Source organism: Passer domesticus, chromosome 8 (genome assembly GCF_036417665.1).
Source record: "Passer domesticus isolate bPasDom1 chromosome 8, bPasDom1.hap1, whole genome shotgun sequence".
Classification (NCBI taxonomy): domain Eukaryota; kingdom Metazoa; phylum Chordata; class Aves; order Passeriformes; family Passeridae; genus Passer; species Passer domesticus.
The window spans coordinates 46,168,105-47,305,732 of record NC_087481.1 but is presented as its reverse complement, the minus strand read 5'-3'; the positions used below and the strand labels follow the sequence as shown (position 1 = coordinate 47,305,732).

At 43.5% G+C, this 1,137,628-nt stretch overlaps 21 protein-coding genes and 6 long non-coding RNA genes across 76 annotated transcripts; 14 read left to right on the top strand and 13 right to left on the bottom strand.

The window, feature by feature from the left end:
- Positions 1-71,166: 71,166 nt before the first annotated feature.
- On the bottom strand, positions 71,167-73,698 carry LOC135306778 (uncharacterized). Its single transcript, XR_010367537.1, has 3 exons — positions 73,664-73,698; positions 72,149-72,212; positions 71,167-71,884 (listed from the first exon to the last, which is right to left on the bottom strand). It is a non-coding gene; the product is annotated as an uncharacterized LOC135306778 (long non-coding RNA).
- Positions 73,699-92,292: 18,594 nt separating this feature from the next.
- CFAP58 (cilia and flagella associated protein 58) lies at positions 92,293-149,628 on the bottom strand. Of its 6 annotated transcripts, none has more exons than XM_064431242.1 (19): positions 149,488-149,628; positions 147,821-148,102; positions 142,831-142,967; positions 140,982-141,138; positions 138,766-138,960; positions 136,489-136,626; positions 134,242-134,401; positions 133,926-134,008; positions 132,587-132,778; positions 127,818-127,979; positions 124,852-124,998; positions 121,376-121,516; positions 120,800-121,023; positions 118,685-118,796; positions 116,382-116,486; positions 99,158-99,277; positions 97,533-97,666; positions 96,724-96,795; positions 92,293-93,381 (listed from the first exon to the last, which is right to left on the bottom strand). In XM_064431242.1, exons 1-19 carry the CDS (start codon positions 149,494-149,496, stop codon positions 93,261-93,263), a joined length of 2,691 nt encoding a protein of 896 aa, XP_064287312.1. In that variant the 5' UTR covers positions 149,497-149,628; the 3' UTR covers positions 92,293-93,260. The 6 variants fall into 6 exon arrangements, 4 of the variants coding, with proteins under 4 accessions (XP_064287312.1, XP_064287313.1, XP_064287314.1 ...); XM_064431243.1 differs by having other exon boundaries at positions 99,173-99,277; XM_064431245.1 differs by having other exon boundaries at positions 93,271-93,381; positions 96,724-96,823.
- Positions 149,629-149,751: 123 nt separating this feature from the next.
- LOC135306777 (uncharacterized) lies at positions 149,752-153,479 on the top strand. Its single transcript, XR_010367536.1, has 2 exons — positions 149,752-150,853; positions 153,118-153,479. It is a non-coding gene; the product is annotated as an uncharacterized LOC135306777 (long non-coding RNA).
- A 37,146-nt stretch (positions 153,480-190,625) lies between these two features.
- On the bottom strand, positions 190,626-197,701 carry LOC135306776 (cilia- and flagella-associated protein 58-like). Its single transcript, XM_064431246.1, has 3 exons — positions 197,556-197,701; positions 195,887-196,168; positions 190,626-190,997 (listed from the first exon to the last, which is right to left on the bottom strand). The coding sequence occupies exons 1-3, from the start codon at positions 197,562-197,564 to the stop codon at positions 190,857-190,859; spliced, it is 432 nt and encodes a 143-aa protein (XP_064287316.1). The 5' UTR covers positions 197,565-197,701; the 3' UTR covers positions 190,626-190,856.
- A 7,248-nt stretch (positions 197,702-204,949) lies between these two features.
- Positions 204,950-229,185, top strand: ITPRIP (inositol 1,4,5-trisphosphate receptor interacting protein). Of its 5 annotated transcripts, XR_010367533.1 has the most exons (5): positions 205,524-210,422; positions 210,532-210,638; positions 222,750-226,285; positions 228,550-228,642; positions 228,939-229,185. XR_010367533.1 is itself a non-coding variant. In XM_064431237.1 (3 exons), the coding sequence occupies exon 3, from the start codon at positions 222,763-222,765 to the stop codon at positions 224,410-224,412; it is 1,650 nt and encodes a 549-aa protein (XP_064287307.1). In that variant the 5' UTR covers positions 204,950-205,413; positions 210,532-210,638; positions 222,750-222,762; the 3' UTR covers positions 224,413-228,911. The 5 variants fall into 5 exon arrangements, 3 of the variants coding, with proteins under 3 accessions (XP_064287307.1, XP_064287306.1, XP_064287308.1); XR_010367532.1 differs by lacking the exon at positions 228,939-229,185 and having other exon boundaries at positions 228,550-228,911; XM_064431237.1 differs by lacking the exons at positions 205,524-210,422; positions 228,939-229,185 and adding an exon at positions 204,950-205,413 and having other exon boundaries at positions 222,750-228,911.
- Positions 229,186-236,175: 6,990 nt separating this feature from the next.
- Positions 236,176-242,304, bottom strand: LOC135306771 (glutathione S-transferase omega-1-like). Its single transcript, XM_064431235.1, has 6 exons — positions 242,153-242,304; positions 241,968-242,076; positions 240,312-240,534; positions 239,218-239,319; positions 236,963-237,069; positions 236,176-236,698 (listed from the first exon to the last, which is right to left on the bottom strand). The coding sequence occupies exons 1-6, from the start codon at positions 242,184-242,186 to the stop codon at positions 236,545-236,547; spliced, it is 729 nt and encodes a 242-aa protein (XP_064287305.1). The 5' UTR covers positions 242,187-242,304; the 3' UTR covers positions 236,176-236,544.
- A 362-nt stretch (positions 242,305-242,666) lies between these two features.
- Positions 242,667-244,582, bottom strand: LOC135305881 (uncharacterized). 2 transcript variants are annotated; one of them, XR_010366868.1, is made up of 3 exons: positions 244,253-244,582; positions 243,185-243,265; positions 242,667-243,003 (listed from the first exon to the last, which is right to left on the bottom strand). It is a non-coding gene; the product is annotated as an uncharacterized LOC135305881 (long non-coding RNA). The 2 variants fall into 2 exon arrangements; XR_010366869.1 differs by having other exon boundaries at positions 244,425-244,582.
- Positions 244,583-244,699: 117 nt separating this feature from the next.
- CFAP43 (cilia and flagella associated protein 43) lies at positions 244,700-287,375 on the top strand. 4 transcript variants are annotated; one of them, XM_064431225.1, is made up of 39 exons: positions 244,700-244,749; positions 246,664-246,917; positions 247,766-247,862; positions 250,610-250,777; positions 251,698-251,848; positions 256,339-256,489; positions 258,385-258,447; positions 259,366-259,445; positions 260,148-260,279; positions 261,005-261,121; positions 262,093-262,173; positions 262,989-263,137; positions 264,185-264,288; positions 265,298-265,438; positions 266,294-266,463; positions 267,208-267,348; positions 267,821-267,951; positions 269,404-269,532; positions 270,163-270,259; positions 270,992-271,069; positions 271,525-271,650; positions 272,046-272,150; positions 272,806-272,922; positions 273,532-273,732; positions 274,663-274,869; positions 276,015-276,104; positions 276,843-276,920; positions 277,683-277,808; positions 278,357-278,476; positions 278,555-278,662; positions 279,892-279,978; positions 280,274-280,362; positions 280,732-280,933; positions 281,711-281,823; positions 282,289-282,445; positions 283,292-283,456; positions 285,411-285,491; positions 286,384-286,537; positions 287,172-287,375. In XM_064431225.1, the coding sequence occupies exons 1-39, from the start codon at positions 244,706-244,708 to the stop codon at positions 287,327-287,329; spliced, it is 4,962 nt and encodes a 1,653-aa protein (XP_064287295.1). In that variant the 5' UTR covers positions 244,700-244,705; the 3' UTR covers positions 287,330-287,375. The 4 variants fall into 4 exon arrangements, with proteins under 4 accessions (XP_064287295.1, XP_064287296.1, XP_064287297.1 ...); XM_064431226.1 differs by having other exon boundaries at positions 269,404-269,554; positions 270,191-270,259; XM_064431227.1 differs by lacking the exon at positions 278,357-278,476.
- A 1,300-nt stretch (positions 287,376-288,675) lies between these two features.
- On the bottom strand, positions 288,676-293,112 carry SFR1 (SWI5 dependent homologous recombination repair protein 1). 5 transcript variants are annotated; one of them, XM_064431230.1, is made up of 5 exons: positions 292,730-293,112; positions 291,953-292,004; positions 291,158-291,276; positions 289,751-290,137; positions 288,676-289,608 (listed from the first exon to the last, which is right to left on the bottom strand). In XM_064431230.1, the coding sequence occupies exons 3-5, from the start codon at positions 291,251-291,253 to the stop codon at positions 289,417-289,419; spliced, it is 675 nt and encodes a 224-aa protein (XP_064287300.1). In that variant the 5' UTR covers positions 291,254-291,276; positions 291,953-292,004; positions 292,730-293,112; the 3' UTR covers positions 288,676-289,416. The 5 variants fall into 5 exon arrangements, with proteins under 5 accessions (XP_064287300.1, XP_064287301.1, XP_064287303.1 ...); XM_064431231.1 differs by having other exon boundaries at positions 291,158-291,273; XM_064431233.1 differs by lacking the exon at positions 291,953-292,004 and having other exon boundaries at positions 291,158-291,273.
- Positions 293,113-293,313: 201 nt separating this feature from the next.
- Positions 293,314-353,375, top strand: COL17A1 (collagen type XVII alpha 1 chain). Its single transcript, XM_064431224.1, has 57 exons — positions 293,314-294,447; positions 317,154-317,219; positions 317,904-317,948; positions 318,783-318,881; positions 320,464-320,601; positions 320,972-321,019; positions 321,925-321,960; positions 323,518-323,565; positions 323,885-324,028; positions 325,190-325,333; positions 326,048-326,119; positions 326,523-326,594; positions 326,945-327,010; positions 327,945-328,106; positions 328,455-328,544; positions 328,684-328,728; positions 329,316-329,465; positions 329,912-330,127; positions 330,423-330,461; positions 331,391-331,417; positions 331,900-331,926; positions 332,433-332,495; positions 332,672-332,776; positions 333,272-333,334; positions 333,724-333,759; positions 333,901-333,954; positions 334,342-334,377; positions 334,577-334,612; positions 334,988-335,050; positions 335,381-335,416; positions 335,751-335,822; positions 336,169-336,195; positions 336,849-336,884; positions 337,407-337,442; positions 337,670-337,750; positions 338,415-338,450; positions 339,157-339,237; positions 340,268-340,321; positions 340,442-340,483; positions 341,160-341,222; positions 341,377-341,436; positions 341,935-341,961; positions 342,038-342,079; positions 342,236-342,292; positions 342,567-342,614; positions 343,253-343,366; positions 343,641-343,778; positions 344,382-344,465; positions 345,132-345,260; positions 346,324-346,413; positions 346,926-347,039; positions 347,291-347,443; positions 348,223-348,642; positions 348,831-348,971; positions 349,555-349,617; positions 349,844-349,915; positions 350,083-353,375. The coding sequence occupies exons 2-57, from the start codon at positions 317,165-317,167 to the stop codon at positions 350,130-350,132; spliced, it is 4,545 nt and encodes a 1,514-aa protein (XP_064287294.1). The 5' UTR covers positions 293,314-294,447; positions 317,154-317,164; the 3' UTR covers positions 350,133-353,375.
- Positions 351,000-400,374, bottom strand: SLK (STE20 like kinase). 4 transcript variants are annotated; one of them, XM_064431221.1, is made up of 19 exons: positions 399,621-400,374; positions 379,167-379,331; positions 376,791-376,839; positions 376,225-376,374; positions 373,642-373,714; positions 373,236-373,430; positions 372,497-372,578; positions 371,366-371,494; positions 368,165-369,544; positions 367,039-367,169; positions 366,639-366,762; positions 366,190-366,369; positions 364,148-364,240; positions 361,007-361,136; positions 360,647-360,771; positions 359,511-359,699; positions 358,262-358,387; positions 356,623-356,736; positions 351,000-356,120 (listed from the first exon to the last, which is right to left on the bottom strand). In XM_064431221.1, exons 1-19 carry the CDS (start codon positions 399,768-399,770, stop codon positions 355,974-355,976), a joined length of 3,732 nt encoding a protein of 1,243 aa, XP_064287291.1. In that variant the 5' UTR covers positions 399,771-400,374; the 3' UTR covers positions 351,000-355,973. The 4 variants fall into 4 exon arrangements, with proteins under 4 accessions (XP_064287291.1, XP_064287290.1, XP_064287292.1 ...); XM_064431220.1 differs by having other exon boundaries at positions 368,165-369,547; positions 399,621-400,373; XM_064431222.1 differs by lacking the exon at positions 364,148-364,240 and adding an exon at positions 362,983-363,054 and having other exon boundaries at positions 368,165-369,547; positions 399,621-400,373.
- A 110-nt stretch (positions 400,375-400,484) lies between these two features.
- Positions 400,485-446,491, top strand: STN1 (STN1 subunit of CST complex). Of its 3 annotated transcripts, none has more exons than XM_064431219.1 (10): positions 400,485-400,626; positions 413,605-413,744; positions 418,332-418,427; positions 422,469-422,540; positions 424,329-424,490; positions 425,722-425,833; positions 426,575-426,737; positions 433,381-433,503; positions 434,072-434,144; positions 446,343-446,491. In XM_064431219.1, exons 2-10 carry the CDS (start codon positions 413,612-413,614, stop codon positions 446,429-446,431), a joined length of 1,023 nt encoding a protein of 340 aa, XP_064287289.1. In that variant the 5' UTR covers positions 400,485-400,626; positions 413,605-413,611; the 3' UTR covers positions 446,432-446,491. The 3 variants fall into 3 exon arrangements, with proteins under 3 accessions (XP_064287289.1, XP_064287287.1, XP_064287288.1); XM_064431217.1 differs by lacking the exon at positions 446,343-446,491 and adding an exon at positions 438,029-442,310; XM_064431218.1 differs by lacking the exons at positions 400,485-400,626; positions 446,343-446,491 and adding exons at positions 413,197-413,390; positions 438,029-442,310.
- A 4,322-nt stretch (positions 446,492-450,813) lies between these two features.
- SH3PXD2A (SH3 and PX domains 2A) lies at positions 450,814-697,496 on the top strand. 8 transcript variants are annotated; one of them, XM_064431203.1, is made up of 15 exons: positions 450,814-451,032; positions 492,983-493,063; positions 519,782-519,857; positions 550,498-550,574; positions 558,589-558,680; positions 603,430-603,458; positions 618,130-618,177; positions 626,845-626,976; positions 660,678-660,791; positions 664,956-665,039; positions 676,011-676,128; positions 680,721-681,055; positions 681,678-681,727; positions 683,822-683,932; positions 684,065-697,496. In XM_064431203.1, exons 1-15 carry the CDS (start codon positions 450,961-450,963, stop codon positions 685,955-685,957), a joined length of 3,312 nt encoding a protein of 1,103 aa, XP_064287273.1. In that variant the 5' UTR covers positions 450,814-450,960; the 3' UTR covers positions 685,958-697,496. The 8 variants fall into 8 exon arrangements, with proteins under 8 accessions (XP_064287273.1, XP_064287272.1, XP_064287274.1 ...); XM_064431202.1 differs by having other exon boundaries at positions 450,815-451,032; positions 683,813-683,932; XM_064431204.1 differs by lacking the exon at positions 618,130-618,177 and having other exon boundaries at positions 450,815-451,032; positions 683,813-683,932.
- A 2,771-nt stretch (positions 697,497-700,267) lies between these two features.
- Positions 700,268-843,291, bottom strand: NEURL1 (neuralized E3 ubiquitin protein ligase 1). Of its 6 annotated transcripts, none has more exons than XM_064431213.1 (6): positions 843,047-843,291; positions 760,195-760,436; positions 755,472-755,793; positions 716,397-717,077; positions 703,989-704,135; positions 700,268-703,193 (listed from the first exon to the last, which is right to left on the bottom strand). In XM_064431213.1, exons 1-6 carry the CDS (start codon positions 843,129-843,131, stop codon positions 702,952-702,954), a joined length of 1,719 nt encoding a protein of 572 aa, XP_064287283.1. In that variant the 5' UTR covers positions 843,132-843,291; the 3' UTR covers positions 700,268-702,951. The 6 variants fall into 6 exon arrangements, with proteins under 6 accessions (XP_064287283.1, XP_064287285.1, XP_064287281.1 ...); XM_064431215.1 differs by lacking the exon at positions 843,047-843,291 and adding an exon at positions 823,290-823,431; XM_064431211.1 differs by lacking the exon at positions 843,047-843,291 and adding an exon at positions 783,866-783,905.
- Positions 843,292-843,587: 296 nt separating this feature from the next.
- LOC135306760 (uncharacterized) lies at positions 843,588-851,605 on the top strand. The gene is made up of 2 exons (XR_010367529.1): positions 843,588-843,968; positions 851,463-851,605. It is a non-coding gene; the product is annotated as an uncharacterized LOC135306760 (long non-coding RNA).
- A 3,752-nt stretch (positions 851,606-855,357) lies between these two features.
- Positions 855,358-861,336, bottom strand: LOC135306759 (uncharacterized). 4 transcript variants are annotated; one of them, XR_010367525.1, is made up of 6 exons: positions 861,252-861,336; positions 860,452-860,610; positions 858,994-859,191; positions 857,203-857,336; positions 856,295-857,085; positions 855,358-855,586 (listed from the first exon to the last, which is right to left on the bottom strand). It is a non-coding gene; the product is annotated as an uncharacterized LOC135306759 (long non-coding RNA). The 4 variants fall into 4 exon arrangements; XR_010367526.1 differs by lacking the exon at positions 861,252-861,336 and adding an exon at positions 860,722-861,165; XR_010367528.1 differs by lacking the exon at positions 856,295-857,085.
- On the top strand, positions 860,387-864,361 carry CALHM3 (calcium homeostasis modulator 3). 2 transcript variants are annotated; one of them, XM_064431201.1, is made up of 3 exons: positions 860,387-861,214; positions 862,119-862,374; positions 863,290-864,361. In XM_064431201.1, the coding sequence occupies exons 1-3, from the start codon at positions 860,928-860,930 to the stop codon at positions 863,749-863,751; spliced, it is 1,005 nt and encodes a 334-aa protein (XP_064287271.1). In that variant the 5' UTR covers positions 860,387-860,927; the 3' UTR covers positions 863,752-864,361. The 2 variants fall into 2 exon arrangements, 1 of the variants encoding a protein (XP_064287271.1); XR_010367524.1 differs by lacking the exons at positions 860,387-861,214; positions 863,290-864,361 and adding an exon at positions 861,435-861,560 and having other exon boundaries at positions 862,119-862,252.
- A 3,341-nt stretch (positions 864,362-867,702) lies between these two features.
- Positions 867,703-870,075, top strand: CALHM1 (calcium homeostasis modulator 1). The gene is made up of 2 exons (XM_064429341.1): positions 867,703-868,251; positions 869,608-870,075. The coding sequence occupies exons 1-2, from the start codon at positions 867,703-867,705 to the stop codon at positions 870,073-870,075; spliced, it is 1,017 nt and encodes a 338-aa protein (XP_064285411.1).
- A 2,407-nt stretch (positions 870,076-872,482) lies between these two features.
- Positions 872,483-877,560, top strand: CALHM2 (calcium homeostasis modulator family member 2). 2 transcript variants are annotated; one of them, XM_064431200.1, is made up of 3 exons: positions 872,483-872,787; positions 874,557-875,530; positions 875,613-877,560. In XM_064431200.1, exons 2-3 carry the CDS (start codon positions 874,988-874,990, stop codon positions 876,027-876,029), a joined length of 960 nt encoding a protein of 319 aa, XP_064287270.1. In that variant the 5' UTR covers positions 872,483-872,787; positions 874,557-874,987; the 3' UTR covers positions 876,030-877,560. The 2 variants fall into 2 exon arrangements, with proteins under 2 accessions (XP_064287270.1, XP_064287269.1); XM_064431199.1 differs by having other exon boundaries at positions 874,557-877,560.
- Positions 877,561-880,092: 2,532 nt separating this feature from the next.
- PDCD11 (programmed cell death 11) lies at positions 880,093-904,352 on the bottom strand. 3 transcript variants are annotated; one of them, XM_064431195.1, is made up of 36 exons: positions 904,235-904,352; positions 903,227-903,340; positions 902,508-902,645; positions 902,157-902,324; positions 901,410-901,571; positions 900,739-900,862; positions 900,232-900,413; positions 899,603-899,710; positions 898,957-899,163; positions 898,509-898,633; positions 897,879-897,939; positions 897,030-897,176; positions 896,662-896,913; positions 895,686-895,829; positions 894,785-894,985; positions 894,061-894,231; positions 893,479-893,695; positions 892,528-892,668; positions 891,474-891,589; positions 890,782-891,302; positions 890,237-890,299; positions 889,666-889,774; positions 889,083-889,172; positions 888,652-888,754; positions 887,958-888,135; positions 887,248-887,304; positions 886,339-886,461; positions 885,929-886,051; positions 885,570-885,765; positions 885,066-885,188; positions 884,599-884,739; positions 883,273-883,523; positions 882,481-882,649; positions 882,057-882,210; positions 881,337-881,502; positions 880,093-880,516 (listed from the first exon to the last, which is right to left on the bottom strand). In XM_064431195.1, the coding sequence occupies exons 2-36, from the start codon at positions 903,326-903,328 to the stop codon at positions 880,345-880,347; spliced, it is 5,505 nt and encodes a 1,834-aa protein (XP_064287265.1). In that variant the 5' UTR covers positions 903,329-903,340; positions 904,235-904,352; the 3' UTR covers positions 880,093-880,344. The 3 variants fall into 3 exon arrangements, with proteins under 3 accessions (XP_064287265.1, XP_064287266.1, XP_064287267.1); XM_064431196.1 differs by having other exon boundaries at positions 903,227-903,335; positions 904,235-904,334; XM_064431197.1 differs by lacking the exon at positions 904,235-904,352 and adding an exon at positions 904,000-904,083 and having other exon boundaries at positions 903,227-903,335.
- A 61-nt stretch (positions 904,353-904,413) lies between these two features.
- On the top strand, positions 904,414-906,653 carry ATP5MK (ATP synthase membrane subunit k). Of its 2 annotated transcripts, none has more exons than XM_064431194.1 (4): positions 904,414-904,540; positions 905,408-905,505; positions 905,595-905,690; positions 906,570-906,653. In XM_064431194.1, exons 2-3 carry the CDS (start codon positions 905,419-905,421, stop codon positions 905,685-905,687), a joined length of 180 nt encoding a protein of 59 aa, XP_064287264.1. In that variant the 5' UTR covers positions 904,414-904,540; positions 905,408-905,418; the 3' UTR covers positions 905,688-905,690; positions 906,570-906,653. The 2 variants fall into 2 exon arrangements, with proteins under 2 accessions (XP_064287264.1, XP_064287263.1); XM_064431193.1 differs by lacking the exon at positions 904,414-904,540 and adding an exon at positions 904,989-905,013.
- Positions 906,654-908,903: 2,250 nt separating this feature from the next.
- TAF5 (TATA-box binding protein associated factor 5) lies at positions 908,904-918,087 on the bottom strand. Its single transcript, XM_064431192.1, has 11 exons — positions 917,568-918,087; positions 916,253-916,493; positions 915,288-915,603; positions 914,468-914,631; positions 913,876-914,011; positions 913,252-913,372; positions 912,494-912,623; positions 911,308-911,472; positions 910,213-910,390; positions 909,892-910,069; positions 908,904-909,609 (listed from the first exon to the last, which is right to left on the bottom strand). The coding sequence occupies exons 1-11, from the start codon at positions 918,070-918,072 to the stop codon at positions 909,392-909,394; spliced, it is 2,352 nt and encodes a 783-aa protein (XP_064287262.1). The 5' UTR covers positions 918,073-918,087; the 3' UTR covers positions 908,904-909,391.
- Positions 918,088-919,142: 1,055 nt separating this feature from the next.
- On the top strand, positions 919,143-938,411 carry PCGF6 (polycomb group ring finger 6). The gene is made up of 10 exons (XM_064431191.1): positions 919,143-919,500; positions 920,441-920,540; positions 921,836-921,932; positions 922,423-922,478; positions 923,416-923,475; positions 924,085-924,193; positions 926,132-926,159; positions 926,734-926,832; positions 930,902-930,988; positions 936,181-938,411. The coding sequence occupies exons 1-10, from the start codon at positions 919,198-919,200 to the stop codon at positions 936,229-936,231; spliced, it is 990 nt and encodes a 329-aa protein (XP_064287261.1). The 5' UTR covers positions 919,143-919,197; the 3' UTR covers positions 936,232-938,411.
- Positions 938,412-944,926: 6,515 nt separating this feature from the next.
- INA (internexin neuronal intermediate filament protein alpha) lies at positions 944,927-952,264 on the bottom strand. The gene is made up of 3 exons (XM_064431188.1): positions 950,412-952,264; positions 946,829-946,953; positions 944,927-946,271 (listed from the first exon to the last, which is right to left on the bottom strand). The coding sequence occupies exons 1-3, from the start codon at positions 951,726-951,728 to the stop codon at positions 945,998-946,000; spliced, it is 1,716 nt and encodes a 571-aa protein (XP_064287258.1). The 5' UTR covers positions 951,729-952,264; the 3' UTR covers positions 944,927-945,997.
- LOC135306752 (uncharacterized) lies at positions 951,253-953,955 on the top strand. The gene is made up of 2 exons (XR_010367523.1): positions 951,253-951,382; positions 952,640-953,955. It is a non-coding gene; the product is annotated as an uncharacterized LOC135306752 (long non-coding RNA).
- A 3,136-nt stretch (positions 953,956-957,091) lies between these two features.
- On the top strand, positions 957,092-1,016,808 carry NT5C2 (5'-nucleotidase, cytosolic II). 4 transcript variants are annotated; one of them, XM_064431184.1, is made up of 18 exons: positions 957,092-957,191; positions 975,123-975,243; positions 986,026-986,099; positions 1,002,937-1,003,054; positions 1,004,434-1,004,529; positions 1,005,833-1,005,924; positions 1,006,109-1,006,166; positions 1,007,396-1,007,489; positions 1,008,499-1,008,552; positions 1,009,676-1,009,759; positions 1,010,506-1,010,547; positions 1,011,706-1,011,813; positions 1,012,143-1,012,209; positions 1,012,779-1,012,949; positions 1,013,836-1,013,887; positions 1,014,125-1,014,185; positions 1,014,708-1,014,884; positions 1,015,107-1,016,808. In XM_064431184.1, exons 2-18 carry the CDS (start codon positions 975,143-975,145, stop codon positions 1,015,356-1,015,358), a joined length of 1,701 nt encoding a protein of 566 aa, XP_064287254.1. In that variant the 5' UTR covers positions 957,092-957,191; positions 975,123-975,142; the 3' UTR covers positions 1,015,359-1,016,808. The 4 variants fall into 4 exon arrangements, with proteins under 4 accessions (XP_064287254.1, XP_064287255.1, XP_064287256.1 ...); XM_064431185.1 differs by lacking the exon at positions 957,092-957,191 and adding an exon at positions 998,328-998,387 and having other exon boundaries at positions 975,178-975,243; XM_064431186.1 differs by lacking the exons at positions 957,092-957,191; positions 975,123-975,243; positions 986,026-986,099; ... (3 more) ...; positions 1,006,109-1,006,166; positions 1,007,396-1,007,489 and adding an exon at positions 1,008,324-1,008,392.
- Positions 1,016,809-1,019,820: 3,012 nt separating this feature from the next.
- Positions 1,019,821-1,137,419, bottom strand: CNNM2 (cyclin and CBS domain divalent metal cation transport mediator 2). Of its 5 annotated transcripts, none has more exons than XM_064431182.1 (8): positions 1,135,704-1,137,415; positions 1,047,152-1,047,295; positions 1,041,255-1,041,392; positions 1,039,022-1,039,191; positions 1,036,086-1,036,179; positions 1,033,705-1,033,770; positions 1,029,948-1,030,132; positions 1,019,821-1,027,738 (listed from the first exon to the last, which is right to left on the bottom strand). In XM_064431182.1, exons 1-8 carry the CDS (start codon positions 1,137,271-1,137,273, stop codon positions 1,027,529-1,027,531), a joined length of 2,577 nt encoding a protein of 858 aa, XP_064287252.1. In that variant the 5' UTR covers positions 1,137,274-1,137,415; the 3' UTR covers positions 1,019,821-1,027,528. The 5 variants fall into 5 exon arrangements, 2 of the variants coding, with proteins under 2 accessions (XP_064287252.1, XP_064287253.1); XR_010367521.1 differs by lacking the exon at positions 1,019,821-1,027,738 and adding an exon at positions 1,041,016-1,041,080 and having other exon boundaries at positions 1,030,061-1,030,132; positions 1,041,184-1,041,392; positions 1,135,704-1,137,419; XM_064431183.1 differs by lacking the exon at positions 1,033,705-1,033,770 and having other exon boundaries at positions 1,135,704-1,137,414.
- Between the last annotated feature and the right edge of the window lie 209 nt (positions 1,137,420-1,137,628).

Genomic DNA, 1,137,628 nt, shown 5'->3' with positions numbered 1-1,137,628 from the left:
GATCAAGTGAGAGGGTACCACCACACGGGGGGAGGAGCCCCGAGCCTTGCCAAGCCGCCGCCGCCGCTGAAATACACCGCCGAGTCACCCGCCGCGCCGCGCCGCGCCGCCGGGGGCCGGGAGCGGGGCCGGGGGCGGGAGCGGGACACCGCGCTGCACCGAATCAGCTGGAGCATCACCCAGCCTTTTCTCCTGATTTGGTATGTGTGCTCCTGGCCGGGAGAAAGCAGCCGTCATTCCCCGCTTCTCCTGATGTATGTGTACACAGACTCGTGTTACAGCGGTGTGGGTGCTCCTCGCCCTGTGTGTGTGCGTGCGCGCACAAAGGCTGGATGTCAGCCACGAGTACGGGGGCACGAGGGAGCGCAGCTGGGATGAGCGGCTCTTGGGTGCCTCCCGTGTGTAAGAGCGCACCCACGGAGCCGGCCATCCAGCAGCATCCCTCCAGAGCCGGCTCCGTGCGTGTGGATGTGCCCGTCCCAAGCGCAGCCTCCCGGCCGAGGGAACTCACGCGTGTGCGTGGGAATCCCAGCAACCTTGCCACGGTCCAGCAAGGGAGACTAGCAGGATTTGTGTGGGGCCAATAACGAAGAAAGGGCAGTATCTGCAGGCAGCTCCCTGCAGCAGCATCTCGGGACCGTGACGGGAGAAGGAGCGAGGGGGATGTATTTCTTTAGGTCACGGCAGCGCAGCGCTCCCGCTCCCATCTCACGGATGCCTTTCCTCTGGCCAGGACACCTGTCTTCTGCTGGCAAAGCTCAAGAAGCCTTTGCAGCTTCAGCCCCCGGACAAGGTGTGAGTAATGGCAGGCTGTGAATGGGAGAGGGAGGCTGCTGCCGCCTCCCGCGGCTGCGGGGCGTCCCCGTGGGTCACCCCTGTCATCGCCATCTGTGCCAGTGCCACGTCCCTCCGGACGTGGGGATTGCAGCAACACGTTTGGATCAAACCCACGGTCGACCTTCTCCCGTTATCCCCCTGCCTTTGAAAAGTGTCGATAATTAGCGATTTTTTAATCGTCCCACCCTCCTACTTCCCGCATCAGCCATTCTTTGCCGTCCAAAGACGGATCCACCAACTGCACGGCTCTCCCCGCGGTCAGCCCCCTCCCCATCGCCCAGGCCCGGTGCGGGGGCGGCTCAACACTTTCTCCCGCCTATCGCGGGTCTCCCAGCCCGGCAGGGAGCGGGGGACAGAGGCAGGACAGGAGCTGGCACTGCCCGCTCTGGGCTTCAGGGAGGTTTCTGGCCAGCTGCTGCCCGGCGCTTGGTCAGCGCCTGCTGCAGAGCGCCCGGCTCGGGCTGGGGGGTCCGTGCAGCCCGGCTGGGCTGGGGAGCGAGGAGAGAGCCGGAGGAGGGAAAGGGGGCTGCACACAGCGCTGCCTGTTGCAAACGGGGGGAGCGGTCGCTAGAGAGCTGTCCTGCAGGAGTGGGATGAGGGCGGCAGCCGGTGCGCACAGAGCAGCGCTGACAGCCTCAGGAAGGCGGCGGGGGCTCTACCCACAAACGCGGCCCCTTATTAGCCTCAATTCCCAACGCAGAGAGGGAACGTGGGAGGTGGGGGTAGGGGAAGCGAATCACCCACTCCCAACGCAACGGATGGTATTCCTGGCTTGGAATCGGCTCCTTTTGTGCTGTGCTGCCAAAATGTTTAGATGACATTTTATTTGTGTGGGAGCAGTGACGTGGGCCTGAGCCAGAGCTGCTCCACAAAACCTCAGGAAAGGGGATTTCACAAACGGCACACACTCGTGGCAGGTGCTACCCTGCATGCATAGGGACACACCAGCCCCGAGGCTGCACACTGCTGCTGCTTGTAAGCAAACATCAGGGTGTGACCCCACTGCCCCCCAAACTTGACTGCTGCAGGAATAGAGTCCCCGAGTATGTGGCATTAGCAGCACACATGCCACCCCAGTGTCTTGCCATTGCTGTGCACTGTGAGGAGAGGCACTGCCCACCTAATGCCATCCTCTAGCAGTGAGGCTGCAGCTGTGACAGGCAGAACTTGTTCTTAAATTATAATCAAAGTTTCTGCAGTCCCTCTGGACCCAGCAGGAGATCACTGCTGCTCCTGAAGATCTCTGCACATCCAGAATCCCAGGCACCACATAGTAAAAGCTGTTGTGGTGCTAGCAATTGCTACCACTTAGCCAGTCCTCTACAGTGCAGTCCACCCAGTCCCATTTATCTTCTCAGCCTTGCTGAACACTGCTGAGGATCTAGTCCTTGTCCAGATCCTCATCAGTCACTCCTTTGTGCAGCAGCATCTTTGACTTCATGGCCAAAGCCCACCCAGACCAAGACAGGACTAGTGGGCACATCTCATTTCACAAATCCTGCAACAAAGCATTTCTTTGTGTCCACCACATCACTCTTTGTCACCACAAGAGCCCAGCTGTGGTGGACATGACATAGAATGTGGTGGTGAACACTTGCATGAAGCCTAACCCTTTATTTAGGACAGTACTTTCACCATTTCAATAGCAGGTGTTTTCTACCCTGCAGTCTGAAGAGCCGTTCCTTGTAATCTCCTCTGTGAGTGTCATCCTCATCTGCCACACTCAGGGACAGTCCCAGACATTCTGTGCCGACTATGCCAGTGAGATTATCCTGAGCCCTAATTTCTCAGACAGAGACCCACAGGAAGCTCTGGTCTTTCTGAAGCAAATTCTAAAATGCCTTCATCAGTGCCTGCTTATCGCTGTTAGATAACAGGATGCACAGCTGGGGGACTCCACTGATGCTGTGGGACTGCGTACTAGAATCTCCCCGCTCTGCCTCAGCAGTGCCAGAGAGCAGCAGCCGTGCTCCCTAGTATCTTTCCTTCTCTAGAAAACAAAGGTAATGTGAGCAACACCCCCATCTCCTGCACGATTCGCGAACTGCGTGCCCATCGCCAGCACACAGAAAAAGGGGCTTTTCCAGTTTGTGCCATCCCTGTTGCAGGAATAACAGATTTGCTTCAAAACCTGGCCTCTTGCATGACAGGGTGACAGTGAGGATGTCATCTGACAACCCTAGATTTGCACAGTCTATATCCAAGAATAGAAATGGAATAGTTCAACACAGTATCCATTACAGGCTGTTTTAATCCCTGATCTAATCCATTATGATCTGCTTTAATCCCCACCCAGCTGCAAACATCCATTCAAAGAAGCAGGGGTTGGTGTTATATTCTGTTGGACCATGTTGAGTTTTAATTGATGTAGAGAAAACCATATGCCCTAACACCAGGCAATGCAGAGGATGTCTAAGTAAGTAAGTAAATGTTCCGGAAGGCAAATTGTGGCACAAATACAAAGTAGCAGAACATGTCTATAACCGAGGGGGAGCTGAGTTCAGTTAAGGAGAGAAAAGCAATTGGGGGAGTTATGTTTGTTTGGAGGGGGTGATTGGGATGGAAGAAGACTAATGACACTATCTAAAGAAAGAAACAAATAGAGCCTGGCAATTGCCAAAGCCTTCAAAAGCAGCATTGATTACTTGGGGTTTTCTTTTTTTTTTTTTTTTCTCCTTTCCTATTCTGTAACTTTCATGTGGGGAAAAAAATAATTATGAAATGTTAAATTCTATCACATATATCAATAAGTTCATCATCATGGCCTCACTGTTGATTGTAGACCTGCTCCCCAGTACCCCGGCCCTTCTGTTTTGCCCAGCTCTGCCTATCATTGCTCCATGTCCCTCTTCTCCTGCAGGATTGCACATACCCAGAGCGTGTCTCCCAGTCACTATTCCCCCAGGAAATTTCTGAGTGGGAGCTGGAACATGAAAGAAAGGAAGAAGAATTAGGTAAAAAATCATAAGAGGAAAATTTAGGGAGGGGAGAAAAAAATTAATGTCCCAGCTACACTGCACTCTTTTCACATACTCATATCCTCCCCTGAAGGTCTCCTGCACTACTCAAGCCCTCCCAAGGGAGGAAATCCCACACATACTAAAAGAAAAATCAATGCTTGCTCCAGTTAACTTTAACCTATTTATTATGTGTGAGACCAGTCACTGGAAAACAAAGCAGCTCTGTGATAATGCTGTCTTGTTTACCAAGGAAAAGCCTGAATCTACCTAAACAAAAATCATTAAAAGCTGAAGTATCCCTGTACCCTCAGACAAAATGTCACCTGCAGGCAGGGCCTCCACCATTTTTGCTGGTGCAATCTCTTTATTATGGGACAGATTTTCTCTGAGCACAGCCAGCCAGGGTGTGCAGCAGACAGTCTGACTGAAGCACAGCAGGCCCATGGCGCTGACAGACTTGCTGCAAAGCTCCTGAACAGGAGCTGCAGAAAACTCTGCAGATGCTGCAAGGGGGAGTCTGGTTTCTGCACTGAAAGATGAAGTAGTGGTCCAGCAGCCCAGCACAGCAGCCAGAAACACAAGTACCGGCACAACAAGGGAGGTGTTTTACACAGCCTGGATCAAGGGACAGTGGCAGGACTATTTGATCTCAGCAGATCTTGGAGCAGGGTCCTCACAAAGTGGATCCCCTGGCTGCATCACAGCACCAGTCTCTTTGATCAACACCACTGACACAGTCCCCCAGAGCAGGAGAAGTGCCCCAGGCCATGCTGGGACTGCAGCAGGTAGAGGCTGAGCAGAGTGAAGAACCCCTTCTGAGAATGTCACCTCAGGCTCACCAGCATGAGCAGATGTTAGGTGACCAACTTGACTGCATCCCTCTTTTTGATTTTATCTATCTGCACACCATATATGTGGGAGACAGAAGAGCCCCTTTCCTTCAGGGACGCTCAGACAGCTGCACTCCCTTCACCTGCTGATAAGGCTGCCCAAAAGGTGCACAGCCTGCACAGTGCAGGTAAGAGACTTGGAGAAACACAGAGCAGGCACAGGGGTGTTTTCAATTTTCTGGGGAAATTCAGCAGGTTTTAAATCATCTTTCTAGTTAATGTTGGGTTTTGTTGTTCATCTTAAAGCCAAGATAAGAAAAGCCCCTTCTGCTGATAATCAGCATCATCAGGAATGCCAAAGAGCTTATCAGAATGGAATGAGTGCACAGATTTGCAGCATATACAAAGATAAATTGTGCAGCACACAAGTTCACAGTATTGAATTCACTGTATATTGAAGGTTCCATATATTTTTATCTTACAGATTCCAGTCAGAAATACAGGATCCCCCATCTCCCAGATTTCAAATAATTTAGAACCACAGTGAGATACTGGACTTCAGAAGCATTTGCCAAGTTTTTGAAAATATGCTCCTTAGCATTACTTAGAGAGCTCTGGATCAGGACATTTAAACCTTCAGCCTCTCTTTGTCTTCTGAATTCAATGAGCTCATCTAAAAGCTGGGTCCAACTATGCCACATATTATGAAGAGAGGACAAATAATGGCTTAAGATGTTACAATATCTAAGAATACTCTATGAGTACTGAGATACCCCATTTGGAGAAAAGCTGATTAAAACCAGAAATATGGCTACTGTTCATTAGATCATTGATTCAGAAAGACTAAATGACCCTCATCTCCCTTCCTGTCCCAAGGTATGTCTCAGTCTTGCAGGTTCCCTGAAGAAAAGGAATCTTCCATACTGCTGGAAATTTTGTGCGCCTGTCATCAGCTTTTCATTTCTGGTTGTTAATGAAGCCTCATGCCTAAGAGGGTTTAGGATTGGCTTTACAGCCACCAAAAGGCAGAGTGCAAATACTGCCTTGCTGTGCAAAGACAGTCTTTGTGAACATGAAACCTCCCCTATGCTTGTTCCATTCCTGCAGAAACAAGACCAAAAAATGACAAAGTGCCTTTCTTATCCCACAGAGCACACACTGGAAGAATGAGGCTGATGTGGTCAGTGACACAGCAACAGTTCTCTCTCTCGCTAAGACTCTGTTCCCTCCTCAGTTACCTTTTTCTATTTTTTATCTTCTTCCAGACAAATCTTTCCTTCTTCCACTCTTCCCTTCTCCTAAGTTTGAGATAGACTTAGAAGGGGAAGGAGCTGGTATTGTTTCTCCTCTATTCAAGCCAAAAAGTGATTTCTCTGTGTGTGAGCGCACAAAGGCAGAATTTTCTTAGCAAGCTAGAGAGAAACAAGTCTGGCAGCAACCCCAGCTTTGATGGTGGGACTTCACAGGAGGATGTTGAACCTGCAACAGCTTGGTGCTCTTTTCTCTTCCACAACAAACACCACCTTTTAAGATTCTCACCTATGGCTATTTCCTTCCCTTCTTTTAAGAAGAACCCCAAACAAGAGAGAAATTGAACTACAGCACTGAAGAAAGACTTTATACTAGTCAACATGAAGGGAAGGCTGTATACTTAGCACAGAAGAAACAAATCAAGAAGGAAATAAAGAAAAATCACACAAAACTACAGCAGTAGGTAGCTGGCTGTATGCAGGTGTTTCTTACCAAGCCAGTCCTGGCAGTCCCCAGGTATCCTGTGCACTGAATCAGCAATAATTAACTCCTAAAGGAGTCAGGTGAAATCAAGTATCATGTAAACAGAGATTGAAACATTTGAAGGGGAGAGTCTCAGGCAAATGTGTGCTCCCAACACCTCTTAAGACAGAAAGTAGGAGAGAATTAAGTGGCAGCTTTTACAGCCTTTGCTAGACTGTCTTGGCCAATGGCTTCAACTCACAGGAGACCAAGTGAAGTTTTACACCACCAAAGGAAATTAGGAAAGATAACCCCATCCCCACAAAGAGAATAATGCACACAGTGTAATGATTCTGGCTGGCAAAGGCCAGGCATCACAGCTGTATGTATTTCCATGATAAAATTGCCAATTACTAAATTAATAATAATTTAAACTTTAGCAATGCCTAGAGTTCCTGTCAGGCTCCAGGTAAAGGCCTGCAAATGCAGCAAAGAGACAATCCTCTCTCTGAAATTTAGGTTATGACTTGAAAGCAGGGAACTTGTGTGTTGTTTTCAAGACAGACTGAAAATGAGAACAGTTAAGGAGATTGATCTTCACAAAATAAAAATATACTGGGGAAAATCAGGGAGTTAATCTGGGGAAGGAAGAGGAAAGCCTGCACAGGGATTTATTGCAATGCAAAATCTGTCACAGGCAAAGTGTGGAGAGGCCAAAAGCCTGAAAGGTTTTGGAAGGTTCAATGGAACCTCTTCCCTTGAAAGACCACCCGACCACAACATTTGTTACTCCAACACAGACTGTATTTATTCTGTGTTCTACCAAGTGATTTAACAGCTTCCTGCTTTTGTTGGTGGTTTGAATCTATTCCTTAGTTTTGTTGCAGATGTCCAGGTTCCAGTGCAGTACTGCAGAGACCACCCTTGTCTTTTCTCCCTTTTCTGAATCTGCCCAACACTTGGCAATTTCAGAGGCACTCACAAGCAGAGGAGCAATCTCAGAAGGGTTAAAAATCAGGGACACAAATGAAAATGCAATTAATAAGTCTGCTACATTGAAGATCCTAATGCTCATGATGCAGTCTGCAAGGGGTGAACATTTTTCTTTGGGCTTGCTCTACTCCAAGGCTGCGATAACACACGGCAGTATCGTTAGCGTTGATTTGCCGCAAGGTGCGTGTACTACATCTGCAAGCTACCAGGGGAAATGGAGGGAGCCTCTCTCCTTGAAAGGCTGCAATTACTTAATTATCCAAGGAAAATGACATGCAGATTTAACAGCACAGGGAAGGGTTAGGACTCACTTCCCCCTTTCCCAAAGAATACAGAACAACGCTTCTCTGCTACGTGATCTCCATGCAAAGCTAACACTCCTGGTTTGGTATTATTAATTACCCAGCTCCTATTCACTGGAATTCAGAGGTGTTGATACTTCACATCACCCCCAGCTATGCTTGCAATTCATAAATCATACTGAGAGGAGTTGCCAGGAGAGGAGAGGAAATACTAAAGGAAACTTGCAAGCATCTCTGAATAGGCAGCTGCTGCTCAAAGAGGCTGCATCCTCTGCACAGAGTCAGATGTAAACCAGGATTAGTGTTACAAGACAGCAAGTGGCATGCCAAAAGTGGGCACGCAAGACAAAAAACAATGCATTCAGACAGAAAAGGTAAAGGAAAGCAGATGGCCCTGGGGATTAACCTTTCATCTTCACATCCACAGGTTAGATCAGATCAGATGGACTGATAAAAGCTCAAAGGCTCTATTATGATTATTAATCTGGAAGAGGTTGACTGTAGTGCAAACAAAGAGAAAGGTGGCGGTTCTAGTGGTCAAACCAGTACTGATTTCCCTTTCCCTGGAATTTAAAACCTCTTTCCCAGTTTTCCTTTTGTAAAATAGCCTCACTATATCAAAATTGCCTCGCTATATCAAAACCAAAGTTCTGAGCATGGTTTTGGCCATCCCACACCTCCTACCTCTTTATATAGATACACATTCCACAGGAAGTGTCCGCTCCCCTGCTCATCACGCAGTGGCTGTGCTGAAACTATTGTGTCCTTTTTAAGGAATTTAGAAACAAGTTTGATACCCAAGGGATTTCTCACTTAGACCAGTTAAGAGACTGATGACCACACCTTGTTATTGACCCCACTCAGTTGCCCTCTGGCTGGCAACAGGACAACATGGAATCAGATGTGGATGAAAAAAAAAACACCTTGGGAACCTCTAGACCCAGATTTATCCCTCTCTGTGAATGCTCTTCAGTCACAGGGTTGCCTTTTTGGGTTGTTTTTTTTTTCCTCCCCTTTTCAAAAATAATTTCAAAGTTACAAGCAGTTGATCCTTGAAAGCAAGGTTTGTTTGAAAGGAATGGCAGCTTCTCATAGGTATCACAAGGTACCTCAAGGAAAAAGAGAAACTTAAAGGCAGACAAGGCCTTCATTTGACCACACAGCATCTCAAGTTCAGTTTTCTTATTTTGAGGGAAGGAAAGGATGTCCTTCTCATTCCTCCTTTCTACATTTTGCAGTTTGACCCAGAGAAACTAAAGATTTTAGGTTGCTTTGTTCTTTTTCCATTGTGGAGTGCGTGTGCTTTCCCTTTCCTCACACTGCACCTCTTCAATACTTTTTCAGCTCTGGAAGCTTGACAATGTGGCAAAAGAAACAGTGAAGGTAACACAGAAACAGAAATCAGCTGGAAGTTACTCATTCCAGTATTCTATAATATACTGAAGGGAAAAAGGGACAAAACAGGGTTAAAATATCATCTTCAAAGACCACTGATATGAAACTCTGAAATACTGAGATTTCTGGTCTCAGTGAAAACCACAGAAAGTAGAGACAAAAAAATCACAAATACCTTAACAGAGGTAATATTATCTTTAAATGTTTAAATTTTTCTTAAAAGATTTTTAACAAGGTTTTTTATTAAGTGAAACCCTGAAATATTGAGTAAATTTTAGAAATAGCAGGTTTAGCCTGACACTTTGCTTTCCACAAGTGGATTTCACATTACTACCATAATAGCATTTTTATTTTGCAATTAACTTTTCTCCTCACAGACCGAACAGAATATTTCTTATTCTGCCTGCTAGACTTTGCTCCATATTCTCTTCATCACCGCATCACCAGCACAGGTGATTCAGAAGTACTTTAAGCTGGCAACTAAAGAGTTTTTCCTGCTTAGGTCTCTCATTGAGGCCCACCTTTATCACACAAGTAGACACAGGAGGGAGCTCAAGCAACCCCATTCACACTGAGGTTACGTGTCTTCCTGCAGCAGCTGAAGTGATTCTATACCTCTAATTCTCAAATCAGGGTTCCTTTAAGTCTTGGACTTAGATTTCCGCATCTGTCAGAATAGAAGTCTCCTTTTTTAGATAGCAAAACAACTGATATGTGCACCCTGCATACCAGAAAAAGAAAAATCTGTAGCAGTGCTGGCTGAGCTGAGACCAGAGGGATTAAACCTTTGCTCACCAAATTTGGCAGTTGTAGATGTGGCTGCACACACACCTGCAATGTAACACTGCTCTTAGTACTGCTGGCTGAACTCTCAGCTACCTTTTATGTTTGTTCTTGCTTGTCTACTTCTTTCTCCTTGCTAGACCTCACAAAGAAAACCCAAGGAGTTTCTCTTCTTTAGCCTCCTCCTCCCATTCTGCCTAAGCTGGAAGTCCATGGGTACAGCAAAAGGCATCTCCTGGGGAACAGGGAGCAGGAATTCCTTCTCTTCAGAGGATTTTTTTATTTGTGCAGCCACTGAGGCAAAGCTCTTGAAAGTAATGCTCATTTACCCTTTATATTCCTTTCTACAACAAATTTCATCCCCCTTATTTTGTCTCCCTTTCCCATTGCCCTTAATAGGAATATTTTATGGAATCATGAAATGGTTTGGATGGGAAGAGACCTTTGAAGGTTATCTGATTCCATCCTGCCTGCCATGGGCAGGGACACTTTTCATTGTACCAGGTTGCTCAGAGTTCCATCCAACCTGGCCTGGAACAATTATGAGGCATCCACAGCTTTCCAGTGGCTCACTCCTTTCATAATTAATAAAAAAATCTTTATGCTCAATATAAAATATCCTTTTTCAGTTTAAAACCAATGCCCCTTGTCCTGTCGTTACAGATCTTGGTAATGAGTCTCTCCTGTCCTATAAATCCCTTTATGTACTGAAAGGCTGCAGTAAGGACTTCCTGAAGCCTTCCCTTCTCGAGGATGAACAAACCCAACTGTTTCAGCCTTTCCTCACAGGAAAAGTGCTCCAGCCCTCTGATCACCTCTGTGGCCATTCTCTGGACTTGCTCCACCAGGTCCATGCCATTCCTGGGCTGGGTGCTCCAGAGCTGGACACCATACTCCAGGAGGGGTCTCAGGGAGTAGAAACAAGTGGGCAGGTTAACCTCTCTTGACCTGCTGGCCACATTCCTTTTTATGCAGGTTGGCTTTCTGGGCTGCAGGCACACATTACCATCTTATGTCCAGTTTTTCAGCACCAAAATAAAAATATTTGAAAGTGCCTCTTTAACCCAAGTTCACAATCCTCATTAAAAATGAAGCAGTTCATGAGAATCCAAAATAAATTCTTACAGGCACCTAAAATGAATTCACTAAAGGGAGAATCTACAGCCATAGCCCTCAGCAGCTACTGTCACCTGTTTCCACATCACACACAAGAGGTCAGGGAGCCCTGGAGGCAGCGAACATAATTAAATGAAGATTTGGATCAAATCATCTCAAAGTCAAACTGTGAGCAGACACCAAGATTAAATGTTTGCACATTTGCCAGAATATGGCCAAAACTAATTTTATTTTGGCACATATTTCTATAAATAATAGAATAGGCACTGACAGTGTGGCCTATTATTTTCAGTTTTCCTTCTTTCTGTAACATCAGCAGTGTCAGGTAATTCTGGAAAGAAAGATAGTTTTGTTCTACTTTTTTCAAAAGAGGTTTTGGAGGATGTGATTATTTACTGTTCTTCTTTGCAGTCCTCACACTATGAAACCCAACTTAGGCATTATCTTTGCACACCATAGCAATGGTGATCTGTAACAGCTGCAGCACCAAGAATGAACCTGGATGCATTAGAAGATCCCAGCAGAAATCACATGTCCAAGAGGACTTCATTAGATATAAGGAAGATTATTGACTTTTATCTTCTTCCTTATTTCCCTAATTTCTGCTGCTCATGATTGATGCAGGGATGTGATTATTAGCAACCTTTTTGCTGGGATGCACTGGCTGCTGCTAGTTGTCCTCTTTCCAGTTAAGCCCATACAGAACTCCCCAGCTGCTGCATTATCTTTCAGGCTTCTCATAATTTGCAAGGAGAGATCATTCTTCATTTGAGGGGGAATAAAACTAGCTTGATTTAATTTTCCATTTCTCCATTTCCCCTGTATCTAGAGGCCCAGTTTCCTAAAATGCCTGTTTTTCTGCATTGAGATGCTGTACTTTACATCTCTGAAGAGACCAGACATTCCATATTACCATCTGAGCACACTCAGTGGGGTATTGGAGTGCAGAATTCTCAGTCTGTTCCTCTGCCTCATTCATTACTGAGCAAATGCCTCCACAATGAACCAGTAAGTTGGCAACCCCATCTGCTCTGAATATACCCTGCCACCAGAGGAACCAACAGAATGTGTATGACATTCTTGTCCCCTTCTTCCAGCAGATCCCAGAGAGCTTTGCAAACTGCATAAGCCTTGAATGGGAATGCAGGTTATACATTGATTTTTTTTTTTTCAAATGATTCAAAGGATTTAAAGTTAGAACAGGCTCAGCTGGGCAACTGTGATAGTGTCAATGGCAAAATTAGCTAAAGAGCCCAGAAATCTTGATGCTGTTCTGCCTTCTGGTCAGGTCTTCTGCACCTTAAATTCATTTCACTCACTGCTCTGAGCAGAAGTCTGAAACTTATTTTTGACAGGGACTGCACTTCACCTCTAAGGGGAGTTTCTCCTTATTTGTATGCTTTCTTTCCCAATTCTACTGCCTCAGAAGTCTCATTCTGTCCCAGACCTGCATATTGGCTTTCCACAACCCTCCTCTTCTTGCATGGTGCATTGATCTATTCTTGCTGAGACTGAAGGATACAGGTACCTGCAGGAGTAGCATTTATGCTGGTTTGCATAGCAATGATTATAAAGAAAGTACAATCAGCAATTCCTTGCCAATATCTCTCAAGAGAAGCAATATTAAATCCTAGATTGTTACAATACTCTCGCTAACAAAAGTGTTTCATCCTGGAAACATATTTTTAAAATATCTGGGCACTGCTATTTAAATACAAGCTCCAGTCCTAACCTGGAGACACTGAAGACTCCAACACCCAGGACACAGTGTGAAAATAAAGCCATGTCATGACCACACAGTTCCCTGCCACACAAAACCACCTCCAGCCTCTGCTCACCCTTGTTCACAGAGAGAAGTTCACTTATCTCTTCCAGGGACAACTCATCCAGACACGCAAACCCCTGGAAAACCCAGCAGAGACTGATGCACTCTGCTGCCTTGCAGAATGCTCAGGGCACCTGCCCTGGCCTGCCTGACTGTCACCACAAGAGTCACAAGGGAAGAGCAGTTCTGTCACAGCCACAACAGCAGGGATATATCTGCTGCCTGACTTCAGCTCTTTTCTTTCTTACAGGGAAGAGATAATGCCAGGGAACCTGAGGAAGGTGAAGAAGGCGGTGCAAAGAGGAGATATGAATTTACTGGTGATCAGAAGTGTGAAACTGCTCATTTGGTGCTTCTTTCCTCTTCTTTTCCTTCCCCAAGATTTTCTTTCAAACAGAATTCCCAGATGATGTCTACTTTTTCCTAGCTATTTTTTGTCTGTTTTGTTTCTCTAGAAGAGGAAATAAAGCTGTATATTTTCAGCTAAACTATATTAGTTATTGAGTGTTTTGCACTGTTTTTAGGGGAAAGGCTAAATGTTTATTAGAAAATATTTTGACAAAGGAGAAAACTAATTTCTAGCTAGGTCTAGCTGTAGGAAAGGTGAGCATGGCTCACTGAGTCTGTAACTGTATCAAAGGTTTAAAAAGTGCCAATTTAAAATCTAATCCCAGAGCCCTTGCATGAGCAGTCCTAGTAAAGGGAGAACAAATTTACTTTTTTGCCTTCAGATTTATATTGGTTGTCAATATAAGCAAATGAGAATGAACAAAATTTAGAACCAAAGCCTGTTCTAAGCTGCACCACTTCAAAGAAACTCTCCAGGAGTCAAAGGATGTGCTTTTAATTAGCACTGGAAACACAGAGTTGAATCAAGAAGATACAGTTTTTAAGTTAATGAAGGTGGTATCATTTATACACTACAGTATCTCTGAATCACACAATACATTTCAAATACAAAAATTAGGATACCTCCCTTATTACCATGCACTCATGGTAACTGCTAGGTATGCACTCACCTTCCTTTGGTTACTGAGGTTTAATCAAAAAACTTCTCTAGGTCACTGTACCTGAACATTTTGTAAGTATCCCTGCATCTTGTTGATGTCTGTGTGTAAGCACCAAAAAATGATTGCTCAATTCTCAATATTCCACCACTTGTGATATTTCCAAAGTAAACAACTCTTCCTCCATTGGGAAATAATATCTAGGCTAAAATAAAATTGTGAAATACTAAAAGAAATCTAGCCTCCTCCATATTAATCTTAAAACATTTATGATAGATCAAGGCATTGAATTTCCAGATATAATGAGAGCTTTCAGCTCTGAGGTAACTCCTCAATTTATAAGGGAGGAGAGTAGGTTTCACCACTCCTTGGCCACCTGCCTCATAAAATCCTTCTCGTATTGTGCAATTGCAAAAATGGAAGTTAAATTATTGTTTTGTCTGGTCCTGCCTATGCTAAATCTGCTTAAACCCCCTGTAAAGCCTCCTTAGTATGGACATAAATTACAATCACCCTATGACACCCTAAGCAATGAACAGGAAACTGGTCTGTGTGAAAATAAAACCTGCTGAGTGACTATCTCTTGTGAAAATCTGGCTTTTGATGACAAGAAGAGATAGAACAGGACAGAAATTGTCTCTGAATCTTAGAAAATGTGTGGCAGAACAAGATGCTGACAACATGTTATTGAAGTATGTAGTAAGCCTAGCTTTTACATTATACATTCCTGAGCTAAAGGTGGTCAGTGTTAGAGTGCATCTCATATCCATATTTCTGGTCAAGTTGGTTTCTTACTGATAAATAACAATATTGAGGTAAGTAAAAGTGAAAGCCAGAGTCATGTTTTAAATAGACCAACAGTTCCACTTGAGGATAAGATCCCACTACCCATGTGCTCAGTGCTTGAGAACACAAGTTAAATAAGATCAGTGTCAATCTGCCTGTAGTCCTTATACTTATTCCAGCCAACATTCCCATTGCTCCTGCAAACCAGCCCACACCTCAGTTTAGCACCCTCAGACCAATGCACTGAAAAGAGAGGTTCATCCCTCCACAGTCACTTTCCCAACTGCACTGGCTCCAGTTACTACTCTAAGCATTCCCAGATTTCCTCTTATTTCCTGTTTCCCCATTGGTTTCAATCCTGCATCACAAATTCATAAAGCTCCTGTTGAGTTAACCTCAGAAAAAGGACCTTAGCTCAAAATGGGGTTTTCAACAGCTCTTGGCAAGGGCCTAAATTCAATTTCTTTGAGCAACTGTGACAAAATTTTACCAAAAGCTCTTTTAGGCATATCAGATAACCCCACTCCAACTCCGCATCAGCATTTTTCGCTGCACTGCACTTTGCCATCTTCTTTGCTCTACAAATGCCATGTATCTTACAAATGATAGGCAGGCTGAAATCCTACACCATTTCTTTGAGTCCTTCCCCCCCCCAACCAAAATACAGAGACAGCTGAAGAGCTCAGAAAGAGCAGCAGTGCTTTTATTGAGTAATGCTGGCTTGGCACAGGAACTCTGATTAACTCCTATCACGTTAAGTCACGTTGTTTGCAAATTGCCTCCGCTTCCCTCCCTCAGCCTCTCCACCAAAAATCCCCAAGAACATCCCACATATTCAATAAAAGATGATAGTATCAGTAAAGAACAAAATTAGAGAAGTTTCACTCTCTTTTTGAAGGGCACATGTTTCTTCAGAGGCAGAGACAGTAAGGTTTCCATAATGTTTGCTGACCTGGAAAAAAATACTGTATTTCCAGAAGTGTGAAGGAATTCTGTTCCATTAATTCATTTGCATTTCATCCCCCATAAGATTAGGAACATAACCCTTTCTGTCTCCCCTGTCAGCTGACATTCCACATCCCAGCATGGCTGAGGCCACTGTCATGCCCCATTAAGCATTAGAGGACTTTGCTCAGCCAATACAAGTATTTAAAAACTCCCTAGAAAACACATTTATCAAATGGACTTGCAGTTGTGTAAAATCAAAGTTTTTAAATGTACCATATTTAGTACGCAATGGACTGTCAAGCACCTCCAGCATGCCAAATTGCCACAGCTCATTGCATCTCCTGGCTTATGAAAAACACGTAGAAGCACAGTCCTTTTGATATGCCTATTTTTATCATATTTTTGTTTCCTCAAAAAAAAAAATCAAAGCTCAATTCTAAATATAGAAGCAACAGACAAAATTTAGCACAGAACATAACCTGAGCAGGATCATAAAGCCCATGTCAGATCACAGTATGACTTATTCACCTGTGTGGGAAAACTAATACATATATTCACACACCCCATAAAATTTATGGCTCTCATTTTAAAACAAAGGTGACAAATACTTGTGCAATTTAGAAAATGGACCACTTTTCATGATTTAGCAGAGACACACACAGCATACTGTGCTCCAATTACAAACTAAATGACACACATTCACTGGCAAATGGGAAACAGAAAATTATTTGCTTTGAATGTGTTGAATCATGGGAGAGATTTTGAAGTGGCACAGCACAGAAAACATCTCCAGCATGCATTTAATCCGCACAGATTGAGGCTTGAGGCTTCACACATGAATTAGTGACCAGCACAATATCAAATACTCCTGTCCCATGCCACAATAATAGCATTACACAGCCCAACAATAAAACATTCACCCATTCATTCACCACTAGTTGCTCTGTGTTTGCTGTTGCTGGAAGCTCCCCAGAAAGGTCTGTCACTTCTGAACTCAGGTGTGTAATGTGCAGGGCATGGCCTCACCTTCTATGTGACCAATTTAAAAGTCACATGAAAAAGATGGATAAAAACTCAGTTTAATGCTGGGAAGACTTGTAGTGGTTTTCCAGGGCATGCCTTTCTTTCCCTCCTTTTACCCTTCTATGGCATTGGAACAACCCTGGGAAAGAAGGAACAGAGTCAGGCTGTGCTGGGGGGTAAAACAGAGCAACTCTAATCCAATGACTCAGGAAAGGCATTGGGACCAGCACCTGTCCCTAGGAGGTCAAGAGCTATGAGAACACTGTTCCTGATTCATTTCTGGCTTATATTGCCCTAACTCCATGACCTGTGAGAGAGTTGTAGCTAAATAAAAGCTGCACTAAACTCAAGGCAGTTACTCAAAATTTGCACCAGGAGCTGAATCTCTCAAGGCACATCCAAAGTGTGTGTAGGTAAGAACATTTGTGATTATAGGAAAGGCAGACACAGCAAAATAGGGACTTAACAAGGTGAATAATGAAGAGAAAGCAGCACTCAAGTTGTTGTTCATACCCTTCTACTTCCATGCAAATGAAACAAACCTGAATGCTTGTCTGAACATGAGGGTAAGAAATGCCATTCATCACATTCACTCCTCATCCAGCACCAGCTCCACAGCTCATCTTCCTGAAATGAGGTTTACAAAGGTGATGAAACAAATAGAATATATAGCCTGTCGTTGTGTTTCAAACAGGAAAAGGTGTGCCCATCAGCAAGGGAACTGGATTAGCAAAACCAAACCCCTGCAAACAGGAAAAACGTGCACAGAGTCTTCTAGAAGAAAAAAGTAAAACAGTACATTTTTAAAAATCCCTGCAGAGTCAGGAAGAGGCTGGAATACTTCCACTGTCCTTTCATGTCTCATTTGAACTGAGTACAAGAAGGGCCTGAGGCAGAGCTCCCAGCCAGGAGCACAGCTCAGGAACACAAACCTGAGGAGAGATGCTGCAGAGGTGGACAGCCTGTGGAGATGTGGGACCTCCCCACAGCAGCAATGCAGTGTAACCCTCAGGTGCTCACTGGACTGATGAAAACAGGCACATACACAAGATAATTTGGGGATGTTATTTAGTTCCATGCCTCCTTTCATTGACATGACTCTGGAGTTTGGAATCTGACAAATGAGATTGTGCTACCCAGGACTTCTACTCGTGATTTTACCCCCAAGTAAAGGCAACATCATAGGAAAACACATTCCCTCCTCCACCAAAGCTCTAAAGCTGTGCATCATTCTGAAGCAGAAGAATAATGTCACAGTGGTAAGAATCAAGGCATACATGATACCAAAAGGTGAAAAATCCAGCTTTGTATTATACATAACATATATATACACTAAGGGTGATCCATGTATTCCTTCAAATCCTAGTCTGTCCTGAGTTCTGAAAACAAAGTCTCAGACCTCCCTACATATTTTGACAGAAATGGAAAATGTCAGGGAAAAAAAACCAAAAAAACCAAACAAAACAAAAAAAATATCAAGGGGGCAAGCTCAGTGCAAACTCAAGAAAGCCTTAGTCTTTTCCCTAGACTGCACTTTTCATTCATTTTGTCTTACAGCACAGTACAAATTGCTGAGCTAAAGAATCTCCTGATTTCAAACATAAAAGCACAGAGTAACAAGGCCGTGGTCTGAAGGATCACTGCTTTGCCTTTCTCATACCCAGACAATCCTTGCTCTGTTCTGCACAGAGAAGGAAACTGTCCACCCTGTTCACACCACATCCTCCGGGACAGATGAGCACCCAACATACCGAAGTGGCTTCCCCCAATACACTCCCTGAATTTTTAGTTATTTAAAAAGAACAACAGCAAACAAAAGCTCAATTGTGAGTACATCCTGAACTTAAAATCATCTAGAAAAGACCTTCCTTCATTCCCTGCTGTAGCTTTTTTTATCGCTGCCAGCTACACCGCAGTGCCCTAGGGTAAGTCACAAAATTCTCCATTCTTTTGAGACAGGAATAGTTCAGCTTAGAGAAGGAGCCATTGTCCATGTGACGAGATACATGTACCTGATGTCAACCCTGGGTTTGGGAAATAGGAAACCAAATTGAGAGAGAAGAAGAGGGAGAACTCTTCATTGTAATACAAATGCACCCACATCCACAGGATTTGATTTGGTACTCTGGCAAAAACTCCTTACAGAGGTACTGAAAATGCACTTTAAGATCGCACCACACCTGGGACTCTGTGATACTGGATGTGATGCAGAGACTGTCACTGCCAAGAACTGTTTTCATACTAAGCAGACCGTACAAAGAGTACGAAGAGAAATGAATAATTTGTAGCCATCAAACCAGCACTGTCTTAAAAGAGCTGGAGAGCAAATGCAGATTTTATATTGTGCACAGAAGGAGCAGCAGGTATCAGACATAGCACAAACTACCTGAGAGCCTGTCTCATGCATCCATGCTTAAAGAGCTTCATGCCAGCATAGCACATGAACCAGCATGTCAAGTTAAGAATAAGCATTACACATCACAGTCTTCACAGACTTGTGAATGTTGGGCTGTTGTGATTGAAGTGCAGGACCTGGCAGTTCACCTTACTGAACCTCATACAACTGGCATTTCAACCCAGCATGTCCAGCTCCCTTGGCCTTCCTACTCCCCAGCAGACCAGCACTCCTGCCCAACTGTGTTGTCTGTGAACTAGGTAAGTCTGCCCTCAATCCCCTCCTCCAGACCACTGAAAAGGATATGAAACAGGCCTGCCCCCAGCACTGAGCCCTGGAGAGCACCAGTCGCGCCTGGCTGCCCACTGGGTGCAGCACCATCCAACACCCCCCTGGGCCCAGCCACACAGCCAGGTTCTCACCCAGTGAGGTGTATTTCCACCCCATCCATCTGCAGTTTCTCCAGGAGAATGCTGTGGGAGACAGGGTCAAATGCTTTACTAAAGCACAGGCAGACACATCCTCAGCCTTTCCATCATCCATGTGATCACATTCCTCAGTTTGACCCCTTTGACAGTGGTCCCTGGAGCACAGAGCAATCAGGCAAAATGAGGAGCACACATTGTAAAGGCAAGGCATGTTATTAGCTTTGAATTTCCATGTCAGGTCTAAGTCAACAGCTCCCAGTGCTTGTGGTAGCAGGGAAGGCAGATTCTAGCAGCAGCAGGATGAGGATGCTGGGCTAGCTTTCCACCATGAGAACTATTTCTGTAATAGCATTTTCAGAAACTGCATCTTAGGAGGATGTTATAGCCACCCTAGTAAGGAGGGAAAGGGAATATGGCAAGAACCAAGTAAGCCTACTCACATGTTCAAAGGCAGAGAATTACAGTCTATAGCTCTGATACTAAGTGGTAACTCCAAGCCTCCAGCTCCTTTTCTTGCCAGAAGTTAGCAGGTATCTGCTATAAGCATGCACCTCTGTGGCTTGTTGTCAGGCATCACCAAAGGCTGGAGAGATGGTAGATCTACAAAGAAAGCAGAGGCACTGGGACCAGGATTTATGTCACTTCCCTCCCTTCTCTGGCTTTAAGGACCAGCATTATAGTCTGCTGAAAAGTCCAAAAGAGGAAAATTAATTATTTATGTAATTATTAATGATTTAAATTAATGTTCCTATTAGATTTTGCTGATAATTGTCATACAGTTTAAAACTGGTTGTGGATCAAGTCAAGGGTAAATGCACGCAATTTCCTCTGTGCCAGCCAGCCTTCTCCAGCTCCAAAGATTCCCATGCTGCAAGCATCTCTCTCCATCACAGCTGCCACAAAACCACAGCCAGACAGAGCTGGGACAGCAACAGAAGGCAGGAGCCTGTACAAGCACCATTTTCCTTTCCCCATCTGGGAGAATACTCAGATTTCAGGCTCTATCGTGGCTTCTCATCTTCCCAAGCAGGCTCTGGTAGCTGCTGCTCAGGGCTCCCTGCACTTCATGCTTCCTGCTAACTCACACTGTATTGTTACTTGCAGAAGCTAGATTGCCACATTTTCACCTTTTTGTATGAAATTTTGGTTAAAAATAGAGCTATCTTGGGGGAAAAGTATTTTCAAAATTTTAAATCAAATCATATTTTCACTTCAAATTCGTAAAAATCAGCAGGCACTTGGTTTTTCCCATAAAGAAGATTCAAAACCAAACCATGCATGTTTAATAATGGCAATTATTTTACAAGCACTTCCATTTTTCCCCCTACTTCTTGCTGTCTGCTCCTATTTATGCAGAGACTTGAAAAAGTATGCAAGTTGCTCATTCCTCCCAGCCCTGTCAGAAGGTTTGAAAGAACGTATTTTTCATAAGATAATAAGGACTTACTTAAAAAGCTTTTATGAAAAGCAGCATTGTGTTTATGCTTTTTAGAAGCAACTAAAAATTTTCACAAGCAAATTTGAAGTCAATAACCATTCAGCAAAAAGTTTTCCTACAGAGAACTTTGACTAGCAGCCACTGAAGTCTGACAGTCAGGATGCTGCATGGACTTGGATCTAAATTAACTCAAAAGCACCCGAGTTCCTCCCCTAGTCACATCTTTATTACTATGTCATATATAACAAGAAACTCAAGTTTGGTGTTGAGGCAATTTGACAACACATGCTCACCTTAAGAACTTTTTTGATTCTACAAGGTGTACCAGAGGCTACACATTATTGCATCTCAATGTCAGTCTTCCTCAACAATTACCAGAATAACTTTTTCAGCTTTTTTCCCCACCCACAACTGAGACTGAAAAATAAAACCCTCATTGCCATGGGAATTTACTAGCAAATTCCCATAAGGCACAGTCTTACTCTGCCTTTCCACTTACAAAATTAAACTTAAAAAGTGACAGAAATTGGCCAAGGGCAAGAATGAGAGAATCATAGTGAGTGCACTGAAGGATCACAGTAAAAGCATGCAGTTAAAGACTAATAAGAATTGTGTCTTTAAGGCAGGATCTAATCAAAAGAAAAGACAGAGCATGTTGTATTAGTTGTTCAGTGGATGACACCAACAAAATGCAGGAATGGGGGGAAAACCAGCTTTGTAATACATGAGGTGCCTTCTTTCCAGTAAGAGAGAGCTGTTAGACCATTACAAGAACTCTGCTGGGATAAAGCAGACAGTTCTGTTACCTACAGTCACAAAGAGTTACAAAGATCAGAAGTGGTGTGAAACAGGGCTAACAGTATGATCAGGAAGAGAAAAAAGCCATCCCACAAGTGGAACTTCCATTATAAAAGCAAAATCAAATGTGATCATTCTCCATATAAATCTTCAGTAATTATCACTAAGAAAAGAATTAACATGCAGTGACATTTTAGCTGGGGAATATACAATGATTTCTAATCACAAGTGTTGGACTACCAAATGGCTTTTTGTTAGCAGTGATTCCTAGCTCGTTTTAAAGTGAGTTTAACCAGTTAATAAAACAGTTAATGTTTTTGACAGCACAGACTGGGACCTCTTGACACAGAAGATTCATTCCACAAATTTTCTTTCATGTTTCTGAATTCCTAAAGACTAAATGAATCCATGTTTCCATCTGCTGGGTTGAAACATTTGTTCAACAACAATATTCTTCCAACATTTATCATTGTCGCCTGTTCATTAAGCACTGGATATGGAATTACAGCTCTACCAAAGAAAGAACATATCTAGGCTCTTCCCATCTAAACAGAAAGCTCTTTCATCCTGTTATGTAAGTTTCCTGCTCCCCAAAGGAATCTCAAACACTTAAATGCCATGCACTGGTTTAGCGTACACAGAGATTTACCAATTATAGCATGCAGCTCCTCTGGGGTGATGGGTGTCAGCTGCTTCAACAGCCCACAACAGACACGCAGAACAGACGAGAGCATGTCCTCCTGAACACACAGAGCAGATTCTCTGGGAAACAGGCTGGAACCACACTAAACTTGGACTCTGGCCAGGACTTCATGTCTCACACCTCCAAGTGGTCCCACAATATCTCTGAAGCAACAGGGAAGTTTGTTTTAGGCTATATCCAAATAAGACTCTCGAGTTGCTGACATCAGGATGGCACATAAGTGGTCTATAAGAAAATTGATAAATTAGAATTAGTACTGAGGACCACTGTGAGTCAGGATAAGGATATTTTACCCAATTTACAAATGGGTAAAGTATAAACCATGGCTCACTGTACCTAAGTAATTTCTACATAGTAGCAAAAGAACTCTGTGGTGGATTGAACCCCAGTTTATACCCCAGTTGTTCTTCCTTTAGGTGTTCTTTAAGCCACCCATTGCTGCAAAGAATAAATATGAGGTTCATTTACTGAAGTGAAAAACTCCCATGCTTATAAATTTCACTCCCAAAATCCCAGACTAATTTCTTGGGTTTCAACAACACCTATTTCACCATTTCTAGTATCTGAAGAATACAGGTACCCTGTCCTTTCAGGAAAAGCTGCCTCCATATGTTAATTTTCATGACAGCCTTGACACCCATTTGTCTATGGTAGATTTACAGTAAATAGTAGATTTATTTTTAGTCCAAGCTCTGCCACCAAAAGTAGTGAATCCATTTTGTCCTCCACAACAGCTAAAATAAAGTTTTGTACTTCCATTGTTTTACCCATCAAATGAGCTCCCTGTGCTGCACAAACTGATGCACCAGGAGGGTCCATCAAACATCTACTCCATGACAACAATGTATATGGACTGTGACTGAAATCTCCCCACGGTCTCAAAGTGGAGCACTATTTTCAACCTTGTTTTAGAGCTGGGGTAAAAGAAACCAAAGAAGTTTGCTGCAGAACAGAGTGTTGAATTTAAATTACTCAGTTCATATGCAAAACTTCTAAGCATTAGACCAGTCTTCCTTTTACCATAAAAAATATAGAAAAGATCATAATGTGCTTAGGTGACAATAACATGCCTTTCTAAACTGCATGTTTCTTAAACTAAAAGCTTCAGATTATTGGAAACATTGGTGTTCCTAATGTCCTTTTTTAGCCTAATTCCTCCTTTTTCCTCTACTCCACCTCCAAACTTTGCTGTGTTTGAAAATGTCATCATTCACTTGGTGACACATCCCAGCCACGTAGGGTGGCAGCTGAGTCACCTCCCTGCTGTGACGAGGTGTAATGGTGACAAAACTGCACAATCCTTTTTTGGGCACTTTGTGTTGGAGGTTGCTCTATACAAAGGCTGGGTGGGAGGAACAAATCAGGGTGGGAGAACTCCACACACACACAAAGGAGAAAGGAGGGATTGGAGGTGGCCCTGGCAATCAAATTACATCCTCAAGCACAGTCAAGCTAAAGAGCACATGAAAGCCAGGCACAGACTGAAAGATAGGAGTGAGTCAGAGACTCCTTTGGGTTGACATTTGGCTGATATCTACTGAAGGCTCTGAACTAAAGCATCTCTTGAAGCATCTATGTCTCTCCAGAGACTTTGTGGAGATACCGGAATGTAGCATCACATCTTTGGCTTTGATGCCAGCTTAAAATGTTTCTCTCTTTCTCCCACCAATTCTGTGTCTTCCAGTTCATGAGGAGGTTCACCTTCTTCTCAGACCTGCTAGTAAGGCCATTTGTGGGGTTCTCCTGGAAACTGCAATAGTAGATTATCCTAATTTAAAAGATCCCTTTTGTCAGGAGAAAAAGGGCCAGAAATCCCCTCCATCCAGCTTTGCTGTTTAAGACAATGGACCAGCACCACAGATCACCTAAAATTCCCAAACCGTATTCTGTTTGACTATGCCCTCATACCCATGTCAGAGAATGTTTTACAAGGCAGATGATCATACAGCACCCACAGTAATAAATACTGCCTAAAGGACAATGGAAAATCACTGAAAAATCAGACTGTTCAGTCTAAGCTGGACTTTGATGGGTAGGTGGGGAAAAAAGTCCTTCCAAACAGGTGACAACACATAATCCCAAGTGCATGATTTTGCCTTGAGTCCTTGATGGCCAAACCCCCCCTATCCCTTGTGTATGAGAGAGAAGCTGAACTCGTGGTGCTGAGATTCCAGAAAAACAGCTTATTTACATCCTTTTCCCCAAGGAATAAATTTGCTCATGAAAATTTGCCTCAGCAGAATGGCAGATCAGCTACATACATCCTCTTCTCTCTCTAATGCTCAGAAGCCTGGCAGTTGTGTTTCCTAGGTTTGAAATCATGGTTTTATGCAAAACATTGTCCAGCATGGCAGCTGGTTAACCAAGGAAACAAACCTGGAACTGACCACCAAACCATAACCTTCTTGCACGTTCATTTGTGCCTCCTTTCTGTGAATCAGGAAGGGCATTATTCCAGGTGGTATTATAATGTCCTGGAAATATTTGCTGCAAACTTCTAGAAAAACTTTCATTTCCTTTTTGGCCTGCACCATGAAAGATCCATTTTCTCCCACCAACTGGTCCACCAAAATACTGGACCTTTTATCAGACCAATTTACAGCTAATAGAGAAACAGAATAACTACAAGCAATGCTAGAGCATCACTGACAACTAAGTACAGGATGCTTTCTCTGTTCCCTTAGTGTTTCCCACTTAAATATAGGCCCACTTGCTACGTCATGATGACCTGAAGACCCCTATCAGATGGAACTACAGGTCAATTATTCTCTTCTATCCTCTGCTTCAAGTCAGCTCAGGTCCAATTTCAAATGCTTTTAAAAGTAAACTCTGTACAGGAATCTTTTATCGACACTTTCTTGCAACTGGAGTTGAGCAATTCTTCCTGTGGAGGCCACACTAAATGTCTACAATGGGTTTGACCTCACAGGATACATCCCTGATGCAGTCTTTGTCCAGTTTACTCTCTGGGGGACAACAGGAGAATAGAAAAAAGTATAAGAGCAAAAATGAGAATTCAGTGCACTGTAGAGTGTTCTCCCTGGTGTAATTGTCTTGGCTGCACAAAAGTAGTAAGTACCTATTTCTGGGACTTCTGTAAGAATCTCAGCTTAACAGCTGACCCTTACATATAGCCTAGTTACAAAAAGAGATGATCCATCATTCACACATCACTTCCTCACCTTTGGCTGAAGTAACTGGAAAGGGATCAATGGTAAAGATAAAACCTGAAAAATCAGATGTCTTCCCAAAGGGGCCAGGAGTTTTTTACTTTTATTTAAAAAGCTTTGAGAAATGTTAACAGTAAGTCAATATAGACAGGGGAAGAAATGCAGCTGGGCTACCCCTTGCTCCCAGGAGCAGGCAGACAAGGAAAGAGCACAACACTCACACAGTAAAAAGAGATCTGCAAAGTTAATGTCTGTCTCAGGCTTGCAGCAGGCCAGAGTGTTACTGTGAACCCAGCATGCTGTGCAAGCTGCTCTAAACTGGCTAAGAGTAGTCACTTTATTCTGCACTTATCAGTGCCTTTGGCACTGCTTATCCTTTTGTCAGCTGGGATAGAGTTAATTTTCTTCCTATTAGCTGGTATGGAGCTGTGTTTTGGATTTAGGATGAGAATAATGTTGATAACATGCTGATGTTTTAGCTGTTGCTGAGCAGCGCTTACACTAAGTCAAGGACTTTTCAGATTCTTTGCTGCCTGGCCAGCAAGAAGGCTGGGGGTTCACAAGAAGATGGGAAGGGGCACAACCAATACAGCTGACCCCAGCTGGACAGAGGGATATTCCAGCTCATATGGCATCCTGCTGAACAATAAATATGGGGGACGTTGGCTGGGGGTGGCAGCCAGCATGAGAGATTGCACGGCAGGAGAGGGACACAGTGTATTCCCACCTTGCACCATCCCAGCCAAACCAGAGCACCCAACTGAAGCCTCTAAGTTTTCTATGAGAAAAAGAGAAAACAGCTGCATGCTCACCCCCAGGAACTGTGCACTGTGTGCCTCTCTCCCAAAACCTTCTGTCCAAGGCTGCAGCAGATGAAGGTTCAAACCCTGCCATAATGCTTGATGGAGCTGCTGGCCACTTAACACACAGGACTCCTTCATGTGTTGGGGGAAGACAATGTTAAGCCCTGTGGTTCATGTGGACAAGAATTACTGAAGAGTCACCAGAGTCCCAGGAGCACTGGTAGGTGCTAGAGGACAAAGATTCTTTACATTTCAGATTTCTGCCCAATGTCACCCCCAGCCCTCAGAAATTAGTCTCCAATGCTTACAGTCCTAAGCAACCCCTTTTAAAAGGCTTCTTCATTTTCTGGTCTTTCTGTGTCACATACCTAATCAAATGTGGTAAATTTATTCTGTAGTCCCTTCTACACGTTCTCTTCCTCTTCAAGATAATTTTCAAATGAATTTTTTTCCAGCATCTGCTCCTTCCTGTTTCTGTACCACTGCTGCAAATGGGATTTTTCTTCTTGACATCAAAAGTAGCAAAATAGGGCTTCCTAAGATAGTTTTCTGGCTGATTACACAGAAGCAATGGAGTAGTCATGAGCAATAGATAAGTAGCTTTAACACATCATAGTGTTGCTTCTTTGGGCTGTAGAACAACATAAATATGTTAATGAATCCTGCTCTGTGCCCTGCAGAGCTCCACAGCAGCCTCTGCAAAGGCGAGCACACGCCTCAGTGGGAAGGGCTCCTGCTCTGCACCTGCAGCTGTGCACAGGCACCAGCACAACAGCCTCACAGCACCTCTAATGTGCCCTAGGCCACCACTAAACCACACGGGGCCAGCACTGGAGGTGGTGACAGCTGGAGATGTCCCTCAGGGGGTGATGTGGCCATTGAATGGGGAAGTAACACAGCCCAGGTCCTCCGGAGAGGACTGCCATGAAATAAAATTAAGAATAGTCTCTAACTGTCTGTTTCAATCACAGGTCTCATCTAGATCATATCTGAACTAACCTGCTCACTGATTTCTTTTTTTTCTAAAAAAAGCAAACAAAACAAAACATTAAAAAAACCCTCTGGTGCTCCCATGTGTTCATATTTAGGTAGCAAACAAGCTGGAAAAACCCAGTCAAGTAAAAAACTTTTGCAAAGGGGTTCAGGCAGGCAGTACTTAGAGAACAATTTCCTGAACAGAAACTGTCTTCACTGGCTGACAGCACAGAGACAGTCAGTTTTATGCACTGCAAAAGCACGGTCTGTAGAAAACTACAGTCCTGGTCAAAGGAGCAGAGATAGAAGGAAGGATGAAGAGACACTCAGGAGGATGGAAAGGCGCAGAGGTTCAGTGAAAGCAGAGCCCTGGACTGCTTTTGGCAGGTTCAAATATCTGCTGTAGAATATTTCATATGATAACATTATATATACATGTATTTGGAGATAGGTATTTCTTTCCTACATTTATGGAATTGTCATGAAATAAAACATTTCTCCATAAGTAATTCTTCTGCAGAATAATTTACAGTTATGTACACAAGTCATCTACCAAACTACAGGTGCATCTAGACTTCCATTTCTGAGCTAGTTCATAAGATTTTCATGTAGTAGCACAATTTTGCTTGTATTCCTGAGACTGCAGGCAAATGTTTAAATATTTTACAAATAGAAAACCATTTTGGATGAATTTTTAAAGCCAAGATGTAACGTTTCTATTCCTATTTGATTTGAGGAGTTTCATACAGTTAAAGAATGCCCCGTCTGGGACTTGAACTGAGAAACCAATGGCTCCTCAGTTTTTACAGGTACAGACTGATTCTGCATTGAATGCATGGGATGACTTTTGAACTTCTGGTTAAACTCAAGACACTAAATTATAAAAATGTTTCATTATCATTATATATTCTATATTCCCTTACTAGTTGCTTTCCAGCTTTCCAAAATTCTCAGTATATCCTGAGACAAACCTGAGCAATTCAGTGGTGCAAATCACATCTGAATGAGAACTGGAGTCTTCATGGGGTGCCTGAAAGGAAGGAGCCAGATAGAAGACATTAAACTATTTTCTATATAGATTTTTCATCCATGTCCTTTACCTGAGGAACGGCTGCACAAGTCTGAATTAGGAGTTTCCTTGAAAACACCATCCAAAACTAACAAATTGACAGGTAGTTATAGAATGAAAAATATACCCTAGAAAATAGATCAAGTTGAAGTTCCTCAAACTGTACAAGGCAATAAAGCAGGAGTAGAACTGCTAAGTCAGGTCAAGCTCCACACAATGTTTGAAATAACCCAGGTAGAAACTTCTTAGAGATTGCTGAAGTAGACAAAAAGGAAGTCTTTGAGATTTAGATTCTTCAACTCTTAACATTTTCAACTCTTTCCTCAGTTCCTTGCCTGAAAGAATCCCCCCTAAAGAAGATGATATCCTCATTCTGAAGCTCTTTGACCATATTCAATTTTTGCATGGATAGAGAATTTTAGCAAAGACCTTGAGGTCTTCTGTGTTCTCTGGTACTTTGCCATACAAATAAATTGGGTATTTACTACCAGATGTCTATGGCAATGAATGCTTTTGTGGATGCGTGGTGGGAAGGAAGAGTGGATCCTTTGTCATCCTTGAGAAGCACAAAAGGAGGGTGTATCTGCCCCTTTATTTTTGGTCTCTGAGACCCCTTCTGGAGCAAAGTGTCCAGCTCTGGAGCACTCAACACAGACGTGTTGGAGCAAGTCCAGAGAAGGACCACAAAAATGATCAGAGGGCTGGAGCATATCCCTTGGAAGACACATAGCTGCAACTGCTCAGCCTGCAGAAGAGAAGGTTTTAAGTTCCTTTCTAACCCAAGCATTTTTGTGACTCTATGAGAAGTTAGCATTAAGATTCAAAATATGATGAACAAAAAGAAAAGAACACACAAGTCTGTCATCCTGCTACAGAATTCTCCTCTGCTGTCCAAAACATTTTTTACTTTCAAGAACCAACTTTCACAGAATAATTTATGTTCTTTACTTGTTATGTGCTTCCTTGCAAACATTGAAATCAATCATGTCTAGAAACCATCAGACCCAAATAGGAGAGGATTATGCAAGAGCATGTCATTAGTGAATCAATATTGTCTGACCAGGCCATGTGCTTGTCAAGGTCACATTGATTTCTTTAATGACCTTCCTGGCAGATCCATCCATGCTGCAGTGGTTACAGGTGCACACTCACCTCATTGCTTCACAATCTGCAGGTGCACACTCACCTCATTGCTTCACAGTCTGCAGGATGCTTTTCCATCCCAAGTTTCCACTCTTCATCTGAAGAACCATTGCCCTCCATATGTTGTGTCCAACTCCAGCAAAACCTGGACACTGCTGCAGTGTCTCCTGCTTCCTCTGGCTGGACACACTCAGCTGCTGAGGTATCCCATTAAATCTCCTGTTCTAAAAGCATCAGAAGCTACATGTGCTTAGCACACTAAAACCACATCATTCTTTATGGGAAGCTGAATTCTGTCAAATCTCTAGGGTATGATCATAAAAATTTCATCTTTGGCCATCGAGCAGTGGTCCTTATTATCCATTGAGTACACACCAGGAAGTGTAATAGGAGAAACATAACAGGATTGTTCACTACTGTGACTGTCATCTTTTACTTTTAAGCGGGGAATTGTTAAAACTTGTCTTCCTCATTTTTTACAGCATGACATTATGAGATGCATTGAAGAAAAACAGTTCAGAGTATAATTAGATACCAAGGGCAATAAGCAGAAAGTTCTATATTTATTACCAGATGTTAGTGGCAAGTTGCAATACAAGCATGTAGCCTGGCAGCAAAGACCAGGCCCAGCAAGAGCTGGGAACAAGAGCCAATTCACACAGGAGTGTTATGTCCCAGGCTGAAGAGTGGTGTCAGATATTCCAGCAGTTTCTTAACCAAATAAAGCCACAGAGCCAAATCAGGGTGCAACATGAGTGAGAATGTTATTTCTAGGCAGAGTACAGACTGGTGGCAGGCAGAAGAACTCCATGTGCCAAGCAAAACCAGTTAGCCAACTGTCTCTGCTCTTTGGGTGTGAACATGTTGCTTTTCTTCTGCTTGGATAATTTTTAAATTTTTTATTGAATTCTGTTCCTAACCCTAGAGTAAAGCAGCCCAATTCTCAATGCTGCTAATAAAACAACTCCCATTAAACACAACATTTAATAAAGAAAAAAAGCAGTCACATAGGTAAAACCAGAAAAAAGTTGGCTGGGGGATAAGTCTGCAATAGGAAATTTGGAGCAATCAGAGAACACAAATCTGGCTGCTTATCCTGCAAAATAAAGATACATGAGGAAAGCGATGAGCTAGTTCCCCTGGTTAACACCTGATTAACAGTTGTATAATTACAAAGCAAAAATGAAACAATTGAAAGTCTCCTCATTAAAGTAACACAGATGAGGAAAAAAAGATCTTTGAAAATGATGAGCAGTTAACACAAGTTTAACTCATTTCCCAACTGGGTGAGCAGAGAATGGAAAAACACCGAGAATTTGGAGAAACAGTTCTCAGAATAAGTGTGAAGTCCCTTTCTTCCCCTATATAAGAACTCCAAGAACCAAACATGGACTTTTTTTCAACAACTGTTCAAAACCATGAGTTGATTATGTGCACAGCCTGTTCCATCTTGGGTGTCAGCTGTAAAGTAACCATATAGGTATTCATTAAATTCTCATAATGACATCTGGTGCTGAAGCACCTCTTAAAAGACTATCAGTACCAAGTTTTTGGGAGATGCTGGCCCTCACTTTCATTAGATCCACCAAACTTTGGGAGCAGTCCATAAATAGCACCTACACCAGTGCTTTTGTCATGTACTCAGTGCCTCAGTTGAATTAAAAAGTGCTTAGACCATACCAAAGCCGTGTCTTTTAGGGAAGGGAGCATTCATGTGAGTAATGAGAGTAACACATTTCCACTAGTTCCATCTCCTAGCTTTCCACCATTTCAAGCAATACTGATTTCAAAAGCAGAGTCCATGCTGTCTGGTGCACAACTACGGGGGTAGAAGGTCAGTCTAACAGTCCAGGTAGGACCCCTCTGGCAGAGAGGGAACCTCTCAATCAATCAGTATTGAGAGCTCAACTTTTTTTTTTTCTAACTCTCAAGTTATAGCAGTGCTGCAACATATTTTGCTTTTAGCAAAGTGAACTGAGTTTGAGTGCTTAATTCAAAGTAAACCAGTAAAATCATACAGACAAATCTGCTCCCACATACGTCTCCTGGGACAACAGCCAGGGTTGACTTTCATGTCATCCCAGCAAGCACAACCCCTGAGGAATTCAGTTTAATTTATTCTAACACCTCTGCAGAAAGTGCATTGCAGCAACCCAAACATGAAGCAAAGGCAGCTACAAGTAAACCTCGGTATCTCCACTCTCTGTGCACAGCCCAATATCTATATATCTGGAGAAAAAAACTTCCTATTTCTGAAAGTAACCTCTGCAGCAAATCTTACTCCAGGCAGTACAGTTTAATGGTATTAATTCACAGATCTATATGCCCTCTGACATATTCATTACAATTTGGAAATCCCTTCAGGAGTGCCTGCCCCTTCCATTCATCTTTTTTTTTAAGTAACTGGTTATTTTCAAACCACTTTCATGAACCAGGGGAGGCTTCAGAGACATGAACCTCCTCAAAAGAGTTTCAGTACAAGTAGCTGGATAGAAAAGATACCCCCAAATTAATGTCTCTTCCTGGGAAATGTTTTTCTGTTAGACATCAAGAAATGTTTTTCTGTTAGACATCAGAAAATTCAGCCCTTGCTCTCTCTCCCAATCTCATAGATGGGAGACAAAAAGTCAACAGCCATGCTAGAAAGCAGTCTTCACATATTTTGATGTTCCTGGTGCAACTTCTTGAAAGTTAAGACAACTTCTGACATAGTGACCTCAAAGATACCACTTCAGCCTGAGTTTTGGTTAGAGAGGAATGAGGACACCCAAAAACACACTTGGGCTTCTCAAACTACTTGGTTTGAAAACAATCCAAAACTAACAAATTTTGTTAAAAGTTTGGTTTCTGAGTCTAGAAGGCAAGTGGGCAGCTGTCATTGAAGTTTTGATTCCAAGGTATTACAGATATGAATTTACACTTTGGGGTTTGGATTGTTTTGCTCTTGGGGTTAGGGTCCTGGGTTTGTTGTAGATGGTGTGGTGATGGTGGGTTGTTTTGTTTTAAAAGCTTCATCCTCCAGAGAAAGCAGCTTCTGGGGAAGGCCAGGTTTGCCATTTATGTAGCAGGTGACAGGAAAGCTGCACCTAATTTAGACAAAAAAGAAAGGTGCACAAAACTCAGGCAGTTTTAATTGAACATGTTTAAAAACAGCAAGGCAACATCTTGCATCAAAAGCTCTCTGTGGCTTACAGCTGGTGCCAGCTCTGCCATTGATCTTTCAAGGGTTTGGGGGCTTCACTTCTCCTTAGTGAATCTCTCTTATCCATAACACAGAAAACAGGAACCAAAGCTGTTTACTGACACAAATGGGAACAGGGTCCCAGTGTTTAGTCCAGTCAAGGACTTCAGAGATCAGGTTTCTCCTCCTTGCTGTAATGTTGGCTTCCTGTAAAGAAATCACATGGGCCTGGTTCACAGTACTCCCTCCAGCATTAAAAAACAATCTCAGAGTTGCAGTGTGACATCTCAAATCAAAACGATGATGAATGATAAGCTACCAAAGGGCTTAGATTAAATATCGTCCCTGTCTTTCCACTGGCAGGTAGTTAGGAGTTTTCAAGCTAATCCCTCTGCTATATTGCAAGATACTGATGGACTTGAGTATATAGTGATTGAAACCAGGAGTACAGAGAGAAACAACTCTGTGAGAAACAAATTACTTAATGTTCCAGGAAATTTATTATAACAATCCTTAGTTCTCAACTAATGTTTCCTTTATATTAAAAAGGGCAATTAGTACAATTATCCCTGTGTGGGATGATGACTGTGGGCAAAATTAGAGAAAACTGGGAAGTTATATTATGCACATTCCAGCAGAAGTTAGTACAGAAATTATAGGATGGAATGCAATTGGCATGTACAAAATGTATTCCACAATGATTCCCCACACAACAGAGCCTGCAACTTTGTGTACAGCCTAAGAGGGATGAGATGAAGGTGGGAGCAGCTGGAGACAGGGCAGCCAGGCTCTGCTGTAATCCTTGCAGGGATGGGAAGTCGATGGTACCAGGCAGCTGATAAATCACACAGCAGCTGTCAACCAAAGGAGATAGGAGATGTCTTGCTGCTGAACCAGCAACTGTGGCAAAATAGCTCTCTGCTGATGAGCTCGGTTCACCCACACCTCCACCCCAAAGTTACCTGCCTGCAAGGTACAACCACTCCTCACTCAGCATCTGCTCTATACTTCACTGACTATATTTTTCAGAGCAAAGCAAGAGACTTTTAAACCAATCGGAAACAAAGGCATGTATGACTGGAGTCACTCAGGCTCTACCTAAAAGGAAAGCAGTATAATGTTGAATTGAGGATGGGGAGAAGTCAGGGAAGATTCCACTGTAACTTCTGGGATCAGTCAGTGGGCTGAAACTGTCCTCTCCCCACAGGGACTCCTATTGGGTAAGAATTGCATTTGGTGCACACTGAATGACTATTTGAGCAGCTTTCACTGGTGATTTGAGCTTGGCTGTGTATTGCTTTAAATTCAGCTTAAATGCAGCTGCCAGCAGCAGATGATAGGATCACCTGAAAGCAGGGATATCCAGGAAAAGCTGGGGGGGAGTCTCTTCCTAAATTATAATAAAGGATTCAACTCTCTTACACTGTTGGTACATGCCCCTGCTCAAGGTAGTCAGGGCACCCTTGATATAGTGGATTGTTCAGTGGAGTCCTCATAACAGGACACCAACAGACTGGTCAAGCACAAGAGATAAATCACATCTCATTTGCTATCTTTGCTGTGGGCATTAACCACTAGCAAACCATAGATAAGCCATGAATAGCACAGGCCCAGTATAAATAAGAACACTGTTTGTTACAGCTGGGTACACACACCTCTGAAGAAGGTCCTATTGATCTGATGGAGAGGAAGATAATATTTTAATAACCATTTAGTTAAGAGAAGTTGTTAATGAGCTGTTTACAAATGGGAACTTTAGGCATTACTCAATTGAAATCTGTTCAATTTTAGAGCAGAGAGACCTCTATAATAAGTGCTATAAACTAGCAAAACAAAATTAAAAATCTGAAAGTATATTCGCTTTTTCATTAGAGTTGGGACAAATTTATGGTATTCTATTTGCACATATCTTTATTGATTTAATACCCGTTACACTGCCCAGGAATTTTATGTAAAATAGGTCAAACAAGAAATCCAGCAGATTATTTCTACAGACTTCTATAAATAGCACAGGGTGTAGTCACTTGCAGATTTTGTCTATCCATTAATCACAAATTAACAATAAAAACCAGTCCAGACTGGTTCTCCATGCATGGCTGTTTTCAGTCTATTTGGGGTATTTCTCCTAAACACAACAGAAATGGTTATTTGTATCAGGAGGAGCTAACTCATGTTGGTGAAAATATTTCGAGGTCCCCGGAAAATCAAACCAATCAAACCCACCAGGCCATGCATAAAATCAGCTCTGTGGCTCCACTGTATGTGTGGTAAGCAGCAAAACAAGGCTGAGGAAGCCAAGTGTTTTAACTGAAGGGTCCTAGCCAGGTCTGGTTTACTTGACATCATGAAGGATTAAGGGCAAGCAGAATCTCAGCCCAACCCTCCAAAACTGACAGATGCTGAAGCCTTAAACTAACAAAAACTTTTAATCACTTGGAAGTGATGGGAAGAGTGCACCATAGCAGTGTCTAAGGACCACTTCCACTAGACATTCCACCAGAGCAAAGACCTTCATTTCCATAGCATGAGCTGCCTCATTCTGTGGGTCACACACCAGCACAGCCCACTGCAAATCACAGGGAGGTGTTTACTGCCTGGATTAAAAACCTTGCTGTGTAGGAGGCAGGCAGAATCTGGACCAGTACCCTTTATCATTTATTAACTTCACTCAGCCTCATGATCTATTTCTGTCATTCAGGACAGAACAGCCAGACATAATCTTTCCATCAATCAGTGCCAAACAAGTGGTAAAAATATTACTTGTCTGCATCCAAACATTTTTTTAAATTTTATATCTATTGAGTTAGAGGAAATGCCAGACTACAAATGCGTAACATATTCATCAACATTCTCACCTTTATCTTGGTTTTTTTCTTCCACTGCTGTTAAGAAAAAAGAAAATCCTTGTTGAAAAATTTATACTGGAAGAATTTAGCATTGGAGGAAAATAGCCTTGTCAGCTCACAACAGAAAGAACTATTCAGAATGGGAGAATTTCTTGCATTGTACCCCCTCTTCACTCCAGAGCTGCCTGATTTAACAGCTTCTGAAAGCAGCAGGGAATTTGCTGCTTTAAATTGCTTTCCATGTGCTCCTGTGGATCACTCCTACACATGCTCAGCTGAGCAAAGGTGAAACCTGTCCCAAGGGAAGGTGGCTCTAGCCTTGAAATAGGGCAATTATGCTGCAGAGTGAATGAATAGTCGCCTTTAGCAGAAGATTGAGTGAAGCTTCCCAAGAGCACCAAGGTCATTGTGTTATATCAGATCTGCCCCTTAAAGAGAGGACAGAGCAGAACTTGCTGTGGTGAAGAGGTTCACAGGCTTCTGTATGAAATTACCATGTTTGGAATATTCCTCAGGCTAGACATGCCCTCAGGTGAGTGGGCTGTGTCCTCATGTCACACATCAGACAGACCCAGAGGCTCTCAAAGAGTTGCAGCTGTTTGGGATATGCCCCCTGAAAGCTGCCCAAGGCCACCTTAACCCTGTATACAGACCAGGCTCCTGCTACGAGCACCCCAGCAGGAGCAGGCAGAGGATTTCAGCCCTTCCTCAGACTGATGGCTGCTAGCACTCAATTCCACAAGGGAACTCCCTTGAGCAGAACAAGGGAAACCCAGACAGGCAATTCTGCTGCTGTCAGATGGGCAGCTGGGGCCCATCTCTCTCAGACACTGTACACCCTCTCTTCAGCACTGTCCTCCTGCAGCCATGAGAGGACTCCCTTTCCTAGGTAGGGATGAAGAGTTTAATACATCTCAATAAATTTATTCCTCTCCTGAGCAAAGCTGTCAGAATTCAATGAGCTGTCAGCAACAGCTCTAACTGTATAATTTTATCTCTAGGGTCCTTCACAGCTCATATGACAATAGACGTCTGTCCCACGTTCTTCTGGGGACCACAGCATTCAGCACACTGAGACAAAAAGCAAGGGTACAGAAAAAAAAAAATGGATGAGACAGTGTATTTTGAGTGTGAAGAGAAAAAATGTTGGTTATATGCTGCCTAAACAAAAAGCCTTAGAAATAATTTCATTTTCTACTTCCCAAAGTCCAAATAGGGCTATATTGGAGATCCTCTGCTGCTACTTTGCTCTGATTTGCAAGTGCTCATACCACTTTCCAGGTGTATGGTTTCCAGCCTTCTTCATTTTGAGTAGAAGGAGGGAAAAATTAAACTTCCCTTTTAGTGAAAGATAAGGAAATCATGACTCCCAAACTAGACTGACTGTTTACTCATGCATGGGAGGTTCTTCAAGTGAGTATGTATTTCCAAAGAAAGGGAGTTTTACGGCAGACTAACTGAAAGAAAGTCTGGCCTACATTCACTGGATGAATGCAATTATATCAGGAAAGTTTAGTTGCATCAGCTATTTTTCACCTAACCTAAACAATTCTTAAGGCCTCAGATACTGACTAAACAGTCAGTGTTTCCTAAAATCAGGAACTAGTAATTCACATACAGACCAACCTGAAATAAGTAAGCATTTTATGAGACTTACAGGATTCAAGTTGGCCTAGCTTAACCCCTGTCATACAAGTAATTTTGGTTCCATCAAATTTAAAAATTTAATTTCCCCCTACCTCTTTCAGAGAAAACGTTTAAATCACTGATCTCAATGTCTCTACCAAGAAATGAGACATTTCATTCCTGATGAGCATTAGCCCAGTTAATTTCAAAAAATTAAAGCAAAAGAGCAGGTAAAACAATGTACAGTAAAAGGAGGCTACCCAGCAGGTCACTGATGATGAGATTTTCTAAGATGCTAATGAAGATATATTTAAATTCTACTGGAATTTGGCACTTTAACCTTGAGGCAAAATTTGCTTAGTGAGTTACAACGACTTTTAACTGCACACGGCCAGCCTTATTGAGTTATGCCAAGCTGACAAGTGTCAGCACAGCTTCCTAAAGCCAGCAGTATCCCAACCCTCATATATTGCCAAGGGCTCCTTTCAGGTTTGTTTTAGTCTGACAGAGACCCCTCCAGTTCTGAGCAGAAATATCTAGGTTCCATTCCTCCACTAACATGAGTTCCATCTGAGCAATCTATACAGGAAGAAAACATAGTAAAGAGGGAAAGTGAGTTACCAACATTTTTACAGCTTCTTTAAATGTTTTGCCCGTTCCTGTTAGAAGTCATATTAATTCTATAAAACCTCAAGCTCTGAACAGTGAAAATGAAACAGAGGAGCCCAGAAAGCACCTCTGTAATCTGGCTGAAGAACTGTCCAATTGCAGTCCAACACTGCAAGGTAAAAGAGAGGAGGACAGTGACAGTACAGGAGAGTCAGTGTGGCTGTGCCATCAGTAAGTCACCGAGGAGGCCAGACCTCAGCTCTGTGCTCTGATCAAGCAGTCTCTGGCTCACATCTGGCACAGTGGGAAGAACACAGCGGCACAAATGTTTGATTATCCTTCTTAAAACATTCAGTTCAAACTCCAACCTTGTTTCATACAGACGCATTTCAGGGGCACATCCTCCCATTACTAGGAGCAAAGGAAACAGAGCTTTGAATGTGACCAAAAATAAACTGTCTGTCAGAGAGGGAGAGATCATTATATCTTTTCAAAAAAACAAGACATTAGGGACTTTGTTTCATTCCATTTGATGTCTGGTATTTGATGTCAACACTTCAGAAACAAAACAACTAAAATTGTTTGAATTTGGTTTCTTTCTTTATAGAATTCACTTTTTTGTCTTGCAGTCAGTGGCATTATAAGGGTCTCAACAATTACAGGTAACAAAGTATGTCTCTATTGCCATAAATACTTTGCAAAGACAGGAAAAGTGGAGTACTTTGTGCTTTATAGAAGCTATAAGTATTGGGTGAAAAGAGGCCTGGGGATCTCTGTACCAAAGACTACTTCCAACAGCTTGTGTGTTTCCTGTGCATTGTCCAATCCTTTGAATGCCAAAAGTCCCACATAGTTTTCTTAAAAAGAAAAAACATGCCATGCACTACTAATTGAACAAATCAATACACAGAGAAGGCCATGAAGGGAATGAAATGTTTTTGACACGTACAAGCAGCTGTTTTCAATGTGCATAAGAGGAAAAAACCCTGCTTGCCCTTTATGCCTTAATTAAGACAACCTCAGGAACATGGGGTGAAAGACCTTTCCTCTGCACCCTCCTCACCATTCTGCTCTTAGCTCCCTGCTGTTTGGCCATTAGTGGCAGTCAGAAGTCTGCAAACACAAAACAAGTCACTGCAGTCTCTAAGAGGGGATCCAAACACCAGATGGGTTCCCACCAAGCTCCAGAACAGCCTCAGAAATCCATGAAAGGAAATGTGTTGCCATAACAGAGGCTTGATATAAAGTGTATTTACAGGGTCCAATCACATGAGCTATCGAAAGTCTTTGGTAATTTTTTCACTTACAAATATCTACGTGTTCTTGGATATTTTAAATCCTTTGTCTCCAGAAAGGCCTTCCAAGGACACCCTTACAAAACTTTTACAGCCAAGGGTCTAACCAAGACAGCAATTTCGGCAGAAATCTTCCTCCAGAAGCTTCTTCTGAGCTGATGAGCACCCATGAAATAGCCTAAGGCAGCTTGCTTTGAAAGCACTGTAAGGAGCTCCATGGAAGCCTGGCTTTTGAAGCCACTGAGATTTACCCTTTCCCAGAGATGATCTCATAATGTGAATCTCTGCAGGGAGATTCACTGCAATGCAAAGATGAGCAACTTCCCCTTTCTGGCTGCTGGAACTCTGGGTTCTGTCTGGTAGCTCTTGGTGCAGTGCTTCTCTGCCCTGCTTGTGTCTCCCTGGAGGTCAGGCTGTGAACTGCTGTGGTGGCAAACTGCAGAGAGAATCTGTGGTGCACTGTGGGATCCGCATCTGGTTTCTCATCCCCCAGTAGAACCATTTGCAGAGATTCATATTCCCTACGCATGGCACTGGCTTAGATTTATACTTTGAAAGCCTCAGCCTCCTTTTCTCATGAAATCTAACTCTTAAAGGCAATCTAGTGTGGACTGACAAGAAGACATTTCAGTCCTCCAAGGAATTTCATCATTCTCTTTCGTTTACTGCCATTTCTGAGATCCTCAAGCTTGGATGGAAAGGGAAAGTAGACATCAGAGAAGTTACAGCAACCATAGACTGAGCTCAATTAAGGCATGCCTGCCTATCCCTACAGCTAAATAGACAGTATGTGATTTACTGCCAGTCAGAAAATGTGGGGACATTCCCATCACACAAGCGAGCAAAAAATTATTGAGGAGAAGTTCCAAATATTTCAATGCTTTCACATCCCAGGATAGAGTATGAAATGAGATATAATCAAAGAATTGCAGAAGATACAGTTAGCAAATGACCTGGTCTAATCTATTTCTATACCCTCAGGAATGACCACTTGGATCTAAACCAATCCCAACAGATGTTTGTTTTTCTTAAGGGTGATATAAATAATGCCTTTCAAATTGTTTAGAAACACATCTGCTTCCAAAGCTTTTGGAGTGAAAACTTAGGTCAGAGTTCTTTAAAGAACTACTCTTCTCTAAGATTTCCAACTTTTTATACTTTTGGTGAAGGATGGAATCTTAAAACAAGTTTTCTTCAGCCTTACAGACTCTTGTCACACACTCTGCAATGATGATTTCTGCCTATTTCACACATCCCCTTCCACCAGGTTCCACTGGTCATTCCAGCAGAAATACATCCAGAGAGTTCTCTACAGAGAAAGCTTTGGAATTTTCCAGAGGTACAGTGGGATAAAGAAACTACCTAATCAAATCCAACCAGAAACTCTCTGCAGCTTCAGTCTTCGTTGCTTCTAGCAACACTGGAGATACTGGAGGTTATTTAATGGCTTCTAAACCACCTATTCAGTAGGAGAAATGAATTGCACTGGAGACATAGTTCTTTGATTGAGAGCCAAAAGTCAAGATCATTAATCCTAATAATCAAAACAGTGGTGTACTAATTGAAAAAAGCAGGGTAATAAGCCTTCTTCTCCCAAACAGATTTTAACCCTCTGAACCACAGCTCAGATAAATTTCCTGATTCTGATTTGCTATTTCATACCCTTGACTCCAAAAGTAAAGCTGGGTGGTAGAGTCACTGCTGTATTCAACACTATCAGATTGACATTAGCTCATGAGTGTATTTTGGGGGAGGGGAAAAAAAAGTCATGCAAAACACAAAAGATTCTCAAAAAATGTTGTAAGAAAAAAAAATTTATCTTTAGTGGGGACAGTTTTGTAAAAACCAGAGAGAGGAAAATAAAACTCAGCATTTAAAAACAATTTCTGGAGCAAGCAAGCCTTCAATTTTCTCAAAATCTGCAATTTTTTCTGAATCTTAGCACTTCTCAGGTTGCATTTTAATGTTCAGTTTTTCATTGGCTATAGTTAGTACATCCATCTGCAAAATGCTGCAGGATTATTTGAGAGGAAAAGCTTATGCATATGAAATAATTTTTATGCATGTACTTATAAAAGAGTAGTTCTAAAGTCATTTCCAGCATGCCAATTCTATTTCTTCTTATATTAATCTAATGTTTAAAAAAATCTTTGCTGTTCTATGATCATAAATTAATTTCTATGTGCTCAAACTTTAGAAATACATATATACTTTGCTGAAAATGTTATATTTAGACATAATCATAAGCTTCAGAGTTCCAAAAAGCTGCTTTGGGAAGAAATGCTTCAACTGATTTGGGAGCTAGAAGCATCACTAACCACCCTTGTGATCTGCCATGGTGCATGGAATTAGATATTTTCTCAAAAAGAATGTCACATATAAAATCACCCATTAGAGGTAACAGAAAGAGGCTTCAGCAAAACTTACATTCCCTTTTCCTTGGTAGCCACAGAGTGCCCTTTCCAAGCTGATTTCGGCAGCAGGAGACATCTAAAGGCTGAGTAACACACTGCATGCAAACAAGTAATTTCATTCAACAGCCCATTTCTTGGACACTGTGCAGTGAGTCTGCTTCACATTGTTAGACCATCTATTACTAAACATGGTGAGGTTTTCAGGCACTGAGAACAATCAATACCCCTTTCAATACACTCTTTGATATGAAAATTCCCAATTTGGGGAGTTAGTTGAAAGAAATCTGATTCCAGCTCTTAAGTCTAATTCTATTTGTTTCACTCCAGCTTTTGTCAAATCTTGAAATATTGATGTGTCTTAAAGGGAAACTATTTTTAAAGATTTAGTAGTTATTAAAATAGAAGAAGCTCATACAGGCAGATTGATGACATTTCTGAAGTACTGTAAATGTCCATGGAAACTCATCATAAAATGGGTGAGATTATATAGCACAGTGTAGACTGCAAAAATTAAAATTAATTTGGATTTTTTTTGTTTGCTTGTTTTTTAACCCAGCAGTCAAGGACAGTCCACTGAAACTCCGCTGATGTGCTGTAACTCAGCACAGTAACCTGAATAAGGGTCCATTCCTTGCCATCATCACAAGGGTTCTAAGTCAGAATGTTGGAGCAATCCTTGTATCATCAGCATTGTACCAGCACCAGGCAGCTGGAAACCTAGCCTCAGTCCTGCAGATCTGGACCCAAAAATCCAGTCCTACAAACATCCCAAGGCTGATAATTTCCATGGGTGGAATAACTGCCAGCTTCTGTTCCACCTCCCTCACACTGTCTGCAAACACAACCCACATGTAATAACAGAGACCATGGTGCATAAGACAGCAAATCTGGGGTCCAGACATCCTGCAGTGCAGTGTTCCAACTCTGATAGTCCTCTGCCTTTAACCCAATAACCAACTTTTCATTAAAATAAGCAATGTGCATAGTGCTCCTCTCTGCAAAAAGAAAGGGGAGGTGAATAGCATCCCTCTGCTCCTCTGCATTTTGCTGCTGGCTAATTATTCATTTGCTATTTATCAGCTAATTACACATGTGCCTTGGCATTTGAAGACTTAGGGGCATACTTTATTTAATGGCTAGTAATTACACAGGCCTCCTCTGATGCCTGTGCTCAAATAGGAAGGTTTTTCTGTTTTTGTCCTTGTGCTGTTAGGTCTAGAGGTTAAATACCCCAGGACAGATTGCTATCCTGTTGCACACAGAAGCAGGTTTATACTTCATATGATGATAGAGGGCTCCCCAATAATTATGTGTTAATGCAACAAATTATTTCCTTCAGAGCTCAGTGTTGATCTGTTTACGTGTAGATGAAAAATTACCAAGGTGCAAAAGGTAATATGAAGACCAATTCACTGCTGATTTTTCCCTGAGAACAGTCCAATATACAGACCAGTCCAACATACAGGCCTTGCTCTTCAGCTCAACATCTACACAACCCACTGCTGCAGTTACCCACCTTGGTATGCAACACCACTGGAATGTCCCTGTGATACAGAGCTTGAGCCCCAAAATATATCTATGTGGAAAAGACAAACAGATATAGCAGGATGCAAAGAATTCTTTGAAAATTGGCACAGATGGTTGAATAGCAGAGCTGGAGGGAATGAGACTTCAGGTAGGAAGGCTGCCAGAGATGGGAAATATTGACAGTAGTTGCAGTTGTGGAGAACAGGTTTTGCATTTGTTGCCATTGGTGTTTGTGAGGATTATGCTCAAGCAATTGCCTAGGAGACTTAACTGAGGGTAATTTCATCATGAGAATGCTCAGAAAAATGAGGTAGGTTAGCAAGGGGGATGGAAGCAGCACACATAAATTAGGGCTCCTTACATTCCCAAATGGGTATCATTGTCCTGGACGTTTTAAAGCCCTGCTACTCATTCCTCTAACATAAGGCCACTTTATGTCCCAAAGAGTTCACATGAGTTTAGAGGTTAATTTATTCCAATAGTTGATAACCTGTACCTTGCATGAGGAGTTTTCTTCTGTAGACAAACTGTGTCCCAGCCATTTATTACTAAAGAACCTTTAAAGTTTCCAGGCTCCAGACACAATAGAAAGGTATTTATATATGCCTTCAAACAAGAGGAGACTTCAGAGATTGTGATATCCAAATCAAACACTTGCATCTCTAACCCCTCTTCAGAGTCAGGCTTCTGAACACCTCTGATTTTGGCAATGGATTAACTCCAGAGCAAATAGAAACTTGAACCTACCACTCCTATCCCAGCTCAGCTGGTAGTCAAATCATTTGCCCATCTGTGATCTGCACTAGCTGAATCAATCAGCTCACATGAAAGGCAAATGATCTCTTAAGCTTCTCATAATAGAATCATTTCTCTTTCTCACCTTAGGTAAATAACTTCTTGGAAACCATCCTAAATCAGCAAGACTTAGCAGCATCTGATATAATAAGTTAATACTTCCAGCCCAGGAATTCAGAAAAAAAAAAGAGAAAGAAAAAGAAAAAAGTGGCTTTCAAAAGTAATGGGACCAAGCTGATAGGTCCAGTGAGGGTGGATTGTACTTATGGATATATCAAATACTGCAGAGGGTTGTATGTCCAATAAAAATTATTGTTCTGCGTCTGTACTGTTTTGTCATTTAACCTTGCATCAGTTCCATTGAAAAAGCTTGTCCCTACTCACATGCACATTTACCTGTTTCTGCTATTAAACCAGTGGCATCCACATCACCTGAGACCAGCCAAGCTTGCAAATACCCCAATCCTGGGAAAAGGAATGACTGTTTTAACAGGAAGCCATGAGAGGCCAGAATCATTTAGGTTGGAAAGATCTTTAAGATCAAATCCAGCTGTAAAATTAACACAGTCCAGACCATCACCAAATCACGTCTTCCAAATATCTCAAAGCTGATGAACCACTTTCCTTGGCAAACTTTTCCAGTGCTCCATACCCTTTCTGTGAAGAAACTTTTCCTAATATCCAATCTAGGCTTCACCTCTGGGACATAAGGCTTCTTCTTCTCACCCTATCATTTATAAGTAGTATCAGAGGAGAAGCCTAAAATGACACAGGAAATACATTTTATGAAATAGCCCATTAAGGAGAGGGGTAAACAGCACTTAAAGCAAAGCTATAATGCACCAGCTTTAGTTTATCAGCTTTGGTATTGGATCCCAATAATGAGCAGAGATGTTTCACTGCAGCTTGAAGCCCACTGTGAAAGAAAAATCAGTTTCTGGTTTAGATTATAAAGGTTCCCATTGTGATTTTACTTACTTGATGTCTAACATTGGAATTTTTCCCTACTTGAAATGATGTTATAAGAAATAAGAACACAGAAAAAAGGGAAGCTATAAACAAATACATTTGGGGGAATAACAATAGAAAAAAGGAGGGGGTGCTTCACTTCATGGCAGCAGTGCTTGCTCAGAAAACAAAAATGTCAGGTCCTATTCCAGATCTCTTACTCAAGAAAAAGTGGGAAGAAGAGAATTAGCCAGAGAGAAGCAAGTGGATAAATAGCAGAAGTATCCCCTTCTCTGCAGGATATTGGTTACTGAAAACAGTGAAATGTGAAATAGACTCTATGTCCTTTCTGATGGTGATGAGACTTTGTTTTAAAGGCTGAGGTAAATAGTGGGAATTTAGTTTTGATTCCAATAAGGAGAAACTGTTAAGGACTAAAAGGTTGAAAACAATGCAGATGAAAGTGATCATAAGACAGCAGAGAAAGAGAAAGAGTCCAGGAGAATGAGGACAGTGGACTTAAAAAAAAAAAAAAGGTGTCAGACTTGAACACATTCAGAACTGTGAGGGATGGTCTCTTGGGAAGATAATCTAAGGTAGGGAGGAATGCAGAGGATCTGGTAGTGCTGAAAGGGACTGTACAAAAAGCACAATAGCAGCCTATCCTGGTACAGAGCAAAGCTAGTGAACATAGCTTGAAACCAATATGGTTACTTTAGGAGCACTTTAAAGGCTGAACAATCAAAAAGCAACTGTACAGAAAGTGGGAACAAGGACAAGCATCTCAAAGTATAAAGGACTAGCATAAGCAAGCAGGGATAAATCAGAAAGGCTAAGGCACAAGTTGAATTACAACTAACAAGGACATAAAGGCAACAAAGGAGGCTCTATAAATACATTAGAAGAAGACAGGAAAGGAAAGCATAAGCCCATCAGTTAATGGAGATGAACAAATCTGATGATGCTGAGAGTGCAATGTTATCTCTGCAACAGCCTGCAGAAAAACAGGTGACTTGTGACCCAACACTTAACACAATCATAATAAGAGAGGTGGACAGAATAGGGAACAAGTTGCAAACCGCTTAAACAAGTTAGAGCTTGCTAGCCCAGGGATATTAATACATAGTAAATTCAGGTGTGAATTTACCCCTGTGACTCAGCACCAACCACCAGTGCTGCACAACTGTATCCACAGAATAAGTGGGCAGATATACTGTTCCAGAAGCTTGTTGGTGTCTGACCTTGGCAAGGAGGTGGGGATAATGAAGCACCCAGAATATTTCTGGAGATAAGAAAAAGTACATTTTCTCAAAGACAAATTTCAACATTTTGAGGACTTTCTTTTTTTTAACAATTCCTTGAATCTGCTCATCAGAGAAGTGTGAAAAGGGCCCCACAGTTACCAGTTCAGTGCAATTGGGTAATTCCAGCTTTGCTCTGCCATTTTCCATGGAGGCCAGCCTTCAAAAAAATATAGAAACATTTCCTATAGTCAGAAACACAACTCCTTGGTGCTATCAGATGTGCCACCCAGCAGTTCTGCTGCTAAGTCAAGGTACAGACAACCTCTTACACTCCATGTTGGAATCTCTCCTGGCTGGCCAGGATGTCTCCCTGCCTACCATCCTCCATATGGCACAGACCAGATGAAGTGTGTGCTCTCAGGACTCCAAGTTTTAACTGTCCTCTATTAATAACACAGATTCTTCTTTCTACAACACAAAGTGACTCCACAGCATTTTCTGGTAAGGGAAATTATAGCTTGGCATCTGTTCTTTTCACTGCCAGAACCAGATTGCTCATCTTATTATATCTTACAAAATTGCTCAAGACCTGCAAGGAGAAAATGGATTTTCAATATGGCTTTTTTTTTTTTTAATAGGCATGCTTAAGATCATGAAAAGCACCATGCCACTTCCAAACACACCACAGAGCTTTTTCAAGGACAGACATCATAAGTGCATTAGGAAATAAAACTGAGGAGCTTCAAAACTTAACATCCCAACACTGATCCCAAGATCATCTGTTTGATTAAAAAGCTCTGTGCAGTACTGTCACATTTCAGCTCAGCTGGGAGCAAGTATACCACTTAACCCTGGCTGGTGAGTGAGCACAGCAGAAAACATCTCAGGACCTAAAAAAAAAAGGACATTTTCCTCTCTCCTGCAATCTCTTAATTTACAGGTGAACCAAATTCTCACAACTGGAATTTCTAACTGAGACACAAAGGAACTGTTAAGAACATGACACAATGGCACAGGTTCAAAAGAGGAGGCACCTGGCAATCAGGATTTATATTCCTATTCACTATCACCCATGTTAGGGGACAGAAGGACCACACAGCCAGGAAGAGCTGTGTATCTGCATTCAGCTGTGCTCTCTGCTGAATAGAGGTTACATTAAATCAATAGGGAAGATAATTCTTGCCTTTCATCCTGCTGCCACACCTTGCCAGCATGATAAAGTTGTCAACCACCTGCTGGGTTACACATGGCTTTCCTAAGCCTCACATGAATCCACAACAGAAATAAAACTCCAAGAGATCAGGATCTGTGGAAAACAGCATACTCTTGCAGGTAATGTGTCTTCTACCAAAATCTCCTCAGAACAAGTGAATGTCTCCATTCCAAGAAGTCATTTAAATTCCTTTATAGGCCAGTCCAGCTGTTGAGTTTGCCAAATGTCATCCAGAGAAAAGGGACTATTAATAAATAGCCATTATCCATGTGGTACTCACACCATTTGCTTGTATGTCATGTACTATTGCCCCTGCACCACAAAACTACACAGCTTGAAGGCTCAGCCCACAGCTGGCTGTGTCTCAGAAGCGTTTCCAAGAGGCAGCACCCACACACAGACCTCAAAGCAGTAGACAAGTTCAGAGTAGAGTCCAGCTCCAGCATGAAAGATCAGCCTTTGGTGGCTGCTGAGAACACCAGAACACAAAAGCCAGGAAAAGAAAAATAGTTTGACTTCCAAGTCAGACTGTCCCACATCTCTTAGGCTGACACTTCTGATTTAGCCTCTTTACCTGTCCTCTTCCATATCCCTGCTCAGTTAGGCCTTAGCAGAATTAAGAAAGGAAGCCACAAATATGGTATAAGCTTCTAAAAGAAAATATGAACTCCAAAATTGCCACATTCACGTTATTGAGGAAATGATTGCTATAAAATTGCCTTGAGAGACTGTCTCTGTCACCTCCCTGGATTCCCAGCTCAGCTGGTACATTCAGCTCAGGGACACCCATGACTAATAATAATGCTGCAGCCTGGTTGTTGGTCAGCAGCTGAGCACGGGGAGATTTTCCTCCCTCTTGTCTAGCATCACAGAAGCAGCACACAAGATGCTTCCCCTTCCAGTAGAAGGAGCTGGAACCATCTCAGTAAAGGAGAGGGGTCAGGGCAAGCAGCACGGTATCTTGGAGAGATGCAGTCTCTATTCCACACGTGCACTGTGCAGCTCAGCCAGGTAATGTAGCTGTGCTGGCTTGACACAGAAATCATGTATTAACATCTTCATTAAAAAAAAAAAAAAACAGCATTTTTGTTCTAAAACTAACCAGCATGGTACAGAGCTCAGTTCAGTAGCAGAACTGCTATTCTAAGGGCATTCATTAAGTGCAAGTGGCCAAAGGAAACAGACACAGCACAGTGGCCATTCCCCTTCAAGTGTTTTCAGAAGACACTTATTTTTTCTAATCTTGTGGCATTTGTTATTAACAAATCACTCCTTCACCAGTTTCATCTCCCTCCAAGTTTTCACTACCTAAAACCTTCACTACTGCTTCTCTCAAAGGACTCCCAAGATCTGCACTAGTCTTCACATGTGCAATCACAACCCTTCCCATACATGCAGAAATCCTGCATTGCACTGAGAAAGATAAGGATACAGTCTGAAGAAACCTCCTTTCAGCATAAAGTTTGTGCTCTTTACATCAATGATTTTAAGATTAGTCTGAACTATTGACAGAGGATCAGTGGTTCCACTCCACTGCCATTCCGTTCTGGTAATTTACAATTGGGTAATATGGAACAGCACTAAATAATGTAAACATCAACATAATGAAAGATGAAACATAAGGGGGTTATAGGAGCTGCAGCTTCAAGTGGTAAGTGCCAAGGTTGTTTTGGGCAATTTAAAATCAGTAAATGCACTCTGCATGCCAAGGGAACAGACACCTGTAAGCAGTTTGAGAAAAGAAGCCATTGAAAATGAGATAAGAGACAGGCTATGACTGAGCTGAGTTCAAGAACATAAAAAACACTGGGATCAATTCCAACCAAGGCTCAGTCTGTGCAACCCCACCCAAGGTTAGAGGGACTGATGACTCTCACAGTTTGCCAGACCCGAAGACTCTGAAAAGAAATCATGAAATCCAGAGATCACCTCTGTCAAATGAGGAATTGCTCATTGAATGCCCTGAGAACTCCACCATTTAAACCTTAAAAAAGGGGGGAAATTACCACCACCTACAGTCATTAAAACTGTTTTTAAAAGTCAAATTTTGATTGCAGAAATGTAATCTGGAAACAGTCTATGAATCTGAATTATGGTGAGTCATGCATATTTTATTTCCCTCTTCAAATGTAAATGAATGCCTAATGTATTTAAAGTTTCATCTATTGCCAGGTTGTTTTACCAGCAGATGTACAAAGGGAAAGAGATGACAAGGAAACTAGAAACAAGACAGTTTTCCCAGTACTTGAAATCCTGAGTGTAGCAGCACAGTAGATATAGCCATGGTCCACATGTCCTAAATGGTGCAGAAAAAGACAAAGGAAAGAGTGAACAGTCAAGGAGAATGGGAAGGGGAAAAAAAATCTTCATTGTTACTGGGATGAAATGGGTTAGGTAGAAGTCACAGCTGTGTGTCTTGCTGTGTCTACTCAGAACCACCTTGATGTTCTGTCAATGAACCAACAGGTTCTGGTCTCTAGAGTATCTAAGCAATCCTGAAGTTTCCTCCAATGCACAGGAAGTCATTTCCAGGAACCAACAATACCAAAATACAGCCATCATGCCCTCCCTCTTTGCCTGACCATGTATGTGATTTCTGTGTGGGACATTTGGGAAGTTAGGCAGCACAGGAAACTTGGAAGGTGGAAAACACATGGGGAAGGGAAAAGGATGTTTTCAAAACTTGCCATCTGGTTTGCCTCACCAGATAGCCCAGACCCATGGAATGTGGTGTCAAAACCATCTGTCTATTTGTGCTCTGGAGAAGCCCCAAGGAGCCTGCAGAGAGGGCAAGGTGGCCCAGACCAGCCTACAGATGTAGAAGAGACAATGAATTGCCATAGCTTTGAAAGAATAGCCAGGTCTCTGAAAAATATCCTATCCAAGAGACAGAAACAACTCAACGCGCTGTAGGGAAAGCAAAAGGCAAGTTTTGGTTTTGCAACCTCTGAGCCCCCCACCCATTCTGTCTCCTACAGCATCAAAGCTTTATCAAGACCAGGAGGTCTGGAAAATGACCAAATTGTGGAAAGTGAATTAGTATTTCCAGTAACATATTCCTTTCACCTAGTTTATTCCTAATGACTAGAAGCTGCTGCTCACAGAACAGTAGGCATGTGAGGTGGAAGGAAACCAAAGGACCAATTAGGTCATTAATCCATCAAATTGACAGAAGATTAGTTCCTTGAGTATATTTCTTACTATTTCATCCAGTTTATTTTAAAAAGCCCCAGCAATGGAGAGTTTATTCATTCCCTTAAGGAAATCACCCACAGCTTGTTAAATATCTCACATCAGGAAATTTTTTATTCTTTCCAGCTTACAGTTTCCCTTTTTCTTAATTTTATGTTGCTGCTCTCAGCAACCTTTTGTAGGCCATTCCCCAGCTCACAATCAGCAAGTGCACATACATCCTTCCTCATCCTCTAGCCACATGAACTATATTGAGTAATTTCATCCTTTTCAAATGCATTTTTTTCCAGTCCTTTAGATTCAGAAAAAAGTGGTAGCTTCCTTTGGGATATTTCCTCCCTGAACTTCCCTTCCACCTGTCTCTCTATGTTCTACTGTCCCACTGGATTTGAAAAAAAAAAAGGCTACATTTATCTGCTGAAAGTAGTAAGACAAAGAGACACAGATGATTATGGACTAATATCAAGTGCACCAGAGGGGAAAGAGAACACAGACAATTTTCTTCTTTCATGAGACAATGGGATGGAAGTTTGGCTGTTCAGTCCTCTCTCAGTAAGAGGTGTTATGCAAATACACATTTACCTGCCTAGCAGAAGGATCACACCAACCTCTGGTACAGAGTAAAAAAGGCAAGCACGAACACAAAAAACACTCCCAGGCAAGCACATTCCCTGCTGACACCATTACATCCAGCCATGGCAGAGATTTGGATCTCAAAGCACCACTCCTCTCTCTAGGTCAAGTCTCAACCTCCCCATGGGCTGCAAAGGAGAGCAGCTGCAGTAATTGCTTGGGGGACAGCTGACTGTAGTCAAGGTCAAGGCTGCCCTTTGCTAGATGCCAAAAATCTCAGCTGAAGACTGGCTACACACTGGAGAAACCAAAAGGGACAGAATCCCCTCCAGTCTGAGGGCTGGAAATCAGAGGGGTCACACACCACAGAGCTCCAAAATGGAACAAACTGTTCTAACAAGATGTTTTTGATTAAACAGAAAATAAAGATTAATTTCTTAGTGCAGTATCTAACGGAGTTGCTGCCTGTAATTACAGGCAGAGGAGTGCCACAGGCAGCACAGCCTCTGGGTATCCCCAAGCAGAGATTCCCAGGGGACAGTTCTTCTCAAGGTAATTGCCTATGGACTTGCCCAAGCAGAAGTACTGCAAAACACACTACACAGTAGTCCAGCCCCACTGAAGGAAGAAGCTTGGGCAGATTTCTGTCTGAAGGCCAGGGTAGCACAGCCACATGAGCAAATCCCTGCAGCCCCACTGACTTAAGAGGGAGTGACATCCACCAGCCAGAGCACACCTGCACAAGGATGAGCTCTTGTCTCTGCCTGTCCACTACAGGCCACTTTGTTCAACTGGAAGGGAAAGAAAATAGATGCTTTAATGGGACTGGAGAGCCACAGACTGCTAGGAGAGTCCAGAGGTGGTTCAGCTTCAGGCAGTGTCTGAGCTTTCAACAGATAAACAACATTTCCTACTCCTAGTTGAGAACAGGAGTTGAGGATCATAAGCAACAGAAAACTGCTCCTGACAACCCCAGCTCTGTCTCCTCCTCACACGAGTGGAGGAGTCTCATTAATGCATTTTTACTCCACACCATCATAATCTCTCTTGACTTTCAATGGCTTTGAGCTGCAACCACACACCTTGAAGAGCCTGATAAACTCAACTTTAAACTGATTATTGAAATATCCAAGCTGTTCATGCAATGAGTGCCAGCTGAAGCTACACTCTCTTCACTGCTTAATCTTTACTTACAGTGACAGAATTCATTTGTTCTTTCCCACTGCACTCCTTATACCCAATTGTGCATTCCCAAACCCTCACACATACACCTCTTCCCACCTCCAATGAGCACACTGCTTACAGGATTTCTGGAAATAGCTCATTTAAGGGAGAGCTTATTTGTTTCAAGCAATGAACAAAAAAGAAAAAGCAAAAGGAACAACTCAATTACTGTTTAGTTGAGGACAAAACCAGAACAGCTTTGATAACTTTATGTGCAGCAGCAGCAGAACTTCATATTTAATTATTTTCCACTTCCCCTTCTGAATTCCTAAGCAATATTAAGTAACATCAGCAATCCACACTGCCAGAAGCAATTGCATTTAGAAGTAAGATGTCCCAACATAACTTGAAGAAGAAGCTATAAACACCAACATGCAGCTATCCCACCCTGCAAGGGGAATGGAGCTCTTTCACCACCCTGCCACCACCTATGGCTTCAATCAATCCATGGCCTTACCTGAGCCTTAAGGCCTCATCTGAGTGTGAAATCCCCACACCTCTGCTACAAGTCCTTCCTCTAAGTTGCCTCCAGCTTCTTTCATTCTCCTCCAGACCAAGAGACACAGGGAAGAGGAACTCAGAGTTCTCAATCCAGAAGCATCCTCCACATTGCTAACCTCTTGCTCCTCCTACCCATTGCAAATTTGAAGGTTCTTTTCCTCTGCAGCTGTTCCCACTCTCTCCTGAGGGCCACAGAAGCAAGGGCAGACATCTGCAGCTTTCTGCAGAAAAGGTCACTTGCTGACTGTTTGCCAGGTGAGGGACAGTGTCCATCCCCTGAGGAAGGCAGATATCATCTCCTCTGTGCGACATTTGCACAGTGCTTTGGAGCACTGCTATGTAAATGTACAGCAATCAGGGATGTTGTTCAAATCCTACAAACCCATCCAAAGCCAAGAGGGCAATACATTCAAGTATCTAGATCTGTGTACTTAACAATCAGAAATTAAGTACAGAGCCTGTAAGCAAGTCCAGGTTACTCAAATCTATGGCCAACACTTCACAATTTTGCTGAAAAGCAAAATTCTCTCCAAAGAGAACAAAATTCAAACCATTTGAAGATATCATGTGACTCTGCATTTGTCATTGCCATGGCCAGAAAATTATCCAGCCCATCAAACAGCATGTGCAGTCTTTGCAGGTGGGTCAGTGAAAGCCTGAGGCACAGACCAGCAGGTACAGTAGAGGTCAAACAGCACTGTGGTGTGGGCACTGAGGCCAGCAGAAACTGTGAACACTCATGGATTTGAGGACACCGCTTGGAAAAGTGTCATTTTCTACTTCTCTTCCACTGAAGCCATGGGAATACTAACACTGCAACACTCCCCCACCTTCCCCAGCCCAATTAAGTCCCAGATAAAAGATTTGGCAGTGGTGATTTACCCAACTGCAGTGCAATCAGATGTTTAGAAACACCATGAGTCCTGAATTCCAACTACTGAGTGTTCTTATGTTTTTGCCTGACAGATCAAAAAGCTTTTTGCACATTTTCTGTTATGTAACATGATCCACTGGCCTAAGACTTTTGCCTTTATTAATAAAATACCCTGCAACAATACCCTGAAAGTCACAGGTAAAAAGTGCTGGCACTCCACAGGGCAATAGATGTGAAATACTCCACTACTTTTGTCCAGGGCTTTCCATGCAGCTCTGTGTTTAATGAGTCCATCACCAGGTTTAATGACCTGCCAGAGCTTTAGAAACACTCTTCCCTCCTCATCAATGATTCACATGCAGTCTTAAAGCTGTGCACAGATTAAAGAGGCTGCTGCTCTCCCACCTCGCTTCAACCCAAAGTGGTTTTAAATATTTCATCTCACCACAGAACTCTTCTGTACACATCCCAAAGGTGCTCTGAGAAGCTCTCACCAGGAGTTCAGCATTACCTGGCAGAGAGCCTGCTGGCACCACAAGAAAGCTGTCACTGCCAGGCATGCCCACATCCTATATTTACTTTCTTCAATGAGTCCTGCATGACCCCAGCTGCCAAGAGTGGGGATAGGATTTTCTGAGGTAGTTGATGCTTTTTACAGAGAAACAGATGGAAGGCCTGATTGCAGGGACAGAACGAAGAAGTACTTGATCTGTAATTACTGGGGTCAGCAGGAATTTTCCTTTGACTTCAAGGGAAATGGAGTCATGACCCTCTTCTTCTCAGCTCTGAGGGGATTCAGAGGGTATCCAGAAACATGGGCTGGATCTTGCACTTCCCAGGAGAGCATGTCAAGGATTAGCAGTCTAATAGGATAGCCATAACACCCTGTAGCTCTCACTGTGTAGCAACCCTGATGTGAGAAGTCTCATGGTCCAGGCTGCCATAGAGACTTCCCCCTCCCTCCACACACAAAGCAAGATTCTGCCCTGTGGTGCAGTCCTCATAACCACTCTTTTGGTCCCAGGGAAAGCAGAGCCAAGTAGCACAGGGAAGAGGGTGAAAAGACCTCAAGCCATCCTCCAGCTTTGCCGCCAGGGGCAAGATTTTGCTGGTACCACTCCAAGCCACCACTTTGCCTTCTCCCAGCTGGGAATGATGCCAGCACATCTCACATTCTAAGCCTCTGTCAGCTTTAGTAGTCCATGGCTAGCAGCCATAGTCTCCACATGCCTTTGAAGACATTAAGGAAGGGTTCCTCAGAAGATCACCCTGGGGTCCTCTAGAAAATTCCTGACTTTTGGATTTTCATTTAAATCAACTTAAACCTTCAGAACCTCCATGGCACAGAAGAGTCTGCCCCCCACAGAAAAAGCTCCCTTTGCAGCGTCTGTCCGTGGTCAGAAATGTGGATGAGGAACCAGATAATTCCCCTACACTGCCAGGGACAGTACAGCAGGAAATACTTGGTCACATTATTTCTTTGGCCTCATTTCTTCTCTCACCCCATAATGGAAAATGTGGAAAAAAATCCTTCAGGATGTGGAGGGAGTCACATCAGTCCACAGCAGGTGTGGCCAAACCATAAAAATGTTGCTTGTTGGCACACTCAGAATATGAAGCCTTGTCTTCTCCTGTCTAATTCAGTCTTTCCTATGTAAGGAAAGAGTGATGACCTCTGCAGGCCTGCAAAGGGTAGACCTGACTGAGAGAGAATACAAAGATCCCTTTACTTAGTGCAAAGCCAAACAAAAGTGAGCAATAAAGCACTGCAGAAAACAAGCAGGTAAGTACTTGTGTTTTATCTTCAGTCAATACCTTTTCAGCATGGCTGATCTCTGAAATCTGATTTCATGTAGTTCTGCAAACCCATACCCCCTGGGAAGCTTGCCTTGCTCTAGCCAAGCATTAGCTCTCACTTCATTTGTCCACACAATCTCTACACAGCTGTCATCTTGACATCCAAGCAAGCTTAAACAAAAACAATCTCTCCATAAAGCACACCTCTCTTCCCAAATAGCTGTTGCTCTCAGTTGTCCCTTTCCATGAAATCCATCACCAAACCACTTTGCCTTCCTCAGCAAAGGGATGACATTTAGAGAAGAACGCTCTGTAGTACATCACAGTCTCAATTTACTGTGGCTCATTGCCTCTTTCCTGCTCCCTCTAATCCTTCCTGGAGGTGAGAGGGCCATGGCATGGGTTCTTGGCCACAGTCACTGCAGCAGCCACAGAAGGATTCATTGTACATCCTCACTGTACAACAAAGCCATCAAGAAAAGGATGTGGCAAGAGAGAGCATTCAGTTAAAGGGCTGTGTGATGAACAACTGGACCTTGAGGTGGATGAAGGAACCAGATGATAAGGCAAGGAAATATCCACTGCCTTAATGTAAATTCACTTCCTCCTTCTTTCATATCCCTTCTTGTCTAATGACTCAGGGCTTTCAATGAAAGGAGCTGATCAATGCAGTCCAATCCACGCCCAGGAACCACTGTGGTTCCCCATCACCCCCCGTCAGCTTCAGCTGTTCTTACTCTGCTCAGCACAGGGTGAATTTCCATGGTTCTGCACAAGTCCTGTCCAGAAATCCTTGCATTTTAACCACGGCACCAAAGCATCACACCAAAGGAAAGGATGCAGGTGCTGGGCTGTTTCCAACTTGCCTTCCACTCAGCTGTCTCCAGTGCAGCTCAGCCAGAGAGCAGCACCACAGCCCTCCCAGTGGTGCCAGCACCAGGGCACCCCACTAAGCCACCAGTGCCACCAGAGCTCCTGAGCAAAGAGCCATCCGGTACCCACCGTGCCACCAAAAACCCTACACATTCAGGAAGTTGGAATCATATGGAAATCAAGATTTATCAAATCCCAATCTTCTCCATCCCCAGCAGAAGCTGGGTGAATCTTAGAGAAGTTTTATCAGGTTTGAACTTATCCCAGGTTATATAAAATTGCTGCAGTAGTCTCACAGATGTGAAACATGGGTATGAGAGTGCAATTATGTTAGAGTTGATTGCATTGTGGAGTTAAGGTTAGTGGAACCAAACTCAAGCTGGTGTGAATCATCACAGTTCCACTGGAGGGAACAGTTACATTATTTACTCCGGATGGAAATCTGTTTCACTAGGTTGAACAGAACAAGAAAAGGGCTATAAACAGAATCAGACTTATAAAACAGTAAACCACAATTTTCTGTCCTGAAAATAAGTCTCTCTCCAGCACTAGATTTCAAAACTGGGGCCATGTCAGGTGAAAGGCAAGGCCTTCCATTTGCTGACTTACACACACACAAAAGGATGACACCTGATGACACCTGTCAGGTATAACTCACTTGCCACATTAGGAAGCAGAGCTCATAGATGGACAGGCCCAGATGCCCCTCAGTCACCTGAGAACATTGTTTAAATATTTTCTCCAGATGCAAAGCCAGCTCTATGGATTGCAGCACAGGTGTTGGATTTTACTTGCTTCTACTACAGCTACTCCTCAGCAAGGCTTTTAAGTTGTTTCTGAACCAGTCAGCCTCCAGGACTACCCTGCACTTTTACCAATGAATGCACAAAATAGCCTCAGCTGAGGAGCAGGGACTGGTGCCCATGACATTGTGTGCTTCCCTCCTGGAGATGCCCTCTCATTTTCCTGCCCTTCCTCTTCATTGAATCACTGAAACTCCCTGAGGTCTCTGCCACAGGGAAACATGATCAAGAACAGCTCTGCAGCTCCTTATTTTTGATGCCCAGCTCTGCCATATCCTGCTTCCTCCCACAGCCCAGGTGGGGGAAACTCTTGAGAGCTCTGTTTTCTGAGCAAGCAGCGTGCTGCAGGGGGCTTGGTGCACTGCAGGGTGTTGGATAGACCCGGCAACACCAGCAGTCAGAGGTGATCTTTCATATTAAATTTCTGGGATGTAGGGCTGGGGTAACAGACAAGCTTTTGAGCACTTCAACCCTTGTCACATTACTCCACTTACAGAAGGCTCAGACTATTTCAGTCAACTGATGGAGAACTATGGAATGAGGGTGAGCACTCTGACTTTACAGTGCCTGTAATGCCAGAAATTTACACCGACCTTGGTGGCCCCACAACACTGAACCACGTAATGCACAGCTCCCCACCAGCCTCCACCCCCCTTCAACAGGGCCAGACTTAGCACACTAGAGCATTAAATCAGCAATCCTCTGCTTCTCTGACATCACCATGGGACTCTGCGGCTCAGGTTTCCCTGCCATAGGAGTTTGATTCACAGCAGCAAGATTTTCAGCTATGGCTGTGAAGCTGATCTACATATTAATATAATAACCCTTTACAATTCAATAAGATGAGAAGTGGAAAAATATGAGAAAGAAAAGATGAAGTCCTCTGCAGATGTTGTCCACACATATGGCATCCCATATGGTTGTATTTCACTGCTGCTTGGTTTTATAAGATCTCTCTCTCCAGAGGGTAACCCCTGCCCCATTCCACACTGTGATCAAGAGATTGATTAAGAAACAGGTAACACTGCAAGCCACTTTGTCATTGCTGATAGAAGTGCTGAACAGCCACTGCTAAATTACAGCTATCACTCTCCCAGCCTGTACATGGATCCATTAATTATTTCTTCCATTACCCACAGAGACAGATGCTTCCTGTTTTCTTGACATAAGCTGTGTGGATCACTTGCCCATCTGGCTTCTGTGTGTTGCTATAATGGTAGTTTTCCCTCAGATGTCATGTTACAATTCCTAACAGCCTCCACAGGGAGACAATATTATCACTAGCATTTCTAAAGGCTACCTCTCTAACCCTCCAGAATATGTTTATTCACCCTGGAATTCCTGGATTATGTTATGATGTACCATTAGTCAGATATGCAGGGGGTGTGTAAGGATGGGAAACTGGAACCAGTGACCTGACTTGCCAAACATCATAGTAGTGATCATGATCATCATCTACAGTGACAAAGTAGACACACAAACAAAAATCTGAAGCTTTGCTTTCACATCAGCATATAAGGATAAGGAAGAATGAGAGCATTCCATGACCTGCTGGTTTAGGGAAAACAGAGTCCCCATGCACAATGGATGGCTGCAGCTATAGCCAGGCCCAAGGATGATGATGTTTCTTTACAATCATGCAGAACGCCAATGGGATCTTGGGAGGGGTGAAGAGCAGCAGCACAGGGTGAAACCACACACACACTGGCAGGGCCACCACCAGCAGTGTACCAGATTCCACAAGATCTGAACTGTGCCCTGCACACACAGAAAGCTCCAGGGTTTCTGCACGGAGAGGAAGCCCCTCAGCATGAGTTTCATCAACAAAGCTGGAGTTCTCTCCAGCTAACAGATATAGAAAGGAGCTGGTTTGGGGAATTCCCATTTCAAGTTCACACCTCGCCCATAACCTGTGAGGGGAAGATGGCTATAGATGTAGATTAGAGCAATTCTACAAATTATCTCTCCTGAGCATCAGCTTCTCCAGGCAAAGAGGAATGGGTAGTTTTGATAGCAGTTCCTTTTTCATGACTCACTTCCATGTCATTATACCAATAAGATCCTGTCTCTCCAGGATGTTTTCCTCTAGTGATTAAAGTTGTGAGCCTTCGACCTTGTGTCTTATCTACACTACAAACACACACTATAACCACCTAGAAACTTGCTGCCTTTCATCCCTTATTCTTAATAAAATTGCCAGCAGACCTATTGCAACAGAATAATGAAGCTAAGCAATTGCATTCAGCTCAGTAAATCTAGGAGCAGTGCCTGTTAAAAATAAATAGAGTTAGATTTTAAAAACTCTCACAACTAATTGCGGAAATGTGGAGTATTATGAAAATATCCCATCAGTTCAGCCAGAGTTCAAAAACCTCTCACTCTGCTGTTTCAGCTGCTGAAAGGAAAAAGTGTGAGAAGAGATGAGAGAAAGGACTTGCATATATCTGGAAGAGGACGAAGAGGAGATGTCAGGACATATCCACAGGCAGTGTGTGCCTTAGGGAGCTGCAGACAGCATGGCCTCTGGCACGAGATGCTCAGGAAGGGAAGGAATGGTGCTCAGAAGCAGGTGCTTTGGCAGAGTGCTGGGGATAAGGCAGCCCAGCACCTGGCTGCTGAAGCTTCAAATTTGGTGAAATTTCAGTCAGTTGACATCAATAACCTGCAGTTTATGTTGTGTTACTGATGCAATTGGGCATTTCTGGCATGAAGCACAAGGCAGATCTTCTTCCAAGGCAAGGCACATGGGCAGGATGTAGCACTAAGGCACAGGGTAAGCACTGCATGTGCAGGGACTCCTGACACTGCTCTGCTGAGCAGCCACATGAGGGCTATTCAGGTCCAGGTGCCTATCTGGAGGTGCTGAAGGTATGGCCCTTCTCCAGCATTGCCTGTGCATGGAGCCTGTGGTAACCACGTTTCCACCTCTGGGTGCTCTCTTTGGGTGTGATGGATGGGCCCACAGAAGGTCTCCCCTGCAGGATCACACACAGACATCTGTCAGGGCTCATGACACTGCCCCTTACATGCTGGGCAGCCTGAGACTGCTGCAACACTTAAAGCCACAGAAATGTATTCAGTCCCCAGCAGGTGGTAGGAGAAAGCAAGAACCATGGCCTTCCCCATAACCAATTCCCCCCAACAACAAGGTCATAAGGGGAAAATGCCCAAATCACCCCAGGATTGCCAACAAGTACAATGAATCCCTTCTGCTTCTACACCTCCCTGGATCTCTAGGGAGAGATCCAGAAACCTCCAGTAGTTGCCACCACTACCCCAAAGTATTTTCTCCAGCTACCAAGTCACTTGCAACTGGATCTAGATCTGTGTCTGACTTCCTGGGAGAAATTACTGCTGGAGGTGTAAGCTGCTGCGCTGACTTTCCAGCAAGAAAGGCAATACATGCCCCAGATAGACAGAGAACAAGAAAAGGGAGCTCCATCTCCACAGTGCACTTCACAGTAAGTGCTATAATTTATAGCACATAAATACTGTACATATACCGCTGCGTTTTGCAGACATTATCATCTCAAAGGGTAGGTAGGAGGTGGGAAAACAGCTTGTAACAACTGTAGCTTAGACAGCTGCTTTCCTTGCCACGTCTAATGCTGTTTAGGGAGGTAAAATAGGTCTACCCTGCAGTGCCTCTGCTTCTGCTAGGATACACTGCAGCTCCATGTGAAGCTTCTGCTGAATAATTAGGTTCAAGGCAGAATCATGTAAACAATCTTGTAGAGGCTTTCTGGGAGAAGGACAAAACCATTCCTAACTCCAAGCCCATTCCTTTCTCAGGAGAAACTACAGTGTGCTCATGCTGGGCTTTGGCACTGGGTCTAACACAGTCTGTGTGACCCAGCCACTGTGGCTGAAAATCTGTGGACAGGATTATCCTCCCACATGCCAGGTATGCCAGCTAATGGCACATTTCAGCTGCATACAAGACTACTTCAAAAAGTTTTTTTCCACATCAAAAAGTTAGTCCTAGTCTTCCTACCCCTCCTCCTTTCTTCCCCCAACCTGATTATTGGCCACCTGTCCTTGTCCTCCCGTGTCCTTGTGTCAGAGCCTCCACAGAGCCAGTTCAGCTCACTCATCTGACAGAATGTGCTTCCTTTATTCTATCCTGGGGGAAATCTTTTGGCCAAGTTTGTTTTTTGTGCCAGCTTAGTGAGTTAAATTGTCTCAGCAGGAGCTGACTAGCAAAACCAAAATCAAAGCTGATTTTGATTTTGACAATAGCTCTACCACCAAACATATATAAATGGAAAGTGAAAAAATTCAGGATCATGAAGACATTGGATCAGCTCAGGTGCACTACTGCGCTACACCCTCCATTAAACATGGCACATCTCATTTTACACTTCTTTATATTAAACAAATAGGTGATTTCTCTCCTAAAGTCCACAGGATATAATAAATCATATTTTCACTGGTCTAGTTTATTCTAGTTGTTGGATATCTTTGCTCTACTGGCCAAAAGAGTAGCTTTTTCTCATTTGTGCTTGGAGTTTGCCTTGAGGAAGTTTGGCAGGATGCAGCTATGACATCTGTAATGGTAACAGCATGGGAAAGGACTGGCAAGGTGATCCTGTTTTACTAAGGGCAATCACACTGCACTTATGCAGCCTTAAAGAAGCCATAACATGACCCAGGAGTTTTAGCACATAGATAAATGCAGGAGACACAGTGTCTGGTTCTGGAAGCCTCTGAGATCACCAGAAGCACAGCACAGCAGTGAAGAGGGTAGATCACTCTTTGCTCATCCTGTTCCTGTGCTGTGACAGCACGGTGCTGTCACAGATCTCTGCTCTGACCCACCAGGGCTCCCTCAGCTCTGGCCTAGACCCCACAGACACAGCCCAACAGAGGCCAGCAGCCCTTCTTGGCTCCTCCCTTCCTCTCTGCTCTGAGCTCTCAGAGCAAGGAAAGCTTTGCTTTTCCCTTTAGGGATGTTAGGCCAAGAGTTCCCAGCACTGATGGTTTGTCTGAGCAGCACAGAATTGCCATGGTTACAGCCTTATTTGTGGACTTAGGGAGAACAGCAGGATCCATGGAGCCAAACTCAAAAGCTCGCTTGAACATCAGAGAGAGACAACCGAGGATGAGTCAACATCAGAAGGAAAATAAATTTCTTCTCCCACCACCCAAAATGCCAAAAGGGACAGTTAGGAAAAACATCATTGCATCAGGGCTTTGAGAAGTTTGAGCTCAATCCCTTTCATTAAAAGGCATAGGGAAATAACTAACCTTCATCACTGCAACTCAGTGCCCCTTCTCCTCAAGGGCAAAGTTTAATTATTCTTTCAGAAGTTCAAACTCCTTCAAGCAGTTCTCTTTGCTCCTTATTTTGTTTCAGCCAGAAGTTGTGAGGTTCTAAATGTTGTGAGGTTCCAAACCTCTGCTTCCAGCAGCACTGATGGAGGCTGTGAGAGGAGTTCAAGGTAGAGCTCACCCTGGAAGACACATCTCACCTGTGTCAGCTTCCCCCTCACAAGTGTGACACGACAGAGTCCCACAAACCCTGCAGGTGCAAGGTGCAGAAGCTGAGAAGGGCAGCTGTGTCCTGACTGCCCCTTTGGGTAGTGCTATCCCACTTAAGATCTCGCTCCATTCATCCATGAGAGGTCCCCACACTCAGCCCAGGCTGGACACAGCCTGAACACAGCCTGAAGCCAGAGCCTGTGCCTGTGCTCTCTCTCATACCTGCAATATGAGCAGGCACCACAAGGTCCTCAGCCATGGAACACCCTTGGTTCTGGTGGCAATTCCCACTGTGATTCCCTTGGCCCTCAAAACAGCCAGATGTGCATCCGTGCTGCAGCTGTACAGCACTGCCAAATACCCAGCAGCAAAACTTGTCCAGTGGCACCGTGCTGGACAGCTGGTCACAGCCTCAGGGACAGTGTAAAATGCTGCTCTATGACAAGTGTGACATGCTGTATGTGTTACAAGTGACATTGCAATTCGTGGCCTCAAGGGATCCCTCCCACCAGGCACAGAGAGCACCAGGGCGAGGCTGGTATTTGCCCTGTGGTGCTGTGAGCCAGGATTTGACCCACAAGCTTCTGCATTTACAGGAAAACACCCCCCAACACCACAACACAAACCGACTGCATCACTCAGAGCCCTTGGGAAGCATCTAGAAAGCAACAGGAGCCCACCACTGTCAGTCTAGAGGTCACTGTCCATGAACATGACCACATGAGCTCCTTTTTCAGGCCTCTTCCAGCACAAGATATAAGAAGCAGGCTCACTCCTCCCATTTCACTGGGCACAGGAGCAGTCTGAGCACGCAGAAGAGCAGCGGAAGAGCCTTCCCTGTTCAATCTGCCTGACCTCTGCAGTGTCCCTGTGTGACCAGCACTGCACCTTCTGTCATATTCTGTGATTCTTTGAAACCTGCTTGACCCCACAGAGGCAGTAGCAGCATAACAACTCAGAAGCTCAGAAAGAGATTTCTGCTGGTGTGAATACCCATTCCCCAGGAAATCAGTGTATTTATAGCCCCAATTTAAACTGCTATAAGCACTATCACTAAAAACATATTTGCATTATTATCACTGCACTGAGCAGTTAATTGCTGTACAAATATTTGTGCTGCCCACATTCATCACAAGGGCTGCTGCTGCCTCTGGGTGAACTTACTCAAAATCTGATGTGTTTTCCCAAGACTGGAAATCTTAAAGGGGATGTCTCTATTTTAATGCTCTGAGAAACACTGATCCAAAATTTCTTTCCACTGAAGTGGATCCAGAGCAACAGGGGACCATTTGCTTCAGAGGAAAAGCATGATGGGGCAAGACTTCCCAGGCTATATTTTTGGACCAAGAAGTCAGGCTGAACTTACCTTTCCTCTTGTCAGCCCATTGTGATTTATTTAGATTTATCACCAGTCTTTCCTATTCCCCTTTCTCTTTCTCTCCCCTTTCTTTTTTAATTAGGCCACTGAGGCCTTGTTTTTGGAAACCATCTGGATCCCAACAGAAGCTTTTAAGTCTTAGACATCAAATGGCAGGCATTTTACTATAGTTAATTATGGTAATTTTTGCTTAGTAGTAGCTTCCCTCTGAAGACCCAAAACTACTTAGAAAAAGCCCCAGCCTCAGGCATGAATTTCTAAGAACATATTTTTTGTCATTCATTATTTCACAAAGTTAAGTAGCAGCAGAAAGTTATAATCCAGAAGGGAAAAAAGAGCTGACAAAAAGAATAAGCTTTTGGGGGCCATACACACAAGCAGACAATATTTGCCTTTTGCAGGCGTCAAGAACTGCTGTGCTGAGCTGTCCTCCACCACAGCTGTATGCAGCTGGAAAGGCTGCTCTGAACTGCACAGAAGGGCAGGCAGCTCTCTAGCCAGCCCCAGAGTAGAGAAGGCACAAAGGTATCCTGAAAATTCTCATGAGCTGTGAGGGAGGCACGTTGTGTGTGCAGTGCAGGTACCCAAGCAGCCAGGCCCACAGGCATGCCACCCCCTTTGGATGCAGAGAATTTTGTGACGCACTGCAGGACATCCCAATGCAGCCACAGACCAGCAAGATCACAGAAACAACAGGAAACTTCCTCCAAATTCCCTTCTATAGGAAGAAGTTCCCTTCTATAGGGAGATCATGTGCAGCAAGAGGGCTTGCAAAATACCCTGACTAAAGCAGACCCTGTCTCTTAGCGTGGATTCAGCCTGTGGGTGAGAACATATTGCATGTTAAAAATTAATATAACTATGGCATTCACAAAAATGATCCACTACAAAGAGGATGGAGCTGATTTATGGAGGGTCCTTGCACAAGGAAAAGAGGCACAAGCCAAACAGTGAGGAATTAAGAGCTATTTTCCCAATGTCTTGACAAACCATCACCTCACTGCCTGCAGATTACTCAGCCTTGCATGAGCTAAATACCTTGATTTCTGCCCCTGCTTTTTTTGTCGCCAATCAAGACTATCAACCTTTATTTGTTTTCCAGAATTTCCTTCTAGGTTCCCATAGGAAAAAAAAAAAACAAACAACTTTTTGAAGTTTGCCAGCTGGAGAGGAAAGGAAAACAGAAGGAGAATTGACAGTTTGCCTTTGATTTCTATGGCTACAGAGTCTGGCCAGATAATCTGGGGCTTTAATAAACAGATTCATTCTTTTATGAAGGGTCTGAAAAGGTGGTGCTTTTATCAATTACCAAAAATATGTAATCTTCAGCTCTGCTTTGCTACTGATGAGTTTGTTTCATCTTCAGACTCTTATACAGTTTAGCATTTCATCTGGGAATCTAGAAACTACTGGGAGCAGTTGAAGTCAAACTTTCAAATATTTATGTTTGATGGGTTCAGAGGTATGCACAAGAATGTAAAATACAAGTTCAGAGCTTCCTGCATAACCCATCTCAGCACTGGAAGAAAGGAGGAGGGGAAAATATATGTGTATTCTAATTTAATCAAAAACAAGTATCCAAGCAATCACTGTGGTCCTTTCCAGAAGTTCTCATTCTGTGGATGCTGCAGCTGTTTGTTTGCCAAGTGGTTTAAACAGCTTAATCATTGTTTAGTGTAAAAGAAAGCAATTGATTTTTGAATTTACACTGAGACATTACACAGCACTGAGAAGACTGCCTAGATTTCCAAAAACATCTTTTAAAATAGTTTGTCTTTTTCAGCAAAGTAGATCTAGGTCTCTGCCTACTTTCACACAATGAAATTCAGGCTCTCATCAAGCTTCTTTCTATGCAAACATGACTAGGTTTCTGATCAAACATATCTGGTGCTTGAGGCCAAACCTGATGCACAAGAAAGTTAGACAGCCCCCATGGTCCCTTCCAGCCCTATTCTGTGCAGCTCTGGAATAAACACTGGGCTCATTTGTCCTTTCACCACCCCTTCCCTGAATCAATCTAGAGGGCCACCAAGCAGTGGACAAGAATTTGGCATTGGGACTCAGAGCTCCACCAAAGCCCTTCAGTGCCCAGGTGGTTTCACACCCTCCAGCCACTCCAGGCCATGGTTACAGCTTGAGGGCTCATGCCAAGCATTAGAGGCCATAGGACAATGGACAGGCTGGTGTGCTTTATGGATTTGTGGCACTGCAGAGAAAAAGAGCAGTGCAAAAGATGCCAGCTGGCAGGGATAAAGCTGAAGAGTTCCATTTCCCAGGCCACGCAGCTCCACTGCCCAAACTGAGACCTTTTCTTTCAGCAGTCATGGGCTGTGACATTTCCCTTCTGTGACAATTAGGGAGACCAGCCAGCCCCTGTAAGAAAACATAAGGACAGCTCCTGGAACAGTGGCAGTGGTAGGACCAGCTGAAGTAGAGGGAAAACAACCATATCTCCATGGCAAACTGCAAAACTCATCTAACTCCCAGGAGCAAAGCCCAAGGACCATTTGTTTGTGATCCCTCATGCCTCACAGCCAGCTCTGCTTTCCTGGGACACAGCCTGTCTCCTGTCACGCTCCTTTACAACAGAGTTTTGGAGCCTTAAACACCCCACCCCAGCGCCACCAAAAAAAAAAAAAAAAAAAGCCAAGCCTTACAGGTAAGTACAACAATCAAAATTATAAGAAAAGTTTCACTTCATTAACTTTCACTGAATTATCCATGTGGTGAACATGGGGTTACAATAAGGGAGCAGTGGGAAAACCTCAGATAGCCTAAAAGTTCCCCTTGGAGAAACTCATGGGGCTCAGCTATCCAGATATACTCACTTCTGTAAATTCATACAGGATGAGAGTAACTCCTGCAGCACCACTTCTCACGTTACACTTCAAATCTTCCACTTCAGAATTAGAAGATTAGAGGACATAAAAAAATGCCCATGCTAATACCTATCCCTTAAATAGATCAAGGTACTTTATATAGAATAGCTCAAAGAGAGTGATAACAAGGTCCAGACCTGTGCTAAACATCAATGGAAAAATCTCAAAGCACTGTGTAAAGACACTTTTGCTCTGAGGCCAGCATGCACACTGGGAATTTCAGTTCCCTCTCCCAGTTCTTGCTTCCCAAACTCTGCAGTGCACATTCAAGAGCAGCTGATGCAACAACATCTGACTGGATCTTGGTTCACCCTCCTCACAACCTGCCCCTCTCCTGCTGTGGCTTTAAGAACCAGCACACCAAAGATGACACAATTTGTGTGTGCCTTCTGAGTTGTCATCAAGAATCCTCCTCTCTCATTAACCAGGCCCCTCCTTCATGCCCCTGCCAACCAGAGCATGGCTTTCTTCTTAGTGACTAACCCAAACTGAAAGAGCTGCCTTCTGTTCCCCACAGCTGAGAAAAAACATGTGGCAAGTCAGGGAAAGTTTTCCCTTTATCCTTTCAGCAATGCCATCACATTCCTTCTAACTCAAATATGCTCTTTGGGTCCAGGGGCAAGGATTTCCATGTGTCCCAGTTCATAACATGCATTGGGGCTGGGGACAGAAAGACAGAAGCAATGTCACTATACTGGTGAAATCAGTGTTTTGTTGGAATGTGTTTGTTGGAATGTGCCTGTCCCGCGTCACACAGTTCTGCAAGGCCTTGGCAAAGGACACCTAAAAGCCTCTGGGTTTGTATAACTTGTCCTGAAGCTGAAGTCATTTGTCCACAGAGCAAAGGAGAGCCCTCTTCCTCTGGAACAAACAAACAAAAAAGCAACAAAAATAACCCCAACAGAACAAGGGAAAAGGGTTTAAATGCATGGAAAAGTGACCCACTTACCTCATCTCTCCCTGCTCAGCATCTGTTCAATCCAAGCTCCCAACCCTCCCACACAGGTGCAAAGGAGTCACCTGTTTCTCTGTCCATCAGCAGCCAAAATCTTGCCTGAAGATTGGCCTGAGCATACCACACTTGGAGCAGCCAGCAGCTAGCAGCATCACACAGCTCCGTCCCAGGAAAGCAAGTCTGTGAGGGGAAACTCTTCACTTGTCAAACACAGCGAGCTAGAGACACCAATTTCACTGTCTGTTTTAGTATTGTTGCCTTTTCATCAGCTGCCTCAGCTCTGTCTGGGGTCGGGCTCCCCCCACCCCACACCTTGGTAATAGTGCTGCTTTTCTGGCCAGATCTGAATCGTTGCTGGATAAAGCAACCCTGATGAGAGCTTGGTCAATTAAGAGCACTAAACTGATTCTGTTCTCTCCTTTGGCTTGTTAAGAACTTGAGTTCAAAAGGATTTCCACTGCCAAGAAATCAATTAGAGTGGTTGCAGAGGATACAGAGGAGAAAGATGCAGGCAGACACGCTGATTAAAAAGGTTCCCATCCCATGGTTGTGTTTCCACCTGCCAGCACTCCTGCCTGTGCCATAGTCCCAAAGGAAGATTCTTTAGTTTTCCTTAGTCCAGTTCATAGAAATTCAGCCTGAGGAGTTTGGAGCCCATTTTGTGGCTGCATTTGCTCATACTGCTGGTTTTTCCATGTGGCAGCTCAGGGAGAGCTCAGGGGAGCCCTCCCATCAGGGCTGGGGCAGCCACGTTGCTCCAAAGGGCAGACACTGGGGTGAGGAGCATCAGTCAGCCACAGAGTAAAGGAAAGGGAAAGCATTTCCTCATCCACAGAGCACTTTAAACTCTCAGAACTTTTGGAAAATAGTGACTCATGCCCTGCTTGGGTTACTGGCTGCTGTGAAACCCATTCTCTCTCCCCATGGAGGTTGTGCATTCCCCACGTCCTCCACCAGCAACTACCACCTGAGGACCCCTCCTATGCCACCTGGTGCCACCCCCCAGCTTCTGATGACAACCATGGGCCCAAGCAGGTTACAGAGCATCAGTAGGGCTGTCCCTTTGGGAACACCAGCTCTGTGCTACGTCCCATCCCTCAGAGCACCACTGCAGAGCAGCCAGTCCTTCTGCCAGCTCCCCTCAGCACTGCCTGCAAGGATTCCCCCTCTCATAGCTGGTTGCACCAAGTCTGGTGCAAGAGCAAGTCAATTTTGGTGAAATCACTTGAACTTTCCATGTCTCCTTCAATGATCTGTCAAATGATGTTGATAATATCTCACTAAGTCACAGTAAGGCTTAGTTAATTATTTTAATGTACATGAAGATTTCTACATATTTGTTATGTGCACACACATAGGCAGGCTGTGTACTTGATGAGTGCCAGCCCTTGACTGAGTACATCTCAGGGTTTGTAGCAACAGGCATGAGGTTAACAAGTGGGAAAGTAGCAAAAGTTATCTGTGGACAGATGGCAAAGCCTCCCCAGCCTCACAGATGCCTGTCCTGTATTTGTGAAGTACCCTGTCCATTTCTAATCACTGCCCAGCCTACAAGAAAGAGCTTGCTGTATCAAAGCAGCAAGATGAGCTCCTGCCTAATTAAAATTAACCAATTATGTTGTGCAACAGCTTATTCATTTTGATATGCATAACTCAATAATTATTGCAGGTGTATGCAAAAGAGGCTCTAGCTTAATAGGCTCCTTATTTTGTTTGTTTTTGACCAGAATGATTGCCTATGAAGAAAAATCAGAGAGCTTTAGGCAATTGTTATTGTTAAAAAACACAGTTTGTGGGGAGAAAGGAATTTGCAATAGAAAAAAGAAGTCTCATTTGAATAACAAAACAATTTTTGTTGATTCCATTGTTGTTTATGAGCTATTTAAACCCAGGGGTGGGTAGAAAAGGGGAACTAAGAGGAATTTACTGACAAACATGTTTTAAACAGATAGCACCAATGATAAAAATCCCATTTTGAGTTTGAGCAGTGAGTAGCACATCATGCAGTTTCTAGGAAGAAAATTTAAGATAACTTAATGAGACATGAAAACATTGTAACAAGTGGCACGTATTTTTGAAAATAAACACAATACTTCCTCCCCTTTGAGCTCTTACATCTTTTAATTTATTCAGCCAAGCTTGCCATCATCACCTGTTGTAAAGGTTTGGAGAACAAGGTGGCATTTATCTTCCTCCCTTCAAGTCACAGCAAGCAGCTTCCAGTGCAGAGCTGGAGTGAGGCACCCCATTGAGCCCAGAAAACCCCACTGCCCTGCTCACACAGCCTGCAGAGGGTGGGAGCTGTGCTCTGCAGCCCACAGGCAAACAGATAAAGAAGAACCTGCTGGAACAAGCAGTGGGGCTGGAGAAGCACCCGGGGCAGGGAGGCAGCAGTGCCTGCACACCACGCTGCCCCGCAGAGCAGAGAGCTCTGAGAGTAGGACACCAGCCCTGTAACGAATGTACTGTGGTACATCAGCCCTGTAACTCATGTGTCTGGGAATAAATAAGACTCAGGCACTCTTCACACACCTCAGATCTGTTCTCTGCACTACCATGAATCTGTTGCTTGAAATCTGTTCTGGTTCAACCATTGCTTTTTTGCCTCACTGTAATGAGTTCGCTTATTTTTTACTCACTCTATGTGAAATATCTCTGAGACCTGTTCAATTTCTATCTTTCAGCTACATATAAAACATCTGCAGCTTAACAGCACAACATTCACAGCATGAAATAAGCTGGGCACCCAAAGGTCACAGGTTTCTCTCCAGAGCAACTGCTCATACACAAGCAAGGAAGAGACCAGTGTCACCTCCATCACCTCTACACGCAGCCAGCCATGCATTTTACATAGAAAGGTGTGCACACAGAGGTCTTTGAATTTCAAAAGTTTCTCACAATTCTAAAAATGTAAATGTCCCTTGTCCCTTTTCTGCTCTGAGTTAGTCATGCTTGCTTTTATGTTGTGGGTTTTTCCTGGGTTTATGGTTTTAGGTTTTTTTGGTTTTTTTTAACTAATAAAATTACTTTTTGAGACATTTCACAAGATATGTTCGCAACATTTAAATTACAAAGACCTATCTTCCTTGACAGGCATATTCAACATGTTTTGATATAAAAAAATAAAGCAAAAAAGGAAGATTATTCTTTATATAAAAAAGGGGAAAACATATTTCAGATAATTGCTTCACAAGTGATGACTTGTTATAAATGGATCAGTGCTTTCCTGCAAAGAAATACCAAAAGATATTCCTAATTAGCAGTAAGCTAATTACCACAAAGGCTCCCGTGTTCAGCAGTGACATGTTAAATCACCCCCGCTTGCAATTTCCAGAGCTTCACAAAAGCCAGAAGTGGGAAGAAGGAGCAGTGAGAGGAGTCCCTGCCTGCTCTCCTGGGAACAGGCTGCAGCTCCCACTGCTCTGAGCAGTCCTGGCAGGACCTGGCACCCTCCCTCCTTCCCTTCCCAGCCCTCCCTCCAGCCCGGCTCCATCCCTTCACCCTCACTCTCTGTGTCCACCACTGCTCTTTTCTCAACCTGTCCACCACGGTTTCCCCTGTCCTGGTTTGATTTGCTGTGAGCCTGGGTATCCCAGCAGCACAAGGTAGCCAGAGCCTTCCTTTAGGAGCTTTTCCAGCCTGCCCATCAGTGAGGCTCAGGCTGCCCACAATGAGACAATGACATTGCTTCTTGCACACAGGTAGGTGTTTTAGCCAGGGGGAAAGAAGAAACAGAGTATTTGGTGTGCAATATTTGAAAGTTGTTTTGAGTTGGCTGCTTGTTATTTTTTTCCTAAAGAAGTTCCCAAAGAAGCAAGCAAACAAAAATAAACTGGTTTCCTTTCCATTTTCAAACACTCAGGTATTTCAAGATATCCCCATTAAACCCTATCCTAATCTCCACAGCAAGAGGGAAAATGAGGTGAGGAAAAAGACAGGAAATTAACCTGAAAAAGCTGTAAAAGTCAAAATGTTTGAATTTCAACTTTTACAATGCTTTTATTTTTTTTTTCATAGAAACAAACTAGATTTAACTTTGTTAAAAAACAGTAGGAAATCTCAGTGGATACAAAAGCTGCATCATGGCTGTTTCTCTCCTCTGCTCCAGCTCAGGTTCAGCATTTCTCCTTCTTGCCATCTTTGGCCCTTGAGTCCCCCAGCTCAGGGCTATGCAGACAGAGCAGCTGGCTGTGCAGAGCTCTCCTGATGTGACTCCCTGATATGAAACAGGATTGTCAGGAGGTTCCCCAAATCACAGTTCTGCTGGGGAATCCCAGACTCTCCAAATCACCAGCATGCGGCCACAGCTCTCTTCAAAGAGAGCAGCAGGCACAACTTTCCCAGGCATTTTCCTGGGGAATGCTGTGAGAAAGCTCAGAGAAGGGAATGATAAACAATTCTTATCTCTATTTGCTGCTCCTGTTGTTGTGCACATGTGGAATGTGTTATGGAGATTGTTTACCAAAGGGGATTTCTTAACTGGGCTCTGGTGAAGGTGTTTGGATTCATTGACCAGTTGGATCCACGTGTGGGTATCGGACTGCCTGGCAAGGGCAATGGGGTTTTTTAGTAATCTAGTGTACAGAATAGTAGAGTAGTCTAGGGAAATATAGCACAGCTTAAAGAAGCATTTGTTCAGCCTTCTGCAGTCATGGAGTCAGGGCACATCACCCCTGCTCAGGGGTTCCCTGCCACAACACAGCACGTGGCACCACGATGGCCCTGTTCCAGCTCCGTGGGGCTGGAGCACCACGAGCCCTGCTCCTCCCAGGAGTGCTGCAGACCCTGGCCCTGCCCCTGCTGTGCAGATGGCAGCTGCAGGGTGAGCTGCCCCAGAGGCTGATTCACAGAAAAAGCTGAATTTAGCCTCTCTGAATCACCCTGCAGGGGAGAGGGCTGCTCTCTGACTGCAAAAGGAACTGGAAAGATCAGCAGCAAGTTTTCCTCTGTGAATCCTCATCCCCAGTGTCTCACAAAGTCTGCTGCAGGGCTTAACCCACACGGCCCAAATCTTAAACTGTCACTGCAAGCCCCATCAAGCAAACAGAACAAAAATAGCTGGGGCATAGCAGAGTAGCAGGAACCACTTTTGCTTGTACTACACACCAACCCAGATAGAATATCATCAAAATTCAACCTGAAAGCCACCTGTGATCCCTGCCTGGGCACCAGGCTGAGCTCAGGGCTCCATTTGAAGCTCAAGGACAAGCTCAGCCATGACCCAGGCATGCAGCAGCACTGAGGCTTCCAGAGGCAGGGAGGGATCCCACAGCCTCCCAGTCAGCTCTGCACCCACCTAAAAATCCACACAAAGTCATGGATCACTTGCCTTGCTGCTTTATAAAAAGGATCTTGAGCAATTATTAAATCATGGAGACAAACTTAGAAGGGAGAAAAATGCTCCCAGACTCCAGCTCTCAGAACAGCCTCACACATCCAGAACATCTCCTTGCCAAAAGGAAAAAGCTTGATAAGGGTATTAATAGCTGGGACAGGGACTCAGGAGAGATATCTGTGCTTCTGTTTTATTTCGTGGAAATTTGCTAAGGGGTTCTCTTGGGCTGATAAACTTCAAGGACAGGGTCTACAAGCTCACACTGTAGCCAGTCTGTCTGCACCCCACCTTGTTTGCATCCTCCTCCACAACCTCTTAAGCTTAGCACTTTTGAAAAAAAGTGGTGAAAGAAATCTGCTCTCTGCCCTTACCAGAGCAATGCAGCTGTGGCTGCAGAGATCCCTGCCTCACAAAGCTTGTGCTCATCTACAACAGACACATCCAGAGGGAAAGGGGCTTTGCTCCTTAGGGATGGGCAGGTCAGTCCTCTCCATCCCTCTGCATTTCTATGGGCCAGGAAAATGCCACGAGGCTGCTCAAGGCTGATGTGGGGAACACAGCCCTGTGCTCTGCCCAGGGGAGAACAAGGAGAAACACAGGAGCTACTGCCAGTGCTCCACAGGGAGCCAGAATTCCCCATCCATGACAGCATTTACCCACTTGTAGCACCAGGTAGGATCAGGGCTCTGCTGTGCAGTGAAAGCAGACACAGACTGACACCACACTGTCCCCATCAAGGTAAGCCCAGGTTTTATTGATCTGAGATGCACTGGTTGACAGCTGCAAATCCAAGCCCAGAGTTAAGTTTTTGGGTGCCCTCCATGCCTTGTGTCTGTGTGTGCTCTTTGTTGTGTCACACTGAGAAACAATGGGCAGATGTTGCCATCACATAAGTGCCACTGAAATCAACAAATTCCATTCAGAAGCTGTGCCACAGGCTCCACTACATGACCTGAAACAATCCCATGCATCAAATCCCACTGCTTTTACCAGCTTTACTTCTTGAAAATGATTGGAAGTGCAAAGCCATCTGAAAAAGTGAATGTTTTTCAGATCAGACACTGTTCATCGCAGAACGTTACAGCTCCTAAATTATTAATATTAAAAAATGAGGTGTCCCAGAGCTGCTAATTTCTGGAGGAGGGAGAGTAGGAGGAGGGTGAGAAGAAAGTATTGTGCTGCTACAGGTTATTTTTATCCAATGTTTCTATGCTTCTGTCATTAGCTAATTGATGACACAGCCTGTTTAATATTATGTCTGCCTTTGGTATTTATAGCTCACCAATTACTGTAGTATCTAGGTGCTACTAACAAGCTGCTCTCAGATGAATTTGGATACTCATGAGTGGATTCTTTGGCACAAGGAAGTGAAATTCCCTTGAAGTTTGATGCTTCATACTAGTCAAGAATTTATTGACCAGCCCATTTAATCATGCATGGGGATGCAGGGTGCCAGTTCATTGATGATGCTGGATCCCAGTTCATTGCATGGTGCAACAGCAGCCACCCCCAGGCACCCTCAGAATTTCTGCTGCACTTGTCATCAGGGGTGTCTGAGACACAGTTCTGAGTGAGACACCTCTGAGTATCATCATTTCCTTGAGCAGACCCTGGAGCTCTCACACCAAACTTTCAGATATTTGATCCAAATACAAAATCCCTGAGAGAGGGAGAGAAGGAGGGGCCAATTTTCAGGCAGATTTCCAAGTTCAACGCCTCCCAAGTACCAGTGAGATCTTTTCAGCGGAATTCACAGCACCGAGCCATGGCATCATAAGCTGTGTGAGGTTTTGCACTTGTGGCAGATGGCACTGACCTTTGGGCAGTGCTGCTGAGAGAGAAGTGGCACTATGCACACTCAGAGCAACATCTGAATGTCAAAACTGTTCTCAACTCTGACAGACAGACACCAAACAGCTCAATTCAACCTTTGTCCAGAATCTCTCATTGCTACAGTACATTAGCAGGGAAAGAAATGTGTCTCAGACTTATTATTTTGTCTTTTTACCAACTACCTTACAGCTTCCATCTGATGATGACACATTCAAGGCCCAAGGACACCATGTTCACAAAGTGCTTCATGTTTGAGATGCAGGTCCCTTGGGCTGGTCCTGTTGGTTTGTGGAACTCAGTAGCATAAGGATTTAACAATTCAAGACCCATCAGGAACAAGCCCCAGACAAGAGCCTACCTTCTTCCAAGCCCTACAGGTGGCATGCACAGGAGTGGTTACCTGCAGTAAAATGGCAATTTTCTGTAACTGTAAACAATGTTGGTGCCTATGTATTTCATTCCTGTCTTTACTGAGTGAATCTGAGAAATAATGAAACATGTGGAGAACATTTGAACTTCTATTGTACTGGGTAAAAGCTATATAACATTAACAAATCAAAAAGCATTACTTCCCAAATAGCAAAATGCCAGGCCATTTACATTAGCCATGCTCAGATTCCTGCTGTGATTGGTGTGTAATTGTCCATCAGCGAGGAACAATCTCTCAAAATTAGTGCTTGTCACAGAGCTCCAGACTGCCTAGAGCTGCACTTACCAGGGCTTATAGCCTGAAATGCACAGAAATCTGCTTTTAACCTCAAATAAAAGAACAGCCTTTCCAGTGCATTCTCTCCATAGCTGCCCCCTGCCTCCTTTTCATTTCTCTTTCATGAGGGAAAGTAGTTTGGCCTTAAAAAAAAAAAATTAAAAAATCTTTCTTTCACAGATCTGGCATGTTGTCCAACAGCTTCATGTGACACACAGATTGCTGCCCCCACAAGATCCATGGGGACTCCAGGAGCTTGCGTATCCCATGCAGCATTACACCACAGTACAAAGCTGCAGAACCTGTAGGGAAGAGACAAGTCATGAGAGCACTGGGGCTCACTGGCAGCTGGAGGGGACATTCCCTTCCCACCACCAAGCCAGCTCCTCAAGGCACCCAGTGTCCCAAAGCTTGGTCTGGCCAGGACCTCCCCCATCAGAAGCACCAAGGCATTAGTTGCTCCTACTCCTTTTCCCCACTTCTAGCCAGAAATTTTGTCATGGAACTGAGAGCACCTCACTGTTGCAAGTTTTGTTAAAATAAGCACTTGAGGAGTTTCAATTTCAAGAAGCTGACACATTCTGCCAAAATGCATTTAGTTAGAAAACTCCCAACCAGCTGTGATAGCATTCAAAGTTTCTTTGAATTTTCTTTTTCATTCATAAAGACTGTCAGTATTTTTAAGTTAGAAAGTGACTGAGAAAAGTTTCTATGTCTCCAACATTGCTTCCTTTAGTGGCAGCTCCCCAACAGGAAAAACAATACCCTTAATTTTAAAAGAGAAGGGGAAAGGCTGCAGAAACATCAATGGAGAAGATTAGGTGGACTGCTGAGAAAAAGAGCACAATTAGTTCCTGTCAACACCCAAATTATTTCTGTGGGCTCTTCACGCTAAGGCAGTGATGGAGCAACAGTGTCAGTCTGTGGAGAAAGTCACTTTGTCCTCCTTCATACTCCAGCACATAGCCAGTGGCAGAGCCTTGTGTCCAGAATTTTCCCCCCTCTGAGGTTGCTCTGTTTCATGCCTTGTTTTCCCTGGCTCTTATTCCCCTTTAAGCTTCCCGGTCTCTAAGAGCACACAAACATTTGTGGGGCTCTTCAGAAGCTTACAAGCCTCCCACAAGCACCCAGAATAAACCAACCTCTAGCAATTAAATTGAGGTATTTTGCAGCTTTCAGTTGGTTGCAGAGGCAAGCAGAGGAGTGGTTCTGCTTTCTCTCTGTACTCATACCACAGAAACAGCAATTATCAGCAGAGGAATTGGCACAAGAGATCAAAACAGCAGCCTGAGTAGCCTATACCCAGACAGATTTTTCAGATGGAGCAAACCAAAGTAAAGGGCAAGGTCCTGGAGAAGCATTATTTGCTTCCTGGAGAAGTATTTGCTTTAGCAGCTCAGTCTTAATCCGTCAACAGCTCCCTCCAAGGCGTGTAAGAGAATAAAGCCACAAGAGCTGGGTCCCTCTCCTCCCAGCAGGGCACACAGGGTCATATCCTCTGTGCACCTGGGGCTGGGCACAGGGCAAGGACTGAGAGCACCACACGGGGAGCAGCCCCTGACCCAGACAGCCAGGGAAGAGCAGCTGGGATTTTCTCTCGCAGCCCTGCCCCAGCCTCGGGGTCCCCGGGTGAGCCCTGCCTCATCTTTAACCCCAAAAGGAGCAGCACAGGCACTGACCCTGCTGGAGCAGAGGGATCAGCACCTGCCCTGAGTGTGGAGAAAGGCAGATCTGCCGTGGTATCAGTCCCCTCTGCTTGTGCACGGTGCAACCAGAGGGGAGAAAAGCCTGGAGCACCTGGAGACAGCACAAGTTTTGCCTGAGTGTCTCTCACTCCTGCTGCAGCCCTGGGTTTCAGGGTGCTCCTGTAACCTTCCATGAGCCATTCTCAGGACGTGCCATCTCCACAGCAGCCTCAGCAAGGGACTGAGCATCTCCTGTGTTGCAACCTTTTTACCATGCTGGGTAAAGGGTCCTGCCATGGCTGCAGTAACCAGTTCACCCATCCTGTGCACAACAGCCTCAGGATAAAGCTCATGATCTTCCTGGGCTCAGGGGGCTTTGTTTAGAAAGCAAAATCCACCACCTCTCTCCAAATCATGCTTCCAAGTGGACATGCAGGGCAGGACATGAGAAGGGACAGCTCAGCTGCACCAAATCAGGAGAAGAAGAAAAGGGAACAGAACAGAGCACTACAGGTTTTACTTTAGTTTGATAGGGGCTAAATAATCCCCTTGAGCTGAATCAGACATTTGGAGGAGCTGAACAGTGATGTGCTGACCCACCTTGGCACTGTGTGTCAGAGGATGAATGGGGAAGAGCTCCCCCGTGGGTGGTACAAGGCTGCTCCCCACCCCCTGCCCCAGCTCCTGGACATGTTCTGTCTCAGGCAGGACACTGGGCAGGATGCCACCCCTTACACTGCAACACCCTCATTCCCTGCTCCTTGGCCAGCACCTTTCTGCTCTGGAGGTCACACCAGTGCAGAGAGGAGCTGACACCAGCACCAGCATCCTGCCCTGCCTGCAGTTCCTTTGCTCTACATTTTGCACAGCCCAGACAACCCAATACAGCAGCTGGAACCTGAGCTAGATAAATGGCCAAGCTATTTCTCAGGATTAATCACCCTTAGATGTGTTGCATGAGACTGCCACAGCTCCACGGCTGGTGAGGTATTTGCTGTCTCAACTCATTGGGAGTCAGGAAAATGAAGCAGCTGTGTGAGGTATCCCATTACTTAGACACTTTGTACTGAACCTGAAGTACCTCACAGGGAGACAGCCAAGAATTCATCCTTCTGTTTTAATAGTCCTGCCCCTTGTCATAGTGTAGGAGTCTGAAAAATTACAACAAAAATCCTCTACAAAGACAGTGAAAGTATCCATTACTTCCCTATGAAAATTCACTGTTTCCAATTGAGAAGCCCTCAATATACTCACAATTTTCTTTTTTTTAATGTGACCTTTAGCTATAAAACAGATTTTTCCCAGGGTTATGTCAGCAGCATGTCCAGTTCCTTGCACAGATATTCCATTCAAGTAATGCACAGGGTTGGGGCAGAGGCAGGGGAGGTTAACTCTGCTAAATTCATCACACCAGAGAAGCTGAAGGAGACAGGATGAGACAAAGCTCCACAGATATTCAGTGCAGTGCCTGGGTGTTCATCTTGGTTATGAGAGGGGAGAGCCAGCAAAGCTGCAGGATCGCAGTTCTTGGGAGAGATCAGCTCCTTCCCTGTACTGGGGCTCTCTGGGGATGCTGGAGCAGCAGGAATCTGAGACTGGAGATGCTAAGCTGAATGCAGTCACTCAAACTTTTCTAATTTACCTCAGTGCAGTTTGTCCTACTCTGAGCTCTTGAGCTTGGAAGGGGAGAGAGGCCAGAGAAGAGCCTGCAGTTTTGATTTCCAGGCCAAAGAGGTTTAATGCAAACTTCAAACAAACACATCACCACCACATCCACCAGCAGTCTGCATTTCATCCACCAGAAGGGGGAAAAAATTCATAAAATAACTTTCAACTTGAGAGAGCCTCCCAAGAAACAGCTCCAGTAGGGATGGACCTCCAAACCACGCCTGGCCAGGGGCACCTGACACAAGGGAATCCTTAAGAGCAGCCAGCCCCAGCCACAGTGCTGAGACAGCCCTGCCTTGCAAGGGCCAGTGAAATTCAGCCCCTTCCAGCAGTCTCTGCAGCCACACTACAGTCACACCACAGTCTCTCCAGTCACACCAGAAAGGCACAAAGGCACCTTCCTACTGCTCAAATACCTCTTCATCACAACTTTTTCCCCTCTTCATAACATCTCTTTCCCTGCTGCTCCTCCCTGCTCTCTCCTCCCCCACCTCACACCATCTTGTTTTCTCTCTTCCCCTCAAACCTGCAGCTTACACACAATATTTTTTGGTATATGTTAAGGATAAAAGAGCCAGAAGACAAGGGTGTGAGTCCTGCTGCAAAATTTAAAAACAAAACCTGCCTCCCTACCCTTACAGTGAGAGCAGAGGGGTGCATGCAGCCCCTGGCAGCAGGGCTTCCACAAAAACTCACACTGCATGGAAGTACAACAATTACATTATTGGCTAAAAATCTGTGTTTACTTTCAGCACAGATGAAAACTGCTGCCAGCCACATTTATCTCCCCACAAATCAGATGTTAATGATGATGCAGCAGCTCAGCCCACCAAAACATTGGTTGGGGTGGTGTCTGCACGGGAGGCAGCAGAAGGCAAAGAGGAGGAGGTGGGGGCCAAGCCCAGGGCCCCTCTTTACATGCAGAGCTGGTCCTGCTGCCCTGGCTCCTGCTGCAGGCCCTGGCACTCTATTGCTGCTCCTCCAGGCTCCCACAGCTCTGCCCTTCCCCTCTCTCACTAAACCCTCCACATCTGGGCCTGAGCCCCCCCTACAGAACCCACACAGCCCACTGGGGTCTGCCTCAGCAGACAGGATCCAAATACTTTTGCCATCTGCTTTAAAGCTGGTGCCAGGCTGAGCTGGTGCCAGGCTGAGCTTGTGTCAAGCACCCACATCCAGGCTGGAAGGTCACAAGCCCTACAGGCTGATGCAGTTACCCCTGTGTGCTGGATGCTCCAGGGAACCTTGGCAGCAGACAGTGTGAGGCATCCTGTCTTTTAAATATGTGCTGGGCATGGCTTCATCACCAACACAATTATCTTCTGAGTATTTATGTCATTTGCTACAGCCCTCCTCAATAAATCAGACTGCAGCATCAACATCAAACCATAAGGGAAGATCATTTTATACAGAAAAGCAGTGCTTTAAAATTGCTTATGACTGCTGTATTAAATAAAATAATAAATATAAAAACTACTCATCGTTCCAAAACAGTGATGACTTTGCCTTTAAAAATGATTTAGATATTAAAGAAAAATAATATCCCCAGAGGGGATAATTGCAAAAAGGCAACAAAATAAAATAAAAATTAGGCAGAGGATGGGAAAATACATCTTCAGCTCTGTAAATCAGAGCTTTCCCATCCTAAACACACAGCAGTGCTGAGGAGCAGCATGTTGGCATAGCTGTGCTGTTTTCCTTGAGTTCTCAACACACTTTAAATTAAGAAAAGTGACATTCAGAATAAAAGTGTGTTGTGCCCCTGCCTGAGCAGTCAGGGAGGAGAAATCCTCTCAGCAGCAACATGGTGCAGTCATTTCTCACCCAAGAGTAATGTGGCCCTGGGTGCCTTGGAGTCTCCTGTTGTCATCACTGATCCCCAGGCAAGAATCAGGGCAATGTGCACTCCAGAGCCAGGGAAGAGCCTGCCCTGGCATAGCAGCTCTCGTGTGAGAGAGTTTAGGGCTCACTAATGTCCTTTCTCTAATGATAAAACAGTGATGCTGCTCACTTCAAGAATCAGCCCCTCTGCTATGTCCCCATACCCCAATATCTGGCAGGTGTGGTGCCACTTTCAGTGAAGGATGGAGAGAGGACACTCTAGGAGAGGATCACAGCATTTGTGTGACAGTCATAGAGACAAGTGGTGCAAAAAAGCAAACTCCATCCTGCCTGCAGAGGCCTCCAAAGCAGAGAATCTGCCCCAAGATGACAGAGCAGCTCCAGGAGGATGCTCCAGAATTCAAAGTCCCATCACCCACACAGCTCCTTTGCAGAGGCCCTGGCACAGAGGCCATGGGGTGGAGGTGCTGTGCACAGAAATCCTGTGAGCCAGAGCCCTCACCAGCACCTGCTGCTCTCACAGGGCAGGGCAAAGATCCTCTTCTCATCCAGCTCTAAAAGCAGAGTTTTTAGAGCTCATCTGGGCACTTCAGACTTGCTTGAGCCCAGGGAAAGTCTGTCCTGGTGGCTCAGTCCCTGCCCATGATCCTTTGTTCACTCTCCATAGTGCATGCTCTCCTGAGCATCCTTTTAAATCTTTGGGACTATGAGGTCCTTGCAAGTCAGGCTGCTCTTAGCTCTACATTTGGCCAGTATCTCATACATGGGATAAGACTTTGCAGCCCAGCCCAAAAGAAAGATGCTCCAATGCTCCACACTGCACTAAACCTGCTGTGCACCTCATTACCCCTTCTCCTTCTCTGCCAGCAAAGATCCCTGCTTAATTTTCCCACGTGGAATGCAATCATTACACTCTCACATTGCACCATAAATAAGGAACACAGTTTTGTACTGGAAACACTTCTCACCAAATTGTCAGGCAGTGGCACCTTGCACCAAACCTTTATTAAAAGCCCCATAAAAGCTCTGACAAAAGAGCAGAGTGGGCTCAGCAGAGATGGGGAGACTCTGGCAGTGCCTGAGCAGGGCTGCAGGCTCTGTGCTCGCAGGCATCAGCCCAAGACATGGGAGCATTCCAGTGCTCCACCTGCCCCCACCTGTCCCTGTAACAGCCTGCTGCCAGCACTGCCATCAAATCCAGCTGCTGCACAGGCACAGGCACATAGCTCTCCCTAGATAAGGCTGGCTTTACCAAGCAAAGCTTTACATAAGCTCAGGGATTAATCAGGAGCAATCATTCTGCACCAGGTGCCCACCCAGCAATGGCAACAGCCTCCAGCAGCCAAGGTCAGCCCTCGTGGTTCCAGCTGAGCTGCTCAGGACCTGCTGGAATGGTGACCAGGGCAAACAGCACAGGCAAAACCCTTCCAGCACCACCACGAGTGGCTCTGGAAAGGAGCAGGAGCAGCCAAGAGCACCCCAGCAGACCCCACAGAGCAAGGCAGAGCTGACCCTGGCTCCACACAGCTCACACACACAGAGCTGGATAAACAACAGGCACCAGGCTGTGTCACAGGCACAGTGCTGCCTCCTCTCCAGCAGACCTGGCCAAGCAGTCAGGAAGCAGAGCAGCAGAGCCCCTTACAAAAACCCAAAGCTGCTGCACTAGGGAAGCATGAAGAGGGGAGGGGAGAGGAGGGTGTTGTTACAGCAGCATTCAGAGGAAGAGTTTGTGAAGTTCTCAGAAAGGAGATTTGGGGATATGGGACAAAAAAAAAAAAAAAAAAAAAGATGTTAAAATTATGCATATGTTCCTCTTGTGTCTCCCAGGAGTCTCCAGCTTTGCATCCCAAATTATTCCAGTTCTTCATTAGTATCTCTCTATCCCCTGCTCACCAAGCAAGCCAAAATGTCATCCAGTTGTCAAAAGCTAACTCATATACAGTGCAAAAGTGTTTGCTCCCTCATGCTCAGTCTCTGTGCCAGAAAGACTCACTGCACCTTTCCTTCTCATTCCTTATTTTCATTTCCCCAGCTGACACCATTTGGAGGGGGGATTGCTGCTTCTGCACAGCCTGGGTCCTTGCATTCCCTCCACCTCTCAGCACCTGGAAACACACTGGGCCTTGAGAAAAACTCCCCACCTAACCCTAGAAACTTCTCCCACCTGGTGCTCACCATCCAAGGAAACAGGCATGGCTTGGAGAACAACATCCTAAACCCACCAAGAAACAATTCAAACCCTTCAGTACAGAGGTCTGGCCCTGGGTCAGCACAAACCCATGTGGTGTGGTTTTAATGCTTCTGTGCAGCAAGACGTGACCAACAGGCACCCACCCACCCCAGAGAGCTTCCATCACACGGGAGCAGGGCAGCCTCACGCCCATTGCAGCAAGGGACACCCTTCCCCAATATTCCCAGGCAGCAGAGCTCCCTTGGCTCTGGAGTAAGCACCAGCTGTAAGGAAGGAGCAGCAGAGCTGCTAAAGGCAGCCATGAGACAGCCCAGACCCCTCTGGCAGACACACCAGCCTGGGAGCAAATCCTTGCAGAGGAGAGGCAGCCTCTGCCACCCCTAAACTCTGCAAGCAAAGCAAGGTGGGACCAAAGGGGCTTTGGCAACTGATCTGCACAGTAAATTAGGTTTAAAGGAGGGGGGTGGCGTGAAAGGGCCATAAATGCACCCCAGTGATTGATGCACAGCCCTGAGCTGTGGTTACAATCCCGTGATCCAGACAGCTCCATTAATCACCACTGCACCCACTAAACTCTGCTCTAGTTCTGGGAGCAGTTTCCCTGGAAAATGGCTCATGTTTCTAGGATTGCCAGGTCTTTTACTTTTTTGTTTCTTCTCTCTCTCTCCCCCTTTTTTTTTCTTTAAATAAGCAATAAACTTATCCAAGTCCTGATGTTTTCTTATGGCCCCGGCCCTTCTCACCTTCCATGATACCCTTCTCCCCAAGGGGATTTCAGTCTGTCCCACTCTAAAAATAAGTCTAGAGAAATTACAGAGGAGTTGTATCCATCTGTCTCTAAAAGTGGGGTTTGTGCTCATATTGTTTGTCAGTGACACTCCATTGCCACAATTACCACTGCTATTTTATCTCTCTCTGCCTGTAATGCTGATGAGAGAGCAGCAAACTGTGCTGGGTTTTAAGCTGAATAAGTCACTTAAATACATTTATACCCCCAGATCACAACATAAAGCATAAATCTAACCATCTATCATGCACTCACTTGATATGAATGCTCACCATGATATCAGGCAAAGCAATCACAAGAAAAGCACAGGATGATTTGAGCTGCAGCTGCCTGCAAGTATTTGACAAGGGTATTAGATGAAAAAAATTCAAAAAAGGGATGAAGCTTCTCACCTAGACGTGGCTTGTGCTGGGCTGACTCCAGAGGGAAAGCAGAGACTTGAAAAACTTCTTGGTAGATTTGCAACTATGCTTGTAGTATTCTGAACCAGCAAGAGATTGCCCAAGGCTTGGCATTGAAACTGGGTTCTTTTCTTGACAAATCAAAGAGAAAAAAATGCCCAGAGCCAGGATGCTTGGTATGGGGGACCTGGCTCAGGTTTTGCCTGCAAAGCATCTCCCAGCTGCCCTCCCCAGCTTCACTGCACTGCCCTGTCTGTGCAGCAGGGCTGGGGGGCCTGTCCTCATCACTGCTGGGCCAGAAGCTGGGAGATAATTGGGATGATGACTGGATCCTGCACACCTGAAACACTTCTCTGAGGGACTCTGCTTCCAGCTGCCTGTCCAAGATGTGATGCAGTGTCTGAGCAGGGTTGTTTTGATGTGGCTGGTGTTGGCCCCTCTCCTTGTAGTCTTCATCTGGACTGTGCTAGAGAAAGGTGAAATACTGTTACAGACCTCACCACGTCTGATCCTAGGCAAGAGCCTTCCTCCCAGCAGGCAATTAACACAACATCTTTGTTCCAAATTCCCTTCTCCCTCAGCTTGAGTCCAACACAAAAACAGGGAAGATGTGAGCCATGGTGTGAAAGCTTTGTTGCCTTTCTCTTCCTTGCAGGTGCTCAGAGAGAAGAGGGATGAAGGTACCACACAGTCAAGTTGGAGACAACACTTCAGCCTCTCATCCACCCTGAGGATCTCTGCTCCCAAAGCTTGTCAGCTCCCTGAGCAACATTCTGCCTGCAGCACATCACTGTATGGACTGTGCTTTAAATGTAGGCATTTCCTCATGGAAGCATTGCGCAGCAATCCCAGCCTTACTGCTTTTCCTAGACTCAAATAAAAGTGATTTTCCTCCCCGGATTGCTGGCTGTCCCATCAGGCGTCTCCCAAAGGCAGTTTCCCAAGGCTGCCCTGCACTCTCCCAGCCCTAGGGGAAGATATTCCACATTCCACTTCATGGTGGGCTTCAGTAAACTCCACTGGCTTCTCAGCACAGCTGCCCTGTCCTGGTGAGCTGGGCAAGAGGGCAGGAGAGGGGCACTCTGCAAAGGGCCCCAGCAATTCTGCCCAGTTCACCTGGGGGAGTTTGTCCATGCATGCCCCAGGCTGGGAGCAAAGGTGACAGGAGGGAATTGGGCAGGTTACAGGAGAAGCTGTTTTATCTGATATCAGGAGGCAGGAGTGTATCACAGACCCCAACGCTCCTTCGCACTGTGCTCAGGTGAATATATGACCCAAAAAGTCTCAAGTTCCCATCTTCAACTCCAGAAAAAAAGGGAAAAAAAGAAAAAAGAAAAAATTTCAGTGACCTGTCTTGCCCATGGTGCTTACAGAGCACCAAAATTGGTCACTGCATCATGCTTTGCTTCTTCACTAAAATTCATCTCCAACCCAGGCAGGGCAGATGCCTGGATAAAGGCAGATGCCTGGATAAAGGCAGAGCCAGTCCTGGGGTACAGCAGTGAACACCATCCCTCTCTCCCCAGGCAGACCTGGGGCTGTTTGGATGCATCAGCTCAGGGACTAGAGGCAGCCAGGGGCAAAGTGGGTGCAGCCCAGGGACACAGGATGGTGCTGAGGAAACCAGAACTGGCAGCACAGGGAATAAAAGGAAGTGAAGAAAGGAAGGTCCCAGCTGCAAAAGTTGATCAAAGCCCAGCAGAAATCTGCAGGCTGCCAGTGAAGGGAACAGGCAGGGGAGAGGCAGTGGGGGACAGAGGGCTCTGGAGTTGGCTGCCAGCTTGCACTAAAGAAGATAGGAAAGAAAAAAAAAATCAGTTATCCCTCAGCCTGAAGTAAATTACAAGACACATCCCTCAAGAGCACAAGGTGAAGCTCTTGATCAGACAAGCGATGCTGGCATGTAATTCCCCTTGATATCAGCTGATTTGAATTTTAGTGCTTATGAAGGGTGCATGACTGACAGCTCTGGAATCTGCAGGCATCTGTTCCCGTGCAGGAGCAGAGCACACAGCCCTGGGCACCAGCATCCCCATGGCAGCTCTGCTGCTGCCTGGAGCTGCAGGGAAGGGTGGCACATCTGGGGAAGGAGGACAGAGCTCATCCCTTGCTCCAGCCAGCCCTTGTGCACACCATCAGAGTTGGGCATGTGGGGCCTGTTGGTGCCTTCTGAACATGGGTGTTTGCCTCATATTATGCAAAATTTAAAGTTAGCCACAGAAAGGATAAGATCTCCCAGGGTTATGGATCCCATTCTTCTGACACCTATCCATATGAGATATCCACCTACCCTTGAGAGCTGGGTGGGAGCTGCAGAAGCAGAGGGGAGAATATATTCCAACACCAACCAGTACAAAGTAGTCTTTGGACATTCATTCTCCCTTCACACCTCCCCACAGCAGGATCAACCACGGGGTCTACCAACAGCAAAACCCACCAGAAACACCACCACCCCCAGAGTCCTGTAAGACAGAAACACCTCATTGCTGAGGATGCCTCTCAGTGTATCCATCCAGGCTGCTTGTCCTGAGTTACTGACCAAGGGGCAGCTATTCATAGAATTCATTGAGCTGGAAGGGACCCATCAGGATCATCGATGCCAGCTCCAGGCCCTGCAAGGACACCTCAAGAGTCACACCACATGCCTTGAGAGCAGAGCAGGACAATCCCCTCCCTTGCCTGGCTGTCCCTGATGCCCCCCAGGACACACTTGGCCTCCTGGCTGCCAGGGCACTGCTGACTCATGTTCAACTTGCCATCAATCAGGACCCCCAGGTCCCAGTCCACAGGGCTGCTCTCCAGGTTTTCATTCCCCAGTCCATACACACAACCCCATCCCAAGTGCAAAATCTGGCACTTGCCCTTGCTAAAATCATACAGTTGATGATTTCCCATCTTCCTGATCTGTCAGGGTCTCTCTGGCCTGGGAATGGTTTGCATGCCATCAACATTCAATATCAATGGTGAAATTCAGAAAACAAACAAAGTGAGACTTGGATTCACTAAGCCCACACCATTTTAGAAGCAAAGTAGAAATTGGATTCGTTTAGATGCAAATGGAATACCCTAAACCCTCACTCATATACCCAGGCAGAAATCTGTGGAGTTCTGTAACCAAAGTTCACTTAATTGCTCACTTCTTCCAGTTAATGCACATCACTCCTCTTCTGTGCTGCATACCAATTGAAACAGCTTTTCTGCAACAACGACAACAGAATCCACTCTAAAACCAAGACACAACAGAGTTGCTCTAAGGAATTTTGATGGTAACTTTGGCAAGAGAAGCTGACTAGCAAAGCTGCTGCAAATTCAGGAGTGCTGCAAGCACCAGGAGTTAGCAAATAGCTCACCACTGAGCAAATAAATCAATGCAGGGCTGTTAAAAAAGTCCAGTCCAAGACATTTCAGGTCTGCTTGTCTTTTTCCTCTACAGCACCTGAATCAGCAAGGGACTTGGCAATTTTTGAAGACTTGTGTACACTCAGTTGAAACAAAACTCCAATGATGAGTTTTGCTAACTGGCCAAGAGGGAATACCTCTGAACAATAGCACTGAAATTGCACGGGAGGAGGTAGCTCCACTGGGGGCTCAGAAGCAAGAATATTTATTTCCCAGGTAACTCCCAGAGTTTGCCCTGTCATTCAAAAACATCATGAGGTTCTGAACATCCTTCATCAAAGGGGGCTGCAGAGAGGCACAGCCTTTACAGAGCAAAACCAAACCCTTCTGAGGATTTTACCAAATTTGTGAGTTACCACCCTTAGGGCAACACCCCTCACGGTTTTGCTCATAGCCTGACCTGACTGCAAAGTAAAACAAGCTCACTTAAACTGCTGCTTTGGGCACCTTTTCATTGAAGTGAGAAAGATGGTTTAAGCAAACACATTTTACTCTGTAACTGGGGACAGCTAAGTACCTGTGGTCAGCTCCTGCAGCTCAGCTGCCACAGAATAGCTTTCGGCGTGATCACATGAATGTCAAAGCAATCCTAGAAAAATGTGCTTTTCCCAGAAGCTGGGCACAGCATTCTAAGTTTTTTGGGTTTTTTGTTTTTTTTTAATTCTTCCAACAAAATACCCATCTTCCTCCAGAAACACTCTGTTCTTAGGATAGAATTTCAGGCTGTTCATGGAGAGATCATGTTGATCAGTATCTATATGTTTTGTAGGAAAGAATGGTTAATCAGCAACATCCCAGGGTGATGCCAAATATACCACTCCCTTAGTACTTTTGCTTTTATCATCTTATGGCTCTCAATAAGTCTGAGCTATCACTGCATTTTGCTACTATACAAACATGCTTTGTTTCTACAGGGACACTTGGAAAATTAAGAGGGATCAACAAAAGTTGCAAATACATACTTCACTTGAAGTGCATTCAAGCCCCATGTAGAGATTCTCATTTCAGATTAAAATGGCTTTAAATTACTGCTTAGTCTTCTGCCAAGAAAGAGCCCTGAGAAATGGCTCTTGCTGTGAAGCACTGTGAAGTTTAAATCAGTTTAGACTGGCTGAAATCGTAGTTTTTATATCCACTTCACACCTGGGCATATTAAAGTGCCCACCACCAGAAAGAGAGGCTCCTGGCCACCGTGGAAGGAAACTCAGATCTGTCGAGATCCATTTTGTAAATATAACATCCTTCAAAACACTTTTGAAGGATGTTTTTTTTTTCTTCACGGGTCTTGGGTAAGCTGAAGATCTCACCAAAAAAAAAACCAAAAAAACCCCCCAAAAAAGCCAATACACAACTAACAACAAAACCCCCACAACACAAAAACAACAAAAGAAAAACAAAACACCACCACCATGAAGAAGCCAACTTATATAAGTAATTCTATACACCTATGATGAGGTTTATAGGTTTTTAAACCTACTGAGGTCCACAGAGGGACCAAAAATTTCAGCAAACCTTCACAGCTGCTCCACTTCAGGGAGAAAGCAAGCTGAAGGGTAAGGCCTAGAGGGGCAGGCAGCTGCTCTGACCTCAGCCACTTACAGCATGTCCTACAGGTCCTGCCCTGCTCCCTCACACCCTCAGATGCTACAGGCATGCTTTAAGCTCCCCTTTGGAAAGCAGGGCTCTCAGACAAGCCCAGGGGATGAGATCCTGACATCTTTCTGCAAGCTGAACAGCACAAGTTACTGATCTGCGTGAGGCTGCTTACAAAGCACCCAAGTAGGGAAGAGAAGGAGCATCAAAATCAAGTGTCTGCTTTTAGAAATGCACTAAGCACACTAAAAATACACTCTGCTAGAGGAGATGGCACAACAGTTAAACCACCAGCTAGGAAAATAATACTCAATTGCTAAAGTGCCTAAATACAAATATACATGATTTAGAGACTCTAATTTGGGTGAAGATAGTTGGGATGGGCCAACTGTCTTCCATTTTCAGGAAGAGTCATTAACATTTCAGTGATGGCAGGCCTAGGATCTGGGCTGTGTCCTGGTTTTCACTGCTGTTGACTCAAAGGGTTCCCAGATTTACAGCAGCAGGACATGTTACTGTGTGTGTGAATCTGCTGCTCCGGATTCACCAAGCAAGGGTAAATTAAGGACTGGATTCTTGTGCTCTGTCATAGCTGGCAGGTGATCCCAGAATGGTCATGGTCCCACGTTTGAACTTGATAGTTCAGTGTATGGTGTCTTTTTTGTGTCCTGCTCGTGCAATACACTGAACACAGACCTGCCAAACAAGACCAGACAGAGCTTAAGTTTGATGTGAAATTACTTAAAATATTATCTACATACTGCAAGAGCTCTGAAAGCGAACAATATTACATACTTTGCTCACTAAAAAAAGGCTCCAGGATGGATTTACTGTGCAAGCTGCAATCCAAAGCAATTAAAGTGAAGAAAGATTTCCTTTAACTTAAGTGCCATGGATCATAGCCCTTCACCTCCATCTTTTCACATATCTTTACAGGAACAAGAAGTTAAAGATATACTTGCTACATCTTGCACAGACTGGAATTCAATTAACATTTTTCTGCAACAAAACTTAGAGAAGCACTTCAGAGCTGCTGCTCACAATGCAGAAGCAAGTGAACAAATGATATTCTCATTAGCGCTCTGCCTTTCCCTGCTGCGCAAGCCAAATCCTTGAACACTAAAAGCACCTCAGCATCAGCTGGGTTCACAGACATCCAGAGCAATTTTTCAAGCTCCCTGACTTTTATAGACCAGGGGGGAAGGGATTTGGTGTGCTTTAATCCGTTCTATTACATGAACTCAGAAATGGTTTTCACTCTCTAACACTATAAATTAAACTGGCTGCAGTTATTCTATTCCTGATTATGCTGAAAGTTACTGGCAATAATTTGATGACTATATTTTCTTGTCCTTTTTTCTCTTCTTTTCCAAATTAACCTGTGAATTCAGTTTCTGTGATAGTAAGCAAATAATGCAATAAAACTGAAGATAGTAGCCAGCACATTCACATCTTGATGCCTGAAATTGTGGATGAACAAGTTAAAGCTTCTTTACCTTGTAGGTGAAATTTACTGTATTCAATTCCCAGCTCTTTTGGTTAGAAGAACATGCTGTACAAGAAAATCACATTACTTTGCACTCCCCTACTTTTTTTTTTTTAATCTAGAAGACTGAAGACTAGCCACCTTTTCAATGTAAGTGAATTTACCTTTACAAGTCTTTAGAGAAATACCATCCCAACCATTTTAAAGACAGGAAAAACTTAGGTCAAGAATAATTTACAGAAAAGCTTTTTACTCGTGCTGTACAAGCTACTATTAAGTACAACCAAAGACAGAAAAGCATCTGTTTTACTACTGCACTCATAAAAATATATGAAAGTAGGGAACAAATTCTATCTGCTTGGCTTCCCCTCCTTTCCCCTGACCACTGAGACAATTTGTCTCCTAAACCCTGGTAACAAGCAGAGAGAAAGTGAGACCACACTGGTGAGGCCACTCCTCAAGTGCTGTGTCCATTTCTGGGTCCCTCAACCCAAGAAAAACACTGAGGGGCTGTGTTCAGAGAAGGGTAAAGGAGCTGGGGAAGGTCTAGAAAGTCCTAAAGTGAGTTGCTGAAGGAGCTGGGGGGGCTCAGCCTGGAGAAAAGAAGGCTCAGGAGTGACCTTATCATTCTACAACTACCTTAAAGGAGTTGACAGAAGCTGGGGCTCTGCCTCTTCTCCCAGGTAACGAGTGACAGGAGAAGAAGACATGGCCTCAGGCTGTGCCATGGGAGGCTCAGGTTGGACACCAGGAAGAATTTCTTCATGGAAAGGGTGGTTAAGCATTGGAACAGGCTGCCCAGGGAGATGGTGGAGCCACCATCTGCTCAAGAGTTGCTCAAGAAACCACTGGACGTTACACTTAGTGCCCTGGTCTAGTTGACAAGCTGGTGCTCAGCCAAAGGTGGGACTGGATGATCTCGGAGGTTTTTTCCAACCTGAATGATTCTGTAGTTCAGAGGGAGATGTGCACAGACTCGGATTATCTCTGGATGAGTTAAGGGCACACTGTACATTTTGGAGTGTAATCCATCAGCAGCTTCTTTCTCTACAGAGTGATGGGGTTCTTGGAGTCCAACTGTGCCTCTAGTCCATGTGAATTAATAAATGTGTCTTTGATGATTTATTTCAATACAAATTACTTGCCAGTGTAAGCACAGCAGAATCCAGCTCCAGGCAGGATACTTGGGACCTTAGCAAATACCAACTTCTAAAAGCTTCAGTACAACCTACTTGGGATTCCATCAGACACAAGTGCCCATGTCACTTGCTGTCAATTATTCCATCCATAAGGACACATCAGATACACAAAAGACACTATTCTGACAGCATGACTGCCCTAAAATGATAACTTTAGCATAATGCACTTGACAATAAGAAAAGCAATAATAGCTATTTTGGGGACAAAAGAAAAATACAATGGATCTGATGACTAAGTGTTCTGGTCCCCAATGTAAAAGCAAAGTAGATCCCTGTCGTATTTAACTTGATTCTTTTGAATTAAACACTTCCATTAAAGTTTCCCACAGTAGCTTTAATATTTAATTATGTATTCCACCAAAGAACAGAACAAAATCTTTGCAAAGGGTTTTTTTGGGCTTTTTTTTTTCCTGGATGTGAAATATTTATCAGCATATCTCTTTGGACAAGTATTTTTATCCCCCAGGCAGGGAAAAAAAAAACTTCCACGTTCAAATCGGTTTCAAAACATTTTATTTTACAGCTTGAAAGTTTTCTATACTTCAGCACCTCATGCCGTGACTTTGTTATTTCACTTGTTAATGAATGGTAATTAAATCTCTTTTGGCTGAAAAGGTTGGAGGGCTCCTGCTGTATTACAAAAACAATTTCTGAAAGTTACAAAAATGCCCAAGTGTCTAGAAATTAAAGCATAAAGTTTGCCATGTTTCGAGTCCAAGTTTTAATCGCTCGGAAGGATTTGTGTGGGAGAACAGCACGTCCCAGTGAGTGTGCACAGTCCCCCCAGATTGAACAGACATAATTATGTCACTTTGTATCTACCAGAGTAAACAAAATCGTGCTCTTAATAATGTACATTGTGGCCGCAAACTTCCTTGATCTTCCTAACAACTGTAGCAAACACTGCATAAACCCTATTATACACTACCTACACAGAGAACTGCTACATATGTACATCTAAGTAAAGACTTGTTAATTTTGCATTTGCTCAGCAGGGCTTGAAACATCAGCCTATTAATTTTTCTTCTTTTCTGTATTCTCATTTCTTTCAGGTGCTTTGAGTCAGAAGATAAATGGAATGAGTGCTTACAACTGAGGTAGATAAAAGAGAAATAACTACATATTAAGGCATTTTGTGGCATTACAGTGCTAAATAGAGACACAATATTGAAGAAGAAATATCTCCACTATCCATTTACATCCATACAGGCATCTGCTGGCATCAAATGGGCAGATTTGGTGCACAGAGTGTAAAAAGAACTATGTTAATTCCAATATAAAATGTAAAATATATAAATGCAATATAAAATGTAATTCCAGTGTAAAAATGTGTTTTATTACGTGCAGTATACCATTTTTTCCTGAAGGTGATACAGTGATTTCAGTAGATTCTGAATGTCTTTTAAAATTACAGTTTCTCAAATAAGAAACTGGGAACAGGAGTGCAACTAGATGAGTGCATTCCTAGACTGCAATTTTGGGAATGGGTTTGCTTGAAGGAAAGCCCCCTATGTTGAAGTGAGGTACATCAGTCTTGAGGGGTGGTAATTTTGTCCTCATATCAATGCTGGATCGCTCCTTCTCCCTTTAAATAGAAACAAAGAAACAGAAAATTCATATTTCATTCTGCAGCGCAGAGACGTTTAAAAAGGAAATCTGTGTCCTCCAGAGTTCCTTTGATGCAACCACGTATCAAGAGATCATTTTAAAAGTGTTGATTAAAGCCTGTTAGGCTAAACCTCCAAGACTAGGTGTCTGTTTGGATGTAATTACAAAACCACCGATGGGGTTTGAAATTATTAAAAATTAGAAATAAATGAGCTTTCTTTGTGCTACTCCCCAAAATGGTCAGAGCATCTCATTAGAGCAAGTACATACATGAGCTCCTTGACTTCAGATTTCTAATCACCATCCTGTTCTAGCTGGAATATGCCTGTTTTCAAACAAACAGTTACATTCATCAAAGGCACAATGGGGAGGTTTTTGTCCTTTGTTGAATTTTAATGAATATATAGTACTATCTGTCTTTACATTTTAACAAAGTTCCAGTGATAATTGCCCCGTCTGTGGCATTTGCAGAAAACTGGCAGTGTGCTGTAGGTGCAGTGACAGCCCCAGGGAGCTGCTCCATCTGAGAATCCAGGAGGCCTTGACTTTGATGGCCTCAAGAGGAGGGAATAAGGGTTAGCTGGTTCCACCCTCACAAAGCTGGGGAGGTAAGAAGAGCACTACAAAGATGATGAGCAATATCCCAACCTCACTGTGATATACCTGGATGCTTCAGAGAGAGGTCCTAAGATACTTAAGATTAACCAAGTGGAGCTTTATGAACTTCTACTTTATCGTAACAGCAGGAGTCCCAAGGATTTACAAAGAAGGTCAGTACCATTACTTTATTTCACAGTCACTGAGATTGAAAACCAAATGTGAGTGTGACCACACTTCTCCAAAATCTAGCCTTCTCACACGAGTATCTTTGCTCAGTCCCCACTAAGCGAAAAGAAAACACCTCTGTAATTATTCCTTTTCTGTTTGCCACTAAAAAACTGTCAGGATGGGAAGAACTTCAAAGAAAGCATGTCAGATGTCTAGTTATACATTATTTTCCAAACTTGACCCATACAGAGGTAGGAGAATAGCCAAAAGATGGCACAGATGAACTTAACAATGAAAACCATTTATAACTGGTTCTAACTGTATTAATGTAGCCATAATGGATATGCCAGCTGACAGCACTAACATTCTGTATTTCGATGGCTTATCCCATCTCACTATTGGGCTTCCAACTCTGGGGAGAGAAATTATCCAGAATCCATGCTCATTTTTTCCTCATGCTCCTCATGAAGACAACAAACAGATGCGCTAATCAGTACGGAAAATTCTATGCAACGGAATACTATAACATATTATGCAGAATTAATGTGCAACCAGCCACGTGCAAAAGCTCCCAGTCACTACTGACATCCCTCAGTGCAGTTATTTACATATATAGGACTGCTGGATTAGGTCTCTGGTGTGGATTTAAGCTTCATATTTTCTCACAAATCTTTATCAAGATCAAAATGGAATCTGGGTGCTAGAAGCAACTAGCAAAATAGTGATGCAGAAAGAGTTCAAGGAGCTGAAGTTAAAAATAGGAAGAGATAGAACAAGTACAGCTAATACAACTGGGAAAAGCAACATTCAGAATCAGAGAGCTGAAAAAGAGGATTTCAAATTCACAACCAAAATCTTAAACACTGAATTTTCATTTTTAACACAAAACAAAGCTAAATTCCCACTGTCACTATATTCCTTGAGCATCACATACAAAGCTACATTTTTTCAGTACCACGATGTTAAATCACAACTCAAAGCTATCTTGTGCAAATCAATAAAAGCTTTAGATGATAACTTTGTGTAAGGTTATCTGAGAGTATTAATTCTCTTTCATACCAGGGTAGTCAATAATGTTGTTAATGCTATTGTCCTGACAGGATCCTCTTTTTATTACCAAAACCAGTTACATTTATTTCAGACATGATGTTAACATTAGCCAGCAAGATAGAGAATCAAGTCAGTGGTTTTCTGTCAGCTGGGATTTAGAGATATCTGAGATTGTATGAATCAAATGGCCCTGGCTCTTTGGCCAGCATCCACACAGCAGGCACTGCCTGTCCAGCCCTGCCAAGGCAGCAGGGCTGTGGGATGGCTGGATGGCAGGGAAGAGGACTCCTTAGGGAAGAACCTGACTGCACAACAGGTTCTCCCTGCTGCAGAAGGCCAGCAATGTGTCTTGCACACCCGGCAGGCTGGAGAAGGAGGGCTGCACAAGGTTGTTTCCCTTGCCAACACAAAGCACAGCCTAGAGACAGCAGAAGTTGCAGTTACCCAGGGCTGGTATGCCCAGTTGTGCCTCTGGGCTCTTCAAAGCAGGATGCAGTCCAACAGGCTCGACTGGGGTACAAAGCAATGAGGGGCAGAGGAGAGCAAAGCCCAGCACCACCCCTTGGCTGCCACAAGAGGAGAGAGGTGCAAGGCAGGGCTGGCAGCACAGGCTGGTGCCTTCTGAGGCTCTGGGGGGCACAAGATGATGGCAGCCTGCAGAAACATCACTAACAGTACCTGAATGTGCTTCCAAAACACTGATGTCACAGAGACACCAATGCTCATCAGACTACAGGCATGATTGCCCAAAAGAACAAACTGACAAGCTGCCCCATTAGCAGGTATCTATCCTGAACCTATAAACATTGTATCCAGCACTAAATTACTTTCAATATGAAATTTCTTTCACTGTAGAGCATGCCCCCATTCAGCTACCATCAACTCACACAGTATTTTTTATTTTAAAGCAATTATGTCCTTAACAAGTGGAGTTTTTTATGACAGGAATTAATTCTAGGTGAGATATAACAACAAAATGTGGGTAAACTTCTCCTCATTTTACGAACACAAAGAGACATGATGCCAGAGTCTGAAATGGAAACATCAAATCTACTGTGAAGGAGACATTTAGCTGCTGGAAATGGATTATCAGACCTTATGGTAGCCTCACATATTGATCCTAAAGCTCCAGAAAGGCCATTAGCACTGCACAATTGTTGCTAATTCCAAACATTAAGGTAACATTATGCAATTTGCAGGTGGACAAAAGTCACTGTTTATCACTGATTATTTCACTAATTTAGTCATCAAATCATTTTTTGTCTGAAATTAAGGAAGAATTAATAAAGGCAGCTTTGAATTATATTCAGCAGTGGTAGAGAACCATTGGTTTTAGTGTGTGAGGAAGGCACCAGCTGTAAGACAAAAGGCTTTCTGTGCATACAAGAAAAACTTGGTAACAGATCACATCATCTGACTGCTGAAATCTAAGAAATGTCTCATTAAAAGCCCACCCTCAGCAAGTTTTCAGATGACGAGCTGAATGGGGCAGTTGACTCACCTGAGGGATGGGATGCCATCCAGAGGGACCTGGATAAGCTCAAGAATGGGCCCATGGGAATCTCTTGAGGTTCTCCAAGACCAAGTGTGGGGTGCTGCACCTGAGTCAGGGCAAGCCCTGGCATCAGTCCAGGCTGGGGCATGAACAGATGGAGAGCAGCCCTGCCCAGAAGGATTTGGGGGTGCTGTGGGTGAGAGGCTGGACGTGAGCCAGCCATGTGCACTCACAGCCCAGAAATCTGGCTGCAAGAGGACAAGGGATAAGGGGTTTTAACTAAAGGAGGGTAGATTTAGACTAGACATAGGAAGAAATTTTTCTATTGAGGCTGGTGAAAGACTGGCCCAAGTTGCCCGGAGAGGTGGTAGATGCCCCATCCCAGAAACATTCAAGGTCAGGCTGGGGCTCTGAGCACCTCATCTGGATGGAGATGTCCCTGCTCATTGCAGGGGGGTTGGACTAGATGGCCTTTAAATGTTCCTTCCAACCCAAACTGTTCTATAATTCTATGCTTTGATGTCAGAGAGAAGACACTAATCTGTGTTCTCTGGGCACCATCTCATTGGTATCAATAATTTAACTGGACTGCAGAATGTGTTCAGCAACATCTCTGATGGATGTTCTTGTCCTGGCCATAGATCATGGTAAATCCAGACCAGACTGAAGGAACATGGAGGATAACATTCAGGAAAATTAGGCAACAAAACTGTATCACCTCAGTCAAATTTGGCCACATTCTGATCCAAAGGGTCTAAAACAAAAATCTAGCTTATGTAGAAAGTTGTGTAGACAAAACTGTTGTTTCCCCATACTTCTTCTGTTGCTCCTTGCGTTTCTGAGACAGATATTTCTTTTTCACTTCCAGAAGCTCATTGTTAAGTCTTTCAATTTCATGTTTGTATTCTTTGCTCTGTGTTTCACACATACTCAGTTCTGAGGACAAAACCTAATAAACAAAACACAAACAGCAGAAACAGGAGATGTTGCTTCGCTTACACATAAGTGAGTACTTTTACAAGTACTTTCTCTTTTTATATTTGATGATGTAAGACATGATCATTTTCTACACAATTCTTTTTCCCACATGATGTTTCATTTGATCTCACCTCTGTTCACCTAAAAACATCTTAGAAAATAAAGGTTATGCAATTTAACCATAATACAACATGTAAAATACACTCCAAGCTTTACGGGAATGGCATTAATAGCTACATTAGCTCTTAATTTCTGGGACATAAAGCTGGGCAAAAAACCAAAGTTAATAAATCAGGGAATTATTTTATAATAATGGGGTTTATTCATAGGGATGCACTGCTAAATGGAGTAATTCAATCCACACAGGCAAAGTAGTACCAGGCACTTCAAATATGAATACAAAGCCACTTATATGTGAATCAGTAAAATTTAAAAAAAGAGGAGCATGCATAGTGCACCTTCTTTCTTTCAAAAGGGTAATAGTTTGACCTGGCACCCCAAAATGGCATGCATGCCATCATGCTACAGCATGCTGTGCCTGAAATACAAAGCAGCAATTGACTGCATTAAGGACAAATAAGGACCGTATGGAAAACTTCAAATCACGTTCAGTTTAGCTAAACTTTGGATTCTATTTTACATTTTCTACATTGTTTTTCTTCTCCATGGAAAGCTAAGATTTGCATAACAGCCTCTTTGTTTCCTAAGGGCCCATCTGCTCCTGCATTTTTTTCCTCGTGGTTAGTATAGACGTGATTATGATGCAGTGAAGAGGAGATGATGACTTCAACAGAGAGAGGAGCTGCAGAAGTAGATGAACTCCTGGGGAGACTGATCTCTCATGCAGGCAAGAATAGGAGAGGATCAGCTTATTCATAGAATATCATAGAATTCCATCAAAGAATCACTTTTTAATATTATGCTTTTAAAATTTTCTACAAGATTCTTTTGGAAGCAGGAACTCCTCCCTCCAACTGACAAGGGGTTAGAACAGGTTCTTCCTGTCATCTCCACAAAATCTGCAAATCTAAATATACATGTACACATGGCAAAAGAAATAATAGTAACTTAAGACTGGATTCTCAGTATATTCCCACTAGTTTGTTAAAAAGAAAACAAAATGGCTTTGATTTGCTTCTTAAATATATTAATAGTTTAAGATAAATGGAAGGAGAATAAGCTGAATAAAAAGCTGGCAGCAACCTAGAATGCCCATGTAAAAAACATATTTACAAACATATTTACAGCATTGTGCTGCTAACTCATATTGTAATAAGACTTTTCCTCTATTTTAATTAAACAAAGTAGAGCAATGTGCAATATAAGTTCATTTGCTGTTCTGTGCTGTCCCTTGAGGAGATGCAGTGATCCCTGCTTTCCTGGTCTTGTGCACTGGGGCAGGCACACGGTTCCCTGAGGATCTCCCTGCAGCCCCTCCCCAGGGACAGCGGGCACCTCTTACTTTGATCTGCTTCACCTTCTCCCGGAGGATGTTCCGGTACTGCTGCAGCTGCTCCGTGGCCTCGGGCCCAGGCTGCCGGGCCAGCACGTGCCTCAGCTCCATGTACAGCTTCTCCTTTTCCTAAGGAAAAGAGGAGAAGCTCTGAGTAAACCACTACAGCAGCAGCACAACCTGAGAGGAAATCAACCTCTCCGAAAATTGCAACTCAGTCAGGAAGGTATTTGGAGAAACAAATCTGCCTGTGTGTCAGGCTTTCCTCACTAGCCATAAGGTATTTAAAGTTGTTATGATAGCAATGGGAGAGCTCATTAAGATAAACATCCAGCTACTTCAAACCATGAATGAAATGCTCTTAAACACCATCACCAGCAAGCACTCTCTGCCTCAGCACTTACTGGAAGAGTACCCAGGGCTGGGAAATTAATCACTAGAAACTGTGCTTATTGCAATCTTTCTTCTTATGAGTCACATTGCCTTACATTAAGGATCACAGCTTCACCCAACAGGATGTGAGCTGGCTATAGAAATGTCAGCAAAGGACTGTACAAAAGAGTTACTTCCAAAGAAAATCCTGCAAAGCACATGTACACACACACAGATAATTATATATATATAACCTTTCAGTTTAACTGCAGGGGATCTGGGAAAGAAATTATAAACAGCAACAATTATGACTAGCACAATTACCAAGTAATTTTTATCATGTGTCTCCTCGTCCTTTATGTTAGAACAGTAATACTTGTGGGAGTTGGATATTGCCATGCCTGAAAAGAAACCAACCATGGACCCACTTACAGCTTTCTGTACTGAACTGCTGCTTTCAGCTGTGTTTTGAGAGTGTGCTTGTTTTTAGTCTGAGGAATAAAGCTCTGAAAAAAGCCACCTTCATAGTTTTGCACATTACAATAGTTTCACTATCTACCCTGGAAAACTAAGATCATTAAATAGTATTATTTAGTAAGATCATATTCTTTTCTGGTACATTGTAAACTGGAATTAAAAAGGACACTAGCAGACAAAAGATTTAACTGAGGAAGACAAAAATCCCAAGAAGAAGGCAGGATAAGTGATTATTTACACTGGATTTGGCAAAGCTCCTTTTAATTGTCTTTTTTATAAGGTCTCCCTACAACTCTTACCACAGAGTTCATCTGTTTATGTGGGAAATGATGCCATCACACCATCTAAAATTGCTACATTTCTCAGTGGTTGAGCCAGGGTTTTTAGAAGTAGTTTGCTATTTTGAATATGTAAAATTTTAGGTGTCCAGTCTTCAAGAACATAAGGAGTGTGGAACTTTTAGACCTCATAATTTTCTAAAACTATACACTACAATGGTCACAACTTCAAATCATGCCTTACTTTTGCAAGCATTGTTCTCAAACTCTGCAGATTACTGAGGAAGAGTTCCTTATAAATGAAACTGTTCACAGTTTATCTCTGGAAAAATCAAAACCTCCTGAGTTGTCTCAGACTGAGGTTTGAATAGCAGCAAATACTAAACTGAGAATTCAGTTTGAGTGAAGAGTTATTATTCCACTTCATAGTGGTATTCCAACTACCAGCTTTTCTTTATGAAGAAGTAAGATTTTACTTCAAGGTAAAAATAACTGCAAAAGAATAATCCACCTTGTCAAAATCTGGCCAGTCAATAGTAACACTTCAACCCTGAATGTATCATATATTTGTATTTTGTAGAAGTAGTGTAATGGTAATTTGGATAAACATGGGGCAATTGTTAGATTGAAGGTCTTAAGTGTAATAGTTTTCCAACTTTTTCTCTCCCTACCCTCTACAAGAGCCAACCAAGCTCTTCAAACACTGTGCAGTGGTGTGTATAATAACCTCATCTAGAGACAAAGCATGCAATTCTATTGTAAGGAGAATCTATTTTATGCAGCAGAGACTCGTTAGGTGTCCAATGTACATTGTATCCATAATCCAACAGAGGCAGAACCAGATGTCTTATAATGCATATCTTGTCCTTCCTTGCTGAGCACTGTCCATCTCTTTTACATCTAGTCAATTAATTTGTCACTGGGTTAGAAGCACCATATGTCAGCAAACATTAAAAGAAAACCCTGGATACTTCTTTCCTCCTCAGCAGAAGCTTGTATTCACAGGTTGGCACTTTTTAAATTTCTGAAATTTTACCTCAGGATCCAAAAAATAAATTAAAAAGAAATAAATTAATTACAATTAATTTAAAAACACCAACCACAAGAGTAAATCTATGTGAGTCACAAGGTGCATTTGCAGGTGCTTCCATCTCTACACATAAGAAATCAGAAATGACCAGGAAAAAAATACCAGCACAAATTCATAAAGAAAAAAATTGTCTTCTGTAATAGACTAAGTCAATCCATTATGACTGGGTTTCTTTGGCTCATCCCAAACTGCCTCCCCTCACATTTCCCTCCATCCTCACACCAGGCTGCCATCACAGCACACACCTTACCATGGTTGTGAGGTTTTGAGATCAAGGAACAAATACACTGTGAGGCACAACTCTTCTTCTTGAGGTGAAGGAAGATCCATCAAATCTCTGTAAACCCATGCTGTAAAGCCTCCACTGGTAAGAGTAATGTACCTGTGTTCAGATCAGGTCTAGGCCAGTAACAAATCTTTTTATGGGATCCTTCCACCATGAAATTTCCATGGAATTCAGCAGATGTTTGACTGTAGGACTGGGTCTATAACATCAACAAGCTTCACTGGTTTATGACACAAACTAAGCCAAGATGATGGTGGACAGATGATGGGACATTCATTTTATGTATGTAGGGCATGCTGGGACACTCAGACTGAGGATTACAGCTAAATTTTAAGCATTCCAAAGAGAACTTCAAGACCTCTGTGAATACTTGCTGTAAAAATTCTGCAAATAAAATGGCACATTATTTTTAGAATAGCCCTTCTTGTCTTAGATTTGTTTCCCAGGGGATCTCTGAGGAGCTCACCGATCTCTCTGTAGGCCCAGCCATGACAGTAATTTTCTTCATCCCTAAGTCTCTCACCTATTAATTTGGAGAGGGAGGGTAGGGAAGTAAGTAGTGCTTTCCCCTAAATTTAACTAGGTGCTGTCTCAGCCATATTCTGTAGTTCTCCTGGCCTGCTTGCTCTACAGCAAATTGAGAAAATAAATATTTTATTCTGTAGAAGACTGGCTAGCATTTGGCAAACTTCAGTTGATTGTCCAGGATCAGGTGGTCACAAGCTGTCTCCATCTTCAGCAAGAAGAATCACTTTTGCCAGCAAAACCCAACATCAAAAGAAGCTGCTGCTGCCAACCAGCACAGCACCATTTGCTTTTCCATGTGAGAAGGACCATCAGTACCATCAGACACATTCCCAAAGTGGCAGCAAGGCATTGACAGCCATTGACAGGGAATGGGAAGCATTCACTGGTCCCAGGCTGGAAAAGAGCTCTAAAGATGTGACCCCATTTTGTGTCATCCTGTCCCCCACCATGACACCAGGAAGTGGCACATCTTGTTAGTTAGCCCAGGGTTTTATTCTGAATCCAGAGGTGATGGACAACCATACATTTAATGAAGATGATTTCACAGCAGAAATAGGCCCTGCAGTCCCAGCTTCCTCATTTTTATCAGTTCTTTCCCAATAGATAATTCAACAAATTTACCTGGCAAAGCAGTACCCCAAGAGCCTTCTCAACAAGACCCACACAAATCCTATCATGTCCCAAAAGCTTTCTACCACATGAATTACTGAAAAAAAAACACCACACAAAAAAAGTCCAAAAGACTTTGCATCAGAGTAAATTTAACTTATGCCAGTTCCTGACTCCAGCAACTGAGCTAAAGAAAAAACTCCACGAGATGAAGATGCAAAAGTGTGCAATGTAGTGTATGGCAGCAGTCCCTAAAACATTCAACCTAAATAAAAACTCTAATTCTAAAATCAGTAATGTTGAGAAGGCAATATAGTAACCATGCAAGCACTCCGTAGTTCCTCATGGCTTTGGTGGGGATAACAACTCAGCCAACGTGCCACAGGTGTTTCTTGTTTATTGGCACTATAACCAAAATGTCAGGACTGCGCAGAACTCCAGAGGCATTTTGTTTATGATGCCATGGAGCAGAGCATCCTTAGGGGTAGTGACTCCTCTTCATAAGTGTTAAACAGGACACGGAAATCTGGATTAAATACATACACAGACACACATATGTAGTCAGTCATTTTCGCTGTATAAGCCCTACATTTATTTGTTGTTGTGTATACCTAGCAGTAGTTGTTGGCTCAGGACGTCTATCTTTGAAAGCTTTATGAGGTAAAGAAAAAAAATTAGCATATGGTAACCTTCAGAGATTTTATAATAACAGAAGAAAGTTGCCTCCAGCACTGTGAGAAATGTGCAGTATAAACTTTCTCTGTAAACACTTTCCAAAAGCTCCTGCTCTTTCCTGTCTATTCCACATCCATCAGCAAACACCCTTGCAAGGATGCAGTTCCCTAGAACAGCTCCTGTTTTCATTATCACCTAGACACTTCTTAATCTCACCAGTGTGAGGGTTTTTTATTGGATGTATTAATTAAGTTTAAAGAGGACACTGAGGCCCTTTCATAATGAGGCAACACTAACACTGTGCTACATGTTTTGGGTTTTCCTGTGAAAACCACCAGCTTGAAGGCTGGGATAGTCTCATCTTTGGTGAAATCTGCATCACTCAAATTGGTCTTATAACTTATTTCTCCAGATGATAATAATGCTTCTCAAGAGAATTCTACTTCCTTTGGCACAAACTGTACCAAATTGACTGGCCTTTTCAAAACAGCTTAATGAGAGAGGAAAGAAACCTTGGAGCCCCTCGTAAGGTCTTCACCCTTGGCTGCTTTTTGCAACAGCAAGAGCTGAGTGCTGCAATATCACCATCTTCCAGGAACAACAAAGTATGAACTTTTCCACCTGGAGTGCAGCTGCAACTTACTAGTATTATTATTATTGCTATGAACTGTTACTATCAGATCTTCCCTCATAAGGGTGTAGGAAAGCAATATTTTTTCCAATGAACAAATAAATACATATACTCCTTTCAACTTCTGAACTCTGAGCACACAAGGTTAAGAATATATCCAAGGAAAATGACATGGATGTGTCTTGCTGAAATAACAGCTACAGTACCCTTCTTACTATTGACATTACACAAGAGTTTACAAAATCATTACTCAGAGTAGCTCATTTAATCACAGTGTTTCTACTTTACATTGCAGAAGATTATCAATTAATTATTTCCTATTCTATATGTGTGAGCAGAAATACACACACACATGAAAGCAAGCTGTTCCTTGAAGGTGAGAATTACCCCTGACATGATATGGATTGATGTAAATATTCCAACTATTTTCACAGTGCCTGCAGCTTGACAGCTGGGTTGAAGAGAGCTCTAAACAAACCTTTGTTTTGCATTCTAGTAGCAGTTTGTCTTGAAGTGACTTGGAGGAGATCAGAGGTTGATACAAATCTTATCAACAAGGTTTCTAAATATTCTAAGTGAATAAGTACAAGCAAATGATGGGGATCCTTTTACTGTATAATAATTACTTTATGCAGGGTTCTAATAAAAAAACAAACTAAGTCTCTTCTTCAGATCTAGACTATTTGACTTAATCTCTATATTTTAATGTCAGTGTAACAACATGTATTTCAGCTATTCAATAGCCATTTAGATTTTTAAAATTTTAGATTAATCAAAGAAGAATTATCATATCTCTGTTGATGTTGATGCAGGTGACAGCTTGGGATGAGGATTCCCAGTAGACCCAGCTTCTGTTCTCACTTCAGACTGATCTGACAGATGACCTTGAAGGGTCAGAGGGATTGCAGAGCTCCTTCAAGAAACACCTATTTTTAACTTAGGCACCTACATCTCTTTAGTCACCTGCTTGACTTAGATCTTTAGATTTCCCTGAAAGATGAGAGCACTTTGCTTCAAGTCCTTTGGTGTTCTGGAATTGTTACCTCTGAACAGCTGTCTCAAAGTCAAGCCACCACTTAAATCTACAATACCTATCTAACAAGGCAGTAAAGCCTACATACATCTTTTTGACAGGACAGCAAAGTTCCCCTGCATATGTCAAGTACCTCAGGGAAGAAAGACTAGTCTCCTGCTACACTTTGGAACCTATTAAGAAATAATAGTACATCTAAGAAACACACACAGCAGTTCTGAAATCATGAATGTTTTAATGCATGGCTTCCTTCAGGCTCACCGTAATTAGAGCTGAGCCTCTGCTATTCTTCGAGGAGTTCTGTTTCAGCTCCCCTTGCCTGCTTCTTAAAATTCAAAGAAACAGAAACAGGACTAAAGGAAGGGGAAAGACAGCGGATCCTAACGTCCATGTAAAGGCAATTGCTATTCTCAAGTGTTCCATCCCCTGTTTAAGATTACAGCTGTACCTGCTTAGACAGGCATGGGAAGCCTTGAGCTCTGAGCCTCCAAGAGGTGCAGCACTTGGCTGACTGATGCACCCCACTTGGCAGAGACTCTCCCTACTGAGGTTTACAGCTCCTGTGCACTCAGCAGCACATTTCTGGATGTCTCAAAAGAAGAGTAGAGAAATTGGGTTTTTTCTATACCTGATTGTGTACCATTTTAAGCCAGCCTTCCAAAAAAACCCAACCAGCCCCAGTGACTCTGCCTTCCTCTAACAGCTGCAAAACAGCCATAGCTGCAGCATCTTTCTGCATGTGTTCCCTCAACAACAGCACCAATCACAGTAAAAATGAAAATAAGAGAACTGGAATAGAACAAAATTAGTCTGTCCCTGTGGAATTTCTTTTCTTTGTAGAGTTTTGCTGTTGTTACAGCAAACTGTTAACTGTCATACAGGATAATAATCCATCACTGACTGGGATGCTGTAGATTGTCCATATCTTGCTGCTGAGGGAAGAGCAGAACACCCCTTATCTCAACACAAGAACACCTGCCAAAGGGTGAACACTAAAGATGTACCTCTAGCTCTGGACCACCCTATAGAATATGGGCTTGTGGATGTTTTGCTACACTGCTGCTGCACTCCTGCAATATTTCAGCTCCTCTAGCAGATTCTGGATGGCTGACAGTCAGTATCGGATTGCTACAGCACTGCAAAGTCTGTGTGCTGCAATGTATTCAGTCAGCACAGCGAGTCGTTTATTTTCCCTTAACAAGATAACTGGTTGATTAATATACTTTACCCTGGGGTGCACAGCAGATTTATTTCCTTCTCAGATACATGCTGAACACAGGAATGAGGAGTAAACAAGGTTGTTTTCAGTTATTTGCTGGAGCAATTCCTGAACTTTTTATACAAGCTTTGTTTCTAGCAAACTAATGTTGAAGTTAAGGGCAATCCTGACTAAGAACTTTAGGATTGGGTCATTTTACAAAATACTTTTAGTCCAATGATACCAGGTATCCATGCTCAGGATTCTGGGTTCAAACCAAACATAACGTATTTGAATAAAACACTTTGGTGATCACTGTTTCTGTTTTGCTGATGCAGATTACAGATGACAGTGCTGTGTCTTAGGTTCTTACATGGCATCTTTGTTTCAGTACCTGAATGGTGTTAAATCTATTGTACACATGCTGAAGAAGTGCTTCCAGGCAGGGCAGTGATCCTTTTCTCATTCTACAAGAATTCTGGACACAAGGAGTTATTACATGAATTGTCAAAGTTCACTAAAACTCCTTGAAGACACACAGGAATGAAACTCCATCTCCCAGTACCCCCATGCTGGTGGCTGCGTCAATATTCCTGCCTCTTGCTTTTCAGAAATAACAGGCCTGGACTACACAGAAGGTTACAAATGTGGGAGAAAACTCAGAATAAGCCACAGTGTACTTGAAGACAGCAACCTCTTCAGGCATGCTACACTGTGGACTTCAGAGTACATGTATTAGAATGCAGGACACAAAACTATGCTCGACACTCATCTATGAAGGATAGTATTTGGGTAATTAAAACAATCTTGCATGATGAGGAGGGATGACATCTGATGACCCACTAGAGTTCTCTTTCAAGCTCAAACTCAAGTAAATATATCAATTATTTTAAAAAACTTGTAAGACAGATTCAGCATTCATGTATTCTTGCCACCTATAAACCCTAAGGGATTTTTACTCTGCCTGCAACTTTCTCAGCTTTGTAAATAACATCTGAATATTTCTCACCAAAACATCATTAGATGAGCTAAAAATGGTGCAGATCCCCAGAAATTATTTTCTCAAATAAACTTGCACCTTGCTTCTGTCCAAAACCATTTGTCATGGGAAATCTGTTTTGTTTATGAGAGCTGGGTAGTTTCACAAAGAGTCAGTAAAAATTCTCTCTTCCACTAAGAAAATTGTTCACCAAAAGTATTTTGTTTGCTCACTAGGTAATCTGCTTTGCTTCCCATTTCTCAGTGCCAGAAATATTTGCACTATTTTTATTGGAAAATTATTTTCTCACCCTAAAGAGCAGCCAATTATCTCCACCTGGTGACATTAAAGTGATCAGCATACTTCCTACCCTTTTTTTTCAAATCCCTGTTTAAACAAACATACAAAAAAAAAGGCTATTTTTCTGGGAAGACTTTATTCTCTTCCACTTGAATTGCAACATATGTGGGAGGAGGGAAAGAATCTAAATGTCAGTGTGTTTTTAAGAGCAGTTTATCATGCTGTAAATTTCTATAGCATAGAACATCTTCTAATTCTAGATGGACTGAGATTAGAAGGTCTAAAATAAACTAATGCACCAAGAAGTGTATTGGAAATATGCATTAATACGAAATCAACTCCTTTCTGAGGAGAGCCAGGGCAAGAAGTGGACATTCCTCAGATATCTAGTAAATTATTAAAGCTTACACAAAACTTCAGGTAGGTATGTAGACCCTCAAAAGACCTTCACACAGGTGACTCATCCTTTCATGTTTTTGAGATGTGATTCCTTACTACATCATCACAGGATTGCATATGAGCCCTGGTAAGTTGCCCCAAGATTTAACACAATTATCCTACAATTGGCTTAGTGTGAGAGGTTCTGCCCAACTCAAAGAACCCTGCTGGCTACACAATCAAATTTTTAAGAATAATTAAATTAATTGAGAAAAAAATATCAGCATTAGAACGAAAGACATTAGAGATATTCTAATTGCATGGAAAAATCATCATGCCAGACATAGAACCACTGAAAGTCATTAATCCTTGAATTTAAAACCAGTATTAAATACAAAACATCTCCACTTGGAGTCAAAGCTAAAATCCTCAAAGTCCTACTTGACCAATGAACTTTCAAACACAACAAAAGAAAAAGAATTGCACAAGAAGGAAAGAATCTAAGAGTAGTCCTAAAGGGTGACTTGATCTATATGTCACTTCATACTGCACTGGAGATTCCAGTTCAAAAAAGTTTCAAGGTATTGGACAAATTATTTTGATGGCACTAATTCAGTAGACTGTTTTTGCATCATAATATTGAGCTGGTAAAGAGATATTTTTTATCCATCACAAGTTAGAACTGGGTTGCAGCCAGAGTTCATGGGCACACATTATTTTTTCATTTGAAAAAAGAACAGAGCTTGTCTTTGGAGTCTAAATCAAGGCTATTCTTACTGTGTGCCTTTGACACATCCGCCTAATTCTGCATGACACTGGGGAAGTAAACTTTTTCTTTATGATTCATATCCAGCTGAAAGCCAAAAAGTAAATGTTAGGCCTGAGTCCTTATGGTATTTCCCATTTCTATATTTCAATACAAATCCCTTGAAATTCCAGTCACCAACTTAGAACTGGAGTCATAACCTCAAACCTCACACTCCACCCAGTACTGTTTTCTCTCTCTTGTTTCCTTAAGGTACATAGCAATACCAGTTTTTTATAAGGAAAGGAGAGCATTTTTCTGCCTTTCTCCTCCCCCACCCCTTCCCCCAGAACCATCTGATCAATGGCTAGAAGTTTTGGCAGCTTAGGTTTCTCCGTCAGAATCATAGAATACTGTGTTGGAAGTAAACCTCAAGATTCATATGGTCCAACCTTTCTTTCATTCCCATTTGCTTATATTGCTGACCATCTATGAGAGCAAACAGTAAATTTGCTGTCCCTTTAATGAGACCACTCCTGCAAGGGCTTTAGGATTAGATCTTAAATTGACACTTTTTAAATCTCTGAATCATATAATAGAAGGTTGTAAGGGGACCTGAAGGATCATCTGGTCCAGCCTTTCTCAGCAAAACCACCATCTATACAAGATGGCCCAGTACCCTGTCCAGATGAATCTTAGAAATGTCCAGCATTAGGAAATGCACCACTTGCCATGCCTTCCAAATGTTCTCATTGTTACCAACTTTCCTCTTGTGTCCAATCAGAATTCCACAGGAGTAACCTGTACCTATTATCCCCATCTTTGCCATGTGATTCCTTGTAAAAAGAAAATCTCCACCTTCTTTTTAACCACATTTTAAATACTGGAACACGGTTGTAAGGTTTCCCCTCAGCCTTGTTTTTCAAAGCCAAACAAATCCAGTAGTTTCAGACTTTCCTCCTATGGCAAGCTTCCCAATCCTTTGATTATCTTTGTGGCCTCTTTTGGATCCACTCCAGCCTGTCCATCTTTTCTATAGAGCAGGGACCAAAACTGAATACATGTGTGGCCTGACAAGTGCTGAATAGAGTGGAATAACCTCTGCCATGATGCCCTTTTTTACACAACCCAGCACCCTGCTGCCCTTCTTTGCTGCAGCAGCAGAATGTTCACCCATATTGAGCTTGTTGTCCACCAGGATGCCCAGGTCCCTTTCCAGAGAGCTGCTCCCCAGCCAGATGGATCCCAGGCTGTCCTGCATTCCTGCACTGAATTTCCCAGCTGTAAGACCTTACACTTGTCCTTGCTGAATTTCACTCTTTTAAAGCATTGTTGCTATTTCACTTCTCCTATCTAACAGTGGGCCAATATTTTCTGTCTGGTTTTGCTTGTTGTTTACATACCTGAAGAGCTCTTTTTTGTGGTTTTGACAAGTCTGGCCAATTTCAGTTCAGTTAGTGGTGCAATTCCTTTGTGCTGATCTGTTTATGCCAGCTACTGCCTATGCAATTAGATGCAATTTTACTGGCAGGAAATTCCTCTGCCATTCAAGAGCTGCTATAAGCTAAATCAGAAAAGTGACTTTTTTCCTGGTAGAAATGGGGCTTTTAAGCACAGAAAAGGCCTAGAGCTCAATATACTCACCCTTTTAATTGAGGGCTGAGAGAACTGCTAGCTTGAGCTGCAAGATAGGGTATTAATCCAGTGCTTCCAGAGGAACTCAAATCCTCCAGGAAACAGAGATAGAAAGGCACCAAGTCCTACTATACTATAAAAAGCTAAAAAGAAAATTTCCTTTTTCATTTTTGGATGGAAAATCCCTTCAAAAGGCTGACTTCATATATAAATGAAAAAGGAGCAGTAAAGAAAGGATTGCATTTTGGCAGTGGATTTTGCAGTTCACCTGTAAGTTTCAGTGCATAAAAAGCACTATCCCAAGGTACCTCTGCTGAAATCTCTCTAAAGACAAGATGACAGAAGAACAATAATGGGCAGGTCAAAAGAAACTTTTAAGGATTCTACAGTCATTAGCTCCCTGAAGTGAATTGCAGTTATTTTTTATGAAAACAGACAATTCTGCCAAAAAATCCTCAGCTCAGACTCTGTACCCTACCTGTAACATGCAAGTAGTTTATGCTCTCAAATCCAAGTAGAATCTACACTGAGCACTAAAAACAAATGAATGCCAAATTTGAGAGGGTAAAATAAATCTCTGCCATTTTGAATAAGCAAAGCTAACACCTAAGATAAAACTCATCTGGCTCTTATTAATACCAAAACAAAGGTACGGGATAGGAGAGAATTCTCTTATTTTTCCTATCAGGTTGTCTGATAAGAAAATCTCTTAGTCAGCATTTAAGCACACATCTCTTATGTGGAAGCCACTTGAGCACTGAGAGGAGTGAAGAACTAGCAGAAGCACGCCTCATGAAATTCCCAAGCTAGGGAAAAATGATTTTCAGAAGGACTAGGCTCCCATAAAGTGGGATGAAAAAAAACCCCACAGGATTAAAAAAAAAAAAAATTATATAAGGAATGGGAGGGAAAGGCATAACAAATACAGGGAAGCAAATCTCCAAGCTTCTTCATTTCTTGGGAGAAAACTTTGATTTCAATAGCTGCCAACCTGCATAAACCCACACGGTAACACATTGTTCTAAAGCAGATTTCTTTATGAAACTATAGTACCAGCTTTGAGAAATAAAGATGGTTATGTATATGTTCAGACACTATAGCAACGAGCACCTCAAACTGGATAGAACAGCTCTACTACCAACTTAGCACAAATAAAATAAAACATCTGCCTATTTTGAGTGTTTCGCTACTGAATTGAGTCATGTCTCTAATATATTCATTCACACACCAGAACAAGAATGGAAATTATTTTATTCCCTTTTTACTTGATGGGAGGCATGCAAAAGCTAAGTAGTCTGCCAAGGTCACAGAGAAAGTCTCTCGGTCTCCCCTCCCTGTATCTCACAATACCTGAACTGGAACAGGGCTGGAGAAAGCAGCATCCCTTCAATTCCTCCTACTCTCTGTCACTGGGACAGTCAGTTCTCTGCAGGGATTGAAACTTAGCTCAAAACTTGGCTCAATGCAAGGACATGTGGGTGCTATCTGGCTGTAATCTCTGAGTCAGATACATGAGCTAATCATGCCTTTTGCCCTTGCACTCTTTGAACTATGAGCTCAAGACAAGCAGCACAGCATCGCATCCTGACTGCCCAGTCCTGGGCTTTCACTGCTGACAACTTCAAACAATACCTATGTGCAGAAAAACAATGCTTTCACTACTACACGCAAGACATTTGCCTTTGCCTTCCTGAACAAATCATCTAGATTGCACTTTCTTTTACATTTACATTTTACATTTATGAACAATCTTCTGAGATGACTGACAAAAGAGGTAACTGACATATAATGTGAATCTTTATGCTGTTATCCATTCCAAGACATGCAGCTGAATAAAATTCTGCTCAGTCAGACATAAAATCGAATTAGAGGAGTTCGCTCTGAAGAGAAAGAACTAAATTTGAAACAAATAAAGCAGTGCATAATTCACTTTTAATGGGATAAGTTCCTAAAACCACACTAATCATAATCCTAACAAGGTAATACTTTCCACTGCGAGTTTACCACATCACTGCTCAGTACACAGCAGAACAGAGCTTCAGTTACAAGAGGGATTTGCCCCACATGCAAAGTGAGCAACTGTATTTTTGCAGTCAGGAATTGCAGAGCACTCCTATTTATTAATAATTATTCCTTGTGGCCTTACAACATATCATTCATCCCCCATGTGTTCACAAAGACCTTCACCCATCCATGAGATCTCCTGGACAATGCACAACATATTGCTCTACAAAGCCCTGCAATATTACTCAACAGTTTAGAAAAGAACCAAAAACATGCTCTATCATCTGCACAAATTCAGAAGGAAGGTAGCAACTCAGGAAAACTGGCTATCCCTGAAATAACATTTCCTATGTTTGGAAAAAAACGCCATTGGATTTTTATTGACCATAAGTATTCAAGACCTTGGGTTTGGATCTGCTTTTTAAGACAGCATTTTTCATCAGCACAGCAGCTCACAACTGTGAGAATGCCTGAATTAAAAGAGAAAGTATGACCACCTGCTTTGCAGCTAGTCTTCAAAGTAGCATCCCAGGATGACCATATTTATTTGGTATATGAGAGCTGATACCTTATAACCCAAGATGCTGTGGTGACAGGGCACAGATAAATCAGAAACAAGAAAATACTTCAGTAATTTCTCTAACAGAGGAAACCTTTTTACATTTTTATTAAAATGTTCAACTCTGAAAAGCTGTTCTAGCGAAACCCAACATTCAGCATGCTGCATATTCACTATCTCTCAGCAAATGTCTGATCCAAAAAATGTGCCCTGATGACCAGTTAAGAGAGATTAAGGTGAATTTTTGCATGAGATTTTAGAATCAATCTGGGTTTTTCCCATATTGTCAGCAATCTAAATTTTCTGACTCAAACACAGCAAATCATTCTTTTAATCACATAGCATGGATTGTAGCTTGCTTCTACATCTGCCTCAGTTTTAAAGAAATTACAGATTAGAAACAATGAAAAAGCTAATAAAAAGGATATGATCAAATGCACATCAGGAGCAGGTAAAGTAAGCAGATGCTTTTCTACATGAATCTATATACTGTGATCCTTACTTAGCGAAAATTTCCATTTATATATCCAGCTGAAACCTTGTTTCCTGCACTTTTATTTAAAAGACCATTTACCAAAAAGTAAAAAAGGAAGACAGAGATACAGTGCACACAATACAAATGGAATTATTTTTCCCTTATAAAAACATTACTGCTCTGCATGAGTATGCAGCAGGGTGAACACCCTACAAATCAAACTGCAGGTTGCTGACACTGGGCTCAACCATTTCCTCACATGGGTTATTTCTAAACGCCAAAGTGTTTTTAATACACAGTGTTCAGCAGACAAGGGGTTTTGTACTCTTTCATTAATACACTTTGATGTGAGGATGTGAGGGAATTTAGGCTACATAATATGCACATTAGACACAACCTTCACCTTAAACAAATATCCTATTTGCTAAAATGATGGCCACACACACACAAAAAAAAATATTATGTATGGCAAGAGATGAAGATAATTTAAAGCTGATACACCCAATGGCTATGCCCTTGTTACAGGGCAAGATGTGAATGAAGATGACTGGGGCTGAGGAAGTGTGACTTATGCAAGCAAACATAACACAGGGATAGCAGTGGTTCTCTGACCTAATAAGTTTGTATCCTTCAGTCTGCAGGCTCCAACTCTGAGTATGGGGGATGTTCTGCCAAGTAGGCACAGGCCAGTCATCAGCAATTCCCCCACTCCTGCAAATGAGCAGTGACTGAACTGAGCTGAGCTGACTTCAGGAGAGACCCATATTAAAAAGATGCTGAATGCCTTTAAGCATGAAGGGCTTACCAGGATTTTTTTTTTTTTTTTTTAAGGAGAAAAGAGAGAAGAGCACTCTCAACTTACAAATTATATTGAGGGAACAAAATTTAAAATTCCTGAAATTAGAGCTAAATTACTGCTGTTTCCCATAATTCTAAATTTCAGTCAGGATCAAATCCTACACTACCTTTCAAATACTTCAAATACACTTCAAATCTTTCAAACTGCCCAGAAGGTGGTCTAGTGAAGCCACCCTCCTGGTGTGTGAAACTCAGCTCTCTCCAGAAAGCTGATGTTATTGTTCTGTTTGTTTCCTACTGCTGGAAGTGTTCCTTGGGCTTGCTCCCTCACAACAGCAGTTTGGAATTTGGTAACATCAGTTTAGTAAGTTATTAGTGAGGGGTTTGTTTTGGTGAGTATTAGGGTATAATTTTAGAAAAGAGATGCTACCATCATACCAAGGAAAACCAGTCCAAAGAATAATGAAATGCCTTGTACCAGGTTATCCAGAACTCAGCAGAAGCAGCTCGGCTAGTACCCTTAATTTGTGATAATTGTGCCAGTGAGCTAATCAGTAGCACTAAGAGCCCTCCAAGGGAACAAGCTGGGGGTTGTCCTCCATCTCTGGTTACCTCCTCATACCCACATCCTGCTATGAAAGAGCCCTTTTTCAGTCATGGTGGAGGACTCAAAACACTGTGGAAAAACAGAAAAGAGCTCAGAAACATTGATGTTAAATCCCAGAACACAATGTGGAGCATAGTATTTTTGGCCTTCACTATTATTTCTCCAAGGGAAACCTTCATTTCAGCACTGTTACACAGGAAATTGGTGCCTGAATTAAGAACACAAAGGAACTCATTAGCAATTCTAGCAATAATAATTAGATTTTATATAGCCAAACCCTGTCTTAAATCTAGAAAAATAATAAAAACATCACAGAGTTGCCATAGAAGGACCATTGCAGAGACAGAAAGATTATACCAATGGCTAGTACAGTAATGTAACCTCAAATACCTACTATTTCAAAGATTTTCTTGTGCAGGAAACTTAATACCTCTATATCTCAGTTCTTCAGCTGAAAATAATAGCAAAATGGGAGCATACTAAGGATAAGGCCAGATATGCAATAGAGAATATCTAAAATCTAACAGAATTTGTTTTGTGCATGTGCAAAGCACAGTAAATTGGGAGCTATTTTTGCTACATTTTACGCTAACTGTTGCATAGCACTAAAGTGCTGTCAGTGAAATAAAGATCACATTTTTCCAAGCAGAGGAATAATACACCAAAAATTACACTCGAATGAAATTTCAGATCAATGTTTGCCCATGAAACAATAGAGACAAACCCTGTTTTGATAAGATCTGTTGAGCTTCTTCTCAAGACAGAGGGAGATTCAGGTCACATTTTACTCTCCAGTGAGTGATAATCAACACAGGCATCAGGACTATTTGGATATTTAAGATGTTAAAATCATACCTATGGCTGGTAATCTGTAGCTAGCACTACAGTCACCACAGAGACCAGATTAACGCCTCTGGTTAAAGCCAGAAGCCTCTGGAGTCCTCCTTTGTTATATTTGATAGCAACATTTGCACTATAGGAATGCAGTCTCTCCTTCGTTCTGCAGCATAAATCTTACTGTTATCACTGGGGTTAAGGAACATCTGATACAGTTTAAAAAAAAGATAAGCTATCACAAAGAAAATTTTTTTGCAAAGTTCAGCACAAAAACCTTGAAATCAAACATGCCCCACCAAGCAGCATATCTAAATCACACGAACTCTTTAGGATTCCTCCTGTCAAAAGCCAAGCTAAGCACAAATGGAATCAATCAGGAATTTTCCTTCATGTTCTTGTCATAGCATACTTGTTTAAAATGACACAGAAAAACCTTTCAAATAGTCTAAGACTGACCTGAAGACTAATCTATAACATGAATAAACTAAAGCCAACCTTTAACTGTATTTTCCAGAGATGACCAGGTATAGGTAACCAGAATATAAAAATCAACTAATCTGATGCTTTTTGTTCTCTTCCAGTGAGTCAGTGCTGCCATCTAAAGCTACCTAAAGGGCATGCAAAAGAAATCCAAAGTCTGCATCTAAATAACATTCAGGAAGCACATGTCAGTAGACAGAAAATGCAGAGTAAGTCAAATATATTATTGAGATGCAACAAAATAATGATGCTGCAGTACCTGAAGGAGAAATTCTTTCTCTATCACTTCACCTGTCTTGCTGATAAGTCGCTTCTGTAGTCTCTGAACTTTCAGAATCAGTTCATAGGTAGTGGGGTCACTGGCCTAGGAAAGAGCAAAGGTGTCTCAAAAATTATACATTATAATAAGTTAATAAGTTACTGTTTCTTTTTTGCAAATTAAAACCATATCTCAGTGTTCAAATGTAACAAGTATAAAAGGGGGGCTAGGAGAGGACACATTCAGGTATTTTTTTAAAAACTGCATGTATCCAAGCAGTCTTGGAACTATTTTAGCAGCAACTGGACCTGTCCACTGACAAATTAAGAGCAGTGCAAGTACTTCCTGTTGTTCAAGAATTTCAAACAGTGCCAATTTAGTTTTTAAGGAGATTATTTTTCTATTAAAAAAAAAAGAAAAACTAACTGCATTTTAGTCTTTAAACAGGTAGAGAATTTAAGAGGAATAAATTTGGGGGTACACTGATGAATTATTATGGGGTTCTAAAGTGTCCATACATGTGAAATCCCATTCTTCAATGGAATTAAATGCTTAAAATGGTGACAGAGCGTTTGCACTGTACTGTTGCCCTCTACCAACACAGCCCATAAGAACAGAAGCTAGTAGATGTCTGTCTCTCCATCCCTTCCTTTTCATTCTTTTGCCACAGATTGAAGCTGGAGCAAAGAAATAATTTTGTAAGGAGGAGCCAGCCCAGCTTACTCTCTCAGAATTTGTATCTTCTTGTTGGATCTTGCATTGAAGGGCAAACTCTGACTGCAACTTTTCCTCACTCAGGGACTCTTAACAGCTCCCTTCCATCTGGCTTTTCCTCTCTTGTGGGGTGTCTCATAAGGATTAAACTCACACTGCAGTAAAGGCTCCAATAAAGTCCAGCTCTCTTATATTTGCTTGAGCTTATAAGGAACTCAGTATCTCATTGTTCTTAATCTTTTGTCTGATTTTATCTAAATTGACTAATCAATTCAAGCATAACTAGGACACTGACACAGATACACATGCAGTGCTCACAACACAACATATCTCCTGAGAAACCAGGCTAAAAAGTAGACCAGTCCTCATGATCCACTCAGTCCTTGACTTTTTTTATAGCACTACCCAAGCACAGTGCCAATTTGTGACTACTGTAGTGATATGAGAGTGTTTGTTCATTAGGAATTGAACCAAAACCCCATCAGGATTATTTCATATGGATCTTGCCATCTGCTGGCCTTTCTGTGTTCCAAATACAAACCAGTTACCTAGAATGGAAAGACATGATTTCCCATTACCAGGCTCTTCATACATTCATTTTCCCATCACTGGATGTTTTGACTGGCGTGATTTTCCTTTGTTATAAAGTGCTGCTAGAGTTTATACCTAGATGTATTTAACCTAGTTCAGCATCCTGCATTATATCTCCCTTCCATAACAAAAGCTAATCACACCATCCAACTTTAAGCTCAGCATGGAAAGATCAGAAATTCACTATCATGCTAGTAAGCACAGTCAAAATATTCAGCTCTGCTTCTGCAGGGACAGAGCACATTATCACTCAATATTAGACAAGCTAAGCAACCCAGGCTGGCATCAGATCAGAGATCCATGCAACTGAGGAATCTCAGATGGCACTGACTTACATCAAAAATATCCAGTGATGCCAACTGATGTTCATATATTTCATCTATGCTTGATGGATTTTTTATTTTTCCTCTTCACTTAGCAGGTTCAAATCATGTGAAAACTTAGATTTGCTGTTTATGTAAAGCAGTTGAACTCACATTACCTGGAATTACTGTATTTGTGAGTCCACCACTGTTTATGTGGAGGACTCTCTGTTTTATTCTCAGATGTAATTTACCTTCTGACTTCATATCTGTCCATTCTCCAATCCACCTATTCTATTAGCCCTTCAATTACTGGCTTTCTTCACATATACATTCCCATATACATCTCTCTGCTCAGTGAGGGTAAAATTGCATCTTTCCCCTATCTATTTCTCACCATCCATGTTAAGGAATTACCCCCTTCTAAATTCACCTAATGCATTCTTATTCCCTTTAGCACTTCACTGTCTCTTTACAAATCCCCCTGCAATTTTTCATTGAGAAACTGCCACAAAAATAACACTGATTGCATTGTGCAAGGAAAGCATTCAGCAGGTAAGGATTCCATCAGTACTATGGAAATTTCAGTCTGCCCAGTCTCTCCACATCATTTGCATAACAGTAAATGAAATAGCTTTTGCTGGGTCACTGATGTGATAATAGGGGCTTTGGAAACACAAAATTCTCACACATCACCTCTAATTTTCTCCATCTGTGAACTTGCAAGGGCTTCTGCAGTTCTTCTTCCAAAATTTTGCACCGAGTCTGTTCCTTTAACAGTTCCTTCTGCATGTGATTAAACTCCCATCTGAAGACCAGCATAAAATAAAAAGAAAAAACACACCAAAAATACTTCAACATGACCAAGGCACTAATGTGGACATTAACAAATGAGTCTCCCATGCACTATGGTGCTCGGGAAAGCACAAAGAGGCACTTGGCCACTGCAGCAATATTGTGGTGGCAAAACATATCAACACAATACCACTAAACAGGTGGAACCATAAAATAACACACTTGGACCTCTTTACTTGCTTCATTAAAAATGGCTCAGAAAAGAGGCTCCCAGGGAATCTACTCCACAGACTGCTGGAGCTCACTCTTCACATCTTCCCATGTACATTAAGGCCAGAAGGACAGTTAGTTCATAAACCTACAAATCAGTCATGGGTCATATCCAGTTACTCCCGTGTTGAATCTAACAAGTTGTGTTTGAAAGGTTTTTAATCTACATGGCTCACACAATCCATCAAATAAAGCACACTCTAGGACCTAAGTATGATGGACACCGTTCCTAAGAGGACTGAACTTTGATTTCTTTTGTAACACCTCCTCAAGGAATTTCAGAGGTGACTTGTTGCTGAATTTAAAATTAATTGAGCACTACCAAGATTCTTTAAAAACTAGGCTTTTATGGTGGGGATAGGGGGTTTAAGAGCAGGAAAAAAGGCGCATTTTGTAATTATCTGACACTTATCACCTTAGTGATGGGATCCTCTCAATTCTCCAATGTCAAAAGGGGGTGAAGGATTGAGATGTGCCTCCTCCACCACTGAATCTTTTCCTGCTGAGCTCAGAATTGCCTTTAGCTCACTAGAGAGAAAAAGGTCTTTTTTTAACTGTGAGGTTGGACAAGGTTATGGAGAAGGGAAAAAAACCTCACATTTCCAATTGGCAAATCGGGAAAGCTAATTAGCAGCACAAGTGATAAATGGAATCTTTTCGACAGGCAGTTTTCATGATGGTTTTGGACTTCATTAAAGTATGAGATTGCTGCTGCAGTTAGCAAGAATTGATCCACCCATCATGGCATGCAGCACACTACACTTCAATACCATCACTGAGTTTCAATACAGTAACAGACTTTCAGCTGAATGCATTTGGGCAGCAAGTTCAAATTCCATTCCTATCTGCAGTCAGTCGATGACAACTGCAATTGCTAATGCTGTGTGCCCAGTTCTCCTTTCTGTTTCACCAAATCAAACTGGCATAATTCCACTGGAGTCAATGGGACTGACCATGGACTGAAGTTAATTTGTTCTGCTGAAAGCCACAGAATCACACTGATAAAGTAAAGATCTCACCCAAAACTGTGATAGCTACACCAAATTGCTACAATGGTTATCTGCTAAAAACATAACTGCTTCTTCTTACAAATCAAGACTGATTCTTAGAAAACATCCAGTTTCCCATCAGGAAAGAATATACTTCAAATACATGAGGGGTAAGCAAGAAAGGAAGCATTAAGGAGAAGGAAGAGATAAGTCAGGTTTGGGCTATTAAATTGCTGTTTTAAAGCAACAAAGCCTTCAATGAAAATTTAACTAAAACTTTCTCATAGATCACAAGATCTGCATCTAAATCTAGAAGAAGAGAGCTCTGAAAAACAAGATTTTGTTCTGAATATGTCAAGTGTCTCCCATACTCTGTGGATTGCTTAACCAAAAGGAGTTCCATTAATCTAGGCCTTGTACCACTGTACCAGTTAGGAGCTCACTGGACTGTGAACACCTTTTCTGCTGCTGTCAGGTTTATTCTGTAGGCAGTAACTCAGAGTACAAAGGGAAATACGGAAATTATTTCAACTTCAGCCAAGATTTCTTCTTTCCTTATTACAATATTTCAAATTTCCTAATTGTTGGTAAATTGCTTAATGAATTTAATCTAGTCTGTGTTTGAGGTCAAACAAAAAAAAAAAGCCCTTCTCCAAGGTTGATACAAGTCTTTACCATGTATAAACTACATTTTCTGTCTCAACTACAAAACTATGGCTGCAGTCACTATGGAAATGCATTCACCTGGGTTTCCTACCTGAGCTCCTGCACATTAGCCACGCTCTTGCCAAGTATTCCCTTCTCACGCCGGAGTTTTTTGATCTCCAGCTTGAGAATCCTCATGTCCTCCACCCTCTGCCGGTACTCGCTCTCGCCCCGGTTCAAGATGGCCTGCTGGATTTTGATCTTCTCGTAGAGCAGCGCCACCTCATCGTTGCGGTGAATGAGCTGCGTCCCCAGGGCACGTCTCTCACAGAGCACCTGTGGGCACGGGCAAAGCCATGAACTTAGTTACACTTCCTTCACACAATCCCAGAGTATCCTGACTATGCTTGTATCAGTCAAAATCATGGACGTTAAGAGGTTTCATTCTTATTAATTAAAGAAATACGGCAAGAACCTAATAATTTCCCCAATAAGGGTTCAATCACCTGAATAGTACAAACTACAGATTTCGTTCACTTCAGTATCTTAACATTTTTGTTTTAATGGCATTACAAAGCTTCAGTACTCTTACATTCACAGTAGCTAAGAATCTCCATCTTAAAAATACAGTGGGCAAATGAGGGAATGGAACGCAGAGTATTTGAAAACTCAGATTAGGGATTCCAACCTTGTCAAATTCCTTCTTCTGCTTCAGTCTCTCTGCATCAGCTTCAGAAATGATTTTTAGGAGTCTCTTCTCTTCTGCCTCCTGATTGTCAATATAGGCTTTGGCTTCGTGAGCCTGTTTTGTCATCTTAAGCAGCTCAGCCTGATGGAGATAAAGAATATAGGTGAGCAACTGTTAATTAATAACATCCCATTACAGAAACCTACAATTAAGAGTTACCTACAAATATTTAATACATTATTTTACCTTCCTGAGAGGTACACATTTTGTTAGTTTTTGAAAACTAATCACCAAGATAAGCAAGCATGAAGACCCATAAAGAAATACTATAAATACTATTTTAATGTAATTGTCTTATACACAATAGAAATGTGAAAGTATTTTTATCCATGACAATGGTTCAATTTGTAATTCAGAGATACCTTATTTCATATTTTTTTAAATTACACAGCACATATTTAGAAAGTTTTTCAATGGAGTTATTATTCATAGTCAGTCTGGGATGTGAGAAAGAACAGTTCACCCTGCTGAAAAGGGCAACAATCTCTGCTGTATAGTACAAAGCAGCATCAACTCAAGAAAGGCTTCAGACTGGAGTAAAAGAATTGGTGGCAACCAGGAAGGGAACAGCAAGATTTAAGGGCCGCAGCACTTTGTTTAGTGGATGTATAAATGAGGAAGACTGTGAAAAGAGAGGCTGTCCCAAAGCAAGGAGGAGCAATGCACTGATACATCAACTGCCCAGCACCAACACAAATTAATGCTGGAATCTGCCCAGTCATTCTATCCCACTGTCACAAAATCTGCAATTTAAGGCATGTATGTAGATAAAAAATAATAGGGTCATCCTGGATTATTAGAAGTTTTTATCACTGCTAGGCAGTCAGAGGCAAGGTGGAACTAGCTGACTACAGCTCATTTTCATAGCTATCAAAACTTTCAAGCCTCAACTCAAAGACTTCACCACAACTCTGACCCTTATAAAGAATGATGTTCAAAATAAGCATCATCTAATGCTGAAAGACTGAGGCTGTGTTGAAGGGTGCACCTGCAAAAACATTGATTTAAGACAAGCAGTTCCATCATAATAATAAAATAGCTTGTTCCATTCTTATTTTCTTTAATAAAATTCTCATTTTGCTATATGTGTAAGACATAGCTCTCTTAGTCAGTGTCAGATATTCATCAGCTGAATAAAAATGCAAGTCACTTCATCCTGAAATTCAATAAACACTGTACAAAAGCTGCCCACAAATGTAAAACTGCTCTTGTGTTCAGCATTGCTGATAATATTTTTTTTAATAGATCACAATTCTATGGTCTCCTTATGTCAGAAAAATATGAATTGTAAACAAGAAGTGGCATTAAATGTGGTCAGCAAACATTCATATAAACAAATCTCACTGGAACACACTCAGTTGAAATAAATCTGAACTGCCTTGTATAGCAAGGAACATAAATACTTAAAGCCACACAAGGATTTTCAGTTAGATTAAATATGCCCAGAACCACAGCATGAGGATCTGTATACATCAGGTAAGAGAAGAGGAAATTAATAAACACATTCACTGTGCAAGCAGAAAAATGGTCACGTCTGAAACTGCTGTAAATCAGCACAGCTCACCTGAAGTCAGTTCAGAGAATTTGTAAGAACTGAAGAACAGTCAGCAAGAAAAAATAACATACATGGGACCTACACCAATATCTCAAACCAAACTCAAACTAAATTCTTGTTTAGATTCTGAAATATTAGTGCAAGTGATACTTTTATTGGTATGCTATACTAGAGGTAGGAGGAAAGCAGGAGTTCTAAGCAAGTTATAACTGGGATTAAACACAGAATGCTGAAATAACAAGTCAGATTTCATATACAGATTTCCAGAAAAAATATGCATAAACATCTACAAAATTATACAAATCACTTGACTTGCCAGCAGCTCCAATCTTGAGGGCCACAGACAGATTTTTTTTTTCCAATATTCAGATCCTTTGTCTAACAACTCTAACCTGCAGCCTTGCATGAAGGCTAACTGAAGCCACAGCATTAACAGAGCTTGAATTTACCATGATTGCATATTTTTAAGGCCTTTATGCCATCTGAGGTGAGCATGTCTGTATAACCTCATTCCTATGAATCCCAGTCCTCTGTGATTTAGCACATTCTTTAAACTTATTTCCCAGGAACAGGTTTCTTAGTTCCTTCACATCAGTGCAAACAGGACAAATTGATGCTGGCTTGCAACACAAATAATTGGGTTCTTTTGTGCCTGTGACAATCAGCTGCCTCTGAATTTTCTTCTAGTTTAGCACTCAGCAGTGACACTCAGGTAGAAGACCACAATGCCCTGAAGCAAGTCAGTAATGTCATGTCAGTGTATGGACAAACCTGCTGGTGAATAATTGAGTGGGTAAACCATGCAGCAATCATATGTTTGTCAAGTAAATGGCAGACAGTTCTGAGGTGATGAGACAGAATTGGGGACTAGTTAAGGCAGAAAGCTGCACACAGGAAATGAGGTGCTGTTTGACTTCTCCATCACTGATAGAACATCTCTGAGACAGATCAGGTACAAGAATACAAATTCATCACCCTTTTACAAAGCCCTATTGACATCTTGTCATAACTCCATGTGCTGAGAGAGGCTGAAAATTCAAGGAGTCATAGCAGCAAAGCAATAACCTGACAAAAGAAAACATTTTGAAAAGCGACAGGGAACTTTTGTTTTTTGGGGGTATTGTTTGCATTTTTTCCTGGTATATTTTTTGACTAGTGCTTAGTGAAGATTAAAAAAAACTCCTGTGAACACAACTCCATAAATCTTTTCAGAATACAGCAAATTGGGTTGAGATACCACCACAAATCTAATAGCTTATCTAAGGATGGGGTGCAGCAGCACTAAGAACCTGAGCATCAAGCTTAGATTTCCTTTGATTTAAGACAGAATCTTGCTGCTTTATACCACAATATTAAAATAACTTTCTCTGCAGAGGGACCTACTAAAAAGCACTGCCTAACTCCCAAAAGGCTAATGCTTGCTAGTTACATAGAAATACAACATTGTGCAATATAATGGGATTTCCACTTAAAAACAGTAGAGAGAAAAAGTTCTTAAAAATAAAAAGTTGAGTTATAAGGGTCTACATTAAAAAGTTTGCTAGAACCAGTTTATCCACAAAATCAACATCTCTGCAAGCAAAATGGAACATTTTAGTAAAAAATGTTGTCACCAAGAGATTTAAAGCTTCCAATGGACAATTCCAGACTCTTTTATTATAATTATAGGCAGAGATTAAATTTGTCAGATGCACAGATTTCTGCAACTAGTATCTCTAAAGGGTGCTGAGATCTTGTGCTTCAAATACAGAATAGTTTATTAAAATACAGTAAAACAACTACCACAGGTCAGAACACAATGCAGTCTGGGAAATCACAAAGTCCACCCTTTGAAAGAAAATATCTGTGTCAAGGGTCTTACTTTCATCGACTCTTTCTCAGCCTCTGACTGCTGGAATTCCACTTGTACTTTCTCAAGGGCTATATCCTTTTCTTTGATCTCCTCTTTCAGCTGATCCACCTGACGTGTGGAATTTCTCAGTTTCATCATCATTTCTGCTATCTCATCCTAATAGAATAGGAAGTGTGATCACAGAGAGGGTTAAAGCAAGTTGGTTTTGATGCTGGGTTCAGGCTATTTAGACGTTGGAAAATGTAGCCATGGTGCATGAAAGTATATCTGTTGTACCTACTGTAAGACATCACTTCTTAATCCAACAGAAAACAGTTTTATTAAACAATAGTTTTTTGTTTAAGCCAGCATGACACTGCAATAAAAAAAATCCTTTTAAATATACACTGACAAAAATAATGACCAATCATGAGTTTAATAAAACATTTAATTTAAAGTGCTGGACACACTATAAGAACTAGCAGTAAATCCAAATCACTAAGATTCTGATCATATCCATCTGTTTTCATGCTTCTAATAACATGCTTTTTCAATAAGGTCATGCATAGTTGGGCACAAATCTTTGGAGAGAAGATCATTTTGTGCAAACAAATATAGTCCTCAGTAAGATAACAATATATGCTAGTTGGCACAGATGTGCAAAGTTCAAAAGAGGGCTCAGTTTTTGATAAGGCTCTGTGAAAATATTTAGCATGTACTTGAAGCTTGAACACAGAGCAAAAAGGCTGATAGCACTGAAGAGAGATCAGGTCAGTAAGAACACTTCTACTCACAGCACAAAGGTGCCTGCCTGTACAAAATTAGCATTTCAGCTCAGCACAGTGACAGCACGTTATGCCATGAAATGGAAGCTAACAGAGTCAATGATTAGACAGATATGTTCTTCTGGATGTAATGAAAGCAGCTTTAGAGGCTATTACTCCTCTGCCAGAGCCTACCACCTCAAAGAATCACCTACCACCTATCACACTCTCTCATGTGATACACCCTCTTCCAGTGCCAAACCAGGGCAGCTTAAAGCTCCTTCAGCACTATCCACCATAGGTGTGGATTTACTCACCAAATGAGGGATTTTTACCTGCACAAAGTGCTAATGTAGCTAAGCAAGATCTTGAGTCATGGCAATCTTCACCCAAGCAGCACAGAGAGAGCACTGATTAGTAGTAATAGGTCATTAGGCTCAGCTGTTTGCACACACAACCACTTCCATGAACGCAAAAGTTATTAAAAGCTGTCTTTGGTACAGAGCCTATAAATCTCTTTGGTGTTGTTAAAGATGACAGACATTCAGCATATAGAGCCCAAACCCACCCAAACACATTCTAAGTTCTTTATTTAATGCAAAACAGTAAGAATACACAATTTTGCAAACTGGTCTCCTAATCAACTTGCTTAAATAAATGAACTCCTAACACCAAAAGAAAGCCCCAGGATGAAAGCATCAGCTATTTATATCATAATAACAGCCTGCCAGGATGCCTTCTCCATTTTAATGGCTTGAATATCATGGTACTCTGGAGACCACTGGCAAGGTGGGCATAAGATTATTTTACATTAAGCAATCCAAAAATATTTGCATCCAGCTTTATCTAAACAGGCTTGTGAAAATTTTACTTCCCAAAATGAGAAAGAATTTGCCATAATGTTTAAAACAAAAATCTTTTATGGTTTTTTTTTTTTCTTTCATGACTGGATGACCTGTCACTGAACATTGAATAGCTATTTTTCTCATTGCTAAACATAACACTGCCTTGGCCAAAAGATCTTTCAGGGTCAGCTATTTTCTCACACAGGACTTGCTAAAAGAGTTTAGTAGTATGACAAGTAAGCTATTAAAGTCTAAATATTGGCCTCTAACAACTGGAACTGTGAACAGCATAGTGTTACCACCATGTAACATTCAAAACCCAAACACCAAAAGGCTGCTCCATTTTCTAACTGAGCACATAGATTCCTGTTCTTTATAAATAACCAAATTTATTTAGTGTGTTTTAAAATAAAAATAACTAGGAAAAAAATAAATTGTGATTTTTCAACCTTATTTCTCCTGACAGATTTTTTGGGAGCAGCAAAAATCTGAATCCACCAGATGAGAGGCTGACTAAGGTCAAGTAAAGCATTCTACATAAATTGCAAAATGGTGCATTCCTCATAAAATTCAGCACACAGCTTGTTAGGAACTTTGAGAGTTCATTCCCATGTGCTTCTCAAATAAAACACCTACCTATTCAAACCCAAGTATAAATTCGTAATTTACTATACATGTCATAAATACTTATTTGGAAATAACCCAAGGCTTAAAATGACAGCTATCCAGGGTCCCAATATCTGCCAATTACAATAGGATTTGTGTAGTATTTTACATCTTTACATCAGAATAACAATATATCCTTTAGTTCTCCTCTGCTCTCCTAGTATTGTTAGTGAGATCCCCAAGGAGGAGATATGAATGGAAAGAATCATCTCCTGAGGAAAATGACACTCTCTGAAAGAAACAAGCAAAGTGGAAGCTTTTGGTTCTCATCAGAAAATTCCACTTCAGCTGGGAAAGTGTTTCTCTGCTTCCTAAATCATTATTCACAGTAATGTTCATACTCATTCAGGACTGAGGAGGCAATCTTATTCCCCTTATACCCTATTTCACATACATGCACACAACTCCTAAAGGGATAAAACAGACTGGAGGCAGGATGGCTTTATTAGTTTGTGGCTCCAGTGTACCATGATTTTACACATGGTTTGCAGCAGGGATACTTCCACATGATGACTGAGGACTCCTATTTGCAGTCTAAATACAAATGGTGTAGATAAAACTTCAGGGACCTAAAACATTCATTTCCCCAAAACCCACAGGAATGAAGAAATCACTTCTGCCATTGATGCACTGAGCTTGCCTTTAACAAATTAAAATTAAATCATGGAAAAAAAACCCCAAGAGCAGAGAGAGAAGCACGAGGAAAAATGTATCCTTCTACCTTAGCTTCAATCAGATTTTTACTGTACAGGGTCCTCTCTGTTCTCAGAGTTTCACAAAGATTCTTTTGCTGTTTTAATTTAACCCCTTGTACTTCTATTTCCTTCTCATAATTGCAGATCTGAATCTGATGCATTTCAAGATCTTTCATGTGACTGAGAACCTGGAGCAAAAGGAAAGGAAAGAAATTAACATGATTAAAAACCATCATCACAAGATTAGAAGGATGGGACAAAGTTTGTGATTTGAAAATGACAAGTTCAAATCCCTGTGATAAGCAGTTTTAACTACAGTTGAAAATTGCTCCAGTCCAAATAAAAGTTTAACCTTTCTGACTTGCTTATGTTGGACAAAATTGTATTTTAATCTGAAACCTAGGTTTCACTCAAGACTAAAACTTAGAGGTGCACACATTTAATTTAACAACAAGCTACTGAAAGAAAATATTGCCGTAGAGTGGGTGCAATAATATCAACATAAACAGTTTCCATCAAGAATGGAAACTGTTTATAAAGCATATTTAGATTTTGGATGTTGTTTGGGACGTCAGCTGTATGATAAGATGAATTAACAATATGTTTTTCCAGAAGCCCTACATGCACTCTTACATTCTAACAACCCAATTTTTTTAATGAACATGTGACCACAGAGTTGATGATTACAAACTGTTCAGATATAATTATTATAATAAGAAAGACAGTTAATGTAACTTACACTTGGTCTAAATAAGTAGGTAATCACCATTAGTTGCTTGTATGAAAGATTAGAAATAATTATGTGAAGATTACCTAAGGAGAATGAAGTATTGTAGACTATATTAAGAAGATGATTACATGCAGTATCAATAAAGAAAACCACAAAATTTTACAGACACATTTATTAAGCAGTTACTGTCATAAAAACACATAATAATTGCTATGTTACAGGAGCAAAAACACGAATAGTTGCTAATCATTATGAGGAGATTCAAATTTTGGTTTTAATTTTTTTTCTCCTGCTATACAAATCTGAAAACTGAGGAGATCAAGGAAGAAGCATTCATACAGAATTCAGCATCACAAAAAAAATAAAAAGAAATAAAAACAATACGAAGGAGCACACACATCAAAAACACAGTTTATCAGGTTCACTACCCAGGAGGAGAAAACAATGTCATCCATAAAGCTAGGGAAAAAAATTAGGCATTAAAAAAAAGCTGAGGAATCACACCGAGAAAATCCAGGAGAGAAGTCAATGTCCAAATGCAGTTCATATCCTGTTCTCCTGACTCCACTTTTGAAAGTAGAGTTTTGGACTTTAACACATGCTTGTATGTCAAAGCAGAAGAACAAAACAAATGCTTACATCAAATAGTCAAGAACTGCAAAGTTTGCAATTTACAGCATTGTCCCTTCCTTAGTAATAAAGCCTTGGTGAGGCCTAACTACGGGACAGAAGCTTAAATAATTAAATATGCCAACCAACTTTGAGGATAGGGGAGAGCTAAATATCAAAAATTTTATTACAGAAGCAGGAATACAATTCCAGCACATTGTAGCTGACTTCAGGTGATCCCAGGAACTGCTTACAATGCAATACAAAAACACAATCCCAGTTTATAACCTACTCCTCCTGCCTTTTCCTTTGCTGTTTAAACAATCTGCCAATAGTAATAGCACAGAGAAGAAATCAATAAGGCGTGTTTTCTATCTGCACTATGGTGATCATAGGCTGGGGCAAGTTTTGAAAGTAGGTCACTGCATTTGTAAGTGTTTTGCTTGTTTCTGATATAAGATAACTGCAGTAAGATTGTGGACAAAGTTTTCTGAGTTGTGCTCACAGGTTAGATGCTGATTTTGCTTTTTCAGGAATGATTAAACACAAATAATTCCCTCTTACAGATACATGCAGTGTTTCACAACATAGCCCCGTGGGAGGCTGAGCATGCTCAATTCCTGTTTAGTCAATAGGCACACTACACCTCTCAGATTTGGCAATGAAGGCCCAAAGCTAAGCAAAAAGGATTCGGTATTCATAGTTTTTCCTCTATCCTCGTAGCTCTTTTATTTGTACACTCCAGTATCATCTACCGCTGTTTACCTGTTTAGTTCTATAAACCTACTCAATAGGTCAGTAATGGTGCTCTCCTTATTTGTTCATCCATTTTTGCCCACTCTAGGAAGTGCTGCCATGGCCTTAGCGATATGCCTATTGAAAAACAGGTTTTCCAAAAGATTATGTGAATTCAAAAAAGGAAATGTATATTTTCGTTTTCTTGGATAGGTTGTTAACTGCAAACTCAACATTTTTAAAGGGTTTATTTGAAAAAAGCCAACATATTAAGGACTGGTTTTGTGATTCAGAAAGCACAGCCAGGGAACAGTTCAGATGGAATTCAAAGGAACTCAAATACTTCACTGCCTCCTTTTCAGCAGCCTAAACCTTATACAGAGAAACCAACATTTCATAACTTAAGAATTTCAATTCAAAAAGGAAAAAAAAATCTGCTAAAAGTTGTACACAGTAATACAGGCTACATAACAAAGAGCAAGGAACAGATGTTTTTTCTCATTTGTGCTTGCTTATGTAGAAGTAAGACTTTTCAACAAGTGGCAGTAACTTGAAAACAAGCAGTCAGCCAAGGCAATAGTTAGAAGAGGAACTCATGCATGAACTCTCATTCTAAAAATATTTTACTGTTGTGTATATAATTTTGTTGACTCTGTTCATCAGTTAATAGCAAATGATTGTTGCCACAATACACAGAGCATCACCATGCAATTTCAGAGAGCCTTAAGCATTTGCCCGAACAGAGTAACACCATACCACACCAGAAGGCTTCGGGCATCTGCCCATACAGAACAACACCATATCACTTCAGAAGACTGCTCCTCTTGTTCTTCAGCCCAACCTTTTATCCCCTCATGTTGATGCCCTGCCCCTGTGTGCCCTCTGCTCCCTTTGGTGTTGGTCAGTGATCCTGAGCACTCCATGGCTCATTGCTGTCAGTGCTGCTCACAGCTGTGCCCACTGGGGATGGGGCTGAGCCAACCCCACTCCAATCACCACAAACTGTGTGCCTACAAATTATGATTTTGAAAGATGAATTCTGCAGCTCTGTATGGTATGTGCTGCTATAAATAGCCAGACAGATTTCAGAGCCAGAATAGCTACATCTCTGGGCTTAGATGGGCTTGGCTCTTTTCTACTCTTATGCAGTTCCAAAGGTGGGGTGCAACCTCCTGAAAAACCAGGTTGGTGGCAAAAAGTGACAAAACACTGACTGGCCATGGCCTTACTGCCATCAGTAGCCCATTCCCCACCAGCTGTGAAATGACTCCTGCAGTTTTGACACAGCTTCTCAAGTCTGAATAGGTCAAACAGTGAACCTAGATATTATCTATTTACATAATAATCCTGATCCTATGTCCTCCGACCCTGCATTTGGACTTGAAGGACAAGACTGCTGTCTCACATACTCCAGTGCTCAAAACTGTTCTTGCTGCTCTTCACCCGTAAGCAGAGCCAGGAATTGCCCCTTTGGTGAGCCAAGGAAGCCTGCCAGTCCTTTGGAAAGCTGCAGTCACAATGCAGGCATGATTATATAAACAACTCAAGTGTCATAAGCCATTTACTGAGCCTCTCCCTTATAAGAAATGATAGAAAATTTACACCCAGACTGGCAGGGGAAAAAAAGAAAAAGTAAGCAAACAAACATTTGTCATTCTCACCCTCAAAATATTATGGGCAACCCCAAATAGAATTAAAAGAAAGAGCCTTGTAGTTCTGAGTATTATGAATTACTCTCTGTCCCTAGTTTACAATGTTCTTAACTCATATCTACACTGTTAGAAATGCACTATGAGAGAAAGAAGCAAAATATGACTTTGCAACAAAGACAAATCTCACTTTTGTGGAATATTATTTATAAGGAAATGACAAGAGGTATTCCAGGCAATAGAGCATACACCATTCTAAAATGATTTAAAAGCCCCTGGTCAAATGAAGTTGGAATGATAATTTTACTGTGAAAAGATAGCAAATACCTTTTGAGTTGAAACTGCTTGGAAGCTAATCCCAGTAAATCGATGAGCTCTTTGGAGGGCTCTCCAATGTGATATTCAGCAATTAATGGAACATGTTAAAAACATGTTCCTGATTTTACTTCATCACGAATAAAGTTATACATAATAACAGGCAGTAGACAACACAAATTTTATGCAGTATTTCTCTGCAGCTACTCCTGGAAAACTTGTTTTGCAATCTATTTTGAACATCTGAGATGTCTTCACATACTGAAGTAAGCCTTCAAAATGTTAAGTACCTTCCAAAGATGTCGAGCACTGTTAGGTCTCACTGGCCTCGATTTTAGGACAGTGGTTGTATGCAAGATAAGGTCCTTTGCAGATAAGACAGGACAATCAAAGTGTAACTTCCAACTGCACATGAGAGTTTCAACTGTGGGACTCGTGTATAAGATGTCAAGAGGCCTTGGTTTGAACTCCAGCCCTAGCTCCATTTCACAATTGGTTGCTGAATAAGAGCAATACATGGCTGGAGTCCAAGTCTCTTACAGAATTAACAAGTCTCTCTCCCACTGATAAGGTTTCCCTAGAGAGAGCTGAAGCAGTAGCAAGCAACATGCATTGACAGCAAAAAATATTTGTATAGGGTATGAAGACCACCAGTCCAAGCTTTCTCCCACTAGCATGTTAGAAAAATTAACGTATCATCTTCACAGCTCTGAGAGAAAGACAGGAAAGGACCTCTTGCACAAAGAGCTGTTCCTACCTTCTCTTTAAGCTCACTCAGTTCCTTGATGAAACTATCTCTCTCCTTCTCCAATTGGTAAATAATTTTCCTTTGTTTCTGAGCTTCTGTCTTATAATTTTGGATTTCTGTCTCCAAGTTCTGTTTTGACTGTTCATGGAGCTTCACCAAATCTATCTGCTTCTGAGTAGCATTTGTGGCCTTGATCAAGTTCTAAAGGGAACAAAAAATAATGAGTCTTGAGCTGAAAATGCAACACTGTCACCAGTATGACAAAAGCATGCCATTGTCAAAGCGGATTATGGACTTTTCAATGTTATTATTCCTTATCTAATTTGTTCAGTTGAAATACTTGAACCTTAAATCTGATTTGAAAAACAAAAATCTCTAGCACAGCTGCTAAATAGAGCTTTTACTGATTTCAAGTTAAAACACTGGTGTCTGCATTAAAAAAATAAAATTGACAGGATTGTTTACAAGTGGATATAACTAATGACTGGAAAATCCTTACCAGCTTTAAGGCATTTTGATTGTAAAGCTTGCCAATAGCCAGTAACATTAATAATAAATCCAAATGCACTTCTTTCTCATGTCTTCAATAGAAAGTTCAAGCTTGAAATTAACCAAGCTTACTTTAAAATTTTGCATAAAGATTAAACAGAAAACATCAACATATCATCTTCACAAAATCAGCCTCCTCGTCCCACTTCAAAATTTCCTTCCCTATACAAAACAAATATTTGTTACCCGTCAAATCAGAGCCTCTGCTAGATTCAAGACACAGGACAGTGAATCTACACCAAATAAAGCATGTCAGAAATCATATTTTAGCATTGAATTTAGTAGATAACACTTCAGGACTGCCCACAAACATGAGATGCTATACTGCAGTATAAGAACCTTGGGCTGATGGGAAGCAATCAGTATGAGAAACAGATCTAAAAGCAAGGATTACTCCTCAACCTGCCAAGCTGCTACACAGTGTATCAACACTCTGGCTGTTCTTCTATTAGCAAACACTTAGTTTGCCTAGATTAGTACCAAACTTCATAAGATACAGAGTAAAAGATCTGTGTAAAAACACAGATATAGCAAACTCTTCAGATATCAAATAATGGGTTTGCAGTTTGAACTCCCTGATGGTTTATACATTAAAACTTGGAAATCTTCTGTGTGTTTATGGATACTAACACTATTTCAGTGCACAGAAAAGAAGTAGTTTGTACATCTGCTTAAGGAAATCTGAAGGCTTTAACTTAATATTATGTATTCTACATTTCTGTGTGGCTGTGAATGTTGACGCTACAAGCATTTCATTCTCAAGCTGTGAGGCTTATGAATATGATCAATGCAAACTCACCTGGTTTAGCATATCCCTCTCCCTCACAAGCCCATCTATGGCTCTCTTGTCAGTCTCTGCCTGTTTTTTGCCTGTCTCCAACTCTAGAGAAAAAGAGGAAAGACAGTGAATTCCATGTTCAAACTGTACAGCTGTTAAAAATGCAGAAGTCCACAATTTAGTGGACTTTTTTTTAAGCCTTGACATTACATAACCAATTCAAGTAGTTTTGAACAGGTTTTACAACCCTAGGTATTAGCTGATGCTTATGCTTATCTGGGTACCTAGAAAAACTTGCAACTCAGAAAACAGATCCACATATCTCTTAGGCACCTACCTTTCTCCAGTCTGATTATTTGATTTTTTAGCATGCTTTTTTCATGTTCTGCATCAACTTTTTGTTCCTCCGCAGTGCGCAGCTTATTCTGGAGAACATCTCTCATTTTGCTCAGCTTTGATATTTCAAGGCTCATATGAGCTGCTTCATCCTCTGTCTCCTACAGAACAGCAACAAGAAAAGGGGAGAGAAAGCACCCACAGAAAGAAGGAAGAAAATGCTTTTTTATTTGGTGTACACTTACTCCATAAAACTCAGGAAGAAAACATATAAGTGCTGTGGGTCAGTTGCAGAAAGATAATTAGCTAATTGAAAAATATTTAAAATAATTCAAACAAAGCCAGCTTGGGAAATTAAAATTATAATCAAATCTTATACTTTAGGGCTGAAGATGATCAACAACGAACCTCGAGCTGCAAACCTCACACAGCACTACCCAATTAGTCCAGTTAATTAAAAACAGGCAGATCTATTTTCATTTGAAGTACTAGGCACAGTGATTGTGATGAGAAAGATATCCATAGTGTAGTCTTGATTGCATGTCCCTAAATAGCAGGTATGTATTAACCCCATCTCTTTCATAACCTATGGCTTTAAAGAAAAAGCAAAATCCAGAGTCTGTCCCATTTGCTATACAATAGAGGAAAAAATAATCAAAGTACTGCATAACTAGTTACTGGGAAACACAACCAATAATCACAACAGCAATCAGTCTTTTTCCTTTTAAAAAGTAAGTATAACTTTGTGCAATTCAGTTCCATTGCTAGGTTTTACAGCCATCACAGACTACTGTGTTCCACTTAGAGCCTCAGATACTGATTCTGTGAGAAGGGGAATCCTGCTATGAAGCATCCTCTGGGAGAATAGGAATCTCCTTAGTTCTTACTGACAATAAGCTTCAAGAGGTTTAAGAGCAGTTTGATAATTCACATTGCCCAGCACACTGCAGGATAGTATTGCAGGCACAATCCCTACAAAAACTGCACCCCAGATCATGACTAGGGCTCTTAACCTTTAGCAGCTGGCTTAACTGCTAACTGGGCAGTATCTTATATTTTTTTGTTCACAGAAGTCCTTGAGCATGACTCTGAAATTTCCATCAACTTTTCCTGATATCAGGATCAGATCATAGAATCAAAATCCTCTGACACTCTAAAGTCCCAGATGCAAGTCATATTTGTAAAGTTTTAAATAAAGATGGCATTGTTAATGATAAAACTGGATAACCTGGACAAGACAGTAATTTGTTTTTCAAATAAGTAAGAAAAACAGTCTTCAGTTTAACTAATAAAATACAACAGAAACAAAGCTCCTATCATCCTCCATTAAGGATCCAAATCAGAATTATTTATGTCATCTTAGTTGTGAACTGAGCTTTTAACCAGTCAGAGGTTAGTTTCTATCAGACTAACAAGCACACAAGCTTTTTATTTAGGTGAATTATACTACTTGAGTTATACTCAATAAAACTCAAGAAGATAATTATTTTCTACCTGAATTTTCTAGTGTTTAGCGTTTTAACCCCACTGGTGACACAAAATGCAAGATATTGTAAATAGCATAATAGCATCCAACATCTATACATTACCCTTTGTCGAGTGCTCTCAAAATACCCTAATAAGAATATGCAGGAATCCTTTAATTCCTCCTCAACAGAGACTCATCTGCTTCTGAGTTGTATGAAATGACTGTTAAGTAATGTGAAGTCAGGCAATAAACCCATTTATATCTGAAAGTAAACACCATCTTGGTTATTTATATTTAACTTTCTCATTGGATACTGGGGGGGAAAGAAATTTTAGTGTTGAAAGTAATTCCCTTCAGTGGAAACTATCCAGGACACCATTATTATCATTTATAACCATTTTTCGATGGATTTTGGCAAAATTCAAATTATGTTAATCATTGTAAGAAAATTGTTCCTCTTATTTGAAGATCTCAGGATTGAAAAGAGACCCCATGTTTGTGACCACCCATCCTTTATGAACAGTGTTGAACATTTTGGTCCATGTGTTTTATGAAACAACTCCTCCAGGAGAACAGGTGCTACAATGTCAGATGAGAGGGTTGGGGACTACCTGCTGTAGAAAGAATGGAATCCAGCACCAGACCTAAAAAGACTACTCATGTTTCCTCCAAAACTACCTGTGGGGAACTATCAGGACAAGAACTGAAGTCATCCCTGTCCCAGGTGGTAAGATTTCATTGGAATGATACAGCTGGTAGGATGCACCTTCTGGAACTTACTTTCAGTTGTGCCGTCTTCTGACCAATGTCCTTCATCACATCATCAAGCATTGCACTCTGCTGCTCACTCTCTTGTGTGAGCTTTTGATATTTCATCTTCAATTGCTCAAGTTCCTTACCAGCTTTTTCATTCAAGGTCTGTTAGATTAAAGAACAATCCTATTAATTCTTCTAATTACAATACCTAAATACACCTGAAGACCAAACTTTCCTGCTACTCTGGAGACAAAAGCTGCTGCAGATTGTTTTCTGCTTAAAAACCAGCCTTCACTGTTGATGAAATTACTAATATTACTAAATATGATACATGGTCATAATGACATGGAGAAATCATAATTTCTAATGAACAACAGATCCAGTGTAATTTTTTTTTTCTGGAAGCTTAGCACGTGTTTATTGCAGGTGGTAAATAGATATTTTACTTCTTGTTAGGCATCTGGCAACCATCACATAATACAGCTTGCTACATACAATTACTGAAAATGAGTATGAGATTCAAATCACTTCAATCAGCAGAGGGCAGGGAAGATCTGTTTTATGAGCAAGCATCCTACATTAATGTGCTGATAACATTTCTCTGGGTACATGGTTTGCTGAGACCAGGACAAAGCATTCTGCTCTTTAATTTTTCTTCAGTTAAACATATGGAACAGTGGTTTTGTGGTTTCTATACAGAACATATATTTCAATACTGGAGCTACCAGATTTATCTTCTGCTTGATGGAAATTTCCTTGCAGATATTACATATATAAATGAGGAAAGAACAACCATCATATTTTTCACTCCTGATGAAGTCAATCTACATCGCACCTTTAAAAAACATTAAAGGAAGAGAAGTAGAACCTAGTGTAAAAACAAGGAATACTCCTTTTTATATTGCAAATGTCAGGATAACACTGTTTCAGGTAACCCTTTATTGAGTCTTGGACGGGGTGGGATAAAGCTTATAGCAGCTGTATCAAACCATTTTCAATGTCATACAAGAAAGGGCCTTTTATTAGAAATTTCTTATAAAATAAGAATAAGAATAAGAATAAAAGAATACCAGGCATCACAACAACTACAATTCAACTGAGACAACAACCTGATGAAATTGCAATAGCTGTCTTACCTTCTTTTGAAGATTTCTACCCTGACCCTTGCAGAGTTGAACAGCCTGTGTTTTGGACAGACTTCATGCAAAAGACCATTTAGGGCATTCACAGACACCTTCAAGCCAGCACAGGCAAGGAAGATAATGCAGAAGTCTGGTTAATTAGCCCACACACATCACTTTATGTGAACTCTTGGTTTCCAGGACAGTTTGGATAATTGTTCCTAAAATCTACACTTTGAAAGGCTCAAAAATACTATAAAAAGGAGGAAGAATGGAACAGAACCAGTATATACAATGTGATTGCCATAGCAGATGATGGAGCTGCCCTCAAAAGCTGCATCAAATCAGTGATATTCAGAAAATTAATCAAGTTCTCTCTGTATCTCTTTTTTGAGTATTTTAGTAAGACTTTTTGTTGACTAAAAATTGGCACTGTCCTCTACCTTCTCAAATTCAGGAACCAGAAGGGAAGAAAAAGCCATAAAAGTTATAAATTTACAAGATACACACAACTCACAAGGAAGTTTCCCTTGAGGTAGGACTGGTTTACAATGATGAGATCTCCCCTGCCATTTACTGAAATTGCTTCTCTGAGAGTTTCTCAAAGTCAGGGGAAATGGACTGAAAACCTGAAAATTCACACACTTGCAGAACACTATGTTAGGACATGTACAGATAAAGTTTTTAGAAACAGAATGAGGAAAATCAATCACAAAGGTTTATGAAGACAGTTCCCTGCCCTTTCACAGGCTTGAGAGACAGACAAAAATTATTGTGAAAAAGAAGAAAGAAGGGGATGGAGGTAGAATTATTTTACCAGCACCACTAGACACAATCAATAGCAAAGCTGGCAATATAGTCAGAAGTCCAACCTGGCAGTCTCCTGCTCCTATAGATCATCCATGTTCTTCACAGACTGTGTCTCATTTGCTGTGATTTTTCAAGATGAACAATATCATTGTGATCCACTACCGACTTCTGTGAGAAATGTATCTGAAATCTGTCAGCAAGCTTTACATACTTATTTATTAGTAAATTAATATTTATATAAAATTAATGTTTATTAAAATTTAATCAGTTACACTCCCTTCCTTTCCTTTCAGAAAAATCCCTTTTCTTCTTAATTACAGATTTTACTCAAATCTTAGACCTGATAAATACAGTGTGCCATGTACCCTACCTTCTGCTCTTTAAGATTATTTTCTATTTTCAGTTGTTCCTCTTTGCCATTCTCTATTTGTTGCTGTAACTTCTGGACCTCAGCTTGCTTCTTATTCATTTCAGCTAGAAGATTTTTCAGCTCAGTCTCCATTTTTTCCTTCTTTCGTGCCTCTCGTAATTCCTCGCTTTGACGCAGCTGGATGTCTTGCTGAAGCTATAATAATAAAGAAGAAACCAATTTTAAATTCTGCTGCCTTTTACTCAGGAAAACAACTCCTCTCACCTCTCTGATTCTGCTTGACTTTAAAAACAAGAGCTTCTATATTACTGCAACCATCATTGTATGCCAGATCTTCTCAGAAGTAATTGTTTTCTAATAGTTGAACAAAAAATTCTGGATGAGGGCCCTATTATTAATGACAAAAATTTGTTAAACACCAGTCAGTTCACCCAGACAGAAGGGTCTGATACAGTCCAAACATAAAAGCATTCCTCTGGAGAAGCAGTGGCATAAATGTCTTTACTGTTATAAGTTACTTGCAAAGTGGTACTTTCTGAATGCAGCATCAAAATTAATTGGGGCTTGATGCTGTATTGCAAGGATTTGTCTTTTTATTATCCTCTCTGACTAGCAGAAACACTTATTACATTGATATTAAAGGAAAGAGAGAGATGTCAGACCAGTGCTCATTTTCCCAACTGTTCTCAATCTTTCTACTCTCAAAGTTCCTATGTGGGAAATCTGAAAGAGGAAATTTTTCTCATATTTAATATAGACTGTCTTGTGACTCCTGCTCTCTCCCTCCACAAAAATTTGATGGAGCAGAATCAGCAGAGAGGAGACACAGGGGGCTGATCCATATGGAAATATTCGGTTCAGCCAGGGACCAGCAATTGAAAGATGTTCTTTGCTTAAGGATTCCTCCCCCTCTGAGTCCACAGATGAAAAGTTGCCAGAACTAACAGGTTCTTCAACAGGATCTTCAAAGAGACATTGTCATTTAAGCAGTCTGAAGTGGAGAATAATTCCATACTGGAAGAATGGGAGGTGATTACAAATGCTGTAACAATTCTAAATTTAAGGGTTGATGAAGTGAGAATCAGAAGATTAAGGCTGCCGAGATTCAACAAGTTTTTACTCTTTTCTCTCATGCCCACAATGCTGTCAGAAAAACAAAGATTTTATATTCTCTTCTTGTACATTACCATATCTGCTTTATAAATAGAAACGATTTCTGTGCATGAAACCTAGACTGATCATTACTTTCCTATTTGTTATTTATAAAAAATTGAAAACCAAATACTCCTTCTATGTTTTCTCTGTTCTTTGTTTAAGTGTGATTTTCTACTCTTCCTTTCTCCAGGTGTCTTGCTCCAGCCCCTATTTATATTCTGCTTTTATTCTTTAATTTTTCATTATTTTGCTTATATATTTGATATATCAGAGTCCTGTATGCCATCTTCCACCTTTTCCTACCTTCTATTCAGTGGCTATTCCACTGATCCTCAGCCTTCTTATCTCTAGCTGCTCTATACATTTCAAGAAATCCATACATATTGATAAAGAACAACTGTCTACTCAGATGGTCGGAAAAATAGAAAGCCTAACTTCATGTAAAGCTCAGATGGAGTATGACTGCTCTCTACAGACAATTGTGTTGTGAAAATTTTAAGTGGAAAACCAGTAATACAGAATCAGAGTAAAGGAGAAAGTAGGAGGTACCTAATGATGAAAAAAGAAAAAATCTGGAAAAAGCTTCCCATAAAGGAGAGAAAATAACTTCATTATTTTTAATACGGATTTTGATACATTCTTAAGAATGATGGTATCTCATAATATGGCAACCACTGCCAACAGCAAGGGACCAAGAATCTCCATTCCAGGTCTATGTTCTAAGTGTCTCTTTGAGGCATAAGGATTTAAAATACCGAAAACATTCCATTTCTTCAGCATTAAAGATTATCACAATTCACAAAAAAAACCTTGGCCTCATTGGGGATATTGGGAAGCTGTGGAAGCAGCTGATACATGACAATACACTTTGAAAAGTACATAGGCTAAAACTACAGAAAAATATAAAAGTCATTCACAGCAAAGTCCACTCAGAGCACTCCTGAAAATGTTCAAGATGTGAAAGAACAGGTGGTAGTGTCCCAGTCACTGGAGATCAATTGCAAGGGTGGAGAAAGGCTCAGGACAAAGCCTAAAATCACCATCTGGTGATCAGTACAAACCTGCAAAACTGATTGCTCTGCTTCATTTTTTGCCTTTTCTGCTTCCTGCTGCTGCTCTGTGATCTCAGTGAGACTTTGACGTAACTTCACAACTTCTGACAACAGTTGGTCTCGCTCTTCTGTTACCTCTTCTTGAAGTCTTAGCAAATCCTCAACACTGGAAGCAAGGAAATAATAGTAAAGCAGTGTCACAGGCCATTTCTGTTCTTCTCCTATGCCAGACAAAGACTCTTGTAAGAAAGAGGAGTTTAATTTTTTTTTTTAATTTTAAACACCTCTGTATGAAGACTGATTATATGCTTTATCTACTGTGAACAGAGTCACCATCAGCCAAGTCAAAACTCTTTCTTGTTGTATCACATCCTCAGGAATCTGAATAAACCTTCCATTCCCCAGAAAGGTAAAGGGAAAAAATTGTCTTCTATTCCCACTGCAAAATTAGTCAGAAACCGAAAATGTTATACAGTTGTAACCTGTCTTTGTGCACCTCACCTGGCTGGACACCTAACTTGGGTATGCCTTACAGTCACACAATGTAAAAATAAAAACTGACTCTGTTTTCACACATTTCCAATATGAAAGGAAGTCCAAGCTGTGGGTTCAAGATCAGTCTTAAAAAGCAGTCTAATTGGGTTTTCAAAGATGAAATCTGCAAAGGAGTTACTTTATCTAATGGCCTTGTCATTGGACAGGGTATTTAAGCACAGAACTGGAGGGCAATACAGAGGGAACTTCAAGAAGAAATTGTAAGCTGGCAGCAGCCTGGGCAGAGCTGGAAACAGGAGTGAGGTGTCAGCAAAGTCACAGCTCCTGGCTCTTCCTGGAAAATGCAAAAAGAAGCTAAAGAGAGAAGACTTTAAGGAGATTTATACTAGCGGGAGGTTGAATGACCAAGGTTCTTGATCCAAGGAAAGCTGTTAAACAGATCCAGAAGATGTCAGAGACAAAAGGTGAAGGAGTAGATTTGTCATGGATCCAGGTGGTTTATGTGCTGGCACATTCCTTGGAGGGGGAAGTGTCTGAGCACACTGAAGGCCTCCTGTTTTTGCAGCCTGGATACACAGAGAGTGCAGGGACAAGCATGTTCTATACATATCCTGCATGCATATTATAAATAAATACCTTAAACAGTGTGAAAATTTCAAGCCATAATCAGGCAGGTCAACCACCAGCAATTTCAGTAGAAAGTGCACAGGCCATAAGATCAATACACTTAATCTTATCTTTGAGTTTAACTTCATGTTACAGCATAAGCAGTCTCTGAGGACCTGATACTACAAACAGTGGGCTCTGCAGAGCTTCTGAGCAGCTCCAGAGGATGATTATTATGTGCACAATGCAGTGGCTTAGAGGCTCCATCTCAGACTAGGTCCCTCTATGTGTGTTTGGTTAGAAAAACCGAAACATAATCTTGAAAGTGTATAAAACACAAACAAGAACACAGACAGTGTTAGAGCATTTTAACAAAGCTAAGAACAGAAGAGAAATCAAGTGTCCGGACTTCCTGATTTATCTACTTGACCTTGCTGCTGTGAAATGTAAAAATGTTGACAGGATCCTATTCTCAAAGTATGCTGAAGAGTTTGTCAGATAAAACAATATGACACATGCTGAGAAAGTGCATAGTATTCATTTTATTTGATCTTTCAGCTTAATCCAATACTGAATGAACTCAGTCAGAGCCTGATTCTGTACTTGCTCACTGCATAAACACACAAATAAATGTGTATTCATGAGAAAAGTAAAAAACAGAAAAGATCTATGTTTTCCACTGTGTCTACATGGCTAAACGAGGTACAGAATGATAGAAAATCAGATCAGGCTTTCCCTCTCCCTGAGGAAAACTTACTTGTAATCCTGTCCAGCTCTTTCCTTCATTAAATTATTTAGGCGTGAAATTTCCTTTTGCAGTGAATCAATTGTTTCCTTCGTTTTCTGTTCCCTTTCATAGACTTTATCCACCATTTTCCAGGCCTTTTCAAGCTCCTAGGAATTAAATGGAAAATAATTACATAAATTAAATTGTGTTTAAAAATAACCACAAATTAGAAATTAATTGCCTTGCACTTTACTTAGTTGAGAAAATAGATTTTTGGGCCTTTTCATGATTAGGTTCACAACAGTCCCCTTCACTTGGTATCTTTTGTTTTGGCTGAGGGCATGGACTCAGTGAGGCTTTGATCACGTGAGTACCACCAATATCAGTAAAAACTTACTGACAATTCAGTGCCCACAAAACTATTATCTACTTAAATAACTTATGTCTGTAAATTCCTATTAGGACAATAAGCATCCAATTTGATTTAGATGAGAAAAAGATATTATTCAGCTTTTCTTCCTCTTTGTTCATTTTCATCTGTGAGGACTTAGTGTAATTTGATTTTAACTCATTTTTTAGACAAGGCACTTTTCTTATGCCAAATTTTAACACATGGAGTTACTTAAATGACAGATTTGTGTGCTTCTCACAAGCTTAGGGTTTGATACCCACAAAGAGGATAGGGGAGGAGGATTCATTTCATTGTATGACTTCCTCTGCATCTCTCTCCCTTGAATCAGATCCTTATTAAAAAAAAAAAAAAAAAAAAAAAAAAAAAAAAAAAAAAAAAAAGCAGCTTATTCCTTGCCAGGTACAAATGAAGCTCCTACCATTTCTGGAATCCTGTGCTAAAAGAAATACAGAAATTCAGCAAGTGACTGGATGGGAAGGAAAGTTCCTGAAGTCTCAGTAAATCATGAAGATACTACTTTTACACTAGACATCCCTGAGCTTCAAATCACAGCATGATGCTCTTTCCTCAGCTGGCTCCTATCAGAGTTCTGGACTTCATGATCTTGTACAGATTTAGACCCCAAGTGTGGCTGTGCAGTTTTACATTAGCTCTAGGGTCTCCCCAAGGAAAGCCAAATAGAAGCATCATTATATCAGGCCATAACAGCCCTTTCAGCTCCTACTTGCATCATATGAAACTGGGGCAGGAGAAAAATAATTTGAAAAAATACTTTAGAAACCATCTCCACAAGGAAGAAAATTAAATCATTTCATTTATATCACATTGTTTACAGAAAAAACCCTATTTAATGTTAAACTCTAAATTATGACACCTATGTTATGTAATATTGTTAATATACTTATGGAACCCTTAAAAATCAAATATATGTAATATTTAGCTGCTTACTGCCTAAATTTAAAACTCAAACTATAGAACTAGCAGAAGTAACAGTCTACAGGATTTTGCTGAAAAATAACACAAAGTATAACATCTGTAGCCTCTTCAAACTGCAGAGGGAATACATTTCCATTTTATTTATTCAACTAGCTCAGCATATCCAAATTTGAGAAACCATCTGGAACATAAAGATGAGGAATCTTTCCTCTTCCTTTTTTTCCACACATACTAATAAAGAGGTAAACAATGGGCTTTCCTTGCTCAGAAATTCTGAAATTACAGTCAATTAAACTCACTACCTACAAACAGTATTTTCATTACTTAAAAAATTACTTAGCCTGAAAATGTGCTTTTTCACTTATGTATCAAGCATTTCTAAACAGTTTTATATATAAAATAAATTTTTATGTCATACCTTTTGAGTTCTAATTTTCATTCAATGCAGCAATGATCATACATAAAGAATTAATTATTATCTAATAAATTATACGTTTTCATTCATTAATATCTTACACACAATGCTAAATTCTGAAATTTAAATAAGTGCATGTTGGGCTGAAATAATGGCACGAAGACACAGTGTACCATATTGACTAGCAGAAAAGCATAAAAGACAGCTGTAAATAAACATGTTTCAGATTTGTCAACCAGTAAGAGTCAACCACCCTTTCTCTAGAAAAATGTAAATTGAAAATAAGATTAAAGCTGATTACTTACATCAGAGCTGCCTGCTGGCTGATTAGACTCTGATGAAAATTGGTGAATTAAATCATTACAATTGGAGTTTTGGGGAATAGAACTGGGGAATAAAATCAATTAGCCTCTGAAAGGTTTTAGTGGCTTCAGAGTGTCTTTTATTCTGATGAATATTTGCAAAAGTGATCTACTGAAGTCAGTGAGGCCATTCAGATAAGCACTGATTTAAGGTCACTCTAAGCTGTGCTTTTTGAACTTTATCTTTGGCCTGTAAAAACTACTGTATTGAATTTGTATTGATAATACCAATTTTTATCAATAAAGAAGACACGGGTGATGGCTGCACTAATAAGCAAAATCTAAATAAGAATTTTCTACAGACTTCAGCATCAGCAAAAATGAGCTTCATTGTAGTTGCTCCTTGGTTGTGTCTTCTGTTGTAAGAGCAGATCAATAGATCTGTTATTTTCAGCAATAGAAAAGAGCAAAATTTTTATGATGGAAGTCTTCATAGAATAAATATTCACGTTGTTATTCAGTGTGAAAGATTGCAGTGTGTCAGCAACACAGGGTAATTGCAGTACAAGACAGGTAGGCAATGCACGGCAGTCTGCTGCACAGTTAAAGGCAGTACCCTGGATGTTTGCTGTTAGAATAATTCAAAAATCTTTGAAGTACTGAACACTGGAACTTGTGAAGCAGGACTTATAAAGTGTGACTGCTTTACTTTGCTTTCATTAAATACCCCAAAAGATCACATCCGTTTCATTGCTCAGAAACTGAGAATGAATGAAATGTTTTCTTATTATATTGGATTGATATGCCTGGAATTGAAAATTTGGTAATTCCAAGAAGAGCAGTACCAGCTCCTATAAATTCCTCTTCTAGCATTCTTCCAGTGCAGACTCATGGATCAGTGTCCCTAGCCATGAAAAACAGAATTGTGTTCCCTTCATGATTAGCTTGGCCCTTTGCTCCTTTGATATTTCTGTAAACAGCAGATTGCTATGTCCAGTTTATTAAAACTACAAACCAGATCCTTTAACTGCCACCTGACAGTTAACAGCTATTGCTTATCACTGACCCACCTCCTACCAGCCACTGATCTGTGTGCTTAACCCCTGCCCTAAACAAACCCTACTGACTGCAAACAGGCTTCACATGGAGAAAATTTTTTCTTCTGCAACTTTTATTTCTTACCCTAATGACCCATCAAGTCACCAAGATGCAGAGCTTTAATTTGGAGCAACTATTCCATTTTTACAGCAACTGTTCAATTTTTACAAGAACAGCCCCATCAGGACTCTTTTATGGTTTATAAATAACTAAATTGTGGGACAGATTGTTTGTTTAATTTAGCACTGAAGAATATCATCTTGGCTACTTTAGCACTTGAACTTCCTTCAACACTTAGCTTGGATACATGGGAAACATATTGTTTGAATGATAACAAAATTGTAGTGAAATACTACAACTCTTATAGAGCTTTCCTTCAGAAAGAAGAATAATATGGAACATAAAGGGTTTATCAAGCAAAACCTCAAACAAGACATGAACATTTTAAACAATATCAAAATAATTCCTGAACCTTTAAGAGGACTAATTCTCATAACCAAACTGAAAAAGAATCAGCTGCATACTTGACTCACAACACAGCACTAGAAATTAAATGTCCCATGTTGTGCATTGCACATCACTTCTTGCAGGATCATATTGTAAAGCAGCTTTTTCACTAGAAATTCACTTAATGGGTTCAAAGTAGGCAGTATGGTTCAGTCATACCCTGCTTGAGCTTCAAATTAGCTGCTGAAATTGGAAAGGCTCTTATTTTCCCAACATTTCCACTCCTTAGTTTTATGATGTTACCAAGATGTCTCCTCAGTTTAGGAACATCTTGAAGGATCACCTCTCCTAATGTTCACACACAGAGTATTGCCATGTGATAGCAAAAAGGAAATTGTAAGGCTCATCGTGGTTCCTGATGCTCATCTACCAGGTTTTGATTAGCAGCAGTGAAAATTAACAAGATTTTCCACACCTTTCCTCCTCCTTGAAGAGGCTTTGGGCAGTACCACGGGTTTGCAAGCTGTGGCCATAGGATGACAGTGCTGCTATTTATATTTACTCTGAATGTATTTTCTTCATAATTCTAAGGACAAGAAACTCCATTTCAAAGAACTTCTATTTCTGTAGTGCTCAAAAATCACTCTGGATTGCTACACTGATTTTACTTTACTGGAACAAACCACTTTATTGTAAGGCATGGAAGTTTCCCAAATAAGTGCTAAATTAAAGCCTATCTAGGTATCACAAAGCTAAGTTTTTAAACCATCAGAATGAAGAAGTTCCACATGCAACTTTAGGTTTCTGACAGTGAAAATTCACTGTAAGCCTAAAAACATCAACTGTTTTTAGTGAGTCAAGCACTTTGATTTGACAGAGTTTAAATCAATAATAACAAACAACACATCAGAGTAAATTGGTGAAATCACACTGAAATGCTATATAGGATTCCTTTTCAAAAGCACTGTGAAACATTTATTTATATAAGTTGTCACTTCCATAACCTAAAATCCATACTTCAAAAAAAAGTAGATTTTTTTTTTTTTATGTTCTGGCAATAGTTAACATCCAAGCAATCCTTCAAAAGATATAATGAATCAAAACCAGTACATTAAATTGAAAAGGTGCCATTTTACAGAGGGAATGCTTAAACAAAAATTATTAGTAAGTATTGAAAGCTGGCGGAGTTGGTTTAATGCAAATAAACACAGAAATTGACTGAAACCTGTAAATATACCAGGCTGAGCAAACAAAGCAAAGCAGAGGTTAAACAATGGGAGATGCCAGCTCTATGCTTAATCCTCCAGCTAGTTCTCTACATAAAATCAAGTGTTCTTGCAGGTGCTTTTCTTATTACCATGTTTTTCATTAACAATTCCAGATCATACTTCATTCTATTCAAAACTTTACCGACTTCAACGATGATATAGTTTCCCCATCATCATGAGTGAGTTTGGTGAGCACAGCTACTTTGGATGACTTCTCCACAAGCTCAGCACTCAGCTTCCTGCATTTCTCCATGAGATGCTTTTCATTTTCACGAGACTTCTTCATAATAGCAAGAAGCTTCTCATATTCGACACGGAATTTTTCCAGAGCTTCATCTCTACTCAGGATACTGATGAATTCTTGGGAGTCCTTTTCAAGTGCTTCAAAGGCACTTTCTTCTAGATATGGTTTGTCAGACTCTTCCTGAGTGAAATAATCAACAAACAGGAAGAATTCAACATCTCACTTATGACCCCAGTATACAAAAAAGTAATATACTGAGTGTATCACAGCTACAAGAAATCATGACAAAATTTTCTGTAATAACAGTTCTTTTGCTAGCATATAATATGTATGTTGTAAGCTATTTTTCAAACACATCTCCCCCAATTTTACTGAAATAACTTGTGCTTTACCAGCCAGAGTTCTTATAATTGAGTCCCACAACTGCTTTAAAGACAAGTCTATAAAATACCATCATTGTGATAGTGTTTGAATAATGCATCAACCATCGAGGAAACCCAGTATTTTAACCCTAATTCTGCCCAGTTCTCTACTCTCTAAAGTCTGATTACTTTATGATTTCTATCCAGATAGTGCCAGAGACATGCAGACAAGCACATCTCAAAGCTCCAGTAATGCCAACACAATTCAGCCCTTCCTCTGTGGGAAATGCTACTGTTAAGCCTTACACAGAAGACATTTTTCAGCTAGCCCAGTTCTGATGCCAAATCCTTGCAAGTGCACCTCTGAGGTGGTCTCACTAGGATAGGGAAGGAGCTCTCCTGTCAGCAGGAAAACCTCAAGGGCAACTTTAACGCTGAGCCCGTGCTCCGGCCAGCATCAAAGAACAATCGGAGCTGTGAGCTGAAACTTAGTGCCTCCCTCCTTCAAACCTGCTCTGGGACTCACAGCTTCCTTCTCATTTCATCCTCCTCTCCTAGCCACAGAATCACAAAATGGTTTGGGTTGGAAAGGACCTTAAAGATCATCTTATTCCAACTCCCTGTCATGGACCTTCCACTAGACCATGTTGCTCAGAGCTCCATCCTACCTGGCCTTTGACACTTCCAGGGATGGGCAACTTCTCTGGGCAACCTGTGCCAGTTTCTCACCACCCTCACAGTAAAGAATTGTCTCCTAATATCTAATCTAATCTAAACCTACTCTCAGTTTGAATCTGCTCCCCTCTGTCCTGCCCTGTCCCCATACATGCTCTTGTGAAAAGTCCCTCTCCAGCTCTCTTGCAGGCTCCCTTCAGGTACTTCAGTCTTGATCTTGTTCATGTTTGTGATTGTAGAGTTAAAAGACAAGCAGTAATGAGGGGGAGGCTGGGCAGAAATCACACCCACGATCTTATACGTAGCAGCTGCTCCTAAAATTTAAGAGTTACTGCTGCCTGGGTACAAGTAGCTGATTGCTCCTACTTTCAGCACAGGACCTAACTGAGCTCTGCTCACACAGAGACACAGAAACATGGAATACGGCTATAGATGATACACGGGTGATGTTGTCGGGCTTATCCTGAGGTGCAGCCTTCGTCCTGTCCAGGGGCCAGGAAGGGAAGGGAGGGGCAGGTTGCAGGTTACCTCAGCCATGCTGCCGGCGGGTGGAGGTGGCGGGCGCGGCGCAGCGGGTCGGTGTCAGCGCCGGTGCCGGCACGGGTGGCGGTGCCGGGGCTGTGCCGGTGCCGGGCGGTGCCGGTGCCGGGCGGTGCCGGTGCCGGGCGGTGGCGGAGGCGGCCCGGGCCCGCGGCGGTGCCGAGGCCGCTGCTGGCAGCCAGCGCCGCTCTGGTTTCGTAGCAACGGCGGCTGCGGGCGGCGCCGCGCTGGGCCCGGGGCCACCCTCAGCCACGGGCCGGCGGCGGCCGCCTACGGGCATAGCCCCGCTGCCTGCTTGTCCTCCAACAACTGTGTGTTCGTCTTGCTGCTGAAGTCCGGCCGTCGGGGATTTTAACCAAGGGCACCCAGGAATGTTTCCCCTCTGGCCCAAAAGGCTCCCGGAGCAGAGCAGCCGAGCGCGGCCGGCAGGGTGGGCCAGCTCAATCACAGAATTGTTTAGGGTTGGACGGACCTCCGGTATCATCCAGTCCAGCCGCCCTGCCAAGGCAGGGTCCCACCCAGACAGGTGGGTTTTTGAATGATTCCACCGAGGGAGATCTCACGACCTCCCTAGGCAGCCTGTTCCAGCGCTTTGCCACTCTCAATGTAAAGAATTTCTTCCTCATGAAGTGGAACGTCTTGTGGTTTAGTTTATGGCCATTGCTCCTTGTCCTGCTGCTGGGCACCACTGAAAAGAGCCTGGCACCATGCCCTTGGCACCTGCCTTTGAGACATTTACATGCATTGATGAGATCTCCTCTCAGTCTTCTCTGTTCTGTCAGACTGAACGGGCCCAGCTCCTGCAGTCTCTCATCATTCAAAAGATGCTCCACACCCATCATCATCTTCGTGGCCTCCACTGGACCCTTTCCAGCAGCTTCTTGTCTTTCTTGTACTGAGTCCACTCAAGGCAGATCTTGTGGAAGGCCTTTGTACTCCCAGGCTGCACAAACAGGGATTTGTGCAGTCTGGGAGTACAAATCATAGAACCACAGAATACATTGGATAGGAAGGGACCTTAAAGATCATGTCATTTCAATCCCATTGCCATAGGGATTGGCACACCTTCCACTATCCCAGGTTGCTCAGAGCTCCATCCAGCCTGCAATGGAACACTTCCAGGGATGGGGCATCCACAACCTCATCACCTCACAGTGGTTGTTCTGTGAGGTAAGACCCATCAGGGATGCTTCTACCATCACTCCACAGGTCCCTTTTTATCAATCCTCTCTATCACATCAGAGAGAAGATTCAATCCTGTATCACTGCTGGGAACAGCACACAGCATGAAGCTTGTTATCCAGCTTATCCAGTTTATTAAGGACATAGACATGTCCTCTTGTCTCTTTTCCTGGTAAAAACTGTTTCACCACCTCATTGGTGTCTGTTCTTCTCTGTCCTGCCACCACTGAGGGACACTTCACACACAGAGGCAGAGAAAGCTGTAACTCCTGTCTCCACACCTGGTTTGTAAGAAAGCACAGATGGTGACAGAGCTATGCCCAAAGTGCTGCCTCCCTTGGCTTTTATTACCACAGGTAGTTAAGTAAGGTCTCTGAACAGAAAGGAAAGGGTAGGTAGGAGTGAGGGAGAAGAGGCTGGTGGGTAGTGACAGTAGGAAAAAGTCTTGGATCATCAGTGCTTGCTTCAGCATCCTTGGTGATGAGTTTCTGGGAGACTGCCAGGAGAGCTACAGGGCAGGACTAATTGCTGACGCTAACAAGTGCTGTAAATCCCTGGCTTTCCTTAGCACAGCCAAGAAGGCTTTCTCCAAGAGGAAAGAGAGCAGGAGCAATCTCAAGAGCCATGGCAAGCAGGTAGTGACAAGCAGAGGTACAGGGAGGGTGGGTCAGTACTGGAGCCTGGAGGCTACCTCAGAAGCTGTGTAAGTCATGTGCAAACCCAGGTGATTTGCCATTTTTACCTGCCCAGGTTTACTGCGAAGTGCCTGCAGCAGACCCAGCTTTACTTGGACTGCTGGCAGGCAGGTCACGCTGGAGCAGTTGTGGTTGAAGTTGCTTCTAAATGTGCTCCCAGCCCAGCCAGAGAGAAATTAGAATTTCTCTGCCATTTCCTGTCAGGAGTCTAAATTTAGACTGTCCAAAGAACAGAAACAAATTTGTGACCCAGGTCTCTCAGGAAATGACATTCAGAGTTGAAAAAAATAACTTTTGTATAAGGTTGAGCAGGAGGACCATGAGAAGAAAAGGCTGTTGAACAGAATAAGGTAACTCCCCTATTAAAATGTCAGAACAAAGCTTTGCAAACCAGTTGCAAAGGGCTTGTAAACGTGCCCAAACTCGCCTTTACACAGCCCCAAGCACTGCTGCTCAGACTCAAAGGGAACCTGAACTGATAAGTGGATTGAATCTTTTGTTCTTTGTTTTCTGTACTTGTATGCCTGTTCTCTCTTATGCCCAAACTGACCCTGAAGTATTCCCATGGGGTTTAGTTGAACAGAAGCTGGAGCCGAATCAAGTAATTTATGGATTTGTTTCCACTGAAAGCAAATTGCTTGGCTTAGTTTTCCTACATGCAATATGCTCATTTTTCCCTGAGCACTTTTGAAGTGATCTGGTCTGTGCATTTAGGCTGTGAGGGGACTCACTCATACCTGTTGGGGGGAAATATTATCTGTGATTATAAGCTGTGCTCCAGTCAGCCTCAGAGTGGAGATCTTCCTTGCAAACCAAAGGTACAGACATGTCCCATCAGAGGAGAGGCTGGTACACAGTGTTTCTTTGGACCACACATTTGCCATGGTACAAGGAGGCCATGATGTGAAGCACATCATTCCTTGGACTTCCTTGTCTCTTCTGGATCAAATCTTTGCCCATCAAATACTAGCCTATTAGTAAAAGCCCATGCTCACATTTCACAAAATAAGGTTTATAAGACAATTCAGTTCCATCAGCTGCCAGCCAGTAAAAATGTCCTAAAATGTTTTAATGTTGCCCATGGGCAGTTCTGCCTTGATTGATATCTGGGTGAGTAATCATAGGAAGCAGCTTTTAAGGATGGGAGTAGAAGTGAGATTTTGTGGTTTAAAGTGAAAAATGTTCTTTTAAAACCAAACTGCTTATGGCACCTGGGTAACAGACATCTCTTTGGCAATGCCTGTGTCTCTGTGAGACATCCTAAGGAAAGGCAAACAGCCTGTCCTGGACTCTCAATATAGTTCTTGCCATTTGCTAACCAGGTGAATTCAACACATGAACTCCAAGTGCCTTCCACTGGTTTCCAACCACTCCCTGAGCCCTCAGCTTGTGGTTTTAATATTTTATTACAGGCTCTGTCAAAGCAGTGGAATTAGTGGTGAGTTGATAGCAACCACTGATCTACAGCATAGCCTCAGGAGCCATTTGCCCTTAGAAAATGTCTTGGTCTAAGGTTATTATTGCTGTGCAGGAGCTGAATGTCTTCTAAGGGGCGGTGTTGGGTGTTCACTGTTAAGCAGCCACAGAAAAGAGTTTCTCTCTTTCCAAGCTGATCTGTATACAGGTATATACAGGGGTATAAAGATGTAGTTTAGCAAAATGATCTAAAAATTTATCCAGTATTCAAGCAGCAGGATTGTGTGTTTGTTCACCAGCCATTTTTAATGCAATGTCTTTGCAGTGTTTTCTCTGTGGTGAAGAAATGAGACTTTAGGCACCTGTAACAGCTTTGCTGCTGCTCAGGGAGGAGTTGACTCTCATAGGACCCTACCTGGTAAACAGCTTTATTTATTACTTGTCTTTTTTTAGAATTGGGGGCGTCTGTGTGTAACGTGTTAGCTCAGAAGCAAAACTAGTACAGAGATGAATCTTGGCAATGCAGCCAAGATGGGCAGTAACATCAGAACTCTCCAGACTAAGGTCTTCCTTGATGGACAATGCTGTACTTAAACCGCTGCTTCTATAGCAGGACACTGTTGAATTTGTATAGATCTTCTCATGCAGCTTTATTTATAATAAAGGAAGTCTTGTACAAAATCTAAATGAGCATGAAGTCTCTTTTGTTTCCAGCTCCCTGCAAAATGTTTCTAAGAGAGCAGAAGGAAGGAGTGGGGGTGTTTCCAGTGTGATCCCAGCACAGTGAGCCCAGCAGCAAGAATCCCTGGAGAAATGATTCCAGAATAAACTGCAACATGAACATAAAGTGGGATAGCTATTCCAGAATAATGCCAGGGATGTCATTCTTCTTGAGGATATGAATCCACAGGAAATCAAAGTAATTATTCTGAATATGTCTGCTCAAAAACACCCTTTTGTGGCAAGTCCTAAATAATGCTGATAGATTTTGCCCTTATGGGCTGAACGAGAAATCTGAATTTCCATTTCACCCAGAGGAATCCTTTTACCTGCTTATTTTATGGGTATCCACAGCCAAGTTCAGACTGTATTTAGAAACTCTGTGAGGAAATAACTTGCAATAGTTAGATCTGCTTCCAAATAACATGAAATATGGTGCTGGTTGTATCCAAGATGTTGACTTATTCTTTCTGCTGTGAACATAAGTAAGTTGAAAATATTTTCTTCCAGTTTTTCATATTTCACTTCCACAATATAAGCAGCAAAATATATATACATACTGCAGCTCCCTAGTTTTTAAAGCCAAGATTCTGCACTATGAACAATAATAATTAAAAAATTATTGATTTTTTGTTATTGTGTTTTGATTTTTTTTGTTTGCTTTTTTGTTGTTGTTGTTGATACACAGACAGAACCTTTGCTTCTGGAGATGAACTGACTCAGTTAATAAACTTGAAACCATCACAGAGTAGAGTAGATCCAAGGACTGGCATAACAGGTCTTATTCAAGGCCTCCAACTGCAGATTGAGAACCAACAGGTGCTAAAGGAGTTTATGGTAAACATTCCTTACTTCTTAACAGTTAACAGTTCAGCACAGCTAAGAAAGATCACAGATGCTGCAAAGGCAGGGCAAAAAGTCGAGGAGGAAGACACGACTTGCAGGGGAAGATATGAGAGCCATGGCACGGATACTGGAAAAAAAAGAAAAAATCTTCGGCGAGCTCAAACCCACCAAAAGGCATGGGATGCTGTCAAGTGCTGGGACTTGGTCCAAAGGTTGCCCAATTGATTCCCATTGAAATCGCGAGATTTCGTTTCCCTTCCCGAAAGGGAATTTCGGGAAGGGAAACGAAATCTCGCGACCCTGAAAAGAAAGGCTTACAAACGCTCTGGAAAGGAGATATGATCAAATGAAGTGCGGCTGACAAAAATCCCAAAAGCCAGAAAATCGGGATATTTAGTGACTACAAGAAAATGGCGTGGGAGGAAATGTGGTGCAGTGCAAGGAGCAAAAGTTAGCAAAACTAAGCACCCAGATGCTGCAAAGTGACGGCAAAAAGTCGAGGAAGAAGACACAACTCGGAGGGGAAGATATGAGAGCCAAGGCATGGTTGCTGAAGAAAAAAAAAAAAAAAATTTGCAAATTTAGTGACTACTAGAAAATGGGCTAGGATTCTAGGATGTGCAGTGCAAAGGACCAAAAGATGCCAAAACTAAGCTCACAGATGCTGCAAAGGCAGGGCAAAAAGTCGAGGAGGAAGACACGACTTGCAGGGGAAGATATGAGAGCCATGGCACGGATACTGGAAAAAAAAGAAAAAAATCTTCGGCGAGCTCAAACCCACCAAAAGGCATGGGATGCTGTCAAGTGCTGGGACTTGGTCCAAAGGTTGCCCAATTGATTCCCATTGAAATCGCGAGATTTCGTTTCCCTTCCCGAAAGGGAATGGAAACGAAATCTCGCGACCCTGAAAAGAAAGGCTTACAAACGCTCTGGAAAGGAGATATGATCAAATGAAGTGCGGCTGACAAAAATCCCAAAAGCCAGAAAATCGGGATATTTAGTGACTACAAGAAAATGGCGTGGGAGGAAATGTGGTGCAGTGCAAGGAGCAAAAGTTAGCAAAACTAAGCACCCAGATGCTGCAAAGTGACGGCAAAAAGTCGAGGAAGAAGACACAACTCGGAGGGGAAGATATGAGAGCCAAGGCATGGTTGCTGAAGAAAAAAAAAAAAAAAATTTGCAAATTTAGTGACTACTAGAAAATGGGCTAGGATTCTAGGATGTGCAGTGCAAAGGACCAAAAGATGCCAAAACTAAGCTCACAGATGCTGCAAAGGCAGGGCAAAAAGTCGAGGAGGAAGACACGACTTGCAGGGGAAGATATGAGAGCCATGGCACGGATACTGGAAAAAAAAGAAAAAAATCTTCGGCGAGCTCAAACCCACCAAAAGGCATGGGATGCTGTCAAGTGCTGGGACTTGGTCCAAAGGTTGCCCAATTGATTCCCATTGAAATCGCGAGATTTCGTTTCCCTTCCCGAAAGGGAATTTCGGGAAGGGAAACGAAATCTCGCGACCCTGAAAAGAAAGGCTTACAAACGCTCTGGAAAGGAGATATGATCAAATGAAGTGCGGCTGACAAAAATCCCAAAAGCCAGAAAATCGGGATATTTAGTGACTACAAGAAAATGGCGTGGGAGGAAATGTGGTGCAGTGCAAGGAGCAAAAGTTAGCAAAACTAAGCACCCAGATGCTGCAAAGTGACGGCAAAAAGTCGAGGAAGAAGACACAACTCGGAGGGGAAGATATGAGAGCCAAGGCATGGTTGCTGAAGAAAAAAAAAAAAAAAATTTGCAAATTTAGTGACTACTAGAAAATGGGCTAGGATTCTAGGATGTGCAGTGCAAAGGACCAAAAGATGCCAAAACTAAGCTCACAGATGCTGCAAAGGCAGGGCAAAAAGTCGAGGAGGAAGACACGACTTGCAGGGGAAGATATGAGAGCCATGGCACGGATACTGGGAAAAAAAGAAAAAAATCTTCGGCGAGCTCAAACCCACCAAAAGGCATGGGATGCTGTCAAGTGCTGGGACTTGGTCCAAAGGTTGCCCAATTGATTCCCATTGAAATCGCGAGATTTCGTTTCCCTTCCCGAAAGGGAAACGAAATCTCGCGACCCTGAAAAGAAAGGCTTACAAACGCTCTGGAAAGGAGATATGATCAAATGAAGTGCGGCTGACAAAAATCCCAAAAGCCAGAAAATCGGGATATTTAGTGACTACAAGAAAATGGCGTGGGAGGAAATGTGGTGCAGTGCAAGGAGCAAAAGTTAGCAAAACTAAACACCCAGATGCTGCAAAGTGACGGCAAAAAGTCGAGGAAGAAGACACAACTCGGAGGGGAAGATATGAGAGCCAAGGCATGGTTGCTGAAGAAAAAAAAAAAAAAATTTGCAAATTTAGTGACTACTAGAAAATGGGCTAGGATTCTAGGATGTGCAGTGCAAAGGACCAAAAGATGCCAAAACTAAGCTCACAGATGCTGCAAAGGCAGGGCAAAAAGTCGAGGAGGAAGACACGACTTGCAGGGGAAGATATGAGAGCCATGGCACGGATACTGGAAAAAAAAGAAAAAAATCTTCGGCGAGCTCAAACCCACCAAAAGGCATGGGATGCTGTCAAGTGCTGGGACTTGGTCCAAAGGTTGTCCAATTGATTCCCATTGAAATCGCGAGATTTCGTTTCCCTTCCCGAAAGGGAATTTCGGGAAGGGAAACGAAATCTCGCGACCCTGAAAAGAAAGGCTTACAAACGCTCTGGAAAGGAGATATGATCAAATGAAGTGCGGCTGACAAAAATCCCAAAAGCCAGAAAATCGGGATATTTAGTGACTACAAGAAAATGGCGTGGGAGGAAATGTGGTGCAGTGCAAGGAGCAAAAGTTAGCAAAACTAAGCACCCAGATGCTGCAAAGTGACGGCAAAAAGTCGAGGAAGAAGACACAACTCGGAGGGGAAGATATGAGAGCCAAGGCATGGTTGCTGAAGAAAAAAAAAAAAAAAATTTGCAAATTTAGTGACTACTAGAAAATGGGCTAGGATTCTAGGATGTGCAGTGCAAAGGACCAAAAGATGCCAAAACTAAGCTCACAGATGCTGCAAAGGCAGGGCAAAAAGTCGAGGAGGAAGACACGACTTGCAGGGGAAGATATGAGAGCCATGGCACGGATACTGGGAAAAAAAGAAAAAAATCTTCGGCGAGCTCAAACCCACCAAAAGGCATGGGATGCTGTCAAGTGCTGGGACTTGGTCCAAAGGTTGCCCAATTGATTCCCATTGAAATCGCGAGATTTCGTTTCCCTTCCCGAAAGGGAATGGAAACGAAATCTCGCGACCCTGAAAAGAAAGGCTTACAAACGCTCTGGAAAGGAGATATGATCAAATGAAGTGCGGCTGACAAAAATCCCAAAAGCCAGAAAATCGGGATATTTAGTGACTACAAGAAAATGGCGTGGGAGGAAATGTGGTGCAGTGCAAGGAGCAAAAGTTAGCAAAACTAAGCACCCAGATGCTGCAAAGTGACGGCAAAAAGTCGAGGAAGAAGACACAACTCGGAGGGGAAGATATGAGAGCCAAGGCATGGTTGCTGAAGAAAAAAAAAAAAAAAAATTTGCAAATTTAGTGACTACTAGAAAATGGGCTAGGATTCTAGGATGTGCAGTGCAAAGGACCAAAAGATGCCAAAACTAAGCTCACAGATGCTGCAAAGGCAGGGCAAAAAGTCGAGGAGGAAGACACGACTTGCAGGGGAAGATATGAGAGCCATGGCACGGATACTGGAAAAAAAAGAAAAAAATCTTCGGCGAGCTCAAACCCACCAAAAGGCATGGGATGCTGTCAAGTGCTGGGACTTGGTCCAAAGGTTGCCCAATTGATTCCCATTGAAATCGCGAGATTTCGTTTCCCTTCCCGAAAGGGAATTTCGGGAAGGGAAACGAAATCTCGCGACCCTGAAAAGAAAGGCTTACAAACGCTCTGGAAAGGAGATATGATCAAATGAAGTGCGGCTGACAAAAATCCCAAAAGCCAGAAAATCGGGATATTTAGTGACTACAAGAAAATGGCGTGGGAGGAAATGTGGTGCAGTGCAAGGAGCAAAAGTTAGCAAAACTAAGCACCCAGATGCTGCAAAGTGACGGCAAAAAGTCGAGGAAGAAGACACAACTCGGAGGGGAAGATATGAGAGCCAAGGCATGGTTGCTGAAGAAAAAAAAAAAAAAAATTTGCAAATTTAGTGACTACTAGAAAATGGGCTAGGATTCTAGGATGTGCAGTGCAAAGGACCAAAAGATGCCAAAACTAAGCTCACAGATGCTGCAAAGGCAGGGCAAAAAGTCGAGGAGGAAGACACGACTTGCAGGGGAAGATATGAGAGCCATGGCACGGATACTGGGAAAAAAAGAAAAAAATCTTCGGCGAGCTCAAACCCACCAAAAGGCATGGGATGCTGTCAAGTGCTGGGACTTGGTCCAAAGGTTGCCCAATTGATTCCCATTGAAATCGCGAGATTTCGTTTCCCTTCCCGAAAGGGAATTTCGGGAAGGGAAACGAAATCTCGCGACCCTGAAAAGAAAGGCTTACAAACGCTCTGGAAAGGAGATATGATCAAATGAAGTGCGGCTGACAAAAATCCCAAAAGCCAGAAAATCGGGATATTTAGTGACTACAAGAAAATGGCGTGGGAGGAAATGTGGTGCAGTGCAAGGAGCAAAAGTTAGCAAAACTAAACACCCAGATGCTGCAAAGTGACGGCAAAAAGTCGAGGAAGAAGACACAACTCGGAGGGGAAGATATGAGAGCCAAGGCATGGTTGCTGAAGAAAAAAAAAAAAAAATTTGCAAATTTAGTGACTACTAGAAAATGGGCTAGGATTCTAGGATGTGCAGTGCAAAGGACCAAAAGATGCCAAAACTAAGCTCACAGATGCTGCAAAGGCAGGGCAAAAAGTCGAGGAGGAAGACACGACTTGCAGGGGAAGATATGAGAGCCATGGCACGGATACTGGAAAAAAAAGAAAAAAATCTTCGGCGAGCTCAAACCCACCAAAAGGCATGGGATGCTGTCAAGTGCTGGGACTTGGTCCAAAGGTTGCCCAATTGATTCCCATTGAAATCGCGAGATTTCGTTTCCCTTCCCGAAAGGGAATTTCGGGAAGGGAAACGAAATCTCGCGACCCTGAAAAGAAAGGCTTACAAACGCTCTGGAAAGGAGATATGATCAAATGAAGTGCGGCTGACAAAAATCCCAAAAGCCAGAAAATCGGGATATTTAGTGACTACAAGAAAATGGCGTGGGAGGAAATGTGGTGCAGTGCAAGGAGCAAAAGTTAGCAAAACTAAGCACCCAGATGCTGCAAAGTGACGGCAAAAAGTCGAGGAAGAAGACACAACTCGGAGGGGAAGATATGAGAGCCAAGGCATGGTTGCTGAAGAAAAAAAAAAAAAAAATTTGCAAATTTAGTGACTACTAGAAAATGGGCTAGGATTCTAGGATGTGCAGTGCAAAGGACCAAAAGATGCCAAAACTAAGCTCACAGATGCTGCAAAGGCAGGGCAAAAAGTCGAGGAGGAAGACACGACTTGCAGGGGAAGATATGAGAGCCATGGCACGGATACTGGGAAAAAAAGAAAAAAATCTTCGGCGAGCTCAAACCCACCAAAAGGCATGGGATGCTGTCAAGTGCTGGGACTTGGTCCAAAGGTTGCCCAATTGATTCCCATTGAAATCGCGAGATTTCGTTTCCCTTCCCGAAAGGGAATGGAAACGAAATCTCGCGACCCTGAAAAGAAAGGCTTACAAACGCTCTGGAAAGGAGATATGATCAAATGAAGTGCGGCTGACAAAAATCCCAAAAGCCAGAAAATCGGGATATTTAGTGACTACAAGAAAATGGCGTGGGAGGAAATGTGGTGCAGTGCAAGGAGCAAAAGTTAGCAAAACTAAGCACCCAGATGCTGCAAAGTGACGGCAAAAAGTCGAGGAAGAAGACACAACTCGGAGGGGAAGATATGAGAGCCAAGGCATGGTTGCTGAAGAAAAAAAAAAAAAAAAATTTGCAAATTTAGTGACTACTAGAAAATGGGCTAGGATTCTAGGATGTGCAGTGCAAAGGACCAAAAGATGCCAAAACTAAGCTCACAGATGCTGCAAAGGCAGGGCAAAAAGTCGAGGAGGAAGACACGACTTGCAGGGGAAGATATGAGAGCCATGGCACGGATACTGGAAAAAAAAGAAAAAAATCTTCGGCGAGCTCAAACCCACCAAAAGGCATGGGATGCTGTCAAGTGCTGGGACTTGGTCCAAAGGTTGCCCAATTGATTCCCATTGAAATCGCGAGATTTCGTTTCCCTTCCCGAAAGGGAATTTCGGGAAGGGAAACGAAATCTCGCGACCCTGAAAAGAAAGGCTTACAAACGCTCTGGAAAGGAGATATGATCAAATGAAGTGCGGCTGACAAAAATCCCAAAAGCCAGAAAATCGGGATATTTAGTGACTACAAGAAAATGGCGTGGGAGGAAATGTGGTGCAGTGCAAGGAGCAAAAGTTAGCAAAACTAAGCACCCAGATGCTGCAAAGTGACGGCAAAAAGTCGAGGAAGAAGACACAACTCGGAGGGGAAGATATGAGAGCCAAGGCATGGTTGCTGAAGAAAAAAAAAAAAAAAATTTGCAAATTTAGTGACTACTAGAAAATGGGCTAGGATTCTAGGATGTGCAGTGCAAAGGACCAAAAGATGCCAAAACTAAGCTCACAGATGCTGCAAAGGCAGGGCAAAAAGTCGAGGAGGAAGACACGACTTGCAGGGGAAGATATGAGAGCCATGGCACGGATACTGGAAAAAAAAGAAAAAAATCTTCGGCGAGCTCAAACCCACCAAAAGGCATGGGATGCTGTCAAGTGCTGGGACTTGGTCCAAAGGTTGCCCAATTGATTCCCATTGAAATCGCGAGATTTCGTTTCCCTTCCCGAAAGGGAATTTCGGGAAGGGAAACGAAATCTCGCGACCCTGAAAAGAAAGGCTTACAAACGCTCTGGAAAGGAGATATGATCAAATGAAGTGCGGCTGACAAAAATCCCAAAAGCCAGAAAATCGGGATATTTAGTGACTACAAGAAAATGGCGTGGGAGGAAATGTGGTGCAGTGCAAGGAGCAAAAGTTAGCAAAACTAAGCACCCAGATGCTGCAAAGTGACGGCAAAAAGTCGAGGAAGAAGACACAACTCGGAGGGGAAGATATGAGAGCCAAGGCATGGTTGCTGAAGAAAAAAAAAAAAAAAATTTGCAAATTTAGTGACTACTAGAAAATGGGCTAGGATTCTAGGATGTGCAGTGCAAAGGACCAAAAGATGCCAAAACTAAGCTCACAGATGCTGCAAAGGCAGGGCAAAAAGTCGAGGAGGAAGACACGACTTGCAGGGGAAGATATGAGAGCCATGGCACGGATACTGGGAAAAAAAGAAAAAAATCTTCGGCGAGCTCAAACCCACCAAAAGGCATGGGATGCTGTCAAGTGCTGGGACTTGGTCCAAAGGTTGCCCAATTGATTCCCATTGAAATCGCGAGATTTCGTTTCCCTTCCCGAAAGGGAATGGAAACGAAATCTCGCGACCCTGAAAAGAAAGGCTTACAAACGCTCTGGAAAGGAGATATGATCAAATGAAGTGCGGCTGACAAAAATCCCAAAAGCCAGAAAATCGGGATATTTAGTGACTACAAGAAAATGGCGTGGGAGGAAATGTGGTGCAGTGCAAGGAGCAAAAGTTAGCAAAACTAAGCACCCAGATGCTGCAAAGTGACGGCAAAAAGTCGAGGAAGAAGACACAACTCGGAGGGGAAGATATGAGAGCCAAGGCATGGTTGCTGAAGAAAAAAAAAAAAAAAAATTTGCAAATTTAGTGACTACTAGAAAATGGGCTAGGATTCTAGGATGTGCAGTGCAAAGGACCAAAAGATGCCAAAACTAAGCTCACAGATGCTGCAAAGGCAGGGCAAAAAGTCGAGGAGGAAGACACGACTTGCAGGGGAAGATATGAGAGCCATGGCACGGATACTGGAAAAAAAAGAAAAAAATCTTCGGCAAGCTCAAACCCACCAAAAGGCATGGGATGCTGTCAAGTGCTGGGACTTGGTCCAAAGGTTGCCCAATTGATTCCCATTGAAATCGCGAGATTTCGTTTCCCTTCCCGAAAGGGAATTTCGGGAAGGGAAACGAAATCTCGCGACCCTGAAAAGAAAGGCTTACAAACGCTCTGGAAAGGAGATATGATCAAATGAAGTGCGGCTGACAAAAATCCCAAAAGCCAGAAAATCGGGATATTTAGTGACTACAAGAAAATGGCGTGGGAGGAAATGTGGTGCAGTGCAAGGAGCAAAAGTTAGCAAAACTAAGCACCCAGATGCTGCAAAGTGACGGCAAAAAGTCGAGGAAGAAGACACAACTCGGAGGGGAAGATATGAGAGCCAAGGCATGGTTGCTGAAGAAAAAAAAAAAAAAAAATTTGCAAATTTAGTGACTACTAGAAAATGGGCTAGGATTCTAGGATGTGCAGTGCAAAGGACCAAAAGATGCCAAAACTAAGCTCACAGATGCTGCAAAGGCAGGGCAAAAAGTCGAGGAGGAAGACACGACTTGCAGGGGAAGATATGAGAGCCATGGCACGGATACTGGAAAAAAAAGAAAAAAATCTTCGGCGAGCTCAAACCCACCAAAAGGCATGGGATGCTGTCAAGTGCTGGGACTTGGTCCAAAGGTTGCCCAATTGATTCCCATTGAAATCGCGAGATTTCGTTTCCCTTCCCGAAAGGGAATTTCGGGAAGGGAAACGAAATCTCGCGACCCTGAAAAGAAAGGCTTACAAACGCTCTGGAAAGGAGATATGATCAAATGAAGTGCGGCTGACAAAAATCCCAAAAGCCAGAAAATCGGGATATTTAGTGACTACAAGAAAATGGCGTGGGAGGAAATGTGGTGCAGTGCAAGGAGCAAAAGTTAGCAAAACTAAGCACCCAGATGCTGCAAAGTGACGGCAAAAAGTCGAGGAAGAAGACACAACTCGGAGGGGAAGATATGAGAGCCAAGGCATGGTTGCTGAAGAAAAAAAAAAAAAATTTGCAAATTTAGTGACTACTAGAAAATGGGCTAGGATTCTAGGATGTGCAGTGCAAAGGACCAAAAGATGCCAAAACTAAGCTCACAGATGCTGCAAAGGCAGGGCAAAAAGTCGAGGAGGAAGACACGACTTGCAGGGGAAGATATGAGAGCCATGGCACGGATACTGGGAAAAAAAGAAAAAAATCTTCGGCGAGCTCAAACCCACCAAAAGGCATGGGATGCTGTCAAGTGCTGGGACTTGGTCCAAAGGTTGCCCAATTGATTCCCATTGAAATCGCGAGATTTCGTTTCCCTTCCCGAAAGGGAATTTCGGGAAGGGAAACGAAATCTCACGACCCTGAAAAGAAAGGCTTACAAACGCTCTGGAAAGGAGATATGATCAAATGAAGTGCGGCTGACAAAAATCCCAAAAGCCAGAAAATCGGGATATTTAGTGACTACAAGAAAATGGCGTGGGAGGAAATGTGGTGCAGTGCAAGGAGCAAAAGTTAGCAAAACTAAGCACCCAGATGCTGCAAAGTGACGGCAAAAAGTCGAGGAAGAAGACACAACTCGGAGGGGAAGATATGAGAGCCAAGGCATGGTTGCTGAAGAAAAAAAAAAAAAAAATTTGCAAATTTAGTGACTACTAGAAAATGGGCTAGGATTCTAGGATGTGCAGTGCAAAGGACCAAAAGATGCCAAAACTAAGCTCACAGATGCTGCAAAGGCAGGGCAAAAAGTCGAGGAGGAAGACACGACTTGCAGGGGAAGATATGAGAGCCATGGCACGGATACTGGAAAAAAAAGAAAAAAATCTTCGGCGAGCTCAAACCCACCAAAAGGCATGGGATGCTGTCAAGTGCTGGGACTTGGTCCAAAGGTTGCCCAATTGATTCCCATTGAAATCGCGAGATTTCGTTTCCCTTCCCGAAAGGGAATGGAAACGAAATCTCGCGACCCTGAAAAGAAAGGCTTACAAACGCTCTGGAAAGGAGATATGATCAAATGAAGTGCGGCTGACAAAAATCCCAAAAGCCAGAAAATCGGGATATTTAGTGACTACAAGAAAATGGCGTGGGAGGAAATGTGGTGCAGTGCAAGGAGCAAAAGTTAGCAAAACTAAGCACCCAGATGCTGCAAAGTGACGGCAAAAAGTCGAGGAAGAAGACACAACTCGGAGGGGAAGATATGAGAGCCAAGGCATGGTTGCTGAAGAAAAAAAAAAAAAAAATTTGCAAATTTAGTGACTACTAGAAAATGGGCTAGGATTCTAGGATGTGCAGTGCAAAGGACCAAAAGATGCCAAAACTAAGCTCACAGATGCTGCAAAGGCAGGGCAAAAAGTCGAGGAGGAAGACACGACTTGCAGGGGAAGATATGAGAGCCATGGCACGGATACTGGAAAAAAAAGAAAAAAATCTTCGTCGAGCTCAAACCCACCAAAAGGCATGGGATGCTGTCAAGTGCTGGGACTTGGTCCAAAGGTTGCCCAATTGATTCCCATTGAAATCGCGAGATTTCGTTTCCCTTCCCGAAAGGGAATTTCGGGAAGGGAAACGAAATCTCGCGACCCTGAAAAGAAAGGCTTACAAACGCTCTGGAAAGGAGATATGATCAAATGAAGTGCGGCTGACAAAAATCCCAAAAGCCAGAAAATCGGGATATTTAGTGACTACAAGAAAATGGCGTGGGAGGAAATGTGGTGCAGTGCAAGGAGCAAAAGTTAGCAAAACTAAGCACCCAGATGCTGCAAAGTGACGGCAAAAAGTCGAGGAAGAAGACACAACTCGGAGGGGAAGATATGAGAGCCAAGGCATGGTTGCTGAAGAAAAAAAAAAAAAAAATTTGCAAATTTAGTGACTACTAGAAAATGGGCTAGGATTCTAGGATGTGCAGTGCAAAGGACCAAAAGATGCCAAAACTAAGCTCACAGATGCTGCAAAGGCAGGGCAAAAAGTCGAGGAGGAAGACACGACTTGCAGGGGAAGATATGAGAGCCATGGCACGGATACTGGAAAAAAAAGAAAAAAATCTTCGGCGAGCTCAAACCCACCAAAAGGCATGGGATGCTGTCAAGTGCTGGGACTTGGTCCAAAGGTTGCCCAATTGATTCCCATTGAAATCGCGAGATTTCGTTTCCCTTCCCGAAAGGGAATTTCGGGAAGGGAAACGAAATCTCGCGACCCTGAAAAGAAAGGCTTACAAACGCTCTGGAAAGGAGATATGATCAAATGAAGTGCGGCTGACAAAAATCCCAAAAGCCAGAAAATCGGGATATTTAGTGACTACAAGAAAATGGCGTGGGAGGAAATGTGGTGCAGTGCAAGGAGCAAAAGTTAGCAAAACTAAGCACCCAGATGCTGCAAAGTGACGGCAAAAAGTCGAGGAAGAAGACACAACTCGGAGGGGAAGATATGAGAGCCAAGGCATGGTTGCTGAAGAAAAAAAAAAAAAAAATTTGCAAATTTAGTGACTACTAGAAAATGGGCTAGGATTCTAGGATGTGCAGTGCAAAGGACCAAAAGATGCCAAAACTAAGCTCACAGATGCTGCAAAGGCAGGGCAAAAAGTCGAGGAGGAAGACACGACTTGCAGGGGAAGATATGAGAGCCATGGCACGGATACTGGAAAAAAAAGAAAAAAATCTTCGGCGAGCTCAAACCCACCAAAAGGCATGGGATGCTGTCAAGTGCTGGGACTTGGTCCAAAGGTTGCCCAATTGATTCCCATTGAAATCGCGAGATTTCGTTTCCCTTCCCGAAAGGGAATTTCGGGAAGGGAAACGAAATCTCGCGACCCTGAAAAGAAAGGCTTACAAACGCTCTGGAAAGGAGATATGATCAAATGAAGTGCGGCTGACAAAAATCCCAAAAGCCAGAAAATCGGGATATTTAGTGACTACAAGAAAATGGCGTGGGAGGAAATGTGGTGCAGTGCAAGGAGCAAAAGTTAGCAAAACTAAACACCCAGATGCTGCAAAGTGACGGCAAAAAGTCGAGGAAGAAGACACAACTCGGAGGGGAAGATATGAGAGCCAAGGCATGGTTGCTGAAGAAAAAAAAAAAAAAAATTTGCAAATTTAGTGACTACTAGAAAATGGGCTAGGATTCTAGGATGTGCAGTGCAAAGGACCAAAAGATGCCAAAACTAAGCTCACAGATGCTGCAAAGGCAGGGCAAAAAGTCGAGGAGGAAGACACGACTTGCAGGGGAAGATATGAGAGCCATGGCACGGATACTGGAAAAAAAAGAAAAAAATCTTCGGCGAGCTCAAACCCACCAAAAGGCATGGGATGCTGTCAAGTGCTGGGACTTGGTCCAAAGGTTGCCCAATTGATTCCCATTGAAATCGCGAGATTTCGTTTCCCTTCCCGAAAGGGAATTTCGGGAAGGGAAACGAAATCTCGCGACCCTGAAAAGAAAGGCTTACAAACGCTCTGGAAAGGAGATATGATCAAATGAAGTGCGGCTGACAAAAATCCCAAAAGCCAGAAAATCGGGATATTTAGTGACTACAAGAAAATGGCGTGGGAGGAAATGTGGTGCAGTGCAAGGAGCAAAAGTTAGCAAAACTAAGCACCCAGATGCTGCAAAGTGACGGCAAAAAGTCGAGGAAGAAGACACAACTCGGAGGGGAAGATATGAGAGCCAAGGCATGGTTGCTGAAGAAAAAAAAAAAAAAAATTTGCAAATTTAGTGACTACTAGAAAATGGGCTAGGATTCTAGGATGTGCAGTGCAAAGGACCAAAAGATGCCAAAACTAAGCTCACAGATGCTGCAAAGGCAGGGCAAAAAGTCGAGGAGGAAGACACGACTTGCAGGGGAAGATATGAGAGCCATGGCACGGATACTGGAAAAAAAAGAAAAAAATCTTCGGCGAGCTCAAACCCACCAAAAGGCATGGGATGCTGTCAAGTGCTGGGACTTGGTCCAAAGGTTGCCCAATTGATTCCCATTGAAATCGCGAGATTTCGTTTCCCTTCCCGAAAGGGAATTTCGGGAAGGGAAACGAAATCTCGCGACCCTGAAAAGAAAGGCTTACAAACGCTCTGGAAAGGAGATATGATCAAATGAAGTGCGGCTGACAAAAATCCCAAAAGCCAGAAAATCGGGATATTTAGTGACTACAAGAAAATGGCGTGGGAGGAAATGTGGTGCAGTGCAAGGAGCAAAAGTTAGCAAAACTAAGCACCCAGATGCTGCAAAGTGACGGCAAAAAGTCGAGGAAGAAGACACAACTCGGAGGGGAAGATATGAGAGCCAAGGCATGGTTGCTGAAGAAAAAAAAAAAAAAAAATTTGCAAATTTAGTGACTACTAGAAAATGGGCTAGGATTCTAGGATGTGCAGTGCAAAGGACCAAAAGATGCCAAAACTAAGCTCACAGATGCTGCAAAGGCAGGGCAAAAAGTCGAGGAGGAAGACACGACTTGCAGGGGAAGATATGAGAGCCATGGCACGGATACTGGAAAAAAAAGAAAAAAATCTTCGGCGAGCTCAAACCCACCAAAAGGCATGGGATGCTGTCAAGTGCTGGGACTTGGTCCAAAGGTTGCCCAATTGATTCCCATTGAAATCGCGAGATTTCGTTTCCCTTCCCGAAAGGGAATTTCGGGAAGGGAAACGAAATCTCGCGACCCTGAAAAGAAAGGCTTACAAACGCTCTGGAAAGGAGATATGATCAAATGAAGTGCGGCTGACAAAAATCCCAAAAGCCAGAAAATCGGGATATTTAGTGACTACAAGAAAATGGCGTGGGAGGAAATGTGGTGCAGTGCAAGGAGCAAAAGTTAGCAAAACTAAGCACCCAGATGCTGCAAAGTGACGGCAAAAAGTCGAGGAAGAAGACACAACTCGGAGGGGAAGATATGAGAGCCAAGGCATGGTTGCTGAAGAAAAAAAAAAAAAAAATTTGCAAATTTAGTGACTACTAGAAAATGGGCTAGGATTCTAGGATGTGCAGTGCAAAGGACCAAAAGATGCCAAAACTAAGCTCACAGATGCTGCAAAGGCAGGGCAAAAAGTCGAGGAGGAAGACACGACTTGCAGGGGAAGATATGAGAGCCATGGCACGGATACTGGAAAAAAAAGAAAAAAATCTTCGGCGAGCTCAAACCCACCAAAAGGCATGGGATGCTGTCAAGTGCTGGGACTTGGTCCAAAGGTTGCCCAATTGATTCCCATTGAAATCGCGAGATTTCGTTTCCCTTCCCGAAAGGGAATTTCGGGAAGGGAAACGAAATCTCGCGACCCTGAAAAGAAAGGCTTACAAACGCTCTGGAAAGGAGATATGATCAAATGAAGTGCGGCTGACAAAAATCCCAAAAGCCAGAAAATCGGGATATTTAGTGACTACAAGAAAATGGCGTGGGAGGAAATGTGGTGCAGTGCAAGGAGCAAAAGTTAGCAAAACTAAGCACCCAGATGCTGCAAAGTGACGGCAAAAAGTCGAGGAAGAAGACACAACTCGGAGGGGAAGATATGAGAGCCAAGGCATGGTTGCTGAAGAAAAAAAAAAAAAAAAATTTGCAAATTTAGTGACTACTAGAAAATGGGCTAGGATTCTAGGATGTGCAGTGCAAAGGACCAAAAGATGCCAAAACTAAGCTCACAGATGCTGCAAAGGCAGGGCAAAAAGTCGAGGAGGAAGACACGACTTGCAGGGGAAGATATGAGAGCCATGGCACGGATACTGGAAAAAAAAGAAAAAAATCTTCGGCGAGCTCAAACCCACCAAAAGGCATGGGATGCTGTCAAGTGCTGGGACTTGGTCCAAAGGTTGCCCAATTGATTCCCATTGAAATCGCGAGATTTCGTTTCCCTTCCCGAAAGGGAATTTCGGGAAGGGAAACGAAATCTCGCGACCCTGAAAAGAAAGGCTTACAAACGCTCTGGAAAGGAGATATGATCAAATGAAGTGCGGCTGACAAAAATCCCAAAAGCCAGAAAATCGGGATATTTAGTGACTACAAGAAAATGGCGTGGGAGGAAATGTGGTGCAGTGCAAGGAGCAAAAGTTAGCAAAACTAAGCACCCAGATGCTGCAAAGTGACGGCAAAAAGTCGAGGAAGAAGACACAACTCGGAGGGGAAGATATGAGAGCCAAGGCATGGTTGCTGAAGAAAAAAAAAAAAAAAAATTTGCAAATTTAGTGACTACTAGAAAATGGGCTAGGATTCTAGGATGTGCAGTGCAAAGGACCAAAAGATGCCAAAACTAAGCTCACAGATGCTGCAAAGGCAGGGCAAAAAGTCGAGGAGGAAGACACGACTTGCAGGGGAAGATATGAGAGCCATGGCACGGATACTGGAAAAAAAAGAAAAAAATCTTCGGCGAGCTCAAACCCACCAAAAGGCATGGGATGCTGTCAAGTGCTGGGACTTGGTCCAAAGGTTGCCCAATTGATTCCCATTGAAATCGCGAGATTTCGTTTCCCTTCCCGAAAGGGAATTTCGGGAAGGGAAACGAAATCTCGCGACCCTGAAAAGAAAGGCTTACAAACGCTCTGGAAAGGAGATATGATCAAATGAAGTGCGGCTGACAAAAATCCCAAAAGCCAGAAAATCGGGATATTTAGTGACTACAAGAAAATGGCGTGGGAGGAAATGTGGTGCAGTGCAAGGAGCAAAAGTTAGCAAAACTAAGCACCCAGATGCTGCAAAGTGACGGCAAAAAGTCGAGGAAGAAGACACAACTCGGAGGGGAAGATATGAGAGCCAAGGCATGGTTGCTGAAGAAAAAAAAAAAAAAAAATTTGCAAATTTAGTGACTACTAGAAAATGGGCTAGGATTCTAGGATGTGCAGTGCAAAGGACCAAAAGATGCCAAAACTAAGCTCACAGATGCTGCAAAGGCAGGGCAAAAAGTCGAGGAGGAAGACACGACTTGCAGGGGAAGATATGAGAGCCATGGCACGGATACTGGAAAAAAAAGAAAAAAATCTTCGGCGAGCTCAAACCCACCAAAAGGCATGGGATGCTGTCAAGTGCTGGGACTTGGTCCAAAGGTTGCCCAATTGATTCCCATTGAAATCGCGAGATTTCGTTTCCCTTCCCGAAAGGGAATTTCGGGAAGGGAAACGAAATCTCGCGACCCTGAAAAGAAAGGCTTACAAACGCTCTGGAAAGGAGATATGATCAAATGAAGTGCGGCTGACAAAAATCCCAAAAGCCAGAAAATCGGGATATTTAGTGACTACAAGAAAATGGCGTGGGAGGAAATGTGGTGCAGTGCAAGGAGCAAAAGTTAGCAAAACTAAGCACCCAGATGCTGCAAAGTGACGGCAAAAAGTCGAGGAAGAAGACACAACTCGGAGGGGAAGATATGAGAGCCAAGGCATGGTTGCTGAAGAAAAAAAAAAAAAAAAATTTGCAAATTTAGTGACTACTAGAAAATGGGCTAGGATTCTAGGATGTGCAGTGCAAAGGACCAAAAGATGCCAAAACTAAGCTCACAGATGCTGCAAAGGCAGGGCAAAAAGTCGAGGAGGAAGACACGACTTGCAGGGGAAGATATGAGAGCCATGGCACGGATACTGGAAAAAAAAGAAAAAAATCTTCGGCGAGCTCAAACCCACCAAAAGGCATGGGATGCTGTCAAGTGCTGGGACTTGGTCCAAAGGTTGCCCAATTGATTCCCATTGAAATCGCGAGATTTCGTTTCCCTTCCCGAAAGGGAATTTCGGGAAGGGAAACGAAATCTCGCGACCCTGAAAAGAAAGGCTTACAAACGCTCTGGAAAGGAGATATGATCAAATGAAGTGCGGCTGACAAAAATCCCAAAAGCCAGAAAATCGGGATATTTAGTGACTACAAGAAAATGGCGTGGGAGGAAATGTGGTGCAGTGCAAGGAGCAAAAGTTAGCAAAACTAAGCACCCAGATGCTGCAAAGTGACGGCAAAAAGTCGAGGAAGAAGACACAACTCGGAGGGGAAGATATGAGAGCCAAGGCATGGTTGCTGAAGAAAAAAAAAAAAAAAATTTGCAAATTTAGTGACTACTAGAAAATGGGCTAGGATTCTAGGATGTGCAGTGCAAAGGACCAAAAGATGCCAAAACTAAGCTCACAGATGCTGCAAAGGCAGGGCAAAAAGTCGAGGAGGAAGACACGACTTGCAGGGGAAGATATGAGAGCCATGGCACGGATACTGGAAAAAAAAGAAAAAAATCTTCGGCGAGCTCAAACCCACCAAAAGGCATGGGATGCTGTCAAGTGCTGGGACTTGGTCCAAAGGTTGCCCAATTGATTCCCATTGAAATCGCGAGATTTCGTTTCCCTTCCCGAAAGGGAATTTCGGGAAGGGAAACGAAATCTCGCGACCCTGAAAAGAAAGGCTTACAAACGCTCTGGAAAGGAGATATGATCAAATGAAGTGCGGCTGACAAAAATCCCAAAAGCCAGAAAATCGGGATATTTAGTGACTACAAGAAAATGGCGTGGGAGGAAATGTGGTGCAGTGCAAGGAGCAAAAGTTAGCAAAACTAAGCACCCAGATGCTGCAAAGTGACGGCAAAAAGTCGAGGAAGAAGACACAACTCGGAGGGGAAGATATGAGAGCCAAGGCATGGTTGCTGAAGAAAAAAAAAAAAAAAATTTGCAAATTTAGTGACTACTAGAAAATGGGCTAGGATTCTAGGATGTGCAGTGCAAAGGACCAAAAGATGCCAAAACTAAGCTCACAGATGCTGCAAAGGCAGGGCAAAAAGTCGAGGAGGAAGACACGACTTGCAGGGGAAGATATGAGAGCCATGGCACGGATACTGGAAAAAAAAGAAAAAAATCTTCGGCGAGCTCAAACCCACCAAAAGGCATGGGATGCTGTCAAGTGCTGGGACTTGGTCCAAAGGTTGCCCAATTGATTCCCATTGAAATCGCGAGATTTCGTTTCCCTTCCCGAAAGGGAATTTCGGGAAGGGAAACGAAATCTCGCGACCCTGAAAAGAAAGGCTTACAAACGCTCTGGAAAGGAGATATGATCAAATGAAGTGCGGCTGACAAAAATCCCAAAAGCCAGAAAATCGGGATATTTAGTGACTACAAGAAAATGGCGTGGGAGGAAATGTGGTGCAGTGCAAGGAGCAAAAGTTAGCAAAACTAAGCACCCAGATGCTGCAAAGTGACGGCAAAAAGTCGAGGAAGAAGACACAACTCGGAGGGGAAGATATGAGAGCCAAGGCATGGTTGCTGAAGAAAAAAAAAAAAAAAATTTGCAAATTTAGTGACTACTAGAAAATGGGCTAGGATTCTAGGATGTGCAGTGCAAAGGACCAAAAGATGCCAAAACTAAGCTCACAGATGCTGCAAAGGCAGGGCAAAAAGTCGAGGAGGAAGACACGACTTGCAGGGGAAGATATGAGAGCCATGGCACGGATACTGGAAAAAAAAGAAAAAAATCTTCGGCGAGCTCAAACCCACCAAAAGGCATGGGATGCTGTCAAGTGCTGGGACTTGGTCCAAAGGTTGCCCAATTGATTCCCATTGAAATCGCGAGATTTCGTTTCCCTTCCCGAAAGGGAATTTCGGGAAGGGAAACGAAATCTCGCGACCCTGAAAAGAAAGGCTTACAAACGCTCTGGAAAGGAGATATGATCAAATGAAGTGCGGCTGACAAAAATCCCAAAAGCCAGAAAATCGGGATATTTAGTGACTACAAGAAAATGGCGTGGGAGGAAATGTGGTGCAGTGCAAGGAGCAAAAGTTAGCAAAACTAAGCACCCAGATGCTGCAAAGTGACGGCAAAAAGTCGAGGAAGAAGACACAACTCGGAGGGGAAGATATGAGAGCCAAGGCATGGTTGCTGAAGAAAAAAAAAAAAAAATTTGCAAATTTAGTGACTACTAGAAAATGGGCTAGGATTCTAGGATGTGCAGTGCAAAGGACCAAAAGATGCCAAAACTAAGCTCACAGATGCTGCAAAGGCAGGGCAAAAAGTCGAGGAGGAAGACACGACTTGCAGGGGAAGATATGAGAGCCATGGCACGGATACTGGAAAAAAAAGAAAAAAATCTTCGGCGAGCTCAAACCCACCAAAAGGCATGGGATGCTGTCAAGTGCTGGGACTTGGTCCAAAGGTTGCCCAATTGATTCCCATTGAAATCGCGAGATTTCGTTTCCCTTCCCGAAAGGGAATTTCGGGAAGGGAAACGAAATCTCGCGACCCTGAAAAGAAAGGCTTACAAACGCTCTGGAAAGGAGATATGATCAAATGAAGTGCGGCTGACAAAAATCCCAAAAGCCAGAAAATCGGGATATTTAGTGACTACAAGAAAATGGCGTGGGAGGAAATGTGGTGCAGTGCAAGGAGCAAAAGTTAGCAAAACTAAGCACCCAGATGCTGCAAAGTGACGGCAAAAAGTCGAGGAAGAAGACACAACTCGGAGGGGAAGATATGAGAGCCAAGGCATGGTTGCTGAAGAAAAAAAAAAAAAAAATTTGCAAATTTAGTGACTACTAGAAAATGGGCTAGGATTCTAGGATGTGCAGTGCAAAGGACCAAAAGATGCCAAAACTAAGCTCACAGATGCTGCAAAGGCAGGGCAAAAAGTCGAGGAGGAAGACACGACTTGCAGGGGAAGATATGAGAGCCATGGCACGGATACTGGGAAAAAAAGAAAAAAATCTTCGGCGAGCTCAAACCCACCAAAAGGCATGGGATGCTGTCAAGTGCTGGGACTTGGTCCAAAGGTTGCCCAATTGATTCCCATTGAAATCGCGAGATTTCGTTTCCCTTCCCGAAAGGGAATTTCGGGAAGGGAAACGAAATCTCGCGACCCTGAAAAGAAAGGCTTACAAACGCTCTGGAAAGGAGATATGATCAAATGAAGTGCGGCTGACAAAAATCCCAAAAGCCAGAAAATCGGGATATTTAGTGACTACAAGAAAATGGCGTGGGAGGAAATGTGGTGCAGTGCAAGGAGCAAAAGTTAGCAAAACTAAGCACCCAGATGCTGCAAAGTGACGGCAAAAAGTCGAGGAAGAAGACACAACTCGGAGGGGAAGATATGAGAGCCAAGGCATGGTTGCTGAAGAAAAAAAAAAAAAAAATTTGCAAATTTAGTGACTACTAGAAAATGGGCTAGGATTCTAGGATGTGCAGTGCAAAGGACCAAAAGATGCCAAAACTAAGCTCACAGATGCTGCAAAGGCAGGGCAAAAAGTCGAGGAGGAAGACACGACTTGCAGGGGAAGATATGAGAGCCATGGCACGGATACTGGAAAAAAAAGAAAAAAATCTTCGGCGAGCTCAAACCCACCAAAAGGCATGGGATGCTGTCAAGTGCTGGGACTTGGTCCAAAGGTTGCCCAATTGATTCCCATTGAAATCGCGAGATTTCGTTTCCCTTCCCGAAAGGGAATTTCGGGAAGGGAAACGAAATCTCGCGACCCTGAAAAGAAAGGCTTACAAACGCTCTGGAAAGGAGATATGATCAAATGAAGTGCGGCTGACAAAAATCCCAAAAGCCAGAAAATCGGGATATTTAGTGACTACAAGAAAATGGCGTGGGAGGAAATGTGGTGCAGTGCAAGGAGCAAAAGTTAGCAAAACTAAGCACCCAGATGCTGCAAAGTGACGGCAAAAAGTCGAGGAAGAAGACACAACTCGGAGGGGAAGATATGAGAGCCAAGGCATGGTTGCTGAAGAAAAAAAAAAAAAAAATTTGCAAATTTAGTGACTACTAGAAAATGGGCTAGGATTCTAGGATGTGCAGTGCAAAGGACCAAAAGATGCCAAAACTAAGCTCACAGATGCTGCAAAGGCAGGGCAAAAAGTCGAGGAGGAAGACACGACTTGCAGGGGAAGATATGAGAGCCATGGCACGGATACTGGGAAAAAAAGAAAAAAATCTTCGGCGAGCTCAAACCCACCAAAAGGCATGGGATGCTGTCAAGTGCTGGGACTTGGTCCAAAGGTTGCCCAATTGATTCCCATTGAAATCGCGAGATTTCGTTTCCCTTCCCGAAAGGGAATTTCGGGAAGGGAAACGAAATCTCGCGACCCTGAAAAGAAAGGCTTACAAACGCTCTGGAAAGGAGATATGATCAAATGAAGTGCGGCTGACAAAAATCCCAAAAGCCAGAAAATCGGGATATTTAGTGACTACAAGAAAATGGCGTGGGAGGAAATGTGGTGCAGTGCAAGGAGCAAAAGTTAGCAAAACTAAACACCCAGATGCTGCAAAGTGACGGCAAAAAGTCGAGGAAGAAGACACAACTCGGAGGGGAAGATATGAGAGCCAAGGCATGGTTGCTGAAGAAAAAAAAAAAAAAATTTGCAAATTTAGTGACTACTAGAAAATGGGCTAGGATTCTAGGATGTGCAGTGCAAAGGACCAAAAGATGCCAAAACTAAGCTCACAGATGCTGCAAAGGCAGGGCAAAAAGTCGAGGAGGAAGACACGACTTGCAGGGGAAGATATGAGAGCCATGGCACGGATACTGGAAAAAAAAGAAAAAAATCTTCGTCGAGCTCAAACCCACCAAAAGGCATGGGATGCTGTCAAGTGCTGGGACTTGGTCCAAAGGTTGCCCAATTGATTCCCATTGAAATCGCGAGATTTCGTTTCCCTTCCCGAAAGGGAATTTCGGGAAGGGAAACGAAATCTCGCGACCCTGAAAAGAAAGGCTTACAAACGCTCTGGAAAGGAGATATGATCAAATGAAGTGCGGCTGACAAAAATCCCAAAAGCCAGAAAATCGGGATATTTAGTGACTACAAGAAAATGGCGTGGGAGGAAATGTGGTGCAGTGCAAGGAGCAAAAGTTAGCAAAACTAAGCACCCAGATGCTGCAAAGTGACGGCAAAAAGTCGAGGAAGAAGACACAACTCGGAGGGGAAGATATGAGAGCCAAGGCATGGTTGCTGAAGAAAAAAAAAAAAAAAATTTGCAAATTTAGTGACTACTAGAAAATGGGCTAGGATTCTAGGATGTGCAGTGCAAAGGACCAAAAGATGCCAAAACTAAGCTCACAGATGCTGCAAAGGCAGGGCAAAAAGTCGAGGAGGAAGACACGACTTGCAGGGGAAGATATGAGAGCCATGGCACGGATACTGGAAAAAAAAGAAAAAAATCTTCGGCGAGCTCAAACCCACCAAAAGGCATGGGATGCTGTCAAGTGCTGGGACTTGGTCCAAAGGTTGCCCAATTGATTCCCATTGAAATCGCGAGATTTCGTTTCCCTTCCCGAAAGGGAATTTCGGGAAGGGAAACGAAATCTCGCGACCCTGAAAAGAAAGGCTTACAAACGCTCTGGAAAGGAGATATGATCAAATGAAGTGCGGCTGACAAAAATCCCAAAAGCCAGAAAATCGGGATATTTAGTGACTACAAGAAAATGGCGTGGGAGGAAATGTGGTGCAGTGCAAGGAGCAAAAGTTAGCAAAACTAAGCACCCAGATGCTGCAAAGTGACGGCAAAAAGTCGAGGAAGAAGACACAACTCGGAGGGGAAGATATGAGAGCCAAGGCATGGTTGCTGAAGAAAAAAAAAAAAAAATTTGCAAATTTAGTGACTACTAGAAAATGGGCTAGGATTCTAGGATGTGCAGTGCAAAGGACCAAAAGATGCCAAAACTAAGCTCACAGATGCTGCAAAGGCAGGGCAAAAAGTCGAGGAGGAAGACACGACTTGCAGGGGAAGATATGAGAGCCATGGCACGGATACTGGAAAAAAAAGAAAAAAATCTTCGGCGAGCTCAAACCCACCAAAAGGCATGGGATGCTGTCAAGTGCTGGGACTTGGTCCAAAGGTTGCCCAATTGATTCCCATTGAAATCGCGAGATTTCGTTTCCCTTCCCGAAAGGGAATTTCGGGAAGGGAAACGAAATCTCGCGACCCTGAAAAGAAAGGCTTACAAACGCTCTGGAAAGGAGATATGATCAAATGAAGTGCGGCTGACAAAAATCCCAAAAGCCAGAAAATCGGGATATTTAGTGACTACAAGAAAATGGCGTGGGAGGAAATGTGGTGCAGTGCAAGGAGCAAAAGTTAGCAAAACTAAGCACCCAGATGCTGCAAAGTGACGGCAAAAAGTCGAGGAAGAAGACACAACTCGGAGGGGAAGATATGAGAGCCAAGGCATGGTTGCTGAAGAAAAAAAAAAAAAAAATTTGCAAATTTAGTGACTACTAGAAAATGGGCTAGGATTCTAGGATGTGCAGTGCAAAGGACCAAAAGATGCCAAAACTAAGCTCACAGATGCTGCAAAGGCAGGGCAAAAAGTCGAGGAGGAAGACACGACTTGCAGGGGAAGATATGAGAGCCATGGCACGGATACTGGGAAAAAAAGAAAAAAATCTTCGGCGAGCTCAAACCCACCAAAAGGCATGGGATGCTGTCAAGTGCTGGGACTTGGTCCAAAGGTTGCCCAATTGATTCCCATTGAAATCGCGAGATTTCGTTTCCCTTCCCGAAAGGGAATTTCGGGAAGGGAAACGAAATCTCGCGACCCTGAAAAGAAAGGCTTACAAACGCTCTGGAAAGGAGATATGATCAAATGAAGTGCGGCTGACAAAAATCCCAAAAGCCAGAAAATCGGGATATTTAGTGACTACAAGAAAATGGCGTGGGAGGAAATGTGGTGCAGTGCAAGGAGCAAAAGTTAGCAAAACTAAGCACCCAGATGCTGCAAAGTGACGGCAAAAAGTCGAGGAAGAAGACACAACTCGGAGGGGAAGATATGAGAGCCAAGGCATGGTTGCTGAAGAAAAAAAAAAAAAAATTTGCAAATTTAGTGACTACTAGAAAATGGGCTAGGATTCTAGGATGTGCAGTGCAAAGGACCAAAAGATGCCAAAACTAAGCTCACAGATGCTGCAAAGGCAGGGCAAAAAGTCGAGGAGGAAGACACGACTTGCAGGGGAAGATATGAGAGCCATGGCACGGATACTGGAAAAAAAAGAAAAAAATCTTCGGCGAGCTCAAACCCACCAAAAGGCATGGGATGCTGTCAAGTGCTGGGACTTGGTCCAAAGGTTGCCCAATTGATTCCCATTGAAATCGCGAGATTTCGTTTCCCTTCCCGAAAGGGAATTTCGGGAAGGGAAACGAAATCTCGCGACCCTGAAAAGAAAGGCTTACAAACGCTCTGGAAAGGAGATATGATCAAATGAAGTGCGGCTGACAAAAATCCCAAAAGCCAGAAAATCGGGATATTTAGTGACTACAAGAAAATGGCGTGGGAGGAAATGTGGTGCAGTGCAAGGAGCAAAAGTTAGCAAAACTAAGCACCCAGATGCTGCAAAGTGACGGCAAAAAGTCGAGGAAGAAGACACAACTCGGAGGGGAAGATATGAGAGCCAAGGCATGGTTGCTGAAGAAAAAAAAAAAAAAAATTTGCAAATTTAGTGACTACTAGAAAATGGGCTAGGATTCTAGGATGTGCAGTGCAAAGGACCAAAAGATGCCAAAACTAAGCTCACAGATGCTGCAAAGGCAGGGCAAAAAGTCGAGGAGGAAGACACGACTTGCAGGGGAAGATATGAGAGCCATGGCACGGATACTGGGAAAAAAAGAAAAAAATCTTCGGCGAGCTCAAACCCACCAAAAGGCATGGGATGCTGTCAAGTGCTGGGACTTGGTCCAAAGGTTGCCCAATTGATTCCCATTGAAATCGCGAGATTTCGTTTCCCTTCCCGAAAGGGAATTTCGGGAAGGGAAACGAAATCTCGCGACCCTGAAAAGAAAGGCTTACAAACGCTCTGGAAAGGAGATATGATCAAATGAAGTGCGGCTGACAAAAATCCCAAAAGCCAGAAAATCGGGATATTTAGTGACTACAAGAAAATGGCGTGGGAGGAAATGTGGTGCAGTGCAAGGAGCAAAAGTTAGCAAAACTAAACACCCAGATGCTGCAAAGTGACGGCAAAAAGTCGAGGAAGAAGACACAACTCGGAGGGGAAGATATGAGAGCCAAGGCATGGTTGCTGAAGAAAAAAAAAAAAAAATTTGCAAATTTAGTGACTACTAGAAAATGGGCTAGGATTCTAGGATGTGCAGTGCAAAGGACCAAAAGATGCCAAAACTAAGCTCACAGATGCTGCAAAGGCAGGGCAAAAAGTCGAGGAGGAAGACACGACTTGCAGGGGAAGATATGAGAGCCATGGCACGGATACTGGAAAAAAAAGAAAAAAATCTTCGTCGAGCTCAAACCCACCAAAAGGCATGGGATGCTGTCAAGTGCTGGGACTTGGTCCAAAGGTTGCCCAATTGATTCCCATTGAAATCGCGAGATTTCGTTTCCCTTCCCGAAAGGGAATTTCGGGAAGGGAAACGAAATCTCGCGACCCTGAAAAGAAAGGCTTACAAACGCTCTGGAAAGGAGATATGATCAAATGAAGTGCGGCTGACAAAAATCCCAAAAGCCAGAAAATCGGGATATTTAGTGACTACAAGAAAATGGCGTGGGAGGAAATGTGGTGCAGTGCAAGGAGCAAAAGTTAGCAAAACTAAGCACCCAGATGCTGCAAAGTGACGGCAAAAAGTCGAGGAAGAAGACACAACTCGGAGGGGAAGATATGAGAGCCAAGGCATGGTTGCTGAAGAAAAAAAAAAAAAAAATTTGCAAATTTAGTGACTACTAGAAAATGGGCTAGGATTCTAGGATGTGCAGTGCAAAGGACCAAAAGATGCCAAAACTAAGCTCACAGATGCTGCAAAGGCAGGGCAAAAAGTCGAGGAGGAAGACACGACTTGCAGGGGAAGATATGAGAGCCATGGCACGGATACTGGAAAAAAAAGAAAAAAATCTTCGGCGAGCTCAAACCCACCAAAAGGCATGGGATGCTGTCAAGTGCTGGGACTTGGTCCAAAGGTTGCCCAATTGATTCCCATTGAAATCGCGAGATTTCGTTTCCCTTCCCGAAAGGGAATTTCGGGAAGGGAAACGAAATCTCGCGACCCTGAAAAGAAAGGCTTACAAACGCTCTGGAAAGGAGATATGATCAAATGAAGTGCGGCTGACAAAAATCCCAAAAGCCAGAAAATCGGGATATTTAGTGACTACAAGAAAATGGCGTGGGAGGAAATGTGGTGCAGTGCAAGGAGCAAAAGTTAGCAAAACTAAGCACCCAGATGCTGCAAAGTGACGGCAAAAAGTCGAGGAAGAAGACACAACTCGGAGGGGAAGATATGAGAGCCAAGGCATGGTTGCTGAAGAAAAAAAAAAAAAAATTTGCAAATTTAGTGACTACTAGAAAATGGGCTAGGATTCTAGGATGTGCAGTGCAAAGGACCAAAAGATGCCAAAACTAAGCTCACAGATGCTGCAAAGGCAGGGCAAAAAGTCGAGGAGGAAGACACGACTTGCAGGGGAAGATATGAGAGCCATGGCACGGATACTGGAAAAAAAAGAAAAAAATCTTCGGCGAGCTCAAACCCACCAAAAGGCATGGGATGCTGTCAAGTGCTGGGACTTGGTCCAAAGGTTGCCCAATTGATTCCCATTGAAATCGCGAGATTTCGTTTCCCTTCCCGAAAGGGAATTTCGGGAAGGGAAACGAAATCTCGCGACCCTGAAAAGAAAGGCTTACAAACGCTCTGGAAAGGAGATATGATCAAATGAAGTGCGGCTGACAAAAATCCCAAAAGCCAGAAAATCGGGATATTTAGTGACTACAAGAAAATGGCGTGGGAGGAAATGTGGTGCAGTGCAAGGAGCAAAAGTTAGCAAAACTAAGCACCCAGATGCTGCAAAGTGACGGCAAAAAGTCGAGGAAGAAGACACAACTCGGAGGGGAAGATATGAGAGCCAAGGCATGGTTGCTGAAGAAAAAAAAAAAAAAAATTTGCAAATTTAGTGACTACTAGAAAATGGGCTAGGATTCTAGGATGTGCAGTGCAAAGGACCAAAAGATGCCAAAACTAAGCTCACAGATGCTGCAAAGGCAGGGCAAAAAGTCGAGGAGGAAGACACGACTTGCAGGGGAAGATATGAGAGCCATGGCACGGATACTGGGAAAAAAAGAAAAAAATCTTCGGCGAGCTCAAACCCACCAAAAGGCATGGGATGCTGTCAAGTGCTGGGACTTGGTCCAAAGGTTGCCCAATTGATTCCCATTGAAATCGCGAGATTTCGTTTCCCTTCCCGAAAGGGAATTTCGGGAAGGGAAACGAAATCTCGCGACCCTGAAAAGAAAGGCTTACAAACGCTCTGGAAAGGAGATATGATCAAATGAAGTGCGGCTGACAAAAATCCCAAAAGCCAGAAAATCGGGATATTTAGTGACTACAAGAAAATGGCGTGGGAGGAAATGTGGTGCAGTGCAAGGAGCAAAAGTTAGCAAAACTAAACACCCAGATGCTGCAAAGTGACGGCAAAAAGTCGAGGAAGAAGACACAACTCGGAGGGGAAGATATGAGAGCCAAGGCATGGTTGCTGAAGAAAAAAAAAAAAAAATTTGCAAATTTAGTGACTACTAGAAAATGGGCTAGGATTCTAGGATGTGCAGTGCAAAGGACCAAAAGATGCCAAAACTAAGCTCACAGATGCTGCAAAGGCAGGGCAAAAAGTCGAGGAGGAAGACACGACTTGCAGGGGAAGATATGAGAGCCATGGCACGGATACTGGAAAAAAAAGAAAAAAATCTTCGTCGAGCTCAAACCCACCAAAAGGCATGGGATGCTGTCAAGTGCTGGGACTTGGTCCAAAGGTTGCCCAATTGATTCCCATTGAAATCGCGAGATTTCGTTTCCCTTCCCGAAAGGGAATTTCGGGAAGGGAAACGAAATCTCGCGACCCTGAAAAGAAAGGCTTACAAACGCTCTGGAAAGGAGATATGATCAAATGAAGTGCGGCTGACAAAAATCCCAAAAGCCAGAAAATCGGGATATTTAGTGACTACAAGAAAATGGCGTGGGAGGAAATGTGGTGCAGTGCAAGGAGCAAAAGTTAGCAAAACTAAGCACCCAGATGCTGCAAAGTGACGGCAAAAAGTCGAGGAAGAAGACACAACTCGGAGGGGAAGATATGAGAGCCAAGGCATGGTTGCTGAAGAAAAAAAAAAAAAAAATTTGCAAATTTAGTGACTACTAGAAAATGGGCTAGGATTCTAGGATGTGCAGTGCAAAGGACCAAAAGATGCCAAAACTAAGCTCACAGATGCTGCAAAGGCAGGGCAAAAAGTCGAGGAGGAAGACACGACTTGCAGGGGAAGATATGAGAGCCATGGCACGGATACTGGGAAAAAAAGAAAAAAATCTTCGGCGAGCTCAAACCCACCAAAAGGCATGGGATGCTGTCAAGTGCTGGGACTTGGTCCAAAGGTTGCCCAATTGATTCCCATTGAAATCGCGAGATTTCGTTTCCCTTCCCGAAAGGGAATGGAAACGAAATCTCGCGACCCTGAAAAGAAAGGCTTACAAACGCTCTGGAAAGGAGATATGATCAAATGAAGTGCGGCTGACAAAAATCCCAAAAGCCAGAAAATCGGGATATTTAGTGACTACAAGAAAATGGCGTGGGAGGAAATGTGGTGCAGTGCAAGGAGCAAAAGTTAGCAAAACTAAGCACCCAGATGCTGCAAAGTGACGGCAAAAAGTCGAGGAAGAAGACACAACTCGGAGGGGAAGATATGAGAGCCAAGGCATGGTTGCTGAAGAAAAAAAAAAAAAAAATTTGCAAATTTAGTGACTACTAGAAAATGGGCTAGGATTCTAGGATGTGCAGTGCAAAGGACCAAAAGATGCCAAAACTAAGCTCACAGATGCTGCAAAGGCAGGGCAAAAAGTCGAGGAGGAAGACACGACTTGCAGGGGAAGATATGAGAGCCATGGCACGGATACTGGAAAAAAAAGAAAAAAATCTTCGGCGAGCTCAAACCCACCAAAAGGCATGGGATGCTGTCAAGTGCTGGGACTTGGTCCAAAGGTTGCCCAATTGATTCCCATTGAAATCGCGAGATTTCGTTTCCCTTCCCGAAAGGGAATTTCGGGAAGGGAAACGAAATCTCGCGACCCTGAAAAGAAAGGCTTACAAACACTCTGGAAAGGAGATATGATCAAATGAAGTGCGGCTGACAAAAATCCCAAAAGCCAGAAAATCGGGATATTTAGTGACTACAAGAAAATGGCGTGGGAGGAAATGTGGTGCAGTGCAAGGAGCAAAAGTTAGCAAAACTAAGCACCCAGATGCTGCAAAGTGACGGCAAAAAGTCGAGGAAGAAGACACAACTCGGAGGGGAAGATATGAGAGCCAAGGCATGGTTGCTGAAGAAAAAAAAAAAAAAAATTTGCAAATTTAGTGACTACTAGAAAATGGGCTAGGATTCTAGGATGTGCAGTGCAAAGGACCAAAAGATGCCAAAACTAAGCTCACAGATGCTGCAAAGGCAGGGCAAAAAGTCGAGGAGGAAGACACGACTTGCAGGGGAAGATATGAGAGCCATGGCACGGATACTGGAAAAAAAAGAAAAAAATCTTCGGCGAGCTCAAACCCACCAAAAGGCATGGGATGCTGTCAAGTGCTGGGACTTGGTCCAAAGGTTGCCCAATTGATTCCCATTGAAATCGCGAGATTTCGTTTCCCTTCCCGAAAGGGAATTTCGGGAAGGGAAACGAAATCTCGCGACCCTGAAAAGAAAGGCTTACAAACGCTCTGGAAAGGAGATATGATCAAATGAAGTGCGGCTGACAAAAATCCCAAAAGCCAGAAAATCGGGATATTTAGTGACTACAAGAAAATGGCGTGGGAGGAAATGTGGTGCAGTGCAAGGAGCAAAAGTTAGCAAAACTAAGCACCCAGATGCTGCAAAGTGACGGCAAAAAGTCGAGGAAGAAGACACAACTCGGAGGGGAAGATATGAGAGCCAAGGCATGGTTGCTGAAGAAAAAAAAAAAAAAAATTTGCAAATTTAGTGACTACTAGAAAATGGGCTAGGATTCTAGGATGTGCAGTGCAAAGGACCAAAAGATGCCAAAACTAAGCTCACAGATGCTGCAAAGGCAGGGCAAAAAGTCGAGGAGGAAGACACGACTTGCAGGGGAAGATATGAGAGCCATGGCACGGATACTGGGAAAAAAAGAAAAAAATCTTCGGCGAGCTCAAACCCACCAAAAGGCATGGGATGCTGTCAAGTGCTGGGACTTGGTCCAAAGGTTGCCCAATTGATTCCCATTGAAATCGCGAGATTTCGTTTCCCTTCCCGAAAGGGAATTTCGGGAAGGGAAACGAAATCTCGCGACCCTGAAAAGAAAGGCTTACAAACGCTCTGGAAAGGAGATATGATCAAATGAAGTGCGGCTGACAAAAATCCCAAAAGCCAGAAAATCGGGATATTTAGTGACTACAAGAAAATGGCGTGGGAGGAAATGTGGTGCAGTGCAAGGAGCAAAAGTTAGCAAAACTAAACACCCAGATGCTGCAAAGTGACGGCAAAAAGTCGAGGAAGAAGACACAACTCGGAGGGGAAGATATGAGAGCCAAGGCATGGTTGCTGAAGAAAAAAAAAAAAAAATTTGCAAATTTAGTGACTACTAGAAAATGGGCTAGGATTCTAGGATGTGCAGTGCAAAGGACCAAAAGATGCCAAAACTAAGCTCACAGATGCTGCAAAGGCAGGGCAAAAAGTCGAGGAGGAAGACACGACTTGCAGGGGAAGATATGAGAGCCATGGCACGGATACTGGAAAAAAAAGAAAAAAATCTTCGGCGAGCTCAAACCCACCAAAAGGCATGGGATGCTGTCAAGTGCTGGGACTTGGTCCAAAGGTTGCCCAATTGATTCCCATTGAAATCGCGAGATTTCGTTTCCCTTCCCGAAAGGGAATTTCGGGAAGGGAAACGAAATCTCGCGACCCTGAAAAGAAAGGCTTACAAACGCTCTGGAAAGGAGATATGATCAAATGAAGTGCGGCTGACAAAAATCCCAAAAGCCAGAAAATCGGGATATTTAGTGACTACAAGAAAATGGCGTGGGAGGAAATGTGGTGCAGTGCAAGGAGCAAAAGTTAGCAAAACTAAGCACCCAGATGCTGCAAAGTGACGGCAAAAAGTCGAGGAAGAAGACACAACTCGGAGGGGAAGATATGAGAGCCAAGGCATGGTTGCTGAAGAAAAAAAAAAAAAAAATTTGCAAATTTAGTGACTACTAGAAAATGGGCTAGGATTCTAGGATGTGCAGTGCAAAGGACCAAAAGATGCCAAAACTAAGCTCACAGATGCTGCAAAGGCAGGGCAAAAAGTCGAGGAGGAAGACACGACTTGCAGGGGAAGATATGAGAGCCATGGCACGGATACTGGGAAAAAAAGAAAAAAATCTTCGGCGAGCTCAAACCCACCAAAAGGCATGGGATGCTGTCAAGTGCTGGGACTTGGTCCAAAGGTTGCCCAATTGATTCCCATTGAAATCGCGAGATTTCGTTTCCCTTCCCGAAAGGGAATGGAAACGAAATCTCGCGACCCTGAAAAGAAAGGCTTACAAACGCTCTGGAAAGGAGATATGATCAAATGAAGTGCGGCTGACAAAAATCCCAAAAGCCAGAAAATCGGGATATTTAGTGACTACAAGAAAATGGCGTGGGAGGAAATGTGGTGCAGTGCAAGGAGCAAAAGTTAGCAAAACTAAGCACCCAGATGCTGCAAAGTGACGGCAAAAAGTCGAGGAAGAAGACACAACTCGGAGGGGAAGATATGAGAGCCAAGGCATGGTTGCTGAAGAAAAAAAAAAAAAAAAATTTGCAAATTTAGTGACTACTAGAAAATGGGCTAGGATTCTAGGATGTGCAGTGCAAAGGACCAAAAGATGCCAAAACTAAGCTCACAGATGCTGCAAAGGCAGGGCAAAAAGTCGAGGAGGAAGACACGACTTGCAGGGGAAGATATGAGAGCCATGGCACGGATACTGGAAAAAAAAGAAAAAAATCTTCGGCGAGCTCAAACCCACCAAAAGGCATGGGATGCTGTCAAGTGCTGGGACTTGGTCCAAAGGTTGCCCAATTGATTCCCATTGAAATCGCGAGATTTCGTTTCCCTTCCCGAAAGGGAATTTCGGGAAGGGAAACGAAATCTCGCGACCCTGAAAAGAAAGGCTTACAAACGCTCTGGAAAGGAGATATGATCAAATGAAGTGCGGCTGACAAAAATCCCAAAAGCCAGAAAATCGGGATATTTAGTGACTACAAGAAAATGGCGTGGGAGGAAATGTGGTGCAGTGCAAGGAGCAAAAGTTAGCAAAACTAAGCACCCAGATGCTGCAAAGTGACGGCAAAAAGTCGAGGAAGAAGACACAACTCGGAGGGGAAGATATGAGAGCCAAGGCATGGTTGCTGAAGAAAAAAAAAAAAAAAATTTGCAAATTTAGTGACTACTAGAAAATGGGCTAGGATTCTAGGATGTGCAGTGCAAAGGACCAAAAGATGCCAAAACTAAGCTCACAGATGCTGCAAAGGCAGGGCAAAAAGTCGAGGAGGAAGACACGACTTGCAGGGGAAGATATGAGAGCCATGGCACGGATACTGGGAAAAAAAGAAAAAAATCTTCGGCGAGCTCAAACCCACCAAAAGGCATGGGATGCTGTCAAGTGCTGGGACTTGGTCCAAAGGTTGCCCAATTGATTCCCATTGAAATCGCGAGATTTCGTTTCCCTTCCCGAAAGGGAATTTCGGGAAGGGAAACGAAATCTCGCGACCCTGAAAAGAAAGGCTTACAAACGCTCTGGAAAGGAGATATGATCAAATGAAGTGCGGCTGACAAAAATCCCAAAAGCCAGAAAATCGGGATATTTAGTGACTACAAGAAAATGGCGTGGGAGGAAATGTGGTGCAGTGCAAGGAGCAAAAGTTAGCAAAACTAAGCACCCAGATGCTGCAAAGTGACGGCAAAAAGTCGAGGAAGAAGACACAACTCGGAGGGGAAGATATGAGAGCCAAGGCATGGTTGCTGAAGAAAAAAAAAAAAAATTTGCAAATTTAGTGACTACTAGAAAATGGGCTAGGATTCTAGGATGTGCAGTGCAAAGGACCAAAAGATGCCAAAACTAAGCTCACAGATGCTGCAAAGGCAGGGCAAAAAGTCGAGGAGGAAGACACGACTTGCAGGGGAAGATATGAGAGCCATGGCACGGATACTGGGAAAAAAAGAAAAAAATCTTCGGCGAGCTCAAACCCACCAAAAGGCATGGGATGCTGTCAAGTGCTGGGACTTGGTCCAAAGGTTGCCCAATTGATTCCCATTGAAATCGCGAGATTTCGTTTCCCTTCCCGAAAGGGAATTTCGGGAAGGGAAACGAAATCTCGCGACCCTGAAAAGAAAGGCTTACAAACGCTCTGGAAAGGAGATATGATCAAATGAAGTGCGGCTGACAAAAATCCCAAAAGCCAGAAAATCGGGATATTTAGTGACTACAAGAAAATGGCGTGGGAGGAAATGTGGTGCAGTGCAAGGAGCAAAAGTTAGCAAAACTAAGCACCCAGATGCTGCAAAGTGACGGCAAAAAGTCGAGGAAGAAGACACAACTCGGAGGGGAAGATATGAGAGCCAAGGCATGGTTGCTGAAGAAAAAAAAAAAAAAATTTGCAAATTTAGTGACTACTAGAAAATGGGCTAGGATTCTAGGATGTGCAGTGCAAAGGACCAAAAGATGCCAAAACTAAGCTCACAGATGCTGCAAAGGCAGGGCAAAAAGTCGAGGAGGAAGACACGACTTGCAGGGGAAGATATGAGAGCCATGGCACGGATACTGGAAAAAAAAGAAAAAAATCTTCGGCGAGCTCAAACCCACCAAAAGGCATGGGATGCTGTCAAGTGCTGGGACTTGGTCCAAAGGTTGCCCAATTGATTCCCATTGAAATCGCAAGATTTCGTTTCCCTTCCCGAAAGGGAATTTCGGGAAGGGAAACGAAATCTCGCGACCCTGAAAAGAAAGGCTTACAAACGCTCTGGAAAGGAGATATGATCAAATGAAGTGCGGCTGACAAAAATCCCAAAAGCCAGAAAATCGGGATATTTAGTGACTACAAGAAAATGGCGTGGGAGGAAATGTGGTGCAGTGCAAGGAGCAAAAGTTAGCAAAACTAAGCACCCAGATGCTGCAAAGTGACGGCAAAAAGTCGAGGAAGAAGACACAACTCGGAGGGGAAGATATGAGAGCCAAGGCATGGTTGCTGAAGAAAAAAAAAAAAAAAATTTGCAAATTTAGTGACTACTAGAAAATGGGCTAGGATTCTAGGATGTGCAGTGCAAAGGACCAAAAGATGCCAAAACTAAGCTCACAGATGCTGCAAAGGCAGGGCAAAAAGTCGAGGAGGAAGACACGACTTGCAGGGGAAGATATGAGAGCCATGGCACGGATACTGGAAAAAAAAGAAAAAAATCTTCGGCGAGCTCAAACCCACCAAAAGGCATGGGATGCTGTCAAGTGCTGGGACTTGGTCCAAAGGTTGCCCAATTGATTCCCATTGAAATCGCGAGATTTCGTTTCCCTTCCCGAAAGGGAATTTCGGGAAGGGAAACGAAATCTCGCGACCCTGAAAAGAAAGGCTTACAAACGCTCTGGAAAGGAGATATGATCAAATGAAGTGCGGCTGACAAAAATCCCAAAAGCCAGAAAATCGGGATATTTAGTGACTACAAGAAAATGGCGTGGGAGGAAATGTGGTGCAGTGCAAGGAGCAAAAGTTAGCAAAACTAAGCACCCAGATGCTGCAAAGTGACGGCAAATAGTCGAGGAAGAAGACACAACTCGGAGGGGAAGATATGAGAGCCAAGGCATGGTTGCTGAAGAAAAAAAAAAAAAAAATTTGCAAATTTAGTGACTACTAGAAAATGGGCTAGGATTCTAGGATGTGCAGTGCAAAGGACCAAAAGATGCCAAAACTAAGCTCACAGATGCTGCAAAGGCAGGGCAAAAAGTCGAGGAGGAAGACACGACTTGCAGGGGAAGATATGAGAGCCATGGCACGGATACTGGAAAAAAAAGAAAAAAATCTTCGGCGAGCTCAAACCCACCAAAAGGCATGGGATGCTGTCAAGTGCTGGGACTTGGTCCAAAGGTTGCCCAATTGATTCCCATTGAAATCGTGAGATTTCGTTTCCCTTCCCGAAAGGGAAGCATTAAGCACCTCACCTGGCTGGACACCTAACTTGGGTATGCCTTACCGTCACATAATGTAAAAATAAAAACTGACTCTGCTTTCACAGATTTCCAATATGAAAGGAAGTCCAAGCTGTGGGTTCAAGATCAGTCTTAAAAAGCAGTCTAATTGTTCTAAAAGATTATTGGGTTTTCAAAGATGAAATCTGCAAAGGAGTTACTTTATCTAATGGCCTTGTCATTGGACAGGGCATTTAAGCACAGAACTGGAGGGCAATACAGAGGGAACTTCAAGAAGAAATTGTAAGCTGGCAGCAGCCTGGGCAGAGCTGGAAACAGGAGTGAGGTGTCAGCAAAGTGACAGCTCCTGGCTCTTGCTGGAAATCGCAAAAAGCAGCTAAAGAGAGAAGACTTTAAGGAGATTTATACTAGCGGGAGGTTGAATGACCAAGGTTTTAGATTCAAGGAAAGCTGTTAAACAGATCCAGAAGATGTCAGAGACAAAAGGTGAAGGAGTAGATTTGTCATGGACCCAGGTGGTTTATGTGCTGGCACATTCCTTGGAGGGGGAAGTGCCTGAACACACTTAAGGCCTCCTGTTTTTGCAGCCTGGATACACAGAGTGCAGAGACAAGCATGTTCCACATATTATAAATAAATACCTTAAAACAGTGTGAAAATTTCAAGCCATAATCAGGCAGGCCAACCCCCAGCAATTTCAGTAGAAAGTGCCCAGGCCATAGGATCAATACACGTAATCTTATCTTTGAGTTTAACTTCATGTTACAGCATAAGCAGTCTCTGAGGACCTGATACTACAAACAGTGGGCTCTGCAGAGCTTCTGAGCAGCTCCAGAGGATGATTATTATGTGCACAATGCAGTGGCTTAGAGGCTCCATCTCAGACTAGGTCCCTCAATGTGTGTTTGGTTAAAAAACCTGAAACATAATCTTGGAAGTGTATAAAACACAAACAAGAACACAGACAGTGTTAGAGCATTTTAACAAAGCTAAGAACAGAAGAGAAATCAAGTGTCCGGACTTCCTGATTTATCCACTTGACCTTGCTGCTGTGAAATGTAAAAATGTTGACAGGATCCTATTCTCAAAGTATGCTGAAGAGTTTGTCAGATAAAACAATATGACACATGCTGAGAAAGTGCATAGTATTCATTTTATTTGATCTTTCAGCTTAATCCAATACTGAATGAACTCAGTCAGAGCCTGATTCTGTACTTGCTCACTGCATAAACACACAAATAAATGTGTATTCATGAGAAAAGTAAAAAACAGAAAAGATCTATGTTTTCCACTGTGTCTACATGGCTAAACGAGGTACAGAATGATAGAAAATCAGATCAGGCTTTCCCTCTCCCTGAGGAAAACTTACTTGTAATCCTGTCCAGCTCTTTCCTTCATTAAATTATTTAGGCGTGAAATTTCCTTTTGCAGTGAATCAATTGTTTCCTTCGTTTTCTGTTCCCTTTCATAGACTTTATCCACCATTTTCCAGGCCTTTTCAAGCTCCTAGGAATTAAATGGAAAATAATTACATAAATTAAATTGTGTTTAAAAATAACCACAAATTAGAAATTAATTGCCTTGCACTTTACTTAGTTGAGAAAATAGATTTTTGGGCCTTTTCATGATTAGGTTCACAACAGTCCCCTTCACTTGGTATCTTTTGTTTTGGCTGAGGGCATGGACTCAGTGAGGCTTTGATCATGTGAGTACCACCAATATCAGTAAAAACTTACTGACAATTCAGTGCCCACAAAACTATTATCTACTTAAATAACTTATGTCTGTAAATTCCTATTAGGACAATAAGCATCCAATTTGATTTAGACGAGAAAAAGATATTATTCAGCTTTTCTTCCTCTTTGTTCATTTTCATCTGTGAGGACTTAGTGTAATTTGATTTTAACTCATTTTTTAGACAAGGCACTTTTCTTATGCCAAATTTTAACACATGGAGTTACTTAAATGACAGATTTGTGTGCTTCTCACAAGCTTAGGGTTTGATACCCACAAAGAGGATAGGGGAGGAGGATTCATTTCATTGTATGACTTCCTCTGCATCTCTCTCCCTTGAATCAGATCCTTATTTAAAAAAAAAAAAAAAAAAAAAAAAAAAAAAAAAAAAAAAAAAAAGCTTATTCCTTGCTAGGTTCAAATGAAGCTCCTACCATTTCTGGAATCCTGTGCTAAAAGAAATACAGAAATTCAGCAAGTGACTGGATGGGAAGGAAAGTTCCTGAAGTCTCAGTAAATCATGAAGATACTACTTTTACACTAGACATCCCTGAGCTTCAAATCACAGCATGATGCTCTTTCCTCAGCTGGCTCCTAGCAGAGTTCTGGACTTCATGATCTTGTACAGATTTAGACCCCAAGTGTGGCTGTGCAGTTTTACATTAGCTCTAGGGTCTCCCCAAGGAAAGCCAAATAGAAGCATCATTATATCAGGCCATAACAGCCCTTTCAGCTCCTACTTGCATCATATGAAACTGGGGCAGGAGAAAAATACTTTGAAAAAATACTTTAGAAACCATCTCCACAAAGAAGAAAATTAAATCATTTTATTTACATCACATTGTTTACAGAAATTCTTTATTGTAATTGACATATCTGTTTCTAAAAGAAAAACCCTATTTAATGTTAAACTCTAAATTATGACACCTATGTTATGTAATATTGTTAATATACTTATGGAACCCTTAAAAATCAAATATATGTAATATTTAGCTGCTTACTGCCTAAATTTAAAACTCAAACTATAGAACTAGCAGAAGTAACAGTCTACAGGATTTTGCTGAAAAATAACACAAAGTATAACATCTGTAGCCTCTTCAAACTGCAGAGGGAATACATTTCCATTTTATTCATTCAACTAGCTCAGCATATCCAAATTTGAGAAACCATCTGGAACATAAAGATGAGGAATCTTTCCTCTTCCTTTTTTTCCACACATACTAATAAAGAGGTAAACAATGGGCTTTCCTTGCTCAGAAATTCTGAAATTACAGTCAATTAAACTCACTACCTACAAACAGTATTTTCATTACTTAAAAAATTACTTAGCCTGAAAATGTGCTTTTTCACTTATGTATCAAGCATTTCTAAACAGTTTTATATATAAAATAAATTTTTATGTCATACCTTTTGAGTTCTAATTTCCATTCAATGCAGCAATGATCATACATAAAGCATTAATTATTATCTAATAAATTATACGTTTTCATTCATTAATATCTTACACACAATGCTAAATTCTGAAATTTAAATAAGTGCATGTTGGGCTGAAATAATGGCACGAAGACACAGTGTACCATATTGACTAGCAGAAAAGCATAAAATACAGCTGTAAATAAACATGTTTCAGATTTGTCAACCAGTAAGAGTCAACCACCCTTTCTCTAGAAAAATGTAAATTGAAAATAAGATTAAAGCTGATTACTTACATCAGAGCTGCCTGCTGGCTGATTAGACTCTGATTAAAATTGGTGAATTAAATCATTACAATTGGAGTTTTGGGGAATAGAACTGGGGAATAAAATCAATTAGCCTCTGAAAGGTTTTAGTGGCTTCAAAGTGTCTTTTATTCTGATGAATATTTGCAAAAGTGATCTACTGAAGTCAGTGAGGCCATTCAGATAAGCACTGATTTAAGGTCACTCTAAGCTGTGCTTTTTGAACTTTATCTTTGGCCTGTAAAAACTACTGTATTGAATTTGTATTGATAATACCAATTTTTATCAATAAAGAAGACACGGGTGATGGCTGCACTAATAAGCAAAATCTAAATAAGAATTTTCTACAGACTTCAGCATCAGCAAAAATGAGCTTCATGGTAGTTGCTCCTTGGTTGTGTCTTCTGTTGTAAGAGCAGATCAATAGATCTGTTATTTTCAGCAATAAAAAAGAGCAAAATTTTTATGATGGAAGTCTTCATAGAATAAATATTCACGTTGTTATTCAGTGTGAAAGATTGCAGTGTGTCAGCAACACAGGGTAATTGCAGTACAAGACAGGTAGGCAATGCATGGCAGTCTGCTGCACAGTTAAAGGCAGTACCCTGGATGTTTGCTGTTAGAATAATTCAAAAATCTTTGAAGTACTGAACACTGGAACTTGTGAAGCAGGACTTATAAAGTGTGACTGCTTTACTTTGCTTTCATTAAATACCCCAAAAGATCACATCCGTTTCATTGCTCAGAAACTGAGAATGAATGAAATGTTTTCTTATTATATTGGATTGATAGGCCTGGAAATTGAAAATTTGGTAATTCCAAGAAGAGCAGTACCAGCTCCTATAAATTCCTCTTCTAGCATTCTTCCAGTGCAGACTCATGGATCAGTGTCCCTAGCCATGAAAAACAGAATTGTGTTCCCTTCATGATTAGCTTGGCCCTTTGCTCCTTTGATATTTCTGTAAACAGCAGATTGCTATGTCCAGTTTATTAAAAAAACAAACCAGATCCTTTAACTGCCACCTGACAGTTAACAGCTATTGCTTATCACTGACCCACCTCCTACCAGCCACTGATCTGTGTGCTTAACCCCTGCCCTAAACAAACCCTACTGACTGCAAACAGGCTTCACATGGAGAAAATTTTTTCTTCTGCAACTTTTATTTCTTACCCTAATGACCCATCAAGTCACCAAGATGCAGAGCTTTAATTTGGAGCAACTATTCCATTTTTACAGCAACTGTTCAATTTTTACAAGAACAGCCCCATCAGGACTCTTTTATGGTTTATAAATAACTAAATTGTGGGACAGATTGTTTGTTTAATTTAGCACTGAAGAATATCATCTTGGCTACTTTAGCACTTGAACTTCCTTCAACACTTAGCTTGGATACATGGGAAACATATTGTTTGAATGATAACAAAATTGTAGTGAAATACTACAACTCTTATAGAGCTTTCCTTCAGAAAGAAGAATAATATGGAACATAAAGGGTTTATCAAGCAAAACCTCAAACAAGACATGAACATTTTAAACAATATCAAAATAATTCCTGAACCTTTAAGAGGACTAATTCTCATAACCAAACTGAAAAAGAATCAGCTGCATACTTGACTCACAACACAGCACTAGAAATTAAATGTCCCATGTTGTGCATTGCACATCACTTCTTGCAGGATCATATTGTAAAGCAGCTTTTTCACTAGAAATTCACTTAATGGGTTCAAAGTAGGCAGTATGGTTCAGTCATACCCTGCTTGAGCTTCAAATTAGCTGCTGAAATTGGAAAGGCTCTTATTTTCCCAACATTTCCACTCCTTAGTTTTATGATGTTACCAAGATGTCTCCTCAGTTTAGGAACATCTTGAAGGATCACCTCTCCTAATGTTCACACACAGAGTATTGCCATGTGATAGCAAAAAGGAAATTGTAAGGCTCATCGTGGTTCCTGATGCTCATCTACCAGGTTTTGATTAGCAGCAGTGAAAATTAACAAGATTTTCCACACCTTTCCTCCTCCTTGAAGAGGCTTTGGGCAGTACCACGGGTTTGCAAGCTGTGGCCATAGGATGACAGTGCTGCTATTTATATTTACTCTGAATGTATTTTCTTCATAATTCTAAGGACAAGAAACTCCATTTCAAAGAACTTCTATTTCTGTAGTGCTCAAAAATCACTCTGGATTGCTACACTGATTTTACTTTACTGGAACAAACCACTTTATTGTAAGGCATGGAAGTTTCCCAAATAAGTGCTAAATTAAAGCCTATCTAGGTATCACAAAGCTAAGTTTTTAAACCATCAGAATGAAGAAGTTCCACATGCAACTTTAGGTTTCTGACAGTGAAAATTCACTGTAAGCCTAAAAACATCAACTGTTTTTAGTGAGTCAAGCACTTTGATTTGACAGAGTTTAAATCAATAATAACAAACAACACATCAGAGTAAATTGGTGAAATCACACTGAAATGCTATATAGGATTCCTTTTCAAAAGCACTGTGAAACATTTATTTATATAAGTTGTCACTTCCATAACCTAAAATCCATACTTCAAAAAAAAGTAGATTTTTTTTTTTTATGTTCTGGCAATAGTTAACATCCAAGCAATCCTTCAAAAGATATAATGAATCAAAACCAGTACATTAAATTGAAAAGGTGCCATTTTACAGAGGGAATGCTTAAACAAAAATTATTAGTAAGTATTGAAAGCTGGCGGAGTTGGTTTAATGCAAATAAACACAGAAATTGACTGAAACCTGTAAATATACCAGGCTGAGCAAACAAAGCAAAGCAGAGGTTAAACAATGGGAGATGCCAGCTCTATGCTTAATCCTCCAGCTAGTTCTCTACATAAAATCAAGTGTTCTTGCAGGTGCTTTTCTTATTACCATGTTTTTCATTAACAATTCCAGATCATACTTCATTCTATTCAAAACTTTACCGACTTCAACGATGATATAGTTTCCCCATCATCATGAGTGAGTTTGGTGAGCACAGCTACTTTGGATGACTTCTCCACAAGCTCAGCACTCAGCTTCCTGCATTTCTCCATGAGATGCTTTTCATTTTCACGAGACTTCTTCATAATAGCAAGAAGCTTCTCATATTCGACACGGAATTTTTCCAGAGCTTCATCTCTACTCAGGATACTGATGAATTCTTGGGAGTCCTTTTCAAGTGCTTCAAAGGCACTTTCTTCTAGATATGGTTTGTCAGACTCTTCCTGAGTGAAATAATCAACAAACAGGAAGAATTCAACATCTCACTTATGACCCCAGAATACAAAAAAGTAATATACTGAGTGTATCACAGCTACAAGAAATCATGACAAAATTTTCTGTAATAACAGTTCTTTTGCTAGCATATAATATGTATGTTGTAAGCTATTTTTCAAACACATCTCCCCCAATTTTACTGAAATAACTTGTGCTTTACCAGCCAGAGTTCTTATAATTGAGTCCCACAACTGCTTTAAAGACAAGTCTATAAAATACCATCATTGTGATAGTGTTTGAATAATGCATCAACCATCGAGGAAACCCAGTATTTTAACCCTAATTCTCCCCAGTTCTCTACTCTCTAAAGTCTGATTACTTTATGATTTCTATCCAGATAGTGCCAGAGACATGCAGACAAGCACATCTCAAAGCTCCAGTAATGCCAACACAATTCAGCCCTTCCTCTGTGGGAAATGCTACTGTTAAGCCTTACACAGAAGACATTTTTCAGCTAGCCCAGTTCTGATGCCAAATCCTTGCAAGTGCACCTCTGAGGTGGTCTCACTAGGATAGGGAAGGAGCTCTCCTGTCAGCAAGAAAACCTCAAGGGCAACTTTAACGCTGAGCCCGTGCTCCGGCCAGCATCAAAGAACAATCGGAGCTGTGAGCTGAAACTTAGTGCCTCCCTCCTTCAAACCTGCTCTGGGACTCACAGCTTCCTTCTCATTTCATCCTCCTCTCCTAGCCACAGAATCACAAAATGGTTTGGGTTGGAAAGGACCTTAAAGATCATCTTATTCCAACTCCCTGCCATGGACCTTCCACTAGACCACGTTGCTCAGAGCTCCATCCTACCTGGCCTTGAACACTTCCAGGGATGGGCCATCTGCAACTTCTCTGGGCAACCTGTGCCAGGTTCTCACCACCCTCACAGTAAAGAATTGTCTCCTAATATCTAATCTAAACCTACTCTCAGTTTGAATCTGCTCCCCTCTGTCCTGCCCTGTCCCCATACATGCTCTTGTGCAAAGTCCCTCTCCAGATCTCATGTAGGCTCCCTTCAGGTACTTCAGTCTTGATCTTGTTCATGTTTGTGATTGTAGAGTTAAAAGACGAGCAGTAATGAGGGGGAGGCAGGGCAGAAATCACACCCACGATCTTATACGTAGCAGCTGCTCCTAAAATTTAAGAGTTACTGCTGCCTGGGTACAAGTAGCTGATTGCTCCTACTTTCAGCACAGGACCTAACTGAGCTCTGCTCACACAGAGACACAGAAACATGGAATACGGCTATAGATGATACACGGGTGATGTTGTCGGGCTTATCCTGAGGTGCAGCCTTCGTCCTGTCCCGGGGCCAGGAAGGGAAGGGAGGGGCAGGTTGCAGGTTACCTCAGCCATGCTGCCGGCGGGTGGAGGTGGCGGGCGCGGCGCAGCGGGTCGGTGTCAGCGCCGGTGCCGGCACGGGTGGCGGTGCCGGGGCTGTGCCGGTGCCGGTGCCGGGCAGTGCCGGTGCCGGGCGGTGGCGGAGGCGGCCCGGGCCCGCGGCGGTGCCGAGGCCGCTGCTGGCAGCCAGCGCCGCTCTGGTTTCGTAGCAACGGCGGCTGCGGGCGGCGCCGCGCTGGGCCCGGGGCCACCCTCAGCCACGGGCCGGCGGCGGCCGCCTACGGGCATAGCCCCGCTGCCTGCTTGTCTTCCAACAACTGTGTGTTCGTCTTGCTGCTGAAGTTCGGCCGTCGGGGATTTTAACCAAGGGCACCCAGGAATGTTTCCCCTCTGGCCCAAAAGGCTCCCGGAGCAGAGCAGCCGAGCGCGGCCGGCAGGGTGGGCCAGCTCAATCACAGAGTTTTTAGGGTTGGACGGACCTCCGGTATCATCCAGCCCAGCCGCCCTGCCAAGGCAGGGTCCCACCCAGACAGGTGGGTTTTTGAATGATTCCACCGAGGGAGATCTCACGACCTCCCTAGGCAGCCTGTTCCAGCGCTTTGCCACTCTCAATGTAAAGAATTTCTTCCTCATGAAGTGGAACGTCTTGTGGTTTAGTTTATGGCCATTGCTCCTTGTCCTGCTGCTGGGCACCACTGAAAAGAGCCTGGCACCATGCCCTTGGCACCTGCCTTTGAGTCATTTACATGCATTGATGAGATCTCCTCTCAGTCTTCTCTGTTCTGTCAGACTGAACGGGCCCTGCTCCTGCAGTCTCTCATCATTCAAAAGATGCTCCACACCCATCATCATCTTCGTGGCCTCCACTGGACCCTTTCCAGCAGCTCCTTGTCTTTCTTGTACTGAGTCCACTCAAGGCAGATCCTGTGGAAGGCAATAAACAGGGATTTGTGCAGTCTGGGAGTACAAATCATAGAACCACAGAATACATTGGGTAGGAAGGGACCTTAAAGATCATGTCATTTCAATCCCATTGCCATAGGGATTGGCACACCTTCCACTATCCCAGGTTGCTCAGAGCTCCATCCAGCCTGCAATGGAACACTTCCAGGGATAGGGCATCCACAACCTCATCACCCTCACAGTAAAGAATTTCTTCCTAAAATCTTATCTAAACGTACTCTCCTTCAGCTTAAGGCCATTTCCCCTTGTCCTGTCACTACATGCCAAATGGCATTTGGAGCCTGACTTCTGCCAGGCTGGCAGAATGTCATTGTACCCAGCTATTCACAGTAGCCTGTCTGTGCATGTGGATGCTTTGGCACAATCCACGGTGCAGGAAAAGGGGAGGCAGGACAGCAGCTCCAGGATCAGCTCATACTGTTCTCTCCACTCACAGCTAACCCCTGAAATGGTGGGGTTTATCTCCCTAAGCACACAAATTTTTCCACCTGATAGCTTTATAGGGCAGGGAATGCACTGTACCCTGTATACACTCCCTAGCAGCATGCATGTTGGTTAGGACCTTAAAGTACCACTTGAAACAAATACTGATGACAGAAAACTTTTTCTCTTGCTGGTTTAATGAAGCCTGAATTGTAGCACTTTATTTTACTGATTACGTGGCAAAATAGGCAGTTTCAAATGGATGCTTTCAAATGGCCTGATTTTACCATTAGAACTGGAGAATAATACACATTTTATAATGTATTCTTTTTATGTGTGACTTAATTTACAAAATACCCTATACACTGAAACATTCAATCATTTCAATGCACACTTCTAATCCAAAAAATCAATAAAGTTCCTTTTCTAGGTTTTGTACTCCCCTTTTTTCTCATTTTCTTTTGTACTGATGTTTCTTACATAATAAGATTACAAGGAAGATGATTATGATAAATTCCTTGATTCTAGGATTTCAGTTCTCAAGAGGACCAAACTTCTAGACCTTTAACATAAAACAACTGCACATTTAATGAAATATCAAATGATACAATTTTAATTTTGTGAGCAAAATACTGCTGGAGGAAGGGGACATGCTCAGAATTTTAAAAAATAATAATATGATGAATAAAAAAAGGCTCTCCAATTTACATCTCAAATATATAACTTTGATATTTTTAATACTGTTTCTTATTTCTTTAAAAACAAATCAGGAGTGGAAAGGAGATAGTCAGCCTTGGGCTTCAGGTTCATGTTTGTGCTTGAAGGAAACATCATTAATGTGTTTAAAAATTATACCCATTTATTAAAACATTTCCATGAGCTTCCTGGCGTGGCTGAAAATGTCCCTGTTCACTGCATTGGCTTGGACTAGAAGACCTTGAAAGCCCTCTCTCAACCCAAACTATTCTATGATTTTACTCTTATGTTTTTCAAACCCCTCATGATCTGTGTCCTCTGAGCCTGTGTAAGTGTGATTGTGTAGACTGGTCTTCATGACAACTTCCATTTGAGCTAAATTCAGCCAAATTCTGCAAGTTCACCCTCGTGGCAGCCACATCTCTAACTGCAGTGCAGGCATAGTGGGGTGAGTGTTAGGAGCCCATGGTAACTCATGCAAAAACCCATTTTATTTAACGCCTTAAAACATCCCAACTCATAGCACATAAATGCAACCAGGACACAAATCTGTGTGACTGTGAAGACCCAAATATTCACACTTAATTAATTCTGCAACAAATTATATTAACAACAAGAGAATGCCTCAACAGCTTCATAAACATGGAGCTCCACTGACACTCAAGAGGACACCCGGATTTCTGACCTTAGCAAGAATTTACTTTAGCTCAGGACCAGCCACCTAAAGTTCTCTGTGTTTGAGATTCATCAGTGAAGTGTAAATAACCACATCTGCCCTCCTGCAATGGTGCTGTGACTGTCATGGCTATAAATGATGCACTCATGTCATAGAGAAAACCTCTGGACAAGGTGGAGCTCTTCGAGCTCGTCCTTTTAAGATGAGCATATGTCCCCCTCTGCAAAAACATTTCTGCTAATAAGAGCAAAAAACTCCAATGGCTACAGAAGAAAAAAAAAAACCCTTAAATAAAACCAAATAAATCTCCATTAATAGCAAGGGCAAGCCAGACCTAGAAAGTTTCAGTTCATTGAAAAAATTGTTATTTATTTCCCTGAATGTGTTTGTTCAAGAGGCACATGCACTTTATGGTAAATAAGAAGAATCACTTGTCTCACCAGCTGCATAAAAGAGAGTTTTGCATCAGTGGGGTGTGTTGGTGTGCATGCAGAAAGGGTTACTAGAGAAAAAATGTTTGCTCACTGATTTATTTGAGGTCACAACCCTTGTGCAGTTAATTTAAGTCACGTTTTAAACTGTAGTAGCATGAAAATGATAAGCCATTACTTCCTGAATGTAAGGATTTATGGGCTGCTGCAGAGATATAAATAATAAAGTAAAATCTCATCATAAGATGACCCAGGAGTATGTAAGCCATTTGGGGCAGGGACCATGACAGTACGTGTCTTCTGGAAAGGGCAAAAGGAGCCTTGTAAGGAGAGGACGAAGCGGTGATGGGAAGCGCGGGGCTGCGGTGGCTGCTCCCAGCCCCGCTGCTGTCGGGAGGCGGCAGCACCGCTCCGCGCTCCCCACCCCACACCGGGTACAAACATCCCGAAATGCCGGGGATGGAAGGCGGGATGAGCACGTGAGGCTCTGCATCTCAGTTCGGTTTTACTCAGATAAACAATATCAATGGAAAATTACCACTAAGGAAAGCAAAATTTATCTACCGATTTGCTAATATTGAGTTATTGTTTGACGTTCAGTACAAATATGTTACATAAATATTACTTAATCTAACTTCAAGTCTTGTAATTTCCCCAGCAGGACGAAAATCCAGCAGACCCTCATGGCCCCAAAGAGCAGAGATGCTTCAGGCACTGTCAGTGGGCTGACATCCTGGGACGTACCCTACAAACCAGATTGCCTTTTCAGAGTTACATCAGCCTTGCAGCATTAAAAGAAACAAAAGCTTACTGAAAATGCTCCTTTTTCTCCAGTGACAAGGAAATGCTATATAGTTCTCAATTACTGAATTATCTAACGGATATTTTTACTATATTCTTTTTCAATGTCCTCTCCACCTGTTATTTTCAAACTTAATGATAGTTTTATAACAAGAACGGTTGTTCAGTTTAAATTGGATTGAGACTTTCTACTTTGTTCATAAAGATAATGCAACAGATCTCAAATACCAGTAACCTTTGATCATGTTTGGCACTAGAGTTGAGCTAATGGTCTCAAGAGAGGAAACATTACCATTTTCATATGAAGTTAAATCATGGCAATGTTTCAATTAATAGAAACACCCAAATAAAGACCTTGGCTAGTTTTGAGAAGCTAAAGCTGACAAGTGGTCTGTGTATAATGTACAATTACATGTTCTACATAAAAAATAAAAGAGATGAGAATAAAATTAATTGAATAATCCTGAAACTAAGTTGAACTTGCTATTCCTCAGTATGATTTGAAACTGCAGAACAGTTTTCCATCCCAGTTTTTCCTGCCAGTTCTGAAACCGGGATTACTATGGCATGTTAGAAAATTCCTCCAAGCTAAACACAGGAATTCTCCAAGACTGCTGGAAGAAAGCAATGCTCTGCAGATCCCCGTGGCCATCACTGCTCACTCTGGGCTCCTACCATCACCAGTGTTATGGTTTATGCTATGAGTCTGGCCTTCAGCTTTAGACAGTGAGATGGGGGAACTTTTCTTCCTATATATGAAGGAATGGTCTGGTAGAAGTATCCCCTTCCATCCTGCTGCCCAGTATCATTAATCACTGGAGAGGCTATAAAGGAAAGCATACAAGGCTTTTAAATACACTTTGCCCTGCAGAGCTCTTAGGTTTCTTCAATCAATGATTTCCATTACCTGCTTACCAGTTCTGAACCATGGCTGTCTTCCCAATCAGGAACATTTGGGTCTATTTAAAAATGAGTTTCAAATATGTATAGAGTCATTGTATGCTCACTAGCTTTCCAACAGCCTTTTTGGTTCCAGCAGCAGAATCCAGGCCCTAATACCATATTCCTGTTCCACTCACATTTTATTCTTCAGCCTTTTAATTCTCAGCCACCAAATCTTTCCCTAGATGAAAAATTTGTTAGGCATCTTTCACTATTTGACATCTGACTCTTCTGGAAGGAAGAAGCTATTAGAAAAAATTTAATACCCAGAGGCGGGTGGAGAAATCACAGAGATTTAAGATGTTTGTAAGGTCAGGTGTAGGTGGTAGATGAGGACACCGTATGGTGAGCTGTGAGGAGGTGATCCCATCTCTCTGCACGTGTCCTTGCATGATATGCAGGAGGTGTGAAATGTCCATGGGTGGGAGTCCCCCACTCCCTTCTCCCCTCAATCTGCTCCTGCCATGCCTGATAAAGTACTGTCCTGTTGCAGTCTCCTTCAGGCTTACACAAGGGTGAGCCCCAGCAAGGCCTGACAAGTGCAAGATTATCACTCCTGCTTTCTCTGTGTGAAGTGTTAATGTAATCCTCCTGTGTACTCCAGGATTGAAGTTGTCTCCAGTATTCTTTGATTTTTTTATTTACTGTTTCTAATAGTTTAAGGAACTATTGATGATTTTGTAATGAATTAAAAATACTAGTGGAAAGAATAAGTTCTCAATCATGTAACATATCTGAAAGCAGCTGGGAAAGGTACCTAAAATTTGAGTCTCAGCCCAAGACTGGACCGAGACAAGATCCTGCTCTTGTCCTGAATGTGCTGATGGGATCTTAGAGTCCATTTTAGAAATAATATTATTATATCTAATTTCTGTTGCAGTAGTAGCCACGTCACAGAGCCACAGTTAAGTCCCAGTGTGTGAAGAACTGTGGTACTGTTACTCCACCGCTTGCAGCTTCAGGTCCTGCCCAGCATGTGAGTAAGGTTAGCAGAGCTTGGCTCATTATCAAATAAATTACTACCTTTAGCAAGATAATGATCTCAAGCCTTCTGCAGTGCAGCAATAGTCAAACAATGAATCATGTCCTAGAGTTGTCAGTTGCTTCTAGCTTTCCCTCTTTCAGACTGCTGAACTGCATCAAAAGCCCCCTAACACAAATCAAATGAATGTGTCTTGGTTTGAGTTTTCCATTTATGTGTATTGTGTTGTTATAATAATTTTATGCCATCTTAGGTGGCACAGAAAGTAGATCCTGAATCTAGGATGGTGGGTATGTAATATAATCTGTTGAGATGTGAGCCTTCTTGTGAAAAATGTCCAGGTCTTTTCCCTGTATCCCAGAGAAATTTTGCAGATACATATAAATTATAGCCACTGTAACCTATAGTGATTTGTATTGTCCAGTGTATATATCCAGACAGATACACATTCAGAATCAGTAATTTCTACCTTATTGGGCTTTATGTGGGTGATATTTAATGGATGTTTTCCTCTGGGTTAGGTGATGAATAGCTGTGATGCAGGCAAAGGAGCTGCCTTCTGTCCTCCTGCTGCTCTGAAGTTCCCAGGGGAAATAAACAATGCATCAGTCAGGCTGGGTCCTGCAGCAGGGAAGCAGGGAGATTCCAGTACTGCTCTTGCTAGAGATATTTCCATAGATTAGGGCATATGAGGAAGGAATGTACTAATAACACCCAGGTTGCTAATAAAACTGAATAAACTTGATTTGGACACTGAGGAAATAATGCCTGTATACACAATTACAAACACAAACCCTTGGAACAGCACTAAAACTGTTACTTAATTCAATAAGCACTTCAGGAAATACAAAGAACAGGATGACTTAACAGTCCCAGTTATTACTCATGGGCTAGCCAGCTTCAGAACAAATCTGTGCCACCACATTTGCCTGGTGCCTTCATGATAGCGCAGTCTTAGTGCAACATAAAACACAGACTGTCACCCACCACCGCACATGTCCGCCATCTGAGCTTAAAAAAAAAAATCAAAGCAGTGGTGGTGGAGAACATGCAGCATGGCAGAGCAGTAGTAATATAAACCAGTTGTTGCAATGCTGTGGAAAGAGGAGGGCTACGATATAGTTTAAGTCACATAGATGTTACCATGCTCGTGCCCTTAAGCTTCCTGTGAAACTGACAGTTGTTGAGAAAACATTTTTGTGAGAAATACAAGATGGCCCTTAACTCTAGAATGAGGATGGTGTTCAAAAACACTTTCAAAAGTCCTTCAGTGTGGCCTCGATCATTAGCTAACACTTGCTGTGCCTCAGTTCCCTTATCCCTACGAGGACCAAGCCTGTCAGAATCCAAAAAGCATTCGGACGGGCTGTCAGGCACATGGTGGGGTTGTCATGTGCACGGCCAGGAGTTGACTGTGGGTCTCCTCCGACTCAGGATACGCAATGATTCTAGAGAAACTAGTACCGCTTCTGGGCCCCTTCTGGGGAGGATGTTAGCAGTCCCACAGCTTTTTACTTGTGCCAGCTTGGAGCACGAAAATGGGCCAGCAGTTCCGAGATTTACTCCTTTGCTTGATAAGAACAGTACACGAGGTTCCACGTTTCAGCTGCTTTCCTGACTTTCAGGCACGACCACCAGGAGGTCAGAACACATCCGAGAAGCAAGATGAGCGCATTTCCTCTCCGTCCGCCGTGCCCTCGGTCCCACACCATCTGGGAAGCTAATGGGGGAGCCGAGGGGGAGATCACACAGCTCGCTGCCGCCCGCCGGGGCACGGCTCGGCTCCTAGGGCTGGCGGGGGTGGCCTGAAGGAGGAGGGAAGCAGCGCAGCAGAGCAGCGGCAGCCCGGGCGGGGCGGCTCCTGCCCCTGGCCGCGCCGAGCCGACAGCGCCGGTGTGCGCGGAGCGCCCGGAGCGGGGCCGCCGACCCGGCCCGGCCCGGCCCGGCCCGGTGAGTCTGTCCGGGGCCGCGAGGACCCGGGGGCTGCGGGGGATGCGGGTCGGGACGGAGCGGCCGTGCGGGCTGCCCGCGGCGGGTCGCGTCGGTGTGGCTGTCCCCGGGCTCTCCTGGCGGGGTAACTTTTGTTTTGTGCGGGTTCTCCGTCCCGGTGGGTGCCGGATACAGGCGGGGTCGGGCCCCTGGGAGGGGGTACTGCGCCCACCAAAGTTCCTGCAGAGCTCTGGGCATCCCTCTCCCTGCAGCCCCTCGGGACTCGGGAGTGAACGGAGACCTCTCGGCCATCGCCCTTTGCCGGTGACACAGCCCGTGGTGTCCTGGGGCCAGCGCTGACCTCGGACATGTACAGTCCGTAGAAAATGCATCACTGAGCCTCGCTGCGTGTTCAGTGTTACGCGGCATGGGTTTAAAACTTCTTTCTTCTGGGATACACAGCATCTCACTTAAGAGCACAGAGAGAAGGAGTGAAGCTTTCAGTGGAGCTGGAGGGATACTTTCAGTAGAGCTGCTCTTCATGTGTGTGGGCATGTTTGTGAAGGTGGCCAGCAGGTATTTGTAGCTCAAAGCAGAGTGAGCCAGGACTGTGGTACTGGAGGTGACTGGGCTGTAAAACTGATGTGCAGAACGCGAGCCTTACTGGCCTTTGCGTCTTCAGCTTGGCAGTTTCCCACTGAAGCAGTTCTCTTGGGAACTGCCATGCTAAAATCCTTCAGGAAAATAGGACATGTTGCTGTTGGCTTCTTTATGTGGTCAGGCAAGATGAGCAGTGTCTCTGAGTGAACATTACTATTCATATGCTTTTAATGAGGGCTGTAGGTCTCGCCCATAGCCCATGCATGCCCTTCAGGCTCAAGTGTCTGCCATGAGCTGCCAGGCAAGGACCTGAGCTACCATGAAAGCAGCACTTGGACAGGAGAGCCGCTGTAGTGCAGCCTATCATGTTGTGTGAGGATTTTTAGTATGGTTTGCTGATGGTGGTAATGCTCTTCTGCAGTTCTGGCTAAAGTGATTCTGGCCATCTTCATAGCCATCTGCTTTTAAAATCAGATTTTCCTTAGTGTAAGTGAAAGGGGTTCTCTCAGCCCTCAAACAAAAGTAGAGCATACAAATTAGGAATAAAAGCTTCAAGCCTTCTCTTCAACTTTGTTTTCAGCACAATAGATGCTTCATGCTGCTTTTACATGGGAACTGCACATATTAAGTATGATTGCCACAGATGTGGAGAAAGGTGAATTGATTTCTAAATTCAGAGAACCAGAGTACTGGGACCAGTTCATAGGGTTTCTTGGCTCCCAGCTGTAGATCATACTATTTTTTGCTTGCATGACTTGTGTGTACAGGACTCAGTGATCTATCTGTTTCCAGTGGCGCTGGCAAGGAAGAAGCATCCTGTGCACACCAAAGGCACTTAACTTATTTATCAAGAGCTCAGGTGGTGGCCCCTCACCTGTCTTCCTCTTTTTGTTGCTTGGAACATTACTATAAATTTAGAACCCTTTTTTTTTTTTTTCTCCTTTCCTTTCCTTTCCTTTCCTTTCCTTTCCTTTCCTTTCCTTTCCTTTCCTTTCCTTTCCTTTCCTTTCCTTTCCTTTCCTTTCCTTTCCTTTCCTTTCCTTTCCTTTCCTTTCCTTTCCTTTCCTTTCCTTTCCTTTCCTTTCCTTTCCTTTCCTTTCCTTTCCTTTCCTTTCCTTTTTTTAACACTTATTTTTCCCCCTCAAGTTAGATTAAATAGCCCTGGTCAGGGACTGAAGAATTTGGTTTTCCTGGATAATTGTTTTGGGCCATCTGATGACTAGGGCAGCCAAAAGCTGCATGTATTGCTCCTGTTTTGTTTTTTTGTTGGTGCTATCCATGGCAATAAAGGCTCCTGGGTGTCTCTGCATGATGTCTCAGAAGGATGCCAATGCTTGTGATTCTTCTTGCATGGCAATGACTAACATGGGAAAGGAACCTGATCCACAGAAACCTAACACTGGTGTTTCACAAGCTGATCTCACTAATTTCTGACTTTGTTTTTTTAAGTAAAAATCTATGGTTTTCCAAAGGACAATTTTAGTCTGGCTTTTACAACTGTCTATCTGTTGGCTGTGGTTTCAGTACCCTGGGCTTGCCTGCAAATGAATTAACACAGAATATGAGCTCCAAGAAGAGCCTGCACGAGTCTCCCTGCTGCCCTGTGCTGTCCTGTCCTGCTCACTCTGCTTTGTGGAATTGCAATTGCAATCTATAGCAATGGTGCAATGGAAAAGGAAGCTGAAAAAAGCTTCTGGGTTGTTCCTTTAGATCCCCTTTAAAAAGGACTGTTGGGTGGGCCAGCTTTTTCTCTCCCAAGTGTTATTACAATCCATTTATACTGGGGAAAAAGCAGGTTTGCTGCCAGGCAGCATATTTTCCATCGGCACTTGTAATTGTTGGGCGGCGGAGAGAGGTAGAGACTCTGGTTTCCAGGCTGGAGGGAGAGAACGTGGCCGGGGTGTGCACTGGGCATCATTGTCATGTGCCCAACCATGAATTCCAGGTTTTGCAGGGATGTGGGCTCAGCTGTGTAAGCAAAACCTTCTGCCCGATCGCTCCTTGGGGCGGGCAGGGAGGCAGGTGGCCAACCTTCAATCAGCTTGAGGGATGGAGAGCTGGCCTGGGGTGCAGCTGCAGCAGGACTCTTTTTTTAGCTTGCTTATTCTTACACACACACACGTGGGCCATGCCAAGCTGGCTGAGCCACCTTGACCAGCAGCAAAACAAACAGGTTTTACTGCCATGACCCAAAGGCCAGATCAGCTGCTGAGCTTTACTGGAGCAGGGACAGCTTTCATTTCTGTCAAGGAGAGGAGGCTCTCATATAGGGCTGGCTAAAAACGAACATTGTGCTGGGCTGCTCAGACTTCCTCATGGAAGCAGTGTTAAGAAGGCTTATGCAAGAAAAGGAGGTGATTTGAGGTAGCCAGCATTGCTTGACTGAGGGCAGATCATGCCTGACCAATCTGATGGCCTTCTATGATGGAGTAACTGCAATGTTTGGTGAGAGAAGGCAGATTAATGTAATATACGTAGACTTCTATAAGACCTTTGACGTGATTCCATATGATATCCTTATCTCCAAATTGGAGAGAATGAATTGGGAGGGTTGACTGTTCATTTGATAAGGATTTGGCTGGATGGATGCATCCAGAAAGTTGTGATCATAAGCTCTCTGTCCAGATGAGAGCCAGTCATGTCCTTCAGGAACTGGTGTCCTTAATACCTGCATCAGTGGCATAGTGAGATTTAATGCCCCCTCAGCAGCTTTGCAGATGACACACACCTGAGTGGTGCTGTTGGCACAACAGAGGGAAGGGATGGCATCCAGGGAGGCCTGGACAGGCTTGAGAGGTGGGCCCACAGGAGTCTCAGGAAGTTCAACACAGCCAAGTGTAAGATGTTGCACGTGGTTTGGGGCAACCCCAAATATGAGGACAGTCTGGGAGAACTCACTGAGAGCAGCCCTGTGGAGAATGACTTGGGGTCTCTCTGAATGAAAAACTGGACCAATGCAGCAATGTGTGCCCACAGCCCAGAAAGCCAAACGTGTCCTGGGCTGCATCCGAAGCAGCATGGCCAGCAGGTCGAGGGAGGGGGTTCTGCCTCTCTACTCCATTCTGCTGAGACTCTACCCACAGAGCTGCATCCATCTCTGGGGTTCTCAGAACAGGAAGGACATGGAACTCTTAGAGCAGGTATAAAGGAGGCCACAAAGATGATCACAGTGCTGCAGCACCTCTCCTATCAAAACAGGCTGAGAGAGTTGTTCAGCCTGCAGGTTTTGGAGAGACATCATTTTGGCCTTCCAGACTTTGACTAACCCATAAGGCTTAGTCAAGGTCTCTCCAACATCTATAAACAAAGTTGAGGGAGACCCTACCTTAAAGTTTCTCTTTTGAGATGTAAAATTTTTCTTAACAAGTGAATTGTGTGTCCCATAGCAGCAGCTCCTGCCCAACATTTAATAGCTCCTTTCCTCTAAGCAGACACACCTGCTCTACCTCACTGGCCCTGAGCCACCAGGAGACCAGACATTGCAGGCCCTGAGGGTTTACAAATATCCACTGGGATATTACAGTGCAGATCCAGACCTTTGGGGCTTGGGGCTTTCTCCTGTGTTCAGCAGTCTGTGCTGCTGCTGGTGATGTTGTGGCACACCAGCTAAGCAGACGCACCAGCAGCCCTGCAAAGATGGGAGGGCTGGGCAGAGCCCATTTGCCCAATTTGGCCTCACAGTGGAAGATGGAAACAGAGAAGTGAAACTGTACACACTGTCTGGTCAAAGCAGGTACGTGGGAGGGAGTAAACTGAAAGAGTTCAAGAGAGCAAGGATGCGTCAACCTAATGCTGAGCCCTTAAAATGGGCTTCAAGCTCAGCTCAGCCCACACTGATCGTCTCATCAGGCTTTGGACGAGGACAGTGGGAAGTGGTGGTAGCTGGAAATGTGGGTGGTGCATTCCTCCTCCCCAACCCATTTGTGTGCAGCTGGGGAAGAGGAATGTCTCTGTTGTCTGCCTGCAACCAGCTTTGGTCTTCTCCTCCTCCTGGTTGTTTCCTGTTGCATATAAAATTTCTTCACTTCTCTATCCTAAAATATTGTAGTTTGTGTTTTGTGGTTCTGCGTTTCACATCTTCCTGTGCTCTTACCCTTGCTTCCTGCCTCTTCTGTTTTCTGTTTCTCCCATTAGCTCTGTAAACCCAACTCCCCGAGCAAGTATTTCTACCTTACAAGCTGCTTACAGAAGCTAGATGCCTTTTCTAGACAAACCAATCCCAGACAAAACTGTCCCAGCCCTTGCACTTATGCAGCTGCTCATTTGACCCTAATCCTCTTTAAAAGGAGAGTGCTGGTGGTGAGGATGGAGTCAGAGGAGGGAAGTCCTTGCTTGCCGACACCCATGGGAGAAGCAGCATTTTAACTCTTCCCTGATCACTTCAAATGGATTATTCCTGGTCTCTTGAGCTTTTATGATCATTTTCTTAGGTACGGGGGTGAGTTAATCTCTCTTTTAATCAATCCGTAATTTAGATAACTGCCTTATGTACCCGTCTTCTGCCTGCACTTCCTCATTCATTCTCTTTGTGCTTTGCAGACTTCCTGGCTGTGCTTCAGTGGCGGGTGACTGAATTTAGTCTTCTCTGCATCACGGTGATAGTAGTAATGTGAAGTTTAATGAGCACCTGCAAAGCTGTGTAGCAGGTAAGTGCTCCAGGGGTCATTCTTCCTTCCAGATTTGATGTGATTTAAAAAAGCTTCTTGATGGGCTCTCACTAGGACATCTTGAGCCTTGCAGCAGAATGCTGAAAGGAAATTGGTGTGGCTCATATTTTAGAAATGTTCCCAGCAGTGAGGTACAGACAGCTTCATGCAAAGCTAAAGTAGCAACGTTGTGAAGGTTTAATTTGGAAATGGCTTCAGTGTGGAGTATCAGTGTTAAAAGCCTCTCGCTTTTGGACTTTAAATATAAAATTGGTCTTACCTGACTGCTTGGTACAGTTGGGATCTAGTCAGAGAGTGATGGCAGAGGGGAACCGAAGGGTCCAAAGCTTTGCTGACATCAGTTACTGATGCATTTTCTGCTGCGGAGGAGAACTTGCCAGGAGTACCTTACCCAGACTGGGAAAGTACTGGAATTCCCCTCTTCTAAGTGTTAGAGGGAGAGCAGATGCCTGGAAGTGCCTGGACAACTTCCAGATGATCAAGGGTGACAGCAGAGACAGACAAAGGGAAATAGTACTTTGACAAGCCAGCGAAATGTAGTTTTCATGTTTGTATGAAAACCCCTAAACACTGAAAGGAGAACTGGGTGAAACCAAGATGTCTGGCAGTGCTGCTCTGCAAGTGTGTGACAGGAGGCTCTATGGGTAGCAGTGGTGGGAGGGCAAGAACTGGAGCTGATGACAGAGGGAGCTGCCAGAGCAGCACTCCTGGCTGCCACAACGTCCTGCTACAGCTCAGGGTACCTGTTAGCTCATGCACTCCACGTGATTTTTTTTTTTTTTTTTACTTATTTATTCTGGGTCTGTGTTGGGTGGTGTCTGTCCCCTTTTTCCCATCACAGAGTTCAAACAGCTGCTCTGCTCTAGCAAAGCTCAGCTCAGAGTTCCCTGGCATGCTCCTCCAGCCAGCCCCGATCAAAGCTGTGAGAGCTGGCCCACTGCCATTCTCCTGTGTGTAAATGAAACTCTCTTTTTCCTTTCCATTCACCATGTTTCATTATTATCCCTCCTCCAGAGGCAGGTTTTTCTGGCTGATCTAGCACATTATTTGTATCAGCAATATTTGCCTCAAGGCAGAGATGCTTTTTCAGCAGTTATACAGAAAACATCTGATGCATCCACTGCCATATATGCGGCTCAGAAAAACCAAGCATGGTGTTGGCAAGGATGAGGACCATTGCAGCCAGCTGTTGCAGCATTTAAACCCTGCTAGGCACAGTCTCCAACTCACTGGGTTATTCTGGTTGCCTGGCAAAGGAAAACTGTTACTGTTCCTTCACTTCTGAAACCAGGGGAAGAGCACGTAGAGAAGGTTCTTGTGCCTGGGCAGGAAAAGGGACATGAGTTATAGGGTGTCAGCTGAGCCACCTGTACAACCAACTCATCTTTCCCTGGGTTGCCTCTGGGGATGGTGGGTGCTTTCAGTTGAAAAGTAGAGTTTGTGGTAAGACCCAGAAAAACCAATGTAAATTGGCTTGAGAATGCCTTGCTTTCAGCTCTTCCAAGTTGCAGAGGGTTTGGTGGTGAGTACCTGATGAGGAATGGGAACAAATGGTTCCCACGCTGTTTGCAAGGAGGTAGAGTAGCTCCCTAAGACAAGATAACACCTGCCTGTGCCAGGATCCCTGCAGGGATCCAAACTGCTTGTTTTGGAGAAAGCACATGCAGTGATAAGGAGACTTTCCTGCAGGTAGGGGCAGCTAAGCAGTAGTCTAGACTGCCTTGGGAGGCAGAGATTTGCTGGAAGCTTTTCAGAACAAAGTAAACAGAGACTTGCCAGAAATCATCGAGGCACAGTGTAAGCCATGCATGTAGGCAGAGGGAATAAACTCTATTGCTTTTTCAGACCTCTTTTTCCTCTTATTTTTTAAGCCCTTGTAGAGTGTTAGCATGTACCAGAGGCAGAGCTAAGGAGATGTTCTCAGGCTTAAAATGTCACACTTGATATTCACACTATAATGCTTCTCAGAGGGGCTTGGTGTTCTGTATCTGCACCCAGAATGCTTCGATCCTAATCTGCTTCCTGCTGGATGTTCAGGTGACTTACTACCACTGGTTTTACAGGAGAATTTGATTTCTAAAGCCCTCTGGGGATTTAGCAACCAAATATGTTGGTACTATTGGAAATGTGAGGGAAAATACTTGAAGTTCTGGCAGCACACAGACACCTCTGCACTGCAGATTGCAACTCGTTCATGATAATTAAAACTTGCCCTTATCTTCCAGTCTTGCTGGGGCAAGAATGGAAGGGATGTCTTTATTTTGGGTAGCTGGAATCCATCAATTGACCCTCCCCTCCTGTAACACACAATGACACAAATTATCTGGCACAACAGGTGACTTAAGGACAGAGCTCTAGTGTGGTCTCACCTAGTGAGCTACTTTGCTCAGCTCCCACCTAGCTATGCTCAGTCTAAGAATCATGGCCATGCTCTTCTGCAGCCAAAATCAAAGCATGGTCTGAAGGTGCTTGGATTGTGTTTATCCCACCTTCCTGTTGACTCATAGCTGCATCGTGCTCTTGGAATAGGTGCAGGGTTATGATCTCACTCTGACAGAGTTACAGACAGAAATGTTGGCTGAAAGGGATGTGTTTGTGTGCTAAGTCATCCACAACACGTGTTCTCAGCTCAGCCTTGTATTTGCTGCTAGTCCTGGACACTTTGGGTCTCCCATGTGGAGCTGGAGACTCTGCTCCTTGCTGAGCTCCTTGCCTGCTGCAGCAGAGGGGTTTTGTGCCTGTGAGCAGGGGCCCCACAGCTCTGACTCACAGTTCCCATTACGATGTAACTTAGCCTTTGAGTGAGCCGAGAGGCTGTCCCTTGGCTTTCAAACAAAGCCTGCTTTGTTTTGTTGTGCTTAGGGTATAAAGCAAGCAACCGTATGTGCTCACCCCACACATCCCAAATGAAAACCACGTGGCTTCACAACAATAATATATGTGTGTTTGATATTTCTGCTGCAGCACTGCAAGTTACATCGCTCCTTTCCCCTTGAGTCTTTTTAGAGTTTTTCTTCCCAGCATTCAGTTTACAAATTCTTCAGCAAAACAAAGAGCTTAGAAATGTTTCATTTTCTTGGTAAAGAGGGGACTGACTGAGCAGAGAGCACATGAAAATTATTAGCTATGAGTGCATGTAGCAATAGCCTGTCTCTGAGTCATTCCCTTGGGTGAAAATGGCTCTGGATTGGTGGCTATGGGTGCTGAAAGGATGAACTTCATGGAAATATTGTATGGAAGTGGGGCAGTTTGTTTTCTTGTATGACTTTTCTTTCTTCTGCTGCTTTTTATTTATTCAAACTCATTTTAAAGAGCAGGATTAGCCAGAAGTACTCTGCAGCCAACATATTTTTGTGCATGCGTCTGCCTTGGCAGTTTTTAAGTTTATGGCAAGTGAGCCAAGATTGGGATTTCTGATTCCCAAAGCATTTGTCTTGTTTCTCCTGATCTTTTCTAGAGTCACTAGGTAATGAAGGAAGAGGATTTGATTCTTCCTCAGAGGCTGTGTGCAATGCACAGTGTCTCTGCTTAGATCAGGGAGTCATCTTGGTGAGGGGCAAGGAAATGGGGCAATGCAGTAAAAGTGCTCTTGTTCTCTCTTCCTTCCACACCCTCTACCCATCCCTGCAGGGGTTTTCACAGTTGGTTGGGCTGTGTTTTGTTTTTTAGTTTATTTAAAGAAGGATATTGTGTTTAAAAAAAAAAAAAAAGATCTGGAATTTCAGGCAACAGAATAAAGCATTGCTTTTGATTTGTGTGGTGACGCTTTGGCAACAATAGTCAGCTTTTAAATACAGTTCTTTCCCTATTGTTTGAATACAAACAGCAGTGACTAGTTAGCAAAACAATGGTCCAATATCACACAAACCTTCAATCCCATCCAGTGGGTTTGGGTCCTGTTTAAGCAGATACTTGGGCCTGCAGTTTTCCTGATCTATGAGTGTGGCTTTGTAACTGAGTCCAGACTCTGATGGAGTAGAAGATCTCAGATCACCCAAATTCCCAACCCAAGATGGTAAGTTCTTTTTGCTGTGTTTTTGTTCAGTGTCTCAGTGTGGAAGTGTCTGGTGACTGCTGTGCTTTCTACTGTCTGTAATATGTAAGTGCTCATTGTTCATGACTGAAATAGGACTGAAATTTCACATGTAAAATGAGGAGGAGCCACACTGCTCTGCGAGTCATGTCTGAGCCCTGCCCACATCCACATGTGCTCTTCTGAGATGTGCTGGAGTGCTGTATCCCTGCTAGGAAATCAACTTTCTAATAATGCTTCCACCAATTATTTTAATACCAAAGCATTTGCTCCAGTGGGTGCACGATTAAGTGGAATGTACAAGGATGCATATGCTTACCACAGGATGAGGAGAGCCAGAGTAACCACTGCCTGATTTAACACTGGTGTGGGGTTTTTCCACCTTGCTGAGAATTAAGTGGAGAAAAGGAGGGCAGATTTAAACAACTGACCTCTTTCTCTACTCACCACCTCTCCCTGAGGGACTGCCAGGTGGGATCCGTGAGCCATGGCTGCCTCACGGGCAAGGAGCTGTTGTGTGGCTGAAGGGGTCACAGCCAGAGCAGGGCCCAGCATGAACCAGATGGAGGCCAGAGAGGATCTGTGCAGTGACAAACAAACAAACAAACAAACAAACAAAAAAAAAAAACCACAACAAAATATCCCAAAACCAACAAAACCTACAAAAGTTTGGTCTACTCCAGTTGTTTTCCTCACTATTAACAGACAAAAGCAAACAAAATTTATATGGCTTAAAAACACAAGCTGTTCCTGGCTGTGGTCCTACTACAACAGCTCAATCTGTGGGTGGGAGTCACATACACACTTCCTACCTTTGCCCTCCTGCCCCTCCTGCAGCCAACACTATGTTCCAATTTGTAAAACTCTTTCTTGGCCATATCAGAGGGAACCCGAGGCACTCCACAGATTGCATATGTCCTGCTTGCTGACAGGAGCTGAGCTGGCTTGCATAGTCAAAAAGCAATAAAAACACATTCAGGCAATGAGCAGGATGCTGAGTAGCACACTCCTCGTGCTGCTGGCTGTCTCGGTCTCCATGGGCACCCCCTCTTGGGTCCAGCCTTGCACAGAGTAAACAGTGAGTGCTTTGGGGACATGACGTGTCCCTGTGTTATTCATTAGTCATTAAAGCTGCCTTTAATAGTGGCTTCTGGCTCCTGGGGCAGAAAGAGGATCATGTTTTGATTAGTGGCATGTTTTGATTAGTGGCACGATACCTGTAGATACTGAGAAACAATGACTTAGAAATGGGCCAAATAAATCTCCACTTGATGATAAAACTGAAAATCTAACATGTGCCCACATCTCTTTGGGTTTTGGAAAAGAGCCCTAGAAGGAAAATAGCTCCCTTTGAGTCAGGAAAAATACTTTGTACTGTCCAGGCTGGATGAGGAGGACTGTGGGATTTTATGGCAAGAGCTTGTAAATGCACCTGTGTACAGTGAAAGCTGAGGCAGACTGGGAGTACCTCTGAACATCCTGAGTGCTACTGTAAGAAGAAAACAAAGAATCCACCCACAGTGGGCACTGGGATGTTAGGTGGTTCAAACTGCAGCAAGGGAGACTTGACAAGGCTTGAGAAAAAGCTTCCTGATGGCAAAGGCAGCACATGACTGGAAGACAGGAGAGAGACTGCCTGTCTTTCCAAGCTCTCCTCTGCTTGGAGAGAAGCTGACAAAGTCTCTCGTTTGGACCTGGGGCTGCACAGCAGTATCTGCTTCCAGAGCACTCTCAGTGCCCTTCACGTGCTTATTCCCCCCAGATCCGCCTGCCCGTGGGAAGGGAGGGCTATCTAGTCCTGTACACAGGATGAGCATCAGCATTTCCTTGGAAATACCTGATCTGGTGACCCCCAGGAGGAAAATATTGTTTCCGAAGGTGCACAGCAGAGCTGTTGGGCAGGATGTCCGACGCGGGCTGCGCGACTGACCCCGTTGGCACTGCAGCAGGCCCGGGACAGGATGTCCACGGATATTACGAAAGGCTCATGTTCTCAGTCAAACAGCAGAACAATAGCTGTCAGGCAAGTGGCCTTGTCCAACTGCTGTGCTGTGGCCAAGCAGCTAAGGTGGGGTGTGGCTTCCAGGCATGGTTTGGAAGGCAGTTGTTCTGCCATATCTGACTGCCGTAGTCCTGTGCAGGCCAGGTGGCTTGTTCTGGTTTTAAATGTGGTTCTGTTACCAGTCTCAACATCCAGGCCCCTGCATGTATTGTACCAATACATGCCAGTCTACCAATACCTCATGTGTTGGTGCATTTGGTCCTTCCCCACTTGAGGCTTTGGTAGAGAGCCAAAGACAGAGCCCAATCTCACCTGTCTGTCCTGAACCAACTGTGATGGTGCTGGCAGCTGGAATTCAGTACTTTTCTCTGTAGCACTAATTTAATGCTGAAAAACAAGTCAGAACATGAGTTAAGAGCTGCTGTGGCTGGCACTGTTCTGTCCCAGTTGACATCTCATCCCACTGATGTCCTGCACACAGCTTAATTCATAATGGCTGAAAGAACAGCACAAGTTGGTGCTGCTCAGGCTCTGAATTAGATTTTTATCCCTTATTTTCCTGTCTGGGCTGTGTGTGCTGCAGCTGACAGTGCTCAGGAGATGGGAGAGCAAGAGCCTATCCTGGGTGCTCTGTGGATGTGTGGATGTGGGGTTGTCTAAGAAACTGCATCTGTCCAGGATTTTGACTGACATGCATCTCTGTAATTCCCACTTCTCTGTCATTATGCAAGTTTCTTACAAATCAAAGCTTGCAGTCCCCGCTGAGAGAAACTATGATTTCTTTCAGTGGCAGCTGGATCATATCTGTGAATACCTGCAGAGGTGGCAGTGATACTTGCAAATTGGAGAAGAATGTGGTGCATTACTAAGGGCTTTCAGCAAGCTTTTTTTCTTTACCAGACCTTCATATATGCAGCAGAAACTTTTTTCAGACTAAACACTCAAAGGCCAAAAGGTAATTTGTTCACTGTTGTACAGCAAGAGAAGGAATCAGAGAGCTCCCAGAAGTTCAGCCATGAGGAAGCACGGCTGGGCTGGGCCCGAAACCCCTCAGACTGAGGTTCACATCTTCCCAGTAGGAAAGTCCCAATTGCAGATTTAGTGCCTGGTTTGACTTGTTAATCTCTGCAGTCAAAACAAGTAGCAGAGTCCTTTCCAAACCTGAAGGACCTTCCCAAAAAGAGTCAGAAATCATATTTGTTCCCATGAAAATTCTGGTTTCAAAAATTTGGCAGCTTTCAATGAAAAAAGCCTCCCAACCAGCTGTATTTTCTATCATCTACTTGAAATGCTCTTTTCTTGCAGCCTACCAAGGCAAAACACAATGTAGCAGCCACCTATTCACTGCCTTTTGTGTCAGCCAGATTGCAGGAAGCAATCGAGTGTGTTGTAAGTGATGTCTTGGCATGTTTCAGTGAAATACTGAACTGCACTCAGTGGCTTGACTTGGGTTTTTCCAATTTAAGAATCAAAGCTTCAGCTCACTCCTGCCTAGTTTATTGCTGAACACCAGCCAGAGCATGTTTTGCTTACTGTGATTCAAAAATTAGAGAAATAAAATGGCTTAAAAAGTAAAGGTGCATGAAGAATTCTGGAGTAAAGAAAGTTCACTTAATGAAAGGGAAATACTTTCCCTTGTCTTCAGAGAAGGTGGAGGGCTGTCTGGGCTCAGAGCACATGAGCAGCCTGCAGAGGCAAGCTGCAAGCTGCCATCTCTTTCTTTCCTTTGCCAGGCTGAGCAGGAGGGAAAAGGTTCTGAAGCTGCTGTGGAAAAGGATGTGAGGAAGGCTTAGGGTCATCAGAAATTAAGCACATGTAGCTGGAAGGGACAGGACATTGTTATAACTTTGAGCATCATCATCTCCATGCTGCCCCTCAGGGAAATCAATTCCCCGTGGCAGGGTGGCTTGGGAAGGGGCACACATTGCCATAGGGCAGCAGCTGCTTCAGGCTGGTCCACACAAACTCTGTATGAGCTCTGTGATGCTTCCGGGTGAGGAGGAGAAGCTGAAGGTGGAGCTGCTGCTGCCTGGCTCTGTGAAGGCTTCTTCCTGTGCTGCTTCCCTTTCCTTATGCTGTGCTACCTGGAACTGTGCTCCAGGCAAGCCAAACATCAGTAAATTGTGCAGCAAAGGGCTTTCAGGTCAGTTAGGGTGAGAGCTGGCCTCCTCCTGCCTGTGGCTTCCTGGCACCATCCTGAACTGCACGACAGCAGCATTATCATTCCTCTTCCTCTCTTGGGGCTTCCTGCATCATCTCTGGAGCTGGTCAGGATCCTCCAGCTGGGGAGGCAGCTTCAGGTTTGAAAGGATGAGACCCAGCCTGCCTGGGAGCTGAGGGTGGAGGGCTGTGGGTGCTCTTGGTGGACCCTTTGAACATACCACGTGCTGCAGGATGCAGCTGATTGTTTGTAATCAGGCAACAGAGTGATCAGCTGTTTTATCTCTCTGAAACCTCACTCCCAGCTGGAGGGTGGGATGGTGTCTGCCCCCTCACTTCCCAGGGTTGTGCAGAGTGGTCATTAACCTTAAACTTGGTGAAGCCCCTAGTCACTACAGCAGTCAGTGCCACAGAAAAGCCCAAAAGGAAACAGATTCTAGTGGCAGAGGCAGGTTTGAACAAGCAGCATCACATGCTGGGCAGTAAGCAGAGACAGCTTCACATCAAGACAGTGAGGTTTCACATACCCTGGCCCTTCTTCATTTCCCAAGCAGCTTTCTTTGGTCTTCCTGCACCTTTCCCTGCTTTGTGCCCACGAGAGAAACAAGGGGTCTCTGCATTCTCACCTGGCCCAGGGAGCAGAGCAAGGGCTGCTGTGGCTGCTGGCAGGAGTGGCCTACCTGTGGCCACAGCACTCTCTAGATTGTCTTTGGAGCCCCAGCACTGCCAAGGAGGGTCTACAGAAGGTAGGTAGGATGTGGCCTAAGTCCAGATGTTGTTTATACTCCAAATGGGAAAAACTGTCAGGGTGAGAAATTCAGAAAAGGTTGCAGATTGCTTTGAGAAGTTGCTATTTTAAAGCTTACAAATACCTTTTATTCTCCACCCCCTCCCCATATTTGAAATGTTGCTACATTTGATGCGTAGATTGAAAAATTGTCATTTCTCTTTCTTAGTTTCAAGCTTGGAAAGCTTTGGACTCTATCCCTCTTCCCCACACAAAAGCTGTCTCAGCCTGAGCAGGCATAAATATTTTTATCAGACTTAAATAGCTTGGGCTGAAGTTAAAAGCAAGGGAAAAGAGCAGCCTTTGTTATGGGGAATGCTGGAGCGCCGTAGCAGGCAGTGCTACTGGTTTCACCTGTATTATTGAGTCTTTCATATTAGCCAGGAAAGCTGTGTCTGAGAGGTGTGGGAATGCTCTGCCCTTCCACCCTGGCTGCTGCCAAGGGCAGGCTCCACTGACTTTGGCCACTGAGCAGCATTGACCTTAAGCCTTAATTGAGGTTAATGTTTGGCTTCATTTTCTGGAGTCAGTAGCTGCAGTAGCAAAAGGGCAGTTTTGACCAGCAGAACTTGCTCTGGGCTGAACACAGACATGCCTCTTGCCAATCAATGTGATCTGAAGATTTTATCACTTCCAGTTTCCAGAGGCTGATGCCTGTAGCGCTTGCTGAGGGAAGAGGTTGCTGCAAAATGAGCTGGGCTATCCTAGAATGTCAGTGTGACCCGGAGTGAATTCAGCTGAGCCAGCCACTGATGGACCTGGGGCTGTCTGCCCTAACCCCTGCTGCTAGCAGAGCTTTGTGACAGATAACCTGTGGCAGCAGTGTGCCCATGAGCAGCTGGGCATGAGAAAGAAGACTCTAAGGAAGCTGACTTCTTTCAGCCTTACACACCTCAGAAGGAAAGTGGTAACAGTAAAACATTTAATCTGCAGGGGCAGTGGTCTAGCAGAGCAGAGCAGAGCAGTGATGTCATCCTGGTCAAGACTGCAAGAAGGAGGCATCTGGCCCCTGGCCATGTTATTTTTAAGCTTGGAAGGCACACGTGATCTGCAAGAGGGTAGCACTAAGGAAAGGAACTCACCAGCACTTCCTGCCCTGCCCCAGCAAACTGATAAAGCCCTTTGCAATGCAGGGCGACCCCAGTTTATTTTTAAAATGTGGCCAGGCATGGAGTTCACAGAATAACTGGTACACCCAGATTTGGGCATTAATTCAGCTTTAATTCATTGCATGATGAATTAAAGAGTTAATGTAAATGTAAAAAAGGACAAGATAGGGCCACAAACTATTTCCAGAGCAATGTCTGCATAAGAACATTCATCTATGCATGTGTATGGGATCTGAAAAAAAGGTAGCTGGTAAATGTTACACAGGGAGGGGCATGGAGCATTATCCTGAGCACCGTGTGAATTTTCTTGCTGCTTGAACAATGCATCTCAATCCTGTTCCCTTCCCTTGTTATTCCAGTCCCAGCCCTCTCATAAGCAAAGATAATTGTGTGCTGAAGGATACAGTTCCCATGTACAGTAACTGCTCACACTGAGGAAATCCAGATTCCTGCAATCAAAACCAGCAGTTTGTTGTGCAGTTACAATAACAAGGTCCACTGGGGTGGATCTATCTTTATTGTGTGCCCTGTGGAGGTATAAATGAGATTGCCAGAGATATTTTCCTTCTTGCCCAGATGCTGGGACAGCAGGATTGCTGTGGCACCAAAACATGCTGGGTTCAAGCCAGGAAGGAGCTATTCCAGAGTATGGGAATAACAGCCCTAAGCCCCTGGAGCACACAGAGTGCCTCACCGTCTCTTGCTTCTATGTGAAACAGATTCATTCCCACAGCAGAGTTACTTAGGAATGAGATTGCTATTTCTGGTCTGATTGATGAAGTATGTTATTGGTAGACTTTATTTCTGTAACAGAAACCCATCTCTCTCAAGCACTTTTGAGGCATTAAAGCAGCTGTCCTAAATTTCCCAGCTGGAAGAAATGTCCCTACTTGTCCATCTTGTTCTTCTGATCTTCCTGTGCTAGGACTGAGAGGTGATTTTGCTAGAAAAGGGGACTGGTGAGCTTCCAACATCACAGCAATGGATGACAACCTCAGACTGTACTGCCCTGAGCAGGCACTTGGGCTCTTGATAGTGATGCCAGCCCTCCAGAAACAGAAATGCCAGCTGGGAGGAGACAGCCCAGGCCTCTAGGAGGCTTTGTCACCACAAGGCAGAGACCCTGGAAATGGGGCCATGTCCCCAGATGGCTTAGGTCAGAGCCATGGTGTTTACTAATGTCCTCCACAGGTCAGTAGTCTAGTAAGCACCAAAAATAAGGAGCCTGGTGCTTTTAGAACCACTGGGCTGAAGGAAACACTTTCCATTTTAGCAGAGTCTCTGTCTGTGCCCTTTTTCTGGGAACTGCGATCATGAGGCATCCTGGGGGCCAGGAGGGTTTTCCACAGCCTCATCCTGATGGTGCTGAAAGGCAGGAGGAGCTTTGCGTGTAATGCCTGCTTAGAAGCACAAAATTCTGCAGGCTTGTTCCCACCCAGGTGCAGCTCACCAGCAGGGCAGTAAAGGTTGCCCCGATCCAGGCAGGCTGTGTGGGTTCCCAGACATGCTTAACATGGAACGTAACCAGGACAGACCTGCCTATGCCACTGCCACATCTGAAATATTAACTTTATCTTGAGGAAAAGCAGTGCTCATCTCCAGTCCTGCTTTCATACGGCTGGGAAGGTTCTGCCTGCTTATTTCTTTCCTTTTCTGTCCAGGGAATTTTAAAGGAGAGGCAAAGGAAGGACGTGCCCTCCCATACTGTCCAACAACATCGTAGTGGGTTGACAGCAGGAAGTGCCTTCAGAGCTGTTTTTCGAAGTTCATTTGATAAGAGCCACTTTCATCCTCACCATCAGCTGATAAAGCCTCTTTGGGAAGCTGGTTGATAACTTGCAGAAATGGGTGTGCACTTAGTGGTTTCTAGATTCAAGCTTTTTTTCCTGGGCTGGAAAGGATGTCAAAGTTCTTTTTGCATTGGGGAGTCTCTTTCATTTTTGCTCCTGAGGGAATATATTCCAAATCATGGGTTATTTCACCTTTCTTTCTCTTCCAGGGAAGGAACTGCCATGCCCGTGGGACTCTTCCGGGTGTGCCTACTGGTGATTACAGCTATTGTCAACCACCCGCTCTTCTTCCCTAAGGAGAATGGCACCGTCCCCGAGAACACAGAAGAAATCATCCAGAAGATGAAGGAGCGGGAGGAGAGCCTGCGGCTGGAGCAGTTGCGCTTGGAGCAGGAAATTGCAGACCAGGAAGCCACACAGAAGGCTCTGGAAAAGGCTGCAGTGGTAGTGGAGGAAAGCAAAGAGGAGACGGTCCGATGGGATATGTGGACTGCCCTCTCCATGGTCATCTTCCTGCTGATTGAGCTCTGGAGGCAGGATTTCCAGGAAGGGAATTGGCAGGACATAGGAGGAGAAGAGGATGACATGGCAGTCCTGGGGAAAGCGTTTAAAGGAGTGGCCTTGCCTGACAAGGCTGTCCTGGCCAGCTTCTATGAGAAGCGTATCCTGGGTACCACTGGAGACATGGCCAGGATGCGGGAGATGGTGGAAGGCTTTGCAGATGACCTGCTGGAGGCCTTGAGGAGCGTTTGTAACCGGGATGCTGACATGGAAGTGGAAGATTGCATGGGCGTGGGGAGCATGTATGAGAACTGGAGAGTGCGTAAACCCTTTGTCTGTGATCTGATAGTGCCTTTTGCTCCCCCAGAGCCTTACTGCTTTCGCTGCCAGACCTGGTGCTCTGGTGACTCTTTTCCCCCAGATGAACAAGGTTATGGCACTATCAAGGTGTGCAGGGCAGATGAGGATGAGACAGGTTGCATCTGTGACAAGACTAAACTAGGGGAAGATATGCTGTGCCTCCTCCATAGCCAGGTCAGTAGTACCAGGCCCACCAGTGAGATGGAAGACCTCCTGTGCTTCAAAAATACTCAATATCTGGATGCTGACCAAGTCATGAAGTGGTTCCAGATTGCTGTCACCAAGGCCTGGAACAGAATCTCCCACAAATATGAATTTGACCTTTCGTTCAGCCTCCTGGACTCACCAGGAGCCCTGAAGATAAAATTTAAATCGGGGAAGTCGATTGCCTTCAACCTCACCCCTGTGGTGCAGTATGAGAACTCTGACGTTTACTTCATCTCCCACTTCCCTTGGAGCAGCCTGGCAGCAGACGTCCCCTCCAGCACCCACTGGTTTCTCACTTTTGCAGTTTATGAGAGGAGGTTCATCCAGCTGGTCTCCAAAACACTGCCTGCCAATGCCTGCCACGTCAGTTGTCTTCAGATCCTTTCCTTCCTCCATGGGAAGCAGTGCAGCCTCACAGGTCCCAGCGGGCTCACCAACTACCACCTGAAGACAGTGCTGCTGCATCTCCTGCAGGCTCGTCCCAGCCAGGACTGGGCCCCAGAAAAGCTGGAGGCCCGCCTACAGGACATGCTGAAATTCCTAGAGAAATGTTTGCATGAAAAAAAGCTTTATCACTTCTTTATTGGCAATGGGAAGGTACCAGCAGAGCTGGGTTTCCCCATCATATTTCAGAGGGCTGAGCCTCTCAACCTTTTCCGTCCCTTTGTGCTCCGCAGGGACATTTACAGGAAGATGGTGGACACGTTCCACGAGATGCTCAGGAACATGTCAGCACTGATAAATGAGTACACGGTGCACATTCCCCTTGCACACACCAATGGGATCCGTAAGGAGCCCCTTTAACCAAAGCCAAACTCTGAGCACAAGTCCAGAGGGCAACTTTCTGAAGCCTTCTGGAGACAACTGACTTTGTCAATAGAGCTTCTTGTCTGGAGCTGAACCAGTCCTGGGCCATGGTTCCTGCTGAAAGGAAGAGCTTGGGGGGGAGAATAGGGAGAAACTGGAAGATGTGGTGGTGAAGTAGGTTTCTGTTCCACTGCTGTGCTTGGTTTTATGCAGCTAAGAATATTTTTTTTCTATTGTGCCTCAGTCATGCTACAGCAGTGGCGAGCAACAAATATAAGTAATTTATTCAGATGCCTGCAATGCAAATGGGGGTGGGGGTGTGATGGTGGCCAAATACTTGATTTCCTTCAGAAGGGTTAGATAAGAACAGGGTGGAGGAATCAAATACAGGATTTTGGGATCAAAGGAGCCTGTCTGTTTGCAGACAGCAGGAGCTCTTTCACCAGTGGGAAGTGCAACATAAGTCTACATGCTGGTGTGGAGAGGAGGAGGGTCATACACAAGATCTGGACTGGATGGAGATCCTTAAAGCATACCTTCAAAAGGGAACTGTAGTTAAAAAGAAGAAGAAGAAGAAAAAAAAAAAGCCTTCTCGATTGGACTTGCAGCAGTAACTTAAATGGCTTGTCCTGTCCTTCAAAAATACCCCTGTACATTTTTTTCTCCTATGGGAGGATGTAGCAGAGCAGGGTTTGTATCTTCAGACCATTTAATTCAAGTCTTCCATGGTAACATGGCTAGTGATTTATATTCCTGCCCATTTTGTATGGACTGATGAACAGGAACCTTTATTATCTTAGCTAAAAGAAACACCACTACTGGGTTCTGATATTTTGGGTTGTTTGTTTTCCTTCCTTGGGGCACTAAGGTGTGAGAACAGCCTAGAGAGAAAGAAAAAGCAGGGCTTGAACTATATCAGCTTTTAAGGTCCCTTCCAGTCTAAACTGCTCTGATTCTATGACTGCTGTAAGTTTTGCTTTCATAAAAGAAGCAGTTTTCCAAAATTATCCTGTAATGAAGCCAATCTCAGAAGTCTGGTAGCAGGAGTGAACAATCACCCTCCAAATGAGATTGTGACTCTCTGCACATGGTTTTAATTAGGCCAAGGCCAGCAGGAGGGAGAAGGAAGAGATGAAAAAGATGCACATGTAGTAGATCTGGGCAGTGCTGCTTGCAGCTGCTTTATGATCCATGTCGCATCCCTTCTGCTCCACATATGCAGGCAAAAGCTACTTTATACATTCTCCTCAATCTTTTTAAAGACTGCTGCTCTGAGGACCTGCACTAGTAAACTGTAATTTGCTGAGCTGGGAGTGCAAAGGAGGAGAGCTGCTGCAGGCTTTCAGGCCAGGGGAGAGTCTTGAGGTGTGTGCTAAAACAAAAATCAAAACACTGCAGAAATGGAAATGCCTGAAATCCCACAGGAAGTATGTTAGTGCTGTGCCAGTGGGCTGCCCAGCCCCAGAAGGTGGCTTTGCTGAAGGAAAGGACTCAGGAGATCCTCATTCTCCTGTGTGGGTTCCAAACCAGGACCCCAGTGCATAATTGCTTTATGCTAGTCCCAGAAGCCTGGCCTCCAGTGCTAGGGGGCCTTTCCTACCATTTTCTCACACTAGGATTTCCTGCAAAGTTTTACACTAGGGCTTCTCTTAATCCTGTTTACAAGAGGGTGGTTGTTCTGTGAGGTAAGACCCATCAGGGATGCTTCTACCATCACTCCACAGGTCCCTTTTTATCAATCCTCTCTATCACATCAGAGAGAAGATTCAATCCTGTATCACCGCTGGGAACAGCACACAGCATGAAGCTTGTTATCCAGTCTTATCCAGTTTATTAAGGACATAGACATGTCCTCTTGTCTCTTTTCCTGGTAAAAACCGTTTCACCACCTCATTGGTGTCTGTTCTTCTCTGTCCTGCCACCACTGAGGGACACTTCACACACAGAGGCAGAGAAAGCTGTAACTCCTGTCTCCACACCTGGTTTGTAAGAAAGCACAGATGGTGACAGAGCTATGCCCAAAGTGCTGCCTCCCTTGGCTTTTATTACCACAGGTAGTTAAGTAAGGTCTCTGAACAGAAAGGAAAGGGTAGGTAGGAGTGAGGGAGAAGAGGCTGGTGGGTAGTGACAGTAGGAAAAAGTCTTGGATCATCAGTGCTTGCTTCAGCATCCTTGGTGATGAGTTTCTGGGAGACTGCCAGGAGAGCTACAGAGCAGGACTAATTGCTGACGCTAACAAGTGCTGTAAATCCCTGGCTTTCCTTAGTACAGCCAAGAAGGCTTTCTCCAAGAGGAAAGAGAGCAGGAGCAATCTCAAGGGCCATGGCAAGCAGGTAGTGACAAGCAGAGGTACAGGGAGGGTGGGTCAGTACTGGAGCCTGGAGGCTACCTCAGAAGCTGTGTGAGTCATGTGCAAACCCAGGTGATTTGCCATTTTTACCTGCCCAGGTTTACTGCAAAGTGCCTGTAGCAGACCCAGCTTTACTTGGACTGCTGGCAGGCAGGTCACGCTGGAGCAGTTGTGGTTGAAGTTGCTTCTAAATGTGCTCCCAGCCCAGCCAGAGAGAAATTAGAATTTCTCTGCCATTTCCTGTCAGGAGTCTAAATTTAGACTGTCCAAAGAACAGAAACAAATTTGTGACCCAGGTCTCTCAGGAAATGACATTCAGAGTTGAAAAAAATAACTTTTATATAAGGTTGAGCAGGAGGACCATGAGAAGAAAAGGCTGTTGAACAGAATAAGGTAACTCCCCTATTAAAATGTCAGAACAAAGCTTTGCAAACCAGTTGCAAAGGGCTTGTAAACGTGCCCAAACTCGCCTTTACACAGCCCCAAGCACTGCTGCTCAGACTCAAAGGGAACCTGAACTGATAAGTGGATTGAATCTTTTGTTCTTTGTTTTCTGTACTTGTATGCCTGTTCTCTCTTATGCCCAAACTGACCCTGAAGTATTCCCATGGGGTTTAGTTGAACAGAAGCTGGAGCCGAATCAAGTAATTTATGGATTTGTTTCCACTGAAAGCAAATTGCTTGGCTTAGTTTTCCTACATGCAATATGCTCATTTTTCCCTGAGCACTTTTGAAGTGATCTGGTCTGTGCATTTAGGCTGTGAGGGGACTCACTCATACCTGTTGGGGGGAAATATTATCTGTGATTATAAGCTGTGCTCCAGTCAGCCTCAGAGTGGAGATCTTCCTTGCAAACCAAAGGTACAGACATGTCCCATCAGAGGAGAGGCTGGTACACAGTGTTTCTTTGGACCACACATTTGCCATGGTACAAGGAGGCCATGATGTGAAGCACATCATTCCTTGGACTTCCTTGTCTCTTCTGGATCAAATCTTTGCCCATCAAATACTAGCCTATTAGTAAAAGCCCATGCTCACATTTCACAAAATAAGGTTTATAAGACAATTCAGTTCCATCAGCTGCCAGCCAGTAAAAATGTCCTAAAATGTTTTAATGTTGCCCATGGGCAGTTCTGCCTTGATTGATATCTGGGTGAGTAATCATAGGAAGCAGCTTTTAAGGATGGGAGTAGAAGTGAGATTTTGTGGTTTAAAGTGAAAAATGTTCTTTTAAAACCAAACTGCTTATGGCACCTGGGTAACAGACATCTCTTTGGCAATGCCTGTGTCTCTGTGAGACATCCTAAGGAAAGGCAAACAGCCTGTCCTGGACTCTCAATATAGTTCTTGCCATTTGCTAACCAGGTGAATTCAACACATGAACTCCAAGTGCCTTCCACTGGTTTCCAACCACTCCCTGAGCCCTCAGCTTGTGGTTTTAATATTTTATTACAGGCTCTGTCAAAGCAATGGAATTAGTGGTGAGTTGATAGCAACCACTGATCTACAGCATAGCCTCAGGAGCCATTTGCCCTTAGAAAATGTCTTGGTCTAAGGTTATTATTGCTGTGCAGGAGCTGAATGTCTTCTAAGGGGCGGTGTTGGGTGTTCACTGTTAAGCAGCCACAGAAAAGAGTTTCTCTCTTTCCAAGCTGATCTGTATACAGGTATATACAGGGGTATAAAGATGTAGTTTAGCAAAATGATCTAAAAATTTATCCAGTATTCAAGCAGCAGGATTGTGTGTTTGTTCACCAGCCATTTTTAATGCAATGTCTTTGCAGTGTTTTCTCTGTGGTGAAGAAATGAGACTTTAGGCACCTGTAACAGCTTTGCTGCTGCTCAGGGAGGAGTTGACTCTCATAGGACCCTACCTGGTAAACAGCTTTATTTATTACTTGTCTTTTTTTAGAATTGGGGGCATCTGTGTGTAACGTGTTAGCTCAGAAGCAAAACTAGTACAGAGATGAATCTTGGCAATGCAGCCAAGATGGGCAGTAACATCAGAACTCTCCAGACTAAGGTCTTCCTTGATGGACAATGCTGTACTTAAACCGCTGCTTCTATAGCAGGACACTGTTGAATTTGTATAGATCTTCTCATGCAGCTTTATTTATAATAAAGGAAGTCTTGTACAAAATCTAAATGAGCATGAAGTCTCTTTTGTTTCCAGCTCCCTGCAAAATGTTTCTAAGAGAGCAGAAGGAAGGAGTGGGGGTGTTTCCAGTGTGATCCCAGCACAGTGAGCCCAGCAGCAAGAATCCCTGGAGAAATGATTCCAGAATAAACTGCAACATGAACATAAAGTGGGATAGCTATTCCAGAATAATGCCAGGGATGTCATTCTTCTTGAGGATATGAATCCACAGGAAATCAAAGTAATTATTCTGAATATGTCTGCTCAAAAACACCCTTTTGTGGCAAGTCCTAAATAATGCTGATAGATTTTGCCCTTATGGGCTGAACGAGAAATCTGAATTTCCATTTCACCCAGAGGAATCCTTTTACCTGCTTATTTTATGGGTATCCACAGCCAAGTTCAGCAACCACCCACATCCAGCTTAACTCCTTTGCCTGGTTTAAGGGAATGGCACCTCCTTGTTTATATTCTAATATGCTCTGGCTCTGGAAGCACACCCAGAGCTATAATATATATTAATATATTAATTTGTATAATAAAAGCACCACTGTTCCCTTAGCAAAATGTCTTCCAGCCCCACAGAATGCCCTGCATGCCTTTAATAACTCTGCCTTCCAGTGCTCACTGGGGCTGAATCACCACTGTTAGGTCTGAGAAGCAGCTGGCTTGAGAGCTGCAGCCCAAATCTACTTAGCCAGAAGTTAGAATGTCCCAGGGTCAACCACACACTGCTGGAAGGGGAATTCTGTAGCCCAGGATCATCAGCAATCTTGGTTTGGTGTGGCTTTGTTAAAACAAAAAACCCAAACCAACAAAAATAAACCCATCTTGCTTCAAAGCTATCTGACTAGCTCAGCAACATTTTCTCCATTGAGCTCTTGATTTTCTAGAACACTTTTTTTCCTTTGCCTCAATTTACTGCTTCAGTGTTGCTGTGGAACATAAAGGGTAACTTCCCTAAAATAATCCTTTTTCAGAAGGGCATTTGGCAGATTTTTGAACCATGCCATGACCATTATTGCAGTATTATCTGTCATAGAGTAAGCAGAGCAGAAAGAGAAAGCCACCCACTAGAGATTGGTTTTTAGCTTAAAAATTTATCTAATGACTTTTTATCACTCATTGGGTAGCTGTAAGCAAAGACACAATCTCCTTTATTTCAAGCAGGCAGAAATACCTGTGCTATAAAAAAAAAAATAGCAAAGCAACCTCAGAGGATATGGCAACTCACAAGCATGCTAACATGAATTCAGTGAGGTACCAGCAGGGATCAGACTGGTAACACTTGTCTCAGAATGGGATACTGCTCAGGATTTGCCCACATACTGAGCAGGTTCCATCCACTCTGCTCAGCTCTGCATTATGGTTTGTTGCTTGCAGGACTAAAAGCTAACACAGGTCTGTCCCCAAGTGCCACTGGCACAGGGTGAGGTTTTAACTTATATTTAACTGAATTCTATTTGTTTGGGAAAAGGATGGCTCAAGGTGTTGGGTCATTGGGTTCAACCAAACACGTGAACTGTTGCAGCCCTTCCAAGTAAATTCCAGGCAGTCCTGTCTTTTTCTGAAATAATAAATTTCTTATGGCTACATAAACTAGGTTATTTTTAGCAGTCTGTGTGTTCACACATCTGGGCTAGGGGGAAAGAAGGTCTATGCTTTCATCTCCTTCCAAGTAGCTTCTGAATCCATCAAACAACTTTCACTCAATTTGAGAGAACTCAGAAAAACCTCTGACAATCCTTAAGCAAACAGGCATATTGGATAGGAGACAAAGACTCTCATAATGCTTCAAAAGCAGAAAAGAGGCATTTTAAATGTTCCCAGTGCAGTAAAAGGTAGTCTCATGTCTTCTTTGACCTGAAGAAATACACTGTGAGAAAATGCAAAGTTGTGTTACTGCTTCTGCTGCTCTCAAAATGATCCACCCAACTTTGCAGCAGAGCCTTAAGGGAAGATGGATGCAAGCAGTTATTCCCATCATATCTGTTAGACTAGTCTGGTATCAAAATGGAAATCTGAGCAAGCCCCTGCTGTGGATCAATTAATGTTACAATGTTTTTCAAAAGAAACTTCATTTTCCAGTTATGTTGCATTTAAGAGTGTCATCTGAAACTCTTCAACTGCTGGAAGAAAAATCTCCAGCTGCAGAGGCAGAGAACAAAGCTTCTCAGTCATTATTCAAAGGCAGCACCTCTGCAAATAAAGGCTCTGAGTTTACAAGTAATTATAAATCTGTCTAGCTAAAACCAGAGCTCATCCAGAATGTTAGAGGAGGGAGAAAAGAAAGGTATTAGCTTTATTGATCTGTTCTGAGGGGAAAGCACAGAAAGTGCTGAGGTGAAACATTTAAATACAGCCTGTTCAGATATTTGAGTGCCCGTAAAATGTCTGACTGTGGCACTATGTTAAAAGGTATGCCCAAAAATAAAAATAAAACCAATGAAGTTCTTAAAGGTGTCTTAGGCACTCAGCAGGAAAATTAGTCTATTTTAGATGTGAAACCATCTTCAAATCCACCGGAGGGCCCACAGCCATTAACAGTCCCAACTCAAAGATTTAATCATGTAAGGAGACAAGATTAAGTTTCTGTCTGTATTGTCCTACTTGGCAGAAGAGCCATGACACTTATAATGCCATTGGAAGTCCAATTAGGCACCTTCGTGCAAACCATCCAACATTCAGGATCCAACAAAGTGCAATACAGCTTGGGGCAGAGCTAGGCAGGTCTGGGATCAGTAACCACAGTGCACAGCCTGACTCATCAGTCACTTCACTTCCCCAGGTGCACCAAGAAATCCACTCCCTGCCTCCCAACCTTCAGTCTTGCTCTCTAGCCCTCTACTGGGAATCAGACAGCACAGAGGGATTTCCCAAATCCTCAGGGAGATGGCAAGTAGCTTGTGAACATGTTCCAGATCTCATCCCTGCCTGCTCACACCAGGTAGGGCAGGGCAGGGCAGGGCAGCCCTGGATGGTTCCTGTGCCTGTAAGCACAATGATCCAGAGCAGCCCCTCCTGGCTTCCACCACCTGGATGTTCCCACAGAACAGAGATGTTCTGCACTCTCAGCAGGATACTCCTGCCAGTTCACCTTCAGGGCTACCACATCATGTCAGTGTTACAAACCTCCTGTATCCAAAACTAGAGAAAAGCAAGGCTTGCCCACATGCAGCTGTCTCCCAGAGCCCCACACTGACTCCCCTGCCAGAGCCACACCTGGCAAAGCTTTGGAAGTGAAAGGTTTGATCCAGAGTAGAGATAGACCAGCAGAGAGCAGCCAAGATACATAAGGCATATGGAGATGAACTGAGGCACAAAATCTGTGAGCTTGAATGCACAGGTTTTATCAGAGCTGTCTTCCCACAAACAGCTGATTAATCACCACACCTTAATTTCTACATGTAAGAGGAGACAAACTCTGCTTCCAAGCCTAAACAGGCACAGAAGAGAGCTCTGTGATGAATGTATAGGGGAAAAAAACACCCACACTCCAACTTGTGGATTGGCCCAAAGCACATTCTTGTTAAGAGCTCCTTTCTGAGGATGGTTTGAGTGACAGAAGGAAAGGTAAAAAAGCATACTTTGGGATAGCAGGAATGCTGCAGAGAGCTGCAGGAAGGACAGTATTAATTCATAATGTCTCTATTGGTCCTCACTGATTCTTCAAGCTGACAGCTTTTTTCCTCCTTTTTTCTCAGCCCTCCTATGCTTTTGCTGTGCAGTCACATAGGTGACTCATGCAAATGGTTTGCAGCTTACAGGAAACACTCTCTGTTCCCTACCCAGCTTGTGGCTGTTCAGTGCCCCTATTCCTGGCTCCCTTTCCCCTGGAGAGAGATGGCTTTTTCCATCAGCTTTGCCAAGGGTGGTGGTTCTAAGACACAAACCTGCAGCACGTGCTGCAGCTCTCACAAGCTGCTTCCTGCTCACCAGAAGATGCCGTGAGAGGCACGGAACAGGCTCCACACATCAGCCCCCTCATACCAGCTGCATTCTCACTCCCTCCTGGACTCTATTATTGCAGACTGCTGAACAGCTGCCACACTCTACCCCAAGCACAGTTGCATCTCACTGACAAGTTTTGAAACTCCTGTTTTAGTAAATCAAAGCGTTGTAGAAGGGGAAAAATACTAATGATATCATGTGGCATCATTACTTCACTCAGATAAATCAGCAATTGCCATCCCTGTTGGCTTTGGACCAGCAGTAGAAAAGACTGTTTCCATCTTACAGAAAATGGGAGTGATTTAGTAAAATTGCCCCTGACCTCATGACTTTAGAGGGACTGCATTTTCATGAACCATTCCCAAGTGAAATCCATGTCTGAGGAACGGTGGAGAAATCAGGCTACTAGTAAAGACAGGAGAGAGGATAACAAACAGCCAGTTCTCAAACCCTGCCAATGCAGGGGAACATTAGAGATGCCATGACAGTAGAAAACTGGGGAGAGCAGTCCCAGGACATGTAACACTGTGCCAACACTTCATGCCTAACACGTGCACTCACAGCCAGGCCTGCCGGGTGAGCAGGACAGGCATCTGCTAAATGAGGCATGGCAAGAATCTGAGTTTAAATGAAACAGCAAAAAGTTGAGATTTCCTTTTGTCTTCCTTTTTGATTGACTAGCAAAAGCAACAAATCCACAGGCATCTGTGTGAAGTTGACACAAGTGTTCCATGTGTCTGTAGTACATTATTTTTTAAACTTTTCAAACCAGTATATCCAGTTACTACCACTTTCAGTGCAAGAAACACTGGCCCTTTTAATACCTCCCTAGACAGAAACTTCTCAATTTCCCATGCAAGTGCCTTCTGTTAGAGCTGCAGTCCCATTCACCCAGGTTCCCACTCAACTTACCCAAAACTCAGAAAAACTTCCCAGATCTGAGAACCTGGGATCCCCATTCCTTCCTCCTGTCTTGGCTCCCCTCTATCTTTCTCTTAGCTTCAATATAAGGGATCCTAAAATTATAATGAACAAACACTGGAACACATCTTCTATGGGGGTAACAAACACCTCAAGGATGTCAGTAAAGACACAGGGACATGTTACAAATGCAGGACAGAACAAGGCCCAATGCCTTGCTAATCTGAAGTATCTATTATCCATCATGCTACTTAACTCACTATTTTTATAAGACAGACTCTGTCCTTGTTTGCTTGACACTGAATTTCTTTTTTAACCTGTGCTAGTAGCAGTTATATTTGGTGCCACAATAAAAAAAAATTAAAAAAAAACCCAAGCAAGCACCCTCTTTTTTCAAAAGCCAGAGCACTAGCAATTTTTAAGCGAAAAACTTGGAGCAGAAGGCAAACAAAGACCTATTACTGTACTACCAGATCCACAGAAGGTTTTAAGGAGAGCTCTGACCAAAGGGGAGAGCTGTTCACCTGCTTGATCCTTTCCTTACAGACTTCCATCTTTCTCTTTGACCAACGCTGAAATTGCAAATGTCTCCTTTACACCCATCCACCCTGAAAGGAGAGAGCCAGTCCATTCCACATAACTTGTCTTCTCCTTTCAAGACTGGACCAGTATTGCATATTCATTACCACATTAAAAACACTTTGCCTGAGGCCTGTATTTCTTGCTGTGCTGTAATGAGTTCAAGACCCGAGCTGTCTGCTTGGAGATTTAGAGCACAGATATTTAATAGTAAATTATAAGGCAGAATTTTATTTTTTTTCTTTTTGCTGAAGTAGCACATTTATAATGGTACACTACAGCCACTAAATAAAGATGGGGAGAGCATTTCTTTCTGTTCAGATAACACAGCCTCTGGGTTACCGTGGTCTGGCTGGAGCCAGTTCAGTTTTTGGATGCTGATCTCTGCTCTTAAACTATTACTGGATTTCCCTAATGTCACATCTCCCACTACAGTCAAGTAACACATTGGAGCAAACTGTAACACATTTCTAGCACTAGCCTCACAGCTTTTAACAAGCCCTACACAAAGCAGAGCTGCTAATAAAACCAAAATGCTTTGCAGTTAATTCCTGGAAGTTTGCCATTGGAGATCCCACCAACACTACTTCAGAGACATTGGCTTTATAAAGCTCAAACCCTGCTTTCATCTAACAAAAGGGCCCAGATCCACATCCTGACAACACTTCACAGCTCTTGGCTCCCTCTGGGTCCTCTGACAATCTACGAAACATGTGTAGCATCACTTCCCAACTGGAAACTCTTTTAAAAACTACAGCATTCTAAAACGAACAGCAGCATAATTATTATTTTTCTAAGTAGTGCCAGATGTGTTTAAAAGCCACAAAGATAAACAGGAGGGGAAAAGCTGCATAGTTTGAATTAAAGCTAGTAAGAGCATAAACAAGCCCCTCCAAGAGCCACAGACCAAGTTCCTGCTCATTCTTTTTTCCTCATCAAATCTCTTTCCTACTTGAAGTTACACAAGCATGCACCACCTCAGAGTTACTGTGCCAGGGCAGGACATGTTACGGGAAAAAGATCAGTCTACTTTTCCTCCAGAAAAGCTCAAAGACTCCCAGTGTCTCAATTACCATGAAATCCATTAACCACCACATTTCTGCTATGCTACCTCATACCTCACTGCAATGGGAGGCAGACAGGAACAGTCTTGGATCTCTCACAACCACCTCATCCCCATAGGAACCACAGCCCTGCCCTTGGATACTCTGCTTTGCCTTATTTCTGTGTGCTTATCCCCTGGAATTATGGCTAGTTTGGGTTGCTAGTGTTCTGACAGACATATAGAACTGAGCAACATAAGACTGAGTCATAGATGTCAATAGGAAAAATGAAAAAAATGGGAGAGGAAGTTTTTCCTGTGACTACTTGTGCTTCAAATAATCTTGTCCCCACACTGCTATATTAATGTACAAGATAGCTTCAAAGATGTTCAACTAAAAAGCTCTGATCCTGCCACTTACCTGATGAAACAGAAAACACTCTTTCCTTCATCAGCAGCAAGACATCACCAGCATAATGTTCTGACTAAACTCCTTTTATTTCTGCTCTCTAATTTTACCTACACCTTGACAAGCAAAACAATGCTTCAAATTCTGAGAACAGAAAATAAATGCCCTTCTACTCAGGATATTGTTTTTGTTGGCTTTACTAATTTCTCCAGCCTTTAGGTCAGAACCTAGAAAAAACACACCAGTACTTCAGAAGGGCAGAGAAGGATTATAACCATACACTCCCCTAGCATATCTAACAAAAACTAGAAGCCCTTTACTAGAACCAGTCCAGTGACTAAGAGCTGCCCAGAAACAGGAAGGAAAAACTGTTTGAAGACATTGCTTGTTTTTTATTCATTTTCAAGACACAAGTATCACAATTTTTAAATCAGGTAACAGCATCAGTTCAGGGACTGCCCACTGCAATGCCTAGAAAGCGCCCAGAGATTACAGACCATCACCTCTTGAGTGCAGACATTTTCCTTTATGTAATATTCATGGCCAACAATGACTTTCCATCTCCTGCTTGAAGCCAGCACATCCTCCCCGCAACAGGAAGGACTGGAGTTCACAGAAGGTTTCTCAGCCTTTTCAGCACAGATTTATTCCCCATTATGAATGCAACCCACCAAATTACACTGACTTCCCACACTGAAAAACAGCACTAACACTTCAGCCAGCACCTGCCTACTAGCACCTCAGAGCCCATAATCACATGCCTCAGGGCTGTTCTTCAGGTACAGCTGGAGGTAGTTTTTGTATATCTGTGGATCAGTTATTGTAGCCTTGACAGCAGGGTCCTCCTTCATGGCCTCCATCCAGCGTTGCAGCTTTGGGGTGTGATTCAAAGAGCTACAGGAAAAAGGAAGAGATTGAGTAACGCAAATGGAAAATTTGGAGGGCATCAAGGAAACAAAGCAGCTTGAAAAATTCCATTTTACTACTTTCTCTGTCCCAGTACAATGTCCAGTTTAGAGCAGGATGCTTCCCCCAAACTTCAAGACAATACAAGCTTTCTTCAGCAGCCCCCAAGAGTGGCCCATTGCTGCAGGGTACACCAGGAATATTGATGCTGAGGCACTTCAGAACACACAAGAAGCCAGGCAAAGTACTCACTCCTTCAGCTGGAATGGTTCCAGACGTTCAAACCATGGCCAGATCATGTAGTCAACCATTGAGACTGAGTCCCCACCGTAAAACACCGTGTTGCGTTTGGACAGAACCTGGGAAGGGTGAGAGGTGTCAGCTGCCCCTCAAAGGAAAAGTGCAGCAGAACACTACACAAAAACCTCAATGCATAGTGGAAGGCAGGCACACTACAGGGATCAGTCAGCAAATGAAGGAGATACAGTACATTTATCCTGTGCACACAGTATTAGCAGAGTCAGTATAGTTAAGATTAATACTACAGCTGCTATTTCACAAACTCAGCCCAGCTCTTCTACAGAGGTTCAAAATCTGTCATGAAATATGAACCACTAACAAGCTGCAGCATGTGCACAAACAAAGAGGAGTTTAGCTCAGAGTGTTTGTGATTTCTTGCTTGTCATAAAGCATAAATGGCACAGACTAATCAAACACAGCAGCAAACATGCATTTCTTGAGCAATAAATCCAGCTAAATTAATCATCCTGCTAAATTAGAGCACCATTTTAGCAGGGACTCTTTTCTCATGGCAGTTGAGGCCAAATGGTGTCAGGGAAGCATTTCTAAGATTACATCTCAAACTGCATTTGATTCCAGGTTCAAAGGCAACAGGAAGCAAGGGTAACTTAATACCAGAAAGAGATCCTCCTCACAGCTCAAGAGAGAAAGCAGGGCAAACAAAGCCTGCAGCAAGCTCTCCTGTTACATTTATGACTCTGATGCATTTTTAAGTGCCATGGTCATCCAAGTTTAATACGCTTTAAGGACCATCCAGAGCTTGTTCTCTTCTTTCATTAGATTAGTGGCTCTAGATTCATTAATGGCTCTACTTTCAGACACTTTGCTGTTTTAAAGATGGAATTCAAAAGACCTTAAAAAACTTGGGTCTTTTTGAACAGACACCCCCTATAACTCACATGGCATTTACTGCCTGTCCACAACCCCCATGATCTAGCAGAAATCTTCAAGCAGCCCTTCAGGAAGCATGGAGCTGTTTGAGCTCCCAGGTGTCTGGCAGAACACAACCAGCAGCTGCACAGGGGCAGCAATGGGAACACAGCCCCCTCTGTCGGGCAGCAGAAATGGAAATACAGAAGTGATCCAAAGTACTTCCCCTCTGGAATATTTCTTACAATAGACTGAGGGAAGTTTGCATGGCTCTGTTTCAGCCTCTCGTTCACAGCTGACCATCAGCTGTTGCTGTAAAATCATTCAGGGTATAGTAAAATAGAGACACCAAAGGAACAGCAAGTTATTTCACGGCATTAATCAAGCAGGAAGAAGGTTAATCCTTCCTTAATGTTTAATACATCTGTATTGTAGGGAAGTGAAACACAACTTCCCCCAGGAACTTGTCATCTTCACTACCCCAGCCTCAGTCTGACCAGATGGACAAGACTACCCTGGAAACAGCTGTGTTTTGGCAGCCCAAGGGGATGGGAAAGCAGAATGCACTGGACTGCTAGGAGAACTAGGAAAATACTAAAAGGTTATTGTCAGCTTTGCACCAGAACAGAAATACTCTGGAGGAACTCTTCCTCTTTGATCCACCCAAGCATTGGATGTGGCTGCTAAAGACAGAAGGAATGGGTTCATGACAGAGACAAGTCCAACAGCTGTGTAGACTAGCCAAGAACCAATACTGACACAGACTGTCAAGTGGCTAACACAGCATCAAAGCCACCTGACACTTCTAGAGCTCCACTGAAGTTGCATTACATCACCAGTAGCAGAACATGGTCCAGGGCTGGATTTCTACAAAGCACACATTACATTCTGCTTCCACACAGCCCCGCAGATAACCTCTAGAATGAAAAAGATTTTATGTCATCACCAAGGTATCTGCACTGGTTGGTTTCAGCACAGATGCTTTTCAGCAGCTCAGACTCTTCAGCCCTTGCTCTTAGTACATGCTGCAAGATCTCCTTCACTTAGAGCAGAACAAAGATATCCAAGACGGCAGCAGTCTGCTAGAATTCAAAAATTTCTAGAAGTCTACACAATCTTTATCATTAGATAAAGCTCAGTTTAGCTAGTTTTGGTCCTTGAAATCTATTCCAACGGAGCTGTTGTGCATCCTGGGCTGGGGCTAATAAATTGAGACATTGTTTCTTGTTGTAACTACCAACTAAATAAGAGATCTACCTCCAAATGCCACAGCATGACAGGACAAAAGGGAACATTTAAAGGCTGGCAATCTCCTCATTATCATGAAATACTCTCACCTCTTCAAGTTTGCCAAACTTTTCAGCAATCTCTGCTTTCAGTGCAGCGGTGTCCTGTCCATCTTTGACTGCCAAAACATGCTTGAAAAGCAAGGATGTTATCTATACAAAGGAAAGTACAAAGTCTTTAATGCACCTATTACAAGAATACAAGTTAGTCACTCAAAACTTAAAATGTTAACTTAGATGTTAAGATATTAAATGCAAATTAAATCTTAAGATATTTGATGTTAAAGAGCTACATAAAGTCCATTGATAAAAATCTTCTATAATTCATAAAAGGCAAGCAAAAGCCTAAAGGAAGAATTAATACAAACAGTAATGAACATTAGTCTGGTAATAAGAAGAGAATAGTGAAAAGTGTTTCCTATCTGCACATTTTCTTTCTTGCAACACACTCCCTCTTTCCATTCAGTCTATTTACAAAAGCCTATTGTAAATACACTCTCCCTTTTATTCCCCTTCTCTGTTCACATCCCTTTGCATCTTCTGTTTCTTTCTCTCCTATCTCATATCCATGTGACTTCTTTCACTTCCTAGACTCCTCAAATCACATGCTTTGAATGTACAGAGAGGTTAATCCCAGTCAACCGGCTCCAACCCCAAATAAGAGCCAAAACCAGCCTCCCTACACAAGCCCCGTGTTTACAGCCACATGCCATCTCCTGTCCATGGTTCCAGGCTCTCTCAGTCAGGCACTTCCCACATCCTGCATTCACACAGTACTTCCTACAGAAAGGATCAGAATAAAATACAGCAATTGTCACTTCCCAGGTTTCACATATTTGGCTGGTTTGGTCTGCTAACCTTTGCTCTACTGTAGGATGCTCAAAACCCTACCTCAGTCACACAAACTTTCATTTCCTTGGATGCCTTCCTGCATCCATCCTTGCACATAATCCTGGGACCAATTCAGAGACACAGTGGATTGTATGTGTTCACAGCAAAAGGCCCCAAACATCCCCTCTGCTTACTGAAATGCTCACCCCAGACACAAAACCTGCCTTCAAGGATGAAAGCAACATCAGCAACAGAGCTGCAGTTTTTGGTGCAATGGTGAAGTCAGAAACAGTCCCACTCTGACCACACAGTACCTTTGAGAAGTCCTCCAAGAGCATCTTCTGACAAGCTCGCTCATAGGGGTCTGAAGGCATCAGCTTCTTCCCTGGAAATGCTTCATCCAAGTACTCACAGGTGATTGGGGACTCCCAGATCAGCTGGCCCTTGCTGGTCTCCAGAACAGGAACCAGCCCAGAGGGATTCTTCTCAAAGTACCAGTCAGGTTTGTTCTTCAGATTGATGTTGATTACTTCATGGCTAAAACAGCAAAAGAAACAAGACCCAGACAGGCTCAGTTCTGCTCCAGTCCACCCCATACCATGGTGAAATGCAGTCACCTCAACAGTTAGTACTTGAGAGGCTCAACCCTCAAGCCCCTGTACTCCCCTGTTTCCTTTGAAGCTGTTTGCAGGACTAATCCTTTGACACAGAAGTACTGCCACGCTTTGCTGGAGAAAGCATGCACTGACTTGCAAGGAGTGGTGTGCACACTGCATGCACATCTTTTATTAGTTTAACAAGCACCCAGCCACCAGGCTAAAAACAAAGATTAGAACTCAGCACACTTATCACATGTGAGTTCAAGGGCAGTCTAAGAAAGAAGCACTTGACTGCAAATGAGCTACACCTCAATTAAGAAATGCACCTGAACCTTAACCTGCCCTTACACCAAAGAGCAAATCAGGAGAGCATCCTTCCTTTATTTTCCCAACCTATGGCCTCATAAGGAACAAGTGTTTAGGGTAAAGGCAAATAGATATTGATTGAAAAAAAAATGCATGGGAAATATGTCTATGTTAAAAAAACCCAGAAGTTATATGCTGGGTTATATGTGTGACCCCAGAAAATTCCAATTAAGCCCAAAGGTCTGCTAAACACAGCTGAGCCTTCAAAACAACTAAGAAGGTACCAGAAGGCAACTATCATATCTAAGTAGCCAAAAAACCCCTCCAAAAATCACTATGCTACAACAAACCTTCCAGCTCTAACGTCAGTCCAAAATCATGAAATAGTTTTATTACATCTACTCTTCCAAAATGAAAACACCCATGAAAAAAACAAAATTAACTAACTCAACTCCCATCTTACTTTCAAGAGACCTGTTAGCATTCCCTATTCCAACATGATCTCCCAGCCCTGTGCTGGTTAACAAACCACTGGCAGGCCTTGGACTTGGCAGAACCACAAAAAAGATGGAAAAAACTGTTAATTTTAATTTGTACCTGAGGGAGACATTAGACCCCATTCAAGAATGCTGAAATGGCTATCTCGAAAAAGAAACAAACACAAGCGCTGAATTTTATTAACTATTACAGCAGAAGAACAAGACAATGTTATAGGAACACAGCACATTTCCTCTTTTAAAAACGTCATTCACTCACTAATGGGAGTGACACAACAGAAGCACTGAATACCCGTAGCTTCCAGAATTTTCACGGCCACTCTCATTAAAAACAAACAATGAATGTTATATCTCTACTCACATTTACTCAGGGCAAAAACTATAAAAGAAAATCAGCTTGAGGTTTTTACTTTGGGCCTTTATTGCAGCTGCTTTCATACACACAGTCAAGCTTCAGAGGAAAATCACGCACAGAAGCCTCTTCCCAACCAGTTCGCTCGGGGATGTTTAATTTAGGAAAGAGAGGAAGCCAGGCCCCGTGCGGGCCGGGGGTGCGGGCGGAGCTCACCTGATGCCCTTGGCGCGGAGAACCAGGCGCGTCCGCTGCGCGTAGGGGCAGAAGCGCATGCTGTAGAGCCGGACCAGCCCCGCGGGCACCGGGCCCGGCGCCGCGCTGCCTGCGGGGAGAGCAGAGCGGCTGAGACCGCGGGCACGGCCCCAGCCCGTGAGCCGCGCCGGCCCCGCCGCGCTTACCCTTGCCCAGGCTGCGCGAGTGATCGCCCGACATCCCGACACGACGCGATGGGCTCCGGTCTGGGACGGCTGCGGTGTGGGACGGGCCCTGCGCAGCGCCCGGCCCAGGCCGCCGGCACCGCCCGCCGGGGGACGGGTGTGCGGCCCCGCCTCACTCCCGCCTCCCTTCCCTCCCTCCCGCCTCCTTGTTTCGGGACAGCGCTGCTGCCCCTCAGAGTTGCCCGGTGATCTCTCCCTGAGCTGGCCGCCCTCCCCACCCGGCTGGGACAGGCACTGTTCAGCTGCTCGACACAGAACACCCACGGCCGAACTGCACCTCACGGGCCAGGTGTGTCTATACTCAGTGCCTCCAGCAGCTGCTGGGGTACCAGGTTCCCCTCAGTGCCTCCTCCTGCATCACCCACCACCCTCCAAAACCCCACCTTGAGGGTAACATGAAGGGTTTATCTCTGCTGCAGCTGTTCTGCTTCATGATAAAAACCCCCGAGAGGAGATAATAACCCAGCAACACAGCAAAAGTTAAATCTAACTTAATTACTACAGTGCAGTTATAGAAGGATTCATGCTTGCTTCTGCAAACATCTTTGTGGGAGCCTCAGAGTGTGCATAGAGCAAAAGAAAGAACCAAAGCACAGATTGACGTCTTCTCCATCCCTTTGGTCCCTCTTCACTTGAGATTAGGGCACCCGGGCCTTCCTTGTACCAGCTTTCCTTGAAGTATAATAGTGGAAATGGAGCTGCTTTCCTCTTAATGATTTTCATATATTCACACAGTGTCCAAGTTGATTTCTGACCACAGAGGTAAAGTGATTTCCTTCCTGTGGCTCCACACACCAATCTTCAGGTTGGCACTGGACATTAATAGGAAACAGCACATTTGTAAGGACCAGTAGGCTGGCACAGCTCTTGCCGAAGGGAGGGAAAATCCTGGCCTTCCTGGCAATGCATATTTCTCTGTCAAACCCCCAAGGGTAACAGAGCATTCTCCAGCCTCATCAGTGGATCCATGCTTGCACAGGGGACAAGTCCTACCTGTTTTGGTTTGGTTTTGTCACTGGAGTTGGGCCTCAGGCACCAGATAACAAGGACCAATATTTTCTGTGGTGATCTCACCTGCAGATAAACACCACGGTGGTCACTAGTAACACAACCACGACCTTGACACCATCATCCATTGCAATGGAGGAACATGATTTTTGTTGAGTCACTGCTTCTTGATTATGTGCATATTAAGCAGCTCAGCACAGAAAGGAGTGGTAATTTGTTGCACAAGTCTACCATGCCCTAGGCAAACACAACCTGTACATAAGGCGCTCTTTGCCAACAAAAAAATTTCTTCTACCATAAAAAAAAAATCCCAACTGTGTTAAAGGACATAGTCCTTATTCCTCTAAGTACCTATCCTTAGTAAAGAGTCAGCAAAATGTTGTGTGATGAAAATAGAGCAAATTAGTTTGAAACTTCTCCTAGCAATTATGAAACACACAGGCAGTCTGCTAACTCACAGCCTGGAGACAGGCATGTAGGAACTCAAACCAGCATCACAAGACCCACATGCCACAATAGGCCCTCTGAAGTACCGAAGAAAATAACTCCACTTCCTCATTCTCTCCTGGTGTTGCGTGGCATGCAGAGTGCCTGTGGAGACAGGAGGTAAGGAATGGGCTTGTCCTGCTGCCTCTGGACAGAAATGCCACTCTCCATGCATTGCCCTCTAGCACTGTGAGTGCACACCAGACTTGCACAACTGCACACTGCCACTGTACAGGGAAGTTACAGCAAGACACGATAAATAACAATCCTCCCTTAGGAAAGGAAATCTATTCTTTAAATACTTGGAGGTTCTTACTGTGTCACCAGGCTAAAAGCTTCAAGTACAGAGGGAAAGGCTGCAGGTGTACTTTCTCTTTTTTTCTGAGGAAAACTTCTCCTCAGCTCACTCTGAAGCTTCAGGAGCTTTATTGTACACAATCCAAGAAGAACTTTTGTACCTTGTAAAATTATGGGATCATCAAGGTTGGAAAAGACTTGATGATCTTTCATCAAGTCCAAGTGTCACCCCTAAACCCTATCACCCAGCTCCAGATCCGTCCTGAGCACCTTTAGGAATGGTGACTCCAAGACACAGTGGGAAAATAGGCACAGCTGTCCTTCAAAGAGATGGGAAGATGGCACTGGACCAGGTGCAGGGACACGCAGGGTGACCAGGAGATGGAACCCACAGTCCCTCTTGTCCCCCAAGGCTGATGCACTCCTACACTTGATTCAGCACCTGCTTCTTAGACTCAGCAGCAATGACTGCTCAGGTGAAAGGGCAGAGATATCAGTAGCTCAGGGGCCGAACTACCCCGTCTTATCAACAATAGGAGCTCGTACATCGCCCCACACACTGCTCAGGTAAGAGGCCATGTCGTCTACTGGGCTCTTAAATACCCGCCCGTGCTCATTGATTGGCCAGCGCATGGGCGCGGGCCAATCAGCTGCGTGCTCCGAGCCCGACCAATGGCGGGCGCCGTTGCTGTTGCCAGGGCGCGGGGTGCCGCGGCGGCGGGCATGGCGGCGGGGCCGGGCTCGGAGGGGCCCGGCCTGGAAGTGAGGTGGGGGCGGCCGGCATCGTCCCCACACGCTCCTGAGCCCGGGAGGGGTGCGCGGTGTGCTGCGCTGTGCTCAGCCCGCGGCGGCTCCGTGCACTGGGCGGTCAGAAGGGAGGGGAAGGGAGGCTGCGCTGTGCGGGTCTGGCAGCACAGCGCGGGGGGAAGGAGAACGAAGGGTGGGCACGGATGGCCGGACACGGAATGGGGCGGTCCGGCGGACCACAGTGGGTCATCTAGTCCCGGCTCCCTGCTCAGGCAGGCTCATCCCAGAGCACGGTGCGTGGGATTACATCCAGACGGTTCTGGGAGAGCTCCAGCGAGGGAGACTGTCTGAAAAATCCTGTTCCAGTGTGTGGTCGCTCACACAGCAATTATCTATCTATCTATCTATCTATCTATCTATCTATCTATCTATCTATCCATCTATCTGTCTCTTTAATATACAACGGCCTGAACCCTTGTCCCCCCAGGCCTTTACTGGATGTATAAGAATGATAAATTGCGCTGTCACCCCCATTAATTTAGCCCTGCATACAAGTTTTTCTAGATTTCATTTTACCTCCGCAAACAGAAGTTAGGAATACTTCATTTCCAGTGATTCAGAGCTAATGTTGCAGAAAAGCACAGAGCTAGTTCTGTAAGCGTGTTCAGACAGGTCTCATGTGCCGTGCCACCCCATACAACTGTTCTTGTATGAAGGAAGGCCCAGAAAAACATTGTCAGCTGAAATGTCTCCTCTGTTGCCATGGCTTTCAGTTCATCTCCACAAGCACATTGTCAGTGCTCCCTCTCCTCTCTGGCTCCACTTGACTCCTGTGTAGCAAAAGAAGCCAAGAGCAGAAACTCCTCAGAAAAGATAATAGGAAGTTATTTCTGGTCATAAATTTATCTCAAGGCCACTAATTTTAAAACATTCCTAAGTATGAGAGGCTTTAGTACCATCTTCTCTGAATAGTACAAAGGATCAGCAACTGAGCTGATTTTATGACTGACTTATGTTTGTGAAAGGAGCATAAAAATATTTCTGGTCATTGCAGAGAGCAAAGGTCTCTCCCAGTCAAATCCTCTGATTTGGAACAAGTGCAGAGATGGGATGTTTCTGAATAATCATTCAAAGAGAGGATGCTAACAGCGGCGTGGTACACAGAGGGTGTCTCTTACACTGCAGGGACTTTCCTGCCGTGGTACCAGCAGGCTAAACTGACATCCTCACTTGGTGGTAAATGCAGATCTCTTTGGTAAGATGACCCTGGTGTTTGTCCACACTTTTTGAAAAGCAAAAACATCTGCAAGCTGTTACAAATTAGTTGACATTTTGTAAGCTCATAAACAGAGGCCTCTTTGGTAACTTATTTCAGTCCTTGTGTAACACATCCTGTTTACATTCCAGAGTTTTACCATGTTAAAATGCTGGTATCTTTAAAGCAGAACAGTCCTCCTGGTTTGCTTCATATAAACAGAAGCTGTACCTTTATATCTTTTATTTTATGTGCATGAGATGAACTATGAAAGTGCAAAAAGGTTAAGCAAACACAGTAGGGTCCCAAGTACAGATCATACCCATGCAATTCTTTCAAATAAAGTTATACCCTCTGCTGGGATATGTGAGTACAAAACCAGAGCCTGTGAACTTGGCTGACATTATTTCAGTGAAAACTGAAAGAAATAAAAGCATCTCTGCATGTTCTTATGCCAGTCCTTTGTGCACTTTGTGACTGTATGTTTTTGGAAACAGTGAACTAGTGAATCATAATACCAGATCTTAGTTGTTGTGGTTTTGCAACACTGGGATGAAGATGAGTCTAATAAATCCCAATCATCAGTTCAGTTTAACTTAGGCTACAGCATTCCCTTTTGCACAGTATTTTGAGACGTGTGTCTGATTCATGTTTTAACATTCACTTACTCTGTTTGCAGTTGGGTTCAGGGGTTCTCAAACAAGAACTTGGCCTTTGTCAACAATCAAACTCTGTGCTACCCTTGTGGTAATTACATCCTCTTCCTGGACATCCAAACAAGGAAGACAAGAGCAGTGCAGTGTCAGAGTGGCCAGGTGGGAGCCTTTGCAGCAAATGCCAACAGCCAAGTGGTGGCCTTTTCCGACCGGCAGCTGAATCCCCTCATACACATCTACGCTTTTCCAGAACTGAGAAAAGTGGCAGAATTAAAAGGTAGTGATTGCTAACCCTCATCATCATCATTTTATTAAAACAATACTTTAATCAGATTCTGAAGTCGTGGGGCTTTTTATAAGACTTGAAAACCAGGGACTGTTTGTCCCTGTCACAGGACATATGAGATTCGTAGAAAGCAGTGGAAGGAATTTTCCACTGCACTATTTTTATTTAGGTTTAAGCTAGGGAGTAATATGACCATACATAATGATGTTAATTTAAAAGGAAAAGAAAAGGAGTTAAATGGAATTAGTTTTAGGAAAATGTAGTCAGAATAAGCAATGAAGTCATACTGCAGTAGACTCCCAAGCAGACTGCTGAAAGCCAGATGAGAAATCCAGGATGTGAGGGATGAGGGTTCTTGCAGTTAAACTTTGGAATCCAGGATCTGATGTATGTTTTTGCCTGCTTCATGTAACTTCTCTCCTTGGTTTAGTTGCTTACCCTTTTCATGTTTGAGTTCCCTTGCCATTTAAATAAGGACCATGATACTTGCTTTTTCATGTATTTGAATAAAATTATGACTGCAAAGGATTTCATGGGACTTGGGGAAAAATACTTTACAATTTAAAGGTATTATTGGAAAGGAAATTGAAAAAAAAATCCATGCAGTGATACATAGGGAGCATTTTTATGATTAAATCAAAAGAATAATCTGCAGTGAAGCAGTGAATAATAATCTTTGCAGTTGAATAATAATCTTTGCAGTGAAGCAAAGAAATCAAGGGCCTGAAGAATATTTCAAGAGTTAAAATGGATATTAAGGAAGTGAGAAGAGTATCTGTGGTATTATAAAATAAAGTCTGGGACAATCCAAGACCATGTTCTTTATTTTTACATTTCAGGTGATGCTCAGCTGGACTATACCTTACTTGCACTTAGTTTTAAAGGCCCTTATCTGGCCAGTTACTCTTCAATCCCAGAGTTTGTTCTTTCAGTATGGTAAGAGTAAAAAACCAAAATTCTCTTATACCATTTGTATTTAATTCATATTTTTGTGTGACTGCTATGTTTTAGCATAGATTAAGCTGACAAATATGGAACACATACTGGTTGCCTTCATCTCTTTTTTTTTTCCCCTGACTGATCATTGTCTGCAAACTTTCTGTACCAAAAATGCTGTTTATTTTCTAGTATTAGTAGACACTAGTCAAAATGGCTGTTACTGGTAGCAAAGTTATCTTTTACCTTCTTCCAAATTTTGTTTTTTGGAGTGCTTCCAGAGCCTTCAGCATCAGTTAATTATCTGTTCCCTGTTGGAGGTTGAGCACCGTGCTGGTTGTGGAAGAAAGTTGCCTGTTGAAAAGAGGAAAAGGATTCTAAAGGCGATTGGCTCTGGTTTGTCCCCCTGGACTGTTCAGTGGTCCTCTTAATTACTTTTGCTTGATCTTAGTTCTGGCTTATAATTTTGCTCAGTGATTACACTAACTTGGACCACTGGGTTAGATCATAATTTTCTGTTCATTGATGTGAAGTATTATATAGTGCAGTGCAGATACAGAAAGGTAGAATATTTAACATTTTAACTGTACTATAAAATACAATCCTGCTCTTGCCTTCATTGCCAGCAAGCTCCCATTGACTGTGGAGTCTGAGCACTTCAAAATAAATGTGGAGGGTGGAGTAGGAGAGAGGCAAGTGAGGACATGTAAGGAACAGTCAGTGTAGTCTCGGTTTCCTGATGATCTTTTCTTGTACGAGTATAAGTGAAAATGAAGAAACTTCTGGAATTTCAGAATTTCAGTAATGAGAGCAGACACTATTACAGATGCCTCTTCTTTATGTCTTCTGAAGAAGAACAACAACGTTTGCTGTGAGCTCTGCTCATACACAGTAGTTCAAGAAGGATGTCTGTGCATATCACACTGGAAACCAGCAAAGACTCACTGCCCTGACAGCTGACACCCTTGTCACCTACAGCAGAAGTAACACACACGGTCCAGTGTGCTCTTAAAGAAAAATGCTCCATCCTGAAAGACTTCTCTAGATTATTCTTACAACCAGAAATACCTAGAAAGGTTTAAATGCTTTAAAGTAGTAGTAATTTCCAAGGCCAAACAATTTTAACCAGTTTGAATCAGCTTGTTAAAACTGTCAGCAGGTAATTGTCATAAAAACCACCCTAAGTCACAAAGATTTTAGTAACAAAATACAATGACATTAGAATATTAAGCTTAAAATGTGTAATAATTTGAACAGAGGCGTGTGAATTTACTGTGAAATTGGGACCTTCATTTTTGTGATTGGATTATATTGTGTATTCATTGAAGATATATTTGTGTATAAAGGTCAGAAATCACAGTGTAGAGCATTAGATGTCATGACTATATGACAATTGCACAGCCCCAGTACTTTAAGCAGCTAGTTTGGAATCAGAGATGCAAGAGATGTTTTGAAAGAGGTCAGTCTCAAAATATAAAGAGCTTGTGGATAACTAAAAGCTGCCTTTCATCTGAGATATTTTATCCCTAATATTTATTCTTTTCTGTACAAAGCAGAAACTTAATGTCAGATTCCTTTTCTGATACACATTTCACCATAGTTTCAGATCTTAGTAAATTATCTACCATAAAACCCTCTTGGCACTATCTGGTAGGTATGAGACAAGAACATGCTGACATATCTTTAGAAAGCAAGATAAGCTGATATCTGTAAAAGTCAGAATTGTAGTTTATAGCATCCTGTAATTTTAATGTGGGCAACTGCATATATGTGAATAATTCCCATTTTTTGCATATGCTATAAATGTTAGCCATTGTTTGCTTCGTGATCATTTCTGTGAGTGAATTTTTTACAGCCAGACTAAAGGATTATACTGAATCTATTTACAGTAGTGTATGCATTTTACATTTCTCCTTTCAGCAATAATTACAAATACTAAAGCTATAAATGTTATTTAGATTATCAGTCCAATAAATTAAGAAACAATTTTAACCATTTTCTTCAAATGATGTTGATCAGTTCTTTGAGAGCACCTAAAAATGCAAATGCAGTCAAATATTAATCAGAATATTGAAAAATATGCAAAATAGATGAGGAAAATATAACATAGGATATACTGGACAAAAGAAAAGTCAGCAGACAGCAGATTCCCAGTCTTCTGTTAGCTACACATAACAGCCCCACACAAACTCTGCCCTGGCTTGTGGCCAAGTTAGTTAATGCAGCCATTGCTTGTATGTCTGCACTCACAGCACAATTACTGTATTATCTAGGTAATTAATCCATAGATAATCATAGGCTGAATGTGGTTTGTTTCCTCGTTATCACACCTTCCAGCTGCAAGCATTACAGTCATTATCCTACAGATTGGAAGAGCAAGGCTGGGGTGCTGAAGAGTTAATTGTTTGGGCCCATTTTAGTAGTCGCTGATAGAGATAATGAAAAAAAAATCCATTTCTCATGACCTTTGGTCTTTTCACAAAAGGGAGTGCCTGATAATGTTTCTAAAATGTCAGTTATTCAATCATTTTCTAGCAGTAATAATTGTATGTGTGGCTAATTAACCACATCCTTTTCATTCTGAGGAGGACCTTACTGTTTTGACCGCAGAAATTTTTTGTCAGTGACAAAGTAGTTGTTTTCCAAACTGGATCTTGAACATCAGCCCTAATCACATCCAGACCTTTGGCTTCAATGTTTTTCACCTGTTTAATGGATTTGATTCTCTTTTATTCTCCTTAATGAAGGAACTGGCAAGAAAATATCCTCCTGTGCAGTGAGTCTCAGCCAGGCCTAACAGGAGCCTCTCTGAGTTTTAACCCCATGAATTGGCAGCAGCTGTGTTTTGTTGCTGAGAGCTCTGTTACCATCTGGTGCATTGAAAGGAGCAAGGATGAGCATCTCCTTACACGACAGTGAGTGGAACACCCCTCAGGCTAAGAGCAACATCTATATTTTAATAATAAAGACTAGCAGCACACATCTATTTGCAAAGGATTTAGTCCCATGTAGTTCACCTAGGTATTGCAGTCAGTAATTACTAAATCACAACCACTATAAATCTGTCTAGTCAATCAAGTGAATTAAATTTATGATTTCATTTCTTAGTACTCACATGGCCAGATTATGCACACCATGAAGCTAATACTAATCAGCTGCTTTGGCAGTTTTGATCAAAAGCTGTGTGACTGAATATAGTGCCTGGACTGCTTTTCTGTACATGGCTATGTTGAGCATTGCTTTTGTAGCTATGAAACCATCAAATTTGGATCAATTTGTTCCTAGTAAGCATAGATAAACAATATCTTATTGCAATCACAAATTGAACAAAAGCTGTATCAGTTTTTTATGTTATTTTCAGCTTCTGTGGCTAATTTACAGGTCCAGAGAGCATGGCTCTGTCAATGCAATTCACTGAGCGCAGCAAAACTAGAATTTATTTATCCCAAAATGTGTTTTGAGGTTGGTATAAAAGTAGCATGTATCTCAAGTTGGAGTTGTTGACATATAAAACCTGTGCTTTGAGGTGGCAGCTACTCTACCATTCCCACCTGTGTTTAATCTCATTAACTATTAATGTAATCAACATATTGCCACATTCCCAGTTGCACTAGTGAGAGTATAAACAAGGCCTTAATTTGTGATCTGAAAAAAATACCAAAGGCTTTTTGCCTTTGGCATTACAGAATGCATATGCAAACACACAGGCATACTCACTTTTCCTCCACTCAATTTGCAGAAATAAAGCCCATTTTGAAAACAGCTTCTCCGTTTTGTATCAGTGATTGCTATTCATATTTCTTCTCCTCAGACTGTGTCTTTTGCCTTTTCACAGCCCTGTGGAACTCCCTGATGAACATGGGGCCATAAGTCCTCACGAGGATTTGTTTTTCCCACTTTTTCGTAATGATGATCCATACTATGGCCCTGATTTGCCAATATCAGCCATTGCTGGACTGGAAGGAGAAGAAGCAGAAACATTTGTGGTAGTTACTGATTTTTTTCCTTTTTATTATTGCAAGTAATTATATTTTCTATACATATAGGTGTTAATAAATTCATAATTCTAATGCTTATTAAATAGGTACAACCCAGTAAATGTGTCTGTTACCTCAACGATATTTTTGAACTCCAATTTTCCAGGAGACTGAGAAGGCACAATGCTGCTGCATAGTGCAGTACAGTGGTGAGATGTTTGACACAGCTTCTAGCATATATCTGTGCCGTGCAGGTTTGAATCTGTGTCCCAGAAGCAGTATGAAGTGTGTCAGCATTTAGCTGTGCCCTAGCTAAAGTGACCTGCTGAAAACTTGAAAACTTATTCTCATGCTAAACTGATGGTAACCCTCACATATGCTTACTTCCTTTTGGGATTGCTTTCTTTTTGACACTGAAAATATTTCAAGCTATGAAAACATTGAAGGCTCTTTTCCAGACAGAAATCCCTGCTTCTGAAATATATTCCCATACCACTCTAAGTGTTGGACCCTGTTTGTCTCACTTGTACTTACTTTTTATCCTCCCTTGAGGTGCCTCTTTTTAGAGGCTTTAAAAGTCTTCTCATTTTGTTTGAAATTTACTTTCACGTGACTACCAACTAGAAGTGTGAAAACATTTAATTTGCAAATCTGGGATTCTCTTCTAAGATTAACACCATCGATTTCTATTTGGTGGCTTGTGATGTATATGAGACTCCAAAACTGGCATGCATAAGATGACACTGGCATTATATACTGCATCTTCTCAATGGACAAATGGGAGTTCTGTTTTAGTGTCTAGAGTCAAAAAGTAAAACCAGGAAATGATGGTTTCCTGACTTCATCATAGTTTTGTTGCTTCATGCTTTCACAATGGTAGAGGGTTTTAACTGTGTAACTAGTTTCTTATGGTTTTCAGGACAATGAAAAACTATTTTAAAAAATCCTTCATTGATTCTGTTCATATTTGAGATCACTTAGAACATAGAAAATGAAGATAATATATGCTCATCTGGGGCCTTGCCATTTTCTTCTGCCTTACTGCCTCTTATGTTATGTGCAGACAATGAAATCTGCAAAACCCACTTTGTTCTTTATTCTGTAAAGTGAATTGAAAGAAGTATTGGAGCAAAAGCTCCAATACTTCCTGTATTAGGTCTGTGAGGCTTAATAGAATTTGTCCTTGAATAGATGCCATTCTGTGTAGTGGTAGTAGGTTATTATGCTTGAACTTGCAGAACCATGTTGGGGACTTTTCCACATGGAAAAGTTTGTGCTTTCAGCCATGCTAGGTATATGTACTAGAGATCTCTATAGGGTCTTTGCATTCCCAGCTGCCTTCAATAAAACCTTGATTTCTTTTTAGACCCTTCAATGTCATTATGTTCTCCTTAGCTATAGAAATATTTCTGGAGTAAGAGTAAACTGTTCTAATAGTCTTCATTGAAGATTTAATTTTCTTAAATGTTTTGATAGTTATTTACTGTCCAGTTTTCTTAGATGTGTGTATTTTGGTTGTCAATATTGGTAGGTAATAAACAAGTTATTTAGGAATTAATTTTTTTTTTTTTTTTTTCAGAAATACAGGGTCTTGTTCCTTTTGTTGTTGTGGTGGTATGTTGTTTCCTATGTACTAAACTAGGAGGTCCTACTCTCACAGTTTAACACTGGGAGGCAATGAATCTGTTTCTGGCAGGTTTTTCACCTTGCTCCAGGATATGGTAGCTGAGTAGTTTTTCGAGGACTTGAATTTATTGTGCCTTACAGCACTAATTCTCTCCTCCACGCATGCCTGTGCACATAGACTCCATCTCTAACCGAGCAGAAAAGCTGAGCACTCTTAGATCTTCTAAGCCCTGACACTGGAGGGAAATCACATGCTTATGATTGTCCTGTCAGGTTAAGCACCTCTTTCCACCCCAGCACTGAAGAGCAAGCCCAGTGGGCTTGTTTGCCTCCTGGAAGCGTGTCAGTGTTCCCTGCTCCAGAACCACTACTGAGGCTGGCTACGCAGCCAGTGTAACCACAGCGGGGCAGCAGAGGGAAAGGATTGAAACATCCCACAGCTTTCCATCCTTTTCTTGCATGAGATTTTTCTAGATCGGAGTTTTCTAAATGTGCTTTACTACAGAATCACAGAATATGCTGGGCTGGAAGGGCCCTAAAAATTGGATCATCGAGTCCAACTCCTGGCCCTGCACAGGACCACCCCCAGGAGTCACACCTTGTCCCTGAGGGTGTTGTCCAAACTCTTCTTGAACTCTGTCAGCCTTGGTGCTGTGACCACTTCCTGGGGAGCCTCTTCCAATGCCCAGCCAGCCTTTGGTGAAGAATCTTTCTCTAATGTCCAATCTAAAGCTCCCCTGATACAGGCCATCCCTTGGGTCCTGTCACTGTCACCACGGAGCAGGGATTGGTGTCTGTTCCTGTCTTCCCCTCACAAGGAAGTTGTAACTGCAGTGAGATGTCCCCTCTGTCCCCTCTTCTCCAGGCTGAAAAGACCAAATATCTTCAGCTGCTTTTTATATGGCTCCCCCTCTCGAGCCTTAACTATCTTCCTAGCCCTCCTTTTGATACTCTCTAATAGTTTATTATCTTTCTTATATTGCAGTGACCCAAACTACTCACAATATTCAAGGTCAGGCAGCCTCAGTGCAGAACAGAGTGGAACAATCAAGCCCACTTGAATCTATTTCATCTCTAGCACCAATTTTATTCCATTGTCTTTTTATAAAACTTTTTGTGGCAAGGATCCATCATGGATTTTGTTTCCCCTGCTACTCAAAAGGAAGCGAAGTTCAAAGAAAGACAGCATTATTATTATTATTATTATTGTTATTATTATTATTATTATTATTATTATTATTATTATTATTATTATTATTATTCACCACCATACCATTGCAATAAGCAACCTGGTTTGGGATTTACATAATCTCATCCTAGGCTTAGCATATTTTTATGTGTAAAGACAGTCATGGCAGAAGGTACAAAGGAACACTGCAGAAATTGTGTTTACCCAGAAAGCTTCTGTTTTGCAGAAGTTCGGTTACAACCTTCCCAAAGATTTGTGCTGTTCAAGCCTTATAAAATCAGTGAAAATGCCTATATTAGATTTTTTCTGGGTGATGTAAAGCCCTATTTGCTATAAATTTGTTACTGTCAGCCATATTTGATTTATAAAGTAAATATTAATGTACTTTATTTCCATAACATTTTCCCCGTGAGAAACTAAAAATGCTTTGCAAGCATAAATAAATAGAATATAAGCTACTTACCCAGAATTGTATAACAAGGGCTTGGTATATTTTGCTAATGAAATCTAGGTACTTATGGATCTCTGTCCTATGTTTTCATCACAAGTCAATCCATATTTCCTCTTTTTATAGAACCTTTAGTGAGACAGCAGGTATTTTACAGAATCATACATAGAACCTTCTCTTTTTTCATCCATCATATTGCTTAGTGATCCTCACCACTTCTGCACACATGCATGGTGCTTTGAGTCCTCTCTTTTAAAAGTTCTCCCAAGGTTTTCTTGTGTTTTGTCCCCCTCTTCCCCTCCCTGAATTCTTTTTAATCTGGTTCTTTCTGTTGTGGTATTTTTATGACCTCTGTTACTGTTGTCTCTGAACAGGCCACTCTCTGTCTTTAATAATATTTGCTGGAGAAGTTCTGTTCTATCTGTTTTATGGAGGACAGATTTATGAGAGTTATTTTAGCAAAATGAAATTCAGGGCACATGGGAAGTCCAGGTCAGGGATATTTCTAGCACTTATTTGCAGATGACACAAAGATTGACAAAGCTGTTTTACAGAGCAATTTGGATTATACAATAAGATAAGCTATTCAAACAAAATCTGTTTAAAAAAATACTGTCAGGTATGCAAAAACCACATGTTCACGTTTCGCCTGTAAAGTGGAAGAATATTCTAAAAAACAGTTTGAAAGGCATTTGTTGTGGTGAGGTCATAATAAGTAACCATTTAAATTGGGGCTTCCAGTGTCCTTCTGTCATTTAAACAACTTTCTAGGGGTCAGTGTGTTGAATTTTATCATAATTCTATCATTAAAAGTTTGACAAATGCCCTTGTTACAGTGGGTCATTCTCTTTGTGAGGATAGGGAAGATACTTGGAGGGGTTTCCAAGCTAGAGATAAAATTGTAACAGATGCAAGTGCTGGAGAATAAATCCAGATAAATGCAAATTTTAAAATATATAGTTTTTAATTGAAAATATGATCCATCATTTAAACAAGTTTCTAGAGGGAGAAGTGAGTTCTCCACCATAGTCTCCAGACATACATTTTTTTGGAGAATGTTCTTTGTCAAGTTACTGCCTTCAGTGAAGGAATAACTGAATAAAATAATGCTGATGTTAAACTTGATGTCAGACTCTATGAGGTAATGATTTTTTTTTTCTTATCTTGAAGTGTATGTAACAGCTTGTACAGATATTTGTCAATTGTTGATTGAACTTGTTTCTTTTCATGCTGAAGCCTAGAAATTGTATTAAGACTTCAGTGCATCCCACTGCCCACTGCTGGACTGCAGCCTCAGAAATATACATGGGCTGTAGAGAAGGATATGTTTTGGCAATTGATACTGAGGAATACAGTGTTTCTGTTCTTCAACAAAAAGCTCCACCTGGTAAGAAATAGCTGAGTGTGTGTTTCATTCAAGCAGGGAGGAAAGTAGATAAGTGAAAGCTTTTTGTGCTTTCTTCTGTTCTTCTATTGGGTACCTTACAGAAATTATAAAGCTGGTTTGTAGAACCCTGGTTTTTTTATTAGTAGAGTAAACATATGAGAGTCTTTTGAGATTCTGTGGGGGTGTTTTTAACACCCAATAACTGACTTTCATTTTTCTTTGTAAAAAAAACCAAACCTGTAAATGCATCAACATTGATTAAATTAACTATATTTCCATAAGTCCAGATCTTATTAACCAGCCCTACTAGATTAACATCAAACTATTAATATACCAGCTACTAATAGCAGTACTATTTTTACTATTAGTTAAGTGCCAATAATTTATTTTATTTTGCATGAATTGTTGGATAGTCTTCATTTGCTGTGTTAGATAAAGTTAGATGTGATCTTTGAGGGTTTATGAGTCTTCAAAAAACAAAACTGAAGCTCTTATTTAGACTATTTTATAATGAAAACAAGGCTGCAAACACTGCCAGGCTTTACTGCAGAATGTATGAAGCACAGAGAGTGAACAGAAGATATCTTTGGCTTCAAATGGAGAAATCTGGTTTTAATTTATTCTGGAATGGGAGGACCTCTGATTGATTGTAACTCACCAGCATGGTTTGTGTGCCCTATATGTATTCCCACCTGTCTTTTTTCATAGGGACCTTTAGCAGGCTGTGACTGACTAAAGTTTCATGTCAAGAGCAGCCCATTTCAGAACTTCTTTTTCTGGGAATGCTGAGGGATCTCCTCTGCTAAATGCTACTGTCCTTCTGTGCTCATTCAGAGGGCTTCTAAATGGAGGCTGTTGAGACACAGCCAGCAAAAATTGTTCCTTAGGCAATCTGTATTCCATCATCCTTTGATGGGATGGAAGGTGTCAATCCTATGGTGCACATGAAGTTCATACTTTGGTCAGGGCTAGGAGGAGTACTGGAATATACTTCTCCCTAACACAGAGCTGTTTCCCTAACAAACACTGAATTAATGGTAATAGATTATCTCCTGGTAATCTTATTTTCTCCTGTTTACATATAGTAAACATATAGATTTTTTAAGCTGCAGTTAAGTACCCTGATTTCATTTTTGGTAGTTAACACCAAAATGTAAGGCTGCTTTTAAAACAACCTAACAAACCAGCATTATTTCTTGTTTTGAAACTATCAGACTGTTAAATTTACCAAATCAAGAGTTGGAAATCATCAAGAAATAAAAACCTGAGGTGTGACCAGAACTGTTTTTGTTAGTTGAGTAGAAGGCAACAAGAATATTGGCTATTTGGGCTTTTTCTTGGCCTGTGTGTTCATCTTTGAGTCCTGCCCTAAAACTGTGTAACAAAATGCAGTGTATTTATATTATACTGAAGCTTATGCTTAATTTAAAACCGACTGCAATCTGTATCTATTTAGCAGAATGTTTAAGTGCATGGCCAGCTTCAAGCTGAATTCCTGATACAGTGTTGCAAACAGAATCATAAGCAGCCACAACATTTCACTTAGGCATTGTTTTCAGACTGGCTGAATATTCCTTTTAATTGTATAAAAAAAAATCATTGTTAGAAATTGTAATACCATAACTTGGTACTAGAAGGAAGATAAATCTGCATCTGAACCATTCTCCACCCCAAGTCCATGTTATCTCCTTGTTACAGCTGTAAACTGAATAATGGAACTGTGCTTACTCAGTTGCATAGATGGCAGAAATGGTAGATATTCAGGAAGAATGCACATATTTCATTTATCGTACTGAACCTGGTCTTTTGTTGAATAGAGTGGAATACAACTGACTTGTTTTGAAATATTGATCTACAAACAAGGTTGACATTATAAATTGTTTTCTTTTGTGCAGAGTACATGCAGAAAGTAGGAGATGTGGTGTCCTATATTCGTAGTCGAGTGCAGAAAAAGAAAGGTATTTCTATGTTCAAATGAAGCTAATAGATTTTTAGACAGCACTGCTGATGTCTGGGAGTAATAATATGTGAGTACAGCTGGAAGCCACTAGTTACAAAAACTCATCTCACACTGGCCTCTGTAAGACACATTGTTGGCAACCTTATGTGTATTTACATGACAAAAGATTAATAGCTTTTTTGCTAAGAGACAGCCAAATTAAAAGCCTCAGGAGAAACAGTGACAGGGGAAAAATTGTGTTCATTCTAATTTAAATTGGAATAAGTGGTGCTAGAAGAGATTCCCTACTGCTTAGTTTTAGCATTTCTTTAGAACTGCAATCACTCATAATTTATCTGAGTTAGGATTTAGGGGTTTGTCTCAAACACTTTGTTTTGGGCACCACAGTACAAAAAAGTTCAGCACATTTCTACAGAGGTTGTTACAGTCTTAGTACATTACATACAAATTTGGTGTGAGAAAACTGTTCAGCCTGGAGAAAAGGAAATGAGGGATTTTTCTATTGCTTTAGCTATCCAATGAAAGGTTACAGAGAAGATACAACCAAAGAACACAGTTTGCATCAATAGGAATTCTGGGTATATTTTAGTAAATAAATACTTCCACAGTGAAGGTAGCCAGACCTTGAGACAAATTACCCAGAGAAGATACAGAATTTCCATGTGTGGGTGTATTCAAACCTTAGCTGATATGGGTCTGGGCAACATAATTCAACTTTGAAATTGGTTCTGAGTTTGAAATTGGCTCTGTGCTGAGCAGGAGATTGGATTAGAGGACTTCTAGGATCCCTTCCAATCTAATTGACTCTATGATCCTTTTACTCACAAATAAATAGTAAATTATCCCAGATTTGGAGTTGCAACACATTGTTGAAATAAATTAAATTTGATATTTTATGTTGGTTTTGTGCTTTCAGGTTACAAACCAAGCAATGGGGAAAAAACAGTTTTACTTGCCATGGCATTTTGCAATGAGGGACTGTATGCAGCTGGACATGTAAGGCATTCTTTGTGCTTTTAACTTACTCTGAGTGTGTGAAAATCTGCATTTAAGTGGAGTACATTTTCAGAGTTCACTGCAAAGACAGGAATTAGGAAAAAGTGAAGGACTGGAGGACCATAAAGTTTCTCTCGTGTTGACTGTATTACTTTGTTAAGGCTTGAACAAGGGAGCAAAGTGTGAAAGAATTCAATTTTTTGTACTCAAAGAAGCAATAAAAGAGGACAATCCTGGTTTTATTTAAGAATGTTGTAGAGAAACAGAAAAGAAGGATGGACAAAATAGGAAAGGAGAGAAAACGGCCAATAGAATTGCCAAATTATTTTGTGCAAAATCTAACTCAATATCTAATCCAATCTGAAAATGCCATTGTACATTCCTGCTCAAGTGGGAAACAAATTCTTACACTGTCTCAAAAACAACATTATGAAATCAAAAACATTATCTAATGAGAGAGTCTGTTGTTATCAAACATGGACTGTCACTAAGAATTGTATTAAAGAACACCTTTATGTTCAATAGATTTATTATCTCAGTTTAGAGTGGTTGATTTAAACCTGCTAAAGACAAATGACACCATTGGTGATGGGATGCAGTTAAGCTCTGCTGCTCTAGTGATTTTCAGATGATCTTGCAGTTTAGTTTGCCAGATAGTATAAGTGACATAGACCTCATGTGGATTTGTACTTTTCTGCACAGGAGGGCATTTTAACCTTTTATCACATCAAAGATCTGGAATATGAGACAAAAATCTGTGCTAATATCTCACAGCCCATATCCAGCCTCATATTTTCTCCTGATTACACCAGTCTGCTGCTTGTCACTGACCAGGTACAACATTGGAGATAACAGCACTACATAATGGGATATTCCTGGGATTCTGTATGAATATGCTGGTACTATTAGTACAAAATGTTTAATGTAATCACACAAGACAACAAATTCTGTCAGAAGTGAACATAGTCCATTCTGTGTTTTTACACAGAATTTGAAAGACTTTTAATGAAGCACAGCACAATTGTCTCTTATAGATGGTGGAATATAAAGTACCTTATGTTGAGATTTCCCAACAGAAATTCTTGTGTGTGTACAATTGAGTACATGTTCAGGGTCTCTCATGTGTCCAAGTCATGGATCTACTGGGCATGAATTCCAGGCTTGATGTGTGCCTGCACAGGGAGAAAGTGTAGCTTGGGTGTATCAGACCTACTGGATTCTGCAGTAGAGTTGTTTTCTCTGCAGACATGAAGTGTTGGTGTAGAATATTTATCCATTTCTTGAGTAACATGAAATTGGGTATGTTTAAATTACTTTATTAAAGCAAGTTTGAGAAACAACATTTCTTGAAAATATGGTTAGCTCTAAAAGGAACTAACATTAGCCAGTGTAAATTAATATAATCCACTAAACTCAGACGAATCCTACTGGGCACATTTTACCTCAGGTTAGAGTCAAATATAAAAGTTCAAAGATGGGAGGGGTTTTTTGAGGTCTTCAAAAGCTTCTAATGAAGAGTTTCATATCCCAGTGATGGATTATTTCTCTTTATTTATCAGGGGACAGTCTATAGTTATAGACCTGCCCATAGTGGAGAAGCTGTCAAACTCTTGGACACATCCAGCAGTTGTTTTCTGGCAGCTGATTTTCTTACTCCAGGGAACAACTACTGTGTGGTAAGTAATTGTATTATTTCTAATATAGAATAATAGCTCTTTTCAGGTAACCAATATGTTGCTAAGGCACAAAATGAAAAGCCTTGCAGAAATCAGGTTGTTCTGATATTTGTTACAGTTGTGTAACTTCTTATTAAGGAAGTAAATGGCATTAATTCAGCTATAGTTTATAAAAAGGACAGAATTTTTATACTGGATTTCAGGTTGGATAATTTATGTTATATTGGTTCTTCTGCTGATTTGTGTGACTTAGATTGTTCAGGAAGACAGCTGAGCACAAGTTGGATTCAGTTCAGAGAACTGATGTTGTCTAACAGTTGATACTGATCTTTTCAGCCTGCAAGACATATATCTTACCCACAATTCATTTACAGGTCATGAATTCTCCAGGTAGCCAGCCTAGAAAACCTGGGTCATAGTCTGACAAGTTGGCTGAATCTCTTTGTTCACCATTAGCATGGGGACACTAAATTTTACCTGACTGTGTATGAGTAGTGTGAAGGTTGAGTGATCTCTAGCCTTACTCTTGCAAGTCTTACTACTTGTAATTGTGGAATTACAAAACTACCTGGATATAGCAAGAACTCAATTGTTTTGATAGCCATCATTTTTCATGTGAGAAAATGAGACCTCTCCTCAAGGCCTTTTCTTTGCAAATAAAATTATAAGCAGGTTGTTCCATTGCTGGCAGCATGGCAGGAGTGCTAATATTGATCAGCTAACAAATTTTGCCCTAAATTGTCTCATTCTGCTAGAAGCTGCAGGAATGCACAAAAATTATTGAAAGTATTCCTTAAGCAGGTGTACCTTGCAGCACCTGGATTTAATGAAAAGCAAAATAATCCTAAGTAACCCTTAATCTGCCATGCTCAGCAATTATTTGAATCTATATTCTATAGGAGATCACTAATCACTTCCAGACTATTTGGTTATTTCATCCTCTTTTTACTCTGTTTTTCTCTGTTCAACAGTCTGTAACAATTGCAGGTGAAGTACAAGTTTGGTCCTTGGAAGATGGAACTTTCCTCAGCAAGCTAAACCTTGGTACTGAGGTACAAGTAACCAGGAGCTTATATCATGTCTGATACTTAAAATTTTCTGTATTTTTCAATTGATAGTGTAATATTCCACAGATTTGCATCAATCATTGCTGAGGACAGCTCAGTAATATCTTTGAGCAACCCATCAATGAGATTTAAAGATTACCTTTCAGAATGTTTCCTTGAGCTAATCCTGTCATGTTTTTATCTTGACTTCAAAGCAGAGCGAACATTTCAGCCAAATGTCCTCGTGATGCATCTTTCAGCACATCTTTATAAAAAAATCTAAATTTTTATGGTATTCCTTTTTTTTTTCCTTTTTAATGAGTAACAGAAAAGTTTCAAAAGTATAAAAGTTAAATGCCTTGACTGATAATGAAAAACAGGCTTTAAGAATCGAGTTGATAAAAGTATTTCAAACTGTTAATGCTTTGTCCTGATTTAAGATGCATTCACACCCTGAAATCCAACATAGTAAAGAAAAAAAACACTTTCTATAACAGCTGTACACACAACAGTGCACTCACTGTTTTATTTAGATGAAACTTCTTTCACTTAAAATCTGAAGAGTGCATATAATGATAATGGTTGTTTTTTCTCTATAAAGAACAGAATTAAGTTTTGATGTGTAGCTACAAAGCATAGATAAAATTTCCATTATGTCTCTAAATACTTTCTTTGTTAAAAACATGTTTTTTAAATAAACCACTTGTGGTTTCTTCTTCAAATTTTAGGGACTTCTAAACAGCAAAGGAAATTGCATACTGACAAATAGCATAATATATAAAATATGTTGAATTTTTAAGTATCTTCTACTTCTCAACTAGGCAACTTCTATGGCTTGCTGTCCCTCCTCCAACAGTGTTGCTGTAGGGACCCAAAGAGGTCAAATCTGTTTCCTTGATGTTACCAAAGCTGAAGCTCCACGGGTTGTTCACAGGACTTTTGTTTCCAAACTTCCAGTGCTGTCTTTGCAGTAAGTATGTAATAGGGTAGAGATATTGTCAATTTATTGCTTGAGTAATGGTATTAGTTGAACAAAAAAAATGTGATGTTTTTATTCTACAAATAAAAAATTAAAATATTTTAATAGCTTCTATGTTTTTTCAGCATATTCTGAATTGCTTACAAGAGGTAGTAGCAGGATTTATATGAAAGAAATGTAATAAATCTGTATTTTAAGAAGGTTTAACTGAACACAGAACATACTGGTGTATAAGATCCTTTCTGAAAAATCACCATATGTAGTAATTATGCACAATTCCATGTATCTGACTTCAGAGGGTTATTTCTCACTGAATATTAATTTAAGGTTTTGTGAAGTTAAGTTTAAGCCTTTTGGTCATCTCTTTCTATATGGTGGATTTTTGTTACCATTGCTGATTATCCATTTACTTGAAGTTCTGGACATTACCAGTCCTCGTGTAATTAGCTCTAGTGATCTAAAAGGCTTTTTTGTTTGTTTGGGATTTTTTGTTGGTTGGGTTTCCATCCCTCCCTCACCCCCATCCAGTTATAACCTGAGAGTATTTCTGAGAGTATTTTACTCTACTTTACAAAAGATAGAATGGATTTTGAACGCTTTAACTTTAATATAAATCTGCCTCTTATTTGAGACTCAGATGTATCCCTTTTCACAGACACCTAAGTCAGAACTTTAAAAATAGATACAGAAAGCAACTTTTTCAAAATTAAATCAAGGCAAAAATGTGGTTTTTTTCAAAATATTATTAAGATCTGTGTAATAGTTTCATTTCTAAGAAAGTGAATGTAAAAGAAATTCTGACTTAACAAAGTTGTTAATGCAGACTGCTGTGGAGTATGGGCACCTTTAGATTCACCTCCCACTCAATTAGAAACTGCACTCGTAGCACTGGGCTTTCTATCTGACCCTAAACCTCTAAACCCAGGAGCTGAATGTTTATGCATTCAGTGAAGTCAGCAAGTTATGGGAGTGAAATTATTTGAGTCTTTTTATTGACTGTATTGAATTGATTTCTACTTGGATGTGCATTTTACCTAGTTATGATCAGAGTGGCCAGTTCCTCATTGCAAGAGCTACAGAAGGACACATCTTTATTCTAGATGCTCGTCCATCAAAATTATTCCAGGTTCTGGGATATATAGGTAATACATGTAACAACATTAATTACATTTTGTTTTCTCTATTTTCTGCATTTAAAGTATACTTGTCAGTCAGGCTAAGCCATTCACCTTCCTTCTATTTATTTTCTTGGGTGACTAAACATATTCTTCCCACCTATTTTCTAAGGGCCAGAGTTCTTTTTCGGGGTTTTTTGTTTTGGAGGATTTGGTTGGTTGGTTTGGGTTTTTGCTTTTGTTTTCCCCTTTGTAATTTTATTTAGCAAATGTACCAATATTACCTTTCTTTCAGAGTATGTATAAATCACAGGGAAAAGAATGGACTAGCTGACAAAGTGATCACAGCTCCAGCATAAAATTAATAGCAATGGTAAAGAACTAAAGAACTTTGTGAGAATTTGGACTAAAATACTGTAGGTTATAATCATTGTGTGTAATCTCCTGTTTCAAATTTCTACCCCAGACATCTTTAACATGGGAACTGCTGAAATTGTCAGCTTTGATGGTTGATAGTGAGGAATAAAATATGATGAAATTTAACTCACAAAAAAATATGGAATTTGTGAGTTTATTTTTCCAAAAGCATTATTCTTACAGATCATATCTGTGTGTATAGAGCTTCACCATAATTTTAAGTACAAAGGACATTATTTCATCATTTTAATTGGTTTAACAAACAGAATTATATCTCCTTAAATAACTTATGTAATTTGCTTGATCATATTCTCATTGTCTGGAGGGTTTGTCAGAGGAGGGTTTTTCTGTTCTTTATCTGGCAGTTATCAGCAGATAGCCTCAAAATTGCTACAATTCAAGCTTGAGGTAAATTCAGATTTGACTATTTAATGTAACAGTAATGTGCTGGTGCTGAGGGATTCCCAGAACCCAGTGCCTCAAGGGGAGTTGAGTGCATGCAGCACTCCTGAGCTGTGTTCCCAACAGGGATCTCGTTTTGTGTCAGAGCATATTTTAATAACAACAATGTTACCATGCCACAATAACAATTTCCATTGATATTCCTTACCTGCTTCAGTGCTGGCAGATGAAGTGCTCCATCTTTCTGTAATTTCTGATTTTAAGAATGACTTAGTTGAAGTGATGGTACTTCTTCACGTAGCAGAGGTCCAAAAAGCAAGACTGGAAATTTTTCGTCTGTCTTCAGCAATGATAACAGGTAAAAATTGAAATATATACTTACATTTTCTAGGGCAATAAGCCTAGTGTCAGATTTTCAAGTTATTTACATTTAATTTTTAAAAGGCCTTACATTTTACAAACTTTTCAAAAAGGAGTTTTATAGTTTTCAACAAAGTTAGTATTTTCTTTACATATTCACTAATTTTCGACTTGTTTTTGTGCCTATGTTTAGATATATAAAATGGGGCTTTATTTTCAAAGCTGCTGAAGACCTACAGTCATTGTCTTCATTTCAATATTTTATCAGGTGCCTTGTCAGTCTTAATTTCCAGAGTCCCTTTAAAGCTCAAATTAGGGAACTAATAAATATATTAACTTTATATTATTCACTTTTATTAACTAATAAAATATATTAGTTTTATCAACGAATAAAATGTCTTTTTGAAGATGTGAACTGCAGTGCTTTAACCAATACCACCCAGCCTGTGTGTTCCTCATGGCAGAGATTCCTAAAACAAGTTCTAGATGAAGGCAATGGTGACATGAACCTGCATGCAAACTAATTAGCACTAATTATGTTGACGTAATACTCAAGAAGCAGAGTAAATTAGTGTATGCAAATAGTCACATCATGGTGGTTAAACTGTTTCCAGTAATTCTTTAGAGCCAGCAAAGCTATTGCTCTGCTTCACTGCAGTGTGCTGCCTCAGCACAACTCACTGAGCTGGTGTTAAATGTAAGTATTAATTAATTTCCAGTCACGTCCCTGAAAACTCACTTCATGCTCACTCCTTGCTGAGGATCATTTTCATAATTACATGATAGACAAAGCACCTGTATTAGTGGAAGTCATGGCTCTTCTTTCTCCCTCTTTCTTTTGTCAATCTTTTAGATAATGATAAGTATGTGAATGAACAAGGAATGTTTAATGCTAGTGACCTGAAAAAGAAGCAATATGATCTGGATCTCCCTTTGAGCTCAGCAGTCAGACTGAAGGATAAAATTGTGTATGGCTACTGCTCCTGTGCACCTTTCATCTGTAAATACCACCTCTCTGCAGAGGTAATTCTCTGAAGTTGCATTATTTTGGGTGGTAGTTAAATACCAGCTAAATAAAAACACAGGCTGCAGATGAAATTAATATAGCAGGATATTATCTTAAAGAAATCCTCTCTCCACTCAAAATACCTACTCCATACATACTCATCAGCTTTCAGTATCCTACCACTTGCTCAGAAACCTAGCAAAAATAATGTCCTTGTTCTATTATATTGGTTTTTAAAATCCACACAGCTTGCAGGCACTTCACAAGTGGCTTCTGAGCTGGAGCTGTGGGTTTTGCAGTCTGCTGAGGAACCTGGACATGCAGCTCCTGAAGGGACTGAGCCAATGTCAGCCCAGGACTCTCAGATGCAAACCCAGCCCAGCCTCACAAGGAAGCAGTGGGGGCTTCAGGAAGCCACTGTCACTGCCTGCTGAGGAGCTGCAGCCCTCTGCAGCTCATAGGTCTCCCAGAGTTTAAGAGTCAAGGCAGGTAAAAAGGTGAATTATAAGGTCAGCATTCCTCTTTGACGTGTCCCATCCTTTCTGAGCCAAGAAATTCAGGCTCGAATGTACTGAATCCAGACCCTTTTGCAGAGATGAGAAGTAAATCAGCAGCACAGCAATGGCACTACTTCCTCAGCTCAGTAATCCTACAACAGTTTAAGCTGCAATGCTTGTGGTAACCCACAAACCTCTCATTAATTTTCTCAAAATGGCAAAGATATCATCTGAACTGCTGCTAACCTTTTACTTGTTTGGCAGAATAAGTTGGAATTTTCATCTGAAAAGAAGATTCCTAGCAAACAGTTTGGATCAGGTTTGCTCTGTTCATCACCCAACAGCCAGTGGCTGGCAGCAGCAGCCAAGGATGGTGTTTTGTTTATCTACAATTCTTCTACTCTGGTAGGTGGGCGTCTGGGCACAGGCTTTGTTTAATTTACATGAGACAAAAGGGTGAAAATTGCTTCCTTTAACTGTAAACTTTTCCTCACTTGAATAGAAGGTGTTTGACAAAAATTTATGTTGAAAATGAACTGGCATAGCATTATACAAGACAATTATTTTTATAATGAATGAATATACAAGCGTACAAACCACTTACTTCCTTCTTCAGTGAATTTTAGCAAAGATAATTTTGCTACTGTTCTGACCTCCTGCAAAATCAATATACTACAAACTTGTTCCATGTGTAGTCAAACCTTTTAAACTTAAAAACCCTAGTATTTTATGTATTTTGTATTGCCATTTTGGATCAAATTTTATCTAGAAATAAAGAAACATTAACATATTTTTAAATTTAAATAATAAAAATAATTTAAAGACATATTTCTTTATAAAAACATATTTACTGATACTGCTTCTATGACTTCTCTAGGATATACTTGCTCAAAAGCATTGTCACTCATATCAAGGAGGGGGAATCAGATCCACAGTATTCTCCCTGGATGGCAATTTCATCCTAGTTAATGGTGAAAATGATTGTGCCCTGGTGTGTCTGAAGTGGAAGTATGTATAAAGTGGCAGACTAATATTGATTGTGTCATTTCTTGTATCCTGATAGATTAATTTTTGCATCTCCTTGTGATTCTAGACTTTCTTTTTCTTAGTCTCAAAGTAAGGAGAAGAATTGGATAGAAATAAAATAATTCTCATCTTCAGAGGCAGCCTGACCTCCCTAGCTCAGGAAAAGTCTTACACTTTGGGTCTGATTGTAGCAGAACATACAGGAATATCTTCTGAGAAGTATTACAGAATCACAGAATGACCAGGTTGGAAGAGACCTTTTGGAAGAGACCTTCAAGATCATCAAGTCCAACCCATGCCCTAACACCTCAACTAAACCCTGGCACCGAGTGCCACATCCAGTCTGTTTTTTAAACACATCCAGGGATGGTGACTCCACCACCTCCCTGGGCAGACCATCCCGGAACTTTATCACTCTTCCCATAAAAATTATTTTCATAATGTCCAGCCTATATTTCCCTTGGTGCAGCTTGAGACTGTGACCTCTGGTTCTGTCAGTGCTGCCGGGAGAAAGAGCCCACCCCCACCTGATCACAACTCCCTTTCAGGGAGTTGTAGAGAGTGATAAGGTCACCCCTAAGCCTCCTTTTCTCCAGGCTAGACATCCTTACCTCCCTCAGTGGATCCTCACAGGGTTTGTGTTCCCAGCCCCTCACCAGCCTTGTTGTCTCCTCTGGATGCATTCGAGTGTCTCAAGGTCCTTCCCAAACTGAGGGGCCAGAACTGGACACAGCACTCAAGGTGTGGCCTCACCAGTGCCAAGCACAGGGGAAGGATGACCTCCCTGCTCCTGCTGGCCACACTGCTCCTGATACAGGCCAGGATGCTGTTGGCCAGCACAATGCTGGCTCATGTTCAGTCAGTTGTCCAGCACCCCCAGGTCCCTTTCTGCTGGAGCTCTGTCCATCCACACATCCCCAGCCTGTAATGCTGCAGGGGGTTATTGTGGCCAAAATGCAGGACTGAGCACTTGGCCTTACTAAACATAACCTGATACCTCTTATCATTCTCAAATCAGCTCTGGAAAGGGCTCTTTGGGGATGTAAGGGATGTAATGTGAGATACTGTTTTAGCTCAGAGAAAAGGGGACATCACAGCTTTAATGGAAATTCTACTGTGGCAGTAGAGTTCTTAGCAGACATTAGGAATAAGAGACACTTGAAAGTACAGCTTTTCTGCAGGAAAGTAAGTGTTCAGGTAGATTAATAAAGATGACTCTGTCAGAGCAATATTTCTAATATGGGTAATCCATCTTTCAGAATTTTTATTTCTGTGCAGAGTTAACTTATTTATGCAATTCTAGAACTCAAACAATACAAAAATATTGAATATGCATTTTTAGACAACTTAATAATTGTGTTAAAAAGAATATTCAATACTTTGTCCTTTTCCATAATATATAAAAAACACATCAGTTCCCTTTCTGTTTACCAGGGAGATAAAGGAAACTGAAGTTGAGGAAGCTGCTCTTTACTGGAAATCTCTACGTGATATACTGAACAAGTCTACTTCAGATGAAAATTCTGTTTTAAAATCTATGGCAGAATGGAATTTTGACCCAGAATCCACATCAAAATCACTTTCAGTAAAGAAACTTAAAGTGCTTTCTTTATTTTTATGAAGGAAAAAGTTTTATCATTATCCTAAAATTGTACATGATAAAAATTGTCCTTAATACACTGTTCCTTTTGTTAAAGCAGAAGAATACCCCTGAGGATAGACTGAATATGCTTAAATAGTAATTTGTGGAAAAGTACTGTCAAAGAAATAGGATATTTATGTGAAGATGACATTCACATCTTCAGTTTCACTTGGTTTCCTCAGCCACAGAAAACTCTGTAAAAGTCAGTTTCTCCTCATGTGAAGTTACGTGTCCTTCCCAGTGTGATGTTACTGCTGTATATTGTGTGTTACTACTTGTATGTTTTTTTATTGAAGTCAATCAAAGTAGGGATTACAGAGATTAGTCCAGTCAATCATTTGAGTCAAAAGTCTTTGCATAATAGCAAGGGTTTGCAGGATCAGGTCTGGGGACTAGTTAGGCAACAAAAATGTAACACCCTCTAATTTGGTGGTGGTGGTGGCGGTGGGATTTCCAATGGGAGTCTACTTTTTCTTTCATTTCCATCTTTCTTTCACTCACTCTCAAAGTACCTGAGCTAGATGTTTATATCCTTAATGTAAACATCAGGAGACACCACTGAAATCTTTTAATGCACAGGTGACAGAAGAAGATGGAGACATCACAGATACTGATGGCATGACATGGTTAGGCCAGAAAATACAGAAGGTACTTTCACAAAACAAGAATTAATCAAAGCCAGAGTTTTCAAGGGTCATTAGTCACTTGGGGTACCAAAGTATTTGCTGTAAACAGATCTAGTTTCAAAAGTTTTTCTCACATTTGGCCATTTCTTTAACCATTGCGATCTAGACTTTCAGAAATTCTAGGGCAAGGTTATAAACACATCAGAGAAGGTGCCTAGCACAATAGGAGTTCTGAAGGTCAGAAGAACACTTCTATACAAGGAGTATACCAAAAAAAAAAAAAAAGAGCCTGACAAATTCACTTATTTTAGAAACTTAAAAGACTTTTTATGCTATATGTCAAAAAGTTGCCTAGATGATTATTACCAGAAAACAAGCAGTTACTCAATAAAAAATGAAAACAGTGAAAATTTTCAATTATGAACAATCTTAAGGATTAAAAAATTCTGGGAGTAGGCTCTATGCAGTTCAGTGTATCTGTAAGCATTGCACTTGTAATTACATCTTTTTTTAGTATTTTCTTTTTTTCCAGTGCTATTGCTGTACAACCAGTTTACAATGTGACCTGGCTATAAAATCTCTTTTCTTGTGCAATTCTAAGGATCATCCTGTTGAATTAGGGTTATGTCTGCTTCAGTTATTAACTCCTCTGGCATTTTATTTTCTGTACAGATAATATTCCTTTAGATTACTTTGGTATTTTTTTCTCTTGCCTTTTTTTTTGCCTTTCAACAATGCATTTGTTGTATGTCAGGTTATGAGAGAAGAGACTCAGAGGTTTGCTAACCAGAAGGAAGAGCTGCAAATGGGAATTAGAAAGCTGCGTGAAACTGTGAGTTTCTTACCAGGGTAATGGCTCAGCTTCCCAGTTTTGTTTACAAGAACACTTCCTTTATGGCTGTGAGCTCTAGTGCTCAGTTACAGTTTTGTCATAAACTCTGAGCAGACAGGCATTAAAGAGATGTGCTTCTTCAGGGACCAGTGCTGAAACTGCCAGGAGCTACTGTCTGCTTCTCATTTTCCTTTGCTCCAAATGAATATTTTGTACCAGCCTCGTACCTTGAGCTATCTGTCCCCTCAGCAAGCTAATTTCTGCCTGTCTAACAACCTTCCATTATAAAAAAGACTGTCCTCGCCTTTTTCTTGTTTCTTCCCATAAGGCAGTTAAAATTGCAGGTAATTAAAATAATTTTCTCTGATATTAAGTTCTATAGTGTTTAAAATAGGATTTCCTCTATTCACATTCAAATTACTTTTTATTCCTTGTATTTTTTTTTAAAAAAACAGATTCAACAAATGCTGCATGAAAATGAGCAGGTGCCAGACATTGAGAAACTCGAACACTGGGAGTTCAACCTGGATTTAGAAGAACAGGAACAAGTGCAAGCAGTGGCTGAAGAAGATGTGGCCAGGGTATGGCAGAATGGGGGAACATTTTAAAGCTATCAGTGGAAAGGAGAAAAGTTATTAAATAAGAGAGGATTAGCTCAAAGTTGCTGTTCACTGCTGAGAAGCAGAAAACCAGAAAAGTATTTAAAAGTCACTTTTGAAGCAGGTGAAACTGCTGAGGCAGACAAGGCAAATTGGAAGATGTTTTATGCCAGAAACTATAAATTTCACACTGTGGCCTTGGGATTGTTGTTTAAGTTCTAGAATGCTTTTCTTCTCCTAGAAAATGATGTCTTCAGTATGATGAAATATTGATAATTCATTTAATTTGTAGTCTTCTTTCAGTAACTCAATGCAAATTGTCCACATCTTGTTACTTTGCACCACGTCCTGTTATTTTCTGTTCTTTTTCTTGAAAGGCGAGGAGAGAGATGGAGATGGAGACTTTATCCTACTGCTATTTGCAGGATTTAATCAAATATGAGTGCTGGGATGACATGTGTGTAAAAGGACGTGCAGTTAAGGTAACCTCTGCTTTCTAAGACATTTTTTGCAGTAGTTTATTTATACCTTAAGGTACAGAGACAAACATTTCTGATTTGCTTATGGTGTGGGAAAAACTACTTTTTCACAAGGCTCGGGGAAATCTTTTATTCTGTTAAATTTGTCTGAGCCTGGCAGCTTTTACCTTCTAAAGTGGAAAGTAGTGCTGATAAACAAGTAGAGAATTCTTTAATTTCTTAATCTCAGACAATATATTTACACATTATTGCTAAAAGGAGAAGTACTATTTTTCTTTGTCAGTCCATATGACTTCTGCTACAGAGAAAGTAAAGGCAAAATTTAACACTGATTTTGCCTATTTTAAACAGAGGGAGATGAGTCAAACTGATGATACTGAATTATCCCAAGGGTACTGAAAGACCAAATAATTTTACAAAAAAACCAAACAAACTAGTTCTGGCTTAATTCTGTGGATGAACATAGACAAAGAGACCACACCCGTGGATTTTTTTTAAAACTGTATTTAATACATTGTCTGTACTAACTGATCCTCAGTTTTATTCCTGATTTGAAGCAGTCTGTAACTGTTTAGCATTCCAGTATTGAACAAATGAACTGACAGAAGTATTACAAAGAACTTCTTACTTTGGGTTTTTTAATTTTAAATTTGAGCAGTGCTTCCATATGGATTGTGAAGTGTGGAATTATCCACTGAAGGAACGTAGTAAAGAAGAGATGGAAACTTTGAAGAAAGTTCTCCAGTTAAAGCAGACTGAGACAGCTGATCTTCAGGTACAGATTGTGATCTTCTGAGCTGGCATCTTATCACTTCTTTATCTAGTTACATTCCTAAGGCCCATTTTCTTGCTCTAGAAGTTGGCCAAAAAAAATTAAAAACATAAATAAAGGTGAAATGTTGTTAAAAAAATATATTAATCTTAACTAATCACAGAATAGCTGAGGTTAGAAGAACCCTTTGGAAGTTATTTAGTCCAACATTCCTGGAGCATTTACTCAGGGCTATGTCCAGTGAGGCTTGGAGTATCTCCATGGTGAAAGAATTCATAAGCTGTCTGTGCTACCTTTTCTCATGTTTCACAACAAGAATCCCCCAAGCCTTCTCCTTCCTGAGGGTAAACAATTCCAGTTCTTTCAGTCTGTCCTCACATATAAAATGTTTAAAATCTTTACTGATATTAGTGCCCTATCACTGGACTTCAGTATTCCCAGTGTTGTAGTGGGGACCCTACAAATGGACCCAATATTCCAAATGTGATCATTTCAACTTGTATTATTTCGATCACTGAGTTAATTGAAGAATACAACCTCTAGAATTTTCTTCATTGTGTGCCACTGGATCTTGTACAAACTTAACACAGTTGCCATGTTTCTGATCTGCAGGCTCAGAAGAAAAATCTTGACTCTGAGACTGCTTTATCTGAGGAAGGAGAGAAGGCAGCAAGAAAAGTGACTGATGGTGGTGCATCTTTCTGCCTAAATGGAAGCCTGAGCTCTCAGTATGGTGGGGACACATCTCTCCTATACCACCAATGTGACTTGCACACAAAGGAGCAGAAACTCAATCAGACAATATTATTGAAGGTGAGGTCTTCTGAAATCTGTCCTACTGCAGTGACACTCTTGTATCTGTTGGTTTTTACACCAGTCACAGCCAGGTAGATTTTGGACATACTGACACTAAACAATGGAGAGTCTCCATTGTTACTCACCAGTCTCTGAGCAACTGAGACAAAAACTGATAAATGCACTTAGTGCTGTGGCTTTGCCAGCTTGGGTGTGGAAGAAAAAGATTTTATGAAATTGGTTATCCAGTTTCAGGGTATCTGTATCCTTTTCATGGTGCATTTTAGTAAATTGACACAGTAAGAGAGACATATGCTTTACCCTCTTTAAAGTTCTGCTTTCCTTTGTTGAGATAAATTCTTTATGCTAAAACATGAATTTATCCACTAAAAATACATGCTTTTTTAGATGATTATAAAGTCTGAGGTGTTCTTAAAAAGTCAATTTCCAATGTTTGTTCGTTTAATGGGCACACTTTATTTACATGGAAGCATATTGAAACTGCAGATTGCATCTGCATCTTTGCTCTGCCTCCCTGCACCTGTGATTTGCAGTCTGTAGATTTACAGGTCACATGTTTTTTTTCTTTGAAGCTCCTCCTTCTGTCACTTGGAGAGAGCCAAAAAACAAGCAAATAGAGGACACCCTAATTTTTTATCTAGCTTTGGCAGCAGCATGTTTCTTTCAGACTGTTAAATGTCAAACGTGTAGAAGAAAATTAATAAAAATTTCTAGGGAAAAAAAAAGAAAAAAATAGATCATGTGCCTAAGTCCATTTAACAAACTTGAACTCTATGCTTATGATTTTCACACAAAAGTTTTACCAGTTTATTTCCTTGTCATACACAAATACACACATTCATGATTCTGATGGCTTGAGAAGTAGTATATAAACACGGATGGATGTGACCTGAACAGGACTTGCTGTTTCCTTTTTTGGGATTCCAGGACGTCATTTACAAAGTGAAAACTGCTTTTAATGAGGAGTTTGACATGGTTGTACAACAAAAGGAGCAGGAGATAGCACGAGTGAAAGAAAGAAACCTGAAGATCCAAGAAATCTTGGAGCAGCTTGACCTTCAAGTGGAACTCTGGGAGCCAGTCCTTACAGATGATGAGATGCCAGAGCGAGCGCTCACCGTTCAGGATTCAGAGGTGTCTGAAAAATGCATCTTTGTATTTGATCCATTCAAACCCAGCTTTCTAATTCTTGTCATTTTGTGTCAGTACTGAAAAACCTTCAAGCAGATGTGTCTATCGATAAAACCATCTTTTTGTTCCATTTTCTTCCCTTTCCTTTTTAGGGAGAAAATACTTAATAAGTCAATCTGAAATGAAAAATATATACAAACTTAATTTTTTGCTGCTAAAAGTTTTCAAAATGCCCATAAATTAGATAGAAGTTCCTTGTTTCTGACATTCAAACCAGGCTTTCAGGAATTGCTTCCATAGTTAAGAGTTTCTCTTTTTTCTCTGAGTGCCATTTTGAAACAAAGCAGTTTTAAACTAAAAATCTAAGTATTAGAGCGTACTTGGTAATGTACTTATAAATTCAGTTAATTATTTACAAAGAAACACCATAATGCTTATGCAATAAATTCCACTGATCTTATCTGCTCATTTGGTCAATCTTTTCCCATTTTTCTTTGCTCTCTCACCAGTTCGTGTTAACCCACTGTAAGAGAAGGCATACACAAAACACAACTAATAGCAACAAAAGCGATGGTGGTTTATATTTTAGGATATTTAAATGTAGTTTCTGTTGCTGTCCAAAAGAAGTTTCAACTTGAGGAATATTGTCATACAGCAAACATTGAGAATTTGTATTACACCATTGTCATGGTTTAAGTCCAGTCAGCAACTATGCACCACACAGCTGCTCACTCACTGCCCCTTCTCACCAGAGTGAGGGAAACAATTGGAAGGGTAAAAGTGAGAAAACTCATGGGTTGAGATTAGAACAGTTTCATAACTGAAATAAAATCTAATAATAATGATAACAATGATAATCATAATGTAATTAATGCAATTAAAACATAATCATAAATGTAATTAAGAGGAAAATAATGAAAAGATAAAGGAATAAAACCCAATAAAAACAACTGATGCAAATGGAAAACAATTGCTCACCACCAACATAGCAATCCCCAGGCTGTGGGACGCACTGTGCACCAGTGCTTGGAAGACAGTGAACTCCATCCCAGCCAAAACCAGGGCCACCATTTTTCCAAAGGTTCTTAGTCCCTGTGATCACGTTTAGAGAAAAGAACCCTGATACATACTTCATTTTCTGCCTTCAGATTAAAGCTGAGAAATACATGACTCAAGAGGAGAAAGAGCAGGCAGAGATGCAGGCTAAGCTTGAAAGGGAAAGACGCCTGGCTGCTACGGTAAGTAAAGAAACATCCCTTTGACAGGCCACTGTCTCTGTTTAGGCTTATTTCATTATCACAGCACTGAAACATTCCAGTAATGTAGTATGGCAGGATAAATCTAAACTGGTAGGTATTGATGAGATGTGCCTCTTCCTTCTTATTATTGCTTACAATCAGAACTATATATGTCAAGTGGGAGAAGAAAAAATAGAGTGTTAGACTCACAGTTTTTAAACATGTGCTATGGGGCAATTTAAAATACCATATCAGGTGGCTGGGAACTGGATACATGTCCAAATTCATGCCACTCCTCAATCAAGATCTTTTTGCTTGATATCTGTTTGTTGATTCAGCAGCTTCTGTTCTCCATGATTCAGACTAGAAGACTGTAGTGCTTTCCTCTGGCTTTAAAATGCATCTGCCAAAAAACTAAGCTGGTTCTGGCTCCAAAACAGATGCACAATTACAACTTCCTTCATCATAGCTTGTCAGTTGGCCAGAAGTAACCTATGCCTGTGTTCTTTCCAAAACTGCCAAAATGGAAGTTTTAGTAAGTTATTTGGCATTTGAGTAACTGTTTACCAGAAAAAAAGGAACTTTTCACATGTTTCATACACATCCCCAAAAACCATCAGTCTGCTTTTACCTGTTGAATATTTAGAAGTAAACACTGTTATCATCCCCAAAACTTGCAATTGCTACACTTCCTTCTGTACCTTCAAATTTTTTTGTATTTTTTGTGGTTCTTTCCAGGATGATGAAAGACTGCGTGCTCTTGATGACATGATGGGTGGAGTGCTGGAAATCAGGAGGGAAGACATTTTGAAAATGGTGAGATGTGTTTATGCCATGTCCTTTAGAAAACCTGTGGGCTCTTCTTGCAATGTGAAATTCAACCAGCAAATATCTCCAACCTCAGTGACCAAAGATAGCTGGAGAACTGTAGAATTGCATTATGACCAGAGAGACTTCATAAGAAAGCATACACAGAAAAAAACGACAAAATTCTACTGCATGTGTAGAAGTAACTATCAACACCTGTTCCTATCACAGTGGAATACTATAGAAACATCATCTCTTTAATGTACATCTAATATATTCCCATTATAACAACTATATTACTGGGGGAAGGCTGTGATCTTAGAAAAAACCACTGTGTTTCATTAAACTCACCAAATATAGATAGTACAGCAACAGAGGAAAGAAAGGATGTGAAGAGCTGCCACAGGAAAAGGGTAGGGCAGACCCAAGCACTCCACTGAAATCAATCTGTTTTGGAAAATTAGGACTCCACATAGAAGTTTACATGAGCATGGAGTTAGGTTTGGGATTCTGAAACAGAAAATTTGGTGTATCTTGTACTGCCAGTAGTATTTGAGTACCAAATCCTTGTATTTTGCAAGATCAATTACAATATTGATACACTGTGCAAGTAACAGACCAAAGCAACAGAATATAAATGTTACTTTGACTCAAGGCTTGTCCCTTACTAAGAAATACCTTTTGTTAAATTTAGTGCATGCTGTAGTTTCTTAGTGTGCTGATGTAGACTCAGTATTGCTTTTTAAGCATATTATTGTTAAATACTTCCAGGATATTCCTCCACCTGTTTTTGTATCCAGACCTGAGGATCTTTGGACTGAAGAAGAAAAGAAAATATTTGAAGAATATGAGAAAAAAGTCAAGGAACTGAATGAAGAAAAAGAAGATTATAGACAGGTAAATTAAAATGAGGAAAAGATGGGTTTGTTCACAGTGCTCATGACCAAAGCTTCCAATCTTTTTCAGAAGCAGCTTCTAAAAATTAATACTAATAAATAGGATAAACTAACAATAAATGATCATCAAAGATCATATGGCATATTAAATAAATCTTTAGATAGAATCAGGCAGTCTCCATTTATAACAGTTACTATGGGCAAAAACTTGTAAAAGTTGTGATATCCTAAGAAGGTAATTTTCCTTCACAAATGTATCAGTATTTCTAAAATGTGTTTTTCAGTTTCATTCCCAGAGTTGCTGATGCCATACCCAAATAATAAAATTATATTTATTCTTCAAAGTTGTATTGGAACAACATAACTTTGTAGCCTGGCAGAACTCTCTTTCCAAACAAGTAATTTCTGTGGCCTTTTGGCTGAATTATACATTTCTATATTGTGCATTCTCCATCATCTCATATATACAGATATATATATTGAGAGAGACATAAAAATTACTTGTTCCTCCAGATGTAATATTGCTGCTCTTGTCCTTGCCTTCCCCAGTTTCTGAGAAATGAATGGAACAAAATTGAAGCTTCCATCAAGGAAACAACACAAAATTTTGATGAGATTGTCTGCAAACTCTCTGAAAAGAAACTGAAATCACAGATGGTCATCTACCAGGTATTTCAAAAAGCATTAATTTTTCATCTGCTCTGTGCAGCAGAAATTTTAACTTTTTTTATTACAATCACTTCACAGGAAGAACTCAAAATAATCAATCTCATTTATGCTTTACTGTTGGATGAAGAGTTGGACACCAGAGAAGCTGGACTTCATAAATTCCTTATGAAAAAGAAGAAAGAAAAAGTAAGTTATCATTTGGAATGCTGTTGTTAGGGGTAGTGTAATGTTTACAGTATAGTTTCATGTGAAGTCTGCTCTTTCCACACCAAAATCTTGCCATATAGGACTTTCTGACAATTTACAGAATCTTTTTCTTTTTTCAATTTGTACAGGTGACATACATTATAAATACCTCTGGTTTTGTTGATAGGTACTCAGCTCAGTTCATCTGGAGTTCTTTGGTAAAACTTCATACATTCAGAAGGGCATGCTGCTATTTGTTTGCTACATATAATACTCTTTTGTATCTGGTATCAAGCTGAAAGAACAGGAGTAGGTCTAGGTTTCAATGCAAGTCTCTTACCGTGTAGTCTGCAGGCTGGTTCTGGGACAATATTATCCCAGATCTTTGGGACAATATTATCCCATTTGCCCACTTTGTCTTCATGGAGCCATTCATGAGTCCTCAGATAATAAATATACTGCTGCCTCCACACGTCAGCTCTCCTGCTCAGCCTGTGCAGAGCACTGTGTGTTTGGAGCTGCCAGCAGCCCATTGTGAGCTGCAGGGAGGGATTCCAAACAGGCATCTAAACTCCCACCACTGAATTGGCTGGACTAGTTTTAAAGCCATCTGAGGCCAAGTGTATACCAGCTTACAATTTTCAATTTTTTTTTTCCCCATCATTTTCTAAATGGTCCCATTGGTACAAGTTTTGGTCCATGGAAACCATCAAAAACTGTCACAACAACAAGTTTGTCATACAGCAAAACTGTCTCCCTAGCAGAGTATTAGCATTTAACAGCCTCTTTAAAACATTACTTTAGTATCCTGACACATAGCAGAACTCTGCCATGACAATGGGGAAATTGCATTCTAAAGTTAAGAACTCTCCACTGAACAACATCTGAGATTTTTTGACTGGTCTTACCTGAGATGACAGGAAAGTAAAATCTCTATAGAAAAAAAGGTATCAACATACATAGTTACATTCAATATTTCAAAAGTCTTATAAGCATTTCTTACACAAATTTGTTACATTCTTAAGCAGCAGGTTTGTTTAATTTCACAGCTCTTCATCTTCCAGCAGTACCTACAAGTGACCCTGAAGAAGGCACTGTATGGTTACTTAAAATAGCTCACAAGGTTATCTCTAGAAATAAGAAGGTGTGAGCTTCATCACGGTATGTGAATAGCCATTCACTGCTTCTGCTGGCTTTTTCATTCCTGAAATCTCTTGGTTTTACTATAGGTCAAGGGTGCAAGAAAAATCCTGAGTGCAAAACATGGTGTTGAGGCTTGCACAGGCCCCTATAAAGAGGCATTACATGAAGAGAAGGTGAGACTTTTGAAAACACAAGGAGTTTCAGAATTTAAAAATTAATGTTGTATCTTCATAATGAGAAGAATGTACTGCTCTGTAAGCAAGAGTTCTGGCCAACTCACTGATCAATGAAATTAGGCAGTAAAGGACAGTGTGTGCATTGAAGAATTTATGAAATAGTGCAGATTCCTGTGATGTTTGGGAGCACTTGGAAAAGCACTGTATCCTGCATTTCTAAGATATGGGCAAGTTGATGCTGTTTTAAAAAATAATATTGTGGTAACAAGAAAGCTTTCTTCCCCACCCCCAGAACCTGGAACATGATTTTATGAAGCACTTTGCTCATATACCTGGCAATCTCTTTGAGGAGCTTTTACAACTTTACAAACATCGACCAGAGTAAGATCCCCTCTGATTCCATTGTTTAAATACTAATGTTCCTCATTAGTCAAGAATGAGAATACTATTTATACTAATAGTCTAAATTATATTGCCTGCTTTTTATGGGATTGTTAACAATAGCTAATTTCCCATCACACTAAAAATTGCTATTTTAATATACATTTCCTTATTTACTCCACAAAATCTATTTTAAATGCAATCTAAGCAATCATCAGATTCCAAGACAATATTCTTATTTTGTATAGTCTTATCTATTTGCTTTTTGCAAGTGATTGAGAGTATGAAAAATTCTTAGTTTTTTGTGACCTTCTGCTATGCAACAGAAAATACAAAGTACATCCTGTCTGTGCTGTGTGTGTGCTCTAGGACCCCAAATACAGAAACCCTCCTTGACACAGCTAACCCCTATGTGAAGGGATCACCTGAGAATTACGAAGATGCAGTTTCCCGTTTAATGAAAGCCATGGATGAACTGGATAGTCCTGAGCACATGCCTAGTGGCTTAGACCAGTCCATGTGGCAACATTTTTGTCTAGCTAGACGAAATAAAATGGAGAATGAAGAGCTGGTATGTAAAATTCTTTATTTTGCCCATATACTTCTTGATATTTTTGAGTCTTAAACTTTAGTGGAGTTGTCACATAGGGTCAAGCTAGTGGTGAAATAACAATGCAGGATACATATACTCCATTGGCCTTTGAAAGTTTGTTCTGGCTACATTCAATTCAGAACAACAGGTGAACCTGTTCTCTAGTTCTAGCTATAGTTCTTCAGAGGAAAAATTAGTATATTAATATGGATGGATTTGATCAGAATGATTGTGACCTTGAGTGGTTTCATTAAAAATAAAAAACCTAATTTTCCTTTTCTCTATCCGTACAAAAAAAAATATAAAGTATTTGATTCCTATTACTTGTTTGTCATCCTCTTTGATAAGCATTCTACACTTGCACCAATTCATTCCAATACTTTTCTAGACTATAAAGAGCAATTCTTAACAAAAGGTGGTTCTGGAGATATATTTGTTCATTATTAATGCATGAATGAATAAATCTGAATTATCCAGAGACAGATATACATGACATTTGACCAAAAGAGAAGCAAATATGATTTCCCTTCACATAAATAAACTATTCATATATGAACAAATAATTTCCTGAGCAGAGTATAAGGGATGTAACCTTTATCTCTCATATGCTGTACTGAGATTCTCAAAATACTGGGCTGCATATTTACATATACAGATATCTTCTTAAGAACTTGGCTTTTCTGTCCTCGAGGAAGCTTGCCCTGACATACTGATGAAGTTGAAAAGGTTGGGAATGTGACAATGTTGCTTGCCTAGGTGAAATGGAAGGCCCTAGCACTGTCAGAGATGCAGGCCTGTCTCCGGAGAAGAACGGATGAAAATGACAAGATGAAGTCAGAATTAGAGAACACTTTCCAAGAGCTCACTTGGTAATTTTTTGTCTTTTCCTATATTCAGCTGATCTTTTATACTCCACTAACGCAGAACCAAAAGTTACAAACAAAATTATACACCTCTGTTCTCCTGCACTCTTTTATCTAGGTTTCATAAATTCCAAAGTAAAATATACAGGAAAATGTGCCCTGGCTGGAAGTCTCTTCTGTTTTCTTTTCAATGGATATTAAGATTTCATTTCAGTAATAACATTTTCCCCAGAACATTGCAAGTGTATATTAAACTGAATCCAGTGCTTGAAAACTTTAAGTATATATGTACCAGAAGTTTCAGATTTTGTAGTCACTTTAGCAGCAAATAGAAGACAGAGTCTGTAAAAGAGTAAGCCCCACATGAACATACCACCTACCAGTAATAAATATAAACACTGAGATTCATAGGAGGATTTATATAATCCTGTTGAAATCACTAAATGCTGTTTTTGTTTTCTGCCATCTTAGGCTGAAGGAGGAGAAGATGAAGCTTCAGCAGAATTTGATTGTCCAGTTTTTGCTAAAACAAGGACAGGTGGAATTGGAAAGTACTCAGATCCCAGAGTACAGTGATGCTGTTCTCATTGATAGGAGTGTTGTTGAGGAACTGAATTGCACTCTTGCGGTAATTTACATTATCTGGAGGAAATTTAAGCTTTCTAAACAAATGTATTGTCCTTCAGGGGCTCAGCTTTTTCTCCAGTCTGACATCTAGTTTCAATTCATTACAACACACCAGCAGGCTCAATTGTAATCTAGACACTATTAAGCATTCTCTAATGTCTCCTCTCATGATGTAGAGATTGCAGTGCCGACTGCTTTCTTGATGTTTGATCAATACAGTTCAGATCAATGAAATGGTGACAGTCTTTAGACACACCATCACTTACACACACATTGTAACTAGAAAATGCTAATGTCATGGGCACCAGTCCAAAAATTCCCTCGAGGCAAATTTACAGTCATGTTAAGAAGCATTCAAATAGTAGCTCACATTAAATTTTAAAATTAATCATTTTTTATATAAGGTGAAATTGGTGATGGTAGTTAAAACTGTTTTTCATACCCTCATGAAATGTTCTTTTTTAAGGCATTCTAGCAGTACAAAAATTGTCTTTTACTGCTACTGCACAAAACCTTCAGTAACATCTGCAAAATGCCTTAAACAGAGGAAGCTTGTATTTTGTAGACCTAAAATGCCTTTCCATTCTTATCTAAGATAGATAGAGAGAGGGAGAGGTTAGTTGTCATTTTCTTCATCTATTTCTATGATCTAAGGCTGTGACACAGAGCATAAAAGAGAATGAACTTCCTTAAAAGATAACCATCTGGTGCAAAGTCTGAAAAGAGGCATGCAGTACAGCATGTTTAATTGACGAAAATTATGACTTTGGAAACTTGCCCATCTTGTTGCAAACAATTATTCCATAATCTGTTAAGTGTGTTAATTAAGATTGATCTATTTTCTTAGGCTCAAGGAGAAAAAAAAATTACTGCCATGGTAGAATTTAAGGACTTCTCTAAAGGGATAATACAGCTGGAATGGGAACACAAGAAAATGAAAATGCAGATACAAGATCTGAAAGAGAAGGCTCGGGATATTGTAATCCTACCCATTTCAAAAGATTGCCAGCTAGTGAGTTGCTTTTTCTGATTTATATTTTAACTGCAGAAAATTATGCTGCCTATACCTATAAGAAAGATAGTTTTATATGTATACCTCATAAATCTCTTATTCCTAGAGAAATGTGATTCCTAATAGGTCAACAATTCAGCTTTCAAAGGGAAGTCTTACTCATGAGATTGAGCAGTGATGAAATTCTTTGGGATGTTACAGTGTAAATTAAGGCAAAATTATTTCTAACTCTTAGTGTTTCAAAATTGATGTTAAAGAAGGAATCAGGATTTTGCAGCCACAAGGAACAGATCTCTTAAATCGAGCAGTCCTTTTAAGTGGAAGATCTGAGGTGCCCCCATCTGGTATCGCACAGACATTTTTTAACTTTGCTCTGCTCGAAGCCTGAGCGTTCCCAGGGGAGCCTCCCCGAGTCCCAGCCTCTCGCTGCCATTCGCTGGCCCAGCAGCAGAGCAGGGAGTTGTGTGCCGTGCCCGGCAGGCAGGAGGGGCAGCATGTCAGCACCTACCCAGCTTCGAACCAGCCCCGCTGGCAGGCCAGGAGAAAGAGGTAAAGGTTGTGGGACACAGCCAAGGATACCACTGGGAGAAGAAAGGAGGAAGAAGAAAGGCTGTAGGGAAAGCCTGAGGGTATTGCAGTATGGGATGTAAAAGACTGTAGGGAAATTTTATGGTCATATGGTGATGATGTGGGTGGCATAAAGGTTTGGAGTAAGGGATGTTGAAGGATGGGTAGGTTGGAGATAGGCAGTGGGGACAGCTATAAAGCACAGAGAAAAAGGAAGGTGTTGGACAGCAGGTAAGGATATTGCAGTTCAATCGAAGGATTAGAAGAAAATTCAAAACATATGTTTTGCTTAATCTTCATTTGTATTGCTGGTCCACAAAATGCTTGTTCTGAATCACGGCCACAGGAATTTCATTGCTAACACCAATCACCAGAACAGCTTTCCAAAGAGGTGTTGTGACAGTGCATTGAAAAATTCTTGTGGCATATTTATCACCAGTGTTGCCGTTAGCTCAGTTCATTAAACTGATGAGCAGAGCTCTTGCCCTTCAGAGAGAGTTAAACTGCCCATAGTAAAGGCATTTACCAGTTTAATCAGAATTTGAATGCCCTGAGGGAATTGACTTAGGTCACTTTTTGATTAGAAATAAGGGGTTAGTAGGAAAGACAAGGTAACAGATACCCTAACAACAGGAATGGAAAGAAAGATGGCTTATAAAAATGTGTGCGAGCAAAGACTTGAGACCATTTGGAATGAGGCTTTTAATGAAGCAGTGAGTGAAAGAAGTTTAATCCTGTAGGCAAGGAGTCCCTTCTGGGTCTTTCCTGTTTCTCCTCCTTTAACTAGAACATTCCACAGGATTCTGCCTGTCACTATGGTGGGACAGTACTCTGGAAGGATGAATCTACATCTACAGAAACCTATCTACTGCCTGTAATAGATCCATAAAACATTATGGGGTTTACCATTTGTCCTTTGATAAAGAGGTATTTTAGTAGCAGTGTGCTCAAGGAAAAAATCAATACATTCTCTGATATGTCAGTTACTATGCAGATAGAATAAAAGAAGAATTATTAGGAAGGCACTAGACAGAAAATAATAATCTTCCTCTCTAGCCTAAAGACAGACTATCTTAGGCCTCCAGCTATGTTAGCTTAGATTACAAGCAAAAGCATAGCTTGGGGTTTTTGACAGCTTCAGCATACTTATTTGGCCCTTGTTTCCACTATAAAGAGAAAACATCCTTTTTAACAGCTGCACAGTCTAGTACGGAAACAGCATCCAAGCATATCCTTACAAGGTCCATTTATGATCACTAGTGAGCTTTACCACTGCAGAATTCCAGTGTTTTGAGTTTCACATAGTGTGATTTTCTTCATAGAAGAGTGGAATTGTTAAGAATGAACACAGGCATAAGATAATTTCTTTCTGGTTTTATTTCTTCAGTTCCTAACTGTGCATAACTACGAGACCCACATTGCTCAGCACCTAGCAGGGATGGAGCAGAGCCTTGGTGTCATGGATAAGGTAAATCCAAGGGAACCACCACATCTCAGAGACACACAGATATATAGATATAAATGTAGATATATAATGTATTTGTCTATCTGCCTTTCAATAGTTTACTCAACTTGAGCTGTGCTGTCTACAGCAGCAGTTCTCAAGTGTTTGGAAGCAGTCATCACACATGGATTGCTGCAGAGATGAAGCCTGTCTACTTGCTTTGTTACTGGAATTAAATACTTTCCTATCCTGAGCATCTGAATGCAGATGTGCTAATCATTTCTTACACAGCATTGCCTAGAAAGTCACTCCTCCATTTCTAATGGAGCATTCTTTTGATCTTCACTGTTTAATGTCTCCTTCCAGGAGCACCAGCCTGTTCAAAGTATCTCTCCCCTTTGTATTCAAAATAAGAGACAAAACAATCTGATTTGCTGGCTACTTCATGTATTTCATCATTCAAATTATGATTGTCCTTTTTTTAAGTGGTCTCACTGGATTTTCTCCAAGTTGTGCTAGTTGGCATCAGCTTCCTCTTTAAGCTTTAGTATTATCTTGTCCCTTTACAGCCCATCCATCAGCTTCAGCAGCTTAGAGCGTGTCCTTAACTCACTGATTCCATTGACTTCCTTTCCTCCCTTTCCCTTTTAAGTTTTATCTTTAATATGTCTCTCTTCCTGACCTATACCTCTTTATTCCTTGGCTGTTCCTTAAATTAGAATTCTGTAAACTGAGATACCATGTGTGAAAGACACTTTACAAAGTGAAGCTTACCATGTGCTACTAGTCAAATCAACATACATGAGAGTTTATCAAGGTACAACACAGTGCTTAAAATTATAACTTTTCATCATGTTTGTCTAAACAGTTTTTTTATGACCTCATATATTTGCTTTATTCATCCCAAAATGGACAGTTGCACAAGAAGAATGTGAAAAACCATCAGAAAAAAGTCAGAGAGCTGAAGAAGTGCATCTGTCTAAAAGAGCAAGAGAACTACGAGCTCAGCCTGCAGCTGAAGGAAATGCTTGTCTCTGTGTCAGAAAGGATGCACATCTTCGAGGCAGCTGGTGAGTCCAGTGATGCACTTAAGGCACAAGCAAAAACATTCAGAAAATAACTCCAAGGCTGGACAGTGCTGTTCTCCAGCATCAGCTGAGGGGCAAGGAATGCCTGTCTGTTGTGTGTTTGCACAATGAGCAGAGTCCTTCCTGCCAAAACTAACATGGTTACTGAAGAGTTACCTGGAGACTCTTGTAGCTTTTTAACCAAAGCTAGCTGAATTCCTGGAAATGTTCAACTCAAAATATTACAGTTATTAATAACTTCATTAGGCAACATGCTTTCATTTTTTTCTGAGAGCTGTTCAATGGGCTTCTTTCCACCCTTCCAAGAGAAGAGAAAGTAACGTGGAGCTAAGAATAGTATTCTCTATTAGGAAAACTTAAGAGACATCTTTCCACTAGTGGAAAACAGTTACAGATTTGCAACACAGTGGGTACTTGCTAGAAGCTAAAGAAAGCATGCCCAGTGCCTTTTTGAAATATTTTGCTTTATTCAGTACTAAAAAGGCTCTTAAACCCAACTGTGAGCCTTTTTTAAAATGCTTGCCTATTTTATACAGAAATTGGAATAACCACAGGACAGGTCCCATATAGACTACACAGTGAGCACAGGCTAACACTGATACTTTGTTTTCTGCAGACACACGGGATATTTCTGAAGAGATCACAAGGCAGCGTTACCAAGAGATTCTGAAGCAGAAATATCTACGGAACCTTATAAGGGAACAGGAAAAACAGCTTGCAATTCTTCAATCAGAAATTGAGAGTTGGAATCCAAGAACACTAAATATTATTTAAAAATCAGAGATTAATAATAGATTAATAACACCATGGTCTTATCTAAGGGAAAAGGCTTTTGACAGCTGATTCTTCCCTCTGAACTTTTCTTTCCACAAATTGTTTCTTCTGCAATTCCTTTAAATAACTTCCATTTGAAAGATGCATGGTTGTCTGATTTGTATTTTTTACACCTGGCCTTAACCCCCCATTATATTACAGTTGATGAGATTTATTTCTACGGGTGTTATGTAAACCATATAGCTCATTACAGAAAACAACCATGTGTGTAACCTGGCCTTGTCCCAAAGGCAGCTGTGCTTCATTGTGGTATAATCACCCACAGCCAGCAGGAACTGTGGCTGCTGCCACGGGCACAATGACAGGAAAGCCAGGTTTGGAAGCATCTGGCCTCCTGAAATAGTTGCTGGCATCTCCCATCCCTTTACACTGAGATGCAGTGTATTTTCCTGCCAGCTCCTTCCACCACAGAAAAATAAAGAACCTGTGATAAAGTTAACTACTGTTGGAGCCTGATCTACCTTCTTGGGCATTCTCCCTGCTTTTCATTTCCCTGCTCCATGCTCTGTGTCAATCCTTCTCCTTTCATAAAGTGACATGGCATCTAAACCCATTTCATTGTAGCTTTGAGACCTTAGCTTAAAATTCTGCTATGTCAGTTGTGATCCTGTACATCTTTTTTTGCTTTGCCATGTCTAAGTGAGAGTTGTAAGGATTCTAATTACATCTCACTTACTGCAAGACCTTTTGTCTTTCTGCTGAAACTGCCCTAGAAGCAGCATCATTCCAACCTTGAGGAAGATAACTGGCCCCTGCACCAGGCACCATCATCTTTTTGCACATGCCCAAAAAGGCAGAGGAATAGTGCTTTAATACTCAAAATGTGATTTGGAATAAAGGCTGTTCTGCATTAATTCTCTCTGGACAGCAAGTCAGTATGCTCAAGAGCAAGTTGTAGGTACAGGCTGAAGTCTAATGAGCCTTACCAATGGTTAAAAGGTTCTGTATGATCTTTGATTTTCGTTCTCTTGAGCTAAGAAATGACTCCCTTATTAAGGACACAGGATATAGCACCTGCAAACAGAAGAGGGAGGGTATAACCAATAAGAAAACAAGATTCCTAGCAGGGAGAGTTGCACAGTCATTAAGATTTATGTATTGTTACACTTGAGAAGCAGTGATTTTAGGGAAAATAAAAAACAAAAGGTACCATGATGAGAAAATAAGCAATTTCAAGTTAAATAAAAACAACTTTCAAAAAAGGCATTTGTTGGAGAATAAATGAAATTGTAAAGATTTATTCAGCTTTATGATGCTGTGTTTGAAGCAATCCCATTAAACAAGGCCTTGTTTTTCTTATTTATTTGAAGACAGAAAACACCTTGACTCTCAGATGTAGTAGAATAGAAAGTTGGTTTCAATTTTCTTGCCTTCCCTTCTATTACCTCAGGCTGTAGCAGAATGCTTATGAGACAGCAGCTCTGAAGAGACTGTCTGCACCAGGACCTGAAAGCAACTGCATTATGACACATTTCCCTCAGTAGGAGCTAAAGCTAGTGAAAACATCTTATCTCAGCTCTGGAATATTATCATAATGAAAATTATTTACCTTCACTTAACTCACAAACTGCTGTAATTAGCCTTCACTGGCTGACTGGCACCAGGAAGACATGTGTAAAATGAGTGTATCTATAAACAAACTGAACTCTTCCCCATCTGAACATAAACAGAATTGACAATTTGAGTTATTTCCATACAAGTAACCATGCAGACACTAATAAAAAAATTGACTGCTTTCTACCCGTAAAACAATGACTTCATTTTATTTTTATTAAATAAAAATTCACTGACCAAGTCCTTAAGCCAGATTCTCCAAAACATCACCAGTTTGATTTTTTTTCCATTAAGTAGTGTCTTTTACAGTGCCTACTGTATGTATGCACACAGCTTCACAAGTATGTCTGGAGAAAACCTAACACCAAAGCATAAAGTCCATTGTCTGACCAACACTTCTGACACAATCAGAATTTATTCAGAATTTATTGTCTGCTCTTCTGTCTGTGCAAAGAAAGCTCTGCAGCTGTAGGTTATGCATCTACAAAATCTTCTTCTGTTCTGCTGTAGTGCAGTAACTGGTCTTCCAACCCAAAAGTGTCGATGAGCTGAGTGAGACTCACTTTGCTGCCATCTGCAGAAAAGGCCGACTGCAGCTCATACAGCATCAGCTGGGTGCTGCTCCTCCACTTCACTATCAAAGCCTGCAGCTCAGACAGGTTGTTCTGAAATTGGGACAAACAAAACACAGAGTCATCATCTGCTGACATAATGGGGGTTTTGAGACCCTGCAGATATTCTTATAAAATGCCTTAACTGAGACAATACACAAGCACCACAGTAAAGAACCAGTAAGTATTGCCTCACCTTGGATCGATACATCTTCACCAGTTTGAGCCTACGAAGCAGCTCTTCCTTCTCTTGCACTTGTTTCTCCAGCTTTACTTTCTCTTCAAGGGACTGCTGCTGACCAAGATCAACCTGCAGCACATCCGAACTCGCTGCTGATCCACTGGGATCACTCTCCTGTGAGGGACTTTTGAAACATGTATGTCCAGTGCCATTTCCTTCCAGGTTTCCAGCACCATCTTGTAACCTGGAGCAGTCTGTCCGTGTCTCTGGCAAGCACCCTGTGGCAGCACCAGCAGTGTCTTTTTCTTCAGAATCTATTTTGAGCCGCTTTGCCACTGTAAAACTGGCATTAAATGAACGTCTTGTTTTCCTTAATCGTTCCCTCAGAGCTGCACTCATTTGCTAAAAAATAAAATAAATAAACCCAGAAAACCCAGGTGGTCAGAATATTCTTAAATTTTTATCAAATAACTGCTTACTAATCATTATTATTTACATAGAATGTGTAATATATTTAACTATCATTGCAAAGCCAGACTTCCTCATTCTCTGTATAGCCTTCAAAAACTCGAACAAAGTCAACTTCTTCCTCTCACTTGTACTTGCACACACAGCTGCAAGATATGGAAAGGTGTGGCTTCACATTTTCTTGGACAAAATCCTGTATTCTATTGAGGCAAACTTACTCATTTGGTGTTTGTGTAAAAAAAATGGCATATTTCAACTTGGCTCATTTTATTCTATCAATTTCCCCCTAGTTTAATGGAGGTAAGGTTTAATGGAGGTATGTTCTTTGAGATAATTCATCTCAACCATCTAAAAAGACTTTTTGTTCTTCAAAATAACTATTTTTTATAATCTGTGTCAAACATTTTTATTTATAGAAATGCACTAATACAGGAGTGAGGGATTAGTTATGGAATACTTTCAAACCAGGCCTGTCCTGCACAGATCTGGATGCTGAGTGTGACAGTATCACCATTTCACATCCCAGGGTAAGACCAAAGCAGAGCTCAGCACTATGGAGAAAATACAAACTGAAAGCATTGTACTTGGTTCCACTGCAGAGAGAAGTCACAGAAAATCATCCTGCATGCACAGCAACCCAGAAAACTAGGATTTGAGAAAACTGAAGATGACAGGTTAAAACAAAGAATAAAAAAAAAATCCACCACACACCCTACAGAGTATTTAAGTTTATTAGTATGACATTGGGTTACGTTGCTCCATCACTTTATATTCACAGCAAAGTACCCCAGGCACACTCCTTACCTGCACAGCCTCGTAGCTAGAGGTGTAAGATGCCTGTCTCCAGCCTTCCAGCAAGCACTGTCTCAGTGACTTCTGACTCCTTGATGATTTCACCAGCAATTTTGTTACTGTGAATAATGATATTATTGGGAAAGTAGGAAGTTTTCATACCTGTTTCCCTGAACTAGTCCCCTGTGCAGGTGGTGCCCCAGAATCCTTTGGAGTGTTGCACAAGGATGGCAATTTATCCAGCACTGGCTCTTCCATCTCGAGATGAACAGCTGTCTCTGCTAAGTGACACAATGAATTATGGTGTCATTGTCACCTGATTGTAAGGAGCCCTTGGCTTCAGAAATGAGTAAAAAGCTCTAATGTGAAATTCTAAGGCTTATTTTCTAATTGGCATGTTGAAAAAGGACATCTGCATAAGTTACACAACTGTTTCATGTGCTAAGTAGCATCTTGCTTTGTGAACAGCTTTTCTTTGAGAGGATGCATGACACTACTAACTGCCATAAAGTCTAGCATCCATTTTATATATTTTACATAAACTTTATATAACATATAATTAATTATATAAAATATATTTAATTTATAGAAATTGTATCCATTTTATATATTATTTTTCCCCTAAAGCTCTGTGGAGCCAGGAAGGTTTTTGTTGTCCACAAATATAAACAATCTTTTTTACAGAACAATATAATTGGATATCCAGGTCTCTGAAAACAATCCAGTCTCATTTGATCCTTCTGGGGGTGCTGCTTTAAAAAGTAATTACTCACACAGGTGGAAGTTTTGATTAACAGGAAACATCCCAAGCTCACTCAGAAAGGCACCTTAATTAAAATGGTTAAGTCACACCTCCCAGCACGAGCCAACTTCAAATCGATTTGGCAATGTTTAATTTCATTTAGCAATTGATGACCAGAATGCAGCTGGAAAATCAACAGCTACACCTCCACTCACCTGCAAATTGCAATTACGCGCTTTGAAACAGAAGCCTCTCAAGAATAAAATCCTGCAAACCAAAACCAGGCAACACAGGGCTGGCACAAGGGGCTTCCTCTTCACAGATGAAAGCTGCCAAAGCTTCAGTAAGCCAGAGCCTTAACAGCCCAGCAACCCTGGTCTTCCTGGCTTGATACCAAAGCATGGAGGTCCTCATTTATCTTAGAAGTCAACATCCTCCCACAGCTGTTCAAAACTGAACATATGGTACTCTATTACAGAAACCCAGACCTTAGTAAGGAGTCTAGTTAATTGGGTATTTTAGCAATCTATCAATTAAACAGGAAGCCCACAGCATCCATTAAATATAATTGAAGCTTAATATTATTATTTCTCGTTGTAAGGAAGAGCCTAGAAAAAGCAACATCATTCTTACGCATACTGTATATCACAAATATGTAGTAAGTCTTCCCAAGGAGCAAAATCATTTTAAGTCTATGAGATAGCTTTAAAAAACCCAAGCAATCTTGCGACTCTCTGCCTTTACTTTCTAATAAAAATTCGTTTTTAAATGACCATAACGAATAGTTTTTCCACTGGTTTGCTAATGCTGTTACTTGGCAGCATATTCACACAGATCTCCTGCACTCCAAATCCTTTTGCTGTATCTTCGACTAAGAATCCTTGGCATTCTCAACCAGCAATGCTGTTCACCGCATAAAAAAAAATCTGTCCAGCAAGTAAAGAGAATTTGAATGAGAAGGGGAAAAGACAACTTTGCTTTTCAGTACTTACTTGACTTCTGCACTTTGAGTACGTCTGTAACTACGTCCTCAGTTTTCCTGCTTATAGCTACGTTATATAAAGGCACTCACTCCTTTTACTGTCTCAACAACAAAAGGCTCTATTAACACTCAATACTTTTAACACAACACTATTAACACTGAAACTTTTGCCTTGCTAGTTCTCCACCCGCAGAGAAGCAGGATGAACGCTGGGCAGCCATAAGCCACAGACCCGTGGAGCTCGTTCTGAGGTGCTACACACCAACAATGCAGCCACAGCACCGACGTGCAGGGCTGAGGAGCGAAGGGAGGTCCCTCGGGGAGCACAAACCCCCCGGGACCGGAGCGAGGAAGGAAAGCACCGGCGGAGCCGCCCGCCCGTGCCGCGCTCCCCTCAGCGCTTCAAGCTCCCGCTGCCCGCCGGGGGCGGCTCTGCGCCTGCGCAACGCGCCTGCCCGGGCGGCGCGAGCTGTTCGCGCCTGCGCGCAGCGGGAGGCGCTGTGGGGCGGAGCCTGAGGGAGATCCCGATCCCGGATCCCGGGTCCCGGGTCCCGGTCCCACGGGTGGGAAACACGGAGCATCCCCGAGCACCTCGTAGTCTTTCCTGTTGTATCCGGGCATGCCAGGCGGTGCTGTGTCTCTAGGCCAGCGTGGGCCCGCCACTCCATGGCTGGGGTCTGGGCCGAGGCCAGGTGTCCCCTCACAGGATCAGTTAGGCTGAAAAGTTCTTGAAAATCATCGAATCCAGCCTGTGATCCAGCACCACCAGGTCACTTAGACCATGACACCAAGTACCACATTCAGTCTTAAGCACTTCCAGGGGTGGTGACTCCAGGAGCTCCCTGGGCAGTCTGCTCCAATTCCACTCTCTGTTTCTATTAAGAAATGTTTCCTAGTGACCAACCTAAACCTTCCCTGGCCTAGCTGAAGACGATAAGACAATGTCCCTGCAAGTGTCACTGTGGCAGGGAGGGGGGCTCTGCCTCAGCATGGAGCACTCCCCGCCATGGATGACACAGCAGGCCCTTTATCACAGCCAAGGCAGCCACAGCTCTCCACCTCAAGCTGCAAAAGGCTTTATCTGAGGAACTGTCTCCTCACACAAGGGGAAAAAGTGTAACTGAGGGACTCTGGGAGATGTGTGACCTGAGCAGCACTGTCATGCTTATGGGAAAGAAGAGAAAATGAAGAAATCTGACTGGAGAAACAGGGAGATGGTGACTGTGACAAGGAGCAATCCCAGCTGGGGCTGTGCTGTGCAGTTCAGGACTAGAGAGTTCCCTGACACTCAAAGGAACTGCCGAAGCAAGAGTGATCTTCCTGTCTCTATCAGCACCTGGCTTCCCCATGTGGATTTACTTTTCTCAAAACTGATTTGTACAAAATGTTTTTCAGCTGTAACTGTCAGGAGCAACAGAATGAGCTGAGGAAGCCATGGCAACAACAGCTCCCAATCCTTAGGGGTGATTTCCAGGGTTCCTCCAGCACTGCCTGCAGCCGAAGGGCCCCGAGCTGTGCATGGATGCCTCACGCAGCTGTGCTGAGAGCTGCACGTGGGTACAGGCACCCACATGCTCTCGCTGGATCATGCCCTTAGCTTGTGTGTCAGGGCTGCATTAATTTCCTGCCTGGATCCTCCTCACCGCTGCAGATGAGGACACTCTATTTTCTCTTCACCCTGTGTAACTCCTATCTCTGTACAGACCAGAGAGAGTCTGGAGCTGAGAGGTGAGTAAGCACTGAGTGTTGTAGGTGTGATAACATGTTAGCAGTTGCTGGGGTTTTGACCATGAGTTTTCATAGATTCACACACTTCAAACAGGATTTGACAGCAACCTTTTGCTTTCCTGCAGTAAAAAGTATCAAAGCATTTAAAGCCCATCTACAACAAGCTGTTTTGGTAAATCTGAGAACTTGAGGCCTGAAGGTTACACCTTGTATAAGATTTTATCTGTGGGTTAAATTGATTTAGAAATAATATTTTCAGTAGCAAATGTGGGAATTTACCTTATGTGGTGTTGTTCTGTGTTTTGTAACCATCTACCAAAAAAACCCCGTTGAACGATACCCCAAGTGTTGAGGCAGTTTGGAAGCATTTTTTAAATCTGCCTGTTTTTTGGGTTTTGAGTTTGTTTTTTTAAACCTTCAGCTAATTTAATGTCATAAATATTTTAATTTTTACATATGTTAAAAATGGACTCCTGAGTGCAACAGCGAAGGTGCTAATAGAACTTCTGCTGCAAATTTATCAAGAGGGTTGGATCTCAGATACTCTGGAGCTTTGTGATGGCATGTCTCCAAGTTCACAGGGTATTTCCTTCAAACTCAAGGATGGTCCCTGCTTTAAATTACTCATGCTCTGTTGTACAGACATGTTAACAGATGAGTTGCACAAGAAAAACAGAAAGTTTGAGATTTTAGATCGTTTGCCAGGTGAGATTCCAGTAAGATTTTACAGGAACATAACACATGAAAAAGTCATCCTGTGCATTATCATTGCACTTAATTAGAGCAACGCCCGCATGCCCCACCCCAGGAGAGATGACAGATTGTTTGGGACTGGGGCTGTGGAGCAATGGTGCCACACGTTGGGTGTGTGAGCTTAGTGTGCTACACCTGGAGTAGAGGAAAGGAAATATTGTCATCAGTATTCACTGATGGGCAGTGACTTTAGGAAAAGATCTTGTTCAGGTTGGTATTAATGTTTAGCTGTGTTTACTCCATTTACCTGTGAATTTACCCGGTGTTCACACAGTACTGCAAAAACACTTGGCCAGAAGCCCCTGACAGGGCTGGGAACTAGAGTGTCATCAGGCACTGTCCAGTGACTCTAGTATTTCTACTGCAGAAACACAAGAGTGATGGATATTATGTTTTCTTCAATTGGCAAACCAGATTCAGACTGAAATCTTCCTCTCAAAAACTGCTCATCTGTTTCCCTTGAGGAAGACAGATTATCCATGTGTCATTGATTCTGGCATGTTTGTGGCACGCTGCTGAGTGTTTCTCATGCTGTTCAGCTAAGATCACCAGTATGTTCACATTCATTGCAATACAGTGTTTATTAAGCACTGTAATGCTATTGTTTGATTTCTTTGGTTCCTCTTGTGATCAGAATAGTTCAGGGTAAGCAAAATAATTGAAAAATGTGTAGGAAATTGAGCACTGGGTAATAAAATTATTGATCTCTATTTGCTGAACATACCACTTCCCTTTAGAGAAATTAGTTTCCCCAGGGAACCAAAAGGAAAATGTGCTCCTTGGTTTTGTTTTCTTTGGTATTTCTGTGTTGAGATTTTAGTGATCAGATTATTTTTTCTTCCCAGTATACACCAGTTTGGCTGCACAGTTGAAAGATACTATCTATGTACCCTCTCAATAATCATGTGGTACCAGAAGAGCACTGGGGCTGACACATCAGCATTCTCAGGACAGTGACATGTTTTAATTCCCCTATGGGCATCATCTGTAGTAGCAAAGCCAAAATGGAAAGTAATAGTAAAGGATACTTTAGAAATTCCAGTTTGAGCTTCTTCTCTTCCAGATTGTCAGGAGCATCACTTCCATTTAACAGTTTGCTGGGCACAACAACCAGGCCTTTTCCCTCTAAACATTGCCCTGAGTATCTGGGATGTTAGTCAACATACTATGTCTTAAGGCACATATGTATTACCCCTGTCTCTGATTTTTCTGAAGTCTGTTGATCTTGTTTAAAGCCAAGTGATGTATCCCAATGCATGAGGTACACTCTGCACTGGCTGTGTATTCTCTCTTGCCTGGGGCAGGAGGGTGGGGTGCTTTTATGTGCCTAACCACTAACTGCTGCACAAAGTTTTAAAACCCTACCCACTCTGCATCAGCCTAGGGCTGTGGTTTTGCTGGCTGCAATTCACTTCTCTGAAAGATGTTCTGACTTGCTTATAGCTATGTAAATACACCAAGGGAAGGACTTTACAGACTAGCTGGAGTAAAACCAGTTTACTACAACAAAACCTGTCCTTGGGAGATGGATTCTGCTCTCATAATGGTGCAAATGCCCAGTAACTAAAAGTCAAGTCTCTAGAATGACATCAGCATAAGCTAAACCAAAAATAATTTTTTTTTTTGCCTTGTCTGCTTTACATCTGTGGCTTACAATTTTTGAGGTACCTGTCTTGAAAAGAAAAACTGCCTGGATTTATTGTAGCTGAGGGGCACTGCAATTTGCCATTACAAAAGATAATGTAAGAGCCAGGTGAGATGAGCAGTGTATTCTCACTGCTGCATGTGTGAATAACCAAGTGGGTGAGGCACTGGGCTAATAAAAGGGGTGGGCATACGATTGCCTCTTATTTCTGTGTCTGTGGGATTTTCTCTGACATAACAAGTCAAAGATTACGGTATGAAGTCTATGAGACTTCAGCATACAAAGGAAACAATAAAGAGACCTTCAGTGTTCTTGTCTTTGAACTGGTTGATCATTATTTTAAGAAAATTCAAGCCTTTTAAATCTAAGCCCTTGCCCAAACTAGTCTCTGGTACAGCTTTTGCCATCTCTGATGGTCTGAGCATATTTTTGTGTTAAAGTTTTTGAATTGTAGCAGAGCTTGAAGAGTAATTTCATTTTTTCACATACCTAAGAGCTCACTCCATGATGTGTGCACATAACTCTTGGGTTGCTTGCATTTACCTGTACTGCTGGAATTGGTGAAACTGAAAAAGTGAACGTGGTTTATTTGCAAGTGCAGATGAGCTGCTTTGAGCAGTTACCTATAGTTTGGAGGCCTTGGTTGGACCCAGTGGATTAAACTGGTGTACCAAAACAAGTCATCCAGTGAGCATGTAAGCAAACATGGAGAGTTCTCCTATTTCCTGAACTTATGGGGGTGTCCTTGTTTCTCTGAGTGCAGACTTGAGTGACTAGTGTTCGTCATCACCTCAGCAGCACCACTGGCTATTTTTTTGTTTTAGAATAACCATTCTACTGAGCACACCCTACCAAACTGCAGCATCAGCAGGCAAGGTTTAAAAATATACTTCCTCCCTGGAAATGAATTAGATCATTTACCTGAGGCTGGAGAAAGCCTTATAAAGTAAAATTTTAGAAGTCTTTTCCTGAGGATGAAATATTAAAGTGCTCATGGCTGTTTCCCATCTCTTATACTGCTGAGAATAAAGTCATATCTGGAGGGCTGAGATTTCAATGTGGCAGTGTTGTCAGGCACTGCCACCACCTTATGTGGCAGTCAGGCTCACAAGTGAGTGACAGCTGGCTTAAAGCTCTCTCCTGGTTTCCATACAGTGAATAACCAATGTCACGTTTCAAGTGTGCATGATTGTTGTGAGAGTGAGGATATCTCTGTGGAATATTTCATTCATTTCAAACAAAATCACATGTCTAAGGACAGCTGCCTCAGAATTGTGAGGCTGGCAAATCACCAAAATTTGTGAACAAATATGAAACCGTCACTTAATGTAAAGGTTGAGGCAAATTCTTAAAATTCAAAAGATTTAAGATACTCAAAAACAACAGGAACTCAATAAATACTCTTTTATCACCCCTTCTCCCAAAATACTCAGCTAAAGGGAAGACACCATAATTGGCTTCAGTGCCATTTCCTTTAGCAAGTAAAATGGGCAGTGAAGCTTCTCCCTTTCTCTTGAGTGAAATATATTGTTTATGCTAGTCATGGCTCATTAAAACATAATTTTTTCAGTTATTTCTAAAGCAATTCCAGTGCAAATTTTTTACTCACATTCCTATCTGAAATAAGTGCATTTTGAGTCTCTTTCTCTACACAGACATACAGAAAACTTTACTGATGAGTGTATAATACTTTCTTAGAACCTCTGTGGCTTCAAATGATTACTGTTATATTATTTTTACTTGTTGTGTTGTCTTCCTGTGGAAGGGCAGCTTAGCTCTTTTGATATTTGAAGTAATTGAGAAAGCTCCTGCTGAGCTGAAGGGAAGCAGAGCTCTGCTGTCCTGATGGAGCTTTAGTGGAAGTGTGGCATATGGAGTCAGCTAATGGTATTATTTCATGTGGTGCTGAGGATACTGGAATTGCAGCTGCCTGCATTAGTGTGTTTTGCACAGTGTGGGAAAGCCACCAGTCTCCCTCTGAACACATTAAGGCAGCTGTGTTTTGGGTGAAGAACATTTGTCTTAAGGGGAGTGCAGGAACACTGAACTGATGCTAAGTGAACCAAGCTAGCGAATGGCACCTGCTTTAAGTGATGGGATGTTTTCCCTTCAGTAACCCAGGTGACTTCAAGTCTGTGTCCTGGCTGCAGTGACCCCCACTGCACACATCAGCAGACACTGAACAAGCTCTCTTTGTCATCAGCCTCTTTGATGACAGCCATGTCATGTCATGTTACCTGACACTCCTGAAATGGGAAACCTTGCAGTTCATTCACAGCTGAAAGAGTTATTCTGGTTTTGACGCTTTAAAGTTTAGTGCATTTTTTCCTTGAGTTAATTACAAGCATTTAATGGGTAACATATGCCAGAATAAGCAATTTCATCACTGTTAAATGCATGGTGGTAACTCAGCACATGGGTATGCACTGACAAGTTTTCTCTTGAAAGGCTTCTCAGGATTTAGATGAGCAGATAGACGACTCTTAAATTTTACATGGTGTATACCCTGCCTGTTCTTGAGATTGTGAAACTGGGAATGGATAGTCTTAAAACTGTTCACATGATGTCTGGATAGGAAGTCTTATGTGGGATTATTTTTTCTAGGATCAACAGTTCACATATGGGTGTACACTACTTAATCGTGTGTGACATGTGAGTGCAAAGATTAATCATGGACATCATCATCTACTCCCTACAATTTACACTGTTTGGTGACATGTTTCTTTTCCATCTCAGTGAGGAATTCTGGGTCAGACTTTTTTCCTTAAAGCAGGATTCTAACTATGTAAAATCAAGTCTAGAAGCTGTGAAATACTCTGGTTTAACACTTCCCAGTCCTAAGGTTTCCTCCCAAACAGGGAGACCTGCTTTCTCACAAATACCACTATAATGCCAGAGCTACTTCTACTTTGCCCAACCAGTTAATGTGCCTAGCTGTAACTGCTGCTTTTCAAAAGATCTGTTTAACAACAGGAAAAACAAATCAAAAACAAAGAAAGGGCAATAGACAGAGCTGAGAAATGACAATGAGAGGAGGATCTCTTCTCCAGAGAAAATGTTTCTGCCAGTTGCTGTTACTGAAAGGTCTTGATGTTTTGCCTTCTCAAGGAGTTTCAAGTTCCATTTAGTACCAATAAATAGCTCTCCTTACTATGTCCAACTTCTCAGGTAAACATGGGTACATCTTGCAGGCAAGAAGTACAAATGCATCTCAAAAGCCAACACTGAGAGAGATGCTGCAAGCTTATGCTGGCAGAGTCCCTGCATAGCACTGCCAGGAAAACTGCAAATGAAGAAATTACCCTTTCTGCTCAGTGCTGCAGCCAGATCTCCATCAGCTCTGCCAGCCTCATTATTGTAGATTTTTCACAGTCAAACCTGCAGTCTGATTTTGACACCAGCCAGCCAGCCTGAGGTACAGCACTCTAAAGAGTCCACCAGGCAGTGGAGAGGCTGAAAGAACCTCAAGAAGCTAAATAATCAATAAGTTTTCATTTTAATATAAATTCTAGTCCACCAAAGATTGATTGCCATGCATATTGCCAAGCCTCAGGCGCAGGCCAGAGAGGTGAAGTCATTCAGTGATGCACTTTTATAACTTGGGTGTGTTACCAGGAGAGGAGGAACAAAATAATAAAGATGTGGCTCATACATATTCCTTACAAAGAAGGATTTAGTTTTTTAAGTAAAACTATGTGTGAAAACCATCCCCACAGATAAGATATGAATTCATCAGCTTAGGTGGAGGAATCCCAAGGAGTGGTAACCAGATCAGGAAGGTTTTCGTGAAAAGATGGGTGTGTGTTCAGAGCATCTTTAGAATATATTCCACAAAGGAATGTTGAAAGTGTTTTTCCACTGATTTTACAAAATGGAGATCCTATGTAAAGCATTAAAAAAATGCATTGAATTAACACTCTTAGTACATTTTTCCTAATCCTTTAAAATACCGTTTGCATTTGTCCCTGACAGTTCCTAAATACTTGACACAGACATATTTTATGAATATTGCACATTCATACAATGTACAGCATACAGTTGTCTTGTATTGGATCATTCACTTGCTTGTTGCTAAGTTGTTTATGTGTTGGGAACTGTAGATTTTTTTATCGTGCACTTGACTTGCATTGCTTCTAGATGCTGATCTTTTTTTACTAGTTTATTGTTCTTTCATTGTGCAAACACTATGCATTAGTTTTAGGAAAAGCTGAAGGATTCTGCTGACACTGCAAATAGCTACAGTTAAGTAAACAGAACAGAAGTAGAAGCATGTAATTCTAACAGCCCCTTTAACACCTTGAATGGCAGCGAGCAGCCATGGTTCACTGCCCTCCCACCTGTGAGCTAATTGCTCCTGACTCTGGCAGTTACTTGGTCTCTGTTTCCATTCCGTTTTATTCCCACTTGGTCTCTGTCTGCCTGAGTTTTCATTATAATATTTTATGCACATGTATTGGCTTGTTGGTTTCTTTATGTTTTGCTTGATTGCATTCACTTGGCATGTGTCAGCTGCCACAGATGCTGTTCTGCTACATTTTGGGTACTCAGATGGAGGGGATTGAACCTCTTCATGGATGAGGATATATGTGTGTATCAATGTCTCGCTGTGCAGTAGGTATTGGGCATGGCTGTTTATTAGCAAATGAATTTGGTTCCAGACATATTAAGAACACCAATTTCTGATACACACTGTTCATGCCTGCACTCTTAAGGAAATACCTTACAAAACTAGAAGTTAAGCACTGCCTGCTCGTCAGGTAGGTAAGGTTCACAACATTTTGGCACTGCTTGTCCTTCATTAGCAAAATAGGGTAGTTTTTACCTGCAGTTACAATTTTAAAGTCATTTGCAAAACTGCCAGATTTATCATCAAGACAGTAATTAACTGAAATGTCATGCAATTAAACCAGACCAGCATGTGTTTGACAGCTTTGGGCAACACTAGAAATGAAGTCCCCAGCTCAGCACAGTACTTGAAGTGTGTGTGGCTTTAAGTACATGGGTAGTCCCTGGGAAGGATGGAGGTAGCTCCCAATGGTTGGAGGCCTGGGGAACTCAGTGTCTGAGGAAAGCTGCAGGAGCAGGAAAAGCTTAGTTTGGTGTTGAAAACTCTCGTGGCATATGTGACAACAGCATTTAAATACATAAAAGGAGATCAGTTATACTGAAAAGGGAAGAAAGGAAGTGATTGTCGGCTCAAGATACTTGTTTGGAACTTCAAGACATTTTCTAATAGCAAGTATGGGAGTTACAGAGCAGATCACATCAGGAGGCTCTGAAACCTCATTGAAAGTTATAAACACTTTAAAGTTTTAAACACTAACAGAAGGATTTCTTAATACAAATTTTAATATTTGGGGAGGAGGTGTAAATATTTTGTTCTGAACTCATTAATTTATGCTGAAAACTAAAAACACCTTTAGGTGTTGTAGTTACAAAGCCTTCAGCTGACAACTTTAATCATGGATATTATTAAAGTAGAATCCAAAAAGCACCTTTGCAGGCACTGGGCAAAGAAAGCAGCCACCATACCATGCATCTGGCAACCCTATGATAGCAATGAAAATACCCCAAAGGCTCCATGCCAGCAGGAATGTCTGAAATACACAACATATGGAGTGAGGATGAGCCTTGATTTTAATAAGAGAGAGCTGCGTGTTATCACAGGTCTCACAAGACAAATTTCTGATGGAAGCAAATTAATGAGAATCTGAATGGCTGTGAAATGAAAAGTTTGAGTAACAACTAAGTTTCCAGCCAGTCGTCTTGCTGAGAAGAAATAACAAACAACAGACCTGGCTTTTGGAAAAGGCAATACTTCTGTGCTTTGGATAAGAAACAGGTTTTTTCAAGCAGAGACATGAAAATAGAGATGAGCACAGTCAAAAGGTTCAGAGCCAAGTCAGAAAACCTGCCAGAAGCTGGAAGCAGAGGCAACTTAAATAGCTTGGATCCAAGTTTTGAGTGTTCACTTGCAAATGTTTTCCTCAAAACTATTTAGAAAAAATAATCTGCTAGCCTGAAGTCAGTGATCAAGTCCTGGAAAGGAAAGCTTCCTTTTTCACCAGGGTTCTGCCCTTCCAGCTGAGCAGCTGGAACACAGTGCATTTGCCATCATGTCATCTTTCATCCTTTTACTTTTGATTTTAGATATGTTCTTGGTACTGGAGAAAAACTGCTTTGTAAAATGAGATCCTCTTACAGGTGACGTTGTATGAAGGAGTGATAGAACCTCTGCTGTCCCTGACTGGGGAGAGCAAGGAGTAAAAGAGTCACTTGCAGCTTGGGAATCAGATTATGTAGAGGCTTTCCCAGTAAAGCCAGCTGCTGCTCATTATGTTTCTCTGAATATTCCTTGTTTATATGTTTATTGTTTTGCTCATTGCAACTGAAATTGTCATACTTGTTTAGCAAAAGACTTGTTTAGCAAAATGTAATACTTGTTTAGCAAAAATAGTGAGCTATTCCAGGAAAAAAACCCTTGTGCAAGGCAGTGTGACCCTCAGCCAGCTTGGGATCATCAAGAGAAATGAGTGAAAGAAGTTAGGAGGAAAAATGAAGAAGTGTTCCTGCCTAACTCCACAAAAATGAGTTTTGGTAAAAAGAAAAAATGTCTCCATCAGTTCTGGCATATTGGAGCACCGGTTCCACAGTTGTCTCCTTAACATTGTTGTTTTAATCATAGCAAAGAGTGACAGCTCAATTAAATGAATTTTGATAGATGCAGCAACTTAGGATTGTCTGAGTTCCACATACAAGCTAACTGTAAGACTACCATGCATGTAAGAGCTGCATGATTTCTGTAAAAATAGCATTAGCTCTTATTGTTCTTATGTTATTATTACTGCTCTTTTTACCACTACAACACCAGCAGACATGGGCAGATATTCCAGAGACTGCATGGTCCAGAATATAAGGCTGTGAGATGACTTAATGATGGCATTCCAGTACCTGAAGGGAGCTCATAAGAGAGCTGGGGAGGGACTTTTGACAAGTGCAGGTAGTGACAGGACAAGAGCTGAATGGCTTCAAACTGAAAGAGAGCAGGCTTAGATCAGATGTTAGGAAGAAATTCTTTACTGTGAGGGTGTTGAAGCACTGGCACAGGTTTCCTACAGAAGCTGTGTATGTCCATCCCTGGAAGTGTTCAAGGCCAGGTTGGATGGGGGTCTGAGCAGCCTGGTCTGGTGGGAGGGGTCTCTGCCCGTGGCAGGGGGCTGGAACTAGATGGTCTTTAAGGTCTCTTCCAACCCAAACCATTCTGTGATTCTAGGATTCTACCTCTGTTCTTACAAGGCAGAAGTAAATAATATGAGAGGGCTCACACTCATCTGTTCTCTTCTGGGTCAAAAATCTCCTCTTTGTTTATTCTTGAACACACATTTTTGGGTTGGAATTAGCATATCACTTGTGGTTTGTATGGCAAAGGTGTGTCTGGCTGGAGATTTGCTTGCAGGAGCATGATCTCTAATGAAAAGTGAGAAACTTGGAAAGTTTCCCATTCTGAGAGAATGGGAGCATAAACAAAATAACAATGAATGGTGCTGAAAACTGCTTTAAACCCACATGAGAAGAAAGCTGCGAACTAAAAGATTGTCCTAGATTAAAGAACAGTGAGAGATCATTAAAAAAAATTGGAAAATACTTGTTAATGAGCAGTAAGCCATGACTTTTTGCTTCTGTAATATTGCTCAAATATTTATTCTTATTCTGACTATTGATAAAGGGTGTGTCTATAACTGCATTGTGACTCCAGCCACAGTTTCCAGCTTTTGCAGTTGTCTGTTCTTAACTGACTCAGAGTCAAGGCAAAAAAGAAAGTGTGAGGTCTGGCTTATTTTAACCCTTGTATGTGTTTTTTTGGGGTTTTTTTCCAAATGGTTGCTGAAGAGAAGTATTGAGTCTGTGCTGTGACTGTTCTCTGTGGATCTGGTCTGTTCTGTTTCTTTAGGGACATTTGTATGGTCAAGAATTCTGTGCCAGGGTCACAGATGTAGATGAGAAACTTGATCAAAATGTTGACATGCTGTATGTCAAAATAGAAGTAAGTCCACAAATGCTGTAATTTTAACACAAGATACAGGTGAAAGACACTGTGAAAGAGATAAATAATTACTGTTTATAAAAATCCATATTTAACTGCAGAACTTGAGCAAGATAGACCTTGCACCTTTTGGCCAAGATTGTAAAAAAAAAATCCCAGTGTAGAGAAAAAAAGGATGCCAATTTCAGTCTGTGCCAACTTCCTCATGAACAGAGCAGAGATCTGTGGTATCTCCAACATAACCATCAGGGAGCAGGAAGCACACTGTAGAGATTTTACACTTTCCAAACTCTTTCAATGACCAATTGAAAAAAGAACACTGGTTTCTGCAAACATCATATAAAGGAGTCTCTTTGTAAACAAGCAATTGACCCAACAAGTCAAGCCAGAAGTCTGGTGAATGTTCTGGTGAAGGCACCTATAACTTCCCTATGGAAATACAGGCACCGTTGAAGTACTGTTGAAGTACTAAATTTGAAAAACTCACACATTTCTGTTTCAATATGAATTGAAATAACATCTCTCCTATGACCACAAAACCTAGGAATTAATAAATTCCCATAACTACTTGCTAAAAAGAGACGATGAGGAAAATTTATGAAAGAAGTAGAAAGAGGACTGTTAATATCTCTGTCTCGAGGAGGATACTGAGAAATTCTTGAAAACTGAAAGAGGTAGAAAAGTGTTGGAAACATAATTTCGACAATGTAGGAGAATGTTTTCACAGAAGAGACAAATGAAGATGTGAGAGCTGCTGTCTCAATGAGATTGACTCATTCTTTACTTCAGTAATTTTTGCAGTGGGAGAGAGAAGGGTCTCCAGCCTCAGTACTGACACACGTTCGAAGCTCCAGCTGCCACGTGAGGTGTGTTCTGGAGAGCAATTTTACCGAGTCTCATGTCCCATCTTGTGCTTGCAGTCCTGCAGGAGATCAGCAGTCTTCTAGTCATGTGTATCGGATAATAATATTTTATGCCTCTGGAATGTATCCTCTAATAAAGGAGTGCCATTTAAACTGGGGCTTTGCAAGCCTGCACATGGCAGGTTGAGCCTGGGTGCCCCAGGAAAAGCAGGTGCAGCATGACAGCAGCCAGGAAGGATTCAAGCCTTTCTGAGGACCAGTTCCACAAATAAATAGCAGTAGAAACAGGAATAAAAGCAGTTTCACTCGCTTTCTTTGCACAAGCAGTTCTAACAAGTGCTGTGTCACCTTCGGAACCAAAATAAGATCCAGATTGCTCATTTATTGCGTGTTATTAATCCAGATCTAAACAAATGCAAGAGGAACAAGCCCAATCCAGCTTTATGCTAATGGAAACAAAGCTCTTGATTTAAAACTGTTTTGCAATACTTAGATAAGCATATGTTTGGAAATTGATTTATGGTTGTGAAGAACCCAGGAGAACATAAAGCTGGTGTGAGCTGAAATGCCCATCCCTAATTATAACACCAGTCTGTACTGTGATAAATTCCAATCCATGATAAATCCATAATGATCAGTGGCAATAAACAGGGCTTATAGCAGAGCATGTTCCCTAAGGGAACACCATAGTACCCAGCAGAGACTTTTCATTCTGTTGTTTACCTTGGCAGTGAAAAGTGAGCACCACCCTGAAATGCTTGAGAGCCTAATCACAGGAAGTACCTTCCTAGCAAACAAGAAGGATGATGTGGACAGAGACATCTCTGGACAGAAATCTTGTAGAACTCTGCAGCTTTCCATTCAAAGTCTGACTCAGGAAATTTGCTGACTGGCCTCAGTCTTTATTTTTCATGGGGGACAGTCAAAACTTCACAGGATATGCAGAGAACATATGTTCTAACATATTTGTATAGCCCCCCCCCCCCTTTTTCCTCTCTCAGACACTTTGCACCTAATCTTGACAATTCCCTCAAAAACCTGATTATTTTAAAGGAAGCATTTTCTCAAAGGCCCTTCAGCTCAGGGCAGGCTGTCTTATCACAGGGTTGGAGAGAACAATGTGAAAATCACAGGTTTAAATCACTGTACAGTACATGTTTGCATGTCCCAAGTGACTATGTTCACCATTGGGGTGACCTTCCCTCAGTTCTCTCCAAAAAAATCAGAGTGTTTTGATTTCCATTTTGTCATAGGTTTTAGACTAAGGTTGCAGTTCAGCTGTCCCTGCAACAACAGGCCTGATGCTTTCTTCACTTATTCCCCAGCAGTGATCCCAAATGCTTGGCTAGGTTCCTTGCACTGGGTATGAGCTGTGGGCTTTAACCACAATCTTGTGTTTCATTTCTTCTCAGTGCCCAGGTACTTCCAGGAGATATTCTCGTTCTGTGCACAAACTCACCTGAGTGTCACAGCATCAGTGGCACTTCTATTCCCAAAGATTCCTGGATTGTGAAGTAATCCTTGATCCAAAAATTACACTTTGAAATTTAGCAGGGAAAAGGGCTTGCAGGGCAGGAATATATAGGACTGGGAAAGGGGAAAGCAGAAGAAAACTGTTCTCGGAGACCTTTCAGGCGCCATCCCTGCATTTGCCTTCCTGCTAACGCGAATCCATCTCTCTGTAGAGGAGGTCACTTGCTACAAACTGTAGCTGAGCCTGCCTGAAATTTTTTCATCAGGATTTTTTTGTCAATATGTGCCTTGAATTTTCTCTTAAGATTGCAGACAGAAATCATGCTTATTTGCCAACACCCATAATTTTCTGAGGCAGATCTCCAAGATAAGCTGAGCTTTTGTCCAGCTTTTGTCTCCAGCTTTTGTCCTGAATGCAGTTTGCACTGCAATTCTCCCTGTTGCTTTTTGTAAGGGTGCTTAAACTCGAAGGCTTTGGACTGGCACAGGTAGAACTGGTAGAATTGTTTGTTTGAAATACTAATTGCTTGAAATTTCAACCGTGGATGTGCTGGTGAGCTGTTCACAAATAATACCTAATTTTCTTTGGAGCTGCCAGAAAGATGTTTCTTAAAATATTTTGTTTGGGTTATTTTTTTTGTTTGGTTGGTTTTTTTGCCCCATGGTGACAGTTTTTTCTAAACAGCTTGCTTTGACTTTTCTCCACTGTGTGTATTGGCAGCACCACAGCCAGATCATCTGGCACTAGTTGTGTCCCTTTGCTGTTTGCCTGAAATGTTTGATATTCAGATATTCAGTGATTCAGATGTGCTGTAGCTCAGCCCTGAAATATGTGAGGTTAGCACACATAGATTTTGTCTAAAAGGCATTGGTGCTAAAACTGCTTTAAGGGCTCACAGGTGGACTTTCAAGCAGGCAGCAGTTCTCTAAAAGCCAGGAGACAGGAAATTATTTGATTCTGTGAGTGCAACTTGTATGGTAAGTAAAATAGTCAAGGACTGGTTCCTTTTGACCCAGCAGATTGGGCAGTGGGCTCAGTGGGAATAACTACCAGCATCAAACAAGATCCTCACCCAGCTCATAGCTGTGCTGCCCTATGCAGCATGTGTTGCAGGCAACTCTTACCTAGAGGACAAAGTGAAAGGGATTATTCATCACGCCAGCACTGCGAAGGAGAAGAATCTTATGGATGCAAATTAATTAACTTAAACTCACAGTGAAACCCCTTAGAGAGGCAGTGATCAGGCTGATCTGCTTCCCAGCCCTGTTGCCTGGCAGATGCTGTGGTGTGCTGGACAGCTGGGGTAGCTCCCTAATTTCTCTGGGGACAGTGGGGTGGGGTGTGGAGAGGGGGAGGGAGAGATAACAGCAGGTCAGCTTTGCACACAGATCTGTTTACATTACAGCCTTGATGCCATTAGAGGTGAGTCTGGGTGATAACTCCTGGTTCTGGCAGCCAACTCCTGCTGTACAGCCTGACCTGTACTGAGATGTAAAATGTGCCCAAGCATTGATGTGCATAAAAAGCAGCATAGGGGACAAGGGGGCCTCTGAGAGGTGTGTTTTGTTTGGATCTGCCTGTCACCAAAAGTTACATTATCAGGAGCAGTCCCAGACACAAGACAATGCACATGTCTGTCCCCTGTCCCTGGACTGGGCTGCTTGCTAGTAACTTTTAGGCAGTTGTATTGCAGAGCACGGTGGCAGCACCAGGGCCCTGGTGTCTGTACAGACTTGTCTCTAATCACAGGATTAGAGATTAGATTTTGTGTCATGTTCAGAGGTACACAGCTGTCTACAGCTGCTGAAAAGACCCACTCCTCCTGTCTACATGGTGATAATAAGAGCAACAAGCCCAAGTCTTCAGCAACTTCCAGTTGTTGTGCCCCAGCAGAACAGTACAGCCCCACCTCTCTGGGCCAATGCAATTCAGTTTGTCCTGCATTGTTGAGGAACTGTATTTTATAATACTCCATAATATGAAGGTATAACTTTATTATAAACATTGTTAATTGTTGTTTGCACTGAGAAGCTATGTGGAATGCTATATAAAGCCAGAGAGAGGAAAGGCAGTCCTCAGCTGTACAATCTTTGTATTAATGAGTATAAACAGCCAAGACTCTTGATCCCTGTCTTGGTCCCAAGTACCCTGGGACCCAAGAGATGGAATTAGCAAAGTTTTTTTGCATCCTGACATTACTCACCTCCCTGCACCCCAGAAAAGATGATCAGTTCCCAGTAAGGCTTTTATTCATGCCTGAGGTTACTCATGGTGAGTTTCCCAAGTGATGTGCAAAGCATGGACTCAGGGCATTGAGTCAAGGGGTGACTCAAGAGGCTCTGGTTGGTTCAGTGGCTGCCTGAACCAAGGCATGGAGGCAACTGCAGTTGCTATACAGAAATAGGTGTGGTTTCTTCTTCCTTGTGCAAACCATCCTTGTGTGGGCCTGCACTATTCCAATCAGCTTCTTGGCTGATTCACTAGTTGTGTAATTATGTTCCAATCGAGACAGGATTATCAGACCAATATGCACCTTATTCATTCCTTTACAGCTTTCTTTGAAGGTGACAAGTTATCATAACTTGTCTGCTTCTAAACCATGAACACACCTTAAGCTTTTAGAGAATGGCCACAGCAGAACGAGCTGGTTCAGCTTTGAGAACCTTTATATTTGAACTTCCCTTGCAGAGTGAGAAGTGATTCAGATGTGCTGTAGGACAGCCCTGCTCCAGGAGCAGTGAATGTGCAGAGTCCTGCCTCATCTTCTCAGCTTTTTCAGTGCAAGCATCAGGTGCCATAAACTCTTGGAGCATCTTTCACCATGGTGCTGTCTTCAACTGACATTTGATGTCTCTAGCTGCCAGACCAAGGCATTGACTGAAAGCTCAGTGTCTCTGCAGCTTCCTCTTGTGCTGGGAGCAGGAAAAGTAGCAAACTCTGCATCTGGTAGAACATTCCCAGGTACACCCAACAGGAACATGTCTCTACCTCAGCAGACTTTTATGGCTTCTACAATCAAAATTCCTCAGGACAGATGGGAGATGGGGTGATGGTGACTGTTACTCCAGAAGAAGCTCATGGTGCCTCCTCTTCTGTAACCACCAGTCCACACACCACTGTTAGTGCAGGAGTGGCAGCTGATGGCCTAAAGCTGGGTCTGCTGCAATACTTTGCACTCTGCTGCTAGACCCCTGGCTTACAGTGACTCTGAGTATCTGAGGCAGTCACTGACTTTAATAAAAGCTGTGGAACAGCTCAGGACCTCTCTAAATTATGTCATTGACATTGACACTTGCCCAGCAGGGACCTGAGTGAACTAATCAATGTGTTTCAACAGGCAGCACTCTCAACTCTGTCTTGTCTTCTATTGTCCCTGTGAAATGTGAGGTCAATTTTCAAGAGGCTCTCAAGATGTGATTTATTTTAAGTTTCCTTTTAAATCACCTTCATGTTATACCCTACCTCTGCCTTCTTTAACTTTCCAATGAGAAATTGGCAAAATGTCTCTTTGAGCACTTTGTTCTCAAATAAACATTAATAAACATGAAACCAGGATCTTTGTAACAACATTGCAGGGATTAAAATACTGTAATTTTCTCATTTTATCAAAATTGTGATTGCTTCATTTTGTTTATATATAAAAAAACCTAGTAGACAGAGGTAAAGGAGAGTGGAAATGTCTCCTATCCTGAGAACTTTGTCTGAAAGTGTGAGGTCCTGTCTCTTGCTCCAGTGAAGTCTGTGTGCCATTCCAGTAAGTCTCCCTCATACTGATAGATTTTACAAAGCTAGAATATCCCAGTGGATTCAGTTCTGTCTTGCCTTGAACAATGTGTGTGTCTGAAGCACACACTGGGCTGTGCTGAAAGTGAATGTAAAATTAGGTGAATGAAGTGGAGGTTTTAGGTGCAGTTGATGACAAGAGGGACAGTTTTGTGTCATGTTCAAAGAGCATGAAGTTCAGAAGACTAAAGTCACTTTTATCCTTTTGGTCAAGGCTTAAAGCCAAGTGCAGTTTGACCAGGTCTTGGACTGAGTTCTACTCCTCTTAATGACTTAATTACCACATGCAGCTTGTTTAGACAACTAAATGTGCTTTGATTAGTGTTCCAAAAGCAGAGTAATAGATGCTGCATAAATATCTGACTAAAAAATATAAATACAAGGTCTGGGATTTAGGAGATGCATTGATCAATTCTGAAGAGCTCCTGATCCCCGTCAAAAACACAAGGCATAGCCTTTAGAGTGGAGTGCAGTGCTGTAGAGCAGCCATGTACACACCTTTGGAAATTTTCAAAATGAAACTTAAAAGAAGAGGGTACCATCTTGACAGTACAAGGCTACACCCCTTCAAAAGGTCTGGGCAAAAATCAACATGAAGTGTTAACTTCATTTCTATTCAGCAAAACAAATCTGTCAAAATCTGTAGGATGGGAAAAGCCAAGGTGAATTCTGATTCTTACAAAGAAGCATGGGGCACTGAATGGCACTCTTATGTTCAGTAGGAGGGAAAATATTTACACAAGGTATAGTTAAGCTATAAAAATCTTTGCTGGAGGACACTGTACATATAAAATGTACAGATTCAAAAACTAATTGAATAAACTAATGGAAAACCATCTGTCAAAAAATGACTGCAGTGCTGTCACTTTTGACTCGGTAGACCAGGAAAAATATCTGCATGTGCTTGTCCTGTTCAGCTGGTGTTCCCAGAGCTGTTACAATGAGCTGTGGTAAGAAAAAACAGGGTTCTGGGCTGGATGGAGGTTTGCTTTAACCCACCATGGTTGCCTTTCTGCTTCAGTCCTATGCAGTGAGAAGTTTGCAGGTAGTATACATGGAAGAAATTTTGTTTCTTACTTAATTTGGTGTATTTTTATTTATTAATTTGATGCATTCTGAACAGAGAAATTATCTGTGGGTTGGCAAAATACTTCAGATCCCTGACTTGAGTTGTTTTCAGCCAGTTTGTAGTAGCTGGTAGTTCAGCCTGTTATATTTGCAAGCAGCAGAATATGCTTAACTTGCAGGCAGCTTTGCAGTGGCATCAGCAAGTGCTATGTAATTTCCTGCAAGAAAATTCCCAAACAGATCTCGGATCGTGTATCAGAAAGTACTGCTATACATGTTCACATTCCCTGGCATAAGCCTTTATACCTTTGGGATCTTAATAGTTAATCTACCTGAGCGAATAGGAAGGAGCATTTTTACTTTCAATAAAGTTTGATTCCTGGAGGCAGATCTTTTTTTTCAGTGAGTGTCAGATAATTTGAAGGTTAGGGTGAGGCAGGAAACCACGACACGCCTTTGTTGGGACTTGTATAAGAGCACGGGAATAGAAAAGCAAAAGAAGGGAGAGAATAAAACAGGAGAAATAAAGAAGAGGTGAACATTTTTGGATGATCACTCAGGTTCCAGACACCTTTGGAAGGATATGATATAAAGTGCAGGTGGCAAATTTTTGGTAGAAGGGAAGAAGTTGAGAAAAAAAAGATACTCAGTTCAGTAACCAAAGCACTCCAGGTAAGTTACATTAATTAAAAAAAAAAAAAAAAAAAAAACACAGAAAAAGGTATCCTTTATTTTCTGTCTTGATTCCCTTAAGAACAAGGTTGACTTTTCAGGCAGGATAAGGCAGGTGTTTTTCTGTGGGGAATAGAATATAAAAACAAGTTTGCTTAAGGGCTGGGTCATTTTGGGTTTCTATTTGTCAGTGAATACTACTCTTTTGAAGTGAATATCCAGTGAAAGGAGTTTACCTGCTGGAGAAACGAAATGTGAAGCCAAGTTATGGGTACGTTGTTAATGCATTTTGTGAAACGACACCAAAATTGATAAAGTTTAGCTGAATTTCTCTGTTCCATAAGTGTATTGGCATGGTGAAATGCAGATCATCTGTTGGCTGGTTTTAAAAGTGAGCAGAACTGGAATATGCTGGAGAGTAGTGATTGTAAATTAGAGCTTCAGATGCTGGGTGCAGGGTGTAATATTAAGGAATAAATCTCTAGGCATGAGAATGCCTAGAACTGCTTCTGAGTGAAAGTTTGTGTTGCCATGGACAAACTGCTTTGTCTGAAAGAAGTGACTGTTATCAGCAGTGACTCATTGGTTGTGTATTTTGTGCTGTATTTTTGTCATAAAAGATTATGAGGCGTTTTGGTCACAGTAAGTCAGACGAGTGTGTTTTGAGAATCAGTTTGAAACCTTTCTACAGCAAGTCCAGCAGTTTGACCATAGTGGCATAAAGGAAAAGATTTGCCTTTTTCTGTCTTTAGACTGACTTGAGTGACTTTAGAGAAGATGCTTTTCCATGACTAGTTGCTTCATTTGTGAAATGGTGACAGCAGATCTTTCCCATTCTGCAAACACTTCTCTCATTAATACCAGATTGTTTGTTTCCTTTTCTGTGCCGGAGCCAAGAAGTTTGTGCAGATCAGAATTGCCTATTTTTTTTGAGTAGCGCTGTTAAGTAGAGATGGCGAGGACATATTTTTGAAAGGAAGGTGTCTGGCAGAGCAGAGTGAAGTCTGGGCAGTGCTGTTGCTTGTGCTCTGAGATGTGAGCACATATTGGTGTCAAAGAAGCCCAGACAGGCTGTAGGCAGGGCAGAATTTGGTTCATGGAGCATGTCTTTGGCTGTGCATCTAACCTGCTTCCCTGGCATTTGCATCATTTCAGCCTACAGAATGAGCAGATTGGGAAGTATGATTTGGTTTATTCAATTCTAACTGTGTTGTTTTTGATAAAATGACTTGAAAGTAACAGCTTTTAGAGCAGAATGAGAAGATCAAATTCCTAGTCTGTGGGATCAAAAGAGATGAGGGATCATTTTTTGACTGGTTCTTTTAGTTGCAGGCCAGTGGCAGCTGAAAGGCTTGGTTAACAGGCAGGGGCACCTAAAAAACATGTGATATGATGGGAGACATAGTCAGTCGTATCATTTGGAGACATCTGCTAAGTGCCAGAGTATTTATGATCAAAAGGCTCTGCTGACATTAAATATTATTAATCTCAGCACCTGCAGGTGCCTCTTTCTCCTAATTGAGTGTCTCACAGCAGGAACCTCTGGAGAGAGGACAGAGCTGAAAGGATGAGCTGGGAGTACAACAGCATTGTGAGATGAAAACTGGGAGATCATTGTGGAGGGATGAAAGTATCTGAAATATCCTTGCTTTGATTTTTCCACCAAAGGACATCTTTGGTTATTCCACTCCCTTTGAAAGATATCAGTAAAAACTTTATTGCCATTGCATACAATACTTAGACTCTAAAATGATAAGACGGATTGAATGTCCCATCTCAGAATGGCTTAGTGTCCTTGCCAGTGTTGCACTGCATTGTGCATTGTCAGGCTTTTGTGGAAAGCACAGATCTGAGCACATCTTGCAGTGCTGGGCACTTCTTACTATCCTGCTTTCAATGCTGTACAAAGAAGCAGCCTGCACAAGTGTGGCAGTGCCACACCCCTCCTGGTTCCTGGTGCCAATAATGGCTGCAAGCCACAAGGACACTACAGCCCCTGGGTTATGTAGAAGGGACCATAGTGTTGCTGTCTTACCTTCCTGCACTGTTTGAGTGACCATACTGGACAAGTTGCTGCTTGTTGCTCCGGTGCAGATGACTCCTCTGATTCAACAGCGCTGTTGCTGTGCCCCAAACATAGCCCACAGCTATGCCTTTGTGACTCCAGATAGGAGCTGGGGAGATGAGTCAGGCCTGGCAGGTGATGGAAATGCAGCACATTCATGCTGGCATCCATGTGCCAAGCACACGTGCAAAGGCACTGTGTGCTGGGGCTGGACTGTGGCATGCATGACTCAAAAGATGGACTTTAACCTTTTTTTTTTTTCCTAATTGATATCACAGCAAGATACTTCTCTTTCTCAAGGGAAGGCAAAGATGCAGAAAATGCACTGACTCCATGGTGGTGCTAGCCTCTTCCAGCATCCATAACCAGCACCACCTCCCAACAGCAGAGAGAAAGTGGAGTTCTATGAAGCAGTAGGAAAGCAGTTTCCAAATGCAATTTGTGCTCCTTGCCAAAAAAGGATAAAGCAAACAGTGCTGACATCTAGACAGCAGCTTCCAGCATCTATTTTTAGGGAGAGAGCTTGAAAGACACTTCCACTGTTGATGCCGTAAGGAAGAGTTGCAGAGATAATGCCTTTTCCTGGAGTGAATGACCAGAAACCCTTCTGCTGCAGGGGACTGTTACCCTGCTGGAGGAGGAACTCTCCTAATGCATGTAGCTCGAGTCTTGCATGTGTGTTGGAATCAACACCCTGGGAAATCCCTTGGAAATCCCTAATGTTAGCAAGCATCCTAAGGGTTGAACAGCATCCTGCTGCCACCAGGGTGTGTAAGGACTTGGATGTGGCCTCAGGATCTCTGCTTACAGGGCTGTTCAGACAAGCTCAGAGTCAGCAGTGCAGAGTGAGCGCTGTGGGCACTGCGGTGTTCTCTGCAAAGTGCAATGAGTCTGTCCTGGAGGGCTAAAGTGACTTGCCTGGCACTGTGCCTTCTCCACTCAAATTTTTCCTGTCCAGCTCTGGGAATAGTGGGAGCTGGTTAAGGACAGAATTAATCTGCATGTTGGATATTCCTGCAGATTCTCTGCTGCATCTTGCCTTGTGTCAGTGTTTATGCCTGGGCAGTACAAGTGTAACATCAAGGGGGCTGCAGTTTACAGAAGAGTAAAAGGAATCATGAGGATCAAACTCAAATTTAACAGAACTGGGGACATGGTCTTGGGTTCTGCATCAGGCTGGGCTTTAAAACTTGGAAGGGGTTTTGCCCAAAGGTTTTTTTAGACTCAGTGTCTTAAATGTGTTTGGTTTAGTACAGCTGGGCCTTCAGTTTGAAGGAGGGGACTCCAAATCCAGTGAAGAGTTTTGGCCTATGGTGAGCCCATGTGTGTAACTTCAAATCTCTTCCTTCTCGTTGTTTGTGGCTGCACAAGATGAAACGTTATCTTAGCAAGACTAGGAGTGAGCAATTGTGTCGTTCCTTCTGACAGAAGTGTTTTCTCTTCTAGATGATGTCTGTTTTTCACAATCATGTTTTTTTATGGTATTCCTGCCTTGGCAGACAGTCATACCTCGGGTAGAGATTAAAATTTTGACTAGAGAGGGATCCAAGTAAAGAAAAAGAGTGTACACAGTATTCACAGCATCAATTCCAACACTGTGTAGACTGACCTGAGCTGGCATGAAAGTAGATAAGATTCCAAAGCCCCAGACAGGGTCTCCAAACTGTTGCTGCACTACCTGTAAAACAAGATAAAGCACTTCCTACCTTAAGTTCCTTGCTGCCAAAAATAGCTAGTTCAAACGTACCTCTGGTGTTTTTTCTGCTTTGCTAAAGTCAGTGCTGTGGCTTTAGCATCAGTGTACCCTGAGAATGCACTATTACTGGTAGCAGAACAGCAGTATATGTGCTGAGGTTTTTCTGGCAGTACTGACAGGGTGCAGGTAGCTTACTCCTGCAGCTTTGCCTGCTCAGTTAATCCTGCGCTGTTGAGTCTTGCCCAGAACAGATGTGTGGGAGTAGTGTTTTGATCCACTGGTTTTCATGAAACCTTTATAGGGGCACAACTGGAGACCATAATATAGTGTAGTCTGGATATAGATCCACATCTAAACTCCATCACTGAGTGGATTTGCTTTTACTGCCTCTATCTCACCTGTTGGCTTTACAGCCCCTCTGGGTGTTTCAGCTCTGCTGCCTTGTGCAGCATCCAGTGTTGTAGGTGGCAGCCCATCTGTAGTAATCACATGGCTCTGGAAGGGCTCTGTAAACTCCCAGGCACATCTTCCAGGCAGTCTAGTCCCCATCCAAAGTGAGCAAAGTGGTGGCATTTGTGGGGAGCTGTTGTCATTTCTTACTCTTCACAGAGCTCTGAGTGCAGTCCCTCTGTTTTCCTTGCAGGTGGCAATGGTATGGATTCTGTAACAAAGAAAACGAGGCAAGATGGATCAGAAGTTACTGAAAGACGTAAGGAGGAGATTTTTAATTTTTATAGCACGCCCAAAAATCCCAGAAGTGAATGGTCATTTCTGTAAGTGACTAAATGCTAGCCAGAAATCCAGAACTAAATTCTGCTCCTGGCCCTGGTCTCTGTGTTGAAGTCAGAACAACAAATAGAATGGGCCAAGATCAGATATTTAGAGATGTGTATCATGACCTGGTTGTTTAACCAGATTATTGCCCTCTGGTAGCATTTCTAATCAGTAATGCAGGCATTGGGATGCTGCTCCTACTTCTGGTATCAATGCCCTGAGTGGCCTAGAAATTGTCTGGTGGCTTTGTGTAAAATTGGTTAATTTTCTACTGACCTTATGAGAATTAACTAGTAGAAAGTTACTGAGGGGTCTGACCATGGGCTTTGCTGTTACAGCAATGGCTGTGGTTCAGAAGTGCCCAGAAATTTTACAGGGATTTTGTACAGAAAAAAAATCTTTCATGGAAGTAATGTTCTTATTCAGAGCTAGAAAGACCAGCAAAGAAACACAGCATTGTGTGATAATGACCCTGCAGCTACAGTTTTGTCTAAAGGGACTTTTATTTAAATGAGTCAATCTTTGAACAAGTCATGCTTTTGCATGGAGAATAGGTAGAGCATTGATCCACTTTGGCTATATTAACATGCTATTAATTCTGCACCTTTTCTTCCCTCAGTTATTACAGAGACTGTAACCACAAGACTCACATCCTTGCCACCCAGTAAGTAATTCTCAGTCATTGAATTGCTTCTGCTTGGTGTTCTGTGCCTCTCCATGCTATTCATTTGTCTGCATTCTTTCCATTATTTCCATAAATCCCTGGGTGCAGCAGATCTCAGTGCATAAAGATCTGCACCCAGAGGAAAGCAATTTTCAGAAATGCTTTTCTCCCAAAATTCTTGTTACTGGAGAGGAGTAGTATCTGAGGACCTGTCAGGGTATTGTCAGAAACAAAGCCACATGCTCTACTAAGACTAGAAGACCGGACTCTGCAAAGATTTAAGTCCAGATATAGCCTCTCCAGTGGTGATTGTCTGTTGGGAACAGGGACCAAAAGTGATGAGTCTGCAGGTTCCACTGCTGGGGCTGCAGTGTATTATTTCCCTGTCATCTTACCAAATTGACAACAGTGAGTGAATCTTTTCAGTAATATCAGGGGTCACAGCACATTTCTACCTCTGCAGAGAAGTACAAGCTCCAAATAAAGAAGAATCCTCCACACTATTTATCTCACCATATCCTTGATTAGTTTGCTGCAGCTGAGTTGGCAAGGAATTACATTATAATCTCATTTATGATAAGGGTTAACAGGAGTATCCCTCAGTCTGTGTATGAAGAAAATCTTGACTACAAACCTGCTGGCTGTGGAGTGTGAATGCTTGTCTGCTCTGCCAAGACACTTCTCTGTACCTCTGATCTCTCACCAGATATGAAGCTGTACTTGTAATTCAGTGTGTGGACAACTTTGGGTTCCTCCTGCCTTCTCTTGCTGTTTCCTTGCTCTTCCTATCTCCTGCCTGTAAAAAATGTCTCATTTTGTGTTCATCTCTTTCAGAAGGAGGGAGCAGCAGTGGGCTCAAAACATCATCCCACACTGGAGGGAGTGGAGTGGAAAAGCGGTCGTACACCCATGGAAGCAGCTATGTCACCTCAAGTAAGGAAGGAAAGCATTGCCCAGTAGGAAACAGAGAGCAAAGACAGCAGAAATGGGCTGAGGAGAAATTCAAGTCAGGGAACTAGGGCGAGCCAGGGGTAAGGAAAGCAGGATTTATGAAAGTAGAAGTGCCAAATGCATACACAGAGCAAAGCTATTCCTTCCCTAAAGCTGGGTTTGAGAATGTGTGAGTAAATGGCAAAATCCTATTTTCCACAGGGAAAACTTAATTTCAGGAGAACAACAACAAAAAATGTCATTCCTACTATTTTAAGAAGTCATTCAGAAACTGAATTTCTCTTCTTTCAGTTTTTCCAAATCACAGTCCTTCTGACCATTTTTGTATCTTTCTGAGGGTAGAATATTATTAAAGAAATTCCTAGAAAATGTTTTCTTATGTTTGTGTGCCCATGGCTTTAGCACTTTGAACACTTTGCCACATTTTCTGGATGTGCTAAATCAGTGTGTGCTGCCTACTCCATAAAACCAGGATTCTTCTTTAACAGCATTCTTTGCCCAGCTGTTAGATTGTCATAGCAAAGGCTTCTAAAGACTAAGCTTCCTAGCCAGGTACCTGGCACACTTCTCTGTCCCCAGTGAGACTGACTGTACAGCTCTCCTTCTGAAAAACATTCCCTGTGCTCCAAGGGAACTGACAAACCGAAGGGAGTGAATGCACTTTGGAAGCTCAAGGGGAAGGGTTAGCCATACCAAAGAGATCTGACAGACACCTGCATGCCAGCTAAAGGCCAGAGTGTGGAATCACTTTGCCTCAGGGCACATGTGAAGTAACTCCAGTGCAGATGTGGTCTAATTGTCTGGACTGACACCAGTGTGAGAACTGAACTGAGTCCTGCAAACTCAGAGGACCATGCAGGGTTACCATCTTCCTTTTTTCAGTATGTGGAAAAATAGAACAGAACCTGAACTTCAGAGATACTGAGTTCTTGAGGTTTCACAGAGCATTCTGTAGTCTCTTCTTTCCCATTTTCTTGCAGAATGCCTCTAACAGAGGCCCACTTGGCACAGTAGTTCTTTCTGCTGAATTAAATGGAAAAGTTTCAGAACAAAACAGGTCCTTTTAGAGGGGAAGTTGGCATGAAAACACTGTTGAGATCAAAAGGACACACTTTTTGTAGGTATGGATAAACAATATCCAGTTTGATCCTGCTAATCAGCATACATAGGTTGCAGCTTATTACAGAGCTCCCTTTGTGCTGCACCCTGATCATACTCCAGCATTAGATTTAGTGCAGGAGTATGAACACAGTAATTATGGCTGCTCTCAGTTCCTTCTCCACAGCACTGATGTGAATTTGGAGAGAAATTGTTTCTTCTGTCTACATATAACAGGTACTAATAATGTCCAGGCTGTCTTGGCCCTGACACACACCTCAATCACTTCTCCAGAGGAGGGACTAAGTGGGAGTCTGCATAGCTGCTTTATGTCCATCTCTAGTTGTGAAACACCAGTGAAAATTTGTCCAACTCAGAAGATAGTAACATAAAGCACCCAGGGCATCCAGAGTGCACTGCCAGGACTTCTCTTCCATTTGCTGAGGGTGTTTTGTTTTGGCCATAGGTGGAAGTGGTAGATTGAATTCAACATCATCGTCCTCCAGCTACAGACAAGCACAGTCTCCCAGCTCTACTCTCACCAAATCACCTGGCTCAACATTTGAAAGAAAAACCTATGTCAACCGCCATGCAACATATGAAGGTATCACAGAACATGCCATAGAAGGGAGGCAATGTGCAGTGGAGGCAGTGTGCAGTGCACTCTGAGGTCACATTAGTGCAGAATTGTCCCCAATTCCATTGTGGTTTTCCTAGGAAATAAACCATCAGGGACACAATTTAATGATTAAGTCCTATTTATCCTAAGAGTAATGCTCATTCCTAAAAGGAGTTGTGGCATATACTTGTTGAAAGACATTAGCAGCTCTTTCATGTGAAACCTGAATAGCTCTTTTTTTTAAATGGAAATGTTTTCTCACCACTGAGATTAAACAGTTGCCAGGAAGACATGTTGTGAAAGCTTTTAATGATCTTGGACAAAGTATTAATTAACGTCTTTCTGTTCTTTGCAGGGAGCTCCAGTGCCAACTCTTCTCCTGAGTTTCCCAGAAAAGATTTTGGTAAGTCCTTTTTAGAGCTGCTCCTCTGAATGTTATGGCAAGGTCTTGTGAATTGATGACCATAAGGGCTTTTTGCACATTGTTGTGTCCTGCTCTACCTATGCTACCTCTGTATTGGGCCACCATGAAGCTCCTTCAGAGGAGGGATTTACACTAGCAGTTGAAAGCCAGGTCTCTAGCTGATCATATTCAAAGAGAGAGTGGATACTGTGTATCTGCTACTCTCAGCTGCTTTTGTGATGCTCCCTGTATGATACAGGACATGGACAAGAGAAGAGGGATACTTCAAAGCATTCCCTTCACCCCTCCAGAATAGCTTGGAGAACAGCTGCAAGCAAGAAAATCCACACTCTTAGGATTTTGAGTCATTGCTAGATTACTTTTCTAGTAGCTCGTTTCTAGACTTCATCAAGTATATATGGAAAAATGAAGTGGCTATCAAGTGATATATTTACACTAAACATTGTCAGCAGGTATTGCCCTGTCCAAAGTCTGAGCTGCTGATTTTACTCAGTGAAGATGGTGAAACATTATGATCAGGTTACCTTTTGGCTCACAGAGGAGGTGGGGTTTCACAATATCCATCATTGGTCAGTGGGGCCAGTAGGCCTCTTAACTTCCTTTTGGCCATTTGAAATTGGACAGCACCATCTACAAATAACATTTCTCTGTATAAAAAGAAACAGCATCTGGTCCAGAAAGGCTAAAGGTGCTGCTGATTCTTTAAAATACCTTGTGGTCTAAAGGGGGCCTGATAAAATCTCTTAATGGTTCTATTCTCCCAGCTGTGCTTCAAGAAAAGTTACTGTCTGAATATAAGCACCCTGAGTAAGATCAGTGTGCTGACTTTCAGAGGTGTCACAGGAGGTAAGACTAATGCAGCTTTCTCTTATTGCTCTTCACAGCATCTGCCTCTACAAGAGGGAGAAGCCAAAGCCGAGGTAAGTGACGCTGTTCTTTGAGGAACCTCCTTTTATTCAGTTCAGCATAATTCAGGTGTGTTAAATAGACCTATTCTTTAGCTGGAATCCACCAGTTTAAGTGTAGAGCAGTCAGATTAATTATGTGGATCTGCACCACTTCAGATGTGAACCATGAATCTGTAAGCAGTTGTTTAAACAAGCTTGGTGTAAAAATTGACCTTAGTGAACGTCATGGTAGTTCCGACTGTTTCTTCGAAACCTGGATATCTGAGAACATAGTCTTCCATCTTGTTTCTTCACTACAATAACCTTAGTCCATCCATGCTTTGGGACCAGCCTCTGACATATTTACAGTAATTGCATTCATGCTTCTCCTACTGTGATCTGTCTTGCAAACCATAAAGCCATACCCTGAAATAATCTCATGCTGATAGTAAAGAGATGGTGAGGAAATTGCAGACTTATGGTCTGCAGCCAGCTCACTATAAAGCTCTGCATTGTTTAAATCATTCAGCTCTTCTAATAATTTATTAACAGTGTTGGGGAAAGAAGGATTATCTTGGTCTCCAAGAATGTAGTATCTGTTTCCAGTTGCTTGAAGAGGAAACTATAATGTCACTTTATTCAAGTTAATTTTAGCAGTGGGTATAAATCACAGCATGGTCTTGCACAGTCCTCCAGGAGAGTGTCACATCCCCAATTATTCTGCCTCAGATCGTCACAGTCTCCTCTAGCACACTACATACCTGAGCTCCCAGCAGAACTAGGCAAGGCATAATAAAGTAGACACCAGAGACTCAAGTCCAGCTTCTCATATTACTTCAGAAAATAATTCCAATCCATCATCTTCTCCACATGAATGCCAAGATAGTATTTCTTTTCTAGTGCATGCACTGTCGGATTTCATCATGAGGAGCATGTATCACATGTTCTGGCTGGCCACTTTGCTTGTGGGAGGCAAGTTTAATGGCTTACCCCAGCCAAATCACATTAACTTTGTAGTTTCTTGTGCTGGACAGTAAAGGTCCAGTAAAGTAAGGTAATAACATTGAGTACCTGGTGCATATGTTGGCTGAAAACTGGACTGGTTACATTCAGTGAGCCAAAAGATAAGTCAGTAACTAGCAAGAGACTGAATCATACAGGCCACTGTAGAGATATCAGTTGTACCCTAGAAGTACTAGGGAATTTGTGTATTTAGTAAACTTCTTTTGGCTTTCTAATTTTTTTAATCAGAAGGACAATAAAAATAATATTTGTGATGAGTGAGGACTGCATAATTAGACCTTCTGTTCAGTAGCAGTATTACTGATTTCAGCAGAGGCCATCAATGAGTGAAATATAATTCCCTGGAATTTAAATAACAATATGTGACCCCAAAACAAAAAGTCACTCAAGCCCACTTGCTACCAACTCACATGGGCTATAAGTACTGCTCCGATTAAGCAGTCAGACAGTAAGGTGGAACACAGACAGCAAGAAGGAAGGAATTCACTTCAGCATAAAGTTTCTTTCCCAGCCCAGAGCACAAATGAATCTCTCTCCATATTCATGATCTGCTTTTTATCTTCCCAGAGAGTGAAATACGAGTCCGACTGCAGAGCGCATCTCCCTCTGGCAGATGTAAGTTATTCCAGGGGTATCAGGGATAAGAGGGTGTTGCTGCTAGGTTTATGTCTTTTTCTGTTAATAACATTAATTTGAGTCCCTTTTCTGGACAAGGAAGCATGCTGTGGGTTAGGTGGTGCTCTTGAAAATATGTAAAATGGTACTTAGTCCCAGAAACATCCTCTGGAGCTTTGTCATTAAGTGGCACCCCCAGAAAGTAATAACTTCATAGACATGCAGATAAATTCCAAGGAATTATTTAGATACAGAGAAAGATTACAGATCAGTAAACACTGGCTTTTGGGTGACTCTGGACACTTGCTTTTCCTGCTAGGGACGGAGTTGGATGATGTGAAACGGTTGCTGAAAGGAAGTCGATCTGCCAGCTGCAGCCCTACTCGGTCATCATCCGGTACACTCCCGATACCGAAAAAGGCTGTGGTGGAGACGAAGATGGTCACTGAGAGCTCTCAGTCAGGTACTTGGCATTAGCAACGTTGCAGTCATTCCAAACAGCATTTGCCATAAAAAGTACTCAGTTGTTAAGAACATCCGAATAAGAACACATGCTGTTCCTGTACAGAAAAAGGGTCATAATGCTGAAAGACTGTCCAGGTGTTGCTGTAACAAGAGCCATCTTGGGTATCTTTCTAATGACTGGTCTAATTTTCAAATAAATGAGTTCATTCTTTCTGCCACCAGTTTCAATTCAGAGATATTTCTAGCAGAGATAAGAGCTCTAAGCAAATGCGTCTGATTTGATCTCTTATCTCCAAGTGAGACAGAGAGATAGAACTTTAGTGTGTGATTTATTAGTCATTCTATTTCATAACAACTCATCAGGAACTGTGTGAGAAGACAAGGGGGAATGGCTTCAAACTGAAAAGAGGGCAAGTTTTGATCAGAGGTTAGTAAGAAATTCTTTACTTTGAGAGTGGTGAGGCACTGGCACAGGTTGCCCAGAGAAGTTGTGGATGGCCCATTCTGGAAGTGTTACAGGCCAGAATGGATGAGACTTTCGGCAACTTGGTCTAGTGCAAGGTGTCCTTACCTATAGCAGGAGGTTGGAACTAGATGATCTTTGAGGTTCCTTTAATCCCAAACCATTCTGTGAATCTATAATTCTTTGATTCTATAACTGAAGTGGTACTTAAAATACTACAACCTTTTTTAGTTATTTATACACCTCACAACAGGGCTTGAGGAAGTAGTGTTGACATTGACTCCATTGTCTTTCATCAATATCTAAAAACAATATCTTTTATTGTACTCAGAGCTCCAATCCTGTCTAAACCAGAATTTTAGTCCAGTACACTAGTTAACCAATTAGAGACATATGTGGGAAGCAAAAGCCATACATCCCATGGCCCAGGGTGATTTATTAGTGGAATGGCAGACTGAGGTGGTTTATTCTGGTACCATAACATCTATGAGCAATGAGATCTCTTCAAGGTGTTTGTGAATGATCATGCTATCAGGTCATGGGGACATTTGAGGTCAGTTATGCCATGCTAACCTGGAGTCATTGGGTTGACTCTACATGGGTAATGTAAATTGTCTGCCCTATAAACCTGCAGTGCATGCTAAGCCACAGGCCTGGCCTCATTGGAAATCACTTCTGTCTGCTTGGTTTTTGCAGTGTCAGGGACATATGACACAACCATACTGAATACTGCGCTCCCTTCATACATGTGGTCCTCCACTCTGCCTGCTGGGTCTTCCCTTGGTGGATACCATAACAGCTCTTCCTTGATCAATGCCATGTCTCACTCTACAGGATCAGGTATGCTTCCTGGATTGCCCAGGTTTGAAGGATGGAACTATCCTGAAACTGGGTCAAAAGCAGGTTTTTTTGCACAGCACGAACTAAAATGATGGAATAACCAAAATGGCAAGGGATATTCTTGAATTTTCTGTAGTTTTCTGTAATTTTATGCTCTCTGCTTCTACACTGAATGTATCTTAAAATCCTTCTTTGTGAGGATTTATTGTCCTGACTCTCTGACTGTCATTAAATTTTGATGACATCTTTATCAAAGAGGTCAAGCTCACATTCCCTATAAAAACTGGTTTAGACTCAAACTAATATTGGATTATCCTTGCCCATTGTAAGAATGACTCATATACTAAAAATATTGTATAAGTAATTTTTGTGTGTTCTTACACCTGCTGAGGCCCATTTCTAAATGCCAGGGATTCTGCATTCCCCAGTTGCAGAGAAAAAAACACAATAAGCTTTATGATGGAATACTATTTAAAGCTTTACTTTCTCTCACTGTTGTATGATGTTGTCTTTTCTGAGGTAGGATTTTTTTGCCTTTGTCAGTTCAGTAAAAGGGTGGTTTATTGTCAAGATTTTTCCTCTGTGCAATTATTGTGCATTATCATTAGTTGCATTTACAAGTTGACTTTAATTTCTTGGACTGTGCCGTTGACCTTTGAGTGCTAGATTTATGATTTGAGAGGAGTAATAACATTTCACTTCCTCTTTTTGCAGTTTTTGGTGTTCCAAATAACCTGGCTCCCAGCAATCATACTCTGAATGCAGGCCTGAGTTCTTCCTCTACAGGTCAGATCTTTCTTCCCTTCACACTTTGGCAGCACTGCATTTCTGGCAGACAACTACAGTGAAATAATACCAATATACCAGTTTCTCTCCTATTCCTCATCTGAGTGTCAGCAGCTCTTTTCCCCACCTGCAGAAATGTCCATGCAGCCATGAGACCTCACAATGTAACTCGAGATAATGTTTTAAAATGGTCACCATTATTTTCCTTGCCAACAATAACAATACAGCAAGGTGAACTAAGTTACAAAACATTTTGTAAGACCTGTGGTGCCTCCATAAAGCTGGTGAAATTTTTTGGGAGAGGTCATTATTTTTGTGTCACTGGTTTTGTTTGGGTTTTAGCCAGAATGCCACCTGCACTGCAGGAATCATATAACCCTCATTGCAATGCTTTTCTTTGCAGTATTTGGAGTTCAAAACAACCTGTCTCCAAGCTCTTCCTCTGCAACCCAGAATGCTACAGCAGCCTCCACAGGTCAGCAACAAAGTAAGCCTAGAGAAAATGGGAGGGTCACCAATATGTGCTTCCTTCTCCTACCTTTTCTGTAGTGACTAGAAGGTTCATCTTGACAGAGGCCACCTCATCACCTTCTTCTTGTGTGGCACAGTGTGGTATGAAGAGATATTGAAGAACATTTCCTCTGCTGTGCATGTGCAGGAACAGCTTCCAGTGCTGATGCACTAGAAATTTGCTTGCTGGGGAAACCCTTGGTTGTTTGAGTTGTCCTAGGAACACTGAATGAGCAAATATTTTTGAAATGTTTTGGTGTGTGTAGATCCCTTGTTATCCTTCATCTCTGTCATTGTTGAATTTCTTCTTTGCAGCATATGGGATGAAGAACACTTCTCAGAGCAACACCATGGCAAGTACTGGTGTGTCTGCCTCAGCAGGTGAGTGTGTCATTCACAGGTGTTTAGGCACGGCCTCCTACAAGCATATCATAAAAATGAGTTAGAGACTCAGCATAGCTGAGTGACACTCAGGTGCACAACTTGTCACTAGCCAAGTGTCCTACCAGTACCTTTCTGAAAAGAAAGAGAGTCAGAATCCAAGAATGAGCAAATGAACTGGTCTGATTCAGTTCTCTGCAATAATTTGGATTGTTTAATTCTGAGCTATTTCTGCTCAGCAGGAAGGAAGCTGGATAGAAGAGCACACATGTGAAATTGTACTTTATTTGAAGCCAAAACATTTGCAATGTTGCTCTTAAAAATAATTTTTGAGTTGTCCCAGCTTTAACCACTCAAAAATGAAGGAATTGACTTATACACAATCAGAATATGTTTTTTTAACGAGAGAAGCACTTTCTCCTTGAGCAGTCAGGATTCGTCCTTTCCAGCTCTTTTCTGCAAGTCTGAGAGTTATAAATTACACATTTTTTTTCTCTGCATATAAAGAAAGCCAAGTTTGCCTTGTAATCCAAGGACTCACAAAGACAAGGCTTAAAAATAGATGTAAAGACCACAGAAGTTATGATAACATTTCTAATAAAGGTTTACTTCATGTTCTGCTAGAGTAATGGAATAATACCATTTTGAGGAGCAAAGGGCTCACTGAGCAAATCACTTCTACATATGATTGAATTCCAGATGTTCCCATTTTTGGCAGCAGGGCCCCTGCTAGTGAAATGCACATCTCCAAAGAAACCTAATGACAAGCACAGCCCTCCTTTAGTGACCAGTATCTTACAGGGCTCTTTTTGTAGTGGCAACCCCAATCACAATGTGACCACCTATTTTTATGAACAAAAGTGATGTTGCTTGTAGTTATGGGCTCAATGGCCCACACTCATCTCTTCTTTACCATCTTTTACAAATATTGCAGGAGGAACTGTTTTGAGCTCCCAGGGAGACGACGTTCTGCGCAAAGACTGCAAGTTCGTGCTGCTGGAGAAGGAGAAGGCACCTGCAAAGGAGATGGAGCTCTTGGTCATGACAAAGGACACTGGCAAAGTCTTTAGTGCTTCTAACACTGGGCTTAGTGGAGGTAACACCTCTCTTTCAGGACATGTGGTTATGCTGAGGGCAGAGAAATGGAGAATGATCATAAGGGAAGTTCAATGTTTAGGGCACTACACCTAACTTGTACATGATACAAGAACCTCTGACAGGCAGGCAGCTTTTAACCATGCCAGCTGAAACTTGGGTCTGGCTTTTGCATTTGAAGCTCCAGAGTGTGCCTCGGGATATTTCACAAAGCTCAGGAGCTTTGAGAGAAAAAAAAAACAAGATCTGGTTTAGACAGGCAGAGCTATTGTGTCTTACCAATGAAAGAAGATTGGCCTGGTTTTAACTTCTGGTGTAATGTTTCTGATTATATTTGGTTCCTGTTCAGGATCTTTTGCAGAAGACACCTTGAAGAAAGAGAAGCAGGGATTTTCCTCCTCTTATGCTACAGATACTGGCCTAAAATCAGATGCAAATGGTAAGAATTTGTTGTTGTGGAAATGCAACACAACTTTCTCCTTCTACCTCTATTACTACCTTTCCCTTTCAAGCCCACACTCTAAATTTTGTCATGCACAGAAAGACTGGTAAAACCTCTTTTACTGTTGTTAAAACAGGAGGGCTGAAATCCATGCCAAAACGGGACAAAGAAACTTATGCAGGTAAGTGATGCCATTCAGGCTTTCATTGGAAGAAGCACCAAAGCACAACACACAAAAAAACAATTGTTCTTGAGGGACATGAGGAGTCTCTGAGCATTGAACCAGAGGGAGGGAAGGTTCAGGAGGCTGCCAGAGAAATTGGTACCAGTGATTTGGTTGTAGATAAGTGGACTGTTGGATTATTTTTGCATGACTAGAGAAAATCAGATAGCTGACAGTCCAGCTGCATCCTGCAACTGGGACAGATTTATCGGGAAGAGAGGGCTCTGACAGACCATGCTGGCTATTGCTGTAATTTATGGTTCAGATCTGTACAAAAATTTTACCCCTGTGTGATCATGTTTTCCAGCTGTTATTTTAAAATGCACTGAGTGTTTTTGTCCTGTTTGAATTCCCTTTGGAAATACTGTTCCCAGCTTCCACAGGGACTAGAATTGCATTCACCATGTGCACAGAGTGGCATGAAGATTTTTTCCATAGCCCTTTGTGTAATGGATCAGGCCTTGATGTCCTTATTGTAAGAGATTCTTAACTCTGAAGTCAGGGAACTCTTCATTAACCAGGAGATTCTCCCTTCCCTCTTCCAGAAATACGAAGTGGTGATGCAGGAGGTGCAATTGGATCAGCACCATCCTGGTGTCCCTGTGGTTCCTGCTGTAGCTGGTGGAAGTGGCTCCTGGGTTTGCTTCTAGCCTGGTTGTTTCTCCTTGGATTGCTTATTGGACTCATTGCTCTGGGTAAGAAATAACTGAGAGAAAAAAATGTTGAATGGTATAGAATGACAAAGGGTTTAAGCTGGGAACAAGCCCAAGCACCAGAGATGCCAAGCCAGAGAACTGAGTAAAACATTCAGCTTGATGGTGACTTGCCACTGAGATATTACAAATGGACAGAAAGAACAGATAAGGAATACGGTCTTTGTTGGGGAGTTATATAGTCTTAGGTGAGTAGGATAGGAAAGCTCCTGTGATCTGAGGTCTACTGCTCCAAGACTGACAGATTCCAAAGCTGTCATTTAAATTCCAGATATCCCTTCTGGGGAAAAAAAAGATACAAAGGATTCTGCAAAACTCAATGGCCATAGCTACGTGACACAGTGTTGCCATGTTCCTGTGAAACAAGAGATATTTCAGGCATGCATATCTGGCAGCATGTTCCCTAGCATTTTCCTTTAACCTTCCAGCTGAAGAAGTGAGAAAGCTGAAATCTCGTGTGGAAGACCTGGAAAAAATCAATGGTGGCCTCCTGGCAATTAACCAAGGGAATTCAAAAATAGAAAAGGATGTTTCAAGAGTAGACTTTCTTCACGCAAACTCACCCTCCTTGACCTTCCCATATGAAAATGAAGAGTCAGTCTGGTTGATGGTGAAGAGCAGACTGAATAAGGAAATAGAACGAGGTGAGCAGAGTCAAAAATTGAACCCATACCTTATTTCTCATGCTACTTTTGTTAGCAAGGGAAAGGTAATTTACTTCTGTTTAGCATGTGATGGAAAGAGATGGACAACAGAGCAGCCAATATTCTCCCATCTTTAGAAATTTCATGTATTTGTGAAAACAAATTTACTGAGGAAACTTAGAAACCATACTGTGCTGGCTGTAGCCTCAAATCCAAATAGATGTATCCTTGTTCTTGAAATGTAGCTACTCTGCTGTATAATGAACTCTAACAGCCCCTTCACTTCCTGTTACAGGCTACTTCCGAGGGGAGAGAGGAGAACGTGGTGAGAAAGGTACAGCCATGTAGTCCTTCTCTTCCCCTGTCCAATTCCTTGGCTCTGGCAATGCACAATTTTGTGGAGGTTGTTGCTTCAAGGGGCAATTAGCAGTGAGAAAGATGAAGATGGTTTATACTTGAACAAAAAGAATCAGAATTGTTTATGTTAAAAAAGACCTTGAAGATTATGGAGTCCAACCATAAATGTAACACTGTCCATGTCCATCACTTAAACCTCCTCCCTATGGGCCACATCTATGTGTCTTTTCAGTACCTCCAGGGACAGTAACTTAACCTCTTCTGCTGGGCAGCCTGTTCCAATTCTCCATAACATTTTTGGTCAAGAAATGTTTCCTAATGTCTAATCTAAACCTCCCTGGTGCAGCTTGAGGCCATTTCTTCTTGTCCTATTGCTTTTTACTTGGGAGAAGTGGCTGACCCCCAGCTCACTATCCTCCTTTCAGGCAGTTGTAGAGAGCAATAAGGTGCCCCCTGAGCCTTCTCTGTTCAAGGCTAAACGCCCCCAGCTCCCTCAGCCACTCCTCACAGGATTTGTGTTCCAGACCCTTCACCAGCTCTGTTGCCCTTCTCTGGACTCACTTCAGTACCTCAAGACCTGAGGGGCCAGAACTGGACACAGCAGTCAAGGTGCAGCCTCCCCAGTGCTGAGTGCAGGGTGACAGTCACTGTCCTGCTCCTGCCAGTTTGCCATGTAAACTGTAGAGACCCTGATCCCACACAGAACAATACAGGAGGCCCAATCTTGTATTGTGCCAGTGTGAAAGGCCAGACTGTGTCTGATCCTGTACTATTCAATTGTGAAGTGTCCTGTTTGGCCAAAACTCCTTTATATTTAATTAAAAGTGGGGAAGCAACTAGAAGACAAAATGAATGAGTAATCATAGGATGTCTCTTGATTCAACTTTTTTTTTCCTCTTTTCTCAGGTGACATGGGAATACAAGGTCCCAAAGGTGAGTCTGGAGTTACCTGCTTTCTCAGGTAGATTGGCAGCCTGTCATAGGGCCTGGGTAGCAAATGGTTTTTTGTTACTGCAGAATTTGGAGAAGTTGATGCTAGTTATCTGTTAGTTCAGATATTTTTGTGAAGGTTGGGGTTTTTCTCCTGTTTTTTGGCCAAAGAAAATTTTAGAGTTTGTAGTAGAAGAGGTAACAGATCTCGCTTTGAATCTAGAAGCTCCTTTTGCCTGGATGAAAGTAATTCCTGAAGCCAGGCTCTACATGGTTTAATCAGTGTGCTTCAGTGCCCAGAGGGTTTTGCATGGTGTGAATGATTCAATTATTTGCATAAATACAAGGGAAACAATTGCTGGAGACACTAGAACTTGTAAATATTCCAAGAACATAAACTTCTTTTTATCAGGGTAAGGGTTAGCCAAAGTGACAAAAAGAGAAGACTTATTCCCCACTGACTGTCTTTTTGTTTCTGTCTACAGGTGATCGAGGACTTCCTGGTGTCCCAGGTGGGCTATAGTTCAATTCCTCTTTGAGGGAGGACATTTATTTACATTACTGTGGGCAAAAACAAATTCTGTACTTTCTTACAAAATTCCTTGAACTTAGCTCAAGAGGGTTCTTTGTAGAGTCAATATTTAGCATAGATTAAGTCACTTGATTAATACCTTGGTGCCGAGCTACAGACACAGAGGTAGCTCAGAGACTTAGTTACAAGCAAAGCCTTGGCCAGACTTCCCCTTAGGTGAACATGCTGAATTTGGGTTTGTGAAGATTCTAGTCTAGCACTGAGAGTCCTACAGCTGCATAAATACTTGGTTCAGCTTTCTTGTGCATCTGTAGGTATTGTGTTCTTCTAGAGAGATCAAGTACCCACCTTATGAGTAATATATTCTTTACCCCATACAATTAATCTCTCCAGGCTTGAGGTTCCCCTAAGTTGCATGTTATTGCATGTTATTCTTTTATGGTACATAGTTAAGAACTCTGAACACTTACTGTCTTTTCTTTCCAGGCATTCCTGGTCCAATTGGGCATGCAGGACCAGAAGGACCAAAAGGACAGAAGGGAAGCATGGGTGAGCATCTCTGTCAGTGCTGTGAGTCATTCACAACTGACTGACACATGGCATGGGAATACAGACACCTGGCTGGTGTGATCATTGCCTTCCCCACTGGAGCCAGCCATGGATCCTTCTGCCCAAGGCCTCCCTCCCACAGACTCCTGGTTTTACAAGATGTTTGTTTCCTGTAGGTGAGCCTGGCATGGAAGGTCCCATGGGACAAAGAGGTAGAGAAGGGCTCCCAGGGCCTCGAGGGGAGCCAGGACCACCTGGATTTGGAGAAAAAGGAGACAGAGGTAGGAACCAAGTGTCTTGTTGGATAAGACAGAGAAGGACAAAAGCAAGAGTTTGGTCCTGATTAATGGAACAGCTCAGTGATAAAATTTGATTTCACTATTCAAATCCAGATTTCATATCTAGACATTTCCCAGCACAGGTTAATATGGCCTAAAGGATTTTTTTTTTTGCCAGACTCATAATGGGTAAACAAGGATTGCTTTGGTTTCCCAGATCTTACAGTCAAGTTTGAGTCTGACAGAACCAAAATCACTTCACTATCAAGGCTATCTTCTTGATCTGTTATCCAGACCATCAAAGCTGGGGGATTCATCTTGCTAAAGCCCAGTGAGCTCATATTCTTTCCTTGGACAGTGCATATCTGTTTGGGTGTTCTGAAGTGATGAGCAGATTATTCATGACGCTTGCCAGACAAAAATAACCATAGATGGAATAACAGGAAAATGGGATCATGTCTGTATTCTACCATGTCTATTCATGCTCTTATTTTGCAGGTGCTATTGGTGAGCCAGGTCCTCCAGGGCCTCCTGGACCCCCAGGTTCTACTGGCCTAAAAGGTAAATGTGAAGGTGGAGAGAGAACACCTAGCAGAGAGTTTAGGAGTAAATGGGTGGCCCAGCTGTCCCATTTCACTTGTGTTGCTCTGCAGTAACCAGAATAGTGAACTAATGGTCTGAAGCACATATCCCAGCATCTCAGCCAAGATGGATGGCTTGGGTCTCTTTACTTTACTGAAGTGGAAAACATTTCCTCAATGTCACAAGGACTAAGTTCTCTAAATTTGTTGTCCTGGTTTTGAGGGTGCCAGTAATACAAATTCTTCTGGCTGGGGAAATTCCAATCCACTAAATACCTGTTGGGTTCTGGATGCTGTTGGGCAAACTGAAAGCAATTTGATCATTTTCTAATTGTGGTGCTACTAAATGAAAATCCGTGTTCCTTACAGGTCTGATGGGTTCTCCAGGCCCACAAGGTCCTCCAGGTGAGTGCTGTATTCCTTTGCTGTGTCATCTAGAGACTGGGCAGAACAAAAACAGAGTGACAGCTTCTCATAGATTTTCTGCTTCGGTGGTGCATTGTGATGAGTGGGATGAATGAAAACCCCCATCTCATTTTTCTGCAGGTCCTCCTGGCCTACAAGGATTTAGAGGTGAAGCAGGACTCCCAGGTGCTAAAGGTAACTCTCTTCCCCCTGGCAATTAAAGCAGCACTACCTCAAGTGCTTTTCTAGCACTGCTCTGAGCAGCAGACATGGTCTGACCATGTCACATTTTGATTCTATGGGCAAAGAAAAGCATAAGACTGAAGAAAAGGGAGGCAACCCAAAACTTAGCCAGTGATTGCTATCAAATACTGAGAAGTGCAGGAGATAAAGAAATAATATAGCAATCTAAGAGGAAAAACAGTTGGGTGGATGGAGCTGCAATAAATGAAAAGAATTTCCAGTTTGAGTTTGTCTGTTAACACAGAATCTCTATTTCCATTATGATTTCCCTTGATGAATTAAATGCCTTTCCCTTATTATTTGTTACTACTGTTATTCAATCACCCATATCTCTTTCAGGTGAAAAAGGAGCCAGTGGACCCCCTGGACCCAAAGGTATGTTGACCAATTAGGTATCTTTTGTGGTTATTTTCTTTAGATTCCTTTAGATATGGATACTGTCCATGGGTTTTACCCTTATCCATCTTTGGCTTTTTCTTCTGTGCTCCTGTCAGAAAGCAGACTTTATTTTCTCTGATGGAAGCATTTTACAATGAAGGAATCTCACAGAATGTGTCCCTTTTTTCTACCACAGGTGATCAGGGTGAGAAGGGTTCTCGTGGAATGACAGGTCAGTGGATTGAAATACTGGAGTAACAGCCAGCCTAATAAAAGTACAGCCCAGCCAATCCCAGTTGGCTTTCTGAAACACTATAATGATGTTACTGGTTATAGGAGTTTTATTTTTGCACCAAAATGATAAACAAATAGATCCCATTATTAATTCCAGTAATCTTGGTAACAATCTTTGTATTTAGCTTTAGGAAAATCCTCCCTCACATGCCCATTATTCACATCACTTGAGCACTTCTAATGCCTGGGGGCAGTTGTGAATCATGAGGCCTGAGCATCCTGTCAATGCTGGTTTTCAGTTGCAAAGCAGCAAATATTGCTGACAGAATTGTCCAAGAGTTGTTTGATTCATTTTCGTGCTATTTTGCTACAGGTGAACAAGGCTCAAGAGGAATACCTGGACCTCCTGGAGAGCCAGGGGCTAAAGGACCTGCAGGTGGGTACCAGTGGCAATGTCATTGCCACCCAGATTTTGTGTTTCTGTGAGCACAGACAAAGAAACAACACGGGAGTGGAATCATGCTTGTTGTGATCCTGGGTCTTTCCTTTAGACAGCTGTGATTAGTCTGTACACTCAGAAAAAATGCCCTACAGTTAAGTTTTGAATGAATGCTTCCTGGACCTTCAGTAACTGCAGCCAAGGTTTCTTTCAGATGCAGTGTGATGAAGAGCCACTCTTAGGGTTAGGGCTGTGCTCACTTTGGAGGAAGAGAAAATAACTGTGGTACTGTTTCAGAAGTCTCTGACAGTCTCTTTCTTTGGACAGGACAAGCTGGTCGTGATGGACAGCCAGGTGAAAGAGGTAAGGGCTTTCTTTGAGGCAGAAGTGCAGGTACTTTCTGATTTGGTAGGAGTTGATTTGTAAAAGGGGTGGGAGAAAGATGGCAGCAGATTCGTGTTCTGGAATGGAAACATGAAACTGAGACATATAATGGAGCAGCTGTAAACTTGAGACAGAGTTACCTCTCTACAGAACTCTTCTGTCATTAATGTTCCCCTCCCAGACGCTGATGCTGGAGATGGCCACTTGGCTGTGAGAATACAATAGGCAGAAAGTGCTGCAGGACAGCCAAGCTTGAATGGATTGGTAGATTGTATGTCAGTGACTCCTGTCTCATTAATGATTATATCCCTAGGTGAACCAGGTCTTATGGGAATGCCAGGTGCCAGAGGCCCTCCAGGACCCACTGGAGATGCTGGAGAGCCAGGTAAAAGCACAGAGAGAACAAAAGTGCTTTTTGCTCAGTCAGGAACACAGATGTATTTGTCAATTTCCAGTCTTAATTTGATGTCTGGCAGAGGATCTCTGTATTCTTAAGGTGGTGATGAAAGGAAAATACATAAAGAATCTAGACCCTTTATGATCCCAAAATTGCCCACAGTGCAAACATCAGCTGCTATGAGCTGATTTGCATTCCAGTTGCTAGGCCAGTTTCCACCACTTGAGAATAGTGTGCTATAATTTCACATAAATGGAATCTTTTTCTCCCTGTCTATCCTTTTTCCACATGAAATTTTTTAGACATCTTAAGAGTTTTTGCCTTTTTCTGACAGGTCTTACAGGACCTCAAGGACCACCAGGTAGGCTTTTCTACCATATTCCAATGTATCAGTGACACACTTTGATATGGGTTCAAAAAACCCTTGTAATTTTCCTCCTGTGGTACTCAGGGTTTCCGAAGTGATATCCCAAGGTTTCCACATCTCTTTTGGTCTTTGAGACAGGTTTTGTGCAAGATGTGTGATTTTTGAGCAATACTAGGCTTTTGAGTGCTGAAATTTTGCCTTTCCCCAAAACATAACATTTCAGTTCCCTGTGCATCACTGAAAAGTCCTTCTAATCAGCAGCAGAAACAGAAGGGAGAGGATGTAGCAATAGAGATGTAAACAGAGGATGTGACATCTGTAAGCAGAGTTGGTTTGTGGGGGGACAGTTCAACAGGGAATTCACTGAAGAGCCTCAGGACAGGTAGCAGTACCTAGAAGAAGCTACAAATAAATCCGTGAAGCAGTGTCATCATCCAGGGAGCAGTGGGACCAGGGACACAACCAGCTCAGTCTGTTCTTCCACTGGTTTATGAAGTCCTCAGGGACCTGCTTATAAATGCTGAAAGCTGGGGTCTTGAGTAGGGAGCTTCTTCTATAAACCCACAAGTGAAACAGCTGGGGTACCTGAAAACCATACAGCAAACAGTATTTGCACTAACTGTTTTAAATTGTCTACCTCATATCAGGACTTCCAGGCAACCCAGGCCGACCAGGGGCTAAAGGTGAGTTTTGTTTCTTCCCAAATGCTCATTTTCTAAGGATTTCATTTTAGCAAGCATTAGCTGCTCCACTGACCAGTCCCTGGATCAACAGTGGCATCTAGTGGCTTTGGGAAGGTTTAAGAAGCACGGTAGGCAAAGCTTCCCTGAGCATACAGCGAGGGCAGTGGGGACATCTGCTGAGGGACTTGGCATGACAGCTCTCCTCTGAGCAAACCTTTGAAGCCCGGTTCTGCCCCGAGCATAAGATGCCTGGTGACTGCAGTGAAAGCTGGGCCTGCCACGATAAATCAAGCTATTGCCTATGTTGGCAGATGCAGTGCTTGGAAAGCTGACCAGAGGGCTTCTCTGGATTAGCACAGCTCTCTTGCTTCCCCCCTGACCTTCTAGTACTGTGACTTCTCAGACAAGAGAAGGGCAGAAAGAACAGAAACTACATGCTTAATAGTACAATGTTATTGAGCTTATTATAGCTCTTACCTGACCCCCCAAAAAAGCTCAACTTTTGTACGTGTGTTTTTCTAGGAGAACCTGGAGCTCCAGGAAAAGTCATAAGTGCAGGTATGTAGTGCTGTGAGGGGTCACTTCTGATTTAGGAGAGTTTTCTCTAGGGTTTTTTTGTACCTCCTCAATTCATCTTGACTGTGTGTCAGACCTGTACTGGGGCTCCCTGTGCTGGGAAAATATATATGCCATAGATGTGATATTCCTTAGGCATAGATTTTTACACATTCACTGGATGTGTGAATGTAAGTGTCTGTGTGCAAATCTATGTGTTTGTTTTTCAGAGGGTTCATCAACAATTACTCTGCCAGGCCCACCAGGGCCCCCAGGCCCACCTGGCCCCACTGGTCCTCCAGGTGTTCCAGGTGAGTACTGATGAGTACAAAGTGGTGATAGGTCAAATCCAGGGACTAGAATCAAGCTCTTTCACTGCTCAGGAAGGCAGGCTTGTGTCTAATCCCTTTCCCAGCACTGTTGCTGGAATTAGGAAGTGTTTGTTTTCCAGTCTCAGCTTTGAGCTCAAGGCAGCAGAACTCCCACTCAAACATCTGTAAATCTTACACACACACACTGGCTGTGCATGAGCTCGGGCCTCAGACTCCTCTGTCCCTGTCAGACACTGCCCCCCAGCATGCTGGTGTCAGGCAGCAGAGTTCTTGAGCCCTGATTCTTATGGCACTTCTGTGCCTGGAGCTGGTGCTGGAGCTGGTTTGGCAGAGACAGTCTCAGTTTGCAGCATGGAATGTGAGAGGAGGGTTAGGCCCTTTGCATTCCTTTTCTGTTGTGGTCAGTGGCATTCTGGTTATTTCCTCAGTCCAAGAGGCAATTTTAATTGGCACAGGATGGAAATTCAAGTAATATATGGGGCATTGATTAATTCATACCCCATAGCAATTCCATTTATTTGTGTAGAAAATACTTTTTTTATATAATCTCAGTTCTTATAAAAGTCCTATTGATTATTTTCTGCTGTTGTAAAATACAGCCAGTGAAATCTAATGAAATTTGGGTTTTTTCCTTTGAAACTAGGTCCTGTTGGACCAGCTGGTCTCCCTGGACAGCAAGGTACCATTTTCCTTCAGCTTTGATTATGCTTCTTAAGAGAAAGGAATTCATTAGTTTTCCTTTGTTTCTAATTCTCTAAGCCCTTGGCACATTCCCTCTGCCTTTTGTTCGCAGATTTCTTCCTTTCAGTTCATTTTGTTGCATTATTTGGTTTAATTAATCTAGCAAAGAATTTTTTTAATTTTTTTTTTCCCAGGGGAAGAAGGAGGGTGGTAAGAGGGTGATAAGAGCCAGTGTAATGTGGATGCTACAAATGGTTTTGGTTTTTTATTATGCTATTTTTCCTGTAGGCTGGTATTTCTAAGGCACTCCTCAAGTGCAGTTGCCTTTCTGTGATAGGGGTTATAGCCCAGCTGGATACCTCCTGCCATTTTGAAAGACAGGAGAACAAACTAGAGCCAAATTGGGATTAATGTCACTGTGAAAGCACTGCCAATTGGGCAGACGTCTCTTAGAAAGGGCCTGGACAGAGCTGACCCCTAAGAACCTTTCTTAGCTGGTTTTCTGTGATCCTGTTAGAGCAAACTGGGCATAATTTCCACACTTGAATGCAGTGTTCCTCAGATCTGGGGACTGAGTTCATGCTCCCAGTTCTCATAAGAAAAGTCTGAACCTCTTGTCAGAGTAGATACAAAATATCACCCTCTCTGAGTTACATAACTCCCTTTCTCTGTTGCCTTTTTTTTTTTTTTTTTCCTGGAAAAAGGTCCACGGGGTGAGAAAGGATCCCCAGGTGAAACTGTGATAGAAACCATCAGAACAGAAGTCTCATCATTAGCATCTCAAAGTAAGTGGCCCTGCTTTTCCATTCCTTTGCCTGGAGATGTGTCAGAGTTTCAAGCCCTGCTCACACCTACCAGGAGATGCCCCTAACTCTTTCTTCTCAATGTGACATGGAACAAGTATGTGTGTGTGGTGGTGTGTCTGCAATGCCAGCTATCCATCTGTAAGAAAAGAACCAGTTTGAAAAGGCATGTTAATCTAAGCAACAGAAATAATCTCTCTTCAAATTAAAGGATAAATTCACACAGGAGCAAATAAATTTTAAGATTAAAAAATTTAACATTTTATAAAAATTTTAAAATTTTAAGATGAAAATAAGTGCAGCTGAACAGAATGGTTTAACAACATCCCAAGTGTTGCTAAACAGTGCAACACTGTTAACTGCTCTGTGCAACACTGTTTTGCATTACACAAAGATGTGTGATGCACTTGGAGTTGCTATTCCTAGGATCTGGGACCTCTGCAAGTTTGCAGCAACGTAGAAGAGGGCATAAAATTATAGATGATCCTTGCCTGATCACCATCCAGATGGGGACATGTAGATTCAGACCATGCTTCAGTAATGTCCAGTTCCCCATTCAGGGACCTTGGATCACAGCATCACTGAACTTGGAGTTTGTGCCTCAGCTTGGAGGTGGGGGTACATCACACAGTACAATCAAGACAACACAGTGCAGCTACTTGTTAAATAATGTCTGTGTTATGTTCTCCTCCCAAAACTTACCTCTTTTAAAGAATCTTTCCTCTCCTTGAAGTTCTTTCCCTCCTTCTTTAGCCTTTGAGTCCTCTTTCAACAACCATTACTCTCCTCCCTGTTTCCAGTATCCTGCTCAGAGCTGTATTTCGCTTCATGTCCTAACCAAACACATCTCTCCTCTCCCTCCTCTGCTTCATCTTGATCTTAGGTCACTCAGGTCCCATCTTAGTCCACCTTTAATTGTGAGAGCTTCTAGCAGCAATATATTGACAGTTTCCATAGCAGCAGTCGCTCCATAGCAACAATTTTCCCTTGTTTGTGTTTTTCTTTTGCACAGTGCTGGGAGATTTACAAGGGCGAGCAGGACCACCAGGTCCCCCTGGGCCACCAGGTGTGTAACATACAGAGCTAAGCCCCTAAGCAAGGAATGCTGTCACAACATGGCACGTTTCTGGGCCATGCAGTTTGCTGAGTAAATGTTCCCTAATACCCCTGTTTCATTTGTCGTCAGGTGAATCTGTGCAGGGACCCCCTGGACCTCGTGGTCCCCCAGGTAAGAGCTTGTTCCTCTGAAACCCAACTGGAAAGTGGCAGGTTTTTTCCAAGGCCTAGGGCTGGACACACAGTGGGTTTCTACCCACACCATTTCACTGCAGCAAGATGCTGCCCAACAAAGAACGTTTGCTTTTTGCAGAGGGTTCTAGCCAGAGTATTAATTAGTAAAAGCCTTGCTCTTTGGGAAGACACTCAAAGTTTTCAGGTTGCCAAAGGAAATCACTGCATTCAATTCCGTATTTACTTCTTACTTGTCCAGCCTTAACTTTCAGCTGCTGACACATGGGGAGTTTCTTATTATGAGGAACATATCCCCATGCCCCATCCTGTAACTCATCCTGAACAGGGAAAGTGTGGGAAGACATGTGACAGGAACAGAGCCCCATTCCTTGCTCTCTGCTTAGTAGTAGGAAAAGGGAGCAAGTAGGTGTGTGATGGGATAGGCACCCAGTACCACAAAGAAAGGAGTTTCTCTGCCCTTTTCTGCTGCAGTGGCTAATGATAGTGAAAAGTAACTACCAGGGATAGATGTGTGAAGGAAGCAGTGATAAGGGCCTACACTGGGAAATACTCAAGCTAAGGCCATGGTTGGAGATGTAGCAGCTTTTATGTTCATTTTCTTACACTGCTGAGGCTGATCCTTCCTGAAGCCTTTCTGTGTCGCTTTTGTCTAGGAGAAGGATTGCCAGGACCTCCAGGCCCACCAGGGAGACCAGGATCATCCATGTCCACCTCAGGTAGGTTCTTGCCACTCATTCTGTCACCTGGTACTGGGAATGTCCTGTTGGGGTTCCAGAGAGCACATAAATGGCTAGGACCAAGTGGAGCCAGAGAAACCTTGTTTCATGTTCTGTTGGATGTCATGAAGAAATCTCTTTGTTTAAATTGCAGAAGCATTCTTGACAGGCCCACCAGGTCCACCAGGACCACCAGGCCCGAAGGGAGACCAAGGTGGGTATATTGTGCTGCCTCACCAAAGTGCTAGAGGGATCTCATCACCTTATAATGAAAAGAAGGAAGGGCTTAGGAGCAGAAGTTCCTGCCTTTCTCTGTCTGTAAGAAAGCTAGCACAGTTGTCACTAAGTAGGACTCCTGTCTGCTGTAAAACAAGTCAGTCTTTGTCAAAGAAATTTGTTAGCCTCCAGTACTGGTGTCAAGGCAGTCCCAACTTTGCAAGCCTGTTATACTCAAGAACATTCAGAACTTCAGATTTGCCATTGAAGGGGACAGCCTTTTTGAAAAATGCACTGTGAACTAAGTCAGTGCAAGGGGGTGGCCCTGTGAAGTGTAGCTCAACTATCAACTGGCAGGAAAATGTGGAACTGCTCCCTTTACCCATTTTTCCCCTACAAATTGAAGACCAAGATGATATGCTGCAGTGTGGGCTGAGATGTTTCTGATGAGAATAAAGCAAATCCTAACACTGCTCCTCTGCTTCCCTGTTCACAGGAGAACGAGGTCCACGGGGATTCACAGGTAAGGAGATGTCAGTAGGTTTCAGGGTAGCTTGTCTGGGTGTATGAGTGCTCCTTCATTTCTGTGTCTCATGCAGGAGAACCGGGTGATCCTGGCCTTTCAGCATTCTCCTCCCACGGTTAGTCTGTGCCCCCTTTCCTCATTTGAATTTATCATCCCCGGGCTGTAATCGGGCCAAAATCCTGCTCTGTTCATTCTAAATTTTAGTGGAGCCAGGATTTTGTCTACATACTTTATTCCTTTTAATCTCTGACTCTCTTTCTGCAACTGGCAGGTGAAAGAGTCACCATACAGGGACCTCCAGGCCCACCTGGCCCACCTGGACCAAAAGGTAAAGTTAATAATCTTCTTTCTTTTATTGGGGGTGGCCTCACACATCCAAGCATGGTTGAGACTAGGCACTTGACCAGGTCACAGAAGACTCAGGAAAGCTGTGTGGCCTCTTCCTTATGCTCTTTCCCAGCAAACTGACCTTTCAAGACACTCATTACAAGGGCTGGGTAGTTGCTTCTTTGACAATATGAAGCTCAACTGTTTCACATGACCAAGTATGCAATATGCAGTCACATCTATTACAAGTGTCTATCTCCCTCACTCTTTTCCAGGTGATGCGGGTGTCCCAGGCGCACCTGGCATCCCAGGAGCATCTCGAGGTAAGAGGCCAGACCATCATTGCTCTGATATTAAGAGGGAATGCTGATATCCTGGTGGAGGCTTTGAAAAAGCTCCTTTGACTTTTACCAGTGTGGGTGCCAACCAAATGCTGATGGGATTTCTGTTCAAAACCTCTTTTTGCACAGCTTGCCTTAAATCAGAAAATTTAATAATTGAGAGTTTTCTTTTTCCAACTTACTGGGAATCCTTTAAGTGAGTTTTGCCTCTGTGTGGACAGGTTCTTGGACTGGTGCTGCCCAGGCTGACTGGGATTGGGAGCAGCAGGGCAATGATATTAGACTAATGAGCTTGAACTCTATGATCTCCATCTATATTCTGCACAGCACTGTACTCTAGTGCACAAACCCACCAGGTCTGCCTGTACAAAGCCAGGAATGTCTCTGGACTCAGCCCTGCACAGGCTGAATTATAAGATGCCAAATTAATTGAAGACATTATACTACAAAACAGCCCATGCTCAGACTGTGTTTAAATATAGAGGGGGAGCTCCTCCATATTCAATTTCCAAAGCTTTTTCCAGCTTGTAGGAAGGGCTTAATGCAAGTGCACTTTACTATCACTCGGTCTAATGCAACTGTGCCAAAAACACTTCTTCTCCTTACAATGCTTTCTGTAGGTGGATCCAGACAAATTCAGGGACCCCCAGGACCTCCTGGGCCACCTGGTCCTCCTGGCCCAAGTGGAGGTTCATCTCAAGAGATTCAGCAGTATGTGACTGACTACCTGAAGAGTGAGTATAATGAGATTTTTGCTGTGGGTCGGCAATTTCATGCCTGTTTCTCTTTTACTCCCTGAGGCCTTGTCCCTCTTCTTTTAAAAACAACAGCCCTGTTACTCTGGGCTTATTTCTGCTGAGTTCTGTGAAGTGTTGTTGTCCACTGTGGCCTCTGTAGGACTGTCCTTCTGTTGTCGTGTTCTTTGTTGGAGGAAGAGGGTCTGGTAATTGTGCATATGCTCAGTCTTCTCTCTTATTGATGTGGGCATATCTTGGGCTTTCTATGTAGGTGACAACGTCAGACATTATTTCACTGGTGCCCAAGGCCCACCAGGCCCTCCAGGCCCACCTGGACTTATCACCACTGCAGATGGGATGACCTTGGATTATGCAGAGCTGGCTACCCGTGTCATGAGCTATATGACAAGTAAGCACCATGTTGGTAAACTCTGTACTGAGTCATGCCCTCAGCTGAGCTTGTGCAGCACCTAGGAGGTAAGAACCAGAGGAGAAATAGAGTGCTGCTTTTTAAATAGCGGCACTCCAACCAGGTTATTCATCTTCAGCAGTCCAGGCCCAGGACTCTGCAAGCTGAGGTGTCCTCTGAGCCTTGTCCTTTTTTAATGGTTAGATTAACTAGCAATTGCTGCCATTTAAAAAGTCTTATATTAAACATTTGCTGTTAGACTCTTTGACACCCCAAAGACCCCAAACAGAGATGGCTTTATTTAGTCTATGTGTTCTCAAGTATTTGGGGGTTGTCTTGTGTGCTTGGGGCCCTCCTAAAGTAGATGAAATCCCCAGAGATTTTGGAAGTAGCCTGGAATCTCAACCAGAAATGCACGGAGCACACAGCTGTGTGTGATGACCCAGAGATGACCAGGAGGTGTGAGAGAGCAAGTGTTTGATAGCTGGGGGCATGAGAAGGCCATTCTACCAGTTAATTAATTCATCTGTCCTTTGTTCTTTCCTGAACCCCCCTCACCTTTTGTCTCATACTGGCTCATGTAAAACCTTTTTGTTCCCACAGGCTCTTCAGGTCGCTATGAGTCATTTTCTAGCTCAGTATCCACTACATCCCTTTTGTACCAAGAACTTCTGGACTTGCTGCAAAGTAAGTGATCCTCAAGGGAAACACGGGATTGAGGGTAAAGCATCCTGGAGATCTCCCTTTCCCTTCCAGTCTCCAGTCTGCAGCTGGAGTTACCTGCAGCTGCTTCAGGGTGTTCTGCTTTCCAGCTCCCCCACTCTCACTGTTCCCCTCATAGCCTAGCTATATTGTTGTTCTTAAGGTGCAGGGGACCCCCAACTCTACATTCTTTTCTATACACACTGTTACTGCGGGCTGACAGGTAAGTTCCCAGGTTGTCATTTGGCTGTCGCTGAAGGTAATGATTTTGCTGGCCAGCACTGTGTTCCAAATGGCTCCAAAGTGTCACAAAACTCAGCATGGTCTTTTCCAGCTGAGCTGCTTTTTGTTCCCTTTACCCAAGAAATTTGTCCAGGGTGTCCTGAAAAAAACAGACCAGAGGGAGGTCCCTTAAGCCATCCAAATTCTCATCCTCCTCCTACCCTTATTTATAGGAGCCTTGTAAGAAATGTTTCTGGCACCATATATAGGACAATTCACTCAGAAAAGAGGGAGGAAAGGAGCTTTGCATCCATAGCTTTTGATGGTTTCTTTGGTGGAGGGGGCTCAGCTCACAGGCTGGGAACTCCTCACACCTGGTGTCTGTGCAGCAGCTGGACAGCCTTAAAAGATGCTTTTTTTCATTTCTAGGAGAAGAAATTCGTCAGTATCTCATTGGACCTCGGGGCCCACCGGGACCTCCTGGGCCAGGGGGAGATGGAATGTCTCTGTCACTGGATTATGATGAGCTGACCAGGAGGTTTATCAGCTACTTGTCAAGTAATGGTTTTATTAGTGTGTTTCCCTCTATTCCTTTGGGGGCCCAGCACAAAGCTCATTCTGTCAAGTCAGTAGAAATTATTCCAGTGCTAATTGTGTGAACCCCTGTGTACAGAGACTTCCTCACAGGGTCTGTGAGAGACTTGGAAGAGAACAAAGATACTCTGTAGCTAAGATACCACTGACAGATTAGTAATGAATCCTTTCGTTGTTAAAAATTGAGCTTAGGAACAAAATTTCGTCTTAGCCATCTTAGAAGTCCCATCAACACCTTTAAGTGACTTTCTAACCTTTATCTCTGTGGTCAGGATATATTTCTCTGTGAAAGAGTTGGTCTGTGCCCACTTTGTGTCAAGACAGCTCAGGCAACAAACTCTTAGAAGATAGTTGAAACAATTTCTAGTCTCTGCTTCATATTCCGTCTGTAAAGGGGTGATATGGCATATAAGAACTGTTTGACAGAGAGAACTCCTTGGGTATCCCAGCAGCAGTGCTAAAATGCCTAATCCTGGTAGCTGCAAGCCTAATCTCTGCTTAAAAACACACCTGGTCCAGGCTTAGTTTCTCTGAACTGCTCTTTGAGACCAGGTGTCACTAGTGGAGTGCCTCTGAGATGGAGGGAATTTTCAACAGGAAAAGGCAGCACTCCAATGGCTCAGGCAGGACAGTTGCATTTTTGTCAACAGGGACATTTCATTAACAGAAATCACAAAGTGCAGAGTGTTGCCCTAGAGCTGCAGACACAGGGAGAGCAGCACATGCATCAGCCTGTGGGTTGCAGCTGAGCTGCAAGTCCAGGGGTGCCCCCACCATGTAACAGGTTCATGAGGTGCAGAACTGTTGCCAGGAATAGAAGCCTCTGACTGCCTGTCTGTAGGTGTCCTTGGGATAGTCAGGGCCAAGTCACAAGTCCAGAACAAAGTTTGAGCTCTGGCTCCTGGCACAGCCTGCTGATGGGGACACCCCCCTCTACAGGAGTCCCTCCTGCATTGTCTGTGAACAAGCCTGTCTGCTCACACTGTAACACCCTATGCTGATAATATGGATCTGTTTGATTTTGCAGGTTCTGGGATGAGCATTGGACTGCCTGGACCACCTGGGCCTCCAGGGTCACCTGGCATATCTTACAGTGACCTGACAGCGTACCTGAGAAGTAAGCCAACCTCTTCACTCCCCTGCCATGGGGCTCTATGTGCCCCCAGGATTTTATTTTACAGCCTTCGTCACAGAATTTCCCTTTTGGCCTATCATCACAAACCCTCTGATGGTCCTTTGTCCTTAGCAGCACTGCAGGCACCTGCACATCCCACAGGGGGCTGCAGCTGGATCACCATGCTCCTGTGAGGAGCAGTGGGGCTGTCTTGGAGATGGGCATGAAGGGGCCCTTTGTTGTATCCAAACTCTGCAGCATAAAGGCATCATTTCTTATGCCTCTTTAAAAGTGTATTTTAAAAATAAGGACTTTACTCTCTTTGGAATCACCTGACTGTCCAATGTGACATCTACATGCAGGGAAGTGGGGTGCACCGAGAAGTCTGCACCACGAGTGCTGGAGAGAAAAAAACCTTCTACTTGCCTGTATCAGGCATAACCTGTATTGCCAAGGAGCTTTCATTAGGGTTGTGGCTGTTTGGGTGACTTCTTTTCTTCCCTTGTGTCTTGCAGACTCTGAATTCAGTGGTGTTGTTGGGCCCCCTGGTCCTGCAGGCCCCCCAGGACCTCCAGGGATCCCTGGATCACCTGGCACCTCTCTGGAGGACATCTCTGCCTACCTTCAAAGTAAAGCCCTTGTGTTTCTCACAGCTGGCAGGGTGTTTTTAGATGCTGGGGGGATTTGAGGCTGAGATTTATCTTAGCAGGGATGTGACTGCCCACTGGAAACAAAGTCACTATAAAGAAAAGAATTTTGTCAATGTTGTCTGTAAAGGGATAGAAGTTGGGGTTGGAACCTTTAAACTTTCAAGATCCCCAGACATGTGAAATTTCCTTATCCTCTCACTGATGGAAAATAATTCTTTCCCTCTCTCAAGATGTTGGATACTCTTCCCTTTCTGGAGTCCGGGGCCCACCTGGCCCTCCTGGCCCTCCAGGACCACCAGGTTTCTCTGGAACCGGCCTCCTGTCCTATGCTGACATCACCAACAGCGACGAGTTCAGGAGTGAGCTGATCCAGTACCTGAAGAGTAAGGGAACACCATCCATCCTTCCTGCACACATCCCAAGACATGCTTTACCTTGTAGTACCTTCACCTACACCTGTGTAGATGACTGGCTCTGCCACAGCTGAGACATTCCTGTAGGAGCCTTCCCTGAACTGGGGCTACCACAACACCTTCCCTCTACAGCCAGATCTACAGGAGTGCGCTGCACCCTGTAGGCTTTTCCCTTCTCAGTCCAACTGCCAGCCAAAGTCTGTCTTGAGACAACAGGGACAAGCACTGGGTAGTTACAGTTGGCCTGTGCTGAACATGGGTCCCTAGTAAGGTCACCAGCAGAGTTTTACCATGGGAAAAGCATTTTCTTTGGCAAACACTGCCCACAGAGCCATGGATAATGGAGGGGTTGGAAGGCAACACTGAGCTAGCTGTGAAGCACCAATGGTCTGAGCTCATCCTGGCAAGTCATCCAGGGCAGGCTTTCAAAGACACCTCATTTTGGCAAACTGGTCACAGAATGGCTCTTTTGGCAGAGGTGCTGAAATTTGCCTGAGGAGTGCAGCCTTTTACAAAATCATTGGGCATGTTCCTAAGATTGGGCACACAAAATTGTGGGAGAGATGGGAAGGAAGAGGGTGTCTTGCCATCTGTGAAGTTCAAGGTTGACATGTGCCTGCTGCCTGAGAAATGGCACTGGATGAGGGTCACTGATGGTTGGTGGGACACACTCCAGTCTTCATTCAGGTGCTATCACAGGACCTCTGTCAAGCCCAGTGTCCCTGAACTTCTCCCCTTGTATTTTGTAGGTGATGAAGTTCGAAGCTACATCTCAGGACCCCCTGGACCCCCTGGGCCACAGGGACCACCAGGACCCAAAGGAGACAGTGGCTTTGTGTCTGGGTCTATGTCTTCATCATACCAAGGGTTACGAGCTTCTGAGCACTTACATGGAGGATCCCTTGGTGCTGAGGGCTCCCACGGGGGCTCACTGGGCACAGGCAGCTCATATGGCAGCTCCATGAGCAGCAGATCCTCTTACCACGCCTCAGTGGGCAGCGATGGCACTTACGATGCCTCCATGGGCACTGATGGGGCTTTCGACGGGCTGCTGACAGAGGAGGAATCACACAGGAGATCAGCAGGGTCAAGCAGATCCTACAGCAACTCCTTCACTGGTTCACTGGATTACAACGAGCTGGCACTCCGTGTGTCAGAGAGCCTGCAGAGTGAGTGTAATGCCTGCTCATCCTGACCCTCCCTATCCCAGCCTACAACTCCAAACCCCCTGTGCCCGGTCACGCTGTTCACTTCCCTCTCCTTCCTGCTGCCTACACATCTCCCTTACACCTTCTGCCTCAGCATGCAGCCACAGTTCTCCCAGAGCTCCTTTCAAATGACATCTTTAATTCCACAGGTCGAGGTATTCTCCAGGACCTGATGTCTTACACAGCACAGGGACCTGCAGGTCCCCCAGGCCCTCCTGGTCCTCCTGGCATCAGCAAGGTCTTTGCAGCCTATGGCAATGTCACCGCAGACCTCATGGACTTCTTTAGAAGTGAGTGACATTTTGGCTTGGCATTTCTGGCTCATGGATATTAGATCTCCCCAACCTCTGACAGAGCTACTGATCTTCTCACCTTTGCGCACTGCAAAAGTCAAGGTGCAGAGTTGAAGGTGGATGGTCTTTCCATCTTCTTCCTTGCTTACTGGGGAGGTGCAGTCATATCATTAGGAAGGACATCAGTTTTTCCCACTATTGGTAGGAGACTCATCCCAAACCCTGAAGGCCTCTGTGCTTTCAAGCTCTGTGGCCCATTTTAACATGGCTGGGCTGGCACATGTACAGAAACATGAGCTAGCTGCTCACTCTGCTCTCAGATTCCCCATCCTGAACATGGGCCAGCTCCAGCCCTAGTGACAGTCAGGACACGCAGAGAGATTGACAGAGCAGTGCTGGTAAAATGACATCACAACCTATCCTTGGGACTTTGTTGGGACCAAAACCCTGTTTTAAAACCTTGCTGTCAGTCTAATCCCATCTAACCAAGAAAAATGTGCTTCCAGTGTGACTCACAGCTTTTCTGAGTGGGCAGTGGTTTCTCCCATTCCTTCACTCTCTCCTTCATTTCCCTCTCCAGCACATGGTGCCATCCAGGGGCCACCCGGTGAAAAGGGAGAGAGGGGTTATCGTGGACCCAAAGGTAAGGCTTGCCATCCTTTCCCTCTTCAGCCTTGTCATGCCCAGGAAGCAGCATTGTGACCACAGAGGTCACAGCACTGCTCGAGGTCACACCTTCTCACAGTGAGGGTGGCACCTTTAGGATCTCAGCCAAAACATTGTCCTGACTTGGTGTCCCTTCCCGTGGCCTGTCCCTGTCTGTGGGTAATTTGTGCTCAAAGGCAAACTTGGTTTTCTCATTCTTTCAGGTGACCCTGGGCCGATGGGCCCACCAGGACGACAAGGGCACAGGGGACCAAAAGGAGAGAAGGGAGAGAAAGGTAGGAACACCTGCCATTTCCAGGAGAGCAGGGTTTGACTGTCACAAGTGGCACCATCCCATCCCTGGGAATAGCTGGAAAACACAGCCTCAGTTTTTTGTTTGGATCTTTTGTCTTTTTACATGGTCTTTTCAACTAACTCTCCTTTTGATTTTTCTGGTCCCCAGGTGAACAACTTTATGTTGGCAGAAGAAAAAGAAGAGCTGCTGGTGTTTAAGGAAAGAGGTAGCTCAGTTTTGCACAGGGCAACATTCCCAGCAGCCTGTAGAAAATTAGCCTGAGTCTTCACTGCCTTAATGCTAAAACATCCTCACTGCTCAGCTGACCCCTTAGAGTTGATAGTTCAGATCTGAATGTCTCTTGTGTGTGTCCAGCATGGCCCTAGTGTGGGTGTTTGCTCCTTTTACTGATGTTTGGCTTCATGCCCCTGAGCTCCCAGGCTGATGTCCTTGGGATGACAAGGGCTTCCTGTCTTACCTAGTCCAGGTTTCTTGTACTACTCCCAGATATGTAAAAACCTGAGTTTTTTAACAACTAGCCAACTATGCAGAAAAAAGAAAACAATCCCATCCCTACCAAACGTACAGTTTGTCAGGGATCAGATGCAGCCCACAAGGTCCTGTGAAAGACCTTGGTCTTGCTCCACCCTGGGATTCCCTCTCCACAAGCTCTGCCAACCCCAAGTGGAGCCCGTTTATAGCAGCACAGCGAGACAGGACACACATGGGGCCAAACCAAAGCACTTTTAAACGTAATTTGTTTATCTCTTAAAAGTATTTTTATATTTTTTTCTGTTTTTTTAAACACTGGTGAAAAATAATCTTTAATGTAAACAGCCCAATTAAAGTGTGTTTTTAACCCCATCCCTGAACTATTGAGGATGGCTGTTCTGTGCTTGCAGGTTGGTGTGGGCAGGGTGAGGCACCTGAGATGGGTCTGAGGTACAATGGTAAATACAATGGCACAACATTAAATACTTTATACTCAGTTGTTTTACACATTGTAAATCATCCCCTTCCCTCAAACACCTGTACAAATCACTTGTATTTCATGCAAGTTTTCCATCAACAAAACTCAGACGATCTCAGCAAACTGTGATTTTATTGTATTTACAGCAGAATTATTACAATATTCTACAGAAAGCCATGAAATCAAATTACTTTGAAAAACAAGACAAAAAAAATCTCCCAAAACTGTTGTATGGCTGCTACTGCAAGTTCACTTCCACAAGCTGTACAGAGACCCTTAGCCAATTATTCATCCATCTCATGATTTTTGGTTGCTTTCTGTAAGGCAAAAATAACTTGGTTTGCAGATAATACAAAACATTCAACAAACCACTGGGAGAGCTCGAGGCTGGCGGTGCCTCAGGCGCGTGTTTTGTCACAGGATGCTCCTGCTCTGCTTGGCTTCCTGACAGAAAATAGGGTGACAGTACATTAGATGCCACTCCATGTCCCTTCCTAGTTTCTGTTCTTTCCACCATTTTAGGACTGATTCTCATTACCAGAGAAGCTTTACCACCTAATTGTAAGTGTGGAAGACTTTGTTAAATCAGGGTAACCCTGGACTCAGCCACTCCCGTCTACTTTCAGTACAGGGAAAGCACACGAGCCCTTTCTCATGGGTTGGGCATGAGCATGTTTTTTGCTTAAGGGGTTTTCCTCTGGCACCACTGACTGCCCAGACAACAGATGTGCAAAGGAGCTACAATAAACAAAGCATGACAACTGAGCTGGAGAAAAGAGATGCAGAACAAGTAAAATTTCTATAAAAGAAACACTGTTAATTTCCTTTGTCTTCTTCCCTTTATCTGTTCTCATCTTTTGCAAGACTGAGAAATGATGGGACACCTTGGCCTTGGCTTGCATGTAAACAAGGAAGATTAATTCTCTCTCACCTTAACTTCAGCTGCTATGAAGATGACTGAAATAGCCTGAGAATGGGAAATTTGCATGGACACATCAATGCAAGGAAGTTTCAGAGATCGAGAACTACAGATTTTTATGTAAAATGATGAGAGTGTAAATCCTAACATAAAACTTATCGACACAGTGATGGCCCTAAACGCTCCCCCCTGCCCTTTTCTCCAACAACCAGACAGTCACTGTCATCCAACTTGCCCCTCTTCCCCATAGCAGATGAACCAAAAAGCAGTAGATCAGTGGAAGCAACTAGCACCAAGCTTATTTGTACATTTCAGTTTTCAGCAGTGAAGTATTTCTGAGGTCCTGGGAGCTACAGCTGCACAACAGCTCTGAAAATCAGGCTACCTAAAAGTGGACTCAAGTGCCTGAAGTTAAACCACCTATTTGAATCTTTCCTATACCAAAGCAAGCTTGAAATATTTGCAAGGCAGATACTATTTCAATTGGAGAATCAGCTTAAACTTCCTATGTGACACTGCTGTCACAGTAGACATGGTGTGACAAAAACTGTTTCATTGCTGCTTTGCTTAGCTCTGTCCTAGTTAAGGTGCCATGTTTCCAATTTTTAAGGATAATAATTCAGTAGAATAGAGTTACCATAAAGTCCTCTGGGACAGAAGAATGATTTCTTTAACTGTATGACAGATCAGATATTGAGTACCTGGGAATGCAATTTTAAAAGAATATTAGCTTAAAAGATTACCTGGAAAAAAGGATGCAGCTCAGACTGAACATCAGTTTTTAATGTGATGTGAAAAATCACTCTGATTGAATGCTGATGGTCAGGACAATGCAGCCAGCAGGGAATTTGAATTCAGGTGCCAATTCAAATAAAGGTTATCCTTCAGAAGGTGTTTATAAATCAGGACCTCCATAAGCAACCATATGAATAACCACTTCAGTATTGTATCTTTACATGCTGTATATAGTTCTCATGTATACACCAGCGACAGCAGAGTGCTTGGAGAAGGAAAATGTTATTTATGGGGATCAGAGAGGATCAAATGCTGGAGTATTTCTTCATAAAGTAAGCAGGAAAGTTCCCCTGGAACTTCAGAAGATCAAGTGCTGCCACAGCCCATTTTCTGCTGGGTTGGTAACCCCTCCTCAGCCAGAATCTCCTAAAAACAAGTAGTAGGTGCACCTGAAGACCTTCAGCCCCCGATCTCCCTGGATGCCTTAAGCAGTACCAAAATGCACTTTCAGAGCTTGGGAAGCACATGGTGTGAGGCTAAGGCCCTTGCAAGCAAGTCTTCTGAGAGGATCAGTTGTAAACACCGGAGGACAACCCACACACAGCACTGCAATCCAGGGGTTTATTGCCTTTTCTCATTTTCCTGTGGACAGAATTTACAATGTAGTAAAACCCAGTGGTGAGCAAATACTGATTTGTGGTTAGCTTTGGAGGAGCATGTGGGGACAATGAGATCTGCCAAACAGTAAGAATTTGTAAATAAGTACGTTGTTTTGGCTGCAGAAAACACGCTTTACCACCCTGGAGATGGAGCTGCTAACATTCATTAGGGAGCTGACGTGAGATAGTACCAAGATTGGATTTCGCATCTCAGGAGGTGTCTTTTAGGCCTATGTGAGACTAAATTAAATTTGAATTGAATTTTCTGACACTGATACAATACTGTAACACCTCTATCACATTCTGCAACACTTAAACCCAATTTTATCAGTCTACATGTGTAAGTACCCATGCTAGTTCTTGTTATCACTCAGTAAACATATTTTTGTGCTTGGTATCAATTCTCAGCCCAGTTCACAAGGCTGCAAGTGCTTCACAGGGCTCCCCACCTGGAGACCTGAGCAAGGCTTCCATTGCCACACGTGATCCCTCCCTTCATCCCAGAGCTCAGTTACAGTTATTTGTGCAATTTACAATGAGATCAGATTGCAACACCTGTGTGAAAAGGATCTTCAAATAAAAGATGTAAGAGATTCAGACGGAGGTAAACAGAGTGCCAATACACATTAGCAATGTATCACTGAAACTACCAAAAATGTAAGGAGAAGATTATTACATTTCCCTGTGAGGATTTAATGGGCATGAATGTAGACATAATCCAGAAGAGGAAATCTGCCTGCCCTGCCTACTCCCCAGGTAAAGCACTGAGCCTGCTTCATATGAAATTGCAAACAAATTCTGTTAAATAGAGATTAGGATTATTTAATGTTATTTTAGTAACAGTCAATTTATGAAGGTGGAGCTTAAAAAGCAAAAGGTCTTCAAAGACTTGTTTCTCCCTACTAAACAACAATTCAAAAAACTTTGCATTTAGCAACAAAGAACATTCTAGAGATATGGTGTGTGAATTTACAACAGTACACAATACACATTTAAAATAATAAATGCCAGAAATTAAGGCTAACTATTAAAGTAATTATGCTATCAAAAAGTTACAAAATTTAAATTAAAACATGCATTTTCCAATTTTCTTTTTACTGTGCTGTCTTCATTGAGAAGATACTGGTTCAACATCCAAGGATTTCAGCATCCAAGGTTTCAACCACAGCAGATTAAAGTCCTATGTTAATTTCTGAGTTCATTGCCATGCAGCAACACTGCTCCCATGAAATGAACGCCATGGAATGGGCACCAGTTGCACGGTCAAAGCAAGCAAACAAAACGGGTGCAGTTGATGCCCAAAGATATCAGAGTAAGTCAGGCCTCAAAAGACAGAAGCAAATACTATTTTACAAATAGAGCTCCAACATACCCAAGTACAGCTTGTAACACTGTCTTGATATGACTCAACCTCTATCCACCAAAAGGAGTGCAGCAAAAGTGACCTAATACAGCTGTATTTCCCTACCCCGCTATAGGAGACACAGTTCAGATTTCCCACTACAGATCAGTCAGGCAAATAACTTATGGTACATCTAGGAACTCAAAAAATAAAACCTGCCTATGTTAGTAGGTGGCAACACAAAAGCAAAACACCCAGCTTCATAAAGGAGTTTGTATATTTAACTTAAATCTTTCCTTAAAATAATAATAATAAAAAAAAGCAAACTAACACTTCTAGTGAAATCAGACTTTAGCCATGGTTATTTATAAATATGACCATCCACCTCCACTTCTGTGATGGAGTTCAAATGAACAGACTTTGGTAAGAACAGAACAATGGCTCTACCCATTCCAGGTACAGTTAGAGAAACCACGTGCATTTTGCACACCGCTTTCTAAAAAATACATTCTACAGTTTTTCAATTTGTAGAACTAACCACCTGTATGTAATAGCTAAAGAAAATAATAAACTGTGCATTTTAAAGTTAGCATTTCTTTCACCTTTACATATTTTAGTGCAAAATATTTTAGGGTGAGGATTTACAACAAAAATGGCAGTAGCAGCAAGAAATCTTGTTTTGTACAGTAACAGCAACACTAAGGAGTTTTGTGTTTTTAAATGACAAAACAGTATCCTGTTGCCAGGATCAGCATATCTAAGTGTTTCAGGCACTGTGTTAATTAAACTAGCACCCCATTTCATTATGGAACTAATGGACAAAACATGTCATGGAGATCAGCTCAGTTTAATTTATGCCAGAGGTCTCTTTCGAAAGAAGTTGCAAAGGCTTTTGTTTTTGCCAATTGCGTTTAAACATAAGGGTTTGTTTTTTCTGATTACTGGCATGTTCTTAGTAATTAGTTTCAGTCCTTGCCACAAAGACACTGCTCACATTATAAAATTTCAAACCTCTCATGGCAGTTTCAAATGTGGAATTCTGTCTTGGAGAAATCTGATGCTTAAAAACACAGTAGCAGAACTAATATTACACCATTTAAATGTTCAGATGAGAAACCATTTTTTTATGATGAGAAAGAGCATAATTAATATTTCAGGCTTAAAGTCAAAACCGTAGGTAACGTACTTTTAGAGACTGGGATAAAAAGCCCACTTAGTCTTGAAACATCTGAAGGACGTAACAATACCACTGTACACCAACACTCGGTTTGTTTCTTCTGTTCAGGGGAGTGAAGAAACCGCTCCTGACACTGATTGTCTCCACTGAAAACAAGACACGTGAGGTCCCCGATGTTCATTCGCCGCGGGTAAGTCGGGTTAGACCGTAAAGAGGGAAAATTCCAAACACCAAAAGACCTACAGAAGTTCCCAGAGTTATGACCCAGTGGAGTGAAGACTGGGGATTGGGTAGAATTTGGAAATCCGGCTTTGTGCTGAAGGATTAAGGCATTCAGATTCTCCAGTCATTTTAAAGAAAACTTCCTGTTCCTGCAGTTTTCTGGCAAATTCTTCTTCCAGCATCTAAAACCAAAATCAGATTGTCACAGGATTAACAAGACAAAGTACAAGAAACCCATTATTATGGAGACATTTTTTTCTGATTGATCTCTGAACTGTGTGAAACTCTACTACATTCCCTTTTAAAATAAAATAATCCCCCCAAGACCAACCTCCACCACCAGCTATATGTCTGCTATATACCACTCAATTTTTGTAGTAACCTACTGGCTTTTAAGAATGAATTCCTACCCTCAGATTTACCTCCAGCTAAGTTTTCTGTGCAAACCTGCACACATGTGCTGCAGGTGGGAGCCCTGCAAAGAGGCTGGTAACAACCAGCCTGTTTTGGTGCACCTGCCCCTTGCTCAGCTTATGCAATTTTTAAACATCTTTTATTACACAGTGAACTGCAACAGCTTTGTACAGCAGCTTGACTCTCCTCCTCTGCAATACTTTTGTACTGTCTGTATTTTCTAGATCAAACCCTTGGTAATTTCTTGATTAATGAACTGCTCCCATTTACCTTTTTTCTTGGTCTCAATTTCTCTCTCCATTCCTTCAGCTCTTGACTGTGCTCTTCATCCAGCTCTTTTAGCTTCTGAGTCTCATGCTCAACCAGTAGATGGCATTTTTCATTCTTAAAACAAGATAATCCTCATGTAAAACTAATTCAGATTAGGCAACTCAACATTTGTACAGTGACATATGTTGTCCTAATTCTTTCTAATTAGCTTATTCTGTGTAAATAGTGACGTGAATAATTACAAGATGAAAGTATGTTACAAGGCTGTGTTTTCAAAAGCTGATCTTTCCATCGGAGCCAACTGAGATAAGAAACACTCGTAAATCCAAATACACTGCTGAGCATCATTAAGGCAGCTGCTGAGAGTGTTACTCAAAACTGTGTTTCACTGCCTAATGATGCTTCTCAAGGTCACACAGCAGTTCTGCTTTGCTTTTTAAAGACAGTCTGTATAATTTATTAAAACCAATTACATTAAAAAGGAAGCTGGTTTTTTGGAAATATTTCAACTCTTGGTGCCAAGAGCTGAGACAAACAAATGGAGCTTAGAGAAGAGACAAAGGTGGTTGCAGAAGCAGCTTCAAAATTGCACTATGAAAAGGCTCACACCTCAACTTCACATTTCTCTCAGTAAGGTACCCAGGCATCTGCCTCACTTTCAGAGGACTTTTGAAGCACGACAAGAAAAAAAAAATCAATTATTTGGCTTCAAGTCTCTGCACTTTTTTAAGAGCAGTTGGCAATGGTTGTGTTTCTAGGGTTCCAGTCCCAGATGCGTCTGATGCAGACTACAGAACCACAGCAACACAAACAACAAGCACTTGGCTAGACCTGAGTGCAGCAAAGGATCAGTTTTGCTTGTCAAGCTCAGAGCAGCCCTAATCTGCTCCATTTTACTGGAGCTGAAATTCTCACAAGGCTCCCACGGTACTTGGGGATTTACTGGGGCATATTAGTGGCACAGCCAGGGACTGTTTCTGCAGGACGCAAGAAAGTTAATAGAGTAGAATGAGCTTCATTGGTCCTTGCATGATTTCTCTAAGCAAAGGTTATCAGCAGGTGATCATTTAATGCTTCAAAACTGCCTTGTGGCCCTGAAACTGGGAAAAGCTGATTTAACAGAAAAGGAGATCTGGCCCCTGGTATCCAGCAGAAACTTTTACAAAATGCATACCAAAAGAGACAAATCAGAGCTCCTTATCACAAGAGAATTCCTTCTAAGTACCTTCCAGAAGCTCACATGCAAGTGGCAGTACTTGGTAGAAACCTCCTCATTCCTGTATTGCTGCAAACTTCTCGTGGGTAATGCCTGGTGCTGCCTACCTCTGTTCTGATTAATGACACTCCAGCAAAATCAAGTTAAAAGGAAATGCTGCCCACAGAAAATAGCCCTGGGAACTTTACAGATATTCCAGAAGTGATCATCTGCTTCTGGTTCATACTCTTCTTCATTTAAAATGATTCCTCATAATTGATGGGAATATATGATTCTGGCAAAGCAGTGCACTACAGGCCTTTGAAAACAAAGCTAAAAAAACTATACAGTAAAAATTAAGGAAAGGCGTTTCTGCTTTGCCTGCATCTGGTATTAACTTAAGTCTTCTTACTGAATGGTCATTTAACATCATCTATTTTTAACCTGTAACTGATGCAGTTCCCTGATGTTTGCTTCACACTGCAACTGAAGGTCCCGCATTTGGTTTTCATGTTTCTGATGCTGCGCCAGTCTCTCATTCTTCTGCCTCTTTTCTTCTTGAACAGCAAACTAAAATTAAAAATAAGAGATTATTTCTATTGTGCCTCTGAATAAAACAGTTTGAATGAGTCAAAGAACTTCATCTAATAGAATGAACAAATAATGAGAATAACAGTTCTAGAAGATTTAAGCAGAAATTTTCTCTATTTTTTCTTTTTAAATTCTTACAAAGGATATTCCCTACAGTTTTAATTCCATTTTTCTGTCTGCACTCTGATTTTTCCTTAAAACGCAGCCCATTTCACTTCCAGATTCCTGAAAGTACCTCCCTCTGAAGCTGTGACACAGCAGTGCAGCTGCAAGCATTGGTTTAAGCTGCAGTTAAACAGCTACAGGAAACCACATTTTCCACATTTGTCATCCTTCAGTGCTCACCATATGAAACCATGATTTGCAACTGTGATGCATTGGAAAGCAAACCTCTCAACCTCTGCACAGCATTCCCTTTTAAAGAATGAGTGAATACCTACAGCTTTAGTTCAAAAGCTCACAAAAATCAAGAACCCTTAAAAATATTTCACAGAATCACAGAACAGTTGAGGTTGGAAGGACCTGCAAAGATCAACCTCTCTACTCAAAGCAAGGTCACCAAGAGGAGGCTGTGCAGGACTGTGTCCTGTTCAACCTGCTCCAGTGTTTGACCATCTTACCACTACAAAAATTTTTTTGTCATCTTGAAGTTACATTTTCTGTCTTTCAATGTGGCTGCTGCCTCTCATCCTGTCACTTAGCATCACTGAGAAAAGTCTGGGTCCACCTTCTTTGCTCCCTCTGTTGGGTACTTATAGACATGGATAAGACCCTGCTGAGCCTATTCTCCTGCAGGCTGCAGCATCCCAGGTACCCCAGGTGACTCCTCATGTGACAGTCTCTCAGCCATCTTCAAGGCCCTTTGCACGACTCACTCCAATGAATCCGTGTCTGACTTGTACTGGGAAGCCCAGGACTGGACCCAGAACTTCAGAAGGGGCTCACCACAGGGAAGGATGATTTCCTCTCACCCCATCCTGTGCATCAGCCCAGTTTGGTACCAGCTGAGAGCTTGTGAGAGTGCACTCTATTTCATCCTCACATTTACAGCACATTTGGCATTTACGCCATTAAAACTATTAAATATTAATGTATTAATTACCTGCTTAATTTTTTCACGATCTTGGTCTGGAGAGGCAAATGAATTGATTCTTAAACTTTTCTTAAACATGGCCATCCGAGTCTTTGCTTCACTTCGCTGGATTTTAGGCAGTCTGGCTCTTTCCTGAGTTTGCTTGTTCTTTAACTCCTCTATAAGGCGTTGATTATACCTCTGCATTTGTTCTGTTTCCTGAAATGTTAACCATGTGGAAATATTACACAGTAGCTGTGATGTTATACAGTGTACATCTCTTTCATTAATAAGTCCCTGGTGTGCGTCAGTGCCTCTCAGCAGAAACCATTCCCAGCCCCAGGAGTAACAGTGGGGAGGAGGGAGTTCTTGCAGAGAGCTCTGGATCTTGCCCAACCCAAAGAAAATTCTCTAATAAATGTAAATACACATATATTTTACCAGTGCTTACTCAACTCTGCCTTTTACAAAGCCTGTTATTCAGAAGGAGAAACTAATTTTTGTGTAACTCACCTGGGCTACAGCTATGGAGGTGCAGTTTGCTTTAAAAAGCTGGAGAAAGCAACAGCCCACATGGGATAAACCAGAGTGGACAGAACAAGCCTGCAGTGGAGGCTGCTCATGCTCTGATCATCAAGAGATCCTCAAACACCTCCCTACTGGTTTACAGTTTCAGAAATTGAACTGTTTTCTTTGGTGTATTCTATAAAAACCAAAATGCCTTGTGGAAAATAAGGATTTCGCTATAAAGAGACAGTTGCCAGCTACTTGCTCAAAAGCTAATCCAGTTCATTCTGCTCATTTAATTCCACAGTTATTTACTTCTGAACAGATTTGTTCAAACACAAATCAAAATTGGTTTTGGTGGATAAACAGAATTTGGTATTTTTTATAGTAAAAGACTGATGTTGTGGTTGGTTGGTGTTCTTTTTTTTTTTAAAGAATCAAAAGGGAAAATATAAGAATTTATACTTCTATATGTTACTATGGTATTCGAGTAAGGTGAGTGAGATTTTTTTTAATTTCAATAGAGCACATAACATCTTCAAAATACTTGTCTGGGTCTTGCCTGTGCAAACATACGGCACCAGAAGAGATCTTAAGACTGCTTGATAAAAAAATGGATATTATAATACACAGAAGAAAGTGCCAAAGTCAACACTAACTTTTTCATGCCTCTTAAGCAGCTGGTGCCTCTGCATGAAATACTGATCCTTGAGCTGCTGCTTGAGGAGTTGGTGTTTCTCCTGTAGGTGCCGCTCCTCCAGCTCCCAGAATGCAGCTTCACGAGCTGGAAAGAACAGAAAGGCTGGTTCAGGAATTGCAATCCTATCCCGTACTTCCCAACCTCCTGGTGTGTGTTCAGATGTATAAGTGCATTTTAAAAACAATGCTGTTTCATAGAAAATGTTGTTGTTACAGTTCTAGATTGGTCATGAAGATTTTTGATTTCATAAAGTGAATAAAGACCATTGTTTTACTAAACACCAGTGCCTGTTTCCAAGGCAGAGCCTGGTGCTGGGTACCTCTCATGAGCTGCTGTTTGTTGTTGAGGCAATCTCGTTCAATAGTGGCCAGTTCTGTCTTCTGCTGCTGAATTATTTTCTTCAGAGATGCATCCAGTTCTTGTTGCTGTTTCTGCACGAACTCCTGCTCCTGGTAAGAACCAATAGAAGTAAATTAAACTGGGTTCTTCCAACCACATTACATGTTAATGAAACTCCCAGTTCTCTCAGCATTAGCTATATATGAAAACAAATACAGCTATGAAAATTTGAGCTAGTGTGACTTGGCTATCAAATTATCCATCTTTTGTATTTTCTGTGTAGGTAAGAGCATATTCATGTTTCAATAATACGTTCAGAAATAAGACCAAAGCTAACAGTCTATCCAGTCACCTGCAACTCATTCCATCTCCTGTCTCTCCTCAGAACAAGTTGCAGGTTCAGAGCTAGCAAAGACAGTACTCAATCTAAAGTTGATCTCATTCTACAAAGGGTTAATTATTCATATATGTAAGGAAATAAAGGTATGTATGGTTATTCTGCTTTGGGTGATTAGCTAAAGCCTATTTATTTACACAGCTGGGTTTCAGATCTGTGTGGTTCGTCTTGTCCTTAGGGCAGGGCTGTTGAGGCTGGGAGTTCTGCAGGACCACCGTGTAGAAACCCCATGGTTCTGCTGGGGTGTCACCTGCTCACACCTGAGCTGAGCTGGCTCCTCACAAAGGGATTTATCACCTGCATCTTCCCATTTTCCAGGGCTATCACTGTTACATCCCATCATGAAAAGCAGACAGCACTGAGTTGCCCTCCCACACCCCAAGACCTCCTGCTGCCTTTCTTCTTTGCCACTATTAAAAACCACAGCTATGAGCATGCAAGCATGCACACACACACACACTCACACCTGCCTTAAAACAAGAAACTGAATCAGATGCTTCTAGCATGGTATCAAGGCCAAAAGAAAGGACAATGGCAGGGTCTTGTCAGAGTCAAGGTGGGCTGCTCAAGTCCATAACAAATGGAATTAAATGTTCATTAAAAATATTTTTTATTTTGACCAGAAAAATCCTGGTTTTGATCTCCACATAAAGTTATTCATAGGTGAGGCTTTCATGTCTCTTACTGAGACAGGTAACATAAAACCAGAGGTGAATTAAGCTGACAGTAACAGACTTCAGGGTACAAAAAGAACTGGAAGGTGATGTCTGTAAATTAAGTCAGACACACCTAACCGAATTTATAGGGGGACAAAAAAAATCCTGTTTTTTCCCTTTATACCTAAAAAGGTTAAAAATACTACTACAAGTTGAATATTCTGAGGATGCAGACACATAATTAACACAGTGTTTAATCTGCTGGGAGATTTTTGATTTGGAGGGAGTGGGGAAAGCTGTTCTAGTGTAGTCATGGTCAAAAACTGATCATGCTTGAGTTTTACACATTTAATCATTTAAATATCATTGCTGCTCTTTACAGAGTAACTCTGATGAAGTTTTATACCTGCTAGTGCTGTAAGATAAACAAGGCAATCTCAGGAAATAGACTGGCCTTTCTACTTCTCACATCTACTCAAGTATCACATAAAATAAATGTCACTCACTTTACTGAAGAATGTATTGGGTGGTTTAAAGGCAGACAGTGCAAGGCAGCCAACCTTTTTCAAAGTACCACTTGGTTATGCCCAGTAGGTATCTTAAAATAAACATCTTTAAAATACATGGTTTCACTGCACACACAGAATACAAGTCACACAATGTTTCTCACATGTGCTGAACAAGTATCATGTTGCATGTGCGAACCCTCAGTGTCTTGCTCAGACTGAGTAACTACTGTCTTTTGGAACTTTTGACAATGGATAGTGCACAATGGTCTAAATTGGTGCTAACCAGTTTGGAGACAGCAGTGATATTGATCAGCACATATGAGCAGAAGAGAAAAAACACACATCTGGAAAATTAGGAAGATAAACTTGCACTGTGTTGCATTTTAAGACTTACATCCTGCATTTGTGCGTTGAAAAGCGTACATGAAGACAACTGAAAAGACTGAATCATAACCTGAGCAACACCCTGTGGGACACAATGTAATTCTGTGTCACAATACAGTGAAACATTTCTATTCTTAAAAAAGGGAAGAAATGAGATCTGCTGTACGTTAGTAATAAGCATTTGAAATGTCAAGGTTAATCACACAAGTAGATGCTGATGGAAGTTCTAGATATTCTAAAACTAAGCAGCTGCACGTTGTTTTAGCACTTGTCGTTCCAAGGATATTTCACATTTAAACTCTTCTTTCACCTCTCTTCAAGAAATTGAAAGCAGCAAAGGAAATTAACCATGTCTCTACAAGCACTATGAAAAATTAGATTTTTGTTTCCTTAAAAAGTTTAAAGACAGGTATCTTTGGTGTGGGGAAAGTGCTGCAACTCAATCACCTTCTATCCTGGGAAATCCCCTCTTAAATTAAACACATAATGGAATAAAGTTGCTATTATTTTCTACTAGGTCACTCACATAAACATTTAATCTTTAAGTTACTCAATCTAAACCTGCTCTGCTGTGGTTCAAATTCACTCTGTACAAGCTGTGGCTATCACAAAGCCAGTATTTTTCTGAAATACTAGCCCTCTTCATAGCTGGGTCATAGAAAAGCAGCAAGTCTGAAGGCATGAAATCACAGATGATGTTTTGTAAAGTTTCTACACACCTACACTTTGACATTTAAATAACATTTTACCTAATTTGTTCTGCTCCTATAAACAAGATGTCTCATGCTTACATATTAGATACATTTTCCTCCTCTGCACTTGTGTAGTTGAAAACTTCCTCCTGACTATAACCTTTAAAACTTGAAAGACCCATGGAGTACTTACCACTTGTAAAAGCACTGTAAATAAACCTGCTGTAGAAAAATACCATTCTTTTTCAGTAGAGCACACAAAATCCTACACTTGACAGTACAAACCTGGCAACAGTCGCTCCTACATTTCTACCCAGTTAAGTCTAAGATGTGACATGGGACTACTTGAAGAAAGAGAGCAGTTTGTAGGGTTAGTTTGAGTTAACTTCCATATTCACTCAACAACAACAAGAAGTGCAATCATCAAGCCGTGTGAATACTGCTGCCTTTTTTATTTTAGTAGCTTGAAGCTGCCGTTGTTACCTGAGCATGCTGGCTTTGTGCAAGCTCCTCTTTCTTGCGTTTCATGAGCTCTTTTCTCAGCTCTTTTGGTGCTTTCTCCACTTCACATAAAACCTACAGTGTATATAAGCATGCAGAAGGTGGCAAAAAGAATACTTTGTCTCCACAGCAAGCACTACTGTGAACATAGGGACATGCAGGTCAAGCACTAGAGGTAGTGGGAAGCATGCATTACTTCAGTGGCAGGGATGTTAGTTTAGTGAAAGAGCTTAATGAAAAGAGAAAGAACAATAGGTGCTTTATGCATGCCAGCAGTGCAGAGAGGAGAGACGTGCCAGCGCTTTTTGCATGCAAATGCTGCCCATGCCCTCAGAAACGGCAATGCCTTGCTTGTGCTTCCATGCAGCTGCCAGCAGAGTCAATAGTTAAGAAAACCACCACCTGCAAAAGTGGTATTTTCTTGAATCACTATGGCAAAAGGACTACAGAGTATGTTACCTCACATAAAGCTGTGAAAAATGGTTGGAAGCTTAACAAAACTTCCATTGAAAACCAGATATTTCTGATACTGTCTCTAACCTGAATTTACAAGATGCCATTATTAGTGTCTCTGACCATAAATGACATCTACACAGCTTATGTCTTCAAAATAATCATACAAGCAAACAAAACATTATTTGGTTGTGTTTGGTTCTGAAGAATTTAAAGCAAAACCCACCAATAAATAAGAGTGTTTTCAAGAAACTTTTCATGACACATATGCTGGGATGGAACGTGTTTCAGTACACGGTGAATTAGACAAGATTAGCAGAAAGATTCTAAATATAACCTGACTAAATCAACTGACTATTAATCTGTTAATTTGCTGATGAGTTTGTTTTTTCAGAATTACAAAAATGTACCATTGTACACTCCAATGTTACATAGGTAGTTTTAGAGCAGCAGCTGCATTTTCCTTCAAACTGTACCTTGCCTTTTTAAGCTTTAAACACAAAACTATGCACTGAGAGACAAATGCCTGTTTGTTTAATAGTGGAAGCATCATCAGAAAACAGAGTCCAAATCACCACATGCTATTCCTATGTCCATGAAAGAACTGCTTTTAGCTCAGAGCAATATGTAAAATTCTCCCAATTTCCCACGTAGGACCCAATCACCAGTGAACAGAGAGAGACTCAAAATGCAAGAGGTACCGCAAAAGAAGAAAAATTGTTATTTACATATGGGCATACAGTTCAAACTGAATACAACTTACATTTCAATGCACATTTGTGCTACAGGATCATTCTATGCAAAAGCATTGACAGTTCAGCTTTCTAAAGAAATCTCTGAGTCTAGTAACTATCAGAGCAAACACTAGAGCCATTTATATACAAATGGGCACTACGCAATTGAACCAAAAATGAAATAAAACAGCTTTTAATATGCAAAATCCATGTGGAAACATATCACCTTTTCTTAATCCAGTGCAAGTAAATTAATTGCACCAGTTGTCAGTGTCAGTCCTTTTGCCTGAACTGTATGATATTTATGAAATTAACTGTAAAAGATTTTAGGTTATCCAGACTTCTCTCTCCTGGCTTTTCTTTTTGAGCTAATAAACTAAATTCATATTATTGTTGTCACTTCATATAAAGAAATTCTAAACAATTACAGCACATTCAATAAAAAAGTCTAACAAAAACAAAACAAAACTGAAATTGTCTTCGAAATTCTAATTTGTTAAGTATTTACTAAGTAACTATAGCTGGAGTTTTCTCATAATCTTTATGAAAATACTTTTTCTTGATTTAGTATTTGAGAGAAAAATATTTTATTAAGTAGTCTATGAAAAATAAAATCTTCTAACTTGATGATGTTTTCTAGATTAAATCAATACCTCAAGCTTCCTGTCAGCTGTTTCTATTTCACTTTAGGCAGTTAAACAAGAGACAGAATTCTGACTGGTAGTGACACTTCCAAACCTCAGTACAGCACAGGTTTGACAAGGCTTCTGGGAGACCTAATCTCAACTGTTTGCTAAACCCATCCTCCTTATTTTCTATATTAGCATCATCTCTTACCTCTTTTTTTTTGTTTTTCAGTACATTCTGGAATTTGGACAACTCCTTCTCCTGCTCAGCCTTGATGCGCTTTGCCTCATCCCGTAAGCGATTTGTGTGCTCCTGCTCCAGGCGCTCGATCGTCTGCTTCTGCTGCTTTTCCAGGTTCTCTATCTCTTGATCATACTGTCGCTTTTTACTCTGTAAAAATTATTTGGCACCTTTTTTTAGCAAGCTCAGTCCTGTTAAGTAAAGTGCTGTAGCACAGCAAGGAATGGCCCTGATGGACTGTTGTGGCAGCAAGCCCCAGCACAAGCTGGGCCCCCCACAATGGAAAATATTGCCTTGTATTTAAGAATCAAGGCTAAGCTAGAGCCATCATGGCAGGAAACACCTGATTGCTCTTAGCACTGTTCTGCCTACTCCATCAAGATGTCATATTTTAAGAGCACCAAAATGCAGAAACTCACTGTCATTTCCTGTTCAAAACGTCTGTACATCTGCTCTCGCTGCTGCAGAAGCTTATTGCTGAGCTGCTGTTGGGCTCTCTGCTCCTCTTTCTGAAGAAGTCTCAGCTCTCTGAGCTCTTGACGTCTAATAAGGACAAAGAACACTTAATACTGATGGCAAAAAAAAAGAAGTGGAAAATGACAAGAGAAGAAAAGGACCATTGACAACTTGGGCCCAGTAAAACTAATTTTGAACTGATTGCCTTAATAAGAAACACTTTACATTCACTTCTACAAAAAAATGTAAATTAATCCCCAAATATGACTGCAATAAGATTATCAGCCCCCTTGTTTTATTCAAAGATTAAAAAAAAAAATCAGCTGCTAACTTCCTGAAAATTTTACTTTTAGAAACACTTACCGTAGAAATCGCATTTCCTCACTTTTTGAATCATTTTCAGTAACTATTTTTGATGTGGTTACACTCACTTCTACTCCATCAACGACAAACTTCCGAGTTTTCTTTAACGTTTTCTTCTGCCTTCTAGTTTCCTAAATTAAGCATTGGTAAGTTGTTATGTATTTATTAAGGTTATATTCTTTTTTCCCTTTTTTCTTAATATTGAATTATATCAAATATTTCTGGGACTGTTTTCTATACAGTAATCAAGAGCCCTTCTCACTTGCCAGGTGCCTCACTGATCAAGTGAGAATTTGAAAAATTCCAGTAAACTGAAAATGTCTAGTAAGGATGGGAAAACTGCAATTACTGATTATCCAAAGTACCAGAAGAAAAAAAAATTAAGCCAGAAACTTAAGAAGAGAGGGACCCCAGCTGCACCTGCACCATCTCCATTGTGTCAGGGCAACTGCAAACACCCTCATGTTTAGCACAGCTATGCCAATTTATGATTCTTTTGTTTGGTAGTCTTTCTAGGTTTGTTTTTCCTCCACTCAAGCCCATGTTAAAGTTACTACCCCAACATGGCTACATTAATTTGAATACAAAGACTACAAATAAAGTTCATGGTCTGGAATGTGCTTCCTCTGAGCTCATTCATAGTGACATAACTGCATGGACACAGTACAACCACAGGAGAACACTGACTGGAATAAAATCCTGCAGAATGTCTGCCTTGGGTGTCCCAAACAGCGAGACAAAATATGGAAGTGACAGGAATTCAGTATAAGATCAGATATTCAAGAGATTTTTCCCATTGAACAAGAATTCTGTGCATTTAGCTGGTCTTCTTGAGTATCAGCTCTGACCTACAACCGTTCACAAATCTTCATGTTTAGTATTATTACACTTCCTTTTATGGCTTATACTATTATGCAATACAGTAAGAAACTAATTAGCATAACTGCACATAATCCAGACATTGTTGGATGGTGCAGTTTAGAATACTTTGGTTTCTACAAAGCTTTGTATACATGTGCCATACTAGTTTCTCCCTCAATATATTTCTTTGTAGCAAAGGTAACACTTGGAGATAATTTCAGGGTTACACTCACATGACATTTTAAAAAAATATGCTTGCACTTACCTGTAAAGATATTGATCCTGTCTCTTTGTTTTTACTAAGGAAACTAGAAATGGACAAGTTCAAATCAATGCTGCTGTTATCAGCTGTAGAGCCAGTGCCTGAATCTGCATCATTTTCCTTCAAATTCTCCGATTCCAGTTGCTGTAAAGTCTCAGTATTGCCTTGATTATCTGTTTTGACTTTCTCATTTTCTTCAGTGCTAATACTAATACTGGGGACTGGAGTTACTTCAGACTCATCAGCTTGTTCACTGACAGTGTCTTGAAGTTTATTCTTCATGATTTCATCTGAGGTAACTGCCAGAGGTTCTTTGTCTACCTGGACGTTGGTTTCCTGTATATTCTCAGGTCCACTCTCTCCTGAATTTTGGTCCATACCAGTCAGTTTATCCATCAGTTTATCAGGAATATCCTCAGGTTTAGTCTGTAATGTCTTCTGGTCTACGATATCTTTCCCAGAGTCTTTGATCTTTGTTTCCTCTGTGCTGTTTATATCACTGATACCCTCATTTTCACTTTCTGCCAGTTTCTTGTCTACTTCGATCACTGTATCTTGGCTTTCTGATAGAGTTTCTTCAGAGCTGATTATCTCATGGACCTGCTTAGCCTGACTTTCCACTGGCTTATCCTCCAGCTCAGGTATTTTATCCCCATCACTGATGGATGTTTCAGCAATAGCACCTATCTCCTTAATGTTGTCAATTCCATGCTTTATCAGTTCCTTTTCTTCATCAGACACTTCAACTGTAGCATTAGGCAGAGTTTCTGCAGTGGTATCTATTACTGCCTCTTTCTGAGCTTCACCTTTATCTTCCTTTTGCTCTGTATCTCTATTTTCTGCAGGGACCTTTTCTTCCTCACCGTCCAAGAGATCCATTCTCTTCTCCTCTTCTTTTTCATCAGTTTCCTTAGAAATGCCTTCTTCAGTTTCTACCCTATCTTCAGTTACAGGTAATACTTTCAGTTTGTCATCTTCTATCTGTTCATCTGCCATGGAATTTTCTTTCTCTATTTCTAAGTTGGGTTCATTCTTTATTTCTACATCAAGTTCTTTACCTCCTTTCTGGGGTTCTGTATCCTCATGCATTTTTTCCAGGCTTTCTGTATTCTTTTCTGCTGGCACCATTTTGCCTTGCTCATCTTCACCAGCTGGCAAAGAACCGTTCTGCACTTTTACATCACTAACAGGAGTATCGTGTATGTTATCAGCTGTTTTCCTAAATTTAATGTCTTCAGATTCATCTCCAGTTGTTTTGTCCTCAATGGCATTACTTTCTGTTTTCTCAGAGAGAGATTCCAGGACAGAAGCATTCTGTGAAAGTTTATCCTCTTCAGAGCTGGCAATACTAAGGTCAGAGGATGCACGTTTCTCTGCAGGTAACTGCTAAAAAATTAAAGCAAGAAAAGCATTCAGTCATTTTGTAACTTCATCAAAGCACACTTTTATGGAAGAATATGTGAACAGAGATCAATATTGTATTCACATGCAGCTATATGAGTTTGATAACCTCAGAGTCCTTCCTTGGACTATCACAGAACCACCGTATGAACTGCAGACTGGCTCCAAACAGAAAGTTTCACTGTGATCAAGGGAAAGGGATCATGGTCATCAGCTATTCTTCAAGGGTCTTTTTCTTTTCACATTCCTTTTATTTTAATCAGTTCAGCTCCTCAACAGGCTCTGGACTGTTATATTTGAAATACTTTACTTTGTGCCAGCTGGGCAAGGAAGAAACTGTAGCTTTAGTTAGTGCAGCACTGACAAAATGCAGTATTAAGTCCTTCTTCTGCTTCACTTTGTGTTCTTGGCTAAAAATGCCTGAAAACTTTTCATCTGGTTTTAATCACGCTGAAACCCCATTAAAATGTTGAAAACCTCCAGCAGATCTGATTAAGTGGCAGTGCAGAACTAGAACAGAAACAGTTACCTCACTGCAGAAACTGCCGCTGCCAGAATATGAATAAATGTTATCAGATTCCATAGAGACATCCAAAAGAATATAATAATAAAACATCATTTTAACCACAATTGCCCTTTCACTCTTCAAAGTGATTATGATATCTGTCTGTCTGTATCTACTGCTAGAACCCTGTAATTTGCAGATCAGGCTTTTCATTTGCCATAGGGAACATCCTAGGTTAGCTGTTGCAGCAAGCACAGGTTTGATTGTGCATTTCCTACCTTAAGGATTTCCCAAGCATACAGAAAACAATTGCTTTTAAGTCCAAATTGCATTTAAGATATTTCTTCGTGCAATTGTTCACAAAGTTTAGTGTTCATCTCCTAGGAGTGTTTAAAATTACCCCAAGGAAATAACTTGAAGGGCTCTACCTCACACTTTCCTACAATGCATCTTGTGAGATACATGCCAGAGTCCAAGGGTGGACTTCACTCCAGCCCTCCTGGATGGAGGGCACAGCAGCTCATCCACGGGAGGGGAGCTGCTGGGGATGCACATTTGGAGCCCATGGGGTGGACTGGGAAGGCAGTAAGAAGGCAGGGGCCGTGAGGAACGTGCACGTGGGTGAGGGGGGAATGGAGGCTCCTGCTCGAGCACTTGGCTCCTGCAGCAGTGCAGGAACTGCAGCTCTGGGAGGCACAGGGAGCACACACCTGGGCACTCTGCAACCTGCACCCCTCCCTGGACATCACAGTTCTCCCTCTGAGCAACCACACTCAGATGCTAAGATTCTTAATGCATCTTTAGAACTACATTCATTACAAAATATGTGGTTTTTTTCCTATTCTTTGATAGTCACACTGTAAAATCACAAACTTAGTTTACAGCATAGTAGTCAAATACTTTTCTTAATCTTTTAAACACTTCAATCACTTGTTTTGTTTAAAGTTTAACACTTTAAACACTTGTTTTGGAATACAAACACATTTCCTCATTGACCCAGTCATTATGTCTTAAAACCATCTACATAAAAATCAGTATCCTATTTTTAAAATATCACATATACATGTAAAAAATTTAAGATGTTAGTCTTTATTAGCTATTATTTATTAGTATTTTTAAAGGAGTTCAAACACGCTAATTTTGAAATTGCTGGCTACCTATTTTGTAGTAAGCTTAGAGTATGTTTATGAAGTTATTCCTAGAAGATTTGATGTCAAAGTTGGGCTAATACAACTGAAACTGAATTCGCTGTGGGAAATTTACAACAGCATATTAACAAAAGTAAATTTTAAACTGACCAGAGAATTTTCTGTTTCTTCTTCTTCATCCTCATCTTTACCATCTTCAACTTCTTCTGTAACTTCTGCCTTAGCTTCTGCAATCAATTCTCTTATTGGTTTATTTGAAGTAACAGTAACAAATGGATGCTTGTGAAAACAAAAAAAAAAAGCACAATATTAAGTGGTGGCTTCATAGTATACAGGGGGAAAATCATAATCTGAAAGAAATGTAACTTCAGAGAAGTGTTACTTTGGTTGCCTCACATTTGAAGATTCACAATTAACATAACTGTTCCAATGTGTTTTTTCTACGGAAATTCTTAAAATCAAAACAGAAGTCTTAAAATCAATTTGTATTCAGATATACTACATAAATAGTCTAACAAACATGCTAAAAACACACATTATTCATTTATACTGACCTTTTTCACAATCCAAAGAATAGAAGTAGAAAGATTTCTAAAAAGGTTATTTTTCTTGGAATTAGGTTTCATTTCAGTTCCACAGTTAAATTACTTCTTGACAAGCTTTATCCAGAAAATATACTTTCTAGAAAAAAATGTGCTTTTTCTTTACAACAACTTTTCCTAACATGAACTAGAATTCTACCTTTTTCTTTAGGAACAAGCAGGTACCTGTTCCTCTCCTACTGTCTGAATCTTCCTTCTCTGCTTGGCCCTGCTACTTAAATCTATTCAGCATATGCCAGATGGATTGTGGATAAAGCAAATGGGTGCTGACGTTAAACACAATCAAATGTACCTGGTCACATCTATTCCTGTTCAGCTGTTCTGCACTGACAGCATTACAGAGGGCTGAGCACTAAAGCTTTTAAAACACCTGTCAGCAACTGGCCACAGACCTCAACAACTCCGTCATCCATTGTAAGTATCGAAGTGTAATTACTTACACAAAGTAATTAGTTATATTACAGCAAAATGTGTTCAACTAATAACTTGATCTGTGCTTGCTATCATCTAATCAAATTTTACCAACTAAGGATCAATTTTGAAAACAGATTGTGGACAAATACCTTATTTGAAAATATTTAAATAGTTACTATAACACCTCTCTGCTTTAAAAAAAAAAAAAAACAAAACAAAAACGCTTGCCTTTAAACAACAATTCTGAACAATTAACTCTTCCTACCTGTAGAAGTTGAGTTGCACTCCACCTTGCATCTACATTCTTTTCCAAACATTTCTTCAGAAAATCTTTAAAATCTGATGACCTACACAACAAGCAAACAGCAGTGGTCATTCTTCTGTCTTAACATCAGACTAGCATATAAACTGAAATATTCTTTAGGTTCACATGAATCTACACTGGAACTCCAAGTCCTGCAACTGATTCAGGAAAACACAAAGGGAATACAGGAATGCCAAGACCAAAACAATCTTTAGAACATTTGTCCATTATCAGAAGAATTTACTTTTTGCTCTGGACTATTAATACACCTGATCTGCTATATCACTAACTGAATCATGTGAAGATATTAAATAAAGCAAATAGATAATGGCTTTTAAAAACACTTTCTTAGTATAAAAATGCTTTAATTTCCTTTCTCCCTATCTTTGTTAGATGGCCTTCAGATTTGTCACTACATTTGCAAAAAAGCTATTTCACATACATTTTAAGGCAAAATACTGTAAAATACTTCTGTATAAAAGCTTCTATACAGAACTATGACCAAAAAAAAGTTCAAATTGTATCAGAAGACATATATATGTATACACACATGTACAAACATATATTGGAATTGTATGGACCTGCCTTAATGCATAAAGCTACACCATAAAGTCCAGCAGGACTGTGTTCATCAAATTTAGCAAACAAATGACTTGGAATCCTTACACTGGGGTGGGGAAGCTGTGAATGAAATACAAACCACTTTGAAGGCTGTGCCAGTGTTGGCGGGTCAGATTTTGCGATTTTCAGCAGCACTCGCATGGGATTGAGCTCGTGATGAGGTGGCTCTATTTGAGCCATTTCTATCAAAGTGATGCCAAGAGACCAGATATCAGCCTTGTAATCGTACGGTCTGTCTTTAGAGGTCTCACACATGACTACTTCTGGAGCCATCCTGCAAAGACAGCAACAAAGTTCCAGATGAGAAAAGGCTTCTTGATCTGTTCTGAAAACAGTTCTAAACACAGACATTCACTGAAGCATTGCTAGAAGCACATTCCACCATCAGTGTATTTAGACAGTATCTATCAAGCTTGCAATATCAAATCAAAACTAACATTAAGATACTAGTTCATACAAAAAAGTCAACAAAAGAGTGCACTTACCAATATGGTGTGCCAATAAAAGAGTCTCTTCTTTGAATTGTTCTGGTGTTTTTAGCTGACACTCCAAAATCCGCTTAAAGCAAACAGTAAAACACTATTAATAGGGTGGTGGAAAACATACTATATATTTTTTATTTTACAATTGTCTTTTAAAGTGGTGTATATTCCAGAGCAAACATTCTTCAGTATTAAAAATTCAAAGTGAGGTAAAAATATTTGTGTTCTGATAGTCAAGTGCCAAGGTTTTATAGCATCTATAATAAAAGATCTTGAAAAAAACATATTCTACATTTCTACAAAAGAAACCCAAACCATAATGCTACTGTTGGGCTGTATGGGACAAAAGCAAAGTAAGTATTTACTGCAGGAAAAAGTGCATTACATTCCTTTAAACAGAAATTATTTTTTTTTTAGTCTATGAAGTGTGTATTCATCAAACATGGCATCAACTATCTCAATAAATTCAATAACTCATTCTATTTTCAGTTTCAGGACTCAAATTTTCACAAAGTTACATTTCCCCTTCATCTTACAGGTTTCTTTCCACGTGATTTTCCACTTTATAATAAATACCTGGAAGCTTGTATATGTGCTTTTCATGGAATATTTAAAAAAAAAAACTTTACCTCTTTGCAATTAGTTATCTATAAAGCACTGCATCTCACTTTAAAAAAAAGATGACGTTTAAATAAGTGTTATATGCTTAGACATAATTTTGTTAATGAAGATCTAGAGATTAGAGCAATGGGACAAAGAGCCATATGTTTCCATCTTTAATCTGTACAAAATTACTTGATGGGCTCAATACTTGAGAAGTCTAATTTTGCTCTGTGAAAAAAATCAGGACTAAAATCTATTGGTTCAAAGGCATAAAACTGAAATTTTGAGGGACTACAGGTGTTGAAATAATAAAGCTCATATATATATAAAAATAAAATGTAATAAAAGAAATTTACTTGCCATTCATACATCTGTAAAACAAGGAATTACCCATTTCTTTGTACAACAGAATCCAAATACAAGTAGTTTATAAGGAGTAAAATGCTCCTTCAAAGGATGCTGTATATTTTTCATAATTACATTGAGTCTTTTTTTAGAAATCCTGATTAGCAAACCTGAACGCATCACCAAATGCACGTGTGGAAGAAATCTCCTGTGCTCTGAACTGTTAAGTAGTATCTTGACCGCCTACAAGGTGCTGTGTACCAGCTAAGCTTGACAAAATCTTAAAATAGTTCCAAGTCTGTATGAGGAGGAGCCAGGTCATGTGAGGAGATGAACTGAAACAAATTACTCTGACCATGAGACTCCTGCTATGATCTGTGGTTTCTTTTACAGCAGTGCCAAGAAACAAAGACAGTGGCTCTATTACATTCACACATCAAGCCTATGACCCAAGTGCATCACTAAATGTTCAGCTCCAAAGAAAAGCTACACCAGTGAAGTTACATGTACTCTGCAGACTAAAAGAAAGCCAGATGCAAGATTGTGTATACAAGGAATAATCTTGTACAGAAGGGATCCAAGGAAAAGCACAATCACACTGAACTGATCAATACAGCAAAGCAGGTTCTTAAATATTCTCAGTTTCTCATAGAGAAGGTGCACAGTACCTTGCTGAGATGTGATCAATATGAGTTAGGCAGGAGATATATTCCTGAATTTGGACACATCTTGCTTACATTTAAAAGGAAAGTCTGTATCAAGACTGCAAATTTAGAGCCGCAGTTACCTGTGGCAATATTCTGATTCTCCTTACCTCTGCCCTCTGTGCATCCAAGGAAATACAACTGATCACACTGATCCCATGCAGAGGGAAGGCTTTGAAACCTGAGCGTGGGCAGGGATGTCATGGAACTATGCCATGGGCAGAGCCACTGTAAAGGCTGACAGCTTAGACACATTTTCCCCTGAAACAAAGTGGATCCAGATAATTCCTGCCCTTTCCTGGCTGAATGAAGGGATGCTATTCACCACCAGCAGCCCTTTGTCAGTTCTGCATGGAGGAATCCTCATCAGACTAAAAATGTGGATGACTGCTTAAACTGAGATTTAAAAAACCCCAGAAATCAACAATAGTAAGCTGCATTTTATTCCAGACTGTTCTGTCTTTATTTCAGTCTGATGAACAACTGAAAAAGGAATGGAAAAACTAAGCTGGGTAATTGAAAGAGATTATTACATCCCTCTCAAAGGAAGAGACAACAGTACAAGGTACTGCTTTTTGGTGATTGTGAAGAACATTCCCTTTCCGAACTAACAACTTCAAAGGGAAGTTCTGATGTTATCACAGTGAAGGTAAGTATAGTCAGGATCTTTATACTAAGAAACAGTAAGACCTATGACAACTTCTTGTGCTGATGTTGAAGTATGAAAAATGTGACAAGTATGGTCAGGGTATTTGCTCAAGTTTTTTTGTTTTCTTTTTTTCCTTGATAGTACCAAACCACTTGCTTCTGAAAAACCTCTCATTGTTAGATTGGTATTTCAGTAGGTAAACCCTGACAAACTGCAGCTAAAGGAAAATACAATTAAAAGATCATGCCAAGTTCTAGGAAAGAGTTTTATTTGCAACATGCTTACCTAGTTTAATGTCTCCATCTAATGTGAAAAGAATATTGCCAGCTTTTAGATCTCTGTGGATGATCTTATTCTCATGCAAGTAGTTCAGTGCTTCCAGTGTCTGCCTGCACACCACTTTGATCTGTGGCTCTGTTAAGGGCCTTTCAAGCTCTACAAGAGAGAGACAGAAATAATCACAACATTTTTGCATTTTACGTTACATGTTCATAGCAAACCCTATAGGAATATATGGAGAAACTAATTAATCTGACAGATTCTAAGCATCACATGTCAGAAAAAAATTCTGTCTCAGAATATTTGCTCCTTCCAGTAATGATTTTATTCCTTGAACCCAACCCCCTTCTCATTATGAATTATGTATACCTACCTATCTGAACTGTGAAAAAACTACATCATTTAGAGACTGGTTCTTTTGTGTGGTACATAAAGATGCTAAAGACCAGATCTTCTACATATATATTTGCATATCAAAACAATACACATATGAAATTAGTCTTACAGTATATATTATCACTTTAAGGTATTAGGATTATTATTATTATTATTAGTTGAAATAACTTATTTACCCAACATTACTGCATCTACTGCTCCTCCTGCACAAAATTCAATCAGGATCTGTATATAAATAAATGAAAAAAATACAGAAATTAGAAATTAAATAGTTCCACTGAACTGAATCATTGATTAAGGGAGCATTATTGGGAGATCAGAGTTTCAGGCTATTTGGCCTCTACAAGTTGTTTTACTAACCTGCAAAATACTGGTACTGTTACCCAGCTAAAAGTAGGGCTGTGCTGCTCAGAAAATTATTTGAAAAATGCCTCAAGACCCTCAGACAAAAGTTTTAATCCAACTATAAAATAGCATAATAAAACTTATAAAACATAATGACACAGTCAGCTTAAACCTGCTCCTTGTAATGTGATTTACATAATCCCTGCAAACTCATTTCTCGGTTATTAAGCTCTACTCCTATACTATAAACTCTCTGACTGAAAAGTCCAAGAGCTAAATGATTTTCCAGTAGCTGATGCTATCTCCTATATTGTTTCAGATAAGACAAAAATACAGAAAAAATGCTCTGAAAAGCTACATCAAATTACTAAATTTAGATGTTTACATAAATTTTCCTTTATTTTCATTCATGCCTATAATACTTCAAGGCCTTTATCCCAGAATGTAATAATACCAGAACAAGTCCATCCCCAGTTCTGAGTTTCCTTTTGAAACAAAATATACTGCAATTATTTCTGAGCACAAACTATGCTATGATGGACAGAAAGAATATATACAAAGCAGAAAGAGGAGAGACAAAGAGAATGAGGAGAGCAAGAAAGAGGAAATCTCATCCAAGACCAATATTCCACTCTTCCTTATGTGTTTTTTTTAATTTAATTTGAACTTTAAACATTATAAATTATAACCTTCTATCTGACAGCTAAGAAGCATTTCTTGTCAGAATCTCAATAGTCAATATGCTTGGATATAGTATCTTACTTTTTATTTTTCTGTAGAGTAATTTTAAAATCAGCATATAATTGCTGATAAAAGAGGAAACCTCAAAGTACACCTTGTACCACAACATATATATGCACCATTTATGTCACATATACTTCAAATTATTATTGCAATTAATCCCCACAACTATGGTACCAACAAATATATTATATAATGTAATATAATTGTAAATCCTGTAAACATTATTCCATTTACATGCTTCTTGTGTGCCAAGTAGGTAAGCGTGGGAAATTGTACATAAAGAATTCATTTCTCTAAAAGTTGTAGTTTGGTCTGGCAAAGGTCTCATTGCTAGAGAAATTGTGTTTCTAACCTTGGAAAGCAAACATGTATTTAATGTCCAACTTTCATTCTTCTCGTTTTGCCCTCACTAAATTCTGTTTATTTACCACATCATTAGCCTTGTGGCTTATAAGCCCCTGCATTTCACTGTAAATATGTAGCTCCAATTTTATTTTCAAAGTCTTTACTCCTATCTTTGTTCTGCCAGTACCCACTCAGTTTCATATTGTGCCTCTATGCCTACTTGCTTTCATGCTGACCTTTATGCATAGAAATTTTTTCACTATTCCACTGTTTTATATAATAATTTACTCTGCACTGAGATCACCAAGTTTTGAGCTTAGCAAAACAAATGTGCATCAGGAAACATGGTATTACACTTCCACCATTTGTTCAAAGGGTAAAGATTATTTGTAAGACTCCCAGAAAATCATCTTTATTTGTTTTAGGCATCTTTTTGAAGTATAAGCTCTTAAAAAAAAAAAACAACCCAACCCATGTATTCTTTGTACCATTCCAAAAGCAGCTATAAATATTGCATTGGATTACCTGAAAGTACAAACTGTTTTGTCACAGCTAAAGCTATCCAAGCAAACACCCAGGATCAAGCACACAGGGACGTGCAGTCCCACATATGCACTCTGCACATCGAGGTACAAATACCCAGGGTTTAAGTAAATTAATTATTGTTCACATCCTGGTAAACTGTCCTTCCTGGGAGTGCCAATAAACTCACTGGCATCTAAAGTATGTAATACACAGGCTGACCTTTGCAGCACTTTATTTATTTTTCAGGTGTGGATTCTGAATCTCACTTAAAATCATGCTAATGTAATTGAAATCTGAGCCCTGCTGTTACAAATAAGCACCAGCTGAGAACTCTCTCAATACACAAAGTGAACTGCTAATTTCCACATTTTAAATTCAAATCCCTGACCAAATGACTCAGGGTAGCACGATTCCGCAGTGACAATTTCCTAAGTCATACTCACAATTTACAAATTAGTTTTGAAACTGAGTAGTTATCCCAACAGTGACAATCCAGATAAAATTTGACAAATAATATTTTGATAAAGAAAAAAGTGTAATTTCAATAACCTTTTGAAATAAGAAAAAGCACTTAGAAAAGGAAAAATACCTACCCAAAGATTGTTTTCATAGTAGAAAGCATCTAGGAGCTTGACAATATTAGCATGATCACAGGATGCTAAAATATCAATCTCCACCATGTAATCTTCAAGTTCTTCTTCTGATTTCGTATCTATCACCTTTGCAGCAGCCAGAACTTTTGTTTCTTTGTTCTGAGCCTGTAAAAGAAGAGTCACAGAAAACATATACATGAATTTTATGAGAAAACTGGCACCAGCAAAAAACCCCCAGAAATAAAGCAACCCTCTCTTCTCTTGACACTTCTGTACAATTTTCCTGCCTCCAGTTTCCTCCTCTACAAAAAGAGAACCCTGCATAATAAAGAAGAGATAAAATCTAGTAGAAAAAGGATTTAATAACTTTTCTCAAGGCCAAAAACAATGAATGTAAAAATGCTTCATTCTCATCACATTCTTCAAACCATGATCTATAGCTCAGGATAATTGGTGCCTTACTAAGATGAAGTTCTGTACTGCTCCTCAAACACCATCTATTGGCAAGGAGTACAAGGAGCTCTACCCTCTGTTTGTGCCCTTCTGACTCTCCCCACGTTGTGGCAGCACCGCTGTTCCCAAAGCCAGGCAGAGAACCAGATCCTCCCCCAGGAAGCAGCTGAAGCTCCTCTTCAGCCAGGGGCTGTATGCAAGCTCCCAGCTTCAAGAGCTGCTGAGGCATCATTTGTTTGTGTTTGTCTGGGCATTTCACTGCCTGTGCCTCAGCAGCCTGGGAGGGCTCCCCAGGTGGGACCCATGGAAGATGGGGCACTGCCAATGCTGCCCGCTCTCCTGCATTGCTCCTCACCCACACACCGGGGACCTGCTGCTGCTGCAGTGAGAGGGACGAGTGCAGAACAAGGAAAACAAGCAAAGGAAAACAAGACTTTGGGTACCCAACGAAAAGGCATTTCTGCTCTGTATTTAAATATTCTTTGGCTTTTTTGAAACATAAGAAATTACAGACAAGTCCGGTGACTTATTCAAATAGCAAAACATTTCAGAAAACAGGAAATGCTATTTATTAAAAGAACACTGCTGAAACCTAACCACAAAAAATATATACAATATCTAATAACTCTCTTGTAAGTTATGTTTGAAGGAATGCTCAATTCCAAGCTGCAGCAAGCTTTAAACAAGTGTATTTTTCTCAAGCCATCATATAAACACTATTTTGTCAAGTAGTGATATTTCCAGTGGTTACCTTTGAATAAAGCAAGTTCAGGACTGAAGTCTACTTCACCCACTGAACGTGAAGACCATGAAGCAAAGTCCTAAATTTACTCCACTGAATTTTGGACATTCGAGTGAAATTAAATGGCAAGGAGGGACACAGGCTCTCTCTAAAGCAGCAACAGACAAGGACCTGCAAGAGGAATTCCAGCTTCTGATGTGAAGCATCACAAGATGGTTCATCCTGTCTCTGCTGCTGTGGATTGTGCACGGCCTCAAACCTATTTGGGATGATCCCAGGACAGGACACAGCAAAAATCCCAAAACCTGAACTTTGTCTCCTAATGACTATATACCAACATCAGACAAAAGCTAGTATTAGCCAGAAAGTAAGAATTCTTAAGAATAATTCTGAAGATCTAAATATTATTACTTGAAAAGCTATAAATAATTCTCTCAATGTGGCAAAAGATAATAAAATATTTAAAGATAAACATTTATATTAACATTCAGTAAAACAGCAGCAACAGCAAAACACACTTATAAAGCATAGTCCCAGCTGATTCATCTCATGTTGAGGGTAAAGGTTTTCCATTACATTTCTTTTTATCTCAATATTCTTTCCAAAACAAAAAACCACTAAATCTTCCCAACCTCAATATTTGTCCTCCCATGTTTAACAACAAAGATAAGTAATCTGTATAACATCATTTGAAAACCAACTACTGAGAAGGTTTCCAACACACATTCTAATAATAAAAAGGAAAAGGTCTGCTTAGTAACGCAAACAACATTTGTTTTGGTTTCATGCTTTGTAGCAAGAATGAAAGACCAACCTTCCTATTCCAGAGCTGCACTGTAAATTAAACACAAAAAGTGAAACAGATGTCTGACCACAACATAATTTGACTTGGTAGCTTTACTTGTGCAGAAAAAGTTTTTAAAACACCCTTCTAAAGATCTCAAATTTTTTAACTGTAAATGCACTTTTTTGAAGCATGCATGGCCACACACTCTTCACTGCACCCTAACAGATACTTAAAAAAATAAAGCTGAAATTAATTTTTACGCAAATTATACATTATAGTTTACAAACTATATAATAGCAAATGTATTTTGTTTAAATAAAACCATCTATATCAGGTAACAGATGTTACTGCTTCCAGATACAGTTTCACCTTTGAGCAAGAAAGGCATTGCTAAGTTAGTGTGAATGATTACATGCTGGGGAGTTTGCTACATTTACAGCATATATTGTTTTTTTCTACTGACAGAACACTTTGTATTTTGATTTTTCCCAGATCCTTTTGCTTAAAGTAAGTAGAAATCTGCTTTGAGTATGCTTCTATTATTTCCTCCTTGTGGCAGTTCTATTAAAACACCTCATTACAAGCCATGAATTATTATAGAGACAGTGTGATTATCTTTATGAGCATCTTAACAATTATAAACAAAACAAATGTTTGACTTTGTTCTGACTCAAAATAGTAAAATTTTTTAGGTCTAGATCCAGACTTTTTTTTCAGCTCTTAAAAGAAAAAAGCTTTAGAATTAGCATATTTCCACTGGCTATTTCTGAGGACTGATGAAACATTTTAAGTATACATCAAGTTACACCTGAAAAAAAATTATATGTTTTAAAGTTCTTTTTGAATAAGGCATTAGTCATCTCCACCACACAAAGCACTCTATGAAAAATACCCATCTATTTGGCTTACTGTAAGTAACGTGCTCTTTTGAACTGTGTAGAAAAGGATTTTACTGTTCATGCACAAGATTCATGAATCACTGTACTGTACAGTGGAAAAAAAACCTCTTTGGATTAGGAGGAACAAAAAGCACTTGCAACTTCGTGTGGGCATGTTTGTTTTTTCTAAACTTTGGCTGAAGTCTTTCTTCTTCCACAAAACGTTCTCCAAAGGTCAGAGCCGGAGCAAAAATGATTGGGTAGAATCAGTCCTGATTTGCACATGGAAACTCTGCATTTGGGTACACCAACACTTGAAGTCAACCTGCCATTTATGTTACAGGACATATTTTGAAAGGACAGAACTTCTGAGTAGCTGTAGCCCAGCAGTTTTTTTCCTGTATTCTAGCTCTCATCTACTAATTCAATTTATTCCAAATGCTCTGCTTAAATACATTTGATTTTGCATCTAGGATTAAGTGACTTAAACCTCAGTCCTATGCTAAGAAATCCAAACTGGCATTTTCAGTGGTTATGTGCAGACAAGGAAGAAAGGGGTAGAAGGATTCATTAACAAAATTTGATCTTTTCAAAAGATACACACATAATAGATGAAAACCAAATTGGAATAACTCATTCTCTCAAGAGTGACTAATGCACAATGACGTGGATATAATTAACTATTAGATTTAACAACACACAAATATTGCAATCCTTTCAGTAAAACTCCTATTTGGATTATGTATTGAAGGTTACTACAGCAAACATTTTAACTTAAGGAGAGAGAATCACAAGGAAATAACCAGCTGTACATTACAGCATGGTTCTTGCAAGGGATGGCACAGTCTCGTCAGCTGTCAATGCACAGAAAAACACACTTAATTCTAAGTTAAATACTTTGAAAAAGATGGATTGCAGGCTTATATAGAATAAATCATCTTAAAATTACAACTTCCAAATGAATATGTCTGAACCTACATCCCTTACACTGGAATGGCAATGTACATCTAATGCACAAAAGCGTTGCAGAAATCTGAAAACGTCTCAAGAAACAAGAATAACCATTCCACACAAAACCAGGCCCTACAGGAATGTGAAATTAGTGACTCCTCCCTAACAATGCTGGATTTTTGCACAGGATCATATAACTAAATGTAAGTTCTAGAGGCAGAAGCTTTGTGAAGAGACTGACAGCAGAATATTAAAAGGTAGTTTACTATCCAGGCACTAGGCCAAGAAGTTGCATATTCCCAGCCCTGGACAGCAGGGAGAGCAGAGCTGCTGCTCCAGAGTAATAGGATTACAGCTCAGAGATAACACACAGCCTTTCATCTTCTGATGACCAATATGAAGTTTCAGCCTTGCTTGTGAGGAGCTGTTTCAGTTTCGGATCACCAGCAAACACTTCCTTTCCAGCAGTGCATCTCCTCTGCAATGCAGCTTTAAAAATTAAACAATATCTACAACTGAAAAAAAGTTAAGTACATCCTTCACCTCTCGTTCAGCCAGCCAAGAACAAAGATGAGATATGAGATAGAAAATTGTTCATCACCTTTCCTCCTGATGCATGATCTCTCGTGAGATGTTACATAACCCCACTGCATGTTTTGCAGGTAGCAAAACAAATCAATTAAGAAGCTTTTCCTTTCTGACTCATTCTTCTCAACAAAACCATACAGTCACAATCATTGATCATCAAAGTTGTCAAAAGGGGAAAAATACACACATCCTTATTCAGCAAAAGATGTTTTTCCCATACAAAAAGCTCCACTTTTGTGTAAAATCAGGATTGTCAGATCTAGCTCCACAAAAATTTTCTGACAGTGCCTGGGTAATCAGTACTGAAGGGCTAGCCTTGTACTACGCAAAGGCGGGAGCTGTTTCTCTGAGCTACCACAAAGCAGAGATTTCAATCTTTCTTAGAACATGTGAATTAAGAAAAAAAAATTGCTCTCATTTTAAATTTTAGCAGCTCTATCAAATAAAAATGTAAGTAGTGTGGCCTGCTGAAACAACTACAGTGGACTTTTGTTTTGTCTGAGTTTCCTATAACATATTTAACAATGTCCTGTAAATTTTGAAACTAAAAAAGTCCTGCATGATTGACCGGTATCAAGTGTTCAAATTTCTTTTCAAAAACATCGAAATGTATTTTTCATCAGTGAATTTTAGAAAAGAAGTCTATCTTAGATAAAAGGAAGCATTAATTCAAACACTAAATGTTAAAAATGTAATTAAAAGTATCAGTTTGAATTCAAGAGCAAATAGCTACTCCTGCAATATCAAACCACAATTTTAACAATAAACCACAAGTTTGGCCAATGAAGAAGACAGCAACCTCCACAAATTTCTGGAAATTAAGATGAGTCAGTCATTTCAAAGAAGCTGTTTTTTGCAAGAGTCTTCATAATGTTTGAAAATGCAGTAGTAATATAATTTTTAAAGGGAGATAATTTCAATTTTTTGTTCAATTATAGTTATGCTTGGCCCAAGGAATTAAAAAACAGCTAACTTCAGTTATACCTGCTGAAACTTGTTGAAATTAAGGATACAGAAGATTTATTCAAAACATAATGAAAGGAAGTATCTCCCAAAGAAGATGATACACCCTTGAACTACAGCTGATCAACCAAACATTTTCCCAGCCTTCACAATGTATCACAGCTACCCTACTATACAGCTTCTTCTACTTAAAAAGAACGTAATGAAATTCAGTTTCTCTGTTTAATGCTGGGGGAAAAAACCCAAAAAAACAAACAAAAAAAACCCCAAACCAACCAACCAAACAAACCCAAACCAAACAACCCTGAAATAGGAATACAGATAAAAGTGCCTCTATTTCCTACAAGCAAATGCTGTTCTTACAAAAGTAGAGGCCAGGGTTCAACCCAACTGCTGAAGCATCTTTATGATCCTGTGGTCTGGTGCTGCCTTTGTGGCTACGCTCGTTTGGGAGCTGTTTCCATGACAACTTCACTCTTTTAACATTATCCTTGTACTTCGTTCTTACTGTGGTTCTTCTGCTTCCTCCACAGTTGGTTTTTGAGGATTCCACAAGTTATTTTTGGGAGTGGTATGAAATATAATTTTCATGTTTAACCTCATGTTTCCCACTAAGTATTCTCATTAATTCTGTGGTATTTTGCATACTAGCTAAGTAGAGTTCCCATCCTGATTGTACATGCTTTGTGCCACTGAAATTAAAAGGAATACTTATATTCATCTTTGAAAAGTATATGAGCTGAACTGGCAAATATGTGAAAAATAACTGAAAAAATCCTTTACAGTAAACTTAACAGGAGAAGATATCAGATTTCAGCATAATTCTTATTTAAGCAAATACATTTAAAACACAGACTAAAAAATAAGAAAAAATTGATAAATACTTGCAAGAAAAAAACAGCTATGGCCTTCTATAATATCACATCTTATTTTCCCCTCTCTTGCTGCATGATGGCTTTCATAAAAGCAAGAGGGAAAACCAGCTGACAATACTGGGAAAGCATTTGTAACTAAAGCTTTATGTGCTATCAGAGGTGTATGTGCAAAGGAGTGGTATTTTTTACCTAAATTCAGTTATAACTGTACATCCTACTTGCTAAAGCATCATTAAAACACACAATACTGCATTACAATCAATGTAATCCTAAATTTGAGAAGAGGGAGGTGTGACAAATTGAGATTTATCCCCACAGTGCTAAGCTGCTTTGCTGGTATCTTTTCCCTGCAGAGGACACTAACAGCTGCTGGCAGAGGTTCTCTGTTTTATCCAGCAGCAATGACAGCCCCAAACCAACTTAAAACCTCCCAGAAAGACAGAAACACAGTGGATCTTCATCTTGGATTACAAACACCCTACAGTTATTTATTTGGTTGTTGTGTCATTAGGAAAACAACCAACACAATGCTTAATGCTTACCAATTTATTTTAGTGACTACAGCTTAAAAGTCACTCTATTCCAGTAATAAACAAACCTTTACTCCAAATGATGTAATTAGGAGTGCTTCCAAGAAACAATGTTATCAAGAAATAATTTTTAATCAAACCATAATTACTAACTTTAGCTGTTCCCTAGAATTAAGACAAACAACAAGTCAGAGTTGAAACTGTGTACAGACTGGTTTTATCAGAAAATTATCCCACTGCCAGGTTGAGAATTTTATTATTTGCTTTTGATAATTTTATTATTTGTCTGAACATAGGACTTTAAAAACTTCCAAGTCCTTCATCTGGGAAGTTTTTGCTATACTCTTGCTTCTAATCATGAACATCTGTAAGGAGCTTTAGTTCACTGGAGCTCAGAGCCAGCGTTGGGAGACATCTGGAGCAGCCAAAGCTCCCTGGAGCCTTCCACACAGACACCTCAGAGTCTTTTGGCTTCATGTAGCACCAAGTCATTTTGTTTACTCACACTTTGCAGACTAGTGAACATCCACTGATGTACAAGTACAGATCTAGTACACTTCTTTTTTACTTCTTTGTCCTTTTTTTTTTTTTTAATAGAGTGGCTCAGTCAACCCACAGTTCCTTGGAGTTAAGTTACAAATCAAAACTGGGATCTGCTTTGCCCAGAGCTTTTTAGCCAGATCAGATACAAGATGGCTACAGCTGTTTGCTGACCCAGCCCAGCCATTCATTATGGCAAAACAAGAAAAAAAACAGTGCATCTGACTTGAGCGTGGATAATTCTGTCCTTCCCAACTGGATACCAACAAGTCAACAAAATAATAAAGAAAAATGACAATTTCTTTGGGCTTTAAGAACCCTTCAACAAAGGGTTCTTCAACCCTTCTGACATGTTACTAGGGAAACTACATAGTCATGGAAATGCAATGTGGCATAGTCATTAAGTTTAAAAAACTTGCTGTCAGAAAAGTAAAGAATATTATTAAAAACTCTCTATTTCATACAGCAGAAGGAAGGCATCAAAAGACCTGCACTAAGACATTTTATGTATTTATTGCAGAAAATGATGACCTATAACAGATTAACTTAACTGTCATTTAAAGTGTAAACATTTTACTAGCTCAACTATATGGCCAATTTGGGAAAAGGTTCTGTATAATTTGATACTGCAATGTGAGCCATATTCAAATTTCACAATAAGCATAGCTAAATAGCCAGAGGGGGAAGATTAAATTAAACAAGATGAATGAAGCATCATCACCCCTTTTCATTCTTTGCCCTCCTAAAATGAACAACAACAATTGCAGAATACTCTGTATGTTTTAAGGGGAAAATATAAACTATATAGGCAGTTTAAGATTCAGTGTTTTACAAAGAGATACAGTTGTAGCAGAGGGAAAGGAAATGAGACAATACATGAATACCACACTGAAACTGGCAACAGCTCTTGCAAAACTATCAAAGCATATATTCTGTTGCTTCATGCATACGCTAGTCTGTTAAAGTGAAACTTCCTCTATTTCTGAAGGAGTAAAAGAAAGAGGTAGAGTAGCTTTACAAAGTTTTAACTAAGAAAGCTCTCATTATCTCTCACTTTTAAATAAAATTGTTACAGGAACTAATTAATATTCTATTTATAGTATTAATATATTTTTAAAATAAAATTTAGAATTCTAGCAGGAGTCATTCATTCCTTACATACACATGTCTAAGGCAATCTAACAGAAACCAACTGCAAAGACAGCAACAACAACAAAGAAATCAACACTTAAGCCAGTGTCATTCAGCACTCTGTAATGTAAAGAAGTTATTTTCAAGTCAGTCCTACCATAATAAACTTTATTAATGATAAAATTCACTCTGCTGGTATATGCTATTTAATGCTAGTACAGTCTATGACTTGTCAGTAGTTTCTCTTGTGCTGTAAATCCTGACCCTAAAGTTACACAGCACCTCACAAGCACAAAATGAAATTTTAAAAGCTGCCTCACACAGTTTAGATGAGCTGGCTACCTTTGTGCTGCAAGTACAATATATCAAGAGATGAGAAAGAACCTTCTCAATAAACAATTAGTATTCCTTGACAACTGGCTATTCAAGTACCACAAAAATAGCACCCTGGGTTCTGTAAATGAACTTCATTCATATTCAACACACTAGTAGAATATGCTGCTTTCTGATGCTGCCTTTCAGATTAACTGTTTGGTTTGTTGGGGTTTTTTTAATTGTTGAATTAAAAGAGCTAACTGATTATGGAAGTTGACTACTCTGAGAAACCATATGAATGCAAATCCTATTACTTATAAGCAATTCTCAATGGAAATTTTAATTTAAAAGCATGCTACTAGTGATATTTTCCAAATTCTCACGTTTTATGCACTTGCTGTTTGACATTTTACTGATTAGTGTATTTTGTTCAGAATTTACCTAGAATGCTACTGATAAACACAAATGGCCATGGGAATAATTGCATAACTTGATAAAATTATTTTTTAAAAATCCAGATAAATAAATCGAGACCAAATTCTTCAAGTCTTTGAAAAGCTCAATGCAAAATATGCAAAGGAAAGCCTACTGCTTTACTCAGACATTTGCAACTAACAAATGTGTATCAATATAAGATTTCCACATAACGTTGGAACATTGTTCTTCCTCTGACAGACCTGGTGAGAGTCCCAGTAACACTGAACAGTTAAGCACAGGAGATGTTCAGGAGGAATCATTGCTCTTGCCTCATAACAGTGGGGCAATGTTACTTTTCATGGAATTATGGAAGCTTTTTTTTGTCCACATGCTCAAGAAGTAATGTTGCACAGCTCTTACATGTAGGTTTTGTTAAGGGAAAACTACTTCATTTCTTTATTTTTCTTCTCCCTTTCTAAGGATTTTTTAAAAAATTTATTACTAGGCTGAAAGTTTTTTGAAGCAGAGGACTATTTTTGTTGTATATTTGTACAGTGAGAGGGAATGAAGAATGCCATTCCCTTTGGAAAATTATCAAATTTCTTCCTTCTCCAAAACACCTCACCCACTCAAATTCAATTCAGTTCCTATATTTTGTTCATATGAGGTAGATTTAGTGTCAAATAAGAAGTCCTACAAATGTTTCAATCTTTTCTAGCAGTTATTGAGCATACCTCAAGTAGAAAAGAGAATCACCACCTGAACTAAAACTGGGATCATAGGCTTATAGTCAATCTGCAGTTAAAGACATGCCTAAATAACAAAATGCACCTAGCATGGACATCAGTGGTGCTAAGGGGCAGAACCACTGGCTGATAAAAACACCACCAGCATTTCCCAAAAGTACCTTTTGATTAGTAGTTGCTAACAGCTAATGGCTCCTACAACAAGAACAAGTGTATTTTTCCTTTTGCCCTGACAAAAAGCATTTATCTGACATACCTTAACAACTCCAGAATATTAACATGCCACCCTTTGACAGCTACTGAAGCCATCGCTGACACTGTGCTGTCAGTTTTCCTTACATTGGCAGCGTCACTTGTCTGGCCCTCTCGTGAGCTGGTCTGGGCAGCCAAGAAGATTACATGGACAATCAGCTTTTGCGTGGCTTAGTTCTTGAAGCAGATCAGCACGGGGTTGGCAAGCACCAGGCCTGTCACAAGGAAGGATGTGGGAAGGACAATGCCCTGCCAGAACCCTGCACCGACCCGCGCCGCCCAAACTGTTGTGGAGAAGAGTCACGGTAAGACCCTGACACTCATCTTTTCAGTGTCACCCCTGCACTTACTAAAATGCATTACTTTGGGCAGCAATGTGCTGTTGACTGTTTCACTTAGTAAATATCACAGTTCCACACTGTTTTAGTGCTTTTTAGGGACTCAAAATAATCATCTTTATATTGGTCAGGCCACTAAAGGCCACAAATTTACAACAGCATCAATAAACACTGAAACAAACAGCACAAATAGTAGAGGAAAACAAGCCTGTACATGAGCTCCTTTTTATATTTTACTTTTAAGTGCTAAGGCTAGTGTGTGGGCTTGTTGTTTGTTTTTATTCAAATGCAACACAAAAATCAACAACCAGCTTACTGGGTTCTTAAGCTGGCCAGAACACCAATATTTGCTTCCAAGAGGCAGTCTGAAATTCGAGCTGCAGCCAAGAGCAAAGGAGACATTGCCAGGTACCCCAGCTATCCCTGTCAACAGGAAACACTTGTCAGTATTGTTTAAATGGTGATTTTTAAGTTTTCACACTTTCCTTCCCACAGAGATGAAAAATAGCAAACAGGTTACTTTTAAATTTGGTTATTACATCTCCACTAATAGCAAAAACTAGCTGGAAAGAGTGAAAGACTAAAAAAGCTTGGCTTAACTCTGAGAGTATCCACTTCCCCACATTACTGGGATGATTTGAGTTTGTTTTGGGGATAATTCCTGTTCAAACTATTCTGACTGTATTTCCCCATGATGAGCACAGCTCATGGTGTGCTGTAGCTGCACAGACCTGAGCTTCTGACCCTTGACTATCCAGCAATAAAAACCAGAGAATTTTTGCCTGAATGGTGAACTGAACAACTTGTGGCATCCACAGAAGTTAAACAAGTAAGAGAATGAGAAGGACAATCAAAATTACTAAAGGGTCAAGCAGTTGTCTTCTAGTAAGCAGACTAAAAAGGTTGAGCCTCAAACAGGAAAAGCTCAAGGTGGGGCAGGAACATGACTGAACTTTACAAAATCAAAAAAGGCAGCATATGAATTGAATAAATCCTGATTGAGACAATGGTTGTGAAGGAGGTGAGGGTTAACTACACCATTTTAATTTTTGCTGAGGCACTCAATTAACATTTCTCCATTATTGTTTTACTGCCTTTTGATTACAAAGGCATTAACTCTTTTCCTGGTAAAATATTATTTAGAAATACAGTTTAGAAGTTTTCTTCTATAATGCACAGTGTAATTATGTTAGAGAAAACCTTTGGTTTTACAGCATAAATCTGTTTCAGGAGAACCATTACCTAGGAGATAAAGAAATAATAACCCTGTATAAAAAGTCTTGCCAAGTTATTACACTATCACTGACAGAGTTACAGTAACTTTCCTCAGAACACTTTCTGAATCACAGCTATGACTAAACATTTCTAGAGACAAAACCCAGTTCCTTAAAGTCCTCCTTAAACAAGGAAGTCTCAGACCCAAAAGGCCATTCAAGGAGATACAAAGAAAGCAAAGGGACAGTTTATCCCAGCTCATTACTAAATTAGATGGATTAAAACTCTGTTCTGCCTTAGGATGAGGATTCACCATTGCTTCCATACCAAGTAACCCAACTGTCATGTAAGGCACAATTTCAGTTCTGGGGTAATGGTTCCCCCACAAAAAAAAACTTTACTTGCTGTTCACCCATTCATTTTAAATAACTCCATTATTGCAGCTTTAGAAAAAATCATCCTGAAAATAATAAAGTTTGTTTATTCACGATGGCATCCTTTGTTTTCAAATTTTCTGAAACAGACAAATTTTCAGGATGGACACTGGAAGGTAACAGTCAGTCCTCTGTAGTAACAAGAGATTAAGCAAATTTTAAACACTAATCAATAAATTGATTTGACTATTGCAGTATGGTCTTTACTTTTCACTTCTTCATGTTCTTCTCCACAAAAAGTTAAGTAAAATTTGAAAATCATATCATAGACCAGCATGCCTCAGGTAGTCAGAATATTCTTACAGCTACTTTTTATGTGGAACTTGATCCAAGCATGAGTCTCTGTTTGAGCAATTTCTTGCTCTAGGCTATAGGCAATCACCTAATTAGAAAATGGCTAAAAAATATAAACATGTAAGGCAGAGAGGAAATACTTCTTGTCTCACTCAGCTTCCAATTTATAATTCATGCTTAGCTGCTTTACATTAACCTCTCTACAAACACACATGCAATCCCACAAAATACTGAAAAATCCAATCTTAATCCAAAATAGTTTTAAAACAAACAACACCACCACCAGGGACAAATCTATAACTTTAACTTGCATTTACATACATTGAAAACTTCAAGAAACACCATATCCTCCTAAAACCAAGTATGGTAGTTTAAGCAGGTGAATTAAATATTAAAAAAATCTTACATTAACGTTTAATAGCAATTTTTTTTGCTTCAGGTAAATCTTCTGCTGCATATACTTCAATTGGTTTGTGCCATGTATGTGGAGCATATTCAAAATAAAATCTGAAATGCCAATAGAAATTAACATTTCCAGTAAAGCCTTCATTTTCTGTTGAAGTATGAATACCATTACAAAGTGGTTTCAGGTAGCCTACTAGCTTTCATTGAATATTAGACAATTTTTATTGCCTGACATCCTTCAAACATATTGCACAAATACTGAGTCTTCTTTCTCTCTAATAAAAATTCCTTTCCATTTGTGAGTGGAGAAACTGTATTTCCACATGACACATTTGAGATGTATCTGAGACTTAAAATTTCTTTCAAGCATTCCATACTGTAATCATGCTATAAAGTCATTAAATATGAACTAGAAGGTATATTTTATATGGTTTTGGAGAAAAATTATAAAACATCACTTCTTTTACTCTGTGCTATTACATCAATCTGCTTTCAGTGCTGTTAATTCCATCTGCTTTGTTTTCTAACTGTAAATTTCATGACTTTTCCATCACTAAAGATAGAAAACTGGAACAATCCAAACAGTATCAGAAGAAAAGAGAGCACAAGCATTGTAGTTGACTAATTTGGCAACTACTGTAAAATAAAACAATAGCCAAAAGAGGTGAGACACTATGAATTTGTCAACTCTGTGTATAATCTGAATATAATTAAAGGTTATTGGGGAAGCACAAAGAAGCAAAGACTGAAAAAGTATTTATAAATGACACATCAGCCACCAGGGTCTCAAGGAATGTATTTAAAATCTCAAATCAGAGAGTTTAATTACAGACTCCTCTTGAACACAGACGCAACTGCCACTGAAGGAAAATGATGTTTGGAGTCTTAGGAGATTCTCAAAACGTGGGTCATGGCCCATGAAACATGGAATTCAAAAACGTGTTCAATTTAAACAATGACAAACTCAAATTAAAAGAAATCTCAGACTGGGGATTGGGATATTTGCAAATACAAACCCAACAAATTATTTCTAAAATACTGTTTACAGGGTGGTCAAAACTATAATTTGAGTCACTAGCAACAGAAACCTTTCAACTATTGCTTTGCAACACTGTAACACCTGCGTTACTACTTGAGGGCTCATAGCTCTGGAGGACCCTGCCAATCATTAAAGGTTTAACCACATTCTCTATAAAACCAGTAACAAACCCCAAATACTTTTAAAAAAACCCAAAACCCAGAGCAGAATCATTTAATTAAAAGGACTGCATGTGACTTAAGACAGAAGAATTATTTCACTAAGTCAGAACAGCCTAAAGAAGCTTCATTCTGCAATCTATTTGACTGGAAACAGTCACATTTAGCTTATGGCTGAAATCTGAAGTTTTACTTTCCAGACAAGAAACCACAATCCAAACAGTTACACAAACAGTTAGCTAAGAAATATGATATATCAGATGACATGAAAAAAACAAAAGGGAACTTAATAAACATGAATAAAATCAAATAATGAGTTCCTATTTACTTAACAGTTTTAAACAGTTTACATAACTATGCTCACACCTTGGAAAAGATGACTACCTTACCAAGAACTGATCATAAGCATTCTATAATTATCCTCCACAAATTGTCTGCAGCTTTAGTTCCAAATGCAACAGACAGACAATACATTACTCATAAGTATTGTGATGCTGATTTCAAGCCAAGTGATGCAAATATGTCCAAAAAAGCAAGAGACACGTGCTCTGCTCCTTTTGAATATTTCCTTGCTACAGAGAAAAAGGAAAAGTAAATAACAAGTAACCATTTCAGTCAAGAAAGTTATCTCAGTCTAAAATTTAGAGATGACTTTTCTGACACTACCATTTCCTCAGAAAACTTACTGGAGTGACAATAGGTGTAGAGAGCTCTGTAAAGCTTTCTTTTTGACAGATTTCCCAGAGTTTAAAACAGTGATACTGCCTTTTCCTTATCTGATATCTTCTAATCAGGCTAAAACTGCAATAGTGTGAAAAGAAAGATAGCATTGTAGGGCATGGCACCAAGCTGATCAGCAAGATTGCAATCATTTGTCTTCTATGAATTGTCATGCATCTTTTTTCATCATTCACAGCAGTCCTACAGGACTCAGGCTACTTTTACAGAGATCACTGTTCATAGCAAGCTTTAAGTAAAGTTTAGTTCCATTTTACTTAGACTAAATATTTAAAATGTCATATTGGCACCTTATACATTCCTCTCTTGAGAGTAAATCAACTCTCATATCTCCTCTATCTGCTAATGCCTCAATGGCTAAACAAAGCAACACAGCACTTTAGAGCATATTATTAATTCAGATCTCCTGAGGGCATCTGCACCATTCTACTGCTCCAGTTTAATGAGAGGTCAACTTATATAGTCAATTAGGAATGAAAATAAATTAGAAGAAAACATATTTAGTACAGCAAACAATTTTAATCAAAATTGCCAAGAGTTCTGCACCACTGATTCATTCTTCTGTATTGAAATTCAATTTAGAACATTTTCACCTGCTATTTCTTTCCAGGTCTGGGCTCATGGCAGAGTCACATGAAACTCCTTTGTGAAACACCATGTTTGACTGGAAACTTTCAAATCTGAGTTTATCTTCCAACTAGTACCAAACATGTAGGACTTCAGATAAACTCAAGTAACATCCTTCCAGAGGGAACAACATCATTCATAAAGGAATGTCTGCAAAGTTTCAACAGCTCTACCAAATTCTTCTAAAGAATTAGTGGAACTAATGACACCACATAAGTAAAAAGATAAAGAGTAGAAAAAACAGAGCCTATCTGTGCTTCAAGCTTAGATATTAAATAAGTGGTCAAAATCTGTTCCTGGGATTGTTAGGTTACCGATGTAAAAGATATCCACCCTAGGAACAGCATGATACACTACTATCATCTGGGTAACTTCAAATTGAAATATCCAGCTGCAGGAATTTAGAACAATGTGCTGTAAGACCAAAGAAATGAGAAAGTATGAATTCTCACTGCTCTGTCCTTGATTTGTTTATAGGTCAGATTAATTAATACATTTTCTAGGATTAGAAAATAAGTTATTATGCTAGTGGTACACAAAAAAGTACTTCTCAACAGCTACCAGCAGTCAGTTCATATTTAAATATTAAAAGGAATTAAGAACACATATTCATTAAATTATATAATTGGTCCAGTCTTATTTAATAACTACTTAAAAATTCTATTTGTTTCTACCTGCTCTAGAAGACATTAAGGCAAAATCAAGCTGTCCTGTCCTGTAAGTCATATAGGTACATTATAGATAAAATGGTTTCACATACAGATAAAAACTTAAATGAAGCAACACCATTGGATTATTTGACTTGAAGAAACACTGTTGCCAAAAGTCCACTAGGCCCAGCCAGAGATGAGCTGGTACTGGCCACTACTGCCAACAGAAGTAAATATGAACACTTAATGCAGTTACAATTTTCAGAAGATAATGCAATTGGGTAATGCTGTTCACCATGATTAGGGTTATCAGCTCGCACAAAATTTCTTCTGTCAACCTAAAGAAAAACTGATTTTTTTAAGCCAAGCACCAGTTAATTGCTCAGAGCTGGAAAACTTGTGCTAGTAACTTCATATGAAGTTTTCATTTTATTTTCTGAACTCCTATGACAACTTTGTATACACAATGCTTCCAACATTTTGGATTTAGTGTCATGAATGAGATATTGTAAAGGGGCAGAACACTCCAGTTCAAACAAAGAAGACTGAATGAAATTCTAAGGCAGACAAGTCCAAAGAATTCCCTAATAAGAATTAAAAATATATATATACTATATACTATCTCTATATACACATACCATATAGAGAGACTCTGTCGTATAGTGCCACATATGTTTTACCTCTATAGAATCTGTTCCCACAGTAGACTTAAATTATTATATTTGTACAGATGGTACCCAGAATAATCATATCATGGCCAAAAGTACATTAATTTCTTGGAGGAGTATTCTCTAGTAAAGGGCTGAGAGATGACAACAACTAGGCACTATGAAAATGCCTTTCTGCAATGTAAATCTTGTATGTCAGTGTACAATGTTCTTACTGCCAAAAGAGGCTGGCAAATTTTAGTGAAGTATAGGCCCAAGACTTTATTTAATTCAAAAGGTTAACTGAGGAAAATAAACATCATTAATGAAAATGCAGATATCTGTAGCAAGAAAGAGCCATACTACACATCAGGCATTTGAAAGGTCTGTTTTCACATCATCTGAATATTTACTTCTGGGAATTCAGAAAATAGTTTAAAGCTGATGAAAGTCATGAAGACACTGATCTACCTTAAAGCAATGTTTACAATGTGCACAGCATTGAGATTTGACACAATAGGGCACTAGAACACACAAAACAGCAATGTGATATAATAATGTAACTACTTGCTGAAGCAAACTGATTGTAATTACAATAAGAGCCCATGTTTTTTTCAGGGCACTTAACCTAATCAAATCAAGAGCAGTTTCAAACTGTCCCTCTTTTGTTATAGAAGTTTTTTGTGTCTGACTGCCAAATTTCAAAGTTGAAATCAGCCTCCAGTGTCCATCAGAACTCTATCAGTCCACTCAGTAATTCTAAATAATCCATGAAGAGCACATAAAAGAGATTGGAAAAAAAAAATCTCTCATCAGGAAACTCGAAATTCTCTTCAAGGGCCATCACCTGACACTGAAGTACTGCAAGGATCTATAAATTGTGAAAGGGCAGAAATCCACACCATTATTCATTAGCCAAGAGCAAAAAGAAAACGGCCTAAAAGTGGCCTCTTTGAAGAGCCTGAAAAGGATCAGAATAAAAAGTCCTACATGGCTATAAACCTTTGCCATCAGTAATCTGCAATTACAGAGCTCCTCTGATCACAAGAGACTTGCAACAGCAGTTGAAACAGAGTATTTCTAAACATTACTTAGAAGTTCGTGAATACAAATACATGAATTGTCAGAACTCAAAGACCCTTAGAATGCTGCAACAAACAGCTTCAAAGGAAATAAGCTCTTCTAGAAATTTGGCTAAGGTATTAAAACAATAAGCAAGATCCTTGTACTTGATTGCAAAGGAGAATGAATCACAAGTTTTGAATGACCTTAAGACTTCTGTACACAAAATGAATTATCACTGGACAGCATTTTAAAGTAAATAATTTAATCAGGGAGGCTTCACAGTACTGTCAGAATCATTTGGCGTTGGTTTTGACTTTTTACTTAAATATTTGACACTTTGTTCAGAAGATCAGTTACACAACTACACTAATTACCCCTCTATGGGAAATCATAGCATGCGACCAATCTAACCTACTTTTTAGAAATTCAAAGTATACAAAGACTTATTTATATGGCAATTGACATGCATCTGCCAAAACACTGTCACACACAGATCCTAAGATCTTAAACAAAGGCAAATGTACTTTTGGCAAATGTAACTGACACTAGGGTGATGGGGGCGTTGGCAAATAAAACAAAATCCATTACACAAAATGAAAACCCCAACCCCCACACTTCCATTACCTAAAGACAGAGTCTTCAAGCATTCTTGAGAGCTTTGTTCTGGCTTACAGTTTTGAATTCAAAATTTGAGAAGGAATTGAATGTCTATTCCTTCAGCTTCTCATTTGAGGTGTATATCCATGGAAGAACAACCTTACACACCTTTCCTGCTTTCCACACTGTTTCTTGGGCAGCACACCCGTGTGCAGGAACACAAGTACAGTTTGTATCTGTGTGTAAGCCTCCTTCTCAAACTAGATGGAAACAAAAAGAATGCTGATGAACACATGCTGTAACCTACCACTTTTCTTAAAATGGGAATTTTTTTTCCAAGAATACCGCCTGTTAATTCTCATAAGGGCAAACTTCAACAAGTTAACCAGAGTAACCACATCTGTAATTCTGCCTACGATCAATTTCAACGGTGAACTCTGTTATTTCAGTCAGAAATAAATCTCAAAGTGAAAAATGACATCCAAGTGGCAAACATTCTCCTGTTTGTGTACAGAGTACACCAAAATGCAGATTTTACCAGCTGCCTTGCTCAGACACCTTCCTCAACTACTATTGCTAATACAGACATGCCTACAGGTGAGGTGAGAAGAAGTCTGAGGATGGGAGGGGAAGTGCACGTGGGGGAAGAGGAAAACACATTTAGTGTTATATCTGAGGCATATATTCAAAAAATTGGAATCAAAACTCCACTATGAAGCTCAAATTAAAACTTTAATACTCTGCAAGTGCTGTTAAAGATGTTATGTTTTTATGGTGAGCAGGCTTTATGATAGAGCAACTTCAGATATATTCACAGTCATTTAAGGAAAAAAAACCCCAGAATTCTAATCTTCAAAAATGACATAAGAACCACCATCTAGACTGTGTACTACACCAGCATGTAAATAAACTAGATGTTCTTAATATAGAACATTGACACAAATTCCTTGGGTGAAATGACCCCACCTAACATTCTGACTGTACTGTGGCACTTCTGCTCAAATATACAAACAGGTGATACCACCACAGTACAACAGAACCTAAAATAACTTCTACCAAAAATAGCACAAGTTTCATGAGTACCCAGATTTCATAAACTCTCAAATGCAGTACTCTAAATATGTGTCTTGACCGAATTAGCTCTCAGAAACACTGTAAATGCCATCCTCTCATGCTATTTTTTCTTACTCTCCAGAACCAGCTCCAGAGCTTCAATTCATGTCAGTTCCCAATTCTCTCATGTTTATCCATCAGGATGGTTTTTCCATCCTATCCGTACACCAAACATGGAGCATTAAAACCCTTTTAGAAAGGGGCAAGGTAGCTGAAGATTTGCCTGAAAGCTGAACTCTTGTCAAACACTAGCAGGGTTGTATCTATGTCATTGTAGTCTACTTGCCTTGATAAATTCTAGATAAGCATCCTTAAAAACCCTACTTGTACCAGTACACTTAAAGATTTAAAGAGCAAACAACTGAGAGAAGTTAGGCGATCCAACACATGGATTCCGGCACACAGGGAAAGGCAGGAGAACACAGCTGTTAAATTCAACTCCACATGGAACAAGATGGGAGAATGCCCATTAAAGGGACCACAGCCCGGCTCTGTGCACTACACATGAAGCACAGGAGTCAGTTTTACTGTTCACGGGTTCCTTCCGTACAGGGTGGGGGGAAAATAAAAAGTATGAACTTCGGATCCAAGAAAATGCGGTCTTTGTAAGGTTGGGAGCCATACTGCACACGAGTCCCAAAAACCCCAAAACACAGAGAAGTGAGCAATCCAGCAGCGGGCAGGGTGGAGCAGAAGGCGGGACAATGACCTAATAGATCTTTTCTATCTTTAGTTTCACGAGGCTCCGTGGCCAGGAGGCGCCGGGATGCCCCGCTCTGCCTCCGGCCGCGTCCCCCCGCAGCGCTCCGCGGCCCCGCCGAGCTCCGCCGGGCCGGCGCTGCCAGCGGGGATCCCGCGGGGAGGGAGCCGCAGACAGCGAGCCCGCGGCAGCGCTGCGGGCACGGCAGCGCTCCGAGTCACCTCTCAGCTATGAGAGCACCAGCGGCCCGCGCTGCCCGCCCTTACCTTGAACACTTTACCGAAAGCACCATCGCCCAGCTCTCCTATGATTTCCCAGAACTCCTCAGGGTTCAAATCCCTCTTGACGTGCTCGTATTGTTTCTTCTTCTTCTCGCCGCCCAGCTTGAAGATCTTACGAAAGTTGAAGAAGGACATTTTGGCCGCAGCCGGGGGACGGGGCGGGCGGCGGTGCCCCCTGCGCCCGCCGGTGCCGCCTGGCGCGGCCGGTGATGCCGGGCGCGATTCCCACGCGGAGACACAAGTCCTGGCGCCGCCCGGGAAGCGCCGTCACCGCCGGGCGCTGCGGGGAGACAACACCCCGCGATGCCCCGGACCGGGGGGGGCCGGGCTCGGCGCTGCTCTCCCGAACGCGCTCGGCGGTCCCTACTCGGCCGGGCCGCTCACCATCGCGGCAGCAACAAGTGCCGGGCTGCCTCCCCGGCACGGGCGGAGGAGGGGTCGCGGCTCCGCTGGGAGGGGGCAGTGCTGCGCGCCGGGCAGCGGGGAGCGGTCACGTCCCGCCTCGCAGGACGGGGCGGGGGCTGCCCCGCTCCAGGCTCCCAGCCGGTGTCCTCGCGGAGCGGCGTCCCGGGGCGGCACCGCGGCGGAAAATGACGCTTCGCCGCCGGCCTCTCTGCCACTGGCTGTCGCGGAGCGGGGCCCGGGCGGCTCCGCTTCCTGCGGGGCGGCACCGGCGGCGCCCCCGCCCCCTCCGCCCGCGCTCCCGCCCGCCGCCGGCGCGTGCGCCCCGCGCTCCCGCCCCGCTTCCCGCGCTCCCGGAACCGCCTCGCGCCCCTCCCGCCGCTCCGGCGCACGCGCAGCAGCAGCGCCCCCCACCGCTCCCCCTTCTCCCCGGCGCGTGCGCACGCGCCGCGCCGGCAGCACGCGCGCGGCCCTCCCCCGCCAACGGCTCGGGCCCGGCACGGGCGGGGGAAGGGGCGGGGCTTGCCCTGGCCACGTGACGCGGCCGCGGCGGCCCCAGCCAATAGGAGCGCGCGGAGGCTGCGGGCGGGTAAGTCGGTGTGGGGCTCAAGATGGAGGGGCCGCCCTCGCCCCCCCGTAGCGCAGAGCTCGGGGCAGCGCTGGCATCGAGCGCTCTTCCCTCCCCCTGTCCTCCTTCCCTTTAGTCGGCTGCGTGGCGTTACGGGAGCGGCGTGTGGCAGAGGGAGCCTTTTTTCTCTGGTCCCGGAGGATACCCCACGGGGGTGTCCCCAGCCCTGAGGCGGAGGGCGATGCTCCCGGGGCGGGCACAGCTTCCCCTCAGCGCTGCCTGCGTGCCCCGGGCCCTGAGGGGCTCCCTTTGTGCCGGGAGCGCTGCGTGGGCAGGTAGTGCCTCCTGGGGGGGCCGGGGCTTCGTTGTGGGGCTCTGGGGAAAGTGTCGATAGCAAAAGACGGCGTTTGAAAACTTTGTTTTGTTTGTGGTCCGGTGCTGTCCCTGGACCTGCTACTGATTCATCTTCTGTCACAGCAGGGTGCGATGTTCTTGTGCTGCCCGTTTGGTATCTTCGGTATCTTATTCAATCACCGGGACAGGCCTGAATTTCCTTATCTCACAGCCTTCTCTTCCCACAAGTGATTCCTTCCTCACCCTGCAGTGTAATTGTGTTTTAATCGCTGTGTTGTGTACATGCCACCCAATGTGGGGCGTTTCCTCGCTTGAAAGCAGAGGCGTTCCCGCTGCCTGGACTGGGGGCAGTTAGCAGACCTGGGGACGGAGTCTGGGCTGGGACAGGCTGGAAGCCGATCCAGCAGCAGCTGAGGCGATGCTGAGACCTCAGAGCATCTGACAGTGAGACAAACACCCAGGGAAAATCGTGTAATGCCGTATCCTCGTACGAACCCGAGTGCCTGCAATTGCCATTAGCTTAAGCTGCATGATGAGCTTCTGAAATCAAGCCTCTGGTGTGCATCATGCCCCAGACCATTTTATTAGCGTGACAGTAGTTTGCTATATGAGGAGCGTAGTCCGTGTGTAAATTCAGTAATAATAATGAGGCATTGAGGTGCCCCTGACACAAAGCGTTTATGAATTTAACAACAGTGTTCTGTCATGAGTCAATTTCTTTAAACTGTATAAAATCAGTTTCACGGGTAGTCCCACCCTGTGAATAGAGAGCCTTTCAAGTACTCTTGCTAAATTGATTTGTTGTAATAGTCAGCGTTTGTTTTCAAAAATTATATTTGGCTTTATGGTTCCTTGTGCTGATGGCTCTGCCACAAAAGGTAAAACTGCTCAGGAGGGTGTTAAAACCAAGACTGTTTATGTGTGTGAGGGCAAAAACAAGAAACAACTGCAATCCCAAGGATCAGTTTTATTTTCTGTTGTCTGGCTGGCTGGCTCCACCTATTAATTTCATAGGCAAGTTTCAGTCAGGTAGTTTGAATTAAATACAATAATAAGGAGACTGTTACCAGCAGCAATTTAGCTTCTCATATCTTAATTTTTAAAGTTAAGTTTCTTTTCTTCTCTATAATTTTTCTTTTGGGATGATAGGTTTGATGTGGATATTAAAATACAATGACGGCTTAAATAATAATTTTCATTAATATTTGTAATTTAATATTTTGATTTTAACTTGCTTTTTGTTTGATGAAAAGTGCTTTGGGATGAATTCTGTGGGTTTATTTAAACTGACTGGTTGGTAGAGGATGAAGAAAATGGAATCCAAAGCCATAGCATGAATTCCTTGTATTGAGGCAGGATTATATTTTCTTTAGCCTCAGGGTTAATGGCAAAGAACCCTGAGGCTAAAGAAAAGGGGCTTATGTGTGGATGTTAGAGTTTGTAATAACTGGAAAGAAATGCAAAACTAAAAGAAAATGTGGTAAGTTCTATGTGAACAAGAGAAGTTGAGCTGGCAGTTGTGGGCTGGGATAGCAGGGCCTGGTTCAGTGTTACAACTTTGTGCTGTGCAGAGCTCACACACATCTCTGCCCCAGCTGCGTCACAAACATGGGCTGTGCAGAGCTCACACACATCTCTGCCCCAGCTCTGTTACAAACGTTGGGCTGTGCAGAGCTCACACAGCACAGAACGGTGCCATCCTACCAATGCATGTTTGCTGCTTTGGACTTGTATAAACAGACTCTTCCTGAGAGTTCCAGAGACCTTTTAATTCATATAACATTGAAAATATAAGATGAAAGTCTGGCACAAGAAAGGAACACTTAATCTAGTGATAAGGCTTTGCTTTTACCTTCTTTCTTACTCTTGAACAAGTAATTCAAGATAAAGCCAGGATATATGAAAAGGAAAACTATTGACTCCGTCTCATTTTTTCCCTTATTCTTTCACTCTGGAGTTACAGCTTGCCACTCAATCCTGAAAATAAACTCCATAAGGTGAAGGTTAAGTGCTAGTAGCAAATCCTTCCCAATTTGCTGTGACTTCCTGGTTTGGAGGAGGCTGTATGAAGCCTGGATTTGGTGTGTGTGTGTTTTTGTTCCTGATAGCTAGAGTTTTTAGCGACTGTAAATGTTTCCAGATGGTAAGGATAAAAAGGTAAAAGTGAATTATATTTAAATTTCTCCTTCAGGAATTTAAAGCAATGCTTTTTGAAAATCCATTGCTTCCTTTAAATGTCAGAGGAAGATGTTAAAGTAAAGATGTAAAAGAGCTATCTTGATTGTGCATCAAATACACTGGCTTAAAATAACTGTAAACTCTATGACAATCTTTTTCATCTCTTTGTGAATTAGAAATCTCCTTTATACTTCCTGCTGCTTAATATTATCATCCTTTCTCATTGACTCAATCACTTACACTTGCCACTGTTCCTAACTCCCTCTTTAAGTTGCTTCTTTTAAACTGCTCCAATTTCTCTTAATTGAAAGTAAACACTTCAGAAATTTAATTTGAAATGTGTTCCTCACAAGATTTATTGCCCTTTTGCTGCAGTCCTACGTTCTGTTTTCAGTTCTTTCAAAATATTTAATGGTATATTTTTAAATTGTCTGACTTTCTGTCCACCCACGCTTTCACTGATCTCCAAGATTCTTTCTGGTGATTGAGCTCATTGACCTGCTCTGAGGTCACAGGTGGCTTGTTTGTGGTTAAATCTGGAGTGTAATTCTTGTTTCATCCATCTTAATCTGTCTGTCACCTTTGGCACTCAGCACTGTCCTTTCTATTTTCTTTAATCAATGTACCCCGTGTTTTTATTGATATTTTCCAGTTGTGTGGTGGCATTTTGTCATCGGCTCTGCCATTTCTCCTCTGATCTGTTCCCCAAGTTAACATTTTGTGCTCTGTTGGGCTCATTTCAGTCTAAGCACCAATGTAGCTTCTAGATCACTGTAGTGATCCCCATTGCAGGGGGTTGATCACTGTCCTGGTCCTGTGGCCACACTCTTTCTGATAAAGGCCAGGATGCCACTCGCCTTCTTGGCCACCTGGGTAATTCCTGGCTCATGGTCAGCTGCTGTTCACCAGTGCCCCCGGGTTCTTTTCCTCTGGGCCACTTTCCAGCTGCTCTGTCCCAGCCTGTAGCCCTGCAAGGGGCTGTTGTGACCCGAGTGCAGGACCTGGCACTTCCCTCCTTAAGCCTCACACCCCTGGCCTCAGCTCATTGATCCAAGCTGCCCAGATCCCTCTGCAGAGGGCTCCTGCAGATCAACACTCCTGCCCAGCTCCGTGTTGTTTGTGAATACAGATGTTAAACAGGCTGTGCCCAGCTCTGATCCCTGGGCACAGCCCCTGTGGCACCCTCACCACCACGCCCTGGGCCCGGCCCTCCATCAGTTCTGTAGCCAGCAGAGCCCTGGCCAGGCCGTGGGCTGCCAGCCTGGCCTGGAGGATGCTGTGGAACACAGTACTGAAGACTTTCTGAACTCCAGGTGGACAACATCCACAGCTTTTCCCTCATCTGTTGGGTGGATGATCTGGTCAGGAGATCAAGCAGGACCTGCCTTTCTGAGAGCCACGTTGGCTGGGCCTGACCCCATGTCCTGTACATATACAACACTCCTAAAAGCTTTCTAATAAGTGTACCATTGGTAGAGCTGTGCCTTACAGACTTCTCTTTCTGTTATGCAGAACAAAAAGAGACTTAGTTTTGTACTCAGTAGTTTATAAGCATTTATGATATGAGGAACAGGAATAGTTCAGTCATAAATAATATAAACAGGAAAAAATAATAATACCAGAGGTTGGACACTTAAGAGCTTGCCCATATCTCATTAGCCAGAATCCATACTCAGGCTCCTGTCAATAACCTGGGTATATTACTATTTATTACAAGGTTTGGGTTTTTTACTGCCTTGCTGCAGGACCAGTTAATCTAAGAATTGCCATAGAAACATGTGGCATTTGGAAGCTTCAACATATAAGGGTATTACTCGATGTTTGCAGTAAAAAAACATTGAATATTAAAATGTTTAGGAATAGGATTGACCTAATTTTGGCTTCAGAAAAGTCTGTATATTTAATCTAAATTTGCCATATTTGTTCAGCAGTCAGTGGGGAAATGTATCTTCACAGGGCAATTCACCTTCCCTGTTTTAAATACTTATTTTTATCACAGTATTTGACTGTGTGAGGTGTTTTTCTGGCAACATATAATGGGAGTTCTTCCTACCCATGGAGACTCCACTGCCAGCAGAACTCTTGGAGTGCATTTCTCTTGATGTCAGCAACACTTCTGGGAATGATGACAGAGCAAATATAAAAATTGCCAAATTTTCTGAATGTTTCCAAGTAAACGTGTGATGGTTTATTGAACAGGCTTTATCTGAAATTAAATGGCAGAGGAAAAAGCAATAATTTAAGTATCAAAGTTTGAATAAGGATCAGAATTTTCAACAAAAAATACAAGAATATTTCTTGGAAACATGGCATTCAAGTTTTAACATGTTGACTTTATTGAAGCTATAGTGAAAAAATGGTTTTTTTCTTATTGCTTCCAGTTCATCTGCAAGAAAACTCTCTTCAGGACTGACACTCAGAAATAGTCATGTGTCTTTGTAGGGGAGTGAGAAGCAAATCTCAGATTTAATGGAATGCGTCAACAACTTGAAACTTACATAGCTGATTCTCTTTGATTAATTGACTAGTGCAATTAAGAACTTCATATCCTCATGAAAAAGCTTTTCAAGAAAGCTGCATGCTTTTTGGTTTGTATTTAACTCAAAAAGCCCCTTTTATAGGAATTTTCAGTTAATATTAAAATACTGAGCTGCACTGGTGGATAGTACATTTTTATCATACAGGAGTTAGTCTAATAAGAGTTCTCTCCATATTGTGATGACTGTAACAATCTTTCACAGAACCACACAGGACTAAGTCCATCTAGAACACTCTTTTTTAAAATAATAATGTCCTTTAAAATACTGCTACTCTTACCTGTAGTGCTGTATTCCTTCTAACCATTTTAATAATTTGAGGTTATGTTTCATTTGAAACAAGATTTATTTGATCAAAGCTGTACCTGAACACAAAGCAAATTATTTCAAACTTGTGGAGCCCCCTCCATCTGATAGCTATTAGAAGCTTTAGTTAAATCACTGAAAGCATGCCTTGCAAATGGTTCCCTTTCCTCCAGATGGTAATTAGACTTTTTCCTCTTGCGTAGCAGTCACGAGCTGATTTGCTCTTTTTGTTTGTGGCTTTGAAATTTGCATTAGTTCATAGTAGCTAGGATTAGAAATTTATTAAGGGATAAAGATAGCTTTGCATCTCAGTATTGCTCTCAGTCAATACTGGCACAAAAAGTGTCTGAACAGAAAGCCCACGTGTATTGCTGCTTTTCTTTCTGTAAATCCTGATTTTCTTTCAGTGTTTCCCAGGAGCCTTTTTTTTTTTCCAGAATGGACTTTTTGTGTTCTCTTGTGATCCTGATCAGCTCTGGAATCTTGGGACCATATAACTTGTTCTGTAATATGATTTTTTTTTTTTAATGGCTGGCTGGTCAGCCATCAGACCCAATCCTGGTTATGTGGTAAGCATAACCAGAAAGTTTATTATGCCTTCTACAATTACTATTACAAATATACTATTCTGTGAAATAGGGAATATTTCCTACATGCACAATAAAGAAAAATTTGACAAAAAGATAACACTAAAGACTATTGATTTCCTAGTGATATCCCATTAAGAGACATTGCAGTGGGATAATATTGTAGATATGTCTACTAGTAAAAAGGGGAAATAACACAGAATGTGAGATACCAACTGTTTATTAATGTAAAGCTAGACTTTAAAATATTAAATTATTTTATTGAAAAAAGCAGCAAAGTTTTTCATTGCATAATGTTGTTGTTTTGTTGGTTTTTTTTTACAACCATGATTGTATTAATTTCTGTGTGTGCGATGTTCCTCTCTTTTTATCTAGAAAATGAGGCAAAAAAATAGTTGACTGTTGTAAAGTAGAATTTGGTTTCCTGTAGCATCTCATCTTGGTACAGCAGCAGTGAGTGGAGCTGCAATAATACAGCAATTGTTAAGGCAAACAGCAGCTGCTGTGTGTCCAACAATAGTCTGTGCAAACTTTGGGCACTAGCACTTGCTTGTGACAGAACAGGGTATTGTGATGTGATGCACTTTTTGTCTCAAGTGCCCTGAAATGTTTATTTTTTGACAGAAGGGATCTTTAATAGCTAATCCTCAAAATTATGTTTTATAGTACACTGCTATATTTATGGATTAAGCCAGAAAAGCCCATTACATTGTATGGACTGAGTTGTAGCAGGAAATAAAATTACTTACATGAAAAATAATTCCTGTGGCTTCTGACTGAGCACTAATATATTTTTCTGGATAGAGTATACAGGAGTGACTTCCTTTCAGAGCATGAGGTAGGAAATGGCATTTATTCAAATTCAAATGCAATTAAGGAGACACTTAAATTAGTTTATAAAAGGCTGTTGGTTTCTTTACATACTAAGAAGTCGGAAATAGTAATGAGTTTATCATGTTAACTGTGACAGTGATTCATGGAAGAAGTTACAGCCACAGGGGAGGTTTTTTCTTTCAGGTACCTAAATAATGTTCTGTCCATTTAGTGCCTTTCAATGGGATTTGGAACAAGTTTTTAAAGATGGGCAAAAACCAAGTCATAGGTTAATTATTTTGAAATCTCAGGTTGTAATGGAGTGCTCTGTAGTGCTATGAATGTTGATATAAATTCTGACTTATTCCAGTAGCTGTTCTAATTTAGACCAGATACATAAACTGGTTGAAAGGGGAGGGAGGGAAATGGACAGGAATGCTTTCCTCTGGAAATTGAGTCAAACTTGTGGAGTTCACAGCCACAGTAGCCTCAGAAAGCTATTGACCAATGCTTGTCACTTCTATGCAAATTTATGAAATTTGAAAATGTTCATTCAGGAAGTGACACTAAATCTATGTTACACTGCTACAACAGAGTAGGAAAGCTAACTTTTTATTCTCTTTTCTCTCTTAGTTAACTCCTTTGTGTTGTATCAGTAAATTACAAATCACAGAATGGATAAGGTTGGAAGGGTCCAACCTCCTGCTCAAGCAGAGCCCCCTAGACCACATTAGTGAGGATTCTGTCCAGCCAGTTCTGCAGTGTCTCCCATGAGGGAGACTCCACATCCTCTCTGGGCAATCTGTTCCAGTGCATGTTCTCCCACACAGATGTCTTGATCCATGGGAAATTGTATCTAATGCATAGGACAAGGATCAGTAAGAGCTGCTTCTACTGTTTATTTTGTTACACGCTTCCCTGTTAGTTTTTTCAGAATCGTGCTTTTGGAAAATTGAGTGCCAAAACCTTGTTTCAGTGTTTAGCTTGCATATAAAATAATTCAGTGTCAAAAGGAGACAATCTAGGGCTGTAAGCTTTGTCCCCCTTCCTTCCAAGACTGTGGATGTTGGAGGTTCCAGTTTGTTTGATCTTCCACAGCCACATGCACCTGTCCAGATGGTTTTCCAGGCAGTGCTGTGGAAAGGTAAAATCAGAGGGAGGGAAACACGTTACAAGTTATGACATGGAGACATTAACTCCACTGGAAGACTATTACAAAAGAGCCATATCAGTTTATTGATAAAACAGCTTTTTTGTCCCTACCTATATCCTGCCTTATGGGCATTGTGGGCTATGCCTTTCTGGATTGTTAGAATCCCCACTAGTTTAAGATTGCAATGATGGGCCTCTTGTCTTGCTCTTCACTTACCAGTGAAGTGTATTGTAATAAAAACTAATGTAAGTAAAAGACATACAATGTTTAGAATTTCAGGGAGTATCTTTAAGAAAAAAATCTATAATTCTTCCTTTTGGTAAATTGTTATCTGAACAGCTTAGACAAACGTTAAACCCTTGTACAAGTAACATTTCAGGAAGTGCTAAACTTCTGGAAGTTCAGAGGAGTTGTAGATTTCTTAATTTTGTTGTGAAACTATGTCTTTGAATTGGACTTGTACTTACATATAAGAACTACAAGACATGCAGCATGTGACATCAAAACTGACAGGATTTAACATGACAGAAGCAGAAAGTGGTTTACTATGAAAGACTGGAAGTGCTTGCCCCATCTTGACTTGTAATAGAATAACCAGGTAGGAGGTGGAGCCAAACTGACCTTACCTTACTGTTTGATAGTTTTCCAGCAGCTGTTTTCCAGGAGCCTTTTTTTGGTCTTTCAGTAACGCATTTTGGTCTCAGTGATGGTGTTCATCTTGTTACTTGCGTTGGATACTTTCTTTTAATTATGTATTTTTTAAAAACCTATGGGTGAGTTTCATGTCTAGAATCTTTGTTCCACAGTAACTGTAACCAAAAGCTTGACTTCCCAGTTCAGTAAGATTTACTTGTATAACAACACAATGGTTTTATTTGGTTTTTATTGAAAGTGCTGTATGTGGCTGTAGGTAATTAAAAACATTTCCTGAAAAATGGTGGGTTTCACTGTACCATGCTGGAATTGCCTCTGCTGATCATGAAGAGTTGAATAATAGTCATTTGTCACATAGGGTGTTGACTCAGACACAGATGATTTCAATTCAGATGACAGAGAGTGTTACCAAACCCAGCTGTAGACTCTGTTCCACTTTCCACAAGTTGCTTTGTCTGTGGCAGGAATGGCTGACCTATGGAGCAGTTTTTGATGGCCACAGTTTCTGGCCTAATTTATTCAAGTAAACCAGTAGTGCCTTTAAGTTGTTTTCATGCACTGGGTTGGCAACTCCAACAGTTTAGGAGCTGTTTCCAGTGTAAATTGTCAGTGCTGGCATGGTAGTGGCAGCCTTTGGAGAAGAGTTAAAGCCTGGTAGGATGTTTAAGTTGCCTGTATCAGTGCATAAATTCTCTGTTTCTGTTTCACAGCTAACTTGAGAAAGAGCTTTTGCAGCAGTGTGCCAGCACTTGCAGAGCAGTTGCAGACAGCCACTGGCAAGACACATTTGCTTGGCTCAAAATTATTAATCTCAAGCTAAGGCAATTTTTTCCAAGAGCTTTGGTTGTTAGTCAAATTTGGAGAAAAGATAACAAGAAACATTAAAACAGATACTCTTCTTTGAGGTTTCAATTACACTGGGATTGGAAGAAGCCTGTTTACCTTTTTTGGGAAAGGTACGTGGTGGGCACAAGAATATGAGCCAAGAAATTAATTGGCCAGGGCTGATTCTGAATAAATCAACACGGTGTTAAATAGGAAGCTCTTGAGACAAAACTACCAGGTAGGGTGTTTAGGAGAGAAGAAAGAAAATGGGTTTGCAGGGGTGGCATGGTTGGGAAGGGTGCTGAGTTTCCTTGCTTTCCCTTCTAGGATAATACCTTGCTGAGCTCACAAGGTAGCTCTGGGGTTATAGACATGGTTGACTTCTCAGCAGAGTCAGGAAAGCTAACATTGATAGCAGTGGGGCAAAGAGACAGCCCAATCTTAATATGTTCGAATAATCTCAAATTGAGGCTTCTTGTTTATTTGTATCTAGATACCTACTATGAAAACTTTAGATTTCTGCCCTTCAAACAGAGTTATTTTCCCAAGAAGAATTTAATTCTTCTTTTGGTATTGGTTATGCCTTCATAGCCTTTTTCTGCAGTTAAAAATAGGATACTGATATCTTCTGTCTAATTAAATTGTGGATTAGATGCTTCTGTTGCCTTTTTTCTCCTGTAACATGATTGAATTCCTTGCACTACAGCAACCCTGAAGTCATTACACTGCACTTAAAACAAAATGCAGAAAGGAATGACCTTTTGCTAGGACTCTGTGTTGTTTATATTGCTAAGCCTGATCACCGTCTCCCAGCAAAGCCAGTTTAATCCTTAAACATTAATTAGATAGTATCTGTTCAGAATTGTCTATTGTTTGCTGTCTGGGTCTTCATTGATTATAACGTTGTGCATCTCCACAATGCCCCTATTTGCCCCTTGGCTCTTCATTGTACAGGGCAGCTCTTATCTCCCTTGCTGATAGCATATCACCAATGGTACCAGTTAAGAGCTGAAAACACTTGTAGCATAATGGAAAGTTCCACTTTTGCCAGGATGACTCATTAATTAACCCCGGGATGGAGAGGCTTCCTGTGCCAACTTAGGAAAAAGTTACGGGAAGATACTATTATATATCAAAAGATAAATGATTGGAAGAGTTTTGTCAGCCTTATAGGAATTATGTTTTTTAATACTTCAATCTGCCTGAAACAAGCTTGGAAACTCACTGCATAGATACTTTGGAAACAGTCTTGCTTTGCTTTAGGAGCAGACAGCTGCTGAGAAGAATGGGCTGGTACTAGCACTGTTGGGGACAAGCTGTACATCCAGGAGACACTAAACATCCTTTCTTTCCTACTGACCACAAGCTTTTGGCCTCAAATAGGCCACTGTTCAAATGTAGCTACCAAGTTGACCACTTGGGAGGGAAGGAAGAAAATAGGCTTGGTTTTGGGTGGTGTCAGGGGTTGGGAGGGCTCTTGGGACTGTGAAGCGGCCAGGGAAGACTTTGGCTGCTGTGCAGAATGCCCTGGTGTGCCTGTCAGACATTGCTGAAAGTGAGTGGGTGGCTGGGGTACAGTTTCACTGTCCCAGCCTGGTGTGGATGGAATGTCTGTAACTCAGGACTTCAGCAAATTTTTCTTGTGGACTTCAAGGAATCCTTCGTAGTGCTGGGGGCACAAGTTAGTTTTTGTCAAGGAATCTTCGCCAGATCTATAAGATAGTGTTGTGTGTCTGTAGCAGGCTTGAACCAAACAGGGTGGTCTCTACATAAAGACATATGATGGGTGTAAATATCGCCAGTGAGGAGCTGTAACAAGGCCTGAGAGTGAGAAGGGAGCTCCAGAATTTGAGATTTAACTCCTAGTCATTTCTGAGATGGAAAGAGCTTTTGCTGCAGAAATCTCCCTTCAGAACAGGGAAGCAGTAAAAAAATTTGGGGAGATGCTTTATTTAAGCTTAAAGCATGCTTGGACTTGATCTATTAACATTTGGGCATTTCAGTCTTGAAAAGTGGCTATAAAATGCCAAAATACATATATTTTTAATCTTCAGTGGAGATGCTTCATTGATTTCCCCTCAGATGCACACATGTGCAGGGGTGTCTTCTGCTTTTTACCCCAGGGAGTGTCTGTTTACCCAAAATACAGCAGGTTAGACAGACTTGATTCCTGATTGTCTCTTTTTGGCTGCTTATCTCAGTCTGCTGTCTGTCTAGGAGGAAAAACAGGTGCTGAGCTGTGACAGGATTTGTAACCATGCAGAGTAAATTGGGGGGCATGAAGCAGAAAGGAATGTAACTTTGTACTAGAGACTGCAAGCAAAAAGAGATGGGGAAACTAATTTTGTTAAGAAAAAGAGTATGCCAAGTAAAATACAGGTTCAAACCATTTGTTCCCTTCAGAAACTTCGTGGTCTAAATTTGACATAGACTGCAGCAAGTATCCAAAGAACTGCCATATGGAAGAATAGCAGCTTGTGTTAAAATCATACACTTAACAGCTTAATTTCTAAATTTCTATTGAGCGGTGTCTCAATTCAGCAATAGAAAAAGGTTGCTTCATGGGGAGACTTGGGTGAGAAAGGAATGGTGTGACTTTTTGAGTAGATCTTGCAGGTGCAAAAAGGAAAGGTTGCGAAGAGCTGTCTGTAGTGGAGAGCCAGAATCCAGGTGTAATCAAAACTATTACTCAGTAATGAAGTTACTGCTGGAACTGGCTAAAACAGATATTTTCAACATCTCACCAAAGAAATACCGGTCTGAGGAAGGGTAAATAACACTGACTTTTTTTTTTTTTTTTTTACTTTTACTAGTAAAAGGAAGGTGACCTGGAAAGCCTTACAGGAACCATGTTCCTGTCCATACAGGAGAAGCTGATAGAAAGTATTTTCAGCTTTCCAATTTTTCAGTCTTTATGAGGATCTTCCTGAATCAAGTGCTGGGGTTTTTGACATCAAGACTGTGATAAACAGAGAATTGGATCTGTAATGGCAGAAGATGGCAGGCATTAAACTGTGAAATCGGAAAGGATGAAAGGAAAAAGTAACAATTTCAAAGTTAGTGGAGACTACATGCCCAAAATAAAGAAGGGATGGCTGCTTTTGTTTTAAATAAAGTCATCCTCCCTCAACTCCATGATAAAGCACAGGACAAACAATGAGAATAATATGTTAGGGGAGGGAAGGAGAATGATTGGGGAATAACAACCATCTGTAGAGAAAGCAACTACTTAGAATCCCACAGTCCTGCTCTTTTAAACAAATGTTGACTTTAGTTCTCTGTTTATGGATTTGGAGAGGAAAAGTCTCTGAAATTCTATTTCATTTGAAGTTACTGGGGGAAATGCTGTTGCTGGATTCTCAGTACTTCAAACAAATCATGAGTATTGATACTTTGAATATTTCATGTGGCAACACATGAAATATTGATAAATATAACATTTTATTAGATGAACTCCAGTGTCTCATCCTCAGCTCTGCTGTGTTATGGTGTGTATACTCATGAGCTGTTTTTTCATTTAGGTGAAAAATAATGAATGTGAACAGCTCTTCACCTTTGTAGAAAACAATTTCAGCTCCTTCTGTGTTCACAGGTTTCGGATGAAGTCTGAGTCTGAGAAGTATGAAGAAGAGATGCCTTCTCTGTACTGGGGTATAGATCCCGTATTTTCTGCATTTGCAAGACTCTATATTAAAGATATTACAGAAATGAGAGAATCTGTACAGGTGCCAGGTATGTATTTATAGGTGCTGATTATCATGCACACAGGTGCAAGATTATCAGGGAGGAGCCCAGAAAACTTATAATTGATTTGTGTTGTGCTTTTTATGAAGGGATTGAAGAATACTTCACAAACATCAGTAAAGTAGTTTTCCATTACCTTAAGCTAAATTATGTTAATATCTCTTAGCAGTTCTAAGAACAGCAGGTTGTATGTGAAAAATAAAATATATTTGGTAAAATGGGTTTCCTTTTTCTCCAGGACCTCTTTTACATCAAGATAATGTTGTGTTTCCTCTGTGTGGTGGTTCTTGTTATATTCTGATAAAGTTAATTCTAAAAAATGCTTGTCCTTTGTGGCCATATGTGTTATCTCTCCACTATCTCTACATTTTTTTGCAAAATTTTGACAGTTGACGACATTGCTGGATGTGTGATTTTGCTTTTTCATATAGATATAAATACATTATAAGACAGATACAGGTTTTGAGGTTTTGTCTCCTTAATTTCTAGATATGATAGATGTATGACATTCTTCATACATTGGAACAACCTTACTGTAAATTCTGGCCTCCATGCTGGACCTTGCCCCACAAGTGTCTGCTTTGCAGTCTGTGTCCTGCTGGTCTGCAGTGTCACCCACATGTGAACTTTGGCTGAAGTAACACAGCTCTGACCTTGAACTGCTGTTTTCACTACACAGGCTTTAAATAGACTGCAGTGTGTCTTCTGCTGTGCAAGGGTTCATGACTCCCAAGTGAAGCCTGATACAGTGCAAGATTATCAGGGAGGAGCCCAGAGAACTTAGAATTAATGGGGAAAAGCAATAAGCCCTAAGCACACTGTATGTCTTTGGTTTGGTTTTGATGTTTTGTTTGTGGTTTTTATTTTTGTTTTTTTTTTCTGTCCACAGAGACTTAAGTACTGCTGTTTGGCTCTTTGAATATGCTTTGCCTTGTAGGTTTTGTTATTCTTCTTCAGTTTTCTTTAACAGCAAGGATAACAGCAATGCTATTTTTGGAGAAATTAAGGGCTGGTGGGTGTTTTTTCTCTTCTTGCAACCATTTTTATGTACATAAGGACTTCACAAACCACAAATACCAGTCTGTCTGTCTGTCTATCTATCTAGCTATCTAATCTACCCTCTGTCAAATAGCATGGCAAGAGACTTTTATCATAAATCCATTGCAATATTAGGCTACTGTTGTTGATGTCTGCCCTACAGTAAGTTTTATGTAGAGGTCTTTTTAAACTGTCTCATAGATATCTTCTAGTAGTACTGCTGTGGAAAATGCATCTGGTAAAAACTGTTCTTCATCAGTTACAGATATTTTAATTGTTCTCAAACAAAATCCAACATGATTCAATGCCAACAGAATTGTAGTTTGGACTTGAACATTAGTACATACACATGTGAAAATGTATTCAGAATAATTAACCTTATAAACACCAACAAACATTTCATGACAGCAGGAACAGTCCTAGAAAGTACAGTCCTACTCTTTTTTTTGCCTCCAAAATTACCTGAATTTCCCTTCTTACTTCACTTCCTGTTCTTTTATTTAACTGAGTTGGCTTCTGCTTCAGGAACTTTTTCAGTTTTGTTATTGCCTTTGGTTTTTTCATAATATGATCCTAAGGAGGTGGTATCTGTCATGTCAAGATATCAGCCTTTGCAGTTGGTATATTTGAGCTTTCTCCACTTCCTGTGCATCTGGCACTCTGCTTGCTTGCAATCCTACATAATTTTCTAAACCAAACTTCAAATAAATGAAATTTCTTAGAACCAACATCCTGAATTTTGTTCATTCTCCTGGTGCTGTATACACACCAAACCAGACATTTTTCTGTTTATCTTATTTGTTGGCAACAAATGATAGCACAACAAAAACACTAAAATTAATACCTTTTGGGGAAGGAAGAACGTAGGTGTTTGTTGACAATGCTTCCTGCCTTTAATGGGCTTTTAAAGACCAGCTGAAGCTAAGTATATGGTTGGCTATAAATCAGTCATTAAGTAATGGTAATTAAGAATGAATGAGTGCAAAACAAAAAGTTGTAACTAGGAAGAATGGAAAGAAACACAGTCTGAATGTCAGGAAAAACATCCCTAGAATGCCATCTGTTAGACCATGGCACAGCCTTCCCAGGAAGAAGGTGGGATACCCTTCACTGGGATTGTTTATATCCTGACTGTACAGATTGCCAGGAATTTACTGTACAAAATGGTCTTGTATTGGCCCTGAGGAAATGGACTGAATGACCTAATGAGTTTTTTCTTTCCACTTTTAAGCATTAGGATTTGATGCCACAGTGACTAATCCCTTAAAACAACACAGAGGGAAGCAGTAAACCTGGCCAATTACTCTGCTGCTATAAATGGTGACAAGAAGGCTGGAAAGTCTCCCAGATAAAAACAGCAATTGTGTTGTCTTAGCAGCCTTGCAATGAGAGTGGGTGTCAAACTCAGTTGTAACACATAATCACATCATGGAAATGAGCTTTTCTCAGAGTTATGCACCACTGCTTTGTGTCAGTTTATCAACAAGGAAGGGAAGCTACAAATAGCATAAAAGGAGGTAATAATAATTAAAGGAATGGCAAACAGCACAGTAGTGCTGGTACAGACATGATCAGCACTTGCCCTAGAGATTTCTGTATCTATAGCCCCCTGTAGCACTGCTGTGGCTGTTGTGGTAATGGCATATTGCTCTGGGTGTTGATTACTGGGGTATTAGGAACCTCACTGAATGTGTTTGTCCACAGCTTCAAATATTTAGTATATATTTATTGCTACCAATATGGACTTAATTTGAACAAATAAACTGGCAGGAGGAGTAATTTACACTTTGAAGCCATCAACTCCAACAACTTTTAATAGGTTAAATATAATTTCATTCTTCAAATTAATTCAGGTTGTTTCTCTGAGAGTAAGGGTGGAGTTCCACGTGAATTTATGGGGAGGGAGAGAACCAGTTTCATTTGGTCTCTGTCATCTGCCAAAACTCAGCTTACTAACTGGGAAACAAACATAATAACATGTTGCTTGTTTGCATAATCAGGAGCTTGGAGTCTCTGCTCCACAGTCTTACTCTAGAGCAGAAACTAGCCCAGACCTTTTACAGAGATGTTGTAAGATTCAGTGAATGACTACTTACACTGGGAGCATCTCCACTGGGGGTTTCTGCAGCAGTGTTTATTTGTGCCCTGGTAAATGAAGTGAGAGACAAGTGAACAGACCTGCTAAACATTCTCTATGACCTGACCAGTGACTGTACAATTAGTATAGCCAGATCTGAGATGATAGCCATAGATGCAACCTTAAAACATTGCAGTGGATTTTTATGAGCAAAATTTCTGCTTATGAGCTGCTCAGCTGATCACCTCTGATTTCTTCTGAAACTTTTGTGTTTTCTCTCTGTCTTGCGTGAAGGAAGTTAATTCCAGGCTCATTTAAGGCTGCTGGCTATGTAGGACAAGTTATTTTTGGATTTTGGATTTAGGGTTTTTTTTATACAGAACATTTTTCTGACTCCCTTGCTGCTGTGTTTCCCTTTGTAAGAATAACACTTGCCACGGTGTATGGAGCCAAATGCTCCCTTCTGAGTCCCTTGAGTTATCTACTTTTCAGAAGACAGTTATTGAACATCCCAGATGGCTTATTTCAGTAAAGAAGCAGTATTTGAAAACTGAAGAAAACACATTCACTGAAAACTAGCCAGCCCAGGGTATATTTGGAGCTTATTGCCCTATTTTCTTCCTGCTCTTGGACTGTGAAGCCTCAGTGTATGATGTTTACATTAGTGTTTGTTAACAACATTCATCACTCTCTTGAAAGGAATTACAGAGCAAAGCAACCTCAGTGCTGTCAGAGTCCACTGGGCTGTGATTTCTCACTGTTTCCTGGACATGTTTCTAAGTGTTATTTAAGTTATCTTTATAGATGCACAAAAATAGCTTTGAAGGGATGTTTTTAGAACTTGTGTTTTCAGAAACTGAAGTTCAGGATGCAGTCCACAATGACTGCAGTAGTGTACTCTGCAGTCTGAGAGGGCTGTTGCTCTCCCCTGCCCCCACAGCTCCTGTTCTTCTAGAAATGAAAGACAGAATTATGTTAGTTTTCCTTTCGGAGGCTCTGCCTTAATCAGGAACAGCTGCATTGTGAGAAGCTCAAACTGCTTCCTTTGTGTTCTATTATTTATTCTGAAGCCTTATGAAGATATAAAAAACCCCAAACCAAACAACAAAGCAAAGCAAAACAAAAACCCAAATGAAACAACAAAACAAACAAACAAAAACTCCCAAATGCTTGCAGCAAACAAACTGTTTTTCAGATCCAAATGTGCAGGAAAACAAGAGGTTAATAAGATTCTGACACTTTACAAAAGCAAGCTTTTGGTATCCTCAGTACAGCTGATACTTTCTCCTTTTAGTGTCCCTAGTCTTCAGTGATGCAGGAGATTTTTCCTGTGTAGGCACTGTATAATTTAAGATATATTAAATATGTAAGAAAGTATGTTTTTTTATTGACAAATGTGACTACATAGGGTAGGATGTTGAAAGAAATGGTTACACTAATCAAGCATGTTTTGTGTCTAGGTATATTCTTTTATAATGGACATCCAATAAGACAGGTGGATGTTGTTGGGATAGTGGTTCAAAAGAAGGAGCGAGATGCCTTTTATAAGTGTGGAGGTAAGGAAAATGTCTTTCTTCTTGCACTTATCAGCCTTTTATCTTAGTTAATGTTAGAACTGAAAGGTTTCCCTGTGTGGTCATTGTGTATTCTTGAAAGAAATGTGCTCTCATCCTAATACAATGTATATCTACAGCTGAGATGACTTGGCAAATGTAGGGAAGCTACTGTTTGTCTCCACTTGAAAAACAGAGGATTAAATAGTTAACACAGAGTAATTGATTCATGTAGCAAATCTTAATTTTGGGTGTTGCTTTGTCACTGGACTCTGCCGCCTTCCTCCCCTATTTGCAGTACCTTTGGTCAGGTGCAAACATATTTAACAGTGCCCACAAATGGGAAATTATTTCGTCCATATTTGAACCTTAGAAATCCCTTCTGACTTTTTGTATGTCTTGTCATATCTTGGAGCCAACTTCTAATAGCAGTCAGGAGCTTGTTTATGTTTAGGTGCACCAGAGTTTTAACAAATGAACTCGAGCATCATAGCACCAGTCCTTGCCAACACCAGCTGGGAGTTGTCTGCTCCATATTGCTTTTCCCAGTATTCAGTTTTATTAACATGGAAACATCTGATTGTCATTTTGTTCAGCTGTCTTTTACATCTGGAGAAAAAACAGAGTGGAGCAGTGGTGATGTGGCAAGTTTCAAAAGGTGGGGGGAGGTCACCTCACAGCAGGAAGAGGGAGCCAAATGCAGAGATCCTATTGAAGCCCTTATGGCCAGTGTCTTCCTCTGCCATGGGTTTTCACCTGGTGGAGGTGAGTCACAGAGTGCCTCTCCTTCCCAGTTCTCTTGCTTGTAAAATTCCAGTTCCCTGACCCTTGGGAGTACTGTGAAGATACAGCTGATGAATTAACCAGGACCCAGGTTTCCCAGCATCAAACTGCTGCAGGGTGGCATTGACTGCAAATGCATTTATCACTTCATGAAAACAGAGGACGACAGAATCAAAATGACCAAGACAAAACCAATTCTATGGGTAAGGGTTTTCCATGCTGCTCTCAGCAGCAGTTTAACAACTAAACCTGTGGAAAATGTTTGACTGGAGCAGAAACTAGATGAATAGAAATAAAAAGAAGCTGCAGAGTAGTGGAATTAAGGCCTTAGATCAGCCGACCTTCAAGTGCAGCTCGCAGTAAGCCTGGCTTCCTGCTGTCCTTTCACATCCAACTCCACTCTTTGTTCCAGCAGTTCCTGGTTTGAATTTTCAGGCTACCTGCCAGGGTGCCCCTCCCCAGCCTGCCCTCCCTTTCAGGCAGGCCGACTCCGCCAGCACAAAACTGTAACTTCTTAGACAGTTTCCTGCTTGTAACTTCTTGCATCTCTCAGTTCAACAGACTCTGGTGAGTCACAGGGGTTGCATCAGTTGGAGTGCCACACACTGATCAGGACTCGCTCACTTTCCATCTACTTAAAAGTGATTTACAAAGCAATTCCCCCTTTGTACTTTCCCTCTGATGGGGAACTGAAATGTCTTCGTGTCCCTGTCGTGATCCTCCCCCATTTCCTATTTGTCTGTTTCAGAATACACATAGCTCGCTTTAAAGAATCTTAGGTCCTCTGCTGAAAACTCTACAGCCAGAACTGATGACAAAATTGTAATTGTAAAAAAAGAGTTAATTTACTCTCTTCTGGCTTACAAAAAATTGCATGCTGTGTAATATCTCATTTTGACGCTTTGATTTGATTGTTTCTTGCTATTATTATGATAAGTTAGGAGAAAGATATCTAATCAAAACATGGCTTTGATCAAGCTCATATTTTACCTAATGCGCCTTTCTGACCTATTTTGTCCCCTTTCCTTTTTAACGAAACCAAACATCACGTGGGGTTTTCTTTGTACTCCAAATCTGACTTGAAAAGCTGAAAGGCAGTTGACTTAAAATCAAAAAATAATTCACCAGCATCTTAGTAGGTTCATGCAGGCCTGACAAGAGCCATACCCTTTTTGTCATAAAGAAATAAAAATTTAGACAATTATCTCATTTAGCAGGTAGCTTTGAGCTATCCCTCAAATAATTAAGCAAGAATCAAAGAAACCAAAGCCAAACAAGCAAAAACCAGGAAAAAAACCCCAACAAACAAAAAGTAAATCCACAAAAAAAACCAAATAAACAAAAGTTTAAACCCATAGAGATGAGGAAGGGCGGCACAGGGAGCACAGGAAGTTTTTAAAAATGTGTAGACCCCTTGTACATTTAAAATAGATTAACATTCTCATGTCTAATTAGAATACAATTGCAAGAGATCTCATTCGTCTGTACTTCAGGAGTTAACTTGTCTTTTTGCTCAAAGCTTTCATCTATGAAATTGCAAAACTTTGTTTCAGAACCTTACTCTGCTACCAGATTCCTTCTGTGGTCAAGTACAGGTCAGTTTCTCCAGAACTCTGTTTTCAGCTCTTACGCTGAGGAGAAGGAGTCTGGCCTCCTAATCCTTCAGTCTTACTTGGTTTGTTTCCAAGCCCTTCTTAGGAAGCCTGTCTGTCTTCGTTGGTGCAAGCTGGAACATCTAGAAACTCTGGAATGCAAGAGTGAAATATTATCTGCTCTGCTTCTTGTTGCCATTGCTGGCTTGCACGGATGGCTTGGGCATGGCTTATGAGGGTTCTGCCTCCTACTAAAATAGTTGCAGTCTGTCTGTACCAAGGAGAGGAAATCCTACCAGCAGATCATTATCTGTGCTCTGGTACAAAATTAAAGCTGCTGAAATAGTTGCAGACACAGCAGCTCAAAACAGAGATAGCAGAGAGGAGCATACTTTTGTGATAGAATTTGGAATTGCCTGCATCTTATAAGTGCTGTAAGTTTGCTAATAGGAATGTGCAGCTGAACTGCTTGGAAACAGGAAGGCAAAACAATAATTTGAAATTAGACCCCCCAGACAGGGAGATTGTTTTAAAACATATGAGACAATGCAAAAGCATTTTGCTTTGATGCTATGGTTCCCAGAGGAAATTACTGCAGGTATCAATCAGCACCTTCATGGTAAACATTGCTGATACTTCTTTAGTCATGGACCTGCTTTAAGGAGCAGAAGAAAATTGCAGGTTTCCATTTGTGGAGTGGAATCTCAGTCTTGGAGATGTTACATTCAAGAAAAATAAGTGCATTGGCTGGATGATCCTTGACAGACATTTAGTGTCTTTCTATTTAGAGTGTTTGTTGCATATGGCATCTATTGCATCCCTTGATCAATAAAAAATTGATTCTTCAGACTGATTTTAGTTTCCTTTGAGTTTTGTCTTTTCCTGCTGTCACCGACAATGTAGTGCCTGGAGCAGAAATCGTAGAACTTATTTTCATTGGACACTGGCAGAACAGGAAGAACAGCTCCGTGCTCAGGAGAAGGTGTTGAGCCTTTTCAGCAGAGGAAGTGGCATGCATGCCACCAGCACATACACTCTAAATTGGGAATTCCTGGTTTAGAGCAGAACCACAAGCATGCATGTCTTCTGTCCTTCCTGCCTAGAGGAGCTGCCTTTCTGCTCCCTGGAAATCATCTTATATTGGAAAGACCAGCAGACTTTGAGCATAATATTGGCATGGAAACCAGTGCAGCTGCAAGTAGCTGCACTCTTGGTTTATTCACGTGGTTGTATCCCCAAATGTTGAAGTGCTGTTTCATCACTTAACAGTAATGCTGCTGTACTTTGTGCCTGGTTTCCTGTTTTAATTTGTCTGACTTCAGCCTTTGAAACTAATTCTTCTCCTGATCTTTTCAACAAGACTGAAATGCTTAGTATCCAATATATGTACTGAAGCCTCATAATTTAAATTAGTGTATGATCTTTCTTTGAGAATATACCTGTTACTATGCACATAGCCACATCTGGTGCTGAGCTACTTCCATGTCTGAAACAACTGTGGAAATTATTTCAGATATGCAAGCAGAGTTTGGACACCAACGATACCTTCCAAACCAGTTGGAATGAGATGTCCTTGGCTGTTATCTCCCTACATATTTATGTATCTTCACTTCTTGGAACATGACTGCCTGCTTTCCTAGTCTGTAATGCTTGCAATTTTTTTTTGCAGTGGATGATAGTACTGGAGTTATAAATTGTGTCTGCTGGAAAAATCTCATGGTAGCAGAAACACCTTTATCAGGTAATTTATCAAATAAATAAGTCCTCTTTTGACTGTTTGTTTTTACTTATGTCTGTCTTAAATAATTTGGCATGTGATCAGACTTGCAGAAGAGCAAATTCAACTGTTCTCTTTTCTAAAAGAACATCATACTGCCTGGGCCATTTTGGGAATTTTCTATTAGTTTTTGTGTTTTGTTCAGGGGTGATGCCAATAAAACCATTACATTATGTCCTGTCCCTGCCTTTTCCTTATTTGAGTAATACGATATTTCAGTTCTATGCTGTGACATTGTTCAGAGAATTTGCCTGTTAAGGTTCTTTCTGTGACTTCATCTAGTAAGAAACTAGGCTGGAAATGTGCCACAACTTCTGTTTCCAAAGTCAGTCCATTGACCTGCCCTTGTGATGATGGTTTCAGGAATTATCCTTGCTTTGTTTGTATTCATATACTCTTGCTCATACAGACACTGTCAGCAGTGAACTTGAAAGTAGCTTCAAACAGAGTGAGATGATGCCAGCAGTCTTTTACAATTCGGGCAAGTCCTAAATGTGCAGTAATTGTGCATTTGAAATTAATATATTATTGCACTCAGTAACAGAACAGCGCACCAGTGTCTGGCTGTCTCTGCTTTCTCTCCCACTGTTACTTGTAGATCAAAGTACAGAATTCTTTCTACTTTGGCTCTTCTTGGAAGCCCATGTAGTGGATTGACAACCCTAATATGGAGCTGATCAAATCCTACTGAAATAAATCTCACTGGTGTCATCTGCAGTGTTAGGAATACATATTAATAGCATGGAGAAAGGAAAGCTTGATGTAAAAGTTAAAAACTCTGATGTCTGTGGAACAAGCCCATTTATACAGACAGATAATTCATACTTATATTTAACAATGGTATGACAGGTGGTACAAATGGTCCCAACTGGAATGTAGAAGGCAGCTCTCACTTTAGAGAGGTGAGGTGATGATCTGGCACAGCTCACAGCTCCCTAAAAACAGAAAGAAAAGGGAGACACGCAATCAAATCAGTTTTGAGGAACTTAAATGAGGAACTTAGATGCATTAAAAGGAATTGCATGAAATACTACTTGAAATAGAATAAGGGCCAAGAATGCTTTTCAGCCTTGTATTCTTATTTTGCACATACATCAGTAGTGCTTGGATGGACACTATACTAAGAATGGTAATTCATTTATTTGTACCTGCTCAAGAAAGCTTTTAGAGGACACAAGAAACTTTCTTCCAGCCTTTTGTAATTGTGAACAGGGATACTTGGAGCAATAATCAGGTTTTAAGTTATGAAGGATTTACTGTCCTACAAAGCTGTGTTATGTAAATGTGAAGTTCTGTCAAGTTGCATTCACCTCAGTTGCATTCACCCCAGCGTAGACATCAAATTGCATCACATGAATGCTTTGGCCCCACCTCAGATGACTCATTCTTCTTTTATATAAAAAGTTCAGCTAACTTTTCTTTTCCCCTCTCATCCATCTTAGCATGACAAAATGGAAAACTGACCAAATCAATTTCAAATTTATATTTCAATTTTGCAACCTATCTATGACATTTTCATTGGTAAATCAGTATCTTCTCCCTTTTATATTTTCCCCAGATGAACAATTCAAATAAGTATAATACAGTAAACTAATTTTGTCACCCAGAAGTTTTCCTACCCAGGACACATGGTGCCTGGGACCCTACCCTTTTTTAGTGATATCACTCCTGTGGTGCTTAGGTGAATGAATGCAAAAGGACAATTCATGCATTGGCTTTAGTGCCTCACTCCCTTTCCCTCACTTCTTGCAGGTCATTCAAGCACACCCAGCAGTCTCAGTGTGTTTGAACAGCTGAAGAAACTCCAAGAAACAGTAAGCCAGAAAACCAAGCTGGAGATTGGAGATGTTGTCAGAGTCAGAGGTTATGTCCGAACCTACAGGCAACAAAGAGAAATTCAGGCTTCATGTTTTTGTGAGTGTTATGATTCTGTGATATATGTAAGATGTCTAAATCTGTGAAAATATCTGAGCTGTGGGTAATTAATTGAATATTTCCCACATTATTTTCCGCCATCTCATTTTTCTAAGGATTTTCTCTGTATATCTTAATTTCAATTGTAGCAGCATAAGGTTAGAAGACACACTATGTGATGTGTGAGATTAGACTGCCTGTAAACGAGGCATTCCTGGAAAAACTGTAAAAGCTGATTAGCATGCATACAAGAATACCACAGAGACACTGTGGTTAGGTGTCTCCAAGAGTGATTTGCTGTGTTGAAATAGAGCAGCCAAAGCTCGTGGAAAGGGAGCTGGTGACCTTCTGTGTCCCACTTCACCAAGGGCACGGAGGGCTTTGGAGAAGTGGCTGCTGTTTGTCACAGCCTGTACAATCCATTCCATGGGCAGGCAGCAGCATATGGGCAGTGTCCCACTGAAGCCTGGCTTCTCAGCTCCCTGGCTTTGCAGACTGAAGGAGAAGTGTTCCTCAGGCACAGATCTGCATGCAGGTGCTGCCTGTGTGTCTGACAGCTCTTGGAGCAGCAGGGCTCTGCAGCCCACAGCTCTGGGAGCTTCCAGTTACATAACTTCCTCTCAGTTCCCTCTCTGTGCTGTTGTGTAAGAGCTGGTTTTCTCCAGTGAGGTCTTACAGAGATAATACTGAAATTATTTCTTTAGTGAAGAAAATCCTGTCTTTTAAAAACCCTGTGTAAGCCAGATAAAAACTCTAGATTTTTCAGTTCTAGCTTAAATTTGCAAGGGAGTTCAGCCTCCCTATCCAGACAGAAGATTTATGAGTACATTCAACCCATTCATGGGTTGATAATAATACCAAAGAGAGCCATGCAATTCAAAATAGCTTCTAAATTGGTTTCACTTTGGCCCAAATAAAGCTCCTTACTATGTGTTAACTTCATTTAATGGATAAAGGCCGCTGAAAGGTAAAATAGAAATCATAAATTCTGGTTAAATAAGTTGTCAGACAAAAGCATAATCTGTAATGCACCACAACAGCCCATTTTACCTCCTTGTAAACTATAAAAGAAGGATTGGCCTTTGTGGTTTGTTTTTATAAAAACCACAGTGAACAAATTTTGCCAATTTAATATTGGCTGTGAAGCTCTGTTGTGCTGCCTCAGGTTTGCTTGCTGAAAAAATTGTGTGGGAGTGCTGGCCAGGTCTACATGTTCTCATTGCCTTTCCAGATAAAGTGGATGATCCTGTGTGTGATGTCCAGATTTCAAGAATGCTGGAGCTCCCCTGTCTCTATAGAGAAGTTTATGATAAACCTTTCAAGGGCCCTGAGGAAACACAGAGGTAAATGCAGTATGCAGAACTGCTCCTGGGGCAAAGTACAGGATATTATGATTGTTTACTTGTTGTAATAACACTAGAAAAAATAGAACAGGGCCTGACTGTGATTTAGACTGTGTTCATATACAGTAGCAGTCTGCTTTTCTCCCAAATAATTGGTGATCCATACAGATGAGATACCTGTACATAAGATGAGAAAAGAAATATAATACTGAACTAAAGTGAATATTAGGAAGGAAGTAAAATACTGTGTACACAGCTCTTTCATCTAGTGAAAAAAGATGGGATTTAGAGCAAGATTTGGGGCTGAGGACAGCAGAGAGGATGGAGAAGTATCCTTGACTGATGCTGTTTTATGTGTAAGACTGAGGAGCTATTCCACTGAAATGCTCTCCTGCCCTTGTCATTGTCAGATCACAAATACATAACCTCAATAAGCTGAGTCAAACACCCACTCCTGTACTCAGTTGCAGGGTAGCTGGATGCTTCCTGGGAGGCCTGATGCTTGTAGTTTTGTTTCAGAGACTGCAGGTCTTAAATTCACAAAACCGTAATGATTTGCAGAAGAACAGTTGAAAGTTTTCACTAATAAAAATTATCTGTTTTAATTAAGGATTTAAATTCAAATTCTTTAAGGACAGTAAAATGTCCTTTGACCTTTGAAACCAATCCAGTGGGCTGACTTTATGTAATTGTTCTAAAACACATTTCTTACCTTTTGACATGTTCTGTGTATCCTTGTAGTGGCCTGGAAGGTCAGAATTTCTCAATCCATATGCTGCATGAGAAAGTGCAAGACTTTCTATTAGAAAACAAAATTCAGACCTTTTACCAGCAGGAGTTGGAGACAGTTGATTCTCTGGTGTCTCTGATGGGTGTGCATCTACCCAGCCCCAGCTGTGAGGAGGTGAGTGAATGTACCTGTTCCAAGCTTTTAGTGGGGGGGCATAATACCCCCCCACATGTACTTTTTAAAGCATAAACAGACAAGAGACTGGTGTCTTCAGAGGATTCAAAAACTACTACTGCTTGAGCTTTACATATTAATTATTTACAGAGCTTGAAGAAATCTTGTTACTTTAGACATATAAAGCTGGGCTGGAAAGAGTAATGTAAGAACATTCTGTTATTAGGGGTAATCTTGTGTTAGGGCTGAGCAATCTTACAGCCTGCATCAGTCACTACTTTATTTAGATTTGTAATTAGTAGCAGTGTCAGAAAAAGAAATGCCTTTAAGGTGCTTGAGTTTTTTGGGACAGAGGTTTGAGATCCTGAATCTGATCAGGAGAAGGGAGCACTAAATCTCTGTCTTGTTTCTCATTTGACGCTCAATGTATTAATAGAGATGCAGCTCTCAAGAGGAAGTTATGATGGATGAACAGTGCTCTGTGCTAGATGTTTCTCACATTAGAAGTCCCTAACTGAAAGGGTGAGAAGGTGAGATAAATTGAAATCACTTTACAGGCAGTTGTGTGTAACCAAACTATTTAGAAATTTTCCAATGAGTTAGTAACCTCTTGATCAGCTGCAGAATGGGAAGCAGAACAACACTCATTTTGTAAAGTGGCTTTGGATTATTCTATACTAGTTGGACGAATTACAAATCAGATTCTCAACTGATATGGAGTGATAAGTTTCTGCAAAGCTTACAGTTACATCTTTTACCATGACAGCAATGGCAGTTGGAACTTAAGCTTAAGGAGTGTTGTGATTAATTTGTTTACTTTTTGGTTTTTTGTAGAGAAATAAATCCCTGTCAGTCATTTTCACCCTGATTTTGATGTGCACTGTAATGTTAAGTGTTGTGTTATGCTGAATTCTAATGTTTGTTTAATTCTTAAGAAACTCCAAAAAAATAACACAAAAACCAGTCTCTTGCAGATGAAGTCAAATATTGATGAAAAGTAGCTCTTTTCTTGTTGGCTTTTTTGAACTGCTGCTGATAGCTGTTCTTGATAGCTGGGTTGGGGTTTTTGTTTGTTTGTTTGTTTTTATTTAAGGCAGTTTTTTCTGGTTTGCTTTAAAACAAACATGGATATTAGCACTAACAAGAGCTATTCTCATTTTAGACAGAAAAGTTTGCTAGTAGATTATCCAACATGGCACCTGGTACTTGCTAAACTAGGTGGAACAGTATTAAAAGTTCCCAAACACTTTACATTAAAGGAAGTAGTGGCCATTGTCTCCAATACTGGAAACTTAAACGCTTCAGCATTTATACAAAGACCAAGATAAATAATTTACAAAGCCATTTAAAGTAGGAACTGGTGCAGAACAAACATAGAGAGACTGAAAAAATCCCCCAAGAAAACTCAGCCCAAACAAAACACCAACCAACCAAAAGAAAAACAACTTAAAAACCCCAAACCAAGAAAAATACTGTAGCATCAGTGTTGTTAGCAGTCATGAAGAGCTATCATAATAATTAGTAGTTGCTCCTGACTCTGATACAAGGAAGTGAGTATATGTCCCAGGAATTTGTGCGCACAGATGCTTATTTAGAAATTGCAGTTCTCCTTATTGTCCTTTCCTACTAATTTCTTGCAAAGAAGGTTATCTGTTCTTGCATGAGAAAGGACCTGCAGTTGTCAAGTGGCATGAATGCCTTAGGAGGGGTGCCTAGTAATGCTCTGGAAATGTATTTCCTTGTTCCTCTGCTCCATCTCTAGAAGGTGTCACCTTTCATACTTGGCAAAGGGTCAAGTACCCAGTTCTATCCACAAAAGGAAGCGTAATAGATCTGATTTCTGTCCCTCTTCCTTTCTTTTCTCTTCAGTAGTCTTTTGTTTTGCGCTGCCCTCAAACCAAGAGGATAAAAGGTGCTGCTGATGTGGAACAATGTTATTTTGGGCCTGTTTGGCAAGGCAGGAGCTACAGAGCCAACTCAGCTAATTAGGCCATATCACAATATACACACTTGTTCACTTCTTGCACTTTTCCTAGATGTAAAAGGATCTTTGGATGTGTAGGTATTTTTTTAATCCTGATTCCAGTGTTCTAGAGCACAAGTTGCTGTTAAACTATTTGTTTCCTTTCTCTTCCTTTCCCCTTTTCCTCCTTCATCTCTTTCCCTACTTTTAAAGTACTTGCATGGTGTTTGTCATAGTGGGAGGGTGTCTCCCCATGGAATATTTTCTCCAGGGAGGTGATGAGCTGCTGTGGAGTCACTGCAGTGGAGTGGAGCAGAGGTGAAAATGGAAGGAGTTAGCTGGGATAGTTTGAGGTAGGCAGCATCTCTGTGTTCCTTTTCAGCATTACTGTGTAGCTGGGCCCTGTCCACATCCCATACATGTCCTACAATAAATGCCTCATTCTAGTCCTGATGCCTCCCTGGCAGTGCAGTCTTCTGCCTCTCTGGAATAAATTTCCCTCTATCAAGTGCATCTGGCAGAACTGAAACAATTTCACCTTCTCAGACCTATACTAGGTAAAACTTAATTTTATAGTCTACAGATGATGAGGAAGAGAATTTAACTGCTTTTAAAAATAGTTAAAAATTAACAAATCTTTTACGAGTTTTAAAGCCACTGGAGCTTTAATTTGCATAACCAGTTCCCCATCTGTCTAGAAGGTGTAGGCTTTTCCCTATCCCTTAAAACAAGTGACTTTTGAGTCTGGAGGGGGGGGTACCAGAAGGAAGACTACAAGTAAAACAAGAAAAGTAATTTTGTGCTTAGAGAACCTCCAGAGTGTACTCGCTGGACTTAGGCAGTTATGTTTGGCAAATGGACAAGCCTTTGGTCCCTTTTTTAAAGAAAGCTACGTGTTAAGTGGATCCATCAATTTCTCAACTGAAATGCTTTAAACCAGCCAGTCTTGATTCACAATATTTCTGCCCTTCTGCCATGCATAACCTATAGTGTGGGCTATTTTAGTGCTGCCATTGCAGTTTGTGAATGTCACTGGCTTGGACACGTAACTTGAGTTGTGCTTTGCAGAGTGTGCTTGATTTGAATATTATCTCAAGGTCACCAATGAGAAGTAGTTAAAGCAGGAAGTTTTGCAGTGTTGTTCACACTGTCTGTGTCTACCCTGTACATTGTACTGTAGGTGTAACACAGTTCATTGAAAGTTCTTAATGCAGTGTCTTTGTCTTTCTGCCTCTCGAAGAAGTTTCACCACTGCTTTAAATATTATTTAAATATTTTTAAATATTACTTAAACATTTAAAAATATTATTTTAAATATTGTTTGCTACAATAACCTGCAAAGCTTATTATAGGACTTCAGGACTGACACGTCCAGGATCACTATTACTAAAATTGTCACCTGCCTAAGCCCAGGATTAAACATTGCATGAGAAAATGCAAAAGGTGATTCTATGAGTAGAATCACATGTGGTTATACAAGGAAACTTTAACACCGTCAGGGTGTGATTCATAATGAGTCAAAGGTTACATAGTTCCAGTGTTTTGAACAGACTCACTAATTCCTGTACCACTTCATTTCTTTGACTTATTATTGATTGTACAGAGAATTTGTCTTGTTTTAAAGATCTAAGAATAACTGGTTGCACAGCACCAGCCCACTAAGCTGTGTGAGGCCTATCAGATGGAATATATTGATAAAAGCACCAACTTAATTCTGGATACATAGATTCTTCTGTTGGCTTTGATACAGAGCCCTTGGCCATTGTTGGGAGTGAGGGCAATGATAGCAAAATTATTATTTAATAGCTGCTTCTGTGTCAGGTTACACACATACACACACACACACAACATGTTTTACAAAAGGGATGACTGATTCTTGAATGCTCCTATGTTTTGGATGTACAGCTTAATTTATTTGAAAAGGACCTGCTTTGGAAGAGAGGGAGAAGACCCTTCTGTTACTGCTTCAGAGAATCTGAAATGGTGCACCCTGAAACTAAGGCATGCCCAAGGGGGGCTCTTTGCAAAAGGAGCTGTGAACATTGGGAGAGGTACTGGGGAGAAGTGCTGTTGACTTGTGCATTTGCAGGATGAGATGCTGGAGCTACTTTGGGTGGACCAAAAGAGCAGAATAAGCAATTTTAGACTGTGTTGACAAAGAAACTGAATTGCTGCTTTACCCAGAGGAAAGGAGAGGAGGAAGCGTGTTCTAGAGCACGCAAAGAAGAAACCCCAAATTTTTCCTGTCATTTTATGGTGCTATTAAACACCAATAATACATAAGATTTTTGTATTAATATATAATATGGTATTATTAAAGTGGGCAGGAGCTCTAATTTGTTTTTCAGAAACAGTCCTTCTGCCATGAAGCCCTTTTCCATGGATTCTGCAGCACATATGAGAGGGTGCTGATATGGAGCAGCTGCTTACTTATAATAAGGCCTTGCTGCTTTCACTCTGTCAATGCCTTGACTTGCATTCTTAGTGATTCTGTTTCAGTATCCATCCAGGCTGAGCTGTGTGTCAGTTCACACAGAGTCTGTTTTTAATTATCTCCCTTTTCTGACAGGATTTCAGTGGTAAGCCAAACTGAATAATTATTGTGCTTCTTTGGAAATATTTTTTAATCTTTTTTTCTCCCCAAATGTTTGCTTTCACATTAAAAATTGATCAGAGTCTTGAATTTGTTGCTTTGCTAGCAATTTCTTACATTCTTGAGGATTTATTACTGCATTTGAGTGAGAGGCAAAGTCTCTTCATTTTACATATGGCTGTGAGAATGTGCTTTTCTGTGAGCAAATATTCACTCTTCACTTAATCCTTCCTGCTGCATTTTATGTTTGTTTCTTCAGTTCATCAGACAAGTCACAATGAAGAGAAATACCTTAGTGGTATTAATGCTGTGACTGGAACAGTGTCCAGATGCATGGCCAAGTTTGTAATTAGAAGTAGAGTCTGTTGTTATCCACATTGATGGTATGGTGGGCAGGAGGACAGACAAGGTTCAGGCACTGAATTCTTCAGCCTGAAACAGAGGAAACTGAACTGAGAATAAGAGCCATTGTTCTGTGTTAATTATCTTGAAGTATTCAGCAATTATTTTTGCTAGTGATTTGAGAGGAAAAAGAGAGTTAGCTGTTGTGGGACAGAGAGAGAGAGATGTGATTATGGCCTGTTGAAATCCTGAGGGTTAACTGGAGGAGCAGGAGGGAGAAACTTGTGATGCATGCTAACACCAATATCCCTTTTGGATCCTAGAACTCTTCCCAGTTAGGTACATCAGCTTCCAGGCTGTTGGAGTGTCACTTGAGAGCTGCAAATGCATTGAATGAATGTTTTGTGAGAAGATATTCTTCCTTTGCTCCTGTGGTGTCCCTTTCGCATATTCATGTACTTTCTTTAAAGTTTGTGATGATTGCGTGCCTCGCTCCCGAGGCTCTGAGCTGCTCCTGGTGAGTGAAGTAGGATATGTGAAGTCTGATATCTTTGTTCAGAACAGGGTGGGAGCATTTCTGGTGATAGTTGAAGGAATGGCTTGGCAAGTCTTGCTCTGGTTGCTCTGGTGTGGTTCTAGTTATCACATGGTGGTTTGTGGGAAGCAGTTGAGCTCCCTTCTCAAAGAAAACCACAGGGAGCACAGTGTGCTCCCAAGAGATGAGAAAACAGCAATTGGGGAACTGAAGCAGTCTGTGTAGATAAATGGGAGGTTGAAGGATACAGTAGGACAGATGGAGATGGAGAAGAGTAAATCATAGTCTTGCTCTTATCTACACATACTTTCCCTTCTCCACAACTAATTATTTCCTTCTACTTCCCTAGCTGTCATTCCACTCTCTTAGCTCTGCTCTACTTCCAAACAAACCCTGCTTTTCCCTGGTTTTTTTACCCCTCCCCTTCCTTCCTTCTACTCTGTTAGAAGTGTCCCAGACACAGAACCCTGTGTTCTAAATAACCTCGGTTATTGACTTCCAGACGCATTTTCCTTTCACAAAAAACTAATTTCCCACCTACCCTCAAAACTGAATCCTTTGTTTCCTTATTTCATATACTTGTCTTAATTTCTTGCATGCTCTTTATCCTTTAATTTCATTAGGCTGTGGAGAAGCTCCTGAGAGCATGACTAGAATGTTTGTAGAAATCTGGAAACAAATGGAGCATGAAACAAATACTGGTTTTGTCAGTTTTCTTCAGTTTTCTCCTTTCCCTAAAATCAGGAGATGGGAATCCAGTCCTTAGCGCTTGGATTCCTCCTGGATATCACCTTACAAAATACTGATTTTCCTACCTTCTTACCCTTATGGCCAGGAAAACTCTGAAAGTGAGCAAGGCTTAATTAACAAAAAAGTCAAATGATCTGCAATCATCACAAGAATATTCCAAAAAAGTTTTCTCAGTACATCACCAAATAGCTGCTAATCGCAAAGTCCGTTTGGAGATTGTGATTCCTCAAGATTGGTACAAACTTCTGATGTTTGGGTTTTGCTTAAAGCTCAGAGATATTGGTTATTTCATACATAACAGATATGATTTGTGAATTACTAAATGAAGAAAAATGTGTAACAAAATTCATGTTAAAGAGGATCTGAAGTAATCTTCTTGAAAGCATCTGGAGCTATTGCTGGTAACTTTGGCTGAGCTGAGATTTCTCACAATCTGCTTCATTCTTTTCTTTCCATCTAGGTGAAGTCAGAAAGTAGCTCCAGTTCCAAAAGGATTCACAGTGTTTTTAAGGAAGCAATAAAGATGCTACAAGAAAAAGGAGTGGTTTTCCAGAAACCTAGCAGCTCCAAGGACTTACACTATGTAAGGAGCTGAGCTGTGGTTGCAAACAAGTTCAGTGGTATGACTTTCATAATCAGTGAAAACAGTAGAATTATTGCAGAAATAGTAGAAATGTTTCAGAAAGAGCAGCAGGACATCCAGGTGCTCTCAGTTTACTCAGAAATATTTTCTGCAGCTTACTTCACCATTGGTTGTACCTCTGTATCACCCACTGAGTTGTTCCAAGTTCTGTCCGTGTTTACTGGGCTGCCAACCTGCTCTGATCCAGCTGATCTCACCCAGATGATCACCCAGATCATCACCAGATCTGGGGTCTGGGACAGTTCTCCTTATCCAAGTGGGTTCAAGCTTGCTGTTCTGCTGAGTTAGTCACCCTCCTTTGGGTCAAACTTAGTTGTATCATGTTCTTCACCTAACTCATGGATAGCTGTTAATAGTAGTAAAAATACTGCCTGAAGATTTGATGTCCATTATTAGTCTTGGGGGCAGCATTAAATGCAGAGTATAATTATGACAGTGTTAGCTCAGAATGCACCATGGCATTGGATTGTTTTTCAACAGCAAGACCAGTTTTTTCTTCTTTCTTCAGGTGACTGACCATGATAAGGAGCTGTTTAAGGTGACCCTTGATGTGATTAAAGAAGACTGTCGAAAACCCAGGCGTAAGTAGCAGAGTGAGAAAGCTCTGATGAGCTGGTGCTGATACACTGGTGACAATATCTCCTCCTGCTGCTGGATTGGATATGCTGCCTGTCCTCACCCTGGAACTCGAGCTGTTGCTGGTGTAGCTAATCAGTACAGCTCAGAGCAGGAGTGCAGGAGCAGCTTCCTGTGAGCATGGAGAGAGAAAGAGCAGGTGTGCCCAGCAGGAAGCAAACTTCCCCAGTCTGAAATAAGCAGCCATTATCTTAGATCTATATCCTTTGACAATACTTGGATTTTGGGAGGAACCAAATGTAATGAAGTCAGGTCACCACCTAGCAGGTGTTGCTCTGCACTCTGGAGAAGTAGCAAATCTTGCTTGTTCAGTTTCTACAGGGGAGTTGACACAAAAGTGACCATGCAGAAAGGTGAAATCCCCACCTCCTTTAAGTCAACAATACAACTTGCTTAAGTCAGTAGGATATTCTCTGGAGATTTTAAGCTCAGGTAAAGCTCAGATGCTATTTCTTTGTAGTTAAGGATTTCGGTCAAACAAAATCTATTTTTTTTCAGATAATGTGCCTCAGGGGTCTCCTGAGTTATCCCTGTCCCTCAAACTGTTGTGTCTTACTGCCAGAGTGATAACTTGGGCTTGACTTGAATGTGTTCTAATTAAACAGGTATATTGCTGCAGAGTGTCTTTCAGTTCATGGGATAGAATGTGTCAGCAGGGATCACTTGCTGCCGGAGTGCAGCTATTTGTGGGACAGAATGTGCTTTAGTACAGAATAAATGACTGACTGGAACATAAGGCATAAAATCTTAAATTGCTCATATCCCTGTACTGTCATAACTACAATAGCACTTGTAGGACCTGGAGTATGATGGTTATCCCGCAGTGAAAAAAAGGCTAAGTGAGGCAGAATCAAGTTTGAGTTTGAACTGTCTCTCTTAAGAAGTGGTACAATTGTAGACAAGGTCTTGGGAGAAGAGGTTACTACTGGACATGCAGGTTAATATGGGCTTGTTTGCCTGAGGGTGTTTCAGTGCAACAAATTGCTGTATCACATTGTTTTATTGTCTTTTATCCAGTTAACAAATGTAATTTCTCTAAGAGTCAAACCATTCCTTTGCTCATTTTATACATCAGTTAGTTCTCCTGGTAAGTTGCTTTTTTAATATAACTGTGCCACTCTCAAGGCCAGAACCTCTATACAGGTGACAGAGGCACTGAGTGACTGCCTCCTATTTGTTCCCTTCTTGTGCATTGTCACACTGGTCAAGTACTCTGTGATCCATGAGAAGTTGGGAAGTTCTTTCAGTCAGGAAAGTCAACAGCAGAGAGTAATTTGTAGATCAGTCACAGAAAAGACTTTGAAGAGTCCTGAGTCCTCAAAGCCATGTTTTCCATAATAAGCAGTTTAAAATTAGCAACTCTTTTACAAACCCTCTTGTTCTCCTTGAAGCTTTCCCCCTACTTAGTTTCCCACTGTAAAGAGGACAATTTCCAGGTCAGTGTCCTTTTGCTGGTTTCCAGAAGGACATTTCAGTGTTCTGGTCATTGGCAGCAGAAGCAAAGCCAAGAAGCTTCAATGGAAACCAGCACAGGGTATTTGTTGTCCGGGGATGATGCAAGAGCACGGAGCTGAGCGCGGCTGCCGGCCCCCCTCTGCCGGCGGGAGCGACAGAACAGGGACGTGGCCACTCACCTCTAGGGCTCCTTCTTGTTTGTGGCAAGAAATTACTACCCGTTTTCCTCCAAGAGTAATAGTAATCTTCCATGACAAGAGGGATGATTTATGATAAATCAAACTCTTCTCTCCAGTGAGTTACTTCTCTGCCAGTTTTCCAGGCAACGCCTTGCCCCATTGCTGTAGTTGTGACACATTCTCAGGCCCAACCCAGCTGTCTGAAACTATTGTACAGATTTAAAAAAAAAAAAATCCTGCCTGCCTACTCAGAGCTGCACAAGCCCTGATCTGTAATGTGCCTACATGACAGTCCTAGTCCTTGGCTCCACTTATAATTCCTGATCTTAAATGCACTCATGAGAGACTACGAGTCCGTCTAGAAACTTAATATAGTCAAATAGCACATTTTGACTCCAGACTGAACTGCAAAATGGATTTGGGTTTTGGTTTGTTTCTTTCTTTTTTTATAAATTTTCTCTGTTTCTCTGAAATTCTCTCTAAAATTTATAAATTTAAGGCTTCGATCAGGCTAATGGTAGAGAGGACAAAAACCAGAACTACTTGAAGTTAAATTTAATATGTCAGAATGTACCCTATGTACATTCTGCAGTGAGCAAATGGTCGTTGTTCTAAAACTCTGTCCCCTCTGATGTTGATTGTCAGGCAGGACAGTAATCACAGCCTGGCTTCTCTCAGCTGTTGGACAAAAGCAAGAACCCAGGATGTCAGTGAAAGAGGGACAGGAGAGTTTTGGGGTTACTTAATCATTGTACACACCTGCAGCTTCCCCAAAGTGCCATTTTCTACCAGCATTTAGGGGGAAAGTACACATTGTACTGTTAGGCAACACTTGAGTCATTAAAGTAATTCATTGAGATTTAAGTTACTCTAGATCAGGGATGGGCAAATTGACCTTCTTATGACAAACCTATGACAAATGCAAAGTGCAGCTACCCATTTTGTTTGCAACAACAATCACTATGACCAGGTAGAGGCATTGTTCTGTAGTCTGCAGTTATCTCTCCCAGGGTAGTGGACACATTTTTGGTGATTGGCCACAAAGGTCTTTTTATCATGCTGGATACTTCTGAGGAAGTATTTCTGCCTGATTCACAGCCTAATCAGAATTAGGCTGAACTGTTTATTTACTGCTATCTACTAGTGACTTTTCTCAGCAGGTTCTAAGGCAGCTCTGGGGCTCAACAGATGTCTAGAGTAGAGAATTAACTAAAAAAAACAAAAAACAACAAAATATAGGACCCTCCCTGGCCCATAGCAGTTTCTCAGTACCCTTATCAAACTTGCCTTGCATCACGTGTGCTAAGGAGAAGGAAAATAATTTGTGCTGATAAATCTGATTTATGTCTGTTTTCCATCGTGAGCTGCTGCAAAGAAATATGTTGTGGACCTCAGCACTTGGGGGACTGGGAGCTTGCAGCACTGATGATTAGTGGGGTACAGGCTGTGTTGGACGAAATGATGACTGGGACAGCTTGAAACAATGCCCCACCTGGCACAGAATAGATGTGTTCAGCCATGAAGGACCTCTGTGCTTGCCCCTAACAAAGGGAGTTATTTTAAACTTCTGTTCTCTTGCGCATTGCAGGGCTAATTCCACTTAAAAGGAGATAAAATCTGATACTGATGGTTCCATGACTTTCTACTCCCGTAATTGTCTGGTGGTCTGCAGGGTAGGGATGGGATAGCATTGCGAGGTACATGCAGTTGCAGTGCAGCAATTTTTCCACAAGATGCCAGCGTTGGGCCAGCGGTTACAGGCCCTGGCCACGCACCTCCCCGCTGTGCTTGAAGGTTGTGAAGTTGGGTCTCACTAAAATGACTTTCATTTGGTTCCTTCTGAAGTTGCAAAAACTGGATGGCCTGCACAGTGCACAGTGGAGGTACCCTTGCATTATTGAACTCCTCATCAAGTTGTACTGAGCCTTGTGTGTTAAGAGTTGTCAAGACTGAGTTATCTTTCACTCTCATTACTACTGTTACAGCCCTGACACTTCTCAGAAAAGTCACTAGGAACACTTGATAATTGGAGAACTGTTGGCACAGACAGGATCTCTTTCTTCTCAATACACTTCTGCTTCTGTATCTAGTGCTCTGGGATTTTTCATGATTGATCTGTATTATGATAGTTGAAAAGAGACAGTTGGACTGAAATATTTCTTCCATGCCTGGCTGCATTTTCCTTTTTCCTGCAGATGCTGAAAAAGGCTGCCATTTCCTTCATGTCCTGAGTTGTGTTCGGCAGAGCTACAACCCCTCTCTGCCTGAAGTGGTGATGCACCGTGTCTTGGAACTACTGGAGAGTAACAGTGATATTGTCAGCACTATGGAAGGATATTTTATGGTATTTTAAAGAGAAAAAATAAGAAAGAGAGGCTGAGAGACTGTGACAAGCTGTAATTATCTGGTGTGATCTGATCTAGATAGTGGATAAAAAAGAGCCTTTTGATTCTCTAAATGCTTTTTTTGTCCCGCTTTGGAGAAATTGTTCAAATACTTGTTTTAATATTCCTCCTGACTTTCTTGCTAGTGAAAGTGGTACCAAACTGATTCTGGACATTCTAATCTAGCAGGGAAACTGGAAAAGAAACTGTGTTCTTGGAGTAGGATGAGACATTGACCATCCCCACATCTGCATCCAGTGGGCCTAAAGAAAAGTCACTGCTGAAGATCACTGTTTACAGCAGTGGTCATCTCAGGAGATATTTTTCTGGCTTAAAGACTGATCTTGATAATTTTCATGTGGTAATAGCTGTGGATCTTTCTATGTGAACTTGGTAACACCTAGAGAAAGGACACACAAACAGAAGGATTTGCCTGTCCTTCCTGGCAGTGCTGGTGCATCTTTGTCTGTGAAGATGTGTTCCTCAATCCAGACAGCTTTCTCACTACTAAAGCAATCCTCACCATTCTCTGTAAAGTAATATTCAGGAATGGAGTCCTGCATCCCTTCCCCATCCTGCAGCCTTGCCCACTGGTTGTCAAGCATGTCTGCATTCCTCTGTATTCCCATCCATGCTACTGATGCCTGTTGCTGCAATTTCTCTTCAGACCAGAATTCTCAAAATCAGCTACTGTTTTGTTGTTTCAGTTGCTTCGTAGATCACAAATGGTAAAACATAAATTAGATGCTTTGGAAAAGAAAATACAGAAGCCATTGAGACCTACTGTAATTTCCTCTGCCTGTTGCTTTTTGTGTCTTTTATTCTTTGTCACTTTTGTGGTAAAATACTACCCATATCTGTGCTTGCAGAAGAACACAAGGCATAGATGAAACAACGTTGGCCTAAAGAAGGTTACCATGCAAGATTTGATCTGGAATAATTATAACTGTTATGTGCAACAGTTAAAAAGCAAAGTTGTTCAATATTTATGCTTAGAGAGGGCTTGCTGCTGCAGGGGCTTGTCTGTTTAATTAATCTGTTTAATTTATGGTGTGGAGGTGAGACCTTTAACTTGAAAAGAGTACAAAAGATTGAATTTATCCTTTTTTCCTCTGCACCTTCCCTGTAACAGTTGAAACAGCAGACTCCCTGGAGGCAGCTGTAGTGGTAAAGCCCTATATAAGGATTGACATAGCAGGGAAAAATAAACCATATGCATGAGGAAAGCCAGTGAGTAGCCCCATGTGTGCCAGCTCTCTGGTTTGTTATATTATCTGCCTCACTCCAAGCCCTGGCTGCAGTGAGATACAGGCTAAGAGAAAGGCTTGACAAAATATTTGGCATTTGCATTCAGAGGCCCGTGGAAAACTCTGGCCTTAAAGAGACGGTAAGTTTGTTCCTAGTAGAGAACTGTAGGTCAATCATTCATTTGCTGTGTGTTCCCTACTTGCTGCAGGACTCAGGAGTTGATTTCCTCACAGATTTCCCTACTCCTCACATTTCTGCTGTGCTCTGAGTCAGGTACCTTCTAGTCAGACCTTTAATATGGGCCCTGAACAAGTGCTGAAGGGAGGTACCTGTGCAGAAGGAAATAGAAGAGGATTAAGGAAGAATTGTAGAGTGTTTGTTCCTCTCTCCCTCCCCACACCCTGAATAGCTCTGTAAATTGGGGAAAGAAAGCAGATGCTGAGTGAAGTGCTACTGAGGGGAATTGAAACTTTAATTTATGCCTATGAGAAGATCTGGTTGGCCACTGGGGAGATGTGCTTTTAAATTCCTGCTCTGATTGTTGATGACTTTGAAGTGATGCTTAAAAACAAGGCTATCTGTGGAAGAAGTGGCTTGGAATGTGGATCCCTAAATTCAAATTCACTTCAGGAATTGCCCACAATCAAGCAGTAATATAGATAAGTTGCTTATTTGGAATGAATTTGAGGATATTTTAAAGGAAAGTATGAGGTGTTTCAGACCATTTAGAAGAGCATGGCATCTAATTTATGAGACTGTCTTGGCCATTTTCTGTATTAGCAGAAGCTTATTTTGCTGGGAAAGGGTTAAAGGAACAGTGCTAGCTCAATGGGAAAGGTGATCTCCTCTCTTAAGTTAGAAGAAAGACCCTGGTTCTCCTGAGGATGACAGCTGAGTGTGTGGGCTGGAAAAGAGGGGAAAAGAGAGTTTGGAGATCATGTTGCTCTTTAGGATCTCTTTAAAATAAATTAATACCAAAATAGGATTGCATCTTTGGCTTTGCAGTTTGGATAGTTACACGAACTAACGAAAATTCTGTTTCCTCCAACTCTGAGGCTGCACTTAGTGAGTTTTAGATGTGTTTCTTTGTGTAAAGTTCACCTAAAATCTCTGTCCACTGATTTTCTGTGCTTGGAGGTAGAAGAGGCAGACACTTGTATCTGCATCAGTCGTGCCCCTGTTGCAGTTCAAAAGCACTGAACAGCTGTAAAGCCTTGGAGATGAGGTAGAAGGAACTTATCTCAGGAAACACGGGTAAGTTATTCTGGAAAAAACCTGTCCCTGGAAGTTTTTAAGTTGATCCTTGCTGGGAGGGCTCAGCTCCTATGATGGAGGGTGTGTTCTGATGGTGTTTGTTCCCTAAGAACAGGAAAAATAGATTTTTCTCAGATGAGTTGTCTCAGGGAAGTAAGATGAATAAACACAAGAGAGACTATAGTTTTTACAAGAGTGAAAGGTTAAGCTAAAGTTAATGGAGGAGCCTAGATTTAAGCTACACAGATTCTGACTCTCTCTACAGAATAGTTCTGTCTTAAGCTTGCATGCTTTATTTTTTCCACAGTAGCCACCCAGCCCATGTTAACACTTACTCTGGTTGAGAGCATTCCCTCCTGCACCTACAGGGAATACAAGATGCATGTGCCTGCACAGCAGTGCCCCGAGGAGCTGTGGGAGCACAGAGCTCACTGTAGGCTGATTTACCCATTCACTCAGTATCTCTACAGTGTGCTTCTGTGACAGCAGTCTAGACATACCCATGTTGGTATAAGTCACCTTTATGTAAGTCAAACTACACACACTAGGGCTTTTACTGCAAATAAACTGTCTCTCTGTTTAAAGATCATATCCTTAACCAACAGAGTCATATCATGCACACTGTTAAAATTCTTAGACCACACCTATGAAATATTGTGCAGAACATTCAGTGAAAGCATGCTTTCTTGTTTTGTTTAATTTGAAAACTCATTAGGCAACACAATTATTACTGGTTTATTAAAGGACTTAGAAGGTGGTACTTTAATATAAGACTGACAAGTGAGAATTCATGTTGTAGAACTGCTTCATGGCCAGTTCCAGTTTCCATAGCAACAGTTACGGCAGTAAAAGGTAGGTAAGGAAAATGGAATTTTTAAAAGCAGTTGGCATTTCTACATTACCTTTCAAAGGTAAGTTTCCATAGAAATGCAGCACCTCAGAACAAAAATTACCTATGAACCTCAATATTCTATTCTAGCAAAATGCACGGTGATTGCTTTTCTGGTGAGGAAAAAAGGAACAGTTTTACTTTCAGTCCCTGCCCTCTGCTTATGTGAGAGGAGAGATGAGGTTGCTTCATATCTCAGTGTCCCCCTTCAGTAAATTGGGAATAATACAACTCCCCGTGTAGGTCATAAGCCTCATTTTTTTTGTCGTTTTAGTCATTAAAATCTCTATGGGAGCTATTAGAGAAGAACTGTATGGCTGTGTGGGAGAGAGTGAATGGATAGATGCTGGAGTGGGACTTAGGAAAAGTTGTTTTTCTGTTAGTACTAATAGCTTTTTATTTTTCTGCCTCTCTTTCCATGCATATTGCTTTGCTTGTCTTGTCATCTTTCTCTCCAAGGCCTATGGGGCAATGATGATCTCCCAGTTTTTATTTATATCATATTTTTTTCTGAAATCCTATTTCCTCTTATGACTTCTTAGATGACTTCATAAAAATAGAAATCCAGATAAATGAGTTCAGAGTATTCTTGTTCTGAAATCTTTGGATTGTAAATTTGGACCCACGAGGGCATGCCTTTTACACAACCTGCCTGGGAAATGAACTTTACTTTCAAAATAATAAATGACCAAGTTAAATATTGGTGACATGACTAAAAGCTGTTATTGTTTTGGATCTGTGTATACTTGTGTATTCCAGCGATGAAAAACATAAATAGGACTTGCTAATTCATTATTCAAAGTGGGAATTCATCAATGAGCAGCCAGTGAGGCATGGAGCCACACAGAGAATTACAAGACAAAGTACTGGAAATCTGTTTGTCAAAGAAAATGCTGTTTGGTTTACTTTGAGAGTAAGCTGATCCTGTGGGGAAAAGATGTGCCTAGCAAAGATTTGTATCTTTATACTTACCTCTAAATGGGAAAGGGAGCAAGTTCAGATCCCATGGGCACCCTGAATTTTGAAACTTCCTGTCAGTGCAGCACTATGTTCTTTATTGCTGTCTTTCAGCACAGTCTCCAGTCCTCCTGCCCCAACCCTCCAGGCTAGAGCAAAAAAAAAGTTCAGCCACAAAGATAAAAGAATAGTTACAATAATTGGTTACCATCCTCCAGGAGTCCCAGCATTACAGCAACATTTTTGTGGATCCTTGTGGGCAGCAGGGAAATGCTGAGCCAAGGATCTTGGGTTTCATTCCCAGCAATATACCCTGTCAGGCACAGAGACTTTCCCCCTAATGTCTTTCATCTATTCCTGAACTCCGCTCTCCCCTCTGACTCGATTGTCAGGCCCATCATTTCATTCACAGTCACAGATCCTGTCAAAATCCCTTCCTCTATTTTGTTCCCTTTATCTTTCCTAACTCAAATATCCTTGTCAAGATTTGGCAGTTGAAACTTTCAGAATACTCCTCGTGCCTGAGTTGACACTGTTCACAGCCCATTCTGATTCCAGCAGACTGTCCTTTCCTTGTCTAAGCACCAGAAGAGGCAACTTTCTTTCCAGTGTAGTTTGCAGCAGGAAAGAGCTGAAATTTCAGGAAAACAACACTCCTTCCACCCCACCCTCCTGAAGATTTAGTAGCACCCTAAATATTCTGGTGGTAGTTTTTTTGCAGGTATCCAAGTACAAAAAAAACCCTAACAAACCCACAACTAAAAAATAAGAGTCGTGTCTTGCCCAAACCTGAACAATCAGAAGTCACGCCCCTGATAGAAGCTATCTGCCTCTCCCTGCCACTTTCATGTCCCTGCAGATCTCATTGCAGACATGATCTGTAAAGTTGATGTGGACTTCTAGCTTGTGTGTCCCCCAGTTAGTGTGTCTATTTCAGCCTGGTTTTTTTCTGACAAATTGTGACTCTATTCCGATGCAATTATGCTGTGTGTCTGGGCATTTGTCAACCTCCGTCCCACCACCCCAAGTGACTTTGGCTAGTTAAGAGACGTGAAGGACCCTGAACTGTTATGGTCTGGCACATTTGTAGGAAATGGATGTACTGATAGAAGAGGGAAGCCCAAATCAGTGCCTCTGTGAAAGGGAAGGAAGAAAGTCAGACAACACCAGAGAAACCACACACGGGACAATCCCAAAGAACCTGTTCCTGTAACTTCAGCTGCCACAAGAAGTACTTGTTCTGCAAGTGCTCTTTTAAGAAAGGATTGGACAATTTTTGCAGAAGTTTCCTCACAGATATTGCCCTAAGACAGTCATGATGGCAAACTGCAAATCCATTAAAACCTGGTAAAGCTGCATTGTGGTGCAAAGTTGAGCAACTGATTGTTAATGATGCCACCAGCCCATTTCCACTAATATCTTTTAATATGCAATGGAGGCTATACTAATCCAGTCACAGCAATTTACAAGCTGAAACCAGCCCAGATTAACAAGATTGCCTGAGAATAACACAGCCAGGAATTTGCCAGTGAAAGAAATAACCTAAAGGAATGATTTTCAGTAAGTGTTAACTACTGCACACTGCAGTGCCAATTAACCTGGCACAGCATGTCCTACAGCTCTTGTTTTAGCTTGCTTTTTTTGTTATTCACTGGAAGAAGGCACACTCCTTCCCCACCAGCTAGAACTGGAACTCTCTGCCACCTTCACATCACTGCTGGAAACAAGGTAAGATAAATAGCAAATGTATGTCACTGCATAGCAACATGATTAAAGACAGTATGTGCCAAGTCTGTTACTGAGCTGGAAAGTGCATGGTTCCTCCCAGGAGTGGAGACTCCAGCCAAATTTTACAGTGATATTTGGAAATGGGAGGGCGGAATCTATTCCCTCAAATGTCTTCTCCAACAATGGAGTCCTGCAAGTCCTCCAGGCCTAACAGATTTTAACATGTGCTCTTCTTGGCAAGGAACAAAGGTGCTACAGAAATGAAAAGAGTGCTTGGGGCTGGGTTTTTCTCTTGTTGACAATATTGGTCATTTGCTTTGAGAGTGTTGGGTCTTTCCTTGTGTTCATGTAAAACTCTTTGCTATATTGTCCACAAAAGAACCTCTGAGCTGTAACAAGCCAGCTGATGTTCTGAACTACTGCCTACACTGCTGACTAATCTCTCTCATTGTTTTCTGTCCTCACCTTTGTCTTTTTTCCCCCTCAATAAAATCTCTTGAACTTAATTCCTGATTCAAAGAAGTTGTGGTCTCAGTCCTCTTGTGAGTACAGTGATCCAGGACAAACATAACAAGAGCAAACTGATATAGAGAAGAGTTTTTGTTGGAACCCTGAATTTAGGAAAGGATGAGAAATACAGAGGAAGCTGAAGGAGGAGGATTTAGCACAAAGATGTTTGAAATGAGTCCCACTGAAAAAGGCTAAAGAAATAATTGCCTAATGATGCTGTAGACATCTGTTTCAGAACAAGCAGCAGGTGTTGCATGTAATGAAAGCAAGGACTTACACTGTTTTATTTTCTGCAATTAGAAAGCAGAGGAGGAAATGAGGTCAGGAAAAATGGAGTAAGAGAACATTTAGCATAAACAGCTGGGCAAATTTACATAGAGCACAGCAGTATTTATATGCTCTTCCTCTGCCTTCCTTACACTATCCTTGAACAGGTCTGTTCTGCAGAGTATTTTCTCCTTCCTAAAAGTCCAATGCCTTGAGTGCTCAAAGTTATATGTCAAAATGGAAATTGGTCACCAATATGCTTTTGAGGACCAAAATGTACAGGATAATGTAATTGTCACACAGATATTGTCATGAACTGATGAGAATGACCCTGAAGGTAAAGCTGCCCTTGTCTCAGGTGGTCTGTGTGCCTCAGTCACCAGAAAAGTGGCTGAGAAAGCATCCATTACTGAAATGGTTCTTTAGGCTTGCATTCCTGGTGCTGCATGGCCAGGGCTCAACACATGTCTGGATCCAAATAAACACCTGGAATTATGTGGATGGTGTGTCCACTGCTCCAAGCTGAAAAGCACACCTGCACCAGGCCCTGCTAGAGAAACTGTAACTTTGCTTTCCACAAGCCATTTTTTGTTTTGAGATGATCTCATCTCTTGTTACAAGCAATTAACATCCTACAGGGCTTTTTATTTTTCAAGCATCTCCACTACTGCCCTACAAAGTCTAATCCCAGTGTCATGACTGGGGGGAAAAACCAAACTCTTTGTGTCTACCCATGGCATGAGGTTGCTGTTGAGGAGATCCAAAAGTGCTTTTACTACAGAAGTCTCTCAGTTGGGAAAACCACTTTGCTTTTGTATGACGATAACAAAACAAAATTTAATGCATTCCACTGCTGAGTGGTAGAGGTTGGATGTTACATATTCTTCTTACAGTGCCAAGCTTGTGTGCTCATCACCTGTGTTCAAACTGCAATTCCATGAGCAATTTTTCATAAGGTTTTGTTTGTACGTTTTTATAGTTCACAGTCTGTCAGTCAAATGTTTTCTAGTCTGGATATTGCCAGATAAATTATTCTACTTTCTCTAGGGACTGTGCAGCCAAATAAAATTACTGTTTGGTTTCAGAAAGGGTTGAATGAGTAAAAATAGTAAACAAATAAATTCAAATTTCAAAAGGGGTTGGCAGAAATTTTAAATCTCAGTGTCCATGTATGTATCTGCAGAGGTAACATGGGAAGAAAATGCAAAGATTGACTTTATTTTAACAAGCCCATGTTATCAATAATGGTGATTACCGTGTTTTTTTTTGCAGAGGATAAAGCAGAAACCAGTCTCAAAATGTGCTGTTTTGAGAACAGTGAGCATGCTGAAGTCAGGGATAGCATCCGGGAAGAAACCTGAGGAATCCAAATCCAAACTCGTGATCAGTTTGGTAAACTTCAGCTGTCTCAAATGTAAGCCTGACACATATATCATAAAGAAACGTGTTGCTTGGGCTTGCTTTATTTTTTTAAGCGCTTCAAGAGATATCTACAAAGCCTCTGTAAAAATGGAAAAGTACAAGGTGTACATGGATGCAAAGCAGTGTGCAGTGTGCTGATACCACCCTAAACACCGTGCAGGGCACACACCACAGTGACAAATCCTTCATCCACAACTGCTAAGAGAGGACTGAAAACTAATGTTAGTCATGAAAGGGTTAAACTGTAAGATAGCTGCTTCAAGGAAAGGATGATCTATAATTTAAGTCCAGAGGGTGAAGCAGCTCTTTCATAATGTAAGTAAAAGCTGTTATACCGTTGGAAAAGCATGTGCACTGCCTGCAGAAGGAATGATTATTTTGGTTTTTCCATTATACTAGATTGCACAGAGGGGCTGACAAAGCAGCACTCTCTGCTGAGGAGGCTGGGGGGGGAAGGGGCACAAAGATACTGTACTAGAGGAGGGGGGACTTGCTCTGCTAGCACTGCTGCTGGTTCCTTTGGCTGCCTTCTACCATATTAGCTGGGCCTATTTATCTCCAGAGTGAATTTCATTTGAAGAACAGTAATCTCCCAAGAAGATGAAATGCAATTGGCTTTAAAAAAATAAGAAAAAAGATCACACGACGCTTTGTTTCGGAGTTTGAAATTTGAATGCCAGACAGGCTCTACCATTCCTGTCATTCCTATCAAAGGCCATGTATGTTGAAATGCTGAAGTGGAGGGACTGCATGGAAAGCAGTCTTTTTAAGAAGCTGAGGTTTTGTAAGTACAGAAGCTGAGATGGGAGTGTAACAAAGGCTCTGTGTTGTGCTGTTGCACATCAGAGCCAATAAAACCCTAAGGGGCACATCTCTAGTACCATGTCTAGCAGATTATGCATGCAACTCCAGTTGCCAGTAATGAGTTGTGTGGCTAATCTGTCATGCACAGCACTGCACAGTTCCCCTTCCCCCAAGGGGCTGAGCTCATGGCATTTTACTTCCCCCCAGGGTGCTGAGCACCGTTACAGTCCCTTCAGTTAGTGGGACAGGAAAACACTGTGTTCCACCTGGGTGCTCAGTCAGAAAACAGAAAGGAAAATCATCTTTAACAACAACTCCAGCCACCACAGACAGGGCTGTTAACCCAGCATGGTTAACATTCAGGGGCAGTTACCTACCTACAGTGACATGCCATGAATTAATAAGAGGCATTAAAAATGGCCCTAATGGAGCACAGAAAAACCTGACCCTTGTTTTATTTTCTCACTGATTTAACGATCCAAGTGTTTTCAATTTACAACTCAAATGCTTATTTACAAAAAAATTGCCAGCATGACAGAGTCCTCTTGAAATATGAAAACTCAAGTCATGCTCCAGCTCTGACAACATCACACACACACATTCTGTCACGCATCAGCTTTTGCTGTAATTGGAGCAGAGTCCAGGCTGCTGGGCTGTAGCTGCACTAGGTCTGTGAGGCTAATGTGATTACCTGCTTGTTCAAAAAAAGTGAAAGAAGAATCTTTGCCCCAATACCCACCTAGCAAAACAGTAGAAAAAAAGGTTTTAAAAATGGCTGGTTTATTTCAGCCTTCAGAAGCTGAATTTCTCAGGGTGTTCCTCAGGTGAATTTTATCAGAAGCATGAGTCTTTGAAGGTGAGTTATTAAATCAGCAGTTAATATTTATACTAATATATGTGTTAAAATTGTTGTAATAGCAGTGATGTTCCCATGCAATTATAGGACTTTGGTAATTGGGGCTTTAAGAAAAAAAAAATTAAATACTAGGAGTTGTAGCACTAAAATCTCCAGACTTATTTTCCCACAAATTAACAGTGTTTCAGCCTTGTGTTCATGGCCTGGGTCAGGTACAGGCTGTTCTGCACGTGGGGCTGGGCAGGCACCCAGCCTGCTGTGCTCCTCGTTGCATACCCAGGCTCGCTTCCATTCAGCCCCAGCAGCTGGAGCCCAGCTCTCCAACACAAGGCTGGGAAGCGCCATCAGCTTCAATTTCCCAGCTGCTGCCTAAGACAGGAGCAGATTTTCCCAAGCCTGCAGCATAATAAGGGGTTTTGGTTATTTTTCTGCCAGCTTTGCAATACTTGAGAGATTGGACTCCCACTAGACTGGGTGTTGTACATGTTTTAAAAGAACTATCCATGCCCCTGGCAACACACATTTTTCCTACGTGCATGGACAGATGCAGCAAGCAAACAAGGAGAGCAGGAGGTGGCTGTGAGCACAAACCCATCAGATAATAGAGGAGGAGGGGGACAGAGGTGCAAAGGCTGGCCAGGCTTCACAGGCGGGATGGGTGTGGAGCAGAGGAGAATCAAATGGTGCTGAACAGAGGGAAGGGGAGCAGTGGAGCAGATGCCATGAAAGAACGGGGTAGACACCAAAGGGCCACAAACCCCAAGGCACCCGTCTCAGGTTTGGTTGAAAACTGAAACTCCTTCCTTACAAGAGCAGATGAGAAGAGTATCAGTAAAAAGATGCCAATCAGTAAGAATGTCAGGCTGGGGGAGGGTGTCTGGAGAATGATGTATTTTGTCTCTCCCTCACAATGACATGTTTTGAAAGCTGTTTTAAAACAAACCCTGAGTGTTCAACAGTGGATGGGACCTTTTTTTTTTTTTTTTTGACAGGTTGATAGGAGAAGGGGATGGAATGTGTGATGTGTATTGATAATGGTTCACAGGGAAGAGGCATCCAAGACCCGAAACACTGGCCACATCAGGAATATTTTTATCAATGGGTTATTTGAATATTTACATTTTGAAGAAAGAATCTTCTTTGTTTGCTCTGCACACCAGGGACTTCTTGGCCAGTCTAAACAGCAAAGGTTTCTAATGTAAATAATTGTTCTTCTGCCTTGTGTCATGCATGAGGATTAGAGGTGGGAAGTCCCTCAAAGAAGAGAAGAGGGTGCCTTGAAGAAGATAAGCCTCAGAAGTGCCAACGGAAGTACATGAGGTTTTCCCCTCTGTCTCATGTATACCCGTGCACCTCCTGGGGAGCGATGCAGGGATTTTAGCGTTTTATGTCAGGTCATTTATTTTGGTAAACTGTGTATATTAGCAGAGGAGGGAGGAGAAGGCTGGCTCAGAGCATCTGTCCTTGTCACTGCACCAGCAGATACCTGGCTCCCACCTGGCAATAGCTGATATCTTGTGCACTGATGGGCTGCTCCTGCCTTTTTTTTTTTTTTTCCCCTTTTTCTCCCCCCCTTAAGCTGCTTGTGGAAACTTGCTATGTTCTGAAAACAGCCACTTTTTTATGCCAGCCTTCCGGCCCAAATACCTAAGGCTTTGTGACTCTGGTGTCTGTCTCATGATTATTGTTTCAGGGCCAGTAACATTGTAAAAGTTCTGTTTCAGAAATTGTGACTAGAGCACGTCAAAGGAAATCACATTGAGATGGACTGTTCTGACTGTAAATGAGAAGCTTATTTTGCCAGGAGCTGGTCCTCTTTGCACTCCTGGGCTGGCAGGTCTTGAGCCATCAGCAGCACTCTGGAATCTTACTGGAAAATCTGCATGGGCTGCTCTTCAAGAGACTTCAGAGGAAGGAGAGATCTTAGTAATTTCAGTTAATTTGGTGAATAGCTAATGCATGTCATAAAACAAGCTGAGGGCTGGAAGATCACATTGAAGTTCCCATATCTGACGTAACTTTAAAATAATCATATGCAAATTAATTATGCATTATTGAAAAGAAAAAAAACCCAAACACCTGAAATTTCTGGGGCAAGCTCTTCTTGGCACGGGACTGAGGAAGATGATACCCTTTTACCTGTGCATGTATATACAAAGAGCTGAAATAGCTCTAAAAAGCCCTCATACTAGCGGGTCTGTGCAACCTTCTCCAGCTGCGATGCCTGTGTGTCCCTGCGGGACAGGGCAGCGGGGACCTTCCCAAGCGGCGGCCGACCTTGAGCTCCCCGCTGGAGCCTGGTGGGAGCGGGCTCGGCCCTTCACCCGCGGGTTCCGGCGTGGCCTTGGCCGCTCGGGGAGGGCCCTTCGGGACCCTTTCGGCGGTGGAGGGCCCGGGGGCTTCCCCTGCCCCGGCCGCCCCTTCCCCCGCGCTCCCCTCGAGGCCGGGCCGCGGTGTCCGGGCAGCGAGCGGGGGCTCTGCCCGGGCCCGGGGGCAGCCGCCCGCCCTCTCCGGCACGGGGGGCGGTGGCTCCCGTCCCGCCGGAGCCCCCGCTGCCACCCGGGGGCGGAGCCGCCGGCCCGGCCCCTCCCGCCGCCGCAGTGGCCGCGCAGCCCCGGGGCAGCGGGCAGGGAGCGGAGCCGGGCTGGGCTGGGCTGCTGCGAGCGGGGAGACGCCGCCGCCGCCGCCGCGGCAGGGGCGGAGCCGGCAGCGGGGCATCCTCCCTTGGCCGTGTCCCTGCCGCCCGCCCGGCATCGCCGCGGCGGGCAGCGCGGCGGAGGGTGCTGCCAGCGCCGGCAGGGAGCGAAGATGCTGTCCTACAGCGTGCTGGACGCCAACGTGGTGGACGTGGAGAAGCGGAGGAACCCCTCGAAGCACTATGTGAGTGCCGGCGGGGCGCGGGGGTGCGCACGTGTGAGGGGGGACGGGACGGGCGCGGAGCGGTGCCCGGAGCGGTGCCCGGAGCCGTGCCCGCAGCCGTGCCCGGAGCGGTGCCCGCAGCCGTGCCCGCAGCCGTGCCCGCAGCCGTCCCTCCCCTCCCTGCGGGCGAGACGCCGGCCCCAGGTGAGGCGCCCGCGGGGCTCCCCGCGGCCTCTCGCTCTGGAGGTGCGGCTCTTCTTCCTCACCCGCTTTCACCCCGTTCGGTTCTTGGCCCGTTTCAAGGTTACCATTCTGAAGTTTCCTTCTGTTCCTCCTCACTAGTCCCAGGGCAGGACGGGGCAGGTCTCCCGGGTCCCCAGGCTGTCCCCGTCTTGGCCGGGGTGCGCGGTGCGGAGCGGAGCGAGGTTCGGCTGCGGCGGGGCTGGGGTCGGGCAGCCGGCGGTGCTGAGCGCATCTTTGCTCGTTCTCACCCCTAAGTTACATTCAGACCTTTTTTTGAGGGGGCAGTCTGTCTGCATGCTTACCAAGGCAGACTCGGCGTTTGGATCTCTTTTATCTCTCTTTCACCTTCTTCCTTTCACACCTTACTGCCAATAGCACAGCATTAGAGGAGAGTTTTTAACAATTTTCCCAGGCTCCTGTGTTGCAGCCTGTCATGTGGAGGTGTCTCTGCCTGAAGGAGTTTGCAGCATGCAGTCAGTAGCTTTTCTCTCTCCACATTAGTAGTGTCTTTGCTTCTCTGTCTCTCACTGTTTCTGGGTTTTAGTTGCACCAAATCCTTTAACTGTTTCTCAAGATACAACATGTATTTTAAAGCACAGAAAGCTGGATTTTGACTATAGAGATGGTAGATCCTCCAGCTTTGGTAAGGAAAAGCCTGAGGGAGTATTGTATCTGGTGTGAAATTGCTCTGAGTATACTGTGTTTCCTGGCATTGTGTGTCTGCCAGATTTCTCCAGAGCTGATCAGCAGCTGAATGGATTGTTGAAAAGATAAGGCCAAAGACTGGACATAAACCTTTATATTAGTGTTGCATATCACTGAGGTTTTTCCTCGGAGGCTTAAACCATAATCCCGTTTAAGGCTAGAGGGCACTATGCTGCTGGGAGATGCAGTCCTGTAAAGCTGAAGCTCTCATCTACTGTGGAATTAAGCATCTTGTGACCAGTTCATAAACTGGAAGTTTTAGGTCTTAAATCCTCCCAGGTTGCAGCTGGACCTGTGCGTTTAGTCTATTATGCCCTCACTGCTTCCAGGTGGGAAAGGCTTCTCTGGTTTTTGCAGACTCTCCTGTGGACTGACACAGCTGCAGGGTGTTATCTCACACGAAAGGTGGTGGCAATTCAGCATCAGAAAAGTACATCTGCCAGGCACCGAAATACACAAAAGAACTGGTAACAGTATCTTCCAGTCTCTTGGATTGCTGACAGAAATTGATGCTGTTAATTTCTTGTTTGCTGGAAAATGACCAGAAAACGAGGATTTAAACCCTGTGTTTACAGGATTTGAAAGAAAATATTTCCTGTGTTTACCTGTAAAACACATCTTTTTCCTCGATGATCGTTGTCATTGCATTTTAATAAACAGTAACCGAGACTGTTCCAAGAAGGTCTCTTCAATGCTTCTAGTGGCAAATTTGTTTCTTTCCCATTACCCTTCTCACTGTACACCTTTACTGATATGCTCTTCTGTACAATAGTTCCACACCTCTGTGTGCCCAGTTCTTGGCCCAAACCCCACAAACTAAATGATTTCTTTGGGTGATGAATGGTGTGTCTGCCTTTCGTCCCACTTAGTTTCCATCTGTGGCTGTACAGTATTCAGCACAATGGGGTCATCTGTCTTTGGCTGGGGTAACTCACTGAATGTGGACCTATGCTGTCAAAGAATTTAATTCCCTGGGTCTGACCCATTGGTTGCTGTTACTTTGGTTCTGTGCTCTATTTTAACATGAAATGAGTATTTTCTTCTAAGGTTAATATAAGCATTACTTAGGATTTAGCTCTCTCCATTGCCTGTGGATAGTTTGGAGAGTGCAAAGCTTTATGTTCTGTGCTCTATGTGGCTTTGAAGTATCAAAAAGCTTTTCTATCTCCAGCATCCATAAATGTCTTCATGCCAAGACTTCAGGCCATGCAAACGTGCCTTGGCATCAGATTAATGATGTGCTTCTCTGGTGGATGGTGACCTAAGTATTGCAGGTGTTCTAGTATTACTCTCCTTTTAATTGTGATCTTTCAGGACCATAGTGGAACCTAGGCATTGTGAGCACGTGGAGAGGGCTAAATGTGAGTAGCACATAAGCCCCTGCACTGCTTGGCTTAGCTGCCAGGAGTCATTGCCTGGAGCAGGTGTCTTTCATGACATGAGCACAGCTTTTGTGGCTTTGACTAAAGAAAGTAGACAGGGTTACATACCCTCTGCTATGATCCTGTGTGTGTGAAACTTCTGGAGAGTTTAATACCTCACTGGAAGTTGAACAGGGCTCTGCCGGGGGGAATAGATTAAAATCTTGGCTCCAATGCTACTTGATAGGAGCCCAGCCAGTTCTCTACCCTCTTCTGGGAAATTCTTACTGGGGAAGGAGTCTGCAGTGCTTCTCTCTGCATCACAGAGCACAACACCACCTGGCTGGCTGGGGGCCCTGGCTGGCAGCATGTGAAAGGATAAACAGAAGGTTGGATCAATAACCACATGCCTTTTGTATGGTATATCCCCAGCACAAGCTACTGCTGCTCTTAGAGCTTTTGGCTTTCCAAATTAGTTTCCTATTTCTCAATTCTGATAATTTTTTAAAAATGAATTTGCACATGCTAATACTTCAAAAAAATGTTAAATCTCTTTGCTTTCTCCCTTCCCTTTTCTTTTAACAAAAACAATATCAGGAAGGTCAAGTCTGGGTTTGTTGGAAAGACCCCTGATGCAACAGGGGTCACACATTGGCTGAGCAGTGCTGCAGTGAAGCTGGGTGGATTAGGACAGTGCAGTTAGTGGTTGAAGGTGCTAGTTAATCATTCTGAAGAGAAAAAGCTGGTAGCAAAATCCAAATCCCTTTTCTGGCCCCTGCTAAGCATTAAATAGTCAGAAACCCTCTTTTCTCAGTTGATGAGGTCTGATCTGTTTATGGGGTAGCTTCTCTGGCTTTTGGTCTGAAATTGTGATTGTCTGAACCAAGCATGAAATGATCCCAAACCAGAAGTGCATTCTGTATTTCAAAGGATCCACTGTTGATGCTTACCTCCTTCAGCCATCCATCGTGGAGGTTAGAGGACACCTCCCCTCCCCTCCCCTCCCTCTGCTCCCAGCTTATCTTCAGGCAGATAGCTTACCCTTTACCCAAATGTCTATCTCCTTTAGCAGCCCTGCAGGGAGCCTCTGCCTGCCAGATGTGCTTGATCTTGCTCCCAGGGAGATGAGATTGGGTTTGCACCTTCACCTGTTCACTGCTTTGCAGACCTGGGTGATGGCAAACATTCATTAGAAGCCAGATGATGAGGATCCCCCACCCCCTCTCCTACCACTTGCTTTTCTGCTGGGGACTGAGCACTTACTGATGTGCATTATCTCACCAGACATTTATATGCTTGAGGTAATTTCTGAGGTCTCTTAAGTGTGCCTGTGTTATCCCAAGGGCAGGGATGGATACATCAGTAGAGATTTTCTCTTTCAGCACTGCTCTACTCCTGTTGCAGTTGGGCTTTGTGTGTTTTTCAGCTTTGTCTGGCACAGAAGTAAAGTAAAACGCTCTTGGCTTACAAGTGGCTGCTCTGCCTCCTTCCAGTTAGACTGAGCTGCACTGCTGATTTCAGTCATCTGAGATGCCTGTATACTGTCCCAGTTCCTCCCCAGGGTAATTGTTTCCTAATGCCACCTCTGAATGCCTCGAGATCTCTTGTAGGAATGTCCCTGCTGCATGGATATGGTTGCTGACCTCCTCAGGGTAGTGGCATTGCTGACTTTTAAGGGACTGAGTTCTGCTGTGTAGAGTTTCAGCACTGCTCCCAGGAGAACATGAGTGTGCTTGTCACAAATGACCTGTTGTAAAATGTCAGCATGCTTTGAAGAAAAATCTTGTACTGCTAGGGTCAAGCTCTGCTCCTTGTCTCTTGGCTGCTCCTGCTTTTACTGCTCAGACTCGAGCAACTCCGACACGATCAGGAATCTTCATGGCTTTATTCTCTTTGCTGCAAGCTGCTCTTTATACAGTGGCCAGCACTGGTGGGGAGAGTCTGGACATGGTTTAGTGGCGAGGGTCTTTGTTCCTGTGTCAGTATGCCCTGGAGAAGGAACTGCTACCTTGGGAGAAGGAACTGAATTCTTCCTGCTTGGCTCAAATGAGTTGTCCCATGCAACTTGAGGCTGCTTCAGTGCAGCTGGGGAGCCCAGCAGATCAAGGAGCACTCCCAGTTCTTTCTTCCAGCAGAGCTTTGGGCTGGTAACATCCAGCCAAGAGACAGTGGTATCTGAATTCAACAGTTTGCAAAGCAAATGTCTGTCTCCAGCCTTTGGAATTATAGATAGATTATCTATCAGTAGAGAGGCAAGGTAGCTGTCCTGATGTGTGGTGATCAAGGCAGGATGAAATAATCCAGAGGCTTTATGTCCCAGCAGGCTGCCTGCACTGGCTCCCCTGTGGTTGAGTGTGCTGGGAGAGCAGCTAAATGAAAGTTCAGGGAAAAGCAAGTCCATGAGCTGGGGACAACAGCTTCAAAGCCTCCAAGCTCCATTTTAGAAACTATGAAGATGCTGCTGTTGACTTTCACTGGGACTTGGTTGCCAGGGAGATGATGTCCTAAGAGACAGCACAAATGCTGTTGGCTGCTGACAGCTGCAAGTGACCACGAGAGCCCTGTCTGGGGTCAGTGCCTGGTGCAATTCAACTTGATGGGTTGTAGTCAAAATTACACCAGTCTCACTGCTTTGAATAAAAAGTGAGAGGGACTGAGACACCAAATCATGGAGAGAGAGATGTACAGACATCCTAAGAAAGCAATTGTTGGAATAGGAAAGAGAGCCCAGACTTCCTGGATCCCAGAGCAGCTTGTCTGTTCGTCTCACCCACACCCCTGGCCCTTAAAGAGCCAGCTCCAAGGCATTGCCTCCTCCTGTCCCTGCCAGGTAGGATATGTGCTGGTACCCTCACTGGAAACACCAGGCAAGAAGTTAAGTGGTTGACCCAAAGCCACCCGTCAAGTGTGTGTAGCATTTTATGTTATTTTCTTTGGCTTTCAAAGCAGTCTTGCAATTACCTGATAAAAAATGCACAGTCTGAAAAAATACTACTCTCGTATTCATTCATTGTCTTCCTCAAAACCCATTTCCCATTTTATATGGATTAAACAGGAAGAGGGATTCAATGTGACCCTACCTGAGGCAGGAGGTGACGTACGAGCTCTCTAATTTAGTCATTTGGGAGGAAGCAGCTGGACCTTCTAATGTGAAATGGTTTTCTTTTTTTTGATCTTCCTTTTTCATGCTGTATCCTCTTAATCTGTGCCTGCTCACGCAAAGGGAGCTGGTCCCCAGGAACCACGGGGAAGAGCAGGATCATGAGAGGGGCTGGCAGCACCGCGTGTTGTGTGACATTGTGAGGCTGAAATCTTTCATGTAGCCAGAGCAGACACCTCGCCTGCAGCGTGCTGTGTAAATATTGCATGGAGGAGGCAGAGAGCAGCACAGTAGCATACTGTTTGAAATTGGTGGTGTCTGCTGTTTAATCAGGTAGTGTCAAAGCCAAATGCAGTCAAGTTGATGGAAAAAACCCTCCTAGTAACTTTCCTGGGCTTTGGTTCACACCTCTAGAGAGGCTTTATTGAAACTTTTACTGAGAAGTTTGTAATTACTAAGTTTTTTAATATAGTGCATTCTCCTTTGTCTTTACTTTAAAAGCAAAAATTCAGTCTCCAGGATCTGTTTCTTCCTCTCTTTTGGGCAGGGACATCATCACATTTGGGGTGTGGAGGGTAAAGCAAAAGGAAACCAGGTGATTTTCTTCACCTCAAAGGATTTTAAAGTGGAATATCTTTCAGCTTAGTTAGAGCCTTCCCACTTTAGAGCTCTCACTCTTTGCTCCACCTTCAAGATAAATATACAGCAATAATAATAATAATAAACTCCTTCAAACATACATTAATGAGATGTCAGTTATATTCTCATTGCATGTATTTATAAATGTGGGGCAAGGATTGGAATGCTTAAGAGCATTTATTACAAAGCAAGGATGCTTTTGCACTAAAACGTGTGCAGACAGACCTGAGAGATGGTGTCTGCACTGGGCTGTTGGGGACAGGTGATGACAGCCAGGGACAGGGAGCAGTGAGACAGCCTCAACCAGCTGAACAGGTCATTGTCTGGGCATAGTGGTAACCCAAGCTACTGTCTGGTCAGCATTTAGGCCTTGTTGCAAAAAATGGGCATAAGAAAGGATAATAACCTTTAGATTACCCCGGGGTGAAGGTAGAGCAAATAAATATGCTGTTCATTGTAGTAGTAACTGAAAGTGCTTGAATGTAGTGATGATATTAATTGGTGCTCTGATGCTTTTTGGTTTTTACAAGGCTCCTTCTTATTCCATTTTTTGGAAGAGAAGCTCAATGTGTAGATAGCCAACCAAGTCCTTGGATGGGAGCGTTCTCCTTTTGTGGGCAGAATACAATATTCCCAACTTTGTGTCTCCATCAGAATGTCACAGTTTGCACTGGTTTGCTGAGTGCATTCCAAGTTGGTCATAGCAGACATGGACAGCTCTGGGTGTACCATGGCTTCACAACAAAGCTCTAATTCTGTATTGTTATAATGAAACTTCTTCAGTTTCTTTGAGTTGACTCACTGGATAGGATAAAATATTCCTGGACTCTAAGTGTCCATGAACGTGTGTGTGGTCCCACACATAGAGTGTTTAAAGGCTGACTGGCAGCAATAGTGTTTTGCTGCGTTGCTGGCACTGTGTCTCTGACCGATGGGGTGTGTTTTGTTTTTCCTATAAACCACGCTGGCTAAACGCAGGGATGCACTGGGCTCTGGTGCTCTCAGTAGTCAGTAGCATGGTTTTATGGGCTTGATGCAAACTTGTTTACAAGGAAAACACCCCTATCTCTGTTCATGGGGAGAAACAAGCCAAATCTCTACTAACCATAGCTGTGTTTAAACAAGAGCTCCACACTGCCATTCTGTCTCCTTTACAGCTGTCTTCCAAGCTGCCCCAGAAGTGCTGGTTCTCCACTGTCCAGGACATGCCTCTAAATGCAAATTTTAACACATGAAGTTCATAAATCACCCCGAGGGCTTTGAACAAATATCCAGTGTGATACACACAGGACATTGTGCAGTGTGGTAGAAGAGCCTTTACCAGTGTGGCCTTTAGGCTCTCTGGATCTCAGTGTGCTCTGCTGCAAAGCCAACAAGATTTACTCATCTTTTATAAAGTGTAGAGATGCAGGTGTTACCTCAGGGCTGACTGCTGACATCAGTTTTGAAACCCCCAAGTTTGGGTCATCTTCCTCTAGGGGCAGGGCTGCCCTGGGAGCTGAGGCTCTGGCGTGGCCAAGGTCAGGCTGTTATCCAGAAATGGGAGCGAGGCCGAGCTTCCCTGGCAGTGCTCAGGTAGTGCATGGGATGACATAAGAGCTACATTCCCCTCTGAGGAAACACATCTAGGATGCCAGCCATGCTTGTTGACTCTGAGCCTGTTCCCTATGGCCTTTCCTCCCTGTCTTGGAGTCCCAGGGTCTGTGGAAGTGTTTGAGGTGAAGCATGGATATGGTCTTTCTGGGAGTAGCCCTTGGCAGTGGGCTACTGGCTGCTGCTGTCTGTTCTCTCTGGTGTCTCTGCATTACCTCAGAAAAGCTCCCTGGCACAGGTGAAATCTTCTTTCCAGGCATTCTTACACCCTCGGGGCTTGGTGCAACAGAGAACATCTCAATTACTGCTTTCCTAGCTCTGTGAAGATGAGATTTCTAATTGCTCCCTCAGCATCCTGTGAGATTTTCCTATTCTTTGACTAAGGTTGTTTATTATTTATACATTAACTCATGCGTGTATTTTTTTGTGCCTAGAAGGTTATTCCTGATTTTCCCCTCTCCACTAGGTGCAAGCCTGCCAGTAAACCCTTCTGACCCCAAGCAAAATACTTTGAAAATCAGTTTTAAGTGCTTTTCAATTCCCTTGCCCTGCTTTGCTGCTTTGAGCTGAGTATATTTCCTTTGCCTGAAAATTTGATGCTTTGACACCTGCCTCATCTTGAGCAGCCTGAGCTGAGAGGTGGTTTTTCCTGTGGTGGATGGTAGAAGAGGCTCCTGATCTGCAGAATCAGGGCAGCTGGCGCAGCTGGCACAGGCCTCTGAGTGGGAGGCCTGTAGTTTCCCAGAGCTATCACTCCAGCAACTTTCACTGGCATTAAAATCACTTAGAATTTAAAAACAAACAAACAAGGATATGTGGAGTATTTTTCTGGAAGAAAGCCATAGAGAGCAGATTAAGTGCATGTCCCTCTTCCCATCTCCCAGACATGTCACAGGAAGGCAGTTCAGCATTTTCCTCAGTGGGATTAAAACAGGCTCTGGAGGTGGCTTCTGGGATGGGACAGAGGAAAGCCAGCAACAGGAAGGAAACTCTGTGTGTGTGTGTTTTATAAATATGTCTATATCAGGTGAAACTGTCGAGAAACCCTGAAACAGCACTGATGGTAATATGGCTTTTTATTAACCAAAGGCTGCTTATTTTCAGTTAATAACAAGATATTGTTAGAAAAGAATAAAAAGTGACTTGGTTCTAGAGGAACATCCATGCTGGTTTTCCATGTACCAGAAAGCAGCAATCCTGTACCTTATGCATTTTACAAGCCCTGAATGTCCTGAACAAGTTCTTTTTTACCCTGGTCCCCTCAAATTCAGCTATGCTTTCCTCTAACCTTTCAGCAAAAAGTGTTTTTATAAAGACTACCCAGGATGTTTTACTTCAGAGAAATCTAGCACTAGCCACTTCTGGAATACTCTCACTTGAAGCATATGGAGGAGTGTTTTGGCTGTTACTGTTCAGGAAGAAATTTTCTGTTTAAAATTTTGCTGCTGTCTTTGTGATTGTAGCAGCCTGTGTCAAAACTCTGCACTGTTTTGAAGAAGCAGCTTTCCACCTGTTTCTGAGCTGGGCAGCTGTAGCTTGCATTTCATCATTTAATACCGACATCCCCAGTATAAATAGTTCCATTTAAACTAAAAATCTTGTCAGTGAATTTTCCATGGGTAGCAACCCTTGGAGACTGCAGGTGTGGTCTGTGCGGCAGAGTCTGCCCGTCTGTCCTTAAACCTCCCTCTGGCTGTAAGGACCTTTTGAACAGCAAAGGCAATTTGCTGGTGGCACTGGAGGGTGACTGTACAAGTGTGTGAGGCACTGTCTTGGTGGGATCTCCTGTTTTGAAATAACTGGGGCTCTGGCCCGAGGGAGCAGGGTCTGAGGACTCACGGCTGGGGATGGGAACAAGGCACTGCTGCTCAGCCCCTGGGCCTCCTGCTGATGGTGTTGGGTTTTCTGCCACCCCCTGAGCTGTAAGATGGTACATCTGCATGCCCTGGTGTTGGCCACAATGACCATTGGGGTTGCTGTTTTACAGAATTCTTCTCTTGGTACGTTGAGGGAGTGTGCAGGTGTTTGGTGGGGATGGGGGTTTTGATGCGAGATCTTTCTCTGTGTGTACACACACGTGCTTCGCTTTGTTTTGACTTCTGTATTGCTCTGCACTGGAGCAAGAGGAGGACATGGTCAAAGAAATGAGGTGGAAAGGAGAGGTTTGCAATTGGTTCCATTAGAGCTGATGCCACAGTTCTAGCCAGACCCTAAGAATATTCTTTTATTCTTCCAATTTTTTCTCCTCCTTCTGGCAAGCTCTAACACTGCCCACAGCATGGGGTTATTTCCCATTGTCTTAATTCTGGAGCTTTAGGTGCTCTGCCAAATGAAGTAGTGCTGGACTGAAAAGCATCTTATGGGCAGATCCTTCCTCTGGGATTTGAGGGTCTGTGGAAGACTGAGAGCATAGCACTGATGTTTTTACCACTCCTGAGGAAAGGTTACCCAGCACTTTCCCTGTGTGCCAAGGGCTTTGTGGGGCTCTGCCCATCATGTTATCTCTGCAGTGATTCTGAACCATCAGGGCCCTGGTTCATTTGAGAAGAGTGAGATTGTTCTCTACCAGGCACTGGCATTTATGGGGTTCCAGGTATCCTTTGTTGGGATCTTGTGTGGAGCTAAAAGTTCTTGGCTGTTGTCTTACTGTGTGTGAGAGGCGTTGGCTGGGTTATGATAAAGAGTTTGACTCAGATGAGGGTGAGGGTGCAACTGGCCATGTGAATTGGTTCACATCAGACTTGCAATGATCCTGAGGAATCAAATGAAGAAATAATGTCCACTGTTTGTATTTGTGTAAAGAGAGATACTGTAGTTACTATTAGCAAAGGCCTGACAATCAAAATTGTGTTTTATCTGCCAGCAGCCTGTCCTGCCTGGCCCTTCATCAACCTTCTGCATCTGGGCAACGTGAGCTGCAGCAGATCTTGGTCAAACCTCTATTGCCAGAAGGCCAATGTGCTCCCTACTGTACGTTGTGGCAGAAGGGGTTAAACAGAACTGCAGTAAATGCTGAGGTGACATGGGAACGCTCTTCAGCTGACGTCCTTGTGAGCCTCTCGGTGACATCAAACTCCTGGACCATTTCCAGTGGAGCTTGGCCTTGCCCCAGTGACAATAGATGTTAATCTGTTGGCTTGTCAAAAAAACGTGTTAGTGGTTTTTTACAGATCCATTTCCAACCCTCAGATTTCCCTGCTAGTAAACACAGCATTATGTCATTGTTTTACCAGGAGCCAAGCACCAAAGCCAACTTTGCAGTGCTCTCATCAGCAAGTGTCCATTCACTTTGGAGCTTTATCTGAGTTCCCAGGCTTTTTTCCCACTGTTGCCCATGTTCTGGTCTCTGTGTCCATCAAACACCTCTGATGGTTTATGGGGAATGTGTAGGGTCTAGCAGTTGTGGGTAGCACTTTCCAGTATGTTTGTGTCAGGTGAGGCTCCTCTACCTGCTTAGCAAAAATGCCTTGGTTTGTAAACCTTGATCTTCTGGTTATGTTAGCCAAGACAAACTCTTGGATTCTACGTGTAAAACAGGGTGAAGGGTTTTGCAGCCCAGCCTTGCTTCTGGTTGATAAAATAATAGCCAAGTCATAGTCACAGGCAAGGCCCTGCCCATACTAGATCCTGTTTGTTTCAAAACACAATAGCTGAGTTCCTACTAAAAAGACTGGTTGTCAAATTGCTAACATTATAAATTAACTTCCATAGCTTTCAGAAATAGCACCACAGATCAAACAAAACCATTTATAATATTCCTGTAACTCTTGTTCCTTGGTTTGCTTCTAGACTTATTTCCAGCTGTTTCTGTGAAGGATATGGAATAAAAGATTTGTAAAGTTACCTTTAGTGGTCAGGATCTAATCTGCTTAAAACAGACAAGCCTCCCATCTGTATCTCTGCTTGGTCTTTCTGAGGCTGGGAACACTCCAATTTTTCTCATACCAAACCTGTCTGAAATCATGTCCCACATTAGCTGAAGTAGTATAGAAGCAGAGGAGAGAGAGTTGCTCTTCTGAATGCAGAACATGAATTTTTCTGATACAGGCACAGGTAGATGATGAACAGGTTCAGTCTCTTAACAGTAGTGAGGAATTACAACATTCTCGGGTATGATGTGGAACACACTTAAATTTTATTTATTTGATTAGGTTTTTAACACTTTGTTGACAAGTGATACTAAGACTGAAAGGACAAGTGGTTCAAACAAGGAATTGACAAATTTCTGGGCTAAAGACTTGCTAAACACAGCAGTCAAGTCATGTGTTTGGGTCAGAAAGTTTGTTACCTGCCAGCTGCTTAAGACTAAGCACAGAGTTCTCTTATGTTCTTTATATAATGCTGAGCCCATTCATTCTGGCCCAGCCAGTATTTTCTGCTGCCTTCTCAGCTGTCCCTTAGGTGTATGGCAGTAGCTCAGGCTGCTGAGCCTTGCTCTGTGTTGTTCACAGCAGTGAGAGCTGTTGAGTCTTGACCAGATGCAGTCAGGAAGCACAGTGCATGCTGTGAGGAAGCGACCCTCCTATCACCACTTCCAGCTCCCTCCTCTGCTCCATGCACTTCTTTCTGGATCCCATCACATGTTTATGGGCTGGTGTTGCACGTCTGGGTTTGGCAGATCACTTTCTGTTTCCCAGCCTTGGGTCAAGTGGCAGTTTATTTTGTTAGAATTACCATGTCTGGTATTACTATTAATATAGATTCAGGTTTTGTGCTTGCCTAAGACTTTCATCCAAGGGTCCCCCAACACTCTGTACATCAGCATCTCTTTGCAAAGTGGGAAGATCAGACAGGGAGAGCATTGTGTTTGAGCAGTGTGTCTGTCTCCTGCAGAAGTGCCTTCTCAGAGCTGTCAGGAGACTAGTGGATAATATGGGCTGATGGAAAGAAGTGTGTCTTTTATGGCTGAAAGTACTGAGTGGATCATGGATCTGTAGAGCACAGACCTGGGACGGATCCATTAATGCTGTACAAGCATATTGCATTCCCTCATAAGAACCTTCAGGGTTGGGTTAGCTTGAGTGGAAGCTTCAACTTTCTTCTGATGGTTAATGACTTCCAGTGCAGACCTTTTATTATTCACAAGCATCCTGTTCTCACAGAAGTTTTGTCCTTTTGCATAAACAGGTTTCTTCACTCTGTTTGATTCAACCTCCTGTCTCACTTCTCTCCACTACCTTCTACAGAATATTCATGTTCCTTCTCAGCCTTCATTCTGCCAAGCTGCTCTGGCCTCCACCCTCAAAGGCAGAGAGCAAACAGCTTTTCCTGCCTCACCTCTTGCAGTCACTGCAGACTGAATACAGGTGAGCTGTTAGCCCAGGCAGTGGCAACAGATCAGTGTGGGCAGCTGAGTGTGTGGTGGGCTATTGGCACTGCTGGGCACAGCCTTGCTCATGTTGGCAGGGGCCAGATGCAGGTGCCAAGAGTAAGGTTGGCCTTGATGGGGTGGTTTTCCAGATGTAGCCAGGTGTGATTTGGAGTGGATGCACTCCTGGGCTTGTCCTGTCCCTGATCTGTGTGCTGTGTCAACATGACGCTGTAACTTGTTGTTCTGTCACAGTTTCATTTTCCTCCCTTCAGGGAGTTTCAGAGCTAGTCCCAAATCCTTGCAAGTGACACTCCACTTACAAAAGCAGAGGAGAGAAAATGTGGCTGCTTGTGTTCCCACGTTAGCTTTAATGAAGGTAATTTTAAGCAGATGGTGCCTATTTAATGTTCTGATAGCACTGATAAACTGGTTTTCAGCAGGTCTTGGGAATAGAGTGGGAGAGAAGGGCATGGTTTAGGGGGCAGCAGGTTGCCTGATGACACTCTTGGCAGGGTTGCTGGAGCACTTGGGTGAAGCTCCCTCTCACTTGGACAAGCTCAGCGTGTCCTGCCTGGGTGAGAGGAGAGGTGGCCTGCGGTTTCTGTCTGAGCTTCAACAACAGTAAATAATTCCAGACTGACGCTGTGGAAGCGTGCTGGTTTTGTGAAGGGAGGACAAGGGGGAGCCAAACATAACACAAGTTTCTCAGTGCTTGGGGAAGGGAGCCAGGGTCACATTTGGAGCTTGTAGTGTTGGCAGACACAGAAGTGATGTGCCACATCTTACGTGTATCGGCAGAGATAGCCAGGCTGATTATCAGCAAGCTCCTTTGTAGGTCTGTGGTGCTGATGAACCAAAAATGATGAGACAAACACACTGTCTTTTCATCTTCCATATCTGCTATTTTTTAATATTTTTGGCATTTGTCTCTGGGGTAAGGACAAGGCCATAGCAACCCCTGGGATTTCGGTCCTTGTGAGGTTATGGACCTACTGCCATTAAATTTAGTGTCACTTGAAGCTGTCCCCTTTACAAAGCTGGGTGCTGACTCTATTCCAAAGTACTGAGCTCCTTGTCCAAAGCTGTCCTTGACCCTGGCTGTTTGGCCAGCTATCCTGTTGGCTGGTGTCTCTCCATCCCCCTGTGCTGGGGAACATTCCCAGGACCTGACATGAAGATTGCTCACTGTCCTCTCTGGCACACTCAGTGCCTGTTTTTTTAACAAATCAGTCCTACAAGATGTGTCAGTGAACTAAGGAGTCTTTAGGATGGCTGCAGCCTATTTCATCAAAGCAGCCTGAGACTCATTTGCCCTTCAGATGTTGAACTCTGTCCTAGAGGCTGTTTTCTTTGGGAGACCCCAGAGGGGAACATGGTCCCTTATGTTTTAAGGCAGTTTTCACACTGAGCTTTGTGGTCTGTTTCAGAAGTGCTGGTAGAAGTAACATAGGCTTTCTTGGACTTAAATTCAGAAGAAGAAAAATGTGCAGAGACCACTTGTTAAAATGCTAGTTGGTAGCTTTGCACTTTTCCTCAAACATCAGTGAAACTACAGAAGCACTTTGGAGCCTGTGCCTACTGTGGTAGTGTCACCAATAGGTAGCAGCATGGGGGATCATGAGGGAAGCTCTGGCAGCTCTTGAATTTGCTAAAGGCAAAACAAGAAGGTCACAAACCATCTTTCTGCATTGAGGGGAGCATTTGAGCTGGGATAGTGATGATTGTTGTTGAGTTTCTATCAAAAGGGTTCATGTGTAGAGAGGCTGAAAATGGGTGGTGGGAAGGAACCAGGGCTGGTGAGAGTGCAGTGATGCTTTGTGCTTCCAACTAACTGCTTCTCCAAGGCTTGTGAAACACTCATACACCCCTGGTGAAACCCATGTGGTCCTGCATGGAAATGGTGTGGATCTTAGTGGGTGTTTTTTATTCCTCCAAGGTGGGAGATCTGGCACAACTTGCCTGTTGTCACTGAGCAGATTTTAGGGAAGAGTTGCCCCAAGAGAGTGGATCTGGAATTTGTTTGGGGTTTTGTAGGCCTGCCTGAGACTGTTTTCTCAGGAGATTGTATTAGAAACTGCACTGTTTCTGGAAGTTTTTGAGCTGCCCACATGAGCATCCCTTCAGCTGATGCTGGCCAGTGTCAGGTATGGCTCTGCTTTTCCACTGCTGCTCTGGCTGCTTGAATATGTTCTGGGGCAAGAAAAAGGATTGTCCTTGGTAGTGTTTTAGGTGACTGCTGGACACACCAAGGAGCTCTTTGTTTAGCTGCTGGCCTGAGGAGCTGAGGTCAGCACTGTGCACTGACTAGGGAGGCAAAAAGCATCTCCTGGGCAGTTGCATGGCTGGGACCCTTGAGTGCAGAATGAGCCATTTTGTGTCAGGTGCAGCTACAAGCACCTGGGTCACACAGCACATGCCTGGCTCCCTGTCCAGCCTCCCCAGAGATGTTGTGTCTGTGAAGGCACAGGAGCAAATTGTCAAGTAGGAAGGTGGGACACTGTTAATGATAACGTGCCTGAGATACTGGGCCCGTTTCCTGAGGGCAGATGGGGATTAGCAGGAGTTGGGCTGGAGGGATTGCCAGCAGCTGTCACTCAGTTTAGATAAAGGGAGGCTAACACTTAGCAGTGCTACTCTGGCTATGAAATGCTTACTAGACTTTTTGTTACCCTAATACTTAAAGATTATACAAGGGGCATTAAAATTAAGAACATTTATTGCAAAACTCTATCCTCTGAAGTTTTTTCTCTGATGTGAGTTTTCAAAAATTGGTTAATTCTTTCACTGGGAGCGTGCAGCTGAGGAAGAAAACCAATTGACTCTCACCAAGTAACTCTGCCACATCTGAATTCCTCCTTGTGTCCATGGAGGTTTGCTGGGCAGAGGAATTGAGGTGCCTCATGCTTGAGCAGTGAACTATAATAATGATTTTGACTCCACATGATCAAAACTGATCTTGCAAAGAGATGCTGTTGCCAAAATTGCAGGGGCAGGATTTGGTCTCCCTTTGATCTTCATTTAAATCTCATGGGCCATTTACTGCAACTTAATAAGTAACCGTGCATGAGTAGTGGGGTGCTCACCCTGCCTCAAACTCAGTCTCCTCAAATACATGGCAGGGCAAACTTGCTTTCTTTGTAGATAAACTGAGTCAAATGGTCTTGCAGTGCAGGTCAAGGTTTCTGCAAAGATGCCACAAATTAACTAATGCATGTAATAAGGTCAATCACAGCACTTTGTCAATGTGTGTGATCAATGTTGCGTGGTTTAGTGAGCCAGCTGAAGTGGCTTCAGGGTTTGGGAGGTTTTGGTTGTATTTCTTCATTGTGGTTTGATGTTTGCTCAATATGAAATGATTCATCTAATGAATTAAGGGTGAATCAAAGGCCTCTTTGGCAACTCCCACTGCTTCACTGTTTTTTGTGGTGGGGAGATCTTTTCATTTCGGTCCTGGTTTAATAGATCTTTGTGAAGTAACACGCTAATGATGATTCTGGCCGTGGAGTGCTATGGCTTTGCCAGCAGGAGAGTCTGTTATCACAACGTGAGACGCCTCCCTCTCTTAAATTAGATCTTCTAATTTGATTTATTTTGAGTGTTTTTGTATTTCTACAATCTGTGTTAGTTGCTGTTGTCAGACTCTAAGAGTTTTCCTTCATGTTGGCAGGAGGAGAAACAGGATATAAAAACTATGATCATTACTGTTGCTGAAAATAGGCCAAATTTCAAACATACTAAGTGTCTTTCAATCTTATTTAGAAATACAGTAATATTCCCTATGATGCCTTAAAACTCCTCTAGTGAAATATATAGTTAACCCACTAGAAATGTGATTTCCTAATAAATATGAATTTTTAAATTGGATTCAGCTGCATGCTTAGCATTCCCTAGGTAGCACAAACCTCTGGTGATAGAAATTACTTGGGCTGTCCTGTGCAGGAGGAGAATTGCACCTGTAGGGGCAAGAAACTGAAGTTGCTGCAGCAGCTGTTCCTGACATTTTTGCAGAATGCCCTGGCTCAGTTTCTCGTGGGCTCTCAGCTGGCCCATGAGGGCTCCTTTGGCACACCCCAGCTCCTGGGTGGCTCAGCTGTCAGGGGCCAGCACTGGGACAGGGAGTAGCCCCTTACTGGCTCTGTGAATATTGGGGGCTGCCCCAGCAACAGCATTCAGTCTGTTTTTATTTTTGGAAACTGCCTGGGTAGAATTCTGCTCTGTGCAGGGCGAAATTAGAGAATGAAGCTGTGGCTGAGGGGTGAAAGTGTGTCTTTGCTCCTGGCAGGGAGGACAGTGGAAGGCCAGGTCTTGTCTGCCCACCATTCCTCTCAGGGCAGGATGAGTGTGGTCAGCCCCAGGCAGTGCCTTCCCTGCCTCCCACTGGCTGGGCTGGCATCAATGCTGATCCCTGCCTTCCTCCACTCTTGGGACCCACTGGAGAAAGGCCAAGTAGAGCATGGGAGGCCTCTGCCACCTGGTCAGGAATCTGGGCTGGCTTTTGGGCTGCCCTCACTCTGGGTCTGTCTCTGCAGCACTCTAACGTGGAATAGAAGGTTCTTTTGAATATCAAAGTGAGCAGCTTTTGGAAGCTGCTCTGCAGTGCGGCAAATACCAGGACAGGGGTGTTTGGGAAGGTGTTTGTGTCCCTGTTCTTTCCCATGTGCTGGTGGTTTCAGGTTGTTACTGCGTGTCTGTGTGCATGGTGTACATCCCCTTTTCTAATACCCCATGCAGCTCCCACCTGAGGACCAGGTGGGTCTGGGTCCCAGAGCAGTCAGGGTCCTGCTGTGTAGGGTGACAGTGCTGCTAAGCCACGGGCAGCCCTGATCCTCTTCCCTGCAACCTCTTTGTCTTGGTGCTTCTCTGAGACTGTGGCTAGCCAATTCAGGGAGCCAAAAGAGTCCCAAATTATTTCCTTTTTTGGAAGAGAAGCTCTGATGTCGGTTGGAAGGCAGGAGCTGTGGTCAGGGATGCTATCCTGTGCTGGGGTGAAGTGTCATCTCTTCCAGCTACTCCCAACCACAGGTCACATCCTCCTCCCAAACCAGTGGGGATTAACTGGAGCCTGTTTCCTGTAAGGTTTTCCTCTTCTGTTCTTTGAAGGGGTGGCACACCTGGTCCTTCTGGCAGATGTGTGGTGCTGCTCACCACAGCAGGGAAGGGGCAGCACCAGGCCATGGTGAGCAGTGACCAGCTGCCTCCCACATCTGCCCAGCTGCAGCTCGAAGCTGATCTGAGCCCCTTGGCTGGGCAGTGGTTGTGCCTCTGACTCACCAGTCTCTGTGACACACACGATGTTCAAAGAGCTTTTGCACATAGGAAGTAGTTTGACCACAGCTTTGCTCACTGCTTCAGCAAATTTGACCAGAGTCTGCATTGTTAAGTGTAAATGTCACACACACAAATGTAAAAACATCTGGTTTCAAGTGAAAAGAGTGAGGAAATGGGTGTTGTGCTTAAAGTCAAGTCTGCATCCTGAAGTCACTCCTCCACAGCTAGGTTTTGTTTAGTTAGATTCAGTGTAACCTGTAATATCAAGACTCAGATTGTACATAGAGAATTAGAGCAAAGGCTGAGTTTTTACCATAACCCTGACCTTTCTGCCCAGGTCATAAGCCTGGAGACATTTTGGAGGCATTTTTCCTGCCTCTGAACATCTTTTTATTGAGTTCTCCTGCATGCTTCACTACCTCTTACTCTGTGTGCAGCCTGTTGGGAATATCCCTACTGACTTCAGATTCCAATTTACAGTTAGGATAAATTGAATCTCAGCCCATTTATTAAGGAAAGACCTTCTAACTGCAGGCAGCTGTAGCAAGCTGCTGTCCCAGCTCTCATGGCCAGCTGCCTCTCGAGGAATTCAGTGCCATGGATGTGTGGCTGGGTCATCCTCCAGCTTTTCCTGTTACTGTAGCACTGTGTGAAGGAACATGCAAATGTATTTTGTATAGATCACTGCAACTCTCACAGAACTCCGTCCTGTTCTTGGCAGCTTTCAAAACTGTGTGCTTGCTCCAGATTTTTGGCCCTCTCTGGTGTCTGTGGGAAGTGGGAGAGAGTTTTTGATTAAATATTCTCTGCAACTGTGGATATGCTGTCACACTGTGTGAAGGATTAATGTCATTTTCATATGGCCTAGAAATTTTAACTTTGAAAACTAAAATGAGAAACAAGTAAACTTCTTTTTCATGCCTTAAGGACAAGAAAGTTTTGGGTGCTTGCATCTTTCTTATTGGAAACCATTTGATATCACTTTAAAGGATGCTGGACACGTACACCGATTATGTATTTATCATTTGATAGAAGCCTTGCAGTGCCCTGCAGGCCTTTTAAACTCAGCATTAGTTTAAAAACACAATATATGAAGCCCTATCAGTGCTGCCTATCAGGATAACTAAATATTATGCATGGAGCAAAATATTTCCCTTTCATTATGAAAATAAGTGTTCTCTGCAGTGTTGTGCTTCAAGCGTGTTGTTCAAAAGATGTGATCAAGACATCAAAGAGAGGAAAATGATTAAGATAGCAGGAATTGAACCAGTTGCCTTTCCTTTGGTAATTAACAGACATCTCATGCATTGCCCTGAAATTGCAAACTTTCTTTTTTCCCCTGAGAGCTGTGTTCTGAAGTGGGAGTCATTTTACTGCTTTTAAAATGAGCTGTTTAATTTTATACTCAGAATAAAAATTAGCAAGAAGCAAGAGTCAGCTTCAGCACTGGCTCTTTAGTCATCAGAACAATTCCAAGGGTCAGTACTGTTTTCTTCTCTGTTTTAGATGGGAGGATGGGACAAGTGGTGGGTGCCCTTGGTCCATCTGACCTGGCTGAGGTGTGCACACAGGTTTGTCCCACTGGCTGCTCTGAGTCTCTGTGAGAGATGTGTAGTGCCAAAAGAGTGCCTGCAGATCTCACCTGCAGTCCCCACACGCTCCCTGGTTAGGAGAGCTGAGCTGCCAGAGGTGCTGACCCATCCTGTGATGCTTCTCAGTGCCTGCCTGGGAGCCACTTTTTTATAGCTTGCCTTCTTCTGCACTGCACCTGCTACAAACTCCATAGATGTGGTCCAAGAGGCAAGAAAAGAAAGCAAGTCCTGCAAGGGCAGTAATTCAGTGCCTCCCTCAGGCTTGGAGGTCTCTGCCTTGGCACATTTGTGTTGTGACCTTAAGCAGCTTTTTGGACGCTCACATCTCACTTTGTGAAGTATAAAAAAATCATAGCAAACATGAGGCAGAACAATCTGCTTTCAAATTTTTTTAAAATTTCTTTTTGTTCTCCCTACTTTTTTTCTTACAAAGAAAGCAGGTCTGTGCCATCACAGGACCTTGTGCACGTGTGCTGGAGCTGTCTGTAGCCCTTCGTTTGTGTAGCTGGGACAGCACAGAGCTTGGGGTATTTACCTAATTTCTCATCCTGGATGTTGGGGTTTGCACTGCAGTATCTACCCTGCCCCTTCAAAGCCAGCTGGGATCCGCCTGTCTGTCTCTGAGTGTCTGTCCTTACACCATGTCACTAAGGTATTACAGTCCTTCTTTCTCCAGGATACACAGACTGGTCCACAGAACCAGAACTCTGTGCTCAAAGCATGCAGTTGGGCCAGCAAGCCAAAACATGTTGGTTTTTCCAGAGTTTGGTCTGCTATGGGCACGTGAAACTGGTACAAAGCCAATGCCTTTGGTTTGTTAATGTCCCCTGTTGAGAGAGGAGCAGCACCATCTCCTTCAGGCAGCAAGGAGAACAACATGAGGATGGGGTTTCATGGAAGGGCTCATCTGCTTTGAAATTTCAGCCCCTTGAAGTGAGGGATATTTGAACTGCAGCTTCAGTGAGAGGAGTTTCTCAAGGGAAAAGCTGTGGTGAAACATCTCTCACAGCAACTCAGGTATCAGGAGACACAGCTTCTGTCCTCACCCTTGCTGCACATTGCTGTTGGCAAATCAATCCTCATCTGAGGTTTTTCTCCCTCCTTTTTTTCCCCTATCTTTTTAAAATCAGAGTTTCAGAATTACCTTAATAAAGGCCAGGGTGGCCACTGACATTTTTTAGCTTGATGCAAGCTATTGTCTTTTCCTTGTCTTTTCCCTACTTCAGTTTTTGGGGATATAGGGGTGTTTTATCATCTCTCTCAATGTTTTCAGCTTAGCAAATGCCAGGTGCCTCCATAGGATGGTACAAGGGATCTGTGCTGTCACAAGGAGCGACAGTACTTGCAAGTTTAGTTCTGTTCCCTGCTCAGCTGTCCTTGACTGGGGCTGTCACAGCAGTGACACCGGGGTTCTGGAGTCATGTGTTCAACAGCCTTGTGATTTACTAGATATGAAGTATATTTAAGTATATTCTGGGATAAGGCTACACCTCCCTTTTGGAGTGTGTCAGACCTGTGTTCTTCCTGCTGATACCAGTTTCAGATAAGAAAGAAGGTCAAAAAATCATAGTGGTTTTTTTTTTTTAATTGCTTCATCAGACAAGTTGTAGCTGTAAACAAGGAAATTATTGCATATGCTGTTTGTGACAGGTTGTTGATTTATTCCAGGAAAAAAGTTCCTCTTTGCATTTTCTTCCCCAGAATTGCTCTCTGCTTTTGTGCAAAGGCGTGATGCAGCCCCATCATATCTCACAGAGACACACTGCATCAGAAGAGGTGTGTTATTGTACGATGTTCTTTGAGCCTGGCCCCAGCCAAGCCTTGCAGGTCAGACAGTGTCAGGAAGGAGGGAAGACAACACTGTTAACTCTTTAAAAATCTGATGAAGGGGGCAGATAGATCAAAAGAAAAATTTGAGTGGGAGCTGAGACTGCTTAGGGGAGCTAGAAATTCTTCTTTAATCAAAATTACAGCTTGCCCCGGGCAGTCTAGAAGTGATGTTTGGTGCCATCTCGCTGTGGTTTAGGGGCTGAGTGGCAGCCCCAAAAACACCCAGCCTTGATGATGGAGAGAGGAGTGTGGGAGTAGAGCATGCTCAGCACTTTGTAGGATGAGAGCTTTTTGTCAGATTGTGTGAAATAAAGTCAGAGCTCAGGAGCAGAAGTGATGGGTGGTGAACAGCTTGAACTAGGGAGATCAGACTTTTTCTGTTCACAGTAATTTCCTCCCTCAGTGCTTTCCTCCAGCTGTAATTTTGTCATTGTGTACAAATTGGTCACAATGACATGTACTTACCAAAAGCCTCCATTGTGCATACATAGTCCCCAAATGTCCTTAATTCCTGTTGTAAGAGAGCTTCTGTCTGCAGTGGAAGCAACTGGCTAGAATTGTGTATTTTTTTAACTGTTGTTTCAGTGAAATAACACAAACTTGAGAATTGTCATTGCAGTCGGTGCTCAATAAAAAAAGGATGTTTTTCCTGCTGAAAGGTGGAAAAAGGCTTGTATTTGAACTTTCATCCTCTGGAATAAAATACTGCGTCTTGTGCAGAAACTAAAAGCACTGTTGAAAAATGCTGAATGCCATAAATGGGTAATTTATTTAGTCAAAAAGCTTTTTTGAAAGGAAATCACTCCCAGTTTTGCCCTAGAAAAACAGGAATTATCTCTATGTGTAACATAAAAGGGAGCCTAACCAGTGGACAAAATAACCAAGCCATGCAGTGTTTAAAGCAAACAACCCAAGCTTTAAGCTTCTCTCTGATCTATTACATTAAAATTCACTCTTGGAGATGATTTGATAGGGAAGCCTCCTGTCTCCTTGGGTAAAAGAAGTTCAGCTGGGAGTTGAGGTCTCAGTTGGATGCCCTGGCTCTGTGGCCATGCAGAAGGAAGGCTGCACTGGGGGGATGTGTCCTGCTGGCAGCTGGGGACATGCCACCAACCCAGTGCCACATCCCTCTCCCGGCTCATTCCTTATCAGGAGGTGAGGGAGGCACGGAGTGCTGATACCCACAGGGTGAGGAGGTGTCTCTGATGGGTTTGAATTCCAGGCATTTCAGCTCAGAGCTGCTGCAAACCCTTTGTTCTCTGTGCTGCAGCAGTGCCAGTGAGTAACATCCATGTGTATGACCACCCTGGAGCTCTGGAGTGACCATGCTGGCTTTTGGGAAGCCAGCCGCAGTCTAAGCAGGGCTCCCCAGTGGCTCCCTCAGTCTCAGCTGCTGGTGGTCATGGACACAGTTTCCGTGGGCTGGGATCTGCTCTGCAATGAATTCCCTTTCTCCATGTACAGTTTCTGATGTAGCATGAAAGGACCCTTTGGTCTTTCAGAATCTCAGATGCAGCTTCTTCTGTTAAATCCCTTAGCACAAGTTGGCTGATACCTTATTCCTTATAAATTAAAAATATCTAGTCCTCCATGTAAGAACTTGAGATCTACTGAGAAGGGAACCCTGCTCTTCTGATGCCTTCAGGCTTCACCTGTGAGCATGTCATACCATTAGTGCCTAATGCAGGGATATTTGGAAATATCCCACTGCTGTGGGGGGCAGTCCTGACAGGAGCAAGTGTCTGCATTAGAGGACTGAAATAGCGATGAGGGAAGGGCCTGGACAGTGTGCTCTGCTGGGTGATGTACGTGACTCCAAACAGCTGCAGGCTCTGCTGGTGCTTGTTGGTGGGGATGGCTTAGAGATTTTGCACAAAGCCCTCCCCACCTGAACGAGCTGAAGGGGAGGAATTTGGCACACGGGTTCCAGGCACGACTGCTGCCCGTGTAAAAAACCAGACGTGTTTTAAGTGATCAGAGAATCCTGTTCAGACCTGGTATCATGCTATTCACTTCAGCTGGTTACTAATCCTGGCACTGAGTTTGACCCTTAAGTTTTCTGTTTTTATCATGTGCTTTGATACAGTCATAAAAATACTGACTGGCTGGCAGAGCTCCAGGGCTTGGCTTTATATTCGAGCAACTGCAAAACGAATGTGCTTATCGTAGTTTTATGCTTCAGGATATTGTCCTTCCCCCTGCCTGCCCCCTCAAGATTATTTTAAACCTCACATTCCTTGTTCTGGGGACAGCTATGTTGCCCTCTGCACGTTGTGCAGGGCAGGTCCATCCCAGGATTGCCTTTGCTCTTGGCCTCAGACCTGGGTCTGTGGAAACGGAGAACTTCAGTGGAAATACTGCCCCAGGCACTGTGGGAGAGGAGATGGAGCTGGAGGTGGGCTGGGTGCTCCTTCCCTGTGATGCTGAAGCCTGGGCTCTCTCCCCACCAGCTGTGCCTGGTGTTTGAACTTTCTGAAGCATTTGGTGCTGGGATATCCCATCCCTGCTGGGCTGGGGGCTGTGTGTGTCTGTGCCTGCACATGGAGGGAGACGAGAAGTGTTCCAAGAGAAAATCCCTGTGTGTGACTGACTGCTGTGCCCCCTGCCAACGAGTCAGCAGGCTTTTTATATCCCACAGGAATATCCCACAGGACTTGAGTGTGCCCCAGAGAGACTCCAGGGAGTTTGTTCTGCTGCTGGGAGGGGCAGCTCTGGTTGCATGGGGTGCACTGCACTGCTGCATTTCAGCAACGTGCCCCCCATATTAGTTGTGAATTTAAATATAAGTGTGCCCCATATTCTTGCTTCACAAAGGGCTTCTCTTCATTTCTGTGAATAACTGCCTTCCAATTCATGAATTTTAATCTCTGCTTTACAGTGCCCCTAGAATGGATTTTATCTGGGTTCAACTAGACTTTCCCTTACCATGCTGCTTCCCTATGGGCTGCAGAGCAGTTCAGTCTCCCAGGTACTGCATCCAGATTATATCTTCAGTTGCTGATAAAGAAATGGAAGGAATACACTTTTTATTTGCTTTGTATAGAGAAAGTACAGCTACTGGTTTTCGCCATTCCTGCCAAAGGCCAATTTCATCATTGCAGAGGGATGTTGCACCCTGTAGAGCAAACTTGCCTATGCTGACATGGATAGGCAGGATACTCCTTGAAGGCAAGTACCCAAGAGAGCATCTTTCCTAGGCCAAGGTAGGACATAAAGTTGAGTCAGATGTTACTGACCTTGGGAAGCATCATTCCCTAGAGTAGGCAGCTCCCCAGCATGCTCCCAGGAGACTTCTGCTTATTCTGCTGTGCAGGATGGGGAGCTGAGATGGAGACCTCAGTCCTGGTCCATCTCAGGCAGTGCATGAACAGCTGCTGGGCAGGGACTAAATCCTCTTGGATTCTGCCTGTGCTCTCTGTTTTGTTCCAAGTATTGCTAATAATTAGTCAAATAAAATTATTACTAAGAAAAGGAATTTGGTTTATTGGAAGAATGTTCCAGGAGGGTTTTATAGCTCTGGAATAGTATCTTGCCAATCAAATAATTATCACAGAGTGAAGAGAAACACAGTAGCCAGCTTGGCAGTCGGTAGGCCAGCACTGCCTGTAGCAGAAGGCTTGAAATAAACTTGGTATGAAAATGTATTATTTTATAGCCACGTTGTTCTTTTTTCCTGGAAAAAAACATTGCTTCCAAAAATCGTGCTTTAAATCATGCTTCGATAATTTTTTTCTTCTGTCTTGTGTCTGGCAATGTCAAGTTTACATGTCCCAGCTGTGTGTGCAGGTACTGGTGTTCTCAAGCTTGTGAATTCTCTCTGCATTTCACCTCCTTGTTTCATGGGTCTTTAAAACCAAAGCACAAGATTTTCTCAAAAAGCATTTTTCCCTTGTTGTAAAAACCTCTCCTACTGCCCTCACCTCCAGATGCCATCCCCTCAGCTTTGAGCCAGTGACAAGGCTGAGTTGGTTCTTGGATTGAATATTCTGAACAGGGCTCCCTCTCAGTCATGTAGCTTCAATTCTGTTTTCGTCTGGAAACACTGTGGTTCTTTTTAAGGCCATGGTCTAATGTTTGGGAAACAACTCTTCAGTGTTTCACAGCTCAGGCTGGGCTTCTCATAAGCTCCATCCTCACATCAATCCCACTGGCATCAGTGGTCCTTGGCCCTGTGCTCACTTGAGGGCAGGAACTAAAGTTGTTTTGCTGTTTGGCTTGGTCTGAGTCCTACCTGGTTTTGTCTTGGGGAGTTTGGTTAGGTTGCTGGAGCTGTGATAGATATCCAAGCCCATTTCCACAGCTCCTTCTGGTGAAAAGATGGTTTCTTGGCAGCTGAAAAAATTCACAAGAACATGAAGCTGGAAGAGAATTTCAGCTCATGTCAACCTAAAAACAGGAGAGGCTGCACAAATATTTTCCACTGTTACCAGGTTTGTTGCCTGCTAGGACAGAACAGTTGTTGGGAGCACAAGAGCTGCAGCCCTCACACTGTGCAACTGAAATCAGTGTTTGCTTCACCAGAGCAGTCCTGAAACTGCTTTTCTAAAGGGGTTACAAAGGTACATGCAAGAGCCTGGATGTGGAGGAAGCTTTGCTTGAGTTAGCTTTAGGAACAGATCCACAGACTGTTACTATAGATAGATGTGTCCAGTCTGACACACTTGTTTCTGGAGGGTTTTTCTATGGGAGATAAGAGAGATGCTTTACCGTCTTAAAGGGGGTTATAGGTTCATCGCAATCTGTTACTGTCAGCTGCTGATTTTTATGTGGCAGTGACAGGAATGGTATTTCCATCTCCTTCCCAGCTACAGGCTGATTATAGCAGCTGTGTTCCTCCATGGCAGAAGGGAATGGGAGTCCAACCAGCCCGCTGGAAAAATGTTAGGAGCCATGCATTAACTGACTGCATCCCTTCCACTCCCTGGGTAGGGAAAAGAGACCTCTGGAAAATGTGGCTGTTGGTTTTTCTGGGATGAGGAAAAACCCAAGGCTTGCATGCCAGATGTCCTTTCAAGGGAAAAAAAGAATAAAGTGACATGGCTGGGATATTATTTGGGTTGTTTTTTAATGTCACACCTCGATGGAGTCTGAGGTTGTTAACTAGGGGATTGACTCTCAATCTTGTGGCCAGATGCAGGGGTTGGCTGAGCTCCCTCACTTCAGAGCTCACTTTTAAATCATGCTTCGATAATTTACCCTGCCAAGGAGATTTGTAGTTCAGTGGTGCTTTGGAGTTGGTTTTTGAGCTAAGGAGGGCTCCCATGTCAGTGAGAAGGTAACTGGGTCTCCAGTCAGCCTCTCAGGTGTTTCCAAGTGTGCTGGTGGACCAGTTTGAGTAGCCACAGTTGCAGATGGGAATTAGTACCCCTTTCCCATAGATGGGATTTCTCTGAACTCCTGAAAAAAGCTTCAGCCTGTCCTGCTTCTAAATCCATGGGCTTGCAATGGGTCCAATCAGGTAGAAGTGTGACATTTTCCTGTCTTCTGTGATTTCTTGCTGTGATAGTGGTTTTCTGACTTGGGGAGCTGGTGACACACTTGCTGACTGTGGCTTTTTGTGGTTTCAAGCTAAAAGGCAGTGCAGTTGACAGACCAAAGCCATGTGGCAGCCTCTCCACAGAGTTCTGGCTGCTGAGTGACTGCAGTCATGGCTTGGCTTTCTTGCCACCATGGAGGGGGTGCTTCAGATCCCTCCCCAGGCTGCACCACTGTCAGGATGGCATCCACAGCTAGTGAGGTTTAACAAGGCTTGGAAGCTTGTGTAGGCTGCTGCAGCTGTGGCAAGAAGTGAGCCAATATGGAGAGGATTCAGTCACCTCCAGCTGAAAGTTGGCAGGTTGTGAGTGATGTGTGAAAATAGAGTATGGGAGCGATTTGTGTGTGCTGGAGTTGTGGAGGTGTTGGGCTGGAGGGTTCCTGCTCATCTCTGCAAGGCTGGAAAAACATTGTTGGTCAGGGTGGTAGACCAACTGCATGGACTGCTTTTGGGAAAGCCCGGAATTATAGGAGAAGGATGATACTCAGCAAGTTAGGATTTTCACAGAGCCCCCAAACCAGCAGTTGTAGAAATCCAGGCACTGTAATTTGTCACTTCTTGGGACAAAGGGACAGAGAGGAAGGCCTTGATGGTCACAGGCTGCAGATCAGTGATGAGAGTTAAGTGAAGGCTTAAATCCCATTGAAATTTCTGGAATTAAGGCCAGAAGTTTACCATTCTTGAAGTTTACTATGTCCTTCAATGCCCTGGCAGGCTGAGTCTCCAAGGGATTGCTGTTGTGATCTCCACAGGCTGTTCAGTCTCTGCCCTTCTCTTTCTAGAAAGATTTCCTTTCCTGAGATGACATTTATCCATGGGAGCAAAGCAAATCACTCATCTCAGTGTTCAGAAAAGGATTTTTCTGTCACCATGGAGAACAGGGAAAATCTCACCATCAAGTGAGGTGTGCCTCCTTATTTACAAGCCTTGAGGAACATTTTGGCTGTCTTTGTGTTGCTGGTGGAGAAGCCTCACAGGCAGCTGGGGGAGCAGAGATTGTGTCCTCTGGAGCACAGGCAGCATGGGACACAGCCATGCAGCCCAAGCTGTACCCCTGTCTGTCCCATCCAGAGCAGTCCTGGGCTGTCTGAGACACTCCTGGAGAATGCTGATGGGGCTGTGGTTTTGCCCTGAGGTCAGCCACGTCTCAGGGCTGGTGGTTATCCTCCACTGAAACTACCAGTCTGTTCTCCAACTGGCCTCCTTTGCTTGCCCTCAAGAGCAATTTGGATGGTTAAAGGGAGGAGAGTCTGTGGGAGCCTAGTGGTGTCTCTGGCACCCAAGCCTGTGGCTTTCTTGTCTGGTAGAGCTCCTGCCATAATTTTGTCTGACTGTGTCCCTTCCATCAAGTGAGGGCAGCCACAGTGGCTGTGTCAGACAGGATTTGGGATGCCTTGTGGAATGCTTACTCCATGTTTGCTGCTTCCAGTGGAATTTGGTTGATTTGTGAGCAGATTTTTGCCCCAGATTTTCTTTTTTTTTTTTTTTTTTTTTTTTAATCTCTCCTCCTGGCCCTGGAGTGATGAAGCACCCTGCTGCTCCAGCTAAGGGATGTCCAGGATGTCCATTCCTTCCTCCTGAGGCAGACCAGGGCAAATCCTGGAGCTAGTGGCCCAGTGGAATTGCTGAGGGCAGGCTCTCACATTTGACAGGCGAGGATTTATTTTTGCCTGTGAGCGTGCAGGTGGAGAGCCAGCTCCCTTCAGCAGCCTGCAAACAGAGCCCATGGAGAGCCAGGCCCTGGCCCGAGAGCTCTCCCTGCAATCCTGGCAGCCCATCTGTTCCTGCCACAGAGGGCTGTGTGGAAGATGGAAAGGGAGGCATTCTGCTAGAGCACGGGATGCTTTCCCTTTCAGCAGAGCCCACCCATAGCACCCATCTGTGAATCCAGTGATTTCACATCCATCTTTGTGTTGTTCCAAGGCAACAAGTGTTTTATATTTAAAGAGTATTAATTTAATATTACTGAAGCCTTAAGAAAAGGCACAGCGGGCCAAGTCCTGCTCGTTTTGCTTGCATTTCACAGGGCTGAGGAGGGTGAGATTTGATCCTCTTTGGATGTACCTCTACTGGAGGGGCGGTTGTGGAGGAGAGGGAAGAGACAGGGGAATTACAACATTGGAAATAAAAAATCCTACCTCTGCCAGAAGCCGTTTTGCAATAAGACACTTCAGGGTGTGAGTTAAGATGCTGTAATTCACACCTCCTGCATTTTGTGGCATTCAGCCCACTGCTTCATGCCCTGCACACGAGGGTGAGGGATTTCAGCTCAGCTTGCCCCCTGGCCAGCCAGCCTTGGAGCAGAGATGGCTGCAGGCCTTGTCTCTGCCTCCACTCTGCCTATCTGCCTCATGGTAAATTACAGTGGTGCCTCCAGCTCCTTCCTGTTTAGCGCTTCATAAATTAGAATTTAGAATCACTCTGGGGACCCAGGTTAAAAACTTTGAATCTTTTGAATGAGGATTGGAGTCAAATCCTCATTTTTTTAGAAGGGTCAGGCACGTGGAAGTGTTACATCACTATCAGTGAAGCTGGGCCAGAGCTCATGCGAGATTTGGGGCTCTTTGTGTGAGTGAGCTGACTGAGCCAAGCTGCTTTGTTGACCACCATGGACTGATAGTGCTACATCATAGAGGAGACACAGCTCAGTGTCAATTTGGGCTTTCTGCACCTTGTGGGCTTTTCCTGACTGTGCATCCACCTTAACTTCAGCCTTGTAGGCATTAGATGTCTGCCTGCATTTGTCTCTTCCTGCAGGCAGAGGAGGAGGCACCTCTGGAGATGGATACCTACCTAAAGAAGAATCTGAGATGAGTAACTTTGGCCAGTTTGAGATCCCAGTGTAGGGTTGCATAAAGCTAGGACTTTTTCTCCAAATTCTGCCTAGCAAATTCCTGCTGTCTCCAGGTGCTGATGTGTTGAGTGCAGCTGTATTAGTTCTTGAAAGCTTGCTGTTACAGTCAGTGATCTTTCTGGGCTTTGGGTGGACATTTCAGCAGATTTAATAGAGTTTCTGTCTGTGCAACATACATAATTCCCTTTAAGTGGCTAAGAATGGGAGAGCATTCAGGCTTCGGGAATGAAAGGAAGAGGTTTGTTTATTGTTCTCAAGCACTGTAAGCCCTGAATTTGACAGAAATGTAAACTTGTAAGTCATTTTGCTGATTCATGTTTTATTAGTGATTTTGATAGAACATATAATGTGGGCATGGCCCTAAGAGGTTTATTTCTAATGGGACACATGCTGACTTGCAGCCACATACCTTCCTTCCAAAAATGAGTAATTCCCAGGGTATGTGAGGATTGTGCCTGAGCTGTGAAACAAGAAGGAATTGGTGTAGCCACTGCCACCCTGCCTCTTGGACAGAAGTTGCATCGCCAAACAGCAGTGCACGTCTCCAGAGAAGATGTGGAGTTTTTAATGGAGAGAAGCTGTGCAAGTGACAAATCCCAGCTTAGAGTGACTGAAAGTCCCTGGGGGTGTTCTTCATCCCTGCACTGAAAGAGTCCAGGCTCACAGCAGGAGCTCAGGCGGTGGCTTGTGCCAGGACATGAGCCAGGTATGGGGCTGGATTTGGTGATCAGATCCTTTGGCAGGATGGTCACAGCTGCTGATAATCACCACCTACCCTAATGTAGCATTCTTTTAGGGGCCCATCTCCTTTGTACCCCATGTACAACCTGCAGACAAGCAGGTTGGGTTGGTGGGCAGTGCAGGTCAGTAGGACAACTTTCTCCTCTGGCTGCAGTACAGCCTGGAGACTCCCCTCCCAGTTCCTCAGCTGGGGGTGAAGTAAGGCAGTGAGACTGTCCTGTCCAGCAGCCATCCCTGTGCCTAGCAATTAAACAGCTTTTCCTACCATTGGATCCTTGTAATTGCAGGGATTAAAGGGAGCAACATTTTGAGCAGAGATACCCAAAGCCCAGTACTGCTGTGGGCTGAACAGAGCATCTCTTCCCATCTTTTCCCATCTCCCCCACCTCTGTGCATGCTGGCAGGGTGGAGCAGTGCTCTCTCCTCCCAAAGTGCTGGGTGAAGGTGGTCTGGAAGCTGCTAGGGATGGCTCAGTGTCCCTGTGCCTGTGTGTGGGCCAGGTTGCAGAGCTGGAGAGGGATGGGTTTGCACTGCCTGTGACAGTCCTGCACTGCTGGGGCTGGAGAAGGGTGTTCCTGCAAGTGGGAAGGCAGGAAGCCAAGCGTGGGAAAAGGAGGGAAAAGGAGGATGACTGTGAGAAGAGTAGGAGGGAAGGAAAGGGCAGAGACAATAGTTCAGCTTAGCAAAGAGGCAGTGATTGAGGGTGTGAGGATTATCTTCCTGTAAACCCTGAAGGTCCACAGGAAGAAGGTAATTTTGTGTTTAATTGAGTGCCGTGCCCTGCCAGGAGGGAATCCATTGGACTCTTGCATCAGTTTTCCTGGTTTGGCCAGAAGGCCAGGGGGCGAGGGCTGGAATAAGGAGAGTGCTCCATGTTTGCCTCTTAGGCATTTTGCAGTGCAATTCAGACATTGTTTGCAAGACTAGGACACAAAATAATTTTCTTCTTTCACTCTTCTCCCCACAAGAAGCATAGATTTCTCTAAAGCCTGAAGTCAAAGGTCACTACAGTGAAAGACATTTTTCCAGTGACTTCAGCATTGCGTCTTTGAGGGGCTGTGGAAATTTGTTCCCTTTTTCCCAGGAATTGGTTTTATATTGTCAGGCTTGTTCTGTAGAGAACAAGTACATTCATTCTTTTATATTTTTATAGATATATGGATATATATAGACATAGTCATGCACTATAATTAAAGATCTATGTGCATTGAACGTTTGTAGAATGATGTTTGTGTTTTGAGGATAGCTCCTTTTTTCAGTTGCTCTTTTATAATTTTGCATTCAAAATGCAAATACAGTTTCCCTGCCCATGGCAGGGGGGTTGTAACTAGATCATCTTCAAGGTCCTTTCCAATCCACACCATTCAATGATCTGTCAGCATGTTATGCTGGTAGTTCTGGAATGCTGTGCTGGTTGATGTTGATTTCACCTCAAGTTTTATCCTTTAGTCATGCATAGTTGCACAAATAGGATAGAGACTAGAAGAGTTTGTTTCAGAGTTGTTTTTTTCACACTTAGAATACTGTGCCCCTCAGGTCTGCCTTTGTGAATCTGAGGGTCTCTTGGTTTACATGAACTTTTTATTTCCCTCTACTCAAAATGAGAAGAAAAAAAATCCCACTATTCTATGGCAAAATCCCAGGAGATTTCCATTATTTGGACTAAGAATGTCCCAGAGCTTTGTCATTGTTCTGGAAGGGCCTGGAGGAGTTTTGCTCGTTTTCCCAGGCCCTTGCTTTGCTTTTCCAACCACTGCATCTGGGGGTCATACGTAGGGTTACGAATCAAAGCCGGAAGATTTGCATGCTAATATAAACTACATGCAAGTGTTGCTGCAGAGCAGGAATCCTGGCTGTTGGGAGCCAGAGGAGGCTGGGCTGCAGCAACAACGCCTCTCTGCGACCACCAGGCAGCCTGGGCAGGGAGCACTGGCCATTTGGGCAAGGAGGGTCTGCAGCTGCAGCAGAGCCGCTCTGGGGCCGTGTGTGCAATGGGCTGGCAGCACCGTGGTGTGCTGTGTCTGCACGTGGCCACAAGCTGTGCGTGCCCCAGCACTGCACGTGAGCTCCACAGCTGGGGAAATGCATCAGTCCAGGCCTGCTGGTGCAATGTGCAAGGGCCCTTGCTCTCAGAGCAGAAAGGTGCTCCAAGAGAACTCCCACAGGCACAAATAACACAGTGCAGAGGTGGTTGAGACATGTAGAAAACAGCAATTTCCAGGTTGTATTTTGTCTCTCTGTCTTGTCAGTCTTGACGCACTTAACAGTAGCAAGCAGGTTTTTGTTAGTTCTTATTTGACCAAGCTATTTCTGTATCCCTGGCCCCAGGGCACTCGATGACAAAGATCCCTTTGCCTGAAATATGAGCAGAGCTCTACTTGTCCTATTTTGAACATCCCTCAAGTCTTCTTATGCCAAAATTAATTCAGCTGCTTCTCTCATAAGCCTCTTTGATTTGGCAGCATCCTTCTGATACTTTACCAATCTTGCTTTCATGTGAGGTTTGATCCAGCACCATGCAGGGAATTAAACTCTTCCTGTTGGCTTCTGTGAGTCTAATGATGCTGTAATGGCAGACAAAATCAGATGCAGGTTGTACTCATTTGGACCAGGATTGGATTTAATATACAAACATTGCTCTCATCTGAATGATCATCATTGCTGATGACAGCAGAGTGATCTCTTACAGCTGAAGATTGCAAGATGTGTTGTAAACTAAGGAGTAATTTTAAAAATGCTCATGTCTGCCTCAATACTTTTCTGTTAAAACTCATTTCAGTTGAGGGAGGATGAAGCCAGTTCTGAGTCAGTTTTTAAGATTTGTTCCTTTGTAGAGAAGAAGGACATAGGAATTAAGTAATTTCATATTGGAAAGTAATTTTTTAAGTGCTGTTTCCCCTTGGTGTCTGTCCTTTTCCTTGCAACTGACATGATGATGTAGGACCTGAGAAGTGATTGGCTTAGAGGGACCTGCACCTCACTTCCCCATCCAGCACTGGCACTGAGGACTTCCACATCCAGCTGTACTCTTTGGGGGTGATAGGTTTTTTTTCAGAACAACTTCAGATGCAAATCATTCTCTAAAACCAGTTTAGTGAAATTGATGTAATTTCTGTATTCAAAATTGGTCAGTGAAACTTGGAGGGTTTAAAATTCAAGAGTCTATTTTGTCTGTTGAGTGTTTCTTTTTCCAGTTCTCTTTTCTTGAATGGAAATTCTCTTCTTCCACCAGAACATGCTCTTATTTTAGGGTTGTCATGAAACACCAACCACCTGCTGAGGAGAAGGACACAAGCACTGAATTAAAATAGTTTAAAAGTCAGAAGGCATCCAGATTTAGAGGCAGTAAGCTGAAAAATCTTTACCTCCAAGTGCAGCCGTATTATTTTTGTTTGCTTGCCTTGCACAACCTCTTTCAGACCTGGGTAGGGTATTTGAGAAGGCCACGAGGGAGGCAGGTTTCACAGAGAGCCTGTAGGTTCTTGTTTCCATTTTACATTTGTCACTCTAAGATTCTAATGCTCTGTAGGCTTAGATGTTCTGTTTTCTAATAACCTGACAACTCTTAAATGGCAGAAACTGAGTGTTGTGGTTATTCTGCTTCACAAATAGTTCCATCACATGTGGAAAGTAAATGTAGGTGGATTGAAACAGACTGGAAACAGAAATAGGAGTCCTCATTGTGCTCTGCACAGATGCTCCCTCTCCCTCATGCACACGTGTAAATGTGATGGGTGGATGCTGTCCACTTCCTTTGTCTCCTCCCCTTGCAGGGAAGGTGCTCATCTGCTTCCAGAAGCTGGGAATTGGTATGGAGAAGTGAGCAGTCATTACTAGTTCTGTTTCTCTTTCTGTAAGCTGTAGTTGTTGCATATGCTGGAGTTAAGATAGCCTTGACAGGTCTTTGACATGACCCAGGATATCAGTTAAGAACAAACAAAACCCTGCTAATGCAGCACAGATACTGCATGTCTGCAAGAATCAGACACATCATATTCTGCTCACACACCCCCAAGAACGAACTTAAATGAAGTAATCAAACAAGCCTGGCAAGAGGCTCGGAGGTGGTTTGTAACGAAGCTGCAGGGCTCCCAGCTGTTCCAGTTCTGCAGCTCTCTGGTCAAGTTAGTGCCACAAATCATGGCTGCAGATTCCACTTTTTACCGTTTTATGCCTCTCCTGGTCATTTGCATGGCCATGCAGAGAAATACAGCAGGGAGATTTTCTGCTGTTGGCTTATTGCTCTGGTTGTGTGGGACAACTTAGAATCTTCTTAGCAGGAAGATTCTGGAAGGCCTGAAGACAGTGTTTAGAAACTCAAGTTGGCAAATGCCAAAAACCTGAGGGGTGAAGTGGAGACTAAATCAGAATTTGATCTGTGGGCTTTAAAACCTCATCAGTGCATGAGAAAAATATGAGAGCTAAGTACTGACTTACTCTGCCTGTGTAACCACGACGAGCTGGATTTGTCATTCAGACACCGCTCTGTTCTGTGTCTGGCCTGTCCCCCTGGAGCGAGGAAACCAGCAAAGTCATCCAGCCAGGTGCCTCCATACTCCAGTGAGTTCCTCTTCCTGTGTTCCAGGGATGTCTGCTGGCTGGCTTGAGGCAGTTGTTTGCTATTCTCATTTGTTTTTTAGTACTGGGATTTGGCAAAGAGAAAGAGATTTCACCCTGGTTACTGCTCCACCAAGAGCAAGATCTGTGTTCATAGAGGTTGCCGTAGTGGGGTGGTTTTCTAAACTAGAATGGACCCAGTTTGAGTCTTGAGAATACGACTAGATTAGGAGCTGAAAAGGAGTTGTTTTTTGTGTACTCACAAGAGATTTGGAGTGATATGGCTGAAAAGAGAGACAGCATTAATTCTTTTACACTGTAGCTTAGAGGTGAAACAAGATCCACAAAAGAAATGTGGAGAAAGGAAAACTCTCGTATTCCCCCTCCCTGTTTTTTTTTTCTTTCCCCTCACTTGTATGTTTATTTTGACTGTAAATTAGCTTGCAAATTATGACAGAAATTGGAATTGCTATGTCCTGCTTTAGTTGCCTGTGTGGTGGCTGCTCACAGATGAGAACTGGCAAATGCTGGAGCTGTTCAGTTTACTCTCTCCCAGCATACTGGAACTCTGCTTTGCTTCCAAGACTTAGCTACGTGCAGCATTTGTCCATGAGACCCCTGGGTCATTTTGTCTTTTTCTCAGTTACATTTTCCCCATCGGTAATGGAAACACGAGCTGGCTAGAGGGGTGTCTGTGAAACCACATCTGGTGCATGAGAAAGCCAGATGCCCCACACCTGTGTGCAGCCCACGTCACCCCCTCCTTGGGGCTGCTCTGAGCCATCCTGCCCTGGCAGCAGCCACCCTGCGAGGACTTTCCTGTCTGCGGCTCCCTGGGTCTCATATTTCTTCCAAGTCTCATCTCTGTTTCTCAGCTCAGTCTTCAAAATCCTGGAGTGAGAACAGCTCTGGAGTGGGTTTGAAAATAGCTCTTCCTTGGCCGTGGCCCGGCTGAGCTGCGGTACCTTGGGGACCGTCGTGCTGAAAGGTGACCTCACTGCATGGCACCAGTGATGGACCTTCCACTGGCTTGGGGCTGCGGGTCTGACTTCACCTCTGTGGGAATTTCCCAGGTCTCACAGTGCTTTTTAGGGCCTTTTGGACGTTAGTGAACTGGGCAAGAAGCCCATGCTGTGCTCACTGAATCCAGAGTCAGATGTGATCCAAGCCAAGTGAAGGCACAGGTGATGTGTGCATGAGAAGGGTTTACACTCTCTGGGTTTATTCCTGGAGCATTCCACTCTTCCTGTTGCCACACTGGTCCTTGTATAGGGCAGAAATTGAGGACACTAGGGCCCCTCATCCTGGGGAAACCCCAGCTGCTGGTGCCAGTGTCTTACAGGGTGGAAGAAGATACCTAAAATCAACCAAACCACATCAGGAAGCTGAACAGCTTTGCTGCTTTGGTCTTGTGGGTACCAAAATTGCTGTCCCTAGGCTGATATCACTTCAAATCTGGATCTGGGCCAGCACCAATTTGTGCTCATCGGCACATCTTTGACATTAAAAGGTTATGCAAACAGTGAGTTGGTGCAGTGGCTGTTCTCTGGTAATTTAGGGCACAGATGTATGTTGACTTTGCTGCAGATTAAGTTGCTTTAATGCAAACTCTGCCAGGTAAATGAAGCAGCTGAAATTGCTGCAAGCCTTGCAGGAGCTGAGTTGTCTTTGCATGGAAGTGGAGCAGGGAGCATTCACATGCTGAGCTGTGCTGGTGGAAAGCTTCCAGCTCACAGGCAGTGATTGCATCTGAATACAGGGGAAGAAGGTGTATCTTTCTTTTCCAGCTCAAACCTGATTCATAGGAGGACAAACATCCAACACTTAAACAAGAGTCTTTGAAGAAGCTGGCATTTTCCAGGATAAAAGGGGATATTGTGATGGTATCTGCACACAAACTGCACCATAGCGTTGTCTTTTGCATTCACAGAACTCTCTTAATAGCTGGTGTTTACTGTAATTACTTATTAGAGGTTAACAACACCCTCTCTAATGTGTGCAGGGATATTTCTGGTTTCTGCTTTTCAATCTTCCCTTTGCTAATAGCTCTTGTATTTGTGTATGTTCTAATCTTGGTCTCGTCAGACAACCAGTTTCAGATATTTGTCTTCCACTCCAGCTCATCTGGCTGTAGACAACAAGACATTAACCTCTAAAAAACAATTGAAAAATAGGTCACATGAGAATAACCTGAATTTGTTACCTCTGGGGTTTGTGCTGGCTAGAACTGGATATTTTCCAGTGAAAACAAGACAGTCAAAGATAAGGTCATGCCCAGTGACGTTAGAGTGGATGTGTTTTGTAATAGGAAGTCATCTCTCCTCATTGCTTGTGTAGGCAGTAAAGGGAGAGCGAGTATTTCAGTTTACAATAAATTTTCTGCTCTATGGTGGGTAAAGAAGTTTCCCAGAGCTAGAATTAAACAATAATAATTAGCAGCCGATAAAATCCCCCTGGCACCTTGTAGGCACACAGTTTGTGGTGATTGGAGAGGGGCTGAGCCCCATCCCCAGTGGGCACAGCTGTGAGCAGCAGGTGAGCAGCACTGACAGCAATGAGCCATGGAGTGCCCAGGGGCATTGACCAACACCAAAGGGAGCAGAGGGCACGCAGGGGCAGGGCATCAACATGAGGGGATAAAAGGTTGGGCTGAAGAACAAGAAGGGCAGATGCTTGCAGCCTTCAGAAATGGTAAAGTGTTACTCTGTGTGGGTTGAAGCCTTCTGACATTGTACGGTGAAACTCTGTGTATCGTGGCTGTCTCAGCTGTGACATATGCTGGAACAGTAGCCTGCACCTTCTTTCATCAAGCCATGAATATTAAAAACTACTTATCAAGCTCAGTTCCTGATTAATATTCTACAGTCTTTAAAGTTGGCTTCTTGTTTCTCTGAAGAAGGATTTATTTTAAAATACAATAGTACATCAAAAAGAGACTGGACTTGGGAAATTAAAACGTGAACGTTCTTAGTTGCTGGAACACCCAGTGATTGTGCAGTGAGTTGTTTGTCATTTCTACTTCAATTTTCATTCATTGTTATGGACCTTTTGTTAAAGATTTTTAAGGTGAAGCATTTGAATTACATCTGTGTTTTGACTCCTTTATAGTTATAAACATGGCAGATACACAAAGCAAGTCTCTTTGCCTTTAGTAATTAATTACTGTAGTAATTTGGAATCTCAATTACAGTTTAGTTTGCGTAGGAAAATACTGTACTTACATGAAAGAGCTTGCTCCAAGACATGTAAGGTACTTTGATTTTATCTTCTTTTATCAAGGCAGAATGTGCCAAGAAGGCAGGACTCTCTTGTGGGCAGGACCAGCTGCATGTCAGAGTAGTGGCTTGTGTGGCTTGGTTTTGGGGAGTTGCTGGATGCTACAGAAAGCCTTCCCTTGGCTCTGTTATCTGATATTTCCTGCTGCCTCCTTGTCCTGTTGCATTTGCATGACCCTGGGCTCCCCCAGGACTGCTTTTCTCCCTCTCTCTTGGGACATTGTTGATCACTTTCACAGCAACCCATTTTAAGATCTCAGAAAAAAAAGATGTTGAGGTAAGCTGATGTAATGTTTGCTGCTCATGAAAGGGTTATGCATCTGACCAAGGCAGCAGAAGCAAATAACTCCCAAACTCTAAGGGATTTCTCTAAACTCTTCCAGATCTCTAAGGGAGAGAAATGTGATATCAAAGGCTTCTGAAACCTCTGGACCTTGCATTTATAATTTGCCATTTTACAAATCTTTTTCAACCAAAGCCCATTATTTTAAATGGTGGCTTTTGGGAAGCGATTTGGGCAAACGAGCAAAAAAGATCAATAGCTGTTTTAGGTTTTGCACCTGTCTCCCACCAAGCAGATTTTGAGCCCACTGGTTTCTCACTTCACACAGCACCAGGTTATGATTAAAGGCTTTTCTTGCTTCTGCTGTAATCTTTCCTTGAAATAGAAGTCAGTGTATCTGCATGCTGCCCCATCCATCACTTACTGAGCTTGAGGAGCTTAGACTCAACAATATTTAATTGCTGTCCTAAATGTGCAGCAAAATCCTGGCTTGACTGAGGTCAGTGGCAGCTTCATTCCCACAGAGCCTGAATTTCAGATCTGGGAATGTATCTGCACCATGCAGTGGGGTGCTGATCCTACACCTGTTCCCTGCACCAAATAAATCCAACCTCTTGCCCAGAATATCCCTGTGCACCCAACTCTGCCCCTTCTTGTGTCATGGAGGCGTTGTGCCACTCACTGCACCATCAAACTGGAATCTTCAAGCAGGATTGACTTCTGCCTGGATTAGATTTTGAACAAGCAGACTTGTAGGTTTGTTAAAAATTTCAGGAACTCACACTTTTTTTAGGTTCTGAAGAACAGCACAGAGAAGCCTGAAGTGCCGTGAAATTCAAAGTGCCTGGATGTCTGTGGCATATGTGTTTTGTTTCTAGTTTCTGAAGAAAAGATGCATAATGAAAGAAAAATTATAATCTTTATTTACATGTGCAATATGTTTCTCCTCCTGTCTCATCTCCTTTGTGAGAACTCAGGGCCAGAATTACAGTATCTGAAGTTGCTTTTGGAGCCTATTCAGCTCCCATCTGTCAAGATCTGTTTTTAATCCAATGGGTTTTCCATCCAAAAGTAGCTGTTGGATAGAGGATGAGTAGAAATATTTGTGTGTGAATTAGCTCAGAGTGAAGCTACAAACTTTTTTTTTCCCACAACAAACACATGGAAAAATATTCTTCAGTGTAGTGTGGCCGGCCTGAAAATTGGCAACAGCAGCTTCCTTCCCAGGCTCTGACTCCTCTGCCTTGACTTCATGGGTAAGATCTTTAAAGGGGACCTGAAATCTTCAGGCTTATCTCCCCTCTATGCAGCAGGGCAGTGCTGATGTCACCCCTGTGTATATGGGCATTGCAGGAAGGAGTCGGGTGGTTTGGTTTTCCAGGAGAATTATGAGACGCAGCAGAGTAACCTGGGTTTGCTGAGAGTCAGGCTCTTACTGCCTTTGTCAGCCTTGATGGTCTCTGCCTTGCTGGGAAGAGTGGATATGTTTGATGCAATCATGAGAAAGGCCCCAGACCTCCTTAACAGCCTGTGCTCAGCATCTCCAGTGATTGAATGCCATGAAACTGGGCTGCAGGAGATGGGAGGCAGACTGCCTTGGGGGCTGAATGTGGTTGTAACAAGCAGAGAGGAAAGTATGGCTGCAGGATCTCTGTGGTTTCTGGGAGGATGCCTCTCCTACTGGGACAGAAGAGGGAAAAAAACATCCATTGGTGGTCCTTGGAAAAGTGTTGTTGAGCCCAATATTCAACACCCCTTCAGGGATTTTTATGCAATATTTTTATTGGTAAAAGTACAGAAGCAATTGAATCAGTAGCTTGGAAGATGGTCTGGTGTCTTGGGGGAGATGGAGAAGAGGGTGATGCTTATCCATCCCCTGTTGCTGGAGACAGAGAGCTTCACTTCTGCATCCATGGCAAAAGGGACATCTCCTGCTGCAATGCTGTGACTGAGGGAGGAGGAATGCTTTCCTGTTCTCTCTGCCAGATCATTATCTCAGTCAATATGTGAAACCTGGGAATTGCTTTAAAGGTCCAGGAGCTGTTCTAGCTATGATTTTCATTATATTGATGTCCGTGGTCAGCCTTGATAGCTCCATCCTGTGTTTGTTGAAGTCTTGTTGTGATCTGTCATCAAGGCAGCAGGACCAGCATTGTCCTGAGGGCAAGTGTATGACAGAGCAGAACCTGGTGTATTTGTAACTTAAAAAAAAATATATTTGGAAGTACCAGTGTCAAAAGGCCACATTTGTCTGTGTGTGTATTTATATGTATATGTACAAGTTTGTGTGTGCGTGCGAATCATTTTTATCACGGCTTTTGGCAAAACGGTGTTTCTGTAAGAGGATTGTTTTGGGGATGGACTTGGGCTGGGCAAGGGAAATCCTGGGCTTGTTCCAGGTTTCTGTAGCTGTTTCCATCAATGCAAGGAAGCAGTGTCGCTCTCACTGTCCAGCCTTACATCCCCTGGTGTGACTCAGCAAGAGCTGTGTGCCCTGGCAGGGTTTGGTCTCTGTCACACGTGTGGGTGTGAGTAAGCAGTGGTGTTGCATGGCTGTAATTCCACAGCACCTGGGGAGCTGCGTTTCCTTTGGATTTCCTGTTGAACCGGAGCCACTCCTTGCTTGGGAAGGGTGGCAGCCACAGCTCCATGCACAAAGACAACCTGGAGTGTGGGGCTGGAGATCAGCACCCCATGAGGAGCTGTTGCTCCAGGGGTGGAACAGCTCACCCAGCTGTGCCTGCAGCTGGCCCTGGGACCCTCCAAAGAGGACAGGAGGCAGGGTGTGCTACCACAGACCAGAAAATGTGGTGTTGTTCAATTAGAGCTTTTATCCTCGGCAGAGCAAAGTCAGTGGGAGCTGCTGGTGGGGATGTGTGGGAGAGCACTGAATACTCCCCCAAGACTTCTGTTGGAGGCTGCAACAGGCTTTAATTTAGGCTAGTCCTGCTCCCAGGGCTATATTCCACTGTGAGTGGAACAGCCAGTGAGATCTGAAATTAACTTATGTTGACTGTTCTGCCTTTCCATGTATCCTGTGCTTCCTGGCCCAGGCTGATTTGTGTTTTCTTTTCCCTGAACAGGTCTATATCATCAATGTAACATGGTCTGACCTGACTTCCCAGATCATCTACCGGAGATACAGCAAGTTCTTTGACCTGCAGGTAAGTCTGTCCTGTCTAACATAAAATATTATTTCTACTCATGCTTCTAGTCATGTTTCCAGCTGGGTTAACAGTGCCTTTAAATAAGGCTTTGTTCTTGTTTGGTCTGTTACATGTCATGATCTTGAAACTTTTCAGACTCTGCCCTTGTAGGGTATAAGATAAGTGGGTGGTATGCTCACAGTGAGTAACTTGCACTGTAAAGACATTTAAAGCTGACATTTTCATGAATGGTTCCTATTAAAGAGGGGATCTAATTTTAAATACTTCAGATGCACTTAAAACAGAGAGAGTGCTACATTTTGGGCCCCCAGAAACTACTTACCCAAGTAACTGAAAACAACAGAGCTTTTGCACACTCCCACAGCAGTTCAGTAACAGAGATTGCAGTGGAAACTTTCCAGTCTCTCTTCTTAACCATCTACCTAGCCAGCCAGTGTCCTGGCTCCTGCTGTTTTGTACAGCTCCTTTCCTCTATTCTGTGCCTGTATGTTTAGATTTCATCGAAAGCTTTCTTGCTGGATAGCTGCTGACCAGATTTTGAAACCAGGAATCAGCTGCTTCATTTCTGGTAGAGCTCCCAGGCACCTGCATGGGTTAGGGGGAGCTTTGGGGCTGGTGTTCTGTTTGGCAGCAATCCAGACCCACTGATATTTTTGTATCTTTGTAGGCAGCAAAACTAATTGCCTGGGGTAAAAGTAAAAGCTGTGGTTTGAGACACTCTTGAACTTTGAGGAGAAAGTTGATTTTTGGACTGGAACTTGTGTTTGGAGCTGGGCTGATGTTACAATACCAAGTGAGTCCTCACAGTCAGTATTGAGGATGTACATTGCTGTGTCCTGAAAAGTAACACTGAGCCTTTTCGTGTGATGAATTAGGAAAAAAAGTGTTCTTGTTTGGGTTATCTTAAAGAGCTCTAGTTTCATCTCTTCTCCTCTTTGTTTCATTTATTGTACTTTCAACGTGAAGTTTCTAGGCTGTTTTGTAAGCTGTATCTGTTACTATGGTACTCCTGGCCTTTTGGGTGAAATATGACCATTTCTACAGCCAGTCCCACTGCTGTAAGAGAATGTCAGCATCTTCTCTGTGACTGCTGTACCTGCCAAAGATGCACAGCTCTGTAGTCACAAACATTTCTTGTCAGCATGCAAATTGTGGCCAAAACTGTCTCTTTCTTTTTCTCTCTTCTTTCTCTTTTCACCCCAGTTCTGTTTTCATGTATATGTTGTTCTGGGTCTCCCGGCCTTTCCTGGTAGGTTTGAAAAGTTCCCATCAAGTGTGGAGTTATCAATGGGGTTAGTGTGTTGGACAGGAAATGATGTCTCAATCAGGGAGTGAGTCCTGAAAGGTCCCATTGATAAGTGCAAGGGGGCCTAGCCAGTGGAAAACTCCTGCTTGCATGACGCTTCTCCCCCCACGAGAAAATACAACAAGAAAGTAACAAAATTCCCTTCTTTAACCCTTTTCCCTCCCAGGGATCTCTGTCAGGGCCAACACGCATGAGCAGTGTCAGCCCCCTACAACAGCCTCTAGCTCTTTCAGGGTGAGGTGCAGAGTTACAGAAATTGAGGTCTTCACTTGAGATTTCCACAGTCCTGCCATGTCTCTGTACTGTGTCACTGTGTCCATCTGTGCCTCAGTTTCCCAGCTGTGAGATGGGGAGAAGGCCCTGTGTGCTCAGGCTGCCATGACATGCTTTTAGACTCTCAGAGGTGATAAGTGTTTTTTTTTATTTATCCCCTCCTATTACTCTCTCTGGATTTTTGATTATGCCTGAGCATCTCTTAGGTGAGGCAAAGGAAACTGCTTTGGATCTTGAATAGAAATTTGTATTTCCAGCTGTAATGAAGCCTGCAAAGAGAGTTGGAAAAGTAAATGAACGCTAAGGGGGAATTTGGGTAACCCTTGCATTTTGGGAAATCTATGGCTTGATGTGCAGAGATTCTTGCTCAAAGAGAAATTAGCTCCAGATCTTGGGATGGCTTGTGCTTTCCAGATTCTTGCTGGAAGGTTGAACTTCTAACCTAGTACTGGTTGAACATGGGGTTTGCAATCTGATACCATGCATGGTAAGGTGGTCTTAGCATAATCAATCTTCTTTGATAATATCCCTGCTTATCCCCATGGGGCACTTCTAGGAGAGAACCAAGCCAATTATCAGAGAGAACCCAGCCAACTCACGGGCACCACTCATGTCTGAAACAGCTGGAGTCCACAGGTCTCTGCCAGCTCCACTCACCCTGCTGTGTCAACGACAGAGCTGCACTTCAGGGCTTCCAAAGCCTGCACGTGTCTCCTTTGCTCTTGACTGGAAGTGGAGGAACAAGGGCTGACTTGTAATGACTTAATCAGGGCTGCAGTGGCTGCCATTGACAGTGACACTGGATACGACCCATGGGGAAACCCAGGGGGCTGCCCAGGAGCAAGGAGGGAGGAATAGAGATAATTAATTTCACTACTCCATTTTCATGTTTCTTTAAAAAAGAGCCCACCCTTCCCCAAATGGCTGTCTCTGTGGGAAGTGGCTCAGTGGTTTTGAGAGCTGTAGCATTAGTAGAAACTGCATTTTTTAAAATATTTCTTTGCAAATTCTATTAGGCACTGCAGGCGGTAAGAGGCTGCTCTGTCCCAAGGATTCAAATCCAAGGAGAGTTTGGCTGTGCTATTTCAGCATTGCATGTGCTTGAATTGGTAGTCAGGTTGTTTTTCAGTTTAGTAATTGGGCAGTAAGGCTTGTCATACCACAGGATTTTTTTGCCCCACAAAGGTGTAAGAAGTACAGCAAACAGAACCCAAAGCAGCAAGCCAAGTGTCAGCCCTGTGCTGCTTCTGTGAGGGCTGGATATCTGTAAACACAGATTTTCAATTAAATTAGGGTATTGCTGCATCATTTAATTGTGCAACCAATCACATCTGCTCCTAAGCATGGGTCAAATGATGGCAGCAGAATACATGTGAGTGCCAATGTTTCAGCAAATAGGATTGAAAAGATTGAATTAACTCTGCAAAGATGAAAGCATTACTGTAAATTGCTTGTCAAATCCAATTATCTGTTGTCTTTCACCCTGGGGAGACATTTGCACCTGAGCACCATGTGGGGTCAAAGCTACCTCCTGTAATATTTTGAATTTAGTTTCCTTGCCCTTGTCTACAGTGCAGAATGGAGGAGCATGATGTGAACATCACCTGTCAGTAGTGCTGACCCTTGTGACAGGCTGGTGGCTCACTGGGACACGCTCCCTGGATGCTGTTTGAGGTCTTCCATCATCACTGATGGATTTGCTGGGGGTGGTTGCAGAATCCTGTCCTGAGGGGACAGTTCAGTAATGTTGCTGTAGTCCCCAAAGGAGCTGAGAAAGGACACTTCTTTATTGGAGTAGCAGGGATAACTCCTGGCATTTCCACTGTGCAGTAAAAGACATCTACAGATATAAGGCCTGTGTTTTTCTCACTATAAAGTGCTTTTGGAGCCTGTTAGCAGAATGGGGATTTGCAGCTGAGTGCATGCATAAATAATTGCCCAAAGCATCAGGTGGAGAAGTGTGGATACGCAGACACCTCTCACCCTCCCAGTGGCCATGCTGGGCTGGAAAACAGCCACCAAGTTTGCAGCTGGCAAGCAGGAAGGATGTGTCTTTCCCTTCTCCCCATATCACCCTTGCAGTTGCCCAGTACCCCCTTGGGCTGTTATGACCCCAGCTGCGTGCTGGCCCCACTGCTAAGAACCCCCCTCCCTTACAATGTGAGCAGGGAAAAAGGGACCAAGGATCTGTGCCTGGTCTCTCAGCTTCAATACCAGTGGTCATCTGCTGCATTTTATCCAGTGACTGCAGGTGCTCTCCTCTGATTCCATGCCTGTGCCACTCAGTGCCTGCAGTCGGAGCGTGAACAGGGCCAGACCCTCTGTTCCGTGAGGATGGCTGGTCTCTGTGTGCAGAGCTGGGGGAGGATCCTTTCTCACAGCAGGTGTAATGCAGCTTTCTCCAAGGCGAAACACAGCAGCTGGATTTAGCAGCATGCCACCATCCCACGTTGTGTGTTTGGCTGTGCAGGAGCTGAGCAGCATCCCTGGAGCCGCGGCAGGAATGCTCGGCAGGCAGATCTCAGCCTCCCCACACAATGACACACACAGGCAGCTTGGCTGCAAGGAGATGTCTGAAATGTCACAATATTGAAAAGGCAAATAAACAAGGCTCTGTTCAAGCACTGCCTCTTTGTATCAGCAAAATATTATCTGCCCAATGTGGTTTGCTGATATAAGCAGGTTTTCTTCAAAGCAATGCAGAAAGAGGAACTCACTAGCAGCCAATTAGAACATTAAAAAAGTAAAACTATCAAGAATTTTATTAGGAAGAGGAAAGACCTGTAAGTTGTTTTCATCCAGATGATAAAACATCAAGAGCTTCGTTTGTTATTTCTTGGGTCATCCTGATTGTTTATAGTGTTATAATGGAGTAACGGAGCACTGGAGATGACATTAAACAAAAATGGTAATATCAAAACTAGTCATTGCAGTCTGTATCTCTGTTTTTCTTACTCAGACTGGAGTTCATGTAAACGCTGCTGCTATCAATCATTCTCCTGTTGCACTATTCTGTAACAACACCCCTTTCTCCCTTACCCCAAGTTGTATCAAATGTAATGTCCACTCTCATTCCCAGTTTGGTTGTAACTGTGCCACGTGCCTGAGAACCCTGGGTTTCACTGGGTCACTAGGATTTGAAACAGGACCTGGTGGATTTGGCATGCAGGCTTTCTGGGACAGAGCAAGGGGAATTCTGTGATTATGATGGAATTGTGTATGTTCACTCCAGTAGTTAGTCTGGGTTAATTGCCCAAGTGGAGACCTACAGCCCTAATTCTGGTGGTCCAGTGCAGTCAAGCTCAGTACTGATTGTTTTTGTAGGGCCTCTGATATTTCAGGTTGTTTGTGCTTCTAGCTCTGCAGGAGCAGTGAATGGACAAGTTCAAGCATGCACTAAGTTTAGCAGTGGTGAAGGGTGTAGGTAAGAATGCAATGGGGCAAGTGTTCTCCTGTGTTTGCAACTGCTGGCTCCTAACCCTCAACCCACCAGGCCTCTTTAGCAGGGTGAGCAGTCTCCCACTGGTCTTCCCAGCCATCCAGAGCAGCAGGGTCACTCTGCAATGGGTGACCCTCTGTTCTGTAGGTGCCACCCTGTGTGGGGAGCTCCTGCTGGCACTGTGGGAAGGGAAGGGAGGGAGGGAGGGAGGGAGGGAGGGAAGGAGGGCTGCTGCTGCTGCAGCTCCATGCGAGATGCAGCTTGCCCCTCGCAGCGTGGGAGGTGTGTGCTGCAAGGATTCCCAGCCTCTGACGAGCTCAGGGAGTGTTTCTGTGTGCATCTGAGGGTGCCCAAGGAAACAGGCAGGAAAGCTGGGGTGGAACAGGGCAGGGGTGGAACAGCATGGCAGACGTTGCTGCATGAGGCTGTGGTGCAAGTGCACAGTGGAATTGGTGTTTGTCCTGCTGGGCTCTGCATGTACCTCCCTCTGCTCTGGGCTGTGCTGGCCTTGGCCACCATGGTCGGGGTTGCAAGGATCACATTTCCGCTGTTCCCATTCCCTTGGTGTTCAGCATCCTGCCCCTACTGTAGATGTTGAGAGCTGCTGTGAAATCCTTCTCCAGACCAGGAGCCTGGCTCCATATCTGACCCATCAGGTTCAGACCCATTGCTTGGCTTCAGGGACATCCCTGATAATCTTGGAAATGTGGGGATGGAGTTACTTGCAACAGCTGGGTTAAACAGGGTTTAAACTGTAAACAGCTTCCTTAAGAGCATTATTGAAACTGAAACAAGACTGGGAAAATTCAGAGGAAATCTGAACATGGGTTTGTCAACACGTCTGTTCCCAAAGGTCAGTGCTGGCTCCTTGGAGAGAAATGGCACATCCTTTCTTCTGAGTAAACACAGGCCACTTGTTTGCTGCTGTTATCCCAGACAGTGCATGGAGAAACTTGCAGTGCAAGGTTTGCAGGGGATGCAGAAAACCAGATTTCCAGGAGGAGTCCTGCACTGTCTGTGCACTGTCTGTGCCTCCTGTGCTTTGGCAGCTGTGCTGGAGCTCCTGGTGCAGCCACACTTGCAACACTTGGCTTCAGTCAGAGAGACCCCTCAATGCCTGCTCTCCCTCAATGCCAGCAGCAAGCTTGTTACAGGCCTTCCCAGGAGAACTGACATGCCCCCGGGAAAAAATTAATAGCTGACATGGTTATTGGGCTGAGAATGGTTGTCTCCATTGATTTAAAAGCTATCTAAATACCATTTGTCGTTCTAACCCTCAATGCTTTAGGATACCAGTTTGCTTGGGGCAGTATCTTTGTGTTCAATGAATAAATAGAATTGTTTATAATTCTAATTTCCATCATTATTTAAATGTTTGCCTGGCAAAACAATCTGTTCAGCTTCCAGTATTTGTTTTTAAAGAGACTTAACACATCAGACAAAGATGAGGGCCATGATGAGGAAATGGCAAAGTGCCTGCCATCCTACAATAGAGGTGCATTGAATGACCATGGCAGAGAACCCACAGCTGAGAAGGTGGCCCAGCCTATGGGAGCCCTCCCGTTTGTACTTCTTCACTTGGGTTCTGTTGGAGTATAAAGCTGACATTGAATATTGCTCCTAATCTGCAGCATGGGAATATTTGCTGCAGCTACAGGGAAATATTTGCTGTTCAGCACAAGTCCACCTCTCTGGCCAGGACACGGGTAACCTTAGAAAGTGAGGTGGTGGCTTAGCCACCTCCTCAGGGTGTGACAGCAGCAAGACAGCAGATGTGATGCCCATGCCACTCTGTCTCAGTGGTCTGGGCTCTATATGTAGCTAGGCAAATGAGTTTTGTTTGTTTGGGTTTTTTTAAGAAATATTGGGAGGTTGTTGACATGTTAGCTGTGTCCTTTTAACTGTATGTGGTCTGCCTCTAGCAGGCACTGAAAACAGTGAAATCAGTCAAAAGTGTTATTTTCTGGAATTATTCCCTTGCTTTCTAGAATTTTGGTTTATATAAACTTATATAAGTTGTCCTTCCATCCCCCACTTATCACTGGTTTGGAGCCTGTGAGGATGTTGGAGGACCTGTGTTGTGGTAAGGGCTCTCCTGGATACAGCCACAGAGAGGAAAAGCAACAAGTTCTTCTGAATGAACTGAATTGACTTGTATCAGCTGTGGAGGACTCCTTTTCATAGCTGTTGGTTGCTTTACATGTTAAAAATCCAATGTATCAGGAGCATGAGTCCCTGCAAGGCTGTGGTGCTAATGGAAATCTAAAAACATGCCTGAAATTGCCAACAATTCTGAACCATGGTGGAAGGCTTTGGTATGGGGCCCAGACATGCTGGTTTTGTGTCTGGACAATATCTCATACAAGGGATTATGAAGAATGATGATAAAAACTGGGCTGAAAGCCTTTCTTCATCAGAGTGCATAAAGGCTCAGTGTATACCTCCATCTCCATTATTTTTGTGTTAGAAGCTCTTCTCATAGATCTCCACAGCAGGACTTTAAGCTCAGCCTTGGGAGCAGCCCACTTGTTTGTTACCCTTGTTCCAGGTTTTGTTTGCTGGAACAATAACACACAGGAGAGTGGTCTGGCTGTGGGACCAGCCCCAGCCAAAGCTACAGCTCTGGGCCTCACACAGGCAGCAAATTCTCCAAGTGCCACTTAATTAGCATATTTCCTCTTACCAGAGATCAAGACCAGCCTTTTAATATTTTTTTTTTTCTGGGACATCTGTGTGAAAATCAAATTCCTTGGCAGGATTTTTCCGTGGCCTTTTTTTCCCTGAAGCACCCAAGCCCCGAAAGTTCGGGCATGACAATTCCAGTCCCTGCACTGTGTTGTCGCTCTCCCCTAATCATACTCAGCTTTCAATTATTTATACTGCCGGAAAATTGCATGGAGTTCACACCCCCAGCCCTGAAACACAATTCTGCTTTTGTGCAGGGAATACAATCCTTCACTTTCATTAAGTGTGTGGAGACCAAGATGAGAAGTGCCTGTTGTGTTCGCATCCCTTGGCTCGCGATGAGAGGAGCTGGTTGTTTTTGCAAACGTCCTAAATAGCCCTGGAAGGGTTATGGGGAGTTTATTTACATTATTGCATTTAAGTGCAAATAGAAAATTGCCCAGCCATAATGGAAAGTTTATGCAGGGCTCTGTCAGGGCTCTTTTCCATGTCACCTCACCCCTCCCGGCTTTCTGCTCTGACAGGCTCAGATGTGGGAAGGCCCTGTCTGGAAGGAGCAGTAGCTCTTGGTCCTGTCACACCATGCTCTGCTTACAGGACACAGAAAAGCATCAGCTGGCATCTCTTCCACTGTGGACTGTGTACAGGCCTGCCATAGGGAAGGCTCCTAATCAGGCTCACCCCAGACTGATTTATGAGCACTGGGTGCTATTTGCTTCTTCCCCACAGCATCTGAATGACTGATCTTCTCACCATCAATGTATGGAGCATGAAGTCAGGAGTTGGTTTGCCTCCTGTTCCCTTCCTGCTTGCCTCGAATCACAGCATGGTTCTCTTTTTCTGCAACCAGAGCAGTTTCCTGTCTTGTGCAAATGCAAGTATTCCCACTGCAGAACTGCCTTTTGCAATTTCCACTTCCCTCCCTTCAGGGGAAGCATTGAAGTGGAGTGGTTGGGGGCAGTAAAACCCACAGAGCTGAGAACACACATGGTGAAGTCACGCAAAAAGCAGGAACAGTGATGCTCTGGGGAAGCACAGCCTTTGTGCACACTCCTTCCTGGGTGCCCTGATTGAACAGCATTCAGCCAAGATGAGGGCTTTTTTTCTCCATCTTTTGCTTTTTCATTTGAAAGGAGAGTTCTGGTCTGTCAGATCTGTGCTGAATTCTTACAGCACATCAGATCCTTTGGCACTGACCTGGCTGGCAGCCTGCTGAGTCCACACCTGCCATTGAGCACTGACCCATACAAGTGGCCATAACTAAAGTTTTTTAAGCTATCCCATCTGGGACCCTCTGAGGGAGCACAGGCAGCAGAGCAGGGAGTTGCAGTCAGGTGAGGAGGTTTGCACTTCAACAGGTTGCTGTCAAGTTCTTGATGGCAGGAGCTATGAATGAGCTCACAAAGGACTAAGCAGAGACTTGGAAAAGCATCACAGTATGTTTAAGATAATTTGTGTAATTCTGTAGTACAAGCAGAGCTCTCTATTAAAGCCACTCTTGAGGCATCAGTGTTGATGGAGGGATGCCTCTGATTCACCAGGTCAGTGAAGGGCAGATCCTAATCGATTTATGGTGCTTTTGCAAACAGAGGTAACATCAGAGCCATGTGTCTGGGTCTTGATGCATTTGTTTTTTAAAGGGTGTGTTAAGAAAACCAGTGGGACTTGCTGAGCTGCTCTCTTCAGCCAGGTGTTTTGAGAGAGGTGAAGGACAAACCACAAAAACATTGTGAAAGAGAGGGGAAAATGGCAAATGGGAAGAGATTAAAAAGCAAACCAGGAAAGGACTAAGTAAAATGATAATAGGGAAAAAAATTATTTCAAAGGGCTAGGTTGAATTTAATGATCAAAGTTTTCTCTTAGAAGGGAATACACCTTACCCACCTGGACCGAAAAATTATTTCACAGACCTTTCCTTTTATCTGGCTAAATTCTGGCTTTTGACAGCCCAAGGAGTTGGAATGTTGTGGCCTCTCTATTGTCTAGGAATGTTTGACATCCAAGTCCAGGCTTTTCCTGGTCACTACAGTGATGTGCTGCTGCTTGAACAAAACTGGCATGCGTCTTCCTGGTGAAGAAAGTACATTGTGGGGTGGCACATGCTGAACACCTGTGTCCTTGTACCAAGTCCAGGTTGTCTGGTAGTTTTCTGGTGTGTTGGTAACTGCTGGTGCAGCTTTGCAAAAACCTCTGTTGTCTTGTGCAACACTTGTCTTATTGTGCTGAGGGTTAGAGGGTGCTGGCTGCTTGCACGTAAGGGTAGGATTTAGCATTTGGTGTTTCAGGAGGTGAGAGATTAATTTACCATTGGATTCTAGGAATAAGGTAGGTGGAGCAAGTGATGTGCTCCATGGAGGTGGTCCCTGGCTATCCTTATGTAAAGGGAAAAGTTTGCAAAGGGTGCTTCCAAGGTAGACAGGAGTCCTACCAAGTTTCAGGCTGGTTCTGGGTGTGGGAGAGCCCTGGATTATCCAGCTGAGCAGGGGTGTGCTGTGAGCTGCAGGAGCACTAGGGCTGTCAGTTCCTGCCTGTTGTTGTTAGGAAACCTCATGCTGAATCCTGTTCCACTCTTAGGTCAAAATATATTTCATTTCCTTAATGTGGAAATGTTTTTTGTGTAATCAGGAGCTTGGAGTCTGTGGTGTGGAAGGAGGGGGGAACTTCTGGTGTGGCAGGAAGGTTATCTGGAAATATCCACTCATAAAATGGGGGCTATAATCAGCCCTCCTGGAGAAAGTTTATTCATTAATATTTGTGAAATGCTTTGAAGTCTCTGGTTTGGAGTGTTTTTAACAGAGCCAAATGTTAGCTGTATTACAGTAGCTAAGCCAGACCATAATGACCACGTTCCCTCTCCTCCCCCTGAGCCCCCAGCCATTTCTGACATGGTTTGGTGAAGAAGTGAAACATCAGCAGAGTGACCAAACAGAAGTTAAGTGCTCAGCAGAAATATAAATAGTGATTTTCATTCTTTGGATTATGTCCTGGTTCTATGGAGTCTTGTGGTCGGAAATGGAATTTGTAGAAGGAGTGAGGAATTTATTTCTAAGCTTGTACCATGTTATCCCAGTTGGTAACTGGTTTAGGGTCCCCCTGAGTTAGGATGCACTGGTGGTCTTTGGGTGATTGCAGTTGTCCTGTGCTGTCTCCATGGAAAATCACCTGGGTGAGACTGGCATGCTGGGATGGGTGGGAGATGTGGCTGGTGATGGAGGGCATGGTGAGCAGGGCAAAGACTTCACTGGGGCAAAACAAGGGGGCCCCAGAGCAGGATGCAGGAAGAGCTGGTTTGATGAGCTGCTCAGCTCTGGCTGCCCCTAAATGCACCTTGCTCCACACCTGTCCATTTCTTAACAGCACTGTGTCTGCCCTGTCAAACAGAATAGCATTTGCCTTTTGTTTTGCTTGATTTCTGGTCTCAGGAGGTGAAACTTGGTGATGGCATTGGTGGTAGCAAGGATCTTTTTTTTCAATATGAAGGAGAACTGGGGGGGATTCAGTCCATGCTGTGTCCCTGGTGCACCTTGTGGATGAGATTGCAGCACAGAGGCAGCAGGTAAATGGGTGTGCCAGGAGTCATGGGTAAGAACACATCCCAAAGAGTGAGTTACTCTTACAAAATTTTTCTCTGGCTTTGCAGGTATTTGCTTTGGGTGGCAACTAGGAGTATCTCATTAGCATGACCTGGTGTGTCATGTGTTCAGACACAGCCCATAGCTCTCCTGGCCAGCTCTGACACTCTGGCTTGTGATGCATCGGTTCCCTAGCCTCACCCAGGGCTAGGCTGGGATGGTTTCCTGCCTCAGGGACTGCATTGCTAATCTTTGCTTGAAGATTTGAGGTGCCCAGACATGCCTTGGTATGGGGGAGGCTGCTCTGCATTGTTGTGATGGTTCTCAGCTGGGTGAGAAAGGAGATGTCTCCAGCCCAGAGGCAGAGCACGCTCTGTTGTGTGCTAGCAGGGATGCTGGGAAGGTGGCTTGGCTAAACAGAGGCACCAGTACCTCACTCAGAGCCCTGATGTTTCTAGAGATCGGTCATCCTTCGAAAGCACCCTCTGATCATGGAGCTCACAGCCAAAGACTGATCCAGCCCTCGCCTCTAATCTCATCTTTCCTCCAGGAGTCCAGTCCCTGGAAAGATGCAGCTCTCCAAGAAGACATTCCAGGGGGGTTTAATCACTGCACTCGCTCCAGCCCTGCTGCACTTGTGGTCTAAGCACCTGCTATTTCATTTAATTAGCAACAAATGGGAGGCGTGGGTTGGGGGAGGAGAGAGCAGCACCCTGGTGAAGTATTTGCTGCGATGTAGTGTATTTTATTTTGGGTCTGGAATGGAGGCCATGAGGAACATTTTCCAGAGGGCTCCATAAACCACCTCTGTTCACAGGGTGATTATTTGAGGAGGGAGGGGAGTGTGGATTTAAATCGGTGCTGCTAATTTCTGCAAACAGCCACATTATTTTTAATTCATACTCCAGACTCCCTCCACCCATGGCTTGATGTTGGGAGCTGTGAATTTTCCACGTCATTACAAAGTCCCTCTATAAAAAAGAGCCCTTTAAGTATATTTCAAAAAACTGATTTCAAATACAGCAGACTCTCAGATAAGTCAATATTCAGAAGGGAAACTCTTTCCTTCCCTCATAGTGGCCTGCTCATTTATTTGTATTTCAGTAGCACATACCAACTCTGAGCAGAGCTACATCTGTCTGGTGTTAGGGGCTAGAAAAAGCACAAGAAGCTGCAAGATAAGTTGAAAGATAAAATGCCTTTGTTCACCGTGATTAGTTGAGTTTGGGAGCTCTCTGTTGAAATCAGGGTGTTATGTTGCCAGCAGTATTTTACTAATGTAAGGAAGGGAGATGGGGACAACTGGGAAGGCAGACTTTGAGACTGAACCACTTGTGCTGGACAGTGGCAGCGTCCTGCTTTGGGAGATCAGCAGCTACAGCTCTGTGCAGGGAAGATTACAGTCACAGCTTCCGGCCCACCAGCACTGGGGCTCTTTTTCTCCATGGGAGTGGCAAGTTTATACTTCTACTGGTGCAAACTGTAATTCCTAGTCTAAAGACACAAAATATATATTTGCCTTTTGTCTGATTTTCTTCAGGCAGTGAAAGCACCAGAAGAGCTGCAAGGCAGGATACTCTAATTTTTCCCTGCACTGACTAAAGCAGGAGAGTTGGGTTTTAGAGGTTTTTCCTTTGGATTCTATGTTCTGAAAGAGTTCATCTCCCGTGGTTTTGAGAGGATAAGTTCACATGTGGCTGTCAGGTATCCAGATGCAACAGTGGCTGTGGTCATGTCAAGAACTCTGATTATTTTGTTCTCATATGGAGTTTTAAATTCAGTTCTGAGTATTGGGTTCTGCTCCAAGAACAGTAAAAATTCACAGAAAATGCTTGTCTTCAGAGATTGTAATTATTCTTGAAATAGAGAAACTCTTGCTGTATTTCCATGCTACAGGCCTTCATTATTAGTACAGAATATTCCAGTTGGAAGGGACATAAAATTACCATATAGTCCAGCTGCCTGGGCACTTCTGGGCTGACTAAAAATTAAAGCAAGGTAAGGGTATTGTCTAAATGCCTCTTAAGTCCTGTGAGGCTTAGGGCATCAACCACTCCTCTAGGTAGCCAGTTCCAGTGTTTGACCACCCTCTCAGTAAAGAATAAGCCAGTTTATAGGTACTTCTTAACTACATAATCATTGTATGCTCACTGCTATCAGTGGGGAACCATAATGTCTCCTGTAGACTTGCCAGCTGGGGAGGCAGGTGTAAGAGAGGCTTTCTTAGGAAGGGGATTCAGTTGTGCCTGAAAATTCAGTGATATCATGAAAAAACCCTCATGTTTACATGAATGTCAAAGCATTAAATAGTGGCCTCTGCATCCTAGAAATCATTGATTTTGTAGAAATTGGCTCTTTCTCTTGCTTTTTGGAGTAGTTATGTGGTTGGGGTTTTTTTTCTGTTTGTAGGCACACAAAGCACCTGCACATGTCCCAGAACTGTCATATTCCTGCAAGTCAGCATTATACTCGGAATCAATAATTCTCCAGCAGTATCTCTTCCTCATCTCAGTTTTTCCTTCTTTCTCCATGTTCCTATCTAATGATAGAAATAGGTTCTTTCTGCATGGATCAAATATGGAAGCAATACCTCAAGGGATTCATTCAGAGTCAGGATATGAAGTCTGGAGTTCTTTTTCTACCTCTGACATTTGAGAGATGCTTTTAAGTAGATGAGATACTATTACAGTGTCAGCCCATCTGTTAGCAGAATTGGTGCTTGAATCCTATTCCTTTGCTCAGTTTTAACAGAAAGACAAGTGAAGCTGTCTGGCAGTTTACCTTGCTGCATGTCTCAGTGTGGTTAGGAAGGGAAATCTGTTTTTGTTTTCAAGTCTCTATTGTACTTGCAGTGCTTAATGCTGTTCAGTCCCACATTCAGGCAAGGGGATCTCCTGCCCAAGCTGCTCTTGCAGTTTCTCCTGTAATGGAGAACATCCCCTTTGCCTCCCCTTTCCCCTGCTGGCAGTTGCTTTCGAAACATGAGCATCTTCCTCTGGCTTCAAACCCTTCTCCAGGTTGATACTGATCTGCAGGGTTCAAAGCAGGGGTGGGATTTCAAAGCCTCCTTGCCATGTTGAATCTGCAGTGTGACGCTCAGGCTGTGTTGAAAGCCTGAGTTTTGAGGAACATTTAATCACATCTCTGCACCTGTTAGGGTGGAAAAAATTTCTTCTGAGTTTTGTTTCTGTTGTTCCTCAGCCACTCTCAGGTTTTCCTTCGTTCTTGGCCAGCACAATGTTGTCTGGCATCTGACCTCGTGCAGAGACATGCACCAGTCCCAGATGAAGGGCTAGAAACAATTGTCTGCACCTGGCTCAGCAAAATAGTTATTTGTGTGTGTGTGTCTGGTAGTGTAATTTATTTGGTCAGTTACTTGAGCCAAAGGAAGCCCTAATTAAGCAAAATAACTTTGCATCTGGGTTGCTGGCAAACAGCGTTCTCTGTGCTGGCCATGGGAGTGTAGATGATGCCCTCCCAAGCCTTTTCTGGCCATGTTTGATGACAAAGGGAGGTTGGCAGTAGCTGTGCTTTGATGAAGCTGGTGTCTTGTTTTCTGATGGAAAATGGGCTGTTCTGTGCTCTGATATTTTTCTTACTCTCAGCAGGGTGCATATGTGGAACTCAGTTTTTGAAGTTTCTTGTGCCTGGTAGAAAGCAGTTGATATGTCATTCATCTTCCCACCTCCTCCTCACTTCACTTCTTTCTTGGTAGCTTTTCCTTTTATTTGTTCAATTGAATTTCTAGTGCTGGGTTCTGCAGATGGCAGCTCTCTAGACCTGATTCCTTACAGCCATAATGCTGAGGTGCTGAAGATAGATAACCCTATGGTGGACACAAGGATCATGTGGGCTTTCAAAACCAGCAGCCAGGTCTCATAGGGCAGTGCCATCAGACAGCTTGACTGCTGCTCATAGGGGAATTACAGGCCTGGATGTGGCTTGAATCTCTTTGATGCAAGTTAGTGTCTTCCTGGATACTTTCTGTGACAAAATATCTTAATGTAATTTCAGGAGGAGTCTGTGAAATGTTAATTTTCTACATGAGCCAGGGGCTAGGGCAGAAGAGAGCTGTGTGGTACCTGCACCTTGTGGGCTAGGCTTGGACTTTTCAACACATTTTTGAGGATGTTTCCACAGTCTGGACATTTTTCTGATGTTCCTTTATTGTGGCTTTTTGTGATGGAGAAGAGAGAATAGACAAGTGCAAATCCACAGGGAGGATGAGAAATAGTCATGGATGCCTGCACAGTGCCCAGCAGGGCACAAATGACTGTCGTGCTTGTTTGCCCTGCCTGTCTGCCCCATCCAGCTTCAAAAGCTGGTCACAAGATGTAGAAAGGCATGAAGTCTGCATCATCGCTGCTGGATGTCCTGGATGGTCATCAGCCTGCCCATCCAGCTAGTTTGTAGGTCACCTTCTTCCTCATAGAAATCTTTGGGAAGGAGATGCTGGATGTGATGATGAGTTGTTGTGGCTACCATTTCCTGTCCTGTGGCTTGCTTTTCTCAGCACCCTTTTCTTGCATCACCCAAGCACATCTCACATCAGTGTGCACCCTTCAGCAGGCCACCATGGTTTGCATGTGCGGACAGGCAGGCTGGAGAACATTTGTGTTTTTGTTTTATGACTGAGTACATGCCTAGCTGAGTACAAACTGTTCCTGGTGCTGCACTCTCCTCGTGCTGCTGGAAGAGCATCTGCCAGAGGAGAGCAGGCATAAATGCTCACTGACAAGCTGGACATGTACCCAAGTGCCTATGAGCCCATGGCTGCTGGTGCTCAGCCCACATGGCCCTGTGGCTACCCTTGGCTTAAAACTTAAAACTCTGCTGCTGCCCTGACAGGGGTGGGCACAACAGCTCTGGCTTTCAAGGCAGCACTGTGCTGCCTGTGGTGGCTAACAATGTGCTGGGTGCCTGTTTCACCTGGTACTGCTGACCATGCTTCACCCTCAGGTCCTGCAAATGCCAGCAGGCAGGGATATAGGCAGGAAAACTCCTGTGGGAGGACAGAGCTTGGAGGAGCCTCTCTCCTCCTGGATGCAAGCATCTGCCTCCATGTGTTCTTTCTGCCTCACAACTTGTAGCTGTTGTCTCATCTGCAAGTTTGGAAAAGTCACAGCCCTGACAGTATTTCTTGACAAGGTGCCTGTGCCACTTAAAAGCTACTGAGATAAAAAAAGACCAAAATAACCCCTACCACTGTCAAAGACCTCCATCGATGCTTTTCATACTCTGCCAAACATTACATGTGATTAGTTGGTATGACACACAGAGTAGCATCTGGTCCACAAGGAATGAGTCCAGAGATGAATGATTTTTATCTGAATGGAAATCCCAGGGCAGGGCTTGAGCATGCAGAGCGTAACACGGAGGCCCTGTAAACACTTGGAGTGCCCACCCAGCTCTGAGCAGCAGCCATGGCCACCAGCCAGGCCCTTCTCCTTTCCCAGGGTTTGCTTTTGTTCTCAATTAAATTAATGGAAGTCCTCAGGCAGACTTATACTTATGAAAACAAGATTTCAGTCCTAGCCTCCCTTTGTAGGGTGCTGGGTCCTTTGGGACAGCTCTGCTCCCAAGTCCCCTGGGATTCTCCTTCTGGGCATGGACTTTATGAACTCCAATGTTACCCAAATTCCCCTTTTTGCTTTTAAAGAGAGAAAGTGGTCCATGCTGCATGTTGGGGCAGGGATCAGAAGGAGCTGGTGTGGGTCTGACTGTGCAGCTCAGGTGCCTGTGTTGTGTGGTTGTGCTACTGATGGGAGAGCTTATAAAAACAGACTTTTAGTACCATGAACTTTTTACCCCTGTTCAGAAATAAATTTACAGAGAGAAACCAATCTCTGAGCCGCCATTACAGTAGGCACCAGTAAAGACAGATTGTTGCAAACCCAGGTTTGTTTTCACATTGTATTCTAGTGTGTAAATCCTTTCCTCTCTGCATTGCAAGCCCAACTGGACAGCCAATGCTATTGGAACCTGCCCTTCCTGTGCACTGGCCACCTCTGCTGTCCCTGTGTGCCACATGAGCATCCTGGGGAGATGCCAGCACAGCACCCAAGGCTGGGCAGTGCCTGAGCTGAAGGGCCCGTGCTGGGGTGGGGTGTAAAGCTGGCAGCTGCCTCCAAGCCCTTGGAAACCTGTCCTGCTGGCTGCTTGTTACCTCCCTGGAGGCTGCAGCAAGGATCTGTGCAGCTCCCTCTGCCTGCTCAGGCGGTGGATTTGTGGATTTGTCTGTACTCCTTTCTAAATCCCCTCAAAGATGAGATACACATGTGTTTGGAACCAGATATGCAGGCAAAACATCTTGGGGTTTGGAGGTGGGGAGAGAGGAAGAAAAGAAGACAAAGGAGTCTCCTCCCAGCGTGGAGTTCAAACCTGTGGTTGTGTTGTGCTTGGCACGGATTCCTCATTGTACTGTAGTGGGCGGTCACTCTCCTCTGGCAGATGCTCTCCCCAGAGCTATGAGAAGTGTCCTACAGAGATGAGTAGATACCATTTCAGATGGAGTTTGTGAAGTAAAATGTGCCATTGTGTTCGGAGCTATTGTTTCTGTTTTCAATATTGAAGTTACTCATGGTTTCCAGGGGACAATATATCAAGCAAAGCTAACAGGCTGTAGAGAAGATGTAGATTATGAAAACAGAGGGATTAAGTTTCATACATTTGGAGTTACAGTCTCATCTCTCTCTTAGCAGTGGAAGCAGGGAAGCACTCTTGTGGACTCATAAAAGTCTACCTATTAAATGAGGGTGTGTTTTTAACAGGGTTCAGTTAAAACTGTGGTCAGCACTGTGTGAGCAACTTAGAAGATTCTCTAAGGATGGATTCTGTGGGTGCAAGTTCAATGACCATCCAGTGTATAAATTTGTTTTCAGAGATTTTCTGTGCCAGGCTTTGCACCAGTTCAAACAAAATCAGTTTGCAAAGATGGGGTCTGGCTCTCTGGGTAGTCACCATGTAAAACACCCATGGAAATCCACTGTTATCTCTCTTTGAGAGAGGAGTAAGGAAGGCTAGAAGAGGGCATTGCAGGACCAGTGTGATTCTCCAGCTCTTGACATCCCTTTTGGGGACTGCCTGAACCCAGGAGTCACGCTGGCAAACAAGGGGACACATTGCAGAGGGGCCAGCCCCCCTTCCCACAAGGTGCCATCCTCCATCTCTTGTGTTGCAGAGCAGAGCAGGACTTTGGTTCCCTGGATGATCTGACAGCACTGAACAAAACAGTGGTAAAACCAAATCAGCCTGCATATCATGCTGACAATATTTGGTGTGTGTCCTAACAGTAAGGATGCAATTGATACCAGCACTCTGCTAATGGCTCTTGTGCTGCTTTTGGGATGCCTCCTCAAGCACCCTGCTTGCAGCTGCAGTGCAGTGTTTGATGCTGCTGTCAAGGCTTTGTTTAGAGACCTGAGGGTTTTTCAAACCCCTGCAGGCTCCTACCAATCTGTCCAGCCTTTGTGCTGGGCTAAGCTGAGTTGAGCTGCTCCTACTTGCACAAATTTAGGGCAGCTTTTGCTTTTTGAGGCCTTTAGAGTGGCTTGGTAAAGTTAGTGAACTGATAGACCCTAAATTCTTAGTGGGGCTATACTGCATTTCAGTCATGGGCTTGAAAGGGTTGAAATGTAAAGAAGGATGGACAGTAAATACTTTTTAAAATGCCCAAGTGATGTAGGAAGCAGTGATTAATGGAAGTGACCTTGGTGCTTTGCTCCCTTTCAATGAAGCTCTTAGACTTGCCATTGTGTTTAAAATTGGAACCTCTGCCCTGACAGTGCTGTCAGATGCAGTTCTGCTGTCTGAAGGCCAGAGCTGAGTGTCCAAGGGCACTGTTACTGCAGTGTCTCTCACTGGGACTTGCTGGTCTCCTGCTGCTTATGTGCAATGTGAAAGAACGCTTAAAGTCTGTGGGTTTTGTAAGGATAAAAAATTGCAGGGTGTAAGGCAAGATGCTCTTCTTTTGAAGTTAGCTCTTCTTCCAGGCAGGACTTTTACTGTGACCTGCATGGAGCTTTTTAGAACATGCCTGCAGCCTGAGCCCCTGCGCTGGCTCTGGACATGCCAACTCTGGAAAAAAATCCAACAAATTGCTTGCATCCCATCACAAAATTATGAGCCTTCCCTAGAAGCTAATTGACCTGATGGGCCAGGGCATCAGCATGGCTCTCCCATCTCTGCATGACCCTGTGGTGCCACATAACTGCAGCATTCATCTCTCTAAAACAGGCATTGTGCTGTGGCTTTACTTCCCAGGGATGCTGTTGGGACAAATCCTCTGTAGATACCAGAGGAGCAGGGGACGTATAATCACCATGGATAGATGGAAAAGTATGAAGTAGCCTTTGTCCAAGCATCTTCCAGTGTGGTTAAGTTGGATGAGGCCAGTTTAATTTAGCACTGGGGAAAGAAAATGCTTCTGGCAGGAGACTTCAATAGCTGCTCTGTGAAGGGACAGTGTGGGCTTTCTGAGAAGCTCTTCAGAGATGCACCAAGTGCCTCTGTCATCCCAAACCAGCACCTCAGAATGTTTTGCCAGGCTGTGTTAGCCACAAACGCCAGGCTCTTTCTGCAGAGCCTTTAGAGAAAGCTGCATTTCTTTATGAAAAGTACCAAATGTCTCAGCTGGGAAACAGCATTCCCTCTTTTGATGGATTGTGTTGGGGAAAGACCCCCAGTCTCTGCTCCCTGCCTTCTCCTCCTCTGGCTGTTTTATTTGGATACTGAGAGGTTTGTAAGGTTTCCAAGATTTCTTGTGGAAATTTTCAGACCTGAGAAAGGCATTTTCCCTTTGAGGATTACACCATGCTGTAAATGTCTGTTCTCTTTATTTTATATGCATTTTCCTGCTTTTGTTTGACTTTCTCAGGGATTGTACTGTATTTAATTCAGAACATATCCTATAATGCTGTAATTGTCAAGCATGTCAGCTGGTTATCCGGATGACTTTTAGCTGTATTTTTTTTTCTTTAAAAATAAAAGGAAAGCAGTTGCTGCTGCTTCTCAGGGACTGAATTATTGCACTTCTCTTGCATGCTGTGGCATCATGTAACACCACAAGGGAGCCAGCATCACTGGCTGCCTGATGAAGTTATTCCTGCTGCATTGTGGAACCCGTTACTGCTTAAGGAAGAGATGGAGTTCCACCTCCTTCTGCTGTGTGAGATGTCAGTTCTGTGTGTGAGTGGCTAACAGATGAGCTCCCCTGGGCTCAGTCTGTTCCATGTCCTCACCCAAAGATCTTTTGCAAACTTTTCCTAGTTGTTCTTATGCTCAGGAACAGCTCTGCTTTGGCCAATTTTGAAGGCGTGGGAGTTAAGCAGGCCTCCTGCTGTCTTGTGTCTCTGACAGTGAACTGGTTTGTTGTTCCTGTGAGAGGATGAAGCAGGCGAGAAAAAAAAAAGAAGCTCAGAGAAATCTACAGAAAGTTGTCTAACAGCTTTTTGCCATGGAGGGATCTGCCCCAGCAGCAGAGGTTTCATTCCCTGCCATGTGTCTCCTTCTGCCATTGATCTCAGCAGGTATGGTCCTGAGCTGGAGTAAATGAGCTCCTTCCACTTACATCATGGATGCTGATTCACCTTTGCAGAACACCTATTCTAAAACCAAACAATTGAAGAAATTATCTTCTCTAGATCAGTATGTAGAAGGTGAATCTGTGGAGATAGTCTTGTGCTCTCCACTCTCTTGCTTGCTTTCACCTGCTGACATTTAAACGTTGATATGTTAACCTAGCAGCACAAGATCCATTCTCTGGAAATTGGAGCCAACCATCTTCCTTAAGTGAAAGCCCCCTTTGGATTCCCTGGTTAACCAGGATTTGGAATATGCTATGGATGGACAAGCCCACAAAAGAGAGGATAATCGTATCTGAAAATCACCAATAATATTTCTTCCATTTGCTTCTGTCCTGCTGGGTTTAGATGAGTGTAGTTCCTGTGAATTCAGTCTCTGACTCCTGCTCTGCAGCATAAGGCTCAGAGGCTTTGGTGGCTCTTGATGAAATCTCACACCATCTACCTGAGATCTGTCTCGCATTTTGCATCTACAAAACCAGAACAGGATCAGAGAGGTTTACCCACCAGAAAAGTCTGGCAGATGTCAGAATTCAAACTCATCCTGGCCATTCCCTTTCTTGCAGATCACATGGTTTATAATTCAAAATATAACTGATGATGCTGAAACCATCAATCCCATCAGCAAACAGCACAGCTGGTTTCCAACTTCAAAATGAAAGGAAATTGCTGCAGCTCCTCAGGGGTTTAATTAATAGCTCCTATTCTGGTACCTTACCTTTCCTTCTCATCTGAACTTGTGTTATCTGCATTAGAGACTCTTAGTCTTTTCTGATTTGCAGATGCCCTTAACCCCTCTTGCTGAAGTTTGAGTTCCATTATCACTAGTTTCAGATCCCTGGCAGAATCTTGGGTTTTCTTCCAGTTTCTTTGGCAGGCTCTCTCAGAATTGTGCACACAACCCCATACATGCACAGATGCCTCCTCTCCTCTTCCTTGTCTCCCAGTTGGCTGCAGCTCTTCTCTCCTCCTTGGGACTCTGAGATCAGATCAGCCTTGTGAGAAAGGATGTGCCTGATGCCAGACAGTCCTCTAATAATTTACCTTTCAAATTTACACACATCATTGTGTAAATTAAAGTTATTGTCAGCTTACCTAATTTTTAATGCATTTTCTGATGAGCACATGGAAAAAGGGAAGCTGATGTGCCTCTTGGCATTCATTGTAGGAGGAAGTGTTGTCTTGAGACCAGTTGAGTAAGGTGGCCAAAAGTAAGGTGGCAAGCTGGGATTTCTAGGGGCACCTTGCAAAAACTCTGCTGCTCTTAGTCATGGTTTGATTTTCAACTGCTCTTTCTGTGGGACACAAGTAGATTTTACCCTGGAAAGGGAGAGAGGCCTCATCTCTCTCTGTAGAAGGTCAGAGTCCTTTATAATTTTGCAATGGTGAATGTCATTTTGCTTGCCAAAGTAAGGGACTTGCATGAAAGTCACCCTCAGGATCTTTGTCTTATAAATAAATCTCCCCATGACTGCAGTGCTGACCTCCTGCAGAGCTTTGATTTTTATCTGTGCACATGGCAAACCTGCATCCACTTGAAAAGGAAGCAGTAAGATTTCCACACTAAGAGGTTATGTGGGTGTCTTCATTTGCTCATTTTAAGAGGAGAACTCAATTCTTCTAACCAGAGGAATTAAAACTGCTGCAAGGAAGGAAGGGGAAGAACCAACAGCCCAGCAGGAACCTGGGTATACCTACAGTCTGTGGTATCAGGCATAGGAAGTCAGGTAACTGTCTCAGTGGATTAATTTTAGGGAGGTGGATTTGGACACAAACTTCCGAAACCTCAAAACCAAACCAGGAACAAAGTTCCTGCTGGCAAATGCCACAGGGTCAAGCCATTTAACAGTTTGTATGTTCATGTCCCCTGCACTGGTTGGCTTGTAGCAGAGTACAAGCCTCTTCTTCAGAAGAGAAGTTGCCTGTTAGTCTTGGGTGCTGTAAGTCCTTACGTTGCAGCAGAAAGAAGTGTTGTTTCATGAAAATTTAATCAAGATAGGTAAAATGTAGTAAGTAAATTATCAGGAAGCTGCTTGGCTTCTCATCCTCAGAGATGCTATTTGTAGCATCTCAAAGGGTGCTTGTTTTTCTTTATTAAGATTTTAAACCAGGTATTACCATTGCAAGGCAGACAGGGGCAGAATCTTATTTTCACAGCTGGGCTGATGTGAAATGACCAAAGATGCTGTTATGTGGCAAACCCAAATGGTTCTTGTGTGCAGGAGAGGCTTTCTTCATGATATGTTTGCATTTTAATTAAAGATGGCCTGAAGCAGAAGACAGGAGAAGGGAGATGCCTGGGGAAGTGGTTGAGTTGACACTTTGAAATCTTCCTATTTCATTCTTGCAAATCAAGTGATTTCATGCTTATGTACAAATAGAAGGGAGTGGAGCAGGCCAGTGCTCTTGAGTCTGCTCTCTTTTTAATAAGCAGCAACTCACATAAGTAATTACCTTGATTTTAATGAGATTAATTGATGATCATTTGGTGACTGCTGCAAGAAAGTCATAATCTGGACCACAAGGTTTTATAGCAGGTCTTCTAAAGGAGTTTTAGTCAGAAGCAAGAAGGAAGGTGCTTGGAACAGAAGGCAGGACTGTGCAAAACTTCAGCAGGAAAGATGTCAGCAAACCCAGAGCACTCTGGAAAGGCAAAGACTGGAGAGGCAGTTCTGGTGGTGAGTTATTCATGCATCTGTTGTGCCACAAGTGAGAGTGGGATATGTTTGTTCAGCCTGACTCCAGACGTGCTGCCTGAATGGATGGAAAGCTTGCTTCCTGGTTTCCATATACCCTCCCTGTTTCCAAAGGGATCCTCCACCCTGTGATACAGGAACATGGTAACATGTTTCTTCCTGCTCCCTTCACCAGTCATGCAATTGAAGGCTCCTCCTCATTGGAAGCGGATGATCTGAGCTCCTCCAGTTTTGCCAAAATGCACTGCCCAGCTGTGTTTTCCTGGCTGTTCAAAGCCAAAGCCAACTACATCCCTAATTAAATTCTTTGGGACTCTGCATCTTCCCTTCTTTGCCTTCATACTGGGATGATTTTACGTCAGGCGACAGAATTGCTTTCTGATTTAGCAAACTTTGTCCCTAAGTTAACTGTCACACATCAAAGATGTGAGCAACAACTTGTGGAGACTGCCCATGTCTAAGCAGAATAACCTGGGGCATAAGTGCAGGGTTTTTTCCATCAATCATATGTGTATTTGCAGTTATAACAAGAATAACTTCCTTTAATGGAAAAACATTTGTCACAGACAAAAGAGTTTTTGACTTTCAGATGCTCTGCAGACATCTAATTAAGAGAACTGAAAATCTGTTTATTGGTCTTTGTCTGTTAATCATGTGAGGGAAGGGCTGTGCCTACCAGGAGGCGTTTTGGTAGTTCAGCCCTTAACTTTTTCATTCCCAGCTACTCCCTTTGTCTCCTCTTACCATAGCTGGGCTGAGTGGAGGTGTTAGGCATTGGCTTGGGACACTCCATCATCTTTGGAAGACTTGGGTGTTTAATTTGAGTCCACTGATGTTTTTTTTCTCCTGTATACATCTCCTCCTCACCTTCACTTTGCATCCCTCTCTGTGGGTGGGAGGGAATCCTGCTTTTCTAGGACTTTAGCTCTAACTTGCACTGGCTTTGAATGGCAGAACTGGGTGCAGAAAAGTGCTGAGGAAGTCTCCCTGCTTCTGCTGCACTTCATTTGACTTTAACATCCTGAAGGTTCCATGGCTTCTGGAGTGCCCCTGCCTCCTCCAGACCTTCCCAGTGGAGGCAAGAGCTGGGGTGGAAAGTGCAGTCTAGGAAAGTTTAGCCAAACTCTTCCAGCTTCAGTTTATTGTATCTATTTTGCTGATATCCACCCTTTAGATAAATAGCACTAAGTTATACACGTTGTGGCTCTCTTGATGTGGTTAAAAAGGCTTGTATTAGCCAAGCTAATCTAACTCCAAGAATAACCCTGGGAATTTGACTGTATCAGTTCCAGCTTCAATCAGTCACCACATAGTCAAGTGAGAATTGCCTTCCTGGCTAAAAGTGTAGCGACAGTGAAACTTGAAGTCAGTAGGTGGGGATTCCCTCCCCCTCTTTTTTCCCCCCTCTTCTTTGAAAGAAGCTGCTGCCCATGCCTGACCTCAGACACCCAGAGCTCTACCTACAAGAAAACAAAATTTCCCATTTTCAATAAAAAATCTGTCTCTGTAGGCAGAAAAGCGAGTTAGCTAACAATCCGCAAAGCCATGGTCTATTTATTTACCAGGCTGACTCCCTGATGGGGAAACATGTGGGATCTTTTAAGTCCTTCTTCTGCACAGATGTTGCTTCTACTGCCGAGTTTCCTCTTGATCTTTGGTTTGCTGTGCCATATGGTGAAAATGCTGGAGATGTTGTGTGTGGTGGAAGACGAGAAGGATTCTGCGTGCTTAAAACAAAACCAGTAAAAAATAAAAAAAATTCTGGCTGTTTTTCCCCAAGTTAGCAAAAAAATATTTTTAAAAGGAAATCTGTCGAGCTAGCAAAACCCTTTTAACTTGCACAGGGTCCCCGTTGGACACGTAGCACTGATGAGATTAAATGCTGATTGACGAGCATCCCCTCCCTTCCCCCAGCTCTTGCTGCCACTTTGCGTATTTGTGTTGAGCTGTAGATCCTGTTGAGGTGAGGAGATAGGGGTTCTGCAAGGGCAAGTAACACCACTGCTTGCTTTTCCTTCCTTGCCTTCCTCAGAGATCACAGGAGCTGAGGACTGTGAGTTGAAAGACATCTCTCCCGGTCTGTTGGAAAGGAGCCCTGGGGCTGGCAGGAGCTTTGGAGTTCTGCCTGCCCGAGGGAGCCAGGGCTTCTGAGTAGGGAGGGGACACTGGGCAGCACAGAGACATCATGCACAGGAAACACGGGGAGAAATGAAATAGAATGTGAAGATTTGGGTCTGTGTCTTGGTAGCACCATGTGCTGAATGACAGCAAAAGGTTGCAGAGGGTGAATGGGAGAGATGAGAGGCTCTGGTATTTTTCAGGGCTGGAGTTGGTCTTCTTTGGGCAAGTCCATTAAGGTGTCACTAGGGCAGGGGCATCTTTCTGTCTGAGACCTTTCAGCTGGTCTTCAGCCTCATTGGCACTGGTCCATCAGGTCTCATCATCCAAGGATGCATCATAGGACTCCTTTAGGAATGTCAGATCAGCATGCAGCTTTCCTAGGCTAGGAAACCATGTGCTAAAGCTACTGGGCTGGAAGCACACCCACCTTGAGCAGTGCTTTCAGGCCATTCATGGGGCTGCTGTTCTGTGGCGTGCCTTTCTGTCTGAGGCCTCCTTGCCTGCTGTCCTCCATGTAGGAACTCCAGTGGAAGATATTCCCCAAAACCCCGTCTCTGTCTCTCTGGCAGAACAGGAGCTCTTTCTTACTGGACCAGGGCAGTGGGTCTTTCTGGCCATAAAAGAAGAGCAGATGTTTTACTAGATATGCTTTAATCTGGTTGCTTGAACAGCATTTTTAGCCAGGAGAGTGGTCTTTCAGATGGACAGGTAAAACCTGTTGCTACACCAGCACAGGCAGGCTGTGTATTAGAGACAAGGCATGTGTGTAGCAAAAACTGGGAGCCTAATTTTAGAATGACAGCAAGGCCAGGCTCAGCTGTCTGCCTGGGCCCTATCCCAGCTCCTTTGTGCTGCCAGGACCTTGCCCCCCCTTTCTTGGCATGAACTATATCATACCTTTTTAAGTACAGGCTCCTCTCCAATGAGACAAAGTAATCCCTGCAGTTGCTTTTGCCTTAAACCACACACAAACCAAGAGGTCCCTTGGTCCCTATGCATCCCCATGTCTCCCCCTAAGATGTTCATTGTTCTTCTTTTGCAGATGCAGCTTCTGGACAAGTTCCCTATTGAAGGAGGCCAGAAGGATCCCAAGCAAAGAATCATTCCTTTCCTACCAGGTAATGCTGTGGGGAAAGCCCTAAATAAGATGGCTGAGAGCAGCTGGAGACTGCAGTTCCCTGGCTACTGTCTCTGGTACTTTTTGTGACCATTCCTATAAATGCCTTTTCCCTGGGAGCTCACACACCCAGCCTTGTGATACCAGACTTGCACCTCCTCCTAAAATAGCTGGCATGGTGTTTAGGGCTCTCAGGGGATCTTTCATCAGCTGTTCAGATTTAGGTTGGCTCATGCCCTGTTACACAAAGGGATTTGATGGCTTCTGGGGGGCTGTGTCTTTGGGGTGCAACCAGGCAGCCTGAGCTCCAGCCACCATTTGGGAGACCACTGGGGACCAGAGTCAGTCTTTGTCACTTCTGGATGCTGTGGCTCTGCAGACACTGTTACTGTACAATAAGGAATGAATAACTGGAGTTGCCCCTGCAACGGAAAGGAAACTGAAGGAAGGTTAAATGCAAATAGGGATTTCTGCAATGCGGGCTACAAAGATATTTACTTATCTTTTTAGCCTGAGCCACTGTCACTCTGACACCTTTTGTAGCGTGCTGGAACATGATGGATATGCTGTCCTGAGGGTAACAGCACACACTTCTGCATAGCTGCTCCCAGCAGCAGCTGCAGGGATGGCACGGGGGAGAAGAGCCAGACCACAGCGTGCTCTTGGCAGTGCAGGCTCTGGCCAGCTCCCTATTGTCTGGCTGCATGATTCTGGCTGCTGGCTCTAAGTGTGGCTCACTGCACTGCCTGCCAGCATAAGTGAAGTATTTGCAGCCTGTTAAAAAGTCTCTTCTGTCTCTTGCTATAAAAAGGATATCCCAGCTCTCCCTTAAGGTCTGTGAAGAGAAGCTGGGATGGGAGGGCTTAGTCCTCTCCAGGAGCATGCTGCAGTCCCCAATACTATTTGCAAGCAAAGCAGCTTCTCCAGATGTGTGGTGAGCACAGCTCCAAGGTTATTGGGGAGTAGGGACTTGAAAACCAGCAGCACAAATACATGACACCAGCATCAGAGCCACAGCAGGGCAGCACAGCTGCCTGGCAGTGTCTTGGCAGGCAGCCCTTGTGGAAGGCAGTCCCAGGCTTGCTCTCTGCTGTGTTTTGTGCTGCATCCAGACCCTGTAGCCAGAGGAAAGTGGTGTTGCCGTCCATTTCCCATCTGGGATGAGGAGAAAAGTCTAAGAGTGTCTCTCTTTGTAGCTGTACCACCAACAAACTCATAGCCAAATCACTTTATGAAACCTCTTTGTGATAAGAAGGGATACTGCTGGCCTGCTTTTCTTACTGGAAAGCATTTTGAAGTCCTTAAAAGCACTATGCAGGAGTGCTGTACATGACGTGCTGTAGGAAAATCCTGTCTGCAGGTAGCATTTGTTCCTCCTGTATTGACTGTCACTGGCCTATCTGTGTTATTTTCTCCTAGAAAAATGTTGGCTGATTGCAGGTGGCTGCTCCTCAGCCTTTGCAGATCGTGGTGATTGGATATCCTGATATATGTGTGTGTGATATTGCAGAGGGTGACATAAACCCCATCTGCCCATTACAACACTTCCTACCCTTCCCACCCTCCAGGAACATGAGGGAGATGGTAGTGCCACATGTCCTTGAGGGGAAGAGCTATATCTGGAAAACATTTGGGTTGACTTAGTGTCCCAAAGAGAGAAGCTGCCAGAACAGAATAGACCTCAGCTGTATTTAATTTAAAATTTCTGTGATATATGTTCTACTTTTGATATTGAATCTCTGCCTCTTTCTTGTTGAACTGCTGAACAGCCCTTGTTGCTTTACCCAGGAACAAGGTGACTCAGCTAAATGTCAAACAATGTCAAAGTCCATTAAATAAACTAGCTGCCAAAATTAGAATACGCATGGCATTTCTGCAGCTGGAGCAGTGGATTACGGAAACGAATATCTAGCTATAAACTCCCTTAATTAAAAATTGGTAAGGCAGATGTTTGTACTTAAATCCTACTTTATGAAGATGTTATGGTCCTGATTGCTTATTGTGGGCCTGATTCAGCCAAGCTGGAGTGGCTCTGTGTGCTGTGTTCTGAGTGCCAGGGTTTGCTGTGGCACTTGCAGGGTAGGACAAATCCCCCATCAGCTCTGGCTTAGGAAGTTGGCATACTCCATCCTGGAACTCCTGTTTGTTGGTGCTCTCCTGAAGTAATAATTAGTGCTTGACTGTGCTGGAAACCTTTTATCTGTAAAACCAAGGAAAATGCAATGGGGTTCAGAGCCTTGCCCCGCAAGGAGAGACCATACTGGGTTCAGCAGCAGGAAAGTGCAGTTCTTCTTTCCTCCAGCCTTCATCTTATTTTCATCCATTTCTTTCTTCAAATATATTTACCCTAATTTCTCCTTTACACAAATAAGGACTTTCAGCGCCATGAAGAGGTGTAAGGAAATTATAAACAGTGCCAGGTAGTCCTGCAGAAAATGTCCTGTGGACAATTTTGTAGTTTTGTTTTACTTTTTAAGAGTGACTTCCTTGGCTTCAATTTTTTTTGTGATTTTTTAAACCATACTTTCCTCATTTTATCTTTTCCTGTGAGTTTTTCCATTCTACTCTCTGATTTCCCTTTTTAATGTTGGAAAATCCTGCATTGGGAGAGGCTGTACAGAAGAAAACTGCATTAGAAACTCTGTGGATTGGCCAGAGAGCATTTTTGTAGCTGGTGATAGGATTTTTTTTTTCCCTTGGAAGGAAACTGTGGAAGAGTCAGAATAAAATTTGCTGCAGAAAACCCTCTCTAGAGCAACGACAGTTTGTTGCTCTAAGAAGACATGGATGGAAAGTGCTATTGGCATGTACCAGTGTGGCTATTGGTTGAGCCCATTTGGAATACTCTGATTTCTCCATCACCTCTCCTGCTGCATATCTGAAGAATGATCTTTGGAGTGTGGATGAGTGGGATTTTCTCCCTCCCTGTCAGGTACTTTTACATCTGTGTCAGCAGAGAAAGGAGGATATGGATTTGGGCTCCCTTTTCAAGGGATCTTGAGGTAATTAATGAAGGAATTTCAGCTGGAAGGAGAAGACTCCTCTGCTGAGCTTCTGGAGACCACAGTGGCAAATGAAATGGCAGAGACAGGGCGATGCAACTCTGGGATTAACAGTTTTGCAGTGGTTGACACAAGACTCCAGGGCTTGCATTGTTTTTTGTTTCTCTTGGCACTAAGTGGGAGAGCCATCTGGAGACAAAGCTGGAGGGATGTCAGCTCTCCTTGTTCCACTGTGTCTTCCAACGTGCAGCCCTGGGGAAAACACTGCATGGCATGAAATCATTGTGCCATGCTGGCTGCTGGGCTGCAGATCCCTGCCTTGGGCTTGCCATGGCATGGGGGGCTGGCCATTGGTGATGGGAACCCCTTGCACCTCCCACACAGATTCCAGCTTCATCCCTGCTGGACTTCAAACCACTTTTGACCCCCACTGAAGAATCAGGAGGTTTTTGCATAGGATCTGCCAGAAGGGCAAAATCCTCAGTGGGTGTCTGCTCTGCAACTTCCATGCTGCCTGGAGAGGGAGACATCCTGTTTGAGGAGACTGCGTCGTGTGCCTGGTTTTCCTAACTCTGGGAAGCTCAGTCCTGTCCCAGGGGAGCAGGATCATCAGTGCAGGCTGCCCTACCAGCTTGGTCAGGCAGCTGGAGGAGCAAGGCTTCAGTCCCTGCTTCCAGTGCTTGGAGCCCCTAACAGAGAGGCATCTTCTCTCTTCCTTTTTTCCCCACTCAGGTTTTCCTCCTCCCTTGACCAGGGCAAGGGGAGAGGAAATTGTCCATTTTGCTGGAGTGCTGCCAGTGTAGCTTGGTAGCTCTATCCCAGGGCACTGGGAGGGATGCCAGCACGGGGGATGAGATGTCACCCAGCTGCTGTCACCTCGCTGTGCCCCACTGACCTGCTTTGCCCCTGAGAAGAGAAACACTTCGGCACCAACTCAGAGGGGTCTCTGGGACTTTCTTTTTCTTGGGTAGCAGGAGCACACTGTGTGCCTGCTGGGGCGTTTTATCAACAGGCAGCAAATTCAGGGCGGCAGAGATCCCTCCCTGCTGGGGGTGCGAGTTCATTCCTGTTTTCTGCTCCAGAGCTGTGGCGAGCTGCTCCTGCCGGGAGGGTGGGAGCGGGTGAGCTGACACCTGCCTGGAGGGCTCTGCCTGCCTGCTCTGGGCAAGGCTCCCCAGAGGAGCCCCGCTGTCTCCCAGCCAGCTTTGCTGGAGGCTGTTCCTGCAGCCGAGGGCAGCCGGAGGAGCGATCCCCAGGCCAGGGCAGAGCCGTGTGTGAGTCAGGAGGCTGCGGGAGGGAGAGCCGGGCTCGCAGAGGGCGCGGCGGCCGAGCCGGCACCGCCCAGACACCTGGGGCTGCCCCGGGAGCCTGCCCGGGCTCGGCGCTGGAGCATGGGAGCAGCCGCTCGGACCCTCTCACCTCTGCCTCTGCCGCTCCCGGCCTCGGTGGGAAGGAGATCTGCCGATGAACTGCATCCCAGGTGCTTGTGTCTGCTCCTTGGTTTCGGTCTGAGGTGTTGGGTTTGGTGTTTTTTCCCCTCCCCTTTCCAGGGTTGTCTTTTGGGTAAGACGCAGCTGCGGAAGAGGGCTTCAGAAGGTTTGCAACAGCAGAATTTTGTCCACGGTGATGAGAGTAGGGTTGGTCTGTTTGGTTTTTTTCCTCTCACCTTTGTATACTCCAGCTTTTCGCCTTTTGTTTTGCTCTGGGCTGGAGGAGAAGCAGGGTTTTGTTCAGAAATTGTGTGCTGGAGGAGAGATGATGGGCTCATCCCAGCAGAGATGATGGGCTCATCCCCACCCAGCAGAGATGATGAGCTGGCTCCTTACCCAGCAGAGATGATGGGCTCATCCTCACCCAGCAGAGATGATGAGCTGGCTCCTTACCCAGCAGAGATGATGGGCTCATCCTCACCCAGCTAGCACCGCAGGGACCCTCGGATCCAGCCATTCGTGTCCTACCTGTGTAAATCAGGACCAGCATCAGCAAAATTAGGATTTGGCCATGTGTAATTTTGTCCAAGGTGCTGCATTTCAGCAGGGTAGAGTGCATGGAAAGTGCTTTCAACATTTATTCTGCCCACTTTGGGTGGCAGTGGGATGATACTGTAAGGCACACACTGGCCAAGGAGGAGCCTTTGAACTTTTACAGATATTTTTATTGCAGGCTATTTTCTCCCTTGATGAGCTGTTTGCTAGCAGAGCATTTAAAAGGAAGTGCATTCCCTGTCCTAATTTTTAGCTGTATGTTATGTTCAAATTTCAGATTTGTTTTTGATTTTTGATTATTCTGTCCTTCATCAGTCTGACCAAGGTCAGCAAGTTATTAATAAGTGATTTATACTTTTTTTTTTTTTTGAGTAATTTTGAATTCCTGAGAATTTTATCTCTGACCTACTCAGAAATGAACAATGTTCCAGCAGCTCAAAACCAGTCAAAGAGTAGCATTAAGATTAAAAAACCCAAGAGAGATCAGATAAAATTCTCTTTATCAATGCACATCTTATGTTTTAGATTAAAATATGAATTAAGTTATTTGAAACAGTGTTCCTTTAATATGCAGGGGTAGTCTTACAGATGTGGTAGGCATACACACACATACACTACAGAGTCTCAGATGTCTGGTTTGCTGAGCCTTACCTGTGTAACATCAATAACCGAGTTCTTCTGCTGTGCTTTTCTGAATATGAGGCAACAAACTCCCAGAAGAAAGAGGGGCTCTGCCCTCATCCCCTTCCACCTGCAATAAAGCAGCATTTCAGTCCCCTTCCCCATCTCTGAGGAGCTGCCAGAGGGTGGAAAGGTGACCCATGGCACCATGGCATGTGATGCTGTGGGCTTGAAGAGCTAGGGAAGTCTTTTTGGGGGCCATTCCATAATGCAGTGCAATTTCATTCTAATACACGTATTTGGCATTTTCCTGCCTGTTCTCTGAGAGGGGAGAGTGCTTCCAGGTTTAAAACCAGCTGATGTTTGAGCCTGGATATTGTGTTAGCAAGACAGCTAACAGGTCCTTGGCTTCTTTCCACTCCAGCTTATTTAGGACTTGGGTGATGCTGAGCTTCTGGTGAGCTGCCCTTCAGCAGCTCCTATTGTTTGAGTTCACAGTTTCTATTGTGTCTTTCTATTTTCTGCCTTGCTAGGAGAGCTATTGTGGAAAATCCATCTCCTGTCTCTCACAAGAGGAGAATGGATTTCCTGTCGGCTCTGGCTTGAAGGGAAGGCAGGGGCTGCCGGGAGGAAGCGGCTGTTCCTCAGCCGGGCGGCCGGAGGATTGATGGTTTTGAGGGGAACAGGCGTATTCTTTTCTTTAGGCTCTGTGGAGATATTTTTAGGGTTTAAGTGTTTTCTGCATGAAAGACAAGTCGTCAGTTATGAGGTCATAGGATGCCCTAAGGCTGCTGCCTGTTGAAGAAGCAGTGGAAAAGGCAGAGCTGCCCACAGAGGAGGGAGCTGTAAGGTCGGGAGTGCAGGGGGCTGCTGGCTTTGCATTCTGAGCCCGTTCACAGCTCGGGCCTTCTGAAGGCCTTTGGGCATTCCTTTGGGCATGAAACAAGGATCTGACTCCATTACATAAGGAAAAAAAAGTGGGAAAAAATAATGCTGGTAGCTGCCCAAGTACCTGCTCCTCTTCACTCAGTCTCTTCTGACTCCTTTCTCAGCATACAGATCCAAAATCCACCAGCTCACAGCTGAAATGAAGGGCTGGAATACAAAAAAGCTACTGAATCTTTTTCTGGGGCTTGTGTAAACCCAATCTTCTCGCACAGGTTAAGAACTCATGTTTTGCTCAACCAAAAACTACCTCTGGGCACAAATCAGCATATGCAAAACATGATGTGCTTCTTATTAAACTACTTCAATCTCCTGATGAGGATTTTGTAATGATCAAGCCACAGTTTCTAGGGAAAACAAAGAATGAAAAGGTATTTGGGTCTGGGTTTCCTTGAAGCCAGAGCTAATGGGAGTTATTTATTTTTTTTGTAGCTCTGGATGCTAGACTGAAAGGCCAGGGAAGGTTTTCAGTATAGTCTAGCTGCCTGGACTCCTTGGGGAAATATACAGACGTTTTTACTCAGAAATTAGTTGGATTTTGATTCTTGTTTTAAAAGGCAATAAATAAACACGATTACAGACTTGAAAAGCAGTTTGAGCTGCATTGGGCTCGTCGTTTCCTCAGGCAGCCATTCCATATGAGTGTGCCCTCTACTACTATAATTACTTTTTAAAAATAACTCTGCAAGTCTGTAATCTAAAGTGGGTGGTATGTAGCAAGTCTGAGAGCATTCTGCATTCAACCCACAGACTGGGGAGAGGGTGACTTTATATAAGGGCTTGCTTGTCTTCCTCTCTGGTCTGAAATCTGACTTTTTCCCACAATCCATCAACAAATGGCCCATACAATGAAAGTGCTTTTTAACACAGTAGTCAAGCTTGCCAGGGACTCAGATGGCTTTGCAGCCCCACAGGCTCTAGATATTCCCTCTGGATATTACTTATCTACCTAATCTTGTCTTTGTTGTGTTCAAATTTAAGTTGCCTAGGCAATACAGGAGAGTAGAGCCCAGCTGAGATTCACAGCTAAGTAATAGTCTAGACCTATGTTTGAATCTGTTTTCAGCCCACTTTGACTTTTGGCTGGGCCAGCTGATTTATTTATATACTCACATGCTTAAAATAGGTTGTGATTATTTTTTTTTCCTGTAGATTGGAAACAATGAACCTGGGAATCTGCTGCTGGATTTCTCCTGCTTTATTTTCTCTATCTATTGAGCTTTTTAGGTGGTGATGTTCTCTGGTGTGGTGTGTGTGCAGACCTCCCTGCTCCACAGTGCAGCTTTTTCCAGGCTTTCATGAACATTGTTGTTACTCATAAGGGGATCTTTATACTCAGGAGCAGAGTGAGGGGATACTGCAGGCAGGGATTTGCCAAAGTTAATCTATTTTCACTATAATGAAATAACCCATGGCCATGTCTACTCCCCTATGGGGTTTCTTTTTTAGAGTTTAGTGCAATTTAAAGGGAAAGCTGAGGTAGAGAAAAGGAAATAATGTGGGAATAATAAAGAGGAAACTAGGGTAGGTAGATGAGGAAAGTCCTAGAAGTGGGAAATTCAATCCCACTTTGAGCTTCTTCCATTCAGAGAGGTGCTAATACAGGCCCCAGGCTTGTATGCAGGATTGAGGTAATTAATGTTTGCCCTCAAATTTCCGTGGGTCTGAAGTTAAGCACTTGCACCATGTCGTTTTCTATCAGGGTTTTGCCACCTCTAAATAAAGAGCAGAAAGTTACATTCCTTCTGCTTTTACATCCTAAGCATCAGCAAGTTCAGGCTTGCAGGGTGCTTCTTGTATCCGGGGCTCTGAACAGCACAGGGCTGACCTGGAGTAAGCAAAACATTTACAATCTGGTTTGCCCATGGTGGGATTTGACTGGTGTTTGGACTGGTGGACACACTTTGCCTTTTCGCTGAGTGCACTGTTAGATGTGATTCCCACCAAATTCTTCCAACTCTTCTCACCAAGTGCTGGATAGTTTGTTATTATCTCAGGCAAGGAGTAAAACCATGAGAGTGGAGTACAGGAGAAAGGCATTTGGGCCTATTCCCAGTGGGCAGTGTCGTCATGGCTGGTCTATTTAAGTTGTTAGATGTGGAGAGCAGAAGGAAGAATGTTCCTGTATTAATCCCGCCTCCTACAAAACACAGCAAATGCAGATTTGTGTGTTTAGCAGATTTCCTCTTGGGAAAAGAAGTCTCCCACAGATAATAATCCTTTTAGCAACATCTCCAGTGAACAAGGCTTTGTCCAAAGAACAAAGAAGAAGTCGCAAGCTTGAAATGTGCCTGAATTTCCTGAGTGCGCTCGCCGCTGTGTGCAGGCAGGAAGCTCTGTTAGTCTGGGCTGGATGTTTGCTCTGGAGCAGCATAAACAGAGTGTCAGGTCTCCCGGGATCCTGCTCTGACCCGTGGACCAGGGGTTCCTCTAAGCTCCTGTGAGAAGGACTGCCCCAGTCACAGGCAGCTCTGTGGCCATGTCCCTGGCTGTCCCATTTCCCCTCTGGCCATATCCTCCGAAGATGCTGGGTGGATGCAGGGGCCAGCAGCAGAGGTGAGTGCTGCAGCTACAGTAGACCCAGCACATGTGAGTGTTAAGCTGCCAGCCAGCAGGGAACTCATTTCCTGCACAATTATGGAAACAGCTGATCTGTGACATTTTAAGAAGGGGAGAAAATACAGGGCAGGGGAAGGAAGGCCCTGGCTACGTAAATATTTACTCATGCACAATGCCCCAGGCACCGTCTTCTTCCAGGGTCTGGGACAAGAAGGGGCTGCTTGCTGCTGGCTCTGGTACATGGTGACAGGGGCTGGGGGAGCCACCAGTGGGCTGCCTGCAGCTGGAAGGAGGACACTGTCTGGCAAGCAAATGCTGCTCTGCTGGACTGTGATACTGCCCTGCTTGACCCACCTGCTCCCTGCAGCCTCCCGCAGCCAGGGATGTGCTGCTGCACCACTAAGAGCTTGCTTGAATCACCTGCCTGGGCCTCCTTTCCCATTTCCTGGTCTAACAAAGTCTGACAAAGCCAAGGTAGTGAGATGCCCCTGCTGGTGAGGTAACTGGTACCCCTGCTCCTTCCCAGAGAGCAGAGCAGCCATGGAAAGGGCAGTTGAGGTGTCCAGGATCTGGGGACTGCAGCATCTTTTGTGATGCCATGCCACATCACGTGCCCACCACCAGCCAGGTCTGAAGCAGACATGAACTATGTTATGAGCAGAGGAGATACATTGGAGGCACATAGCTAGACCTGATTGAAAAGACCCTTGGACACAAGTAAAAAAAAAGACCCTCAGAGACAGGAAAAGGCTTTTCTTGTAGTCATGGCATTGTTCAAGCCATGCTTATTTTCAGTTTCTTTCACTAACCCTAGACAAAAATGTTGCTTTTTCCATTCCTGTCAAAGAGAGAGTGAATTGACTCTCTTTGGTCTATAAATACTGCTGAGTTGTCCTTGCATTAGCCCCTCTTGGCTGTGGTGGTGGCTGCAGTGGTATCTGACCACTGAGAGATTTCTGAAGTCCCTCCTGTGTGTACCCAGCAGGTGAAGGGAAGACTGTGGTGTCATTTGCTTTGTCCAGTTTGTGTTTTTTATAGCCAGGATTGCATAGTCTAAGCCATGTTTCTGCAGTGCAGCAGCCCGGGGTGACTGTCAGCATGGGGTGATGTGTGTGAGGAGATTCAGTGAGTTCCAGTTGGAGTGACAACAAGCCCACTGGTGGGTCTTGCTGTATTCTGCTCTCAGAGCTGTCTGTGAAACCAGAAGAGTTGGAATAGGTGAAATTCAAGGGTTTGTTTCATGGAAGTGGTTGATGTGGTAGGAGAGGTAACTCCAGCCTGTTGCCCTCCACCCCTTTCATCAAGGAAATACTGGCTAAGCTCACTCCCCAGAACATGCACCGTCACTCAGTGGATAAACACAAGGGATTTGTTGTGGGTTAATTCTGCTGCTGGAAATCAAACCCGGTTTTGTGGTCAGATGACATCTTTTCTCTTGGAAAGGGACCAAGGTTAAGAAGACAAGGAAGGCAGGTTAGTTAAAATATGTCAAAGTCTCTTGAGTGTAAGTAAAAACTATAAATAAAAGCCTTTTAACTTGGAAAAGAACTTTAGAGTGATATGATCAGGCTCAATTTAGTCCAAATATTGCTTTATGCCATTAAGCTGTTATCAGGTTTTGGTTCAACTGCAATAGTTTTACGGCTTCACTTCAGTGGGAACAGTTGCAGCCTTTATGCAAGTGAAGCACTTCCCCTGAAACGTTTGCAGGGAAGACTGCTGTATTGTGCAGGAACCTGGGAGTGAAACTGCCTGGAAACGAATAGCTGGGAAGGTCACTTCCTCTAAATCTTTCTTTTTTTTTCTTTTTTTTTTTTCTCTCTCATTCCAGTGTAACAACACAATCTAAGGATTTATATGGTGAACAATGAGGGGATTTAAAAGAGGTTTAGTTTTACATTCCTGTAAATGAATCCTCAAACTTAGTAATAGAAGCTGAACATTTTTACTTATTTCCTTTTAAGCTGCGAACATGTCTGATTCAGCAGTGTCTTGAGATGATTTGTCAGGATGAGAAAATAAGTCACACTGCTCTTCCTCTTGGATTAATAGAGAACAAGAATAATCCTGTACCCATAATATTATTTCAGTTGGGCTTGCATAATAGCCTGGAAATGGTTATACTCAATGCAATGCTTTGTAATAATGATGTTTCATCCTTTGAAGTTAGGTTAGTTCATGTCACAATGTCAGATCTGCACAAATAATAAAACACACACACCCCTCCAGTTTTTCTTGACTAGCCTTCATTTTCTGGTCCAAGTTTTGCTACAGTCAGTTAGAAGATAGTGGATTTTATTGCTGTTATCCAGCACCATCACAGCCCAAAAAGTCCCATCTCTTATTTGGTGTGTTTGCATGTCAGTGTGTGGCTGAGGGTTTAGGAAGATCGTGGTGTTTCTAAGAAGTCTTGCTGTGTGCATGCCTGTGCTCAAAGTCTCTGCAGAGCATGAGTAATTCCACCAAAATCATTGTAGCTGACCTCTCCATGAGCCAAGGTTTTCCACGCATCTGGGCCCTTATTCCTGGCTTTCATTAAAGAGAGTGAGAGAAATCAGACCTCCCATAATTACTTACAATCTGTGAGCTAGGCACATATGTAAATATTTTCAGGGTCACAACTTAGCTCTTTACTTTTAATATACTGTGTTATTAGTAATGGGTTTTGAAGAGATTGAAAATCCCACCCATAAGTTTCTGTGGTGTCAAGCCTGCTCAGCCTTGACCTCTGCTCCCAGTGGTATCATTGGATTTACTGTTGACTTCAGGAGGAGCAGTCACAGCAGGTCTGAGTGCTTTTGAAAACCTTTTCCCTGTGTTTTTCTGTGTAAAACCCATCACTGTAGCTGCCAGATTATATGATATTAAGGTTTAAAATGACTTAAGAATGAAATCAAACTGATAAAAAGGCTAAATTGTAATAAAGCTAAGCAAAGTAAACTTGCTTTCTTTCTAAGACAAAGCAGCTTTCAGAAGGTTTTCATTTTCTCTGGCCCGAGTGGACAAGCACTTGATTTTGGTTCATTGTGTGCACGTGTGTGTCAAACCTGCTGCAGCAAAGCCCAAGGTGATGTCCTGCATCCACTACCTGTGCATGTGGGACCAGGTGCAACCTCACCTGTGCACAAGGGACCAGGGGAGCAGGGCTGGAGCCCACTTAGGGGGCTTGGTTTCAATTTCTCTCTGCCCCCCTACCACAGGGTGTGAGCTTGGGAATCACCAGTTAATCCCATATTTAGTTACTAATTCTGCCCAGGATGTGTCACTAGTTTTCCCCACTGCCAGGAGTTCTTTACAAATAGGAAATGGAAGATCTGGGGGCTCAAGTAGCGTAAATGGGATTCAAATCTACCCCCAGACTCTCTGCACATGTTGTATTGGGGAAGAAGAGAGACGAACTAGAATTGCTGTGTCTCGTGGTGTAATAGAAGAATAAATCCATGAAACATTGTATAGCACTCAAACACTGCAGCACTAGAGTCCTTCTGCAGTTGCCTATGCCCTGACTGGTGGTGTTGCTGTGTTAAAGTCTTCCTTGCTCACATCTGTTTGCAGAGGTGCTCTGGAGCAGGGTGGTCTCTTGCTGTAAGAGTGATGATAAATACTTAGCTTTTATGGATTAGATTATTCCTCACAACTCGTTCTCTGTTTCACTGGAGGTCAACTGTACTCATCATCTATTTGAATGCTCTCCCCTGGGCCAGCTTTTGTTTTTTTGCAATTAAACCAGACCCTTTTTTCTGTGGTGTCAGCAGATAGGAGTGTTCCTCCAGGCAGCCATGAAGACAGAAATGTGTGGTGGGCAAGGCTGTTGCCTCTCTGTAGCTTTCTGCTCCTCCTCTCCCATCAACAGCTCCCTGTGCACGATACTCGCTTCAGAGGGTGGTTGTGTTCTCTCTACACCATCCATTTCTTGGTTCACCTCCCTTTGAAAAGAGAGTCCAGATGTTATAATCCTCTTGTAAGCCCTAAAACTGGCAGGATTTTTGTGTTTGTTTCCATCCTCCTGTTTTATTTTCATAAGCCTATAGATTGACTTTATTTCTCTTAAAGGTCTCTGGGCTGAGATTGCTATTCATCCACTTTTAATTAAAGCAATATAGGGAATTAGGCCTTTCACAGGGGTGGTTCTGGTGATGCCTCTGACTGTTTTTGTTAGTTTTTCTCCCATCTGAGCAAATGCTTGGAAGTGTGAGTTGGAGCTTAAGCTTTTTAATTACCAGAGAGTGAAATTACTACATTATGGTGAATTGATTCCTGTGCAAAGGAAAAACTGTTTCTTGGCTGCTTCTGTGTGCCCTGGTGTAACAAAGAGAGGAGGGTTCACTGCTGCAGCCTCAGAGGGTGGGAAGGGTGGTGGGTACAAACAGGGAGTAAGGATTTGGACGTTAGAGCACTGAGGCATTTGGTGCCCTGTGATTTTTGCAGTAGGATTTTGAAGGGGTGGAGGTGGTGGGAGCCCAGTCCCTCACCCTGGCAGTATCCAGCTGTTTCCCACAGGAGTCTGTTTTAGATTGGGCTGCCAAAGGCACAGTTTCTCTTGACATTGGTACCACTAGAAGAGTATGGGTGTAGGACTGAGGGTGTCCAGAGAGCCAAGTACTTCTCTTCCCAAGTGATTTATAATACCTCATTCCCATTCTGTCCTCCTTCAAAGCAATGCTCTCAGGCTCATAAAACAGAGCTTCATGGAAGCAGAGGCTGGTGCAGGCAGGGAACCTCCCACTGGCATATGGGGGTCACAGAATAATCTTTTTCTGTATCTTGGGGAAGGCAGTGAAAATCATCCTCCCCGAGAACATGATTGTTTTGGGTGAGCAAGTGAAAGATCTCAAGAGCAGGTCTCAGGCTGACTTAAGGAAGCAGCTGGCTTTTCCGCCTGGAGTGTTCAAATTATTGCAGGGTAATTTTACAGTGTGAAAGGCTCCAGCAGGAAATTTTCAGAAGAGCCCAAGTGTCATCTGACCCTGACTCCTGTTTTCTGAAGTGTCAGTGTGTTCCTGGTGTGTGTTTGTGCATGTGTTTGGAAATTTGACTTCTGTTTCAAGTTGGTTAGCTATTTTAATACAATGGAAGGAAAGCTATCACCCCGAGTGGCAGTATGCTTGCAGGAAAACCTGTATTTACCCATGGACCCTTGGGGAGAGGGGATGATCCTCTTCAGTCTCATTAACTGCTGTCTCTTGCTTCTGTCCTTGCACGTAACTTGCTTCTGGCACAAGGGCCTCTCTTGGCTGCCTCACCCCCTGAGCCATACACAGGTTCTTGTGCTGCTGCAGAGCAGCCACTGTGGGTGCCTGTGTCTCTTTCTGGAGTCCTTTGGCTCCATCTCAATGCCAGCACGTGATGAAGGGTCTGTCAGACTGTCCTTTCTGCACTCCTCTCTTTTTTTTGCTGTCCCCTGTGGCCTGCAGTGGTTGCTGTCCCCAGGGGCTCGCTGATGCTCCCTGTATTTCTGATCTCGTGGCGCAGCCGCGCTGGTTCCTCACTGGCAGCAGTGAGACGCCGGCTCCAATGTCACTCACTTGGGCTCTGATCTCTGCGAGTCCTAGGGCCAGACTCTGTTCTTATTAATGGCTTTTCCATTTGGAAATACCTGCTTCCCTTTCCGCGGTGTTTCCCTATTGCAATGTCTGGAAAGGGCCAAGAGAAATTTTTTCTTTTCCCCATTTGCAATGCCTGGGGTTTGTTGGGGGCTCTGGGTTTATGCTGTGGTTCATTACTGATCTAGGTTTCCTGGGGGTTATAAGATGATCTAAAGCAATCTGACTGGTTGAGCTGACTCAGAAGTGACCCTCCTGAATCACTCCCAGGGAGCTGAGCTGTCTCAAGATCTAACTGCAGGAGACTCATCTGCTTGTCATTAAAAATAAAATATCCTGTATGTCCTCAAATTATCAGGAATTTATTAAATTCTTTGTTTTTGTATTTCTAAAAAGCTCACGTCAGCGCCCTCTTTTTCAAGTAATAGTTATTAAATTAATCTCCAGTGCAGTATCTGAAATGCACCTGACTTTCCCTCTTGGCACATGAACAAAAATTTCTAAAATATGAGCTAAAATAAGCAATGTGGAAAACAGTCATCCAGAGAAAAAAATTTAAAATCCGGCCTTCTGAACAAGACAAACACCTGTGAAAAAGATCCATCTGGAACTTTTTCTGGATAAAAACCATAAAAAATAAGGTGGTAAGTAAGACCTAAACTTTTCTTCATGTCCTAAATGCGCATCCTCCTTTTTTGTCATAAAGCACCTGAGAGGTGATTTTGGATGACCTGAGGAGGTGAGGAATCTCCACTTTGGAGATCTGTAACTACAGGTTAAACAGACTTCCCCAGTAGTGCCATAGGTAGAGCTGATTGTACCATGAATCAAGGTAATGGATTTGCTGGTCTTGAGCTCTCATGCTGTATTTCTGTGATTTGGTTCTTTGGAGCCACACGATGAAAGTATTGTGAGGAAGATTAATTCAGAGTGTGTAGAAACTGGACGTGAAGGGGTTGTAAGACTGGATTGTGGATGTAAGATCTCAGCCTCAGAAAGGGGGATTTTAGTCTACCCAGTAATAGAAACTTGTCAAAATGTAATTTTTTTCCTAAGCTGCTTCTGGCTTTTAATCAAAACTTCATGATTTCTGGACAACACCACTCTGATTTGTAAGTGGCACCAGTGTAATTTGTGTCACCACAACACCAGTCCCTTGGCTGCATGTGCTCTTTCAAGTGTACATGTATGAATACTGCATTCAGAAAGCCTCCTGTCACAGAGCAATCATTGTAGTAATTGCAAGAAATAGTTTTATTTCCTCCTTCTTGTATGTCTAAAGGAAAAAGCCCAATCTTTCAAGTCCATTTGCAGCCACATGGTTTTATGTAACTCAGCAGGAAATACTCTTTTGTCTGTCTTGCAGATGAGTGCAGTGGAAGGTTCTGCTGCATCCTGTGGGCTTTTGGGTGCCTGAGAAATTTCTCTGCTGGTCTCCACAGTCCTACTTTCCTTCTCTTTCCATACCCATTCCTGCATTCACAGGATCTTAGTAGCAGTTGAATCTGGCCCGCCATTGCTGTGGCAATTATAGCATCACCAAGTTGCTGAGCAGGCAGCCTTTGATGCTCTGTATTTCTCACAGGTAATTTTGTGGTATGACCTGGACTTTGTTTTGCACTGGTACCCAGTGTTAATTCAGGTGCTTGGCACTTCCCTGCTATTTATTAACTTGTTCAAAAGCCACAGTAGCATTTTGGTTGTGAACAAATTGATCTTGGGGACTGTCTTGTGTTTGTACTGTGTCTGGGACCAGAGGTTTCTGCTGTAGGAATAAATACTTTGGAAAATATCTTCTGATTCTTTGCAAGAGAACCACTCCTCTTCAGCTATCTCCTCTGCCCTCAAACTGCTGCTTGGGAAGTGGCATTTCCACCATGTTGATCCCAAGAAGGAGACCCACTTTTGCCCTGCACAGGGAAAAAGTGAGGGCTGGTTCTGCCTAAATCAGGGTGGAAAAATATTATGCGGGGTGAGGCTGAATTCCGTCCAAGCATAAATAGAGTAGCCTGCCCCAGAATATCTTCTTGGTCTAAATCTTGCTCAGAAGTCGAAAGTCCCAAGTACCAATAAAGTCACTGACTAATGAACATTACTCAGTTCCTTTGGGTGCTTGGCTAGAGGCACTCATAGTTTCCAGTCATACGATTACTCCTTTTTTTACTTTAAGCCATCCTGTTTTCCTTTAGTCTTTCAGCCTTAAAGAAATATTGAGTAACTCTGTTCTGCTTCTTAATGGCAAAGTCAAGGTATTCCAGAGACATGGATCTTTTCCTGCTACCTGGAAACACCTTCTTTATCTCAGTGCCAGCTGATGTGTTAGTTTCCTGGTTTATTTTCCATCACCTTTTCCAAGTCTCTCTTTCTCACCCCTTTTCCACTGGAACCATAAACAAGTTGGGATTTTCCAAGAAGTGGAGATGAATCGGCACCAGGACATCTGCTCTGCACAATGGATTTTTGATGATGAAACAGGGAGGGATTAAAATCTAAACCTGAAGTTTGGCAAATTATTTCAGTAAAAGATTTAGGGAAGGCCAGTCCCAGTTTCTGGACAGCTCATTCTTGACTGCCAGTGAAGGTACAAAGAACAGCCAGCTTCCAGACGAGTCATTAGCCTGGCACACAAGGAACCTTCAATTCCTTGCGGTGTCTTGCAGGAGTTTACCTGCAGGAATAAATGTCTACCTGGTACATGAGACCTGTGAGTCCTTGAGCTGCCATTGACACCTTGTCTCATTCAGAACTGCAGCACTGCACCAGCATTTAGTGTCTTGCAGCATCGGGTGTCATCTCCCAGCACCTCATGCCCAAGGTTGCCGTTGGATAGGCAGTGACTGTACTGAGAGGTCTTGTACTTCTGTGCCAAATGGTGCTTCTGGTGTTGTGATTTCATGTATGCAACCATTGCCTCAGCTAAATTTACTCCTGTTGTACCTGAGACACAGGTACACATCTGCGGACATGACTCTTTTAGGAAGTTTTGTGACTCAGAAACTTGTTTCACACATTCAGATCAGAATGTGGGTTCATGGTGGCTTGAGCTGAGTCTCTGAGAGCAGTCCTGAGTGGCAGATGAGCCATTTCACCTGGGTCCAGGTGATCTGTGTTGGCTGGAGAAGGGATATGTGCTGCCTGCTTCCTAAATCCAATTACTTATTTTTCCCAGAACTAACACCAAAGTATGTGTGGACTATACAGCAGCTGCCACTGAAATTTACAGGGATGTAGTTTCTGCAACCAATTATCTGCAGTTCCTGACACCTGCCACAATCCCATTCTGTGGCTGTGCCATGCTGGTACGTTTGACTTCTGTCATTGTGGGAATTGCATACAAGTATCACCTACCAGTGAAATACCTTCATCTGTGGAATCTAGCACAGTGGATCTTGGATGGCAACACTACACCTCAGATTGTGAGTAGGGATAAAGAAGAACCCCACATCCAATTGACCATGGCAAATCCAATTCAAACTGCAAAGGGATATTTTTCCTCCCATTAGGCAGAATGTGATTAATTTCCCATGTGGAAAATTGTTCAAGACAGACGTGCTCGTAAATTATGGCTTAAGAGATCCTATTACTTCCAGATCCATCAAAACCTACTGTGCCTCCCAAAATAGCAATAAGAAGATAATTATATTAACAGCCTTTCTTGTTATTTGATGTATGACTGATATAGGCTGCAAGGTTATTTTCTGCCAGTTTGGGCCCTTCATTTAATGCTCTGGAATTGTGGACATTAACAACAATCCTTGGTTTCTGACATTTGAAATAAAAATTTTACAGAAAAGATTTTAAAATAGGGGATTGAAAGATAATAGGTGTCAATGAGCCCACATTTTAAAACACTGCATGCTCTAGAGATAAGGACTTAAAAACTTCCCATCTGAAGATACACGGGTTTACTGGCAGGGATTCTTGAATGATCTGGTCTAGGAGGTGCTAGTGACATAACTAACTTGGCTGATCATGAAATTCACTTAGGATACTCAAATTTGGAGCTGACTGAAAAACAGTGGAGGAGGATCTCATAATATACATGATAAAAAGGTAGTTTGGTGGTGGTAAGCACAAAGCAGTGGAGAGGGCTGGGGGAGAAGACCCATTGCATCTAGGAAGGAGATTTCTGTAGCTTTGAGGGGGTTTCCCTGAAAACTGCTGCTCAACAGTCAGCAGCAGTCAGAAAGCCAAAGGTGGTGTTAAAAAGAATTAGGCAAAGAATGGGGAACAAAACCCAGAGCTTCAGTTGTGAAAATCCAAGATTTCCCCACATTATGAATACTGTGTGCAAGTCTGTGTTGCCTCTCAGAAAACGTACATCATAAAGTAAGGTGCTGAGAAGAATGACAGAGGTGATTACAGAGGGGAATTGGCTTTTCTTGAACAGGAGTAAATAGACTAAAAATCTTCAGTCTTGAACAATGTGATGGTTGGGATAGACTAGAAGTTTGTGAAATCACCAAAAATTTGGGAGTGAGGAAAACATGACTAATTTTATTTCTCAGAATGTAAAAACCAGGTGCAGCCTTTGAAATCTGAAAAGCAAGCTTCAAGTGAGCAAAAGGAAGTATGAAATCACAAGCTGTGTGATTAAATTAAGAAATTCATTTCCAGAGTACTCTGTAGGGACCACAAAATCTGTAGGTTCAAAAATGCACTAGAGCACTTTCTGTAGGATGAATCCAACGTTGGTTGCTAAAAGTTATTTTCTAATTCCCAAAATGTCTGAGCTCTGCTGTGCAGGAATAGAAAGTGTGTATCAGGAGAAGGATCCCATTACATGTACCCTGTTCTTGTCTGTCTTTTACTGTCCAGTCTTGTAGAGAGAGAGCTGGATTACAGAGAGCTTTGTCCCAGCCAAATGCAGCGCTCCTACACCTCTGCAACAAAGTGGATTAAATCTTCCGTCCCTTTTTGGTGTGTAATAAGCACTAGTGGAGCTGCATTCTTGAATTGAGCTGAACACACAGATAGTGATCCTCCATCTAGACCTGGAGAGATGGCATCTGTCCATTCCTGACCTTCTACTGGGAGACCACAAGTCTGCAGGCTGGACCACCTCAGAGGGGTTACCTGAGGTGCCCAATAGTGTGACTTTGTAACTCCATCCAGACCTGAATAGCACTGCACACCAGGACACAAAGGCAGACAGCATTTGGGGAGCTGCCATTCCTGTGTGGTGGCACAGGGAGAGAAAGACAGGTTTGTTTGTGGGGTGGATTTTGTTAGCAGCCAGTCCCGTTTGGCGGCTCAGTGTCTCTGTGGCTTCAAATGCAATTAATCAGGGCCCAAAAGGGTAATTACCATTTCACATTCCTAATTCAGATTTCTGTGCCTATTCATGTTAGTGTTTTTTTCTTTAATTTAGCAATAAAGTTGGGGTTGTTTTCATGTTTTCATGCTGCTGGCCAAGCGATCCTCATTAAAAATAAAAAAATAGCAAAACATTAGTTTCCAGTCCACCTTTTTTTCTTTTCCCTGGGAAATGAGAAGCCCATATTAACTGTGAAAGGGAAACAAAAGTGTGCATGGTCCTAGGGTCCTGGTGTCACCTTGGCTGAAGACACTTTTCCTTTCATGGGGTGAGTAATTGCTCAGAGCATTAATCTCTGAAAGAGGCTTTTTATTCTGCAGTGGGCAAAGCTGTTGACATGTGACAGTGCTGTTTCCTCCTTTGATCACACATAAGCACCTTGCTGGACCTAGGAGAAGGCAGCTGGGAAAAGCTGGGGTTGCTCAGCATCCTGAGGTGCAGGGCAGCAGCTCTGTCCTCTTGCAGAGGACACTGCATTTACTTGCACGTGGAGGAACTGAGAGGAATTTTTCAGATTGTCCTCCACTGTCTTCTGGCAGCAGCAGGCACTGCTGGTGCCAAGTGACACTTGAGCATAGTTTGCATTAAGTGGCCTGAGCTGGGAGCAGCTGACGTGCTCACACACGGAGAGCTGGGTGTGAAGGAGGCTGGTTATCAGATAAGTAATTATAAAATCATTTCCCTGTTCCTGTGCATTGGCTGAGCTGTGTTAAGTGCTGGTGGGAGCGCTCGGAGTCGTGCAGCCGCGGTGGAGCAGAGTGAGTGAGCTTTGCTGTCCCTGAGAGCCGAGTGACCACACACTGGCTCATGCTGGTGCCACACGGACCATCGTGTCCTCTGCCTGCCACCGGAGTGGGTGACCCTGCATCAGCAGGGAGGCAGGGGCAGCAGGGGTGGCTTCGTGGTCAGGAGTTTAGAGAGGAGGTGCTACTGGGTGGCCTGGCCACAGACCTGACCCAAAGGCTGTTTTATCAGGCAGTGTGATGTGGGGGGTTGACCTTGGCTGGACATCAGGAGCCCATAAAGCTGCTGTATCACTCTCCTTCTCAGCAGGACAGGCAGGGGGGAAATAAGATGGGAAAAAACAACTTGTGGGTCAAGATAAAGGCAGTTTGATAAAGTGAAAGCAAAGGTCACATGTGGAAGCAAAGGAAAATGAAAGATTTATTCTCTACTTCCCATCAGCAGGTCATGTCTTGCCGCTTCCCTGGAAGTGGAGCTTCATTATGTGTAATGGTTACTCTGGAAGACAAGTGTCATAAATAATGAATGCCCCTCCTTTCTCCTCCTTTCTCTCAGCTCTTACTGCTGAGTTGATGTCATAGAGTTTGGAATAACCCTTTGGTCAGTGTGGGTCAGCTGTCCTGGCTATGTCCCCTCCTAAGGTTTGGCCCACCCCAGCCTTCTGGTGGTGGTGATGGCAATGTTAGACACCTGTGAGGCTGTGTGAGCACTGCTTCTGGAGCACCAAAACACTGGGGTGTTATCAACACCTTTCTAGCTACAGATACAAAGCACAGCAGTGTGCTCTGCTGCTACGGGAAAATTATCTCCATCTCAGCCAGATCCAATCAATACCTGTGGGCACAAGTCCCAGGTGGGTTATTGCACTGCAGGCTCAGAGGAGGCAGGGCAAGGGGTGCAGGTCTGGCTTTGAAGTTGTCACAGGTTGGTGCAAAAGTGACTGCACCAGTCAGAGCCCCAATGTGTACCTATTTCTCTTCTCCTGAAGCACAGAAACTGGTCATCCCTGCTTTAAGTGCATGCCTGTGAGCCTTTGAAGGAGCAATAGCTTTATCAGGGATCAGAGCAGGCAGAGAGGAAATCCCTACCAGAGATTACCTTAATAACACTTAAAAGTAAGACATATTGAAGAGATGTGTCTGGAACCAGAGGATGATGTCTGTGGTTTGAGATGATGTCTTGGTCTGCAGGTGAGCTTCTTGACTCAGGGGCCAGCCAGTTTTGGTCTGGTTGTTGTTCAGCAGCTTCTTCTGTACCTGCTGTCATCCAGTGAAAATTCAGCTTAAAACTAGTCAGCAGTTTTACCTGGAGGACTCCAAGAGAGCACTTTGATTTAGGAAACAAGAACAGTACTCTGTTTTGTGAAGCACCAGGGATTTAATTTCTTACTACAGCTCTCCAAAATCCTAGCCTGGTGAGTTCCAGCCTCTGGCAAGCACAGACACCTAGTTTGTTTGCTGACATATTGTTTCTTTGTTTAATTTCTGTGTTAATTGGTGCCTTCCAAATACCACAGCTGTTCTGTGAAGCAGTGTCTATCTGCCTGCTGAATTTCACCTACAATATGGGACATGTGTAAATTGGCAGCTGACTTGATTAAGGTCTTCCACTGGAAAGAGTTTTGCCTCTTTTGTGGCAGAAATTTAGAGTTTGTTTTGAATTAAAGTAGATGAACAGAAAGATTTTTCTGGCCCTAGATAGCAAGGTAGGTGTATTTTCATGCTACATGTGATCAGCAGAGGGATCTAGGGACTGGCTCTGTGGCTTTCATTAGTGTGTGCTCGTTTGGTGACCTTGTGAAGCCACGTTTGCATCCCTACCCCTCAATTTTGCAATGTTCCTGTAAGAGCACACGCTGTGGCACCGCGTTATTGCATGGCCAACCTCCCTGTAATAATAACTTTGATCTACATGGTATGAGTGCAAATATTATTTTATTCACAGCTCCAGTTCTCAACCAGCTTAAGGGTGGAGTCTCCCGAGCACTGTTATTGCCCATCACGCCAGAGGATGTGGCTGGGACCTTACTGTGCTTTTCCAGTGTAGTTTGGCAGGGTGTGGTGCACATCCATCTCCCTGCACTGACCCTGCTGTAGGGTCTCTTATCCCAGTGGATGTAGCCCCAAGGCTCCCTGCTGGCAAGGCTGGTGCTGGTCCAGGGCCTCTGAGGTAGTGTCTCAGGCTTAGTGTCACACCAGCTCCTGCATGAATGACAGGGCTCATAAGAGTGTAAATGTTTTAATGGGCTCTGTTCCTTAAGGCTCCTGCTTTAAAAGACTGAGGTGGGACCATATGGTCCTTTCCTGAGGGTTCATATCACTCAGTGTCAGTGGGCAGACACCTGGTGACTTTACCAGACCCCAGTGAGCAAGGTGGAACTTGATGTGGGTTTGGAAAGAGCAGAGGAAGAGTTTTGTTAGTGTAGCTGCAGGGACATGGTCTCGCCCTTTAGGAAGAGTATTTTATATGGTTAAGGTAGTACAAAGGCATTTGAGAGGCTCTTTCCTTGTCCTACTCGGGAGTCAGGCACTGAAGTAGCTCAGATGAGACAACCATTTTCACCAGCAAATGCATAATACCCACAGGAACTGCTCCTTCCCAAAATTGTTGGGCCAATGTACAGCGATCCACATCATTGCAACACTGCCCAGGGAGTGAAAGGTACTCTGGAACATAGCTCTGCAGACTGTGGAGCCTAATGATTTGGAAATCACAGGTTAGGAGCCACTAACTACCTTGGTGAAGCAGGACAGTGGCGCCAGCTGATACAGGAGGAAAACCAAGTGTTTCAGCAATGAGATGTAGTGGTTGATGTTTCTCTGTTTCTCAGCTTGGTGCAGGGTCCGGATAGTCTGATCATTATTTAATCCTCTGGGCTTTTGCACATTAAATGACTTGGTCCTGGGTATTGGGAAATGGATCTTTTTGGAGGATGTTCAACAAAATGAAACAAAGAGTGCAGTGGATGTGATTCCTATCTTAGGGAGAAGCATGCATTGGTAAGGATGATGCTTTGGATCTGCACAGGCTCTCCTGGTTTTCTGTGGCTTTTGCTTGAAGCATAGCAAAGATTATGCAAAAAGCAGGACACTCTGCATCCTCTGTGTGAGGGAGCCCTGCTGTTTCCTAAGGCATCATTTCTCAGGTGTTTTCAAAACCTGACCCTTTCTGGGCTCCTTGTCTCTGTGGGAGTGGGAATTATCATGGTGTTGGTTGCTCCAGGTGAGGGTGTGCTAGTTGCTGGCTGCAGGTGTGAACACACTCCTGCCTCTGCCCTCAGACACACTGACTGCTTTCTGCAATTAAGAGCTCTTGGCTGTTTGCAGGGTAATGTAGCTCCTGCAACCAGCAATTACACAAGGGTTCACTTTCCCCCTTGGAGAAGCTGAGCTGTGTATTTTGAGGGGGCACTGATTTCACTGCACAAATTGAAGACCTGACCTACTGAATCAACACTTCCAACATTTTACAACCACCCACAGAGTGGGAAGTTCAGTTTTAAGGGTTCTGGGGACTTGTGCTTACACTGAGATCATCTAGTGTGGGGTAGATGCTTTACTTTGCTGTGCTCTGGTGGTAAAGTTGTTTTAAGTGAAGTGCTGATGGATCTCTGTGTTTGCTGGTTCTCACAGACCAATGCACAGGGAGCTGCCCCACAGTGAAAAAATTGAAAGAATAATTTTGTGCAACTTCTGCCTGTCCTTTCCAGACCAAACTCTGTATCATTTGCCTGCACCATGATTCCTGCTTTGCTTTGGAGAGATTTGCAGCTGGGATATCTGAAGAGGAAATTGCAGCAGCAATGGGTTGTTTCAGTGATAGCAGCAGGACACAGAGCAATATGAAATAGCTCTTGGCCTATGCAAAATATTTTACAAACATAACTTGAGATTTGCACTCCATGGCCCCTTTCTGTCACTCCTGAATTTCAGTGTCAGTGCTCATGGCTTTTCTCCTTCCAGCTGTGCCTGATGCTTCAATTCACAAAGTGTGTGCTGGCAAAGCTGCTCTGGGGCTGATGCTGTTGTCCCTGGAGGATAACAGCCAATCTTCCAGACACTGCAAAACAGCCAGGTTCAGAGGTGGGAGCTCTTTGGAAGGGAATCCAGCCTTGCCACTTGCTTGTCTTTGGTTCCCCTTTCTAATTATTCATGTAAGGGCATATTCTGCTTATCACTTCTAATGGAGGAAGATTCCTCTTCCTGGTGATACTCTTTTATACAAACCATGTTACTTCCCATGCTTTATTGTTTCTCACTGATTTTCTTTAACATTGCAGCTTATGCACATTAAAAACAGGATCCAAGGGCAGGAGGACACTGTCCCCACCATCCCCCACATCTCAGGGCAATATTGTTATTGCTTGTGTGGCTTTCCAGGCTGCCCCATCTGTCTCCATCACCTCTTGTCACCTTCCATAGTAATTCCTGCTGATTAGCAAAGGCCCTTATCGGCTGAGGCTCTTTGGCAAGACAAGTTCAGCCAACAGTTCTGACTCTGTCACGAGTTTCTACTTATTAAAAAAGTCCTTCCCCCTCCCACCGGTGGAAACACTATGAATCATTTCCCTCCCCTTTCTTTGTCAGGAGCAAATGCCATCAGTGTTAGGACCCTGGCACTGACTTTCTGACTCCAGGAAATCATGGGTGAAACAATCCATGGAAACTGGAATCCCCATTTAAAAGTAAGATATTATTTTGTAAGGAACACACCTCCCTTCTGGCTGCTATCAGATTGCCATCTGATTGCCAATCACACGTACTTCCATGGGAAAAATAATTTTTTGTTCTGTTCCATATCATTGTGCTGTTGATTTGTCTGTTTTACAGTGCAAGGTGGCAGTGCATGTTTAAATGCCCCATTTGGGAGATAGATTGTGTGTCAGGTGCCTGAGAGTTTTGGCAGAACCCTGAGGTGGATGTCACAGCTTAAATGGGTTGAGGGGAATTTGTGTCATATTTGATTGCAGGCCTGTGCTTATTTGGTGTATAAAAATAGTTCAAACAGCCATGTGTAAGAATTAGAAGCCTTCATAAAAATATTTCAATGGCAAAATAGTTTTAGTTACACTGGAAGAAGCTTCTTAGCTCAAAAGGAAAACCTGTAACTGCACAAGGGCTAAATTCTTTATTTTTGTTTACTGATGCAGTGTAACTGCAAGAAGAGTCTGACCTCATCTCCCAAGTACCTCTGAGAAGTTGATCTTGGGTTAAACATATTGCTTGGCAATACATACCTTGTGCCTCCCAGGTTTTCGGGTAAAAAAGGCAGAGAATCAACGGCCCAGTAACAAGAACAACATGAAGAGGCAGAAGCAGGAGCTCTTTCCTGCTGCTGGGAGAGAGAACTGACAGAACCTCTCTAGCTGGAGCTTCTGTAGTCAAGGCAGCACATGTCTCTTTTAAACGTAAATCAGATGAGACATTAGAGTACTTTTAATGCTCCCATTAGTCTTCAGGCTGTCCACTGTAGAATATTTATCATATGGCTTGCTTCACGTGCTGCATTCTAAAGTGTAGTGTTCTGAAGCGTGGTGATGGTGCTTGAAATTCAAGATTAAATGTCAGTATGCATTTGTCCATCATCCCTTTGATAGCGTTTGGTCTCTTCATAGTCTCTGGCAGAGGCTCTTTGCATCAAACACTTGGTGTCCTTAGGCCAATCCATCACCCAGACATATCTGGAAATGAGACTCGAGCTCAGCAATCAGAGAGTAAGACCAAGAGATGAATCTGTTCTCTGTCAGATTTGGAAGGGAGGTAAAAACAATTTCCCTGCTCCTTGCTGGCCCTTCAGCAGCTGCCGCTCACTGTTGGGCTCCAAGCAGAGCTGGCAGCTCAGGACTGAGCCACTGGCACAAAGCGGGGAATGTCAAAAGGCATCCCTAGAAGGTCTCAAGGCCTGGATGTGCAGCACCTCTCCTTGGCAGTGAAAGGTGTGATCAGGAGATTTGTTTCAGAGACTGCCTCAGAGCTTACAAATCAGCAGTCAAGGGCAGTGGCTGCTGACAGCTGGCATCTGCTGGCATTGTAGGGACTGTGTACCATGTGTCCCCCTTCTTCAAGAGCAAAGACAGCATTCTCCTGATAGGCATCTCCTCAGGGATTTGTAGTGTTTCTTTGCCTGGTGGTGCCTGGTGCTGTCCTGCCTCGAGACCATGCTCCACAGTGTCACCAAGCCCCAGCAGCTGGGCTTCTTCCCTGTACAAACCACATCCTTGGCTATTACAAACCATTTGGCTGTGGACCCTTCTGGTGTACTCAGCACAGGCCTGTGGGTTAATGGGAGCCCCAGAGTGTTTGGATGCATTTAAACCAGTTTGTTCTTGAGCCTCGTGGCACTTGTTAAAAGTCTGTGTTACTCCAGGTCTGAGGTGGTGAAGGAATAAAGTGATATTTTGAGGATACATTTAAGCTTAAAGAATCAGCAGCTGCCAGATAGACAATCTCCTGCATAGCTTTATTATTCCCACTTTGTGCACCCACTGTGTATACAGGAGGAAATTTAGGTCTTATGAGAGAAGAAGTGTGTGGTCGTGAAATTAAAGACTTCATATATATATATATATATATATATATATATATATATATATACATACATACACACACACACAGAGATGAAGGGATGACTTAAGATGTCCTCTACTATGTTAAACTTGATACTTTGCTTCTTATTCATATTAATTTCCTAGGAATAATATTTTCTTTAAAGAAAAAATGATAAAAATAAATACTGTTATCCTGCATTAGCAGCAGGGCTGGAGCCCAGTCTTTCCCACGTCTCTCTTTCCAGTTGCTGCTGTCTTCAGAGCCCTTCCTAACATGTGCCAGACCTCCCTTGGCCCTGTCCAAGCCTGGCACACCAGTGAATGAAATATTTGCATGAGGCAGCATCATCTCATGTAACCTTTGACTTCCCATCTGAATGGAGACAGATTTCCTGTTCACTTCCTAGCTGGGCTGCAGCGTGGTCAAAAGCCACTCATCCTTCTGTAAAATGGGGCTGTAGTGCCTGAGGAGGCTTAAAAGAGCTGCAGTAAAATTCGGGAGAGAGGAAGCAGGGCTCTGTGTACTTACAGAGAAGAGATCCCTTCCTTATATTCCCAAAGGAAAAGCCAAGTGGCACATAAACCACTACACCACCCTGGTGAGGAAATTGTCTGGGCTGTTCTGCATTGACCAGCCACCCTGGAACTTTCCCACTTGATGTTGGTGCTGGGCAAAATGCTCCCTTCCAGTGCCATCCAGAGGGCTCCTTGCTGGCTGATGTTCTCCTGCTGCCCAGCTCTCTGCCTTCCCTGGATTTATGGTGACCCTATCTCCCTTGTTAGGCAAAGCTTTCCCTTGATGGGCTCTGCACTCACTTGGAGAAGATAAAGAGTGCACAACATGGGTCTCTCACATTCTCTTCCTTTTCCAGTCCTCCTTTCCTTTCAGAGGAAGACCAGGAGAAAAGGGGGAGCTGGAGAGAGCAGTTGTAACTCACACTGGGTCTGCCACCAGTTCCTCTGGTGGTGTGGTGGCTTTGACTGAGCCCCTGTCAGCACAGGCTGTCTTCCCAGACAAGGGAAGAAGCTGGGCACTTGGGAAGCTGTCCCTCCTTAGGTGACTCTGTCAATGAGAGAGACTCTGCCTGAAGACCTTCAGAATTTGTGGGGGGGTTCCCTCCTTGCTGCCCATCAGATCTGGATATGTTTGCAGAGTGTCCTTGGTTTTCTTCCTGATTTTTCTTTGTTGACTGCCACTCCATGGTGCCCTAAAATACCCGGTCTTCTCCAGATCTCAGCTTTGAATGCCATACTGGACTGGGCAGCTACAGATCTTTCCCACTGGCTTCATCAAACTTTTTCCAGTTTCCAGTAGTAGAAGGAAAATGTTCTTTTGCTGATGGGATTAAAATGGAAGCACCTTCTGGGCTTTGTTTTGTCCTAACACCACAGTTGCCCTGATATTTTCCATCTCCATTTAAGGACTGAATTAAGATTCATCATATCCTGGGGTCTTTTTTGTACTCTGTTTAACATAACATTCTTTATTATTACTTATAGAAAAGCTGAGTTGCATTTACAGGAGAGCTTTCATGTGTTTAAATCTTTGGTTCCTTTATGTTTTTATATGGTCACCCGTTCAACTTTTCACTCACGGCTTGAACTGAAAACAGGAAAGCCAGAAAGTGAGAATGTTTCCAAAATGTCGTTTTCTCTTTGCAGTATATTTATAAAAGTTGCAAAAAAAACCCCAAAAAAACACTAAATCAAGATCTCCCACACCAGCATTTCTGGAGCACTGAGAAAGGAACTATTTCTTTCTCTATAGCTACCCCTACCTCTTTCCCTCTTTACCTTTTTTTTTTTCCCAAAAAGCAGTTTATTGCCACCGTTGTGCAGGATAAGTAAAGTGTGATCCTCAAGGCAGGTAATTCTCTCCATTTACCAGACAGAGAAGCAGGAAAGCAAGAATCTTTCAGTGTGTCTGGAGTGGGTCAGTGCAGGAGGATGGAAGGGTCACTTTCCTTCTCCAGCTGCTTTTGACTAAATTGCTCAAGCTGATGCAATTTGACTAAATTGCTGAAGATGATGCAATGTCTGAGACACCCATTGAAGATTTCTGTGACCACAAGGCATCACATCCTACAGGGATGGCTCAACATCAGCATAGTAATGAGATAACCACAGGGAACCCAGAGAGAGAAATTGATGGCACCAGGAAATGGCTTTACCTCACAGCACAAACTGTTTTGTTGCCAGAATTGGGGATAAAGATAAACCACTTTCTCCTGTCTGAAACAAAAGGCTTTAACACCTTCCAGACTAGCAGCTATGGAGGAAAAGGCAACCAAAAGGGGCAGTGTCTGGGGGAGGCTTAAAGCCTTTGCTACTGGACTGTCAAAGTCTGCCTTTCATTAACCTCTCAGATTGTGTACTCAGATTAAGTCAAAGCCACATATTCAGATTTTGGATCTGATTTGATTTCTTAGTCCAGTTTCTTATCTCACAATCTATGGATGAGTATCTTATTTGCCTGTTGGTGGAAGAAGTTTGGAGCAGGGTGTAGTATAGATGTGGTTTTTTTATAGATATTTCATGGACTAAATAATGCTGGCAGATACTGTTTGCTTCTACCACAAGGAGAACATACAATTTATTCTTGTCTGATTATATTAAAAGAAATACAGCACAAAAGGAAAAGGGAAGAAAACCACCAAAAAAGGCTATGAAGATATAATCCCTTCTAGCCAAAAAAATACCAACTCTATGACATCCTTGTGTGTGGGGAAACTCAGTTCCTAGATTATTTTGATAAACTTTGTTACAATCAGTTTCACACAAAACCCGGTTGTTTATTTAATCTTAACTGCTTGCAGAAATGTCATCCAGTAAGGACATGGAGGTTATTATTTTTCTTTTAGTTTAAAAAAAAAAGAGTTTGTTTATTTTTCTTCTGTTATTTGGTTTCTCCATGTAGATTTATAAGGGCTCTGTCACCAACAGTCTTGTATTTGCTTGTGAGCTGGGTGTGTGGTTTGTCTGCCTGGAAGGGCAGGAGCATCCACAGTGGGAGGCAGCTGAGTGGGGAGCAAAAGGAGCCCCGTGATGCTTCCTGCAGCCAGCGTGGACATGCCAAAGTGACCCTGAACTGGGAGCAAGTCATAACACAGTGTCAGTCCATTCCAGGATAGTGCCATCACTACGAGGGAACCAAAACCTTTTGTGTTACCTACAGGATGAAATCTGAACCCCCACTCTGTCCCACGTGTCCCTGGGTCCCCTTCTGGAAGCTCACACAGGCAGGACTGTGGTGGCAGCCATCCAGGTTTCATGCTGACAGCCATGGCTGGAGCCAGGGCTCTCTGCTGGGTGCTGCTGTGCTGTCCCACATGGCAGGTGATGCCCCTAACCCTCCCCTTTCCTGTGTTCTCTCCTCAGGCAAGATCCTGTTCCGGAGGAGCCACGTCCGAGATGTAGCAGTGAAGAGGCTGAAGCCCATCGATGAGTACTGCAGGGTAAGGGCTCTGGGGAGCACAGCCCTCCTGCCTGGGGGCTCAGGGCTCCACCAGTGCTGGCATTTCCCTGCTGGAGGGTGCTGACACCTATCACAGGGAAGGATGGTGCTTCCCAAACACCACCATGACTAACAGGACAGGTGGAGACAGGCTCTTTGCTACCAGGGTCCTCGCAGCATCTTCCCTGGCAAACTTTATGTACTGGTTTGGTGCCTCATTTACTCAGTAAAGGCTCTAAGCCTTGCCTGCCCTAAATGTGGATTTTTATTTCTGCATCAGCCTCAATGATTCAGGAGTTGAGCAGGCAGAGTGGCCGAGCTAAGGTGGTGTTTTCTTCTGTTTTTTGCCTGTCTGTCCCCTGGTGCCACATGAGGGACAGCAGTGGCTGGTGCAGTGCTGAGGGTGGAGCTGTGTCTTCCAGGAGTGCTTCTCCTCATCAGTGAAAGCCTGGAAATTTGTTACTGAACAGAAAAGCTTGACTCTGTTGAGAAGAATATTAATCCACCTAATCTTTTCTTTCTAAACTAGAGTTTATGATTTGATGATAATTAATTCTCTGTCAGTAGAATAAAAGTCGTTTGCTTAGGCAAGTCCTACTTGCTTAGGCAAGTAGGATTCCCAGTTTTTGCAGAGGTATCGAGTCCGTCAGCACATTATTTAAACCCCAGACTTCCTCTCTTATTTCCCTTGAGGTTTTCTTTCAATTTTTAGAAAGTCAGAGGAACAGGTGGAGGGGGAAAAAAAGCATTCCCAAGAACTTCTCCAGTCAGACATTTGCTCATCCAAAATTGGAAGCAGATTGCCAAAGTGCCTGAGGCGTGCTGGGGGTGGTGGTGGCGGTGAAACCCATGCCATCTGCACCCCCGGGGTGAGGAAGCTGCAATTAAAGTCTTCTCTCATGAGATCAAGCTTTCTTGTGTGACAATTAGTCTACTGTCTTCCTGCTGGCTGCCAAATGGCTCTTTCTGAAATAAGTAGGGTCTCAGTGGGTCCCCAGCCGCCCTCCTTCAGACAGGAACTGCCGGCGACAGGAGCAGCCAGGGCTGGCTGATGTCAGGGTTCACCCAGCAGATGCGTGCTGGGGAAAGCAGGGACTTTGTCACCCAGCAGGGAAAGCAGTGACCAGGGGCAGCTGGTTCTCTGGGACCCCATTGTCTGTGTCCCAGACAGACCTGGCCTGACCCAGCCGGGCCTGCTGGGGCTCCACTCGTCATTGCCAAGGGGTGTCTTGTGGCTGATGTCATTGTCACTGTGGTGCTGTAATTCTTGCTTTCCTCACTTCCTTTTTTTCTCTCTTGGAGAAGTCTTGCTCAGGTCATAGAATCATAGAATGGTTCCACTTTGGTTCAGATCTGCTGCTGCTCAGACGTGGTTGGATACATCCCTGAAGCCAAGCTGTTTACTCAATCCATGCATTGATAGATGCTGCTTTTGTGAGCAGAGACCCTGCAGTGTTGGACTGGCCCAGTTTCCCCCAGCCCAGTGTTTCCTGTCTCCAGCAGCAGCCACAGTGGTTCTCAGCACTGAGTATCACAAACCTTTAGCGAGCTCTCTACAATACTATTCCAGTGGTCTCTGGCACATATGTTACTTGTGCCTGATGTAGTGTCTTTTTATTTTGTTTGCAGTTTACTGTAATTTGTATTTAATTTGCCTTTGTACCTATTTTCTGCTTTTCTATCCTTCTCCAGTGGATGTTTTGACTCTTAAGAGAATTGTATGGAACTGTAGAGCAAGAGCATCATTTTGACAAGTTCAGTCCTACTTCTATAAGAGTTCAAAGCTTATGTCCCATGTTACTCCTCAAATGGGTAGGCTGACAAATTTGAAAAAATTAGAGAATTATGCTGGAATGATGTGGGTGAAGCTGATGGAATAAATGTAACGTGGGATAATAAAATGAATAAACGGAACAATAGACCTCTGTCCCCTGGAATCTGTGTGGCAGCAGAGGGGGAGGCAGGTTCAAATGCAAAGTTCATGGCAATTTTTTTTTGCAAGGTAAGAGTTCTCCATCCATTTCACCTGTCCTGGAAAGCTGAAGCACAAATGGGGGATGCAAATGTTTGACCATTTGTTGTCTTGTTTTTGCAGACTGTCAGTGTGGAAATTTGCATGGCTGAGAAGCAGGTCTCACTCCTGCTGTGTGGAAGTGTTTGTGGTTTCTGTGCCAGGAACAGGCAGAGGCTGTCTTAGAGTTTGTGGGGGTACTTGGCAGTAAGGGGAGGTCTGCAGAAGATTCTGTATGAGGGTCATGATCCCTCTGGACCCTACAGCTTTGACCTCTGTACCCCTCATGCCTGGGTTATTCCAGTGCATTGTAGCAGCTTAGAGAAATGCATCACAGAGGTAACTAGGCCAGTGGTTTTGCTAAGGCTGCAAGAAACTTTGAAGTTGCAATGAAAACTAGAGGAGTGGGATACATGGGAAGATTTCCAGGAGTTTTCTCATCTGTAAACATGAAATTGCAGAGCCTGGATGTCCTTACTGGTAACCTGAGCGAGTTACCAAACAAGCTGTGTTTTGCCAGTAAATGTGTGCTGCCCACTGGAATTAGTCTCTCTGGATGATTTCCCTCTTAACTGTAGGCTTGGAATTAGTTTAGTGTGATTTAAGGTCTTCTGGGCTCATTGGGCCCGATTTTCTAAATTTGTTTAGGAATTTTTGCCAATGTGAAAGAAAGAGCAACTTCATAGAGCTCCCTTCCCGAGGGGCATTTTATTTATGAGGCTTTTGATCTCTCAAACACACCTCTGGTGAGTGTTTGTCCAGTGTGCACCATCCTGTCTTCAAGAAAGACCTTTCAGGTCAGTGGCTCACAAAACTGTCGCTCTGTCCTTTCACAGCCCTCTGGAAAGACTCAGACCAGAATTTGCTGACTTCCATATTTGTGTGTGCTGATCCTAATTGAGGGAAGCATCTCTGTGCAGGGAAGACCTTAAGATGTAACATCCCATTGTCACAAACCTGGATTTGTCACGTGCCTTCATGCTGTCCCATAAGGCTGGGTATGGTTTTAAGTAGAAGCTTAGGGGCTTTTCTGTAGGGAGGCTTGAGTACCCAGATGGACACCACCTAAATAAAAATTAAATGAGCAAGTCACATCAGTGCCAGGAAGTACTTCTATTAATGTTATTCTTTTATTAATGTTCACTATTTCAGAGACCATGCTTCACAAACATCATACCTCCCTCTTGGTCTCTCAGTCCTGCCTCTTTTTCAAGGTTTAATCCTTGAACCTGTCAAGAAACGTACACAGGCATTTCTCTCTGTATCCGTTGTACAACTAAGCTGGTTTCATTGAAGATGGAATAGCAGTCCTGGTTAAGAATGAGAGTTTAACTGAAATACTTTCAAAATTTATCTGTTGTTAGTGAAATACTTTCAAACTTGAGCTGACATTTTTAATCCATGTTTCAGAATCCCGATGCATTTAGACTGGCTGCAGTAACGAGAGTTAATTTTTTGCAACACTATTCTCAGCACCTGGAGCAGAGCCTTGCTTTCCATTGTGTTATGGTGCTTCCATGCCAGAAGCTCTTCCAATGTTCCAGTTACTTTCAGAACTGCACCCTCTTTCCTCCTTTTCTCAGCTCTTTATTTATTCCTGCTTCTTCTCCAGTCTGAACCATCACCATGCATTCTTCATGCACTTCTCTGCCTGTCAGCGTTTGCCATCCACCATTTCAGTGCTTTAGCTCAACCTTGAGGTTCTCAGTCAAGCAGAAGGTGTTTTCATATAGATGAAACAATTTATTTCTTTGTTCTCAGAAATTATTTTAATTGCACCTTCTCCCTGGCTGGGCTCATGACCATTTCCAAACATCTGGGTCTAGTGACTAATGGTAATGAAAAGGATAAACAATTCGAGGAAAAGTAAGGGAGTCATAACTGTGCAGTATTGTGAACTGGCACTGTGTATTTCTGCAGAGCCGGGAATAAACCCACTGGATATTAGGGATTTAAAAGCTGTGCATCTGAAGTGTCTCTAGAGGCTATGTGGAGACAATCAATGATTCCCCCCTTCCAGAGCTAGACACCCATGGCAGGGGGTAGACAAAGCACCCTCTGAAGATGCTGCTCTTTTTCTAGCAATGATACTTGTTGATAGACAAGTGTGAGCAGTCTCCCATTTAAGACACATGAAGTTCAGTGTGGTGAATACCATTCTGTGCACATACACACACATGCTGTGCATCTCTACACATACCTATCTCTGCATCAGTTTTTTATAAATGTATCTGCAAAAATGCAACCCACAGCACTCAACACATCATTAGCAGTGCCTGCAGGGTTTTATGCCATGTATTCCATGAAGCCTTTGAGCTGTGATACAGTCCCACGGAGCAGTTTCCAGTCCATGTAACCTTAAGCAATGGACCCCTGCCTGCCCTTGGTGCTCTGCTGCCTTTGATTGCTGTGTGTGGCACACAGCAGCTTTCCACAGGTGCTCTCAGAGTAGCTGGCCATCCCCAGCACCCAGGGCTGCCTGCTCACACCCTGCCTGGTGTTACAGCTTTTCAACAGCCTTTTGAGTCACCTGCTCTGCAAGGCTGTAAGCTGTAATATAGAGCCAGACATGATTACAGGCTGGAATGACACATAAAAGCCTATCTCCTGAGGGATGCGTGAGGGCTGAGCAGTGCACGTCCGCCTGTGCATGCCAAGCAAGGAAACATGCTATTAGTGATAGTGCTCGATGCTTCTGCAAGGCTGAGTTCTGCTTGCTGGCTCTTTTTATCTCTCGCCTTTCCTGCGCAAGTTCCTTGCTGTTCCTGGATGCTTGCTGTTTGTGGCTGTGTGTGTTTACCTCTGGTTTCTACATCCCCAGAAGAATGTCACTTCCCTGTCCTTTCTCTCCTTTGTCTTTACACTTCTTCCCTTGACCCTGCAGTCCTTCCTTCAGGCTGTTGCAGCTCTGCCCTGGAACTGTCTTGCTGGAAATGCCAGAAGCTTGAATTTTCCCCTTGCAGGGTGACAGTGGTGTCCCTGATCTCCTCAGTGCACTTTTTGTTTGCTCACCAGCATCATGTTGGCTTTGGCTTGTTCATGGGAATGTTGTGTATTTGCTGAAGAGACACTTGTCTCGCTAAGCTTGTGTCACTGCTCCCTGCTGCTATTCAGAATTTAAGAGAAGGGTCCTGATTGGTTTTATACCCTTGATTGCACTTTTTTTTTACCATTTCTTAGAGTTTATTACCACTTCTTTGGGTTTCGTTCCTTTAAAGAAAAAAAAAAAGTAATAATTGACTGGTTTGACTTTACACCTGAGCTTACCAAAAAGCATGGAATGGCAAGTTACTATGGGGTGGATTTCAGTCCATCTCTGTGCACAAGGCTGGAAACTGCAGCATGTTGGGAGATGATTCAGAAGCAGGAGAGCCAGCCCTGCCCCAGGGTGGGAAGGTGGATGGCTGGGTGTGGAAATGACTGGCTGATTTTTATCCACTCCCTGCAAAAGCCTGGAGTCATAGGGGTGCTTTTCAGTTATCCCCCTTCAGCTCAGCAGGACCACAGTGCTGCTGGGGATTTCCAGGCAGCCAAACACTGATTCAGGGGGTTCAGATTTCCAAAAGCTTCCCTCGATTTGGAAACAAAAATCTCCACAGCAGCTTTGCATTCTCCATCACTGAAAACTCAGTCTGTGCTCCAGCTCACTATTGACATCTGGAGCCTGGTTCTTGGGAAGGGGGAGCACCTGTGACCTGTAGGGAAGTGGGGACTCTTTGGGAAGGCCCTGCTGCCCGAGACCCCCCGTGTTGGGTGTAACTCGGGTGTTTGTGTTTCTCTAGTAATGATACGTATCATTTGCACTGCCTGCTCTTGCCCCATTGACTGTGCAAGATTGAGCCCTTTGGGATTTCAAAACACACTGTAGATATTGAATATCTGAGCCTCCTAACCTTTCTGCAGATTAGGTAAGTGTTATTGCTCAGGATTGCAAGGGGGTTACTGAAGATATATCCCAGCTGAATTTGATGAAAAGGGGTTAAGTAACCTGCCCTAACCAAAAAGGGTGTGAGCAGTAGAGCCAGTGCTAAATACCAGCTCCATCCACTGTTGGTTAGACAGCATTGCTTTGCTGTCTCTTGCTTGGGGTGCAGATGAATAAATGTTGTTTATGTTAGCCTGTGCTGGTGAGGTATGGCTCTTTCAACATGCTGTGATCATTACTGTTCCTGGGCACTTCCTGACTTCCCAGTGTTATTCCTGGTTTGCCAGCTGGATGCATGTATTTATGTACAGTAGGAAAAAAGGCAGAGCTCACACCTTTGTTACGGTTTTAGACAAGTTTGAACAAACAGAGGTGGAGACCAGGGCATCCTTTGTTCCTGTAAAAGTGCTTGAGCTTTTCTGCTGTTCTGTTTCATCCTGCCTTAGTGCAGCAGCCAGTGGTGCTTACCCTGGCACTTGGATGCACCAAGCTGTTGCCCAGCTTCTGCATCTGATGCTGCTTCCTTTGCAAGGCGTCTTTTTCAGCTCTGTAGTGCAACTTCACATGACCAAAGGCCAAAGCCTCCTTTCTCATAGGCCTAGTGATACCAAATGGATTTTCCTAATGTCCTTATAACATCCCTTCACAGAAGAAAGGAGAGCTGTAGGTGTGGAAGCATTTGAATTTATGAACACCTCAAAACAAGACCAAATCATCTATTACTGGAGACTACAGTTTCACAGCATTTTTTCCAACTCTTTTCCTTCACATCCCCAAGCAAATGTGGTCTTGGAAACAAATCTGGCCACTTCTAAAGCCTGGTTAAAAACAGCTGTGCTGGTAACCAACTGTCCTGTCCTGCCTTTGTGCTTTGGTTGGACCTTCTGGTGTGTCTGACCAAGATCAGTCAGATGTCTCATGGTTAATATAACCTGTTCACCCTAATGCATCTTCATTTAGTTCTGGTGAAATTTTTCATCCATCTTTCAAGATTGTTTGTCCTACTTTCAACTAGGAGAAGAGCCAGACAATCTCATTTTGTCAAACAGGTTTACAGGAACTCTAAGAAGCTTGGTCTATATTTAACCTGTGGCCTATTTTCAGCATAACATAGCGCAGGAGGAGGTGAAGTCCAGCCTCTTTTCCTCTCCTGCTTGTCATTTCTGGAGGCAGTCTCCCAGTCATGTCACTGAGGGCTGCTGCCCCAGCTCTGTGGGCTGGGTACAGCTCTTTAACATCTTTTGGCATGATAAAGCTCTAGACTCTGAACAGCAAATTCACAGCATGTTTCTGCCTTGTGTGCTTGCCTTATTTTAGGTCTTATTTTCCAGTACACTTCAACAGAATGTGGTTGATGCCCACACTGCACGTAGCTATTGCTGAATGTGACAAGTGCCATGTCCCTTTGGAAGGCAAGTGCACAGACACTGTTAGCCAGGATGTGCTGTGCAACCTTCTTCATGCAGAAAAAGCCTCTCCGTGTTTTGGTTGGATTTGATTTGTTTTTCTCATACACTTAATCAAACTTCCTTTCTTGTTAATTTAGGAGCAAATTGTTGTTTGGTTTGGTTTGGTTATGGGGTTTTTTTAGCGAACTCTGCTTTTTGTGTGGACAGCTTAATGGAAAGCTTTATGGAGCACATTAATCTGTTGTCTGAGTGGGTGTTGAATTTGTGTGCATTGACACAGGGCTGTAAACCCTAACCTCAGTGTTTGAGGTGCTGTGCAAGCCTGTGTCACAGACTGTCCCAGCCATTGAGCACTTATCTGTGCAGTGTCATGGTTTTGCTCTTATGGACCAGACTCTGCTTTTGAGCACATGGCAAAATAAATTACATTGGCTGATTCTAAGAACTGTTGCTTGTCTGAATTAATTGCTTCCTACCTGACATTTGCAGTCAAGGCTTGCTGTTTCCTTTCTTCTCAGATAAGTAGCCAGGTGTGCTGCTGTTCTTGAGCATTCTTTTCCCTCTGCCAGGACTGTTTTGCCTCCTCATGCTTGGCAGTTTAGATGTTTGAGGCCGTGTTTCAAACTTGGCTTATGTCTAAGTGCTTCTCCCTCTCTGTTTTGTTTTGCAGGCACTGGTTCGGCTTCCTCCTCACATTTCACAGTGTGATGAAGTCTTCAGGTTCTTCGAGGCTCGCCCAGAAGACCTCAACCCTCCAAAAGAGTAAGTGTTGTGATGGTTTTCCAGTGCTGCTCAGTACAATTTGATTAGCTGGAAGGAAAAGGTCATTTGTTTTCATTACTGCTGTAGACGTGGGAACAGATTTTGTAGCTTTCAAGTACTACCTAGAAAATGCCCAGCAGTTACACACAACCCCTTTGGGTGAGTGGAGGACAGGGAAGTCAAGCAACCCTCAGACACAATTTTCAGCCATCCTCCACCCACCTTTGCATTGTTTCTTGCTCATGGTTCTAATGAGGGAACCTCCCATGGTTGGTAGGTTTTACCTGATAGTTATCACCAAAGAGTCATTTAGTTCCCAAAAAGCATTGGCTCAGTAGCAGGGGGAAATCCTGCCAGTAAGCACTTGGCTCATAATTACCAGCTGCTTCTTTAAATGTACTCCTGCCCAGAGATACTTAGTTATCGGTAGGGAGCAAGATTGTGGTCCAGATCCAAAATTGTCTCTGGAGAGTCTATTCTTTCTAAGCAGGAAGCCAAGAAAAGGAGGAGGGAAAGAGTTCCCATTAAACACGAGACAGAATTGTAGCCTTTACGTTGGAGCAGACAGGCTGATTCATGCTGATGCACTTAGGGTCCATAGGACTCATTTATCCAGGGAAAGCCTTGGCAGGAGGGTATTTACAAGCAGCAGTGCTGCCTTGCATGGTATTTCCTTTTCTCTTTCATCCCAAACAGGATATATTTTATTGTACTCTGCAATAAGATTTTGATTTGGTCCCATTATGTTTTGTGCTGCTTTGTTGCATGATTTGAAACCTGATTGCAGGCTGTGTTACTGTAATTTGCTTTCTCCCATGTTTGCACAGCCCACTGGATAAGGGGAAATGGATGCAAAGCTTATGTGTTTTGGGCACTTCACCACATGCAAACCTGTAGTTATTGGAAAGATTTGTATTGGCTTCAGCTGTCTGCTCCCATGCTGGTGAAAAAGAGAGGAGGACCTCTGCAATTTGATTTCCCAGACTTTGTTCCTTACACATGCATGGGTTTGTACAAGGAGATGTGTTAACATGTGTGCTAAAGAAAACACTACTAGCATCGCTGAGAGCAAAGTCTGTTTTTGGTTTCATGAATGAAGGAAAGAGCAGTTTTAAATCAAAAGTCTGGATAAAGAGCTGGTTTTTTTATTTTCTATCTAGCCTTGTTTCAGGAAAATGTCTGGTGAGAATAAATATAGTTTCTTGTTCATTGTTAAACACATATTGCAAACTTAGAAAACATTGCAGCAAAATAAGCCTGTTCCATTCTGAGACCTGCTGATTATCACAGTTTCTCTTTAGGGTTTGCAAGTAGGTTTGCAAAGGTTGCTTGATCCTACAACACCCTATTTGCAGTGCAAAGACACATCTCCATGTGCCAGGCACAAACAGACACCCCAAACAGGAGCTAGGTCCCAAGAATTATGGAAGAGTTCACATGGAGTATCTCAAATGGAGGTTATGAGTCTGCTTGAAACTCCTGTCTGCTTTCTGTACTGATGCAGAGACTACAGCACCTCTGCAAGGCAGGGGCCTGGGACCCAGGCCCACCCCCAGGTGTACACTAACAATTATGGTTTGCATCCCTTGTCCCTACTCAAAGTTGTAGAGGGCCTGTTTGACAGCCTTGCAAGAATTTTCAAGTTATCCCTTCACTCCCCTCTGGAAAAACAAAAAAGACTAAATGTTCTCAGCCCAAGCCTTGCATCCTATTCCAACCTAGTAATAAGTGTGATTTATTTCCCTGGAAAATGTAGAGCAATAACCTGATTAAATCTCACTTCACTAATGTCTGCAAGACATTAATCTAGCTGGGTTTAAACAAATCCTACCTCGTCTTCTGTAAGCAAACAGATCTTAGGGAAGGTGTCTAAGGTTTCTGCTGGGAGTGCTTCACAAAAGATGTATTGTTGAAACTGAAGATTAGTCTCTACAAAAAGATGATGTAAAAGCCAACGGAAACATCTTAGTGTTTTTCTTCTGTGAACTGAGGGGGAAGGGAGGAGATCTGAGGCTCACTGGACCACTGTGTAGGGTCTGGGGGAAGGACACCTCCAGGGCGATTCTGAACCTCAGCAGGCACTGCAGGAAGGAGCACGATTCCAGAGAAATCCCTGTGTATTCCCTTGTTTTCTTACTCTGCCAAGCCCCTCTAGAAACACTGAGCCAGTGGTGCCCAAGCCCTGTGAATTCAGTCTTCCCTGGACCTCATGGTTCATCATTCCTCTCACTGGAGGTGGGGCTGTAGCCTGGAGGCGTCATCTAGACTATCCTAATTATGTTATCTATTTCTTCAGCTGCTTCTTTTAGCCATCAGCACAGAGGTGGTTTGAATGTTGATCTGTCAGCATAGACACTGGCATTCAGCTTGCTGGGTTAAAGAACAATAAGCAAGTGACTCGGCCACCAAGGGGCAGAGAACAGAATTGCTTGTGCTGCCTTCTTGTCTCCTCTCTGTGCACAATGAGATGATCTTTAGTTTCATATCGATCTGCTCAGGTTTTTTTTTTTTTTTTTCTGCAGCAGCTTGGCCTCATAAGACAAAGCCTGACCTAGGGTTTAATTAACTAACTAATTTTCAGGAGTGTAACCGTAATCCCATGGGTATTTGGGTTGTTGAACCCAGAGAGTCTATTGAGTTATTGCATGTCAGTGGCTGAACCTGTGCTTCCAGACAGAAATACATGAAAGCTTAAACGTTGAGGGAGGAGACACAAAAATGCCTAGCTTACCTTGCAGCTGGGATGTGCAGAGAGGTATCCATGCCTTTAATTGCTGAGCCATGGCTTGCAATGGTGCACTAATCTGTCTAGCACTGCATTAATTCAGCCACAAAGCCGAGCTCTTCACTTCTGTTCCTATTGTCCTGAAAGACATCAGAATTCCCCTGTAGCTCCTTGGGCACTTTTACAAATGTGTTGCTGGCTTCTTCCCTACAACCCTTCACCTGCCCTGCCCTTGCCTGCTCCCTGCTTCTTTGTGCAGTCCTGTCCAGGCTGTGCCGTGTTTGGCTTGCTGGCTGCTCCCTATGGAGTCATTTCCTACTGCTGCCTGCTCCAGCACGCAGTCCAGCTGCAGTGAAAGCTGGGCTTTCCCCATGCTCTCAGAATCTGGCCAATTTGTGCAGTTGAATTCACAGCTTAGGTTTTCTCTTTCCTGCTTTGGTGATGGTCCAGGCTTTCCAGTCCTGTGACAGTAGGCAGAAGGTATTTCTTCCAGCCCATTAAATCTCTCCTGGGTACAGCAGCTCACAGGCAGAGAGCTGGAGAGATGTCTCAAGAAATCTCAGCATTTGTAGTGGCTGACAGTCTCCTCCAAGCCTGCTCCTGCTGGTGGAGATAGCTCCAGGCCAGATAGCTCCCAACAGCAGATTTCCTTCATGTGGCATGGGACAGACCATAGGAGGACACTAAGTTTGTGTGTGGAATGGTGTGGGAGCATTCTCAGGCTGTTCCACACGGTGAAAGCACGGCTTTTGCAAGGGAGCAGTGATGTGCCAGGCAGGGTTGGGAGCTCCAGTGACAGTGTTCCCAGGGCAGCTGTCTGCTCTCGCTCCACCCCTGGGATAGCTGCAGGGAAAGCAAGCTTCAAACCATCAGCCCTGCTACAGCAGGAGCAGTTCTCAGCTGTTTCCAATATGTGACATTTTAGTGTTTGGGCAAACACCTCTGTCTGTAGGCACATGGCTGGGCTTGTGTCCTTTACCATGCCCTCAGTGTAAGGGACAGATCCTGCACTGCCATGGAAAAAGATACTGTGAGGTAAGAAGGAGGTGTGTTTTTATTTATCCTTTGCTCTAAGTAAACACCATGTCACTAAAAAACCATTCATTTACTGGATACTTCTGTTAATAATTATAATTACTGATAACTAAACCAGACATAGATTAATTTCAGATTCTGCTGGGGATTTAAATTCAAGGCTGAGGTCAGGCCAGGGCTCACAGTCAACAAACAAAATCTCAGAAACCAATTTTTTAAATGATTCTATTTTACTAGAAAAAGCAGAAATACCAAAAAAGTAGGATTAATCAATTAGACATTGCATATGGTTTACTGGTCTTAAGGCTTTTTTGCAGTGAATTTCAAAATATCACAGCCAGACCGCTCTTGTGAGAGTTTGTTTTTTCTTTGTGTCTAGATCCAGTCTAAAGAGCGGATCAAGAGCCAAGAATTCAGTTCTCCAATACTTCCCTCTATAGAAATGCATGCAGTCTCAAACAAAATTTCTGTTTAAACCACCATTAAAAATATTATCAGCCAAATTTAAAGCAGTGTTCAGTATCTGAGAATAATTTTCCTGTGAGAATCATAAAACAATTTTCAAACTATATGCAAATCCAGAAAAGTTAGGGAACTTCTAGATATATGACATATTGTGAAGATTCATGCAGAAAGTGGAGTTAAGGCTGAAGGTGCCTTCACTAAAGAACAGAAATGCTCTGTTGTGGTCTGTAGCCAGGAGCTTTACTGATCATATCTCTATCAAATAAATATTGGTGTAACACTCGGATGCTGTGATGCCAGGCAGCCACTGTAAACTGGAAGCTGGATTCTCATCTTATTCTTTATATATTACAAATTCCCGATAAGGATGCTGAACAGAAATAGCCAGGGTAATGGAGGGACTATGTTAAGGAAGCTGCTTTAGTTTATGAGTATATTGGTGCTAAAGCACAGCTCCCTAATACACTATTTTCTATCCATAAGCATAAGTGTGTCTATATATAGTTATTTCTGTTTCCCAGATCTGCTCTGTAATAACAATTCAATTACCTGTTGGTAGAGGAGGAAACTTTTCATGTGCAAAATATCTGTATTTTTTCTGATTTGTTTGATATTATGAAAATATTTTCTCTTATATTTCATCCCTTATATTCCATTGCTTATATTTCACTTATATTTTATCACTTTTGAATTGTGTTTCCCCACTGGGGAACACATTGGACAGCTGAGTCTCTGAGCAGAAGTGCTATGGGGAAAAGCTGGCATTCTTTTTTTTTGTGATTGCTCTTTCTTACAGGACTTGCAGTACAGATAATTTCCACATCATTTAGGAATGCTCAGCACCAGGTGATGACAATGGGCGTTAGAGTCTGAGCTTGGCACTGTTACTGTGACTGGGCAATGCACACATTTTGTTTGGAAAATCTGTTCCACTTGAGAAAGGCAGAATGGAAATTAATTTCCCTAAGAAATGCAAAATCAGAAAAAAAGATAGCAGTTTTATTTTTCTTTGATTTTTTTTTTTTACCTGGAAAGTAAATTATGAAACACAGAGTGGGAAAATTTCTGATTAAAGATTGTGACGGGATAAGTTAGTTAAAACCCAGTATCTTGAAGGGAAGAAAAATTTAATATTCTCAAAGAATTATTTATTCACTGAGGTTTAGATAGCTAAGGATGCAATAATGTGTTGGGGCTGCTATTGCCAAGAGCCTTGCTTGGCCACTCCTGATTAGTCACCCAGCTCTCACTGATTTCACTGGGAATTAGGTACCACAGCTCTTTGAGCATCTCCAGTGTAATAGAGCATCTGTGTTTATTTTCTGAAATATGCTTGGTTTAGGGCTGTATTTATTAGTAATTTTTGGCTCAGCACCTAAATTTGTGGAAAAAAATGTCTCTCTGGCTTGTAGCTCTCAGAAGTGCTTTACAGTGTCCTGCTCACAGGATGGAGCTGTCACAATCTGTGGCTGAGAGGTCAGGCAGCCCAGGAGCAGAGGAGGAAAGTGTGGCCAGCCCTCAGCTGTGCCCTGAGAGCAGGAGCTCAGTGTCTGGGCCATGGTCAGGTGAGGCTGGGGTTCCCCCTGTGTGTGCTGCCTTTCATCAGTGCTCCTGATCTCTGGAAGGCTTGGAGATCGTTATCTTAACTAAACCAAGCCAACGCAGGAATGGAAAAAAGGAAGTAACAGATTCATTACTCCTCTTCTTTAGTTTCACATGGGGTTTTCCCTTTTGTTTGTAGCATATAAATTGATTTGGGCTGGAATATCAAATGGAGGGTATTGAAATTTGCTACTGGCTGCAGCAGTGGTGATACCAGCAAATAACTCAGCCTTCCTGAGAAAAGACTGATTTTTTTTTTTGCCACTCTTTCAGAAAATGAAAAAAGAAATTATGTAGATAAATATAAAATAATAAACCTGAGGGAAAATGGAAAGCATGCTAAATGAGATATGTTCAGCAACCAGAAAAAAAAAGCTTACAGAAAAATGGCAGCTGGAGCAACATGAGCTTTTATCCCTTGCCTTGGGTATCACAATTGGGTTGGCTCATGCTTTTAGGCCTGACTGTGAAAGGACACAGAGCTGAGAGGAGCAAAGACAATTTAATGTACTGACACTTGGCACTGGCAGCCAAGTGTACAGAAATAGCTTTTGCCTGGATTGGTTATGAGCAGGCTGCAGGGTTTAAAAGTGGGATGCTGTCATGAGCACAGGATGGATTAAGAATAAACAGACTTACTCGAAATTCATCAGTATGAGAATGAGATTAGAGCTCTGCCAACACCCAGCAGCTTCAGCAGTGGCACTGGACACTGCCTTGCTGGGGTGAAACACAAGAGAGTGTCAGTGCTAGTTAAAGTTCACTGTTTATGAGCACAAATAAAAAAAAAAAAATCTTTCACTGTAGAAGAGTTGTGACTCAGTAGTATTTTGAGGTGCAGAGATGTTGCCTTTAGAAAAACTAAGTGCCAAACCTGTTGGTTCAAGATCTTTTTCCTGTCCAGTAATTTTACTCATGTCCTAAAGGAGCAATCACTGCTGGTAATTTGCCAATGCCTATTTTGTAGATTAGAAAGTAATAGTTTGCTTACTGTTTAACTTAAACCATAAAATGTCTTCTTTCTGGAGAAGCTGAGTGGTTAATCCAGGGCACTGGGAAATTTGCTCCTTACTGTCTCACTGATTTATTTTGTGATGTTGGAAAGGCCTCTTACATCTCCTGGCTCTGTCTGCAGAATGATTGCAGTTTAGGTTTCAGAGATTTGCTAAGAGGATTTGATTCTGGTAAGGAAACCCCATTCTTTCCATAATACAGTTTTAGAGGTGACCAGTTACAAAAATAATTTGTTTTTAAAAATCATCACTCAACATTGGAAGAAAGGTTACTTCCAAAATCAGTCAGGAAAGCTTGTTCTGCTGGTGCTCCTAGATGCAAAACCAGTTAGAAAGTCAAAACAATTTATTTGTAAATATATTTATAGTAAATAAATAGTAATATATAGTAAATTTATTTGTTTATGGCAGTGGGGGAAACCTGGCCTAATGAGGCAGGATTGGATCAGAACCAAAATAACTGGATTCAGAGATTATCAAATTTGTGGTTAAGGATTTGAGGTGCCAGTTATCCTTGAGCACACACTTCTAGAGAGGTTTGGCTCAGTGCCACGGGATCCTCTGGAGTTCTCTGTTTAAAGGCAGGTGATGCTTGGTTTGCAGCCCGCAGGGTTGAATTGCCCGTGCTGAAAGACACAAAAGAGATCTTTATCTTCATACAGAAGAGAAGTGTCTGGTCCTCATGTTCTTTGTGGATAAGCCTGGAACTGAGGAGAGGACCAGGGACGGGGACTTCCTTCTCTTATCTGGGTTTCTTGCTCTGGTGAGCCCCTGCTGGCAGGTTAATTGCACACTGTCACCATTGACTCATCACCTGCCAGGCAGGAGGAGCTGGGGTGGAGTTTTCTATTCACTAACATGACAGAGTTGAGTATAGCCTGTCTTGTCCTCTGTGTGTCACATCTCTGGAAAACAAGAATAGGCAGCTTATGTTGCAGGTATGATTATATCACAGAGAAGAACACAGCCTGTCATTGCTGTGTTTATAATATGATTGCACTATTGTTTAGTGAAAATCTTTCACCCTGAAGAGTAGGGCACTAGGGCAGACTTGCTTAGTGGGGTGGTTGCTGCCAGGGTGATAAGTTATCCCCCAGTAGTGCCTGGGGTCAGATGGGATTTTTCAGTGGTCTGCTCTTTCTGTTGTTGATTGCTGTATAATTTTGACATTGCTTGTCTGGAGAGTCTGTTTTTAGCACTGTTGAGGATCAGTAGCCTCACTGCTTATAAAAGTCCCATGCACACATGCCTAGTGTGACCCTGTGTGTGATTTTGAACTGTTTGGGGGCAAGGTAAAGCATCCCATTACATTTGATAGGATTTTGTCAGGCTGTACACATGTGACAAGGAAAGGCGTTGCTTACAATGTATTTTAGTGCTGTTGACCACACCAGGCCAGGTGGAGTTGAAATCTCACATTTATTTAAGGTGAATCATTGCTGTCTGAACACTGGTAAGCAGAGGTGATGTTTCTCAGTAAACAGGACTTTGGGAGTCTCTGGCACTGCCCGTTTCATCCAGCAGATGCCTCTGAAGAGAGAGGAGGAAGCCTTAGCAATCAAAGGGTGCTGAACAACAGGTAAAGCAAGTCCTGTCTCTCTGGACAGCTGCTGCCTCTCTTGCAGTTCAGATGAGAACTAGGTTTTGGTTCTGGCTTGGTTGATTCATATTGTTATTTTTTAGTGTACCTGTCTTTACCTGTTCAAAGAGTTTGTGCTAGAAATCCATTCCATTACACACATGGGGCTCAGTGTTTTGTGTCTGTCACAGAGATTTGTGTTCAGCTCCCAAGGTAGAAATCTTGTTTACAACAGGCCTGGGAAAAAACCCAACTTCTGTGCCACTAGGGAGCCATCCCCTGGAGTGCTGCACATGTCCCAGGTGATCTCTTCTGCTCTGCTTCTGCCTCTTGAGAAATGGGGTACCTTTAGGACTCTGTGTATATTAAAAATACCAGACCTCAAGTGGCTCTGGCTGAAGGAGACACAGTGATCTATTGGTAGATTCATTTCCACCCTTTCCATCTTCCTGACTGGTCTGCTGCTGACTGTCTTTCATGCTTGCTGTTCCCAGAAACACAAGCAGAGGATCAAATAACAATGTGTTTTGACTCTAAACTCTGGAATGACTTATCATGTTATCAAAGCTTTTGATTTAATTGAAATTTCACAGATAACCCTAGACCTGCTTTTAAGTGCAGACTCAAGAGGCAGTGGGAATTCAATTAACCACCCCCCTCCCCCCCCATCACACCACCACCCTCTCCTTTAATGCTTGCATCTTGTTGGGCAGTTTTATGGAAGGGATTTGCTACTGCTTATCTCCAGCTAGAGCTGTGTTTCTGGGTTTAAAGATACCCTTTGTTTTTGGGCCTCTTTCTTTTTCCAGTTATGCAGAGTTGGATTGGAATGACCCTGCTGACAGTAATGGACAATTTGAGACTGACAATGATGTAAGGATTGCAGAATTTGCTGTGTTAGAAGTAGAATTCTTTCCTTGTTTCCTTGTTCATCGCTTAAAACAATTGGCCTAAGCTCAGGAAGATGTTCATTTAAACAGACCTTAGATATATAGTGAATAGAGGATTGACTGCGGCTTTGCAATACTTTAGTATAATCTAATAAATGCTGGTTATTTGCTGGATTCTTGCAAGCTGTATTTCTTCCCAGCTCCAAGGAGTTTTAATAGCCACTCCAGTAATGCTGACTGCAGTGCACTGTGGTGAACCTCAGAACATTGTGTATGTCTGATTACATTTGCTTTCAATTACAGTCTTGTGGGTTTGAAAAATCAGAGCAGCTCAGGCTCGTTTGGGAATCACCACAAAAAATCACCAGTAACCTGAGATAGTTAGAACTTGAAAATATAAAAGAAGAACAGCATGTTGAATGTTGGGGACCAAAAAAGTATATTTTGCGTTATGAGAAGTCAACCATGGAAACAACTGTAGGATTAGAACAGCTGGGGCACCATATCTAAAAGATAAACCTTTTCCTTTCCCATCCAAGCAGGCCAGGAGTGAAGTGTGAGTGACTCATGCCAGACACAGTGTTCATCAGAGGCCTGAAGTTCTCCTGGTGCACTAATGAATTAGCAGTGCTGCTGTCTCTGCTGCTTCCCATTGGAGAGTTTGCTGGTCTTTTTCCTAAGGATTAGAAGGAAATCCTTACCAACAATCCTGACCAAAATCATAATTTCTTTCTAGGGAAGCGGCATAGTTCTGGAGGATGCTAAAATTTCAAAATGCACTGTTTTATGGAGATGTCAATTATCCTCTAAATCTAACTAAAAGAGTTTTCTTTTCATGAGAACATTTAACCAAAAATGAACCTCTCAGTTCCTGTTGAAATTGGTCCCAAATCCCTGAAATCAAATAGTTTTCATTGGCCCTACCGAGGAGCAGGATGGCTGTGGAGTGAACAAACATGTACGGAGACATCTGGCAGACAGCTCTGCAGGTGACCCCTTCTGCAGTGGTGCCCAGACCTCTGGGTTGGAGCTTGATCTTTCTCTGGCAGTCCTGAGGTGTGTCTGGTGCTGCCAGATTCTTCCAGCAGGACAGCATCAGCCACATGCGGGATCCCTTTCTCCTGTGCCAGCATCTGGCAAGAGGAAAATGAACTCATGAATGCATTAAAGTGTAAGCCCTGGTGCAACCCTTGGTTGGGGCATTGAGAATATTTGGGAAGTAAAGGAGGAGCACAAAGGGTTTTGCTGTGAAAAAGCCCAGCCACAGCACTGTGACACTGGCAGTGAATTTTCACCCCAAGTGAGGAGAATTAGTTCAGCTGTTCAGAACACAGGAGCAGAAAGTGGGGTGTAAGGCTGTCATCAACCCCTGAAAGTAAGGGCAAATGCAAAATGAGTAGTAGCTGGGGCAGCTTTTACTCTTGTAGTTTGAACTGGTACACCTTGCCAATGTTCTGCATTTCTTCCTACAAGATGGGGCATTTTAGCAACACAGCTCCTAAATTTGGGTGGCACAAGAGTAAGAGAACTGAGCACTTTCTGTGGTCCCAATGACAACGTTCTTCAGCTTGCACATAACCTCTGCAGTCCCCACAGCTGGTGACCTGGATGCTGAGGCATCTTGCAGGGTCTGGCTTAGTTCCTTCAGCTCCACACATCTCTCTGCAGTGAAGCAAAGGGCCAGGAACGCTGCACACAGCTGTAAACTCTTGTGGGGAGAGGTCAGTGGGCAGCTCTCCTATTGTTTGTCTCCATGCACAAAGCCGGGCTCTGTGGGACGGGCGCCTGAGGAGTTGCACAGTTCGCGATGCTCCCGATGCATCAGTGTCATCCCCTGGGGGAGGAGCAGCCCCGTGCCCGAGCTGCACAGGCCATCCCAGCTAATGAGAGGCTTTTCTTGCCAGCCCTGATAAATAAGCTTCTGTTAGTGTTCATTGTTGCCGTGCTCAGGCTCCTCAGAGTGTTCAGGAGGGGGTTGTGTTACAGATGCTTGGCAGAGGGAGGACAGGGTGACCTGTGCTGGCGAGTGAGAGAGCTCCAAAGGTGAGCCTGGGTTTTAATGAGAGGCAGACATTCAGCAGATGAGCAGAAAGCCTTGAATCCCTTCAATAAAGTTGTATGTCAGAGTGAGGAGTTGCAAGTAGGAGTTCTGAGGAGAAGGGAGATAAAAGGAGGCTTTCAGGCAGGAGAGAGGATTACTGCTTTTTCCAGATGTAGAATTTGCATTTGGAGAAGGAGGACAGCCAAAAGGCCAGGCTGATGAAGGATGCTTTGTGGTGCTTCCAGCCTGTGAAAAAAATGCAGTTCTTTGAAAGTTATGTGCTTTTGGATTGTTAGGCAAGGGATGAAATAGGCATCATAGGAGCAGTCCCTTTCCCCCCTTCCTATGGAAGGCTGGTCTCCAGTGATTTATATAATTAGTACTCTTTTTACTTCCTTTTTTTGCCTGCTTTTTCTTAAGGCTTTTTTTTTTAATACAGTCTTGGCTCAATCATTCAGCATCCTCATAAATCAGAAAATTTTGTCCTTGCAGATTCTTGACAAGTAGTTTATATTTAATTTTTTTGTGGACAGGCATATAAACTACTGAGCCCTGGTTTATTGCCCAATGCATCCTGATCTCTGGCAGGATAAGCAGTGTTTGAGAGAAGATTGAACTAATATCAACAAACAGAGAATTTTGGGCTTTAACAAACAAATGTTGCTTTCTGACATGATTTTGTCTATCCGAATATATGCTCAGAAAATCTCTGGTCTTATCTCCACTTCAGATTCATTCAGCTCAGATATACTCACATGCTATGTAAGTAGAATATGTTATGATCAGTTTCAGAGAGGACTTACCCAAAACAGACAAAAATAAACCCATTTAACAGCTTAGAGCTCTAGTGGTCCTGTGCAAGTTTCCGGAAAAAGTTTTGCCAGTCATGTCTGTTTCTTCTTTTAAGGCTTTATTTTCAAGACATCAAAGCAAATTCCTGATTTTGAATGAAGTAGGACACAGCCCAACAGAGACACATGTCAAAAACATTTCACCTCGAGAGTGATGCAGCTAGATAACATTAAACTTGCTGTCAGCCTCATCCCCAGAGCAGCCTCCTCCTCCCCCAGACATTAATGCATGTGGGTAGTTTTCTACACAGTAACTGTATTGAATTCAACAGGAGCACACATGCACCTGGAGTTATTTGTGTGTGTATGCATGTGTATGTTTGTTTGATGGGAATAAAAGTTCTGGAGAGGTTTGGGATACAAAGGAGGTTCATTCATCAGTAGCCCCCTCTACAAATCATGTTAATTCCTTTTTCATGCCTGGAGATGGGCAGGTATGGAGTATGTCCACACAGGCTTTAGGACACAACAATTTTAAGTGGAATAAGTCACCAGCTTACAAGGGAGGACGGTAGGTAACATCTACTCATGAAGACTCCTAAACACACATATCACAAAACAGGAGAAAGGCTTAATTGGCCTGCTCATTTAGAGCTTTGATATGGCAAATAATTTGTGTGAGCCCTGGATGCTGTTTTTATGCATTTATTTTTACAGCCTTTTCATTAAAAAAATTCCAAAACCCAACTAAGAAGGTCATGAAAGCAACTAGATATGTATCTTCATCTATATCCTTGCGGGGGCCTTTTAATTCTGTAGCTGTAAAATCAGTGAAGCATCAATACAGTCTCCATAAGGGAAAGCAGCCTCTCTGAGAGAAAGCAATAAGCACAAGGCTGTGTGGAGCACCTTTGTCTGGCCGAGCTTGCTGTAACATCCTGTCAGATACCATTTCCACTGTGGTCTGTTCACTTCAGCCAGCGCTTGCTCTGTGAGCACAGGGAATTCATCCATCAAACAGGGCTTGGCAGGTCTCATTCCAGTATAATGGACTAGGTCATTGGAAGGTGTCTAGTGTGTGTTGTAGGCAATTTGCTTATTGTCTCCTATTCTAGAAATGTACCTAAATCTTTTACATGACATTTTTACATTGTGCTTTGTTCTTATCTCTTGCTTTCTTTTTGCTTTCTTACCTGACTGCTTTATCCCTGGCTGCATCAGCTTCTCTGCCTCATGCTGGCATATCTTTTCTTGTGTCATTTTTAGCTGTCTCTGTTTTGGTTTGGGGTTTGGTTTTTTTTCCTCCTTACCCTTACATCCCTTGGATATTGTTTTCTTCTTTCTCAATATGTTCTGTGCTGTTCACTGCGACACTTCTATTTGTCCCACTGGTACTCCGTTCATTGGTTTTATTTGCTCTTTGGTGTATTTCTTCTATCACTTTCTCCCTTCCCTATATCTTTTCATCCCCAATACCACATAGGAGATAATAGAGGGATGACAGAAGATACACAAGTTGCCTTATTGCTGGGTTAGCTGTCTGCATAGAGTACAGCCAGGATGAGCTAGTCTGGAGCTGGAACAGAACTGGGAGCAAACCCTCTGCCACCCTCATAAGTGTTAGTGGCCCTGATAACTGACCCTTAGCAGTATGGGGACACCTGCTCTTTTGCCTTGCTAAAGAGGGAGAATCTCTTGCATCTCTTAGGGAGAAAAGGAGAAGTAATGGAAAACTAACTTGGCAGAAATAAAATCACCAAGTTTTTTTTTCTGTTTGGTAACCTGTAATTCTTGTAGAAGTTGTCTCTGTGGTCTGCCAAACAGAAATTCATCATCACCAGCCTGGAGTTCCTGGGTAATTAATCTTCTGTGGTGGATAAAGCAGGCTGGATTTTCAGTCTGCAGGCATGGAGAGCTGTGAGCTAACCTGCAGCACTGCTGAACCTTTTCTCTCTCCCCTACTTCTCCATTTTCCCATGACCTTAGGAAAAAAAAAAAAAAGAGAAATCCCCACTTCATAGCTCTTTTTTTTAACTAAATCACACTTTATGGAACACAGTTTTAATGCTGTATGGTGCGTGTTTAATGATGTCCATATGGGTTTGTGGGTACAGGAATTAAATACATAACGGTTCACGATGACATAACACGGAAATGCAACTCCCGCAGTGCTGGTGTGTAGGCTGTAAAGGGTTATTAATAAAAATGAAGGTTTTAAATAGAAAACAAGCTTAGCAGCACCGTTTTGGCCTCAGGCCCATCTCTGAGTGATGGAAAAAAAAAGAGACTGGAATATATGGTCTTTCCTCAATACATGAAAATAAATACATTTTACCACCATCCCCTGCTAAACATTTCAGAGAGAAAGCTGCAGGCCTGATGCATGGCATCTCTCTTCAATCAGAGCCTGAGCTCAGGGAGGTCTGGAGGAGATATTTCAGCAGGGTGCAGGACACATCAAACAAATACTAAAGGGGAGATTGATGCCTTAGATTATTAAAAAGGGGTAAGGCCACAATGTTTTGATTGGCACAACCTTTCAACAGTTGGACATTAGTATTTCAGGAGAGCAAACCATTCTGTTTGTGGGTGAGCCAGGAAAATAACAACTCACACAGTTTGGGGGGATGACCTCAAGGAAATCCCATCCTGTCTTGTAACCAGAGTTGCTGGATCAGTTAGCCAAGGAAATGACATAATATGCCTATTAATATTAGAGACAAAGAAAAGCAAGTTTACTTTTCTGTGTTCAGCCTTGTTCTCTCTGTAGTTGCCCCAGCATTTTGTTTTAAGTGTTTGATATAAATGAGACAGCAGTGGATGATGTGCTGAGCATCTCCCTCTGAATGCTGTGTCTGAGACATCTCTCACTGATTTCCCACTGATTGTTAGTGACAGGAACTGTATGGGCAGCACCAGCACTAACTGAACGTGTTCTTCTGTCTTTACCAATGTTTTTCTCTGTAGTTTTAGTTGTCCCAGAGCAAAACACAAAGATATAACCCCCCACAAACTAGCTCTAGAGTCTGTGGCTTGGGATTTTCCACTTTGTGGACATCTCTAAATTACCTCCAGGTTGTAGACCAGGACAAGACCAATACTTCACTGCAGTTGCATAAGGGTCAGGACATGTGTGAACCAGGTTCCTGTTTTGGGAAATCCATATACTCACAGCTGTGTCCCTCTGCTCAGTCTGCTCACATTGCTCAGCTCCAGCCCCACGCTCACCTCAGCCCATCGTTGCACCCCTGGATTCCAGCAGACAGCTTTCCCCAGCAGATGGCCATGGAGGATGCAGAAGGGATGCAGGAGGAATAAGACTTTCTTGCTTTATCTCGTGTTGTCTGGGGCAAATTCCCACTCTCTGCCAGTTTCTTGGTGCCTCCAACTGTTGTTCATTGTGAGGCACAGATGTTGCTAGCTCAGTGGCTTCTGTCGAACCACCAGATACTTCAGCAGAAGAGAGCTCAGCCCATTATTTGGAAGTGGAATTCAGGCTGAACAGACGGCATCGCTTTTTTTCCTACCTGACCGTAGCTGGGACAGTGAACAGAAATGTGGGAACGTGGCTCAAAATACTCTCCCTGTGCATCAAGCCCTGTGCTGCTCCCTTCACCCTTCAACCTCCTGGCTTGAAACCAAGATCCTCCTCTAAAAATTTGTTAGAAAAACTACTCCCTGCTTGTGTTCTGAATGAAGAGATGGCTGGGCTCTGTCGCACAGGGCATGCTTCCACCCTCTTGCTGCTGTACTGTGGGTCATCTCAGGCACAGCTAAAGCTTCTGGAAAATGGTATTAAGTCTATTTTCCCAAATTTCTTTATGCTGACAGATGTCACTTGTTTGTTTTCTGAAACTGGTCTTTTCAAGAATAGGTATTATGTCCCTTTAAATAGGACAAACCACATGGGAACAGATTATTTTTGTCCCTAGCTGTCTATAATCTATCTTATTTCTTTTTTTAGTGAAACTAAAATCTTCCCAGGGATTGTTCCTAATAATAATACTGAAAAGAAAGCATCAAGTAAGTCATCCAGTATTAGCAATGGCAGTAGTAGTGCATTGCCCTTCTATAGACTTATCTCACCCTACACGTCGAGGTATGGCCCAAACATGAACCCTCTCAGCTAGACTGTGAAATACAGGTTTTATTTTAGAACCAGGGAAGCAAAAGTATGAAAGTGGTTTTGAAAGGTCACCAAGGATCGAACAGGAGCCAGAAGGTCTGGATTTTAGCCTCATGTTGAGACTCTTGGCATACTTTCTGCCATTTGCCTCTGCAAACACCCCTAGCATGCCAGCAGTTTGACTTGCTGATATATAACTTCAGGATCTACCAGAGTGGGTCAGCGTCAATGTCAATTTTTTCAAAATTCTATATTTAAAGCAAATGTGCTAAAGAAACATTGAACTTGTTTGCCCTAGGTTTCAGGGGGACTAGTCTTCAAGATGCCCTTGAATTCTCTGCTTCAACCACTGGTCTCACAGTCCTCTAAAAAACCACACACACACACCCTGCTCATCAGCCTGTGAAGGGGGATCTTTAGCTCAAGATTGACTTCACCCTGTTGTCTTCTTCTCCAAATTGTGGTGAATTCCCTGAAGTCCCTCCCCTGAGATGAACAGCAGGTACCTGTGCAGAAGTGACAGCAACCAGTCCACACTTCTTTATATGCCAGGACAGCACAGAGAGCAGGGTGGGCTGTAGCTGTGATCTGGAAGAAGAACCCACATTTGTGCCCAGCTGCCCCATGGCAGTTCTGGAAGGGATTGTGTGAGCATGGAGGAAGGCAGGGGGCTTGATAGTTATCTGCATCTCCCTCTTCCTCAACCTCATCACTGTAAGAACTGGGAGCACAGTCTGCTGCAGAAGATAAATTGCTCAGGAGCCTATACTTTCTTTGAAGTCAGTCTGTGTAGGGCTGCAGGCCTGGCTCACTGTGATTATTCCATCTGCAAGTCCTTGTCCAGAACCAGCCCTTGGTGTCCCTTGGTGTCCTCTGCTCTCTGCTTCAGCTGCCTGCTCCACTGCTTGTCCTTTGTGTCTCTTACTGCAGTCCTTGCTGATGGCAGCTTGTGCTGCAGGTACCCCAGCCCCTGTTAGTGCAAGGAGCTTCAGCTGGGGCTGTTCAAGCTCTCAGGTAGACGTGTACTTTGGAGCTTGAGCAGAGCTTTCCTTCCCAAGGGGGTGGAAGAGGGATGTGTCAACAGTGCATTGCTCTTCCCCTGGCTTTGTTCGCTCCCTGTGTTTCCCATCCCTTCCTCTTGTGTGAGTTGTCCTGCAGGCTAACATGAGCACAGCCACCTTGCACAGACCTTTGACTGCCAGTCCTCCCTCCCAGGAGCTACTAAGACTTTCCCTTGGCAAGTACTCCATTAACTCACACCATGTGGCCCTTGCTTCAGCACATCTTTTCCTCCCACAGGACCCTTTACTAATGTGTGCCTTCTCACTAATTCTGCGGTCACCAAATGTGTGACCTTCCTAGCAGCTGGCTAACCCTGCAGCATTCCAACCTGAGCCCCCCTGCTCTGTCCTCTGTGGCCACTGGTGCTGCAGACAGACCTTGTCCTAAGCAAAGCTGTCCCTGAGTGTGCCCGTGCCAGTGGGTGAGAGAATGCGCCCTTGCATGTGGCTTTTGTTCTCAGTCACAACCCACCTCCCAGAGCAGCAGATAAACACAAACAGCCTTTTTCTGCTGTTCAATGAGCAAAGCAGAGCAGTGCTTCTGAGCTGGTCCTTTAACAGCGAGGGCATCATCACGTCCTGAGCCTCATGTGAGTAAATCTGTCATCAAGTTTTAGTCTTTCTTTTGTATAACTTTATGCAGCAGCTCATCTTAAATTTGTAAAAACATTTTGTGGGAAATTATGCGTGGGAGGTGGGCAGCTCCTTCCATGTATTGCCAGCTAATCCGTAATGTTCTCCTTTATCATAACAAATGAGGCAGGTTTCTCAAAAGCAGTATCTTGTGCTGTTCTTTTATCTCTTTCCTTTTGCTTTAAGTCTGGGGATGGGGTTCTGCCCTAGATGAGGGCATAAAACATGGCTCCAGGACTCCTGGTTTCTGTCTTAAGCACTGGATGCTCATGACTGTGCTAAATCTTGCTTGTGAAGTATCTCTGTGAAGTGGAAGGGGATGTAGGTACTCAAAATACTGTGTTTAGCCACAGATGTTATTAAATGTAAATGAGGTAAAAAAACCCAGTGCCATAAAATGCCCAAAAAGCCAGGAAACTGGAACTCTTTCATCTGTTTTTAAACTTGGTAAATAGAGAAACTTCTACATCTCCCTGGTGCCTTGCTCTCCCACTATCCCAAAGTCACTTGTACTCAGAGCTCAAGGTTTTTACAGTTCCTTGGGTAAAAATATTTTGCACGCCCTGGGATCTGTCATCATTTCACACGTTTTCTGTTCTGCTGAGCCATCACCCCCTTCCTCCAAACTGGTAGGTGGCACAGGAGGTATCACATCATCCCTGTGGAGGAAACTTTGTACAAAAGTCTCTTGGAATTTGGCAAAGTGCAGCTCTTTTTCTACAGCAGGACTCATCTCCCCTTCAGTGGAAATTAAGTGTCTAAATCTTTTTGTCTTTCCCTCTTTGTCAGTTTTACAGCATGCTCTGGGGTGAAGTTTTGTTGTGCTACATTTATTTCTCCTCGCCAAGACCTTCTTTATGGCTTTGATTTAAACAAAGCCCAATCAGACGCAGTGAAAGGCCGTCATGTTCCAGTGCTGGGGATGGGCTTTGGGGGCTGTTTATCTTTTTTTCCAAGGATAACAGCACATTTGTGTTTGTGTTGTGTGTATGTCTTGGACTTACACAAAAACTTAAGGATCTGATTCTGGTGGGTCATGCTGGCAGGTATCCAAACCCATAAATCTGGTCACTGTGCTTTTCCAAATGTTTATTGTGCTGTTTAAGCTTTTATGGGCTCTTGTGTGTATTACATATGGTCTGAATAAATGTAATGCAGTATTACTGTGCTTAGCTGAGAGGCAGAAGAGCCTCCAAGGGGATCATTAGAGCTGGGGCAGCCATTGCCAGCATTTGGAGATGAGTTTCTTGGTTGAGCTTTGCAGGTTGTAAGGACCTTCAGCCCAGTTCTGTTGGATTCTAAATGTCACTTGATCTAAGGTTTCAGAGGTAGAAATAAGAAGCAGAGTTGCATTTTCTTGGATTCAGTACAGGATTCTTGCAGCAATTCTCCCCTTTCTGAAACACTAATAGAAAGAAACCCTCTGTGCTGCTGCCTGTGGCAATGTCTGCTCCGATTGCCAGTGGGACTTGGGACAAGACTTTAAGGAATCAGTGGATGCATAGCAGTGCAAAAGTCACCTGGGTCGCTGTACATGAGGAATCACCTGCAGACTGTGTCTAAGAGTCAAGGCTGCATTGCTCCTTCAGACAGATGGCAAAGAGGATCCATCCCTCCATGCCTACAGCTCCTCCGTGATCCTGGAGATCTCCCTGTGCTCTGCTGCAAGGACTTAAACTGCAGTGAGGGAGAGAGGGGCTGGGAACCACCTCCCCACAGGCTGCCAGCAAAGTTCAGCACTTGGGGAAGATCCTGCAACAAACTCTTGGTTCTTGCTGCAAGGGCAGACGTGGTGTTTGGCACAGTGAGCAACCTCGTAGGGGTTGTGTAACATTGCTGGGCAGACACCACGTGTGATAATGCTGTTGATATCACTGAGTTACCCTGGGGATACATCAATCCCTAGGCATTTTTTGGAGGTGTGAGGTGGGGCACTTCATTACTCAGCTTTGCACTGCTGTGCATCCTGCTTCTGCTGCTGCATCTGGTGGGTTCTGCTGCTTTGACCTGGAGGAAGGGTTTGAACCTGTCTGTGTAGAGCTCACAGAAACAGAGGCATGGCAAAGTGCTGACTTGGGAGCTGAGAAACATTCTGCCTCCTCTCATTCCAGCCAGTGACCCATATGAGAAAGAATGGAAATATTAATTTGTTGCTCTTCAGCATGGAGAGAAGTGAGCATCAGGGAATGTAGAGGATCCACTTTGTGGGGAGACGTGCTTGCAGAGGAGCTCTCAAAGTGGTGAGAAGTTATTTTTGCCAGTAGAGTCCTGTGTCAAGCACAGGCAGCTCTGGGGCTCCCACCTCTTCCCTTCTACTGCTGGATATTGAATCAGCTGTTTGTACTGCCCAGCACAGTACCAGGGACAAACTCTCTGGCAGAAGGGTGGGGAAACAGAATGGAATAAAGAAAGGATTTATAAAGGGGATGGCTTGTTTGTCCACAAACAGCCTGCTGCAGGCCTGTGCTCAGAAGGCAACCAAACCCCCGGAGCTGCTCTTAGGCTTTCCTCTCTGTAAGCACATTGCTGCAGGATCCTGCCACAGGCACTGGGGGCCAGCTAGGGAGAGGGTGGCAGAGACAGCCTGCTCCTGTGTCCCTTCTTCCTCTGCACATTCCAGGGCTGCGACCTCCTCAACCTGCAGAGAGAGGGGAGGGAGGTGGGAAATGGGGTGACAGGAACAAACTTCCTGCAGCGGAGCTGGGCTGAGGGATGGTTCTTATCGCAGGAGAACAGCCCTGCTGGGGGCAGCTGGAGAGGAGCCCAGCCCACTTTCCTGAGCCCCCCACCCTGCAGCTCACCCCCAGCACAGGAACCTCCCTAACCCAGCACACGGCCCTGCTGGCCCTGCCTGCAGATGTCCCAGAGAAGAGGGCTCGTGGCCTGGCAGTGCTGAGGGAAATGCCATCCAAGCCACAACAGAGGGAGCACCAGGCTGCCTGGGAGCACGGTTGCATTTGAGCAGCTCCCACTGCTGCAGGTACTGTGTGGGGACAGCTGATCCGTGCCCAGCAGTGAAGTGCCAGGCTGTGTGTGCCACGGAGAGCAGCTTTGTGTCCTGCCTGGGCTCCGACCGCTGCACACTGGCCAGGTTTCAGCTCCTGACAGCTTTTTGGGCTGGACCTGCCCTCCTCCACAAAGCGGAGGCCAACATGTAGGGCCGACCCTACTCTGATTTTGTCTCAACCCAGTTCAGTCCTCATTCATGTCTGCACTGTGAGGAGGAAGGAGATGGGAGAGTAAGCCCAGCACATGTCCCTTCAGCCCCTCTGCCTGGACAGCAGGTTACATGGGAGCTGGAAAGAGAATTGTGCTGGCCTGGAAGTTTCTGCTGAAGGCAGAGCAGTCCTTTCACTGCACTGTCCTGTGTTGCTGATCTAGGCATGGATTCCCAAAAGCCTCTTTAGCTCTAAAAGCAGAGCTGGGTGCCACAGGTAGAACATGTAGGAGCAACCTCAGTGTGAGACTGGCAACCCCTGGGCAAGGGAGTGGTGTTGCTGCCTGCATGTCACTGCTCCCCAAGCCCAGGGAGCAGTGGATTGTCCGTAGGTCCTCTGAACCTTGCTGGCTGAAAATGGCTCATGAATCCAAGCTGTGTAACATTTATTGAACTAACACTCCTTGAAGGTAAATGCTGTGATACCTAATGGGACTCATCTGCTGCTCTTGTGCCCACCCTCACCCTTGATGAACACTTTGTCTCTTCTATTGCCTTTTTTTGTTGTCCCCTCAATCCAACAGCTGTTCTTGTCAGTGGTGACATCACTCATTGTTCTCCCAGCAGATCCAGCAGTATAGGGCCACCCTTGGGCCCAGCTCAGCAGCCTGAGGTGTGGGTGGGCTAACGTGTTCCTCAGGAGCAGGGTGTGGAGAGGACTGACCTTGTGACTGCCACTGCAGGGAGGACTCGTGAGGAGAGCAGCATGAAGACAGAGTCAGTAAAACTTGTGTTCAGGAGACCAGGTGTCAGGGGATGAATTGGACCCTTTATGTCAGCAGAAGGACTCACCAGTAGGGAGGGAACAGCTTCCAATTCCAGGCTTGCACAAGCTCTTCCCGTGTGTCCTGTCCTAGGTTCTTGCAGACTGCAGTGAGACTGCTGTGAAATTGGGCTGGTGTCCAGTGTCTCCCTCTCATTGCTGGCATCTGTTTCACAAAGAGCTTCATCTGGGAGAGGCTACTTCAGTCTGACATCTCTCACCAGCAATAGCTCTCACCCCAATAGCTTCCAGCAGGGCAGGCAGGGTTGCACCTGCCTGGTGTCCTTCTCTTCCCACAAAGCCAGGAGAGGGACTTCCTCAGCTGGAGGGCAGCCAGGGACATTAACAGGCACATCTATCCCCTGTCCACAAAATGCTCTGTGTTCAACATTGCCCCAGAGGGCAGGGATTTCTGGCAGGTTTTCACACAAAACTTAGCCAAAAGACCTTTGTATGTCAAGAGCTGTTTGATGCAGGAAATAATATTTTGCTCTCATGTGCATGTGTATGTATGCGATGTGTACTGTCGTTCTACCACAGCCGTGGTTCACTCTCCCTGTGTCTGATGATAACTTAAAATTTTTAAGGTTTGCACGGTGTTTCTCCAACCCTCTTGCAAAGCCATATTTATTGCACAGCTTGTAGCATCCAGTATAAACAGCTCCACTTGATGGCAAGGGTCGGAATTGGGAAGGCTCTGAGTTACAGGCTCTGCAGGCAGCTACTGCCACATCGTGGGGAGATGATGCTTTACATGCATTTATTGTGCAGCAAAAACCACTAACTGAGCTGGGGAAAAAAAGCATTTGGTTTGCTTGGATTTTGGACATGGTGGTGAGTGTGTTCTGCACTCTCCAGGGATATGCTCTGCCTCACCCCCTTTCCATGCTCACCTGGTGAAGCTGACTCTCTCTTGGCTCTTGTGTCCCAGAGAGCAGAAATTCCTCCAGACAGCAGTGGGAAAGCTGTGACATATTGCTATGAATAGATATGAAATAGCTTTTCCACCTGGCTTCTTATTAGGTGTTACAGCCCTATCTTTTTCCATCAGTCGTATGATAGTAATTTTTTGGTATTTAATACCATTACATCTAAGACTTGATGAGGGAATGGGAAAGAATTGAACTTGCAGTCTTGGACATGAATACTAACAACTCCAGAACCACACCTGGATCAGACATTTGTAAGCATATGGAAGAGATTGAAGATTATCTAGTTGTCTCCTTAATACTTGGTACTGACTGAATCATCTCTGCAGGCCTGGGAAGCTGTGCAGATCACCAGGCTCTCCTTGCTCCTGCTCCACTAAGCTGAGGAGCCAACTTGGAAAGGAAAACCCTCGGCACAGCTTCAGTGTGGAAGGTGTCACTGGCTTGCTCATGTTTTTGGCTGTGAAAGTCAGTGACAGCTCTTCTGGCCACATTTCCTGCGTGATCCTGTTAGGGGAGTTGTCAGCACCTAATCTGGGTGTTTGTTTCCAAATAGTATTGCCAGGGCATTGCATGTGCAGCCTGACACACTGTACTAATCTAGGTTTTGGCCTCCTTGCTTGACCCAGGAAGGATTAAACCCCACCCCACATCTGCTGCAGCTCCCTTGGACTGCTGCCTCATCACACTGATGCTCTTAGCAATGCTCAGGGCAGGCCTTTCCCCCCACAGCTTCCCAAACACAGCTCTTCCCTAGATGTCAGGGTCTGCCTCTGTTTGTCCTGTATTTCCCATCCATCCATCCATCCATCCATCCATCCATCCATCCATCCATCCATCCATCCATCCATCCATCCATCCCTCTCCAGCACACTGGTACCTGCAGACCACATGCAGTCCTTACAAGAATTTGTCAGCCTGAACTGATTTTTCAGGCTGAACTATTCCCTGCCAGGCCCTGCTCCTGCCTTGCAATAAGACCATTATCCATGTCGCTCCATTTAACCTGAAGCAGGGAGCAGGTTGGAACACAAAACTTTGAAAAATGATGGAGCAAGGGCAAATTTCCAATCAAAGCTCTCCAAATGCTGCTCTGAAGGAAAATTACTCTTCATTTGCGGGTGAAATGGAAGACTCTGTGCAAGGGCAGGAGCTGTGCAGAATAGAGATTTAAAAAACAGAGCAAAGGAAAGAATTACTATGACTGAGGGAATGGGAAAGGGGCCTGGGACCTCACAAACCTGATTTAATCAAGCGACTTCTGATGTTTTACAATTGCAAGCAACAATCTGACCCAGAGCTGGGCAATTTGTTAGCCACAGAGTCATGAACTGTTTGTAGAATGGTCTTAAGAGGAAAATATATTTGTAATTATGAGCTGAAAAACCTGAGCAGCAGCACTCTTGGTTTTGGAGCTGCGTCCAGCTGCTGTTGGGACAGTTGGGGTCTCTGCCCTTCCTGTGTCCTCCCACCATCCAGCGGCACCCAGAGCAGTTCCCAGCTGAGCTCTTGGGGGCAGCAGCTTACCTTGGCCACAGGATGTCTCCTCACAGGAGAGGCTGCAGCTGAGCAGTGTGTCCTTACTCTGCACAGGTGAGTCACTGTCCTAGGAAGGGAGGGAAAAGCTGGGAACACCCCCCAGCAGTGGAGATGCTGACCCAGCCTGAAGAGCTATGAGCTGACAAGGCTCTGATTTGAGTCTGCTGCCTGTGGTCCCCCAGGTCTGGGAAGAGAAATTTCCTCAGAGCTTCTGAGAAGAGGCACTAGTCTCAGTTCACTGACTTGAATGGATGGAATTTTTACCAACTGGTGTGTCCTCAGAGGTGCCAAGCATTCCTGGCTGTGGCAGTGACAGCTTCAATTGAGATGTCCCTGGGCTAACTGTTGCTGGATTTGGACAAGTGAGTTTTTTTTCTTTTCTGGGAAACTGACTGGTTTTGTGCCCATGGTGTTTGTAGAGCGCTGACAAACCCCTCCTTATTCTCAATACTGCCTGTCTGCTGAAGGTGGTGTTCCTTGGAGATGTGTTTTCCCTTTTCAAGGCTTTTGATGTCCTTTCCCATGTTAGAAAATTCAAGAAGGCAGCATGTGAAGCTGGCTGGGGCCAGTGAGTGTTGCTGGGGGCGGCAGCTTTGATCCTCGGCGGGAGATTTGCCACAAACTTGATCATGCATTTTTCATCCCTTGCTCTGTGTGTGCTGTGCTGTGCAGGAGATACAGGCACTAATCCTGAAGCTGCACTCAGCACAGGGGTGAGCCTCACTTGCAGCTCATCGCTTATGCAAATCCTTCCCATCCCCAGGGTAACTCCACCACAGTTACTCTACATGAAATTTGACCCTGACATCTAATAGCTAGGGAGCTGCTCCTGTCTTTAGTCTCTCTGACAGTGCTTACTCAGGGCTTTTTGAAGAATTTTGTTGGTCTTTTCTATCACTTAAGTATTCGTTTTCTTTATCTGGAGTTTTGTACTGCTATCTGACCCATTTACTTGGAAGCCTCCAAGGAGAGCTTGAGTTGAAAGAGAGCTGGGTTTGTGATCCAAGTATGAGTCTTTTACTGTTAATTGTATTAGCATTCATAATTGCATGCACATTTCTAAACTGTCAGGATTGCCACATCCTTTTAAAATATGGATGAGACATCAAAAGGGTTGTGACTGCTTGGAGATTAGCAAGAAATTAAACTCCCTGATACCTCAAAAACAATGATGTGAGCTGTTTTGTCCCCATTATATTAAAAGTGAGGTAGGAAAAATAAGTCAGGAATTAGGCTTTTAAAGCCCATGAGCTGGCACAATGTAATTAGCAGGAACAGGCTGTTTGATGCAGGTTTGAGGTGCCCTGTCCCTGCCGTTGCTGTTGGATGGGCAGGGTCTCTGCCTAGTGGGAGCTTTGTTGGATAGGGCTGTGTGTGACAGGACTCGTGGGATGCCTGGGAGGAAAGGGTGGAGAAGTCCTGAATTCACATCCTCTTTTTGCTGCAGATTTGCTTTAACGGAGCTGCTTGGTCTCCCTGTTCATGGCTTAGGCTGTGTTTTTGCTCTCAAGGCAGCCCCCAGCAGAGGTCACTTGTGGCTGATGGGTAACACAGTGACTCTGTGCTCTCTCATTTGGACTTGCCGAAGTCCTGCTGGAAAGTGTCACCGAGCCTGTCCTTTGGAAATACATATTTTATAAACATGAAATACGTGAGCATAGGTATGTGCATGCACCATCCCAGATCCTTGCCAGTTGCATGTATCTGTATACATTTGTATTTTCGGGTATCAACAGTTTTTCCATGTCATCATCAAGCATATTGAGACAGATACATTTCACCTGAAGACCTTTTGGAAGGCAGATGGCTTTTGCTGTTATGGAGCCCTCCTTGTCCAGGGATATTGGAGAAATATTGTCAGGGCAAGGGAAACAAAGGTGTTGTTGGCTGTAGCAGCAATACAAACCTTTTGGTTCCCAGACTGCTTCCCACCCACTGAACCCAGCGTGCCTTGTTGCATGCTTTGTGCATGGTGATGGATTGGGTCTCACGGAGGTGACAGCAGTGACTTCTCAGTCCCAGCTGGGAAGAGTTTCCCCACAGCCCTGTGCCACCCACAGCCCAGCACCTCTCACACAGGCACCGTCTCTTTTATTCTTTATAAACCCTGACAGAGCTGGTCTCGCTTCACGGGCTGTGCCTGCACAGATGTTGGCACCGTGCAGGAAGGAATTGACGGAGCCTGGCCTCCATGGGAGCGAGCAGCATCCCACTGCCGGCAGATGGAGCGCGGCTCCTCCGCGCTCGCTGCTGGGTGGGAGCAGAGCAACGCGATAACGGATTGTTTATTATGGAAACATGCCACTTTTAGCTGATTTACAAGCAGCTTTGTGGAGCTCCTGATCGCCCCGTAGTTTTGTTTTTGGTCCGTTACTCATCTTGATGCATCGTCGGTACATGTCTGAGCAGGGCTGTAAAAGGCGCTCGCGGGGACACGGTGGGGCCAAAGCACGGGGGATAGAAAGCAGCTGTCAGGCAGCATTTCTTCCAGGGGTTTGAGGAGTACCAGCAGGCTGTGACTGCTCCTCAGTGCCTGACTTTACAGTCAGACTGTTCTGTAGCTCCTTCAAGGCCCTGTGGTTTAGCGGCTGCACAGATGGCTGCAGTGCGTTTAGAGCAAAGTGAAATAACACTAGTTCCTTCCATCCTCTGCCGCCTCACCCTGAGAAATCAGCAGCCTCTTTGGGGAGCTACTAGTCAATATTCCAGATCCGAACACCTCCGGACTTTCAGCAAAGTTTGAAACAAGTTCAGGAGCTGAGTTTCAAGTCCACTTTTCCTGTGCCAAAATCCGCAGAGCTGGATACCTGGGAACTATGGAGGTGGGTTAAGTCACGGACCAAATCCACTCTGAGCTTTTCATTGTCTACTTCTAATGCATCAGCTGTCCTGAAATAATATGTCTAGCATGGTTCATACCACAATCACTACTGTAATCACCACTGAAACCTGCATAGGTTAGAAATCCATATGTGGTTCTGCGTCTGGGTGAATTTGGCAGACATAAAGCAGTCCCCAAAAGGCAATTTCTTCCTATCAAATCATCTGCCAATTTTACACAGTTTTGATTTATGCTTTTCAAGGTTACTGAGCTCTTTTCTGAAAGAGTTGAAGGCCATCTGCACTGGCAGTGAATGAGCCTCCCCAGGATAAAGGCTGGCTTCCAGATGACAGAGTAGCTGGGAGCTTGTATCTTTTACACGTGAGGCTGCTCTGCCTGTCTTGTTGGTCCCCTGCCCCTCCTTAGCTAAAGTAACTGTTTCCTATTACAGAATATATGTGACATACATCAGGCAGGTTTTGTGCATTGTAGTTTTAAGGGAGGTAGAGGTGTTACACTTCTACCTGCTCCTTTACCTGCTATTCCAATCAAGGGTAGAGAAGAAATGTGCCTTGAAGGTACGTAGCTCTCCTGGTTTCTCTAATGAAACTTTGTTTAGGGGGGTTGCTTTTTCTGTCTTTTTTCATTTATCCCTGAAAAGGGAAATTAATTAGCCCAGCTGGAAGTATATGAAGGCCATTTTGCACAGGGGAAAACAGAGCAGGTGAGCAGTTGTTGGAATTACTTGGACAGTAGACAAGAGCATGGAATAAGAGACCGACAAGAGGGTAGTTAATTTAGTTAGAAAGACTGGCTGAGCACAGCAGTCTGGAAAACAGATCATCTTTCTGAAAGGCACAAAGAAGAAAAATAATGGCTCCAGATTCATCCCTTGTGTAAATCTTTTGATGTTGGTGACTTACACCAGGATGATTTAACCCCATTAATTTTAATGGGTCACTGCAGTGTCCCAAGAGTTGTTTTTTGCTGTGCTCTGTTCTGAGGCAGAGATAAAGCAGAGCCTTGGCGTCTAGGCTTCAGCCCAAGCTTGGTGTCCCCATGGGGCTGGCTTGGGCCTCTCCACATTGTGGCTGACTCCAGTTGGAGAGGAGGAAAAGATGCAGGAGATGATGATGTGTCTGAGCCCTTGTCCCGTGACAGCTGGGTGCTGCCAGGGCTTTGTTGTGAGCCATAACATGCCTGGAATATGATATCTGGTCTGAAAAGCAAGGATAGGCAGGCTAAGAGGGCTCACTGGAGTCAGCACCTACCCTCACCCCGCTCTGGGTCTGCTGATCCAAAGTGATAACAACACATTAACGAGAGACAAGGAGCTGTGGAGCAGTGTGGCAAAGGAAAGGAGCCTGAAATTGAGCATAAATGGGCACCAGATGAGTCCTGTTGGGGCACAGTGGGCAGAGAGCAAAGGGCAGTGCCCTTGACACACGACAGGGACTCAGAGCTGTGGCAGTGGACAGGGATAAAGGACATTTACCACACATCATTCAAAGCAATAGGGTCATAGCAGGAGCTGGCCACACATAGTTAAAAAGCCTGTGTATCACAGCAGGGAAAATTCAATCTAGTGCCAGGAGGGGGGATGCATCTTTGTCACCAGTTGTCAAACAGCTGAAAACCTGGTGGCAGACACAGCTGTAGTGCTTGGGCAGAAGTACTGATCAAACCAGAGTCTCATCAGGCAGCAGCATGCCATGGGCTGTGCTCTGCCCCTGCTCCTTGGGAACCTCAGGGCCCACCTTGTGCCTCAGCTCTGTTTTCTGCCTGCCTCTCCTCGTGTGCCTTGCTCCTAGGGCCTGACTCGCTGTCCTTCATTTTACAAATGATTCAAGTTGTTCTGAAGTATTGACCAGACAAGAGGAAATGAGCCAGGAGGAACAGATGGATCAAAATGAAATGAAGCGATAAATCTGAATGTGAATGTTCTGTGTGATACTGAGGAGGGGAAAGCTGCCTCTGGTGAAGTTTGGGTGTGAAGTCATCCCTAAGTAGCCTGGGTTTGTCAAGGCGTCAGCTGCTCTTCAGCATCATGCAGAAGGAAGGGAAGATGAGCATCACTGTGTCTCTGGGCATTTATCTCTTGACAGACTTAACATGACTTCACAATGAGTCCAAGGGGAGAGTTCAGACATGGGCCCCAGGAGGGAAGGATGTAACACATGCTGAAATAAAAGTTTCTCAGTAAACTTTGTTGCTTAACTTCATCTAATACTGCCATTTAATCTCATTGGTCTGTAGTCTTCTCCCAGTCACATGCTCTAAGGTAAACTCTGCTAAATCACTCCATAGCTAGAGCAGATCAGAAAATCCATCTGGATTGGCAAGCTGGTCTGTCAAATGCTTTATAAAGCTTGTATCAGCAATAGTGTGGCCAGCAGGTCCAGGCTAGTGATCATCCCCCTGTGCTGGGCTCTGGTGAAACTGCACCTCAAGTGTTATGTCCAGTTTTGGGCCTCTTGCTACAAGAAAAACTTTGGGATGCTGAGTTGAATCCAGGGAGGGATAATGGAGCTGTTTAAAAGGTAGATGTGGTGCTTATGAACATGGTTTACTGATGGCAGTACTTGGCTAACAGTTGGACTTGGTGATCTTAAGGGTCTTTTCCAACCTAAATGATTCTGTGACTCTCTGAATATCAAAAGTTATTCTTGCAAGCATGTGAGCTTTGGAAGGACCACATGTGCTGGTACCCAACATATCTCAGTGTAATATTTAAATTTGAATGCACCCAGTACATATCTTTCTGTCTTTTGGTGAGAGAAGTTTCAGATGTAAAGGGTGAAACTCAATTTGCCTAAGCCCAAGATATGGTCACAGTTCACCCCAAGTGCTGGAACAAGTGCTGCTGCTGCTGCTCTGTAGTACTCGAGGAGGAGGAATTTCAACCATGCCCATCCAGAGACAGGTGGGAGAGTCCCAGCAGAGCCTCATTTCTGTGTCATGTTATTTTAAGTAACAACAGCAATTCCCTTCACATGACACAGGGCTGCCTGCATGGTTCTTGTGCAGCCCTTTCAAGGGTAGCACAGGCTGGCAGCATGAGGGAGTCTGAGTGCCACAGGATTCTCTGAGAAATTAATCCTTTTCTTTTGCAAAGGAAATTATTGAAAAGTTCAGGTGCTGCTGAAATCCTGCCTGCATGTCCTTATCCATGGAGCAGCATCACCAGCCCAAGTCTGCACTGCAGTGATTCAGCACAGATTGCTGCCACACACACCTCTGAGCCCCTGCAATTGCATCCTCAGAGCACAGTCTAGCTTATTTCCCCAGAATATGTAGCAAAAAATGTTACGTAAATGGGAAACTCTGAATTTATTTCTTTTATTTTATTAAATGAAAAAATATAAAAAAGTATTTGTTACTGCTCAACATTAAATGTGAACAGACCCCAGCAGGTGTGAAGAGATGTGATACAGGCTTGGAAACCCTGGAGCAAGCCAAGGAAAGGCCTGTGAGAAGAAGAGAAAAATGCAACATGATGATGAAATGCAAATTTTTCTACGACTGTGTTTAAGTGCAGGATCGGGGGCCATCCAGCTGTCTGTTGGCTGTTTTCAGCCAAAAGACAACAGAAGGCAATGGATGATCTCATCCTGCCCCTCTAAAATTGACAAATCTCCTCCACAGTTGCTGAAGTATCAGTTTTTCTAGGGTTATTCTTTGCCAGCTGTTTGGCAAAGCCTGATGTGGACTGAACATTTCTTCTTTCTCACTGCTCCCTCATATGGAGGAAAAAGCCCAGGTGGTTGAGGTGGCTGTGGCTGGGAGGTGGGACAGCCCAGATGTATTTCAGAGGTTTGAAAGTGTCAGCAGAAAAACCTTCAGTGTGAGGGCAGCTTTTGGGATGATAGTGTCGATGTGTGGCTTGTGGGGATGAAAGCCCAGGAGGAACTCAAACAGGGCTGTCTTTGAAATGCTGGATCCTGCAGGTATAATGTGGTGGTTGTATCTGACCTGTGAACATCTCTGCTAAGGCATCAGATCATTAGTCTTGTGCTTGTTATTGTATCATTTGCTGGAATGAAACACTAGCATTTTTAAATCACTGCTATCAAAGCATATCATAAATTGTAAGTGGTTTCTTTTCCTTTGAGTATATCCCTCTGCCAAATCATTCAGTGCTCATATCTTCCAAATTGGGTGTGGCATTACCAGTGAAGAGCTGTGACTGAGCATAAAATAATTATTTTTTTAGAAAAGCTGAGCTGTAAAAAAAAAAGTGTGTTTCCTAAAAAAATTAATAGAAACGGACCCCTGCCTCTTAAAACAGTTCTGCTTCCAGCCTCTGATAATAACTATGTTCAACTCCTGAAGTGCTAAAAGTCTGGTTTCTGCAAAGTGGAATTTTAAATACTGTTGCCCAAAAGTGTGTGTGTATATATATATATATATATATATATATATATATATAGAGAGAGAGAGAGAGAGAGAGAGAGATAGATAGTGCAGATATGCTGTGGAGTTACTCCTACCCACAACCTGATTTTCGTGCTTCTAAGAGCTGTGACACACTTTCAAGAGGAGTGATGTATTTTTAAACTCACACTATGGCACAGGATGAAGGCCAGCACGACTGAGTCTGAGTCTTTGAGGGATGGAGAAGTTAAACCCCAGCCTCCACTCTTCATGACTTTCAGCCATGAGTTCTTTGCTCAACTTTCCTCATGTGAAATGCTGTGGCTCTTGTCCTTACTTCAGAGGAGAGAGATCCACTGGAGTTCCTGGGTGCTCAGCTGTGAAGATAACATGGCCATGGTTGCATTAGCAACTGGATGTTCTTGAGTTCTTTCATGATCTGTTCCCCACCTTAACTGCAGTTTTCCTTCCGAAATGTTCCTGACTTTAAGTATTGACTGTAACTGCACCTGGAGACACATTTGGAGCTCTGTTGTCTTTGTTGCAGTTGTTTTTCAAGTCCTCTTTGGGAGATGGACTTTCTTTGGAGCTGGTGGCGAGGCACAGTCACAGCTGTGGTGTGCATGGTGTGTCTCATCTGTGTGTGTCCTCTGCCCTGTGCCCCAGAGGTTGGCTCCTCTCACTTGCTCACCCTTTGGAGACCCTCAAGGCAGGCACAGGAGGGATGAGGGGCAGCATGTTATGTTTGCATTTTGGACTGTTTCACTGCTGATCAGAGCAGTTCAAGGACCTGTTGGGCATGATATGGCCTGCAGGCTCTGGGGTAGTAGAGGCAAAGAGGTTGGCAAAAAATCTCTTCCTTCTCATCACTACCCCAGATTTGCTTTGGTGCACATAGAGCTCTAAGATTTTCTCAGCACTGTTTAAAAAAATGTTTCTTCTTGTGAAAAACTTTTCCCTTTTCTGTGTCTTACTGAGAAAAGGGTCTTGGTAGTGTTACCACAATAAATAAATTAAGCAACTTACTCCCTACAACAAAACCTTGCATTTTTTAGTGTAAAATGAAAATACATAAATAACCAGCAGAGGGGATATGCCTGGCCTCTAATCTGCATGGAATTCACTTTTTCAGACCCTTGTTTCCTTCTGTACAATGATTTAGAAGGAAAAGCTTTTATCTAGTCATGAGGTAGGTCTCTGCAGAGCTCCCCAGGCACTGCTAATGGATGGGATGCACAGCAGAGCTTGAAGGCTTGAAGCTGAATTTTTGGTGCTGCATATGCTGTTGCTGAGTAGGTCAGAGCTGGGTTTTGTGGGCCCTTGGCAAGCCCAGGGTGTTCATGTAGTGATCAGAGCCATTCTGCATTAGAGTGAGGTGTGTGCTGTCAGCAGGGGAGGGAGGCAATCAGCTGCCCAGGGGACAGCAGGTCAAGGCCAGAAGTGGCAAGGCAGGGATGGGTGGGAAACTGCTGCTGCAGAGGGAGCAGAGGCAAAGCAGAAGGTTCCAGGAATTAGCTTCATCCCAGAGGATGACTGGGGAAGAAATTGTTAATAAGTAGGTTATTGGCAGTAGGACACTGTTTCATGCTCTGATTCCTAATCCCCACAGCTGCATCTCGTGGCTGGTGTGCCTAGATTCTAGTTTGAATCTCACAGTATTTTACTGTAATGGCAGATTATTCAAAATTACACTGAATTCAGACTTGGAACTGGACATCACAGGGTGAACTTCAGATTACAGAAACCTCTCAGGACCTCAGGGATGCTCTTGTGATCCTGTGGTGGATGTTACTGCTGGGCATAGCGTGGTCTGCCCTGGTAGGAAAGGCAGTGTTCCTGCTGAGTGTGGTTTCTTATTGTGCAGCCTCTGGCACTTCAGGTAACAAAGGGAGAAAATGGGACACAAAAGCTGATTGCAGGGTATGACATTTGCAGAACCTCATTGATATTCCAAGCTTGGGAACTACTGAGCAAGTGAGATCAACAAGAAAAGGAGGGGGTGTAATGCCTGACAATCAGTGGCATTTTCCCTTCGCCCACATGTGATATCTATATATCAGATAACATGAACAGTTAAAGCAGGAATAAGCTGCCAATGGCCATTTAGCACTGCAAAATAGAGATCCCTCATGTTTCAGGCCAGAAAAACTCCCTGAATCTTCATTCATTTTGAAGGAAAAAATAATTTCTCTTTTAGCTGAATTTAAAGGTCTGATCCTATAACCAACTGAATGGATGGAAGTAATTACATTCATTCATTATGCCTCTTCACTTTTATGAACATAGAACATGGAAAAAGATATTGGAAATGCCACACACACTCTTTGGAGATGTACGAGGTGAATGAAAAGTTAATGTCTGGATGGAGAATTGGACAGGAGTTACATAAAAAGAGCAAGGAGAAGCTGACTTTTTCCTTCATGAGCACATCTGAAAAACATCCAAATTTGTATCTGGACTGGACAGCAAAATTTTTGTCTATTCAGACATTCCACTGTTTCATGTTGTGTGCAATCTGCATATGTTGTAAATAAATATAAAAAGATATTTTCTTCTATTTTCGAGAGGTATTTAATATTTAATGCTGGTCACCTTAGAAAGTCAGTTGACATGATTTGAAGTGTTTTCAGGCAAGTATGCAAGCATATACTTGAGGGTAACATGATTTTTAATTTGCCCTTTTAATTGAGTAAGGCTCAAAAGAAAGTGTTAGGATGGATCTGTACATGTAACAGCAAAACCATGTTCTGCTTCTGCAAATTTAATTTTAAGTTCAGTATTATAATCTATCAAATACCAGTCAAGCAAAATTCACTGGAAGTTTTGATAATTTTGGGCATAGGACTATAAAACTTAGGGTGTATCTGTTTATCTTTAGTTTCAGGAATCTTATAGTATGGATGTCTGCAGTATATCCAGGGTGAAATAGCTGTTTTCTTTGTTTCCTTCCTAAAATGAACTGAGCATTGAGACTGAAACAATCTCTTACACCATCTTGAAGTACATGGTGCTTTTTATATATTATTTCATATCCTATTACAAAAAAGACCATCTTCACTCACTCCTGGAGTCCTCAATAAAACCTTTCTCAGTGGGTCTGATACTTCTGGAAACTTCATGATGCTTCTTTGCAAGTATGTAATTTAGCTCTTTTATCTTTTAAGAGCATAAAAGAGTTGGACCTACTATCAGAATTGGATATTTGAAAGGGGTTTGGTCACCTTGAAAAGTAACCCTAGTGTTTGAAAGGTTTTATCTTTGGGAAGGTGTCTCTGTTTTTCTCCCACAATTGGTGCCTGTCAGCGATAATTTGGAATAATTTAATGAATCTCAACAGTTATATTGGGCAAGACAAATTCAGTACTTCTTCTTTCTTTTATGTTTTAATGTTAGAATCACAGAGGATGTTTTAAGGCTGTCTGATCGTGGTAGGTAATCAGAAAGACAAGTCTGCTTTTAGTAGTTGCCAATCCAGCAAAATTTACTAGCTATGTTTTGGAGTTTTACAGTGTCTGAAAAAAGCTCCATTCAAAGGATAGTGATTAGAGAAATTTCCTAGAGTTCATGAACTTGCAGTAGATCTTACATGCCATGATTTATGTCTCTTGACTAGTAAATTAAAAAACCCGATGACTTGAAAGATATTTCCTTGTGCTGCTTTGTAGAAACAGGCAGAAAACAATTCCAAGTAATATAAAATTGGTGTCTTATAGGGAACTACACTGCTTAGTATGCTGAAAAGACATTTGATGTTGCAAGACAGTTAACTGAGGACATGCTGCTGAGGCACATTTGGGAAGGAACCCTGCTTTAATCTCCCTGCTCCAACTGAAGGAAATGTAAAGAGGAAAGGAAAGACTGCAGTCACCAGATGAAGTCGGAGTTCATACTGTGGGCTTGATTTTTCTTCCCACATGCATCATAAGTTTTTGCCTCTCTTGGAAAAAATATTTACCATTCTTATGGCCATGTGTGCAACAGATGATTTAAAAAATTCAGGGGAGAGATCTCCCACTAAAAAGGGATGTAAAACTAGGTAGGGCAATAGGGTATTTAGCAGTGCAAAGTAAGTACAGATGCAGCAGCCATCTGCTGTCTGTGCACACTGCAGTCCTAATCTTTCAGGTCCAACTGCCCTTGGACATGTAGCAGGAGCAGCAAGACAGAGAAGTCCGAGCATTATGTTGCTAAAAGGTCTAGCAGGGCTGGGGCCGTGTCTGAAAATGCCTGTGCATCATTTCTTACTTTGCCAAATTAGAGACTTTAGAATGTCAAAAATGCCAGTGACAGCCTGGGATTTCCCTGTGTGAGCCTCCAGCATGAGAGCTGCTGCCAGCACTTGCACCACGCACTGGGATGGGCTGTGGGGAATCCCAGGGAGAAATGAGGAAACGCAGCACACAGTGGGGTGGTTGTGAGGCTGGTATGGGGCAAAAGGGAGTGCTCAGAGGAGGCTGTGAGTGGGTATCCTCATGCCTTGGGCAATCAGAAAGAAAAGGGCAGACAGGAAATTCTTCTGGTTTGTCTTGCTGTGAAAGGGTCCTGGTCCTGTGGGCCTTCCAAGGGCTTGATGCCACCAGCCCCGTTCATCATGGAGAGCTGTATTCACAGGTGGGATGTGGTGTGTGAGGGCTGAGGGGAATTGCATGTCCCAAGGGCTTTCTCTCAAGAGCAGGAGGGGAGAGCAGGAGGAAGGCAGCCCAAAGCACTGTTGTTTGGGTCACTTCTCCTTTCTCAGGTCTCTCTGCCCAAAATTAGGAGTGAGAAGAATTGGGAATGTCTTTGCTCAGCAACCCCATAAGCAAAGCAAAAGCAGCTGCAGCACTTAGACCACTGGCCACAGGCACTTTGCCATGGCTCCTGCTGGCATCTGTTCCCTGGTGGGAAGAGACCTGCTCTAACCTATGCCTAGGGCTTGTTGGATGCCTCTGGCAGGTCAGGTCAAGCCATCAAAACTTTTGGGTTGCTTTGCACCCCCGACTGAGCTTGCTCAGTCACCCCTTCTCATTCCTGACCTCTGAGCATGTGAGTAGGTGACTCACTCCTATTGAACGCACACCTAATTTTATAAGATAGTTATCAATATGTTTCATATGCTCTCTATTAAAGAATTGCACGCTTGTTTCCTTGAATATCTGCTGGAAACAGCTTAGGTAAACAGCTTAGATGAGGGAATCTCAGTACCCTTTACAAAAAAAAAAATTCCTATAGGTTGCCTCTTTAAGTACTGGATGCACATATGGGAGAATTGGGGATGATGAAGTATTCACTCAGATTGCTGGTTTCCGCTGCATTGAAGTCAGAGACATTGAAGGCACTACAGCATTTATAACTGATTTCCTGAACAGTGTAGTAAATAGAGATGAGAGCCCTTTTCTTGTAACTCACATGTGCAACAGAAATCACTTAGCTAACATAAATCAAGACTAAATTGCTTTTAAAGGCTCACAAAACATTTCTGAAAGAGACAGGATGAGGAAACCATTTGCCACAGTAGAGTATGTCCCCATGATGAGTCCTATTAAAGCTTGATCAAAGAGCCTTATTGGCTTTTCATTAGAGCCTGGTTATGCACAGTTGAAATTCAGCAGTGATTCCAACAGAATAGGCACAGAAATATGCACAGGAGGTAAATTTAAGCAGGATTCTAGACCATCAAAGTACGTGATTAAGGACAATTTAATGTGCTGAGTAATGCAGTGTGATTTGGATGTAATTTATCCTAATCCAGTCTGATCTTTTACAGGAGAATATATTATAAGGCCACAATTAGGTGAGACCTGGGCCCCATCTGGCCTCCTGTCTCCTACAGTGGCTTGCAGCCAATACAAGAAACAAAGCAAATACAGAGTGAACTTCCCTTGTGTATCCTCTCTGTTTCTGGCATTCAGCCGCTATGGGACTCTTCGGGTCAAAACATCCAGAGCATGGAGTACAATAGCCACCATTTATCCTTGCTTCATGAATTTATCTCATTGCTTTTTGAACCCATGCCTGGTTTTGGTGATTACAAAGTCTAACGCCAGTGAGTACCATGATTCAGCTGTGTTACAGGCAGAAGCTCTTCCCTTACTTTGATTTAAATTGCTGTGCTCCAACTATTCTTCCTGGGGCAGTAATTCAGGGGAAAAAGCCTTTTTGGACAAGCTATGTCTGGAGCTGGAGTTGAGTCTTGGTAGTCTGTTATTTGGGGTTTTTACTCCTCTTCCTTCCCTCTCTCCATTTCCAAGGACTTTCTGGGATGGACATTTTGGGGGTGACATGGTTAGCTCCATGCATGCTGTGGTGGAGCTGATGGTATCCTGGCTCTCATGGGCAGGCACAGCCTGGTGGGCCATGGGTGATGCCTCCTTTTGGGAAGTCATCCGTAGGGACAGGGAGGTGAGGAGATAGTGGCCAGGCACTACACACACAGCTCTGGGCAGAGTTTGTCTGACACAGCAGATGTCCCCTGAGAGGGGCAGCAGTGGGACTCTTTGGGCTGCAGTTTAGAAACTCAAAATGGACAATGTGCTTGCTAACCAGAGATTGGACCCACATCTGCAGAAATGAGAATTTGAGGCACCCACCCTCAAATCAGGGAGAACTCAAGAAAATGAAGTAAAGATTCAAAGCCTGTGCAGACTTCTTAAGCTCTTAATCAGATTCATATGATGTATATGCAAGCTCATTAGCCCAACCAGTTTATAAGGTACATTTGAATTTATTACTCTGATACTCGATACTTAATTTGTAACTATGATTAGATGCATCTTTTAAACATGTTATATCTGCATGTAGTTGTTTGTAATAAAATTCCCAAGTGAAGGGCATAACTGGAAAACCTGCACATGAGAATGATTAATTTTTATTAACTTGTTTTTATCACTCAGCATTTGTGCTGTAAAGGCTATAATAAAGTGACACATGCTTGGTCATTTTAAGACAGAGATAAATTTGGCCTCCCCACAAGGGACAAGCAGGGTCAGTTTAGAGGAGGTGAAGAACACCTCCAGCCAGAGTTCTTGCTAAGGTAAATACATTTTTCTGTCCTGTGGAGAAATTTGCCATCTGTAAGAATAAACAAGGTAAACCAGAAACAGATGAGGATGTGACTCTTAGGCAATGCAAGACCTTGTTTTTATACTTCTTTCCAGGAAAAACTTGCTATAAACATTTGTGTTGTCTTTTTCAAGGCTGCTGAGGCCTTGCAGTAGAGGATCACATGGCCTTAGCTCATTGCTCCAGTGCTCTGCTCCCAGCCTGTGCCGAGCCATCTCTCCCTGGTGCCAGACAGGCTGGGCTTTGCTGTCAGAGCGCCCTGCCCTGTATCTACAGCCTGGTGAAATGCTGAATGTGCATTTTTAAAGCTCTGTCTTCCTCCAGGAGGATAATTTCATCATAAAAATATAATTGTAAAAAATGCAAGAGGCTAATTCTGCATTTCTTTAGCCTGAGCCAATACTAAAGTTGCTCTCTGGAGCCAAGCAATCAACTTCACTGGCGAGGAATCCTGGGACAGAAATCTGTGGCATTTCTTACTCATTTAGTGAAAGGGTTGGGTGCCTCAAACCCATCTCTTGTCCTTCTAACACCCATTCTACATAAAGAAAAAAGCAGCTGCTGCTCTCAAACACACTGTGTCCATGTGAGGCTGAGGTGGCCATGGGGATGTCACTTGTGCTGGAGCTGTCTGCATCCCCTGCACTTTGGACTTGGTGGCAGAGCCAAGTTGTGCTGTGTGGGGCTAATCTCCAGGATAAGTGCAGAACAGAAGATACTGCCTTTCCTTGTCCTGCATCTCTGCCTCCTGATAGAAATCCTTGGATTCAGGTATAGGCAGCTGGAGAGGAAACAGTGTCTATCTCCTTCCAACCTTGGCTTTTTCATGCAAGCTAAGGTTACTGGTATAGGGGAGATCTCTTCTGCACTTAATGAATTTATTAAGTTTTCCAGTGTTGTGCTTGGAGCTTCACAGGGAGAATTTTGGTTGAATTTTAAGTTTCTGGGTTCAAGCAAGCTGTCAGAAGTCACTAAAGCACTAAATCAGGATCTCCAGTTGGGTCCTGCTGATCAAAACTGGGCCACCTTAGTTATGGAATGCAGAGGAAGTCACTGCAGCCTAAGCAGAAGTATATAATACATAAAGCTGGGCTGTCTGCTCTGCAGACACGCTGTGAAGACAACAGGAAGGTGACAGGAAGGCAAAATCCTCTCTTTTGTTTTGTCCCTTTTCTTTTAAGGATGTGATTGCACAACAGTGGTTTACCCTTCTCAGCAGCAGCAGAGGCCATGTCCAGTCAGTGAGAAATGCCTGGGTTGGAAGTCAGGTTGACAGATTCTCTTCTTGCCCCACCAGTCCCTTCTGCTTGCGGCAAGGAATTCTGGAGTCTTGGGACCACCACAATGGGGCCCTTTCTCACAGGGCTGGAAAGCTCGAGCTCTGCTCAGAAAGGACAGATTCATGTTGGAGAGGGTTCCACAATGCAACGATTTATATCAGGAAATGAACAGAATACTTTCTAAAAAAAAAAACATGAAGAAGAAGAAGGAAAAAAGCCTTCATCTGTTTCTTTGGCTCAGGGAAGAGATCAGCTGTGGTTTCATGATATCAGAGGATGGAATGCTGTAGGGGGGAAATGTATAGCTGTGTGCATCCATCTGTTTGAGTTTCTATTCTCAATGCATAACATACAGAGTTAATTTTGCTTAATTACATGTCATATGGGTCTCAGAGCTCAATGGGAATGGAGATACCTTCATGCACATGGTTCAGCTTTTGCACTCTGAGTACCATGAGTATGAATTTCAACCCTGCACTCTCCATATAGCTCCTGTGTGTTTGGATAATATTGAGGTGTTAGATGCTCCTCCAACCACAGTCCTTGGTGACAGGCAGGTGCCAGTTCTCAGTCACACTTGGTTTTGAGCCTTGTCTCAAATAGAAAATGTCTGTCTGGCTGTTGGTGAAAATCAGGAGCATTTCAAGATGCAAATATATTCTCGAGGCTCAAGTTTCTGTGCACGTAAAGACTCGTATCAAAGTATTTTTGTAGTGCTTTACTTTAAAAATAGTGTCACAGAATCTGATAGCAGTGCTAAGAAAAATAGTTTGTGAAAAAGCCGTCTTCGTTACTGACTGCAAACTTTAGTGTTGGGAAGGAGAGAGTGAAATTCCTTGTAAAAGTATTTCTGTGCTTTTAATCTGCCTGGCAAATCATTGGTGATTAAATGATAATCTGAGTTGTTTGCTTGAAATGTCATATATCTCCACCACAGTCTGCCCACACCACTAGAGACTTTTAGGAATTCAGGAGCCTGGGAACAGAAATGACTACAACGTATTTAAGCATGAATTAGCAAAAGCCAACAAATACAGAACAATTTCAATTTATGTATTAAAACACTCTCGAGGATACAGGCTGACCTCCATTACTCAGGGTTTGTCACTGTCTCATCTCCTTTGGACAGCAAACACTGAGAAAGAGACAGGAAGATGATTTACTCCCCCTTTAGCTTCTGTCTCGTCTGCTGCAATGTCTGCTGTGCAGCTCCCCCAGCCGCGCTGCTCCGTGGGTCTGGCAGCTCCTCGTGCTTTGCAGGCACTGTTTTCCCTCATAGCTGAAACTCATGGTTGTCTGAAATCTTTGCTAAATGAGTTGAAGCCAAGCCTTGCTTTACTGACAGGCAGAGGCCCCAGGCTGAAGTGTGACGTATCTGGGAAAGGAGGAATCCCAGAGAGTGAACTTCGTGGGTCTGCTGTCACACAGCAAGCGGGAGAAGCTTTCAAAAGAGCCTTTGAACCACGGGTCCCACAGGGATGAGGTCCTCTGACTAAACCCATCACCTCCAAGGAAAGCTGGTCCTGCAGGAGGCTTCTGCAGACTTGCCAGATCTCCACAGGCAATGCAGGAGAAATCCTCTGGGACAGATATAAATCAAAGTGAATTAGAAAATAGATAGGCACAACTGTCGCCAATGCTCCTAGTCACCTCCAGTCTTCTCCACTTGGAACATTTCTTAATCTCTATTGAACAAATGTCAGGATTCTCCTCACTTTTTAAACAACTTTCTGATAGTGCCACTGTTTGTGTGTATCTGTATGTATTTAGATAGATCAAAACATGTGCACACACATCAATGTTTATTAACTCTCACTGAATACGGCAGCAAAGTCAGTCCCCAAAGATGTGCCATAAAACTTTTCCATAACATTGTTAATACAACCTTCATATTTAAATTAGATTGCAAGTGGTGTATTAATTCAACATAAGATCTTTTTATGATTCAGAAATTTCCAGACCGTGGATAGTTTGATGTGCTAACAAGGCAGTCAGCTTTACAGCAATGTTCGTGGTCCTCCTTTCACATTCATTGCTAGATTTCAAATTAGTAATGTTATCCTGGGGTAATGGTGATGAGAAAGGAGATCCAGCTTCCCTCTCCTTTGTCATTGAAGGAGAGTCTTGTGGGATGTGCTTGGCACCAGCTATGTTTTAATACCATTAGCAGCAGGAAATATTTTCCTTGCCAGTAATGAGGCTCAGCATCAGCTAAAGGTGGTGCCCCACAGGAAGACTTTAAACAAAATTGCTAGATTATAATTCAAAAAAGGCTAGAAATATGCTATTTTTGAGATAGGTGTTTGTTCAGTATGGAGTGATCCTGGATGATGAAGAGACCTGCCAGATCTACTTTTAGTTCCACCCGCTGCTTTCATTGTTATTCTTGTAGCTATGGTTGGCAGTGGAGTCAGGATGGTGGTGTCTGTTCTCGTATAGAAATGGAAGAAGAATGGAAATACGTGTGTGTATAAAGATGAAAAGATAAAAAGAACAAGAGCTGAAAAGAAAGTGAGCTTCCCTGCATAGCTACAGCTAAGGCATTGATTGTACCTTTCCTTGGAAGGGTTTTTCTTCTGCAAGACCACATTTTTTGTCTGATCTAAGGGTTAACAGTGTGCCAGGTGCAGTCTGGGTTGCAGGAGATCAGAGTTTCTGCTTGGAAATTGTTTCAGTTAAGAGAAACCATTAAATAATTTCCTCTGTTGGTTTGGAGACATAAACCAATACTTCAGCCTCACATTAATGCTTCACTGAAAACAGTGAGGCTGAGAGGTATTACCCTTATATGTCATCACTTGGGAGAGGGAAGATACATCAATGAATCATATGCAGGATAGTAAGACATTAAAAAAATTAAACATGGAGTCAGGCAGGGCTCCTTGGTGCTGCTATTGCAAAGCACCAACACAGGCTTTCTTCTTTAGCAGAAAAGAGGTGAAGAATATGAAGGAGCACTTTAAACAGCCAGAGAGATTATTTGTTATATCTCCTTTGCCTTCTATTTTTTTTTTCTGTCCTTGCTGGGAGGAACAAGTTTTGGATTTCAGAGTTTCACTGTGGAGATGAAGATTTTATTTCAAGCTTCATTTTATTTGATATTGCTTTCCCCTGACTTAATGAGTGAAATGTGGGTGTACATAAAAGTAACAAGATAGGGAGACACAGGGTACCTGGGTTTTTTTTTCAGGAACTCCAAAATCAGAACCCAATTAAAGTTGACTTTAAAACTTACAGAAAGACTAAATGAAAAGAGGAAAACTAGCCCCGCAGGTTGTTTGGCTTTTCTTTTTTTTTTTCATTAAGCCTTGTGAATTGGGTGGTGGTAGTGATGCAAATAACTGTTTTATAATGATAAATTAATTAATTTTACTAACAATCAATCATTACCTCATTTCTAATTATGAGAATTGAGTTCTGCATGCCAGGAAAGCTGTATTGACAGCTCCACAAAGCTCCAGACTGGCGTGAGAGCCAAGCTGGGGTAGAGGACTACATTTTGGGGATTGTACCATCCCCAGCTTGCTCTGAGGGATCTCTGTTTCAGACAATATATAGCAGGAATTGTATTTGCATATGATATCACTTCTGTAGAAGAAGCAACTTATTCATGAGCAGTAGCATCATCACATTAAATACAGCTGCAGATATGGCTGAGAAAAACAACCATTTAATTGAAGTAGAAATGACACTGGGAAATTAAAAGAGGGTGCAAAAAATTATTATTACTCACTGGACACAAATCCTAGACGTGAAAGGCATGGATGGGGAGGCACACACAATTCTGGGAGAAACAGAATTTACAGATAGACATAACTGTGCCCTCAAGACAGCTTTGAGGGCTCTTCAGCTGAGCCCCCAAACTCTCTTTAAAGAAACAGTTTGGGACAATCCCTCTCTGATGCTCTGGAGGATGGAGCAAGGTGCAAGAGACAAAACCCCACTTCTGGCAGCCCAGCACCCCAAAATGCAGATGCTCCTGCCTGCCCCTCTGGTGGGATTACCTGGGGGTAAAAAAACCCCAAAGCCATGGGGTGGCTTTGCCAGCATGAGCTGTGCCCGGGGCACTGTGCCTGCACTGCCCCTGTCCGTGCTGACCATGCCAGGGCTGGGGCTCACAGGCTCCAGGAGCAAGCACAGCCATAAGCCAAGTATTTTTGTCCTCAGTTCTGCTTATCCCGAATCGGTTCTTGCAGCTCCTTCTGCAATTTCTTCCCCTCCCGTAACAGCTGTGCGGGGTTTCAGCTGTTCTGCATGAGTAGAGGTGCCAGCACCCTTTAAATCACTATGGAAAAGTAAGGGTGCACGTTCTATCCTGGAAGAAAGAGAAAAGATAAAGTTTGGGGTTTGTTCGGTTTTTGGTTTTTTTCCTTGTGCTTTCCAAGTGCTTGTCAGAGATAACTAGGAGAGGGCTGGAGGTTATTCACAAATTAAATAGCCTCGCCAGCCCAGCCCGGAGCAGCCGCATCCCTGCAGCAAACACTACCCGCTCCTCTCCGGGGGGACGCGAAGGGTTAACCCAGCAGCGGTGCATTTAACAGCACAATTTAAAGGGGGAAAAAATGACACCCCTCTCCGCTGCCTCGCTGGCCGTGGATGGTTCGCTCTGCCGGGCTGATCACATGCTCCCGAGCCCCCGGAGCTGCGGCAGCGCCCGGCCGGTGCTGCCCGGCCCCGCCGTGCCCGGCCGCCCTCAGCCCCGCTCCGGGCAGGGAGGGCGCAGCGCCAGCCCTCCGGCTTATGGGTGGAAATTTGGGAGGCACCCACTCGCTCGCCACCGTTCCCGGCTCTAACCATGTCTATTTGTTGTTGTCTTTTTTTCAGGGACTATGGATCTTCAAAGAGAAAATCAGGTAAGGCACCAGGCTTTTTTAATGGACTGCATGATTCTAGAGAGGTGCTTACCCCCTGCTTCTCCCCTTCTGTTTATCTTGTGTGGCATTAAATTGTGTAGCAGTTTAACTTTTTATTGCTGAATCCTGCCATCAGTTTCTTTCCTTTGCACTGTGTATATCTGTATGCTATATCAATACATATATACCATATACCTTATATAGTACTGCAGTTAAAATGACTGCTCTTCTCTAACTGCATTTATACAGCTCAATCTCCAATGTGTAATGATAATTGTATTACATTTCTTTATTTTTCATTGTAAATGGTCAAAGTGCAGAGTCAGAGTTGGGGTTCTTTTCTGGAGGGGAAGGATATATTTTCCTGTACTAATTTGAATCTTTTGTCGTACCTTTCCAAAATGCTCTGGTGAGGCTTCTGATGCAAAATGTTCTCAATGCTTGTGTCTGGGTTTGGGCTGCCTCAAAGGCTGTAGCTCAGTGTTTTGTTCTTAAAATCCTGGATTGAAATGTCCTATAAAACCCTGATTTGAAACTATATAAATCCAATTTTTCCCCTCCCCATGTAGCTCTTAGTGATTTTTACAGATGTGTTTTCAATAGGGATGTGCAATTATGGGCCTCTGGGTTTGGCTGCCCTGAACTGGATGTGTGAGGGCTTTCTATTTCTTAATTTTTTTTTCCCTAAGCAGCATTGAGCACCTGCAACTCTCATTGACTTTGTTTGGAACCTTGAATGCTTCAAATTGCATTCAGAGCATCCAAAGAGAAGCCTTCCAAAGCTATACTGACTCCTGGAAAACTCTGGCCTGTGTGCAGGGAGAGGAGGATTTTTTTCTTCCTGCTTTTTATATGATAAAGAAACACTGCAGTGGCTTAGTCTCTGGAAGAGAAGGGAAGATGAATGTAACATACTGGACTGCAATGAGTATCACTGTCTAGATTGATTTGTTGGATAATTATGAGGGCTTTTAAGCTGCCATCCTGTAATAAGCTAAGTGATGCACTAAAGAGAAGCTGTTGCTTAACCCCAGTGGCCTGGGTATCAATTGGCAGCTGCCTTTGCAGGCCAGTACTTTTGGTACCTTTCCTTGAATTTCCCTGAGGTGGGGTGTGGTAGTGAAGAGGCAAGCATGGTACAAGGTGCTGGTGCTACAAATAAATTAGGGCATGCTTGGTCTTCTTAATCTCCTGCAAAGCTCCTGTCTGAGTTGCACTTCTAGGACTTCTTAAATGTAATATTAAGGAAAGTGTGTGTGTGTGTGTGTGTGTGTGTGTTCACAACAGCCTGTGAATTAAGTTGGCAGCAGTGCCTTCTCTAGAGGGGTTGACCATAAATAAAAAAGTCCGAGTGACTTGGTAGAGGGCAGAGCTGAGTGTGGGAGTTCCTGGCTCAGTGCCACATCCTGAGCACTGGGGAGTTTTGGGCCATGTAAAAATCTTTGAAAAACGTTGCTGAAGTCTCTGGGGCAACCTGATTTAGCACTGACCTGGAACAGCATTAGGAGACACAGAGAGCTTTGGGCTCAGTGCACCAGTTTACATGAAAGAATATTGCAATTCATGTGCAAGAGATGTGAAGAACTGCTTTGGGAGTGGAAGGAAACTGCTGCCTCTCCATTCCTGTGGCTCTGGGGACAAGTTGGAGCTGATCTGCCATGACATGAGAAAAGCAATTGAGTCAGTGTAGCTGAGATGCCATTTGTGGATGCTCTCCCCTGCTGGACTCTTTGGCCCCCTGCCCTGAGGATCCCAAGTGACGTGGTCATTCATCCCTGCGAGGGGCACTCAGGTTGGGCTCCCTCCTTTGGCTGTGCCAGCTCCTCGTGCTGCCAGATCTCCTGCTGCTGCTTCTTTCCTTTTTGGTGCTGGGCTGTTTGTGCAGCCAGGGCTTGGGAACAGTGGAGCTGAGGGACACTCTTTCTCCACTCACCCAGTACAGAGAGGAATGTGAAGCAGCGCTACAACAAATTGAGCTGCATAAAGGGACTCTGTTCTCAGCCATCTCCTTGCTTGATTTTCGAATGGCAGGGGAATGCTTCCTTCTGTTTGGAGCTGGATGTTGTGGGAGCGTGCACGCAATGAGCAAAGGAATATGCCAAGGGCATTGCCAGTTACAGCCTCTAACAAAGATCAGCTTTATGACACTTGAAAAAGGGATGGGGTAAATAAGCACAGATTTTCAGGATTGCTGTGATGGTCTTTTAAGATAACAAATGGCTTTTGAAATACAGTTTCTTCTGTAGGTGCAGACCATGGAACTACTGCATCTTTAAACAAGAGACAAATAGGCATTTTTAAATGCAAGCACCTCCCAACAAATGAGACCTTATGAACATCCTGTGTCTTGACCAAAGATGTGCTGGGAGGAGGCTGCTGGGTGTGAGCACAGCTGTCCCACACTGTCCAGCAGGAATCCCACAGCTGCTGTGTCTCAGGCATGTGCAGGCATGACACGAGCATGGCCGATTGCAGAAACATTCAGAGAATGCCTCAGACAGCCAACATCACCTCTACCCTGACCTCTGCCTTGCCAGAGTGGGTGTCTAGCTAGTCCTCTGCTCACCCCTTAGAGCAGGGAGAAACTGGAGAAGTTCAGAGTTTAATAGGAGTTATGGAAACATTTACTGCTGCAGTTGATGCTGGTTGTAAACATTTGAGACCTTCTGAACCAAATGCAATAGCGTGGCATGTCCTTAGCTAAACAAAAGGGAGTCTTGTGCTGATCTGGGGCATCTCTGCATGCCAGCCCTGAGCCAGGCTTCCTCTTGTGCAAAGGGCTGTGTAAACACACAGCCCTTTGCTTGGATGTGATTTAATTATAAATGCTTTAACCTGCAGCCAGCTCAGAGACCTGGGGCTCTGTGAAGGCACGGATGTTTGCTGTGGCCTGAAATGCCACATGTGCTGGTACCTTGGACTTGGGGGGCTTTATTTGACACATTGCAGAGCTGCTCAGAAAGCTGCCTTCATGTTTCCAGGCAATTGAATTGTTGCTCTCTGACCATCTGTCAGTGCTGGAGAGCCCTCAGTACAACTGTGAGGAGTGGTTACATGGGCATATTCTGTACACTTGCAACAAATGGTGTCTTCTTGGTCCACCCAAAGACCCTCTGCAGCAAAATGGGAAGGAATTACTTTTCAAACTCCAGTTTGTCAATTGAATTAGCCAAGTGAACAGCTACTCATTTGTCACTCAAAATAGGTATTATTTCTATGCTGGCATCCATTGTGTGGTTTTGCTGTCCTCAAATTGAAATAAGGGTAGAATTGCTGCAAGTCTAGGAATGGATATTTGTATGGTACATTACAAGCAACAGATTAGGTTAATCCATTCTGCAAACCCTACCAGCTACCATCTGTGCATGGTAAACTAATTAACCCTTGAGATATCTGCTAATCCTGATGTGGCTTATAAAACCAGTTGGAGTATGTTTCTCCCCAAAGATGTCATTGTGTCCCCCACCTCACAAACCCCCTTGCTGGCTAGAGAAAGCTGCAGACTCCTGGAGTAAGGTCTTGCCCTCTCCCCTTGCTGACCACCTTTCTTGGCTGGTTTTTAATGCCAGAGCAGTCAGATCCCAGTCACGAAGCTGAAGCATCTGGGACCTGGTGTTTGGTGGCAATAGGGAGCTGGTGTGGACTTCACAACTTTTCTACACTGAGTCTCAATGCTTCTCAGCTACTGAGAGGATTCTCTTTGCTACCCCTGAGGTCAGACCCACGACTTTCAGGTGCTTTCAGAGTGATCTCCTACTGCCTTGCAGGTGACCAATCCCTTGTGGTCACAACTCTCCATGTGCCAGGGCAGGAGCACTGCTGGCCACCCCCTTCTGGAACCATAACCAAACTGCCCCTGCTCTGACTGCCCACCTTGCTGCTGAGGGCAGAGCTGGCTCCAAGCCTTTGCTTGGTGCCTTCCTCTGGCACCCTGTTGCTATGCTGTAGGATGCTCCTCCAAGTTAAGGGAAATAAGCTTTAATAAAATAGAAGTTATGGTTCTGTCAGTCCTGCAGTGTTTCCTTTCCCTCAGTGTTCAGATCCTGTCTGCATTGAGCTGGCTGTGCTTTGGCTGAGTCTGGCAGCTGACGTCTATTTTAAGTAGTAATTGGGCACTTAGAATATTAAGTTAATTATTTGGTTCAAGCCAGTGTTGCCCCAGGATGCTGATGAGGCTTCCTTGAATGAGTAAACCATCTTTCAGCTGGGTTTCCCTGTCCAGTTTTTGGACTAGCAGGATTATGGCTACACACAGCCAACAATCACTGTTTTCTTTCCCTCCTGTAATCTAAAACTAGGAAGGATATATCTGCTGGCAAGTAAATAAAAACTTCAGAGTCCATTGGAAGATTCTTCATGAACTTTTTATAGAAACATCTGTAATGCTGTCTTTTCCCTCAGTGGGGAAATTACTAAGCAGAGTTGAGAGAGTTTCAGCAATGACAGAAGTGGGGCCTCAAGTGAGAAACAAGCAGATTGTTGTAAAAACACCAAGGGCCCTCGTGGCTGATCCCTTTGTGGGATGCTGCCTAGGAATTATGGGTGGAGCTGATGGCCAAAGTTGCTTCCTTGGCCTAATTCTTCATTACTAGAGAGACCTTCTTGCCCTCATGTACTAAGGATGAGCACTCTGACAGCTTCAGGGAGTGCCTTAGTTGTAATTTCTTTGCATTATTTGGGATAGGGATTTTTTTTCTGCTTCCTTTGTAATTACCAAGGGAAATGGCCCAACTTGTGGCTTTTTCTGTCCTTACAGCTGAGCTGTGCTCATCACTCAGAGCTTAACCTTTCTAACCCTGTCACTCTGCATGTGTCTAGCCTGCACTTGGAGTTCCGTGCTGTCTTGCTCTCTCTTTTTTTTTTCCTATTTATAAATGAGCTTTATTTTTTTGACTTAGTCTGAGCTGCCTCCTTTAAGACAATGTGGAGAGAATGAACATTGTGTGCCACCCCTTCTGAGCTTAATTGTTCAATGGGGTGACAAATGTGTGAGCTCCCAGCTGGACCAGCAGGGCTGTGTGGCTGGAGCTGGTTTTACCTGTTTCAGGACTCAGGTGGTGACCCTGGGAACAAAGCTTAGTTGATGCAGTTGAGTGTGGAGGTCTCTGCCACCTTCACAGGCCTGTGGCAAGCATTTAGCTACACATGGATGCAGGGTGAGCAGAGAATGTACAGCCTCCAGCTCTGGCAGGTGTTTTGCAATATTTGTGGGAAATAGCTGCAATAAAGGGAGAAGGAAGATCTGCTCCAGGAGACATATAGTGTTGCCTTTCCTTTGCCTTAAGGTTGCTGCAGTATTGATGGGATGTCACCTGGAGTCATGTTTATAGTAAATGTTTAGTATTAGAACTGGGGGATGTCTTAACTAAGCCAGCTGACTGTGAAATCTGGCTCGGTTTTACCTTCTCAGTCAGAAGAACTCTTAAGCCTTTTAACTGGGTTCTCAAAGAAGCCAAATCTAAGTGTGTTACTAAAAAGGCTGAAAAATCCAATTAACTATCATGGTCAATCCCAGCATGAGGCAATGCATCTTCTCTCAGAGTGGTGGCTGCAGCAGATGCTGGGGGCTACCTGCCCCAAGCAGGGACTTGGTCATTGCTTAGTGAATCTGAGCCCAGCTGGTAGCAACAACGTTAGAATTTGGTTTTTACATCAAATGCTACTTTGAGTCATTCTGCTCTCATGGTGTTTGTCTCTGAAATCTGTTTCCCTATAGTTCCTCTGAAAGCTTCAGCTTGGAAAGTTTTTTTAAGGTGGTGAATAGGGATGCAGATCTGTCCAAGCCCATGGCAAGGTCCCAGGAACATCTTAAATCATGTAACTTGGTGTCTTAATCCTTGCAAGAAATCTGTGGTATGACATGATCCCTGCAGACTGAGGCAGGTGCTCTTGTTTGTATCCTGATGAATCACACGTGTGCACTGTGCTCCTTGCATTGTTTCCAGCAATTAGGGCAGAGCAGGGATGGTGGACTGGCTCCTTGGTGCCATTTGGCCTGTTGATGAGGATGGCTGGATGAGATAGTTTGCCAGTCACTCTTTTATAACTTCACAAGCATGTACTGACAAGATTGCTGTTGATCAGAAATCGTGATCTGTTCCCTCATCATACGATTAACCTTCTTGGCTGTATGTACTAATTACTGCATGGAATTTAAAAACAGCAGATTCTGGCAGAACATTTTGACTCTCATAGCTGCTTTTTTTTTTTTTTTTTTTTTTTTTTTTTTTTTTTTTTTTTTTCTTCCAGGAAGATAAAGGATTTAGTAATACAAAAAGGGTAGAGTAGGCAAAAGCATAGTACTTAAGGACCAAACAAAACTTTTCAATTAATTACTGGGGATATACATCTTGGGCCTGGTTCTGGAAGAAGTTAGTAGTTAATTATCTCAATGTGCATCTTGAATTCAGTCATCAATGAAAGAGCTTCCTCTTCTCATGACTGAAAATTATTTTTCCTCAGGTAGTGAATTTGCTAAACTTCTGATCAGTTTAATGGCTTTTTCTTGATGCAGTTATTCCCTAAAGACCTAATTTTCTTCCCTGATTTTTTTTTTTAAGAGACTGTAAGTAATTTTTTTTAAACAAGTTTTTCATATAATTAGAGAAACCTGCATTCTGTGGGTTTGGGGTTTTTTCCAAGGCCAGACTACTGCTCCTGTGCTCAGGTGCACTAGCAGAGAGCAGAATTGAGGAAGAGCTGCCACTAAGTCAGGCAGATTTCATGTCCTTGCAGCATCTGTGCGTGTGTGACCCAATTCTGCATCCTCAGTCAAGATGTGAATCTGTCCACTCCAATCCCACGCTCCAAATCCAGTCTGTAGTGTTCTGGCAGAAAGAAGCTGATCTCACACTTCTCCTTGTACACCATATTTTTAAAGTCACTGCTTAAACTGAAGTGCTTTGGATTTCTGCCTGAGGCTACTGACGAGAAGAGCAGATAGGAGACTTTATTCTGCACTGCTTCAGTTTTCTGCTGACAGGACGTGTGGCCCATTAGATGTATAGGATCACTGTCATCTTCTGGGTGGCCCATATGCTGGGGTGGGAGAAAGATGGGATAAGAGAGAAAGAGATGTTTGTATGTTGTGTGGGTTTTTTGTTTTGCTCCTTGGCTTTTAATCTGAAGTGTGGGGACAGGGTGCAGGATTAGGGAAAGAATGTGTTTGTGTTCTTTGCCGTTCCCAGTTCAGCATCAGTGCTGCAGAGAGCCCTGGGTGCAGGAGAGAGGGCAGGGAGACTGGGTGAAGGCAGGGCTGGAAAAATGAGGTGTGGCTTGAGCACAGCCACGGTAGAACAGTTTGAACCCTGCAAATGCCTCAGAGAGTCTTCAGTCAAGCACAGAGAAAGCACTTGGTACCTTAGGGGATATAATGGCATTTCTCTTGGTTTTAAGAAATTCTCTGTTCTCCATCTGCTCCTGTTCTTCCTCCCTCTTCTGTCTGTCAGTGGCAGATGGTATTAACGCTGCCTGCGTGGGTTGTTCCTCTCCTGCACAGAGTGTAGTGGTATTTTGATTTTGGCACACTGGATAAGGCAGGTGAGAAGTGCCTTTGGGAGCTGGAGCAGTGGGTGATGATCCTCAGCTACGGCAGGAATCTGTATGGGGCACAGATGGGTCTGGCTGGCTGAAAGGAGCAGGTAAAATCTTCCTTGGGCATTTTGGTCACTTAGTCTCATGCTGGCGAGCACTCTGTCCTCAGATTCTGGAAACCTAAATGTAGGGTATGTGTCCTTAGCCTGTTGAGAGCACTCACCCCTAAAATAGCACTCCCTAAGTGCATCCAGCTTTGTGCATGGCTTCACACCTGTCCCATTCGAGCTGGCCTGTGTCCAGGCTGCGTGACAGCACAAATCCTCTCTGGTTCACTCTGGATGGAGTGGCTCACCCAACCAGAAATGGCTGGAAGCTTTACTTCCAGAGGTGTCCAGCGGGATTACAATGTATGCACTGATTACTGGCCAGCTCTGCCTGGGCATGCCAATGCTGCTGAGTGTTCTGTGCTTGGCAGCATGGCTCCTTCACAGTTGGGACTTGACTCTTGCTCCATTTTTTGAGCCACACATGAATCCCAGCATGTGTACATACCTGTGAGTTTCCAAGTGCAACGTCTGAGGCTTTTCTGCCCTCCTCCTTGGCAGTGCTGGAGGCTGGTTTTTTCCTCAGAGGGGTGATGCTCTCAGTTTGTACAGCTGTAGATGTGGATTAGCATTCAGATATTCTAGGCACTTCCCAGCCAAACTTGGAACTGGTACAAAACTGTATGTGCAGGGGCTGTACCACAGGGATCATGTGGGAAACAATCCCCACTTGCCATGTGGAAAGAGTTAATGTGAGCAATGGCTGCCAGAACAAAAACTAAACAGTCCTGGATACTTCTGGGTCTGCGAATGGGATTAAAATGGGTTTTTACAGAAGTAAACAGAGTGGAAAATTGGGACTAAGTTTTCTTTGTGTTTGTACTTTTAGAAAGGATGGAGGACTGGATGAGGCTGTGAAAATGCAGCTGTGAGCGTGTCACTGTGCAGTTTGTCAAGCACACAATCCTCTGGCCCCACTCCTCCGTTCCAACTCAGGAAAGGGCTCCCTGGTTGTGGATTTCTCCCCTGCAGGAGTGAGTTATCCAGATGATGAATTTCTGAGGCACGCTCGAGTCACGTGAAAGCCAGATGTGAACATTTTCCAAGCAGTGTGTGTGGGTCTAGCATACGCCAGGCTACGTGGCAAGTGGACGTGGTCTGAGGTTGGTCTGCAGCGTGGTGGTGCCGGGGAGGAGACGAGCCCGACAGCTCCCAGTGGGATCCCTTCTGCCAGGGAGAGAGGAAGGTGCTGCCTGTGCTCCTCACTGCAGCCCAGCCCCTCTGCCCACACACTGACAGGCTCTCCCCTGGCTGCTCGTGATGAAGCTGAACTTGGTGAATAAGACTAAAATTAAAGGCCTTATTTAATGCCTGCTGCCAATCCTCTTACTCAGATACTTTAGCTGGATTTGCATGTTTGATAATCTACTAGTCAAATATTTTTTCAAGATACAGCACTCTTGAACAGATGGCATGGGGAGTGGAGTTGATGTTCAGCTTCAAGTGTATAGAAGAGGAGATATCTCTGCAGGGATGAGAGGTTTACTTTAAAATGCAGTCTCCTATTGGGGAGAAAAATAATATATGTGTATTCCTTCAACGACTGTCTTAAAATACTTGCTTAAACATGATGCAGCAGCATCCCACAGACATAAGAGCAAGGAAAGCTTATTTAAGCTACCCTGGTGTGGGACAGCTGCTTGCCCAGCAATTACAAGAGCAAATGAATCTGTCATTGTGGTGGTACCTAAGAAGTTTAAAGTCTGACCAGGCTCATGCTGAGCCAGGCACCAGGCACAAATGTTGGTTTTGTTTAGGTCTCTCTGGAGCCTGAGGGGAGAAACATCAATGGCACAGTTCAACAGGGTGCCCTGAGCAGGACTATGTGAGATAGGTTGCAAGTGTTTTGATCTTTCTGTGCCATCCTCCTGTTTGTCTGACTATCTGTTGTTCCCTGCCTAACTGAATGAATGAATTGTGTGAGCCCAGAATGTGTGGCAATGGTTCCAGTTTGGATGAAGGCTCATGTGCCTTTTTCCTCTTTCCAGCCATGTTGTAAAACTACACATAGACTCTGCATCAGAGGAATTCTCTCATAAAAGTACTTCCACTTCTGGGGGGAGCTTAGCAAACCAAGTATTTCTGCTTCCTCCCTGGTCTAGTACTGTTGTATTTTAGTGTCTTCCCATTTAACCGAAGTGTCAAGCCCCAGCTGAAGAGGAAGGGACTAGAGGAGAGAAACCTGGAGGAAGGCTGACAAAGGATGGTCAGTGGATCTGGGGGATGGAGATTTTGGGGAGGATCACAAGGATATGAGCATGGTGCACTGTCTGCAGATGTAAGCAGAAACAAGCGCCACAGTTTTGGGGTTCCTCACTGAGTTTTCTGCTCTTCACTGGGCAGCCTCACCTTGTCAGGAGGAGGAGGTTGTTCCTTTGCTTGTCTGAAGATTGCAGAAAGGAAGCAGGAAGGGGGGGAAGTGGAGTCAAAACCCCAGCAAGAAGCTCTGGACTGAGTAGACTGAGCCTGACTTTTGGGTTCTTTACCTGCTTGGGGCAGTAAGGTGTTCCACCTGAGCCCCCAGGACAACAACATAGTGCTTCATGTATGCCAACTCCTTGGCAGGCTTGCCTTCCAAAATATAAACTGAAATACAGGCTCAACTTCTGTTTTCTGCTCTGCCATATGTGATGAACATTGCAGCCAACAAGGCTCTAGGCCAGTTCTAAGAAGTGGACACATTTAAGGAACAGTGTGGTCAGCCCACTTCTTGCTGACTTGTCAGATACCACTGTTGGCATGACAACACACCCATTCCTCAGAAGAAGCATTTATTTCCCCCAGTTCCAGTCTGAGGAATCACTGATTGCATTGCTTATTTTCTTTTCACCCCTCCAATTAAGAGAGGAAGGGTATAAGTCTACACACTGAGTCTGCAAACCACTCAACTGCACTCGTGGAATGGACCATTGTTGGAAAAGCACCAGATGTCAGTATCTCTTCAGTATCGCCACTTGTTCTTATAATCCCTTTTTCAGTAATTTAAGTTGCACTGTAACAGCTGGGAGATTTTGGTATTCCCAGTTAATGTTAAAGGCTTAATGAGAACAAAACAGTTTTATTAGCTAAATGGCCCCGGGACTGTTATCTTCTATGGAAGGCCACTTCCAAAGAGCAGGCCATACCTGTGTAATTAAACTTTTTGCCCTCCAAAGCAAGGTAGCCACATCCAGATCACTGGTAGGGGCCTGTCTTTGGCCTGTGCTGATTTCTCAGCTATGCACAGAAATCTTTTGGGGCAAGGGTTACATCTCCAGAACTACAACCACAGAAACTCATGACCAGTATGATCCAATTGCCCACAATTACTGCAGGACTGTTGTTGGGAAATATGTAGCTTAACACGCTAGACAGCTTTTTATTTTAAAAAAAGCTTGTTATACGGGTCCCTGGTAGCTCCAACAACTGTGATTCTGTAGGAGAGTGTCCCTCCTGGTGCTGGCAGCCGTGTTACATCATGGATGCTGGGCTCAGCACTGAACTGAACATTTCAGACAGGGTTACTAACAAAAGGAACCTGCATCAGTAGCTGCTGCTGAAATGCCCATGGAGGAGGAGTTCTTCTGCACCTGCCTGGGGCAGGAGCCCACCTGGATGTGCAGTACTGATGTATACGATGAATGTGGTACCTGGATTTTGGTAGATTGAGCTCATGCATGTGATTCTAGGCTGACTCCAGCTATAGCAGGTTTTTGTGGAAGTTTGCTCTGCTCTATCTGTTCACAAGACAAATAGTCTGCTGCTAAAATGAGATGAGTGGAGCTGTATCACAAGCATAAAGCATTAGTCCCCAGCAGTCTGGCGCCTGCTCTCTTGCCAGAGATGGGAGGAGCAGCAAGCAAACCAGTCTCACTGGCAGCACAAAAGCTTCTGCTGAAATCTAGAATAATATGTTTCATGTTCACCGTAGCAACCAGCTTAATTTTGTCTTCAAAGCTTTTTGCCCTTCAGCTCCTTCCTTTTCCTTCACACCTGAGGAACCCCCTTGACCCGTGGGGGGGTTGCCCAGCTCCATCGTGGCAGCTTGAAAGTGATGGGATGGGGTTCAGCAGCCACTTCCAGTGACGTGCCTGCTGTGCTGCTATTTCTGTGCAGTGTGGCTCTGAAGGAAAGCCTCCTCTGTGCTCTTCACAACTGCCTCGGCCTCGTGACTGAGCTGTAATTTATGGATTCATGTTCCTTTTGAGCTTTTAAAAATAATTCCGGTAGGAGGAGTTTGTTCTGGCTCCAGTTGAAGTTGGCAGCTGTGGGGACTGGTGTTAAGAGCAGAATTGGGATGCCATTGCCCTAGGAGTGGCCTGCTTTGAGCAGGCAGCTTTAATTTTCCTTCCAGATATTGAGATTTCCCCCGCCCCGCACTTCCAAGTGATCTGAGACCAGCCAGTGTTCAGCCGTGTGGCAGTGGGGGAGAGGAGTGGCAGGAAGCAAAGGTTTGTTCGTTTGCTGTTACCAATCCCATTGGAAACCAGCTCCAAGCCTCATGCAGAATTCCAGTAAAACCCTGTCCTAAAGGGGAAACCTGGGGCTGTTCAAAGCTTGTGTTTTGTTGGCTCAGGCACAGCATGTTTCTGAGGCCTCTGACCTCCTCCCCGTACGCTGGCTCCCGCCGCGGCTCTTCGTTTGAGCTCTCTGTGAAGTGGAATCTATCACTAATGTCTGATATTTTTATTATTTGTAGGGGGGACTCTTAAAAGCTGGTAGCAATTAGAGCTTAAACGTCTTGGAATAAAAAAAAAAAAAAAAACCCCAAGAAGGAAGTTTAATGCTAAGCAGATGTGCAGGAGCAGCTGAAATATGCTGGCTGTCTTCTGCTTCAGAAGCAACCTCATCCACTTCTAGCTGCTGTCAGGCTGGGGCAGCTCAGAAGTGCTGCTGCTTTTATGCTGCTTCCTGGGCTGGGAAGCCCACACTGGTGACCTGTGGGATTGTTTACCGGTTAATACTTATATTGCCCTTCTTTTCTGGCTTAAGCCAATAGTTTTGACAAGGAGAAAAAATACTTTGCTTAAAAAGGAATTTTTTTGAGAAATTGCTAATCGCTAACAGAATTGCTTTATTTATGGTGAGATCTCACATGGGTGTCTGTCGATGTGGCTACTGTTGGTCTAGGTTTAAACTCTCTTCTTGGGTAGACAGATACAGAGTAGCCCTAAACTTGTGTTAAGTGCAGTGTATCTCCTCTAACTTTGGATGTTTCTGTCTTTTGCTGCAGCTTGGGTGGGGGCAAACTTTGAAACTTTCTCAGTTACTCCTGCAATACATCATCTGCTTGATTTATCATTGTCGTATTCAGGTTCTTCTGTCTGGAAAAAGATCTGACAGCTGACTGAAGTTCATAATTGTGCTCTGAAGGCAGTGGAAGTCTACTCAAAAGCTAATAGACAAGTTGCTGACAACAAATCCTTCACACCCTTTCCCGTGCGTGCCCAAGTCTGTAACAGAAACATGCTGTAGATTCCCTCCCTGAGCTACAGCACAAGTTACTCTGCCAGATTATTTCCTGTTGCACTCCACCAATGCTAAGCCTTTTTCATTTTTTCTTAAATGGTAGTCCAAAGTAAATTATTGTTATTTACCACTGTGTATTTTGTAGTTTATTGTGACAGTGCAGCACATGGGTTTGGGAGTCAGATGGTTGAAAGACTTCAGGATTTTTTTCCAAGCTGCCACTATAGAGAGTTCACTGCAAAGTAGTCAAAGTACTGAATCCATTTGAATTGCAGTGCAACTACACAATGAAAATTGTATCCCTAATTTAAAGAAGGGATTTCAAAACTTCAGCATTCCCTTAGTGCTGAGAAAACAGCAATGTGTTTCTTGGACCTCTGGTTTCCATTGGGAAAGTTTGAAAGCTGTTTCTTAACAGTTGTATCATGCTAGCAATTCCTCAGTTCCATGTGTACTGTGAATCTATTACATTGCTATCTATTAATCTTTTTACTGTCTGCAGTAAATAGATTAATAGATACTCTGCAATTCAAAAGACAGTAACAAATAGACAAGGCCACCAGTATAGCCTGCTTTTCTCTCCAGTTGGTTGATGGGTGCATCTTCTCTGTTGTTAAACTGCTGCGTCCAGAACAGGGCTCCCCATAGGAAACAGATTTTTCAAACTGCATTTTGGGGTTGTCAGAATTTAGGAAATTCTTAGATTGCCATATAAACATCTCTTTCTAGATGTCTCTTCTCCCAGGCAAGGAGAGAGTCACAGCTGCCCTTCTGCTCCTTCATCCCACAGAAGGGGAATGTTTGTTGTTTAGAAATGGGGGAAAATCTGTTAACTTTCAAAACACATTTCCAGTGTACTCAAGAAGAAATTAACACTTAACATTTGAAGATTATTCCCAAATTCCCAAGCCAAGTATTTCCACCTCATTTCATGGAGGGGGAGGGAAACCTTTTGACCTTGTTGGCAGCATCTCCTATCACTTTTTACCTTAACCTGATCTCTGTCTCATTCATTGGTTAAAAAATGGATTTTCTACTTATACTCTGAATGTACCTTTATTGGAGCTTTGTACTCTTTTCTGTGGAGCATTATTTGTCTATTGTTATTTTCCTTAATGTAAGTCCATAGTAACAAGATGCTTGTAGAAACTTATATGTGTTTGCTATGCTCAATCTCTGTAAGTTGTCTATGTGTCTTTTGGGTATGATTAACAGCTGCAAAGATAAATAGTTTTGCAGGTCTGAGGCTTAATAAGTCAAACTGTCTCATGGTATGTGTCTTCTGAGCTACTGGGAATAAGCTCAGGGCATATCTTTTTCTTACAGCTCAAAATTGGATCACCTACAGATCAGTTTCAGAAGTTCTGCAAATCCACTAAAACATAAAAATTAACTGGGTGCTTCTTATGACCTGACCTTCCTCTGAGTCCCCATCATGCCAACACTACTCTTACGAAAAACTTTGCCTCTTTCAAAGCTGTCTTTACTAACTCTCAGACTTTCTGATATGACTGGTTTTGACTGTTCTCTTGTGTCTCTAATTACTTTCTTTTTTCATGGCTGCCCTATGATTGGATTTCAAGTTTGGATGTCCAGTTTGTCTGAGACTCCAAAAAAGAGTGTCGCTCCAGGTAAATTCTTGTGTCTTGGTGTTCTGCATGCTATTAAAACCAGAATTCTCTAGTTCAAGCTGTGTGTAGTTTTGGAGTTGTCTTGAATGTGAATCTCTGACAGTGGATACCCAGGATCTGTTGTCTGCTGTGTATTGTTTTTTCATGATGCATGATTTCTGGTAAAGAAGAGCTTTGCTTTTCTGATGACTGCTTTACCTTGATGTTGGTGCTAGTAGGGGTTAGTAGTTTGCAGGGTTTTATTTTCCTTGCCCAGCTCAAAGCCTCGGTCCAAGGCAGCTTTCCCTTTTGTGGTTGGTTGAGTTTGGCCACAGCTGAGTACCTGCACAGTTATGCTCTCACTGTTCCATATGGGAGAAACTTTATGGGTCAGGATAAGGCAGAGAAACATGACTGCGTGCTCCTCATCCTTCTGAAATGTTCTTTGCATTTCCCCAGTGAATAGAAGTGGTTTCACATGAAAAAGTTGAAACTCTGGTAAAGATGCAAAATTTTCAAGAGAGCATCAGCCTTCTTGTTGCAATACATCAGGAAGGAGGAAGAAGCAGGGGAACAGATTCTAGGTGAGGTGTCAGGGGCTGGGAGGCAGTAGTCCCATGCAAGGCAAAAACTAAACTCTATACTATAAGGAATCAGGACTTCTGTTGTGTAACCAGTGGATTTCTTCTGCAAATATTTGTCACTTGACATGGAATATCACAGAAGAATTCCCTTCTCCTTCAGACTTAGAAGGAGAGATCACAAGTGATAGATCCTGTGTCTGTACAGGATGCTGGGCTGGTCACTCAAGCAGTTAAGGCTACATATAGGTCCCGGGGCAAGGAAAGATGGAAACACTCCTGCTGATTTTCATAGCAGATTTGGTAAATATTCAAGTTCATGCCCTGTTGAAAGTATGTGAACAAAATCCCACCATCCTTGATGGATGAGTGCTTGCTTGTCTGATTTTATTTTTTTTTTTTGTGTGAGCAAGACTGCTGTGATTCCAGAAACGCTGTTCTTGACAGAAGTTGAATATTTTCTTGGGGGGTTCTGCTTCATCTTTGCAGAATAGGTCTAATTTGAGGGTGGTAACTGGATATAAAAGTGCAGAAATATCTGAAGTATTCAGTCACAGGAGCCTGCTGCTTCGTAGGTCATGGGGAAGTTGAGACAGAAAAACAGAATGAGACTGAGCAGGAGAGAAACATGTTAAGGAGGAGACAGAAGAGGTGGTGTCCCTCAGGAAGAATAACAAGAACCCCTCAGATTACCTGGGTGGGGGGTCAGGTTGGGTTTCTTTGACTCAATAGGTCTATTGGGACTGTTTCGTGTTGTGATATGCCAAGGTTTTTAGTCTTCTCAAAGGGCAAGGAAGCAAAGTCTTTAATAGATACAATTTTCTTCCTTCTGCTTACTGCTTTTAGCTAAATGCATGTTGCTAGATTGGCAGTAAAGAAGTGCATGATGAGTGTGCAAATATAAGTGATTCATTTCATTGCATGGTGCTCGAGAAGGTGAATATTGATACATAGTGCTGCTCAAAAGTCTTATGTACATTTGGCAAGTTCTTAGCTCCCCATGCTGTTCTAGTTCACGTGGCCTTTCAGTTTCTTATCCAAATGAATCCCCAGTTTCCAAAACAGCTGTTCTTCAGTCCAGATCTGCCATAGGCTGTATCCTATGATGTGTCAAGCTGGTAGATCAGACTTGAATTTGGATGTGATCTTTTACCTATGTAGTACATTTATGTGTCCTAGCTAGGCTGTGGCTTGGAGATGAGAAGAGAAGCCAGTTTCATGCTGCCCAAGCTCTAGCTGAGGTTATGAACGTGCTCCATGAAGTGCAGACTCTAACCAAGACATTAAAGTGGTTTCATTTTGTACTTTGGAAGGAGATGGGTGCCACACAGCCACATCCTGGGAGGTGCTGTGGTGGGACTCTAGTTTGGTTACCCTGGCTGCTGTTAAAATCCTTGGCTGGTTGCTTTGTGCCTTGTGGAGGGATGGGAATGTGTTGCACCACTGAGCAGGACTAGGACGAATGCCAGAGTATATTGGTGACTTCAGCCTGGTGGAAGACCCAGTTTGGCAGCTGTGTGAAAATCTCCAAGCAGTTTAACAGATTTGTGTGCAAAATACTACTTAAGTATTCTTAACTGTTGCTACCTGTAACCTAGTTGGTTGGAATCACTGTTCAGAGAGCCAACTTTCCAAGAAGGAGTGGAAAGAGGACTCAACTTTTTACTTTCACCCTCCTGCCTCTAATTTTTCTTGGCTCTATTTTAAAACCTAGCAGATCAAAAATAAAAAATAATAATCCCGAGACCAATAGGCTCCACTTGGCAAAGGTCAGCACTGAATTTTTCTGTTGGTCAGGATTTCGTTGGAAATGCTGCTGAGGGCTGTAAAGAGGGAAGAACTGAACTGGAGCAGCTGCTTGAGAGAGCTCCTGCCATTTACCATGGGCCAGGCTCATTCCTGAGGCTCCCCGTGGGGGCTGTGTTTTGCTGCAGGTTGTAGCTGTGTGTCACACACGCTCCAGGGCTGGAAGCCACAGTCTACAGTTAAAGCTGCCACTTGTCCCAGACTCTTGAAGGCTCAGCCAGTGACAGAAATTATTACGTGTGTCCTGTGGTGGGGAATTAATCAGGCATCCAATTAATTTTTTGCTGCTGTGATTGCTGATCATAGTCTCCTCTTGGTGGCAACGTGTGCTGTTGGCTACTATTGCCCCATGTCCTGAAAGGCTTGCAGAGCACACGAGCAAAGAAGGTGGATGGTTGGAAGAAGTTTCTCCCTCTCACTTAGGGAGAAACTTCTTGTACACCAATTACAGCTGCCAGGCTGGGGTGAGAAGGTTTACATGCTGACCTGGCCATTGCTGGGTGCACGATGCTCAACCTTGTTTTCTTCTCAGGCATTCTATGGGCTTTGGACAGGGTTTTAGGCTAAACTTCCCTGGCTTTGAGTCTTCTGCATTACATAGGTGGTTGGATCCAAACCATTCCCTTTCTGCTTTCTACCCATCTCTGTCTAATAGCAGTGTCACCTGCTTCTGAAAATGCAGTAGAGTGTCTTTGTGCTTTGTAAAAGAGCTACCTGGCCAGGCTCAGGGAAGAACTACAGAAATCACAGTGTATTAATAACCCATTTGATAAACTTGCCCAAATGTTTTTCTTCTATAATTGGCAATAATCCAGACCTTGAGACTGGCTTTGTACTGAATTTCTGAAATAACTGTGGGAGGTGATAAACTTTTGTCTCTGTCCCTAAAGCTTTGTGGCTCAGGGCCGCTACACCAAAAGCCTCTGAGCTCTGAGGCTAAACGCTATTAGGATTGGGAGGATTGCTGTCTGGTGGGAGGGATGAAGATGAATCCCCTTCACTCACAGCTTGTGGCAGTAGTAGTCTTACCTCCAGGAATAACTGATGTATAAATACAGCCTGAATTTTGGTAGTGGCAACAGGGCTGAAGCGTGACAGGCTGCAGTGCAGGAGTATCTAAGAGATGAGTCAAAGCCCTGATTGTTTAGGGCACACAAAGAACAAAAAATGAACAAAAATCCAAAACACCAAGACAAGGAAAAAAACCCTCTCACTGAATAGAAGCGAGATCCTAGACTGGGAAACACAGTTTTGATCTGAATCCATGTTGTCCCCATAGAGATTTGTAGCAGGCTTCATTAGTCTCATCTCACTGCTTATTCTAGGAACTGGTTATTTTAAGAACTGCTTTTCCAACATTGCTGTGATGTGATGAACTCTGGTGTACTCTCACATGCATTACATGGCAAAGCCTGTTTTATCTTGTGTACAATGCACACTTAACCCAATTTTTAGACAGACCTAAGCTCTCTGTCTTAACACTATTCAGGTTAAATCACAGGTAGAAGGCTTAAAGGAAACATGCAATTTTAATGTTTATATATTATAGTCATGTGGTCCTTCTGATAAGAAAGAAAAGAGGTGAAGTTTTTAGGGGAAGGAATTCCATGTGTTTAGAGCTGGGTGTATGATTGCTGTAAGGGGTTAGACTGGTCTGAAGATTTTAAGTAGGCTTGCTGCTATTCTGGTTTTTTTTTTTCCCTTCATCCTTCCCCAGAAGGACTTTTCCAGAGATACATAAAAGTTTACCCTTCAAGAACTGGCTTTAACGAGAAACCGCAGCTCTAGATCCAAGCTACCACAGTTACTCCTCCCTGTGCATGGAAAAGTGCAGAGCTCTGCCATTATCTTCTGGAATGGCAGGACACTCGGGGCCGTGTCTGCCAGGCACCCCAGGCTCTGCACGTGTCCCAGCAGCTGTGCCCATGTCGGCAGGGCTGGACTACCTGCCAGTTGGTTCTTCAGCTGTGACTCACCCCTGTGGCGTTCACTGGCCGTTGCTGTGGTTTTGGCTGCTTCTGCAGGACTTCCACTGACCAGCCCAGTACTAATTCATTTTAGTTTTAATCTGTAAACATTTGATTGATAATCATGAAAGAGCAATATAAAAGCCTGTGCACTGTATGGATTAAAAGAGCAGACATGTTTATAGTCTGATAACAACAGAGTAATCTGGCAAAGATCAGGAGTCTCACATTCCCATATCCAGATGATTTTATTTTTGGAGTCCAGTTGGTGGTTTTCATTTTTGGCTATTGCAAAACCATCATAGGCCCTAGCTGTTGCAACACAGGAGGAGGAGGATGATGTTGTTGGAACGGACGTTCTGTGCTCTTATTTAGGAGGCTTTCTTTCACAGTCGTTGCTGGTCTCCGAGTGTAGCAGGAGGAATGATGCTCCCTCCTCGCTGCCTGGTGAGGGGGACAGGGTGCAACTGCTGTCACTTAATAGTGCCAGCTGTGAGGGGCATGGACAAGCTCCAATGACATTTCTGCTCCGCCCCAAGAAGAGAAGTGCTGAGGTGAGGAGCGGGAGGATTGTAAAGTGGAGCCCTATGGAGAGGAGGAGGGGTATCCTCAAGACTTTAACCGGGAAACGGACTCGAGGCAAAAAGAAATGGAGAGGCAAGCAAACTCTTATTTCAGCCAGCAATCTGTGCTCTGCTCTGGGGAGGGCTTGCAAGTTGGAGCTTAACCAAAACACTAATTCTGCTTTTTTGGAGGGAGAGGAGGGGGGACCTTTACCTGGCACATCACTGTTATGCTGTCCTCTGCTCTCCGTTTCTCCTGCCTGGGCTGAAGACGCTTTCTAAAAAGTAGGGCTGTTGTGTCAGGGTGGCATTGCAGCTGCATGTGAGCTTGCTGGGGAACTTGTGCCATGCTGCATCCCTGTCCCCTGGTGTGCTGACACTGAGCAGGCTGTTACTGTTCAATGCATGCTGTGTCCTGCGTTACAAATTAGACCTAAACTAATTGGAGGGATGCGGAAGCGCCCAGGGCAGTGGGTGTAATTGGTGCTGTGCTGCCTGTGGTGTTGCCTGTCTTGTTCTTTTGAATCCCTTTTGGAGAGTCTGACATAGTGTAGCAGCAATGTTGTGGGCATCCTGAGTGTCACTGAGCAGTAATTCATCTAAAGCTTGTGGGGGATGGGAGGCTGAGGAGGATTAGAATCCCTTACTCTACTGACTGTGCCTGAAGGTAATGTAGTAACAACCCAAACCAGGCTACCCAGAAAATGGTTAAGGCTTTTGGTTACTGGAAGGAGCTGTTTCTCTGTCTTTTCCTCCTCCTCTTCTTCCTTTCTTTGCTCTTACTGAAATCTTTCCCCATTGTGCAGTACCTAATCTTGGGTGACCATCACTCCAGGAGCCACAGGGACCCCACGCCTCGAAAGGGGGATATCCTCTAGGCATGATCTGCTGCAGCTGTAAATGAACAAGTTTGTTTGACCTTGGTTACTTCCTAGAACAAGGAATTTATCACCCTATTTTTTTTGTCTTAATAGGAGCCCTGTAGCAGTTATACAAGCGTCTGTTAAAACAATCTCTTAATTGTATGAGTTCTTCCAGCCACTGTAGTGACAAAGAAATCCTCCTGCAGTGACTACCTTATCCAAGGCAGGGCACAGCAACCCAGAGAAACCCTGCTGGGTTTCAGATATGAGAATGCAGATATAACCTATCTTGCCAAACTGTTTTAAGTGCTTTTTTTTTGGCGTTGTGGAGGTGGATTTGAAGTGCTGCTTCTCCGTGTTTCCTGGCAAGGGCATTCCCCTGGCACACAGTCCCTGGCGTGGCCTCTGTGGCTGCTGGTGGGGTGTTTGCCAGCCTGTGCTCCAGCCTGGTCCTCTCTTTGTTCCCAGCAGGGACACATGCATCACATGAACGCTGCTCCTGCCAGCAAGCCTGTGCAGTCTTTTGGATTTTTTTTTTTCCTTACGCCAGTCCCATGAAAACTGCCCAGTAGCTTGGAGAAATGAAGGCATTTGAGTTCTTGGTTTAGCAATTAGCTTCCTGCATGTCCCCTGCTCCCCTAGCCACTGTTTGGTCCCTTTTGCCTTTCTACACATTGAATTCTCTGCTGGGTGCATGTGCAGACGTAAGTCCATGACAGCTTTTGTTTCTAGTCAAAAAACTTGTATTTATCTCAAGACTAAAACAAAGTAGGGGTTGTAGGTATTACTTGCCTAAGCAGGTTGAAGAAAGATTATAATGCTGCTGGATTCTGGACTGGAGAGAAGACTGTGTGGGATACAGTGTGAAACAGGGGAAAGCATCTCATTGTAGTCTAGATAGCCCAACTAGCACTGGTTTAAACCAGAGTGCACGAGTCAGGTTGATTGATCATGAAGAGAAACATGATGCTTATTTGGAATGGACAGCTATGGTGAAAATTTGTATTATAAATTTCCATGTTGTCAGTTCATGGTCTTCTCCTCCTATTCCTGCTACTGGCTGTGGTTCAACTATCTATAGAAAAGCTAAATCTCTTAAACACAGGCTTCTAGAGGAGATGACTCCTCTTTAAAGAAAATTAACTTATGTAATTTGAGGAGAGGCAGAGGCATGCTTAGGGAGCAAGTAAGTCTTCTAATTTTCTGGATTTCTTAAACCTGGTCCAAGGGGAGGCATTGTGATAGTGTTTCCTTTCAGGAAACAGTTGAATTAATTGCTTTTTTTCTAGGATTTTCATTTCACAGGATGCTGTTTTAATGGCTGAGGCATTCTTTACCCTTTCTTGGCAGGGATCCTAATTACTTGTCTGTAGAATCACTTTGCATCTCCAGACCAAACGCACACGAACATGATGAGTTTGGAAATATAGCACCCAGCATCCTGTGCTTGACTGTCAGTCCCTTGACTTTTCTGGTGGACAGTTTCAGACCATGCTGCTTCCTTCCCGTCTCTTGTAGCCAGTTTGTCATCAGAAATTCAGGAAAACCCGAAGTCTGCTCCTGGCTGTGTCCCTGTTGTGTAAAATGGGACATTCAGCAAGTTGTATATCTGCTTCTGCCTTCCCTTTCAATCGACATCTTCATCCAGAGCGACAAGAACTGCCTCTTAATACGCAAAATGTTAATAATGCCAGCGAACCAAACAGCTGTAATTGAGAAAACCTGTAAAATAATTTTGCATTAAGGCATGTTGGCTCTTCCAAAGTAGAGACCTAAACTGAGAGGTTCTCATGACTTCCCAAGGCGGTTTCTGGGCCGAGCACAGCCGCTCTGTGCCGGGGCTCGGGAGTCTGCGCTGTTTGTGTTGCGCTGCAGCCGAGATGCAGCGAGGGCTCCCTCCACATCTGGCACTGTGCTGTGCCTGCCTCGTGGCTCCTCCTCGAAACGCACGACTTCGGTTTGGGGGTGAAAAAGTCAGAAATATTAACAATTTTTTAAAAAAAGGCCAGTGGTGTGGGGGAAGGGAGGAGAGCGTTATTTTGCACCTTTCGTGGCCCCTGTTGGCGTGAGCGCCTGCTCTCATTCATAAATGGCTCTGACAGCCGAAAGCCCTTGCTCCGAGGAGAAATCAAACAACTGGGGGCTGGCTGCGAGGGCTCCAGAAGGGCGATGCAGAGGGGGAGCCGAGCCCGTCCCGCCGGGGCTGCGCTGCCGGGGGAGTGCGGAACCGCGGGGCGGGCGGGGGGCGGCCCGGCTGCAGCAGCGATCTGGCGCTGTAACTTTTTTCTTCTTCTGTTTCAAGTAAACACTCTTCCCCGCCCTCCCCTCGCTCCCTCCACCCCACCTCCCTCTCTTTCAGCCCCGCTCATGTGTTTCTATTTAAGGGCTGCAGTGCAGACGAATATGATTGGCATCTACAGCCCCCTCTTGACTTTCAGCTCAAGCCTTTAGAGTGGAGAAGGAGCTGAGCCGCCAAGGGGAGAGCTGTTTCTTCTTTGGGTTTACTGGGGGGATGGCTCAGCTGTGGATTTGTACTGCTTCTGCCCAGGATTTTTTTCTCTGAATGGGAGCAAGGATTGTGGAAACCATGTTGGGAAGAGGTTTATTTTCAGAATCCATCATGAAACTGTGCAACTAATTCACATTTTTGGCTCCTTTTTTATATTTTTTTTTCCTCCCCTTTTTTCTTCTTCTTCTCTCCAATGTCCCTCTGTGCTGCTGGGTTGTGGGCCAGAGGAGGCTGTTTCTATATGGCCAGCCATTTGGGGACATGCTGCGAGCCAGGGTTGTTTGCTGATTCGCTTGGCTCTGGTGACAAGTTGGCCTGTTGTGAATCGGATGGACGGAGGTCGCTCTCAAGGAGCCATGGCTGGAAGCTGGCTTACGGCTTGCTTTTTCCCTTCCCCAGGTGCTGATGCTAGCTCTGAACCCATGATCCTGGAGCAATATGTGGTGGTGTCCAACTATGAGAAGCAGGAGAACTCTGAGATCAGCCTGCAGGCTGGAGAGGTCGTGGATGTCATAGAGAAAAATGAAAGCGGTAAGTTATATTTGCTGCTTTTCCTTCTTCTAATGGTCTGATTTTTGCATTTGTTCCTCTGCTTTCAGTTTCCTCATCACTACTTGTTAGCTGTACGTTTGCTCCATCTGGTACAGTTACTATGTCTGGCAGAGGATGTTGAAGTTTTTCGATGTTGATTTGGGCTGGAGGCCAAATGTTGCCTTCTACTGTAAGAATGTTTCATAGGTTTTGTGTGTTAATTAGCCAAGGTACGCTAATGGAAAATGAAGGTGACGGAGAGAAGGATCTGCAGCTAATGAAGCTGATGTATAGTAGGCTGCTATAGTTGCCCTGCTTTCTCTTCAAGTTTCTGTCAGTATTTCCATTACTAACTCCCTTTGCAGAGGATTTATAGGATGAGTGTTTAAAAATTGCTTGGGATGAAACTTGGCTTGACAGCTTAGCCCGTGGCCCAGAGCTCAGTAGGGAGGGGAGAGAATGTGCGTAGATAAATACGTGGCCATGCACAGTTTCAAAACTTCTTGCAGAAGTGTTAATTGGGGAATTCTGAGGCAAAGAGGCAGGGGCTGTAATGTCAAAGCAAGATGAAATCCCCTTCTGCCATGTGTGGAATAACCAGCTTGCACTTGGAAAATGAGATTTTTGGCAAGTGTTTGTATAGATCTCTTTTCTGTACTCTGACTTTTGGATGCCTGGTCGCTTTGAGTTGGGCAGAACACATGCAGGAGGCTGTGTACGTGTGAGTGGTTGGAGTGGCTTAGCAGCTGGTTTGAATAACTGCCTGTCTTCAGCAGCTCCCCCTCCTCCTCTCCAGCTCTCCTTGTGTATTAATCCAGAGCTGTTGTCCAGGACTGGTTTCCAGCCCACTCGTGACTTGTGTGTCCTCATCCAGAGGAGCTGCTGACATTTGGATCTGTTGAAGCCAAGGCTCACGTTGTGGTGCCTACACATTCAGGGCTCTCTCCACTGGCAGGCTCTGGAGTATGCTGGGCACAGCAGAGCTTGGGGACACTGGGGCACTCTGATCTGAGGTTCAAATTCAGCTTCCAGAGCTTTGAGCCAGGTTATCTAGAGAGATGACCATGCATTGTATTTTTTTTCCCTTCTTTTAATGGAGTGGTAATTTCTGTGTTGTATGAGAGCCTCATGCTTGTTTGGCTCCAAGTGATACAGTCATTTGCTGGCTGGTGATTTCATGTGGAGTCCAAAAGGATTGTGTGTGGAAAGGCACTGGCTGGTGTGGGCAGAAATACCATCTCCTATGTACTGACTATCATTCACAAAACTAATGGAAACCAAACTGCTCACTGCCCCACTTAACAGCAGCAGTTTTGATTGAAGAGGGAAAAATGCCTTCAGTTCTTGAACTGTGTCTGGCCTAGTGGACAAGCATCGTCCCTTCCAATCCTACAGCTTCTCATGTCAATAGTGGGTGTCCCTGCCATCAGAGCAAGCCTGGTTATATTGTGGCAACTTGCATTCATGTTCATGGTATCCTTGTCTTGGCTAATGGCTTCTGGAGCCAAGGGAATTAATTGGGCTGTTAAATAATACAAGTGTCTGAATTCCAGTTGCAGTTCCTTTGTGTTTTCATTTAGTGTGGCCTCTCTGCCTTGCCCAGTTCAGACCACATTGTATTGAACCACATGGTATGCAGAGATAGAAATGGAGAATTCAGGGTTTGAATTAATTAGTAGGTCCTGGAATGGGACTCTTCTCAGGGAACATCCTTGAATTTGGGTTATGCTTCTTGAAACCATATTCTGATGCTTGGCAGCCACATTCCTTCATGTCCATATAAACAAGAAAGGAAATTTGAAGCCTGGAATTCCGTGCTCTGCTTTTGTTCTTTATATATATACAAAATAAAGATATCTATATCTTTAAAAAAAACCCAAACACCTACAGATAAGCTCATAAGTCACAGATTGGTGATGGAGAGAGCATCACTTGCTTGGATGCCTTTTTTAACTGTTCTTGTAGGGAGCTCATGATTTAGTTGTTCCAATAACAGGACTCCAAACAGTCTCTTAATTCTTCCCTACATTAGGGATACCACAGGAATGACTTCAATACTGTATCTTGTCTGTTCAGGTACAGATGAACGTTTGGAGGGCATGTAATGAAACTAGCAAAATTTTGTCAAAATTCAACTTTCAGAACTTACGAATTATGACTTAAATTTGAGTACCTGCTTAGTGTAAGCAAGCAAACCTAGAAGATGTGGTTATGACATCTAAGAACATGGGGATATAATTTCCAAGAAAATAAGATTATTGGGCTATGCACATGTGTAATGCTTTATTTGACTGTATGGTTATGTTTGCCTTGTAAGTGTTATGAACCTCTGCCTGTGATGTATAAATTAGGCTCATTCTTCTAATCCATGCAAAGGAGATGCATGGTCAAAGGTGACTTGGATGTCACTTGCAGCAGAGACAGTGTCTTCAGTGGAAGGAAGGAGAAGTGGCTGGACAGCTTGTTAGCTGACAGCTGAAAAGTCCTGTCCAACTGGACAGTGTGTATTGGATGTGATGTTGGGCCAATATTTTGAACTTCCTTGTATGTACAGACATGTATATAGCATATCATGTCTGCTTTGGGTGTTTACCTGTACTGTGGGGAGGTTACATGTGTAAAGGCACAGATGATTGTTTGATTTTAAAACCTTGCCTGAGTGGGGTTGCCTGCTGATGCCAAGGACACTTAAATGGTTCTTTTGTTTTCTGGAGCAGAAGAAACTTTAACTTGGCTTTATTGCATGGCTTTCATAGGAAAGAAACACCTACTTTTTTCTGGTCAAATGTCCCTATGTTTTTTACAAAAGGAGCATCACAATCAGTTTCCAAATGATGGTGCACTTTTTACATCCTGCTGGGTGTTTTCTTCTGCACACTTCTAGGGTCTGAGCTACAGTTACCATCTTTTCTGATCTTTTCTTCCAAATTGTGTGCTTTCCTAAAGGGTTGTAAGTTGTGCTTTTTCAGAGCCCAGTGTATAGGGCAGAGGCAGAAGGAGGGAAAATATCTGGTATATGATTTATTGAAGCCTTATCTGATATTTCATCAAGCTTCTTTAGCTTCACCTTAATGTGTCACACTGTATAGTATTGCTCAGTGTTAATTTTCTCATATAAGAGATGGTGTTTAAGGTGTCTCACAGGTAGATATGTACAAGCCCATTTGGTAGGGCCTTGTCTCATTTGGTTTTCTCTTTCACTGAAATAGTTGGATAAGTTTTGTGCTAGTGAAAGTTATTATGTGGACATTATTTGAAGTTCAAACTTCTCTCCACTGTTATGACTTAAGAGTAAGGTCAGTGTAGTGTTTGTGGTGAATAATTCCAAAACCTTTAATCTGAGTTGTGAAGCTTTAGGGTCACTTTAACCTGGTTGTTGCTGCAATTACTGTGGAAGCAAGCCTTGCTAGACTTAAATAAAGCTGTTGTACTTCAGAACAAGTTATTTAGTAATGTACCAGCTCTCAGGCTTCAGCATTTGGTTTTTGCAGCCAACACCTGTCTTGGCTCAACAAAAGTTGTCCTTCAGACCTTAATTCTGTTTATAAGAGCAAAATATACCCAATGTGCCTGTTGTATCTGATGAATACTTATCTGTTTCTTTTTTTCCTTAGCTGGGAGGAAAATCTGCATGTAGTAATGCATCAGGAGAAAAAAGGAGGTTTACAGTCTCTACAGATGTTGTCTGGAAAGGGGCTGTAGTTACAGGGCTTGTGTTTCTTGCTAGAAGTGACTGTGATTTGTTTAAAGGCATGGTGTAATCAACCTGCTCTGTCCAACACTATCTAAACATTTCTGAGTTGTTTCAGAAAAACTATGTGAGTAGTTGACGTAAGTCCTGTCTGTCGACTACATAGGCTTCTTTTAAACCTTAACCAAAAAAAGCCTCGGGGAATGACTTAAAAATGTATTTCTGTTGCAGAAAAGAAATGTTGTGACTTTAAAGCAGGAATCTGACAGATTTCTTTAAGGTGGAAGAGGGAGGGCCAGAGCAGCTCCCTCTCTGCCAAGTTTTGCATGGATGTGGCTTGAAATGGTCAAGCTATAAACTGTGTCGGCAGTGTTTGCAATGGAAAACCTGACAGGCAGTGAAGTATGAGCACAGTCCCGAGCACCTCTGCCTCTGCTGCTGCTGCTCTGCCTGCAGGCAGGATGGGAGCTCTTTCCTTGCAGCCCCTGGGAGCCCTGCCTGCGGTGGAGACGTCGTGGGATGGCGTTTTCAGCTGGGCTGAGCGGGGCTGTAGCCATTTCCTCTGCAATTACATAACTGCAGACCAATTTTCAGTGTTACAGTACATGTAATACGTAAAACAAGGCTATTATGGTTAGTGTAACTTTATCAGGACCCAAAGGAGTCTCTGGGAAGGGAGGCTGCTCTTCTCGCTTTATCTGGGATGTGGACTTGGCGCTGAAGTATCCATGAGGAAGATCTTTGCTCATCTGGGAATCCTGGCTTAGAGATCCTGGGACTTTCTGGTTGTCCACACAGTGTCAGGAGATGAGTGTGTGCCTGGCAGTGTCCTCTGCCACACCATTTGGTTTCACTGGTGCTGCCCACTGGCTGCAGTTGTGTGACCTAGGAAAAGGACGTAGAAAGGCAACAACTCTCAATTCCTGGGGATGCACTGGCTTCTGTATTGGAAGCTCCCTGTTCTTAGATTGAGGGCTTTTGAAGTGAGGCTTCTGCCTCTTCATGGGGAACACAGCACCCTTTATCTGAAGGTGTTGCTTTCCAGAGTTAAGTAAGTGGATTTATTTGGTACCAGAAAGAGCCAGGATTACTTTCACAGTTAATTGCATCTTGCCTAAAGGCACACCCTTAAAGTGTTCTAAGTAGAAACAGAGAAATAGGGTTTCTTGCAACTCATGGACCAGTCTTGCATCTTTATAACCCTTCTGCCGTGCCTGTTTTTACAAGTAGCATTGATTTTTCTTTAGTGTTGGTCAGGCTTTTGTTTTAAATGTTGTAAAGATCACTGTTTCTATCTTGCATCTGTTTTTTGCTGCTCTGCCTCTTTTTCTAGGTCCTTGTCTTTGTGATCCCCCCTCTATGCACAGAAGAGACTGTGTGCACTGCTTGCAAATGTCTCTGAGCATTAGTATTATCATGTAAAAGCTGGCCAAACCCATTGCACTTCTGTTTATTCTAACAGATAAGTGGCAATCTGGCAGCTTTCTAGGTTTCAAATGTGGCTGTAGCTCTAGACCAAATTGCAAATGCAGTTTCTTAGTTTGCTTGTGAATTGTCAATAGCTTTGCATCCACTGGTCAGATGTGCTACCAGACACAGAAATTGCCAGCACTGTGCTTTATTTCAGGTGCAATTGGTGTGTGTTGGGTTCCTTTAGAAAGTGACCTTTTTTTTTTTTTAATGTAGCATTTCAAGAGACTGTAATTCATCAGATATGATGCAGGACTTGATTTCTGTTTGTATCCCCAGCTTTGCCCTGCTGGTTGTTCTGAGAAACTACTTCAGTTCTCTGTGTTTCTACTTCTTCCCAGTGTGTCTGTGTATTTGAATTTTAAGCCTTGTAAGAGACCAAGGTCATGATATTAAAAGTAAATACCCCCTCATACAGCAGCCCCTTCCCTTCTCGGTCAGTCCTTGAGCTGTGCCTGGAATTTGAGAACAAACACTTCTGTAGGTTGAACACTTTTCCTGTAGCACCTTTGGCTTTATCCCAGAGGACAGGTTTAGGTGAGACACTAAATACCTGGGACAGCTTGTCTAGCTGCTGCTCTGTGTGCCAGTGTTCATAACTCTCTGACAAGGAGAGCCAAGTTTAAGGAAGGACCACCCCAAACCTCTTTTTAGAAAACAAAGCTGTGTAGCCTTCAGGGTCCATTCTGAATGCAGTGCTGCCTTGCCATGTGTCCTGCCTCTCTGGCACCAGCCCAGCAGCAGAGGATACTTGATCCACTTATGAATCAGTTCCTGTCCTGCTGCAGTTTCTGTCCAGTGTACATACTAATGCAGTCAAACACAGGCCATCTGAGGAGGCAGGGTGGGTGATTTGGAATTTTTGGCTAGGAGTTACTGGAAAGTTGTTCAATGTCATAAAAAACAGTGTTTGTAGAAGTTCTCTCTCCAAACAGGGACAATGCTGGCAAAGCAGAGATGCTTTCCTGCTCCAAGTGTTTGCAGCTCAGGGCTGGAGAAGGGCTGCTCTGGGCAGGCAGAGGTTCAGAGCTGGGAGTAAGGATGCTCAGTGGCACTTGCTTGTCTCACTGCAGCAGTGTCTTTGTCTTCAGGCTTTTTGGAGGCAGTGATCAAGGCTGGTTGTTCTTTTGCTTTGTTCTGCAGCAGTATAAGCAAAGCATCCTGTTGGTGCATCTGGTTGCAAAGGGTGGGTTTTATTTTAAATTTTAGCTGTCTTGGAAACTGCTGTCTCTGGAGGGAGCCTGGGTGCCTTGTTTTAAAGTAGTCAATGGAAATGGATATTGAAAGGAGGAACAGGGACATCTGCAGTAACCCAGGTTCTGTGCTGGCTCCAGGGGAAGCCTGGGACAAACTTAGAGCAGAGAGGTAAAACTGGATGTGATGATTTGCTCTAGCCAAGTTCTCCTGGAAATCAGCTCCTTTCTGGCAATACAGTGCCTGACCAACCCTGCAAACTCTTCCAGTGGCCTGTTTGCAAAATGTAGAATGATGGAGAGAATTTACACTCACACCAGAAACAGCCGGGTCAGCAGGAGATGAGGAGGAGCCCTCCCTCCTCTGCTCTTGCCCTTGGGAGCCCAAGGGTGGGGTGACACTCTCTAATGACTTTAGCAGATGCAGTAAGCTGGAAGCAGCCCTTGACAGCCTACCCTGAGCTCTCTGGTGATTGTTTTGTAAGCTGTTTTCTGAACACCTTTTGTCTTGCCTTTTTCCTAATCTGGTTTAATTTTTAACTCTGTGACTCTGCAACCATAAGGAGGATGGTAGTTGCTTTCTTTTTCTGGCTGTTTTACTTTAAGCCATCAAAACATGTTGGTAGGGCTGAAGCCCTTTTTTGATTTTCCACAGTTAAACTTGAATTTACTGTGCTCAGAAAGGAATCATGCCACAACACTTCTGAAGTAGTTCCCTCTGAGCTGCAGTTCAAGGCTGCCCTGTACATAGGTTTGAATAATAAGGGATTGGGACTGAAGTTCCTAGGCCTGCCTTGAGCATCACCACACCAACACCTCAGCTGAGCTTGGGATGTTGCTGCATAAAACAAAATTCTTGAATTATGAATGTTTTGTGATATTTATGTTGCTATCTTGTGATGTCTAAATGGCTTCCTCTGCCCCACTTAGTAACTTTCATGGCAATTGACGTTTGTTTCTGTTTAAGTGCTTGGCAGGCAATTCTGTGTTGGAACCACAGCAGGGTTTTTGTTTTGTAGTGGTCCTCTATCACTGTGGAAAATGAGGTTGTTCTCCACTGCCACCTCTGAAGTGCCTATTGTTTTGTGACCGTGCCAAGGGATTAAGGTGGGCTGCTACTTTTCTGCTGATGCAATTTGTTCCAGCCCTGTGACGGGGGGAGTGTCTTTTTAATTGTGCTGTGACATTTCCATCCCTTCTGGGAAGCTCTTCTGCATTTCAAAGACATCCTTGCTTGGTTTTCCTTTGCCCAGCTTCAAATTGCAGTTGGTATTTGCTCTGCCTCCTTGATGACAAGCTCATTAAGAACATTTGAAATATGTTTGTCTGCTAAAACTCTGCCCTTGGCAGTGCCTCCTTCTGCTGAAGCTTTCCTGGGACGCCTTTGGCTGTTGTGGAGCTCTGCTGCTGGGGGTGTTTTGCCTGTTGGGATGGAGTTGTTGACTGTGGCTTGTGTTATCAGGCTTCCCACTTGATTTGGGAGCAGCTCAGTGTCACACTAAAGTGGCCTTCAGTGTGTTTATAACTAGTACTGATGTTCTCTTGGGTTCGTAGTTGAAGGTTTCAGAGTAGTAAGAAATTAATTACTATTTTCCAAGCAACACTGCCTCATTTCATTCCCCTGTAGAGGGAAAAGATTGATTAACAAGTCATAGAGACAGAAAAGATGTCATGGGGTCACGTTTCTCTAAAGCATTCTCCTCTTTAACACTACCTATCAGATCCTTTTTATGTAGTGTTCACCTTTTAAAGAGTTTTAAAGAAACATCTCTCCAGAGTAAGTCATAAAGCAGCTTCCAATTTGAAACTGTCCTTCTAGAACATATTTTTTCAAATGTTTTTGGCTATAATGTGGTGTTTATATTCATTTTTCTAGTCTTACTCCCATTGTTTGTCTTAATCTTGAGCAACTGGTGTTCTGACAGGGCTAGCTCAATTATGTGGGGGTTTTTCCATTTTGTGGAGACATCTAAAGTCCAACCACTTAGACTTTTCTTTAGCTGCTATCATGCCTCTGTGGAACAGCTTTCCCACACCTCTAAATTTCTCACAGCTCAGGAGAAAGGTGATTGCTGTGACTAGGAAGTCACCAAGTATATTAAGTATTTATCTCCAGGGCTGGGTTTTTTCCATGCTGTCTTCTAAGCATTCCACTGAAGTAAACAGGTTCCCTTTTCAGCTTCTGTCCACCTGGATTGACATAGAACAATATACTACTAATTTAATTGTGGTTAGGTCTCCAATCTAATTGTGGGCTAGAGGTCATTTACATTTCTCTAATTTCTTAAGAAATGGGAATTGGAGGCCAAAGAGAGGAACTCCCCTGCCTCACAAGTGCCAGCAGAGCAAGCCCACTTGCTGGGGCCAAGCCTTCACACAGGCAGGACTGAAAGAGGTCCTGGTTGCCAGGTCAGCATGCGAGATTTTTCTTGGCTTCAGACCACAAGAAGTGTATTCCAAAGGGGGAAAAAAAGATATCAATGTCAGCCCTTGCAAAGATTGTTTCTTGTCTGCATCTGTTTTGATTCCTCCATATCCAAGGCGCTGGGACCCCTCAGACCTGCTCTAGGAGCAGGAGAGGGAGCAAGCCTGTCTGGCCTTCATATTTGCTAGTTGTGGGCATGAAATCTGTTCAGGATTTCTGAGACTGCTCTGTTAGTCTGTCTGCTGGGGAGAGGGTGGGATGTGACCACTGGAACCACAGACTTGAAGGCTCAGTTGTGCATAAAGGCACTTCAGCCTCGGACGAACAGACCACATTGGTAAGGGTGGAAGAGCAGTGGCACACAGGCTTTGCTGCCTTTAAATTTGCCACACAACTCATCCAGCTACTCCTGAATTACAGATATTAGGATATCTACCAGGCCTCTGAAAACTTCAATTCTGAAATTTCCAGCTGTCTGCAAGTTTCTTCCTCTTTCCCTTCTCATTTAACCCTCCTCTGCTGAGACTTTATGGTCAGCAGTTCAATTCCCTGTTTCTTGTGCATACCCTGTTTGGAGCCCAGGATGGCAGGCTGAAAAGGAAAAAAATTTACATAGCATCCCCTGTTGGAGCCTTTAGTCATTACCTACTCTGTTTATGTAGTTACTGCCAGTTTCGGGACCCTGAAACCTGCCCCAAGAAAATCTTTCCAAGGAAAATCTGCTTTTTATATTAGAATGAATAAACTTTCAAATGATTGAGTTTCTTATATCAGCCAAATAGGTCACCAGCTCAGCACTGCTGCAAGAAACTACCTGTGGCCAACAAGATACAAGTATTATTGCTGAGACCTTCCAGTGAGTCCCATAGTTATCCTGTGAGCTACATTCCCTTGGATGTGACTGCTTTTAAAAAAACAACCAATCAAAAAAACCTAAAAAATAATTTATTCTCAATTATTTCCGTTTTTCCTATAGTTTTTCATAGTTTTTTCTTCTTTCAAAGTTACTTTTAAGAAAGCAGATAGATGAAATGTTTTTAAATGAGCCCCCAAAATACTAAATTTCATGCATAATGACTGATGTTTTCTGCCTTTTGTTCTAGTTAATCAAGACATTAATTATACACAAAGACTTTGGCTCTTGGAGTGACTTTCAGGCCTGTTTTTCCAAGTAAGAAAAAGACTGATGGTGCATTTTTGTTGTGTCAGATGAGGACAAGATTAATAAAGGATGGAAGAGATTTTTTTTTTCTCCCAAGTTGCACAGCAAATAAGCAGTTCCAATAATACTTTGGCAGCAAAATGGAAGCTTTAATCATTAGCAGACGCATTTCAGTTACGACCAGCAACAAAACTCCATGCTTTTGGTTTTCATGTTACAAAGAGTTCAGTTTTGCCACAAACCATTTTCTTGTCCATCTTCAGATTTAGCAAAACCTATAGGAGTAATTGCCTTGCTTAGGATTGCCATAATACAATGAGGTTTAGGGGGTGGTTTGACAGAAGGGTGCATGTTGGCTCTTCCCATGCACTCCCTTGGGCTGGGACATCAGACTTGGGCATTCTTGGTGGAGAATTTAATTATTTTTTTGGTAGAAAGATGTTGGTTTGTGGCTGGATTAACCAGAGCAGTTGTAGAAGAGGCAGTAGATGAGATGGGCTCTCTTGGAACTCTGTTTTACTGGCTGGCTTATTGTTACTACATTTACTGGCAAGTTCAGTTTTTTGTATCTTGTTACAGTGTGACTTCATCTGAAAGTTGCACATGCAGTGGGACATCAGTTTATTTCAAATGAAGCTGGACTGCAGTTGTATTGGCAGTGTAGTCAAACTTCATCTTGGTGATAACAACAAATATTTCCCAGAGCTCACTTGGGTCTGTATCTCCTATTTTTCCTTGCAATGTGAATATGTGCTGGGATGCCCTTTGAAAAGCTCTTGTGATTCAGTTGCAGAACTGCTCCAGCTGATCTCTTTCTGCCATCACATGTACACCCTTTCTGGTCAGCATGCTGGTGGGATTGACTGTAATGCAATCCTCCCAGCCCCTGGAGAGTCAGGACAGTGCTGGGTGCACTCGGGCTGCAGACTGAGCTTCACTTTGCTCCTTTATTAATACACCTGCCATATGTTTGTTCAAGAATCACAGACTGGTTTGATACTTAGATAAAAGAGAAAGTTGCTTTCTCATGATTAGCAGCAGCCTGATTAGCCAGACCAGTGCTGTCAGGCACACATCTGTGATGATGAGGGTGAGGTGACACCTTCATGATTTGATGTCCAGGTCTTGAGGCGCTGCGCTGGCTCTCAAACCGTGACCATATGTGCACTGAAATGTGTCCTTCTCAAAGGATGGCCCCTCTTAGGGACCAAACCTCGAATGGAGGTGGAATGACAAATTCCAGTGGGCTGAAACTGAAGTTATGAAAGCCCTAAACATGATTCCTACTCAAACACAATGGAAGTGATGGGGAGGATGTTGCAGGGTAAATCTCCATGCCGTGGTGACCCTAAGGTTGGAAGAACAGCATCTAACATTAAACTTGAATCGTTGGCTTGAACGTTGCTAAGTTCAGAAATGATACTTCATTCTCCCACATGGACTCTCCCACACTCCCACTTCCCATCCATAGCTTTTGGATGTTATTGCAGGCCTCCATGAACAAGCAGCAAGAGCTGCTTGGAGAGACTCAATGCATTTGTCTTAACTGAGTATTGCTGGAGATTTAGGATGGGTAATGTGAACTTGGGGAGATCCATCACTGACCATTAAAACCCTAGGATTAAACTCAAAGCCAGTTTATTCAGTGTCGTGGAAACCACTCTGAAGAGTCTGCATTTCTTGTCTGCAAGGACAAGACTGCACCTGCTGACTCATGGGAGGGAAGGTGAAGCTTGCTTGTTTGCCTGAAAACAGGATCAGGAGTCTGAGGGATAGTTTCTTTGATGTTTTGTTCTTATTTCTGACTAAAATTCCTTACTGTTATTGAGAAGGAAATGCTCTGCAGAGTATGAAGAATTAAAATTATGGGATGGCTGTGTGCTCAGGGTGAGCTTGCAAGTTCTTCCCTTGCTTCAAGTAGTCTGTGACCAAGATGTCCTTGAATAAAAGTAGAATGACCAGAAATAGGATTTTATTTTCATTGCCAGGCAACTGGGATAACTGAGTCCTGTAGAAAATGCCTCTTTTGCTCATCCTGAACACAGAAAGCAAATCTGGTTCCTGTACCAGCTACAAGTTAAATTACAAACTTGGTCATTCCAGATGTCTTTGTATTTTTAGAGCTGACTATACACTTCCTGGGCTGTTAGCCTGTTGGCTTTAAAATAAGAAATGAGCTTCTGGGGCTGGCGTGCAAACCTTTCCACTTCACTGAGAACTGGGGATTTAAGTATCTCTTTCACAGAAGTGTCCAGGTCTGAGAGTCAGCCACATGAAAGGGTGTTGCTTTCCCTATGCCACCCCAGAGACTCCCCAGCAAACAATCCCACACAGAAACCAACAACCCACAATAATCACACTGTCTGCAGAATGTGCATGTGGGATCTCGAGATCTGAATGGTTCTGGGGATGTCTTGCAAGATCCCTGCTGACACTGGTTTAAATTTGGCTCTGGATACCGGGAATTGTTGTGTAGAGACATTTGAGGGAAAATGCTGGTGGTTTCAGAGAAACTTCCATTACAGATTAGATGTAGCCACCCTTTGTAATGCTGTGACAAATGCCAGTGTAGCCACCTCCTTGCATGGTGCACTTGAGTTGAGCAAGGGCCTTTTTTCCACCAGTTACGTGTAGATGTGGCAGAGGCTGAGTGCTTGGGCATGCACTTGCCCTTGGCAAGTGTGTCTTGGAGGCACTGCAGTGCCAGGAATTGAAACAGTGACTGGGCCAAACTCAGCTGTACCTTAGCAATGGCTGCAGGCTGCCAGATGAGCTACTCTTGCTTCTGTAAACAAGTAGTGCCAGGTCCTTGGTACATCAGGAAAGCCATCTGCTACAGCTGAAACTTGCCAAAGCTACTAATTCTTCTCCATGTTCTCAAATCTTCTAATCCTTCCTCTATTTCTTCTTTGCCTCTTATTTGAGCAGACTCCTGAATGGACCACTTGAGTGGCCCCAGGTAAATTTGGTGGAAGCTTAAGTGCACATGGGGGGAAGATCTGAAAGGAGGATAACTGAGTGCAGGTGGAGATTAGTGACTTCCTTCCTGGGTATCATTTATTCTGCTGTGTCTCTAGCTCCTTTTCACTGATCTCCTCTACCTTCTGTCAAGAACCTAATGTGACTAATGCTTTTTTGTGAAAGCTAAATCCTCCTCTAATTTCTCCTGTCAAGAGCACATTCTAATCTAAGGAAATGTAACACAGCATGTTCCTCAGTTTAAGGAAATCAAAATCCTGTTTCTTAGGGACTGAAGTTTTACTCTACCCTTGACAGTGTGATGCTGAGGCATTTTTCTGTTGCTGTAAAGCTGTGCCATCATCAGGTCTTGGTGGATGGACTAGAATTGCACTTACAAGGTAGAGCTCTGGAGTCAAACCATCCACTGGTACTTTGTGCTTTTCTTTTGAGTTGGCAGGAAGGAGCCTCCGTTGCTGTAGTGAAGCCTGACCTAGATTGGTAAAAAAAGCCATCACTTCAGAAAGCATATTTCACAACTTTAGTCACAACTATTCAACTGAAGCTGTAATGGAGGTCAGAACTACTTATCTTTGACTTCTGAAGCTGAATAGTCCTCCTTTCTGGGAGAAAGTGACCCAGTAAGGCAAGTTCCCCTGAGCTCACCAATGGTCAGCTCACACTTGAGAAAGACAGCTTCTATTTGTAATACAACAAACAGCTATAGAACAGCAGAAGACAGTACATGACAGTTCTTTACAACGATGTAAAGTAACTTAGGAGCTTTTATTTTGGTGTTACATAGTCAATTGGAATGTATCTGTAGCCCTAGCATATCCAATTGGTAACGAGTCCTTTGCATGTTTTTGGAGAGTAGAGAGAGAAAATCCGTTATGAGCAAGCCACTGTTTTCTTCCTTTTGAGATTTTAATGTGGGATAAAAAAAGAAAGATATATGAATGATTCATCCCACAGGCTGTAGTGTTAATCCCATGAAGTTTATGTGAGCAGTGTGTGGCCAGCATCCTTGAAAACGGTCCAGGTGCATTAGCTGTGGGAGGTGCTGTGTGGCCTGAAATGCAAAGGATAGTTTAAATTGACTTCTTTCTTGATGTCTGCTACTCAGATGTATCCTTCTTTCATGGCCTCTTCTCTGTTCCTTAATTTTTCCTTCTTGTGCTCTCTGCTGTCTGTGTTAACTTCTAGTATGGAGGAGGAAAATGAGTTGCATTGCTGGTCATGTTTTCCATCCACCTTTCTCTGCTCTTTTGCTGCTTTCCATTCAAGAATGCCAGCACTGAGACAGTGATTAACTGATTGACTGGACTTTGTGCAGCTTTGCCAGTGAATTGGTCTGGATATCAGCTTTGTTCAAGTCAATAAGTGGTCCCTGATCATTCTAGTTCTTCTAACTGGGTGCCCAGCTGGGCATTATATTTGTGTGCACCTCTCCATCTCTCAGGATAGACCATATCAGGTTTTTGTTTAGTTGGGTGTTCATACAGCTTCATAATCTTCCCTGAAATGACTGAGCCATGCCTCCTGTCCCATGCACAGGACAGAATATTGCATGGGCGTGGTGACCCAGGCCGTGCAGTTGAGAACCAGCAGGCAGCAGATGGGCCCAGCTCCTTTTGACAGCTCACAAAATTCATCAGTAGCCAGGAGGCTCCGCAGCGCGTAGGAGGCTGACCGCTGTTACGCAGCTATCCTGTTTTGTTTTGATTCTCTGCTGTCCAGGGCTGGAGAACTTGGACGTGGATGCTGGCAGGAGCGAAGCCTTCTCACAAGACTCTTGCTCTTTGCTTGGAGAAGTGAAGTCACGTTGTGAAGTCTAAATCCGTAGTGGAATTTGATGATGTTGGTTTAAAGGGTCCAAGAACCGTGGCAAAAGTAGGTTTTAAAAATAAAAATGTAACGTGGTGACTAGTCAAGGACTGTGGAGATATTAGTGGAGTCTTTTCAGCAGGTGCTTTCAATTTCTCTTTGGATGTTTGTCTGTTCTCTTCTGTTTCAAAACAATAGTATTTTGTTGGTGGAATTTTGCCCAAAAGTGTTCAGAAATTACCATTTGAAGGCTGGTAAAAGGGATGTCAGAGGCAGAGGACTTTACAGCGTGACCAAGCAGGGGCTGAAGAGCTGGCAGCAGTGTGGCCTTGCTGTTTCTGCTCCAGACCAGTTTCTGAATAGGTGGCAGCCACTCTGGAAAATCCAAGTACAGTTTCTTGTGAAAATGAGGAGCAGGCTTGGGATGAGGTTGGGAGCAGAATACACAGCCTCCCTTCAAAAAACTGCATTTTTCACTCTGAACTTGTCATGAAGTTGGTGTTGCCCAAAACTCTATCTCTTCTGTGCTGCAGAAGGACCTTGGTGGGCAGCAGTGGTATGAAATGATCGGTGCTTGCTCCAGTTTACTGTGTGTTGCATTTTGTAGTACATTCTGCTGATGATTCTCACTCTTTTATTAGCTTTCTATAGCATTCAAAGGAATAAACTGTACGTGTCATATGGCTCCTGAACTACACTTAAACAGCTACACATGGGTTCAAGATGAGAAATTACGTTTCCAATCCAGACCTTCCCAAAATAGAAATGTGGGTTGTGTTCTGTCTAGCATTTTGTTTTGAAAAGGACACCTTTGGTTAATGTCAACCTTGAAGAAGAGGAGAACTGTCAGATGTCACAAGCTCCCAATTGCTCTTTGTAGAGTGACTACAGCCAAAGACTCTGGAGTGTTGGGTTTCTGCTGTATTTGAGTGACTTCTTAATCATGTGGTGGCAGCATCAGGGTTTCCTGGCAAAAAAAAAAAAAAAAAAAAAAAAAAAAAAAAAAAAAAAAAAAAAAGGATAGTAAGCAAAAACTGATGTGTCCTGATAGTAATTTGCAAAAACAAATAACATTTCCTAAGGTGGATGCAGCAATTGGAAAGTTAACTTGTGTCACTCCTGCACCTGTCAACCTCCAAACCCCTACTGAAACCAGTGATTTTTCACTGGTATTTTGGGAGTGCAATCATCTTCTTCCCCATTGGCTTCTTCTCCCTTCTTTTTTTTCTTCTTCTTCTCCCTGCTTTTTTTTCTTCTTCTTCTCCCTGCTTTTTTTCAGGGTTTCTGCTATTTCAGCCCATAGTGATCCATTTTGAACATCATGATGGATTTGTTGTCCTTCTGTGGAATATGACGATTTATTTGTGGCCTCAGTCCCGAAGGCTGACTGAACAACCTGCTGGCTGTTTGGGTAGGGGCAGTACATGTACACACACATGTACTGAGCTGGGACTCTCTGTAGTGAAGGGAAGTAGCCCCTTCTCCCTGAAGCTGAATGATCTGGAGTGTGTTCCCTCAAGGACAGCTCAGTGTGAAGTGACTTCTTTTACTGTGGCACATATCCAAGCCACTGTGGAAGATCCAGGCATTTCTACTGCTGGCTTTGGCATGCCAAGAGTGAATTTTTTTGAGCTCAGAAGGTTCATCTTCATCCCTCTCCTCTTCAAAGATTGCAAAATGTAAAAAAAACAAAAAAAACAAACCCAAACCAATAAAACTACATAAAACCAAACCTGTGAGTGCAGATAGGTATTATTGCTGATTCCTTTACTGTAACTGGGATATGTGGTATTCTGAAAAGAAAATAGTCTTATAGTCTTTCTCCCCCACCCATTCCATATGATACCTCCCTATCCCTTCAAAAACCGAATGTTTGGCATAATGGCTTCTGGCTGACAGGACAAGCTGGGCTTAAGCTATTCTTGCACAATGCCCTTTTCAAAATTCTCAAAAAAGTGGAGTAGCTGTGTGCTAGGAGGCCTCCTCACAGCTGCAGCTCCAAACCTGAGAGCAGATGGCAGCTGGATGGTGTGCTGGCAGCAGGTACTGCTCCAGCAGCAGCCTCCTGTCTTCAGCCTTGCAGGGGCTGTGGTTGTGCTCTTGGACTGCACAGCCAAAGAAAAATTAAGATCCTGATGGAAAACTTCTTGGAAGACTGAAACTACTCCTGCACATCTGTCGTCCCTTGGAAAAGGTATTACGTGCTGAAGCTATGAAATGTTGTTGGAGGGTAGAGTGCTCTCTGCTCGCCAAAGATCCAGGAGTGTCTGAAGTGACTGTACTTGGGACAGCAGTGAATCTCAGGGCTCAAGGAGCCAAGTACCATCTTCTCCAGCTGTGCAGAGAGCACAGGAGCAGCACTTTGCCAAAGACAGTAAGTTGATACCTACTGGCCAGGAGTTGATACCACTGGCCAACCTCATCTAATTTCATATTAATGTGAAAAACAAAGATTTATTCAGATTCAGTGTGCCTGGTCTCACAGAATGAAGTGGCACATCAAGACCTCTAATTTAGTGTACAGCTTTGTGTAGTCCAAGTTTCTGTGCACTTCCAATTAATTTATTATTGTAGATGGTATGTACCCATTTGGAATCCCCCTCTGTTCATATTTAAAATTTGATTGTATTGTTAAAGCACTAAGAACGTCAAGGCTTTTGGGGAGGATTTTTGTAGTGACTAGCCTAGCTTTGATGTACTTGCCAAACATCTGTGTGCTTTCTATATATTTTCCTCTTGCCTTCAGAAAAAGGATGGTTGCGTTTATTTGTGGATGAAATACTTTGCTAGGAATGGCTGTAAATCTGAAGAGTTGAAAATTGTCAAGCAAGCTTATAGACAATAGTAACAGAGAGTAAGGAATTAAACCTGGTATGCAGTCTGGAAAAACTAAAATTCCTCAGAATCTTTTTTTTTTTTTCCCCCCTTTCCTCCTGCTGGCATGGGGAGGTCTGAAAATTGAAAATCCAGCAAAGGTTCTGATTTGGAAACTTGAAACCACTGCAAAGTGTGAACATTCTGGCAAGAGCAACACAGGGAGGACTGGAAGGTGCTGGAGTCAGGCTGTGCTGCATGGACATGAGGTCCCTGCTGGTGGAGATGTCTGTTTTCTTCTTAAATCTTCTGGTGCCCCATTAAATTACTTTTGATCTACATGAACAGTGATGTAACTTGCATTTACTAATGTTAAATGGAACATTCATGATATACAGTTGAAAGTTTTGCTGCTAAGTCCATGAAAAGGCTATGGTGTATAAACTCCAAGGCCTGTTACATTTGGGTTTGGCCATTAAACTCTGACTCAGTGTTAATTTTCCTACCTTTTTCATGGGCCAGTATAAAGTGCCTAAAAAAGTTCTGGTATTTCAGGAAATGGATAATAAGGGAATTCCATGTTGTATATCTTTTTATTTTCTCATTAGATGACACCATCGCTATAATAGCAGTTTATAATATTTCTGTTCCCTTAAAAAAAAACCCAACACATTTTAAAAGAAACTGAAAACCACAAAAAAACCAAAAAAAAACCCCAAAAAAAAAAAAAAAACCAAAAAAAAAAACCAAAAACACACAAACCCTTGAGAAATGGGCTATTTGCAGCCCTGTGTCTCTGGAGAACAGACCCTCTAGAGAGTTACTGTCTGGAGTGGCAACAGCTTGATTCCAGATGCACAACATGACTGAAGTATTGCACTTGGAGGTGGGAACTGGACTTGCACATAAAGTTTTATCTGTTGATCTGAGTGGACTCCTCAGAACGCTGTGACACTGATGACCAAGGACTGTCTTTGCTTGCAGCTGGCTTTCTGTAAATCCAGCCTCTTACTGAGCATTTCCTTGTGATTCAGAGTAAGGATGCTTTTGGCATGTTTTCTACATTGAGATTCAGACAATATTAGTAAGAATATCAACGGTTCAGGGCTGTTTCACAAGTCTCATTCCCAGGGATCTCCATCTGGCATCCTGGGGAGCTGCTGGAAGTGCTGTATCAGTGCTCCAGAGATGAGCGTCGCTGGTGCCTGCAGCGGTGCTCAAAGAGCATCAGCTCAGCCAAGGAATGTGCCCTTAACATGGCCAGGGTGCCCCAGATGTATTTCATGTATTGGTACAAAGAAGAGCTGTCTAATCTGCTGTGAGTCTCTCCAGCCACGCGTGTGTTTGGCTTGGACACCATCGTTCCTGCTCTCAGAGCCGGAGTGTGTGTTGGCAGCAGGGAATCGTCATTGCACAGTAATTTCAGGCACAGAGGAGTCAAACCAAAGTTCATTTTGTTCCTTTTCTTCAAACTTAACAGCTTGCTTGAGTGAGCAGGGGATGCATCAGCTGCTTTTCTTTTTAATCAATACCTCATCTCTTTTGCAAGAAGTCCTTTGCAATATCTGAATGAAATGCCATGCTCCTGAGACTTCTGGCTCTGGCTAAAGACAGGGATTTCATTTGCTTTGATTGATCTCATTTTAAATGCTACAGCTACAGGCACAGAAACAATGATCTGAGGTCATACTTTGCTCATACTTCTGCATATTTATTTTTGTTTTAAAGATAAATATAGGAAAATCACTGGTCTGCCCTAATGATGCTTCTCAGAAGCTAAAGGCCAGAAATATTCTGAAGACCTAATGCAGCACTTAACTGTGCAGCAAAGAGACACAATCCTTAAGGTATGCTAGCAGTGCTTGGAGGAAGGACTGTGAGGGTCCTTTATGGTTGACTTCTGTTGCTGCTTGTTGACTTCACAGCTGGATAGAACCACCAATGTTTCTTCAAAGATACAGTGAATGATACAGCTCCTTTGAGGAGCAAGTAAGAAATCCCTTGAACTTCAACCTGAAACCATTCCCTTACCCTAGCCTAATGTTTAGGCTGGGTAGGTAAGGTGTATTTTCAATTTCTTTGGGCCAGAAATGCCTTTTGTAATTTCTGACAGAGTCATAAAGGCTTCATCTTGCTTTTTCTTTCTTACATACCATGCAATACCTGTGCCCTTTGCACATTCTCATTAAGTTTGGAGAGAAAGAAAATACAGTGCTGTTACCTTGCAGTTTTGAAACCTGTGGAGCTAATTTCTAGGACCTCATCTGGAGAACCTGATCTTCTTTGCTGGTTCTGGCTCAGAATTTGAAAACTGAGCTGCTAATAAATAAGCATAGGCTCATCCAAAGGCCAGAGACCTAGTTGGAAGGGAAAAGGGAGGGAGACTGGGAGTGACAGTGCAAAGCTGTGATGAGTTAAAGGCCTGATGGCACCATGATGAAGAAGCAAGTGGCTCCTCACAGATGGGGGTTTTATCTCTTAAAGATGTTGCTCACTCCTTGGCTCTGTTCCTCAGTTGAGCAAAGTGCTTAACCCTGCAGTTGACTAGAGCATGCAGCTTGGGACATTTCACTGTTTTCCTGCACTACAGCCTACTCAGACAATCCAGGCCAAAGAAGGTTTCCTGCTTTTATAATAAGTGAACTGCTGGGGGAACTTTTTTTAAAATTGTAAAACTAGAGGTGGAAATTGCATGAATGATGGTGATCTCCATTCATTTGTGGTTGTGAGGACCAGCTCTGGACAGAGATGGGTGAGAAACAAAGAGACGGCCTCTGCTTGAAGACAGATTAAACTTCTTTTGGCTCCTTCATTGTAAGGACGTGCTCTGCTGCTGGAGAGGCAAAAGGTGAAGCTGAAGTGGCAGGGAAAAATTAGAAAAAATAACATTGATTAGACAAGTGTCACAAGGTTGAATCTTTCCACCTTCCTGTCACATAAATTTTCCACAAGTATCTTGGGAAGCAGGTTAGCTGCCTGTAGGGTAATTCCTGAGATATTGATGACCAGTGCTTGTGTTTCTGAAATAGCCTCTCTGTGTAACTTCAGCTACAGAAAAAACCCTCAGAATGGCTAGTCTGGTAAAGGTTATTAGAACTGTGTTGGTGAGCCAGGTGATGTGGTAATGATGGCCTGGGAGGTGCAAGAGGACAGCTGTTGAATCTCCATGAGTTTTCATTTTCCTTCAGCTTGTGGACTAGCAAATAGATGCATATCTTAGCATTGAGATGGTATATGCTGGTAGGTGACAACAAATCTAACTGCTTGTAGAACAGAGAATTAAATTTTAATATTAGGACCATGTAAAGATTGACTTCCAAATTTTGTTAAAACAGTTCCTGTTATTGTTTGGCATCTGGTTTAACCTGATTATTAGCAGAGCAGTTGGAAGGCATTACATGTGTTGGTACTGGGCAGCCCCACTCACTGATTGCTTGGATCAATCAATGACAAATGGCTCAGCCAGAGAAAGCACGATCCCCATGAAAATTGCTTGTGAGCACAGGAGAGCTGTGCTATAACTTAACATGGAAGGGAGGAACATCAGGAGGATGTTGAACCTTCAGGTGGTGTCAGTTGCTAGCCAGAATATTGACCAAGAAATTCATTGTGTTAGGAATCTGTGCATAAGTGGAAGTGATGGTTGTCCTTCCCAAAAATGTGTGGTCTTGTCCTTCTGCAAGGTGCATGGCACGGTGTATTGCTGAGCTGCACTCTGAGAATTTCAGGGGTGTGTGTGTATGTGTGTGTGTGTGTGTCAAGCAGCCCATGCAAACAGAGGATTGGGGTAGACACCCCTGAAATGCAGTTGGGAAACCTCTTCCCCAACATGGATTTAATGGCTACAAGAGTACGCACTTTTCTTCTCCCCAGGTTGGGTTCTTTCCACTCTGTAATCCTTGCCCAGATGTGTGGGGAGGGAAGCATGCCAAGGAAACTTCAATTCATTAGTCATCCTAAAGTGTGCTAGAAATCTCCTTGGTCTTGCTGGAGGTACAGTGTTGCCTATACTTTGTTAGCATTGCAGTGAGCTCCAGCTCCCTTTCCAAACGCACTCATAATCACTGAACGGGATGTTTTGGAATAAACTTTCAGACCATACAAGCTTTTGTGAAAGCATAGCATTCCAACAGTGCAATTAGTATGTCAGCTAACAGACCTATCCAAAGACTTATTTGCTATCCAGGCTGTTTTACAATGCAAGAGCCATGCTTCTGTGATCTGTTTGTTTTTTATGGCAGTGCCTAAGGCCCAGCTGAGATCAGGGTCCTGTTGTGCTAGACATTTAGGCCCCGTCTCCAGAGAATGGAAGTCTACATGGGGAACAGACAAAGGAAACGCTGTTCAGATCTGGGTGGTGGAGGAGGGGAAGGGAAGTAACTAAGACTTGGAAACTGGGGAGGGAAAAACTCCTCCCACGTAAAGAGTTGGTCTGGTTCGCAGCTCTCTTATGGAGAGCTCCCCAAAGCTGGGCCAGCTCCCCAGCTGCAGGACCATCCTCTTTCTCAGTTTGCAGGGAATGTGCAACCTCTGTGCTCCATCACTGACCTTTCCTAAAGCAAGCATGCAAATGTGCTTTGAGAGAAGGGGAAAGAAATTTTTTTTTTAAATCCTCAAAATGACCCCTTCAAAAAGCCATCAATCTGCCAAGAGTGAGGTCTTGAAAAGTGCGAGATTGCAAAATGCCTGAATTGAAGGTTTTCTGTTGAAGGTTTTCAGAGTGATTGGGGAATAGTAGGAGATACATCAAAGTATAACACTTGCAGCAGGCTCTGGCCAGGTGCAGTTACAGGCAGTCCAGCATTTCCTCTTTTGGTAGCCTTGTGCTGGGGAGAGGGAAGGGTTTAATCTAGCATTCACTCATAGGGCAAGCTTAAGTGACTCCCTGTTGAAAAGATAAACACTGTGCCTCTATATCATCTGTCTTGCAGGTTTAGGTAATCCCTTACTGTGCTGCTTATTTAGTTTAAATGGTGCTGTATTGTGTAATGCGTGTGTGTTTGTAACGGAGGGTCTGCAAATCTCAGCTTTTTGCCCAAGGACAGCATTAGTCTTGCCCTTGTTTCATGGTTGATTTATTCCTAATGGAAAGGAGTAAGCCTCACAATGATCTATTTGTCTTTTCTCAGCTCCGTGAAATGTATGTAGATTGACAGCTCTTCTGTATCTCACATCATTAATTTGCCTTGCTAACCTTTATTTAGCATCAAAAGATCAACTTCCCTGATTGTTGCCAGCAAATCTGTGCTTAGTGCCTGCTCTGGCTTTGTTTAAGCTTCAGGAGACAGAAAGGAGAGTCAGAAAATGAAAATATTTATGTACTGGGACTTTGACTTATTGTGCACTTAACTGTACCTTCCTGGAGGCAGACCAGCATCTGAAGCTGCCACAGCGTGGCCTTTTTCCATCAGAAAAGTGTTAATAGAAACATGGCTGTTGAAGTTCCCATAGTGCAAGACTAACTTAGTGAGGTGTTTCTGGTTTCTTGGGACAGTGATTCTCTGCTCTGAGTCCAGCCTGCCTTTCCAGTCTGTAAGGAGCAACCAAACATCAGTTCTTTAAAGTCAAGATCCAAGGTGAGGCAACCAAGGAAGCTGCAGGGAAATCACGTGCTTACTGTGAAAAAAAACTCCTGCAAAGGTGCTTGAGCCAAGTGTGTACCCTTTGTATCCAGAAGCTAAGCCAGAATGAGTATAAATTAATGCTTAGTTAATTGGCTGTATGGAGAGTATTTTCTGCAATGTAGGAGTGGTTTTGAGCTGGGGGGAAACCATCTTACCTGAGCTTTTTGCCTCAGTAACTTTCCTATATTTACCACCTTCTCTTAGGCTGCTGATGCACCTTTTTGTTAGAGCTGATGGACACAGATACCCCAGTTCTTCCTGCTTGGTTTTTTAAGGTCAGCATGGATGATCTCAGTTACCCCTTCCTTAAAGATCAATACCTCCTTCTGTTTCACCTGCACAGGCTCTACTCATTGTCTGGGACTTCATGATGAATGAAAATAAAAAGCAAATATTTTTCTTATTTTTTCCCCCGTTTTCCATAATTTGCTCCAAATGGGACGAGTTCAGCTTCGCACTGAACAAAATATTTTTGTTCATTTTGAATTTTGAAAATTTTGAATTTTAGAGCGGGCTGGAAAAGCCCTTCAGAAAACAGTGCTTTGGGTTTGTAATCTCTTCTGGGGCGTGTCAGTGATACTGTTGCCCATGTATGTCCCTGTTGAGTACAGTGTAGGTTATGAATTGGCAGCGCACTAATGCACTGGCTGCTCTTGTTGCCAGCTATTCATCACTCTGGTGCTCATTTCCGAAGCTGTCATTTCCTGCAGCCGTGTGCAGGCAGCTCTTTGAGGCTCAGCTCCCGGGGTCACTGCAGAAACACGGCTTGAATGGAGCTCAGGAGAAAGGCAGTGAAGCGGCGTCACAGAGAGAGCAGAGCGTTGGACGTGGCTTACATCCGTGTTTGTGATAACATTGCATCTGGGCTGCCATCCAGCCAGATCTAGCTAATAAATAGAGCTGGACAGAAGTTGTAGTTGGACAGCAGAGCTTCAAGGAACAGCCAGGACATGGAAATGGTCATTTGTGATGTGGTTATCTGAGTGCAGCAAACCGATGTGTCCCTGCTCCTTTAGCAGGAGTATGGTGGTTCAGAAGGAGCCCACAAAAGCTATTTGTAAAAGCCAGTATTTTTAATCTGGTGACTCAGCTGTGCTTCAGACTGAACTAATATCAGTTTGATTGCTTTATCCTCAGATTTCTGCTGGGTGTTCTGTAGCCTTTGTTCATTGCATCAAGCTCTTGCAAAGTGTTGCTCTGTCCTGACATAACCAAAGTGTGCCTCAGAGGCAGCAAATGTGTTTTTAAATTAAGTATGGAATTCCTGTATGATCTTGACTCTAGCACCTGCAGTGCTGTTTTATACTCTGCTAGGTTTTGTTCCTAGTTCTCAGACTTTATTCTGATTCTGTGTGATTATGAGGAATTCCCAGTAAGCAACTGACACCGCACTCTCTACAGACTTCAGAATAAGAAATTTAAACAAGAGCAACTTTTATCGATCTGCATGGGAAGTAAATATTGGCCATTCCTTGCTGCCTGTGAAGGCCATTTCCTATCAGCTGGGGTTAGGGGTCTGTAACTTTTTAAACCACTAGGAAGTAATTTGTAATCTTTGGACAAGATTACTATGAGGCCCGTTTGAAAGCTTATTCATGTTTTCCTAAAGAAAGCTTGGACACAAAATGTGTTTTCTTTAAGATTAAGTCCTGTGAATGTAAAGGAAATTACTTGTGAGCTTGATGGTTGCACCCCGTTGGCTGACCACAGAAAATACAACCCCACAACTGGTCATGACTAATGGAGTCTCCCTTGGCTTCTAGTGCCCCGTGGGGTGGAAAGCCATCTGTTTGCATGCCTTTACTGGAATCTCTTGTTCATGGCTCTGGAAAATTTGCTGCAGGCACTGACTACGCTGGCGTAGCCTTTCTGAAGGCAGTGGATTATTTTTCTGCCATGGGTTATGTTTGCCCACCAAATTTCTGTCTATTTTGCTCTCTCTGCTAGAGTCCTCTTCTGTCTGCACCCCAACCAAACCCACTTGGTTGGGAACCTTTGTAAGTTCCTGATTTATGTAAACATGATGACAACAACATCAATTTGGCAGGTTCATTAAAGCCTCATGTCTGCAGATTTCAACCTTTAAATAATGGACTGCTGGAGTGGAGATGGGGACAGGCTTTAAGGAGGGTGGCAGATGGATTTTTTTGCTTAACTTTCCTACTTAAGCAGCATCTTTCTAACAATAGCAATACAAAAAGAAATATAGGACAGAAGTCCTTTTGGAGGAGAAAATTAATGGTTCTGGGCTGTAATTGGAGATGGAGGAAGGAAGGTTGTACTGGAAGATGTTAGCAGCAGACAGTATTCTGGCTGCTCAACTTCTGGGACTGGCTGAAGTAAACAAAACCTTAGGGAAAGGGAAAGAAGAAAGAAAGAGACCCTCCTGTACCACTTGTTACCCACAGAGACTTAATGCAGAACTTTTTGTACTGGATATTCAGTCTGTGTGATCTCCACAATCTTACTTTGCCTTGTGGTTACTGAAATCACAAATCCTTAATCTTTGAAGGATCAGTGTAAATCTGTCACTTCCTAAGAGAAAAGAATTCAAGAGAAGGTGAAAATTGATGTATAGTATGACCAGAACTTGAGGTCAGACAGGAAATGTGGTATCCAAATAGATCAAATGGGGAAAAAAAAAAGGAAGATCCGTAACCAAGTATTTTCTGTAATGACTGAGTTGGTACTGCAGGTTGGACATACACAGATGCGTTGGACTATGGGGACTGTAGCTGACATTGCACAGACAGTTTCATCATTAGGTGTTCATAAAAGTAAAGCAGGAAGGGAAAGATTATTTAGAGTTTATTTTTAGAAGGCATTAGGATGTTTGAGCCTTGGAAAACATTTTTTTTTCCAGCTTCTTGGGTGCTGACTCACCTGTAGAGCTGGCTGACTTGATGGCTCTGTGGATCCTCTAAAGTGAGGGGTCTGGGGATGCTGGCCAACACCCTGGGCATGTTGGCTGTGTGTGTTTTGGAGTTGGACATGAGCAGGCTTAGCAAAAGATGCTTTCATCTTCTCCTGTCTTGGGGAGACCGGAGTACTTCATGGTTTAAGAGAAGCTGGTGACGTGGAATGTGGTGGGACTTGATCTGGGAATTACAGGCAATGTCAAAGACTTTTCCATATCTGTTAATGTAGGTAGTGTGTTGATTCCCTTGCTTTAAGAGCACAATGTGTAATTTGTACTGGATTATGTGATGGCTTTGTGGATGTACGTGCCAATTCTAGAAAACGTGTTTGGCAGATTCCTTTGTTCCAGCTGTGTCAATACACAAATCTGAGGCCATTTTTTAAACAGGGAGGGGAAGCCCCTGGGTAACAATTGGGCCCTAGCAAATAGCTGCAGATATAGCACTTGGAGTGCATAGCTATCAGTTTGTATATCAGAACACAAAGATAAACAGTGTGCTGTACTTGAACAACTCCCTATACACATAGACACAAGAAGTGTGTGTCACTCTAATGAGAGATAAATATATAAGTATTTTGCCAAGACTTCTCTGGAAGTCTTGTTGCCTGCTAGCTTATAAGATTTGAATAAATACAGTACTGTGGTATTTCCTAGTTGTCTAATACTCAGAATATCCATCGTCTCTGCTAGTGATGTAACTCATAAAATATTAGAGCTTAGTTGTATATTATCCAGTTTTCTCTTTTCCCATGAACTTTTCCCATGTTCTGATTGCTTCTGTTTTTTTCCAAAAGTACTAGGAAACACAATTCCAATCTGAGCAGAAGACAAGGATAATATGTGTTTGAGAGCAGAGGTCAGGGTGTGAATTTCCACACAGATACATGTGTATTTTTGCATATAATGTCATGTGAAACCAACTCAAGCAAGCTAGGTATTTCAGCCAGAATCTGTGATGCACTTTGGGACTCTGTATCAAACGCTTCAGTACACACCTAGTCAGCTGGTTTGGGCCCAGGAAGAGCCTGTGTGGCACCTTTAACTGGCATGTTAATTCACATGCAGTGGGCTCTCCATGCCTGCCAGCTCTGCAGCTGTAGGAGCAGCAGCAATGGGATTTGCTGACAGCACAGCTGAGAAGTCTCTGTCTACAAATGTCACAAGATTGGCAGTAGAAATGCAGGAAGAAGACAGACTGGAAGGATTAGGACAGCAAATCCAGCTAGTTACCTTAGTAACCTGTCACTGCAGGAAGAGTATGTTACAGCACCCAAACTCTGGGATTCACTTCTGTTTTCCTTGTGCTTAGTAACACCTGAAGCAGTGCAAGGACTGCAATTCCCTATGCTGCTGCTGAGCTCTAAGCACTTGCAGTTGCTGTCAAATATTGGTGGAGAAAGCAAACTGCGGTCTCAGCTCTTGGCCTTTTGTTCCAGCTTTCAGCTCTGTAAGGAAAAAGGCTGTCCTGTTAATAGCCAAAAAATGATATCAACAAATTTCAGCTTTCCAGAAGTCTCCACCTCCCCCTGCTCCTCATCTTCTCCCTCTCCTCAGGAAGCTCTCAAGTGTTGTTTCAATCAACAAATTAAGCAAAAACTGCTGTAGCCTGTTCTCTGATGAGAACATAACTGAGCTTTCAGACCCTCCCTAAGGAGGGAAAGAAAAGTGTTTCCAGGGCAGTCCATGTGTGCATTGGGTTGTCAGGGTTCCAAAGTGATACTCTTAAAGGTTTCTATTACATTTTTGTAGGGACACCTGTAACTTTTTAGCTGAACACAAGGCACAGGAGTTTGCAGCCTCTCATCCTCCTTCAATGTGTACTCTCCTCACTAAATATTAAAACTATTGCTCAGTTGTAAATACTGAAGGCAGCTTGCTGGGCAGACTGTAGCCCCTGGCTGTGTGGCCACTGTTGAATAGGTGTGTGGTTTCTAAGGTATATCCTTCAGATGTTGGGGTTATTGGTACCAGGAGCAAAATGTTTGCTTATTACCTTTTAAATCTTAATTGTCTTCTTTAAACAAGAAGTACTCTTTCAAAAATAAAAAGACAGAGTTTCTGTCTTTGTATTTCTTAATTCATTTTTTTTTTTTAACTCTGTGGTAGAAGACCTTCTTTCATAGCCCATATAGAATCTCCAAATTCCCATGCCAAGCTACCAGGAAAGGAGGGACAGGTGTGATCCTTTTTTCACTTTTCTCTTACATGAAAAAAAAAGCCAACAGCTCTGCCCTATCACAGCATTGTGGGCTCTTGGGGTATTTCAGAAGCAAGTTAAAAAGCTCATGGTGTTAAGCAGTACTTGGGGTGCTGAAGTGTATTGCTGAATTCCTGAAGCAGGATTTAGTACCTAGAGTGCAAACACAATAGTTGCAAGGCAACAGCCTTCACTCTTGAATGTTAGAGCAAGCAGGCACAGACATTTGGGGTGGCAACACTTCCTATTGGAAGTAGGGTTTCCCATGTGAACCACACTCTCAGCATGTAGCTCTAGGACATGAACTGGTGGAAGGATCATAATGTGTGGTTGATCTGGAATCCTAATCTATGGCCCATAAATATGTGGCACATAAAAGACTGTGAAGCTGTGCTGTGTGTCTTAATTGTGTTTGAGCAGGATATCTTCCACAAAGATCTTTCTTCCTGGGGCATGTCTTTGGGCCCCACTTTCATCTCTAAAACAAGACAAACATTGCTCCATGGTTGAGTGGTGGCTGCAGTGAAGACTGCAGTGCACACAGGCTGGGAAACATTATGTGTTTTGAGGTGAAAGCTGCCTTTAATATTTCACCAGCTTTAAAAATTCATCCCAAGATGACAGCCTTAGTCTGCCTTGCAGTGAGTCGTTCACAGACTTCTGTACCCTCAACTGCAGCCAGCTCTGTGCTAGAAGGGCCTCTTGCATGTATCTCCATATTTCAAAGAAAGATGCCTCTTCTGTGAATTGTAAAAATGAAACTCTCAGCAATTGCAGACTGGCCTTCATATGAATTCAGTGGTTTCAATCTTGTGCCTTTTCCAAGTGTGTGGGACTGAAAAAGCCTTTTACAGAGAGCAGAGCCAGCATAGACAATGGTAGTGTCTAGCAGCACATAGACACAGGAGCGAGTGTGAGAATAAGGTTACTGCAGAAAATCCCTCTTGTAAAAGCTGCTTCTAGTCCTTTTATACATCTGCTTCTACATATTCAGAGGCAATTACTGAGACTGTCCTGTGTGTATCAAATATATATGTACTGTGTGGCAAGAGCTTTGGAGGGGTGGAAAAAGCAAGTGTCTTCAACTGTGCAGCAGCATCCTTATCTTAGCTGTTTTAATGAAGTAGATCATATCTCTGAAGGGAAGTAATCAGCCACGTGCATGAAAAGATCTGTGTGACTGGTCTGGACGTGATCTAATTGCACCTAGTTCTGCTTTGTAGGACAATTTATGTTGTTGGATCAAAAAAACCTCTCAAGAGAGTTCCAAGGCAGAAGGACTTAAAAATGAACAACTCTCTGAAGCCCATAGACCATGTGTCAAATGTACCAGACTGCTGCTTGAGTGGGATTTTTCCAAGACTCTTGAGAGGTGGAGTGTTACTTAAGTATTTGTTTAGAAGAATGTGTAGTCTACTCATGCTGGAGAAATAGCCGTGCCCTTTTACAGGAGTGCTTTCAGTCCTGTTTACTTTAGTTAAGCTCATAAAATGACAGTCAAAGTCTACAGAGAAATTAGTGGTTGAGGAGAGAATTAGAAACCAAAGTTCAGCATGATCCTGCAATTTTACATATTCAAACTGTTTTATACCATCTTGTGATCAGACAGGCTTCAATGGGAATAGCTTTTGCTCCTGTTGCTGTGTATCATCCATGAAGTATGGCTGGGTAAGGATGCATGCAAACATGAGCAAAACTGGCATAAAATATACTCCTTTAACTATGCTCCACTAGTTTCCCATGATGCATGTTGTGGCTAACATTTGCTTAATTGTTTTGCTTTTGCAAAAGACTTTCGGGAAGAGGAGTGGGAATACAATTATATGCAAGAACATGATTTTTTAAAGTCCAAGTATTTTTGTCATTTAGTCATTCTCCAGTGTGACCAATCCAATTTTGCAATCACCATCTTGCTGTGTGTATTATATGCTTGTCAAGTGGAACTGGTTGTTTCTTGGTAACTTGTGAAATGCCAGGGAGTTATCTGAGCCTAGGTGGACTCTGTGAATGAGGAGATATCTTGGCTGTTGCAGCTTAGAGACATTGACAGATGCCAACAAAGCAGCAACATATGTGGAGACAAAATTACATTCCTACCTTAAAAATTTGTGTTCTTGGGTTAGTGTTAAGGCAGTTGGAGTAATGCAGCAAAGCTCAAGTTGAACTTGGTCTGGACACAGTGGCTGCAGCTCCCTTTCTGCCTCTGTGAAGCTCAAACTCCCTTTAAATCCTCATCAGAGATGAGGGCTTGGGAGTCTCAGTCTAGACATCCATGCCACATCAGTGTTAGAGTTGTTTTGGTGCCTGAGAGCCAGGGGCACCTGTAAGGGTTAACTCAAGCTGTAAAGCACTGCCTAATTTTTACAGATGGTGTGAGTGCAAGAATGAACCTCAGTCTGGCTTGGCAGTGCACAGAGATAACTTTACATAATTCCCTGCAGATGTTGCTGCAGAAATGGTTTTAATAATGAATTGTGAAGTCAAGCTAGACTCCAGCATAGAAGGAGAACTCAAAATAAATGCAATGTTTTGTTCTGTGTTTCAAAAGCAAGTTTTCTGTGATGCTCTGGGTTGGGAAAGATGGCAGGGGACATGACAAGGGATTCTTTGCAAAAGGTTTGGGCTATAATGGTGCAAACTAAGATGATTCTGTCTAATTTGTCTGTAAACCTTGAATACCCATGAACCTGAGGGGGAAGAGGTGGTGGTACCAAGTGGCAGCTGCCCTAGTGCTTCTAATGAGGGGGTGGTGCAGAGCAAGTACTGCATGATCAGCCTGGCAGAGTTCTGCAGTTTGTGGCTGTCATGCACAGGCTGTGTTGAGGAGCTTGTCTGCACTGCAGCCATTTTCTCCTAGGAGTCAATTCTTGCACTGTGCTGTAATTTCCTTTCTGTGGGGTTATGGCTTGGATGTACCATTATAATTTAGGTTTTGGTCTCATAAGGGATGTGCTCCTTCAACAGTGGTTGCTTGGCCACTCTGAGGCTTTGCACATCATCCTTGTGAGCACCCCTTTGTGACTTCTCTGCTGCCAGGGGGTGCTGCTGGAAGCTTCTCAGTCTTCTCAGTTGCTGAATTTGTTTAAGTAAAACACACATTTTTCTGTTGACATGCTATTTCAATGGGCTACATTAAAGCCGTCCTTCTGAGAAGCTTGAAATTGGGGAAGAGAATTTCAGAGTGGAGGGCTGGTTTTCTCTGAACTTGGACAAATGCTGTGATTTCTCAGTAGCTGCAGAGGTTTCTCATTTATACTTTACCCTTGTGCAGAGTTTATAAAGAAAATCTTGAGAAATAAATTATAGCTTTTATGAGTTCTGTGGCAATTAGGAGCTTTAGCCTGAGTCATGTTTAGATGGACAGAGGCTCAGCTACACTATGGCCCCAAGCAAAAGACCTAAACTTCGCTCTGAGGCTAATGAGCCAAAGCAGAGGAGCTGTATTGTGAAATGGGCTAGCATGGGGTTAGTGTCAAGGAAGTGCCATCCAGCCCTCCAAAGATGGTTTTACCATGGTTTGAATTTGGCCCAAATGTACATTTTTCAGTGTAGGCAAGTCTTATTTGCGTTTGTGTTTAATTTCCTTCTGAGGAAGAGTTTAGGTAAACTATTCCAGTCTAATTAATATCAGCTGGAAGCCAGCTTCTCACATTTTGTGCCTAATTATGAGTGTATGTTAAACTGTGTTTGCTACCCATGTTGATATGTTACTGGTGAAATCAGGAGCAACCATGAAGATGTGTTTGTGAAACTGTCTGGCAGATCCTGTGTGTTCGCTGCTGTGGGTTTCGTGGCAGGAGAATCCACCTCCTGCTGAGGGAGAATAACTAAATTTAAACTTTCCAACCATGAGCCTTGTGAAGCAAAGTTTCCAAACCTCTGCTGGGCCAGAAGATGGAAATCTGTGTCTGAATTTGGAGAGTAAATAAATAGAGCTGCCTAGGAGCTGCCCAGGGGCATGTGAGGGGTTGCTGCTTGGGGTTCATTGTCTCCCAGCCACATGCCCCAGGGAGGAAAGAAAGGGTTGGTAGCTACTGCTCCCTGGTAAAATCTTCCGTGACAGGATTTGGAATGAACTTGGGTGACTTTTAGCATGAACACTTGAGCATTGTTTCAGCAGGGTGGTTTTTCTCTGACAGACAGTTGCACGTGGCATGGCAGCAGAGCCCAGAGCTTCCTTTTCCCGTCGCTGGGCTGGGCTGTGGAATCCCACCTCTGGGAGGGATGTGTGGCCACCTCACACTCACTAGTGTTGGTGCCCATCTCTTTACAGCCCAGGCTGGCTTCACAGGCAGGCTTCTGTGAAATTTGCTGTGTTCAGGAGAGCCATCAAAGTGTAAACTGTTCTGAGGTCCATGTACAGAAACAGCTGTTTTCCCAACTCCCTTTGGGAAAGCTGGAAGGGTGGTAATGGACAACAGTTTGCATGGTCCTGACAAAGCAGCTTATGTTTTCTGGGGAAACTGGGGTATCACAGACAACAACAGAAGTGGTTTGCTTACCTGTTAGACTTTTTATTTTCCTGTTGTCTTAACCCAGACCTTATCTGAATGGAGGAGAATCTAGTTGTGCTTTTATCTGAGAGCAGCAAGTTCTTGGGTGAGTGAGTCTATGTCAAAATCTTTGGAGGATTCAATAAATCCATGTAATCAAGCAAGAAAATAGGCAAGGATAGTTATAGTTGGAATGCATTTAATCTGAAACTGGCATGCATATAATTTTATTCATCTGTCCACAGATACGACCTACAGGTTATATCCATATATATTGCTGAATACCTAACATTTTTGTAGATACTGGCTGAAACTTGGATGTTCAGGTGGGAACACAAATAACTGGTGCTTATGGCCTCAAGACAGATTTCAGTTGGTTTTTCTGTCTTTATTTCTGTTCTGTGCAGTACTTTCCAGCTTCCCAGGGTATTGAATTCAGGTCATGTTTGTTAAACACCAGCTGTGGTTACAAGTGCTCTAGAAGCACTTTTAGATCCTGTTCTGAAACCTGTGCTCTTCTATGAATGTCTTTGCTGTTTCCTTCATTTGCCTTTTATAATACTTCATATTAGGATTTGGGCAGTGTTTGTGCTGTTTCACATTTGTGCACGTGTACATATTTACATATACAAAGTGTTTTGATACTGTAAATGTGCTTATAGCAAGACCAGCTTGGAGCAACTGACTTAGAGAATTTCAGTCAAAGTTGTCATGGATGGACTCTGAATTTCTTAAAATAAATTGATATTTGCTTCATTGCACCCTTTTTCTATGGTATGATAGCACTAAACCCTTTCTTCTTCTAGGAAGCTACAGAATACCTCAACCATGACCAAAGCTGCTGACTCTGTCATCTTCTCTGTGGCATTTTACTATTCTTGTTTCTCTAAATGTTGACTGAGAAACTTCTTTTGCTTCTTTTTGTAGGTTGGTGGTTTGTGAGCACAGCAGAGGAGCAGGGATGGGTCCCTGCTACATACCTGGAATCCCAAAATGGAACCAGAGATGATTCTGACATCAACACATCTAAATTTGGGGAAGGTATGGAAAGCTTTTTTTTACCAAGAGGAAACTGGTATTCTCTTGCTTTATGCTTTTTTCCCCCCAAGTGAGAGCTTCTAATTGGAAGAAGATGCATGATAGAACCACAGGCCATTGAAAGGAGTGAGATTTAAGTTTAATGGTTGCTTCTCATTAATTTCCTTTAAATTAATGTTTGAAAATAGTTTCACTGTTGTTTGCTATGGTCTGTTTTTGTGTGGAAAGGTAATTTTATTTGGTATGGTCTCATTCTGTTAAAAGTGAGATGTCATTTGTTGTGTATGTGTATTTAGCCGCACTGCATTCTTTATTTTTTTCTTTTTTTTGTACTAAAGATGCTTAATTCAGGTTCCAGAAATTGAATAGTTCAGCATTGCATGTTCCTCAGTTCCATTATGAAAGACTAACCACATCTTAATGGGCTTCTCGTGTAGCAACTGTGTACAAAGGACACTTTTATTATGATTTGCTTTATTCTAGTGAATCTGTTGCTAAATCTAGGTGCTCTTGATGTGACACTTATGTAAAATGCATGTAGAAGCTCAGCTGACCTTTCCTTAGCACAGGCAGGAGGCTTAGAGATGTGTTGGGGTCACCATCTGCCCATTAAAACAGCACACAGGCAGAACCAGACTTTTTGCTGGGCTCCAAGGGTGACATCTGTGGCTTACTGAAGTCTTGGTCTCTGTAACTCATTTTCCTCTGCTCAAGTCTACCCATACCCTGGGTTAGAGACAGACTGGCTGTGGACTGGTAGGCCAGGAACCAGTCTGGTATGATGCAACGTCTTAGTGGATGCAAAGGCAGTGAGTAAAGCTTCCCTGTTGTTAAAGAACAAAACTCTACTGCTCTGCTCTGCAAGCACTGAAGAATGCCTTGTCTGTTGGTCTGCAGCTTCCTCCCTTCTCCTGACTCCTAAATACAGTGTGTGCTTGACAGCCTTATGGCTTAAACTGCTTTAATTTCATGCTCTCCTCCTCTTTCATGTTGCCCTCTGGAGTGTACTCTGCACAGGGGTGCTGCCACCCAGCAGTCTCTTCTGGGTAATGGAAAATCTATTAAATATTCCTTATCTCCTTCCTCTTGGTCCCTTTTAATCCATTACACTGCTCTCTTCAGCTGTGGTCAGCAGTCCTGCTCCCTGCTTTACTCCAGATCCAGATATGCTGAAACCTGAGACTGCCCTTCCCTTTCTGCTCAGTTCCATCTCAGTGACAGATCTAATTGCATAACCTCTGCAGCTGCTTTTATGTGCCCCAGATTTTGCTTGCTTGCTTGCTTTTTAGTAACTTTGGTTTATGTTGTTAGCCATCTAAGCTGAGACTTCCTCTTTGTTTCTTCCCCTCCAGTTCTTCTTTACTTGGGCTGGTTTTCTCCATATAATTACTTCATAAGAGAAGAAAGAATTACTTGGATTCCCTGTCCTTAGAAAGGTGTATCAAAGTGACTGTACTTAGACAGAAAACTTGCCAGCTCTCTCTAGGTGGGCAGGAGAATGGCGCTCTGATGTAACTGAGGAGGAAGGCACTTCTAGTGGATTAAGTGCCTTACCCTCACAATTTAGGTCTTACACAAGTTTCAGAGTGACTCCAACATACACTGACTTCCTGCAGCTGTGCAGTCTCTGCTCCCCCAACTTGGAGAGCACAGAAACACTGATGTAGGGAGCTTTGTGTATCAGCCCCTTGTCCCTCCCCATTTGAGCACGCCTGGAACAAATCCACCAAGCCGGGCAAACCTTGAAGTCTGCTCTGCTGTGGCAGGCCCAATAAAGATAGCAGGGTGCTGAACACATCTTGCTAATAATTCTGCCTCTACTGTTATAGCAGTAATATTTTCATGTGTCCCTTTAAATAGCCTGTATCCTGAGAAATACAGAAGTGTTTCCTCCCTGCACCTGAGCTTGCACAACATTTTTGTCTGGATGAAAGCAGACTGATTATTACCTGGGCCTGTGTTTAGACCAACACATCTTGCAAGGCTTGGAAAACAATCAGAAAGCAATCTAAAGAAACATTTAACAGCTACAGGAGCTGATAAAGTAAATGTGTTAAAATAATATCTGGAAAGGTGTAGACACTTGTTAATAAGCAACCTTTTTGGTGGCTGTAGCATGACCAGACAAGTCCAAGTCTGGGCAAAATGACAAAATTCAGTATTTTTAAGGAAAAAACCCTGGCTCATACAAAAGCACACTGTGGTATCAAAGGGCTGTCACTGGGGATGGCGGTACGTTGTGAGGAGACGGTGGGGTGGATCTGTGTGACCCACTGTTTCCAAGGGGTGTTCCTAGATGGCTAAATCCTCCAAACTCCCAGTGTGAGAAGGATCAAGCTGACTGCTCTGTATTGACATCTTAAGGCAGTTTCAACCCTTCTGCACCTCTGCATCCTGCAAGCCTTTACATTCAGCATTTCATTTCCTCCTTTCTTGTATAGAAACCTCCTAACACAGGCAGCCTTATTGCAACTTAACTTCTCTCTCTGCTATAATCTGTGTGTCTAGTGAGGTGTCCTGTGTTGTCTCCCTGTGTAGCATGTGTGTAACTGGCAGTCTAATGTCATGTTGATTTGGGTAAATTCACCAGGTTAAATCTGCTCATTTTTTCTCCCTCCATGGGCTTCCAAGAGGATCACTGATTTCCATGAGCCAAATCCACAGCTATCTATAATCCTGAGATTTGGCTCATCTGAAAGTTTGCGGTTGATTTTTGACCAACATGGGATCAAAGGGGAGGTACAGAGTACCAGAGACTATATAATGAACCTGTTCAGCACCATTCACCACGCCTCCATTTAGGCTGGTGTGGAAAGGTTTGGGCCTTACAGAAAAGGAGAAATTGAGGAGAGTGGGCTAGATGTAAAAGTCTGGTCTAAGTTCCTGACAGATGTAAAGGACAAAAAGTCAAAAGCCACTCTTTGGTGAAGTATTTTTCCTTGTCCAGCTAATGATTTCCCAATCAAATAATTTTGCTGTGCCTGATTGCCAACAGAGCACAATTCTAGAATACAACGGTGCTTAGTGCAGTATAAGATATTATCCCTAAGTGCACATATACAGAATTGAATTATTATTAATGATGTGATATCAAAGTTTATGAAGAGCTTCCCAGCACCACTGGTAAAATGATTGTATTTGCACTTCAGCTATCACTGCCCTGCAATATGTTGCATTGCTTTGCAGCAGCACCTAGCACCCTTGCAGTAGTTGCCAAATTGGGATGGAAGCCCTTGAATGGAAAAAAATGAAGTGTTTGGCTGTGTTTCTGTGCCAGTCTAATGGTTCCAGTGTCTTTCACACCTGTACAGGCAACAGAAGAATCTGAGTAGAGATTTAAGTATGTGCTCCAGAAAACAAGTGGTGTCCTCTGTGCACAGCTGCTCTCACAGTGCCATTTCCTTAAGTGTCTTGTCTTTGTTTATACTTTAAGCATAAGTTATTGTTTGAGTATGTAACTAACACTCAGTCCTGGCTTGTTAGCTTCTTGAGCCTGCTGAATAATTGCAAGGTTAGTTTTTTCCTTATATTGTAATCTGTATATTAGAAGTTTTGATCATGAGAACCAGCTGTGGCAATGAATGCAAGTCATCTCTTGCAAACACATCAGACACTTTGCACTTGGGTTCAGTTCCTGAGTGCTGCTGTTATGAGAGAACTTACATAAGAGTTTGTGGGTTTGTTTATAGTGTAATAATTTTTCTTAGAGAGGTTTAGAGCCCTCTTGGGTTTGATGTCACGTGCAATAGATTGAATTCCCCAAAGATCATGCTGCTGAATTAGGAGATACAACAGCAATGATGATGTGTCCTGCCACTGCACTCTCCTTGGACAAGTTGTCTTTAGTTGTGCAGCTTGTTTTGGAGTGTGTATATGTTTTTGATTTTTTTTAAAATTATAATTACTGCTTCTTAAGAAAGGCCAATAGCAAGAGTGGCAATTTGTGACAGTTCTGGATGGCTCACATTGCTCAAGCTCAAGAAGTTAACTTGTTCCACTGTACTGTATAAACTAAAACAAAACATCTGCATCCCACCTAACCCATTCCCACTAACAAGACCAGTGCTTGTAAATACCATGTTTTGTTTTTGTTCCTCACCCTCCCATCACTTTTTTTTATTCCTTTTTTTTTTCCTTTATTTTGTTTCCATCCATGTTCCAAACTAGTTTCTAAGCGACGCAAGGCTCACCTGAGGCGCCTGGACCGGCGATGGACGCTGGGCGGGATAGTCAACAGGCAGCAGAGTCGAGGTGAATTCATAGCTTCCTCTGGCACCAGCCACTCAGGGGCCACCAAAAACCACACTGCAGCCTCAGCAGCTGTGTGTCATGATCTGCCTCTTTGGCACTTTGGTAGTGAGGGGCCAAAGCTCCAGAGTTCAGGTGTGGATTTCGTACATGACAGCTTGAGGGTGGCTCGGAGCCAGGATTAGGCACCCCTGAGCTGGAGGCTGGTCATCAAGGGTAGCTCTGCAGTCTGACTTTGTGCTGTTGTGGAAGCTCACATCTGTTGTGTTTTAACTTGGGCATATTTGTGCTCAGTCTTTCCTGCCTCAGTAAGGACAAGTGATACTTTCAGGGCTATTAAAATTAGTTGAATGCCAAAAAACCATGGTCGGAGATGTGCACGCTGGAAAAGTGTGTGGTGTGGAAAGTGAAAATTATTCCAGTTGCAGTCCTCTCTCTTCCTTGCAAGCAGTGCTTGGTACTAAAGAGGGACTTGAAAACTTTTGGGAGTTTTTGGCATAATTCCTAGGTATTTAAAATGGCACCAGCAGCAGCATTTTAGTTGGTTTGGTTTGTTCTGTGTTCTTTAGCTTTGGCTGGTCTAACAGTGAGTATGGCAGGGAAGGAGGGAACACCTTGTGCTTGGCTGAAGCTGTGTTTGGGTGAAGTCTGAGGAGCCCTATAAGAAAAGTATTTCTTAAGAACAGGTGAATCATCTTTCCCAGACCAAAGGTATCCCTGTCTATCTCCTGCTCTACTTGGAAAATCATCCAGATGTGTTCATTGCCCTTCGGAAAGGAAAGGTAGGACAAAGCATCATTTGCACCTCTGTAACTTTCAGATAACCCTACTGAGGGAATGGATCCAAATGTAAACACAAGACATGAGATTCCCAGTTAATGGAAAGGTGCCTTTTCCTATTAAGGAATGTATTTTTAAAGCGGCAAATTTACCTTCTGGATTTGATGATGATACTATGTGCAGACTCCTGTCTCAAGCTCTCCCAGCTTTTCAGTGACCCTTTAACTTTGTTTCAAACTATTATTGAGGAAACAAAAGCACCAAGAGCTGTGTCCTACCTGCCATACCCTGCAGAAACTGAAACTACCTTCAGAAGACAAAGTCTTGTTTCTCAGCCACCAAATGCACTCTGAAGGCACCAAAAACCCTCAATAGCAAACATGCTGTTTTTGGGGGAAAAAAGTGTGCTTATTTCTGTGCCCCAACTGTTTGGGAGCTACTAACTTTGCTTTGTCAAATTCTGCTAAATGCTTCCTGGCAATTTAACTGGGAGAATTTATGGGAATCCATTTTCTAAACAATTTATTTACTGGTGAAAACAGATGCATTCTTTCATATTCATACAATATTGCAAACAAAGCTCCATAAAATGTTAAGACTGCATAACCAGTCCCTTAGCAGTCAGCTGGTAAGACTCAAGGACCTAAATTGCATTCCCAGGTTTTCCCTCTTGCATTCTGATGCCCACCATCTGTGTGCATCTTCTCCAGACCTGCCCTCTGACCAGTGTCAGTGTCCTCCCTGGCAGCCTTTCCCAGTACAGGCTCCCCTAATCTCTTCCATCTTTGCCTTTTTCTTGCTTCATTACAGTTTCTTCCCTATTAGGCCCAAGCAGAGCTGGGGTTTTGAGGGTGTTGGAGAATATGTGCCTTATCTCAAATTGAATCTTGGCACTTGGACTTGGCACAAACTTCAGCAATCTGTGATTTTGTCCAAGGTTTGGGGCACCCTCTGTGACTGAGCTGCTTCTATAAGGTCTCTCCAATGTATTTCAGCTGCAGCTAGCCAGGCTGGCTAAAAATAAGCTGTTTATTGTCATCACAAATGGTAGGTTAGGGAATCCTTACAAGAGCAGGCTTACTGGAAATAAAGAAAGTGACTTGAATAAATGGGCACAAGTTGGAGACAGTGGCTTCATGATCTGGCAGAGCTGCAGCCTGTACAGACATCTACGCCTTCCAAACTGCAGTTGTTGAAAGTATGAGTCTCTCTGGGTGTCCAGCCTGCTGTTCTCTAACAAAACACAGTTTATATGAGGTCAGGAGAGATTTTCTCCCATCTTCCCCTCCCATCCCAGCCCAGAAGACTTCTAACAAGGCCAAATTTGGGTGAATTTGCACTGAAATGACAGAATGCATGAAGTGTACATATGCACTCCCCTGCCAACCTTCAAGTCCTTGCTCCAAAGCACAGAAGAACTCAAGTTGTTCAAACAGGAGGTTGCCAGAATTGTTCAACACAAGCAGAACAGCTTCCCCTTCCCCACTTGGCCTCTTCCTTGGAAACAAACTCAATTAAACATTTTGGCTGAAATTCTTCCCACCCAGCAATATTCTGCTTGAAATAGTTGTTGCTGCTGGAAGGGTTAGCTCCAGGAGTTCACTGGAGTTTAAAAGCAAGCTGTAAAGGATGCCTCCCTTTGTATTTATGCTTGGGTACCACTAATAAGCATTTTTATCAGTTAGGCTTGTGATAGAATCACTTTAACACCAGAATCAAAGGAATTAACCATTGCTTCTGAAGGGGAGAATTTTCTAAGTGACTTTTAAAAACAGTGAGAAAGCCGGAGTGCAGAAGTGAAGAGTGTGTGCGTCCCTGTTAGACTGTGCCTGATGGGGGCGAATTATTAGGGGTAGCATATGGCTTATTTATTTCTAACCTTTCCAAAGCCATTTGAAGAGGCTAGGCATCTCTGACCTCCAGATATTTGGAAGCATTGTTACTGGGTCTGTGAATAAGAAACATGAAAGACAAATTGTTGAATATCATGGTAGTGCTCCCTTTTTAAACCTGAAAAAAATCTGCAAAGGGAACAGCTGTAGTCTGTTTCTACAAAGAGAAACAGATGACTTTCGTTGCTGAACTTTTCTCTTCAAAATGGTCTGTGGTGTGCCCAGATCTAAGAGATTACATTGGTTTGTGTTTCTTATGTAGCTGCAAAGCTTGCGGGTTTTGTAATGTTAAGTGTGGTACATTTTCTAAACTTTCTTCTATACATTCTGCAACTCCAGTAATACAAATATGGGTTGTGAGGAGCAGCCTGAAAGTTTGTCGTTTTCCTCAGACTTGACACTCATTAGACCTGCAAGCTGCAGAGTTCATGTTTTGTACAGGGTTAAATAGTAATTCTACACATGCATTTATTTGGAACTTCCCCTGGAAGGAAACTTAGGATTATTTACAGGCTTAATTTAATAAAAAGTCATTTGTGCTTTTACAGTTTGATTGGTAAAATTGGGATGTTACATGCCTGTCTTCTATGCCAGATATCTGACCTAAGTTATTGCTGCTTTGGTTTTGTGCCCAGTGCTTTCAACTGGAGCTGTTACAATGCAGGAAAGCACTTTAAAGTTATTCATACCAACAATATGGGCTGAATCTCTGCCAAATGAGCCAATTATTTAGGAGTAGCTCCTAGCACAAGGAATGAGCTATTCATTGAAAGAGTCTTCCACTGTTTGCCTATCTTAGGGAGCGAGGGAGCTTGATGGGCAAAGGTAGTGTGTAGAGGGAAGGCAGCTGTGTAACCCAGGGGTCTTGACACTTGAACCTCATCCTGAGTTGGTCTTAATACTGGTAGCCCATGTCCTAGCCCAGGTGGGTGGTTCTTCAGCCAGTTTTGTAGCTGTGGAAAGAGCACTTGGTCAGTACTGGTAATCCAGCCTGGCTGATGTGCCTGTGCACTCTTACACTTTCCTGCATCTCACCAGAGCTGCTGTGCCCTCTTTGGCAGCCCCCTCCGTGAGACTTCTCCCCTTGTTTTTGCTCTCTTCTGTTTGTGCTTGATGGTGATGAAATGTTTGTCAATCACAGCAGAAGATTGTGAGTGACATTGCTGTGCTAAATCAAACCAGCACAGAGCAGCTTCAGCCTTAGTTTGTTCTCTCCTTTGGATAGGTTTTTTGGGTTGTTTTTTGTTTGTTTGTTTGTTTGTTTGTTTTCTTTGTTCTCCAAGAAAAGTAGTAAATGCTTATTGGTCCTTGCTTGGTTGAAGTAAGAGCATGCACAATACAAAGCTGTTTAGAAGAAATGTCATTATTGTTCTTTTCTATCTGTTGGCACAAGGTTTTCTATGATTTAAAACAAAAAGCAGGGAAGGAAAGAGGGACAAAGGCTGAAGAGCTTCTGTCTGCAGATGAACACATTTGATAACTGTGGACAGTCATTCTCTCTCTGCATATTTAGGCAAGTAAAACAAAGTCCATGTTGAATTAATGCATTGCTTTCTGGAACAGAGAGACTTTTTCCAGAAGCAGGTCTGACAAAGGAGGGGTGAAGCGGAGGAGTGGGGGAGGGCAAACACAGACTGCTGACAGAGGGGAAAGTATTTTGAAAGAAAATTCTTCTGTGGTTTGGAAGATGTAGGTTTGGGGCTGTTGCATTTTGCTGAGAAATCATTAATTGGCTAATTTCTAGCCCAGTTCCTCCCTATCCCTTCCCCTACCAGCACATCAAACCAGGAGGAGGTCACAGAAAGCTGGGGGCATGTACAAGCACCAGCTGAGCAAAGGAAATGATTCCCTTATTTGGTTGGCTCCTGAAGCACTGCCGATAACTTCCACGCTTATTAATGGAGGCAGAAAAGAGAAAACTTACAAAATAGAGGTGAAGGAGAGGAATACGAACTGGCCCTCTCAGAACTTGGAAGCAGAAATGTCTGAGCACTGGCTCTTTGCCTGGGAAAGATGAGAGTGATTGTGCAGGGCTGGAAACGTGCGTGGTATTTTAGCTGCTTAAAGGCAAGGCTCCTGTCCCAAAGAGTTTACAGCCTAAACAAAGAGAAGGAGATCCGTGCATCAAAGGAGCATGGGCAAGTGGCAATTTGGCATGAATCTTCTTGCAACCAAAGGGGTTTTCACAGGGTAAAATGATCCTTCTTCAGTATTTTTAAAAGCTTTTAGAGAAGGACTAAAACTAAGTTTGTTTGGGAAGGCAGGAAATCGGGTAGGTAAGGCTTGTTTTAGGAAGGATTTGAGAGCTTCGGGTTATTTGATACCATCAAAGAAGGAGCCTGCTCAGGTTGATGAGGCATCTTATGAAAGGCATGAGGCTGAGTGGGAAAAGATCACAGAATGTGAAGGAGTTGGAAATCCTCATGAACGTGTGAGTATGTGTAGTAGGGCATTAAAGCATGGCACAGCACACAGGCTTGAAAATTCAAGATGGAACAACTGAATTGGGAATGCTCTTGGTAGTAGTCTGGTTGAAATGCCAGAGTGCTGCTGTGCCAAGAGCCTTCTGCAAGAGCAGTGTGTGGAAAGGCTGGGAAGGGAGCAAAGCAGGCAGGAGGTGGCTGTAGTGGCTGTGCAAAAGAGTCACTGAAGGGCCAGTAAGGAGCAGCAATGGTGGAGAACTTTGAAAATGTCGGGGTAAGTCTGTCACCTTGGTGATAGACTGGGAGGAATCTGAAATAATCAGTGCCAAGGGAACTGGGAGGATAGAATGAGGAAGATTTTGAAAGAGCTACTGAAGCTCTGTTACAACTCGAGCTGTAAAACCATAGGTCTGCTTTCCTTGACCTGACATTAAGTATAAATCCAGACAGCCAGAGGAGGGACCAAGCTGCCATTTCAAGACACCTCATAACTTCAGTATAGAGTGTGTGTGTGTATGTGCTCAGTCACACATGCAAAATACAGAATTCTGGTTTTACAAATGGGATTGGAGGAGCCTCACAGGTTGTCAAGTTCAGTGTCTTGCTTTGTCAGCCAAGCCAGTACAATTTCTTCAGGAGGGAATGGAGCTTCATCTTAGCTGTTCTGAAGTTTATCCTATGGGAGAGGTGTCCTAACAGATTACCTGGTATGGAAAATGCCATAAAAATGCTTATGCCAGTGCTTAAAAATTCTTGTGAGATTTCCGTTTTACTACTTTACAGAAATACATCAGGTGAAACAAAAGAAAACTTACTCAGAAATAGATTGTTTAAAGGGAATGTGTTGGAATGTATCCAACTGCTCACCATGTGCAAGCTGCAATCCTACACAAAAGGAAAAAAAAGCACAGTTGTCAAGGTCTGCAATTATCCAAAAATAATTGTCATTGACATTAAGTCCTCCTAAAATTTAAGAAGTCAAATGTCGCATCCCTCATTTTTCTGCAGCCAGTATGTTGTATCACAGCTAGTGAACAGGCTGGGCAAGACAGAGGAAATATTTCAGTCCTCATTACGCTGTGACTGCAGAGGTGACATGTTGCTACATGATGAGCATTGCCAAGGTGGCTGCAGGTCATCTTGCTCTGCTGTAAATCATATGATGGTTTAATAGCTGTATTATAAATTCTTTTTATGTGAAAAGTTTCACTTCATTAAGCTTCCTCTTAAAATGGGTGGGACAAGAAACATGGGTGTGTTTAAACTGTCTTAGCTAAGTTTTAGATCAAGTTTTGTATGGGTTGTCTTGACTCTGCTCTGAATTCAAAAACCAGTTTTAAAGTGGCTTTTTGGTTTTAGAGCTATTGCTGTTCAGGTATAGAAGAGGCCTCAGCTGGGCAAAACACTGTGGTGTTGCTAGAGGAACACGAAATTGTTGTGTTCTTGTTTTGGTGGGGTTTTTTGTTTTCTTTCCTTTTTGTCCTCTTCTAGTGGTTGCAGAAGGACATTAGATATTAGCCACTTGTGAAAAAGTGATCCATAACACTCAAACACCTGTGATTTCCTTGTACCACGTCTGTTGTGTACATCTGTATTGACCATGTAGTGTATGTGGCTGTCATGCAGGGCACTGTACAGCTCAGATCCTTTGTCCTGTATATGTGCACACCTTCCAGATGGACAGCTCTACCTGTGCTGCATTTTCTTTGTTGCTAGAAAAAGCCTCCTCTGTAGTACTGTGGGCTGTTCCAAGGACACAGGCACTGTTCTCTGCTGTCCATACTGTTTTCCCAGTGATCCACCAAGATCTGTCCCTATATTTTGGTCCCAGTTCTTTACTGTATTTGTTCAGGAGATTTTAGGTAGAACCAGAGCAAAATAAAAGCCTGCCTTCTTTTGGGAAGGAGGAAAGAGGAGAAAGGTACACTGGTAGGGAGTTGAGGCTTTGGAATAAGTAGTGGACTGAGCACTGGGTTGCCACAGTGTCTGGGAGGGCTGGGCAGAGCACAGCTACAACAGCAAGGTGTGAGCTGGGTGGTTGAAATAGTGCAAAAATTCTGGTTGTGTGTATTTTAAATAGTGTCTGTGTCTGGGGAGGAGAGAGAATGACACATAGTAATCCTTTCCTTCCGACCTAAGTAGGTTGCAGTTGGATAATGCTTGATGTGGCAGATGTGTATTGTAGCTCTTTGCCAAATGGTTCTTCATGCATGCCTTGTTTGGATTTACTGGGGCAGCTCAAAATCCAGAACCTCCTTCAGCTCAGCTGCCAAAGGTGTCTTTGGCCTGCAAATTAGTGATAAAGGAATGGGAGTGAAGTTGGCAATTAATAGATCTCTGGATGTCACTCACTAAGGACAGAGCTGCCTTCTTGCCATTTTTAGCGCAGAAGGGGTAGGACTTTGATCCCATTGTTTCTGAATGCAGCCTTTTAGCTGGTGTATGTGCTTTGTAGCATGCAGTAAAGTTTATTCTGCCCACTTGACCTCAGCACTGAGGTTGATGTAACAGAAGCTGCAGCTGGGGAATACGAATTATCCTTTTGTTTGTCTTTTTTTTTTTCCTGGTAATGCTTAAGTCAAAACTTAATGAACCAAAATTATATGCTTTTGTATTCTCTGTAGATCTGGGCATATAACTTCAGTGGTTGGTCTGGGATGGTTCACTGACTTCTGTTTTATACTCTTGCCTGTCACAGAAGCTGAATGAAGGCAGCATGATAGATCAGATTTGTCAGTGTAACTCAGAGCAGTGTCATTCTGCTGTCTGACGCTCTGCTGATTCTCTCATGAAACCATTTATCTCTGTTAAGTCTTTACAGTAACTTTACATATCAGTCATGAAGTGTCAAATATCTTTTCTTAAAGACTTTTGAGTAATAATCTGATATGTTGAATGCTATTATCAGTCCTCTTCAGTGACACATCCACTGAGAGTTCCCTTGCTCCCTTCAGCAAATCTTGGTTTATACAAAATGTCCACTGGCTAGAGATAATCTTTGAGAAACAAAACAGAATTTACACTTTGATTACAAGGGGGCCCATATCTCCAGTTTGTTTAAGTTACAAACCTCATGTATGTTTGTGGTATCTCCTGCAGCATTGACAGAAACCAAATGTGTGTAATCTTGGAAATGTAATTTTTGCTGTCAAAGTACTTTGGAAGGGGAAATTGTAATGGTGGCTTCCTGGCTTTTATCTATAGGCTTAAAAATAGAGCTGCTAAACAAAAACATTGTGGGACCTTCTTTTCTAGAGTTGATTTTTAACACTTTTAATTGTCTTGCTTCATGGGAGATCCTTTTTCTCTCTCTTCCCTCCCTATTTACATGCACTAATTTTTTTATTTATTCTGTATAGGGAGGAGTCACTTAAAGGGCTTTATTCTCAAAAAGCAGTAGTCTTGAGTTGACAGCCACAGGACTGAAGATGTAAGCAGTGAAGGTGCTCATGGACAGAATGAGACAGTGGCAGTTCAGAAGAGCCTTGCTGTTTCTTCTGAGTGGTCAGCCTCCAGTGCTGTTGGTTTTGATGGGTGACCACTGTCTCAGTTCCTCACACACAAGTTTGGAAAGTTGTATAGGAAGCTAGGAACGAGCACCCTGTGCATGGTTATCTGCAGAAGAAGGGAAGCCACATCCCTGAGGAGTGAGAGCACTCTGCCCAGCAAGAGGAGCCGAATAGCTGGCTTTAGCTGAAGCAGAGCCTGGTGTTTGTGTGGAGGGAAAATAGAATCAACACAGTAATTTCTGTGGGAGTTATAGTGGCAACGGTGACCTCTGGCAGCCTGGGTTATAAAGCAGCTTTGGTGTGGGAGAAAGAAAAAAGGGCCTTCTTCCAAGACTCAGCAAATATATGCTTAGCTCAGTATTACTGTCCTAGAAACATCCCTGGAAGTGTCTGAAACAAAGTGTATCTGGACAGAGCAACTCTGAACTTTCCCTCAGCCCTTATAGGGACAAGATCTAGCTGCCCAGGGTCTTCTGCAGTTCAGTCTAGTGCTTTGCATGCAGTGGAAACCAGACATGGAGCTCCTTCTGCAGCAGACTTGAAAATAGAGGAAAAATTAGTTCCGTTCTACCACCCAGAGCAGAAACCTAGCTAGGAAATGTCTACTGTCCTGTGACTTGGAAGCTGGGATTTCATTTGCCAGGTTTCATTTTTCAGGCCCCATCTTGTAGTGGAGTATTTCTGTGGGGAAGGTGCCATGAGCTGATGGTGCTAATTACAAACTAGCTGGAATTTCTTAGCAGTGATAAGCAGCCCTCCTAGGGGAGAGCAGCAGTCTTTTCCTCTTGGTAGCAAAGGTTTTGACAGATTTTGCCCCATCAGAATTAGAAGCATCCAAACGTGACCAGTGAAGGGAACTTGACTTCAGAGATGTAGCTTTGCTGAATTCACTGCCACCATATGCTCTGTCAACATTATTTTCCTTTTCCTGAGGTATTATTTCTTACTTTGTCTCAGCAAGGGCTTTGGTTTATTTTTCATTAAGGTTTCCATGCTTCACCCAGCAACAAAATGCAGTTGAGCTACAAAAGCAAACAGCTGCTTGGATCTGTTTTACTCTCTTAAAGAGAGCTCGCTTCTAGCTGCTGCAGCCTTTTCGTAGCTCCTTTGTTCTGCAGTGATCAGGAGCTTTGGATTCACTTTACTTCCTGCCCATTCCTCTGCACTGACAGCCCTCCATTTATTCTTCCCTGCCTTGTTGTGACTGCTGGTAGGAAGTGCTAGGAAGGCTGGCTGGGGTGCACTTAATTGTTTGCCTTCCTTGCCTTTAATCTAGCTACAGAAACTCATGCTGTCACATGCACCATAGTTTGGGTTGAGGAGAGGGGTTTTGTGACACTTTCCATGTCTGCTGCTGCAGAGGAAGGATGGGAGTTCAAGTTTTCAATGGCAGGTGTAATTCTTTAAGCTCCAGAGAGAAAGGTTGACCTTGTGTGTAATGGGAATGCTGCAGTAAATGACTCCTGGGTAGGTGGAAGAAGATGTTGACAAGTGTCTGTTCTGCTCTGCTTATTGGCTTGCTCTCAGCAAGTCTGCTTAAAACCTCTGCCCAGCTGGGAAGGGGGTAGATGCTGGAGATGAATAGGGATGCTAAGTTTTTGGCTCCAACACTGCACTTGAAATCCAGTCTGTGCTTTTGAAGTGTGTGTCTTAGTTCTGGCCCTCCTTCACCAGTGTCACGCATACATTTCTCTGGAGTCAGATTTAACAAAAGTATGTTTGTAAAACACTTCACAACCTATGAATGCAAATGCTGTATTGCCTCCTGTCACAGGCAGATCTCTTTTGTTCTTCTGTCACTTTTTTTTTCAATGTTTCAAGCTCGTTGCTGTAGACCTATGCTACCTGGGAGGTGCAAGGAGAGCAGCGTGCTGGGCCAGCCCCTCTGGGCTGGGGAGATGTGTCCCTCTGGGGATGCAGTGCTCGGGTTTCAGTAACACAATGCTTCGTGCAGCCATGTGTGTGTGCAAAGAGCCAACTGGCTGCAGCTCCCGCCGTGATGCTCGGCTGATTTGGCAGCAGGATTGATTCTGTCAAGTTACAGTATGGGAGTTAAGTCCAGCTTCAAATCCTCTCCCTTACCCGCTCGAGGAACTGGGAGGGAGGAGGGAAGAAGAGGGGGGAGCTCTCTGGGGACTTTGTGTCATTATTGGCATGGAAACATTTTGTGATTATCAGCAGCAGGGTAGTGGCAAGGGGCTGATTATCTGTCATGTCGTCAGCATAAATAACCAGTGGGCCCCTGAGCCGGGCTCCGCCTCTGTAATGGCTTCACGTAATCGCTGCATAACAGTTTAAAAGCAAGCAGTGCAGAAAACCAGCTGGGCTGATCCTGACCCTAACTGATGTTGCCTTTTCTCCCCTCACCAGAAGAGAAGTATGTCACTATCCAGCCGTACGCCAGCCAGGGGAAGGATGAGATTGGGTTCGAAAAAGGGGTCACCGTGGAGGTCATCCAAAAGAACCTGGAAGGATGGTGGTACATCAGGTAAAGAGGCTGTGCAACCCACAGAAACTGTGACAGTGAGCTTTTCTGATCGTTCACTGAATGTTAGTATTTAAATCACTCCGTAGCTGAACAGGGAAGCCCAAATTGTTCATAATGCCTCTTGCAGAAATGTAAAGAAAAGTCTGAGGCAATAGAATGGAGACCAAAGTAACACTACAGTGTCTGCAAAGGCTGTGGACCATTCCAGTGAGGAAATGCCTTAACTTGCAGTTTTAGAGGTTTTTTTTTTCTTGCTTCACGTTAAAAGCCAATATCTGAGTTAAGATCTGTGAAATCTAACAAGGCTTTCTGTTGTATATAATTTTAATGTATTTCTAGTATAAGAGTTATTCTGCAACCTATTTAAATCTATTTATAGCAATGCTGAAAGGCTGATTGTGATCTCTTGAGCTGTTTGGGGCAAGTAGTGCTGCTTTTAGGGACACAAGATCAGTTTGCTGGCTATAGCCCTTGTACCAGCTTACCCATGGTTTCAGCTAATTTGCTTTGATATTTTTCTGTCTACATTGGACATTCCTAATGTAGAGGGACTGCATTCCAAGGGCAGGTGAAGTTGTTATTGTATATCAAATTTTGTTATGTAGTTGGAACAGCAGTCCTAGCAGAGAGTTTTCACTTAAGAATTTCCTTTGTAAATGCTTATGGGGAGACTGTAGATTAGATATTGTCTCAGTGATGTACGGTGTCAGGATGAGCACTTGATGAGAGTTTTCTTCATCTAGGTTCACACAGCATTTAAGTTTTAGTGCTTTTCTGTGGTTCTGCCCCTTGTCTTGTATCTGTGTGTGAACTTCTCAGTGCTGTGACATCCAATTCCTCTTCAAACAAGATGTGATACAAGTAGCTTAAAATGGTGGTTTATCTCTCCGCAGTGCAGAACATCTTATATAGTCATCTTTTTCCATTCAACATGTAATTATAGTGATTTTGTCCTCTCTCCCTCCCCAAGTTATAGCTTGCTTTTGTTTGAATGCTGCTTGATTTATTGGCTATGGATGAGGACTGTGAAAATGCTGACTGAAGCAGTGTTGTTGTTTTTCTTGATTTCCCTTACTTAGAAGAAAAAAACCCTCACTTTTCTGTCTAATGATCCTATGGAGCAAATAAGCTAATAAAGATAGCAGTGGAGCCAGGAAGGCACTCTAGATAGGAGGAGCTCAAAAATGCCTGGGTTTGGTCAGGTCACATTTTTTTCTCTGTTAATTGCCTACAGAAGTGGAGTCCAAAGTTTCAGATCAGGGAATCAACAACATAGGTTTTTCTGAGGGGAGAACCATTGCAAGACACCTCTAGTTTATTTTTTTATTTTATTTCTTCAATGTAGCCTAGTTACTACTGTAGGTTTCCCTTTGCCATATTAGTTGCCATATTAGCACTCCTACAATTAGTTGAATTTTTTTCCCCTTTTTTTCACACACCTCTTTGAGTCAACCCAAAAGACATTTTTCTGTATGCCAGGAAGGCCTTCTGGAGCCTGATGGCACTTGCTGCAGTGGTTTCCACGGCATCTCCATTCATGGCAATCTGCTGGAAGGACAGAGTGGATACCCCAGCCACCCTGTGATGGTTGGGGATTGCAGCATGTGCTTGGCATTTTTGGAAGAAGCGTTTTGATTTACAAAACCCCTCTTCTTGCTGGAAGATGTTATGTGCTCCCTGCATGTGTGACAAGTATATGGGGTGCCAGCTGTGCTCCTCTCCACTGCACTGTGCTACTTTCCTCCTGGAGGATTAAACTCTTAGAAACAGGGTTTTTTTCCCATGGGCAACACGTCCAGAAATGTGGATGATGTGATCCATTCCTGCAGGCTGGTCCTTTGCAGCCTGGGTAGCTGATCTCCAGCTTGTTGTCCTGTTTGTTACGTGTAGACTGCCCTGGATGCTGTTCTGAACCCTTCAGAAAAAGATTTCCCTTCCTGCAGAAATTTGCTTCTCTGCGTATGGAGTGCCTTTGAAGGAGCAACTCCTCCTCCTCTTGTGAGTGTGAGGGGAGAGGGAGCAGGAGGAGAATGCAGTTGAACCCTGGGCTGGATTACAGACTGAGCACACACTTCAATGTGTAGAGAGAAAAACAAATCCAGTAGTTTGTAAATGAAATCCACCTTAAAGACATTAGCTTGTTCCACCTTAAATATGTAATTTCTCCAAATTCTTGGCCATGTGCTGATCCTCATTTCCTGTCCTTCTTTTTCTTTTCTTTCTTTTTTTTTATTTTCTTTTTTTTAATTTTTTTTTTATTTCCCTAGTTTGCTTCCCTCTGGAGTAATTCCAGTGCTCTGGAGCTGGAAAGCAGATGTGACTCTCAGACTTACAGAGGCACTTCTGACTTTTTTTAACATTCCTATGGTTTTAATCCATTTTTTCCTTCATGTAATATAAACAGGGAGGGTTTTGGAAGCATGAAGGAACCAAATCACTGCGCCTAATTCTGAGACCCTCCCAATTCAGTGCTGTACAAGCTAGAGGCAATATTGGTGTCTGTCTTTATGCTGCCCCACATGCATTATGACTTAAGAAAGAAATCAGGACTAGGGAGAAATGACAGAAAGGCTCTGTCCTGGGATCCTGCTTGCAGCTGTATTGAGTTCAGTAGGTCTGTGCTTCCCAGTGTGCCCATAGCTGGCATCAGCATCCCTCATTTAGATCCTGCTTTGTCTCCAGGTGGCAGCAATAGACACAATCTTGTGGTGCCCAAGTGGACTGACTGCAGGGCGAGTTGGTATCAATATGCCAAGTAAAGCTTTTTTATTTGCCTCCATGTCCTTCATTTTGTGGCTGCTCTGAGCCTCAGCCCATGAGAATGAAGCACAGCTGGGAGGTGCTGGCAGCACTGAAATGAGGAGGAGTCTAGGATGGAGTTTCAAATGTCTGCAGTAGGTTCTGAATATAAAGGAAGGAAGGATACTTGTGAGTCAACTCTTAAGATGTAAAATGAAAATTATTGCTGGGTCAGGACTTTGCCAAATTGATTAAGAGTTGTTTTAGTTCTTTCACCTATAAAATGGGGTAGATTAAGGAATATTCCAAGGTTATTCTTCAAAGGGCTTAAAGATTAACAAATTCAAGGACCAAAATAAAAAATGTAAGCATATTTCATTTACCTAAGTAGTTTTTATTTGTGGTATTGCAGAAATAAACCGGTAGTTTCTGGTAACTACTGCTGAGCATTAACTTCAGGTTAAATTTTTGGACAGAAAATCCTTGTAGTCATTGCTAGAATTGTATTTGCTTTTATACAGGAAGAGTAATAAAGAAGTCTAGAGAATCAAATCTACACTGCATTTTCTTGTTCTCCTTGTAAAGTCCCAGAGCCATTCTCAAGTGTGTGGATGTTGTGAGGAAGACCAGGATAAGATTTGATGCAGAAATCTCATTGGAAACCTCAGAATCCAAGTGTTGTCATGACAGAGATGCTCACCTGCCAGGAAATGATTTGCTCATATCCCATGTGCCCCAGCTCTTTCCTCTGCTGTCTAATGAGGCTCCCTTTTCAATAAAGAACCTTAGAGTCCTACTATTTTAACCCTTGTATTTCCTGCAGATTTCCTGAGCATCAGGGTTTTAATGATGCCTGCTTTCTCACTTACCCAGAGCAGGCACTTGAACTGTATATTGAGAGATTAGAGTGGAGGTTTTCAGTGCCTCTCACTGTAGCAAGTTAGGGTTTCTTTAGGGAAAGCAAAGTTCATCCACATGGTCCTCCCTGGAGTCTGATTGTAATCTGAAATCCCTGCTGAGGTGTTAGGAATGGCAGGAGTCAGAAAAAAAATCTTCCCTAAAGCCCAGTTGTAGAAGAATTACCTCAGTTTGAAGTGTAGCATGATCAGCTCAGGATGGTGTTTCAGAAACATGTACTGGATTCAGGTGTCTGTTCGTATTTCCCAGTTTATTTCTTCAAATTGCCTCTAGCTTGTTCAGGAAAATGAGTCCCCATCAAAGCAATTTTTCCTCAGACAAATTGTTTCTTGATCTTGCAGTGCTAGAAGAAGCTGCAGTAGTCTAAGTGTCCCACATGCTCCATGGCAGGAAGCTGCTCATGCAGAGCTGGGAATTATGGAAGGAGGGCCAGTGTTTTTTATAGTTTCAGGGAGGCAGGCTTGCACAAGGATCTTAAACTACAGGTGCAGGTTCTCTGTTCAAGGTGCTGTACACCCTTATTTTAGCTCATTTTCAATTTGAGTCACCACTAGGAAGTTTAAAAACTATAAAAATATTTTACTTACTAGTTTGCTTTTTTGCTGTGTGGGAGAATACTAAGTTTGCCTAGTGCTGTCTAGGGGAGGCATAAAACAAACTGGTGAAGTTCTTTACCTTGTGTGTAACTATTTCTTTTCCAGAAAGGCTCCTTCCTTAGGATGATTAGTGGCTTTCATCTACACAGTTCACTGCTGGCTCAACTGACTTTGATATGTCTAATCAATAGATAATAAATTAGTAGAAACTACAAAATCTTGTCTGAGAACTGCAAAATTTGTTTGATGTTTTCATGCATCACTTTTGCTTTAGCTGTTCTACCTGAAATGCATGAGAAAGCTGTCCTTGGTGTGATGTGTTTCCTTTTGCCTCTCCAGGTATCTGGGCAAAGAAGGCTGGGCCCCAGCTTCATATCTGAAGAAGGCTAAAGATGATCTTCCATCTAGGAAAAAGAACTTAACTGGGCCAGTGGAAATCATAGGAAACATCATGGAGATCAGTAACCTGCTGAACAAGAAATCATCTACTGACAAGGAAGCTCAAGTAGAAAACGAGTCTGCAGAAACTCACATCACCAAGAAGGAAATCAGTTTGCCCATCCTGTGCAATGACTCTAATGGCAATGCCATGATGACTCCAGACAAACAGGCTTCCAAACTGGCCCAGGGATCCCCAGCCATAGCAAGGATAGCACCACAAAGAGCTCAAATAAGTAAGGCAGTAAAGTGGACTAGGTTTTCACAGGCTTGCAATGAATTCTTGTTCTCTACCTGTTGAACACTCTAAAATGTGCCTTTCTACCCCAAAAATGTAGATTGTGTGATAGCACGTTCAAATTGAGGAGACCACCTGTGTCATCTCTTGCATTTGTTCTGCTGTTTTCCTGGGGGCAAGTTGCTATAATGTTTTTACTGCTTTATCTGCAAAATGCAGATGCTGATGCTATTCTGTGCAAGGAATGGCAAAATACTAGGAGAGAGGACAGTGTGAGTGTTTAGTGAATTACTTCTACTGCTGGGGGAAAAATAGGTATTAGTCAGTCCTTTGTTGGCCAGTCTCCAATGGAGCTGGTCAGTTCCAGCAGAAAATACAATCCACTGCTTTCTGGCAGCGATTTCCTCTTAAAATTGCTGGCTTAGCAGAGATGAATAGCTAAGCTACCTTGGTATTTCTAATATACCCTCATAGTTTCCTATCTTGTTTCATAGAAATGCCTTAAATATTGCAAATACTGACTTTATTCTCAAACTGTGTAACAGCAGAGAGCTGTGAAAAACATGTTTAGCAGTACTTGCAAAGTTAAATAAACTCTCCCTTGTCCCTTTCCTGCTCAGGTTCTCCAAATCTAAGAACAAGACCACCCCCACGAAGAGAGTCCAGTCTGGTGTGTATTGGTTTATGGTTTATCTTAGCAGTGGGTAGGTGTCTGGGTGCTTTGTGAGACTTTGTGCAGCTGTACAAGGTGGGAGGGATCCTTTATTTGCATGCCTGTTCATTTCATTGTTTAAGTGTTGAGCAGACCTTAGGGCATCCTAGTGATAAATCATGTTTTCTGTTATTCAAAATGTTGCCCCAACTAATTGGGTCTGAAGGGAGAATAGCATAGAGCTGCTGTGTTCTGTGCATGAGCATTAAAACTTGTTTGGCTGACTCAGAAGGTTTAAATGTCTTCTGGGTGTCTTTAGCCCAGACTGCAATTTCTGACCTTCTCTTGTCTTAAGCAACTGGGAATGTCCCCTCCTTCCACTGCTGCCCCCTGTGAGGTGGCTGAGCTTCACTCTTGTGCGTGTTTTAAGTGGCTCAGAATCTTGATGTGTGCTGCAGGAACGAGACCCCCTGTGATTTCTTATCCCCAAAGCTAGAGTCCTGGAAGTTTGTACCAATTTGAGGTTAGAACTGTCATCTTCAATAGGAACTATAAATACTAGTAGTGTATTTATACAAAAAGTCATACTAATAGCTTGTTTATCTGGGCAATACATAGTGTTTAATCTTTGCTGTGCCCTTTATGAGCCGTATGCGACTTCTAATTTTTCTGTCACCAGAGATGCTTCTTAACAAACTACATGAACAGCATATTAGCATTTTTTTTCCTATTTTTCTTTGCATGATTTTCAATTAGACTTTGTTTTGGCAAGACTATGACACTTAATCCCATGCTAAAAATAACAGTGATATTATATGTGAAACCCTGAGCATATCTGCTGTTTTCAATTATCTTCTTTTAATCCAAACCATCCTATTATCTGAAGGCATTTTATTATGCTGTGCTTCTGCTGTATTTCAGCATTTATAGTGCAGAAACATCCAATTATAACATTGTTAGACACGGTTCCTAAGGTGCAGAGATGCACTCTCTGTGAAATGCCACATGCTGTGCGTGATGAAACATGAGCTGTTAGTTACAGAAAGGGTATCATAGAAATAGAGGAGCAGGAGAATAAAGCACAGTATGTGATTTGCCCTTCTCCCATGGATGGCTCAGTATCATTTTGTGTCTTTGTCTGTCGTGTGTTTGTCTGTGGATGCTCTGACCTGTGGTTCTTTCACAGAGCCCTAAGTAGAGAAGTGTAGAAGCTGTGCAGCTTCACCTTGCTGCCCTCAGATGAGCACTGTGCTCATCTGAAAAGCTTTTAATATTGAAATACCTGAAAGGACCCTTTTCCCATTTATCACCTTAAAAAATAATTGTAGCAAATTCTAAAATGTGGCAGCTTAATGTAAAGGCACTTAGCTTTTAGAGGAGTCTGCTATGCTGCCAGAATAGCTGTAAATAGCAGTGTCCCACTTCTCATAGAGCCTTTACAAAGGTTGTTTTGGGACTGATTAGAGGTTCTGGGTCTATTATGGGGAGGAACTGGAATTGTTTTGATCAAGCAGTAAAGTCCTTCCCTTCTAGCATTTTAGCTGGGCTAAGCTAGGGTGTCTATGATATTATCCTTGTTTGTTGCTGCAAGAGATGCCCATTAGCTCACATCACTCACTAATTCAGGTTGTTTAAAAAGTCCAGCAGCAGATACAGAGCAATAATTCGTTGGGATTACATTTTAAGATAGTGTATTTAATGACAGACAGAATCTGTTAGGGGTCTGTTGCAATGCAATTTTCTGCATGTCATCAAGAGCTGAGTCTTTCTGGACAAAATCTGAGCGTAAATGGGCTGCTCTTAGTGTGACTGCAGTGGCAGCTCACACTTCATCACCCACAAGTACAACATTTTACTATTCAGGTAAAGATTATTACATTTTTAATAGTAGGTGACAGTAGCATGAACAGTGCATATGTTGAAAGGCTTTTCTCTTTTAGCCCATATCCATATACCAGCTCAGGGGAACTGGGCAGTTAGCATTAGGAAGCAGCACAGGAAGAAGGAAGTGTCTTAGTGAATAAAAGCAATTTTTTTTTTCATACTGCTATTTAGCTGACTGTATCTTTGGTTTAAATGAACAAAGCATCCTATTTGCCATAGGGTTTTCAGTTACCCAAGCCACCAGAGCCACCCTCCGTGGAAGTGGAATATTACACCATTGCTGAATTCCAGTCATGCATCTCTGATGGCATAAGCTTTCGTGGAGGACAAAAAGCAGAGGTGAGCCTTAACAATGTATCTGGAAAAATTGTAATATTTATCTGTTGCATGGGAGTGGATTGGAAGGGGAGGAGTGGGAAGCAGTGAGTTGAGATTTTTTGTCTAAGTAACATGCTCCTTGTTGCCTCTTAGGTTATTGAAAAGAATTCTGGTGGCTGGTGGTATGTGCAGATTGGAGAGAAGGAAGGATGGGCTCCAGCGTCTTACATTGACAAAAGAAAGAAACCAAATTTGAACAGAAGAACCAGTACTTTAACCCGCCCAAAGGTTCCTCCCCCAGCGCCTCCCAGTAAACCAAAAGACTCTGAAGACGGAACAACTCCTGGAGCAGTATCTTCAGGAGATACCCAGGACTCTCCCCACAAGCTGAAATACGAAGAACCTGAGTATGATGTACCTGCCTTTGGCTTTGACTCGGAGTGTGAAGTGAGTGAAAGTCACCATGAAGAGGGCACTCCTGAAAAACGACTGTTTCAGCCTCTCAAGCCCTCACCTGTGTCATCACTTCAGAAAGCTAAGTTCAAAGTAGGAGAGTCTTCAGAAGAAGTTGCTCATGAAGAAGAAACCATCTATGAGAACGAGGGGTTCAGGCGTTACGTGGAAGATGCTTTGTCCAACAAAGAATCTAGTGGGGATTCGGATTCTCAGAAAAGCTCCTCTCTGTCCCTGATCCGAAGGAATTCTCCATGTTCCAGCTCTCCGAAATCATCACTCATGAAGCTCAAGACAGACAAAAACGTTCAGCCTGATCTCGGAAAATGTCACTATTCCAGGAATGAGGAGACAAAACCAAGATCAGCTTCAGATGTCGGCTTACGTAGCGTGCCAAGAACAGGCATGAAGAAAGATCCCGGGCAGAGTCCTTCCATCAGAGCAAAGCCAATCGTTAGGCCCAAGCCCTTCCTGAGCAAGGCAGACTCTCAGAGCCAAGAAAAGATGGATATTAGCACTTTAAGGCGTCAGTTGAGGCCAACTGGGCAGCTCAGAGGTGGACTCAAAGGTTCAAGAAGTGAAGAGTCTGCGAGCCCCCCCCGCACAGCTGAGAACCAGGATGACCCTGTTCGGAGAAGCTCGGCTGATGTCATCACAGCTCCTTCCCGTGGCGTCTTCTGCTCCAGCCAGACTGCCAAAACTGAGCAAGAAAATGACTCCAGATGTTTCTATGTGACCACTGACTCCTACCAAAAGGTACAGGATTCTGAAATTTGCTTCCCTGCAGGAGTAGAAGTGGAAGTGCTGGAAAAGCAAGCCAGTGGATGGTGGTACCTGAAGTATGGAGACATGGAAGGCTGGGCTCCTTCCCATTATTTGGCTCTCCCTGATAACCAACGAGAAACTACATCAGCAGAGACTGATTCTTCTTTTGCCAGGAACAGGAAAAATGAAAACAAGTCAAACAGTTTAGAGAAGATAGAGAAGAGGGTTCAGGCTTTGAACACCATCAACCAGAGCAAACGTGCAACACCACCCATCCCAAGCAAACCTCCTGGTGGCTTTTCCAAAGCATCGGGGCCAGTTAAAATGAGGAATGGTGTGAGGCAACTTGCTGTCCGTCCGCAGTCAGTGTTTGTGTCTCCACCACCAAAGGACAACAACCTGTCATGCTCCTTGCGCAGAAATGAGTCTCTAACAGCTACAGATCAACTTAGGACCGTCCGTCGGAATTCCTCCTTCAGCAACGCGTGGTCGCAGCCCGGTGACACAAAGGGACAGCAGCCGGAGCGGCTGGGCACAGAGAGCTCTGAGACCACCTCCAACCTCCCCACGCAGAGGAATGGGATCCCTGTGTCCACAGTCAGGCCAAAGCCCATTGAGAAATCCCAGTTCATCCACAACAATCTCAAGGACATCTATGTTTCCATTGCGGACTATGAAGGGGATGAGGAGACTGCGGGGTTTCAGGAAGGTGTCTGCATGGAGGTCCTTGAAAGGAACCCAAATGGCTGGTGGTACTGCCAGATAATGAATGGTGTGAAGCCATTCAAAGGCTGGGTGCCCTCAAATTATTTGGAGAAAAAGAACTAATGTTGCAATATCTTTAACCTCCCTAATTTATACTGTTCCTGCTGTGTACATGTGGAAAAAAACAATTGCTACACAAAAAGACGTTTTCCTGTGCTCCAGTTTGTACAAAGGAGTCTGTATGAGGACAAATCTGCCATGTTCTGGAGAGGTTTGTGGGGTTTACATGTTGTAAGCAACTACAAGGAAGATGCAGCATAGTCAAATGCCTTTTTGTGAAGTTGTTAATAATCTTGTATGTGTAACAGGGTATGACATCCCATCCTTCCCATTGATAGGAAACCAAATGTGTGCCTTTTGTGAGAGAAATAGACATGCATCTACCTGGGGAGTTCTGTGCCAAACTGTTTTACAATCTTGGCTCCCTTTCTCCTCATTTTTGTCAATACGTGGAATACCCAAGAATTTTGGATGCTTTTCCACAGCTTAAAGTGAGAAGCAAATGAAAGTTTCTGAAACACAGAGGGACTCTAATCCTTTGGAGATGTTGTTCACTTTTTTTGTTGGTTTTTTTGTTTTGTTTTTTTTACTCTACTCAACAGTTGGTAGGTCCAGAGTTGGAGCCTTTTCACCGTGGAGAGTTTTGGTCTCTGACTTCAGTGTTGTTACGGCTAACTCACCGGAAAAGGCCGTCAGGTGGTGTGGGTTGGGGGCTTTTTGTTTCCTTTCATTCTGTCTTGTTCTTTGAGTTGGGATTTCAGGTGTTCAAGGGCAGTGATGCCTACTGGTGCTTGTATAAACAAACCTACAAACCCCTTGCTTAAACACGTCTGTTGCTGTGTAGGCTTCATGTTTGGTTCTGTGCCTGACTCCTGCCAGGTGACACTGGTTGATTCTCTTCCCAGAGTTAGGTTTCTCAAAAGTTATCAAAGTCAACAAAGTCCCTTAAGACACTAAAGACAAAGCTGTCAGATGTGTTTATTCTTATTTTGCCCTCTGGTTCAAAATCCAAGGGTGCTGATTGCTGGCAGGGCCCACCAAGATATTAGTGAGAAAAATTTGTAACCTTCTGCAACATCAGTGTTTACAATGAGTTGAAAAAAAAAAGCCATCAAACTCAGTCTGCACATAATTTGTATATTTTGGGGGAATTACTTTTGTGTTTTGTTTTTGTCATTTCTGTGCTTCTGGGTTTACTGTATTTTCTTAGTGTGCATGTCTGGTTTTACCAGAAAAGACTTAAAACTGAACTAGGAGCCAAATATGTGTTTCTGTTCCCACTTGAATCCAAAGAGTACATTTGTACTGGAAATTGGACCTGGGCTTATCAGTCTCAGAGATTTCATATCAAAGCAATTTGGTCTACAATGCATCTAACCAGGAAGCTGCCTCTTCTAGTTCCAGTTCTGTTTGACTTTACTAACTCGTACTTTGAAATGTGGCACACAGTGTAGGTGGGGTGTGAAATGGAAGAGGTACCCATTTGAAGAGGCTAGGAACATGGAATTATTTGTGAGGTAGCCTTGTACAGTAAACATAATTTACTAAATCCCTACTGAGCTTAAGGAAGTCATGCTTGGGGGTTTTCTTAAACGGCCTTTTTAATCACTCAAGCTCAATATCTAATTCCTTTAAATAATAGGCAGCATTGTAAAACTGTTCTAAGGGAAGATGGGGGGAGGGGGAGAAAACCATTTCACTACTGGTTTACACAAAGCATTACATGTCCTTTTTTCCACCAGAGTTTCATACTGATTTGGCTTGGATGTTAAAGGTTATAAAGGCTTCAAAATAGCTGGGATCAAGGGGCTGAGTAAAACAGCACAAGACGACCATATGTTACTGGGGATGTTTCACTGCCAAAAAAAATAGGAAATTTACATGTTATTCTTGTCTTTTTCATTTTTTTCCTTTGTTCTTTTTTTTCTTTTTGTGTGTATGTGTGTGTGTGTGGTTTGGGGGTTTTATTAATTTCCATGATAACACTGAGAGAGTTGCCTACAGCTAATGTGGCTGATGTCCTTTTGGTAGCTGAAACAGCATCCAGGTGCCACAGCTACAGGCTACAAACAGTGCTGTGGTTCGAGCAGCTCTCTGCGTGCAGGTGGGGAGGGGAGGCTGTTTGTTTGGGATCCCTTTAAATTGTGGTGGCAGGAGAAGGAGGTGTAACTGCACAACAGCTCATGTCCCAGTGCGGGGTCCTTTTGTACCTTAATGTCTCACCATGCGATGTGTAAGGGTATGTCCAGTTAGCTTCATCCCACTGGATGTGTGTCTGAGACATTGTGGCCCTGTCTCTCATACTTTTCCCCATTTTTAGTTGTACTAATAAGGTAGCAGCCATAAAAGACTGCTGGAGCTGTTGTGAGATTATAATAGAAGTATTATATTCTTCTGCTGGACAGTATTAAATAGAGCAATACATAGAGTTATCTGCTAGATTGCAGTACTAATAGTAGTGACTTAGTGATTCGTATTAATGTTATGATTTATTTTAACAATAATGATGCGGAAGTGGTTCATTATTTTGAATTAATGCACTTTAACAATAAAAGAAACCAAAATGGAAGCCAATGCAGAGAACTAAGTGCATTATTTAAAGGTGCAGTATATAATTATCATTTTCTTGAAGCACATATTTATTAAGAATTAACTTATTATTTAAAATATTCTAAAGTTTTGTTTAAAGACATTCCCACTAGGTCATCTCTTTGGCGGGATGTAAAGCACAGCTCCCAGATCTTCTGCATTGAGCCACTGAATTCTCTGAGTATGGTATGGTCTGACACGAGCCCCTATCCAAGGAGGGAAGAGCAGCAAGGAGACAGAAGAGCCCAGACTACTGGAAACACTCACATTTGCATCCAGCAAAGCCCAGCCCTGGGCACCTCTGAGCTGCAGGAGTCCTTGCAGGGTGTGGGGTGGCACAAGTGTTTCTGGCAGACACTTCCAGTGCCTGGCTGCCATGTGCCTTGCACAGGGCTGGCCCTGGTGGATGCAAGTTCTCCGTGAGGCTCAGGTTAGGAGACTTCAGGATCTGCCTGAGACAGACGTCCGTCTGTCCCACAGCTCCTGTTCCATCTTGCTGGCTTGCTTCTACAGCTCTGGCATGGGCTGCAGAGCCACACTTGTGGCCTCTCTCTGCCCTCACCTGTACCAGCAAAAAGGATGGGGTGTAGATGGCCTACTTGGTGCCAGAAATTGTTGTTGGCCATCACTTGGCATGCTGGCTTCCACCCTGGTGGAAAAGCTTCCATTTGGGCTTCCCTTCACTTGGTAGTTGTTTGGGCTGCTTGTGTTTAAAATGGCGCTTTTAAAACAAATACTCCCAATGCAATTTTTCCCACTCCTGTCTTACCATTGTCATAGCATCTCTCGCAGAGGTGTTCTCCCTTTTTTTGATGCTTTCAACTGAGAGATATCAGGAAAATAATTATTTTTTCCATCAGTGAGCAGCTAGTTGTGGTCAGTTCTACTGATACCCAAAATAGCAAGCCCTTCACTCTTAGCTGTGAAACAGAGGGAAATGCCTTAATAAGCTACATCCAAAAAGCTGACTGCAGGGCAGGAAAACCTGGCAGAGTACTCAGAGGGCAGTGTAGTGCTAGAAGTGTTTTAGCTCTTTTCTAAAAATGTTAATGTTGCCTTTTATTTACTAAATTTGTCAGAACTGACACTGGATCAAGAGCAATATTTAAATGTAATGTACACCTCAGTGAACACTCAATGCAGAAATCAATAGTACTGTTTAAATTTCTCTTTCAGATTGTTAAGAGTCTGCAGGGCTTGAGCAAAGCCATTTGCAGCTGAAGGGGGCCCTCCTCTGGGGGGAGAGGCAGCTGCTCGTGCTGTTTTGCTCTCACCCACTCTCTGTATTTTCCAAAAAGTCTTGAATTTGGACCAGCCTAAATTCCGAACTCCAATGCCAGAGAACAAAATTAAAGAATGTGAAAATTGTGTCTTGCTGTATACTGCAACTTTAATAATAATGAGCACTTCTGAGTTCGTTATTGAGGTTTATATAATGCCTGAAAAGTTTATTTGCTGGTTTCCCTTGTCTCCCCTTTCAAAACACTTTCTCATAACAGCACGTCATGCATTTTGTTAGGAGTCCTTCCCCATGGGAGGCAATTCCTGTTCATTGTTTTAGCTGTCACCCCATACAATGGGTGAGTGTAGTCCTATGTACCAGTCCTTTGCAAGCCAGACCTTTCAAGATAAAAGAGATGATGGGCACACGTTGGGGTACTTAACTGATGTGTCAACAGGAAGTTTTTTAATTGATGCATTCAATAGTAGCAAATACACAATAAGGAAAGATTGGAATTGTCTGGCACCTAGACTCTTCAAAATGGAAATTCACACCTGCATGGGTATAGCTAAAAAATGCATTTGTCCCTTGTGGATGTGTACCCCAAAGACTCCTTCCATTATGATGTTATAAAGTTTGACGAAGGCATTATATAATTGTTTTCATCACTTTCAGATCTTAATGAATCATATTTTATTGTAATATATATTCATTGCTTTCCTCAGTTAAAAAGAAAGTTACTGCTTTTATCTTATATGAAAAACAAGGGAATTTGATAAAGCATTCATTATTTTCATATTCCTAGTATTAACAGAATAGAACTAGTACTATTTAATTTTAGATCTTCATAGCTAGCTTGTTAATAACTCATATTTTCCTGTGTTGTATCCTACTATTTTTTCTATTTTTTCCCAAATATTCTGCATTCTTGAGAAAAAGCAAATCCAATGAGTGGATAAGTGCAATATTCATAGAATAAACAGGCCCCTCATCCAGGACTTGGAGTGGAACGTGCAGTGTGAAATGTTTGCAATTCTCTATTCATGCACTCTTAGGGAAGGGGAAATTCAGGAGAGGGGGCAACTGGATGAAAACAGGACCCTTGGGTAGGTAGAGACTGACAGCTGGGGTGGCTTGGGTTGGGAATGGCTGCTTTCCATAAACAAGTACCACCTGTTAGTGGAAGTATAAGGACTATGCAGCATGTTGCCAGGATTATGTATAGAATGTGCATTAACATCCTTATCAATACAGGACTTCTGAGCTATGCTTGAAACACTCTGTGTGTCATCCATGCATGATTCTGATGATTCTGTCTTCTGGTTTGTTTCTGCTGGTTACGTCCTCTGTTGCACTTCAGATTTGGTGGTAGCTTCAGAAGGGAAAACAATTCTGCTGGTGCAGTCCCAAGTTTGGCTACTGCATTGTTACTTGTATTTATTGCAAGAGCTATGGGAATGTTTTTACACAGGTCCTTACTTTTCTGTCCTTATTGTTAACCTAAGAAGAAAAAGTCTCCCTTTTATCTAGGTTAATTCTCACCTGCAGAATTTCACAGATGTTTTGGATATTGATTTCGTGTTTCTTGGCTTGCAAAGGTGGATCTCTCAGGTCCTAAATAAAGTTGGGCAGAAACTTTGCTCTTCAAAAGAGGTATTGTCTTAAATTCTATTTGAATGGAAGGAGAGCTTCCATCTGTCAGAAATAATGTGACTTTACAGGTAGCAGCAAAATCTACTACCTTTGAAAAACTGGACTATTTTTGTAAGGTGCAAGAGAAATGTGAAAGCCAGAGCACTTGACTCTCTGAGCTCTGGAAAGTACATCTCCTGTGGCTCTAGATCATTACTCTGGAGAGATGTACCTCAGTTTTCTGCTTAATTTTTGTCCTGCTGCTCTTAAGTTTGTTGAAAAGCCTTAATATTACCAGAGACCTTTGCATTCAAACAGAAAAACTGAATTCTGCAGCTGGACTGAAACAGTATCAAACACATGATTTTGGAAAACCTCTAATACTTTACCAATTAGGAATCTGGTTTTGAGGAGCCAGCTTAATTCTTCACATGCTCTTGCCAGTCTGGCAAGAGGCCCACGAGCATCAGTAGAGTTACACTGACAGAAGACCCTTGTGGGTGCTCAGCATGGACCGTTCTCAGCACAAGCACACTCTGTGCACTCTGCTCCTACACCTCCAAAGGGTGCACAGGTCTGCTTAGCCTTGGTGCTGCTCTGCCATGATCCACTGTGCTGCAAATCTTGCAGCTCTTCAAAACCAGCTGGAGCTTTGCTGCTATTTGCTGGTGCTCTTCCGTCACCAGCAGCTCCTTCTCTGTCAGCTTCAGATGCTATTTAGCCACGTAGTGAAGTGCTGTGTATCAGTGCAGTGTTTGATAGCTGCCATCAGTACCAGTATGATGGTCTGAGAGCTTATGTTTGTCTAAGTTATTTTGCTTTCATTTGCTTTTTGTTGCTTGCTAGAAGCAGGGACCAGCACTGCGATGATGCATGGGGAATGTGTCCGCACACTTGAACTGTTTGATGGCCTCTGCTGACGCTGCCCAGTGCTTGTGTTGCTCTTTCTCTCCCTCTCTGCTGCTCAGTAGTCGTGTCTGTTGTGTGTGTCTGTAATTTTCAAATAAAGTACTGTACATAAGGCCGGATCCAGAAGCCCCCAGTCAGCTGACTTAGGGTTGGGATGTAGGTTGCTGTTGCTGCTTTTCCTCCTCCATCTAGGACCCAATTTGGAGCAAAGCACAGGTGTCTGTGAAAAGTCACCCGTAACTCTGCTTTGGGGTGTCAGTTTTGCAGGGTGTGCCAAGGGTGGAACGAGGAGATCTTTTCTCTTGGGTGCCCTTGCAGCAATTCCTGGCGCGGAAGCTGCGCCGCACTGCGTGCGGACACGGCTGGCACAGTCAGAACTAATTAGTTTCCCCCGTTTTATATTGTCAGGGCTGGGCTGGTCCCATCAACTATGTTCTTCATTTGTTCTTGCATCAAGGTAGTGTTGATTTTTAGTTGGAGAGTGCAATTTTTTTTCTGTTTTGTGTTTGGTTTTTTTATAAATAAATTTGGTTTAAAGCTTCACACTGGCGTTTTACAGACCTGTTCTTGTCAGCATAAGCCACTACTGTCCTGAGTTGAGACTCCTGTTTGTTACTGAATTAAAATTATGGGAATTATGTTGATCATTTGGAATGAAATTAGAAAAGAAATTAGAAGTAACTATATTGGCAGGGGGAGAGATAGATAAAATATGAGGAAAAAGATGTTTCTAATAAGGCCATGAATTATTTGGTCTGACACTGCAGGTGCTTTCTCTGTATAGATGGTTTAAATACATCACTGCTCTGTGACAGGATTTTTTGTTATTGACAAAAGTTGATTTTTTTCAGTCCCTAATATACTATGATAATCTGTATCCTGAAGCCACCTATCCACCAAGAGAAGACAAACGCAGGTTATCTGCTTGTTGTACTTGAGGCAGTTTGTGTATCTGGGAGTTTGCATGCACCGAGGTTCAGCTGGTGGTCTGGGCAAGCATGGCTGTTCTGGACCTGTCCATGTTGGCAGGAACAACCCAGTGCTAGCAGTGCTTCTGGAAAAATGTTGGCTTTAGTGACCTTTCCCTGATCCTCGGGGTTATTTGGTTACAATGGTACCTGTCCTGGTCCCTGTTTGGTGGAGGAGAAAAATGCGTGGAAGGGAGAATCACTTGGCACTGTAAGAAATTTTTTAAAATATAACATTTAATATTTAGATAAATATTTCATGTTTCTCCAGATATTCCCCATCAAAGCTGTTATTGACTCTGTATTTGATGACTGAAAAGTAAGCAATGTGGCAGCATTCTTTGTGCAAACAGTTCTTTTGTGGTTGGAAAGCTTGTTCTTGAACTGCTTCTGGGTCACCAGGGAAGTAGTAATAACTAAACAAAATCCCATCATCACCCTTGGGTGATGATGGGATTTTGTTTCTTTATTACTTGGGTGATGACTAGAGGGACATTGAATTCTGTCCTGACTCTGGGTCCCCCAGAACACATTAATTTGATTTGTTTCTGTCCCCTTGAAGCAGGACAGAAAAGAATAGTGCAGTCACTGGAGCTTAGTCTGTAGAAATTAATAAACTGGAACAAATAAAAAAGAAAAGAAAAATAAACCTTTTTAAAAATAAAGTATTTCAGTGAATAGGTGACTTAACTACTTCCTGTCCTGGACTTTCAGGGGAGGAGGAAGTTAATTCTGTTTCCAGTTACTAGGAGGAATTTTTCTGTGTCATGCTGAACAGGCTTGCTGTAAAGTCCTGCTCATTACTCGTGATGAGTTCAAACCTGAATATTGCAAAAGCTAAGTGTGTGTAGCATTACAATGACTTTTTTGTACTGAGGGTCTGAAGTGAGTGTTGGGGTCAGTAGTGTACAAAGTGCATTTCTGCTGTCTGGCTGACTTGCACATGATGTCAGTGCTGTTCCTTCAGTGCAGATTTAATTGCAGACAGCAGTGCTTATTGCTCTGCTAGCAGTGTTTAGGGAGAATAATGTAGGTGAGCCTCCTCACTTCAGGCTCAGTATCAAATATCATATCAGGAGAAGTCCTGCCAGCAGCTTGATTGATTGCTGCTTAGGCTAAAGGTCAGATGTGGGTAACTCCAGGTGCGTGCTGAAAGCAGCTCAGGTGCCTGTGTACATCTGTAGCTGTTTCCAGAGCTGTTAATTAGCCCAGATTGTCTCTGCAAACTGTGGGTAGTGAGTTACTGGGAGCCTAAACCTGTTGATGAAGGAAGGCTGAAATTTGTTTGAGCTACTGTGCTCTGCATTAGCAGAGGCACATGTCTGTATGGAAGCTCCTAGAGGTTTGCTGTCCCAAAGTTTTAGTTGACCAAAAAGAAAAAAAAAAAAAAAAAAGGATCTAGGCCTGGTCTAAGTGAAGTTTTGCAATGGGTTTCTTGGGTGGTTGATGTTCTTCATGTGACCTTGAAAACTAGATGCTGTTGTCATTTCTGTGTTGGTGTAGGGCTCCATTTTTTAGTGGTTAGGTGGTGGGAATGTACCTGGTGGAGCTTGGAATCTTGGGAGAGTATGTCGGTGACCAGAGATAGAGAAATGTGTGGCTGGTCTTAGTGTGTGTGTGGTCAAGTTGGTGACACTTTTTTGTCTTTTGTTTGTTTTGTTTTTAATATGGGAATCAATTTGTCTGTTCTGCTTTGGAAAAGTCTAGAGTTGGTGTGGTTTCTGTTGCAGTAAATATGAGAAGGAGTTAGCTGAGAGCTTTTTTTGTTTGTTTGTTTTTGGGGTTTTTTTTAAGAGAGTTTATGGGCAGGAGACCATTTAGTTTGTTTTGGGTTGCAAGTTAAACTAAGAGAGGAAGAAAATGAGTCTGGGGAAATCCTTTTTTGTGATAACAGCTTTGGACCATATTTTGTGGTGGCCTCTGATCCAGCTCCACTGAAGGCAGTGGAGTGAAAATTGTTGATCATGTAAATGTTAAAGCTTTTGGTCATGAATTAATTCTTAGAGAGGTGACAGGTATCTTGACATTCCCAGCATGCCATAACAAATGTGAGCTAGGGACAGAAATAATAACTGTAGCTTCAAGCATTGTTCAGTTTTGGTTTAATGAACTTGAGATGCTGACCAGTTGGATAAAACTGTTTGTACAATGAACAGCTCCTGCAAAAGTCCAGATGTGCTTGAGTCTATGAGAGGCTTTCCTACAACAGGCAATCACATGCATGATAAAAAAATTTGGCTTTCTCAGTCATCCCAGTAAAACTGAAAGCCAGAAAAGTGACACTTTCTGCACTTAACAGCATCTTTTGCCATTGATGGTAAGAGTTACTGTTAATGAGGGATTAGACACCCCAGTCTGTCTGAACTGGCACAAAACAGATCTTTTTGTGACCAGTCCTTGAGTTGGTGTGTAAACATTTCTAAAGACTGGATGCACATTACAGTACTAGTTAACAAAATGAGCAACTTTTCTGTGGGCCAACACAAAAGATGCATTAGCAGTGAGGAAAACACAGATCTCCTTTTTGCCAAATGACTCTCTAGAAATTTCCATCAGGCTTCAGCACAAATTAGCTGGGACCTGTGAGGATTTAGCTGATACATATGGTACTGGGGGCCTGTTTCTGTGACTGGGACAACAGAAGTGTGGCTTTATCCCAGGAAGAGTTGATGAAATCATCATAGTACAATGTTTTCATTTGCTCTGGGTATGACAGTGGTGGGAGGAATGAGCTGTGAAAAGCATAAACTCCCCCTTAATTCAGATTTGCAGACTTTACTCAACTGCAGTGCCCAGTGCAGAGCTATTTCAGAGCTGTCCTCGTGGCAGTGCCCTGTGTGGGACAGGGAATGCACTCAGAGGGGCTGCCCTCCTCTCTGTGCCATGACCAACTGCTTGCTCAGAGAACTGCAAAACAATGTGAAGCAATTGAGGTTGGGGATTTTTCCCCTAGAGCAGCGTGTTCTGAAGCAGTGAAGTAAAAACAAGTGCTTGTTTGGGAAATTTGAATAATGTATTTGTAAAGGTGGAAATTTGGCATGGGTGTCTCAACAGAGAATAACACCATCTGTGTTTGGAAATTGTACATGTGAAGATGCAGAACAAAGACTTCAGATTACTGTGCCTAAAAGCAGATCTCAGCATTTCTCTACAGGCATTTGTTAGAGATGTTATTTTGGAACCGAACAGCATTTAATAAGGGTTAATCAGGACTGCTCAAAAATTCCTGCAGGAAAGGAGAAGACAGTTTGAGTTCTGGACACTTACAGGAGAGGAAATTGTAAGAAACATAAAATATGGCCAGGTGCTTTATGAAGCTAATTTTTCTTCTAGGATTATCACAGGTCCTTGTGATTGTGTCCTGGCATACACTGGTGCTGGCCAGTGACACCTCTTTGCAAAAATTCAGAGCCATGCGTCTGATGGGCATGTGTGTGTTGGAAATGAGGAGCCTACAAAGGCCTTGGAGTAAACTACAACTGATAAAAGAACTCCTGAATTGCATGTTCCAGATATGCTGAAATAACTTGCATTGAGGCAACTTCAGCTCCTTCCAGGCATCTGCCATCACCCACCCTGGCATCTCACAGGGGGTGGAGGGGGGCAAATGTTAGTGGAAAGGGAAATTCAGGATGCTGTCACTGCTCTTCCTGCTCTGTGCCTGAAGTCAGAGCTCTGCTGGGCCAGAGCAGGAGCAGACCCTTGGCCAGTGTTTGCCATGTCCCACAGGGCTCAGCCAAGCACTCCGAGTGACCTTTGCTGACCTGGGTGCAGGACCCTGGGAGGTTGTGAGGGACTGCCAGAATTTGACAAGTGTTTTCTCAGAGAAGTTACAAGTTCTTGCAATATGAACCTCTAATGCTTTCAAAGACTCAGGCAGAAAGGACTTGCTAAACAAACTGTACCTGTCATCTCCCAGTTCATTGATTGCTTGGACCAAAGGTGGTGCTAAATCTGATCTTTGTCTGTAATATTTATATTTTGTTCGACTTTTTTTTAGGTGTTTGATAAAACAGATGCAGTGTCCTTCTTACATGAGAAATTTAGTCCCAGCTTGGGATATGTAAAAACTCCCTGGACCTTCAGGGCCCAGGATTGTTGCCTGTTACCATTTGAGCAGGCTTGCAGTGTTTGGGGGGAGGTGGGAAAAGGGTACTCTATCTTCAAATGCTTGCAGACTGTAAGAATTGACTTGTGATTTGTTTGTTTGTTTGTTGGTATTTTGTTTACAATGCCTCTTATGCCCTAAGGAAAAATAAATTTTTGACCTTTTTAATTGTGATCCAGTTGGTTTGTTTTGTTGGGGTTTTTCTTCTAATTTTTTCAGTACTATTTTGATTCCACTTGAATTCCACTGAATTTATCTGTCCCAGAATAACTTGTAATTTGTGTGTTCATGCAACTGCAAATTTCATCTTAGGCTAAATGGATAGAGGGCCTTGTCTTGTTTCCTGGCTGAAGTTGTTAATGCATGCTATATTTTTGTATTTTTTCTATTCCACAAAGTTTATGGAAAAGTCACCTGAGCCCTCAAACATGAAGAACTTTAGTCTATGTTGAGCAAGTTGTTAAAGTTTACAGTACTCAAGGAAGGATGTTTTTTTAGAAGGATAGATTCAAAATAAGAAGAAAAGCATACTTTTACAAAAGTGGTCCTTTGGATCTGTGATTAGAGTTGCTCTGCAGTGTGGGATGAGCCCTGTGTGCAGTCTGCAGAGCAAGTGGTGCTTTAACATGGGATACTAAGGTCTGGACCTGCAAGGTTTCTTGGCACTGCTGACTCCTCTTTCCTGTCCTTGAAGGTTGGAGGCCCAAATAGCTCAACAAGTAGAAGGTCATTGCTGTGCAAAGCAGCAGATGGGTAAAACTGAAGTTTCTGGTAATGGAACCCCCCTCCTTATGCAGGGACATCTCTTGGGGATGCCAAAGGCAGTGGATTGGGGGATATATGGAGTAAGGAGATTATAACAAGGGATGTAATACAGAGTGTAACAAGGTTGTTTTCTAGTTCTTCAGCCCTACTGTAGATGTTCCTGTGTGCTGGCATGTAGGTGAATGGTGCACAAGGAGTCCCAGCTCTCTGAAGGATGCCAGGAACTGAGTTTGATGCAGCACACAGTCCTGGGCACAAATGTAGTGCCAAGTGTGACTGGAAACTGTCCCCCTTCTCCCCTTTGTGCTGAGTGAGCCAGCCAGCTTGAAAGGGGTTTTTTGGGCTGATGCAATCACTATTTACTAATGCATCCCCTTGCACACTGTAACTCACTGTTAACTGCTCACTTCTTGCTCGTTTTTCTCGGAGAACCACTACCACAATTGTGCTGCACTCAAGACTGAGTTTTTCAGGTCCTCCTTTAGTCTGTTTGCAGTATTTGTTAAAGTCGATCTGGGGAGGAGCGGCGGCTGAGCTCCGGGCACTGGGCACCAGGTGGCGATGCCGGACCAGCGCTGCAGCTCCTGGACCACTTTCGGAGCATCCTCCCCCTCATCCTCCTTCGTGCCCGCCGCGGACTGTGCCGCAGCCGGGGCTCCCCGGGCACAGCCCTGCAGGAAGCAGGGGTACCCTCGCTGGGGAAGGTCAGTTCTGCACCACAGCTGGTCGTGGTGGAGAATTCTGGGGAGCAATGGCGAAATTGCAGCTCTGGTTTGGATGCGGGGAGGGAGGGCAGGGTGCCTCCAGCGATGCTCAGCAGATGAGGATGCAAAGCTCACTGGGGCTGGTGCACATGGCAGCATGAGGGGCTGCACAGGCTGAGGCTGGCACAGGGGAAACCTGGCGGATGTGCCATGGTCCCTCCTGCAGGTGCCAAGGAAGGAGGAGATCTGAGTTTGGCCCAGAGCATTAGCACTTCCCTCATCCTAATCTGTGGCAGTGCTTGGGCTCAGCACGTCCAGCAAGTCAGTGCTGACAGGTTCTAGGGCGTTCTGTGCTGTGAAACCCTGTCCCTTGCTCCTGAGGGAATGAGGAGGCTTTCCAGACCCACTAGAGGTCCTCCTGTCCCAGGGAAAGCAGGAGCTGGAACAGCTCTTGGAGGGGAGCACACAGCTGTGCAGACTTGCCTTGTCCCAGCAGCTGGGATCTCCCCAGGCTGGTGCTGGAGAAAGCTGGGCTGGAAAAGTGGTTTCACTTTACCCAGCCTGGAATGTTTCAGGCTACCTGAGGAACTGTTAAAGTAGAATGGCTTCATCTGGAGAGGCTGAGGACACCACTCCTGGAATGTCCCTGGCCCTTGGCAGATGGAGCACTGAGGAAGAAGATGCCACCTCAGATATGTCCTGTGACAAGAGCGTGATCGAGATAGTCTAATCTACTGAACAGTTAAAAAGATGAGCAGAAAATCTCACATTGTTTTATTGCAGGTGTACTCCTGAGCACCTGCAGCAGAGGATTGGGTTTTTGAGGGAACTGGCATGACCTCTGGAGAATCCAAATTCTCTTTGGGTCCTCGTGTCCCTTGCTACATACTCGGGAGGCATCTGCACCTTACCTCAGCATCTTGCTTGGCCAGAGCACAGATGATGCCCAGTGGGCCTTCTCAGCATATTGCCCAGGTCAGGGCTGGGATGGTCTGATCTGCCTCATCTTCAGACACCCTACTTGCCCCTCCTGGGCTGAGCAGCATGTCCTGGCTTTCCTCACAGCACAAGTTCTTTGTGCTGGTGGAGGGTGGATTTTTTTTTTTTTTTTCTGGTTACAAAAGAGACTGTAACCAAGGCAGTAGGAGTAAAGAAGCTGTGACTTCTCTCTAGGGAGGGCATGAAGAGGCTCGGGAGTGTGGGGCCTAAGCTTTCAGGAATGATATTAACACTTGCTTTACTTCTGCACCTTCCTTTATTCCTTATGTGTGTGTAGTGTCTGCCAAGGGGATATTGATATCCACCTCCCAATGCCCTCCCATCCTCAAGAACTAAAGGAAAACCTGAGATCTCTCCACCCAGCTCCCCCTGAGCAAGAGGCTCTCATGCCACCCTTGCTTTTACCTCAGCCTCTCACTGTGCTGGCCATTGTGTTTTGCTGCTTTTATGAAGTGGGAAATCCTCAGCCAGCCGTGCTACTGTAGGATATCTAAATCAACTTTATTCACGATCACAGTTATCCAATTTTCACAATGAGTTTTACTTGTCTTTAAACAGAACACAAAACATCTTAAAGTAAAGCAATGAAATGCAGATGACACAACACAGAGGTACATGGGAACCTACATCAGTCAAACAAAACAAAAGATTAGGATTTTTGTTATTTTTACTGGTTTTGCTGGTTTTTTTTTCTCCTCCCTGGAGAGAGCCTTTTTCTCTTCCCTGCTTACAGCTGGAGGCCAGCCTATGCAGGGGTAGGACTGAACCCCAATTTTTGAACTCAGATGCTGGGGGAGCTTTCAGCTTCTCCTAACTCCTAGAGTTTGGTCCACAGTAAAACAAAACACAGTTAATATATTAAAACACTCTCAATTCAAAAGGTGAAAAGGGAATTTACACCACTGCACTGGTACCCATGGATGGAATTTCTTGAAAAATGAAATTTACTGCTTGGCTTTCCCTGCATGGAGTGGGACTGGTCCCACTGGTGTGGTGAAGGCTCGGGAGGCTGCTTATTGCACATTTCCCCACATCCACTATTTCATCACCACCTTCTTACCCCTTGGGTTCCTCCTTTTTGAAATCTTTGCACTGGAGTTTGTGTAACTACTGAAAAAAGCTCCCTGTGTGTGTTGGTCACAGTTGGAGCTGGCTGCGTGCCTGAGGACCAGCCATGCTCCTTGCAGGGCTGCTCTGTCTTCCCCCAGGTTGTGCCAACCAGCCTCCTCCTGCCCCTCAGTGGGGGCATCTGGGAATGGGAGCCATGAGCTCTGGACCTTTTGACAGCTGGGACAGGATTGGGTTTGGGTTGTACATCATAGGTATGCCAGGAAAGAACACAAATCCCTGTCACCCAGAGTATCAGCATTCAAGTTAGTGCTGCCTGCAGAGCAGGCTGGGGGGAGCTGCAGGCCCCTGGCTTGGCTGCAGTGATGGTGGCACCCTCAGGGAAAGGCTCTACCATGTGCTCCCCAGTGAGCAGTCTCTTTTTGCATCTACTTGAGAGACAGAGCAAGGATGTGTTTTCCAGGTGTTTTTAGAATCAGCTTCTGCCAGTGTGGGTGGTGAAAACCCACCTGCTGCTGGGGGTAGCATGATGTCCCCTGCAGCAAGTGCATGTGCATTAAATAGTGTTATCCCTGCACCACGCTGTTCCCCCCATCCCATCAATGGCCAAATGCTCAGGTGCAAGGAAAAGCTCAGCAGGAAGAGTGTGACTCCACGGCCTTCACTGGTCTGGCCAGGTGGGTGATGTGGTGGGGGAAAACTCCACTGCCACGGCACCCTGGTCCTGACCTCCCCTCAGGACCCAGACCATGTCCCTCCCTCCCTCCCCTGCAGCCCAGGAAGGCAGCAGGATGGGTTGGGAAGGGAGGCAGACAGCTCCTGCTGCTTCCAAGCCACACAGCCCAGACCCAGGGGCCAGCAGCAGGGGTCACACCTGTGGCCATGGCAGAGCAGCAGAGGATTGCATGGGAACCATGGGGGCCACCACTGTCCCTGCCGGGCACAGCCGGGTTCCTGACTCAGGCAGGAGAGAAGGAGATTTGGTTGAATAAACCAAAGCAAGCCAAACCACTCAAGTTATCTTTCTCTCATTCCTTACTTCCTAACAGGTAAGGACAGCCGTGTCCCACTGGTGTGGCTGTGAAGAGCTGAGTACCACCTGGCTGGTTTTGTCTTAAAGCACAGTGATAAAGTTACCAGTAAAGGTCACCCACAGACGTGTGGGTTTATACATTCTTCCCCGGTGAGGCTGGGGTTTTTCCTCACAAGTGCTGTCTGGATGGTAGGGGGAGAAAGGTGAGGGAATTCTGTCTCCCTCTCCCACAGGCCCATGGGAGAAGAGATGCTGCTGGATCCTCATGCATGGAGGCCACACACAGGTCGGTGGTGGTGGGGTTTGGGAGCCGCTCCTCATGTGACAGGGTGGTGACAGGAGGTGGCTGACACTGCTGGGAGGGAGCAGAGCTGTTGCCAGTGTTTGTTGCCAAAACCACCATGAAAGCCTCTGTCAGAGAATGGCAATGGAAGAGTTGGGGACAGCCCTCAAGGGTCTGCTCTTCTGTCTTCAGATATGGGGTGGGTGTTGCTTCACAAATCTTGGGTTCTTTTCTGCACTGGCCCCAGCCTCTCTGCTGTGAGTGTGCCCACTGCTCCTCCCTCGATGGCTCAATGCTTGCCCTACTCCATCCTCTCTCAGGAGCCTCCTCTGGTAAGGCTGGTTGTACACAGAACCACGCTGTTCATCTCTTCTGCTAAGCTGTCTCCACATGTGGGGTACCTCTGGAAGGAGATGTGTAGCACTGAACCTTTTACCACTTGCTGTCTATGCTAAAGAGTGGAGACTCCCCTCTGCTGTGCATGGTGTAGAAAAGGGATGATTGCACCAGCTGGCATTTTTTGAGATAAAGTTTAAAATCCACAAGTGAGAATAGTCCATCGCAATTTCCCTGAAACTGGAGTTCAGCCCCAGGGCTTGCTTGGGGGGTAGAAGAGCAGCATCTGAGCTTGTCTCATCTGTTGTCCATGGAAGAGGAGGTCAGGGTGGTGGTGGGTGATGAGTTTTGAATCTCCTGGGTGAATAAAGACCAAGGCCTGTGCTGTTTCACAGCCTCCTCCCCTCGTGCCCAGTCCCCACCACAGCACCTGCTGCTGCTCTAAGTGCTGCGGTATGTTTTGATGATATCTTTGATGGCCCGTCTGCAAATGGGGCAGCAGGCATTGGCCATCTTCTTGAGCTTCAGCCCACATGAATAGCAGAGACACATGTGTCCACAGGAGTAAATGACTGTGTCTACCATGTTCTCATAGCAGATGGTGCATTCATCTACCCAGGTCCCTGAGACGGACGGGGAGATGGGTGACTCAGGCAAGCTGCTTGGAGAGTTGGGAGCTGTGCCTGCAACACAAAAAAAACCATGGTCATTCCTCTTGCTGAGATCCCAAGGTGATTTCTGCCCTGCAGCCACAGAGGGAGGAACCATGCCCCAGCAGAAATGCATGCTCCAGGACCAGGGTTCCTTCCTGTGACCTGCTGTCCTACTCACCGAGTCCTGAGTCACATGCCAAGCTCAAGGCAGCAGAAAGGCAACACCTGCTGGGGTCTGCTGCTCATGAAGAGCAAGCCAAGAGACAGCTGCTCCCATGCAACAGGGATTTGGTAAGTTACATATCCCAGTGTCAATGCCTTGGGAGCGTCTGGAGATTTAAAAGTGCTGCAGAAGAGCCTACACTTTTTTACTGCATGTGCATTCATCTAAATATCACTGTACTTCATTGGAATGTTAGAAATAGCAATACTGTGTTTTACTGAAGGTGTATGGAGGGAGAAAGGGGAGGTGTAGGCAGAATTTTAGCTCCAGTCCAAGCTAGTGTGAGACATGACAGTGCCACACAGCTCTCCAGAAGGAGCTCTGCATCACAGGGCCATGCCTGCAGCAGAAAATCCCTGCTTCCCTTGGGACCTTTCATGATGAAAAGGGTGAGAGAAATATTGCTGTCTAGGCATTCAAGCTGCTTCCACATAAAACAGACTGAAAATAGCCCTTGCAGAGGCTCTCCCTTCCTCCCCAGGGGAGCTGACGGGATAATAATAATCTGTTGATTATTGTGGTTTTAGAGCCCTTCTGGGAGACAAGTGTGAGACTGTGAAGGGAGGCAAAGGAAAGGCAGCAGGGGATCCCACCATTCTTACCACTGATAGAGCTGCAGAGGGGGCCAGAGCCACACGTAGACAGTAAGGGGCCAGAGACACCACTGCAGAGGACGGTGGGGGAGTTGGGTGTTGATGTGGGCGAGCTCGATGTCGACAATCCCAGCCGCTCCGCTAAGATGGTGGAACCTGCGCCGGGAGAGAAGAAATCCATGGTTACTCTGAAAAATTGAGGTTGCCAGGGTACTGGGGGTACATGGCAGGGGTTGCAGCTCTCAGTGCTTCTCAGGATTGGTCTCATCAGCATGAAATCTAGGGAGGAGATAAAAGAATCCTCATATGCCTTTTTTAATGCTAGCAGCTGCTCCTGAAGAGACATCAAACTCCCACAACTCCCAAAATTGGCTGAGCTCCCTCAGCTACCATAACCTTTGGTTTCTGCCCTTAAATGTGTCTCAAATCATTTAGTGCAGTTACTTCCCATGTGGTTTCATACTTATATATGCCCCCAGAGCTAGAGCCAGCCACAGGCTTGTAGCAGTAGAGGACACAGCCTGTGGAAGGGTGGGCTGGACTCCAGCACAACACATCACTTTGTCAGTAGAGCAAAACTGCACAACTCCAGGCTTCAATAAATTCAGGCAAAGTCACTCAAGGACTTTCCAGAAACAAACATGAGGGTCTGGCAATCAGGAAACCTTAGCTATGCTCACTGCTCTGCCTCTTTCTTGGGTGGCTTCTATCAGAGGTAGGGATAAGTCACCAAAATGCATTTGGATCTAGGATGAACAGGGACACTTCTCCATCATTCAGGAATGTTTTCTCCACTTGCATGTCTGGATGTGATGGCTCAAGAGTGCAAAGCTTCTTCAAGTCTCTTCTAGATGTCCACAGCTCCATTACTTCCTGCTCTCACTGCCCACCATCAGTATTAGTGTGGTCTCTGCCACAGAAGCCACCTCTGTCCCACAGCCTGTCTGGCACCCTCCTTCCATCTCAGCCTCTTTCTTCTGCTGTTGTAACAACACATACCTTAAAGCCCCTTCCAGAAGGGGAAAAAAAACCTGGAATGCTTAAAACTCTACCTTCTGCAAAGGTTTTGTAGGGGACTTTCATTGCTGCCAATGCAGCCCGGTCATTGCTAAGACGGTGGTGAGACAGCAGCACACGTGTTTGAGCTGTGGATGGTTTCCTGGTGGTAAGAACCAGCTTGCCTAAGGTTTTAAAGTTTCTAGTTCCCCAGCTGAGACGACAACCAGGGTAACTCGAAATCAGAACTAAAATGCTCAGACTTCTTCATGTTACCATATAAGGAGCCAGAGGCACAGAGGGTTTGGATCCACAGTGTCCTCGATGAGCTGGAGGCTGTTCTCCTGAGAAAAAGCAGCAGTGGGAGGTCAGGAAAACCCCATGTGCCAGAAAGGTCCTTCAGTTCCTATTTGCAGGGAGGCTACTGACCACACCTGGGAGACAGGGACTTCAAGTGGCACGTGTGGATTGTAGAAAACAGCAAAAGCACAGATTCTCCTGCTCTTTTTAGCAGAACAAGACTGAGCACTGAAAGTGGAACACAGGAACTGGGAAGGGGTCATGTTTGAGTCAAAATCTGTTTTGAGGACTGTGTATGAGAGAAGAAGCAATTAGCCTAAGCCATCAGTCCCTCAGTTTCACCCCTCTTCCAAAAAAAGGAGCACTTTGCTTCCAGGCACAAGCTGAAGTTAAATTAGACTCTATAAAGGGCTTTGGAGCTCTCACACTTGAGATACTGTAAAGAGGTACCTCCATCATGACACAGATGGGAGCTGAGGCCAGAGTTCAGCTCAGTGAATAAGCAAAGAGAATGATGCAGCCTCTAATGACAGCTACTAGCAAGAGCCCTTCCCCTCCAGTCTGACAGATGACCAAAGCAGAAAACTTGCCCCGTGGTAACACACACTGAACACAGGCCCAGCAGGGGCACAGGGTTCAGCTCGTTCACTGCACACACAAATATGAACACTGAGCAGCTGAACAAGTTTTTCAAGCCTTCCCTCTCCTCCCTACAGCCTGGAGGCATTTCTTCCACTCAGCTGACACACAGCACATTGCATTTCTAACACCAACCTGGTCATTTCATTAAAGGCAAAATGAAGGCTGTTAGGAGTGTTTCTCTTCCTGGACTAATAGGAGAATTTGGAGGTGCCCCAAGTATCTCAGTGTATGAGCTGATGAAGCATGCTGGCAGCAGGGCAAATGGCCTTTCCACAGTGCAGGGAGAGCTCAGCAGTGTAGGAACCATGGTTTTCTCTGGTTGTAGCTGGTCTGAGTCCCAAAATGGCCTTACCCAAGGGCCAGCAGACACCTTGCCAATTCTTCTCCTAATACAAGGCGCAGCTCTTGACTTTTGTCCAGCCTCAGTATAGAGCTTTGTTTAAAACAATCTGAGTTCCCCACCAGACAAGACACATTTCTCCCTTGGTGACAGAATAATCAACATAAGACATGTTACTCATGCTTTAATATATTGCTAGATGGTGTGCAGATATCATGACAAGGAGCATGGAATGAGATCATGAGCAGAGTGGAATGAGTGTGGCCAGCCTGGCTTAACTAAAACCAGATACATGAGCTCAAGGCCAAACATGCTCATTGTGTGCACAGAGTTCCCACCAAGAGCCAGCTTTCAAACCATGACTTAAAAAACTAAATTATTCCAAGTAAATCAACTTAAACATTCTTTCTCTCTCTAAAGTCCCCAGATCAATGGTCTCTGCTGCTAACTTGTCTCATGTTTGATCTCAAACACGTTGGAATCACCCTTAAATAGATTTTGAATCAATTCCATTTGCTGTTTTATCTTTGCAAAGTCCAGTTATTAGCAAAGACCAATGCAGATTGATGCTTTGTCTACACTTCTGTCATTGCTGTGGGAGAAGTGCAAATAAATGAACCTCTGTCCACCACCACAGGAGAGTGTTATGTTTTCAGAAGAGAGCTTTACCATGGAATGTGCTGATGACATCATGCCAGGAAAGGCTGCTAGTATGCTAAAGGTTTGTAATTCAAAATAGTCTGGAAATAGGACCAGAAATAAATGGTATGGTGTTCAATGTGATCAAATACAAAATGCAGCACTTAAGTAGAGATAATCAGCTACCTAAACACAGGACAGGAAATTAGTCCATTCAATTTGAAATACAGACATCCTACAGAAAAAGGCCTGGAAATTGCTGTAGGTCACCAAGATGATCATAAACCAAGAATACCATCCTGTTACCAAAAGGGTGAGCCAATCCAGGGTCATGTGAGGCTGATTAAGGAGGCTGGAGACCCTGTGGTATCTTTGTCCCTGGAAATACTCAAAACTCAACTGGACAAAGTCTTGTGCTACCTTGGAAGTTAGCCCTGCTTTGAGCAGGAGGTTGGATTAGGCAATTCCATGGGGTCCCTTCTGACCTAAAATATTGCATGATTCTATGACTTTTATACGGCAAAATTTTTCACAGCATGATGAATGAAGTAAAGAAACAATCTGTTTCTTTATGTTCTTCGTGAATGTTCTGGGTAAGACAAGAAATCATGGGTTCAGGCTCCTGAGGTGCTAAGGTTGGACATTATGTAGAGAGTGAAGCACTGTAAAGCAATCAGACTGCCCAGAGAGACCATGGCAGCTCCACCACTAGAGCTCTTCCAGGACAGGAAGGTGAAGTAAGTAGTTTCTTGGGATCCCATGCAGCATTTACAATTTTTATGAGAGTAGCTATCTGAATCCATAATTACCCTTTTATAAAACGTCCTGTAACCAAAATACAGCAGCTGTGGCTGTCAGAGATGCCTTTGACTCTCTGTATCTATTGTGGTGAACAGGGTGATTTCCCAGAACACTGCAATCCACTCTCCAGGGCATCTCCTGAGGCTGTCCCAACTTCCAGGCATCTCTCCTAATGGCAGCTATCTGGGGAGAGCTGTACTGCTGGAGGACTTACAATGGTAAGAAGACCAGATACAGTTAATGCTCCCTAAAAATACAGTTTTCAATTAACTCTCCCCGTCAGTTATTTCATAAAAATATTATTTTGACATACATTTCTATAACAATAAAGCAGAATCAGTTGTCTGCCCTCCAGAATCATCCTTTTTTCCCCCCCCTTTGAACCTTCCCCACTTAAACTTTGTTTTTCCTGGCTTACAGGATTCAGTCAGTGAATGCCCACTACTCTACAACTCAAGAGTTCACACAGTTTGATGATCTTCAACATTTTTATGGGCTTTCTTCACCCATAATCATCTTGGCAACTATTCCAGAAGCTTAACTAAACATTGTTCCTAAAAGACAAAGTACTGGAGCCTCCTTCCATAGTTTCTAGGGAAGAATAAAGCCTTATGCAACATAGGAACTTGCCCACATGCTGAGTTTCATGTTGAGCATATTGACAGCCCCTTCTCTTTTATAACACATTAGCTGCATGGATAGGACAGATACTAAAGGTAATTATCAATAGCAATCACAGACTTTCAATGTTATTCCATCCATCCACAGGCCCCAGAGCTTCCAGCACACAGTGGAAAAGGTTAGTACAGCTGTTCAGGTCTGGCTGCAGCATGTTTAAGGGAGTTCAAGCCATCTCTGCACTTCTCATACGTTTCAGTCTAGTGATCACTGGGTACCTGGCAGTCATAGGTGCATTGTATGATGGCATCACTTAGATGCCTTTTAAAACTCTCAACATGATTTCCTTTTGTTAGGAGACAGATTGTTTAAGCATGTCAGCTAAAATTCTTACCCTGTCTCAAAAACTGTTCAATACCCTTTCTCATATTTAACACTCTCAGTGTATCAGGGCCATTTATTTTGTTATCTAAACAGGATCCAGGTTCTTTCAAAAATCTGGCACAAATGTGGGTTCTGAGCTCATGTGAACATCTCCCTTAGGAGGTCTGTCCTGTAATACATGAGCTGCTCTGGAGTGAGGGGGCTGTGACGTTACTGGCACTGGATATTGGATACCAGAGCATCCATGCTCTCTTCAGATTTTCTTGCTTCCAACCACGGCTGCAGGAGAGGCATTCTGTCCCCCAGCCCCACTCAGGTCTTGCCCAACAGGGACTTCTGAATCCATTGTGCTAAAACAAAAGAACAAAGCACCTGTTGCTGCCTGGTTGCATGGTAGTTAAAGATCAACGATAATGTTGGGGAAGGATGTGAGCACATCCATCATTTCTGAATGCTGTAAAATAGATGTATTTACACATCCATTTGTTGTGTTCCCACGGTGATGGGAACAATACTGCCCTGGCCAGAAACCAGAGCTTCCTTCCCCTTGGGCTCAATGGTTTTTGGTCAACCATGCTCTCAGAGCCCAGCCTCAGTGCTGCAGCTCATCTCTGCCTCTCAGGTACATCAGTACCTGGTGACCCACATCAGCTGGTGATCCATGGGCTTTTTTGCATTCAAGCATTTCCTGAAGGACTTAGAAACTGTTCTGAATAGAACAATAACACATTTTGTCCTTCACAGGCCCATGAAAACATAAGGGATTTTGCATTATGCTAAAGAAATGTCCGGAAATAGGTCAAAAAGCAGCCTGGCAGATTTTGCATGCAAAACCATAAGGTCTGTGTTTGCAGATGGGCGTCAGACAACCACTGTTTGAGGAAGTAAAAGTTAGATCCAAACCACATGGAGAACAACAGTTCAGACTTTCATGAGGAACAGAAAAGGAGTGTACTTTATGGCTTTACTGGAGCCTTGCTGTCTGCTGTGTCCAGAAGGGCAGCGGGGCACCAGCACATCCATTACCCTCCTGCAGTCACAGGCACACTCCAGCTAAGCAGGGGAAACATGAGAGCTCCAAATGCCACAGACGTTTTTGATTCAGCAGTTCTCACAGCCCAAACCCAGTGTGCTCCCTGGAAGCAAAGAGCACACAGCAGACTTACAGGGTATCTGTCTCATCCTGACCAGTGAAGTTCAGTGGTCACTCAGCACTTACATCCTGCAAAATCCTCAAGGCATGGAAACCATGCCTTCTGGCTGAATCTGGCTGAACTGAAGTGAAAGAGTCATAGAGTTGGAGCTCCACCTCTCAACCTGAGAAATCCTAGAGCAACAAAGCACGCAGGCACATGCTTACATCAAGAAGAGGTGAAAAAAGAAGCCTGGATTAAGTAGCTAAAACCACAAAAATGAGAGTTGATGCTTTCATCTTGTTTAAGAAAAACAAATCAAGGGTATTTGGGAGACCACAGCAAAGATAGTTCTGTGAGCAGAAGGAAAATTGCTGCCTAACCCAGCACCTCCAAGCTCTGTGCTTTTCCAGGAGGGACAGGTATAAATAGCGTGATAGATGCATACAGGAAACAAATATTTTAACTTTTTCTGGCCAGCACTCTCTGGATTTCCATGGGCACTTCTGGATGCAAAGGGATCTCACAAAGAATCAAAGAAAGAGTTTAGTCTGCTATGTGATTCTCACAGTAGCCAGAATAACTAACTCATGCCATGTTAGATCAAAGAATAGGCAGATATTATCTGTCCTCACAGACAAGTTGCAAGGCAAAGAGGCTGGTATAGAATCCCATATCCTGTATATTTACTGTAGGAAGGCAGAGGTTTTACGAGATAAAGGAAATCTATACCTCACTTACTACTACTACTTACTAGTACTAAGTACTCACTTACTCACTTACTACAAGTACTATTTACTGCAGCCAGTAATTGTTTCTTATACTAATGATGATAATAATTCCTGCTCTTGTCAAGGAGAATGTGCAGAGGACAAGCCATTTGGAAGGCCTGTGGCTGTAGCTGTAGGAGGTGTGTTTGCTTTCCCCAGCCTTTACCCAGACACCAGCTCACACCTCAGAGCACGGGCTGATGTCCTGACCACCTGTGGCAAGTGCAGGTTAATTATGTGTCATGTTTGATGGGATCTTCTGTGTGTGGTACAAAGGTGCCACGAGCAGGTATTAACCCTGACATTGCTGGCACTGACCAGTGGAATGGAAGAAGTCAAGTATTTGACTGCATCCAGCTCTGCAGTTTTCCAAAGCCCAAGTTATAACTTGTCCTCTCTCACACAGCAGCTTCTCTTTGTGCTAACTCTCCTTTGAAACAATGAATACAAAACAAGAGGTGAATGGAGAGCTCTGTGCAGAGCTAGAATCAAGCCCAGCAGTTAAGGATGCTGTATTCTCTTTGCAGCTGTTTCAACTTACCATCAGTAATGTGTACTTCACTGAGAATGAAAGCAAACCATACATGATAGGAGTATTTATGATGAGGCATCAATTAATACAAGTGGATTGCCTTCCAGGAGGCACAGAGAATTAACTCTCCTCCTTCCCCCAGTCTCTAACACCATAAAATACTCTGTACCCTGCAGTGCATAGCAATTCCAGACTGTTAAATGACACACATGTGGGCCCGTAAGATCCCAATCAGCTTAAATTAGGCCATTTTCCATACAAATCAAAACATGGAAGATGGAACTCTGGGGCATATCTAATTGAAAGTCTATTAAAGGAAGAAATTCATTATGTGCATTTCTATGCAACAATGTCTAGGCAGTTATCAGGCTTCTCTTATGCTGTGTTTAACTCAACAATTGCCATGTCACTGGAATGAACCAAGGTGGAGAAGGATCAAAATTCCAAATGGATAATGATCCCCTCAGAGATCAGGAAAAAGGCTGTTTCAAGAAGGGCAGCTCTACCAGGGCTGCTGAGTTTGACCACCAGTAAGAGTCACAATGGGCACGGCTCAGAGTAAGCCTGCCTGTAGCTGGGGCTGGCTGCAGCTGGCAGTCCTTCAGGCTGGCACCAAGGCCACTTCAGATCAAATTTCACTGTTGATTTAAAGAGCCCTTTGCCAGCAAATTGTGTCCCACAGTACTCTGCTGAACTAATTTCCAATTTGGTCTGTTGCCCACTGCTGCTGTCAGAAATCCCGAGGAACTGAGGACACAGAGCTGTTTTTGCTGCAAGTCCCATGTCAGATCTTTCTTCCTCACCCCTTCAGTTTTGAGCATATTGTCCAATTTCAAGAAAGTCTGAAAGAAGAATGCAAACCTCAGCAACAATTGACATCCAAATATTTTTCAGCAGGCAGCCAAGCAGGAGCCTCAGCTCGTGTCCATGGCAAAGGAGGTGGGAAGGTGTCCCAGGTACTGCATTTATCCAGCATGGATGTGAATTCAGACTTACCCACACCAAATGCTGCCTCTTGGGTTGTTTTTTTCATGACTAGGACTGGCTCTTGGCCAGCATTAGGAGACATCCAGAAAGCTGCTATATTGTGCAGCTGTTCTGGTGGGGCTGGAGTTATTGGAGTGCATGGAAAGAAAGGACACAGATAAGTTGGCAACCTGGCTTCATTAGTGTGACTGTTGATGGAACATGTTATTTCACTGCTCAAAAGAAAGCTTCAATGTTATTGGAAAGGATGAAATTCACAAGGGAAACCAAAACCACCAAAAAAAAAAAAAAAAAAAAAGAGAGAGAGAGAAAGCTTAAGGAAGTTGTTTTACTTGCTAGCAATTCAACTCTGAGACAAAAGAAAATTAAAGAATATCCCCAACCATTTGGATCCTCAAACATTAAATATATAAACTTATTGCTGTGATAGCTTCTCCAGACATGAGTCATACATTTTGAAACCTTATGGGGTCAATCAATTTAACTTCATAAATGAATTACACCACCAAAACCTGACCAAAACCAGACCATTGTATCCAGACTGGCTCATTTCAACCTTTCAGAGCTGTCAATAAAACTGTGTGTGAGCTGAAATGCTTACCAGCAAAAGCTGAGAGCAGTAAATCAAATTTAATAGTCTGGTTTTGTTGACTATATAGGAATGATATCTGAAAAAACCAACCCAAGCTTCAACTAATGAAATTCCTAAAGAATACACAAAGACTGTTTCATTTCTACATGCCTAAAGATCTAGGTTTCTGTTTGGTTGTTTTTATGTGCATAATCCCCAGAATTACTAAATTAAGACCAGCACTTAACATATAAAATATTTAGAAGGGCTTCCCTGACAAAAAAAGATCTATTGCATCCCTCAAGAGCTGGTTCCCAGAGTTAATTACCCTCATTTATGTTTAATTTAAATTTGTGTCCATTTCCCAGCAGCTTGATATTTTTTATGCTATTATCTGCTACATTAAAGCGCCCTTCTCCTTCATTTATCTTTCCTCCATGTGGTCAAGTTGCCTTTTAAACTTTTCTTTGAAACAAATTGACTTTCTTCTGCCTCCCCTACAGATGACTCTGGCCTCTCACTGCATTATAGTGGGGCTTGGGTTTAATTTATTTTACTTTTACTGAGATGGCATGAAGAATAATAGTGTTTCCAACCTCATCTTAATTTTCGGCTGCTTTATTTCTCTTACAGCAAATATATTGCCAGTATACGATGCCAGATTGATAAGAGGAAAACAGAAGTCAGAATTCTTTACTATCCAGCTAACCCCACACTGCCCTCCTCTCCTACAGAGTCCTGTAAGATCCCCAGCCTGGGTAGAGATGGTCTCCCCTGACATTAGGAAATAAATGTTGTATCTCCAGCACTGTGAAATAACTGCAGTCAGAAAATGTCAGCTTCTATGGCAAAGTCACAAGCCAGCAGAGACCTGAGCTTGCTCCTGCTCTGCATCAGGACCAAATAAATAATGTCCAGTCATGAAATACAGAATCCAGTGATAGACACCCAGAGTCAACTTGTTCTCCAAGTCAAAACCAAACCTTCTCTGGGTGCAAGAGTGGCTGTCCATTCTCCAAACAAAACTGAAAAGCTGAAGAAGCAAACCCAGCAACTTTAATTTCATTTATAGTCAGCTGTAGTGCTGATATTCCTTTAACACTGTTTAATGTTGCTTTGGTTAATCTCATAATGGTGTGCCCCAGAAATAGAATGACATCTGCCATTTAGGATAGGTTTGGTACAATTATGCCTTTTGCAATATTTGCGTCTCATTTCTTTCAAGGATATGTAACTTCACTTTTTCTATTTAAACTAGAAAAAGATGACTATAAATGTCTTCTGCTGTGATATAAAGCTCAAATTACAAGAGACAGATCTCACAAAATTACTCTTGTTTGCATTCTGAAGATGGAGCATGTCATTAGAAAGATGAACACTTTACATTCTTCTTACATTTTCTAATATTATAATGACACATATTATGGCAAGCACCATCATCTGTTCCACTGCAGTGCAAACAGTGCACATCATCTCCCTAATAAAACTTCAATAGTTAGAGTTGGGAGTTCATAATTTTCTTTGCCTTCTGTCAAGATATTGCTGATCCATGTAATTACTGCAGTTGCAGAGGTGCAGTTGGGACAGCATCAGTGCTTTTCTCTGGGCAGCTGTACTACACTGACGTTGTACTGATACAGGGACTGCACTGCTCCCAGCATTGTTATACTGGAAATATAGGTATGAAAAGCTCCATTTGTATTTTAATGCCTGTTAAAAACTACAGGCAAGCTCCAATTCCATAGCATTTAACTCAAAGAGACAGCAGCTTGCTGCCCAAGCTGATGTGGACAAAGTTGTACACTCAGCAGGGTCCTACCCTTTCCTTGAAAGAGGCAAGGTCAGCAAGTCCAGCTCTTTTCACTTACACACTAAGGAACAATAGCCCATTTTTAGGCTCTTTTCCAGTGACCAAGACTAAAAAAGCCTGTCATAGTGACAAACACAAGTAGTGAGGGGTTTTCCAACTCTGCACATTTCATTTCATGCATACAAGTGTAGATTTATCTAAAACATGCACTGGGGATGTACTGGTTTGGGCTGAACTTGTGATCAAGCAAGGAGGACATTTGCAGGCCATGCACAGCAGGAGGTTTACACAGGAGGTCTGTGCTCATGTCCATGCTCTGTCAAATTCAGTATGAGGATGTGATTCTGTCCCTCTGGGGAGACACATCCTTGCTGCCCTGTTTCAGAGCTCATTGCAAACAGGCTGCTTGCTCTGTGCCAAACTGCCAGAATTAGTGATCTCATATGAAAGGAAGCACTGGTTGATGATTTAGTTTTACCAGCAGCTCAATGACCTAAGTATGTTTTTCTCCTAACGTACACAGGAGCATTTAATCTCCTGCTTTACTGTGCTCTGTTTGACTTCACCTACCATTATCACAATGACATGCTGGTGGAGAGCAGAGCAAACCATGGATTATGTACAGTACCCACATCAAATGTAATCAGGCTGAATTAGCAGGGATTGAGTCTCGGGCTCCTGGAAATAAATTGCAGTATTACATTTGTCTTCTGTGAGCCTTTAACAGCCACAAAACACTCACAGCACAGGCCTGTGGTCAACTTCAAACAAATTATACAAGGCATTTCATACTGTGATTAAGGTGAACTGGACCCTGCAGACAGATGTGTGTGTTCACAATTTATCTTCAAATACTGTCTATAAATCCTAAAAAAAGGAGGTGTTGGTTGCTCTTGAGTTTGATGGAGAGGCAGGTTGTTGGGGTTTATTTTTGCTCTTAGGTATGAGCAAGATTTGAAGCAAAATGGAATATAGCTATACTTAAAGTTATATAACAGTATAAAAAGAAAGGAGCATTTTTTAATCGTCTTCATTTAGAGGGGTACCAGGAATTACATCATGTTCTCAGAATCCATTTTTTACTGTCTGACACCCATAGCAGCAGAACCATGATATGGTACAAATTAATGATTGAACACACCCTATACTTGGTCTAATATACACACACGAGAAAGTAAATTTGATCCTGAGAAATGTTATTTCAAAGCTTTTCTCTCCACACCTTCCAACTGTGACTTGCAGCATTTCAATGAAGTATGTCAGCTAAAAGAGCTGAAAAAACAGCAAAAATACCAAGAGGCCAGCTCTTCAGAGATCTATAAACCTGTGTGAGCTACACTGCCTTAAAAAGGGCTGGAGGACAAGGAAACCTTTCTCCTGTTGAGACGGTCAGTGTCATGCTCAGTGAACCACTGGGTTTCCTCTCTGCTCGCTGGCTCACATACAAGCCTGGGGAAAGCAAGGGCACCCCTCTTTTGGGAGTCCATCATCCCAGATATCTACCACACAGAAAAGGGCATCAGATCTCTTTTGTCCTGCTGGCTATGCCTTACATTAGCTCAGCCCAAAGCATCTCACCTCTGCCCTCTTTGCTTCTCCTAGGTCAGTGATGACTCATCTGTACTTTAATGGAGGTCCCTGAGGCTTAATTAATTATCTGAAAAGCTCTTTGAGACCATCATGTGAAGGGTGTTACAGAAGTGCAAGGAGGTTAAGTCTTGTAACTCATACTCATATGCTATGTTTGCGCCTTTGCATTTTTTTTTCATTCTATAAAACCAAAATTTGTACCTCATCCTAGAGCAGGGAGGGAGCCGGTCACTCCCTCTCCCACGATGTGCCCCCCTCCTCGCTTTCCTGTGCACAAGGTTTGGAAAAAGGGGGTCCAACATACCCAGCAATCGAATTTGCATGATGGCGCCGTGCAAAACGAAGAACATCCAGAGGGGCTGGGAACAGTCCGCGCACACCTGCATGCCAACGCCGGCACCGTTGTGGCTCAAGTGCAGCTCACCATCAGAATTCACCATAAACCCCAGGATGTCTCCGCTCTGGAGGGGCACCAGCACTCGGCAGATGGCCCAGAACTCCTTTCGGTCGACCAGGGATTCGGGGTTATAGGGGAGGTCACTGGGGCGCAGGGAGCTGGGGTCGCAGGACGTCACCCCGTAGGAGAGCGTCCCCGTGCGCACGGCGTTGGACTTGTTGATTTTGACAAAAATGGTCTCGTTGATCCGGAGGGGCCTGCTGGTGAACACCAAAGTCCTCTCCTCCCGGGCGTGCTCCAGGCGGGCCACGGTCTGGTCGTCGAGGATTTTGACGTGGGGTCCCCGGAGGTGGTGGAAGCGGAGGTCGCTCTCCAGCTGGGACGGGAGGAGGTGGGAGTGCTGGGAGTTGAGGGAGTTCTGCGGGATGGGGCAGGTGGTGGCCGTGACGTGGAAGGCGTCCTCCTGCAGGTTGAGGTCACACAGGCTGACCGAGAGGCGCGTGTCCTCGGTGTCGCGCCGCAGCGAGGGCCGGCGGATGGCCGTGAAGGAGCGGGGCCGCAGGCAGTCGGGGGGGATGATTTCACTGTCTGTGGGAGACAGAAAACAAAAAAGGGGTCAGTTTCGGAGAAAATTAAAACGTCCAGGAGCTTGAAAAAATACAGGTTTGCCCGGTATGTTTAAAAGGGAGAATCAGAGACCTGCCACCATTAATAAATTTTCCCCTTTGAAATATGGGAGCAGAGTATCATAAAATGTATCTGCAATCAATTGCTGTTCTTGTACTTTTCCCACCAGCAACAACATTTCCAGCTTCTGAGCAGGCAGACTCAAAATCAATGGCAAGAATTGCCCAAGGGAGGCTCTCCTTGGAGAGGGAAAGCAAAGGATAAATATCTGAAATACATCCTCAACATACCAATCAATATCTATGCAGGCTCAAAGTTTTCATGCCCTCTTTATTGTCTACAGTAATTCTCACAGACTTATGAAATAAATATCTAGCTACATTTTTTTTATTTTAAAGAAATTGCTATGTTCAGCTCTATATTAATCACCATATGAAATTTAATTAACATTTCTGTCTATAGCTAATCATTAGTGTCCTGGTTCTCACTGCAGATCAGTATGGATAGTGCAGAATTTGACATTATGCTGGTTTTTAGAAATACAATACAATCATTTATTATTTCCAAGCCAAATAATTAAAATTCAAATCCACAGACATAAAACTAAGAAAGATGATGCTCAGACATTCAAATCCACCAGTGGAAACAAAATTGAACCTTATCTTCTTTGTTAGTATCACCTGCTGCTTCAAGAATTAATCAATTTTCTATTTTCTGAGGAACATACTCCCCTGTCTTTAATGCTGAAATTACTTATATTTACCACATCCTTAGCTGTGCTATTGTCTTAGAAATTTTAAAGAACAATATACTGAAAAAACCCTTTCATTTAAAAATTACAAAGAAAGCTGAGATAATGCAAAAATTTATTTTTATGTCCAACTTTCTGACCTCTGAGAAGCATGAGGAGACCACTTGTGTGAAAATTGAGTATGTGGGAAACTCCTGGGATGGTGTGAGAAGCTGTGACCCAATTGGACTGAAGTCTGTTGTGGCTTTGAGCCCAGGTCCAAATAGCAGGAGGTGACACCACCCCACACAACACAAAGCAACACACCAGACCCCAGGGTGGGACGTGCTGCAAACACAGCACAAGGTGGAACAAGGGGAAGAGGCAAAGCTGTCCCTAAGGCACATGCTAGGCCCTTGCAGTGGACACCTCTTGCACCCACATATGCTTGGGATTTTCTTTATGACAACAAAGAGCAGGACATCAGGTTATCTGAGGACTTTCCTAATGGGATGTACTCTCTCCCAGTACACCACAGTAGTAGCTCTGTACTGGTATGCCAAGGAATAATGCCAGCTACTGAGTAACCAACTTCTCCTGCAATATCTGTGGTCTGACTAAGAGCCTTTCCTGTCCTCCTCTTCTGGGAGTCCTGACAAGAGCACACCCACACAAGGTTTGGCTTCAGTAGAGCTCTTTGCTTTGCTTAAACTGGATTATTCCAGGCTCCTCTTTAAATAAACTGCTATTACAAGGCAAGCAGAGTCCTAAAATAAAAATGGGCTTTGTTTCTCGTATTTGATTTTCTGCATACTGATATTTCAGCCTCTCAGAAGTTAATTGAAGAAAAGGAGGAATAAATAAAATCAGAAATTACCCCAAGTAATCTAGAAGTGGGTCGCATTAATGCTTTGAAATATTTGGGCTAGCATTTGCATTCCAAGTGCTCCTGCTGGATAGCACTGGACTTATTTTATCCTCCTTTAGCTGGAAACCTACATAGGAGAACAAATTAATACTGGCAGCTGATGACAATCCTTTTGTGTAGGTGAATGGATAGAGACCTTTCTGAATAGGAACAGAAGGTCCTCTCTATTTTATTCCCTGTAACTATGCATGTGCAGCCTGGCTGACAACTGTGATGTGTGGGTAGCTTGCAGCCAGGGTTTTGAAACAGCTTGTTTTCCACCAGGATGCTTGCATTTCCCTTTGGCTGCTGGACAGAATATCTTTTTCCATCTGAAAAGAGGTTAAGAGAGATGGAATTCTACAGACAAGAGACATGGCAGTGATAGCAAACCAGGGTTACATATCCAACTGTTTTACTTAAATCCCCCAGTGGCTCAGATGCATGGCCACCTAAGGAACAAAATGTCTCTAGCATATAGAAGCAACTGTGACACTTAGTTCATTAATGTTTGCAAATAACCATGGAAGAAAGGATTGCAGTTTACTGGCTTCTGAAGTATGTTTGTGAAAATTTAGAGATGAGTCTCTAAGAGATGCTGGCCTGCATTGCAAAATATCCAGCCAAAGGGAAAAAAAATCCCATGGAATATAAATCAAAACAAAAGTGGGAATAATCTTTTGGGGTAGTAGGTAGGTTGGAAGAAATGTGGAATGTCATTTACCCACAATAACTGATGATGGCCAAGAGCTGTGAAAGAACAAATCTGGTGAGATGTGGAACAAATGAGGTGACTTTGACCACTTTCTTTCAGAAGAAGATGCCCAAGAATTAGTTGTTTTCTTCCTTTAAAGCCTCAGTTCTCACTTTTTAAACACAGACCAAACCAGTCATGCTGAATACAGATTTAAGCTCTTCATGCTAGAGTGGCCCATTACACAGCCTTAGCCCTGCAGAACATTTACAAGTGATCTTTAATGCCTACAAAGGAGAAACTCCTTTGTTCAGGAGCATTTATATTTACAGAGGCAAATCTGGGGGACACATCAAAAAGACTGAAAGACTTCATGTGATGAGACTGTAAGACACAAAATGGGTCCAACAGCCCATTACCAAGGACCACCCAGCCTGAAGAATTTAGAATTCATTCATCTCTTCATTAAACATCCAAGGCTATAAATTTTCTTGTATAAGACAGTTGGCAGTGTTACTTTGGGAAAAGTCAATTGATGAGAGATCTCCTTGGGTGAGAATAGATGGACTTGTGCAGACCACAGCTGTCCCCAAGCCACCAGAGCAAGCATTAACACCACCAGCAGCTGGCCTTGACCATGGCAGCTCAGTGGAGCTGGCTGCCCAGGTAGCTTTCCAGAGAGGTTTTGCTGAGCTCTGCATCAGTGCAGTTACGATGTTATTTCTGGATTTTGAGACTTACAGTTTCTGGTAGCAGTACAGACAAAGTGGAAAGGATTTCTACTAAATACAGATTTTCTGCTCCTCAGTTGGAGAATCTGAGACACTGAATTTAAATGATGCCTATCTTTACAAATGCCTCTGTATTTTTTCTAGCTTTAAGAAAAAGGTAAGGAAGAGTAATTAATTTATCTAAGTAGAAATGAAGGACACTTGAGCAGTTCAGCCGCCTTCTGTTTTCTTCTCCTCTTTAGTGGGGTTCATCTGCAAAATTTAGCTTCTCAGCAGGTGATTCCTTACACAGAAAAATAATTTCAAGTATCTTCCACATATGAGAGCTTCAAAGCTTTCCATTTTCCAGCTCAGAGGGCATGGAAGAACTTCCCACTTTGTGCAAGCTCAATGCAACTGCAGCAGCACTCTAAAAGAGCTTTTACAAGGAGCTGGTGAGCAGACAGATGCAGCTGAAATCACTGCACTCAGATCAAAAGTATTTCACTACTACCTTTCTTTTGAGCTACTGCCAAATGTTGTCTTTTCAAAATAATTTATTTCCTTAAACATATGTTATGTTAATATGTAGAATACATACATTATCTCTATAATATATAGAGATCACATACATGCAAATTGAATACACCAGCATGTACAGATCATCTCAGCCCCACACATGCCCAAAGGGAATGTGTTGCTGTCAGACTGTCAAATCATCATTTCCCTCCTCTTTTTCTTTTTCAGTGCTGTCTGTTACTGCCTGAAGGCTTAACTTTCCAAGGTCATGAGCAGCCAGTATTCTGACACCTGTAAAGGATCTAAGACAGCAGAGCAAACTCAGCTGGATGCACACACAGGCTGGAAACTCAGTCTGTGTTTAACTGCAGCTCAAGGGACACAGACCTCCTCTTAATCAGTTTCCTGAGATTGGTGCAATCCTATGACCTCCATGAATTGTAATTCTTCAGAGTCTGAGGTCTGCAACCAGTCTCCAGAATGAGCTATGGAATACCTAGTGTAAATAAACCAAGTTTTGACTCTTATTACTACAAAAAAAACCCTTATAATTTGGGGAATCAGACCATTCTGTGAGAACCTTAAGAACATAGCCCATTTCTAATAAGCCTCCCTCCCAGGAGAGAAAAATGCTGAGAAGTCAAGGAAGTGCCTAGTGATTCCTTGCATCTGGAGAACATTTCTCTCCCCACTACTAAACCAAGAGTAAGAAATTGGCAAGGCCAGAATTTTGCTGGTATGATGCCTCCCTTTCCATGTGAAAACTCATGGTTTTCCTTCCTTCTGTGCTTTGCTTTACTTTTCACAAGTGCAATTTTCTTCTCTTAATCCTTCACTTCACTGGGTAATGGTATTTTCAGTGAGGACTGATGCTCATGGTATAATTTCCATGACCAAGGAACCTCAGGGGTACTAAGCTACCAAAAGACACATTGAGGTCAGCGGCCCCTGTAAGAATATTCTGTGTAAACCTGCACCTGCAAAAGGATGCATACTGTACTGTTCCCACCACCCATGAGTGGCTGCATTCCCACTCAGGAGAGCAGATGGAGGCTCTTTTTCCCACCACCAGCTCTACCTGTCACAAGGAGTTACCCAGGGAGGACGGCTGCCCTTTCAACACCTGTAACCTTGCAGTGGCTCCTCTGTGGTCTGCAAAAGCATTATGCACCAAACAGCCCATTTGGCAGGATTTTGACGTTGCAGAGAGAGGTGTTTGAAATATGAGGCAGAGACACCACGCTGTAAAACAGCATCACACTCAAGGGCAATTGGGGAAAGCAACCAGTCGTAAGATAAGAAATAAACCTATGCTTCTGGGAACCTTCTGTCTCTCCCAGGCTGGAACTGCCCACCGTGGCAGTGCATTATTAATCTCAGCTCAGCTGCCTGGTGTTGTGCTGTGGCAGTCACTGCCGCCTCACTGGCTTAGTCCTGGCAAGATGATGTGCAGTGCTGGGGGGCTGCCATGCTACACTGCAGAGTGGCCAGAACAATTTCTGTATGTTGTTTATAGCTCAACTTATTATATACTTTAAGGTGACTGAGGGTTGAAAATATGGTAAAATGGAAACAACTTATATTCTAATTTATCCCTCCTAAAGTAAGGATGGAGATCACTGCAGCTGGTGGCAAAGAGTAATATCTATTCTCAAACTCCTTTCGTTGCCAGCTTGCCTGATGTGTGTATGGCATCCAGCCCACAGCATCACTTCCAGTGGAAAGAAAAAATGCATTTGTGACTGGGTCTGGGAGGAGGACAATTCTGTAGCCCTGGGTTCAAAATCCACCCAAATTAATGGGTAACTGGAAGAAGATTTTCATGGTGCCTGCTGTACTCATGGTGTAAAGACATCCTCATCACCACAGGATTCTTTGCTCTAGGCTCCCTCAGTTTCTGCCATGTGCATCCTAGCTGCTTTGTTGTAGCAGGAGGAGCTATTCAAGCAGGAGAGTAAAAATCATCCTTACTTAAAATAAACACAGGAGAAAAACTGAGAAGTGAAGAATGCTGAGGCCCTGCTCACGGTTGTTAAGAGGCAAAGCTCCACTCACAGAGCATGTCTAAAGTGCTTTTCCCTGCTGGCCATGTGAGAGGAGACACTTACAGAACTATTTGTTTTTCTGCAAACTCTTACTCTCCATGTGAGGTCTGGAGAGGAGACTGGGATCTGCCACGCTCAGCACAACGCTGCAGAGACCCATGCTCCTGGATGGCTCCTTCTGCTCTGATGCTACACACAGGTTCTCCCCTTACTGCTTGTACTGTTAAATGGTGAATTTATATAACCCCAGACCACTCCATTGTGTTTATTTCTCATAAACCATCAGGCGCCAGAATGCAGCTTCTCGGACCATACAATGAAACCACTTTCAGAGCATTATTGTAGCATGTGGGAGGCAAATGTTTAAAATCCCTCAAAGGAATGATTCAGACTAAAAATCTCTTTTGCCATATACTTAGGAATTCACTTTTACAAAGTACATTTCTCTTTATGAACAACTGAGAAACCAAACTGCCTGAGTTATTGCCTCTGATCAACCATTTCTTATTGAAAACACCCACATCAAATCAAGGACATCAGTCAAAATCTACTTACACAATATCTTGCTGTATGCATTTCACTACTTCATTGACAGTGTAAATATCCTGTTTCAAATGGAGATGCTCCCATTTGCTCACTGCTCTGGCTCCTTTCTTTGCAAAACTACAGCCATCAGACAATACCACTTGTACCAGCTATTTATGGAAGATGCCAGGCTGCTCTTTAAGAGACAGTAAAATCTGCTCTGGGGCAAACTGCATCTGAGATCACAGCCCAGCTGCTGGGCTCTGCAGCAGAAGACACTCCTCACCATGTAAACAGAAAGGATATATAAGAGGTAAGTGGCAGGCAGGAAGAATTACTGCTCTTATTTTATAGACTGGAAACTGTGGGATGGATTGAGCAGTCCAGAGGGATAGATGGTTCCTCTGACAGAACTCTTAAGTGAAGCCCCTTAGGGTTTAGCTAGTGCACAACAAAACCATTCCATTTTCCATGGTACACGCTCTCATTTCCTAATCCTAATCAATGCATTATTCTCTATCTGCTGCTCCTCTGCTTCTGTGTGCAGGTTGCTCTTCTCACCTCAAAAGTCAACCTCCTTGGGACTCCTCATCCACTACAGATCCCAGTGGCCAGGGTGGAAACCACCATTCCAGAATTTCTCCTTCCCCAACACACCAATTTGGGATCACTGCACAGTCAGCAGTGGAGAGCAAACACACATTTCATGTGCATCCACGTGGTAAAAACAGGAGTTAATTGCTACAAGGAAATATTGGCTTCCTGCCCACTGCAACCTGGGAGGCAAATTACCTGGTATTTCATATCAGCCATTTTCACTGCAGGAGTGGCAGGTATTTAAATCACTCGAGTCCATTTGCATGCCTGTGACCAACACAGTGCTAATCAACTTTCTGACAAGATACTCAGATGGTTTTTCCAATATTGATGGAAGCATTTGAGAGAATTTCTACAATAACCAAGGGGCAGAAGTCAAAGCTCAAGCCAAGGGTTACAAAGAGTCCCAAGCAAAAGTTCTTCTGTGGGAGAAATAATTCATATTTACACTAAAAATTGTTACCAGATTTTAAAGCTGGTTTACAAAAGAAAGCAGATCATTCATCCTGTGGAACCAGTTGCAAGGCTACAAACATCTGCCACTTTAACAGACATGACTGGAAATCAACAGCGCTTACGTTCATCTCCCTGGACTCATCTTTGCTTTGTGTTTGCATTTACTTGGATAAAAACCAGCATTTCTTTACAGGCATTTTGGGAGACACTGAGCACTAAAACTATTTGGTTTGCATGACTCAGTTTTGGAGAGGTGATAAAACATGGGATGGAAGAGAATAAACCTAGTCTTTAGCTTTACCAACAGCTAAGTCTTTGATAAATAAATTATGCAGATCTGGTAGCTTCCTGTGGCCATTTAGCACCAAATCCTGCTTTTATACCATCAGGCAGCTGGTGTCCTGCCAAATAAATCTCAGGAAAACCCTTGGGACCTGTTCACTTTTCCAAGAACACAAATATGACCTTGGTTTACTGAGACTTTCACAAATTTCTTGTCATGGGTTGTCAATGCTGTACCAATGATACAGACAAAATATCATAACAAAACAAAACAGAAAAAAACAAACAAACAATCTGGCTTATAAAATGTGAGCTCATGTGCTGCCAGTTTCCAAGTTGAAATATTCAGAAAGGGAAAATAAAAATCCCTGAGCTTTAGAAAATTGTGGCTGCTTTTAAGCCAGAGTGAGCAATTGCAGTTCCCAGGCCAGCTTAGTAATTGAACTGATCATCTGCATATTCTTCAATAAAATCTAAGGAATGAAAGCATAGAGTCTTATACATGGACTGATAAATTGTAGTTTTGGGGTGTTTATTATCTAATAAAGTGCTCTGAACCAGTCTGGTTTATAGCAAATATTCATACAATTCTGCCTAACATCTGTAAGCATGTCAAATTGATTTGCACATGTGAAACAGCACAAAGAACATAACTCACCTCATAAAACCAAAATAAATTACTGTTCTCCTTAGAAAATATGAATGTTCTGAAAGAGTCTGACAGTAGGTTATGGAGAACAAACTTCCATATGTGTGTTACAGTTCTGCATTTGTTTTCTTTTCCACAAAAGCTGATGCTCAGAGAGAGTCTGCAGGGTATTGGCAACATCTGTGTTACAAACAACACATTTGAGTTTCATTCAGGCTTTTCATTTGGGGTAAATTCATCCTTCCCAGCCAGCAGTTTTGAAGACTGACAAACATCCTTCAGGATGAAGATGTGCTATCCACTGCCACAGCCACCTCTGGATATTGGCTCCTCCTGGTCTGATTCCCTTTATTGTGTTCATGGCTTTTCTAACTCCCCTTAAAATCAGAGAAATATGGTTTGAACAGAAACCACATGCCCTGGGTTTTGTGGAGACAACCTAGGTCCTGTTACTCACCCCCTTAATCCATCCCTGACTCACATATGAAGTCTCTGAACTTCACTCCCACCCCAATCAATGGTTTTCAGCTCCATGACCCAGGCCTCCTAGACCCTGTGATCAATTATTATTATCCCTTTTGGAAACCACAGCAAAATAATCATCACTGTTACCATACCAATATTGTTTTAATCTCAGTCCTGCCTCTCTCTCTGTAGGGTGACCCACACTTCCATTTCTTTTGACTATTTCTATAGATGGAAAGCCTTTTTCACTTGTTTTAATTACCTGTAATAAACTTAATTCTCCCAGGAGACTGTCAATTGCCACTTTATCTTATGTTTTCTGATCTTATAATGTAAATTTCTCTGTAGAAAAGCTCTGGGTTTGTTTGTTGTTTTATTTTTTAACCTTTTTTTATGGGAAATTAGGGCAATAATTACAAGTTCTTATTGTCCAATAACTTTATAGAACTGTCTTCTCATAGCTCTGACTCTGTTGCTTACTCCTGGCACTATTATCCTTTCTACCCTCCTGTCCCCCTAGGAATTTTGACCCTCTTATTTCACCTACTCAGGTAGGAACACAAGTGCATGCAGTGTTTACCCCACAACTTTACCTCAACGTGCTCTGCCACAGATTGCTCTGAGCCCTCCCACAAGCCCATTTCAAACCTTATGTTACAGTGCAAACGTTTCCATAGCATCTCAGTGCTCACAGCCAATTCCCAAGCTGCTTCAGACACATTCCCTCACCCCCTGAATCACCTGACAGCAAGTTTCTCCAAAACAAGCATTTTCTGCCTCCTTCCCATTTGTCATCCTCCCTTGCTGCATCGATCCTTTTCTACTCATTTCCATTTACCCCTGCAGCCAAGGAATGATGGCTCCTTCTGCAGCTTCTCCCCACATTTCCCAGAGTCACCTCCTGCCCTCACTGATGGCTTTGCAAACAGCTGCCGAGGGAGAACTCAGCCCAGAACAACCAGCTCCTACCTGTCAGGGTCCCTCCAAGGGTCAGCATTTTATCCAGCACCATTGAACTGATGAAATGCCATTGGGGAAAAATCAATTCCTTAGGAATCCCAGGAGCCTGGGCATCACAAGGATTTTGCTGCTAACTCACCTACCTTTTAGGGCTAAAAGCACAGTTTCTACTAAAGATGCAGCCTGTGAAATGCACTAATAATACATAATATTTCATAGCCTGCCTGAAGAAAAAACAAAATTAATTGTGAAGATACAGTATTTCAGGCTAACCTGAAACAGAGTGTTCAGCTTATGTTGCTTCCTTTTATAAAAGCAAATGAATATTGGATCAAGAGCTTCTCCAGTTGGTTTCTGAGGCTTGTTTGGAAATCACTGTTGCCAGTGATTTTTCAAGATTAAAATGTTATTTCAAGACTCAACATTGAAATATAGAATTTTGAAAATAGTGAAAGAAAACAGCTCGAGTTTGCCAAAAGTATTTCAATTTTTCAACCATGACTAACTAAGTTTACAGATATCTCTCCTCCTCCAAGCTGGATCCTCATCTAAAGATCCAACAAACATATATCTGAAAGAATGCACATAGTGCTATTTGTCCAGAATATTTTATTTGTTTAAATTCATTTTAATATCTCTTTCTTGGAGAATTTCCACCCATAATTCAACATGAAGGAGCTCTCAAAAAATTTCTGACCCATTTTCCAGATGTACAAAATGACAGTACAGCCATTACACACCACGCACCCCACTCCTGCTCCAGAGCTGGTGGAGTCTGGAGGATGCACTGTCACAGCTGTGCATGGAAGCAGCAAATCAAGGCCTTGTTTGATGAGCTTGTTTTAAAATAGCACAATTTCTGCTGTCTGCAGCAAATCAGAAAAGTTCTGTATGTGTTTAGGCATGTTCCATGTCAACACAGCACTGCAACATACACTTCCTCCAAACAAGTATTTATATCCCACTGAAGGCAACAGGATGTGCACATAAGCATATCAGCAGCCCCAAACCAGGAGCACAGGGTAAGGCTTAAAAACTGCATTCCACAGAACAAAAAAAATTCTTTGCTAAGCTATACTTCCCATCTGTACCCTTGCATTGTGCCAGTGGAGAGAACAGCAAAGGAGAGTTCCTAAGCCTGGATCCTCCACTCTAGCTGTTCCTGCTGGACAAAATTATGGGGGAAGGAGGGAAGGAGTCCATGCTCACTTCCCCCATGGTACACAAATGAAAAGGTCATCTCTTTTACAAATTATTCATATATTTTGTCATGGCAAATTTATTTAAAAATTATTTTGATACCCTGATCTAAAGGAACTAAAGAGCTGAATCTTGCTACCAGAGCTTCAGCCAACTCCTTAACAAGTAAAAGACACGTGTCACTATCACCTACCCCAGAAAAAGGCTTCATTGCCTCTCAGTAAAGATAATTTGAATGCACAGATTATAGGATCCACTTCATCCACAGATCATTCATCCACTTGTCCAGTTTTAATCTGTTAACCAATCTGGTAACCAATATAGGGATGACTCTCCCAAATTCAAGAATTTCTCATCCCATTAGTAGACTCATTTCTCTTCAGCTTCTGCCTTCCTCAGCATCAACGTTTAAAGCAATATTTGGTGAGAATGTTATTGTGAACTTTTCTACACCTACTCTGAACTGTTGTAGGGGACTATCAAACCCTTGCTACATAATAAAAAACATTGCAGCATGATGTGCCTGCATCAACTGAAATGTCATCATCAACACCAGTAATGCCTTGCTCAAAGGAACCTGGGACTGATCCCAGGGCTGTGTGGGACCTGGATATTAGAGCAAAAATACTTCTTCCCACTGTGCTCCTGAAGACTGAAAAGACTTCAAGCCCACTGTTGCTGGAACTAAAACAACTAGGACTTTATAACTGTCTTTGTTTTCGAGCACAGATGTAGTCCAGTGATGAGAGCAAGAGCCCGAATAATTCACATTAAAACCCATTCCCACCCATCATAGTGAGGTCCTGGGAAGGCACACAGCTAAACCTGGAAAAGCATTTCTGAAGGCAGCTAAAGCAGAGGATGTGGTCAAATTCTCCTGCTATCTAAAACAGAGAAGAAAGGGTTACTACTTGCTGTATTTCTGTTCTGTAACGTTTTTTCATGTCAAAGTATGCAAAAGAAAAAAAAAAAGGAAAAAAAAAAAGGGAAGAAATCCCAACAAGGCACAGAGATGATTTATGCTCAGGAAGAAGTAGATGGCCATGTGCAGAAAGAGCCTCAGGAAGCTGTGCACACTCTGCTCCAGCCCAGGAGAAGCCATGTCCCCTTTGCTCTGTGCCCACAGAAGACACAGAGCACCCAGACAGTGGTTGCCATAGCCACCCCTTTATGTTCCAGAGTCAAGTTTCCCACTGCACAGAAAGATTATTTATAAGGTGGCTTAGGTGTGCCTTGTGCCTGACAGTTAAAAATGGGAAGTCCCATCCCAGGGGAGTTTATAGCCCTTATTAGACATAACACAGTGAGAGGGTACAATAAACACAGGGAAGAGGGTCAGGGCAAGATGCTGAGATGCTGCCTCTGTGCCCTGCCAGCTCTTTATTCTTCCTATTAAACACTGAGAGGGCTCTGCATCCCTGCTCATTTTTGCAAACATCCTGCTGGTCTGTTATACTACAGCTGCTCAGCCCTGGCTGGGATGGTTCCACAGCTTCTCCAGGCCAAGCTGAGCCCTCCACCCTGGAGCTAGCAGCCCTTCTGAAGAGCTGTGAAGTCCAAGAAATCCCTCCTGGCTGAGTATCCCTCCCTCCACCAAGACACAGTGCTGAACATGCAGGTCCTGCTCCATGCTGCCAACAGGAAAATGGGCTGCTCTTGGCAGTCCAACAATTTCCAATGGGGTCTGGCATCTCGGGGAAAATGGGGACAGCATTTAGTCCCCAGAGTGGCATGGAGAAGTCATGGGGCTCATCAGGACTGCTGAAGTAGGCAAAGAGACCTGAGTTACAGAGACTCCAAGTCACTACAGCCTTGTCCCCACACCCAACACATCCACTGCTGCTAGCAGGGGGCAGAGTGACAGCACTGAGAACAGAAATAGTGTCTGTCTGCTGTCTGACAGCCAGCACAGTGCATCTGGGATGCTGCATCCTGCTGGGAGAGGCGAGGGTCACCCCGAGCTGCAGGCTCTGCCCTCCGGCTCTGCCACATCAGCTCTGTCTCAGCTGGAAGAGCTGCCACAGCAGAAAAACTGCCCTGTCTGCACAGAAGTGAACAGGGACTGCCACCATGGCCCAAATCTGCAGGAATAGTGATAAATGACAGCTTTGCTACCCACTGCATTTCAGTGATTCGTCCTGCCAGAAGCATTTCAGTCAGGAAGATGCTGCAGTCGCCCATGGTCTCACAGGCTCAGGCAATGCCAATTCTTTCTTGAGTGAGTTTTGCAGTACTTTGAGAATTCATGCTTGTGAGCAACATGAAGCAAACATAATTTAGTAAGGAAACAAATAACAGGATAGCTGCTCGGTTCACTTTTACATCTACAAAAAACAAAACAACTATGGGATGACCAGAATTTTTAACCACAGGAGAAGCTGCTCACACAGTGGCTTTGCTGGGGCACAGAGAGCTGCAGCACCTGGGTGCAAGTCAGAGGGACAGCGTGGCTCATGTGCCTGCCTCACCCTGCCCACTGCTACATCAACCGTGCCAGAAGCTCCCTAAAGGCTGTAATTAGAAGACATCATTCTTCATCTCTGCCCCCAGGAGGAGAGGCACCTCTACATTTATGTCAGGATGTCAACAGTTGCCCATGCCCCAGAAGCCAGTTTTGGGAGGTGAGTCTCAGCTCTGGGTGTCAGGGTGGTCCTCTCCAGAGGCACCAATGCTCTGTCAGGGTTCATGGTCCATTTGAAATGAGCCATCCCAAAGTAACATCCAGAGTCTACTTTCCCCACCACTCAGCCCTCTGGGAAACCCTCTTCTTCCCAGAAATTTGACATTTCTTAATCTTGGCTTGTTTTCCAGGTCAGCAGCCTTGTTCCCCAGCACTCCCAGCCATTCAGCAAAGGCGTGTCAAATGCTGTCACTGTCTCTGTGCCTGTTTGCCATCCTGCTGAGCACGCCTGCTCCGTGGGCAGCTGGAGGCAGAGCCTGGGAGCAGCTCCTCTGACAGCAGCCACACACACACACACTCAGGGTACGCTCTGCCACTGTGGTACCTGCCAAAACACCTCAAAGCCATTCCCAGCACACATAGTGCTGGTCCCAGAAGCTGGCAGGAGGGGAATGATTCAAGGAACAAGGAAACCAGGCATGGCCAGGACTGCCCACTGAGCCCTGCAGGCTCCATCCATTTAGCTCCCTGGCCATCCCAGTGCCACACCCATGGCTGTGCCTTGACTGCCTGCACTGCACAGCCACCTCTGCTTTGCTGGAGACTGCAACCCCCACAGCTGAATTCAAGGCTGGGCAATCCAGCACCATCAAGGAAAAGGATCAGCATGGTGCCAGACAACATTCACTGCAAAAATTGACACCACTGCAATGAGAGCACCCAAACCTCAGCCTGCCAGATCTGAGGCAGGGCTGCACTGGGCTTGACTGCTTTCTCAAAACTACAAAATAAGGTATTTTGCCATAAATTAATTGCCCTCAATTAACTGTCACCATTAGCCCAGGCAAACCTCATTGTGTCAAGCCATCTAACTCTGCCGTGTTGTAGATCCAGGGAACTCTCCTGCCCCCAGAACTTCTTAGGTGATTAAAAAAGGGTCACTTTTTCCCAAAAGAGAACAAGGCACCTGTGAATCCATGTGCCTAAGCATTTCCTATCATCAAACTTCATTTCATCCCTAGACTGAATGCAAAGCTTAAGCTGCAATTTAAAGCAAGGACCATTTCTGCCTTGCAGCAGCTCAGCAACATCATCAGTTTTCCCCATGCACATGGGAGTGTAAATGCTCATAACTATTCAGCTGGTTCTGTGGTTTTACATTGAAAATATGTTGCTATGGAGAGCACAGCACGGAACGTGCAGCTACCACAAGGCACCATCACGAGCAGCCCACAGCTTCTGCTGATATTTTCAGGCTCTCCGCTGCCATCCACACACAGGCTGAAAATAGACTTAAAGCTCAAATGAAGCATCTGTAATACTTCATTTCTGCCCATCCCTCCCCAAGGCACTGAGACTTTTCACAAAAATCCTACCAAGCATCCCACATACGCTCTGACGTCACCTTGCCGATTTCGAATTCCTCGCTGCACACATGCCTCGAAAAGGAAATTCCCTCCAGCCCCAATTTCATCCTATGTCTTACGTCTGGGAAGCAGGTTTCCCTCTGGAGCCACCCTTCTGCTGGTACCCAGAGGGGCTGCTCCATCCTTATTACTTTTTAGCCACGACAAAGCAAATCCCTTGTGCTGCTCCACCTTGCTGCTCTGCTGACGGGGAAGGATCTGATTTCTGTCATGTAAAGCTGACCTTGGGAAAGGTCACTCAGCAGCAGCAAACTGATCTGCAAATGCAGTGCAGGGAAGATTTGTCTGTGCTGTTGAAACCCCAGCCCTCACAGTGTCCAGAATGCATGGGCTGGGTCCTGAAGGATGCTGAGCATTTCCTGATCTCACTGACTTGATGAGACTCGGGAGAGCTCAGCCAAGACTTGAGCCCACAGCACTGTGAATGAAGGATACCTTTGGGGTTTTTCTTTTTTAAGAATTTTTAAAACATCTGAAATACTGTTTGTTTTCTTTCTCATACTCTGGAGGAATTGATAAACCCTCAACTGCACTATAAACATGCAGTCATCAGCCCTTGATTTCTAAAAATGTGTTTGTATTAAGCCAAGAAATTATTTACAGTGGTCATAAACATCCTCCCAGCATCTGGCAGCTGAGAGAGGGCCTTGGAACTCGCTAATTTACTTACACTGTAAACCACTTTCTAATAAATAAATAAGCTCTTAATATCTCACCCACAAGAAGAGGCACATTGCATACAATACTATATTTAGGGGTCCTTTAGAGGTCAAGGATTCAGCAGCTAAATTTCTCTGAGGATCTTTCTTTGGTGACTGTTTGTTTATGCCCAAATTAATGTCTTTATTTTGAAATCAGTTTAAAATTCTCACATTGCTTTGAATGTTGGAGAAGCAGATGCTTGCTTCTTCTTTTGCCTGAACCAAGGTCAGATTCTGATCCCAGGGGCCCAAAGGGGCACTTAAATATCCAAGTAAATGCTTGCTGATCCTTTATAGTGACCTTCTTTGCAGGGACTATGGAGCCTCCAGGGCTGGGATGGGGATCCTCTCCAGGGCAGGAGAATGCCCAATGCCAAAGCTTGTAAAGAAAGGAGGTCAGGACACCTTCCCTCCCAGGTCAGCATCCTGCAGCCCACCCACTGCTGCCAGGTAATGTAAAGGGGACAGAAGGAAAAACAAACATCTCACACATCCCATTGGTTGCTGTGCAAAGGAAGAGCCATGTTAGGGCCCTAATGGCTGCTGAGAGTATTTCAACTGATGGAAATATGATTTTCAACTCCTGTGAAGTCCATTGCAGTGGCTTCAGGACAAAGGAGGATGAGTGGCTGGTTCAAAGCAATCCTGTATTGAAAACAATACTGTCAGATCAAAATCTGTGTTTTGTAAAAAATACTAGTAGTCTTTTTACAAAACTTACCATAGAAAAGGACTGTTTTCACACACTGCTTCACTTGTATAAACATACAAATCAATCTGTTCCCTAGATGCAACCAGTGCTGGTTAAATGAAAACATGAACTGGCAAATAGGAGAAAAAAAATGTTTCATTCACTTCCCCTGTCCTAGATATGGAAGAGAGGAAAGAATGAATCAACTATTAAAAATCAATTTTATTTTAGTCATGTGAGGTTGTACTCAGGGACAGCTAGAGAGCTGAACGAAGAATTTTAAAGTAGGAACCCCAATGTAACCTGGTCATCATCACCAGTGCTCTGTGGACAAGCTCTGTGTGAGGGTCTAGTTATTCCATTTATCTACATTTGCAGATGGCCTCAGAGATCTCTGACAAGCTGTAGAGTCCCTCTCCTCTCCCCTGCAGCCCCCATCTGCTCTGTTGGAAAAGATGAAGCTGCACCAAGACCAATCTGGACCATGCAGAGTCCCCCACTGTGCATGGCATGGGCACCTGGCACCCTTCCTTTCCTTTGGCAAAGCCAACCCCTGGGGTGCCCTGAAGAACCTGTGCCTGCAGCAGAGTTCTGATGGTCTCTGATGTCTTCCCAAGCACCCAGGGGCAAAAGGAGCAAGTCACGTGCTGGTAGCAACCCCAGTGGGCCAAGAAGACATCACCAGAATGGAAAATTGCTTTTGTAGATGTGCCCTGGTTCCTGCGAGTGGTTTCCCACACACTTCCCCCTATTAAGTCAGAGCAGAAGCTCTGCAGAAAACTTTCTCAAGCACAGTGACCTACATCTTGCTACATTTTTTTTTTTTATAGATAGTAATTTCCAGCCAGCAATGGACTCTTTCAGTAAAACTAAGCAGAATCTGCTGTTTTCTTAAGAAAGATAAACAAAAGGCAAATGCAATGGAATTGCTGCTAGTCCTCAACAGAAAACCATGTGATTTTGCATGTCCTTATTGTAGTAGTTGAAGCAGAACAGACTGCTTGCTGTTGATCAGACAGATCTGGAGGGGTGTGGAGTGAAAGCAGGGGCAATGGTCTAAGTTCACCCATGTTGTAACACTGTTCCCTTCATCCCAAACAGGAACTTAGCCCTACAGTTTTGAAACTATGCATGGACAGCCTGAATAAATCTCATCACCGAAGGTTTCCTGACATTCCTGCTGAATATCCAGTCCTATTAGTCAATGTCAGGCCCTAGGCAACATGAAAAATTGCAGAAATCCATTCTGGCTGTCACTGGAAATCAAAGGTCAATCTCAAAAACTGAGAGACTCCTTCCAGACTTGGAAAGCATTCACATTTCAAGATTACAAAGTGCAATTGTCAAAGCTCTGCACGTTCATGTGAAACAGGAAGGAAAAATAAGACCCCGGACAATAGGACCCTGGAGGAGTGGTGGAAGGATCAGGCTTTTCCCAGGAAGCAGTTTGCCAAAATGTTAAAATAGAAGTTATTTACACAATAGGTTGGAAAATGTTAACAGTCAAAAACATGTTAATCAACAGGATTTCAGATTACAAACACTGGGCAGGCTGTCCCATGAAGGTGCTCTAACAAAATATGTGGATTCTCCAAAATAATCAAAAGGAGTGTTTTCTGTAACGGCCCTTTTGGTGGGGTTTCTACTTCTGCTTTTGCTGGTAAGGTTCCCTGCACTCCATACCCACAATCATCTTCCCCTGTTTCATCCCATTCTCTGCCTCTCACTGCTCCTGATCCCACCCCTGCCCAAAGCTCCCCTCCCACCACTCTCTCACCACACCTCCAGTCACCAACTGCACCATGTGAACAGGGCATGATGTCATTGTGTTTCAGAATAAGGGGCAGAAAGGCAGGTTCCCCAGTGTCTATTTCTGTCCCTTGTCCTCCCCAAAGAGCCTTCAGGAGGTCTTTCAATCCCTGTGACCTGCGACTTGTACTCTCCTCCTGCAAGCAGCTTATGATGCCGTGAATCCCCTCCAGTGTCTGCAGGGAATGAGGTCCTGGAGCCCTCAGTGCCAGATCCCACACTTGCCTTGCTAAATTTTGAAAGGCTTTAGGTGTTAAAAGGGAGAAAAGGCCCTTTTAAGCATTTCTCTGGGGAGCAGGTGGCCAGCAGCTGATCTTCTCCTGGAAATCTGTGTAGTTTTAAGTGAGAAACACAGCCTATGAAATTTTAAATACATCCATTGTAGTCTGCACAGTCACTGACAATCCACAAGTGACAGTCACAACCCACCCTGCCCTTGCTGTTTCAGCAGCCTTCCTGAGCATGAAAGGCTTTCAGCATAACTGTGAGCCTTCCCAGGGCTGCAGGGGACTCTCAGTTCCTGCTGAGGAGGAAGTGCTGACATCAGCTCTCCCTCCTCAGCCAGCTCTTTGCTTTGAAGTTTCTACAAGGGCCAAATTTGTCTTCACCATCCAGTGGCTAACTAAAATCATCAGAGACTTCATATCTGATGGCTCAAATGCTCAGACTTGAGTCTCAGCTTTCAGCAGAGGTATCTCCTGGCTCCCCAAAGAGAAATACAAAGCACTAAGCACATTCCTGCTCAGGAAAGAGGATGCTGACAGACAGAGGAGACACTTGGCATAACTTTTAAGTGCTTCTTCATTAAGGGCATCTACCATCCTGTACTGCAACACTGCCAATGTGCTTCCCAGCATGAGGCTCTGCTGTGATCATACCTAAATGTTCTCCTGGCAGTTCAATTAACAATAGGGGATGGACTTCATGCTGGCAGATAGAGTTATGGGGCTGAATCTTTTGCACATCTTAAAAATAAACAGAGTAGCTATGATTTACAAAACTCTTGGACACCTAAAATTCAAGCACATCAGGTCCTGGTCTGATTTTTACTCCTTGCACTGCATAAGTTCAGTTGAAAGTGTTTCATCCCATGCCTGAAGGTGAGCAGGGTGAAGGCAGGAAACAGTCTATAAGATATTTGTCTTCACTTGCTCCTGCTGTAAAAGCCACACAGAGAGGAGCCTAAATATTTCTGTGTGGCTCCATCTCTGTCCATGCTTTCCTGGCAGTGCTGGGTATCTCTTCCTGGGGAGGTGGGGAGAAGGAAAGAACCACAAGAACATGCCAATGCATGTCCAAGGGGAGGAATCAAGAGGTATTGAAGTGTCCAAGAGACTTACCACACTTCCTCTTACACTGAAGTTGCATCTTGTGCTTGTTGTGCAACACTGTAAAGCACAGCACCAGGAGAACGGTCCCAAGACAACAGAAACAACAACAAATTCCCTATTCTCCTTTTTTCAGATCCTCAAAGAATTTTAAATACATAAACTATGAGAGCTAAGCTCCTTCCTTCATAGTCTTACTTCACTTTCAGCATGGTAATTCTCTATTTTTCAGAGAAGCAGAGATGAGGCCCATTCTCCTGACTTACTTTAATTTTCTATACATGCTGAAGGTCGCAGCTGACCTCCTCCTCCTCCCTCTTAGGGACTGAGCAGTCCCTTTCAGCTGCAGCATCTCTTCTGAGATGTAATGTCCAGGTGGACAGTAAAGAGTGGAGAGCTTCCCTTCACCAATCTCTGAAGCTTTTCAACAATTGCTCCTTGCTGTCTGCATGTGATCTTCAGTCCTAGGTGAATTCCCTTTTCAGCTGGATGCACTGTGTTATTTCACTACAGCACTATCCAGACAACTGAAAAAGTGCAAATAATTTAATGTATTACTTTCCACTTATTTTTTTATGGAAATGGTGAAAGTCAGGAAGATTTCTAATCTTTGTGCAGTGTTTCAAGTATTTTGTTTGTTTGCTTTTACATTTACACACATACATATATATATACACATATATATAAAGAGAAAGCACTGTAAAAATTTATAGAAAGAGCTTAAAAAAGCCATTATTTTCAGCTAGGTCAGAGGCTTTGTCTCACCATCATGATTTTTACAAGATTCAGTAATTTATATTAATTCAGACCATTCTGTGAATAAAATAGTCACTGTCCTACCAGACAGAAAGCAGATGCCTCCCCTTGTAAAGCAACCAACAAGCCTCAGGAACAAGGAGCAGCAGTTTTTAAATGCAGCAGAACCATTCCTTTCACCCTCTGAACTCCATCCAGCCTCAACACTTCCCAAAACTGAAAAAAAAAAAGATGACACTGCAAAATGTCTTACATAAATTTTGCTGCCCCAGGAGCCTCCATAGCCAACCCAAAGGGTCAAAGTGTTTAAAGAGACCAGATTCTCAAGGGATTTCCAGCTCCCACTTTGAGATCTCAGTGATTACACAGAAAGCAGCCAGCATCACCCTTGACAGGTCCTCACTACCACAGCCATTAAATGTGCAATTTTTTTTGAGTGCCTTAGCCTCTCACAGAAATCTAGGTGAAGTCTGGATATGAAAAAGCCAGTTAGCAGAACAGCATAAAAACAACCTTAATCTATTCAACTTAATTTTTTTTTTTAATTTTCTAGCATTTTCCCACTACACAAGGGATATTAAGTAACCAAAACTTCTTGATGCATATGTATGTGCACAAGAGAGGAAACCCATGTGCATTCCCAAGTCTTGAAGCCACCAGCAAAATCTTCAGAGCCAACATGAAGCCCTGCTCAGTGCTGGGCACTGGCAGCTCAGCAAGGGTCACTCCAAGAAACATACAACGTAGAATAAGGAATTTTTTTCCCTCAGCACTTGGCAGAGCAGTATACTAGCTATCTAAACTTAGGCAATAAATAAAGAACAAATGAACTGCTCCTGCCCCCCTGGAATTGCAGAGGTCTCCTGGGAGGCCACTGTGCTGTGTGCTGCAGTGCCAGGGCAGGGGGATGCAGCCTGTGGGGCAGCTGGGAGAGCACCCAGCACACAGATCCTTCTCTCCTCTGCACTCACATTGACTTGGGGCTGGGAGCTCCAAAAGTGGATGCTTCCTGCTGCTTCTCCCAGTTTCTATTGGGGCCAGGAATAACAGGAGAGAGGGCTGTCCCCCAGCCCCTCCTCTTCTGGTCCTGGACACGGCCAGCGGTATGAAGAGCGGGGGCTGAGGAGAGCGCTTCAGTTACAGAAGCAAATGCTTTTTGGTGCCTCTGGATGTTCCAAGTTAAGCTTGGATCACACTGCACTTAGCTTTCATGCTATCCAAATTACTCCGGGAGGGCCTAATCCTGATGAATAGCTGGGTAGCTATTAAAATTGTTTCCCTTGAACAGCTAAATGGAAATGCGAGGGCTTGACGCTTGAGCTAGCATTTAAAATGGGTTCAGGTAATCAAAACACCAGATCAGAGAGCACTGGGGGTTTTGGAGGAGCTGAGATTCAATTCAGCTTTGAACCTTTAGCTTACAGCAAACAATTCCCACCCCCAACAACTGAAAGTAGCCACGGCCCCTTGGAGAGACTGATTGGACCTGATCATGTGGGCTCAGGCTTGCTGTTCATACTCCTCATGCCAGCAATGCTTCCCGTGCAACCCAGCACCATCTGTCACTCTGTCACTTGTGTCACCTCAGGATCTGCTGGGGCAGGAACACGTCACTGGTCATCTCTCACTGGAGACCTGAGGTGCCAGGATGGCTACCACAGCCTTCTCTCTGTCTGGGCAGCAAATACCCCAGGCAAATTTAGAGCAACAAACAGCATAAAGGCAGCACCAGTGCCTGCAAATTATTTTTTGGCATCCATGGCCAAGCTGCAAACAAGTATCAGAGAATGACTGGTAAACGTGATGTTCTGTATAGAGGACATCACTGCCACACTCCACCAGCACAGATACATGGAAGAGCAATGGATTAAATATATCATTTTTTTCTACTGTGTTAACTTGCTTCAGGAGCTCTGGCATGAGTGAGGATGGGAATATTGGTGAGGAGCTGCTGAGGAGTGGCAGAGCATGCAGGAGGAGCCAGCTTGTGGATGGAGAGCCCTTGGATCCTGCATGCTGCTCTCATTCTCCTCTTACACCTGATGCTTGTGCATGTGGGGACAGGGCCATAAAGAGGGAGCCCCCAACTATTCAGAGAGGGAGGATGAATCGAGGCACAGTGACCTCAGAGCAGCTCATTTCCTGAGCACAGCAGAGCCTCCCCAAGCAGAACTTCTCCTGCATCACCCAGTGCTGGAGCAGCAGGTGGCACAGACAGCTCCAGCAAGCTAAGCAGGCACCAAGCCACGTGCCTGTGCATGCTTCTGTCCAGAGAAACCACAACTTGAAAAATCTGACTTATAATATCCATGAGATGAAGGAAGAACAGAAACAGAACAGAAACAGTTTGGGCATTCCAAGCAAGTAAACTGGCCTGAATACTCATGTGCATGAGGCAGCCGTGCTGCATGAAGAAAAGTCATCAGGTACTGAGCCTCACCAGTCTGGCTTCCTAAGCAGGCTGTGAGCAAACTATAAAGGATTCCTCTCCAAGCCACAACCCTATAAGGAAGTCTGCATTAAAAAAAAAGAAAAAGGAGGAAGAAACCATGCTTTGAGCTGAGCCATTGCACACTTCACTAATTGCAGCTATCCTTAAAAACACTATAGTGGGCCCAACCTGACTGCAGAGGCAGCAGCACTGGAGGACAAGGCAGGAAGGCTTGCTTCCATAACCTTAGCCATGTAAAACAATTTGGTATGAACTCTGGCCCCTCAGTGCTCTTTTCAGAAAACCTGCTGCTGTGTAGCATGAGGCCAGTAGCAGTGCTGCAGGGGCTGGACACAAGTGATGCAGGAGTTAACTGAGAGCAAAGGGATGAGAGCCCCAGAAAGAATGTCAATAACATAGACCTGACATATGAACAGGAGCTGTGACTCAGTCTTCACCTAGGGACCAAAGATGATGCAAAGGTGCATTAAAAGCATCTCACTTCTCCTGATTTAACCTTCGTTCACTGCATCAGGACAGTGCACACCAGCTAAGGGTGCTCTTGGGAAAGAAAGCCCAAGCACTATGTGGGGCTCTCCGGGATGCATTAGGAAATTTGGAAACCATGTAGGTTTCCCATTAGGTTGCAGAGCACTGTGCAGAAGCCTTTGGTACCCAATGCCAGCCATGGGGATGGAGCTCCCCTCTTTCCAGCTGGGTGGCATGACACACTCCATGCCTTCAAGAGAGCCCCCAAAAGTCCCAAAGGCTCCCTGATATTAAGCCACAAGTCAGACACAGTGAAGCAAGGAAGGATTTTTCCGTTTTCCCTGCTCAAGAGCTGCTGGGCAGCCGCACACCACGGCGAGTGCCCGCACGGCATCTCCCGCGGGCACGCCGGGCTCGGGCAGCACACGGCAAAGGCCAACTGCGGGGCCTGGAGCTCAACCAGGCCCGACAGCTCCCGCCGAGAAAGGGCCCGGGGCCCCCAAGCTCGCCCGGGGCTGCGGCGTTTGGATCGTGTCACAGCAGCTGGCGGGGAGCCAGCGCCAGAGCATCATCCCGCCCGCTCCGCTGCACTTTTACCCTTGCAGCGTGGCGGGGGAAGGGCGAGGCACACGCAGGGACATTCTTCACTTGTCACTCCCAGCCTTAGGCTGTTTCTTTCTTTGCAATCACCTAAGGGTGAGGAGGAGTTGAAAAACATTACGCTGACAGCGCTGTCGGAGCTGCGGATATAGGGCCTTCCGCTCCACGCCAAGCAAACCTTCTGGAATGGTTTGGACACGATAGGTAAACAGTGTTGGGCTTGCTCAGCAGGGAGACATTTGTATTTAGATGTTATAGATAAGTGGTGCATATTTGAGACATCTGAAAGTTATTATTCCAGGCAGTTTCTAAACAGAGAATCGCAGTCGCATAGCCCCTTAACTCTGAGCTGACAGGCAGGATAATGATTTAAATTATTGTTAAACATAGGCTCTGTTTTAAGTGGATGGAATTCAACAGCACGGTAGGTTTAGGGGAGTGGGGGTGTATTACAAAACACAACATTTCCAATTTCTGCAGCACTGATCCACGGGAGCTTCTCTGCCAGCACCGAGCATCGCTATTCATGCTATGAAAATGGCAGCTGTAGAGATCCTCAAAAGGCAACATCACTCAGCTGCCTTCTGGCTCATCACCACTCCCTCTAATTGCAGCAACTTTGATCAAGGGAAATGCCTTTATGAAAGCAAAACATAGCATTTTTCAGACTGTAAATCAGAGTTCAGCAGTGAACCATAAGTATTTTTTAAATAATTCTTTTGATTTATAAGTGATTTATGCTTCCTGGAGTTCAATAGGGTTATGTTTATTATGCTATCACTCTGTTTTTAGCTATGAGTATACTGATTTGTTCTCCATTATAAGGCATTTGAAGCTCAGCTATTAGGTTGCACTAAATCAGTGTCCTAGAGTGGTCTGATCTGTGAGGAGTTTGTTTTCCAGTATTTTCAGGTTAGGCTGGTTGGCTCCCCCAGGTCCTCTCTGTCCCCAGCTACCACCACCAGAAGGCTTTTGGTCTCCACCATAAGCTGCTTTCTGACATGCCAAAGGTCAAGTGTGACAGCAAACACTGGCTCCACTCTGCAGCCTTTACACAGGCAAAGCTCCAGCAAAAACAAACCTATCTCTTATGGGGAAAGGAGAAAGGGAAGGAGGAATTAATTTCTTGCTTATTCAGCATCTGATTGTGTCCCTGTGTCACGAGCGAGCTCCCAGGCAGCAGCTCCAACCTACAGCATCCTCATTTCCAAGATGGGTAATTCACAATAATGCAGACACAAGGGTCTCATCTCTGCTCCTAGCATGAAGATGCAATTGGACCAAAAACAAAAGCAACCTCACCTTGCCACGTAAGGGAAATTACATGGCTGATTAATAATGGATGAGCCCCACAAAGGCCACCCATTCTCCTCAGCATCTTATCCTAATTCTCCTCACCAATAAAGCCTAGAATCGTTTGGAAATTTCAGGGGAAACTGAATTCACTCACCGAAGCTTCAATAACCACTGTGTCCAGCAGGGCAGCAGCAGCCCAGCACAGCCTTTGCCATGTGCAACACCATATAAAATCAAATCATAAAACAGTATCTCAGGTCTCTGCCAGAAACACACTCACAAGACACATGAGTCAAACCAAGATGAGGCACTTCTGTCAAAACAGCAGCTTGGCTTGCCCACTTTAGCTTGTGAGGATTCCAAGAACTTAGAGGAGTTTAAACCCACAGTCCCCTGTCAGGGAGCAAAGCAGTATCTCCACCCTGCAAAATGAAGGCACTTGTGTGATATGTCTCAGGAAAATGAGTAATCTGAGCCTGAATCAGGAGCTGAATTCTTTACCACTAAAACTAAGGATGGTTTTTTTGTCCCTCCCTGCTAACCACTAGTTACTGATCTGGTGTACTCACACCAGTGTGTAAAGGTTTTCTCCTGCAGGCGGTGCTTGGTTGCTTTTCCTGCACAATTAAATCCTGATAAATGTTATTCCCTTATAAAAACAGTGGACCTATCTCTCTCTGGGCATTGTTTTTTTCTTTCCATGTTAAAAAAAAAATATTCCTAGAGCTTGGTAGGAAACAACCAAGCAAACAAAAACTCCAAGTGGGTCTAAAGCTACCAGTGCCCTATTTGAAGAATCCAAGAGAAACACAAAAGGAAACTGCAACCATCAACAGAACATATGGAAATGCTTCCTTAGCCCTCAGGCTGGACATTGAATTTGTGCAGTGACAAATCCCACAGGGCCAGCTCAGAGTTCTTGCCTGCCCCTTCCTGCAGCCCTTGCAGCTCCTGCTCACTGACAGCACAGCTGCAGAACAAGGAGAGGTTCAAAGGCAAGTGGAAGCAGGATTTCCTCCTGCCAGAGGCTCTGCATAAGGAAAGGGAAGCCTCCTTATGCCTCCAAACTCCTCCTGCCACAGCCAAGCCCAACAAAACAGACTGACAGCATTCCACCAAAAATCCACCCCTTCAATAGGCAGTCCATAGATAACATTGAGAGACAAAGATGTATTGGAGACAATAAACGAATGATAAGGACCCCAAAGAGAGTATTTCCTACCTATTTTTCATTCTGATGTACTTTTAGTAACTTCAGATAAGCTACTAATTTAAATAGTGGACTCCAAAAGGATTTCAAACCCATCCATATGGAATCTCTCAGGGCAGTCTGCTTTGGCAGAAGATCTAAGCACAATAGTGCTTAGATAGGATAGTTTTAAAAACTCATTACCTAATTCTCATGTCCTGGCATATGCTGATAAAGCCACTGTGTCCCATCCCCACCTGTGAACCAAGATTTCTTAGTTTCCAGAGTAATAAATCCTCATGGGTTCTGTAGTCTTCTTTATGCTGTAGAGCCAGCATGGACTCAACTGTTTAATGGCAGGAAACTGCAAACACTAAAACTGCTGTGGGATATCCTCTGGTGTCACCTTTTCAACCTGGTGTCAAATGCCAGAACAACAGACAGGTCTGGAGACAAAATTATTGCAGCCTCCACTGCTCTGCTCCACCTCAGTCAGAAAAAGGACATTAAATATGGAGACGGGGTTGCAATCAGCCTTTCTGAGGAAATAATGACCTGGGAAATTCTGACTCATGCTGATTTGTGATCAAGGACTGTGACTGAGATACCAAAAAAAGGAATTGAATCAGATTTTCATGGCTGTGTCAGAATGAATTAATTCTCATCATATAACTGGAAAAGATTTAACATCACAGAAGCAGTTTTAGAATGACAGGAGGATATGGAGGCTGTGGTAAAGAAGAAAACATGATTATTGCTCTGTACAGACTGGCAGTGGCGAAAGATAAAAAAGAACTAAATATACCATAAAATAATAGCTTGGTCAAAGAGCTGCCAACAGGAACATCCTGAGGAGGTGACAGCAGTTGCAAACATCTTGCACTGCTGACTGCAAAAATGTCCCAGACAATGCTTATGACAGAATAACCATCAGTGACACATCTCCAGGAGAGATGGCAAAGTTATCTTCAAGTCTACTCAGAATAGTTTGAGAATCTCCTTGCAGTCGCTGCTGATTTTCACCCCTCAGCTGGAGATAAAGGAGGTGGCTGCCTGGCCTTCTCCAGTGGCAACCATTCACCCCATGTCTGGCTCAGAGAGGGGTTAAGATTTTTTTTTTCTCACTTTTGTGGTTATCAGCAAAACTCCTAAAGTAAATTAGATGTTAGCTGATCTCACTCTGAATGTAGCTAAACCAGAATCAGGCTATTTCAGTTCTAAATGCTTGCCCATAGCAACTATTCAGGTTAGCATAGCTAGTTCTTTTTAGTCACGTTTGCTATTAATTTGAATTAATTTTCTAGGTTGCCCATTATAACTAAACCCTCTGCTGGAAAAACAACTGCACTCAGTACATATTTTAGAGATGGCTGCTTGGGATTTTTTTCTCAGCCAAGCAAGCTAGAGATGCTGCTAAGTGCAAAATTACACTCTAAAGTCCAACTCAATAGACAGGAGTTCATCTGGCAGCAAATTCCACAGACACGGAGGTAAGAGTGTGAAATCCCCACTGCAAACACAAACAAAGGACTATCTCTCATCTCTTCTCCTACAGACTGCTCACCTATATCCAAATAAACCCTTTGATACTTAGTACTGTCAATATTTGTTATTAGCAAAAAACTTGTATAATAAATTAATTATATGATGAAAGAACCATTGCATGAAGAGGAATAGGTGTTACCAGGACCAGAACTAAAAGCCATCAATCTAATTCAGCCTGTAAGAAACAAATCTGACTCAGATTCTTTGTCCAGTGTTGTTTTCTCCTGTATCTTCACGATCCCCATGACAGAGAGACTGTCAGTAGTATGTGCTTGACCTGATAAAAGAGCTCTCTTATCTTCAGGGAACATGCCAGACATTCATGGTGACCCATACAAAGTCATTCAAACACACCTAACACCCTGTGCTGTCCAGATAAAGGGGGGAGGGAAATGGAAAACAAAGCCTGTGGCTCATGAATTGCCAACACAAAGACAAAATGAGCCACTGGTGTCAGTGAAGAAACCAGGCAAGAAAAGGATGGTGTCTTGGTCACTGGGCTGTCCTTGCCTTACCCATCAATATAACCTGATCTCTCTTTGCCAAACTTGTCTTTCCACTGATTTCAGACAGCAGTTCACCCTGTTTCCATGCTTGCATTCTCCTTCTTCCCTACCTCAGCTATCTGGACCCCTTCTTAATCCTTCCTGCACAGAAACCAGACACATTTTCCAAGAAAAGCAACCACTGCCTGGAGGCAACTTTTCTACTTCTCCTCCAACTTTAACAGTGCATTTAGCCTCTCCTGCTCATGTTCTCCTCTCTCTTCCTCCTCCTCCTCCTAAAAGAGTCTTTGCTGCCCAGAAAAACCATTAAGCACAGAGGCTAATCCCTGCATAACCATTGATTACTGATTAACCACAGACCACCTTGCTAGGTTTTGACCTAGCGAGCCCTGCACAGAATCCAGTAACAAGCAGATGGCAAAGAAAAGGATCCAGCAAAGCACTTAAGCACATGGCTATCTTTAGGAATGTGAATTAACTTACTTACTCAAGCAATATACCTGATTTCTGGCATACCATATAGCTACATATACATGGAGGTGGATAAGGAATTTACCATCCTGTTGAATCTGGGCCCTGCAGCCTATGCAGTCTTCTTTTCTGAGCACCTGAGAATGGGTTCCAATTGTCCAGCTGGAATACCTTTAAAAATATAGTATTCAACTTCCCATTGAATATTCCCTCCACCAGCTTTCATCCCTTTGCCTGCCAACACAGGGCAGCCTCTTCCTCATCATCAGATTGTTACTTTGACTTTTTGTATCTCGTCTGGTTTTTGTGGAGAACTGATCTTTTAGGTATGACACCCAAAGCTGAAGCACTAGAAATTATCATAAAAATAGTCTTAATAGTGATTATGGCTCAAAACCAAATTATTCATGTATTTCTCTTGAGTGCACAATTAGGCTGACTTGAAATTGTGGGTCCCTGCAGCTCCACTGTGAAATTCTCATTAGTTCAGTTTTCTTTCCTACTGTCTCTAGCTTTGATCTCCATCATGAGGCCAATTTCCATCCACCTGGCCAGGGGGTGTTATAGACAAGATCCTAAGACTCTACCATGTCAGGAAGCAATAAAACTGCATTTTGACAAATGCAGGGAGTATCAAGGCTCACCTCTGGCATGAGCATACATATTCCAGTGTATGGAGACATTGAGTCAGACCTATCTGAAATAGAAATGGCTACAAACAGGGGCAGAAACCAAAAGGCCCAGTGTTTCTGTCAAAAAGATCTTTCATACAAGCCATGCTGGGATAACAGAGCAGATTGCTGATGTCTGGGAAGGGCTCAGGAGAGTGATGGCTGCTGCCTACAAACACCAGAGAGAGCAAGGAAAATCAACCACGGAAACACAGCTGCAGAATGAGGAGGAAATGCAAACACCTTCAGAAACACATTGAACAAATTGTCACCAGTCTCCTGGTTCAAGTGAACACCTTTGGGGCTCAGAGGCGCTGGGGTCATCCAGCCTTGGCCAGGCAAAGAGGGAACACTTTGCATGAAAGATTTTAGAAGCTTCAGATCTTTCCATGCAAGTGGTGCAGTATTTATTGGCACAGCACCAGCACGGGAATAGGATTATTGGATTTGAAAGGCTTTTTCCCTGGAGTGGTCTTTATCCTCTTAAAAAGATAGAGCAATTAAACTTTTTTTTTCCTGAAGAGAATTAATCGACTGTGAACAGTCACACTGGTAGCCAGATGCATCAAAAGAGATTTTCATCTTCTTAAACACATAGTCAGTGGCTAGCAATCTGTTTTATCAATCTTTTATCCCTAGCTACAGACCAAATATTTACCAATCCCAAACAGTTTTAATTTCTAAATCTAATATGAGCAGATAGAATGGAATTTTTAAAAAAATATTTTGTAAAGGCCTTTAACATCAAAATGATACTAATGTCTGAGAATCAAAACTTGTGACTGGACATTCTGTTCTAGCCAATAGACATGGAATGCTTGGTATAAATTTCACAAAGTTCTGCCAACACTACCCTGCTATAATTTGCAAGAAAGCAGGAGGAAGCACTTACCTAGTGCATGTCAGTACAAGGTATGGTATTTTCACCAAAAGCCGCAACAGAGGGGAAGCATCTAAAAATTATTGTCAGAAGAACATATTTATGCAAAAACAATTAAGAAAGCAACATAGAGGAATGCAAGATAGAGATTTTCCTAAATGTCTGAGTAGGAGAGAGGAGTCTGCTGAGCACAGCACCTTGCAGGATCAGCTGCATCACAAGCACAGCTATGCAACATCTGCATCAAAACTGGGAGTGGATTCAACACCATGAGAAAACCATTAGAAAAGAAGTAATAGCTCAGCATGACTAAACATGATCTAGGGAATGTCATCCCTGCCCATGGCAGTGGGATTGGAACTAGGTGATCTTTAAGGTCCCTTCGAAGCCAAACCATTCCATGATTCTGTGAAGGAGAAGTTCTGGCTTGAAGCAGCGCAGCTTCAAAAATCGGCACGGTCAAAATGTTCTGTTTTCTTCAGGAAAAGCCAGACAAGGTCTGGTGGAACTTCTGCTGCTCAGTGTTTGGCCAAAAAGAAGGGATGAGTGAGCAAAAACCCAGGGCTAGACTCTGCTCATAGTGTAAACCCAGAGTGACTCCACAGGTAGCCACAACTTCAGGCTGGCAAAATGGAGAGCAAGGTTGGGCTATAGATAAGGACTTCTGTACTGAGCTCAGTAACAACAGTTCTGCTTGTGCAGCTTGGGAAAAGAGAAAAAAAAAGGAGACTGGACTAGAAAGCAACCTCATTTTTAGCTCTGTTGCTGATATGGATGGAAAACACAATTTTATTTTATTAAAGGTGTCAAACTTTTTTAATAACCCAGACACCTACAGAAATAACAAATTCACATCCTCTGTATGGTAAATTGCACATTCAGCAGCTGTGAGGCCAATTAGACATTGAAATGACAAAGTGCTATCTCAGGCCAGCAGAGACATACTGCACAGAGACAGAGTTTAGTTTTATCATACTAGCAGTGTTTAGCTGTCATCTGTCACACAGGCTTAGGGGAAAGGGCCTCCACAGCTGGAACAGCTGCAATAGCTGGAATTGCAAGAGTAGCACAATAAGTTGTTATATTTTTACCAGACCACTCAACTCACATCCAAAACTTAGCCCCAGCTCCAAATGCACTCTTTTTGTCAAGCTATAGCTTTATGAATGAAGATGAATTAGCTTTCAGCATTACAGCCCAAGGTTTCAACAGTTTAAACCATTTGGCTGAATTGAGAAAGGTATTAAGAAAGCTGCAAAGATTAATTTCCTCTCCCAGCATACTCTCTCTCCCTTTTTTTTAAAGACACTTCTTACTTACAGATTTTAAAAAAGGAACTATATTAGACAAACTAAGTAAAACGCAATTATATGTGGCATTAAGTATCATTTAATAGAGTGCATTAAAAAAGAGCAGCATAGATATTCTAATGGTTTAAATCAGAAAGCTAAAACCTTTGCTAACGTATGGAATTCTTTGAAACTTCTCAAAGAACACTCTGCTCCATTAGTGGTGGATTATTATTCTCTAAGGCCCTGTCCATGCTAGAAATGTCTGTAACCAACTATAGCTGTGTAATAAATTCAGTATACATACAATTGTTCACGTAGTTTATACCTTTAGTAGAAGTAAAAGAAAGTCAAAAGCTTTTTAATTGGAGTCATTGTTTCCAGACTCTACTTTCCACACTTCCAACACACAGCAAAGGCAAGATAAACTTCTTAGTGTAAACCAGCAACATTTACCTCCTTAAAGCAACAGCCAAATCAATCATCACAACAGATATTTAATGTGAAGACTCCACTTTTTTTTTTAACATAGGGGCCTATCTTTGCAGTGTCAGCATCTGAGATACAACATACCCATAACATAAACACCACTTAAAATTGTCAGAGTTTTCATGTTTCCTTGGGTTTTTTTATGGGTAACGTGGCCCTTCTTGACTGTGTTAGGAACAATATTTCAGCTCACCAGAACTAACTTTACAGCACAGAATGTATTTTTCCACTGGTCGTTTTTTCCTGTAGCAGCCTCCATTTTTCTCAGTCTGGGAAATAAAAGCCAGACTAATCCCTTTTAAATTTATTCCTACCCAGGAACCCTTGCAGGCTCTCCTGATGCTGATGTGGACGTTTTGTTGATACAAAGTGCCCTGTAGCACATTATGTGCCAGATTTTGTCCTTTTGTGCACCTGTGGCAATGCTTTTCCCCTCCAAGAGGTCCTGCTGAGCAAAGGTGCTTCAGGTGAGAGCAGCAGGTTATCCAACCTGCAGTGCTGAGGAAACACCAGTAATCAACACCTCATCCAGACCCAGTGAAGCTTGAAATGCTGACCTCTCAGAGATCTTATTCCACTTGGGATCTGCCTGTTCTGACTTCCTTGGTGTTTGCCAAGGCCAAACTTATCTCTTACCATTTTAATCAATCCCTGCTTTGCCTTACCACCTCTGGAGGGAAGTGTTTTTCCAGATGCAGTAGGCACCCAAAAGCCAGCCCATGGACCCAGGCAGCTCCTTGTGCTTGGGGTCTGTCTGTCCTCCAGGTCTGCCTGTCTGTCCAGGCTGTGATGATGAGCCTGCTGGACACTTTCAGGCCCAAATTCTCTGTGCTGACTGTGAGGGCAGGCAGACACTGCCTTCCCCAGCTCATGGGCAAAAAATCTCCACTGCTGGCAGACAAACACAAAGAGAACAAAAAACCCCACTGCATGCACAAGGCCAAGAGGAGATCTGGCTTGCTTGAAAGTGCTGTGTCCAGCAGGCTCATCATCACATCCTGGACAGAGAGGCAGACCTGGAGGACAGACAGACCCCAAGCACAAGGAGCTGCCTGGGTCCATGGGCTGGCTTTTGGGTGCCTACTGCATCTGGAAAAAAACTTCCCTCCAGAGGTGGTAAGACAAAACAGGGATTGATTAAAATGGCAAGAGATAAGTTATTTATTAAACTGTTTTCACATTTTCAGCTGTGTTAGAGAGCTTCCTGCAGCTGCCATAGAGACAACAGCTACAGACAATAAAACTTTATGAGCAATTTAAATTCTCTCTCCCCTTAGGAGATGGGGAAAAACAAGGACAACTGACTGTTTGCAGGTCTTGTGTATCTTGCCTCCATTAAGTAGGACTCTGTTTAATCACTTATTATGCTTTTCCATCAGATAGTCACAGACTTCCACAAAAAGGATTAATTGTTTATAGCTTCCACTTTCAACAATACCCTATAAAAATACACTGCAGTCACATCTGATTATCCAATTTTGTTTAGTGCAAAGCACTCCTGGCACATCAGTCTGCTTATTTGCACGTGTCAGAATAGCAACAAAATGGATTCCCGTGGGCAATGGAAAATAAGCTTTGCACTTGGAAAATAAAATAGTAATAACCACCCAGTAAAACTGCAGATGCATGCAATAAATTAGATTTATCAACAGTCTTATACCATTAACACCCAAAATTTGCCCATAAATCTACCTCATTTGAGGCTTATTTAATGTTTCTTCTAGAGGTGGCCAGGAGCTAGAGATTCAAACTACGTAAGAACTGACAGGCATGAAGAAAGAAAAATATTTCTTTCTTTCCCTATAAAATGTGCAACTTCCTTGTCAAAGTGACACCAGCTTGAGGCATAAGATGGGTGCATTTCCATCAGTTCACATTTTGACTTAGATACTTTGCAACCATCAAACAATAAGAAGGTAGATAGAGGATCTGGTGAAATAAGAGATTTCTCAAATATCTAATACAATATACAGAACTCCCATTTAATTTTCCCAGGATCTGTACATATATTTATGACTGAAATATGTATTTATACTATATATGTTTCTACTTCAGGAAAATATAATATGCACGTTCAATGCACATGCATTTAAAATTTTCCAATCTTGCAAGGTCTTACTAGTGTTTCACATGTTTTATATTTACAAGATGTGGTGAGACTTAGCTTTTAACAGGTGCCTTTCAGTGCGCCAATCTAAATAAAATTATCCTTGATTTTCAAAGCCTGTGCTGGAAAAAGACCAGGAATGCTCTGAAATGTGGCATGAATGAAAACACTGATGGATGGGAGAGCAGTGCAAACAGAGTAATAAACAGTAAAGGGGTGTGATTGCTGATCATATTAGCAAAGAACAGGCCCAAGGAAAATGAGCAGACTGTACCTCACATTACCTCACTGGAAACACAGGATGAGAAGTGAGGTATGCTGGAATCATAACTGTTTTGCAGCCCCATTTTTCTGTACTTTTAGAGCACCTGCATTGTGCTTTGAAAGAAAAAACAGCAGGTAGTAGGACTAGATGGTCTTCATAGGGCCTTTCCCATCTTAACCACTCTGCAAGGCTGTGCTGCAACGTCACTGCCCAAAAAATGGGGTGATTTTCAACAATGAAAAATAAAAAGTTGTGATTTTCAAAAAGGCACCATATAGAAGAGGCAAACCTTTAATTTCCCCACCAAAGGTAAAGGAAAATGCTGAGAACACTCATGCTGTACTGCACAGGTGACTGAGGGAAGTTCCCAACCTTGCTGTCCTGCAGTGAGTCCATGGAAAATGCACATGCCAGGCTCAAGCCCAGTGCTTGAAAGAAGCAGGTTAGTATGAGACAGCACCACTTGGTTCCCATGAGCTGCCATCCTTCCTCCACGGCTCTGAAGACTCCAGAATTTAAACAGCTGGGCCTTTCCTTTTCTTTTTTTGATGCTTTATTATAGCAGCAAGGCAGCAGATTGCTTATATTCCGTTTTTCTCGGACTCTTTTTAAAAGTGTGAATGAGCATGTGTGTATGTTGAAGTGATACCATAAGGACAAGCCACATTTTTAGTAAATATTACTTTAAATTACCCTGGAATGTAAAAGTGCACTTGTGCAAATCTAGCTGCCCAAAAAGGAAAGCAGAGCTGTAAACCACCCTGCCTGCAAGTTGAGCATGTCAGCAGGAGAGTCACTGTATAAGGGCATGTTTACAGGTCATGTAAGCCTGCACCTACACTGAAACTCATGCCCTAAAACACAGCACATGCATGCACTCCATTGCCATGGGCCTTACATTGTAGCAGAAAACCAGCTGAGACCCTGTGGCCAGAGAACACCAGATTCCTGGGTGAATTTAAGCCTTTTCATCTCTATAATGTGGGTAAAGGAGAGCAGGGAGCAGCCCCTCACCTGTGACTGTCAGCACTGTGAACCTCATCACTGAAGCACCTCAAGGTGGATTTAAACCAGTCCCTGCTTTTGAATCTCCGGCAGTGACAGCAAACCACGGTCCCAGCTCAGCTCCAGCTCCCCTTGCCTGCAGAGCTGTGGATTGTGCAAGCCTTGTTCACCTGGTTCATCTCAAAACCCAGCTGGCAAAGAAGCTGCTTAAAGGGCTCTGCCTTTGAACAGAGAGCAAGGGCAGTCAGACCCAGGAACATCTGTGACAGCCACACACACCTGTGCAGTGACAGCAGGACTGACACATGGGTAGCTGTCAGTAAGGCTGATGCTGTCAGTACAGCCATAAGCAGAAGGAAATGAAAAATTAAGGTACAAACCAGCTGGTTTCCAGTGATGCCAGATTGTTGTGCAATGCCTGTGATGCAGATAGAGAGAGAGGCAGGACTGAGCTGGGTAACAAGGATGATGCCAGGTGACACCTTTTGCTCTGGCAAGTCACTTAACTCTCACAGGATTTGGGCCTCCCTTCATTCAAGTCTTTCTTTATGAGATCTGTAAGACAGGAACAGTGTCACTAGCCTTAGTCATTACCCTGTTTTACTGAGTGCCTTATTTGGGTTGGAAGTGATTTGCCTGCATAATCCAGTTAAGCAAATAAAAATGTGCAGTTTTGGATGTTGTCACTTCTGGGAACTTAAATGCACACTGTCCATTTCCCTGCAGAGCTGGGATCTTGCAGTGACACAAGACTTACTGCTGCAGGTCCTTCCTTTGGCAAGTCTCATTTTGGAAGTGAAGTTACATTACTGGGAGTGGCAAGGGAGTAATTCTGCAATAAACAGAAAGACACCAGAAATGGTAAAGTTTTTGGTGAGATTCTTACACATAAAAGCAAATGGAGACTGTGCAGAGGTGCAGTTTGACCCTGCAACCCTACAAGCATTGAGAAAATAGTGAGACTTAAGAATAAGGAACATGTTTGGGGTTAGGGGGTAATAAATCACTGAACTGGAATCTGAAATGCTAGGCTCTTCTGTTCAAAATACTGCTCCAGCATCCCCAGCCTCCATCAGATGCCCTGCATGCCATACCAGGCTGAATTCAACCATATGTTTGTAGCTAAGCTATGAAATTCATTTGTCAAGTCCTGGGAGTTTTTGGCAAGTTGTCCTGTGCTATATGTGTGGTCTGCTATACTAGAGCAGGCATGCAGTGCATAGTAACGGGAATGTCTATAGGATCCAGGGGCAACACAGCTGATTATTTCCCTTCTCTGACTTTTAGTGCTGTTTAATAATGAATGGAGATGGAGAAGACTCGGGTGGAAGCTGTTTCAGCACAGTTTCAGGCTTAAAGCCTGCTGAAGGCTGCTGGAACAAGCTATAAATACATATCTGAGCTCCACGCCAATTGTGCAGACTCAGAAGCTGCTTCCTTCATTCAGGGACTTCACCAAAGAGTCTGGAGCCTCTTGGACTAGAGGTAAGTCAGTGGCTGGCAGAAGTCACATTTTCCTTGTGAAAGGGGATGTGGAAGATGCTGGGACAATGCAGGGGCAGATGACGGATAGGAAATGGTTTCTCGGGTGTTTTGAAAGGAAACACATAATCCAGAGTTATGGACCCTCATTAATCAGGCAGAGTAGCTCTGAGGAGCCAAATCTCACAGGAACAGCCGTAGGACTTGGAGTCATTTGTAAGCTCTTCCTAAGTGAACCCTTGGCATGACATTTGCCCAAATTCTCCATCCCAATTCAAATATCACCACACTGGCCTATGAACAGTTGCTTAGTGGCTCTGATTCAAGCTGATTCACAACAAAAGATAAATCTTTCTGCACCTAAAAAAAGAAAAAGCTCCTGAGAAATTCTTCAATTCTTCTGCCTTGTGCAATCTCAGGCCAGGGGTTTTTGCAACAAGGTCAGTCTCATTTCTTCATGTGAACAACCCTCTTCCTTGCTGTGTTGATTGCTATGGGTAGTCCTGCCACCATATTTTTAATAGAGCACAGAATGCAGAAAGGAGGTAGAACTGTCAGAAAGACGTTTAATTGACATTTTTGATATACAGCATGAAGCTGCCACTTAAACAGAGATTAACAGGCTGCATGGCAGAAAAAAGCTAGGATCTTTGTCAGTCTCAGATAATCTCATCTGCAGAAGGAACTTCAGCTCCTGAAGGTACCATTTAACCTTTTCCATGGTGAAAAGACCCATGAAACCACTGTTACATGGGGAAGTGCTGCAATTTGCCTCCCAATGACAATGCAAAGCCATCTCTAAGGCTGTGTGCTGACACTCCCAGTCCCCCAGCAACCTTGCTGCTCTTTAGTCCTCAGAGATTCTTTTCAGCTCTTCTAAGATGTATAAACTCAAATAGCCCAAGCCTTAAAAGCCTGCACATCTGGAATTGAGTCCTCATGAATGCCAAACTATCTTCATTTCACCTGAGGATGGCAGAAGACACAGGCACTCAGCACTCCGCATCCTCCAACCCCAACTGTACATCCAACCTTCAGGCTCCAGAGGACAAATCAAACTCCTCTGTGAAATCAACATCCTGGAAAAACCAGCCACAGGTTCTCTCAGGTAATTTGAAAGATAGCCATGTTTCAAATCTGTCCATTAAACCTGACAAAAGACTGTAACAGTGCCATCCAGGAAGGATTTAACCATAGTGCATAAAATCCACTTCCCCACTTTGGCACAGGGAAAGCATAAGATGATATAAAAATAAAGTCTTACAAGGTATATGACACATTCCAGACTATTCTCTGATAGAGCTACACCTCTGAGCAGAGATCCACTTACTCAGAGATGGCTGTTAGTGCTATATGGTAGCAGCTGTTTCCCACCTCCCACCGAGGTTATATTTACCTGCTAAGTTTCAAACACCCACTGATCCAGGCAGAGGTCCTGAGACGCTCGGGGTGGGAACAACAGCTGTTTCCCTGTGCTTGTCCCAGCACAGAGAGGGGACAGGCAGTGTCAGGCTGGCCCTTTGCCAGGGATCCTTAGCATCAGCTCTGTGCTTGGAGGCAGGTACTCACCTAAGAGCTGCACTCCACGGGTGAGCCCATAGACGTCGATCAAGGCCCAGAGGGGCTCTGCCGTCCGCACGCCGCTGAAGAAGAGCATGGCAGCAGAGTCATTCACCCGGTAGAAAACGCGTCCCTTCTTGTCCACCCAGAAGGCTATGATGTTCCCCTCGTTTGCAAACTCTTCTGGCAGAGCCTTGGCCCAAAACCCGCTCTGGGAAACCAAGTCAGGGCACGCGTACTTTGGCAGAGTGTCAGGGTTGATCCTGGATGGATCCTTGGAAGTAAAGCCGAGCCGAAGAGCCCCACTCCAGCAGCACTGCTTTTTAGTGATCTGCAAAGACAGCAGCAGCAATGACAGCACTGGGCACCTGAACACCACCTTACACACTGCAGGCTTCATGCACCCAACAGTGGTGGCCAGCATGCATTCATCCCCACCAGAGTTAGGAAACATTTTACCCACCAAACAATGCTGTAGCTTTCTCAGCTGCACACAGCAATGCTGCTGCACACTTAGGATGCAATGCCCATATTTAAAACCAAATAAATCAAATTAAATCTATGTGGATAGGTGAAATGTAATTACAGCTGCATGATGATTCATTTCTATTTCTAGGGTAATTCCTTTTGGCCTAAGAATAACCAACACACAAAATGTGCCAAAAATGGGCACAAGACCTTTAATCTCAGCATAGGTCTTCCCACATGGGGCTCAGATGATGGGGTTTCTCATCTCTCTGACCTGAGAGAAAAGCTCCAGAATCACAGTTATCTCCACTGGGTTTTCTGGGTTTCTCAGGCAAGTAAAAGACAGTCTTTCCCTTGTTTAACTTCTCATATTGGATGACATATTGAAATCACAGCCTTGCAGCAGAGAACTTGTGTGTGGGAAGGCACAATATAGAGTATTTGACTTCGTTAAATACAAAATTTTGAAGCAACAATAGATGTAATCTTATAATTGGGAAAACCTACTTATTTCAGCTGTGAATGGTGTTTTGCAAAATATGTTGTGCATAACTACACCCCAACCCGTCAGTATGCAATTATTCAGTGTGTCAGGGGTCAGGAACATCTGCTGTGGTTTTTGGAATGGTTCATGTGTTATACCCATCCTTCTGCACCTGACAGACAGCAGGAGAAAGGATCACAGATACCCCAAGAGCCATCAGCTTCTACTCACAAGAACTGAGCCCTGGCCAGCAGGGGATCTGTGGGGAGCAGACAGCAGGTCCTGAACATATGCAGCACCTTGAAAACATTACCCAGTTATAAGGTCTCTTTTTTTTCCATGGAAGCAAGGAGTCTTCCAGAGTTTGTAGGGTCCTCAGATGACATCCTTGGTGAAGTTTTTCTTCTCATTTTATTGACTGAGTATGAACCTGCTAGGAATTGTTCCTCTCAAAGGGGTTCAGCCTGTCAGCATCCAGACTACAACATGAAATATCTAAGGATGCTGGATCCAACTTTGATGTGGGGCCAAGACAGTTCCTGCATGCCAGTTGGGCCACAGTCACTGTATCTGTTCACACTCTGAACCTGCAGCAAACACAAGAGCACTTGGGACAGTCGTCTTCCATCAATGCCTTGGCAGCCCCAAGCAACTCCACTGATGGCCACAGGACAAGAGCAGAAACATGGACAGGTACCACCTGCCAGATGCCACACAGAACTTGTTGCCTTTCTGTAATTTCATGCTCTGCCAAAGCACTAATGGCTGGGATGAATGGCAATGACAGAGACTGAACTGTCCAGGACTGCAGGTCTGTTCTCAAAAGCCTGGCAGCAGCCCCACATGTCCCAGCTTGGCAGCACAGAATTTTCACCAAGGAATTCTACAAGACGTTTTCTTTGGACTTCTGAATTCCCTGCTAATCAAATTTGTAAATACTTGTTTTTCTTTTACATATTCCTCTCTAAGGCAAATCTGGAACATGTGCCCTTGGGGTCACAATAATCTTACAACAAAGACATTGTTCAAAGCCTAGAGATTTCTGTTTTATAATTAAAGCATCAGAGAACATAACTCAGAGCTCAGAAAAAAACGTTAATAATGGACAGTTTTTCAGTTAAGGGAGTGCTGCTCTTTATCCTTCAGTCCATCCAGGCACCTGAACTGTTTATATGAAACATTTGAGCACTGACCTCAGTCCCAGGAACCATGGGAAGCTCCTGCTTGTGTGGTACACAATGGGGTGACACTTTTAAGGACTAAAGCAGATTTGCTATTTTATATACCTGGCCAGGGTGGGATGGCATCATGCATTTCCCCAAGCAGAAGTGGGGTTAACAGGGTGTGCACATGACAAAACATAATACACTCCAAGAAGAAGCCTGGGTTATTTTTTGCAGCAAATTTACTGCAAGCCCTAAAAGCTTTTGGGTCTAAGATAAATATGGCCTCATTGTCATTTGTACAATTCAGCCTCTTGCCAATACTTCACAGCAATCACAGGCAGCGTGAAGTAAATATTCATATGGTAATTGAGGCTGCACATGTTCCATGTATTAATCAGCACCTATAAACAATTCTCAATACAGTCTGACCACAGGCAAACTAATATCCAAATTAAAATCAAGTATAAAGCCTGCCAAGAATTAGACACAGCTGGACAAAGGGCACACAGTTTTGCTAAAAAAGGCAACAGTTAATGATGGACCAAATTCTCTTTTCAGCAGCCACTGCTAGCAGAAAAGCATGGGAGGTCCACTGGGAACCAGAAGGGGAGGAAAATACAGAATCAACATCCAAACTCCTAAACCATCACTGCTTTTACAGATTCAGACTCCTGTTCTTTACTGCCTTATGCCATCTTTGAGAGCTATACTTCCTAGCAATGCCCCAAATTACATGGAAGAAAGCATATGGGAGCATTTGTCTCTGAGGCTGCTTGACAGCCATATTCCCATATTCCCAGAGCTGCAAAATAATGCCAGAACAAAACCTGAGATACAATAGCTAATAAACAGAATTAAATCTCCTTACTTCTTTCCTCCATTTTCCAGAGGGAGTTTAGACTTTATAGGACCTGAATGACTGGCTCATGGTTAGTCTGTGGCTGGTAAGAAGGTCTAAGATGCTGTTTTCCACCGGCACAAACAACAGTAAGGCAGTTACAGCACAGACTCACCATACAAAAGCAAGGATGCTTTCACATTTCATCCCTCCCTAGAGCACAAGTTCTGCTAAAGCCTGTTGATTACTCCCATGAGACCTTCCCATTGGAGTCAGCAGGAGCTCTGCTCATAAATCTCTTGTGCAGATTTGCATGCATATCCTTCACACACGTTATGCAAGCTAAAATCCCCAAATACATGGAGATAAACAAGTGTGAATTTCCAGAGATATCTACCTTGTTTCAGAATGAGGAAGAAATAACCCAGAACCTTTGCCTAAACCACTAAATCCACTCAAATCTTTGATGGTGTCTTCAAAAGTGAAATGCTGCTTTCATCTCCTCCCAAATTATTTGTCGCAGTTGCTTGTCCAAACTGCTGGCCAACATGGGAAAAATCTCATTAGGCAATGTGAGAGATTCCTGCTGGGCTTCCAGCCTGGAGAGAAGCAGTAAGAGCTCCACAGGAAGCATAACAAACCTGTAGTGGGGATTTTCTATCTTTGGGCCTGAGCCTGAAATCACTGAAATCTCCACATGTCCCTCATTCCTTGCTCCTTTGCTGGTTATGAGGGAAGAGGCAGGGAAGGCTGAGATGCTGCTGTAGGACACAGCACTCCAGGACCTCTAGAAATGGGCAACAGCAAAATCATTCAAACTACGTATCTATATGCTGACAAACCTTCTGGAAAACTCCTTCTGCACAAATGAAGGATTTGAAGTCAGATCATTCATGTGTGCCATGAACTAAAGTGGCCAAAGACGACTTATTTTATTCCATTAAAGGCATGAAATTGTCTATGAACAGAAAAACACAATCCCATAAACTAGAGGGCACAAAGATTGGAAATTACCAAAGATAAAGTTTCAAGGGTCCCAAGCTCCTTAAGATGCTGATAATCTGAAAAGTGCTTCAGTTCCTAAGGATATGGAGGAGAATCTTCATCAGAAAGCAGCTCCTGGTGTTCATGGAGGCATGTTGTCTTAGAGGAGTTGCATTTCCCATGCCAGCTGCAGCATGGCATGGTACCAGGGGTACAAACTCCATCCTCCAGGCTACCACAGTGAAGGAAGTGAAATCAGCCTGTGCCAGTGAAAAAAATGTGATCCCTGCAATGTTCTCTCCTCCGATCTTAATACTATCAGGTGACTGATTCAACAAAGCAGTCAGCAGACTGCCAGAAAGGTCCTTTTCTTAGACAGCAACAGTGATCACACTGCTCCTTTCATCCTTTCCTCCAAACTCTTTTTTTTTTCCTGCCAAGCATGTGAGCAAGAACCTTCACTTCTAGGTCCTTTTTGACCTCTTATCTCCTGGCTTTCCAATCAATCTCAATTTAATCTGTTGTACTTGTCTAACTTCAAGGTAACTATTTTTGGAAGGTGGGTTTCCCTTCTGCTCTCAGTTTCTACATCAGTCTGTACCTATGGCTCCAAGAACTGCAGTGACAAAAGCAGAAGTACCAATGAAGATTGCACACCTTTAAGGCCAAGATCTGACTACTGCGCTTTTCAAGGAAGGGCTAAAGCTCTGCTGCAAGCACCAAAGCCCCCTACACCCCAGCATTCACTCCCAGCAGATCCCGTGGCAAAAAGGGAACGTATAATTTACTCACCTTAAGCCTGACTTGTTCATAAATAACAATGGGCCTGTTGCTGAAGGTAATGGCATTGCAGAAGCTGGCCTGGCGCTTCACTGCCTTCTGTGTTGTGTCCATGATGATCTGGGATCCCTTCGTGTGAGGGTGGAAAAGCAGAGGGCTGATGGACAGAGTTCCACATTGTGGGATGGGGAGACAGTGCTTCTGCTTGTGGTGGCATCGGTGGGAGGACGTTGAAAATGACCCACCAATGGAATCTGAAAGCAGAATGGGGGGAAAACGGGCTTCAAATATACTGTGAGTAATATGGATATTTTGAATTTAAAAAAAAAAAAAGCAAAGGTACTTCACATAGAAAGTATAGGTAAAACAAAGGGAGACAAATCCTTAAAGTGTAAACCACCGAGGGATTTTAGAGCATCTTCTGCAGTAACAAACTGCAAGGATACTGAAGACTCCTGTTTGTACAATCTGACAGTACAGAGCATGACACTGGGACTGCACCTCAGCACTGAAATCACAGGCCATCTTGAGGCCACAGACCAGGAGAGAACACAAGAATTGGTTCTAAAACTGGAGCAAAGCACTTGTGAAGTTGCTGTATCAAAGCTGTCACACCTAGGGAACAATCTTCCACCTCCAGAGGACTCCTACACAACTTGACCATTTCTCTCACACCTCCTTTGCAACAGCAACTCCACTGATCTTTGTCTCCATGTGCCTGGGTGCCCTATCCAGCTGTGCCAGCTCAGGCACACACATTTCTAATTTATACTGAAGCACCACTGAGCAGTGACCCACCTGGATCTCTCCAACAACTCCCATCCAATCTCCTCTCTCCTCCACTGATAAGAACCTCAGCTGAGATACCACATGTCATGAAGGCATTGACCAGCACACTGTGAATCCAGTGAGGAAAGGTAAGAGGGAGAAAGGCTGTGAAGGATGGAAGAAATGACATCTTTCTCCACTCAAGACTCTACAGAAAGCCTTGACACAGGATCAGCAGAGCCATGACAGCAGCTTTGTTCCTGAACAAATGGACAGACACGTTTCTTTTCAGCAGGGAGCCTGCAGCAGTTCCAGCTCAAAACAAACACTCTACTGAACACAAGTCATCTGCTTCCTCTTCCTTGTGTGCACATACACACTACATCATGCACATATGTTTGGGAGGAACTACTCCTACATTTGCAATCACAGTACCAATAGAATACAGGACTATTCTGTGACAGACGGAAGGATGCTACAAAAGCAAACATGATCTTAAGAATGTGCCAGTTTCTGCTGCAGAGATGCATCACTAACCAATACTCTTCAAACACACAAACTATAGAAATTAATTATCTATATTCTTAACACAAATTAATTGCTCACTGCCATGTATTTCTATAGCTACTATAAAATAATGCTTGCACCTCTAGTATAACTCTTGGTTTTGCAATAGAAAGTCCAGACTCTCTTCCTTCCAGTCTTTTGGGTAGTCTTAGCTTGTAGCTATGCAAATCTGTAACAGCACATCCTCAGGCTGAGTGTGATTAACTATCAGCAGAACTTAAAATGCTGGCTTCTGATGAGAACATTATAATTCAGCATCTGTCACTCTGGCCTTCTCATCTCCTTGCTGGGGTTTCTTCTCCCATTTTCAGCAACAGTGCTGTTCCTTCAGAACAGACCAGGGAGGTCAGACAGCCGGGTTGTTATCTTTAAACACTTTCATTAATGCTTTATGGGAGAGATTAATCAACTGGAAGATTTCTGATGCCAGAAGTGATGTGGAATATGTCAGCTTCCTTCTCCTGTTCCTCACCCATGGAGGAGAAATAGGCTGCAGAGTATGGAGAAAAAGCAGAGGTTAACCCGAGCAGGCAGGTCACAGAAGGAAACCTTTGGGAGGAACAGACTGCACGAAAGGAGTCCTTGACAGGAGAGGTCAGGATGCAGAAGCTCACATGAGCCTGACCTTTTCCCTTTGGAAAGGTCACTGCTGACCTGGGGTGGTGCACCCTGGCTTTCCCCACAGACCAGGCTGGGTGGTCAGAAGACAACACAAGCTGCAGCAGGCCCACAGACAGAATCTTCCCAGAGTACTGCCTAAAACCTCTTTAATTAGAGACCAACTCATGCCCCAAAGAACAGGAGGTTGAATTCCTTCCAGTACCACTAGACTTTTGCAAACTATGTATGCTCTCTACTATCACCCTTTGAAACTGCTATCTTGTGACAAAAGTCACAAGAGAAAGATCATGCCTGCCTGAAAACAGCCTCTGTGCTGAAGGGCTGCAAACCCAGAGGTGCAGCACGGAGCCCTGTACAGCTTCCCAGCTTCCATGTCACAAAGAACAGCAGCTGCTCACTCCTTAGGTTTGACCTCATTTCTCCATCCATGCCCGGTTCTGGATGCTGTTTGAACTATTGCACCCAGCACTGGGTTTCAACCCTGAACACCATGTCCCCATAATACCATAAGCCCTGCCAAGAGCACAGCAGAAGTGCTGAAGCACCACTTGCTTCCCTGAGCCACAAGGCCATGGACAGGATCTTCTGAGACCTTTAAGTGAGCCAGGGTGAAGGAGATGCTAACATGAGCCACACCACAACACAGCTGAACTGTTCTGCCTTCAGTGTCCCACTGCTAAGAGTATCCTTTCTGGAGCTGTCTGGTAAAGCAGAGAGTTTCCCCAAAGCTGGCACACTCCTCCTGCCCTGTGCATTACATGTCCCTGGTCTCCTGGAGCTCAAGGCATGAACAACATCCTGCATACAACTCACTACACACAAGCCAACACTGGCACTTCTCAGCTTAGAAAAATGCAGATCAAAGCCTGATAGGGGCTTTCACCAGAAGTGTTCATGCTCTGCAAACATTAGGCATAATCTTAAAGGCTTGGGATTTCTTGAATGCTGCAAGAAATGTCTGGATTTATTTTTTAAAAGATACATTTTTGCCAGTTGAAAATATCTCAATAGGCACTTATGAGAATACTGTAAAAATAATTTCAGATTGAAAACTGACTGCAAGGTATTAAAGATAAATTTCTTACAGCGTGTGAAATAAGTGTCATTCAGGATTAAAAGAAACAGAAAACAAGACTTTATAATAGAGCCCAAAGACTGGCAGGCAGTAGCAAATGGAAATGACATATCCTTGTCTGCCTGGGGAGAAGGAGAGCTCTGGGGTGGGGACAGAGGCACCTGTGCTGCAGGCAAGGGAAAGTGAAAGGAGCATGCAGGGCAAACAGCACACTATGAATGGAGAAGAGTGTTTCAGTTATTACCTTATCAAGAGAGGCTGGCAGTGCTTTATCTGGCAGGTGGCCTTACTGGATAAGCACTTAAAAGGGAAGGATTTTGAGAAGGAAGGAAAGGAAACCATGTGTGGATGTGGGGACAGGGACACCCACACAGCACAGCAGGAAAGGCCTGCCCTAAAGGAGTATCCACACAGCCTTCCCAGAGCTGGGTACTTAGTTAGCAGCACAGGGAGAAAAAAATCCAACTAAGATGAATGCTTGCAATCCTTACCATTTCTCGAGCTGGACCCATACTTTTGAAAATTATCAGTGAAATACGGCATAACTAGTTACACTGATCCTTTATACCCTTTTATATTTGTTAATAAAAAGCTCTGAAGGATAAAACACTGAAATTGTTGTGCTAGGCTTTGCAAAAGGATTCTTAAAAGCACAATTTGAAATACAGTTTACTAAAAATAAACATTAGCTTAACACCAGTGGAAACTTGAAAGGGATTGCAAACCTTGTTTTCTCACATGCAGCCTGACCCAGGGCATGTGCACAGAAGAAAGAGAACCATAAATTAATGCAAATCTTCACTGCCTTTAAAAACATGTTTGCTGTTCTTGAGCGAGTAAGTCATAATGTATCTCCAGACTATATCCAACTCTCCCTGGGCCTGTGGGATGACAATGACCCTGTCAGATTGCTGTCACCACAGTGAAGGACTCATGTTTGCATGGCACGATGACCAAGAAGCCAAAGCAAAGCTTTGATTCTCCCCAGGAAGAGACTATAGCTTTGCAAGTGTTGGGGTATTGAATGATAGAAATGCAAAGGGTTAATTGTAGAGTGCTAAATCCAAATTAAGGCGCCTTTTGGGTTAAACTTTAGTGAATTAGGGAAGTATCTGCAAGGTGGATCTCAGCCAGCTGGTCAGATCTAGCATTCCCATCCAAGACTCCAAAAGAAGTCAAAGCCAAAACATAACTTATTTTCATCTGTGCTATTTTAGAGGTGACAAGATATATCAAGTGAGGAGGTTCGTGCATAGGGTAAGATTTTCCATCTAAATTTCAAACTGCAAGACAAGAGGCAGGTGCAGACAAACCACATGCATATGAAAGGAGACAATACCAGTCTTTTTTTTTTTAACCTGAAATGCAAAGTTGTCCAAGTTGTCTTTATAGTAAGAGATATGAAAGACAATAAGGGTGGTTTTACAGCGTCTGTGAGAAGCCTTTCCCCTGCCAGTATGAAACCTGGAGTTGGAATTGTTTGCAGGATGATCTGCAATGGATCCATCTTTCAAACCTGACTGAAAAGTGGTGGGAAGGGAGTGGTTAATTTGTGTGGAGCCCTCAAAGTGAAGAAGCCGATCTTTCATTTCATAAAGAAAAATCAAATTAATGGAAGAGATTCAAAAAGTAACAGTAAGGACAAAGGGCAGGAAAATAGGTGCAACAGATGAAATTTGCAATAAATACAAGAACAGCAAGGCTTTGTTTGTCAAGGGCAGAAGAGATGACTTCAAAGCTTCAGAACAGAAAGGAAAGGAGAAAGGCTGTGTCCTGAAGATGGGATAGATGCAAGTGGGATCTGCAAGACTCAAACTCGTGTGTTTGAGGGCATTTAGGAGGATGAGCTGAGAGAGACACTGGCATTTCCTCTGTCTCTGCTCAGCTGGGATGTGCATTTGCCCTCCATCACTTGCAGTGCTGTAGCTGAGGAGCAGAGACATGTCCTGTCCAACAGGGTGCACAGAGAGCAACCTCTGCAGGAGTGCCAGGCAGTGACCTGGCAGTGGGGCTTTTTTAGCAACACAGCTGAACACCTCAACTTAGAGGAGTCCCTGGTCAGAACCTGGATGTGAGCCTTTACAAAAGCCTGCTTGAAGACAATGCTGAGGCTCTGACTATCAGTAAGAGTCAGGAGTCTGGCAACTTTTGTAAAGCTTGAAAAAAGTAGATGAAAGGAGCTGAGGAGTGACAGGAGAATAAGAGCTCTGCTTCAGTTATAATAAGCCTGAGTTTTCTGTATTTTTTTTGTTTTAGGGCAAAATACTCAGAGCAAAAGTTTAGGCTGGTAAAAGTAGATTTAAGTGCTACAGATGAGAAGTGATTCTCTTAATTGGCTACAGGAAGGATAAGGCTTAACTAATGTTTGTTCTTGAAATTACACAGAGATGAGATGATGTCTTTGTGCAGAGCCCAGAGAAGACTCAGCCAGATGAGGGAAGGAAGATGAGGAAGACCCTCAAAATGCAGGAGAGGCAGGAGGGGATAGCAGAGCAGGACTGAGCTGAGGAGGCAAATCCTCAAACACACCATCTCCAGGAGGGGCAATCCAGCTGATGGCTCTGCAAGCACTTCAAAAATATCAATACTAAATATCCTTTTCTTTGTTGAAGAATAGATGATACCAAGAAGAGAAGTGTGAATATAGTTCTATATGCACATAAGGCTGTTGAGAAGAAATTACTTCCCCTTATAAATTAATTTTTAAATTCCATATCTTCAGTTACGATGCCGTGTAATCATTAACCATGTCCTGGTCTCTAATTAGGCACTTTTTGCTCAACGTCTGTCAGTCATTTCCAAAAATTCAGCTACTCTTGTGACACACCACAGAGACCTCTGGTACCACTCCACTTCCCATGGATGCAGATCCTTTCCAGGTCCCTCCCTGCCCTCTTCCCATGCAAATCCCCTGAGCCCCTCTGGACCATAAGCCCACTAAGCACATAAGAACAGCAGAGCATAAGTAAGCAGCCATATGCTCCCTTCTGCCAGGTAAGGAGAGAGGGGGTGAGCAGCCCCCTTGAAAGTTGCTGGGCAGGAGGAATTGCCTTGGGAGCTGCACCCCCAGGCTCCAGACAAATCCATGGAAAGGGGACTGACATCCCTGCATCAGCAGCAGCCACTCCTCCCTACAGCAGCTTCCAGCAGCTCCTCTGATCCACAGGCAGGAACAACTTGCACATGCAGTAATTATGTTTGTGACAGTGGGGAAGCATTTCTGACCTTGTTCTCTTTGCATCTTGGTGATGCTGCAACTTTATTTTTTCTTACTATAGCTTACTAACTTATTATTGTGGGTTGATGTTGTGGGTAGCAAATTAGAAGATCAAAGTAAAAAACAATGCTGTAGAAGCATCTAAGATTTCTTTCTTGATTTAGAACATTTTTGCTCTACCTGTGATCAGGTAGGCTCTGTCAGCAGAGAAATGTAATAATATATGTATGTCTTCTAAAAAAAGAAAGCAAGTTAAGTCTAGGCTTATTGTCTAGGGATGTTTCAAAAATTCTGTTTATCATCCTCCTGTAAATGTGCAGTTTGTTAATCTTCTCCTTTTCTAATATCTGCTGCTTCAAGAGGAACAGAAACAGCTTGCCCAGGGTGATGGCTGATCTGTCTGTGCTGCAGATGGTGGGACATAAGGAAGAAAAACACCCAGAACTTTCCATGCTCTGTTCTGTTGATAATCCTTATCTTCTCCAAGATAAGCTGTTGGCCAGAAGATTACATATAATTTATAAGTTATGTTTATTTTCTGACTCACTGCATTAACAAACCCGCTTCTTGCTCTAGCTTCTTTTCCAGAAACTGCCCAGCTGGGACACACCATTGACCTCTCACATCTACTGTAACTCCCGTTAATAATTTCCCTAGTATAGATCAGAACTATGCATAGAACATGTCACACTTTCATTAACATTACAGAATCCCTGCTGATTTATAATCATGTAACCCAAGCCCAAGTATTCATTTCAGACATTCAGCTCAAACCTGTGCTGCTGAAACTAGGGCCAGCAGCCCTTCATCCCTCTCTACACAGGTCCCAGGGTACAGCACAAATACTTGCAGGCACTTTGAACCAAGCCTCACAAAAACTGGGGTGTTCCCACCAGTGCTGCCTGCACTGCTGCTTTTCCCTTCCCTTCCTGCAACACTGGGCACAACCATGATGAACAGCAAAGCTGCTGCCCCACAGGCAGCCCTGTCTGACTGCACAGCCACAGCCAGCAGAGCAGCCACTCTCTGAGAGTTCATGACAGTTCATACTGAAAAAAAAAAAAAAAGACATAAAAGCAGAGCCCAAGTGCAAATATTTTACGGCTGTGTAGTATTTCCATGCACTACAAATCAATGTAAAAGATGTTTTCTTCAAGGGGCCTCATATAGGCTGTGTTTTTAAAATGCATTCCCCCTGCTAAATATAAATCAGTAAGAGTTTTTTGTTCTTCCAAAAGATTAGCTAGCCTCAGTATTTTGGGATCTAATTCTGGAATACTTGTTGAGGTGCCAGCATTCTCTTCCAATTTAAATACAGTTTAATGGAAAGTCTATCCTGGGCACATTTTCCATCTACAGTGTAATAGCTTGAAAGTCTGAATACTAAGAGTTCACCAGAAACAGAGGTAACCTATCAAGGTTAAACTTCATTTATTTGTCAGGATTAGAAAGGATGTGGGAGCAATAGAGAGCACGAGAAAGCAAACGTAAGAGCAGTAGGGACAAGTAAATGGAACTGTAGAACCAAAACCCCAGAGATGGCAGAAATGGGGTAGCCTACTGACAAAGCCATGCAAAGAAAATTAGAGAAGCTGTGGTTCTGAACTCAAGCACTTGAATTTGCTTTGAGTTGTATCTGTGTAAAATCAAAAATATGGCCCTAGACTGAAGATGCTGAATTAGACCCACATCAGGCTACTCCCACTGCGTATTTACAATACAATAGGATGCTTTTCTTTGCATCAGTGGAAAGAGGGTATTTTGTGGAGCATATCTGAATCCTGCTTATGTGGATGATCAGCTGGAGGATGCTTCCATATCCCAAGTGTCCTGTTTAGCACAACTCCCTAATCAGAGACCACTTCCAATCAAGAAAGACATGCACTGGTTTGAATGGTAGAGTTGTGGAAGAGCATCTCCTCTTACCCAGCTGGAGAGTTTAGATTGTGTTCAGTACCACCTATCATGAAGTTTTATTTTGTAATCACATTTCTACAGACTCCCAGATGGCAGTTTTTCTTCTATCATACCTAACAATTACACTTGGAGTGTGCCTTTTTTCTAATGTAAAACATCAATGTAGAGTCACTTCAAGATACTGTAAAGGTGGGTCATTTTGTGTGTGGTCTTGTTTAAAAACACAGTGCTCAAACCATTCTTGTTCACACTCTTCCTCCTGAGAGTCCCCTGCTGTTTTTCCTTGCAGGGTCTCTTGATTGCCAGGAGCACCTCCTAACCCCATCCATATTTAAACTTGTGAGGTGCAGTGATCTTTTGCCAAAATTATCTGATGTTGATGTGCCGATGTCCCCCAACTCAGGTCACTGCTCTTTCCTTCCTGTAGACTGGTAGCTGTGGAAATACTGTCACCCAGTATGCCTTTTCTATGTCTTTTTTTTGTTTGTTTGTTTGTTTTTGCCTATTTTAATTTATTTCTGATCAACTGAAAATTCCCGTTTTCAGCATCAGAAAATTGCACTGCTCTCTTTGCTCTTAGTCAGAACAGAGTCCAAACTATTTCCATCTGCATCAGTTTCCCAAATGTCAAAGATTCCCTTTCAATATGAAGTCCAAAAGCAGTCCTAAAGGGAAGTTCTTTAAATATATATCTACTCAGGGTCACCTGGCTGCTGTTTATGCAGGGGGGTTTGTAGGGCTTGTGTTCTTGTGAAATGGAATATGAAAGTGCTTACAAAGGAAAAATTACCTGAAACTCTAGTCTTGCTCCACACTGAATAGACCCAAAAGACATTGATTCCACTGGCCTTATTTCCTGTTTGGCAGCAAATAAATCCTTAAAGTAAGGGGTTATTTGAGCTAGCAACTTATCAGGCAGGTCAAAATTTACTATTACTTTTACTATTTGGCCACATTTAACATCCTCTTAAATATTTCAGGATTATAGGAGCCATGTTTTTTTTTTTAATTCTTCCTTTCCACTCTCTCTTCTTTTGTCCATTTCTTCTTCAGGAAAACTCACATAACATACAACCTTCCTCTCTGCTTTATCTGCCATCCCTTCCTCCTTCTTCCTCCTCCTCCCTTGTCACAATTATTAAAGTTTCTCAGCCACTTCTCTCTTTCAAGTCTTCCTCTTCCTTCACTGGCCCCACTTTATCCAGCATTTCTCTCTCACTTAGGTTTACACCTTTGTTTTTTTCCAAACCTCTTGTTGTTCTTTGTTTTTTCCAACCTTCTGGTTTGTTCTCCTCATGCTTCACAACCTCTTATTAAAAAAAAAAAAAAAAAACAAACAACTCCCTGTCTCCTAAAGCACAACAGGCCCCTGAGATTAACCAAGGCTCTCCAATCTCACAAAGTTATAAAGAGATGGATTTATTTTAGCAGACCACTAGTTAATCTGTAACATATTCCTGCAAAGTAACTTGCACTGGGTACTAAATGAAGCAAAAGTTTGGCATCAAAATGGCATTTTTTTTAGGTACCTTGCTGGGATGAAAGCACAGAGCTCCATGCCTGACTCCCACCATGACCCTCTCCAACTCCCAGGGTACCTGGCAGAGACAGCACAAGGGCCCAGAAGTAAAGCTCCCAGCCCAGGGCAGGGCACCAGCCCTGCTCTCCAACAACTTCAATGCACAAATGGAAATTATAAACAAGAACTTTTGCCCAGAACAGAGAGGACTCCAGTAGCATTAGAAGTGTTAACCGCTACACCATTAAAATATTTTTTTTTCGAGGCAAATAATATAAGTGCTGCTGAGGCAAAACCAGGAGAAAGGGCAAGATTTCTCCCTTTACGCAAGAATTTGGCCCTCTATGCACACATTCCTTCATTAATCTGCACTTTCTGTACCACAGTCACAAGTGGAATCTAAATTACTGACTTTCCCACTCTCATCTGGCTCCGCAGCACATCACTTGCACCAGTTTCAACACCCTTTACCAGTAAATAACTCTGTTTCTTAAGCAGACCAGAACTTGAACTTGGACCACTGAATTAAAACATGAAACTCCACCAGCCAGTCAGACCATAAAGTTACAGTTTATTTTAACTAAAATAAGCAGTATCTCTGGTGCTTATTCAAAGAACCAGTGTGAATACTATTCCACCAGCCTGCCTAGCAATTCCCATGCCAGACCCATGAAGTTCTCACTTCACCTTTTGCCACAAACAGCTGATGGAGCAGTCCATACAGGAACTTGCTTTCCTTAGCATTTGCTGCCATAGGTCAGCACAAGGGTGTTGAATCCTTATTGCCTGAGGACAAGAGCACACAGACCTGTTTTATTTCCTTAACAGTCATCCCCCCTGCTAGCCACCACTTCATGCCAAATCTCACAAAGACAGAATGAGATGGGTCCTGCCCAGAAGTGTTTACAGGCTGCATATGAGAAAATAAATAGGAATAAGAGGAACATAACTTTGTGAGCAAGCATATGTTTTATCTGATTTTCTGTTATTTTCATGAATCTGTCAGGACCCATGCTGTTCCATACTCATGGCCAGTGCAATTCCTCACCCCAGAGGACAGCAGGAGGTGACTGCTTCTGTCACCACAACAGCACAAAGAAGTTAGTTCTAGTCCTCTCTGATTTGCATAGGCAAAAATACACTTCAAACTAGAAGCTCCAAGCCCTTTCATTATAAGCACTCACAGAACCCCCTCAAATCTTCATGATTATTTTCTAATAACTTGGGTAACAGAGTCAACACCTCAAGTTGTTTTGTAGAGGAGGTACTCCAATGTTTCCAGTGAGAACTCACCAAGGAAATTCCACCACCCCTGGCTTTGAAATTTAAACATCAGTGTGTACAAACAGGAAAAAACTTCCCAATAATTCAGTTTTTATCAATTTTATATTGCTGCAGATTTACTTGCGTGACCTTTCCTGACAGATGACCAGTTGCCATCTACTGAAGCCAGGTGATGTACAGCAGGTGACACAGGAGGAACATCATGAAGATGAAACGTTGACTGCATTTCTAAATAGCTGAAGGAAGAGAGATGGGCTAGAAAACCAAGGCAGCTTGGAATGGGAACAGCACACTGTTTTACAATTCATGCAGAGGGGCATTTTTCCATATTGATGTATTGATAAGAGTGAAAAGAGGAAGAAATTTGATGCCACACGAGTCAGAGCATTGTTGCTGATGAAGCCACGTTCATAGTGTGAGTGCTTTGAAGATCACGTGTGAACTGGAAACAAGCCTGAAGGGCTCAGGGGACTTTATTCTCTGGGTGGAAAGACACATACACTATTTCAGGAAAGCAAGGAGCAATTAAGTGTGGAGATCAACTCATCTGTCCATTTCCCTTGCCTTTTTTAGCTTTAAAAAAAAGTGTAACATCCTTTAGTCAATGTTCAGATAAGGGGCATTTCTTCTGCTAAGAAAGATCAGTGGAGCTTTAAATTTTTTAGGGGTTTGCAGGGTTTTTTTTAAGTACAAAAATGCTCCTGTTTTTCTAAGCCACAGCACTAAAGTATAATGTAATAAGGACCACACTGCATCCCTGACAGATGTTCTTTCTGACAGCAAAGGGAGATGCAGCTGTTGAACTGGAGCCTGCAAATCCAGACCTCTGGGCCATGAAGCATCTCCCTGATTAGTTTTCTGCACCCAAAAGCAGATCTCAATTCAAAATCTGAACCTACTGCTGTAAATAGAGTACACAGAGGAAAAACACAAAATATTTGCTATCAAACTGAAATTGCACAAATCCCAAACCACTATCAATCTCTATTTTTTTTCCCAGAGGGTAGACTTCAAAATCTCTGGAATACTGAAGTTATTAAGGGTAATTTGCCCATATCTACACTTTATTACAGCTGCTCACACAGTACTACCCACCCCACTCTGCACTAACTGAGTGAGCAATACCAGCCATGGTATCACAAAATTACTGCTTCTGCCACATCACTAAAGACAAAACTGATAAAGTCTGTCCACAAGGGTTAAAGTATGGATTTTCCAAAGCACAGCATTAAGATAAGATGGAAAGTGTGTAGTGTCATGTATATATATATATATATATACATATAGCAAATAAATCTCACAATATTCCAGTTATCAAATGCTAAAGAGCTTCTGAATCTCCAAGCAACTGTTTGTACACTGGTCAGTCTGAAGTTGCAATCAGCTTGGGATGAGGCATGACCTGGAGTCCCCAGGGAACAGCTTTGCTACATGAGGGTTCAGAGTAGAAAGGTCCCTCTGGGATAACTCATGGGTGGGTAAAGAGAGGTCAGATAGCCACTTTGCAACTAACAGGACAGAAACATCTCCCAGCAAAATGGCTCAGGTTACAGGATCTCTGGTGAAGAGCCTTGTGAGAGCTGCAGTCAGCCCTCGCAAACATGGTGAATGACTTTAGCACTCTTTTAAATCTATCTACAGTACATTTGCAGGACATTTCTCTGAATTTTATCCTTTTTACCTTTGGTGCAGATATCCTAGATATTTTATCCTTTGTTTGATAAATGCCATTGCACACTTTTGCAGGAAGGATGCAGGGAACTGCAATCACTGCATCTCCATTTTCAGGAATTCATTTCTAACATGATATCCTTTGTAGCATCCCAAAGACAGCACTGCCCACTTTCCTACCTAAGCCTGACTGCTAGGAGCCATGCACAGAATAGCACAGGCCAAAGAGAGTAAGATAATTTTATAGTCAGCAAGCAATCCAAAATCCAAGTGTTGAGATACTGAGACACAGTCTCAAGATATTGAATCACCACTCTTGCTCAAGCAAGAGTGCCTTGGGCTGGTCAGAAAGGAGACAGGTTTGGCCAGGAACTTTGTCACAGCCATGCTTCTTGATCAAGATCTCTTTGGCCAATTTTGCAAAGCCACTGATGTGCAGAGAAATTAAGAGAAGAAGAACAGCAACTCCGACCATGCTGTAGCTCCAGTTCCATGTGAGATCTGTATGGGACCAGTCCCATCAGGACACCCAACCCTGCGTTCCTTCTAAGCACATAACTTCACTCAGAATCATAAAACAAGAAGGCAACACAAATGATAGCCTCTTACCCTTCAGAGATGAAAAAAACAGAGGATGGTATTGAACTAGTTTAAGATGATGAGAAAATAAATTGAGCAATTCTCCTTTTGCAAGTTGCAAGAAATTCATATAATCAGTGATGCCTTTGTAAAAGCAATTAAATTCTTAAAGCTCTACTTTATATTTGATAATCTGATTCTATTTGGTGTGCAAAGGCAGAAGTCATTTTGATCTGGGATACTTCAGTACATTATAGGCACCCATATATTTCCATTTTCCAGAGACTTTTTAACTTTTTCTTTTTATCTCAGTCTTTTTATAAGCCACCATTTTTTTAACCTTTGAAAAATACTAATTCTTAACAACCCTTATGTCTTCCGTTAGTCTTCAAACAGCCCTAGAGAAAATTAAGGTTTTATTTAAAGTACTTTTAGTTGAGTCAGTGAATATTGCAGATAGGCAGATCAGAGATGAAGCTATGGCTTTAAAAACTCTCACCCAAAAGCCTTTCCTTTACTCTCCTCCTCCTAAAAGCTAAAGAAAATGAGACATTTCTATCTTCCTTCTAACCAAAAGCCTGGTCTTATGAACAAAAAATAAAATCCAGGATTTATTTCATTCCAAAAGTGTATCCCAAACACTCTTGCCACCAAGCTGCCATTTGTCCAGTTTGTAACATTTAGGTTATCCAACCAAGGAAAAGATAAAACCATGGAGAAATTTTCCTTAAGCAGAAGATGTTTACCGGAAATCTCCTTTACTTTACAGCAGGAACCAACCCAGAGCAGGGATCACATTTACGCCACAGCTCTGACAAATGCCTGTTGAGCTGCACCACTTAAACCACTTGCATTTTAAACAGCAGTTTGTCAAGTGATACTAATTATTTGGGAGGTCTCTGCTCCTAGAAACGTAAACATTTCTTTTCATACCAATCACATTTTCTTTTCCATGTGGTGCCTCCAGCAGAGACTGAAATTAAAATGGCTTCTTTGTGCCACAGTGTGGTTTATGGCTCAAATCTCCTCTACTTTTGCAAGCAGGGGATAGCATTGCCTTCAGGCTCTGCACAGAACCCTCCTATCCCTGCTTTGTAGGCAAAAATAATCCTACAGGTAGAGAGTAGAGAGCTCTCCCAGGATCAAACCCATCCACTTTTCTCAAGGTTGCTCAGCTTCCTCCTGGCTGATAACACAGGGCTGGGACTTGCAGTAGTCTGGGAATCACTTGGACTTCATAAAGGAGCACTGCAGGGAACTGGCAAACAGGCTCTTGAAGGAGTCCGAGTCAAAAAACCCACAACCAATTCCCAGATCTGCCAAGGTGCAGCTCAAACACAGGCACACGTTTCCTTCAAACTCCCTCCTGGTTCAAGAGACACTGCTTGGGATCCGTTCAAGCCAGGCCACAAGCCTCAGAGTTTCTTGAAAAACACAATTTCAGTCCCACCCCAGTATCTCACAGCAGGTCCTGCTTTTACTGACAAGTCTATTGGCCAAAAACTTCCAGTGTTGTATCCACACGGCGCCACGTGGCTGCACAGCAGGGCCTATCACAGAGAAAATCTGGCAGGGTCAGCCAGAAAAGGTTCCATGAAATCACAGCAAGTAACCCAAAGACTTTACCAGAAGTGAGACTAAACCAGCATTTTCAGAGTCACACTGAGCCATCTGCAAGTTGCTTGTGGGAAGTTTCTGGTTAGGGTAGTCAAAGATGGGATCAGTCCCTGCTCTCCAGACAAACTTTATAGAGAAGTCATATCCTTCCTCATTGAGACAAGCGTTGGGTCCTTTTCTGTTTTCCAGACGTCATCAAAGTCTCCTGTGAGCAAGTTGCTGAGCCCTGGGAGCTGACCCAGCATGTCTGAGAAGGTCCCCTGGCATGGACCTGCCTCACACAGCCTCTGTGCAGGACCACCCTGTGAGGTACAACGTGATGGGGCAAAGCCAGACCATGGCTACGAGTCTTACCTGACCCCTCCATGTTCCCCCTCTGTATTAGGATGTGTTTGCTGGTATAGGCAGAAAATTATGTAAATTGAACCACAAAAAGGAGCTGATTTTCAAAGCAAGGAGCCTTGGTTTAACACAAAGGTTTCTCATGAAAAAAAAGTTATTTTACCTTGATGGTGAGGGCAAGAAGTTAACTTGAAGCTAATTTCTTCAAGTTAGCTTGATCTTCAGATTTCTGCTGATGCTGGCTGCTAGAGGAGAGGCAATCAGGAGCACACTGTATCATGGTCATGAATGTATACAGCTTTTTCTATATGACCATTTTACTATTTCCCTTCTTCTTTAAAACAGAAGTGCTATCAATGTGTCTAATGAAGAAAGTAAGTTAATGCATCCAATCAATTATGATGTCTCACTCTGAGCCCATCCCCTTTCAGCTATCAGGCCCATGGTAAATCTCAGATGAACCAAAGGATTCATCTCCTCAGCACCATCAACTGCAGTCATCTGAAATGTTATTTTTAATGCCAACAAATTACAATGTCCCTTCAAGAGACAATTAAGGACAGAGTCAAGGAACAGAAATACTGGTGAGACTAACTCGACAAGAGCTACACAGAAGGTGGCTCTGACTCGTTTTGGACTCAGAGAAAAACATTTTCAAAGTAAAACATTGATTTAGAGGTGAACAGACAAGAAGAAAAATGAAAGGACAACAACGGTCATAGGGATCAACCCCAGAGCAAAGCTCAGGGACCCACAGGGCTGAAGCATGTGCACCAACCATGGCCACATGCACTGCAAAGCTTGTGGCTCACAGCCACACTCCCATAGCTCAGCACCCTGCTGTGTCATCACTGACCCCTGACAACTCCTGAGAGCAAACATTAATTCCACCCCTTGGTTTTGCTTTCACTTTATAGGAAACTCCCTTTCCTTTAGGGTTAATTTTTAAGACTGTTCTTGATGCAACCCTCTGCACATATAGATATCATTAATGCAAAGCTCTTTGTTGAAACTAAAGAAGCTCTGCAAGTTTGGAGATTATATGTCTAGAGATAACCTCTTCTTAATTCCTGCTAATGTCTGCAATGGTAATCATATTTGTTTGGTAAATTCATTTTATAATATTAACAATATGAATGTTCAGGCTGTGGGAGTACTTGCTTTGATTAAGTATGCAAATGATTCCCTAGAACATGTCAGTAGACCCTACAAACCTTCCTGAAGAGACACCTGCTGCCTCTAAACTAATTGAATGATAGATTAATATAGCACCCATAATTCTTAAGATAACAGGAGAAGTAAGGAAGAAGTGAAGAAGGATCAGAGCTAAGAATGCATTCACATAGAGGAAACGAGCAGTCCAAAAGACAAATAAGACAACAAAATCTGACAAACAACATTCAATCCCAAAGTCCCACCAGAACAGGGCATCAAAGGTGACAGAAAAGTTAATGAGAAAATGCCATGAAAGCAAGGGACAAAATGAGAAGGAACAGACTTTGCTTTCAGCATTGGAGCAAGATCCCTACACTCAAGAACTGCCACGGTTAATGAAAAACTCATTTGCCTTTCACAAATAAAGCAGTTTTCAAGTATAAACATAGTTACCCATAAAATCTCCACATACAGAGATCCTACACTTCCTGTCACAAGTGTTGTCAGCAGCTGATAATGCTCTATTATTGGTCACCTTGGGACACTGGCAGGTGACACACGGGTCAGAGGCACGCACCAAAATAATCTCTGGAAGTTCCACTTTCAGCAAATGCCAGCACTGTTTTGGCACCCTGCCCAAGGTCTTCTGCACCAGTTAATCCAACCCTGAACAGGATTAATTCCTCATACACACAGACTCTTTTGCTTTCAAGGGCTATGTGGCAACTGCTGAAAGCAGCTTTAGAAACAACCTTTTCTCCTCAGTCCTGTGTTAGTTCTCAACAAGCAACTGTCCAAAGGATAGAGATGTTCACCCCTTAGTGACTCTGATATCATCACCAGTCACCCCATCAAATAGCAAGTTATACCAAAATCTAGCCAATAACTCAGAGATTATTGGAATATAAATCAACACTAATTTGCAGAGAAATCTCACTAGCGGTTGATGTTGTAGGTATTTTCTTTTTGTGTTCTTGTTGCTTATTTCTTCTGGGATACATGAAGTTTTAATTAGATGTAAGAAGATGGAAATTATTAAATTAGAATATATGTGTGTTCTAGAGAACAACGCTGTTTAGTGTGTTATCTAGCTGCAAGGGTAAATTGTGGTGATTAGAATGGTTATTGCAGTACAGGCAGTGAATAGACAGTGAGACATGAAGGGTGGGGCTGATTTCACCACGTGCATATAGATACACCATTTACCACTTTACAAGGAATTCAGAGAAAGAGGAAAAATAGAGCTCTATAGTGCAAAGTAAGACTGAAAGAAGTTGCACACCATAGCCATTTTTAATCTGGGAAATGGTCTCCAGCCTGTGCTCTTCCCCAAAGCTCTTCAGCCACTGCCATGGGGGCTGAGGCTTCCACACAGCACCCGAATGTCCCAGGTCTCCCACCAACATGTGTGAACAAGACCCAGAAATTGTTTTCCAGGAGAACAAAATGTGGAGGAAGGATCATGTCAGGGTTTCACACTGTTTTGTACAGGAATAAATGACAAGCCAGAAAGGAAAGGAATGTCCATGGAAAATGAGATGCCAATGAAATGGGAAATGAATCCAGACAGCCACCCAAAAGCCTATTGCCACGCAGTGTGGATGAAGTCCTGCTATAACCTAATTCCTGCTTGCTTCTTCCATTTTGCAGCACACAAATGTGGCTGCATTGCTCACCAGACCTACATATGGGAGATATAAATCTGGTCATGCATAACCCTTACGTGATCCTCTGTATACACCACACAAAGACACGGGAGCTATTATTTATATTGTATTCACAGCTTACAGAGCACCTTCTGCAAGCAGCCTAAAAACTCAGCCGTTCCAACTGAAAATCACACCTGTCAATCAGCACCACCTCCCGGGCTAAAAACCAGACATGCTCTCACTTGGGACTTCTTTGCAATTACACTGATGCTGTACAATTACAGTTTGAAAAACGTGCCATGAGATACCTTTTCCCCTGCTCCTTGTAAAAATGACTCCACAGCAAAATTCTGATGAATGCCGGTGACGTGAGTAATTAAAGTGAAAGTGAAACAAAGCCCTGCAACCAAGGATTTATTAATAATTACCAGTGGTAGTAAGGCAGTTATTGAGCAAATGTGCAGCTATCAGACTCACATACCCCCTGCACGTGGACTAACCCACAGTGTACACTCTGGCTAGTCAAAGGTCCTCTGAAGAGATGTGTACGTGCCATCACTAACCTCTAAATACCTACCTACACTGAGCCCCTCTTCCACACACTGCAGCAGCTTCCTTGGCTACACCATCCCTTTGGGTTAGTTTGGTTCTTAGTGAAAGAGACACAAAAAGTACCCAGGTGTTTGGAGATTTTTTTTCCTTAGACTGAATCTCATAGATTTGGCCCCTAAAATCAAGAATAGGACCTCCTACAAATAGCAGCTCACTCATGGTCACGTGGAACCATGAAAAACTACTGCAGCAGATGAAAGTTGTATTAAACACACAAGAAGAACTCAGGTATTATGACATATGCATCTATATCTATCTATTTATTTCAAGCATGATTAGCTAAATAAACCCTGACTCTGGCATATGCAGTCATTCTTGTGGAAACCAGCTTTCTGTGAATCACAAGGAACCATATCAACATTTCCTGTTTAAAATAGTGCTAAGCACTGCATATATAGATATTACACTTCAAATAGCAAGTAAACATCCTGCCCATCGAGGTTGTGTTACCTTTGAATCTCCCATTTTGACTTCTTGCTGCATAGACTGCTCTGGAAAACACCACAAGGACTTCTATGCAGGGTGGTGGGAAAGCAAGAGGGAATGGGAAAGAGGAACAGAGACAGTCACAGTGCCAGGCAAAGGGACATAGATGGGCACTGCCTGAGTAGGTTTCAGCACTGCACAGAGAATAGTCCCATGACCCAACAGCTCAAGCCATCAGATGACTCCTTTCAAAAACAAAGTACAAGCCAGTGGGGTTTGTTTGGTAGTGGGGAATAAAATCAGAAGTGGACCTCTCTTAGGAAGCTCAGGCAGCTTTAGTGACACTAGCTAAAAGCTTATTTTTCCTCCCAGTCCCATCAGGTGGGAAACTTTCCCTCAGGTGACTCAGGGCCCATTCAGCACCCACCAACTCCGCCTTAGGGCACATGAGCATGGCTCTGCAGCCACATATCCATGGGAAAGCAGCATTTTCACCCAGGGAGATCCTGTGAATGTGAGCCTGTGTGTACCTCACACTATGGCTCAAACAGAATCAGCAGCACTGGCTTGCAGGACTTCACACAGTAGAGCCCAGCATCAGGGCAGGTCCAGGGATGTCCAGTGCCACCACCATGGCCATGCAGCCCCACACATGACACATCACTCACTCGTGGCTTTTCTTGAGACAAAGGATGTTGAGTCTCCTCTATCCAGCAGGATTGCTGTGTATCTTTGCAGTTTGAGAGCAGATTTGTGAGTGAAAGGGGGCAAAATGATGCCAGGTGTTCCTCATGACAGCCTGTGTGGGGTTGTACTTGACTACTGTAAACCTAGAATCACAGAATCATTAAGACTGGAGAAGATCTCTAAGATAACCAAGACCAACTCCTAACCAGCCCTGCCAAGTCCACCACTAAACCATGTCCCTAAGCACCACACCTACATGCTTTCTGAACACATCCAGGGCCAGTGATTCCCACTTCCCTGGGCAGCCTGTTCCACTGCCTGACTGCCCTTTCAAAGATTTTTTTCTAATATCCAATCAAAAATCTCTCCTGGCACAACTTGTGATCATTTCCTCCTGTCCTTATCCCTTGCTGCTTGGGAGATTAGGCTGACTCCCACCTCACTACACCCTCCTTTCAGGCAGTTGTAGAGAGTGTTAAGGTCTCTCCTGAGCCTCCTTTTCTCCAGGCTAAACAACCCCAGCTCCCTCAGCTGCTCCTCAAATGATTAACTCTTCAGACCCTTCAAAAGCTCTGTGGCACTTCTCTGGACTCACCTGATTACCTCAGTGTCCTTCCTGGACTGAGGGGCTCAGAACTGGACACAGCACTTGAGGTGCAGCCTCGCCAGTGCCCAGTACAGGGGACAATCCCTGCCCTGGTCCTGCTGGCCACACTACTGCAGGTAAAGGCCAGGGTGCTGCTAGTCTGGCACGCTGCTGGCTCACCTTCAGCTGGCTGGCAGCCAACACCAAACCTCTGTTCTTACATCAGGGCACCCACAGTTTTTTAAAACAAACAACCTGATTTTATGGTGTTTTTGACAGGGTGCCTCCCTCAAGAGCCACTTCAGGAGCTTTTATCTCAATTAACTTTTATGACCCTGGCAAGGTCAGGGTGTGCCCAGGCAGAGGCAGGGACCCAGCACCCAGCTCTGGGCACACGTCTCAGGAGAACCTGCTGTCCTCCCAGGAGCAGCTCAGCAGAGCACGGGCAGCATCTCCCACCTGAGCTAATTTTCAGGGAACAGGTGCTTGTAAAATCCCACCTCATCCTTGCCACACGGAGAGGTCACCAGAAATGTCTGGAGGACACCGGTTAATTAATTATCTGTGCTATCTAAAACAAAGATTATCAATCCTAAGGCTATCAATACAACTCCTTTCAGTATCGTTACATTCATTTTCAATTCAATTTATGAGAAATAGATACAGATTCTGTTCTCTTTCCTCAGCTATTTTGAAACAGAAAGATGGAACTGGAGAACAGTAGCCACAGACAAACCACAAGTGCAGATGTAGTCTATTTTTGTTAAATGTGCCTTTGTAGCACGATTTTTTTAATATAATCCCTATTTTTTTTAACTGTGCTGAACAAAGCAGTGCATCACCTCTGTACATAATACAGCTTGTAGCCCCTCTGAAGAGGAAAATTTGGGTTAATTGCCCACATCACCTTATTAGTCTCCATCTTCCAACAAATAAAAATTAAAAAGAATGCTTGCTGGAGTAGAATTGCTGAAAGGCAGAAGTTACAAGGCTGCTGTGCAGTGCACTGCCAGCTGCAGGCAGGAGAAAGCCCCAACAGGACTGCCAAGCCCCTGGCAAACACAGGAAACATGTATCTATTTTTTATTCTTTCACTGACTTTTTTCTTTAAAGTCATTCAAATAATGCTTCAGAGGGGAAAAGGCACTTACAATCACAAGACGACAGCCAGAGCTTTTTTTTTTTTTTTTGGTGACCCAGCGGTACAATTATTCTGCATACTGCATGCATATCATGAGATTAAATAAGAAATAAGGTCAGGCCACAGAAAATTCAGAATACAAACAATGAACAAATAAAAAATCTCTATCGTCTTGCTAAATATCTTTGGGGAGAGTCATTTACTTCCTAACTATCCCCATTTGTTCCTTAAACTATACGGTTTGGACTTGGTAGAAAATATGAGAAGAATCAGGGCTGTAATATGAATATTGACAGTGTAAATGTATATACCTCATGTATCTCTATTCAAATCAAGGATACGAGATACTCCACAGTGCTTTACCTGTGCCTCCCATATCCATGTTTACTATTGTGACAAGGAAGGGTCTCTGAAAACCCCATTCACACCTCACTGAGCATGCAGCACACTTACTACATCCAAACCCACACAGAACATTTCAGAGCAAAACACAGGTTTTATACTAAGGACTGCAATATTCTCACAGAGGCATTTATTGCACGACATTTGTGCAGGCAGGGACATGTCTCACGCTGCACGCTGTCCATAGATCCACATTCTGCTTTCAGGCTGGCCTGTGCGGGGTACTCCGGTCCCTGCCCAGCTCCTCCCTGGCCCCGCCGTGCATCACCCAACAAACCCAGGGAGAGGGCTGCACTCAGAGCCCCGGCTTCCCCAGTTCACACCGACATCCATTCCCAGCCTTATCAACTCGGCTAAGAGGAAACTGCTGCTGAAAGGAGGAATGAGGTGACTGCTCTGAGAGCCCGCTCAGCTGCCTGGCAGTAACCTTGGCACCGGGCTGGTGTTTCCCGTGGGGCTGTCAGGCAGCGCACACGGATACACACGGACGCAGTTACCTCTCCTTCGACCCCGACACCCCACAGCAAGCCCGGGCAGGTATCTACGCCTTATCCCCTGACGAGCTCCATCCCAGCCCGGGCTTCCTCCCGGGCCAGCCCGGCTCCTGGAGCGGGATGCTCCGGGAGGACGAGCCGGGCAGAATGCGCATCCCCGGCATCCCGCGCCGCACCTTTCCCAGCCGCCTGCCGCGGTGCCGGGCCGGTCGGTCCTTACCGTAGAGCAGGTTTCTGGTCACCTGCCCCCCCATGTCGGCGCGGCCCCCGCCCGGCTCCGGCTCCGCTCCGCAGTCCCGGGCCCACGCGGGACGCGGCTGCCCCGCGCCGGCAGCCCCCGCCCACACCCGCGCCTCCCGCCGCGGCACCGGCGCTCCGAGCTGTCATCTTTATTTACATAAGAAGGAGGAGACTTCGCCGCCTGAAATAGCTGCCGGCGTTTCACCGCTGCAGCGTGTCCCCCGCCCCACGCGCGGCGCGGAACGCCGGCCGGGCTCTCTGTGCGGGGCCGCCGCCCGGAGCCCCGGCAATGCTAAGGACAAAGCGGGAGGCACCGCTGGCTCCACCGGGCAAAATAAAGGAAACAAAAATTAAGAACTCATTTATAAAAGCAAACGGCTCTGGCCACGTGAAACTTTCGCTCCCCACTGCAAAACCCTGGAATAAATTAGAACGAGGGGAAAAAAAAAAAAAAAAAAAGTTAAAATTTATTACCAAACATCACCACACCAGTCTTCAAACGGCTTTTGCAGGTTAATTATTAATTATGTAGTAGTTTTATTACTATTAATACCTATTAATATTAATAATTATTAGTTATTTAATAAAGAAGTGCTCGAAAGGCAGAATGGTTCGCCACAGACTGAAATAATAAAGACATTACCCCCCGTAAACTCTTTTGTGCGGGGCTCGCACGCTCAGCCCAGATACAATGCTGCCTGCGCTCCAGCTCATTACCTCTGCTGATGGATAATGGCCAGCGTTAGGAAAAGCGGGGGGATGCCGAGAGTGGTGCAAGGAGGTGCGCAGGGCACCGCAGCCAGGGATGGTCCCTCGGTTGCTCTCTGCATCCCGCAGTTCGTGCAGGAGCTCGCTCGTTCCCTCCTCTCCATCTCCAGCACCGCGCGCCCCTGCCCACTCACTCCTCTCCCTGCATCTCTCCTGTCCACTGCTCTGTGGGTAAATGAACACAGCAGGCACCGAGCTGCCACAGCCAGCCCCGGCAGATCCCAGCTGGCTCGATGAGAGCTAGCTCATGCATCTTCATGCTGCGCCGCAGTCGCTCCTTTCTCCGCAAAGGAGCGGGAGTCAAACTTGTGCAGCCGCGAGAGCAGCCCTGCCTCCCAACTCTTACCATGGTGCTGGGCAAATCCTGCCATCCCACTGCCTCGATTCTGCCACCGGAAAAAAAGGGAAACAAGATTTTCTCTTGCCTGTGTTGTAAGGATTATTTGCTTAGGATGCCTGTGTGCTGAGGTCTCAGCACTTCTGGAGAAAAAAAGAAAAACAACAAAAAGGAAGAAAAAAAAAGCAGTGCAAAAAAAGCCCAAGCCAAAAAGCATAGTCAGGGTGTTTGCACTAGTGCTGCGTGCTTGAGGAAAGCTGTGTCCAGCATTTTCAACCTGGAAGAGGAGCCTCTCCCGAGCCCTCCATCCAGTCACCACTGCCGGCTCACCCCCTGCTCCCACCTGCCCTGCCGAGACTCCAGAGCCAAGCAGCAGCTCTTCCTCAGCTGAGCAGCACGCAGGCAGCACTCTGCTCATCCCTGCCCAAAGTCACACTCTGCAGAGCTCATGGCAGCTTCTTGGCAGAAGAATAATCTTGCTTTTCTTCCTTCTATTTTTTCCAGATGATGCTGCATTTACAGCAGCAGCGGGTGCGGTGAGGACTCGTCCCCTGAGCACCGTGGTGTGGCCTCTACACCCCCAGTGGGTGCAGGACATCTCTCAGGTCACACCAAGCCCTCACAGCACCCTGCTCTGCTCCCTGGCTGCTGGGGACCACAGATGCCACAAGGACACTGATGGTTTCATCTTCTGGGGGGCACCTCACCCTCTCAGGCAAAGGGTCCAGAAATTTCCAACATCAAATACCACGTTTCACTTGGAGGAATGAAGATTGACTTGGACATTCAATCCCAAGTTTTCTCCCTCAATTTCTCATTTCAGCTCTGGTTTCCATCTTTACCTTAATCTTGCTACAGCTCTGTGAATAATTGACTTCTTGGTTCACTGCCTCAACCAAGAGATTGCTAGGAAAAAAAATATAATTTCATGTTGGCCCAAAAAAGAATGCTTTGTGCATCTCACTGAACAAAATGTTTCTTTAATTCAAAATGAACCATTTTATTTTCAGAGTTATTTTTACCTCATTTTTTCAAGTTATGGTCATTTAATCCAGCTCTGAAATGATGTCCTTAAAAAACAAAAAACTAAGTCCTTTGTTTTGAATATACCAAAAGGAAAAGTGTGAATTGCTATCTTGTCTGATTATTTTATTTTTTCCAACTTATTGGCTTTGTTTGTTTGTCTGAAGGGGAGGGTGGAGAGGGCAGACTGCCAGAATGAGTCATGCTGTTTGGCAGAAAATTATAAACTATTTCAATTGATTTTAAAATTGGGGGTTTTTTTCAAAAAGACTCCAGCATCCCCTCCCACCCTGAGCTTCCCCCAGTGCGGTGGAGCAGCTCCTGGGGGACACAGACCCTCAGAGCCATCCACAGCAGAAGAATGGCCTGTCTACCCTGGTCTGTGATAATTCCTTGAGGATTATGTGCCATATGGCAAATCTTTCCTTCACAGACACATCACACTCAAACTTACTGCTGATTTGTTCTGGTCACCTCCAAGCCCATTTTGGACCTTCATCTATTCCAAATTACTGCTCAGTCTTTCGTGTTTCAGGTTCTCTTCCAGACAAAGGGAAAACCTACCTATTGCCCTGTTCCTGTTTTACAGCTCTCTCTGTCAATACACTCCAGGTCCCCTTGGGCTGTTTCTTTGCCCTTGTCAATAAGGATAAGGCCTCCCATTTTGGCGTCAAGTATAAAAATCAATATCACCATTTGCACACCTTTTCAAATCACTGACAAAGGTATTGGGTTGGACCCAACAAAAACCCAGCCCCTAAATCCATTTCCATTCATGAACTGCATCCAGCAAACTCTGGCCAAGCAGCAGTGTTGCTGTCCAAGGCAGGAGAAATCTGCTGCAGGAGTATTTTGAGGCAGTGTCTGATCCTGCTAAATATACTTATTAACCACAAGAGTAGGATGCTGAGGCTGCAGAGCACTTCTGAAAATAGATTCACGGACATCAAGACACGTATTAGCTAAAACCTTGGATCTTTCCAAGCATCCTTGAGCAGACAATGGGGCACCTCTCCCAGCCCTCCCAGGATAAAATCCCTAGCCCTGGGTAGGTACCAGGCAGGGTGGCCTGGAAGTGTTGTGACTATCTGTGTTGCTTTCCTGGTAAGAAGGCTGGCAGGTCAGCAAGGAGGATGCCAAAGAACCATCATGGTCTTGGAAAAGACATCCCAACAGAGCCAAACAGACCATTCAATCCTGTCTGAGGGAAAGCAGAAGAGATACCTGCAGGGAAACACAGCAGGGAGAACCAGCTCTGCAGAGACCTGTCCTGCACAGGAGGAAACACAGAAGAAGATACAAAGAGAGAAGAAGAATGAAAACTCAGGGAGATCGAGGATAAGATCATATGTATGCATAGGCCAGACCAAGAAAATGAAAATTCAGTTCATGCAAGCCTCATGCAGCTAGAAGTCCTTTGGAACTGGATTTGGCTCTATGGAGAGCTGGAGTTTACACTTTGTTAGCGAGACAAAACAAGAAATAGAACCTCTCTTGAGGGGGGGTCTCATCTCCTTTAATGGTGCTGCAGGTAGAGACATCCAGCCAAACAGTCCAAGAATTTTCCTTGAATATCAGCATGGGTAAAAGGTGGGAACTCTGGAAATCCATCTAATATTTGCCAGGTACATGGAATCTTCTCTCAATGACTTTTTAAAAGGTTTAAAAGGTTTAAAAGCTGCAATCAGTTTCTCTATTACCACTTACACTTGACTCTATGGTAACAAACAGATTGACTAGAAATTGCCCTTTTTCACTCAATGCAGTAGCTCTCAGATACTGGAGTTCATCTGGAAAGATGGGATAATTTATGGGAACACATTATTAGGTATTTTTTCAGCATGAGTCTCTGACTGCTAATAGGGGGAAGCTTCACCTGTACAGAAAACAGATTTCCTTCAGGAACCTCTGTCATTGTAACTTCAGAGGAAAAATTATGTTCTTGTTAGGAAAACATCCAAGAAAAAAGTCTCACCAGCACGCACAAGAAACAGCTAGGAAACCTTGCCTTTTATACATTCTTTTAAATTAATTTATTGCCATTAACAGAAGTGACTTAGATGAAAGGTGTGTCTCCACCTTCAATCCTTTATCTGCACTGCAAAGACACAGATACTGCTGTAGCAAGCAATATGCTGATTAGTTGACGTTTATGCAGCCATTTGGGAATATAACGAGTTATGTCATTATTAAGCATCATTATAAAGCTGCAGCTCTGGATGAAAGCCAAATCTCATAGTGTAAGTCAAAGGAAATTCAAAACTCTGGCTTAAATTCTTAAAATCGAAATCACGACTCATACCTACAAACTATGGCACTGCAACTGCTAACCCAGGTGGCTCAATTACCCCAATACAATTCTCTGCAGGCACAGCAGGAAGGGGAATTTAAGGACAGGAAAAAATCTTTAGGCTGACTAACCACCTCCCATTTGCACTTAGCTTAAATGAGACATCAGCTGTGTTTGCTTTAGTGACAGGAGCTGCAGCAGCACAGTGGTAAAGGCTGTCTCTGGCAGGGCAATAAAGACATCAGGGAGGTGTTGCAATGGATGTCCAGGTTGTGAAGGAGAGCCAGAGGCCTCATGCCACTGCTCAAGGGCTGTCACCCCTGTTTATGTAAAACCAAAGCTGCCACAGGACTTCCAAGTCTTAACCCTGACACTGCCAGCTCTCAGCGTTTTATCATAACCTCCCTGCTTGACTGTCTGCAGGAGTGGAGGAGAGAAACAGCAGTGTTGGAGAGGGACAAAAAGCTGAGCAAGAAGAAAGATTTCTACAGAAAGGAACTGAACTGACCTCAGGCCAAATTGCACAACATTTTTCCATCAGCATGTACATGCTCACAAGCCCCCACTGGATGGGGGGTTTATCTTTAACAAGAGTGACTCAGTGCATGAAGGTGTCTAGAAAGAAATTATTGCACCAAAAGCCAAGAGTGATCCCTCTTCCTTGTATACTTTTGGGATAATATATTGAGAAAACTCTGTGGGAAACAAAGAGGAAGCAAGGACTAAAAATCACAGAATTCAATGTAAGATGTGCCTGGCAATAAAACACTAACCAGGAGCTTTTAAATAATACAGAAAAACTGTGTCTGTCTTGGGCAAGGTCCCCTGGAATCTGCCAGAAGCCCATTCCTGAGGGCAAGTATCATGCTGTGCATGACACCAACCAGGCCTTCAAATGCCTCCAGCTCTGACCTTCATTTCCATGCTAAATTAATAGCTTTGCCTCTCACTGCCATTTCACATTACCTCTTCAAGCACAACAAGATTCAGAAGAATCTTAGGCTTGTCCAAATAAAATGGAAAATGAATATAAAAACATGTCACCAGAAGAAACACTGTAATTTTAAAAAACAGAGAAATGCTGATTTATAACACTCACCTGAATTAAGGTGACTTATGTTTTCTGAACTACAGAAGAAACTAAAGTTTCTATCTTAAAGTAAATATTTTCTTTAATCTCATGAGAATATCTTTATTTTTACTTCAACTGGAGGTACGACACAATGACAACATGGCAGGACTGAGAAATGTGTTATTTCAACCCCAGTTCCGTGGCTATTAAATATTTGGAAACTTTGAACAGTATCACATGATAAGGTTCTATGGCAGCCTTTAGCAATCCAAATATAAATGTCTTTCCATGCAAAGTTACAGGGAATACTGGTATAATATATATACTTTTATATTACATAAGTAGCTCATTCACACTTTATCACAGGCAACATCCAAATTCTGCACTGAAAAACTAAATTACCAGCTAGAATCAACAGTATTTTTATGGCATTTTTGCTTTAACATGTGACTGCAGAGCAAACACTACATTCACTGCCACAATATTCCTGTAGGAAGAGGTGATGCCTCTCTGCCTAAGCTAAAGAAGCATATTTTGAGATTTTTCAAAAATTTTAATAAGGATCTTTTCAAGCAACAGGTTATTTCATTCTAACAATCTTCATTCAGTGCCCTCTAGAAAGGGCACAGGCTGGACTCTGTGAAACCAAAGGGGTAAATAAGGTAATCAGAAAGCACTGGCACCAAGGTCAGATAGACAACTTCCACTGCAGCACGTGACAGCTTTTGAGAGCCTGACTTTGTAATCTAAATAACGTTCCCTCGTCAAATAAATGCAGTTGCTAAAGATTTTTCTTAGCAGATACAACGATAAGAGTGAATAACCTCTCTGTTTCCTGTGCCACCCTTTCCCAGAAAAGCCTCTCACTTACATGCAGGGATGTTTGTAACCAAGCACAGGCACTGTATGTTTGTGATGTAAATATTAGCCCAGCAGAGAAACACCTTTTTATTACCCTGCTGAAAGTCCTCCAGAGAGGACAGTGAAGGGCAGCAGGATCCAAAAGAAACCTTTTAGGTTGGCAAGATGGGCAGGCAGGCTCACACCACGTCCATGAGAATGTCCCCCACTGCCTGTGCCCACAGAAGGTTTTAGCCTGGGCTTTGAAAGGCTCCCGGGGTCACAGAGGACACTCTGTGATCCTCATCCAGGAATGGCTTCTCATGCACCCCTTTTCACCCCAAAACTGCCCTATCTCCTGCTACAGGGTCATCTCAGAGAAAATGTGACTTACTTACAGAACTTCCCTGTCCAGAGCTGCTTTCACAAGCTCTTTTACACTGGTCTCCAGGGAAGCAGAGGAGCTGGAGGTCAAACACTTCAAGGACAAAATGCATGGCAAGGGTGAATTTTTCAGTCCTGGCGAGAGGAATCTTGCTGGTGTAAATACCAAACAAATCATGTCATGCCTGTTACAGGTGTTGCCCCTTTCCACTCCCTCTGTTCATCTTTTACTCACCATTCTCTGGTCTAGTTCTCCTTCACCAGATACTGATATTTTGTACCTCCCCATCCTAGACCCTCTCTGGCCTTCCACATTTTACCTGAAATTTGGCCTTCCTCCCTTGTTATGTCCTGTAACTCCTTTATTCTATTATACAAACTAAAAGACATTTTGACTCTAACTCAGTCTCACAGAAGTATCAGGAAAGGTCAGAAGTCAGATGCAGTAGACTGGGGGCAGCTGTTATTGGAATGAGAAAAGAGTTTTGGTTTTTCAGCTGAGGAAACCAGGACTTTATCAGTCCTGTCTTTAATCAGACAAAAAAAGCACAGCTTTACCTTCACCAAATGCCACTTGTTTTATAGCTACTTTATCAAAGCACAAAGCAGATGAACATAAAGTGCAAATATTGTACTAAGTAGAGCAATGGTCGTGTTTCCCTCCAGTCACTTCTCCATCCCACTTCTCCATTTGCAGAAGGGATCAGAGCAGGACGTGAGACTCATGTTACCAAACACAGAAAAATGTCCATATCCCCAGGATCTAAACCATGCTAATGTATTCACCACTGCAGCATCTAGACTGAGTGTCTCTGACCTACCACAGCTCCCTCTGATCTGCCGCAAATTTCCACAAACCAAAACAACTCCAACTGCTCCTGCCATTGTGCCTCTTCCTCCCATACACCATGCCTCCAATCCAAAGGTCTTTTTCACTTCTCCTTCCTCCCTCCCCCAATTCTTTGTCTCTGCAACCTCTTCTGTGCCGCCCACACACTTGGAGAGTGGAGAGCAGACCAATCTGGCAAGCTCAAATAACAACAAGAAAAGGAAAGAAAAGGGGGAAAAAAAGTAGTTTTCTGGCCTAGAAGACTCCTCTGTATTTTTATCTGGAAGGAACAAGAAAATCTCTTTTCCTTTCACCATGAACCGAAGGGAATGGTGATGGATCCCAAGGCCTCGCATTCTCACAATCAGCAGTCACAAAAATAAGGGGCTGGTATTTCTTCTGGACACACAGGCACCTTTGAATAGGAACATCAAGCTTTTTTTCAACCTTCTTCCAGCCCCAAGCACCAGTTAAAAATATCAGTTTTTACAAGGTGGGGTTAGATTAGCCAGTTTTCTTGTTAGTTTTTCTTAAAAAGAGCTGAGGACAAGGTTTGCTGCCTGCCTGGAGGCTCCTTAAGCAGCCAGGCAGTTCTTGGCACTACAGGGGCTGCTGGGCTGCCTGGGCATGTGCCCACACACACAGCACAAGAAGGGGGTTTGGAAAGGTGCAGGACCCCCTCAGTGCCCACATGGCACTGGCAACATTTACCCATCAAGGTCCCAATCCCGCAATCTCACCAGCACATACAAAAAATCCACTCTGGCATAAAGCATCTCATGACATTAATGGCACACAGCACAGTGATACAGTCCAGGCATGTGGAAATAATCACAGGCCCAGAACCCAGGATGACTGATTTTTTTCCCATTCAACATATGTTTTACTTAGATGTCTGCTTCTTCCCACCCTTCCTTCTCTTGGTCTCCCAAACTATTATTTGGTTTTGCGGGAACAGAGAAAAACATCTTAAAACAGAAACATTAAATCACACCTATCTAAGGAAAAAAAATGCTTAACTTAGATATAAACAAGATATTTTATTAAATACACACATTCCTAATAATAGGCAGGATTTGACCCCAGCACAACTGGTCTCTTGAGCAGATAAAATACATCTGAAGTCTGTTCAGCATGAGGGGCTAAAAATAATGTTTGTGATTAGAATCAAAGAAGTTGAGTTTCAATGATTAATAAACACTGCTTATTAGGACCAAAGTGTATGTTCCACAGAATGACTCAAAAACTTGAAGCTATTCTGTGCAGCTATTTGCTTGTTCAAGGTGACCTGTGAGCCATACCCCAGGCTAGTAAAAATCAGCAGTTACATCATTTACAACACCAATCCAAACAGAGTGTCTCTCCCTCCCTATCAGGTCATCTTAACTCAGCTGTTCTTATGTCCTGGAGACATTTTAGCTGCACAAAAGCATTTTCACTTTTGCAGCTTCGTGCCAACTATGATGACTCCTGTCACTTTAGCCTTATGTAGCCACATGGACAAAATGTCCATCTTTCAATGGCTTTATCAGCACAGTTGCAGCCACAGTCATCATAATGCTGACAGTCTTTAACCAGGCTTTCACCCAATTTCCACCTACACTGCTCTATTGAAAGGAAATTCTCACCTGTGCCTCTAAAGCAGATCAGCCACCACATTCTTCACCAGATTTTCTAAACTGGACATTTTCACACATCTCTTGTCATGTAGCTTGAGGGGCCAGTACCAGCACCACTTTTGGTGGCAGCAGCTTGTCCTTGTCCACAGGAGACACTTGCACATCCCAGGGGAATCCCTACTCTACTCTTACCCACCTTTTACCTCCAAAGAGAAAACACAGACAACTGATGCTCACTGCTCCCCAGCTTCAACCAGATCTTCATCAAATTGCACTCTGCCACGCTTCTAACTCACACACAGTGAACTGAGTTCAGTGACATTTCCAAGACCTCATTTCAAGGTCTGACTATGGTCTCACCCCTACTTCAGACTCTATTTGCCCTTCAGCTTCAGCAAGAGGACAGTAGAGTTCTTAACAACTCTACAATAATTTTTCATTATTGTAGAGTTGTTAAGAAGTATAAATCGTTTTCTGTCCATCCAGATTAAGATAGGAACATTAGACATGGGCATGACAAGATAAATATCTCTGCATGTTCCATGTTAGAAGCACAGGTCTGTACACTACATAGACATGAGGCTATTTCAGATTATGCTCTTTTTGACAGGTTCAAGTGTATTGAAGATCCACGTCTTAGGAGTTTGTGGTCTTCCCAGACATTAGTTTTTGCTTCAAGACAAACCCCAAACCTGCTGTCAAGGCAGAGGTTTATTTATGAGAATATATACAAGACCCGCACCACAGTGCCCCTGAGCAACTCCCCTTTGAACTGGCTGTCCTTGAGGAGCACAGGGAGCCCCCTGTCCCTGGGGGCTCAAACACCAGGGCATGCCTGCTGGTCACTCCTTCTGGATATTGCTCCTGCTAACCTAAAGCTCAGTAACTTACTTTTTTCCTCACAGCCTACACTATATTGCTGACACCATTTATCCATCCGCTGCTTTGCAAGTCTGTGAAACACCTAACAGGCTCAAAACTCAGGCAAAGCAGAAAAGCATCTTTATTCAATACCTTATTTCACCTTCGAGCAAACAGCAGCAGTGTCTGTCTCCCACAGCAGGGGTGGACCCTTAGCTGGTAAAACCATAGTCTGAGCCAATACTTGTTGGGATGCAGACAACTTGAGCCAAGGAAGGAGACTTGGAAGATGTTGAATTTCGAGTGGGAGTTGTGTAAAGACACACAGAAATATTTAAACAAAATGGGCACAATGAAGAGGAAAGACATTTTTGCTGGCTTATGAAAATTAAACATACGCAAGGCTTAATCTGCCACTACTGAAATCAGTAAGAATTTTGCCAGTGAAGCAAAACAAAAGCAGAAATGGAAACAACATCTGACATTTGCTTAGTCAGACTCATACAAATTGCTGTAGCTAATTGCCTATGAGGTAGATAAATAATATACCATAGGTAGCATATAATTTTAAATTTTCATTTTCACAGTACAAAGGTGTCATAATCTGGAGAGTTTTCATGCTTGCAAAAGCTGGTTATGCTGGCTCATATTTAAGATGAGATTTTCCATTTGGATAGTCATGTTAAATCTATAAAGACACCGAGCAAAAGAACATGTGAGAGGAAAATAGATTAAAATACAACATAGAACTAGAAGATAATTTGGATAAAATTTGTTGCAAGTAATTTATTGTTGAAGTAGCCTTCAAACCTAAGTTCTTGGAATGCAAAAGGCAGAATATTTCTGTAAATTATTGTATGGGAACTGATCGTATAAGCCTCAGAGGCTTATCCAGTATAAATGAAAGCATCTGGCCTTGTATCTTTAAGACCACAATGATATGGCTGCTGAGCAGTCACTATGGAAAGCACGACATTCAGAAATTAATATCTCTCTGAGCACAGAACATATAATGAAGATAACAAGGCAGAACAGAGAAACAGGACTTGGACTATCACATCTGGCATACTCAATGGATTATTCATGCAGGCAGCAGACCTGCACTGGGGGGCAGCAGAAGAATGGGGTAAGGAACCAAATCCTAAACAATTAACCTTGGGATAAGTAGCAGACCACTATCAAGCCAACACAACTAGATCCAGACCTAGCATTTCAGAGCAGTCAAAGCTGGGGTTATGTCCTATCCTGGGAGCTGTGGTTTTTAGGGACATTTCCACAGCTTACAGCCTGTGGATTGCAATAGGCTCTGATATCATCATTTTCTAAATACTATCTGCACAGCAGATGTTTTGTGTGTGCACACTACCCCTCAAGCTTCTACCATCTGGTTTTTTACCTAACAAGTCAGGTGTTCATGTTTTTTAACCACAAGAATAAAAGGGGCAAATTTTTTTGTCTTCTAAAGAAGAAAATATGGGGGTTCTTCACTTATTCTCTGCACTCTTGAAAAACCTTGTTAGAAATTAATTTTAAAAATAACAAACTGGAGCACTGGGTGGAACGATTCCCCTTTAGTCACAGGGAAAATTACAGAGTAGGACTGTAAAGAGGGTGAATTAGCAGCACACACAATGGAACCTGACACCACCTGGCTTTCTTCTCCCTTTTTAAATAAGCAAAGAGTAACATGAAGAGGCACCATGGAGACAGAGCTCCAACACCAGGCAAGGTGTGGAGAGGAGGAAGAGCAATGCTGGATGAATGCTGACATCTAAACAAGGCCAGCAAGGGCCAGGGGGGTCACAGGTGGGTCGGACCCCAAGTCCTTTGAGGACCTCAGACTGCCACCCCTGGCCAGCTGAGGGTCAGATCCCCACTGAGAGGCAGCCAGCATCAGATGCACAGAACTGGGACACACTGCTCAAGAGCTACCCTCTCCTCTACCCTCCTCTCACAAGGGATAAAAGCCAAGCAGCAATGGACCACCCCTGGTAATGGACCAGCTGTGACATTTGGCAAGTTGCTCACTACAAGCCCCAGAGAAATGTCAATCATTGCAAATGCCATGGGGTTTAAGTTCAGCATCTTTTCTGGTTACTGTTTGTGTATAGGTAGCTTTCCTGCTGGCTTAAGTTCTTTCACTATTCCTCCCTATTCAAGTAGGAATTATATCATTAAATTAAAAAAAAAAACAAAAAAAAAAAAAAAAAAAAAAAAAAAAAAAAAAAAAAAAACAAAAAAAAAAACCACCACATTGTTTTAAACCTATTTTAAAGTTTCAATGTTAAAAGATGCAAAAAACCAAACAGCATGAATTGCCCAAGCCTTGCAACATCACCACAATATCACAGTTCCCCCTCAGCCAGACCGTAAACATTCACAGTGGTCTGAAAAACTAACAGCAACATGAACCCACCATATGTAGAAATAAGTTGCATTCATCACTGATTAATGCAGAGACAAGCAAAACTGTGCTCACAGAACTATTTGGAGAAAGTATATTTCCCCTCTCAAACCAAACAGCTACAATCACCCAACCACTAAGAAGAGGCATTATCATGAAGAGCTCTGTCTTGTGCCAGGGAAATGAGCAGTGAATGAAAACTCATTATTAACAGGTCAGAAGCAATTAATTGTTCAACCAGGAGCAGAGAAACTTTAGATAACTAACACACATGGATTTACAAAGTCAGTTAAGGAACTGGGAATGGGACCACTCCAACTGTTCACTGCACACAGAGCATCCAGTCCATGGTGCCACTGCAGCCCACAGTGACCCTTCCCAATGTTCCCAGGCCACCTTCAAGGGATAACCTTCCGTGCAGCCACCACCGTCCTAGTCTCCTCTGCTCACATTCCCAGAAAAGTGGCAAATTCAAGTGTGGTTTTTCTTACTTGTGATGTGAAAAATGATCAAAAGCAAAATCTCCTTTCCTAGAGGTCACCTACTCAGCCACTTTAGTTGACACATGCTATCTTCAGCATCCAGAGGGACTCTGGAGGATGCCTGTGAACAGCAATGAAATGTGGAAAAAGCCCACAGCTGTAACAGGGTTTGCTCTATGGCCAGTCCAGAGGATAACGTCCACAACACCCTCTCACACAGCAGCTCACTCACTTCACTGTGTTTACGCCATCAGCTGTTGGCAAAACATGACTAAGGCACTTTTTATTGCTTTGAGGCTTAAGAACAAAACATCTCATACAGGAGACAACCTACTCTGATTGTTGACAGAGTCAGGCCAAGGCTGTGGGTGGGGATCAGGATCTCACCAGTCATTCCTCACTCCTCTTCCCAAGTGGAGCAGTCTCTCCATACACCTGTCTTCTTCCTGGTCACCAAACCAGACTTTGCTCATCCATCTGCAGTCTGGGACAGGAGACAACACAGGGATGCCCAAGGTCATCCTTATCACTGCTCTATCCAAATGGGAGCCAAGGAAAAGACAAGGAGAGAAGGGCTTTGTCTCCCAGACACAAGGACAGGTGGCAGCAGGGCAGCACGGCTACCACAGCCTTTGCTGCTCCTTTATGGCCACTCTTCCAGAGCCAGCTCCCTTTTCCCACATTTGGAGCAGAGCACTGCTTGCTAAGCTGTATAAAATAGGAGACAAGGAAACTAAATGGAACTCTGAGTGCCTGCATTATGCAGGGTGCGTGTGAGTTGCTCTCTCAACACCACAGTCTGCTCTGTGTTCGTAGGCTTCGCTCCGCCGTGCCTCGATAAATAAGTAATTGCAGGGAGCCCCAGAGCCTCTGTTCAGTCCAGGAGCTTTATGAGGCAAATGAGTCATGAGGAGTTAGAGGACAGAACAGAGAGATACAGCACCAATGGAGAACACCTGCCCTCTTTCTACAGCTAGAATAGACCTAGGCCATCCTCCGAGCTCATCCCTTCTCTAAACCATTTCTCACACTTTCGCACAGCTGAGAAGAACATGTGTGAGAAAGGAAAATAGCCATGTGTTTTGTCAAATCCCAGAAATGCTAAGTGTTTTACAGTTTAAGAGGCCAAGGTACTCAGTACCTTACAAATATATACATGCTTCCATGATTGTAAGTAACTAAGTCAAATTATGTAGCTGTAGCACCAGATATGCAACTTCTGTTTAGCATCATCCTAAATTTGTTCACTGTTTCTTACATCTACTTTGACACAAGCAGAGCAGCAGTAGAAAAACTAGATATAAATATACAAGAGAATAACTGGTAAAGCAGAATGTAACTTTTCTTATGTTAAATGAGTCCTTCAAAGCCCTCAAGATACCTGTACATCCATCAGGAAAAAAACACCCCAAACTAAAAAAAAAAAAAAACAAAAAAACAAACAAACAGAGAATCTGAAAGAAAGATTTTTAGGTTACATGCCATAAAACAGAAAAGACAACACAACAGCATGGCCAGCCTTCTACAAACTGTCTTTAACACAAATCTGCTGGGACACCTTTTGGAAAAGCACAGCACATGTTTTTGCGTTGGTTTAGAGTAACAGAAATTTGGGAAGTTTTGTCATCTCATCTCAGCAGCAGTTTGCAAAAATGGTTTTCAGCTTTCAATTAGTTCCCATTTGAGAATTAGCAAAATACATTCCCAGAGCTATTACAGAGAAAAGGCAAAAGTTGTGTGCTCTCTCAGACTCCTGGCCGCTCTTAGAGTGGCTGGACACACTCCTTCCCTGAGGACTTTTTAAGTTGCCTGTTATTTCAGTGTGACACAAGAGCATTTCGTTGTATTATTCCATAAAACCAGAACCCACCACAGCCAATCAGATCTAGGCACTCTCCATTTCAGAGATGACTTGCCCATTTTAACAAAGAGATCCTTTTAAGTGGCTGTCCTAAGCCCACCAGACCACATGCTGGGTGAATGTGGAAGGGGAGGCAGGGAACACTTCCTTGTGCCATTACACAAATGCCTGGTAACAACAATGGCTAAAAAGGCTGAGAATTTAAATTACTTAGCATCTAAGTGGATTCACTGGAAATACTTTCAAATTTTTTCCTAGCAGATAGCCTGAAGATATGCAAAGACTAGAAAGTGCATTCAAGATGCTGAATCTGATGTTGCTGTCTATTTATGTCAGTACAGCTTCCAAATCAAAATACTAAAGCAAATGGTCTTCCCCAGGGAGCAGATGTTTGAATGCAGTGATGGGGACCAATTTAAGAACATAGGTACAAATGAAATGTTCATTCTGTTCCAGCCTTCTCTAGCAATGTGAATTGTGGTTCACAGAAAGGGAATGACTACACCAGAGACAAGAATGAAAAATTAATTTCATTTTCTCTAACTGTGGACTGCTGGAATTTAGGAGAGTGTCTTTCCCAGTGAGATACTACCTGACACAGTAAGACAGTATCGGATGTTTTTAAAAGCAGAAGTAATGTTCTCCAAGTCAGATGCATCCAGAATACAGTCTCTGAAGCTATTCTGCACAAATAACTATTTTTCTCTTCTACTTGGTTGCAAATTAGGTTTGAAAGGGCTTCCCTACTTCCTAACAATAAGTGAAACAATATGTGTGAATGACTTGTGGAAGCAAGAAAGCATAGCAGGTTCACTGGATGCTGCAGCACGTGATGATTTTCCATTTCCTTCTTACAAGTTCACTGCCTTTGCAGCTAAAAGACATTATTATACTATTTATGTTTCAGCAACATCTTGGATCAAAGCAAGATGAAGGCATCATTTTGCCAGGCTCTGTCCATCATTTCAGATAAACAATCTCCATTCTTTGGGATCCAGCTCCATAGCTGGGGCTGCATTACAGGCCAGCACTGGCCCACACAGCCCAGCCCTCCCTGGAGCGTGCAGGGGCATTCCTGCTGTGCAAGGCTTTCCTGCCCCTGTGTGCAAAGCAATGGTTTGGGTTACACTCTGCAAACACCTCTACATTGTTATTTTGCATGGGTAAATATGAGACCGTGGCAGCCTAGCAACTGAACTGCAACAGAAGGTAGGTTCAGAAGGAAATTAAGAATCATTTTCCTTTCCCCACTTGGTATCTAGTTTTTACCAAGATGAGAAACTACAACTCAAAAAAGCTGGGTTCTATTTCCAGTGTTGGCAATGGTTTTCTGACCCTGTCTGTCTGTTCCTAGTTTCTAAATTCACAAGATAAAGATCATAAATTTCCTCCACTTTGGACAGATTTGGAGATCTTCAAATGACAAGTACTATATTAAAGAGTGTAAGTTTCTGCCAGAGTACTACTTAATAAATGGCCTCTTAGACAGCAAAGCAACAGGGAGAGTGAGCAAGACCTAATCAAGTCACATGCACTCTTCACCAAGACCAAACAAGAACTTATCTTTTAGATGAAGTCAAAAAGCCCCAGGCAAGAAGGAAAGGAGATCACTCTATTTCAGCCTTTTCTACCCCAAGGTTTTGACAAATGTGGGTCCACCAGTAAATATTTTGTTGAGAGCCATTGATTGCTACTGTGATGTCACTGATATTCAGGCTCAGCACAGTTTTCATGTTTTCTCCACTGTCATTCTAAAATTTAGGCAGTGGCCAGCTTGTCAGTAAGTTGTCTCTGCAACAAAGTCTTCCACCACTTTTCAACATCACTGCTTTAACTGCTGTACCTACAGCAGTCTGTGCTTGTGCCATAAATGAAAGGGGGATGCAAGCTGAAACTGGACACATGGCTTGAAATGACTTGTAAATTCTCACCAAGGTTATAAAAGGGACACTTGAATATGAAACAGAGATAGTGAACAAATCCTGGAATAAGCTTTTAAAGAGAGAAGAATTCAAGCCAAATGGAAACACACTAAGTATAATTTATAATGAGCAATGTGTAAAAAGCTATCCAAATCATGGAGCTCAAAATGAGAATAAACAGTGATCTTCCAATAGGGACAAGTAAGATAAGGTAAGTATCTGCTAAAAGGCTGAACTCTGAGCAACCCTTGGGTGTTACCAACTGCTTGAACAAGTCCTCAGCATGTTTCACTAAAGGCCAAAAAAGACTGTAGCAAAAATACTGCATATTCAGTGTGCCTAACCTGGAATTCAGTACCTGTCAGTGTGACTGTTGCTCAGCAGATAATTATGCAAAAAATAGACTTGCAATCCACCTTTGCCTGCAAGATAACTGATCTGCCCAATAAGATGGAACAATGCCTGCAGTCACATCACCCAAACTGCAGCAATAAAGAGCGAACAACCAAAAAAAGGTAAGCCTTGCTCACAGCACACATCACGTACTCATTCCCATCTTGATCTGCAGGGGCACCAGTGGGGGTCAGCAGGATCACTGTGAAATGTGAAATACATTGGGTGTAAACACCTGGAAGAGTGCCAGCCCACAACAGAAAACAAAAGAAAAATTCTCTTAAACAATTTTTACACACTTTGAGGTGTTTTCACATTTGTTAAGGCTCTTTGACAGATCACATCACCACTAACTGGTGGAAATAAAAATTAAGTGCAGAGCAAAGCTATTCGGGTATTAGAAGGAAAAGTGCTGGGGGGCTTTTGGTGTGCTGTTGGACAGCAGTAGAGATTACAACCCAGGTGGCTGAAGAAATACAGTCCCCAGGTAGAGTTGGGATCCTCCAACCATGGGTTAAATTGTTCATTTAAACAATGTGATTTTCATCCGTGCTCATGTGCAGAGTGATGACTGCCTTTCAGTAGTTATTTGGTTTGAGAGGACACAGATCCTGTGTCCTTAGCCTAGGTCAGGTTTAGTTCTTAACTAGGTAGACCCTTAAAATATAAAGTGACAACTCTAAAATGGAAACATTTCCCCCCCGCCCCAGGCTTCCTCAGACCTATGGGAACAGGAACCATCATCCAGCACTTTATATCTTCCCTGAGGTGGGTGAGATACTCACTGAGTGCTGATGACAGTGTCAGACTGGCGAGCAGTCACTATCCCATGGGAATGAGGAAACGTGCAAGCACACTGGAAACAGGACCATGTGTCTGTCATGCTGGCATCAATCACCTCTCACCACAGAGAGCAGTCAGCACTGCAGAGAATGAACCATGCAGGCCAACAGGGCTCTTGCAGTGCTCTGTAACTCCACACTGCTTTTTCCTGAGCCTTCTAGAAGAAAACAAAAGGTGAACCCTCTTCAGCCAAAGACACATGAGATCACACAACTGCCCATCACTAAGCATAACAGCAGAACTTGGCCGGCTCAACAAGTATCTCAAGTGTTTCTTGCCAGGTACTTGAGTTTCCAGCAGAGATGCTGCAGTTTCTTCCAAAAATTTTGTCTTCTTAAACAAACTGGACAGATTGTTGTGGAGATGCTAAGAGAATGTCAATCTGCTAAATGTCAGAAGGATTTTGACTAAACTAGGAAGAAAAAGAGTCAGGAATTACAGCTATATAATTAGTAACAAATCTTTAATTCTACATGTTTGGATAGCAAGGCTGATTTAGAATCAATTGCTGAAGTGGAGCAGCCAAGAGGACAGATTCAGATCTTTGTACTAGTAGAAATGCAGAGTAGCTCTACTGAAGCTAAAAAAAAGTATGTAAGGCTGCAACAGTTCCATCTTTACAGCTTGGTGAAGATAATTTAATGAAAACACTGGATTTTTGGGTTTTTTTTTTCCCTTAATCATCTTTTTACCTATTCATGAAATGAACCCAAGCCCACAAAGACTGAAGCTCCTCAAAGGCAGCAGCTGAGCCAGGAACAGGTCCCAGAATGGCCAAATTTCAGGTCAAGTGTTTGTTTCAACATCTGAAAGCTCAGGTCCCAGACTCCTTTCCTTCTTGCACTCTCTTTTTGTAAACAGAAGTTTCATTGAGGGAAGATATGAAGAGAGAAAAATCCTGAACAGCTTGTTCCTGCTTACATGACTGATCCATGGACTTGGGCTTCCATGGCTAACACCAGACTTTCAGCAAACTGTTAGGAACCTTAAGTAAGAAGCTCTTTTGAAATGTCTAAGTTTCTTTAAACTCACAAAAGAGCAAGAAAATCACAGCCTCTATCTGAAAACTGTTTTGTGAAGTGACACATCTGACATTTTACACATTATTCATATAATCTGTAGAAGAGTCAGTGGCTGACTGACACAGTCAGATGTTGAACACCTTCCAGCCTAGAAATGCCTGCAGTGTGCCAGCTCTACATAAACTGAATCTTGAGCTACAAGGACTAAGTGAGGGTGCTGCGTGTCACCGCAGAAGGGATGTTGAATTTTATTGGACAAATTGTTATCTTCTCCCCCCAAGGAAGTTGTTGCTACCAGCAACTTGAGACACTGCCATCACCATCTCTTATAAAGGAAGCAAGGCCAGAAATCTTTGTCTCCTTTCTTATGTCAGGAAGGGTGTTTTTACAACAGATGAGCAAGAGTGGTGAAGAAATCAAAAATAATTCAGAAAACATGGAAATAAAGCTAATACCAGTTGCTTTGGACACACCAAAAATGTATTACAGAAACATACCACATACAGTCTTGTATCCTCTTGATAAAATCTCCTCTTGATGACTTTAACATGGTAGTCTTGGATGAGTCAGCGGGAGATCTGCCCAAGTAAAAACCTCAGAACTGCACCCTCCAAAATTATCTTCACCAAAATCCAGAGAACTTCACAGCCTTAATGTGTCCCCACAAAACATTTTATGTCATTCCAAAGATGAATTTTGGCTTACCAAAATTCTTTGGCTAGTTAAAGCAAGGACAAAAATAGTGGTGTCCACCAAACTGAAAGGAAAACAACAATCACAAAGCCATTTGTCTTCACAGTAATTTCAGTTATGCTAAAAATACAAAGGCGGCATATGGCATTCATAGTGGCTCTCATCACTCCCTGTAGCACCAAATAAGAGGGAGGCAAGTGCAAGGTGCAGATTTTGGTGGTTGGTGTGATGAAAAGAACAGAAGAGAACAGAAGCTACTGAAGGGCACCAAGAAAGAAAGCAATGGATGGAGCTTAGGTTTTGACTTCTGAGGGTATGTTTTATTCAGCATGAAATCATAAAATGGTTTATTATTGGACAATAACACTTTTTAAAGGACCACTGACTTGTACAATGAATATCAACTAAGGCAAGTGGGAGAAATGTCAAAGTTTCCAAGTCCTTGCTTCAGACTGTTTGCATGGTCAGAGTCCCTTCCATTTTTTGGGATGAAATATTTTGTCCAAGGTCACATAGAAAGTGTAAGACATAGCAGGGAAATTATAGCAATTGTCAGACCACCATTCCACCTCCTGCTCACTCTCCTTCACCACCCTAGTCACAATCCAACCACGAGGAAAAAACTTTCCTTGCAACTACACAGGCCAGACACATCAGTGAAAGGAGCTTTCCCTGGAGAAAGGCAGAGGGAGCTCTAAGATATTCCTTGTGCCAGCTCACCTCACCATTCTACCCCGTGCCTCCCTCACCTCACAGTCAACCCTTTTTATTTTGGCCAAATGTTTTACCACCCTCTTACACACATGACTGCTAGAAAGAGCATTTCTGTGACACCCACAGCCTCCGAGGCCCTAAAGCCCCCCAGGAGTGCTTAGCTGCCCTGGCCAAAGGTGTGACAGCAGCCTGGGGCTGGCTGTCCCCGGGGCTGTGCCCCACACCTGGCAGCCAGGCTGTTTGTGCAGCAGCAGATTCCTCAGAGCAAAGCAGCGACAGAAGCTGGGGCCACCTGGCCCAGAGCTGTGCCTAATGTCACAAAGGGGATTTTGCCCAGGCTGTCCTTAAGAGGATTAGGGAATCATCTTCTTGCACAAAACAACAGTCACATCTGCTGCTCCAGCGCAAGTTGCTCTTGTCTGCTCTCACAAAGCTCCTTTCTGCTCTCTCCTGACAACTTCTCCCATTACAGCATCCTGCCATGCAATGCAGACTCTTGGCAAGAACTGGGGCTTGGATACAGGTGGAGGGTGAGCACCAGATCAGGTGCATTTAGAGCTAATCCATCCCACAATAGTAAGCAGCATCACATAGAGCAAGTAAACAAATAGGCCTGGTTTTCAGAGGCTGGATATTCACAGCAAGCTGGATATCACTGAGCAAACAAACTCCTGAGGCTTCAAAGGGGGTTTAGAAGGACTGTGGTGTTCTCAAAATGTGTAAAAAAGTAACAAATTATTTAGCAGTTTAAAGAACATTAAAGCAGGTTAAAGAACATTAAAGTTCCCAAGTGATATTCCCAAAATACTTCCTATATCAGAGAGAAAAATCTTTGTTGTGTCAGATGTGCAGATGTGTAAAATAATACCAAACTGGTACATCTAAAAGGAAGAGGAAAGGAAAGGAAATTCCCTAAGGCAAGACCTAAAACCTGTCTACTTCTCTTAGCTTTTTGAACTTTAAGATACATGCAAGACCAGCCACCTTGATTTTTCCTCCTTTCCATTGGCAAGAGATAAGATTATCAAGGTGCCTATAAATTGCTTTTATTGATTTTACAAATAGGGATTTTTTTTCACTTTTCAGATTCTATAACTAGACTTGTAATTTAGATTTCAGCTATGGCTTCCTAAAAGAAATCCAGGATTGCCCATCTGACCCCTAAGCAAATCAACCCCTAATCCTATAATACAACACTCTTCCATAGGATTGAGCACCCTTTCACTCCCAAGGTGGGGCCACCAGGTTGGGGTTTACCCATTGTACTCTTGCTCATCCCAGAGCTGCCACTGCTGTTGCAGGGATTGGTGATGGATTTCCTCTGCCAGGACTCAGCCCAGGATCATCAGTACAACCATCCATGCAAGGAGCACACAGGGATGTGAGGAAACAGGGACAGAGTGAGCTGCAGCATGAACAGGGCACAAAGTGTAGTGAGGAGCTGGACCTGGTGTCTGTGGTCTGACTTGTTAACAAAACCTCCTGTGAAACTGGTTTCTTTTGCAGTAACAGGTCCTAATGCCTACCTACCCTTCCACCTCCAGAAGTGTTTTCAAAAATATTTGGCTAAAATATTCCACTGAAGCCGGTTCCCCTTTCCCTGCTGCTGAAGGACTGGGGATTGCTCTGCCCTTTCTCACAGCCTTCTGCAACAAAAACTTCACCCCCCTTCACCTCCCTAAAGGAAATTAATCCACTTCTTTCTACAGTTCTCTCATCAGAAACAGCTCCCTCTGTCTCATGGTTCTTGTTCTTCTCTTTTGGGCTCTGTCAAGTGTTTCCACGCCTTTCTCAAAGCATGCTGACCAACACTGAACATGTTATCCCAGTTCAGCTCCCATCACTGAGGGGAATGCCTCCCCCAGTCCAGCTGTGGGGCTTCAGCCAGCTCCTCTGAGCACAAAATTTCATTCTTTTGCAACAGAATGACATAATTTCTCATGAGATTTCCCCCCAGACCCCCTCTACACTAATATTTATCTGCACCTTCAAATTCTTCTGTCCAAGAACAGCATTGTGCTGTTATCTCCATCGAGTGACCCGACAATTTCAAATGACCTCCTAAACTTTAGGACTGTTTTGAGATTCCACTAGTTAAAGTGCTTCTGAGTCTGGCCTGCTGGTACAGGTGGGGATTGGTGATGGATTTGCACTTACCTGTCTGCAGATTTCACTCAAATGAAGTGACTCCCTTCAAACAATTGTATGAATTTAAGCCTGTCTCAGATATGAAGCTACTAGAAAAACTACAGAGGCATTTTTCAGATGATCTTATTTGATACAATTGTTAGTTATGTATATTTTTTAATATTTTCTCCAAAAAAATCTCCTCATTTAAGTCTCCAGCAGACATACCTCATATCTTGGTTTTAGAGCTCAGCTGCTGAGGGCAAGATAAATACCACAGGCAGAAGGGTCCTGCAGGTACTTGATTGATTGATTGATTTTTCTCTGGCCAACTCATTGTTTTTAAAAGGATTTATTTCACCTCAAATAAGAAAAAATATTCCTTTAACATCACTCTTTTACACCAATTCTAAAGGCTGCTCTTAGTTGCCTTCCTGGAGAACCACTAATGAAAACGTAGCAGCCTCTTGGACTGCAGAGAGTCCAGGCTCTCAGCAAAGTTTCATAAAGGAATTAGGAATTGCTCTGCTAGGTCAAGTCATTGATCCAGTTAAAGGATTGAAGACAGACATGGACACATAACCAGTTATTTAACTAATTACTCCCTAGCAAGTGAGCCAGACTAACCAGTGATGTCCAAGCTCTCAGACTGCTCAAACGTGTGGTAAAACACTAGAGATTCTCTCCTCGTGGAGGTGAATCTATCCGTGAGGGAAGGTTTGTTAGCAATACTCATTTCAGAAGCATCACCACACCAAGAGCCTGCCCTAAGTGCATCTTATTTATCACACAAAGGATAATCAATACAGAGAGATTGTGACAAGTAGGCCACTTCACCAAACAATTTAAGACTCTCCAGGAGCAGAGGCAGAACATAAAGGAGCTCACTGGCTATTTCTGAGTTACCCTGATGCTGTAAGATCAGCACTGTGCTCTTTGCACTCCTGGTACAGCAGCAAGGAGAACACCAGGAGAGTGTTGGCTCCTCACACCCACAGCGAGGATCTTGGATGCTGTCAGCTTGAGAAGCCACGTGGGGAGAAGACAGAGCAAATACTTTTGCAGGACAGATTCCAGTAAGGACAACAAGGAGTGTCCCACTGGGGCTGGGTGCCTGGCTGGCAGCTGCCTGGAGGACACAGAGCCACAGCAGTGAGTGCCTGACCAGCAATGCCAGCAGTGATGAGCTCCTGCCCACACCTCCGAAGACCCAAGGGTTTAATTGAAGCTAAGCTGTAACTTGAGCGTTCACCTGAGGTCTCCAGTAAGGGGAGAAATGCCACACCAGATCTCATCTCCACACAGAAACAGGAGATAAGGAATAAAAATAGTAGCAGCCAGGTGCTCCAGTTCCTCAACTTGATTGAATTTGGCATGTGAAATATAGTAGGTTCAAAACAGTAATTACAGAATAATGCATAGGAGAAAAAGACCCAAGTCACAAAAAGGAAAGTAATTACAAGCAAAATTAGCTGGGAAAGAGAATTAATGGAAAAATATGAGTGATGATGGATATATTTTACCAGATGTCAGAAAGTGACAATTATAGAAAAAAAATTTAAAATTCTCAAAAAGAGACTTGTTTCATAAAGTAAAGGAAACCTTCTAAAATTCAAAATTATATGAAAAGTGGGTGAAAAGAAATTAATATAATTATTAAATAAGTTAATAGTCAGGAATTGTTTTAAAAGCTGATTGAGAGCAGTGCTCATTCCATCAGTCAAATCCATTAACAGATATAAGTAGCTGAGCTGACAGGAAGAAACCATGAGGATATTCAGGATAATTCCAGTAATTAGACTCTATGGAACAGATGACTCTGTGTTTGGGAGGAAGTTAGTCAAGGTATCCATAGGATCACTTGATGGACAGATGCACATCCAGTCACACATCACCCGAAGAGAGACACAGCACAGTAAGTGAAATGAGAGAACACACTAATTAGGAAATGCAATCACTAGGAAGACTTAATAAATAAGCAAGAGGCAATAGGAAGGCTGGCAGAAGACAGCAGAGGGCAAGCAGATTTCGAGGATACAAATTTGGTACATTTTGAAGGAAACACCCCTAATAAATAAATTCTGTGGGGAAAGGAAACCTGCCATTTGAAAAATATGAACAAGTACTGAAAAAAAAAATTATACTGGTGGAAAGAGATCAGTATGAAAAACTGAGTCATTGCAGAGTATGGTCAGCAAGGACCAGGGAAGGAGAACATCACAGGAGCAGGGATCATTGTTGGGTTACAAGGGCAGCTGAATGTAGCAGCCAGCAAGACCTGGGGAGAGCAGACAGCCAGCATCCAGCCATCCTTCCCTGCAGCACTCTGCATTTATTTTCTTTAGAGATTATTCACACAGCTTTCAAGGCTTTTAAGATTCATGAGACTATCCAGAACTGGCACCAAATTTCCTGGGTTTTCTGCAAGCTTGCTACAGCTGGTCAGGAGTCTGTGATAACCCTGCACCAACACTGCCTGTGGGTGCAGCACGTACCCAGGGGAAAGAGGGTATCCCTGCCCCTGCAATTCACACTTGCACACTGCATGCCCTATACCCACAGCACAATGCTGCCCACACATCAATCCAGCAGCCAGCCAGTGCCAAAAAAAAAGTATGTTCCATCTTCTTTTACCTTCTGCCCTTTCCTTCCTGGCTGTTTCATGGATAAATGTGAGCATTGAAGAATATCTTAACAACCACAAAACTGTTTATGAGCACCACCACTGAGCACACATAGTCCATCCTGCTCCAGGTCACAAGAAGAAAGGAAAAGCAGGCAGTGTGGTGGGCCATGTGGAAGGTGCAGAGCAGTTCCCCAGTGACACCTACATCAGTGAGAGCAGCAGTGACATCACTGCCCTGCAGCACCCAGAACTGCACTGAGCTCATGTTGGGAGCTTCAGGGAGAAGCTGCTCCAGCTCTGCTCTGACCTCTGCAACCTCCACATCAGCCCCATTTGCCCCAATGAGTTGACAAGACTCCGTGCAGCAGCACAGCACCAAACTCAACACATCCAGGTCTTCAGAAGTTGGAGTTTGAATAAAGAAAATGCCAGAATGCCCAACTCTGCACTGGAGGTGGGATTTGCATGTCTGTGGGGATCTCATCAATAAAGCACAGTTTTGTGGAAATCTATCAACTGTTTCTACAGCTGAGGAAGCACTTGAGAGGCCAAGCAGTGCAACACATGAACACCCATTTTGTGAATGCAAATACCTCTTTTTCTTATGTATGTGCAATTTGCTTTCCTGCACATACTCATGGAGAGAACACGAGAAGATGCAGAGCACAACAGGTATGATGGAGCCTCAAGTGGGCTGCCCCAAATATTTAGGAGGGTACCTTCTGGACTGAGAGGCAAAGAGTCTGCCTGTGACCTTGACCTGCATGAGATGCTGGTATACAGCATCTTCTAGTAAACAGCAGGAAGCCAGGTATGTGGGCATCTGCAAGATGTTCAAATCCCTAGCAGCAGGCTAGGAGCTTCATGTGAAACTGAAAAGCCTTCAGTTGTTGAAGGTGGGAAGGAAGTGGTTCTTTTTGTGAGGCTTCATCAGTTTCATGTGTCACAGTGTTTCAAAGAGAACTTCTTACTTTCAGCAGAGGAGATAAAAATCCAAAGATGTTTGATCAGGATGGGTCTTTCAGCTTCCCTGAAGGTGAGATGGTGACAGTGAGGAAGCTGCACAGCCTGTCTGTGCTCACCTGGGGCACGCTGCACACCCAACCATGGTGCTGCTGCTGGGCACCACTGCACAAGCGGTGCTGCACTTGGGAGGAACACAAAGGCAAACAGTTCTGAAATTTTGTGAAATCTACTGAGGCTTCTAATGAAAGAAGATTTGGAAGCCTGTTAAACATGACAAAAATTATGAGGTGGTGAAAGGTATTAGTTCAAAATACCTTATTAACGCCTAAAAAAACCACATAGGCTTAATGCTGTACTGAAAAAAAGGGGGGAAAAGCATATAAAGTACATGTATAAGCACTGCAATAGTCAGCTTTACATATAACAGCACAGAACCCAAGTCACCCAACTGCAGGCTTTACAAAGAAAACATGTTCTGAAGGATAACAGAATCACAAAATCTGTCAACTAAAGCCACCATATGAAAAATGAGAAATAAAAGCATTATTCAGACAAAGCTGCATTCATTTACTGTTTATGTAACATAGCTTCCCATTGGCACTGGGCTGTCCAGCCATAGCCCTACAGTTCACATGGCAGCTACGTCAACTCCTTCCCTTCACTCAGGCCTAGGTTGCAAAACCTTTGACCATCGTGTTTACATGTCTGGCAGCTTGTGCACAGATACAAAAGACACAGCTCTAATGAGCTGTACAGAGCCTGTCCCTCGTGGTTATATGCTCAGTTCTTGAGAACAATACAGCTCCCAGAAAGCAACACCCTCCCCTGTGGATGCAGTAGCATTTTGGAGGACCAGGAGCCTGGAAAGGACTCCGATGGAAGAAGGCTGGAAATTATGTTAAAGGCATTTAACTCTTCACACCACATATTGAACACTCATGCTAGAGAAACTATTCTCTGACTGGGGAATGCTTAAGCCCTTCACGACCCCACCAATGCCATTTTCAATAGAACCAACATCCTCAAAAGGTGATTATTATCTATCTGGTCACTGATCATACTGCCTCTTCATGGGAAGAGCAAAGATCATGGCCAGAAATACATTTTACTCTCCTGGACCCAAATGGGGCGCTTGCTGCTGAGGGCCTGGATCCAGCAGGACAGGGAACGTGCCTGACACTCTCCATCAAACACGAGACCACTCCTTTGCAACTGAGATCTTGCACACCAAACAAGATGGAGGTTACAGACAGTAACATGCAAAGATGCACCCCAACCCAAGCAGCTGTGAAACACCATCAGATTCAGCTCACATTTGCCTCCTGAAGGCCCCAGGGCTCCTGGGAGATAACACTCCTCACAGAAGGGTAATGCTGGAGAGCTCAGCACTGCACAGCCATGCATTGCTAACCCGCTGAGCACCAGAGATATGGTTGATATCACACTCGAGATCACGCTCTGGGAATGTATCCTTGCTCCCCACTGGCTGTTTTCTACTCAGAGTTGCTTTTCTGAAGTCACTTTTACATACCAAAACATTTTTTGTGTATGATTCAGAAACATGCTATAGTAATAGAGGGGAGACAGGGAGTCTGCCCAGCTCCGTTCAGTTTTATCTCTACCAGCTGCTGCACAGAGCACAAGCAATTCAGGAATCATGGCAAAAACATTTTTTGTGAACAGTCCTATGGTCTATTGAGAGGAACGGAAGTTTATTACCATCAGTGACTCACTCCCTGTTGAAGCTTTTTCCTGGACGAACTGCATTCTACATTATTATGTTCCAGTAACAATAAATTATTAATAGGCGAGGGAATTCATCGTTCGCCGCACAAAAATGTAATCAAAAGCAAGGAAAATATGGAATATGCTATAGAGATTAAGATAAATATTTCATTTCTTCCCCTCTGATGTGCAAGAATTACAGCCCTTCATAATAAATTTCAGAGTTCGTCAGAGGATATGCATGAACACATATTATTGAAAAGGAATTGTGTTTATAATGTAGCTTAAAAAAACATTTTTTCCTCTGTCAGTTCCTGTAGTAAGTGCAGAAGATTTGCTTTCCCCAACGCAGCAAAAAAGTGAGATCTTAGGATATCTGGGATCAATTCCTGACCCTACTAACCCTCCTCTATGATCCCTAACAAATCATTTCACTTTCCTCTGCCTATCCTCCAGCCTGTAAATTAGAAACAACACTTTTCACCTCAGCAGAAAGATGTCAAAATAGCCTCTGTAAATGATTTTTAAGGCCCCATTTAGCAGTAAGGGAGGCAGGAAACGTGATCTTAAACCCAACAGCAGGAATTAGGTGATTGCTACATGGAACAAGGAGCTGACATAACCTTGATGTTAAAAACCATTGTTCAGTCTCCAGTTTCTCTGCCATTGGCTGCCTTTGGATTTCAAGCTGTTTAAAGAAGATTTCCACACCATCATGCTTGAAGCTTTTAAGGTTTTTACCAACTGTACAGCAATGGGGGAAATTTTACATATTATCTCCCAATTTTTAAAAATGAAACCTACTTAAACACCGGCTCACACTCAAAACTCTGGAGCACTAGCTTGGAATAGAAGGGGAAAAAAAGGAGAATAAAACCTTTAAATCTTGATAACATTCTTTGAGCTTCATGTCAATCTACATCTGAGTCTACCAAAACAAGGCTTCACCCAAAAACTGACTCATTCCTAAAATCTACCAGCACTTTTTCTCTTCCATCTATGTTTATTCACCTTATTGTGATTCTGTGATTCCAACCAGCACTATAATGCCCAGGTACTTGTGAGGGTGTGTGCACCCTCCCACTCTCCCAGAAACAGTCCCTGTTTCACAGGAGCAGCCCTGTGGGCATCAACCTTCCAGCCTGTGGTCACCACAGGGAAGGGCTCTCCCCTCTGTCCCTGCAGGAAGTGATCCATCTATTCTCTGCTGCTGAGGTATGACAGACACAGAGCCTATTTACAGGAACAATCAAGATTCAATAAAGCAACTTCAAAATATGCCAGATGTCAGCTCTTTGTTTACAGAAAGAGCAATGCAATTTGAAGGCATCTGTAACTATTGCTCACTCTAGAAGTGGGAATTTTAAAGGAAAAGGTGGGTGGAATGGGAGAATAAACTTTTGTGGTTCTGACTGTCAGTTAAGACCAAGTGCTAGTAAGGAAAAGATTAAGAAAAAAGAGCAAATGTACAAAAGCTCATCCCACCCATCTGAGTAAGCAGGCAAAAGCAAAGTGCTTGGCTGCTCAAAAATGGTGTGGGATGATGCAGTATGAACAGGACTGAGGAGCTCTTAGAAGCACCCTGCTGCCTCTGTCCCTGGAGCCAGGACAACTCCCTCTTGCTCCATCCTTCAAGCACAGAACATGAGCTAATTGCAGCAGTTCCTCCAAAACTTACTGATGTAACAAATGCTGAACAGACAGAGTGCTGAGTGTATCAGATGTGCTCTGGCTCCTCCAATTCCATCAATTCATCTTAGAAGAAATCTTGGAATGATTGTGTGGCTAAAACCCTGGACAGGCAGCTGCAGCACTCACAGGAATGTCTTGAGATCCTCTAGAATAGTTCAAGGGCCAGGCAGTAGGTCCTTCTGGATCTCTTTCTTGCTCCTGACATGTGAACTTAGATTCATTCTCTTGTAGCAGGTATAATTCAAATACACACTTAAATGTTTGGTTAAGTAGGGGTGGATTGCTGAACTAGCAGATTTTATAAAACACCTTGAGCAGGAATACAAATTCTTGTAATAACTTTTAGAAAAAGCTGTGTGAAAAGAAAACATTTCTTCATGGGAAGGCAGATTGCCATTGTCTGAAAATCATCATTAGGATGTGAAAACAGTCTCTGAAACATTTGACATGGCATGGAAATAATTTAGACAGTGCTTAAAACACCATTTATGGAAGTTTGGTTAGAAGACTATAAAATGATAAATACTTACCTATAGCGGCAAGTTTACTTTCCAAATTCATGAGCAAATTTATGAGACAGCTGTATTAAAATCACGTTTATTTATACTTAAAGAAATCTTGGGAGGAAACAGAATTTGTTTGGGATCTGAACTATCATTCATGCTTTACTGAACAAATAAAAATAAATTGGCTCTTTCAGTGATGAATGCATATCCAAGTACCATCATATTCTAAACGTACTTAGTATCTGCCATAGAATAAGTGTGCAATGGATTTTCAACAAATAAAGTTATTTTAATGGGGGGAGGGAGGGAGGGAAGGAAGGCAGGAAGGGCACAGAAATTTGCACATTTGAAAGACTTACAGGTTCATGCAATTATCAAGTTACTGAAATCTGAAGCCTACAGAAAAAGAGAGCTCACTAAGGACAATCCAACATCCAAAAGGGGCATTCCAGGCTCCTTTCTGCAGGATCAAAGTCCTCCAGAGAAGCAGGGTGAGAACAGCTGTGGAGAGGAGGAGGAGGAGGAAGGAGGGCAGTGACAGGGAGGTTCTGAGCACATCCAGAGACATCCAGCCACCCCTCCAGCCTGTTCACAGCCATGACACAAGGAGCCTCTTAGGGTGGCATCTGCCCACAAGTACCTGACTGGCAGGGGACAGCAGCTCTTCCTGGAAGACTTTGTAGGATAGTGTTATACCCTACAGAAGAAAAGCAGAAGGTCATACCATGGAAGTTCTATGAAAAAGTTTGGCTCAACACAAATTTCATTTTCTTCTGCATTTCACCTTTCCAGACCCATTCACATCACAACCTGTTCCTACAAACTGGGTGCAAGTAGCAGGCACAGCTTGGGACCAAATCTGGCTCATTGTGTTTCCTCAAATGGGTCCATTACCTTCACGGCTCCCCCAACACAGGCCTGTGATCCATCACAAAAATATCCCGACCCCTCCAGCCCCACCAGGGTGGGGATGTCCCACAGCTGCCACATTACACCAGTGGCTGTTATTCCAAATAAGGGAACTTGTTGCAAACTCCCCTCAAGCTGCCTTGTTCTGGCTGGTTTATGTAAGGGAGACAAGACTAAACAGACCTTCATATTTTCAGAATTAACCACTAAAAATGAAAAATTGATTGTTTGTTTCCAGAGTGCAGATGAAGGGGAGTCCTACAGCCAGCGGCCTCTTTTGGAAACCGCAGCAGAGCGAAGGCAGCACCAGGTTATCTCTTTTCTCTTAAGAGTCTTTGGGATGGATTCAGTGAGGAGTAAACACGTGTGAGCTCCGAGTCACATTTTAGTGCAACCACATGTCTCCCTCCAGTTTCTCTCAATGTGAACCAGGCTTAGTGTGTGGCCCCACAGCAGTTTTTCCGTTGTATTTCCCCATTATTTTTGCCAGGGTGACAGTCAGGTTGTTATTTTTTAAAACTGGTCTCTTAAATGTCAGATTAAGGGAAGTTTCACTGCTTTACAGCAAACTTGCACCACACAGATTCTTTTAACTGCTGTCATGAATGTAAATCAGAACAAGTAATTTCATTTCCCTCTTGCTATTTAAGTGGTTTTAGTTGTATTTCTAACTATCAGGACTGTTATTTAGTGCTGCAAGGCTTGAATTAAGTATTTTTAGGCTGCACTCCTTGAACAGATGCATTCTTACCCTATCTGACCACTAATCCACAAGGAAGCTGTATGACCACTTTTTGTGCAATACTGAGCTCAACCTAATATTACCACATCTCAGCAGAGCTTATTTACTCAGGTTCAGCCTAGGCAAACTGAATTCACCTCAGCCTGCCACATGGACATATGCTCACATCCCAGCTGGCAGGATCTGTGTATTGCCTACTTAACCCTTCCTTTGCTTTTCCCCATCTCTGCACAGCCACAGGCTGTTTATTCAAACCTGATAAACACAATGAGCCTCAGCGTGGCAAAGAAACATGGAAAACAAAGACAATATTGCTCGGGATGTGACATTTATTCAGCAACAGAATTTCAATAGAGTGCTTGCAGCTAAACAAAGAGGGAGAGAGGCAGAAGAGAAACAAGGAAAGGTTCTACAAGTCAACAAGGGGACAAACCCCATCATTCACAAAAACTTAGAGGAAACTCATCCTCAGCTCCTCTTGCATAAATCAAGACTAAGTTCCATCCATTTCATTAATACATTATATGACCCATAATTAAGCTATTGAGAAACCTTTTTATTCCCCAAACCCAGCGCAGTGGGGTGCCAGCTCCCCACCCCTCAGTGGGAAACACCAGGGCTGCAACAGGCACAAAAGCAAGGCAGCAGCCCAGATAAGGATCCATTCCACCCTTACTGCTATGCAGGGAGCACAACCCATGTTACTGCTGCTCCCTGGAGACCCAGACAGAAGTCACCACATCAGCAGAAAACAATTAAAAATAGTCTGGAGAAACACAAGAGTAGCAGCAGTGAGCTGCAGGCAGGAGAGGCAAGCAAGAGAGCTTGGAAAAGACCAAACTCCTTATCAGCATCCTTCCACATCCGTAAGTCCAGCCATGTTTTCAAAGCACACATCAGGACGCCCCATTTCTGGTTGTGTTTATTTGAACTGCATGTATAAATACCTCATTAGAGAAAGAAACAGCCTTTTTGATCACAAATTGCTTCTTCGTTATCCCCCAGCCCATGGCTCAGACGCACAGCGACGCGGAGAGCACGGCACGGCTGCGAGTACAGCTACTCAACTGGCAGCAAACCAGATCTCTGCACTGCCAAATGAAAAGCAGAAATGCAGATGGGAAAGGTGCCTTTTCTCCCTCTGGCCAAACAGCCACCTGGCACAGGAGGGGTCAGACTGATACAGCAACATGCCTGCAAGAGACCCATTTAAAGCTCAGCCCAGCTCTTCCCAGGAGATGTCCTAGGCAGGTCTGGCTGTGCACAGACACATGTACCCAGAGATCCTCCCCTTTTTATTCAGTGCTCCCAATCTGGTCAGGAATTGAGAAAAGTTTTTAAAAACACCAATTTGCTGTTCTTAATGCTTAGCTTCAAGAGAGACAACCAACAAGAAAGCACAGGTTTGAAAGGAGACAGCAGCAAGTACGTGAGCACAATGCAGGAACCGGATTTTCCATCTGTCCCTGCCAGGAACTCACTTTCTCCTCTGGATTACGTTTGCACGAGGCAGGATCTAATCTAAATGGAGAAAATTGTGTCAATTGGTGCTTGCTTTTATCAGAATTATATTTTGAAAGCCAGATGCTGCTCTTTGCTGCAAGTCTAAAGTACAACTTCCAGTTTACATCTGTGTCTCCCACAGAAGAACCTGGGACCTCAAATCCAAAACATGGTTACAGGTAAAAAAACCACATGATGGGGCATTTTGCTGCTGCATAATCTCCACAAAGTACATCAATAGTAACTTCAAGTAACACTATGCTCACTCAGTCCTTTCAAGTGTAAAGTATTGGGATATCTGAACTCAAGAAAAACCTGATTACAATATTGATATAAGGTCTCTTAAACCATAGAGTGAACATCAGGCTAATTTCATAGAATCATTGAGGTTAGAAAAAACCTCCACAGTCATCTAATCCGACACTTCCAGTGATGGCAATTCCAGCACTTCCCTGGGCAGCCTGGTCCAATGTTGGACCACTCCTTGAGAGAAGAAATTCTTTCTGGTGTCCAGCCTACACCTGCTCAATCAAACTTTGTGTTTTTCAGCTCAGATGGTTAAAGTGCGACACTTGAAGAGATGCTCACTGCATCTAGGAGTAATTTTAGAATAGCCCTCAGCGAACACCTCCATACTTCCATCTGTGAGCCATTTCACACTGGGGAGGCAAAATCCATCTTCTTCACTTTACAAGCACAAGCAGTTCTCATTAATTCAAGGCAAATTCATATGGAATACAAGGTGGAAGAAGTTGAGTGCCTACACACACACAGACAGATATGTGGGTATCTGTGTGTGTATGCATGCTGCCAAAACCTGACAGATCCTGCTGTGACCACTTCTCCTAATTTACTATTACTTCCAACCCCCTCAATTTTACAAACCATTGTTTAATCAGAGAAGCACTTTGAGGGAGTTTTAGTTCTGCAACAATGCCTTTAAAAAAAAATCTAAAACTGTTACAACCAAGGTGGGGGGAAAAATGTGTAAAATGTGCATGGACTAAAATTATCTCTGGAGCTCTCACAGAGCCTTTTAGTAGGCAATAAAGTTGTGGCTTTAGGAACAGGTTGTTAAGATGAGGATAAACACTCTCACACCCCGGATGTACCAAACAAGCTCAGTGCTTTGGGGCAGCAGTAAATCCCAGCCGGACACAAGGCACCGGCCATCCGGGAGTGTGCAGCAACAGTGACAGCTGGCGGACACGGGAGGAAGGCCCTGCACATCCTCCTCCTCCTCCTCTTACGCTGAGTCACGACCCACAAGCCTTGGAGAGACGAGGCAGATTCAGGTGGTTTCACACTTAGGCACCACCAAACAGGCCTTTGAGAGTAACCAGCATGGCCAGAGCATGATTTCCCTCCTTGGCTCACCCTCCCCTCCTGCTGCACCCGCCTGTGTTTGCCCAGTCTTTGCTCTCTGGGGGAGAAAAGGGGCTGCTGAAGGCACAAAGATGGCTCTTTGTACATTCTAACCTACTGGCAAAGGTGTCATATTATAAAGGAGAAACCGTGTGACAGCAGTGGAGAGGGATGCCCAAGGTCACACCAAGAAAGACACTGGCAGTGTGGGACAGAAGTCCCGAGGTCTGGAAAAGCCACAAGGTAAGAAGTACCCCAGTCAAGGGACCAGCAGGACCACAGCACCAGGAGGGGTGGCAGCCATTTACCCCTAGATGAAGAGTCTGAAACCTCATCCTTATTCTTCTTTTCAGGAGAAAAACAGCTCTTTAAAATTGTCCATTATTTTCTCGCTCACACCAAGCAGGGAACAGACTGTACTTTTTGCTTCTGATTCGCAAATATTAAATCCCCTCTTCCCACTATTGGTGACTCATGAAAGTGACTCATTCACCTCTAGATAGTTTTATTTTCTACACATTTAAAACACAAAGGGGAAAAAAACATATTGGCCTCTTGGGAAAAAAAAAATATAGCCTTTTCTCCTATTTGTCAGCTTTCCCTTATACCACAGATTAAAGCAGAGTTCATCTCAGACTCCAGACACTAAATTGCTCCTCTGGGTGGTCTACAACGCCAGCAAAGTGATTGCACAGGAGGACTCCTGCCCTGGCTGTAACCACATTAACTTTCCCCACTAGAGGCTGCTGAAGCAGAAGTAACATGACAGTTCTGCCCCTTGCAGGTGGTCACGGGCTTCCCAGCCCACCTGCAAGCAAAGCCAGAGCCCTAGCAGGAAAATTGGTGGGAAAGAACAATTACATTGCAGGTTGGTTTTGTGGGGGTTTTTATAATGCTGAGAGGCTCTGCAGTGAGTCACCGACTCACGGGGGCTGTACTTCACCAGGCAGTGGGGTGACAGAGCGTGGGGAAAGAGGGCACTGCCACCATCCTGCACGTACAGTCGTCTGGGAACACAAGGGGAAAAGACCACAGCGCCGTTCTTCAGGAGGTTACGGTGTTTTCTGCTGCACAAAACACTTACTGTGCCCCAGTGATGGGAAGGGGAGAGAAAGGGGTTCAAGCTGAAAGCACTGAAATCAAAACAAGATATCTGGGCAAGAGAAAAGGGAGCAATATTAAAGCCCCGTGAAGATCCCAAGAGGATCAAGATCTGAAGACTTGGTGCATTTTGCAGAATCATTGCATGCACAGCCTTGTCAAGCCAGTATTTGTGCCTTTATCCTCCTCTCCAGAGTCACACATCCAGCTCTCCTTTGTGTGAAGTGAGAAAAGGAATTATTTTTCTTTTTGAGAAGATGCTACTATTGAATAATTATCACTACTAGTTAGGATAACAAACAGTTAAAAATTAGAGAAATTACCCTGTCTGCAGCAGAGGCAAAGTCACTGATTCTTATGCTTAAGGGAATCAAAGAGAAAACTTGAACATAAAGATACCTGTAAATTCACCACCTCTCAGTGTCCTTAGCAAAGCAATTCTTCAGGTCACACATCACACTGAAAAGGAACAGGAGCCACAACCCCAGACACAAAGCTCCAGCACAATTATACAGTTCTCATTCAAGGATCCTATTTCACTGCTACACAAAAAACCCAACACCCTCCAGGCTAACAGCAACCATTGCTATTTCCCAAGCATAGGTTACACTTGGGGGTTTATTATTCCAATCCCCTTTTAAACTGTAGATCTTCCCTCCAGTCAAGCATCAGAATGCCAACTATCAACAAGCTTATGTTTACTAATACTCTTGCACTGTCATAAGCATTGAATGGATAAGTCTCTATGCAAAAAGGGAAAGAGGCATAAAGCAAAAAAAAAAACAACATTACATTTTCCAACAGCACACATCTCTAACTGCTGACAGCTGGGGGGCAGGATGCTATTTTCCCACCGCATAGCAGCTACCACTTTCTTCAGTATCCTGGATTTAGAACCCCATTTTTATCACTTGAGACTGTGTGATTTATTAGCAGAGATGGTACAGTTGGTATCCAACACTCGGCCTGTTGGCACCCCAGGAGGAAACTCAAGAGCTAGGTCCAAACTCAGAGGCTGAGCCTCATCTCTGCTCACAAACTTGGCTGAAGCCCAGCTGAAGAGACAATATAGCAGCAGGCATCAGCAGAGAAGCTCCAAGCAAACTCAACACACGGGAACTGTCCACCAGAGAGCCACAGTGAGGCTCAGCCTGCGCTATCGTCTGAAAGCACAAACCTTATCATGGTGCTTGGGGGAAAAGGAAGAACATGCAATACTGAAACATCATTAAAATTAAGTGTGACCAGGGGCTTTTCTCCCCACCAGTTTGAGTAGTAAGCCTAAGATATTTGTGATTTCTGATTTAACGAAAGATATCCGTGATACGGAGCTGGTTACTACCTTTAATCTTCCAGGCTCCAGAAGAGCTGCCAGAGAGCATTATTTTTAATGCACTCTCACACAGGGATAGAGTTTCCAAGCAAGCTGCCAAATCTAGCAAAGGTTTGCACTTTTCCTTTCCAACACTTTCTTAGAAAGCTGGAAATAATGTTACCTTACTTAAGTGGCCATTGTAATTAATTTAGTTTTGCTTTAACTACAACCACCAAAATGAAAGAAGAATGAAGCTGAACTTTAGTGAGCTCTTTAAACACAGAGCTCACTAAAAGCTTGACAGGCAAATCATAAATATCTATAGGAGACCATTTTTAAAACAGTACACATTGTCCAAGGCACAGGCTGTATATTTCTTACTGCACCAGAGCACATGGACCATAATCCTAGAGGGGCTCCTGGCTTGCTGTAAGATAAACTCCAACAACACTGGTTATTAACACTTTGAAAGCCAGAACCCATTCTCATCCAAGTAAATGAGAATCAAGTAGACTTTATGTTGTATTCTTTGTCCTAAGAAGCATAATTTAAATGAAAATACAACTGGCAATTCATCTAGGCTATGGATGAGAAACTACATACTTGCAGTTCAAAGCAGAGCTCCCAATATCCCCTTGTTGCTAAAGGCAGACCTTTCCTGAGCTGGTCACATCAGTGTCTCTCCAGGAAAAAAAAAAAAAAAAAAAAAAAAAAAGAGGTGGAATACCTCAGCAACCAGAGGAGACAAATGCAAATCAAATGTGCTAGTGGAAGGCAGCATTTCTCAGCAGTTACTGCACTGAGGGGAGAGAAGCCAGGTCTCAGAGTTTCAACACCCACCTCTGCCACACGGGCAGCACCAGGGAGCCTCCTCTGCTCTGTGAGGGATGGAAAGGGAAGGAGAGTGTGAGGTGGCATTAATATGCAGATTGAAAGAGATAACTCAGCTGCCCCATTCTACTTAATTCCAATTAACTCAGCAGCCCATTCCAATTAACTCCACCCAAAACAAAACAATTCCAAGCTTTTAATGCCATAAGGTACACCTGGGGAGGTGCAGGAAGGCAGAGCAATGAATCTGCCATTTCCCACCTGCTCAGAGACAAGCCCTGTCATTCAGCACTTGATGCTTAGCCAGGTTTATCACCTATCTCCGGCTTCTCTTAGTCATTAGATAAAAAACCACAGTAACCATTACTGCTGTCCAGAGCTGCAGAGGTCTCTTAACACTAGCAAATGCTATTAATGTAGTAAAGGAGAAACAGATTGCCTGGGCTGTCGTCTCCCTGACTGCTAGAGAGGAAGTCCCCACATTAAAGATGGGAAGGAGCTGAAATGCATCAAGCACAGATGTTCAGGACATAGAAACAGGGTATTTTAACCAAGCTTAAAACAGACCCAAAGGTGTGTGCTTGCTGATCCCTTTGCATGGGCCCAAACGTTCCCCAATGACATCTGCACACCTGACTAATAGCAGAAAGGAACATTCTGTGCTGGTGTATTTTTCTCTTCATGATATATAAAATCACTACATTAGTCATGCTAGAGCTGAACTGTCCCAGCTCTTTTATTATTATTTACCCAAACGGTTATCAGCTGGATTTGTACTATTCAATTCCTGTATCATAGAATTACTCTGATATCCAGAAAGTGCAGTATTATCGAAGTGCTGTTCCTCCACAGCTTGTCTTTCCTTCTCTCTTTTACAAGGTTCTTTCTGTGCAGGCTGCCCCGCAGGAAACCACAGGAGTCAAGTTCTCTGCAGGGATCTCACCCTGCAGGCTTGGGGGGCTGCTGGCTCTCACAACACTGCTCTCCTGAACCAGCCCCCACCCATTTAAACCAACTTTTTTTTTTTAAACCTAAATAATTCAAAGCAAAACATAAGTTGTTTTTGGTTTTTTTTTTAAATGCTTATTTTTTTTCAGCAGCCATTTTATTTCCTACAATAGCCAACCCACACTAGTCCTTTGAGCTGGCTCAATGAAGAAAGCACTCCTGTTTGCTTTGCAGAATACTAATATGGTCTTGGGAAGCAAGTTCCTAGATTGAAGCTCACAGAGGCAGCACAATAAGGCCTCTACTGTGAAATTATGAAGAAGCAAAGTACTGTCTTGCAAGTATCCCACTGTTCCACAAACCCAGCATCTTGCCTGGCCTCTGTGCAAGACAGGAGAGAGGTTCCAGTGGTAGAGAAACATGGATGGAAGCATTACAATATGGCTGCCTTGTTGGCTCCTCCTGCTGAATCCCTGATGCACAGATATATTCTTCTTTCACAAAAATGTGAAGATCGCAGCCCTGGGAAACCAGCCTTCAGGAACCTACAGGGGACAGCCTTACAAATCAGCACACACTGTCACCTCCAGGAAGAGCCCGCTTGCACAAAGGGCAGAAGAGGTCTCAGCAGGAGGAGAATCTTCTCTAAATCATTCAAAAGCTCATCAAATTAAAGCAACAAGCTGGTCAAATGACAACCCACATCCTGAGCTCAGACATGCCTTCAGTCTTCAGTACAACCCCCCAAAGGAGTTTAACTTTCAGCAAAGCCACAAGAGACAATCCTTCCTTGGCTTCTCTCCCTGGCCAGACCAGCCTGTCCCGTCCCTCGCCTCAGGACACAGGCATGGCACAGCAAGTCCATTCAGGGATGCAAATGAAAACTAAATTTTCAAAATAAGATGGGGAGGGGAAAGGAAATATTTCCACTGTTTTTTCAGTGGAAAATATTTTCTTGAGTGGCTACCAGTTGTAAAATGGGGACCCACAGCAAACCCAACACTGACCACCTCCAACCTCCTTTGAATTCACACTGAGTCACTAATTTGGGTCTAAATGACAGCAGCAGGAACTGGGAACTGCTGGTTCTTTCCTGCAGCTTGTTTCTGGTTAGAATTATACCAGAACAACAATGCATCTCTAAGTCTCTCCTTCCTTTATCCCTACATATAGGTATTTTGAGGTGCAGAGAGGTGAAATGCCTTGGTATCTGCATGGGAGACCTGGGAACATCAAGTACAGGGATCTATCTCTACTAAGCCCTGCTGTGACTAGTAGACCATGCTGTCTCACATTACCAAGCAGATTTCTGCAGTGGTCAGACTCTGTTCTCCTGAAGAACAGAGCTGCAAAGGAGATAATGGGGACACAGAGTGCCCCATGCTCTTTGGGAGTGCCCCACCACCATGCACATGTCCAAATCTAGAGTAACAAACAGAGAGGAGGTTCCTGTCCCCATGCACTTCACCTGACTGCAGTGGCCCTGGCTCCCTCAGGAAATGGGATAAAAGCAGTAAGAAAACTGCCCAGGATATCACTTTACTGGCAGTAGAGGAACAGCCATTAGCCAAAAGATTACTTAATTTAATATTTGTTTACAGCTGCTGGGGATTTCCTGAGGTTAGATGCTGGTTAATCAAACCATGGAGCACCATTCAGCACCTGCCCCAGAAGGTTTAAAAGCCATCTTCAAATAAAATATAGGGACCAAAGCAATACTGCAAATCATGCTTCCAACACTATTTCCCATGCTTCTCTTTTTCTTTTTTTTCTTACTTTCTGGCACATCACCACCCACATGAAAGCCAAAAAGAGACTGTAGTACCTGGTTACACAAGGGGAGCCCATCACAGTAGCAATTCAAAAGCTTCTTCCATAATCCAGCAAAAATTTTCAATCCAGAAGTCTCATTATAGATTGACTGACACATTTAGCCATCCCCACAGCCATCCATCCACTACTGCAGCAGCCTCATCAAGTGCAATAAGAAGTTTGCTGTTGCACCTCCCTGGTGCATTAGCTGGAGTTATTACATCCAGCTGCAAAGCATAAAGCTACAGGACCCAATTTCATTAGGCTTAGACTGGGCTGGTCTTTTCACAAGCAAGGGCACAATAGGGAATAGCTTTGGGCAATAATTTGAATGCATTGCTAAAACCATTATCTAAACTACAGATTCATATTTACAGGCACAGGCTTCCACCCATCCCACAGCAGCCCACATGGGCGCTTTGGGATCTGATATTTAAAGCATTTGGTGCTGACAGCAATGCTCCTCCAGGAGCTTTAGGCATCTCAGGGACACAAGGGGCATTCAGACAAGTCCACTATTTCCAAATAACGCCTGGAAGCTGCCACTAGGCTGGGGAAGGGCTCAAAGAAAGAACATCTCCTGAGAAACCAGTCTTGTTTTGTTTGGTGCTTTGCAATTTGCAATTGCCCATGACACTACTGGTGTACCCTGACTCAACAAGAAATGTTTGTCACAGGTTCTTTATTCTGCTGATTCAGAGTAACCCGGTATGTGAGATGGGACAAGTCTAATGATCCAAGCTCAAGAGATATTTGTTTTTTAAAATGATGATTCAGTGCATCCATTCAGCTAAACAGAAAGCCCTGTGTCATCATAAAGCTGTGATGATATTCTGGAAATATGGTCTCACTGAAGGAACACATTGTAATTTTATTCCCAGCTATTGAAGAAGATGAGGCCAAGCCCTGAGTGACAGACACTTTGATGAAACAACACATGAATTAAACATAATTGTACTAGAAAAACAGTAAAACAGAACTAATCATTGAGGGCCCTGTGTTGTACCACGAGCAGTGACATTTGCATTGGCACAGGGCATTCCCATCCACAGAGCCCCAAATCCTCCATGAATATCAGTAATTAAATAGTCTGTCATGCAGCCAGAAGCAGACAGGTTTTGCCACATCCACTTTTGCAGAGAGTGAGGTTGAGATCCTGCCATGACCCATGGGATCCCCAGCTGCCTGCACGGCCCCGTGTGCTCCCTCCTGTCCAGGCAGGGAGAGGGGCTTCACCTCCTCCCTGCTCCTTGGAATGGCCACCATGCCCTTCCCTTTATTAGGCTATTCCCTGTGGAAAAGATACTGCATGCTCCAACTAGATTCCTCCCAAAATTCACACTTAGGACCTTCAGTCATAGCCTTACTAGGGCAGACTCAATGTATTTTCCCTCATAAAATTAAGATGTAATTCTACACTGGTCTGTCTGCTATGAACATGTCTCTACACGCAATCTTGTCCATACCCATATTTAACCTAATAAAGACAACAAAACTGGGTTCAGGAAACCTGCTTTCTTCTAGGTTTCCATGCAAGCTGGATCTCAAAACCCTTCTTTATGTCAACAGCAGATAACTGTTTCACAGACTTCATCCAGCAGGGTTGGTAACTAACTTAAAAACGGCAGATGGAAGCATTAAATATTTATTGGACTGCAGTGCATTGATTTCAGAAATTAACACTTTGCAAATGACTTCTGTGTGAGCAGTAATTAAACAGTCACAGTCCAGCCCAGGTTCTGAATAAACTGCAACTCTTTTTGTAAAACATATGTATACATAAAAATAGTAGCACTTGTCTACTGATTTCCATCTGCAATGGAAAATTGCTCTGTGATTATGAATTAAAACTAATTAAAACTTTGGAATGATTTTCCACATAAAGTTGGAGCAGTGGGAGCCCTTGTGCTGGGCACTCAGGCATCATGCCAGTTAAGCTTGCAGGAAGCAGGAGTAGCTGATGCATTGCTCTAAAATACCAAGGACTTTGTGACCTCGTGATCCCAGGGCTAGTAATGCTGGGACTGAGTTCATGATAACAGTGGGATTGAACTTCAGGGGGAAACCATTAGAAAAGTGCAACTGATACTGCCAGGGCCCTTGCAGGCTCCACATGTGATCCAGGAGTACAATCATAACTAGCAGTAAGCTGATGTTTGCTTTTGAGCTCCCTCCTCCATGTGGGAATAGATTTGCTCAAGAGATATTGCAGTTTTATTCCTTCAAGAAGAATATTAATCTCCCACTCGTGCTATTGCATGAACAGTAATGAGACTCACAGAGTCTTTAATAGACTATTTTTTAAAGAAAACATCTTTTAACTCTGCTTGAAAAGTAGCTTCTTTTTCCAGAACTACAGGTCTTCCTTTCAAGGCTACTGTCCAGTACCCTTTCCAAGACTATTTTCCCATTCACTGTACCTTTACACTCAGGATGTCAGAAAGGTAGCATGTCCTGTTCATTAAGGCAATAGATGAAGCTTCATTAAAGGTAATTGTTGATGGTACATTACTGAATTGGAAGCACTGGGTACCATTCAGCAAGCTTCCCTTCTTCAGCACAGACTGCTGTACACTGCATTTTGTTACCAATGCTGGATTTATTCCATGCTCTGACTCCATCACTGCTTTTTCACTTTCTCTCTTCCCCCAAAACATATGTACTTAAAAACCCACCAGAAATGAACAAACCCACCCACACAGGGTGTGTAAGGCAGACTCTGAGCTCTCCTTGTGTCTGTGCTGAGGGAATGGCAGCAGCTCCCCACAGACTGCACTCAGCAATGAGGAGCTTATTTTCATTTTATAGGCAGCCCTGGGCTTTGCTGTGGAGCTCCAGGGGCCACAGAGGGGCTGTTTTCCCCCAGCAGCTGGGGTCTGATGCTGACCCCACAACACTGTGTGCTCCCACTGCAGCACTGGGGAACAGGGAGCTGGCTGCACAGCACAAACCCCAGCTGAGGCACAGACACAGGAGCAGAAATCAGAGGGCTCTGGCTCAGCCCAGCCAGGTGAGGACACTGCTGCACACTGACAGAGTGCAGAAAAGGGTCCTAGGTGCAGGGGAGTGGTGGTGGCTGCAGGTGGGCTGGCAAAGCTATGCTCTTTTTATTGAGAGCACATGCACACAGGCTTCTTTTGTTTGTTTTGTCCCTTTGTGCCCCATTCCAAGGTGCAAATTGGGTTCATGTCCCCAGGAAATCCTGGGAGTTTGTGGGTGAGCTTGCAGAAGGAGATGAAGAGAAGGCAGCTGCCAGGAGACTTTAATGAGAGCTACTGCTACACTCATGGTACAATTAAGAGCCACATAATGAAACAAAGGCTGGTTTGTTTGTTTTTTAGTGAGCTCTATTTATATTTTACTTTAACTATCCTCATTCATTTTCTCTGAATCAAACCTCCACTGCTGAAATCTTGTGCATCAGAGTAAATAAAGGACAGCTATAATCTGATTTACTGCATCATTCCAAACACTCACAGGAGAGGCTGATAGTTTACAGCAGCAATGTTTAAAGCAGAAGAATTGACAGCAAATTGAACATAACTTCTCAGCTGCCTTGCAGAAGACTGAAGTAACTCCATAGACTTGTCTGAGGCATTTTTTAACATGTTATTGTAACACTGAAAGGTTAAGGCTCATGTTAAAGCTAGGTTTATGCTTCACAAACTGGAAACTGGTGAAAAGCAGGTGCCTTATCTGATAGATTTAATCTGGCTTTTAGGGATGCCTGAGTTTCCAGATCTCAGAGAATGGAAAACCAGAGGAATCACATGTGAACCAACTCAAAGAATGCAAGATTCTTGAGCTTTTTATCTTCAATAATGCAGAAAAGAAAAAAAACCCTCAACAACTAAATAAATCAAGAGAGTTTATGGTTTACTCCAAGTAGAGGATTAAAACAAAAATTGGCATTATTATGCCCTTGATTTATCCCCTTCCTTAAACAGAGAAGCCACTGATTCCAACATAGCCAGAAATGTGAAATGGAGGTTTTCTTCTTAGAGGAAGAAATTTTGTCCCTTTTTCCATATTTAAGCTTTTAAACAAAGAGAGCTTCATTCTAGAGGAGCAGCTGTGTAATTAAGACAATTTCAGAATGAACAGTGTGATTCAAGAGCCAAGTACTATCTTAATTATATGCATTAATATTCTGCTAAGAAAATGCTTACCAAATTTTTTAAATCATGTTATTGCACAAGGAAGGCCACTAAGAATATAAAAATAACAGAGCAGGGTGACAGTCCAAGACAGGGCAGGTCACTGCATGCTGTGAAAGCAGCTCCCAGCTGCAGAGGAAGCACCCAGCAAGCAACAGAGAACACCCCTATCTGAGCAAGCAGAGAGGGGCAAAAGTCAGCTGTGCCCAGAAGTGAATACTGAATAAGGGACTTGTGTGTCAAAGGGGGAGCTGCCCTGTGGCTGCACCAGCTACTTGGGAAGGATTCTTGCTTCTGGTCTGTGCTAATTTTTTGTGAAGAAAATCAAAAAGGAGCATTTTCACAGAAACAGGCAGCAGAGCAAGAGCCAGAGATTGGGACAGATGGGTTAGAGAAAAGAGTCTCTTGGCTGGACTGGGGACTGGGATGCCATCCTGCTGTGCGGACACACTTCAGCCCTCATCTACAGACCTCCCCCAGCTACCAGGAGATGGGCAAGGAGCACGTCTGGCCCCCTGAGCTGCCTGGGGGAGCCTGGCTGGCAGACACAAGGCAGCCAGTGCACAGGGGACAGGAGCAGTGCAGGTGAGGAGCTGGGGAGCAATGTCTGTCACTGCCCCAGGGGGACTGAGCATCCCTCCTCAGAGCCACAGTGTGATCCCACACTGCTCCCCCACCCCTAATCAAGGCTGCATGGCAAAACATCAGCATCCACTGACCAAGAGAGAAAAGAAGGGATTTCCTTTAGGGTTAGGAAGCCACAACTAGATGTGGAATTCCTGATTCCCACTATGAACAAAAAAAAACCAAAAACCCACAAAGTCTCAGAAAGTCCAGAACTGCCTTTCTTGTATTGAAACACTGATTTGAGGAAGTTTGCAATTGTACAATGGCAAGAGCCCTCCAGCCTCAGGTGTGCAAGGTGAGACTGGGGGATTTCTGGCTCACAGCCTCACTGTGGGCTCTGCACTTACATCAGCCCCAGGAAGAGAGCCAGGCTCCATGTGTAACAGGAGATCTCCAAGGAAAACCCAGGTGCTGCAGGGAATACAAAAGGGCAGGGCAGGCAGTACAAAAGCATCACTCCTTCTGCCTGATGGGCAAGGAGCTGGCATCGTGCAGAGGAGCTGTTCAGGATGAGAACGTGGTGCAAGTGCAGAAATGCCTGAGCTGGCTCACAGCAAGGCTGCAGTGTGGCTGCAGCAACCATGGAGGGGATGGGCAGGACCAGTGTGCCCAGCTGAGAACCCCAAAAAGGACTGCACACACCTGGATGAGCTGCTGTGGTCCCACCTGTCATGGAAGCTGAGTCTCAGCTGAACTCCACCCTGGGCCATGACCAATGAGAATGTGCTAATGTCCCCTATGGTGCATTTTAAATGTCCCATAAAAAGCATTTTGCACTTTATGGTGACTTTAGGTACAAAATGCACTCAGTTCTCCAGCTAGACCAGGTTAGAATCAGGTCTAATTCATCACGGAGAGTTTAATGTTTGGCTTTGCAAAAACAGAGCACAGTCAAGGGCCACAGAGACGTGTTATGCAATGACAAGGAGAGGCTTTAGGTTTGCTCTTGCCACACATACATTTCTACTTGGAGACTCTGAAGTGCCATGAGAGGGCATGCATAAAAAAACTTAGCCCTCCTGCCTTGTGATTCTCACCAGGAAGCATGAGCTACAACCCTTCTCTCTGCAACAGAAATAATTTTCCTATCCCAAACTGGCTTAAAACACTATGGTTAAGAACTCCACATGACATGTGGCAGGAATACAGTTGTCCTGGGGAGAAATGCTCCATCCTGCATACAGCAGAGGGAAGGGCAGGTTGAGGGCTGAGCTACAATTTAGCAGAGTCATTTGTCCAAATTCTCGTGTCCTACTAAGCCACAGACCATGGTGGTGAGGAACAGCTACTCAGATGCTCTGTTGCAGAATAATTTGGATTCAGAGCCAAACTTCACCTTCACATCAGTCCCAGGATCCACTGCATCAAGGCTGCTATGCTGCACAGAGAAAGCAGCAATGTTCTGCCTTAGGACTGGAATGGCATCCTGTGGTCCAGTGACTCAAAGCAGAAAACTCACAAGTGCCTTCCACTGGGGTCTCAGGAGCCCAGCATAGGGAGGGCATGGCATGGGAAGGAATGAGATGCCTACATCCATGGGATGCAGGCAGTTCAGTAAGGGGACCCCAGAAATTTCATTTTCATCTCTAAAATGTTTAGGAAACACATCTCTCACCAATCTTAGGAGGGCTTCACCTGCATGTTTTGACACTACAGAGGTGGAGAGGTGTTTCAGACTCTGCCTCTTGCAGCTTGTCACAAACAGGGCTAACAGCCCCAGTGCCATCCCCCGGGGAGATGGAAGGACACCCGTCTCACAAACAAACCTGGGATTGTTACTCAGCTACACAGAGGGCCAAGGTCTCATTAATTAGCACTGACATTTACAACAGAGACCACGAGACATGAGTGATACGAAGATGGATAAATTCCAAGAGGATTAGGGAGCAAATAAAGGCTTGGGGGATGGTTGTTCTGCTTATTCTTGAGTTTTCCTTGTAAAAAGAGACTACTGATATTTGAATTCCTTTTTCTATTAGAATGGGGGAAACTGCAGCAGGTCTTCTGCCATGTACCTAAATTGCAAAGTGCTACACACCACTGAAATTAAAAGAGGTTGCTTGGACTGGCCAGTCTCCAGTGAACAGATTTGTGGGTGGACCTAAAGGTTACAGGAGGGGTTTTGCTGAAAGGGTGTAGCTTAGCTTTGGTTCAGAGGATTTCCAAAAAAACAATGCAAAACTCTACCAGTTGTCTGCCTCTACTAACACAGGGTCAAACTCATGATAAAATAAACCATCTGCTCTTTCAGACTTTCATCCCAAACCAGAATAAACCTGTTTTGATGCTCTTGTGGACTTGGCTCCTTCCACTGTCTTTCATGTGCTCCAGTTGACATCATCAGGCATTCACATTCCTTGGATGAGTTCCTCAGGCATCGACCAGTGGGATTCTGCCTCAATTCATGAGTCTTTTCTATATGGCAATGCCAACAGCAGAAACAGCTGCCCTGGTTTTGAGCACAAATTAACCCCCATTCCTCACTTTCATCTCTACTCTGTTGCTGATCCCTGGGAAAGGGTCTTCGGAATTCAACAGAGAAAGCCAAATTTAGTCCTGGAGAGGTAATCCACTGGCAATGACAGTAGAACAGGGCAAGATCACCAGAAGGGGAGCAGATCCTGTGCTTAATCCCAGCCCAGAGGCAGATCCTTCACCACCATCTCAACCTCCACATTCTTTCCAGGGTGAACATGGGGGAGTCACACTCACACTGAGCTCTGGGGTCTCCTTTCCTCTCCCCTTCCCAACCTGTAGATTCAAAACTCACCAAGACTCAAATGTGCCATTAGAGGGAAGAAGTGTTAACATCTGCCATCTGCATCTGCTGGAGAGGCATGAGGACACTTCATGTATGTCTGCATCAACTGGGCAGGACAGGAACAACCACCTCCCTTTATTTAAAACCTTTATTTCAAAGTTTTTATTCAAACCAAGTCAGAAAGCCCTATCACCATTGGTGCAGCTTTCCAAACCACAACATACAAATGCTCACAAGCACTACGAGCCCCAGGACAGCTTGCCCCTCTCCTCTGCCATCCTGCCACTCGTGATGTCTGGGGCTATAAAAAGGCACAGCACAAGAGCATGCCTCTCCTGATCTGCTTCCGTGTTTATAACCATGGCTTATCTAATGACACTTAGGAAGTGTTACCAAGGAGACTATTTGCATCCTGCACGATGTTGCTAAAGCAACACTGCTAAATTAGATGCAGCACTCGTAGCCTTCACCTACTGCATTTGCATTGCTATTAAAATGGAATAGTCACAGGCTTAGACTATATTTGGGTCATTCACTCATCCAAACACCTGAAAATAGTCCAATGACAGCAGCAATGGAGTTTCCCTTAAAAATCTAACACATCTAGGTCTCCATCTCTTACGTGTATTTCAAGCTTGCCCCTCAATGTGACCTGCAGTCAAAACAAGCCATCTTTCATGCTGCAACCTTCCTCCACAGGACACGCTTTCCCTATGTGTTTGGCTTTTATTTGAATGCATCAGGAGATTTTAACTGTCATAAATAATTACAGCATCTTAGCATTTGATGGAGCACAGCAGAAGGCAATTTGTAAGTAGCATTAATTTTTGAGGCACAAGATGGCTCAGAGGCACTGGAAATGCGACAACTTGCCTGGAGTTTATGGGTCAGCTGTTCATCCTCACCCTGAGTCTTGGTTCAGCTGTAAAGAGTCACCATTCAAGGGCTTCAAGATGGCCCATGGAAAGATTAAACAGCTAAACAATAATTACTTGTTTTACCCTAAATAAAACAGTAAAATAGTCATTATGGAGATTACAATAAAACAGAAATAATTTTAAACTCTAAATGGCATGACTAGCTATAAGCAAAAACAAAGGCCAGGGGCTATTTTAGGTGATGTAATAGAATAAATTAAATATAGAAGCTCAAAGACTACTGGTAGGAGGGAGAGTGAGCAACCAAGAGGTGGGGTGGCAATGGTTTCCAAGGCAATTAACAGCTTCTCTAGAGTTTGGACATTTGTCAGTATGACAAAAAATATAAAATTCAAATAGCCCCCCTGAGCTATAGACACATTAATGTAGAAATATGGACAGCTGTCTGGAACTATACAGGAAATATTACAATTGTGTGGCAATGTATTGGATTAATTGTAAATATACAATAAATATAATTTTACTGTGTTCTTCATGATCCCAAACAATGTTACAAGCAAAGTCACTGGGCCCTCTGAGATCCAGTATTCTGATGCAAATCTAGAGCAATGTATTACCCCCACAGTTTTCTGTTCTGATGGTCTGAGCAGTACATTTTGGTCAACAACATGTAACAATAAAATACCATCCCACCAACACTCAGATGGAGCTCTCCATCACTATTTAATATGTTTATTCCAAAAATAACTCTTGCTTTTAACACTTTCAAATTTAAAAGATAAACTCAGGCAAGGACATAAATACTTGGCATCTGTCACTGAATTCAATCAGCTCCCTGAATCAGAGCAAAAGCACCCTGTTCCAGCTCTGCTGCAGTGTGTAATAAGGTTTGGGTGCCTCTTATTAATAAATCCTTCCTTTAGCCCAGAAGCACTACTGAAAAGCACACCTGGGAGCATTTTACTATATATAAAAATCTCTGTTCCAACAGCAAATTAGATCTGCCTACAGAATCTAAACTCCTTCCTGCTGAACAGGCTCCAGCACAAGTAAGCCCATGTCCAGAGAGCATTTCACCTCCCAGGGCTTGTAATTGCTTATGCCTGGGAATTTAAGATGGAATACCAGAATCTGGACTGGTAAAGAATTTCCTAGCAGTATCAGGCCCCGGGTCAGCCTGTTCCAGGATGAGGGGATGACACAAGCTCTTTCCTCCCTCCCTGCAACAGCTGTGGTGAGGTTCAATTCCTCAAGTTTTATCTTTGCTTTAACTCCTCCATGAGAAGATGTGATGAGGGCACAGAAGAAGACTTCTGCAGTTGCCCATGGCTGTGGAACACGTGTGTGCCCAGCACCATGCTCCACTGAGGTGGCTGGACAAGTGCCAGCACAGTGCTGGTGGAGAGCTTCCTCCAGGGAAGACACCCTGCAGCAGGTCAGCTGTGCTGGGCTTGAACAAACACTCAAAGGATTCCTAACTCCTCTCATAGAGCAAAAAGAGGATGGTTCAAGTTTCATGGGGCTCCAGATCTACAACAGCCACGCTCCCTCACGCCTCCTCCTATGGTCACACAGCAAAACTCCATGTCAGCTCTGAAAGTGATCTTCAGTCCTCTGTGGGAAAGGGTTGTTTGTGTCCACACACAGAGGCTGCAGAAGATCCTTTTTAGCTGCCTCTGCTCCAGGGGAGCTTTCCCAGGACCCAGCACTCATCAGTGGCTTCAGGTGCCCCACGTGAAACAGGCATGGGGAATCTCCAAGGAAGGGTCAGAAATGAGGATTCGCATTACCAACAAGGCACAGAGAGGGGAGGAAAGGAACCTCCCTGTCTTCAAACCAGCTCCTCCTTCTCCCATGAGAAATAAGATCAAAAGGAGAAAAAGGATTTCTCTGTGCTAGCTGTGCCTCTGTGAAATTTTCTGAGGACTTTCTGTTGGTTTTGGATCAGGTCCTAGACCCACATGGACAGAACTTGGTGTGTCTGGATTATTTATTAGCAAAAGGGTTCCCTCTGCAATCAAGCGTGTAGAACACCTTATTAAAGCATGCTCTGCTCTGTATCTGACCTGATGGAGCTGGCATGAAGAAGTTCTCAGCACCCCCTCAGAAACGCTGCTGGACTGCAAATTGTCATTATTCTACTCATGTCAGTTCCTCCATGGCCTTATCTAAACTATGTCATAAATCTTCTGGGTTTTCTCTGAACTCTCCTCCTCCTAGTGACATTCTGTACTTCTGAATAATGTTGTCTCCATATGAATTACAAGGGACACAGTAATAATGCTCCAGCAGGAGCAAGGGAAGCAGTGGGAAAACAGCTAAAAGCTACACTGAACTGCTTTCTTACTTTAATCTTCTGTCATACACTGAGCTGGAAGATTAGATAACGAGACTATTTATAGCAGCATTGCTGCATGTGTATCACAAAACCTTTATTGTAAGACCACAACAAGTATAAAATTTTAATTTTACCTGCTACTTCCCTGTGTCACAGCTTCGTTTGCAGCAAAGCATTTTTGCTGTTGCAGTGGGGTTATTAATAATGGATGTAGCATTAACATTTCCAAATTGGGAGTTCACCCTCAGTCAGTGCTTCCACCCATCACTCCGTAGTTTCTCCTCCTGGGCTTCATGTTGGACTGACAACAGGAGACTGACAGTGTCTGCTCAGCCACCAAACACACTCTGCATGGGCAGGAGCAGCCAGAGCTCACTGCACGCACTGCTGCAGGTCCCACCTGCACCACTGCTCTGCTTGAAACCTGCAGCCACTTTTTAACCTCTGCTAAGCCCTGCAGGACACAACCTGTAAGGCCTGAGAACAACCACCCAGAGGAAATGCACGGAACACCAGATGACCTCCACCCAGCAGATGGCAAGAGCTTTCTTCCACAACTAATGTAAGGCAGATTTCAAGCAGAGGAGCAAAGCTCTCAGCTGTCAGTACATATCTCTTAGCATCTCAACTCTAAACCTTGTAAAGAAAAAATTATTCATGCTTTTAATTAGGGAGAACTTTTTGCACCTTTATTTTATGTCATGCTTGTTAAGGATGTGATTGTTGAGGGGTCATACCATTAAAACAAAAGCACTAAATGATAACACAGAAACAGGAGTAGGAATGTAGAAATATGGCACTAACAACCTTCATTATATTTTTACTGCATTTTTAATAAAGAAAGTAAATTTCAACTACTTCTCCCCTTTCTGTACTTGATGAACGTAATCAATTAGTGAGGAACATTTTGTCTTTTCCATTTTCTGTCATATCTATTGAAGTGACTCACTTGCTCACGTAAGAAACAGATTCTGTTTGCACCATTTACAGTTATTTGTGTCCTGTCTTCTACAGTGACTCAGTATTTCTATGGGAAACCATCTCTTCTAGTCCTGCCTAGTAAATACTTGTTAATTATAAAAAATAGGCATTAATCACAGACAAAAATGATCTTGCAAGATAGATATTTAGAAACACAATGGCAGCATTTACCCAAATCAAAGAAATCATGAGTAATACCAATACAATTAATGCTATATTAAAGAGATACCACCTAAGGAGGAGATTTGAACTAGCCTTCTGATGAAAATATGGAACCTGGATGGTCAATTAGCTCTGTTTCTAGATCTGTTTGCCTATCTATCCTTTGTATCTTCAGAAACCAGGCTCCCTCTTTGCTATCCCACTGCTAGTTACTGACAGTGGCACCAGTTAGTTACACAGCACCCCAGTCACTGCTTTGATGAATAAATCTTCCCAAGCACTGGTGCTGGATATAGGATGTGTGGTGGTCATATCATAAAAATGATGAGATTAAGCCAATAGTGAATCCGTGCCTACACTCATGCAGGAACATCTGGAAAGTGTCAGTGTTACCAGTGTGAAACTCAAATACTAAATACAAAGAAACAATAGAGGAGGGAGACTCCACAAGTAATGTCTGCACTTTAGAATAAATTTTTACTAAAATGTTGTTATTGTTTTTTAAAAAAAAGTTTACTTCAGGTGGGTGTTTTGAAACTAAAAAACCTGCCAGGGATTTTTATCTCTGAGGCTGGCAAAGAACTATTAATATTTACTTTTCAAAATTTTGCATAGAAGAGCCCTACCTGACAGTTTAACCTGACAGTTTTCTGAGAGCTGAGATTCCTTCCCTATGCTTCAGCAAAAAGTTGAACTGAGATGGACTAATGGAGGATTGTATAGACATAATGCCACCATGGCATCCTCTGCCCTGTAATTCCAAAACAAAATCCTATTTTAATCCTGTACTTGAAAGGCCAAATAACCAATAGTGTAAACATGAACTAGCATCTTCTAACAATACACTTTTACCATCTCAAGCTCCCCATGAACAAAAGGAGATCAAAACCTACCCCCACCTCAATTTTAACCACAGTTTTACAGCAACCCAGATCTTAGTAAGTGTCTACCCTCTTCTCCAGCCACTCAGCTTAGCAATGCCCTGGTTAGCCAGGCCAAAAGGCAGCCTAACCTCATGGATATGTCACACAACAAAAGTTTTAACCACTGTTAGACCCTAACTTTCAGTGAAAATTCAGTGCTGATCCCCAGAACTACTTTGGTATTTGTGGCACAAAAGTGAGCACCTGCATGGTGCTGTGATTAAAGTGAGAAACCACTTTGGGATTTGGCAGTTTGCAGCACAGCACTGAGCACCTGCACACTGCTGTGATTAAGGTTAATCTTAGACCAACCACTTCTAGGTGAAGACAATCCTGAAACACAGTATTGTGGAGCCCACTCCTTGTCACAGCTCAGAACTGGATTACTCAGATGTCCTAAACTTTCAAGGCAGACCAAGTCAGAGCATGTGTGGATTTCCCAGCCTGAAATAAGTGCCCCTGTGAAGGTACACACTGTAAGTAAAACAACATGTACTTATGTACTTGCCACGGGCAACAATTTCAGCGCTGCAGAAGTAGCTGGGTCCTGCAATTATCCTAGCAGCAGTAGGTAAGAACAGCTGCCAAATCGGAAATCTCCCAAGCCGCTGTATTAGAAATCTTCCCAGATATGGGAATATCCACAAAACCTGCTATTTCAACAGTCTAGGAAACAAAATGAAGCAGTGGCTACTTAGGCTTCAGTCATTAGGAGGCCATTGTAAGCAGAGAGAACCTGCTTTCTCTTACTCAAAAAGAGCCCACAAAAGGAAAAGCAACTGCGTTTGTCAAAGTCACAGTGTGCAGGAGACACAGTCATATCTAAGAAAGCTTGTACAGAGACCCAGTTACAATCTCTTCTGCCTCCCAAATAAAGCCTGGATGCTCTGTGTATGACTTTGACACTGACATGGCAATGAACCTCCCTGTCAACAACCAGGCAGGGATGCTCCAGAGCCGGCTCTTTGCCTCCATCTACCACTGCAACATCTGAACAACCCAGCTGCACCTCTCACTGAAGCTTTAAGTTTTCATTTTAGCACTATCCTTATCAGCTAAACACAGGTAGCCTTAGGAAGACACCCTTGGGAAGTCACAATGAGAAGGGCAAATGGTCTTTGTTGCAAACTTCAAAGGATTCCTCTTTCATGACTTCTTCCAATCTCCCTTAAAAGTGGACCCATTTGAGCATCCATAGCATCCACTAACAATGAACTCAACTGAGCAACTACCTACTGCAGGTGGCTACAGTCCCCTTTTGTTCATTTTATGTCCTCCTAATTCTTGTACTGGAAGAGACAGTGAACAGTAGAGCTCTGCCCCTTCTTTACTTGCAAGTCATTTCCAGTCTAGTTGTCCCTCTTTCCACAGACAAGAGTCCTAGTTTATTCAATGAATTATATGAAATTAATCCAGACTTACGACCATCCTTGTTGCCCACCTCTGGATCTTTTTCAGTTCTTCTGAATCTTTCCTGAGATTTTGGAAGGAGAAGAACCAGAACTACACATAATACACACATGTACACAACAATCTATTAATGGCCTCTATTTTCCTCTGTTTGGCTTCCCTCATAATTTCTAGTATTTAATTTGCTTTATTTAATTACTGAGCCTGGCAGTAATATTTTTAGCTCAATCATCCAACTGATGTTTTGGTTCCTACTAGTTCTCAAAAGTAGACTTTCTTGCACTTGAGAAATATAGAGAATCACCCATGGGCAAGAAACCAACCACATGATTTCCTGGGAAATTTGTTAAAAGTTGCAGCAGTACCTGCTTCACCAACAGGCTTCATCACCTTATGAAAGAGACAATAGGAAAGGAAAAGTAAGATCAATAAATTGCTGAACACTGAGCAATTTTAGGCAGTTTAAATGCAATAAATCAAACTTCAGTAGCTTGGGAAAAAATCTAGTGCTTGGGAGAAGGTCATACAAACCTGACAACCTCAGGCAGGAAAAACTTTATGCCCACAACCCAGAGAGGTCAGAGGGAGATAAGCATACCCTGGACAGAGTAAAAGCAGAAGGACAGGAAGCAGGAGGCATCCTTCAAAGCCTTGAATGATGAAGCTTCTGACCCTGTAAGGCTGGAAGAAAATTATATAATCCTTCAAAGAAGAACCAATTATGATGGCAATGGGAGCTGAGGTTATCTCAGTGTCAGTGTTGGTATCCCCACAATGCACTGCCTGTGATGCCTAAAAATGCTTGTGATGCACCCCATCTTCTAAGCCCTATGACCATCAGTTGCTGATAACCTTTTACTCTCCCCTTAGTGCTATCTAGTGAGTGCACAAAATGGAGCTGGCAGCAGGACAGTCTTTCAACAATATATAATTATTTAAATTTCTACACCAGCCAGATTACTATCTTCTACGTGTGTTTCAGAAACTCATAAAGCACCAGGGAGATAGGGGGAAAGTCTGACATGTTTATGTGTCAGTGGGATACAATGTTTGGAACAGCAACTGCAGAAATGCAAGACTGTGTAATCCTGACTGGTACCCTCCATGGGTGAGGGAAAGCAGGAAAGCTTCTGCCTTCTTAGTCAAGTGCTTCACAACAGGCTGCCAGTCTGGGGGCTGCAGCCAGAGAGGTGGCAACACCCTCCAGCAAACCACTGCTGACCCTGGCTGCAGGTGTCCCAGCAAAGGAAACGACTACGAACTGCTCTGTTGAGGTGCCAGACTGCTTCATGTGACACTCTGAAGATATAAACCCCAAATCATCCTGCAGACATCACCCAGACCCATGAGTAAACACTATCTGGATGAATGAGCAATAAGTACAGGCAACCATAGCAGCACCCAGCACAACATGACTAAGATCCTAATGGGAGCCTCCGGATGCCACTGTAATACAAATAAAAAAGAAGAGCCCATGAGTAATCAGCACTGCTGAAAAGAGGATCCCTGGCAGCTGAGGCTGTTTCTGTAATACTATGCACGCATTCTTTTGCAAAAATATCACAGGTGCATTGACCTATGAGAAAATCAACAGGAAGTAATCCTGCTTGCTGCCACTCACTCTTCAAGGCAAGAGGGGCTCAGGAAAGAGTACCAAACCTGAGTAGGAGGCTGGAGGAGAGGATTTAAAAGAGAAGACAGTAATAGTTCTTAGCTTTTACAGTGTAATATTGATCTGCTGTCTACAGCAATGGCTAAGCCTTCTTGAAGCTGAGGACACAAGACAAGTGAGGATAAAGAGCTCCTTGGAGCAGAGGAGATGGCATACAAGTCCTGTGCCTCACTTCTGACCCAAGGACTAGGAAAACTTCATTTGTTTATCCTGGACCAGCACATCTGGGAGCTACATCACTGCCCAAACAGGGCACACAACCCACACCTCACAGGAGGAAGAGTTAAACACTTCCAGCAATGTTGAGCAGGAAAGAATGCAAAAGCCAGAGACTGGGAAGATGTAACACTAGGCAAGGAGGGGAACTTAATGAGTTACACCAGGATTAATAAAAATAGTTAATAGAGGAAATTGAATAGACTATCTTGGAAGAACCTTGGGGGAGGGAGAGGGGTTAAACTGAGGATCCATCTCTTGAGAAATAATAGAATCTCCTTGGTTAGAACAGTTCAACACAGATTACCCTGACATAACTAAATAAACAGTACACAGAGCCACTGATGAGAAGGCTGATCTTTTTCATCTCAGAATTCAGCAGATTAGATACAGTACAGCTGGAGTTTTCCCACTTGGCTCCCCTCCAAACAGCCATACACACCTTGTTTGATAGTTATCACAAACCATATTTCAGAGAGGGTGGACAGCAAAAATTTCCTGGAGTTTATCTGGCTGCATCCTTAAGGAGATTGTTACCAGATAATCATAATCTTTTGCACAGCATTAGGAAAGTACACAAAGGATCACCTTCTGTCACCCCTGACAAACTACATCTGGGTTATGGGAAGGGAAATACTCACAGGAATTCTGAAAATAATCTCACCTCAACCTCCCCATCATGATATCGCCAAGTGAAAACCTCCTTCCAGTCACTGGCCAGGACTTCAAGGTTAACAGCCATATCAGGACCATGGCATCAGATCACCTGCAGTCCTGGAGGAGTTCAGTTTTCACTGTCTCCAAAACAGCCAGAGCCTGTAGGCACAACTGTGGCACCAAAGTCTGGATTCATAATGCAGATATGACATACTACTCTGGAACAGGTAATTCCAAAGTGCTCAAGTCTGGTGGTTCCTAGTGAACAGTTATGTGAAGTGCTTTTATAAACAGCTGGACATAATAGATTTTAAAGTATTACCTTACTCAAAAGCAACTTGAAAATCATCAGCCTGGGGTTCCAGCTCTGCTCTTGCAGGTACCTTCATAAAGACCTGCCTATTGCAGTTACCTGGTTTTAAAACTGCAGCTAAAGCCTGAGAATCAAGTTGAGTGGTTTCCTCCTTTTGCACGACCATCTAAAGCAAAGCAAATATTCTGCCAGCCTTGTCGGTCTTCATGAGATTTCTGTCTTATGCCTTCAACACCAGAAGTATCACATGGTCTTCAGAAGATTTATGTAACTAAAGGTGACCATTTTTAGCAGGACTAAGAGAAAGACATAAAAATTTCCAGCACAAGTGGGCGACAGCTCTACCATGTGCAGAGATGTTACTTCTTACTTAGGTGAGATGAACTTGTAAGGTACAGGGACTGAATTTAAAGTCTGCAAGCCACCTTAGGAAACAATGCAATCACAGCTTCTTCTCAAGCAAGAATGAGCCTAACCACCCTGGCACCAGGCCAGGAAGAGGTTGTCACAGTGTAAAAAAGTATTAGATGGTGGTACAGAACTTATAAAAGTTCTCTATCCCCAACACTAAACCAGACACTGAAGGAAGAACAACTGGGGATCTTCAACTAAAATATACTTTACAAAATGTTAAATGGCAGATAAGTAACAAAACTGTGTGACATTCATACTTTCACTGCTATGCCTTGAGTCTATTTTACAGAAACCTGTCAAATGCAATCAGACTTGTTTATTCTGCATATAAATGTAGGACCTGAGGCAGTCTGGTTTCAAAAAAGACAGAAAAGGCACATATTGTCCCTGGCAGTTGCTTAGTTTTTATAACAAAGGCAATGCCTTGTTCACTCTTTATTCCAAATTAAAATTATTTCAATGCTCTCTTGCATTAGAATCTTGAGAATATTTCTGCTTGCTGCCTCAGTACAGGTAGAAAAATAATTAAAATGTAAATTAAAGGAAGAAATATAGAAACAAAGTGCCATTAACACACAACTCACTGCTCCCACCGCCCCCCCTCCCAAAATCAGGTGATTCATACAGAGCATCCTCCAAATCTCACGTAAGCCACTGTTAATGGATTAAGTGGCAGTGTCCCTTCTGGCTCCAGTTTATAAATTCTTATCTGCTTAAGGTTGCTCCAGAAAGACTTCCAGCTGACAGCAAGATTCTTAAAGAGACAAATCCTCCCTGGCAGTTTACAATTGCATACCAACAACTACAGCATTGCGTGTGCCTTCATGTTTGCACTGACAGAGGATGATGGTTCATTGTTTAGGATTCAGCATCCCCCTCCTTTCAAGTCTGATCTGAAGCACCACCATTGCTTGGGCTGAGTTTCTCACTGACTTCGTCTGTGACAGAGCAATGAGCATTCCTAACATCTCCTTGCATGGCCACTGAAACAGCCATGACAAAAGCACCCTCAGTTCACACCACTGCTCCAAATCACCCAAGTACAGACAAAGGGGGCAGAGAGATTCAGCAGAAGAATAATGCAGGTATCAGAAAATCCTTCCCTATAACAACCAGTTGCCCAGCTCATCATTAACCATTTCCACTCCCCTTGACCATGCCAAAGAAGTATCCAAAAGCCCAGCAAAAAATGAGGGTGAACAGCACTATTTTCCATGCTGGTGGCTGCAAATTCTGCAACACATAGAGGAAGCTGCAACAAGTTATAATCTGAAATGGATGTTAGAGCAGCACCTTCCCTCATTCTCTGCTTACAGGGAGATGTGTGACATCCTCTACCTCCATTAGCAAGTGCCTTTGGCTGTGAAAATGACCTTAGAGAAGAGGTACCCGGGTAGTGCTGAACGCACAGTGTGTGTGTGTGTGTGTGTGTGTGTGTGTGTACTGCTGCCCGAGAAAATTGCATTCATGAACGATGGGCTATTTTCTGCTAACACCCTCCCAACTTCCAGTAAAAAGGGGGTAAACAAGAGCAGAGATGGAGGAGACCTTTGGCAGGCTCTCCTGTCCACATCACAGAAGTCACCCCCATCCCATTTGGTGCCAACAGGTCCCCAGGAGTTCAGAAAAGGGATGGCATCCTTATGAGCATGAGAATAGCCACATCAGCGAGACAAGGAACCCCAACTACTCCCTGCCCTCCTCCAAACAGGACTGACAGTCCCATGCACACACACACATTCATGGAGCCCTTACAAGAGACAGCAAAGCAAAGCCTTCATTCACCGATAAGCACTCGGGGACTCTTGGGGCTCTTACTCCCCCAAATTGCTGCCCTTTGCTTTCCGAGGGCACCTGTGCCTGGAAAGAGCCGTGCCCCCATCAGGGCACTGCCGGGGCAGGAGTGGCAGCGCTGCGGGCAGGGCAGGGCAGGGCAGGGCAGGGCAGGGCAGGGCAGGGCAGGGCAGGGCAGGGGGTCACACCGCGACAGGGCTGGGGTGCCAGGCACGGAGCCATCCTGCCCGGGGAGCACAGCCTGCCCGAGGTGTCCGGGATGCCTGCCCGGTGCTGTGTGCAGCCGGGATCTAATCCCAAACTGGGCTCCCTGCGCTACCCAGGTTTGCGTCCTGCCCGGCTGCCCAGCCGATCCCGGCGTGTCCGGAGCGCCCATCCCGCTCCGGGCTGCTCCAGGTGCCCGGGATCCCGCGGTGCCCGCCTGCAGGGGGATGCTGGGGCTGCCGGGGCTGCCGACCGAGCCGTACCTTTGAGGCGGTGGTGGCGGGCGCGGTGCAGGCGGCCCTGGCCGCCGCGGGGCAGCGCGGGGATGCTGGAGAAGCGGCTCCCCATGGCGGCATCCGAGCCGGGCCGGGCCGGGCGGCACCGCGAGCTCTGTCCGCCCGGGGGCTGCGGCGGCGAGGGCGGAGGGCAGCGGCGGCTCCGAGGGCGCCGGGAGCCGCGGGCCCGCCCGCCGGGCCCCCCGCCCCGCTCGGCTCGGCTCGGCTCAGCTCCTCTCGGCCGGGCTCGGCTCGGCTCGGCTCAGCTCCACTCGGCTTAGCTCGGCTCCGCTCGGCTCGGCTCCGCTCGGCTCGGCTCCGCTCGGCTCGGCTCGGCTCGGCTCGGCTCCGCTCGGCTCGGCTCGGCTCCGCTCGGCGGGGCGGGGCGGCGGCACCGCGGCCCCCCCGCCGCGCCCGTCGCCATGGAGACACAGCTGTTCCGCCGGGGGGGCGCCGCCCCGCCCAGATGTGCCAACGCTGGCGCGACAGGTGGGGACACGGAGGCTCTGCCGACCCCCGCCCCAGCACAGGGACACCCGGACCGCGAACCCCGAGGGGCAGACGCGGGTCAGGGACATCATTCCTTCCATTGCCAGCCCGGGACTGCCCTCGCACCTGCTGGCCCCAAACCCGCTTCCCCAGCCTCCTTCTTCCAGAGGGGAAATTGTGGCCAAGCCCGGAATCCAGGCGCTTCCAAAAAGCTCCGTCATACATGGACACTCACCCAAGCAGACCGGCTGTGGTGGGATGCAGCTGTCCTAAAGCAATTAGGATTCTCCTGGATGCAAACAGGTCAGAGCCACACTCGGGAAGGCAAAGAAGATGGCAAGCAGCTCCTCCAGGGCAAATGGACAAGTAGGCAGCTAATCAGAGGGGCAAGCAGGTCTCTTTCTGGTCCCTGACTTACCCAGTAAGTTGTGTGTGTGATTGCAGCCACCACTTTACTCAATCCAGGGGCTCAAAGCAGTGAAAAGTTCCAGTCAAGCTCAGGGAAGTAGGGTAGGGTAGAGATGGGATAAAGGGAAACACTTCACTGGCAGATCTGTGAAGGTCAGGAGCTCATACAGGTGAAGCACCAGCATGGGGCACTGCCTGAATGTGTGTCACCTGAAAGCTGCTGTGATACAAACACATCCCGCGTGAGCTGGGACTGCCCTGTGTGGCTGCAGCCCTCTGAGCCTCTGCACAGCTCCAGTGCCACAAACACAAATTACTCACACGTGCCTGGGATATGCTAAAGTGGCTCATTTTCTTGCCCTTAAAGAGGTCCTGTGTTGATACCACAGCTGTCCAGTACCAGACGTGTGGCTCCTCTTCTCACTGCCCACCCTGGAGCCACCCAGGCCACTGAGGTGCTCCACAAAAGCAGCCATGGCTATACAGGATGGGAAGGTTCCCCCTGTCCTCACCACAGCAGCACCTTGGCCACAGGGCAATTTCTCCTGTGACAGCCACAACCCAAGACCTGGAGTTGTTCAGTTGGTACCACAGTAAAATCAACCCACAGCTGATGTTGTCTATTGCATAATTTCATTACCTTTGTCTTTTAAGAGGATTACAGGCTCTGAAGACATGGTTATAAGCTTCATCTGGAGTTTTAGTGAATGCTGCATTCAGCCATGTCGTGGCTGTAAAATGGCTTTGTCCTTCCTTCTGTAGAACAAAAATTAAATTTTCAGCTTTCTTCTGAAAGGTGATTTTGCTATCTATCTGCCTCTACCCTCCATTTTCCTTCCTCTTACTAAATGTAAGAAAAGCCCTTCCTGGTCAAGGACCACGTATTAATATTTTCACCCTGAAAACAGTTACTGCTGCAATTTCCTCATCCAGAAAGCCAAGAGATCCCCTGTTCTCTGAAACCACTCAAGTATCTAACTTTCAGAGAAGGGGAAGGTTATTTCTGAGGTTAAATAACAAAACTTTTTAAGAAATATTGAGAACCTCAACCAAAATATAATGCTTAAATCCAGATGAGGATTTCTTTTGGCATGTATGATCTACAGAGCCAGGGTGAAGAACCATTACTGTCCTGCCCAGCTTTTAACTGCACTACGGGTGAGATGTGCCCTTTTATTGCATCCTTTCTCATTCTCTCAGAAGTAGAAAGGAACAACCACACCGGTCAGAGTGAAGCCATGGTAGAGTGGGGTTGAAGTCTGGCTGAAACATGAGCCCTCTGTTCAGCTCTCCTGGTGTTTGGGTCCTGCTCTGGCCCCATGCTGCTCCACTAGCTGCCTCCACATGCAGGAAGCTCAAGAGCAGAGGTGAGGCAGAGGCTGAGACTGAGTCACATCTTTGTTTAGGTCCTTTGTGGACATCAACACTCTGTTTCCAGCGAGCTCATTACAGTGAGCCCAAAAAGAAACAAAGCACCCTGAGATGAGCTCCGTTGATTAGCACACGATGCTAATGACACCAAGGTTGTGGGTTCAGTCCCTGCATGGGCCGTTCACTTAAGGATTCGACTTGATGATTTTGTGGGTCCCTTTCAACTCAGAATATTCTGTGATTTGTGGCACAAGACTGGAATGGCCCTTAGAGGGGCAATTCCACCTCCTCATCACACAATACCTTCCATCCTGTTGAACCTAATTTTCTCCAACCAACAAAATAAAGGAAAAAAAAAACCCTGTTATTTCTCAACTTCTTTTCTCTAATCTTTCTCTCTCTGCCTGTCCTTGAATTGCAAGAGATCTTGAGCAAGGACTGTCACTTTTCTGAGAAGTTTCATGTTTAATGTGGCAGAAAGAGGTGTCAATGTAAGGCAAATTATAATGGAAAGAGGCATCTTTCCATTGTATAAAAGAGATCTTGAAAAAGGCAAGGTACCAGTTTTGGACTGGAGGCATAGGGAACATCCGTGTCATAGCACAGGAAGGATTTCTGTGCAGTCATCCATTAGATGACAGGCACTCCCACATGTGAGTGCAGGCTGCTACCTGTGCCTTGTGTGGCAGCTCACCACGTGGGGAGCCTGCTCCCAGAAGGACCAGGGCTGTCTGCTTCCACCAAACCCACCCTGAGTTGTAGACAGCAGGCACCAATTTAACCTTGGTGCCACAGTGTGAATATTAAACTATGCCCCACATGGCTGGTGGGGTTTGTGCTCAACCACCTCCCCTTTCCACCTGGATAACCAAGGTAAAGCACAGTTCCATCAGTGAAAGGAGGATGCCTTACAGACCTGCTTTAGCAACATGCTCATCTGCCATGAGGGATGGGCTGTGCTTTGCCTGGCACAGCAGCCTGCAGCTGACACCATGGGGACAATGCAAAACAGCACCAGGGGTTGTTGTGATTGTACATTGGTTCACTTTATCAGAGAGTCTTTGAATTTGCTCCTTATATTGGTTGGAGAAGCAGTGAGAAGGAGGGGCTGCTTGCTGTCCTTGCCAACTTATGTCAGCTTTTCCTGCAAAAAATGTTGAGCAGGGTGAGAAATATGCTCTGTGATCACAGGGGCCCTTGACAGACAAAACAGGATCACACTGATTCTGGGTTTTTGCCTTTTTCCTGTGCTCTAGCAACAGGGAGCATTGAAACAGCTTGCCAAAACTGCAGGGCTTTCACACCAGCAAGTCAGGACTTTCCTTGTGTGTTAGTGTTATCAATTGAATTGGCTAATTAGAGACATGCAATTCCTTGGTACCAGCCCTGCCAGGTGTGGGGACCTGGTGCAGAGCATGCTGTGGGACAGATCAGGATGAGTTTACAGTGACCTAAAACTCCTCTCTACTTTCTGAATTTGTGCATGGGCACCCAACTTCCAATTTGTAATTTGTGCTTAGAAGTCAATGGAGACAATGCAGCCACTCCATTGATTTCATCTGAAGTTAGTATCAGCTAACACTGTCATTATAATTATGGACAAACACAAGGAGAAAGGCTCTGCACAGCCACATCTGCTCATGGAACAAAAGTCACAAAACCACCCATCAATTCTCAATTCTCCACCCGAGAGCTGGGTGCAAGGATGAGCTGCAGCTGCTCAGCTCAGGCATGCGTGAAAGACCACAGAGACAGGATGTGGAGGAGGATTTGTGAGAGGCTGGAGGGTAGGATCTACGTGCTGGATGATCAGGCAGATAACCAACTGCCAGGCTGGGTACACAGGGGTGCTTTCAGACTGCAAAGGGGGCGAGGTCAGATGAGTTCACCTGCATTTAAGGACTCTGGGTGTTTTGTAAAGGTCTCTAACTCTGAAGCATTGTGAAGCAGTGAAGAAAATTTAGTAAAAATTCCCTTTTTAATGCCTATGTTTGTGCCTTCTAGGCACATCAGCCCTCAAGGGGTTTCACAAGAAACCAGGTAATCACAATCACAGAATAATATGAGGAATCAGAAGAACAGGAGTAGAGATGAAGCCTGAGCCAACATTCCCTGAAATGTGGGCAAACACATCAGAATCCATATTCTGAGAGGATGCTCAGAGGAGGAGTTGCAACCCAGGGAATAAATGTCATGGGATAAAACACAAAGCAGTGAGTGGGCACTAGCCAGGCCCTTTTGGATTTGAAACCCATGGGGTCCAGCAGCCTGGAGCACTCGGTGACACACAAGTGAGAGTGCTGAGAATGTGGCACTTTAAGCATCAAAGGGTCTGAGAATGGAAATATACTGTACATCCCTTCCAGAGCAAGGTTTGATCCATTAGGCCCTGCTGACTTCACATACCCATTAAGCTAATTCTTTCCCTTATATATTGAAGAAGGATCTCAAAAGCTGTCGCTTTAATTGCTGTAATTAAATGCCTGGCATCAGAACTTCAACAGATATGGAAGAAAAAGACACACCTATCCATGAAATGTACAGATCTGCATGCTGCAGGGAGAAAAGATCATCTGGGAGATATTCATTGCATCTAGTTGTTGGGCTAATCCCTAATTTGTGTATTTTTAAATGCCTGAATGAAAAAGGCCTCCTTGATGTGGCATGCATCACACAAAAATGAAATACCCTGCAGCCACTACATCAGGAAGATTTACCCCCATTGTTGTCACCTTGGAAACTTATGAAAACAGGATGTAAGGCTCAGATGGGACAGAAGCAAATTTGGCCTTGTGAGTTAAAATAGGACAGGAAGACAAGAGACCACTCTCAGTCACAGGTGAACAACTGTGCTTGTGTCTAACAGGACAACAGATTTCACATCAGCAACGAGAAGAGTATGTGAAGATACATCTACAGATAATAGGTTAAAGTGAAGAAGGGAAAAAAGATCTGTACATATAAAACCTCACAAGATGTTTAGTCTCAGACAGCAGTCAAAAAAAGCCATCATTACAAGTGATCATCCAATTTTGTGCTTTTTCCCTGAGAAAACTAAATCCCATGTCACCTCTTAGGTAAGAAAAATAGATACTGGTTTTATATGAGTGGCACAGGAAAGAAGTGTCCATCTTCTGTGACATACTGGTTGTACAGCGTGCAGACTAGGGAAAATGCTTTGTGCAGCCATCTTGATGCTTTAGATTAATTCTGTTTATTTTCTGACCTTTACATTTGCAGTTCTCCCATTCATCAGCAATGGATTCATTTGAGAGGAGGCTTTTGCATATTTAGCAGCCATTTTGCAAACTGCTACTTAGGTATTTGTTATGAGCTATGCTCAAAGACAATCATCTGAAGCCAAAAAAACCAAAAAAAAACGGGGGAGAACAAACAGATTGTTAGAAAATATTAATTTTTTTCACATACACTGGTCACATTTTTTGAGCTCTGACATGAAAACACAATTATACACTTGCAATGCCTCTGTGAGAAGGGTTTAAGTACCTTTTTATTCAAGTCTATTGGGCTCCTCATACTGGGAAACTCAGTGAAGCCTCTTGAGCCCCAAGTGTATTTCAGAGCAGCCCCAACTCTGCTTCCTCCCATAGCAGAAAGCTTCAAGGGACATATTTGTGCCACATCCCAGTGACCCAAATCTCACCACTAAGCTGGGGCTTAGTAGAAAGGCCAGCACTGAGCAGAGGATATTTCCAGGGGAATCAGCTCCTCCCTATTTAAAGGGTCCTTTGATCTACAAGAGAAATCTAACAGGAATTTAGCACAGCTAATAGTCAAGCCTTTGATCTTCCCTTTGGCGTTTCACTGGCTGTCAGACAGCCTGAACCCCTACTTCCAGCAATAGGAGCCACAGATTTCTCCCTAGCACTTTACAGTGAGTTTGCCACCTTCATAGATTGACCAGTGTTGCAGGGGTTTTGCTCCTTTCACTTATCTTTTGGGGAAATTCTCCCTTGAAACTTTTTGGTAGACAATGGACCGTCCTTTCAGTCTCCCTTTCATATCTCTGTCAAGATATTGCTACAGAGGTGGCAGGCAGCCCACTGCAGCAGAACACAGACTCTGAGGGATATTTGCCTTCTAAAAAAGATCCTGCATTCTTTCCAGATCTGAATGGCTGTAAGTTAAAGGAGGGATATATCAAGACTTTGATGACAGATGCCAGTGTCAATCTCATATCCTATTTCTGCATCAAAATATTTGCTCTTAATTGAATTTACTGTGCAAATTAACAGTGGAGGTGCCCAGATTTCTAAATGGGTCATTGCCAACCAGCTTTACATCACACTGAGAAGTCAGCATGCTTGAGGAATATTGGGAAAAAAAACAAATATTTACTAAATGTGATGAGTTAGAGAAAGGGGAAGTGTATTGAGGATGTTAAGGATGTTAGTCTGAACCTCTAAATGTGTTTGACATCCTCAGTACCTTAAATAGTGGGTTAGATTACCAAAGGCATCCAACAGCTTTGGTGTATTTGGTCAGTATTTCCTTTCTCCATGGTGGTTCCAGGATAGCAGTGTATCTTCACAGGTTCCAAAGACTACAAACTCCAAATAAACTTAAAGCAATAAGAAAAGTCTGGGCTTTGATCTCCCACTCTTCCACAGTCTGCAGAGCCTGCACACAGCCAGCACCACCACACAGAATGACACAAGCAGTACCAAAGAGCCAACCAAGATGGTCTTCCCCCATCTGACTCAGCCTCAAACCGGCCATAGGAACAGGATCTGTTCAGCACTTGTCCTCCTGATGAGCTCTCATCCAAGCCAGTCAGGCGCTGTGTAGTCCCTGGAGCTGAACACCACCCTCAGAGGTCCCCAGAAAGGCTGAGGCTGCTCATTAATTCCCTCCTGGTCCACACAGGGAGTTCCAGGCTGACTGACAGGGAATTGGCTGAATCTCAAAAAGATGACCTGGAAACAGCAGCAATAGCTCTCTCTGCCCGTTCTACAGAGCCCTGCTGGTGGCACTGGCTCTGTAGCCTGCTGGTAGCATCTGAAGTCACCATTCCTCTTTGCTCCTTGATGCAAATAGTGGGAGCCAGCCAGCACAAACTCAGAAGTGTCAAGTTTGCTATCATAAAGCTCCAGTGACTCCCAATTTAAAGAGCATCATGATGAGGAGCACTTCCCACCAGGAGAATGTCATGAGCTGCTGCATTCAGCAAATCAGACACAACTATTTCCTTTTCCAAGGATACAATCTGGTCCCAGCAGTGAGGATTAACCCCCTAGACAAATATTAGCCTTAATTTTGGTTTAACAGCCAGGATCAGCTAGAATGAGTATCAAAACTGTTATCTTGAAATGCTCAACTAAGCCAGGGAGGAACAGGAGGGAGCACAAGTCCCCAACAGCACTTATTTGAATAATCTTGCTGACAGATCTGTTCTTTTCTCAGAATTTCCAGTCTGCATAACAGATCACAACATGAAATCAGATACTGTCACTGGGCTCTGATAAATGGGGATGCAAGGACTAAATATTCTCTTTCCATATGAATAAATACTCCAATTCAAACAGCACCACTTGCATTGTTCACGCTGTCACCAAAATCCTGCAGGCAGCATCACAGCCTAGTAACTGAGCAGCACCCATCATTATTCATTTCATGAGCAGATATAGATTTTCAGCTCTCATTTACTGACAACATGTTCCTGACATTATAATCTCTTCTAAAAGCTTCTGCATGAGTTATAGCTACTGGTTTCAAAAGGAAATTTTGCATCTCTGCCTCTGAATTACTGACAATATTTTCAGTGTCTCTGAGACATTTAGGGAACAAATTTCCCTTTAATTTTAGGACTGCAAAGGAAAAGCTATTACAATATTGGGGTAATTTTTGCAATGCTTTAATGAGTGTCAGTTAAAATCCTACAACTTCCAGTCTGAATTTACTGAGTTGCAAGTTCCATATCAGTGGAGTTTCTTAGATACTTTTCTGTTTGATACAAAAGGCAAAGTAGATACTTATGAATTATAGTTCCATCATTCATCCTTCTTCTGCACAAATGGAACAGGTCAAGGGTCTAATTACAGCCTTGCTAGCAGTTAAGGCCAATTGCCAAAGCTTTTGCTTTTATTCTTTTTTCCTTTTGCTTTTATTCTTACAGTTCTTTTCTTCGCTGCCTCCATCTCTGCAGTAGTCAAAAACCTTTATGGTGGAATCTGTCCTCATTTTAGGAAGGAATTAAATAGCAAGAGCTGGATCTGCAATGCTTCTGTCTACTTCCAGAGTGTACTTGTAGCTAACAGAGCACGTGGGCAATAAAACAATGGTCATGCCAGAGACTGAGAAGGTAATAGTGTGAAATAACCCAAAATGCAATCCCTGCCTTACACTTCTATGGATTAACTGTTCTGTTCTGCTGCCCAGGGTGGAGAGCCGAGGCTGTAAGCCTGCAAATACCCGAGTGAAAACAGATCTGGGTGCTGGGTGTGCCCAGGGCCAGAGAAGCCAGTTTGTAGTGGCTTGGTTCCCCCCAAAATCACCTTCAACCACACAGAGGTGATTTACTCCTAAGGAGCAAGGGTGGCTCTTGACAATGAGGCTGGGAAAGTGCATGTCAACATCAGAAACAGGTCAAAGGCACAGAGCTGGGCTGAAGGTGATGCTCCATGGCTGGGAAATTGGTGGCAAGAAAGCCTTTGACTGCTGAGGACTCTGGCTGAGACCAAGCCAGAGAGGGATTGGCACTCTCATGAAGCTCCTCATCCACCTCTGCTGTCACTCCATCGCTGCTTCTGATGTGGATCCCAAATGTTTTCTGTGCCCTCCAAGTCACTACAGCATGTTACTCTGCAGAGATGGACTCTGCTAAATGAAAGTGAAAATGTAATGAGGTTTAGAGGCAAGAAGGGAGAGGAAGACATGAGGGGGGACATGGGGGGCTGGCCAAGAGAAATCTTGATGAAGGGACAGGGATTAATTTCCAAGAGCATGTTTAGTCTGTGTACCAAAGCCAAGACGCTGAGTTCCCCAGGAGACCTTAACACAGAACAGTTCAGGGGTATTCAGAGCTCTTGGAAAAGCCCTGTTACAGCAGATAAACCTCAAGGAGCAGAGGGGTGGCTGTCACAACACCACAGGATCCCATCATCCCACATGGTGTGATTCCAGCTATTTGCTTTGGAAAGACAGGAGTAGTTAGGGATGTTACCAAAGGCAGCATGAGAAGATGATTATCCTCTGCAGAACACAAGGCACTGCAGGTAATTACTGTCTGTGCAACCATAAGAATTTAGCTTGGAACAGAAGATATGGAAAATTGTAGTGTGCCTTAAAAGACCATTTCTTCTGAGTCCATGATTGTTAGTATTAAGTAAAGTTATAAATTGCAGTCCATAATCTTGTCTTTAAAAGGTATTTTGTGCTCTTCAATGAGGCCCAGGACAGAGAGAGCAGAGTCTTTTTTTGAACCATCTGTCTCTGATGATGGCACATTTTTCTCCTTAGCTCTTTACAAAAGCTTGTCACGGGGTGGATTGGGCTGGTAGTGATGGTGGTACAGCTGGAATGGTTGGTGGGTTTTACCCTACAGTTTCTACAAGATTACCTGCTGTTTTGGAGGAAGTTTTTTGCTCTCTTGGAACTGCCTCTTTTAAGAGCATGCATTAATTACTCCTCACGAATATGTGGTGAGAGGCAGTGAGCAGGAACCTGCCAGAGCCCAGCAATGCAGCAGTAAATCCACCTGCAGACACCTCCTCCTCCTGCAATCTTCCCTCTGAAAAGGTGTTAGAGCTTGAGCTTTTAAGCTTGAAAAAAAGTTCCAAAGTCAGAATATGTGAGAGAGATGAAATGAGAGTTGAAGAGAGAAAGGAAAACTGTATCTTCAAGTCTAAACATCCTGAGATTCCTATGATTTGTTAATTTCCCATTTATCACGGTCAAGCATAAGTGAAATCTGCCACAGAGATCATCCACAAGTCTCTTGCCATCACAGAGAATATGTGCTGCTGGTGAGAGACTGCCCAAGAAGGTTAAGTCAGGATGGCATTTTCCTGTGAGAAAGTCAGAATAACTGCAGATAACTGCATTTCTGTTCACAGAGTTCTGGAGACACCCAACACCATAAAAATATAAATATACACAGAGAGGAAGAGTAACAAAGTGCGGGTGGGTTATAAACACAGATAAAGACAAGAGCTAGATGACAAGACAATTTTGTGAAGCAGGACTCTAATTCTGCTGGAAGATGAATTGCACCTACTGTGAAGCACCAACTTTCTTCAAATGCTTCAGGGATGTGTGTTTTAGGTCAGGTGGCCCTGGCATTAGTAGGAAAATGAAATAGTATTTTTATACAAGAACGTGGAGTTTTAGGACTGGAGGTCACATATTGCTCTGCAGAGGAGCTAATGGCCAGACAGCAGAGTGTGCGTGTGTGTGTGTGTGTGTGTGTGTTTGTGTACACATGCAGTGGGTAACAAACTCTCACAACTTCCATAATATTTAAGCTGTTACCTGAACCTCAGATACTTGAGAAAGCTCCTTTGTACCAAATAAGGACAAGAGCTCTGAGAGAAAACATTGACATTTTCCTGGATTATTAAGATGTCCTCTTTCTAAACAATCCTGTAATCTCTGCTCTTGAATGAACACCTAAAAGTACAGCCCCTCTCCAGCTGAGAGCCCACGGGAGTCCACGGAACAAGAGAGGTTCCTGTCTAGAGGAAAAGGCATTTGGAAAAGCAGGATAGAGCTGTCAGGGTGCTCAGGGCTCCTCGCCGGGCTGGGAGCGGCTGTGGCTCCACACTGGGGCTGCAGAGGGGCTGCCCTACCAAGGATGGGACTGCTGGCTGCTGGGGGGCAGGACATGCTGGGTTTGGGGGGCTTTGCAGAGAAATGCCGCAATGAGCTGAGTTTTTTCTGTCTTTGACTCACTCTGAGGCAAGTTCAGGTTAGTGCTGGTGCCTGAAGGAAACCAAAGGCAAATTCAAATCCAAACCCTGGCCAATTTAAATGCTGATATATTTCCTTCTGTCAGAGGCAGGGGGTTTTAGCCATCACTTCACATGAGACACGAGGCACTGGAAGAATAAAGCTCCCACCTCGGAGCCCCAAGGAACACCACAACAATGAATTTTAACACCTGTGGAGAGAGATTGGGTCTTCTTGCAACAAGAAAATACCTGTAGTGTTTTGCTTATGATGTCTTCATGCATACCTCGCTTTTCTTGGGAAACTCTGCTTCATGGATTCCATTCTGAATGTTGTGGTTCTTTCTCCTCTTTGCAAATCTTTTTCAAGGTCTATTAAAAAAAATCCTCATAGTAACTAGTTCTATTTTATGGGTACCTCTGTATTTGCAGATATACATAGAGGCAGATCTAAGGGAGGTTCAGAGTGGACATCAGGAAAAAGTTCTTCACTAAGAGGGTTGTCAGTCAGAACACACTCTTCAGAGAAGTGGCCATGGCACCAAGCCTGGCAGAGTTCAAGAAGCATCAGGATGAAGCTCTTAGACAATTGATTAATTTCAGATAACCCTGTGAGAAGCAGGGAGCTGGACTCAATGACCCTTGTGAGTCCCTTCCAACTGGCAATATTCTATGATTCCATAGTTTTCAGCCGGGAGGAATGGATCCTGACCACCACCCAGCCCTTACTTCTCCCTCAGTTCCTTCTGCAGTTTATTTGCAGCACATAAGAAAGGCTCAAGATTGCTCTAGCACATTTTCAGCCCAGAAAACGCCTGATGTCTGCTAAAACTTCATAAAGGTTTGTAGTAGAGATACGCACACGAGATGAGCCCAAGCATCCTGAAGGACACCTGTGCTGCAGCCTCACATGGGTGCTGTGGGAATTCTGACCCGCGATCCCTGAGCGCACCCCAGCAGCGCTGGCAGGGCTGCTCCCCCGGCACCGCTTCCAGGGATGCTCAGCGCTCCTGAAAGTTCTCGCTGTCGCCTCGGAGCGCTGCGGGAAGCGCGGGGAGGGCCGGAGGCAGCGCCGGAGCCGCAGCACCGCTCGGCGGTGGCGGGTCCCTCTGCAAGCTGGGGACAGGACAGCGGCTCGCTCTTCAGCGCTGCTTAACGCCGCTGCATCGCTTTCGTGGCACCAAGAAAAGCTGTTTCCCCGCCGTTTCGAGGCTTTGCTCTGCTCCAATCCCTCTGCAGACACCCTTCACTCCCCAGCTTTAAAGCCCCTGCACCCCAGGACACGGCAGTGATACTGGGATGCTGCTTCACAGCCCTGTGCCTGGCTGCAAAACACAGTCAGCTGTGCTTAATCCTGCGAGTAAAAAAAAAAAAAAAAAAAAAAAAAAAAAAAAAAAAAAAAAAAAAAAATTAATAATAATAAATTGAGAAAAAAGAGCAAAATTTACCTATAATTTTCTCTTTCTACCTTTACAAGTTTTTCCATTCCTGACACACAACTTCGAGAAATACAGGATCACCCCTTACAAAAGATCTGTGACATCAGTTTTTAGATATGACTTACCTAAGGGGTTTTGGTGAATTAATAACACACTACAGAGAGAAATTTTGACTTAAAAGCCATGAATCTTTTAAGACTACTGAAGGATGTGGTCTGCTTCCTAGAGAAGTCATGTTGGACAAAGACTGTGTCAGCTTTAAATTCAAATGCAGACGCCCAAAGTCACAGCACTGAGATGGGTTTTGTCACTCAACTTCCATTTCCTTTAACACACCTAAACTGAAGACAAACTGATCTCTCAAGAAAAGTTTGTTATCAGTGGTTTTCATCCTGTGAAAAAGGACGAAAACTGTGGATACCTCAGGGCTGGATCTTAATTCTGTGTGTCTAAAAAGAACAACAACCAAAAAAAAAAAACCAAATCAAACCAAAACAAAAAAACTCCCCCCCCCCCCAAAAAAAAAAACACCACTAAATAAAAAACAAGACACAAAAAAAATACCCCTAGCTAAACATCAGTAGATATGTGGGTATTAGCAAATCAGAAAAAGTCTGAAAAACCTCTGAGCCGCAATATTTAGAGATCAGTCTGCTTTCTTTATTCTCCATCTTATTCCTTAATTCCCTCTTAGCAGAGAACAGAGTCTATCTCAAATGATGTCACTGCAGCATCAGTTCCAAGCCAAGCAGATAAATGGCCTTACAAAACTCCCTCAGTCAGAAATGGTGTGAATTAGGTCAAGATTGGGGTAATGCAGACATCAGGAAATAAAGCTTCTAAGTAAGCCAAAAAGCAAAGTGTTAATGACCAGGACAGCAATATATAATGAGCTCTTAAGAAGAACAACACAGAACTAAGCCACATATTTCCTCGCTGGCAGTCAGCTGGATGTTGGTGCTTTAATGAAGTTACAAGGCAGAACACAGGAATATCTGATCTCCAGAGAACATCATTAGTGAAGATAAACTACATTTTACAATGCTGCCATTATTTTTGCTAGCATCTCATTAATCATTTAATGGTCATTACTCATTATTTACTTAGCCTGGACAGAGTACACAGCTGTGCAGAAATACCCACAGAATCACAGATTTAGGTGGTCCCTGCCCATGGAGCCAACAAAGCTGTAATTTGTCACTGCAGCCAGTGACCATCAGAAGTTTGCATAGGAGGAAATACTGCCTATGTTCATCTTCATGGGCAGTTGAAATGGAAATTGACTTCTGCTGTGACAAATTGAAGATGCTGAATGATTTCCAGGCAGTGAGGAGTAAAATCCTCTACCAGATTTGGAGAAAAAGAAGGCAATGATATTGCTCTGCTGTCCTCAGTGGTGGACTGGGGCCCCAAACTGTTTCAAAAAGGCCAGAGAAGATAGAGCTTAGTTGCAACCTGTCAAGTATAGACAGGCTCTCAGGGTGTCTCTGTGGGCACAAGGGTTAGGAACAAGGGTTAGGAACAGGCTCACCTGAGCTGCAGGGGAACAACAAACGGGTCTGCAGGCAGGGCTGCTGGGAAAGGCCATTTACAGTGGCAATGGCCTTCACTCAAACACAAGGTGACAAATCTTCTCTAAGCCTTGAACAAGCACGAACCCTTGTCCTGTGAATAAACACAGCCAGGTGGAAAGGGTTTTCCATTTCAGCAGCTGAGAGGTGCCCAAAACAGAGAGTGGACCACAGTCCTCCCACGGTGACCTGGGAAAGCATGGGTGCTCCCACATCACAGGGATGGGACAGTTCACCAGTGACTTATTCACCCTCCCAGAGAAGGGGTTCATGTGGATCCACTCTTGACTCTGTAAAGGGAAACTGAGGCAAGGAGCACACTGCTTGGTACCTGCTCCTTGTGGCCATACAGTGCTTGCTTTACCCAAACACCCTGTGGAGGCGGCATCCACACGTGGCAATTAATGAGCCAAGACATTGGGGGAAAAGACACATTCAGAACTAAACTCATTTCATAGACAAGTTCTGCAGTCTGTGAGTGTGCTGGGCCAGTTCTGCATCCTGATTTATCATCCAGCAGCAGAGGCACAGAAATGAGCAGGGTCTTAACTCAGTGACCTGTGGTGCTTGGGGGGTACCCTGACTGCAGCACCCATCAGAGCAGGACAGTGCCTCTAGGTGGGTGTCAGAGTTGCTGGGCATTTTCAGGTCAATAGTACAACCCCACATTTTTAACAAGGGGAAAGAACACCTTTTCTTCTTTTTTTGTGCTTTGTGTGTGTGCTTTCTTTTTTCTTTTTTTTTTTAATGTCCTTACACCACCTAAGGAACAGTTGACCAAACCATGTAACAGTTTTCTAAATATGTTTTGCCTGAGGCACACATTCAGGACAGAAAAAAATTCAGTCCAGGTAATTAAATGATTTGTCAGTTATAAATAATTGCCAATGGCTCCCAGTGAGGTAACCCATCACCTCCCATGCCACAGGCCAGGAATGCTCCTGCAGGAGCCCTTGGGTCCTTCCCTACTGCTGGGAAAAGTGCTCTTGGCAAAGGCCAGTTTGCTGCAGAGCAAGCTTCAGGATGGGTGAAATGTCTGCTCCTGGACACTGGCTTTCCTGTGGGAAAGAAGGTCCACTCCCAGCAGAGGAGAGGGAGACTGGTGTGACCTGCACTGCTGGCCTCTGCTCCCAGCAAAACACAAGGATAGGGACTTGCTCTGGGTGTGCACACCCCCAGGAGCCACACCTGCACAGAGGCAGTGCTGCTCCAGATCACAGGCTCAGGCACAAAACAACCACACCTTCCTGCTGAACCTACCCTGTTTCAAGGACCAGTTCAAATTTGGTGATGAAATCATCCTTGTCCCTCTCACGCCTGTACCCACCACCATCTCCTGAGGCAAAAAACCTACAGCTGGTATTTTACTGCCATAAAGAGGCAAGGCAGGGAGGCTCCCTCCTCTGCACTGTGTTCTGCAATGCTGAGGCAGAAGTAAAGGGTTGTTTTTGCCTTTCTAGCTCTCCTGGCCCTCCAAAAGATGCACTGAGAAACCACGGCTTCCAGCATGGTTTTGGAGATTTGCTGTCAAGGAGCAGCTGCCTTGCTCTGAGCATGGTGCCCTTGAGAGCTGCAGGCAGTCCCACAGCAGGGTGACTGCACTGCTGGGAACAGAGGCACTGCTGGAGAACATGAGACAGATTATTTTAATCCTTGTTTCCTCGTCATTTTCCCCTAGGAACTGAGTAATGAAATGTGATAAATTTTGAGAAACATTTTGAACACTTGTCCATCTCTAGCAATTTACTTACCTCAACAGGCCTTTCTCTCTTTCCCCAGGAAGCTCTGAATGTCTTTCTCTGCAAGTTCAGGAATATTCCCTTTCTTCTACAGCTCAACAACTCCATGTCTCAGCTCTGAGTCTCTGGTGACATCCCAATCACAAAAGAGCAGTGATTACCCTGAGGCATCTTTTACAGACCTCCAACATCCTGGTCAGGAGATGGCACCTGGGAGAAGTAAAATTCCCTTGTAGATCGTCCTGTCCAGTGGATGTTTCCTACTCTTTTTACGTCTTATTTTCCTGAGCTGTAAGGAACTGTTCAGCCTTTACTATGTTTTTGCCCAGGAGAGCTAGAAAGGCAAAATGATTTTTCTAAAGTAATTGTTCTATAGAGAGTGCACAGCACTTTCTGAAGCCAAGTCAGCACATAAATGTAAGCCATTAAATGAGAAACCCACTGAGTATTGAAGCAGTTGAGAACCAAGACCGGCTGCACCCTGGCTAAAAATCAACTATGGAGTTCAGCCAGGGGTCATGATGCCCTGTAACAGCAATGTGGAGGGGTCCTGATGTCCTGTAATGGCAAAATGGAAACATGAGCTGGTTAGCCAGGGGTTTTTATTGCTGATGGATGAACATTAACAGGCAATTCACTCACAGGTAAAGGAGAGCACAAATATTATGGCTGGAGCAAATGTATTTCATTAAAGTAACTGTGTGAGTTGCTGTTCAGACTGGAGGAGATGACATTCACGTGTGATTCATCTGTATGTGCCTGTGAACAGCTACAGGTACCTCCTCCCTGCTGATCCTTTCACATGATACCATCAAGACAACCAGTGGGAGACAGCATGGGCAGAAACCCCAGTGCTGGCAGATAGTGAGCTTCAGTTCCTTTTTTTAAATGAAATATTTAAAAGTAACACCCTTTTTCCCTCCCCCTTCCCTGAATGCATTTGGAAACCTGAGCTGAGAAGAAATCTGAAAGTGTTTTGAGAGGAAAATAATGTTCAATATGTCAGGAGAAAAACCTCAGAACTTCCTTGTGTGTCAGTGAGTTGGATTTATCTGTAAAATGAACTTCTGAGACAAAAAAATGATGAAGATGATAACCCAGTCCCAAAAAGAAAAAAGAACCAGCTGCTCTGATTGCATCGTGCCCTCTGATGGGGAGACAGAAGTGCTGCAGGGCAAGAGCCTGGGACATGGATGCAGTATGGTACAAATATCCCAGGATATTTAGGATGCACAGCCAAGAGCAGCCTTTGCCCCCAGGTGCCATTCCAGGCTTTGAAAGCTGTGGATTCTCTCATCCTCTCTACTAGAGGGCTGGTCCTTTCAGCCCATTTCCATAGGGAAATCTGAGCCTGCAGCACACTCGAGCCAGGTGCTGCTCCCTGCCTTCCCCCCTGCCCCACACGGGGCTGGGGACATGCAAAGAGAAGTGGGGCAGCAGCAGGAGCACAGATGAGCTCATTTGATTTACCTGGTTTCTCCTGGGCAGTGAATCACTGAACAGGCTTCAATCAGCAGAGAGAGCAGCTCACAGGCACCCACCAATGGCTCTCCATGGAGAGTTACCATCTCCGGGAGGGAGGGGCCAGGCACTACTGGAGGCTGTCACTGCTGGCCATGTGGTTCAGCCCTGAAAATTAAAAACAAGGTGATAAAAAAGGCTGCAGGAGGCTGTATCCATCAGCTCACCTAGAAAAGCTACCAACTGCCCTGGAAGACAAGAAGTGGGTGAGAGACAGACCTGTGAGATTTGTGTGCCAGTGGGGAAGCCCCAGCACAGGGTGTTCCCCCCATCACAGCAGCTCTCTTCCATCCTCATCCTCCTGCTGACTGGAAGCTGAGCTGCATCCCCTGCCCTGTGGCAGCAGAAGGAGGGACAGAGGGAGACAGGCCCTTCTGGGCAGCCCAGGGATTTCCAGGAGGAGCACCCCTGACCAAAAGAACACCATGGACCGATTCCGGATGATCTTCCAGTACTTCCAGTCCAACTCGGAGTCTGTAATGAACGGGATCTGTGGGCTCTTGGCCCTGGCAAGTGTAAAGATGTACACCAGCTTGGACTTCAGCTGCCCCTGCCTGCCCCAGTACAACATGGCATATGGCTTGGGGATCATGTTCGTGCCCCCCATCATCCTTTTCCTGTGTGGGCTCATCCTCAACAGGCAGTCCCTGGTGATGCTGGAGGAGTGGAGGCGGCCGCCGGGGCGCAGGAGGAAGGACCTGGCTGTCATCAGGTGGGCTTTGCTGTGGCACTGGCATCCCTCTTCTCACCTCCTGTTTAGCTTCTTTCTCCATAGCTTTGATCCTCCTGGTAGATTAATTTTCTTGTAAGCTCATCTCCTGAGACCTCTCCCCATGGCCCTGGAGGGGAGGGGTATGGGAAATGCATTTACATCCAGCAGAAATTAGGGCAGGCTGGTTCCATCCCAGCTGAGGAGAGCAGCAGTGCCTCAACACCTGGGCTTGTGCCACCACCCTGGGAAGCTGCATTGCTGCTGCCCTGTCATGCACTCACTCGGGGTGCCTTCTGAGGCTTCCATGTGCAAAAACATCAGGCATTTCCTTTTAAATATGCAGAAGGTGTGGCATTTTCATCACAGTCATTCTTTATGAAAAGCCTCATGGCCTCCCTCCCTTCACCTGAGTTTTTACTAATTTGTACTGGTGGAATGGTGAGGAGAATCGTATTCCATCTGTTATATGTAAAGTTTTATGCAGTACACAGGTTGGCTCAGAGAGGGGCAAGAAAGGCTGCAGAAAAAAGGGGATTTTCCAGATTAAAACTGATGAGAAAAGGAAGTATGAATATGCAAGACAAGGGAGAGCTGACAAAGATCTGTGCATGGGAGATGTAAGGGTACAGTCGAGGCAAACACATGGTGAGGGGACTGTGCACTGAGTGCAGGCAGCACACAGAGCCCTGCCTTGTGCTAGTGCAGGTTTCACTGAGAGGCAGAACCAGCAAAGACATCCCAGAGCAGAGGAAACATCAGCAGGAGCAATGCTGAGGGCAGCCCTGGGAGTCAGTTCCCTGGGTCTGGAAAGTCTGCTTGGCACAGGACAGCCTGCATCCCTCAGGGCTCTGGATGAGGACAAAGCTGCCAGCATTAAGCCAGTCCCCTCTCTCTGCTGCTCCAGGTACATGTGCTCCTCCATCATGCAGCGAGCCATGGTTGCCCCTGTCGTCTGGATCGTCGTCACCCTCCTGGATGGCAAATGCCTCATCTGTGCTTTCAGTGGCTCCATGGATCCCCAGAAGTTTGTGGGCTTTGCCAATGTGAGCACAGAGCAGGTGCAGCAGCTGCTGGCCAAGGTGCCCTGCAAGGATGACGAGCTCGTGAGGAACAACACGTCCCGCAGGGCGGTGTCCAGGTACCTGCGCTGCTGCTCCCAGGTGGGTCACTGCTGGCAGTGTTGGTGAGGTGACCAGGCATGTGGCATCCTCTCCTGCTCTTCCTTGATTTGCCATCCCTTCATTGTGGTCAGGCTGGGAGCAGGGCTGCTATGTGCTTCTTTTTGCCTCCAAATGATGCTATCCTAAGTGATAACCTTGAGTTGGGCAGGGAAAAATAAAGAAATTATGAATAGTTTAATAGAAGAACCAGCAGCTTCTAAACCCAGATAATAAAAGAGGTTGTGTCTCCTAAAGCCCTGATCAGTGTCAAAAGATTCTTCTAACTGCTAACCCTGCAGACAGGACCCACTGTTTTAAGGACAGTGCAGGCTTAGACAGATTAAAACAGCTTGCTCAGGAGCAATCGAACAGGGCACAACAGAGAGTGGAGCACTGACTGGCCTCAGCTCTTGGTATAAAAGTGCCAGTCATTGGGACTGGTGGGAGGTCATTGAAAACAAGCCCTTTTTTCTTATCCAAGGGAGCTGCCCAGAGTCTGGACTGTCTTCATGCTGCAGTGGGGACTCCTGGGCCCTGGAGTCTGTAGGTGGCAGATGAAGATCACTGGAGATAAGGAAATGCTGAAGGAGAGCACTAAAGTCCCCTTTCCCTGGGGTACTCCTATGCTCATAGCAAATACCTGTCTGCTCCAGGCAACTTTGCAATCAGTTATCCTTACTGAATGATTCATGCACAGATAAATGTCCCATATTCTCTGGGAGGAAATTACACCAACCTGCTGGGTGCAGTGTGGGGTGCTGGACTACAGAGACAGATCAAAGCCAGGAGTCCCAGATGCATCACATTTCCCCTCCAGCCACACAAACTCCCCGTCTCTCTGATACAGGCAAAGAGCTTGTGCCTGTCCTTGTGTCTGTCTTGCTCCTGTTTCACTGCTTCTTTCTTATCACACAGGCACTTGGCTGGAGCATTTTGTTGGTCCTGATCATAGCAGCTTTCCTTGCCCGCTGGCTCAGACCTTGCTTCGACCAGGCCACCCTCCTGCAGGCACGTCACTGGAGCAACTACATTGACATCGAGCAAAAGATATTTGAGGAAACCTGCTGTGAGCACAGCCGGCTCTTTGCTCACAAATGCATCCTCCACTTCTTTGAAAGCATGAGGCAAGAGATCAAACTGCACAGCTTCAGCTTGTCTAGGGAGAGAGAAGGGGCTGAAGGAGGGGAAGGTCTTCTCCAGGGTATCACAGATCAGGACCAGGTGAACAAACTTCTGAAAACATGGTACTATGAGAAACCTCCCCTGGATGTCAGCCAGGCACACCAGAGGCATCCCCTGGTGCGGGAGAGATCCCCTCTGCCCTGGGCAGACAAGGCCAGCACCCACTCCAGATTCCCCCAGCACTCCAATGTGTAAAGGGGGCTTTGTCCTGCAGGCACAGAAGGAGCATTGCCAAACCTCTGCACAAAGCAAGGACCACCAGGCAGATGACAGTGGTGCTCACACCTTCCTCCAAATCTGCAGCCTCAAAGGCTCTACTCCAGGGCATGCCTAGCAAAACCTCCAAAGTCAGCTAGTTCTGAGGGTCCAGGGTCCCAGATGCAGTCACTGTTAAGGACATTTCTCAGCCAAGGGCACCTGGGGCACTTCTGTCATATCAAAGAGTTTGCAGCTTCTTACATCTGTGATAAAAGTGTTCTGGCTTGAGGAAGGATTTAACCATGGCAGCAGCATCTGGCTGCATACACAAACCATACACACACAGAGGTGTGAACAGCTCCTGCCCCTTCCAGTGAAACCTGGTTCAAAGGGTTATCAGAGCTGACACAGAAATTATTTAATTGGCAACTCTCTTAGTACCACACCAACATAGTTACTCAAAAAGGCAAAACCACCTCCTATGTCTTCCTATCTGCTGAGAGCTCTGGCAGCCCCAACCCAGCTGCCAAACTGTTCTGCCTTCCTCTCACAACCCATCAATACTTCCATGCATTTTAAAAATTAAATATGGCAACACACTGAAATTCATGGAGCAGCATAACTTTGATTGAAGACACCTCTGAATAAGGACTGGATTGGGTTGGATTTGCAGAAGGAACCGGAGATGGAGGCTTTGCAAAACACAACCACGGGGCTACGCTGGGGCTTAGGGAGCTGCTGTAAGCACTGGTGCTAAGCCATGGAAAGGACACACTGACTCTGCCTGAGAACTCTGAGCACAGACTTTAAACACTCCCCTGCTAGATTTGAGTACAAACTGACCTATCCAGAGGATCATCCTTGCAACACCTATTTGGGCATTTCCATCCATAGTTTCAAAACTGTTTGAATGTAACCTTACCTCTGAGCCTGTGATAATAATTGCTTTCTCACCTGCCTTTCCCAGCCCTCATTGTACTTGGTGCCAGTTTGACTGGTACTTCTGTCCAGCATTGCTGCTTGGATGCATTAAAGTCTTTACTGCAGACTAACCCAGAACAGACACATCTGTTCCTCCAGGCTGAGCCTCACACTGATGCCCACTGTGTCTCTTGGAGGGAGAGGTGCAACATGGAGGGGCTGGGGGGAGGTGGGAGTGAAGAAGAAATATCTCCATGGGCATGCATGGATAGGTGGGGCAAGCAGGGCTTCCAGGAGGAAAGAAGAGGGTGGGATAGGGGCAGAGGAACCTGCCACCACATTAGGACTAAATTCAAAATGAGGGATCAAAATAAAAATATTCATCTCCCAAACTGACTTGTCAAGCTGCTGGCAGGTGGGTCACCTCCTGCCCAGGATGTTTGTATGCACAGGCCAGACAATGAGGATGTACTGGGTAAAACATTGGGAGGCAAAATAACTCCATAGCCAACCAAGGAGCAGCTGCACCCCTTTGCCCACTGAGGCCCAGTCAGGAGCTGCAGGGTGCAGAGGGAAGGACTGCAGGGCTTTTCTTATTTGCATAGCAAAATCAGATCTGGATAAATCCCTGAGCTCCCTTGGATATGCTGTTTTTTCCCCACCAGCTGTGGCCCATGCTGGTGGGGAAAAACACAGTGGTCTTCTCCCCAGGAGCTCTTTAGATCCAGGGAGCTCCTGAGCTCTTCTTTGAAATCAGCATTGCACCTTGAATTGTGTCTCTGGTTTACTTTGGTCAGACGTGGTATCAAAAATCTGAGGCTGCAGCTCAGTTTGGACTCACCATTCCATACTAGTCAAATTGGATATTTTCCTAACATGCTCAGAGCTGAGGTCTGCAGCTCCATTTGCATGCTGCTTTCCATGTTCTCAGGTTTTAAGCCATCCCAGTGTGGCCACAAAATATGAAAGGCTAAAAGGGGGAAGAGGCACAGATTTGTTATCTGTACCAGGAGGGAGAAAACAGAAGGATTTAAGGGTGCTGCCATAGATTCATTCACAAACTTTAGCAGCTGTCTTCTCTCAGGGCTGTTTGATGCCTGACCTGCATCCTTAGGGATCCTCACCTACCAAGAGCCTGTGAACACAGCAGAGCTGAGTGCAAAGAAAACTTCCCCAGTCCCTTCCTAAACTCTCCTGATGGGAGTTGTAACTGCTTTCACATCCCTCCTTTCTATATCCTACACTGACTGGGACTTGCAAAGCCTTCCTCAACTCCACACCTTGGAGTCTCTTGGTGTGCAGGTGCAGGACCAAGTCCAGGGAGGGACTTGGGCATGCACCATCTCTCTCAGGACAGGGTTTCCAGAGCACAAATAAGTTGGGATTTGGGAGGAATCATCAGCTCTGCCTTGCCTTGCAAGTCAGTTAGAGTGAACTTTCTGTTGGGAAGCTCATGAAAACAAAGTCCTTCCTAACAAGGCAACATGGAAAGAAAGACCCAGGCATTGTGTTCTATGGGCTCTTTTTTGGTTCCCACTGCCCTATTGCTGGCTTCAGTGAGAACTGTAGTGCTGTACACCGAGCAGGCTCAGGCCCTTCATTCATGTTTAATAATGGCAGGGTTTTCCTGGAGATCAAAAAGCTCTCAGCTTTTTACAGGGTTGATTCACGCAGGCTTTGATGTGAACTGCCCTTCAAAAAGCCACTTGTCAGGTGAATAGAGAAGCCAGTCTGAGCTCTAAGCTAGCAATACAATAGGCCTCATCTATATTCATGCAGCAAAATCTCTTCCCATTTGATGAGATCATGCAATTAACCTCTCCACAGCAGGCAGAGCTAAGACTGCTCAGGTATTACCCGTGCTCTGTGCTCACCTCTTGGTGGCATCTCAGGGTGAGCTCAGCATAATCAGCTGAGCCCCAGGACTGGTGCAGGGCAGACTCAGAAGCTACAGCAGTGACTAAGGGTCAAAAAGCCTGGAATGGCTTCCTAGCTCAGCTCTGACACACAGCAAAACCTTGGGGGAAAGTACCTCTCTTGTGTCTTCCGTGTGCCACCCACCTAAGTACAGCTTCCCTTGGTGACGTGTCCCACAGCCACCACTGCAGTCACACTGGTGCCCACACAGATCCTCACGTCCTCAGCTCAGGTGGTGCCTGGACAGGAACGACTGAGCAGTTGTCACCACCTGTTTTACAGACACTTGTATTCCCAGTAATCCCCCATCTTTTGGCCAGCTTGAGGGAGCAACCGAGTGCACCACGGCTGCTTTGTGAACAGGGAACTGAGATGCAGGAGAGCACTATCAACACCATCCATTCTTTTAGATTTGTGCTGTAGAAGCCAAACCCTGCCTGTTACCTCTCCTTCCTCTGCTTTTCCTTGTCTTTTCCCTTCCCTCTGCTAAATAAAAAGGAAGAGGTATTTCCCAGTGAAGCAGGTCCAGAATTAGGGGCTGGTAGACCTGCAAGGTACTTTCCTCAGGTGCTGCTGAGGCAAGGCAGACACACAGAGGGAAGGGGGAAGCTCTGGATTCCAGTTTTAACATGTGTGCCAGCACTGCAGAGGTGGGGTGTCCCGTTCAGTCCTGGGAGGAGCACCCACCCCCTGCATTTGCAAGCAGGTTCACAGAGGCCAATCAGCCAACTCTGCCCAGAGCACAAAGTGATCTGGGGAGAACACAGCCATGGTAACACCTGCACCCTCCAGCAAAGAGCTGGGGGCTGGGAGGCTGCAGAAATGGGGATGTGGAGAAGCATGAAATCAGGTTCTGCAAACCAGAAACAACCCAGGTCCCGGACCCAAAGAAGAGTAGCAGGAAGCAAACTCTAAACTTTTGTAGGCAGCAAAATCCGCAGAAAAAAAAAGTTAATTTTCTGCTTTAAATAGTGGGGTTGTGAGAATGCATGAATGAAACAGTGGACTGCACAGAAACTTAGTGATGCCATCTTTGAAGAGGAAATCCGAAAGAATGAAATAGACTAAGGCCACAGCTTGGACCCTGGCAGGGGAAGGAATCAAGCAAAAATGGACAAGTTTCGGATGATCTTCCAGTTCTTCCAGTCCAACCAGGAGTCCTTCATGAATGGCATCTGTGGGATCATGGCCCTTGCCAGCACCCAGATGTACTCAGCCTTTGATTTCAACTGCCCGTGCCTGCCGCACTACAACCTGGCCTACGGGCTGGGCATCCTCCTGGTGCCCCCGTTCATCTTGTTCCTGCTGGGTTTTGTGCTGAACAACAACATCTCCATGCTGGCGGAGGAGTGGCGGCGGCCGCAGGGCCGGCGGGGCAAGGACGCGGCCGTGCTGCGCTACATGTTCTGCTCCATGGCGCAGCGGGCCATGATCGCCCCCGCGGTCTGGCTCTCGGTGACCCTGCTGGACGGCAAGTGCATCACCTGTGCCTTCTGCACCTGGGTGCCCGTGGAGAGCCTGGGCAATGCCAGCCACCCCCGCCTCTCCCAGGGGGAGATACAGCGGGTCCTCGCCCGGATCCCCTGCAAGGAGATCTACAATGGGCAGCAGCTCATTGCCAACGAAGTGGCCGTCAGGTACCTGCGCTGCATCTCACAGGTAAGAGGCACCGTGGCTGTGCTCTCACTGGTGGCCTGGGGGTAGGCACTGCCAGCCTGAGCTCTTCCCTCAACAGGATATCCTGTTGAAATCAAGCTGCAGCAGGAGAGACTGGTGATTTCACAGGGTACAAGGTGTTCAGACTCAGCTCTGTGGGGTTATGCCTCCAGCGTGGTGCAGAGGCTGTAGCTGTAGGTCATCCTGATAATTGGCCCCCTCTCCTGCCTGAGCAGCCTGGGGCTGCAGAGCAGTGACAGCCAAACCACCTGCATGTATTTATTCAGAGCAAGCTCAGAAGGGGCTGAGATGGATCTTACTCAGTGGCTGGTAGGTTGTCACCCTCTCCAATAACCCCTCAGTTGCTCTTGCTTCTTGGTTCAACATGTGCAAGCAACAGGCCAATAACCATCTATGCCACTTTCTTTGTTGCTTCAAGGGAGCAGGGTGTGTTTATTAGCCATCCCAGGGAACCACAAATGAAGAAGTGCCACTAACCACTTGTCCTGTGCTTAATTTCTCTCAAGCCCTCTGCTCCTGGCCATGCTGGAGACAGGATGGTCTGAAACATCTGTCACTCATGCACTCCCATTTATAAGCAGACCTTCTGCCTGACCTCCTTAGGGCAGACAGGACTGATTATCCCCTTTAAGAGAAATGGAGCTGCAGGGACTTCAAAGACACAAAGCAGATTTTCCTGGGCAGACCCCAACTGGAAAGCACTGGGAGCTGAAAAACAAGAGGTCCCACATAGAACCTCCCCCCCGGGTGCTCTTTTAGGGGGCTGCTTTTCCAGGAGGGTTGAACATCATGAGCTCTGCCAGTACAGCCTGGAGGCAGCCTGAGCTAAGACTGATGGTGAACAAGACAGACTGGTCCTGGCTCTGTCCTCATCTCACCTTCCCTGTCAGACTCCATTAACAGGGGAGCTTTCACTGCTGCCCACTCACAGTAGATGTTACTAAGTTCAGCTTGGAAAAAGAGTTAAGACAGCTGCATAAACTAGGGAGTATCTGGGACAATACTGCAAGTCAGAGGACACAGGCTATCCTAGACCTAGGTGAGGCACTGTCATATCGGAGGCAGGACCAAAGGCTGGGCACAGGATTCAGCCCTGGTTTTATTTGTGGTCAGTGCCTGCTGATGCTCTACAAGGCAAGAAGCAAGAGGTACTGCCTATGTGGATGCACTGAATTTTTGTTCATAGGGCCTCCTCACCCAGTTTTGCAGTGTAAATAATGTGTAGCCAAATGTCAAACAGCCCAAGGTGGAGTCAGGCTTGTTTGCAAACCAGGGGGGTTCTGCTAGGCATGTGCTCTGCCTGCCTGTGACAGCTCTGGTTCCCCTTCATCCCTGCAGGCTCTGGGCTGGTGCTTTGTGCTGCTGATGACCACTCTGGCTTTCTTGGTCAGATCGCTTCGGCCTTGCTTCAGCCAGGCTGCCTTCCTGAAGAGCAGATACTGGTCCCACTACATCGACATCGAGCGCAAGCTGTTCGACGAGACGTGTGCGGAGCACGCCAGGAGCTTTGCCAAGGTCTGCATCCAGCAGTTCTTTGAGGGCATGAGCACGGACCTGGTGGCTGCTCGCTGCCACCTGCCCAGGAAAGCCCCTGCTGATGCAGAGGAAGCTGCCGAGAAGCTGCTGGGCATCACCGACCAGGGCACCATGAACATGGCCCTGAAAAGCTGGCACAGATGCAAGCCCCCACTGCACCTCCACCCACCTGCCCTCCCCTCTGGAAACGGCTGGGCAGGAGAAGGGCAGCCCCCCATGCACCCCTCTGCACCCCGAAAAGAGACAGCTGCCTACTACAGCTGTGTGTGAGGGCCCACGGGGCTGTGCAGAGGCAGGATCACGTTTTTGTGAGACGGGCAGCAGAGAGAGCAGAAGGCAGGGCACAGGCAAGGGCTGGTGCCACAGCAGCTGCAGGGGAACAGGCAACCAATGGGCTCAGTTGATCCCATCTGCTCTCATCTGCTCTCATATCCAGTCCCACAGCATCGGTGATTCAGGGAGCAAGTTTTATGCCACGAAGGATAATTTTGCAAGGTCATAAAGGATAAGCCCTAGGGATGCTGAAGGGTGCAATGTGGCAGCCAGATGTACCGTGTGTCCCACACCACTGAGCACCAGGTTTGTGTTGTGGCAGTTGCCAAGACAGACACTACCAGATGTGCAAAACTTCCTCTCTTTCATAACGTGCTCAGCATTGAGCAGTGCATGTGAGTTGAAGAGTTTTGCCAGCGCATGGCCACCAGCAGCAGCCAGCCCTGGCCCTCAGAGGAGAAGCTGGGAAGTCACCACCATTACACAATACAAGGTGGCTGCCCACTTCCATAGAAACAGAGGATGACAGGATGCAGGCCCTTGAGGTGACCATGGAAATCACAGCCCAGAAGAGCGTTTCTCAGTGGCCCTGATTTTATTACAAATATGCAGAAAGCAAGCCCCTTTTGAGGGATGAGTTTTAGCCCTGCCATGTCCCTTCTGAGTTGTTCATCCACTTGAAATTTCTGCTGCGGTGTTCTTGTTCAAACAACTCATTATGAGTAACTGAAGTGACTGTCATTTGCATAAACCTTAATTATCAGTGTGTAACTCCACAGAGGCTTTGGGGAGAAGAGAACAAAGGACCAAAGTGATGAGGAAATTCTCCTGGCTGCTGTGAGAGCATCTTAGCAAGCCCATAGTCAAGGGCAGGCTGAATCTGGCCAGCTCCCAGGAGAAAGGAGCGTGACATAACTTTGTCATTAATCTTCACACCCAAACCTTAATTAACGCACCTGCCCAGAAATTAATAGGCACAAAACCTGATTTACAAAGCAAAGGAGATTAAAAGATAAAGGTGGTTTCAACTCCTATTATTTGCAGTTCGGTGCTGTTTGTGGCTCACTGAGAAAGGTGTGCTCAGAGTCCACCATGACGGCGAGCAGCACAGAGGGATGGCGGGCTCCATGGCACATCCATTAAGGTATCAAAATAATTAGATGCATTTGTAATGAGAAACTCTTGGACTTTTAACTAAGATTTTTAGGATAAGAGCTTTGCCCCATGCAGCAAATTGAGCAGATGCTGAGTCCTCAGGCATGTTCTCCTCTCCATGCTGGAATTTGGGGACATTGCTCATTGCCTTTGGGAGGAGAGCCTTCCCAAGGGAGCCCAGCACAGGCCCTGGGATTTCAGCCAGGCTGTGGTCCCAGTGCTGATCCCACTTTGTTGCAGTGCTCTGAGCGTGGAGCAAACCCCACGGTCCCCACCAAGCCAGCTGGGGAGCCAGCCCCAGGCAAGCACTGCGGGTGTGGGAGTGCCGAGGGATGCACCGCACCCAAACAACTGGGAGCTGCCAAAACCCGCCCGGGGACCCCAGATCTGCAGGTAGGAAGAAAGATGGTCCAAAATTCCCGACGGCTGAACTGCCGGCACTGGGCTGAGCCTAAATTTGCTCCAGGAGGAGGGGAATGTGGGTGTTGCTGAAGATTTGCCTGTGCTGAAGACATTCTCTGGGGAGGGCTGAGTTTAACCCCAGGGACAAGACGGCAAGGAGTGTGGGGAAGGAGGATGGGGGCCTCCGGCCTCTGCAACAGGCTGGGCAGGAGCTGGAGCTGAGGGACAGATGGCGGAGAGGACGGAGCAAAGAGAAACTGAGGCGCTCTCGGCTGCCGCACAGGCATCGCTCAAGCAGAGGAAACAGTGAGCAGAAAAGTTGAGCCAGGCAGGAATGCACCGTGCTCGCCAAAAATCAGGCTGGGCCCAGCCCTGCACACACGGCCCCCGGCCCTGCTCAGCCCCCAGCCTGCTCGGTCCCACCTGGGGGAAAGCAGAACCTGATACCCCACAGAGCCTGTGATGCCCCAAAAACCCACCCAGGCAGGCGCCTCCCCGCTGGCTCAGCCGGCTCCCGTGCGCTAAAACAGAAGGTTCTGTCCCTCCTCGTGGGACCATGGGCTTCTCCTGCGCTGTCCCTGCCTGCTTGGTGTGGCTCCATCAGCATCACGGCGTCCCCTGGGGACGATGGGGGCTGCACCCAAGCCCCAGGCTGGGGGGATTCACCATCTCCCCTCTGCACCCCTGCGAGGCCCCACATCGCTGCCGTTCTCCAGGCAAACTCCCGGCCAGCCACCGCACATCTGCATCATGAGTCTGAGAAAGCACGATGTGCTTTTTCCAGTGACTCATTCTCTTAGCTTTTCATTTCCTTTTTTTTTTTTTCTTCTTAAAGGCACAACCTCAGCTGTGCACGGAGCAGAAGCCAAGCGCCTGCTCTTTGCCCCACCCAAGCTCAGAGCTGAGAACAGCCTCCTCCCTCTTCCCAAAAACCAACAGCGGAGAGCATGTTTCAAACTGAATAAGGAAGCCTTCTCAAACTTTTAAGGCTGTTTTCAAAAGCTTCCACTTCGCCCATCAGACCAGCCTTGGCTTCATCCCAACTCTGCACAACCCTGTGTGCTGCTGGAAACCCCCCACAACCAGAGCCTGAGCGAAAAAACACAGGAAGGGCTGAGAAGGCTCCAGAACTGGTTTCAACAACTTTTTCAAGTAAGTGACTTAATTTTTTTCTTGCTTTCATATATATTTTGGGGAAAGAAACAGAAGCTCTTAAAAGCTTACCTGCTGCAAACAGCTTCTCCCTTTCTACCTAACCCTCTCTCCCAGACCATAACTACCAAGCAGAGGAAGGGTAACCTCTAAATGGTCAGTATTTCTCTTTGCCAGCTCCTCAGATTTTTGTTTTGCCACTTGCCAGGCTCTGTCAGGAAGGTTACGGGGCTGTGTTTATCAGGGCTGTTTGTGGGTAACTAACAACAAATGCTTGAACTAGAACAAGTTTGTAGGCTTGGCATCTGGCTGCAAATGTGGAGTTCCACCAAGCATGGAGATGGAGGCCTGGCTTCCCATCACGTGGTGGCAGTTTTCAGCTGGTCTGTCTCCTTTGCAGAGGGAGTTTTGCATATGGAAAACTGGGAAGCTGCAGGAAGACATTAAGGGCTGTTTACATTTGAACTTGGCAATATCACAGCATGACTTTAGAGGGACTGCCAGGGATTAGACACAGCAAAGAACAGAGGCAAAATTCCTGCCCCTGTTCCCCACCTGTGCCCCATGACGAAAGGGGAGTAAATCAGGATGTGTGGAGGCAGCAGATGAACTGAGGCAGAGTAGTGATTTAAAGCACCGTGTAAGAGCAAGCCTTGAGCAAAAGACCATAAGGATTAAAGTAACTTTGTCTCTTCTGCCTGAATGTCCCTGAAGTCTTGTGCCTGCAGTTGGGGTGGCCCAGGAATGACTTGGGGGCAGGCCTGTGGACCATGGCTCCCAGGTAGCCCCAGATGTGTGCTGGCACTTCCAGCACTGTGCAAGCTGCCAGAGATGGTTGGTTGGGCACCAGGTCCTTCCTGTCTCCAGCAAACCCCGGTGACAGCAGTTCCTCTGAGGCCAGTGGGTTTCGTCACGGGTGAGGGTTCCCAGAGCTTGTGAGGTGCTTCAGGCTTCCTGAGGAGAAATCCTGTGGGGATGCAGCACTGATGAAAGTCAGCTGAGAAATTAATTGAGTCCAGCTTGGAGATGGGATGGGGGAACAGACGTCGCTGCAGAGAGTGTGGATACAATCCCCAGTTATTTTCCTGCCCTTAAAAAAATCAGGGAATGTGCTTTTCCCTGCTTGGCCCCAAGTGCCTGCAGCCCTGTCAGTGGGGTGTAAAACAGGCAAAGGGCACCAAAGAGCATCTCTGGCACTGAGGCTGCAGGTTGAGGGGCTCAATCTCAGGGCAGCAATTAAGAGGCTGAGCTGGGACTGCAGGCCAGGACAGGGAGTACAATTGTATCAATCACTACAGGATGGCAGATCATCCTGCCACACCTAATCCTAGCAACAGCTCACACATAATTGCTGTCCCAGCTCTATGAGCATTTGGTGTTTGTATCGTGGGACATCAGGATAAGCTTTCCCAGAAAGCCACTTCTCCTGCTGGTATGAACAGCCCCCAAGCATCCCTTCAACCTTCTCAGCAAAGGCTGCTCCTGCCTGGGCCTCCCATGCCACATTTCTGTGCTCCCAAATCTGCTGGGACATCTCACGGCACCCCTTGCTGCCTTCCTCACATACCTGCGTCTATTCATAAGTATTAACTCATCAGCTCTAAAGAGGGAGGCAAAAGCTACACAGAACACCTTCAAAGCAGCACAACCCAGCACCCATGTGCCACATACACTGGGCTAGTGTGAGTCAGTTCAGGGCTGGGGACACATCCTAGCACCAGAGCTCTGGTCCAGTTTTCCCAGTAACATGGTGTCCTCTTTCATTGCAGGTTTGGGTGATCATCAAGAATTTGCCAGTGATGCTGACAGTAATTGCCTCTGTGAAAGGTGACTAAGACCAAACAGAAGGAAAGAGGACAAACGTGCAATTTAGAGGGACAGAAAGGTATGTCCCACCTGTCATCTTTGCTGTAGTGAAGCTTTTGGAGGACTTAGAGGGAAACTAAAATGGCTGAGGTTTTACATATGGCTTAGGCAAAGTCCCTTTTCAGCCACTTTTTGAAGCATCCCTGGTATCAGCAACCAGCTCCAGAGGCTCCCGCCTCCAGGCGGGAAGAAGGGACATCAGTGAAGGTGTCTTGCTCCTCACACCTCAGCTAGGACCAGGCCATTTCATCCCCCACTGGAGTGTTCCTCAGTGCTGGGGGCTGAGCCAGCACAGCCCCCCACCGCGGCACACACCTCTCAGCCCCCCGACGAGATGGCCGCCCTCATCGCTGAGAACTTCCGCTTCCTCTCCTTGTTCTTCAAGAGTAAAGATGTGATGATTTTCAATGGTTTGGTGGCCCTGGGCACGGTGGGGAGCGAGGAGCTCTTCTCAGTCGTTGCCTTCCACTGCCCCTGCTCCCCTGCCCGCAACTACATCTATGGGCTGGCTGCCATCGGTGTGCCGGCCCTGGCCCTCTTCCTCATTGGTGTCATCTGGAACAATCACACCTGGAACCTGGTGGCCGAGTGCCACAAGCGTGGCACCAAGAACTTCTCTGCTGCTGCCACCTTCCTCCTCTTTGGCTCCATCATGGGCCGAGCGTCCGTGGCACCCATCACTTGGTCGGTCATCTCGCTGCTGCGAGGGGAAGCTTACATCTGTGCCCTCAGCGAGTTTGTCAAGCCATCCTCCCTGGACAAGTTTCCAGCTGAGTACGGGGCTGAGGTGCTGGCCAAGTTCCCCTGTAGAGACAACCCGGCAAACCTCACCAAGTTCAGGGACGAGGTGACACGGAGGCTGAGATACGAGTCCCAGGTAGGCACACCAGGGAGAAGGCCACAGGGATGGGTAAGACCTCCTTGCCGTGTCCTAACGCAGCCTCTCTCTTCTCTCCCAGCTCTTCGGCTGGCTGCTCATCGGCATCGTTGCAGTCCTGATTTTCCTCACCAAGTGCCTGAAGCACTGCTGCTCGCCGCTGAGCTACCGGCAGGAGGCCTACTGGGCCCAGTACCGCTCCAACGAGGACAAGCTCTTCCGACGCACGGCCGAGGTCCACTCCAGGATCCTGGCAGCCAAGAATGTGAAACAATTCTTTGGCTTTGTGGCACTGGACAAGGAGGAGAAGGAGCTGGTGCAGGAGTTCCCGGTGGAGGGCGTGCAGCCGAGCCCCCAGTGGAACGCCATCACAGGCGTCTACATCTACCGAGAGAACAAGGGCTTTCCCCTCTACAGCCGCCTCCACAAATGGGCCAAAGGGGTGGAAGGGAACGGGCCAACCCCAGAAGGCCACGAACTGCTGTTTTTAGCTTCCTAGGACAGATGTGCACCAGCAGCGCTTCCCCAGACTGCCTGGCAGGCCTTCCAGTATCCGTGCTCAGCTGAGGGATGCACTGGGGACGTTCCTCCAGGCAGGATTACTTCCATCAGCAGGTCCACAGGAATCAACAGCCTCAAGGCAGAGACTGATAAGCAATACCCTGAGCTGGGGAACCCCTCCCTCAGAGACAAGAGTCACTGCTGCTCCCAGAGACACAGGGGAGCAAAGAGCAGATGCAGCCCTTACCTCCAGGCTGCCAGTGCAGCCCACTGCCTGATGCACCAGCAGAAGCCTTGGGGAGCAAGAGATGGGCACGTTTTTCACTGTGACTCTTGCAGTCCCACTTGTCTCCCCCACAGCAGGGTTAGCCCCAGCCATCCCATACCTATTTGTTTTATTGATATTGGTATCTTCTTACACACTTGTGTGATGCCTGTTACACAGGCAGGTCCCAGAGCACTTTACAATCTTTACAGTGCAGGTAAAAGAAGGAAGCAGTGGGTAAATTCCTGAGGCAAGGAGGATGCAATAGCATCTGGGAAGGAATGGGTCAGTAACAGCCACACACCAAGTAAGTGAGAGACTAAAGCAGGAGGAATCACCAATATTCCTGGTATTCAGAAAGGCACTCTGTAATTACCAAGTTGAAATTTGGGTAAGACACCAAATTCCCTTCGTTCTTACTAAAGTGCCTGGCAGTCTCTAATGAGCCCAAATGGTCACCACCATGAGTTTATAAACCCAGAGGAGGCACCATCAGCAGAACAGCTTTGGGGCAAGGTAGCAAGGTGGAGACTGAGAGGAATCAGCACCCACAGCACTGTCTGCATCTCATTGCATTTGTCATCCAACCATCAGATGAGAGTCCTTTGTTTGGGTTACAAGCTGCAGGACGACCTCAACCAGAATTAGCTTTACATAAATGTATGTATAAACATACATATAGTGTATATACCATGTAACTGTGGTCAGTCAGTTGTATTAATGGAGCATCTTTCTCAGAGGGGAAGGGGATGAGAAAGCTGACAGCCCAAAGAGCACATTACATTCATCCATCTGCTGCACTGGGACTGCAGCCCTGCAGCAACAAGGGGACAGCAGGAACAGAATGGGGGAGCAGCCCTCTCCCTGCACATCTACCACTGAATTTTCTAAAACTCTTTCCACTGCCTTAATTGGCCCCTGGAGCACGTCTCTTTTAGGGACTTGGCCATACTCTGGGAAAGCAAAACCAGAAAGGTGTAAAATTACTACCCTCACCATGACACTGTGTGACTATGGCTTCAAGGCTGCTCCTCTGGCATTGTAGTCCCTTTTCTCCCAGGGGTCAATCCTGTGTACACTGTTTAAAGAGCTGGCATGACAGAGAAGTTGGGTTTTCCTACTTGAACTGTTTTGGTATAGATACAACTTCCTTTTACACTGTGTCATTTACCAAAAAGCCTTAAGTTGTTCAAAAAACAGCCCAAACCCACAAACTCAGAGGGGCTTACACACAAGGAGATTTGAAATAAATTATTAAATGAGAGTTATTTTTCATTGACTTCTGAGGTTTTTTTCAGGGGGGTATAAAAGGCATAATTTAACATTCTCTTTGAACTCAAGGACTGGGAACTTATTTTTTCTTTCTATTAAAGATTCAGATCCTCTCCTACCCAGATCATCCTAGAATGTTTCAAAGCACTACCACATATTACATGTTAGTAACATGGCTTTTTAGTTATGCTTGCAGTGAGTAGCACAAATCTTGTATATCAGGATACACAATTGCAGCAAAGGAGAGAAAATTATTTAAAAAGCTTTTGACAAGTACGGTGTCATGCAAGAAAGAGCTGCAGGCTATTCCCTCACATAAAGAGGCTGGAACACCGTTTAATGGGCGAGGCATCCCAGGATCCCTGCTCAGCCTCTCCACAGATTTGCTCTACATTTGTGGGAAGGCTTGGCTCTCAGCTTCACCATCAACTAATCCACAGAAATAATCAGATGGAAGTTAAATTAAATTGCATTAACTTGAGATGAAAGGGAGCTCATTTGCATTTCTTCTCACTGGCCCTCGAGTGCAAACATGCAGATGCACATGCCACCCCCACAGCCAGCAGACACAAGGTAACTTGCTGAAACAAAGCAGAGTTCCTCTTACTTCCTTTATTTCCCTTGCCTTCCTCCTTGATAGTCCTAATTATTCCTTTGAACCACCTCCACTCTGGGTCCTTCTCTTCCCCTTCCCTCCTTTGAAGGAAGGCAGCAAGACACGTAATGCTTGAGAATGGATTTGTATCCTAAGAATAAACCACGAGCACAAACCATCTTTTGTTCTGTTTACATCCCTTCTCTCTTGTATTAAATCTACTTTCTTTCCATCGGCTGGGACAGGCTAGGGGCTTGTCCAACTTGTCTGTTTTCCCTCCCTCTTGTTGGAGAGGCATGTTTGAGTGGACAGCTGTCAGTAAGGAGTGAAGAAAGACATTACACTCAGAAATTTGTTTGCAATTGCAGAGATTTGGTTTTTCTCCTCTCTGCCACCATGAGCATGGTCTCCACTGAGACAGCCCTAGGATTCTGCCTCTCCTGGCACATCAGCACCCTCAGGAATATATCCCTGCTGCTCCTGTCGTCCTATATCCCCCAGTGGCAATGCTGAGGTGAGGAACATTAACCCAGATTGTTAATGTTTGTTTTACACACAAGCACAAGCAACCAGGTAAGATTTTTCACTGCAATGCCAAGAGGAAAATTGAGTCACCTATCTCCCTGGCATGCTGGATCACACAAGCTGGGAGCCCACATCCCCTGCTTTTCCTCCAAGGACCAATAATAATCCTGTCACAGAACAGCCCACAGGTCACAGCTCCCAGCAGCAAGATGGGTTCAAACCAGGCTTCTCCAGTACAGAGAATTACACACAGGTCTTTCACCTCTCCTGCCTACTACAGACACTATAATAGCCCCAGTAGTGAAGAAGAAACAATACCTCTAAGGGATCTTGGTTTCTATTGCAACGCTTATTTACATGTTTTATTATGCAACTAATTAAATCAAAAGAAAGAGCCACCATCATTGAAGCTGTGTTCTTTAAAAAACGCAGCAGTTGCTACTGGATGTTGCAATCAGCCTCCTCCACTACAAGACCATTAAGCAAAATCTGAGTACAGCACCCTGCTCTCCCTGGGGGCAAGAAGTGAAATGACTTGTTTCTGGATCCCAAAGAACTTGGGAATGAAATAGATGCTGAATCATCCAGCCTTGCCAGCACTGGGCATTCACAAAGGCAGAAGAGCTGGGTCCTGCAAAGCTCTGGTTTTGAGTTTAGAGTACCTACAATGAGTAAGATTCTTGAAGTTTGGTATTTCAAAGCCAGGGTCTACACTGGATAATCACATCTGTTTGCATACCCTGTTTTCCTCTTGCCTCGAGTTCTTCCTCTGTAAAACACTGGGCTAATCATATCCACATCTCAGTGGAAAGTTAGAGGAATACAGAATTGTAAGGATATGGACCATAAGGCACTGACATCAGTGGCAGCTTTTTTAAGTACCCAAAATACCTAACTTTTTCCAAGCAGAAGGTTACATGAGGATAACTTTTTTTCAGCACAGAAAAAACACGCTTTTCTTTAACTTCAGTGATTGCTCTTAAGAGACAATGACTACTGAAAATCACTATTTTTTCTGTCATCAATCCCTAGCAACTTGCTACAACAGATGGTTTGCCAGGGAGGTTGTGCAGTCTCCATTCTTGGGGAAATCAAAACTAAACTGGGAGAAAACCTGAGCAACATAGTCTTACTGACGCCTGATTTGAGCAGAAGCTTGAAGATCATCATCAAGAGGTTCCTTCCAGCTTTAACTATGCCACAATCCAGTGTTGCTCTGCCAATTTCTAGAGCACAAAGGCACCTGAGATAAATCTTTTGAAGTGTTAATGCATCCAAAAGACAAGAATCTTCTCTGCCATCTTAACAGTGAGAAAAATCAAATTGTAAGGCATTACTGTACTTAAAAGCAGCATGTCCTAACTGCAGCATTTCTCCAGGAAAGTAAAACAGGTACAGCTGATGTTTCTTTTGATTATAAAACAGTCTGTATTTAAAAACATGTCATCAACAGACCAGGATTATTTGTAACTTCTGGACAAAGCTGCAAACATTTATCAAATCTTTTCATTTGATTGTTCTTTCCAAGGTGGTTTGGTCACAGACCAATACTCTCCAGAAGCTCACTGTCCATGGACAGTCACAGCAGAACTCCACACTTCTCAGTTCCCACACTGCATGGAAAGCCAAGTCTCTCTGCTTTCACTTGCACCACATTTAGGTGTCAGCAAGGGAACTCTTGGTCTCCACATACTCAAGTGCTGCTCTTTTAACAGCCAGGACACTTTCTTCTGTACCAAATTTCTTCTCATAATCCAGGTAGCGTTTGAAGAAGAATTTCATCTTCTTTGGTGCCAAGCTCAGGTGTATGACCCTCTCAAAGATGTCTCTGCAAGAAACCAAAGTGATTCAAATTACTGTGTTTGTGACAGCACTCAATACAAGCCCTGTACCCTGTCTTTTAACAAATAGCAGAAAGTCTGGGAAAACATTCAGGGGAAATTGCTGTGAAGTGCTGGTGCTTGAAGAAAGAGAGTCCTGACAATTGGTCAAAATCTCTAAGTAGAAGCCTTCTACTTGCTTGCAGAACACTAAGGCTGCGAGTCAACTTAAACAAAGATCCAGGCACTGCACTGGGCCATGGATTCATTAAGTGGATGTGGAAAATTATTTCCTTTTATCACGTCTCAGGAAAAGAAATTGAAAAAAATATGGTTTTCCATTTTTATGTTACAAAGATTGATTATTTAACATTGATCTCACCCTTCAGATACAAGGCAATCCCTGCAGAGGGACAGGAGAACCTCAGTGAAGGGTGCCTAGTTTCTGTCATACAGGCCACAACTTAGAAATCAGCTCCCCTCTGCCCTGTGGAACTCTTTGGAGTCTCCACTTCCACACACCCCAGTTTTGTGAAAAAAAAGAAAAAAAAGAAGAAAAAAAGAAGAAAAAAAGAAAAAAAAAGGAAAAAAAAGGAAAAAAAAGGAAGAAAAAGGAAAAAAAAGGAAAAAAAAAGGAAAAAAAAGGAAAAAAAAGGAAAAAAAAAGGAAAAAAAAGGAAAAAAAAAGGAAAAAAAAGGAAAAAAAAGGAAAAAAAAGGAAAAAAATCCCTTGTGCTGTGGGAAGCCCTACACAACCTCACACTGCAGGGTACCTTTGCTCCTTTCAGGTGTGTTCTGCCCCTTCCCAGCCTGCTGCAGCACAACTCACCGGATTTCCTTCTGGCTGCCATGCTTGATCATGATGTCCATGTAGATGGACCAAACGTCTGTCCGCTTGGGATAGCTGCTGAGGGTGCTCTCAAAGAGGGCCTTGGCATGTTCTGTGTCCCCAGAATGGAACTCCAGCTGTGCAAACCTTGAAATGACATCCACATCTGGAAAAGTAATGACATGTTAGGGTATCACAGCAATTCTCTTCCACATGATCAAACATGACTGAGAATTATACAGAACAGAGGCAGGCAGAGACAGCACCATCTCTACCCAGAGGCAAAAGGCTCTGTTGTAAAGAGGTTCTGGACCAGGGTGGGATCAAAGTGGGAGACAGAAGGGTCACAGTTCACTTCTCATTTCAACTCTCTGCAGGAGAGAGAGGTTTATTTTTATATTCATAATGCATCATGCAGCACCCATAGGCAGCCCCAGAAACCTGAGCTTAGACCAAGTGAACTTTTCTAGAGGGCTGTAAAACTCAAAGCTGCCTTTGCTCTGGGTGCTTTACTTTTGAGCATCACAGCAAATTCTATTTGGTGTCTTTAGCAGAGGTGCATTTAGCAGTGACATGCAGCTTGAAAGTTCCCCTCCCTGAGAGTCAGCTGGCTGCACTTTTCACTTATTACAAATGCTGTCACAGGCAGAGATATCAGAGAGCAGTCCATCCCCTGTCTACAATAAGGTCCACAATAAGGCTGGGGCAGAGAGAGCTTACGTTCTTTGGTGGGCAGAGCCTTGAGAGCACGCTCCAGAAGCCTGTGTGTAGCCTCAGCCTGGCCTTGCTTCAGGAGGAAGGAGGCGTATTTCAGCCACACAGATTTCTCCTGACGGAAACGCTTCAGCATTGTGTGGTACAATTCTTCTGCTTGCTGGAAGGACAGAGCTGGGTTAGATCACACATTCCTAACAAAGCCTTGTAGCTTTAAGACTCTTGTTCTTAGGCTGGGTGTCTCTGAACACTTATGACATAAAAGCAAGCATCAATACATCCTTGCCCACTGTCAAACACAGCCATTAATTCCAGTTAAGAATAGGACAGGCCCAAAATCTGACAGCTGGAAGCTTACACCGTCAGCATTTGCAGTTTACTGGCATGCCTCAATGGGATACATGCCAGGGATCTGCTTACACTCTCTTACCTTGTACTTCTCAGAACTGGCATAGATGTCACACAGATGCTGGAAGACTTTCAGAGGCTCATTGTATTGAACTGCTCTCTCAAAAACCTTCATCAGTGTCTCCTCAGTACCATACATGTTCTCCAAGTTCAGCAGAGCTACCCAGACGTTCAGCTTTTCCTGTTCTTCCCTTAAAGCAGATGTGAACAAGAATATTCAGCCTTTTGCCAGTCTTCACCAGGTTTTTGCAAACTACCCTACACAGACTCACTGACTTGTAGCAGGCCTCCAGGACAAGAAGCAGGACATACTGCTCCTTGAAACACCATTTTTGAAATAGAGCACAGCAGTTGATTCACATTACAGTTTTTATCATTGTTTGTAATTAAAAACCAGAAGGTTGAGTCAAGAAAGCACAATATACTTAACCATGAAGTAGAGATTATTTAAGGTACAGCCCTATGACAAAAGCAACAGGAGTTTCACTGTTTCATGTTTTGATTCAAGGACATCACTGACAGCATTATGCTCTTCCAAATGCTTCTGACTGCCCAGAGGAATGTCTGTGCACTCAGTGACACCTTCAGGAGCTCCTGAGCTCATGACCTGCAGCAGGTCAGTGGTGGTGACTCAGGCCAAACCTTCAAAGGGCCAGCTGACACTTGCTACCATTTAATCCTTCTGAACTCACTAAAACAGACTCTGTCACTCCACACACACAGACTCACACTGATACTACCAGTGTTCTTCCACCACAACTACCCCACCATGACTTATTCTTTGGGGTATTGAAAAGCAGAGCTCCATTATTACCTGAAACTGATTGTTTTAAGTGCTCTCTCTGCCACAGCTCTGGCCTTCTCAATCTCTGTGGCCTGGAGGTGGAAAGCCATGTACTGCAGCCAGAGGATGGAGCTGTTGGGACTGCCCAGCACCAGGCGGTCAAAGTCATCTGCTGACTGGGGCTGCCGGCTCGGGTCCATTAGAGCCGCCTCCACTTTGCAAAGCTCCTTCTCCTTCTTCTGCTTCTCCAGCTCCTTCTCCTTCTTTGTTCGTTTCTTCAGCTGAAAGAGCAAAGCAGGAGGACTGAGGAAGGGCAGGCACTTCATGGGGGATAGGCAGGTCCAGCTAAAGCACAGCCAGACCTCAGTATGTCCAAGTGGACATACTGCTAAGCAGTTTCTACAGGAAGAGATGAGGCCAACTGTTTAAAACAGGATAAAAATTATACACACCCCACCCTTCTTACACAGCTCACACCTCAAAGAAGAGCAGCAGTGTATGAAATTCCTTTTTATTAAATGAAATTCATTGAGGCACCAAATAGTTTGCTTGTATGGCACCACAGCAGCAGGATCCACACTTTGCCCTTCCCTCTCATTCTTCCATCTTTACCCTCCAGGCCAGTACTCACTATCACTCTCCTTCACTCTGTAAAAACCTGACCCAATTTCTCCTCATGTACAACTGGGGTGTGCTGCTGGATCACTAGGGTGACTCAGGTCTAAATTTGGAACAGTGCCATAATTCTCTGCCTTGTTACCTTGGGCAATAAAGCATCAGCCATGCATTGCCTTTACAGAGATGAACTTTGAGGGACAGGAGATATCCTGAAGAGCAAACATGAAAGGAGGTCATGATCTTGTTTCTGATTTTGCTAAATTGCTCTCACTGGAAAACCTTTCTAAAGGTTACAGCATAAAAGATGATTCTTTTTTGGTGCTTTTTAGTGTTTTGCTAAAAAAGAGGACTATAACTTGAAAGGTTTTTCATCTCCAGGTTTTTCTGTAAATTTATGACACTCAGGAAAGTAAGAAACAGAGCTGACATTTAATAAAAAAGTTTTTTAATGTGAAAACATTTGTTTGACCCGAAATACTTATTTTTTTAACATGTCAACATGAGAAACCTGTTTTTCATGCAGCCATGCTAAAATTGGGCCTTTTCTCCTCTGCTTCAGAGGTACCTGCTACTAAAGTCAGTGTTCAAAATAGCTGAACAAGTTCTGTGTCAGCTGCCAAAGATGTTCCCTTGGGTTAAAAGGCTTTGCTACAGGGCAGACAGACATGCAAATACCAAAACATCACATTACAGCCACTGTGTGGTGTCTCCTGTGCAGACACTACAATTACACAGTACCTTGGACTGCATATCCTCTTCCTCCTCACTCTCTGAGCTCTCTTCCTTCTGATCCAGCACAGGTACATCCATTGCATTGTCTTCATCCCAGGTGAAGCCCATGGAAACTTGCAGCCTGGGAGCTTCACCAGGCTTCCTTACCTGTTCAGAGGAAGACAGAAAATGCCCTGGATTTTAATTTAAGGTTTTTAAACTGGGATCAGACAACTGCTCTTTGCTTGTGGCATCTCCCCATACTATTGACTGCTTGTACTTGCAAACAGCCCATAAGCAAAAACATTAACTCTGTGACCAGCTTTGCTGTAATTTATATTCCCTCCACTTCAAGCCATTTTCAGATGACACAAACACCAGTCTCTGTCACTCTTATCTGCAGCAGTAATACTTATTGTCTTGAAGTCAAATTGACACATATCAAAAGGGCTAGAAGGCCATTTCAGGCTCAGGTTCTCCTCCAAACTTCTCACCGTAGATTTCTTTTTAGCTGCCTCTTCTTCCTGGTCATCCTCTTCCTCCTCACGGTAATATACCTCAATTCCACTGTCATTTTCATCTGCTGGGCAGATCTTCCTCTTCTTTGGCTTTGCCTCCTGCAACAAGTGGAAATAAGTGGATGGTCAAGGGCAACAACTGTGATCTTAAAAGGCAATTCTGATCACAAAGTCAAGAGCCTGGCACAGCATCCCCCACTACTCTCTCAGCTAACACAGACAGTGGAGAATAAACACACACTCACCTACATGGGGTGCAAAGACCAAAGGGACAGGAAACACAACTGGGCTGTTATCTCAGCTCCCACCCAAAAGGAATAATTTTTGATCTCTGTAATCTCCAATGCAATTTAACTTTTTTTCCTAGTCTCTATAATTTTTCAGCCTCATCCTTCTGGGATGAGACTGGGATCTTCCCAGTCACTTCAGTATTTGAATCAACAAAGTCATTTAGCATATCCTGTGCAAGCACACCCATACCTGACCACTTTCATCATTTCCTCTTCTCTTTTTTGTCTTTGGCTTAGGCTCTTCTCTTTTTTCCTCATTTTCTGCCTCTCTTTTCTCTTCCTCTGCTCCATATTGTGGTAGGCCTAGGGATTCAGGCAACACACTTGGCATCCCAGTGTCCTCAGGCAGGAGAGAGAGCTCAATTTGCTTTTTTTTTCTATTTACCCTGTGGTGCATCGCCAGGAGTAGCAGTAGAAGAATAAGGAAAAAACAGAGCATTTACAATGACTGCAAGGATCTGAACTTCTTGAAACCTTCCTGTCTTTTACCCTCCCTCTTTCCATCCTCTCCTCTAATTCATAGTCCCTTTTAAAGGACATTGGACCTACCCAAGTACTTTGGCAGTGAGCAGCTTTCCTTCAGGCAGGTACTTTTCATACAAGGAATGTTTCTGTACAAAGTATGGGGAAACATTCTGGAACAGGATTCGGCCCAGGAGAGAAGTGGACAATCTGAGAAGAGGAAGAAAACCAGAAATAAGTATTCTACAGCAGGAGGAAAGACAAATAAAGTGCATTTGTGGCACCATCAGTTCTATAAAGTGTCTCAATAACTTTCCCTACTTTAATTTCACAGGCTTAGCACAGTATCCATGACATCTTGATTCCCATGAGTAAATTCATTTTGCAACCTCACATTATTCCAGAGACCATCCCCAAACAAGATTCTACAATCACTACCTCAAAATAAGTTCTTCAAGACACATCACTTGCCAGAATAATTTTCTGAGGTTACTCACCCAAAGAATACACCTGATGGAGTGATTGATTTGACATAGCCTCTCACTAGCTGGTCTTTTTTAACATCCTTAATACTTGTTATTTCAATATCCTCCACTTTGCTGTTTAGCTTTGGATTTAGCCTAAAAGAAAAAAGAAGTTAGAAGTTAAAGCACTCATTTGAATAACTCACATTCTGCTCTGGATAGCAGAAAATAGATCAGTATTAACAACAGCTAGTACTCTCTGGAAAACATTGGATCAGAGACACCCTTCAGTTTATTGGAATGTACTACTGGACAACCTGCATCTCTGCCAAGCTCTACCTAGCATTAGGGAATCCATATGCTGCTGCAAACAGAGCCAAACACATCAGCCTGGCCTTCTCTGACACTAAGAAAATGAGGAGAGTGAAATGCTGTCTGAAATTTTGCACAGCATTTGCTTGGTGTTTTCCCTACTTATTTCTAAGATACTTAATTCCACACTTCTTAATTCCACATGTAAGGAAGAAAAAGCAAAAGGCTCAGTTTTAAGAGACATTTAGGGCTAAATCTGTGATTTAATCAAAACTGTTAAAATAGAGCTGAACATTGAAACATAACATGCTTGTATTGCAAATTCAGTGGTAGAACTTTCTTTATAAAGAAACAAACAAAAAGATAAAGCCTAAAAACTATGACAAACAGAAATTAAATCTGAACCCACTTGAGCAGCTTTATGTTAAGTGCCAGACCCTTCAATGTTTGCTGATCCACAGGAAAAAAAAAAAAATCTTTCTGAAGTAGGAACAAGTATCACCCCTTACAAAAATGCATTCCTTATTCTTTTAACACTTCTCACTGATATTCCCAAACAAATAACAAGAGTATTTCATGATAATTTTTTTCACTAGTAGGAGATCAACAGACTAGAGGGATGACACATACCGGGATTGCCGGAGAGATAACTGGATTTTACCCTTCTCATTGGAGAGGACGTAACACCTGCATGGCAGAGGAGGGGGAGAAAACAGAAAGCTTTTTTACATGCTAAAACAGCCACAGGTAGAAAAGAAATATTCGCAGTAGCAGAAAAAGAAACAAAGCACTCTGTTCCTTCAAGCACCTTCTGTCTAATACAAACCAGCATGACACAATAGTTCATAAAGCTAGATAAAGGACTTCTGAAACATGTCTGGTTGATTTATTCAGTCTCTACTGCCAGTACAAAAGAGTTAGAGATTGTTACACCTGAAATCACTTGGCCTGTTGCACTGTCCAACATTCCCAACAAGAATGTGAAGCAGGGAAATGTGATTGCTTGTGCATTACAAATGTAAAAACAACTCAATAGCCAAACAGCCCACAGAACCACTGCAGAGCTGGGATACCTGGCTACCCTTACCCCATCAGTACCTTAGCTAACAGAGTAGTTACTCTCAAAAAGACAGTACATGAAGGCAGCTGAAAAGGGGCTTCTTCATAAATGGAAAATACAAGACTTTCACCCAAATATTTATAAGGGAAGTCGGCATTACTTCTTAGCCACAGACTGAGCTTATAGTCTCGTACTACCTCAAGGATCACTACCTCAAGGTCACCAAGGAGGATCCTTCTAAGCCTTGCAGCTTGAAGGAACAAGGAAGACAATTACTGACCTGACAATTTTGCCAACTCTGAAGCTCCCCAGAGGATCTTCTGTGTAAGTATCATTCAGGTGAAAGATGCTGACTTTGCCAGTCTTCCCACCTGGCAGCGCAATGGTCAAGCCAACGTGTGGAGTCACCTTTGTTACCATGCCTACAGAGATGGTGTCCTGCTCCAGTGACTGAATTCCTGAAAAAGGTGGAGGGAAAGGGCTTCATAATACTTCAAAATATGAAGCAAGAGGTAGTATGTTTGTGTAGCTAATTTTAGTTGCCTAGTCACATATCAAGCCCACAAACTTTTGGTAAGGTGCAGTCTATGCAATCTTTACTCACATCCATGACTGCCTTGGTAGCCCAGACAAGTACAACCCTTAGCTGCACAATTCCAGTATCCAGAGTAACTGACAAATGTTGATAAATGTACCACCTCACACCTGAGATTAGAAGGGAATACATTCAGAAGGGCTCAGAGAAGGGCTTCAGTCTGAGACACTAGGAAAGTGATTCTTTATTCTAGAGGCCTGATTTCGCCTGTCTTAGATGCTGCTACATCTAGGTCAGGGTCCCAGGGGTTAGTTCTGTTCTACAGGGAGGCACAGCTTGGCTCTGGAGTGTAAAATCTTCACCTGAGGGGTCAATGCAGGCCCAACTCTGAGTAAAGTACCACATGTGGTGGGGTCCTACTGTTAAGGCTCCACAATACCTGTGAGTGACAAGCAGAGGTTTGTTTCAGTGGCATCTGTTCCAGTCACTGTAGCTGATATTGCCTGGCCACTTTTAAAGCTCTTTTCTGGATGTTTTAAGACCTGAAATAAAAAACACGTTTACACTTATTTCCAGAAAGGAAGCTTTGCACAATTCTGATAGTGTTTCCCCTATGAACCTTTACACTTCCTATAAACATCTTTGAAGTGCAGTTGACTGATAGCTCAGCACTGCTTCAGTGGCTCTGCTATCCTGAGCTGAACTAGCTACAGGCACAGTACTTGCTTGTCACCAAGTCGCAGCAATGCCTAAAGGGCAGAGAACTGGGTTATGAGTTCACACAGACATCAGAAGTGTCTGCAGCCATTACTTGTGGCCAAGCATATGGGGGAAAAAAGTATGTGTAGCTCACCAGTAACAGCCTCTTACCTTGGTGTTCAGAGACAGCAGCAGGTGAGGAACTCTTCCTCGAATGTCGGGGGCAACTTCTACCTCCAGCCAGTTTTTGAACACATTATACTAAAAAGACATCAGATAACCAGACAATACAGCATGAGACCTAGGAGGGGGAAAAAAATCTTCCCTGGCAGAAATTTTTCACTAATTTTTAAGGCTAAAAAGAATTAGTCCAGCCTTGGCCTCTGCACCAAGCAAAACTGGTGGTTTGGATTCTGTTCTTACAAGCATAACACTGCTGTGGTTCACAGGCAAGTGCACACAGGGGATCAGCAGCAAGTGTACTTTGTGCTGGTGGCATACCCCAAGGCCATTTTACTACAGCCTGCTGGCAACAAACAGGCATGTCAAAGAGTCAGCCTGACTCCACCAAGCACCAAAAATTTGTTTCCTTCCTCTGCCTTCCCTGTAGGACACTGCAGTTGCCACGGGCCACTCTCACAGTTAATGAAGACCATAGTATACTCTTCAATATTTAGATCTGAGCTAAGGCCCCCAGGGTTATGTTCACTTGCTGCCTTCCCCAGCACACTTCCTGGGAAGGCTCTGACCTCACCTTCTTTACAAAACAAGTGACTGTCTGTCCAACTTCATAGAGTCCAAGTTTTTTGAGGGATTTTTCTTCTTTAAGGTTCAGCATTGGTGTGAATTCCCCTTCTTTTTCACTGTTTGCAAAAGAAGAAAGAGGACATCAGTAAAACAGCTTTGGTCCTATAGGTGAAGATGGAAGTTAGAAACCCTGGGGAATGTGGTGAGCTACTACTACTGTGACAATGTCTTTCACCCCTCCCCAGCTGCATTTTTTCTGCCAGGAATTAATTCTTCCCTGATCACAAGAGGAATTTTTTCTGACAGGAATAGACACGACAGAGTCCAGACTGGCAGAACCTGAAGCCAAAAGGACATTCAAAGGAAATCATGTGCTAGGAGAACACTGTGATATTTAACACAGCTATTGGACCCAAGTTAGTGTGAAAGAGAGAGTAAGAGGCCTTGCCTCACTGCACTACATGTGGAGGTTCTTGCTTATGGCCAGCTCCTTCATGAATGAAAGGTACAAGGGATGGGACATCCAAGAATATGAGGTCTGTGAAGCATGTGCAGACAGCACAGAGGCCAACACTTACCTTGGTCGAATGCTGAGCTCTGGAATGGATTGTGTGAAGTGTGGATGGGTGATTGGCAGGCACCTAAAGAAGAGGAAAAGGATTAGTTTCTCATGATCTCCCCAGGTCCCAGTCACCCATATTTAATGCCTCTGCACTGTCAAAAAAAACCCCAGGTGCAAGCCCTCTAAAACTACAAGAGCCTTCCAGTGCCAGTTCTTCCAATGACTATTTCAGTAGCAATTTAGGCAACCAAAATATCCCACCAAATTGAGTCCCTTGTGCCTGTATTTAGGGCTTCCACTGGATCTTAAGAGTTTAGACATCTTTTTTTTTCTTGCAGTCTATACTCAAGATAAATACAGCAACACAGATAGAAACCTTATTTACTGAAAGCTGGATCTGGGATAGAATATAATATCAGATTTCCTCAGGCCTCAACTACTCCAGCAAAGGCAGCTGTAACAGCATCTGTTGACAGAGGACCTAGATGACCTGAATTGAAACACAAACTGTTTCATCCTCTGCATTCCTCCAGAAGCAATACCATGTACATGTTTTCCCACCTGTGAGTATTCACATCTCTGCCTCCAATGACTCGAGCAGTCACTTTCTGTCCGGCTTTCAGAGTAGAAGTTGGAAAAGAGCCTATGGGCACCTCATCCAGAATCCGGGATGCATGGATTGAACCTGTCAGCTTGTCATCAATAGCAACGGTGACGTGGGTGGGTTTGACGGATTTGACGGTACCAGTAACAACATCCCCTGGGGACAGGGAGTGTTTCACAGCAGGAAGCATCTCCTCCAGTGCTGTCTCGGACTCGTTCCGTGCCCTTACAAAAACATTCTTCTTGGCTGGGCCCTGTACTGCTAACAAGACTCCGTGGCTGTTCTCCTTCACGGCTTTTAAGGTGGCAGAGATTGTCTGTCCCACCCTCAGTTTTTCCGAGTCGAAGCGGAAGGTGTCGTTGAAGTGGCAGGCGATGGGGACAGCTGCCAGCTGGCCTGTCTCCAGCAGAGACACGATGGCAAAGTGCTCTGTGATGTGCTGCACCACTGCAGAGTGCTGCGAGTTCTCTCGGAGCCGCTAGACAGAAATGGACAGAGAGAGTGACTGCTCCTGCTGAGATTTGGATTCCCTCCACTCTACCTCCCACAGCTCTAAAAGAGGAAACAGCCCCCCTTGAAATTTATTAATCAGCTACAGTTTGCCAGACAAGCAAAAACACACAAACCCAAAAACAGAACTCATACTCACTCGCTTGGGTCTTTGCTTTAACAGTTCTTCCCGAAGAGAAACATACACCTCAGATGTGAGGGCATCCACGTGAAGAACCAGTGCCTTCCTTTTCTCACCAGGAGCAATATTTTTGGCTACAAATGAGAAAAAGGAGATTATATTCTGATGACAATGAAGAATTCTGAGCAACTGTGATAGTGCTATGTGACAAACATGGAAGGTTTAATTCCTGATGACAAAAGCCTGCTTAATCACTATTGTATCTGAACCAAATTAGTACCAAATATATAGTAAGTCTATTTAAGAACAGATTCTCCCAACGTTACTGGCAATGAGAAACAGAAAGAGAGCTTTGTATTTGGAAAAAGTCTGATCTTTCTTGGAAAAACTAAGTTGATTTTATGAAGACACAACTCTTAAATAATGAAGACTGACTAAAAACAAGGTCAAGATAACATAAAGAAGATTTTCCGACTATTTGCACAAAACTATCATCAGTCTACCGGTTGCTAATTTAAAAAATAAAGAAACTCTTCTGACACAGAAGTGCTGGGGTTATTACTTCTGCTGAAATTAGAGGTTTATCTTGCTTGGTTTATTCATTACTTCAGCAAATATATGTTTGATTTTGCCATATGACATCTTTCTTTTATTTCTTAATTAAAACAAGACCATAATTTTTCAAAGTAATTGATTTTTCAAGAAAAATTCACAGCAATTTCAGATAGAGCATACTCTAAGGAATACCTTTCTAAAGGAAGAAGAAAACAAAACAAGAAAGCTGAAGCTTGTATTCATACTTGTCTATATACAGTATGGTTCAACTAAGGATCTCTGAGCACAAACTAGATGCCCAAAACAAGAGACAAAATTAACAGAAGCACAGGGAGGTTTATATAATATTTTCTGAGTCACACAAATGGGCCAGCAAGACATTGGGAAACTGAACTACTCTTCAAGGCCATCCCTACTCTGATCAGACTTCTCCCTATTAGTTCCTCATCAGCAGAACCCACTTTGGGAGAGGTTTCAAAGTACAAGACTGAAATCTAACACAAGCAAAGACCCTCACCTCCCAAATGGTAACGGGTGGCAGTTACAGTCAAGCCTGTGACAGAGCTGCCACTGAACAGTGCTGAGCCATCCTCCCTCACATCCTGCACGACCAGATGCACCCTCTTCCCAGGCACCAACTCACAAATGCTGGGCTCTCCTAAATAAAGGGAAGAAAAAGTGGGAAATCAGTTTTACTTATGCTGTTTCTTCACAAAACAAAGACAAGCCTTTGCATTTACTTAGTGGTACAGGAAGCATTAATCTATCTTCATAAGGGAAAACAAAGCCTAGGCTTATGAATCTGTGGAAAATACGAAGTAAATTTTAAGAGTTAATCAAAGCAGAAACCCTTTTGTGGCATTAAGGACCTAATAATTTTAGAGTGAGTATTTTCCCATCTTATACGAACACTGGCACCCAGCATTGCATATGGAAAAAAGTGAAAGCAAAACAGATTAACACTAGAAGTACAAAACAGACCTGTCACTTCACAATTACAGAAAACAAACATTAAAAAGTACCAGATATAGGAAGAATCTAAAAAGACAGTCAGAATTTGATAAAAACACTAGAAAAACAGCATGTGAGAAAACCCCTGCTGGAGGACCTATAATGCATGTAAGTAAATCTATGTGAACAAACACACTCATGTGAGTACTGTGTTTGGGTTATCACAAGCCCTTGATCCAAAATGCAAATCCAGTCCTCTTGATCAATGCAAGAGGCTTAGGAGACTTCAATGAAAAAAGCAATTTCTTTGGCTTGTTCCAGCTGTACTTACAAAAAGCCTCTTGTCAATGGCAGACATTGCACACACATCCTTTTTCTAATAAGCTACTTTGGGAAATGAAGTCTTTGCTTGAACTGAACTTTCTCTCACTTAAATGTTTTTCTTTTCTTGTTCCTCTACAGCACCTTTTTTTTTTTTTGACCTGATACCCTTTAGCAGAACGTTTATAATCTTTACCTCTTTTCAACAAGTCCCTGATTTCTTTCAGCTCCTTGAAATATTGATTCAGGAGGCCAAAGCTCTCTGCAGCAGAATCTCCTGAGCTGCACTCGGACACCTTCAGATTGACGAGCACACGCTGCTTCTCCTCATCAATGCTCATCAGCTTTGCAATCACAGTCTGTCCCACCACAAAGTGGTCCTTGGTGTCTGTCACAAACTTGTCACTCATGCTCTGTGCAAAGCAAAGAGAGGGCAAGGTTACTGAGCACAGCTGGTACTGATCAACCACCCACAGAGCTGTTCAGAAGGGTTTGAGTTACGACGTCATGTAAATGCATAAGAGAAATTAACAAAGACTAAGAAAAACCCATCAATTAAAATTAATTACTGAGGTCACATGAAATCCTCGTTGAAGCTTAAGCTAACTTGAATGAAGAGCTTAATTTAATTTTGGAAGTGATTTAAAAGGCAAACCTAAACCCTTTTACCCTGAGGCAGGAAGCTGTGCAAATGCAGGGCCTGCAGCCCAGTTGCTCCCTCCTTGTTTTTGCATCTGATCACACACATGCTGCTTACTGAAATGGAGGCATTGCTTACCACTTTAGGTGCCAGTCCTGTCACACCAAAAGGGAACTCCACAAACACTCCAAAGGGCATCACATTCCTCACATAACCAGTCAACAGCATCCCAGGCTGGATTTCTGAGAAGCTTCTTACAACTTGCTGCTCCTGTACAGCAGAAATCACTGCAGACTTTCTACTCAAGATCTGAACAACCAGTTAAGAAAATTGGGAAAAGATGAATGAAAGCAGCACGATGCCAAGCAAATTTCTCAGTGCTGCTAACCATTGGGCTAAAGCACTTGCTGCAAGTTAGAGAGCACAGGAGTGCTAAATGCTGTAATTCCAATTTTTGTCTTGGTCTCCCTACACAAAAATTTAGCAACTCATGTCTCTTAAACTGCTCAGCATTAAAGACAGATGCTTCACAGCACCGGGAATATCAACTTCCTAACAATTCAGTTCAGATTTTTTATAAAAAACCAGCAATTTTTTTCCTAAGGTTGTGATAGGTTTAACAGCCCAGAAGCTGATTGGGAAAACAAGTCAGCGCACAACCTAGTTCTGAAGAGACTCCAGCCCCAGCTGAGCCTCACTTCCAGAACAAGTTATAATGCCTCTTTGAAGTATCATCAGCATGACAGGCACTTCCACTTCACACTAGCTACAGTAATCTTATGTTCATTGCAGATACTCTGGAATCCTGAGAGACAGCTCCTTCCCCACACTTGGTTTGCCTGGTTCAGGTGGCAAAGGATACAATGTGCTCTCCCTTGTCACTCAGATACATAACTCTGGGCAGGACATCTCCCTCTTGAAGACAGTGCCACAGGAGCTTGGAGGTACCAACAAAGTCAGAGAGGTGCAGCATGGGGATCCAGGCTACCACATTGTCTTCATCTTCTAAGATGGAAACTTCTAACCCATTATCTTTCTTCTTCAAGATTTTCACATCAACAATCTGAAAAGAGAACGAGTACAGTGATATAAAATTCCAAGTGTTTTTGAACTCATTTATTTTGATGCACAGGGGATGGGATGTGATGTGCTGCAGAGGGTTTAACGTTGCCTCCCAGCTATACATGAAAAACTCTCACATCAACAGGGCTGAGCTAAGAAGCATACCAACACTGCAGGTAAAATAAAAACTAATTCTCAAGTCCCAGAGAAATAAAGAGCTGGAAACATTCTCTTGGTTGTGACTTTTCATTTGAAGGGTGAAGGGAGTAATTCAAGATTAGAACTGTCCTGTTCCTGCATTAGCAATATCTGCAGGGAGTTGGAAATTGTTTATTGCAAAAACAGGGAAACATTTCAGAACATTTCTCTAAAGCGTTTCTTTTCCAGGGAGCAAAAGTAGCTGGTTTTGGAGCAAGAAAATCAGCAGCATCCAAAAAATTAAAAGAGGATTCCACCTTAGGAGTAGGAGCACTAATTGCTACCTCCAGAGGGACTCTCCTGGGACTCCTTTATCCTGACCTCTGAAAACTGAGATACCATTTTTGATCCAAGAGGTCAACCACAGAGTAAGAAATGCACATTTAATGCTAGTTCCTGATTACTGTCAGCTTTCTTGAAGCAAAGTTGTTCAAAGTGATACCAAATCATATGGAAAATGAGTAGGAAAAGGCTAAAAAGGAATCAGGCACTGAATTCAATACCTCTCCTATCTGGTACTTCATTTCCTGTTTCTCCTTTGGAGTACATTTCCATTTGTCCTCAGGGCCAGGTTTGCTTGATAATCTGAAGGACAATAAGAGTCTTTCCTGCTGACGCTCACATTTTAAGACCACTACTTTAAGAACCTGAATTAAAAAAAAATTATAAAACACAGGTTAAGTTCAGCTGACCCTCCTCAGTTTGCTACCACCTACAAAAGAAGACAGGGACATACATACACAGTACACTTTTCTCTCACACCTATGGATAGCAGGCCAGTGTTTAGAACTCAACAGGTTCAACCACAGACAAATATCAGAAGGGTATTTTCCCGCAAAGGGAAAACAGAAGTACATAATCATTAAATGTGCTTGTGAAAGTATGTACCAGGTCTGTAGCAGAGTTGAGAATAAAATCCAGATCTCCAGAACTACAGTCAGAAATTCTGACTAGAAAATTACCTTTCTCCTAAGACAACCAAAAAATAACAGAATTAAAGACAAAGAAAAGCATCAGAAAAAATAATGAAGAGGGCTGAGATCTCTGTAACTTTGCCCGTAACAAAAACCAGAACTGTGAACAACACAGTTCCTAAAGTGCCTGTAATTTGAAACCAGCAGGATAACCAGAGTAACACTGAGGCAGAAAACACCATCCTTATGAATCTGTAATATCCTTATGATTTCCTCAGGAGAAACAACAAAACTTGAACTCCAGACTTCTACTGAGAATCAAGTCACATGATGTGTTCTCCTGCAGAACAGAGAGCCTAGAAACAAAGGCACGTCAGACATACCCAAAGAAGAGCTGCCCTTTTAACAGTCCACCCTGTTTAAATGGAGCACAACTAAGTAATAAAGTGAAAGGACATAAACATCTCTCGGTGTAGCTGTCTCCTCAGGAAAATCCACATTGAAGCCAACTGCAGATTTCTCTTTCCCACTAAAATACGTGGCACAGCAGAGGTACATTAATTACCTGGCCTTCATAGAAGACTTTTTCTGGACAAGATATGGGTTCTGAGCCCAGCTCATTCTTGGGTACCAGACCTTTGACATCATTGTAGAACTTCACAATGCAGCCAAACTCCCTTGCACACACTACAAAGCCATGTGTGATCAGGCCTGGTTTTGCATCTTCATAATTTGAGAGGACTGGAAGCTTTGACTGAACGAGACTTTTCTTTAGAGTAAGGATCAGCTTCTTTCCTCCAGGATTGCACTCCAGCACCTACAAGAATGGAGTACAGAGGTTCAATAAGCATGTCTGCCCCTGCCTGATCAATCCAGCTGCTACATACTCAGAAGAGTGCAAAACAGCTGAAGACTCTGTCTGGCAGCTCTCACCCGACACTTGACTTCATCTCCTATGTTGTACTTCTTCTCAGGCTGCTTCAGGATCACATCAGAGAGATGGAGGGATGGCACAAGTCCTCTAATCCCATCAGCCACCTTCACCTGCATCCCAATGGGTTTTAGAGAGAGCACTTTGCCCTATAACCCAAAACAGGGGAAAACTTGGTAAATTCATCATGAAAAGCAGACAGTGGTCATGTAGGAGACAGCCAAGACACTACAACACCTACAATCACCAAATCTAATCACATTTTAAAAAAAAGTAATCTTACACCAAACTACATTCCACCCAACTAATCTGACCTGTTAACTTTTATATACTTCATAATGTTGTTGTACAGCCTCTTTTCTTTAAGACTACCTCTGCAAAATTCCTATTGATTCCAGCAAGCTAGGATTTTTTCCAGAGACATATCCAATACACCCATGACTCAGACATAAAAATCATAATGAGTAACTTTCTGCCCATCAGCTCATTGTGATTGTTCAACTATGAACTTTTACTTTGACTGCAAGGCAAGTTTTCATTTCTTTCGCTCAAGTCTTTCTAAAAATGTATTTATTGCATTTATTAAATAAATGTATTTATTTATTTTTATCTATGACTGACCATAGATAAAATTTGATTGTCTTTGCTACATCACTAATAAAAACATGAACAAAATGGGAAGAGTACTGCATTCCATTAATCAATTTCAAAACCTTGAAAGACAAGGTTTTTCTCTTTTTTCTTCTCACTAGTCTGGACCAGAAGTTGGACACACATACTAGGCAGAAGAAGTGCACATTGGCAAGATCACTGTTTTAAGTCTAACATGCTCAGGTCCTTCAGAAGCTCACCTGCACCACATCACCCGTGTGGATATCCTGGTACTGCAGAAACCGTGCTTCAATAACCTGGCTAGAGAAGAGACACAAAGAGACCAGTCAGTCAGCTTGAAGGAAATCCAAGATAAGAGAGTTCCATCTCTGACTTATCCCAAATATCCATTATTCCAGACACTCCACAGTGTTCTACAACTCCAGAGCTGTGTTTTACTCCACTGACCAATCTCCAAAAACAGCTCTTAGGACATAAAATTCAGGGAGGTTCACCAGGCTCCATTCCAGGTGACAGTCACACAGTTATGCCTCATGAAAGGAGAGCCCATTATCTGCTTTGCTTAAAGCCACAAAGTTGGAAGTACTAAGAGGGACTTTAGAATACAAATGAGCTGCTATAACAAGGCTTGATTTCCTGCTGAATTGTGGTCTTCTGCCTCAGCTCACCAACAATACCGATGGTGTCCCATTTCCACAGAGTATGGGGAATATGTGGAGGATGCCCAGACAACCTGATGTGCCACAACACAGATAAAAGTCACAAACCCCAAATGTCAAGTTCCAGTCCTGCAAAGCAGTGTAATTTTCGACTCTCAAACACCTTTCTAACTCTTCAACCAGTTTTCTGGAAGAGTCTGTCATACTCACTTCTTCAGAGATACAATACACATCTCATCCATCAGGCTGTAGTCAATGATCCGACATTTATGTTTGGAACCTTCCTTAAATGCCCCAGGTTTAAAGGATTTTCTGGTTTTTGAAAGATGTTTCAACTAGAAAAAAAAAGCAATTACAAGTGAGTGTTTGGAAAGTGGAAACACTGATATAGGCCCTAGGTTGAAGTGGCAGCATCCATCAAAACTGTTCCTCTAACATTCTCTTCGTGCAGGTTTCACCAGCTCTTCCACAACAACCCTCCTACATTTAAATTCAAACAAGGACATGTATCATTTGACAAACACCTCACATGCTATCTTAATTTTATTGCATTGCCTTACAAAGAGGATAAAGGCACGAAACAAAAACCTCTCCTAGCCCTCTTTCCCAGCAGGCTAAGACAGACACGGAGGACTTGCCTCGCCAGCCTGGCACTTACCCGTGCAAATGCAAGAGTGCCATCATCAAGCTCAAAGATGGCCCCGAACTGCTTGTAGAAGGCTCTGACGGTGGCCTCCTCCAGCACTGCCCCCATGCGCGGGCCGGGCAGCTGGCGCGGGGCTCCCCCGGCGTGCAGGAAGGGCGCGCGCAGCGTGAGCCGCACCGCCCGCGACGTGGGGTGCACGGACAGCACGCAGGCCTTCACCTGGGAACACACAGTGCTCACTCAACAAAGAGGACAAAGGCTCCCCACTCATGCTCATAGACATTCTGCTTGGTACCTGAACTCTCTGTCCACATGCAAGCATTTTCCAGTATTGCTACTAAGACATCGCTCGCTTCTAACAGCTTCTCCAAGGAGGGATTTTTGCTTTTGACTCTTTATGGACTAGGCTGGTATCAATGCAGGGAGGGGAACATGACCACACAAGTCATGTTTCTATCCCTTGCAAATCTCCAGCTTCCCAAATAAGTCTTCCAGGAATGGCTTTGCTCTTTACAGCTTTAAAGCAGCCACAATAGTAATTCAAGTAGAAGATATGAAACAAGCTATCAGACTTAAGATTTCAGAGATAATTCCACAAAAATGTTGGAGAAGAGACATTGTAAGCCACATAACTCCAGGCATACTCCATCCTCCTTACCACTTGATCTGGAGAATAGTTCATGGATTTCTCTGGGTCAATGTGCATGAAATCCACAATGCCAGTGAAGTAAGACAGAAATGTCAGTTTCATCCCAAGTGGGGCCACCTAGAAAAAAGGAGCAAAAAGATGCCAAAAAAATTTCCACGCTCAGTTTTCATGCTCCAGAGAGCAATTCACACATTTCAAAAAATGGCACTGTCAGTGTTAATCAACAAGCACATCACGAGAGACAAAAAAACTGCTAACAATTCTGCTTTGCACACTCTGTTGAAAAAACAAGCCTTCTGTTTTTTGATAAAGCTGTGTGTATTCTGAATACTGCTATCCTGTTGAATATTTAGCAGTAAAGGCCAGAAAACACAAAATTAATCCTGTTCTGCTTCAAACTCAATCAGCAGCTTCAGTCTGAAGCCTTTATACCCAGAGCATCACAACCAGAACTGAGATCAGACCTCAGGTGAATGCAGTGGAGGGAAGTGTCTAGCAGATTATGTTTGCTACTGCTAAATAATTGAGACCAACCAGAAATTTTCCAGGACATAAACTCATCTTTGCTTCACCTGTCTACTGTCTTCAACAACGCTCAAAAGACCAATCCAACAAAAGAAACCCAAAGCAGAGCTTACCTTCTGCACTCGAGCTTTCACCACCAGGCCTGGCAATAGATTGGAGAGTGCCCAGTTCTGTCGCTCTGTGGCAATGGATGCAGCCACCTCCGATCGATCAATGGACAAACAGACCACCCTGCCCTCATTCTTCACCTCCACAATGAGGCAGTTCAGGCTCTGGCCTATTTTCAAGGCGGGCCCTACAAAGATAAGTCACAGCATAAAATCTCTAGCAGGAACACTCAGTATTTCCTCCCACACTTTCCAAAGCTTTTACAGAGTTCCCTCTCAATCTGTGTGAAGTTTACTGCCAGCAGGGCTTGGAACTCAGTCTCTCAGATCAGGGGCTGAACACAAAGCCTTGTTGCAGACCAGCCACAAAACTGCTGCTTGCAGCAACCTGCACAGACTCCAGCTTGACCCAATGCCACCAAGGTGCACTAAACCACAGATATAATAGACTCTAATCCCTGTCATTCTCCACCTCCATTTTAACCCATCAGATCCTCCTGCACTAATTCTTACCTTTCTTGACTGCTTTGATGTAATTTTTGGCTTTCTGATGAGGCAGGAAAGCATGAGTTCCAATGACACCAATATCTATGAGGTAGCCATGGTCTTCCACACTCGACACAGAGCCAGAGAGCAGCTGTTGGGAGGAAAGCACTGCAACTCAGCAATGTAATGAAGCAGCCGGGTCTTCAAAGAATGAACATATGGTAAGAGATTCACCAACCAGAGCAGTAGCAAGAGCACTACATTCTTTCTTATTACACAGCTCACCTAGCAGTGAGGAATTAAGTCTACCTTTATTTAGCTATATACAAAAGGAGCTCACAAACTAGTAGGAAAATAATTCTGATGCTCAAAAATAGCAGGTGCATACAATCATGCAGCTGAAAACACAAAACAGAAACAACCAAGCACCTCTGCAAGCTATTTTATATATTACTCTCTGTAAAAATTAACAAAGAAACCTACTCAGAAAAAAAAATCATTAAATAACTTGGCCATATTGAAACAGAATGAAGTGAAATAATTTCATGAATGACAACCTGGAGACAAGAACTAAACCCACCCTCTCCTCACAGGTCACTTCCGTGGTGGGAGCAGCTCCACACTCTGCTCTGATCCCACGTAAGGACAAACTGAAATGCAAGAGCCCAGAGAGGCTGTGACAGACCCAGAGAACTTACCATGCCTGCTGCTAGTGCTGTAGAGTTCAGGCCCTTGTTGACCTTCTTGGGGTCAATCGATAACTTGACACTGCGACGTCCATCGTCACTTTTCTCAATGCTGGTCACGATGCACCTGACCAGTGTCCCTGGAGAAAACATGTCTGGGAGCGAATTCAGCTCCTGCCCAGCAACATGATCAACAGAGAAACATACAATTTTTACAATGGTAAATAACATAAGGCTAGAATTTGTTATTGAAGCAGATTTTGAAAACAAAATCCCATAAGAAAGTCCTGTTTCTCTGTCAACACTTCAGGAACAGGCAGGAAATGCCACAAACACTGGAATCTCAATAGAGAAGCAGGGATGACACTATGTCATGTCAGCAAGACTGAGAGGCTTTGCTTAAAAACACTGTGTGGGCTGGAGTCAGGAGACTGCACTGAGGAAACATCTACAGAGCCAACAGTGACCCTAACCTGGCCTCCTCCTTCAGCACCACCAGCAAAGGGGTAGTGCTAATCCCACATTCCGCAACACCTCGGGAAAATTTAGGCACTGCTGACACCAGAGAGACAGGGTAACTGATTATTTCATTTTGGTTTTTTTCTAGAGTCAGCTGTTACCAGGAAATTGCAAAGTTCGCTTGGAAAATCCAGTTCCAAACCAAGGTCAGTCAATGTCAGGCTCCTAAGCAATACCTCAGGGTTGGTTCTGAGGTACTAACAACACTCTCTAGCCCCAAGCACAAATCACAGGTCTCACCTCCAGGACTTCTCCTTGGGCCACCTGCTTGGTCAGCAGTTTGCTGTAGGCATCGCTGATCTGCGTGACCGGCACAAACCCGGAGAGGCCGTTGGGCAAACTGACGGTGAGCTCGTAGTCACTGACCTCTTTTATACAGCCAAGGAGCAGCATCCCCTCACTGAGCGCCTGGCAGGGCAGGAAAAATAGCACACTATGCATATCTTGGTAAGCCAGTGATAACTGGGGGACAAGCAGTTAAGTTGTGTACTGGATCACAGATGTATTTGGCAGGTTTAGGGAGGAAAAACATGCCATTTTTACGTAGCCCAGAAAAGAGAGGCACACAAAATCAAACATTTATGCACCAACCTCAATTGTGAGTGGTCCAATATTCATAACATTGTCTTTAACAGCAGCTTTAACAGTTTTGTCTGCCTTGAACCTTTTCTGCTTTTCTTGATCATTTTGGCTCCTTTTTCGTTTCAGGGATTTTTCTTCATGTTGAACCTAAAGCATATTACAAGCACAGAAGGTTAAAAAACAAAAATGGAAAAAGAAACAAACTTTACACTATGGCAGAACTCTGCTGCCATGAATAAAATACTGATTTGGACAAAAAAAAAAAATAAGAGAACCATCTTGCTAACTGTTGTCTGTCTACATGCAAGTCTTCCAAGTATCTCCTTTGGCTGAGGCTGATTATTTATAAAGCCTATATATTTCTGAATCTTGGGAATGAAAAAGAGTGATGCAAGAGATCTGCACCACACTCTACTAACAGAAAGACCAACTTAACCTGCATCCAGTAACACCAGGCTCACCATGCAGCACCTTGGGATAAGATGCTCATGGAAAGTTTAAAAGCTACAGCCTGATCAATTTTGACTGAACTTTCTGTCATCACAATCAAGATGTAACAGGTAACAGAGATCTTTCAGAGATCAGGAGGATGGTGGATGCCAGCAGACATCCATTTCTGGGAGTCCTTCTGTAGTTTACTGCAGAAGTAACAGGTAGAGAGGGCTGCAGTCAAGTTCTGACAGTGGAAGAGCTCTGAGAAGTTAACCAAGAGCATGCAAACAACATACATCAAACAAATTGTCTCGCTCTGACTTTGGCTTGGGTGTTTTTCCCTCTGCAGGTTTCTTCTGGACGCCTCCTCGAGGAAAGTTTTCTTCCATGGATGCCATGATTGCACTGCTCTGGGACAAATGACAAAGCAGAAATAAAACATAGTTTTTTTCCTTGTTCCTCACAAATACTGAGGTGACATGAGTGAACTGCCTCCAAAAAAAGAAAGACTTTGGATGGCTGTTCTAGTTAGTCAGTGACAAAACAGAAACATCCAAATGGATTTATTTAACACTTGACTGCAATGAAGTGTTGCAATGATCTATCTAAATATGCACATCCATAACTTTTTACTACTGCACAGCTCCACTGTGTATTACAGTATTCATTTTTAAGGCTCTTGGATACATCACATATATATTAATAAAACTGCTTTAACCATATTTTGCCTAAACCAGTCTTTATTATATTCAGTGGCTGAATTTACCAGCTTCAGTCACCAAGGAGAAAGCTGTGAGCAAAACACTAGGTAAGCTTGGCTTGCATTTTTACTTTTTGAACGCTACTTATTAATTAAATACTTATGATCAATATAACTTGCTATCTCTTTGTCTAAGCCGTAAGTATATGTATATAAAATAGATGTTTAACCTTACTATTTCAACCAATAAACAACACTTTGCTTATCTGGCCACAATTCACTTGTAACTACCACTAATAAATAATAATAAATAAAAGCAGCTGCTAGTACTATATTATTATTGCTTATGGCACTTATATTATTACTTACACCACTGCATATTATTAGCGAACAGCACTTCTACAAAAAACAGCGCTGAAACCCTATCCTGTCAAACCTGAGGCAGCCTGTTAGCCACACAAAACTCCTCTAAAGGCAAAGCACGCGATAAGGCGAAAGCCGCCAGGGCACGCTCCAGCTCGGGGCTCGCTGAGGAACTCACACACACCTCCCACGGCCGGCAGCCGAGCCGGCCCCGCTGCAGCGGGCACGGCTGGCACCTTACCTGCCCGGGGGCCGCTGCCAGGGGGAAGCGCGGGGTCGGGATTGGGATGGTTCCCGGGATGAGGATCGTTCCCGGGAGGCGCACGCGGCGCCGGGCGGAAGCGGCGCGCGGGGCTGAGGGCAAGGGGCGGCCGGAAGTGGCGCAGCCGCGCCTCAGCCACCCGGCGGGGAGAGGGCGGGGCCAGGCCGCGCCCCGGGGCCCGCAGCCAATCGGCGCGCCCGGGGGCTGCGCGCGGCGCCCGCCGCCGCCATCTTGTGGGAGGGCAGAGGCGAAGGGCAGAGCGCGGCGGGGACGGCGGCGGCCCAGGTACGGCGGGGCGGCCCGGGCGGGGCGGCCCGGGCGGGGTCGGTCCTGCTCCTCTGGGGGCAACGGCGGCTCTCCGCAGCGCCGGGGCACCCGCGGCCTTCAGCCGCGGCGTGGCTGCCTCCGAGTCCCGGGCGCTGGCTCGTCCGTTCCCCGCCCGGCCCCGAGCGCGGCGTCGCGGGTGTAGCCGGGCAAGGGCAGCGGGCTCCTCCGCAAAACAGGGCTCGTGTTGTCGCGGGTGCCTTCCCGTCCTCGGAAGGGCGCCTCGGCTCCTGCCCAGGCTTTTGCATCGGTCAGGCACGAGAAGGGATGACCTTGGCTTGTCGAGTCGTTGCCGATCGCATGGGGCCCGTTTAGAGGGGCTGTTCCATTAAGGTTTTTAACTGAGGCACAGTCTGCTAACGCTCACCTGGTTACACGCCGGAGACAGCGCTGCGGGGTTGGGTTGGATAAGCGGTGGATGACACACGGGCTGGGTTAGTGACCGCAGAGCATTCCGTGTGCCTGCCGCAGGGACCCCGGGCTGCAGCGTCTGCTGCCTGGGGATCCGGGTCCGGGCTGGGGGGCCTTTGGGGGAGGCAGAAGATAAGAGAAAAATGTTTGTCCTAAACATGACATCCGCTTCAGAAAAATGTGTCTCTAAACATTCAAAAACCACTCTGCTTTTATTGTGCAGTGAACCCTTTATTTGCTTATCTGCTCTGGATGTGCCTGCTCCTTTTGTTTATCCACTGCTTGTCAAATGTCCTGAAAGCAAATTTGGGAGCATACAATGGAATTATGAAGCTCACTGTAGAGATTCGTTTGATTTTCCTATCAGTCCTGTCCAGGTGACTTTATATTAATTCCCTGTCCTGTACTGTTTGTTAGGACAAGCAGCCATGGCTGGCCATGACTCGGGATCTCAACACCAGTTCACTGGATTTCAGAAGTACTTCAATTCCTACACCATCATAGGCAGGAGGAATGTATGTATTGAGTACATTGTTTCATAGTCTTGTATAATGGTGTTTTTTGGGGCTTAGACTGAACCTAATTTAACTTTTCTGTTTTCCAGTATGTAATAGCAACGTACACGGGTGTTGCACTCCTTGTCTTGTATTTCAAGTTTAGGCCTAAGAAGCAAGCTCCTGCTGTGACAGATAAGTAAAAGGTGAGTGGCTGATGTTCCTCCAGGACCAAAATGCTTCAGTGCCAGGTCAGGAAGCAGTGACAGAGGACTAGTTGCCAATAATACAGTGTAATGAGAGACAGAAACACAGGCACATGGACTTCTTATTTACCATTTTAAACCTCAAATAATCTCTACCATTGACTTATTTGGGGCATTCTGAATGAAGTGGGTTATTAAAGGGAGTCCAGAAAGTATGGGATACAGTGTTCTTGTTCTTCTGACATGGTAAATGAGACTAAGGATGGGATGTAGGGAGGAAGAGTAAGCAGGGAAGGAGGAACAGACGGATGTTGCAGCAAGACACATTGAGCTTTGCCTACAAATATTAGGTGCCTCTGGGCTGCCCTTTTGCTGTAAAATAGGGATAACTTGCTTTGTAGGTTATTGAAACCATGAAGTAGTACTTAAGGACTTATTTCTTGACTGTATTAAAATTCAAAGTAGAGATGAATGCAGTCTGTTAAGACCTTCATTTGAACAGAGTACAGGAGCACCACATGATGGAACTGTGCATGTTGCTGCACATGATTATTCAAGGCCCGTGCAGAAGGGGGCCTCTATACAAGACTGGACTTGTATAGCAACAACCAAGTGCTACAAAATTTTGGGGTCACTTTCAAATAAACAATTTTCACCAAAATGGCATTTAGACAAAACCTATGGGCTGTCCTCATAGCCTGAAGAAAGGGGTATAAAACAATAATAAAACATTGTTGTGTTAAGAGGGCATCAGCCACTTCTTCCTGAGTGTGCTAAAATCTGGCTGCTCATAGCTAAAATAGTTTGGGCTTGGGGCAGGGGGATGCTCAGTTAACATTGTGCAAGAATTGCTATGTGTGACCTTTCTTCTCTTGGCAGGTTCCTGGCATGTCTGAACCTCCAATCTGTATCAGTGTAATGCAGGCTGATGACCTGTTGTGGCTAATAAAATATAAATAATTACTTGTTTTATTGAAAGTATGAAATGGGCCAAAAAAGCCAGAGTGTGGTACTTCTCATTTTTCTTCCTTTGTCAAAATTAGTTGCTTGTAGCAGAGATGGAGCATCTGACTGTGTCATTACTATCTTAACTCTGCTGCTGTTGTAACACATCCTAAGGTGTTCTGAGCACCTAGGAAGGACCTCAGGGCCACAGCCCTGCACAGGGCCTGCAGCTGATCCAAGCATCTCCACACATCTGTGTCACAGCTTGCATGGTTTGCAGCCATCTGGTTGCTCCCACTTTTTGCATTCTAAGCTAGTACCTTACATGGGAACTGTGACATCTTCTGCCTCACTTGTCTGTATTTTGCACAGAACCTCTTTGGTCTTGATGGAAAACCTCTGAAAATAGGCTGACCCTTGAGCTTTTTCTGTTACTGGTTTCTCTTGTGGAGGGAAAAAGGAAAATGGCTTAGCCTAGTGATGTTAAGTTCCTGTAACTCTCCACATTCATTAACAGTGACCCAACTAGTCCAGTGATTACTTTTCCTGTCTCTTGTGACAGGAGATGCTCTACCACAGTTAGGTGTGTGCAGTCTCCTCCCTGCCCAACACTCACCTGTGTCTGTCCCATTCTCCACAGTGTCCTTCTGTAGTGCAATTAACACTTGGAGCCTTCCTTACTTGTCACAGTGCTGATGTGGGAATGTCATGGTACCACACTTCTGCCAGCAGCAGGGGTTGAACCATGCTAAAGTTTGCAAATAGTTTACTTCACAAACTGAGGGCAGCAGGAGGCAGGAATGATTGCTGGGAAAATGGAAAAATTAATTACAGGGTTTTGATGCTCTCTCTACTTTTTTCTTAAAGCCATTTTTGTACATGCTGTGCCTGCTGAACAGATCTGGTCATCTTTCCCTCCGGAGTGTTTGCATAGGTGGCTTCAGCTGTTTTTAATTCTCCCACTAAAGAATGGTGGCTGTTAAGAGTGTAATAATGGCAGGAGCTAGAATCTGTAGTCTTCCTTTATAACAAGATTTATATGGAATGGCTGCTTATCACTTAAACATTTCTGATTACTTTGTTTCTCGTAGCAGAGTCGTCACAGTTACAAACTGCTCTTGCTTCCATTCCAACCACGAAGGGAAGTAAATATCTTCTTGTAACATATAGACACAAACTAAGTGGTTTTAGTATTTATTATGATATCAAAAGTATAAAACTGTACAAAATACAAAGGCAGAATGTGGCAGTGTTTTCTTTAAGCTGTCAAAAATTGTACTTAAATCTAACTGGTCGAGAGCTAGGAAATTTTGTTGAGGTATCATTACACAAAAAAAAAAAAAAAATAATTTTTACCCTTTTTTCTTTGAAGAAGATATCTAGGTGAGCTTCCTAGTGAATTTTTCACACTTTATTTTGATGTATAATGCCTGTAGTATAGATTTACTCTGTTAGAGCAAACAAGAGATGAAAGAGGAGGTAGTTCTCCATTTACCTTAGAAATGACAAGTCTTGTTTTCATTTTCACTAGAGAGCCAGTAGATTGTTCAAGTGTCCAGGTCCTTACTGTGAAGTAATGAGGAACACAAAAGAGATTTCTCTGCACAAATCTTGTAAGAGATTAACAACAAAAACCAACCCAAGCCACACTGGACCTGGCCTTTGATGGTGGAGGTTTTGGTTGAAAGACACAGACGTTCTTCCCAGGGTTCTGCATGTTTTACTCTTCTTTACAAATAAAACACAGCTTTATTGGTAGTCCAGGAGGACTCACTGGGTACAATCTTTTTGTGGGTAGGAATTGTCACTCAGCAGACAAGCTGGCCTTTCAAAAGTGAACTCACACACACTTATCCTTTCGTGCTGCTATAATGTTTCTGTATCTTGGCTAGTTTTATCGGGTTTTTTTTATGTTAAACCTTATGCAGAAAGGATACAGGTTATTAATGTTCTTTTACAGCTAATACAAAGTAAAGGGTTTAAGTCCACTTTTTCAGCTGTGCCTCAGTTCCCCTCTTTTATTTTCTCATACAATAAAGTATGAAAGTAAATAAAGTTCACATTGCGCTTCTGGTTGCTTATCACACTGACAGCACTGGCTACCTTTGAAAACAGTAACAAGATCTGTGTTTCTGACACCTCAAAAGAGCACACCAGTTTGAAATCTTTTCAGGACGTAGAACTTGGCTGCATAAAATCCGCGCACGGAGCTCGGCCGCAGTGCCCCACAAGCACCGGGCGGCCGGGCCCGCTCCGTCAATGCCCTGGTGCTGCTGAGATCTCACCACGCCTGCTGCCCAGCCCAGGCTGTGGTGGATCAAACTACATTCTTCTTTCCTGAAAATGGACAGTTTTGCTTGTGTTTGAGACTGATGAAACATTTGCTATACATAAATTAAGTGCTTTAAAAAAATCTGAGAACACGTGTAAAGGCTGTTAACTTTTCACAAGTTTCAGCAGAGCTCAGTACCACCTCTGGGAAGAGATGGCTCATTTCATATGTACACATCTATGTTACCAAAAGCACCACGAACAGTTCCTCCTTTTACAGCCACAATGTCTTGTCAATCTCCAGCATTTTCAAACTGCAGATAAATATGAAACAGCAGAACTGAGAACTGCTGCTTGCATAAATTACAGTTTCAGACTCCTTGCAATGGACTCGTGGGATCCTTCTGTTCAAGACATTCCCTCTCGTCTCACATCCTGAGGTCACTACTGCAATGACTTGGCACAGTCAGTCTCAGCTTCCTGATCTACTGTGAGCTATAGGCTCCTGCAGCCAGCAGGAGGTTCCTGCGTGTGAAATGGAGATGAACAACTGGGGTTGATTTAGTCATGTACGTGCCCAGTAGCAAGTCCTGTGAGTTTTCAGGCAAGTTTATGTGTCCAGTGGCTGTAGTAAAGTCATCAGTTTCTAAATCTTCAAATGCCTTCACAGCATCCCACAGACGAACTGTGTTATCCATTGAACCTAAAAAGAAAAAAACCCATAGTTTAAAGTATTTTGTTATAAAATAGAATATAAAAAATGGTTCTGGGGAGCAAGTTAACAGAAATTAAAGCTCAGAAAGCAAAACACTATAGCAAGCCTCATAGAGCATACTGAATGCACACATGAAAGTTACCAGTCCTTGCTGCTTTTGCTAAGCAAGTGATTCTACTTTGTCTTTCTCAATTTAAGGAACTAATTATATCATTCCTCTTCAGAATTATGGAATACAATGGACACTTCACCGTTCCTGGTGAATTTTACCTGATGCCAAGATCTCCCCATCCCTACTGAATCTGAGCGCGTAGACAGTGTCTGTGTGCCCCTTCAATTCGCCAACCATCAGGCCATGTCCAATATCCCACAGCAGAACTCTTCCATCTGTTGCTCCAGTAGCCAGGAATCGTCCATTAGGAGAAAATGCCAGTGAATGAATTGGTCCCTAAAACAGACATGGGGAGGCAGCAAAACAAGTTAATTACATCTACTCACATTCAGTCAGTCAAGCTGTGTTCAGAACAGAACTGTTTAGAATATCAGCATAGAAATAAAATCACTTTCACACTGTCAGTGATCTGCCTTTACCTTATGTCCAGTGAATATTCTCACACAATTCCCATTCAAAACATCCCAGAGCCTTATAGTCCTGTCTGCTGAGCCTGTAGCAATATAGTTGGAGTTTGGATGAAATCGGGTACACGTCACATCTGCAAGATGGCCAGCAAAGATCCGTAATGGCTGGTAGTGATCTGTTGCCCACAGACTGAAAAGAAAAGCTGTATTAATAAAAGAACCCTACAGTCTCTGTATCTGTTGGAGCAACTCTAGAGGAAGCCACAAAAATGCTCAGAGGGCTGAAGTACCTCTGCAATGAGGAAGGGATCACATTTTAGCCTGGAGAAGGGTTGGCTCTGGGGAGACCTTATTGTGGCCTTTCAGTACTTAAAGGGGGATTAGAAGAAAGATGGGGACAGACTTTTTATCAGGGTCTATTGCAAAGGACAAGGAATAATGATTTTAAACTAAAGGAAGGTAGATTTAGTCTAGATATAAGGAAGACATTTTTTACAATGAGGGCAGTGCAACACCCAGGCTGCCCAGAGAGGTGGGAGATGTCCCATCCCTGGATACATTCAAGGTCAGGCTGGATGGAGCTCTAAGCAGCCTGATCTAGTTTAAGATGTCCCTGCTCATTGCAGGGCTGTTGGACTACATGGCCTTTAAAGGTCCCTTCCAACCCAAACTGTTCCATGATTCAGTGATCAGTTGCACAATGAGAAAAAAACAGTAATTGTGGAGTGATTTCTTATGGGTCCGTTTATTGAATTAGCAGGGTGCTTTTTGGAAAAACATACTTTTCAGAATGGAGAAATAAAGAACATTCTGTCAATCTGTTCAACAGTTAGAGGAGAATACTTCTAATCAGAGGGTCACTTAGGAAGACATAATGTCTTTAGTCAGTCATCAGGTATTACTAATGTGTGTTGAAAAAATAGAAAAACCATGAAATAATATAATGTGTGTTGAAAAAATAGTAGAACTGCATTAACATTTGTTCAGTATTTTAACTGACATAAAATTTGAGTAATAGAGTAGACAAGAGTGTATCAGCTAATGAATTTTGGGGTTGATCCACCACAAACTGACCCAGACAAGTAAAAAACACACTCAGTTTCTTACCGAGCCACTCTGTCATGTCCACCAGACACAAAGTAATAACCATAAGGTGAGAACTGTGTATCCCAAACTGGATAATTGTGTCCTTTGTATCCCACCAAACACGTGAATGTTTGGAGACTCCACAATCTCACAGTGCCATCCTCAGAACAGGACAACAGATAGTTCCTGCCATGGGAGAAAATATAGCATATAACATATCAAACTCACACAGGGGCTGTAAAAATATTGCATAAACACTGTGAAATGTCCATGATAGAAGTGTCCCCTCTCAGCACCAGTTTGGCATGTTACCCACAAATCAGCATTTCAGTGCAGAAAACAATTCAAGCAGAACCCAGTCTTAGGCCCTTATGCAAAAAAAGAGATGATTTGACACTGATGATTAATTCTGATGGCACTTAATACTGGGGGGGGGTGAAAAACCCAAAAAACACACCACAGAGGAGGTCTTTACTCAGGAATTCCAGTTACAGGAAAAAATTACTAGTAAACTGCTACACTGTATTAATTTTTTACAGGATCTTCTATTACAACTCTGAACAAAATTTCATGATTCCCTGAAAGAGAATTCATATCATGCTCTCATACTCAATTATAATTATAGACTATATTTCTTCCATACGTAGTTTACTTCTCAGCTGTGTTTCTGTGGTGGCTGTTTCATGACTAATCACAAGCAAAAGCAAAACCTGAGACATTTAAATCTCTTTTCCACTGTCCAGACTCCCCTTGTTACACAAAGGTTTAAAATTTCTTATTTTGAAGATACTGTTCCATACCTTCTGAAAATAAAGTCTCAATAGAATACAAGAAACCTGGAGTACAATTATGTGCTACTGAGACTAAGATTTGCAACACTCCAAGTTATAAAAGTGCTGCAGTACTTTTCCTCTCTATGTATCACTCAGTTAAAACCCAGCTTAAACTACAGTTTGCAAAACTGTATTTTTGTCATCTAAGTCCTAAATCTCCAAAACAGTGCTGGTAATCTCAGCTATAGCTGATTTCAGTAATAGCTGACAGAGCTCAACACCCTGAACTTTATGAGCATTTACACAGTTTCTTACAAGCTGCATGAGCAAAAATTGCTTTAACCTGGATAAAGCTGCATTAAGAATATGTTCTCATTCAGTAGCATGCAATCAAAACTGAAGACAAGCAAACTAGTTAGCTTGTAAACTTTTACCTATCAGGACTGAAGCTGGTGCCATAGACAGGTCCACTGTGACCATATAAAATCTTCAACTCACTTGCTGTTTTCTCATCCATGATCCTCTCCAAGACATCATCTGATTCTTTGTCAATGAGACTGAGGTCTGCAAGATTTCAAAGTACATGCATCAGAACAACTGTCAGAAGTTCAAAGATAAATGTCATCATGACATCATCTCACTTAAATATCAAGATTTAGAAATGTTTGCACAGTATCCAGCTTCAACCACAACACAAGCAGCAGAATTAAAGCAGGCTGGTTTCCATGAATTTGAGTAGTAGGTGTTTAACTAAGAACATTCTTTTCCAACTTTCTCAGAGTTCCCTCCTTTCCCCCACGGTACCTCTAGTCTCCCTCCTAGATCACCAAACCCCAGCTGTCTATTACACCCTGTAGTTACCATCCAGTTAAGAAGCAAGATGGCTAGTTCCACACTACTTAGGCTAGCTCCACACTAGTTATGACTAGTTCCAAGCTCTGTGCACTGACCACCTCACAGCAGGTGTACGTGACCAGATTTCTCATTCCTTTAAAACTGTTTCTAGCATGTAGGTAGCATGAAGGATGTAATCATATATTGTTTCATATGTAAGCATATATTGTTTCTTCAAAGTGAAGCATCCAACCACTGCAGCCAACTCTCCTGCCACAGATATCTTCTTGTCTGTTCAGGCAGAACACAAATGTCACAAGTTATGTATGCTCCTATTAAATGTTTTTGTCCTAATTACCTGCAGCTGTTTTCACACTGCGTAGCTTTTTTGGAGTCACAGACCACACTCTGACAGTAGAGTCAGCAAAGCCTCCTACAATCATGCTGGAGTCATCTGTGATATCCACGGCAGTCAGACCCTACACACAAAATATCCAGTTATACTCTTTGCATCTCTCATTATACACTGCAAATATTACAAAATCCTAAGAACTATTAAAAAGGTAATTTGACTAATTTACAGAAATAGAGATAATTACTGTAGGATGAACATAAACATACACAAAATCTTGCCCCATTAAAAATAAAGGTTTATGTATGAAGTACAGTCAGAACTGACAAAGAGTATTGCTTTCCAGTACTCCAGTGCAAAACATTTACTGTGCTCTGCAGGAAACACTTAGGACAGGAAAAGCAAAAGAAAGAACTACAGAAAATCCAAGCAAAACCAAGGAATGTGGAAATTTTATAGTTTAAGCAGTCTTTGAAGAGAATTTTGAACATTTTGGAACATAAACTTAGCAATGTTTAATCCAAATACTTCGATTACTCTTGCCAACACTGTTATGTCTTTTTTCTTCAGCAAGAGTGATGCTCATAATTTTGATTCCCTTTCCCCTATTACTCAAACTCTTTTACCAACCTGGTAAGCATTAAGGAATGTGTAGAAACAGATGGAGGGCAGGCACTCTGGCCCAAGACGCACTCGCCTCGCAGCTTCCTTCATATTCATTACTTTATCCAGCTTGTCAGAGTCTTTCAGTTCTGGCAGAGGAATTCTAGACAAGAAGCACACATTTTTACCAAAAAAGCACTTTCCTTACCATTAATCCAAACAGAGTGAAACCTTTGCATGCAACCTCATATCTCAGTACTCAAATAAGAAACAAGAATTAGAAAATATGAAAGACTCTGTAGAAGACTAACTGATGAGAAAGAGAGCCAGTAGCTTTCAGAATTTCACACAGGTACTGGAACAAGATAAACAACTGAGCATAACCTGAAATATTAGTGGGTAACCAAGTAAAATTTCATCAAGGGAAATCTAGATTGACTTGATAGACAATGACAGAGGGTTAAGCCAAGGGTTCCATGATGTCCCTTAGAAGTGTTATGGCTAAAGCTGTGTACGGACAAAATAGCCAAAATTATAAAAATGCCATGTGAACAGAGATGGAGATTTGGCTTGACAAGATGGATTTTAAAAACTTCTCTACACATTATTTCCTTGGTACCTGTTTTGGGGAGGAGCATTAGGGTCCTGCTTTTTACTTTTTGACCCTACATTATCTTTTTTAGGTTTTTTCTTCTTTGGCTTTCCTTCCTCATTTTCTCCTTCTTCATCCTCATCATCCAAAGGCACATCAAACTCTGGTTCTTTCAATAAGCCGAAGAAAACCTACCAGCCAATAAAAAAATCACACAAGACAAAAAAGTAATTACTGTTCTTACTGAAAACCAGATTTTTTAATGGTAACTTTTCAATGTAGTAGTCCAACCAATAGAGCTGCCCCTTTAAAAATGCTCTGTTTAGTATTACAGCATATATTACTCCTTAGCCCATAAGGAATATAGTAAATTTTCTTCTGGTTTACCCAGCCAACTGATCTGGACAACTGTTAAGTTCTCCCACCATTTCTTAGTCCTTTCTTAAAGTGCAATTCCCACCCTGCCTCATTTATTTGTATAGTACTGTGTGGTACTACCCACCAGCTCTTCCAGTAACAACTGGTAGCAAATCAAAATTACCATCTGTTGTACAAAACAGGAAGCCAAAGAGTCAGGTGTCCATTTTAAAACTCCAAAATAATTAATGAGTTAGCTTAAGTTTAGTTCAGTGGGCTGTATCTCAAAAGGATTCAGCAGTTTTGTCCACCTGACAGCAATACATCTTGATCTCTCTACTCCTGTCAACACCTGTTTGTACAGTTCTCTTCCTTTGTTCTGTTCATGCTGTCTTTGAAGATCTCAAGTTATGATTGTCAATCTATACTAAGGTATCTCCCTGAAAAAGCAGGGAGATTTGTAAAAAGCACAACAATCTTTGTGTCCTACCTTTGCTTTATTAGCCTCTCGTTTTGCCTCCCCAGCCAAGCTTCCAACCATAGCATCTATCTGCTGTTTACTGCGAGGCATTCCATCAAAGATATCGATGTAAAGATGCTCCTGAACAATGTTCCAGATCTGATTGTTCTGCTTTTCCTGAAGATGCCTCTTCAGGAGCTGGTAAGAGTCACGGGAAATGCGCAGCACAAACTTGCTTGTTCGGAAATCCAGCATGGTCTCGTTGCCTTTCATGTGTTCTTTTTTGGTTAAGCTCGACAGTACACGCAGGTCATCCTGGTAATAGCACTCCTGATCCCCATGAAATCTATTGAAACAATTTAAGATATGGTAAAAGGTTCAGTCACCCAACTTGTTATAAAACAGTTGTGGCAAGGGATGTTTTAACTATTTACAGAACCATTTGAAGGGAAACAAAGTTATACTTTTGGATTGAAGTATTTCACAATGGTCTGAATCCACAAAACAAATTAAATTCTTTTTTCTTCTCAAGTGATAAACAAGTGAAACATAGTAAAGTACAGAAAGTTACAGATTAGCCAGAAATTAATTTCTTTAAACTCATTTCAAAGTGATATCACCAAATACTTATTCATTATTTTGGCATCTCAGTGCAATCTTCCAGTGATAAAAACTGACCCCACAATCTTTCCCTAAAGATGCAGAATCTCTTCATTGATACTTTTGCAGCATGGAGCCCATCAGCACACCATTAACACGGTTCAAACTCTGTCAATGCACAGTTCACTAGTTTGCACATCTTTCTAACAGGAGATTGGAAAAGGATTTAACAACAGTTACTACAACCCATGGCACTGTTACTTGAGATTTCAAATCTCTCCAATCTCTTTAGAGAAGAATAATACATACGCATGTATATGTATACAAATAGCTCACAGATTTAGCTGAAGTTGCAAACACATAATAACACAAATGCACAAATGAAAATCAATCACCTTTCAAAAAAAGACTTTGCCTCACTCTCATGTTGATTGTAGACCAATTCCAGGTACATGTGCACAAAGAGAGGATAAAAGAGCTGAGACAGCTCTGCCCGGTGACAGTCCAGGGAGCACTCGATGAAGTGTTTGAGCCCGCTGTAGTACTCCTCGTACAGCGTGGGGTCCCCTTGCTGGTTGTAGGCCGACAGCACCGCGCTCACGTCCGGCTGGTCCTCCACAACCACCGCGCCCCCGACTGCAAAAGCACCAGCCAACAACAACAGCTGCTCACACAGTCTGGAAGAGCCAGCAAACAAACAGCGGCCACAACCCCCGTCAGGTGAGCAAAACACGTCCTGTGCCCATTCAAGTCTAAACAATACGGGTGAGAGCACATCGGTCCAGCAGCCAATTCTCTCCAGCAGCTTTTTGGACTGTCCCTGCCAACAGCTGCCCACTTAGCGCCTAATTCAGCCAGGAGTTTAAGTGTAAGGGAAGAAGCCACTCACATCACCAGAATGAGTTATTTCATTGCTAGGGCTAGAAACTCTTAAACAAGGAGCAGAATGCAAAACACTCCCACTATAATTATTTTGCTTCCAGTAAACAAGCAAGTTAAGTAGACTGAGTGAACAATTCACCAAGACCACCACACAACCATCACGGAGCAGGGACACTTAACACTGACAGTTCTGTTTTTACACACTTCCATTGTTTTGTCTTTTATATAAAAACGGTAATATCTGGTGATGTCAGGAACAAGCTGACTTTATGCTGTACACTCACTGGAACTCAGACTAGTCGTTCCTGAAATTCCATTATTCAGTAAAGCTGCCTCACAGAACACCTTCATTAACAACACTTAGAATTTATTTATCCAAAGGACATCTCAAGCACTCAGAAACTCGATAAAGAAATGCAGAAAGCCTCATCTACAAATATCCCACGGCTCCTTCACCAAAGCATCAGCAGCCTGTACATCAGACCTCTGTTCTCATCCCTGCGGCCAGACCCGGGACAATCCCCACTAACTACAGTGGAAACCTCGATCGGTTGTGATGGGACACAAATACAGGCGGGAGCACTTCTCGCTTCACAGCGCTCCCTGCAAATGCCAGAGACACCCTGTCCGTGGTCCCTTGCTCCAGGAGACACGGATTTCTCCGCGGATTGTACGGAGAAATGAGACATCCAGTCACCTCCCGGAACGCCGGGGTACACTCTCGGTGGCACCGAGAACCTGACACCGACCCGTATGCCCAGCATAACGGAGCAGCACACGGGCTCCCCACTTCCCGGGGACCGACCCCGCAGTCCCCGCGGGCCTCACCTTTCCCCGGCGGCACGGCGGCAACCGCAGCCACCCCGGGGCTGGAAGTCGCGACAGTGGCGACGCTGCCTCCTATGGCGACGGCGGCAGCGCCGGTGCCCCGGCCGAGCAGCGCCTCGCCGGAGTCCCCATCGCTGCCGGAGCCCGCCAGGAGCCCGGCGCTGCCGGGGCTCAGCGCGGCGCCACCCAGGTCGTCGCCCAGCAGGCGGGCTTCGCGCCGCAGGATCTCCTCGGACTCGCGGAGGTTGCTGCGCCGCAGGAACTGCAGCACGGCCACAAGCGTCTGCCGGTCCAACGCCGCCGGCGAGGCGGCCGGGCCCGGCGCCGCGGGCTTCGGGGGTGCCGCATCCCCACCGGCTCCCGCCGCCTCTCCCTCCGCCGCGGCGGCCGGGGCGGCGGCGGGGGCGGCGGCGGGAGGCACGGCGGGCGGCGGCGGCGGCGTCCCCGCCTCGGGGTCCGGCTGCACGGCCGCCACCTCCGCCGGCTCCTCATGCAGCGCCGCCATCTTGCGCCGCCTTCCATTCGCCGGCGGCGCGCGGCCGCCGCCAGGCGCGGCCGCCCTTGCGACAGTGAGGGCAAAGGAAGGGCAGCGCTGCCGCTGCCTCCGCAGGCGCTCGCGGCTTCGTTTTGCGACGCTGGCGGGAGCGCTTTATGGCAGCGGGGCGCGGTGAGGGTGGCGGTGTGAGGGGACCGGGAGGTGTGAGGGGACCGGGAGGTGTGGGCACCGCGGGGCTGCCTGCTGGCACCGAGGATGGCCTCGGGACTCGGTGCCCAGTTAATGTAATTACGGCCGGGCCGCTGAGCTGTCCGGATATTTCTAATATTGCTTCTTTTAACCGTGTTAGGCAGAGATTCGGTGGTGATTGTCGGAAGGCTGAGAGGACTGGGGGTGTTCAGCCTGGAGAATAAGAGTCCAGGCAGACGCCGCAGCACCTTCCAGTGTCTAAAGGGCTACGAGAGAGCTGGAGGGGCACTTTGGACAAGGGCATGTAGTGGCAGGACAAGGGAGAATGGCTTTAAACTGACAGAAAGCGGGTTTCGATTAGATATTAGGAAGAAATTCTTCACTGTGAGAGTGGTGAGGCACTGGCACGGGTTGCCCAGAGAAGCTGTGGGTGCCCCATTGCTAGAAGTGTTCCGGGACGGGTTGGATGGGGCTTTGAGGAATTTGTTTCAGTGGAAGGTGTCCCTGCCCATGGCAGGCGGTTGGAACTAGATGATTTCTGAGGTCGCTTGCAACCCAAACAATTCAGTTATTTTACGGGATTAAAACCTTATTTTGAATGAAACTGGTATCATGTGACTGAGAGTTTTTCGGGGAAAATTAAGCGTTCATTGGCGAGTCCTCGGGGGAAAAAATTGGGGGAAAAAAAACCAAAAACAACAACAAAAAAAAAAAAAAAAAAAAAAAACCAAAAACAAAAAAAAAATCCACCAAAAAAAAACCCCAAAAAAACCCCAACAAACCACAAAACCGTGTTGCTATAAATCCGAACCGGCCGTGGCTCAGCGCACGTGCGGCAGCGCAGCCCTGCCTTCTGCAGAACTACATTTCCCAGCGTGCCCCGCGGCGTTCCCACGCAGGCGCCCCGGGCCGCGGACCGACCCGTGCCAGCCCCGGTCCGTGACCATGGAGGGAGACACCGGATCCGGGGTCCCGGCGCCGTCGGGCGGGGATGGAGCGGGCCAGGGCCAGGGCCTGGGCCCGGCCGATGAGGACCGGGACATGGAGGGGGCCCCCAGCTGCTCGGGGTCGCGCTCCCACCCCTTCGAGTTCGAGCGGGGTCGCTCGGAGTCCAGCGGCGATGAGGACGACGACGACGAAGAGGACGAGGAAGAGGAGGTGGAGGAAGAGGAGGAGGAGATGGAGAGCGACACCAGGGCTCGGTTCGGAACGGATGATGGGGAGCTGGACTCGGACGACGACCGGGAGGTAAAGGGTTTGGGAAGGTGCCCGGGGCACGCCAGGCCCCGCTCCCGGCCTGCCCCGCGTGTGATAATGGACTTCTTATTATTCTTACTTTTTTTTTTTTAATTGTAACATTTATTTTATTATTACCCGAGTTCACTTCATCTGTCTCATTTAAGTGAAGCCCTTGCAAACTCTCGGCGTGGCTGAGAGGGTGGTAGACGGTGGCACGTGGGCGAGGTGAATGGTGCCATTGAGGGGAAGAAAGCCCTTTGGTCGGGCTTTGAGACGAGAGGAAACCTAAGAATCTAATGGGTCACCTCTTTCAGACACATCTCAGATCGTCGCTATTGAAGAAATTTGTTCTTTTTTGAAATTGTGTTATTCAGTGAGGAAAGCTGTTGTGGAACTACTTGTGTGCGTTCCTGGGAAATGTTCTTCATGACCAGAATTCAAAGTAGTGAAATTTCAGCCTTTGCTTCTTTGTGTATTTGTATATTTCATAACTGTGTGTACAAACAAGAGATGACTGTCTCTTGTCATAGAAACTCTCTCTATATCTTAATTTGGGACTCCAACTGAGCATTGCTGAGCATTTTTAAATAATGATGTTCTTTGCCACCCATGTCCACTTCAGGCTTGCTGGCTATGTGATATTTTGCTAAAAGAGTTGATCCAAAAGAACTTTTCCCAAAATTATTGTTTAAAGTTTTGTTTTTAGGTAAGATTCATGAAACAAATTGGATTACTGTTGTAAAACAGTTCAATTTAGAAGACTAGGTAAAAGTCTTTTAAAAACAAGCTCTATATGATAAGTAACTGGTCTGTTAGGAAAACCCATTCCTGTAACATACTGATCCCATTTTTCCCCATGGTTTTAAGGCTGTGGTATTTTGGAAGCTGCAGTCAGGGAATTGCATGGCTTAGCCTGTGTATTCAAACTCTCACCAATTTTTGTTGGCAGCGTATGATAAACCTCGCAGAGCTGACCCCCTACATCCTGTGTTCCATCTGCAAAGGATACTTCATCGATGCTACAACTATTACAGAATGTCTGCACACCTGTAAGTGCCTGTCAGAATTGCCTGTTTAAAGGTTTATTTGCAAATTCAAACCAGTTCAGCTGTTGAAATGTTCTGAGTTCAGAAAAATAATTCTCTGTTTGAAGTGAACGTGTGTTGTGTTTATTCTGTTCTTTAAGCGAGATACGTTTGTGGGTATTTTAAGCATCAGAAAATTATTAAATCAATTAATCATGAAGTCATCTTTCCATATTAAGAAGGAAGATGTAGGAAAAGATAAAGCCCAAGCAAGACAAAAGCAGTGCTACTACATACCTTTTCTTAGTTATTTTTTTTAAGTAGGCTCCAGGAATTTGAGTGTATAACTGAGAAAAGAAAGTTGAGTGGCTCTGCTTTTAATGGACTGCAAATTTTCCTAAGCTGTTGTTGATGTGAGCTTATAAATTCACAAAACCCCATAAGCTCCTGTGGAAGTACCAGTTCAGATACAGAAACAGTGGTCTGCACCCATGGGACAGTTTGTCCATAATCTGATTAGTGGAAATAGGTGGGTAATAACTAATTTCAGTGTGTTTGTCTTGTTAGTTTTCCCCCTGGATCTGAGTGCCAGCAGTTTTCCCAGTGCTAAAGAACTGTTTTCTCTCCAAACTAATAAAACACCTTCTGTGAAGCTCTTTTAGCCACACCCATGTTCATTCCTGAATCCAAGACTCCTGGTTGACTAGATCTCCCAAACAAACATTCACACTGCATAGATGGAAAACTTTCTTTCTCTCTCTTTTTATTGCCCCCTTTGTTAGAGCACTACTCAGTAGTTTGTTCTATAGCACGAAGTATTCAGCACAGTTTGCAGTTTACAAAGAGGCACAGCTGTTAGTAAGGACAGCATAGAGTTGCAAATGCAGCTGTGGTGGTGTCTTAGAACTCTCCTGGTAAATGTTATAGAAAAGTTTCCTCTGCTCAGGCAGATGGGGAGCTGACTTGACAGTAGGTTATTTATTATTCTAGGTATTTCCACTTAGTAGCATTTTTTCCAAGTTTTTAAAGGACTTGTAAAATACAGTGAAAATGGCAGAGTTAGGATTTCTTACCTTGTTTCTACTGAAAGTGTTTGTAGGCTGCTTTACAGCAGTCAATATTCTGTCTTACCCCTACTCACATTCTACATACACGTTGAACTCTCACCCATGCATCCATTGGATTAGGAGTGTTCAGTGACTTCATTTTGTCTCTGACAAATTTTGTATGGCAAGTCTGGGTGTATTGACCCCTTCTGCCTGAACAGATGGCACTGTGTGATGGACGTGTGACTCCTGTGGGGTTTCTTTTCTTTACAGTTTGCAAAAGCTGCATCGTGAGACACTTCTACTATAGCAACAGATGTCCAAAGTGCAATATTGTTGTACATCAGACACAGCCCCTCTATAATATCAGGTAATAAATTTGTCCCATTTTATAGATTTACTACTTGCTTTTAAATGTTTTGTTCTACAGACTTGTGGTGCTTCCTTTTTTTAAACAAAGGAATGGTTACAAGAAACACGTTGTGTTCTTCACTACTATGAGTTTCACCACAATTAATAAGATTTAAAAAAACCCTCTCTTTATTGTTTCATCTAATTTGTATCCATTTCTAGGGTTTATTACCCCTGCCCTGGGTATTTTTATGCATTTGCTCAGTGTTACAGGTGATACGAACACTTAACCATTTGGTTTGATTTCCTTTTAAGATTAAGACTTTTAGACATGGTATATCTATTAACTCAAAAAAGTGAGTTTTAGTTTCTTGAGCTGTTCACGAAGGGTGGTACTGTCACTCCATGTACATCCTATTTCATGTTATATTTGGCATTGTTGTTACAGTTTACTGAAACCATTTTGTCTTGCACCAAAGACTTTTTTTTATTTGTTTCTGATTTCATAGACTGGACCGACAACTGCAAGATATAGTCTATAAATTAGTTGTCAACCTGGAGGAAAGTAAGTCCCTTTCTGTGTTACATTACTATGTAAAGATTGAAAAGAACAGAAAACTCAGTAATTCAAAGCCTTGTTTCTACTCTGCACTCTTCAAAATAGTTTTGTGATGTTTTGTTATAAGTTGTAATGAATTAACTGTGACAACTGGCATCTTTCTGGCTGCTAAATGCTATTGTGATAGTGATGTGTACTTCATGTCATGAAACACAGCTGTCACTGTATCCAGATAAACATGCAGATAATATTTCACAGTTGTTCCTCTTACTTTAGTAGAACTATTTCATATCATATCATTCTGTGTAAAAAGTTCACTTGGCTCAATAGAAAAAAAAAATACCAAGACCAATTCTCTCAAATGCTTTTATCTTTTCTTCATTGCCATATTTACTTGTCTGATTTTAGATGTGTTTACTGTCTCATCTCATTTATCTTTGACTTTGGGAGCCAGTGATCCTGCACAGTCCCCCTGGATGGGCTGAGTGAAATATACAATCCAGTGGATATGTATGGACTATAGATGGTATTGCTTTGTATGCCATGAGCATATATGTAAAAAATATATGTATATATAAAAATATATGTGTATATACAAATTAATATAAAAAGAACTGTGCTCTATGTGAACAGGTTATAAAATACCATGTCATGTCACAAGGCATGACAGCCAGAAAGATACTAGTTCTTGCAGCTATTTCAGTATTATTTATGGCCAGTTTCTTTGATTTTCTCCTAGTTTTTACTAGTAAAATTTTAGTCTGGGTTTCTTAAGCATCTCAGCCTCATGAAATACTGGTGATGATGAACATGATGATCTACAGATGATGGTCTGTAGAAACTTGGAAAGTTTTTGCTGTTCTAACCATTGAAAATTGGTCAATGAGAATAGATATTCTCAGCATCTGAACCATTTCTGTCTGTATTCTGCAATTTTTTTCAGGAGAGAAAAAACAAATGCATGACTTCTATAAAGAAAGAGGATTAGAAGTGCCCAAACCAGGTGAGCTGTAATCACTTTAAGAAACACTATTAAGAAAATACTTACCATATAATTTTTTCTTAAGGGCTTTCTTTAAAATATTAGTTCACAACTGAAGATAGAAGTACTACTGGAAATATGGGATTCTTAGTTATCTGGAAATTATAACTTGTCACAGATCTCAGATTACAAAAATAGATGAATTGGCAGCACTTAAACCCTGATCATGGCTGAATTATTTTAAACTGCATATTTTGCTTACAACCAGGAAATATATATAAAATGTGCATTAATGTTATTTTCTGGCTATTAATAAGTAATAGACATTACAAAGGAGTAAAAAGGAGAGCTTCAAAGTCTGCTAAACAGTGGGGGATTATTCTAATTATTTTATATGTTCCTATCAAACAAAGCTCTTTGGAGAGTGCTGTGCTGAAAGCTATTAAAATTCTGATTCAGATACTCAGCACAGAATGTAGGAAGTGCTGATTTAGTAATAAAAAAGAGGATTAATTGGAATAATAGGCTTTTTTACCTGGTGAGCTATCCTGTTTTGCTCAGTGCATGTTAGTATCTTATGCTGCTTTTATTTCAAGTTGTCTTTGCATTTTGGCTACTTGAATATTTTAGCTGTCCCACAGCCAGTTCCACCGAGCAGAGGAAGACCCCGAAAAGTTCTGGGCTCAGTGTTCCGGATCCCACCAGAACTTGACATTTCCATACTTCTGGAGTTTATTGGGTGAGTTGTGGGCAAATGTAAGAGCTGCTGACTGACATGAGGGTGCTGCTAGCATGTGATGAACCATTAACTGGCTCTTGATTTCCATTAAATGTGCATTTTTTCCATCTCAGGTAGTAGTGGGGGGGCAGTTTTAACTTACAGTGCAATAGTGACAGCTAGCTATGCACAGGTAGATGATGCAGATAATTATATGTTTAATATGTAGCTTCCTAGGAAGTATAGTTTTAAAATATAGATCTGTTTTATTTTTAGCAAGTCGTGTAGTCTCAGTAAACTGAGCAGAGAAATCCCTGTTCCAGTCCCTGATCCCTGTAGGTGGCAGCACCGTTAATGCTGGATGTGCTCACAGGGAGGATTCAGTGGCTTTCAAATAATAGAAACTTTTAACATTGTGAATCCACGTGCCTGCCTTAATTTCAGCTTTCGTTTTGTTCATGCCTGGCTTGCAGAAGTCAGTTTAGACCTCAAACCTAGTAAACTTGTATCTGCCTGAGAAACCAGATGACTTTTGAATCTGTCTGTCATATTTAGTTTTTTGGTAGTTTTATTTTAAATGTCCAGCATTGGCAGCAAAGCAGGTAATACTCTGCAAATATCATCTATGCCGTGTGCAACTGTCCACTGTGGGTTTTGGTTTTTTTTATTTATATAGAGGGAAGCACAGACTGTTTCTAACAAAAAAAGATGATGGCTTAACACCATCTACTTTGTATTTCATTTTAGTGACGTTTTTAACCTTTGCTAATTTATATGGTCAAAATCAAATATATTACCTTGGCAATGAGAGATTAATAAAGCATTTTGGAGAAAGAAAACTTGGAATAGATTGGACCAGCCAAAAGAAACTGTTACCTTGAAAGTCTCACTGTCTGTGTTGTGTCTCTATGGATTATAATGTGGTTACCAGTGGCTGTGGAACTGTACCAAAGAAAATGACAGCTGTAGTGGAAAAGCTTTTTTTATGTTTTTTCTTAGTTCATGACAGATTTACTTAGCTTTGTCTGATACCTGGTACATATTTAGAGGTGGAGATACTCAGTCATAGTAACTTGAAGTGCCACATCAATGTGTGGTCAGCACAAGTGTTGTATTTGCTTGCTATAACAAATGGTCAGCTGATTTATAGCAATGTTTGATTTTTTTACCCTCTTCAGTGCAACGAAAATACTGCAGTGTTTCCTCATATGTACATACTTGCTAATGCAATGCAAAAATAATGAACTATTGTGTATTGGCCTTAATTAATTGAGCAGTTTGCACATTGCACTACAAGAAAGAGATGGGTGATCAGTGGTAGATCACATGCTCAGGCTGTGCAAATCAGTGAACTTGGCTGAAGCCAGCTGGAGATGTGGTTATTTGCCACCTTTGTATGTATTTCACATTCCAGAGAAACACATGCTGCTTTCCTGAGTTCCTGGATGGCATTAGCATTAATACTGTCACGTGAACAGTCTGGAAGGCCAACATCTTGCCCTGGGAACCCCTGAGGTGGTTGGGTGTGTTCTGTCAGTCACTTCTTAGGTACTGTCTGTTAAGGTTCCAAATATCAAGGATCATGAAGTATGGATGTTTAAGCAGCATCAATATTACAACCTACTCCTATGAAAATTAGTGTTGTGTTGTATTTAAAAATGGCTTTAGACTGCATTGGGTTTTATTCACGTTTTATGTAGAGAAACCTTAACATCCGAAATAGCTGAATTTACAAGAAAAATGGAGCAGAAATACAAAGGGTAAGAGAAAATATATATAAATTCAATCCAATATTATTTTATGTATAGCAATTTAATGAAAGGAGGAGCCTGAGTTGGGAAAATAAGTTGGATATGCAAGACTCATAAATCAGTAAGTCACTGTTATGATAAAGAGCTTGAGGATATTAATAACTTACAATCTTAGCAATGTTGACTATTTACTCTCTTGTTTTTTCAGAGCTAATGAAGGCACAGGGAATTTTAAGGTACAAATATGATTAAATGTTTGTCTTACAGTTTACTTCAGGAATAATTATAACCTGAGTATATTTTGTTTGGTTTTCTTGTACTGAGTGCAGCTGGACCTTTTATCAGAATAATAATAACCAGTCTTGTATTACAGTGTATTTCAAACCTGTTGTTGTATAACATCACACCTACCCAGCATTTTTTATTCTTTTTCTCTTCATATTTCACAGTATTTTTTTCATCATCTTTTTTCATCTTCAGTATCACCTCCTACCCTTTCTGTCTCATATTTGCCCTTCTTTCTGCCATGTTTTTCCTGGGGTTTTTGGGCAACACAGAATATAGGGCAGTTTAAAACATTTAACAGTTGCTTATTATTTTTTAAACATTTAAACAGCATCTGGAGTCTTAATACATATTTAGTCCATTCCCTATGAGGTAACCTGCAGGTAGATCAGAGAAGGGTTCAAAAATATAAGCTGTTTGCCTGTTACTGGGCTGCTGCTTGAGTTTGGAGTTTATGAGGGATTACTGCCTAAACCTTTAATTTTAACTTAACTCTGGCTTAAAATCTTTACTTTTTCTGTGCAGCCTTTGGAAAAGAAGTTTGTGCGTGTTTCCGGGGAGGCAACAATTGGACATGTGGAGAAATTCCTCAGAAGAAAAATGGATCTAGACCCTGCTTGTCAGGTACATCCTTGCTGTAGCAGTCACAAGTTGTCTGTGTTTTAGACAGACATTTCCATTGTTCATTAAATTTTAGAAGTAATGCTAGAATTTTTTATACAGTAAGGATTAAAAAATTAATTGTGTGCAATTCTGTGATCTGCAAGGAACAACTCTTCTAACTCATTTGCAACCTATTCAGATTTTCATAGTACTGTACTAACTGGACAGAATTTCTAAAGTGCCTTGTAAAATTTCAGCCAAAGAAATTCAAAGCCAATTCTGCTGTTTCAAAGGTAAAACTAGACAGGAGAGTGGGAATGTGGGAACATGCAATGGCATGATGCAAGCTGCTGCAAGCTGAATAATAATAAAATTTAACTGAAGGCAAACGAGGGCTAAGAAAGAATTATACTATGGATGGATGTGTTGAAATGTGTATGAATGCAAATACAGACACTTTCCTCCAAATAAGAATTCAAAGGAGCAGAATATGGTACAGAAGAATTTAGCTTCATATTTCTCAACCATTTTGAGAAGAACTGCGTGTCGGAACCGGTTTCCAATTCATCAGTGGATTTCAGCAGCCATTCAGTTGGGAAAGTGCAAGAGTTCTGTAATGTGTAAATAATTCTTAAAGCTGACAATTCCTGGAAGATCAAGCTGATGTGAATAGGCAAATGGTAGCAGTTTAGTGCTGGGTTTGGAGTTAGGGCTGTTTTCGTACAGCAGTAACTGTGGGACAATACTGCATAACTGTGTGCCTCAGTAATGAGTATTTAAACTTCTGTAATTGTGTTTGCAAATGGATTATGATTTAAATTCCCTAGTTTGTCTGAAGTTTAAGGCTTCATTTATTTTTATCTACCATTTGAGCTGGCAGACTGTCATTTCCTCTGCTTTTTGAACTCTGTCCTTTGGGCAGCAACTAATTTTCTGTATGTGTTTATGTGTACGTCTAAGTGCAGGGTCTCTCTTGAATATTCTTGCTGGAATTTGTTGGGAGAGGGTGAAAATATTTTTTTAGACACTGAAATTACCAGTAATAGCTAAGTAGGTAACACCTGATAGGAGCTAAATACAGGTTGTAGTGTTTGGAACCCAGTAGATTCTTGTCTTTGGCATCAGAAGTTTCCTTTAGAGTGTGATTTCCTTTGATCTCCTCCTGCAACAGCAGTATTCCTTCCTGCTATTTCTTCTGTGAGGATGAGAGAAACTGCTGAAAAACTTGCAGCTCAGCTGCTTGGAATTCATTAATGTGGCTGATGGAACAGAAAGGTTCTGTTACCAGATGTGCATTCCTAAAAGCGTTTGAACTGCAGTCTGGGGGGAGTCTGGGAGAAAGGACTCTGTGCTCATACACAGTGTAGTTGTTGATGCAATTTCTTTATGCCAGTCTTGGACCCTGGAATAAAGGCATCCAGGGCTTCTGGAAAGTAAACAGCAGCTGGAGGAAATGGGAAATTCTGACTGCTTTTTAAATAACTAGCTCTAATACTTATGCCAGTTTCTAAAACATTGTGTTTTCCTTGTCCTTCCCTGGGTAGTATGAGTTGGTATAGAAAATACTGATGGAAGCCTACTGCTTTCTGGGCCAGATTCTCCCTTAGGATGAGTCTTATGTGAGGTGTCCCTTGTATGAACTTCTATTTTTATATCTGTCTTACTTAGTGAGCATGAATTTATAATTGTCTGTTATGGTGGCTTTTAGAGAAATAGCTCTAATAGCAGACATGTCACCAAAAGAAAAGAAATGGCATAATGGAAAACCTACTTTATTTTAATAAGAATTTTAACAGAAGTGATTGAGTATTCAGCAGATGCACCTTAATGCTTCCTTTCAACAAAATGTCAAGCTGCAGTTACTGCTGTCTCAGGCAATCAGTACTAGTTGGCTTCAATTTTACCAGTCATTTGAAATTCTAGTAAATTCACAGAACTGGTGGTGCTGGTGCCGCTTTTATAATGGAACATATTAATTCCTGTGTGATACAAGGGTTCCTCTGAGACACAGAGGAATTTCACAACTTATTTTTGCACTGACCTGAGATTTTTTTTTCATTGTATGTTTTATTCTCTTGTCTTTATAGAATGAGTGCTAGCATAACAATTAGCAGGCAGAATTTCAGGTTTTGGGGCTGGAATTAGGAGATTAAGCATTAGGTATTTGGAGAACTAATACAGTAAATGTGAGAAATTCTTCTCAATTTATTATTAGACACTGGCTCTTTAATGACTGCTGTTTGAAACTGGAGCAGCAGGTACAACAGTGTACTTTCAAACAAGCATTCCAATTCTGTTTTGAGAGATTGTCAGCAGCTGCCACTGTCTGTTTGCATCCTGCATTGGTCAAACAGATTAGATTTTCTATTTCTGTAGAATATATAAAACATTTATGTGGTATGTTTCATTGGGAGCAAGATTGAGTTTTCAGTGCCTTATGCTATAAAAATTGTAGAAGAAAGCTTACAAAGCAAAAGTAATTAAACTCATATCTGGAAAGCAAAGCAGTCATGTTTGTCTTCCTGCAGGAATAACTGTAGAGGTTAAAAATGCATGGGAGATAGCAGAAAGAACTGCAGACAGTTTTCCAAAAGGAAAAGAAATACATTTTTCGGGTACTGTGTTAAATACATCAAATGTTGATGTTAACTATATGAGTATATATGCATCAATAGCTAATCAGTATTTACTGTTATGTCCACACAAATTTTTACTTCCTGGAAGCTAAAAGCAGAAGTGCTACTAAGCAGTTTACATATTCTGCACATTAAGAATCAAACACAAAGAGAGTGTTCTGCTTCATTCTCATACAATACAGGTGGTGCGGTAAATTAGTTCTTTTTTGAACCTCTGAGGGGTAGAATTCCTGCATTCCCAAGTCTCAGAACAATGTGGTCTGCCAGCACAAATCTTACTAAATCTTTCCATGAAGAACAAGAGAGAGGTAGTGGGTCAGCCTGCAGAAGAAGATAAATCTGGGGGAGTGAATGGCTGCAGCACAGAGCTCATCCTGTGGTGGAAAGTGGCTGTGTAAGAAAATACGTCATGATATTGCAGTGTGCTCCCCCACTGCTGCAGGGACAGAGCTTAGGCAGTTCCCTTGCAGAAAGCTGTGGGACTGCTCATTGTCAATGCTCTTACCTTCAATTTTGAGGTCTTGTCAGTTCACAAATGAGAGCACTCTCATTTCCTTATCTAGAAATTGCTCATGAGGAAAATGTAAGCAGGCTCCAGTTGAAAGAGAAAAACAGTGCTGTGTTAGCTGCTCTCATTTGGAGCATTAGAGACTGGATTTACATTAAGCACTGTAAATACATGGTAACTCTATAGAGAAGCCTATTTTTCATAATAATCAAGGCAAGGAGTTCAAAATACCTGATTAAGGTTTGTGTTTTCCACAGAATTATTGGTTTTGTGGGCAGTTACTAAATGAAAGTGCCCCCTGTGGAACTGCAGGCACCACTGACAGAGTTCAGCTGCAGTGGAGGACAGTGCATGGAACTGCTGAGAGTGCCCTGATGCTGCACCCCGGGAGTACTGACTGAGTGCATGCTGAAAGAGGACTGCCATGTAACTGCTGACAATGACATGCACCAAGATGCTCCTTTCTATTAAGGCACTTCTTCCACAGTATTAAGTGAAAATAGTCAGGTGTTTTCTCCCTCGAGATCAGAAGGGTGGCAATGGCTCTTTTTTTTTGGTGGCACAAACAAGTTTCCATCTTTTGCAACTGATGAATGATGGCAGATGTTTGTGTGATCTTTTTAATACATGATCTGAATTCCCATTAAATTCATCACAGCTGTTACTAAAGAGCTTGTTTCAGTGGACACACCAAACTGAGTGAAACAATAATAAATAATAATCTGTCCTCTCTGTTCAGCAGTGAACCCAGGTCAGGGCCATGAAAGGCTTTAGGGCAGTGCAGTAGTGCTGTGAATGCTAAATACATTTGGACGACAGAAGTAAAGATGACTTTAGTGTCTAACATGCTAGCATTGAGCTCTGCTAATAAAATGGAAAGGGCTTGGATACAGTTTTGCTACTCCAAAGGCAAGTTGGCCTTAACTATGCTTGTGTTTGTTCACAGGTGGATATAATCTGTGGTGATCACCTGCTGGAGCACTACCAGACACTGAGGGAGATCCGTCAGGTCATAGGAGAGAGTGCAGTACAGGTACGTGGCAGCTGGGACTTTGTTCCAGGTTTTCTTTCAAAACAGAAGACCTTTCTTAAGCCCTCAGGTAGCACCAGCTTGTCTGAAGAGGTCACTAAGAAAAATCTCTCCAGTTTATGCAAAATCATTTTTATCTTGTAAGTAGAGTTGACAAAGTGTACCATGTTCGTCTTGGTCTCGTGATGTTCTGGATATGAGGGGTTTGTGTTGGGTTTTGTTTTGGGGTTTTTCCCTCCCAAAACAAGTTGCTGTCTTACCAATGATAATATGTACCAGCCATTCTTTCAATTAAGATTCCTTGTTTTTCCTCTTCGGCAATTGCACCTCTGTGGGAAGTCAGAGGACAAATCCCAAATAAAACTATCCTTGTGACTGGGTCAGGAGAATAAAATTACTTATAAAAACACAAACCACAGATAGAGGGTAATGAATGCAGTAAATTTGCTTGATGCATATTATATTGTCTCTGGTCACAGCATGAGTGTATGGCCAGCTATTTCTTGTTGATAACTTGCTGTCTTTAGTGTTGCTGGCTTTGCAAATAAGAATGCATTTTTTAAAAATTCTTTGTGAATCTTTTCAAAGCATCATTAAAGGACAACACCATTTTAGAAGTACTGCAGAAACAATGAAGTACTCTGCCAAGTGCATCATTAAATAGAGACATAAAGTTGTGATATATGGTAAATTGTATCTTAATCTGAACTTGGGAGTCTGAAAAGTTAATATTTAATACAGTAGGAAAAAATAGGATTAGTTTGGTATTTTATTTGGAAAGCAATCTTAGCAGATAACAGAAGGGCTAAATAGGAGCAAAATCAGCTCTCCTCACTTGTTTGTACACACATATGCACAAACATTGACATTTAAAATTCCTGCTGAGCTCTCTTATGCTACAGGAAGGCCTCTGCATTGGGGGCAGGAAGTAAAAAGCTGAATTTGAGATCTCTTGGACTTTGCATCACTTGTACCTGATTTGAATCACTAGGAGGTCCCAGAGTCAGGACAAAGGTGTTTGGCTCATGTTAATATTGGCAAACAGTAAAATCTGAGGCTTGTGCTGTTTCTGCAGTTGAAGAGAATAAATGCCACACCTGATGTCTTAGCTGGTTTGTAATAGCATGAAGAAGAAATTAAAACATAATCCAGTTTGGGGAGCAGGGGATAGAAACTGGGGGGAAGTGGGTACTGGTAACCAGCTTGTTTCTACACTGAGTCATTGTAAGTAAATTCAGCAATCAGCACAAAGTGGTGGAAGTGCTCTCTACTAAAAGCTTCAGTAAATGGCAGTATATTTCTCAGTCCAGAGGTATAGTCACATGTATGGTTTTAGACTTGAGCTTAGCACAAAAGCTTTTCATGTGTGAGAAATGCTCTTGGGGGAGCACTTCAAGGAATACTGCAGCAGTTTCATTTCTTGTCAGAACTGGGTCTGCCTGATTGATGTTTGGTGATAAAGTACCAGTCAGCAGCTCCATGAAGAGAGCAGTTGCCTTGGGAGGCATTCTCCACTGATGTTTCAAATCTCATTTATTACCAAATCAGTATGCTAGCAGTTAATTCTCTCAAGGCTTCTCTATTGGACAAATAAATAGAAAAGAAATATCCTGGCTTATTGCAAAGTCTTGTTTTTTCATTGTCACTTTCAACGGGAAATTTGAAATGCCAAGTTCATCTTTAATTTCTCTTCATATTGTTAGAACATCTCTAACTATGCAAATAGTTACAGTAGTAATGTTGCTTCTTTTTGATATTGAAATAATTGTGACATTTTCATGTTCTTTAGTCTAACATTATAATATTTCTTTAGAAATAAAGAGGATGCATTTCTACAATTAACCTTGGAAAATATTTTTAGATAATTAGCCATGAAAAAAAATCCTAACAAATGGATCAAGTCTAAAAGGGTGAGGGTTGTTTGTTTCTCACCAGGATCTGAAATTCAGTAAGGGGCACAGTTGTCCTGGCCAGTGAAACTACAAGTACAGAGGAACATTTGATGAATTTTACATTAAACTCCAAGGGCATCTTGTGCCTTTGTAACTTTCCAGCCTTTCCAAATCAGTGTTGGAGCTTGGAATGTCCCTAACAGCTCTCAGCAGAATGCTGAGACACTCTTCAATACTGCTGTTGTCATTTACAGGTTTCTGAGGTTCATTGTAGATGCTTCATGCAAAGAAAAATGCTTCAGTAACTACTTCTGCAACAGAAAGTCATTTGAAGGAATAAACATTGGGCTCTTTTATTTAGATGAGTACAACCACTGTTAGAGGAGAAAAATAGCTGCTATTCTGAGTCACATTTTTCACTTGCAAGTTCATTCGTGTCAGCAGTTATTCCTTTTGCTGGGAAAAGTGATTATAAAAATGCAGATAAGTTTCTCTTTGGCAAATATATTAATTTTAACGTGCATTCTTTGGTAGCATTTGCAGCATCACATATGTTGTGTGTGATTTATTGTTCTGAACCATAATCACTGTGGTGCTCTTAGTGGCTTTTACTTACATTGAATGGTTCTTAAGATTTGTTTCTGAAGATTTTGGATGTTGTATTTTTTTTTCCTACTGACTGGCACTGTGTAATGATGCCTTAGAGCCTGAGTAGGTGTAAGCTAGCAGGATTTTAGCTCTTCTGGATCCATTTCTGCCTTTCCAACATGTGTGGGAAGACCAAGTGTGATCTGACGATAAAATAAATATTCCTGACACTGATCCCATAGTAACCTATTTGGGTTGTTTTAATTGAAGTAAATAGGCAACTAATTGTAATGGTTGTATGTAATCAAATGACATGTTCATTTCTGATAGTTGATAGAAGGCTAAAAAAGAATCAGGAATAAATCTCGTTTAATCTTGTAAATGTCAAGATATTTTGACATTTCTGAAATTGGGTGGTTGGTTAAATCTTCCTAATGAGCTGAAAGTAGGATTTCGAGCTCTGTTTAGGGCAAAAACATGAAAAAAATCACTGACAGAACTTATATAATAAGAAATAACTTTGCTTTTTTAGTTTTTTAAGCAGTGTAAAACTTGTGGACTTTACTGCAAGGAGTGATCAAAGACACTTAGAGACTTTTAAAGGCTCAGTTTTGTTACCAGACATTGAGTTCTGCCTGGAATTATGAGTTTGATCAAGTAGCTGAGAAAGGAAGCTGATTATTAACTAAATAGGAATATTCCTTCTTCCCAGTGTTACCTTCCTCCCCTCTGCTGCTCAAATGCAACCTGATCCAAGCTGCTGGTTATTTTCACTTGTCTGAAACTGGGTCCTCTCAGAGTTCTGCATCACTGATGGGTATAATGAGCTCACACATGGGAAAAGCTAAAAGGAGTAGCTTCCTTGATGTCCTTGGCCCTTGGCACAGAGACTGGGCAGATTAAAATGGTCTCTTTGTAGCTCTCACCTTTTTGTAACCCAATGCTACTGTGCTGGTTTTTTGGTCTCCCAAGCTAGGCAGGAAGAACTGTGCTCTAATCTAATTACTGTGACCTTCTAGCACACATTTCCTATGGAAGTGTTCTGCTCTTTGCTATGGGGTTGTTGAATTGGGAAAGTGGGGCACTTTTTGTTGCTGTTGCTCTTAGAACATCATAAGGGGTGTGTGCTCTGATGGTTTGGGCTGTCAGTTCCACTCTGAAATTTACAGTTGGGTGTAACAGTTGGGATCCTTTGCATTTTTTTAGGTCAGGGTCACAAATGTGTGTCAGAGGACACTGGAGAGCTTTGCTTTTCTTTTGTGTCTGTCTGAGTTAGCCTTGAGATTTGTAATGGGCAGTGAGAGCTCATTCTCTGTTTGCACTTCCTTTTAATAACAGTACCTAGAGAAAGCAGCCGATCATAGATAGAAATGTGTAATACTTTACAAGTGAATAATTACAGAGGAAGAACTGCCAGTACTGGGGTAACTCCCAGCTTCTCTTTGTAGAGAAGGAATTGCAGTGGGTTTGGCCTTGGGTTTAACAGGACTATTTCCTTTAAATATCCTGCTGCCAAATGTACCGTTTCAAAATTATTCATCAAAGAATACATTGTAGCATTTTTTTCTTGTATAAATATTTATTTCCTTTAAGAAACTGGAAAGTAGGAAAAACTGGTTTTGACCAGAGGAAAAACTGGTTTTGACCACAATTTTTCTCCAAAAATAAAGTTTTGAATGTGTCTTATTTTCTCTTTTGAAGGAACTAGTGGGCACAAAGAATAAGTACCTTTGGGAAGATATAAAAACGTTTTTATGTGCCAAGAGGTTCCTGAGTAACATCTTAGAAGCTGTTCTGCCTTGCAGTGCTGCCATCCCAATTTATGCTAATCACCTAGTGAGTTAAAGCTCCTGTATCCTTTCAGGAGTTAGCAATGGGTTCCTGGTTATTAACAGGGTAAGAAGGTGAAGAGAAGTTAGTGAGTTGGTACTAATACATATCTTATAGCCTGTGCCTTAACAGATAAAAACATCTGAAGCAAAATATAGTAAAAAATCTGACATGTCCATTGGTACTCATATAGTTCTCTCTTCAAAAAAGAACTTTTTTTAAAGTCTGTCCACATAAGTAGGTGTAATGCAGTGTCAGGTTCCCAGTGGGTCTGTGGTGGGAGCAGAGTGCTGGGCCTTTCAGCAGCTGCCTGTGAATCAAGTGACATAAGTAACACTAACAGAAGTGTCCTGTTTCACAGGTGAAAGGGATTTTTTGTTATGTCAAGCCGTCTTTGAAGAGGAGAAACATGAGCTAACAAACTAATAGTTTGTCATTTGAGGTTTTTTTAATCCAATGCATTTATTACTTTATAAATGTATATAGTAGTAGTCTGGACTCTTGTGTTACAACTTTTGGCAGCACTTTTTAGAACTACTTAATAAATTACATTTGTTTCTGCTCCACAATACCATGTGGAATTCAGCACAACTTGTAAACAAGAGCCTATTGTATGATCATAATGCCATTATAACTTTATTATAAAAGCAGTACCAGATTTTACTTTTTTTAAACACACTTTTCCATCTCAAAGAGGAGAGGGAAATACAGTTATTTGTCTTGATACTTCAAAACTTGCATTCTCCATATGGAAGGGACACAGTGTAAACTGGTGAGATTGTACCTGGGGTCCTGCCATGCAGCATTTGTACCAGATGGTGACAGAAATTCCTTGTGGAGAAGGGAAAGTGCTATTCTGAGACTGTTTCTTTCTCTTCTCTCTAGGATGGTCTACTTGTACTGCACTATGGCCTGGTGGTGTCTCCACTAACTTAAAGGTGTCTGGAATATCAGAAGGCAAAAGAATCTGAAGTCATGGAGCTTCTTCAGTGCTGTTTCTCACCAAAGAAGCCATTGCATTTCCTGTGGCAGGAAGCAAGTGAAAGGAACCACCACTAACTGCTGTGTGCTTGTAATGTAACGTCTGACTTCACCACTGTAAAAAATTGCAGCTTCTGTAAGTACAGCTGTAGGTGTTGCTATGCTTCATGTTACTAATTACTGTCTTCAAATTTCACTCAGCTCAGGGAAATTAAATGCTCCAAGTAGCTAATTTTTTATTTTTTTTTTACTTTCTAAAACCACAAGATTTCACAGGGTGAACAGCCTTTTTTTCCTCTAGGCTCTGAGATTTCTCTGGCTGTCTGTCTAGCTAGAACAGTGCTCTCAGGGATGATCTTCAGTGAGCAGAATAATTTGTTTTGGGGAAGAGACAGTCATTTGCCTAAAAAAAATACTGTGATCATCTGTCTTTGGATGTGATTTGGGGAGAGGAAGGAAACTTCAGAAATGCAGACCAAAATAGGTAGAAAATAATGCAGCATAAGCATTGTTTTTTGAGAAGTAGCATTAAATTTGTTGTTTTTCTTGAAGAAAGACAATTTTGTTTGCACTGGAAATATATTTGCTGGTAGTTTGGCTTATACCAAATGGTGGATCATGCATCTCTAGTCTGAATGGAGATGAGCTGGCTGTAAGCTGGTTAAACTATGCATGAAAAAAAAAATAAAAGTAGCACCTCTTTCTACCTGCTTGCCATATATAAAGTAATCACTGTCAATCTGCTATCATGTCATGACTTGACTGTCTGAAGCATAAATCCATTCACTTTAGCACATACCTCTCCAGCAGCTGTGAAAATTATCACTTTTTCCACTCATTCCAAGGTGTTTTAGTGCATTGTAGTGGAGATCAGGGTTAAGTGATGTAATACCTGCCTGTTACTACCAGATTCACAGAGGACATTAGGTGACTTTTAATTTTAACATGTTGAAATACTAGGTTTGGTGACAACTGTAACACTTCAATTTTTCTTTTGTTTGAGATCTCCATGTTGTCTTGAGCAGCATTAAGGACCAGAGGGCTCTGTGTGTTATGGTCTTGCTGCATACTGGGTCATCAATGTGGGGATTCATGAAAGCTTCCACTGGGCACCAGGCTCCTTCCCTTCCCTACAGTCAGTGCAGGGAAAGGGAAGAGATTCCTTTGTAAGGCATTTCAGAGCACCTAAGTTACAGAACCATGGAATTGCTAGGGTTGGACAGGCCTCTGGAGATTGTCCAGTCCAACCTCCCTGCCAAGGCAGGGCCACCCAGAGCAGGAGACACAGGAATGTGTCCAGGGGGGTTTGGAATGTCTCCAGAGAGGGAGACTCCACACCCTGCTTGGGCAGCCTGTTCAGTACTCTGCCACCCTCAATGTAAAGAATTTCTTCCTTCTTTCAGTCAGCTGCTGAGGCAGCAGCAGCAGCTGGGCTAAATCAGGGGTGAGGGTTGGATGGAGCTGTGCAGGGGTTCTGGAGCTTGGGGACACCTGAGCAGCACCCCAAGCTCCATCCAGACCTGGAAACCCTTGGCAGCCAGTCAGGCATGGAGGGGACATTGCCAGGAGCATGAGGGACATTGAAGTGTCCCTAAGGAGCAGAGCAATCCCTTGTGGCCTCTGCTGGACCCTGTCCAGGAGTTCCTTGTCCTTCTTGTACTGAGGATCCCAGAACTGGGCACAGCACTCCCGGTGTGGCTGGGTAGAGGGGTAGGATCACTTCCCTTGACCTGCTGCCCACACTCCTCCCACTGCACCCCCAGATGCCATGGGCCCTCCTGGCTGCAAGGGCTCAAATGCATTTGTTCACTGGCAGCCAAAGAGGACTGGCTTCCTTTGTCTTAAGAAAGCTTTCATGAATCCTCCCTCAGGTCTTTACAATAAACATTGTTTTGTCTGTGAAGGTGACACCGTAAGAAAAAAGTTTTGTTTGAAGTAACTCTCATGATGCTTCTAAATATGTGACAAAAAGCCTTTTTAGCTACAAACTCCTATTTTACCTTTAAAGTTTGTATAAAAGTAGTGTTTAAAATGCAGCAGAAAATGAGATTATTTTGTAAACACCTCGTGAGTTGTGTTAATAAAAGATTATATATTGTAACAGTAAAATAAACTTTATTTTAGCCAATTTAAAATTGAGCCCTTGTGTTTCTATGCCATGTTTCCTGTGTCAGCCTCAGAATTACAGTAGATGATAGTGATACTGCTGAATGTGACTGGGGTTGTTAGAATAACAGATTTCAATGAAGAGGCTGAATGGTGAAGGGTAATTCAATAGCAGAGTCTCCACTGGAGCTGAGTGTGGTATTGTTAGCTGGAGTAACATGAAATCTCTGGGACTCTCCTTTTAATGAGGATTTTAGTGAGAAATAGCTCAGTAAAGAAGTCAAGATGATTTTTACATCGAAATATAGGAGAAATAATTGTGTGTAGTTAAAGGACCCCTTTTTCATCAACAAAAACATCTTTTTGTGAAAGCCACATCTCAGTTATTGTCTCTCATGTTTATGGCTGTTGTTCTTGAGTCCCTGTGAACTGAATCTTTCTCTGCCACTGGAATCAAGGCATGGTTCAAATACTCAATATTTTCCATTATCACTCAGGGGTTTGTTTTCAAATTTATAGCTCTGTGCTAAAAAATCATTATCAGTATAGTCACATTTTACATTGCAAATTCACCCTTAACCCTGGCTTGAACTTCACATCCACAGAAGGGCTCATGTGCAGAGTTTAACAGCTGTATTGAAGCTGATAGTTAATTCAAATTAATGACATTCTAGGATGCATTTGACTTGCATGGCCCCAAGAGGGCTGTGCTGCCACTGGCACTAATGTCAGTGTCAAATTCTGCTTTTCAAAAAAAAAAAAAGGCCTCCTGGATATCTTCAAAGGATTTTCCTGTAGGGTAAATCACATGCCAGCTAAAATGCTGAAGGCAAACACTCCCTTCTTCACCCTTTTGGTGGCTTAATGAGGAGCACTGAAGGCCCGTAGCTGTGGTGTTTTTGATATGAATGCTTAGTGACCTGTTATTTCCCTTTTGTCCACTTCCCTCTATTTCTTCCTCACCTGCCTTCAGAAAGTGTATTTTTAGCACAGTTTTCCTGGCTGAACATCCTGCTTTCTTCCACCTGAAGGCACTGATGTGTTCCTTCTCTCCAGAGCTGCAGGGCCCCTGGGGCACATCCGTGCAGCAGGGTGACCTTTAGCTATTGCCAGGGCTGAGCTGAGCCTCTGTGGTTTCCTGCATAATCAGCCTGCTTGCTTTAAAATGTGCCAATCTTCTCTCAGCTCTGCTGCTGCTGCTTTATTTCTGTTGGTCTCCTTTTAACCTTGGCTTGCCTCCAGCCACTCTTGGTGCTGATGAGAGAAGAGCATCTGTAACAACAGGCCCTCTATGGGATGGCAGCTCTGCCCTCGTGGGAGATGAGCCAGCCTTGTGCTCTGGAAGTGGGGAAGGTGTGCTTGGGCTCATTCATTATTTTACAGTCACTCTTGTTTCTTTACTTGATGAGACAATTCTGGTTTTCCTTTCTCATTGTCTTTTTAGCAGCATCATGGCTAACACAGAGCCTTATTAAATACTGCTTATAAATGCAGCATAATTCTGAGTTCTGTGCAGACCTGCTAATTCCCAGCAAGAGGAGATGATGAGCCTTAGTTTCCAGATTTCTTATAAATGCAGAATCAAGCTACAGTTAAGTTGTGAGCAGAGTCACATTGGTTGCATTCTGCCTGTTTTCTCTGTGTTCAGGTTCAGTGTAAGAAAATAAGGCTCAAGAGGCTGGTGAAATGTGCAGCTGAGCCCTCTAAGCAGAGGGGACCTGCACTGGCCAGGGATAGCTGTCGTTTGTGTCCTGAACACAGCAGTGCACCCAGCCTGGCTCTGCACTGCCACCAGGCTGTGGCACACATGAGCCAGGGGAGCTCTTACAGCTCATTTCTATAGCTATTAAACAACCAAAGAGTTTTATTGAAAAACCATTCAAGCTTGTCTAATACTAGTCCATGTTGCATTTATTTTCAGGGAATCATTAATCATTTATGTGCAATGACTTACATTAATACATTTTTAACAGTCACTAGGAAAATTACATCCCTGGCATTTCTGGTTTTACTTTTTTTCAGTGTGGAATATCATTAGTATGAAATTTGTGGTCAATACAAATGAGTGGAGGGATTGAGTCTATTAAGAGATAAAGCAGTTTTTATGTATTGCATGCCTTTCTTTTAAAGAGATTGTTATGTTCTCCCCATGAATCTTTTAATATACTCAATAGAATGCACCGAGGGCCAGCCTGAGTGTTTAGGTTCTTTAAAATGTACCTTTTAGCCTCTCATAAATATCTGCTCTGTCATGATTCTCCATCTGAGAGATGGAGAAGTGTTGCAAATGGTGCATTCTCTTCACTTCTGCTTTTTATTTCGTTTTTCTACCTTGTGGTTCTTCTGTAACACTAATTAGTTCAGCAGAAAGAGAAGCAAGGTGGCCACAAATGGAATTTTACCACGTCATCTTTAAAAGACCTTATTGAATGAGCCAAAGGATATTTTCATTGACTGAGGTTTCAGAATGTTGCCATAGATACAGCTTTAATCACTGGACAGGTTGAATTTAATTTTTTTTGAGAGAGAAATGGTAATCATATCTGAGGTGAAATGCAATATTCATTGGCTGCTCTGCAACTGCAGAATTGCTGGAGCTGTGTCACCTTCTTTATTGGGATTTAATGTTAAACAGTGGATTTGTGTCAAATACAGCAGTGGTCTGCAAAAGAAATGTTTCCCAAAGTGGAAAAGAGAACTTGCATTTTCAAATTGTGTGGTAAAATAGTCTGTTTGGAAATGGAAGCTTAAAATGTCTGTTTTCTTCCAAAGGAAACATTAGCAGTAAAAAAGTGGGTGGTGGACACTTTGCAAAGATTGAGAAGAATTGTGTGTTCCTGTGAGAGCTACTTTGGAGCCCCTGATGTTGAGGCATCCATAACCTCTGTCCCCTGAATGGATTTTCTGGTGTCCAGTAGGGGAAGCTCAGCTTCTCAGTCCACGAGGATGTGTCACCTGCCTGCCTGAGAGCCTGAAACTGAGAGGGGTTTGGTGTCTTTGAGACTTCCAGGGCTCTCAAATGTGGCTGAGGTTAAGCTGATGAGCATAAGAAATGATCAGGGGAGGATGTAGGGGGTAAAGAGGACATGGAGTCACAGTATAATCCTGTAATCCTTGCTTCCTTAAGAATCCAGCCTTAATGTTTTGGCTTGCTGAATCATTTTGGCTTGCTTCAGGCATTCTTATTCATACAGCTCTCAGGTCTCATTGGTAGACTAGGAATTTGCTAGGAATTGGTAGACTAGGAATTTGTCATATCTGAGGCTTAGGGCTTTTTTGGTGTTTTTTTTTTTTTTGTTTTTTTTTTTTTTTTTTTTTTTTTTTTTTTTTGTTTTTGTTTGTTTGTTTTTTGCAATTCCATTGAAAACTTGCTTAAACTTAATGATGTCCTGAGCCTCAAACTATGTTTTTCAGTCTGATCTCAGCTTTTCCAAATGGCATCTCCAAACAGCTTTTTCTTACAGACCACACTTGGGTCTGCATGTGCATCATCTCAGGGGATGACTATGTGTCTGTCAAAGCATTTACAAGGCTGCTCTGGACACTGGAGAGCCAAGAACTTGTTTCTCCTTGTGCTCCTGGCATGCAGGCAGGCAGCAGCTGCCTCTCAATCCAAAGGCAAAGGAGCAGAGTGACCCTGCTGTGGTAGGAATGGACTTTGGGCCTCTGCTGTTTCAGAACAACACCTCAGAACATCACCTGATAAAGCACCTCAAGAGCTTTGCTGCCATCAGCAAGTGAATATGTACCTGGGGCTCTGGAATTGCACTCTGGCATTTCCTGGGTATTTCCCTGCTGTCTAAGCAGATGTTTAACATGGACACTGTTCCTTCTTCTTGTTATGCTTTATGTCAGTTCTGGCCAGCACAATGTCTGCTTTAACAAGGATGTAATTACTTGTCACAGAGTTGCAGGCTCCTCTCTGGTTGAGCTGGGTTTTGGATGAAGACCCCTGCACAATCTGGAGGAGTGCTTTCCCCCCAGCTCTGCAGCCCTTTGGCTCAGCTGGAAGCGCTGGAACAGACCAGGGTCAATGAAAATTCTCCCACCCCAGCCCAAGCTGTGCCCTGCTTGCACGTTGTGCTGCATTTGCCAAGTGATCCTGATTCCCACAGGCCTCTGAAGTCTTGCACGAATGAGCTGGCACTGCTTGTGCTATTTTGGCATAAACTCTGCTTCCAAGTGTCAAACCCCAGTGACGGGGACATTTGATCATTCAGAAACATCTGTTTGGCTGCTGTGTTAGGGCTCTGTGTGGGTCACTCACTGCAGGAAGAAGCTCTTTATTCCTTAAAGAGGTGTCTGAGCCAAGAGCTGGCAAAGGGAGAGCTGGCTGGACCCAGCCAAGGGTGCCGGAAGAGACTCTGCTCTGAATTGCTTATTGATTCCTTCTTGCTGAATGACAGCATTCTTCCCCACTCTGGAAAAGATGTTTGCATTCCTGCCAAAGGAGAATTGGGGTTTGTGGGTATATTTTTCTTTTTCTTTGGCTTACTTTTTAATGAATTGCAGCATCTAGATAAACGTCATTAGCAAAACTTCTCTGTGTGCAGCAGCTTTGTCTGTTTTCAAGGAGCTCTACATCTCCACTGCATGGGCCAGCATCTACATCCAGGGGAAAAAACAAACAGCCAGGCCAGTGGTGGGAATTTGTCTGTGTGGAAGCTCAAGCTCTCCCCAGCATAAAGGTGAAGGAAAGGCAGTATCATGGAGAAATAGCTGTGCTCTGCTGCTTCCTGAGCTGATGGTGCTGCCCGTGTCCACAGCTGCCTTTTATCCAAGAGGTTTTATAGAGGTATAAATCTTTCAACATCTGCAGTGTGACTCACTCCTTCCCTCTGGCAGCCTGGGAGTTTAACCCAGTAAGAAAACTGGGACCACAAAGGAGGATTTATTGTCCTATTCCAGCTTATGGATTCACTGTAGAAGCCTTCTGGTGCATATAAGCAGGCAGGTAAAAGGAGGCACTCTGAGGAAGATAGCACTGGAAAAGGAGGCCTGGGTGGTGATAGTCAGAGGTCAGCACTGGCAACATATTCAGCCAGGCCTGCCCCACTTTGCTGTCATTTTTCTTCTCATAAAGGAAAGAAAAGTGTAGATATGGGCCTCCCTCTGTCACCTCTGGAGTTTAACACCGTGAGACAGCATCAAACTGCTGCAGAGCTCCAGAAATGCAGGAAATCTCTGGGCTGCCCCTCGCACTGCAGCCATTTTCCAAAATAGTTTCTTGTCCTTCCCACAGCTCCCCCATCCTGCTCCACCACTGCAGCCCCTTCACGCTGATATCACCAAAGTAAAATTCCCAGCTTCATTATTAGCATCCAGTTAGCTGAGCAAGCAGGAATTCTGACTGAGGATTGTGCTGGGAACAAAGGACAGGTCAGGCTGCTTACGCTCAAGGGACAGAAAGCAGCAGTGCTGGGGAGCGTTTGAGATTCAGAATACATTTAATTAGCTGCACAGTCACATCTGCTTTTTGTTCTCCCTATGGACTGGGAGAAATACTGTGTGTTTGCATTTCCTAACTGACAGCCCAGCCAGGAGATATTTGGACATTTCTTGATCTTGTTTTATGTACCAGTGCCTTGCACTTAACTCTGCAAATGCTGGCTCCCCCAAGCTCTGCCTGGGCACCCCAAGTTGCTCTGTGCTGTTCTGCTGGGGGCTGCTGGTCAGCTGCACTGCTCCAACCATGCCTGGGGCCCCTCCCCTGCCTCTGGAAAATGCCCCTTGCTTCACCCACCTGCAGGGCTGCCCTGCCTGGCGCTGTCACCCCACAGTGAGCAGCCTGTCCATGGTCCCCGAGGTTACCAGTGTGACAGGATCAAGGTGTAGCCATGGTGGTCCTGGCCTGCAGCTCTGATGGAGAAGCCTGTGACTGTCACACTCTGTCCCTGGGGCTCTGGGGCAGATTGCCACGACATGGTGCAACAAAGCACAGTACAACAGGGCCACCCAGCAGGAAGCTGCTTTTTCCCTCTACAGGCACAAGTCAAGCAGAATGTGTGCATTTTCCAAATATAAACTACTTCTGGTCACAGCACTTGTAACTACTGGGTTTACTTGGGAGATGGGTGCACCCTCTGCTCTTCATCTGCTCTTGTGTAATTCACTTTATCTTCAGTTGTGCACAGGCAAAGCATGAGGCTGTTTCTAACCCCCGAGCACACAGGCAGTGTGCAGAGGAAATCACAGGTACCTTGGGACTGAACTGTCAGGGGTGTGATGCAAATCACAGCCTCAGAGTTCATTTTCTGAGCAAATGAGGGTGCACTTGGCCGTGGCAGACCTTGATCCCTCAGACGGCTGGCCATGAACTCTTCCACCGTGACAGGCGCCTGGGGTGAGCCCCAGACGTGCCCCACTGCCATCGGTGGGTCCAGCCTTTCCTTGCATCCCCAGCAGGAGGGGCTGGCAGCTGCACCCCAACCCCAAGTTCTTTGCAGGGGCCCAGAGGGGCTGCTGGGCACTGGACCAGCCGGGGGCCAGACACCGACGTGCGTTCCCAAGATGACGCAGCAGCAAAGACAACAAAACAGCTCAGTTTGATCCACACAACTATTTCTTTTTTTAATTATTAACTTGTGCCTTACAATAGAAGAGGAAAGAGTGCGAGCAAACAATTTGCTGGTTCCAGGAACTACTCTGGCAGCACCGCAAGGGCAGCGAGGTCTGGTGCTGATAACCCTGCCGGGGCACTGACACACCACGCGCGGCGTCTCCGGCTCTTGCAAAAGCGATCGCTGGCAATTTAAGGCATTGAAGGAAACCTATGGTTGTTAAATCCTATATCAAATTTGGCACACGTTGGAACAGTTGGAGCGGAGACAAGGATGCTTTGCGGGCTGGTGTTCAGGAGTCCTGCAGCTTCCCAGTGCTGGCTGGGGCACGATGCTAATCTAGGCACAGGGTTTTCATGTGAAGACTGTGCAGCCTAACAAGGAGCCCTCAGAGCCTCGTATTTAGCATAGTGGTGCCTTCACCTCCAGTGTAGCAGTTCCCTGCCCTGTGCCTGCTGCATGTGCCTGGCTTGACTAGTGCTGTCAGAAAACAAGATCTGTCAGTACAAAGAAAAAGTAACATTCCTTATAGTTCAAAACATACGTGGCTGAGATCAGATGTCAGGTGCAGTTACAGTCCAGTATGGCTATTTCTGTGCTTCTAGGGGATGGCTACAGTTTGAGGAGTGGGGAAGTTTAGCTGTACATGGATTTGGATAATTGATGAAACTAGTTACAGTAAACATGTTGAGTTATTTCCCTCCCCTCCTGGGAGAGCTGGCTCAGCAGCCTTCCCAGCCGGCTGCCCCTCGCCCGCCGCAGGAGGAGAGGGAGCGTGTTACGAGTCCATGTGCCACCACCACAATGACCAACATGCATCTCTAGCTACCTGTCCTGTGTGCCCCCACCCCATTTAAAAGGGAGCAATGTGCCAAGCTCGGCCTCTGTGTGGCAGGACCCGCAAGGAAGCCATCCCTGGTTGGTGTCCCCGAGGGGGTTTGTGTTTTTAAGGGAGGCTTCCTGCGAGCCCAGTGCAGCTTTGTGCCCAGAGGAGCAATTTCAAGGCCGAGTGGAGACTGTTCCCCCTCAAATGCTTGTGAACAGGGTCCTGATGGTTACATCTTTGCGTTGGCAAGGATTCCTCCATGCAGGTTTAACCTCCCTCTTTTCTTGACAGAGGTTATGGTCCCCTCAATCACCTCAGCCCTGCTGGATGATATTTTAGAGGTCACTTTAATAACCTCTCCTTGCTCCTCCTCTTTGAAGGACAGAGTAGAGGAACTAAAGCTCCTTGGCTGGAAGGAATAAGTGGGGCTGGGGAGGGAATTGAGAGATGGAAGGCCGCCACTTCCCATGTTGAAGAGGGTCTCCTCTCCCTCCAGCAGCTTCCTGCAAGCACATCACAAGGGAAGAGGTTAGTATGGGGATGTGAAACATCTGCAGAACTTGAGAGCATGTTGTGCCCTGCAGACAAGTCCAAGCCACACACAGTTCACACTGCACCATGAAACTGATTCAAAATCATATTTTGGTCAACCATTTCTGGAACACTTGCAATATGGGGTACATGAGAGCAACTTTCTCCCTTCTTTCCTCTCCAGAAACAACAGGAAAATAAATACCCGAAGCACAGTCTTTTGCATCTACTTTTAACTTTGCAAGAGAAACAATTTTCCAACCCCAACTGTCCCCATTAAAAAATACTGCTTCTGGGATGGCTGAGGGAAGTGGTTCACAGCTGCTAGATCGAGGCAGGACATGGAGCCATGGCTGCTCCCAGGCAGGAGTATGGCAGATCCAGGTGGGGGAGATGAACAACATGCTTGAGGTGCTCCTGGAGCGTGTACCCAAGTATTTTCTGGGCCCTTGAAAATACCCCAGCCTACTGGGGTTAGGGGATTGGGCTTGGGAAGTGTCCTGCTAGAGCAGGAATAGAGCAGCCTTACCTGTAGGCAGCTATCTCGATATCAAGGGCCATCTTGACATTGAGCAGGTCTTGGTACTCCCTCAGGTGCCGAGCCATCTCATTTTTGGTGTTCCGCAGGTCATCCTCCAGCTGCCCAATGGTGTCCTGCAAAGGCAAGGGCGCTCAGCCCTGTGTTTTGGAGCAGGGACTTATCCCACAGTCCCACTCTGCTTTGCCCTTTGTAGAGACAGGGAAGTTGCAATGGACAATTGGTCCATGGTGGCACATCCCACCAGAGGCTTGGGACCATGAAATCTCATGTCAGCAGGGATGGAGAAGCAGGCAGAGCACCAGGCCTGGCTTGTGAGAGTGTGCAGTGGGGGAGGCTTTAGCCATTGATGGATTCATGTAGTTTCCCACCTGCAGTGGGGTCTGTGAGATGGGCAAATAGTGCATGGTGGTGGGACCCTTCAGTCCTGTGGGGGGACAAGGCAGGCTGCTGCAGAGGGAAGTTTTGGGCTTAAATGTCTTCAAAGTAGAGGCAGTGGCTCAACCAGACAAGTGAAAGCACCCTGCACTGCAGCAGCTGAGAAGAAAAGCTGCAGTCTGCATCTGCAGGGCTTAAGAAGGGTTGGGACATGCTTCCAGGAGGTGGAAGGAGAGGTGCTGCTGCCAGGGGTCCCCTCCAGGTGGGGAAGTTTGTCACCTTCCTGGGAAAATGCCTCAGAGCCTCAAAGTGGGGGATTCTCAATGCAGAGATTTGGGGAGATTACAGAGACAGGGCCTGCCCTGCAAGAGCCAGGGTGCTCAGCTGGACAATGTCCTTCTAGCATCCTTCCTGTCAGCTTTGCTGCCTTTTGTCCCTTATAACCAGTTTTACCTGTGATGTGGAGGACTCCAAGGCCAGAATTCCTGCTAACAAAGGAGACTTTGATATTTTCTTCTATTTTTTTTCTCAGAAAACAAGCAGTCTGTATTTTTCCCACATGCATCTAGGTATCTATGTAGCAGCTTGAAAGCAGTGAAACCTGCTCCCATAAGGCTCTTCCCAATCAGGTTTCCCGCTGCCAGCTGCCCCACTGTGCCACCAGAGGAGCGTGATTTGGAACAGGAATGAGTCAGCAGTTTGCACTTAAGCCACGATGTAGCCCTGCCTACAGAGCCCTGCAGTGGCCACTGCCCACCTCCACTCTCCTGCATCCCCTCCCAGAGTCAGGACTTTGCAATTGCTTCCAGATCCTCTGTTCCAGCAAACGATCTTTGTCCTGCCACATCATCCTCATCTTGACCCCTTCCCATTCCTATCATGTCCCCACTTCCTCTCCTGCCTAATCTTCCTCATGGACAGTGCAGAGGCAATCAAAGCAGGTGGAGCTGCCCACGGAGCAGGGAGCTGTGCTCACCCTGATGCAGTGGGCTCCGTTTGAGCAGAGCCCCTCAGAGCAGCAGCTCATCCTGAATGCAGCACAGAGCTCGTCACAGTCGGATTAGCTGGGCACAGCCAGCCTTGCAGGATACTCAGGAGCCATCCTTGTGGTCTCTGCCTTGCCCTGTGTGCCCTGACCATTTTCACAGCAAAAGATCTGCAAGAAGCTGTGCCTCTGAGGAGATCATTGGGGCATTGACTGAGAAGCTGCAGGACACGGCTGCTGCTGCTGTAGTGGTTAAAGCCTCTGCTCCAGTGCAGACAGACTGCTGCTGCACCCAGCCAGGGCAGGAAGGAATGACTTGAGCTCATCCCCACCCTGGGACAGCTCCACTCTTGCTGCTGTGACTTTTTGTGCCTCCAGTCCTCTTCCCTCTGCCTGTAATCCACATGAACAAAAAGCTCTTTCAAAATTGCTTGTCCTTGTTCCTGATCTGCATCTCTCTTCCACAACCCAGCTCTGCCAGCTGGTAGAATAAAAATCCCCTCCTCACCCCACTGCAAACCTGTCCCCTAAAAAAAAGCTCTTGCAGGTTGGTTCAGATTTGACTGGGCAGCCCACAATTATAGACATGCCTCTGCTTTAGCAGGATCATTTTGAAAGCTCAGACAATAGGAATATTCTCTTTTAAGACACACTTCCAACCTTGTCCACTGTTTGCAGCCAAGGAAATTACTTAGCTGATACCCATACACATTGCTCAATGGACTTTTAAGTATTGCTACACATAAAGTAGATCCTGAGGGTCATGTAGAAAAGCACTGCTATGCTGTCACTAAAGCAATTTCAACTATGGTGCTGTTTAATCCAGTTGCTTAATTTTTTTTTCTCCAATTGATAGATTGCTCCCAGGACCCCTCTTTCAAATGGCATCAAGAGTATTTAAGAAGATTACTGTGTATAATGTTTTCACTATGGGTAATATTTTAATTGCCTATTTCCACAAAAATTGTTGACCACCTCAATTATTCAGGAAGCTTGCAAGCAGCTTGGAACTAAGTCAGGAATTCTAGAGCGCCTGGCAAAATTTGGCCTTGGAAATGACAAGGCATTACTTGGGTCCTTCACGTATGATTAAAGCAGTTGTTTCAGTATTTAGAAGGAAATGGCTTGATTTAGAAACCACAGATCATTTAACAGCCATATAATAGAACAATCTCATGATTCATTTTATTATAAATCATGAACATTTCCCTGTAGCAAGAAAATGTGGCAATACTGCAGTAATGGAATAAGAGATATGGAGCACTCAGTGTCTGCCTCACATGAGTCTTTCCACAGACATAAAAAATGCTGGGATCTGTCTGCCAGTCCAGACTTAATCTTTGCAGAGCTCCAATTTCTGCAGTGCAGGTGCCAAGAGCTAGCCCACAGGGCAAAGGGCCAAGCCTGGGCAGACAGCTTCGAGGAATTGCCCACAACGATGTGTAGGCAATTTTGGACCTGATCCTTAAGGGACAGGGCCGGGACGGATCGATTCCCCAAACAGCACTACCGTGTGCAGGATGTCCCCTGCGGGAAGGGAGCTTTGGGAGGGGTGTGCCAGCCTGCTTCCCCAAAATCTGCCCTGTGCAGTTTTGCCTCTGCATAAAGGGTGAAGGCAACAGGCAATGCCGTGGTGGGGCAGGATCTGCGGGCAGGGCAGAGAGGCACAGTGCTGGGTGGTGGGAAGGCTGCAGGGATGCCTGGCGCTGCGCAGCGCTGCAGGGGCACTGCCTGCATGGGTGGTGCTGCACTGCCTGCATGGGTGGTGCTGCACAAGGCAAGAGGGGTGGGTGCCGTTCCGTGCAGGGGTGTTCGTGTGGCGCGGCACTGATGGGGACAGCGCAGGCGATGGTGCTCAGCGATGTGGGGCACTGCTTGGGGCCGGGGGGTCCAGCACTGCACAGAACTGCGGGAGGGGCTGCTGCAGGGGACACAGCTGCGCTGCAGCATCTCGCAGGCCGCGACGATGCTCAGCGCTGCAGGACCAGGGCAGGGAGAGTGCGGGGACGCGGGCACCGGTACGGCACCGCGCCGGGTGCGTGCGTGGGATGAGATTCCCGGTGCTACACATTACAGGGGGTGGCCGCTGGGATGGAGGTGCCGACATGGTGCGGATGGCGCGGGAGGAGGATGCTCGGTGCCGCCCAGTGCCCGGCGCTGCCCGGTGCCAGGGGAGGGCACGCTGACGGTTCCCGGCGCCGCCCGGCTCACCTGCAGGCCGGCGGCCTCGGCGTTGTGCCGCTCCTCCAGCTCCTGCAGCTGCCTCTCCAGGGACTGGTGAGCGCCGCGCAGGCTCTCCATCTCCACCAGGCGCGCCTGGAGCTGGCGGCGGCACTCGCCGGCCTCGCGGCGGCTGGCGCGCACGGCCTCCTGGCTGCGGGCCGCCCGCTCGTGCAGGCGGGCGCAGCGGGCGCGGTACCAGTCCTCGGCCGCCTGCAGGTTGCGGGCCGCCAGCGCCTCGTACTGAGCGCGCAGCTCCCGCAGCGCCGCGGCCAGGTCGGGCCGCGGGGCCGGCGGCGGGGCCGCGGCCGGGAGCGCGGCGCCCAGCTCGGCGAGGTGCTCGGCGTGGGCGCTGCGCAGCGCCGCCAGCTCCTCCTGCAGCGCCGCCGCCCGCCGCTCCAGATCGGCGCTGGCGCGGGAGGCCGCCTCGGCCGCCTGCTGCCGGGAGCGCAGCGCCCGCTCCGCCTCGGCGCGGCTCCGCGCCTCCTCCTCGCAGCGCGCCCGCAGCCGCTGCGTCTCCTCGGCCAGGCGCGCCCGCTCCAGCGCCGCCTGCGCCCGCTCCCCGTGCGCCTCCTCCAGCCGGGCGCGCAGGGCGCGCAGCTCCCCGCCCAGCAGCTGCCCCAGCCGGCGCGGCTCGTCCGAGCGCTGCCGCAGCGCCGCCAGCTCCGCCGCCAGCGCGCGGTTCCGCTCCTCCAGAGCCCGCACCCGCTCAATGTACCCGGAGAAGCGCTCGTTGAGGCCCTGCAGCTGCTCCTTCTCGCTGCCCCGCGCCCGCCGCGGCTCCGCGCCGCGCTCCCGCACCGCCTCCGGCTCCGCGCCCGGGCGCACCCACCGGCCCGCCAGCATCTCCGGGCGCCGCGGGGCCTCCGCGAAGAGGTGGCGATAGGAGGCGGCCAGCGCCGACGGCTCCGCGCTGTAGCTCATGGCGGCGGAGGGGGACCGGCGGCGGTGCCGGCGCTTATGTACGGCGGGGCGGAGCGCGGTGCGGAGGGGGCGCGGGGCGGAGCGCTCCGGCGGGGAGGGGGCGCGGTGCGGTGCGGTGCGCGGTGCGGTGCGCGGTGCGGTGCGGTGCGCGGTGCCGCCGCGGCAGGAGGCGACAGGAGCTGTCCGTGAGCGGCGGTGCTGAAGGGCTGTGGCAGCGGGCGGGGCACGGGGCGGGACGGACCGATAGGCGGACGGATGGATGGATGTGGGGGGAGATGTGTGTGGGGAATAGACGGTCACACGGACGCAGAGGAGCATGCAAACACACACAGGCATATGGACGAGGTCACACAGACACAAAGAGACAGATGGATGCACAGGCATGCGAAAAAGCTCAGGTGCATTCACAGCAAGACAAACACATCCACATGCTCGGAGCCAGAGAGACAAAGGGGCAAGCAGCCGTTCAGAGACACACAGATGCACTGGCAAGGAGTGGCAGAAAGGAAGAGAAGCAGAAGGAAGCAAGTAGAAATGGGCAGGTGGAGAGAATCAGGCAGGCACCCAGAAAGACAAAAGACAGACACACGTGTGCACACACATACACACACCCATTGCTCTTGCTGGGGTATCCCCAGCTGTCCCCTCCGATGCTCAAGGGAAGCTGTGCTGTGCATCTGTGTCTGGGCTGGAGGTGTCCTGGGGGGGTTGGTGCCAGCCCCTCTTCTCTGATAAGGACCAGGGTGCCTATGTCTGTGTGGGATCTCCTTGGGATGGGGATAGGGACTGTTGGGGTGCAGAGCTGGGGGTATGCCTGGAGGAGGGTGTGACCAGGACAAAGACTGATAACGGTGAGTCCAGATATAACACAGGAGACACACAGGGAGGATTTTGCCTTCAGGTTGTTTGCCAGGAACTGAAGCACTTCACTTTCTCGACTGTCCATGCAAGCAGGCTGGGCCCTCCCACTGGCTAGGGTTTGCTGGGAGCACCCAGGGCTGTATCACTGACAGGAAGAGGGGTACATGCACACCCCACCTCCAGGCCAAGTGCACTGCCTGCACACCAGTGCAGGACCTCCAAGAGACCAATGAGAAGTGACTGATTTCTGAGAGAAGCAGCACAAATATATAGCTGCAAGATGGAAAAACAACTTAATTTTGATCTAAGTGTGAGAAACATGGGTGAAATGAGCAAATATTTGGATCCTGTCCCCTGCTGTACTTCTCTATGGCACAGAAATCTGCACTAATGTCCTGTTCCTCTACTCCACTTATCCCTGTTTGTCCTTACAGGTGACCAGAGGACAGCATGAGGGAGTTCCAGCAAACGAGCAGGGAGGACAAACAAGTCAGGGCTGGCATTGGAGAGAGCTGTGACTTCCAAAAGAGCTGTTGCTGTGGTTGAGCAATACCTTCAGTGCAGGTAGCTCGATGTGCAGTTGCATCATCCACTGCACATGAACAAGCAGTCCATGTTTTGATGGCAGAGCATTCCAGGCGGAGAGCCTTGGCACAGGTGGGGCTGCCAGCTATCCTCGCCCTGGCCTGGGCTGCCTGGCTCACACTGCTGGGGCAGAAATCCTTTTCTTGGTCTGTTTTTTTTTCCCCAGGTATTTAATGTACTACTCACACACAAGTGCATTTTACCATTTCCTCAGTGTCTCCTACTCTGCACTACAATATCCTAAGTCAGGGTTTACTGCTGCGAGTAACTGATCACAGAAATGAGGAGTTTCCAGCTCTGCTTAGTTATGCGTGTGGTATTGCTTTGATGATTTTGCTCTGATGCTTATTACTAATGATAGAGGCTTCTGTGGTTCTCTTTGTCATGGAAAAGTGGAGTGCAGCTTACCCTGGCTTCCTCACTCATGCTGTTGTAGCACTGCCATACATATGTACCCTAACAGCTGAGTTAGGAGAGCCACTGTCTCCTCCAGCACATGAACTACAAGGTAGCAGAAGTGCTGATTTCCATGAGGAAAGACCCTGGGATAAAACACCCTTTGCCTCTGGGAAAGGGGTCAAGGTGTTCTGACACAATTTACACACCCAGAAGGAGGCTGCATGGAACAGATGAGACCTGTGCCAGTTACTGGTGAGAGTGCTGGAACCGTGTGGCTGAATGAGCACAAGGGATCAGGGTCACTGAGTTACAGTGAGCACTGCTGTCCTGCAGAACAAGGCTCTGACTCCAAGGCTGGAGAAAAGCTGAACACTGGCATGTCAGACCTGAAAAGACATGACAAGCTGGACAAGTGGGCACAAACTGAAAGCACAGCAGTGCCTGTGATATATTCACCATCAGGAAACCTTGGCACTTGAGTAACTGTTGTGCACAGACACATGGCATCAGGAGGAGCTTTATGAGGCTAGAAAACAAGCAGAAAACCAAAGAGAAGCAGTCCCATAGCTAAGAATTGTACACCAATGAAACAACAAAGGGTTGTGTTAGGGATTAAATTACCCAGGACCATTCTGTACCTCCTAGTTACTTCAAAAATCAAGTCCTGCATGTGAGGCAGCAGGAGGACTCCTTAAAGCTCTGTGCTACTCTCCACACAGCATCTGCCTGCTGACGAGGCTCATTAAACCACTTATCTCCCGAGCAATCTGCCTGGGCTCGTGAGTCACAGGGAAAAGCCGTACTCTGAGCTGTGCACACTCGGCAGTGGGACACACGCCTGCTGGCCAGCACAAACCATGAAACTGCAGCTCTGGGGAGCTGCTTCACCACCCAGCCTCCCCACTGCAGCTTCACGAGAGGGAAATGCTTGCCAGCAGTGGGAAAAAGGCAGATCCCAGTGTCTTCCAGGAGGCTACTGCCAGATCTCCTGTGGCACAGGTGGGTATTGCCACGGAGAAAACATGTAAGTGGTAAACACACATGTAAGGAGGATGGATGCATTTGTTAATTGCACACACAGACACACTAACAAAAACAGGAAAATGGCTGTACTGGATCCTTCTAACTCAGGAGTTTGTTTCTCACAGTGGGAGATTCATGCTTCTTTGGTATAACTTCTCTGGTTCTGTCTGTCTGCAATGCTGGGGCTCCCCAGACAGCAGTCACATCTCCTTTTACTGGCCCTTATCTAATCAGTGCAAGTTCACGTCCTGCATGCCATTGTGCTCTGTAATCCACAGTTTGATAATGCACTCTATGAAAAAACATCTTTTTTCATGTTTCAGAGTGGCTGCCAGCTAATTTCATTCCATGTCTCTGACTTGTGGGACACAGTGGAAGAGCTGGGATATGGTTTCTCCCCACCCAACTCCCTGCGCAGAATTTTGCAGACCTCTGCCTTACCCCACTTCACCTCTTTCCTAGGCTGAAAGGGTCTTGTCTATTTAATTTTTCTTCACAGAAAAGCCATTTCACATTTTTAGTCATCTTTGTTGGCTTCAGTGACTCTTCTGGGGTTCTGTGTTGGAAAGACACACAGACAGACATTTCAGGAGGGGCCCTGCCATGAGGATGCACGGAAATGACAAATACAGGTGGCTGCATCTCCAAGCAAAAACTCTTGCTTGGGGGCCTGGTGCAGGTGCTGTGAGATGTCCCAGGGTATTGGGAAGTGCAGGATGAGCTTCCCTGGTGAGCAATGCCTCCTGCCATGGAAGGCTTGGCACCAAAAATGGACTTTGCTACAGCCAGAACTAATAGTTGTGGTGCTGTTGGGTGTTTCCCCTTGGAAGGGAATGGAGCAAGGCTGACAGAGCCTGGAGAGGAACAATGGGCCAAGTCAGCAAAACCCTGCCCAGCTGCATGTCCCTGTGCCAGAAGGTGGTGGCAGAGCCTTATCACCCAGGGCAGAGTGGAGGGCAATAGGGAAAGCTGAGGGAGTCCTTGGGGAGATAAAGGAGGCATCATGGCAGTGGGGAGAGAAGAGCTGCTGCCAGTGTGAGGCAGACATCCCCAGCCTCTGGCTACCACTGAGGCGTGGGAAAGGAGATTGAATGAGTGTTCCAGTGGCTTGGCACAGCAGTGTGGCCTGGATGAGGTGGGGTAGCTGGATGGCTGCCATCACCCTTGTCTCTGGCAGGGATCAGCCTGAGGTGGCCAGAATCCCTTTTCCAGCCCTCCAGGGTCAGGAACAACAGACAGAAAAGGCGAGGCTTGTTTTGCCTGGGAGGGTTGTTTTGCCCTGCACTTTTTGTGGTGGTGCTCACCCAGCGTGGCAGAACTTGGGGCAGAACACAGGCAGATCCTGCTCTGCACAATGATCCCCTCAGCCTGCCCAACCTAGTGGCCATGCCTGGAGGCGTGAGGGATGTAGTCTGTGCTCACAGTAGACTGGGATGGGACACGTCTGCTCGTTGCTGGGGGCACTGTCCCCCAAGCCCCCAGCCATCACCCTCTGCCTCCCCAGCTGCCTGGGGACCTCCTCACCACCCTCCTGGCAGCAGAGGGGGCACACAGTGACCCCAGCCTTGTCCCAGCCCACACACCCCAAAGTATCAATGATTAATCACTTCATTTTAACCAAAGCTCTGGCTCTCTCACCCATTGTGGAGCTTAAAAATAAATTAACATTGTGCAGCATGGGGAGCTGATGTCAAAGTAGAGTGACTACGTTTTTATTTGATACTGAAGCCTGTGCTTCCTTAAGCTCCTAGCTCAAGGTACTGTAACTACTGTAACAATGGCAAACTAACACAAAGCAGCCTCATAACAGGTTTTGAAAATGAGCATTATGTAGTACAGTAACACAGAGGCTGGCTGACAAAACTGTGGGAGCTCAGGCAGGCCAGGGAGGTGCAGGCTGGGGGTGCAGCCCCAGGGATTTTTTCTGGAGCGATGCCAGGCCTGGAGGAGGCTGCTGAGGAAGGGCTCTGTGGTTGTTCTGTGAGTGGCCACACTGAATCACAAATTGTTAGAGTTGGAACACACCTCTGGAGATCTCCCAATCCAACTCCCCTGACAGGGCAGGGTCACCCGGACCATGTGACACCGGGATTTTGAATGTCCTCAGGGATGGAGACTCCATAACCTCCTGGGCAGCATGTTCAGGGCTCTGCCACCCTCAGCATGAAGTCAGAGAAGGGCTGGAGCACCTCTTATGAGGAAAGCCTGAGGCCTGCTCAGCCTCATAAGAGGCAACTGAGACAGGACCTCATTAATGTGTACAAATATCTGAAGGGAGGGTGCCAACATGATGGATCCGATTTCTGCTCGCTGGTGTCGGGTAACAGGACAAGAGGCAATGGGCAGAAGCTGATGCACAGGAAGTTCCACCTGAACGCGAGGAAGAACTTGTGTGCTGGAACAGATTGCCCAGAGAGGATGCGGAGTCTCCCTCACGGGGGATGTTCGAGAACCATCTGGACACAATCCTGTGCCACATCCTCTAGGATAACCCTGCTTGAGTGGGAGCTTGGACCAGACAATCCATTGCAGTCCCTTCCAACCTGATCCGTGATTCTGTGACTCATGTTGAGGTGGAACTTCCTATGCTTTAGTTTATGACCATTGCTCCTTGTCCTGTCACTGGGCACCACTGAAAAGAGCCGGGCGCCAACCTCTTGGCACCCGCCTTTGAGAGGTTTATGTGCACTGATGAGACCCGCTCTCAGTGTCTCTTTTTCAGGCCGAGCTCCCGCAGTGTGTCCCCTCTCGGGGGACGCCGCAGAGTGCCCTCACGCCCGCAGCCGGTGCGGCACTTTGCCGACGCTCCCTGGGCCGCGGGCCGTGCGGCCGCCGCGGGGCTCGCACACTGCCCGCGCTCCCTCACGGCGGCCGGGGCGGGGCGGGGCGGGGCGGGGCGCGGGCGGCGCCTGCGCAGTGCGGGCGGCGCGGGCGCTGCGGCAGTTGGTGCGGGGCAGTTCCACCCGAGCGCGGCGCGAGGTGAGAGCGGCCGCGGGCGCGCGCGGCGGGTGCGGGGAGCGCGCGCGGGGCGGGAGCGCGCCGGGGAGCGCCGGGGCGGGTGGCGGGGGAGGCAGCGCCCCCTCCCTCGGGCGCGCGCCCCGGCCCGGGGGGGCGCCGAGCTCCGCGGCCGGGGCTGAGGCGGCGCGGGGAGACCCCCGGGGCAGCGCCCGCCGCTGCTCCGCCCTGCCCCGGCGGCCGCCGCTGCCCCGTCCCGCTCCGGGCAGGGCAGCCCCCGGCCGCGCCTCCGCTCCCCGGCTGCCCCCGCCCGTGGCAGGGCGGCGATTCCGTGCCCGCTCCGCCGCCCGAGCCCCCGGCGGGGTGCGTGTGAGCAGGGCCGGGGCCGGCACCCGGTGCCTCCGGTTCCGCTTTCCTTCCGCCCCACGTGGAGCGGAGGGTCCCGGCGGCGCCTTCCCGCCCGCCGGTGCCCGGGGCGGCGGCCGCCCGGGCGGGGAGGCGGCGGAGCCCGTTCCGGGCGCGGGGCGAGCGGCGCCGTGCCGGGCAGGCGTGCGGCTGAGCGGGGGCTCGCTGTCACCGCTCCGCTCCCTTCCACTCGCTCTTGGCTCTCCGGCGGTGTCGGGCTGGAGCTGATAACCCACGGCCGGGAGCGGGGCACCAAGTAAATTAATAAATATAACAGACCAGTGCGAGATTGCTTTCCTCGCATTTTACTTACTTTTTTTTTTTAATCCCTCCTTGCATGCCAAAAATAATGTTGCAAAATGTATGATGGAAGCAAACCTGCACTGGTTCTCTGGTAGACCAGATGACTTTATACGACAGTACTGCCTCTTGTAGCACAGACAGTTTTGAAAATTCCTGGAACCACCGAGATTATGAAACGCTCAAGTTTATTCCCTTGCTAGTGTATGTAAAGGCTGCCAAGCTGGATGCTAAGGCTCCTCTTTGACATGGTCTTGAGAACATTCCTCCCAAGCCATAATCATTCATGTTCTAAAATATTTTTTTTAGCTCTGTAAGATTTATTGTTTGAACATCAAAGATTGCAAAATACTCTCTAAGTAGTCACTTAGAAATGTCTCCCTGTCAGTTTAGAGTAACATCATCACCGACTGAAATGTAGTGATCCAAATACTCACTTGTCACTAGTGATTGAACTGAAAATATTTTTAGGTCCTTTCAGGTGGTGTGTTTTACTGGTTTTGATTTTACTGAAAAACCAGGTTCTGGTTTTACTGAAAACCAGAAAGAAAACGCAAAACTGCATTTTGATCTTCGGTTCAAGTGCTGAATTTGTAGTTCCAGCACTGAGCAAAAACGCCAGTGCTTTACATGCAAATCAATCAGCTTAGCTCAGGAAGTCTGTCACTGTCTCCGTCAGCCCGTGTCAACCTAAACATATTTTAGAGTGGAACTGCTATTTAAAATAATCTATTGCCATTAGTCCAGAGTCCAGAAGATCGTTCAGGAACCTGCTGGTTTGATTAACAGCAGTTGGGGTTTGTTCAAGCATAGACGTGGTTTCATTATATAGCACAATACAACCTTTACTCTGTACAGCGTCATTCAAACAAATTGTATGGCAAATGCACCACCGAATGCTCCATTGAATCCAGTACAATTGCAGAGAGAAATGGGGAGAAAAGCTGTAAGAATGGGAGAGATGTTTTCAGCTGAGGTTTGAAATTAGCAGCCTGTCAGTATATTTGCACTGGTAGCAGTAGTGTTATACGATGATTCGAGGATACACGCTAGCGAAAATCAGACGCAGGCTGAAACTTTCCCAGGCAAATTTCCAGTTTGTAGGCAATTTTTAATCATCGTAACGATGATGATAATAATATCCCCCTAGAACTGTCATTCCTTGTCATGTATGATTCCTAATATAACTTGAAGAGAAAGCTAATAGACCCTCATTAAAATCACTAGAAATATTTATCCTAGACTTTTTTTAACTTTCAGGGGATTTTTTTTTAACAGAAAGCTTAGGCTGGTGTTTACTGGTAAACATTGTGGTATTGTGCTTTTTGGGGAACACTGAAAGGAGTGTTTTATTTCCTTCAAAAATATACAAGTATATTATTTTTGCGTTGGAAGAAGGGAAGCAAAGTCTTAGAATACAGTGTTTAAATTATGCTTATTGAAAAAAACAGATAGCTTTATTTAATTCCATCGTAACTCTTACTTGCAGTTCATCTTAATAAAATAATGCTTGTTGAAAAGTGATAGGTGGGTGGGTGAGCTGTTGCAGTGTGAGCTGTTGTCTGGGGATGGCGCAGGCTGGCTGCAGAGCAGGTCTGGTGCTCCAGGACAAGCTGAGAGGGTCTGCAGCCCTTGAGTCCTGCAGGAATTGTGGATACTGACTTGCGAGGAGGTGCAGGAAGAAGGGCTGACCACAGCTCTTCCCTGAAAACCTTGAGCAAGAGACAGAATTGCAGTCACGCAGTCACACTCGGTGAACCCGCTGTTTTGCGGGCATTTTGAGCTAGGGAGGGCTGTGGAGGTGGTGCTGTGGTGGTTCAGTACCGTGGAATTTGCCATTGCTTGGGCACTGGTGACAATCCCACACAAAGCAGCGTTACCACGGAGAAGCTGCTTGGCCTGGGGAAAGTGGATTAATGGTCTCCAGCCAGGCTGCAGTGGAAAGTTGTCATAGGAACTGGCTCGCTGTTCCGCAGGCCTGTGCCTTGTCTTCGCTCCTTGGAAAGAGCGCCTCAGGTTAAGAAATACTCACATGCCATCCAGTGTAAAGCCCTGAGGAGAGCAGGGCACTCGGGCTCTGCCAGGGCAAGCTGAGGACAGTGCTGTACCCAGCCTGAGTGCTGTGCCTTGGGATGAGCTCACAGCGCCTGCCCTGCACCAGCTCCTGCCTGGGGGTGGCCCACAGACACTGGGTGTCCTGACAGAAAACAGATGTGGCTTCTTCTGCACTGAGAATAATGGGACAGAAAACTGAACAGAATGTGCCCAGGAGGGAAAGCCTTGCCTGGCTCTTTGGGATGTGTTTGGGAAGAGATGTTTCCAAGTCAGTGCATGGGAATTCCTCACTTATTTTCTGTACTGCATGTACTTTTAAAATTTTATTTGTTTAGTGTCAGCAGCACAAATATAATTTGAATTGTTATTTGAAATGGCCACAATCCAAATCTTCAAGAGTTGGCTATTCTGTGCTGAATCTTATTATTTATGAGTATATTTGAAAAGCACATTGATATAAATATTTCCTATTTTAAAGTGTCTGTTTTGTGCTATTAAAGAAATTACTGTGTCATGATTATGATGCTTGGAGCAATGAGCTGTATTTTGGTTTTTAATCATCATGACTTACCAACTGGAATGGTTCCTAAAACCTGTGCACACTACACAGAGATCATGTGTGCAGCATGAATCTGCTTCTTTAACACAACTGCAGAGAGAATCCAGCATATACAATAAGTAGAACTTTATGTATGGTAAACAGACCTTAAGCAACATCTGGAAAAAATTGCATTGGTCTTTAAGGTAGCCAGTGTAAGCAGTTGATAATCTAGACCTAGCTACATAAATGTAGTTACTAAGTCTCCTGCATGTGTTTTCAGGGCTAAAAAGGTGCTGGGGAGACCTGCCTGTATGAAGCCATATTAGGAGAAAGACATTTTTTATATGGCAGTATGAGATCAAGGAGGGAGCCTGAGTAATTCAGCCTAAAAAACCCACAGCAGTCTGTTATTACCTGAATGTGTAACAGTGTGTGCACCATACTATGAAGTCAAAAACAGATTTGCTCTCATTTCCTGGACAATTGGGTTCCCCAGACATAGGAGCACTGAGTGGCTGTGTGCCAGAACTGTTAAGTTCTGTCAGTTTTTCAAGTCTGGTACAGCATGGTAGAGCTTAAATTTGTGGCTTGCTGGTGGTCTTATCGTCTGGGCATGAATACCTGCAGTAGGATTTACCAGCAGAGTCAGCCCTTTTTTGGTGGTTTCACTGGAGACACCATTCTGAATAAAATGGGGAGGTTGGAGACGCCACTGTGATCATCTGCATGCTTCTCTTAACAACCAAGGAAGAAAACAAGTGGGTTCTTACCCTGTGCATCATACCAGCTCAAACTGGCTTAAGTTCTGCAAAGGTATGAGCCCATCAGCTGTGGAGAGCAGGAGCCACAGTAATGAGGCATCTATAGAAATGATGCTGGGACTGAAAGCTGTTGCTTTCTGTTTTGAAACTGAAAAATGTGTGGGCAGAGCTTCTGTAGGTGGATGGAAGAAGAAAGGGAGGTCCAAGGAGATGTGATTCTTCTGAGATTGGAAGGTGGCTCCAAAGTGAGGTTAGTACAAACAGATGTGCAGGAACAATGTACTCTAGTGCAGCTCGTGTTGTACCCAGCCTGTAAATAAGAAGGTGGTTGTGGTCGTTGCTGTAACTGCCATTCCAGCTCTTTTCACCACAAGTGATTTATTTAAAAACAAAAGCTCCTTGAAGTCATTATGTGGTCCAAACTTAGCTTAATTTAATTATTAAGTATTCACAGCTCCTAGCTATGTTTCAGATATTTTCAAAGACTTGCTATTTTGCTTATGTGCTTACTACAAGATTACCATTGAACCTTTCTTGGCAGAGTTGGTTCAGAGGAAGGGATAAAACAGAAAGTTCCTGTACATATTTCTGCCGGAGGCTCTGAGGTAGAGTGGTTTTCCACTGTGTATTCAAGAGCGTGCCTTTGGATTAGCTGGCTTTGACCCAGGCCTTGTAGTTCTCCCTGTTAACATTGGCATAATAGATAAAACTCTTTTAAGACACATTCTTGCTAGATTTTCAGGAAGCAGCTTCTCACCGAACCTTCCAGGAAGGTACACGTCCCCAAAATATTTTCCAACTGGGGTGGTCCAGTTTTGGCAGTTGTGGTGGCCAGATCTGGCTTGTGAGACCTTCTGGGTGGGTTGTCCCCTTCTTGTGTGAGCTGCTGCCTCTTCCCTGGCAGCAGCTGCTGCCTGCACTGCTGTGGTGGAACAGCTGCATCCCAGCTGTGTCCATCGGGCTCCGGAGGAAGCGTTTGGCTGTTCAGGCAGTGTTTGCTGCTGAAATCACTATTCCTTATCTCCTCTGGAGAATGTTAGCTGTGGATGGGAATCAACTCATACTTTACTGAATCAGCTCATACTTTACTGCTTGGACCGTGCTCCTCTTGGCATTTGCGTCAAATGTAGTGTATGTCTGGCCATGGCATATAACAAAGGAAATGTTGTAGTCAGTTTGTAAGGTAACCTGGAAAGGAAGGTAAATTCAGAAGACTGAAGATGGTTTAGCATAAAGCACCCAGAGTTCTCTAGACTAGCTGAAATCTGCTGGTGTTTGGGTTGATTCAGTTGCTGGTGAGTTACATATAGGCATGCACAGTGAATAATTAGGAACACGAGGTCAGAGGAGAGCATGTGAATATTCTGCTCTCGGAAACCCAAAAGAGGTCCTGAGGTTTATGCCAGAGCTTTGTAATCATAACATGGCAATTACCAACAACAACATCTAAGAATAAGTGCTAGCAAAGGGCAGGCAGCATAGGTAATTTTGGAAGTCAGTAAATAGAACAGTTGCAATCAAAAAGAAATCATCTTTTAATGTTAATTTTGTTTGCTTTCTCTGTCTCCAAGATACCTTCCCCCCCCCAAAGGAACAGCTTAACATGTTGGCAAAGGTATTTAAAATGTTTCTCTCTGATCTTTTTGGATATTACAGACTATTTCAAGACTATGCAAAGATGTATGTGGCCTTTGAAGTCATCGGAAAGGGCTGTAAAATTTGGTCCCAAATGTCCTCTTAAATCATGTCCTTTCTGACACCCTGTGCAGTATTCCCTGAGAGCTTTTAAGAACAGATGCCCATAGTAGCTACATAATTGTTTCTTTTTTATTGCTTGTTCAGTTCCTAGTGTTGCTCTCATGTCACTCTCAGTGTGTTCTTTTAGATCAGGATGAGTTTATTCCCTAAAGAAAAAAACTGGTCAGTGACCATAAATTGCAGATGTTCTGAGCATCAGTTAACTCAAGACTGTCCCTGGAAACTGCTCTTAGTTGAGTAAAGCTGGAAAGAGGAATGTAGCATAGAGGCAAGCCAGACTGGTAAATCATCTGTTAGTTCTGATGTTTGGAAACTGAGGCAGGAGTCAAATTTCGTTTTCCGCTTCATGCTGCAGTTATCAGTTGGTGCATCAGTGATGTTTAAGAGCAGGTCAGCAAGACAGCCTGTCTTGAGTCTTTCAGTGTTTGGGGATCCTGCATTTCCCCATTGCTTACCTCTGTTTAAAAAAAAAAAAATGGAAAGAGTTTTACTTGCTGTGATCTGAAATGGGGTGCCTATCTATAGCCTTCAATAATTTGGGGACTTTTTCATGTCTGATCAAAATAACACTGTAGTCTTTCTAAGAGTTAGTTAAAAACACATTTGCAATCTAACCTTTCCTTTTTTTTTCATGTGATAAGAGATTAGGTAGGTTCTTAACCTCTTGTTTTACATGTGTTTCAACTTCTCTTTCAATATTGCACTGCCAGTTATATGAGCCAAGGCCAAAATACTCTGCTTGCTAAACTTGAGCAATCAGGAGGGAACAGATGATGAAAAACTAACAGTGTTTTACTCATCTACCACTCATTTTCTTCACAGACATGTAGAGAGTAGATATTAACAACGACAGTAATAAAACTCACTGTGAGGCCTCATAAATCAATGCGTGCTGGTGGGGTCAGGAACAAATATTGGAAAGGTTAGAACATGTAGAGAACTGTGTTCCCATGTTGTGACGCTCAAAGCAAGGCTGGGAGCTTTTCATTTGCTGATTTGAAAGCAATTAGGAGGAGGCTTTGTGCTGGCTGGGCGTGTGGTCAGCTCTTTTTTCTAGTGGCTACAGTAGGTCAGGTAACACGCTGAAAAAGAGGTCCTGGGTGAATCAGGGCTTTCATTTTGCTCTGCTAGGGACAGAGGTTTGTAAGGTGTCTCAAAAGCCAGGGGATCCAAGCTGTTTGCTCATCTGCAGCAGGACAAGACTGTGCTGTTGAATGCATCTGCCAGTCTACATCTACAAGGTACTTGAGATGCCCTGAAGAGAGAAGTCCTGGCCAGAGGGAGGGTTCAGTGCTGGGAACTCTCAGTTCAGGTTTGGTATAACAGGGATGTGCTGATGATGCCTTCTTAGTTGTTTGTTAATGTTCTCTCACCTTTCAGGCTGGCAGGTTTCTTCCAGTTTGCAGCTGATGTAGTAGATCTGTCACTTCATCATGTCCCTTCTGAGAACTGCTTATGCTGGGACAAGTGCAGAGATGACACTCTGTGTCCTCCTCTGCTCCTGCCAGGGAACAGGCTCCTGTGTCAGCAGGATTGATTTAATATCAAAACCTAGGGACCTGAACAGCCCATGGAAAGGTGACTGTTTCCCCAAATTAACTTAGTGCTTTGTGTTTTGCTTGGACAGATTGTAAGAAGTTTCCAAAGAAAAGAAGTTGATTCAGTTGGAAAACGGTTTAATGTAGGTCTTTGGAATTACTTGATAAAGCTGAGTCAGTTAGGTTATCAAAGAGAAGCCAGAAACCTAGCAAGAGCTCAAAGTCATCATAAATGTTCTGTTCTTTTACTGATTAATTTAGTCACATAGGATGCCTAACAAAAGCTGTACAAATTAGCAGTCTTTTGGAAGAGCTTGTATATACTGCAAAGAAAGTATTCATAAAATTAATTTACTTGTAGAGTTTCCTGTAGTGGTGCCTCAGTAGTACATATCTGTCAAGATTAAATGAGATTTGGGGGATGATAACATCTAGATGGGGACAGTATTGTGCCCTTAGGACAGATTTGTAATTTCATTTGTAATCAGGCAGACTATAATTACTATATTTGCCTCTGATTAAAAAAACAGGTCAGAAAAGTAATGAATTGTTCTCCTTATGGGATGGGAGGTGGAACTTCACAGGGCAAGAGCACTTCAAAACACTGTACAGTGCTCAGGTTCCCTGGTGTTCCATCTTTGTGCTCGCACGGTCGGTAGGTCTGTGTGGCTTGTTTCACATCAGCAGGGAGCTGCTGCCTGCTGAGAGCACAGTGCAGGGCAGGTTGTGGGTACTTGCCTCTGTGATCTCCGTGGGGAGTGCTAGCTACCAGCCAGCCTCTGATTTGGGGGAGAAGGAGGACTTTTGTGTGGTGCAGGTTGCAGGGCAGGGGCAGCTGTAGGTACTGAACTAGGAGGAGCACAGAGCAGGAGGAGCTTGTACTTCTGGCCTTTGTGAGCACTTCAGGAGAATGAGAGCCAGCCCAGGGTTGATTTCAATGAGCTGAGCCTGCACACAGGCTGTGCTCACCTGAAAGGCTGGATCAGCCTCAGGGAAGACTTCTTGGAAGGGAGATGGTTAACCATTATAATGGATGAAAGCAGGAAGCCCATGAAGTCTGTATTAGGCTGGTATGTGTCTGGAGCCCTATATGTTAGGATAGCAGAGAATCAGGATCCTCCTTGCTAAATTATCTCTGTATTTATTTTCACAGTGCCCTTTACAGCTGAAAACTTCATTATTTTGGTTTGGGTTTTGTGAATAAACAGCAAGATGGAAATTGGCTGAATTTTGTGTATGAAGTCCCTGGCTTTACTGGGTATTATTCTATGTCTGGCATAGTTCCATAGTCATCTGGTTTTTTGAAAGATGGGTTTATTTGTCAAAGGTCTGTCTCTTACTGTTGGGTAAGTTCTCAAAAAGAAGAGAGACAAGGTTAGTATATAAGCATTTGGTCAGCTTTTTCCTTAAAGAAGCTGGGAGGAGAAGGGAATGGCACAGGAAAAGAAAACTCTTAACAGGGAAATAAAGTTCTCACTGGTTTTGACAGAGCAGCTCTCAGAATTATTGGATTGTTTTCAGCTGTTGATGTCAGTGTTTATTTTCAATCCCATTTTTAATGAAGGAGGAGCCAGTGCTCCCCAGTTCTTTACTCAGCAGCGTGTCCCTTGGCGAGTGCTGTGTCTAGAGCCCTGGGACTCAGGCTGAGCAGCCAGTTGGCTCTGCTCACCAGGGCTGAGCAGGGAAACCTTTCTGCTGAGGCTGGAGGGAGATGTGAGTTCGTATTTCCAGCCTGCAGAGATGGTTCAGATGGTGATTCTGCTGTCACATCTTTTTGTGGAGCCCATAAATGTGTAGAGAGGGTCTGTCCTGCATGGAAGAGGGTTCCAGCGTCTCTGAAAAAATCATCCTGCTTCTTTTTCAAGACTAGAAAAAAAGCCAGAATGAAGTTTCAGTATCTTTGCTTTTCCCTTAAAATATTAATGAAGCAGGATGAGATCTTCAGAGACGAGGGGTTTTTTGCCAGTAAGCTCAGTCAGTAAGGAAAGACAATAAAAATGCCCTAAGTGAACTTTTGCCTGTTCGCGTTACCCAAGCTGTCCTTGTTGCATGCTCTCAGAATGGCTGTGCCACTGAGCCCAGTTGTGCATCTCAAATACTTTGTCAGTTGCTACCTGGAATGCTTCTGGAAAGGTTACGTCTGTGTTTGCTTCCCAAAACACAGTGGAATCTAATGAAAAGCATCATTGTTTTGAAACACTCTGATGTGCTGCCAAAAGAGCTACTGTTGTATAATCCTTAATAGCAGGTTAGAGTGGCAGTTGCTCCTAGGCTTGAAATTGGTATGTGGCAGGATGGCTTCCCAGGTCTCTCTCTGGGGATGGCACGTCTCATCTTGTTCTTCCCTGTGGGAGCTGTGACTCACGCGGTGTTCAGCTGTCCTGAGTTGGGAATAGACCCTTCAACAGGCTGAACATCAGTGGTGCTGCTAGGGGTGACAAGGGAAGGGAAACTGGCAGTTCCCTTTGAGAATGGGGAGCAGTGCTCTGTCTGCTCAGTACCAGGGATTACATTTGTCTGTTCTTGCCAGCACCTTGTTCTGATGTAAAAAAAAAAGAGTTGGAGTAAAAAAAAAATTATCTTGACTTCCCTTTCTGATTTGCAGAACTCAGTGTGTATACTTCCATGCCGACATTTCTGCCTTTTGTGATCTTTATGTTAACCTACAGCTTGGCTGGCATGCTGTCAGGCTTCATCTGTGTAGCAAATAAAGTATTTGCAGGTATCATTCAAATGTTGAATTCCTGTTGTGGTGAGCATTGACATCAAAGTTTGCTGCCCATTTTTTCAGCTAAATCAAATATATGGGAACTCTGATAAATATTTTAAAAGAAATATACTAGAAATAGTTTCTGTAGGGTGAGCTGTATTACAGCAAAGGGATCAAATTAATCTCTCGTTTTCAATCTTCCAAGAAAGACTCTGGGCAACTAGAGCAATTGCTTATGGGAAAAACAATACGAGTAAAGTATTTGAATTATGTTACATGTTTCTTGCTGGAATTTAACAGCTGGAAACAAAAGGCAGTGAGAACATGTGGTAGCCAGGTCCCTGCTTGCCTTTGGCAGGTGCTCAGTTGGACAGCAGTTTGGGAGCTCCGTGGCAGAGGTTGCTGCAGGCTGCTGAGGGCCTTTTCCCAAGGAGGAGAGTTTCCCAGCGCCATCAGAGTGTGTGGTTTATATTGGTGTTGGCTCAGAAGAGCCTTTGCTTATCCATTCACCTTCTGTCCAGGTGAAACCACTTTCTGGAGGTTTCTTTGGAATACTGGTTGTGCCTCAGCCTCATATCCACTGAGGCACTGGGGTATAAGGTGAGGAAGAATCTCCTGAGGTATGATACTCAGTTTGACCGACCTGCTGTGTAGCTCAGACCATTTGACTTTTCTGCATTAATTTCTGACTCTGTGAAAAAAAAAGGCTGATTGAAACACCCACACACTTCATTAAGAGCCCTCTGATGATGATTTCAGAAATTTGTTGTTTCACAGCTAACTCTTCTCTCTTAATATTTTTGTGTTGGTTGATTTATTTAACTTCCAGTCACGGTGTCTTGTTCTGTCATTGCTAGACTGAGAACCCTCCACATTCAGGCTGCTAGCCTATGTGCAAATGCTTCTAGATAATTTTCAAATCACCTGCAGAGCTGCTCTTTGTACGCTGGCAGCCTTCCACTCCAGCCTTACTCTCTCTCACAGCTTTATTCCTTCCTCAGTGTATTCCTTTCTAAGTGGGAACAGCCAGCTGAAGACAGTTTTCCAGCAGAGTTTGTGTTAGTGACAGAGAGAGACATGGAGTCCTGCTTGGTAGTCTTGTACATCCAAGGATCACATTTGACCTGCAGCTGCAGCATTTCTTTGAGAGCTCATGTTTGCTAATTCTTCTCTGTGACGTAGCTCTTGTGCTTCTGGACCAACTCTCACATTCCTTAAGTATGATCCTTCTTTTTTTTTCTAGTGCTGGGAGAAAGGGGCACACTAGAGTTAGAGGAGTGGAGAAATAGCATTATCCCTAACAAACTCTTTGTGTAAGAAGCAGTAAATTGGAAATAACTAAAATGGTAGCTCTGGAAATGACAGTGAGAAGCATGAGCTTTATGGAATGTAGAAGATACACTTACGAGCTCAGCTCACTGGAGAATGGAGTTCCTGTTTCAAGGCATTAAACTAATTTGCAGATAGGTGAGGAGAATGGATAGTCCCATGGTACTCAGGGTCAGATTTGAGGTTTGCTCCTCAGAGTTGCACTGCAGATTTCATTGTTTTCCAAATTCTATTCTAACCATCCATAACATTGATGATAATTAAATAATACTTAAAATATTTTACTGAACTAGTGCTGCTTGGAATTCCTGAAAGAATATAATTCCTTGGATAGAAACGGATGAACATGAGATGAAACTCCAAATTAATGTATTCTGGGTTTTAGTGTGTCTAATACATTGGTCCTGGAGTATTGCTGGAGCTCTAGGAAATGCACAGCTGCTCTGTGGGTATGGTTGTCAGTAGAAATATTCTGATTTAAAAATCCATGTAAAATAAGCATGGTTTTGTTAAATATATTTTACAACATACATTAATAATATATTATACAATAGACGTTACTTTAGCATCTGGCTTTAAAGCAGATAAAATTCAGCCTGAAATTAGATCAAATCCCATAATAAATGGGTTGAGTAGAATTCTCCTTTCTTATATCTTACCCATTCAGAAGTAGTCCATGAGTTACCATTGTCTACCGGTCAGACCATAGTCAAATGAACATAAAACTAGGAATGCTTGACCAATTTCACTAAAAGCACACTCTTGAAAAAGCAGCTTCATGATGTAAGCACTCTGGTGGTGTCCAAGAGTAACTGCTAACCCTTCCTGCAGGAGGAGTCAGAGCCAGTAGGCTTGGAGCTAGGAGGTTTAGTATGATCCATGGAGCAAGGAGAGTGTTATTAATCTAATGTAATCCAGTGGATCTTTGGCTACCACAAGTGGCACCTGTAAGCTCACTACATATCTGTGGTTAACCTTAACAGGTTCTTAACAGCAGCTCTCTACCTCTTTAATACCCTGTAATCAGCATACAGAATTATCCTGCTTAAAGCCAACCTCAATTACCATGAGGTGAGAGTACGCTTTGAAGTGTCTCTTGGAAGTAATTTAATTTTCTAATATGAAGGATGTGTTCTGCCTGTCCTGCCATAATGAATGTGAAGTCTTGCTGTCAGATAGGCAACCACACAGAAGTGGAAGATCTTCAAGAAGAATTTAACTTTAGGCACAAGGAGGGGAGGAGAAAAAAGTAATTTTTCTGACTTAGATCATTTACAAGCATCACTGCTTATTTCTCAAGTCATGGACATAATAGTTTTCCAAAAGCATCACTAATTAAAAACACCTTTTGGAAACAGTTTGCCTTTGGCCATCAAGCAGAAGTGTTGGCAGTAAAAGACAAGAGTGGTTTGAATTGTCATCCCAGGGCTGTGGGGGAAAGGGAAGGAGCTATGGGAACTAACAGCTAGTGTGTAGGGCTGTAATTCAGAATGAAATCAGAGCATCATTTGGCATCCATGCAATCCCTGTGTCTTGGAGCCCATCAGAAGCCTGCTGCTCTGTGGCTTCTGTCACGCAGAGGTACAGGCTGACCTCTCTGTGTCTGCCAGTTGATGCTAAGTATTGAAATTCGAATTTGTGTAAGAGTATACTGTGCTAGGAACATGCAGTGTATCTGTGATTCATCCTGACAGCGCTAGGAACTCAGACTGACTTTTTGCACAGGGACTGAGGAATTGGTGCTTCTGCATTTGCTTCCCACTTGCTCTGTGTTATTACCTTCTGTGTGCCTTGCTATCCCCAGCTGACAAAATGGGGACAGCACTTTTGCTGCCCCTGAATGTATTATGTGAGTGGGAGCTGGTGAAGTGCTTTGCGATTGCAGGTGTGAGGATGGCACTTCTGGTGGGGCCAGGAGCCTGCCCAGCCCCTGCTCACACAGTGGCACTGGGAGGTGCCATTGAGGGGGGTGACACAGTCCTGGCCCCTTTTTGCTGTCCCTCCCAGAGGATCAGGAGGGGTGTGATGCTGTCCTGAGTGGATTTCACCTCTTGCAGTGCTTGCTGTCCCAAGTGCGTAGCCTGATCAAGGTGCAAGCTACTTCTGCCCTCACTGGAGGGGTGGAATGCTCCTAGAAAGTGAGTCACTTGCTTTTCCTAACCACCCTTACATGGACAGTCCCCTAAGCTGCAGAAGATGTCGCTTTTCCCCTCCCCTCCCCTATTCGTGAGGCTGTGTCATGACCCAGACCAGGAATTCGACACGAGTCACGAACAAACCAACCCTATTCCTGCTCCCTTTGCTTTTTGCAGTCCTCAGGATTTTAGGATGCTCCTCCCTTGCTGAGACCCCCCCCAAAGCACTTTGGGATGGAGCAGCGCTGCAGCGGGGAGCCGGGAGCTGCTCCAGGCTTGGCAGGGGTGTCACAGTCTGTCCTCCCACAGCTGCGACTAGACACAGAGCTCCTGAGCACAGCACCCTGGGCGTGGTGAGCTTCTCTCTGCCCGCTTCCCGCTGTGCACGTACGTGTGTGGGCTGTGCTGCCAAGGTATTAATGATTCTTGAGGCAGAACATGTGAGCAGAGGCTGCTGTAGTGCACGGTGAGTCAGTGTGAGTACGCTACAACCTTGGCTTCACGTAGGGATGCTTTTGTTTTCGGCTCTGTAAGCTCTCGGAGAATATCCTGGAAATAGAGGGATTGTCACCAGAGTTTTGTTCGTCTCTGTGCTTCAGTGTGGATGCCTCTGATTTGGCACTGCATCATCAACGTGTCAAGATGAAGTCAGAAAAAAAAAGAGAGGCAGTCAGTGCATTTAGCATGAACATGTCAGATATTATCAGGTGCAGAAATTTCTAACTATTTGCTGCCCAAAAAAGATTTAAAAAGTAATAGTAAAACTTTAAGGGAAATGCTTCAGAACATTTTATTTAATTTATATGAGTATTTGAAAAAATACACTATGGATAATACTTTAAATCATCTAAAATCTGACAAATATACTTAATTCAAAATATATGCTAAAAATCTCATGTTCTTTTGGACCAAAGCATATGTGCTGGGCAACAACTCTGTATCAAAGCTTTGCAGCTGAGATTTAAATACCTTTTCAAAAGGAATCCTGTACCATAAATGTATCAGATGCTTAATTAAGACAGCACAAGCAAGGAGCATGTTTGCAATAAATTATGGGGATGTGTTCTGACAGGCTTTATCTATGTAAAGATTTCTATTTTTATGTGAAGCTATTTACAGATTATTGATTTCAAAAATAGATTTGTAACTAAAGAAAGATGCATCATATTTCAGTTGCTTGGAGCTGAGAATCCTGCCCGGCTGTCTGCCTGCTCTCTTAGATGTTTATTCCAGTGGCTTACAAGTGTATGGCGTGATTCTGTCCTTCTTATTTTTCTCTCTCTATTTGGAAGAGGGAATTTGTATTCAGGGACCAGGTTCCAGGTTTCTTACCCACGCAAGCAGGCTGGTTTTTATGTTTTGGAGCACAGAACAATTTCAGTGAAGTCTGTGAGGCTTTTAGCATGAGTAGGACTTTTGGATGGCGAAGGTCCCTCACAATATATTTTGTCAGTTGTCACTGTTTTGTTTCAGGGCAGCAAGCTGTTGTCACAGTGTCAGTGGAGCCTGCTAAGCTGTAAGCCTGCCTTTGAGTACGTGTAATAGAAACCTTCAGCATATTTTTTTGCTACTTAATGCTGTATGAACATTAGAAGAAATATTTTAATGAATCCTGAAGGTAGAGGTAATATTTTTCATTAGAAGAACCTTTAGAATTTGAAAACATGCAGACTTGTGTACCCAAGAGCCTGTCTATTTTTTCCATCCATTCCAGCTGGTCTAATAAAAGATACTGTCTCTGTCTACAAACCTTGTCCTGCCTGCAAACTCTGTTGATTGCATCTACAGCAAAATACTGCTGGATCATTAAAATAATTCAGGCCTTCTTTGCCTAATTATGGAAACTCAGATTTGTGTGGCTTCCTCAAGTCTCAGCTTTTTGAATCCCAACACACATTAAATGATGCTGTCTGGTTTCTTGTACTGTAGAGGAGGATTTCATCACATAGGAGCTCAAACTGCTTCACTGATTCCTTACTTTAGAATGGATATTATAAAGGTAGCCTGCTAAAATTCTTCTGCCATCTGGATTTCAGGGTATTTTGTAGGATACTGTCAGTGTGTGCTGTTGGCTGTCTGGCATGGATGGCCTCTGGAAGCAGTCCTAGCCTAGTACCTGTGTCAGCATCTGATGTGGTGCTGTGCTGATGGGAAGCAGAAGAAATGGGAAGAAACAGAACACGATGTCTGTGGTGTAGTCTGTGGGTGTAAATCCTTGAATCTTGCTATGTGTCTGGCTGGGTAAGTAGAGTGGTGTACCCCTTCTAAACAGCAGGACGCTTGGATTTGGATTTGTTTGGAAGAGCTGTGTAACATTCCTAAGGTTTGCCATGCAACAGTTTTTTCAGAGCTTTTTTATGTGCCTTTTAGAGGCCTTCAATGAGTGTGTCTTTCGGACCCAAATCTGGAGCTCTAGGCTAGTAGCCTCAGAATAGACCAAGGTTGTGATGATCTGGACCATCTTGGAATGTCAGTGGAGTAGCTGCTTTTCCACCATCTGAGAGCACAGGCCCTTGCTGTAGTTTGCAGACTTGGGGTGTTACCGGATCACTGCCTCTGCTGCACGCCTTGGCTGAGGCTGTGACCCTTGTGGGAGTGCTGTTCCTCTCCTGAGCAGCCCTTGCTGTCCCTGAGGAGCCCTGCTGCAGGCTGTGCCCTGCCTTCCGAGCGAAATGGGAGCAGCCTGGTGCTTGAGGGGCCTCCAGATCTGTGTCCTCGCTGCCTTCTGTCTGCCTTTGGGCACGGCTTAAATAGATAGCTGGTAATTACTTGTAAAGCCCTCGGTGGCTGTGGCTGGGGCTATTTTGGAAGCTGATTCTCCCTGCATGCCCTGTTGTGGAAGTTGTGGCTGGCTGCAGTGGCCCGTCACCCTCTCGCTGTGGTGACCTCCTCTCCTGGGTGTGTGGCAGGGAATTCAGGGGGACAGCTCTCAGCAATGGCATGCGGTCTCTTGGGCTGCCTGCCAGGGCCTGAATTTGGTGACCTTTAGGATGTGGCAGAAGATGCATTTGTAAACCTTGGTTATAGTAACTGGGAGAATGCTGGAGGAGGAGGAATGTATTTTTTACAGACAAGCTGTCTGCTCTCTGTTTGGTGTTTATGACCAGCAGATAGTAGGTAAATATACTAAAAAGCACTGTGACCATTGGAACTGTTACTCTGTAATAGAATTTAAAATAAAGAAATTATACACATTTCCTTGAGGAGTATGCATGTGCCATTGAGAGTGCTGTGACTTCTAGCAATGGTTTCAGCACTTGCTCTGCTCTCTACTTTGCTGGAATCATTAAATTCCCTCCTATAAAATGAATGCAGTCATATTTTTGAGGTGTCCAGATGTAGTTGCTGTATTATTACCCATGTAGTTTGTGGGTGTTTTTGTTTATTTTTAAGAAGAGCAAACAAGCCAAGACCTGCAGTCCAGCAGGTGTGTGGGTTACACCAGAGTGTGGTTTCATGTAATATCTAATTTGGTATCACTGTGGGTTGTGTCTCCCACCCTGTTCTCCCTACCAGCTCTAATGACAGTGGTGTGGCAGGTTGAGCTGGGCTCAGCCTGGGTTCAGCTGACCAGCGGGCACTACTCAGCCTTTCCTCACTTTTGGTCAGTTGGTTTTGATAGGTGAGGACTTGGACTGGTGAGCTGAACTGAGCCAGTGTGGGGCTCCTTCATAACCCCACCTGGTGCCAGGGAATGCAGCAGCACGTGTCTGGCTGGACGAGCAGGCCAGCAGGATTGCCCCAGTGTGCCAATAACAAAATTGGGAAAGGTGCCCCTCTTTCCTGCTGCTGATGAGGACTGTCTGTGGTTTGGTGGTGACAGCCAGCACTTGAGAAGGGGTGCTCGTGTTTGTGAAGATCTGCTGGGGAATATTTGCATCGCTCATGTTACAGGTTTGCAGTGTGTTCTTGCTCTGCCTGAATGTGTCTGACCTGCAGAGGACAAAGGATCATCTTTCTACTTTCCTTCCAATTGTTCCTGCTAATTTAGCATCAGTTTGAAGCCTTTGTCTTTGCTTAGAGATCAAATGGCCAGGAACAAGGCTCTTTGTTTTCACTCTGTGGTAAAAGTGGCAAGGTCAGTCCCAGTGGGGCTTGTGCGGTTTACACTGCTGAATTTATCTCATGTATTAAGGGTTTTCTGTCACCTACAGCTAATGCATATTGGTAACTCTAGCTTCAAAAATATCCCTTTTCTGTAATGAAAACAAGGTCTCTGTTTGTAAATGCATTTTCACCACAATGGATAGGAATATCTTTGCAGCCATACAAAACAGCCTTCCCAGCTCTCTGTTTTAACATCTCAAAGAGCAGCATCTTACTTGACCTGCATACTCAGGTCATGCCACTCAGGAAGTCTTGCAGAGTGCCTGGCAAAACAAACCTTGAACTCAAGCAAGCTTTTCTTTTCTATCTCTTTCAGAAATAAGTAAGCATTTGAAGATGACAACCTCATGGAGCGACCGGCTGCAGAATGCAGCAGATCTCCCTGCAAACATGGATGGACACGCTCTGAAGAAGTACCGCCGGGAAGCCTATCACCGGTGAGCCTATCACCACATTTCTTGGGGTTTTTTGGCTTGTTGGTAAAACAGGAAGGTTGTTCGTACCTTCCTTGTAGGACTGTTGGTAGAAGAGAGCTTAGAAGATGGCACAGTATTGGCCTGCAGGAGTTTGCAAACAGCTGAGTTGAGATACACGTACTAGAGTGAGACAGGATATGCTTCTTATTGCAGTCAAAAGATTAATCAAAGTCAGATTTTGGATAGACAGTTTCAAGTCAATAAATAATCCGTGGCAGAGGTTTTATAATAATTATTGCAGGGCACAGTGGGAGAGCAGAGCCTTAGACACTGGAATGCACAAATATGAATAAGGAGGAAATCAAATAGGGTCAGAAATTGATTGAGAATTACACCTAGTGTGATTAACTGTGTGACCACAGGAGCATGCAGGAGCACTAGGCAAGGGCCCAGCCTTTTCATTGTTAGGTGTACCTAAAACCATCAGAGTTCAAAATAAAAGGAACGTTATCACTCTTTGTTTATAGTTTGGGAATCAAAGTGCAGGCCCTAGGTTGTTTTTACAAGATCACACTGGAGGTTTGGTTGAGCCAAGAATTTAGGCCACAGCTTTCAAGGTTCCAAGCATAGAGCATAAAAGAGGGATGAAGTCTGTATCCTTATCAGATGTCTGGACTGCTACAGAGTTAAAAACAACAGTGTCTAGTAATTGTCAGTATTCTGTTTGTGGGAGGTGTACCTTCAAAGTTTAGCTTCGTTATTTTGAGAAGTCATACAGTGTGATGATGAGAGGATATTCAGCAGAAGGGGAAATGTATGTCTGATGTAGAAACAGAAACATTTAACCTCATGCTTAAATGCCACATTGCATTTGTGATTCACATTGGTGGTATTTCTGGGGAAGTGTTTTGGAAGTGTTAGATATCTTTTGATTCTCCAAATGGAATCTAATTTGAGAAAAACGCCTCAGTGCATCATATGATTGGCCAGGTTGTGCAAGTTGCAGTGTCCGGGGCTAAGTGACGGATCCTGTGATGCATTTCTGAAGCTTTCCAGTTTCCAAAAGAATATGTTTGAACAACATGTCTTAAGTGGTGCCATTATTTGAATCTCTCTGTCAGCTGGTTTGTCAGATATGGAAGCATTTAATGAATGTAACTATATATAGCATGTAAGAAGAGAGGGATTTTATATCATTCCCTGTCAGAAACTCTTCACCTTGTTGCAGTCATTGACAGGTTTACCTTTGTGTCATAAATTGATTTAAAACTTCAGCTGTGTTACTCCTGATTCAGATTGATAGAAATCAAGTCAGAGTAATGCCTATATTTTTCCTAAGTATTTCCTTAACATTTGTTATGGTTAAGTGCTGACAGTTTGCTAAATGTTGTACAGGATCCAAAGGAAGCTGTGCTTGTCTTGAAGAGCTCATACATTCATCACATTTACCTTACCTGTGTAAGAAATCCTTACTTTCAGAAATAATTTCCTTATGGAAGATGGGAGTGCAGTCATATAAAGGAGGGTTGCCCACTAGGAGCTGGGATCTGGTAGCCCAAATTTAGTCTGTGGTAAAGTTTAGGTACCTGTTTTTAGCATCTAGAAATGTCTTAGGCAAAACATACCAAGCAGAAGTGCTGCTAGCATCTCAGATTTTCATGGGAAGCACAACATTGGGAATACTAGGGAGGCACAATATTAAGGAGAGGCACATTTTTGTTTTGGAATTGCTATCCTCTTTCAAAGAGGGAGAGAGAGGGAGGGAATGGGAGAGAATGAGAGAACCTGATGCCAAGACTGTAGAATAAATCTGTGCTATTAATGGCTTTGGTATACCAGTTTCATGAGAGTTATTTTGATAATCCAGTATTGTGAGAATCTGAAACAACCTCATTCCAGAGGCAGTGTTGTCAGATTTCTATTTCTGGTAGTTTTCATGGTCATAGTGTTAACAGATGTGATGTTACTTTAAAAAGTGCAAACTTAACATGAGTATGACTGAAGTTATCTCCCCTTGGTGTTTGATGTTTTAGTTTTTAGTGTTTCATTAATGCTTCAGATGCAGAATACATGTGCTGGTCACAGACATGAGTTGTAGGATGTAGATTTGTTTCACTAAGGTCCAGGTATGCTCTGACTCTTGGGTAATGCTGAAGCACTGCAAATTTTATGAATAAGAGAAATAGAAAATACATTTCATACATGGTGTTATTGTCAAGATTATTTTCTTTTTCTTCTTTTTCTTCTCTTTTTCTTTCAGTCTTTTTTTTTTCTTACTCCAGCAGCTACAGGAAAAATCCTTGAAAACATGAATCTAAGTGACTTAGAAACAAAACCAATAAGAGCATTGAATTTAAACCTATTATGTTTGGTTTTTTTTACCTTAAAGCTAGTCAAAGTTATTTTATGGGCCCAGTCTGAAAGGCTGGAGCAGCTTGGCAGCTACACCACATTTACAGATGAGAATAAGTGGGACTAGCTTTTGTTACCTGCGTTGAAAGCCTAGTTGAGCTCAAATTCTAAATGCTGCTAGGAATGCTTAGTTTTCTGAAGTGTGACATTTGAAAAACTTGTTTCGCTGTTTGTTTGCTTCATGCTTACTTAAATACCGGTGGAGATACCTAGACCAATCAATTTAACATTCTTGTTCTCATAAAATACACCAGATTTGATACGCTTGAATTGTTAATGAATTCAGACAAAATCAGGGGAAAAGCTTCCAAAAGCAAAATAGTTTACCTTAAAAATATATATAAATGTTCTTGTGGCCATGAAACTTTTAAAAAACTTATAAAAAATTACCTCTGAAGATATCCCTCTAATAGTCATAGTTTACGGTGGTCATTCTTACTTGGAATGTATTTTTTCAGATGCTGCACTTATAATTGTATCATAATTGAGGGATAGATGTTCAACATATAATAATTGTTGGCAGAAGTCCCAGTTGAGACTGGTTTAACTGGTGTAGTGCATACTGACTCAGAGTATAATGACTGTATCGTAATCATATCTGAATGCCATGGGCAGGAATGTTCAGAATCAAATTTATATAGCTATAGAATCAGAAAAATCTGTTGGGGAGGAGAAGTGGTGGGGTTTTATCTTCAGGGAATTTCTAACAACTTTAATGAAAGCCTTTGGTTGGCTGGTGTTGCTGTCAGACCTTGTTACACAACACTGCTGGCGCCTGTTGGAGGTGAGGTCTGAAGATGAATTAATATGCAAGCTACATGTTACTCATTCTCTAGCAGAGGTCACTGGTAAGAGGATACTGCACTGCTGTGCTATTGGCAACACAGATTTTAATTCAGAAATAAAATGGATGTGCAGTTCTTGGGAGGCTTTTCCTTGCTGTGTGTGGTGGTGAGGCCACCTCCCTCGTGTGCTGCTTGTTGACTTTTCCGGGTAGAGGATAATCACTAGATCACTTGTTAGGAGGAGTGCTGTCATTTAATGTGATTGTAATTAGGCAAGAACTAGGTTGACTCTGAGCCACCAAATTGCCCTAGTGTCTATTTTTTAACTTGGAGTGAGCACTTCTAGGCACCCTCTGGATTATCTCACATAGCTCTTTAGTGTTTAAATAGCAACCCCATCTAGTTAAAGCAAATAATGGAAAAAGTTGGTGTTCCATCCACTCTTGTTACTGACAGTTACCAAGATCCAGGAAACAGGTATTTGCACTTATATTTATTTATCTGTGGTTTTGGCTTAACAGAGCACTTAGGCTGAAATGGTCTTTTTGTTAAACATACTGGCTTTGGGATGCTTCTACCATTTTGCATCAGATTAATTTGAGACTTCTTATCCTGAATGTGGGGTGTCTGTTGTTGTTTTAACTGTTGGGTTTTTTTCTTGCTCTCTTGTTTACTGGCTAGTGCAGGGCATGTGGCATCATGATTCCTAATCCTAATTCTCCTCCTGACTGCTGATAGAGTATTAAGTAAGTTGCTTCATAGCTTGTACTTCAGTTTGCTTTCAGAGCATGTTACGGTGGTGATATAAGTGATTTTAGCTGGTACTGTACACTGAAATTCTGGATTAAAAAATAATATATGTTTTTATAATGACAAAGCAAAAGGATTGCCAATGGGTTGTTTTGATTTCCTGGATCAAAGATGTACTTTAGCTTGTTCAAATTTGTAGACTCTGGGCTATTCACTGCTAATCTTGTTTCTTCATTTAATTGTTACTGGATCATCAGTGATTGCAAACAGGTGGAAATGTTGTATAAACAAGGCTGTGAGACTTGAAACTGTTCATCTGTTTATATTTAAAATCGTTTCAAAATGATCAGTTCACTGAGGTGGAAGACCAGAACAAATCTTTCCCAGTCTGAAAGTGCTCTTTTCATGAAACACAACTGGACAGGCCACGCGTGGTGCTCCCATGTCCTGGGCAGCTCTGGAGGCTCTGCTGGCCGTGGTCTGTCCTCGTGTGTCTGAGCAGCCTCCTGGGACCTGTGTGGTGGCATGTGTGTGACAGAGGGAGCGTGTGGCTCTCTCTGTTTTGCTTTAGTGCTTTAGACACTGCAGGAGGGAGAGGGAGTGTGTCAAGCAGAATGGATGAGCTTATAAAAAAGCACACCACTTGCCAAATTAATAATAAAGAAATTACGTTGTAAATGTCCCATGATCCTTAGCTTTAATAGTTTCAGGGAGCAGACAAGTGTTATTTTGGGATGGAATCCATGTGTGAGCTTCTTGGCACTTTGCTGTTGCCTGGGAAGAAAACCCAAACAATGAAAACAGAAATGGCCAAGGCTCTCTCTTTGCATCTGATTCCTGCAGAATTTCAGAGGGAAGTGCTTATATCTGTGTTTCTGGATAGAGCCTCATCAGGCTTTGAATCCAGTCATTACTGGAGTTTACACCTTAATGTCACTATAACTGTGCATGGACAGTTAGACTTGTGAAATTTTGGGGCATGGTGTTGGAAATGTTACTAGAAGTGGCCAGGAAATTTTTATGCCCTTCTTTTGTTTCCCCTGTCTGATACTATGTCATCCCCTAAAGCCCAAATACTATCTCTAAATACGATTACAAACATGCAGAATATTCATCTTTGGTTGAAGAAGGAATAAAACAGAACTCCGACAATGTAGAATTAAAAAATAAAACCAAAGTGGTATGATAAAAAATAGTATATGGAATGGTCAATACCTGCCTGAAGAGGCAGGACTTGGCAAAAGAACAATTTCATTGGTTTTAAAAATTTAAAGCAGTTTATTTCTTCTCTAAGGCAGCTACCAAAACATCCAGCACACAAAGATGAGACATTTGGATGATATGGTGGTATCTTCTTTAGATTGCTCACGTGCTTTGTACTAGATAAATAAGGTCAGTGGGGAGGTTTGCTGCTGCTGGTGGAAGTCACCTGAGACCAGAACTATAATGTCAAGCAGTGACACAAGTCCCCAAGCAGACCACATCTGGGGACTAGCTGGTCATACTGAGGACACTGAGTTGTCATAACAGTGCAGGGATGTTTATTTCATTATTCGCCTTTTTAAAGAGGCCACGGGGACCTTGGGCGTGGGAGACTGTTAAAAGCTAATCCATTTAGTTCCCATTATTTCTTTTTAAATCTTCTAGCTTATTAAAAAAATGGAAGTTGTCCATAAAGAGAAGATTAACCAAAGTTCCTAAACCCTGAGTAAGCGGGAATCTGAGCCTTCTGGCTAGTTAGTCCCTGGTTTGTGGTTGGCTCAAGCCCAACTGTCCACCACAGGCTTTTTTAAACACACATGTAGGTCATGCTTAGCCAGCTCCCACTGTATTTGCTGTTCCACTCAGCAGTGTTGCAATTTTCTTTGTATTTATTTAATTTCCAGTGAAACATACTGCCCAGAAAAATGCTAATTGCTGCAAGGTATTTCTAGACACATTTGGAAAATTATTATGAAGCTCTCTGTTCCAGAAACCTTGCCTCACATTGTTCATTTTCATTTCTGTGCTGTGAGGAATTGTGAGCCAAGTGCCAAGTTCCTCCTTAATTGTAAAGTTCTGTGCATTTTGTTTATTTTGCTGGTCAACCTAGAAGACTGCTATGCACATAAATTTCATTCAGGGCATACAGTTCTTTAGAGGTTTTGCACAAATAAAATAAAAACATTTCTCCCTCTCTGTCTTTGCTCCTCTCCAGCGTTACTTGAGAAGAGTTGGGATTTAGGTTCCTGCTTCAGAATTGATTGACAAGGACAGTAACAAAACCAAGATCAGTTCTCTTGTGAAAATGTAAAGGACTATGAATTGCAGAGTTGTGGCTATCAGGGCTGTGGCTTCCCTGCTGCATGCTCAGCAGTTCTTTCTTCCTTGCAGTGCAACACACTTTTCTCTTACCCAGCACAATCCATAGAGCTCAAAAAAAAAATAAATACTGTAGTCATTGAGAGCCTTCTGCTGTGGCCAAGCTGCAGGGTTTATATTTGAGGCAGAACTCATTAGAGAGGAAATATGCTTCAAGGTTTCCTAAAACAGCTCCTCATGTCCATTTTTCCAAAGGTGGGGATCTGTGTCAGGCTCAGCCACCCAAGTCCAGGTGCTGCTCCCCAGTCCCAGCTGTGCTCAGAGAGCCCATGGAGCTGGGACATGGTCCCTGGAAGTGCCTTCCCCACATGCTCCACGCCTTGTGTCACTCCAGCCACACTGACAGGGAGTCCACAATGCAGGATATTCCTCAGAGCAGAAATGTGAAGCTTGGGTTTTCATCGGGAGGAAAAGGTGCAGGCAAGAGAAAGGCAGTGTCCTGTTAAAGGAGGTGCTCTGGTGCATGCAGGTGTGGAGCTGGGTTTAGGCAATCCTCACCTCTGCCTCAGCACAGGGAATGCAGAGGGTGTTCTCGTGCTGTGCCTGCAGTTTGTTTTGTCTTACTGCCCAGTGCTGTGAAGTTTTTAGAACAGCTTAAATTTTAACTCCAGTGCTTCCAGTTGAAGTGACTATTTTCTAAATAGAAAAAATCAGATTCAGAGGAAGGGAGAGTGTGATTTCTTCTGATTCTGGCAAGTGGAGAAATTATTCTACATTAAAAATTCCTTGCCTAAAAATGTTAGATCGTTTTAGTTTTTCTCTTATTCTGACATTATTTCTGCTGTTTGTAATCTAGAAGCTTCTTTGATTTTTGTTCATCTGGATGAGCTGTAAAAAAACTTATTTCATCCTTTCCTTTCATGACCAGAGGATTTTTTCTCTTAGGTGGTTGAGGTTCCTAGGGCCCTCGGGTTGCTCTTGCTCTATAGTCATCAAAAACAACTCCTGCAATTTCTCTATAGCATTTGTTCTGAGGAGATGTTACCTTTTTGTAGCCAACAGACACCCTGTCAGGTTGAATGGGGCTTGGAGAAACCTCATCTGGTGGAAGGTGTCCCATGGCAGGGGCTTGGAATGTGATGATCTTTAAGGTCCCTTCGACCCCAAACCATTCTGTGATCCTGTGATTTGATCAGTATTCTTGTAGTCAGGCTGAGTGTACCTTCAATTAGAATTTAAGGGCAGCTTTGGAATGGGCTAAGTCTGCAGCTTCTGGGAAGCACCTGGCTCTTCCCAGAAACTGTGCTAGAGATTTAATCTCGGCTTTTAATTTTAGTTTCTAGGACACTGCAGATATTTACTACTTTGAGTAAAATCCTGAATTAAGCTGGTCCATTTCTGGGAGTAAATATTTTTCAGTAGCTGCTTACTCCCTTGTGCCTAGGGGAGCACTGTTCGTGGGAGATTTCTTTATCAGGATTTAAAACTGAGGTCCTGAGTGCCTACAAAATAAACCAACATCTATTTTGGCCTTCACAAGAGAAGTAAAAATGATCATTGTTTTTTTTTTTTAACCACTGTTTAGTCTGCATTTAATCTGCCAAGGCGTATGCAAGTTTAAATTGATTAAAGTGTTCTCATTTCCTGTCCTGAACATGTTGTGTAATAACCTTCTTTAGCTTTTTTTAATATTTGCTCTGTCTCACTCCAGCGCTGGTGGGTGAAGTAATTACCACGTCAGATCAGTTGGTAGGATGCCTTGAAATCTGCCAGCCTGGGGTGTGATTAGACCCTGCCAGTGCAGTTTATAGGTCATAGGCAATAAGTGCAATTGGTGAAGAAAGAGGCATCTTCACCAGCTGTTACCAAAGAGTGCTGCTATGGTAATTTTCCAAAGGACTTATTTTGGAACAAAAATATACTAGTGGGTGCTATTTGTTTTGTTGTTCAGAAAACTTTTCCAGATCTTCAGTCTCAAGGTATGCTGGTTTTGGGTTCAGTTTCTAAATACTACAAAAGCAGAGGATGACATCTGTCAGAGGTTTGGTGATCTTTCCATGGATTTTGGTCAGCTTGGTGTTATCATCATTTAAACACAAGGAGACTGGACTGGAACGGATCTCTTGGGTCACAGCTCCTTTGTTTCTGCCTTCCACAGGCACTGTCATATTACCCTTTTTGTGAGTGCATTCAGCTGTGTCTTAGCACTGGTGGTTTTTGTCCTCATTTGGCAAACTTACCAAGTGTTGCAATTCTGAAATGATCTTGTGATCTTTAAATTTCCCTTCTTGCTCCTGTCCTATAAAGACAGTCAGAAAACTGTGCTGCAGGGGTTAAGCCTAAAGGCAAGAGCAGAACTGGACTCTGCAGGTTAGACAAAGAAATGTTGCCGGTGTCTCCTGGAGATATGTTATTCCTTCTTAAAGCTCTGCATTCTCAGAAACAAGCTGCACAAACATGAGATCAGAAATTATGCTTGAATTAGCTAATAAATAATGTTTCCTGACAGCAGCAGCAGCACCATGTAATCATATGCATCGTACAAAGTATCAGACTGTATTTAGTACTAAATAGTGCTTCTCCTTGGTCTCTTGTAAATCAGAGCTGTCTCGATGTTAAAAGACAAACAGGGATTCAGATTGCAGATTCAGATAATTTGCTCCACCTACTCAAAAGCCAGCTATTTCAGGAGTGAATTTTAGTGACTTACGAGCCCATCTCATATTTCCAAAAGGCATTTCTCTACCGGTTTCCAGTGTTCATCCTATCACTTTGTCTTCTTTAGGAAATTCATAAATCTATCAGAAAAGAGCGTCATGTATAACCTCCAAGGCCCCTTAGTGACAAGCCCCATTGTCGAAGGCAGGCACTTTGCCAGGAAACAGTGACTCCCAGAGAGAGTGTGCAAGGTTAGAGGGAAAGTACACTACTGCCAGAGAAACTGTATTCCAAGTGGATTTGTGTGGAACAACAACAATATCCAGTGACTGGTTAAATTAGCCACAGATGTGTTTTCTAGAACACTGTCCAAGAAGATATACAGTACTTTAAGGCTTGGTTCAGGCATAATGATCTTCTGAAGTCAAATCAGATCCAAGCAAAATTGCATGGGTACCAGGGAAGCTTTAAAGGAATTTTGTAATATGATTCAGACAAGTAGATGAATCAGACTGCTGCGAGCTGAGCAGGGAGCACATCGGTGAGAGATGAGGTAAGAGGAGCAGCAGCCTGGGCTGAGCGGATCGCTGCTGAAATCCGGGCTGTGGGATTGACAGGGCTGGTTATGCCGGCCACCTGCCCGGAGCACAGCCTCCCCGGGGCTCCTTCCAGCTTCCCCAGCTTCCCCATCTTTCCTGGCTTCCCCATCTTTCCTGGCTTTCCGAACGCGCACTTGCCGTCTCCGCTGCGTCTCACCGTCCCTGAGCCGATGCCGCGTCCCAGGAGGATAATTACTGCACTGAGGGCAGTGCACTCAGTAAATATTTGGAGAATTTTCACATGCTGAAATCAGAGCACAGGTGAAGGCTCTGGGACTTTTCTCCTACAGGAGAATTTTGTCTTGGCATCACAGCTCGAGCAGTGCATGGGATTTTGGTCTGAGATGGGTGTTGAAAAGCTCAGCTTCCCCTCCACAGACGAGTTCAGTTTTAAGGTTCAGATAAGCCAGTGGAAAGAAGTCCTGTTGAATTACAGATCTGCTTTATGCTTTAAAGTTCTGGGGAAACATAAGCAGCTTAGTTACTGTCGTAGTTGGAACAGGAAGCAAGAAAAGCTTTTGTTGTATTCTCTGACCTATTTCTTTACCCTGTTACTTACTTGAACTAAATTGGATATCATGTATTAATGCTGTCATCTAAAAGGGCCTGGAAGCATTCAGCATAGAGTCTCTTTGTAATAAGCATTAATGGTAAAGGTCTAATTTACAAAATAGCAGTTGGCAAGTTTCAGAGGAGATGTAAATAAAAAAAATTCACAATAGAAATGGCTTATCTTGTGTATGAAAATTTTTCTCAGTTACTCTTTTTCAGACCTTTATTACATTTTTAATGGTATTGGTGAAAATGGATCTGTTTGGGTTTGCTTTGAATTTCCAGATGTAGTTCGAAATAGGAGGCAAATGCTGTGAATTTATTTGCAGAAATTATTTTATTTTCCTTCTTATCTTTTACCAATTATTTGTTTTAATCAAGTGAATTATATTGCTTTGCATCACTGCTTCCAGTTTCATATCCTTTGAGGTCTGCATTCTGCTTCAGGAGATTTTGCACTTGTATTCTTAGGAATTTTTGCAGGTCACATGGAAGGCCGTGTGAGTGTGCATGCATGCGTGTATGTCTTTGGAGAGCATACCAGTCATTAGAATAATTCTGCAAAGTCATGGCTTTCCTTCAGGAGAACTCGCAAAAAATGAGACTTGACTCTGTTTTCAGGTATATTTGCTGATTTTGACCTATGGAAGCCCAACATCCTGACAGTGGCAGAATGTGTTTGTTCTAAAAAGTGAGTATTTTTGAAAATGCTTGTACTTCTGGTGATGTTTCTTCTTTCTTTTCAGGGTCTTCGTAAACAGAAGCTTAGCCATGGAAAAGATAAAGTGCTTTGGTTTTGATATGGACTACACACTTGCTGGTGAGTATCTTCTTAAGTTTTTTGAACACTGACTTAGTTTGGAATATTGCTTCTTGCTGAGCAAAAAACAGCAAAAAGCTGATTGGGCTACTCCAGTTAGCAGGTGCTTCTTCTGTTAGTAAATGTATCTTTCACTATTTGTTGCACTTTCATTTTAGGTGTTTGCCTTAAATTTGTAATCTGCAAGCTGTATTTGGTTCCAAGCCATGTTACTGTGGTACAGTTCCAAGTGATTATGGGTGTTGAGAAAACCAAAGCTTAATGCATCTGCTTCCTTAGATTCCACTGTATTTTGACAATGCCCCTTGTGCATGCTTGGCTTTGAATAACAAGGTGATTTCTTTCATCCTTGGTGCACATAGCAGGCTACACCTTTGGCCAGCAGGTTCTTCTAGTCCTGGGAGAGTGATTTTTCAATAGGTTTTCCTCTTTCCCCTTCCACATCAGTGACTAATTTTGAGAAGAGGCACGACAGGGGCAGTGCTTTGTGTCAGCTGAACAAGTTAATTTGTAAAGCTTTGCCCATTCTTTATGACAGATAAGCTTTGGGAGGTTGCATAAGATCTTTTGGTTTCATAAAATTGTTTGCATGACTTCTCCATCTTTCAGATATTCAACAGGAAAATTCCCTGAGACTTTTGATGAGAGGAAATAAAGCTACCATTTTCTTCATAGTCAGACTTTCATGTTATGTGTTTTAAGGGAGGAAGAGATAAAAAGCTCACTTCCACTTTCCTAGCTTATAATATCACACAGGCTGTAACTGAGGGTGTCATGTACCATCCTGCCTTCTTTCTCATTACCACTTCCAAGGTTATGGATAAAAAGTTCCTATCACCACTAATATTTCAGTTTAGAGCTGTTGTGTATGTGAACTGAGAAAACGTGAGGTAGGGTGTCAGGGTCACCTAATAATAGGTTAATGCAGTATGTGAGCTATGGTCATCTGGTTACTGTGTACTGAGAAGGAATGAGAGATGAGTAATGTGGCTGGGGACAGTGTGAGGGTCAGAGCTGGGGTCAGAGGCTAAGTGAAGGGCAGGAAGGTTTCCATAGGCTCATGGTTCAACTGCAAGGAGCAGTTTTGGAGACCGTGGCAGGTAATTGCAGTTTATATTTAGATCAGTTTCTTGTGTTCTTTTATCTACAAGGAAGTAGTTACATATAAAAGGTTTGGCTGTTACCCACCTTTTTTATACATCTGTTTAAAGTTCTTGCCACTTTTTAAGTTATGAAGTGTACTGTTAATCTGTGCTGGGTATGACTTCAGGCATGTGCTTTCTGTTTGTGTTTCTGCTGTGACAGTCTTGTGGCAGTGCTTTTAAGGGGTGCACAAAAAACAGTTGTTCGAGAATAAATGCTAAAAAAAAGAAAATAAAAAGCTGTGGGTTTCACTTCAGTAACAGAAAAACATCTCTGTACCTTTCACAAAGGAAGTGGTGGCACTTCCCAAGGACCCAGGTGATCCCAGTGGCGCTGGTTTGGAGCATGAAGTTTGTTGCTAATTTCCATCCTGACAGAAGGACAGCTTCAGCACTGTCCTCACTTATCTGACTGTTCATTTTACTCAAATGTTCCTTGTTCCTGTAAACACATGGCAAATGTGTTGTTATCCACAAAATGATGCTTGATTTGATGAATGGAAAAAATGTGAATGTTTCAAGCGTCCTAAAGCAGTACCAGGGACATAAAAACCTGGGGCTTCCAAGGCTGAAAGATCACAGTGCTCCAGCTGAGCAGGCGAAGTCAGTGCCTTTGGGGGAGTTGAGAGACAGGGTGTGAGGCAGAAAAAGAAATGGGATGTGGTCTGAGCAGAAAATTGGAAATCTGGCCCCCTCTGGGGTAGGCTGCTGTCCTGTAACTTCTTCCATGGTACAACAGAGATAATAGTTGCAGATCATTTCACTAGGAGTTGTGAGAATGTAATTAGGTTGGAAAGCCTTTTGCAGATGAAAACCATTATGACTGGTAAGTACTATTTCCCTTTTCTCCACTCAGACTGGAAATTAACCTTTGAAATTACCTGTTTATTTTCTTATGTCTCAGAGTCATCCTTTCCTCTCCATGTGGGCTTTCATTTTCTGACCATTATTAGCTACTTATAGCTTGCATACAAGAAAAAATACTATCCACTGCAGGGGCTTTAAAGAGTGCAGTGTTAGAATATGATTACAATTATAATAAATTAATTGGAAGTTGTAATGAAGAAGTGGAACGAGGGAAATATTACAGTAATATGCTATAGTCAGTGTATTCATGAGACCCTATTGTGTTTTCTGATTGGTCAGGTTATCCTTTACCCACTCACTCACATGGACATGCTACTTCTCTTGATTAAAAAAAATTTAAGAAAATAAAGCCAGTTTATGTGTAATTTAACATCTGGAAATGGTATCTGCATACCAGATGGCTCATGCTGAGCAGAAGCCTTTTGGAGACCATTCAAAACACGTAAATAGGCCAAAGAAAAGAACAGAAGCATCTCCAGTGACATTAGCTCCTCATCTAGTTTTCTGCATTTATACTTTCAGACATTGCTCGGTTACTTTTCTGTAAAGTTTTTTAAAATGTACAAGCACAATCTTCCTATTCAACAACTTAAGGCAGGTAGAGTCATTGACCCTGCCAAAATCTGTATGTGACATCCCCTTTTGTTGTGTACTTTCACATCAGAAATAGACTGATGACAGTCATACATTTGCCATCTCAGAATGATTATTTTGATACACATTGAATTACCTGTCTTGTAAAGAAGTACTCCTGTCTTGTCTGTTTCTTCTTTCCAAATCAATGACCACTGGTAGCACCAAAAGCCTTCCTTAGGAGGTGGTTCAGTACCAGAAAACTCAGAATCATTTCATGTATTTTGAACTTTAGAAGCTTGAGACAGTTGTATTCCTGTACCATATGAATTTAAGGATGCAGATCAACTTACAATAACCATCTTTTCTGTCTAGAATAATCTAATTTTGGTAGGGACATGGCATTTGCATTTTGAAGTCTGTAGTAACAGCTACCATGCACACACTGCAGTGATCGTGTTCTACTACCAGCATGTCTGAGAATGTCAGCTTGCCAGCTGAGAGCAGTTTTAGTATCATCATGTTACATTGCACATAAAGTACAATTTCATGTGTTATTTTATAGAGTAGCACTTCTTAGAGTTATTAAATTAAAGAACATTTAACTCAGAATTTAAAATATTTCAAGGCTGTCTGATTCAGCATTTGCACAGTGATTTTGTTAGCTTTCAAGCCAAAATTAGGTTAAACTTTGAATTTTTGTAAATAACTCCTGTGTTCCCTGATTGTGCTTGTCTCTTTCCTTGCATAGCGTTGAGAAATATGGTTGGGTTGGGCAAACAAAGTCTTTTTGTGTAGAAGAGCCCGAAGGTTTTAGCTTTTTTTGTCTGAGAGATGATGAACCTTAAATAGCTGAATTTGTAATCACAGTGATTACATCTAGAATTTTGACTGCTGGGAAAATAAAATGAAAGCAAATTGAAATAACTCTCACAGGTTTTAGATTTCTTGTTTTCCCATAAAGAATTGTTGTTGTATTCTCATGGAGTGAAAAAGATCTCTTACATGTATGGAAACTCCCAAATCTCCCTAGGTTAATGTTAGATACAGTAATATTAGAGGCTCAGAAATGTGTGTTTTGTATGAAACTGGCTGTCCTCCTCCTATTCAGTCTGTTTGGGAATCACATTTAGTACATAAAATAATGCTTTTTAAAGCTAGGTGTTAGTGGGAGCCAAGTGGAAGGAGCAGGAAGGGCAGCAGGGGTTGGCTGTGGTTTGTGTGCTTAGTTAAGTAGTTTCTGTTTAAAGTCTTGCAGCAGTTGACACAAGCAGGAGTCATCAGCTATTTCAGCCCTTGCTGTTGGTGGAGGTTAAGACAAGTTTCTGTGATGTTATGCAGCCCTTCATTCCCTGCCTCTGACCCTGCTGCCTGCCAGCCTGGGAGCGAGGCCCTGCCGCTTCCCTGCGGCGCTCCTTGGGAAGCCACAGCGTTACACCCAGGGCTGAAATTGCTGTCAGGGCACAACTGAGAATTATTGAACAATTCCTGTTTAAATCAGAGAGACTGAAGGTCCTATTGCTGTTATTTTTTGTTTGCTAAATAGTAGTTTCATTTATTATCTGAGTGATTCATCTCTGCTTATTCATCCAGCCAGAAGATCAACAGTCACTAACAATTCTGGTCTGCCTGCCTGTTTTCACCAGTACTGTCAAAACTGCTCATGCTTTGGTAAAGGAAAATGTTGCATGCAATCCAAAAGATTCACAGTCTTCTCTGTTTTGTGTTTACTGCTAAGTGCATAAAATAAAATAAAGGTATGTCACTGGAGAGTCTTCACAGTGACACTCACCTGAGCTTGAGTAGTTGGTGACACCCATTGGAAATGCAGCAGAGAGATTGGTTTCACACAGCTTTTATTTGGCTGCTTCCTACTCAGTATGAGCTACACTTAATTATTGGATCTGGATCCAAATAATGCAGGAAGCCTTGGCATTACCAGCTCTTAAATGGGACAGGCTGCACAATGAGGTGATGGATAGATGTCCCTTGACAGGAGCAGAGCTAAAGCAGTGGGGTTCCCAAACTGGCTGTAATTTCACACTGGGCCGTTGGCAGATGGAGAGGGATAGTAAGAATTACAAACTCAATTGTGCTTGAAAAGATTCCTCTGTGACTACTCTTCTCCAAAAGTTATGGCCTTGTTGAAAGTTTATCTTCTATCTCTGAAGTAGATAAGAGGTAATACCAGTAGACAGGATGCTTTCATTTGGAATTCTGTTTTGGAATTTCCTGTGCTTAATTCATTGCTGTTTCTGTGTTCTCCAGAAAGTGATAATGAAATTATCAATGGCTGCTGAAAACGGTTTCAGAAAAAAAGAGGGGAAATGAGGCTTGAAAAATACTAGTTTTATTGTGTGCAAATGTGATTAATGCAACATAATCTGATTGGAATATAGCTTGTGTCCTGGCAACATTGCCAATTTAATGCTAAGGTTTGGTGCACTGCAAAGATTTTATTGCAAAATTGCTTATGCTTTCAGCTTGTAGCATTTCCCTTCTCATCACGTGGGAAAAGATATGGGAAAGACGGCTTTAGTCTTTCCCAACTCAATTCAAAGTGCAACATGCATAAACAGGTTTTGCCCTTTCCTCAGGTAGGTGTTCATGTCAAAGCCATCCTTGCAATTTGGAAGAGGAATTTTTTTCACACCCTCATCCCATTTTTGAAATGCTTTCCTTTACCTGTTGACTCTTCCAACACTCTTCCCCATAAAAGGATACACTCAGCCAGAAGGTAGAATTGGATTGTTGCTGTATGTGATCTGGCAGAAACTGTGACAGCAGAATTGAGAACTGGTTCTTCAGTCCATCTACTGTTTTTACTGTAGCCGAGTCTATCAGGTTCCTGTGTTTCAGTTTTATTTAATTTGCATGAGAAATGGGACTCATGAATTTGTACCTTGCATGAAAAAAAATTCCGGATTGCACAAATGAAAAACAAATCATAGATGTGGGAGTTTTATACATGAAAGATTGAGCTGAATACTTAAACTACTGAGCTTGTAAACAACTACAGTGTATCTGGATGTCAGTTCAGGTGCTGTTATTGTCTGTTTATTAGTGCTGAACTCTAATGCAAATGTTCTAACAGGCACTCCTGCTTAGCTTAAAGGTTTGCCTTTATTTTCATCATGATATAAGGGCCACAGGCTTTGAGGCTCTTTTGGGGAGATACCAAGCAGTTTTGCTTCTTTCCCAGTTTGCTGGATAACGCAGTTCTTTGTGTCATACAGAAATAATGTGGTGGCTGGAGAAAGGAGTTGGTAGATGTGCAGGAGAAGCCTTCCAGTTCTCCTAGCCAGGACTGGGAGATGCCCTGGCTGCTGCACATCTGCTGTCTGCCTTTTCACATTTGCACATTGCCAGTTTGACAGGTGCAGATTTTGCAGATTTCAGAGGCAGGGTTAGCCATTGGTGTTTTAAAGCTAAAGGCAGACGGAGAAGCCAAATTGTTCCAAGTATGCTTTGAGCTGGATGTCTTTTCAAATACCAGCGCAGTGATTATTGTCCCTGCTCTCTTTGTGTTGCTGCTCTTCAGAGCCTGACCATTTAAAGCTGTGTCATGAGCAAATGAGGTCTGGAGCTGTGGGATCTCACATGCTGGCACTGGGAAGGAGGAGTTGGAGAGAGCATGTGTTGCTTGCTCTGTCCCAGTAAATCACTGACTGACAAACTGCTAATCTGCTGCCTGTGGATTCTTGAAGAATCACAGTGATAAACAGAAGCTGCTGAAAGAACGAGTCTTCACAGTGTAAGGAAAGTTTCAAAAGCTGCTATATTCTGTTTTCTTGCTCTTAAAAGCAAGATGATAACACCAAGCTGGGTCAGCAGGCTGTTAGTATACCAAGGCAAGCTCGATGAAAATAGGGAGGCATTTTCCAATCTAATCGACCCCCTTATCTAGTAATCTTAATACCACAACAGAAGTACTATTAAGTTGCAAATACCCTTGTGATGACTCCAGCAGCTTACTCTGTAGGAGGAACCAAAGCTGAGAGTACAGAAGGCTTTAACTCTGAGATCACATGTGTGCCATTGCTTTGTGAATGCCTTATTTTAGCACTACAGAAAAACTTCTGTATGTGGCTTCTTGCCAGTATGGGCACTTGTGCTGCATCTAAGCCCAGGTGCACGCTGTTAAACAAATGTGTAGCCTCGGAGGCTCACTCTCTTCAGTGAATATGGAGAAAAATAAGAAGCTGAATCTGTTTGGATGCTGATAAACCTGAAAAATGCCTTAGATGTATTATGTTAATGACTTCTAGACCTTTAAGTAATTTACTTCTTATTTCTAGATGCTAGAAAATTATGTTTGAACCTGAAGCCCGAGCAACTATTTCTTCCCTGTTCATAAGTCTTTACCGAAGAACTAAGCCCATATTTTGGCGCAGTAGTTTGTTTCCATGGAAATGCAGGGATATTTCCAACATGGGATTATAACTCACAGTGGGCTGTATCTGAGAGAGGTAAATTGTGAAGGCCATTTGTTAAGCACAAAAAGCATTCTCTTGTGTCAGTGAAACTAAAAATTTCCTGTGAAAGAAGAGGTGACTCTGTAGTAATTTTTAAAATATTAATCCAGTGCAAAGGAAAGTTATACCAACTATTAAAATATAGACAAACTGAAGTTTCCTTGAAATGCAGAGCCTGTCTGAGCTGCTTCTCTCAACATGCACAATGTGACCTCAGTGCTGCTGTTCTTACCTCAAGCCATTCATTTTTATTCAGCAGAAGAAATCTTTCCAACACGAAGCTCTGCTCTGCCAGCCTCTGAGGCATTTTCAAACAGCCCAAATCTTTGTTACATCGAAGGCAAACAAATTGCAGCAGCAGAGAGCTAAAAATACCTAGAATTTACCAATGAGAGCACTAATAAGCCTGCTTTGGGGAGAGCTAAAGCTGATGATATTTGACAACACTTGTTTTAATACAAGCAGAAAGGCAGCACTAGAAACAACCTGAAGTGTGGACCCAGCAATTCACAGCCAGGCTGCACACACGGTGCTGTGTCAGTCCTTGAAGCAGCAACAAACCCTGTCTTCACGCAGCCTGTTAGCATGCAGGGCAGGAGAAGGGCGGCTGATACACTTCCAGGTTAGAGGTTTTAGAGCAGAAAGCTGTGCTGTGCACTTGGGGGTGTTTGCAGGAGCATTAGAGGGAAGGAATTTTCCACTGCTCTCAGGCTGCAGCGGGTGCGTCGCTGCGGCTGGGCACTGCAGAGCTGTGAGGGGAGCTCTGGTTTCCACCCAAACCCCACCTTTGGCACGGTCAGACAAGGGTGCCATGGAGCCACTGGAGCTCACATCCAGAGGATTCAGCCTCTGATGATCAGCTACCCTTGCCTTTCTGTTGTCAGATTTGCTGTCAAAAACATCTGTGGGCACAAAGGCGCTCTGCAAGATCTGGCTGCTCAAGCAGGGCAGAGCAGCTTGTGTGTTTAAGCATACAAAAGTATCCTGGGATGTACCTGGAGGTTTTGGTAAGGTATTGTTTGCTGATCACTACAAGACACATAATTTTTAATGAAATAGAAAAGGCACATTAAATATTGAAGTGTGCTTTAAAGCTAAGCTTTGTCTTACTGCCCAGGTCACTTCTGTGTTTGAAAAGGTTTCTTCGGGTAAGTGAAAATTATGCTTAGTCTGGCAGCAGTTTCTTCTCATTTGGACTCTAAAAAAAAAAAAAAATTAAAAGAAACAAACCAGTGTTGCTACCCATTTTGTTTGGTATTATGAAAAGTCAATTTAAATATAGGCTGAAATGCTGCAATTCTGCTTTCCGTAGTACTGTTCATTTTTATTTATGCTTTAGTGCTTAAAATCAAACCCCAGGAGACAAGAGGACTGGAGACTGTTCCTAATTGGTTTTCAACTCATTTTGACTAGACAAACCCTTTATGGTCACAGTTCAGCCAAGTTCATAAACAAATGGCAAGTCAGAAGTTCACCACGTTCCTAATTGAAAACATGTGAACTGTCCCATGGATTTCATTTGGGATTTCTTGTGGTTGCAGTCAGGCACGTTCACCACTTTGTCAGTTTGTTTACAGGCCCTGAGCTCCCAGGTCAGCACAGCACAAAGGTGCTCGACTCCACTGCCTGCACGCAGGGCACTTGTTTGTGTGGGCAGAGATGACCCAACCACTCTTGACACACCAGAGCTTTAAATAGGAGTGTTTTTGCCTTCATGGCCAGCGAGCATACTGTGAAGTGAAATGCCTTCAGTGGCTGTGGCAGGAGCTGAGGGTAACACTGGATGTGTCATTGGAAAGAGGGATATAAGGCAGGGGGATCTGGAGGTCTGTGCTTATCCCCATTTCTGGGGTTGCCAAGCCAGCTGAGTGTTTCTACAGAGGGTCCCACAGTACAGGTACCTCTGCAGGGTTTGTAGTTCTCATGGGAAAGAAAATCTTCAGCTTTATTTCCAGAGCAGAGTGACAGCACCCTGCCAGGCTGTGCAAGCCAAGCGTGAGTCTGGGCTCCCATCAGAGCTGAGCAGTCTGACTGCACTGTCAAAACTGAGGGTAGTTAACACCCAGGTGTGAAACTTAAACATGACATTTCAGATTCCTTCCTGCGTAAGTAATGAATTATTTTAACATGGAGAGCAGCATAGCTTGAGAAACCTTAGCATTCCTCTTTTGTTACATTTCAGTGGCAGTACCTGACAATACCTGCCTGATTAGAAAAGGCCCTGTAACAGAGAGGCTGAAGTCATTAGTATGCTGGAGCAGAAATCCTCCTCTTTTCCACTTGTATATGAAAAGTGGCATTGCTCTGTAACAAATTTTGAAGATAAGATCCCCTGAAAGGAGGGTCAATGTGTAGAGGTCAGGTAGCATTCCTCACTACCTGGTTACTGCTGGTGATCTTCAGACCTCTGGCCCTACAGCTGAGACAGACTTTCCTCATACTATGGCAGTATGTGAAATGCTTGCCCAACATTTAATTGGTATTGTTATTTCAGTGGGGTTTGGTTTTTAATTAAGCCCAGTATCCCAAACACCTCCAGGACTGGTCACTGGCTGCTTCCCTCTGGATTCTCAGCTGGAGTTGCAGGTCAGATGATCAGAATTGCCAAGGAATCAGTATTTGGAGCTTGTGTGAAATAGCCAGTGGTGGTGTTATTGTGGAGGGGTGACTGTCACAGACACAGAGTAGTGGACACTAAATGCTGGCTTTGGGGCCATGTGCAGAGGAGATTTTGACAGAAGGGTGAGTTCTGGGGGTAGATCTAGCCTGTTCTGGGACATTAGGATCTCATTTGATAGAAATTGTTGAGGCAGGATACACAGATATTTGTACTGTTGCAGGGAATGGGTTTGTAAAAGGGGATCTCAGTGCTCAAGGCTTTAACTAAGCGGTTTTTGTCAGTACAACACTGATATAAATCTATTCCTAATACACACTCGCATACTTGGCGAACCAAACCCACTACACATTACCTATTTGTGGTGCAATTCAGAGCAACACTTTGATCCTGCTCTGTAAGTCAGGTTTGTGTAATTTCAGAAATGTATTTGTACAAGCTTAATTATGCATGTTGTGCCTGAGACATATAAATCTGGATACCAGCTCTCCACCTGCCCATGTGTGTCCCTAACTGCCTGATTTGCATGTCTTACTCACTGGAGAATAAGCAGCAACTGAAAAAACCTGTTTTTAGTTATTTTGCTTTCATTTCTTCAAGACTTAACACAAAGTAGTTGGGCTGCATTTCCTGTGCTTCAGAGAAAAGGCAAAACCCTGTGCATTATGTGTCTATATTTTGGCTTATCTGCCTTTGTGTGACCTCTGGAGGACCCAGAGAGCGGGTAGCATTTCTGAAGATTGGAGTATTTGTTCAAGCTTTTTGCAACCCTTTTGGAGGAGGTCATCACCTCTGGTTTAAGAAATACTGATCTTATCTGGACACCTGCAAGTCAACAGCACAGACAGCATGGGGAATACAGCACCTGCGTGGGGAAGGGGTTGAGGCAGTTGTGCCCAAGGGATCAGAGCAGGGCTGCACCACCTGCAGGAAGCAGCTGCTCCTGTGAACTGCCCTGACCGTGTGGGTTTGTTCTGGGGGCATCACAGGCACCTCTGCCTGGGCTGCTCTTACCTTCCAGCTGGGAGGAGAGGCAGTGAGGAACTGGCAGATGGAAGGGATGAAACTCCTTCAGGAGGTGGTAGGACATATAAGAGAGCAACAGATGGGGAAAAACTCAGAGGCAGGCACAAATGATACTTCAGGTCATCATTTAGTGGTCCTGGCTCTGCCTCTCTGCCCAGAGGAGCTGTTCTCCGTGCAGGCTTCTGTTGTAGCAACCTCCTGGGCTTGTTTTTCCTTCCTAAACAAAGGTTCTGGTGAAGGGCAGCTGCTTCCTCAAAGCTGCCTCGGTGGTATGGGAAGTCAGTGTGTTGTCACTGTTCCCAATTCAGGGCTTTTCCCAGCACCAGATCCATAGTGATTGGAAATAAAATGGCAGGCAGGACTGCTTGCAGGTGTGCAGTTTGAGACAGCAAATACATCTCACAAATGGGAGACAGCTGAAGCAGTGCAGAAAGGGATCATTATTTTAACTTCTACTCCTGCTTCTCTCCCAAGATCCATGAGTACCTTGCAAGAAGTGTTGGCAAGCCCTGGGACAAACCGTGTTACATCTTCAATGAGAAGCGCCCTTGCCTGAATTTTTATGTGTGGGAGCAGCAAGGAAAGATACAGGCAGCCCCTAAAGGGTTTTCTCCTCCCCACAGCTTAAGCAGAGCCATCACATGTACTTCAGCCTTCCCCAGCTATTCATTTTGAAACAAAACAGGCCTTAAACATTTATTTTCAGAGAAGCCTTCCAGGAGGTCTGCATACTTTTGTGGGTCACTTTTGCAACATCATTCCAACCAGTTCAGCTTTGTATTTAGCGCACATTGGATCTCAAAGATGATTCTTGATTACTCTGTGCATACCTGTAAGTTGCAAAGTATCTCTGGCGTTCTCCCTGTGTGTGCTTGCCGGCGAGAGCCCTGCAGTGCAGCTCTGTGCAGGCTTGGTGCTGGTTTGTCCTGTGGTGCTTTGCAGCCCAAGTGGAATCGTGTCCCAGTCACGTTTGGTGCAGACGTGCCCACAGACTGACCCGCTTGCGGGGCTCTCGCTGGGAGCACCTTCACGGTGTAGGGCAAAATTCTCTTCTCAGCTTCCCAGAGTGGCTCCTGACTCACTCTCCCAAGTCTCCTGCATTGACACGAGCAGGCATTGTATGGTGTGAAAGGATGTCCTGAAAGGAGTAATTTGTCACCAACTGAGGAATGGACCATAATGGCAAAACTGCAAAAAGAGCACAAGACCTTTCCTTAAACCAGTTGCTCTGTGTCTCAGAGAAACATGAAGGATTTGTATCACTTGGGCAATGTGCTGGTAGCCTCTTCCTCCTAATTATCCCTGAGCTGATGATCTAAGACTGCTTTGTGGATATGAGGACAGAATTTTGCCTGTAGGATGCACGATTACCAACTGTGCCTCTTCTGTAAATCACTTGTAAGTGTATTTGGAATAACTGCCAGGCCAGCTTCTGAGTTTGCCAGAGGACAGAGCTCCAGCAGACACAGTCCCACATGGCACAGAGCTGTTGCAGTTTTAAAATCAGTCTGATTTTTTTCTTTAACAGGGGAGCCCAGTGTAACTCCGTCAAGCCTGGAGTGACACTCTGAATCTGCATCTGCCTCATGTGAGTTAAAATCCTGGCAGCAGCATTTTGCATAAGCTGGAGCCTCTGTAGAGAGCTTTTTTTTTTCTTTTTCTTTATTTTTTTTTCCTTTTCAGGAAGGCTATAAAATTGTAACTGTATGTGTCTTGGCAGCAAAGGTAAACACAACCACACAAATGCATGAGAATTGCATACCTTACTGCACAACCCCTGCTCATTCCAGACCAGCTTCCCTGCTAGCACGTCCTGTGTCAGTCAGGGATCACTCATCACAGACCTGAAGGCTTGCAGTGTTCACTCTGTAGTACAGCTTTTTACCTTTTAATGGTGTATTGTTAAGCCAAATAATGGTATTAAGAGGAAGCTGGAATGCTGTCAACTGGCTTCTGTTTTTTTAAAACCTTTAATTGTTTTCTTTCCACCCTGGTTGCATAATCCACGAGCACTGGGTGCTGATTGCCCTGTGATGCTGAAGCATCTGCCTGTGTTGGAACAGAACTATTAAAATAACAATTCCTCTGGAGCTGAGGACTTGGCTTTGTGGCAGAGACATGGCCATCAAGCAGCAAGAAAAAGAAATCAGAATAAGTCGTAGCACGTGCTTTGGTTTTACTGTCGTCCCATGTGTGTTGGGCGAGGATGGTGTGAAAATGTGTGTGTGGCTCTGCCTTCTCCCCTGTCACAGAGCCGGGAATGCTCAAAGACTGTGCCCTTCTCAGCTGGCTGAAAGAGCTGGGCACAGGAGACTGTGTGGCAAATAGCTGAATTCATGACATTGCCATGACACACAAACCATCTCCATCAGAGGTAACAGGATTCAGCAGCCAGGTCAGAGGGAGGGGATATTCCAGCAAAGTTTAAAACCATGTTTTCATCATGCAGCAGAAAAAAGTACTGATCTGTCCTCTCCACTCTGTTTTCTCATGGCTGCCTGAAGACATGAGAGAGAGCAACCAGCCCTGAGTACAATATTGAAATAATGGAGTAACACCTGTGACTGGGGCATCTTCCCCAAACGTGCTGCCAGAGTTGCAGTGATGTCAGCCTGTCCTTTCGATCTGAGGAGGTGGATGGTTTGTTTGCCTGGAGGAAGCTCCAGTTACTCAAATAGGCTTATGAGAAATGTCAGGGGTTGTGGCTTGTTCCAGCTGATGCAGCCAGGGCTGTGGTGCAGGGTGCTGTCAGGGTGGCCTCAGGGAGCTCTCAGTCTCTTCCCAGCTGTGTGTCTAATTGAAGGAAAGTTTACCTGGAACAGTAAGTGTGATGGTAATTAGAGAGCATTTATTGTCCTTTCACGAGTTCAGTTTCCTGTGTCTCTGTTTAGTTCATGTGTCAAGGCTCTCATTTTCCAGATACTGTGGAGTAGTAGAAAGATAGAGATGGGATCTGAGACATGAACGAGCTAGTAGTTTAGTGTTATTCAAAGAGACATCAAGGAAGAAAAATCTAGGGCTTGAGAGGTAAGGGGAATAACTGTCCCCCTAAAAGAAACATTTAGATTAATCCTAATTGATGTACTGCCTCAGCAGAGACTTGGGATGATGAAGGCTGAGGTTGATACCTCTTCTTCAGCCTTTTTCCTGATGGTGCTTCAGCTTGTTTCCTTCAAGAGTCTGTGGTGATTTTCTAAGATGGAGAAATAAAAGAAATAAATTGAGTGAAGGTATTTTGTGAGCAGCTGACCTTGTGTCCCACACAGCTGTTCCCTGGTGGAGTGTTAAAAAGATACAGATTGTTCATCAGAAAGCCCTACAATTTCCCTGGAAAGGATCTGCTGGAGCTGTTGATGAACCACTTCTGCTTGTCCAGAGGAGATGCCAGTGTGCTCCTGCCCAGGTGTCTGTCTGGGCAGCGCCACCATGGTTGGTGACCTCAGAAAGACCAGGGCTTCCTCAAAGAAATGTTTTGTGTGAAGTGATGTATTATGGATTTTGGTAGCATGGTCCATTTCCCAGGGGGCTGAGAAGGAGGAGTGCAGCAGCTTCCTGGACAGAGTGGGGGATTGGAGTCTGTTTCATTTAATGGGGAGCTTTACAGAGCTTTGACATTCTGAGAATATGTGCAGGTGGACTTTTAAGAGTTTTCTCTGGGAAGTGCCTTTACTGTCCTGAATCAGAGGAATTCCTTGTTCCAGATGATGCTCTGGTGTCACTCTCACAATTTTGTTCATCACCTAACTGCCTATTGCTCCCTCCAACTCTAGCTCACTCCCCAGAATTGCCTTGTCAGTCACTGCTTCCTTCATTAGCTGTACCTTTTGATTGCTTATTCCTATCTATAGCTCAATCAATCCTTCCTTTCCTAAAGGATAGCAAAGACTACGTGCGTTGAATGTTGTATCATGTTGTTGGTGTTTGCCATTGGTATAATATTGCTTGGAGATTTTGATAACTGCTTTATTGATTTTAGTTATCTGTTTAAGACCATTACAGGTTTGCTTATTACATTTTTAATGCTGCTAGTTTAATGGGGAAAATTAACTCTTGGGATTCTGGTACTTTTTAGGTTGTTAAGAGAAATAGGAGCCCTCTGTCACGGGTACTGTGATCTCAGTCTTCTGACAGTCTTGTTTCATCTAAAGTCATTGCCTTTTTAATTTTATTTTTTTAATATATTTTATATATTTTCTTTCCCCTCTCAGATTAAACTTCTGTATCCCACAGTGTATATATATGTCTGCTGGTGGTTACTGGGCAAAGTATAGACAACATGTATTAATATATATAATGAGGTCCACAGATGTGTTGGATCTCTCTCAGGAAAAGCAGTCTGTCCTCTAATGAGTTTACTGTGTAACTTGCACATTTTCAGCTAAATTTGAAATATTCAAGTGTTGGAGTCAGTTGGACCCATTGCACCCATGGTTGTATTTATTTATCTTAGGACCAGTTTAAGACAGCAGCATTGTGGTATCCCACTCCTAAGGGGAAGGGAGCACTCAGGATTTGTAGGTGCTCGTGGTTGAAAGGAACAACGCAAGTCAGGGGGTCCACAGAAGCTTACAAAGTTTTATTAGTAAATTACACTTGGCATGAGAATTGGTATGTTAATCCCTGACCTTCTAGTGTAAGCACACAGCACTGGGGCTTGGGTAAAGGGGAAGAGAGAAAGAGATGAATTAAAGAGGGGAAGAGAGAGAAAGGAAGAAAGCGAGAAAGAAATCACCAGTCCTGGCAGCAGCACTGATGAGGCGCCCAGTGTCCTGGGGCAGCACACACACACCTGGCCTTTGTGGGGGGATCTTTTCACAGATGAGTCTTCCCCACCTTGAAAACAGGGCTCCTGCTTTCTATAGAAATCAGTTACCACGTGCACTCCTTTCTTCCAGACCTTTCTGAAAATGGGTCACAGGGTCTTGGGTGGTCTTGATCTCCTCCATGCTGTCCATGCCCACTTCTTGACCTCGTTCCTGCACTGGGGCTGTGCCGTGCTTAGCTCTGGGAGCCAGAACAAGGACATTTGCCCCAGAAAAGTGCTGTCCTTACCTCCACATAGCCCCCTTCTCCAGCCACATCCTGTTCTTTCTCACAACATGTTATTACCAACAATCCCTGGCTGTTATTGCCAACAATCCTTGGTCAGCTTCAGCACTGTCCAGCGGTCTCAGTGTTTGAAACATGCACATTAGCCCCTTATCTTCTGGGCTTCTGCAGACGTGCAGTGAGCGTAAACACACTGCCAGAGAAACCCTCTGATTTCCATCTGTCCTGATTGCCTTTTAGATGTAATTTAATGATCTGATTAAACAGTAACATTTTCAGCACATGGGAAGGTCATTTGCAGGAGGAAGAGAGGCCGCATGGTAGAAATGACTTAGTTGAACAAGCCCATTTCTTTTGCATGGAGTGAAGGGAAGGTGTGTGTCCCAGATGAGCAGCTCCTGACACGTGAGAGCAGTGAGCTTGCTTTAAAAAGTAGCATTTTGATGCACAAGGGTAATAATGAACAGATTTTTTGCAGTTCCATATGGTGTTATTAACAAACAAATCATATGTTAACTTGACAGCTCTACCTTCATGCTAACTTAGTCTGCAGCAAACATTAATTCCCCTGATATGAAATCTGGAGCAATACTGAACTTGGGATTGTATCCAGAGCAGTTAGAGTAGCTCAGAAGTGATGAATTTCAGGATTTCTAACCCAGTACATGTGCTCCTGCAATTTATTGGTTTCTTTATCAGCTTTGCAATAACATAGCAAACCAAAACCCTGTTGGAGCAGATACAACAGTGAGTGTTCATGCATCTGCCTAACAGGACTGCAGGGAGAGGAGCTGCTGTTTGAAATACATTTTTCCTGATGCAGAGAGCTATGATAAACTGATGGATATTTCATCTGGTGCACTCTGCTGCTGAAATTGAAACTGCAGCTCTGCTTCACTGCAGCTCTGCTTCACTGCAGCCCTGGAGCAGGAGCTCATTCCACCACGCTCTGGGCTGGGGGACCTGAGGCATCAAAGGAGGGAATGGTATGTGGAGGAGGGAGATTGGGTACATTACTTTTAATTGCCTTCTTGTTTAATCCCCTAGCTGTTTTCAAATTTTCTAACTGAAATCTCATCTTGGTACAGTGTATAAATCCCCTGAATACGAATCTCTTGGATTTGACCTGACCGTAGAAAGATTAGTTTCCATTGGATACCCTCATGAGCTGCTCAATTTTGTGTATGATCCTGCATTCCCTACCAGGTAAATGACTCATGGATACCAACCCTGCCTGCTCGAGGCCCCCAGTGCTTGTTCTGTGATGTTCACAGGTGACATGTGAGGCCAGCTTTTCAGTTGTGGATGTGAAGCCTATGGCTGGCCATGCATCCTGGGGAAGGGAGAAGACTAATCCAGAATGTGGGGGGCCTTTGCACACATGGACCCTTGGCAGCAAAGAGGGAGTGTGCAAGAAAAGAACTCTACTGAAAACATGGGCCAAAAATAGCCCTTCAAAGCAAAGACAGCAGAGACACAATTGGATTGGGAGTGAAATCAGGATCGGGGGCAGGGATGAGCCATTACTGTCCAAGAGGCTGCTGGGATGTCTCAAATCATTTTTCTTTAATGATTTTAATTAGTAGTGTTGTGGTGCATAAGACATCCTGAAAATTAAGGTGACAGTAAACAAGAACAGAAGTGGGACCAGTCAAATTTTCTTGTCAAGATGAATCAAATGTCAAAAACACTTATTTAGTAACTTTTTGATTTTATAATTTTACAGTACGTTAATGGTGCAAAATTACTAAATTCCTATATTTTGTCTTGTGGTGGGAGAGGTAAAAAAGACATTGTTTTGAACAAAGCTTTTGATCTAACTCTGCACCTTCAAGTTCTTTCCACTTGTGCCTTTGCTGGATTTTGCTTCTTTGACTCCTTTGGAGTTTTTTTACAAAAGACTGGACCAGAGGGTCTGTTGGTTTGTTCCAGTTTTGGTCTGGCAGCTCCTTCCTTCCCTCCTCTCAGTGTGTTTTACACCAAGAGTTGCTGCTGGCCGTGCCTGTAACAAGGCATAGCCCCTCACAAACCTGTGATGAGAGCTCTGTTAAATCCACTACCTTCATCCCAGGGAGGGGACAGAAGGGAAATCTCTGTGGGAAGGCTGTGTTTGCCAGGTGCAAGCTGCTAGATAAATGAGACAGAGTTTTGCCAGAGTCAGAACTGGGCACGTCCAAAGTAATGTGCCATGGTTACGTGCCCCATCTGGCTTTGTCTGTGACAGAGCCATGAAAAAGAAGAGAGAAATTCCTTTATCACCTCACTGTCCCCTGCAGCTGACAGGGGTGTCACGTTTGTGACCCTGTGGAAGGGGCTCACAGCTCCCCTGGTAGATGCACAGCTGAGCTCTCAGGTTAAACACTCTGGGGAGCAGGTCAGGTCTCTCTGCTGGTGCTGGGCTCTGCTTGCTCCCCTGCTGCCAGCTGAAAGGGACAGTAGGGACCCCATCTGCATCATAACAGCAGCTCTGTTCTGCTGCCCCATGCCAAGTGAGCAAAGCTGTTCTAGAGCTGTTCTAGCTGCTGTTAAAATGGTCACCCCTTAATGCACTTGCCTTTTCATATCCTACATTGCTTTCTTAACAGAGGCCTGGTGTTTGACACCCACTATGGAAACCTGCTGAAAGTTGATGCTTATGGGAACCTCCTAGTATGTGCACATGGCTTTAATTTCCTCAGAGGGTGAGTGCAGACTCTTGGCTGTTCTTTTTGACTTAATACACTCTATTGTGTCAGTGATCCTCAGGGCACCCATTGTATATGGAATCACAGGGACTACTACAGCAGAGGCTGTGTTAGTGTTCCTACAGCTCCAGGATCAGCCATGGGTGAACTGAGGGTCTCAGGTACAGAAACAGGCCAGATGTTTGCAAGGGAAAGGGCTGTGCCACCACAGGCACATCCATAGCAAGCTGGGAATAGAGGAAAGTGTGCTGTGGGGAAGAGTTGATGGGATCATCCAGGAGCTGTTCACCTGTCCTGGCACAGTTTAGTGTCAGCAGCTGTCAGTCAAGACAAAGCCATTGCATGAGGATCTGTGCCCCATGAGACTGTCAGCTCCACAGCCATTGCTAAGAAAGTTTGAGGGCCTGAGCTGGTTTGGAGTAGGAACAATCTTTGTCTGCCCCTTGGTGTGTCTGACCTTTGAGGGTGTCAGAACTGAGCACTGCACGCCATTTCCTGCAGCCTTCCCTGGCTGCTTGTGTTTCTTGTCCCAGAGAAGGTGCTTTAGGAAGCAGAGAGGACTGCAGTGCCATGTTCCTGATGTGTCCCAGCAAATCCCCACTCCCACATTCCTGCTGCAAGGGCATATGAATGGAAGGCAAGGCAAGCTCAGGGGCCCCAGAGTGACAAACCTTGTTGTTGCAGGCCTCTAAGTCCTTGCGTCGGGACTCCAAAATTTAGAAAAAAGCCCTTATGTGTGCATTCAAGTTCCTCTTTGAGCCTAAAATGATCTTCAGTACCTCCAGAAATTTGGGAGACCAGAATAATGATAGGAGTTCAGTCATTGCCACCCTGCTGATGAATTGCAGAGGGCCCCACACAAACCTCCTGCAGCAGAGCCCTGCATGCCCCTGGCTGAGAGCTGCTGGGGGAGTGGAGAGCAACACATGGAAAGTGGGGGAGAGTTTAAGATAAGCAAACAATGAAAGTGCAGATGATTCAAAGCATCCTCCTAGCCAGCAGCATGGGGCTTAAGGTCGAGCTGTGGACTCTGGACTACTCTGTGTCCCTGGGTGGGCTGAGTTTGCTGACTCAGCAATGAGGGCTTGGTCCTGGCTCTGCTGGAGTCAGCACAGCCCAGGGAACACCCCTGGATGCACTTTTGCTCTTCTGCCAACAGTGCATGTGGGGAAGCTGGGTGTTGATTAAAGCACAGCAGACTTTGGTTAGTGGACCCTGCTACAGCTCCCTTTTGTAGGTCAGCACATTTTATCTTCTTTATGGTTTGTGGTTTCACTCTTCTCACTTTATTTATTCTCAGGCCTGAAACACGGGAGCAATATCCAAATAAATTTATCCAGAGGGATGACACAGATAGGTTTTACATTTTGAACACATTATTCAATCTACCAGGTGAGTCTAATGTGAGCCAACACAGGCCTCTTTCTGTGCCTTTTAAGCTAGTAAAGCTTTCTGATGTTGTACTCTGCTTTTCTCTTTGGGTTTTTTTTGCATGAATTTTCTTCCCTTTGGCACAAGGTCTAAAGTTAGCTGGCTGAATGGTGTTATCCTTGTCTTACAATCTCTTTCTTTGCAGAGACCTACCTGTTGGCTTGCCTGGTGGATTTCTTTACTAACTGTGACCGGTACACGAGGTTCGTATTCCCTCCACTCTGAGGTGGTGATGGAACAGGAAGATTGATATTATTTTATACAAGAGCAATACAGCACAGATGGAGCTGCTCTTAATATCAAAACCTCAAGTGGCTTTGGTGGTCCTCCTATAATTTTGTGCTGCTAAGTTGATCTGTGTGTACAGCAGAGGCTGAAGGTTTCCTTCACAGGGTACAGCAGAACCAGCATACTGACTGACACTGGTATGTGGGGCAGTGTCTAGGGCTGCACACTTCTTACAGGATGATTACAGGCACCATTCAGTTCATTTTGAACCTGTGTCCATTGGAGCCATGTCTGAACTGGTAACTGAAAGGCTGAACATCCTCAGCCAGTTACCACAAGTGCTTCATGTCATAATAAAGGACATTGGACACTTAGAGGTGAAGTGCTCAGTGTGGTATAAAAGGCTGTTTGTGCAACCTGAGTAATTGCCTTGCTGTCAAAAACATACAAACATAAAAACATGCTGTGGTTTGAACTGGCAAATGTGAGCGTTGCTGTGCTGCTCTTCACCTCGTGGTGGGTCATCTTTGCATATATGTGAGTGGAAGGCAAAGGTTTAGTGTGATTTCACCTGGGAGCAGAGGAACTGTTTATGCTGGCAATCCATCAGTGAAGTACCTTTTCTCAGGAGAGGCATGATGATTGCTGTCATAATAAATACAGCTCTGTGTAATCATTCTTGATTTCTTCTGATGCAAGCTGTCATGCTGTCTCAAAGATGCCTCCACAGTATCTTGTAATTTCTAATGTTAATTCTAAGTGTTCACCATAGAAGTAGTTCCTCCTCTCAGCAACATTACATTTAGTTGATTTCCATGACTCTCCCTTCTTTAGTGTTGGAAAGAGGGAGAAAGAGCACCACTCTGTTCATTCCCTCAGTACCATTCATCTTCTGTTAAATGCTGCAAATGGCATTTTTGTAGTTTCCTGGAGTCTTTTTACCTTTTTGTAATGTGGGTGAAAAGTAAGAGTTACAGTCTCAGAAAGCTGTGGTACTGCTGTGGAGGCACAGACATTCCTGGTCCTGTTAAACTGCAGTTGTAGCCTTCTTTCAAGCCTGAGCTGCAGTAAAGCAGTAGATAAGAAACCATGTTGGTAAGAAGAAAACACAAGCTCCAAACAGCATTTTGAACTGTCTTGCTCCTTGCTATGTTTCTTACCTGCTGTGACTGACTGCTGAAATCTCTCTTCTGTCTCCTCACAGCTGTGAAACGGGGTTTAAGGATGGAGACCTCTTCATGTCCTTCAGGAGTATGTTCCAGGATGTCAGAGATGCTGTTGACTGGGTTCATTACAAGGTGACTGCAAGAACTCCGTGGGATGTTTGTGGTTGTAACTGGTTTGGAGGGGCTGGTTTGGAACTCCTGAGTTCAGATGTTCTCTGCCTGCTCTGGGCAAGGGCCCTGCTTTGCCGCCTAGTGAGCAAATAATAGATTGCAGTTGTATGGGAGTAAGATCTCAGCTGCCCTCCTAGTATGGGAACATACCTGGCTTGGCTTCCTATTCCTTTTTATTGTGCCCAGATTTAATTTTTGTACTGTAATTCATGGGTTTTAGAATGTGATGCCATGAGGGTATTTGCACTTCAAGTCCGCAATTTGTACATCGTCCTAATTATTAGAGCAATATTCTACTGCAAATTGTTTACATTGGCACTATCCTGTGTTGTCTAAAAAGTACTGGCATTAAAGAGAGAAATACATCAGCTGTTCTGTAATTAGAGAAAAGCATTTCATCCTCTGCACACATTTGTGCACAAATTTAGAATATAATTTTGTGAGCATTAGCATGTGGTTAAAGACCTGATTTTCTTGTTCTCCCTCATTCAAGCAGTCTGTTGGGTGGGATGGAGAACATCACAGAAGAACTCTGCTCACAGCTGTACTTGTGGTGGTCCTTTTACCCATGCAGAAGTCAGGAATCTATTTTTCTTTCCTTATGCAGTGTTGTGTGATACATGTTGGAGTTGGCCTTTGACTAAAGCATTATGGTCAGTGTTGGAGACAGGTCGTTAACTGTCTTGTTTGGTATGGCAAATCTATTTTTTGTTTGTTTCTATTGTATTCCCTTCTGAAAGGGTTAAAATGCTGTTGAAGTGGATTATTTACCATGGTGAGGGAATCGATGGATCACAGAGTTTGTGATGGTCCCTGCTACTCAAAGCCTCTCATCTCTAGAGTCACTGGTTCAGATTCGCCCTGGTTTGTACTTTCACAGCATTTTAAAGTGTGAAAGTTGGCATTACTTTGTTGTCTCTTACATCATAAGTTTCCATGACCTCACTGGGTCCTGTTGTTTCTATTTCAGGGATCACTTAAGGAAAAGACCCTTGAGAATCTGGAGAAGTACGTGGTGAAAGATGTAAGTGTGAAGTTACTTTACTTGTGCTGTGTGACATTCAGTACTGACTAAGCAGGCAAGAAATAAACATGCTGATTTGCTTTACTAAACCATAAAACAATAAGGCTGTGATTTCTATTGTAATAACCAAAGACAAAGTGGAAAGTTCAGATGCAGCCTTTATTCTGAGCCAGTGATCCACATGATTGTGTATTGATGTGCACAGTTTTATATGTAAAATATAAAAGCCAGAGGAAATGTTATCAAGGTGAACACACTGGCAGCACTCATGTTGTTTCTTTCAGTGGTGAAAGCAACTGTGTTCCCTGCCCATGTTTTTCTGCCCAAGCAAACCTCTCTTTAAAAAGCAACAGTTGAGCATCTTTTTAGCCACATGACAAGAAAGTTACACTTAACCATGAGGGACTGAGGGAAAGATCCTGAAAGACTCACCAGTGTTTAGTCTCTTGAGAACCCCAAAATGTGTGTTCAGCACATCTAATTGAGCAAGCTCCAGTGGTTCCCTTACTCCTGCCATCTCTGCAGTGTGCAAGGCTTCCCAGGACCACTTATGGAGTAAGTATTTTTTAGTTTAGATGAGCTCTGTGGTAGATTATCACTTTAAAGCAGTTAACCTTGTTTCTAGTTACACGCCTACAGAATTCTTAGGTAAGTGTTCAGTGAGGTAATCAGCTATTTTGGCAATGGACTGAGATTTCAGATTCAATAAAAATAGCCCCAGGAATAAATTCTCCCTAATTTGAGGTTGGAATTATAATGCGTTCCAACTTGTGGCTCGTGAGCTCAGATTTCACCTGCCTCTGGGCCCATTTCGGGAACGGACTTGGAGCTGGAGCAGATCGGTGGGAGCAGCACAGGGTGCCTGGCACTGTGGTTGGCAAAGGCACTGCAGCCCTGCTGAGCCCTTCCCCCTCGCCTTCCTCCCCTGGGCTGTGCTCTGGAGGGGTTACCTGGATGGAGCAGCAGCTTTCCTGGCTCTGGCCAGTGCACAACACGTGAGTTTGCTTGCTCGATGGTTTGATTTGCCTTTTTTTTTGTCTGGTGGGATCCTAGTTGAGTGTTTTTCCCATGATGCATGTATGTAACTTTTGTGTGTGACTTGGATGTTCCCCTTGGCTTCCAGGGAAAGCTGCCACTGCTGCTCAGCCGCATGAATGAAGTGGGGAAGGTGTTTCTGGTCACCAACAGCGACTATAAATACACGGACGTAAGTGCTGCTTGACTTGTTGGGTTGGTATATCATGGAATAAGCATAAGCCAGCCAGTCATTTGGATGGGTTTTGATGGGACATCTTCTGGTGGAGAATTGTGTGTTTTCTAATGTACGTGTAGGATGGGTTAGTGGAGGATGCAGGTGAAGCCTTGAGTCACCTTTTGTCACCCTGGTTCTGATGCTGAGCTAGTACAGGCCTGGTTTAAGTCCCTCTGTGCTTCACTCAGTTCCTCAGCAACTAAAAGGCTGTAAAGGAAAGTGATATTCAGTTTTGGATTTTAGCATCCTTTAAAATGGAGACTTTCCCTTTCAAGTGAGATAGTACAGAGTACAGACAGGTCAGCAAACCAAGGTCCTGGAGAGGTCTGAGACCCAGAAAGGTCTGTCTGCTAAGCTGAGAACTAAACACAATTATTTCCAGCTCCAGGTGAATGGCAGGATGTTGCAATGCTGCTAATCTAAATATTTATATGCCATTTTAAAGCATTGCAAGATATGCCTTAAGCAGTGTGCAGTTTTCTGAGGTAACTGTGTTATTTGATTATAAAAACTACTGGTTTGATTCCTGCCATTGTCCCGTTCCATTCATTTTGTCTCCAAATCCAATGCTGACTTCTGTGTAAATTCTAAAAATAAAGTTGTGTAATCAGAAAAGATAATGTGAGAAAAGCATGCTTTTATAAACTACACAAATGCATGTCTAAAAGCACATATTTTAAGGCTTTCTTTCTCTCTTTTAGAAAATTATGACTTACTTGTTTGACTTTCCACATGGACCAAAGGTATGTGAATTCTAGACTGCAGTTGCAGTAGACACTGATGTGCCTAATTATCTGTGTAGCTGGAAAGCATTTTAATCCTGCTTCATCGGCTGCCTGGGATTAGTTGCTTTAATCTGGTTAAAATGCACTTGCTGATTTGTGTCCTGTTTGAATGGGATCAAAGCAAATACAATATAACAAAGAGAAAAGGGGCATCATCCGGGCTCAAATGATAATCTGTGTTAATGATAACATTATTTCAGTGATAAAACGTTTCAACTGTGGCATTTTGTAGACAGATTTCTTAGAAATCATGCACAGTAGTTTAGATGTTGTTCAAAAGAGCCATGATGGGAAGGAAATAATTTTATAAAACAGCAGAAACATTTATAGCTGATTTCGTCTTAATTATCTTAACTCCAGAAGTTTTAGTTGTGCTTTTTTTATTTTTTTTTCCTGAGGCCAAGACTCAGCCCTGTAACTTTTGAAGAAAGGTTTATGACACAAATTTATACTGCTCTTTCAGTCTCCCAGTGAGAGACTATCTCATGTTCAAAAGATGTGTTCTCACACTGCTTTAAAAGCAGAATGCAGCCAAGAGGGAAATTTTGAGAGCACAGATACTCACCACAGCTGATAGCTAAAGAAGCCCCTTGCTGTGGTCTTGATCTCACCAAGTGCAGAACATGGGGCAGAAAGGGCTCAGTGTCCTTTGGGCAGGGCTGTGATTCAAAGCTGTGCTCTGTGGAATAGAGTCCAAGCATTTTCCCACTCTTGGCAAAAGCACCAGCATGGCCTTGTAAGCTGAAGCTGTGGAGTTGCATGTGTCTGGATCTGCACGGGATGTCACCTTCAGGAACAGTGGCAGGGTGTCATTCACAGCATCTTTTTACATGGCAGCTGTGCCCTGACAGGGATGTTCAGTGCTGTTCTCCTGTCTCACACCATGGCCTCAGCCTCCACTGCTAGCACTGGGATGGGATTGGCTTGTGGCAAAGGGGGAATGCTTTAGGAGCTGGTGCTGGCAACTCAGCATTGTCCCACAGGAGGTGTGAGCTAAGGGATTTTGATGGACCAGCAATGTCACAAGGTTATGGCTTTGGACAGTGACACTCCAGTTAAACTCTGTGTGGTTATGTGTGTTGTTTCTGATTCTGGGGTTTGTTTTTGCCTTTGTAGCCTGGGAGTGCCCATCGGCCGTGGCAGTCCTACTTCGACCTGATCCTGGTGGATGCACGGAAGCCCCTCTTCTTTGGGGAGGGCACCGTGTTGCGGCAGGTGGACACGGTGAGTGCTCCGTGGAGGGTGCCTCCATGGCTGGAAGGGCTCCTGCACCCCCTGTGTGGCATCTCTCAGTGACAATGGGCAGTGCAGTGTTTGGACAGGACCTACCCTAGAGGTTGTGGGCTGGAGTCTCCTCTTAGTGATTCCTGAGCAACCCCATGGCCTCAAGGCTTTGCTGGCTTCCCTAACATACTGCAGGTGACAGTAGGAAAGCCACCTCTGGGATGCTTGGGAGTGAGACAGACAGACAAAGAGTGACGTATCAATGGTATCAATACAGAAAAGATCAGACCATCAGCTGTTCAGCACTAACACAGCACCTCCTTCCACAGGTGACCGGGAAGCTGAAGATTGGTACTTACACTGGCCCACTGCAGCACGGCATTGTGTACTCGGGAGGTGAGGCAGGAGCCCTTCTTGTTGTGTGGAGTGGCTCTGATGTGGCCTTCAGGCACCCCAGCTGTGAGAGGACTTGTGCCAGGCAAGGCTGTGCTTCCCAAAGTGCATTGTTTGTGCCCTCTGCACACTGCACCAGAAGCTCTCTGTGATCAGAGCTGCACAGTGCAGGGAAGAGATGGACCCATTCCTCCTCAAGTGTCCTTTTGTTCCTTGCCAGGAGGGTCTGGGAAATGCCTGCAGGGCTTGTGGTGGAGGGGTGGCTGCAGCTGGCCCAGTGCAGTGTCCCCAGCTGTACTTCAAGATGCTTCCACCAGTGTGAAAAGGCTTGGAAGGTTCTGCCAAGGCAGGGAAGGGCAGTGGGTGGATACAAACTGACTGTGACACCCAGGGCTCCGTTACTCTCACATGGCAGGGCAGGCAGCGTGGCCTCTCTTGCTGCCATTCATGTAGGGGTGTGCATAGGCAGAGCTGCTCCTGGGTGAACTCAGGCAGGTGAGCAGTGTCCAGGGCAGCCATGGTCAAGCAGCTGTTTTGGCTTGCTGTTCTGAGCCATGCCCTTCTTCTCTCAGGCTCTTCGGACACAGTGTGTGACCTGCTGGGGGCCAAAGGGAAGGATATCTTGTACATCGGCGACCATATCTTTGGAGACATCCTCAAATCCAAGAAACGCCAGGGCTGGCGGACCTTCCTGGTGATCCCCGAGCTGGCGCAGGAGCTGCACGTCTGGACAGACAAAAGCGGTCAGGAGCCGGGCAAGCCCCTGGCCAGCCTTTGCTCTTGCTTGTCTGATGCTGCACCCCTGAGATCGCCAGGGCTTGGGGGTGCAGGGGAGAGATCACCCTGGCTTGCCACTTCTCCTTTTGGCCCTTTTCACTGGGTCTGGATGCTGGTGGCAGGAGCTGGGGTGCCTCTCTGTGGGCTGGCCTTGGGGTCCCAGGCCTTTCCTGTGCTCTTTCCCAGGCTATTGTGTGTAATCAGCCAAATGCTGCCTTGGCCACGGGAGCAGCTGCAGCTGGGTGGGGTTGAGTTGTTCCTCAACAATAACCCCAGAACCTCCTCTCCCTCCTCACATACGAAGCCATGGCTTCTGTGTTAAAAAATATCTGACAAGACCTGGGTTATTCTCCCTGTAATGCCTGAGCCCTGACTGCTCTCCCATCTGCAGGGAGTCCCTATCCACCAGCTGCTTCCTCCTTGTTCCTCCCACTCCCTCTGCTGCTCTGCTGCCAAAGTGCTGTGTGTTTCCCATCCTCCAGCGCTCCTGCTTTTCTCCCAGGTTTGCCCTTTGGTGTGTAAATAGGGCTGGGGGTTATGCAAATTGCCCCATGGCTGATTGGAAGGCTTTGGTGAGAGCTGCAAAGGTTCAGCCTCGAAAATAAAAGGTCCAACCAGAAACCAAGCCTCAACTTCTTCCCAGGGCCAACCAGAAACCAAGCCTAAAGTTCTGCACAGAATGATTGACCCCTCTCTCTGCCTGGAGGCCATGAGATGCCTCCAGTGCCCCTGCTCCAGTGTCCCTCTGCCGGCATGCAAAGGGAATGGGCAGGGGACTGGATTCACTTTCAGCACTTTCCATTTCAACAGTTTAAACTTACCCTTTTCCCCTTTCTTTTCTGGATTTTCCAGCCCTTTTTGAAGAGCTGCAGAGTCTGGACATTTTCTTGGCCGAACTATACAAGTGAGTGTTCAAACAGAGACAACTTTCCTGCTGCCTCTCCCATCTAATGAGCAGCAATGACAAAACCTTGGGGTTGGGTTAGCGGCGCTGCTGCCGGAGCCTTGACTCAGGCCTGGTCTCTGCCCATGAGACCAACCTTCCCCTCCAGACCAGCCTCCCTCCCCCGAGCCCCATCCCACAGCATCTGGTTCTGAAAGACTTTTCACACCATGTATTTACCTTCTCGCCTGTAACTAGGCATCTGGACAGTAGCAGCAATGAACGCCCCGACATCAGCTCCATCCAGAGACGCATTAAGGTACCAATCATCAAAATCCCTTTTCATCCTTCTGGATCCCAAAGGGCTTAACAACCCAACCCCACTGCTCAGTCCTGAAATGCTTTGCTCTGCCTTTGGGTGGGCACAGCAGGCTTGGCAAAGCCACTTTGTCTCAGTTCACTGGTGTCACTGGCTCTCCTGAAAGGCAGCCTGGTCTGGAATAGGGTCCCTTTCCTCACGCCCACAAGCAGCACTGGCTGAGGGTGCTCACTGCTGCAGCACATGGCAGTGGCAGACACAGGCTCAGAGGGGCTGTAGCCTTTGGTTCAGCCAGCCCTGGGGTGCCAGCCTAGGGCAGTGCTGGCCCTGAGCCTGCTGCCACCTTCCTGTTACCTGGGGCTCAGCTGTGCCCTGATGCCACGGGATACAAGCACAGAAAGCCTTGCTGGAGATCCTTGCAGGTCTCACATAGTCCCCAGCCCTCAGGGCGCTCTGCCTCAGTGTTGTGGCTCTGAGGTACTGCCTGCCTGGCCCAGGATCTCACCTGTCCTTCCCTCACAGAAAGTGACCCACGACATGGATATGTGCTACGGGATGATGGGGAGCCTCTTCCGCAGCGGCTCGCGGCAGACGCTCTTTGCCAGCCAGGTGATGCGCTACGCCGACCTCTATGCAGCCTCCTTCATCAACCTCCTCTACTACCCCTTCAGCTACCTCTTCAGAGCCGCCCATGTTCTGGTGAGTTCCAATCCCAGGGAGGTGGGCAGGGGTCCCAAAGGTGCCCATGCTTGTGTCCATTATCACTTCCACAGGACACAACAGCACCTTGGAGGGTTTGTTGGCAGTGGATAGACTGTAGACCAAAGGGTCACATTCTGGAGTTTGCTCTCAGTCTGTCTCAGGGAGGCAGCTCAGGGCTGGGACACCCCTTGTCACCTCCTCTCTCTGTTCCATGTGCAGATGCCACACGAGTCCACAGTAGAGCACACGCACGTCGACATCAATGAGAAGGAGTCGCCGATGGCCACGCGCAATCGCACCTCGGTGGATTTCAAAGATTCCGACTACAAGCGGCACCAACTGACCCGTTCCATCAGTGAGATCAAACCGCCCAACCTCTTCCCCCAGGCACCTCAGGAAATCACACATTGCCACGATGAAGATGATGATGAGGAAGAGGAAGAGGAGGAAGAAGAGGAGGAAGAGGAATAAGAAGGAAGAAACCAAGTATTTCTGAAGATAAACCATGACTCTCGCAGTGATCAGGAATGGATTCTGTTGTTGGGGCCCTTGGGGTGATGGGTTGGGGGGTGTGATTCTTGCAAAGGCACATTTTGAAAGTATTTGGAAACTTCTAACAAATTAACACTAATTAGGAGGAGACCCTTGTTTTCAGTTTTGCAGACGGTTCAAAAAGCTGATGGATTCTAACTGGGTGGTGCATTCAGATTGGACTGCCCGCCTGTGCTGTCATGCTACTCCCATTACGTTTTGGGATGCTGCATGTTTCTCCCTTTCCCATGATGTGTTTCATTGGGTTTTCATTTGAACAGTGTCCTGTGAACGGTTTTTGGCATTTGTTACATTCTCTGTGGAGACAGAAGGGATGTGCTGGGCCCTGCAGGAGACAAAATTATCAAAATCCTGCTGCCCGTTAGGTTGCTGCCCTTAACCCTCTGCTCCTGGGTTCCATAATCCCCCCTCCCCATGTTAGCCAGGTTGTTGCTGTGCCTTCCAGCACTAAGTTACCTTCTGTTGGTGTGAGTTTCTCTGTGTAAATGGTTTGACTCCTCCAGCCATCATGGATGGCAGTGAGATTCCAGCTCTTGCACATCTGCTGCCATACACATTTCACCTTGTAGCTGCTTGTCACACTCTCCCAGTGTCTCTAAGCTCTTGCCATTGGCATGCGATGCATAATTTCCAGGGCATTTCTCAAACAGCTGAGCTGCACACTCTGTTCTCAACTCCTCCAGTTTCAGCAGTAAACATTAACCCAGGAGCTTGAAGCTGCTGCTTTAGCATTACATTAGTCACTCTCCGTTCCTCCTGACCTTTCTGTCCTCTCAACCTTAAGTGAAGCATCCCAAAATCAACCCCAGCCTCCATCTGGAGTGAAAGGGCCTGTTTTGCCAGGGGGCTGCAGGCCACATGGGCCTGCCCTAAACCAGGAGACAGCACATGCCACAGGGCCAGCCCCAGGGTGGGAGGCGGGGAGCTCCAGCAGCTGCCCTGGTCTTGGGCGCGGAGCAAGCGGAGCCGCACTGCCATGGTGGGCAAGGCTGCGTCTGGCCAAGGAGGGTGACGGCTGCTGTGTGGGGACCGGGGTGTCCCAGGGATGGGCAGGTAGTCCTTGTGCCTGAAAGCCAGCCCAGGGAAGGCATGGAGCTGGCACACAGCTGGGCAGCAGGACCCTGTGGTTTTCCTCTGAGCCGGGTGCAGCCTCCCTTACTCCAGCCTCTGCCGTTCGCTGCAAAGGGATTACAACGAGGGCCCTCTTGTAAGGAATTTGACTGTTGTTTCAGTACCATAAACTCATTTAATTTTTTTTCATTTTAAAATACCTTAGTAGAAAATAAAAGAAGAAAAACCACAACATCTGAGCAGGAAAATGCTGCTCTAGTGGCAGTTGTTCAAGTCAATAAATGATGTTTCTAAGAAATGCTTAGTGGTGTGCTTTGTGGGGTGTTGCTGAGATGATGAGAGCTGTGCTGGAGTTGGTGGGAAGAGATGGGACTGGTCTGTGGGGTGCCAGCAGGGTGGGTGACTGGGGGACAGTGAGAGCATCTTTAGGAATCAGTTGTGTGAAGCACTGAGGAGCAGTGGCAGTGCATCTTGCTCTAAGGGCACACCTGGTCCTCACATTGCCCCAGGAAGCAATGGTGAGGCACAAGGCTTCTGTTTCCACCATTTGCATCAGCCAGGGAAGCACCGGGAGGGCAGAGAAACATTTTATCTTGGACACAGTGAGGAGGGGCTTTTTCATGGTGGGAAGGGGAACATCCCTACACTGCCACTACCTCCAACACTGTCTTGATAGGGCTGTTTCCCACAGACATTAACAAGGACCACTTCCTGCCCCTCTGTCCCTGCAAGACACATGGCCAGGGTGCCAGCAGGGCACAGCACAGGCTGTGCCCACCTGGAGCTGCAAACCTGCTTAAATAGACAAGAATACCCAGGGAAGGCCAGTGCTGCCACACAGCCACACAAGGCTGTGCCCAGCAAAGACAGGCAGCCTTGGGCACTGCTGAGCTCAACCCTCCCCTGCAAACCAACTCCTCATGCCAACCAAACCAGACTCAGGAGGTTCCCCCATCAGCACCACCACAGAAGGATTTTCAGTACCAGGGCCCAAAGTGCCAAACAGAAAAGCAATACTGAATGGCAACAGCTGGTGGCCAGCACTCAACACCTGACACTTGAGGGATTGTTGAAAACTCCAGAGCTCTGGTCCCTGACCTGTTTTGGGGTCTGGAGAGGAGCTAACATGGACCCACAGTGAGGCTGGTTGCAGGAGGGGTTCCAGGGAGCTGTTCCCGAGCCCTTTCACCAAAGGCCAGGCTGGGCTCTGCTATGTTTAAACTTTGTTTCTCCAAGTATAGCTACTTGAATTTTTTAAGCTTTAGCTCAGCAGCTGGGGGAGGCATGTGGCTGCAGAAAGGGAGGGTCTGGGGAGCTCCATGCATTCCTCCTTCCCAATCAGTCACCACAAATAGCTCACTCCCAGCCCAGGGCTATTTCTGACTGAGATGGGGAGAAGAGTCTTCAAGGCTGGAGCAATGGAAAGTATTTGACCCTCACTTCATGGTGGGAAAACGTCGGGCAAAGCCTGACAGACGCACAGGCACTGCCTGGCCTTGTACCATCCTACCCATCCCCTGCTGGCTCCACCATGAAGTTGTGGTAACCATGGACCAAGAGCCAGGGTGAAGCTTCTTGCCCCGGCTGGCACTGGGGACACGGTCACAGCCCAAGCTCCCAGCCCACACCTCCCTCAGGCAGCTGCCCATGGCTGATCTGCACCAGCTGATCAGGAGCTGGTGGCCTGGCAGCACCTGTGTCTCAGTCACCCTGCAGAGCCTCAGGGAAAGCTCCTGCTGCTCTCTCTGCAACAGGGACAGACAGGCTTTGTTTTTGCCCACCAGCAATATTATTGTCTCCTGCAGCAAAAGCCTGGTGGAAGCAAGGCGAGCATGGGGGAACAGGCCTCAGGCCCTGTCCCGAGCTCTCTCTGACCTGATTTCTGGTTTCTCCCACTTTCCCCAGCACCTCACATCCACCTCCCCGGCTTTGTGGAGCCCGAGGGGGCTCACAGGGGCTGCACAAACCAAACCCTACCAGAGACAGGAACCCAGGGCTCACTGCCCTTTGCCACAGCCCTCAGACATGGTGTGCTGGGCACTGCCACTTCTGACCAGGTCCCAGTCGTGAGCTGCTCCCAGCTCCCCTCCTTTGTGCCAGCTCCTCACTCAGCAGAACAAGGCCCAGCTGCACTCTGTGTCAGGATATGCCCGACCATGATGGAGGCTGCAGAGCCCTGTGCCAGTCCCTGAGCAGCAGCCATTCCAACCTCCGGCCTGAAGCCCCAGCACGACAAACATGGATAAAGAAATTCTGTAACCGCAGAGCCACTGGTCCACCCTGGCCCCACACAAGGGTGCTTTCCCTCCAGGAGATCAGCCCTGTGGGCCACTAGGCAGCAGAGCCTGGCCATGGCAGGAGGTACTGCTGGAGCCTTGAGGGACACAGAGCCCTGGGTACAGCTTTGGGAACTGCTCCTGCCCTGCTGCCACAGCGGCCTGGACACAGCAGCCAAAACCCACCCCACCTCCCTGAAGGGACCTGGCCTCTTGTACCCTCCTTTCCAGAAGTCCTGGGCTCTCTCTATCCTGCTCCTCCTTCCTGCTGCTCATTACCACCAGAGCCAGCCCTGAAGCTGGCCTCCACATTAATTTCTCTTCCATCGTGCTTGTAGCACCCTAGCACCCTCCAGCAGCTGCCAGGGACAGGCACACACAGGGGAGCAGGAGTCCTCAAGGACCAGCCCCTCTCTCTGTCCTGCTGATACATCATGGGGGAGCGAGGTCCAGAGGGATGGGGCCATCCTGCAGCACAGAAGCAGGGACAGAGCTGCACTGGGTGCAGCAAAAATCCCCACAAGGTTTGAGCAGCTGCTGCCCATCTTGCTAACCCTGGCTCTGGCAGTTCAAGAGCTGAGCATGACAAAAGCTGGGGACAGGGAGAGCAGCTGGGTGGAACAGCTGTGAAGAGGAGAGGGGCTGAGGGATGGCAGAAGCACAACAAGGGCACATGGCAGGGCTGTATCTGACACGCAGGAAAGGGGCTTTCCTCCACCAGTGTGAGCTGGAAGTGAAGGTGGGCAAGGGACTGAGCACAGGCTCGCTCTCCTGCTCAGCAATGTCTCTGCTGCTGCAGGCCCCACGCAGCTCCACTGCCAAAACCCCAGCGTGAGGGGAGAAGGCAGCAGCACCCGAGTGCAGGGGGATGGACCGACTCACTGCTCCAAACTCCTCCCATCCCACGGAGCCACCGTCATCCCCTGCCACATCCCTCAGAGGCCCCCCAGGGCAGGAGCACGCGCTGCAGACAGACAGACAGACAGACAGACGGCATCTGCGCCCAGAGACAAACATGACCTACGGAGAGCAGGTTGTAAATAAGGGGTTTTTATTACTGAAAGAAAAAGACCCTCACCCTTGAGGGAACTTCAAAAAGTCAGCTGCTTGCCACTGCCACCAGCTTCCCAGCCAGCCCCTGATCAGCAAAGCCACCAGCACAGCCCTCCCCAGCTCGAGGACTTGCAGAGGTTTGGTCCTCTGGTCTTGAGGCCCAGACCCACCAAACTGAAGAGCAACACCTGCCTCTAAAGGAACAAGATCCAACCTCTCTGCAGCTCTTGGCAGCTGAAGTGGAGATTAAAGACTGTTAAATGTGCCAGTAGGAGAGATCTGGGTGCAGAATCACAGACATCAGCCCCACCACCCACATGCCAAAATCTGTCCCTTGGAAATGAGGGGAGAACATAGAGGAGGGAAAAATGCATAAACTGGAATGTTCAACAGAAAAAAAAAATCATCATTTATCTAAAAAGAATAGAAATAAACAAAATGCTTTAAAACAAAATCACAAAATATACAAATAAATCTGGTACAAAATAAATAGGAAAGATTGGAAATCTACAACAAAATTGGAATAATTATAAAATTAATTTGTATGACAATCAGTATATGAAACGTATACACTTCATTCAGGATTTCAGTTGTGCTTATTCAGGTTTATGTACACACACAGAAATACTGTAGTCAGAATACTACAACTCTGGAAACCCGAAGTCATGTACAATATGATACAATTTGCAAAGACCACATACGATGGCAAATAAGACACAGGGAAGAGCTGGCTGGAGTGGGATCAGACAGCCATGAAAATGCACTGCAAAGGGAGAGCCACCATGCTCTGGAATGGGGGGACCAAGGCCGAGCCAGCAGCAGCCAGGGAGGAGAAAGGTTTGGTGTGAGACCTCTGGCTGCTGAGCACCAGCTGCTCACGGCTTCCAGGAACACGGCTCAAGTATTTGGGGTTTTAGATTCACTGTGTTTGGCATCCAGGCACCTGCCCAGTGATTCAGGTGTCAAGGCTGGCTCTGCTGGAGAAAAACAATGCCAAGAGCTCTGAGGTCCCTCAGCAGGGCCTGACCTTGAACTACTGCTAAGCCACCCTTGTGCTCAGGAGAACATGGATCAAACTGGGACCGCAGCACTGCTGCTGGGGTCCTGGTAGGATTCAACTCTCCAAATTCCATGTGATCTCCAAGGAAGGCAGAGTCCCTTGAGCAGCATCTCCTACCCTCAGTGTGAGAAATGAAGACAGCATGGCCCATTCCTGACTGCTGCCCCTCCTTGTCACCTTCCTGAACATTCAGCTAAAGCCCAGTGAGTGAAGCAGAGGGGCAGCTGTGACGTGCACACAGCTGTCACAGAGGCCACGCTGCTGAACCCAAACCAGCACAATGCAGAAGGACAGAGCACGTACCCTGGGTGAAAACCAGCCAGCCCAGCCCAGCCTGCTGGACCTGAGACTTTAAAGCAGGAATGACCCTAGAGCTGATCTAGGCCTGGCCAGTCTGTCACTTCTGAGAAGAGGAGCTCATCAGGAACCCCTCACTCTCCCACAGTGATCTTTGGGACACGAATTCCATATTGGCACTTCCAACTAAAGGCATCTGACACCAACCAGTTTTTCACTTGTATTTGGAAGCATTTGGTTCAACAGTGATGCCCAGAGGATAAAACACCACCTTCTATTATAAAGCTCTGTGATCAGCAAACAGTTGAGAAGGGATCCTAGACTGCTGTACCAAGCACCAAATGCCGGGACAAGCCCCTCTTCTCCAACAAATCCTGCTACCAACCAACTGCTATGCTGCTCTCTGGAGGAGAAGACAACAAAGAAATCAAATCCACCCCTGAAGCATTGCAGCCACCTGCAGCCTTTGCATGTTTCAGGCAGCTGACAAACCTCTAGCGTGGTTCTATGAGAGGCCACTTCTACTGAGTCCAGCCAGACCTCTGCTTCTGGGGGAGGATCAAACACCAAGCACTTCCCTGGCCAGAAATCTGCACTGAAGGAGCAAGAGCAGCCAGGGCACCATCTGCTGCAGGATCCTACTGATCAGCCCTGTTCAGAGGAAAACAGAGCCCAAAGGCAAAACCTGAGGGGAAAATGATGTTTTTCAGCTGGAGACAGAAGACCAGCAGCTTTGAGTACCGTATTTCCAATGTAAAGAACTGCTATAGAGTCTGACCTCAGGATAAGAAGAAAACATCACTTTTACTGAATTCAGTGCTACCAACCTATGAAACAACTCCATCTGCCACCTGTACCGTGCCACTGACTGGAAACAGCCTTCCAGCAACCCCTTCCCATCCCTGAAGCTCAGGAAAATATGCACACACCAGATGGAAAAGCTCAACTGTACCGCCTTGGACTCACAGCAATAACATCTCCTCATCTGGATGCAGCCCTGAGTCTGGCCCCAGAGGAACACAACCCAGCATGAAGCCAGGCTCCAGGACAAGAGCAAGGCACCAAGCAGGATTGTTGAGGGGGCTCTGCATGAAGCCATGGATGTCCAGGTCCCCTGTGCTGCTCACCTGTGGGAGTGAGGCCAGAATCACCATAGACATGACACCAACAAGAGACCTGCAGCTGATGGACCACATGCAGGGATGAGGGTGGCTGCCCAGCCCAGCTGTGGTGCAGAGCCTGTCCTCCCTGCTGGCTAAGTCAGATGAGGGCTGCTCTCCCATCCGTGCCATGGGAAGATGCCTGATTGTGTTGGTTAAGCTCATCATTTCACCGCTGGGCCAAACCAACCCTCAGTATCCAGGGAACAGGAACTTCTTTGGGTCTATGTAGAGCCCCAGTGCAGAGCCAGGTGGTGGGATGGGCAGCACATCTGGGGCTGTACCACACACAGCCAGGGCTCTTGTCATGGGAGAGGACACAGTGTGGACACAGGGACCCCTCAATGCTGGGTGGGCACCTTTGGGATGAAGCCTCAAGTCAGCATCACAAGAGGTATTCTGCAGCACCCTTCCCCACTCCCAGCCCCAGTTTTCTACTGGTAATCCAGACATAGGATAACTTAACAATTGGTACACAGATACTAGATTTAAAACCACAGATGTGTGTATTAGACATTCTATAAAATATGGTACATCTTTCATGTGGGAATGATTTCTATAGAGAACATAATTCTGCACAAGGAAGGTGCATGTTCCAAGGGGTCCTGGAGAATGTGGCTCTGTTCTCCACCATGTAGGATACTTACACAGGATGCTCATGAGGAGGAAAGGGCTGCTTTTTGCCATTGGCACCCCCACACCCCTTGGCTGAGCTCTGCAGAGATCACAGGAAGCACCACCGCTGCCCAAGCAGCCCCTCACACAAAGCTACCTCTTTGGTTTTCTTTGGGCTGATTTGAACCAGAGCCTGACACCACGGGTACCAAATCTCATCCTCATCAAAGCTGGGCCCTGAAGGCTGAGAAGCAGCAATGGGTGATGGGTGTGGGCCATCGGGGCAACTCAGGCTGCTACCCCTGAGCTTTGTCCAGGTCTGAGAGCAAAGGGCCATATCCTGAGACTCCTACTCTTGCCAGCTCTACCCACACAAAAAGGCACTTAACAAAAAGAAGAAAAACGAACAAAAAAGCCCTCAGTGGTGAGGAAAGGAAGTGAGTCCAGGAGAAGAGAGGAGGAACAGAAAAGCGGGCACAATGTGAGTGAGTGGCTAACCCTTCTTCCAAGAGGCCCAAGAACTGCACACCTTCAGCAGCCAGCTCCAGCTGCCCCTGCATAGGGCTCAACCACCATCCCATTCCTGCTTAGTCTGGAGCAGGAGCTCACAGGGGCAAAAAGAACATGAGAGGGAACTATACATGACACACGTTTGGAGCAGAAGTAGTGAGCAGAGGGATCTGCCCTGTGGAGTTTCCTCTCCTGGTGCATCTGGATGGGGGAAGCACCTTTTCCTGCCACACCAATCTTGGGGCCCCTGCCCACCTGCCAGCCCGGACACCCTGCCAGCATTCCTCATCCCACTGTGGGATAACCCATCCAGAGCTCCTCCAGGGCAGCAGTCTCCAGCTGCACTGGGATTTCAGGGAGTGGACAAGCTGGGAATAAAACAACAAGCACTTTGTAAACTCCAAGGGGTCTGAGCTCGCAGCACAGCGTGGCTGAGGCTGGTTTGCTAAGCCCCCCACTGAGCCCCTCTCCTCTCAGAATTAATGTGCTTCATATGATCTCCACATCACCAGAGTCAGTCTCATTTGGAGAAAGATTCTCACTGGAAGGCAAGAACATTCCTTCACTCTTTACAAAGATTTGGCAATACACAGAATTTAAAAAAATAAATCATAGTTACAACAGATTCAGGTTCATTTCGTTTAAAGGAAATTCAACCAACAGGAGTGTAAAAGATATAATTCACAGTTGTGCATTTAAGATATTAGTGTTGAAAACCTCACTTCAAAGAACTCTTGTGCAAAATTGTATTGACAGTAGAAACCATGGCTAGATACCCTCCCAGCCTCCCCCAGCCAACAGGCCATCATCCACCCTGCTGCCTGCACCCAGAGGCAGACGGGCGAGGGGAACAAAGGCAGCAGCAGGAGCTGACATAGGAAGATGCAGTATCCTTTCCACAAGTCAAAGCCTGGCCAAGGTCTGAGGTCAAGTCCAACGATTCCCAAAGCCACCAGCTGGTGCCCTGCTGTGTCCTCGTGTCCACCCAAGTCCACCCCACGAGGCAGAGGGGGCAGATCTGCTCGGGCAGGACACCCCTGCAAGGGCAGGGCTCCTCTGCAGGCAGGAGAGCCAAGCCCTGGCATCGGCAAAGCCAACGCTCAGAGGGATCCTGAGCTGGGCACGGGGCTCCTCTGCTGTGGTGCTTCCCACCAGGAGGGCTGGGAACCCCTCACGTCTGTTAGACAGTAAAACTGTAAATACCCTGAGAACAGGGAGATGGGATTTTTTCCCCTCCAAGGAGAGGACCATGCTTTGTTCTTCAAGCTAATTAGTAGTAGCAGCTCCTAACCCCTCTGGGCCAGGTACATATTTCCCATATGAAACGCATCTATAATCAACTATTTTTATGGAAATTAAGTAAAATTACTTCACTTTCCATTATTTGATCTATACAAATGATGAAAAACAGTCATGCAAAAAATTGCCTGCAAATTTTGGAACAGTGCAGCATGGGCAGAAGCAGGAGGTATTTGCTTTGGGATCACATGGCTTTGGTTGGAAAAATTTGCGCTTTTTTTTTTTTTTGCCTTTTTCTTTTTTTTTTTTCTAAAAAGGGAAACAGACATTGAAACAAATCCTTAACCTGCCATAAGAAGCAGAAGTCAGATCCAGTGAGCAACCTCATCCTGGAGAGAGCTGCCTTGACTTGAGCCTTGCCTCCTTTGGCAGGTTTGACAAAACGGATACTGCATCTCAAGTTCACCACCGTGTCAAACACTTCCAACACACTTTTACATTCAGCAACACTAGATAAAAACTGGCGAGGTGAGTCCCTCGCCGAGAACAAACGCTGTAACATCTGGACATTTTGCTCTGTGAGAAAGGTGCAATATTGGCAGCTCTCTGGGAAGGCACAAGGCTTAGGGCAGCCCATGCTGCTGTCAAGCCGCGTGCTCTCAGCAGTGCTGGTGCACATCAGAGCAAGGGTGGGATGGAGGCTAAGGAAACACTTTTGGACGGGAAAAGTCAAAAAGCTACATGTGAGAGCAAGGCTTTGGAGGGCCTGTTTCCTCCTCACTGCATGCACAGGTTGGATACTATGCAATTTCTATGCCCCTTGCAGGGACTTCATCCTCGTGGGTGGCTCCCATCGGGGTGGACAGCAAAAATTAGGGCTGCTTTATGAAGATGGAAAAGAGAGGAGGAGGAGGTAGACAGGCAAACCCAATTGGCTCTGACACCACACTCCAATTCCCATGGGGAGATCCTGCAATGGAATATTGCACCTTTCCAGCCACCAGTCACACAGATAGACCACGGGAACTTGCAGCAAGTGCCTTCCCCAGCCCATGAGCAGGAGAGACGGGGCAGGCCTGCAGGCACAGAGAGCTCTGGCAGTTGCATTTGGGGCTGGGGGCTTCTTTGGATGTCCCCAAAGAGATTATCCACGTGTAAAGAAAGGGAAATGCTACATAGCCAGGGGCCACAGCAGGGTCTTGAAGCAGAGAAACCACAAAGCCTGATTTATCAATCCAGATACTGATGTTCACATTTTGTTTGAGACAGCACTGGAAGAGGACTGGGGGTTGACTTTCTTTTTTTATTCATTTGAGCACTTAAGACTCCATCTGTGGAAATGGGTGATGCACAACTGCCATAGGGTGCCTCTTGCTGGCACCCAATCAACATTCAGGTTTTTGGGGTGGAGGAATTGGTTTCTGCTGCCCAAGGCAGATTTTGCCCTGCACTGGTGGCAGCTGGGTGGGAGGCTCTCTGCTCTGCTACCTTGGTAATCCCTACAATGGCTGTTAAAAGGGGCAAGAGAGAAGGAAATGCACTGAATCCACTCAAAGGAATGAATGTGGCTGGGAACAGCCTGGAAATGAACCTCTCTGAATCCCTGAAGTGCAATACACTCGCGTCTAGAAAGTTTTGTCAGCTCTTGGAGAGGAGAGGATGGTGCTGGCTCCTCAGCAGTGCCCATCCTTGCACTGGCAGAGGTTTACTGTCACCTGGAGCATGTACTTTGGCTGTAATTGTAGCAGCATCTTCTGTGTTAATATTAGAGATTACAGGGGGGACAGGGACTGATGTTCTGATACTCAGCAAAGGCTGCACCATCTGCTCTGGCCAAGGTAACTGCACAGACCACTACAGCACGGGAGTGCTCAGAGACCTGGCATCTCAGGGTGCACACATGACTTCACCATGCAATTGTCAGGAACATCAATGAAAAATCACCCAGTTACTTCACTGGAATATCACACCCGGCTTTCATTTCACGTGACTGCAGTTTTGCTAATTAATTCCTTCCCCCCAGTATCGTCTTCAACATACACAAAGGTTTTGGAGGTTACAAAACTAAGTGTAACAATGCTTTTGCCTGTTTAACAAAGAAACTTTCTGAAATTTGAAACATTATTAAATACCAAAGTAACCACTCCTTCCCTGAAAATTAACTGCAAGAATGTAATAATCCTCATCTCTTGGTCCTCCAGGTGGCTGAAACCAGAGGTTCCTTGAAGCTTGCTCCTTCTTAGGACACAAATAACATACAAGTACCAGTTACTAACTTTTTCAACAGGGTAACAAAAAGGACCACAGAGGGGTGAGAAGAGGCCTAAGGACATTGGAGCCAATTCACAAAACCATGACAGAGCCCATTTGAGGTTCATGAGGGACAGAAACAATTTAAAACTCTGCAAAATACTTCTTAAAAACATGATCTCTCTTGAAAAAATAATGGAGGAGCTTTTAAACTTCCCCATATGTGTTTGAGGAGGAAAAACCCAACAAAGATCAAAAGTACAGATAAAAAATAAACATAATTCTACTTTGCAAGAAGAATTCTCATCGTTCTCAAGGGTGGCTCACCATTCCCAAATTACGTTTGGGTCTTTAGTCTCTCTTGCTCTTTGCTCCTTTCTTCCTGTTTCTTCCTCTTCTGCTCCCAGAACGGACGCAAAAGTCTTTGGTCTCAGAACACTGGATGCAGCAGTGTTGCAAGCACACACTAACGGTGTTCACACTCGGGGAGGAGGCAGGAAGGAGCGAGGGCTGGTCCTGCTGAGGAGATGGGATGGGTGGGTTGTGGGGAGTCAGCTCCTAGATGGCTCCTTCACTGTGCATACTGTGGTTGGGCTTGTTGTGAGTCACACAGTTCTGCTCATTCAGCAGGTTTGCTGTCTCGTCTGGCAAACCATCGTGCAGCTCCGTAAGAGTCAGTTCGATTTTAGTGTTTTCACTGTCCGAGGACTGAGGTGTTTTGTCCATCCGGGATGCCATCAGGGCATTTTGGTACTGCTGTCTTGAGATCTGCTCCAAGAACAGGGAAGAAACAAAAGAAGTCAGTCACACTTCTATGCCTCCTGTGGAGCACACTGAGAAGATAAAGTTTCCTCCCTTTCCAGATCACTACACTTTACCTTCTTTACCTGTTTCCATAAAACATCCCTGCGCTTTGCAAGCCTAGAGCATCCCAGCTCAACACCCACAGCATGGTGACATTTCCAGGGAGGGTGGAAGAACAGTGCTGTGCAATCACCATGCTGTTCAAAGGCAGGGATTTATTCCTATGCAGAGATTTTTAAATCAGACCTCCATTTTCCTCCAACCATGCACCTTTAGGATGCAGAACCAGAGATCAGTGAAGTCTTTCTCCCAACTTCAGTGAGCTCCTGGTGAGGCTCTAAGTGTCCCTATAGAGCCAAGCCAGCTCTATAGTACAAGTGTAAAGTACAAGCATTCTATAGTACAAGTATGAAGTACAAGCATTCCTGCTCTTGTCTAGGCCAGCAAACACAGCAGGAGCTACAGCCTTATACATAAGGACATTTGAGTCTAGGAAACACTGGGATGCCCATAGAGATGAGTCCAAATTAGCAACCCATGAAGTTTTCCACTGGTCTCTGCAAGAGCTGTCTGCACTCAGCAGAGCAGTGATGACCAGAGCTGGCCTAGAGCACAGAGTGCCACTGCCCACAGTGCCCCAGGGACAGGAAGCCCATAGCCCCTGTAGATCTGCACTTGGTGGTGGAGGGCAGAACTCCTGGAGCCACAAGCAATCAGCCCTGTGAACTCCTCCAGGCCAACCTTCTCAGCCAGGACAGGCAGCAGGATGCACTGGCAGCCCCATGAGCCCACAGCAGTGGGTGATCTTGGCAGGCAGGAAGGTGGAAAAGATGAAATGACTTTTAGAAAACTGTAAATTTCAGTAGCAACACAAGAAAGGGACTGGAAATGGACAGAGTCAGATGGACCAGGTCCCAACTCCAAAAGCAAAATTCAAACATGCATGAGCAGGTCACAATCCCAGTTTTACAAGGTATTAATTGAATGAAAGACCACGTGGCACAGTGAAAACGCTGATGTTGAGTACTCTGACCTATGTGTAAAGCAGAGTGATGCAAGAAGAGGTGTGCAAGTCTGTCTGCAGAGATACCAGGACAGTTTAACATTCATTAGCCTCAGTATGAACACAGTGAGATTTGGAAGAACTTCACACAAACCAGCATAGGGTGAGCAGCTGCTCTGTACAGCAGATTAGCCATTGAAATCTGTAGTGAGACTCAACTGCCCAGTGATAAACATCTACTGATGTAATCCTTGAAGGATTGAACCATTGACCAGTACACTTGCATCTCAAAGTTTTGACAGCAAGACTTTACTCTCCTTTTAAAATTTGGCTACAGAATACTCAGCTTAGCATTGTAGTATGTCTAGCCTATTCCACACTCTGAATTAACTAACAGAAGTTCACAAATCACTTGAGTTGCATACAAACAAACTGTGAACATGCACTTAATTTAAGAAAAGCATCAATGTCAACTTCTGGCCATGGGACATCAGCTTCCCTGGACTCCCAGCTGGGCTGGAATTGCTGCCAGCATTAGCTGTTCCTCAGCTCAGCTAGATTTCCTCTCCCACAGGACTCGCACACATTTCAGCGTGGGATGCTCCATGCTGGGGGACAGAGCTGTATTTCATGCAGCAACTCACTGGTAGTATGAGACATGAGCCTAATACATGTGAAGTTAAGATAAAGAGAAATGTCCAAGACTTCTCCAAGCAGAAGAAGGATGGCAAGTCGAAAAGTAAGATCAAGAACCCCAAACTGAAACCAAAATCAGAAGTGAATAAAAACTGCAACCAACAGTAAATGTGTCATCCTTTAGAAAAGGACAGTCTGATAATGAAGGGTCTCCATTTCAGATGGGTCCAAAAGCTTCTTGAGGATAGGTTTGACTAAAAGCAGAGAGGTTATTTTTACAATATTTCCTCAAAGGACCTGAAATCCAGAAAATTATGTGACCAGTCTACTTACAAGTCCAAATGAGAAGAACAGTGAAGACAAATCAGTGGACAGCAGATATTGGAAAAAAAGTAGTTTAAAGTAACTTTCAACAGCTGCTTTCATAATGCTATTTACTCACAGAAGAATTTAGAGGGAATTCCCTTCCCCAGGCTCTCCATCCTACCAGCCAAGCCCGACTTTCCAGCAGGGTCTTTCCAGTTTTTTTCCTACCTTGACAAACTGAATGTCTGTGAGGGCTTTCACTGAGTAGTCTGGAACATACACTTGGAGGAAGGAGGCGTTCAGCTGGTTGTTGCTGCTCCCCAACGTCGGGGTCACGGCGTCGATGCGATCGCTCCGGTTTAAAGAGTCTGAGTGATTCAAGCCACAGGGCCGAGGTGGAGACTTGTTTTCAGCTAAGAAACAGGCAAGAGCAAGAGATTTCTTAAATCAAGTAGAAAACTTTTAAAGTCACCAGTTTCAAAGGGACATAGTAACTTGTGATGTAGCATAAATAAACAGCAAATGTTTAATCCATTCATAAGTGGGTATGTGGCTAAATGACCAAACTATCCTGAAAAATGGTACATTTTCAGTCCAGAGCTGGCAGCCAGCATCACTGAATATGCCCTAAACAAACCTGTACTTGTTTATGCTGCAACAGACATGCCCTGAGAACACAGCTGATGAGCAGAAACTACCACAGAAAGGTAACCTCCCAAAGCTCCCTTACAGGAGCTCTTGATAGTCAGACCATGCTTAATATATTTTTTTTCTTAATCACTGTTACTTTCATCCACAATCAGTCCGGTCTGAACCTTATCTCCTTTTATTTCATCTGACACCTACATATGCCTTGTTCCCTCAGCTAGGGCAGACACTTTCAATAGGAGTAACAGACTCCTCAGTGGACCAGAGTGCAGTGCACATGACAATTCAACATTTCCTCTCAGTGGCAAAACCTCAATGAAGGAAAGCAAACTCCATGCCAGCCAGTGACACAGACAGAACAGTCCACACTACAGAGAAAAATCTGTGTCCAGGAAAGGAGAACACTACAGACATCATTTTCCACCACAGGCCTTTAAGTCCCGCAGGGTTTCACTGAAGACCTCGCAGCTGTCCCCTGTGAGTGTGACTGGACAGTCTATCCAAAGCAAACGTGCTTCTGGGACACCACAGACATTCTGCATCCACAGCTTCCACCCACACAGTGACCCAGAAGGCAGCAGGGCAGAAATACATCCTAAGACAGGGCTGCTCCCTGGGCACACACACAGTACATACTGATCAAAGAACTGTCTTTGGGACCAGAGAATTTTTGAATATTAATGCACTCAAAACTGATTCAGCCAGCCCAAACTCAAACTTGATGTAAACTATGCTACTCATCACATGATCCCCATTCTCAAGCTGAAAGATCATTTTCATGTAATCTTAAGATACAAAGTCTCTTTGAGCAAATCAACAAAAATCCCCTTAACAAGCTTTTCAAATTTCTTTTTGAAAACTTTACATATAATTTTATTTATTAAAAAAAGCTAAAAACCTCCCTTAAATTTAACCCTACCTCTGCCACCTAATCACTAGAAATATAATATCTCCTTGTCCATATGACTCAGCCTGTTCTACATCTCTGAATCCAGCCTTTCCTATACCTTACACTTTAGAATGCAGAATTGTCCTGATTCTTATTCCCATCAAAATCCTTCTGATGTTGTCTTTCTTGCAATTTTAAAAAGAGGAACAAAAAAATACAGGTTCTGACAACTCAATAACTTCCTGGCCATTTCTGCACCATGGAATTAGTGCAGGTCCCTATGGCAACACCAAGTGCAGGCTTAGGGGGAAGCACTCAGAGCCTTGCAAGGTTTTCCTTTGTACCAGCCTGCCAACTTGAAAGCCACAGCAGGCTGCAATAACTGCTGCCAGGAGCCAAAACTCCACCTGCACACGGGGCTTGATGCTGAAATTCCCACTGCAGAACAAGGAACTGTGAAGGTTGGAAGAATTTGTCCTCCTTCCCACCTGTACACACAAAATATGGCTGTGTGTGACAAGAACAGCATCACTGCTGCTTGGGATAAAGGCTTCCACCTGGAACAACTTTACACTATGTGACTTGCATCTGCCTTGTCTTTCCACCAGGGATCTTACAGTACATTATAATAAAACACAAAGGATATAGAGCAACATGGCAAAGCATTATAAGAAAAAAAAAAAAAAAGGGAGAGGTGAGACAAAAGGACAGAACGAAAAGATATGATTTCTAAAAATGTGAGGGAAACAACATGATTTCTGGATTGCATTCCATTCAGGGAGAGAGAAGAGAATGAAGAGGAACGGGTACAGAAAGAACAGATGACAAACACCAGGCAGGTCCATGTTAGAGCTTCTCTACCCAGGTTTTCCCACATTCCTCACCTTTCTAAAGAGGGGATAAAGAACACAAGCCACAAGATGGACATCAGTATAAGTGTATTATGAATTTGTGTTTAAAGAACAGAATTATTTTCATAAGCACCCCACAAAAGGTCTGAGTTTCATCAAAACTGGTACCATGTTGCCACAGTGACCAGACTTACACTATCAGCTCCTTACAAAGGAGATTCTTCCCACTATTATTTTCCCTTGTTAATTTTTTTTTAACGGGGGAAAAGCTATGAAAGTATTCTTGGCATTTCTAATGGAAACAACCTGTGCAAAGTGTATATTTATTTGTAGAACAGAAAAGGAAAAATAAAAGTAAAAATAGAAGAGCTGGCAAAACAAAAGAACAAAGTGAAGAAAGATAATCAAAGTTGCCAAGCTTAAAGGAGAGCCATAGGTACTTCCATCAAAGAAAGATTAAATTTCTCCCCCTTCTTTGGTGTTTTGCAGCAGGAAAGTAACAGGGCAGGAAAAAAAATCCCCTGCAAGGCAACAACCTGTAGTTTGCTCAGAATGTGCATGAAGATAAGTTAGGGACCAATGATGAAATACATTTTCTAAAGTTAAATAAAGATGGTGAAATGCAGGAAGCAGATGGTGAAAGTGTATAAAATGCATTACATGTATTAATGTTTAAGAGATGTTTCACTTAAATATGCATATTATTATCTTGTTTGCTTTTAGTTCTGGGGAAAGATTGAAAAAAATAGAAAAAACTTCAAAAGGAAGACATATGCTCACTGTGGCCCAAACTATTTTAGGATTCTGCTTTCCTACAGACTTTCTTGATAGGTTTCAATTTTTCCCAACCATTCCATGCATGCAAGTGTCTGCTAAACTCAGTTCTTGATGCTTCCCAATTTACAATCTCTCAACCACATCTCAGAGCTCTTTTTGGCCCAGTTTGTTCCCTTGCTGGTCTCCGTTCTCCAAAGGAATTTCTGTGCCAGTCAGCTTGGTGATACAGCAAGGAAAGCACAACAGGAACCAGAAAGTCCTCCCACAACCTTCTTGTGCATTCCATTGCAAATCCATCCACTCAGCAGATCCCTGTGCTGGTCCCTGGCATTAACCTCCCTGAGAGAAAACTCAAAGCTTGCCAGGAATTAAAATGGCCAGACTGTATGCAAACCATAGAATTTACCCATATGAGAATATGAAATACTTTCATTAATAAGTTTTCCTTTTATGGCAGTTTAGCAGCATACATTCTTCTCTGTCAAATGCATTTTCTTCAGGATTTTTTATGTCCCAGCTTGGGGAAGAATACATTCTTCTAAAAAATCTCCCTCCTAATTTTCCACCAGCATCCATATGAGAAAAAAGAACAAGCACTCATTACCAAGCACATTTTCTTAAATGTGTTTTCAGTTCATCCCATTTTGATGCCTGACCAGTTCCCATAAACAAAGGTTCAGGATACCTACCTGTGAGGCACAACCCTGTGCTGGACTTCTCCCTAATGAGCAAAGGGGTCAGACAAATACAGACTGCAGCTGACTTTTTATGGCATCAGGGCAGTCACAAGAATGGTGAAAATAGAAGCATGCAGATTTACCTGGAGAACCTGCTGCTAACAACTCTGTTCTGCTGACAACAAAGGTACGAGACAGGGACAAGGGAACTAGAAGAGGGAGAGAAAAAGGATGAGATCACGACCAGAAAGGCGGCAGCTATCCACACTCGACAGGGGAAGGAGCCAGCTGACAAACTGACGAACTAAAACCAGCAGTGCAAATCAACTGTGAAAAAGCAAAGGGTTAAAACAAAAGCAAAACCAAAAAACGCAATCAAATTTAGAAATAAACCAAAAAACAAGACCAAGGAATTGGAAGGAACTGCTATTTTAAATGACTATCCAGCACCAAATAGTCCATCAAGGTACGCTCATGTTTTGAAATAGTTCAAAAGGAGAAGTGGTGCCCACTCCAGCCTGGAAGGCAAGAATTAAAACAAGCCAGAAAACATTCAGGGGTGCTGTTCCTTATGGGAGGCAAATAACAAAAATAAAATCAAAAGATAATTCATAGTTCTTCAAGTTTCCAGTAAAATATAATGTAAGGCTGTGATTCTCCAAGTTCATCCCTGTTGGGATGGGTATTGCACTGCTCACCATTGCTGCAAATCCCTTCCCACCTGCAGTTAAAGAAAAAAAGCTTCACTCTTTTCTTAGTTTTTTTGTTTGATTGGTTGGTTTTAGTTTGGTTTGCTTTACTCCACTGTTAGTGGCTTCATCTTCCAAGTGAGGAGAGCAAGCATGTGTTATTTATTTAGGACCTACAGAAGAGAAGGAGTTTTCTTTTATTCCACAATAACTTATACTTTCCCTGAGCTTTCCTGTCTACAGAGAGCAACAGGAACTTATTTTTATGAGCTGATCTCAACAGAAATCTCTGAACCTGGAGGCAAAGCCAACAAAATGAGGGATTTGCTACAGGTTAAAAAAAAAAAGAAAACAAAAAAAAAACCCCAAAGCCAACCAGTTGAAGGTAACTTCAAGATTGGCCGAGATTACTTTACAATAGTGCATATTCCTAAGTGCCACATGGTGAAATTAAAGATGGATTTCAGGGCATATAAAGAGGAGACCATTTGACCTGATAGGACTTGGGGCAACTGGAATGGTTGTGGGGAGGGTTAGGAACATAAAAAACAACCCAAAACCCAACAACACATGAAAACATTCAAACTGAACAACACTGGCAAAACAGAGATGCCACAGGTGATTTCCAAGTGTGAGTCTGGTAGAAGTGACCATGCCTGACCACCCAGACTCCATGCCTGGCCCATATTGCAAAAGCTGAGGGTATGGTGCAGTTGTACATGTCTCATGAACATGGCTGCTATCACTGAGATAAAATCCAACCAGTGTTCTGCATGCTTTAAAATCTCCTAAATCTCAAAACATATAAGCTACTGACTAAACTGAAGTGCACATAATTAAGGAATTAGTCTTGTCTGTAAAAGTGAGCTCACAGAGGTCCAGAGAACTGCTGCTGGTTGTAGAGTCTAACAAGGTTACACTCATGACTCACAAAACCATTTCCATTCCAGCACAATTTGATAGTGTACACACACAGGTACACACATGTAAAGGAGCACTCCTGAGTGTACAATTAAAACAAGCTGCCTCTCAAGTGGAATGTAAACCCTGCTGTGTCAGGACACAATTTCAGCATAAGAAACATCTCTCCCTGGAGCTGAACAAGTGGCTTTGTGTCAGCAGAAGACCAACACCAGCTCCAGTGCCCCAGCTCACCCAGCAGGGCTGTACATTTCCAGCTGAGGTCGAGACCTACATGGTGACACTGCTGGCAATAAAATACATCACCAAATGCTGAAATGTGGCTGAAATAATTGGTGGATTATATGAGAATTCCCTGACCTGTGCCAGTGAGGTGGTGGCTCATGTGGCTACCACTTGTGTGCTGGTATGTGGCTCACACTCACCCTCAGACACTACCTTGTCCCCCTTGCTGATTTCTCAGGTACATTTCCACACAAGCTGACAGCAGCAATTGCTTTTCTGGCACTGCTCCATCCTTTCTCTCCAGACAGCTTTAGGCACAAGAGTGGCAAACAGAACCATCCCCAAACTAACCGGGTGGTTGCTCCTCACACCACTAGATGTCCCTCTGCCACCAATTATTTATTCCTGTTAATTCACTCCGTTACCCTGCCATGAGCAAAACCACAAAGCTTTCAGTACCAGCACATCCCTTGCTAAATTCAGCACTCAGATCCTCGGGAGCTGGCAAACCACTGCCAGCTGCTGGGTCCTGGAGTCAGTGCCCGCGTCACCACCGGCCGGTCCCCCCAGGGACACTGAGGGGGGACACTTGTGCTGGCAAGGAGGTGCCAATGCCATCAGCCCCACAGACACAGCAGGGCAGGACTGTGCAGGAGCTCAGACTGTTCCAGAAGCAGAAGAGGACATACCTGGTGATGCTGTGAGGGCCATCACCCCATAGTAGGAAAAAGCACCAGCTTCAAACTTCATCCCCTCTTTCCCAGCCTCCACTTCCACTTTCCCCTGTTAAGGAAATGGAGAGAGAGCTGCAATTAAAAGGGACCATGGGTGTCAAGGCACAAGATCAGACCTGAGCCTTGAAAGATAGTTTTACCTGACATCCCTAAGCAGTGTCATGGTCCCTGCAGTTTGTAACAGTGACAGACCCTGAAGGGCGACAGGCATTTGTGCCCTGAGCTACCTTGCTCTTTGATGCCTTGTGGCCAGCAGAAGTCTCTGCAGAGGAGCAGGATCAGGATCACCACACAGCTTTGGTTGGTACTACTGCTCTGCTACAAGTTGCCAGGTTGTTTTCCTTTACTGCAGAGTGAAAAAATACTCCCCCAGAAGCACAATAAGCTTAAATGTAGCACCATCATCTGGGATCATGAAGCACCTAGACATTTTGGGGAACAGCTTACATCCATATAGAATTCCCTCTAAGACAAACACAGGGAGGGAGACGGAGACAATGTGTCAAGAGGCTGGCTGCCTGATGAGACTCCCACAGAAATAAAGCCCTTATTGCTGAAGGAGCAGCCCTGGGGCTACTTTGGTCTTCTTCATTTCCAGCAGTATTACAGATTTCAGTACCCTTAAGATCCTGCTCTTTTGCAGAGTCTTGCCTACAAAAGACCCTCAGTGCTTCCCAAGTTGTATAAAACTACACTACCATGCAAGTACACCTGTTTCTGATGTGGGCTCAACCAAATGTAGAGCATTAAGTCCTAAACAGGACTCCAGAACAGAACCCACCACATCAAACACAGCTGTAAAACATCCCAGTCCCTCTGGTACACAAGTAGCCAAAAATAATTGTCTTTTCAGTGGAGCTTGTTTTTCATGTTCACCCATCCTTACCGCACAGCACACCACTGCAGACAGAAGAGATCTCATCCAGCTTTCAGGCTGAACTAGACAAAATTTGGAATTTCAGGCAAACAACATAATTACCTGCAATGCTTTTCTCTGGCTAAGTTGGGAAGGGGAGACAGACTGTGCATCCCAGGTGTACTAAGACTGAACATCATCTGAACACAACTGGGTGAAAACGAGGCCAAAAAGTAGAATTTATTTCTAAGTGTTTATTTCATTAAGTCCCACTTAAAATAAATAATCATGCCTTTAAATTTACAGTGCTGGACAAGGACAGAGAAAGGTGATAATGAACTCAACCTGCATGAGCCTCAACACCAAGTCAATTTATCTAACTGCCCCAGATGAGAAAAAGCACAAAATCTGCCTAGCAGGAAAAGAGTGCCCTCACAAATCCACTTTCCTGCTATCGCAAGCAACAGCTTCATATAAATCCCTCTTAAAACCAATTTCACTCTATGAAAAAAAGTAGCTTGTTTCTTCATTGTAAGCCTTCCAAAAGGTTCCATTTTGTCACCCAGGCAAAGACTGGGTACACACAAGAAGAATATACATTTACTTGTTTACTGGCATGCATTTACTGTGAAGGCATTCTTGGTCCCTCAGTGTGAGAGAATAAGTCCAAGTCCATTTAAATAACAAAAGCAGAGTATTTCTCCTCTCTTGATCCTGGCAGAACCAACCTTGTTGCCATTTTTGTAGTATGTATTCACTGCAACACTCACTTTTCCAAATGCATTATAGACCTGGCATGTTGTGTTTGCTAAATATTTATTGATTGCAAAATAGCACAGGAAGAACTGATTGTTCTTTTGTATTCCCATATCCTCCATTTACATCTTTGCAGCATTACATCAGGAGGATCATCTTGCCTTTGGAATATTTCAGATTCTAACAATTCAGCATGTAAGAAAGAGCACTTAAAAAGCTACCAGTGGCTCCTCACACTCATGAAAAAGAATTTTTTAGAATCAGAATTATGTTGAATCTACAATTCCACAATATAATATCCCAGTGCTCTCATAGCTGTTTATCACAGAGTGTTTAAAGTCATGCCCTCCCCTTTTCTATTTTAAAGGCCATGTTAGGATTTCAAGCCCTGTGTTAAAATTTCAGCTACAATGCCTGTGCTTTTACAACCAAAACTGATTTTCAGTTCTGCAGGACAGAGAAGAACCTTTCCAGAAAAATCGCTCTGAAAGGACTATTCCTGTTTAAATGGTGCTAGACAGAAACTAAATTTCTGTGTAAAGCTTTATCTAAACCATCCAACCATTCCTGACTAGTAACAAAACCTGGGAGATGCCAGCCCTGAAAGCAATCCTGAACAGAACACAGAGAAAACAGTCCTCCCACACCACCCAGGGCTCCAATCTAAAAGCCACACAAGTGCAGGGATCTCAGGGGTGGATAAAGGCTTGGATGGCAGGGCTCCCAGGGTCTGCATTCTGCTGGGCTGTAGCAGGAGGTGACATCAGTTCAGTAGATGGCACAAGGCCCCCACTGAAACTTGTGCTTCTCACTATACCTCAGGTGCAGACTTCAAAACTGCAGAAAAACGTCATTTCTCTAAACCACCAAATACCCCCATGCCTCCTTTTGCAAAAGGAAAAGGCACAGCAGATAAAGTATGCTGGCAAAATTCCTATGATGTGGCATTTTCTGCAGCCCTATTTTCCAAGCAATGCCAATAGGGATCTTTTTGCACTGTCTCTCCTTGGGATAGTGAAAGCTTAAGTAACTTTTGGCAGATGACTGAATGTGGGAAGTGCTTTCTATCCTTCACAACTGGTTTAACTGAGGGTGAAAGGAACTGAGTGAGCTCCTCAAGGCTGGCAAGGTCATAAAGGAGGCAGGAGCAGTTCCCAGGAGCCATAGTTCCCCTCCCATGTTTGAAAGAAGACAAACTTCAGCACCTGAAAGAGGTATAGAGGGGGATATATCAGGAGATAAAAGGTTTTGTGCATATCTACATAAGCACATGTCTGACCTGTAAAATGAGAACAAAGTAGTCGACGGGCTTGTTTCGCTGGTAGAGGTAGTGTTCTGGGGCTTTCTTGTTCTTCTCGTCGTATTTCAGCTCCTGGATGACGTTGGGGTGTTTTAGCAGCCTGAGAAGGATCTTCTCTGACATCTGGGATGGACCAAATGCTTCTACTTCTACAACACAAGATACAACTTGGCATTACACCTCATATGCCTGGCAAGAAGTTAGCAATACTCGTTAATAAGCATTTGCCTATAAAAGACACACAGATGCAGAGAGGTCCATTATGGAACTGCAGGCTTCCTGTCTTTTGAGACTGTTAGATTTGTAAAGGGGGGGGAAACACAGTAACACCCCAACTTTCATTACTGAAGCATTTTTCAAAACAATCAAAAATCATGTCTTCATCTGAAAGGGAAAAGAAAAAGATGGTCTTCCCCTCTTGAGACTTCTGAGTCACGAAGTTGTATAAATGGAAGAGCTTTACAGCTGGGGCACAGAGAACCTCTGAATTTTTTTTCCTTCCCTAAAAGCTATTGAAGTCACTGCATTTATTGCACTTTATTAAAATAAAATCAATCAATTAATTAATTACTGCTTGGAGCCTATAAAGTTGCTCTAGAGAGATGTTCTACACAAATAAGACACAACTGGGGCTGCCATGGTTCATATGGGAAGAGTTACTCAAAGTGAGTGAAAGTATAGGTCAGTTCAAGCAATGTGGGATTAATGCCTGACACACAGAACACAATCCCTATCCACTTGATCTTCAGTGTTTCCAACAGGAGCTGTTTGAAGCAGAAAAGCTCATCCTTGTGTGGGAGAGGTAAGCCATGGACGACGAGAATTACACATGCAAATTGATAAGCTTTCCCAACACCTCATTTCAGAACAGGACCATTAACAACAATCTGCTAAAGATGCTATTCTCAATTTAGAACAGAGAAACCAGAACTGTAGCTTTCATCTTTTTTTAGCAGTAGCTTCACCAACAGACCTGTATTTAAGCTACACAATCATCCACAAAACAAGTAGAGAAGCAGCACTGTAAGACTATGCCTGTTGAGCAGGTGCTTATGGAACTCCACCAAGTCTTGTACACTACATGAACAACGCCTTGCTTGCTGTTAAATCCACATCTTCCTGTTGAACTGCTTCCTTTCACCAAGGACATGCTCATGTGCACATGAGCCGTAGGGAGTCCGAGCCTTCTAAGGAATTACTGCCCCTCAGCTGAGATGTGATAACCGATCATGTACACATTTCTTTCAAGAGGCAAAATAAAGTGTGAAGACAGACTAGGAGCATCTAGGCAGGCAGTTACTGCATCTTAGAGGAGGGGAAGTACTAACTTCCAAGTGGAGCTGGCAAACTTCAGACAAAGCAACTTTATAATTTTCCACCCATGAATGTATGTTGAACATGGCAGCATCTGAAAGGCCTGCATGTGGCACGTCTTTATACGTCAAAGAGAGACAGCACAAGCAATAAGAAGGCATTTTTCCACAAGCTCTCCTGTTTAAAGGCCTCATCTCTGAGGTGAAAGGACCAAGTTTACGACGAAAGGCAATACCAGCCGCAAGAAACCATTCAAGGCCCTGGTCTCTCTGCCAGACTGCCCACCCAAGGGCTAAAACATCAAGGTGTTCTGGGATGGAGACAACTGTCCTCTGAAACCTCTGAAGTCATCAACGGAGGTCACACAAGCCAGACAGAAATCCATTTTAAAGAGTACAGTTCAACCACCTGTGCAGTCTGCATTTTAAATGTGTCAGGAGAGTTTTTCACTTGGAGTCTTAAAGTCTCACGCAACAGGTTTAGACCTTCCTGCAAAAAGTCCAGCATCTCTTTCTGGAGAAGGCACCAGAGTGCAATTACAGCCAGCTGGCCAGTGGTATCGAGTCCTCTTTGCTTTGTTCCCTGAGCTCTTCCTAATGGGGTGTCGTTAATCTGACGGACTCTAGACATGCAGTGCGGCACTTGGCATTCATCCTTACCTTTCAGACCAATTTAAAGTTACTGGTCCACCCCTGGTATATGTCTCAGAGGGTTCATGCCGACACTGAACACAGGAGAGGAGAGAATTTAAAAAGAAAAACACAACAGTGGCATTATTTGTCACCCCACAATCCAGCCTCCCTTCCCGCCTGCACTGTCCCACCCACCTCAGCGGCCTGTGCTGACAAACTGCCTCGAGGCTCTGGCACGATCGCAGAAGGAGATAACCCGCACTTGCCTGTTGCCAGGAACCGGTGCATTGCCAGGAGGAGCTGCGGTGATATTTTAACCTTCATCTCGCTGTCTGTCTGCTTGAAGGCAGAGAAGTCCTGCTTCCTGTCCCGATGAGCTACTTTCTTTTTCGTCTTGTTATCAGCTGGGGAAGGGAGGGTGGGAGAAGAAAGGAAGGAAGCGATTTCTGTTAGAACGGGGTCCAACAAGAACCGCGCTGCCTGGAGTCAGCCAGGGTGGCCACGCGGAGCACGAGGGGCAGGCAGAGCCCTCTGCAAAGCCCAGCTCACCACCACACAGCCCAAAGCACAGACAGTCAGGAGCTGTGTGGCCATGGGACCCTATCCTGCACAGCCAGGCCTTTGTCACATCTCTGTCACCCAGGTCAGGGAAAATCTCTGCTTGCAAACACCTGACTGCAGAGCAGCCCTGCATGTTACACTTCTGGTGGGGAGAAGTCCTGCTCAGTACTAGTGAACATCAAAAGGTGGTGTTTTACAAACATAGCTGGGATAGATGGTTTTTACACATACATTCCTTAGAAAATTCCCAGCACATACACAGAGGAAATAGACAATAACTTATTTCTTTTGCTGTACCATTGGCTTCAGTGACTCTGCACAGCTGTGGCAAAATCTACATGCCTTTGGCTGAAGTATTCCCAATGGCTGGTATATGCAGTTTCTTTTGTCCTGTCCAAACTTCAGCAAAAGCTGGCAAGGTGTGCAGCCTGCAGGTGGGAATCTCTGGCCACTTAGAGGCACAGAAGCCAGAATAAAATACAGAATGGCTTCAGAAATTCAGATACAGGTTTTTGCCTGCTAGTGATCCTGGGCTCCTGGACTCCTGTGTCTTAAAACAGCCTCTGTGGTGAGGAATCTCCATTTGTGATGAGCAATATGAAAGACACAAACAACCCAGGAATTACCATCCACCCCCTGAGCTGATACCCCAAAATGTTTAGGAAACCAGGCAGGTGGACAGCTATGGATATGCTGGGGTATGGTATACATCAATTCCAGAGAGAAGAGGTCTCTGCTCAGATGGCAGGGTGCTGCTCCTCTCTGGCGACACCACCTGTAGGGTGGCAGTGGCTGTAAGCAGCAGAATGCTGTCAGACAGCTCTGGGCTCCACAGAGTGCAGGAAACCCAAGTGTTGAGGCAATTCCTGCGAGCCCCTCAGAGACGAGACACAGCTCAGGTTCTAGGGCCTTTCAGGGGCAAGATCCTAAGAATACTGCAGCTCCCTGTCTATCAGCCCCTCAGTCAACTGGTGTAAAATGACTGGGCTTCTGAGGGACTGCAGGCAGCTCTGGCACATTGATTCATGGCACAGGATAGGCCAGGTGAAGCTGACACTGTGAAACTGTACTTACTTCCAGGTGCTTGCTCAGATTTTGAGTTATACATGCAAAGATGATTAAAGTGATGCACTGGAAGCCACTGAGATCTCGAGCCTTTTACAACCCTTATATGCTACAGACTACATAAGGCTCAGAGTGGCTGAGTTTGAGGCTTGGAAATGCACAAAACTGGTAATTTACAGGCTTCTAGGTTTTCCCAAGTCACCCAGTCTTTTAGACATGAGTACCTCGAGATCCTCAGCTTCCCAGGAAGCTCCAGAACTCCCCTCCACTCCAGGACTATCACAGACTCAAAAGCAATGCTGTGCTGACTGAAATTTACCCTCTTGAGATATCTCAAGTGTATTCTGTGAGCAGTGCAAATCAGAAAGTCTGAGATACTTGTTCCCAGGCACATGGAGAACAATGATGACCCATGCCCTTTTTCTTCTTTGAAAGCAAAAGCCTCTTACCCTAGTAGTGCTTTACACAAGACTTGGACTACATCAGGGACTGCAGTTTCTCTTCCAAAAGCAGGAATAGAAACCACTGAAGGGAGTGGCTACAGACTAAAAACAATCCCTGCCTTAGGAATATAGCTTGAGACAGACCTTATCTGTACTTGCAGTTAAAGGAAAGATGCATACCAAAGCAATGGAAAATTAATAGCGAAAAAGTTGCCTAGAAGCTCTCACTAGGTCCTACCTCTTGTAAGAGATAAGAAGACTAAAAACTGCTTTTTTCTGAAAAGCTCAGAGAATGTTATTTTTGAAGCACTGTATCTGAGGTGTTTTCTCACAAGGAGCTCTATCACTGCTCTCTTTAGGGAGGCAAAAATCACAAGTACAAGTGTTTGCCCTGGGACAGGGAAATATCTCTGTGCTTTTCCTTTGAAAGAGCTGTAACACTGCAGGCTTCACACTGCACTACTGGTACCTGAAAACAAGACCAGCATCACACAGTGGGAAGATGCCTTAAATCTTTCTGTCCATAACACTCATCAAGGTAAAAGACCTAGGCTCTAACTCAAATGATGGACAATTTCAATTCCTCCTATTTTTTTTTTCCTTGGCACCTTATCCAAAAATCTTCCCTCAAGAAAAACTTTACATGGTTATAGCAGAGCCACATGGCTTAAGCATTATTGGCACTAGCATTATCTCGGCTTATTTTTGCAAGGGATGATCTCAAATTGTTCTTTGCTATCCAAACAACTTTTGAGCTTCTTTTAAGACATGAGAACCAAGGACTGGATTGTGACCAATGTAACTGAATCTGAAGCAGGTATTTCCTGTCTGTCCTTTCTCCGGTAAGTGAGATGGAGATGCGGGCACTGAAGTTCTCTTGGCATGCTGAAGAGATCTCTGCTTACAGAGAGCTGAATGCTGTTTGCTTCTGCAACATGAACAATGAGATGCATAAGGGATACTCTCACTACAGCTTCTGCTGAGAAATTAACAAATATTGCAAACATCTTCAGTAGGTTCTGGGAGTATTTAGACTTCTCCTTCATAAGCAACAAGCCTGACCATGAACTCTGGGCTGAAGTAGAGAACTCCAGACAATGAGTGGTCAAAACAAAATTTAGATTGTGATATCTCTTGTAATAATCCTAGACTTTGATGCTTGATGCATAACATGATGAATTATTGCATAAATTTCCTTGAAGGAGCCTGCTTGGACTGGAGACAGCTACAGAACAGGCAGTTCAAACCTCAGATCACCCATCCAGTTGGAGAGGCAGGCAAGTTAACAGGCACTGCAAATGCACTCAGGCAATTGCTGGGGAAAATCCTTGTTCTCCTCCTGTGCTTTTTGTCTTTAGGACAGAGAAGACATCTGCAGTGAGCTCCAGACAAGACAAAGAGATGATGAAATTAATCTTCAAGCAGAAAGAGCTAAGCCACCAGTCAAACCTGGACTGGAAAAATGAACAAGCAGTCTGTGCAGTCTAACACAGAACATACAGCTTTCTTCCTTGGGCCTCTGAGAAAGTTGAGAAATGCTCTCCCATCATGGTTAGAGTCATGGCAGCACAGGACACATTCCTGTAGTGTGCCAACCATGAAAAAATGCTACAACTTTCCAGTACTAAGAGCCAAACACACTGGCAGCTCTTCATCACGACATGGCCTGGAATGTGTCATGTGTCATGACAGAAACATCATCTCTCCACCCCTCCAGCATCCCCAGTACAAAGTTTCATTCTCAGAAGTACTCAGTCTACCCTGATCTTGACGAGTCAGACATATTTAATAATTTTTCCTGCTCCCAGCATCTCTGCAAGCCACGGCACAACAGAACCACATGAAGACATACCACACATTAATTTGGACCCCTACAGAAATTCAGCTGCAGAGTTCAGCAATGAGAACAGTTTTCAGCAAAAACTGTAAATATACTATTCCTTCCACCTTAATACAGTTCAAATGTTTTTTCATGGAAACAACAGAAAGGCACAGCTCCAACATCAAGGTCAGCCATTTCATCGAATTTCAAGTTTCCATCAAAGCAAAACAAAACAATTCTAAAACTTCAGAACAAAGTGTAACAATACTGCCAAATTTTTTCAAAAGCTCTTTTTTAAAGTAAACACCTAGTACAGAGCAAATCAGTCCAAGGGTTTCAAGCTGACTTGTTCTGAGCTGAGCAAGACAGACTACTACAATAATGAACAGAATCAGAGGTGGGGTTACTAACAGTGATACTGTGATATCAACACCAAAAATAACCTGCCTTAACATATCATGGACAATAAAATGCTTTCAGTAAACCCAAGTTCTCATACATGCTCTCATTACCAAACCAACTGGAAGTTGGCTACCCAAGTCCAAACCCTCTCACATTTTCTGTGATCCACACAGGTTCTTGGGATTTCTGCTCTCTCCCTTACTGCTATAGTATCCTTCAGTCTAAACAGTGGAATGATGTCCAGTGCTTCATAAAGAAATTAGAAGTTCTTCATGGTACTTAGCAGGAGTCACCCACCAAAATTTCCTGCATCCTCCAGGAAGCCTAGGAAGTTTTCTTCCTGTTCTGAATGAGGAATTTTTGATAGTAAAAAATTATCCCAGGAATGAGAGTTTCAAGTGAACTCACTGTTCACCAACTCTATTTTGTTAATATAGGAAGCCTTCAGGTAGTACAATTAAAATTAAATTCTCATTTCCTTGGCCTCCAACATGCTATTAATGGGCAGAGCTTTTTTTGTCCTGAAGAACAACACAGCATGATCTATGTGTTTTCTCTTAACAAACAAGGCAGGGGGGGAAATTGAAAGCATTAGCAGTGTCTTCCCTCATACACACATGCAAATATCTCAAAGGTAGATAAAAGTAAGTAAGATCTTTTTGGAGTATAAAAGGAAGTTTGAATTCAGCCTGCAAAAGCATTACATGGTAACTGATAAGCCAAACAATTCATTTGTGAAGGTATGAAAAGGAATCAATACTAACTGGACTTCTGTGATTTACACAGTAATGAGACTGTTCAGCACACGGTGAAACACAACTGTGATTTACATGATCATTTGGGCACATAAATACTGATAAAATATTAACTAGGTACAGAAAGCATTTCAGGCAAAAACAAATAAGTCTCTCCCACAGTATAAAGTGCTCATTGGGCATTTGGCTTGGAGGGAGGACAGAAGATGCTTAGGTTGGCCTGAACAAAAGCTGTAGAAACAAATTCCTTCCATGAGGAAAGAGAAAGAAAGCAAAGGACAGCTGAACAGTGTTAAAGATACTTAAAATTATTATTTCTACTATAATAGAATCTGGAGACATCCTTGTGCTGCATGCAAACATGTAGTGAGAAACAGCATCTGCCAACAAGTGATCAAAGCACAGATAAGACAGATGAAGAATGACTGACAGGAAGTCCTGTATGCACAGGCCAGGTTGTGCAGATGGGGGGAGAAGCAGACACTTTAGGTAACTGGCCAAGCTTTAGTCTGGGAAAGTAAAGGGTCCAGATCTCTCAAGTTCCAGGCAATGGCTGACCTGCAGCATCATCTCCTTCAACAGACATTACCACAAAGAAGGAAGGAACTGTGCTGAGTGACAAGAAGAGAAGGCATTTAGGACAGGCTGGTTTTCAGCCCTGGGGAAGACTTCCCATTCTCAAGATTTCTCAATGAGTGACAGATATTCTAAAGAGACTCCATTCCTCTTCCTTGAGGCATGGTATTTGCCTGCCTCTTGCTGAAGTATGGCAGTACATTGACTGCAGGCCCTTGAGGCAGAGTGACAATAGGAGAAAATGTGGGAGATCATTGTTGCAGATGGAAACCTTCCTGATAAAAGGATCAAATAAAGAAACTTGTCCCACTTCTGAATTAACACAGCCTAAAGGAGTGAGGTTCCCATGCTGCAAAAACAAAAATTACTTTGACCATCTGAGGGATCTGCAGGTCATTTTGTTAAGGAAACTTCCTCAACAATTTGACTACTGAGATTTTAAATTAGCAACATCTCACAAAACACAACTATAAATACAATTGCTGCTGGATGGAGTCCTTCTTCTCATCTGTAAACAAACTGCAAATATTTCTACTCACTGTATAGATCTGTTTCATCCAGAATTTCAGACTTGATGATCTCTTCAATCACATCTTCTAAAGTGACAATTCCCAGAACTTCATAAAAAGGGTCCCCTTCTCCTTCATTGTTTACTCTTTGCACTATAGCCAGGTGAGACTTGCCTGCAAGGAGACAGATCAGCAATTTAGACATTTTAGAAACTTCTGAATGATGAAATTATAGCAGAACTAGAGACATACAGGTATAAATAAAAAGACAAAAAGGTTGGTGTCAGGCTTTATGAAAAAAGGGGCAAAGTTTAACAGATACTTAAAATCATAACCTGATTTCTGTATGAGATACACATTGCTGCATCACATAAATCCACCTTATGCCCTAAAGGGGAGCTAAAGAGATTAGTGTTCTTGTTCTAACGTCTTTCCCAACAAAACTGTCACCCTGGCACTGAATTCATCATATTATCTTGTTGTTCTGCTTCTTGTCTCATGCATTGGCAGAGAAAGGCCAGGCTGGAGCCCTCCTTGCAGTGAGATCCCATGGATGTTTTCCTCAAGCCTGGAAAAAACAGCAACAATGACCAAACCACAGAAACACAGGGACAGGATAGAGCTAGAGAGAAGTCAGCCCCATCCATCAGCTCCTCTTTTTCCCCTCTCTTCCTCAAAAATAATTTATTTACCTATTCCCCATATATGGCGATGACATGTTACTTAGGATTTAATTAATTAAAATATTCAAAGCAACTGTCTGATCAACAAAGATAAAATCAAAGAAGATATTTAGCAGTAGTTCTAAAGATGCCTGAGCTGTGCATCATTCACAGTGAATTCTTAAAGTCCTTTCTGCCATAGCAATGATGATGGTAAGAATATAATCATCATGACCCTTCAAACTGGCCTTGATACCTCTGGTTGCCAGTTTCTCCAGCTACCATTGAAAACCAGTCCTTTGTAAAGCTGCATAAATAACAGCATTCATTCAAAGGGTCCACCAAAAGTAAATGGCATTTTGCAGTACAAATTCACAGACATCCATATGCTTCCTGAGCTATCAGGAGTTAAGAAACAGCATCTCCCACTCTCCTTTGCTGGTCTCAAAAATTATACTTATCCCCAACTGTGGAAGACAACCAAAATAGTTCAACTTTCCTTAGACCCCTTTATAGGCAATAATGTCTGCCTGTTTTAGGATTCAGATTATTAGACTAACAAGCATTCAAACTATTCCAACCCAGACTTACTCATGCTTAAAGAATGAAAATATCCCGGACAAATTAGACGAGGGAGGAAAACTTATCAACTACTGATATAAACATTGCATCAGGTCAAGTCAATTCACTTTGGTAAGTTTTTCACATCTGCTTTCCCAGGGACCCAACATAAGCAGTTAAAAACAAATTCTTGGTGAATGCTGTCTGTCGAAAGTTAAATTCTTTTGCTATTCCCAGCTTGTGATCATTTAAAAGGAATTTTCCAAAGCAGGGTCTAATATTAGACTCAAAATGAAGTTTCCATTCCACTTAGGCGATATTCTCACCAAAGTAACTACTGCATAATCTGATTGTCTTGGAGCTACTCGTTTAGATGCAGATGGACATACTTTAAATACCAACTACACAGCACTGCTGAGTCTTATCTTGAGGAGACCTTATTCTACAGCAAATTAATAGAAAGATGATTTGTGATTTTTAAAGTATCAACATTCATATTGTACTGAAAGACTTTCACTGTGCCAGGTTTTATGGGTTTTATTTCTCTGCATTCCTGGCAAGACTTTCAGCTCTTTCTATTGCTCAATGAGCAGCATTAAAGTGACTTCATAAAAACATGAAAGATTTGAGCACTATTATTACTGCAATTCTCCCATAATATATTACTCCAATTATATCCTTTCAACATAACAATGTTAAATAAGAACTGCAGGAAAAAAAAAAAACAACACCACAGAAAAAACAAATATTTTAATTTATTTCCCAGTGCCTGCTCAGATATTAGTATATTTACTTTCAAGTCAAAAGACACAGTTCCTTCAAGAACTGTTTCTATCACAGACTACAGCAGCTCATTAGCACATGCTTATTCAGGTGCTAATACCTCAGGATATCTGTTCTCACATATTAGTAAGTGGTAAAGTCTGTTCAAGTGATTTAAATTAAAAAAACAAACCAAACCAGCCAAACAAAAACACCAAGAGACAATGTTATCAACTCATGTTTCAGCTTGGATCAAAATCATCAGCCTTTTCCTCCACTTCTGCACTGCCTATGACAATGCTGAATTAGGTGATGAAATTTGAAATTTTGAAAAGAACAATCTTCCTAACAATGGAGTCCTGGACACATCTACAAGCAACGTCAGAGATTTATGAAAATGGGACTGGGGAAGGACCTGAGGGGTTGGAATACAAAGGAAGTTGTGCACAAGTTTCATCCACAAAACAAGTTGCATGCCCTTCCCAGCAGAGTGGATGCCACCAAGAATTCAGCATCACTAAAATATGTTATGTTCTCCCCATCTGAGCAGCTGCAGGACTCTGATCCAAGCAACAGCACCTAATGTGAGATGAGTGACCAAAACCTGTACCAGCTGCTGCTCTCTTAAGCAGAGTGAGCTGGTGAGACAGGAGTTATGGAGAGGCATCAGGCATTTTGTACTTTCTGCGATGAAAAACACTTTTTTCCTGGCCTTGCCATAATGTCCATTTTTAAGGGTTTTTTACTTATCATTCAAAGTATCAAGACCACTGAAACTTGTTATCATCACTGGATTTTGGTGGGTAGCATTGATATTCAGTTCTACCCTCATTACTAATAAACTACATGTTACAGAGAATTTATCTGCTGAGAAGAGATAAATTTTCCACATACACAGTGACACTAACCTTTCCTCCCTCCTGATTGTCAAATTTTCCTGTTCCAGGCTTTCATCAACCCAACACTTAGCTGGGGTCAGATGAATTTAAGCCAATTTAATAAGCTGCCCCTAAAAGGCTGCCTTTTGCTCCCGAGTTTTCTCCTTCCTTTCTGGTTCCAAAGCTCATGAAATTACTTGATGAGACAGACCAGATCTGAAAATTACATTTCGTGTGTCTTTGCAAGATAGTTTTGACCCAGATCCAATAATTTGCAAAAAATCACTAGACAGTGGAACACACATCAGAGGTGGTGACGGAGATGTTATGAAGATGCATTCCCAGACTGGCTGCCCTCTCACCACTGAAGACTGCAAAATACCCCGCACGTATGGAAGTAATCAAGACACAAAAAGCTAAAGGAAACACTAGGAGCGCAAAGGCCTCTTTATACACAGTAAAAGAGCACAACACAGCATGTGCTCAACTGTAAAAGTGGCCTGTAAGTAAAATAATGACTCCTCTGAGTGTTTGAAACAGAAATTGGCTACAGCTTTATTCAAAGACTTTATCAGGCCACTGACAATTGTCATACTATTTTATTAAATTGAAAAAGAATGGTTTCAGCTTGTATTTTCCACTGCTAAAGACTTACAGTACATATCCAGTAAGGAGCTGAATAAAGTAAACATCCAGCAGGTATGAAAATCTGGACTGCATATAATATTCCTAGGGCTTTGAGAGCAGGACATAAATTACACAGAGAGAGCAGGTGTATGGAAAGTTCCATACCTCACCGATTTTCTGGCCACAGTTTCTAACCACACTTCGTAGATGACATTAATGCCTCTTTAATCCCTTGCTTTAAGTGTTGACACAATGAGATTTAGCAAGTAGGCAGCTCTGCAAACCTGCCAGTTCTGACAATAAAGGCACAAATGATGTGTGACCCACAACTCCTCTGTGGGCACAGGCAGTGTTTGCTTTCTGCCTCAGTTTCCCCCCAGTACAGTGACAGTCAGTGACACCACCAAGGGCCTGCGTGGGGCTGATACCTGTACACAACCAGCTGTGACAAATGTTAATCTGTTACCTTCACAGGCAACTAAAGCACAAGCAGTTTTGGTAAACATAAATCCAGTCTCTTCCCACTGCTTAAAACCCTGCCGCTCAGCTTAGATTTTGCTCTGTAGAACTTCTGATGAATTTATTAAGCTAATTAGGAAACAGGAAGATGCTTAGTTAAATCCACATGAGTAAGTGAACCTAGAATGAGCTCCTGGGAGTCCATGTGATTTACTGACCACACAGAACAGAACTGGAAGAAAGAAATGCCTGAAATACTCATTCTCTTACTGTACTATGACAATTTCTTGAGAAATACATAGTGGTGGAAAATTCTCCCTTTGATCCTGAGGCATTTATACATCTAGAGCAAGGACCTCAAGAATACTGTCATGGAGTTCAAACCAGAGGTGAAAACATCTCTTCAAGATCTGCTGTGGTCACTCACAGGATGTTGACTCCATGAAGGGTTTTGCCATTTGGATGGAGCTGTACCCACCCCACTCTCACATTGCACTTCCCCATAGGCACACATGCAGAAGAAACGGGATGACAGACACATTGTGGAGTTCAATAAATGCACATGCAAAGCCACAAACCTGGTACAAAACAACCCCATGTGCTGGCACTGGGGACTGACTGGCTGGGTGAACACACCACAGGAGTCAGCAGCGTGTCCTGCAGCCATGGAAAGGAACTGTGTGCTGACCTCAGCACACGTGCAGGGCACGTCAAGGGAATTCATTATTCCTCTCTATCTGACACCTGTGAAACCACACCTGCAGCTCTGGCATTCAGTTTGGGGTTCTCCAGTACAAGAAAGACATCAAGGAACTGAAACATTTGGTGAATGGATCCTAAGAAGGGCTGGGGCTGGAGCCCATGATGCACAAGGTCACGGGCTCCAGCCCATGCACTGGTTGAGTCTCACAAAGAAAAGGCTGAAAGAAAGGACTTTAGATGTCTTTCTGTACCTCACAGCAGGCTACAGAGAACACAAAACTAGAGTCCTTTGAGCTAGATACTGATGGGACAAGAGTCAAACACAAATTTCAAACATGGAGACTCTCGTTAAATAATGAAACCTTGTTCCTCACAAGGGTGGTCAAACACTGGAACAGGGGTCAGAGAGCTGGTGAAATTTCCATCTTTGGAGGGATTCAAAACTCAGTGACCTGAGCCAGCTTCAAAGTTGGCCCACTCCAAAGAGGGAGTTGGACCAGATGACCTCCAGAAGTCCCTTCCTAAGTTATCCAGTGATTTTAAGAGACTTTGGAGGGAAGTCTGACTGAACTCCCAGGCCAAACTTCATTGCTGAATTTTCATTCCTGAATTTTTAAAAAAACTGCAAAACTTTCAGTACATAAGGATATATAAAGACAGCAAGTTTTACTGATCTGGAATGCCCCAATCTGGCCTTGTATGTGACCAAATGTAATAACAAAATGATACTACTAGCCAGACTATGCTTCAGAAAATTACAATACTGCTGCCATAGCTTTAGAGCAAACACAGGTTCCCAGGAATGAATGATCCAACAGCAAAGGTGCAATTTAGGGGCTCTGAGCAGTGAGCTACCAGCTGCAGTGATGTGTATAAGCTTACACTATGAGAAAGCAACTTGAAATGCCTCTATTTCTGCCAAAGGAGATTTAGGAACTCAGTAACTGGAAAGATTTGCAGGTGTTATTTCCCCCCTGCAAGCAGCAGAAGTTACTAAAGGCCCCTGGTTTCCTTTAAAAAAAATAAAAAGAAAAATCAAAGCTGTGGTAGACATTTATAAAACAGAAGATTCTTGTTAAGTCAGTTTGTGGTAAAACAAGAATCAGGCTAGTCCATTTTTGTTAAAACCAGTAATCTGAGTCTGTTTGCTGTTGGTTAGTGCCCTGGAACATTAAGCCATAGTCTGTTTAATATGCCTCCAATGACATGGAGAAAAATCCCATGTGGTGTTTAGCTGCCCTTGAATTTGCTAACTAACAATCTGTATTTCTGAAAATTCTCCCTGTTTAATCTTATGGGACTGTTTTTGTTTCGACTGATTTGTACAAAGGTAAACACTGGTCTGTCAGTGAGATTCACAGGTTCAACAAACATTATTCCAAACAATCAATTTTAAAATGTGTTGTATAATTTACCCATTAAAAATAACTCCCCCTGGAGGAGCCCTGGCTTGAAAGCAATTATATCAAAGTAAAAAGTGTTTTCCTAAATTTCTTTTCTGCACTACAGTTCAAGGACATTAAATCTCCTTACTATTAGCAGAAATTTGCATTCATGCTGTTTGCTTTTTCACTTTGATTCTTTTCAATGGGGCAATCAGACTACTACTTTGTCCAAACACACACACACACACACACAAACTGGTGCACACTGTTTTTGGGTTCATAACAGAACACCATTCACAGAATCAAGAGAAACCCAAAACTTCTGTAAAAACATAATCTAGGTTTAGACAAGACTTTTTACATCCTGCTCTTTTCAGCAGCAAAACATATAATCTTTAATATATATTTGGGAAGGGAATCTGATAACTAGCATTCATTTAATACAGCCACATGAAAAACATCCAGACCCTCAAAGGAAATGAGTGAAAGTATCAGCACAACCATTGGGAATACAGTGATTCTCCTTTAAACCACAGAGCTCAGGCTCGTACAAACATTAACCAGAAACCACAGCAGCCTTCACAGGAAAATAAAAAAGTAGCACTTTAAATAGACTCTTTGTGTTAAAGTCCATTTAGTGGGAGGACACCAAAAAAAGCAAAAATCAGGGAGAGTTTCAGAATGACTTCCTGACAGTGAATTGTATTTGTAGGAATACTTTCCCAAGGGAAACGACAGAAGCTCATTTACTTGCAACTTTGAAATCTTGACTGGACAAAGCTCCTAGAAAGGACTCAGTAATTCTCCAGTGCCCTGTGGCAGATGGAAGAGAAGTGATGAGCTAACATTTTCCATCTACACCAGCCTACCAGCCGGTGTAGGCACTCCAACCCAACTGCTGCTGCCTTCCCTTCAGTCCCTTCTGCAGGACCTTGGTGAGACACACACTGACAAACTTCATTTGCTTTGCTGCTGCTTTTAAATGTGAGAGCACAGCTCTAGAAAGCTGCAGCTTTACCTGCAACTGAACAAAACCTGGCAACCAACTCGGATCAGAAGCTGGGAAGTCTCCACAGGTACAGCAGTAAAATAAATTAGCTGGGAACCAGAAATAACTTGAGTGTAAGGGAAAAACATAATTTCAACTCAGACCTCTGATACCAAAGCAGAAATCTTAGGGAAGAATCAAATGTGAAAATATTTAGGGAAAGCTATTAAAAGGTGTAGGCAGGCATCATGAATGAAATTGAAAAGGGGAGAGAAAGAGTTTCAGAAACTCTTTGAACATTGCTAATGACTCCCTTGCCATGAACAGCATAGCAGAGCTTCCCAGTCAGGCAGTGCTTTTGCAGTAGGGAATTTGTGCTGAATATGGCTGGGGTTAACAGCAACCAGGGTCCACGAGGATGTAAAAATGCACACCGCTAGCTCGGCTGCTCTCAGTGCTGGCCAGAACTCTGAGTTCAGCCTAGTAAATGAACAAACATGAGCTGCTTCCCAGAACTGGAAGCATTTTTCTGTCTTAGAGGAGTATCCACTGGATCTGAAACAGGAGAGGAAGAGAAGGAAATCCTAATACTTGAGAAAGAAATCTCTCCCAAAACAAGAGTATTTTTGGACACCTGTCCGAGGCTCTAACCTGAGTAAAAGGTTGTGACACCAGGACACTGGTGGATTGAGATGAGAAACAGGGTGGAAGTTTAAAAGCAAAATTAAGGAAACTCTTCAGAAGTGCAGCAAACTGAAGTTGAGAGAAGATGTGGCAACAAGAAGAGAAAATACTGAATCTGGAGAGAGGCCTAGGACTATTTGGACTGACATGGAACAAAAAAGTTCAGATAAAATTTAAGGCAAGCAAACAGAATATTGAAGTCATTCTTGGTCATGGTTCAAGTCTTCCGCATTGGATTCAAAAGATACTGAAGTGTGACTTACTCTGATGTGATTTCCCCTGTGCCTCCACTTCCCAAGGCAAGTAATGACCTTTTGGAAAGAAGTGTAAGAAATGCACCTCCTTACTGACTCGCACCTCCACAGCATGATCAACATGGAATTTTTTTAGTGTTTAAACACCCTAAAAAGGAGCCATACTAATTTTATGACTTCCCTGTTTGTTCAAGATTGTCCCACTGATTTCAGCATTCCTTCAGGGATGAGGAGCAGGCACCGGCCGGCAGAAGTGCCGCCAGCAGAGGGAGTGAAAACCTTGGGTTTGCTGAGCTCCAGCTGCGGGTCCTCCCCAGACCTCAGATGGAGAGAAGAGGCTCTGGATCCTGGCATCGGTGGGGCCTGGCTGGATGCTGGATCCTTTGAGAGATGTGCCCTTCAGCCTGGGATCCACAGCAATCCCATGTCTGCCATGGTCTGTTCAGCATCTCCTCCTGCAGCTTTGCATTGCTGCTGTGACTTGTCCCCAACTACCTCCACCTTCCCTGCCCTAGGGGGGACAATTTCTTGAGCCCTTTATAAGGGTTCAGGAGACAAACTGTCACCTCCTTAGTCTCTTCCACTCCAACAGGCTGCTACCACAAACCAAGAGTTAATCCACTAAATGAACACAAGAGCATCAAGAGATGTATGTTTATGAGCAACAAAAATAGAACTCAATCCAAAACAACAATGAACTTGGATGACTTTGATGTTCAGGTAACCAAAACACAACACCAACAGGAACAACAGCCTTGTTCTGTATCACTGCAGCCAAAAATTCTACTGATCTAATCCGTCCTCTAATCCTGCCTCCCTCAATTCCTAGAACAGACTGGGTTTAATTCAGGGAGTTCTAGATTTTGGCATCTACACCATGGGATTTTAAATCCGACAAAGGTAAAGTACTAGAAGGCACAACAGAAACATGTTTGGACATTGGGAGAAGGTTAGCTGAGGCCAGCATACTTACATAAGGACCTAAACCGTGCTGAGAGCAAAGAGCATGAGCTGCAAAGGAAGAGCAGTATCTTGAGACTGTGGGTCCTGAAAGGAATTGGAGGCTGGATATACTCCTTTTTTATTATTATTATCATCATCAGCTGCTATAGTTTACTTTTAGTTCACTATTTAGGATATAAATTTAAAAAGGTTCTTGTGTTACCAGCATCTTAGTTCATTAATATTCTATTTTAATGACTTGTTTTACTTCAGGCCATTTATATCACATGCAGTTTGCAATTCCAGCAGCTCCAAACCCAGCCTGGTCGATGGCGCCATCAGATTTTTCAAGCTTTCAAATTTTATACTGTGGCAGAAGCTGGAGGAAGATTAACAAAAAGCTACCCTGTTAACTTTCTAAATTGGTGACACCACCTTCATCCAGCCGGGTCTGTACAAGCCCGAGAGCACTCAGGTGTGTGCAGTGCCACAGCGCCCGGAGCTGTGGGATAAACACAACCAGTGCCAGTGACCTTGACTTTGCACCAGCGCAGGATCGGGGCCACGTGAGCTCTGACACTGCACATTTGTTTCTCTGGAGCGCAACACGGCGCAGGGATTCTCACAGGGCCATTCCAGAGCAGCTCCCGAGCCGCGCAGCGCAGCACAAGGACACTGCAGCGATCTGCAGGCACAAGAAACAGCCACCCTTCCCACTGCCTCTTGGTTTGGGTCAGGTCAGGGGGGGCAGCAGTGCAGGAAGAGCTGCTACAAAACTGTGCTTCACACTGCCAGCAAATCCAAGGGGCAGGGGGAATAGCCTCTGGCTGGAAAGGGACTCTTTTGTCACTTTCACCACAAAGGTATGGCACACCTAAGTGCAGAGAAGTGCCAAGACACACCCAAAGTTACAGAACCAAGAACTTCACAGGAGCCACACCGATTTGAACTTTCATAGGTCACATTTTCACTTGGCTTTGGTGCAATTTTAGCTAATGACACAGATCACAGCTGGATCCAGATCCATGCCTCTTCATCAAGAACATGTACACAGCAACTGTTGTGGATATGAGGGAGTGAGGATGTAATTTAAACCACCCAAAGGCATCTTGGAATTGTTTGACACCAAAGCAAAAGGACAGAAGAGCACCTGTGATTTCAGAACTGGGCATCACGGATATCCAAATGCCTGTGAACTGGAGGTTTTTTGCAAAATAATAATACAATAATATATAGAGAAGGGGAAAACCCCTAATTTTGCATTTTGCTAAGGATTAAAGTAGATCTTGTGTTACTTTTAAAGCCCATCATGCAAAGAAGCCAAAAGAACTGGTTCAACATTCCCAGGAAAAGGAAAGATTATAGAAAACTGCCTTGTTTGAAAGAATGACAATTCTGATGGTACATTTGAATGCATTCTTACTTTTTTCCAAGTACAAGTGTAAATTGCCTGGCTTTGCTCTTAGGAGTTATCAATACCCATAAATGTAAGATTTTCAAATGAATTAGTAATACAACAACTTTTCAGCCACACAAGACAAGATTAATTTCTGGAAAATGGCACTACTGGGTCAGACTTTAGAAATGGGAACTTCAAAGATCAATCTCCACTGCAATTATGCTATTAATATCTTTAATTACTGACTTGACACTTAAAGTTTCCATTTGTGAACAACAATCTAATTAGTGGGTTTTTGGGCCATCCAGCATACCCCTCTGGTAGGCTGAGTTTGTCCAGAGCTCTTGAAGGAAGAAGGAAACCTCTCAGATAAGACAGCAAAGCCCTGCTCCATCAGCAACAGCCACTGCAGAGAACTGGAGATAAGATGAAGCAAGAGCCTTGTCCCTGAGCAAGAAGACAGCAGAGATAAATGAAGAGGAGCAAAAGGAGTCTTAAGGGATTAATCTGAATTTGTGAACTTGCCACTTGCTATTTTTGCTGTGATGAAGAGTTCCTTTGCTCCAGAAGACTAAGTCAGGACTGCTCAACAGTTTTCCAGCTGCTGGGTATTGATGACATGGGATGACATGTGACTCACGCCTACATGACAATATTATTCAAATTCTCCTTGTCAAATATTTACATGAAGCGAAGAGCTGTAATATTTTAGCAACATAACAGGAATTCTGTGAGAATAGTATTTCTTTCATAATGCTTAGATCAGGGAAGATATAGTAGAGATAACCCTATTTTCTTTATTATTCTGCAGAAGTCTTTATCATTATTTTAGTCCCATCAAAAACTAATCTGCATGTATTTGCTCACAAATAACCTAAATACCAGCTTTAATATCCCTGACTTCTGAGACTGTTTGACAGTTTTGCTCCAGAACAAGCTTTGTGGCATAATGTCTCATAGGGAATGGGGATATTGATCTAAGCAGAACACTTTTTCATTTAATCTCCTCTGGCAAGGGACAGATCTCCTCTGTCTTTTTAACACTGTTCACCTTTGTTTCTAAAAGTGTGCGTTAGAGCATTTCTTTGATTTTGCCCAAGCCTGATACTTAGATAGAGCTGTCTAAGCTCTCACACTCTTATACTAACACCATGTAATAGCATTGCATCCAGGTGTCTCAGGACAGCAAGGGCCCACAAGTGTCTGAACCATCTGGTACACACAGCTTTGATCCATTCACATGCTATACTCAACAACTCCTGCAACACTCACAAGAGTTACAGTGAAGTGTAACTCCACTAGGTATGGAGACAACCCCAGTGACCATGGTTGAACCCACGGGCACAGGGCAGTTTAGCATCCCTTGTGAAGGCAGAGGGTGAATTAAAACTCATGCAATCTGTACAGCTCTGCTCATAAAACTGTACCCACACTAAGAATGCAATACCAGCATCCCTAAAACACTCTGGGCATGGAAATGGCCTCAGAGAAACAGTGTCCTACTGCTGTGACTTCTGCCTTTCATTTGTTTATTTTTAGCTAGGATTAGGCTGAATTCTTCTACATCCCAATAAATGCTAAAGTAAAACAGCTCAAACTTCTGCTAGAAGAGTCATGGACAACTAGGTCACGCAACATACAATACACATGCTTCACTGTTATTTTCCCTGACTGCTTGCAAATCCAAACATTCTGGGTAGACCACAGCAGCACAAACCCCAACCAGAAAACCAGTCCACTAGGCTCTGAGGACCTGCAATTAAATCCACAGTATAAACAACAGTATTTATCTAGAGTATTAACAATAGCAGAACTGATGTCTGTCACTGTATGTGGTTCACAGGAGAATACCCACGGACTGGGGCACGAGAGTTTGGGAAACTAAAGATTCCCAGCCAGACCTTTTCTCAGGGTCTGCAGTTTTTGAGCTTCTTCCTGCATCTTCTGTTTGTTCAAGAAAGATCTCTGCACAAATGCAGCTAGAGCCAGGTGATGCTGCCTGCACAGAACAGGTCAGGGCTGAGCTCTCCCCTCTACCTCAGAGGGAGCAATAGGAAAAATCTCCTCTCTTACCCACAAACCACATTTTCATGAAACTTACAGAAACATGGTATTTCTGATTTTTATAAATCAATTGCTTTCGAAGCTATGGAGGACTAAGGCAGGTAAGGAAAAAATAAGCAACCAACTGATAAAAAATAAACTACACAAAATCCCAACCAAACAAAATAAAAACAACCAGACAAAAAAACCTCCACTAATCTCCCCAAGCAGCCTCCTTCAAAGCAGCAGCAGTGCAGACCCTATGCCAGCCTCCAAATGACAGAAGACAACAAACTTCAAAACGTTGCATTAATTTCCACTTGCAGGAAGAGGTTGTCATTCCTTCACAATAGTAAAGAACAAAACCCAAACAAATTTACTAGAAAGCCATGAATAGAAATTATTATATAAACCCCAACTAAAAATGCACAATTTATTTGAAACACCACATATTTCTGAGTAGAGCTCAAATACAAATTTGGTCTAAATATTATGGACTGTGTATGATCTAGTGCTCTGCATCTCAGCATCCAGCAGGTTCATTTGTGAAGGTCCCAGTCCTTCCAGGAGCCTGGCCACAGTCACTGCATCCCTGTCCTTACAAGGGTTAGACAAACAGGCCAGTGAGCCCTGGCAAAAGGAAATGCATTTGGAGTTCACAGAGGGGCTATCACTTGGCTATTTCTGTAGTGCCTGCATCTAAAAAAAGATCCAGTTCACACAAGTAGCTATTTTACCTTACTGTCCCACAAGATCTAAATGCATTTTTTCCGATTACACTTTCCCACCATAAAATACACAACAAAATGTGACACGTATTTTTAAATATTCCTATGAAAGGATTTTGCTTATATATAGAAACATGAGTATATATGGAAACATACAAAACTCTGTGTTTATATATAGATGTCTCCTCACTGTATAACTAATATTAGTTCATGGAACTGAAGTCACACACAACAAAAACAACAACAAAAAGAATTTAAGTTCCAGGGAGCTTTGCCATAAAGTACACAAAGCAGAAAAATATTTGGATTTATGATAATCTCTGCATGAAATGCTGAATGGTAAATTCCCTTGAGAACTTCTCTGACACAAGAAATACACAACAAAATAAACAAATGAGGAGACAAGTCCAAGAGGCTCTCACTGAAGAGACATCTAGTTCACTCTTTTCCTTTTTTTTTTTCTCCTGCATTCCAACAAAATCTGTCATGAATCACGAGACAGGCACAAACAGGTCTTCCTGGGGTCCTGTTCCAGAGCTCATCTCCTGGGGAACAGACGACCATCAGCTTCCCTAAGATAAAGCATTTCAAATTACTGCCACAAGTGTTGCCCTGTTGAGAGTGCTCCACACTGCAATGCCCCATCTGTATGAAAAAAATGTACTTTGGTAGTTACATGAAAGTGACTTCAAGACTTATTTACACAAGTCTGAAAGGTTTGACTTTTACTCTCTAATTATTGCTCCATGGTTTGGTGTCCCCAACACCGCATTTCTTGCATTTAACCACAAGATGAATGTAAAACTGACAAACCCATGTCACTGTTTAAGCTGAGGAAAACTAAACCAGCAGAAAATATGAGACATTTTTAAAAGAGATAAAATCTAAATACTTTTTCCATGCCCCCAGGGGAATTAGTAAAATGGATGAAGAATACCCCAGCTCTCAAACCCATCTCATCACATCTGTTCAAGCACTATCCTATCCACTTCAGCACTTGAAACTGTTTTAACACAGCCCAATTCCCTGCTTGAATGCCTTCCTTGACAAGTACAAAATCCTGACTTTTGTGAGAAGGAGAGTTTTTAGCAATAAAGGCCACACACTTCTGCAGCAGTTCCACAACAATTACCATCAATGAAAAGAACACTTGCATGGCCTGAACAATTAGCAGATCAAGGTTTTTTTCTAAATTAAACTAATGTAAAGCACTATTCATGGAGCTTAGTGCAGGGACTCAGGCAATAGCTGTGTGTAACAGGAGTGGCAGATGGCTCTACAGAAATTACAGTATTTCTTACCATCTTTAGAAGCTGGTGGCATCTCACCTGCTTATTTCCATGACAACTGGATTCTCTTCTTACCCAAAAGCAGTTGATGCTAAGTTGTCTCTTCTCTTCCCCTGTAACTGCTGTTGCATCAAATAATTGTAAAAGTCAATGGGACTGAGGATGAATAAACTCAATTGTGCAACTGAAACAGTAACATGTCAGGCTTTTCTTACCAAAAGTTTATAGATCTCTATCCCACTTCACAGCATTATCACTTTCCTGATGGCTGGGAATTATTAATTATGTAACAGATCCAGCTATTCAGAGCACAAGGCAAGGGTACCACTCTCTAACCTACAGCAAGACTAGATCAGTGTGGTGATCACAGAACAAGAATAGTTCTAGATCCTGGGACCAGGAACTGCACATCTACCCAGCTTCACAGGAACGCCAAGTTCTTTTAAGACCAAAAATGATCAGGAGCTCAGATCTATTATTCATTGAGATGATGACATGTCTGGCAGAACAACAGCTCTTGGCAGGACAGTAAAATATTTATGCAGTGCAACAACTCAAAGAAAAGGACTTGCCAAATTGACTGCAACAATGGTCTTCAACCTTTTTCAATTTATGGACTGCTAAAAATGCTCAGTGGGAATGCAGAACCCTGTAATACTGAGCTCTCTACTGACAAAAGACTTATTGTTTTTAAGATACCTTTTATTGAGACATCTGAAATAGTTCTTGGACGCAAGCTAAAAAAAAAATAAATTCACCACACTGCATAATTTTCTAGAAAATATTAAGCAATCTTCCTTACAGTATACAATAACCAAGACATTAAAGCCTGAAATCAAATTCTTACAGGTCCCTGCACAATAAATACATATTTTTCCTAGTGACTTTAGTTTGAGGTTACATGATGAACATGGAGACCAGTCACCAGATGGAGTGGTCAAATGATGGAACTCAACAGCAGAAGAGCTGCAGGCCAGAGACAGCACAGAGTGCTGGCCACCAGAGAGCCCTGGGCAGAAAGGGAGAGCAAACACAACCCTGAGAGGGACACTGAGTGCTGGATCCCACACGGGTGTATTTCTAAGGAAAGCTGAAGCTGAAATTAGGGACTGGAGACAGTGGTTTTGTTAAAGGCAGCATTTAGAGAATTATCAACAGAAACAAAATATCACAGAAGGGGAAGAGAAGGAAAGGGAAGAACTCTGAGAACTGCAAATTAGATTCATGTTATTTCCACTGTGGGAGCATTTGAATCAGTGCTCAAACCACCACCTCTGCCCCAGCTCATCAGAGTACCTAGTAATTTCCCTGCTCCTGTACAGTAATCCACATGGGAGCCATGGCAATGCTAGGAGAGAGGCCAGCATTCCCAGTCTCACTGGGGGCAAGGGAGCAGTCGGTGGAAAGAGCAGGAAGATGATGGCAGGGAGAGTATGATTGTTTCAAGCACTGATGTGTTTCATCACATGTACCATTCCAGGAGATATAAATATCAGCAAGTTGGCCTGGTGGCATGGCCATTGTGAAATGGCAGCTTCCTGCCAGGATCACAAGAGATGAGATCTGAGGGAAGGCTTTGCAGCTAATGCTAGGAAATGTTTTATGAGCAAAAGGATCAGTGTGAAAGAGCTTGTGGCAGAGAGCACTGCTGATGTTGATGCTGCTGTAGATGTGCAGGAGCAAGACATTTAAAATGGTACAAGAACAAATGGGAAGCTCTTGGCCAGCCTGCATTCATCTGCAATGACAAGCCCTTTGGTCCCAGCCTCCGTCATGTGCCTTAAATTCCTCACTGCATTCAAGGCAACTCTACCCTTACACCTCCCACTTTAACACCTTGCCATGAAATGCCCTTTCAAAAGCACAGACTGAAAACAGTTCCTTCTTCCCTTGCAATGGGTCTGAGCCAACCTCTGATGGCAGAGCAGAGAGCATGAGGTCCAAATCTTTAATCTAGAACAACCACTGATCTGCAAGCAAATACTATAGCAATGTCTCCAGTGAATACAGGAGATGTGTTTTTCCAAACACTAGGGCTAGTAAAACTTGATAGCAGAGGAAGTCTGAGAGAAGATTGTGGTGCTCCTGGAAATAGTTTCAAAAACGGCAAGGGGAAACACAGCAAGAAAGTAGCTTGAGAGAGATTTCACTGATCTGACAGGAGAAAAAGACATCTTAGAGAAGCCTGCTGTTCTCAAAGGAGACAGGGAATATCTGCAATGTTTAAGGGATTATGAAATGGTGACTGGAATGAAAACATGTAGAAAGAAGAACATGAATACAAGTGAAATTATCAGAAGTGCTAACAGTGGTTTGGGAGTTACTCTGGAGGATGAGCATACAAAGCACCAAGATGGAAGTTAAGAACACGCTAGGACAAGAAGGCACTACTGCTGAAGCAGTTACTTGCTGATGCAAATAAGACACATCAAAACAAGAGGGGGGTTTGTACACAGACACCCCCTGGTCATATGAGTGATCTGCCCATGGCGTTATGCCAAGCTATTCACGAGAAAGTCTCCTAGACCATGTGAACAATGAAAGCAGCCCTTTTTCCATCCATTTCTCCCAGAGTATTTAAAGATTTGAATTTTCCCATCTCATTTTTGGTTCATCTCTCTCTTCCTATAAATAGAGAAGCAGCAGTGCATCCATCTCTTCTTCATCTTTTTTGGTGGTCTAGCATTGCACAGATGCTGGAATGTTTTTCTAGTAAATGATAAGCGATGGGAAACGAGTCGAAGACAAAGGACAAGAGACCTTGAGCTCAGACAAGTAGGAGAGATGGGAGCTTTCTCCTCTTTCCCAGGAGGCAGGTATCTTTTCTCTGGACCAAAAGGTTTTGTTTTGGAAACAAACGTATCTATTTCTGTCACTTCCTTTAGACATTTAGTCTTCATGGGGCTGATAGGAAGACTGACTAGGATGTCTGAGAATGACAATCTGGCCCCCAAAAGAAAGCATTTCTAATCCAATATGAAACCCAAAGGAAACACACCCCTGCTGCTAGGCACACGTCTCAGTGGACTAACGCTGTGATCTGTGCTGTGTTCCCAGAGCCTTTACTTTAATCCCAAGTCCAATAATCGAGTTAGCACTTTGCAAGGAGAGCTAAAGCCCCTGGGGTTTCTGCCGAGCAGTCGGACAGTGGAGAGGCTGAGCTGGACACCAGCAGGTGGTCAGCTGCCATGGGAAAACAAGCGTGGTGTGGGCAGCCAGACAGCTGAGCAAGGAGCTACAGGAATGCCTGTAGCTCTACCCCAACCCAGAGGAGGTCAAACACACCACTGGATGTTCCCAAGGAAAACAAAAACACGAACAGAAGAGGAAGGGCAAGCCACGGTGAAGGAAGAGAATGCCAAGACCTGGCAGTTTGGGCTTGGAAGCTGCTTCCTAAGTCAATGAGCCCATTTGGAGAGGCTTTAGCACCACACAAAGGCAGCACAGGTATCTCAAGCTGCAGCCCTGCTGTGCCACAACAATGATGAACAGGATGAGCCATCCATGCTAACACAGCAACGTCTTTGATGGATGGGGAAGGAGCTGGGCAGAGCAGCAGTGGGGAAAGCTAATGAGTTCCAGAAGATCACAGCCTTCCATCCCTGCTTGAAAATAGCAGCTGTGGTCAGGGGTTTGAGACAGAGTCCAACCACAGCATTTGGATGCAGATTTTGAAACCACAAGAGGTCAGAGTTAATTGATAGTTGGTCATTCAGAGGTCCTGGGACAACTTAAGAATCGACAATGCACTGTGAAGTCTTGTTGAAGTTAGGCTCTGGTCTCGCATCCTGAAGATATAGAACAATATCCCTGAGAACAGCAGTCCTGATCAACACCCTTCCTAGGCTTACCTGTTCAAGAGTTTGGGGAAACAAACCCATTTCCCACTACAGCAGAGTCCTGCAGAGCATGGTTGCAAGAGAGGCAAGAGAGAAAAGCTTTGAAACCTGCAGCAGTAGGCAGGTTCTTTGGAGCTGGCAAGGCCACTGACTCTGGGATAGCCTAATCCACTAACAGGTAAATCCCCACCACAAAACATTCCTTCTTGACTGAAAGCACTTCTTTGGCAACCGAAGCCCCCTGCTTTAGAGTGCGAGCTGGGGAGGAATGTGACCTGTGGCTCCTGGTGGGAGAAGGCCCCAGCACACGGAGCACCAGACTGAAAGCTGCCCAGACTGAGAGCCCCCAAGTACAGGGGGCTCTCCAGGGAACTGCCCCTGCTCCACAAAGTGCAAGATCATTGCTTGGCAGGAAGGACATTGCTTGGCAGGAAATTTGGTGTTTGCTGTGCTCTTTAGATGCATGGACTAGATGACCTTTAAACATTCCAAGCCAAACTACTCCATGATAAGGGACTACCTCTCAGAAGAGTTGGATATGCAGGAAGAAGGGATTGTGTATGGGGGTTTTGACAAACATCATCCCAAGTATAAGGGTTTAGCCTGCTAGTTCTGAGGAGGACAACACAGAAAGGAACTCATAGCCTAAAATGAAAGGCAAGAGACTCCTGCTTTGGACCTCGTTTCAACATACTCCTGGACATTGCTCATACATGGAGTCATAGCCCATTCTAGGATTTTCAGGCAAAGAGAGAGAGGGAATTACAAATGTGTCACTGATAGCTGGCCCGCCCTGGGATCCTCCTAGCTCATTAGTCCTTCTGTTCAGCTTCTGCTCTATAAAGAGAAAGTCCTGTGCAGCAGCACTAGGTTAGCACACCACACAAATCAAACTTCACTGACTGAGATTACTGAGGCACAGATACTCTCTCAAAACTTGGAACATACACTAAACCCAGGCAAACCAGAAAATGTTAGAAAATGCCACCTGGGAAAGTAATTTTTATCAGACAGCTTACCCAAAATTATGCAGAAAGATGCTTTTTGTTTTTTAAATTTTCCTACATTTCTCTGTGCAGCTCTCTAGGCAGAGAAGGTTTGAATGCAGGGATATGACACACTGCACTGCAGCCACACTGAGGGCCCTGAATGGAGATGTCTCGCTCCCTGCCCAGATACAGATTCATGGGGTTAAAGGGACTGCATGGGTGGCGTGTGCCCTGCAGGACTGCTCAGTCACCATCCCAACTTGTACAGTATGGGCATGGACTCAAAGGCAGGAGTGTACAGAGAACTCTTGCAAGAAGAGTTGGTCTCTTGCAAGAGAGGCTGGTGGTTTAGCTTACAGAGTGATGGAACAGCCCCTTACCAATGCAAATGTGTGCTAAGAGAAGTCACTGGACCTGCTGTGGCTTCTCAAGTGTGCAGAGATAAGCTTTCTTATCAGGTCTAAGACAGTATAAGATTCAACTGTTGTCCTAAAAGAACTTTCACTCAGCCTCACATCTTATTTGTTAGTAGACACAAAACATTTTCCCCCACCTCAACAAATGACAATTCTCAAAGTGTGGGGAAAAAAGCAAAACAGAAGAAGTCTTGGGTTCTGCATCATATGTGGGAAAAAAGATCACAGTTTTGACCCATCACCAGAATAGGTATGGAAAAGTACTCAGGTGGCCATGGTGGGACTAACACAACAACACACAAAAATAGGAATTTGATACTTAAATCATAAAAATATGAGGAGGACCCAAGGGTAGAAGTACACATACAAATACAAGCAACCACATTGCAGATTGACGACTTCTCTTTACACATACCAGAACAGAATGGAATTTTTTTTATTACTGTTCCTTCAAAGAAGAACATGTAGTAAGCTTGCAATTAACCATTACCAAGAATCTTCTGTATTACATTAGTATCTGGGAGCACCAGACATGTATCAGGTAGTTACCAATCGCTCTGCTGCATGCAGTAAGGTGCAAGTCCTTGTTCTCTAACAAGCTGGAAGATCAGCTAGGGCACATTAGGACTCTCTGCTGCAGCTGCCAGAAGTAATTTAGAGCAAGACCTCCTGAGAGAAACCCACACTATTGAGACAGAGCTCCTTGGAAGTACAGTTCAAACCACCACCATTGACTCTGGCTCTGCTTTTCTGGTAAATTTTCAGGGAGAAACAATCTCCAGTTGCGGCTGTAAGAAGACTCAAGAGCTGATGAGAAATCTGTCATGGCTCACTTGTCTCTAACAGGATTATAGATATAGCCCCTGATTTTTTCTTCCTCTATGATTTTAGGAATTTGAGCTGCATATTAATTTCCTCTCCTTATAATTCCTCACTGGAAATGATCAGAACTGCTTGTCACAAGCCTATCACATGGGGGGAAAAAAAACAAGGCACAGACAAGGTGCAAACTCCACCTCCTAGCAACAAATGTGAACTGAAGAGGGATGAGAGGAGACAAAGGAAGAGAGGGCTCTACTTGAGGGCTTGTACATCACTTCTTCACTTTTAGTGTCTTGAGTACTCAGACTGAAAACTGTAGGAAATGGTAAAGAACACATCTACAGTGGTAAAAACAGTTACACTGCATTAAAGAACAGAAACAGAAATTAACAAAGGAAAGAATTGTCATATGGACAAATCCAGGAGATCTCTTTGCTAGCTCCACTTCTCTAAAAATAACACAGCCCCAGGTAAACAGAGATAGCAAAGCAAAGCCTCCAGTCTGTGTGAGAGCAACAACACAGTAGGTCAAACAATACAAATGTTCACACTTTCCCTTTAGCAGAATTAGAGAGAAACAGATTTTAAGCAAGTGTGTGTGTGCATGTATGTTTGCTTTCCAAATCCAATATCCCTTCCTATTCCCTCATAACTTCTCATCAGCAGTTTCCTATTTCTACTATGAAGGGCTCTAGTGCAATTACGCTCAGTTACTGAAAGCCTCTTTACTCTAATCCTCTTCTTAGTTTCAGAAAGCAACAGCATCAACTGATACCTGTGAGCTTAGTCTCCCTCGTGGGAAACAATCTACAGAGTTCATGGCAGAAAAACACACTCAGGACATACCCATCTACACCAGCTCCCCTATTCACCTTATCAGTGCTAAACACCAGATTTCTAACTATGCCAAAACAAAATTTCAAAGCAAAAGTTCACCATCTTGGCCTTTTAAAGAATTAAGCTTTGAGCAAAAGAGTATGAAAAATGTCAACTTACACATACTGTTTTGTCCTCTTTTTAAAAAATATTTTAAGCTATTTAAAAAATGAAGTTATTTGCCATGGGGCTGGTGGGAAGAGGGTGCTGAAGAGGGGCCACTGTGCTGTTTGTTACTTTTGGCGTGGTTGCTGAAACCAGGCCCTAACATGCATAATTATGGGGTAGACTGAACTCTTCCCTGATGAATTTTCACCAGCCATGAAGGCAAACTTAAGGAGAAGCATAAACAACTCTGATTCAAGCAAAGAAATTAAGAGAGTTATAAGTAATAAAGTTGTAAAGTTATAAGCATCTCAGCAGTTCTTTTGCGAGTTATTAGACCTGCAGTTTTCCCTTTAATGCAGAGAGCACTGCAGGTATTCAAGTCCAGCTGTTTAACCCCTGCAATGCATAGTGACCTTTTTATTTTCCATTGCTCTTGCAGTTTTCCAGCAGTTTGAGTTCATTTGGGCTAATTACCTCAACATGGAGCTGCAAATGGAAAATGTTGCCAGTAAGTTGTTCCATTCACAGCCATTTAGTCTTGCCCTGCTGGCGTCAAGGCGCACTACTTTTTTTTCCCGTCTCCATGGGCATCAGAGCTCGCGGCCGTTCTGCTCCCAGCGGTCATGCAGCCTTCAAAAAGTCAGTGACCTTCCAGCCAGAGGACTCCACATCTGCATGTGCACCCTCCCTTTGCAGCCCCCCCTGTGCTGATACTCAGGTGAGGACACTGAAGCTCAAGCTCCCTGACCCACCAGGGAACCAGCACTCCTTGAATCTCACTGTGAAGGAACAGCAGTCCCTCCAGAGCCAAGACATCACTGGGTTTCCATCATAAACCTTAAGCTGACACTTTCCTGACCCTCTCTTGCAAAATGCACTGATTTATAAAACATCCCATCAAGAAAATTGGTAGGTCTGACTCTGTAATGGAGAAGAAAAACCCCTTTCCCATGCAGATCCCAAGTTAATTTGAAAGCTGGCTTTCAAAACATAGAGTCTGTCTACTTAAATATCTACTTGTGGTTTTGGACCTAACTTTCTGAGATTTGTCATTAAAACACAGAATCATTGATACTTTAAAGTAGAATTTGTAAGCTGTTTTTTAACTAAGATGAAAGACAAAATCATTCAGCATGGCTTGCATATCCCCAACTGCTCAATATCAATATTTCACTAAAATGCAGTTTTGCATTAACAATATTACAGGCACCCTTGTCAGAGCAGTAACTTTTGTGCAATCTCAAGCATTAAAAGAATAGCTAGAAAATTCCTTTTGCTTTCCTGGAAGCTGACAGTTTTCCTCTTTCTCATGAAGAAACTGAATTAAAGCATAAGCAGACTTCTGTCAACAGAAAGAGCCCTCCATTTCCATCCAAAGAGCTCCTACCTAATGTTTTGTCCCTTCTCCTTGGGAGAGGATTTCACCCAATTGCTTCTTTCAGAACACAGCTCTGCACATACACAAGGTGCAAAACTCCTCCCTTGGCAGAATCCACTATGAGGGACCTTAGGATAGCTGAAAAGGAAAAGCAGAGCTATTGCCTTCAGCTGGTTCTGTAGAGGTCTGGAAAAACAAACATCCAACAACCTCACAGGATACAGGAGAAAGTCATTACGAGCTCTGAAAGGAACTTATCCAAAGCCACCTTCAAGTCTCCAGGAATGCTGGGCACACGAACAGGTTATTCAGTGATGACAAAATGTGCCAGTTCACTGTGGGTCTGGGGTACAGAGTGCAGGAGCCAAGCAAGGGGAAGCACGGCCTTCTTCAACACATCAAACACTGGAGAGCCAGGAAACCTGAGGCGCAGACAGCATCAGGACCTCCAGGTACTTAACTCCATCCTCAGCATGGGAGAGGCCATTTCAGCACGAAGAGCAATTGCATTTAATCAGGCAGGCACAGCCTGAAATGCCTTGGTTCTGCTGCAGACCACAGAGTCTACTCTGCAGCCTCTTTACAGCTACACAGGACACCCAAATTAAATGACAAGTTCCCTCTACAACAAAGACTGCAAACGAAATTATCATTTGCCAGCCCTTGTTAGGAGCCCTCTCTCAAAGTGACAATGGCATTTGGTATTTAACACACTGCTCAGCACACCAGGACCAACAGAACCCTTCAAATGGCAGGCAGCCTCTATACCAACACTTTATATGCCCCCAGTCAGGAGTCTGGAGGGCTTGCCTGAAAAGCTGTATAGTGCTTGCTAGAACAAATCTGTGAGACAGAAGGGTAATGTCTGACGTGTGTTTTCAGGCCCTCACATGAACAGGCAATAAACTGGAAAAGGCAGAAAGCTGACATCTAGGCAAATGAAAAAAATCAGGCACGTTGTCTGGGAAGCACCATCTTAACCTTCCTATGTACATATATATTTGAGGTGAAAGGTGAAGAGAAGTTCTTTAGATGGCTGATATTATCAAAAGAGATGCTGATATTCTTGAAAGAGAAACTCCATTTGTCACTCATGATTGCAAAGCAGTTTTTATTCCCCATGTTGCAGATGATCTCAGCCTGCATTCCTCTTTATTTAGCATCATCTATATTTGTCCCAGCAGCACCAAGTGGAAACTTTCTCCCCTGGGTTACTATACCACTCAAATTCCTAGAAACAGCCCTCAGGTGCCCACTCAGCACGGACCTGCAAAGTGAATCAAAGGAGTGTGTGGGCTGTGCTCAGGCTCAGCTACAGAGGTGATGTCACAGTCTGTACCACCAGCACTGCATGGCCATGTGAGGGACATTTAAAGGCATAATCCTGGTTTTTTGCCAGTATATGCCAAGCACATATATGGACTTCCCTGAGGACTTATGTGCTTTTTGCTAAATTCACACCAGAACCCAGGCAGAGAAGTTACATCTTTGCTACACCAGGATTTCACTGAAATCATCTACACAAAAAGATGTTACTGAAACTCCAGGTATCTTAGAACTTTCAGCCCCATTTATAAACTCTTCACCTTCTGATAACTTTTTGGTTTAGTTCAGGTTGGCTGTCAGACTTTCACACATGGGGTATCCTGGGGCCAACAAGCAGCACTGAGCCTAATGGGTGCACAAGTGTAGCTTATTCCCAGTAAAATCACAGTGTGGCTGTAAGACAGTGTACAGTGGCTGAATGGGAAGCAGTTGGACATACCCTTCACCATCTGAATCCCTACAGTCAGTCCAGTTTATGTCTTTCTGTGCTTCTTTAACTACTTCCCTACAGATGGCACTGTACCACTATCCAAAATACCCCTTCAGGGAAAAACAAGCTCAAAACAACTTAGATTTGTGCTGAGTCACCAAAGAGGAGCTGAGTGTCCTCCAAGGTTCCTGCTTTCTTATCCAGAAAATCTTTTGAGAAGGATCAGCAGCATCAAACATTGAAAGATCACAATGCTTTGTACATCCAACCTTCTCTACTGTAGACCAGGATGGGATCTAGTAGGAAAATGAGTCCTAACACACAGAAATCCTTGCTCCACGTGTCCCTGAATCAATTGGTCCCTACCAGTCTTGAAGACAGGATGGTGGATTGAACAGACCTTGGTTATGACCTTGTCTGGCAATTCCTATGGGAGGCAACTGAGAAACCTCACAAGAAGCCAGTCTGTGTCCAAAGATTTACAGTCAGGGCTGCAATGTCAGTAATTGGATGAATGCAATAAAATCTGCAGAATCCTTTTTCTCAGTCATGTGGTATTTCTATTACTTTCTCTGCAACTGTTTTACATCCAATAAAAACACACTGACTAGAAAATAGAGCAGTAGATATTACCCTTTGCTCTTGGTAAGAAGAATAACTCATTGGTTTGGCACTTCCCAAGGCATGCATGAAGGGAAAAAGCACTTGGCTCAAACAGGCTCATGATTATTAGCAGCAAATTCAATCTATAGCATATTTCACCAGCTGCCTCTTAATTTTATTGCTTCTGAGCTGCACAGATTAACATGATAAGTATTTCATCACAGCCTACCATAACTACTGAAATCCTTTTCTTTTTGATTCTCATTAGTGAAGGGTGAAACTTTGCCCTTAGATGCACATACAGAATTGCTGCAACTTTCCAAAGAGAGTAATTATGGCCAAGGCCTTTGAGTGTTGAGTTCAAGACCCTGAAAAGAAAATCAAATTCAGAAAGTATTAGAGGGACCCTTAGAGATATCCCTACTTTGTTGAATATTAGGGCATCACAGGCACTTAAGTACTCCTGCTGATAGTATTTTTATCCGTATCTACATCAAAAGCAGAAGTTTCTTGAATGGTATCTGCCTAGGCTGTATACTACATTATTATGAAGTGAAAGTAAGATTATTATCTATTGAAACTACAAAAGAAAATTATGATAAAAATGAGAAGTGCATGTGGTTAGGATTAACTGAATGCCTACAAATTGCAATCAGAACATCAGTTTCAATCACTAGAAGGTAATTCTATCAGCATTGTGTCTGCAACATCAGCACTGGCTAAACTTGTGATCCTGTACTCAGAGTAAAATGAGGGGGAATGCTCATTCTACCTTCATTGCTCTGAGTTTACTCTTGATCAGGAATAACCCTGCCCACTTTCAAAAAATCTAAAGACATGGTATGAAGTTAGATCTACATCCATAGATCTCCGGTAGCAGCACCACAGCCCACCACTTCTTTCAAGAGGCTTTAGCAACACTAAAGGCCAAATAACAACTGCACTTAAGCAATACCACACTTATATTATAAAATGCAAAAATCTATTCAAATAACATTCCAAAAGGCATTGTAATTGAATGCTTCACAGCAGCTGGCTACCTTGCATAGCTCTGTCTCATCACCTTCAGTTTGCCCAGTTCTTAAAGAGTAATTAGACATGACAGGCTATTCACCTAGGCAGGATCCTGAGCTGCAGCTAAAAATGTGAGTTTGCTCCCAACAGGAGCTTATGAGCAGGTAGTAAAGGAGGAGAAAGTGAGAACATTTCCCAGCTCGGTAGGAGTGATAGGAGCTTATCCTCTTCTTTCAGTTTGTTATCCACTGCTTGTGATCAGCTCTTTCTTTCGCAATACAGCTAAATTCACTGTTGGTCAACAGCTGCTTTTCCATCAAAATTATAATGCCTGAACCAAATGCTCACCAGGGAATACTAAATGAGTCTTGTCTTCCTAAGCATTTAATCACAAATGCCACAAATGAATAAGCAGCTAAGCATAGCTGTAATGAGGTTGTGTTTGTCTGGGAGGTTTAACTGGGTATGCAGCTCACCCCCTCAGTAAAAACAATTTTCTACTCCCCATTTTCCAAGGTGATAACATTGGTCTAAACACTAATTTATTTACAACTTTATCTTACCTTTTCACACAGTAGCAGGATTGGATGAGTTGTTATGTGGCATTTGCTATAGACAAATTGTTTTACAGCCCTTTTTATAAGCACCATCTTGGCTGTGATCTCGTTTCCATGATGGATTTCCTTGCCATTCCAGACCTGACTGCTGTAAGGGTGAAAGAACCTTCCCCACACCTCCAGCAGAAATTCATCCAATAGCCACTTAAGGCCAAGTCATTCTTGCTCTAATATTGTTCTTTACTCAGCTCTCCTCTTTTCTCAGGTTTAGCCTCCTTATTCATTACAGAGGACACATATATTGATTTTTGTCCTTTGTTTAGCTAGGCTAAACAAGGCAACCTTTAAATTCCTTCATTTCTCCATCCACTCACTCACACTGGTAATTCAAAGGAGGCAAGCAGATCACCAGCTACAGCTGTCTGAGAATGACAGATGGATAACAGATTCTTGGAGTGATGGAGCTAGAAGCACTCTGGACTCCCCCTCTAGTTGCTTCTCAGAAACCATCAGATCCCAAACCTATTATTGCTTATATTTAAAAAACTGGGTCTCTTCAATGGAAAATGCATTCTCGTGGCCCTGACTGGTAGAGGATGACCTCATGTAATTAACAACTGAGTGGAAAGCTGCAAAAAAATGGTTTCTTGAATAAACTCTGGGGAAGATACCAAGCTTGCAGACCAGTTTATTCAAAGGGTTCACTTTCCCTAGTGCTTGTCAATGTCTGTGCACCAACTACAGTCTCAGTATGGGCCCCTCTGCTCCCCACTGGCATTGGGATTTGCTGAATAGCAGCACCCCTCCAGGTTTAAGCCTAAACTCTCCTCAGAAACTGGGCCCTTTCCAAGATTTTTCTAAGCACCTACTGTGTTGCAAGAGCAATTCCCCCTCACGAGGCCATACCTACCTTTCTAGTAATTTCAGAGTTCAACTCTCTCAGCTCCGATACATCACTGACTCAGATCCCACATTTATGTGTTTCTGACTCTATGTTTTCCCTAAAGGTATTTAACCTTGCAGTTTAACACTCACCATCACAAAGTCCTTCTGCACTTCTGTCAGATTCTGGTTTTTACTGCACTTGATAAGATTAAAATTCTCAGATCAAACAGGAAACTGCACTAACACCTCCTCTTCATTAAGAAAATCAATCATTTCATCTTTACCTCTGATGCTTTAACTAGTTACAGAGCCACATAAGCAATCTCTTTCATCCTGCTGCTGCTTACTACTAATAATTTGTTGCTTGTAAGACCCAACTTCCCTTCACAAAAGCTCTGTGAAGCTGGCTTAGCACACACTGTCCATCCCTGGCTGTAAACAGTGCAGTCCTCAGTTCCGTGTCTGCCAGGGGTTTTACAGAGCTCAGAATCACACCCTGGTACAGCATCTTCCCCACCCCATTTAGTTACCAGAGTCAAACAAATCTGTTACTCCCTGTGCCCTGTCCTTGCTGCTTCTTCACCTCCCTTAGCACATCACAGCCACTTTTACAACTGCCTCTGAGGTAACTCTTACACTGCAGTTTTCCCCTTGAGAAAGTTATCTAAGGAAAAGGAGCTAAGGATGAAGAAATCATCACTTCCAGGAGCCTGGACCAGGGAACAGCATGAACCACTACCACCTTCTGCAGCACCCCAGCTCTCTGCAGATGCCTAAGGGTGATGTGACCCAGTACAGAAGACCCACAGTGACACACACTGACAGCATGACTGCCTCCCACAGGGCTGCATCATTGCAGAAGCTCTAAGAGTTTGCTTCTGTCTTTCACCCCTCATCCTTTAGCTGTGACAGCAAGGGTTTATGCTTTAAAATTCAAAAGTGGAGGATTGTGCAATAAGTGACAGGCATCAATAGAGGCTATGTTATTTTATGAGACAGAAATGCTCTGCGTATCAGCATAAGTGTCGACGGTCCTGTTGCTGCTCCTGTACCAGGGGCTGTGGTGGGGCATGGGGAATGCACAACACAAAAATAACCATTAGAGGGGGATGATTTTTAAATTCAAATCTATTCCCTGACTCAGTTTACAGCCTCCAGACTGTGATATTGCTATAACCAAGCTGACAGAAATACAGGCTACTGGGGCAGGTTTCTCGTCTCACTCTTGCCATCGAGAGGTGTCTTGACAACAGATGGAGCTAGGATCTGTTGAGTCCAAGCTGGAGACTTATGTCATGCAATAGACTGAAAACAGCATCTTTATTTCCCAGAAGAGGGCAGACAGAAGGAGCTCACTGGGGCTATAACTGAGTCCTCTCCAGTCCATTCCCACTACTGTTATTTGCATGTTGACTACACCCATCAGCCCCAAGCCCTGACCTCCTGTGCCAAAAGGTGACAGCACCACTACAGGACAGACCCTTGTATGGACATCCAAAATAAATCAGGCTGTAACTTTCAACACACCTTCCCACAGCCCATAAAAAGAAACCCAAATCAAGCCATTGAATACCTTGGAATGTAAAGCACCATGAATTTTAAAGGGAGGCTGAGGAACATAATGAACATATTTCAGCAAGGCAGCACATTCTAAAGTAATCTTGACTAACCTTGTATTATGCTTTTCCCTTCCAGAGCACCTTAAAGATTCAAGCAGCTCATAAAGTCCAATAATGCATTTGGCATTGATCTTCTTACTCAAAACCACTCTTAAAGAATGCTCTCTGCACTGTTAAAGCTGCATTAAGACCTTCATTTTAACAGTGGGGGCTCTACATCAGCTCTGAAAGAATTTTACGTCACTGAAGTTTCTTTTCTTATGCCTTTTTTTTTAAATTAAGAACTTGTCATTACTAACCTTGGCCTTTTTATTTCCTTTGTAAGAACTCTTAATACTGAGAGGAGGAATAAATTAATGGCACTATGTCTGCCAAAAGTACCTATGGGTGACTACATTCTAATTTCAGCTGCAATAGGTTTATGAAAATAGATGTTTGTACCTCCTGACTTTTCTTTTGATATCCTTTTAATCCCATCTAGAGAAAGACATTGGACAATAGTCTAGCAGCACTTCCCAACTGACAGGTGGCTTTACTCCATGAGTAGTTTGTCTCCTTGGCAGCAAAAGGGTACCTTGGAATACAAAAGCAGTGACCTTCACTTCCTTCCATCCCCCGAGGGGAACGAGCTTCAAACAGGGATTATATAACAGGTGATCAAAAAACCAGTGCCAAACAGACCACAATCAGACATGGACAGTCCACAATATCTATTTTTACATGCTGCCTTTTATGGATGTAATTTGTTGTTGAGCTGTCAGAAAAACAAGTGTTTTAGTAAAGCTTAACAACTCCAAATTCTGTCCCAGCAGGGCTGTCAAACCCAGCTTGTAGCCTGAGGATGTTACAATGACAAGTTCACAAAACTTTGCAAGAATTTCCTAATTGCAGAGTTCTGTTTTAAATCAACTTTAATCCGATTTTATTAGCTAATGTTTTCATTCGACTGATGGGATCTGTCATTTTCATAGATCTGGGGAATGTTCAAGATTTGTTGGGAAGCTTGGAAAATGAGATTTTTCCGTGAAATGGAAAAAAAAGTTTTCATCACTAAACTTCACCAGAGTTATTGGTTCTGCAGCATCTCTAAAACACCTGAACAGGGATATCAGTAAGAAACTAATCTGGTGCTACAAGGCAGGCTTCCAGCAGTAAGCAGTCTCTATCAGCAGGGTTTTTATTGTGTTGTCTCCAGTCATGAAAGTTCTTTAATTTACCAGTCTTTGTTTCATTACAATTAAGAGATAAACATGGACCCATTTTTGCCCAACAGCTGTACTGACTTACTGTACAGATACATGTTTGAAACAACATAAGCACTCACCACACCCCCAATGCTTTCAGTAAAAGAATCAGTGTTGAATCAGAATTCAATGTGGAATCAGCCAGAATGGGGAGGAAGTACACACATTGCAAAAAAGATTTGGAAAAATATTACAATTCCAAACCCCATTTTTTTCCTGCTAACAGGCTATCCTTTCAGCAGTTAAATACATTACTGACCACAGGAATGGGCACTTATTTGTGAATTTTGTTACATCAGTCTTACGTGTCAAAATCCCACCATGTACTTGCTCCCCCAGGTTTAATGAGCTGATTGCTAAAGGAAGCTGTTCCCAGAGCTGGAAGTCCCCTGCTCCTCAGCTGGGATGCAGTGACTGACCTCTACACATTCTTACCCCATGACAAAGCAGAGTGCTATGGGTCTGACAGCACACAGGAAAAGGAGTAGGAGAAAGACTTGAGCTTGCAGATGTGTTGCTTTGGTCTCATCATGAAAGAAAATTATTAAAGGCTACTTATACTTGTGCCTCTGGGCAATTAATTTCTTTTTGTGGACAAAAGCATTTTGAATGGAGAGGCAGCAAGTAAAGAAAAGAAAAGAGCTTATGGGTTTGTTACAGGCAAGTCAGGAACAACAGGTAAGAGAGCAAGCCTGCAGTCCTCACAGGCTCCCACACAGCAGCAGCACCTGGTCAACGCCCAGTGAGGATAAAGAAAGCTCTACTTACACATCTCCTGTGGAATAACAGCAGTAGCTTAGGCTTTGGTTCTGACACATCATTCTAATGCCCAGCACCCCCAAATTTGCAAGCCAACACCCCAAAGGAGATTGAACAGATTAAAAGATTTCTGAGTATTAGTGTGGCTTTTTTGTTTGGGGTCTTCCAGGTATCATATCCCCAGCATGAAACATTGATGTCTACAGCCAGAAAAGCTAGCAGCTCACTCTGCAAGATGTAAACATGCATTAACAGAGCACAAATATTCCTCCAAGGCACACACACAGTAATCCCATGCTCTACAATCCAACATTCCTCCAATCCACTGAGAACCAAAACACAGCAAGCAGGCATGAACCAGTCTGGAATCACAGTTTCCATGTGTATCCTCCTTGCAAAGAGAAACAACAGAAGAGATTGTCTGGAGAGGTCTCCTCAGAGATACAGGACAGACTTGGAAAAGCAGTAGCACCCTTCAGGACCATTTAAAGTGCTTCAGGTCATGAAAAACACGTCAGCCCTTAAAATAAGGACATGTTACACAGTTCCTCTTTGGCTTCACAGTTTGAGCAGATCAAGATTTTTAGCAGATACCTTGTGAACTGCTACAGCTGGAGACTAATGCCTCATACTATTTTAAAGCCAGGATTTCAGAGCTGCATTCAGACTACAAAGCAGTGGGTCTGGCTTCAGCAGTTCACAAGGCATCAGCCACTATAAACAGATGGAACTTCAGACAGGGAAAATGAAGTATGTAACTTAGAATGAAAATACTTATTAAGAAGCCCAGGAACTGAAACTCTATTCTCCTCAAACTAAAGAAACACAGATACTTCAAACAGAAAACTAGGTTCTCTGCCATAGATGCATAGTATTTTCTTCCAGCCTGGAAGCTGAAAAAATCCAAACATCCTGGATCTTTAAAATTACTGGGAGACCTCTGGCTGTGGTTTCAGATTTAGCAACAGGGACAGCCAGGTTGAGCATCCATCCCTCTCTGTCCCAGTGTCCTGAACCAGATGGTTCAGTAATCACACAAAACACATCTGTTTAAGGAACAAGGTAAGCACACCTTACTCCTGATTTCTTCTTGTGTTATGAAATGGTGCTAGGTGTTTGGGTTTTTTAAACTAAAAATCTATATCAAACTAGAAAGAAAGCAGACTTGAATTTACATGCCAAAGATGACAGCATTTATGCTATTTTAATAATTCATGTTTTAACTACATCAGATAAATAGCCTTTAAATGTTTAAATTCACCTGGACATGATTTACATTTTAAAACTGTTGCATCAAAAAGGAGATTTTGTCTGCAGGGAAGGAAGTGAACCTGTCTGAAATGTATGATAATCAGCTCTTGGAACTAGCAGATGCCATCATCTCAATCCTACTCTTTTATTCATGGGTGGACTTCTCTTACTTTTTTACCCTGTTTTTTCAATTCCCAACTTGATTTCATTTGGTCATTAAAATTCAGATATCAAAATAGCCTCCCTGTGTTCCTTTATATACTCCCCTATGATGTCATGGTCATCAAAATTTGCTTTACTACTTCAAACAAGTTCTGTTTCTGATCTTCAGCCAGTGACCTCTACAAATTGAGTTGATGACTTTAAAACTTCAGCAGGATACATGGACTATTTAATGAGTAGGTCTCATTAAGACAGCTACCACTATCTGAATAGGTTGGATCACAATCAAAAATCCTACTAAGTACAACAGGAGAGATTTGAGTTTCAATTTTTTTTTTAATAATAGATATTTATGCAGTCTGCTCTGAATGCAATACAAATATTCTTTAATGAAAAAGTGCTTTATATAGAAAAATCCATCAGAATAATACCACAGGCAGGCAGCCAGCCACAGACTTGGCATATATCTTGGCAGAGGTCAGTGACCCCAACACTGCTTCGTGTTGGTAAAGCTCCTTAGTTTGATCCCTCTTCTCTAGAAAATCTGCCAGGTTTTTGCATAATTCCCCCTTCTCTCCCAAGTATGCTGCCCTCATTCTCAATCCCTTGGTTAATTTTACGTCAACTTCTGGGAGAAACAATGGAGAAACCCCGGTGGGCAACAGCTCCCTGCAATCACTGCTCCAAAGTGCCCAGCAATTAGCAGTTGGCAAAAAAAAAAGAGTTCTGGCACCAAATCCTTTGATTAATATAATCTTCTAAGGTACAAGGGAAATATGAAGTTGTCCAGGATCCTCCTCTAAGGCTTGCAACAACTGTCTCCTTGGAACTGAGAAATCCAAGTTCAAACACAACTTAGTTGTATGGAAGGGTCACTTTTATACCTGACTATCATAATTTTGACTGCAGTGCCCCAAAACTCACTTCATCAGCAGTTTCTCCATAACACTATCACTGCACAGAGCAAGGCATGACTTAGTTATATCATTGGAAAACTGATTCTTCTTTATCAGCCAGAAGAAAGCTACTTGCTCCTCAAGGCCTGGGGAGTTTAGGATGTACAGAGGAGGAAGGCAGCAGTAATTGTGGCACTGAATTAATTTTTAACTTCACAAAGAAATGTTTAACCTTCCATGTAAACGCATGTAGTGTATATGTAAGATCACATACAACATATGGGCATGCACACACACACGGACACAACTGCTGGGCACACATGGTGACCAGTAAGATTCAGCATCCATCTAACTGAGACAAGTAAAAGGTTATAAAAAACCTCAAAATCCTAACATGCCCCATTCAGTTCTGCTGCAGAAGGGATATGAAGCACAGCTACACTCAGGCTGATGGCAGACATTGTCTACCTCTCAAAGAGGGCTGGGTTTCTCAGGGTGAAAAGGAAGGGCAGAAAAGGTTCTATTTTAGTCCCATTCACCTTGAAAGTGTGTTTAACATCTCTTCTGTTACCCTCAGCTCTCCACACTGAAATGAAGAGTCTTAGATGGGCCAAAAGGTGGCAGAGCATTCCAGGAATATGATTGCAACAACAATATCCAAGATATAGTACTGACCCTTGAGCGATTTTCAGAGCCTTTTTGTTGAAAAATGTTTTTGGTTTTTTTTTTTCCCTGCATCATGAGTCATGGTCCCTACAAATCAGAGAATTTTTACACAATCCCAGAGAAGCTCTGACTCAGGGAAGAGTCCTTTCCCACTCCTGAAGAGCTGGGTTGCACACAGACCCCTGTTCCCAGCAGCCAGGCAGCTTGCAGGAAACCAAGCACTGGCTACAAAGACTGGAATGTGTAATTCCATGAGCTTTTTTGGAATTTAAGTGGGAGGTGGATATCAGCCACAGTTAAAATTCCCAAACAGATGGCTCTACAGCATTAAAGTGACTGCACGCAGGAACCCAGCTTGAACCGTACGGAAATGATGAGGGGATGCTCCAGCAATTGGAATGAAGCACAGGAGTCAGGGGATCCCAACTCCCCACTCTGCAGCTGACTCAGCACCACTGGGGTTGCTCAGCATGGAGAATAGAAAGCTCCAGGGACACCCCATTGAGGCTTTCCAGTACTTAAAGTGGGCTTTTAAAAAAAGGGAGAGGGAGGCTTTCTACACAAGGAGACGGTGATAGGATAAGGGGAAATTGTTTAAAACTAAAAGAAGAGAGATTTAGTTCAGATGTTAGAAAGAAATGCTTTACTCAGAGGGTGGTAAGGCACTGGAACAGGCTGCCCAGAGAAGTCATGGATACCCCATCCCTGCAGGTGTTTAAGACCAGGCTGAATGGGGACAGAAGCAGCCTGGTGTAGTGGAAGGTGACCCTGCCCATGGCAAGAGGGTTTCAAAGGAATAATTAAGGTCTCTTCCAATCCAAATCTTTCTGTGCTTCAATGATCCAGCATAAGTCTCCTCCAGACCCATGTTATTCTGTCTTCTCAGTGCACCAATGCCAATTTATCTGAGCACAGACCTTCACTGAGCAGCATTCAAAGGCTTGCAGGAGAAGCAACAAAAACAAGAAAACCTTCAAGGCCTCACAGGTGCTTGAAAGCTTCCAGCCTATCCAAGGATTTGCACCCCACTAAGGATGGCACAGGTAGCACTAACAGGCTGTCACATCCACTGCACTATTCAGCACTGGGACTTTCTCCTGATGGACATGGCACCAATTGGATCAATCATATCCCTGGGTCATTAGTAATAGAAGAGAGAGTAAACACAGGCAGTGCTTCTCTTGCTATTTAAATGTATTAATTTTCTAGATGCATTGATTTTGGGCAAGCCAGCAAGTTTCTCCCCCATAAAAAATACACTCATTTCCTCATTTTTTTTTTTTTTAAGGATTTTAAACATACAAGAGAAACCATGGGAACGTATTCCGATTAACAAGGATTTTATTACAGGAAAGTAGGAGGGTAAAATCCAAGCACCGTTCCAGTCAATTAAATACACTTATTAGTGATGCTTGCACACTAAGTTCTTGAAAGGTTCAACTGTGTAAGGTACAGGGCAACAAAGTGACTCACACAGGACAGGGCAGCTTCCAAAACTGTGTCCATGAAGACCTGCAAATGGTTAGGTAAAGCTGTATCCCCATTAGAATCACCATTGATTTTAATCAGTTGAGCACTGTAATAAGATTAGAGGTGATTGGGCTGAGTGGTGGGACTTAACCCATCCACTAATCCCCAGAATTTAGTATTCACAGATCAAACCCATTAGCCCTTCAGAGCAGAATGGGCTTCATCCTCCTCCTGAAAGATGCAACAGTCAGAAGCAGTGTGAGATAGTCAGTAAAGGAAAGTGATCTTTAACACTGTTAAATGCACACTGTTAATTCCTGCCTGCAGAGCCTGTGTCCAGCTGGGCTGTTCATCAGCAAGCAGCCTCACCCTATCAGGAGACTGCCCAGAAAAGAAGCAAGGTTTTGTCTCTGACCTGTCAAAACCAACCAGAACAGGTTGCTGTTGAGAGGGAAAACTGTCCATAAAGGAACATTACAAAAGAGGGCAGTGATCAACAGCTCAGAGTCCTGATGGACATCAGTGGCAAGTGGTGTCTCTCAGGGGTCTGTATTGGTACCAGTGCTATTTAGTATCTTCATTAATGGCACTGATGAAGGGATCAAGTGCATCCTTAGCAAATTTGCAGATGACACCAAGCTGAGAGGTGCAGTAGACACACCTGAAGGACAGGATGCCATCCACAGGGACATGCTCAGCAACCTCAGGAGGTTTAATGAGATCAACTGCAAGGAGCTGCACCTGAGTCAGGGCAAGCCCTGGCATCAGTCCAGGCTGGGGCACGAACAGATGGAGAGCAGCCCTGCCCAGAAGGATTTGGGGGTGCTGTGGGGGAGAGGCTGGACGTGAGCCAGCCATGGGTACTCACAGCCCAGAAACCAACCACGTCCTGGGCTGCTGCAGAGCACCATGGAGGGGATTCTGCCCCTCCACTCACTCTGGTGAGACCCCACCTGCAGTGCTGCATCCAGCTCTGGGTCCCTGCACAGGAAGGACAAGGGCCATGTTGGAGCACGTCTAGAGGAGGCCACGGAGATGATCAGAGCCATGAAGCACCTCTTCTAGGAGGAAAGGCTGAGAGAACGGGGATTGTTCAGCCTGGAAAAGAGAAGGCTTCAGGGTGATCTAACTGCAGCCTTCCAGGACCTGAAGGGAGCCCAAAAGAAAGATGGAGAGCAACTATTTACAAGGGCCTGGGCTAACAGGACAAAGGGAAATGGCTTCAAACTCAAAGACGGTAGGTTTAAATTAGATATTAGGAAAAAAGGCTTTGCTGTGAGGGTGGTGACACTGGAACAGATTGCCCAGAGAAGCTGTGGATGCCCCATTCCTGAAAGTGTTCAAGGCTGGATGGAGCTCTGAGCAACATGGTCTAGTGAAAACTATCCTTGTCCATAGCAGAGGAACTAGATGATCTTTAGGTCCCTTCCAACCCAGGGCATTCTATAATTCTATGAAAAGCTGTCAGGAACACACGTTTAAAAATTCCTGGGAAAAAAAAGGGTAAAATAAACAAAACAAGCCAAGTCAGGATGGGCACTCACAAAAATTTGCTGCAGCCATCAAAGAATGAAATGAACAAGTATCACTTAGAGCAGCAAGCTGAGCAGAATAATTCTGTGTTATGGCATTGCAGTAGGCAGATAAGACAAACCCCAAAATGTGAAAAACAGTGGGACAGCGCTAATGTAGGGATGTAGAAATATTTTACAAACATAGAAGTATGTTTCTGAGATGGGGAAGAAGAGTGAATGGTTCACATGATCAGTGAAGCAGCAAAAAGTTATGAGCCAAAATAACTACCAAGAATACCTGCAGGCTGCTCCTCCAGCTCTTATCAAAAATCCCTACATTACTTCACTAAGCTCCATATGCCAACACATATCACTCCTCTGCCACCACCCCTTTCCTGAACAGGAAAGGTTTAGCATCTTTTTAGATGCCACCCAAGCCCATAGTTCCTGTAGGCAACTACCTGCTCTCCATTGCCTCTCAAATGAACCACCAGTTATCAAACTATGGATCCATTTCCATATTCATTTTGTGTACTGAATTTTCTTCAATCCTGCAATTATAAAAATCCAGAGTATTTTCAAAATATCAGAGAGCCTCAGACTACCTGAAACAGAAGAATCATGCAGGATCCATCAAAATAGCTGTTATTATTTTTGCAATTAGACTGGCAGAGGAAAGAGAATTAAGTCTGAAGATTTACACAGAAATAAAGCTGATTAAAAAAATTCCTACCTCTTTAACATGATCAAAAAGATCTGAAGAGAGACAGTAGCATATACCAGCCATCAGCATTGCCCAATTTCCTTAATTTTCTTGGAACACTGTGCTCCTTTTTTTGTCCTGAATTTCAGAGTCCTGAGAAGGCTAAAAATACAGGCTACTAATGGAACAGGTATGAAACACATTTCCAAGAAACCCTTGTTCTGCTGTTGGCCTTTCAGCAACAGAATCTTTTCATAATGCATTCAATTTTCATTTGGCTACTGGATTGCGTGGGTGGCCACTGACCTAAGGGGCTTTCTGGACATCAAGAGACTGAAATCTTGGGAATTGGCCTCTCTGTATGAGTCACTAAGGCTGAAGGAGGCAATTTGGGGCTGCTGTGTGCCCTGAACACTGGGAGAGCAGTCTCTAACATATTTATTGCTGAGACATATCAGAAAATGCAATTAAGATACAAACTTTTTCCCTTAAGTCAAGGTTTTATTTTAAGGCTTAAAGGAGCCTCCAATATTGGACTTACTGGAAGCTCTGAGAAATAACCACAGTGAGTATAAGCATGTCTGACAGGGTCAGAACCCAGCTGCAGAGAGTGTTTCCCATTTTCTGGAAATGTTTCCCATTTCCCAGTACCTTAACTTCAATCTACCAGACAGAGACCAGGACAAAAAGGCTGATTACACAGCCTTTCCACATTATGGTTTTCAGGTTATAATTAGGGACAAGGTTCACAGACATGAGGATGGCAGGACTGAAGTTCAGGTCTCTGCCTCAGCACCTCCTCCTGCAGCACAAGCTCTATTCCCCCTGGCAGGGGTGTAAGCACCAGCTCATGCTGCTCCTCCAGAGGCCAGTCAAATCCAGCCCTGGGCACAACCAGAGAGCCCACTCAAACATTCCCTCTTGCACACAGCAAGCCTAAGGAGTTAGGAATTATCATGTTGAATGGTTACAGAGACTGTCACAGGACAGCCACTCAATACCACAGAGAAATGGAAACTGGTAACCTTAAAGTATAAGGTGCTGTTACATCAAATATTTATTCCAGGGAGGCACAAGATGGCAGTTTCACCAGAATACTCACCAGATCTTGCCTTCAATGCTCTCCACTTCACATCCATGCCATGCAACTGCCATTGATGGTCCTCTGTGCCTTTTCAGGACACTCCTAAGCACTCATTCAAATGCATATTGTGAAGGCAAAATGCCAGTAAAACACACAAACCCTCACCTGTCCTTCCAGCACATCTTTCCCCACATGGAAAATTGCAGCTCCAGAGAGTGCAATGTCTCCCCCAGGACATGGGGTCCAGATATGGCACCTAACATGCTAGAGTAAAGAGGATGACAGAGCAGACAGAACTGATCACACAACTTCAGCAGGTCCTTTGGATAGTCACCATTTTCACTCTCTGATCAGCACTATTTGATCAGATGCAAGAAGTTACTGGTGAGTGGGATTTCTATTTTTTTAATCTATTATGAAAACTTTTCAAATTGTATCTCTGTAACATTTAAAATTCAGCTAGTCCAAGACCTGACTTATGCCACCATCTGTGCTGTTTATCTCCAGTATTTCATTTTAACAGAACAGTGATTTGGTTTTTGCATGACAAAAACAAATGGCATTTGATAAAATACAGGACTCATGACAATGAGGATAAACCTGATTTTGCAGTTTGGAAACTGTAGCACCAAAACCACTTAAGTAATTCCAGACCAAGGTGCTCAGAGGAGGGAGTCAGGAGTTTTTCTGCCAACCTTTCTCAGCTAACAACCATAATACTATAGAAAGCAATTAGCTGAAAACTAACAGACATTTGGCATTTTAAAACCCCAAACTATTTTTTTCAATAAAGTAACTCTAATGCTATTATTCACAGGTCAGACCCCCTTCTCACAGGCAGCAGGAAGGCAAGCTGGACAGGCACTGCTCAGGTTTGCATCCTCTGGGACACAGCAGCACTCCCAGGCCATGGAGAACCATTCACCATGGAAAGAAGCCATCTCTTCTTTATTAAAGCCATTCAGCAGATTGGGAACATTTGCATTTGATGCCTTGTGGGTCCAAATAGCCACAAACCTTGAGGAACAGGAAGGCACAGGAATTTCTCTCCATGCCTCTTCCCTGTAACTCTGTTTTTATCTCTCTTCTAGCAGTCCTTCCCTGAAAGCTGTCATTGATCATCTGGAGCAGGGACTGTAGTCTGCAGCCACAACTTACAGCTCATTAATACTGGAGCAAGGGAAAGAAGCATTTGGCCACCAATTCTGTGTCAGCACGTGCCTGTGTCACTGCAGTGGCCCCAAGGCAGCAGGGAAGAGGAGTGAGCAGCCTCCTGAGACAGCTCTGCTGCCCTTGCCATGCTTCCCCCACCTCCCAAGGTACCTCAGCTCCTAAGATCACTTACAGGCAGCACAAACACTGTTGGAGACATTTCCCACTGGAATCCTGGGTGATTCAGGTGATTCAAACCAGCAGAGAGCTTGCAGCAGGAGATGCTCTTCCCTGAATGCACACCAGGACTTCTCCATGGAAAACAGCTGCTGTCAAATGGCAGCTCTCCACAAAGCAAGAGGAACCACAAGCAATTATAGTCGAAATTGCATGTTTCAGGGATTTCTAGTCATTATTGTTAAATTCTTGTGCTACAGAACATACCTGTAACCCCTAGATTGGGACTGTGATCCTTCTAAGATGTCCAGGCTTTACTCCTCCACCAAGCCAGATTTCTGTGCATTTGGCCACAGGAGCTCCTGCTGCAGCATCACACAGCCCTGACACCCACTGGATCACAGCTGCCCTGGCAGAGGGGGGTGAAGGGGATGTCTCTGACCAGGATTATGGAGGGAGGGATACCCACCTGGCTGTTATGGTAGGAGAACCAGAGGTCTCAGATTTTTACCCACCACAGTGGGAGTTCCAGAGCTGTTTTTTGCTCCCACTGTTATCAGCACTGCACAGCACAAAGGCACATGCAACGTGCAGAAAGGAGCAAATTCACAAGGCAGAAATGAGGCACTGGCCAACTGAAAAACACCAAAAAGGAGTGTATAAAGGGAAGGGTTAGAGAACAGAAAATGCAAGGAAAAATGGAAGGTGTAGAAGGGAGAATAGAAATGGGAGCAAGACCCCTGAAAGGGAAAAGCTGCAAAAAGCAATCTCATATCAACAGTAAAATGGAAGAAGTGCTGCTGCAGCTCTTACAGGCAGGTTTCTGCTCAAGTTCATTAGTTATCCTGAGCTTATTTGGCAGAAGTAAGGCAGAGCCACAACCTCAGCACAGCTCTAGACAGAAAAATCCAATTTCCTTCCAGAGGGTCACTAAATTTGCTATAGTTTTTTTTCCCATGATAAGATAGCAATGAGGTCAGATCCTCCCCCCATGAAGTTAACAAGCTCCAGCAATCCCATGCCCTCCCCCTCAAACAGAGTTTCTCCCTGCAGAAGAGGGGAGGAACTGGACAAGGCACACATTCATCCCAGCCTACTTCTGGAAATGGAATGACCAGAATGAGAAGGTTGGTCATAGCCCAGTCTGTATTTTTTTGCAAAAATAGTCATTAAAGAGAGTCTGCTCCAGATATCTTTCAAGTCTAGTATTATCACCAAAAAAATCATGCTTGCAAGATCAGAGGCACAGTGAAGCCAGGCTAGATGCCACGTGAGGCTCAGAGGCTGCTTGGGTTATATGTACAGGACCCTTTATGCAAAATGAGATCAGATGTTTGCTAACACTGAAATGTGTCCCTTGCACTGCACATTTAGCCCAGACAGACCACAGACCTGGGAGTCCCTGGAGAAGAGAAGGAGGCTTGCTGTGCATCTCGCTCCAGCTGTTCTGGACTCTGAACGAGACAAGTGAGACCCCCCTATAGCTCCATGCAAGGCATCAGGCTGTCCTGGCACCTCCTGTCCTCCCAGCCACAGGAGACTGCAGAGAGGAGCTAAAGAGCCACAAAGCAGCTGAGCAATTCAGACACCTTCATGTTTTCTTCTGCTTTAACTGAATGCAGTGTCCTCATCTTTGCTTGTCTGCTCTCTTTTCTCACATGACCAATCTTCATGGCCCTCCATCATCCCTAACTTTGAAAACCATTGCTCCCAAAAAGTCTCCTTGTAGCTATGGTGTCAAATATTACTGACCTTTCCCCAGACCACTGAGACTGCGTCCTGAGGAGTCAAAGCAGGCAACAACCTGCATCCTGTACCTTTAGAGCACAATGCTTTATTCCAGGGTAACCAACCCTTGCTGCTGTAATAAACACAAAGGTGCCCTCACGGATGGTTTGACTTTATCAATCCCTCCAGAGCAGCTCTCAGATGCCAGGTACTGAACCCAGCAGCAGAACAAGTACACACATCAAATCAGGAGAGCTCTCAATTGCCTGAAAACAACATGCACCTGGAGAGGTAGTGTGGTCTGATGCTGCCTCAGAAATAGCTCAAGAGATAACAGAACTTATCTGGTCCAAGGCAAGTTTTCCTACTGAAACATAACCTGCCTTATGCAGAGGCCAAGCATCACCTTTCCCTTACATGCACCTGAGACCTCTCCTTTCTGCTTTCAGTGCCCATGTGCCTCTGACACTAAAAGAAGTTTACATACTTAATGTTGCAGTAGCTGCCAGAGGATGAAATAACATCCTGACAGCAGAATTACTACAAAGAACACATTCAAAATCCACAGAGAAGGCAAAGGTTGCTCAGAGGTCAAAGTGCCCTGGGATCGCCCACATCACTTAGGGACAACACTAGAGAAGGTAAGCAATAAAAGCACAAAGAGCATAGTATATTTAAAAAAAAAAACAAAAAACAAACTGACATCCATAATGGATAGAATGAGTTTCTTCAGAAAACCTAGATAAAACAGTCAGTGTCAACTTTCACCAGAACAGTATTTCCAGATAGAAAAATGAGACATCATTTGAGTTGCCCTGACTATAATGCACCTTGTGGAAAAAAAAAAGAAAAAAAAAAACAAAACCAAAAAAACAGCACAAATGGTCAGCAAGAGATTGCTCTGGTTTCAAAGCTACCAAGCATCACCCTAAAAAATGTAGAATGGTGCCAGGCAAAGCAAGAGACAAATGAAGTTGATAACAGCCACAGAAAGTTTACTCTGTGAAGTTTACGAGATGGAAAGTAGAGGAGGGTCCTTTGGAGACTGAAAACAACTACAAATTATGAAACTGGTCATCACTTTGAAGTTCATCAAAAAACTACACCAAGACACAAAGTTTTGGGAGAAAGAGACTAAAGGAAATTGTCATCACCACCTGCTTCCAGCCAAGAGAGAAGCCCTACTCCCCCTACTCCCAGCTGCAGATCCCATACAGGACTGGAAGTATCCATCAGGCACAAGCAAAGAGCATGTCTAACGCAGAAAACAGGCCACAGTGACAACTCAACCCTGGACAGATCTGCAAGACCCTGCAGCTTGTTAGCCAAGTAGAGCAGCAGATTAGCACAAGTAGACAGGACGTGATAGCTTCAGGCCCATGGCAGTCAGGAAAATCTCAGCATGGGGATCTCCTGCATTTTGGGTTTTTAAGATTAGCCCAAGGAAATTCAGCTCAGCTCTCTCTGTAACTGCGGGTACAAAAATAACCCATCTTCTGTCAAACAATACATAGCTAAACCTTTTTATAGGTTGTGTCATACTCCCTTCAACTATGGTCTTGTGCTCCTGGTCTGCATTTTTGCAGACAAGTCACGAAGTCCTCAAGGAAGACAATGAAAAGACATGACTAAGCAGGGAGAAGAATTCTTAAATTAATGCACACCATTAACTAACACTGATTAAAAGATGAGGAAAAAAGAGGGGAAGGAAATATATAGAAAAGGAGATACTGCTTATCTTCTTTTCAGAAAAGAAATGTTCATTTAGTAAGTGGGGAGGTAAACAGGAATTCAGCCAGACAAGTTGAGGATGATCACGTAATTACACATGGACTGAATGTGGACAACGATGGTCACTATTTACCTAAGAAACAAACTATCCAGATTTGGATATTTGTTTAAAGCACAGCTTCCAATTATTTCTAAAAGAATATTTTCCCCACATCTGATGGTACTAGAGCAGATTAACAAGGTATTCTAGCTGGCCAGTACAGAAGTCTAAAGAAGTAGGCACTGTACTAGCTGCAGGCTGAACCTATGTTGAGCCAAGATAGCACTTTAGATTACCTTCAAATCCTGCCTTCCTAAATGCTTTTCCAAATGTACTCCTATTCCTCTCATGTTTTTAAAATAAAGCATGATAGCAAGCTCAAAACAATCAAGGAGGTAGGCAGCCACATAGACTAAAGCCATGGACGAGGTGTCCCAGGATACTGCGGCGATGAAGTTAAATGAGTTAAAAGAATAAACTGGATAGATTCAAGGAAAATAAGTCTGTTGAATGCTGCTAAATACAAGGATGTTGCTTCTGGAAAAGCTGGAGGCACAGAAGGTGCAGAGGGATGCACAAGTGTACACACAGTGAGACCAGGGAGCAGCGCAGCAAAGCAAAGATGTGACTTTGACTTCACCCAACTTCATCCAGCCACCCAGACTCACTGACCTGGTGCTGGTGGTGCCAGAGGAGCCCATCACAGCTTACCACACTGCTTAGTACACTTGGAATACTTTTCCCTGTTCAGTGGCCCCTGAACATTTAACAAAACATTTTGTACGCATAGCAAGCACCTTGAACACTATGTCCGAATTGAAGTATTTTATATTAAATGTTAATACACTTTTTGCCTCTGAATATTGAGCAGGGTAGGCTATGCATACAAAGCAAGCAGAACAGTAAACAAGATTTACTACATGTTTAAATACTGAGTAAATAGGACCATATATTTTTTATTTGTAATTCCAATTTCCAACTTGACCCAGTCTGCCTGTGCAGCACAAGCACAAGATTGCAAGCACCAAGTTATCCAAAAGGAGCATGTGCTGCTTATTTTGCTCTTAATTTTAAGCAGATTCTGAATCTGAACAGATTTTCAGAGAACATTAGTCACTTGCCTTGATCCTGCACAAAACAACAGTTTCTTGATGGAGAAATAGGAATGGGGACAAGTTCTGTGGAAAGAAATTCAATCCAAATTTGAAGATACCACGAGATCAACAAACTGGCATGGCTACAGGAACCCTGAAAAGTTTGCCACAACTTTAAGAGAAAAAATGGTACGTTTTTAAGAAAATTACCCTATAATAAAAAAAAAAATATACAGCTTCTTACAATAGTTGTGACTCATATATAGGCTACATTTTTGCATCAGGCTTTTTACCCAAGCCGATATATTAAAATGTCCGGTTATTTTTAATGAATCTGGTTATACTCAATGTCACTATTTTATTTGGTACTTTCCATTATTTGCACTTGATGTCTGGGTTGCACTAGCCAGAACACATGTAAATGTGCAAGTTTCAAGCATCTCATCTGCACTGGGATCCTAATTAGTTTGCAAAAAAAACCTAAAAGCAGACTTCCCTGCTGTGTAAGAGAAGCCTGAAGTCTGAGCTAAGTAACAAGGGCCCCACTTCAAACAGAGTTACTCTGTTCATATGAAGGTTGTTGAAATGCACAGACATGAAGATCCGAATCTCTTACACTGGAGACTACTCAAACTTGTGGGTTAATGGACCTGTTCCTCGGCATCATCACTATTTGTATCAGGCATGTGGCTTGCTTCAGAGCAGACTAATTTTAAGTACCAGAATCTCAATTTTGTTCTTGTATATTCAAAAAGAGAAACTGCCTCTAAATGCACTGAGTATTCTCCTTCTCAACAGATGGCAACAAAAATTACAACACGACTTATGAGTTAAACATTCTTCTCTTACACAGGAATAATCAAGAGCCTTATAGCAAACAGCATCTTGAACACAGCAGTCCACACCCATGCATCCTATTATATCCTCTTCTGATTTGGAAATTCCTGCCCACTGCAGATTTTCAAACATGTGAAGAGTCAACAGAGCACTGCAAAAAAATTTTTTGGTACAAAAATGCATTCTAACTCATATTGATGTTACAGCAGTTACCATGCTTCTAACACAGCAAACAAATAACAGATCTATGAACAACAGCACAAAGCCAGCAGCATGTGCAGACAAAGATATTCTTTCAATAAATATCAATGGAAAAGTTCTAAGATGTGGTAAACTGGTGCTTCACACAAAACTATGCTTTGAAACCGAATGATTGTTTCCCTTCTCATTTTACAGAAGCATTAAGGACCTCCAGCAATAGGTGAATTTAGAAATTCTAGGCCAAAGCTCTGTGTTTCAATTAATACACATATGCCAGCAGGAGAACTTCATTGTAAGGTCTTTGTGAGTTTTTAAACGCATGTAATAAGTAAGTGGTTGTACCAGGTCTTTCCTCTATCTAGATTATTTTTAAATCTTTGCACAAATAAATACAATGTTTTCATGCATTCAAATAGGCAGTATAGGAGACCTTCAGAGAGCAAATACCAGCCCATATCAAATTTAGGAACCTGTAACTTTAGAGATATTTTTTAAAAAATAAATTATTCTAAATTTACTTATACATAACTAACTCCCATATGTTTGGATTGTATTTCCAGTTCTTAAACCAAGGATTATGCTCTGGTTTATAGTGTAGGTTGAGAAAGCTCCTGTATTTTTGCAATTCACCTACATGCACTCTAGGTAACACATGAAAAGACTTCAGTTTTGAACTCAAGAATATTGTGGCTGGAAAGAAAACTCAACGTTCATCAGTTTAATGACATTCTGGAGCCAAATTCACTGTCAGCTGTTATGTAATCTTCCCCTTTGATTTCCCAAGGCAAGATGACATGTGCAGCCTGCCAAAGACAAGCTTTCATATTATTTAACAGTTGGAATAATGTGTATGACAGGGATTGAAGGCAAAAGAGCAAATTAGCTTTTAAATGAAAAATAATAATGGGATAGAAGTTAACAATGGTCTCTGCCTGGCAGGGAAGTGTTAAGTTCTCCATGCTGAGTCACCAAAGGAAAGGTCAACAAGCAGAGCCCACTCTCAACCAACTGAACACCAAGGAATTCTTGCCTTAATTACATGTGAACTGAATCAACTTGAACAAATCTTTACAAATGAGACCTTCTATAAAAAAAGGAAATGGAGATCTTGGTGCAAAACCAGCCACAAAAGGCAAAAGCTACCTTGATGCATTCATATTGGAAAATATTACGTTGCCTCAAGACATCAAATCAAATATGCCCTAATTTGTTTTACAGTAAATTTGGGAATGACAGGTCACAAAGCTCTGTCAGCACACTAAAACATGACTCTGAAATCGCTTAGAGACTGTCAGGCTCACTTGGCCAAGCTAGACAATCCTAAGAAAGACTATGAATGTTGACAAGAAGTGCATTTCTAGGTATCTCAGTTGTAGAATTTTGCATGTTTTTCTGTTCATAGCAAAGACATTCTTGTAAACCAGCAGACCTTTAAAAGAACAACCAAGGCAGAAGCGTGCATTTACTCTGGTGCTGCTGTACCAGAGGCTTCTGAAAATTCTGCTTCCTCAGTCACTATTGCACTCGGGTACCACCTCTAACTGGAAACACTTTGCAGATTGGTTTCTTAGGCTGGGGGTGACTTAAGATTACAGTGAGTAAACCCACTTAATTCTGGCTCTAATTTCTTCAGAACACTAGAGACTCATTAACCAGTAGTGCAGTAATGAACATTTGTGCCGTAACTTGCTGCCTAGGCAACAAGGGACTGTATTTATCAAGCGTGAAATTAGCATTAGAAAGTAGCTCCTATGGAAATTAAGTAGAAACTGTTGTAGCACTGCACCTTCCCACCGAAATTTGAATAGCTGTGATGCCCTCTTAAAAGAACTCAAATATTTGGGTAGGCTGGGGGGGAAAGAATCCTTCTTCTGTTGGAGAGATAACAGTAGCTCTCATTGAAGTACTGAAGAGTCACAGTGGTGTAAATTCAACTAGAGAATTAATTAGCAATTCTGTAATAACATAATAATAACTAATAATAGTTATAATAATAAAAACTAATAATAACATAATGTAATAACTATAACCCAAACAGTAAGTGAGAGCCAAACCGAAGGTCTGGAGAGGAGGAAAGGACTAAGTTTTGGTATATTAGAACAATGTATCACATTTGCTTTATCTTCTTAATTTTTCCAAACACCTATTCCCAGCTGAAATTCAACACGTACTTTGCTTGAAGCCTTATCTGCAGGTAGTCTGGCAGGAGGATTAAAGTGTTTTGGCTAATTAGACAGAGACACTCTTAGCTAGTTTCCAACCGGGAAGTTTTATGAACTTCCACAGCAAAAGCCTTCACACAAGAACCATTTCTCCACCAAAACAGAAGAAAAGCTGAGCCTGTCCTGCTAAAGAATTTCATGGTTCATCTTCGGACCACTCCAACAGACTCAGTGAAAAGCTCTTATTGACTGTAAAATAAAAGACCTCTCAATTTCATCATGTCAGATACTTAATTCAGGACACAGACAAAAAAAAAAAAAAAAAAAAAAAGCTCTATCTCCCTGGATCTCTAGGACCTGCTTCTAAAACCTTCATCTTTTCCTAAGCATTCTTGGTTTTAGTCATGCCTTTCCTGGATCCTAGATGACTCTGGGTCCTGCTGATCTATTTCCCTGTTCCCACTGGCATTGCAGCCCGGCCAAATGCACAGTCAGACTATGGAAAGTGTAATGGGGTTCATGAAGGGAAGGGAAAAAAACATTAGTGACTTCAAAGCCTTGGCAGAATAGTTAATTTTACCAAACCAGACCTGCCAGCTATGCTTGATGAGATTAAAGTACACCCTATGAACAAGATTTGTTAGAACATACTAGCTCCACTGGGAAAGCTATTCCTGGCCCCCGAAGTGTCTTCTCATTACTAACCTACTTGCAAAAAAACCCCCAAAAACTAGGCAAAAGCCTTATGCCCCCGAAGACAAAAATTCCCATGCAAAACACCACAAAGGAACATGGTCTGTAAAACTGGACAAAAAGGCCTTTGAAATACCAGAGATCTGATGATCATTTGAAAGCCTCCACATTTGCAATCACACATCACTGTGAATGAACACCACCACCAGGCCTGAACTGAAATAGCAGATAAACATCTGCATTAGATATTTTTAGCAAAGTTATTTTAGGTTTCAGCAAGACTTACTATCCTAAGGTGAGTGGGACAAAATTAGACCTACAGAATGCCTGAAATTCAGGTAGAAGTTTGCTTGCCTAAGAGGGACTTCTCATATATAAACTAAAAAATTATTACAATTGACTTTAAGTCACACCAAAATATGTGTTTCTTGCAAACAAGTATGATCACCTAGACAGTCACATAAGTGGAATACTGGCAGAGACGTGATCCCAAAGATCAGAGAGCTGAGGAAGCTGGGCTGCACACAAGAGCGACAGAGCTGCGGTGACACAAGCAGTGAACTGCAATCAGGGAAGGTGCGTGTTCACAGCTCATTAACTCCGCCGGGTAAGTGCCTATATGGAAACTCTTCCCTCGCAGTGACACAAGGCAGCCAGCTCCACTTCTGCCCAGGGTCAAGCTCTGTTGCAATTAGCATGTTATTTATTTATCCCTAGCGAGCTGCCTGTGCAGGCCTGCCACACGAAACAAAAGCCAGTGTTGCTCTTCGTCTAACAGCTCAGGGTAGCACATATCGTAACAGGAGCAAGATCAAACAACCTTCACTCTGTTCAACAACTGCCTGACTTTGGTTAGAAATGTGCCAACATCCCTCTGTTAAAGGAGGCTGTAACAAAATGAACACTTTTCCACAGAGCTCCTTGCTTAAGGAAATGAAGGAGCTCCTTAAAGATGAGGCAAGACAGTTGTCCACAGATGGCAAAGCCTGCAGGACTTGAGAAGTGACGTGACAGGCTCTATTCAGAACAGGGCATGGTGGTTACAGTAGGCTAAACACTCGTCCTGAAGGACAGGAAAGCAGCTAATACTGCTCCAGTATCATCTTCCCATGCTCTCCCTGAGAAAGGCAGCAGTGCAATCAATAATGAGCAAGCCATCCCTGCCCTCCACCTGGGCTGCCATCGAAGCCTTGTTTAACAAGCACATAGCATCACTTTTAAACCACAGCAACAGAGCAGAGCTATGCCCACAGCTTCAGCAGAGCTGGATGGGTTTTCTGCAGAAATAGCTGTAAGAAGTGTGACCAAAGACCACCCCAGCCAAGAAACTCTTCTCTCCCCAGGGCCAAGAGCAGATGCCAAGGGAACAGAAGCACACAGCAAGCAGTCAGCAGCCTTCCAAAGGATGTTCCTCCAGCCCCCAGCAATTCACTTCATAGGCTACTGGTGATGTCTTGCTATTAGCAGAAATTAGCCCACAGAATTTTTCCTGCTCTTTTTATAGTGTGCTGCAAATGGTAAGAGCAAATGGAGGTTCAAAACGTGTTGTTGGCTAGTCACTGGCCAACTCAGGTCAAACATTTCCGTACAACAATAGTGAAGCAAGTTTTTAAAAATTCAGTAAAAATTAGAAGTGTGACAGCAATTTCACTCAGTAAAAGTAATGAGCACATCCATAAAGACTATCAAGAATCATAATCACAAATGCAAACAAGGACCACTCCCAAGATATTTCACCAGGATTTACTCATTATCTTCCTTTTTTTATCAGAGTACACCATTTTAGGATCTGTTATCATAGACTTCTTTCACTTAACCACAGTAATGATGCCTGTTTTATAACAGAAATTCTCCTTAGCTGCCCTGCACAGAGAAAGCTGGATTTGATTCTGAGAGCCAATCTAGAATCTCATTAATTGAAAAGACAACACCAGTAAAACCTAAAAGGTGCTAAACAGATTTCAGTTTTGATAATTTCTTCCTCACCAACAATATCCCTCTTAGAGATCAATACACTCATTACAGAAAACAATACAAATCTATGCTCTGCTGGGCTTGAGCTCCATCACATTGTGAAGAACTATTAATCAACTGCCTGTGTTTAAGAATAGCAATAACCTTATCTTTATATTCAGGAAATATTAACTTAAAAAGAAAACAAATCTTTAGGCTTAATTAAAAATTGTGGTTGACCCCCTATACCTAGATTACCTTCCATCATCAACAACTCTCTATCAGTTTCTTTCCTGGTGCATGTGTACCTATCAAACCAGCCCCACTTCCAACAAAAACCTTGCCATTCCAATAATAGTCAGGACTTTGATGCACTTACACTTGTACATCCAAGCATGCAAAGATATTTGAAGCTGCAACACTGCTGAGAAGTGTGTGCTGATGGGCAGGGGAAGGGAAGGTAGGTACAAGTACTGTCTGACAGCAGGAAGAAATGCTAGGGGCAAAGCCACATTCCAAATATCAGGTAATCATTTTCCTTATTTAGGTCAGGGGAATCATCTCAGTCACATATTGTGAGCCTGCTATTTTTGTGCAGACCAGCTTTCACACTGAGCAGAGACACAATGCTTCCTGGGTTTTGTTTTTTTAAAAATAATTCTTAAGAAGACACTGATGCCAATTCCAACACTTAAAGCATTACACAGGTCAGGCCATCTGTTTCTTGACTTGGAAGGGGAGGAGAGAAAACTGGATAAAAACACCTTACCCTAGCCTTTTACATAAATGTAAAGCAGAGAAATACTTTGCAATAAACCCCAAATTAGCTAGCATACATTGTCTGTGTTTCCTCCTAATCCCATTATAAAATATATTTAAAGAAAGGAAATAATTAGTAATGAAAGCACCTCAAGGATCTACCCAAGAAAATTATTTCTCAAAACCAGTTTATGATTCAGTTTTTATTACTTCTACAAAATTTGTCAAGGTCAGATGTGTTTTAGTTTGGGGTTTTTTTCTTAGACAGCTACTGGGAGACTTCTTAATAAAAATCAAGACCAAGTGGAGGGGTGAAAGGAATCTGTTGGGAAAAAATACAAACCTAGCACCACCAGTTCTGGTGTCCCTCAAAACCTAAATCTGGTACAGACTTTTTCATGACCTGCACATGAAGCTGGATCTAACAGAGGAAGATGCAGCTTTTCTCATGATGAAAGAAGAGCTAGCAAAGGACAGTACTAGACAGCAGGACAGTCCCCAGTCAGCAGCAGTATTTGTCAGACATCAACAACACAAACATGCATTGAAATAGTTCCTGCTTTCTCATAATTCATGACCAGAGAATTACAAAAAGCAGTTATCATGGCTTGGGTTGTCTGAGATGCAGTGGAAATTGTCTCTGACCACGTGGGGTCACATTTCCACTGCAGAAATGCAGGTATGTTTTCATCTCTACCAGAGCTCTCACTCCAGTCCCTGGCAGCCACTCTGGCTTTCTAGATCTGACCACCCACAGGAACCACCCAAGAATCCTGGTATATATAGATCCTACCTCTTTGAGTGGTGAGCAAGTTCATCCCACTCTAAAGAGGAGGAACTAAGCTACACTGAAATAAAAGGAAGATTTGCTATCAAATTTGATGGATCATGTAATCTGATTTCTTAGTCAAGAACTGCCTGCAGAAAATCAGGAAAACAATGCTGGAAATAAAGTCAGCATCAGTAATGCCAAGCTGGTAAGACTGTCAAGTGTAAACACTCTCTTTTTCCCTCCTCCCCCAGAAGATTAAAATCACATCGTTTTAAGTGTATTTATAAGAAGATCTTAAACCAAGGCCTTTGGAGAAGTGGGCTCTCAAAGTCCTTGCTTCAACCCATTCAAACCATCATATTTAAATCAGATTGCTTAGAAAACAAATGAGCAGGCCATTTTTTCCCACAGTTCTAGAGACTGCTATGCAGGAATTCAATAGCATCTAGGAGGTTAAAAACATGTTTTCCATACACTTCTCTGCCAGAACAATGAGGGCAGTGCAGAGCTAACCCAGGGCTGAACAGCAAAACAGTCATATCTGCAAACATGCACATTCTTGGCTATAGCTGTTTACAGGTTTGTGATTCATAATTAATACCCCCAATGAAAACAACTACTCGTGTCTGAAAGCCCTAAAGCCACAACGAGCTAATTACCAATAAAAGCTCCACAGTCTCGGTTAAGCTGTGGGAATGCAACCAGGCACAGCAAATACTGCAATGGTGGCAAAGCTTGGACACTCTGGTTACTTTTTGATAAATCAGTCTCAGTTCTGCCCCTTCCCCTTTCCTTTCCCCTCAGAAATAAAACACCTTGCTCCCGATACAACACAAAGGAAGATGAAGAGACAAGACAGCTAAAGCAGGAAAAATGAAACAAAACAAAGCATAAAAACCACACAGCCAGGTGTCTCATGGAAAACTGGGGAGCTTCGGCACAGCCACTGCCTGTGGTCAGGCTGGCAGCAGCAACAGGACACAAACCATGTGAACTATTCAGTGCAAAATAACAGGACCACCCAGTGCAAAACAACTAAAGAAACCACTTAGTGCAATACAACAGCCAAGAGGTGCTGTGCAACATACATACTGGACCTAAATGTTGCTTTTTCCAGAAAGAACTAACAAGCTGGTTTGAGAGCTACAGTTTTGGGGGTTTTTTTAAGGACTCTGAAATTTCTTTTCCAGGGGCAGAAAGGCCAGATACAGGTACTGTGCCAGAAGTGTAACAAAGACTTCCAGACATATTTTTCCTCAGTTTCTCTCACACACTTCAAGTTTCTTTACAGCCCCAGCAGATAATGAAGTAAGTTTTCCTCTGTTTGAAGTCTTTCAGATTTACAAATAGAAGCACCAATATGGCTCTTAAATCAGCAACCAGGCAGAACTTTGTCTAATGACCTGAGACTTCTCCATAAGGGATCTGACAAAGTTAGAAACAGCATTACCCAGGTATGTGGCACAAATCTAGCTGCTGCCTCTACCCTAGGGAAGTCTACTCCCACCAGGCTGTGATTGGGATCAATAAGCCAAGCAGGTGCATGGCATGCCTTGTTGGAAGCTCAGCACACATAACTAGAACATAATTTGGTTTACAAAAATCAGTATAGATAGAAGTTCCAACACACTGTTTGCAGATATTAATAGCTGTTGTGCTTGTGTTACTAGACAGTCAATCTACAAAGAGAAAATTTAAGTGTCAGGATCATCTAGCCCTTGGGCTGTGCCTTTAAGCAATTTTGGTACCAAGGGAAGTGAAGTGTTCTTATCACCCAGAGTGGCTGTCAGTGCTGGCCACGCTCTGCTGAGCCGCACAGGCTCGGCTCACCCAGCCCCAATTAGCAGGGAGGGTAGCAGAGATGTTCCAACCCATCATGAGACGATTATTACTGCTAGATCACACCAGCAGCAATTGTGTCAATTAACAATGAAGCTGACTAGAGGTATTTGTTCTGAAATTTGGGATTACAAGGTCAGGACAATGCTCTATTAGCATCAAATCTCAAAGGTCATCTTTATTTTCCTGCTGGCTTGTGTATGACTGCTGCCAAGCTGTAAAGCAGCAGCGCTTTCTGAGGGGTCTGATTTGTACTTCAGTGCTATTGCTGAATGTTTGGTGGATGAAGAAAAGGAGTCAGGGAAAAAAAAAGTTGGCCATAGCTCTTTCAAAATTCAAGCGATTCACGAGAACAAGCTGCTATGTTTGGGCATAAAACAGGGACAACAGACCAGATGTGAGTAGTGAATATTCATGTAGCTAATTCTGTTTAAAAATAGGTCCTTAAGCACAATGTAAGTTGAGTCAGTCAATAAATTCCCCCCCTTTGAAAGCATAACCATTTCTGACATTTAAAAAGTTAATCTTGTTCACTAGTGCATTCAGACTTAATTTGTTTGTTTTCTTTTAATCAATAGCCATTGCTTTGTGAAGATGAACTGTTCTAAGTGTTTTGAAGGATTCGCATGTAAGTGTTTTGAGAGTTGGGTTGTCAAAATAGCATAAGCTTGGGCACCACAACAGAAATTGCCACTGCAGCACTTTAGTTATGACTAAAAGTCCTCCACACACTGTGATCAGACCTAATTCTCTGGCACAAGAGGAATTTGTGGGAATGGAGGGAAAAGAGCAGGTGGTAATTCTTGCTTAAGACACAGCATTGCTATTCTCCCTTCAGAGTAAGACTTAATATTCACACAAGCCTATTGGTCATTATCCAGTAAAAAAAGAAGTGCTGTTTTTACGTCTCAGGCACAGAAAATTTCACAGGTGTAAAATTAACAGCTCCTTTTCAGCAAGGCTACAGAGCATTCTAACACAGCTCCCACACTAGCTGCATTCAGAACCCACAGGTCTGATGTGAAATCAGTCCAGATGCATCAGGGTGAAGATACATCAACGCCTTCCTTTTGTGCACAATCTTCAAACATTATCAGTATTGATCTTCCCTTCAAGTCAGACAAAAATCTAGACCATCTCCAGACTCTCAAGTAAGAGAGGCCAAAGAGGCAGTCTTCCAGTTGCCAGAAACACAACACAACCTTGCTATGGGACAGGCTTCTGTCACAGCAGATTTTCAGCCCTATTGGAAAAGAAGGCAAGGAGCTTTGCTGTACTTGTGTTCAGAAAGGCATGAAATATGCCTTCCTATTTGATGTGTGATATGAAAGTAGGGTCAATTTGCAAGTTGCCCGAACAGAGTATGATCATGAACATGACCCTAGCCCAGCTGTAAATATGAGTACACGTGCATGACTGATGTAATTCCCTCCAAGTGGTTTGAAAGAGCAGAAAACTGGAAGCAGAGATAAGCTTTCCATATTCCAAAGGGCTTAGATGCAAATCTTAAAATGTCCATCAGCACTTTTCCTGTCCTCGGTACCGACCTTACCACTGAAACAGGGGAATTTGGAAAAGCTGCTGAAGACAAGCTGTTAAATCATCTGGAGAGTGGAATACACCAGGTTTTTCCCCTCCCCTATCTTCCCACACAACACAAGCCTGCAGGCAGTGTTTCACTGAGCAATAGGTCCAGAGAGAAGCCACAAAGAAATCTTATAAGATAAAGAGCAGGAATAAATAGTTAAAGAGGGTCAGTTTTCCCTGGTCATTCCTTATGAATAGTCAAGCTGTAAGCTAAGGAGATGCATCCTTAACCTGCAGAGCTGACTGCCAGACCTTTTCCATTCTGAACTCAAATGCAACTATTACATTAATTCCTTCATTAACATCACAGATACTATGCAGAAGTCATCACTTAATACTGCTTTGCTTTTGAGTGACTTCTTGCTCTGCTTGCAGGAGATCATGCAAAGTAGATGATCAAGTCTGGCAAACTGGTGACATTGCCATGGATTGGATACTGCTCTGGTATAACACAACATATAAGACAAATGAAAAAAATCCCTTGTTATTATTAAGTAGAATTCCAGTAGAATTCTTAATTTCAGTTAGAGGGTTTTTTTTTTCCTCAGCTTAGCTTCATTAGTCAACATATTTTATAACAGGAAGAGTCAGCGGTTGATAAGCTGCTTGAAGGCTGTCTATGGAGTTCACTGGTTTTGACATGAAAAAAGTTTGTAACTGCTTGGTAAAGGCCTGATTTTAAACAATACCAAAATTTAAGACATGATTACATGCTACACAAAGCACAAGTTACATGCTGTCCTTTGTTTCCAAATCAAAGAGAAAAGGTGAGTTACTTACTTGCCATTTTTTAAAATGAAGAGGGAGCTGACTGACTACAAACCCTAGAGCAGTGAGACACTTCAGTTTTAGCTGAAGATTATGAAGTCTGCAGCACAGGAGCACCTTTTTTATTCCTATGGGAGGCCTGACTGGCTGTACAAGTCTGGGGGCAGGATTAAGGCCCATCATTTCCATGGATGGATTTATTATTTGCACACGTAATTCCATGAAAACCCTTGAGCATATGACTGCTCCCTACTAACCTGCCCCAAATTCAGTGCATGCAGCTTACAGCACCGAAGCTGTATTTCTATATCACAGTAATTTTCCAGCTCTCCAATAAGCAGATGTCTTCTAAGTAACCTCCAAGTTCCTGCAACTTGCTTTTTTTTCCCCTTCCATACTGCATCTTGTACCCAGGATTAAAGTCAATTTATACCTGCAATATTTATGAACATTTCTGTTTAGACTTACCTAGGATATTGGAAAAGCTCCAAGATAAGCAACTGGATTCAAACTCTGAATTCCTGTTTTAAGTAGAATGTATTTGTGTTTATTTATAGCCACTATTTCAATTTTATATGATGATCTATAGAAGTCAGGTCCAAGTCATCTCTGTGGATCTCAGAGTCAGCACCCATGTTATCAGCTTTGAAATTGCAGAATAAGGATGGTGGAGTCAGTAGCGTCAGTGTTTGCAAAGCAGGTTGCTGAGCTGCTTTCCAGAACAGTAACAATTTGATAGGTGTGCTTCTTCCTAATTCTAGCCACGACACCTGCAGTGTTGCACCGTTTTACAGTTGCCAAAGAATTTCTACCAATGACTAGAGATTCTCTAGTCAGAGAATCGTTGCCCCAAAGGAACAGGATTCCAAGGATTTGCCATCACAGAGGGACAAGCACCTTTTACCACATCAGGAGCTTTTAGCTCAAGCTCAAAGTAATTTCTAAACATTTCCTGCACACATCAGTTGCTGTGGAAGAGGCAAGCTGTCCTCTGAACCTCCACTGTGCCACTTGGCTGTTCAAGTCATATGAGAAGCTACTTGCACTATACAGGATGCAAAAATGCAAAATGCACTTTCACCCTCACTCAGACCCTGCAGAGGTCAATTTCTGAGGAAGCAGTGTTAACTGATACTGTTATCACATAATTATACACAGAACACAATAAACTGAAGGTCTGGGAAAGTTCCAAATACCAAGAGATAATATTTCAAATAGGGGGAAAAAAAAGGAAGATTCCCCTCACAGCAAGGGTCACCACAGTACCATGGTCATTTCAATGGACTATTGCATGTCATCTAAACAAAACAGGCTTGTCTTGGTGACAGGTTTTGTCACCTCTATCAATCCAACCCTGAGGCTTGACCTCCTATCATTTGTCCACATGCTGGGGGGAAGAGGGATCATGGCAGAACTGTGCAGACATTGCTGCTGGGAAAGGGACAGTTGAATGCCAATGGCTCAGAAGAAAAGATAAAGTGATTTTCCTTGACAATAGGCTTTAAACTAATTTCAATCTTCTCTACATGCACAACTCACTTGATCTGCATTCAAGGAAGACTCATTCCCATACAGGACAGGAGAAGCACACTAAGCCTCCCTAGATGGCCAACTAGCCAGGCACACCAAGGAATACACCACATCTAACACAGAGCAGCCTTCAGAGCTTATGGAGGATGAATTTTAGAGCACACCTGTACAAAACAGAGGAGAGGGAACAGTTCAATGACAGGTCTAGCTTATGCACCTCTTTCAATTTCAGGTATTGACAGTACCATGGCGTCAGGCAGTCTCAGGGCAGAAGGGTTACTCAACACTGGTCTGTGGGGATCACCTAAGAGAAGAGGAAAGGTGTGTCAACACAACCTGACAGCTACAGAGACAGCTGACGAGAGCAAACAATACAAGAACAGACACCGGGTCTCCATGTTCTGCCAGGAGAAGATAGTTACAGGCAGACTAACAGGCTCCAGACTACACCCAGGTCAGTGCTATCCAGCAGGAGTCAAGGAAGGTTCAGACATCAAGATAATCTCACCACTGCCTTAAAAGGAATGGAATTAATGACCACCAGCACGAAGACCACAGCTTTGTGAAAGGTCAAACACATGCTTCCTGCCACGAAAGAGACCCTGCCCTCTCAGTGACATCAACAGCCTCCAATAAAGCTTCCCATTAGTCTTCCTCAGGCTCCAGTTCCCATGGGATTGTCAACTCAGAGACATAAAATTGTACACTAGGTGACACCTCCACCCACTCTAGCAGGCCAACTAAAAACTTACAGTAGTCACCAAGGTGAAATAAGAAGAGGACACTGCTCAAAGTGTTGCTGCTTTGCTCATAAACCCTAGAAGGATTTAGTTCCTCCTCATTGGCCTAAGAAGGAATCATTGGCGCACAGCTTCTCTAATCCTCCATCAACTTCTGCACTACTGAGACCACACAGACAAAATAACAGCAGAGAGAAAAAGCCATTTTTTCACCTTAAGCCACATTGCTGTTCTATACTAGCCCAATAAAAGTTTTGTTTGTGTTTTGTGCTTAGTTTTCACACCACATTAAGGTGACCACTTGAATTCACTGCAGTTGCTGAATCTGCAGGCTCAGAGCAGTGAATGTGTCCACCCAAAGAACATCCTTGACCCCCAGGACTATTTGCCACAGCACAGCATTCTCTGCATCGTGCCTTTGGGTGCTTACTGGATATGTGCCTATTCAGAAAAACATTTTGCTGACCCAGAAAAGCACCTTTATGAAAGGATCCTGAAGGACAACAAAGTGGTTCTGCAGGCCATGGTCCCCTCTGGCTGCATCCCTGCTCTAGGAGGAGCAGGGAGAGCAGACATGAATGTCTGAGACCAAATACCCCAATGTACCCCTTAGAAAGGACAGACCTAAGGGTTATGAAAAGTGAAGTTCAATCCATACCTACAAAAATGTATCAGCACAGCTAAGCAAAAGTAAAGAGATGTCCCTGCTCATTACAGAGTGGTTGTACTAGATAATCTTTAACCAAAACTACTGGTTACCCAATATTCCAACCCAAACTATTCTATGACATTGTGCCAGTTTCTGGCACAATTATCTCATCTTAGAGGCACAGAAGTGAATTAGATGAGAATCATATTCCAAGAGCCTCTTAATGCTGCTTAAAAAAATTAGAGGAAATATAAGCAGAGATGCCTTCAGGCATCTTGAAGAACCCCCATCTGATTCAAAGTCTTTCAGCAGGAATTACCCAATGGGATTGACCACACTTAGCTTTTGTCAGGGTTCAGCAATCTGGCAGAAGCAGGCATTGTTGCAAGGGTGTATTGGGAACTGCTGAGTGTTGTGCAGGTGGCCTGCTAGTGTAATAGAGATCAGTATTTGCTCTGGTCAAGAAGCAGCAGTGAGACCATGACTGCTCAGAGTAATGGTTTGGTTGTTTGGGGGACTATCCTCAATTTAAAGAAATTACATCTTTCCTGGCTTTGCTTTTATATTTTTCATAGACATGAAGAATTGCTGTGAAGGGAACCAGAACTGGAAGAAGCACTAGGTTAAGGGTATCTCTATAAGGAAACTGAAATAAAACCAATATATAACCCATGCAAGTATCAAGTCTAGTTATTTATCTTTAAAATCCACATTTACAGTAGCTGCACCCGTTTTCTAGCCTGTAAAAACAGACAGGCTCTCCAAGATAACAGGTTATGTCTCTTTCAGACAATGTTTTATCAGACTAGATTGTGTCTGCATCCTCATAGGATATCCTCTGATCTCTCCCAATCTAACTTCAACAGTTCTAACTTCAACTACAGAAGAATTCTGACACTCAGAAGTAAAAAACATCCTTCCAGACTGGTTGAACTCAGAAGTCCAGAGGGCCCACACTGGTAAACACAAGAAGAAAAAGAAAAATGCCTCTGCAGACCAGAGAGGCTGTAGGAAGAGAATACAGCCCAGAAATTCAGTGGCATTCATGGGGACACAGAAGGTAATTTCACACTTCTGCCTCATTCCACTACAAATACTTTTTCATCAAGTAAATCCAGGGTGCAATGGCAGCAGACAGATGGTGAGAGAAGTCGGGGCTGAAAGCAGATGAACCACAGAGGAACATAATGCCATGTTGAGTTTCCAAGCCTGAGTTTCCTTTATTGTCCAGACAGACTGTCTACTTTCCCCCCCTATAGGGCTACAAAGGGATGGAAAATATTGAATGCATCACTGTAATTAGAGAGCACATGATGGAGTTATCTTCACCGTGACTGATCTGTGGACACACACAAAGCAGACTTTCAATAGAACAACTGCTACTCTTAGACAAGGAGTGCCAGTGGGGAAAGACATGTACTCAATCCCTTCCTGACACACCAGAGAGCTCAGCAGAAGTGTTATCACACCTCAAAAAGATGCAAACCATATTGCATTAATGTATTAATCTCCTCCCTCACTCTTATGATTCAAAATTCTTTTGATTTAGGAAAAGTCATTTGTAATAAATGAAACCCCCAAAGCTCTAAGCACACAGTTACACCACCAGCCATTTGGAGGATTAAAGCATGCAAACACAAAGTATGAACTTTCAAAATGCCTGCAAGAGCTTTTGTTTACAAGTAACCAGAAACACAGCATCTAAATAATTTGTATAAATCCTCTGTCACTGTGTGAACAAACCCAGCTATCTGAGTTTCAGCTGTGTGCTCTACTTGGCCATAGAGCAGCAGTGTTTCTGTATTCAGGATGCCTGAATTACGAAGAAGAATGAATCAGCCTTGAAACAAAGTCTGTTTCTTTCATCAGTTTCTAATTAATGGCTACAGATAAAACAAATGGAGAGCAGCTTTTATCCTCATGCTGTGTTGGTCCCCTTCTGGTGAAGGCAACATTAAAAGATTACATTGACAAGCTGACCAGGCAGGGTACTGGGAGCCACACTAGGATCTCTTTCCCCCAGAAATCTTCCAACTGGGTTACAAGGACAAAGCACCACAAAGGGAGACCAGAAAACCATCAGCCTGACTGGAAACCATCAGCCTGACTGGACAATGCACATGCATGCACTGCCTTCACTTTGGACTAAATCATCCACAGCCCATTCCAGCAGTTCTGCTGGCTTCACATGTCTCAAAACAGACACGTGGCAATAACCTGGCAAAGTGGAAGTTTTTTAAGGAAGCTTTGGGATAAGTCACCTGGTTTTGTGGAGGTAGTAGACATTGTCCTTTGCTGCACCACTGACTGTTGCTATTTTGACCACAAAGGCATCACTAAATAGATGTCACATTCTGTAACATCTTGCCATCTCATGTTTAGGCATGTTTTCATTTTCATCTAAAAAGACTCAGTATGAAACCTGATACACCAAGAAAACCAAGTGATGCCTCTCCCCTTACCTCAATCTAGGAAAAACAGTGTACGACTGAAATGCTATCATTTAACATGGCTAGCAAGTCAACTACTGAAAGACCAACAAGACAGTGTTCAAGAGACATTTTTACCAAGACACTTCAAACTCCAACTCCTGCATGATTCACTTTGCCCCTTTTCAGCAGATCTAATAATACCACACGAGGCAGCATCATTATAACACACCAGATTCTAGTCCTTGAAGTCCAGGTTTTAATTTCTTTGTGAAGTATGCATCATTCAGGTTGAAGCCTTCAAAGAACCTCTAAGATTACTTTGAAATTCAGCTTCATCAGAGAGCCAACAGCATCCTGTTGCCTACCAGGCCCAGAGAGCCAGCACAGATTAAATGTATCTTAACCAGCAGCCTCTCTTGTGCTTGCAGCTCACTAGTGGCTCTGCCTTCAGCTGCAGATCTGTTACAAACAGACATCAAAACCCAGAGTGATCTACACATCAAAAAAAGATCCCTTTGTCCATCATCTCCAATGCACCATTTTCACTTTCAGTTGTGCAAAACGTCTCACAGAGGAATCCAAAGTAAAGCCTTGAATGTGTTACTTTAAGGTACCAACATCTGTGACACCACTGGTTCTAATTTCATCATTACAAATCTGACATCTGCAGGCATAAACAGTGGCATTCTGGCCATCCAGAAAAGTTACTGCTAAATAGGAGCTTTTATGTGTAGCTATGTGATAGTTACTCAAACTGTCCTATTTTAGGTTTTACCTTCTCATAACTCCAAGTTTTATTCAGCAATATTCTTGATCATGTTGCCCTTTTTTTTTCTCCTGAGAATTTCAGGACATTTCCCTAACTTTGTGCTGCTGTCAAATTGTTGTCTACCACAGGAAAAGCAAGAAATTGTTTGTGAGGAAGATTTATTATTTCATCCTTTTTCCATAGCAGAAGCAGGACTATTTTAGGAAGGGAAGAAAAAAAACCAAAACAAAAACACAACACCCTAAACCCCAGCCAACCAGAGTTGCACAGGCAGGTAGCTGTACCACTGGCCAAGTGAACTTCTCACATTTCATCCTATGGCTCATACTTTTTAGGCACTATCTTGGTTGTTCAAACCAACCCCTCACAGAGCCAGGCTTCCAAGTACCAAGCACTCAACCCTTCCTGAAAACCTGACACCTTCCCTGGTACTCTGTGCTACAGAGAAAACCAAAGAGCACCACTTGCAGAAACGCTGCTCTGCACGGCCCTGCACGCCCACCAAGCCCAGTACATTTCCTTCAGTGTGCACTGATAGCTTCCACACTCACATCACCTCTGTTTACAACTCAGTGACTCATGTTAGATTGCATTGCTCTTTCTGCAGTGCAGAATTTGACAGACTGAAATGATTTGCATCTCATTTCTCTCTCCTTGAGCAACATTATGTTTGCCAGTTTACCACAACACTTTTAATAATCCATACCACAGTATAATCCTGTAAAGTTAGAAGATGAGATAGACCTGTGTTTTCCAGAAGATATTCTTTATAGACAGAACATACACAGCTGTGCCAAACCTTCTCCACAACAACTGTAAACCTTTTAGAGCAGCCACACTCCCTATTTGATTCCCAAATTCAAGAAAACATTTGAGATGACAGGAGAAAAAGCCAATAAAAAATATTTTAGTGAAGGAATAAATGCACAACACATTTTTATGATATCTGAAATTCCATGCTAAGACTTCCAAAGGCAAAATTATTTAAGCCATTATTGGAGGAGAAAAAAAAATAAAAAGGAAAAAAAACCTACTAACTTCAGTGAACAATTTGTCTATCCCTGAACAGTCAAAGTACAGGGTACTGACTATTTTGGCATGTTATCTCCCAAGAGGAAAAGCAATGGGAGGAAAATTGATTTGCTCTGTCATGCACAATGAAGCAACTGCTCATCTCAGGCAGTCACATTTTATTATGCTCTATCAAAGTGTAACACAGCATTTTCAGCATGAAGAAAACCTTCATGCTCTACTTTAAAGAGCCCGGAGACTCAATCTTTGGCAATCATATGTTTAAATGTTCCATTTAAGCCAAAAAGGACAATATGGAAGGCAATTAAAGTATTTTTGGAACTGAAAAGCACCTCCTCTCAGACGTAAGGCAGACTAAAGTAATGTTTCAGGATCAGACCAGGATGTCTAACAGTGTCTGCACCTGAAGAAGGAAAAGGAAAGATAATCCAGTCCTCAGAGGGAATTCTCTTCCGTGTCTATGTACAAGACCAGGACCTGGGCTAACACTACTCCACAAAAACATGTTAGCATCAAACCCACTTTAGGATGCACTGCTCCCTTCAAAGTCCACAGGACATGGGTACCTAAAGCTTTGTAGCACTTGGAGCCAAGACACATTTCAAAAATCTTCCTTCCTCTCTCCCCATATTTACTCATTCTCTGGCAGTGTCTGTTTGTTCTTTTTGCACTGACCTAAATGCTTCACCACACACTGCAGTCAGGTATCACAGGCCCTCCCTCTGGCAATACAGAGCTCAGGAAGGTATAATCCAGTGTACAACGTCAGCATTATATAGCAGGACCAACATCAGGTATCACTTCTGGCATGAGAGAGAGACCAGAGAATTGTCTCAAGCCTTCCTAACATGCCATCTGCACAAAGAAAGGGAAGTACCACTTATCAGACACACAAGATGAAATCCACTGAGACCTTAAAAGTGACTGAACCGTAAGTTTATGGTGGATGCAGCCAATCAAGGTTACACTAGGAAGATTTATAGAATAATGCTGATTTTTAATATCTGATTAACTTAGTTTTCTAAGCAATTTGCTTTTTGGAAGAATAGAAGCATTATGCATGAGCAGTAACTTCAGAGACAGAATTTCTTTGCCTTCCTTTTAGAATTCACCTATCTGAGGCGATATCTGCCCAAAAGGGAGAGAAGATTAAAAAAAAAAAAGTAAAACATTGAGACTTTCTCTATTGACTTAACCAAGGCTAAAGACAAATTTTTGCATTCTCTTTAGCTATCTACTTGTTGAAAGGCTATGTTGATCTTTGCCCCCCTACATTATATTATATGCATCTTCTTGACATCTAAAAAACCAAAGTTCTGAAGGACTATTTAAATGCAACTTTTCTATTTATTTAAAAAGGACTTTTCACTACACACAACTCTCCTGTGCCTTTACCGACTTTCAAAATATAATTCACTCTGAAGAAAATACCATGTTAGTATGGCAGACGTTATGTGGCTGAAGGCAAGAGGAAGAGCATTTCACACTGAGACAGGAAAACCAAGGAAATCTTCTGAGAATATTGTTAGCTACTGAAAAGAGATACAATTTTTCAGATACCATGGAGGCTAAACTCTAAAATCAGTGGAATGGCAATAATATGACTCTAGAGAAAGAACTGAACTATTTTTTTGTCCAAATAGGACCTTAAAAATTATTCCTAAGAAGTAATCTTCCTGAAGGCTTCCTAGCTTAGTCACCCAGAAAACAGAAGTTGTTTCCACTTTACAAGGTCTCTATTTCTCATACTCTAGCCTGGCTTAAAAAGGGGAAGACTGGACTGCTCCAGCCTAACATCTACATCTTTCCAAGCCACCAGTGTCTCAACACTAATTTGGGAGGTGCAAACGTATGGCCAAATGCATTCCCTGCTGGCTCAGTCTGTGGCTTCCCTGCTCTTTCTGGGATGCATCCACCACCCATCCCAATGTGAGCTGATGCATTTCCCCAAAACTACAAGGGTAGGACCCAAGCTTCAGTGCCTAAAGCCTTTGCTGCTGAAGTACTGTACAAAGATAATTCCCACAAGCTGCAGAGTAACCCCACAGCTGGAGCTGAGTGCCAGAGCAGGTATGTTCATCCCTATCACAGCCACACACAGCCAGCAGCCCTGCTTCCAGCAAACCTCAGACCAGCAGAGTAACATTTCCCTTCGTTTTAGACAAAGTGAATTTATTTTTTTTAATGGCATGGGGGTTTTTTGTTGTTTTTTTTTTAATCTCCTTCCTTCAGCAAAGCTGGAGAAAACATTTAGGTTCCTTCTTGCTCAGATACACAGTGCATGCAGCACTAGCAGTGGCATACATGGCCCCAGGAGAGCAGAGAAAAGCAAGGGAATGTGCAAAACCTTCTCAAACCCAACCATTAGGAAAAGTTTGCTGACACATGCACATAAAGCTCAACACCCTCAGCTCAGTGACATCCTGCAGCACCCTGAATGTGCCACAGGCACTTGAGTACCAACAGGCAGAGCCAAAGCAGGAGAAGACAGACAGGAGAAGATGGTAAGCTGGCAGTGGTCCCTGACAGCCTCTGGGGGTGCAACAAAAGCACCAACTCCTCTGCCATATGAAGCACCCGTGAAAATGTAAGCCTTGAAACAACAGGCAGTGCTACCCCACTGCAGTACCTTTGGTTATCTACAAAGGAAAACCTGAGCTGAGAGCTGCCCTGGGAGCAGTGGAGTCCTGCTGAGGTGAGCTACTGCTGCAGCAGCCTGGCACAGGGAGCTGGGGGCCAACCACCTCCAGAATTAGCTCCAGCCCACTGGATTAATCCATCCTGGGAGTCCAGACTAATAGAGAGACATAATAGTAAAGAGAGGATAGAGCTCTGCTGCTGATGCAAAGAGCACTCTGCCATGCTCACCTGATTTTCACATTTTGGGACCTTCAACAAGGCTGTTCTGCCTACATCCTCTGTCTGCTAGTTCTCACTACCCTAAAGTGAAGCAGCCTGCCTGGAGTTAACAAATCCTTTGACCAGCTTAGAGACAGTCTTGGCTGTTACATCTCCTCATTCCAGAATATTTCCATGACATGATTCAGTTATTTCTGTTCCTAACCATGAAAATAAATATGGGGCTGATCTCATTAAAATCTCCCAGAGCCTTTGATGTAATTTTAATATATTGCCACACTTCTGTTCTTACAGTTCTCTTGGGCTGAAGTGACACAGTTTTCCAATTGCTCTACCCAAAGCTGTAACACAGGTTGGTGTGAGTCAGCTCTCCCTGCACACAGCAAAGCACAGCGATCTTTTTAACATAATTTTCAACAAGGTCTTCTCTGCTTAATAGTCACTATTTCCTCTGCTGGGGAATAAGACCTGCAGGTGATTTACCTGATAGGTGGCTGTGCAAGAGCTAAACCCTTGCTGCTGAACTGCTCTTTGCCAGCTTCTTACAGAGCCCTTTTTCTGCACACCTTTTCACACCTCTAAAACTCTCGGAAGCAGCACAGTCACTCCCTTCCTGTAGCAGGGCAACACAGGACAACAGCAAAGTAAGATTAGCCAAGATATCAACCATTTCAAGGCAACTTTTTGTGAACCAACCCTCCCTACTCACTTTGGCCAGAGCCAAATACGATGCAGAATGAACACCACTGCTCCTACTCATCTGTATTCAGCCACCTTTTGCATTCATTCTGCTTTGAATGCTCCAAAACACAACATGCTAATACTCCACAGCTGTTTCTTAAAAAAAAAAAAAGGCAAAAAAACCCAACCAAAACAAACTTCTGCCAAAAGAAAACAATTAAAAACACCATTGGGATTTAACTGCTCTAAAAAGGCAGTTCTCACTTGCCTCTTGCAAGACAAGTCCTTAAAATAGGACCTTTCTTAAAAGTAAAGACACCCTACATGGCACACCTACATCATCCTATTTCCCTATAGGATTTTCAGATAAAAACAGACCCAAAGTTAACACACAAAATATAGGGTTTGGATATCAAAGAATAATTAAGAAAAAAACACCAAACCACTGGAAAATACCATTAGGGAAACAACACTTGGGAGGAAAGCAAAACACACGACCAAACTGGCTTGCAGGCTAGCCAGCAAGGTCATCCATTGCAGTGCCACCCGGAAAGTGTGAGGCTGGGGGCAGGGGTAGAGGCAAATTTGCAAAAGTAGTTTGTTTGACAGACTGAAAACATCAGAACACATGTTTTCATCTCCAGTTGTGAGGACAAAAGTGAGAAATGTTATGCGCATTCACTTTACTCAATGTCACATCATGCCAGTCAGTTCAGCAGCTGTCACCATAGGACATCACATCCCTTAATTCCATTCTGTGGTGTGGCAGTGGTCTGTTCTTTAGCTAAGCTGCAGCAAGGAGACTCTGCAGTAACAACACATTACCTCAATTTCCTTTTCTGCAAGGGAAGCAATCAATATTTTATGATGAAAATTCCTGGCTCACAGTCCCACAGCTTTATACAGCTGATTTTTGTGCAGTTCACATACTGATGCTGCTTCTGATCCCCAGCCCATGTGAAGGGCAGTTAAGATTTAACTACTCCACATTTTCAAAGAATTGAGGATTATTTACTTGTGTTTCCATTCTTTGATGGGAAACCATAAAGGCCTGAAATTGTCCAGACAGAAAACAACTCTAGCCCTGAGGAACAGTTAACCACATCCTCCTTTTGAGGATTCTGTGAACAAATACTAAGCAAAAAGCTAAGTTTAGGTAGAACAATTTTATAGATTAGAGTATTCTAATAAACATTCCAGGACATGAAGGAAACAGTGGGAAGCTGGTCCTGAAACAGACTTGAGGCTCCCAGCATGAAAGGGGGTCACAAGTACAATCCCCAAAAGTCACAAGAACCACTCTTCTGCATGCGAGGATTTCACATGCTGATCTGAAGACCCTCTTGCCCTAGGAAGTGATTGACTGTCACAGCTATAGAAAAGAGCTGATGACATGTGGGAAAGGAATAATTTAGCCAACAGATCTTTATGTATCTGCTAAATATCCCTGAGCCTTATCTATTGACACGGTCACATCCATACTACGCAGGACACAGCAGTGTAGCTCTGTACATGCCATAACCTAACCACAATCAAGAATATTTTGATCCACCACTATTCTGAGACTAATACTTTCCTGGTGCTGTTTTAGGGCATTGTTTCAGTTCAAACCACCTGAGGTTTCTGTACACATCACACATATGTGGCTCCCAAGGGAACGTGCAATTTGTATCAGTAAAATCACTCTTGCTGGCCAAACTCAGTCCAGGTCTCTAAATGGAGAAAACTGAAGCATTATGAAAAAGATGCCCACCCGTGTAACTGCATTTATACCAACACTGACAAATATTATCCCTGACTAACTTCCCATCCTGACATGAAACATTAACAAGTAGTTAATGTCAATCAAGCTTAAAAGGTCAGCAGTTACTTGCTCAGCATTTAAAAGGATCCCAAATTTTTCACAGAATATTGCTGTGTCTTCTCCATACAGGCTAGTAACGCAGTGCATCCAGCTCTGACACAAGATTTCAGAAGCCTTTTTGTGGCTCTTGCTGTTGTTTTTAAACAAAAGGGTTCACCAAACAAAGATCATACAACCTGGAGAAAATTATCAGCCAACACAGGGTCTTCTCAAACTCAAAATACTTTTCACTCTCACTTCTGAATAAAGTCCTTTAATTAAATCTCCAGGCTCTTAAAAAGAGCCTTAAAATTGTGACAGTGTTTTCCTCACATTTTTTAAATAAAGAAAATTATGGAAAAGTAATTTGTGCAAACAGCATTAATCAAACACAGTACTGCCTGCAGTTTTCAGCCAGCTCAAAAAGCTTCAGCAGGCTTCTCCTGGTGCCACACACCCAAATCTTCCTCAGCGTTTAGCTTCTTTTTCTGCCTTAGCTCTCTGCTACTTTCTGCTCAGGAAAATACTCACAAAAATAACCAATGAAACCTCTCATGTTGCAAGCTGGGGCATGAAGTCATGGAGAGGTATCTGGTCACCATCAGGAAACTGTTTCCAGAAAATAAACTGTATTCTTATGTTTTTATTCAAGAACAAACTGTATTACTTCTATCAATGTCCATCATTCCTAATGTTATTGGGCAGGTCTAGCAGGTCTGTGTACAAAACTTTGTGAGCAAAACGTGTTCTTCAGCAGCACCACAAGGAAAGAACTGCAAACAAGACACATTTTGCAAGGCTGGGCTCTCTGCTCTTGGTAAGGGCGAGAAGCATCTGCAGATCAGTGAAACTGGGACACAAAAGCTGAAGCCAGGAGAAGCTGAGCAGAGTTAGGCTGAACCCTTGGACTGGAGGGCAAGCGCTCATTAACAAGGGGAACAACTTGGGAAAAACTCCTACCTGCCTTATTCCAAATCTCCCCTGCCCAAAGAACTGATTAACTCTCACTTGGAAAGGCAAAAATCCCCGCAAGGCAGGGAATGTGCTGGGGGAGGCACAAGGGAGGGGAAAAAACCCCGGATGGCCGGGGCCTAGTGGCCTACATGCGGCTGAGATGAAGGTAGAAGTTTTAATTTTACTTCCCTGGATTTTAACAGCAGTAAGAGCCAGGGCTTACTCAATTGGGATTCCTAAAAATAGCACTTGCCTAAGTAACCACACAGGACCACATGGGGCTCTATTTTCCTTAACTAGCTTTTGATCTAATGGAATTCTTCGGTTAAGTAAAAGAAGAAACGGGGTCTTTGTGGTGAAAGCACATGACCAGGCGTTAGGAAAACTGGCTTCTCCTCCACACTGCTACAGATTTGTTGTTTAGTCTTTCATGCAAAACAATGTAGCTCTTAAAATACCTTTCCACCTCAGACCAAAACCTGTGACTGCATTTAAAAGCTGCAAGACCCGTGCCAGCTCTGCTCCTTCCAGCGGGCCATGCGGCCAGCGCTCAGTGCGGGACACGGCTCTATCCGTGAGCCACACAAGGATTCAAACAATCAGCCTGGTTGCACTCCACACCTCAAAGCTACGCTGGCTGCAGCAGGGCTCAGGTAAGAGGAGTTTTGCTACGTCCCTGTGCACTGCATTTCTCTTTCTGCACTGGGCTGTTGCACTGTCCTCTCCACTTCGCTTGCCACACCTAGGAAGTGAAAATTAAGCTTCTTATAGATGTGAGCACAGTGCATTAAGCACTGGTCGAGAGTCTGTCTAGCAGCCAGAGATGCTCAAATCCCAGAGCAAACCAAGGCAGCTAATGCACCCAACGCAAGGAGGCAGAGCTGCAGCTCAGCGAGGCTGGAAACACGAGAGCAGAGCGGAAGCGACACATGCTGGTATTTCAAACAGTCAACAAGCAGCAAGTAACCTGGTAAGACCTCTGAGACCCTGACCAGGACAGACAAGCTCTGTCCTGCCAGAACCAGCTGCCTTCCCATGTTTGCAGGACCCTACCTGCTTCCCACACCCAGGAGGAGAGAGCTGCAGAGGGCTCACACGGAGATGCACCTTCCCACCTGTAACCTGCACCCTCCCACCCTGTAACCTGCCAGCTGAGCTGAATGCTTTCCCCAAACGCTCCCTTCCACCCTCCCCAGCCACCACTACAGCTGAGGGCTCCCGAGATGGGATTCCCCACAGGAGCAGTTTTAGGGAGAAGACATTGGACAGCAAGAGACTGGAGTGAACTGTAACAGCAAATTAACCCCTTCCCTGGCTCTGGGAAAGTGAGCTGAGCCTAGCACAAAAGGAGGAGACATTTTGGCAGCCACACTGCAGAGAAAGGACATAATACACCTGACAATACATTTAAACAATGCAAAACACCCTTCCCAATGCCTGCAGCAAGTCAGCTCCTATCCTAAAGATCTAACACACTTGGGCCCACAAGCGCTTGCCAAGTTGTCAACATGGCCTTTGATATCAGAAAGCTTTGAAACCCCTGCCTTAAAGGCCAACACTTGCTCCTCCACCCATATTTGAAATGCAAGATGCCTGAAAGCTATAGAACTATTTTAACACTGAACATGCAGGAGTCTACACCGCAGAGCGGACACGTTGGCTGGGAACTGCACTTGGAAAACTAACAAGTCCCCTACTGCTACAATAACCGTAGCTGCGTAAAGGAAGACATGCCAGGGATCGCAGGAAGCTCAAGCCTTCCAGCACTTTCTGAAATCTCCACAGGGAGATCAGGCCAAGGAGCACCTTGTTTAAACCTATGCTAAATGCCAGGATAGCAAGGAATGTGGAGCAGGGAGGATAAACTGCCACCGTTTTCCTTAAAAAAAAAAAAAAAAACAGCAACCAAAAAAAAACCAAACAAAAACAACCCTGCTTAAATCAAGTACTGCACCAAACTGAGGCGTTATGAGTGTTTGTTTTCGCTCGGGGGGGGAAAAAGGATAGTCAGTAAAATGTTATTTCCCCACGTCACAGAAAACCCATGCATCCCACCCTGCAACTCAAACATTACAGCTTTATGGTTTTTTCACCTAGGTGTAATCCATTCTCTATTTTACTTCTGTTCCTTTTCCAGGGGGTATTGATGTAATTGGGATCTTCCAAGCCTAGGACATCTTCTTCGACCCCTTGCATTCTGAGCTTCCCTCCAGCTTCACAGCTGAACCCACTACAGCCCCAGCCATTCCTCAGGCCCAAGAGGACTCCACAGCATGCAAGTCATGATCCACTGACTCTAAGGGTGATGGAGCACCAAGGCACCAGCCTCAAACCTACAGCCACTCCAAACTCAGGATTTCACTCATACATAAAGTACCCTTCTCCCCAGACACGAACAAAACAGGGTAGCACATGTTTCAGTAGGTGATGAGTCTTCCTACTTTGGCACAGCAATTTAGGAGCTGTAAGACAAGCACTAAGGCTGGTCTGATCCAGCCTTTTACAAGAGCTTTACATTTCACACTGATGTTATCAGTAAGTAAATCAAACACATTGCAAGCAAAAGAATTTTTCATATGTTTTTGCTATATGCATTCCTCTCAACTGAGTGTTCCAGATAAATTAATTGTTTTCTGACAGTCATCTTACCAATTAAGATCTGCTCCTTCCTTCCTTCCTAATTTTGCCAGTATGTTGCACAAAATTTAGTTGCTAACATGTTCCAACAGGGACAAGAAGAATGATCAGTAGAGATTAAAGCATGCCATGCATCAGCCAACTTTTCAAACAACTGACAAACTAAACACAAAACATCTTGAAAAGAGAGGTTTACAGAGATGACAGCTCTCTTATGATGGTTGGCCCCAAGATCATCACTATTTCTGTCAGTTGTCAAATGTGTGTTGTATTTTAAAATATGACAAAGTCCCAAACACACTCAAGAGGAGAGCCCACAAATTTTATTAATTCAAATCCAAGCAAGACCACATAGGGTCATCTCTAATATGTACTAAATAGCACCACTGGAGTTCTGTTCCAGGTTTCACACAGGATCATCGATAAAACTGAGATGGAGATGATGTGCCATTATGGATTACTTTCATTAACACAAGCATCCAAGTTCTGCATTCCTTAGGCATAGCACTTGTCAAGGGCTCCAAATCAAGAGCTTGTCTGGTCATAAACATCTTGGTATAGAGCGTGCTATTTTAGGAGACCAGCACCTATGGCTCAACTCCAGATGAGCAGTAAATGAACCATCCGCTCAATCTGCAAACAGAGTAGCTAGTGGTAGGTTTTGTTTTCAAACAAAGATGCTACTGATTATACATCAGCAAGAAGTCAAGTTGCAAGGCATTAACTAGTATGCTCTCATCTCATTTTCCCACCAGCAACTTGATTCTCAGATCCAAGTTTTATTGCTCAATAGCCACAGCTTCTGCCAAAAATCACAAGGGAGCCAGGGGGAGGGGATGGCAAATATGAAATGGGACAACAGCTGTCAAGGTAATTTGATAGCAGCAATGGCTTCTTGAACCAGTGGACACTCTTGAGAATGTGAGCCAAGGCCTCCAGGCATCCACAGAAAAGCCAAGTAAGATAAAGAGCTCGGTGAGAGAGCAGATACAGATGTCTGAGACAGAGGAAAGAACAAAGAAAGCCAAGGCCATCTAACTTCTAAGAACTTCAGTTTTCCAAACAAAAAAAAAAAATTCAGAGCAAGTGTCCAAATGAACCCTCCCAGCCATGAAGACAAACCATCTTTTGTTTGAAAAATGTTTGCAAGTTTTCCCAGTACTCTTTCCAAAAACATCTCAAAACTACAACATCCAAAGAGAGAAGAGGAGTGAAGAATTAGCGGACAGATTAAAAGATCAAGTCAATAACCCTCTACAGGTTGAAATCTAGCTCAACTTCCACTAACAAGTAGTCACCCGCATTATGACATTCACATACATTAAACTTGGCACAAGTCAATTCCTAATAGACCAATGCCCACAGTCAAAAGTTGTGTCCATAACAGAGAAGATATCCAAAAGGAAGAGTTATCAGTGGAAACCCTGAACATTTCCATACTTTTAGTTTAGTTGCCCTGCTAAATGAACCATCTCTCCAGCAATGAGTCATATCCTTTGGTGGAACAGCAAGAAAGCTGTTTTGGTTGTGTCTATGTGGCACCTGTTTTGGTAATATTAAATGGATCACAGGGATGTGCCAAAAACACTGGCAAGCACAAACAGCAAGGCAGGAACGTGTTAGCTGTGACAAGTGAAGCAGAGGGAGGTCAGACACTTTAATGATTACTCTCATCAGTAGGTTTTACTCTTCTTTTAAGGACAGTTTTCATTTTCTGTATTTTATGCTTTAAACTTCTCCCATGCTCTGAACAATTGCAGTTTTCTTACTTTCCTGCTCTTCCCAGGGCTTCTGGATTCTCCTCAACCACCCCTACACACAGGCTTGTTTCAGCCATCTCACAGGAGCTTACAATAGCTGGGAGAAAAAAAAAAAGCTAACAGAAATGCTCACAGCTTTGTTCAGTATTATTGCCACCTGCTACAGACATGTGACATACCAAGAAACATGTACCCACAGATGCATTTTGGCAGTGATGATGAAGCAGATCAATTGTTTCTTCATGCTGCAGTTAACATTTTGACTGACACTAATGCAGTTAGTCATTTATGTTAAAAACAGCTTATTTTGATAGAGAAATTAAAAAAAAAAAACAGATGACAATTGGCTACCAGAATTTAGCATTAAATTTAAAATCAAACTGCAAACCTAATTTAATATTCAATTTTTCTAGTTAGATCTTCAAACATCATACTTGGGCAAAGCAGCCCCTGGTTTGTCTGAGGCTGCAGATCTCCCTGAAGCATTGCAGCTCCCTCACCTGACCCTGGAGGGACCATCTACTGCTATTTTTGAAAGCACTTACTAAAAAAGCCCTCACCCAACACAGGAGTTTTGCCTTAAGTGCTGGTCCTGCAGAGCAGACATCAGACCTGGAAGAGCAGGGTGGCCTCTGCAGGCCTCCTGACCCTCACAGGGGCAGATAAAGAGAATCCACAGAATGACTGCCTCGAAGCCAAACAGGTTAAACAGCCCTGCACCAATCTCTGAGGCAAAAGGCAATTTGCTTGGTATGTCACAGATAAAACGTGCCTGTGTTGAGGGAGGGTAATGAGACATCTACCCCATGCCACTTCAAAAGGTTAACAACTCAAAGGTTGCAACACTCCCATCTTCCTGCCTGCAAAGGCTGCCCTACTTAGTCCCACCACAGCTCCCTCTGGCTCCCTGTTCCAACACAAAGGGATCAAAAACTAAGGAAAAATAATTGTATCTAAAACTAGAAATTTACTTCTGTTACTTTTGGTACCAACTTTTTCAATGATGCTTCTGAATTCACACTTTACTGAAAGTTACCATTCACTTACCTTTCCATTTAGTGAGTCAAAGGAAGAAGAGTGAATTAATCCCTGTCCCCTCCTTCCATGCACAAGCCAAACTCCTGAGACAGGGATGAGAAAATGGATCACGCCTTCACTGTCACATTCATTTTCTGAATGGGATAAGCAGGAAAATTCTCAGCTCCTCCCTCCCGTTCCTATCTCCTATGTCAATGAAAACAGTAAAGAGCCAGGTCATTTTGATCACAAGCACAGCACATCTCTTCATGCCAGAAAAATGGTGCCTGGATTGTGAGTCAACACCAAGCTCCTGCACTAACAGACACTTTAATCCGACATCAGTCACTAGTGGAAGCATAAAGACACAAAGTGACAACGGTATCATCAGGACACAGGTTCTTCCAATTCTGTCACAGAGTCACAGCCTCCCTAGGGAACAACCACCAGAGCAGTGACAGAACACAGTCTGTGAACACCCTCAGAAAAAGCAGGACACACCGAGTGCCATATGGAGGAGGCTGCCTGCACCACCCTGGAGCAGGGTTGGACCATCACAAGGAGAATTCTTGCACACCCCCTTAACTGTTGAAAAAAACCTGGTGGACTGCGCCTTCTCCACATGGAAAAGGGAAAGAGTCCAGCTAAGCCCAAACAAATAGGATTCACCAGCAGTGAGAACAGACTTGGGTCTGTGTCACTGCATCCCTCTCAGCCAGCTTCTGAAGATTCCTTGGAATGGGTGGCAGTGAGGAACAGTGCAGTGTTACCCTCTGGTATACCTGACCTATCCATGGTGCAAGAACAACTTTCCAGTGGCACCAGGATTAAGGGCTCAAGATTTTCTGGTTCACGAGGGAACCAACATATTTAATCATACTTGGGTTACCACCTTGTCACCAACAAGAAAAAAGGACAGTCACCTGCATATCCCTCAACTCTGGGAATTTAAGCACTAACAGGTTTGCCACTTAAAAACTTGCCTACTAGGTTTTCAGTCCAGAAAAACAGGGAAGTATTTAGTACATAATTAATCCTAAATTGGACATTAATTTAAAACTGTCTGAAAGCAAAAGTTAAGCAGCACAGGATAAAAGCATAAATGGCATCTCTAACACAGTAAAGAAAAAAACATATCAAACCACTCTGTCAGTAAGAGGTAAGAAAGCACCCAACAATTAACTCTACAACAGTAATTTTAGTAGCCATAAAGGTGCACAGAACAGAGCACTGACCATGGGACATTCACCTCAACTCTCTACACACTTGCCTAGTGGATGGCCTCAGCTCATCTATCACCTAGTCTCTTTCTGTTCTTCCTCACCTACTGCCAACAAACAGTGCCAGGAGAACTACACATTGATCTGAAAAAGGAGAGTGAAAACACTGAAGACATTGACAGCCAAGGAACTCAGGGCAAGAGAAACAAGAACTGAATCACTGGAAGGGCTGTCAGTCTAAAGAAAGTTTCAATCATCATGCAATGAAGCTATTACATGAACATTAAACCAAACTTCTATTTATAGAACCTAAATTACAGTAGACAAGCTGAAACATACTGGCTCTCACTAAACCAATTCAGTTGATGTAAGGGAAAGGGATAAAAATGTGTCCTCATTCTACAGCAAAGTAACTGAAGCACAAGGAGAAGGCATCACAATCAACTACAATTTTGGACAGTGCTAGAAGTCCAAAAGATAAAACCACCACTTTATCCTTGCCCAGCTCTCAACTCACTTGAAGCAGTTATGCCCTTGATTTCCTTGGTCATTTTTCCATTTTGAAGGAAAAAATGCAGGAATAGGAAAATAAAGTATCAGTTTTACAAGGATTAAAAAAAAAAAACAACCAAAGCAAGTTTGTTCCTATTTGTAAGAACTTTTGCATCTGGTCTTATCTTGAGGGTTCTTTCTAATGTTCCAATCATCCTCAAAGTCACAGAAAACACTGAGATGATAATTCCTCTTGTTAGGAGAATTGTTCACAAGCACTACCTCAGCAAGAGTTTTTCCTCCCAGGAATTACATGCTGCCTGTAGCTGTGAGAGTACATGTTTAATCACAGCACACACTCATTCCTTGTCACAACTACAACTGCAGCACTGGACAGGATGGTTAAGATAATCTCATTTCTTAAAAGAATCTTTGGAGTTAAAAGCATTTCATTCCTTCCCAAATGATCACTCTAAAAACAGGACACTGCTGTCCCAGAGATTTTCAAAGGAAACAGACCCAGACACCACTAAAATCCCCAAGCCCACCAGCTTCTTCATGGTGGCTCTTTGCTCAGCATCCTCCCTTAAACCTTTCAAGCACTGCTCAAGGCACTCTATTGATCAAGAGGTGGATTCAAGTGGAAAATAAAGTACATAAAAAAACCAGCTTCTAACACTTTTAAGTGTGTTTCCAGGTAGAGATCAATCAGGCAGTAGGAGCAATGGCAAACAACAAATCATCATCAAAACCAACTTGGTAAGTGACATTTTTTTTAATTTCTCTAACCCATGCCTGGATTAAGACAGTCCACATAGTTACTAATTCCAGGATGGCTGCATGTCTGTCTGGGGGAAAAAAAAAAAAAGAAAAAAAAAAAAAGCATGTCCTGATCTCTCTGAAAAGCCAAATAATTTAAATACAAAACCATCAGGAATTACAGCTAGACAACTTCCCCCTTTCTGAATATTTTCCTTGGAACTTTTTGGTTGGAGCCTGTGCATTGAATAGGGCTGAGAAGGCTATTACTCTTGGAAGCTATACTCCCAAATTCTTTCCTTTACTGGAAGATGTGAGGTTGACGATTTGCAAAGAAGAAATGTATTAAAGCCTCTTACCACTGGACCAGTTTCAAACAGCAGGCAAGCAACAAGTTTAAACCCACTTTCCAGGCCAGGAATCAGAAATGAGAATGTCCTCAACACTAAAATGTATGCATGCATGTCTTCACTCTACCCCACACGCTTCTGCAGTGTCTCTCTCATAATAAAACAAGGCTTGTTCAAAGATTACAGCAAAGACTGGAAAATTCAAAACAGCTGCTCTGGAAAGAAAAAAAAAACATTAACAGAACAGAGCCATTGACATCAGAGCTCTCCTGGTAGACCTCTCATCCCATGCACAGCAAGTGTTCCCATGCAGAGAGGAGGAGCAGAGACTGGGATTCCCATCCACGGTGCATCACACAGCACAGGGAAACCTTCATCCCCACCCTTAACCCCAGGGCACTGAAGAAAGCAGAAAAAAGAAAGCTACTCTGTTTGCTTGCTCATTGACTGCACACACTACCACTGCATTCACAGGTTCAACTCTATGGCTGGCATCAAGCAACAGATTGCTGCAGTTCCTGGAGCCTGCATCCAGTAGGTAATTAAGTTTTTTCACTGCCACAGCTGCCTTCCTCAAGCTCTAACCTCAGGGCATTCCCACGCTGGGAAGCTTCACCCCCCACCAAGACTGCCTCCAGGGTGAACTGTGCAGCTTCTCCGTTTCCAGGTTCTTCTTGGGAGCCTTCAGACAACGCAACACGAGCTGAATTAAACTAGCACACTACTGGTAAAGCAGCTTTGTACTAGTGATCACAAATCCCTTCTGGGCCTGTGTCAAATGAGCAGAAAGACCTAGAAAACTGTCGGTCCTGATTATGATGGAGAGGCTGGCTCCATCATATGGGATCAGAGCTTTAAGCATGCTGTGATCCCTGTAAGGGTCACAGGAAAACACAAACACACCAGAAACTGGCTTTCCTCTACACAACATACAAGACAGTCTCCCATTCCCCTTGTCAGTGAGCATTCAAACCTTTAGCAGCTGGCATTGAGCCTGAAGTACACTGTACAGCATTTTTATTAAGAGAGATAATGATTTGGACAGGGATCTTGATTTCTCTAGGAGAAATCCCATCCACACAATATAAGCAATTCTTCAACACTAAGAGAAGGAAAAAAAAATACTCCCTGTGAGCAGTGTGAAGTTCTTGATATTCACTGTTTTGAAATTAGTGTTTTCAAACCTAACCACTCCAAAAGGCTCCAGGCAAATTAGAACATCAACAAGAAGATAAAATTATTCCCCATGAGGGTAGGGAACCAGCACACAACAAGACCAGATCACATCTAAAAACAGTATAAATCCCAAAACTCTACAACCATGTAGTCCATATGGTGAGCTACTCATAGGTCCACTGCCCAACTTCCATCTCTTATTCCTCTGTTCTGCTGGAAGAAAAGGAAGACAGCAAGTCTTCAAGGTACTTTGAGAGATTCTTCCTCACCCCGTCCCCATACACTGCATCAAGATATTTAAATAAAAGCTGAAAGTCAGAAAGCCAAAAAGCTTTATCTCTACACATACCTCAGTCATACATCAGGCGAAAAAAACCCCAGACATATTCACAGAGCAAAATATATCACACTAATTTATCCGCCTCAAATCAAAGTCTTAGTGATGTCCCTTGGAGTTCAAGTTAGAGCTACTGAGTAACTCACAATTCTGGCCTACTTTAAAGAGTAAAAAATTGAACTGAAGCCTCTTTACTAGATGCCCAGTAGTATCAGCTGAAGGTCCCTGTCTGCACTTGCTGTGTATGGGAATTGTAACTGTAAGAGCTTTCTTGCTTCCAATGGAAAGATGTCCCAGGCAAGATAGGAAGAACTAAGCCTGCAGCTTGCCTAAAACCCACAGCCACACCTACTTTCAATGCCAGATTGTAAATTTTTATCAAGAACAAGTTCACACTGGCAGATTTTCTTCCTATTTGTAGGAATCTAGAAATTGCTGACAAGCAATTCACAAGCAATAAAAGCAGGCAACTGATCGTCCTTGTCCTCACGTAATTGCTGCATGGAAAGGGGTCCTGCAGGCTGCACTTTGAACCCCCCAGTGCAAAGGGTAGGCAGGACAATCTTCTGAAAGCTGGAGGTGGAGTCCTGGAAGAAAACCAGAAATGGCGAGATCCTTCCTAAAATTATTTGCTGGCAGCAAAGTATCCAACCAGGGCAGAATCAGCATTTTTGTTGCCATCATTATCCATGGACAAATAGGGAAAATAAAGCCTTGTTCACCTCCACAAAGATCAGCTGTCACAAAAGGCTCTGTCACATCACTATACGAGATTATACCACCAAAAAAAAAAAACTTGCTGTAAACAAAACCCCAACTTTCATTCACACCTGCTGTGGCAAAGAACCTCAAGGAAGCAGGAGCCCAGTCTGAGGGGTTCACCCTGCAGAGAGCAATGTTACCACACCACTCTCATTTGAAGAGCAGCTCCTTTTGGGACTGCCAGCAAAAGAATGGTGTAATCCCAACAGAAAGCATTACAGAAAACATAATTCTACAGATCTTCTGTGCTCAATGTATGCATGCATCTCCCAGCCCCAGTGCCTCTGGCTGGAGCAAAGCTCTTGTGTGGTTAATTAATAACTGCAGCTAAGTCCTGTTAACTTGCAAACTCCTGAGGCCTCCACAATCATCAGGTTTCAGCTCCCAGAATGACAGGCATCACACTTACTCTGTCCTTCAAAATAGGATTCCTTGATGAGCAGGGATGTTGTTTCATAAACACTGAAATTATTATACCAAACAATTCATAAGTGAAATGCTTCAACATAAAGAAACACAAGTAAGTCCCAACCACACAGTCTTTCTTTGCTTTGAAGTTTCTGTTTAATCTAGGGCTTGGATATTTTAAGACAAGCTGGTTACAAGACAAGTTGTTTTTCTAGTATTCTTTCCCTAGTCCCTTCAAGCAGATATCATCATCAGTAGGTGAAGAGCAAGTCTGAGTAATGTTTTTAAATCACAAAAATAACCACAAACACCCATGTAAGAATCCCAATTTCAACATGCCAGCCAACCCAGACAAAGAAACCTCTGGCATTACAGGTTGTGTACAACAACAACCCAATCCTCAAAGGCAAACAACCTATACGATGCCCCATAGACAGCATGGAAGTGTGGAAAATCCTGGAAGCTATTCACTTCAGTGAAAACTGTCTGTCTACCAAAACTCTGGAAGGCTCCCAGACAATTTTAACAGAAAACATGACAACAATGGCTCAAAGATTTCCAAGGGCCCCTACCTATGACCCTTCAGAGTGGCAATTTACTACAGACAAAGCCATAAACAGGGAAGAGAACACTTCTGAGTCAAGGAGGACAACAAAAAAGGAAAGAGTTAATGGAGACATGCTCTTCTCATGCATGTTTTGTATGTCATCACACTTAGCCATAGTTTATTCCCAGAATAGCTCGTTCTACCAACTATTGGGCCATGTAGATTTCCCAGCCAAGGGAAAAAGTTTATTCCTCCAGAAGGTTAATGACAGATTTATGCATCTTGTTTTCTATGATTATATATTGGTGAAAAGTGAAACAAAACCCCATCACTTGATAGTCCTGAAATGACTCAGTGACCTTGGCAGGAGCCAGACTGGATTAACCACCTGGTATGGACTGTTAGCCATGTGCTGTGGGCAGCAGCTCATTAGCATCAAGTATTTACACTCCTATTTGTAGCTGGTAGGCTGTAATTCAGGACCTTGTCAAATTAACAAGAGTGCCAGGTCGCACTCACTAGGGTATGGTTCAGAGTACTCTGTGTTGAGGGCTAGTTTTACAAGCTCCATTAGTGAAATTGGAAGGGACTCAGCAGTAGAAGTGCCATTGGCCTACCTAGACTGGCAATTGCACCACAGCTCTGTAGAGGCACATGAGCAAATGCAAAAGTGAGCTCTTGCTAAGCTTTAATGAAAAAAGCACAGCTTGGTGGTCTATAGATTCACTCAACACTACTTGGCCAGTGCTTTCACTCTCATCCTACTTGATCCTGACTAAGCTGCTCTGTGACTGACTTAGGACTCAATATTGAGCAGACATTAAATGTTTAAAGGAGGTGAAGCAGTGAGACTTTGAATCCTCCAGGTCTTAATTCCTGTGCACCAGGATGTGTGCCCTCCAAGTGAACAAGACAAAATCTGGCAAGATGAGTAGATCTTGTCACAGTCTAGTGGCATTGATGCTCCAAGTTAAGCAGCCCAATAATCCCCACAATACTTCCCCCCACTAAAATGATTTCATCAATAAAACAGGGAGGAGACTCAAGCTCATAACACATATGAAGTGTGAGGTGGCTTACACCCTCATTTCCCAAATTACCAGCTAGAGTCATACCATAGCCTGACAAAAGAAAACCTACCTTTGGATGGCTTCATACAGAACTGACAACCAGAAATTATTCCAGACCCACCTCTCTCTGCCACTAGCACTACACAGCTACAGACAGGAGACACCCACTACTGGTATTTGTTTCTGTGCAACAGCTGACAAAGGTGCACTGTTGATTAGACATGCCCACAGACAGAAATAAGCATCTAGGGCTATTTAATAAAGACAGTATCTTTAGTCCCAGAACTTCCTGAATCACAGCCTGATGAGATCAGTAAGCTTCCGTGGGGAACAAAATAAATTGGCTCTTTTCTAATACTTTATCTACACAGCCCCAGCCATTGTCAGAAATTACCTACTGCAGAGGATTCACTGTTATTGTTCTTATGCCTTCAGAGTCAACTGAAGTTCACTGAGAAAATGTTCTGCTCCTCAGAACCTCATATCAGCAGAGAAAACATACAAAACTCAAAAAAATCTCAGATCTGGAAGGACACTGTGATGGTTAAAGTACCTGATCAGTTTCCTACACTAATGAATTTGCTCAGAAGTTGATATTCTGCCTCTTTGCTCTATCCTGCTCCAAAACTGGCTGTGAAATGCTGCTGGCTGCACAGACTGACCTGAAGTTTACATCTGTGCCTACTACAGATAACCTCTACAGACACAGAGAAAGCAGATAGGAGCATGGTTCACTTGTGGTGGAATTCACTCCATCAGCTTCAGCACAGGAAAGCATTTGCTAACTGAGCAAACAGCTGAGCGGAGGAAAAGGCAACTTCTTGTGTTTGTCAAATGACAAGAATTGTGAACAATTGGTTAAAAAGCAATCAAAGAACCATATCCAACAAACTCAAACCTCTACTGCTCAAGCCATTTAATTCTCTTACTCCTCTCCCTGCCAGCCACCTGAACACATGCTTGCTCCTACTCTCAGCAGCAGCAGGACTCCTCAGCGAGGCTCCTCACCAAAGCTGCTCTTCTAGCAGCCTCTCTTCTCCTGGTCCCTATAAAATGTTCGCAGTAGGGAGCCCAGGAAGAACTAGAGCTGCTCCCTGATGCATTCCCTTGAGCCTCTCCCTAGCACAGCAGCAGGAGGGCTTCCTGCAGTAACCCACATCCGCTGCTCTCCGGTGGAACGAGCACGCATCCCCCAGGAGCTCTGCGAGGCCAGCAAAGCCCTTGGCAGGGCAGTACCTGCGGGTGCTGCGCTGTCAGACAGCCAAGGAACAGTTTGTCACGAGGCAACCCCCACCCCCACATGCAATTTTTGTTCTGGGAATAAATCTGCAGGCATAGCATGCTAAGACTTCTGTTTCTTGGTGGCAAATTCCTTCCCACCTACTACTCCCCTACTCTCTTCACACAGCAAAGTCTCCACGCTGGACCTTCTCAACATTCTCTCTGTTATATGAATTTCCCAAAAAGGATCAGAGGAGGTGCCTGTTATTAGCTAAGCAGCCTTGAAAACGATATTGTTTTCCAAGAAGTTTTACGTGCCTTTCATAATACCAGAAAGGATTTATGTAGTTTCTTCCAGTTTCTCGTAATGCTGCAGTCACAGGGTTACACAGAAAAAGTGCCCAGGAGACAGACAACCCGCTAGATAAACTAGAAAGTGAGCATTCAGATTTACTAAATCAAAGTTACTCAATCAAAGGAAGACTGGACTTAGATTCAGCATGTCATAAAACTTGAAAGGAACCAGGAAAGAAGCCACCTACAAACCTGGATTAGAGCTGCACCAGAAAGATAAGTGACCTAATAACAAAAAAGCCCCTCAGACCAAGTGACCTAATAACAGAAAAAAACCTTCAGACCAACAATAGTAATGCAGAACTTTGGATCCCTGGGTTACAAATTACTTGCTATCCTACCTGTTTCCAAAAAGAGGATCTATGTGCTCAAAAGAGAAGTAGGTCTAGGTATTCTTCTCTGCACTCAAAAGTCAGAGGTTTATGTTTCAGGCTGCTGGGACTTGGTTTTCTTTCAAGGGGGAACAGGAACTAGAAAAGCAATGGATAACTTTTTTCCCCAATGTTCACTCTAAATCAACCACCAAACACACGTGCTACTAAAACCAGACAATGCGAGACCAACAGAGCCTGAAGAAAGTATCATCAAGCTGAATCTTACAAGGTTTTTAGAAAAAAAAAAACCTTTTCAGGTCCACTTGGAAATTATTTTAATAAGGAATCTAGCAGTTTTCTCAATGCTGCAATGTGATTAAGAAAATGAGAGCTCAGAACTGCTGCAGTTATTGTGGGTTCTTTGCAAGAGGTTATTAAGCTCTGATCTGTAGTGTAAAAAAATAGTGCAAACAGATATAAATAAGATCAAAACATAGGACTCCAAGTCCCCAGATGAGGAGGACTCCAACTGAGAAACTGCAATCCTCCAAAGCCATCCAGGCCACCAGAAACACAGCTGTAGAATGGCTTGCAGAAAGTGGGCCAATCTTGAAATATTAGTGTTACTACATGAGGCTTTTCAAGCTGAATTTTAGTAGCTCCAGCAAACATGGTGCTAGAAATAGAATGCTTTCAATGCAGGATTACACATGCAGAGATCTACCTATGAAAAACACCAAGAGCAAGTGCCACAGAGCATTTGAGACTGTCAAAAAGGAACAGAAAACAAGGGAGCAATAAAAAAAAAGCAGGTCCACACACATGTCAACAAGACAAATAAGATCAGTGGAGACAGTTCACCAGCTTCTTTCCAAAAATGGCTCTGTGGCTCATTCAATCCCTGCTGCAGATTAGGAACCATGACACAAACCAACCCTGGAACAGGTAACACCTCGCTCCCCTTTACTGCAATGGCCAACATTAGATTAGCTGGGAGTGAACTCATTTCAAATGAGATACCTCTTTGCTCTGAGCAAAATCAGGCAGGTCTTTGCCTAGGCCAGTACAAAAGGTACCTTAGACTCCCTTGCATTAAATTTGAATGACTGAATTCAAGTTAAGCACTCAGTCTGCTCAACCTGTAGACAAGTGGATTTGAGAGCTGTCGCAGAAGTTTAAGGTCTGTTGTTAGAACAGAAAAATCACACCTATTTCAAAAGCTACTTATTTATTTATTTGTAAGTAAACCATGCTTTTTAGAGGAGAAGCTTGTTTGTGGACTGCTTCAGGAATCATGTTTATTCACACTTTAGGAGATTAGACCAGCAAGGGGGTGGGAATGTGCTGAAACTCTCTCAAAATTAAGTTTCTTGCCTGGCAGCATGGAAGTGAAACAGATACTTATTTTGCAATTGTAGTCAAAGAATGTTAATAATAGACCCACCACCAAATCCTCCAGCTGTCCAGCCTAAGCACTAGAACATCTACAGAACTACCCATTTCATCTTCTGCAACAGTACAAGGATTTATATCCTGCTGTGTCTGGATTTCAATCACCTCCTTGTCAGTCTCCATTCCACATTTAGGTTAAGAAGGTTTTGCTTCTGCCCAAAATGTGAGTTTCAAAACCCCATGTACCGAGCTAATTATCAAACTTACTAAAAAAAAAAAACCCCATCCTCTCTCCTCAAATCAATTAAAGTTTTAACTGGCAGCCCTATCACATGAACTGCCTTTTGCACCCAACAGTGGTAGCAGGGGCCTGGGTATCAAAAAACACACATTTTATGAGCTTTGAAGCAAGCTGGCTGCGGCAGAGGATCAATGTGATGGGAAGGGAATGATTAAAAACTGCAAGCTTATTTATTTCTAACACTCTACTGGAGAGTAACATGCAGTTTGATTCTCACCCTTAATTTGTACATTCTCATGGGAATTTGGCAAGGTTGCTCTGAAGAAAGTTGGAAGAGCTCTTGCAAAAGACACTGTGCTATGCCAGATCAAGCCAGCTATCAGTTATTTACATTCATTTCAAAGGACACAAAGGAAGCCACTTATTTCCACTATATCTGCACTTTTTAAAGAGAAACTAGTTAGGACAAAGCTGAGCCTAACACAGGGCTTGCCCATACAGACCAAGCAGCATAGTGACTCTGGAGTAAACATTTAAGTATGCTCAAATGAGCCTGAATTAATTCCCAACTACAGAGACTTTTCCAGGACTCAGCACTGGCAGGAGGGAACACACGTTACAGCCATCCTGAACTTGTGCTGCTGGGAGGTTTCCTAGCACAGGCAAGAGACTGGCTACCAGGGAAAGTGATCTCCAGTCTGCACCTTCCAAGCCACCCAGGAGAATTTTTAAGAATCCTATTTTAAGCACCAGTTTCAGGAACTTTAAGCAGGAATTTGGCTTAGCCACTCTCGCAGGATTAAAGCGCACACCTAATTCTCCCAGCTGTTAAATAAAAGGACTGTGCTAACACACAGGAGTGCATTCCATCCTTTCAGACCAGGGAAATAAACCACCAATGTAACATGCATTTCTTCAGACACACTGCTGCATACAGAACTGGAATACCCCCACAAGCCTCACTACAGGCTAAGAACCCTACTGTGCTACCTGGAGTCTGAACAGCAGGGACAGAAAGGAAAAAGAACCACCCTTTACTCACACATGCAGCAAAATCCACCTCAACCAACCTACAGTTAAGTGACATCATTGAGTTTCCCACATCCAAGCTGCAGATCCTGCAGTGTAGAAACCTCAGCCAAGGGAGGCCCTCCCTCATCTCTCCTTCAACACCTCCAAAACCAAGTAAGACTTCCCCATCTCTACACAGAGGCTGAAAGAGATAAAGATAACCACCACTGCACTGGTCAGTAAAAAGCAGGAGTATATTCATCTTCTATACACAAAGATGAAATAAACATGAGGTAACCCTCCAAATCCCCAAAACTGAGTTAAACAGGATGAAGAAGATCCAATGCCACGACACGAGAGCTTAGCATGTGGACAAAACAGCAACTGAAACTTAAGTCGTAATTTAAACTTATCTGGAAAGAACATTCACCAATTCACAAAGGTTTTTTTCAAGGTAATTTATGCAGTTAATAAAAGGTGAGCTCACATATTCTCCACGAGATTTCCCCTCTCAAGCAAATCACCCCCCAGGAACTGAGCTATTCCGTGGTACTTCGATCAGATCTCCCAGGGTATGAACCCAGGAGTCTGGTGGCACACTAAATAGCCTTTCTTTTTCCAGCAAAGGAGTCCACACATCCAAACTGTCTGATATTTCACTTTACAACTACTTTGAATGCTCCTTCCTGCACAGGCCACAGAGAATTTAACAGATTTTAAAAGGAAAACGAAAATATGTTTTTTCCTTACTAATAAGCAATGACCCTTTTTCCACACTTACAAACAAGACCTTCTAACAAGAATTAAGATGCTTTTTTCAAGTCAGCACCATCTACAATTAAGAGAAGGCAAAAAGACTCAGTCCCGTTCTGATGCAACTAATACGCAAGCTACACCAAAGAGCTAGAAAGGGTCACATCCCTACTGAGCCCGTGGTCCTGAAGCACACAGTAGCCGGGGGAAAAAGAGCTGTAACTCTGAAGTGCAGCACCAACAGGTGCTCTGTAATATATTTTAAGACATTGAAATGATTTATGAGTTACAAGATCAAAGCCACTGGAACACGAGCAGAGAGCTGAGGTCGGCTGGCTGAGCCTATGAATGGAGCTAAAACGCCTTGTTTATCTCAGCACGTGTGTGCACTGAGCCTGAAAGGCACCGAGCAGCCCACCCACTCCTCCCAGTCAGGCCAGCTGAAAAAGCACAGAGAAGACACAGCCAAGGAATGGGCGCGGATTCCCGTCAGTGGTTCTCACTATAACGGACAGATGAGTGGAAAAATCAAGAAGGAAAACAACCTTGCTTGGCACCATGCCCACACACACATCCCAGTGCAGTGGGGGAAAAAAGGCTGGGGGCACATCAGCTTTCTGGCCCAGGGAAGGAGCAGGTCTGGCAGACGTCTAAATACTGGTCACCCACAGCCCAGAAAGCACCTTCCCACAGCCCTCCGTGAGCAGGAGGCCCCGCTGTGGAGCTCCCTTGCTGCAAGCAGGTGGGCGCTGACCGCCACCGAGCAGCACCTCCCACCGCGCCCCCGCCACAGGCACGGGCCCACCTTTCTTGAACTCCTCCAGCATGGCATCGAGCTTGGTGTCATTGAAGACAAAGTGCAGCGGGTGGTTGTAGAAGCGGGTGATGGTCTTGAGCGGCGTGCAGTCATCGGGGTCCACAAAAGCCAGGTCCTTAACGAAGAGCAAGTCCACGATGTTGGAGCGGTCACCCTCGAAAACAGGGATGCGGGTGTATCCGCTCTCCATGATCTCAGACATCGTGTTGAAGTCGAGCACAGCCTCGGCAGCGATCATAAAGCAGTCTCGGAGGGGAGTCATCACGTCCTCCACAGTCTTGGTGCGCAGTTCCAGGGCTCCTTGGATAATGTTGAGCTCCTCCTTGACCAGATCGTTATAAGGGTCGGTGACCCGCAGCATCTCCAGCAACTTCTCACGGTTATAGACCGTGCCGATCTCCTGGCCCAGGACACAGTCCAGCAACTTGCTGACGGGGTAGGAGGCCGGGAAGGTCATCATCATGAAAAACTTGGTGAGGAAGATGGTGTTGGCGCCCACGGCCAGGCCGTGCCGAGAGCAAATAGCCTGCGGCACGATCTCGCCGAAGATGACGATACCGATGGTGGAGACCACCACGGCCACCAGCCCAGAGCCGGCAATGTCGTCCAGCAGGATGGTAAGCGTGGTGTTGACCAGGACATTGCCCAGCAGGAGGGAGCACAGCAGGTAGTTGCCCTGACGCCGCACAGGCTCGATGCGCTTGGCGTAGTTCTTCTCTTTGTCCGTGCCACAGTTCTGCACGATGCGCAGCTCCATGGGGTCCAGGGCCATCAGGCCCAGGTTGAGGCCACTGAACATGCCCGAGAGGCACAGGAGGAGCGAGATGAAGATGACCTGCAGCCAGAAGGGCAGCAGGAACTTCTTCTCCTCGCCCACGATCATCTTGGTGTCCTCGCCGTCATGGTAGATCCAAGTGGTCTCGCCCCAGGGCGGGGGTCCCGCGGGCCCCTCGGCGCCCGCCAGCCCTCCGGGAGCCCCGGGCCCCAGGGCGGCGGCGGCGGGGGCCGAGACGGAGGTGCACAGGTAGTAGGACTTGCTCTTCTCCGTTTTGCGCAGGGGCTTGATCTCGATCTCGATGATGCCCGAGGTGCGGCGGTTGAGCACGATGTGCGGCAGGATGATGATGTCCGAGGTGCGGATGCCGCAGCGCTGCGGGGCCCCGCCGCTGCCCGCCGCCCCGCCGCCGCCCCCGCCACCGCCGCGCCCCGCCGGCCCCGCCGCCGCCCGCCCGCCCCGCCGCCGCTCGTGCTCCGTGAAGGCGATGCGCGACCACGTCTCGTTGTTGATGTTCTGCCCGTAGACCCGCAGCTTCACCCGCGTCCGTTCGCTCACCCGCAGCGCGCCCCCCTCCATGAAGGAGACGTCGTCCGTGTCCTCCAGCCGCAGGCCGATGATCACCGTCTCCTCCGCCGCCGGCGGGGGCACGACGGCGGCGGGCGGCGCGGCAGCGGCGGCGGCCGGGGGCCGCCGGCCCAGGCAGCCGCCGAGCAGCAGCAAGAGCAGCACCCGCGCCCCCCGGCCGCCCCCCGCCATATTCCCACCGGGCAGCGCGGCCATCTTTAGTCAGGGCTCGGCGCCGCCGCGGCCCCGCATCACCGCGCGGCGCCTGCGGCGTGCCCCGGCTTCCCCGGCGGCGGCGGTGGCGGCGGGCGCGGCGGCGGCGGCGGGCGAGGCGCGGGCTCGGCTGCCCGCGGGACCCGACGGGCGGCGACTGCCGGGCCGGGCCGACCAGCGCCGCCTCTACCCGCGCCCGCCCCGCCCCGCCCCGCCCGCCGCGCGGGGGAGGGGCCTCCGCCCGGCGCCGCCAATCAGCGCCCGCCCGCTCGCCAATCAGCGCCAGGCCACACCCCCGCCGCGGCCCGCCCCCTCCCCAGCCCTGGGGGCGCGTGACTCCGGTGTGTACGCCGGGCGC

Excerpts from the sequence above, each read along its gene's own strand:
- CALHM3 (XM_064431201.1), top strand. The coding sequence starts at position 860,928 with ATGGACCGATTCCGGATGATCTTCCAGTACTTCCAGTCCAACTCGGAG. Across the intron at positions 861,215-862,118 it reads AAGGACCTGGCTGTCATCAG|GTACATGTGCTCCTCCATCA; the intron begins GTGGGCTTTGCT and ends CTGCTGCTCCAG. Across the intron at positions 862,375-863,289 it reads ACCTGCGCTGCTGCTCCCAG|GCACTTGGCTGGAGCATTTT; the intron begins GTGGGTCACTGC and ends CTTATCACACAG.
- STN1 (XM_064431217.1), top strand. The coding sequence starts at position 413,612 with ATGAAGTCTGAGTCTGAGAAGTATGAAGAAGAGATGCCTTCTCTGTAC. Across the intron at positions 418,428-422,468 it reads TGCCTTTTATAAGTGTGGAG|TGGATGATAGTACTGGAGTT; the intron begins GTAAGGAAAATG and ends TTTTTTTTGCAG. Across the intron at positions 424,491-425,721 it reads AATTCAGGCTTCATGTTTTT|ATAAAGTGGATGATCCTGTG; the intron begins GTGAGTGTTATG and ends TTGCCTTTCCAG.
- CALHM2 (XM_064431199.1), top strand. The coding sequence starts at position 874,988 with ATGGCCGCCCTCATCGCTGAGAACTTCCGCTTCCTCTCCTTGTTCTTC.
- PDCD11 (XM_064431195.1), bottom strand. The coding sequence starts at position 903,328 with ATGGCATCCATGGAAGAAAACTTTCCTCGAGGAGGCGTCCAGAAGAAA. Across the intron at positions 900,414-900,738 it reads CATCAAAGCAGTCAAGAAAG|GGCCCGCCTTGAAAATAGGC; the intron begins GTAAGAATTAGT and ends TTATCTTTGTAG. Across the intron at positions 893,696-894,060 it reads CAGGACTGGCACCTAAAGTG|AGCATGAGTGACAAGTTTGT; the intron begins GTAAGCAATGCC and ends TGCTTTGCACAG.
- SFR1 (XM_064431230.1), bottom strand. The coding sequence starts at position 291,253 with ATGGAAGAGCCAGTGCTGGATAAATTGCCATCCTTGTGCAACACTCCA. Across the intron at positions 290,138-291,157 it reads GGACTAGTTCAGGGAAACAG|CAAATGAGTGCAGCTCTGAG; the intron begins GTATGAAAACTT and ends TTTATTTTTTAG. Across the intron at positions 289,609-289,750 it reads TGAAGATGTATCGATCCAAG|AACAACCTGTCTGAGCTGCA; the intron begins GTGAGGCAATAC and ends TCCCAATTTCAG.
- LOC135306771 (XM_064431235.1), bottom strand. The coding sequence starts at position 242,186 with ATGTCGGGCGATCACTCGCGCAGCCTGGGCAAGG. Across the intron at positions 242,077-242,152 it reads CTCGCGCAGCCTGGGCAAGG|GCAGCGCGGCGCCGGGCCCG; the intron begins GTAAGCGCGGCG and ends CTCTCCCCGCAG. Across the intron at positions 239,320-240,311 it reads TCTTGGAGGACTTCTCAAAG|ATAACATCCTTGCTTTTCAA; the intron begins GTACTGTGTGGT and ends TCCTTTGTATAG.
- INA (XM_064431188.1), bottom strand. The coding sequence starts at position 951,728 with ATGCCTGTGCATCCATCTGTCTCTTTGTGTCTGTGTGACCTCGTCCAT. Across the intron at positions 946,954-950,411 it reads CCGAGGCCGCCGGCCTGCAG|GACACCATTGGGCAGCTGGA; the intron begins GTGAGCCGGGCG and ends TTGCCTTTGCAG. Across the intron at positions 946,272-946,828 it reads ATCGAGATAGCTGCCTACAG|GAAGCTGCTGGAGGGAGAGG; the intron begins GTAAGGCTGCTC and ends ATGTGCTTGCAG.
- SLK (XM_064431220.1), bottom strand. The coding sequence starts at position 399,770 with ATGTCCTTCTTCAACTTTCGTAAGATCTTCAAGCTGGGCGGCGAGAAG. Across the intron at positions 366,763-367,038 it reads GAGGAAATGCGATTTCTACG|ACGTCAAGAGCTCAGAGAGC; the intron begins GTAAGTGTTTCT and ends TGTCCTTATTAG. Across the intron at positions 358,388-359,510 it reads ATCGTGAAAAAATTAAGCAG|TTTGCTGTTCAAGAAGAAAA; the intron begins GTAATTAATACA and ends TTTTAATTTTAG.
- SH3PXD2A (XM_064431202.1), top strand. The coding sequence starts at position 450,961 with ATGCTGTCCTACAGCGTGCTGGACGCCAACGTGGTGGACGTGGAGAAG. Across the intron at positions 626,977-660,677 it reads CATAGAGAAAAATGAAAGCG|GTTGGTGGTTTGTGAGCACA; the intron begins GTAAGTTATATT and ends TTCTTTTTGTAG. Across the intron at positions 683,933-684,064 it reads GTGGAGGACAAAAAGCAGAG|GTTATTGAAAAGAATTCTGG; the intron begins GTGAGCCTTAAC and ends GTTGCCTCTTAG.
- CNNM2 (XM_064431182.1), bottom strand. The coding sequence starts at position 1,137,273 with ATGGCCGCGCTGCCCGGTGGGAATATGGCGGGGGGCGGCCGGGGGGCG. Across the intron at positions 1,041,393-1,047,151 it reads GGATGAAACAGATCTATACA|CTGATAACAAGACGAAAAAG; the intron begins GTGAGTAGAAAT and ends TCCCTTCCCCAG. Across the intron at positions 1,027,739-1,029,947 it reads CAGACATTCAGTTTGTCAAG|ATCTCAAGACAGCAGTACCA; the intron begins GTAGGAAAAAAA and ends TTCTTGGAGCAG.
- NT5C2 (XM_064431184.1), top strand. The coding sequence starts at position 975,143 with ATGACAACCTCATGGAGCGACCGGCTGCAGAATGCAGCAGATCTCCCT. Across the intron at positions 1,013,888-1,014,124 it reads TTCTTGGCCGAACTATACAA|GCATCTGGACAGTAGCAGCA; the intron begins GTGAGTGTTCAA and ends GCCTGTAACTAG. Across the intron at positions 1,014,885-1,015,106 it reads TCAGAGCCGCCCATGTTCTG|ATGCCACACGAGTCCACAGT; the intron begins GTGAGTTCCAAT and ends TTCCATGTGCAG.
- ATP5MK (XM_064431193.1), top strand. Across the intron at positions 905,506-905,594 it reads CCATCATAGGCAGGAGGAAT|TATGTAATAGCAACGTACAC; the intron begins GTATGTATTGAG and ends TCTGTTTTCCAG.
- CFAP58 (XM_064431242.1), bottom strand. Across the intron at positions 142,968-147,820 it reads CTATATCATCGTTGAAGTCG|GAGCTTGAAAAGGCCTGGAA; the intron begins GTAAAGTTTTGA and ends TTTAATTCCTAG. Across the intron at positions 136,627-138,765 it reads ATAATCTTAAAGAGCAGAAG|ACCTTGAATGAAAAAGCTGG; the intron begins GTAGGGTACATG and ends TTAATCTAACAG.
- ITPRIP (XM_064431237.1), top strand. The coding sequence starts at position 222,763 with ATGCCCGTGGGACTCTTCCGGGTGTGCCTACTGGTGATTACAGCTATT.
- LOC135306776 (XM_064431246.1), bottom strand. Across the intron at positions 190,998-195,886 it reads CTATATCATCGTTGAAGTCG|GAGCTTGAAAAGGCCTGGAA; the intron begins GTAAAGTTTTGA and ends TTTAATTCCTAG.
- CALHM1 (XM_064429341.1), top strand. The coding sequence starts at position 867,703 with ATGGACAAGTTTCGGATGATCTTCCAGTTCTTCCAGTCCAACCAGGAG. Across the intron at positions 868,252-869,607 it reads ACCTGCGCTGCATCTCACAG|GCTCTGGGCTGGTGCTTTGT; the intron begins GTAAGAGGCACC and ends TCATCCCTGCAG.
- PCGF6 (XM_064431191.1), top strand. The coding sequence starts at position 919,198 with ATGGAGGGAGACACCGGATCCGGGGTCCCGGCGCCGTCGGGCGGGGAT. Across the intron at positions 923,476-924,084 it reads ATTAGAAGTGCCCAAACCAG|CTGTCCCACAGCCAGTTCCA; the intron begins GTGAGCTGTAAT and ends TGAATATTTTAG. Across the intron at positions 926,160-926,733 it reads AAGGCACAGGGAATTTTAAG|CCTTTGGAAAAGAAGTTTGT; the intron begins GTACAAATATGA and ends TTTTCTGTGCAG.
- COL17A1 (XM_064431224.1), top strand. The coding sequence starts at position 317,165 with ATGGATTCTGTAACAAAGAAAACGAGGCAAGATGGATCAGAAGTTACT. Across the intron at positions 330,128-330,422 it reads GAATAAGGAAATAGAACGAG|GCTACTTCCGAGGGGAGAGA; the intron begins GTGAGCAGAGTC and ends TTCCTGTTACAG. Across the intron at positions 335,823-336,168 it reads TGGAGATGCTGGAGAGCCAG|GTCTTACAGGACCTCAAGGA; the intron begins GTAAAAGCACAG and ends TTTTTCTGACAG.
- CFAP43 (XM_064431225.1), top strand. The coding sequence starts at position 244,706 with ATGGCGGCGGGGCCGGGCTCGGAGGGGCCCGGCCTGGAAGTGAG. Across the intron at positions 247,863-250,609 it reads GAGTTTGTTCTTTCAGTATG|GAACTGGCAAGAAAATATCC; the intron begins GTAAGAGTAAAA and ends TCCTTAATGAAG. Across the intron at positions 274,870-276,014 it reads TCACCGTTCAGGATTCAGAG|ATTAAAGCTGAGAAATACAT; the intron begins GTGTCTGAAAAA and ends TTCTGCCTTCAG.
- TAF5 (XM_064431192.1), bottom strand. The coding sequence starts at position 918,072 with ATGGCGGCGCTGCATGAGGAGCCGGCGGAGGTGGCGGCCGTGCAGCCG. Across the intron at positions 913,373-913,875 it reads CATTCCTTAATGCTTACCAG|GGTCTGACTGCCGTGGATAT; the intron begins GTTGGTAAAAGA and ends TTTTGTGTGTAG. Across the intron at positions 910,391-911,307 it reads GGACATGACAGAGTGGCTCG|TCTGTGGGCAACAGATCACT; the intron begins GTAAGAAACTGA and ends TTTTCTTTTCAG.
- NEURL1 (XM_064431213.1), bottom strand. The coding sequence starts at position 843,131 with ATGGGGAGCCGCTTCTCCAGCATCCCCGCGCTGCCCCGCGGCGGCCAG. Across the intron at positions 717,078-755,471 it reads CCGTGGAGTGCAGCTCTTAG|ACAGTGAAATCATCCCCCCC; the intron begins GTGAGTACCTGC and ends TGTCTCCCACAG. Across the intron at positions 704,136-716,396 it reads CATGCAAATTCGATTGCTGG|GTTCCACCATCTTAGCGGAG; the intron begins GTATGTTGGACC and ends CTCCCGGCGCAG.